This window comes from Gobius niger (assembly GCF_951799975.1).
Source record: "Gobius niger genome assembly, chromosome: 15".
Classification (NCBI taxonomy): Eukaryota; Metazoa; Chordata; class Actinopteri; order Gobiiformes; family Gobiidae; genus Gobius; species Gobius niger.
Window position 1 is genome coordinate 23,204,335 of NC_136866.1, and position 918,051 is coordinate 24,122,385.

At 41.7% G+C, this 918,051-nt stretch overlaps 13 protein-coding genes and 2 long non-coding RNA genes across 18 annotated transcripts in view; 7 read left to right on the forward strand and 8 right to left on the reverse strand.

Annotated features, from left to right (window-relative positions):
* Positions 1-7,904: 7,904 nt before the first annotated feature.
* Positions 7,905-28,419, reverse strand: LOC306975066 (solute carrier family 23 member 1-like; the record flags this gene model as incomplete). The annotated part of the gene is made up of 12 exons (XM_079572485.1): positions 28,379-28,419; positions 26,774-26,908; positions 18,235-18,392; positions 16,876-17,035; positions 14,956-15,137; positions 12,320-12,440; positions 11,946-12,102; positions 11,619-11,872; positions 10,216-10,380; positions 10,033-10,141; positions 8,379-8,474; positions 7,905-8,134 (listed from the first exon to the last, which is right to left on the reverse strand). Exons 2-12 carry the CDS (start codon positions 26,906-26,908, stop codon positions 7,905-7,907), a joined length of 1,767 nt encoding a protein of 588 aa, XP_079428611.1. The 5' UTR covers positions 28,379-28,419.
* Positions 28,420-50,431: 22,012 nt separating this feature from the next.
* Positions 50,432-58,625, forward strand: chgb (chromogranin B). Its single transcript, XM_079572349.1, has 8 exons — positions 50,432-50,864; positions 50,963-51,009; positions 51,105-51,195; positions 51,982-52,345; positions 52,893-53,249; positions 54,520-54,771; positions 56,303-56,393; positions 58,304-58,625. The coding sequence occupies exons 1-8, from the start codon at positions 50,819-50,821 to the stop codon at positions 58,382-58,384; spliced, it is 1,329 nt and encodes a 442-aa protein (XP_079428475.1). The 5' UTR covers positions 50,432-50,818; the 3' UTR covers positions 58,385-58,625.
* Positions 58,626-59,789: 1,164 nt separating this feature from the next.
* trmt6 (tRNA methyltransferase 6 non-catalytic subunit) lies at positions 59,790-71,773 on the reverse strand. The gene is made up of 12 exons (XM_079572763.1): positions 71,509-71,773; positions 70,970-71,097; positions 70,762-70,874; positions 70,589-70,680; positions 67,875-67,958; positions 67,668-67,792; positions 66,972-67,142; positions 65,304-65,455; positions 65,084-65,169; positions 63,453-63,555; positions 61,690-61,776; positions 59,790-60,261 (listed from the first exon to the last, which is right to left on the reverse strand). Exons 1-12 carry the CDS (start codon positions 71,613-71,615, stop codon positions 60,094-60,096), a joined length of 1,416 nt encoding a protein of 471 aa, XP_079428889.1. The 5' UTR covers positions 71,616-71,773; the 3' UTR covers positions 59,790-60,093.
* Positions 71,774-73,546: 1,773 nt separating this feature from the next.
* Positions 73,547-91,643, reverse strand: fermt1 (FERM domain containing kindlin 1). The gene is made up of 16 exons (XM_079572873.1): positions 91,636-91,643; positions 88,413-88,564; positions 86,765-86,862; positions 84,465-84,600; positions 84,174-84,305; positions 82,524-82,704; positions 80,991-81,093; positions 80,803-80,910; positions 77,764-77,895; positions 77,571-77,620; positions 77,052-77,176; positions 76,191-76,297; positions 75,454-75,678; positions 75,251-75,375; positions 74,208-74,349; positions 73,547-73,766 (listed from the first exon to the last, which is right to left on the reverse strand). Exons 2-16 carry the CDS (start codon positions 88,558-88,560, stop codon positions 73,593-73,595), a joined length of 1,986 nt encoding a protein of 661 aa, XP_079428999.1. The 5' UTR covers positions 88,561-88,564; positions 91,636-91,643; the 3' UTR covers positions 73,547-73,592.
* Positions 91,644-131,836: 40,193 nt separating this feature from the next.
* bmp2b (bone morphogenetic protein 2b) lies at positions 131,837-137,157 on the reverse strand. The gene is made up of 3 exons (XM_079572211.1): positions 136,783-137,157; positions 135,708-136,075; positions 131,837-132,958 (listed from the first exon to the last, which is right to left on the reverse strand). Exons 2-3 carry the CDS (start codon positions 136,060-136,062, stop codon positions 132,087-132,089), a joined length of 1,227 nt encoding a protein of 408 aa, XP_079428337.1. The 5' UTR covers positions 136,063-136,075; positions 136,783-137,157; the 3' UTR covers positions 131,837-132,086.
* A 57,887-nt stretch (positions 137,158-195,044) lies between these two features.
* Positions 195,045-462,839, forward strand: plcb1l (phospholipase C beta 1-like). 2 transcript variants are annotated; one of them, XM_079572653.1, is made up of 34 exons: positions 195,045-195,408; positions 210,001-210,078; positions 276,195-276,263; positions 349,346-349,486; positions 350,518-350,597; positions 363,732-363,785; positions 367,328-367,403; positions 374,921-375,021; positions 378,178-378,344; positions 393,817-393,963; positions 400,580-400,737; positions 404,433-404,515; positions 404,606-404,690; positions 419,090-419,261; positions 422,714-422,803; positions 425,115-425,185; positions 425,359-425,455; positions 425,590-425,674; positions 425,762-425,886; positions 427,452-427,606; positions 427,993-428,157; positions 430,595-430,694; positions 430,777-430,881; positions 431,200-431,315; positions 432,926-433,064; positions 433,474-433,527; positions 433,656-433,875; positions 435,173-435,341; positions 435,847-435,923; positions 436,036-436,125; positions 436,217-436,274; positions 436,926-437,012; positions 437,225-437,249; positions 462,335-462,565. In XM_079572653.1, exons 1-34 carry the CDS (start codon positions 195,310-195,312, stop codon positions 462,430-462,432), a joined length of 3,636 nt encoding a protein of 1,211 aa, XP_079428779.1. In that variant the 5' UTR covers positions 195,045-195,309; the 3' UTR covers positions 462,433-462,565. The 2 variants fall into 2 exon arrangements, with proteins under 2 accessions (XP_079428779.1, XP_079428778.1); XM_079572652.1 differs by lacking the exon at positions 437,225-437,249 and having other exon boundaries at positions 462,335-462,839.
* Positions 340,460-341,139, forward strand: LOC306975360. The gene is made up of 3 exons (XR_013793693.1): positions 340,460-340,482; positions 340,514-340,910; positions 341,056-341,139. It is a non-coding gene; the product is annotated as an uncharacterized lncRNA (long non-coding RNA).
* On the reverse strand, positions 457,495-709,202 carry LOC306975367. The gene is made up of 2 exons (XR_013793699.1): positions 709,110-709,202; positions 457,495-457,575 (listed from the first exon to the last, which is right to left on the reverse strand). It is a non-coding gene; the product is annotated as an uncharacterized lncRNA (long non-coding RNA).
* On the forward strand, positions 510,794-594,939 carry plcb4b (phospholipase C, beta 4b). 2 transcript variants are annotated; one of them, XM_079572655.1, is made up of 38 exons: positions 510,794-510,837; positions 542,762-542,859; positions 552,598-552,678; positions 552,769-552,828; positions 553,519-553,662; positions 557,579-557,658; positions 558,303-558,356; positions 558,432-558,513; positions 560,115-560,215; positions 561,609-561,666; positions 565,692-565,800; positions 567,595-567,805; positions 568,781-568,874; positions 568,962-569,041; positions 569,115-569,199; positions 569,280-569,370; positions 569,441-569,530; positions 571,699-571,844; positions 572,632-572,724; positions 572,832-572,982; positions 574,162-574,246; positions 574,937-575,061; positions 576,727-576,778; positions 578,330-578,432; positions 578,652-578,816; positions 584,109-584,313; positions 586,088-586,176; positions 586,236-586,392; positions 587,265-587,314; positions 587,469-587,534; positions 587,607-587,722; positions 587,809-587,884; positions 589,001-589,176; positions 590,543-590,644; positions 590,720-590,777; positions 590,859-590,945; positions 592,141-592,177; positions 594,415-594,939. In XM_079572655.1, exons 2-38 carry the CDS (start codon positions 542,776-542,778, stop codon positions 594,489-594,491), a joined length of 3,720 nt encoding a protein of 1,239 aa, XP_079428781.1. In that variant the 5' UTR covers positions 510,794-510,837; positions 542,762-542,775; the 3' UTR covers positions 594,492-594,939. The 2 variants fall into 2 exon arrangements, with proteins under 2 accessions (XP_079428781.1, XP_079428782.1); XM_079572656.1 differs by lacking the exon at positions 592,141-592,177.
* lamp5 (lysosomal associated membrane protein family member 5) lies at positions 602,086-609,880 on the forward strand. Its single transcript, XM_079572232.1, has 6 exons — positions 602,086-602,447; positions 602,735-602,910; positions 604,567-604,698; positions 604,792-604,888; positions 606,140-606,328; positions 609,043-609,880. Exons 1-6 carry the CDS (start codon positions 602,387-602,389, stop codon positions 609,219-609,221), a joined length of 834 nt encoding a protein of 277 aa, XP_079428358.1. The 5' UTR covers positions 602,086-602,386; the 3' UTR covers positions 609,222-609,880.
* Positions 620,176-764,960, reverse strand: pak5 (p21 protein (Cdc42/Rac)-activated kinase 5). Of its 2 annotated transcripts, XM_079572706.1 has the most exons (12): positions 764,742-764,960; positions 701,291-701,516; positions 699,040-699,084; positions 652,448-653,290; positions 637,319-637,528; positions 635,761-635,902; positions 634,681-634,835; positions 633,140-633,273; positions 625,234-625,360; positions 622,047-622,172; positions 621,753-621,887; positions 620,176-620,419 (listed from the first exon to the last, which is right to left on the reverse strand). In XM_079572706.1, exons 2-12 carry the CDS (start codon positions 701,492-701,494, stop codon positions 620,264-620,266), a joined length of 2,277 nt encoding a protein of 758 aa, XP_079428832.1. In that variant the 5' UTR covers positions 701,495-701,516; positions 764,742-764,960; the 3' UTR covers positions 620,176-620,263. The 2 variants fall into 2 exon arrangements, with proteins under 2 accessions (XP_079428832.1, XP_079428833.1); XM_079572707.1 differs by lacking the exon at positions 699,040-699,084 and having other exon boundaries at positions 764,742-764,958.
* A 14,012-nt stretch (positions 764,961-778,972) lies between these two features.
* LOC306975297 (uncharacterized protein) lies at positions 778,973-785,760 on the forward strand. The gene is made up of 7 exons (XM_079572804.1): positions 778,973-779,016; positions 779,159-779,345; positions 780,653-780,783; positions 782,049-782,351; positions 782,427-782,515; positions 783,525-783,696; positions 785,518-785,760. The coding sequence occupies exons 1-7, from the start codon at positions 778,975-778,977 to the stop codon at positions 785,674-785,676; spliced, it is 1,083 nt and encodes a 360-aa protein (XP_079428930.1). The 5' UTR covers positions 778,973-778,974; the 3' UTR covers positions 785,677-785,760.
* Positions 785,761-787,507: 1,747 nt separating this feature from the next.
* LOC306975376 (mitogen-activated protein kinase-binding protein 1-like) lies at positions 787,508-830,451 on the reverse strand (the record flags this gene model as incomplete). Its single annotated transcript, XM_079572887.1, has 34 exons — positions 787,508-787,762; positions 788,622-788,719; positions 788,973-789,061; positions 789,155-789,221; positions 789,323-789,398; positions 791,697-792,097; positions 792,194-792,342; positions 795,542-795,691; positions 795,881-795,944; positions 797,632-797,802; positions 799,704-799,837; positions 799,934-800,049; positions 802,338-802,520; positions 802,776-802,816; positions 803,123-803,277; positions 805,251-805,361; positions 806,642-806,705; positions 806,784-806,895; positions 806,974-807,049; positions 809,158-809,279; positions 810,476-810,546; positions 811,186-811,311; positions 811,529-811,620; positions 813,448-813,629; positions 813,706-813,828; positions 816,144-816,333; positions 816,454-816,614; positions 819,291-819,473; positions 821,980-822,117; positions 822,194-822,364; positions 825,629-825,686; positions 827,285-827,347; positions 830,154-830,245; positions 830,443-830,451. The coding sequence occupies 34 exons, from the start codon at positions 830,449-830,451 to the stop codon at positions 787,508-787,510; spliced, it is 4,293 nt and encodes a 1,430-aa protein (XP_079429013.1).
* Positions 830,452-838,700: 8,249 nt separating this feature from the next.
* Positions 838,701-863,439, reverse strand: mgab (MAX dimerization protein MGA b). The gene is made up of 21 exons (XM_079572888.1): positions 862,317-863,439; positions 861,218-861,626; positions 859,919-860,012; positions 859,733-859,849; positions 858,253-858,357; positions 858,070-858,177; positions 856,863-857,247; positions 855,977-856,178; positions 855,629-855,875; positions 854,237-854,361; positions 853,831-854,155; positions 851,884-852,104; positions 851,554-851,733; positions 850,406-850,634; positions 848,452-848,954; positions 845,442-845,539; positions 845,322-845,358; positions 842,819-842,971; positions 842,593-842,704; positions 841,341-841,904; positions 838,701-839,594 (listed from the first exon to the last, which is right to left on the reverse strand). The coding sequence occupies exons 1-21, from the start codon at positions 863,423-863,425 to the stop codon at positions 838,819-838,821; spliced, it is 6,099 nt and encodes a 2,032-aa protein (XP_079429014.1). The 5' UTR covers positions 863,426-863,439; the 3' UTR covers positions 838,701-838,818.
* A 16,409-nt stretch (positions 863,440-879,848) lies between these two features.
* LOC306975214 (uncharacterized protein) overlaps positions 879,849-918,051 on the forward strand; it is a 62,385-nt gene continuing 24,182 nt past the window's right edge. Inside the window, exon 1 of the mRNA XM_079572677.1 lies at positions 879,849-880,060. The gene's annotated coding sequence lies outside the window, so the exon portion shown is untranslated. The remainder of the gene's footprint in view (positions 880,061-918,051) is intronic.

Sequence of the window (918,051 nt, forward strand, 5' to 3'; positions counted from 1 at the left end):
TATTATTTATTTTATTGTTCTTAGATATTTGCCCCATTAAGCCAACCTGTGCTGAAAATACAGTTTTAATGTTCAGCAACATCAAAACGCGCTTCCTTCCTCCTCCGCCTCTCGAGCCGCGGCGGCGCTGACGCTCCTGATCACAGAAGGGCAGCTGTGCTGTCCCCACGTTTCCCCCGTTTGAGAAGATGGTACAGCCCATCTAAGACCCGGGAGTAAAGTAAACTGAGTAAATTCGATAACTTTATGAACGAGCCAGCGCGACATGACTGGACTATTAAGGGGGAAGGAAACGACAGGGCCGTCGGGGCGAGACTGTCAGCGCTGCGCGTGTTGAGACCATCCGGATAAAGTCCGCGGTAAGAAGTCAGTAACTTTAGCGGTTCTGTTTTGTCGCGCTATAAAATGTTCTAAAAATGAGCTGTATTATTCAGACTAAGTCAGGGCTGAGCGTAGACCAGGGTCAGAGCAGCGTGAGCTGAGCTGAGGAGACAGAGGAGAGAGGGGGAGAGAGAAGGTGAGGAGGTGCCTGCGTTCTGGACACTGTGCCTCTGTGGGAGGAGCACAGGAACATCAACAGCCCAGGATTATTGTTATTTAAGATATTTTTGACATGGACAAAAATATCCATGTCATGATATTGACAAACCAGATGTTTTAAGGGTAGGCTATAGTACCTTTGCATCATTTATTTGTGCTAGACTTAAAGCCACACTGTGTAGAATTTTACCCAATAAATAAAATTGAAATACAAGCATTTATTTTATGACCATTATTTTCATCATTGAAAAATACCTCAGAATTGTACAAACAAACATCTATGAGGCTCACCCCGCCTAAGATATGGCTGTAAACTTTACTGGGAGTGGGTACGTCTCCAGCTCGTCTCCATGGAGATGTGACTAAAGGCAGTTGAGATTTAAACAGGTTAGTTTCACATCCAAATCCATTCTTTTATTACACACTGCAGTAACGGCATTTTCTGTGTTCGAGCTGGTCATTAGGAGCATGTTTTGTTTTGCCACAACAATATAGTCCAAAATGTTACGCAGTGTGCCTTTAAGTGCAGAGCCTTGTGATAGTCCTACATTGTCCTTTAAAGTCTATGTAGTTTACTATTAGGTCCACATAGTTGGACATTTTTTGTTGCCGTGTTAATCAATGGTCTTTTAGTGTCACTAATTACAGAATTTTTTTTGGGGGGTGGCGGGGTTGTGCCCTTTTGTCTTGGTTGAGCACTTGCCCCTCAAAATGTCTGTGCACGCCACTGCTCTCAAGGACAATTAATGAGTAAAAAAAGCGGAACATGCAGTGATACTTATGGGCTGTTGACTTATAAGCTACTTACTTCTACTTTAATGTGTATTCAACAACAAAAAGTAGAGGAAAAGACTATTTTACATTATATTCTTAGCCTGGCTAACACCAGACTAAAATCACAAGTGATATTTAGTCTGGGGACCACCAGTTCATTTTCTCGTAGGAGAGGTGTGGTTTACGATCGTCCATAGTCGTTTATTGGGCGATACGAAAAAAAAAAAGTCTATCTTGCGTCTGCATGTAGCCACAGCCAATCGTATCATGGTTTCAGATGACGTATGACGTACCCGCTGTAAACTTTTGAGCTAAACTTTTTAGAACAAGGTCTAAAGCTTGATCGAAAAATACCATCGTGTCTGCTGCTGTCAAGTTGGATCCGCAAATAAACTTTTATTTTTTATTCGTAAATAAACTACAAGCTTCCGTATATCGAATAGCTCGTCATCATCTTGCCGTCCCTCCTCGTTCTGTGATTGGTTCCCAAATCCATGCGAAAATTTCGGCCATGGTCCCCAGGCTGCTGTGCAGTTCGAAATGATTCGAGCGCACACAGCAGCCTGGCGTTAGCCGGGTTATTATATTCTACAAGTTTAAGTCGTATTTCAGTCACAGCTTGTCATCCCAGGGTGAATGTGAGTCCCGACACCATAACAGCTGAGAACCACTGATCTGTTTTTAATCCACCCACATTCTGCACAGCTGCAGCCCTTTGTGATTCTTACCTTAACTTAACTTACTTACTCACTTACTAGACTTCATTTTCACATTTGGATTGGCCACCACAGAAAAGTCAAATGCACGGGGTCATTAAAGTATTTCTTTACCTCAAAGGCCCTGTACCTGATTTATATTTTTCAATTTCAAACAATGAAAGAGGAAACTAACAAATTAAAATGTTAGTTGAGGTCCAAACTTATTCCTTTTCTTCCTAAAATATCTGTTGCATCCCAAGTCTTCACAGGGATCTGTTTATGAGCGCATTTCACAACTTGCAGAGTCACTTTTCAGGGTTACTTTCACAAAAATGCTAGAAAACTATCCTGCAAGTTCATAAAATTGATACAAAACTCATTTTATTCCATAACCGGGAAAAAAGCAAATGTAATTTCTCCCTATTTGATTGTGCAGCATTAATGTGGTAACTTGGCACACCCAGGAATCAAATTACAGAGAAAAAGGTAAAGTGTTTAAAAATTAAAAAGTGAGGAAAAGAAGGAAAAAGTGCAATGAATAAACATGACTCCAATCTTTAAAAGTACAGCAGGGCTCACACTTAATTTAATGAAGCGCTTTCAGCTACATCTTTGGCACCAGGGCAAACATTGCTTACTGTAAAGAGGCTCCAAAGTGAGGCAGCAACGTAATACAAATGTGCTGCAGTGGCCCATAACATTACACCTCCCATCCGAGTTTGCATAAATGCCCGTACCTTGCATTGAAATATGGCCTAAATGCGTTTATATGATAGCTTTTCTCTTTCCTGTTTACTGTGTGCAAATGACTGACGCAGCGGGACTGTTCCCTCACCGCCTGGCGGCATCGGAAGCGTATCTCGCTCTCTCTGCACCTCTCACTCTATTATGTTTATTCCATTTGTGTCAATAATGAGCTGGGGGCTGGCATTTCAAATACTTCAATGGCTTTAGAGTCAATAGGCTCATCGCTCCAGTCGGTGCCCGGGTGAACACTCAACACTGCTGTCCCCATTCTGTCTGAAATGAAAGGTGTGTGTAGGAATTTTACAGTAGACATTGATATAGATATATATTAAAGTCAGTATGGATGGCCTGGACACTGGTGGTGGTATAGGAAACCCGGGCAGGATGCAAGAGGGAGAAGCTGTGGGCAGAAGAGGTGGAGACGGGGCGGAGGTGGGTCGCAGCACAACTGGGCAGTGAACAAACCATGATGGCTAGGGCTTAAAAGCGGGACCGAGGGTGATGATTGGCTGCTAAGGAGGTGCGGCTCTTTACGCTGATGGGCTGAGGTGGAGGTGGAGGTGTGGCCCTCACGGAAGCGGTCACTGGCTGGAGGTCGGTGATGCTGAAATTAGTCTCCCAGGTTGAATTAAAGGTCCTATATCATGCAAAATCGACTTTTTAGAGCTTTTAGCCATGTTGTTATGCTATTTCCTTATCAAAAACACCCCCAGAGTGGTTTGTGGCTTCATTCATGCAGCTCTCAGTAATCCTCCTGAATCCTGCTCTCTGAGCAGCTGCTCCTCCCTCTCCTGGTGAACGACTGAGTGTTCAGTTGTGTCGTAACAGCGGAACGGAAGTGCTCAATGTCTTTAATGTAATGTCTTAATTCTATGCTTACGGCCTGATTTTAATTTGTAAAACAGCTTTTTCATTATTTCTGTCGTAAGAGAGAAACAAGGAGAAAAAAAAAGAAAAAAAAAGAAAAAATAATAATTAAAAAAAAAAGGATGTGCCCGAGGTGCTTCCAGGTCAGCTGTGGCCAAAACAAACACATCGCCTTGAGCGTCTGAACAGATCAGTCATGTTTGCGCTGCAGCTGAAGATGGAGCTCGTTACCTACTCTGGACACATCTGTTTTTTTATTCTTAACTAACGGTAATGTCACGGAGAAAAAGAAGCGCGTTTGGCTACGAGGACGGGAGTTTATTCAACCTTTTTCAAGAAGAGGCCACTCAGCTGTTTTTTTCTCCGGGATTCAGCGACTATCAGCCAAAATGGTGTTTTTCTGTGATTGTCTCTGATGGATGTTTGGTGAACCTTCACCAGAATCAAAGTGGATTAACTTTTATAACCAATGCGAGTCCCATAATGTAAACAGCGATGGACCAGAGGGTGAGTTAGTCCAAACACGTGTTAGCATATTAGCATGTGTGTTAGCATATTAGCATGTGTGTTAGCCATTTATGAAGCTGTGTTGCAGATGACAACTCCTTATAACTGCATTGTGAAGTAACTTCACTTATTGTTGTTTATTTATATTACGGTAAAGTTGTATGCGCGGAGAGAGGGGGCGGAGTTAACTGAATCGAAGCGTTGCGTCTTCCGGGTTCGAAAAATACCTCCAGAAAACACTTATATTTATCACAAAAATGAGTGCTCCATAATGGTAGAGGTACAATACATCATATAAATGCCTATACTTAACTTTGGAATGGCTAAAATAGCATGATATAGAACCTTTAACGTCTTGGCTTCATTAGTCTTACGTTGCTCTTTAGTCACTTTTTTGTTTCGTTTTCATCCTCATTTTTGTCGCTTTTTTCAAGAAGCTTTAAGAATGGGGTAAAGCCAAACTCTATAAAATGTGGTCGGTTCAGGTTGGAGATATGAGGTTAAAGGCCATATTCCTGATTTATATTTTATTATTTATATATAACAAATAATGAAAGAGAAAGCCAGAAATTAAAAATGTTAGTCCAAACTCATTCCTAACTTTTCTAACGTGTTTGTAGTATCCCAATTCTTCACAGGGACGAGTTTGTAGGCACATTTCACAACTTGCAGGGTCACTTTTTATGATAATTGTCACAGAAATACTAGAAAACTAGCTAGCAAGGGTAACACTTTATTTTACAGTACCCTTGATGCATTGCACCTAACTAAATCTAGTACAATGTAATGTGCTCTGTAACAATGTGTAATAACTTGTACCTATGGGTTAGATACACAATGAAATAATATGTATTTGTAGTTTGTAGATACATAATGTAATAAGACATATAACTCTAACCCTAGCCTTAAGCCCTAACCTTAAGGGTCTTGTGTCCTACTACATTATATACTTTCAAAGTACTAATACATGTTATTCAATTTTGTATCTAACTCAGAGGTACAAGTTATTACAGATTGTCACATTATGCTTGTTAGGGACAATGTATCCAGGTAGTGTAAAATAAAGTGATACCTACAAGGGTCTAAACGGATTACAAAGCAAATTTCATTCCATCACTAGAAAAAAAGTCTGGTATATTGCCTTCAAGTTAAGTGGTTTTCTGATTTAGTGTTTACACTTATCTCAGACAAAATTTAAGCCAAATTAGGTCTATTTTATTTCCTGTTCAAGTCCTTGCGTTACTTACAAGGTCAAATCATCTATAAGTTGCTACTTGATGTGAAAGGTTTGAGAATCACTGGTGCAGGTCATAAATAAAGCCCCCCGTTTTAACAATCCTACCTACACACCATCATGACCAAAGTCAAATTAACCTGTGAGCCATGAATCAGATATTTTTTGAACGGTCAATGAGGGAGGTTGTTTTGAAGGTGCTGTTTACACCGCAGCGCTGTCCATTGTCCTGAAATAACACAATGTTCTTCCGAGGCGGGGCACTGATGACCGACCAAGTTCTCTGGGCTAAAGTCAGTCCAGATCAGATCCTCCTGCCCATCACGAAACGGCCCCCAGCGGAAATGAACGCGCGGATCGAGAAAAATAGACATGCTGCTATCTTGGTTTTGCTTTAGCAAAAAAAAAAAAAGGAGAAACATAATAACAGCTCTGAGGTGGCAGCTGCTGGAGATCAGGGAGAGGATAAGGCTCTGTGATAACGCATTTATTCACAAGCTAAATTTAATTTCCTTTGAAAGAGAAGAAGTCATGGTGTGCGAGCGAGAGACCTATGAAGTTTTGAAGAAAGATATGCATAATGCGACAAAATACCCCCCCAAAAAAGCTCAACTTTGCAGCGATGAGTCGAGAGTGCAGTTTAACATTTCATCCAATTAACTAAATGAAACACAAGCCTTTGGTTTGTTTACGGGGGTTTTATTGGTGGAAAAAATACCACAAATATGAGTCTTATCTGCAAAGCCACATAGTATTAGTTTAGGCTCTCACCCAGATGCTCCAGTGGCTCCAGGCATTTTCAAGGCCTATATTTCTACATACTTGAAGAGCCATATTTTAGATACATTGTCTTTTATTCTGAACATGTTAAACTCAATCTGGAAACATTTAGGTGAACATAGTGTGAAAGGATTTTTTTTCCCTTGTGAAATCATGTTCCCTTTCAGGAAGCTGCAAGTCAAAGTTTATGCTTATAATCCGCAAAAACACTTTATTTGCTTTATTTAATTGACGTTTATTGCATTAAAAGTAAATTTAACACAGGAGGCAGCTTTTGAGAGAACAAATGTATCTACATCAGAAGAAAATGTCATCAAAACCTGCAGTGGACCATATTTATGTAATTTCATTGAACTTGTGGAGTAAATAAAGTGGAGCATTCGCCATTATTTTCCAATAAGAATGTCATTATTGTAATCTTTGCAATGATAATCTTGTTTGTTGATGAGATTCATTTACTGTTGTGAATGTCTGGCTTATGTCAAAGTTGTCACTTGTAGAGAAAAATATATTCCTAAATTTTATCCAAGACTCCCTTCCATGTTTAAACTAATTTTACTGAAGCAAAATGAAAATCAAAAAGTAACTTGTAAACTTGGTGCCTTTTTGAAAAAGGTTCTACCTTTGTTGAAATGATATTTCTTAAAATTCGCTTTGTTCTGTTTTGTTTCATTATCTTGTGTTCCAGACCATGGACATGGTCGTGAGCATTGAAATAAATAAGAAAGATTCAAACGTCTTCTGGAAACAAATTTAGTGCTTTTTAACAACAGTTAAGGTTTCAATCCTTTAAACTTTGAAGCACCCGCTTTGTAGCCTGGCTAACACCAGACTAAAATCACAAGTGATATTTAGTCTGGGGACCACCAATTCATTTTCTCGTAGGAGAGGTGTGGTTTACGATCGTCCATAGTCGTTTATTGGGCGATACGAAGAAGAAAAAAAAGTCTATCTTGCGTCTGCACGTAGCCACAGCCAATCGTATCATCGTATCAGATGACGTATGATGTACCCGCTGTAAACCTTTGAACTAAACTATTTAGAACAAGGTCTAAAGCTTGATCGAAAAATACCATCGTGTCAGCTGCTGTCAAGTTGGATCCGCAAATACATTTTTTTTAAAATCCGTAAATAAACTACAAGCTTCCGTATATCGAATAGCTAGAACAAGCTAGAATAATACATTAAAAATCAAAGATAAACCCTGTACTGCATGAAAATCTCAAAATACAGTATGTATTTTTTTGTAATTTTTTTTGTATTGGTTTATTTGGTCGGGACAGTGCATGTTAATGAACATACATGGGTTTCATACATGTAAACAAGCCACACCGTATTGTAGCCTTTTGCTAATTTCCATCCGTCGTCCCCCATGCGCACTCACAAACACACTCACATTCATTCTGGCCTATTGTACGTGTTTTTTGTGGTAGGGGAAACCGGAGTACCCGGAGGAAACCTACGCAGACACGGAGAGAACATGCAAACTCCTCCCGTCCCTGGTGGGAATCGAACCCAGACCTTCTAGCTGTGAAGTACGAGCGCTAAACACTGTGCTACCGTGCCGCAAATGTACAATATATACAATTAGAGTGGGGGGATGAGTGGATATCAGTGTCTTTGTGGAGCTTTGATAGCATTGTCGATGTCTGTCTGATCAGTAGAAGCATGCTTGGTATTGCTGCCATGTTCATCTATTTTGTGCAATGTGTCTTTAAAATGCCTGAACAATGAATGAAAAAAAAAAAAAAAAACATTCACAAAGCTTCATCAAAATCTTTGCCCACGCTGAACTCTTTTTGTGACGAATACTTTTGGGTAGCAGTTCTGTCTCCGTCCCATGGGCAGAAGGGGATGTACCGTACCCAAGAATGCGATGAGAGACGGGAGCTTATCCCAAATGGAAGGTCATACACCTGTGAAGATTTGCCGGCCTCTTCTGTATTCTCCTGCTCCAGACATAAAAGACCACGCTCTCGCTTCGTGCCTGGGAAAATCACCAATGCACACAAAACATTACCACAGGCCAGCAAAGAAAAAATGCTTAAATGATTGAATTACATCGCAAACAATACCCAATGCTATATTGGTATGGGAGAGTATAAGAGGAACACAATAGGGAGCCAAGATGTGCTGAGAAAGTGCTTTGTGGCTCGAGGGCACAATTCAAGGCGATGGCGCAGCTTTATAAGATTAGTGAGAGATATCAAGGCTATAAACATATGGCTTACCGGGAATTGTGTTATCGAGAAAGCATCCGAAGAACCCTCCGATGAACATGTGCGTGGTCAATAAAATCTGCAGCACTTGATCCAATTCTTTAACTCCTGTATTTCAGCATAAACATATCAAACAAAGTCATGGGGAAGTGACGATATCAGAAACGACAAAATAAATAGTTATCCAGACACTTTTCAGTATCAAGTTTCATTCTAAATGGTGGAATGCTGCTACTACTGCCCTGAGGCACATTGACCAGATGAGGGATCATTATAAATCCAGTTTTTGGATTATGATTAAAGTGACAATTGTGAGCATTGTGTCTTTAAATGTTTCCTCCATTGACCGACACATGCACTTTAAATTATTTTCATTCATCCTGGTAAACTAGATCGAACCAAGGCCTTTTTGCTGTGAGGCAAGAGTGCGAACTGCTGTACCACTAGGCTGCCTATTTTTAGGAATCCCACAGATACAATAGACTGTCATTCCTCAATCCTCCCCATTTACATTAATAACACCATTCGAGAGAGAATCCATGATGGCGTTCCATAAAAGGACAAAAAGGCGGGAAACTCAGATCTGCAACAAGTCTGCTCCATAGACTGCAAAAAAATAATGAACAGTGTCTGCTCACTCCTCCCCGGTTGCGTTAAAGCAGTACTAAGTAACTCTTGCCCCTTGAGGCCATAAGCGACACTGCAGGTGTCGTAGCAAGTTGCGATTTTTTAACTTATTAATTGTCCGTGAGAATAAATACTACGCTGACAGAAAAGACAAAAAGACAGAGGGGTATTGTACATTCAATTACACAATGGAAATATTATTTTTTTCACTCAAACTTGGCTGTAAATACTGTTTAAATTTGTGCAAGCCCGCAGTTAGCTTTGCCTGTTAGCCTGTTAGCTTCTTCGTGATTCTATTAGTGTGTATTGGTTGCTCCGGTCCGGTGGCAGTCAAGCTACAATTGTGGTTTTCAGGCCAGAGACACCAGGGGGAGATGAAAGACCCTCCAATCATCCCAGTAACACTTGTATTACCCCCAGAGGGACTACGGCAAGGATTTATTAAGGTAAACAAGTTACTTAGTATTGCTTTAACTATCTCTGTCCAGGGTGCTAAACTCTGGAACTCTTTGCCTCCTGACCTGAAACAGGACTTAGATCTGGGAGCTTTTTTTAAATGAACTAAAGCGTATTTTAAAAAGAAATCAAGTCTGCAATCATTTTCAGTTTGCACTCAAATGCACTTCCTTTGTGTAATGTCAGAATTAATTAATTAATGTTTCTGTAAATGTATTTTTTGTACTTTCTGTGTGCATTTGAAAGGCCCTTCTAGGGACAGACATTACAAATTAGCCTTGGCTATAAATGTTGTAGTGTGGTACATGTTTATTGTTCACACATGTCCCTATCAAATAAATGGATAAATAAATAAAATCACATTTGAAAGGGAATCCATGCTGATTTAAAGACTCCTCCTAATGTGCTCCTATTGAGCATGTTCCTAAAAAGGGCATAAAGGCAGGATCTTCCCTGTGGACTCGTGGAGTTCTACAACCTCATAAAGCCACAATAAAAATTGTTCAATGAGACAATAGTACTACAATTATCATGTTATGGAGCTTGATCCATTTATAATGAGTCGAGTAAAACAAAAAGGTACCTGTTTGTAAAGCGTTTGGGTTCTTCAGTATCCAATTGGGAATAGTCAGCGCAGAGAACATGGAGAAGCCAAAGATGAATATATTCCTTGAAGAGTTCATATCTGTGGTCTAAAAATGGAAACCGGCTCCACTGAAATACATGATCCCATAACTCTTGAATGTTTTATGATAGTGTTGTTTACCTGCAGATTAGAAATGCCAGCTGCTCCTATGACCCCAAACATAATTAAAAACATCCCTCCGATCACAGGGGTGGGGATGGTTGTAAAGATGGCGCCGATCTTTCCCAGCATCCCCAGGACTATCATGACTAATCCACTCAGGAGGATCACAGCCCGGCTCCCCACCTGTTCATAAAGAAGGCAGATGTGTGAATGTGTGAATTGAAATTGTCCACAACTTTAAAGGTGTGTTCCCCCAGATCTGATGATGGGTCCCTGGCCACTGCTCATGACAGGCCTTCACAGCATTAAAGGGTGAGTCAAGAAAAAGAAGAGGAGAAAAAGTAAAAATAGAAGAAGAAGTGGAAGAGGAAGAAGTGGAAGTAAAAGTTAGGAAGGCAGTGCTTATTTTTCTTGTTTCCCTCATCTTTACTGGCTCACTGTGTCCTGATGCACTCACAGTTCATGATGTATACGGAATGCGGTTGTACGAGTCTCTTTTTATTGTTTTTATCACCAGAGAACAGCGAACAGAATTGCCCTTTGAGATAAATAAAGTTGTTTGATTTGAATTGATTTGAGTAAGAAGAAGAAGAAGATGAATAGTCGAGAGGGAGAAGAAGAAGTAGAAGAAGAAGAGTCAAGAGGAAGAAGAGGAGTCAAGAGGAAGAAGTAGAAGAAGAGTCTAGGGGAAGAAGAGGAGTCAAGAGAAAGAAGTAAAAGAAGTAGTAGAAGAAGAGTCAAGAGGAAGAAGAGGAGTCAAGAGGGAGAAGAGTCAAGAGAAATAAGTAAAAGAAGTAGTAGAAGAAGAGTCAAGAGGAAGAAGAGGAGTCAAGAGGAAGAAGTAGGAGAGTCTAGAGAAAGAAGAGGGGTCAAGAGGAAGAAGAGTCAAGAGGAAGAAGAGTCAAGAGGAAGAAGTAGAAGAAGAGTCTAGGGGAAGAAGAGGAGTCAAGAGAAAGAAGTAAAAGAAGTAGTAGAAGAAGAGTCAAGAGAAAGAAGTAAAAGAAGTAGAAGAAGAGTCAAGAAGAAGAAGAGGAGTCAAGAGGGAGAAGAGTCAAGAGAAAGAAGTAAAAGAAGTAGTAGAAGAAGAAGAGTCAAGAGGAAGAAGAGGAGTCAAGAAGAAGAAGTAGAAGAAGTAGTAGAAGAAGAAGAGTCAAGAGGAAGAAGAGGAGTCAAGAGGAAGAAGAGTGGGCAAGAGGAAGAAGAAGTAGAAGAAGGGTCTCGAGGAAGAAGAGGAGTCAAGAGAAAGAAGTAAAAGAAGAAGAAGAAGCAGAGTCAAGAGGGAGAAGAATATTCAAGAGGAAGAACAAAAAGAAGTAGAAGAAGAAGTAGATGAAGAGTTGAGAGGAAGAAGAAGATGAGAACGAAGAGGAGGGAGAGGAAGAAGAAGATGTCAAGTGGAAGAACATATTTACACTTCATACCTTAGTGATACCCAGTGCAGCTATATTCTCACTGAAGGATGTGGTGCCGTTTCCCGTCCCGAAGGCCCCCGCCAGCAGAGAGCCCAGCCCCTCGATGCCGATGCCCCGGTTGATGGCATGTTTGGGAGGAGGAGGAGCTCCGGACAGCCTGGCACATGAATGGTAATCCCCCACAGACTCTGCCATGGAGCACACGATCCCAGCCATCATGCCAAACACCCCCGCCAGGCTCACGGTCGGCACGCCCCACTGACCTGAATGAGGAACAGCTCACACAATAAAGGAAAGTTGATCTTTTGGCTGAGTGTCCAGTAAGGAAGCCCTTACCAGGATATGGGAAGTTGAACCAAGCCGCTCGCCCTATAACATTTCCCTTCACATCAGTGCGAGCCAAGTAGCCGTATCTGTCCGGGTCAGAGGGCAGGACGTCGTAGATGGTGAGGAGGTAACACACAAGCCACGAGACCATGATGCCCAGCAGAATCTAGGCAATATTTATGATTAGAAGCATCACATTGACAAATACAGAGTAAGAACTGACATATTAGGCCATTTTGTGCTATTATAAATCAGGAATATCACAGTAAAAGTCTTCTCATCCCAGTAAAAGAGCCAATCGCGTCAAAGCTACTCAATATAAGATTAATATTTCTGATTTGAAGTCATTCCTGTAGACCTGTGTCATGCTGTGTGATACTTACAGGCATGATCTGGAAAATGTAGAACCTGGAGATGTGCAGTTTCTGGACTTTGTTGTACGAGGGGACGGGCAGCGGGACCCGACAGAGATACTGCGAGAACAGGACAATCAGCGCCGTGGTCCTGTCGATGGATGAGTAAGAAACAAGATCAAATATTTATTAGTCCAAAAATGAATAGTGTCAAAGCAACACTTTTAGAAGTCTTAAACCAAAATGGACACGATTATGTTGTGATTCCAAACTAACCAAGCTAAGAATGATTATTAGTTCAATCCTTGCTACTAGACATGTATCTGGCCATAGATTTTAGTTGGTCAAGAGGGCTGCTAGTAAAAGATCATGAAACCAATGAATACTGTATTGAGAAGATGCCATCTTTGATTGAAATGGACAAATCTGACCTTCTTTTGGAATTCAAATGTTCCCTAAAAGAGGACAAATAAAACATCCTGCAATAGTGGATCAGACAAAGCAAAGTTCTGGGGATGCAAAGAAGTCTTAAGAAGAAACATCAAACTTCCACTGGAGATAAGGAAGCTTCGATGTGTTTTCATTAATGGCTGTAAGGCGCAGCAGTTCAACAACAACATAAAGAAAATTCTACGAATACACTTGACGCAAAGAGCGACCGACTATGAAGTGTTCGCTACAAGTGGCTCAGAACAAAGACTTGTGTCGGCCAACCTTCAGGTCAAAGAAGCTTCATCTGAATCAACCCAATTTTCAAACAAAGGTTCTGTGAAATGTTATGATGTGACGTGATGAACACCACCTAAGCAGAATGGTCCAAAGTTGAACTCAAGCCTTAAACTATTAGGACAACAAATGAGTGACCAGTGGGAGTTCATCTCTGGACACCAGAACAGGAACATTTGGACCGACAACCAATTTAGCCACCAGCTGCTGTCAGAATCCATTTCACCAATTGACTTCGCTCCAGTGGAGACTCTATCTCGCCACTGTGCATATTCGGTATTAATTTGAAGCAGCAAAAAACTAGACTTTCCTTTCTACATTCAACCCATAGTTAATGTCTCAACTGTGTGTCATATTAGTCATGTGAGCCTTATTATGCTTTCTGTGAGCATTGAGTAATAATCAAGTCAAGCACATTTTGATCGCAATCATGCACACTTTGTTGTTTAGGAAAAGCTACATTGATTCAAAGTTTTGGCAGCCAGCCTCGTGCAAGCTTCAAAGATTGGTCAAGCACATGTGGAATCTTGTGGTGGGACCTGGTTAAAATCTGTCATCGAGTTGATTATGTCCTTTGTTATATATTCTTAGAAGTATATTTTACATGTTTCCTCATGCTTACTTGTTTAAAGTCAAGATGTGAGGCCTGTGTGATCATTTCAAACCAGAGAAATGGAGAATGATCTTTTTAAATATGTTTATGTGGCTTAACTGAGTGAATAAACAAGTTTGACAGAAAATAGTTTTGGCTTTACGCAGGGTTTGTTTCTAAGCAACGTCTTGCAGAAAAAAGGCAACAGAAAAAGTGTCTGTGCCGCTAAAGTAAAGTGTAGTCAATTTCAATCAATATCTTTTATCACATTAAACCGTATGTACCATATTTTCAGGACTATAAGTCGCACCAGCCTGGGCAACTACCTGGGCATGGAGGCGTAACTGCACCGTCGACAAGCCTCTCCCGGCAGCACACATTTGTGAACTCGTTCCTCTAGCTGTGGCCATCTAGCTTTTAGCTCACAATATTAGCTTTTTTTGTTTTCTTCATTGCAGTAAGAGTAACCTCTGCTTTTTGCCAGTCCCTCACAAGTGTCTCGCTCACTCCAAACTTTCTTTCTGCGGCTTGAGTTTTTTTTTTTTAAACTGCAGTAGTACAGGAGTAGCAGATACTGGTACACAAGCATAGAGCACCCTCTAGTGGCTGTCAGTGTGAAAAAAACAAACATTGTGGGACTGTATATTTGGATATATAAGTCGCACTTGAGTGTAAGTCGCACCCCAAGCCAAACGTGAGACTTATAGTCACAAAGTCTTATATGGGGCAACAGTGGCACAGATGGTAGAGCGGGGTCGTCTCATGATCAGAAGGTCGGGGTTCGAATTGCACCTCCTGAAGGTGCACACTGTCGTTGTGTGTCGTTGTGTGGGCAAGACACTTCACCCACATTGCCCCGAGTGTCTGCGTACATTGGTGTATGAATGAGAGCATGAATGGGTGAGTGGATCCTTGCTGTAAAGCGCTTTGAGTGCCTAATGTAGGTGGAAAAGCGCTATATAAGTTGAGACCATTTACTATTTATAGTCCAGAACATACGGTACTTAATCAATCGGAATTAATCCCTAGGGAAATCACAACTCCAGGTAAGGTTTTGACAAGATAACAATGCTGTAACATGGTAAAAAAAAAAAAGAAAAAGAAAGTTGAATAAGCCTTAAATCATTTGAACTGTGACTTGTCAGTGCATAGCCTTGATCCATTTCCTGGTTGTATTGAAGGTTCATAGTGAGAACCTTTGTAAGTGAAATAGTCAAAGTGTTGTTGGAATAAGAACAGGTAATACTACATAAAATATTTAATTTATCAAGTTCTGATAGGTAAAACATCAGTCAAAACTAGAGAAATGAAGATCTTAGCATAAACAGATATTGGTTATAGTACCTACATTGCTGAGATGCCCCAGTGGCTCCCCGCTTTGTCTCCGGCTGAATCGTAAAGGGAAAAGCCGATGAGAGTGACCGTGGGCGCGATTGTTAAAGGTCCAATGAATCTCATGAGGAAACCGATCAGACCCGAGAAGCCCACCACGATCTGCAGCACCGAGGCCACCATGATGGAGCCCTGCAGCTGCAAAGAGACAGAAAGAACAAAACAGATATTATATTGAAGGAGAACTGAGTTTACATAAAGTGTTTTTTTTTAGTTAAGTCTCATATCAAATATTCAAGAATGGGAAAGTTTTATATGGTGTTGTGACGTTTCTGCACCTTTGAGCAGCTCTTTGATGTGAAAGGTCGAATTGTATCTCATTTTCAAAGAGAGACGGATCTTTGTATGTCTCTGGTAAATGCAACTTTGCACAAATTGAGAAAACATGAAAAAGGAGAGGAGCAGGGCAGAAACCAGGAGTGGAAGGTTATTGCTCAAAAGCTGATAAGGCAGGTGAAGCTTCTTTTCATGAATTGTGGCACAAAGTTTTATTTCCATGAGACACGCGTTTCAAAGGTTAAAATGGATCCTGGTTAAAGCATTTGGAGTTTTAATCGAAATGCACTTTTGCGCAAATTCATTCCCAGACATTGAGTTTTCTGGTTGCCTTCTTTAAACCAATCATTATAGAAATGAGCCAGTCTTTTTAAATAAACGGATTCCAAAGATCCAGCTCCCATGAAAGAACCATTAATCCCTTAACGCATGCAACGGTAAACATTTTCAATCTTGTATCTGCTTTGGCAAGACACTTCTAGATAGTTTTCGTGTGGTGGATCTGCGGATGAATCTCTGCCTACAGGGACTGGACAAGAACTAAAGCTCCAACAAGGACTGTACGTTCTTCTGTGGTCTTGGCCCGTCTGCTGAAGGACTCCTATTGGCCCCGGGTCTATGTAACTTTATATTATCCATTCATGGAAATTGATCTTTCCTTCAGTGGTTCTCCCTGTGGTTTCTTTTTTCTCCCACTGGGTTTTTGAGTTTTTCCTTGCCGTGTCGGAGAGTCTAAGGTCAGGGGACACCCATGTGGCTCGTCAACACCTGCTGCCAATGTTTATTTGTAATATGTTTGCCTGGATACTTAATTTGCCTGAACTTTACATTGTCTTCTTCATTGTTTTGTTTTATTATTTTAATATAACGCAGTCCTGTGAGGCAACTCCTATTGTGATTTTGGGCTGTGATATTGGGCTATATAAAACAAGGCAAGGCATGTTGTTTTTATCGCACATTTCATACACAAGGTAGCGCAATTGATTGATTGATTGATTGACCGTCTTAGAAGTCAAAGCACTGAGTGTCATGCTAACTTGGAACGGCTTTTGATGCACTATTTAAGTAGGTAGGTGCTTTATTTTATTGTGTTCAGGTGTTAGTCCTGAGCCGCTTTGACCGCAGCACCCAGAGGAAACCTGGTGCGTTCAGAGCGTGGTGTCCTGCACTGATCAGCTCCTGCTGCTCCCTCCTCTCCACAACAGTCTCACTCCATCTTCTTCTCGTTTTTCCCTTTTTTGTTTCCTGTAGTGCCTCTTGTGAGAACCCCACTGTGCTACAGGTGTTACTCAAGTGAAACAAAAGTCTGGGCTACATTTCTACAGATTTATATGTTGAATAAACAAAATAACAGAAGAGTGCCTTGAAATGGTTTGTTCCATATTGTATTTATTTTTTCTGGAGAAAAGCATCTACAATCTTGGCAAATGTCACTCTTATGTTTAGACAGTGCATCACCACACACTGCCCTTTAAAGGACGTCAATGAAAACTGCAGCAGCTGACGTATCGCAACAACTTTTATCTTTTTTATTATTGCTATCTCATGCTGTAAACCATAAACAGATCTCTTATCTGACGTTAGTGACCGGTAAACTTACAGTTTGTAAACGGCTCTGCCACACCTCGATAAAAACAGGAGAGGACGTGTTTACGAGGCTGGCGTTCTGTGTCCAAGCCGGGCACTCGAACTCAGGCAGGGACAGCAGGGCCATGGCGGGGGTCACCAGGGAGAAGGTGCCCCCCTGGAGAATGGGCAGTCTGAAGTGAAAGAGCAAACAACAACAATAGATCAAAATATGAATCTTAACAACTGGTTGGATTCACACTCAAGAATTTGATCATTTTATAGATGGAGTATATGGCTGCATGAGTTATAAAATAAAAAAAAACTCCAATTATAAAATGCTGAAACGTTGAACTGTTAGCAGTGTCAATTTTCTTAGTAAAATTAGACTATAACTTAATTAAAATGTGTTGACAAGACTAAAACTGTCACTGAAATGTCCAGATATTTTCACCGACTAAAATATGACTAAATAAAAATGAAAACAAAAAAGAGACTAAAATCATCAAAACTTCCAATAACAGTTTAAAAGAGCCTCATATCAGTTCATCCACTGCCCAAGGAACAGGTCTGAGCCTTGTTTATGTGGAGAACAAACATGGAAGAGCACCTTGATTAAAGGGGCTAGATGCAAGTTAGCCATTGTATACTCACTACTGCCACCTCAGGTCTTACGTGTAACTGCAACTTCTACATTAAGCTCGTGCATGACGGCACTTCGGGCCCGAATTAACACCTTTTTGAGTGACAGTGCAGGATTTTAGAGGCAGTTGTGGTGAACAGGTCACGCCTCATTCTACACATTTGGACATTGTTGGAACATGTAGGGGGAGGAAAATACTTCTACTACATTTACTATACTACATTTTTAAACTCTGTATAGTCCCTTTAAATATGATTATAATAAATATTATAAATGCAAAGTTGACTAAATCAATCTTAGATTCAGTCGACTAAATGCAATTTTAGTCAATTTAAACTAGCCTAAAATTGAGAATTATTTGACTAAATCTTGACTTAAACTAAATTACAGTTTTCATCAGAAGACTAAAAATAAAAATAAAATATGTTGATTGATTGTTAGGGTACAAGTCCACAAACCTGCCCCATAAGGCCTAAACATAATTCACCATGTGGCCATGTTTTCAAATAATTCCACTTTTTAAAAATCTTAAATTATGCTGATAGACAATACGTTTTTCCATGTGAACTAAAACCTAATAATGACATACATTATGCATAAATGGGTCCAAACATCTGCAGCATGATAGTAAAAGGGAAAAGTCTATAGTATTTCAGCTTCCCTGCATTTCAATCAGTGGGGTTCTTGTAATGTTATGACATTTGACCATTTTAGTGCTCATTGATACTACGATGTGTGAAAAGCCCTCACCGGACGCCCAGAGTGACCTGCAGCACAGTGATGAGTCCAGACACAAAGAAGATGCAGTTGATGAGTCTGCCCTGGGTCAGACTGTCGTGCTGCAGACACAGCCGCTCCGACAGGAGGAGAGGGATCGAGATGTTGGCTCCAAACGCAGTCAGGTAGTGCTGAAACAAGAGCAAAAAGCTTTCACATTCAGTTTTTCATGTTTTGGAGTCATCATAGAGAACACATGGCATAAAGGGCTAAAATCAAAGTCAAGTTGTGGAGATTGTAGATCAGTTTCAGTGACATGACTTTTTCTGTTATGAACATCATTTTTAAACTAAAGACTTTTCACCGGTTTCACTTAATGGTAACACTTAATGCCACCCTGCCTTTCAGTCAGTGTTTCTATATTGTATTGTCTCCAATTAAGTGGACAAGAAGAGTAGTTCCCAATCTGGAGGACGGCTGGGCTGTGGGAGATCTTATTTGAGCAAATTATTATTATTTTTTGAAATTAATTAATTAATTTTTTTTTTTTTTTAGCAAATTAAATGGCAAAACAAAAACATAACTTATGACTGAGTCTGTTTATTTGTTGTATTCATTCATGACGCCAAACTCATCTATGGCCTCCGCAATCACATGACGAGGTGAGTAAAGTGTCAATGCTCAAATATGCAATGACAATGTGCAGTACTGATTGAACAGACTCTCTTAAAGTGATTGAAAAACATACCTGAAAGGCTAGGAATATGCAGAGGTACCACGGGGGGACATCGGTGACACAGTACGTTGGTTTATTCCTGTCGCTCTCCTCCGATTCACTCCATGGTCTGTGTTTCCCTGTGGCCTCATCACTGACGGGCTCATCCATCTGCAATGACATGCAGACCACATACAACCCTGACACAGACCCGCACAGAACAGCCATAAAGTCAGCACTGAGCATCGACAAGGCTAGTATTATATTACTATGTCTAATGTTGTTGATTTGACTAAAGAAAAGTTTGCTCTTCTACCAACGAGAAACTTTAAGGGAGATTTGCTGGACTGAAGACCAAACGCAATAACAACATCAAGTGGAAACAGAAAACAGTTTATCCAGTGATGTGCAAATGACTGAACTGCCTTGAAGCACAAAGCGTTTGCTGCTTCTGGGTTTTTACTCAACTTTCTCTCATTTACATATTAAATTTGGGCTCCTAATACGATAATTCAGGCAATTTTAAATAGCAAACTTTAATATATAATTAGCACCTATCTTACTACAATAGCACAACAAGCATAATCTGTGGTGCCAATACATTTTATTCGTACTCACCTCAAATGCACGGTTGTCACGTCCTTCATTTTCCATTTAAAAATCCTCTGCAGTTCGACCGATGGCTGATGTGAGGAGTCGAGTGCTTGTTCTACTTTCTGTGCCACGTCTTGCACTGACTCGCATTTCAAACCCCACCAACACTCAGGTTAAACTTTACCCAAGTCTTATCATGTAGTGGAAGTGTTAATCATTCCGAGCTCATTTAGTGGACATGCCGATATGTACAGTAGTACATACCGACATGTACAGAAGTACATACCGGCATGTACAGTAATACATACCGGCATGTATGTGCGCACAAAGACAAGACAGGTACGTATCAACTCTCCCAGTATATTCCTATGGCTCCAAACGGGGTGAAGTTAGAAGTGACCAAGCTCTTCCACAGGCACAAAGACCAGACAGGTACGTATCAACTCGTCTAAGCTCAGGTAAGAACATATCACAGTATGGAAAAAACCTTAAACTATTCCTTTAAGTTGGGCCAGGCAGTTTAGTATTAGCTAAAGTTCATAGAAAGGGCGCACACAGTGGTAAAGCGGCGAGCAGGTGGTGAATTAGTGAGTCTATATTGCTCTACGAGGTGAATGAGTCACCAGTGGACTTCAGAACAGTTTTAATAAGGCAGAATCAAAACACAAAGTCTTCCACAGGCCAAAGCTTTGTAACAATATGTTTGTGTTGGCTCTGAGTCCAACAGGAGTTTAGTTTCAGATGTGAACCAGATGTGAATACACAGAAATGACAGAATTCACTTGACCCTCACATTCACAAGTTAAAACGTGGAACAACAGCACCAAGGACTGAACAATGCAAAATGAGTTGATCAAACATATGGAACAACAAAGTCGGAGTGTCACAAAACATCATGAATATGTGAGTCCACACGTTGCTTTTTCTTTGATGGGTTATTGTGGATTTCAGTCTTATCTCCGTCCCATGGGCAGATGGGGACGTAGCGTAACCACGAATGCGACGAGAGGATGGCGCTTATCCCGAATGGAAGCCCGTACACCTCTGCAGATGCGCCTTCTTCTTCAGCGTTTTCCAGATTTAAAATGCCACGTTCTCTCTTCGTTCCTGTGAAAACCAAGGATAATCAAAGCCAGGACATTCTTGCTGTGAGTGTCAGGCATAACTCAAGAGGATAAAAACGGGCGTACCGGGAATAGTGTTGTCGAGAAAGCATCCGAGGAACCCCCCGATGAACATATGTGTGGTCAATAAAATCTGCAGCACCTGGTCCAACCCTCTCAACCCTGCATTTCAACATAAACATCAGGAGGAGACAAAAATATAGAGTTGTTGAGGATCTTTACATTACTTCTGTAGGTTTTTAGTTGAGAACGTAAGACTTTTACTCCACTACAGTTGAAATATAAATATGATACTTTCTACTATATAAATGCTCCAAATCAAAAGGATAAAAGTTTGATGTGCACATGTTTTGTTCTGTTTATTTGCCTTATATAAAGTACACTCCTGAACAGTGGGCGGCGCTGTGCAGATGCTCTGTCAAAGTCACTGGATCACCACAAGGACGAAGATTTGTCCCTCTGGTTTAGGACGTGCTGCTGTACAAGTGGGGAATTTGGGCACAGTCTTCTCATTTTTGAAGCCGCAAAAAACTTTACTTATTATTCACAGCTACTCTGAATACTCAAGTCTCTTCAATAGCAAGTACTTTCACTCAAGGAATTTATTTTTAGCAAGCAGCATTTGACCAGGGGTATTTGCTCTTTAAGTATCTGACCACCTCCGGACAAAAGCAGAATGATCTTTCAGTCCAGCCAACTTAAACACTGGGTTATCAATCATATTTTTGAAGAGTACATTTCTTTTGTAACCTTAAGCCATTATGTTGTAAATAACAGACCACTGTTTGTATCTAAATATGGTGTATATTTTTTATCAATTTCTTCATACTTCACAAGACGCGAGAACTTCTTGTTCTTTCACCCTGAGCTGCAGAACAAAATGAAGTCACTTTTGCCTTGTTGCCATGGAACTATTGTCAGTTACAAAATGTTTCCATGACAACAAGGCAAAAGTGACTTCATATTGTTCTGCAGCTCAGGGTGAAAGAACAAGAAGTTCTTGCGTGTTGTGAAGTATGAATGAGCCTTTAGCGCACACTTGCCTCTGAATCTCACGGTTTGAAAAAGAGAAAGACAGAAGCGCTTCCCGGACATCCACAGAGTGTAATTAAAAAGCCAGAGGGACTAATTTGTTGTGTACCGCTATAATACATCACTGATAAACAGTCCAGCACATCTGTTTACAATGGGTTGAATAAAGCAGTACCTGTATCTATAGCGTGTGGGTTCTTCCGTACCCAATTGGGAATAGTCAGTGCCGAGAACACGGAGAAGCCAAAAATGAAGATATTCCTTGAAGAGTTCATATCTGTGGTCTAGAATCGGAAAGCGAGTCCATGAATCTGCAATATTTCATGATGGTTTCTCCTGTTGTTTACCTGCAGATTGGAAATGCCAGCTGCTCCGATGACACCGAACATGATTAAAAACATGCCTCCGATCACAGGGGAGGGGATGGTTGAAAAGATTGCGCCGATCTTTCCCAGGATTCCCATTAAAATCATGACAAATCCACTCATGAGGATCACTCTTCGACTCCCCACCTGTTATGCACAGAATATTAGAAAAATAAGGTTGATTTGTCCAGGCAATTGTACTTGGTTCAAGTCCCGGCTCCGATAATTAGCTGAATTCCTCTCCCTGCTTTTCGTCTCCTTTACCCTGTCCCGCCCCTATACCCACTAAAGCCTAATAACTCACTCATTCATTCTTACCTTCGTGATACCCAGTGCGCCTATATTCTCACTAAAAGATGTGGTGCCGTTTCCCGTCCCGAAGGCCCCCGCCAGCAGAGAGCCCAGCCCCTCGATGCTGATGCCCCGGTTGATGGCGTGCTTGGGGGGAGGAGGAGCCCCAGACAGCCTGGCACATGAATGGTAGTCCCCCACAGACTCTGCCATGGAGCACACGATCCCAGCCATCATGCCAAACACCCCTGGCAGGCTCACGGTCGGCACGCCCCACTGACCTGAATGAAGAACACAACAAAAGAAAGTTGATCTTTTCTGAGTGTCCAGTGTAAAAAAAGAAAGAAAAAACCTTACCTGGATATGGGAAGTTGAACCAAGCCGCTCGCCCTACAACATCTCCCTTCACATCAGTGCGAGCCATGTGGCCATAGCTGGCCGGGTCAGAGGGCAGGACGTTGTAGATGGTGAGGAGGTAACACACAAGCCACGAGACCATGATGCCCAGCAGAATCTAGGCCATATCAGAAGCATTATTAGCCTATTTACAAATAATCCTAATCTGTACAGAAGCAAGTGTAGATTACTGGTATAGTGTCACTGTGGCCTTGGGCGGCATGGTGGTACAGCGGTTAACATTAGCCTGGCTTCACATTTGGAGATAGTTCCCCAGTGGCATTGAAGGATAAAGATAACAGTGACTTCCTGGTTTGAGTGAGAGGTTGATGGTGTTCGAAGGGACTGATGGCTCAGAACAAAAGATACCTATTGTTGTCCGCCACAACTTTGAGTGATATTCCAATGTTTTTTCTTCCATTCTTAGCACCATGGTGGCTTTACAATGCTCCTCCTGCTTACTATCAAGAAATGCATGCTTTACTTTTCGATCATTTGTGAAGTTTATATTCTTCTTCCGTAAGAGCACATCTGCCGAAGCTTCAACAACACATGGTTTCGGCCTCACACTCTGTTTTTCCTTTACAGCAGCTAGTGGAGCGAAGGGAGGGATTAAGGGACAGAATATTTTAGATTATTAACTCATCAGCATTTTCTTACTACCAAAATGTATTCCAGTGATCGACATGTGTTTATTACATGCGATTATTACGAAATAACTGCAAAAAGCAAAGCAAACTGCAGTGTAACAGAATGACCTTGTAAAGTGCAATACAATGTTAATGTAGCATGTGAGGGTGACCTATGCCCTATCGCCATGGTTACCGCATACCAAGAGATGAGCAAAACCCCCACTCCAAGACACACAACATTTGGTGGTCAGGAATTTCCTTAACTTCCGGTCCTAACTGTGAATGATTAATTGGTCAGAACTAACAAACACAGTTGAGGACAATGAAGACTGTGATGGACCTATCTGTCTATCTAGGACTCTTTATTGACCTTCGAATTGGCCAAAACTGAATCTCAAACATCCGATTTTAGTAATAAGCCAGTTCTTTAATTCATGGACAGTGAGAATGAACTCAACCAATCTGTTCTAATGATGAATTCTTTTCCAAGGTCAACAACGATACAATGTACATAATATCGAAATGCCGATTCTGCATTTGTAAAGTTTGTGAAGTTTGTTAATGTGTTTTTTTTTTCAATAGAAATGTATTTCTTGAATCACATTCCTTTAAGACTTCCTGTCCCTTCCTCCCATCCCACTATAAGTTGTGCCGAGTATATGTGTCGAGTTACGGACTGAATCGATTGGTCAAGTCCCGCTGCAACAAAGGGGCCGACCCGGTATAAAGAACGGGTACAGGAAGCAGTTCCCTCAGTTGCAGTTTGAGTTCCGGTTCCAGTTTTCATGCAAGAGGTTCATCCAGAGAGACGGCAGGAAGGGAGCACATGGTGACATCTCCCGCCGAACTCTGACCGCTTTTTGTCTCAGATGGACCACAAGAATCTTTAAGTTTGAGCCCATCATTTGACGTGATTTGTAGCTTCTTTTAAGAACATTTGCATTTTTCCTACAAGACAACAACATTTTTGATCGTTGAGCTTTCAGCGCATCCATTTTGAGTCTAGCTTGTCAAGCTAAACGCCCAAGGCCCAGAGGAGCTGGAGACAGGCCCCTGCCTCGCCTGCATCAGCTCGAGATCGCCACCCGAGAGACCACGACCAAAGGCCGTCGGACGCCAGCCCGTTGGAACGCCGGACCACAGTTGGCGTGGAAAACCTTTCTCTCGTGGTCGTAAGCGCATCTCACAGACCTGGCTCAATAAGACTCACATAACTTCTACGCCAACCACCTTAACTTCACTTACTGACTTTCAGATACAATTTTAGAACATTTTATCTGAGTATTCATTCTGTAAGCCTTCTAAGTCATCCTGTTTGCACTTTAATATTTAATGCCGTCTGTTAATTGATTTTGATCATTAAACCTCCATAAACCACAGTTTGCTTTGGTAATGTCTGTGTTCATTATTTCAGACTAACGGTCAATGTGTATCGTTCAAGAACTTACTTCCTTCAGATAAATCTGTAGTTTAGCCTCCTATTCTTACTTAAGCTTTTTCGAACTGGTGCCCCGTTCAAATTTAAGGCTAATCTACCAACCTATTAATTAATTAATAAACAATTAATTGATTAATAAACCCTCATACCCTACATTAATGTTGTTGATTCCTTTTTCTGCAGTGTGTGTGATACATACTGGCACAGTCTGGAAAATGAAGAACTTTGAAGTGTGCAGTTTCCGGACTCTGTTGTACGAGGGGACGGGCAGCGGGACCCGACAGAGATACTGCGAGAACAAGACTATCAGCACCGTGGTCCTGTCGATAGATGAGCGGAGGTAAGATCAGATAGTTGTTGTGGGAGTGAGGCTGTGGTACATACAGAGCCGAGATGCCCCAGTGGCTTCCCGCCTTGTCTCCGACCGCGTCGTATAGGGACAGGCCGATGAGAGTGACCGTGGGCGCGATTGTTAAAGGTCCAATGAATCTCATGAGGAAACCAATCAGACCCGAGAAGCCCACCACGATCTGCAGCACTGAGACCACCATGATGGAGCCCTGCAGCTGCAGAGAAACAGAGAGAAGCAGTATTGTTATAGGCAAAGGATGGTACACACAGCATGAAGGCAATGTTTTCAACCTCCTCAGTTAAATGTTGCTTCTTCAGACTGTAAACTATGAGTCAAGCTCTTTTGGGATTTTATGAGTGAATGCCAGAGTAAACTTACAATTCGTAGACGGCTCTGCCACACATCGATAAAAACGGGAGAGGATGTGTTTACGAGGCTGGCATTCTGTGTCCAAGCCGGGCACTCGAACTCAGGCAGGGACAGCAGGGCCATGGCGGGGGTCATCAGGGAGAAGGTGCCCCCCTGAAGAATAGGCAGCCTGCAGTAACACACAAAGTGAAATGCATATTAGTTCTTTACATATAGCTCAGTTCTGTGTGGTATGAGGGATAAGAACATTTAAAGAAGGTCTCAGCTAATTCAGTTAATGTTAGCTGTTTGTTTACTTTCTAAAAAACCTGGGTCTGTCATGGCTATTGTGGACCCTCTACAGTAAAAATCCTCTGAACCTCCAAAAACACAACAAAGATGTACAACAATATCCTGTGAAACAATGTGGAACACAGAAACTACAAATGCAGTTAGCAGAAAAAGGCAAAAAACTCAGCTGTACCGAGACAGAGGGAGGTTTCTGCTTGTTTATATGCCGCCATGACTTTTATTTTTATTGGACAACTTCATTTTTTGTCCCATTCCAATGTGGTGTAGGGACTTTTAATTACATATCCACATGAATTGCATATTGTTGCATTTAGGCCGTCATTTAGGTTTGACTCAATATGATTTTTAGTTTAGGAGATACGTTTTATAGACCTCTTTCCCACATTCCCAACACTTCAAAAATCGGAATGATAATCCAAATCTAAATGACAAAACCATAACCAGAAGGTGTCAAAGGTTCGATGGGTAGGATTTAGTAAGCCCTGGGTGCCGTTCAATATCGTGGACTTCTTGTAGGGTTTAGGTTGGTGCCACAATAAACACAAGAAGAAAGTTTAGGAAAAAAATAACCAAATGACATGTGGCCTGTGATAACATTTAACCATTTAAAGCGACTGACATAGCTAAACATTTCATTTGCAATTAATTTGATGAGCAACATTCCTTAAGGAACGGCTACAGAAACTGACCGGACTCCCAGAGTGACCTGCAGCACTGTGACGAGTCCAGACACAAAGAAGATGTTGTTGATGAGCCTCCCCTGGGTCAGACTGTCGTGCTGCAGACACAGCCGCTCCGACAGTAAGAGCGGGATTGTGATGTTGGCCCCGAACGCAGTCAAGTAGTGCTGAAACAAACAAGGAATTTAGAGAAAGCAAGGGATGTGTCTCTGAAAACCCCATTGCCTTTCCTCCCACTAATGCGCCCAGTAAGAAGTTCTGAATACACATTTTTTAAATGCTATATTGAATACCTGAAAGGCTAGAAAAATGCAGAGGTACCATGGCGGGACATCAGTGACACAGTAGGTGAGTTTATTCCTGTCTCTCTCCTCACGGCCCTTTGGACTGTGTTTCCCTGTGGCCTCATCACTGACGGACTCATCCATCTGTAATGACATGCAGACCACATACAACCCTGGCTTAGACGCAAACATGTACATAACAGCCATCGCAGAGGCATCACTGCAGACTGGTATATGCACCACAGAGGAAAGAAGACTTGGTAACACTTTAGTACAAGGCGTAACTACGGTGTACAACTATGGTGCACAAGGCAACATGCAAACTCCACACAGGAACCTGGGACCTTTGAGCAGTGAAGCACAAGTGCAAACTGCTGCGCCACCGTGTCGCCCATTATATATTAATGAACTCCACACATGCAAGATCATGTGTGGGTAAATTTGTTGCACCGTAGTCACAACTTGTACACTGTAGTTAAGCCTTGTCCATCTTAGTTACGTCTTGTACTACTTAGTTGCGCTTGCAATTACTTTCTTGTTACCTGTACCTACACGTGGAACTTCAACAAAGAATCATATCTCTGCGGCCCGGAAGCCTGTGGGTTCGGACAGTTTGCTGAATGTCTCTTCCTGCTCTTAACACCCTTTCACCCTGAACAGTAATAAAGCCCAACAAGCCACTACTGCCTCTATTTGATCCTACTATACTGTCTCTTTAGCACCGATTTTTAAACAGACTTTATCGAATAATTCCACAATGCATATACAAAATAGAATTATATGAACAAAAGGGTCCCTGATAAGTGTAGTAGGTAATTGTTTCCGAATCCTGCATGTTTTAACTGTGGCTAGTGAAATTGAAGGTGAAGTAGCAGTTATGTTTGGTGGAAATTTGAGTCCAACTTCTATGACTGCTACTACTACAACTACAGAATTTTCTAAAATCAATGACACTAAATCTCCACATTCACAGCCGGAAGAATCAAAAGTACAAGAAAATGTATCTAAAACACCCATATTTGATGGTGCCAAAATGAACGGAGATTACACTTTCATCTGTACTCACATGAAATGGACAGTTTTCAAAACCCACTGCAGACGGATATAGCTGATATGATGAGTCAAGTGCGACTCATATTTGTCTTTGAGCCTCTGTTTTTCTGCTGAAAACTTGATTCAGTCGGGGCAAAGTTCTCCCTAATCGTATCATTGTGTGCTTGTGTTAATCATTCACTGTAAACCCAAATGATTTCAGTGAGTTTCCACTGTCAAAATCACTCAGCTGTGCCATTCAAACTTTTATAACTAGGTGAGGACCTGGTGGATTCACTGAAACTCCCTCTCCTCACAGGGCTGGATGATCTTCCCTTTTGAAAAGTGTGAAAAAGGAGGAAACTTATAGCGATGGTCTTGATTAAGAACTTGAATTACTGAATTTGAAAGGTATAGTTTTCTTTAAAGAACGACCTGAGATGTATTTTCTGTTTTTTTAATTGCTTGTTTGGTTGCTCAGGTCCAGTTATTGACTTTTTTCCCCAGCTATTTCACCTGTGTGAGAATGCTTAATGCCGCTCAATCTACCAAAAGATAACAAAAAACACAGCGCCTTTATACCTTTCAGCGTGGAGGATTCCAGGAGGCAATGTCTTAATTCCAAGAAATGTTTGATTTAGCAACAGTTACTCTGATAAAGGAAGCGTACCCTGAAAACAGGAAGTGCGTGTCTAACTATGGACACCCCATTATGCAAGGATCAGATTTATTATGTTGCATTACTTTGAATTGCTTTATTTATCAACCAACTTATAAATCTAAATTAAAGGCATAGAACAAGGAGAATCCATACACTACCACTCATTTATTATAGCAAAACTTATAATTGGCATCTATGAACGCTTATTAAACTGTGGTGTCATGGCGACGTGTAAACAGGCAGTAACCTCCCTCTCTATCGGTACAGCTGCATTTGTTGCCTTTTTCTGCAAACTGCATTTGTGGTTTCTGTGTTGCACATTGTTTTGCTGGATACTTTTGTACCTCTATGCCGTGTTTTTGTGGAGTTCTTTTTTTTTTACTGCAGAGAGTCCATGATGGTGCTGAAGAAAGCAGCTTTATATTTCAGCTAAATCCATTTAAGACTTTCAAATTTCTTCCTCTGAGACAATGAAGCGGCACCCAGAGCCCCTACACCTGCTGCACAGTAGACAGAACAGTCTTCCTATGAACCATTGGAAAATTACTGCATTACTTTACATCCCACTCGACAGAGGAGTTTGGGAAAGTGTGACAAAGTGCAGCATGTAGCGGCTAATCCGCTAACTTAGCTTACTGCTACTGCTAACAACAACAACAACAACAACCCAATTTCATTCTAAATGATTGAAAACACAGCGAAAAGGTAAATAATTTGCCATCCATAAATCGTCATATTTTGATACAAAAAAAAACGGTTGTAGTAAGTTGCTAGCATGATAAATGGTAAGTGTAAATTTGGTGTCACTACAGTAAAAACTGTAGAAGGTATTGAAGATTATCCATAAATTGTCATATTTGTGCATAGATTTCAAAATAAAGGTCCAGACCTGAGAAGTAAAGGTTTTAGAAAGATGCTAGTTTAATTATTGATATCTGGTGCCAATTTAGTGTCACTACAGTCAAAACTGTAGAACCTATTGAAGAGAGTCCATGCATGGGCATATTTCTATAATAGAATACTATCTATACTAGAAGGTATTGAAGATTATCCATAAATTGCCATATTTATGTCATATAAAGGCTCAGACCTAAAAAATAAATAGTAAGTTGCTGGTATAATAATTAATAACTGGCACCAATTTAGTGGCACTAAATTCCAGACCTTTATTTTGAAATGTATGCATTTGTGCAACCTTTACTTTTTTGGATCCAGATCCAAAAAAGGTTGCAGTTAATTGCTATAATGATAATTGGTAACTAGAGTAAATTTAGTGCCATTACAGTAAAAAATATTGAAGATCATCCATAAAGTGTCATATTTGTGTATACATTTCAAAATAAAGGCCCAGACCTTAAAAGCAAATGGTGTAGAAAGTTGCTAGTAAAATAATTGGTAATTGGTGTAAATTTAGTGTCACTACCAAGGAAGGGACAAACAAGGAGGTATCCGGGCAAGATTAAAATACAACAAAAAAAGCAACAAAAGAGCCACAAAAGAGTGACAAAAAAGTGACAAAGAAGCCGATCCGTTCATTCGAGGTGAGAGAAAGAAAAACACAGATTTACAATGTGTCTCTTAATCGTCAGGTGCTGTCGGGACCCGGCATATTTGGGACTTCTTTCTCTGTTTAATCAATACACAGCCATCTCTCTCTCTGCTGTCCCGATCAATGCAAGCCTTTTAGACTTTCTCCACTTCTCGACACGGACAGACTTCACTGTTTAAGTAAATTGTTTCTGGCAAATTGTCACCGGCTTTGAAAAGGTCTGGGGGGGGGAGGGGGGGATCATCTGAGGACGGGTCAACCATTAAGCTCTAATGTGATTCCAGTTTGCTTTGGGCCCTGAACGCTCGCATGGTTGATGGATGTAAGCATGTTGGCATGTCCTTGGGCACCAGCTGATGTCATCATGCATTATGTTTGACAGGTAAAAGACATCGACCAAGTAAAGGAATTGATTCTTCTATAAGATTTATTATTATATTGTTGTCATTATAACCCCTAAACCCCAACCTTAACCAAGCACATTTTCCCTAGTTGTACCCAAAGCTAAAAGCTCCTTAAGCACTTACAGCCTATAGGCCAGTGTAACGGCTGATTTGAAAGCTAAGACTCATCAAAGCTTCTTCCTTGTTTTTGTTATCATGTTTTTGTTGTTTTCATTGCTTTTTTTGCCGCATTTTAACCACATTTTCGTCATGTTTTTGTCACATTTTTGTTATATTTTTGTCATGTTTTTGATATATTTTCTTTGTTTGTTTTTTTAGTGTTTTGGGACCATTTTTTTTTTGTGTGTGTGTGTGTAATATAACTGATCAATCCACAAACATGTGACCAAATTGTGATAATCATAACGAGAAAGTAGCTTAATTATTTTTGTAGGCCTTATAGCTTTCAAATGAGGAGTTACTCTGTTCTATAGTCTGTAATCTCCATGTTGAGAAGCTTTTAGGTTTGGGTAGAGCCGAAAATGTGCTCAGTTGAGGCTCACCTGGAAACAAAAACAAAAAACCTTATCTTCACAGGGACATGTTTAATTATTGCACTTATTTCAATGTTTACAATTTCTCTCATTGGTGCGACAATATCTCAGCATAAGCAGCTTCAGACTTCAACTTCTCCAGCCTTGGACTGAACAGAATTTTCAAGTTTTTTTCAGGGAGATTTTTTAATATCTAATTCCAAAGTTTGATTTATTGAGATTCAAAGGCCTTATTTTTTACATGAAAACATGAAATGACAGAAAACTTTCAATACATTATTTCCTCATATTCATGTCAGTGATCTGCAGCAGAAGTTTCAAATTGATATGTTTAAATTTAAAAGCTTTCCCTATTCACCTGCACTGTCACCAACCGAAATGTATGCGGTGGGTTTGGTGAAGCCCTGGGTTAAACCAAAGGAAGCAAATGAAAAAGGAGAAAAAACAAACAAAATATTTCTCATTTGTGTTTGAATCAACTCTATTTACATTTTCTTTCTCATGTTTAGAGCTTGCTTACACGCTCCAACATTAACCGTCTAAGAAAATCTGTTAGTGCTGTGTCCCTGCTGCTCGGAGGTGAAAATAGCTCGGCTACTGCCTGAACAAACGCTTTACGCTCTGTGACGCCGCTAACTCCACTCCCCGACTGTGCCTACATCTGTGCATGCAGCTTTTCCTGTCCCAAAACCACTGGGAGTTCGTGCAAACCCAGACTTGTTTTGAACCCCACTCTGCAACAAATGAGCTTTACTTTTAATAAGGAATATTCATTTATAATTTATACAAATCTTTTATTTAAATAAGTAGGCCTTGATTGTTTTTTGCTTCCTTCAATGTATCTACTAAAAATGTGTTTCTAATTTCAGGCAAAGTTAACACAACAGGCAACAATCAAACTAAAAAAAGATCCTAAACTGGTCAAAACAACATGCAAACATTTTTTTCCCCCTGTCTGCTGCCTTTTTGGCTTTGTTTAAAATGCCAGATGCCCTTCCTGCCTCCTGGATATCAAGCTAAACTATGCACTTCTCAGCATGTTTTGGGCTCAACAGCAATAATCTGGACAGACACCATGTCAGTCAGTCCTGCCATTAGGGAGAATTGTCTCAAACCGTGACTGGCCCATTTGAGTAAAGGACAGCTTCATCCATCAGGCTGTTAGGAAGCTGAACTCTCCCCTCCCTCCACTGCTCCTCTATTATGAACACACTGCAAGGCTGTGGGAACCCAGGGTGCTGATGGCGCTGCAGCACCCACTGGTGGATAGTTTGCAAACTGCAGGAGAGATTAATAGGAAATATGCACAGAAAAGAAAAGCATTTTTGGGGTAAATTTTGTTCCTCAGCACACCCTAACTAAAATATCTTCCCACAGCTCTGACACACTGTGTGCTTTTTTATTTTACTGTGGTCAGTGAGAATGCTGTTGATAACTGCCGTGCATTAGTTTTGTTTATACCGTGGTCTGGGTGAATACTCGATTCTGATTGGCTGGAGGGTGTAGGTTAAAAACTGTTCATCTACACCTATAGTCCGGCAACAGTTTAATCACGATCTTTATCACTCCAGTGCAGCTGTAGCAACGACAATCGAGCTGGAACTATCTTCAGGTAAAACAGCTTGAAAAGTGAAATAACGCATACTGATAAAGAAAAAAAAGCAGACCCAAATGACCACTTTCAGTTTATGGGACCATGGTATAAGTGGATTAAACAACTCAGAGCTGTGTATTATGTAAGGGATAATAGCATGCTGGTCATTATCGGGAGCTGGACCCCCATGCAAAGTGGAAGGGTCTTGTTTCGCCCTATACATTATCCTGCTTATTATATGGCCATTTGCCAACTGAACACACACAAAATAAGCTTCATACACTTTTATGAAGGCCGAAAGGTTTATTTAATGATTTCCGCTGAAAATAGTTCCCAAAAGTTTGGCTTGGCAACGTTTGTTGTGATATCCAGGGCAGTGTGGCTGGGCTAGTAGCAGCAAGGCTAGCTACTTATTGCTAGTCAAGCTTCTTAGTTGAAGGTGCAGTTGGAGAGGAAGAATGGTGGTGAATCTCTGGGTAAGTTGAAAGTCGGACTCACGTTAACTTCACGAGCGATTCCTCCAACTTCTTTCACAGGGACGGGGACAGAGACAGTGTCCTCGACTACGTACGTGCGGAGTGATATGAAAGACCTGTATTACAAGCACGAACTCCGTTGCCATTAGCAGCGGTCATTAATTTTTTCAAAGGTCCTCTAGCCTCAATCAGAATGTTGGAAATGTTGGAAAATCCCATTCAAGTCAATGGAGCGTTCTACTTGCATTGTGAAGAGCTGTATAATAAACAGTTTTAATGCAATGTAGTTTTAAATGGTTATTGCCAAGCTACAGTGTTAATTACGAAGAAATAAAGTCATTATTACGATGGACAGTAATGTGTTATGTGTGTTTTAGTAGCACCTGCCCGGGGACCGCAGATGGAAATTAGCATGAGCTCCCTGATAAATAAACTAATTAAAAAGATTCTCCGTGAGTCCTTCGCATGAGTTAACTTTCCTGGGTGGCCGGGCCGCACAAACTAGGCGACCACCTGTCCTTCTTTTGTCGGTACTGCACAGCTATTTAGGTCTCTGTCCTCCAGGCCAACCTGTTTAGATGACGTCCCACTTTTCCATTGGTTTCCTGTGAAATGTAGATCATCTTGTGAGCTCGTGGCCCCTTGCTATCCCAATTACAGTTGAATAATGTGTGTTTGTTTTGGGGATTATTTGCCTACTTTCTCATTGCTCATCATTCACTTCCTCCTTCTTAGCTCCTCTGTGTCCCTCCAAATTCACACCTAGCCCCTGCCCCTTTACCAACAGTTCTTTGCCTTTGTTTATACTTCTACAGTGTGCTGCAGTCGTAAAGTTACATTTAAAGTTCTAAGAGACCCATGCAATCTCCGGTAACTTTGCAAAACGCCCCAGAATAGAGATCATTTGTGTAATAAATCCTAATGGCAAACAGTAAAAACAAGCAGTAAGGCAGAGGAAGCTACTCAACCCGAACTGATGATCCCATCCATTGCAACAGCTCATTAAAAGTGCTGAGCTAAGTCTGAATGCTGCAAGAAATTAGTTTTCCCCCCGTCCTCCCTTAACAAATTCCTCCTCGTAGTTTACAACGTGACAAATCGAGCCAATAAACCACAAATTCCACGGCCCTGGTATTATCCATAAAAGTGTCTGGAGGAGTAAATGATGCACTCCGTAGCAGACAATAGCGTTAAATTTTCAGTTTGCACAGCGTCCCTGAGAAAAGACGGATCACCATAAGTAGTTTTCAGCAAAGAAATCAGAAAAGCTGAACGAGACTTTGTTCAGAAACGAGTCTTTGACAAAGTAGCAGTCCCTAAAAGCATATATTATACTTGCAGCTAAATGATCCTTCACTTTGAACAATATAGAGTCACTTATTCACCGTATGTCCCTGTTCTATTCACTCCGGGTAAGTTTATACAAGCATAAAACTGCCCATAGCCCTTGAAGCAGCATAACTTGATTGCTTTTTCACATTTTCCCAGGATGCAGTGGCCATAGTTGTCATCATGCATTTGCCAACGACATAACTGCTCTACTTTCTCTTTAATAATCTCTTGTCAGAATGATGCCATGCCTTTAAGTAATTGTTTCCCCGGCAGTAACTCATCAAAGAGGCCGTAGCAGTCGATAGAAACATGGTCAAACTGATGAACTGCGCAGTGAAGACAATTTGAGCACGTATAAAGTCAGAAGCCTGGTAAAGGTGTATAGATTTTAACATTATTCAGAAGAGTGATAGATTCATGGCTCTTTACAAGGAGCTGGGTCTTTGGGATCCATTCATTTCAAAGAGTTCTTCAAGAGACTGCCTTGTTTTTATATAAAACCTTGTTGGGATGCCAAACAGAAAAGATAAATCATCTAAGAGCTGATCGCTGACAGGCACCTTAAAATTCAAATAAGATAAGACTTTATTGATCTTATTTGTCTCACAGGTCCGAGCCCAGTCCTTTCTGTGTGGAGTTTGCATGTTCTCCGCGTGTCTGCACAGTTTCCCCCCGGTACTCCAGTTTCCCCCGACCATTAAAAACATGTACAATAGGCCTGTATGAATGAGAATGAGAATGAGAATGAGAATGAGAATGAGAATGAGAATGAGAATGAGAATGAGAATGAGAATGAGAATGAGAATGCGACGGATGGAAATTAGCCCAAGGCCACAATCCGGTGTGGCATGTTTACATGCTTGCATGTTTCCGTACTGTCCTGACCAAAAAAATAAATAAAACAAAATAAATAAATCTCTCAATGGAGAAATTCACTCTGATACAAAATTAATTAATTAAGATTAATTCTCCAAAACAACGAGCAAAATTCTTGGACGTTTAGCAACTGTATTCTGTTCAGTTCGGCGTCACATTGAAGCACACTAAGACAGACATCACCATAGATATAACATACAAGAGATTGATGATTAGCTATTAGCTATTCAGCCCCATTCAATTAACTCCTCAGTCTCCTCATACGAAGCCCCTCGCGTGGTGGGCGGACCGGCTACGAGCCTCCACAGTGCTCCAGAGCCTGTCAAGCAAAGATTTAGGCTTTAACTTTTTATTGCTGATGTACAAAAAACAGCGTGATTAAAAATATGACACCTAGCTCAGTCATAGCGATTTTTATAGCCAACAAATGAACTCTTTGGAGCCAAGCTATAAGCAGTTTAAATGAAGCCCAAAGCTACATAGGAATCCTGTTTAGCAAGTGGAGTCGCCCCTGGCCACCAGGGTGTGGTATTACAGCAATGACAGCTCCTCGCCATGAGGACCAAAGAGAAACGCTTTCCTCGCCCATTAGACATCACTCTCTTCGATGAGTATGGACGTGGACCTACTTTAATGAATGAGCCCCACTTTTGGGCTCCACTATCTCAGGGCACTTTCCAAATCGTACTTAGTGAAATAAATATGAAAATCGTCTTGGTATGTGACAAAAAGTGCTCCACTCATGCGACAAAAAGATATATTGAAACCACTCTGTTTATAAAGACAAATGTAATTGGTCAAAACAATACTGTACTCAACCCATAGTGTATATACCTCACATAATCTTCGACTGCAGTGTGGGTGTTTAAGTTGAACAGGGCAGCGCTATTGCCCTCACGTATATATCTTCTCTGGGCCTCCATCATGATTATTGATTGCCGCGAAGGCAGACAATCGAATGGTGTAATTATTTTGCGTGGGTTTTATGGACTGTGAGGGGAATTTATCCTTATTTACGCCGGGCTGTATGCAGATGGCAGGGAGTTAATAATGCAAAGGATAATTCAAAAACGGCGACTTACTCATTAGACTTTACTAAACTTGTGTTCCTGGGATTAGTACAACTGTTTTAATGGCATCTATACAGAGTGCGCTGTTTCCTCCTTGTGTTGTATCACTGTAACAAAAGTCAGTCACTGAAATTTAACAAGGATATATTTCCCAGACGATGAATCTAGCACAAGGTCTGGGGAGTCACTGTAAAGGTCGCAGCAAATTAAATCAATAAATCTATTGCCTATAATCATGGACAAGCAAATAGTCAATGATGAGGGATTAGATCTGCTCTGAGACAAGATTTGAAAGGTTGACCATTCATTCTCGCTCTGCACTCAGAGGTGGCAAGCCGAACCAAAAGAAAAGCCATTACTTCTCGGTTAAGGTGGGGGACCTTAAAGGAAAAGTCCACCATTTTTCCATACAGAGATATGTTCTTGCCTGAGCTTAGACGAGTTGATGCGTACCAGTCTGGTCTTTGTGAGTGCCCTCAGTCATGCAAAATGACAAAATGAAAAGATGTTGTTAGCATTTGGCCTCTCCCAATGTATTCCTATGGCTCCAAACGGGGGTGAAGTTAGAAGCGACCAAGCTCTTCCACGGGCACAAAGACCAGACAGGTACGTATCAACTCATCTAAGCTCAGGTAAGAACATATCTCAGTATGGAAAAACGGTGCCCTGTTCCTTTAACCGAGGACATTTTCTCCAGTTTGGCTGTACCCAAATCTAAAGCTTCTTCAATGGCGAGTTTACAGCCCGTAGGCCAGTGTAACCCATCATTTGAAGTTTTGCTAACCTACAAAACAAATAATTTTTTCTCGTGTTGTTACCATGTTCTAATCATGTTTTGTTGTATTTTTTATGCTGTTCTGTCGCTTTTTCATTCATCCTTGTTTACCTCGTCTTCATTGCTACTTTGATACTTTTTTCAAGAAGCTTTTAGATTTGAGTAATGCCGAACTGGAGAGAATGTGCTCGGTCAAGGTGGGGGTTGCTGCCGTCGGCAACACTATGAGGCCAAAGAATGAGATCTGATGAACATCCTAAATGACCAGGTTATTCCAACAATGGATTTGTTTTCCCTGATCGTATGGGCATATTCCAAGATGACCATGCCAGGACTCATCGGACTCATATTGTGAACACTACCAAAACAAAATATCAAGGGTTTAAATGACTTGAAGATAATATTAATCTTGAATCTGATCGGACCAAGTTTACTTTGTTTAGTTTGATGAGTTTTTCAGACTGGTTGTAAGGTGATCTTGCTTGAAATAAGAAAGTAAAACCGCCAATGGACTAGTGTAATTTTCTTACCCCATTGGCAAAGAAATAAATCTGAAATAAAGACAAAATCTAATGAAACGAGTCAGAAACATCTCAGAGCAAGTGAAATATACTAGCTCAAATGCCCAACTAAATCATAACTCATCAAAAATATCTAGATATTCATTTTAGTAGCCTCTCCAACGCTCAGTCACGCACCGCAGATTGAAGCAGTGCAGAGGTGACTCCAATGTTTTGATCATGTGTCCTCATAAGAGACAGACTCAGTGCAGCGATAGACTTTTATGTGAACAAGGAGGCGTAAATGATTAAATCATCCCAAAGTCTTTTCGTCTGGTGTGATCATTAGCCGCGTGCAATAATTGACACTGACACTGAACGTTCTGCACAGCTCAGATCAAATCAAGGATGGCACCTCAGGGACAAAATGGTTTATCTTGTTAACTTTACTCGGAATACAACTAACAACCACTTTAAAAGACTTCAGGCGTCTGTGTCTGTGTAAATTGTGTGTTTAAAGTTTTAAGCGGTCTTTTCTTGCAACATGTTTCTACTTTCGTGTTCCTCAGCTCTGTAAAGATTTGTCACCTCTGCTTTACAGTTCCTCGTGTTGCCTTCGCGGGTCTTTTTGACCCGCTGTCATGTTCCGGGCATTTGGATGCAAGGTGACATAAGGGGGCGCCCTTCCAACCTTCTCAGTGTAAATGTGAGTTGACTTTCTTCAGAGTTAGACTTTAGGTCAGACACCATGAGTGACAGTAACATGACGCTAAACACAGTGAGCTCTTTGTTTCCAGTAAAAAGGCTGAGGCCTCATTGTTCTTCAGTTCTTCAGTGAAAAAGGAAGTCATGGAGCTTCTGCTTTAGACGGAACTTCAGACTTCTGCTGCATGTTGAGTATACTTGAGTTTATTCTGAAACTCAAATATGTAGTAAAAACATAATATATGGAAAATTATTATTACAAAAAGAAAAATATTTGAAAATCATGTATCTAATCAAAAAATGTGTTTTTTAATTTACTCTCATTCTAAAAACAAAACAAAAAACAAACAAACCCAGGTCTGCTGTGGACAGATGTTACAGAAGAAGCTCGTGAGGTTCATTTCTTCAACAGTTACTATAGTAACTATTTTCTCCAAAGTAAAAGTAGATCTACCACAGTCCTGTCCACATCTGTCACGGTCCACCATGACCCACCACGACTCAGAGGAACTGGGACAAACATGACTTTACAGCTGATACAAATGCTTAGGGTTTGTTTGGGTTTTCTTTTTTAGAATGAGAGTAAATAAAAAATAAAAAATGTGATTAGATACAGGATTTTAAAATATTTTTCTTTTTCTAATTAAAAAATATTTTCCATATATTAGGTTTCTACTATAGATTTGAGTTTCAGAATATGATCAAATCAATCAAAAGTTATTTATAAAGCACTTTTCATACCAAAAGGTATCACAAAGCGCTTTACAGATTACAACATTTGATATGATATCATATGCCTCTGACATGCAGCAGAAGTCTGAAGTTCTGTCTAAAGCAGAAGCTCCATGACTTCCTTCTTCACTTCTCAGTCTGTGACTGAAGAGCAATGAGGCCTCAGTTTTTTCACTGGAAACAAAGAGCTCACTGTATTTAGCGTCATGTTACTGTCACTCATGGTGTCTGACCGAAAGTCTAACTCTGAAGAAAGTCAACTCACATTTACACTGAGAAGGTTGGAAGGGCGCCCCCTTGTGTCACCTTGCATCCAAATGCCCGGAACATGACAGTGGGTCAAAAAGACCCGCGAAGGCAACACAAGGGTTAAGCTGTTTCCCCCCCATTTTTTGCCTCCATTAATAGGCCGTTATATTTTGTTATGTTGCTAATAGCCATGCTGTTTATAGGCACCTTCAACATTCCTTCATTTTGACAGAAGAGGGTGATAGACTTCTAGTCCTGTCTATGAAAATGAAGGAGCCACCATTTTTTGTAAACATAACAATACCTTAAATGCAAGCCTAGATACATGCCTAGATGCAAGTTGGTCATTTTATGCTCGATACTCCCACCTCAGGTCTTACACGTAACTGCAGTCTCTATATTAAGCACTTGCATGACAGCACTTCGGACCCGCAGTAACAACTTTTTGAGTGACAGTGCAGGATTTTAGAGGCAGTTGTGGTGAACAGGTCTGAGCTCATTCTACACATTAGGAACATGTAGGCGGATACTTAGTTTTAACATTTTTAAACTCTGTGTAGTCCCTTGAAGCAATCTTTCTTCGCTGAAACTACAAGCTACTACTTTAGTAGTGCTTGAACACCAATAAGACGAAAGAGATGGTGATCGACTTCTGGAGGAAGACTCTACCGCACACACCGCTGAACATCCAGGGGGAGGACATTGAGGAGGTGGACAGCTTCAAGTACCTGGGTGTTCACCTCACCAATAAACTGGACCAAAGCTCTGTACAAGAAGGGCCAAAGTCGCCTCCACCTTCTCAGGAGACTGGTCTTTGACTTTTTATGACTCTGTGGTCGCCTCTGCTCTCAACTACGCTGCCGAGACAAGAACAGACTGAACAAGCTTGTCAGGAGGGCCAGCTCCGTCCTGGGCTGCCCCTGGACCCTGTGGAGGAGGTGCTAGACTGGAGGGTATTAGCCAAGCTCACCTCCATCATGGACAACACCTCCCACCCACTACATGGGACTGTAGAGGAGCTGAGCAGCTCTTTCAGTGGCAGACTGAGGCACCCTCAGTGAAGGAGCACTACTGTAGGTCCTTCATCCCCACTGGTGTTAGACTGTACAAAAAGACTTTAAAGTAACTCATGCGCAATAACTACTATGAAAAAAATGATGTACAATAATCTCTGTATGAGCGTCATTTTAATCTCTGTATCAGTGTCACTCTGTCTGCACTAAGACTGAACGAATTTGCATTGCTGACATGTTTTATAGTCTGCTCTAACTATATTTTTATGTAATTTTATTAATTGTACATAAGATACCTTTATATACTATTTAGTTGAATGCACATTTCCTGTATTTTTTTGCACACCCTGAGTGTTTCTTGAGAGTTGATTAAACAAGTGAATTTCTCCATTGTGAGATCAATAAAGGATTATCTAATCTTATCTTTGCGTGATTTTGTAAAATGACGTAAGTTATCGTGAAACATGTGAAATTCCTTGGTTCGTGACAGGCGTCTCCAGCTCAAAAACAAAGTGTTGTCTTCATTGCCAGTGCTGTCGCAATGTCCCATCTGTCCTCGCCGTGACTGGTTATTTGAAAACAACATGAAGTGAATAGCTTTTGTTGCTTCTGGTTATAGGAGCATGTGAATTTGTAACAGCGGCCATATGCTGTTTGTCTTTAGACCCAGTGGCAACAGACAATAGTAATTCAACATCAAAACGCAATGCCGCTGCTAATTACAATTAACCTAATAAATGGTGGTGTTGGAAGCCCAGCAGCAGAAACCGAATGCATTCTCTCCTCCTTGCATTGTTGCAGTGTTGTTGTCAATATGTTCATGTTTTTTTCCTCTCATGTTTGCCAACTTTTTTTTGCTACTTTTTTGTTGCACTTCTGTCAATTTCTTGCTGCTCTTTTGACACTTTTTTGTTGGTTTTTTGGGCTCTTTTTATCACTTTTTTGTTTCATTTATTTACACATTTTTGTCTCTTTTTTGCTACACTTTCATCACTTTTTTGTCACTCTCTTGCTGCTCTTTTGTCACTTTTTTGCTGCTCTTTTGTCGCTTTTTTGTCACTTTTTATCTCTGTTTGTTGCTCTTTGGTTGCTTTTTTGTCATTATTTGTGTCACTTCTTTAACATTTTTTGTTGCATTTACATCCTCATTTTCTTCTAATTGTTCGTCTTCATTTTGACGCTTTTTTCCCCAAGAAGCTTTTAGATTTGGGTAATGCCAAACTGGAGAAAATGTGATTGGTTCAGGTGGGAGTTAAGAGGTTAAAGTTAGCAACGGTTACAGTTAGCAACCTTACTGAGTTGCAGTAACAGTTTTGTGTGCTACTCGTACCTTTACTTACTGCATAAGTTCAATTAGCATACTACCGAATACACAGAAGTAAAATCAATTCAACTGGACATTTTCATACATAGTTGCCCGACGTTTCGAGAATCATCCACTTCTCTTCTTCAAAGGGCCAAAGATGTAAAAGTCCCATCAGATGGTAGATTAGAAATGGCATTGACCTATGGGGTTCCCTAGGGGTTGATACTGGGGCCCCTCTTGTTCAATCTGTACACGCTTCCATTAGGTCAATTGATATCCAGTAACAATGTGTCCAATCACAATTACGTTGACGATACTCAGATCTATGTTTCACTGACAGTGGGTGAACATGGGTCTGTAGATTCACTGTGTCCCTGTATCAAACAGATTAGTGTGTTGATGCAAAACAACTTCCTCCAGTCCAATACAGATAAAACTGTATTGATTTAACTTCTGTGTGTTCACCACACTGGATGATACCGATCTTTGTTCTTGCAAGCAAATGTAAAGCAGAGGGAAAATGCGGTTCTCTGCATTTTGACTTGGCTTTAGAGCAGGGTAGGACAGTTTTCTTGATGGACGGCTAATTTTCTTCACCATCAGAAGACCACAGGCCGAACCCACTGATTGGAGCCCAAAGTAAAGCACCACTTTTAACAAATGCCAGTGTTGTACATCATGACCTAATGGGTGGTCTGCTAAGACATTTTAAAGGAATTGACAATAATTTGACACATTTTGTTTTAGTACTTTAACAGCCGTTTGATCTGTGTAAAGTTATTTCTCAAAATCATCTCGTGGGCCAGAAGTTCTATGCTGGAGGGCCGGATGTTGCCAACCTCTACTTTAGTGCATGTTTTGAATTCAGTCAAGTCACTACAAGGATCTTTATCCCTGCAAAAAAAGCAAAAACACAAGACAGATTCAAAACCGACGCAATGAAATGACTTTATAGAAGGCACTTTGTAAAGAAAGAAAAGAGTCAAGAACTATAATGGCATTTAAGAAACGCATAAAAACTACAATGATGATGTATAAAGCAAGTAATAAAGATGTGATGTGTGAAAATGAACAAATATGATGGTGTTGTTTTAAAATATTAATAAAACGAGAATATTTGTGGATACTGCTGAAAGAGCTGGTCGTTAGTAATCTAACAAAGATCAACAACAATTTTGATGGCGTTGTGTTTTGAGTATTTGCAAATAAATGGACTAAATGGTGCAGCGACTGTATAATTAACTCTCCTCTCTGCTCCTGCTGCATTTTAAAGTCGCTTACTATTAAAATAAATAAGCAGAATGAAATAAATAGATGCACCACAGCTCTGACATGTTGCTCCATGAATATTGAAAGGTACATCAAATGCTGCTCTATTTATGTAATATCTCCTCGACTTTCAGCGAGCACTTATTGTAAAGCCGTCTCTCTGTGCGCGGATCTTTACCGCTTTGTTCATGGCGCTTCCTCTTGACGTACTAATAATGTTTTCCCGTTTTAGGTGAAGCTGTTATTTAGTTATCCAGGGTGTAGTAAAAACAAAGAACATGCAAAACACTATAGAATTAGCTTCAGCGAGAGATGCCTGAGCAGACTGTGTTCTTTTGTTTATCTGCCATCAATCCCGGTGTTAGCTGCTAATTTGTCAATGCCGCACATCTCATCCCTGTTTAATGAGGACCTGCCTTTGATACAAACCTGCTATTAACCGGAGACGCTCGGATAAATGGCTTGTCAGAGGAACACGAAGATATCAAACTTCATTAGATTTGGGCGATAATGAATTGACTGATTAAGGCTTTTGTGCAGTCGTGGATGAGGTGACAACGAACAGTCTGTCAAACCGGTTTGCTCACATCCACACATGAAGCAAAAAGTTTCTATCAAATAGTTTAGGTATAGTGGTATCAAGACAGGTACGTACGGAAAAAATAAATCTTTCTTTAGAGATTAAGTTTTGGGCCCAGGGACAGTGTCATTTTACTTGAACCCTTAAAGGGACTAGATGCAAGTTGGCCATTTTATACTCACTACTGCCACCTCAGGTCATATGTGTAACTGCAGCTTCTATATTAAGCTCGTGCATGACGGCACTTCGGACTCGAATTAACACCTTTTTGAGTGACAGTGCAGGATTTTAGAGGCAGTTGTGGTGAACAGGTCTGGGCTCATTCTACACATTAGGACATGGCTGGAACATTTAGGGGGAGGAAAATACTTAGTTTCAACATTTAAAACTCTGTATAGTCCCTTTAAGCGTGAGAATGTGTTCAGTGCCACTCAACTTTTGGAGTGCATTGAAAAAATCAAATCTCGGATGTCAGCTAACTTTCTGCATTTCAATGATAAAAAGACAGAGGTTCTACTAGTTGGGCTTAGCAATGGTGGAGCTGACTCTCCAAACTTGACCCTTGACACGGTATGTTAAGCCCACCATGTCAAACCTTGGTGTTAAAATAGGTCCAGATTTTAAATTTGATAAGCAGGTTAGTGCTTTGGAGCATTCGGGGCATCTTTGAGGCTGGTTGTGTTTTGTCTTTGAAATGTCTGTATGTATTGTGTATATATTTCTTCTGTATATTGTCTAAGTTACTGTTTGCTGATCTTACCTGCCTTAGGACAACGTATGAAAATTAGCTACTGTGCTAACTCCAGCATATTTACATTGATGCTCTTAGCTGACATTTTGATTAATATGTACTGTCCTAATTCAAATAACTAACTAAATAAATAAATGAGGCCAGTTATTTTTTCTTATTGAGGTAGCTTCTAAAAATAAAGTCCTCACTTTCTGGTCATCATTTTTGAAATATTGCTTCATGCTTTCGTTACGACGCGGCTGGACTATTGTAACGCCCTGTTGTCACACGCCTGCAGCTGGTTCAGAACTGGATCCCGAAAGCATGATCACATTTCACCTGTTGTGCTTTCCCTTCACTGGCTTCCAGTCTAATACAGAATTGATTTTAAATCAGTTGAAATACCTCAATGGCCTTGCTCTGCTTTATCTGTCCAACATGCTCTATCATACTCCACGGCATGTTTGCGCTGCTTGTGGTTCCTCAGACCGAGCGCAAACTCAGAGGAGATCAAGCGTTTTCTCTTGTTGGTCCCATTTAGCCAGTTTGGAAGTTGACTTCTACTGTTCAAATTGTCCTCTTATGCCACTGTATGTATGTATTCATGATTGTTTGTTTATTCTGTCCTTTTGTACGGCACTTTGGTCAACTTTGTTTGTTGCTTTATAAATTGTGGATTGTGTGGATTGGATTGGAATGATACAAATTCAAAAGAATGGATTAAATTAAAATTATGGTTCTGTTTCCTGGTTCTAGATGACAAACATTTGATTTTAGGTATTAAAAATTATATTTTTGATACCAATCCTGGACACTAACAACATTATTCCGGTTCAACATTTGTAAATTGTCTGTTTTGGACGTAAACTATGCTCATTACCCCGATCTCTACAGTGTCTTGTCTTAAACATATCTCACAATTTTAGATTGGGGAAAGTGCTTCCATGTTTTCCAGTCACATGAATCTTTCTGGTTATGAACCTGAAAACTTTTTGATATTGTAAAGATTGTCTATTCTCTTATGAAGTGTTAATTGTCACAGAATTAGTCTTGTTTTGCCTTTGATATCTCTCAGTGATACTTTACTTCATAGTTCATACTTCAATCCTTTTCATTCTGAACAAAACAAAAATAATGACTAATTTCATAACTCAGCGCTCTCTATCATCTGGCTTCTGTTGCGACATCATCTGCATACCCTCTATAGCCTCTTTTAACACCGCTCTTACAGTACCGGTGTATGCTCAGGCTTAGATATGTGATAAAAAACTAGTACTCTCTTTACTGTATATTTTATGGCTTGTTTTGGGTCTGTAGTCCCATGGTCTTTGGAGCTCCAGAGCATTTCTCCTCTGCTCCCATAAAATATTCATCAGCCTCAGAGCGATAGCAGAGGAGCCACAACCCAGTGACACTTGTGGCTAGTCCATAAACATCAGGCCAGTGCACTCACTTGTTCTTCATTCGCATTTATACTGCACTGCACTTGGCCCGAAGCTACATGAGAATGAACATTTCCTATACGAGCGAAAAGAAGTTTGTATCTGCTTACCGTGCAGAACGCTCCAACACACTTTTCAACAAAATCACAGTAAATTTTAAAGCTGGGCGCAGCAATAATGGGATATATACAGTGAGGTGTGACGAGAAGCTTATTGAACAGATTAACTTTGGTGCTTTGATTGCTCCAGACAAGGACATAAGGGAAACTTTATGCTTGGTTTGAACCAGTAGTTGGATGATTACCTTTGTGTTGGCCAAAAAATATATCATTTACAATCAATACGTGCATCAAACTGCTGAATGAGGAGAAAGTTTGATGTTCCAAAGCAAACCAAATGGGTAACTGTTATTGTATTATTATAATGTGTATATATATATATGTGTATGTGTATAATTTCAGCCAAAATTGCAGCTAAATTTGATGCTCTCAACTGGTCTTAACCCCCCGTCTAAGTGGAGCAAATTTTCTCCAGTTTGGCATTACTCAAATATGAAAACGCAACAAAAAGTGTCAACAACATAGCAACAAAGCGATACATTTAAATACATTTTGTGGGTCTTAGCTTTCAAATAAGGCACTGGCCTATAGGAACTTTTAGATTTGGGTGAAGCCAAACTGGAGAAAATGTGCTTGGTTAAGGCGGGGGTTAAAGCAGTACTAAGTAACTTGTTTACCTCAAAGGGACTATACAGAGTTTAAAAATGTTAAAATTAAGTATTTTCCTCCCTCTACATATTCCAGTAATGTCCTAATGTGTAGAATGAGCTCAGACCTGTTCACCACAACTGCCTCTAAAATCCTGTTCCTCAAAAAGTTGTTACTTTGGGTCCGAAGTGCCGTCATGCACGAGCTTAGTATAGAAGGTGCGGTTACACATATGACCTGAGGTGGCAGTAGTGAGTATAAAATGGCCAACTTGCATCTAGCCCCTTTAATATATCCTTTTTGTAGTCCCTCTGGGGGTAATACAAGTGTTAATGGGATGATTGGGGGTCTTTCATCTCCCCCTGGTGTCTCTGGCCAGAAACCAACAATTGTAACTTCCCTAGCTCTGGGTTGGAGCCACCAATACACACTAATGGAATCACGAAGAAGCTAACAGGCTAATGGGCAAAGCTAACTGCGGGCTAGTGCCACTTAAACAGTATTTACAGCCAAGTACCTCCATTGTGTAATTGGATGTACAATATCCCTCTCTCCCTTTGTCTTTTCTGTCAGCGTAGTATTTACTCTCACGGACAATGAATGAGTAAAAAAACGTAACTTGCTACGAGACCTGCAGTGGCGCTTATGGCCTCTATGGGCAAGAGTTACTTATACTGCTTTAAGAGGTTAAGCATCAATGCAGCACAAAATACTGATTATTTCTGATTTGGGCATTAAATAAACTTCTAAAGCAGAATTTATGACTAAAACAACTCATATCAAGTCATTTTAAACAGACTCTTGGAGCGTTTTCATACTTTTTCAGCATAAATATTGAAAGAAATGGAAACAAATGTGGCAGAAAAGAGGCTCTGAAGAGAAAGCAGTAAACACAAGCATCATATATACTACCAGGGCTGATATATGAAATAGAAGTATACACAAATCTCATCTCTTCCCAGACACACCTTGTAAAATCTATTTGATAAACTCCAGCAGAGCGTATAAGAGCCTCGTTCGGGACCCCTTTTCGAGCATTTTCTCTCCTGAAACGGGAAACTTCCAGCAACATAAAACAGCCCCGCTCGCCACCTCTCCCTCGCATCGATCCCTGTGAAAGCTACAGTGATGTTGCTGACCAGTAATTGTTTCACACGCCGTCAAGCAGCCCGCCTCGGTTACAAAGATAGATGCCCAAAACGCCCCCCCCCCACCCCCCCCCCCCCCCACACACACACACACACATACACACCTCCAGTATAGGCTGCACAGAGGAAGCAAGGGTGCGGATTTATGGAGCATGTTGCCGTCCATTTTGCTTGCAGCTGTTGCAGTTACTGGGCCTTTGGTTTTTCCGAGACGTGATTGAATTTGAAATGCAAGTCGCTGCACATAAAGGAAAACGCTGCTGTCGTGCGAACATCAGTGGGTAAAATGTACAGTGTGGAACCCACAATGAAGCCTATAGGGTACGCACAGTACAGGGGGAATGCATATGATGTCACAGTGTGTCACATGTGTGTTGAATATTGAGAATTATTTCGAAGGGAAATTATTAAAATATGCATGTTTATAGGTAACGGATTGCACAAGGACAAGATCGCGAATACAAGCGGCCAAAATGAGTTTCCTTTGCAGGGTGGCTGGGCGCACCCTTTGATATAGGGTGAGGAGCTCAGCTACCCGGGAGGAGCTCGGCGTAGAGTCGCTGCTCCTCCACATCGAAAGGAGCCAGCTGAGGTGTCTAGGGCATCTGTTTCGGATGCCTCCTGGTCGCCTCCCGAGGGAGGTGTTCCAGGCATGTCCTAGTGGGACAAGGCCTCGTGGAAGGCCCAGGACATGGTGGGACTATGTCTCCGAGCTGGCCTGGTGTCGCCTCGGGGTCCCCCCGGAAACAGCTGGAGGAGGTGTGTGTAGATCGGGAAGTTTGGGCATCTCTGCTAAGACTGCTGCCCCCACGGATGGAAGGATGGATGGATGGATTGCACATTATTAGACTCTGTGATGCAAACAAAATGTAAACAAAAGTCCATGATTTCAGATTGTTGTCACGTTATCAATAAGGCATGCAGTTAGAGCTAAGAAATGATCAGGAGAAGGTGTATGGACTTTAAAAACTAAAAGTTCACTTAAGGAGAACATGACAACATTATGGTTGGTATAATCTTGTTTGGTGAGGCTTCGTCCTTTTGAGCAAAAGAAAAAGACTAATTTCAAACTACAAAAAGTGTCGAGGGTAGCAAATCAATCTGTTTCGTAAATGACTATCCAGACAGAAATCCTCACACAGCTGTTTATTTGGCTTCAGCATGAAGTCAATGCTAATGTGTTTCGGCATCAGAGCGTTTACAGTCAGGCTGATTCAAAGATGCAAAGATTTTTTTCGGGATTCTTGATTGTGGAGCAGGGGGGTGGAAAGTGAGGGGTGGAAGCACAGGGAGGGCAGGGAAGGGAGGGAGTTCAGCTTCCTGACAGCCTGGTGTATGCAACTGTTCTTCAGTCGACTGGAACTGGCCTGTGGATTCCGCAGTCTCCTCCCTGAAGGCATTACCTTGAAGAGACTGTGATGGGTGCGTAGGGTCCCTGGTCAGATTGCTCTTATAAAGCTTCGGTATCTACCAGGTGGACAAGGGACCCAATTTCCAACTCTCTACATAAGCCACTGAAACAACAATTTGTCTATCCAAAAAGCTTCCCATTGTTGTCAGCTAAGGAACAGTTTCCCAAACGTTTCTGACTGTGATCCCCAAAATCAACAGTCCAACAACCCCCCACTGTAAAATACAACTAGAATTTTTTCACATTTGTTTGGGTACTATATATTGATTGGCCTTCACAAAAATAAGCAGTTTTCAATGAAAAATACATTCAATTCAATGATATAGGCTATACTATATCATCTTGAAATCATCTTGCGATCTCCTCTGTGGGATCCCGACCCCACTTTGGAAACCCCTGAGCTGAGGCCACCTCCAGAAACCTTATCCAATTATTCAACTTATTGACAAATGCTGCACAACTTAACACTTAACACTAGACAAGCCTTTAAACTGTTGCTGTATAGAATTGTTTCCTTAATCCATTCTTAGATGTCTCTCTTCATTAGATTCCTATGTAAACCGACAGTCAGAGACTAAAACGGCCATTTACCAACTGTTGGTCTTTATTGTTTCTGTGGCACAAGCATCTCCTGTGGGAAATTTCTGGAGGTCAGCTCAAAGCTGCGTGTTTTATTGAACAGCCACTTGTGCTGTCACATCCTTGTGTCTTCTTCTAATAAATATACTGTAAATGTGTATTCAGTTATGCCATGTCGACTCCATCCTGTTCCCAATACTGAGATAAGTTGGTGAGGCAACTAAAAGATGTTGAATGTGAATTGCTTTGTTTCAAATGACATCAATATATTAAGGGTAAGTAAAGCAGGCACAATAACCTCTAGCTACACAGGTACTCCTGACCTATAGCTCAAGATCTGAATATGGCCCAGGGCACTTTTCACTGCTCCTGACAAATGTCCCTTGACAGTACGTCCAATTTATCTCTGCGCTGTAGACTAACAAAGAGTACAGAAGGCTTGTTGTTTCAGATAGATAGATAGATAGATAGATAGATAGATAGATAGATAGATAGATAGATAGATAGATAGATAGATAGATAGATAGATAGATAGATAGATAGATAGATAGATAGATAGATAGATAGATAGATAGATAGATAGATAGATAGATAGATGTGTGTGTGAAGACGATGTAGCACAAAATAGTTGCTGCAACATAGAAGTTTAATGGGACTTTGGATCAAAGAAGATCCCGGCATTACGTAACTAAAACTTGAAACTTCACTTAATATTTCATCAAAGAAAAGACAGCATGAGGCAGAGGATCACGAACTTCCACTGCTGGTTGTTCAGGTGACACAACAGCACTCTGTAATTTGAACAGGCGAAATTTACCAATCTACATGTGATTCATTGAAAACGCACCAAAATACGCAGCAGCAGCAGGAGGACTCTGGGTAGCGGCAGCGCAGCGTGTTTACACTGGCGCGCACGACTCGACTCTTCGTGATGTTTGTGTCCGCCCCCTTTAGCACCTGTGTCCGGGGGCTCCTCGTGACATTCAGCCGCTCCACACTCGCACCACGCGCACACACTTCCAATTGGGACAGTTTCTTTTGGCAAACGCTTGCCTTTGAATTTGCGCGTCATCGGAACAACTATTGACACTAAGCGGGTTATCGCATTGTTGTTTCCAATCAAATATCGACGGCGCCCTGATATTGCATTCCCCCAGTAACAGGTCTAATGAGTCATGACATGAAATGAGCCTCGAGCCGTCCTCCCACGCGTTCTTCCAACCCACTCCGCTCCTTATTAGAGGCGCAGGGAGGTCCCGTCTTCAGAGCTGAGGGCGCACGGTAAGCGCAGCAGCACTCTCCCTCCTCTTACGGGAGTTTGTTGCGCCCAAGCGGGGTTGATCCTTTTTCTGTATCACTGGATAACACCACTGCAAGCAAGATGAGGCTGCTTTTCGTGATCGCTACGGTCGCCAGCCTGTTATCCGGTGAGTAAAAATTGGCAACATGTAAAAGTTAAAGAGGGCTCGGTTCAGGACCACGGACAGAGGCGCACCGCTAATGGACTTTTCCTTTCTCACCGCAGAGAATCTCGCGCTTCCTGTGGGCAAAGACGGCCAAAGAGAAGACGTGGTAATTTATATAATACAGCTTTGCCATATAATAACGATTGATTTGATCTGGTTTGACTCCGAGGGGAGGCTTAAGTTTTGTGTTGCGCACTGCAGGTCACGCGCTGCCTGGTGGAGGTCTTGTCCAAGGCGCTCTCCAAACCGGACTCCACGCTGGACCAGGAGTGCAAGGACATCATTTACGCCGGTGTGTAGGGGCTTGTGTCTGAACTGCAGCATTTAGTCAAGAGATTGGGAACGTGGGGATCAAATGCGTAATGGTTAGCGCATCACTTTTAGGCAATTTGCGCTCAATGATCCGCGCACGTGTTGAGCTAATTACGAAACGCGAAATGTTATGGCTGTATGGCTTTGCGCTTTTATTTACCACAGGTGATTGCAAACAACAGCGAGCGGGACGCTTCTGCCTCAGGGGACAATGGACTTTAATGCAGCACATCCTGTGTACAATGTGCGTAAAGTGTTGTAGTGTTCTCGGGAAGAGAAACAACAGAAAGGCGCTGCAGATGGTAATCCAAAACACCAATTAGAGAGAAAGCAACACAATTTACATGGATTCTGCAACATCTAACTTAACTATACTTAATTCACTGGTGAATATCTGGAACACAAAAAGAGGCGCTGATGGTGCCCATGGGAACAATAAGGGAAGATAAGTTGCATTAATTATGTGGGGAAATGCAATAAAGATGCAATCAATAGTGATAAAGGTGCTATGGATGGATATGTGCTGCTTCAGGCGGCACTAAAGCTTCTCCATATGGTTCTAATCTTTGTTTAATTTATTTCCATGCTTTTGGTCTATTTCAGCACCCCATTCTGCTGAAATGCTGCCCTAGTCCTGTTGCAGACCTCATTTAGATTAGTTTTTCCCCCTTTGTGGTAGATGCTGAAGTTTTATAGCAACTGCAGTCTACTATTTTCTTAGACATTCAGTATTCCCAAGCTGATTTCTTACTTCTGTCTGTGGTAGGCGTTAAACATGCCCCTGCAGTGGACAAAAAGAGCATGGACGGGGCATTGGCGCAAGGCGGCCAGGCCGAAGTACCGGGGACCAACGGAGCCGACGTGAAAGACATCGAAAATCTCCTGAAAACAGTGGGAGAGAAGAGGGAGGCTCCCGAGGACGAACGCAGTCAGGAATCGTGGGGTTTGGGCGAGGAGAGAGAGAAGAGGAGCAACTGGCGCTCGGGACGGTTCCACCAGAGGAAGCACAAGCGTGACGAGGAGGGTGAGGAAGACTACGACCGCAGCCAGGAGAGCTGGGGATTGGACAAGAGAGAATATGAGGAAGATGACGGAGAGGAGATTGAGAAGAGAACGAGCTGGAGGCCCAGGTAAAGACAGGCATCTGTTCATTAACCAAAGTAAATGGCACTGATTGGATTAATATAACTAAATCTTATAGTATGGTATCATCATTAAAGCTCTTTTTCGTGATGTATACGGTATTAAGATGCTCTGTCATAAAGTGAGTCAAGTAGTTACAACAATTAGTGATTTTTTTTGTCAGATTTTTTGCCAAACCAGTGTCTATTTTGTCATTTTGGTGGAGCATGATTATGAGAACATCTATCAATTTGTTAAATTTCAATTATGTAGCCGCCCTATTATCACAAACACATGATGCACAAACCAATTCAAACAGAAAAGATAAAGAAATAAAAACAAACAAGCAATGATTAGTGTCTAAGAATTGTTTTTTGGGGGGTAACTTTTGCAATTTCTTTGTTTAGAAATCGTGCTTTATAGACAAACAATTGAATCACTCTGAAAATAGAGGTACATTTTTACAATATGCGCCATGATGTGGCAACTATTGGTGTTTTGTCATGTGACTGGCTAAGGCCACTTAACCAATCGACCACATCCTTCTCCATCCAGGTACCAACAAAGGAAACAAAAACGGGACGAGGAGCCTTTAGGCGACGATGAAGGAGACGACGAACGCAGTCAGGAGGCGTGGGACGTGGACAAGAGGGGTTGGAGGCCCTCCACTCTCTCATACCACAGGAAGTTCCACTCCAAGCGCAGCGGCACAGACGAGGGCGACGACGGAGAGAGGAGTCAAGAGTCGTGGGGTCTCGACAAAAGGGGCTGGAGACCTGGAAGATACCACCAGAGGAGAACCAGGCGGGACGAGGAGCTGTCCGAGGAGGCCAGGGACGAACCAGAAGAGGAGAGGAGCCAAGAGTACTGGGATGTGGACCCCAGGGAGAAGCGAGAGTGGAGAGCTGGGAGGTGAGAATACAACTAGAGCTGCTACTATGACGACTTAGGGCTGCGTGATGTGATTTTTCTGACTAGTCTGATATCTGCGGATTTTAAACGCACACTTAGAGTATTCAACATTTTTATTTTAGTGATTTTGACTATCCAAGTTAGATAAACCGCCGAAGGAATTGTTTCATTACTGAATGTTTAAGTGCAAAAATACATTTTATCTTAAAGGTACACAGCGTAACATTTTTGGATTCTACTGTTGCTGATACAAAACATGCCCCAAATGAGCAGCTTGACACAGAAAAGTCTATTGTTCACAGTGGATACAAAAAGATTTGATTTGGATGAGGACAAAACCTATTTAAAACCAGTGGTGTAGCAAGGGTTCCAAGGGGGACATGAAGAGTGTTACAATAAACTGGTTTCACTATTAGAAATATAATCTGGTGGAGCCATGAGTAAAACAGTCTGTCCACTGCTCATGATAAGTTAACATTAGGGAACCATGACTCATTAAAGCATGTAGCAGGACGGGGATAAACAGCACCTGCCTTGCCTTATGGTAAGCTAGGCCTCTGTTTACAGCGCACATTTGGCTGCTTTTAGTCAACATCTCCATGGAGCTGGAGACGTACCCGCTCCAAGTCAAGTCAAGTTAAAGTCAGGTCTAAGGAGAGCTGAGCCGCTCACAGCAAACACACATGATTGTTTGTTCTTATTTTAAATGTGCAAAAAAACTTTCTCCATTGACAAATAAACTCAAGTCAAGTTCAGATATTGATTTCAAAAGGTTTACTTATTTTTAGAGTAGCCTTTGTACTGTACAGTTTACCGCTACTTTTACTACTAACGCAAACAAAAACTACTAATGCTACAGGGGTTGCTACTACTACTACTATTACACTCATCAACCAGGAAACGCAGATATGGACAAAAGTTGTGATGGCAGTTTATCTTAACTTAGCTGCTCTGAACTTAAAGCTACACTGCAGAACTTTCCATGTTATACTGTATGTTGCTATGTGACCAAAACAACTAAAGCAAAACGCTTATACACAAATTAACAAGCCAGCTATGCTAGAGGACTTCCTATTGCTCTGCTAGACAGATTGTACTGTCAAAATAAAGCATTTGAAAGAGGACAGAGTGTATTTTGTTTGGTCAACTGTTGTCAAAGAGGCAACAAAACCAATCAAAACACTCAGTATGAAAAAAGTTTGTATATTATTCTATTTGTTGGGTGAAATGTTGTGCAGTATGGTTTTTAAATTTTAAAATCACTGTCCAGGACCCACCAGAGGAGACACAAACGCGACGAGGAGTATTCCGAGCCGGATTACGACCGGAGCCAGGAATATTGGGACTTTGACATGGACAAGAGGGGCTGGCGCCCGGGCAGGCACCACCAGAGGCGACACAAACGTGGAGACGAGGACGAGGGCGAGCGCAGCCAAGAGTCCTGGGGCTTGGACAAGAGAGACGAAGAGTGGGACGAGGTGGGAGGCGAGATGGACAAACGCATCTGGAAGCCGACGCAAAGGTACCACTGCACGAGCGTGAGGGGGTATCTGAGGAGGATGAGGCCGGATGAAGCAGGAGACAATGACACTTTGAGGGAATGGTGACATGCATGGGTTAGGTTCACAAAGAGCCAAGTAAATAGACCCTTTCATTGTTTGTAGACATTGGAGGTGGTGGGGCAGGTGAAGGGCTGTTCGATCCTAGCATGTGGACAGTTACCAAGTATGCTAGTCCGGGAGACTTTCCAGAGTCCGTTAGCCTGCTCAATGTATTTTTTCCTCTAGTATGTTAGCATTAGCCAACAAACAGGTAGCAGGTGCAGATGTTTTCAGCTGTTATCAACCCATCGACCACATTTAGGTGAGATCAAAGCCTTGTAAGAAATCATTATTGAATGTACAGACCTTTTGAGAGTTTACTTTAGAAACAAATTAGCATCTACAGGTAAAAGTGGCCTCTGAGGTGAAGGCTAGCTCAAAATACTTTTGTGGGTTGGAAACATTTTCCAGTGGCCACTAAACTAAACACTATACATCTTATAAGATGTTAATGATAAAGAAACCACAGAAATTAAGTGCTATGAAAAGGACAAAACACACCTCACCATACATTAGTATTGCGCCTGTTCAATGTATATCGAGTCCGAGATTTGACAGCTAACAAAATGTGTGCATTTGCACGAACAGGCTCAGAAGGATTTTCAGTGATTTCTATGGATGGTGAACAGGAACAGGAGGCAGAAAGCTAAATGCTAGATCACTCCATCGTAACTATTGTCATAGTAATGGTTGAAGAAATGTTAAGTGTTATTGGATATAGCACCTAAAAAATACACCATTAGTTTCAGTTTAATCTTCTTTTCGCTGCTTACTTCCTGCTTCCAGCTGATGTCACTGACAATGTAAGCAGGGAAAGAGTCATACTGGGTTCCAGGCAACGGGTAACTGGGAATTTTCCCTCTTGATAATTACGACTACACCCTCAGAGCGTTTCAGCTGAATAAAATGTATGTAAACAAAACGACTAATGCTGCAGTTAATGCTAGCTACAAGATGCTAACGTTACATGAATGTTTCTCCACACTCTATCATTCATTAGCTACACTTCTCCACTAGAGATGTAATGTAAATTTAGGTGTTTGACAGCATATTTTTTCCATATTTCTGATTGTTTGCAACAATATCGCCTTTGCTGTCTTCATCTCGTATCTGAACTCAGAGCACTCTGATCATCTCCGAGTTTGCATACTACTTTGGCTACTACTTTGAGCAGCGTTCAAAGGCCTTTTGCCTACTTGGGAGTCGGCCATTTACCAGTTACCAGTTGCCTATAACACAGCAATAGTTCAGTATTGAGATGACATATTATCAAGTTCATAAAAAGTCCTTTCAGCTGATCAACAATTCTATGTTTGAATAATCTCAATACTTTTTTACACTATTGTGAGTTATAATTCATCCCCCAAACCAGCTAAAATCCTTCTTCATTTCACTGTACGAATAGGCTCTTTTGAATGTTGCAACCTATTCATAATAAATGATTTGTTTCAGATACCTGATGGAGAAACGCAACCCATGGATCTACAGAGGCTACTATCATCCCGCCTGGAAAAGAAGTTCAGACACCACAGCCTCCGGAAAGGTTAAAAAACTCCTCGATTTAGTTGTGTTTTCGTACATTCCCTAAACTCGTGACTGTGTGCAGACGGAAGATCTGGCTAAGTTGTTAAGTTATAAGATAAACCAGCTGGCCAAGTTCTCTAATCAAGATGAGGCAGCAGGAAGCACGCCTCAGAGAACCATTACCCCACAGGAGGCAAGTGCTTATTAGACATTATGACTTCGGAAGAGATCGATTTGCATAATTATATAAGTGCAAAACAAAAATCCTTCCAAACAATCTGCTCTTATGCAAACTCAACAATGCACTGCAGCCTTATGTGCTGTATGTTGCTCTGTGGCCATGTTTACATTGCCCTTCAAGTCATACGCCATATATAAATTTGAACCTTGACATTTATACAATGATGTAAAGTGTAGTGGAGATGGAGCGTGAACTTGCCTTTGTAACAGCGACTGAAGGCAAATCAGTAACTGTCTCCTGGGCCTGCTCCAGATACATAAAGAAAAGACTAATGTGGAGTCAGCTCTGTGAAATGGGTCAGAATAATGATATGCAATGTTCACTGCGAGGCAACAAATCACAATTACTGCCTCAAAAGCAAAGTGGCCTTCGACCTTTTTGGAGTTTTTCTCAGTGGAGTTTGTCTCGTCTTGCCAAGGGATTTGCTGCTGCGGATTGATTGTGGTTGGATAGGCCAAAGGCGCAACATAGCAGTAAAGCCGGAACTTCCCCACAAAACATTCTCTATTGAGAATCCAGAAAATGACCGATACAGGGCGCATATTTAGTTGTAATTATTAAAGGCCCTATACCTGATTTTTTGATTGCAAACAATGAAAGGGGAAAATGTTATGGTCCAAACTCATTCGTAACTTTCCTAATATTTGTAGCATCCAAATTCAGTACAGATTTATGGGCACATTTCAAACAAAAATGCAAGAAAAATAGCCTGAAAGTTCATAAAATGTATAGAAATGTTTCATAATGTGATGCATGCTGTTTTCCCAACAAATGTTTGAGTTTACATTACACTAAAGTAGGACAAAACATGTTTCATTCCATTTCTAAAAAGTACAATCAGGTATAGATTTAACCTCTTGATTTGAACCAAGCACATTTTCTCTAGTTTGGCTTTAACCAAATGTACAAGCTTCTTGAGAAAAAGTGTCACAATAGCAACAGAAATAAGATGAAAATGCCACAAAAATGCCACAAAAGGGCAATAAGCAAATAAAGGAGTTACAGAAATGTGAGAAAAAGCGGCAAAAATGCAGCAAGAAAAGAGCAACCAAAATGTGACAAAAAGCAATTAAAATGTGGTAAAAATGTGATGGAGACGCAGGAAAAAGATCTGTTCAGATCAGCTTTGTAGGTCTTCGCTTTCAACTGAGGCGTTACTCAGGTCTAGAGGCTGCAACCTTTTAGAAGCACTTGATCAAAGCCGGGGTTAAGAGGTTAATTGGGCTGCACAACTATGGCAAATTATATCCAGCTGCCATTTTTCTAGCAAGAACTGCGACTTAAAGGGGCTGGATGCATGTTGACCATTATATACTCACTACTGCCACCTCAGGTCATTTGTGTAACTGCACCTTCCAACTTTTTGAGTGCAGGATTTTAGAGGCAGTTGTGGTGAAAAGGTCTGGGTTCATTCTACACCTTGCTGGAACATGTAGGGGGAGGAAAATAACAATTAAACTCCGCATAGTCCCTTTAAGATAAGACCAATGCACAAACTGCGTAATACGAGAACACATTTCAGAACATGTCATATTAGAGACCTGAACTACAAGGTCAATTCAGTTTCAAATAACTGAATGAGCAAAGAAAGTGACAGTGCTTGCCATCGACAGTCAAATCTCTCCTAAATGTTGTCATAAACACGCTTTGAGACTCTTAATTAATGAAGCGTCTTATTCTCGTTTCAGGAAAAGCAGCTGAACAACCTCGCAGCGATGGACATGGAGTTACAGAAGATTGCAGCAAAGTTGCATGACAACCCTGCGTAAGCCGAGGGCAGCATCCGCGCGTCACTGTTTGTCAACTTTATGTGCTTTGAATGAGGGAAAAAAGAAAAAAAAGCCCACAAAATAACATCCTGGAGCCTTTAACATCTCTTTAGCCTCGTACTTGTGTTTATAAATTAATATATCTGCATGGGAATGATGTGTATATAGAGAACAGTAATACATCAAAGCCAACTGAGATACTGTACATGTTTTATTATGTTCCGTCTGCACTCAATAAAAAATAATCTGGGACCAAAAATTCAGTGTTTCTGCTTTAATTCTGCACAAGTACAAATGCTCACAATGCTATGCCGACAATGTACTGAATGTAACAACTGGCATGGAAATAAATTAACTTAAATATTTCCTAGAGACATGCCAGGCTTTCAAAATAAAATATTTAGAACTAAGATCTAGTAGAGCCTGAGAGTTTAAGCATACATCTGAATGCAGTTTAAGAGCACAGGGATTCTCAAAGTACCTGCACAGGAACTAAAGCAGGCATTCAATCAAGCTTGTAAGAGTCACAGGGTTTATACAGGCAGAAGCAGGTCAAAAAAATGGTCCCATATTTAATTTCCTAAGATTTTCATACATTTAAATCAAACATAGGAAAGAGACTTGGACAAGATGGGCAACTTTTAAGCAAAAAACATGTGGTCAATTTCACCCAAAACTGTATGTGTTTTAGACCAAGAAATTTAGATTAAATGCCAGTCTGAATCTAATTTAATGATTTTTAATGACATTTACGGCCTTGCTTTTGGCACAATTTATTGAATGACTTTTAATAACCAATGGAAAAGGTGCAAAACTTTAAGAACTACAAAAGTGTTTATAGTAATAGTTTCACGTAGAGGGTGTGCACATGATGTCATAGCGTTTTGCAGTGAGTGGCACTGTTCAGTTAAGCTAAATTTGCTATTTGATTTTGTCACTCAGAAAGGAACAACGAGGCACATGTTTAGATTGCAAGTGCCAAAGATTTGTGCATCATCATTCTCTAAGCCAGTGGTTCCCAAAGTAGGGGTCACAACTCAAATCTGCCCCTCATTCTGGTACAGCCCCAGCCCTGGCAGTCATGTTTCTCCCCATCTGCCCCGGGGGGAAGCAGTAGTTTCTGCCATAAGTGCGGAGAGTGAAAAAAATATGAATTAGTAAAGACAGTTTTAGTACTGGGGAAACCACTATGGAAGCCCCAAGCAAAAACAAGCCATTCTTAACCCTTCAGAGGCCAAAGTTGCCAAATATGACCAGTGATTTTACTGAAAACAGGAGATTCAACAGGTTGTAGTACTGTTTTTACTTTATAAAAAATGTATTTAAAAAAAAAAAATCTGGCACTTAAAGGTTTAACCAGCTCCTATCGTCTGGTATAGACCATACCAGATCTACATAAGTCCAAATGGAGACAAAATGAGGTCTGTAGCAGGACTATGTCACTAACACAGGACTAAACCAGTTGTAAAATGAGAGTAACTTCCCATGGATGACTATTAAATCATAAAAATAAATTAAACATAATGGCCTTGACCTGCACTGAGTAAAGTTCCTCCAGTTTGAGAACCACCGTACTCGCGGAGTAGTTTTAATGAATGCGACTCAGTCAGCCCGTGCTCCTCGTTCAAATGCATCACGTCAGTTCAGTCAATGGGACGTCCCGGTATCAGGCCGGTGCTGCTGAGCCCTTACAGCAATTGCCCACTCGATCAGTCAGTGTCAACGGTCTTCGCTCTCTTCGGCGCGGGCTCCTCCGTGCTCTGCGAGGCGGCCGGTTTGGACGGTTTGGACAGGCCTTGAGCAACTGTGGTCCCTGAGAGGAGGTACCCGCCGCCCCCACTCATCAGGAGCATGGGATGTGTCCGGTTCGGCAGCACCTAGAGGCGTGGTGGAACAAGAAAGCCAATCAGAACAAATGAATGAGGAAAGAGCAGTAATGTTGCTAATGAGTAATCACCAAAGAGTAATTTGTATCTATACGATTCCAGTATATGGAACACCTAATCTGGTTTGGCTGAACTTGGCTCTGAAACATGGCCATTTTCCAAGATGACAATGCCAGGACTCATCGGGCTCAAATTATGAGATTGGATCTATGAGTCCAGACCTTAATCCCAGAGAGAATATTTGGGATGAACTGGAGAAGTTCTTGCGCTGTGGTCAAGAAGAACTCAAAAAATCTTGTGAAATTGCAGAGATTTATCCAAGTGATGACTAGCAAGTTATTTTGTAGCCAATGTAATCAGAACAAAGTAGCTTAATGTGTATATTACGGATGTCACGATTCTAAATGTTTGAGTCCCAATTAATGTGAGGAAAAATACTATTAGCCATATTTAAAGAAGAACCAATAAATCCTTTTCGTAGTCCCTCTGGGGGTAATACAAGTGTTAATGGGATGATTGGGAGGTCTTTCATCTCCCCCTGGTGTCTCTGGCCAGAAAAAAACAACTGCAACTTTCCTGCCCCCACGTCAGAGCCACCAATACACAGTAATGGAAACACGAAGGAGAAGCTAACAGGCTAACGAGCAAAGCTAACGGCGGGCTAGCGCCACTTAAAAAGTATTTACACCCAAGTTTGAGCGGAAAAAAAAAAGATCTCCGTTGTGTAATTGGATGTACAATACCCCTCTCTCACTTTGTCTTTTCTGTCAGTATCAGTCAGTGTTAGTATTTACTCTCACGGACAATTAATGAGAAAAAAAAGCACAACATGCTACAACGCTTGCAGTGGCGCTTATTGTGGGACTCTTCCCTTGGTAGAATTATGCAGTTATGAAAATGGATAACATGTGTACATTGAATTATTGAACCTGCTGCTTTCTTCAGCCTTTACCAGTGAGTGCACAAAAATAACACGAGCTACACTCATGAGACGTGTCGGCTTTACTGCAGTGTCTAAAATTCTTATGATTAACCTACCGTGAGCTTTTAGAGCCGTGGTAATTATAAAATCGGTTAATCTTGACATCCATAGTGTATATACCCATTTACTGTATGTTCTTATTGACAGCGCATTTTAATGAACATCTACAAGGTTTGTAATGTCATTTTACCAGATCATAGCAAAGATATACTTCCATCTGTAATGGAAAACAAAGTCTACAATGACATACACTTTCAGACTGGAAAAGGAATTGGTGGGGATTTTTTAAAAACATACGAGTTTGAGAGATAAATTATCCCAAAAAGAAGTTAGAAGCAAGGGTACACTTTGTGCTGGAACAAGAAATTCTGCTACATTTGCAAAAAAAAACCCACATCATAAAATAAATCTCCAGCGCTCGATGACAGAATAGTTACCTGATAGTGCCTAAGCCAGGTGTTTGTGAGCTGCAGGTTGACCGTGCCTCCTTGTTCCTTGAGCTTTGAGTAACACTCCACGAGAGGCTGCAGGTGCGAAAGGAAACGCATTAAGATCAGATTAAACTTTACCGCCATTACACATGTGCGAGGGCAGTGCGGCTAAACAAAAGTGCACTGGAAGCAAGCGTTCAATAGTAGTGTATTAAAGAGATCTGCTGAGTCAACGTTTTGTCCGAGGCGATAAACAGAAGCAATAGGGCTGGACGGCCTTGGGAGAAGTTATAATTGTGATTTTCAGGCTTTTTCAGAGTACAATGTAAACACAACCGAGAGCATTAACGTGACTGAAACATTAAATTGTGGACGCGTTATTATATAATGCGGAATTGTGGCTTAAAAATCGGCCTTTGGGGATTTTTTCTTCTTTTTGGGGTATTTCAGGTGCTCAGTAAAGAAGCTGTGCGGTCTGCAGGCAGCAAGGGAAATGGTAAAAAACAATAAACGAGCCTCCATGTTTAGCCAACAGCATGCTAACAAATCAATGGTGCTGTGGTAATCGCCGATTGAGGGCAGTGATGGTTTATGGAATTGAAAAATGCAACGAAATCCAGGAAACACAAACTGAAGCACTATTCTTCTCTAACTGCAGTTAAACTCTGAACATAAGATACAAAATATATCTGGAAAGTTGGATATATACGATGAGAAATCGTCTGGAACTTACTTGATGGACATTGTATATGGCGTGAAAGAAAATAATTGTCCCTTGAAAAGTGCTTTGTGATCATGTCAGTGAAAGGTTTTTGTGTTCTGAAGTGAAAATGTATGACACAAACTGCAACTTCAAGTTTCATTGACAAGTCAGGGTTAGGTCTACATCAGTTCTACATCAGTTCTTCAACCTACTCCTTTTGAGTGTGCAAATACAGTCTCTTTCCTGCTGTAAACATTTGCTGTCGTTTTTAATGCTACTCATATTAACAATTATTCCAACCAGCATGAATGAACCAATAGTTGGGTCATCTATGTCAAAGAAGTAACACCACACGGGTAAACTAGAATTTATTGTAAAAGGTCCTTCAAACCAAAGGTGTTACTAAAAGCCTGCATTTTGTGATTGCTTGAATAGCTGTGGTAATTTATCATTTTCCAATATGGCTGTCGGCTGCCATTTTGGATTTAAAGGTCAAAAGTATTTCAAATCATAAATCTGACATCAAAAATTAATTTTTCAATCCAAGAAGTTGCAGCATGCACTTACTCCATGTCATGGCCATTTTAGATTTAGGGCTCGCAAAATGTTTGCCCCCAGAGGGGCATGGGGGCTGTTCATTCACCCTCAATAGATTGAAATTCACTGAGAAATGAACCTCCACTCTCCACGGTCATGGCATAAATGACCCAACTACAAATCGATTATTTTTGAAGAATGAACTTTATAACCTGATAATTGGCTGAAATTGTTGATTTTGCTGGATATGTCACTTTAAATACAATATAATGTTCTTTTTGCAAGACGTCCGAAGAAGATGGGATATTTTGTGATTCATTCTCATTCAAATTGCAATTGTAGCCGTGTAAGGGAATAAAGGAAGGGCTCTAACAAGTTTAAAAACATACAGTGACAAGGACGGCACACTGAGCAGATTTCCCAGAGGTTTATGCCATAAGAAACAAAAGCAGCTAATGAGAGATGGTTCGACAGTAACTAATCACCCTCATTTCACACGTAGGTAATAGTGCCGTTGAAAGGGTCTCACCTCTTTGTATTGGGAGTACACCACGAAGGGCCTGGAGGGCGCGAGGAGGGGGAGCAGGCCCATTAGCACGGGGCACGGGTGGAATCGACTGGCTATGACCAACCTGCACGTGGACACAAACAACGTGATGATCAAGCAAATCTGTCAAAAATACAACACATGCCAAGAACAGCGCGTTTTATTTTTAGAACGGGCTGGCGGGCACAATCGGACAGAGGCGAAGAGTGATGCAGAAAGCCTCGCAGATTTAAAGCCCATTGTTAAGATTAATCCCTTGTTTTATGTAGCTGAATGAGGGTTCATAAAAGAGTGTGATTTACGGGGCTGGGGGGAAACGCCGTTCCACTGGCGCTCTTTATGAAGGGTGTGCGATCAGGCGAGGGAAGTCAATATACATTACAGGCTTTCGCCCTCGTCCATCAAGTATTTCATTTCATTTGACGGAAAAGTGCAAAGCCATCAACTTATTCTCCTTGTAAGGGCACTTCACATGGTGGTGGAGCTCAGGGAAAGAATAATACCATGCGATTACTGTGGAATCAGCTAAAGATATAGAAATGATTATTACATTATTAGCAGAACAGAAGAAAAGGTTTTTGTTTCAGCCAATGTATAAACAACTTCAAATTTGAAAGAGTATATCTCAGGAAGAAGCTCATGTGGATTATCTCATCTAAAAGAATGGGTTTTCGTCTATTCTGCCTGGAGTAAAGTAAGTAAATAATTGATGGACTGATTCAGGAAAATAAGCAGGAATTAGAATTTGAAAATTGCATGGAAAATGAGAGTTGGAGCAAATAAATACTACTTCATCCCACTCAAAATTAGAGCATAAAAACATGCTCGACTATTCATATTTATGTTTATAATGTGGGAAATTTACCTCTATTGGTTTGTTTAAAGAGACTACATGCAAGTTGACCATTTTATACTCACTACTGCCACCTCAGGTTATATGTGTAACTGCACCTATATTAAGCTCGTGCATGACGGCACTTCAGACCCGAAGTAACAACTTTTTGAGTGATGATTTGACACAGTTCACACTGGACAGAAAGCCTTAATGTCTATCTATTCAGACAAGCTTTCAACACGTAGCCACAGACTCAACTGCTGTTTTTATGTACATTTGTGTCTTTATTTACGGTCTATTGATGCTTTTACTGGAAAGTGCCTTGTGCACCTTCTGGCTGTTGTAAGGTGCGATACATATAAAATTTTATTGATTGAGTAATCATTTGATGGACACGCTTATGCACAAATGTCTGCTTTCGGTGTGAGGTTTTTCAAATTAAGATCACATGAAGATTTTTTCAGTTTGCAAAGGACACTGCCATTCTGTTCATGATTTGCCAATTACAACCGTTCAAATCTAGTTACTTGTTCAACTCTAAACATTACTAATACAGATACAGCTATTGTTTATTTGGGAATTACGCTCAATCTAAGGGTAACAAAACTAACTGTTATCTCTTTACACCACATTGTTACTACTCAGTTACACTCTATGGTAAACTCCCGCAGTAAAAGCCACCACAGGGTCGACTGACAGATGTAGCTGCCATTGTACGCCTACAGCTCCTCTGATCACCTCCAGAACTATCGATCTTAATGAACAAATGCTCGCTCACCCGTCAGCATTTCTCCCCTCCAACACAGCGGCAACAGCAGCCAGCTTCTTACGCTTCTCATCTAACCGCTGCTTCTTCTCCTGCTCCTGAAATTAAAAATGTAGATATACGAAATAAAGGTTAGTTTTGTGCACAATTTTTATATATTAAGAATATATTAACAGGAAAAGGGCACATTGTGTTATGCAAAGAACAGCAGACTCCTCGGGTGTGTACTGACTTTAGCTTCTCTGCGTTTCTCCTTCTCTCTCTCCTCCGGCGCTTGGCTGTCAGTGTCAGCAGTGCTGGTGTCCATGCTGAGCTCCTCTGGACTGCCCTGATGTTCTGCTGCAGGCTGCGGCTGCTCTTCCTCCGCATTAGTCAGCTGCTCATCTGTGAAGAGCGGTGCACAAAACAAGCACAGCAACTTTAGACAAAACAGACTTCCAATTGTTTAGACTAAGCCAAACAATAGATGTTAACGCAAAGACAAAACTAAAAACAAAACTTTAAAGCACTACTAAGCAACTCATGCCCCTAGAGGACACAAGGGCTACTGCAGGTGTCGTAGCATGTTAGTTTTTTACTCATTCATTGTCCGTGAGAGTAAACATTACGCTGACAGAAAAGAGAAAGGGAGAGAGGGATATTGTTCATATTATTCAATTACACAATGGAGATAATTTTTTCACTAAAACTTGGCTGTTTAAGTTTAAATACTGTTTAAGTGGCGCTAGCCCGCAGTTAGCGTTGCCCGTTAGCATGCTAGCTTCTTCTTCGTGATTCCATTAGTGTGTATTGGTGACTCCGACCCGGTGGCAAGAGGTTGCAATTGTGGTTTTCTGGCCAGAGACCCCAGTGGGAGATGAAATCATCCCATTAACACTTGTATTACACCCAGAGGGACTACGGAAAGGATTTATTCCGGTAGACAAGCTACTTAGTTCTTTAAGATTGACATTTGATCAATTCATGGACTAGTGCTGCAATTCTGTAAACTTTAACTATTTCCATATTCCATATCATTTTAGTCAATCTTTAAAGGGACTATAAGGAGTTTAAATTGTGTATTTTCCTCCCCCTACATGTTCCAGCAATGTCTTAATGTGTAGAATGAGCTCAGACCTGTTCACCACAACTGCCTCTAAAATCCTGCACTGTCACTCAAAAAGGTGTTAATTCGGGTCCAAAGTGCCGTCATGCACGAGCTTAATGTAGAAGGTGCAGTTACACGTATGACCTGAGGTGGCAGTAGTAAGTATAAAATGGCCAACTTGCCTCTGGCCCCTTTAATGCACTTTCAAAACAAATTACTAAGTTACGCTACTGGTGTGATTGGACTTGTCATGCTGCTCTCTTTGTGCCTGAAGTGGAAGAAATGAACATCTAGTTCACACAAAACTATCACTTTCACATAGCAGACAAGAAAATCAACAAACTATGAACACTATTCCTTTCTAAAAATAAGCAAAAAAAGAATGATGTAGATTATACTTTAAGTTATCAAATGCAAAATTAATAGGCAAATAGTTCAGCTTGGATTTGAACATTATCAGACTGAAACCTGACTAGATTTGCTTCATTCCAAACGTGTAAATGAAACAAATCTTCAGCAACATAAAGCAGAAACACAACCTCACATGGTGCATCAGCAGGATAAGAATATGGCATTGTAATAACTGGAGAGCGATATTTTTAGACAACCCTATATTGAACTATTACTTGATTGCAAAAGTTCCTGTCAATTTTTGCACCCCGAGTGTTTTTTGAGAGCTAATGTAACAAGTGAACTTCTCCATTGTGAGATCAATAAAGTGTTATATTATCTCATCTTGAACACTTGTGTGAACTTTTATGCATCTTACATCGTTCAAATTCGTGTGGCCCAAACGATTAAGCAACTTCCTACCAGCACTGGGGCCTTTGCCTGCAGCATCCAGCGTCCCTGCCAGCAGAGCGTTGACCCGGCTGATGGGAAACTCATGCAGCGTGTTGTGGAAATGTGCAGGGAAGCCAAAACTGTCGACACCCGCACGCACCGGACCTCCTCCTGGGTACATCTGAACCACTGAGCCGTGGCCTGGAAGAGATTATTACGACAGTCATCCAAAGGTCACAAAGAAAGACTTTGAGGGACTTGCACTGCACTGTCTTTTAATAGATTTGAGCACATTTGCATTGGCATTTCATGTTTTTTTTTTTACTTTAATCAGAGCAAGAGCAAAAGAGAAGTGGAGTGGACATGACAATAGTGATGATAGTGATTTAGCTTAGAGTAAAAAATGTCAGCTTTGGAACAAAATCTGAACTAAAGCTGTAGATCAAACATTACAAGCCAATGGTGGTTATATGTTTACAATACAGATTAGTAAGGAATCTTAAGTATAATTGTATTGTCAACATTAAGATAAAAGATAGACACTTCCAGGTGAAGGTAATTTAAGCCTTGAAATGATCAGTTGCTTATGTGGACCACACAATAACCGCACATTTCTGCACAGAAGAGGAAAACTAAAACATGTGTGACTGACCCAAAATGAGGTCTGTTTTTGATAAGAAAAATTCAAAGAATGTATTTGACGTGTGTCCCATTAAACAAACATACCTCCCATTCGCTCCATAACAGCTCCCAGGACTAAACCAGCACAGGTTTCAAACACCAGAACTTTGCTGCCGGCGTGAATGTTTCCCAGTGTCAACATCTGCGCCAGTGTGTCGTACCGCAGGTGGCTGGAAGGAAAACAAAGATGCTTCGCTATCATCGATACCAGAGGCTAAACTGGAGAGTGATTGTATTCTCAAGGATGCTTACCAAATTTTCCCTGGTTCTCTGCCATGGTACATCAAAGCCAAGATGCGGCAGGAGGGTTTTAAAAGAGTGACACTGTTTTCATACCTGTAGAAAAGCAAATATTATGATGGTTGACTTAACCCTCGTGTCGCCTTCGCGGGTCTTTTTGACCCGCTGTCATGTTCCGGGCATTTGGATGCAAGGTGACACAAGGGGGCGCCCTTCCAACCTTCTCAGTGTAAACGTGAGTTGACTTTCTTCAGAGTTAGACTTTAGGTCAGACACCATGAGTGACAGTAACATGACGCTAAATACAATGTGCTCTTTGTTTGCAGTATAAAGTCAGAGGCCTCATTGCTCTTCAGTCACAGACTGAGAAGTGAAGAAGGACGTCATGGATCTTCTGCTTTAGACAGAACTTCAGACTTCTGCTGCATGTAGGGGTCACATTACATCATATCAAGTGTTGTAATCTGTAAAGAACTTTGTGATACCTTTCGGTATACAAAGTGTTTTATAAATAAAGATTGCTTGATCATATCCTGAAACTCAAATCTGTAGTAAAAACATAAAATTTGGAAATAATTATTACAATTGCAAAAAGAAAAATATTTGAAAATCATGTATCTAATCAAAAAAAGTTTTATTTACTCTCATTCTAAAAAAAAAAAAACAAACAAACCCAAACCATTTGTATCTGCTGTAAAGTCATGTTTGTCCCAGTTCCTCTGAGTCGTGGTGGGTCACGGTGGACCATGACAGATGTGGACAGGACTGTGGTAGATCTACTTTTACTTTGGAGAAAATAGTTACTATAGAAACTGTTGAAGAAATGAACCTCATGAGCTTCTTCTGTAACATCTGTCCACATCAGTCCAGCTGCACCACGACTCAGAGGAACTGGGACACACATGACTTTACAGCAGATACAAATGGTTAGGGTTTGTTTGGGTTTTCGTTTTTAGACTGAGAGTAAATTTTAAAAAAAACTAAATCTTTTTTATTAGATACAGCATTTTTGTAATTGTAATTATTTTCCATATATTATGTTTTTACTACAGATTTGAGTTTCAGGATATGATCAAACAATCAATCAAACTTTATTTATAAAGCGCTTTTCATACCGCAAGGTATCACAAAGTGCTTTACAGATTACAATATTTGATATGATGTAATATGACCCCTACATGCAGCAGAAGTCTGAAGTTCTGTCTAAAGCAGAAGCTCCATGACTTCCTTCTTCACTTCTCAGTCTGTGACTGAAGAGCAATGAGGCCTCAGCCTTTTCACTGCAAACAAAGAGCTCACTGTATTTAGCGTCATGTTACTCATGGTGTCTGACCTAAAGTCTAACTCTGAAGAAAGTCAACTCACGTTTACACTGAGAAGGTTGGAAGGGCGCCCCCTTGTGTCACCTTGCATCCAAATGCCCGGAACATGACAGTGGGTCAAAAAGACCCGCGAAGGCGACACGAGGGTTAAGTCCGGTACGAAATCCAACAAAATAAAGTATAGATGTTCTCTGCCCTTTTAAACCCAGAACCAACCTAAAAAATGCGAATAAAGTACCGTCTGAGCAAAGTCTTAACCAGGGCTGAGTCTCTATCCCATTCCTGTGCAGAGTTATGCATTTTGAAAGAATAACCAGATTGCTCATTGCAGCCACTAGGGGGCAGCTTAAACTTTAAAAAAGAAATATTTTCACATGTGTCCAGCTGAGGGCAATGACAATTGCCCTCAATTGTCATTTACATGGTAAATGGGCTGCCCCAGGACAGCTGTGGCGCCAATAGCACCTTACCACAACTGTGAAGTCAATGAATAATGACTATTATGTAGCACTCTGAGAAACTTGTGACACAGGCTTGTAAAGTGCAATACAAGTCTAAGCCGTTGTTATTGACTAGGCTAAAGTCAAGTTGGGGCTTTGACCAAATCAGTGCTATTCTAAACACAGTTCATTATTATTATTATTATACATTTATTGGAATCATTTTCTGAATAGTATTTTCCGCTTTACATTATATGTGGCCCCCGACCCAAATGAGTTTGACACCCCTGGTTTAGCTCTTATAATTTGTTATTTACTCAGTTGTACTCAAGCCATTGTTAAAGGGACTAGATGCAAGTTGGCCATTTTATACTCACTACTGCCACCTCAGGTCTTACGTGTAACAGCAGGTTCTATATTAAGCTCGTGTATGACGGCACTTCGGACCCAAAGTAACAACTTTTTGAGTGACAGGGCAGGATTTTAGAGGCAGTTGTGGTGAACAGGTCAGGGCTAATTCTACACATTAGGGCATTGCTGGAACATGTAGGGGGAGGAAAATACATAATTTTAAAATTCTGAAACTCCGTAGAGTCCCTTTAAGTGGCCTAACAGTATGTATACTTGAAACTTCCATCACTGAAAATCAGCATTTCATACATCAAGTCAAGTTTTGGCTTAAAAAATGCGGGATATTTTCTAGTGCTCTTTGCGAGCCTATTTGCCAGCCGTCTCACCAGACCAATCAAGGTCCAAGACGGGTGAAATACGGCAGTTTCCCGGCCAAAACTGGAGACTTGACAGCTGTACAACCTCACGACAACTGCCACTCAGCCTTCTGCAAGTTTTTCTCACGAGGCTAGTGATAGAGCTCAGTTCGGACGGGCAGAGGACTGTTTTTTTTTATGGGAAAGAGGGGGGAAAGACGGGACACTTGACAGATGATGATTTCATATGAACTCACTTCTTCTTTTTCTTCTTGATGTACTTGTCCTGAGCGTATTCCGTCTTATCTTTGAATGTGGAGCTGTTGTCTATAAGCTGCTGGATGATCTCCTAAAAAGTATAGTCTGTTACTAGTATTCAAATTGATTACATGTTAATTAATGTCAATTAAATATACACATCGACATCTACCTGGCCCTTTAGACCTTTCTCCTTGAGCATCTCAATGTCATCCCTGGTCAGTTTTTGAGACTTTCCATCGTCAACAATGTTCCTGTTGTCAACGCCTGCTGCCTCCTTTGAATCTGCAAAGAACATATTATTGACAATATTTATAAAGAAAATAAAACCTGAATATTAAATCAATAAATGGAGAGAATTTAATATTAGGGCTACACACCAGTGGAGCCTTCTGCAACAGCGCTTTTCTTTGGCTGGAGTTGCCCACCATGGATCTCAAAAGTGCTATTGTACAAATGTCCCACAGCCTTGTCCAAGAAAAACCACTGCTTCTCAAAGATCACTTTCCTGTTCGTCCAAATACATTTTCATATTAGTATGACTTGCAAAGAGAGTGCACTCAAATAGAGCAAACTTCACTTTATGCAAATTCTCATTCAAGCAATTTCATGTCACACAAAACACATATTATGGGCATAAGTGGTAAACTGTGATCCAGTCATTTGATAAATAGATACAATAATAATGGCCATGCGTAAAGCCATTTCTTCTGATATATACAAATTTACACATCTCTATGGTAAAGTTCATAACACTGTATTTTGCTTCATCAATGTAAAATGTGCTGTCAAACTGATGTAAATAAATGAAATCACCCAGCTAACATCATAAGACTTAGACATTTCACACAACAACGTCACATATTGTACGTATTCAATCAGCCATTTCTAAAACGTGTGTTGTAGCGTTTAGACTTACTTTTTTGCTTGAATTTGAGCAGCTTTGAAGATGTCTCCTCGTTTCAGCACTACGTAGTCCCCTTCTCTCATTCTGTACTGGGAATCATCTTCCCCGTTGTCTGCCATTTTAAAGCAGCTTTTTACCGGTTTGCAAAAGACGGACGGGAAATCAAAACCTTGGATGAATGTTTACAACAGAAGGCACAGTAAAGAAAGGCACTATTCGACCCTGAAATGAAAGCAAAACACAAGCTGCGGCTACTTCCACGTGTTAGCCATCACTTCCGTAGCTACAGGAGGATGGATAAACGATCACCGATAGATCGAGGACAGACGAGACGAGTCGATTACATGACCAAATCGATGGTGATAATAATAATAATAATAATAATAATAATAATAATAATAATAATAATAATAATAATAATAATAATAATAATAATAATAATAATAATAATAAAGTGACACGTGGCATAAGTACATTTATGAATAAGTGTGAAGAACTACACATTTCGACAAGCAAAGGCAATTCGAATCTATGTTTAAGGATATTATAGCTTAAATAATTTTCTATAAATATAATTAATGCAGGCAAAAGCGGTATTGTGATATTCAACTGCCCATAAATACATAAACAATGAAGAATGCTTACAAATCTAATGCTAGCTTCATGCTAGATGCTAATGGCTAGCTTTGAGTGCGGACAGTTAGCAAGTCTGCTAGAGTTCAGGAAATTCCAGCTACCATGGAGATCCGCCATCTTTGCAGCTGTTAGCATACATTTCCATTGACTAACATTAGCTAAAAACAATATAAAAAGTGGAGAAAAAGCCATGGAACAACTCCGTTAGCAGCTGAGTTACTGCTGGTAAATATATCTAACTCAGTGTTTTAATGTGAACATTAACTCTAGTATTTTAACTTTTAAAATCTCCATTAGTTTACAATTGCTGCTAATCCCATAATACTTAGCGATATGAAATCACATTCCCAAACTCTATACTTTTCAGAGTCCATTAGCCTGCTCAGTATATTTTCCCTTTATAATTCTGCTTAAAAACTGAAATTAGATACATTTAGCTTTAGTCATTTATCACAATAAGGCTCCATACTTTTCTCTATTTCCCCGATAATATTAACGCGACAACTGGACAACCACAGAAACACGTAATCAAGACTTACATAATATTTCTATGTAAGAGACAAAAACAAAAATGGTTAAATAATATGCAAACCCGCTGATACCCACATCGGAAACCCCTAATGGCTGGTGTAGACACACAAGAAAAATATATTGTAGACATCATTGTTAAACAAAATGTAAAAACCTTTTATTGTTTGCTCAAAATATTTTCTGTTTAAAAAAAGGTCTTGAAAAAAATCATAAGGCCGACACGAGGAAACATATTTACATCAGTCCTAATAGTTGAATGACATATAAAACACATAGAATTAATAATAAAAAACACTTAACTGATGTTTAGGACTGCAGCAGATGAGACTCTTTTAAACTTTGAAGCAGATGTGATTTAGTTGGTATATATTGACAGTTCGGTTCCCTGTATTGACATTGCATATTGTGTCCTTGGGCAAGACACTTGAGTTGGTGTGACTGTGAATGATTGGTGGTGGTCACAAAGGCTCTTAGCGCATATGATGCATTGATTTTACATAGCGTTTTTCTGGCCACTCAAAGATGCATTACATTGCATTATTCATTCACCCCATACTTGGAAGTGGTAAGCTACTATTGTAGCCACAGCTGCCCTGGAGTCTGCGCCATCAGCCCCTCCACCCACCACCAACCACTCACTCACACAATACATTCACCCAGGCTTCCTGGTGTTCCCAAACGGTCTAACATCCAAGTGCCAACCAGGCCCTTCCCTGCTTAGCTTCTGAGATCTGATGGGATTGGGTATAGCAAATGCAGTATATGCCTGCCACATCTGTCTGATCACCTTAACTACTAGCACCAGAGAAGGACAGAGGGGTGAAGGGTCTACTCTAAAAGTATAAAACTAATGCATTTCTATCATTACACTTGTGCTGTATTTTGAACAAAAGTCGCTCCAGTGAGGACAGCGATTTGGCTGACTCTCCTCATTCTTGACCTCCCGTGAGTTTGTGGAATAGTTCTTCGTCTAGAGTTTCGTTCTGGTCCTTGGATCTTGTGGAGAGAAAAATATATCCTCCGATGAACTCGTGGACCACCTTACAGTCACAGCTAACGCAGCAGAATGCTATCGTCACGTTCTGGTCGAATTCTATGGTCACCTGTAATGACAAGAATAACAAGAGATTCACAATGAAGCTTTGTTTGCTTTAGGGAGGGCTGGTTGAACAATCACCATAAATTTGATATCTTAAAGCACTACACTAGAGAGGGGATAGAAATATATAATGCTAAACCAATACTGACACACGCCTGGAGGAAATGTTTGCAGATGTCTGACTACAGCAGAAGCAGGTTTTACAGCTTAGATCTGGTGGAAACTGGAAACTGTTCTTGGCAGAAGACACTATCATCTGATTAAATTAAGCCTTCGACATTTGCTATTCAAATTGCATTTCCATTTTATTAATAGTTATGTTCATGCCATGTTCTAAAATTGTATGTAATATTAACAATAAACTAGCTCACATCCTGCCACACAAGCTCTCGCTGCTCTCACAGTTCTTCTGAAATGAATTGCAGATGGCACATTCTCCACTCACCTGTCTGATTTCCCAGTTGACGTTCCACTGCTTCATGTTGGCGAACCTCCATGTTGTGACAGGCAACCCGGTGGACATGTCGATACGAATCATCCGGTTGTAGGAGATGCCCAGGATTTCATCTTTCCTGCAGCCTTTAAATCTAAAACACGTACAAGCGTAAAAATATTATTTCGCGACAAACTGAGCAGATGGTGTGCAGATGTTCGGACGGGTGACTGAATGGAGGAAAAAAAAATAATTTATTGGTTTCAGAGTCTAGAATGAGTTTGGTTTCCCCTATCACGAAAGTAATCGAAAATATATACATGCCTTTTAGTCATGTGACTTTTGTTGTTGGTGGCCATTTTGAATACTGAAGTAGAACTATGTAGTACTACAACATGTAACAATATCTCCACTCAGTATATAAAATGATTGACAGTGGCATTATAATGTACTCAAGAAGATAACAGTAAAAACACGGTCCCAGAGAAGCACGTTTATGTGAGTCAATGTTTAAGCTGCTCAAGATGTTAGCATGCTACCGGTTAGCATTTAGCTTCAACAGCTCAGTTCTGAACTCTCCAAGAGAAAGCCCTGAACCACACTTTAAACATCTAGCCTAGGATACAACATGTGACAGATGCTAACCGGTAGCATGCTAACGTCCTGAGCAGCTTAAACACTGACTCAGACTGAGACTCTGTTGACATGACCAACTGTAAAAATCACAGAGAAAGGCTTTCTTTTTCCTCTTTGATGTGTTAATTTAGGTTTGAGGAGTGAAACAGATCTTAATAAATCCTGCTGTAGCTCGACAGACAGAGCTGCTACTTCTGTGCCACATTTGCTGCTTATATCACATAAACGTGCATCTCCGGGGCCTTTTTTAAATTTATCTTCTTGAGCAATGATTACAAGTACATAAAAATGCCTCTGTTAATCAGTTGTCTTTCATTTTCATCCTGAGTGGAGATATTGTTACATGTTGTAGTACTGCATAATTCTACTTCGATAATCAAAATGGCCGCCGGAACTATGCATTGGAAATGCATGTATACCTGACAATGTAGTAGTTGATGCCAAACTCTGGGAGGGACTGCCAGGCCTGAATGAAGCGCATCTTGGCGTCCATCAGCGACAGACGTGCAATATTTTGATGGGCCTCCAATAGTCGTGTCGTTAGCTTCAAAACAATCAGAAAATGCAATTTCAGATAAGCTGCAAAGAGACCTCTCTAAAGGCAAAACACAGGCATACACACCTGTTTAGTTTTGTGCTTTTTGGCGTAACGTGGAGAAACAAAGCATTCGGCGTTCATATCCATGGATTCCACATCAGGCGCTTCTTGACCAGGAGGAGGCGCTAGACTCTTCATTTGTAAAAAAGACTGAATGTTCTTCACTTCTGACTTGTAGGAGCTGTACGCCATGGTCTTGCCTTTTGAGGCCAGAATGCAGGCAGCTTTCCACTTTGCATACTGTGTTTCCTGGAAAAAAAAACAGAGAAAGAATAATCACTAATATTATTAACAATAGAAAATGGCCAAATGGCAAGTTAATCAGTCACTTTTTCTGGCCACTTGCTTTTGAGGAAGACAACATTGTGCGCATAAAGATACCAAAAGGCAAAAAATAAAATGTGGCTTTCATTTAATCAGGAAAGTCTCACTGAGATTCAAACTCTCTTTTCTGGAAAGTCCTGTAACCAGAGATGACCCTGTTGTACATGTTTTTAGTGGTAAGGGAAACAGGAGCAGCAAGGAGAAACCTCTGCCATCGTAGATACAGCGAGAACATGGAAACTTAACACAGGAAGGCCCACCCCAATAAAACCAGAGACCTTCCTGAAGTGGGGCGAAAGTGCAAACTAACACGCCACAGCACTGTTTTATAAAAATAAATAAATAAAAGTCATTGTTTGTTAGCTAAGACTACACTATAGGACTACTTGCTCACATGTTTGACATATTTACTTTATGTCTCAGGGGCAGTTACTTACATTGTCACAGCGAATGTAAACCTCATTCATCCCATCGGCCACTGGCAGCAGGAGCTTAATGCCAAACTTCTTGTCTGTCACATTAACATCAGGCACGACTTCACAGCCTGCAACAGTAGAGCAAAATGCAGAGAATTCAACAGCTCTGTTTCTGCAGGTGTTTTATGTGAGCCTTATGTAAGTGTTGAATGGCCTCTCTTCCTTTTATCATTTATTTATCAGACTACTTTGGGTTTTTCTGCTCTTTGTTGTATGGCATGGTTTTTGTTCTGATTTATAGAAATATAAGTAACCTAATAAGGTTGCCTAAAACCTTCATTCCTTCCTTCCTTCTTTCCTTTCTCTCTTCATTCTTCCTTCATTCTTCCTTCCTTCCTTCCTTGCTTCCTTCCATCCTTCCTTCCTTTCTTACCTTCTTTCTTTCTTTCTTTCTTTCTTTCTTCGTTCCCTCCATCCTTCCTTTCTTTCTTCCTCTCTTCCTTCATTCCTTTCTTTGTTCTTCCTTCATCCCTCCTTCCTTCCTTCTTTTCTTTCTTTCTTCATACGTTCCTTCCTTCCTTTCTTCCTTCCTTCTTTCCTTTCTTTGTTCTTCCTTTCATCCCTCCTTCCTTCCTTCCTTCCTTCCTTCCTTTCTTTCTTTCTTTCTTTCTTTCTTTCTTTCTTTCTTTCTTTCTTTCTTTCTTTCTTTCTTTCTTTCTTTCTTTCTTTCTTTCTTCCTTACCTTCTTTCTTGCTTCGTTCCCTCCTTCTTTCCTTGCTTCCTTCCTTCCTTCCTTCCTTTTTTATGGTTTTATTCAATAGTAAAGATTGGCTTGTTCCCCTACTATAATCGCATGGTCGACAGATGATCACATTCTCTGACCTCGTAAATGCAGCTGGTCAATGGGTTCTCCCTGCGATGCTTCTTTGTTCTTGAAGTAAGAGATGGTCGTGTCTTTAAACACAAACCAGTATTCTTTGTAGGGCCTGAGCGTCAGTCTTTTAGGCCTGGAAAATGTATCAAGAAAAATTAATATCGACATTATTGAATAGTGCATAATAAATCTTGATTTGAGATTGATGGTGAGACACTGCAGGTGAACAGGAAGAGATGTATTGATTTGAAACTTTTGCTGTAGATTGTTAACATACATATGAGGAAATCAGATTCATCTGGAGAGTAAAAATAACTAATGACAAGACTAAGTATAAGTCTACATGAGCTACAGAAGTGAGATCTTGTTGCAATAAAGTACTAAAAACCTAATTTTGAGTTTTGCAACATCAATACTTGCGAATGGATACGCCTGGGAAACACAGTGTGGCGATGTTGGTTCCTGACAAAATCCGAATAATCTCACATATTTTTTTCAGCCACGTGTCATGCCTTAAAATGATTTACCTAAAAAGCCGGAGGGTGTCAGCCAGCTCTGGTATGTCCGTGATGTCTTCCTGTAAACGGGACAAACAAGAGTAATCCTGTAGCGCTGAAACACATTATTATTTCGTGGCCGACTCACCGGCCTTTGTTACAAAACAGCTGTCTCACAGTAACAAACCAGGGTCCTGAATACGTAGAGTAGAAATGTGTTTACCAGGATCCTGTCAGAAAGGCCTCCCTCCAGCGTGACCTCCAAGTTGGACAAGGCCGCCTCCACTTCGTCAATTTCTGGCTCGTCCGAGTTGTCCTGGGGCTCACTGGTCATGGTCAGCTTACAAATGTGATACTGGGAAAACACAAGAGTAAGAAATATGTTTTGATGGCAGCTCTGTTTGATGGAATAAAAGCTTTAATTTCATTTTTTCACTATGCCATGCCTAGTGCCATCTTTGTTCTCTTTCCAAGCAAAGCAGTTGGATGGCATTGAACTTTTCTTCACAGCACAGTTTTAATACATTAATGGGATGGAAAAGGCATAGTCACTAACTGATAAATATTGTTTAATCTCTTTACCCCCACCTGAACCGGGCACATTTTCTCCAGTTCGACTTTAACCAAATCTAAAAGGTTGCAGGCCAGTGCAATGCCTCTTTTGAAAGCTAAGACCTACAAAACTGATGTAAATGGGTCTTTGTCCTTGTGTTGTTGCCGTGTTGTCGTCACTTATTAGACATTCTTTTTTGTCACATTTTTCACACTTTTTCAGTCTCTTTGTCAACAATTTTTTTTCACCACATTGTAATCTTTTTTCTGTCAGACTTTTGTCTCTTTTTGACCCATTTTTGTCTTTTTCATCCCATTTTTGTTCCATTTTTGTCTCTTTTTTGTCCCATTTTTTACCACTTGTTCGTCCAATTTTTGTCTCTTTTTTGTCCCATTTTTGCCACTTTTTTGGCCCAATTTTGTCTCTCTTTCGTCTCTTTTGTGTGAAATTTTTGCTACTTTTTTGGTCCATTTTGTCTCTTTTTCATCCAATTTTTTTCTCTTGTTTGTCCCATTTTTACCACTTTTTTGTCCCATTTTCATCTCTTCTTCAACCCATTTTTGTCTCTTATTTGTCCCATTTTTGCCACATTTTCATCACATTTTGTCTCTTTTTTGTTGTGTTTTCATCCTCATTTTCATCACTTTTTTGCTTTAGATTTGGGTAAAGCCAAACTGGAGAAAATGTGCTCGGTTCAGAGGATAAAACAAACCTACAGCACACAAAGAACTTTCTCACTTTTTTCCAATTCTGAAACATGAAACAAACGTCTTCTCTAAAGTTTCCCACAAACCTTTGTAGAAAAATGAAACTCCTACAAAACGGTGAGCCCGGCAGCAACACTCACAAATGAAATGCTTTGTATACCGGGAGGTTTGGATATCATTACATCCCCACAACATCATGTTTTTAGTATCAAACTGCTGCTGGGGCAGGTTTGAAATGATAAGGTTATGCGTGGTATGAGTCATCGAGATCGTGGTGTTAGGTTTTTGGTGCCAGACTTTTTGCTCGAGTGTAGGTGAGTGCAACACTAAATCTCCTTATGAATCAGAGATGTTCTGAATCACACTGGAATAGCTGCAGATTGGCTGGTACAATAACTACAGTAGAGAAAAATGTCAATGTCTCCTTGTAACTTTTATCGGACATTATTTGTGCAGCCCTTAAGAAATGTTAAAATGTACTTATGTCCCTCATGTCAAGCCATTTTTATTAACACCTCGTCACCCGACCACTATGGACTTTTGGGGTCCGATAACGCTATATAGGGGTTGACCTGGCCGATATTTTGGCCGATATAAGTCATCTGATTTGATGTAATTTTTGTTTTAATCTATAATAGCCTATTGTGAAACATCTATTACTATAGTAAAGGTTTCAATCATAGAAATATATCTATTAGAGGTCGACCGATGTGGGTTTTTCTAAAGCCGATGCTGATCTGCACCACTGATATCTTTAGCCATATTTTAAAAAAATGTCTCGTCTATAATCCTGTGTATGATGCTTTTAACATGTTGAACTGTGACAGCAGGGGGCGCTGTATATTCATGTTTTGGTGGTACTTGTTTGAAAGACAAAAAACATAACCATCCAAAACATAAAAGGGTAAGTCTCTGTCTCTTATGATTCTGAAATGATACGCAAAAGTCCACAACATAAAACATATAAAATAGGTGCACAAACTTGTGACCGATTTTCACCGCAATGTTTCTCCGCTCCGCCAAGGAAGTCTCTATCACTTTCGAGTCCACAGATCAGCCATTTAATCAGTTTTAGAGACATCGGTCGACAGCCGATATAGAAAATACCAATATCGGCGCCAATATAATTGGCCAGGCCCTACTTGATAGACTAAAATATTTCATCATAATTTAGTCAAAGTGATATTTCTAAAATAAATCAGAGTTTAGTAGATTATTTTGTAAAATGTTGGCAGGATCGTCGAAGTAGAGGGTACATGGAGTGTGAATTACTGACTCAAAGAGACAAAAAAGACAAAAAACGTCGGGAACCACTGTTGAAGTGGACCAGTGGTTCCCAAAGTGGGGTATGGAGCCCCCTGGGGGGCTTAAGAAGCACTAGAGGGGGTCTCCTAAAGTATGTCTACAAAACATAAATTTAAAAAAAATATATATTTGAATATACATTTATTTGAGGGGGGCTGCAAGAGATTCTCGGATCAATAACTGGGCCGCGATGTCCTGTACTTTGGGAAAGGATGTAGTTGACAATTTATATCGACAACATCCACCACCAGTGAGTAACGCGCATTTTTCCTAACTGTTCACTATCTCTCCATCCCTGCACTCCAGCCCCCTCTTCATGCTCTGGCAAGTCTGAGCATGGAGTTAAATATCACTTGTCTCACTGATAAATTAGATATCTCAAAACTTCCACATCATTTACATGGTATTTTATTGCCCACATTACTTTTGCCTTGGTTGCATAATCACGATTTACAATAATAGCTTCTTGATTCATTCTGAATAGCAGAAAACCAGGTCTGTAAGTTAATAAAGATATCTATAGGTTTGAATGAGAAGCCAGTTTGTTTCCCCCGTCTGCTTTAATGGCCCTGAACCTACTTTTACTCATTTTCCAAACAGAAAACAGGAGCGAGTTAAGTTTCAATCATTAGTTTTGGTCCAAATGTATTCCTACACATAACACATGATGATGATGAACATACATTTGGATACTCACCTGTAACGAAGCAAACATCAGCATTTCCTCCTCTGTGCAGTCTATTTCTTCGAGCAGGATGGACCAGCGGGCCTGTTCGTAAAGCTGGGTAATCCTCACCGCATCATACTTAAACAGGAATATGTATATTTTCAAAAGTGATAAGGATTAAAGCTTTCCTCCAAAGCAATTAAAAATCTGGCTCTTACCTTAGGATTAAGATCAAAGAAAACATTGTACTTAAAGCGCAGGTAAATCTTGTCATCCTCGAAAACCTCTTGCTCCATCAGTGAACGAGAAGAATCGAGCCATCTGGAAATTACACAACACAATTAAAGAAGCCGCATGATGCACCATTGCATATCAGAAAAGGCTTTAAAATGAGAGTTGATCATCTAAAGCAGACGTAGTAGTAGCAGCGTTGGAAGCGTCATCCGTGATTCCTTTATATGATAAAAAATTGCAACAATTCAACAATATTTTTTGGCCCGCAAATCACTAAATATGATCATGTGACCCAGTTCTCCATATCTTCGGAGTGACGAAAACAAAATAAATATAACAAAGTAATGTCTCAAAGCTCTTCACTGTGGTCATCATTCCAAAGAAAAAGTGTCTGCACCAGTCGGAGCCGGGATTTGAACCACTGTCCTTTGGATCAGTTTGGACAAATGAGGGTTAGCGATTCGAATCCCACACATGCACACTGTCGCTGTGTCCTTGGGCAAGACGCTTCACCCACCTTGCTTCCAGTGTCTTTGTACATTGGTGTATAAATGACAGTGTGAAGGGGTGACTGGTTCCTTGAGTGCCCAATGAATTGGCTTGGGTACCGTTAAACGATGCCAGTATGGTATTGAAAAAAAAGGTTTTGGTTCTACTGCAGGAGGGTCCAAACTTTTTTTCATTGAGGGCCTCATATTGAAGTGTATGCAGGCCACAGATTCAAGTCAATGTAGTGAAACATTCACCCGGGTGCATTTTAGAGAGGTTAAACTCGTGCCCCACGCCTTAGTTTAGTCTGGGAACCACAATGCCAGCTCTGTCTTACAATAAAATATTAGTTTTTGAGGTTTTAATTGTGTGGAATAATGAAACTGGCAGTAAGTACTATCTCTAGAGATGTGTTCCAAATCAACAAGAAGTCTGAGGGCCACCAAAAATTGGTCTGAGGGCCGCATTTGGCCCCCAGGCCACACTTTGGGTACCGAAAAACCTTTTGATGCTGTTGGTCCATCAAAGGAAGTGACATGGTTGTTTCAGCTCAAATAAATGATTTGTTTTCCCATTTTCCCCCAGATGCTTTCCATATATTTTTTCCCTATTTTGTTTTATTTTTTTATTTTCCTCCAATGTTTGCCCCATTTTTTCTTCTCATTTCTTATTACTAATAGTTTCCCTATTCCCGCCTATTTTGCAAATGTTTCCCAATTTCCCCTCCTTATTTTTGCCCCATTCATTTATACACATTTTTTTCTCATTTTTGCCCCACTTTACTTTTTCTGAACCCGATATTGTACATTTACAGATCTTCCACACATTATTGTTCTATTTTAGTATAAGCATCGGAAAAGTATCATTCTGGTATCGGTATCGAATAAAATGTAACAGTGCCCAACTCTGCAAATGAAGGTAGAAAAGCACTATATTAATGTTGCCCAATACCAGTAATGTTGAGCTCTGACAACACCAAAATATTACATACATATATCTTTCCGCCTCAAAATGAATCAAATACTAACCCAGAGTTGATGGTTGCCTTTTCCACCAGCGAAAGTGGCTGGAAAATTTTGGCCAGCTCGGCGGGGGGCAGGTTTGGCTGGCTTTCGGCGAGAGGATTGTCTCCAAACCAGAGACTCGTTGCCGACAGAGGCATCCCGTTCTCTGGGTCGTATGTGGCAGTCATAGTTTTGTACATCGGGCCTGGTGGAGGAAAGATGTTTAAGCAATAAGTAAAACACAAAATATAGTTCTTCAAGAAGTTACGTTGTCACGATGTTTTTCCCAATTGGAAGAAAAGTAATTTTAGCAAAGTTGACCAATGTGCTGGAGGAAACAACATGTCTGGGTTGACGTGACTTTAGTTTCTAATAAGTCTAAGAGCTGCGTTCCAAAATATACTCACTGGGTCACACTGACATTGAACACAAAAATCTCATGAGGAGATTGAAGTTTACTGACATTGCACGCGTCATTGAGTTTCTAATTTCAGACGACGAGACACCAAACAGGAAAAGGCTAAGCCGCTGCCTCGATTCACTGTTCCTCACTTTTATGATTGTGTATCTTCTGTCTTTCATAAGCTTGGGTACATGAGGCGGAAAAGCTTTTAGAGTTAAAGGGATATTTCAGGATTTTTGACATAGGGCCTCATTTCCTAGTTATTCAGAGTGTTGCTGATTTCTGGAGATATTTTTTTTGTAATTCATGCAGTTCTTATATTTGAAGAGTTTCGTGGCGCTAGGCTAGAGCAAGGCTAGCGCATTTCTATGGTATCAGCTAGCCTGCATTAAAAACAGTCTGACCCGCTCCACAGTGCACCTGAGGCAAATCACTTATAACACCAGACTAACCATATAAATGTCTGTGTCAATAGAATAATTTTAACCATTTTGCATTTAAAAAAACGTATATTTGAGCAGCATCAGCTTCATGGTTGTATAAGCTACGCAGCGGCGGAGTGATCTGCGGGAAAATAGTCCCTCAAAATGCGATCATTCATGTGATGCAAGGTCTGTTATATTCCAAAAATTATTCTGTCGACACAGACATTTATATGGTTAGTCTGGTGTTATAAGTGATTTGCCTCAGGTGCTCTGTGGAGCGGGTCAGACTGTTTTTAATGCAGGCTAGCTGATACCATAGACATGCACTAGCCTAGCACTAGCCTAGCGCCCCAAAACTCTTCAAATATAAGAACTGCATAAGAATTACACAAAAAAAAATATCTCCAGAAATCAGCAACACTCTGGATAATTAGGAAATGAGGCCCTATGTCAAAAATCCTGAAATATCCCTTTAAGATAGAAAGACAGGGAGATAAAAACAAATCAGTTTTTGCCAGTCCTAAATCAAATGGTCAGAAATTAAAAATGATTGATAGAAAAGCTAAAATGATAGGAACAAAAGTAAAAAATCGGGTAAGATGGAGATGCATACTCTTTGAAACTTTCCTTGACACTGAAACAAAGCTTGTTCAATGTTTAATTTCCCTGTGAAGACTAAATTATTAAACAATCTTTTACATTTCAAAGTCAGACACTTCACTCGGCGAGTCCTTTGAATTACAGGCACTATTTCTCAATGTTCTCAAAAAAGTTTGACGATTTTAGTGGTTTATCCAACTCCGCATTGCAGGTCAGAAGTGTTTAAAAATGCATTCCCGACTATACCTGTGCCTCCGGCCCCTCGGCTCAGCAGATCGATGTCCCATAGGTCTTCCAGGGCTGAGTTTTTGTCTTTTTTCTTCTTTTTCTTGTCTTCGGGAGGCTTCAGGAGGGACAGCTCTTCTGCTCTTCTGATGTCTGAAAACACAGGAATACAGCTTCATCCACCAGGCTGTTGGCAAGCTGAACTCTCTCCCTTCCCTGCCCTCTTTCTTCCACAATGCATTCACAAACTTGCCCCTCAAAGACACTGAACTCTAACGCAATTAAATTAGGATGAAAATCACGATGACTCACTCAGAATTTGGCAAATCTCGGTCACGGCTTTGAAGACCACGCTGGAGAAGCTCACGGTCATGCGCACCGTCTTCATGTTGGGGAGCAGGAGTAGCAGGGGCTTGTGCTGTGGGGTGTAGCGCAGGTGGGCATCGGCCTAAAGCACAAAATACAGTAACAAAACACGTTATGAAGCTCATTATTGCATTCACTCAGAAACTGTCAGGTCTGTTTGGCGTTTCCTCCAGAGCGGCACTAATTGCCACCGTCACCATGGTGTCTACAAATGACATGCAACTGTCTCAGACCTGTTCCTGATTCTTATTTACATCTGTGTTTTGTTCCTGAATCAAGGGAAGTAAAATGTTGTGCTTTTTAATGCCATTTAATGCCAAAATAGTATATTTTGAAAGCTACAACGCAAATATGGCCTTACTTCCTTTCTTAAAATTTGCAAGCACTGCATTGAACAGGAATGTGAGGGAATTTGGAAACAATGGGCAACTTTTGGGCAGAAAGTTGTGTACAATTTGAGCCATAACTGTTCTCCAATGTGTTTTAGAGTGATCTGCGAGAAAATAGTCCCTCAAAATGCGATCATTAGACCAAAATATTTGCATTTCTGAAGAACTTAAACATTAAAATTGTTTGAGAAATGTCATTATTTTCCAATAAATTCTGATTCAATGCCAGTTTGAATCAAATTAAATGTATTTTAATCACATTTAAAGGAGCTATACCTTCCTTTTTTTTTTTTTTAATTATGGAATTAAATTTGTTTTGTCTTCCTTAAGTGTATTGTAAACTCAGACATGTGTGGGGAAAACACTGTAGATCTAATTATAAAGCATTTGTATCAATTTCATGAACTAGCATTCTTGTGAAAGTGACCATGAAAAGAACCTGCCAGTTGTGAAATGTGCCTAAAACATGTCCCTGTGAAGAAGTGCAAATATGTTAGGAAGATTAGGGATGAGTTTGTACCCCCACCAACATTTCAATTTAGTGGCTTCCTCTTTCAATGTTTGAGATGAAAAAAATCAGGTATAGAGCCTTTAAGATTATGGCACAGTTTTCATACTTTTTAACCTCTTAACCCCATCTTACCCAAGTGCATTTTCTCCAGTTCACATTTACCCATAGATATAATAAATATAGATGATTACCTACTTAGCCCCATTCCTGGTAAAATCCAGAGTCGTCTGTGAAACACACATGGCTGCTCAATCTCCTCATACGCAGCCTGTTCCTTACAGGGCAAAAAGGCGGGAAGCCTCCACAGAGCCCCAGAGCTTGATTGACAGGCTCTGGAGACAGTCAATGCACTGAAAAGGCTTCTACTATTTCGGGCTGATGTACAAAAACCTGCGTGGTTAAAAATATTTCACCCGGCCCAGCATTGTCACATGGGTCGTAGTGATTTGTAGAAAAAACAAAACTCTTTGGAGCCAGGCTTTAAAGCCGTTCTGGGGAGGTCTGAAGTCCCATTAGGATCCTGTCTATCAAGTGTCTTCTGGAGTCGCCCCTGGCCACCAGGGGGTGGTATTACAGCAATGTCAGCTCCCCACCATAAGGACCACAGAGAAGCACGTTCCTCGCCCATTGCATTTACCCAAATCTAAAAGTTCACAGCCAATAGTCAGTTTTTTTGTCATGTTTTCATCTTTGTTTTAGTCACTTTTTCATTGCTTTTTGTCACTTTTTCTAATTGATGATGATCTTTTTTTTATCATGTTTTTGTTGCTCTTTTTTTTCCGTTTTTGTTGCTATTTTGACGCTTTTTCAAGAAGATTTTCTTCGGGTAATGCCAAAAATGGAGGAAAGAGGATAATGCCCCACAGAAACACTATGGGAAAAACTTTATTGAAACAGATTTAACATTTTCTGTTTAACAAACCTTACCCCCTTGACAGTTGCATGTACTGTAATAACTTTAATCATGTTCAACACCTAAACTTATGTAACAAGTAAACCTTTATTTATAATCACAATCTGCACATCACAAAAATCACCATGGTAACAGTCACCAAGATGCTGCGTGTTTATGTGCTCTTTCTCATTCCCCTGATTTAGCAAGCCGAGATACTGACTCAATCACCCTATTTCTTCTCTCTTACTAATACCACTTCCTGGAATCAGTAAATGTAAGACCTAATTATAGTGTGAAACATACTGTATCTTAGCTTCTTGCGTTATGGACATTGAGTCACCCACTATTGCAATAATGTTAATGCTGGATATAAAACGGTATATTGCGCAGACCTATCCTAAACTATAACATTCCAAAATCCAATCACCATCTACTGTACAAACCCTATTACCTGAATGCCATACTTGTCCAAGGTCCAGTGAGTTTTGAGGAGCCAGCACTTTCTTTGTTCCCACCACAGGGCGTGATCTGACCAGTCCTGGGGAGCCCCTGTAAGCACATTTTAATAGTAACGCAATTCCCCCTTTTTATGACTGTTCAAAGTCAATTAAAACACTAACTTTACAAGGCCGTATGAGGGGGGATTACATGCATCATTAACAACAATTAGATCCTCAACCCTGTTCTGGCAAAGTGGTGTTGAACTTGGTTTTATGTGGTTGCTATGACGCCAATGAAAAAGTGACGAGCTATTTACTCATCTATCAAGTCTCGTAATGTGATGAAGTTGCTATGGAGACAAATTGTACGGATCATCTTTATTTTAAACCTTTAATTAACAGATAAATAATTGTCAGCAAAGATAGCAACGTCTTTCCTTTTCTATCAGAGGTTGGGATGAAAGGGAACAACAAAAGGATCTGCTCTTGGCTGAACTTTGGACTCTAGGGTTAGTCGAGTAGTAAAACAAAGACGCCACGTGGGAAAAAGCCTGGCAAACATGGGTGTGGCATATGAGCAAACGTCTAAAGGAGCGCACAATCACCCTGGGACGAGAAGCTGTGACCCAAATATGACTTAGACCTCAAAAATGGTTGAACATGCATTAAAGTGAGAGTCTGTAAGTTTAAATATTTCACAAATTTAATAGATTGTGTATAATTGACCGCCTGGGTCTGAAATTTAAGGTAACATACTTTTTTTTCTACAGTCCCTCCCTTTGTTGATTTCAGCAACTAATCAGAATCCGCGGGGTACCACTTTGACCAATAAGACGAGCTTGTCCTGTGAACCGGCTTGTCAGGTCCAGTCAGGAGAGAAGGGGGAGGGGCCTGATTGTTTACTTTTGAAAATTCGGTTCCTGCGCTACTCATTTTGCAAACTAGGAAGGCCTTTACTTTCAGATTTCACTCTATCTCTCCTTACTTTGCAAACTTACAGACTATGACTTTAAATAAGCCAAAAAAGCAATTTAATTATGGTAACCCAATAACAGTAATTTTAACAGACTAGAGTAGTGATTCTATACTTTTTCTGTACATTAGTATTAGAAGAAATGTTTTCTGTAGAGATGCACATTCTGCTCAATTTTATTAATAGATTACTTGGTTGCTTTATCAAACGATTGTCAATTTACTGTTAACCACCGGCTTAGTGGTTCTCCACAAGTTGAGAACCACTGGCTTAAAGTGACAGTCTGTAAGTCTAAATGCATAATAAATATAATAGAATGCATTTAATTGTCCTTCTTGGCTTCAATTGGAATGTAAAAGCAACATAAAATGCCATAATCCCAGCGACAAATCACTCTTTCAGGATTATTGAACCAATGAGAGGAACTTTCAAAGGGAACGAGGAGGGGATTTCAGGTCCAAACAGGAGGTGGGTGGGAGCTAGATCTTTTGCTTTTCAAAATTCCCCTCACTCCCTCTGCTCATATTGCAATCTCACAGACTTCTACTTAAAAGACGGCCACATTTCACATTTGTAACCCATTCTATTGTTGAGATTTGCAGGGCATTAGAATGTATTGTATTGCGCCCACTCCCCAGCCCTGTTAAATACCGCTATATCCAAGTATAAACGTCGTTGTGACTTACTGATCTTTTCGACCAGCTTGAGCATGAGGCCGCCGATGTGCAGGTCGCCTTTCACCCTGATCTTGAATTTCATGGACTCCATTTTTCCCTCCTTGACGTCGACTTGAAGCGACAGCTCCCAGGACGTGTCTCCGTACTCTGAGATCATGGCTCTGCAACACAACAAAAAACTTTTAATATTATTTACTTTTACATCATCTTTAACTGTTTCTTTATCACTACGTTGAGTTTTTGAGCAGCAAAATGAATTGCAATCAGATTGAAAAAGCTATTCTAAAGGTCCCAGTGAGAAAATCGTAAAGGCCTAAAATATAATATATTCTATGCTAATGGTTCCCAATCTTTTTTGTCTTGCGGACCCCTTGGACCCTTTAGTGGATCTCTATGCATCACCTCCCTCAACATTTGCTGCAGCTCATTTAGAAAGCAGTCACTTAAAAGGACTGTAAGTAAAAAGGCAATGTTGTGCTCAAAATAAACCTAAAGGACTCCAAAAACGATACGCTTTACTGAAAAAATATTGCTAGTCCTTTCCGATGGTGTCCCCGTGCCCCTGTTTGGGAACCACTGCTTTATATAACAAGTACAGTGAGAGGAAAAAGTATGTGAACGCTTTGGAATTCCTCACATTCCTGCCTAAATTGGTCATGAAATGTGGTCTGATCTTCATTAAAATCACACGAATGAGTAAACAGTATCTGCTTAAACTAATACCTCCCAAACAATACATGTTATCATATTTTTAATGGCCAACATTCACAGAATAGGACAGGACAGCGTGGGATAAGTAAGTGAACCCTTGCATTAAAAGGCTGGCTGACCCGTCTTTTGTAGCAATAACTGTGTTTTCTGTAGATACAACGATCAGGATGAATCTTGGACCATTCCCCTTTCAAAACTGTTGCAGTTCAGCAAGATTCCAGGGTTCACTTACTTATTCCACGCTGTCCTGTCAATGTTTACATGGTATGGCCAATAAAAATATGATAACATGTAATTGTTTAGGTGGTATTAGTTTAAGCAGACACTGTTTACTCCTTCTTGTAATTTTAATAAAGATCAGAGCACATTTTATGACCAGTTAAGGCAGACATATGAGAAATTCCAAAGCGTTCACATACATTTTCCTCCCATTGTAATCTGTCTCTATGTTGTACTTCATAAATCTCGCTTCCTCTATCATTCAGACCTCTGCAAACATAAACTGCTTGTTGTTCTTTGATTAGTTAGTAACCAGTTAATGTTCAATATTTTCTGAAGAGTTGATGCTCCTGAATCTTAAATAATCCATTTATTTTCCCCAAACCATACAACTCTTGCTTGGTAGCCCTTGGTTTCTTTCCTCCAGTCCCCAACATTATATCTATGTTAATATAAGAGACGGCAATAAACAAAGGCCACAACAAACAGGAATTGGGGAAGTAACATCATTCACATTCAGTGTTGTCCCCTGTAAACTTTTGGCTTCTTTACTTATAAAAGAAAAAATCTGCCTGAACCAAAACTGAAATAATCCTTATTATTGTTGCTGGGAGATGACTACCCTCAGTGGTGGGTCCCTGTGGGGAAAACCCACTTTTGCAATGTCCTTCCTTTCTAATGGATATTTTATTACTAATCTGTTGCAACTAATGAGTCATGATACGGCTCCATCATCTTCATCATAAAGTATGAGTGAGTGAACACGCAAGGAGACAGAGGATCAGAAGATTACGTAAAACACACACATTTTAGTGCTAATGATTAGGGGGCGAGTTGTTTTGTAGACTTTGGGTTGGAAAAGTCTTAACCCGAGAACACTGTCGCTCAAATTCATAACACCATCACTAACGCCGGTGATTTTTACCCGAGACGATACAACCGATAAAAAGTACTTGTCATTAAAATATATCAAAACATGACAATACATGACACAATTTGAATGGGTATCAATGACCAGCTGACTAAAATAACTATACTCACTTGCTGGGAGGCCAGAGACACCGAACTCTGCGACTGGAGCAAAGCTGTAGTCCTGAATGTCAATCTTGAAAGGGGGCAAGATTGCCTGATTAAATACACTAACCCTACCCTACCTTCTATCACTATTGCCGGGTGAAAATCACCCAAGCATGTGCCTGCAGGAAAAAGTGTGTTTTGGATTAGGAAAACACCCAGGCCATCAAAGATGTCAAAGACAATGCTGAAGACTCAGATAAACGCAGCATCATGAAAATCACATAAATGTATTTGCTTGGATGAAAAACACCCGGCAATAGTGTTCTAGGGTTAAAAACGGCTGAACTAAACAAACACATAGGGAAAATATGTGAAAATATTGCGATTGTAGCTGCACTTAAACTAAGATTCACTCCCTAATTACTCATTCTCAAAAGAGCTAGTATGAATCAAAAGCACATTGGTTACTGAAAAGGTTTGATACATAACAAGAGACTGATTGATTAAGCGGGACAAAGGAGAGTCAGGTCTCGCAGTAATAAAGAGTGGATGGTGAAGGGAGGGCTCAGGTCTGGAATGCATGACGAGCCGGGACACGAATCTGGAGCAGCAAAGACCACGCAAAAAACAACAGTCTTCGAATCCCCACGTCCCAAAATGAAGTGAGCACATAACACGGTTAAAATCTTGGGATAGGCCATTCTTATTCGTGCTGTCGGTTATTCACTGAGCGTACATAACATGTAGCTGGGAGGCGTGTTGAAGAGACTGCTTCTAAATAACACAGCTTCAGGCTACAGAAAGTAGTCTGAGTTTGACAAGAGAACATTTACAATTTCTGTTCCTACTAAATGTGCACAACAACTCTGTCATTTTTGTCACAAATGATGTTCAAACTAAAAGACTATGGGGACAGCCTGCATAAAAGTACTGCAGTGGTCTCAACTTTGAGCCACTAATATGAACATGTAGGTTAACTATTTTTGAACAATCAACATCAATGATAAGGCAGATTATTTACCTTTTCTGAATTTTTATACAATATTAGCCTAACCTTAAATACACATGTAGTACTAGAAAACCCGTATGCTGTAGTAGTAAGTAATAAGTTATATATAACAGAAACAACAAGAACAGACAAAAATAATGTAATAATAGCAATAGCAGCATGAGATATACTCAATAAAACTGCTAATCTAACAGGGGTAATGACGTGGTTATTGATAAGACATGGCTAACACTTTTATTGTTGATCTGTAAAGTAAACATGTAAAAATAGTCTTACCTTGCTTTCAAAGGCCTAACTCAGATATCCAAATCCTTTATAGTATTTATTTGGAAGTAGAAGTGCGGCTCGGGACAAAAACACACCCAGCTCGCAGGTTACCCTCCCAGGGCAGCTTCAGGTGGGACTCCTGGCCCGTCTGGCGGAAGTGGGAGGAGCTAAGCAGGAAGCGCGTGAGTACACCGCTGTATTACCGCCGAAAGATGCTACTTTCTTTACTAAGATTTGTAGCAACTTTTAAGGCGCGCGTGAATAAGTTATTGTCATATTTCAGGCCATTTTGTCGACGTGGTAGAGTTGGAAAGTTGTAAAAACAAGCTAAATGGACATCCTGCTTGTTTAAACACGTGATGAGAGCAATATTCTACATGTACGAATGAATACCGTAAAGATGAAAGATTAACTTACATTTTATTATTCTCACCTGCATTTCCATTATGTTTTCACAATAATGATATATACATGTGTCACGTTCATAACACTAAACGCCATGTATTATTATGTTTATTTACAAGGCTGCATGATAGAAGTAGTTGTATTAATTTTTGTTATCGGTTCATTTGCTTTACAGACGCTGATGTGGTTTGCAAAGATGAGTGTCAAAAGTCTGCCCCCGCGTGGCTACTTCTGGTATGAACATAACTATGAGGAGTTGCTTGTTTCCTGCTTTTTGTTATTGTTACTAATTGCACCCAGGGCTCACAGTCAGAGGAATGTAGAGTAGCCAAAATAGAGTAACTTAGAGTTACTTTTAAATAATTTTACTCCGGTAGAAGTAAAAAGTAGTGGCCCAAATATTTACTCAAGTAAAAAAAGTACTTGGAGAAAGTTTTACTTTACTTTACTTACTCATGTGAATACTGAGCAACTGTTTGATTGTGAAAGTTTGTTTGAAGCATGAATATTATGCTCCAGTGGTGACATTAATTATGAGAAACAAAACTCAAAATTGGAATATTTTTGAAGAAAATCCCATGAAAACATATAAAAAGGAATCATAGTGAAGAATAAGGTAGACAAAATTAGAAATGCATATTAAAAGCAGTACTAAGTAACTCTTCCCCCTTGAGGCCATAAGCGCAACTGCAGGTGTAGTAGCAAGTTACGATTTTTTAACTTATTAATTGTCTTGGAGAGTAAATACTATGCTGACAGGAAAGGCAAAGGGAGAGAGGGTTACTGTGCATCCAATTATACAATGGAAATATTTTTTTCACTCAAACCTGGCTGTAAATACTGTTTAAAGTGACGTTAGCCCGCAGCTAGCTTTGTCCGTTAGCATGTTAGCTTCTTCTTCGTGATTCCATTAGTGTGTATTGCTTTCTCCGCACCGGTGGCAGTCAAGTTGCAAACATGGTTTTCTGGTCAGAGACACCAGGGAGAGATGAAAGACCCTCCAATCATCCCATAAACACTTGTATTACCCCCACAGGGACTACGAAAAGGATTTATTAAGGTAAACACGTTACTTAGTACTGCTTTAAATACAGAAAACAGTATATTATTTGTAAAATTAAAGCAGTACTAAGTAATTTGTTTACCTTAATAAATCCTTTCCATAGTCCCTCTGAGGGCAATACAAGTGTTAATGGGATGATTGGGGTGTCTTCCCCTCCCCCTGGTGTCTCTGGCCAGAAAGCCACAATTGCAATCCTATTAACCAAGTTTTTTGAACAGTTTTAACTAAAAATGTAAATAATAGCATTTGGGATCCATCACATCCAAACGCAAACTGTGCAGCTTTGAGTATTTTTTTCCCTTGTGGATAATTGCATTTGTTGTATCACCTTTTCTTACCACACGGGGGCGGTATTGTCCCGTGCTCCGCGCTGCAAATTCACTGTTGCACATGGTTACAACCTGTTTTTCTCTGTCCCCCCTGGGCTCTGGAGAGAGTTATGGACATTATGATGCCTGATGTGAGTTCATTTCATAAAAGCTCTTAAGTCGTCCCCTGGAACAGGCTCTAAAACTCACACCTCATATTTACTCGTGTATTTCAGGAGCTACCGTGTTCTGCTGTTTTATATGCCCAAAAACAAACAGCTCGCCACTTAGCTTTGATGATTGAACGCAGAGATGTGGAAAGATTTATTATGTATTGAAGGATGAATGTATTATTTTTACTTCTCTCGTTCAGGAGGAAAGAAACGACACGGCTCTGTAGCTCCAGGCAAGGCTCCGATGGTGAGTTTTTAGGAGAGTAAAGCTTGCCAGAAAAGAGTCTTAACCTTAAAAGACAGTTACTCTGACCACTCGACCGTTCTGACCACACCCTGTAGATTAACTTGGACAAACATGCCTGTCAGTCCGTCCTCGCTCCGCACTGCTGCTGCGGCTCAGTACTTGCAGCTGGCAACATGAGGTCGTCTTGGCCTCTTGTGCAACAGAGGAAATGTAAATTCCATGACAAAAACAAACAAATAAAGCCAGCGCCTCATAAAATGTCGCAGGGTTAGGGACGTGGAAAATACGCTCACAGAGACCTGTCAGACCTGGACGCGGCACAGACGAAAGCAACGTTCATGTCACGGTGACACCTGCGGCTCTCAAGGTGACCCGGGCGCATACGTCCACCTTACCTCAGTGAGAATGAGGGAAAACAGTCTTAAAGAGCCCATATGTTTAGCTAAATGTGACTTTTTGTTTTGTTTTGACAATGTTTTATTCCTGTTCCCTCGTGAAAAAGACTCCTAGGCTTTGTTCTGTTGTCGTGGTTACTAAAGTGGGGCCCGGGACGGTCCAGGGGGTTGCGAGACACCTGGTGGGGGTCCCTAAATGATTTCAAGACACACAAAAAAGAAAGATATTGACACTATGGGCCTGGTTTGCTAAGTATCTGCAGTTACATAAGCAATAAGGTGCAGAGATTTTTGCCTCTTTTATAAATGACACAAACTCTTTTATTTCATATCTTCACCACTTGTAAACTAAGAATATAAGCCGTTTCTAAAGATAAATCTGTAAAAGTGCATGTGCTTAGTAAATCAGGCCCTATATGTTCAAGGCATGGTCAAATAACAAAGCACACAATGTGACTAAATATTATCAAACCAGATTTTTGCTGCTTGATATTATTTGTTTTTTCTCTTTTTAAACTACCTCTTAACCACCACCCCTTAACCATTTGGCTTTACCCAAATCTTAAAGCTTCTGGAAACAAAAAAGTCAAAATCGCAACAAAAACGGAAGGAAAACGAGGATGAACAAGTAACAAAAATGTACCAAAAAGAGCTGTGAAAAAGTGGCAAAATTGTGACAGAAAAATATGAAAATGTGACAAAAATGCTGTAAAAAGCCACAAAAACATTCCAGAAAAAATGGCAAAAATCAGATTAAAAAGCAATAAAAAGAGACCCCAAAAAAAGCAACAAAAAAAACCTGATTAAAAAAGTGACTAAAATGGGTCTAAGAAGCGCAAGATAAAGAGCCCCCCAAAAAAATCAATCAAAAAGGGCAGAAATCCAATGACAACATGGCAACAACACAAGGAAAAAGATCCATTTCGATCAGTTTTGTAGGTCTTAGCTTTCAGATGAGGCGTTAGACTGGCCTATAGGCTGTATGCTTTTAGATTTGGGTAATGCCGAACTGAAGAAAATGCACTTGGTTGATGTGGGGGGGGGGGGTAAGAAGCTAAAAAGGTTGCTTTTATAGACACTGTAAGCAAAACAATGTCCAGATTTAACATATAAACTTTCAATTGGAAACATACAACTGCAGAATTTTCTCAAAAAGGCTTAAGTCACAGTTTCTCTATACATTTTTGTGTTAAATTGTAACTTCAGAGCCCATTTTCTCAAGATGCGTTTTTCCTACTTTGTGGCAGAGAATATAATGTCGTGTCTTACTAAGAGGTTTCACAGTCTATTGTTTTTAGATTTATTTAAACTGCTTCTCTCCTCTTTGAGCCGGCAGAGTTCTCTTGTCCCTTCAATTCACATCATTTGAAAGTTCTAAAGCACAAAACGCCGCGGCTGAAATAAAATGTCCCAAAATGTGTGATATAGTGGACGTTCAGAGTGATGAGGAGAGAAAGGAGAGGGAAAGTTTCTGGGCCGCGGTTAAAGTGAAATAAATGACATCTACCGCCCGAAGCTTGTCTTAAACCTCGTTTGGAAACACTCGAGCCGCTGCCTCTGTAGAAGCTGGATTTCTGTATTTATGGAAAGAGAAACCTCCGGGTGACCTGGGAACACGCTTACCCAATTAGCAGCCTCGTCGACGGATCAGATGGAAGGGAAAACATTGACTGCGGCATCACAATGGTCCATTCATGCGGCCCGGTCCCTGCTTTGGGCCTGAGGTGGAGGGGGAGGGCAGGGAAGGGGAGGAGGGGGTTGGGGGGGGCCTTCATGACTTCAGAGGTTGGCGTTCTTCAAAGCTGTTTTCATTTGGTTGAACGCGTCCCGTCGCCTCAAAACCTGTTTCCTCAAGCGTGTGCCCCCACACAACCGCGGGAGCGCAGCTTACGGGACGGTTGTAACCCGTGGGACTGTGGGGGTCAGGTGTAGAACAGCTCAGGAAGTGGAAGGCGGCCATTTTGCTATTAATTGCAGCCGGGAATGAACTTGAGAAGAGTATTGTTCAAACACCTTTCCTCTTGGGACTAATTATGAGACGCATTATGCTGGTTATACTGTATAATTACAAGAACGTCCACAAAGCACTTTCACTTCGCAGCAAGAAGGTCCAAGAGGGGTCTTTTCTGTGTGGAGTTTGCACGTTCTCCTTGTGTCTGTTTATGACTTCTCCAGGTCAACCTTTGGGGAGACAGTGGTGTAGATGCTAGAGCGGGTCGACTCATGATCGGAAGTTCATTCTCCTGCAGGTTCACTCTGTTGTTGTGTCCTTGGGCAAGACACTTAACCCACCCTTACGCCAGTGTCTGCGTACAGTGGTGTATGAATGAGAGTGAATGGGTGAGCAGTTCCTTGCTGTAAAACGCATTGAGTGCCTATTAATGTAGGTAGAAAAGAGCTATAGTATAAGTCGAGACCATTTGGCATCTACTGTCCAAAACATATACAATAGAGGCCATGACTATGACTGGGTACTGTTAAAAAACCAAACAAAAAAGTTTGCTAGTATCAAAAATATAACGGGAAGTGACTTAAATAAAGATAAATAAACTCTTTATTTGGGTTTTCTGGTGTTAAATGACAAATATTTTAGTATAGGTATCAAAAAAGTATCGTTCATGTATTGGTATCAGAAAAAATTAAACAGTACCTAACCCTATAGCCATGACTCCTGAAAAAGATCATCTGAATCTCGATTGGACTTTCATAGTTAAAGCAGTACTAAATAACTTTTTTAACCTTAATAAATCCTTTCCGTAGTCCCTCTGGGGGTAATACAAGTGTTAATGGGATGGTTGGGGGGTCTTTTATCTACCCCTGGTGTCTCTGGCCAGAAAACCACAATCGCAACTTCCTTGCCTCCAGGTCAGAGTCACCAATACACACTAATAGAATCACGAAGAAGAAGCTAACAGGCTAACGGGCAAAGCTAGCTCCGGGCTAGCGCCACTTAAACAGTATTTACAGCCAAGTTTGAGTGAGAAAAATTATCTCTCTCTCCCTTTGTCTTTTCCGTCATAGTATTTACTCTCACGAACAATTAATGAGTAAAAAATCGCAACATGGTACGACACCTGCAGTGGCGCTTATGGCCTCTAGGGGCATGAGTTACTTAGTACTGCTTTAAGTAAAGGTTAAAGGTTTGTAGAGCTCAAGTTAGCTGTTCTTTGTTTTTAGGACATGCCACATTTTGCTGATAGTTTAATAATAACAAATATAATGATAAAGGCTTTGGTTAGACAGAAAAGTACTGTTTACTCTGGATCATGATTTTGTTTCAATCACACTTAACACAAATATTACAAATGTCATTCCAGATAAACTGACACATCGAGAGTCAAGTACAGAGGTCGCTTTATTTCTAAATTTGTTTTTACAGGATTATTTTTCGGGAGGGGGGTGGCGTCTTTGGCTCTCGTTGTGGATGTTTACGCTGATAAAAATATATCACTGAGAGGAGGCGATTATTAACTCTAAAAGGTTTAGGAACCTGAAGTGACTTTGTGATGCGAGCGTCCCCCTGCATGTTTCCAAATCTTGATTTCCCGTCTTTGTGTTTACCTTCCTTTGCCTGGCAACATATGATAGAAATAAAACCTTTTGTGGTGTCAACCTGGATAACCGTAAATCCAAGCTGTCAGCACTGGGAGAGTCTCGCGTTGGGAGGGGGATATTGTATGTTTGGTTATGACTTTCTGGTTACTGAAATACCACTTCCATTATTGCTTTACCGGCCGCTGCCATGTTCTCTCCTGGACTGTCTGTATTTATGTGGAGTAAATGTCCTGGATGCACTTCTTCTCCAGTCATTATGGGCTTCAACGGCATGTTTTTTAAAATGTGTTTATTTTGTTGGGAAAGTGAATGTTGAATGAACACAAGGATAGATGTTTAGGTCCATATTTAATAGGGTTGGGTATTGCCAACAACTTCACGATACGTATCCCAATACAGAGGTCATGATATGTATCACAATTCAAGTGTATCGTGATAGAGGGTCCATAATCAAGATATATTCCAAAAAAAGGATCTTATAAATGCTCAGCGTGCAATTTAATCCTTTTATTTGAGTAGTTAGAGTGCATGTTGTGATGCGTTCTGGAAAACGACTATATTAACGACTTAGACAAATATATTTGCGTATCATGATACAGGTGCCTCGATACAATATGCGTATTGTCACGTTCTCTCCAATACGATATATTGAGGACAGCCCTTCAAATCCCGGCTCCTGCAGGTTCACTCAGTCGTTGTGTCCTTGGGCTAGACACTTCACCCACGTCTCCTCCAGTGTCTGCGTACAGTGGTGTATGAATGAGAGTGAATGGGTGAGCGGTTCCTTTGCTCTAAAGCGCGTTGAGTGCTGTAGGCAGAAAAGAGCTAAATAAGTTGAGACCATTTGACATTATGTTAAAAACGAAACAAAAACAAGTTTAGCTACTACTAGCATCAATAAGTACTGAAGTTTTGTTACCTGTTGGTCCAGAGACAACATTAAGGGAAGTGACTTGTTTGTTTCAACTCAAATAAATTATACTAATTTAAAAGAAATAGTCTTTTATGGAATAAATAAATTATTTTTGTTTTCTGGTTCTTAATGAGAAATATTTTAGTATAGGTATCGAAAAAGTATCTTTCAGGTGTCGATATCGTAAACCAAGTATCGTTGTTTGGTTAACGACTTGGTTTAGTAATGCAGGAGAAATTTAAAGCTCCCGGATTCAATTTCTCAACTCCACGTTTCTAGCTTTTAGAACAAGGGTCTTCAACAGGCGGCCCGTGGGCCAAATCCGGCCTGCGAGATGATTCAATCCAGCCCCTGACTTGCAGAGCACACATTTCTGAGCATGTAAAAGAAAAAAAGTAAGTCTGTGGCCCATTCATGTGTGGAGTTATGAATTTTTAAAGACATTACTAGAATGCTCACTCCATCCACTAGGGGGCTGCTTAATTAAATAAAGGAAAGAATTCCACACGTGTCCAGCAGAGGGCACTGACATAATAAGAGATCAGGATATAACCAACACATTATAGCCACGTGGTAAATGGACAGTCTGCACCAGGGCGGCTGTGGCTACAATAGCAGCTTACCACCAGTGCTGAGTGAATGAATAATGACTACAGTGCAGCAGAGACTTGTGATACAGGCTTGTTAAGTGCAATACAAGTGTAAGCCAAGGTTACAGTCCTGTCAGACTGAATATTCATTTATTGAAAAAAGTTTCCTCAATATTAATTTTGTTATCGTGACAGGCTTAACTTGTGACCGGTGATTCTTTTCCTCCTTTTGCAGATTTGCTTCATCAGATTTGTTCATAACCGGAGTGGGGCAGAATTCAAGGTATCACCCAAGAAACAACAACATCGCGGCAATCAAGCCTCTATCTGTGACTGATCAAACAGGTAAGAGGAAGTCGGGTGGTTTTCCTTTCCTCGCCTCGCCAATTAAACAACCCGCTCTCAAAAGATGCCATTTTTAAAGCACGCGAATGTGGGCTGCCCCTGCCTGTATCAGCTGGTGCCGCTCTGTGTTGCTTTTGGCTCCGACTGAAAGGCCTAAGGGGAAAAAATACATACAGGGAGTTAAAAAAGGTCGCATAAACTCGAGAGGGATAGCTTTACCAACACTTTCCACGGCGAAGGTCATGTGAATGGGACCATTGTGGGAACGGAAAGCAAACTCTGTCAGGTCCCCGTTCATTAGCACCTAGTTTAGTGTTTGAAGTTGGCTATTTATCCGCCGTCTAAAGGGAAACCCCGTTTTTTTTAAACATCAGGTATGGAAGTTTGCACATGTTTTTGGTAAGACTCGCTTGAGTGTCCATGTGCCGGCAGCAGGTAGGGTAATGTGCTCCTGCCCCAAGGTACAGTGCTCCTCCTGGGATGGACCGGGGGTTTCCAGTGCAAATTGCTCAAGTGCAAATAAAGGAAAGTCCTCGGCACTATGAAATGTGCACAGAACAGAACGGCCATTGGCAACGTCAAAGATTAAAAAGAACCTTTGGGGTGTATCGGGGAAAAACGGAATCAGACAAGTTTATTAATGCCATGAAGGGCAATTTTTTGCAGCGACCCGGCCACACATTCACAACAGATCAAATATATACAGCAATCCGGCCTTCCAGTCTAGATACAGACGGCATCGCCCATATATGGTCATGTTTGAAAACAGTTAAGGGGGAAAACAATTTGGAGATAAATCTAACTTTCTTTAATTATTCAAAAACTACTAATGCTGAATCATAATATAGTTTCCTACTAAATAAAGATACAAATGGGGACATGGGGTGGCGCAAAGTGGTTCAACAGCCCATACATACATAAGAGATAATGGAGAATGCTAACTTGATGCTACATGTTAGCATTGGGCTAATGCTAACGGTTCGCTAGCGCGAGCTAAAACTGCTGTTTTTTCACTTCTACTGAACAATCTGCTGTGCGAAAATATCCATATGGGATGATTTACACTTGACTTTATTTATATGTGATAAATAAGTTCATATTCCACCAGAAAATGGCTAAAAAGAGTGAAAATAGTGTTTCTCTAAAGATTCTATTTTCCCCCTCGGCGAAGCCACGCTCCCTTCTATGACGAGATGCCGTCTGTATCTATACAACCTCTCATGATTTAGAGGAAAACTGTTACAAATCAGAAGCCTGGCTATTGCTAGACAAAATATCACAAGTTACATTTAGTCTGGGGACGGTACCCGTTGTAAACTTTCGAGCTAAACTATTTAGAACACGGTGTACAGCTTGGTCGCTGCTGTCATGTTGAATCTGTAAATAAACTTGAAAAAAAAAAGATCCGTAAACAAACTACAAGCTTCCGTGTGTCGAATAGCTCGTCATTGTCTTGCTGTCCCTCCTCGTTCTGTGATCGGTTCCCAAATCTATGCGAAGATTTCGGCCATGGTCCACAGGCATGGTCCACAGCAGCATGGGTAATCAGTAGGAGCGTGACAATATATCGATTTTTCCAAATATCGTGACATTGCGCGGGACGATACAATACAGATTTTTTCTGCGATATCGAAATATGACTTTTAACAACAGTTTTTATAATTATGAATAAGATTAATTTGTGGTATAAAGTAACCACTCGACTGTGGTGTCTTGTTTATTTAAAGGGGCTGGAAGCAAGTTCGCCATTTTATACTCACTACTGCCACCTCAGGCCATATGTGTAACTGCACCTTCTATATTAAGCTCGTGCATGACGGCAATTCGGGCCGAAGTGACACATTTTTGAGTGACCATACAGGATTTTAGAGGCAGTTGTGGTGAACAGGTCTGAGCTCATTCTACACATTAGGACATGGCTGGAACATGTAGGGGGAGGAAAATAATTAATTTTAACATTTTTAATCTCCTTATAGTCCCTTTAAATGTAAATGAAGTGACATCACTGACAGATCATCAGACCCATTTTCAGTGTTTAAGTCAGGGGTAATTTATTCTTATTCACTTATTCTTTTTTTTTTAAGGTGTACAGGGCAAAATTGCACATGAAGATGAATGTAAATCCTGAATAATATGTTGTATATGTTTTATTGTATTTTTAATTTTCATGCAATATATCGATTATCCTTGTATCGGCATATCGTTATCATGAGCCATGTATCATATTGAATTGTGAGGTCGCCAGAGGTTCCCAAAAATGTGCCAGTGTGGCATATGCACTTGACTGTTCAAAATTCATCATCATCTCATTTATTTATTGCTTTACTTGGTTGGGACAGTGCATTATTTTTTATTACTGCAACAAACACACATACATTATAGATTTGCCTCACAGTATTGTAGCCATGGGTTCATTTTCATTTAGTAGAAGGCCAAACCAGACACAGGGAGAACACGCAAACTCCACACAGAAAGGCTCCACCTCCACCATTCATTGTCTGCACACAATTCCCAAAACATTACTCTTTGTCCTTCACAGCACACATGACACAAAAAACATCCTTATTCACCGGTGTAGTTTCTTGGGAAATCGCATTGATTGAACAGTGTGTGTTTTGTTTCTACAAAGTCCACTTTTGACCTTCTGTAGGAGTGCACTGCTCTGTGAAAATAGCATCCAATGTTTAGGGAAATACAGTGTGCGCCATATTTCAGAAGGAGTGTCAGAAAAGCTTCTAAAATCTTAGTAAAAAGTTGTATTCCCCCAGCTTTTGTCACCTACGAGGGGAGTTCAGCTGCGTGTGTTTTCTCTCTCCTTTCTTTTGTGATCTGTTTGTGCTTTGGAAGGCGTCCCTGTCTCTTTGGTCAGACAAAAGTGCCGCGTTGAGCAAAACCTCCACTCCACTTTTATGGTCCGTGTGGGCCGTCCTATTTGTACATGCTTAGAGAAAATTAGACCAGCAGCTGTGCACGGCTGTCCCATTCCATGTTGGCTTTTCCCGATAAAAATATGCTTCGGTAAACCTCACAGCTTGGATCTGGAAATATGCAGGGCTTTTTGGAATTCATCGCTTTTTTTTTTTTTACTATCAGCGTTTCCTATTCACGACAAAATAGAATGAAGTGCGATGATTGAGTTGCTGTAGGAGTCAGTGTGAGGGGTGGGGAGGCTGAAGGGACACCTGCACAGAGGTTTTCCATAAACACAAGAAGCAAAAATATGACTGCACCTGCTCTGGAGCCTTCATCTGGAAACACTCCTCATAACCCTCTCTTTTAGTATCTGTGATTTATTTTGTTGCTGGAAGATTATTTAAAGGGATATTTCAGGATTTTTGACATAGCATTTCCTAGTTATCCAGAGTGTTGTTGATTTCTGGAGATTTTATTTTTAAAATCCATGCAGTCCTTATATTTGAAGAGTTCAGTGGTGCTAGGATAGTACTAGGCTAGTGCATGTCTATGGTAACTAGTAGCCTGCATTAAAAACCTCTTCTAAATCATGGGGTCGTCCTCCAAACTTTGCCATATCTGATTTGTAGAAAACTCCTTTGTGAATTCCACGTGGTAATGCCGACCGCAGGTAAACAAACTACTGTAGATCCGGTAACCGAGCAGATCACTCCGCCACTGCGTAGCTTACAACCAGGAAGTTGATGTTGCTCAAATATAAGTTCTTTTACATGCAAAATGGTTTTATTAAAACAATTATTCAGTCAATACAAACATTTATATGGGTAGTCTGGTGTTATAAGGGATTTGCCTCAGGTGCACTGTGCTTGGTCAGACTGTTTTCAATGCAGGCTTCTAGTTACCATAGACATGTGCTAGCACTAGCCTAGCATCGTTTAACTCTTCAAATATAAGGACTGTATGAATTTTAAAAATATATATATCTCCAGAAACAACACTCTGAATAACTAGGAAATGAAGCCTTATGTCAAAAATACTGAAATATCCCTTTAAGGAAGAAAAGTTTTGAGTCGACTTTACCAATTCATGAGACAAATGGAGAAAACTGTTCATAAATTAACACAGATCTTTAACAATCGCAGAAATATAAACTTTCTTTGTGAATAGTTGGCAGATTAAAATATGTGTTGTACGAGTTAATAATTAGACAAATAGTCCCAGGTGGTGTGTAGATACAAGACTGTTTTGGGCAGAAGGTGCACTGTTATGAGACCAGCTGAGCCCAGACGCTGCTTTTAATCAGTAATTCCACTGCCAATATTTTTACGTGTCCAGCCTGAGCAGGAAGGGCTTCCATAAAAATAAAAATAAATCTTTGTTGTAAACAGTCGGGTGACATGATTTTACATGTGCTGTTCATGTTTTAAATGATTAGACTGAAATATGAGGTAACACTTTATAATAGCTACACCTTATTTAGCTTTAGTAAATGATGAGTTAACACTTAATTCATCATGAACACTTGTTAATGCCTAACTCATCATGGATAGTTCTCCACCCTTTATCCAAATCTTAAAGCTTCTTGAAAAAAGAGGTGTTAAAATAGCAAGAAAAAAGAGGACAAAAAAAGCAACAAACAACAATGATGAAAAAGCAACAAAACAGATAAAAAACAACAACTATGAAAACACGTAAAAAACAGCAACAAAAGTGCAACTATAATGTGCCAGAAAAGCAACAATAAAACATGAAAGTGACTATAGAGCGGTAAAAAACTGACACAAAACAGACGAAAACATGACAAATTAGTTTGGATTAGTTTTTTTAGGCCTTAGCTTCCAAATGAGGCATTAAACTGTTCCTTTAAAACTTTTAAATTAGACTTAGGTAACGCTGAACATATTTTTGTTGTTTTTAAAGGACATAATATTAGCTAAATAATGGTAGTCTCTCAAAATTGCTTATATTGACTGGTCCAGAAGGTTTTTATAGAAAGACACTAAGTATAACAAAAACCCAGTGTCTTTCAATAAGAACCTCCTACCATTTGAAAATAAGAAGACAAAATGAATATAATAAAAGAAAAAAAAAAATTCTATTCCAATTGATTTTTTTTGCTTTTTGCTTTTTGCATTCAACTTTTGGAGATGTTGTCATCTAAACTGCCTCATGTGCATTTACGGAAAACGTTTAGGTCATTTTATGTGGCAGGAGTAAGAAAATACTTGAGTTTTCTGCCCAATCATCTTTGATTACAGCCTTGCCGGCCAAAGCTCTCTTTGTCAAAGAGGCTGTTTCTATCGAGCCATCCTTCGGGAGTGGCCTATTCTCCTGAGGGCGCCTCTGCTGGACGGCCCGCGGCAGTGCGCTCTGACCCAGGGGACTGTCCCGGGACAACTGCACTGTGGAGGAAGAAGTACGTCATTTGTTACTGAAGTAAAAGATTCAGATGAAAAGCACTAGCTTTCAAAGCTAAAAAGTAAAAGTATTCAACACTGAGTTAAAGGTCTTGTACCCGATCTCTTTTTACTAGCAGTGAAATTAACTATTTTTGTCCTCCTTATTATGCTGTGTGTAAGGCTGCCCATGCAATTACAAAGCATTTGTATCAATTGTGAGCTTGTAGGCTAGTTTTTGTCTGCATTACTGTGACAGTGACCCTGAAAACTACACTTGAAGTTGTGAAAAGTGCTTGTGAAGAACTGGGATGTTAAAAATGAGTTGGGAAAGTTGGGATTGAGTTTAGACACAGTTTAACAGTTAAAGCTTTCATCTCATTTCTTTCACTTAACAAAATATGCAATAAAAGGCCTTTAACGTCTTAACCCCCACCTGAACCGAGCACGTTTTCTCCAGTTTGGTTTTACCCAAATCTGAAAGCTTAAAAAAAGCATCAAAAAAACGAAGACGCCGATGAAAAATCAACAAAAACTTGACAAAAACATGCCGGAATTACAACAAAGAAGCAATGAGAAAGCAGCTAAAACTGACAAAAGCGTGATAAAAAAACCCTGAAGAGAACGCGACAAAAAAGTGACAAAAACATCACTGAAACATGCCGGAAATGCAACAAAAAAAAGCTACAAAAATGCAGCAAAAACGGCACAAAAACTGACAAAAAACATCACGAAAAAACATGACGAGAACGCGACAAAAAAGTGACAAAAACATGCCGGAAAAGCAACAAAAGAAGCTACAAAAATGCAACAAAAAAGTAACTAAAACTGACAAAAATATGACAAAAAAGAGACGAAAACATGACAAAGACGCTTTAAAAATGTGACAAAAGCGCGGTGACAATGTGACAAAAAAGTTACGATCACTTTTGAAGGGCTTAGCTTTCAAATGAGGCATTACACTGTTGCTCCCCAGTCGAGAAGCTTTAAGATTTGGGTAAAGCCCAACTGGAGAAAATGTACTTGGTTAAGAGGTTAAGTGTGTCATTGTGACATTACAGCAGCTTTAGATTCACCTACTGGACGTCACAACTAAATAAATACTTTTAGTTTTAATCCAGTTCAAAATGTTGTTGATGACAGAGCAAAGATACCTGCTCTAGAATGTAGTGAAGTGAAAGTAAAACGATAAAATAAGCTATAATGTGTACTTGTTGCTTTCCACGGCTGCACCTGCACAGCCCTGGCAGCATCTGGCTCACGCTGTCACTGCTCTGGGCTCGAGCCGGGACACAAACACGTCTTGTTGTAGAAGGCTGTTTGTGGCGTTGCTTCCAGCTCTGTGGAAAGAGCGCGGGCGGCCGGTGACCAAACAAACAAACCTGCTCCTGCTCACCTGTGCCGTGGAACCGAGTGACCCACATCTGGATGGAAACCATTGCAAATATTTCCCAGGCAGGTTTTTGGAACAAGCGTTCAGCCGGGCCTCTCAGCGGGGAATTAACTAACTGTAAATGACTCTGGCCGCCTCCTGTTTGTGTCATCTGTTCCAAAACACATGTAAACAGCGGCTCAGCCCACCGCACATTCAGGAGGAGTTAACATATGGAAATACTGCAGCTTGACCAAACCTTTTATCTCCCGCTGGAGTTTTGCAAACAATATGTAGGACTTACATGTAGTTTGCTAAAGGAAACAAAAGGTCTGTTTATTACACCACGCAAATATTTGACTTGGCCTTGGAAACAGAACGCTTGAATGTGGAAAAAAAGTGAGTAATCTTCAGAACAATAATGCAAAATGAAACATGGTTAATCAAAAAGGCTACTGATTTTTTTCCATCTGAACGTTCACCTAATTCATTAATTTAATTTCTGTCTATACTATTGTTGACTACACTTACATCGCTTTTGATTTTCTAGATTTTTACCAAATAATGAATGTGATTTACTCGTAGTTTATGGAGATGACTCACTTTCATCAGCAGCCCCATCAGTTTGCCCAGAGCGGCCCCTCTCTCCAGCCATTGAATGTCCACCTGCAGAACAGAAAGCCCAAACCCCCTGACACTGTCAGAGCCAGCCTAAGCGACATCATGCTAAATTTTACGCCAGCTTTGTTTGCTCACAGCTGAGGCTTAAAAGAAAGGCAGGGCCAGTGCAGGAAAGGGCCAGCTTTGACAATTTTTACACAAAGAGAGCACTGTTGGCTAACAGTGAGCAGCCTGTTTCTGGGAGGTTTGCACTGTTCCTGGGGCCCATTTCATGGAACAGTTAGCAGGGCCAAAGGCAGCACGGAGCGGAGTGATAGTGAAGGCGTTTGAGGCCAAACCTGGGTCTGGCCCTTTGGCTCTGGACTGTCCCGGGCTCAGACTGAACAGCGCAGGTGTCCCTCATAAAGACGTCACATGGGTGGCTGAGCTGGACTCTTGTTCTCTTCTCACCAGGTGCTACATATTCACTAGTAAATCGTTTTACTTCTGCCTACAGCCTTTCATCCATGAGTTTACATATCAATCAGTGCAAAAGGGGTGCACCTCCTAACCCTGATACCATAAAATACACTGTTTGACTGAAGTATGTAGAAATGAGTCTTTCCTGGAGGGTCTGGAGGAAGAATGCATGCGAGTTGAGAGAAGGATTACGATCCTGGGCTCTCCTCACGACCACAGAGTGGGCACAAAGAGCTTGGCGCCTCATTGATGTTAACCCGGGTTGGTCCTGTCCTGTAGTTTTCAGTTTGGTTTGGACAGAGCAGGCGGCCTGGCCTATAGGGCGCAGGGTTTCCCACATCACTCAGAGACCTCTGATAGGTGGTTACACTCGCTGTAATGACAGGGGCCCACATTTAGTATTAAAGTCTGTGTGTAGCCTCTGCTGCTGCCTGACGTCAGCCTGTTAAATATGGGGATGAGAGCATGGCATGAGGAAGGGAGCTAGACCTGTGCTAAGAACACAGCTTTGTGTGCCAGAAGCTGCTTTCATTTTTGGGGCTTTGTTCGAGACTTAGGCCTCGATTCAGTCAAAGATTTCAGCTGAAATTGCCTTTGAATCGGCCTGTCATTATAACATGTGGATCTTATCATTTTCGTTATAGAAGCCTGTGTTGTCTTCGTGATATGATGAAGAGCATGTTTGGAAGTGTCATGTGATCCAGCCTAAAAGAGCCCATTGTGTTTTGTCAGTTTACGGCTCAACTGTAGCGGCGATGGCTAAAGCAGCTGAGAACATAAAAGCGGCCGCTCGCTGCACCTGCATCCCAGATCATCGCACCATTGTGGCATTTAAAGAAAAGGCCTCAGTCCAGCGCGTCCCCTGACCTTCTCCCGCGAACATAAACTAATTAGGCTGGCTCTGAAAGGCCCGGCCCGTCACTGGATTAATCAGCCTTCACGGATCTACGCCATGAGTCCCCGCGGCTGCGCTGGGCCCTCATTATCTCACATGTTCAAAGGAGCGCACACAGGGCCTGGATGGGAGGAGAGGTGCGGGCTCCTCTTCTCTCACATTGGTCTCGGAACGGAAATGTCAAGCGTGAAGCTGCGGGAGTGGGCAGCAGCGCAGTCCCGTCCAACGGCGAACACACAGGGGGTCTTTGTCCACGATCACTTAGCGCCAATTACGGCCCGTCAAAATAGTTTTTCTGCTGCGGGGCGACGTGTTAATGGGCCCGATGTTGGGTGTGAGGAGCGACCCCGTCCACACACACCGAGCTGGGGTCACGGGTCAACAGGGCCCCTCTGATGTGGCGGATGAGATTTTGGCAACCTTTAGCCGGCGGAACAAAGCCCGCAGAATGTGATACAATTAGGCGGAGAGCGAGCCATTCCCGGGTGTCTCTGCGCGGGACGACTGTATTGACCGGGCAGCAGATGAACCGGATGCTGGCCAAACAGGTGCCATACGAGGTCAGGCTCGCCTCCAACCCGAGCGCCAGAGCGGGTGCAGGTGAGAGCAGAAACACCCGCCAAAACCAGGGCTTCATAGGAAACGATCGGCAATTAGAAGTCCTGTTGGACAAAGCCGGGATACAAAGGAGGTCTCTTTGTACTTGTGAGAAAGGTCAGGGACTATCCAGCTTTCTGTTGTTTTTTCCCACAGTGTTAACTCTGACAACAGATTTTATGTCTACTACATTAGTACAATTACTGTAATGAGTCTGATAAATATTTTCATCTTCAAGTCTTTGGCAGCTTTAAATTGATAATGGTCATCATTTCTGCATCTGCCTTTTTGTGCTACAACAAAACACATTTGATGTAATTACAGAAGCTACAAAATAATACAAAGTTTCTGTTGACATCCCTCAAAGTTAGGCTATTTTATTCAAGGGTCTCAGGTACACTGCTTAACATTTTGGACTCAGCTGTACAAAACATGCCCCCTAATGACCACCCAGACACAGAAAATGCTATTATTGCAGTGGGTTGTCAAAGAGTGGATGGAATTGAACGAGGACCTAACCTATTTGAATCTCCTCTTTGGCTCCCTTATTAGAGGATAATTGGGGATTTTACAATATACGGCCGATTTAGCGCTGTTAAAACTTCCTAGGCCTCAGGGGAGCAGAGAAACATGGCAATGAAAACTGATTAGCCACAAGTTTGTTAAACACAAGTGTCACCAACTAAACCTCAGTCACGCTGGATGTCATTTTGAAGCACAGAACCTGGAGAATTCAACCGCTGAGTTAGTTTTAACCTCCGCAATTGTATTTTTTATCGCCGTGGCTAGCAGCAGTATGCTAATGCTAACGGCAGCAAATCAAGGCTGGGACAAAAACTATGACAGAATCACCTAAAGTGATAAAATTGGCCATCGCTCGAGTGGCCAAGTGTTTATGTTTTTACAGGATTTTAGACCAGACATTTGAAAAAATATCGGTAAAAAATATCGTCCACGCATATCTGCATCAGCCAATAAAAAGTCCCCCCAAAATTGGCATCGGCCTTAGAAAAATCCATGTCGGTCGACCTCTACCCTTTAGGCAGCATCTCGGTGGAAACAAGCTGGAGACGTCCTGCTCCCAGTAAGGTTAGGTCTTATAAGGGGCGAGCCGCTGCTTTATTGTTTAAATGCTTTATTGTTAATTATTATGAGGTATTTTTCAGCTATAAAAGAAACGCTTGTATTTTATTATATTTATTGAGTTAATTGTCACGCGTTGCAGCTTTAATGTTTGCAACAATTGAGTGGTCGTGAAAAAATGATGAAAAAAGCAACAGAAACATTAGTTCGAGATTGAACCCAAACGGTTACCACTTTGATCTTTTCAGGAAAATTGCTTTTGACTCACAGCAGTCACAGCTATTTGAATAATGTCACAATTTTTACACTGACTTATTTATTTAATGTTATGGAGATAGACCCAGTAATTACAGAGATATTAAACCAGATTAAAACATCTCAATTTTCACCATTTAAAAAGGGCAATTTCTGATGTCAAATTTATATTGTATTATTATTGAATATTGTCTTGAGAGCATAACCCATTCATACATTCTGTTTGACTCAGATTGCACTCCTCCTGCCCAGGCTTTTTTGGAAGCAGCGATGGGGATCTGGCCCCAAGCTTCATCCACTTAAAGATGAAATGAAGAAGGTGATTGAACTCTGCCTCTAAATTGGATTTGTTTAATCTGCATCGAGTCTGAACATCCTGTGTAAACAGCAGCGTGTGCAGATGCCGGAAACGCTGCGGCGGGAAACGTAAATGCCCGCGGTTGACTTTGGCAGAACGTCAGAATCACAGAAGGGACTGAAGCTCGAACAGAGACGAGAGGACGACTATTGTTGCTCGACGTTAAGCTCTGTAATGTGCGGATGTAGAGCTATTATTTAGCTAATCGACATGGCAAAATGAGTATCTACATGACCCACGTTTTACTTCAAACTCCACTTTTGTTTCATTCTGTACTGGGTTGCAGAGATGCACCAATCCAGCTGTTTTGTTGTTGTTTTTTTGTTACATTACCGATTCTGGGGGTTTGAGTATCCACAGATATCCGAAACCACCTGAAAAACCAAGAGGCTTTCTTAAAAGTGGCTTGTGAGCAGATAAGTGCAGGGTCCTTAATAAAGTCTTATCTATTATCAATTTTATGTTTTAGTAAAGTGTTGTGGAAAAACCATGAAACAAGGATCACTGGACTTTAGTGCACTAAATAATCTTGGCTGTTTGACAGGCTATTATGTAAAATTAATATAAACAACTCACAACATAAAATGATCTGATACAACTTGTGCGTTACAAATTGATCAGTCATTCTTTAACAACTTAACCGCCGCCTTAACCAAACACATTTCTCCAGTTCAGTTTGGCCCAAATCTAAAAGCTTCTCGATGCCTATAGGCCAGTGAAACACCTCATTTGAAAGCTAAGACCTACAAAACTGATTGTGACATTTTGTTGAATTATCAGTGTTTTTTTTTTATTAATTTTTTTCACATTTTTGTCTTGTTTTTGTTGAGTTTTTTTGTTGTGTTTTTATTGCTTTCTTCATCACTTTTTGTCATGTTTTCGTGACTTTTTAGTCTTGTTTTGTCACTCTTTTTTTTGGCCTTTTCATCACTTTCTAATTGCGTTTTTTGTCACTCTTTTATTACTTTACTGTCTCTTTTTTGTTGTATTTTCATCCTCGTGTCCTCCTGCACTTTGTTCAAGAGGCTTTTAGATATGGGTAAAGCAAAACTAGACAAATTGTGCTCGGTTCAAGCGGGGGTTAAGAGGTTAACAGCATTTCTGAAATATTGGCGGCTCCAGCAAAGACCAATATTATTTTATGACTTTAGATGACTCAGTCATAGTTTCTGTCCCAGTCAAAAGTATGTTTCAAAAGTTGTGTTTTTAAAAATGTGAGAGCCAAAATGGGTATCGGTTAAGTATTGATGCAGTATCATACAGTAAATCAATTTTGATAGAATGTTTTTTTCCCAGAATCGACTCCTATATCTGATACCAGTGTCGGTCGGTGCATCCCTTCTGGGTTGTTTTATAATTGAGAATGTTTTGCTTCTCTCTTCAAGAGGCCTGGTCCGCAATTAATCCACCGTTCTAAATCAAATCAAGTTGTTTTTGTATAGTCTTATATCACTGCAGGAGTTGCCTCACTGGAACAGCACTAATCATCAAAAGAGTGACACAAATAACAAATGTAATGACCAAGCAATAAGGTTAAGACTCTCGGCTAGGAAAACCTTAAATTATCTTTAAACTTCAGATTCCCAGACACTTCTTAGACCACTTCATGTCTACTCCTTTACTCAATATTCAGTACATTGTTATTCATTTTAACTAATAGACATATTCATTTCTGGATTGTAATCTCGCCGCCTGTGGGAAAAAGCCTATACCACATCTTTTCACAATCATCTCATCAGATTGTGCTTTGGTAAATGGTACAGAAGACACTTGCGTAAACACAAACATCATTAAGAGCCTGAGTTCCTTGTTCCCTGCTCTCATTTCCTTAATGGCATCACAGCTGTATTTCCTTCTGCGCTAAGTCACAAATCACCAGGAACCAACGCTGCAGAAAGTGAACAGTTACATCAAATAACAGCTTCAATCTGTCTTCTTGCGCTTTACATAAACATTTTAATCTTGAGAGTTTCTGAATCAAGATTTTTCATTTTTATTAAAGCTACTAAAGTTTTCCAAGCTTTTTCCATATATAGTCAACGCAACTTCTTTTCACTTGTTCTCCTTTGAGACGAGTGGAAATATGACTTTGCCCTGATGGGATTTATTCGCCTTACGGCCAAAGCCTCACCTTTTTAAGTCCCGCTCATTACGCTGTGTGTTTTGGGGAAGGGGAGGTCGCCGGGGGTTAATTCCGATTGTTGTGGCTCTTTGAAGCCGCTGACAGCGTGTCTCCTTCACTCACAGATTTGGCCGAGTTCTTGAATCATCACTGTGGCCTTGTGACAATGTGTGAGAGCTTCATTCTCCCCCTTTGGGACACTTCCGTTTAAGAAGTTGCCACAGTCAATTACCGCCGTCTGACCCTCTTCTCTACAAATACTCTTTCAATAGCTAAACAATTTGGGTGCCAAAGGACCAAAACTTTGATTAGATTTGATAGATTATGTTTTTAATTCGGTTCACTTCACAGCATTTGATCACTTTAAGTATTCAGACCTGAAAAAATAAATAACACATTCGCTGTGGGATTGAGTCAATAAGCTTCTGCAATGTCAAAAGATCCAGTGTTGCATTCATTTTTCACCAAGATCTTGTATCGATGATGGGAGAGTGTGACCACTGTGCAAAGCCTTCTCCAGCACATCCCGAAGATTTTCAATGGGGTTAAGATCTGGACTCTGTGATGGCTAATCCATGAGTGACAATGATGTCTCCTGCTCCCTGAACTACTCTTTCATCAATGTGAGCCCATTGTCATCTTGGAATATGCCTGTGCCATCATGGAAGAAGAACTCCATTAATGGAACAACCTGGTCATTCATGAGGTTCAGGTCGTCAGCTGATCTTATTCTTTGGGCTCAGAGTGTTGCTGAAGTTAGACCTGACCAACTGCAGCAACTCCAGATCAGAACAGTTAGTACAATCTAGGTCTTTTTTTTGGGTCTGGCAGTGTAATATCTGCATAACTAATGCATAAAGCACATGCATTTAAGAACATGTTTGTAGACATCTAAACTACAGGATTATCAGGCTGTATATAGAATCTGTATTTTGTTGTTGTTTGGAGATAGGGCTGCACAATATATCGCCAAATGATCATTATCGCAAGATTAGGCGAGGCAAAATACATGTTGCTAGAAGCTACAATATATTCCATAATCACTGAGCTTCCATTTAACTGAGATTAAGAACAGAAACACATGGTATCTTCCATCCATCCATTTTCTTCCACTTGTCCGTTGCCGGGTCAGCCCCATATGACTCCTCCTGCAGGTGGTAGGTCCACAGAAGCACGGCCTCACGATGGGTCTCTCATAAGGGGCTTCTGAACCGCTTTTCAGACCCGTCGCCTTGGACCTTGTCTGACCTGTCACCTTGGACCTGTTTGCCATGGGAGACCCTACCAGGGGCACAAAGCCCCTGACAACAGAGTCCCCAGGATCATTCGGGTGCTCAAACCCCTCCACCACGTTAAGGTGGCGGTTCTAGGAGAGGTATCTTATGAAAGGAAAATTGTGGTAAAGCTAATTATTTGCCAAATTCACTTTCATTTTACCGTTTTTGTGTTGTGATTGGTGTTTATTGATGACAGTAATATCGCTATTGAACTTTTAAAGACATTTAGCAAATAGCAGTTTCTTCTCATAATTCGCAGTCCTATTTGCAGAGCACATTATTATACCTACATATTAGCAGCTTTTTTAGTGATATGCTAATAGAAACCATGCATTTTTTGCTTCCATACTCCTTCCTGGTACAGTGCCAGTTTTCGATAGTACACACTTGCACTTGGTTGTGACTTGTTGGCTTTTCCTTTGCTTCTGCCACGCTTTATATCTGATCAAAATAGCCTTCCACACACATTGAAATGGGTGAAACGCTGAAGAATAACAAAAAGACAATGAGGTGGCCACCGAGAAGGGAAGTCATAACAGAGAAGAAAGGTTTTAGTGCAAAAATAAAAAAGGAATTTAAAAAGAAAGGACCAAAAAAAAGAAAGGCGAGGGATGTGGGCCATTCATAAGCAGACCTCTCCAAGAATCTGAAGCCAGCACACCTGCTACTATTCACTTCAGAGGAAATAGACACTCTGTGGAAGAGAGGCTTTTGGCCCCCGGACAAAACCGCTGCAGCGCCAAATTAGAAACAGGAAGGACTGTGGCTAAGGCTCAGATTAAAAACGCACTCCCCACATGGACTCAATATACTGCGGCCCTGATCCCGCTCTGGAAACCCAAAACCCAGCAGCTCTATTTTATGTCCCAGTCAACAGAACGCCCACTGTTAGCACGGTGACACTATGGAGACTCGGTCCAATGTCAACCTCTGAATGTTGGTAAACTGACTGGGGCCGTGTAAATAAGGGCCGGGCTAATAATGGAAAGAGCCCCGCCGCCAAGTTTCACCTGAGAGGCCCACGACGGTCGGGCAACATGTCCCGGATCACGTATGATGAATATTCCCTCCGCACTGGCCCCATTTTTCACAGTGTTTCAAAGGCTGTAAAAAATGTTTACTCTGTTTGATTAGAGATTGGGGTTAAGGTGGACTTTACTGTCCCTCTTGGGAAGTTTGTCCTCTTCAGTTGGCGACTTTAACACTGATGGCCTGTTTTCAGGGCTTGGGCTTGGTCCGGACTACCTTTCTAGAGAAATAGATTATTGTGTATATTTGATGGATAACTCCTGAGAAATAATGCAAGGACGATTTTTTTTTTGGAAAGCATACGTAGTTTTGTTAAGACATCAACGAAGAGACAGACAAACTCCATTGAGAGTGTGTTGACTCAGTAGCTCAATAAAAATAATCTCACAAACCAATTAACAGTAATAATACCACTAATAATGAGGCTGAAGTGAATGTGGCGACAGTGGCGCAGATGGTAGAGCGGGTTGTCTCATGATTGGAAGGTCAGGGGTTCGAATCCCAACTGAAGGTGCACATTGTCATTGTGTCCTCAGCTTGACACTTCTTCCACCTCTAGTGTCTGCGTTCATTGGTGTTTGAATGAAAGTGTGAATGAGTGAGTGGTTCCTTGCTTGAGTGCCTAATGTAGTTGGAAATGCGCTATATAAGTTGAGACCATTTACCAATGAATAGAATAGTAGAAAATAAAGCAGAATAGGATCAGAGATGCTCCATTATGACCTACTATTCTACCAGTCTTAACTTCTTTTGGCCAGAAGATTGGAGGTTCGAATCCCAGCTCCAGCAAGTGCAGAATCGTTGTATCAGTCAACAATCAGACAACTTTATTAATCTCAAAGGGGAATTCAGTTCTCCGTCTGGTCATGAGCAATAAGCAAAAAAGTAAAAGACACATCCTACCACATTCAGTACATTATGAACAAGAGAATCAAGAAAAACAAATAATTTCCGAGCATGTAAATTTACCTGGACTTATCCTTTTGGCTCCGAAAGAAGTGATGAAGTTTATATTACAGGTTGAAATAAAGCACTAGCTGCTGGGTGAAGCAGTTTGAGCACTGAAATGATGAAGTTTGTTGAAGCTGCTTAAACGTTAAAGAAGACATATCATGCCAAATCAATACTAATGCTTCTTCCAACTCTACTCTCGTCTGTTGCTTTAATTTACTTTTCCTTGTTTTTGCCAAACCAGTGCGGTGCCGGAAAAGGTCATCCGTAAACACGCGTCGGGCTGAACGCACCGATGGCCGCTCGCTGACTGATGGATTGCACCAGACGGGAGCGCGACTTTGAGGGAAAAGTGGCCATGACATCACCCAGGGGAGTGCAGGTGCAGGACCCAGACAGGAAGTGACTCACAGGGAGCTGACAGAGGGAGGGAGGGAAGGAGAGAGGTGCGAGCTACTCCTCAAAACTGACCACATTCAACACAAACATACCTGGAAACTGTCTGGGGCTCCATGTCACGACAGAAAACAATGTTGAGTTTGGACTAGGATTGTTTTTTTCTATTCTTCACTACATAAGAAGAGACCTGTATTGGTTAAAATAACTTGAATGTACATCATTATTAATCTGCTTTGTTTGAAGCAAAACTAAGTATCTCATGCCCCTAAAGGCCATAAGCGTCACTGCAGGTCTCGTAGCATGTTGCGGTTTTATACTCATTAATTGTCCGTGAGAGTAAATACTAAATACTAAATACTATAATACTATACTAAGACAAAGGGAAAGAGGGATATTGTACACCCAATTACACAATGGAGATCTTTTTTTTTCACTCAAACTTGGCTGTAAATACTGTTTAAGTGGCGTTAGCCCGCAGTTAGCTTTGCCTGTTAGCCTGTTATCGTCTTCTTCGTGATTCTATTAGTGTGTATTGGTGTCTACGACCCGGAGGCAGGAAAGTTGCAAGCATGGTTTTCTGGCTAGAGACACCAGGAGGGATGAAAGAGCCCTCAATAAACACTTACCCCAAAGGGAATAGGAAAAGGATTTATTAAGGTAAACAAGGTACTTAGTTCTTCTTTAAATTTGTTGTTTCAGGTTATTTAGGACGGGTCTGGGTACAAATAAAACCAAATTTAAAAAGTATTTAAAGTGTAAATTCCTTCCAATTTGAGTCCAAAATGACTCTCTAAGACTCTCTTATATATAAGAAAAGAATATTATGACAACTATATGAATTTAATTTACAAGGATACAACTACTTAGGGGTGTGACAATATATACATTTTGCGATATATTGCGATATTTTGTATTCCGATACTTATGATGCTGCCATGCATATTAATGACCACAGTCAAAAGAGGCTTGTAATGATCAAGACTTCAGTCAGAACTGTAGATGGCCGCACTTGGACCAAACACACAGAAATATATTACTTTTAATGTTAGTTTTTATAATTATAAGTAAGATTAATTTGTAGTTGATTTATTCCATTTGAAATAGGACTTTAGTGTCTTATTTAAAGGAGCAGGCCACCGTTTTTGCATACTGAGACATGTTCTTACCTGAGCTTAGATGAGTTGATGCGTAAGTGTTAGAAGAAGTAAAGTGAAGATGTTGCTGCGCCGACGTCGAAGTGCTCTTAAGGTGTTATTACGCCTTGCAATATAGTACCCCTTTTTGTCCGCTTAGAAAATCCACATGTTTAATTTTGTGTGACTGTACTTGGATCGTGTAACTGCTCACGTAACCGTATTTAAATTGGGAAAATGTGGAAGAGCTTGGTCGCTTCTAACTTCACCCCCGTTTGGCTCCATAGAGGATAGGAGAGGAGGAGAGGCATAAAGACCAGACAGGTACGCTCGTATAATCTCAGGTAAGAACATATCTCAGGATGGAAAATCGGTGTCCTGTTCCTTTAAATGTAAATGAAGTGATTCCACTAACTCATTTATTAACTTATTTATTTAGAAAAAGGGGTATATAGCACAGGAAAACAAATATAAGTTTATAAGTTTCCCACCCCTATGACTGGTTATTATGTTTTAATCCAAATGATTCCACAGTGCTATATATAAAGCTTAACATTTGCATTTTTGTGTCCATGAATAGAAAAGATGATGGATGTTTTGATTACGCATTTTGTTCCTAAAACATCTATTGTTTTAAACTGTGTTTATTACAGTAATGAGAAAAGTGTGAGGCACAAGATGTGGTCCACGCCACCCGCAGGAAGAGCGCCTGTTTCTGGGCACGGTGCATCTGGAAGCTGCATAGTGGTAATCTGCTGTGAGTACATGAGTTTCAGCACCAGCTTGTTCTCATAGACCACCAAGTCGGCATCATTACAGCGCCTCCGTTACAGCCAAAATGACCACTGGAGTTAAGCTTCTCAGTGTGGAGAAAGACGACAAGGCCATGGCACTTTGCCCTTGCACTTTTGTGACTTATAACACCAGACAGTTTCGTTCTAAAGATGTGTTTTGTTTGGATTATCCTGTTTATTAAGCTCCTGGTAAAGGCCCTACACCTCATTGTTTTATAGTTGTGGAGTCCTTGAGTACATTGTAAAACCAGACATTTGTCCCACTTGCTGATGTCATGAGGTGGTGCTCATGTGTACACTTAAGTTCAGAGACCTTATTTCCGTGCTCAAATTGCCTCCATTTCCATTCAAATCCTGCTTATAGCTTGCTGTTGTCGTCTGTTTTCTGTTAACTGATGACTCCTCTTTTAGACTTGGTTTTACCCATGTGTTAGACCTAAATCAGCCTTTGTGTTGACCTCGTTTAGTCCGGTTATAGACTTGGTTGAGATCTGTCGGTACACATTTTTCTTCTGTGGTGTTTGGTGTGACGAATTTGAGAACCACTGTATGAGAGGCTTTTTTTTTTCTTTCATCCAAAACAAGGAGGATGAATTGTTGCCATCTGCTGGCAAAAATTCAAAGGTCAAATAAGACTAGCTTGTCATGTAACGCAGGAGTTTGACCTTTTAGAGGATGCTTTAGCAACTGTGATATAATTATTTAGTAGCCAGGAGGATATTTCGTTAAATCTTAAGCCGATTTTACTCTATGTGAACAAAAACTCAATCGTTTCATGCAAAAAGAGCGAATATATCCATAAAATACCGAGGCTTTAAAGGAATAGGCCACCGTTTTTACATACTGAAATATGCTCTTACCTCACTTTAGCCGTGTTAATATATCCCCGTCTGGTCTTTGTCCGTGCGCTCTGCCAGGCAAACGGAGCACATACGCAGCCTCTCCCACATGTGACATAGCTCCAAAAAAGCTCACGATAGAAGCTACCAAGCTCTTCCACGTGTTCCCTATTTAAATAAAGTTACGTGAAGTGTTTTCATGCGAAGTATATTTACACAGAAATGTAGCATGTCGATTTTATAAGCAAATAAAAAGGGGGACTATATTGTGAGGCGTAATGATACGAGGAGCAAAACGTCCGCGCAGTAACTCCTAAAGACTTCCCCCGCTCACTTCCGTCAATAGCCTTTAGGAGTTACTGCGCGGACGTTTTACTCCTCGTATCATTACGCCTCACAATATAGTCCCCTTTTTTATTTGCTTATAAAATCGACATGCTACATTTCTGTGTAAATATACTTCGCAAGAAAACACTTCACGTAACTTTATTTAAATAGGGAACACGTGGAAGAGCTTGGTAGCTTCTATCGTGAGCTTTTTTGGAGCTATATGACATGTGGGAGAGGCTGCGTATGTGCTCCGTTTGCGTGACAGAGCGCACGGACAAAGACCAGATGGGGATATATTAACTCGACTAAAGTGAGGTAAGAGCATATTTCAGTATGTAAAAACGGTGGCCTATTCCTTTAACATTACTTTGTTTACAATACCAACACCTGAAAGATTCTTTTTTGCGATACCTGTACTAAAATATTTCTCATACAGGGGAAACGTTCAAAAGTTCATTTATTTCTGTAATTCAACTTAAAGGTGCATTATGCAACTTTTATGTGAAAAAAAAAGCGTATTTGACCCAGCGTCTGCATGAGTGGTCCGCATGGCACCTTTTTCCATCACGGTGGTCTCTACAACACTCCAAGATCAATATTTTTTTAGGTTTTCTGGTGAGAGGCTCCATCAGCAGTGAAAACCTTCCAAACAATTGATCCTGGAGCGTCCTGGAGACCACTGTGATGGAAAGTAAAGGCGCCATGCTGACCACTCATACAGACGCTGACTCACTACAAGGTGAAATACTCACTAATATCAACTTTATTTTCCAAATAAAAAGTTGCATTATGCACCTTTAAAATGTGAAAGTAATATGATATAGACTCATTACGCAAAGTGACAAATGTCAAGCCATTGTTTGTTATAATTTTGATAAGTTTTAACTGTCCATTTTAGGAATATCTAATTGTTTTTTTTTTTACAAGCTGTAAGCCATAATTATCAACATTATAACAAGGGCTATACATAACTCACTTTGCATGTAATGAGTCTATCAGATATTAGTTTCACAGTTTAAGCTGAATTACAGAAGTAAATGCATTTTTGAACAATTTTTCAGAGTTTCACCTGTATAACCAGAAAACAACAATAATGTTCATTTATTCCATAAAAGACTGGTTCTTTTAGATTTGTGTCATATTTTAGCTGAAAACAAACCAAGTAACTTCCTTTAATGCTGTACCTGGACCTAACAGGCATCAAAACTTGGTCTCTAAAGATAAAACCTTCGATACTTTTTTACCTGTAAATAAAACCTCTGTTGACCTGCCACCAGATGTGAGCATTCTTTCCATAATCTGACATATTACTTCACAAACTTTGTAGATGTTTGTTAAGTTGCTCTGTCCCTTCTTATGAATTAAAACCTTTCACTCGTGTTTTCTGTTCTGTTCTGCTCCTAAAATTGCATCAAAAGCAGACAGAAAAGATCCATCTGTTTTCAAAACTGAACTCTAATTTGATTAAGCCACAAACATCACTACTCGGAAAGGTCTGGCACAAACACTTATGTCTTTGACCGCTCTTTGTAATGACCAACCATTGAACATTCAGTCATTTTAGTTATGTAGATAATATAAAGAAATACTTTTTACTTTCCTTTTTATGGTATACTTGGCTTTATGTGACATTTATTAAGCTCGCAGGCTGAAGGCTGTCATGTAGCTTTTTTTTTGTTGCTTTTTTGGCGATTGATGTCTCCACTTCCTGCTACACAGATGACGACCGCTCCCGTGACCACAATGCCGCTTTCAACTTTTTCGGGGGTGCGGGAGACGCCCTTCGGCACTGGTCCAGGATCAGTGGGACTCGCCCTTCCCCCAAACCCTACTGTAACCATCAGAGGAGTAAACACAACACTGACCCCAGATCAGCCCAGATGTGACCCATATGGAGCTAGTCAAAACCCGGAAGTCCATGAACACACACAGGTGGACATCCTTCTTTTTTTTCTTGTACATTTAAATATCATCATGAAACCACAGTTTGTCAAATAAAGTTTCTGTGATGATGGGTTGGGTTCACATTTCGAGAGCTGAAATGCTTTTTTGAGCTTTTAATCATGTTATGATATTGTTCCCCTGTCAAAAACAAGCCTGGAGTAATATTTAGCTTCACTCAGGCAGTTTAGACTTTTCACTCTAGCTGTTTCTTCACTGTTTGATAATGTGTCATTTCCACTATTGCCTACAGAGGGTTTTCCCTGTTCCTGTGGCACAAAAAAAGATAGTTCAGAATTCAAAGTTATTTCTTATCTTTATTTGAACAGTAGACAGTTTTGTTAGCCTGGTATTTGAAGCCAGATGTACATTACCAGTGTAGTATCTCGGGAACAGGCTTGGACATTTATATTTGATATCGCTCTGATTTTAAAGGCTTTTCACATGTTCACGGACCATCGCGTAGGAACATGTTGTAGATTAAGAGACTGTGGGATCTTTCAGTCATTCTGGAAAATCCATTTCCATGTTTGAGTTGCGTCAGAATCAGCGGATACCTGTCTGTTTGATGTGTTCGGAGCTGCAGCACAGATGCCACAGATTTTGGCCGGAGCTGAGAAAGTTGGAACGAAGAACATGTGTGATATAATAACGTAACGCCCGATATTTTTTACCATTGTTCAGGTCTTGTATAATACTTTTGGACACCTTAGCATCGACATTATGCAAATGTACAATGACATTTGATCAAATGTTGGTTAGTCTCACAGCTTGACATCCTTCATGATGTTACATGGTGAATAAAATGCACTCCCAATGAAGTTACCAACTTATAAGACTGGTAGCTTAATGCTTGTGTGGCTTAGCTGCGAGTCTTGCCCGAATACCTCCTTGTTTGCCCCTTTTTTGTTTCCGGTAGTGCCTCTTGTGATGCCTCCACAGGTGGTGTGGGGGGCTATTGGTGCCTATTCTGTGCTTCAGAAAAATACATTTTGTGGATTTGTCTCAAAATGCTTTAGATAAGGAGGTAAGGACTCGCAGCAGTAAAATAGCAGCTGAACCCCACTAAAATGCAGCAAAGATGTACAAAAACATCTTGTAAACAATGTCGAAAAAGGCAAAAACACCTCTGTGCGTAAGGAGAGGGAAGCTGCTGCTTGTTTAGGCGCCGCCATGGAGATAAAATGGATCTATTGAAATAGTAATGGACAGGGAAAATAATAAAGGTATGTGGACTCGGACTTCTTCAGTTTTCGACTTAGATTGTAGATAATTCAATTTAGGCTTTAGTGAGGTTTTCTCCTCCTGGAAGCGCCATCTTAACGTGGTGGAGGGGTTTGAGCGCCCGAATGATCCTGGGGGCTCTGTTGTCGGGGGCTTCGTGCCCCTGGTAGGGTCACCCATGGCAAACAGGTCCTAGGTGACGGGTCAGACAAAGAGCGGTTCAGAAGCCTCTTATGAAAGATCAACAGGCCTAGCTAGAATCGTCAGGCCACTCTTCGGTGGACCCACCACCTGCAGGAGGAGCCATAAGGGCCTGGTGCAATGTGATTTGGGCAGCTCCAACAGCTGCCCCCACGACCCAGCAACGGACAATTGGAAGAAAATGGATGGATGGATGGGTGAGGTTTTAGACATGGTTTACACTTAGTTTAGACATAATTTAATCAAATTTAAGTCTGTTTTTACTCATGATTAGATCTTGATTTAGCTGTGGTGGTTTTGAAAGGTCAAATATTTTATGGCCGTTGGTATAAAAATTATAGAACTGGTCTTCAAGGTCATGTCAAAATGGCTGTTTTGGAGTATTATTGAGTATATCGACAAGACAAGAAAGCAACAAAAAGCCTGCAAAAACTGATTCTGGTGAAACAAAAGAAGAAATTGTTGCTGTGTGATCTTTGAAAAAAGACTGTTTAAAAGTAAAGTCAATCCGCGTCAAGTCGCTTCATTTTTGTAATCAAGAAAATCCCAATCTTATCCACCATTACACTTTCTTTCAGTTTAGATAAAGCTTATAACAATTGCTGCCAGCCATTAGGAAGGCACGCTTTGTAAAGGAGGCAGTTTGAGTGCTGGGATCCAGTAAGGTGTGTGGATAAACACTGAGGAACACATATGACTGGGTGTGTGGCGAGCTCTTGAGAGGGATAACATGAAGTAGAAAGAATCAATATTTTCGTTTTTTGAGTCGCTGTGGCTCAGGACGAACCCTCCATTTGAGCTGTTGTATAATTGTAATATGACAACAAAAGCACTTTACCGTCTATGCACAGCTAAATAGAACCGTTATAGTCTGGATCCCAGTTCGGGGCAGGAATCTGTACTCGGTCTCTCCAGTTTTAATTGCTTGCTGCTGCAGATAGTTTTAGTGCGGTTTGGTGCAAACTAAACAAGCGAACGAGCGGTGCCACGCTGTAGGCTCTGCTGTTGCTGCACTGCGCCGCCGCTGCGCTCTGTGTGTTTGTTCGTAAACAAGGACAGCGAAGGACACCTCTAACTCATGCGCCAGATGTTCATGGAGAGGGGAAAGGAAAATCTGTTTTCGGAGTGACTTTGCAGAGTTCTGTGGAGCAGGTGAAGAACACGCTGCCAAGAAGACATTTCTTTCTCTCGAGACTTTGAAACGAAATCAAGGCATTCGGGGTGACGAACATGGACAGTTTTCCTCTTGTCTCATACTTGGATAGTTTAAGGTTTTAGTACTTCTGTTTAATTTAGACACCTTCTGTACACATGGTTCACAATTGCCTGCTGGAAAAACATACAAACCAGTGGCTAACCACATCTGTAGTAGGTCATGGGTAAGCACTGCAAGTTTAATGGCAATTACTTCCAAATCTTAATTTGAATGGTTCCGTTAGTTTTAGGCGTACAGCCAATGTTCTATAGAAAAAAATCTGAAGCTTCTTGGACCCCACTCGTAGTGTATTGTTTCTCCACAGTGCATGGTGGTGCAGCTAAGCATTCATGCCTCACAGCCAGAAGGTCCCAGGTTTGATTCCCACCTGGACTGGGCCTTTCTCTGTGGAGTTTGCATGTTCTTCCCATGTTTGCGTAGGTTTCCTCTGGGTACTCCAGTTTCCCCTACCACTAAAAGTATGTACTATAGGTTTCCCTCTGGGGCCAAGACTCCCCTGTAAAAGAGATACTTTATCTCAGTGGTACTTTCCTGGATAAATGAAGGTAAAAAAAAATGACCAAAATGTATGGATCAAGATGTAATGCTTGTCACTTGAATGCGTAAGACTCCCATCCCTATACCTTATCTCAGTAATAACACTGCTTTTTCTGTCTTCTCTTTGATGGTTCTTTGTTCTTTTTCATGGACCATGCAATTCCACCAATCAGATCCATTGGAACTCAAGTTTCTACTGGAAATGAAAAACATCTTTGGGATATTTATTATGTAATTTATAAAATCCGCCAGCTGTGTTGTGAAGACCTCTACAAACATGGGACTCTCGTTTTACTTAGTACAATTACGACCAAAAAGATGTCTCACATAAAAAAGTCAAACACAGTATTATTTAGTTTGACCGCCTCTAGCTTTGATTACAGCACACATTCGCTGTTTCAATGAGCTTCTGCCATGTTGAAAGATCCAGTGTTGCATTCGTTTTTCACCAAGATCACATATTGGTGATGGGAGAGTGTGACCACATTGCACAAAGACTTCTCCAGCACATCCCAAAGATAAGATCTGGACTCTGTGGTGGCCAATCCATGCTCCCTGAACTGCTCTTTCGCAATGTGAGCCCGATGAATCCTGGTATTGGCATCTTGGAATATGCCCGTGTCATCGAGGAAAGGAGAAACCCATTGATGGAATAACTTGGTTATGCAGCTCATTGTTTGGGCTCATAGTGGTGCTTAGCCTAGACCTGACCGACTTCAGCGACCCCAGATCATAAGTTGGTTAAATCCAGGTGGACACTTTGACACATCGCAACCTCAAAACCATCCACAAGTGAATGTTTTACCCACAAAATTGTCCACCCCTATTACAAAGAAGCCGAACTTTCTGCCTGTAATGGTGGACGTAATGAGTCCTTATTGCTTCGACCCTTGGCCCCTGTCCTTAGCGAGAAGTTTCGGATCACTCCCAGAGGATGCAAGTGTGCCTCCTTTCTGCCTGAGAGCCCTAAAACATAAAGGAGCAAAGGAGCAGCCGCTAAATCACATCGAACTTTCTGCAACGTGGGGCACACACGGGGAACACTACCCATGTGTCACCCACCCGGGGAGCCGTATTTCTACTCAAACCAATGAAAGCTTTATAGACTTGAACTGCAGCGCCAAGCCCACTAAATCCACCACATTTTAACACCGAATTTCCCCTCCTCGCTTTTTCAATCACCACCAGAAAGTTTCGATTGCGTTTTAAAGCCGTTTTTTTTTCTTCTTTTTTTTTTTTAATCAAATGTCATTAAGTGCAGTGGGAAAGGGAGTTCGTTAGCTACTGCATGCCCTGAGTGTTTTTTTTTTTGCCGCTTGCCCTGTCACGGCGTGTGAGCTGCAACGAGAAATGAGGAGCAGATGGGAACAAGGGGTGGAGAGAGGAGTGGTAAAATGAAATGGCAGATGCAGATGATTGAGGCTGAAATTCAATCGAACATGTGCGTATCGGGCAGGGCTGTCGACAGGCCGCGGTAATCGAAGTGTAACGGACGAGGATATGTGGGTGTTGTCAGTGTTAGGAAGGTGGTTAGTAAGGAGATACATGCAATCGTGAATAAACTGTACTTCGGAGAGTATTTTAAACACACCATACTTCATGCTTCTGATAATAATATTGCACTGGTTGTGTTGTGATGTTGTTGTATCCTTGGACCAGACACCAAGAGTTGTTTATCACAATATTTTGCAGCCTCAATATATCAAACTATACATTTTGTGATTGTGACAGACCTAAAAACACCTCAACCACCTTGCCAATGTTTGACTGTTCTGTGTGAGTGTCACAGTTTTGCAGACTCGCTCCTGTCAGGATACCCCAATACGTTATGATAGTAGCTTACCACCGAGTGTGAGAAGTGAATGTGAAACGGCTGCAGGGTACTACTAAATTTAGAGCTTTCTTTGTTGGGGTGAAAGTGACTCAGGCAACAGAGCCATTGTTTTATACTGTTCCTGGAAAGTTGGTTGTTGGATCCCACATCACTTTATTGTGAGTGATTGGTGGCAGTCAGACGGTGCAGATTGGCAGCTTTGCTACTGTTACTCAGCCCCAAGGAATCAGTTGCCTGGCTGTGGTCATTTTGAATGCAAGATGGCAGGGGAAGTGATGCCTTGGTTTGGTTAGGGAACCGATGACAACACGACCTCTGATTGGCTAGCGAGTCAAGCTCACCTAATCCAAAATAGGCCTAAACCTAACCCTAACCCTAACCATAAAGATCGTGATGTTTACTAAAGGCAAAAATCCTGCTGCCTCTTGCCAGCCTTTCCTGCATTTGTATCTGTTCAAAAGCAGGACCGTCTGGAACTTTAACAGCCAATCGAAGCTCTAAAAGTTTTATATCAATCCATCACAGAGCACGTTGTCACGACGGGGGAAGACCGAAATAAGTAAAGTATGTACTTAAAAGTACTTAACAAGAATGTACCTGCGTAGATGTTGATACGGTAACACTTTATTTTACACTACCCTTGATATACATTGTACCTGCCAAATTAAGTACAATGTAATGTGCTGTGTAATAACTTGTACCTATGTGTTATATACACGATGGAATAATATGTATTTTTAGTTTGGAGGTACATAATGTAACAGGATATAGGACCCTATACTTGAACCCTAATCTTAACCCCTAACCCTAAGGGTCTTATGTCTTATTACAAAAGGTTCTAATACACATTATTCCATTGTGTATGTACTACATAGGTACAAGTTACTTATTGTTACAAAGCAGATTACATTGTACTAAGTTTAGTCAGATACAATGCATCAAGGTAGTGTAAAATAAAGTGTAACCGTTGATGCTTCATCTTCTCTTAAAAAAAATTCTTCTTGTTGCCTCCTATTGAAAGTATTTTTTTTCAAATGTACATCAATTGAAACAACCGTGAGGAGTCATTACCCTTGTATCATTACATTTTTGTGACAAAAACAACATAGATTGTTCACATTTGCCTCTGCTCTTCAGCTGATACATTGTTTGACACTAACACTCATATCTGAGTTTTCTCTGATTTGTTAATACACTTGTCAATCATGCCCATGGGGAATATGAAGAAATCACCCTTGATCCCAGACAACACATCTCTGTAAAGAATAGGAAAAATGTGTATTCTGGTTGGCCAGAGCATCAGCACATATGTGTATTTTAGCACTACCAGATTTGAATGAGTGATGGTCCAGCGCAGCACTTTGAGAAGATTATCAAGCTTCAATAAAACATCATTATTGTATCTTTATTTCACATATGCCGTATTCTTTTACACACCAGCTTCCGAACAAACCACAATCACATCCAACAGGTGGAAAAATACATCTCTAAATGTTGGCGCTCCCTATGAATAAAGTCTGGCGGCCCCTTCATGTTTTGATTTACATTTTCTATATGAGTAACAAGGCTATCTTTGTTCAGGGCATTTGTTTTTGAAGAGAAAAAGCCCACCGGGAAACCTTTGAATAGTTGATTTAAAAAACAACCACCGCATTGGTTTTCCATGCGAGCGAGCGCCTGTGTCTGAGATTGAAAAACCAACATTCCTGGGTCCCGATGTGCACTCGTATAAAAAAACTTTTCTATTTGTAGCGTTTTGAGCTGATCCCTCCAAACTCCCTCTAATGCAAACACAGCAGAAAGCTCGGCCAGTTCAACTCTCTTCTCTCTCCTCCTCGAGTCCAGAAGTAAAAGCGCCGGCACAATGATCGAAATCAAAACTGGAATAATCACAGTTACATAGAATAATAAGTTAATACTCTTTTTGCAAACAGTATTGTGTTAGCATAGGGTTTTATTTTGCATAGATTGCTCTAGTCCCTCCATCATATCAAACATTTGTCTCAGCATATATATCCTTTACTATTTAGTTACGAAATATCTCCTAGCGTGATGACTCAGAGATGGAAAGGGGAAGCGCTTGGAGTCTCCAGTGAAGTGAATGTGTTGCAGCATGTGCCGTGTATAGACAGGTGCAGCTGTTTGTTTGTCTTCTTTAATTAAAGTGCCAGTCGACTTCTTTTTTTTCTTTTTTTCTTGCTGCAGGCCTCCTGGCTCGTCTTCAACCTTGAATGGCCTCAAATATCATTATAAATAAGGTTAGTGCCGCACTTTCCTCTACAGCTTTACAGTAATACTAAAAAGACATTTTGTACGGTTTATGTTCATGTTATGGATTGTGTTAAGTTTCACATGGAGGGCAAACGCTTAATCCACATTTGCTGAGTGCAAAAATGGTAAGGGCTCTTAAAGGGATATTTCAGGATTTTTGACATAGGGCCTCATTTCCTAGTTATCCAGAGTGTTGCTGATTTCTGGAGATATTTTTTTCTTTGTAATTCATGCAGTTCTTATATTTGAAGAGTTACGTGGCGCTAGGCTTGTGCTAGGCTAGCGCATTTCTATGATATCAGCTAGCCTGCAATATAAACAGTCTGACACAGTTTCCACAGTGCACCTGAGGCAAATCACTTATAACGCCAGACTAACCATATAAATGTCGATAGAATAATTTTAACCATTTGGCATTTAAAACACCTTATATTTGAAGGGCATCAGCTTCGTGGTTGTATAAGCTCCGCAGCGGCGGAGTGATCTGCTAGAAAATAGTCCCTCAAAATGCGATCATTCATGTGATGCAAGGTCAGTTATATTCCAAAAATCATTCTATGGACACAGACATTTATATGGTTAGTCTGGCGTTATAAGTGATTTGCCTCAGGTGCTCTGTGTAGCAGGTCAGACTGTTTTTAATACAGGCTAGCTGAAACCATGGAAATACGCTAGCCTTGAACAAGCCTAGCACCACGAAACTCTTCAAATATAAGAACTACATGAATTACAAAAAAAATATCTCCAGAAATCAGCAACACTCTGGATAACTAGGAATTGAGGCCCTATGTCAAAAATCATGAAATATCCCTTTAAGACTTTTTGCTTTATTCTGGACAGGACACCCAACTAAATGCCAATAAATCAGAGTTTAGTGGATCATTTTCTAAATAATTAGCACTTTGAGTAGAAATTAAAGACTCAAGGCGAACACGAGACATTAAAGGTCAGGAACCACTACTCGCTGTGTTAGTCTTTTTATATCAAGCTTGTATTATCGAGTAATACACTGGCTCACAAAAGAAAAGGTCACACGCTCTAATATTCCGTTGCATTGCCTTTAGCTTTGATTACTGCATGCTTTCGCAGTGCCATTGTTTCAATGAGCTTCTGCAATGTCAAAAGACCCGGTGTTGTGTTGATTTTTCATCAAAATCTTGCATTGATGATGGGAGAGAGTGTGCAGAGTGAGAGCCACAATATTTCAACACTAGAAAAGATAATGACTTGAGTTGCTTCACTGAACTTACCTAAATGTTCCTGATTTTAGATCCTTGCAGTGGTGCAATATTACATCTCTAAAGTTTGTTTGAGAACACATTGAACTTTGTGTCAGTGTTTATGGCAGCACAACATATCATCAAATAAGTGATTGTTATTGCAACATGAGGCGACACAATAGCTAAATCGCATGACACAACAATATAGGGCTGGGCGATCAATCGGAATTGAATCAAAATCGCAATCTCTAGTTTGGTCAATCTGAATAATCATCATATGACTTTATAATTGTTAGGTTTACAGCCATTGCTTTGGCAGAAGCAGCATCTAGTATTGGATTTTGGACGAGACAATGGGAGATTTTTATGTGTTGAAATGAAACGGAAGTAAAGGATTTTTGTTTGAGCGGAAGTTTGTATAAAAGGTCTTAGTTCATGAGTCAGCTACATGTATTTATTTTTAGTATGAAACAATCAAATTTCAAATTGAAAGCTATCAATGCAAGAAAACACAAACATGATTCATATTTTTGCCCTATTGTCCAGCTCTACCACAATATATCACATAATCATAGAGGTCTTTTATATGACTTTCCACTGTAGCTTCTTCAGCTCTTGATTTAATATAGTTTGATGATAAAAAAGACCAAAGTACTAAGGATTTTTTAATTTTTTAATCAAATATTGCTGTTTTTCCTCACATGGCACAGCCCTGGCTCGGATAGGTGCAGAGATATTACCCTTAAACTAGGTCAAACGATCTTACCCTGCGCTCCCATTCTAACCTAAAGACTCTTTAAAGAATGTTGTGACGACAAGCGAGCGCAGACTATTGCAGGGAGACGGAACAACATGTGGACCAGCGAGCGTTCCCAGGGATCTTTGCACCGACATGTAGTGGATGAAAACATGCCGGGCTGTTTTTCTAAACCTCCCACAGGAGCTGATCAACGTTTGCTGCTTGTAACTTGTCTGCCATCCGCTGACCCTCGCCCCCCGCTGCAGTTCATTACAGCAGTGGCACCTTGACCCGAGCTGTCACTTCTCTCCCCTCGCTCGCATCGGAGCCGGTGTTCGGTTTCACTCTTTGCTTAAGTTTGCACTTTAGGATTTTTGTTGCATTTCCACCGCTTCATTTGAAATATAAATGTAGCTCAACACTTTCTATTCCTCTACATTTCTATAAAAGCCTCAAAGTTGAAAGTTAAGTTTGCAGCAGATTAAAAGCACACATTTTTGACACTTATTGCAACTAAAGATAGTTAAGTATTTTCTTCAGCAAATACATGCTTTAAGTGACTTGGCACTTGACTCATATTGGTGTAATATTTGACCAGTTATATTCACACTTACCCAAGTACTTTGACCAGTGATCTCACAATGGAGAATTCAGTAAAATGTACTTAATTTCTCCATTGTGAGATCAATATAGTCCTATTTTATATCGTTTTTAGTACTGTGCCTGATTTACGCAAAAAAAAAAACGTACTAAACTATTTATAGCGATTAGATATTCGATGTATATTTCAAAATAAGGATTCCATTCTCAGTGCACATTTAAGATTACTTCAGGAGCTTAGAGAAAACTTATATGTGAATTGTAATGTACAAAAATGACATGCACCTGACAACATGTACAGGTCTAATCTGTTGGGTGAGAAGGTTTTATACATGATAAATCTTTTGTACCCAGTTAACTTGTATTCAGAGGACATCGTAAGAACTAAAACCATTTCTATGCGATTTCTTGGCCATTGAGGTTTTAATTTGATTGTGGTTAATGTTCTGACTCGGCTTTGTTTTTGTTTCTCACATTGAACCCTGACACAAACGCATTGGGCTTTACTACAAAACTGTACTTTTAATTGGAGTGAAGACGTCTTATGATAAATACACATTTATTTACAAAGTGGTTATTATAGAAATAAATACAAAATAAAAATCTCAGCAATATACTTCATGTGGTATTGCACCCATTTTAAAATGTACATCTGAAATACATTTTTAAAACCAGTAAAGGAATATTCCTTTGATAAAAATTTCCCAACTTTAGAGTTTAGACATAAATATCTTGATATATATTTTTCTTCTTTGATAGCTCTGTATAGTTTTTTTTCTTATAAATAAATGTCTTCATTGGGAAACTGGGTGTCCATTGTGACCTCAAAAGTCTGCTCTGTCAGAGCCATTGTCCCAGCCTCACCGGCAGCCGCAGCCCTCCACCACCATGTCCTGGTAGTTTTTCAGGATGACCTTCTCGTACTCGTCCAGGTAAAGCAGGGAGATGGGGCTGAGGTCCGTGGGCACACAACAGGCTCTGGGGATGTTGGAGTTCACTGAATTGACAAGAGTCTGAACTATGGCATGATTGGTAGAATTCAGGTGGTCTGCTAAGGGGAACGGACACTCCCCCTGACAGTAGAAGGCGTGATACCCCGGAGGAGCTACTATCCACTCGTTCCAGCCCACGTCACTGAAGTCCACGTACAGGTCATGTCTCCTGCAGCTGGCTTTGTTCTGTTTCCGGCGGTGTTTGCGAAGTGTGGCTTGACGCTTGTCTCTCGTGTGAAGAACGGCGTCACCGTTGCCGTCGTGTCCATACGTGACCAGCAGGGGTCGGGCCTGAGCCCATGAGTCCTGGTCGTGGTGCAGAGAGCGGCTCACCCGTACATGTCTGTGCCTCTGCGCATGCTCCTCCCCTTCCTCCGGGTGAAGCACCTCCACCATGAAGCCGCGGTTGTGGCTTTTCCCAGTGGTCCATTGAGACACAGCAGGGCTAACGTCAAAACTCTCCCAGCGGCTCAAAGAGTCCTGCACCAGCCGCGTGTCCAGCAGCCGGGCCAGAGGCTCCCGGCTCTGAGCGCCCGGAAGACCAAAGAGCTCATAAATGTTAATGCGCAGGCCACTTGCAGAGCTGCTGCTGTTGGTGGCGTTGGACGGGGTCTGGACCTGGTCTCTGTAGATGCGCAGCTCTGCAGACGTGACGAGCTCTCCGTCAGGCACAGAGGTCAGGTTGAAGTAGAACTGCTGTGTTGTTTTGCCTTTCAGGCTGGCCAGGGCCTCCATAGCCTCTGCAAGAGAAAAACAAATGAAGTTTAGCTTGTTGCTATAGAAGACCGGGGGAAGTAAGAAGAAGAAAAATATATCAACTCTAGGCTGAACATTAGGAACCCGTTCATCAACACTTTGCTTTGCTCATATAATTATGTTGAAATGATCAGAGCCATGTAAAACTTTGATCACTGCCAGTATCTCATAAATTTCTTTATGCTCTGAGATGAAAGTGCACTTATCCATGGATAGGATCAGGCATGCAGGTTGGATTCCAAATGCCACTTTAGTTCTACATGCAGCTGCAACACACAACTCTGCACCTCACATTCAAAAGCCCAATAAATAGACAAACTGCAACATAAACTGCTTTACTCTTATGCTGTAAATGTTTGGCAAAAAAAGTTGACTCCTTCAATTTAAATATTCAAACATAAAGCTCTTCCTCTGATCTAATGATACGCACAATAAAATACGGTTCGTTTTGTGCACAGAGGTATATCTAAAATGATTTAAAGAGATTTCATGATAGTGCCAGTGTTCTTTGAAGCTGTGCCACCTTGAAGTCCCATTTACAAAGACATGTTATAGCCCATACATTTGAATCTGTTTGGTGTGGTCAAACAAACAACAACTTTGAACTCGCTCTTTTCAAAGGAAGCATTTTGGAAATTCCACCATCTCATCCTAAACCTCCCTCGACACAAGCACAAAGACCTCAATTAGGCCTATCTGTGCTCATTTGATGTGGGAAAGCCCCCTGCCTCTGGTTCCCTCTTCCCCATCCCCAAATCCGCCTTTCTTTAGTTTAAAGTTATCCTTTAAATCCGCGCTCCCTCTGTTTGGCTCTTCCCCAATCCGCTTTTCTCCTCCGGCCTCCCGCTCTGTCGCAACGCCGCTACTTTCTCCCACAGGCTTGGACGTTGTGCTAATAACTGTACTTCCTGGAGCACTTCTACATGAGTGATATTACTTTGAAGAAGCGATATTCTTACTTGAGTAAAGCTGTTACTTGTGAGTTCATCTGCAAGTCACAAGATTTTGTGCTTTCATCCGATTTATGTGTTGTATTCTTTGGAAATATCACAATGTTCCCTTCCTCTTACTTCAGTTACTCAGCATTCAAGTTGTACTTTCACAGGATACTCTTAAACTTTCACCTTTGGTTCACAAGGCTTTACTTCTACTTCAGTAAAACTATCTCAAAGTAACGCTACTCACTCCCCCCTCGTCTCACCTCTGGTTATGTTTTCTTGCCTCAGCGAAACATGTCGGAGCTTGTCAAAAAAAAACTTGTGAACCACAGATATGAGTGTATCAACATTCCTAATTTCTTTTTGCGCCGCATGCCAAACGCTAAAGATAAAGCCCCGACGTCGGGTCATCCATCCCGGAGCTGTCTGTGCCGGCCACTTCCTGTGTTAATAGTGGAAATGTTCTATTTGGCAAAGAGCGTCGTGGCTGTGTTAAAGTTGCTGCTGCACCGATTGACTTGCAAAAAAGAGAGTAATTCCCCCAGACAGATTGAACGCAAGATTAAATATTTTGACTTTGATGTGTTGGATTTACAAGTGTAGAAACATGCTAATAATGTACCGGCTATTAATCCTCCTGACAACACTAGTCGTCTGTTAAGAGGAGTGATTTCAAACACAAACTGAGACTAAACCAAGCTAAACATTACTAGCTGCAGGTGTCAAGGACTGCTCCGGCTTGGCAGTCTCTTGGCACACCTGACATTCGGCTTTGGCGGAATTGCCGGACCCACAAATCCCACCAAATGTGCAGTATCTTCGTCCAACCACTGGGTGTCATTGCGCTAGGCCTCTCTGGAGAGCTCCCAAACAGCCCTCTCTGCTCTGACTCAGCCCTGGTGGAAACTTCCCACTAAAACACTCAAGACTCTGTATAAGCACCACTCTCCACACAGTATATATGGACCGGGGTAGGAGCTGCCAGCTGATAGAAAATGGAAAAATTGTCGACTACACGCTGATGAATAAACAAAGAGGCAATAAACTTACTATATTTATCCAAAATGTAAAAAAAAGTGGACATGATATTTTTAAAACAATTCACAAAGCTTTACATCCTTAAGTGCAGCATATTCTTTGAGGGAGGGTGAGAGACACTAAAGCAACAAACTCTGTGTCGATAAATGTAACACAAGTGCGCTGTGGTGTTATTGGAACGTGCGTAAAAGGCGAAAGGGTCAATTTGGAAAGAATAAGGCACGTATAACCCCCTCCTGTCTCTCTCCGCGGCGAGTTTTAATGTGGCTGCTATTAAACGTGACTCACACCTGATGGGAGACTCGGTCATAGAGTCTGTTGGTCTAGTGTCATGTCGTGTTTTCTGGAGCAACTGAGCGATGACTATCACCTGCGCAGAGGCACACCGCCCTTTATCCTGCTCCCGTGGTGCGTGTCTGGAAAAACTGTTTTCAGTGCCCACGCAAACACCATCAATTATTAAGTAACAAATTACTCCGGTGATACCTCCCGCCCCCTCCATGTGTTAGTCAAGTCAAGTGGCTGCTGCTGCTGCGAGGAAATGTGTGTATAAAGTTCAAGTAATTACCGCTTATTAATTTGTTTGGAACTGGCATTAAGCACTTTGTACAGGTTAAACGCGTGTCACCGGTAAATGAGTAAGGCTCCATAAAACACTAAAGCCTGTGAAGCTGGTGCTGGCACTCTGACTCACGATTAAATATATGTTAGTGGTGTCTGAGAGAGCTGACAGTAAAGGTATGTCACTAATACGCACCTTCATGGTGAAAGCTTCTAATCGTGTTGGCCTTGCTGGCGGCCCTCTCTGCGTGTTTCCCCATGCTCCTGGGCCGCTTCGTGCTGTGGTCCCCGTTGGCTGAGTGCATGTGGTAGAGGTCCAGCATATACTGCGGCACCACGGCGTGCTTGCTGGGGTTCGGCCTGCGCCTCAGTCCGAACATGTTGAGAAGCCGCAGCTCGAACTCGTTGAGAAAACTCTCCGACTGCTGTGGACTCTGCTTCCCGGATTCACTGTACTTCCTCCGGCCAACCTCGGGGATAAGTCCCGTCGCGCCTCCCAGCAACACCTGAGCCAGCAGCAGTACCATAAGAGAGCGGACCACGGCGACCATGATCAGTCAGTCCCTGTGGAGAAAGTGGAGTGAGCACAGGCGCACCACCAGAGCTGACATGAGGGAGTTTTCCCCCCTTCAGCCGCGTATGATCCCCCAGTGCGACTGAGCGGGTTAAAAGGCAAGACACCTTCACTTTGAAGTGCGGCTAAAAGGCACTCTGAACAACGATGCCGCGGGCGACGTTTAAGCTCAGCGACGAGTGAGAATCGCTACTATCACTGTGAAGTTGCGGTAAATGCAGTTGAAGGGCTAAAACAACCCAAATGTGCTGCTCAAATGTTTGCGCAAGGCTTCAGGCTATTTACAATTATGCCACCGCTATTTAAAAACACATGACTGAAATCGACTCCAAAAGTTTCAAGAATTCCAAAGTAATTTGTGGAAAAGGGCTTAAAGCGCAGTCCAGAAACTAAAGCCAGACTGTGCTACAAGCGCCTATTTGCAGTCTTTGACGGTCATGTATAATCACAAGGGATAGGGTTACTTGAAGAAGCTCGCAGGTGTTAGATCTGACGTACGCACCAGCGCCAGATGTAGCCCGGGACAGTACCATATAACTTCAAAAGCCCAAGCTATGCTCTGTTTAAACAGTTCTCAACGCGCGTAACACAACTTTTAAAAGCGCACGCTCGGACTGGAGTTCAAAACACGCAGGGAAATTGTGAAGGCATAAACGATAAGCGATTTTACAAAACATTTTTGAAGCTATACGCTTACCTGACAAGGAAGCGCTGTGTCCGGTCGTCGTTCCGCCTTTGGGCTCCGATAAAGTCCACATTAATTCGTGTTTAGTCCACGCTGCGTCTCCCTGAAGGACCAAAGACAGCCCATGCCCTTCACCGATCGCCTCTCGCACATATTCTCTCCAGCTGCACTTCGGGTTAAGTCTTGGTCAACGCGCGTAAAGGAAAGGAAAAGGAGGAGAAAAAAAATGTTAAGTCTACGAGGAAGCGGCTTTGCGTAGGCAGGACCGGTCTAAGTATAAAGCACCTTGTTTGAACATCTTCAGCGAGTGAAACAAGTCGGGCTAAAAAAGTTTCGAGGGGAAGCTGCTCTCTCTGCCGCTCCTGTCCCGTGTGCGTCTGTCTGCGTCAGGGCGCAGCGGAGTAGTGCCTCAATTGATCGGTGCTTTCTCTTCCCCCTACTTCGCTTTTTGTCGTGCCGTGATGTCACCGAGGGGCTGTCAATCTTGTGTGTTCGCTTCACTATTATGCAGCAGGACGGTCAGCTCGTGGGCTCCTCTAACATGTCCCTGTCGGAAACATCCACATAAACAGTGTTAGGGCCAATTATTCAATTTGGGCCACTTATCCTCATCATAAAGTGAAACCGAAGTAGTTGTTTATTTTCACTAGAGGAAGCAAAAACCTAGAATAAATATTTCATGACACAACACTACAAACCCATCGTACTTGTTTGAGTTATAGCCTGATAATAATAGTTTAGGGCTGCAAAATGAAAAGTACAATATAATGATGGTTGCTTTTATGTACAAGCAGTCAAGAAGAGTGACAAGTTTCATATCCATACAGCAGAAGTACATCATTAAATATCATTAACTGCATTATTTAAAAGATCGCAATTAAAGAAGGGCTATATATGGGCGTTTTTATGTAGGTTTTGTAGTTCTCCAGTTTCTCTTAACAACCCAAAACATGTACAATAGGGCAATGACCTAAAAAAATAAATAAAAAGTAAACCCTCTTTCAGCACGAGCAGTTATTGATCTTAACCTCTTAATCCCCACCTGAACCGAGCACATTTTCGCCAGTTTGGCTTTACCCAAATCTAAAAGCATCAAAAATAGCAACGAAACCGAGGATGAAAATGCAACAGAAGAGTGACGAAAAGTGCCAAAAAAATGACAAAAAGGCGACAAAAAGCAGACATATTCTCTCAAGGCAATGAGACAATGGGACAATGAGACAAGAATGTTTACAATCACTTTTGTAGGACTGTTGCTCTCCACACACGGAGCTTTTAGATTTGGGTAAAGCCGATCTGGAGAAAATGCAGTTAATGTTAATGTTACGTATCTTCTGTAAAGTGAAGAGCCAAGGTTTTCAAAATGTAGACATTGTGAACTTTTTTAGTGTACTGGAGCTCTAAAAGTGAAAACTATATCGTAAAATTAACCCTAAGTGATCACAGAATTGATTTAGATGCAGACTATTTAAATCAAAAATCTGTCTGCCTTTAGTCAGCATCTCCATTGAAACGAGCTGGAGACGACCCCTTCCCCGTAAAGTCAGGTCTGTTTGATAATCTTTTTAGGCATTTTAAAACAATGAGATAAATGCTTGTATTTTATTCCACTTATCGGCTGAACAGTGATGCGGTGTGGCTTTAATCGCTTTCCGTTTAAACAAATCACATTGAAGCAGCGTCGACATTAGTGGTTTTGGATTGATGTTACCTGATTAGCATCATTTATAAAACATTAGAAGCACTACAAACAAAATTCCCCCTGAAATTTCCCACAAGAAGAAAAAAGGTGCTTCCGCTACATCCTTTCGTTGATGGCGTTGGAAGTAATTAATATTGGCATGAGGGTGTTTTGCGTTTATGTGGTTACCGAATCCTCTGGTGCACAGGATCCAACGCTTCCTCCTCCTGTCTGTGCGTGTGGGTGGGTGTGCATACATCTGTGTCCCGGGATGATTTACACTCTATAGGCTTTCTTGTGGCTGGATTCATCTTTTCATTTAAGTCCATAGGCTTCTGCCAGTCCACTGTCCCGAGGTCCACGGAGAGCTAGTTTGCTTCTTAACCCTGCATCTGATCTACACCAGTTGTGCACTTGCTTTGACAAATAAAGCACATTACATAGTTGAAAGTTACATGTGAGGCGATATAAGAACTTTATGTTGGAGTTTGGGTGACTGAATTCAAGATTCAAGTAACCTTTGAGGTTCGTGGGGATTTTCCGACCTTTAGATCCATCCTTCTGACAGCACTTTTAAGACCTTTTCTTGGCGGATTCATACATTACCATAAAAATAACTAGTCATTAAAAATCATACGGGTGCCAATAACTGCTGCACCATTGTCTTGATTCCATTTTGTATTAATGAGACAGTATAGTTTTATGATTGTTTATGAAAAAGATCTGACTTTTAAAGCAGACATTGAGGCTTAGCAGTACTAAGTAACTTGTTTACTTGAATAAATCCTTTTCGTACTACCTCTGGGGGTAATACATGTGTTAATGGGATGATTGGAGGGTCTTTCATCTCCCCCTGGTGTCTCTGGCCAGAAAACCACACTTGCAACTTTCCCTGCTCCGACCCAGAGCACCAATACACACTAATGGAATCACTAAGAAGAGGCTAACAGACTAATAGGTAAAGCTAACTGTGGGCTAGCGCCACTTAAACAGTATTTACAACCACATTTGACTGAAAAAAAAAAGTCTTCCTCTCTCCCTTTTCCCTTCCCTCTTTTCTGTCAGCGTAGTATTTATTCTCACGGACAATTAATGAGTAAAAAAATTGCAGTGGCGCTTATGGCCTCTAGGGGCACGAGTTACTTAATTCTGCTTTAAAAACGTTCATTGATCATTTGAAATAATGTCTATGTAAAGAAGACGGCAAGGAACGAGAGACTGGAATAGAATGACATGTTATAAAACACTGAAAACAAGTTAACAAGTTATAACTTTCAGCTAACGGCATGCTGGCAAAACTATGACACTGTGATGAACACACTTTGGGCACAGAACTGCTCAGGTGATGGATTTTGGGCTTTAAAAATGCACAGGACACTTCTATTTGTTCCTTCTATCACCGTATAACATCAGAATGAATAGAATTACTCAAAACTGTTGTTATAAAAGCTCAAAAATGTTGTCTTCTCTTTTGTTAATCAGCCATTTTCACAGCCTTCCTTCACTTGTTTCCCACAGCGGAATTCATGGCATCTTTGCTGCGTATATTTTCCCAATATCTTACCTTGAGCTCTGTTTTTGGTGCCCGTGGGTATCAACAACAGCACCTAATGATTGTCCCATCTGCATAAGAAAAGCCCCCATAGTGATTCCCATTAGATGAAGATGGTGTTTTGGCCAAAGCGCCGAGTCTGTTTGTCTTTGGAGAGATGGCATTAGATTAAATCCAGCAGAGATCACAAGATACCTTTGTCTCTCGTTGGGGCAATAACATGTTTATGAAGGATTATCCCAGATCATCCACTTAAATTAAAATACAGTGGGGCTACTCAACCAGTACAAGTGACAGTGTGCAAGGTTCATGGGTCACTCTTTTCACACACACACACACACACAAAAAATCCCATTCCCGTAATCTTTTGTGCTTTGAACTAGTTACAGTGTTTGTGATCAAATCCTTAAAGTATTTGATATTTTAGTCTGATGTTTTCAAGGTTGGAGAAGTTGGACACTTCGAATATATATTGGCAAATTAATATTTTACAGAATATGGGAACAATAATGGTCATGGTTGTGTAAAGTACATGAGCACGTAGCCTTATAGGTTTACTCCGATTACAAACGAAAATTGTATCTCTATAATCATAACTCTACAAGGCTTGAAAAGTTCTCGATTTCAGTCCAAGTTCTCAATTTCAGTCCAACATTTCTTAACTTTTTGCCAGTGACATTTGGTGTATGATCATTGCCAAAACACAACTGGCTGAATCCAATGCTCCACAGCAAAGCCAGGTAAAGGCTGCATAGCACTGAGATTGTTTTATTGGAGGAAAAGAATCCATACAGTGATTGGAAAGTTAAAAATGTTAAATACTCAACATTCAAGCGGTTAGTGCTCGTGCTCCACAGTTAGAAGGTCCTGGGTTCGATTCCCCCAGGACCCAGGACCTTCTAACAAGACTCCTTTCTGTGTGGAGTTTGCATGTTCTCCCCGTGTCTGCATAGGTTTCCCCAGTGTTTGGAATAACGCCGTTTAAAAGAACGGCGTTAGGTAACGGCGTTATTTTTTCAGTAACGGAGTAATCTAATTCATTACTCTCCTCGTCGTTACAACGCCGTTATCGTTACTGGGTAAACAAAGTGGCACGTTACAATTGGGCTGAATGAAGCGCCGCGGTGTCAGCATGGGGAGAGCAGTGGAGAGGGTGGGCGGAGTCTGACGGAGCAGAACACGCACATCTGACTGTCCGTGCAGAGTACTGCATCGCGCTCTCTGCTCCATAAACTACTTGTGTCCCCGACCCGCGGCTTGTCATCCCCACAGCGCGGTGCAGCCGCAGGGGAGAATCAAGTTGGTGATCATTGATCAGTAGTGTTGGAACTTATTTTTAACCCAAAGACGCAGTGGACGCGGTGGAGACACGTCTTTCTCCCTCTCTCTCTCAGCGCCTTTCTTCTTCCTCTCTCCCCGCTCTCCGCTCCATAGAACAGTGCAAGGCCACTAACCTTCTGGGGCATGTAAACTTATATTTGCTGTCGATTGTTTCACGGAGAGACATCATGCTTGTGCGTAAAGTCTGCCCTGATCGTTGGCACATGTTACTCTTGTTCCTCCCCATTCTCTTTGAATACGGCCATATTCCTACATTAATAAAACAGCGGCGCAAATACAATACCACTCAGTCACAGGGGCCTCCCCCACTCACCCCCCATTCAGTTCATTCAGTTACTATGAACATCTTTGAACATCTTTGAACACCTGTCTGTTCTAACCATTTCAATTGACTTGTGAAAACAACAACAACAAAAAAACAAAATTCTTTGACATATAGCAACACAAATAGTTACTTTCCCTGGTAACGAGTTACTTTTATTATAGAGTAATTCAGTTACTAACTCAGTTACTTTTTGGAACAAGTAGTGAGTAACTATAACTAATTACTTTTTAAAAGTAACGTTCCCAACACACTAAAACATGTACAATAGGCCAGGATGAATGAGAGTGTGTTTGAGATAGGATGTCGTATGGAAATTAGCTCAAGGTGGTCAAATTAGCTACAATCTTGTTCATTAACATGCACTGTCCCTACCATGTAAAACCAATTAAACAAAACAGGCCCAGGAGCCAAATCTGGCCCTCCAGCATTAAACCTCTGGTCTTCAAGATGATTTTTTAGAAATAGCTTCACATAAATTAGAATGTAAACTAATTTTGCCTTCTAATGGTGAAGGTAAAATTAGTTCACAATATGAGTTAACCTTCACAATATGACAGTAAACTCAACATCAAAATATGAATGTTTGTAAAACATGCAAATAAATGAATAAAATGCATGCATGTGAAGGTGTGGGATATTGGAAAGGGTTTGTTGGGACCATAGCTGAAAAACAAACAAGAAAACATGCAATAGGGTCCACACAATTTCCCAAGTTAAATATTCTGAAACCTCAATGAGACTGTTCTGGTTAAATGTCAGTTTTAGGGTAACTGGGGCTTAGCATATTACTCTTACAACTTCGTTAATTGTAGTTCATGTTTGTATAAGGTTAGGTAACAATATTTGCAAGAATTGAGAAAAGCGTATTCCTGGATTATACTGTACTAACTACGATCTGCAATATCACAGTATTTCCAAACAAATGACTACATTGTCTTTCGAAAGCAGTGACTGGCCTGCCTTTTGTGCGTGTCTCGACAAATCATTTTTCTTGTTGAAGGACTCGATCTTTGATGCCCCAAATGTTCGGAGAAGATAATGTGGCTTTTGATACTGCATTTATCATTGTTTTAAACCATGACACGTCATACTTATCTTATCAACAGGGATGATCCAATTACACACTGATTGAAAGGACAACATGAGGGGCTGAGACCTTGGCGGCAGAAAGCACCGCTGGAAATAGAGGCTTCATTGATATTGTAAGTCAGCAAAAACTAGTCACAACCAGCTTTACCTACACCACTCGCTTTTGTTTGGACGTGAGAAGAGTTCATAGGACGAAAGGTACAGCCCAAAATCCCCTATGCACTGTGGTTTTAAGTTTGGCTGCTCATTAGTGGCTTGTTTTCATAATAAATGTTATCCCAACCAATTTGTCAAAGAAGAATGATTGCAAAATGTCCCTTTTTTCTTTTTTGTCAGTGTTACCGAAGTCGACTTATTGACATTTTTGCACCCAATGCACGTGTCTATGGACAAGACATTACACTTGAATATGGTGAGTGAGTGATGGTCAGGGGGAATGTAGGTGCAGATTGAAAGCAGTTTTCTCTCAAATATTAATGCCCCTGGAGTCTTCAAACTAGACGTTAGGTATTTGACAATGTTGGCTCTCGGTCGATATCACGCTGCTAAATGGCCAATATCTCTGGAACCAAAAGAGATGGAGACAGCCTTAAATTGAGCCCTTCCTAGGCCTCAGAGGAGCTCAGAAACAAGTTTGTCCACCTATTTTATAATTTTATGTTGCAGTTTGAAGAGATAGAAACTCTGAAAACTGAAAAAATCTGGAAACTGTTTTGGAATCTGAAGATATTTTTCTTTCAAATAAGCTCCATGAAGAACAAAACATAAATGTCTTGAATAAATCAGCCCTATGCCCCTAATAAAGCGCCCCCTGCTGTCACAGTTCAACACTTACACATTTTATAGTTTAGAAGCGTCATACACGGAGACATTTTTAAGAAATAAGGCCAAAAATATCACAGTGCATGTCGGTATCGGCCTAAGAAAAACTCATATGGTTTAAAAAGCCCTGTGAACTTAAACTTGAATTTGAAGGGACAGCGTTTAAAAATGTTAAAATTAAGTATTTTCCTTCCCCTACATGTCCCAGCCATGTCCTAATGTGTAGAATGAGCTCAGACCTATTCACCACAACTGCCTCTAAAATCCTGCACTGTCACTCAAAAAGTTGTTACTTCGGGTCCGAAGTGCCGTCATGCACGAGTTGCCTGGCTCTGCCATACTCTTCCCTGTCCATTCCATGCAGGGAATTTGTCTGGTCACGGAGCAATTGGAGCAGTTTGAACGGGCGGGCCTAACACGCACAGATTGTCAGTGAAATAAACCAATTAGCGATTAGCGGACGTGACGACAGCTGTGTCCAATTTAAAAAATATGAAGTGAATATAAACTCACGCGGAGAACGCGAGGCAAAATCCTTGACTACTTCATCCAATGATTAGTTTTGGCTGATGTTAACGTTAATTGAACTAAAAACATAGAGGTGCAGCGAGTGACGTAACCTTCTCTTTTCTCTGTGACGGTCGTGATTGGTTCGGCTCGGCCTTAGCCGCCAATCAACAACTCGTCTACCGTGCGTGGCCAGACCCACCTTCTTTCGTGCAGAAAGAAGGTGGGTGTGGTTTATCAGGCTAATGCACGAGCTTAATATAGAACCTGCAGTTACACATAAGACCTGAGGTGGCAGTAGTGAGCATAAAATGACCAACTTGCATCTAGCCTCTTTCAGATTCACATTTGCAAATGTAATCACAATTGCCGATGGCGCTTCTGTCACTTTATCCCAACATTTGTGACGTTCACTGATGACCGAGAGAATGGAAATGAATAAATGAATATATATGAATAGAATTTTCCAAGTCCTCTGCCCCTGGATGCACTTAGTGGGCGGACACTTTACCAGCTGCACTAAATACATAGGCGTACAGGAAGAAAAGCAAAATCAGATTATCGCCCTGTTTTCACTGCCGCTGCATAGATGCTCATTTCGCCGCATGCCAGAATCGGCGGAGCTGGACGTGGATGGCGCGGCCGTCTCTTGTCATCAGTGCATTCCAGGAGTCAGGGGCAGACGAAGCCTTAGATGACACTGCAGATCCAGCCATTAGCCTTTCACCTGCTGTTAACAGTAACTTGGCGGGACACAAACCGCGCATTCCTCCGGCTCAAGACAGATGTATTCCAACACATGCGAACATGCCTGCGCCGCTACATCAAGAGGTCTGCAGCCCTCGCCAAACTCTTAGGAGGAAACTGAATTCATTTGCTTTCTTTGTGCGGAAAGATTATCTTGGCAACGAGGTGTACTCCGCCTAAGTTACTCAAGTGTCCTCATGATAAGCATACGAAGCCACAGGCATTTTTATTTCTTAAATGTAGCTCAAAGGTTGGAGCACATTGCACTAAAATCAAGGGTAGAAGCTTGAATGGTTGGCCCACCCAAACTTAAGTGTCACTTTGTATAATTAGTAGTGTGGTTTATCATATAGACCAGTGGTTCCTAAAGTGGGGGTCGGGACAGGCCAGGTGGTTGCGAGCACTGAGCAGTAGTCCCAAGATGATTTCAAGATATAGAAATAAAAGTACAGAAAATGTGTTTGATCTAATTCTGAAGAATATCTGTGTTATTAAAGCAGTACTGAGTAGCTTGTTTACCTTAATAAACTCCTGTCCCTCTGGGGGATGTTAATGAGATGATTGGGGGGTCTTTCATTTCCCCCTGGTGTCTCTGGCCAGAAAACCACAATTGCAAGTTTACCCGCTCCGACCCAGAGCACCAATACACACTAATGGAACAACAAAGAAGAAGCTAGCAGGCTAACGGGCAAAGCTAACTGCGGGTTAGCGCCACTTAAACAGTATTTACAGCCAAGTTTGAGTGAAAAAAATTGTCTCCATTGTGTAATTGGATGTACAATATCCCTCTCTCGCTTTGTCTTTTCTGTCAGTGTGGCATTTACTCTCACGGACAATTAATGAGTTAAAAAACGCAACATGTTACGACACCTGCAGTGGCGCTCATGGCCTCTAGGGGCATGAGTTACTTGGTACTGCTTTAAGTCGTTTTTACAGTTGGGGTCCGAGTAGGTAATTTTGCATGTTTTTTTTGTGGGTCACGAAATGAAATAAAACAATGGAGGGCCAGGAAATATTTCAAGCAACTGACAACGTTTTCAGTGTTATGGAGTCTCTTAAACAACCTGCTGGGCCTGACGCTGGCGATATCACTCAACCAACAACTCGGGATCTCTTCTGTAGAATGTAATTAGCATTTATAACAATTAAAGGTGCAGAACATTTCAAATCTGGTTTAATTATGTTGCTTCAGATATTGTCTTTAGAGATTTGGCTTGATTTCACTAAGATATGCTGTTTTCAATCACAAACACCAAATTGAATGTCAGAAATGTCGAAATATTGTCTCTGAATCATCCTGCCACCCCCACTTCCGTGTTCCACTGCTCTAGATAATCTTCAGAAATGCTATATCAAACCAGTGAGCATGACTTGAAGGGCTGAATAATTCTGAGATAGTATCCAATTGCGACATGTTGTTTAAGATAAAGATTTAGTTCAAAGTGCACACTTTAAACTAGACATTACTTAAATATTAGCTAAACTGAAAATGTATTTGAGAATAAACTTGGAAAGGTCTGAACTACACTGTTAGTGCTAGTTCAGAACAGTATTTAACAGAGCTAGAATTAAACAGAGTTGGTCATATAATGTTAAATTTCCAACCACGTGTAATGGTAGATAAAGAGGAGAAAGAATACACATAGCCTATTGCTTATATCACCTAAACAAGTCCAGTCAAACTGCAGTTTCGATTTGATTTCCATTACCGCTGAACGCGAGCGAGGGAAGCCTGTCTTTTTGATTTGGAAACCAGCGCGGGCTTCATCAATCCACATGTGTTTGACAGCAGAAGCACGACTCGGGGCGACGCAGAACACGTGCACATGGCGCATAAAAGAGACTGTGGGGAAACGGGACACATTTCATATAGGTCGCTCCTAAAATGGAAACCCACCAAGGTCAGCGACGGCCAGCTCCAAAGCCCAAGTCAATATTTATGGATACTGAACATGTGGCACACTTTTCTACCCACTAATTTGAGCAACAAGTCCACCTCCAGATTATATGGCCTCTCTAAGATCACAGGCCTGTTTAGACGCATGTTTTAAGTACCGAGCGGTGCAGTGCGTTGGGGTTGGTCCTCCGTGCAGATGGGGGCTGTGCATCATTTGGCAAATTGGCGCGGCGTTTATTTGTTTGTGTTTGAATTTCCTGTGAAAATAAGCAGGCCTTGATCAAGTAACGAGACATAAAGTCCTCAACTTTTACTTTGTAATCAGCGTCAAGCAGTTTATCACTATTATGGTGTGTGTAAAGGCTGCTATCAAAAGAGTTCAGGACTGAATGTTTTAATTGGCCGATTTCGTAGAAAATCAGCCATTTTAGAGGCTACTATCAAACATTGAACCTTGACTAACATTAACTTTAAAAGTAGGGAAATAGTCTGTGGGACCATAAACTGTGGAATAGCAATGGACTTAGTGAGACTAGCTTCCCCCACTGCGTTCAGCACAGGCTGGCTGAAGCTCGTTCATGCTAGCGGTTTGGCTGTTTAGGGAGCCAGGTCCTAAGGGCTGAAATAAAAATAACAACGGCAAAAGGATGTTGTGCGTGTTAAGACAAACACGTGGAGGTAAGAATGACCAGCTTGTGTTCAATAATGACTAAAGAGGGGCAAAAACGTTTTATTGGAAAGTCCAGTAAGGACTGCCGGCCCACATTTCCTATTAGGCTTGCAGCAGCTAATAGCCATGCTAGTGCCATGTTTTTCAGAGTCAATGTCCACCATTAAATCTAACACACTGGACCCGATCTTCCACCTGGCGCAACAGCAGTGTTGCTCAAATCGAAGTTGGTATCTTGCATACAAACAACGGTGCCCCTGTGCTTTCACCGGTCCCCTGTGGGCTGAGGGAGTCGCTTAGTAAAAAAAGGGGTTGGCTGAAGCGTGGTGCCCTGCAAGACCTGACTACATCAAGCGCTTGCTGCTTCGCTCTCCTGTTCTGTACATTAACATCGCCTGCAGGACAAATGACAAACTATTTCTCCCACTGTGCGTTAAACACTGTCCATGTCCCGAGACAGAGAGATCATTTCCGTACGGTCGGTTGAAGGAAAAGCTTGGGGAGGGCCCACACCATAACATCGCCATGGTGTCTGTCAAGCAACTTACTGCACCAGGTTTGAAGCTGAAGAGTAAGCCCAATACGTCCATATGCGTTTATGTGAATGGTAGCACCAGTATTTTACATTTTAAAATCTTCATTATTATGTAATGCACCAGGAAACCCAGAAATCTTAGCGATATTGACGACACAATCCTGAGCTCTGTTCGGTTGTACAATTTTCAATGCACACAACAAAATAGATTGTATGCATGTATCAAACTTTTTAATGGCAAATATTGAAACGTAAAGTCACAAATCTTGTTGCTACTAAATAAAACAATAAGACAAATCTGTTATGGTAGTAGAATCGAAATAGTACGCTAACTAAAAGTGTAACAACATGGAAATTCGGGTAATTACATGGAACCAGGACACATTGACTTTATTTCATGATAATATGATTAATCCTCATCCTACTCAGTTTAAAGACTATTAATGAATAGGGAACTAGGTTAGTATCTTGGTAATTATGTATACACAGGGCTGCAACATGTATTATTCCACATTTTCCCATGACTATTTCCCATCCTATTCCCGTGGCATTACTGTGAAGCAGAGGACGACCCAAAATCACAATTAGATAATTTCCCCAAATCACCCAGCCCAACTCTGGCACGCATCTCTGTTAAAATACCACAGCGCTGTAAAACCTAATTCTTTCAGCGAGGGACATTAAGTTGTAAAATGAATCATCTCGACACACAAGGAGCATTTAGATAAAGGCAACTACTTCCATTTCAGAGAGACTTTGGCGTAAATACAGGGATCAGGCCTTTGAATGCAGCTTCACTCATAAAGACACCACGCGTCACTCAATTATACGTCTGCATGATTAGAAGCTTGGGCTACGTAAACAGCCAGCGCGAGATTTACATTTTACAGCTTAAGCACAAGCAGCTGTTTACGGGCCGAGGAAGCAAGGGCAACACTTTGAAAGCGTTCATACGACAGTGAACATTGAGGAAACCAGCGCTTTCTATGGCCAATTTGAACCCCTTTTTCAGCTGATCTTTGTGACTTAAACGCCTTAGTCCTTTTGTGGATTCCAATCGGTAAACACCACCACGGAGCAAAGTGACCTTCAAAGGCACAAACAAAAGGCGGCAGCGATTTCATTTCGTCTCGGCGCAAAATGAGTAAAACACTAGATGTATTTCATTTTCCCTGGCAGGCCGTAAGCAATAACACAGCGCAGTGTAGCTTTATGTTAGCCACTTTGACAAAAACAATTTCGACCGCACCAGAGAAGAGATGAGATTAGACCACGGCATGACCCAGGAAACCGAGTGTGAGAAGACGGTTCCAGAGAGGGAAGGTTAGACAGGCAGTAAAACAGCAAAGCCACGATTGTTCAAGATGAAAGATTCAGATCAACCAGTTTAGATTTATTTTTAATTTTTCACATGCCTACTCTGACCAAGTAAGGAAAACATATCGAACAACAATTATCCTAGCTGTAACTCCATTGTACTAGCATTTACATTTAAAACAAGGTCGAACAATAAGAGTCAGAAGACCTATTTAAAAAGGCTATCATAGAAAAAGGGTCATGTTGCTCACAAAGTTTCTCACGATTAGTGCATAAAACAACCCTGCACACAATGGAAAAGTTGACTGAGAGGTAGACTTGCCACGATAATTACTATATCGATTTACCGTCCAATAAATTACAGAAAAACTATTTATTTTTAGGCTTAATATTAATAAATTGTGTTTCATTGAGTTTCATTTCAATTGCAACACATGAATATGTTAAGTATGTACTTTTAGAACACGGGATTAGCGAGAAGTGGTCCACAATAATATTGTTTGTCACGATATTTTCCTACCTCTATATATCGAACTTCTATCGCGACAGGCCTACTGAGGCAAGAGCTTACATCTCTTTCAAAAAAACTTTACATGTCTATGCATTTTACAGTCCCTCTCTACAAAATTGGCTAATCATTATAATCCTGTAGCCACATCTGCCCTGGCTGGGGAAAACTATAGGTCGTCCGATATCGTCTGGCTGATATATTGGGCCGGTATTTGGGTATTTTACAATATCCAACGGCAATAAAAGCCGATATCTCCAGGACAGAAACTGATAGAGTCTTCCTGTGTTTTGCTTTGGAAAGGGGCTTTAAAAGGAGTCCTCCCACAACTTCCTAGGCCTCATAGGAACAGAGAATCATCACGATGAAACTTGGTTAGAATCAAGTTTGAAGTTTAGTTGGTGAAACTCGTATTACTGGTTAACAGTCAGTATGGACATGATGTAATTTTGAAGCACAGAACCTGGAGAATTCAATCGCTGAGTTAGTTTTGTCCTCTGCAATTGTATGTTTGATCGCCGTGCAAAATGCCACGGCTAGCAAAAGTATGCTAATGCTAACGACAGCTTATCAAGGCAAAAACTATGATTGAATCACCTAAAGTGATCAAATTAAATCGGCCACTGCTGGAGTGACCAAGTATTCGTGTTTTTTTTACAAGATTACCGACCACATATTTTGGCATATCGACATCGGGCAATAAAAATCTCCCAAAAATCTGCATCGGCCTTAGAAAAAGCAATATCGATCGACCACTGATGAAAACATGGCTGCTCTGATCACCACTGACCAACCACATTCATTTAGGTTAAGTGAAATGCCTTGCCTAATAGACATGTATAAGTGATGGAAAAGAGCCTGATGTGTCTTGGCTTTAAGATCTCAGTGGACCTGAGATAGACGAACAGCAATCGGTCACTCCAGATGAAAGCCTCTAAGAAGCATCACGATCTTAAACAATGGAAAAAGTGTGATGTCTCAAAGGAATGTTTTAGCTGCCATGGAAAGGCTTCTAACCTTTGGGATAACTACGGTAAATGAGGAGGAAAAACGGATGCTGAACAAGATGACAAGCATGTATGTATGGTGTAGAACTTCTTTCCTTTTACGATTATGCAATGAATCTTCATGAATTGCGCTAACCTCACCAAGCTAATCCCTTATGACTTGGCAATAAAGTACTAAACTAAAGTGTATTTAAATCCGGTCAGAGCCGAGACTCGAACCCGGTTAAAATATCAGTTTAAAAGCAATTTACCAAAGAATCCTCCGCTGCCCTCCTCCTTAATCTTTCTAATGTTATGATTTGGCTCAGTCCACTCTCTCCTGTGCATCTGAGCCACTGCCTTGTCCGACACAGAGCTGCAGAGGAGGTTATTGGGCTTTAGGGAGGACCTGATTGTGCTCCGGCATCAACAGAATGACATTATAGCCGCGTGGTTTCATGATAATAATAATCTTGCGAGCAGCTGTATAAACATTTAACTGACATCCACTCCCTGGGCATGTAGTATCTTTAACTCTCTGCTGCACTGCAAAAAGAGCCGATGTACACGGGTAAAACTACATGAATCCATCTTGATATGAGTAGTTTATGATGCAATTACTTATTAGGTCTGTTTATTCAATCAGTTATGCAATATTTCTGATCTGTTTTTGTTTCAAGTAGGAGTTTCTGCTGTATAGGAGGAAAACTATTGCAATCCATCACAATTTAGACCAGTACAAAAGCAAGTCGCAAAGGCTGCAAATGCTAATTTACAGTTTTGACCTCTACAAACATTGAACTGATCTAGCTAGATATTAAGTTCCAGGTTGTATTCCAGTCTTCCCTCCAATACAAAAAGCGTGATAATTAAAATATACTGAACAGGTCAACTAACAATAGAGTTTGGGAATGGTAGAAATTGACTGTTACAATTGAAATCTGCCATGAATACTAGCAAACATTGTCCATAGGCAACACATTAGCAGATTAGCTCAAACCAAAACAGAAAGAAGCTGAAAACATAAGCTCAATATAAGCATGCATCATATATATATATATATATGACATATCATGCACATGGGTCTTAAAAATATACTTAAAAACATAGTTGTGTGTGCCTCAGCTTTAATATTTTATGTTTTGCAATTTCAAATGTCTCTATAAGAATGATATAGTAAACAATGAAATACAGGCACTCGACCTGGTGAAGACTTTAACTGAGGCTCCTCCTGCTGGCAGCTGTAGGAACAACTTGAAAAACACCTTACTTTCAGTTTCGATTTATGACGTGGTTTACAGCTTCAGCATAATGTGATTAACACACTTTGAGGAGAACGGCTCAGAACCGATATAATGTTGGATCATGGGCTTTGAAAATGTGGAGAACAATGACGCTAATGTATACAGGATGTACAGCGCTGACACCGTAGAAGAAGAAACAGCTAAATTAAACGGGATTTACCCGAGGATTACTCAAAACTGACTGAATGTAGTGAAATACTTCTCCAGGTCTGTCTTTGGTGAGGGAACAATGATATAATAATATGGTTTAAACCTAGTATAAAAAGTTGATTCTGCATATGTCCACTTTAAGATTGATCAACTATTATATAACACTACTGTTTTACAGTGTATACAGTCTGATGCAACTGGCCATATCTCCGCCCATCGCTCCCTTTCTGCTCTATCCATGTTTCACTGAAAACCTTCACATCAGGGCATTTGAAACCCAAGCTCCCCACATTATGTTTTGCAGCAACAGTTGTCTCACCTCATTCAGAATAGTTTCAGAAGATTCGGGACGACCAAGGCTAATAAATTTAGACTAACCCTCGCGCGGCCCCTCACGATGCAGCCTATTTCCTGGTAACATTTGTCTTAATTCCTGGCAGTTTGCGTAAATATTTATGCCGCTAAACTAACGGCTCTGTATACAGTAAGCCCCCCCCAATCTTCCCTGGAATGTGATTTAATTGGCGGTTTCCTCTGTTTATCCTGTGTCGTACTGTTATGGGCGCGCTTGCTGTAATGAATAATCAGGTAGATAAAGCATAAGTGTAGCCTTAAAGAAAATCCAATGAAGCTTAATGCCCGTGCCGTGGCCCCCGCCTGTAATCTGTAATTCCGCGCTCCTCTCATCACATGCCAGATTACCATTATGTGCCATTTGTAACATAATAAACAGTCTCCAGATGGCTTGGATTCCCCGGGATATAAACAGTGCAACAGAAGCTATGGGAAGAGCTGCCGGTTTCCAGCCGCACGGGGGAATTAGCCTGATGATTTAAACGCTTACATTATTACACGGTTTGTCAATTAACCCCACGCACGTTTAGAGTAAGGCTGTTCTAAGGCAGTTGTTGCTTTCTTTCAGAGGACATGTGCAACTTTTTGGAGCTTTTATCACCGCAGAAAGACACCAAATGAAAGAGTACATTTGCCCTTGATTTAAGTAACAAAACAGTCTGACAATAGAACAAGTGTTTTTGCAGGTAAATTAAGAATCTGACTGCATTATGGAACTTTTTATGCATATTTAACCTTTTAGTATGGGTGATTAGCACAACGCCTTTACTGTCCATCACAGAGGCCTCTATGATGCTCCAAGGTCAATTGTTTTAGAGTTTCCGGTAGGTTGTCTCTGCTCACCAGAAAAACCTACAAAACATCTGCATAATGCACCTTAGACCTGACTGTAACTTTATGGGAGAGGGACCTCTCCAGCTCGTCTCCATGGAGATGTAACTAAAGGCAGTCAAGAGATTTAAATAGGCTCATCCAAATCCTGCCTTTGATTACTCGGTGCAACAATGACATTTTCTGTGTCTACAGCTGGTCATTAGGAGCATGTTTTGTTTTGCTAGCAACAGTACAATCCAACATGTTATGTGTTTTGCCTTTAAAATGAGAATAAATCTACATTTATTTCATTTAAAGGAACAGACCACCATTTTTACATACTGAGATATTTTCTTGCCTGAGCTTAGACGAGTTGATGCGTACCTGTCTGGACAACGACCAAAGATGTTGATAGCATTTGGCCTCTCCCAGCATAGTCCTATAGCTCCAAATGGGGGTGAAGTTGGAAGCGACCAAGCTCTTCCACGGGCACAAAGACCAGACAGGTATGTATCAACTCATCTAATCTCAGGTAAGAACATATCTCAGTATGGAAGAACTATGTGTCCTCATTCATGCAAAAAGACCAAGATGCGGCTAGCATTTGGCCTCTCCCAGTATATTCCTATAGCTCCAAACGGGGGTGAAGTTTTAAGCTACCACGCTCTTTCACGGGCACGCACAAAGACCAGACAGGTACATGTCAACTTGTCTAAGCTCAGGTAAGAGCATATCACAGTATGGAAAAACAGTGGCCTGTTCCTTTAACTTATCCAGAATTTTTTTTTTTTATAAAACAGTGCAACTTCTCAATCATTCAGTTGGTTAATTCTACCTTTTTGGTGTGTTTAAAAAGGCTATCCTAAATTCATCACTTCTTCACAGGAGTTCTGGTCCCAGAGGGCTGTTGTGCATGTTTTTGTGACTGTGCAGAACTTGCAAACCCTACACAGAAAGTTTCCAAAGTGTGCTCCGAAAGGCCAAAATAGCTCTTGTCCTGCTGGCAGTCAAAAGCTCTGTCCATGTAACTTCCTTGTTCCTCACATGCCTTTGACGCTGTGCAGCCGAGCGGGGCAGTGTAAACAGAAGGCAAGAAATGAAACTTTGTGATCCGCCTTCATCTTCACCTCCTGCCTTGTCATTGCTTTTTTTTTTTCCTTCTTTTTTTAACGTCCTTCCTTATGTGCCAACCGCAAACAGACGTGCGCGAAGTCTGGTCCTTCTCCAAAGCTCACTCGAAGCATATGCGTCGCACATGAGACGTCAGCGGCCCACTACCTAAACACCTCTCCACGATGGCTATCAAACATCCGACAGCGATTTATCCGTGATTATTTGGTTTCTCCGCGTCGGGTTTAGGCACGGATCACCGGAGAACACTGGGCCTCTTGTCGCTACGTCGAGTTTTTGCCTCAGAGTGAAACATGCTATTTTCCTAACCTGGTTAAGTCATCACATTACCTAAGACTCCATAAAGTGGAACAAACAGTAGCGTACAACCCGCACTTCTTCTTTTTTTTACGCGTCTTGAGTGACAGATTAACTTTCATCTTAAGAGGCAAGCCAAAAAAGTTGCCGTTTCGCAATGGTAGGGAATACTAAATCGATTCTCATATGCACAACATCTGGTGAAAAGCAATTTCCACCCAAGTGTTTTAGTATTTCCTCCTAATTAATTTCACATGTACATGACAAGCGCGAGCGGCCTCCCAGAACCCCAGCACAAAAGCCAGCTTTGTTTCACCGTGCAGAAAGTCGTCTGCGGTTCCTGCGTATACGGGATTGAAATCGATGCTGAGAGCGGCGTTTTTTTGGGGCAGAAATGTCATATCTCGTGCGGCGCTGGCACAGGGGGTCCAAGGCTCTAGACATGAACCTCGGTTGAAAGGGGAAGTAAAAGGGGAGGGGGAGGGATTGGGGAGCGGGGTGCCGGAAAAGCCAAAGGTGAAATGGAGAAGGCTCACAAACTGTAGAAGAGCGAGAGTGAAAAGTGAGTGCTAAGCCGCCAATCCCAGCCGTAATGGTCGGGAGCCTCTGGGTGCACCATGATACGATACGCTATTCTTTTGATAATGCTAACTTTATGCCAATGCCGCGCTAATCGATATATAGTACTTACAGTATATCCCTATTTTTAAACAGACATTTTCAGACTTTTTAATGTTTTTAAACATTGTTACTTCATGAACAGCTCAGCATGTTCCATATTTTTTATGATTTACATTTCGTCCCCTTAGAATAGGTGCTAGGGGGAGTGGCCTAGCTGGGGGGGAAGGAAGTATGTTATGGAAATCAACATTTTCCCCAATTTTTAGCCATATAAACTTATTTATAGCATCTTCAATGATGTTTCTTGAATCATCTTCTGTACTCTGTAATTGAAGTGTAGAACGTTTCGCCTCTCATCCAAAAGGCTTCGTCGGCAACACTAAAGTGTAAGCTTGGCTAAGTCCCTCCCCTCTATTAAAGAAACAGGCCACTGTTTTCCCATTCTGAGATATGTTCTTACCTGAGCTTATATGAGTTGATGCGTACCTGTCTGGTCTTTGTGTGTGCCCGTGGAAGAGCATGGTTGCTTCTAACTCATATCTCAGTATGTAAAAACGCTGGCCTGTCCCTTTAACGGCTACTCTCACCTAGGTAAACATATTTGTAGTTCTAGGTCTTTGTAGTCAACCCTGATCTCAGCTGATCATTGCTAATGACCTGCGTGTTGATCTGTCCTGGGCTAAGTTTCAGCCTCAGTAGCATGACAGGCCTGGGACGCAGAAGACTGCTCTGTTCAAACAGAGTGAGTTAGGTCGTTAGGACATAGAACTACATAGACTCAGAACTACATAGATGTTTACCCACAGGTGAGAGTAGCTGTTGATTGAGGGGAGGGACGTAGCCAAGCTAAACTCCTCCCCAATGGTCTATATCTAGTCAGCGAGCTGAGCTTAAACTTAAGTGTCGCTGACGAAGCCTTTTGGATGAAGAGGCGAAACGTCACTTCAACTAGAGTACAGAAGATGCCTCAAGAGCCTTCATTGAGGATGGAAAACTCCTGTATGCCTGAGAGCCTACACAGACTTATTTATGGCATATAAATAAAGTCAAGTCCACTTAAGCTCACTTAGTCACTTAAGCTAGTATTAGCATATGTAGCATGAAGCTAATGTTAGCATCATGGTTAATATTCTCCAGTATGTATTTATGGGCTGTTGAACCCATTTGCTCCTCTCTAAGTCTCTGTATATTGATTTGGAAACAAATTATATAGATAATTCAGCCTTTGTTAAAGTAATGGTGGAGGTAGTTTCACTCCTTGTTTTCCCCCTCTGGCTGCTTCAAACATAACCGATTTCGGGCGATGTCGTCTGTATTATAAGGTTCTATTTTAAATTATACCTGACTTACTGAAAATGGGCTTATTGATCCTGTTGTGTCAGATCACTTTATTAACACACACATTTAAATACACAGGACACTTTTATAAACACCATCATCAAAAAAAAAAAAGTTCAAAGATTTTTATTGGTTAATTCATTTGACAATGAATCGAGATGTTCATTCTCTCGTAATTTGACTAAGCAACTTTTCCCTGAGCAAACATTGACCAGTAGTATCTGTACTTTCACACAAGTAATGAAATCAAGTACTCTGACCAGCTCTGCTAATAATGAAGGAGCGAGGCTTTAAAGGCCCAATACCTGATTTTTTTTTGATGAGGAAGCCACTAAATGAATATGTTGGCTTTGGTCCAAACTCATTCATAACTTTCAAAAGATAAATGTATCATCCCAATTCTTCATCCTTCTGTTTTGTCCATACGAGCAACAGCAGTCGCATCTGCACAAAGCAGTGATTGTGTTTGAGCCTTTAGGTTTACTCAGAGCACCTATAAAACTTCTTAATCCAAGACTCCCTTTCCAATTGGATTTTTTCCCCCTTGTAATTAAAATGCACAAATTACACTGCTGTGAAGTCTCGGTGCGTTTCCAGCGCATAACCATTTCTTTTGTATTGAATGTGAGGTGTGTGTGTGTGTGAGCGACAGGCGTCTGAGCGCGAGACACAACAGCTCTTGTTAATACTTGTTCATATGACAAGTCAAAGAAGCTGTCGGCAGATAAAGACTCTCTATTTATCAGATTAATCATTAAAGTCAACAGATACGTGCATTCCTCCGCATTGTTTTTGCACCTCTGAATCCGGGGTATTCCTATTGAAGGACCACCTGCATGAATGCGATGTGTATTTGCCAAAACCGCATATTTCTCACCTGAAAGCTTTAGTTCTTTTACCGCGGGTTTCCCCCCCCCAAAGAGCCGCACAGTCTGCCGCTCGCACCCACAGGCTCTTCATGTTGGCGAGAGCGAGATGTGAAGCATGGCCACAACAGAAACAAATGTCCCAGAGGAGTCTCTTGTGTGAGTATAGGCGCAAGAATAGGTGGTATTTAGGCAGACAGATGCACGAGCAGATACAAGCCGGTGTTTACAGCCGCGTTTGAAGTCAGGGGGAGATGGTGCTTTCCGATTAGACCGCAAATACGCGAGATGTTTCTGCTGACAGTGGATAAAAAAGACTTCGACTCTTCTCTGCTGGTCTCTTTCCTCGTTTTCAGACTTTTGGACTTCGTATTTGATTTATATGAGAGGATATACTGTCATAGTGGAGGAAACGTAGATGCATAAATATACTTGTTATCAATAATATTTACCCTTATTATACTTTTCTGATGCAGCAGTGCACTACATTAACCCTCCTGCCTTAACCGAGCACATTTTCTCCAGTTCTTTACCCAAATCTAAAAGCTTCTCGACTGGAGAGCCTCATTTGAAAGCTAAGACCTACAAAACTGATTGTAACCTTTTAGTCACGTTGTCGCCATATTTGTGTCACATTATTGAAGCGCTTTTGTCGCTGTTTTTGTCTCAGTTTTGATTTTTCATCGCTTTTTTGGTCTAATTTTTGTCGCTTTTTTGTCTCATTATTGTTGATTTTTCGTCGCTTTTTCATCTGTTTTGTGTTGATTTTTCATTGCTTTTTTGTCCCATTTTTCATTGCTTTTTCATTGTTTTTTGGTCTCATTTGTGTCGCTTTTTCGTCTCATTATTGTTGATTTTTCGTCGCTTTTTTATCTGTTTTGTGTTGCTTTTTCATTGCTTTTTTGTCCCATTTTTCATTGCTTTTTGGTCTAATATTTGTGGCTTTTTCGTCTCTTTTTTGTTGATTTTCATTGTTTTTTTCTAATTCGTGTCACTCTTGTTGCTTTTATGTCTCATTGTCGCTTTTTCGTCACTTTTTTAACGTATTTTGTCATGTTTTTGTCGCTTTTACATCTCTGTTTTGTCACAGTTTTGTGGCTTATTTGTTGCCTTTTCATCGTTTTTTTTCCATCGCTTTTTGTCGTGTTTTTGTCACATTTAAAGGGACGAAATGTGAGTTAGCCATTTTATACTCACTACTGCCACCTCAGGTCATACATATTACTGCACCTTCTATATTAAAGGAATAGGCCACCGTTTTTACATACTGAGATATGTTCTTACCTAGCCTTAGCCGAGTTAATATATCCCCGTCTGGTCTTTGTCCGTGCGCTCTGTCATGCAAACGGAGCACATACGCAGCCTCTCCCACATGTCACATAGCTCCAAAAAAGCTCACGATAGAAGCTACCAAGCTCTTCCACGTGTTCCCTATTTAAATAAAGTTACGTGAAGCGTTTTCATGCGAAGTATATTTACACAGAAATGTAGCATGTCGATTTTATAAGCAAATAAAAAGGGGTACTATATTGTGAAGCGTAATGATACGAGGAGCAAAACGTCCGCGCAGTAACTCCTAAAGACTTCCCCCGCTCACTTCCGTCAATAGAAGCTGCGTGACTTGTAGAGAGCTCGCAGAGAACAGTTGAAGAAGCGTCATAACTTGTGAACAATGCCTTTTACGTGCATCGTACCGGGCTGTGATAAAAAGCAGAAAGTATATAGTGTAGTAATTTTTCACAGATTTCCAACTCACCCCGGACGACGACACAGGACTCTGGACCTCTACCATGAGGTAGGAATGAGCAGCACTTTCCGAAAATATATTTTCTGCTTGTTGTAAAAGGCTCTCTACAAGCTTCTATTGACGGAAGTGAGCGGGGGGAAGTCTTTAGGAGTTACTGCGCGGACGTTTTGCTCCTCGTATCATTACGCCTCACAATATAGTACCCCTTTTTATTTGCTTATAAAATCGACATGCTACATTTCTGTGTAAATATACTTTGCATGAAAACACTTCACGTAACTTTATTTAAATAGGGAACACGTGGAAGAGCTTGGTAGCTTCTATCGTGAGCTTTTTTGGAGCTATATGACATGTGGGAGAGGCTGCGTATGTGCTCCGTTTGCGTGACAGAGTGCACGGACAAAGACCACACGGGGATATATTAACTCGGCTAAGGTTAGGTAAGAACATATCTCGGTATGTAAGAACGGTGGCCTATTCCTTTAAGCTCGTCTGGGCTCATTCTACACATTAGGACATTGCTGGAACATGTAGGGGGAGGAAATAATTTTAACATTTTTAAACTCTGTATAGTCCCTTTAAGGGGTTAAGAGGTTAAATTAGTTAAAGATAGTCATTCCATACCATATAAGTTACTAGGTATGAAAGAGCCTATATCCGTCATTCATCTTACCATATCTAAGTTTTACATACAGATTGTTTTTTGCTTTGTAAAGTGACAGTTAAAACCAGATGTTGTTGCTTTTAAATGTGTATCATCTGACATCTGTAACCTCCATTTATTCCAACAATGATAAGCCTTGACATCCCAATTTACCAATATGACATGACATAAACCATTCCCTTTATGTACTAGCGTTGCTTTTTGAAGCGGCTGCTGAGAGGAGAAGAACAGTTTGTCTTTGCCTCCTGGGTATCTCTGTGGCTCGCGCTGCCTTTGAGGTTGGTGGTTGTGTTTCTCTAGTATAAAGACTCCTCTATTGTTGCGACGATGACTAAAAAAAAACCCTCCACTTGTTGCAGCACTGAGCCTGCTGCGCCCAGTGAAGAAGCCTTCTTTTCTTATTGCAGCTTCAAAGCATTTTTCCCTGGGCGGCCGAGTTACAGGCTCTTTGTGGTGCGAGTTATTTGTCAGAGGGTTTTGGAGAGTGACTTGCTTCGCTCCGTTCCTTCAAAACGGCTTGTGCGTGAGTGCTGGGACGGTCTAAAGTTACAAGTGTGAGCCCCGGTATTACAGGCCGCTGAGTGACGGGAAAAATGGGGTGAGCTCCTTTTTGCTGGACCCTAACAAAATCTCCAATTAGGGGAACAATGGATTTGTGGTAATTCGGACAGCAGTTCGTCTCTCTGCAGTCTTTTGTGTAAATAGGTGGTTGATTCTTAGTTTTACTCAAGATTTGGTGGACTAATAGGCAGGAATTTATGATACTATACTATTACACATTTGTAAAGCACTGGTAAGTCATCGTTTTTAAAGCAGGTATTTGGTAATAATCACACCATTATCTTACACTTAGTTGGTTAGAAAATGCTACATCGATCTAAAACAGCTAAAACAAAATATCTATAGTAGTTTAACTTCCAGGATACGCCAATAGTCAGTGTTGGGGAGAATACTTACTGAATACGTATTCTGTTTTTAAGTCCAGTCAAAGTATTGTATTCTGAATACTTAAGAATAACGCCACTTTGATATGCTTTATGTCTATGACCAAATGAGGTGTATATATTATGAAAAACATGTATTCATTTCCATTATATTTATGTATAAATAAATACAGTGTATGCTTATACTTTTTGACCACCCTGTTCTCAAGTTACTTACCACTAATAAGGAACTCAAAAGAGCCGTTTGCAAATGCACAACAGGAACGAAGCAGCATCACTTAGTCACATTTTATCTTAATATTGCATGAGATCGGGAGTGAAAAGATAAAAATAATGATTGAGTACCACAATGGATTCCTTGGACTTTAGGAAAGTTACTGTATTCTAAATACAGAGTAACTGTACCAGAATACAGTTACTCAAAATATATATTTAATACATGTATTCCGTTATTCCCCAACAAAAAAGTAAAAAAAAAGTGTGGCTGTAGTGAAGCTATGGTGGGTGTTTTCACTTGGCGATGAGTAGTTTGGGTTTAGCGAGAGGTGAGTGTAATGTTTATTACAGACTGTCCCTTAAAGGAACAGGCCACCGTTTTTACATACTGAGATTTGTTCTTACCTGAGCTTAGACGAGTTGATACGTACCTGTTTGATCTTTGTGCGGTCCCGTGGAAGAGCTTGGTAGCTTCCAACTTCACCCCCGTTTGGAGCTAAAGGAATACATTGGGAGAGGCCAAATGCTAACATCTTTGGATGTTTTGTGTGACTGAGGGCACGCACAAAGACCAGACAGGTACGCATCAACTCGTCTAAGCTCAAGTAAGAACATATCTCAGTGTGTAAAAACAGTGGCCTGTTCCTTTAATGCATCATATTGTGATACTTGTATGTGTATCAAACAGTACCATAGCAATGCGTGTGTAACAGCACAGGGAAACAACCTTCCTGTGCAATTACAAAACGTGCCAGTAAAGTTACAAAACTCCAACCAGCCACCTCCCTTCATTTGTGTCTGTGCACACAACACAGTGAGGAAAGCCTGGATAAGTAGGACCTCAGGATGAGCTTTTTAGAAACTGTACCATGCTGCTAAGAACAGCCACTGGATACGACCCAAAGATGCGCTATAGCTGTTTGAAACATAACTCCAGGTATGTTTTCAATGAGAGGACAGCTAAAATTTAAATTTCGCCAAATAATTATCACTTAAATCGTGAATTTGGCAATTGGCTCAAACCTTTTTCATTTTGCCTAAAGATATAACCAGACACAGGCGCATTGTTAATACGACAACACATACTCTTAGAGGGTATGCAAATGGTGTCACAGCACGGCAACAGAAGCCAAATGTGTGCCATGTAGTTTGTTATTGCATAGCGTAGCCAGTTTGTGTGGAAAAACATCACATTGACGAAAACTGTGACGAAACATAATAGTCCACAAAATTTACACCGCAACAGATTAGACTACTGATCTCAATCTCGGCCCTCCTTTGGTTATTGGGAAATAATAGCTCTGAAAAGGAAGTCATTTAAACGGGCCTTTAATCAATCCGCCCTTTGACGAGGCCCGAGCGAGCGGGGGAAGCCTTGGCGATGGGCTATAATTTGTGCCAATGGTGTCCAGGCCTTGATGCCATGTGTGAGCAAAATGGTTTCCAAGGCAAAAGGCTCTCCCCCAGCCGGTCGAGGAATCGCATCGGCAAAATGACCACCAACTCGAAATGAAACACTACCCCCGTTTTTTAAAAGCTCTCATTCAGGACGCGGTGGGTTTTTTCTTTTAAGAGGCGCATAAGGTAGCAATTTCCCTCAAATATGGCGTAGCCCAATAACTGCTGAAGTAACTGACACCGTGTCAAAAGCTATGAATGGATTTTCCTTTTTTTTTTTTACAACAAGTATATGAAACATTCGCGATAGGGTTTGGGTTGTAAAGTAGCGGAAAGGAATGCAAACTTTTACGCTACTCGATTGTTATGTAGCACGTGGCCCGTTTGGGAGTTTAAAAGTGCACCGAAGGAGGTCTGCGCCGGGAGTAAGTAGTTTGCTCATTCCAAAGCATGCACAAATCTGTTTTAAGTTCAAGAGAGGAGGAACCCTTTAATTTAAACCCCAAAAAATGAAGTCATTCATTCCCTGCTAAACTGCACTGTGACCCAGAAGGTTAGGTAAACATGTGTCCCTTGCATTACTGTCAAAATGCCCGGCCCCTTCTGCCTGTGATGTAAACTCCCACTCTCCTGTTACAGTAGCACCAAGGAAAACCCACTGTCGGAAAGAACGAGTAAGAGCAGCGCGGGCTGGGCTCAGTCTGGGCAGAGAGGGCAAATGAAAGTGTACCAGGGCCAACGGATTGTGGGAGGATAGATATCTAATTGCAATTTTTTTTGACTGACAAGTTCGGTTCAGTGTGCATGTTTAGTTTGAGAACATTTGAGAAAAGGCTGAACTATGAGCAAGAATCACATGCATTATACAGAACATTCAGGTTTAGAAGACATAGTTTGAGCTCAGAGTAGATTTACTCCCTCCTGGAACCGCCACCTTAACGTGGTCTAGGGGTTTGAGCACCCGAATGATCCTGGGGGCTCTCTTGTCGTCTCTTGCTTCGTGCCCCTGGTAGGGTCTCCCAGGGCAAACTGGTCATAGGTGAAGGGTCAGACAAAGAGTGGTTCAAAAGCCCCGTATGAGAGACCAACAGGCCTGAGAATTGTGAGGCTGTCCTTCTGTGGACCCACCACCGGCAGGAGGAGCCATAGGGGCTGGTGCAATGTGATTTGGACAGCTCCAACAGCTGCCCCCACGACCCGGCAACGGACAAGTGGAAGAAGATGGATGGATGAATGGATGGATGAATTAACTCTATGTCCTGACCAAAGAAAAAAGTCACAACCTGGATTTAACTTAACTGTTCTGATCTGGAGTTGCTGCAGTTGGTCAGGTCTAGGTTCAGCAACACTATGAGCCCAAAGAATGAGATCAGCTGACAACATGAAGATCCTGACCAGGTTATGCCATCAGTGGATTTCTTCTTTCCTGATGGCACATGAGGCATATTCCAGGATGACAATGCCAGGATTCAAAGAGTGGTTCAGGGAGCATGTGCCATGTAACGGTCGCCTTGGTGCGCTCATGCTGTGCAAACCTACCGAAAGTAGTGTGTCTGTCTCTATCTGACTCTGACATCATTTTCACATATGGATCGGCCACCACAGCATCCAGATCTTAACCCCATTGAGAATCATTGGGATGTGCTGGAGAAGGCTTTGCACTGTGGTCACACTCTTCCATCATCAATACATGATCTTGGTAAGAAATACATGCAACACTGGATCTTTTGACAGAAGTTTATTGTAACTAAAGATCCAACAAAATGAGTTTTTGTTGCAAGTCACAAGCTACTGTATATCGAAACAATGTGAAGAATGGGGAAACGGGGCATGGGAAACTGTTCAACTGCTTTGTAACTGCAGGTAAATACAGTGTCAGAATACTTTGACGTGAGGTAGGCACACCGCAAAAAAAGTCTTCTTCCAAGAGTGTGTACTTCACTCACACAAAGGCTGACCACCAGACGAAGGTAGACTTTATTGTCCCCATTGGGAAATTTGTCCTCTCTTTCGACCCATCCTTCAATGCTCGTCCGCTGCCCATCTTCAGACCCCTTTATTTTAAGCAATGTGCCACCATTCCCCATATTCTTGCCGTTTCTTTTTACGACACATGAGCGAGCTCTGTTTTCTATTCCCAATGTTTCTTCTCACAATAATCAAAACACTAAAATCTGACACAGTGACACCCCTGCGGAGGATGGAGCGCAGCGCTGAACCAGCTGCTGCTCCACCTCCGGATCCACTCGGAATGTCAGGAATCCGAATGGGCCGGGGTTCTAGTGGAGGGGTCCAAACCTCACATTTCTTTCCCTCTCCCGGCTTTTTTTGTTTTGTTTTTTTTGAGCGTTTTAGTAGTTGCAGATCTGGTGATTGTAATGCAGCAGGAATGTGGAGTTGTAGCAATCCGCCGAGAGAGAAAACACCGTAGCAAAACAATGTCAGCAACACACGGCTGATAATGCATCGTATATTCATTTCACGGTGTTCACTTTAAAGGTCGTAATCATGGCAACGCAATGTAAACATAATAGCCACATGACTGTTAATGCTGGGTTCAGGTGGTCCTTGTTGGAAAAGGCACATGAACCGACTGGGGAAAACAACAGGGGAACTCTGGTTAAAACAAGGTTTCAGTACCTGACTGCATTAGTTTAGTTTGCCGTGAGCTGTCGTTGTCCTCGGAGTAATAGCAAGAGAAATTCCGGACATTAATGCAAAAGGCAACTGTGACATCCCTAAAGACGAACAGACTTATGTTTAGCTTTTGAGATACTAACAACAAATGTTAATTGAAAAAATTAACATAATCGACTCTGTGCATAACTTCAAATCATAACAATGCTGCCCAAGAAGTGACTTCCTGTTTCGAACCAGCTCGCCAAAATAAAAGCACCATCTTATTGATTAGTTCAGCAGTTCATTAGTTCAACTTTCTTTCTGCCTGACTGTTAACAGACAAAACACTTAATGTGTGTATTTGATTATATTCTTGTAATGTTGCAAGTAATTGCTGAATTAATGAATGAAATGAGCTGTGTGTTTTTATTTTGCCGTGCTGGATTGAAACAGGAAGTCACTTCTTGGGCGGCGTTGTTAAGATTTGAAGTTATGCAAAGTCAGTTGAGGGCATTTCTTGACATAAAAGTGCATGTACACAAACCAACTGGGAACAACAACGTCACATCACTGAGACACTTTAAAGATGCAATTTGGAATAACTGCATTTTTTGGGGAGCTGTCAATCTATATTTCTATTCTCACCTCATGTGCTTTGGTTCAGGACTGAAAAGATCCTGGATACAAGTGGTTAAAAAGAATTTCTCCAGCAGGTAGACAGTCGAGCCGCCGTCAAACATCTGTTTCAGATGCCTCCTACAAGTCTCGCTGGGGAAGTGTTTTAGGCTTGGCCCATCAAGAGGAGGCCTATAGAACAGTGGTTCTCAACCCTTATGGCATCACCCTGGGATGACAAGCCGCGGTGCAACTACGACTTAAACTTATATAATGCAAAATCTATTTCTCAACTTTTTTTTGAATAAGCATTAAACAACTATCATAAAAATAACCAGATGACAGTCATTTTAAGAGACTGAAGTTGCGATTCTATACTTTTTCTGTACATAAAAGAAATGCTTTCTGGACCCACTGAAAATGGTTCCATGACCCGCTGTAGGGCCCGATCCACCAGTTGAGAAGTTAAAGGTTAAGGCACGTTATCATGGCCGTTGCGAATTTGTCCTCTGCATTTGACCCATCCTTCGATGCCGCTGGGGCAGCCCGTAAGGAGCAGTGGGCGACGGCAGCCAGGGATCCATCTCCAGATGTGGTGCCGGGCTGATGGTCAGACTCACCTGGCTGGAGGATTCACCTATTGTACATTTTTTTAGTTGTAGGGGAAACCGGAGTACCCGGAGGAAACCTGCATGCAGAAACATGCTAGCACTACACAGAAAGGCCCGTTCAGGTGGGAAATGAACCTGGAACCTTCTTCCTATGAAACACAAGCGCTAACTGCTGCGCTACCGTGACACTGAGAACTACTGCTACAGAACACACTGGAGGGAATGCGTCTCTCAGCTGGCCTGGGAAGGAAAGTTTGGGCATCTTCGCTGAGACGGCTGCATCCAAATACAAAACGGAAGGACGGATCAATACCTCTTTTTCCTTCAACCATCTCAGTTATCAACCCTCAAAAGCTCTTTTCAATGTTTTGATGTCACCTGAAACCCAAAAGTATTCACAACATAAAAAATAGATGAAAGAGATGCCTTTAACCGCGTTGGTTTATTAAAATGGGACGGATTAGCGGCATTGGCACGGACAGGGAGCGCACTGTGGAGCAGCCTAATGTGACACTAATTGCTTCTTAGTCTGTCAGGCCGTACAAGAGAAGAGCCAGAGAGAGACAGGCAGAAGAGCTGGGGGTGCTGACAGAGGGCTGTAATGGCCGCCGATGGAATGCCTATACCCATAATCCTCTCTGTCTCTGCTGACAGATCCTCTTGACCCCTGAACTCTGCATGTAAAGAAAGGAAAGAAAGGAAGTCACAACTTAATGAAATTACCTGGTAGTTAGCGCTTGTTTGAGGCCGCGCACGGTGCTTGACTCTGACTGGCATCGTGTTTACGGAGGTTAATGATGAACTCTCAATCCTTCATTTGACAAAGAAGCGAGGGTCACACCGGTAAAAAAAAAATGATTTGCCCGACGCTATAGAAGTAGGGGAGTCCAGGGCACGGGTTGGTTGTCACATTGCGTTTTACAGCCACACTAGGGGGCGCTGCCACTTAATATTGTTATTGAACATCAAGTTTAACGTCCTAATTCTCCTGCTGTAATACGTCTTCATTCACACAAAAGACATTTACATGAGGAGAGGATTTGTCTTTTTTGGGGAGTTAATTTTAAACTGTCTATTGTTTTTTTGTTTAAAACCCGCAGTGGATTCAGAGAAATGTTACCTATCAAAAGCTTAGATCAGTGGTTCTCAACTGGTATGGCATCGGGACCCACAATTATCCTGGGATGACAAGCCAAAACCGTTCCTCAAAAATGCTGTTAAATAACCATTCAAAGCTAAAGAAGCTGAAATGTCATTTTAACCGACTGAAGTAGTGATTCTGTACTTTTTCCGTACATAAATATGAAAGGAAATGTGTTCTGGGAAAGTCTCGAGACCCACTGAAAACGGTTTCACGACTTTTGGGTCCCAACCCACCAGTTGAGAACCACTACTTTAGATCATAGCTTTAAATTGAACAATAGTTGCGCTTTCGAGCAAAAGTCATGTGAGAACCACGTCAAACTTTTTTTGTCCCTTATATTATATCTGAATATAGGGGCTGGTTTTTATTAACATTCATTTCATCATTAGCGTTTGTTCGGGGCATATTATACTGCATTTTTGAGAGTAATTTGCACAAAAGAGTATTTTAAAATCCATTTTGTCTTTTTATCTCAAGAAACAAAAAAATTTACACATTTCTTTCCCCCGAATTCATGTGAACACCAAAAACACCATAAATAACAAGAGGGACAACCAAACCCTACTGATGACCTGTCCCGCACATTGGGGCACAATCTTTTTTTAAATTTTCCTGCCTTTGTAGGTTCTATTTTATGCAGGGGTGTCCAAACTATGGCCCACGGGCCAACTGCGTCCCGCGGCCAACTTTTAATTGGCCTGCTGCAAATTCTAATAATATGATTGATTTTTTTTTTATATATATAACTAAATATGTGTAAAATAAATGAAAATCCATTAATAGAAAGCTGTGATGATGGCTGTTTTTTTACTTTAAGCATATTCAATTCAAAAGCATATACATTTTATTGAATTTGCAAACTTTAATACAATAGAGGTGAAGTTAATCTGACCTCTACTGCGTACCCAGGTGTTTGTTTATTTTTCTGTATGTGGTCCTCAGTGAAAAAGTTGACACCCCTGATTTAATGCAAAAAGAAATGCGATATGAAGAGATGCCTATGTCAAGCCAAGGGTTTAAGCTTTCACTTCATGTACATGTGGCTCTACGTGGGATGTTGTGTTGATGTGGACTCTACAAAAAAAGTGTGACAACCAACCCCTATAAAAACATCGATATTAAGAGCAATAGCCTGTGACCTGCTGAAAGAGTTTATTCTGAGCTTATTTACCTTGGAATGCATTGGAAATATACAACTCATTTATATTATGTCTGAATATAATTAACCACAAACCTAACCCTGACTTAATCCAGGATCAAAACTACACATTTTCGAGGCAATAACATGGAAAAAGAGCTGAAAAATGCTTTAAACCTTACTTTAAAACTCTACTTGGCTCCTATCTTGTTCTTACTGTAAAGTTCAACGTCTTCTTCTAAAATGCTTATTATAAAGTATATTGTGACATACACTCACAAGTACTTAAACGTGATTTATCCCATATGAAACAAGATTGAGTGTGACCTTCTGTGTTTTGGATACGCTCTTCCAACACGGGGTCAAAGAGCACTGATTTCGTAACTCTGTCCGTCCAGTGTAAACATTCCTGCAGACACCAAATGCGTAACATCTGATATATTTGACCCCTTTTCGAGTCGTGCATTTCCGAGTATCCCAACGTGCTTTGTCCTGAAAGCTTTGTAGCGGAGTGGTCGGTGAAGGTGCGCTGCTCTCCTCGTTTCAGGGGGTAAACTCTCCCCGAGACGAGGGCCCGTGCTGTCAGGAGTTTGTCATCGATTCTCTCCGCCTTGTCAACGGCCTTATCTGATCACGCTGGGCCGCTCGATGCATGTTCTACTCCCTCTCGGCTGTTGGAAACACGCACTCCCCCCTGAGCGCGGCAAAGGCACGGGAGGACCTCCACCTTTATGGATTTGCCAGGGGTTTCATGTTTAGAACCAACAAACTTCACTTTTCTGACAAATACTGCAATCAGGGCTGCACGAAATGAGAAAAATTACAATATTCGATTATTACAAGAACATTTACATCAATTTCTTAAACTTTCAGACTATTTTTCTAGCATTTCTGTGAAAGTGACCCTGAAAAGTGACCCTGCAAGTTGTGAAATTTGCCTATAAACTTGTTCCTATGAAGAATTTGGATGCGACGTTGGGAAAGTTAGGAATGAATTTGGATCAACACTAACATTTTCATTTACTGGGGCTGTATCCGAATGTCCACACTATTCCCTATATAGTGCACTATATAGTGGTCACGCCATTTTGTAGGGGTGTCTGAATGTCCAGAGAGAAAAAAGTAGTGCACTCAAAATTTCCCACAATGCGTGAGCAGCGCTGGTCACTAAACAGGTCAATATAGACCACAATGCATTGGGATTGTCGGAGAAGAACGGCCCACAGCAATAGGTATTTGAACAAAACAACAGACTGAATGAAATCAGCTGTTTCAATCGTGTTTTGTGTATTTCTCATGAATAAGCGACTTGAATATAAACAGTTAAGGTGAAAAAATGCTAACATTAGCTGCTAACCTTTAGCTCGAGCTGTTAAATGACCGATAGCTTCCCCTCGAATAATCCAAGCCATTCCTGTAAAATCCATGTTAAATATAACATGTCCGAGTCGTATTTATCCATAAATATTCCACTGTCTCATGAGTTTGGTTGGTCTTTATCGCAGAAATCCATTATTCCCGGAGTTTGCAAACTCTATAGTCTGTTCCTCTTTCATTGTTTGTAATCAAAAAATCAGGTATATGACTTTTAAAGATCTCATCTCGATAATTCTATTAAATTTAAGCAAAACCTGTGCACAGTTTTATCGTTTTCATAAAATTTTGTCAAAAGAAAACCTAAAAAATCCTTCGCAAGGCCCAAAACAAGCCAAAATATTTCACTAAAATAGGAAAATCATGACTAAAACTTGAACCAGTTTGGTTTACATATTCTCGCATAAACTGCAGTCTGATGAAAGACCTCTGACTTTCTGCGATACAGTGGGAGGAAAAAGTTTGTGAACCCTTTGGAATTTCTTACATTTCTGCCTAAATTGGTCATAAAATGTGCTCTGATCTTTACTAAAACCACAAGAATGAATGAGCAGTGCCTGCATAAACTAATACCTCCCAAGCAATTACATATTGTCATATTCGCATTGGCCATAACATGTAACCACATACTTTTTCCTCCCACTGTATATTGCGGCTACTTAAACTTACTATTCAAATGGCGTTTGAGAGAAATCCTACTGGCTAAGCTAATTTGCAGGCATTTCAAAACAGGTTTGAGGAGATCTGAATGTCAAAGCTGGCAGGTTTTATTCATAAAACGTCACGTAGCCCAGTGGTTTCCAAAACAAAACCCTGGGAACCACTGCTGTAGTCTATACTGTGTTCGATGCAGAGCTACCTATATAACAAATTACAACCTTTAGGATTTGATAAATAGCATTTTCAATCCCTGCATTTAAAGATGTGTGGATTTGGCTTTAGCGTTCCCCATACTGTCCAGCGATAGATTGACTTCAGTCCAAACGCTGTAGGTCTGGGAGAGAATCCGTCCCTACATGTTGTTCGTGTTTCTCCCAAGCCCAAGTCCACTGCACGGACGGTCTGTTTGACAAACATGCAATCACCCTAGTTACAGACAGCCCCTTTACTCCGAGCGCAGGGTGTGAATTATAGCCGAGATGGAAAGCTCTGAATTATGGGTGAGCGCTCCTTCTCCTCGTTTCGCAGAGCGAGAAGACCCAGAGTACGAGGCGGAGTGCGCGGATCTTCCCCGGATTGTGCCACAGGATAAAAAAAAAGAAGCCAAAAAAAAAAAAAAGAAGCTGGCTCTGTAAACTGCAGCGAACCCAGAACAACACGAGGCTGAACCCAAACACAGGCCGAGCGGCGGGGTCAGGCGGTGCACGCTATACCACGGACCTCGACGCACCGACCGACGAGGCAGACCAGCCGCCGCGCGCCTATAGGCCGCTGCAGCAAACAAGCTCTTGGAAAACAGCATTGCCGGCATTCCAGCCTAATTGTACAGTTGTCCTCTTTCAAAGAGAAGAAGTGTTAGGCAGAGGTGGGTAGAGTCGCCAAAATGATTACTCAAGTTAGAGTCCTGAGAGTAAATATGAATAATGCATGAATAAACCTGATTCCAGCAGGTGTTAAAGCTACATTTCTTTGAGAATAATGGCACTTCTTCACTTTTATTACTCCATTCAACAAAAATGCAAAAGAAATATGGACTAAAACAAGCCCCACTGCAACATTTCTTTCAGTTTAGCTTAATTTCTTGCTCAAAAGTTGCTTGTTGAGTCCAGTTGCGTGATAAACCAACTCCATGGAGCACAGTTAGTTCAAAACGTAACGTGTAGTTGAGTAAATGCAACTAGCCCTGGTGTTAGGCCAGATGCACAGAGTCTTGGGACAGGGCGATAGGGTGAGTATCCGTCCCTTCCTCCTGAGGGCTATTTAAAGGTACAGTAGGCTGTATTTTCCGCCGCACAGTGAGGCACCCACCCTTCCGCCTGGCTCCATATTGGAACCAGATGCTGCTGGATGCAAGGCCCCACTAATTTAAGTGGACAGGGCAGATGGAAGCGGCTCGCCCTGCATGCATACCACCCCCTGTTGGCTTTCATGTAATGAAAATCTCAGCAGTATACGGCGGAAAAGGGTCCACTCGGTTATGCACACGTACCGCGCAGCCCCTCTGCATGTGCACGCATGTAAATTTAGCACATGCTGCAGACGCTCACGTACATCTGGCTTTGTGCTTTTAGGAAGATTGCGCTGCTCGGGGAGAGACCGTAAAGATTTGTAGAGCCAATAAAATCAACATAAATTCTTTAAAGGGCCAATAGTACGCTAAATCTACTTCTTTAAAACTCTTAACCGCGTTTTAATGCTGTTGCCTTGTCAAAATCAAACCTGGAGTCGTGTCTGTGTCTGTCTCCAGAGCTCTAAGGACTTCCCTCACCTTCTGATGTCATGATGTGGTGTTCAAACTGCCTCTACTGCAAATAATTTGTCATTAATAGCTGGCAGCAATTGTTTTTAGCCTTTCTAAACTGCTTCACTCCCTTTAGGGCCAATAGCAGGAGTTTTGTCAAAATTGTGAGGCTTTAATTTGTTTTACATACACATTGTTTAACATCATAAAACATGAAATAACCTCTGAATCCAATTGTGTTTTCTCCAAGACAAATAATAGATTTTTTTTATCTGGCTCAAGACAGAACGTGCTATTTTATTTCGGGACATCTTTGTACAGGTGGTTTGGCTCCGTTCTCCCTCAGATTTACTGCATATTAACTCCTTTGCAAATACGGGACGACGCGGGTGATTTCTTGCCGGGCCTTCGGAGAACAACATTGCGCAATAAGTGAACATTTTGAATTTCGCGAGGCCATCGCACGTGTTGGTCACCTTGTCGGGCCGTCCCCCATGTGAGGCTAGGCTTGCAACTCTATCCCCCCATGAATACAGATGGCGGCTCCTAGCAACCGTAAGTGACGCGGTACAGGTTGCATTCACAGGACGGGTGTAAAGCGGAAGATACCGTTATGCTAAACTGGACTTTTAGCCATGTTATTTTATCTCTATCTCTGTGAAAGCTATTGTTATCTACATGAAACCAGTTCTTTTAGTCGCTGTCTTACTGAAAGAAGAACCATCTTTAGTAGTTTCAGCTAGGAAGACGGTATGATCCTTTTCCAAAGACAATGAGACCAACACTGGCACAAAGCATAACATCAAAATGGCAATATAGATAGAAAACGCTGTAAAGGCACCAACTACATATAAAAACACAGTCATTGTGTAAGTCCTGTTCAAACATGGGCCATAAGTCCAGAAAGTTGGTAGACATTTTAACTGAGCGCATTTTCTCCAGCTCAGTTTTGCTAAAATCAGCCTATAAGCCTATTGTGTAATGCCTCATTTGAAAGCTAAGACCTACTAAACTGATCTAAATGGATCTTTTTCCTTGCGTTGTTGCCGTGTTGTCATCGGATTTTTGCCACTCTTGTTGCTTTTTGGGGGCTCTTTTTATTGCGTATTCGATCCGCTTTTGTTTCTTTTTCATGTTTTTTTTGTTGCTTTATTGTGGCTTTTATATTGCATTTTTGTAATTTTTTTTATTGCATTTTTGCCACTTTTTATAGTTTTTTTTTGTCACTTTTTTATGCCTTTTTTATTGCATTTTTGTCACTTTGTTGCTCTTTTTTTCTCGTTTTCCTTTCGCTTTTGTCACATTTTTGATGCTTTTTTTAAAGACGTTTTTAGATTTGGTAAAGCCACACTGGAGAAAATATTTGAGGTTAATCTGTAGTTTTTGTTGTGATACTTCGAAAACAGTGAGTCAAAGCTACATCCAGCTATAAGTGGCCTCATGTAGAGTAACTACTTCATTTATTAATCAGGGACCATAAAATCAACATAGTTACAGTATGGATTTGCTGCTAAATATGCATAAAGACACAATAGCTAGTGTAAGATCAAAAACAGTGTTGTAAATACTTTTGATTGTATGACTAAACTCGTCAGATTTGTATTGGATGTAACAGGACACAAGCAGCTGACAATATGGTAAGTACTGTGATATGAGTACTCTCCTGCGTCCCTATTGTCCAGGTCACGCGCGGCGCTGCTGGGAGTGTGAAGCCTTTGCGTGTGTTTGTCCTCCATGGAGTGTCTTCTGTCTCCAGAGGTGACAGGTAATTAAGACAAAGAGGACAGAGGAGTTATGGCTGGGAAGCAATTTGAAACGTTGCAGAAAGAGGCTCGGGCCAAACCCTTAGTGGTTAATTGCTGTGCGACCGAGCCACATGCAGTGCTTTTGCAGGGGCTACGTTGGACGCGAAGTCCAAATGTAATGGCTATTTTCGCCGCAGAGAGTTTGAAATTTACAACAACAGAGTCATCATCGTGCATAGGCAGTTTTATGACTTATGGACACCTTCATTTAGCCTTAAAGTGGACATACCTCTCATCATGGATAGATTAGGTGCAAGATACTCTTTTGGGTGCCTCAGTATTGACATTTTGCACTTTCAAATCTGTAATAATGTCCATAAAGTAGCGAAGAAGAGCAGAAGAAGCAGGAGAAGGAGAAGGGGAAGAAGAAGAGCAGAAGAAGGAGAAGAAGAAGAGAAGGTGGAGATAAGAAGAAGAGCAGGAGAAGAAGAGCAGAACACAGGAGGAGGAGGAGAGGAAGAAAAAGAAGAAGAGCAGGAGGAGTATAAGAAGAAGAGAAGGAGAAGAAGAGCAGAAGTAGGATAAGGGGAAGAAGAAGAGCAGAAGGAGAAGAAGAAGAGAAGGAGGAGATAAGAAGAAGAGCAGGAGCAGAAGAAGAAGAGCATGAGAAGGAGAAGAAGAAGAAGAGCAGGAGAAGGAGAAGAAGAGCATGAGAAGAGCAGGAGAAGGAGAAGAAGTAGAAGAGCAGAAAAAGGAGGAGAAGAAGAAGAAGAAATTAAACCTTGATCGAGTCTTTGGGATCTGTTCATTTCAAAGGGCCTTTTTTGATTTAAGTAATCTAAAACCACAATGAGACTGATATTTATACTTTGAAAAACGTGTTTGAGAATAAACTCTTGCGCCACAACGAATGAAAGTAGGCTGCAACTGTGTGACAAATCATGTTTTAGTGCGAAAAGCTTTCACTTGTGTTGCCTGCTCCATTGTTGGACTGATTCTTGTGTTCGTTCAGGGGAGTTCTGAGTAAAATTGACTCAAAAAAGGCGAGGGAAACAGTCTCCTGGATGATTGGCAAGAAATGATTTGCAGCGGAGAGGATCTGAGCGTTGAAATCGTCAAGGCGGAGCCCGGTGAAGCTTTGTGGAATCTGAAAACAGACATGGGCGCCACCTCATGACATCACCAGATAAGCCCGAGCGTTTTGCGATTCGTAAATGGGTTGAAGATGCAGGAATACTCGACACAAAGCCGCAGCTCCAGGTATGTTTTCGTGAAGGAAAACAGAGGAAAAAAAGATCAGTTCAGCATCATGTGGGCACTTCGGATGAGATACACTTGCTTTGCTCTGACAGATACTCGGTCACACCTCTCATCTTCGTCCCTCGGGATCCTCTGGTGAATGTAGGCTAACTGTGAAGAGAAAACTCGCAGATTGCACAGGAAATTTGCTCTTTGATAGCGAATGTTTGTTTAGCTGGACTTGCTTGACCTGTTATGACCCATCTCCTCCAGCTCCGCGCTCACAGCCAGAGCCCTGCATTGCACCAGCGGCCTGCCTCGCATTTTACAGTACAAATACTTCTCTGCATAAAGTAAAGGTGCGTCTTATTCTACAGTGGATATTACGACACTCTGGGAAGCTGGTTCTTAAGTACTTTTGTTATATTAGGAGCTGTGAATATGCAGGTGCTGTTATTCATACTGCAGCATGTGTTTCTAAACTGTAGATTTCACGGCATTAACGAAGCATTTATGCCTGAAGTAAGGCCCGAAAATCGAGCAGGACAAATAGTTGCCTTTGTGATCACGGAGGTGCCCTTTGGCCGTGATTAGGCCTTGTTTTCCCTGTCCCCCCGGTGTCCTAAAGCTGCGCGAGATGTCACTGCTATGGCTGGAATGCCTGAGCGCGAGAGGCCAAGAGGGGGTCACGGCGAGGATGTAAACATCAACATTTTCTTTCTTAAAAGGATTTGGGCCCTCTTGAAGGGAAAGGCTCTACCACAGTGCAAATCCTGATGGCTAACTCTGCACCTGGCCCTAGGCTCGGACCTGTGACAAGCTTACCTTTGCCTAATCCCTCATTTGAAACCATTTGTGGGGCTCAAAACTGACCTTAGATCAGCATCTTAGCGCGGGCCAGGCTTAGTCAGCACTGGGCTGTTGCAGCGTGTAGGGATCGGGAAAAGGGCTTTAGCTCCAGATCGCTATCAGAGCAGACAGACTTTTTCACTTTTCTGGAAGTATGCCACAGCGGTCCGTGGACAAAAGAGCCTTTGTGCTTTGCTGATTGACAGATCTACTCAAAACAAACACAGTAAATGTAAAGTCACAGTGGGAGGTGCAGAGGTCTGATAAATCCTGCTTTTCATTTCGACGTAAACTTTGTTCCTGCTTTGTCTCAAGATGTCAGCTTTGAAATGATATCTGAAAGCCGTCTAACTTAAAGGCCAATATGATGAGGTTATTACTCTTAAAACAATAATGGTTCAAAGACATAAAGTATGTCGGAGAGCGTTTGCTGAGGAGGCTCTGCTGCAGCTGTGCAGAAATGGTTTGAATTAGCCCCACAGACTCCCAGAGGATGTGCCGTAATGATGCAAATTTAGGGCCTTTTTGACAGGATCCTGACACTTGATATGTTGGTCAACTCCCCATTCCATGTTGGTTTTACCAATCCATAAATATTGAGTCCTGGGGGACTTGTGTAAAGAGAGTGGAAAGAGTGAAAGGAAAAGGAGCTTGTGTGAAATGTCTTTAGTGGTGTGTGGTGTCACAGAGCTGCAGCCCCATCTGCTGTTGCTGACACAATGAGAGCCTGAGGCGCAGTGTTGGAGTAGAAACATCGATCACCTGTGAGGGCCGTGAGGGTCACTGTGTTTAGTGCCGAGCGTTTCTTCATGCCTGTCAGAAGCTGTTACTGTTCAGAGTTATAGAGCAAAAATATGTTTTATTGCTGCATTGAGATTTTCCCTTCTCTCAGAGCCTCGCACTCAGTCATGTGACCGTAGTTATGCTAACACAGCACAGGACGGGAACCATTTTTAGATTGTGGTCACTGGTCACAGCAACTGCAGCCCTTCCACTGGCCTCATCTGGATCACACTAAACCTGGAGCTCGGAGTGAGATGGATACTTTTCAGAGAATATTAAGCCATGGCACTAAACATACAGACGAGACTTACATCAACTGTTTTAAAACAGAATTGACCTCAAAATATTCAGTGAAGTGTTTCTATTTGCTATCATGGAACTGTGGCACTTTACTGCACTGACACAGAGCAAAGGATTATGGTCTTTGTAGTTCACTCTACACCTCATTCAGTAAACAGTATTTTCATGCTACATCACGGATTAGCTTGTTTTCTGGTTGCTATTGTTGATAGTGTTATCCGTTTGTTTTCACCTGCTGTATCTCGCCTTAAGTTATACAAAAATATCACTGGGCTCATAAAGTCCCATAGTGTAAAAGCGTGAATAAAAACATAGGAGCCTTGCAGATGTTGTTATCTTTTGGACGCTGACCTCGCGTGTTGCGGTGACGGGGTGAAACTGGCTACAGCTCGGCAGGTGAGACTTGTCTTCCACTTCCTGACTCTGAAAGGGCCTTTTTGTGTGGTCTGGTTTCTTTACATCATACATGCATACATTCACGCACAAGCTGTCATCCACGCATCGACATTTGATATTCACAATCTGCCGGGGATTGTTGACATTAGGAGCTGACCTTTTTTCTGTTTTGCCAGCGCGCAGATGTGGAGAGTTCTAGCTTATGTTTACTTAGTTACATTTACCTCTGTGGGTTTTTGCGCATCATACTTTTCTTTTCTTCACAGTTTCAATAATAATACTTGAAACAGTAACAGTTTACTCTCTGTATACATAAGCATGATTTTGACACAATGAAAGAATTTGAAAGTTTGTGTTTCTGTTACATGTTTGGACAAAAAGTCATGTTTTCTCTGACAGACTACATACACAGCCTGCCCAAACAATACTTTTTACAGCTTGAGTAGCAGCATAAATCCTTTTAATACTTCATAATGTAATTTTCAAAGGGAGCTTACACTTGAACATACTTTAGTCCAATTTAGTTCTATTTCAGACCACTTTTAGTCATGGTTTAGTCCTGATTTGACCTTGATATAGGCCTGGTGGTACCTGGAAGGTCAATTATTTTACGAGGTGCTACTTCATAAGTCAAGTTAGAAAACCACAGTTTAGTTTAGAGATACTTTATTTACTCCTGAGTCCCCATTTAAAACATCTTAAGTCATGGTTTTTGCCTTATTTAGACCTGTTTCTGCACAGGTTTTGACCTGATACAGACCAGGTACAAATATAGTACTTTTTTTGTACACTGGCATGCCCTACCCAGCCCAGTGCCTGATCTACCCTGTTAGGCGAACTGACTTCTGGCCTCTGATTGGCCAGAGGAGAGAGGCCAGCCCTCACTAAAACAGGAAGTCGTGCGGGATATCATCTTTCATGACATCAAATCCGTTGAAACAGTTCACTTTGCTGATGATAGCATTCGGGCGCTGTTCAGCTGGTGTTAGCATAGCATCTGCATGTAGCTTACCTTCATAGTTTGTCTTTTAGCTGCTTCTTTCTTCTAGTATCTGCCTTGGCACCTCTGAATAATTCCATAAACCCCACCAGAAGGCTGCATTTGCTCACATTGTTCTCAAAGTTGCTCACAAAACCTTTCATCGCGGTTCTGTTCTTCCTTCAGTAATGTGTATTCCAACGTGTGCATCCGGGGAGCGCCGCCCACAACAACTGGAACCTCTTACCCCCCGCCTGAACCATGTGCATTTTCTCCAGTTTGGCTTTACCCAAATCTTAAAGCTTCTTGACTGGCACTTACACTCTATAGGCCAGTGTAATGTCTCATTTCAAAGCTAAGACCTACAAAAACTGATCTAAACGGATCTGTTTCAAGAAGCTTTTAGATTTGGGCAAAGCTGAACTGGATGCACTCGGTTAAGCACTGGGTTAAAGGAACAGGCCACTGTTTTTCCACATCGAGATATGTTCCACCTGTGCTTAGACAAGTTGATCCGTACCTGTCTGGTCTTTTTTCTAAGAACATATCTCAGTACATAAAAACGGTGGCCTGTTCCATTAAGAGGTTAAAGTAATAGCAGGATCTCAATAGCACTTATTTGTGTGGGTCGCTATCAAATCGAAATTGCAATTTGAATTCATCATTTAGCCAGTATACCTTTGCAAGTGGAAATTGCTCTAAGCCCTTACTTTGGTGCTAGTTTTTGGCTACCCTCCCCATGCCTGCTCGTGTGTGTGTGTATGGACTTCCTTTGAGCGCTATGGCTTCTGTGGAGGTGTGCGTGTCCACAGCTGTGAGGTAACTGTGCCTGTAATCTGTGTGAAACCCGAGTTGTCCCGGGTCGGAGGTCACTTATTGAACTTGAATTACACTGGAGCGGAGGCCTCTCTCCGTCAGGACCCTGCGGGGTTTGTTTGTTTTCTCCCCCGGCCTCTCCCTGATCGTACAGACTGCTCTTTAATGAGTCTCTAACACGCCCTCAGACATGTTTACACGGCATGTAACAACACTTAAATGTCCCGATATTATGACTTTTTTCAGGCTTTGTAGACTGCTTTTGGACACGTTAGCCTTTGTATTTTGGTATTTTCGGTGGCCTATTCCTTTAATCTATGGCTAGTGAGAATAAACCTCGATCCTGACCCAAGTCACTATACAATATAGTTTTCTATTAAATAAAGATACAAAGACATGGAGAGGAGCAAAGTTCAACAGCCCATAAATACATAAATAACGGAGAATGCTAACATGATGCTTCACGTTGGCATCGTGCTAATGCTAACGGCTTGCTAGCGCTAGCTGCGACTGCAGTTTTTTCACTTCTACTGAACAATCTGCTTTGAGAAAATATCCATATGGGCCCGATTAACACTTGACTTTATTTATGTGTAATAAACAAGTTCATATTCCACCAGAAAATGGCTAAAAAGAGTGGAAAATTGTGTTTCCTAAAAGATTCTATTTTCCCCCTCGGCGAAGCCACGCCCCCTTCTATGACGCAATGCCGTCTGTATCTATGTAAATAACAGAATATAAATAAAACAAATTGAATTAAAAAAGTGCTATGACTTCTCCATGTTTACTCGTTTTGCACATTAGCAAATGGGTATGTGGGACAATGTTAAAATGTGATTTTACATGATACGCCTCTTTTACGATCACCTGCACTTTCATTCAAGCAGAGGTAAAAACTGTATCCATAACAAGTTAACAGCACAACTTCTCCAAAAAAAAGTAACTGGCCTTAATGAGAGAATGTAGCATCTGTCCCCTTTCATTGAGTCTCCCGCCCTTTACTTTACCCAGTTTGTGAAGTCTGCAGCCCCGGGGCCATGAACACCTGCCAGCTTCCCCGCTTTCCATCTCTGATAAGACAATAGACGCAACTGCCGTGTTTGGTTACACGTCGAGAAAAAGAAGTATTAAAACCTGCCTTTGTCTCACCTGCACCGGCCCATGTGTGAAAAAATGGGACAGAAACGTGATTTTGTTTTGAGTTCAGTCAGACACTGCAAAATTAAAAAAGCAGTCACAAGTATTTACTCAAGTATGTGAGCTAAATAATTACAGTTCTTACTCCCATTGTGTGATATCAGGTCTGTCTTGCTTGAGTAAAACACTTGGATACTCTTTTCAACACAAAGTCCATCCAATTTTTATTAGTTTAAACTTTCTTTTTTAATCATGAACAACTGGAATGATTTCAACTTGGAATAATTAACCCCCACTTGAACTAAGCACATTTTCTCCAGTTTAGCTTTACCCAAATACAAAGGTTTAAAGGAATAGGCCACCGTTTTTACATACTAAGATATGTTCTTAGCTCACTTTAGCCGAGTTAATATATCCCCGTCTGGTCTTTGTCCGCGCGCTCTGTCACGCAAACGGAGCACATACGCAGCCTCTCCCACATGTCACATAGCTCCGAAAAAGCTCACGATAGAAGCTACCAAGCTCTTCCACGTGTTCCCTATTTAAATAAAGTTACGTGAAGTGTTTTCATGCGAAGAATATTTACACAGAAATGTAGCATGTCGATTTTATAAGCAAATAAAAAGGGGGACTATATTGTGAGGCGTAATGATACGAGGAGCACAGCGTCCGTGTAGTAACTCCTAAAGACTTCCCCCGCTCACTTCCGTCAATAACCTTTAGGAGTTACTGCGCGGACGTTTTACTCCTCGTATCATTACGCCTCACAATATAGTACCCCTTTTTATCTGCTTATAAAATCGACATGCTACATTTCTGTGTAAATATACTTCGCATGAAAACACTTCACGTAACTTTATTTAAATAGGGAACACGTGGAAGAGCTTGGTAGCTTCTATCGTGAGCTTTTTTGGAGCTATATGACATGTGGGAGAGGCTGCGTATGTGCTCCATTTGCCTGGCAGAGCGCACGGACAAAGACCAGACGGGGATATATTAACACGTCTAAAGTGAGGTAAGAACATATCTTAGTATGTAAAAACGGTGGCCTATTCCTTTAAAATAAATCAATCAATAAAAAAAAAAGAGTCAAAAAAGTGACAAAAACGTGGTGAAAAGTATTGAAAAAAAGTGATGAAAAAGCAATAAAAACATGACAAAAAAGAGATAGACGCAACAAAAAAGTGACAAAAACATGATGAAAAGACAACAAAAAAGCTACAAAATAAGCAACAAAAACATGACAAAAAAGAGGCAAAAACGCTTCACAAATGTGAAAAAAGTGTCAAACGTTGCAATCACTTTTGTAAGTCTTAGCTTTCAAATGAGGCATTGCTCTCTAGTCAAGGAGCTTTTAGATTTGGGTAAAGCTGAATAAGGTAAAACGCTATTTGAAGCTGATATTTAGTAAGAAACGATGTGAGTTTGATTGTATTTTATCATTATTTGATCACATGACCTTTCCACTTATAACGTTATACAGGTGACCATATTTCCATATTATTGGCTGCACCCTTGAAGTAGGAGGTACTCAAAGAAAAAAGAAAAGGGATACACATGAAAAAGACTGATCCAAACCTACAAACTAGATCAATCTAAATCTGACTGACTCCAATATCTGAATTTATATAATTTCTACTTGCCGTGTGGTTTGAATTCAAAGCTCATAACTGGACCTGAGCCTCGGACCCGGGGCCCCTCTGCAGCTGTTCACTTTTTAACATATCATTTTTCACGGCACATGTTCCCTGTTATGTTAGTTACCCGGAGTTTGCGTTGAATGGACAATCAAGTTCCTGAACCTTGGTGGGATTATTCCTGATGGTGAGAGGCAGAGGAGGGTTCCACGGGCCGCACAGTGTTGTGCCACAGCGCCCTCTGTCGGTGAGTTGGACAAATTGCCAGGAAAGGCGTCCCTACACTGCAAAATATAGCTGTGTACTGTGTGTCTTTCTAGTTGAGTTATTTTGACATAATAACAGGGTTTCTGCGGGGCATTCAAAGTCATTAAATAAACTGGGTCAAAATTAAATGTCATGGAAGTCATTACATTTAATTCAAACTGGGATTAAATCTAAATTTCCTGGAAAATTATATTACTCAACTTTTTTTTCGTTTTGTTTTTTCATAAGTTTGTCAAAAATACAAACATTTGAAAGTATAAACTATAGACATTTTATGCTGAAGAAGTTGTCCTATTCCTCTGTTTTCATGGAACGTTTGCAAATATTAATACATGGAAAAATGCACAGATATTTTCCTGTGTTTCACATTAAAATATAGTATTTGGGTATCTATTATAGAAAACGCTATCTCAATGGCCGCCGCCTGGGCGCCGCCATGTTTATTTCCCATACCGACTTTGAAGCTAAGCAGGGACGGGCCTGGTTAGGACTGCGATGGGAGACCGTTTGGGAACACCAGGAAGCCTGGCGACAGTACTGCGTGTGTGCGTGGTTGGTGCTGCCGTGCGTGTGCGCGCATCCAAACAGGGCGGTGTGTGCGTATGTGTGTGTGTGTGCGCGCGCGTGCGTGTGCGTGTGTGTGCGTGCGCGTGTATGTGTGTGCGCATCCAAACAGGGCGCTGTGTGTCATCGTCACTCGCCGCTACCCTGCAGACGCTCCGCACAGGTACAGTTACCTCCTCCAAAAGACATCTGCGTGTCTTTGTTTAAGTACACGCAAAACATTGCCCAAAACCTGCTCCAACACGAGACTCTAATGAAACGCGCTGCTCCGACTGATTTAGCCTCCGTGTGAGTAACAGCGACAATGACACTACAACTTAACGAGCGCATGGCCTGCACTGCGTAGTTTTTTTTTTTTTCGTTTTTTTTCTTTGCTGCTGTACCATTTGTTTTCTATTTTGCTTTCACGTATTGTGAGCCCAGAGGTACATTTTATTCTAAAGCAGCTTGGAAAGCATTGCCAATTTTATTGTCAGGTTATAAATACTGTCTAACAACGATCATTAGGCTATTTCAGTTCAAAACCTACTCATTATTTTTTTGATTGTGCACTACCGTCATGCACCAAACCACGGGTCCTGCACCGTGACCCAAACCGTTAGAGCTGAACCCCTAATATTTATCCATATTTATCCCACTGTCTCTTGATTTCTATTCCCTGAGTTTAGCGAACATATTGTCGTTGTAGTTAATAAGAAAGGAGTACGGGTGCATCAACCACTCCAATTGCAGTTGGTTTGAAATTATTTTTAGCATTCTTTATTTTACACATTTGTAGTGGCCATAGTTTTTGGAATGGGTTGGGAACCACTGGTCTCCAGCTGAACTGTGTGACGGGTTGGACATTTCTTTGTACTCACTCATAATCTCAGAATATCAAATGTGGAGACTAGCGAGGCCCGGCCGAAGGCCGGGTCTCAGCTAGTTATAATATAAATCCTGAGTACTAGTGTACTAAATCCATATCCATATTCTTACATTGCTAAGGTGTTTTAACCTCTTAACTGAGCACATTTTCTCCAGTTGGGCTTTACCCAAATCTTAAAGCTTTTCGACTGGAGTTTACAGCCTATTGTCCAGTGTAATGCCTCATTTGAAAGCTAAGACCTACAAAACTGAACAATGTTTGTTTTCCTTGCATTGTCGTCACTTTTTCATCTTATTTTTTGGTGTTTTTTTGTTTGCTTTTTGTCATCACTTTTTTTGTCACCTGTTTCACCGCGTTTTTGTCGTTCTTTTTGTGCTCGGTTAAAGCTAAGACCTACAAAACTGATCGGAACTTCTTTGTCACGTTGTTGCCGTGTTTTTGTCACATTTTTGAAGCGCTTTTGTCGTGTTTTTCGTCACTGTTTTGTCTCTTTTTCCGTCGCAGTTTGACTCTTTTTTTTTGTCGTGTTTCTGTCACTTTTTCGTCATTCTTTTGTCACTTTTTTGTTGTGTTATTGTTGCTTTTCCGGCACAATTTTGTCGCTTTTTTGACGCTTTTTTGTCACTTATTTTGTCATGCTTGTATGGCTTTTTCATCACTTTTTAGTTGTTTTTGCCGCTTTTTGCCTCTTGCCTCTTCTTCTTCTTCACACTTGCATGGAATTCAAACCACTCTACTGTCTGCACCACTGTCACTATTTATCTATAACAGTCAAGGGAATAGTCAGAATAATAATATAAAGCTGTAGCTCATCCCTTTTTGCAGTGCGCTCCCTGTTTTGGAGGCTTTGGTCTTTTATAGAGGCGTAACCGCATTCTTGGCTCCTTTGAAAAGCTTGTAGTCGCTAAGTAGTAGTTAGGGCCGAGCAGAACACACTCACTATTTTATACGTTGGAGCGGTGGTGGAGCTCTTTGAACTGTTGCTATTTAGGAGCCCGGCCTGATGGTTTCACAATAATGCAATAAATAGCCTACATTCGTCCCATTAGCAGCGGTGATATTCCTCACTTGTGCAGGTGCAACGCTCACATACCACCCGTGCGTCGGACGGACCGGCCTGTAATTACAAAGCAATTTACGTTTTACAGTGCTTTGATTTCTGCTAAAAATATCTGTTTCGTTTATTTATTTTTTCCCCCCAACATTGTACAGACACTTAACAAGCCAAACCTGCTCAGATCATTTCAGACGTGATGGAAAAGAAGAAGCTGAGTTATTTTCCGCAGGGCATTATACAAATTGTGCCAACATTAAGGCCTTAAATGTCATTAAAAAAGCACTAAATTGGAATTAAATCATTTTGCTGCATTAGTGAATCAAAAAAATACAGAAATTATGGCGCAAAGGTTTTTTTGGTTGTTTCCTTTGCGTTGGAATTTCGAAATGTCCCCTCTAATTGATTTGATGTCATGTTTGGTCATGATAAGGAAAGAAATATGCAGATATTTTGCATTTGTGGCAAAATATAGTTGTTGGGCATTGATATATGACATTAAAACTTGACTTGCTGCTGCCTGTATGAACCCTGATTTAAATCTCGGTTAATTACTCTCCCATATTATACGTGAATATGTGTTTTAAAAAATATATACTGTATACATAGCTTTGAAATGAATTGTTTAAGTCCTGTAAACTGACTTGCGTTGAGATTTGTTTTACAGAATGCATTAACATATGATGTGCTCTTTCTGCTGTTATTTGTGATAATTCTGACATTTTAGGTTAAAATTAGGCATTTCTATGGTCAGAATATTTGTCCTGAAACTCAAAGCCCGGCGGTTCTTTTTGCTCAAACTATGAACTGTCTTTGTCTCTTTGGGCAAGGCACTTTACCCACCTTTCTTGCATCATGGCAGTGTGTGAGTGATTTTTTGTAGATAAATCCGCTTCAGAAGGGCCATAGGTGTAGACTGGCAGCGTTGCCACGGCTACCCAAAGAAATTAATGAATACTGAAAACTTCATTTATTTATGTTTACAATGTAAAATTATGGTTTGGATCATATTCTATCATTGCTAAGGTGTTTTATCTCTTAACCTACCAACCTAACCAAGCTCATTTTCTCCACTTCGGCTTTACTCAAATCTAAAAGCTTCTTGTCTGGAGCATGCAGCCTATAGGCCGGTGTAACACCTCATTTGAAAGCTAAGACCTAAGACTTTTTTGTCATGTTTTTGTCACATATTCATTTGTTTTTAAATAATAATAAATCACATTTCTGTTTACAGCCTATTGGCCTTATTTGAAAGCTAAGACCTTTCTGAAAATATGTGTAAGATCTGTGTGAGTAAAACAACACAATTTGGTGGATGGTTTAACCCTGCTCTGACATTATGAAGCTGCACTGGCCAGAGCTGTCCATCAGATGTCGCTACTTTACCTTCTTTGTAATCCAGTGAGTAGTGACCTTCTTCGTTGACCCCATCGCTGCAGGATTTTAAATGATAGAACTGTCAGAAGTGGAAGCCACATTATGTACGAGACAGCTGACTTAAATATCTTGAACTAATGTAATGTACAAAGAATCTTGACCTGTAATTAAAATGTGTTGGCAGTGATGTGTTGCTTTGGAGGAGGTTGGAGACGAAATGGATAATTAATGGATGTAGAAAATAAAATACACAGTGTGCTAGTGAAGTATTGGCTTGAACCCTGTCTTTAAGATTGATGAAGTTTGATGTTTTTATGACATAGCCCATTAGTAACGGCGTCCGCCATATTATGGGCGTCTATGCAGCAAACGTGCCAAGCTGGTGTTGTGTGGCAGGTTGCACAAACCTGTAAATAGAGCTTTTGGTCTGGAGTGGTCGACTATGGCGAGGCAAGAATGTCGGTTTCATGGCATTTGTACAATTTCTGAAGATTCTCCATGATAAACAGATTATTAGATGATGTACCTGAGCCACAATAAGCAGAAAAAATACGAATTTGTTGTATCAGAAGCCACTTTTTATTATCAACTATTTCAATAATAACTTCTAACCATCAAGATTTAGTTTTATTTGTCATATCAACACACAGTCAACAATGCAATGAAATGTACTTGGATGAGACAAACCAACTCACTTATGTAAAAATAATAAATAACAATCTTCATTTAACCACACTCACATATCAAAAAGTGCAAAGAGAAACATTATGTGCAAATAGTCCTTTGACTTCTTGTGCACTATTTAAGTTCAGGAGCTGGACCATCCATCCATCCATCCATTTTCTTCCACTTCCGGGTCGTGGGGGTTGGAGCTGCTTAAATCACATTGCACCAGCCCCTTATGGCTCCTCCTGCAGGACGGCCTCATGATTAACTGGGCCTGTTGGTCTCTCATAAGGGGCTTCTGAAGCGCTCTTTGTCTTACCCGTCACATAGGACCTGTTTGCCCTGGGAGACCCTACCAGGGGCACGAAGCCCCCGACAACAGAGCCCCCAGGATCATTCGGGTGCTCAAACCCCTGCACCGTGTTAAGGTGGCTGTTTGTGTGCGCCGGCAAACTCCTCTCGTGCCTTCCCGACGGCAGCAGTTGGAAGAGTGCGTGAGCTGGGTGGGTGTAGTCTCTGGTGATGCTGTGGGCCTTCCTCAGACACTGGCACTGGTTAATGTCATGGATGGCAGGAAGACTGCACCCAATGATCTGTTCAGCAGACCGCACCACTCTCTGTGGAGCCTTGCGACTCTGGCTGGTGCTGCTCCCATACCACACTGTGACGCAGGCCCTGAGGTGGATGGGTTGACAACAGCTGAAAACATCCGGATTGGTCATCGTTTGATGGCTAAATGCTAACGGACAGGAAAAAAAAAATGACCAAAACACAGAATTCTCAAAGTTTCCCAGAGTAACCAGGTCGCTTACTGTTTCCAGAGGTCGTACACCATTTGTCCTTTCTATCTTTAGTTGTATGAAGTGCCAAGCCTAGAATTAGACTCTTTTCAATGGGGCTTTTCTTTCACCTAGTGCTGCCTCGTCACGTGGTTCATGACGTTGTGTCATCTTCAAGAGATTGTTTTGGACTTTCAAAAAGCACAAGTCCAGCCTGCTCCTCTAACGATCAACGGTGCTGCAGTGGAGAGGGTGACCAGCACTAAGTTCCTGTGTGTGCACATCACAGAGAACCTCTCCTGGACCATGCACACTACATCACTGGTCAAGAAAAGTAATCAGCGTCTCTACTTTAAGTTGAGAAGAGCCAGAGTCCCAGCCTCCGTTATGTGAAAATCTACAGAGGGGCTATAGAGAGCATCCTGACCAGCTGCATCACCGTGTGGCACGGAAGTAGCCTCCAGCGCGTCGTGAGAGCAGCGGAGAAGATCTACGGAGCTCCTCTCACCTCTATTAAGGACATGTACTCCACCCGTCTCACCCTCAAAGCCGTCAGAATCACCAGGGACCCTACCCGCCCATCGTGTCTTCAAGGTAGAGCCTTCAGGGAGGAGACTGTGGTATCCTCGGGGCAGGGCCAGTCGACTGAAGAGCAGTTTCATACACCAGGCTATCAAGAAGCTGAACTCCCTCCCTTCCCTGCCCTCCCTATGCTCCCACCCCTCTCCCCCCACCCCCTGCTCCACAACAAGAGAATGCACTTTGAGCTTTGAAATCTTTGAACTTTTGAACTTCATCAGGTGCAACTGACCTGCAATGTTTGTCTGGAGTCCTGCCGGCTTGGACAAGACAAAAAGAAATACATTTGAGCTGTTTGCTGAGAAAAGGGAACTCTCAGTTTGTCCCATGTTGAGTGCATTTGTTTTAATCTTGGTCGTTGGTAGATGTCGTTGGCTCGATCCAAGTCTCTGACAGACAGTCCTATTATTTCCCATTGTCTTCCACATGGGCACACAGTGGACCGATTTGCAGAGCGGCTTAAAAACCTCCGGGCTCAAAACCAAGATGGAGCATGGCTAAACTCCCAAACATGAATCATCGGCTCTGTCAAAACATTTCTGTCCCTGCCGCGCAATGACAATATCCTGTACATCTGTGCTTTGGCTGGCAGCGTCCCCCCACAAAGGAATTCGGCTAAAATCGTGAAGGCATTTTTTTTTTTTTTCCTCTCTCTTATGCTATTTTTATTTCGGTATCCCTTTGAGTCTTCTTATGTGTCACCCTGATGAATCTATCCTGGACCTCCGCCTGTTATTGTCAACGTCAAATCAATTAGTTGTGACAAGAGGCGAACTCTCAACTTCGCTCAAGTCTCACAGGAAAAAAAGTTGGGCAGGATATAATGTGGCTGGAAGCCCAAACAAATTAAAAATCACAATTTAAGGCTGCAATTAGAATTATCTACAGGGTTTCCCCGGGGCAATAAAAGCATTGTGTGACTGACACAGGAGAGGTGTGAGCACAATGTGCTGTACCGAAAACTAATTCCAACTACTTTGTTGTGGGGCCATTAATAAATGATTCTGATTCAAGTGGATTCAAACTGACATTGCATCTAAATTGTTGGGAAAATTATGACATTATTCAGCTATTTTTACTGTCTACTACTCATTAATTTTCTGTGAGAGTAAATACTACGCTGATAGAAAAGACAAAGGGAGAGAGGGATATTGTACATCCAATTACACAATGGAGATTATTTTTTTCACTCAAACTTGGGTGTAAAGACTGTTTTTAGCTCTTACCTACCTCACATATTTTTAGAAATTAGAAGGTCTTGGCTTTCAAATGATCACACTGGCATGTAGGCTGTAAACTCTCCAGTCAATACTCTTTGAGATTTTTATGAAAATAATTGTCAACCCTAATCCTAATCCTAACCCTAAAGTGGCAGTTAAGTGGTTAAGTGACGTTAGCCCGCAGTTAGCGTTGCCCGTTGCCTGTTACCTTCTTCTTCGTGATTCCATTAGTGTGTATTGTTGACTCCGATCCGGTGGCAGCGAAGTTGGAATTGTGGTTTTCTGGCCAGAGACACCAGGGGGAGGTGAATGACCCCCCAATCATCCCATTAACACTTGTATTATCATCTCAATCACGGTGGTCTCTACAACGCTCCAGGATAAATTATTTTGTAGGTTTTCTGGTGAGAGGATCGGTAAGCAGTGAAAACCTACCAGAAACTCTAAAAATAATTGATCCCGGACAAATCCCAACAAAAACGGGGCGAAAGTGTGATGAAAAAGTGATGAAAATGTGTGACAAAAACACAACAAAAAAGAGCAACGGAAAAAATGTCCAAAAAGTGACGACAACGTGGCAACAAAGCAAGAAAAAAGCTCCATTTAGATCAATTTTATAGGCTTTCAAATGAGCCGTATGGATTGAAACTTATGGATTTGGGTAAAGCTGGGGAAAATGCACTCAGTCAAGGCCTGGGTTAAGAGGTTAAAGCAATAGCTGTTGACAGTGTAAGTACTGCAACCCCCCAAAATGTGTCCCGCATGCTCCTCCCGATCAAAAGTGACTCATACAGTCACTGAAAGGTTAGTCTTTTGTCTTCTCTCAAACGTTAATGAAGCAGTTTGTACGGCTACAAACAACTTCTGCCTTAGCAAGAGAAGATTTGTTGAGGAGGCAGTTTTAGATCTTGAATGATCTGAATGAGTATGCACACAGAGGAGCATCAACTCATGACATCAGCAGCTGTGGGCAAGCGTTTTGAGCTTTTAAGAAGACGCATATGCAGGATTACTCAAACCAGCACCAGCGAAACAGAACACAGGGATACATTTTAGGTAAAAAGATGAAAACCTGAGATGAGCATATGCGCTGAAAAACTCTTAAAATGTGGGTTCTGTCAGACAAGTTCAGTTAAACGAAGCAAAAGTTGATATTTTTGACTCATTTGACGGTCCACAGAAGCAGTAGCTCGAGCTCGCCCACAGACAGACAGAGGAGAAACCGCTCGTAGCACTGGAATAGTCCGTCTCTCTTTTTGGATATTACAGAAAATAAACAGTGTGGGCGGTGCAGGGCCTTCAGGGCAGACATGTTTTATTTAATGAGAAAGTCCAACTCAAAGAAGTCCAGGAGGCGGTGACACAACAGGAGTTCAGCCATGAAGAAGTAAAATTCTCCTCAAGTCATTTCTGAGTCTATATGAGGACAGCTGTAGTACTGTATGTAAGTAGAAGAACACAATACAACACTGTATTTGGTCTGAGTGGATGAACTTAGCCTGAAGAAGCATCTATTATAGAAAACGCTATCTCAATGGGCGCTGCCATGTTTATTTCCAATACCGACTTTGAAGCTAAGCAGGGAAGGGCCTGGTTAGGACTGGGATGGGAGACCGCTCGCGGCCATTGGCCAGAGGCCACCACGTGACCGTCCCACCCGCCGCGGGCATTGGCCACGGGTCCATATGGACCGCGGTGCTGCTGTCCGATGACAACCCGCCGTCACAACAACGCGAGTGCACGAGATCTGACTGCCGTGCGTGTGCGCGCATCTAAACAGGGCGATGTCTTCGCGTGTGTGTGTGTGTATGTGTGCGCGCGCGCATCCAAACAGGCCGATGTGTCATCATCACTCACCGCTAAACTGGAGCTGTAGACGCTCCGCACAGGTACAGTGACACCCTCCAAAACACATCTGCGCGTCTTTGTTTAAGTTTCTCCTGCAGTGACCGAGGCTGTGGTTCATTATAGATCCAGTGCTGAATGTCCGAGGTGCAGACACATGCGTAATATCCAATCCTGGCCATATTCCGTTTCCAAAGTTTTGTCTCCGAAAAAAAGTACACGCAGAAACACGAGCTTCAAATGACACGCGCTGCTCCGAGTGCTTCAGCCTCCGTGTGCGGAAAGCGAAACTGAAACTACCACTTAACGAGCGCATGGCCTGCACTGTAGCTTTTTTTTTAAATGTATGTATTTTTTACCTTTGCTGCTGTACCATTTCTTTTCTATTTTTTCTTTACATTCTATAAAGCGGCTTTCACAGCATTGCCAATTGTATTCTAAGGATATAAATACTGTCTAATAAAAAACAACTTATTCTTTTTTGGATTGCACATACACGTGATGCACCAAACCACGTGTCCTGCACCGTGACCCGAACCGTGAGAGCTGAACCCCTAATATTTATCCATAGGCCTACATCTTCCACTGTCTCTTGAATTCGATTCCCTGAGTTTATCGCCCATATTGTCGTTGTAGTATATACGAAAGGAGTACAGGTGCATCAAACACTCCAATTGCAGTTTGTTTGAAATTATTTTTAGCATTCATTATTTTACACATTTGTAGTGGCCATAGTTTTAGGAATGGCTTGGGAACCACTGGTCTACTTACTGCAGGTCTACAGCTATACCGAGTGACGGGTTATAGGGACTATACTGGACAGTTCTTTGTAATAACTCATAATCTCTGCATATCAAATGTGGAGACTAGCGAGGGCCGGCCGAAGGCCGGGTCTCAGCTAGTAAGGAAAGAAGAAACTATAGAACCAGTAAAGGCAAAGTCAGGCCCTCAGCAGTGTTTTTTTGTTTTTGTTTATTTTTGCTGGATACTTTTGTGCTTCTTTACTGTGTTTTTGTGAGGTTCTGTGGTGAAGGAAACAGCTTCTTTTTCTTTTTTTAAGTAAACAAACAGCTAGCTTATAAGCTAAACGCTAAAGGCATTTGAGACCTACAAATTTCTTCTTCTGAAACACTGAAGAGGCACCAAGAGTCCCCCACACCTGCAGCATAGTGGACGCGTCACCACAGGAAACAGAAAGTTGACATCGAGGAGGTATCCGGGCAAGACTCGCAGCTCGGCCTCACAAGCTTCATGCTATTGTTCTGGCAAATGCACGTTCACTGGAGAATAAGACTAGATTATATTCGTCTGCGGCTATGAATCTTCCTAGAAGATGGTGAAAGACTGTTGTGGAGCGGAGGGAGCTGCACAAGAGGAAGAGGAAGGAGGAGATGAAGGAGCTGACCAGTGCAGGACACCACGCTCTGAAACAGGGACAAACTCAGGAGGCGGTGCACCGTTTCAGCAAGATACAAATAGCAGTAAATAACCTGGAGCCTTCTCAGATTGATCTTATTGTGCTAATGTTACTTACAATCTTGGCTTTGCTTTTGGCCACGATTGAAAGGACGATGAGGGTGAAAACTATCCCTGTTATATGGTATTAGTGCAGAGGTGCAAGTGAGGGCTGCACAAATAATCGCAATCAAATCGAATAGCAATTTGCAATGACTGCACTCTCCACTATTTAGGTTTTGACTATAAAACATAAACTACAAGTATAATCCCTATTAAATCAAATGCAGTATTGAGTACCGGTAAGTAAGAAGGATTGCATTTGAAAACTGCAATTTCTCCAGAAAGCTATAATAAAATGGAAGTGAGAAAGGTCATTATGCCCACAGCTGGTAGTGCACACACTCTACACATCTATTATGTTTTTGCTTCTGCTGTGAGACAGGACAGCTAACAAGACTGACCTGTGCACCCAGCAATGCACACGGAGAAATAACCAAACAGGACACGACCCCAGCAGCGCCTCGTACAGCACCTGTGGCTTATGAGGTGTCAGGATACAGTTCATGGGGTTCTCTGTGGCTTTTGGCAAAAGCCGGATTCGACCCAATTAGATGGAAACAGATATAATGCCATACCACAGTCCATTCCCTTCCTTTAAACAGAGATTGAAGCTATATTTTGATGGTCATCTCAGAATGTGATTGTGACGGTGTGATTAGACAGGCCTTTTAATCTTTCAAAACTGTTTTACAATATTGAATATCGCCTCCTCGAACCGCCAAGTTAACGTGGTGGAGGGGTTTGAGCACCCAAATGATCCTGGGAGCTCTGTTGTCGGGGGCCTTGTGCTCCATAGGGTCTCCCAGGGAAAACAGGTCCTGGTTGGCGGGCCAGACAAAGAGCAGTTCAGAAGCCCCGAGACCAACAGGCCCGGTTAGAATTGTGAGGCCGTTCTTCTGTGGACCCACCACCTGCAGGAGGAGCCATAGGGGGCTGATGCAATGGGATTTGGGCAGCTCGGACGACTGCCCCCATGACCCGGCAACGGACAAGTGGAAGAGGATGGTGGATGGATGGATGGATGGATGGATGGATGGATGGATGGATGGATGGATGGATGGATGCCAAGCTCTCCAATGCCAAGAAACTCAAAAATGTGCGACTGAAAAATCTCTCAAAAAAGGAAATGTTTTCTCTGTACTTTTGTTGTTTATTCATGACTAGATTACAGTTATTTTTTTTCCTCAATACCGGTACAGTACTTTCCGATACTGACACAATACTTTTTTCGATACCTATACTAAATATTTGTCATATAGAACCATAAAACAGACCAATAATGTTAATTTATTCCATAAATAATAACAGAACTACAGAAAGTCAATACATAGATTGGAGAATCCCACTTAGCACAACAATGCATGTCATTTTCAGATTCTGCTTTGCATAAATGTTCTAAATCAGTTCACCTCACAGTTTTCTGTAACCCGGTGTAATAACGCATTTAATTTATAACGCGCTTTACAGAAGCAAATCTCTAAGTGCAACAAAAATATGGGTAAAAACATACTGCAAACTATATTTTTAGTCAGGATGTCATCGTGACTTTGTGGTCGGACCTTTTAATCGTTTCAGAACCTCAATGACTCATATGAGTGTTGCTCACATTATTCTGCGGGCTATTTGTCATAACTAGTTTTCTTTGTATGAAGCAATAATATCCTTTTGTAGGGAGCAAAAAATATCCCAGCCTTCGCATTCTTTCGCCCTTTTTTTAGTCCGTCTTGAAGACACTCAACCACCTGTCAGTGCGTGGGCCGTTTTGACACTGCCGTTGCCTGTGACGCACGGAGGCGCTCGTTCACTCTTCATCTCCTTCTCCGCATTGCCTCGTTACATTAGAGTCTCTCTCTCTCTCTCTCTCTCTCTCTCTCTCTCTCTCTCTCTCTCTCTCTCTCTCTCTGTCTCTCTCTCTCTCTCTCTCTCGTTCTGCTGCATGTCGCTCCCAGCCCAGCAGTCAGTCAGTGGCCCGGGTCCGCTGCGCTTGTGTCCGCCTCCACTCGCCGCTCACCAACACAGTCAATGCGGGCATGACACACTGAGTCAGTGGGGGGGGCTCATCTACAGCCTATCGCCATTGTATAGGCACCTTACAATAATAACGGGAGTCGGAGGAAGACATCTAGACTAGAGGGAGTCGCTTTTCGAAGCCGCTGTTTTTCTTTTTGCCTGCGCGAGGGGAAATACTTGGATGTGTCAATGGCAGGGGCACAGCCTGGAGTCCACGCGCTGCAGCTCAAGCCAGTGTCCGTGCCCGAGAGCCTGAAGAGGGGCAACAAATTCATGAAATGGGACGATGTAAGTAATGGTCCTCCACATCTTTTTGCCTCAACGCTGCATTGATGAAATCTATATGCACCGGTTATCCAACAGTAGTAGCGGGCGCTTGGTTTTACGCATTGACAATAGCGAAAGAAGCCGCGATACTCCACGTCCATGTGCTTTGTTTATACTCCGGTGCGGCCGCGCGCGTGTCTCTGCGCTCCACTCATTAATCTCAATTGAACATTTGATCAAATTATTTACCCCTCGCCTTTCGCTCTTGGAGCGCTTCGCCAATTAGCACAAATTATAAGCACATTTCGACTCAGCGGGGTTTTCAGAAACGGAGAAGGTTTTGCAAAGCGTTTTCTCCCTTTGCTGAAATTGATTAATATCGATTTCACACAAAAAAAGGGCCTTTAACAGCGAGGTGTATGGCCGCAGTGCACCTTACCCCCGCGCATCTTTGGCACGCTCCGGTGGGCTGCACGCACGAAGCTGTTGCTCTTCTGAGTAAATGTCTAAACTGTATAGAATGATTGAAATACTGGTATATCATTGCGCTGGCACCCATTCCTGCTTTGGACTGTGTTGAGTGACTTGGTTTGTGTTTGTTTTAAGCTCTGTTTTAGTCCAGTTTTGCTTTAAGGTTTATTCTTGATTTTTAGACCTTAAATCCTCAACCTGATATATAGTTCTGAACCTTCTGAGACTTCTTTCATGCAGGCTGCTCGCAACTTCCTCTTCTTCATCTGTTGCTCCTCTAGAAATGTCAGTTTATCATTATATGACTTTCATGATGATGTACATATTTAAACACAATATCTAATTTAATAAACTGTGCTCATTCAGCAGCTCTCACAGTGACTCATGATGATCTAGGCATAATTTACTGGACGACAGTGTCTGCTCCGGCTCGGCTTGAACCGGCAACCGTCTGACTCTTAAACGCTTCAACCAATGCTCTGCTTCTGTCCAGAACAATAGCGTGTTCCTTTGGTTGTGCACGGGCTCATTAGTTGAATTTTTTTTTACTCCACATTCACAAATAAGGCAATTGGTTGCGTTCTTGTTCTAGAATTCAATGCCAATACAACTATATGGGAAAGACACAGTTTCTTCCTTGATCATTATTTGATAGTGATTGGATTCACAAACCTGTCACATTATTCTTGCAGAAAGTCCTTTCTACTTCTATCATGTTTTTGAATATTTTCTCGACTTCCGGACGACTTCGTGAAGAAATAATTAGACCACAGTTCATATGTGCTGGAAGAGATGACTTTGAGCTTTTTGACAGTTTTTGTTTTATGTGAGGTGGCCCAGGAATTACAGGGAAATTGCCAATAAAATAGGACTAGAAATCTGCATTTTGACAGTTACCATAGTTACCGCCATGGAATTCCAACCTGTCTTCCACCTCAGTTTTAAACTATAGGCTCTTTAGTATGTTGTGATGTCACGTAAACACAACCTATTGCAATGCAGTGCAAAATAAACATGACTAGATATTTTTCCCAAGCCTTGCAACTGTAATTGTAGCACTAAAGTCAAAAAAAGGTTTGTAAATGTTTATGTTTTACCAAAAGTTTGATTGGACAATGCCTGTTTAAGTAGTTTTACATCAGTCAGTAGGAAATTAGATGAAAAAAGTTGGAGAAAAGTTATTATTTTTGATTTTTTCTGAAATAAATGATGTCAAAAGAGGGAGAGCGTCATATTCCAAGGCTGGAACGCGGACTCCCTCATGGTCCTTATGTACAGGATGGTTGCGCTGCTAAAGATATAGAATGTTAAGCTCTTTGTATGTCCTTTTCCAGAAAAATGATCATCCCAAAAAAATTAAATAAGTTGATTTGTTCTGGTGAAATATAGTCAAACTTTTAGAATGCACTAAAAATGATGACCCTGAGCTTTTTATATAAAAAGTGCCTTTCTCTTCCCTGAGTCCAGCTACTGTGTGAAACCTGCCCTGGACCACCTTGTTCTCGCCTGATAATAGGCTGTTATGACCGTCCGTTATGTGGTGCCAGGTTTATGTAAGTGGCATTTGGAAATATAATTTTGTGACATAATCTTCTCGCACAATCGCTGGCCGAGCGCAGGTGATTCATTGGGCGCGCAGACGACATTAGTGGGGACGTGCGAGTGGATCAGGGTGAGAATTTGGACAGTGCAGATGGCCGATAGGAAATTATGCAAACGCAGTAAACAAGCGCTCTGTCAATCACCGTTTTGGCATTTCGTTCCGTTTCTTATTTGGAGAAAGGGAACCTGTGAAGTGCAGATGAAATGTTTGCTGTTCCGCTCAGCAAATTATATTGTTGAATAGCGCACCATGGTGGTTTTCCAAAGTCATGCTGCTGCCATCGTCAGGAGCCAACATGGAGACTGCCGAAACATCAAATGCAATAAAAAAACAAATTAGGTTCATGTAGGAAGCAACAAGTTAAACTTAATGATTATTAATGCTATTTTTAATGCCACAAATGCAAGAAAACACAGAATAAGGAAATTCTAAATGTTCAAAAGCACAGGCAACTTTCGAGCATTGTGTCAAACGTTTATATAATGAAAATTAGAATTAATAAAAATCGAACAATGTTATTATTGGCGCATTGAGTTGCCTTGTGTACGAAATGCATGATATAAATAAAGTTGCCTTGCCATTATTTTCCAATAAATATATAGATTTAAAGTGGGGCTATCGTGCAAAATCAACTTTTTAGAGCTCTTTACCATGTGACAATGTTCTCTCATCAAAAGCCTACCTGAAGTTGTCGTTTTGAGCCGCTAGCGCATCTTTGAGTAATCTTTGAATCTTCTCCAGTGGCTATTCTGATAGCGACAGCTCCCAAAAAGCTCCTTTACTCTTTATTGAAACAGCATTGAGGCTTTAGAGGAGGAGCTTTTGGGAATTTCATTTAAAATCTATGACCTGGTATTTTGCGTATCAGAAAGCGCAACAGCTGTTTACTTTGAGTCAGCCGTTTTAGATCAATATTGAATTTTCTGACCGACAGAGTGTGAGATAGTGAGATAATGATTTCACCGACATTAAATATTGACACAATTCATTTAGCGACTTTTAATGCTCCACAAAAACCTCGAATCAAGAAGGCTTGTTGCCGAGATGAGGCTGCCAGCTGCGACCTATTCTTCGTGGGTGAAGTGTCTTGCCTGAAGGCACAACTGCAGTGCTGGCCACGTCCGCTGTAGTTGTTGATTCCTCCTCTGACACTCAGCGTACAACGGGATAGTGTGAGAGAGAGTTTGTTACCAGCGTCATCTCTTATTTGTCCGTGTGGGCTTATCTCTCGAAACAACCAGACTTTTCCGGCAAAATCCAACACATCCAAAACACACTGATACTGCGCTATTCTGCTTCCTTTCCCCTTTTTCTATCGTTAAACCAAGAACCGAGAAGCCAGGAGTGACAAAACAGAGCACAAGTTTACACAAATAGCTAATCCCCCCATTTTGAACATTGGCATTTTACATGATTTCATGGGAACTTTTTGTATTGATACAGACGGCATATTTGGAATTGCCCATATCAAAACAAAGAGGAGAAAAAACTGAACTTTCTCCCATTTCTCCACCATTACTTGAACAAATGTAGTATTATGAATATATATTTTCTACTAAATAAAGATACAGAGACCTGGAGAGGAGCAAAGTGGTTCACCAGCCCATACATACTTAAAAAAACGGACAATGCTAACCAGGAAGCTAACTTCAGCTCCATGCTACATGTGCTAGTGTTAGCAAAAGTGCAGATTTTTCGCTTCTACTGAGCAATTTGCTGTGAAAAAAACATCCATATGGACCTGGTTTTGGCTTGACTTTATTGGTGTGTGATAAATGTGTTCATAGTCCACCAGAAAACAGCTACAAAGAGTGAAATATTATGATTCCCATGAGAGTTTTCTTCCCCTTCAGCTAGGCCACTCCCCCTTGTATGACGTGTTGATTTATGTATGGTTTAAGATTATATTTCAGTTCATTTTAAGCTCTGACACTTGAGAGAAGACAAATATGAAACTGCATAAACAAATACAAGAATCACATGCATTTCCGAGCATGTTGATATACGCCCTTCAATTATCGCTGCCTTTGCGATTTGCCAAAACTAAACGTAGCTGCACTGAGGTGTTTTCAAGAGCAGAGGAGGAGGATTTTTTTTTTTTGAAGGACTAAACTGAGATATTCCACTTGAGCGTTGCTTGTCACACCTGACCCTCAGACACTTCTAATGAAATATGTTGTCACTTTCTCTCCTACTACAGCGTCATCCGGAGCACAGGGACAGCTGTGATATCAACTTTTGTTTACATTGAGGACATGAGAGGCTGGAACTGAAGTGTCTGGGCTGGAGAAGCATAAGGAGAGTTTCAAGCCTCTTATATCATTACACTTCAAGGTTGTCCCCGTAAGCAAAAGACGTGGTTTAACTTGTGTGCATGTGCGCAATTTATCCATGAACCTACTGTGATAATCCATCTACAAGTTTGGAAATGTTTTTTTCCAGGACTGTTACGTCGCAGCTTACGTCTTCCTACATTTGCTAGTTGAGGTGTACGTAAAGGAATAGGCCACCGCTTTTACATACTGAGATGTGTTCTTACCTTATCTTAGACGACTTCTTTAGTACCTGTCTGGTCTTCCCCTGTGCTTTCAATCACGTAAACACAGTTCAATTAATCAGAACCTATTTGCTCATATGGATGCTGATTTTCAATTGCATTTTTTACATTAGCCTTGTTGGACCACGGATGGAAATTTGCCTGTGGTTACAATCCAGGATTTTTAAGTTCATGGGCCCAATCTTGCGTTTCTAATCGCAGACTGTAGACTAGACTTGCGCAGACCGCAGGAGCTCTGTGAAATCTTTAGCTTCAGAACTGGGGCAGTGACTGGACAGAGACACACAACGCCTCCACCAAACCCCTTTTTTTCTCTAAGCGACGCCCACAGGATGGCAACTTTGTCTTGAGCAACGCTGTTTTTGCACCAGGCGGAAGATTCGGGCCCATATCAAGTACATTAAAGAGAGTAGATTCAAGTTGGTCATTTTATGCTCACTACTGCCACCTCAGGTCTTACGTGTAACTGTAGGTTCTATATCAAGCACTTCGGACCCGAACTAACAACTTTTTGAGTGAGTTTTAGAGGCAGTTGTGGTGAACAGGTCTGAGCTCATTCTACACATTAGGACATGGCTGGAACATGTAGGTAGAAGAAAATACTTATTTTCACATTTTTAAACTCCGTATAGTCCCTTTATGCAAATGAATAAACTAAACAAACTATCAAACTATTATGGTTGAACTAGCCATTTCAAATTAAAGCTCAGCTTAAACAACATGAATGCTTTCCACTCCCGTACTACAACACAAAATAATTTACATTTTTGCAAAGAATGAGCAGCACTGCTGAAGGATTTGCTGTTGATCTGTCCAAAGCACCATTCAGATGAATGAGATTGGCCATAAATACAATAACAGTTCATTTATTAAACTGTTTTTACGTCTTTGCAGAAAAATGTGTCCTTTTGTAATGCTGTGGTTTGGCCAGGAGCAGTGATCGACGCTTCTCCACATCTTTTTAGTTCATAGTTTGGTTTAACTTACTGTAGGATTGTGTTAGGTTACTTGGCTCTCAGCTGACGACTATAATTAAACAGTTATACAAGCCATTAGCATTCACTCCCTATACCGCGCAGTGAAGGTTATGTTTAATGGAGGAAATTCTTTGCTTTAATTATGCCCATCTCACTCCTGCCTATATGCCCTAAAGCTACTGTACTTGTCAGACACTTTATTTCATTTCAAGCACACATTATGAATGACTGTGCCAGCTAAAAGATCCCTATTCATCATCAAATGGCAGAAATGCAGATGACAGTGCTGCACCACCAAACGCTTATCTTCACATTTGGGAATAAGCCATTAGGACATTAGTGTTTTCTACGATGAAGCCCACGAGAATCAAAGTGCCTAATGGGCTGCTGTGTTTTAGCAGTGGTCACGCTGAGCTGGGAGGACATTAAAAACGGGGATGGAGGAAGACATCGCTCGCACATCATTAGCCACATTCAACGCAAAAAAAAAAAAAAGTACATCTGTGGTATTCTAAAATACTAAAATCCAGAAGTTTAATCGTGAAAAGAGAAAACTGTAGATGTATGCGGGTTGAGATGCTATGGCTCGTTTTATGGTAGATTTATTAACCTTTCCGACTCCACTGGTTGATTAATTTCCTTGTTCTAAGAAATAATCATTAATGTGATGTAACGATTGCTAGGGCTGGGCAAAATTTGATAACGTCTTGAATATTGAGATATGAAGCCCAGGCGCAAATTCGACCTGGAAGACTAATTTAAGCATCACCTACCACCTCTGCAATGGTTCACATCCCCACCTCAGCCTATCAGCGCAGAGCCACGCCTTCATCGCAGCCAATCATCTGGATTTAAGCTCCAGTGTTCATGGCTCGTCGGCTTCCCAGCTGTGCTCTGACCCACCTCCACCCCTTCACCACGGCTTCAGACTATGGGTCTCCCTTACCACCATCAGTGTCCAGGCTCCGGGGGAAGACATCCTTAACTCTAACCTACCCATCCTAACTATAATCCGTATATCGATGTTTGAGTCTGATCGCCAAAATGTTTATGTCAACAAATCTTTCTAATTGCTGCTTTTGTCTTCGAGTCTATCCAGGTTGAAATAATGATATTTTCTTTATTTCACCAAACTATTTCAACAATGCGCTCCATTAAATTGAATCAGCCCTCGTTAGCTGTTTGTTAGGACCAAAACAAGGCAGCCTACTCCCTTTTGGGCATTATTGTGTTTCTTTTCTTTTGTAAAAACTTGGAACTTGAAATTGCTCAAATAAACTAAACTAAACTAAACTAAATGAGAAAAATCCTGACTAAAATTGAACTTTTGATCGACCCCTCTTTACAGTAATCGGATGATCTAACGCCGATAAAAGGTCGATTTGTCTGGAACTGAAAGGGATGGATAGGGACTTCCAGTTTGTTGTTGCATTAGAATGAGCTCAGTCAGAGCTTTAAAATGAGCCTATAGGCCTCAGGAGAACTGAGAAACATCAAATCAAGTATTGGTCACGAGTTTGTACACTTCAATTTTACGTTGCAGGACTTTTGTTTATAATTTCAGAACCATGAGAGAGAGACTTACCGTTTTTTGCTTTGGAATCTGCTGATTTTTGCCTTTCAAATGAGCTTCCTCTGAAGTACTTGCTAAACAGGAATGTCGTGCATAAATCAGCCCTATGCCTCGAATAAAGCGGCCCTATACCATGAGTACCATATATATAATCCTTAATAAAGAAAACATAATATTGAAATTCATAAACATAGAAAAATCAACGTTATGCGTCTTATTTAACAGTCATTCCTTGTTTTCAGCGTTTGTGGAGCTTCAGTCTCATCTAAAGTCGCATACGGTTCATCAGCTGCTGCCCACTGCGCGCATTCTGTACTCTGGATTATAATAGGAACACAAACAAAGTAATCGCCATTCGGTACTGCTCATTTCATACGGGCCGCCATTTGTGAAAACAATTGGAATTGTCATAATGTGCATCAGCAGTTGTGATGAGATTGGATGTGTCCAATGTCCCGAGGAGAGATGGGAATTAACTGAACCTGCTCAGTAAAGTGAATCTTTCTTTTGAAAACTTTTACATCTCGTTTCTTATTTGTATGGTTGTTTTTTGTGTTGAATATATCTTAAAGGGGGGGTATTATGCAAAATGGACTTTTTCAAGCTTTACATCATGTTATTAAGTCATTCCCTCATTAAAAACATGCCTGAAGTGTTGCCTTAGCACATTAACGTATTTTCGAGTAATCTGTAGAAACTCTGATGGCGGCTATTTTAGGGATAAAACGCCTGATTCCTTCAGGAAACGCCCTCGACCTCCAGGATACGCCTCCAACCTTTCGTCACCAGCCGAGTAACCAACCACTGCTCCTCAGCAGAACCCCCTCCCCGCAGTGTCTAGCCCTAAGATGTAAACAGAGTCATCATGGAGGATTAGCTTCATGTGTTGTGAACCGGAGTTACAGCAGTTCTGAAACTTTTACAAAGACACACATCAGTGTTTCTGTTACCGAAACACCCAGGATTAAAACCGAACACTTATTTCAGTGTCTGGTTCTGCGCTGGGCCTTGATGATGCACAGAGCCTCCGGAGAAAGCTAATGCTAAGCTAAACCTCGAGTCATCACGTGAAAACGAGAAATATGCACACATAAAGTCAATAAAACCACCACACACATAAATAACCGTTTAACAATGATCACACACGGAGCCTGGCTTGTTGATTTGGAAGTTTATTGCTCACATTTCATCTACAATGGGTCATAGACGAGTGGCTTTCTCCCGGAGCTAACAAGCTAGCCGCGACAAGCTAACGGGAAAATTCACTGAATACAAGCAGCATATTATGCATTGAAAACGTCACTAAACAGGCAACTGCTTGAAGCAGCCTTTATGATGATCACACACGGAGCCTGGCTTGTTGATTGTGTAGTTTATTGCTCACATTTCATCTACAGTGAGTCGTAGCCGAGTGGTTTTCTCCCGGAGCTAAGGCACTATTAGCCGCGACAAGCTAACAACCTTCACCTTCACAACATTCATTGAAAACAGGCAGCATATTATGCACAAATAACGTCAATAAAGCAGCAACTACTCGAAGCAGCCTTTACGATGATCACACAATGAGCCTGGCTTTACACATTTGTGGTTTATTGCAGACTTTTCATCAACAATGAGCTGTAGTCGATTATAACAAGCTAACGGGGTAACCTCGAAAAACCATTGTCCACCTGCACAGATAATGTCCGTCTTTTGAATCGTATGGGCTCCTGCAGATCCTGGTGTCGTCCATGGGGGTATAGTTAGAGATCCATAGGGCATGGCAGATGCAAAGAGAGAGCCTCCAAACAGCAGTTATTTTTCAGGCAAGAGCCCCTTCCAAGCGTCCGGTGTGGAAGGTTCGTCTCCAAATAATATCCTGTGTGGCCATTGTTCACAAAGTGATAAACAGTAGGTCCTTTCCAACAATAAAAAATAAAATGCACCGATCGTAGTTTCAATACTGTTGAGACAAGCGGAGTGTTGTTGTGATGCCACAGACAGCGTGTGGAGGGGGCGTGTCGGAAAGGGTCAGACGTTCTTAAAGAGACAGGGGCCTATTTCAAGTCATTTGCTACCGCCATTTTGAAAGAGCAATTTTATACAGTAAAGTATTATTCTACTATCAGCGCTGATTATTCTGTCGTCTACAAACGGCACCAATGTGTACTGTATACATTCAGCTATAAGCTCCATATTTTGTCATCCAATCAAGTTTGTAGAAATTGTGCAATCATGTGAATGCGACCAAGACGCCGTATCTCCAGTGTCTAATAGATTTTACAGAAAGCCCGGTGTTGCCATGGCGAACGTCACTATAGAGAATGTTTGCGATGTGGCCTCTTGCATTTCGATCAGCGCCGCATTTGATGCTGCATGTTTATTCTGTGCAAAGTATCAAATGAGCGCTTTAAGGAGGCGGGAATGACTGTTGGGTAAACATTCTCTCGATGATAGAGATGTCGGGAAGAATCACTCGGGCGATGATAATGTCACACAGTATTTGGAAGACGTTTTGGAGGAATAATTAGTGTGTGATCTATACTCTGAGGATAATAGACCTAGTGTAGACCGGGTGCATTCCAAGCTTTGGCCATTGTTAGGCTTGAGATTATAGGGTTTAATCCTTGTTTAGAGTTGGCTTCTGCTGGTTCAAGTTCTGATCTGATTTAATCCAAGTCAGAGGTAGGCAATGTCAGGCCGGGGTGCTAAATCCAGCCCTCTAGCATGTCTCTTCGGCCCCTCACATGGTTTTGAGAATATAGTGGGTGCAAGCTGAAAAATAATGTTGCACTTGATTGCCTGTATTACAGTATTAGGGCCCCAAATCTGAGATGTAAATAAGGAAATGCTGAGTGAGTAAATGCAGAATCTGCTGATCCACTTTTCCACACACTACTCGCTTTGCATATGAGAAAACGCTTGATAAATGACCCCCTTACAATACCATTACTTGATCTATACTACAGGAAATTTACCTTTTGTTATTTTCAACACTTTTTCCATTGCGTGCTTCCCATTGAAGGCATTTCAACATGAAAAGACTCACAGAAACAGAGTGGCATTCAGAAAGTTTTATTGGACATGAATCATATTTTTTTGGTTTCTGGTTCAGACCCCAGAGGAAGATTGAATTAACGATATAAAATACACGGCGATAATGAATGATGGACAGAGTCTTCCCCTGGAGTCTGGACACTGGTGGCGGTAGAGGATGAGACCTGTGGCGGTCAGTTGAAAACGAGGAGCAGAGCAGAGGAGAGGCCAGGCGGAGGAGGGGTGGAGGAGGGTCGTAGCACAGCTGGGAAATGTCCGAGTGATGGATGAGGAAGCTTAAAAAGGGAATTCCTGGGCTGAAGCAGGAATGAGCAGCTGCGGTGATTGGCTGCCCGTGTTGAGGCAATGAATGAGGGCTGCTGGTAGGTCTTCCAGGTTGAATTTGCGCTGAGGCTTCATTAAACTATGAATGAACACATGGGGTTATATAGGAAACAAAAAAGGGTGAAGTAACTCAAGAAAATATGTTTTATATTTTAAATTCTTTAAATTTGCCACCCTTATTCTTGGCATATTCTCAATGAGGTCCCTGAAATGGTTTCTGACAGGCCTCTGTGGTGAAAACCCTTTCTGGTTACTATATTCTGAAGCACATCGGTGTGCAAAGCAAAAAGCAGCGATGTTGAAGAATTTACGTCATTGTGTTCATTCATAAATTAATGCCTTTAGTGATCTACAATGTGAATAATCTTGAAATAAAAGAAAAAAACTATTTAAGAAACAGCACTGTATTGCCGGTACATTCACGTCCTTATTCATGAAGTTGAAGACAAAAACTGCAGTTGTCTTTATCATCTATTTTCACTGTAGCAACCAAGTAGTGCAGTCTCAGGCTCCACCTCGCATCAACCAAGCATATGAAGAAAAAATATTTTTGGGGTCCCAGTGTTCTGCACAAAATCTTTGTCGATGTAGTGCCTTAACTTTTTTCCCGATACACTAACAGTGCACAGCCCAAATTTAAATACTCCAAAAATACAGGAAAACACTCACTCCTTTAAACTTTTCCTATAGGGGGATGTCAGTCAACACTACCATTTGTACTTGGACAAAACAATGAATGACTTTGGTTCCTCATTGGGAAACTCCTCGCCCTGTGACTAGAACAAAAATCCCTCGCAGTCATTGTAACACTTGGACATTGTGACTTCCTTTGACTCCCTTGCCCGATAACCTCTCTAATGGGAACGCGTGTGAGAGAAGCATGTAGTAGATGCTGATTGTTGGCTCAGTCTGGCCCGGCGCTGATAAGGACATCATTAGTTCCCACATGCAGACACTTGCGTTATCTTCGCCCCTGCGGTGAATGTGCTTCCGTAATGCGCTCATCACAGCCACTGATTGAAGAGGACAATACGCCACTGTTCACCTGAGCTACTGTCTCCTTGGACACAGGAAGAAGTCTTACTATTTATAGAAGCGTCCACATATATATGAAATGATAGGAATGTTAGGAGTGGTAATAGTTTTTGAGGACGGCACTGGCTCTGGAGGCTACATCACCACCAGAATGTGAATAAATAAAGCACTGTAAAGCATGTTGGGTTTGTGACCAGGACAAGCCTGAAAAGATATTCAGAGGGACTTACCCGGTTAAATAAAGGTTGAATCAAAAGTGAGGGACTGTGTTTATTTCTATCAGTAGCGTGATGCAGTAGTACGAAAGTGATAAGATAAGATAGGACTTTATTGATGTCACACCGGTGTAATTCACTTGTTGCAGCAGCTCTTTAAACACACAGTAAGGTGCAGATGTCAAGGGAAAATGATAAAACAAGCACAGAAACAGACTATAGGCTACATTGTTTAGCCTCATTATTAGTACAGAGTTGATGTAAAAGAGCAAAACTGCACTACTTGTAAGGTTGCAGAATCCTGAATCAAAACCTATCCAATACCATGTTGTGGCTCAAGTTCACATCAGCCTCCAAAAACTACAGCATACATTTGTGTTATCCTTTTGTTGCTTTCATTTAGTCTTTAGAGTGGAAGCAGAACAATAGCAGAATCGAATCCGTCTGTCATGCATAACGAACCATGTGCTCTGGGGCTTGGCATCTTTTCACAGGCGTCGCTATAGATTTGATACAACCCCTCAATTGGACTGGTACTTGGTATCGGACTACGCTGGCGCAACAACAGCGTTAACGCAGAAGAGAGTGACATCTTGCAAACAAACAGTGCGCCGTTGCTTGTTTTGCCAGGGTGTGGCTGAGAAAGAATCGGTCGACTGAGGCGTACTTCCTTCTGCATTTGGCTGCATCGTTTTCAAACTCTTACAGCACAAACTACAAACTTTACTCCACTGTCAGTCAAACATTGGCCGTGTCTCGAGAGGGGGAGAACACACCGCTGGCTCTGGTACTGAAGGGCACAGGGCTCTACACGCCGCAGAAACATGATCAAAACACCAGCCACCCCTGTTCTGCGAAAAACATTGGCCAGTAGGAAGAAATGTCTTGGGGAGGGACCACTTTTGTACACAACATCGCCATTGGCCATAGGTGACTGTACAGACCCCGTTCAACACACTCACTGTGTTTAGTCTGGAGCTGAACATTTCACAGAGTGCATCTCCTCAGCTAGTCTTAAAGCCTGCGTCTAGAAACCATCCATCCATCCATCCATCCATCCATCCATTCATTTCTTCCACTTTTCCGTTGCCGGGTCGTGGGGGCAGCTGTTGGACCTGCCCGAATCACATTGCACCAGCCCCTTATGGCTCCTCCTGTGGTGGGTCCACAGAAGGACGGCCTCATGGTTCTAACTGGGCCTGTTGGTCTCTCATAAGGGGCTTTTGAACCGCTCTTTGTCTCACCCGTTACCTAGGACCTGTGCCATGGGAGACCCTACCAGGGGCACGAAAACCCCGACAACAGTGCTCCCAGGATCATTCGGGTGCTCAAACCCCTCCATTATGTTAAGGTGGCGGTTCCAGGAGGGGAGAAACAAACCCTCTGAGTCTAAGTATTGGTATTGGATTGGAAAATTATATCAGAATAACACTACACTGTGGTAACCAACTCACAGGTTTGAGTTATAGTATCATTTATCATATGAGGAGTACAAGATGATACTGTTCAACTTCAGCCCTGCCTCCTTGGACAAAGGGGAACAAATCTTGCCATTTACACAAACATATTGGGTTTATTGTTGTATAGTTGGTGCGGTTGTGAAGCAATAGTTTAAGTAACATAATACAGTAATGGTAGTTGCTGTAGTAGTGGCAGTACAACAAGAGCTGTAACTCTAGAAGTGATTGTAGTATATTACGTGATCATCACAATTCTCAGCGACCGATTTGACAAGAGGACAATGCTCCTGTTCAACTGCTGCGCTTGCACTGCGGGACAAAGGGGTAAAAGGAGGAAAAAAAAGTAATGCAATCTTTTTATAGAATCGTCCAATAATATCTGGCGTCGCCCTGTTTGCCTCAGGGTCATAGCCGTGTGCGTGCGTGTCAGTGCGCCTTTATTTTTGTGTATACATCAACAGTGCTGTGAAGTGTCGTCTGTTGCGATCAGTACAACACGAAGCAGCCGTGGCACAGCCTGCAGCTCGTGCTTGTAGTGTTCCCAAACATGCGCAGAGGAGGCCTGGGGGGGTCACTGGAGCTAATGTCAGGTCACAGTCTGGAAAACATAAGTGCTCATTCTTTACGCGAATACGTTCAAAACATGCCATGGAGTTTACATTACTGCCATTACTGTCCCCGCTCATGAAAACCCATCTTCATAACGGCCTTCGAAGCCGTCTTTTGTTTGTTTTTTCTTCTTCGCTCTGCCTATTGTAAAGCAGCTGGAGTGGTTTTGAAAAGCGCCAGTGCCTCTGGGCCGACCTGCCAGGGACAGTGGGGGACACTGCGGTGCCTGTTGTGCATGTTTTTGGTTGAGGATACTCACAGAAGACGCAGGGAGAACCCGCGCTGTTGCTGTGAGGCGAGAGTTCTGTCCTCAGGCACAGCATTGTCTGCGGATAATGAAATCTGGAATATTACAGAGTGTTTTTATATAGTGCGGCAAGCTATTATATTTTTTTAGAAAGTAATAATCCGCATTCTCAGGATAGGTTAAAGGGCCCTGCTGCTGATAAATATATGCAAATTAGAAGCAGATGGTTGCAGTGACACTGTTTGGAGTTTAAACTTCATGTTGACAATAACAGTGCCCATTTTAAGCTGTACTGCTTTGTCAGATAAGCTTCTCTTTATACTTTATACTACAGGCTTTGTAAAAAAAAAAGAAAAAAATAGATTTCATCCAACTATATCTTGCCTTTCAAATATCTACCCGAACCACACACAAAAAGTGGCCTCATCCTTTTAAAAGTCAATTGAAATGTCAATGTTTTAGCACAAAATAAATGAACGGACTCTTGTGCCTGTGCTTGTTTTCAGGATTCAACCACTGTGACCCCTGTGACCTTAACCGTCGACCCCAAAGGATACTTCCTGTATTGGACGGACCAAAATAAGGTAAGACCAGCACCGTGTTCCAGCGCCCTTAGTGCCGCATGTGTGTCGATTCATGTTCTGGAAAGTGGCACATTTTTAATCACATATTCACACTGTGTTTGCTGCTTTGCCTGTTTATTTGTGTAAGCTCCCAGTCACCCAGGAGTTCCATCGTTGCCAGGGTCACAAAGACAGTCATCTGGACTGGTTTATTCGAGGCTCATATTTGCTCTACATTGGAACTAAAACTTATGTACTGTGTTATTATCATCCATCAGTGGACTGTTTCGCCAATGCCATTTGTGCTATGGGTGTCGCAGCGGTTACCAAGCAGGTCCCAGGTTCGATTCCCACCTGGACAGGGCCTTTCTGTGTGGAGTTCTCCCCGTGTCTGCGTAGGTTTCCTCTGGGTTCTCGCCTCTGGAGCTCCTGGAAATGAGATTCCTAGTCTCAGTGGGACTTTCCTGATTAAATAAAGGTCAAATAAAATAAACCATTGAGGACACAGTTCAACAGGTGAAGCAGAACAAACAACTAAAGTGATCCGAACAATGTGCAAACAAAACCCGCGCGGCTTTCACCACCTTTTTTCTAACCTTGATCATTCAAACAATACGTGTACTTGTAATATCATCACGTTCGGGGCTGTGGTCGGCAACATGAATGTATAAAATAAATATGAATAGTTGCAATGTGCAGTAACAACAAACAACATCAATGATTGCTCCTATGGGCTGGAGCTCATGGTGTCTCCTGGAGGACATTAGAAACTGTTAAAAGCTTGAATACGGCATAAATTTGAGCATTTGTTCACAGTTCAGTTCTTGGAGGAGCCTTACTCATACCATATTGCAATTGCACATAAATAAAATAACAGCTAACTTTAGGCTACCTCTTACCTCTTTCTGAATTTCTCGCTGAGTCACCGGCGATTATTTACACTCATCATACACACCCAAAAAGTATTGAGAAGAGGCTATAAAAAGAAAGCTGAAATTTAAACCGGGAAGTTGAGCCGCAAAGCCCACAAGGAAGCATCTCGCTCACCGCCTCGCTCTCTCCCCGCCCTGCTTTGTTTGTTTTGAGCGCGGCCTGATGCCAGTAAGAAATTGAGACAAAGGAGTGGCTATGCAGAATTGACAACGCATAAACGGCAGGATGTCGCGGCTACCTACTCGCAAAAGCGCGTATTGGATTTCCTCCAGTATTTAGGACGTGGAGTAAATTGACAAGCGTGCGGCTCGATGGCGCTGCTTGAATGTCTAGTGAAGGAATTGATCACCATGGAAACTACAGCGCTTCTTTGGTCGCCGCGCTCCTGTGGTAATTACAGTGGTACGACCGGGATTAAAAATAGGACCGGTGGGAGGCATTTGTCGATAAACGAGTGAAGATTATACCGAAATGGTTGACTTTCTCGATGATGCCGAAATTTCAGTTGAGGGCCACGATTTTGAGAAGTAACCAAACGGAAAATTGACTGGTCTCCGTGATGATGTGTGGGTGATTTGGTCCACAAACCCTCATGATCGGAGTAGAGATGTCACGGTTCCACTAGTCTCGATTATTATGAGGTAAAATATTGCACGATTTCACGATTATTCCCGATGATCGAAAGAAAATGCAGGGAATTTCTCAAATCCCAACATGATATTACACATTTTGGTGCTCATTCAACCTCTTAAACCCTGCCTTAACCGAGCACTTTCACTTAAAGAGTGATTAAAAAGCAATTAAACGGTTACAAAGACTGACAAAAGATTCAACCAAACAGGCGACAAAGAAGCACTAAAAATACAACAAAAAAGTGGCGATAACGCAAGGAAGAATCTTAGTTTTGTGGGCCTTAGTTTTTAAATGAGGTGTTACACTGGCCTATAGGCTGTAAGCTTTAGATTTGGGTAATGACCGGGGTGAAAGGGACTATAGGGAGTTTAAAAATGATAAAATTGAGTATTTTCCTGCCCCTACATGTTTCAACAATGTCCTAAGGTGTAGAATGAGCCCAGACATATTTGTTAGAGGATAACACAATATTCACCACTATTCAACTGCCTCTAAAATCCTGCACTGTCACTCAAAAAGGTGTTAATTCGGGTCCGAAGTGCCGTCATGCACGAGCTTAATATAGAAGGTGCAGTTACAGGTATGACCTGAGGTGGCAGTAGTGAGTATAAAATGGCTACCTTGCATCTAGCCCCTTTAAGAGGTTAAGGGTTTTTTTAATTGAAAACCTATTGAGCATGTTTCATCTTTATCCGTTCAGCCTTATGTAAATAGTCAATAGAATATTATTATTAAACATGTCTAATAGAAGCTGTTAGATATTTTACAATAAGATATTCTCTCTGATTTGGGTCTCACGAATTCACTTCATTACAAAAGAGTTCCTGTTTTCCGACCCACTCGCGCATCTTTGTGTAATCTTGATCCTCTTTTGTGAACTTCACTTTTTATCGAAACAGCTGCACAGTGAAGGGGAGCAAGAGGAAAGGGGTGGGAGGGGCTTATGGGGATTTTCTATGAACATCAGGAAGTGAAACTCGATGTGTCTCTCATTTCTGTATCACAAAAACTATTTTCAAACACTTCCCAAAGCCGTTGCTCCATTCGACTCTGCAGCAGTGAGTGACCCGGTGTCTCCCGGTCACAAACTTGGCAGCGCCCCGGGCCATATCTGCAGTCCAGATAAGGCATGGAGCAGCGGCGTTGGGAAAGACGCAGAAATCTGAACACCTGCAGAGCTGAACCTGACACCGGTGAGAAGAGAATGCAGCGCTCAGTGCCGTCGTTATGTCCATAGTTTCAGGGAAATAGAAAGAACAATGAGGTGAAAAGGGAGAGGCTTGAGGCTCTCAGTGACCAGGAAAACACTTTCATTACTTTTGTTTGATGTTGGAGAATATTAAACGTGAATGATTACTTTTTACCCAAGGCCTTGAAACATTTTTACGACTCAAACAGGTTATTTAGTTTGTTTGCAGTGTAATTTTGTATATTTTTGGGTGATTTTACTGCATTTAGAGTCAAATTCTTAGTATTTCCGGTCAATAAACTGAGATTATTATTATATAGATTTGACTAATGACTTCTCTTAACCCCCATCTTAACCAATCACATTTTCTCCAGTTCAGCTTTACCTGAATTTAAAAGCTTCTTGAAAAAAGCGACGAAAAGGTTTGTAAATAGCAACATGAAAAGCAACTAAAACATGCACCGGAAACGTGACAAAGAAGCACAGAAAATGCCTCAAAAATGGGACAAAAAAGTGACAAGAAGCAACAAAACTGCCGACAAAAAACGCAGCTAAAAACAATGATGCCTTGATGTTTTTCTCTGACAAAAAAAGTGCAGAAAAAGCGGCAAAAATGTGACAAAAACATGTAAAAAAAAACACAAAACGTGACAAAAAAGTGCCGAAAGTGGCACACAAGGAAAAATCTGAGATCCTTTTGTAGGTCTGAGCTTTCAAATGAGTCGTGACTCTGGCCTGGAGGCTGTAAACTCTAGTCCAGATACTTTTAGAATTGGAGAAGGTGGGGGTTAAGAGGTTAAATATGTCAGTATTAGTTGCAAGTAAAAAACAAGTAACCGTTAAAGCAGCTTTTATTTCATTTATCCATCTATTCCCAGCTCCTCTCGCCGTGGAGGAGCAGCCACTCTACGCCAAGCTCCTGCCCTGTCTTCAAGGGGTAACAGAATGGATATACCTTTTCACGATTTAGGAATCTTCATCGGGAATTTGTTCTCGATAAAATATGTTTAATCCGTCCTTCGAAGCCACTGTGGCAACCTGTCATAGGAGCATCTTTTATCGGTTTTGCTCCTAACTGCGATTAATCAATGAACAGAATGATGATCAAAACAGGACACAAGCGTTCCTATTTGACTTCTCATTTGAATTTCGAGCCGTTTTTCCGTGTTGACCTGTCTCAGCAGCAGCAGCAGCGGCAGCAGCGCTAGACTAATTAATAGCACCGATTGATTTTATGTTTGCTCAGATGAAGCTGTAATTCCACTGCAGAGGAGTGCTGACCGAGACATTACTTGTGCGCTCACATCCTGGAAGACAGGAGGAGGCTATGACTAAGAAACTAACCGTTAATAAGGCAGGCCAATAACCCTGTGATGTAATTGTTATTGTAATACTGGATATTGATTTACTGGATACTTTTGGACATCTTTGCTGTGTTTTCGTGAGGTTCAGGGGACAGCTAGCTAAAGAGCTAAAGGCATTTGAGACCTGCACATTTCTTCTCCTGAAACACTGAAGAGGCACCAAATAAGTGACAAACGAGGAGGGCAAGACTCCAAGCTTCTCTCCCTACCATAGCCTTGGCTGATGTTCGTTCTTCCAGAAGATGATGAAAGACTCTTTTATAATCACTGGGTCCTGACTCAACTGTAAGGCGGAGTTTCACAGGTGACCCTCAGGTGAAGAACGGCGTCAGAGCCAGGGGAGAAAGAGGATGACTGTGCAGGAGGAAGAGGAAGGAGGAGGTGGGAGGGGCTGACCAGTGCGGGACGCCACGCTTTGAAACTCCCTCTGGGTCCTCCGGTTTCCCCGACCTCCAAAAACATGCTGGTCTGGTTGGCCCACAATGGCACCACTTACTGACTTACTTACTTACTTAATGTAATGTGACGTCGCTCCATATTTCCCAAAAAAACGAAACTATTGCACAACAGGGTAATGCTCCAGCTATGTACTCCACGACATATCTATTCAGGAGAATCCAAAGCTGTGGAAAAGTGGCTCCCTTGATGTAAAAATGTGTGTGAGAGTGATTCTCCACTCTGAAAGTGGAGAGGGCTCTTTGGCATAGATTCATCATTATTTCCTGCACCAGTGTCACCCGGTGAGTGGGTTGTTTCATTCAAAACAGTCCCGTCGCACACAAAGACATCTACAGTCTAATCATTTAGAGAAGGACAGCACAATGTCACTTTTGGGTTTGAGATTACATAATAACACACAAAAAGCCTATGATGTTTAATTGAGATGTGGTTGGGCAAATGACTATTCATGCAAAATCTACTTTTGTGAGCTTTTAACCACATTATGAAAAATGCCTGAAGTGGTGTCCAAAGTATCAAACCCAGTGTAAACCAATATATGACCAAGTCTCACTAATGACCACAAAGAAACATTTTAATGTTTGAATAAGGGAACGCAATACCTTTCACGAGGGTTTCGCCAGAACCTCTCAGACCAAAATTTCTCTCCCCGATTACATGAACCTCTTCCCTAACCCTTAAACGAGCACTATTTCTCTAGTTCGGCTTTACCCAAATCTAAAAGCTTCATGACTGGAGCTTACAGCCTCCAGGGCAGTGTAACGGCTCATTTGAAAGCTAAGACCTGCAAAACTGATTGTGACTTTTTTGTCATGTTGTTGCCGCGTTTTTGTTGCTTTTTCGTCACGTTTTTATAGGTTTTTCATTGTGTTGTTTTTGTTTTACTTTTTTCATTGCTTTTTTTCATTCCTTTTTGCGCTTTTTCTGCCATATTTTCATTGTTTTTTGTAATGTTTTTGACATTTTTTGTTGCTTTTTTGTCACTTTTTTGTCAGGTTTTTGACTTTTTTTGTTGTTGCTTTTTTTGGTCATTTTTAAAATATTTTTTGTTACTTTTTTGTCATGTTTTTTTTTACCTTTTTTGTAGCTTTTTTGTCATGTTTTTTTTTAATTTTTTGTAGTTTTTTGTCACTTTTTTGTGTGTGTTTTTTTTGCTTGTTCATTGTCTTATAAGATAAGATAAGATAAACCTTTATTCATCTCACAAAGGAGAAATTCACTTGTTACAGTCGGCGTTACTTCACAGTCTTATTGTACAGTCTGACAGCAGTGGGGATGAAGGCTTTGCGGTAGCGCTCCGTCCTGCACTGAGGGTGTCTCAGTCTGCCACTGAGAGAGCTGCACAGCTCTTCTACAGTCCCGTGCAGTGGGTGGGAGGTGTTGTCCATGATGGAGGTGAGCTTGGCTAACACCCTCCTGTCCCTCACCTCCTCCACAGAGTCCAGGGGGCAGCCCAGGACGGAGCTGGCCCTCCTGACCAGCTTGTTCAGTCTGTTCTTGTCCCGCTCTGTGCTGCCCGGGGCCCAGCACACGGCAGCGTAGTGGAGAGCAGAGGCCACCACAGAGTCATAAAAAGTCCTGAGCAGAGGCCTGCTCACTCCGAACGACCTCAGTCTCCTCAGAAGGTGGAGGCGACTTTGGCCCTTCTTGTACAGGGCGTTGGTGTTGTGGGACCAGTCCAGTTTATTGTTGAGGTGAACACCCAGGTACTTGAAACTGTCCACCTCCTCAATGTCCTCCCCCTGGATGTTCAGCGGTGTGTACGGCAGTGGCTTCCTCGTGAAGTCGATCACCATCTCCTTCGTCTTACTGATGTTCAAGCACAGGTGGTTGCGCTCACACCAGTCCACAAAGTCTATGATGACTGACCGGTACTCCAGGTCGTTCCCCTTAGACACACAGCCCACGATGGCGGAGTCGTCGGAGAACTTCTGGAGATGACAACTGTCCGTGTTGTATGTGAAGTCCGATGTATAGATGGTGAAGAGAAACGGTGAGAGGACGGTGCCCTGAGGGGCCCCGGTGCTGCAGACGACCACCTCAGACTCACAGCTGCGCAGCCGCACATACTGTGGTCGGTCCGTGAGGTAGTCGATGGTCCATGCGGTGAGATGTTCATCCACTCCCGCGTCCTCCAGCTTCCCCCGCAGCAGCGCCGGCCTGATGGTGTTGAAGGCACTGGAGAAGTCAAAGAACATGACCCTCACAGCGTTCCCGGCGTGCTCCAGGTGCGTGAGCGCCCGCTCCGACAGGTAGATGACAGCGTCCTCCACTCCGATGTTGGGTCTGTAAGCAAACTGCAGCGGGTCAAGGGTGGGGCTTACCACAGAGCGGAGGTGGGTGAGGATGAGCCGCTCCATCGTCTTCATCAGGTGGGAGGTCAGGGCGACTGGTCTGTAGTGGGCCGGTTCCCTGGCGTGCGCTGTTTTAGGAACTGGAATCAAACAGGAGGTCTTCCACAGGACGGGGACCTTCTCCAGGCTGAGGCTCAGGTTGTAGATGTGGCAGAGGACCTCGGAGAGCTGGTCTGCACAGGTCCTCAGCAGCCTGGGACTGATGCCATCTGGTCCTGCAGCTTTCCCCCGCTTCAGTCGCCTCAGCTCCCTCCTCACCTGGTCCGGTGTGATGGAGAGGGGGGAGTGAGGGGGGGACCGGTGTGGGGGTGGACTGCCGGGGGTGGGGCAGGTGCTAGAGGAAGTCCGTATGATGGGGGCTGGAGACGTGGGTGCAGGGGGGCTGGAGGCAGGTGAAGGTGGTCGGGGGAGGGGGGCAGTGTCCACTGTGCTGGAGACGCGTGAAGAGGAGGGAGTGGGGGGAGAATCAAACCGGTTGAAATGTTGGTTGAATTCATCCGCCCCGCGCTGGTCTCCATCAGCTGTCCCTCTGGCACTCTGTCCAAAACCGGAGATGTTCTTCAGTCCCCTCCACACGTCCCGTGCGTTGCCCTGCGCCAGCTTCTGCTCCAGCTTCTCGCCATAGTCCTTCTTGGCCTTCCTGATCCTCCACTGGAGTTCGTGCTGGACTCTCCTCTGCTCCTCTCTGTCCCCTGAGTTGAAAGCCCTTTTCTTTTGGTTCAGGAGGGCTTTAAGTTCAGGGGTCACCCAGGGGTGGTTGTTGGAGAAACACCGTACCTTCCGGGTTGGTACAGTGTTTTCCACACAGAAGTTGATGTAGTCTGTGATGCAGTGGGTCAGGCTGTCGATGTCATCTCCATGAGAGCTGCAGATCATGTTCCAGTCTGTGGTCTGGAAACAGTCCCTAAGTCTCTCTTCAGCCTCTTCACTCCACACTTTCACAGACCTCTTCTGTGCTGGCTCTTTTCGCACCTTGGGTGTGTAATCCGGCCGCAGTAGGACGAGATTGTGGTCTGAGCGTCCGAGCGGGGGGAGGGGGGCAGAGGTGTAAGCCCCCTTCACGTTAGCATACAGAAGGTCCAGGGTCTTATTGTTCCTTGTGTGGCACTTAACATACTGCGTGAGTGTGGGGATAGTGGCAGAAAGAGAGGCGTGATTAAAGTCACCGGTGATGAGCAGCAGGGCGCGGGGGTGACGCATCTGGGTCTGGGTCACGGTACTGTGGATGCGCTCACAGGCTGCGGCGGCGTCGGCCGAGGGGGGGATATACAAGCACAACACCACCATGTGTGAAAACTCCCTCGGTAGATACCTAGGCCTCATGCTGACGACGATCATCTCCAGGTCCCGGGTGCATATCTGTTCTTTCACGTGCACGTGTCCGGGATGGCACCATCTCTCATTCACAAACACAGCTACTCCCCCGCCTTTCTTCTTCCCGCTCCCCTCCACACACCGGTCTGCGCGCGCCAGTTTAAATCCGTCCAGGGAAACCACAGAGTCCGGTATATTCCCGTTCAGCCACGTCTCCGTAAAGCACATCAGTCCGCACTCCCGATAAGCCCTCTGATGTCGGGTCAGTGCGGCCAGCTCCTCGGTCTTGTTCACGATGGAGCGCACATTACCCAGAATGACGGAGGGTAGCCATCTTCTCCTCTTGCGTCCACCTCTGCAGCCTCTGCGTTTTCTGCGTATCTCGGCGGGGATCACCGGCCTCTCCACATGCATGAGAGGTGAGTCCTTGAGTCCGAGAAGCTGTTCCCGTGAATAAACAAGAGGACTGTGTGTGTCACCGTGGCAACGAGAACAACAAAAAGATGCAGATCCCAAAAATGCTGAAGACATTGCAAATAAAAGGGAAAGTGCAACAAAAAAACAGCTTCCCCTGTGCACAAATGCACAATGTCTAGTCTACTTGATGAAATTTTAAAAAAAAACACGTCTATAAATAAAGATAAAAGCAAAAAGTGTAAGAGAGGTAACAGAGCCAACGCAACTAGCTGCCAGTTAGGGCCGGCGCCATAGCAACAGTATGGTGCTTTTCCAGCACATTTTTGTTGCTTTTTTGTTGCTTCACTTTTTTCAAGAAGCTTTTAAATTTGGGTAATGCCGAACGGGAGAAAATATGCTCGATTCAGTTGGGGGTTAAAAGATTAAAACAAAAAAAGTAATGCCCAGTTATGAATTATTTTCAAACAAATAATCAGAATGTGTGTTTTCTTCATACTTTATGTCGTCCTTTCTTAGCCATATGATGATTTTTACCAATGACCTCCCCTGTAATGCCCACCGGCCCCTGGTTAGAGACCAGTCGTTTACAAAACATAAACGAGTGACAGTACATGAACAGCCAGGCAGGGCTGTCGTCCTCGGAAACAGTTTTAACTGAGCACCAACACAGCGGGGAAGTTGTTCTGATATTTGACAGATATTTGACTTTGGCATTGAACTGGAGCGAGAGGTTTGTGCTCAGCGTTTTTATAACGTAACGTTCTGGCCGGTTTGCAGTCGTCCCCTCAGCTGAATGTGAATGTGTCCAGTTGCTGTGTGTCTGTCAGGCCCCACGCTGATGTCTTTGGAGCAGAAGCATTCCTGTCATTCTTCAGGAGCACAGGCCTGGTCTCTCTGTGCCGACTGCGCTCTCATCAGGGACCGTCAGCTCACGCCGTCAGCTTCCTCCTGTGTTAGTTTCACAGGGGTGATGTGAAGTCATCCCAAACCCACAGTAACCTTTAGTGATGCCGCTCTGATTCAAAGGCTCGTATCGATGACACTTCTTTTGATACTTGTGCCATCTTTTACAATCACAACCATTGTTTTATTCACTCAGCGACTGCTTTAATTTATTTTTTTTCATTCAAATTTTAACCTCTTAACCCCGTCCTGAACTGAGCACATTTTACCCAAATCTAAAAGCTTAGTGAAAAAAGTGTCAAAAATGAAACGAAAACGAAGATGACAAAGGCACAAAAACACAACAGAAAAGTGACACAAAAGTGACCACAAAAATGATGAAGTGACAAAAAGGTGGCCAAAAAATTATGAAAAAGTTACTTTTTTTTTTTTAAAGTGACAAAAATGTGACAAAAATGTGACAAAAAAAGCGACGGAAAAAGCGACGAAAAAGTGACAAAAAATTACAATAAAGTTAAAAAAAGACAAAAAACAACAAAAAACTGACAATGACAAAAAAGTGAGGAAAAAAAACGAGGTAAAAGTGACAAAAAGTGACAAAAAAAGTCATGATTTAAAAAAAAAAGTCAAAAAAATGACAAAAAATATGTTTTTTTAAAAAGTGAGGATAAAATGACACAAAAAAATACAAAAAACGGACAATGATAAAAAGATGACCAAAAAGTGACAAAAAAAAGTGATGAAAATTTGAAAAAAGCGTCAAAAATTAGGCGTTACTCTGGCCAATAGGCTGTTAGATTAGATTTGGTAAAGCTGATCTGGAGAAAATGCACTTGGTTATGGCGGGGGTTAAGAGGTTAATCACCATTTACCCAGCTTTAGAAACAATGGCTAATTTGTTCTTCTGGAGCAACAGAAAAGACATAATTCCCTAATACACCATTGTCAAGTTGCATTTGAGATTTCTGCTTTCCTACAAGGGATTGGTTTGTTCAGCTTTGCATCAATTCTCAAGTAGTTGTGACTAAAAAAGTATTCATTCTTTATTCACATGGTTTAATAGAAATCTTTAAACATGCTCATTCAGTGTACAGAAGCAGAAATCTGAATACAGCAAGACATGAAACATTTAGAGCGCCTTCTCACATGTGTTATCATTCTGGGCTAGCATTGCATAACAAGGGGTAAAACTATATATAATTTATTTCAAAGAAGCTCGCACAAGCTATAAAAGCCCTGGCTGTCTTTTCCATTCCTACAATTAGCCTTACGAAGTCAATGTGAGTGTTTTTAAGCACTGTTGCACGATCATAGCAGTAACACGGACGCTACGAAAGCCTTACAGCGACCTTTTTGGAAGTACAATATTTTGCATAATCACAAAAAACAGTACGATAGGTGCAGTTGCTTTCTTCTAAATGCTTAAGGCAGTTGCAAGCAATCCTTTGACAAATTGACAATCGTGCAGTATTTATACTCAGCCTGTGGCACGTTTCAAATATTTACTTTTCCATAATAATAATAGTGCCTCAAAGGAACCTGTGCGTTTCAGGTTTCACAAAGCTCCATCCCAGGCCGGTGCGGTCTTCTGCTGGTGCCCAGAGTCAGGACGCCTGGCACTACGGCCAATCAGCAAGGGTTTAATTGACAAAACAGTGTGGTGAGAGGGTACGATTTTTATAAATTCCCAAATATTAGTAAAAACATTAGTAAAACATCTCACCAAATTGTTGTGAATGAACAATCAATATGTTTCCACGTTTAAAACAATCATCATCCATCCATCCATCCATTTTCTTCCGCTTTATCCGAGGCCGGGTCGCGGGGGCAGCAGTCTCAGCAGAGATGCCCAAACTTCCCGATCCACACACACTTCCTCCAGCTGTTCTGGGGGGACCCCGAGGCGACACCAGGCCAGCTCGGAGACATAGTCCCACCACCGTGTCCTGGGTCTTCCACGAGGCCTTGTCCCACTAGGACATGCCTGGAACACCTCCCGCGGGAGGCGACCAGGAGGCATCCGAAACAGATGCCCGAGCCACCTCAGCTGGCTCCTTTCGACGTGGAGGAGCAGCGACTCTACTCCGAGCCCCTCCCGGGTAACTGAGCTCCTCACCCGATCTCGGAGGGTGCGCCCAGCCACCCTGCGAAGGAAACTCATTTCGGCCGCTTGTATTCGCGATCTTGTCCTTTCGGTCATTACCCAAATCTCATGACCATAGGTGAGGGTGGGAACGTAGATCGATCGGTAAATCGAGAGCTTTGCCCTCCGACTCAGCTCCCTCTTCACCACGACAGACCGATACAGCGACCGCATCACTGCTGACGCCGCACCGATCCGTCTGTCGATCTCACGCTCCATCCGTCCCTCACTCGTGAACAAGACCCCGAGATACTTGAACTCCTCCACTTGAGGTAAGGACTCCCCACCGACCTGGAGAGGGGAAACCACCTTTTTCCGGTGGAGAACCATGGCCTCGGATTTGGAGGTGCTGATCCTCATCCCGGCCGCTACACACTCGGCTGCAAACCGCCCCAGTGCGTGCTGAAGGTCCTGGTTTGTTGAAGCCAACAGAACAACATCATCTGCAAACAGCAGAGATGAGACTCTGAGGCTCCCAAACCGGACACCCTCCGGCCCCTGGCTGCGCCGAGAAATTCTGTCCATAAAAGTAATGAACAGAACCGGTGACAAAGGGCAGCCCTGGCGGAGACCAACACGCACCGGGAACAGGTCTGACTTACTGCCGGCAATGCGAACCAAGCTCCTGCTGCGGTCATACAGGGAACGGACAGCCCTTAGCAGAGGGCCCCGGACCCCATACTCCCGGAGCACCCCCCACAGGGCACCACGAGGGATGCGGTCGAACGCTTTCTCCAAGTCCACAAAACACATGTGGACTGGTTGGGCGAACTCCCACGAACCCTCGAGCACCCGACGGAGGGTATAGAGCTGGTCCAGTGTGCCACGACCAGGACGAAAACTGCATTGTTCCTCCTGGATCCGAGGTTCAACTATCGCCCGGATCCTCCTCTCCAGCACCCTGGAGTAGACCTTACCGGGGAGGCTAAGGAGGGTGATTCCTCTGTAATTGGAACACACCCTCCGATCCCCCTTCTTAAAGAGAGGGACCACCACCCCGGTTTGCCAGTCCAGGGGCACTGTCCCCGACCGCCACGCGATGTTGCAGAGACGTGTCAGCCAAGACAGTCCTACAACATCCAGAGACTTAAGGTACTCAGGGCGAATCTCATCCACCCCCGGAGCCTTGCCACCGAGGAGCTTTCTCACCACCTCGGTGACTTCAGCCCCGGTGATGGGCGAGCCCACCTCCGAGTCCTCAGCCTCTGCTTCCTCATTGGAAGACGTGACGACGGGATTGAGGAGGTCCTCGAAGTACTCCTTCCACCGCCCGACGACATCCCCAGTCGAGGTCAGCAGCCCCCCACCCGCACTGTACACAGTGTTGGTGAAGCACTGCTTCCCCCTCCTGAGGCGCCGGATGGTTTGCCAGAATCTCTTCGAGGCCGACCGATAGTCTTCCTCCATGGCCTCCCCGAACTCCTCCCAGACCCGAGTTTTAGCCTCCGCGACCGCACGAGCTGCAGCACGCTTGGCCTGCCGGTACCTCTCAGCTGCCCCAGGAGTCCCACAAGCCAACAAGGCCAGGTAGGACTCCTTCTTCAGCTTGACGGCATCCCTTACTTCCGGGCGCCACCACCGGGTTCGGGGATTGCCGCCGCGACAGGCACCAGAGACCTTACGGCCACAACTACGAGCAGCCGCATCGACAATGGAGGAGGAGAACAGAGTCCACTCTGACTCCATGTCCCCCGCCTCCCCCGGAATCTGGGTGAAGCTCTTCCGGAGGTGGGAGTTGAAGACCCCACTGACAGAGGGATCCACCAGACGTTCCCAGCAGACCCTCACAACACGCTTGGGCCTGCCAGGTCTGACCGGCTTCCTCCCCTGCCAGCGGATCCAGCTCACCACCAGGTGGTGATCAGTTGACAGCTCCGCCCCTCTCTTCACCCGAGTGTCCGAGACACGCGGCCGGAGGTCAGACGACACAACTACAAAGTCGATCATCGACCTCCTACCTAGGGTGTCCTGGTGCCACGTGCACTTATGGACACCCTTGTGCTCGAACATGGTGTTCGTTATGGACAAACTGTGACTAGCACAGAAGTCCAATAACAGAACACCACTCGGGTTCAGATCGGGGAGGCCGTTCTTCCCAATCACCCCCTCCCAGGTCTCACTGTCGTTACCCACGTGGGCGTTGAAGTCCCCCAGCAGAACAATGGAGTCCCCAGTCGGAGCACCATCTAGTACCCCTCCCAGGGACTCCAAGAAGGCCGGGTACTCTGCACCGATGTTGGGCCCGTAGGCCGAAACAACGGTGAGAGACCTGTCCCCGGCCCGAAGGCGTAGGGACGCGACCCTCTCGTCCACCGGGGTGAACTCCAACACGTGGCGGCTGAGCTGGGGGGATATGAGCAAACCCACCCCAGCCCGCCGCCTCTCCCCGCGGGCAACTCCAGAAAAATGGAGAGTCCAGCCTCTCTCCAGGAGTTGGGATCCGGAACCCAAGCTGTGCGTGGAGGTGAGCCCGACTATATCTAGTCGGTATCTCTCAACCTCCCGCACAAGCTCAGGCTCCTTCCCCCCCAGCGAGGTGACGTTCCATGTCCCGAACGCCAGAAGCTGTGCATGTGGACCAGGTCGTCGAGGCACCCGGCCTCGACTGCCACCCAGTCCTCTTAGCACCCGACCCCTACGGATCCCTCTGCGGGTGGTGGGTCCACAGGAGGGCGGGCCCACGTTGTCCCTTCGGGCTGTGCCCGGCCGGGCCCCGTGGGCAGAGGCCCGGCCACCAGACGCTCGCGTTCGGGCCCCAACCCCAGGTCTGGCTCCAGGGTGGGGCCCCGGCTGCGCCATGCCGGGCGACGTCTCGGTCCTTGATTGGTGTACGTCCTAAAACAATCATCAATGGTATGTAATAATTTCCATCTCTACAGCATGTAAAGATGGTATTCAAAGATGTACAAGGTCTTTGAAAAACACATGACATGTGATCTAAATGTCTATAATAAATGAAGAAATATACTACTACTACTACTACTATTACTACTATTAATACTAAAACACCCTTCAATTTCATAGCTCAAAAAATCTGCATACATTTGTGTGTGAACTGGAAAACTGTACCTTACCTTAAAGGGACTAGATGCAGGTTGGTCATTTTTATACTCACTACTGCCACCTCAGGTCTTACGTGTAACTGCACCTTCTATATTTAGCTATAAGACAGCACTTCGGATCCGAAGTAACACGTTTTTGAGTGACAGTGCAGGATTTTAGAGGCAGTTGTGGTGAACAGGTCTGAGCTCATTCTACATATTAGGACATGGCTGGAACATGTAGGGGGAGGAAAATACTTAGTTTTAACATTTTTAAACTCTGTATAGTCCCTTTCAGATATGATAAGATTAGATTAGATAAGAGATCTTTATTAAATTCACTGCCTCACCTCAAAAATCACCACAAAGAAGGCTTTACAGCTCACATCAATAAGCTTCTGCAATGTCAAAAGATCCAGTGTTGCATTCATTTTTCATTAAGACTTGTATTGATGATGTGAGAGTGTGACCACTGCGCAAAGCCCTCCCCAGCACATCCCAAACATCCTCAATATCTGAACTCTGTGGCGGCCGATCCACTCTTTCACAATGTGAGCCCGATGAATCCAGGCATTGTCATCTTGGAATAAGCCCGTGCCATCAGGGGAGAGGAAGTCCATTGATGGAATAACCTGGTCGTTCTGGATGTTCAGCTGATCGCATTCTTTGAGCTCATGTGTTGCTGAACCTAGACCTTACAAACTGCAACAACCCCAGATCATCACAGTTAGTTTAATCCATGCGGTGACGTTTTTTTTGCCGAGCAGTGAACAGCTCCGTCATGCAATTTGTAGACAACATGATGAGATCTAACCTAAAACGTAATCCGTTGTAAATCCTGCAGCCTTAGCTTAGCGTCTACGTCTCATTCCCTCAATGTTTTCCCGGGGACGCTCTGTTCCTCAGCTGTTTTCCACCGAATGACAGCACTAAAGAGCAGGAATCAGCTAATGACTGCTTACAAAGAGCGGGCTGTGTTCACCGAGAGACAAGCGACAGACACTTAGACTTGGACTTGGACTGCACTCCGCCGCCTCCAGTGGGGGCCATGTTCTTCCCCCCATTGCGTCCCCACATCTCACTGTCAAAATGCAGCCAGGTCAGAGGAGCCGTGATGACTAAGGAACTGTGTGATACTTGTTTAGACGCGCCGTACTTTGTCTCCATCAAAGAGGAGAGAGTGAGTTTCCATTTTTGGACTTGGAGCTTCGCTGACAATCGGAAGAAGTATTGCACCTATTGAAATATAGCTCCAATTCACCATTTAACCTTTTGAACACGGAGCATTTCCTCATCATAGCTGTTTGTTTTTCTACCGCTGAAAGAAATCAAATGTTTATGTTAATGTTGCTGCAGCTACAAAATTCACTACTCCTACAAGGTTTATGTGGAGAATTAAAAAAAATGTATAGCATTGGATAAGTTAAGCCTTAAATGTCTTTAACCTCTCAACCTCCACCTGTGCCCAAATCTAAAAGCTTCTTGAACAAAGCATCAAAAGATAAAAATGAGGATCTAAATATAACAAAAGAGCAACAAAAACACGAAGTGATGAAAAACAAAAAAATAGCAACAACAAACCAACAAAAGAGCAACAAAAATGTGAGGAGAAAAAAGCGAGGATAAAAGCCATAAAGCAAAAAAACAACACAAAAACGTTACAGTTTAAAGCAATACTAAGTAACTTGTTTACCTTAATAAATCCTTTCTGTAGCCCCTCTGGGGGTAATACAAGTGTTAATGGGAGGATTGGAGGGTCTATCATCTCCCCCTGGTGTCTCTGGCCTGAAATCCACAATTGCAACTTCTTGCCACCGGCCCGGAGTCACCAATACACACTAATGGAATCACGAAGAAGAAGCTAACATCAGCACCACTTAAACAGTATTTACAGCCAAGTTTGAGTGAAAAAAATGATCTCCATTGTGTAATTGGATGTACAATGTCCCTCTTTCCCTTTGTCGTTTCTGTCAGCGTAGTATTTACTCTCATGGACAATTAATGGGTTAAAAAAATCGCAACATGCTACGACACCTGCAGTGGTGCTTATGGCCTCTAGGGGCATGAGTTACTTAGTACTGCTTTAAGATCAGTTTTCTTAGCTTTAAGATGAGGAGTTACTCTGGCCTATAGGCTGTAAGAAGGTTTTTGATTTGGGTAAAGCTGAACTGGAGAAAATGTGCTCAGTTAAGGCGGGGGGGATAAGAAGTTAAAAAGGTTTAAATTGGATTCCAGCAGGCATTTTTAAATCCGTAATACAAAAATATACTTCCCCAAAGTTTCCCCACTGTGTCCAATTTATTTTTTAACTATCCACATTTTCCTTCCTTCTTCTGTTTACTGGAATGGATACAAACCTTACAAATAATACAATCATATTTTTTTCCATTTGGGACTTGAATGTTTTTTTTTAGACTTGCTTCTACCTGGTTAAACCCTACAAAATCTATTACTACAACTTTGTATAATTTAACATAATAAGAAAGTCCTTTGGATACAACTTGTGCTTTTAAATGTTGAGTTTTTAAAACAGTTAAAAGTTAGACAAACAGCGACTCAACAATCCTGTAAGTTTGCTTTAATAATGCAGCCAGACCACTTCAATGACTTTGATAATGTAAACTTGTTAGCGCGCCTCTTAGACACTCTTCTACACACCTCAGTAGAAAAAAGTTTTCCTGATTTGAATTTCAAATACCTCACAACGTAGCACTTCCTGTGTGTAAAAATAACCCGTATCTATTTCAGTAGCGCCGGCGCAGGTGGAACATTGTAAAAACGGCGCCCGGACAATGCTCCTGTTGTTCCCACGCAGTCGGTAATGCAGCGCTGAGTGCTCGCCGTGCGTCCTGCTCTCCGCACTCCGAACAGGTGCAGACAAAGTGGAATACGATTTGTCCTCGATCCCAGCGCACGTCTGTTGTCGCGCTACACAGAGGAGCTGTTATGTAAACGTGCTCAGGCAAAAAAAACTCTGCAGGATATGTGTTCACATCGATTACCTTTGATAATTAATACTCCTCCTTTTAGTACTGCTGCTGCTACCATTACTTCCTCTGCTGTCGTTTTACACATCGTTTTCATTCAGATTCAGATTCAGATTCATTCATCTGCCTCTTGTTGTCTTTGTGTAAACAATAAACTTGTCTTGCTTTGTCTATTGCGTTCGGGAACATTCACTGTTGCCATGGAGATCCACCATGTTTATGGGTGCTAGCAAACATATTTCATTGACTAAGATTAGCTAAAAAAAACAGTATTTTTTTTTTTCCGCTATCGATATTCAAACGATATTTTTCATTTTTAACTCATTGACTGCCAGCCATTTTCAAATCAGAGAGCTCCCCACTGCCAGAGGTTTTTCAGGATTTTGAGTTTTTTCAAGACCCACAGAAAATGTAGGTGTATTTCTATGTCAACACGAAACCCACCAAAAGAAAGATTAGGCGCTCTTCTTTCATCTATCATTCTTAAGTAATCGTCCGTAGAATATAGGTGAAATCACCCAAAATGCTGTTTTCTGACCAAAAAGCGGAGAACGAACAATGCTGCCACCTAGTGACTCAATAAAATAACTTGTAGTTCTTTTATTGAGTCACTAGGTGGCAGCATTAGGCAGCACAACTCAGTTTTAAAACCAGACATGCTCAAGGCTTTGAGGCAGCTGCTCCCATTGAAAAACCTAATTGACGTCTATAGACGTCATTGGCAGTCAACGTTCGGATTTCAGTTGACGTCTATAGACGTCATTGGCAGTCAATGAGTTAAAAAATGCGTGCAAACTGGCAAAGAAGGTCCAGTTCGTATTTTGACTTGCTGTGTCTGACCTATTATTGTATAGAATTACTAGTACTTAAAGATATGAGACATTATTGATTTAAACAATAGGGCAGGCCGATATGAACAAAAATGTATATCACAGTATGAAAAAGAAATATCACAATAACGATGTATTTAGCGATATAATTTACACCTGACAAAATACTTCAAAATCAAAGCCTTTAGACAATAGGCCAAACTCATTTAAAGCTATTTTATTGTATTTATTCATCTAAATCTCTACCTTCATATGGAAGAGCGGAAGATAAGAAGAAAATAATATAGCTACAATATTTGCAACTTCATCTCCATCATAATAAAGTAATAAAGTTCTTTATTAGCCTTAACCGTGTTTGTATCATGGTTTTCTTCACCGTGTTGTTAGTTAGCGCCAGGCTAAAGGTTAGGAAAGTTAGCTAGCTAGCTAGCAAGGCAGTGCTACAACTTGTCCTGTGGTCAAGCCTGTGTCACAAGTTCCTCAAAGTATAGTAGTCATTATTCATTCACTCGGTGGTGGTAAGCTGTTATTGAAGCCACAGCCGCCCTGGGGCAGACTGTCCATTTACCACATGGCTATATAATGTGTATCCTGAGCTCTTATTATGTCAGTGCCCTCTGCTGGACACGTGTGGCACTCTTTCCTTTTGGTTATTCTTTAAAAAATCATAACTCCGCACAGGAATGGGCTAGAGACTTTCTTTTTTTTTGACATACTCTATAGGCTAATTTATGCTCTATAGGGCAGGGGCCAGTTTAAAGCCATATGTTTGACACCCCTGATCTAAACGATATCTTCCACCCCACCTGTACTACATACTTGTACTACTCTTGTTGCTGGGGAAGACTCTTGAACACTTTTCTGTCAACTTTTGTCAGACAGGGGTGCTAGATGTTCTGTTAGGATTTCAGATTCAGAGAAAAACTGTAATGCTGTGTTCGGTGCACTTGCTTAAGTACACTTATAACCCTAACAGGGCAGAAGTGGGAAAACTAAGGCCCAATGCTCTGACTGAAAACAATAAGAAATGTTTTCACAAAAATGAAGAAATGCTAATGCATAACTGCTGCTACTGTATTTTGTTCCTTTTTTGTTTGTGTTTAGGCAGTAGCTCTCTATTTTTAGAATTGCTCTTGAAAACTGCACAACATCTGGTAAGTTTAAGGTCATAATATAACTTCTATGGCTCCGGTGAAGTTTATTTTTGTTGCTCTACGCTGGGGCGCTGTTATGTAAACTTGCTCGGTCATAACTCAAAAAAAAAAAAAGTCTGGACACGTCTGGTGCATAGTCCATTTGGCCTGGTTCCCGGCTTCACCTTGAAAGTCCACGTCTCACACACCAACACATACACACACATACACACACACAGTTACATAGTGTAGTAACATTTTGACTGATAAGCAAGGCTAACTAGTAATAATCATTGTATCTGAGTCGGTAAATGTCTGATAAATCGTTAAATGACAGGTTGTTGCTTGGAGACAATAATTTGAGGCATAGATTGGAATGAATGTATATGTAAGGAAAATACCATGTGGACTGAAAGACTGGGCTGGTCAGGACTTAGAATTGACCTCAAGCGCCCTCTACAGGCAGCATTGTGAATGACAGATCCGATACGTATAAGGGATTGGATAAGAGATGAGTAAAGATAAAGATAAAGCCTGGTTTCGAACATTGGCTTTTGTGAGTCACGTGACAAAACTGCCACTCAACGTTATATTGGATACGGTTTCTAATGCAAATAATGTCTAACTGAGCCCGAGTTGAAATCACAAAGATAATAACTGCTCATGTATCCTGCCTAGTTTACTAGTTAACGCAGATAGTTAGCAAGTCGGCTTGTACGGGCAACTTTTCAGTGTCTGTTAGCCTGCCCAATGTATTTTCTCTTTAGCCATTAGCATTAGCCATCAAACATCAAATTATGAACGAGATTTCAGCTTTTGTCAACCAATCGACCACATAAAGGTGAGGTCAAAGTGTAGTTAGAAATCATTAATGAATGTACAGACCTTTTGAGATCTTACTCATAAGGTCTAAACTGTGTCCACTGAGCTAAATGCTAAATAAGATTCAGTTAAGTTTCTGCTTTTCATGGGGTCGGATACACATCCAGTGGCCACTAAACATCATCTTATAATATGTTAATTGATAAAGAAACCACAGAAATGATATAAATGCCAAGAAAAGGCAAAACCGTACCTCACCATACTTTAGTATTGCACCTGGCTTCTCTATTCATTTGTATGGGGATGGAGCAGTCAATTTAAATTGAGTCCGGGATTTGATGGCTAACAACAGGATAGCTTTCTATCATTTTTTCTGGCGCTGACTGTCCTGCATTACCATGGAGATCAGCTGTGTCACTTTCTATAAGCCGATATAAGCCATATTCCAGAAAGACTACTCCAGATTTTTGCTGCATAAACTAATACACAAAGTCCGAGATATGACATTAGTGAAATAATTTTTAGAGAAGAGTACATTTCGGAGTTCAATTTCCATGTAATGAACGTCTAATGGACTTGGCTTTCACTTTGAGTCTATTGTTCCCGGTGAAGCATTAACATTGCTAAAATTATAACCAGCACGGCTCCAGTAATTACCGAGATGACGCGTGTCACCAAGTTTTTTTTTCCACCCACCTACTGTTGCTTTTCAACTGTATTTCCACTTCATTCTTCTGTCTCCGGCGCCTTGGAAACAAGCGATCAGGCCCCTGCATTTGAGACAAGGCTCACTGACCACATTTGCATAAAAAAAAAAAAAAAAACGCCACTCGAGTCAACTCAGTGAACACACAACAACAACCTTCACACGATGTAACTGCATTCTTATGCACCGGCGCTGGGAACAAGTGTAGTGTTTTGGAAAGTTCAAAACATTTCACTTCCTGCTTTGTCATTTAGAGGGAGGACCTTAGCGAGTTTGGAGAATTTGGGGAATTTGCTTTTGAAGGAATCACAAGAAGGGAGAGAGAACGGGTTTCTCTTCCTCTTTCAGGATCGTTTTCCCCCTTATGGCTCTAATGGCTAGAACTCATGATGCTGGAAAGTATTTGTGCTGCAGCTTTAACCACTAGACCAGGGGTGCCCAAAGTGGGGCCCAATTTTATTGGCCCGCCAGAGAGTGAACTACATTTGCGCCGTGTATGGTTAATATACCAACTCTCTCCCATTCATTCTCAATTGTAAATATTGATGCAGTACACTTTTTGGCCACCAGCGTCAAAATGGGGGCGCTGTTTCACTCCTTTCGCAAAGTTAAGGAAACACTGTTGTAGTGTCTTGGTTGTTTATCACAGAGCGTTGTAGCATTAACATTCCCAGTTTTCCAACTTTTTTTTGCAAAGGTTGTTGATATGAACAAGGTACATGTTCAAAATTGACTTATAAAATATTTTTTGCTGAACTGACACTTTCAAAATGATCAAATGTGGCATTTTCTTTGAGTTAACAAATGAATGAGGTAAAGTCACTGTAGGTCAGCTACAGTAAAACTATGTTGTTTACATTTTGCACTATATTGCTACAATTGTTGATTTTGTTAAATCTAAAACTAGGACATTGCCATAGTTAACTTTTGTTTTAATGTAGCATGTTATTTGCGTCGATGCAAATATATACCGAAAGAAAAAAATAAAGTAACTATTATTATTTGCAGTTATATGTGTTTCACATGTTGACATAGCCGTATTTGGCCCGCGACCCACTGCCACTTTTTCATTTTGGCCCTTGGAGACAAAAAGTTTGGGCAGCCCTGCACTAGACCTTATTAATTGTATAGCTATAAATCCTTTCATTAATGATACCCAATAATGTGTTTCAAATATGCTTTTCGACACATTTCTCAGGACATTAAACTTTGTGCCAGTTTTGTTTCATGTGGACAGGCCTTGTAATGACATATATTAATCAGAAACCAGGTCAAAACACTGTAGTGTAAAAGTGAAAGGGCAAATACCATGGCTATAGCTCCCCACCTCGACATTTAACTATGTGCTCTTTAGATGGTGAAACGTAGACGGTTGCCACGCGACAGCACACACCTTAATGTGACGACGTCCTTCTGCCCGGCTCAGACTGTGGAGAATGTTGTTTGAAGCTGATACCATTGTTCGGCTGATGAAATACTCGCCTTTCTCTCGGGAGATTTGTTTTTCTTGTGTCTTCACGTTGTGGAATTTGATGACGCTCAAAGCACAAATGAAGAGAGGGGACGAGCACAAAGGGGAGACAGACACCGGCGGTCCAAAGTGAGAGAGAAAGTGGCCACCTGGATTTAACTAGCTGTTCTGATGTGGGCTGCTGCAGTTGGGTCTCTCAGGTCTCGGTTCAACAACACAAAGAATGAAACCAGCTGAATATCTGAACATCCTGCAGGTTATTCCATCGATGGGTTTCTTATTCCCTGATGGCACGAATACAAGAGGACAATGCCAGGATTCATAATTTTCATTAAGGATTGGCCACCACAGAGACCAGATCGTAACCCTGTAGAGAATCTTTGGAATGTGCTGGATAGGGCTTTGTGCAGTGGTCACACTCTCCCATCATCAATCCATAATCTTGATGAAATGCTAATGCAACCCAAGATCTTTCGACATTGTAGAAGCTTATTGAAACAATGCTACAGCAAATGCGTATTGGATTGAAAGATGATGGAAAAATTAGAGCTTTTTTTTGGGGAGGGTCAGGCAGTGTATCATGTTTCATAGCTACACTCCAAAAAATGACTATGTAGATTGCTTTAAATGTCTCAAATTGAGCATAATACTTTCAATTTGAGTTGTTTTGACTAGTTCAGATTTCGATGGCTTTTTGACCTACACTTTTTCACAAACACGTTGTCTTCATTTCTGGTCGCACTTGTCCCATGGCAGTTTTACTTTCTTATTTCAAGCTAGATAACGTTAGAACCAGTGAGAAATGTCCTCAAACTTGCAAAGTAAACTTGGTCCGATCAGGATAAAAGCCTATATGAGTGAAAACCTCTTAAAACAAGATTAATATTCTCAATTCAAGTAGTAAGAAGTTCAATTCCCTCCTGAATGAAGCTCTCTGATCTATTTATTCCTGTAGTTTATTGTGTCACAGATGGATGTCCACAGCCAATTACAATTCTGCCCAGTCTCTGTCTTCTTCACATAGACATTTTAAACATCAAACATAATATCAATGTTGATGTGGCCCAACTAATATTTCGAGATGTGTCAATGTTCATTTCAAAACAACATGATGTCGTGTTAAGAAATACTGATGCTAATTCAATTCATGTCCTATCCATTCCCTAATTATAAGCTAGTGTGTTAAAAACATGACATTTTTAATGCTTTCGTGAAATACGTGAATGTATTATGTGCTTACAATGAATAAATAATAGTTTGTGCTAGTTCTTGCTTCAAGGTAAAGCAATTACAGAGACACCAGACTAATAAATATTAATTTAGAAACACTAAATAAACAATTTTTACCTGCCCTTGAAACGATTTGTTTGTACTTTTAGCGCTTTATAATGTTATGACTTTTCCCGAATACGTCCTATTTTGGGACTTCCCTGGCACCTGCCATATGGCGCTGGAAGATGTTTAGAGGTGAAAGGCAGGGCGACCCACACACTCTCAGTATTGACAGCTGCAGTATGAGAGGCATGTCGGAAATGCCCTCAGCCTGTGCAAGAGGGAAGCGCTTTCAGTCTCTGCGAGGAAAGGTGATGTAAATTCCTTTTGAGTTAAGTAGTGTTGTTTTTTTCTCTCATCAAAAACACACCTGGAGTTGTTTCATTCATGCATATTCAAGTATTTATTCAAGCATATTCTCTGCAGAAGTTGTCTCCTTCTGGACAAATAAGGACATATAAGAAACAGAAACCAGGATGAGCTCTTCCACTTTTACTACACTTTACACTTTTGGAAACTGGAACTGAAACAAACTGCTGGACAAGAATGCATTACCTTCACATTGTTGTAGAGGGTATGTAGGTGATGCCACAGCGCAGCAAGGGCATGGCAACAGAAGCTAAACTCATGTCACTTCTGCATTGTTATTATTTTATTAGTTTTGACAGTCAGTCCGGAACGTTGAGGGTTCTGTTTATGATGCCAGTGCATGCCCTCTGTTGGTATTTTAAAGCTTTTTTTGAAGGCTTTATTTGACATAGACTGTAAGGCTGCACGATTTTGACAAAAAAATTGTGACAGCGATTCGATTTGAATATTTTATGGATAGCCTTTGTTTTATTTTTCATGCAACTGAGCATCTAGCTGCATAAATGCTTCTAAAACTGCTGTTAAACATCATGGTGCTCAGTTAGGCCTATTACATTTCAGCTTCATGCAGCAACAAGATGCAAATCTGCAAGAGGCAACGAGGCATTTTATGGAGCTGTCAGAAAAACATGCTGAGTTTTAATAAAGTCTAATAAATGTGGCGCTCTCACACTCTTTCTTCCCTATTTAGCTGCATGAATGCATTCTCTGAATCACAAAACGCCGCTTGTTTTATGAAACTCCACATCAAAAACCTGCTGTAGAGATGTTACATTCAGACGCAGTTTTAATACAATGCTACGCGCTTACCCGGAGGTGATCGGCTTTTTTTGTCCACCCGTTCCACGAACAAATGATTCCATGACATAACCCGTCCTGCTGGTCGCGAGACACTCGTTTGTTATGATGGATGAGAATACTTTGCAGTTCAGACTGAGCGAGACGTACAGTGTCTGCGCACACTGGTGTATGGGTGACTGGTTCCTTACTGTGCCGTACCGCCTTTGCTCTGCCCGATCCCGTCAGACCTTTGGAAGCTAAGCAGGGAAGGGCCTGGTAGGTACTTGGATGGGAGAAGCAGAAGACCTTTATTTATATAGCGCCTTTCACAGACATAGTCACAAAGCGCTTTACATGAGACAATTTCAAGCGTTTGTAGCTTCAGTTTCCCCTGGAGGAAACGGCACACATCTGCGCCAACGGTCCCTCTGACCACCACCATACATTCACTCACACACATCATTCATCTTGGCCTATTGTACATGTTTTTAGTAGTAGGGGAAACCGGAGTACCTGGAGGAAACCTATGCAGACACGGGGAGAACATGCAAACTCCACACAGAAAGGCCCCGTCCAGGTGGGAATCGAACCCTGGACCTTCTAGCTGTGAAGCACAAGCACTAACCGCTGTGCTACCGTGCCGCCCATAAATAGACCGTGTGGGAACACCAGGAAGCCTGGGTGAATGTAGTGAGTGAGTGAGTGGTTGGTGGTGGTCGGAGGGGCCGATGGCGTAGACTGGTTGCCTCACTTCCGACAGTCTACCCCAGGGCAGCTGTGGCTACAATAGTTGCTTACCACCGCTTAGTATGGAGTGAGTGAATAATGCAATGAAAAGCGCCTTTGAGTGTCCAGAAAAGCGCTACATAAAACCAATGTATTATTATTGTTATTAGAGCGCTTTGGCGTGATAAAGTTAGAAAAGCGCTATAGAAGTTGAGTCAATTTACCATTTACTTTTGATTGTCAGCAGCCAAAGGAAGCGAGGTTCGATCATTGTAATCCACAAACATGTCTATCACTCAAACGGCGAAGGCACAAGGCAGGAAAAAACAGCACCTTGAGGTTCGGTAATCACAGTAGCTAAAGCCTCAATTTTGATTCGACAAAGGATGATCGTGCCGCCCTAATAGACTGTGTGAAATGAGGCAAAGAAACATAGAATTATCAGAGCCGGGATCTCTTATCTTGGTGGTCGGACGTCAAATCCAATCACAATCGAGCAGATCGCAATAAAGTTGTATTTTTCAGACAATAGAAATGTGCTGTTTCCATGGGATCATATTTTGGGATTGTGTTTCATATTCCAGTCATATCTCAGATGCAGTTCATATGTGCTTTGGCCTATCCACTGGGCCATTTCAGTAGCTCATGCATTATTTACACCAATGCCAAGGTGTCTCCTTCGACGAGACTGCTCTGACCCACGTAGTCGCGTAGCAGCGCCTCTCCCACCCACGCGTTTTGTTTTCCCGCAGCGCAGCAATTTTGTGTGAGTGCGCCGCGAGCCTCTCCGTCCTCCTCGCTCAGCATTATTCATCGGGCCAGAAGACAAGGTATAAATCTGCAAGCAATCGACTCAAAGTGAACGCTGACCTCTGCCAAGCTACAGGCTGGAATACACTAGAGCCCCGGACAGAGGCAGAAATGAAAAGTGATGTATTGCTTTACGTCATTCAGGGAGAACCAGTAAAGGAGGAGGTGTCATGACGTCAAATGCATTTTGATATGCTGTTTTCAGAGTGACTTGTGGAACTCCCAAAATCGTAGGGCTTCTGTGTGCCTGGGTGGGTGGTAGATACAGTAGATACGATAGATACAATAGATACGATACGATATATACAATACGATAGATACGATACGATAGATACGATACGATAGATACGATACGATAGATACGATACGATAGATACGATACGATAGATACGATACAATAGATACGATAGATACGATACGATACGATAGATTAGATAGATAGATAGATAGATAGATAGATAGATAGATAGATAGATAGATAGATAGATAGATAGATAGATAGATACGATAGATAGATACGATAGATACGATAGATACGATAGATAGATACGATAGATAGATACGATAGATAGATACGATAGATACAATAGATACGGTAGATACAGATATGATAGATAGATAGATAGGTACGATAGATAGATAGATAGATAGATAGATAGATAGATAGATAGATACAGTAGATAGATAGATAGATACAGTAGATAGATAGATAGATACAGTAGATAGATAGATAGATAGATAGATAGATACAGTAGATAGATAGATACCACAGACAGACAGACAGACAGACAGAAGGAACCTCATTCTGCACTTAGCTAGTCATTTTTTATGCAGTCAATACACGGCAAGAAAAACTACAATTCCATAGTGTTCATGAGGCGTATCACCCGGGGGAAGAAGCTCTTTCTGAATCTCTCAGTCTTTGCCCTCAGAGAGTGACGCCTCTTTCCTGAGGGAAGCCACTGGAGCAGGTCATGGTGGGGGTGGTGACTGTCTGCCATGATCCGATGTGCTCTTCTCACACATTGTCTTCTACAGCTCCTCGGGCTGAGGCAGAGGCGTCGGGCTTTCTTTTGTCAAACATGAGGTTTGTATGCATTAGGTCCTATTCCAAAAGGGTTTATTTAGCTAACCATCGCAAACATACTTTAGTCGGTGTCTGACTAAGCACTGTTTGTTTATGTATCAGCATTGTGCAACAGCTAAGTTGCTTGTGTGACGTGGCAAAATAGTATGATTTGGATTGTTAGGCTGTGTGGCTTTGATTCTCCAAGTCACTCCAAACCAAGACCCTATTGCTCAAGTTACGGAGAAGAGTTGCACTTGCATTGAGCGGTGGGTTGAATGCAAAGGACAGCATTCCCCAAAAGTGTTTAATGTGGATATAAGAACATTGTCCCCTCCCTTAATACCCTTTTACAACTACGATTAGTTGATTCATCTTAAGACTGCTGTAGGGCCAAACAGTCATACTTTAGTAATATAATCATCATCTGCTTGTGGGCTGTAAAGTAAAGATAATTTTAAGTTTCAGTGCCTTAAGCATGCCTTCAGAAGTAGAACTCAGCAGGACGCCGATCATTTTGCGAAGCCGCGGCACTTTGTTCTGTCTATCATCTTTCCTTTGTTGACAATGCTAAATTAACATGTCTTCCAGCGCTCACTTGTCTCATCGAAATTCATGTGAAAAAAAAAAAAAAAAAACGCAATATGAATCTTTCAGCACTGTTAAATTCCGCCGTCTACCTTTTAGAAATTCAGCATTAGCTTAATAATAGCTTTTTCTCTGTTTAGACTGAATAATTTTGACTGTAATTTCTGCTTTTTAAAAAATGGTTTGCTGCATTCAGTGGGTGAGTCTTGTTCACTCTTCAACGTAGGAAAACACATCCCCAAATCTCATGTGTCTTTTATCCTTATCCGTATAGCCTTAGGAAGCAACTCTGAAATCCCCCTTGCACTGTCATTTCATTTCAATTCATTTCAGGAACAAGCGCATGGAGGCCTGTTACTTAAACTGCTTAACTTAATACCGGGCCTATTTATGGAGATTATTTATTGTTTTTTTTAAAGAGTGGTACCGAGCAGTAACACCATGCTCTAAATATTATGACAGTTAGCCGTTCTGTGGCGTTTCATCTTGACAACTGTGCCCGCTAAAATGCCCTGACAGCTATTTTCCGTCTTCCAATTTTATGAGGTGCCCCACGTACTGTAACTAAAGTTAGAGAGAGCTCTGCTTGCTCATAAGAATGGCCTTTACATGTTTACAGACGTATAATCTGGTATTAGACCTTCTGTAGTCCTTCATTGCAGTATGGTTAGCCGTTATTTAAACCTATTCCTTGTGTAGTTTGAATCGAGACCTAGTGAAGTGCTGATTCAGAATAGTTGTAAACCTGGATTAGTCATCTTTTAGTTGGAAATAAATCCTGGCTGTGTTCTTAAATGCACATGACAACTCATTAGGATAATACTGATCTACTCAATAAATGAGTCAATGGAATCACTTCATTTTGATTCATTGCCGCACAGTAGCGCAGTGGTTTGTGCTTGTGCTTCACAGCTAGAAGGTCCGGGTTCGATTCCCACCAAAGACGGGGCCTTTCTGTGTGGAGTTTGCATGTTCTCCCCGTGTCTGCATAGGTTTCCACCGGGTACTCCGGTTTCCCCTCCCACTAAAAACATGTACAATAGTCCAGGATGAATGAGAGTGTGTTTGAGAGTGCACATGGGGGACGATGGATGGAAATTAACTTAACTTAACTTTCACTGTCCCTGCCAAATAAACCAAATTAATAAAAAAATACATTTAAAGGAACAGGCCACCATTTTTCCATACTGAGATATGTCCTAGCTTCTTCTTCTAATCTGCTACTTCATCCTCTTCTTCATCTTCCACTTCCTCGTTGTCTTCTTCATACGCCTCCTACATCTACTTCCTTTTCTCCTTCCAATTTTATGAGTTGCCCCTCGTATTGTAACTAAAGTTAGAGAGCGCCCTGCTTGCTCATAAGAAAGGCCTTTGCATGTTTACAGACATATAATCTGGTATTAGACCTCCTTCTTTGCTGTACGTCCAGGTTTAGACTTGCTATAGATACAATTTAAGCCTTAATTTGACCTGGTTAGTCGTCATTTAAATCTATTCCTTGTGTAGTTTGAATCGAGACCTAGCTAAGTGCTGATTCGGAATAGTTTTAAACCTGGATTAGTCGTCGTTTAGTTGGAAATAAGTCCCGGCTGTGTTCTTAAATGCACATCACAACTCTCATTAGGATAACACTGATCTCCTTCTCGGATGCAGTGCATGTAGCCATTGATGTGCCCGCTTTGTATGTACGCCGATACTTTGGCCGGCGATTGCACCAGACCTGAAAGGCACCTGTTAAAAGAACAAAAGCTCCGGCTAACTCTTTTGGATTAGCACTTCCTGCGCAACTTTAACTGCTTTGTCTCCGCTTCAGTTAGCCCACGACCTCCCTCACTGAATACCGATCAGGGCTCCCCCTTTCTTCCCGCGCCGGTAAACAAATGCCAGCTCGAGCGCCCCGACTTGTAGAGAAAGCCATCGAGTACAAAGTAAGGAGGCGGGCTGACACCGTTTTGTTCATTTCCTTCTCACAAACTACCTGTGTTCCCAAAAGTCGGAGCCAGCTATCCGAGAAGAGAGGTTTTCTTTGTGCAACTGAGAGCTCCAAGGTGATTTAAAAGACCCAGTGGGGGCGGTGTTAAAGTTGGCTGCACATAACAAGAGGGCTGAGCTAAGAGCTGCTGAATTTTAGCGATAAGCGCAGCCAGACTCAGGCCGGTGCATGATGTTGATGATGCAGCAGTGCAGGGGATGAGAGGGACTTTGGCAAAATGTGGGATGACCTTAAATGAAGGTTAAGTAACAAATGGGACACACCGAATGGATTAAATAAGTTTAAGTAGAGAATTTGATGTACTCAGCCTGACAAAAAAAAAAAGTCTCTACAAGAAAAAAAGGAGGTCACACACTGTAATATAGTGCCTTTAGCTTTGATTACTGTGAGCATCTGCAGGGGCATTGTTTTAATAAGCTCCTGCAAAGAAGATTCAGTTTTCCATACATTTCACAGAGATCTTGAGTCCTTGCCACTCCAGACTTAGCGCTTTTAAGTTGGAAGCTCTTGGTGTGGAGAAACACCCATGACCAATGGCGATGTTATGCACAACAGCCTTTTCCTCCATTCCAGTGGCCGGGAAAGGGCGAGGGCGAGGGAGGACGGGTTCTAGGGGTGGAACATGTGCTTTTGTTTTGGTCGTGATTATGCAATTACAGCCGAGCGAGTGCCGACCCACGCCACAGCAGGACCAGTTCTAGGCTACACCTTTTTCTCTTGAGACACGAACATTGTTTAGCTCACGTTGAGGTTAATAAAGTTTTCAGTTTTACCTGCGAGAGTCTATAATGCTTAAAGAAATAGACCACCATTTTCACATACTGAGATATGTTCTTACCTTAGCTTTGACAAGTTCTTTAGGACCTGTCTGGTCTTCAACCGTGCCTTCAATCACGTAGACACAGCGCAGACGGCGTTAGCAGTTAGCCTCTCCCCCTCTCCACTATAGCTCCAAAACAGGTCAACAGGTAAATACCAGGAGTAGGTCGAAATTCGCGCAGTAATATCTTCACTTTACTGTGCGGATGCCAAACTACCCCTGGTATTATTACACCTTACAATATAGTTCCCCCTTTAATCCGCTTAGAAAATCCACATTGTTTAATTTTGTGTTATTATACTTTGTAGTGTAACACTTCACGTAACTATATTTAAATAGGGAAAACGTGGAAGAGCTTGGTAGCTTCTCTCTTGACCTGTTTGGGAGCTATAGTGGAGAGGCTAAATGCTAACGCCGTCTGCGCTGTGTTTACGTAATTGAAGGCATGGGTGAAGACCAGACAAGTCCTAAAGAACCCGTCAAAGCTAAGGTAAGAACATATCTCAGTATGTAAAAACAGTGGTCTATTCCTTTAAGGATGAACACAAGGCAGTGCGATGTAAACTAGGGAATGAATGCGAAACTGCCATCAGTGCACTGCTCTCAGTGCTGCTTGAAAAAACCACGCCTCAGTCGACCTTTTTTTGACCTTTTTTTTTATAAGCGACGCCCTCTCGCAAGTGGTGCGGGCCCATAGCGCAAGAGCCGCGCTACTTGGAAAATAACCATAGTGCTTGAAGCTTGCACTGTCCTTGTGCCAGGCACAAGATCTGGCCCCTTGTATTGATGATGGGAGAGTGTGACCACTGCACAAAGCCTTCTCCAGCACATCCCAAAGATTCTCAATGAAGTCCGGACGCTGGTGGTCAATCCATGTGTGAAAATGATGTCTCACGCTCCCTGAACAACTCTTTCACAGTGTAAGCCCGATGAATCATGGCATTTTCATCTTCTATGGGATTCAGAGAAGAAGGAATCCATTGATGGAATAATCTGCTCACTCAGTGTTCAGGTCATCAGCTGATGTCATTCTGTGTTTCTGAACTTAGACCTGACAAACTGCAGCAGCTCCGATCAGAAGAGTTAGTTAAGTCCAGGTGGCAACTTATTTTTTTCACCATAGCCTTAAAAAAACATACCTGGGGCAGTGTATTATTTCATTCACACATACTTTTATTAGGTCCTTTTCCCTCTTCCACATTCAAATAGTTTTAACTAAGTTCTTCTGTGTTGGTTTTGGCAATAGGATCTTTAACCGCACACTGCGTAACATTTTACTGAATATATAAAAGAAAAGCCAAGCGAGCTGGTTATCAGGAGCAGAATTATCCCAAATGTTGCACAGTGTACCTTTAAGATTATCATTGTTGTTCTTAAAATCAATACTTAATTAAAACCTCCAGAGGATGCAATTGGATTTTTTTATTATCCCTACATTTAAATCAGTCTCGCTGCCTCGCCTGACAGGGCACATTCAAGTAAATAATGCACATGTTTGATATTACTCCTCCTTAGCTCCTGGGCCAGTACTAAATTTAGGCCAGGTTTTTCCCTCTGTCTTTCGGAGAAGGAAATGTGTGTATTAGGCACTTTGATGACATCGCATGCAGAGAACCATCATCTCTGTTATTAAACATTAGGTTTGTATTTGCTAGAAAAAGAGACATTTTCATTTTAACACCATGGTCAAACACGGCATCATGGCTCAAAGAAATCCCTGTCAATGTCTCTGTCTTTTGACCTGACTTCTTGGTAATGGATTGAGGGAGATAAAGAGGCAAACAGCGACTTATTCTTCCTGCGTATCAGCCTCCTTTTTGGGGGAAGAAACAGCCGGCATTTCAGTCCTGCGGTTCGTTGATATCTATCGCCAAAAAGATGTGTCATGAAAGGTGTTCTTTGAAAGCCGATCGTTGGAGTGAAGAGGATGACTAAGCTTCTCCTGTCTCTTGGGTCCTGGTATTTATAACACTTCTACTGGCCTACTTCTCTCCGGCTTATTCAAGACTGACACCTCGGTCTGTCAATCCCTGCCCACCTGACGGCGAAGTCCCGGTTCAGACCGAAACCCGGGCTTTGTCTCGACCTTGTTAAATCCTTTGGAGATCTATATTGTAGTCTAAGTTCATTACTTTTTGATGATGTCATTCCTTGCCCTCCTGAGTAAGCGTTGCAGGAGATTGCGATGGGGAAAAAAAGGACGCGAACATCCTTGACTGACATAATTACACCTTCCTCCTTTCTGTTTTTTTTGTTTTTTTACTCAACGCTTTTCAAAGTCTCTTCTCGATTTTTAAGTGTGAAAAATGTGCTTTTTCCTGCGCCAAAGAGAGGACTTTTGATGTGGAGATGAGTGCTTAGCGGTGACGTGGAGGGGTTTGACTTTGAGGCAGCTGAATAGTCTGGGAAAGGTTGTTCTCTCCTCTGGCAATTCAGGCTCAATAGTTGCCTGTTATTCTTCATTAATATTCCAATCCAAGAAATCATATTAAAGGGACTATACAGAGTTTAAAATGATAAAATTAAGTATTTTCCTCCCCCTACATGTTCCAGCAACGTCCCAATGTGTAAAATGAGCTCAAACCTGTTCCTCACAACTGCCTCTAAAATCCTGCACTGTCACTCAAAAAGTTTTACTTCGGGTCCGAAGTGCCGTCATGCACAAGCTTAATATAGAAGCTGCAGTTACACATGTGACCTGAGGTGGCAGTAGTGAGTGTAAAATGGCTAGCTTGCATCCCCTTTAAAGGTGGGGTATTATGCTTTTTTCATGCATATAGTACCATTTTATACCATACTCAAAAAACTATGCCACCTAAAATTGTTTGGAAAATGCAGCAAATATCAAAAACAACTTAAAATAATTTTCCCTCATAGCAACACTGTTCCTGATGCTGCGATTTTGCATCTGTCTCTTTAAGAAACTCTGTGTCTGTCCGTGCCCATAAGCACTCCCCCTTCAGTACGTTGTCTTTTAAATTTCTTTTTTTAATGCGTATATAAATGAGTACAGACAACATAAGCCAGGGGTTTCTTACAAAAGTATTTAAAATAGATAAATTAAAAGCTAAGTCTGCAGGGGCGGGAGCTGTGGGCTGAACTGAGGAAGAGGACAGGAGATTCAGAGATTACTCAAAAATACATGTATCAATCTGAGCAGCACTGGAGGCATGTGTTTCAGGAGGGAATGACACACTAACTAACTACAAAAGGTATTTTTACATAATACCACCACTTCAACAATTCAGATTAAGCTCCATTATCCTACTACATCCTGTCACACCACAGCATTATAGTGAAGACTGTGAGTATTTTACCCAAACTACTTTCACCCAGAGTGTTTTCATGCACCAGTGAAGTGCATCCTCACACAATCTTGCACCGGTATCGAAAGGGGCAATCTGCTTTTGCTGGTAAAGCTTATTAATCTGCTTCTAATGCGGTTAAAAGCGATTATAAACACAAGCGAGGAGCGCCCATGTGTGAAATAGCGTGTCTTCTTATTACGGGTGATAATGTAAAGGTAACGAGCATGTCCAGGGCCGAGATGGAAGGGGAGAGCGGGAGAATCAGAGGAGAAAGCCAACGAATTCAACCAGCAGACAGGTTCTTCAGATGACATCCTCGGAGGTCAAAACAGTGCCATATTAACATTTAATTGGAAGGCTGGCAGGTTTATGTGTTTGCATTGGTATATGCAGGTAGCATAAACCAATGCAAGCACCTCCATATTTCACAGTAGGTATGATGCACGTTCTATCATTGGCTATCCTAGGCCTTGTTGACAACATAAAAGGGCACCATACCTTTTGTGAAATATGGAGCTGGTTCGCTGATGCCACTGGCTCCAGCAGAATAAAGTGAAGGTCCCGTTAGTCTCAGTTTCCTGACTTCAATATCATTGAACCACTGAGGGGAGAGCTCAAACATGTAGTTCAAGCAAAACACATGCAAAACAGCCCAGGAACTTACAGGAACTAGGCTTTTTGCCAAGAAGAATACGAGCGATCGCTGTTATTGTTTACTTCCGCAATTTTTGCCGGATGCTTTGGTGAATGGTCGGCAACAGCTGGTGCATACAGGCCTTTAACTCGTTTTATGAAATGATAGATGTGTTACAGCGCAAAGAGAAGCAATGCCCTGTTTATGGACATTGTTTTTGCTGATTATAGGATTTTAATAAAATGTTTATCAAATATGAAAATGTAAAATGCCTACCACGGCCAACGGATGTGACGACATTGCGATCGCTCGTATGGGCCGCCTTACCATCAGAAAAAATAAAGAACCTCATCCACAACTACCACAAGACTCTTTAACTTCCCCCTTTAACTGATGTTAAAGGGGGAAATACACATTATTAAGAACAGGGGTGTGTAAACTTTTGATCAGGGTCATTTTGGTAGTTTATTTTTTCATAATTTTTTAAAAATTGCAAACTCAGTTGTTTCACCATAAATGGCTTCCCACAACCACTATGCAAAACAACTTGTTATAGCTCACATTCTAAAATTCTGCCAGGGTATGTAAACCTTTGAGCACACCTGTATATATTCACAAGGGTTGAAATCTCGCAACCATCTTATGTAATTAATCTTCTATAGCTTACATATTCACATCCTCCATAAAAATATGGAGGACCATGGCTGCCAAAACTATAAATATATACATAAATAAATAAATAAATAAATAAATTTAAAAAAGATAAAATTTGCAAAGAAATGCGTGCAATTATGAGAATAAGTGCATTTATTTCTGTATTTATTTATTTATATATTTATTTATTTCTGTATTTATTTATTTATTTACATATTTATTTATTTTTGTATTTATTTATACATTTATTTCTGTATTTCTCTATTTATTTCTCTATTTCTGTATTTATTTTTGTATTTATTTATATATTTATTTATTTATTTATATATTTATTTATTTATTTATATATTTATTTATTTATTTTTGCATGTATTTATTTATTTCTGTATTTATTTATTTATTTATTTCTGTATTTATTTTTTTATTTATGCATTTATTTATTTATTTATTTCTGTATTTATTTATTTATTTCTGTATTTATTTCTGTATTTATTTCTGTATTTCTCTTAATGAGATGCAAATCATGGGGTGGGTCGGGATGCCTCTGCTGTAAGCTCATTGGTCAATCTTTTTCTTTGCTCCAGAGCTTGTCCAGCATAGACGGCCATGTTGAGATCACTGTGTTCTTCCATATGCAGCAATTGCATTGTGTGTGTGTTTTTTAAACAAATAAGTAAATTATCCTTTGCTCTGGGTCACTGAACAGCCTCCATTTTGGAGTGGTGAACGGTTGCATGTTGGACCTCAAGCATATCTAGTTGGGGACTGCTGTGCTATGTTCTAATGAGCTGAGAAGACTGGCGGACAGGAGAATCTGTAGTGTTGACTATATTATTTTCCGTTTGGATCAGTTACGTAAAGTCCCGTCGCCAGACGTCAGTCTTAAGGCGGCATTAGTATTACTATAAAGTACATATTTTTCGGTATTCGAGTAGCCCTGGCGCACACTGATCATTACATTAAACATAATCAACAGCAAATATGACCAGACCAACTACAGCTGTAACATCAGTCCTCGTGGCGGAAACGTCAGTAGGCCTACATGCGTTTCTCCGAGCTGAGCCTCCTCATCAACACATCCTTCTACTCAGACTTGAACTTATGAGTGAGGCGGACTTCAGCGCTTTGTAGTAAAATACACAGGAGCACCTGTCACTGCCTTAGCCAAAAGTCTCTCACGAGCATCGTGGACTCTCAGGGCGGAGGATGATCGTTGATACCCCTCTATCATATCAGCTATATTTTATTTTGTGCCCAGACAAAATTGCGCACGGCTTGTGCCAACCGTGCCAGAGAAAGAGAGAGAGGGATTAAATGCCGCCGGTCCTCTCTCTTCGTGAGGAGGAAATAGTTAGGTTACTTGTTGTGGAGTTTGGGCTGGTCTAATCGGGCAGAAAGCGCGAAAGTAACACTGTGCAAATGAGTGATCTTTGCCCAATTTGTAGTGGTTGTACAGCAGTTCTGCAGGCCTTCTCGTGGTTATACAGCGTATGTCTGCGTATCACGTAGTCTACTACACCACATCTGTGTCGGGGGGGCGGGCATGGCCCCGTATGGCCAGCCCATAGCGGGTATAACCGCTAGAAAACATGCAGGATTGCCGGATAACCACGACAAACCGGGCCAAGATACGTATCACTCATGTGCGAAGTGTTACTTTGCGCTTTCAATCGGTTTAATACACCGCACGCGACGAGCTCTCTCGCGCAAAGTGCGTACATGTACATTACAGGCGTGCGCTGAGAAGCGCCATGCTGTCAAGATGCGTGTGCCCACTACAAACCACTACAAATTGGGCAAAGATCACTCAATTGCACAGTGTTACTTTCGCGCTTTCTGCCCGATTAGAGACCAGCCCAAACTCCACAACAAGTAGCCTAACTATTTCCTCCTCTAGCACGGAGGCGGCATTTCATCCCTCTCTCTCTTTCTCTGGCACGGTTCCTTCCAAGCTGCGCTCGTGCGCAATTGCGCACGGCTCCCGTGTTGTCTGGGCACAAAATAAAATATAGGTGATATGATAGAGGGGCATCAACGATCATCCTCCGCCCTGAGAGTCCACGATGCTCGTGAGAGGCAAAGGCAGTGACAGGTGCTCGTGTGTATTTTACTACAAAGCGCTGAAGTCCACCGAAAAGTCCCCGCGTTCGAAGTGTGCGTTTTACACTCAGACACTGAAGCTTTCAGTGAAGGCTGAGAGAGACTGAAAAGTGGACGCGGCCACAGCACTGACCGAGCCATATTCATGGTACAAACGGTGGCGCGAGTGTGGGGGTGTGTATGGTGGGAGTGTGGGGGTGCAGGCGCTCGTTCTACAGCCCCCGAGTCCGGTCGTTTTCTACGCTCAGAAACGTGTTTTCGTTGCATCGGCGCAGTATTCTGCACAGACGCAAGGCCCAGCTCATTCAGCTGCTTTTGAAAAGGACCTCACTCATAAGTTCAAGTCTGAGTAGAAGGATGTGTTGATGAGGAGGCTCAGCTCGGAGAAACGCATGTAGGCCTACTGACGTTTCCGCTGCGAGGACTGATGTTACAGGCTGCAGTTGGTCTGGTCATATTTGCTGTTGATTATGGTTAATGTAATGATCAGTGTGCGCCAGGGCTACGCGAATACCGAAAAATATGTACTTTATAGTAATACTAAATGTGCCCCTGCGTGGATTTCATATGCCCCCCTTAAGACTGACGTCTGGCGACGGGACTTTACGTAACTGATCCAAACGGAAAATAATATAGTCAACGCTACAGTTTCTCGTATGCCTGTCCGCCAGTCTTCTCAGCTCATTAGAAATTTCACTCCAAAGCGAATCCATTTCTCTCTCGAGTCTCCGACTTGTTTGGCAAGCTACTAGTTGTTGTAAGGGGTAGTAACATAGCACAGCAGTCCCCAACTAGATATCCTTGAGGTCCAACATGCAACCGTTCACCACTCCAAAATGGAGGCTGTTCAGCGACACAGAGCAAGGGATAATTTACTTATTTGTTTAAAAAACACACACACAATGCAATTGCTGCATATGGAAGAATGCTTTTTTTTTTTTTTCGTTCTGACATGGCTATAGCGAGAACACAGTGATCTCAACATGGCCGTCTATGCTGGACAAGCTCTGGAGCAAGGAAAAAGATTGACCAATGAGCTTACAGCAGAGGCATCCCGACCCACCCCATGATTTGCATCTCATTAAGAGAAATACAGAAATAAATACAGAAATAAATACAGAAATAAATAAATAAATACAGAAATAAATAAATAAATACAGAAATAAATAAATAAATACAGAAATAAATAAATAAATACATAAATAAATAAATAAATGCATAAATAAATAAATAAATACAGAAATAAATAAATAAATAGAGAAATAAATAAATACATGCACAAATAAATAAATAAATAGAGAAATAAATGAATAAATAGAGAAATAAATAAATATATAAATAAATAAATAAATACAAAAATAAATAGAGAAATACAGAAATAAATGTATAAATAAATACAAAAATAAATAAATATGTAAATAAATAAATAAATACAGAAATAAATAAATATATAAATAAATAAATACAGAAATAAATGCACTTATTCTCATAATTGCACGCATTTCTTTGCAAATGTTATCTTTTTTAAATTTATTTATTTATTTATTTATTTATTTATGTATATATTTATAGTTTTGGCAGCCACGGTCCTCCATATAAAAAGGTGATCTAAACGTGACTGTTGACCCTTTTGAACTTTTAAATGTCAAGCGTACATTTCTGTAGATTGCAGCCCGGAGGCAAGTGTGTTTTTTTTTTATGATGTTCAGCTGCCATTCTGTCACTGTCATGATTTGCATAGATTCTAATGTGCGGTGAAGGCCAGGCCGCTACACATTTGCATGGACAGGAGCAGTAACAGTGGTGTGTGACTGTGAGCCGGGGAAGATGACGCAGGCAGTGTCAGCAACTCGGTTTGTTTATGTTACGTGCCGGGACTAAGTCACCGGCTTTGTTTGACTCTCAAGAGTATATCATCATAGTAAAGTGGGAAAATGTGCTGATTATTTGAACTACAGCGTGCTAATGCGACATTTTACTAACCAGCCAAACTGTTTCCATTCTTTGATTAAATATATGTTCTTTCTGGTTCAAAAGAAGATTACAAAAAAGATTGGGGGTCATGTCAAGGGATGAGCTGACCTCGCTGCGATACTGACCCCTAGTGGCCAGTCACAGCTCCTAAAAAAGTGGTATGACATGGTAAACTTAAAGAGACTTTAAAGCCTGGTTCCAAAGAATGTTATTGTTTGTAAAGCTAGAGTTTCCTCCTTAACTCTGAGTGGGCTGAGATAGATTTGTGCAAATTAATTAAAGTTTGCGCGGGTTTTGATTGACAGGTCCAGCAGAACGATTTATTTTTTTTAATGAGTGTTTACAAAGTGCTGAACAGTTGCAAGCAAAACAGTTCAAGTCAGACAAGTCAGAGCAAAACTAATCAAGATAATAAAGCCAAAAAAAAAAAAAGATTATAAAAAGGCCTGTCTATAAAAGTGAGAAGGGATCGTGACTAAAACGAGGACAACATACTTTAAGTTTACTTTATTTCTTGTTCACACCTTCTCTTGCACCTCTTGAGCCATTTCAGTGTAAAGTATTGATTTCTATGAAGTGTGAACACAGGCTTTGCGAACCTCGACACGATGCAAGAAGCAGCTCTATATTAATTAATGATGTGTAAAAAAAGGCATGTCCGCTGCTGCTTTGGGAGTGCGGTACAGCATTGATAATTGAGAGTTAATCACGGGCTAATCACCAATTCACCTACATGCGTGGCGTATCCGTGGACAGCTGTGGGATGACTTCAAATACTCCGCTCTAATTAAGAAAGCTGATTCGCAGTAGTGTCAGTGCAGTCATTTGCAGGTAGTGCTGAATATACATTGGTAATAGATACTTACCATACTGATGTGTTCTTTCCTTAGACGAGTTGATACGTACCTGTCTGGTCTTTGTGCGTACCTGTGGAAGAGCTTGCTCGCTTCTAACTTCACCCTGTTTGGAGCCATAGGAATATACTAGGAGAGGCCTATGCTAAAAACATCTTTGGTCTTTTTGTGTGACTGAGGGCACTTACAAAGACCAGACAGGTGCGCATCAACTCGTCTAAGCTCAGGTAAGAACATATCTCAGTGTGTAAAAACAGTGAACTATTTCTTTAATAAGAGCTTTACAAATGTGCAGAAACCCAAGAAATACAAATGCTACCAAAATGAATAGGGCTGGATGACTCAAACAACAATATTACTCTAAGTTTGTTTTTGTCGAGGGAACATATAGATACAGGCCAATCTATTTCACCAATTACACCGCCACTACTTTAAGAAATGCTGAATTATGGATGCATTTTCTACCTAATAAAGATATAGTGACTCAGAGATGGCTCATATTTGTACATGTATAACACGGGATGCTAGCCATACATGCTAACGCTCGCTTCGAGTGCCTCTTTGTCACTTCTTTTGGACATTTTTCCAAAACATCCATATGGATCCAAGTTGGAATTACTTAACCTGATGTCGGATTTCCCACTGGGAAAGTCGGACGATCCTCACAAGCCCCGAGTTGGGGAAACAACATGGCGGCGCACATTTGTTAGCACTAAATCCATCCATCCATCCATCCATCCATCCATCCATCCACTTTTGCGTTGCCGGGTTGTGGTGGGTCCACGAGAGGACGGCCTCACGATTCAAACCGGGCCTGTTGGTCTCTCATAAGGGGCTTCTGAACCGCTCTTTGTCTAATCTGTCATCTAGGATCAGTTTTCCATTTGAGACCCTACTAGGGACACGAAGCCCCCGACAACAGAGCTCCCAGGATCATTCGGGTGCTCAAACCCCTCCACCACGTTAAGGTGGAGGGGATCACTAAATCAAAACACCTGATTCCAGTATTTTTACATTTCTTGTGTTCTTCACTCTTTAGTCGTCCTCTACTCCCCGCCCGCTGTCTGTCTGTCACTCAGCTCCTGCACTGGAGTTGAGCCTCTATGGTTATAAACTAACTGCTTTGCGATGCTAATGCTGCTAACATCCAACGTGTTCTTAGCGCTTACTGCTGCTCCCTAAATGATTTGTAACATTATCTAGTAGAATATGAATGATTAATGATTAATGATGATGATTTCCAAAACAGACCACCTTCCCCCTCGCTATAGGCCTCGCCCCCTAGCGTGATGCGTGGGATTTTGCATGATATTTTCCACTTAACGCTAATGTACCAAAGTGCCATTTTAAGCGAGATCCAAAACCCAGTTGATCCCCTCCCGCTGGGTGGGTGACCAAATCTACAGCGTGTTCCAATTCTCCGAGAAAGCTCTCCTCCACGTTGGCTGACATTAGCATTGATCCGCTAAATCAATGGCCGCTTCGGATTTCGTCGCCGCCGGTCGCTGAAACTCACCAGAACTGATTTAACGAGGCAGCTTCATGCAAACGACAGTCCCGTCTCTCTTCCCTCCCCATCTTTTTTTTTTTTTCATCCTCTTCCAAACCTTGGACCAGTTGCCATGACGATCCGCATGTTTTCTGATGTTACGGAGAACGCCTTTCACTACCACCCCCCCTCCCCTCCCCTCCCTCGCGTCTTTTCGCCGCCTCTGCTCGCTCGTCTCCTCCGCGGTGCGACAGGTGGCGGCTGCTGCTTTTTTCCTCAGGGAGCCCTTTTCAAATAAATAACGGCATTCAGCCAAAAGACTTTGAAGTTGCACAGTAGACAAGCTCTCAATGGGAGAACACTCTCTTCCCTGTGTTTCATGGAGGGAGATGACAGGGGAGGGCGGCTTACAGGAGACCTAACCCCACTCCGCAACCAGCAAACAGCCCAGAGCAGTGTGCATTCGACTTCAAAACAACAAAGAAGACAAAGCATACCTTATTACCAAGGTTTTCACGTATATGCTGTATTAATGAGCAAAAACATCTGATGAAATAATTAATGGAAAATTCCTAAAGCTGAAATAAAATTGCTTGTCTTTTGTTTTTAAAAATTTATTATTTATGCGCCAGTGAGACAAAGCAATGCATCAAGGGAAAAGTGGTTTTCTAAGTACTGAACAGCAGAGGTGTTATGGGTTGTGGGCTCTAGGTTTGTGTATGTTGTTCGCATGTCTGGGTGGGAGTTCACTGGGACCTAAAACATTCACAATAGGCTAGTAGTTCAGCAGATCCTGATCAAACCTTGCACCAGTTGCATTTAAGGATGGGTCAAAATGCTGAAAGAGTCCTTCTATAAAGTTGCTACGGTGCTTGGCAATGGCCCGCCTTCATCTTCACTCCCCTCATGTGTAAGTCGTAATCCGTGTACCTTGTCCCTGGCCTCGGTGATTGGTGCAGCGCCTGCACGACCACCCAATCACCTGTCTCCACCTATCAAGGCCAACGACCAATAAAAATGCAGCTTATCTGACACTCAGCGCGGCGGGGACGTAGCAGCTTGCCTCTGACTCGGATGTGTCTCTCATGTGTTCTGTCTGTGCTTGTATTTGGATATTTTAATTACTATTATTACTTTTAGATTAGATTAATTTAGATTTCTCTGGATGGGGCCTTCTTTCATTGTTATTTGTTATGCTTACTTGAATAATTTTCTTTTACCCATTTACATCTCAGGGTCTTTATTACTTCCCTTCACCCTAGAGGAGCAGGTCGTAATCAAGTTGTATTGTAGACTTTCAACCAGAGTGTCTTAGACAGCTGGTCAGCAGCAGGAGAGCCATCACCAGATCTTGGTGGATCTTGGTCAGCATTACAGATGAAAAAGTAGTCTATTGGGCCTGTTTTAGTTTGTTTTGGTTGATTTCCTTTTTTAATTTGTTCTTCATTTTCAAGACTCGCACTTGAGCAACAAAATCAACTGTTCCTCACATCTTCCATTCAAATCTGTGTGAATGATTTGAGAGAAATGCTTCTTTTCTTTCTTTGCAGTGAAATGGTTTGAGCATATCTAAGCATTGCACTATAGTAGATACAGTAGATAAATGTGTTTTATAGCCATATCGGCTCCTTTTTACAACATTGCATAACCTGTTATTATAAAAACACTATGTCTAAAGGTCAGCAGGCTCAAATTTGCTTCATTTATGACCATTATCTTGTCTGGTTGGACTTTCCTTTAGGGGGTTGCCACGGCTAATAATCTAGCTCATCCTCTATTTACATGTCCAGACCATCTCAATCTGCCCCTGTGACTCAATCCACAGCACGTCAAACATGAGCCACAAAGAGGAACATGGGAGAATGAGGTATAGGTTTATAATTCATGTAAATGGGTGTAAATAGCAAATTGTGAAGGCCACAGTTAATGTCATATAAAGTTGTCTGCAAAGAACTCAATATCCGAGCATCCCAATATGATCTTTCAAAGGAAGTCTTTCTTTTTTTAGCAGTACACTCCTTCCTAATCCCATCTGTCACTCCAAAAGAGACCACAACGTCTTCATCTCCGCTACCTATTTATCCCGATCCCACTAATGTGCAACCTCTCATTTCCTTGGTTGACCTGCTTCTATTTTTCCACCATTAGTTCAGCCTTAAGTACATCTCGCTTAATCCGTTTCACCAGAGGACCGGCGGAGAATAGACGCCTAACGCTCAACTCGCGTTCGCCGAGCAGCCAATTACGAGCCTCTTTTCTCTGCTTTTGAAGAATTCCCGACGCTTCCTGTGTATGAATGAGTGACCGATTGCGCGAGCAAACGAGAACGAGAGATGGCTTTTTAACTGCGTTTTCAGCGAGACGGATGAGGGAATAGCCGTAGGGACAGGAAGTCTACCCAGTCACAGAGGCAGCCTTTTTTTTTTCCACTTTAACAATCAGCTGGTCTTGTTAATAATTTACGAGCTCACAAATGGCCTACCTTGGGAAGACCCTAAAGACCTGAGTATCCCTTGAGTTATCTTAAGAAAATGCTAATAGATTAGAGTCATTATCACAGCTTGGGTTTTGGTTAACAGCATTGCACCTCATCTTCCAGGCTCCTCATTAGATCAAATACTAAGCAGGATTTAGTTACACTGCCTGACCAGAAGAAAACAGGGAGCATGATGCATCGTTTTCACACATGAATTGGCCACCACAGAGTCCAGAACTTAACCCCATTGAGAATTTTGAGGCTTTTTCAGTGGTTGCATTCTCTCATCATCAACGCAAGATCTTGGTGAAACATTAATGCAGAAGCTTATTGAAGCAATGCCACTGCGAATGTGTGCTGTACTCAAAGCTAAAGGCGGGCAGCGGTTTTGGACAGTTGTTTATGAATACTACATGAGGCACAAGAAAAACACAATCTGTACATGTATCATCTCTGGATAGATGCTCCTAAACCGCACACAAACACACCAGAAGGTCAAGGTATACACTAGCCATCATCCGTCCACAGACCTGTAGCCTGATACAGCCAGACTCTTGGAGCTACAGACAAAAAAGATATGGGGCCCGATTTTCCACCTGGCGCAAGAACAGCATTGGTTCAAACGCAATGGTCATCTTGCATATGCTGTGCTGTGTGCCTGAGCCACTGGTGAGAGGGCATTGCTTGTATATAAAAATAGAGGTAGAGATAGGGGTCCTTTATTATAAGCAGCACTGAGAGCTGCTCTGTATTGATCTCCATTGTGAGATCAATGAAGGCTATCTTATCTTATCTTATCTCCTACGGTAGCCTTACATTCTTTACCTCGTTTACATTGCACTGCCTCATGTTCTTCCTTCAGCATTTCAAGCTCTATCAGGTCAAACAAAAAACTATTTGTCCCACTGTGAGTTAAACACTGTCCATGCTAAGTGTCCTGAAAGAAAGAGATGTACTATAGCCGTCCGGTGGCCGTAAACTAACAAACAAAAGCACATGGAAAATGCGAAGCTGGTCAGCTTTAATGGATTTGAGAACAGAGGGAAATCACCTGACAGAGCTCATGTTGCTTGTTGTGGACGGTGGTGTGCTGTGGTGACCAGACCCAGTTGCTTTGAAAGAGAACCCTGTCTAATCGTGCCAGGCAAACAAACCTGTTCCTGTTCTGGCAACACATTCTCGCCCGGCCAAACACCGACAAGTATCAAAGTGAGCATTGTTCAGCTCAGATAAGTTTCATCGTCAATTCTACCAGAAGCAAGACACATGAGCCTGGAGTCCGGGTGAAAGATTAATGATTTTTAATGAAAACCTCATTCCTAAATTTACCCTTAGCTGGTCTACTTCGGGCTGGTCATCTGCAGTTGCCTAAGTGTGTCACAAATGTGGGTCAGCTGGGAAGAATCCTTTCCCCACTAAAGTCAGTCCATTGATAGGGAGGTATCAAGTTGTAAACATCTCAGAGGTTCTTCAAGGCAAGTGCATTTCCATGTATTTGCCTTTTGTGCATGTTTTAGCTTCAGGGAAAGTGTCCCAAGCCGATGGATTTGCCTACTTTGCATGTTTTAGGTTGGCGGGAGAAAAAAGAGCACCCAGAGAAAACCCCCTAAGCCTCTTTCACGTTCACAACTAAGACACATGTCTATAAACAACTTAATATTTCATCTCCCAAGTCTAATATTGCGAAAACTAACGACAGGTTGTTTTTATGTGTGTGTGCAAAACCTTCAGCAGCCCGTTTTCCTGGAGAGAGCAAAGCAGCTGCACATCCATTTGACGAGGGGTGGCGGAGAGTTTTAGGAGTGAAGTGAGAATCCTCTGAGCTTTGTGCTTCTATTGAGCAGAAAAAGAGCTGCTTAAATTTGTACTGGCTTTGTGTCACGCTCGACCGGAGAGGACTTTGTCGAGGGGATTAGGTTTTCTACATACAACTATTTATTTGACCATTTCACCATTTCACACGAGGTTTGGTCAAGATGAATTGTCTCATTTAAGCCGCACCATACGACCACCTCATGATTTAATTGAGAGAAAGTCATCCAAGCACTTGATTTCATTGCATGAGTAAAAGTACAGATACTACTGGTCAAATGTTGAAAGCACTGAAGTATTTGCTATAGCAACTACTTACATATCCGAAGGTGGAAGTACAAATCCGTTGAAGTAAGCGTGAGAAAACAACCTTGTACAAACATTGTGCCCGAATTCATGTTCTGTGCAGCATCATGATGTTCTTCCTTGTTGTGAGTCAGTAATATTTGACAGTACATCTGCACAGCGCCACCTACTGTTCAGAGTGTGCATTATTAGGCTTTAGAAATAGACAAAGCACACGACTTTCCAATCCAATCCACTTTATTTGTGTAGCACATTTAAACAACAAACGTTTCCAAAGTGCTGCACATAAGATCATAAAAAAACTATACACCAGAATAAAACAGATTAAAACAGATGAATAGAAATAAAAGCAGATATAAAAAAGCAATATAACAAGCAGATTAAAACAGATAAATAGAAATAATAAAACCAGATATAAAAAGCAATTAAATTAAATAAAAGACACAGGACCGCACAACTCACGCAGAGCTAAAAGCCAGAGAATAAAAGTGTGTTTTAAGACGAGATTTAAAACACTCCACTGTGGAGCTTTTATAAGAAATGTAGTGGAGTAGAACGTATGAAAGTAAAAGTAATAAGTTCTCAACAAAAATACTGAACAAGTAAAGAACACATCCTCAAAAACTCTACTTATACAGTGCTTAAAGGGGCTAGATGCAAGTTTGCCATTTTATACTCACTACTGCCACCTCAGGTCTTATGCGTAACTGCAGCTTCTATATTAAGCTCGTGCATGACGGCACTTCAGACCCGAAGTAACACCGTTTTGAGTGACAGTGCAGGATTTTAGAGGCAGTTGAGGTGAACAGGTCTGGGTTCATTCTACACATTAGGACATGGCTGGAACATGTAGGGGGAGGAAAACACATTATTTCAAATTTTTAAACTCTGTATAGTCCCTTTAAGTACATTTACTTTGTTACTTTGTTTCTCTGGAACTGAGTGAGGTGCACTTTCAGAAGAATCAGGCAGCTTCAGGTAAATACTGTATTTAGCAGTATAAAAGCCAGATCACAGGGTTGCACGACAGACAAAACTGCAATATTTCATAACTTTCATGAGTAACATTTGACTTTGTAATGTCTTTGTAATGACAATGGACCCCAGGAAGAGTAGTGTTTGCTTTCCCTAAGACTAATGGGGATCCTTAAAAAAAGAAATATCATAGGAATGATTAATGAAATTATGGGAAAAGAAGACTTTCAATAATGAAACAAAGATTAACTCGAATTACATTGCGTCACATAATATTGCGATATCTGTTGTGCTTGTGTGTGCGTGTGACTTTGCTTGATCTGATCTCTTTTTGCCATATCGCCCACCTCCAGATCAAAGATAGTTTAGGTAAAGTAGTGGGAGAGACACACGGGAGAAAGAAGGAAAGAAAAAAGAGTCCGCTGCCTGCAGGCGAAAGTCAAAGCGCTTTTCTGCTCTTTTTGTGCTTTGCCCTGACTTCAAAGGCAGAGGGATAAACCGCACTCAGGAGATGTCTAAATGAGCAGAGCAGGGTTGTAGCCACTGACATCGGGCACCGATTCTCTAAAGGAAAAAAGAATTCAAAAAGAAGTCACACAGACTGCAACACAATTACACGGAGGTTTTAACACTGTGGACAGTTTTATTCAGAAATCGGATGTATGCATGTTTAGAAAAGACCGTGAAAAGGGAAAACATATCAAAACCGTGAGAGATACAGTAGGAAAATCCACAACTTTAGAACCAGATCTAGTGACAAATAAAACTGGCATTTTTAATTCTAGTTCCTTGTTGGCTCCGATTTACTTTTGAATATCAGATTTCTCCTCATTCATGTTTGATGGATGGTCGAGAAATAAAGTATCTACAGACACACGTTAAATCCAGGTGGTGACTTTTTTGGTCAGGCAGTGAATATTGTACTTGTGCATTAAAATGACATTAAAAAACATTCAATTAGATTTGCTGCCACCTTTTATTAACCTTGGTAATAATCTCACAGTGGAGAAATTCACTACAGTTCAACAAAACAAACAGTAATATGCAAATAAAGCCGGGCAATACAGTATATCGTCTACAAGATAATGTCGAAATTGCTGTTTGGAAGATACCTGAAAATGTATTTCCAATAAATCTCCAATGTCAAGGATACCATGGAAAATATTGGCAAAAAAAAATGTGTGAAAATGGTAGAGAATTAGGAAAAAATTGGGAAAAATTCGGCAAAAAAAATAAATAAAAATTGGAAATGGGGGAAAAATCATTTTTTTAAAAATGTGGTAAATGGTAAAAAATAAAATGCTAAAATAACATTTGAAATGTGTTTTTTTCTGCCCTTATTGAGCGACACAGCAATGTGAACCACAGCTGCCACAGCTGCCCTGGGGTAGACTGATGGAAGCTAGGCAACCAGTCTGCGCCATCGGCCCCTCCGACCACCACCAACCACTCACTCACTCACTACATTTGCCCAGGCTTGTGTTCCCTAATGGTCTCCCATCCAAGTACTGACCAGGCCCTTCCCTGCTTAGCTTCCAAGGTCTGACGGGATCGGGCAGAGCAAAGGCCGTGTGGCATATTTCTGGTAGTTTGCAAAATATCGATATTGAGAAAGTCCCCAAGAATATTGAGATATTCTTTTTTGTGAGTATTGTAGAGTGAGTATCCAGTAGGGGTTTTGCCCTGCTCTAGTTGCATAAATACAAGGTGTGATCAAAGTGATAGGATAAAGGTGTCTTATATAAGCTGTGGCTGTAGAATGAATGAATCAATAATGAGAAGCCTGTCAAGTTCTGGATTGTTTGTCATTTTGCCAGTCACAGCTGAAGCTCATAATGATCGATGTCCCTTGAAACCCAGCAGATACGAGAGCTCCCACTCTTCGGTTGGTTCTGCTGCTGTTTTTCACAGCGAGGAAACCGCTGGGAACCGCGCGAGGCAGATGTCCACGGAGACTTTTTGGATGAGGCACATGTCCAAGTGTAGATGGGTGTGGAGGAGGAGGAGGAGGAGAGAAAGGATTCTGCCAAGCATAACAAAGGCAGACAGGGGAAAACAGCGGCGCGTGACAGACAGATGAGAGGAGGCTTTCACTTTGTCATCCCACTCAGCAGAGCCATCTTTCACTGCCTCAGCCGCAGCCAATATTAGACACACAGTTCATTAGTGTATGTCATCGGGGTTTGAGGAGTTTGGGCGGGATCTATTTTCTAGATCAGGGGTTCCCTAAGTGGGGTCGGGAGGTTGTGAGACACTGAGGTGGGGATTGTGAGGGGTTTTCAAGACAATATTTTTTTGATTCAAAACAGTGAATTTGTTGTAGTGAAATCAAGCCACATATCGATTGATTGAGCTGTTTATTTGAGCTTTACATTCATATTTTTACAGTTCATCACAATTAGGCTCATACATATTCAGTAGTGACTCTTAGGCTTTTGTTCAACAGCAAGACGATTCAGAATTATTTTTGTTTCCACTTGCCATTCAGTTTTCCGTGATACAACAAGATCATATTGACTGACATCATTTTACCGTACACTGTACATTGCATAATGGAAAGTATTGTACAGGTTATCAGTGAGCATCAATATGGTGTGAGTATCTGTGTGGTGACATGGAGTATTTCCTTATGCTGTATAACACCAATCATTACTGGTGAAACATTAGGCTGGTTGATTCAGTTATTATGAAAGGTGGCCACACTATAATGAGTAAATTATGTAGAAAGTTGACTATTACAATGATGGAAATTAACAGAAGTTCTATTATTTTTATTTTTTTCTTCCTCCTTCCTTTCCATTATTTTGTTTACTATTATAATAATAACTAGTATATTTATTATAGTTATTAGTACTTTTTGTTTATTCCTTGTTGCTTTCTTGTTGACATTATCATCTTCACAACTATATTTGTGTGTCAAAGCACTTTAAAAGAACGAACATTAACCTCTAAACCCCCACCTGAAGCGAGCACATTTTCTCCAGTTTGGCTTTATCCGAATCTAAAAGCTTCTTGAAAAAAGCAACAAAGAGTGACAAAAACGAGGATGAAAACATTTTACGAGAATGCAACAAAAATAAAGGCACAAAAGAGCAACAAAACAGCAACAAAAACACAACAAAAAAGTGACAAAAATGTGACAAAAAGGCAACAAAAAAGTGGCATAAAGAGCGATGAAAAGGTGAAACAAATGCGATGAAAAAAGAAAAACGACAAGGAAAAACATCTGTTTAGATCAGTTTTGTAAGTCTTGGCTTTCAAATGAAGCGTTACACTGGCCTACAAGCTCTTCAATCAAGAAGCTTGTAGATTTGGGTAAAGCCAAACTGGAGAAAATGTGCTCGGTTAAAGCCCTGTACTACCATCATACAGGTCTAGTATTAAAGGTCTTTGTGTTTGGCTTTAAAGTTTTTCCTGTTTCTGATTTATCTGACTGTAAAAACATGCAGAAGGGAAACAACAGGGCAAAGTATATAGTCTAAACCAGTGGTTCCCAATGTGGGGTCTGGGGCCTCTTGGGGGGCCTCAGAGGCACTACAGGGAGGCCCCCAAAGCAAGTACAATGAAAAAAGTTCATTTTGACAGGAAAAGTACATTTATCTGGACAAATGCACCAGTTTAAACCAGTATTTAGCCTACTGTCATTATAAGATGTCTTTTTACGTCATTTTAGCTGTAAATTATTAAAAATTCCTTTGAATGGAGTAAACTATTATGATTTGGGGGGCCCCGAGAGATTTTCTGATCAATGATGTCTGTGATGTCCTTGTCTTTGGGAATGGCTGGTCTAAACTGTGACCCATGTTCAGTCTTGAAATGGCTTTTTTCTTCTTAGCTTAGATGTTTGGCCAATTTCTTGACCCAAGGATTACATTACATTAGGTTTTACTTGGAGTCTGTCAAAAACAAATTGTATTTATGTCCGTGAGACCAGTCGTGTAGGTCGGCCTTCGCTCCATCGCGGTTTGGTGCTGGTCGGACTGAAATACATCTGATTAAATCAGATTAAAAAGCTGAAGAGACTGCTGCTTGTTGTCTGTGAACCACTGTAGTTGAAACGCCCCAAATCAAAGAGGGGAATATTTCAGGATTTGACATAGGACCTCATTTCCTAGTTATCCAAAGTGTTGTTGATTTCTGGAGATGTTTTTTTCTTAAATTCATGCAGAGCTTAGTGGCGCTAGGCTAGTGCAAGGCTAGTGCATTTCTATGGTATCTGCTAGCCTGCATTAAAAACAGTCTGACCCGCTCCACAGTGCACCTGAGGCAAATCACTTCTAACACCAGACTAACCATATAAATGTCTGTGTTAATAGAATCATGTTTGAAATATAACTGACCTTGTATCACATGAATTACCGCATTTTGAGGGCCTATTTTCTCGCAGATCACTCCGCCGCTGCATAGCTTACACAACCACAATATAAGTTCTTTTAAATGCAAAATAGTTATAATGATTCTATTAACACAGACATTTATATGGTTAGTCTGGCGTCATAAGTGATTTGCCTCAGGTGCACTGTGGAGCGGGTCAGACTGTTTTTAATGCAGGCTAGCTGATAGCATAGAAATGCACTAGCCTAGCGCCACTAAGCTCTTCAAATATAAGAACTGCATGAATTTAAGAAAAAAACATCTCCAGAAATCAACAACACTCTGGATAACTAGGAAATGAGGCCCTATATCAACAATCCTGAAATATCCCTTTAACTGTGACTTTTGAGGAAAATAGAACCAAAAGCCAAATCTTTCCCTGTTCCTGTCCTTGCCATGTTCTGAGCGACTGACCACGGAGGCTTTACATGATGTCAGAGAATCGTTGGACTCTGATGCTTCGCTGTGGGGCTTACGTTGGCGTGGATACATAGAACAAAGCCTTTCCCTCTCCTCTTATCTCTGCTCTGGTTTTCGCCCGATAGCCATTATCAGTGTGGACCATGTTCCTCCTTCATGAAGCCGCGATTGGCGTCCGCTCTCCTCCCTTTGCTATCTGCTCCGCTCTGCGCTCACCTCTATAATCTGTCCACATGTGTGAAAATGCCTCCGGAAAGATTAGTGGGCAAAGAGCGCCTTAAGCAAGATGATAATGGAACGCTGGTTTTTCTGGCCACATGGGTAAAAGGTCTCAGGTTTGATTCCGATGGGATGGGATATTGTTGTGTTGAGTTCTCTTCGTCTGCGTGGGATTTCTCTGGATGCTCAAGTTTCCCCATCAAACTACAACATGCACAACAGCATTTTCCTCTTGGGCGAATCAGGAAGTCAGAGGCTACATTAGCACAGCGTTAGCATCTCAGCTCTGTCTCGCTATGAACCCCGGCTGAGACGTGCTTCTGATTAACTCACGGGAACGGTCAGGTAGTGCAGCTTTAATGGCGGCACGGTGGCGCAGCGGTTAGCTCGTGCGTCACAGCTAGAAGGTCACAGGTTCGATTCCCACCTGGACACGGGGCGTTTCTGTGTGGAGTTTGCATGTTTTTCCCGTCTCTGTGTAGGTTTCCTCCAGGTACTCCGGTTTCCCCTACCACTAAAAACATGTACAATGGGCCATGAATGAGAGTGTGTTTGAGAGTGTGGGACAACAGAACAGATGGAAATTAGCCCAGGCGTGGCGTGTTTACATGCATGTATCCATGTATCCATGTACATGAACCCAGAAAGAACCAAAGTGGCGCCGCTTGAGGACATGTTGATGTAGTAAACTTACAGTGTTTTTGGAGGCTCTGCCAATTCTGATTTCTGATTGGACGAGACATGGACAGATGAAATTTTCAATGTACAAAACACCACAAAGCCTAACTTAAAGGAATAGACCACCGTTTTTACATACTGAGATATGTTCTTACCTAACCTTAGACCAGTTAATATATCCCCGTCTGGTCTTTGTCCGTGCGCTCTGTCACGCAAACGGAGCACATACGCAGCCTCTCCCACATGTCATATAGCTCCAAAAAAGCTCACGATAGAAGCTACCAAGCTCTTCCACGTGTTCCCTATTTAAATAAAGTTACGTGAAGTGTTTTCATGCGAAGTATATTTACACAGAAATGTAACATGTCGATTTTATAAGCAGATAAAAAGGGGTACTATATTGTGAGGCGTAATGATACAGGAGCACAACGTCCGCGCAGTAACTCCTAAAGACTTCCCCCGCTCACTTCCGTCAATAGAAGCTGCGTGACTTGTAGAGAGCCTTTTGCAACAAGCAGAAAATATATTTTCGGAAAGTACCTCACCTCATGGTAGAGGTCCTGTGTCGTCGTCCGGGGTGAGTTGGAAATCTGTGAAAAATTATTACACTATATACTTTCTGCTTGTTATCACAGCCCGGCACGATGCACGTAAAAGGCATTGTTCACAAGTTATGACGCTTCTTCAACTGTTTTCTGCTAGCTCTGTACAAGTCACGCAGCTTCTATTGACGTGACAGAGCGCACGGACAAAGACCAGACGGGTATATATTAACTCGACTAAGGTTAGGTAAGAACATATCTTAGTATATAAAAACAGTGGCCTATTCCTTTAAGCTACTCTACTTAAGCGTGTGTTTACTAGAAAACGATTTATCAATTCCTAAAATGGTTGACAACTATTTCACTAATCGATTTGTTGTTTCAGCCCTAGTCTGCACACTCACTGCGCCCTGTTACCGTCAGGGCGCAGGTTCAGGGCCCTTCACTGTGTATGTATTGCACATGTTGATTGTGTGTCTGTGGATGTACTGTTTTTACTGGCACTTCCTCTGCAGAAGAAGCTCCTAACGGATAAATAAAGTGAATTTTAATATAATTTGAATTGAACATGCACTATGCCGACCAAATAAACAAATACATAATAGAGCTGCACATGTGATACTCGACGATTGTCTTTAATAGATTCAAGATTGATGGTTTTATTGTCGTGTAATTATACAATAAAATATACCTTTAAACTATGCAATGAAATTCTTACTCTCCTCACATAAATAGTGGACAGTTCAATCATTCTAGAAGTGTTGCAGCTCAGAGTCAAGGTCAATATGTTGGAGTCGCAATATTCTACTAAACCAGTTCACAGCACCACGTTACTTTACATTTTAAGAAAACTCTCAAGCCATTTTTTCCATCATAGAGGAACTATACAGAGTTTAAAAATGTTAAAATTAAGTATTTTCCTCCCCCTACATGTTCCAGCTGTGTCCTAATGTGTAGGATGAGCCTGGATTCACCACAACTGCCTCTAAAATCCTAAAATCCCGAATTGCCGTCATGCACGAGCTTAATATAGAGACTGCAGTTACGCGTAAGACCTGAGGTGGCAGTAGTGAGTATAAAAATAACCACCTTGCATCTAGTCTCTTTAAATAAGAAATCAGGAGCAAATTTAACGAAATATGGGAAATCAGTCAAGTCACCATTCACTTTGGTTTCAGGCTGTGTTTGCAACAATAAACCTGTCAGTAACCTGTCAGTCTGTGCAGCATCTTTTAATGAGTGGCAACATACAGTAGAAACCATAGTTGGTGCTGACCGTGAAGTTTCCGCGGGAGCTGCAGCTGTTATATTTGCGATATAGAGTGACAGGCTGCTCACTCGGGATCACAGAGGCAAGTGGATGTCACAGCGACAGGGCCAGAATACGCTAAACAACATTAGCTTCAACGCATTGAATAGCTGGGAGCCTGAATGTGTAATGTGCAGTTGTTTTGAGCACGTTTTTTCTCTCTTCCCCGCGATGCTGCTGTTGTTTGAATGGAATCATTGTGTTTATGACGAATAAAACTGTTGTGTGCGAGAGCAGTTGGACATACTTGAGAGATGCGTGTATGAAAAGTAGATTTTGTTTGTCAAATGAGATGCGCCGAGTCCTGTCCAAATTTAGAAACCTCTGGGCTGAAATGAGGTCCCAGCATGCAACTGGCTTTAACTGAGCAGGAAGTAGTCAGCGATAGCATTGCAATTAGCCTATAGGATCACAAGAATAGTTCAATGCGTATATTTTTCTGATTTGTATAGAAAAAATGTAGTTAACTTCACATGAATAATATTTAATCAAGGTCCTGCTTAGTCATTTTAAAATATCTGGACAGTTAGTCATTTTATGCTCACTCACTACTGCCACCTCAGGTCTTATGCGTAACTGCAGTCTCTATATTAAGCTCGTGCATGACGGCAAAGTGACAGTGAGTTTTGTTTTTAGTTTTTGCTTTTTTACACTGGCCTATTTGAGATTTGGGTAAAGGTCAATTTTTTTTTCAATTTTGTCACTTTTTCATCATTTTGTAGCGAAATTTGTGCCACTTTTTCATACATTTTTCTTCACATTTTTGTCAATTATTTGCCACTTTTTCATAATTTTTTTGTCAATTTTTTGCCACTTTTTCACAATTTTTTGTCAATTTTTTCCACTTTTTCATCACTTTCTCATCACATTTTTGTTAATCTTTTCCCCACTTTTTCGTCATTTTTTGTCACTTTTTTCTCATTTTTTAATAAATCTTTTGCCACATTTTCATAATATTTTGGTCAAATTTTTGCCACTTTTTCATCACTTTTTTGTCACTTTCTCGTCACATTTTCGTCAATTTTTTGTCCACTTTTTCGTCACTTTTTTGGTCACATTTTTGCCACTTTTTCATTGCTTTTTTGTCACTTTTTTCATCACATTTTTGCAAAATTTTCATCATGTTCTGTCACGTTTTTGTTCTATTTTCATCCTCATTTCCTCATCGTTGTAGCTCTTTGGACGCTTTTCTCAAGAAGCTTTTAGATTTGGGTAAAACCAAACTGTAGAAAATGTGCCGTCGGGTAAGGAGGGGGTTAATCATCGTACCAGGAGATTATAATCCGGTGTTTCTTTCTGCAGTGAGAAACTCCGCGGTACAACTTTAGGAAAAAACAAACAAAGAAAAAATAGAATATCCATGCATGTTTCAATATGGCCGTCCCTCTGCGCTGCCACTTCGCGTTAGCATATGAATGGCTTAATCACCGCGGCCAAGTCACGTCCGCCGGAGCCCAGGGGCCATGCAGGCGCAGAGTGGAGGTGATTCAGTCTCAAGCACGGCGCTCCACAAAGCACAAAGCATGTTCCTTCATAACAGCGGCCAGAGTGGCGCTGGAGTGGCACTCGCGGCGAGCAGCACGCACCTGTGCCAATTCACCGCCTTTTGTTCTCCCTAACTTTCCCGTATGGGCCCACGCAAAAACCCCGCCGCATTTTCAGTCAATTATGGAGATTATGGGTAAAGTATATGGAAGGACCAAAGTTTGGAAGTGAAAAGTGGAGGCTGAGGAGTCTCGCTTTTAAACTCTCAACATTATTTTGTGTAGTTTTTATTTCCTGACGGGTTTGAAAGGTTCCTCTTTCCTCTCACACATTTTGATATTCAAAATCAAATTGGTCACAACATGACACTTTGAGCAAAGTGGCGTGTACAAAGTGTTTTTGACCTTTTTTTTTTTTTTTTCAAAGAGCTTATGCAGAAAAATAGTTGAGAGATGTCAATTTTTCCAATAAATCTAGATTTAATGCTAGTTTGAATTCAAGGTAATGCTTTTTAATGACTTTTAATGCTTTTCAAGGCCCCACGGAAACCCTGTGTAGGTTGATCCTTTGGACCACCAAACTACGGTAGAAGTCTATTGTGCATGTTTTGGGCGGATTTACCAAATAGGGAAACATGGACCACGATGGCGGCTTACCTGAGCAATAAAACATGCAAAATAACTAATAAAAATCAACGAGCCACTGAAGCCTCTTGTTCCTGTTACTATTTATGTTAAAAGCAATGGAAAGATGAAAACACATGGAACCACTCTATTATTATAACTAGTCAAAGCTATTCTAAATAAAATATTGTGAAAACAAACAGAATGTGTTTTAAGTTTGAGGTATCGAAAGCAGGTACTAAAGAAAATCTCATATCTTTAGATACCATTTTTTATGCTGTTGATTCAGGAACAGCATTACAGGAAGTGACTTGGTTGTTTCAGCTCAAATAAATGATTGTTCCCCCATTTCCCCCTATTTTTATCATTAAGAAAATAAATTAAAAATGCCCCATGTTAACCCCTTTTTCCTTCTTATTTGTGCCCATATTTTTTATCGTTTTCACATTTTTTATATATAATATTTTCCCCAAATTTGCCCATTTTTTACCCAATTTATTCCCAATTTTTTTTGTTTTTGTTTTGTTTTGACTTATTTTTACCACAATTTCCCCCCATTTCCCTCTAATTTTTCCCCAATTTTCCACACATTTCTTGACATTGAAGATGAACCCTATATTGTCACACATTATTGTTCTGATTTCTGGTTCTTGATGACAAACATTTGAGTATAGGTACTTTTTAGTATTGTTAAAGCACCGGTATCGAAACAAGATGTAACCGTACCCGGCCATAGTAAGAAGTAAATCAAAGTAAAGTAAACCCAGCCCAGAGATCCTTACTTTCAGAGCATCAAAGACATATTTTGGGTCACTCTGCCTCTGGCCCTTTCTCTTCACTCAAGCTTTGATCTGTCAATTTACGAGATGTTTTAAAGGAAGTCTGGTTTACCCTATTTCACGTTGTGAAATAGGGTAAACCATTCAAGAGACTGTGTAGTCTCTTCATTCAATATCTCTCCCCTTTCTTTTTGTTGTTATTTGCTTAAATCCGCATCCACTTCTGTCTTTGCATCTATACCCAAAACTTTCCCAGACTTCCACTGGGGCGCACAGAGCTCGCCTTAGGCTTCCAAACAAATATTTATGAATCTGTGACAGCTTCTTTCGGTTGCAGGCAGCACTTTCATGGAGCCAAATGCAACATAGCCAGAAACCCATGAATAAATAAAACTTCTGAAAACATAATTTAGGCCCCACAAAAAATATATTTTCTCTCAATTTATTGCAATGAGAGATCTTTCAAGTTGTGTTTTTCCCCTTAATGTTTGAGCCCAGCAACTACATTATTTTCCAAGCTATAAAATCAATCAGAAAATCTGAGCTTGATTGTCTTTTCTGGCACAGACTTTCTTTCTGGAAACTGAAAGCCTCACCTTGTTGTGGTGCTGAACGCTGTCGAGTTGGAGTAAATGAGCAACAACAAGTGTCTGCAGCTCTTCCTTCTCCTTCTACCTTTCATTTTGCAGCTGATCGGGCTTTTCTACTTCTGCCAGGTTTTGTACCAAATTTGGAGCCAAAATCCCCTTTGAAAAAGTCTTTGTAACTAATGTGTCAAGAAAATAAAACCTTACATTTAAACCTGGCTCGATAGATTATTCAGATTTCATTGGCACTGCATCAACGTGATGGCAAGAAAGTTTGTCCTTACATCGAGGAGGTCCCAGGGTGAGGAGCCTTTATTTCTACAAACAGCACAAAATCCTGCACAAAATATGACTTAATTTCAAACTGCATTTGTTCAGCTATAAAACTTTATGCTGAAGAGCTTTGTGAGTTATTTCACTGCAGTCGTGGCCCCAGTGTTTTATGGTCCCACCGTGCAAAAGATCATACTTTTAGTGCAGAAATATAAATAAATACGATTCAAAGTGCTCAATATTGGCTTAAAATGGAATGGATGTGCCTGGGTACGTTTCCACCAGCCCAAAACATGCACAATAGGCTCTTGCTTGGTAGTCTTGACCAAAATCCGAGATGAAAGTTCCCAGGTCGGACAATATATCGATTTTGCGACATATCTCGATACTTTGCAGGACGATACCAATACTTTTTATTCCGATATTGATACTTTTGATGATGTTATGCATATTAATGAGCGATGTCGTGCATATTAATGAGGCTGCAGTGCTTCACTGCTGTCAATCAATAGAGGCCAATAACTCTCAGAACTTGCCTGGCTTGCCAAACTCCATGCTTTTTCATAGGTATTTCAAAGACATATAGTCTGGGAGCGAGCATGATCTCAACGATTTCCCGGTGGGCGTGATTGACCGACGGCATCAACCAATCAGAGCAACGCTAGATACGTCGCAGCAACAAGTGGCAGGACCCTTTCCAAAAACATCCTATTTACGAGGAACGCTTCAAAGGCTGTTTCTAGCTCCGGTTTTAGGGATTACATTTTTTGCAAATGATTTAAAACAGACGAAAGAGGAGAAGAAAACATCGTATCACGCTCCACGCACGCCATCTCTATTGTTTTGGTAGAGTGTGGTATTGGCTTCCACGTCTTGGGGGAATGAAGTCCCGCCTCTCGTGCGTTATTGGACCGCTGTGGGTAAAATCGTGAAATGATAGGCTGCGAGGAGTTGTCCAGACGGTTCTTCTTTTGAACAGAAAGGAGGAGTGTCTGGCAGGCCAGGCAAACTCAGAACAGTAGAGGGCAGCACTACAATTTTAAAGGGACTTAAAATTATGTTTTTTCCACTCCGTACTTGCTCCAGCCATGTCCTAATGTGTAGAATGAGCTCAGACCTGTTCACCACAACTGCCTCTAAGATCCTGCCCTGTCACTCAAAATGACGCCGTCATGCATGAGCTTAATATAGAAACTGCAGCTACGCGTAAGACCTGAGGTGGCAGTAGTGAGTATAAAAATGTCAACTTCTATCTCGACCTTTTAAACACTGTCACACAGATATAATACTTGATAGTTTTTATAATTACAATTTAGATTAATGTATTGTTTTTGAAACAGGACTGTGGTTTCTTGTTTATATAAATGTAAATGTTGTAGTAAGTAATGTCATTGACAGATCTATGGACCCATTCTCAGTGTGTAAGTTAGGGATCATTATTACAGTGAAAGCAAATGAAGACAAATGAAATCATGAATAATATGTAGTATGTTCAAAGACCCCTAGTGTTTTCCCACTGCTCCTGGGTCAAATGCAATACAACATATTCTACAATTGCACAAACAATACAATGGTTTATCGACAGCGGTTTCTGGCTCTAAGAAAATCATGAATTGTTTTTGCGAAACGATGACAAAATCCCGACCAAGACTTGATCTTTTTTCCCAACATTAATAAAGTTTAAAAATATGAATCCCCCATCTCGTCTAAGCCACACAACTCTTTATCGACCCAGACGATCTCGCCGCGTGGCTCCGAGAGGCAGCTGGGCGTGAGCCGGGAAATTAACCCGGCCCGAACCGTGTGGCCGCTCTGCATCATGGAGAGAGACGAGCCGTGACTTTATCTGTGAGATCTGCCCATCGCCGCCGGGAAACTGCTCTCGCGCCTTCTTCTGTATCTTCAAAAACCTTATCGAGGCCGAGCCGCCGAAATTTCATTATGTGCTGCTTCCAGTGGGAGTTTTTATTAGTGGGCGGGGCTTGCTTTTATGGGGAAAATAAACATTATTGCCGAAAGTCAATGTCAGCCGGCGTCTTCCCCTCTTTGCATGAATGTCCTTTTGCATTTCCCTGCGAGCTTCTGTTTGAAACCCGCCAGAACACGCCGGTCCTTCCTGTGCCCGCACGCAGCGTCAATTAGTTCGGCGGCAGTTCGCGGAGACGGGAGCCGAGTCAAAGGTTAACGCCCACGCCCGGTCTGCACAGCGGCGGCGCTTTGAAGTGTCTTTAGAGAGACGGCGCTCAGCATGTGGCGCGGCTCCACCAGTGGGGCACCAGGAAGCGGCCGCCTGATGGGGTCCCCGTGCGCCCGGCGGTCCGGCGCAGTTAAACACTCACAAAGCTCCCGCTGCAGAGTGCTAACCTCGGGGGGAGAAGATGATTAAAGCCCGGCGAAATTTGCACTTTTACCAGTCGCAATAATGGAAAATGGAAAAAGGCTGCCGTGGTTTACGCTTAGGTTTGCAGAACGAATCGCTGTCCAGACAGACTGGCTAAATGAACGGGTGCAATTAGCATATTTCGGATTAGAATTATGTACGGCACACAGTGTACTTTTGGAACAACAAAACACTCTGCCTCTATTGAGCTTTTTTACATATCAAACCTGCTAATTCTGGTTTAGACTTCTACAAACGTCTAGTGTTAGTTGAGCAGTCTATATTGCAATCTTAGAGTAATCCCAGAGTTAGAGGTTATATGGTTATAAAGTTAGATTACAGCAGAAAGTTGGAGTAAATAGGATTCAATCTGCTCTATATGCTCTAATTTTAAAGTAGAAAATCAGCGTGAATTGGATTCAAATGACATTGACAGAAATTGTAAAAGATCATTTTATCGTGCAGTAGTTTAGCCCAATGGCCGCTGGCTGCTCTGCTTTGTGTTTTTTTTCCGTTGCTGTAGTACCTCCATGTAGCCGCTAGTCTCCCATTAGAAATCATTGCATTTAAGACACGTTAAAAACAACTTTAAAGCCTGGTTTCGAATTTTCTTAAGCTCTCTACAGCTAGATATTCCTCCTGTGAGAACGCTGGGTTAGTTACAATAAACAAAAAAAAACAGGCTTCGTAAGAAAAGATGTAGAAATCTCGTACTAATGAGGGCCGGACTGTTAGCATTGGAGCTGCGCGAGCTACACGTCACACAAGGGCAGAGTCTACAGTGAAGATCCCGCCCTCATGCCCTGTTTAGGAACATGCTTCATCAGACCTGCAAACATACTCTCAAAAGTTAATCATGCTTCATCAGACCTGCAAACATACTCTCAAAAGTTAATCGTGCTTCACCTCTTGACCCCCACCTGAACCGAGCACATTTTCTCCAGTTTGGCTTTACCCAACTGTAGAAACTTCTTGACCTGAGAGCTATTAGAAAGCTAAGGCCTAAGCTCTTTCCTCGTTTTTGTCACGTTCTTGTCGCGTTTTAGCCATGTTTTTTTTTTTTTTGGCGTTTTCATCACATTTTTGTGGCTTTATCACGGTTATGTGACACTTGATAACAGAATGCGGGCAAAAAAGCAATGAGAACGTGACGAAAACGCAACGAAACGATGAAAACGTGACCAAAATGTGGCATAAACCCAACAAAGAGCAACGAAAAAACATGATACAAACACAACAAAATGACTATAGCTTTACCACACGAACAAGAAAGAAGCTTAGATGAGTAATGGTAGGCTTCATTACACTGGCCTATAGCCTGTAAGCTCTCATGTTAAGAATCTTTAAGATTTGGGTAATGCCGAAAATGCCAAACCATCTTTTGCCTGTGTGGGCTCGTGCTCCAATATCACAATATCAAAATGTTTATGGACTGTTCAGTAAAAACGGGGGGATCAGAAGTTTGGCGCGTTTAGATAAGTACAGCAGATCATTCAAATGAAATAATGGCTCTGAATAGTTAATTGCAGCGGTAATTGGCCAATTTTTTCATCACTTGAGACGATAGCGCCACATGATATGTTATGTCGCATGAACACAATCCATTCCTCATTTATTTCATATGCTTGTTGCTTCGCCAATTTCTCCAATTTCTCCCTCCACTTATCTCTGCTTTTCAATCTTGTGTCCTCACACTCCCCCCTTCTCTCTCTCTCTCTCTCTCTCTCTCCGCCCACTCTCTTTCACTCGTCTTTTTTTTTTTCATCTTGTAACAAACAGCCCTGGCCGATTGAAAGCCGGTTGAGACCCATGTCACGTCCGAGCGGCGGGCGGGGTCAGCTGGAGAGAAAGTGCTGAAATTAATGAACACGCTTAACCCGCGCTGGTTCAGGGCCCTGGGTGTTTTACGCTTATTTTTCTGCTGTAACATGCTTCTCTTCCTTGTAAATTAAACCCATACCTTACCACAAAGCAAGAAATCTTCCAGGCACACAGTGAAACAGGGTGTTGTAGTACAAGAATTACATCCATTATATCCACAATAGAAGTCATTCCTTTTGAAGTGTCCACATAATATAAAGGTGCATTATGCAAGTTTTTATGAGGGAAAAAAGTCGATATTTTTGCGTATTTGACCTTGTAGTGACCCAGCAGCTGTACAAGTGGTCGTCATGGCGCCTTTACTTTCCGTCACAGTGGTCTCTGCAATAGTCCAGGGTCAATTGTTTGGAAGGTTTTCTGGTGAGAGGGTCCGTCAGCAGGGAAAACCTTCCAAAGAATTGACCCTGGAGCGTCCTAGAGACCAAAAAAGTTGCATAATGCACCTTTAACCAAGTGCATTTTCTCCAGTTAAGCTTTACCCAAATCCATAAGGTCACACAGCCTATAGGCCAGTGTCACTCCTCCGTACAAAACTCATCTAAATGGATCTTTTTCCTCGTGTTGTTGCCACATTGTTGTCACTTTTTTTTTTACATTTTTGACATTTTTCTCCATTGCTTCACATTTTTGCTACATTTTTCATCGCTTTCTGTCACTTTTTGGTTGTTGTTTTGTGGCATTTTTGTTTTTCATTTTCAGCCTCTTTCTCATCTCATTTTTGTTGCTATTTTAACACTATTTTCAAGAAGCTTTCAGATTTGGGTAAAGCCAAACAGGAGACAACGTGCTCGACTCAGGTGGGGGTTAAGAGGTTAAAATTGCTTTCAAGGCAAGACGCTGCAGCTGAATAGGGATTTTTTTTTTAAACTTAGAGTTATCAATTTGAAACTTTTGCTGTAGATTACTGGCATAAATAGGAGAAAAAATGTATTGCGAGTTTTCTGTAATTGTATGTTTTCGTATAAAAATAAAGCCTTTTATGCATAAATGTCAACATTTCTTCGTCTTAATAGGCAAATTACACAGTTTGCATTCATATGAAATCATGACTGTGTTGTATATATTCATCTCTAGTCACATCCACAAAGTTTGCCCCTTTTCATAACATTTATTTAGTTCATTTCTTTTTATGTGGAAATCATTTATCGGCTAAAATGATATCTGCGTTAGTAAATCTTCATACAAACTCTCTCTGTCATCTCCACGAGCCCTCTGTGGACGGAAAGGGCTCCGCAAATCAAATATGACAGACGAGGAAAGATCCCCGTAATGCGCACGAGGAAAGGCGGCGTAATGATGATGGTTTGCCGACTGTAATGGGATTGGAGGAGGCACATTTTAATATAGCCTGAATTCAATATTTTCCCTTAAAGCAAACGGCGCCGAGGGGGGGACTTTGCTTTCAATATTTCAACTGTTCGACTTATTTCTGACATACCTTTGCCCAGTATTACGGTAAATTTGTGAGCTCTTGGTCATGTTGTAATGTTGTAATTATTATAAGAACTTTAAATTTAATGTGACCTCATTCTGAAGCACATTTAGGAACTTGGCTCCAGTCCCTTGTTGCTGTGTCAACTTACAATCAATACCCGACGAGAGAATCTCCATCAGTGGATGATGTCAGTGCTGTTCCCGATCACATTTCAGTTTTGTGTAATACCATATGCATTCGCAAGCTGCTTTGCCAAGCTGTGGTTATACGCTTTGAAGCAGGAAGCAATTTTGAAGATTGCATGTGTAAAAGGTTTTGCATCCAGTTTATACAGTGTTGCTGTGGTTTTGTATTGTCCGGGCAATTTAGAGGACAATTTCTCCAATTCACCACCGCGGGCATGTCTGAGCGTTTGAAGTGAAGTAGAGAGCACACAGATGAGAAACATAGCAGACTTTGGTGTGTATTTCGACTTTTCCCATCATTTTTATGTTTTCGAAGCAGCAATTTGACTTTCCTTATTTAAAATTGTGACTTACTAAAGACTTGTTGAAAAATGTGTTTAAAATTAAGCATTTTCCTCCCCCTACATGTTTCAACAATGTCCTAAGGTGTAGAATGAGGCCAGACATATTGACCACAACTGCCTCTAAAATCCTGCACTGTCACTCAAAAAGGTGTTAATTCGGGTCCAAAGTGCCGTCATGCACGAGCTTAATATAGAAGGTGCAGTAACACGTACGACCTGAGGTGGCAGTAGTGAACATAAAATGGCTAACTTGCATCTAGCCCCATAAAACAGTAAATAGATTCTACAACATGGCATCAGTCCTTAATGCTGCTACATAGAAGCTGTACATTACATTTTGATTCCTAATAGTAAACAAAATGTTGATGTGTGTGTACCTCCAAACAAGCATTACACTTAATATCCATCCATCCATTTTCTTGCACTTGTCCGTTCCCGGGTCACATTGCACCAGCCCCTATGGCTCCTCCAGCAGATGGTGGGTCCACAGAAGGACCTCACAGATCAAACCGGGCCTGTTGGTCTCTCATAAGGGGCTTCTGAACCGCTCTTTATCTGACCCGTCACCTAGGACCTATTTTGCCCTTGGAGACCCTACCAGGGGCACGAAGCCCCCGACAACAGAGCTCCCAGGATCATTCAGGTGCTCAAACCCCTCCACCATGTTAAGGTGGCAATTCCAGGTGGGGATTAAACTTCATGAACAAATTCAGACTAATTTCTGCCATATTTCGAGGTTAATGTGCACCTCTAAAATGCACTCACACGCTTCACATTGCACAACATTTGTGGTGGGCGTGCAAAACGGCGCCTGTCTCATCTAATTTTAAGCGGCCATTTGAGGGTTTTGGGTCCTGGATGTCTTTGATGGTGAATAATAAACTCTATTTGTTTTCTGTGTGTGTTTCTCTCTCTCAGGAGACCGACCTGCTGGATATAGCCTACATAAAGGATGCCCGCAACGGAAAGTGCACCAAGACGCCAAAGGTAAATGGCCTCAATTTTAAACGAATTGGCATAGCAGTTGTTGGAGATATATACGGAGATCCGTATGTGTATTGTGCTTGTACTTTGGTGACTGGCTCCTCAATGTGAAAAGTATAAAATATGTCTTTAAGCTTGGTGTGCCAGTGAGAGTGCACAGACGATGGCAACAGAAAGCCAAATGAGTGTTCACGTCGAGTTGTGAAATATATTATTATTTGTATTGAGTCCTTTTTTGCTCTTCTCATAAAACAGCTCTTTCCTTTCTCCTTGAATCCGCTCGCTCTGAAACAGCCTCCTCTGTCTAGACTTTGCACCAAACGGTTCAGACTTCTGGTTCACGTCTGTGTGCTTTGTAAATGGATAAAAAACAGTGGGTCGGAGTAATGCTTTGATGGCATGACACTATTTTAACTTGGATAGACTCAGAGACAAAAGCAACGATTAGAAAGATTATTGACATTGTCGACATCGATATATGGATTGAAGTTAGTATGGATGAGTAGGTTATCGTTAGGGATGTCTTCCCCGGAGCCTGGACACTGGTAGTGGTCTGGGAAACCGGCGAAGGATTTCGCAGTGTGAAGCTGTGGATGGAAGAGGCAGTGAAGGGGTGGACGTGGGTCGCAGCACAGCTGGGAAGCGGTCGATCCGTGAACACTGGAGCTTAAACGCAAGACTGTGGGCGTTGATTGGCTGCGACGAAGGTGTGGCTCTGAGGTGGTAGGCTCGGTGAGGTGGAGGTGTGACCCTCATTGGCCGGAGGTAGGTGATGCTGAAATGAGTCTTCCAGGCTGAATTTACGCCTATAGGCTTTATCACTATAGTTTAAATGTGGACATAAATATACTGGTAAAATTACAGCCATTACAGAGATACTTTGCATGATTCATAACAAAATATACACACTAGGACAGTAAATGAGCAAATTCTACTGCCACTTAGATTCGCTCCCTCTCAATCTGAAACTATAGCGGCTCTTCATGAATGTAACATAGCTGTGCCTATTTTAAGATTCTGCAGTCTTTATAAAAAGTTGGCACTATCATCAAAGTCAGAGTGATCCCTCCAATCCTCCAGTCTCCACAGTGAAGCAAAAGTCAAGCCAGTTTCTTCACTTCAACTTTGGAGACGACGTATCGATAATTGCGCTTTGTTTTTGCGGCGGTTTCTTCTTCCAACAGAATTGTCAATTAGCCCAACACACACAAACAGAATTATACATTTCGCCCTCGCGTGTACGTATTGTTAGCCAGTCTGCTTCTATAAATGCCCTCCCATTCTTATATTGACATTTTTCTGTCTCCTCGGTTTTATATAACTACCCTATAGGATTGGCCTTTGCGACTGAAAGCACTTTTGTCCGCGGCAAACATCGGTCCGAACACACTGTGTACAGACCGAACAGCAATGTATTTCTCCCACTGTGCGATTGTTTGCCGGCTTCTACCAAGCTGAGCAGACCGCTTCACAACAGGGAACGAAAATGTACGGCTGAAACACACGCTATAGCCGCGAACAAATGTATGTTTGTGAACAAAATAAAGCGCCACAAAAGAAACAAATGACTCCTTTAGCACAGCCATAGATTTATGCCACGGCGAAGCTTCAATTTCGCATTGATTAAGTTGCTGTACCCAGACAAACACTTTTTTTTTTTTGAAACATCACAAGTATTAGGGGTTCATATTAATATTTATTAATGGAGATACACTAGAGCAACTCAGCATAGCCTTTCTATAAGTCTCTGCTTTGTATTCACACAATACCACTGATCCCAACTTTATAATCAGCCTTAAGCATCTGTGTCTATCCAAGTGTTGTCCTGTATGTGCACAGCCTGAACAAAAACAAAGTGGCCTGTGGGGTTTGTGTTCTGATCTGGGGTTGCTGCAGTTGGTCAGGTCTCGGTTCAGCAACACTTTGCGGCCAAAGAATGAGATCAGTTGACGACCTGAACATCCTGAAATGAAGCCTTAATTCAACCTGGAAGACCAATTTCAGCGTCACCTACCTTCAGCCAATGATCGCTTCTGTGAGGGCCACACCTCCACCTCAGCCCATCAGCGCAGAGCCGCTCCTCCGGCAGCCAATCATCCACCTCGGTCCTGCTTTTAAGCCTCTAGCAATCATGGTTTGTTTGCTTCCCAGCTGTGCTGCGGCCCGCCTCCACTCCATTTCCGCCTCTTACATCAATGGCTTCTTCCCGGGTCTTTCATACCACCACCAGTGTCCAGGATCCATCCCTAATTCCAACCTGTCCAACCATACTGACTTCAGTTCTTGCATCAATGTCTACCGCCAGGGTCTGATCACCAAAAACTAATATTCTATTAATAAATCTTCCTAATTGCTGCTTTTGTCTGTCTGAGTCTATCCAGATTGAATAACCAGGTTCTTCCTTTACTGTCCCACAGGGGGAAATGTGTTTCCACAGCTGTCACAGAGGCACACACAGAAACAGACAAAGAACAGTATCAACTCATTTGAACGCATAACGTAAATGTATGCAGGATTTTACACAAAAATGACTGTCCGTTTAATGCATCTCTGGCGGAGGGGACAAAATTTTTGCCAAAGCGTGAGTCCATGCACCAGTCCTGCATGAGTCCTTGGCTATTGTATGTACGAGGCGAGGGTCTGTGATGGGGAGATGAATAATTTTTCACTGTTTGTGAGACTGCTGTGATGTTTTTTCTTGTTTTTGATGGTGCGCATGTTGAAAAAGCAGAGGGAACAGTAGAGCACAATGGGTTGAATGATGCTATTGGGAGAAGCAGAAGGTGTGGGGAGACACAGAGACCGCGGAGTGGTCTGTTGCTGAGGAAACTATGGATCCAGCGGATGATGAGTGGAGACAGTCCATCAGTGGATTTCTTCTTCCCTGATGGCACGGACATTTTCCAAGATGAAAATCCCAGGATTCATAGGACTCACATCGTGAAAGGGTCCATCATTTTCACACATGGATTGACCACCTGACCAGAGAGTCCAGATCTTAATCCCGCTGAGAATCTTTGGGATGTGCTGGAGACGGCTTTGCGCTGTGGTCACACTCTCCCATTATCGATACAAGATCTTGGTAAATACACTGGATCTTTTGACATTGCAGAAGCTTATTGAAACACAGCGAGCTATAATCAAAGCGAAAGGCGATACAACGAAAAATTAGAGCGTGTGACCTTTTGTTTTGCAGTCTATGTCAGCGGCTATGAATGCAAACCATACCAATGACATTATCAACACTTTTTATGCAGACTATTATAAGTGCCCCGAGTCTGAATAAGCAGAGATTCACTAGCAAGGACCTCAAAAAAGAGAAATACACATTATTAATTAAGCAAAGATGGTGATCGAAGGCGAATGTATGTGATGGTGGCCATTGTGGCGATTTAGATAAGTCAATGACAGGGTTTATCAAGTCAACGTGAATGCTTTAAAGGGGCTAGATGCAAGTTAGCCATTTTAACTCACTACTGCCACCTCAGGTCATACGTGTATCTACACTTTCTATATTAAGCTCTTGCATGACTTCGGACCCGAAATAACACCTTTTTGAGTGACAGTGCAGGATTTTAGAGGCAGTTGTGGTGAATAGGTCTGGGCTCATTCTACACATTAGGAACATAATTTTTACATTTTTAAACTCTGTATAGTATCTTTAATGTCATTTTTACGCAACAAAGATATGCAAACATTCAATCCAACAGAAAAATGAGGGGAAATCTTGATATTTAAAAGCGAATTGACAAAGTTAAGCAATGTCGTTATTGTGGTCCTTCTTCCAAAGATAACAAACTTATCTCCATACAAAAAAATCTGTATTTATTTAGCACTCTTTGATAACAGAAACTGTACATATTTACCTTACTACACTGTTCAAAAACACACTCTCCGTGCGTCCACTTTAACACGCACGGAGAGTGGATAACACATTATCATTCTGTATTTACATAAGGCCAAGCGCCGAACGGCTTCAGGTAAAAGTAATTGACAATTAACCGAGGGAGAGCTGTTGTCTGTAGGCATTAGTGGGGCTTTTATTGACTTGATGAGCTGTGTGTTTGCATATTCAGATTCACGGACACAATAATACGAGTGTGCGTGGCTTCTCTGCGACTCAAATGGCGCTCTCATCGTCTGGCCCTATGTAATTACCGCCGCACGGACGGCCAGTCGCAGTCACCTCTAAACGCCGACGTCCCTCTCGGGTTTATATCATTTTTATGGTGTTTTCCAAAGAAACATCCCAAAGGGCACTCTGCAAATGTTGGACCCGATCATTTAAAATTGTGAAAAGGTTCATTAGCCTGCTAGATTTGAAGAGTTCATTCGCAAAAAAACAGCTAAGTGCCATTGAACAAACAAAATCAAGGTTGTCATTTTCTCTTTGTGCTGAAGTGTTTTTAGTGACCAGAGCTGTTTTAGTGCCATACAAATATTAAATCACTTGGTCTTAATCAAATAATCAAATCCACACAGCTTCAGTTTCACAAGTGTCCCCACGAGAGCAGGGTCGGCCCTGGGCATAGGTGACCTAAGTGGCTGAATTACCCAATGAGGTTCATGCCCCCGCCGTTTTTCGGATATTACTTTGGAACGGAAAGCGATTCTTTCTTTTGTGTCGTAAAATAGAGATTGCAAGCTTTCAGACGAGCCCTGTCTCCGGGAAACAGTATCAAAATTGCAGTGAAAATTGGGTGGGAGAGTACAACAAAAATCCATAACGTTAAAAAAAAAGAAAGAAAGGAGCTATCGTTTTTTGCAAGTAAACTCTTCTTTTGTCCATCTACACAATTGAACCGGTACACAAGCCAAAGTATGTAGTATTTCACTTGGTAAGTAGAGTAAAGTTTAAACATTCATGTCTTTACTGCTGTTTTTATTAGTGGAAAAATACCTACACAATAAATACATTTTTACTGATCTCTGTTTAAAGCAGTACTAAGTAACTTCTTTACCTTAATAAATCATTTTCGTAGTCTCTCTGGAGGTAATACAAGTGTTGATGGGATGATTGGGGGGTCTTTCATCTCCCTTTGGTGTCTCTGGCCAGAAAACCACACTTGTGGCTTTTTTGCCTCTGGGTCGGAGGCCCCAATACACACTAATGGAGTCACGAAGAAGAAGCTAACAGGCTAGCAGGCAAAGATAGCTGTAGGCTAGCGCCACTTAAACAGTATTTACAGTTTGAGAAAAAAAAATCATCTCCATTGTGTAATTGGATGTACAATATCCCTCTCTCCCTTTGTCTTTTCTGTCAGCGTAATATTTACTCTCACTGACAAATAATGAGTAAAAAAACGTAGCATGCTACGACACCTGCAGTGGCGCTTATGGCCTCTAGGGGCATGAGTTACTTAGTCCTGCTTTAATGTACGGGGTCCTAAAGCTTCATGTTGATAATAGTCTTGGCAGTGTCTTGGCTGGCACATTTGTTTATGTTTTGAATTTTCCATCAGTTTAAACCCCCCCCACATGCAGCTCTTTAAAGTCTCTGTGCGGCTCTTTTGTGCTGTGATAGGAGTAAAATAAAACGCATAAAACGTATTCATGAGTAATGAACTGCTTAAATATTACTATCTATCTATATTGAACAAGAATGCCAGAAGTCACAAAATTGCATAAAATGTGCACCTCACCTTAAATGATTTATTAACTAAATGATGAAAAGAAGAGCATGTATTTTATGTTTTTTTGCAGATATAAATACTTTTGTGGCTCTTCATTCAATTCACTGGGTTTGAAACGGGCTGAAGTGGCTTTTTTAAGGTTGAAGGTTGCTGACCCCGACCCTGACCTAGAATGTTCCACAATGTGGCTTTGATTTCCATTTTTCCTGGCCCGATCTCAATGTAATTTACAAGCCGCTGTACGGTTTCCCTGTTTTCCAACCTTGCAATTTTACACACTAATTAAAAGTTCCTTTTGAGCGATGGAAGGGAAGTCCTAAAAGAAGGCAGTTTGTGCAGAATGTGCTGCTATCTGTCATGAAACTTGGCATCTACTTTAATTGAAGCGGCAAAACTCATTTAAGTTCTTATCACTTTTATCAGCACCACAGGCTTTGCATGTTCTTAGCCACGAATCTTTAAAAAGTTTTTGGATATTTGGGGAAATGTTTTTTTATACATTGGCATTGGCCACAAAAGTATAGTTTTTTTGGCTGATCTGAGAGTGATCGAAGACTTTCCATTAACTTTTCAGGTATGTAGAGTTTGGGTTTGATACTGAAAAATATATGCCATCCATCCATCCATCCATCCATCCATCCATCCATCCATCCATCTATCCATCTATCCATCTATCCATCTATCCATCTATCCATCTATCCATCTATCCATCTATCTATCTATCTATCTATCTATCTATCTATCTATCTATCTATCTATCTATATGCAGTGTAGGTTCAGTAATTACAGAGATATTAAACTATGCATTTTGACGATTTAATATCATAACTATGAGCTCCTTAGAAGGTAATGACTTCTTCTCGTAGCAGAATGTGGTTCCTCTTTGTTATAACATGTAAACATTAGCATATAAACCGCATTTATGAAGCACGGCGACTCAAAGCCGAGTCCATCTCGGAGATAACTATTGTTACATATCGAGTCGCGGGGGGAGATGTTTGGCGCGATTTGGTCGGCTGCTCCTGATGGATGGAGTACAATAACCCGGAGAGGATTCATGCATTTCTGAGCAGCTTTCAGTGAGGAGGAGACACACGGCGGGCACGTGACAGGTAAGGCGCTCGAAACCGTTGGAAATCCATTACCGGGAGATGAAGCGTGCGATGCTTATGCTTATGCAGCGCCCGGGCTTTGTGAAGGGGGATGCAGATAGTGGAGCGGATCTGCAGATAGAAGGGGGAGGGGAGATGCAAAGATATGACAAGGCTTTTCAAGATGGACACCGGAGGTAACATGCACAATGAGCTTTTAATTTTGCTGTACTGTTTCCTCATGAAAAGAATCCCATTTTGTTTCACTCTGGTTACTTTAAAGCCACACAGTGCAACATTTCTCCCAGTAAATAGAAAACAAGGCCAGCACTAATTTCATTACAGCTCACTTACTTGAAACTTTGTCGGAAGCGCAACATCTTGATAGTAAAATGCTGAGTTTACATACATTAGATCATCTTTCAAACGCTTTAATGCAAAAAGAAACTTAATTAGTGTAACTGGCATGTTTTTGAGCTATTGAACTATTAATTTAATCCCGGTTACTGAGGCTAGTCTGCCTGGCTGTGATGGTTTCTTATGATCTATCGGGATTGTTAACCATGAATATTGTCGCTATCTGTAAGACGGAGTTCGAAGCATAGAAATCATAGAAATACCTTTGTTTGCCAAAGCTAAAGATAAATGGAAAAGCCAGGCACTATATTAAAGTATGCCGAGGTATGACACGTTCATTTCATGGCATTGATATTATTTTGGTGCTTTCGTTGTCATTAGCATATTATAAGATGATGGGCATGTGGATGTGTGTCTGACCCCACAAAAATCAGAAACTTAACTGAATTTGAGTTAGCATTTAGCTCAGAGTTCACTTTTAGATGCTCATTTGTGTCTAAAGCGAAATCTAAAAAGGTCTGTACATTTTGACATAAATGTACCTAAAATCACGTTGGAACAGCTGAAAACATTTCGATCGTTCATAACTTGAACAATGTTTCATGGGTAAATGCTAATGGTTATAGCAAGAAAAAGAAACATTGAACAGGCTAACGAACCCTGTTGGGCAGGGGTGTCAAACATGCAGCCCACGGGCCGGATCAGGCGAGATGATTTAATCCGGCACCTGCCATGTAGAGCCCAAAGTTCCAGAGTATTAAAAAAAAAAGGAAGTCTGTAGCCCATTCCTGTGCAGAGTTATGAATTTTTAGAGAAAAAGGAAAGAGTTCCACACGTGTCCACAGAGGGCGCTGACATAATAAGAGCTCAGGATATGAACAACACATTATATAGCCATGTGGTAAATGGACAGTCTGCCCCAGGGCGGCTGTGGCTTCAATAACAGCTTACCACCACTGAGTTAATGAATAATGACTACTATACTTTGAGGAACTTGTGACACAGGCTTGTTAAATGCAATACAAGTGTAAGCCGTGGTTATTAATGAAGCTACAGTCAAGTTGGGGCTTTGACCAAATCACAGCTTGTTATTATTCATTTATTGGAAAAAAAAGTCTCATTATAGACGGCCCGTGACCCGCTGTGGGAGCTGAATATCGGCCCGCGACCCAAAATGAGTTTGACACCCCTTCTGTAAGGTTTCCTGGAGTAGCCGGCTAGCTAACCGTCTGCAGGCGTTACGATCGAACGCTGCTTCTCTATTGTTCGAAGAGTTACCCATACATACTGAAGCATTATATTTGATAGATCTATGAGTCTGTCTGAAAATATAAATAACCCGAACCTTTACCATATCCTTATTCCTAACTTGAGCTTTTTAACATTTGTGCAATGAAGTTTCTGTTATAATCCTCTTTGACATTTCTCGTGTTCTGTGCGGCCGTCCCTCCCGAGTTGACTATCTCGCCCTAACGGCAGATATGAAGCTCTGGTGCAGTTTGTCATGCGCATTTAAATCTCCATGTATCTTCTTTTTTTTTTTTATAAACTCCCCTTGTCCTCTGTTTTTCTTTCTGTTTCATCTCCTCGCCTGAATGTTTGCTGGTGGTAGCTTATTTATTCTCGCGCTGATGTCGAGGGCTCTTATCACTCAAGGGCTGCCAGTCGTTCATGCAAAGCGAGCGGCGGAACAACACACTCGGAATAACAAGATGAGACGTCAGACCCGCCGTTGACACGTGGATGAGAGCCCCGACATCAATTCCATCTTCCCGCGCTCGCGTCTCCTCAGAACCATTCTCCTTTAAAAAATGCATTTGGACAGCGCTTGGGTTTCTGCAGCGTCTTGTCTTTTGGGGCGGAATGATTTTGGAAAACATATCACCGCGATGTATTATTTACATATTTCGACTCACATTTGAAGCGCGTCCAGAGGCTTCGACATTTGAGAGAAGACTGACAAATGTACCGCTAAACTACTGCAAGGATCATGGGGATTTCAGAAGAAGTTTGCAGAGGTCTCGGCTGGGTTAGAAGCTTTGATAGGACATTTACTTTTCAACAGACACATGTTTTTGTAAGGAGCTGTAGCTAAAGTTTGAATAATAAAATGTCACGTCAAAATCAGGTCCATATGGAAGCTTTTGCACAGCGGATTGTCCAGTAGAAGCAAAAAAACGGCAGTTGTAGCTAGCATTAGCTTGTAGCATATTGCTAACATAGGGCATTATGTTAGCATCATCCGTTTTTTCACTATTTATGGGCTCTTGAACCACTTTGCTCCTCTCCGGGCCTTTTATCTTTATTTAGTAGAAAACTATATTCATAATTCAGCATTTGTTAAAGTAGTTTTGGAGTAATTGGAGTTTTCCCCTTCTGAATGCTTCAAACATGACCATATATGGGTAATTCCAGAGATGCTGTCTGTATCTGCACTGTGCTTTGTTGTGCTTTTAACCATGTCGAATCAGAGTTTCCTCATCAAAAACATACACAGAGTTGTATTTTCCTCTTTCCACACAGGTATGGGCTACCCTTTTTACTTTAGTCGTTTCTTCTTCTACTGCTGAAGCGCTCTGATTTGTAGTTCCCTGGGGGCGACAGTGGCGCAGATGGTAGAGCGGCTCGTCTCATGATCGGAAGGTCAGGGGTTCGAATCCCATCTCCTGAAAGTGTACACTGTCGTTGTGTCCTTGGGCAAGAGACTTCACCCACATTGCCCCCAGTGTCTGCGTACATTGGTGTATGAATGAGAGTATGAATGGGTGAGTGGATCCTTGCTGTAAAGCGCTTTGAGTGCCTAATGTAGGTGGAAAAGCGCTATATAAGTTGAGACCATTTACCATTTACCATTTAGAAAAATGTAGAACCTCCACATTTTCAAAGCCCAACACAATCATCAGACCCACTGTGGGCAGTTCTGCACTCAAATTGTGTTTAATCACAGAGCCATTGATTTGTTTTTTGTTTTTGTCATGGTAAATGCCCCCGAAGTGAGTGAGCTGGAGATTTCCCAAAAATACAGTAACTATGACAGACATTAAATATGTGTGTTAAAGACAAGGGACTGCCCTTGTCTTTAACACACATATTTCAACCAAGTAAAACTATAAATTCTATCGATCCATTATTTGTCTATCTCTTCGTACAGCTGCATTTTTTGCCTTTTTCTGCTAACTGCATTTCTGGTTTCTGTGCTCCACATTGTTTTGCTGGATGCTTTTGTGCGTCTTTGCCGTGTTTTTGTGGGGTTTGGTGTTTTGTTTTTACTGCAGAGAGTCCATAATGGTCTTTAGGAAAGCAGCTTTTTAAAGGTAAACAAACAGCTAGCTTATGAGCTAAAGACATTTGAGACCTACACATTTCTTCTTCTGAGACACTGAAGAGGCACTAAGAACGCCCACACCTACAGCACAGTGGTACAAGAGGCGCTACAGGGAACAAGAAAGGGACAAACGAGGAGGTATCCAGGCAAGACTCAACAGCAAAGCCACAGATGCGTCTCTCCGTGCTATTGTTCTTGCTAATGGACGTTCACTTGAGAATAAAACAGATTAACTAAGCTCTTCAGAAGATGGTGAGAGACTGTTGTAGTGGACAGAGCTGCGCAGGAGGAAAAGGAAGGTGTAGCTGACCAGTGCAGGACACCACGCTCTGAAACAGGGACAAACCCAGGAGGCACTGCACCGTATCTGAGGATCAGAGGAGCACTGTAGGCAGGCAGCCAGGTTTCCTCTGGGTGCTACAATTTCCCCCACCTCCTAGAACATGCTGGTCAGATCGGCCCACAGTTGCAGCCTGGCTCAGGATTAAAAGAATTTAAAAGCGTATTTATATCTGTTTGAAATTGATATCTCACAAGTTTTTTCCCCCCCCATTCACTTGCAGTGTCTCGCCTTAAAACCCTCAATCGTGCACGATCTGCAGTACACTTTAAACCACCTACTGCCTTTACCAGGGTTCACTTTACTACTCACTAATTTCCATTCTCCGTAAATAAACACAGGCATTGCTATTTGTCACCGTTTAAATTACTAGTTCCAGTCTCCGCTACAGCTCTCATCTTGTTGACAGGCAGTAGCAGCACAGATTTATGACTGGGGCGTATTTTCGATTTGTCGCGCTCAGTGGTTCGTGGGTGCTCGGTCTGACCTCCAATGAACTCACGCCACGCTGCCCACTGTCTCTCCGCGTCTCAATTATGATTCATACGCCGGGGAGACAGGCACAATAAAGCACAAATGTAACCCGCCCCGAACAACCAGCAGCAACAGCTCAGAGGATGTAACCGCTGCTGATATCGTGCTTTTTTCAACATCGAGTTTCAGAATATTATCAGGGACTTTTTAACGCTCCAAGCATCAGCTCTGGGCCTTGCTGCAGCGGGATGATAATAAAGCAGAGGCAGCTACATTGATATTGATTTGTTGCTCCGCTTCAGTGCTGTCAGCATCAAGAAATGACTAAACACTTTAAAGTCTCAACCTTTGAAATAGTGAACTGCAGTCGAATTGAAATCACGATTTGAGCGGCGAAGAGCAGAGCGGGTCGTCTTGTGATCGGAGAGTCGGTGGTTTGAATCTTGCAGGTGCACACTTTCGTTTTGTCCTTGGGCAAGACACTTCACCCACCTCGCCTCCAGGGTCTGTGCGCACTGGTGTATGAATGAGAGAGTGAATGGGTGAGCTTAAAGGAACAGGCCACCGTTTTTCCATACTGAGATATGTTCTTACCTGAGCTTAGATGAGTCCTGTCTGGTCTTTGTGTATTCCATCAGTCACGCGAAACGACCAAAGGTGTTGTTAGCATTTGGCCTCTCCCAACATGTTCCTATAGCTCCAAATGGGGGTGAAGTTGGAAGCTACCACGCTCTTCCACGGGCACGCACAAAGACCAGACAGGTACGTATCGACTCGTCTATACTCAGGTAAGAACATATCACAGTATGGAAGAACTGTGTGCCCTCAGTCATGCAAAACGACCAAAGATGTTGTTCGCATTTGGCCTCTCCCAATGTATTCCTATAGCTCCAAACGCGGTGAAGGTAGAAGCACCCAAGTTCTTCCACAGGCACGCACAAAGATGTATAACCATGTCTTAGTTCAGGTAAGAACATATCTCAGTATGGAAAAACGGTGGCCTTTACCTTTAAGATAGAGACTGCAGTTACACGTAAGACCTGAAGTGGCAGTAGCGAGTAGAAGTATCTCAGACTTTTCTCAAATATTAATGTTCCTTTATGTGCTTACTCTAGGCATTCTTTTGGCTGCCTCCTTGATACGTAAGCAAAAACAGTACAGAGTGAGAGACAGACTGTTCGTGATTTCCAATTGGCCTGTAGCGCTCTCTGCAGGCAGCAGTAGGAATGACACATGATAGAACAGTAAATCCAAGCTTCCACTTTAAAGAAACAACAAGCAAATCAATAGTACCTTGATGAGCACATTTCAGAGGATTTTTATCAAGACAGGTGCCAAGTATTGAGTGCAAGCTGGAAAATAGCATATTCACACCTAAATGACCCTTTGATTGACCATGTATTACAGTATTGGGGCTCAAAATCTGCACATGAACAAACGCTTGGAAAATAACTCCCTTTGAGTCCAGTCACAGTGTATGGTCTTTAAAAGCTGGAGGACAGTTTTGAGTTGCCTCTACAATGGAATAAAACCCAGGAAATGCAGAATGATATGGTTAAAAGCTAAAAAAAAGAAAGCTTATTTAAAACTGAATCTCTTACGCAATTAGACTCCTAATGGTGCATTGAAGTTTGTAATGTAAGATCATTTTCTAAATGAGGCGTGGATCATGTTATTTATATCTCCAAAACATCGCAGTTTGCAGAAGTGGGGCGTCTCTTGTCGTACACGGCGGCGTCATCTTTCAGGCTGATTAAATGGACCGCTGCTTGTCAGAATAACAAAGGACAACCTTTGTGTGGCAGGTAGCAACAGAAATTAATCACACTCCCATAGGTATCGAGAGCAGACAGCCACCAATTAGCATATACTAAAAAAGACGCTAAAAATAGATCCAGACACACATGCAAATGATGACTTCCTGTGCTTAGAAAAATAAATATCACAAAAACATGTCGCCCAGCATCACAGACGTCATTATTTTCAGTCATTATTTGCAGACAGTCTTAATCATGATTTTATTCCAGCTGCAATTTAATGAAAAAAGGTGAGGGGAAAGTTATTTTTATGTCATGTGGGCCTTGGATGGCACGGTGGCGCAGAAGTTAGTGCTACTCACAACTAGAAAGTAAGTAAGTAAGCTTTATTTGTCATTGTACAACTGAGCAACAAAATAGTGTGCAGGTGTTAGTCCTGAGCTGCTGCGACTGAGCGCGACGCCATTGTGGGTCAACCGGACCAGCATGTTTCTGGAGGCCGGGGAAACCGGAGCGCCTGGAGGAAACCTGGCTGTCTGCCTTCAGCCTCCTCTGATCCTCTGAAACGCTGCGGCGCCTCCTGGGTTTGTCTCTGTTTCAGAGCGTGGTGTCCTGCACTGATCAGCTCCTCCTTCCTCCTCCTGCGCAGCTCCCTCCGCTCCACAGCAGTCTTTCATCCATCTTCTCCTCATTTGTCCCTTCCTGTAGCTTTTGTGGCGCCTCCATGGTGCTGCAGATGTTGGGGGGGCTCTTGGTGCCTCTTCATTGTTTGTCCCGGGTTGGTTCCCCAAGGCCTTTCTGTGTGGCGTGTTCTCCCCGTGTCTGCTTAGGTGTCCTCCAGGTACACCGCTTTCCCCTACCACTCCACACATGTACAATTGACCAGAATGCATGAGAGTGTGAGGGAGTGGTTAGCAGCCTTGCTTCCTTGCGTCTACTCCAGGGCCGGCTGTGGCTACAACAGTAGTTTACCACCTCCGAGTGTTGGCGTGAATGAATTATGACTAGTGTGGCACCTTGAGAAAACAAAAGCACAATACAAGATACAACAATAAACAATAAAATACACCTGAACAACAACTGAACTGTTCACTAAGCGTTTAATGTGAGCTTGTTGGTTAAAGATTGCTACTTTTTTTAGTTTACTGTGAGCTGTTGTTGTCCTCATGGTAACTTAATTACGACAAAAATGGCCGACATTAAGGCTGGATAAAAGAAAACTTGCATGATATTTCATAAAAGCAACAGACCAACGTTTAGCTTTTGAGACGTTTAAAGGTTAGCTCAGTTAAAGGCTAGTCAGTGATAAAAGACCCCAGTTTCCGACATTAAAAAGCACCTGAAACCAGGGCACCAAGCTGTGATGTAAGAGAAGGACATTTACATTTTTGGACAGTGACACAGAGATTGTATTACCCAACTAATTGCCCCCTTTGTGTTATGTTATTTGCAGTTTTCGTTCGATTGTTCTTCATCTTAAAACCCCAAAAGCAATCATTCCAAATACGACTTTAGAGCGAGGCAGACAGGATGAGCACAAACTCCGGTATAATCCGACCAAAGCGGTGACTGTAATTGCTGGACCGGCGTGCGTCCGTGATGGCCCATTGTTCTGAGCTAAGTACTCAGCGTGTCCCTGCACAACATGTCCTTTCAAACAAACGCTGGGAAATTTCATCTCATTCGCTCCCAGAAAAGTTCACTGTGAAACTAACTTGCGCTTAAGTAGACCGACCTCCGCTCCCGGCGTGACGCCTGCTCCGTCTTCCTGCCCGCCCCATGAGGCATACGGTAAAGCCTGCTCATCCTCCTCTCTCCTCTTTCTATTCTTATATTCTCCCAAGAAGCAACGTGAAGAAAATGCAATCAGCATCTCGCAGCGCTCCGTGTACAGTCGGTGTCTGGCAAACCAAATGACACCTTTTCAGTCTCTCTCCAGGCAAAATAAAATCCTCAGGTGCTATTGAGGAGAGAACTGAGTGGATTTAATAATGCGAGCTAATGTGACGATGACAGAAGCAGGATTATTGTAGAGCATCTTCACAGTACTCTTTTTTTTTTTTTCCCCAAACAAGTCAACACTATGGAAGCCCGTTTCCGCCATGTTAAAAGATAAAAGCCCAACGGGAATTCGAAATTACGAGATTTAAAGTCATAATTTCGTGTTTAAAACACAAAATTTTGAGATTTAAACTCGTAATTACGAGTCTTTAAGATCCGTAATCATAGACGTCAGCCCTATTTTACTTTGAAAATCCGGATGTTGTTGCCGTTCTCTTTCCTGTCTGATGCGGTCTGAACTGTGGAGCTTGATCTGGCCAGCCTAGCCGTATCTTGGAATCGTATCATGCCTGAAAAACAACTGCTAGTTTGGGGCAAACTCGTGCCTCTTTGCCTCTGCCATGTCCTATGGATACCCCATATGGTCTCCCCGCTTGATAAAAGGGCGATGCCGGTGGACAATGGCTAGTTTGCCCGGTTAGCATGTGCAATCCACCTCATTGTTGATTAAAAAAGTCTGCAATTAACCACCAATGCTTCAGTCCTGACCCAGTGTGTGATAATCTTCAAGGCTGCATTATGTGGTTACGGCTTTACTGACGTTTTTAGTGTATAATACCTAATTCCACAAGATCCATTATTGGAGCTGGATGCTAGAGCTGCTAAGAAGCTAGGTAGCTCCGGGTGCTAAGCAATCGGCTACGACCAATTGTACATGAACTGTGAGTAATAAACTGCAAAATCAACCTGCCCGGCTCAGTGTGTGATCGTTGTTAAAGGGATGCTTTATGTAGACGGTGGCTTTATTGACTTTATTCATGCATATTTCCCATTTTCACATGATCATGATCATCCGAAGTTCATCGAAGTTCATAATGCTACGATCGTAGCATTAGCTTTGGGAATGCCCATGCATCATCAAGGCCATAAACACATTCCTATCGTGGATACAGCCATTTTTGATAAGTTTTCTTGTCACTGCTTTTAATCCTAGGTGTTGAGGTAAAATAAACACTTCTGTGTCTTTACAAAAGTCCCAGAGTTGCTGTAGCTCCGGTTCACAACACGATGAAGCTAATCCTCCATGACTGTTTGTTTACATCTGCACCAGTGGTCCCCGCCGTACAGACGTCTATGATCACGGTCCGAGTTTAAATCTTGAAATTCCGAGTTTTAAAAGTCGTAATTTCGAGATTTAAACTCGTAATTTCGAGATTTAAACTCGTAGTCGGAGTTTAAAAGTCGTAATTTCGAGATTTAAACTCGTAGTCGGAGTTTAAATCTGGAAATTACGAGTTTAAATCTCTAAATTACGACTTTTAAACTCGTACTGCGAGTTTAAATCTCGAAATTACGAGTTTAAATCTCGAAATTTCGACTTCCTGTTGGGCTTTTATTTTTTTAACATGGCGGAAACGGGCTTCCATACAACACGCCTCTGCTGCATGCACATAACGGTTTATCACAATCAAGAGAGGGCAGGACAAATTGATCCCTGGAGCGACATCAGAGACAATGATTTCCAATGGCTGTTACGTGGACTCGTTATCCGCACGGAGAAAAGGAAATCATACGCAGCACAATAGTCCCAATCAGGCAGCAGGTGAGATGTAGAGTTTAGATGTTGGTTCGGGTTGATAGAGAAGTCACACTATAAAGACTGTCAGGCTGCAGACTTCATGGGCTGCTTACGGGCCTATCCACACGGAACACTTGGCACAGGGTTTAATGTCTCCTCTGGGGCCAGTTTGCTATTAACATCTTAACACCCACCTGAACCAAGCACATTATCTCCAGTTTAGCTTCTTCTAAAAGCTTCTTGAAAATAAGCACCTAAATGATGAAAACGAGACGCAAATGAGGAGGAAAGCGCAACAAAAAGGTAGCAGACACCTCAACAAACCCTCATTAAACCGGACGATGCAGTGGCAATGCAAGTCTTAGCTTTCAAATGAGGCATACTATAGGCCCATAGGTTGTGAACTCTCCAGTCGTGAAGCTTTTAGATTTGGGAAAAACTAAACATGGAAAAAAATGTGCTCTGTTAAAGGGCTAGATGCAAGTTGGCCATTTTATACTCACTACTGCCACCTCAGGTCATTCGTGTAACTGCAGTTTCTATATTAAGCTCGTGCATGACGGCACAACTTTCTGAGTGACAGTGCAGGATTTTAGAGGCCGTTGTGGTGAACAGGTCTGGGCTCATTCTACACATTAGGACATGGCTGGAACATGTAGGGGGAGGAAAATACTTACTAACATATAAACTTAAAGCTCCATCCAAGTTTTGTATCCCACTTTCCACTTTAGTAGCACCTACAGACACCAGACTTTCCAATCTCATGCTTATGAATATTTTTGAAGGTTTATTCTCTAGCCTGATTTATGGAGCAACAAGCTTATTCAAAAACTCCACAAGGATATCCAAAACCCCCACTGTGCAAAATGAAACCACACATTTAAACCTGGCTGTATCCATTATTTATATTTGATCGTCGGAAATATGGCTTGCTTTGGCCGTATTTGCATATACGCCTTTTTGAATATGACAACTTTAAATGAAAGAGAAGTTGCATATATTTATGTCAGTAATCTATAGCAAAAGTCCCACCTGGAGGTCTTACTATATTCAGAATATTCCAAAATAATGTAGGTCTCACCAGTGAATACAAGTACTGAAAACTACGCAAGAAAAGTTTAGTTTCTTTCTCATTCCTTAGTACGGGCGTTCTTTCTTCGCTTGACAATTGGTTTCTAGTTTCCTTCAGACTTTCGTAGCTTGGTTAAATTGGAGAAAGTGCCGCAGACTTCTCTTACAGAGAGAGGGGGAACGAGACGAGAGAGGCCGGTAGTGCTAAATCCAGAGCAGCTTGTGTGTCCCGTCAGTGTAACGGGATCCTAGAGAGGCCAGAGAGCCATTATCACCAGCCAGCAGAGTCAGAGTATAGACCCCAGCTCCCTCAGTGGTAAGTGTTAAACAGCCCCAGAGTGTCCCACCTGTCAGACCTATACCCCGTCCCATTTGAAAACAGGGAAAACCCCCCTGTCATCTGCACTACTGTCCCATGACAATTATACACTATACATAGAAACATAGTCTGGATGTTGTATGTGGGTGGTTGCTTAAAAGGACTTTGAATTTGAAATCTTTCCTGAAGCTAAACACTGGATCTCTGTTCATTTGTCTTGTGGTTTAAAAGTTGTATTTTTGTATTGGTAGACTCATTCAGGATGTTCAGGTCGTCAGCTCATTCTTTGGGGCGCATAGTGTTGCTGAACCTACACCTGTATGTATTCACTGTACACATTGCTTGATACGGAAATAAAGACAGTGATAAACAAAGTGAGCATCAATAACACAAGAGATCCTCAAAGCCCAGATATTCATGCGCCAGAGGGAAATTTGACCCTTCAACAGGGCCTTAGTGAAGTGGCAACATCGTCACTTTCCATCTTGTGAATGAAAAGCTTAAAGTGCAGATGACAGGTTTAAAATATGACATCTGCTGCAACTTATAACTTATAATTTTATTTCAGTGAAGCAGCAGTCTTTATGAAGAAATGTTGGGCAGAAAAGTTATTCTTATTTGAATTTTTAAGTTAAAGCAGTACTAAGTAACTTGTTTACCTTAATAAATCCTTTTCGTAGTCGCTTTGGGGGTAATACAAGGGTTGATGGGATGATTGGGGGGTCTTTCATCCCCCCCTGGTGTCTCTGGCCAGAAAACCACAATTGCAACTTTGCGGCACCGGGTCGGAGTCACCAATACACACTAATGGAATCACGACGAAGAAGCTAACAGGCTAACGGGCAAAGCCAACTGCGGTCTAGCACCAACAGTATTTACAGCCAAGTTTGAGTGAAAAATATTCTCCATTGTGTAATTGGATGAACAATATCCCTCTTATTGAGTAAAAAACTTAAAAACATGCGACAACACCTGCAGTGGCGCTTATGGCCTCTAGGGGCATGAGTTACTTCGTACTGCTTTAATGACATTGACATAGAGGTAAAGTTCCATAACAGTTTGACTCATTTCACATTGACATAACATGGTCGGCACGGCAACAGTCTAAAATTGTTTGCCTCTATCTATGTCACTTCCTGTTAGTGTCCAATAAGGAAGTGAAACTATAAACTACACAAAAAATGTCAAATTTTAAGAAATCTGGGTAAAAATGTGTGTACAATCTTAATCATGAACTTTAAAGTGATTGTAAATTTAACTAAGGGGCAGCTTGTGCTTCTCTCTGCTCCTTTTCATTCAAGCTGCATTGACCTGGCAGTTTTGTTTTCTATGTCACCAAAACTATGAGCGATTTGTTGTTTTTCATCCAATTCTGTCAAAGCATTAAAAATAGGGACCAAACCAAGGCTAAAACTGAACTAAATCAGGAAAGTCATGATCAATGGACATTTTTTAAGACATATGAATAAACTGTAAGACCTCCGTTATTTAATGATATGTTGCGGCTTGTTTCAGACACAGATATTGGCTCATCAACTGTCGCAGTAACTATAATTCATCATTATACTGCGCGGCTTTGATTATTATCTCGTGTGCAGCCCGGCTTCGCCTGTCTGTGTCTGCAGCTCCAAACACTGACCCTTAAATGCCACCGTTTTTGTACATCAGCGGTCACAAACTGAGCCCGGCAGGTGTCAGACTGCGGAGGAAGCAGAAACACTTTATAGTTCACCGGCTGAACATGACGGGCTGTTGACTCTTCTCCGCTCTCTTGAGGCTGGAGCTAAAACATTTTGGGATGATTAATCTGTTGAAAGTCTTTTGACAATCGGATCCATCATTACAACCAGCATTAAATTGAAAAAAAGAAGAGGTATGAGACAAGAAATGCCTGCACCGCTATAGAGAAAGTGTATGTGTTTGTTTTTCCTCTTGTAAGTTTAATTTTCTTATTTCGTTGATGGTCATTTCTACTTCACCATAACTGTGAACAGGGCAAACCCACATCTACATTTATGTTGCTGCTATTGATAATCTACTCATAAATGCTGAATTCATTTAAAGGTGCATTATGCAACTTTTATGCGGGAAAAACAATGATATTGTTGTATATTTGACCTTGTAGTGACCCAGGGGCTGTATGAGTGGTCAGCATAGCACTATTACTTTCGATCACAATGGTCTCTACAACGCTGCAGGATCACTTGTTTTGTAGGTTTTCCGGTGAGAGGCTCCGTCAGCCGTGAAAACCATTGAAACAATTGATCCTAGAGCGTCCTAAACACCACTGTGATGGAAAGTAAAGGCGCCATGCTGACCACTCATACAGCCCCTGGATCACTACGCACAAATATGAACTTTTTTTCCACATAAAAGTTGTATAGAGCACCTTTAAAGAGACCAGATGCAAGTTGGCCATGTTATACTCACTACTGCCACCTCAGGTCATATGTGTAACTGCACCTTCTATATCAAGCTTGTGCATGACGGCACTTCGGACCCAAAGGTCTGGGCTCATTCTACACATTAGGACATGGCTGGAACATGTAGGGCGAGGAAAACACTTCATTTTAACATTTCTAAACTCTGTATAGTCCCTTTAAGTAACTGTATTCTGGTACAGTTACACTTTCATAACCCATCTCTTTCATCTAAGTACGTAATCATTTGTGTTGACCTTTATTTAACCAGGATAGTCCCAATGAGATTAAGAATCTCTTTTTCAGGGAATCCTGGCCACAGACTGGAACCTATTGTACATGTTTTTAGTGGTAGGGGAAACTGGAGTACCATTAGATTTTAGCTCCATATTGCTCAACATAGTAACAAACGTCACGGAAATGCAACAACAGGCAATGAAAATAGCAATTAAAAAGCAACAAAAACCAACAAAAATGCAACAAAATAGTGACACAAAAAACATGCTGGAAAAGAAACAGAAATATTACAATCACCTTTGTCGGTCTTAGCTTTCAAATGAGGCATTAAACTGTTGCTCTCCAGTTGAGATGGTTTTAAAGTATGACAAAAGCATGCATTAAATGAGAAAAGCAATTCAAACCCTAAATGATTTTGCAGTACTTTTATCAATGAACTGGCCCGTATTATTTTTGGCAGTGACTACATCTCTTACAAGGTCAAAAGTAGACAAATACTTTGTTTTGGCAGCTGCTCGCGTGGCATACATCTACAGTAAACATACCAGCCCACTCTCATCGCCGCACCAGTCTTTGATTGTGGTGTTGGATGTCGTGGCGCTATTTCCAGTCTGTCAGAGTGATGTAACGCGTGCTTCCCGGGCCACTACTGTAAACAAAGCGCTCACGTCATGTTGCATACAGTACAAGCCAAACTCAGGCGGCTTTATTAGTCTGGCCCGGGGCAAGTCGCCACGAGGACAACAGCAAGAGGAGCAATGAATGCAGACTGACACAAAGGCAATGGGAATACATGAAACTATACCGATTAAGAAGCCAAATAGGAATTAATATTTTGTAAGAGGTTAATCAGTCACAATTGTTGTCAAAGTTCTAATGCTCAACATATAAAAAAGTTGTATTGATCAGACAAAAAGATGATGCACAATGGACCTCATTTCAGCCCAGGAGTTCGATCGTTTGGACCGGCTCCCTTCACAGTCAGAGGTTTAGCTCAGAAAGTCAGACATTCTGAGATCACACCCGTAAAATGACGATTTCTTCTTTCACATGGGCATAAGGCATCTCCAATTGTCAGCAGACCGTGTTACACAAATGAAATGGTTCTTAACTATCCACTTTTTTACACATTGGTCTCTGGGGATGCAGCAATACTCAATCGATGGCCTGTTACCTTCTTCTTCTCGATTGTATTTGTGTGTATTGGTGGCTCTGACCCGGAGGCAGTTAGCTTTGCCCGTTAGCCTGTTAGCTTCTTCTTCTTGATTGTGTTAGTGTGTATTGGTGGCTTTGACCCGGAGGCAGTTAGCTTTGCCCGTTAGCCTGTTAGCTTCTTCTTCTTGATTGTATTAGTGTGTATTGGTGGCTCTGACCCGGAGGCAGTTAGCTTTGCCCGTTAGCCTGTCAGCTTCTTCTTCTTGATTGTATTAGTGTGTATTGGTGGCTCTGACCCGGAGGCAGTTAGCTTTGCCCGTTAGCCTGTTAGCTTCTTCTTCGTGATTCCATTAGTGTGTATTGGTTGCTCCGGTCCGATGGCAGTCAAGTTGCAATTGTGGTTTTCTGGCCAGAGACACCAGGGGGAGATGAAAGACCCTCCAATCATCCCATAAACACTTGTATTACCCCCAGAGGCACTACAAAAACGATTTATTAAGGTAAACAAGTTACTTAGTACTGCTTTAACTAACATCAAATCTCCCTCTTTCAAAATGTCTCTGGTTTCAATACCTCGCTCCTCATTCAATAGAGGAGCGGTGCATAAATAAAAATGTTTGCTTTATTCGTGTCACATCTTGTATAAACAGGAGTCCGAGCTACTGCAGCTGTGAGGGTCAGTTTTGAAGAAAAAAAGTGTCACGGCCGGGGGTGAAAAGCAGACACACACAAAACATGAAGCAAACTACACTCGGTTCATGAATTCAAAGTAAGCACCTTCTACTGCACCACCAAGATAATTTCTTAAACGTCTGCAAACCTCTTTGACAAACTTGATGTCTATTTGCCGTCCAAACCTTATCTCTGCTACAACCGCATTGGCGACGCTCCTGCTGTGGACAGTGGGAGTTAGTCACAGGCTGCGATGCGTGCTGGTACAGTCTGTTCACAACACATAGGAAAAGTGTGAGCGTAGAATGTTGCGAATGTGGGCATCAACACGACTAGCCTTTTGCAGTTCGAAGCCAGGGAGAGCCGTTAACTGTCTTCTGCACATCGAACAGTCACCGCAGAAGATTACTCGAGCACCCATGAATATCAATAAGGGAACACATTTGCATAATTGCTGGAAAAAAAGGGATAGAAAGTCCATTTTGATTCTTAATTTGTAAAAAAAAAAAAAAAAAGATAAAAATATACACATAAATCATTAAAAACAGCATGGCATTGATCTCCAGACAGCACCAGAGCAAGGCGAATTTTTTTAACTACTTCTCAAAGTCCCAAGAGCCCAATCATGCAGCTTTGGCCTATTTCAATAATTAAACTTCTCTCCATTAATGTTTTTAATCTTCTAATTGTTTCCCAACACACTTACTTCACTTCAAGGCTATTTCTTTGCTTACGGAGACACCATTATTTTCATGGACACTTGCATTGGGCAGTTCTCAAGGATACTTCTGCTGGGGCTTTGGACGTCCAGCCCGTGCCTTGATGGGTTTCCTGCTCGTGACAGGGTTAGGTTAAGGTTAAGGTGTACTTTAATGTCCCTGTGGGGCAATTTGTCTCCGCAGTATTGGCCCATCCTTCAACGCCAATGGGAGACATGTCAGTAGCTGTGGGTGACCGCAGTGCTGCACCCCTGGGACCATTTTCCAAATCTAAAGCCAGTTTAGTCAGGGCTACAGCTTGTTGGACACGGGGCAAATATGTAAACTCCACACAGAAAGGCCCACCGGGTCTGGGAATGTCACACTGACCTTATATGTAGAAAAATCAACGGAAGAGCAGAAATTGGAGTTCATTCATAATGTATTTTTTCCAGCGTTGTCAAGGGTTTAAAAACTTTAATGCAAGCATTATTGTGGCTGTTATTACAGTATGTTACGAATCTCAAAATCTCAAAAGATCTGTACATTCATGAATGACTACTTATTAGGCTCATCGAAATGTGGTCGATGGTTGACAACAGCTGAAAACATGCGATGTTTGAAGGCTAAAATCTAATGGGTAAAAAAATATATTGAGAAGGAAAATAGACTCTGAAAACTTTCCAGGACTAGCTGGCTTGGTAACTGTCCACAAATGCTGGGATCAATTGCCACCTCTCCTTTTTATTCCAATGCTATAGAGCAGGGATGCTATAGAGCAGCTCTTGCCAAAATACCAAGAGCTGAACCGCACATTGTACCTAACATTAAAAAAAAAAAAAAACATTTTCTGCAAATGCCAATGTTTTACATTATGAAGATGTTCTGCCAGGAAATTTAAAACACTCCTGCATTTTTGGAACAGTTATTTGATCTCTTATTTGCATAATAATATTTCTCAAAATCATCTTGGATCCCAAGAACAGCTTGGCTGCACTAATGGGGATCCTTTCAATAAAACATAAATATCTTGTGGGCCAGAGGTTCTGTGCTGGAGGGCCGGATTTGTCCCCTGGGCCTGACGTTGCCTGCCCCTGCTATAGCGGGGGTATGCAGATGACGTTAGTGCATGGCAACACCCTTGCAACAGACACACAATAAGTTGCAATGTTGAATTGGGCTATATTATTTGTTTTAGCTTTGCAGGTTCTGTTTAAAATGAAAACAATGTAACTGCATACCACCTGTAACAACTGAACATTGCCAGATGCTATGGTATGGTACCTGCCTAAAGGCTCATTCAAACTTCATAAGACGCAAGAACTTCTTGTTCTTGCACCCTGAGCTGCAGGACAAAATGTCACTTTTGCCTCACCATGGAACTGTGACTTCATTTTGTTCTGCAGCTCAGGGTGCAAGAACAAGAAGTTCTTGCGTCTTGTGAAGTTTGAATGAGCCTTAAATCATGCATGTATCCATGGCAACTCCTAAAGAGATACCGTGGAGTGAACATGAATATAACACAAGAGAGTCTGCAGTTAAGAGCAAATATAAAAACCTCCTGTAGGTATCTGATTTTAGAACGTCATGCTTTCTCATGCAGTAAAGGAGTGTCCTGTAGTTCTTGGGCAACTTTGATATTGGAACCCAAAGTCGATAGGAAGTTGTTAATGTGACCCCAAGACCAATCAACTTTTTTCCACTTGGCCGACAGTTGCTTATCTTTTTAGGTGCCTCCAAACTTTCGACCAAAAAAAGCAACACGGTATAGACATAATAAGGTCAATTTTCCAGCCTATATTTACCGAGGGTGCCGATATTAACTGGGGGGCGCTGCGTGATTGAAATGGGGCGATGGTGTGTGCGGCGCTGTATCTGCCTGGAGCCCTTCCTCCTCCTCCCTGCAGACCCCCGTCTCACAGAGTGCACTGCGCCATGAAGCTGTCAGTGTCAGGTCAGATCTCCCACGCGCTCCGCTTTTAGACATGAATCACGGCGCAACAGCGAGCTCGCCACGCTTTTCACTCCAGGGTCACTCTAACCAGCCCGCGACCCGCCATATGTCAACTCCTCATTCTGTAGCCCTGCTTTATAGGGGTGCATGATCCATTGGCAAGCGAAATGTGAATGGTTTGCCAACGAACAAGATCACATAGAGATTTAGGTGCAATATTCGTCATACTCATATCGTTTTCCTTTTTTTTTCTTTGACAGCATGTCACTACAGTTTAGCCATGTAGTAACATACATAACAGAACAGAACTAAGTAACTCATGCCCCCAGAGGCCATAAACACCACTGCAGGTGTCGTAGCATGTTTGTTTTTTTATCTCATTAATTGTCCGTGAGAGTAAACACTACGCTGACAGAAAAGACAAAGGGCGAGAGGGATATTGTACATCCAGTTACACAATGGAGATACATTATTTTCACTCAAACTTGGCTGTAAATACTGCTAAAGTGGCGCTAGCCCGCAGTTAGCTTTGCCCGTTAGCCTGTTAGCTTCTTCTTCGTGATTGCATTAGTGTGTATTGGTGGCTCTGACCTGGAGGCAGGGGAGTTGCAAGCGCGTTTTTTTGGCCAGAGACACCAGGGGGACATGAAAGACCCTCCAATCATCCCATTAACACTTGTATTACCCCCAGAGGAATTCCGAAAATGATTTAATAAGGTAAAGGCGTTAGCTAGTGCTTCTTGAACAGTTGTGAAAAGACTAAAAAGCAGTATCTTCATATTGACTGCACTGATATAGAGCAAAGGGTGATAGTCTTTGTAGTTTTAAGTAAGTAGGCGATCCATCTGTATTTATAGAGTGCTTTTCTCAGACAAAAATTGTTTCACAGTGATAAAGACACATTTATAAACATCCAATGAAATACAGCCAAAAATAGCCGCACGTAGCCAGTTAGGGTTAGACGATTTGCCCTAAACAAGAAAGACTTGGGGCTTTTTGAAGCGAGCGAATATGAAGAGGCCTAGCCAATTTCATGGCCGAGGCAAGATTGGGCTTTTGCTCCCCCATTGCCACCGCTCGCCACAAAAAACTGAAAAACTTCATTAATGGTAGAACAGTCTTGGAATTCATATCAGTTTAACTACATGGTCAGTTATCTTGTAGTACTGGTTGCATTTAGACTTGTTTGTGCATTTCTAGCACATGCAGACAAATTTCTTGGCCCAAATGGCATTTCTTATTTTTCATAGATTTAGCCTAGTTAAATTTAATTATGATGATGATTATTATTATCTATTCTTTTTAGTTTTTTATTCGAGATCGGGTGGGGAGCTCAGTTACCCGGGAAGAGCTCGGAGTAGAGTCGCTGCTCCTTAACGTCAACAGGAGCCAGCTGTGTTGGCTCGGGCATCTGTTTCGGATGCCTCCTGGTCGCCTTCCTCGGGAGGTGTTCCGGGCATGTCCTATTGGGAGGAGGCCTCGTGGAAGACTCAGGACACGCTGGAGGGACTATGTCTCTGACCTGGCCTGGTGTCGCCTCGGGGTCCCCCGAGAACAGCTGGAGGAGGTGGCCGTGGATCGGGAAGTCTGGGCATGTCTGCTGAGCCTGCTGCCCCCGCGACCTGGATATATTAGAGGATCCACCACTTTTTATGCAAATTTACAAATGTCCACCGCAATGCTACACAGCTCCCCTGAGATGTAGAGGGATTGGGGAGGACTTGTTCGAAAGCTTGCAATCTATAGTTTCCTATTTCCACAGCAGGTCTCTATTACTTTCAGTTCCATAGTTATGTCCAAATGTCGGGGATGTTGTAGATTAAGGGAGCATGGACCTCATAGGGTTAAAGAATTAAAGCACAATTCGGCGCCCCCTGATGGAGAGAAGGAATTTTCTAGTTTAAACTTCACATTCTTACACACTCTGCCTCAGACCAGCAATCAGATCAGTCTCTTCAGAGTATGCCAACAGTGAACAGATTGGAAACGGTCCCTTCTGACTAAGACTTTCAACAGTTGGAGAAGACAGCGCTGCATAAACGGTGATTAAACTAACTGGCCGCATGAACTGATTGATTTCCATAAAAGTAATTGCTCCACGGTTTGTCATCTGTCAGGCTAAAGCATTGATCCTGTGTCAGTGTTAGAACCCCAGCTCTGACGGTAATGCGCACACCAGACTAAAAAGCAACAGACCGGACCTCCAATCAATTATGTTCATCTTTAATTTACGCACATGGAGTCTGCTGGTGTGGAGGATGCCATTTTGAAGACGTTTTGCAGAGAAATCGAAGAGGAAATGCGCACTCCCAGGCTTTGACGTAAAACCCCATGGAGGCAAGAAATATTGTCTCAAATAATACTTGTTGTCACCTCAACTAGTAAACCCCTCACTGAAGCTCACTGAAGCCCCTCGTGGTTGAAAAAAGAGTCTGTCATAATGAAGTGTAAGAGGGAGGGTTACCAAAGTAGGTCCAGAGATGATTATCTGCAGGACGGGCCAAGCGCCACACAATAGAGCACCTGTGCAGGTATCAGGGCTGGAATTTCCCCTGGCTCGCTCAAATGCAGCAAAACAAGGCAGTGTGGCTCTGTGAGAAAGTAAATGTCTTCGTTTTGTCAGGCAAAGGCAAGAAAACAGTTTATACTTTTTTTAAAATTTGCAACACAGCAATATATACTGTGTAAGCCTCTTTTAGATTCTCCAAAAATCTAAATGTCTGGAGGAAAAAAACAGAATGTGAAAGTTCAGAGGGCAGTGCTGCAGTTGAAGCAAAATCACAAATTGATCATGATCCAGAGCCTCAATAATTCAATAGATGTACTGTGTATGCCAAGTGCAGTCCATAGGTTCACGTGTTCTGAAATTCATGCAATCCTTGTAGTTTAACAGGCCATGTTTGTTTCTCTGTATCAGTGGTTCTCAGCTGGTGTAAAACCCACCATTACAAAGACGACACAAATAAGTATTAAAGGAGACATCATGCATTATCCACTTTTATGAGCATTAAATCATGTTGTAACATTGCTCTCTTGACTAAAATGTACATAGAGTGGTATTTCCCTTCAGTTTTGAGTAATCCTCTTCACTGTGGTGGTTTCTTTTTTCGTGTCTTCTCATCTTATCTCAAAGCGTCCCAATCTGTGTCTTCCTGGTTTATATTGCATCATCGGAAAACAAAAACTGTCTTCCATATTTTCAAAGCCCATAATCTGACAGAGCAGTGCTGAGCTCAAATTCTGTTCACTAAGGGTGCTTGATCAAAGTGAACGTTTGCTTTTAGTTATTGGGAAGTTATTGGAAAGTTGTGCCCACTGCTGCCTGTGGGGGGAGCTCCATGCAAACTCCTCACCAGCTCCAGCCATGGCGTTTTAGAGCCACTGTCATTTTCTTATATAGACATTGTTTGGAATTATAAAACACAGAATCATCAATGCTTGCGTGCTAATAGGAATGTTTTTAAGCCCGGTTTTAAAGGTACTAGATGCAAGTTGGTCATTTTTATACTCACTACTGCCACCGTAGGTCATACGTGTAACTGCACCTTCTATATTAAGCTTGTGCATGACGGCACTTCGGACCCAAATTAACACCTTTTTGAGTGACAGTGCAGGATTTTAGAGGCAGTTGTGGTGAATAGGTCTGGGCTCAACATGTTGGGGGAGGAAAATACATAATTTTAGCATTTATAAACTCTGTATAGTTCCTTTAAGTCCCACTTGGTTGATTTTTCCACTTTAAACTTGAAATGTATAATGTAAAATAGTATTGTCCCACATATAAACGATCTATTTAACAGACTCAGGAATTATATCAATAAATATTCCCTGCAATTATTAAAAAATAATTCCATGAACTCCCACTGACATGTAAAGGCAACTTGAGACTCTTAAGGTCATTTGTCGGTGAAGGATACCCTCCTCTGTACGTAGTAACTGTATTGTTTTGCTTTCACTTTTACATTGACATTGCTGACAGGCAGTCGCTAAAGGAAACACGTTGGTTCAGGAGCCGCTCCAGCAGTTGTTCAGCGCCACTTCAGTGGTGCGGGACTTGGCACAGGTCACCGATGCCTGTAATCAAATCAGATGTGACATTGTGTCGGCCCGGCAAAGGTCGGGCCTGCGGAACAGAGCGCACTTAGAGACTGGACGGGGGAGTTCGAGACAGGCTTCAGCGAAATGGGGTACAGTCGTTGTGGCATGTTTCCGGCCACACCATGGAAGGCGTAATAATGGGTTTCGTTCATCGGACATAGTGGCTGAGAAATGGAAAATACTGTGGTAGAATCTAAGTGGAAAGTTCTCATTGTGGATAAGCAACATGTTTTTTGGGCATCTCAGCTTTGATACTTCACATTGTATTTTTTAAATGAATGCCTGTGAATGGACAAAAGGCATTCAGCGCTCACATATTACTTGGAGCACTCTCTGCTGGCCAGACTTTTACCATTGTGGCTTCGAGACTCTGGAACAGCCTTTCTTTAACTGTGAAAATGGCCCAGTTTCTTAATGTTTTTAAGTCTTTGCTGAAATCCTTTTCATTTTGCGCTTGTCTTCAACCATAGATATACAAGAGAAAGACGATCAGCCATTCCGTCCCATTCATGGCAATGGTTCTGTGTTTTTTGTGAAAATAGTATGGCACACCTTGCTCTTCCTATAGAGCATGTTCCTTAAAAGGGCAAAAAGGCGGGAAGCCCCCATCCTTGAATGGGTGGGCAGACCGGGTCAATCAAGACTTAGTTTAGACTTAGTTCATTAGTTTATTTCAACAGGGACAATGTGCAAAACAACATGAATTAAAAGATTGATTGACGATTTTATACTCACTACTGCCACCTCAGGTCATACGTGTAACTGCAGGTTCTATATTAAACTCATGCTTGACGGCAATTCGGACCCGAAGTAACACCTTTTTGTTACCTTTTTTGACAGTGCAGGATTTTAGAGGCAGTTGTGGTGAATAGGTTTTGGCTCATTCTACACCTTAGGATATTGCTGGAACATGTAGGGGGAGGAAAATACATAATTTAAACACATTTAAACTCTGTGTAGTCCCTTTAAATGCTTAAGAAAAGTATATTATTTCAACTGGAGTTCTAGTTTCAACACTAGAAGTCCAGTAAAAATAATACATTTTTCTAAAGCTTTAATTAAAGATGCTTTGCGCCAGATTTAGCTTGAGCTAGTTTCCATCTGCAGTCCCATAAGCTTAAACTTTCTAATTCTACAGCACAAAAAGCACTGGTTAAAAACATGATACCCAGCCCAGCATTGTCACATGGGTCACAACATAAAAAAAAAGCATTATTATTTCATGTTGCGTATTTATAACTGTTTTTACTCATTAATTGCACCTCATAATGTATGTTGTGAATCCCTTTGGGCAGATGTAGCGGTGTTTAAATGTGCTATATAAATAAAGTTGACAATGACAGTCCTGTGATGGAGCTGCAACTCGCTCACAATAGTTTGCCGATCCACTTTTCAGCCCTGACCCGCCTGTTGAGAACCAATGCTCTACGGTACAGTATTATTAAGACACCCCATTTATCTTATAGACCAGAAACATATAGACAGGCGCCGCTTCGATTCAGGATTGCCCACTGCGCACTCTCATCCAAACAGCCTCCACGGCAGAGCAATATCAAGAAAAACCATTAATCCGAGTGCTCTGACCCACTGTGTCGATAAAGTCTAACTAATCTGCTCTCTGTCCAGCTGCTGTGTGGCGCTGTCGATACATTGAACTGGCAGCATTTTTCCTGCCTATGGCTATTCGATTTCTTGGATTCCACATGATAAATTTTACCTTTTTAGTTTGAGGCTAGTTAGACCTGACAGACCCAACATTCCCAAAAGTGGTACGCAGAAATGAAAGTTATTGTGAGTAAAAAACATTGTATGAAAATACCCCTGATCAACATCTACATATAATCAGAAAATAAACAACGCAGCAACCATTGCGTCATATATATAGACCTATTGTTGAACCCACTAGATCTATTCTAATGGGGTCAGGAAATTCACAGATGACAGGGAGTTAATTGAGTTCGATATGGATTCATGGTCTGATAATTTCGGGACACAGATGTGCTTGCAGGTGCGCAGACACAGTATATAGTAGATATGAATGATAGAGAGATGGTGGTTAACACAATGCAACAAAGTGGAAATGATTAGGACTGTTGCCATAGAAACAAACTATGCAGAACATTGCTTTTCTTTCTATTGGATGTCCTCAAAGTGGCATGTGCTGTAACAGGAAAAAGCCAAGAGCCCTGTTTCCACTGGCAGGCCCTGTAGCCCAGTGCCTGGTCTACCCAGTTAGGCGAGACTGCTGGTCTCTGATTGGCCAGAGGAGAGAGAATGGCCCTCACTAAAACAAGCCGGTCATATGAGATTAAACATTTCACTACATCATCTGCAAAATTACCTTTTTCAACAGCGATATGATGATCATACCACTGTTCAAAAGGTGATTTTGCCGTTGATTGCATTTATGATAGTTGGTCATTTTTTTTGTCTCACTACTGCCACCTCAGGTCTTATGCATAACTGCAGCTTCTATATTACGCTTGTGCATGACGGCACTTCGGACCCGAAGTAACAACATTTTGAGTGACAGTGCTGGATTTTAGAGTCAGTTGTGGTGAATAGGTCTGACCTCATTCTAAACATTAAGACATGGCTGGAACATGTAGGGGGAGGAAAATACTTAGTTTAAACATGTTTAAACTCCGTATAGTCCCTTTAAGCACATAGCTTACATTCATAGTTCGTCTTTTTGCTGCTTCTTTTCTGTCGTATTTGCCTTGGCACCTCTGAATAATTCCATTAACTCCAGCAAAAGGCGTCCTCATCCTTTAGTTATGTGTAATCCAGCATGCAAATTCGTGAGAGCACCACCCACAACCATTACGGTCCTTTTGCAATGGAAATGCTCTACTTATGAAACCGTCCCATGTCACGTGCTGCGTCCAAACAGTGTCGGGTAGAAGCAAACTATGCGGAAACAAAACCATGGGAGAGTCACTGTCTTTGGGAAGAAGAATATCCAACACAAAATCCACAAAGGTTCAACCATGTTTTTATTAGTAGGTCACAAAGCCTCCATGATAGTCCTATATCACCCCCATATGTTTGTCACCACATAATGTGAACTGCGTGCCAGTTTTTGTTTCATCTTGAGAGTAGTTTTGCAGATTTGTTATTTTTGGACTGTATAGTCAAAACCACTTCACATAATTTTGAGTGCATATTCTACTATATAACCCTTACCTGTCCCCCGCCTCCATATTAAACTATGATTAGATGTCACATGAATACAAACCGATCATATATAAGATACTCGGGGTCGGTGTGGTGGTAGGCCTGTTACCGTGGCAACTGTGAGGAGGAGGAGGAAGGAGGCACCTGCGGCTAATGAGGAACGGTCCAGTCTCTTTCTGACACTTCTTTAGCTTTGCCTTTTGACAGGAACGCAATGGAAAAATCGCGCCGCTCAGTCATTTACCAGCCTCCCCCTTATACCAACAGTTAACCTTTTCATGGTTTTCTTTTGGTCTGAAAATGCCTCTGTCAGGGATCAGTTTATTCAGTGACTTGCAATTAAAGGGCAAGAGGTAAAGACTTAAAGGAAAGGTGCTATTTTTGCATGGCATAACAGGGTGGCAAACATTCAGATGGAGGACAGGCGCCTATGGAAGAAGCATTTTTAAATAGTAAATGTGTGCTGATATTGAGTAGGTTTGGACTATCATATATTGCCAATGGAACAAGCATGCTTTTCTAACCCTTGGCTTTTTGGTCTTATTTCAAGTGTTTGTGTCTTATTTTAAGTGTACAAGGTAATATCTCACATTCGGTCCAAATCTACTCAAAATCAGCATAAATTGTCTTAATTCAAGCACTTTTTAAGCACTTAATCTGAGAGATGGCCATTTTTCCAGAATGTAGGGCTGTACATCTTTTCCATTGACTATTCGTGCAGAATGTATGCTTTAAATCAGACAAAAAATTTGGCCAGTGAGATGATTTAATCCGGCCCCCTGACTATTAGAGCATAAATTGTCCAAAAAAAAAGAGGTAGTCTCTCGCCCCTTCATGTGAGGAGTTATGAATTTTGAAGGAAATAACCAGTTTTCTCATTCCGGCCACTAGGGGGCATCTTAAATGAAAAAAAGGAAAGAATTCTACACGTATCCTGCAGAGGGCACTGACATAATAAGAGATCAAGTTATAAACACATCATAGCCAAGTGGTAAATGGACAGTCTGCCCCAGGGCGGCTGTGGCTACAATAGCGGCTTAACAGCACAGAGTGTGGAGTGAATGAATAATGACTACAGTGTACTATTAGAAACTTGTGACACAGGCTTGTAAAGTGCAATACAAGTGTCAAGCATTGTTATTATTACAGTCCTGCCTCTATTTTAAAGGGGCTAGATGCAAGTTAGCCATTTTATACTCACTACTGCCACCTCAGGTCACATGTGTAGCTGCAGCTTCAATATTAAACTCGTGCATGATGGTTATTCAGACCCGAAATAAAACTTTTTGAGTGACAGTGCAGGATTTCAGAGGCAGTTGTGGTGAACAGGTCTGGGCTCATTCTACACATTAGGACATGGTTGGAACATGAGGAGGGGGAGGAAAATACTTAATTTTAACATTTTTAAACTCTGTATAGTCCCTTTAAAATTGTTTTCTCAATAGTATTTTCCTGTTTACATTATAAGAATGCGGGCGCGTATTTATCGCATTGTGTGCGGCCCGAGACCCGCCAAGGAAGCTGGATTTCACACATTTTTGGTACTATTATGAGAAAACACATGGATAGTTCCAGTAATTTCAGAAAACATAACCACAAACCAGGACAAAACATCTGCAATTTAAGCTTTAAGTAAAACATTCTCCTCTTTCTTTCTCAAGAGCTGCTTCATTTCGCCCACTCTATCCTCCTTCGAACCAGGCAAGTTCGTCCAAAGTTTTCCCTTTTGAAGCTGCTAAATGTTTATGTCCAGGCTATTAGCGATTAGATGAGCGAGAGAGATATATATATGAGCCTCCGCTGGCAACGCGGCTGTAATATTCTCATGCTAATTTTGGAATAATTATTGGAGCTAAATCTGCGTTAAAAAGTTGCTGATTTTGGGAAGCAGATCCCCGGTGGCTCATAAGTTTAATTGAAAAGTTTAATCTTAGCATAATTACTGTGCAAATGGTCCAACGTAATGAGCCGACATTAGCAAACACTGATCATTCAAAACATTTAGAAAACTCTCCTTTTTTTTTGGTCAGAAGTGACAAATTCACTGTGATAACAAAAATATGTTCTTTTTAAGGATTTTTTGAAGGATAATGAAATTTTATTTTTAATGTTAGAAAGAAGGATGGGGAGACAGATGGATATAATAAGAGCGGGACACCTGCGCACCCAGAAAAAGTCTAACATGAGCAGAAACACATCCGTTTTCAAAAGATAAAGCAATGTCTTTTCAGATTCATCAGTAAAGAGCCTTGGAGGTTTTTGTTCACCTTTTCCATCTGGCTTTTTATATAATTTGTCCTCCAAAACTAATGAATGTTTACATTACTGATTTTTAAGTTAATGAATTATAAAATACATTCAGTAATTTATGACCCATCATGAGAACAGGGACAGAACTCGGTTTTGGGGCATTTTGAGCGGGAGACAGCTCGTGAAAGTGTCTCAAAAGTTTACAACAACGTGTAACATATGGTAATCTGATCATATTTGGAGAAGATGTGGCAAGGGAGAGCAGCTCCCCGATGACCCTGTGTAAGAAACTGTTCCTCAGTCGACAGGAACTGACCCGTAGATTCCGCAGTCTCCTCCCTGAAGGCATAACCTTGAAGCGACTGTGTGATGGGTGCGAAGGGTCTCTGGGGATTATGACGGATTTGCGGGTGAGACGGGTCGAATACATGTCCTTAATAGAGGGGAGATCAGCTCCGCAGATCTTCTCCACTGCTCTCACGATGCGCTGGAGGCTCCTTCGGCGGGAGGCAGTGCTGGCGCCGTGCCACACAGTGATGGAGCTGGTCAGGATGCTCTCTATAGTCCCTCTGTTGAAGTTTAAGTTTTGTTAAAAAAAGCTTCCGCAAAAGTGTGGTCCTGGCTGGGGAGCAAAGCAGCGTCTCTGTCCCGCGGTCGCTGCTTTGGTATCAAGGCTCTTCATAAGGAAGCGGCGCCACATAATCCATGATTAATAAATCCACTTCCAAACATCGTTGTAATGTCCAGGGTTCAGCTTACACACAGACAAAGTCACGCCCCTACTGCTCTGAAATCTCCCTAAAGAAGCCGGTTTGATCCTAAAAGTTTACGCTTTTAAATATACCAATACTGCTCGCTTAAACATGGAGAGACTTCTTCGTGGTTTCATCTGAACGATTCTGCAAAAAAGCGAAAATCACCAATTTCTCAAAACTTGGGCTGCCGATTTGTGTCCCTGGTTCTAGTGACGGGGCACAAATATGAAGATGAATAAAAACACACACATTTAGTTAGTTAAAGGCACACGGCGCAACATTTTAGATTAACAAGGACACAACAAGCCTTATCGTATCTCTTAATGAAGCGGCCACACAACAGGCTAATCCCAGGGTTCATTGTTGAAATGAACCCTTACTTGAAAGAATAGCACCGCCCGGTCCGCCTTATCTAAGCTCTAACTGGCCTGATCAATAAAACCGTACCTCGCTCCATTCTGCCAACATCCTCATGTGTTTGCGGCTCCTCTGGCAGACTGTGATGGAGGAGCCGCTCCTGGGAATCCAGTTAATTGCCACTTTGGACGCAGCGCCGAACATGTGCAGCATTAATCACACATAGGTGAAACCGTGGGACCCATTCCTCTCACACTCCTCACTATCTAGCAGGCTTTTTGAACACTGAGCTTACCCTTTGATTTTCAAAGCCAAACTGGAGAAGATGTGCTTGGTTGAGAGGCTAAAGGTGACATATCATGAATAAAATTTAAAATGTTGAGCTTTTTTACCTTGTTAAAACACAGCAAACATAGCTGGTTTTGCTGGCAAGTTTGACTAATGTTTACTTTGGTCATTTCTTCTTCTACTGCAGCACTACAATTCGTTTTTTGGTGGATTGTGGTAGAATAACAGCCACACAAACTAACTCATTATGAACGCCATCACTAGACCAGTTCTGAGCAGCTCAAAATGGTTTCATCACAGTGCTATCGATTTGTTAGCATGCCGTTCTCTGAGAATTGTGTCTTGCATTATGTATTTACCATGGTTAATTCCCCTTGATGCTTGCAGAGAGCGCTCCGTACTCAAGTGTTATTTATTTACGTGATAAAACATGAAATATCGATGCAGAGGTGTGCAAAAGCCTCTATTATACATAAGTCCATGCATTTTTGATCTTCTGAACTCGCGCCAATCGTTGTCCTTTTTCACGGGGTAGTCGCACATGTGAGCTGTGACTTTATACATGTGACTGCGCGTTAACGGGCCCCATCCACCGCCTCGATATAAAAAAAACGGTTGACCTTTTCCATCCGGCGGCAACGATCCCTTCCAAGCCCGAAGACTTAATTGGATTTCGATAGTAAATCTCGCTCGGGCGACTAAAGACAACGTGAATCTATGAAGCCGCTGCTCCAGAGACCGCTGTCCTCCCTCAAAGTATTTCCTTTGCCTTAAAAACCGAGCCACTTCTTTTATTCTCTCGAGTGAATGATGCTTTAGCCCCGGGAGAGCATGGAAACTTGCACTTTTTTCAGCTTGAGTGATTTCGCTGTTACATGCCGTCCCCTCGGGAAGTTGTTCGGACCATTCTTGCAGGGAAAAAAAAAGAATTGCTGCAGTCGCGAGCATCCTGAACAGTAATCAGTTGTTCTTCTTGAAAATGGACAGACACAAAGATAAATGTCTGCCCACTGGTTGGGGTTAAGGTATGTCTTTATCCTCCCTATAGGGAATTTACATTTACCATATTGCATAAGCCTATTATGTCATTTTACATTTTGAAATTCGAAATAATGTTTATGTAAAGTAAATGTAAAGACTGTAGGGATTGAGAGAGTAGTGAGAATGTCAGGTCACTGGTACTGTGATAAACACACTTTGATTGAGGGACTATAGGGAGTTTAAAAATGTTAAAATTATGTATATTCCTCCACCGACATGTTCCAGCCATGTCCTAATGTGTAGAATGAGCACAGACCTGTTCACCACAACTGCCTCTAAAATCCTGCACTGTCACTCAAAACGGTGTCACTTCGGGTCCGAATTGCCTTGATGCACGAGCTTAATACAGAAGGTGCAGTTACACATATGGCCTGAGGTGGCAGTAGTGAGTATAAAATGGCGAACTTGCATCTAGCCCCTTTAATGAGTCTAGCAATGGATTTTGGGCATACAAAATGTGGACAGATGCTAGAAAATTCAGGAAAGCGCTTTAGCAGTAGAAGAAGAAACTACCAAAGGAAATAGTAGTAGAAGCCACTATTTCCTTTGGTAGGAAATAGTAAGTATAATATTCACTCAAACCTGCGTGAATATTTGCCATCCTGAAATGGTTGCATTCCCACATTGCATTGCTAGATATCTCACCTTTGAAACAGCGAGCTAACTTTGTTCTGCAGAAGCACCTCCTCCGCCTCACCCCCAACACACCCCTCACCTGCCCCTGCACCATGTAAACAAATACAAGAGTAGGGAAGCAGCCAACGCAGTTAGCGGCTAACACAGTCAGAGTTTAGCATTATGACAAAAGTTTACAAAAGATGTTAAGGTGTTAAACATCTTACCAGTCTGCTTTGATGGAGCTGGAATTATTTCATTGTTTAATATACAGGGAGCTTTCAGGTCTTTGAAAAGTTCCCTTCGCTACCGACTGACGAAAAAAGCTATAGCTGCTTTAAGGCCTTATTTGTAGAATTTGTTCCATGTTAAATCTTCTTATTTGCTACAATAATGTTCTTCCCAGATCCCAAACATGATCAAATATTAGAAATGCTGTTTCTACCAGAGCACCATCAGAAGGAACCTTACTGTTACCAGTTTGTTAAGGACTGATAAGGACAGACAATTGTTCGTATTCTTTTCAACCCACATAAAAACGTCACCAATAACCATGTGCAGCACTAAGTATTAACAACATAGCATTAAAAATGTATAACAATCAAGAGCTGCATGAGAGCATGAAGGGGTCCTGTAGAATCTCTTCAAGGATCAAGGGGATCAATATTTGACCACGAAAACATTCAAAAAGATCCATGGCACTCTATCTGCTTACAATAAAAGCTGTGTGGTCATCATCAGGGCCAATTAAATATGTATATATTCATGCATGATCAATTTGTTCATTTGAATTGATCGCTACGAGACTTGGCGTCAGTTCATTGTGCTCTGTATTACAATGTCCCTGCCGTTTCACCAAGGCCAGCTATATTGAAAGCCTTATTGTTCCAGACTGGGGAATGGCTGCTATATTGAGCCACTGAAAAGCATTTATAGGGCACGTATATTACTGTCAGTGCCAGTAAATATGGACATTCTCTCTCCGAAGATTAGCTCTGTGTATGATCGAGGGCATAATTAGACCGTATCCTCGGGCCATTGTCCTTGTGCAATAATGAAGCAATCACAATTAAGTCCAGCAGCCATTATAACTATTTCATAATAATTACTATAGTCGTAAGAGTGTGGGATGTGACAAGTCAAGTTTGTGAAGTCATCTTCTAAATACAAAACTCGACATTTTAAAATGCTAGAATGCTCATCCATGTTCATCCTCATCCAAAACATGCTTCCAAAAGACTGGCACTTTGCTATGCTTCAAAAGACCATGCTGCAGCCCCTTCTCACACTGGCACTGATGCCAATAGTAGTAGTAGTAGTAACAGAAGAAGAGGAAGAGGAAGAAGAAGAAGAAGAAGAAGAAGAAGAAGGAGAAGGAGGAGGAGGAGGAGGAGGAGAAGGAGAAGGAGAAGGAGAAGGAGAAGGAGAAGGAGAAGGAGAAGGAGAAGGAGAAGGAGAAGGAGAAGAAGGAGAGCCACAGAGAGTAGTGCGAGCGAGGGAAGTGAAAAGGACAGGCGATTTGCAGCTCATGTGGCGCTGGATGAAAGGCAAGAGAAACTTGAAATAGGCCATTTTAGATCAGTGTAGCGCTTTCTAACAAACAAACAAAAAGCAGTATACAGTGTTGTTTTTGGCAGCCCTCTTAGTTTTAGTGATTTGGAAGAAAATGCAGCCGATCTCTTAGTCCTCTGATCATTCGTTCATAAACATGCGTTCTGCACTCATATGCAATAGTATTTAATAAGGGAAAAACTGTCCTGAAAAAAGATAAGATAAATCCGAGTGACATCGTCCGAGTGACATCGTCCGAGTGACATCGTCCACTATCTGACCATGGAGGCGGCCGCCTCGAGTGCCATCTGCTGGAGGGGCGCTGAATTGCGCTTTAATGCTTGAACCTCATACTCCCAGCATTTACAACATCGCTGATTTTTGGACATAGCTTTGGAACAGAAAGTGATAGACTTGCTGTCTTTTGTGTTGAAAACTAGAGATTTCAATCTTTCAAACAACCTATTGGAGGTTCCTCCTCCAATGGAACTGTTGTGTGCATTTCATGACACACATGCTCTGATTTTTTTTTTTTTTTTTTAAATGAATAGGTAAGCATAAAAGAACAATGGCAATCATAATACAATTAAATAAAACTGGATTGGGGAAAAAGCAAAAAACAACTACTACAGCATGCTATTTGGGTCAAGAAACATGCAGAAATTGTCCTCTGTCAAAGCTCAATCTTGCCTAGGGCGCCAAAACTAGCTGGGGCCGGCCCTGGCTATAAGGGCTAACTGGAGTGTGTGGGAGGAGTGTGAGAGGGGCGCAGGTCATGTGACCTGACGGCACTGCTCTGTGTCACATGTAGCAGGTGTGTTCTCCCGCTCCGTGCACACGCTCTGGTCGCAAACAGTCTCTTCTCATTCATATAAATTCATAACCGTCTCGTCATGTTTTTGTCAGAAAAGAGCAATTTTTAGCTTGTCACCATTATGTTATCATCAGCCAACGTAATGATATTGTTTTAGTCTTTGTTGACCAAAACAACCCAGACCTAATAACCTTTATACCTTCCCTGTCTACTCGGTTTGCTTGCCGGCCCTCACTGCTAATTTGAAAGAGACTAACTCCGTTCAGTTGTTGTCGTCTAATTTGTCAAATCAGTCGGAGCCTTTCGAGAGTCTCCTAACATATTTTTTTCACTACCCTCGTTGTTAACAAGCCCGAAGGCGTTTTATCTCTCCACGATGAATGCTGCAAACGGAGACCCGCTAATTGCGCCCCTCCCTGTCCCGCTGCAGGTGTGTGTTGCGCGGCACAGGACAGGCGTGCGCTGGTGATAATCTTCTATCAGGGATCGGGCCGAACCGAATCAAAGCCAATCAGATACGGACACTTTTTGGGAACAGAGTGTCTCATGTCATTAAATCTTCAAATGAGGTGTTGCCGGGTCACCGTCTGCTCATGCCGTGTAAGATTAGCAGCCGTTTTAATATTGTGGAACATTGTCTGATCGAGTGGCAGGTGAGTGTTTCACTTGTGTCGGAGAAGAAATGAATTCAATTAAAAGTGGAGCTTGACGAATGGAAGTTTTTCCTTTGCTAATGTCATAATCAAGATGGCTGATGATATTAGAAAAATGTGCAATTATGTCCCAAGTAACGTCTGAATTATACTTTGGGAGAAATAATTGATGATGTAGGATGTTCTTTTTTGTTTCTGCAGTATTGAAAGAGTGTATTGTTACTTCAGAACAGTCCCCCATGCAATGTGAGCTGTTCATATTAGACTCACAGATGAAGACCACGCTCCATGGCCGGTGAAATGAAAGAAGCCAGCTCCCTGCCGATAACAGAGTGCAGTCCTGTCCCTCCTATAGCTCCATTACACCTCCAACCTCCCCGTCAGTCAAGCACGAAGCCAGAGCCCTTGTTTTGAAATGTTTGCCCCCTCATTCGAGAATACATCTTTTTCACCATTTCAAAATTCTGACGCACCTCTGCAGAACTGCAAGAATGTCCCTCCCTGGAAGTACACTGTATGTACATCGGCAGGGATGGAATAGCACCATTCACTGCAGCTACACATGAACGAAGGGGAGGTTACATCTCCCTCTTAGTCTGACTAGAACAGGATTGCCAAAACCCATGAGAAACCCAAGAAGTTTGATTGTGGGTTTGAGACTAGACTAGAGTCAATCAGTGACCTGCCTGGGCCGATTATAGTCAGACTAGAGCGGCATGTAACAGCCAAGCCGAATCAAAGCGCGTTGAATCGGTTCAAAGTTTCTGCGCATGCTGTCTCTGCCCCGGAGAGTAAATGTCAGGCTGCTGAGAGGAGCATCAGCACGGCTATTTCGAAGATGCCGTTGTCTAGCAAAGAATGTTAGCAAAGGTTCATTTGAGCTTAAAGGAACAGGCCACCGTTTGTACATACTGAGATATGTTCTTGCCTGAGCTTAGATGAGTTGATGCGTACCTGTCAGGTCTTTGTCCATGCAATCAGTCATGCACAACGACCAAAGATGTTGTTAGCATTTGGCCTCTCCAATCATGTTCCATGTTCATATAGCTCCAAACGGGGGTGAGGTTGGGCACGCACAAAGACCAGACAGGTACGCATCAACCCGCCAAAGCTCAGGTAAGAATATATATCTAGTATGGAAAATCTGTGGCCTGTTCCTTTAAGCACTGGTGGTCCAAAACAGCAGTTTGGTCTGAACACACCTTGGGTAAATCGTGGCTAACTGCCATGACAAACAAGAGAAAGGCAAAGGTCCACCAGAATTGGCTTCGTCATCAATCCAATATTACGAAGTGTGAACAAAAACAATGTGAAGCAAAAATATGCCAAGCCCCAGAGCACAGGGCTCATTATGCAAAGTACTTTGCTTTGACTTCCGTCCGCTGCTCGATTCTGCCAGTTCTGCTTTCACTCTTAAGACCAAATGAAAGCAATAAAAGCTAACACAGATGTATATGCTGTGATTATTGGAGGCTTAAATGTCCGAAGAGCCCCCGACAGCCAGTATTTAAGCTGATGTGAGCCTTAGCCACTGCACAGTATAGCTTCAGCTGTACTAGATCCTCTTACAAAAATATATTGGATAGGTTATGGTTCAGTTTACTTGCCAGTATCGATACTTATCAGTATGGTAAAAGCGACTGTCCGCTTCAACCAAACTGTGAAGCAAACCAACACTGCCCTCGGTGTTTCCTCCCTGTCCTCTCCTTGGACAACGGTGTTCTTGAGAGCTGATGTAACATGTGAATTTCTCCATTGTGCGATCAATAAAGTCCTCTCTATCGATGCAACACAATCATGTCCACTTTAAAAGCCATGCAAAATGATGGATAACTAAAACCCCCCCCCCGGCTGTTCAGAGCTAGGCAAAGTGGGCTGTAAGAATGGAAAGAGCCGCGGGGGAGACTGCATGTGCTGTTTTCTTGTTCGAGGACTGGCACGGCAGAGAAGGGCCTGAAGGTCGCAGTCAGAGCAGCAGGGAGCCCAGTGAATTATTTACTTTTGCCCCTCTCCCCGGACAACGCCTCCCGGGCCCTCGCTCAGTGCGGCTGCTATGGTGTTCAGAGGGCCAAACAAAAGACCACAGGGAACACACTGCAAGAAAGATCTCTCTCCCTTTCTCTCCAACCAGCAGCTACGAGAGTCCTTGAAAAGTTTGTCGACAGGAGAAGTTGACGTTTGCGGAGGTTTCACAGGGAAAAGGAGGAGGTTGCGTAAAGCATTAGTCATTATTTTAGCAGCATTTGATAAAGTGAGACGAAATGACTTGTTTTTGTTGGTAATTAACGCGGCTCTCGAAAGGGACGGCTCCCTCTGGGGCGGGCGCTCAGAGGTCCCAGAGCAGTTTGCATCTTAATTGGATCTTTTTTATTCCCACCACGCTGTTATGCTTTCTCCAATTCATAATGGTTCTCTGGACTCGTCCGTGCGGTGTAAAATCAAATAGGCGAAGTGTGATTTCTGTGGTTTCTGTGGACATATTTTGAGACGATGTTTTCGACGGCTATTCGACGGGTTTCCGACCTCAGAAAAAGCAGAAACTTGACTAATTCGCACCCAAAGAAAAATCTCAAAACGTCTGTACATTCATTATTGATTTCTAACTAGGCTTTGACCTCACCTAAATGTGGTCGATGGGTTTACAAACACTGAAAGCATCTGGATCGTTCATAATTTGGAATATTTGCTAACTGTCTAGGTCGCTGCTTCGACTTGATGGGCAGCTCTGAATCCGTCATGGCTAATATCGCTACTGGCTCCATCCACATGAAACAACAACTGTCACAAAGTCCAGTATCTTCTCCATCAGCATTACCTCATTACGGGGCTCCTTTTGAAAAGATGGCAGGGCTGATGGTGAAGCTTCAAGATTGGCTTTGCCCCGTGGGACTTTGATGGATGAAGCCGCTTTGTCATATTATTTACCACAGTTCTTTTTTTCTCTTTGCCTCCGTACTTTAACTTGAAAGAGCCCATATGGGAAAGTAAATGTTGCATATCTATTTCTTCAGACCATTACTTATTCCGCACTTCGGAACTCTGCAGAAGTCTTATGATGAATTATTTAGTGTCTGTATTAAAACACTTCAAAAAACATTCTGAAGCTTTCTTACGTTCCCTTACTTGACTGGCCAAAGTAAATTCCCCTTTACACTTCCATTTTGTTTTGTGCCTTTTTTTTTTTTCACTCTTGCAAAGTCCTGAGCTTGGTGAGTCATTTTACTTGATCATTTCTCCATTTGGGGGTATTCCAGGTCAGGCCCCTTCTGTCCCATGTGGGAACCGAATGCCAGGTGAGCTACTTCCACTTCATTGAGCCTGGCCCCTTAACCTCTCTGTCTCTCTCGGTCTTTTTCACCATCATTTGCTCACAGCGGGACGAGCGCTCCCAGCCTCCCTCCTGTACGCAGCCATTTCGTCTGTGTTTGCACAATAGAGAAAAGTACCTGAGCTATTTCTTCCAAAGATCACAAACTTAATGCTGATATTTGAAAGCACTTTTAGGCAATTTAGTGATGATATTTAGTGCTTTATAACCTAAAATATTGTCAATGTGTGGGATAACAAGTCAACGTTCGACTCACCCTGGCACAAAAGGGGGTGAACCAGTGTTAATGAGGCACAAAGCAAGGCAATGTCAGGCTCGGAAGCAAAATCCGGCCCTCTAGCAAAGAACCTCTGGCCTACAAGATGATCAAGAGAGATCATGAGATCAAAAACCTGGTAAAATATTATTACAATGCTAGAAATACCGTCAGTTCCAATCAAACGTCTTAGGGGATGGCTCCAAACCTCCCGCCGTATACAGTTGTGCTCAAAAGTTTAGTCAATTTTTCAAACAATATGAGCGATAACAGAAAACGTTTATTTTTTTCACTCATAGTTAGGGGTTGTGTGATGCCATTTTTGTTGAGTTTTCTGTTTTTAAATCATAATGAAAGAAGAATGACCCTGATCAAAAGTCTACATACCCCAGTTCGTAATACTGTGCATTTCCCCCTTTAACATCAATGACAGCTTGGAGTCTTTTGTGGTAGTTGTGGATGAGGTTCTTTATTTTTTTCTGATGGTAAAGCGGCCCATCCTTCTCGGCAAAAAGCCTCCAGTTCCTATATGTTTCTGGGATGTCTTGCATAAACTGCACATCTGAGATCTCCCCTCAGTGGTTCAATGATATAAAGGTCAGGAGACTGAGATGGCCAATACAGAATCTTCACTTTATTCTGCTGGATCCAGTGGCATCAGAGAAAAGCGTTCATATTTTTCAGATGATATTGGACACTTTTCATCATTGGCCTTTCATCACCGCTGATACCACTGGCTCCAGCAGAATAAAGTGAAGGTCCCGTTAGTGACCATCTCAGTCTCCTGACCTCAATATCAGTCAACCAGTGTGGGGAGAGCTCAAACGTGCAGTTCATACAAGACAGCCCAGGAACTTACAGGAACTGGAGGCTTTTGGCCAAGAAGAATAGGCCGCTTTATCAGAAAAAATAAAGAACCTCATCCAAGACTACCACAAAAGACTCCAAGCTGTCATTGATGTAAAAGGAGGCAATAGAGTATGTAAACTTTTGAGCACAACTGTATACGATGTAAAACCCTGGGATTTGGAGAACGCTGTACTTTCTTGGTTCTGCTCCTTAGTCTTTTCACACGGGATGAATCAACCCTCCACAAAGCAAAGCTGCCAACCCCTGGATTGCGTGAAAATGATTTGTGCTCACCAGGAAGTAGAAGCAAGCGTATTGGGAAGGAGATCTATCTATCTGTCTCCATCCATCTCCATGCATGCAACCTAATCTCCATCTTTACCTCTATGATTTCTCTATTTCTTGTCATTAACATAATTGGAAGCTTCAATCCTCTTGTGCTACCGTTTGATTATCTAAATATGCAAATAACCCTCACGAAAACTCACCGAAAACTTTCTGTATAACTACGCCATTGCAGGGATTTCACACAAAAAAAGCACCTACAGCGACGAGGCCTATGCATTTTAATGTGTTCTTGGTCTGTCCTTTAGCTTACTTCTCAGTGCGTAAAAACCCATCTCATCTCCAATGCGCCTCGCGTAATCTCGGCACCAGAGCGAAAGCAGATTTCTCGGCCAGATTGCCCAATTTCCACCGCCGTTTCTGAGGCTTGATTCTCTCCAAAGCCCCCGAAGTTATGTGGCGAATGCGCGACACTTTCTCTCCCCGGTCGGCGAGAGTGAGGGGCTTGTCTCTGCAGCCGTTCCCGAGCAAAGTGAGTCTTGAATTATATATGTGGCGCAGATTAAAGGAGCGGCTAATTAAAATCAAGTGGATTAGGATGGATTATGATGACTAACAAATTAATCTGTACGGATCGGTGCTGTCAAAATGATTTATTGCGCCCAAGTTCTTTCGTTGTTGCCTGTTTTGTGGGTATTTTCAGCCTCATTTTCTCGATCTATAAAGTGAGGGTATTATGCTTTTTGCTGGTATTTGGTAATCACATCAAACACAGCTTTATCTCTATGTTACACTTAGTTGATGTGGCCGTGGTGTAGCTGTGTCGAGGGTTTTCACTTCACAATGAGAAGATTATGCTTAGCAAGAGATCGAAAGGTGAAGGAAGCATTTCCTTGATGCGTAGGACCTCAGGGGGAGCTTTTTAGGAGCTCTCGCCATGCTGGCTAAGAATAGCTGCTGGAGAAGATTACCCAAAGATGCGCTAGGGGGTCAAAACACAGCTCCGGCTATGTTTTTGATGAGAGTACTTTGTATCACATGGTAAAAAAGCTCTTAAAGGAACAGGCCGCCATTTTTACATACTGAGATATATTCTTACCTGAGCTTAGATGAGTTGAAACGTACCTGTCTGGTCTTTGTTCGTGCCCTCATTCCAGCAAAACGATCTAAGATGTTGTTAGCATTTGGCCTCTCCCAATGTATTCCTATGGCTCCAAACGGGGTGAAGTTGGAAGCTCTTCCACAGGCACAAAAACCAGACAGGCACGTATAAACAGAATATATCTCAGTATGGAAAAACGGTGCCCTGTTTTTAAGTACATTTACTTTTTTACAGACCATCTCTGGCACTGAGTGATGTGCACTTTCAGAAGAATCAGGCAGCTCCAGGTACTTATTTAGCAACATAAAAGCCAGATCATAGGGTTGCACGATAGACAAAATTGCAATATTTCATAACTTTCATGAATAATACGCTTTGACTTTGTAATGTCTTTGTAATGAGAATGGACCCACGCAAAAAGACCATAGATGCTAGCATTTGGCCTCTCCCAGTATATTCCTATAGCTCCAAACAGGGTGAAGTTGGAAGCGACCACGCTCTTCCACGGGCACGCACAAAGACCAGACAGGTACGCATCAACTCGTTTAAGCTCAGGTAAGAACATATCTCGGTGGCCTATTCCTTTAAAGGCACACTGCGTAACATTTTGGACTATACTGTTGCCATCAACACAAAACATGCTCTCAATGACCAGCTCAACACAGAAAATGCTATTTTTGTAGTGGATAATCAAAGGATGGATCTGGTTGAGAACCGAGCTTGTTTAACTCTCAATTCAACTGACTTTAGTCGACATCTCCATGGAGACGAGCTGGAGACGTACCCACTCCCGGTAAAGTTATTGTCCTTTTGTTAGCTGAGGGGAGCCGCCCAGAGCAAAAGCACATGTTTGTTTGAGGTGTTTTTCAATGGTGAAAATATCGATCATAAAATAAAAGCTTGTATTTCAATTTTGTCTATTGGGTGAAATCTTACACGGTGTAGCTTTTAAGGTCCTATATCATGCAAAATCGACTTTTTAGAGCTTTTAGCCATGTTGTAATGCTATTTCCTTATCAAAAACACCCCCAGAGTGGTTTTTGGCTTCATTCACGCAGCTCTCAGTAATCCTCCGGAATCCTGCTCTCTGAGCAGCTGCTCCTCCCTCTCCTGGTGAACGACTGACCTGCTCAGTTGTGTCGTCACAGCGGAACGGAAGTGCTCGACGTCTGTAATGTAATGTCTTAATTCTATGCTTACGGCCTGATTTTAATTTGTAAACCACCCTTTTCATTATTTCTGTCGTAAGAGAGATGCAAAGAGAAAAAAAATAAAAAATAAAGATAAAAAAGGATGTGCCCGAGGTGCTTCCAGGTCAGCTGTGGCCAAAACAAACACATCGCCTGAGCGTCTGAACAGATCAGTCATGTTTGCGCTGCAGCTGTGAAGATGGAGCTCGTTGCAACTTATTCTGGTTGTTTATCTGTGACTGTCACTGATGGATGTTTGGTGAACCTTCGCCTGAATCAAAGTGGATTAACTTTTATAACCAACGCGAGTCCCATAATGTAAACAGCGATGGAGCAGAGCGGTGAGTCAGTCCAAACGCGGGTTAGCATATTAGCTTGTGTGTTAGCATATTAGCATGTGTGTTAGCCATTTATGAAGCTGTGTTGCAGATGTCAACTCCTTATAACTGCATTGTGAAGTATCTTCACTTATTGCTGTTTATTTATATTACGGCAAAGTATGTGCGGAGAGAGGGGGCGGAGTTAACTGAATCGAAGCGTTGTGTGTTCCGGGTTTGAAAAATACCTCCAGAAAACACTTATATTAGAGGTACAATCATTCATATAAATGCCTATACTTAACTTTGGAATGGCTAAAATAGCATGATATAGATCCTTTAAAGGAATAGGCCACCGTTTTTACATACTAAAATATGTTCTTACCTCACTTTAGTCGGGTTAATATATCCCCGTCTGGTCTTTGTCCGCGCGCTCTGTCACGCAAACGGAGCACATACGCAGCCTCTCCCACATGTCATATAGCTCCGAAAAAGCTCACGATAGAAGCTACCAAGCTCTTCCACGTGTTCCCTATTTAAATAAAGTTACGTGAAGTGTTTTCATGCGAAGTATATTTACACAGAAATGTAGCATGTCGATTTTATAAGCAGATAAAAAGGGGGACTATATTGTGAGGCGTAATGATACGAGGAGCACAGCGTCCGCGCAGTAACTCCTAAAGGTTATTGACGGAAGTGAGCGGGGGGAAGTCTTTAGGAGTTACTGCGCGGACGTTTTACTCCTCGTATCATTACGCCTCACAATATAGTCCCCCTTTTTATTTGCTTATAAAATCGACATGTTACATTTCTGTGTAAATATACTTCGCATGAAAACACTTCACGTAACTTTATTTAAATAGGGAACACGTGGAAGAGCTTGGTAGCTTCTATCGTGAGCTTTTTCGGAGCTATGTGACATGTGGGAGAGGCTGCGTATGTGCTCCGTTTGCCTGACAGAGCGCACGGACAAAGACCAGACGGGGATATATTAACTCGACTAAAGTGAGGTAAGAACATATTTTAGTATGTAAAAACGGTGGCCTATTCCTTTAAAGATAGGTGATTTTGCATAATAACCCCCTTATGCTGTGCCCCATTTCACCAATTAAAAATACATGCATTGCTTTAATTACTGGCATCTGGCGGCTCGTCGTGTAACCCGTTCCCTGTGGCAAGTCCTGATTTTCCAAAGCGAGCAAGCCGTGAGGAATTTGCTTGCATACCAAATGTGAGAAGAAAATCATCAAAAGCATTTAAATGAATAGTCTAGACTGAAGTTGACGTCGCTGGCATTGGATGTGTTGTAAAATGTGGCCTCGCGTCGCCCCGTCTTGACATGAGCTGTCACTGCTGTCTTGGAGCAGTCATTCCGTCCACAGACTGTCAGAGCCACACTCTCCATGAATGAAGAATACTCCTCCATAATGACACTGCGCCTTCAATTAAATGTCAAGAGTTCCCGGGATGGATTAACTGTTTTTTGTGAACCGAGCTAAAGCCTATTATTTCACTCCGAAACAAGTGGACAGGTGTCTATTACTGACAATTTATGATGCTTTTAAGACTGGATTTTAGTGTGGTGTGGATCAGTTTTCTGAGGGTTTTTTTTTTGCCTAAAATGACTTTTAATAAATCATTTTGATGATCAACGTCTGATCGATGCTTGAGGAAATACGGCTATTTCATATTACACTGATTATTTAATAATACATGGTGGTTCAAATTGTAGAGTTGTTGACGATTGTTGGCTGTTTCCAAGGGCAAGACAGAGTGAATGATTGGTGGTTATTGATAGTGATACCTATTTTCCACAGTAGCCTTATTTCTATGGATGGGGAAACATAGTATGCCTCCACATTCATACAATCAATCTGAGTATATGTATGAGTATGTATGTTTTTTGCCTTCAATCTCAACCCTTACACTAATCACCCTTAAAGGATTTTTGACATAGGGTCTAATTTCCTAGTTATCCAGAGTGTTACTGATTTCTGGAGATAATTTTTTGTAATTCATGCAGTTCTTATATTTGAAGAGTTACGTGGCGCTCGGCTAGTGCTAGGCTAGCACATTTCTATGGTATCAGCTAGCCTGCATTAAAAAAGTCTGACCCGCTCCACAGAGCACCTGAGGCAAATCATTTATAATACCAGACTCACGATATAAATGTCTGTGTCGATAGAATCATTTTTGGAATATAACTGACCTTGTATCACATGAATGATCGCATTTTGAGGGACTATTTTCTAGCAGATCACTGCGCCGCTGCGTAGCTTATACAACCACGAAGCCGATGCTGCTTCAAGTTATTTTAAATGCAAAATGGTTAAAATTACTCTATCGACACAGACATTTATATGGTTAGTCTGGCGTTATCTGTGATTTGCTTCAGGTGCACTGTGGAGCGGGTCTGTTTTTAATCCAGGCTAGCTGATATCATAGAAATGCGCTAGCCTTGCATTAGCCTAGTGCCACGAAACTCTTCAAATATAAGAACTACATGAATTACAAAAAAAATATCTCCAGAAATCAGCAACACTCTGGATAACTAGGAAATAAGGCCCTATGTCAAAAATCCTGAAATATCCCTTTAAGAGTTAGGCTACATTGAAGTGTGACTGAAGCGGCGCTATGTATTTAACCTGTATCTGATCTTTTGCCTGAACTGTATGATCCGATTTTTACAAATGCAACCTAGGCCACATGGATATATGACCTTAAATCCAATATCTGATTTTTAAAATGTGGCCCAGTCGCATTTATCCGACTTGCACGTTATAGATGCACCTAGGATGCCCAAACGTCTGGATTTCGTCTGGACAGTCTGGTTTTCTTGAGCCCGGATGAAGAAAGCCCGTCCTCCCTTTGGGCATCTGTCCGGTTTAATGGCTCGAGCAGCAGGCCAGCAGCTGTTCATTAATGCGCACCTCTGACTCCCTATCATCGATCTATTCTCAGCGCTGTTGGCGTTGTTAAATCCCGTATTCATTCAAACCCACCACGGCCGCTGGGAAACAACATCCAACCTTTTGGTTTGAGCCGCGCTGCGCCTAAAAACAGGGTATTACGCATTTATCGCACTTTGTTTGTTTTTGTCCTTCACAAAGCACGTGGACCAAAGCAGAGAGAGTCCAGCCCCTACTTTAAGCGTTACCATGGAGACCTGTTACTCGCCTCCAAATGTACACCAGGTGCACCATGTGACTAAGGAATGTTGAAAAGGCTTAAGGGTAAATTTGACAAACAATATTTTCTGTTCCTGTACAATGCAACAATATTGATGCTGAGTGGCAACAATCCAGACCATTTTTCAGGATATTTGTAGCACCACAGCATTTTCTGGGCCAGATCTTGTGGCGGCGCACGGGGCGGCGCAGGCTCTTGGCGAATCATTTTCCGAGTGGCGGCGCTATATGTGCCATTCGCCTCCGCCACCTGTGAGGGGGCGTCACAAGAGGAGGTGACTGCACTGATGGAAACACGGCTGACATTCACTTCCTCGTTTACATTGCGCTGTCTTGCGTTCTTTCTTAAGCCTTAGGCTCTCACAGGTCAAACTAAAAACTTTATTTACCCCATCGTGAGCTAAACCATGTTCACGTCTCGAGAGAAAAAGAGCTACAGCGTCCGCTGTGGCGCGGATCGGCCCGCGCTTGGCGTGAACGCGAAGCAAAACAAAAGCACATGTTCACCCCCCACTCCCACACAACCACTCTCCTGGACGCGGAGTCGATCTGGTTGGAGGAAAATGTGTGTGTCTCAACCCACTTAAATGCGCCAAGTCTGGAGTGGCAAGATCACAAAGTGCGCCCCGACTGAGCGCAAAATGTCACGCTATCGTCTCCGTTCTGATGCACAAGATCGGGCCCTCTGTGTTATAGCTATGGACCCATGCTATGTTTGAAAGGGGAGACTTTAAGCTCTCCGTAGGTGAAAACAGTTTAATTATACGTGCCTGGGTTCCTGAGAAATCTAAACTAAACAGAGGCTAGTTATGTTCAAAATCACTGTTTTTTTTCTACAAATGGAGATAATGTGTCTTTTATGAAACACTCTCCTTTCTGATTAACTCCTCTCTCCTGCTCTCTGCTCTCTGGGCAAACACGTAATGCGAAGAGGCAAATGCCTAAATATCTGTGTTTCAAGTCAATTTTCAAGGACAACTGTGTTGACACGTTTTGAAACACTGTGTGTTATCGATCGCTTTCGCTCATTATGGCCTGTGCATTTAAACAGCCTGGTTCTCGGATTGAAGACTTTAACAGGATGTTTCTCAGCCGTCTTTGGACTGATTTCAACCATTTAAAAACTCGCGAGAGAAGTGTCGGGTTTACAGCTGTTCGCTGCGCAACACCACGCCCCCCGGACTGAAAATAAAAAAAGCAAAGAAAAGCAATAATATATATGAAATGTCAAGATCGTGACTTTTCACAAGTTTTTGATTGTCATTTATTTTACTTCTGTTTATCACAGAGATACCAAAACCACACATGAAGTGTATCAGAATGTATAGAACTGGTCACCCTGGATGAGCCCCAAATGCCGTTTATTCTACGTTAGATGAGAGCGGAAAGAAAAAAAACATGTGCACTTGTTATGAATTTATCCACCGCTGGACTCCACAAGGACGTTTCTTATTAAAGACGTTGCTGCCTCTGCTCCTCAAAACACCATAATCCAAAAACCCGTCTCTCTTTCTTTCTCAAAACGTTATTAATGCTTTGACATTGCCAGATCCGCGGTGCTGTGCTTTAGTAGCAAAGATGATATACACAATTAAAACGTAACCGTAGCCTTAAGTCTGGGAACAATGGGGTACAATAGATTGGCACAGACTTTTCCATTAGTCTGCCCCTGGGCAGCTGAGTCTGTCAGTATAGCGTCCCACCACTGAGTGTCAGAGTGAATGAATAATGCAACGTGAAGTGCTTTGGGTGTTTTCAAAGGCGCAATAAAAGCGTAAGACACGATTATTTTTTCAGAGAAAGCTGTGATTCAGCTTTTCCTCCTCGGAAGCATAAATTGACACTTTAAACTGCCGTGAGTCAAATGGAAAGAGATTGGACGAAATTAGAGAAGTTTCCGGAAGGATCCATCAAACGCCGGGGCTGTCTTATGAGTTTCTGTCTGAGGCGTTGCCGCCTGGAGCACACTGTCCGGCTCTCTCCGCGGGCAGAATGAAAACCTGATAAAAGTTTGAGCTCCGCAGTCCAATTGAATGGGATCGCTAAGAGGAACGACAGGAAATGTCTCGAGCGCTCCCAGATTTGATTATTCGTGATGGAATTTGTATTGCGCACGGCGACTCCTCTCTAAAAAGCTATTTTCTCTTTCCCCTCGTCTGGCGTGTGTCATCAGATGTATCGCTGCAAATGTTAAGATGCTAAACGGAGACAAGAGAATGTCTGCGTGTCATTGTTCGCCGCTGATGGGCTGGCATTTCCAAAAGGCTTGGAAATGTGCTGTACTGCAAAAAATAGATTAGATTTGAAATAACGGAGTAGTTCAGAATATTCATTATTCAACGTTTTGAATAGTTCAGTGCGTGTGGTAGTTATTATAGTAGTAGTTATTGGGGTTACAGTGACTAATTTGCTTAGAACAATGATTCTCAAACTGGGGAATGGGGGCAAAATATTGAGGGTCTGGCTCTGGCCACAAATCCAAAGGTCAGCGGGTTGAATCCTCACACCTTGGGCAAGACAATTGTGTGATTGGTTTGACATCCTCTCTTCCGTCAGTCTACCCCAAGCCAGCTGTGGCTACAAAAAGGTTTTTTCTTCAATATTGTCAACTGGACTTAGTCATATTTTCTAACCACAATAAAGGCTTTACTACAATGCATTTACTGGATGACTGGGAGCTTTCACGCACAAAATACAGGCTTCCCACCATCGCCACTGTAGCAGTGTAGCGCTTTGAAACTTGCAACCACTAAATTATGAAGAGAAATACAACATAAGCCATTTATTGTTAGTCAGTGTTAGAGAATTAACAATGGTGTCCAAGAGGATAGATGAAAAATGGGCAGGAGTCTGGATGTCTTATGCAGGAGAAGTTTATTTACCATTGGTGCGGGACCCGGCGACATTGCCCTAGTCTCACCATTCAAGTCTGTTTATGCCTTCACAAGAGAGGGATAAATACCCTCTGTCGAGCGTCATGCTGATATGCAAGCAAAACATTCAGTGACTGAGAGCAGGCGCTTGAGCACCACAGTCAAGTACGACTGTACAGCTTGACCCAGTATGATAAATAGCTATGTAATTTTATTCTATTCTCTAACACAGTAGTGTAATAAGTGCCACATCTATGGATTTTTGTCTGGAGTAGCTACGTATACCTCCTCCTGGAACCGCCACCTTAACATGGTGGAGGGGTTTGAGCACCCGAATGATCCTGGGGCTCTGTTGTCAGGGTTTTTGTGCCCCTGGTAGGGTCTCCCAGGGCAAACAGGTCCTAGGTGACAGGTCAGACAGAGAGCGGTTCAGAAGCCTCTTATGAGAGACCAACAGGCCCGGTTTGAATCGTGAGGCCGTGCTTCTGTGGACCCACCACCTGCAGGAGGAGCCATAAGGGGCTGGTGCAATGTGATTTGGGCAGCTCCAGCAGCTGCCCCCACGACCCGGCAACGGAAAAGTGGAAGAAAATGGATGGATGGATGGATGGATAGCTACATATCTGGAGGATTTAGCCTCATGCACATGTTTTAAGTTGCTGAACGAAACCTGGCCAACCAAAGCCTATAAACTCCACACAGAAAGGCCCCACATGGTTCCCTTATCGAATTCGGGGCTTATGTGGGGGGGGCTGCTGCTCAGGTGGTTGAGTCTCACGCAAAATGGTGTATAAATTGTGTGGGTGTGTAAGGGTGAGTGGTTCCTTGATGTAAAGCGCTTTGAGTGCAGCGGAGGTGGAAAAGTGTCATATCAATGTTACCATTTACTTGGAGCGAGGTGAGAGTCACTCAGCCACCTTGCCGACTGCAGTTTTGCAAAATATAGAAACCAGTACAAAAAATCTATTGAAGTATTCCATGCGAAGTGACTGCTTTTATTCGACATCTGTACTTTATGATTTGTTTTCAACTACACTCAAGCCTTAAAAGTTGGATAATGTTGAGCGTGAATTATTAGCTGCTGGCCCAACTCATTCCCAGCTTTCACAGTCTCCAAACACTATAATTCTTCACTTGAAATATTGTGCTTGTCGAGTGTGGGCTTTGTCGGGCGCCAAAGTAATGCCATTGCACTAATTTAGACTCTTCTATTGGGTTTTCTGTTGGGATTCCTCCTGTGCACCAAACATCTATATCTCGTTTCATGACCGCTTGCCTCGGGGGTTAGTGAAATGGCCCTCGATAGAAGAGCATCAGAAATACGCGATTGTCTTTCTCCATGTGAGCGGCCGGTGTCACGGTGCCAAATGCATCACAGAGCTGATGGTCATCCCTGGCTCCGCAATTATAACATAATCAAGACTCTTTTTCCATTCGAATGCCCCTCGATCACAGTTACCGCAGGCAAGAGTTATTAGACGAGCGATGCACTTACATGTACAATGAGGCAGACACTCTGCTGTCAAAACTCATCCATATCCAATCCATCTAGCAGATCATAGTAGCTCAATATCTCACAAAAGGCACATAATTCCATATTTTCTTTCAGCTGTCTAACTAGATTGGGAACCACTGGCCACAGATCGGTGGTCAATGCAGTCAAACATTAAACTGGGTTTAAACCGTTCCCCACATCTTTGTTTAGGCCTGGAACCATGATGTTATCTCTGCCTCACAATAAAATGCTAGTTTTTGAGGTTTTGATCATGCAGAATTATTCAACTTAAGTAAATGTTGATGCTTTTGACCCCCGGGCTGCACTTTGAGCACCACTGTTTTAAACACTGCCTGGAGCACTAGCACTTGAGAGAAGACGTACTGTATCAACTAAATCAGGTATTGTAAGTTTGCTTTGTGGTGGGCCGACCGGGGCCCAAAAGGAAGGCACCACTTTCTCCTAATCCCAGTGTTATACATTACATATGACCAAGCGTCCCTCCCTTTACCTTTCTATGTTTGGTGGCACAGTGGCGCAGTAGTTAACACTCTTACAACACGGCAAAGCGGTCCCAGGTTCGATCCGGGATCAGGTGGAGCCTTCCTATTGGAGTCCTTTTTTTCAATGTCTGTGCAGGTTTCCTCTGGGCTCTAAATGAAGGTTAAATTAAATAAACTGGGGCGAGCCGGACGTTGGCAATTGAAATGGCAACTTTATTCATAATACAATACATCCATCAATCCATTTTCTTCCACTTGTCCGTTTCACATTGCACCAGCCTCTATGGCTCCTCCTGCAGGTGGTGGGTCCACAGAAGGACACCCTTATGGTTCTAACCGGGCCTGTTGGTCTCTCATAAGGAGCTTCTGAACCGCTCTTTTTCTGACCCGTCACCTAGGACCTGTTTGCCATGAGAGACCCTACCAGGGGCACGAAGCCCCCGACAACAGAGCTCCCAGGATCATTCGGGTGCTCCTACCCCTCCACCACGTTAAGGTGGCTGTTCCAGGAGGGGCAATACAATACATAAAATACAAATGAATAAAATCTGAACAACAGAACAAAACTACAGTACTACAAGATTCCCATAACGTAACACTTGATTGTTATAGCCTGATTGTGTGATTGCTTTTGTGTTCTGTCACATCATTAGAAAAAAGGGTCTCGTTTACTTTCAATTAGTCCCTCTTATTAAAATAAAGAAATGAACACAGCAAAAATACTATAAGCTGTGACCTAAGAAGGAGGTGGCTCCCAAAGCTAGAGCAGCCGAGAAACAAAGAAACAAATTAAACAATTTAACCGTGAACAGCCCGAGTTCAGACCGTCGCCATAAGAAATAGATGCAGAGGAGGAGGAGTAGATGAAAGCCGCCCCAGAAAAGACCCCTCTGATCCTCATTCCTATTTGCCTTCATCCCCTCTCTGCACACGCCGCCTGGATCCGGAGTTTTGCCTGGGATTTATCTGTGAGCCCAAAGTGAACTGATTTTTTGTTTTTCCAGGCTGCGGAAGTTAACAAGAGAGAAATGCGGCGCTGTAATGGGTGCAGGAGGCGCTGCTGTGTATACGATATAAAAGGCGGCGCGGTTGGGGCAGAATCAAAAGATGCGGTTTGATCAGCGAAAGGCTTTAAAGCTGAACTACATGGAGCGATCCTGTAGAGAAAACCCGGGCTTTGGTCCCCCCCTGCGCGAGCGAAGAGGCTGTGATGTTTTGTTGGGGTTGTTAGACTGTTTGTAACTTTGCCCGCCGCTTTTAATCTTCTCACTGGCATTTAAGCAGCTCTGATAAAAATAAACATGGCCTAAACCACCCAGAGTCGATTTGTGAGCCTTTAACCATCTTCTAAATGCTAAACTCTGATCAAAACATGCCTGGAATGATTTGTTTCATAATTGGTTTCACTCATGCATGTTTAAGTAGCCCCGTTTATCCCCGTCTGCACTCAGAACACCAGCCCGCGCTCCAAAATGCATCACACTGGGAATCCGTGAAGTTCAGATGAGTTTCGCTCAGCTCCACTCCGCTCCGAGCTAGAACACGTCTCTCTCGCAATCACAAGTTGTTTTTTTGTTTGTTGTTTTCCTTCTGCGTGCGATGGAGAGAGGAGCAGAAAGTTATGTGAATAAAAGCTTAATCAGGTTGTGTGATTATTTAGTGGCAACAAGCCCATACAGAGGGGAAATATCACGGTTATATTGTGTAAAATAGTGATGTTTTTCTTCAAATAAAGGGCAGATGTTGTGGTGCGATCTGAATTGTGGAACTGGATCTGACTCCTATGGACTTTACATTGAAGCGTTTTAGCCTCCCTTGAACACAGGCTTGTCATTCTGAGTTCCATGTGTTTGTCTGAACATGCGCAACAGCGTCCTATATTTTTCTTTTCATTATTTTTCTCGTAGTCCCTCTGGGGGTAATACAAGTGTTGATGGGATGATTGAGGGGTCTTTCATCTCCCCCTGGTGTCTCGGGCCAGAAAACCACGCAGCTTGCACACTAATAGAATCACGAAGAAGAAGCTAACAGGCTAACGGGCAAAGCTAACTGCGGGCTAGCGCGGCTTTAACAGTATTTACAGCCAAGTTTGAGTGAAAAAAAAATATCTACATTGTGTAATTGGATGAACAATATCCCTCTCTCCCTTTGTCTTTTCTGTCAGCGTAGTATTTACTCTCATGGACAGTTAATGAGTGAAAAAAACGCAACATGCTACAACACCTGCAGTGGCACTTATGGCCTCTAGGGGCATGAGCTACTTAGTTCTGCTTTCAAATCGGAAATCAAATCGGGGCTTGAGTGAATCATCCCAACTATTTAACTGTCTATGGATGATCCGTATTTTTGTCGGGGAGGAACAGAGAGGCGGGCCGGTGCCGGAGGCCCTCCGAGCGGAGACAGAGGAAGTGGAATGTAAAAAAAAGTGGTGTGCTTTGACCTCTTTTTGATTCTGGAGTTTTAGCATTTAGACTGGCCCTCTTTCGAGTCGGATATTTGCTAATTTAGAAAGTCGTTTAGCACCTGTTTAGCACCTGATGACACTTTCTCTGCCACACACATAATCTGGGCCTGATGCATCTCCACAGTCCACTTTTTTAGTCACACGGTTGAACACATCTCTGTTATTGCCGCTATAATATGACCTGGAAATAGAGAAATGAACCGTCGCTCAAAAAGTATAATACAGTATGTCCTATTGTGTCTGTTTAGTATACAGTATTAAGTGAGGCAGGGTAAAACTATTCAAAACTTGCCATCGCCTCTTTCCCCATTTTTGCACCAATATCAAGAATCTCTAATTGGGTAGTCTACTCTACAGTAATGTGTGGACAATTAGGAGGGTGATTTTCAGGAAACGGCTTTATCTGGGAGAAAAACACGGCGCTCTTGCCGTCCTAATGGGCTCAGTGTTGGAGCGGAGAGTGTGAGTGTACGTTGTAATGTGTGTGCTAATGTTTAAAACATGATGTAGCGTAGCCTCGTGACCCTTTTAAATAAATGACATCCTGCTGGGAGAAGGAGTCATCTAATGATTAGCTTCACTGTGGGTCAAAAGCTATAAAAAAAATATTTACACACAAAACTTATACAAACTTAATTTATTTATCAGTGTATTGGTTGGGACAGAGCATGTTAATGAATAAGCCATGTCCCACACATGCACTATGAGGCTTTTTACTATATGCAAGATGTCCCTAGTTTTACACATTTCTCATTACACTGTACTTCTATATATGCATTTATAAAGAAAGATCAGCTTCTGTTTCATATTAAATGTCAACATCCCGATTTGTTGACAGGTTGTTTTTCATTATAAGATTGTAAAGCTACTCTATAACCATTCGGTGTAAGATATCTGCACATTATTTTTGCTCAAACGATGTTGCACATTCAGCTTTGGGGCTTTGGGGCTCCTGGTTTGTCGGCCTGACTGGATGTGCACAGTGTGTCTATGTGGAGCTTAAAAAGTCTCATTATTGTGTGGCGGGGCGGAGTCAAAATCACTATTTGATTGGTCTGCAATATCATTTCCACTGCAAAAAAAATAACCCTGTCTCCATGTCTTATTATGTAAAACATAATCGGCCATCTAAAGCAGTGGTTCACAACCTTTTTTTGTCTTGCGGACCGCTTGGACCTTTCTGTGGTAGTCCGTGTACGGAGTTTAAAAATGTTAAAACTAAGTATTTTCCTCCCCCTACATCTTCCAGCCATGTCCTAGTGTGTAGAATGAGCCCAGACCTGTTCACCACAGTTCGCCTCTAAAATCCTGCACTGTCACTCAAAAAGGTGTTAATTCGAGTCCGAAGTGCCGTCATGCACGAGCTTAATATAGAAGCTGCAGTTACGCAGAAGACCTGAGGTGGCAGTAGTGAGTATAAAATGACTCACTTGCATCTAGCCCCTTTAAGTCACTTAAAATGCTATGTGTCAGTAAAAAGACATAGTTTGATAGGGCCTAAAATCTATATCACGATATAAAAAAGAAATATCACGATACTATTTGGCGATATAATTGACAATGAACAAATTACTTCAAAATCCCAGCCTTACGCCTATTGGGAAAATTACTTCAGTGATATTTTATTCATTTCTTTTTTTTTAACCGTGTTCTACTGTCATTGTTAATGCTGCTCTGATGGAGCTGAACGTAACATTAACATTATTATAAAATTACAACGAAATAAAACAATTATATCAAGATAACGATATGTGATACAATATAGCTCAACCCTAATAGCTGTGTTAGCTATAATTCTCCCAAAACTAAACGTTTTACTGCAAAATGTAGCTTTTCTTTTTTCTTTAATCTGAAAGACCCCCTGCTCGGTCCCGGAGTACCCCGAGGGGTCCCCGTACCCCTGGTTGGGAAACAGTGTTCTAAAGTCTTAATTCTCCTGAGTGCACTGTGAACTGACTCTTGTATTTAAAGTATGACTGGACATATTGATCGATCATGTTTTTTTTTTTATCCGATTATATTATTTAATCATAAAAATAAATGCATGCAGCTGATTCATTCACTTAGACATATCTTTGATACCGTCCTCAGCTCAAACAACAACAAATAATTTCCCCCAGTTTCCTTTAACACACAAAAAGCTTCCATTGTCTCATCCAACTTCAAAACCAGGAGCTGTTTCGATTATTCGATATTATATTTGATATTTAGATTGACCAGAGATTGCGATTTCGATTAACTGCCCAGTCCTAGGTTAAAATGTTAATTGCAATACATTTTTGCCCCTGAATTTTTTCATCCCTTTTAATCCCTAATTTCCAAAGGCATTATTTTTTTCCACATCTCCTGAACTGGCTGTGTCTCTTTGCAGCAGGCGGAGCAGAACACCACCCGCGGCTGGGTTTTACACTCTCTCCATCCAAAAGCAGTACCTCGCAGGCCCACCGGGCGCGTGTTGCCGCTCGGTTAGTTAACAAGGCTACAGCCCGCAGCGGGAGAAGTGGCGCGGCGCTTGTAACCTACAGGGATTCTCAGCGGTGCCATAGCTCCTCGCCCTTTGCGTTCTTACAGCATTCTCAAAAAGCCGTTGTGAAATAAGGTCGCCTGCGGTTGCGCCCGGGATAAAGAGCTCTATATTTATTTGCGTTAGACTAGTCACAATTCGAAAGGCTCAAAGTGATCTGAAATGACTCGCATGCAAAAACTGTTTTCTATCTAAACGCTGCAGAGAGTAAAGCCGTGGTGAAGCCGCAGAGCCTGGCAGGAGGGTCAAGAAAAGTGCAGCCCACGCTCAAAAATGGATTTTCAAGACAGGGTGTGGGGAAAATCTTTAAAAAAGTTGCCTCTTAAATAAGCAATGTTCTCCTTGAACTGAGGGATTTCACAAAGTTTCCTGAAACATGTCAATAGGTTGCATTCATACAAGCCGACATTTTAAATCAAGTGCCTTCATAAGAAACTTGTTCCTCTGTCATTTTGCTAGATTTACTTGCATAATAGAAGGAACAAACAACTGTAATTCACAATTTTAAAGTACGTGATCCTGTATCTGTCCCATTCTGATCCGTTCCTAACTCAAAGTGTGTTCATCAAAGCACGTACATACGTAGCATGCCATTAGCAGAAGTGAGAGCTTGTTTTCACTTTCTACATTGGAAATGCAGATCAGTCTCTCATCCTTTTCCGCCTTTACCATACGTATACATTATCTCAAACCATAAAATGCTGAGTCACCCTAAAGGAAAAACAAATTATATGCATCTGTTCATTTTTTAAGCACATTTTCTCCAGCTTTACCCAAATCTAAAAGCTTCTTGACTGGAGTTTATAGCCTTATAGGCCAGTGTAGCGCCTCATTCGAAAGCCAAGACCTACAAAACTCATCTAAGCTTCATCCATGTTTTAATGATTTTTGTCACATTTTCGGTGCTTTTTTTGTCACATTTTTGTTGCTTTTTTGTCACATTTTTTGTCACATTTTTGTTGCTTTTTGTCACTTTTTTGTTGCTTTTTTGTCACATTTTCGTCACTTTTTTGTCACATTTTTTAGCATTTTTTTTTTAAATTTTTAGCATTTTTTGTCTCATTTTTTTTTTACATTTTTGTCACTTTTTTTTTAAACATTTTTGTCACAATTTCGTCACAATTTCGGGGGGTTATGGATACAGATAATACAAAAAGTTTCCACAACAACTCATTTAAGGCAGACCTAGGCTCCAACAGAATATAAAGTAAGTTTTTAAAAAGTTTCAGTTGAGTTCATATACTATATTGCATTTAAACTGCAATAGTTTATAATTCAAAGATGATGATCCCACATTATTTGCATATTGAGTCCTCTCCTCTGTCCTGATGTTCAGCCTGTGGAGGGGGATGAGCTCTCGCAACACCCTCCGGTGCTTCAAGGCGATGCTGAAGATGAGCTCCTCTTATCTCTCCCTGCTCACAAGTCTTGAGCGCCGCGAGTCAAAAAAAGACATCTCCAAAACTCCAAAAGCAGTCCCCCCCCGTCCCTCTTTTTAAGCCGTGTTGGCGCGACACATGCGTAGGTAGCCGGGACACCATCAATCATTCATAGTGGCATTTGCTTTGATCTTCACACACTTTCACATTTGGCTTTGCACATTTCAGACGTCTGAGCAGGTGTGATGTTGCATCTGTTATGTGTGTTATGTGCTTGTGTATAGTAGCATTTTGAATATACAGTACTTCCACAGCAGATCCGAAGATTTAAGGGGACATACGCACAAAAAAACCTTTCTGTGTGGAGTTTGCATGTTTTCTCTTCGTATGGTTTCCACCACCACTAAAATCATGATCACATGCTAGGTTAGGGTCGCTGCTCCCTTGATGGATGGGTCAAATGCAGTGGACAAATTACCCTATGGAGATCAATAAAGTACACCTTAAAGTAGCAGTTTTCAACCGGCATGACTTAGACTTGTAAAATATAATGTAAAATATGAATAATAATAATTATAATAATACATTAAACGTGTATAGTGCTTTTTTTGGACACTCAAAGATGCTTTACATGCATGGGGACTAAAACAAAAAAGGTGTTTATGGAAAAGCTGGTACAGGTGGGTTTTAGTAAGTTTGATAGTGAGTCAGAGTTTCTAATGAGCGGTGGGAGCGAGTTCCAAAGGGTGGGGGCAGCGAGATGGCGAAGGCTCGGTCTTTTCCTCAAAAAATGTTGTTGAATGAGGAAAAGAGCCATAAGAAAGCTGAAATTATGATAAACACAGTCATTTAACAGACTCCAGTAGTGATTCTATACATTTTCTGTACATAAATATGAAAAGAAAGGCTCGCAAACCCGCTCAAAACAGTTCTGTGACCATCAGTTGAGAGCCACTGTCTTAAAGTGATGGTCTGTAAGATTGCAAAAAGAGCAGAGATTTCTTAAGTAAACAATCAGACACCTCTCCTCCTTTCCATCCTGATTGGACCTGAAAGCCACTGTAATTTACACAAAGAAAGATAAAGATTTCAAAAGTTAACAGTCAAGCTCCCCTCCCCTCCTGATTGGACCTGACACAGGAAAGCTCGTCTCATTGGTCAAAGCTATGGCACCGGGGATTCTGATTAGTGTCTGACTTTGGCGAAGGGTGGAAGGTACTTATTTAATATTACTTATGTTACGTCAAATTGCAGGCTCAGGCCCTCATTCATACACAATCTTTTACATTTGTGCACTGTACTTTTAAACTTGCAGGCTGTCACTTTAACCTTAATGGCTTTTTATCATGGCACCATTCATTTCTTTCGACAAGTGTGATGGATTGGGGGAACGGGGCCAAAACACTTAACGGGTCATGCTCGTTAGACACCATTTTATCATCTCACATCAACACAGAGTCCTCAGAAATATGTCACAAATCGGAGACTGTTTCAAGCAACATAGAAAAAGCCGGTTTATGTATGATATGTCCACTTTAACCCTTTAATAGTTTGCTCAACCGTTTGGTAGAGCACACTTTATCGAATCACGTGTAGTTTCTAATTCTGCCTATCGCTACCATTCAGTTCAAGTTTGTAATACTCAAAATATCCAGCTTGGACTAGTATAGGCTGGGGTTGGACGAGTTTGGACTGGTTTATGCTGGTTTAGAGCAGGTTTGGACTGGTTTAGACCAGGTTTGGACAGGTTTAGAGGTTTAGACCGTTTTAGACCAGGTTTGGACCAGGTTTGGACCGGTTTAGAACAGATTTGGACAGGTTTAGACCAGGTTTGGACCAGGTTTGGACCGGTTTAGATCAGGTTTGGACCGGTTTAGACCAGGTTTGGACATGTTTAGACCAGGTTTGGACCGGTTTAGACCATGTTTGGGCCGGTTTAGACCAGGTTTGGACAGGTTTAGAGCAAGTTTGGACCGGATTAGAGCAGGTTTGGACCGGTTTAGACCAGGTTTGGACCGGTTTAGACCAGGTTTGGACATGTTTAGACCAGGTTTGGACTGGTTTAGAGGTTTGAACCGGTTTAGACCATGTTTGGACCGGTTTAGACCAGGTTTGGACAGGTTTAGACCAGGTTTGGACCGGTTTAGACCAGGTTTGGGCAGGTTTAGACCAGGTTTGGACCGGTTTAGACCAGGTTTGGACCAGTTTAGACCAGGTTTGGACCAGTTTAGAGGTTTGAACCGGTTTAGACCAGGTTTGGACAGGTTTAGACCAGGTTTGGACATGTTTAGACCAGGTTTGGACCGGTTTAGACCATGTTTGGACAGGTCTAGACCAGGTTTGGACAGGTTTAGACCAAGTTTGGACCGGTTTAGACCAGGTTTGGACAGGTTTAGATCAGGTTTGGACCGGTTTAGACCATGTTTGGACCGGTTTAGACCAGGTTTGGATGGACTGGTTTGTGCTGGTTTCAATCAGGTTTGGACTGGTTTAAGGCAGGTAACACAGAGGTCAATCTTTTTTTTTAAATGCTTAGAAAATACAGAAAAGAGTGTATGGAGTAACATTAAAGGGTTAAAGCATCGCCATGTGGACACTTTGCGCTGTAGGTTGGTCCCCCCTGGAGCGTGTCCTTCCTGTTTTGCCACACGCCGGATCTGCTGGCCCCAAAACACAAGCGACCGTGACAGGGTTTGACAGTGCACAGGAGCTGACAGGTACAGCCTTGTGACGAAGCCGAGGCGGGGAGAGGAAGTGTGCGGCGGACTTCCTGTGGAGTGAATGCTAAGTGTCCTGACACACTTACGGCACACGCCTGGATAAACACCGCGCCGTGTGTGCTCCGGGGGTCTGGAAATATCAGCAGCAGAACAGCCGAGATGTTCACGAAACAGCGGCACCTGCATTTCCCAAGTCTTCAATCTTTCCACATAAGCATGGATTGTATTGTTCATTCAGCGTAGAGTTTTAGTTCAGAACTTTCTTCAAAACAATTTAACATAATTCGAATAATGCAAGTCACGAAAACTTCCCCGCACCCCTAATCTCATCTCGTCTGTTTGTTTGCCAATAAATCTCCCATATTTGCGGTTACTGAGCCTGCACCCATGCTTTTAACGCTTCCACAAGCAGCTCCATCAATTGCATTTCATAGTCCAAGTCTTCCTCTCTCCTGGACACTGTTTTATGAAAATATGTGCAAAGAGATTTGAATTGACTGTGTAGTTTAATATACTGCTTGTTGTAAACAGCCCGAGGTGTTAATGAAATATTGTAAAATGTCTTCTTCAGACAAAATAAAAGGTCTCCCTCCTTCCTCCCAGACATCACCTCATTTCACTCCTCTCTCCAGCTCGAGTGCTTCTTCTTCTCCCCTCAGATAAACTCCGTGCCAGCTGCATCACGTGCGCCGCCTTTGAATCGCGTTCACGTAGGAGTTTCTGTAATGAATGAGATCTGCGATGTTGTGTCGTCTCGTCTCTCCCTCAGCAGCGAAAGCCTTTCATCCTCTCGCACTCGGCCTGAGCGCGCCTCTCCGGCTGCCGTCTCTCCTTTTGGCATTGTATGTTTTAGCAAATTGGAACAGGCTGTTTATACTTTGACGGATGGAGCGAGGGCCATTTTGAAACGCACTAAAGGACAGTGATGGATCTTCGTCACGTGGGCGCAGTGTCCCATTGATTTAAAGGTTAGCGGGAAAGTTCAGGTGCTTACATACGCTAATGTTAGCATCCTGCTGAGGCTCACACAAAGGGAGGCTCCAAATAGATGAAACAATTCATTCAGAGGTTATTTAGTCAAGTGGACATTCCTTACCTTTGTGCTGTTGTTTTTGTTGTGACGTATTGTTGAGGTGTTCTGCACTTTGGTCAATGATGTTGCAATTTTTCTTGCAGTTGTATCTTCCATTCCTATGAGCTGTGAGTAACCCTGTTTACTGTGGCGGTTTCTTCTGCTGAAGTGCTTCGAATTGTGCTTCCTGTATGAACCATGAAATTCACCAACTTTTTTACCCTGTGAGCAGCGGCGGCACCAGGCATTTGTCACAGGGGCCGCTGAGGTCTTTCTTGGGGTGCTCAAAAAAAAACAAAATTACGTTTTGGGAGCCATTAGACAACGTAAAACACATAATAAATGCACGTGCACCCTCAAATGCTTCATTTTCTGTTCACAACTGCATCCGAGTGAACGGAACAGCAGTCGTTGTCCTGCAAAGGCGTCCGTGAGGCGGGTTTATGACGACCCCAGGAGGATGTGTGGCCAGAGGAGCAGGTCCTGCCCTCACGTCGTAATCTCCCCTCACACTCTCCTCACGCTCTGCATCCTCGAGCCGCTTCTATCTCGAACAGTTAATGTGAAAGTTGAGCTGATTATAAGTCGAATGCCCACGACGAGAAGGGCAACGCGCTCATGACATAAGTCAACGTGCGTAATTTCCTTGTCCAGACTTTGTTGCTGGAGGACTCGGTCTGTTCTTCTGCTTTAGGTTCAGTCACTGTATCAAACGTGCACAATGATAACCTCTGATTTCTGTTCAGAGCCAGAGGAGCAGCGTCTGACTTTATAACATCAGTCTAACTTCAGCTCATTGATCAAATTTAGTAAACGACTGTAATAATGACCCTGGAGTCAGGCTCAGCCCGGCTCAGCCCGACTCCTGCTGTCGCCGAGCCTGCACTTTAACACATCGACACATCACAATGGGCCGGACAATGCCCCGTACTTTAGTTGGAATTAAACCTGTCCTACTCACCTTTTCATATTAAACGTCCAAGGAATGTTTCTAGAGATAACTAGTGCTCCTTTGATTTAGTGGTCAAAGAATATTGTGGTCCATTTTCGGTTCTCTGTGGGAAACCAGACAAAAACTAAGTGGGGCCAAAACAGCCTGACTTGATCTTCTTTTAAAACTAAAGTAACTTGTAATCAGATTTTCTTTGAAATAAAGTAATCAAAGAAGTAACTAGATTGCATTTAGATCATCAGTAGCTTCTCGTGTGTTGAGTTATTTCAACAGCACTGCTCTTGACTCACAGTTCTCGAGTTTGACTCCAGGGTTTCCGTCTTTGCCTGTCCTGTCCCTCATCAACTTAGAACATGCACTATGCTAAAAAAAACAAAAAACCGAAAACCTAATCCTGATGAAACAATGGCCCGTGCTCCTGACAGTCTGCCTCATTAATACTACTACTACTGTGCAAGTTCCTTGGCAAGACGTTTGACTGATGTTACCTTTTCCAATCACTGTGTAAAGCGAGTCGTGACACAGAAGCTTTATTGGCTAAATGACCAGCTGCAAAGCGTGGGGTCGTGTCGCTAAGATTCCTTGTGGCATTTACTTTATAATGAGTCAGTGGTGACCAGCACTAAGTTCCTGTGTGTGCACATCACAGAGAAGCTCTCCTGGACCATGCACACTACATCACTGGTCAAGAAAAGTCATCAGCGTCTCTACTTTCTCCGCAAGTTAAGAAGAGCCAGAGTCCCAGCCTCTGTTATGTGCAACTTCTACGGAGGGACGATAGAGAGCATCCTGACCAGCTCCATCACTGTGTGGTTCTTCTACAGAGGGACTATAGAGAACATCCTGACCAGCTCCATCACTGTGTGGCACGGAGGGAGCCGTCAGTGCATCGTGAGAGCAGCAGAGAAGATCTGCGGAGCTCCTCTCCCCTCTATTAAGGACATGTACTCCACCCGTCTCACCCGCAAAGCCGTCAGAATCACCAGAGACCCTTCGCACCCATCACACAGTCTCTTCAAGGTTATGCCTTCAGGGAGGAGACTGCAGAATCTACGGGCCAGTTCCAGTCGACTGAAGAACAGTTTCATACACAAGGCCATTCGGGAAGCTGACCTCCCTGCCCTCCCTCCCACCCCTCTTCCCCCACCCCCAGCTCCACAATCAAGGATGATTCAAGGATCTTTGAATCTTTACTGTTCAGTTTGCATCATTAAGCCTTCAAACACTAAATAATGCATAAAAAATATTGTAGAACTTTATTTACAAAATTCCCCAGTTGCTGATTCATTTTTATAACATTTTGACTCATGTAAATCCATGCAATGCCCTCTGCCCTCATTAAAACATGTTGGATCTGGCCCAAAACATCTCATTTGTAACATTTGATCCCAAGCTGTGTTGTCAATTTCTCTCTCCTGTTATATTCTTCCATCGTCTTGTCAGAACAAGCCGAGCATCCCTGTATCTTATTGACAGTGCTTTTCTAAACCCCTGCCAACTCCTCATCCCGCAACTCTAACCTCCAGTGTGAGAATATGTTTTGACGTTCATGAATCTCTCATGCCGAGTTTGTTTGCACATTTCCGCCATGAATATTTACCGAATGCCAAGACATACTTGTGCGAGATGTAGGCTGGGCTGACAAATGCGCTATCATCCTGGGAGCCAAAAATTCGTAACCGGGGTAAGCCTATTGCCTCAGAGAAAGTTCAAAGGGACTTGTACAAAACATTTATCAGTTCGAGGCAGGACACAACGCTCTTTGTTTGATTGGTGAAATTAGTGGGAGCTCATTTGCTTTCACAGCGAAATCCTTTGCTCCGCGCTTTTTTTGTTGTTGTGTTAATTAAGCCGCGGCAGCCATTTCGTATGCAGCCACTGTCACGGCCCGACGAGGAGGAGGGAGAAGGCTGCTTTTATATTAGTTGTCTCTCCCCGCGCGCTCCGAGGCGTCGTATTTTGTTTATGATTACGCAATTTGCACCAAAGATGAGTTTGCTTCGATGTATGTTTGCTAAAGCGAGTTTGGTTTCCGCTCTCCACAGACCATTGCCCCCCGAATGAATGCAAATCCCTCACTGTTTTTTTGGACGGGCGCCAGCGCTCAGTGTTTTGTTGCAGCCGACGACAGGCCTCATACAAGACTCTATTAAACGGAACAGCTTTGATGATGGAGTTGCTGGGAAAGCTAACATAATGATTCAGAATGTTTACAGACTTCTTTTGATGACTTGTGCTTTATTAAGTAGCTCTCCTGTACTGTACACGATAAAACCTACACATTGTTTTGCTTATTGTTCATTTTATGCAATAAGCAAACTAAGTTATTTCAAATGCCATATTATTCCCTTATATGTGTGGCTTTATTTTGAAGATTCAGAACCGTTTAGGGCTGTGATAAATGATTGTCCATGATACAAAAAGTCACAGCATCTGCAAAAGCCTGTGTAGAAATATAGCTCTTTTCTTAGACTGAGCTCTCTGTCTTATCGGAATACACTGCCTGATCCAAAAGTCACCAGTCACCAGATAAATCCAGGGGTTTAACAAACTGTTCTGATCTGGGGTCCCTATAGTTGGTCGGGTATACGGTAGGTTCAGCAACTGTAGGTTCACACCTTGTCCTAGCGATTAAATAGAGGCCACCTGTGTGTAATCTACTCTCAGTATGATTACAGCTGTTCTGTGAGGGCCTCAGAGCTATGGTCCAGATCTTCTGCATGACGCAAGGACAGCACTGATCCAAACGCGATGGTCAGCTTCCATTAGCGCAGCCAGTACCTTTAGCAAGAGGGCGAAAGGGCGTCGCAACTGAAAAGAGAAGAGGTCGAATTAGGCGTGGTTTAATACTATGGCAGTCTCTCATTCATTTCCTTGTTTACATCACGCTGCCTTGTGCTCTTCCTTAAAGGAACAGGCCACCGTTTTTCCATGCTGAGATATGTTCTTACCTGAGCTTAGACAACTTGATACGTACTTGTCTGGTCTTTGTGCCCGTGGAAGAGCTTGGTCGCTTCTAACTTCTAACTTCACCCCATTTGGAGCTATAGGAATATGCTGGGAGAGGCCAAATGCTAACAACATCTTTGGTCTTTTTGCGTGACTGAGGGCACACAGTTCTTCCATACTGAGATATGTTCTTACCTGAGCTTAGACGAGTTGATACGTACCTGTCTGGTCTTTCTGCGTGCCCGTGGAAGAGCTTGGTCGCTTCTAACTTCACCCCCGTTTGGATCTATAGGAATACAATGGGAGAGGCCAAATGCCAACAACATCAGACCAGACAGGTACGCATCAACTCGTCTAATCTCAGGCAAGAACATATCTCAGTATGGAAAAATGGTGGCCTGTTCCTTTAAGCATTATAGGTTCTCACAGGTTAAACTACAAAGTTTATTTATCCCATCGTGAATTAAACCATGTCCGTGTCCGGAGAGAAAGAGATGTCGCCTCCAGCTGGTCCCGCTGTGGTGCGGGTCGGCACTCGCTCGGCCGTAATTGCGTTAACGCGACCCAAACAAAAGCACATGTCCCACAAAGAATGAGATCAGCTGAGGACCTGAACATCCTGAAGGACCTGGTTATTCCATCAATGGCAACAACAATTCCAAGATGACAATGCTAGGATTCATGGGGCTCACATTGTGAAAGAGTGGTTCAGGGAGCATGAGATGGATCGGTCGCCACAGAGTCCAGACCCATTGAGGATCTTTGGGATGTGCTGGAGAAGGCTTTACCCAGTGGTCACACTCTCTTGTAACCATTACAAGATCTTGGTGGAAAATGAATGCAACACTGGATCTTTTGACATTGCATAACTTTATTGAAACAATTCCACCGCAAATTTGTGCTGTAATCAAGGCTAAAGGTGGTCCCATTAAATATTAGAGCATGTGACTTTTTGTTGTTTTTATTTTTGCCACACAGTGCAAATATGACAAGAAGCACTTTAGGCAATTAGTGTCAGTGGTTTTAAGAGGTTTTTTCATTGTATTTACCGCTAATAGTTGTTCTTTTTAACGAGAAGCCTTTCTAGGGGGGATTCCGAAGAAGCTTAAAAAGCAAAATCACTTGCTGACATTAACTCGATTTGCCATTTAATTTACCCTGCGCTGTTTTATTATTCAGAAACCGCTCCCCGCTCGGTGCCCTCTCGACCTGCAAGTCCCGCACGGATCTATAGAGTCTGCCGCCCCGTGCCCCGTGTTCCCTATGCCTGTCCAATATGGCCGACCTCTCGTTAATCACACAAATAAGCTGTCAAACGCCACCAGAACTGCACACTTTAGTGCTCCTGTCGGACAACAATGAAGATTTTTTGAAAGGAAGGGCTATATTTTGCAGGAAAATGTAGGTTTTATTGCAGATTTATTGTCTTTGAGTGTTGTAGGGATTTTCTACAAACAAGAAGTTCATTGGAGGGAATATATAAATGCTGCTGCTTCACTCCCATGTAGCTATGATTGAAAATGTACTTATATTGGTTTGTTTGCTGGAGTAAAATAATCATTAATTCTTTCATTTATTATTATCTTGTTTAAAAAGCTCTACTCCAGTGTTGCAATGTAACGTCAACACAAAATACAGTGATATTAAGCAGCGCCGTCTTCAACTTCCCTTTAGAGGTTTTTCTCCCAGGTCTGTTTAATGTCTAGTAATAACGTCCCGCTCGTCTCTTTAAAACTTTAAATACTTTATTGTAAATGATAAACAATTCAAACATGGCAAAGGCTTTGACCCTGCAGAAAAGAAAGACATAAATAGACAATTGAATTCCATTTCTTGGGACACACAATTAGATTAGCTCTCTGTGGTTACTCCCATGTATTTATCGCAGCGCTGCTCATTCTATCAGCCGTGAGAGTAGTACTTTTTGGATTCTCTCATTGTTTCTTTGAGAAAAACACCTTATTGAGTTACTGTATCATTGCAGCATAGCTTTAACTCTGTCAAAATTAAGGCCATGAATGTCATTTAAAAATACCATTAAATTGGATTGAAATGGGCAAAGAAATCGACATTTTTTGACAAAATGATGGCCTGAAATAGAGAGTATGTGCACATAGCAAATCTAAACACATTTTGTGGAAAATCAATGAATAACAATGCAGACTTTCCACTTGCTGCTGTTGCCGTGATGGATTACTAACTGCCATGCTGTAGCTATGTTATGACATCACATGTATAACCTCCACACTGAAATTATACGTATTTTTTTGCTCAAAAGTTGCCCAGTTTTCTTGCGAATATTGGGATTTTTCCTCATTCCTCTGTTTGATGGATTGATTGATTGATTACATTAAAATGTATTGAATTTGACTTGCTGCTTCTTGTATAAACCCTGGTGTAAATCCTTCAAAATGACTCTGCGTCTGGTATAGATGCAGACAGCATCTCTTGAAACACCCATATATGGTCATGTTTGAAAACAGTTGAGAGGGAAAACAATTTTGAGAAAAATCTAAACTTTCTTTGATTATTCAAAAACTACTTTAACAAATGCTAAATTCTGAATACAGTTTTCTTAATAAAGATACAAAGACATGGGAGGAGCAAAGTGGTTCAACAGCCCATAATTACATAAATAACGGAGAATGCTAACATGATGCTTCATGTTAGCATCGTGCTAACGGCAGTTGGCGCTAGCTACAACTACCGTTTTTTCGCTTCTACTGAACAATCTTCCGTGAATAAACATCCATATGGACCTGATTTAGACTTGACTTTATCTGTATATGATAGATACGTGTATATTTCACCAGAAAATGGCTAGAATTGTGTTTCCCAAAAGATTCTATTTTCCCCCTTCTATGACGCGATGCCGTCTGTATCTATATGCTGTGTTGATTAAAATATCTTGTTTATGTAGCTGTCACATTACAATATTCCCTTTCCGTGTTTTGCAGGAGGCCAAGCTGCGGGAGCTGCTGGACGTCAGCACTCTGGCGGGGAAGATGGAGAACAGGATGCTGACGGTGGCGAGCGGCCCTGACATGGTCAACATCACGTACCTGAACTTCATGGCCTTCCAGGAGGAGATCGCTAAGGTAAAATATAATATCTGAGCATGTGCTGCCGCTGCGGTGATGATGGCCTCTGTCCCCGAAAACATGTCACAGTCAGGGTGCTTTTACTTGAGATTTTAATCAAGTTTGGTAATAGATCTGTACATCTATCAGTTAGCCGTGCTGCTTATTGGCCGTTTTAACATAGTCTACTCCTGTTATCAGATGTGACACCAAATCTAAGCATTCTCTGTTCAGTTCAAAGGGTAAAAGCCAAATTGTGTGCAGTTTCTATACTGTACAATAGGGGTAGGCAATGTCAGACCCGGGGGCAAAATCCGTCCTTCCAGTATAGGATCTGATGATGATTATGATACATTTCTAATACACAAATCAGGGAATCAAAAACAGGTTAGAGTGCCCTAACAATGCTGGAAATACTGCCAGTTTCTTCTAAACTTCCAGGAGGATGCCCCCAACCCCCACATTAGGACAGATTTCATGAACAACATTGTGATTTTGAGACATTGGGGTTTTACTTTGGGCTGCGATCGGGAGTTTCGGCCCCTGGACTTTGGATAAGGAAGAAAGTCTGCCCGCTGCAAAGCTACCTTGCCTACCCCTGCTGTACAAGATTAAGCAGATGTTTATGTAAAGTATCTTGTGAGCCATTTCACAGTGTTCGCATGACGGCTGCATTACTGTAAGGAATGATCATGCTTAGTTTCAAAATGTCCCAATCGGTGTAGGGCTGTGCGGCGCGGCATGCCGAGCTCGTGTAAATTAAAGGTGGTGACATGACTGCGACTTCCTGTAGTCATTATCTGTGCAGCCGGATGATGCTGATGTGTGGGAGTTTGCTCTACTGTTTACACGATGTCGAACGTAGAGCGCTAGCAACTTCCCGTGTCACGGAGACGTCAGCGCTTTCACCCGCAGTTATTTTTGTTCCGAGCAATTGAATCAGTGGAGTTAGATCTGACCTCACTGATATAGCTGTGTGCAGAGTTTTGCCTGGAATCTTCCGCAGAGTCGCTTTAACTACGGCCTTTTGTGTTTTTGTTTTGTTGCAGGAATGGGCCGAGGAGCTGTTCAAACTGGCGTCCAACCTCCTGGTGCAGAACATGGCCAGAGAGGACTGTCTGGAGAAGGCGTACGTCTCCCTCACTCTCACTCTCACACAAGCTCATAATATAATGCAGAGACACACACGGGGCTCAGCAGTCCCCTAACCCCAGGACAAACACGAGCACGAGCCAGAGCATGAGTCTGTGCATATGTTACAGACTCAGAATATTAGCTATTATTACAAGAAGAAACATGCTTTGAAATACTGTGTGATAGTTATGAATATCTAGAGGTAGAAAGATTTGCTTGGTGGGAAAATTTAGCTTATGTATTGATAGCAGGGGAGGGCGACTCTGTGGATGAGTTTGGGAGTGTTGACTAACAGAGAAGAAGAAGATGATTAAGTATATAAAGAAGAAAATTAAGTAGAAGAAGAAGAAGAAGAAGAAGAAAATTAAGTTTAAGAAGGAGAAGGAGGAGAAGAGGAAGAAAATTCAGAAGAACAAGAAAATTAAGTTTAAGAAGGAGAAGAAGAAGAAGAAGAAGAAGAGGAAGAAGAAAAATTAAGTACATGAAGAAGAAGGGGAAGAAGAAGTGGATGAACTAGATGACGAAGAAGCGGCTGAAGAAGAAGATTAAAAGGATGAAGAGGGAGTTGAAGCGGAAGACGATGGCAATGAAGAACAAGACGATTAACAAAAAGAGGAAGCTGATGAAGCCGAAGAAGTAATGAAGAACAGGAATGATGAAGAGGAGGAGGAGGAGAAGGAGAAGGAGAAGAAGAAGAAGGAGAAGAAGAAGCGCAGGAGAAGAAGAAGCGAAGGAGAAGAAGAAGCACAGGAGAAGGAGGAGAAGAAGACCAGGAGAAGGAGAAAAAGAAGAGCAGAAAAAGAAGTGGAAGAAGAAGAGAAGGAGAAGAGTAGAAGAAGGATGAGGGGGAAGAAGAAGAGCAGAAGAAGGAGAAGAAGAAGAGAAGGAGGAGATAAGAAGAAGAGCAGGAGAAGAAGCGCAGGAGAAGGCGGAGAAGAAGAAGAAGTAAAGGAGGCTTATGAAGAAGACAAAGAGGAAGTGGAAGATGAAAACTAAGAAGAAGAAGTGGATGAAGTAGATGATGAAGAAGCAGATGAAGAAGAGGAGGAGGATTAAGGAAAAGGGAGACGAAGAAGTAGGAGATTTTGGAGAAGCAGAAGATGAAAGGAAGTTGTTAATGACTTTGATGGACGTATTCAAATTGATAACTTACTATAAAGCAGGCCCTGTTTAGAGGCAGAAAGTCCGTTTTTTTTCTCGGCGGGTCAAAATGGATGGAGCATGTCTGTTCTGCTGTACAAATGACATACTTCAGCACCAAAGCAGAACAGGAAGTCGTACCTTTCAGCTGATACGGTCCTGTGGGAGTACAGGTAATGACTGCAGCAGTGATTACATCAGTGCCATGGCGGTTCGTGGAGAGAACAGACTTTCTCTTGCACTTCTACATCAAACAAAGGCATTGAAGCGGTAACCTTTGAGCATTCTGCTTTAGTTTAGTCCATGGTTGTAGGTCAGATCAAGCCTCTCACTGTTCTCTAAAGAGCTTAAGGCAGTAAAGGTCGCTTCACCTCATGTCGATAGCAGAGGGACACAGCACTGAAGTGAGGAACCAATACGCTCTTTGTAAAGCTTATGACTTTGCTAGAAAAGGTTCCGTCCTGTTTCAGTCCTTGGTTTAGAGTCTGTGCAGCTGCCGGGTTGTATTTGTGCGTAAAGAAAGGAAGTACGTACAATATATAGACCCATAGAAGTATCATACGTGTGACCTTAAGCTACTGTCACAGTGTATTTGTCACCATTTTAATCAATCACGTTTACAGCGCTCTGATCCTGTGTGGTAAGTACTGTATGTAAACGCCTACAGCTACTACACGGTGCCAACGGCCACTGGGGAACAGGCTCACGGATCAAATGGAAATATATTTTTTTTGCTGCACCAGTGGTTCTCAAATTGTGGTGCATGGGAATAGTTCAGTAATGGGCGAGTTCAAGTGCAGATTTGGATTGTTTTTAGTTTAGGCCATATTTCCTATAGTAGACCTGGTGTTGTATTTGTATTCCTCTTTTTATCTCTGCGCTCATGTGAACTGGACACATCCATCACAAGAAGAAGGTTTTCAGAGTCCACACGTTTATGTTAAGTCAAATATCAGTAATGGAGTCCACTCAGGTCATAAAGCTGGACATTTCTACATTTGTATGGCCGGTTTCAAGAATCATCACATTCTCTTCTTCAAAAGGCCAAAGATGTTAAAGTGAATATGACATGTTTTAATCCTTGTGTATTTGTGACTTATTTAGATGGATAACATCTGTTTAGCAATTTAACCTCTTCTTCTCATTTTATATTTTATTTTGATTGGGAAAAATCGATTAAAAAAAAATGACAAGAACGTAGCAAAAAAGCCACAAAAGAGTAAGAGAAAAGTGACAAAAATGTGTGACGAACAACGCGAAGAAAAATATTTGTTTTGTAGGTCTTAGCTTTCAAATGAGGCTTTACACTGGCCTACAGGCTGTAAACTTGCTTGGATGTTAATGAAGAAATGTTGGTTATTTTTATTTGCATGTTTAAGCTGCTGACAGGAAGTGACATAGATAGAGGTAAAGTTCCATAGCAGCTTGAGTCACTCCCTTCCCATTCACATAACATGGTCGGCACGGCAACAGTTTAAAACCGTTTGCCTCTATTTATGTCACTTCCTGTCAGTGTCCAATAAGGAAGTGAAACTATAAACATCACAAAAATGGTCAAACTAACTTTTTTTTTTTTAGCAAAATCTGAAATATAATTGTGTTAGCTATGTTTTAGCAAAAAATGCACTTCAGGTTGTACACTGTGTCGCCCCCTCTACCACCTAAAAGTACTTAAAGGGATATTTCAGGATTTTTGACATAGGGCCTAATTTCCTAGTTATCCAGAGTGTTGCTGATTTCTGGAGATTTTTTTTTGTAATTCATGCAGTTCTTATATTTGAAGAGTTAGGTTGAGCTAGGCTAGTGCAAGGCTAGTGCATTTCTATGGTATCAGCTAGCCTGCATTAAAAACAGTCTGACCCGTTCCACAGTGCACCTGAGGCAAATCACTTATAACGCCAGACTATAAATGTTTGTGTCGATAGAATCATTTTAACCATTTTGCATTTAAAATACCTTATATTTGAGCAGCATCAGCTTCGTGGTTATATAAGCTACGCAGCGGCGGAGTGATCTGCTAGAAAATAGTCCCTCCAAAATGCGGTCATTCATGTGATGCAAGGTCAGTTATGTTCCAAAAATGATTCTATCGACACAGACATTTATATGTTTAGTCTGGCGTTAAGTGATTTGCCTCAGGTGCTCTGTGGAGCGGGTCAGACTGTTTTTAATGCAGGCTAGCTGATACCATAGAAATGCACTAGCCTTGCACTAGCCTAGCGCCACAAAACTCTTCAAATAAAAGAACTGCATGAATTACAAAAAAAAATATCTCCAGAAATCAGCAACACTCGGGATAACTAAGCCCTATGTCAAAAATCCTGAAATATCCCTTTAAGATATTTGCCGTTTTGAAGAGAATTTAATGAAATGTCCAGCTTTGTTGATTTAAGAATCCCTTGTTAAAGTCAAATAATTGTTCATTGTTGATTCATAATGACTTACCTTAGTGCACATCAGAAAAGGAAAAACTGTTTTCTTGGAGACTATTGCCGTCTAAACATGGCTTTAGTCAGTCTTCCTCAGACATGTAACAGGTGGCCCCCATATACCGAGTTGTAAGCTAAACAGTGTGACAACTTGGTCAATTATTGGTGCGCTGGAGCATCTTCTGCTAAACATCATCCATTTGTTGCACAAACCTTGAACCCACCGACTGCTTTTCCTTTTGAAACTCTTTCTTGCATCTTTATAGTTGTCCGTGAATATGATTTGTGCCGCTGTGACGTAAATTGGACTTTATTGTGTTTACCTCAGACCTGGCTTAGTCCTCTTTTTGTTTCGTAATCCTATTCAAAGCTGTTTTCTTTTTTTTTTGCCGCAGCGTCCTCTCTTGTTTAGAAGTAAATATCCACTTTATTCAAACGGCGGCAGCAGTGCACTTTAGTGTCCACAGAATGCGTTTAGGGGGCTGTGCGGTGACATCTCCCAGCTGTCCCATGTTTATCAGCCAGCCCAAACCATTACAGCCGCCCCCCCCCGAGGAAAATAATTGACTTATGAGACAATAAAAGTGGCCATCGACTGCGCGGCGTGAAGCGACTGTGGTGAAATGGAAGAGCGCGGCTTTTGTCGGTCACGCTGGGTTACAAACAGCAGTAGCACCGATTGCTTACAAATAAGGCCCCCCCCCTCCATCTCTGACATAAGAGTCTTTTTCCTCTGGTGAAGTCCTGGTTTAGACCTCGTTGCCGCTGGGGAGGTTCTATCCCTGAAGTGCTCCTGTTGCTCCACGTGTGGTTAAATCTAATTGTTGATATCAGGACTTTAGGCGCAGCGTAAATGGAGGAGATGGTCTGAACGGGAAACTGGAAAAACCCCAGCGTGTCCTCATTTGCTGCGATGTTATTCAGAGATCGATGCAAAGATGCCAGACCGCTAAGATCATTCTGTGTGCGCTGCATTCCTGAGTAGTTTCAATGTGCATCTGTTTATTTGAAAACTTTTTAATATTATGAATGAGTTGGGTATTTCGTTTGCAAAAATAAATTCTGCAGCATACTGTCAATACAGTGTCGAGTCCTCAATTGATCAATCGGAACATTTTATCTTTCGATGGCGGGGCGGTGACATGGGGTTATTTTTTGTTTATTTATTCATTAACCCCTTAACTCCCACCTGAACCGAGCACATTTTCTTCAGTTTGGCTTTACCCCAGTCCAAAAGACGAAAAATGTCACAAGAAATTGACAAAAAAATTATGAAAAAAACGACAAAAATGTGACAAAATGTGACACAAAATATACAAAAATGTGACAAAAAAAAAGACAAAAATGTGACAAGAAATGACAAAAATGTGACAAAAAAATGAAAAAATTTGATTAAAAAATTGACAAAAAAATGACATAAATGCGATAAAAAATTGACCAAAAAATTTCAAAAAATTGACAAAGAAAATGACAAAGAAATGACAAAAAAATGACAAAAATGTGATAAAAAAAATTGACGAAAAAATGACAAAAATGTGACAAAAAATGACAAAAATACCCAACAAAAAAATGATGGAAAAAAAATCTGATGACGTGAGGAAAAAGATCCTCTCGGTTCAGGCGGGAGTTAAGAGATTAAGGAAAAGTTCAGTTCAATTCAATTCATCTTTTTTATTTGAGCATCTGAGTTCCACAAAGTTCTACATAGGAACAGAGTTCAGCAAAAAAAAGAAAGGTACATGCGAAGGTGAGTAAGTAAATTAATAAATAAATAACGTGGATATGATGCTCAAAAGGAGTAGGCAGAAGCTTAAGCTTCTTAGCGCCTACCCCCTTTTGTACATGAGCAGTAGAAACATTCATTTACGATAATCAATTAGATATTTGACACATTGTTAAGACAAGGGAAAAAAACAAGTCACTGATCTTTTAATTTGATCATTTGTTAACACAGTTAACAGTTATTCCTCAAATTTTACACAATGCTTAACCAGTTTTTGACTGACACTGTTTGGCCCAACCTGCTTTGACTGTGAATTTACTCTCTTCAATAAACTTTAGGTGAGTGACAAAGTAAAGTAAAGTAAGTAAATACAATTTGTTTTTCAGTTTTTTTTTAAATAAAAAGAATAAAAAGTAAAAATGGGCCAAGGCCACATTGGGTCAAGAAGGAAGTCATGGAGGTTCTGTATTAGATACAACTTCATACTTCTGCTGGATGTAAGAATCAAAGATTGACATGCAAGTATTTATTTGTAAAACGAGTCTGAATCCTTTCTTGTAGAACTACCCTAATTAATTATAACAAAAGTTCCTCTAAGTCAAGGTTAAGTTCTTCATAATTATTCAAAGTAAAATGTAAAACTAGGAACTGGACCCCTACATCACCTTTTGCTTTTCAATTTCACTCTATTTGATTCTATTTGTGGTCAGCATGGCACCTATACTTTCAATCACGGTGGCCTCTACAGTGTCTCAGGATCAATTGTCTTATAGATCTTCTGGTGAGAGGGTCCAGAGCAGTGAACACCTACCAGGAACTCTAAAACAATTGACCCTGGAGCCACTGTGACGGCTCTGTAAAGGCTCAAATACACACTAATAGTAAGAATTTTTTTCACATAAAATACATAATGTACCTTTGATACATATTTGACTTTTAGAAGGCAATTCTTACGTCCAGTAGAAGTAAAGGTGCATTTGATGATGGTTTATTGCTATGAGCCTGTGAAATTCAGATATTTTCAGATTCAGAGAAGACTTCTGACATCAGCAAATGACAGGAAACATCACGTCCTCAGATGTCATTTCCAAATCAACACAAACAAATCCGAGGTGACTCCTTGGACCGTGCCGCTCGGTGCATTCGTGACGAGCGGCGTAATCTCCAAGGACGCGCCGCGATTTGGCCGCGCGTTTGTTCAGCGTTTCCTCCAAAAACATGTCCCCTTTTTCTGCAGGAATTTATACAGTCGGCTTTGTATATTTTGAGACACAGCGGTGAGTCACTGCCGGCGTCCATTAAAACGAGCACGGCCGGTTCGGCATTAACGGCGGGGGGAGAAAAGAAGAGAACAGAAATGTGCTGGCAGAAAGGAGCGGGGTAATAATGAGTTAGACCAGGCGGTTTTCAAGCTGTGGGGTGCGTATTTCTCATGGTGGTAGTTTTGTTACTGTCTTGTATCAACATACGGACTGTTTTCGGGAAAAAGTTTGAGTCTAAAGTCCTAATACTTTGGAAAAAACATATTACCGCCTCATCGTTTGGTAACAATGTCAAACACGTCTTTATCATTATCTTATACTTTGTTTGTTAGAAAATGCAGTATTGATCTAAAAAAGCTGAAGCAAAATATCCAGTAGTTTCACTTCCTGATTGTCCAAGGTGATCTCAGTATGAGGTCTTTCTGCCTTCCAACCATGATCCCGCCCCCCACATTGTTCTAACCTTAACCATAACCCTGTCCCATGGATATAATATAATAAAAATGAGCGGGTCTCATTCAGCCCCATTCATTGAAAAAGGTCCCGAGTCCTGTGTGAAATTTAATGGCCGCTCTTTCTCCTCCTACACAGCCTGTTCCTTGAAAGGGCAAAAAAGGCGGGAAGCCCTGCACTCATTGGGCGGGCGGAGCCTCCACAGAGCTCCAGAGCTTGATTGACAGGTGCTGGAGCCAGTCAGTGTACTGAAAATGCTTCCTCTTTTTCGGGCTGATAAACAAAAACCAGCATGGTTTTTAAGCCGTTCTTAGGACGTTTGAAGCAGAAGTTCAATTAGAATCAATGCTCCCAAGTGTCTCTTGGAGTCGCCCCTGGCCACAAGGGGGCGGTATTACTGCAATGTCAGCTCCCCACCATGAGGACCATAGAGAAGCGCGCTCCTCGCCCATTGCCCTGTCCCTGAACATAATGTAAAACTACACTGTGTACTTAATAAAGCCTGCATTTGGAGTGTCATCCAATGAGAATTCAAAGGGGCGTGGCTTATGGCTTGACTTTGTTGGAAATTGAAATGAGGCAGTTGTTCCCCTTTGCTGTGCAGCTGTTTCAATTGAGAAAGAGTAAGAGAAAAAACAAAGAATTTTTTTAACACGGTTAAAAGCTCTGCATCATACCGTCCCTTTTAAGGTTTTCATTAATCAGGCCAATTTATTTTTTATCGACAGTTCTCCAAGGTTCTCTTCCTGCAGTCTCCCTCTACTGGTCAAGTGATGTTGCTGTGGTGTGCCTCGTTGGCTAGTTTACATTTACCATTTCCGTCCCTGCGTCGGTAGGACGATAGCGCCACCTTCAATCTGACTTCAGGGCCCCAGCTCTGCAAGAACAGCTGCTAACATCCCGGCTAACTGTCCCGGGGGCAGCTAACCGGGATGAAGGGGCTTTTTGGCTTTTCCAGAGCTGGGACGCTGAACTAAAGCTTCTCCGGGGCCAGTTCACCAAAAGATATTCTCAAACATAAAATGTACAAATGTTAAACCGGATTAAAGTGTTGTGATGAGGATTTTAGCTCCATAATGTGGTTTTCGCGTTTGAGTTAGAATGGGATTGGATTTTATATTATGACATTATATTTTTGATCCGGTTCTATATCGTCTTTTTGGTCAACTAGTTTTGGCCTTAGTTTTCTCTATGTTGTGTTAACTGATCTGACAAGGTGACCAAATGAACCTTTCTTGTTTTTGTACGTCTCTACTCTGACATGCTTTAGCCCTGTTGTAAGTCCCTACTCGAGTCCTATATAATCACTGAACTTTCCTTGACTTTTCATCCCCATTGTGGATAAATTATACAGCACTCGCGGGCCACTCGAGGCACTTGAGGACATTAACTTCTACTCTTCCTTTCAGCTTCACTTCCAAAGTCTACTTCAGTCCTTGCGCATATTTAAATCCCGGTCTTCCGTTACAAAAACAAGCCTCCTAAACCCGATATACGCCCCTTTAACCATTACCCTCGCTTTCCCCCATAGACGCCGCCGCCGCCGCCGCGCTGCCCCTATCAAGTGGACGGTCCCGCAATAGATATTAATTATTAGCTAGCGGCCACTTAAAGCTTAGCCCGTAATGATAGCTCCTGTTGCAGCGGAGGAGCTATTTTTAGCCATTGCTGCACGTCCACGTGGGCTCCCAATGAAAGACTTCCATAGGGATAATCTCCAATTCCAGCCCGCTCTTTGTAAACGCGTGTTATGTTAGTTAAGCTACTGTACGCATAATGTTATCCGTCGGTTCTGTTTGAGAATGTGCCAGAGTTTCTCCATGGATTATGTATTTGAAAGGAATACTCGCAAATATTAACCCCCACCTGACACGAGCACATATTCTCCAGTTTGGCTTTAATCCAATTCTTAAAGCTTCATGAAAAAAAAAGCAACAAACCGTGACAAAAAAGGTGATGAAAATGTGTGACGAAAACGCAACATAAAGTAACTAAACAGTAACAGAAAAGTGACAAAAAGCAAAGGAAATGTAGCCAAAACGCATTAAAAAAAAGCTATGAAAAATAAAGAATGATGACAATGGGGTAGCAATGCAAGGAATATGATCTGTTTAGATTTTTGGGTAAAGCTGAAATGGAGAAAATGACCATGGTTAAGGCGGGGGTTAAGAGGTTAACATTTACTTTCACCTGGAAACCAAAAACAAAAAAACATGATTCAATGTTTCGCAATAGATTAATATGGGAAATTGGAAATGTGCTTCCGAAAATGCTTTTTTTTTTTTTCACTTTGGTGCGACAACATCTATGGACTTCAAATTTTCTAGGCTTGGACTGAACAGTATTTTGAATTTTCTTTCAAAAGGATTTATTGATATCTAATTCCTAACCTGATTTATTGAGTTTTGCATTTTAAAAGAACAGGCGAGATTTCAATTTTTACAGATTCCTCCGCTGATAAACAGCTTATTTAAAAACTAAACCACATCCCCCCCGAAAACGTCTTTGTTACGAACATGTTGACAAAATAAAACCATCAATTTAAGCCTGTCTCGATCCATTATTCAGATTTTTTAGGCATTAAGTTTTACATGAAAACATAAAATGACTGAAAACTTGCAATTACATTTCTTCCTCATATTTATGCCAGTAATCTATATCAAACGTTTTAAATTGGTATCTCTAAACTGAAAAAGTTTTCTTGCCCTCAGTTTTTGACATAAGGCTCATTTTTGTTTCTGCTCCTTTTTAAAACCTTCAGGGTTTTAGGATGTTATTGAAGTATGGCAGTATTGCTGTGGACTTCTTCTTCTGTACAGGTGAAACTCGGAAAACTAGAATATCATTCAAAAGTGCATTTACTTCTGTCATTCAACTCAAAATGTAAAACCAATATATGATATAGACTCATTACATGCAAAGTGACATCTGTCAAGCCTTTGTTTGTTATAATTTTGATGATTGAAGTTTGTGTTTGGGGTTATTACCAGCTGAGCCATAATAATCAAAATAACAAGTAAAGGCTATACATATCTAACTTTGCATGTAATGAGTCCATCATATATCAGCTTCACAGTTCAAGCTGAACTAAAGAAACCAATGCACTTTTGAATTCTAATGTTCCAAGTTTCACCTGCTCTTGTGGGTCTTAAGTTTTTGTAGCGGGGAACTACAATGGATACAGCCAGCAACGATAAAAACAAGTGTTCTGTACTTTATTTAGAGATGAAAAAGGAACATTCCTACTGTGAGCCTCCGCAAATGTTCTCAGGTGAATCATAGGGGGCCAGCTCACTGGAGGCACTGCACTGTCTGAAGCATTGTTCACTAAACTTAGAATCTCTTCAAAATGATCTGACGCAGAAATGCAACATAGAAATCCAATACATGATACAGGTTTGTGCCTTTAAAAGCCTCTTCATCCGCACCACACTTTAAAAGCAGATAAATAATGTTTGAATCCCTCAAAGTTTGCAGTTTGTTCAATGTTTTTTCAAGAGTTGTTTGGCATCTGAAAACTCAACAGAGTTCGGGATCAACTGTTACAATAGAAATCCGCTTTTCTGGCCAGTCACTCCTTCTTCCTCTGCCAAAACAAAGGCATCTGGGACCAACAATCCATACAAGAACTCATGTTTGGAGTGTAGGAGTGAATGCAAAATAGTTTCTTGTAAAACGTCTTGTGTGAATAAATTCCTTTCAAGTTTTGGGTCGATCCAATCAAAGAGAAACATTTGTAACACATAAATAAAATGCAAAAGAGACTCTTCAAAGCTGATTGTGCTGTGGGATTTCTTTTCTTCATACTCGCATAAGCCGCTGTCTTTGTTTTGGTACAAACAGACCGCACAGTTCTTTGATGGGACACCTGCGTATCATGTCCATCGGAGCGTACATAACGCCGAGTCCCAGGTTTCACGTCTTTGAAAAGAAAAGACGTATAGTTTGGTTGGCCAGGCTGGAAATTCTTCAGGCATTTTTGTAAAGTACTAGAAAACATTGTCCCTAGACTAAGGCTGCATCTAAGAAGTGTCAAGATTTCTTCTTTCTCTTTTCCCTTTTCCTTAAAGGAACAGGCCCCCGTTTTAGGGATCTGTGCAATAGACATCAGTGCAATGGGGATCTGTGCAATAGGGATCAGTGCAATATGGACCAATGCAATAGGGATCGGTGCAATAGGGATCAGTGCAATAGGGATCGGTGCAATAGGGATTAGTGCAATAGAGATCAGTGTAATAGTGGTCATGTGTTTCTCAAATTGAATTAAAAGAGGCTCTGTAATGGGAGGATGTGCAATACATATGAATTTGGTTCTTTCCCACTGTCATTGTTCCACTGTCTGTGTTCAGTCGTCTCTGTACATATCTTTATCCTGTGCTGTATGTAAATGTCTGTGCTGCTTTTGTGTACATAGTCTGTGTATATAGTGTATAGTTTGTGTTTCTGTGTCTTTGTGAAATCAACCTGCCAGGGGGTCTGCACTGGGGCAACAGTGGCACAGATGGTAGAAAGGGTCGTCTCATGATCGGAAGGTCGGGGGTTAAAATCCCACCTCCTGAAAGTGCACATTGTCGTTGTGTCCTTGGGCAAGACACTTCACCCACATTGCCCCCAGTGTCTGCGTACATTGGTGTATGAATGAGAGTATGAATGGGTGAGTGGATCCTTGCTGTAAAGAGCTTTGAGTGCCTAATGTAGGTGGAAAAGCGCTATATAAGTTGAGACCATGAGACCATTGCAGATGGAAATTAGCCTAGGGCTATAATCTGGCATATTTTAAAAAAAAAATCTTTAAAATGTTCATTAATATGTTTTGTTCCCCCTTTCTCTTAAATAAAATAAATAAAATAAATGTTCCATACTGAAATATGTTCTTACCTGAGCTTAGACGAGTTGATGTGTACCTGTCTGGGCCTTGTGCGTGCCCTCAGTCATGTAAAACAACCAAAGATGTTGTTAGCATTTGGCCTCTCCCAGTATATTCCTATAGCTCCAAACGGGGTGAACGGTGGCCTGTTGACCTTTGATGCATCATGAGGTCGACCGTTTGCAGTTAGTAGCAGGAGCTTCAGCTGCTCCTTTCTGCCCGTCAGGACTTTCTGAACCTTCCTAACCCTGCGGAGGGAACAACCAGGAAGTGATGTCGTACAATATATGCTGCATATAACTAGACTCTGAGCAACTGCACAAATGTCAAAATGATGTGTTGAATAAACAACTCTTTATAATCTGCGCTGTTCAATTACTGAAAGTTTCAATCATGAACCACTGTGATATGACAGACTGAAGATGAAAATACTGTTTCATCTTCAACTCTGCTGCTACAGCTCTGTCAGAGAAACAACATCCACCCATTCCTGTCCTTGGGTTCAGACTATGCTAAGCATCTGTTCTTTCACAGCGGACTCTGTGGTTTCAGTTTTGTTCTTAGGAAACGTAAACAAAAGTGTGTAATGTTGCCTTAAGTTCAGATTTCCTGATGCTGCTGTGGCAACACTACAGGACCTGCTTTCTACTTTCATATATTTCGGACATGGGGCTCATGTTTATTTTAATGGAGCGTCACGTCAGTCATTTCAAGTTTGGAAACTTCCGAGTGGCAGCGCAGTGGGATTGTTCTTAGCTCCTTGTGGGCTGATGAGGAACATCCAGAGGTTCCTAAGCTATAGGAGGTTAATAGGAAACATACAGCTCCTTTCCTAGCTGCCTCCTAACTGCACTGAAGGAGAAAAAAGAGATGCAAAACAACTTGGGTGGTGTCCAAATGCTTTTACATGAACAATCACTCACTTTTAATGAAACACATCCCGATTAACTGAATACTTAGTGGTTTTGGCAACACAATCACAGGCTCTAATGCTGGCTATCACTGAAAACGATAGATGAATTCTGCACAGAGAGATAAAGCCATACACAGGAATATTCATGACATGCAAAAGCCTCTCTTTAGTCTTTACATCACGTTTCATTTGACTGCAGCGTCTAATAAATATGCATGTCTAGTTGTCGACAGGCCTGGTTAATGATTGTAGACATGCCGAGTGGTAACTGATGCCAAACATGTACTCAGGAATTAATGCAGGGGTATTACTCACATGGACGTTTGCTGTGTCCCGTTGCAGATACACCCGCATGAAGCTGCAGCTCAACCCCGAAGGGAGAATTCCTGTCAAGAAGTAAGTCTCATCGAGTGACTCATCCCTCTTCCACCCGCCACCACGCCACTGTTTTCATAAATTAATGTCTACAGCAGGGCCCTCCAGCCGATTGTTTGCCTCACCCGTCCCTCAAAACCCCCATATATCCTTTCATTCTTCCCTTTTCTTGACAAACCCCTCCGTGCATGACGTAATCAAAGAGAGTGTGGGAGGTCTTTGAAAGCAACAAAAAAAAGGAGCGGGTTAGTCATATAGACAGGGGAGTATAGGAGCTAACAAGATGTTTCTAAATGGGAAATGGGTCTCACGGTCATATCATTTCCAAAAAAAGAACAGGTTATATCATTCCAAATTTATTATATATCTTTGCTAGTGTTCTCTCCCTGGGCGCTGACATAACAAATATAAATGTAGAGTTGATTGGCAATTCCAGCTGTATAGTCTGGTTCACTATGTTTAGAATTACACTGTTTTCGTGGAGAGTATGAAGACTTTCTTTTTGGAAAACCGTATGGTATAAGCAATGAGAAAAACAATGTTTCCATTTGCCCTTGTCATTTGGTAAAATTGTGCAATATGCCATTTTTCCATTAGAGTAAATGGGGAGTTCTGGTCATCGCTACGGCAACTTCATGAAAAATATGACAAGGGGTTCATTGACTTTTTTGATTGGAGCGACCAAATGGAATTTTCTGCCAAATTTTGTAAATTTCCGCCAAACTAAGTTTTTTACTCCCCATTTAAATGTTACTATCGCTATAATCGCACTTTTTTTTTACATTCCAGAGCAAGTGGAAACATTGTTTTCTGATTGCTCATTTAATAGAGTTTTCAAAAATGTATAGTTTTGATACTCTCCATAAAAATCCAGCAAAATTACATAGTGAACCGGACTATTTGGTAAAAGTGTGCAATATGCCATTTTTCCATTAGAGTAAATGGGGAGTTCTGGTCATCGCTACGGCAACACCATGAAAAATATGACAAAGGTTTTGTTGACTTTTATGACTGGAACGACCAAATGGAATTTTCTGCCAAATTTTGTAAATTTCCGCCAAACTACGTTTTTTACTCCCCATTTAAATGTTACTATCGCTATAACCACACCTTTTTTTTTTACATGTCAGAGCAAATGGAAACATTGTTTTCTGATTGCTCATTTAATAAAGTTTTCAAAAATGTATAGTTTTGATACTCTCCATAAAAATCCGGCAAAATTAACATAGTGAACTGGCCTATTTGGTTAAATTGTGCAATATTTTTCCATTATAATAAATGGGTAGTTCTGGTCATCGCTACGGTAACTCCATGAAACAAATGACAAGGGTTTCATTGACTTTTATGATTGGAACGACCAAATGGAATTTTCTGCCAAATTTTGTAAATTTACACCAAACTACGTTTTTTTACTCCCTATCTACCATATCACATACATTATCTTGTCACTATGGGCTTTTGTACATCGTCTTCAGCTCCGTAAGAAAAACCCTCCTGCCTCCATTAGTCAAGTGTAGCTCAGAGGCAGGCGGCAGGATTGAACTCCGGCGATAACCTCCTGGGAGAAAACAGTGGGTGTCGACGAGCAAGACACTCGGGGCAGCTCCTTTACCGTTTAGGGAATTAACCTCGCGGCTGTGCGGACGTGTCACTTTGAGTAATGTCAGCGTGCTCCGCGCTCCCCCGCCGAGCCCACTGTATACCGCCTGTGCCCGTGGAATACCTCCGGATGAGATTAATAAAACAGGTTACGCAATCACAGCGGCCAGGGCTAAACACTGGCGGATGACTCTATCAACAAGGGAGCAAGGTTCGATAAATTACGTTTATTGTTTATGTGCGCACTGCGGTGGCACACGCATGCATCACTGTCTGCCTCGGTGAAGTACGCCGCTACAGCCGGAGGGTTTATGACATGTCAGGGCTGTAAGATTAAAAATCACAATCTTATCTTAATTAGCAAATTGAAAAGGCTGCAATTAAGGGCTGTAAATATTGCAGATTTATCGTTATCCACATAGAGGCCATAATATATCCCATAATAATCTTCCATGCGACAGATTATTTTATTTTTTTTGCTAACATAGCCGAAAACAATAATGACAATATGAAAACAATAATGACAATATGAATGACAACTTTAAATGTTCAAAAGTTAAGTTTTACCTCTTTATGTGGATTTAAAGTGGACTCATCATGCATTATTTTGTGTGCCTCGGCATTGATAATTAATGTTTTATGATTTTAAATAATGTCTCAAACATGTACCAATGAAACCCATGCTCTAGAGCTGGGGAAGACTTTGGCTGGGGCTCCTCCTGCTGGCAGCTTTAGGTAAAATATGCTTTCGGTTTCAATTTACAGCACAGTTTACAGCTTCAGCCCGGCCTGATGAAGATACTTTGAGCAGAAAGGCTCAGAACTGTTTATATAATGTTGGATTGTGGGCTTTGAAAATGTGGAGGACAGTTTTGGGTTTAACAATTACGGGTAACATTTTATTTTACAGTACCTTGATACATTGTACCTAACTAAATTTAGTACAATGTAATGTGCTCTGCAACAATGTGTAAAAACTTGAAACTATGGGTTAGATACACAATGGAATTACTTGTATTAGTACTTTGTAGGTACATATTGTAATAAGACATAACTCTAGCCCTCTCGTGTCCTATTACATTATGTACTTACAAAGTACTAATACAAGTTATTCCATTTCCATTCCATTTCACAGGACTACCCAGGATTACTTACAACTGCTTAAATGTAGTGAAATATTACTCCAGGTATAAGTCTTTGATGAGGGAACAACTTTATAACATGGTTTAAAGCTAAAAAAAAAACGTAATACCTTTTTGATTTAGTATTGTTATGTCTTGTGTAGACTTATTTACTGAAAGAAAGAATAGTGTTGAAATGGTTTTGTAAAATATCGCAATAATATAGTTTTTACAACATTCAATCATGGAGAGCCTGTATAAATATATAAGAGAGACCAAAACTTGGTTTGTCCAGTCAGTTTTTTGTAGTTCAAAAATAAACGGCAAAAACGTCATGTTTATTAGCAATTGTCATGCCCAAGGACAAAAAAAGCCTTTGCCGATGGCTTGGCCGAACATTATAAAGAGAATCCTTCTTTTTATGAAATCGCTCACTGACCTTCCCAGAAAATAAACAATCAGTACATTTATTTATTCATTTATTTGCTGATATTTAGACATTGACCATAAAAAGAGCAGTAACTTTAATCTCCTAAGTAAATAATCATCTGTCAGTTTTATTCCCTTGAAAACAAACTAGACTCTCAGTCAAAGCTGCAATCATTTGAGACGGCCGTTTTATTGTAGTGGCAAAGTTTCATATTTCTTTTATTGGATCTGCATCATTTTTCCTTCCATCTTTTCATAATCCCACGCTGTTGCTCCCTTGATCATTCGGTTGTTATTTTACAAAGCCATATGGCGCGATTCTAACAAATCTTCAAAGTGAACCAGATACTTCATGTTTGGCACAAGCTGTTGAATCGGGATCGCTCTCAAATATCTTCCTCTGTGTCTCTGTAGCATCTTCAGGATCTTCACCGCAGACCGGAAGAGAGTGGAGACCGCCCTGGAAAGCTGCAACCTCCCGTCTGGCAGAGTAAGATATGCCACGCTTTATATTCTGCATCGCAAAAGCAAATTATAAGGGAATAGTAGTGTAGATTATGTATTTACCTTACGTTCTATGTGCAGTTTGTATTTCCTCCCTGTGTCTGGGTGGGTTTTCCTACTGACCTAGCATTCCTGATTTTCTATCTTCACATAAGCTCCTCCCTCTCACTGTGCAGCTGTTTCAACGTCGGGAATAAAAATGAACAATAGAAACTGTCTGCTCGGCCCGTGTGGCGAGTATTTTTGCTTCACAATGAAAGGTTTAAGCTTAGCAAGAGAAAGCACTTCCTGGATATGTAGGACCTCATGAGAAGCTTTTTGGGAGCTCAGGAGCAACGAAAAGCCACTGGTGAAAATCCAAAGTTTACTCAAAGATACAAGGCAATGGCAATAAGCAGAGGTGGGTGGAGTAGCCAAAATATTTACTCAAGTAAATGTAACGTTACTTTGAAATAAGAGTAAAAGAGTAAAAAATTGCATTTTAATTGAGTAGTGTGAGTACTCAAAATCAAAGTGACAAATCAGGTCACTGGTTGATCGAGATTCTGTAGAAATTCCTCAAAACGAGTCTGTATCATCCTCAGTAGTGTGTGTGGCCTCCACGTGCCTGAATGCACTCCCTACAAGGCCTGGGCATGCTCCTGATGAGACCACGGATGTCCTCCTGAGGGATCTCCTCCCAGACCTGGATTAGAGCATCAGTCAGCTCCTGGACAGTCTGTGGTGCGATGTGGCGTTGATGGATGGACCGAGACATGATGTCCCAGATGTGCTCTCTTGGATTTAAGTCTGGGGAACGGGCAGGCCAGTCCATAACATCAATGCCTTCATCATGCAGGAACTGCTGACACACTCTTGCCACATGTGGCCTGGCATTATCAGGCATCAGAAGGGCCCACAGCACCAGCATATTACAATAGGTCTGAGGATCTCATCCCGGTCCCTAATGCCAGTCAGGGAACCTCTGGCTAGCACATGGAGGGCTGTGCGGCCCTCCAATGAAATGCCTCCCCAGACCATCACTGACCCACCACCAAACCGGTCATGCTGGATGATGTTGCAGCAGCAGAACGTTCTCCAGGGCGTCTCCAGACTCTGTCACGTCTGTCACATGTGCTCAGGGTGAACCTGCTCTCATCCGTGAAGAGCACAGGGCACCATTGGCCAATCTGCCAATCGCTGTGTTCTCGGGCAAATGCCAATCGGGCTGCACGGTGTTGGGCAGTAAGCACCAGCCCAACTTGTGGACGTCGGGCCCTCATACCACCCTCATGGAGTCGATTTCTGACCGTTTGAGTACCAACATGCACATTTGTGGCCCTCTGGAGGTCATTTTGTAGGGCTCGGGCAGTGCTTCTCCTGTTTCTCCGTGCACAAATGAGCAGATAGCGGTCCTGCTGCTGGGTTGTTGACCTCGGTCGGCCCCCCCCCAGGTCTCCTGGTGTACTGGCCTGTCTCCTGGTATCTCCTCCATGCTCTGGACACTGCGCTGGGAGACACAGCAAACCTTCTTGCCACAGCACGAATGGACGTGCCATTTTGGATGAGCATCACTCCCTGAGCGACTTCTGTGGGTTGTAGATGCCTCCTCATGATACCTCTAGTGGTGAGAACACTGGACAAATGCAAAAGTGTTCCAAAAATACGGTCCAAAGGATGAAGACAGGGAAATGGTCTGTGGTCACCACCTGCAAAACCATTCCTCTTTTGGAGTGATCTTGCTAATTGCCTCTCATTTCCACCTGTTGTCTGTTTAATTTCCACAACACCAAGTGAAATTGATTCACAATAAGCGTGGCTTCCTAACTGGACAGTCTGATATCCCAGAAATTTGACTGACTTGGAGTTACATGGTGTTTTATGAGTGTGCCCTAAGTTTTTGTGAGCAGTGTATGCTGCCCTTAGAAAAAGATTGACCTGTTTTATTTTTTTGGCTATTTTATGTAAGATATTTTTTTTGTTTAAATGTGCACCTCACGGAGCTTTGTTATACAGTGAATTGTTATACAGTGAAAAATATAAATATTGACTCATATTTACTTCATTTTAATATGACTAAAAAGCTACTTGCAAAAGTATAGTTACTGTCAGAGGATAACATTAAATCGCTATTTATCATACTGGGTCAGGCTGTACAGTTGTACTATCTCTGTCATAGCCTTGACTCTGGTGCTCAGACTCTTGTGTATCAGTATGACGCTCTGAGAGGGTATTTATCCCGTTTCTGTGGAAGCACAGACAGACTTGAATGGTAGGACCAGCGCAATGTATCGAGACTGCTGCCTATTTTTCATCTATCCTCTCGAACACCATTGTTAATTCTCTAACAGTTACTTCAAGTACATGTGCTTGAGTAACTGTAACATAGTATTACTTCCTCTGGTTATACGGAATACAAAAGGAGATTTTAAGGCCCTATACCTAATTTACTGTAAACATTTGAACTGTTGGTCCAAACTCATTCCTAATTTTCTAATTTCTCATATTCCAATTTTTCCGCAACTTCTTGGTAGCAATTCACTGTCACAGTAATGTAAAGTATAACTGGCCTTCTTGTTCCTGATTGATAAGAACACTTCCTTTCTTTTTTTTCCACAAACGTCTGCTTTTACAACACACTAAAAGACATAAATAATCCTTGTTGCTTTAACAAGCAACAAGTGGCGTTTGAGTCTGAAGTATCAACCTGTCAAAACCCTTTTAATCTATTTTGTTTTGTCGTTCATGTATCTCTTTATCTCTTTGTCCGATCCCATAAGTCGCACCGTTCCTCCACTCCCTCGCCCTTATCGGCTTTGTCATTACCTCTGTCATCAGCTTTGTTTATCAATCAGTACAATCCGTTCTGCCGTAACAGCACCTGATTGTTTGTTCACTCATTTGTCAGGCGCCTTATTATCAGGACGTATGCTTCACTGCCTCACGGTCATTAGTGGAGAGGTAAAGGAGAAACCTCCCGGATAGGTGCTTAAGCAAAAGGACCGCTATCGCAAAACAATATTAATCAAACCGCGAGTAAACAGACACAAATAGACTATTGATCGGCCTCGACTTTGATGACGGCGTCTCAGATGGAGAGAAGGGGACTGTGCCAGTGTTTTTGGGCGAAATACATCGTACAACCTGGTGATTGTTTTCCAGATTAAGTCTACAAACCTGCCCCAGACGTCATTCAGACTGCAGCCCAAAGTGACACAAATCCTTTTTTGATCTGACTTTGATATCTATTCATGGCTTGTATCTGATCTTTTGTAATGCGGCCTCTCTCTGAAGTGCCGGGTAGCATTCATCTAACCTGCAATGTCGTTGATGCACTGCAAACTCCTTTCATTCTGTGCTTGAGTGGACGGGAGAGGAAAGGAAAGCGACACGTTCTCCCTGTCGTTTGAGATTATGACTGATGTCTGTATCACCTCTCCATTCACCGCTGGACTCCACATCGACTTTCTAGACGTCGCTGCCACTGCCACACAAACGCCGTGGCCCCAAACACAGACTCTCCTCTGCAAATGACTTCAGATACAGATCTATGCCCCAAAAAATCGGAACTGAGCTTTGAGACCAACTGTCTCAACAGAGCTGGTTCTTCCTACACGCAGCTTAGGCATGTTCTGTAGGGCTTCCACAGCCGTAAGGGCCCCGTACCTCAGTCCAATTACGGTGTTGTTTTGCTTGTTAATCAACGTGTTGTCACGGCGACAGGCTCTCCGACAGCCCTCCGCCTGCTTTGCCACATATAACGCCAAAATGGAGCAGTCTGCTGAAGTGGATGTGCAGGACAGACCTTTCGGCTTCCCTCTGTCACCCCCAAGGCGCGAGTGCATCTCCGCTCGCGTCCCTACTGTCCCGCTCGGCTGTCTCCCGTCTCCTGGGCGCCGCTCGCCTCATGTTTTCTCTGCGGGGCGCTTGTTGTCTCCTCTACTAGAGACAAGAAGCTATTTTCTTGGACACTCATGCAGTATCAGGGCAGTAGTTTGGCGAATAGAAGTGAGAAAAGCTTTTTCTATTTGTCTCAAAGGGGAGTTCAATCCACACGGCTTTTATTGGTGCAGCAAGTTACTTTCAGAAACTGCAGTTCTCTGAATGGACATGGTCTAAAACAAATTACCATCACCAATTGAGGTCATTATGTTCCACTTCTGCCCTGCACTACTGCGTGTAACTGTTTTTGACCATAAGTGGGTTCATTCTTCCTCAATTATCCTTGTGAAGCAGTAGGTACTGTAGGGCCCCCTAGTGGACTATTGCTTTGTGCCCCAGAAAGGCGAGCACCGGCTCTGTGTCTCAACATGGCCTTTCCAGAGACAACAGTGTCACTGCTGTTTTCAATGTGATGTAATGTGAATATTTAGGTCATTGTACAAACAAATCTATGCTAATTAAAAATGCTGGTTGTTCTTGGGGAACCGTTTCAATTATACACAAGAGAAAGTTTGTTTGCATGCAATAGGCTGTTTCTTGCCATTGTTTAAACTTATTTTGCTTTCTAGGTTTTGCTTTGGCTTTGGATAATATTTGTCAGACCTTTGGGGTAAAATATATTTAGAAAGATGTTTGAAAAGTAACACGTTTGGAAATGTATTTGACAATATGTACATATAATGCTCATTATCAATCCCAGACACACGTCTCCAGCCGAGAGACGACAAAAGCTTGTTAAAAGCCGTCCCTTATGTGCACGAGTGTCAAGTCAAGTGACGAGGCAGATGCTAAACCATAAACGCAAACAGCCATTGTTGCCATAATGAGGGACTTGGCTAAACAAGATCCACTTAATTAGCAGGAAGCAGGAAGTGTTAACGTGTTACACTATGAAAGTCCACTGGGATTTGCTGTTGTTTCAAAGCGCAAATAATTACGGCTAAACGGCAGAGCTGCTGATCCTGATGCACATATGCTAACGAACACGGCATTGGAATTGCAAATCTTAGTCGCAAACGAAACCAAAACGCATGTCAGAAAATTGAAGAGAAAATGGTTCAACCCTTGTATAAAGTAATTTCCTCTCCATGTGCTCCTGAAGCTATCTCGATGTCAGGGTCAGAAGTCATGGTCAGTCAACAGCGCTACGGTTGTAAAGTTGTCCGAAAGATTGTGTAGTAGATAACCCTGTTGTTTCTGAAGTGAGCAGTGTTGTTTGGTAATATACATGGGTTTCCAATGACATCACGCATAGTTCCGGTGGCCATTTTGAACACCGAAGTACAATTATGCAGCACTACAACATGTAACAATATCTCTACTCAGGATGAAAATGAAAGACAAAGAGGAAACAGAAAACCTTTCTCAGTGACTTTTACAGTTTGTCATGTCAACAGAGTCTCAGGTCCAGATCTTGTGGTTCATAGCGCAGGCTGTAGAGAAGACGAGTGGCGCTCCTTGCAATCTTCAGTGTCATACCTGGCGCAAAAAGTGGGCAGGACAGGAGGGGTGGACGCACTCGCATTGCGATGTTGTGGTGCCGCCCCCTCCCCATGCTTTCCCCAGACCTGCGAAGGCGGTGGGTTGCGAGAGGGGGGGTTCTCCTGTAAACGCGTAACATGCATGATGCAGCGCGCAATGTTTAAAGATGAAAGAAATAAAAATGTCCCTCCGCTGCTGAAGCCACTCGCTGCAGATCAAGATAAGCGGGCGGGGAAAGAGAGGCAGCAGCCTCGCGTTGGACACCGTTCGAACGCGCAAAGTTACGAAATGTAAAGGATTTAACTGATCAGAAACTGTCATATCGGCTGCGGAGGAGTTACAGAGTTATGCAATAGTTGCAAGAAAGCAGTAGCTTATTGGAACATTTGCGCTACAGCTGCAGGATTCTTGGAGCGACTGAATTTAAAAAAAAAAAAAAAAGTTGCTATGCACCCTGTAAAATGCGCTTCTTTCTTTTGGACTGAGCTGTGGCTACACAAGGCGCATCATCAGGAGGTAAAGACTGACACACGATGGAAATGTCTCCTTAAAACGCAGATTAGACGTGGTGTTGTGGCACTTGAAGGCATGTGTGGTTTATTTATGGAAAACTGTTGTTTTGGTGTTAGGCGTGTGCGCGTTGATCTACTGTATCAAAGTAAGCCCGTGCGTAACCTACGCTCAAACAGACTTTTCAAGGCAATTACGCTTTTGTTTTCAATTTGACGTTGATTCTAAGGAAGAAGACAAGGCAGCGCGTTGTAAAGAGGAACATAATGTGAAGGTTGCCATAGAAGAGTAGCTTGAGGGCTGCTTGTAATAAACCACGCCTCAGTCGGCCTCTTTTTCTTAAATAACGCCCTCTCCCTAGAGGCGCAGCCTTAAGCGCAAAATCTGCGCCACATGCAAGATCGCGCGTGTACCACGTTGCGTTTAGAGTTGCGCACGGATTGCGCCAGTCACAAGATCTGGCCCTCAGTCTGAGATGGTGTTTAAGCTGCTCAAGTTAGCATGCTACCGGTTAGCAACTGTCATCAGTAGCATGCTAGCGTCTTGAGCAGCTTTTTTTTTTTTTTTTTTTTATTTAAAAAATATGCATTTCTTTATTAATTACAACAAAAATACAATAAAGCAACAAGTGTTAAAATACAAATTTGGATTCCGTGGCGATAAGAGTTAAAAAATTAAAAAGGGAGGTCCTAGCAAAATGGAAAATTCACAAACTGTTCGTTTCTGAAATTGCTTGTCAGGTACCCCTTAAATTCCCCCATAGACCCATGCCGAGTGACACAGCCATAGTCCAGGATGTTAAGCATTTGTACAGCCAGAACAAAACACGACCTCCGCACTGCCCCCGCCACAGGCAGCGTCCCATCAGGCAACACAAAGTTTGGTCTGCGTACATTGTAAGGTAGAACCTTTTGTGTGGGACGGCTTAAACACTTACTCGCATAAACATGCGTCTCTGGGGCCGTGTTTTAACTGTTATCTTCTTGAGCAATGATTACGAGTACAATGCCACAGTCAATCAGTTGTCTTTCATTTTCATCCCGAGTAGAGATATTGTTATATGTTGTAGTACTGCATACTGCTACTTCGGTAGTCAAAATGGTCGTCATAACAACAAAAGTCACATGACTGAAAAGCATGTGTAGCAAGGTTGTCTTGAGTATGTCTTTGAGTAACTTCTTCTCCATCTCCACCATATGCTTAGGCCCCGGGAGAGAAATATCTCTGCACAAATCCATCATACTCTTCCTTTATCACCTCTGTCTAAGCTCAACTCGTCTATTCATTACACTATTCGCCGCATCCCTTTCCCCTTTTCTGCTTCACGCTTCAAGAGATCCCTACAGTTCAAGGATAGTCAGCTTCGTTTTGTGCACATTGAGAACGCCCCGCTGCTCCCTGGTTTTACCCTAACACCTACAAACTAAGGGCTAATAAAAGCAAGTCGATTCAGAATCAGTGTTTGAAAAGGCCCATATGTCCCTGTTAGATACGTAAATGTTGGTTTGTCTCCTACACTTTGCACAAATATTGTTTTTTTTAGTCCGTGTAGTCTCTCCCAATTAAAATCTTTGCCTGTATCTTTTCCAGAGCGACTCCATCCCGCAGGAGGACTTCACTCCGGAGATTTACACACAGTTCCTGAGCAACATCTGCCCTCGGCCCGAACTCGACCACATCTTCTCTGACGCGTAAGAACGCACTTATTATGTGTCCTTATTCTCGCTCCGACCTTTAAGGATTTGTCAATAGCATATAATCGATGTAGTGCCACTGGAACTCATTTGCAACTGTGAGAAGGACCATGAAGGTTAATTAGAAGCATTTTCTTCCCTTACCCGATTACGGACGCTGCATTTTGTCGTACGCCAAGGGTGTGGTTTTTTCTTTATTCAGAAACTTTTTCAATGTATAATGTAGGGCTGTGCAATTAATCAAATGTTGTTTTCTATTATGATTATAAAGTAAACACAATGAGTGGCATACAAGGACGTAATGCAGAAAAAAAACATACACAAACATTAAAGCAGTACTAAGTAACTTGTTTACTTTAAGAAATCCTTTCTGTTGTACCTCTGGGGATAATACAAGTGTTAATGGGCTGATTGGGGGGTCTTTCATCTCCCCCTGGTGTCTCTGGCCAGAAAACCACAATTGCAACTTCACTGTCTCCGACCCGTAGGCCCCAATACACACTAATGGAATCACGAAGAAGAAGCTAATAGGCTAATGGGCAAAGCTAACTCCGGGCTAGCGCCACTTAAACAGTATTTACAGCCAAGTTTGAGTGAAAATATGATCTCCATTGTGTAATTGGATGTACAATATCCCTCTCTCCCTTTGTCTTTTCTGTCAGTGTAGTATTTACTCTCACGGACAATTAATGAGTAAAAAACTTCTACGACACATGCAGTGGCGCTGATGGCCTCTAGGGGCATGACTTACTTAGTACTGCTTTAAAGAGGTCATTAACCAAGCATTTGCTGAAGTGAAAAAAGAAGCATGTGCAACTAACCTAACACTATTCAGTATTTGATAGTGTGTTGTGTTCAGAATGAAGCTAAAATACTCTCAAGATCAAACCTTTTACTGAAAAACACAATTAAAACTTTTAAAACTTTCCTTTCAATTAACACTGAAATTCTAACTCTGTTTCAATTTCTTTTTTTATCTGAATAATTCCAAGTACCCCCTGCTTATTTCTGTAATGCGTACAATTTGAACTGCTAAATTTGATGCACCATATCCACAAATGTGCTATTTTTCAGCCTGCACTCGCTATTTAGCACCTGTCTGGACAAATAACCTCATTTGTCTGTTTTATGCACATCTACAAATGCACAAGTGAACGTTTCCCTCTTGTTTTCCACCATAACAGTCATTTAATCACTGCTAATAAATCACAACTAGAATGATATTGATATGATATTTGTCTAATCGTAACAGTCCGCCTGCATCTATCTCAGTTAAACTGTAGCCGTGAATGTTCCGGTGATATTGGAAACCTATGAGTAGGTGGCCTGTTAAGGAGAGACCTGCTCCTGGGCCCAGAGGGATTTAAACCATTAAAAAGGGAGCGGGCCGGTGCCACCAGGGCCACTGTGTGTCATAAATCTCTCCTTTAATCACAGCTAAGTGAGATGACTCTGGGCCCTGGAGCGCACTCCCGATACGGAGAGAGTAATCTTTATTTGTGCATCTTTGACTAATTTATTTATGCTTAGATTTAGTTTGTTTTTGGGACAGAACTCCCAACCTCCTCAGCCACTTCTGCTCCTTGAGTATACAGTATGTACTTTTAGCCACAGTCTTGGAAATGAAACGTGTTTTAATGAAAACTCATCATTTACTCGACAGACAATTTAATTCTCAGCCCGTCGGTGCACTTCACCCCCTCTCCACCTCTCTGCCGTTTTAATTACCGTCTGCAAAAATCCTGAAATCATTTCTCATTACACCACAAATGAATACACATGAGGTGAAAGGCCTGGGAATACATAATGTTTATGTTTATGTGCACTGTTCACTGAATCTTGAATATAATCTAAGAAAACATTGCAAATCTATTGGCAATTCTTATCAGGAAACCACAACCAGCTTTGAGCACAAGATCTTCAGACAAATAGTATATACTATAAAAAGAACATTCTTTTGAGCTTTTAACATGTTACTTTGTTTCCTCGTCTAGGAGTAGTTTGTTGTTTCATTCACGCAGTTTTTAATTCAAGTCAGTTCTTCTGTGCTGGGCCACTCCTGCTTTTTGTTTCTGTTCAAAAGCAGCATTGCAAACAGCCAATCATATCTATCAAAGTTTTTTATTGATCCAATCACAGACCACGTTGTCTCCATGTGGTCTCCGTTTGGTCTCCGCATGGTCTCCAAGAGGTCTCTGAGAGGTCTATGTAGTCTAAAGCAGTTCCTGTGGTGTCCCTGCAATGTCTCAAAGACCTGTCATATACCAAGGAGAGCTCAAAGAGACTCCATACGACTCTTTGAGATCTCCTTGGTATCCGACCGGTCTCACAGGTTGAGGATAACAAATGGTGTTCGCAACATTGCCACAGCTGCTTGAGACCATGTCTACCTCTCAGAGACCTCTCGGAGACTATGCGGAGACTCCACATAGCCACCAAGACTACCTGGAGACTTGTCTTATTGCCAGGGGACGTATCGGAGACATCTCCGTGACCAGTGGTGATTCTCTCCAACTTGTCTCCAGGCTGGTGAGATAGGCCCTTTGTATGTGCAGTCAGTCTCTGCACAGTCTCCGCTACTTTCTCTGGTGGGATAGGCCTTTTAGAGCAGGGGGTCTCCAACCTTCTCCAGCTTCAAAGAAACATGTGTAACTATGCAACATAGTGAGTTCCCCTGCAGCTAAGATGACATTTTAACATATTTACAGCCAGTGATTTTGAGTTTCCTCTTCATATTAATGGAGACTGTGTTCCACATGTTCAGAACAAAAAGAAAATACATCTAAAATATGACTTATCAAGTGTAGAAAGTCTTCGGGGAGCTGCTTAGGGCTCTCGAGCTACTGGTTGGCCCTGACTTAGAGGGTGAGGAGCGACAACAAATCTTCTTTACTGGTCTCGTATTTTTTCATGGTGGTATTTTCTTTTTCTTGTTGCTATTGAAAGTATTTTTGTCCCATTTCAAGCGTATATTGAAACGGCTGTTGCACATTCGTGTTGACCTGGAACACAGGGAACACGAAACTGTCCTTCACATTTTAAAAGCCATCATCCATCACTGGCACCTCAAACTGCGTTCAAAAATTCAAATTAGTCAAAAAGCCACTGCAAAAAGAAAAACTATAAAGATATGTGTCTGTTCTCTGTCCGCAGCGGTGCAAAGACCCGTGTGTACCTCACCGTGGAGCAGATGACCGAGTTCATCAACAGTAAACAACGGGACCCGCGGCTGAACGAGATCCTCTACCCCCCGCTGAAGCCCGAACAGGTGCAACTGCTGGTGGACAAGTACGAGCCCAACCCGGCGCTGGCAGAGCAAGGTCAGTGGCTCAGAATGGCTGAATGCTGTTGTGCATGTTTTAGTGTAGGTTGTAGAAGTTTGCTTCGTTCAATGCAAGGTTTCCCAAAGAAGTCAGTGTGTTTTCTGGTTGTCTGTGTCTACAATTTTTTGCCACTAGTTGCCATTTTAGACCATCTGTATATGTTGCTAATGTAAAACTCCACGACACAGAAGCCAAATCTCTTTTTCTTCCTTGCTCTCTCAACATACGTAATGTTTACCCAGAAAAAACAAAGTGATCAAACTGTGAGAGAATTTTCCAGCCCCTGCACAGCGGACAAAGGACGCCTCCCGTGCTGCTCATTGTGGCCGAGTTGTCCCGTGCGAACCTCACTGGAATTCTTGGCTCTGTATTCGACGCCACTCTCAGGACTATTTAAATCCGCTCTTGTGGAAGCATGGTCCGACTTGAATGACGGATGCCTGTGCAAAGTGTTGAGAGAGTTCACGTCTCTGGGGGTAAATAAACCTCTCTTGCATTGGACAGGCCTCCCTTTACAAACCTACAGTCGGACCCGTCGGTGAAACTGTAATTCCTCCAACACAACTCAAGGTGGTTTATGATTTCACATTATTCATTTTCATCCGTGGATTTATTGGGGAAATTGTAACTTGCTGTTGCTTGTCTGACTAATTTATTCCCCCGTCTGTCTGGCTGTGTCATGAGGCCCTGAGGCTGATCCGACCCTGGGAAGACTCACCCCCTCCCTCCTCCCCATCTTCGCTCCTGTGAATTTGGCAGGACGGTCACCATAGCGACCGTGTGGCCGCCTGTGCCGTGTCCGAAGGCGGACAGAAAGCGAGGTCAGATAGTGGGGTGCCAAGGAATGCAATGTTAGTGGAGACTGTAAATATCACATGGCACTGTTTGGCACAGATCGCGGCAGGGTTGATAATGGGGGGCCGCACGGTCGCTCTAAATACAGTGGCCTGTTATGGACAAGAATGGGGTTACACAACGAGAAAGTTGAGTAATCCTTCGACCTAACGGAAGAAATGTTGCAACATAGAGCATAAATAAAATTAGAGATTGTGATAAGATTTCAAGCTTTGAAGGATTTAAGGAAGACACAGTTTGTCTTTTTTATTTAGTTAGTTAGTTAGTTAGTTAGTTATGGAGCCTCTTATGCCAAGAAAGGTTGATTCTTGTTCGTATTTGACCAGTTTTGAGGCTCCATCCATCCATCCATCCATCCATCCATCCATCCATTTTCTTCCTCTTTATCCGGGGCCGGGTCGCGGAGGCAGCAGTCTCAGCCCAGACTTCCTGATCCACGCACACCTCCTCCAGCTGTTCTGGGGGGACCCCGAGGCGACACCAGGCCAGCTCGGAGACATAGTCCCACCAGCGTGCCCTGGGCCTTCCACAAAGCCTTGTCCCAAGAAAATCCTACCAGACACCCTAAAAACATTTGATCCTGGAGCGCTCTAGAAGCCACAGATAATGATAGCATAGAGGAAATGTTAATTGCCCATACAGTCACTGGGTCACAGAAAGGTCAAATATGCATGAATATGACCTTTTTTTTTGCATAAAAAGTTACATAATGCAGCTTTAAGTAATTTTGTTAGTCTTGCGTGTGTACTTTTACTTAAAGGTTCCATTGAACTTGGTGCCTTTAAGATGAGATAAGACAAGACAAGGTGAAATTCACTTGTTCCATCAGCTCTTAAGAAACACTCTGGGGGTACAAAACAGACAGGAAATGTGCAATCATGTAATAGTAACTAGTGGTATCTTATATACAATGAATAGAAATCTTTAAATGGCAAAAATGTATATGGCCCTATATACATATAAATAATCAAAAATAAAAAGCAGAATCTAAATATAGAAAGGGTTTCTTGATTGAATATGGAGATGATTCCGAGAAAACCTTCCAGAAATCCTTGAAGCAATTGATCCCGGTGCCATTGAAGCTGTCATGATGGAAAGTAAAGGTGGCTTGCCGACCACCCATACAGCCACTGGGTCACTTAAAGGTCTAACATGCACGAATATGAATTGTTTTCTTTACTTGAAAAGTTTCATAATGCACCTAAATGAGTTGCTTCCTCCATCTCTGTGCTTTTATTTGAGTTCTAAAGTAGTACAGGGTGCACCGCGGTTGATCCCTACCACTAAACTCTGGGGTCAGGACTCAGCCAGAAAGGAAATTCTGACTGTCCTATTTTAAACTAGTTTCTATTCATAGTTTAAAGTCAAGGTAAAAAAAATAGAACCAAATAAAACCATAAATTTAAACCTGGCTCTATCCATTATTCATATTTTGTGTCAAAAAACTGTTTAATTTTGGCCAAGTCTCACCTTAAAAACAACAGCTTTCATTCATATCATCAGCATAGTATGAATACATCATACCAAAAGTCTAATAATAATAAAAAAACTATACGACTCTCACTATAGCCATAGGGCACAAGAGAAAAGCCTTTGATATTCTCTTGCACCACACACGCATAAAAAGGCTGGTTTTACTTTATTTTAATTTAGCTTGAAACACCTGCGCTCTCTAGGTCATCGCTGCCCGCCAATTTGCTCGCATCCGTGCTGCTCACAGTGCCGTGGTTTTTCCGGGCCAATTCTAACCTGGCAACAGACTGAAGAACGAGTTTTATGTATATTTTAAACATCATCGCTGTAACAGATTATGCATTTTAATCTAACTAGCGCTCTCATTTGTATCGAAGGCTGGCAAGGGATTCAGTAAGTTTTAACGATTCGACGAGATGGACGCGGCGCCGCTCTCCTGGACATGGTGCGCTTTGATTCCCCGTCTGTGGGATGGAGCTGCCAAAAGCGAGACAAGAGCTCTGGAAGCCGGACATCTTGGACGAATATGAACTGATTTACATTTCCAATCTGACAAGTCTGCCAAAGCGAGAGGCTTTTACATCATGTTAGCTTCATGCTTTGGCAAAAATAGTGCAGCAGTATGTGCCACGGTGCCATTTTAGCAACTCAAAACAAATTTATTGAAATATAGATATGTACTACTGGCCAGCAGCTGACAAGAAGCACTTTTATTGATGATTAACAAGACAACGACAGTAAAACATGAGTTATGCTGCTATAAACTTGTAAATACTGATTACATTTTCAAAAACAGTGGCTAAAATGAGGTGTTCTTCATCCAGTAAGCAGCAAATATCCCGCGATCCTGTTCACAAATTGTTTCCAAAATCAAGCCTTGTTTCGATCATGAAAAGGTGTGTCTCGTCAAAGCCCTCTTTAAATGTGTAAAACATTTAACTGTATCACTTTAAAGGGGTTAAAAAAGAAAGCGCTGAGACACAAAATATGCTTGTTTTTTTATTGCATTGTCACAATCTGAAGATGTTCTTGGCCAAAACATCAAACTTCAAATACATTGCCTTCCGTCGAGCTCTGGGCTTTGTCCTCCGTGGGCGCTCTTGTGTGTTTTGAGTTGATGTCGGGAGACAAAGGCTTCATTACAAGCTGAACAACGGTAAGGCTTCTCTCTAGTGTGTGTTCTTATGTGTCTGATGAGATTGTGATTATATGCAAATGCTTTATTACAAGTTGAGCAGCTGAATGGTTTTTTCGCCTGTGTGTGTTCTTTTGTGTCTGGTGAGATGCGACCGTTGTGTAAATGCTTTATTACAAGTTGAGCAGCTGAATGGTTTTTCACCTGTGTGTGTTCTTTTGTGTCTGGTGAGATGCGACCGTTGTGTAAATGCTTTATTACAAGTTGAGCAGCTGAATGGTTTTTCGCCTGTGTGAACACTAGTGTGGTGTTGTAAATGCAGTTTATATCTAAATCTCTTCTGACAAACTGAGCACTGGTGCTTCTTCTTCTCAGCTCCGTCAGGTCCTGACTTGTCTTCTTGGTGGACAGTGGTCTCTGGTGCAGACTTGTTGGGGGACAGTTTGGTGCTTCTGTCTCTACGTTGGACTTGGTTGTAGTTTTCTCCATAAGCCTCTGTCTCCATCTGTGGAGCTGAGCAGCTGAATGGAGGTTCCCAGTCGTTCCCAGTCGTGTGTCCCTCCATCTCTAAGTGGAAATGTGGCTCTGAGCTGATGTCCTCTCCCTGTGTTTCCTCTTGATGCTCAGTTTGTCTTTGTTGAAGCTCTGAGGACTCTTCAGTCTTCACTCTGACAGCACCGGACTCTGGAACAGGCCTGAAAAATCATTTAACACTTAATTATTACATTGGTGAGTGAAACAGCAGTGTGACCTGATGTAAAGTGTTGGAGCCTACACTGGCAGCTGCTCTTCCTCCTGAGAGACGCTCTGCTCCTCTGGCTCCTCTTTAATCCAAGCAGTCTCTGTAAAGTCCTGGTTGGGACTGTGGTTCATCAGGACTCTTCTGCTCAGAGCCTGGTCCAGGAGCCGCTGTGTCCTCTGGTTGTCCTCTTCAGAGCGACACAGCTCCTCCTCATACTCCTCTCTGGCTCTTTCAAACAGCACAGAAATCTCTTCAGCCGCCGCCGCCAGACGCTCATTCACGGAAGTTCTTAGCGTTTGGACTTTAGACATTTTCACAAACTCAAACAGGTGGTGAAGCTTCAGCCCTGAACAGAGACGACACAGAAAACGAGGAGATTTAACTCTCAAGGCGTCTAATTTACATTTGTCCTGTCAACATATGGCAACTGACTTCTGATTGGTGATTGAATTAATCGGGACTGAATGTCAAAATTGTGATGATATGGTCTAAAATATGTTTACTGTCAGCAGAAGATGTTAGCAGCAGTTAAATATGCAATAACATTAAACAGACAATGCATCATTTAGTTTAGTAACTTCAGTATTAGAAAATCCCTCTTTAGACTGTAACTTTCTCTAATATCATGAATACCAGGTCTGATGAAGCCTTTTATGTTTTAAATAATCCTAAATAACACATGGGATAAATTAAACAAGGGATTTACCTGAACGGTCTCCAAAAATCACAGCCAACTTTGTTCTCTGACGTTATCACAACAGTAACAAAAAGGCGTTGCCACGGTTACACTCTTTAAAATAAAATGAACAACAATAAAATGCAGTTTCCGTGGATATCGGCAGAGTTCTCCCCGTAGAAATAAAAAGAAGAAGCGGCGTTCGATCCTAACATATGCGGGTAATTAGCAAGTATGCTAGTCCGGGATACGTTTCAGAGTCCGTTAGCCTGCACAATGGATTTTTTCCTATAGCCGTTAGCGTTAGCCACCAAACATCGCAATTTATGAACGTTTCAGATGTTTTCAGTCAACCCATTTAGGCACATTTAGGTCAAAGCGTAGTTAGAAATCAATATATCATTTATCTATACCTATGTCACTCCACTGCAGCTGTTTCCATAGTAACAGCAAACAATTGAGCTGGAACTAGCTTCAGGTAAAACAGGTTAAAAACTGAAATAGCCTAACTCCTGCCCAGGACTTAAAAAATAGCAGCAGTTTCAGCTTGTGGGACCATGGTACAAGCGGGTTAACCTCTTACCTTTCTTCAGTTCGGCTGTAGCCAAATCTAAAAGCTTCTCGATACCGATAGGCCAGTGTCATTTGAAAGCTAAGACCTGCATAACTGATTGAAACGTTTTGTCACGTTGTCGCTGCGTTTTTATCAAATTTTGTTTTCACATTTTTGTCATGTTTTCATCTTTTATTCATCTTGTTGCTTTTTTTGGCCTGTTTTCATCAGTTTTGCTACTTTTCTTGTCTTGCGTTTTCATCCTCGTTTTCGTCGCTGTTTGGACGCTTTGTTTAAGAAGCTTTTAGATTTGGGTAAAGCCGAATTGAAGACAATGTGCTCGGTTCAGGTAGGGGTTTAGAGGTTAAACTCCACGTCGTGCATTAAAACTGTATAGAGTTCGGGAATGTGATGTCATATCGCTAAGCATTATGGGATTTGTAGCCATTATAAACTAATGGAGATTTCAAAAGTTAAAATACTGGAGTTATTGTTCACATTAAAACACTTGGACACCACAGTGTGTCAGCAGCTACTTTCTTCACTTTTTATACTGTTTTTAGCTAATGTTAGTCAATGCTAATGTATGCTAACAGCTGCAAAGATGGCGGATCTCCATGGTAACTGTGGAATTTCCCGAATTGTATAGCGCACGCCACCTCGTTGTTTAGTCCTTACTTAATGAGTGGAATAACTGAGCAGATTTTGTTAATACAAATATCGACAATAACAGACCATTTTGGCTATTTACTGTGTGTTCAAAATTCAGACGCCATTTCCCTTTGAATGTTTACACCGTCTCTGTCGTAAGTGGGACAGGCTCGAATGTACCGCGTGTTTGTGTGTTGGTCTTCTCTGGATGCGTGCCCTTCCCTGTCCCACTAACAGATTTCCCCATATGAAGTATTTATCCAGCCTCAGGAAGTCGGCCATCTGCTCCGCACAAGTGTCCCCAAATCCACATGCTACCTTCAAACCCACACACTCGCTCCCACTCGCTCGCTCGCTCTTTGCTTCTGCTCTCTCAAGGACAAACTGGCGCACATTTAGACATATAAAAGTACAACTCACCGAGGGACATGTTGGAAACGCGAGGCGAGGAATATGTAATTGCTCCGATGGGGGGGGACCAGCACGTTTATTACATATATTATGGTAATGCATGCAGTACGAGCGGTGGACCGCACATGATTAAATGAGATGCTTTAGGTTTGCACATATTGGCCTTGGTAAGTGATGCAAAGCACTAAACGCTATTAGTCCTGGGGCTTAACTTAGCATATTATTATAATGTTCACTCATCTTGTCATCGTGTCTTTCCTATGTCAGATAGAAAGTTAATTTAAAATCTTCTCGTTCTTTCACTATTAGCTTACATACTGTGTAGGTGTGGAAGGTATAGCTTTACCCACAGAACCACCTATCGAAAAGAGTTAATCTCCTGGATCTGTTGGGGTCTTTCTGTGTGGATGTTGCTTGTTTTCCCCTTGGTGTGCTCTCTGTGGTTTGCCCTCTGTGGTTTCCTCGGGCCGCTCTGGTTTCCCCTGACACTAAGACCCCACACGCCATAGGGTCTGCTGGGCGGGCAGGGCTCCCTGGAAAAGGGATTCTGAAATCTTAGTAGGATTTTCCCGGCTTAATACAGGTCAAATGCCAACCTGGGGAACTGACAAGAAACTTGACAGAAAATAAGACAGAACTGACTCAGCCTCCTCCTACTGATTGGAATAGAAACTAATATCGATATCAGTTTGCTGAATTGATTGATGTTCATTTCTTAACAGTTGAATCAGTGTTATGAGATTTGTTTTATTCCTCTTTTAATGTAAAAAGTCAAATAATTTCACGAGAACTCTCTGATGAAAATGACCTGGCATTTCACAACCAGCAAGGTCACTTCCTCTTGGCTGTTTTTGACTGGATAGATCTGCCCAGTTTGGTGCAGCGGTTAGCGATTGTGCTTCACAGCTAGAAGGTCCCGGGTTCGATTCTCACCTGGTCGGAGCCTTTCTGTGTGGAATTTGCATGTTCTCTCTTTGTCTGTGTAGGTGTCCTCTGAGTAGCCTGGTCTCCCCTACCTCTAAAAACATGTATAATAGGCCAGGATGAATGAGGAAATGTTGGAGAGTGCGAGTGTGGGACAACGGACGCAAATTAGGCTAAAATCCGGCTTGTTGCCTGGGCCCCCAAGTCAAGGGCCCCCATGTACCACCCCGTTATTCAGGAACCTGCAGTAAACGCTTGCTATACACAGTCCTCCTAATGATTTTAGTGATGCAGTTACATCATCTCTCCACCAATGCTTTGTGGCGCTGTTTATCCCCATCCTACTGTATGCTTTAGGGAGTCATGGTTCCCTAATGTTAACTTATAATGAGCAGTGGACGGACTTTTTTACTCATGGTTCCACCAGATTATATTTCTAATAGTGAAACCAGTTTATTGTAACGCTCTTCATGACCTAAAGAACCCCTCTGTCCTGAGGTAAACGTATGCTCTCCCAGTGAGAGGACGTTCACTGGGAGAGACGTCCTCTCCCAGTGAACATCCAGTGGCCACCAGAGGGCCCCCTACCAACATTCTTGCTTGGGGCCCCTCTTAATTGAAGAAGAACTTTTCCATTCTCCTTTTAAAGCAATACCAAGTAACTTGTTTACCTTAATAAATCCTTTCCGTAGTCCCTCTGGGGGTAATATAAGTGTTAATGGGATGATTGGGGGGTTTTCCTCTCCCCCTGGTGCCTCTGGCCTGAAAAGCACAATTGCAACTTCCCCTGCTCCGACCCGGAGGCGCAATACACACTAATGGAATCACAAAGAAGAAGCTAACAGGCTAATGGGCAACGCTAACTGCGGGCTAGCGCCACTTAAACAGTATTTACAGCCAAGTTTGAGTGAGTAAAATTGTCTCCATTGTGTAATTGGATGTACAATATCCCTCTGTCCCTTTGTCTTTTTTGTCAGCGTAGTATTTACTCTCACGGACAATTAATAAGTAAAAATAACGCAACATGCTACGACACCTGCAGTGGCGCTTATGGCCTCTAGGGGCATGAGTTACTATGTACTGCTTTAAAGGAATAGGCCACCGTTTTTACATACTAAAATATGTTCTTACCTCACTTTAGCCGAGTTAATATATCCCCGTCTGGTCTTTGTCCGCGCGCTCTGTCACGCAAACGGAGCACATACGCAGCCTCTCCCACATGTCACATAGCTCCGAAAAAGCTCACGATAGAAGCTACCAAGCTCTTCCACGTGTTCCCTATTTAAATAAAGTTACGTGAAGTGTTTTCATGCAAAGTATATTTACACAGAAATGTAACATGTCGATTTTATAAGCAGATAAAAAGGGGTACTATATTGTGAGGCGTAATGATACGAGGAGCAAAACGTCTGCGCAGTAACTCCTAAAGGTTATTGACGGAAGTGAGCGGGGGGAAGTCTTTAGGAGTTACTACGCGGACGCTGTGCTCCTCGTATCATTACGCCTCACAATATAGTCCCCCTATTTATTTGCTTATAAAATCGACATGTTACATTTCTGTGTAAATATACTTCGCATGAAAACACTTCACGTAACTTTTATTTAAATAGGGAACACGTGGAAGAGCTTGGTAGCTTCTATTGTGAGCTTTTTTGGAGCTATGTGACATGTGGGAGAGGCTGCGTATGTGCTCCGTTTGCCTGGCAGAGCGCACGGACAAAGACCATACGGGGATATATTAACACGTCTAAAGTAAGGTAAGAACATATCTTAGTATGTAAAAACGGTGGCCTATTCCTTTAAAGGTGCACAACGCAAGTCTCTGAGTTTTCGCAGAACTATGCCCCCTTTGGCGAAAATCGGAACTGCACTCAGAGTTGTGCACGCTCCTGGACCACACGCACGCTTGCACGAGCACGAGCCGATCAGAACCAAAGGAGCGTCATTCGTGATTGCACAAATCTTTTGTTGAGAGTCGTAATGTCTTCAGAGGTAAGAAAGTTATTTTGAATTATGTGAAAAGATTTTGCATTTCAGTAAACAAGATTGATGTTTGAGAGGAAAAACGGGGGTAGGAGAAAGGTAAAATAAATAAATAATAATAATCCCATTTCTACCCGTTTTGTGTGTTCACTGATGATTGGATTATAATTGTAATGCGTTCATGAATAATATAAATTATTACTTAGTATAAAATTAAATAATAATAATCAGTGAGTGACACACCAAATACCTTATTAGTTGGTCAACAAAGTAGACTGAAATATAACGTTACCATCTGGGCTAAAACATCCTGATCCTCCGAATATTTGTGAGGGTTTAGCTTGTTTTATTGATCTGCTTAGTAGCATATTCCAACAGCAATATATCCTTATTAGACAGTAATTTGATATACATTTATCTGTGAAATGTGCTAATACTTTTCAACTACTGTACCAGGGCAGTGTATGTAACGGCCAAAAGTCACTAGTTTATACATTTAGAAGAGGAAAAAAGGCTCCCCATACACATAACATGGAATTAATTCACACAGTACAAGATCATATTAGCTGGGAAATAGAAAGTGCATGGGCCGGTAGTTATGCTGTTCAGAAGCAAACTTGATGTAGACGAATACAGTTATTTGTTTTGTAAAAAGTCAGCCTGCTGTACAACATGAGGGAAGTAAAATAAGCACCCCTTCATTATTGTATTTCTTTCCTGCAATGTGTAGAATACAGCATGTATCTTATCACAATAACAAAATATTGTTCTCCCTTTAGAATTCCAGCTCGGGTCATTTTGATGTTCTTGTGGAGAGAAGTGGCAGCAGTGGAAGGGGCGGAGCAGACGGGGAGACCACGAGGAAGACCAGGGGGGGAGGCAGAAGTACTCGTGGCAGGTGCAATCATGAGCAAGATTGATCAGTGAGGACATTTATGTTGACTGTAAAGAAGCACCATTCAGGCAATAAACAAGCTGTGAGCACATGAGAAAATATGTCTACGAATTAGGGAAGAAAAGGCTTTATTGTAAATATTTTGTTCCATGTTTGTACAAATAAATATATATGCACTGCTTATGTTTCACTTGGAGTTTGTTCAGGGAGCTGATGGCATCTAGAAAAACAAAACATGATTTTTAGCAATTAGAACAAATGTGTTTTTATGGAACAGATGACCAGACATGCATTGTAAAACAATGCCCTCTGCGGACACGTGACTGCACCAGATCAGCTGTAGGAGGCAGATCCCGGGTGTAGGACCTCTCTTTCCTTACTTTTATCACACAAAGACCCATGGACTCCACCATGTCAGTGGAGTACACCTCACCACACACACTACAATACAAAAATGAACCTCTATAATGTCATAGTAGAAGCAACATTGACATCTATTACTACAGTACTTTACTTTGCATACATTTTGAATGATCAGACTCACCATAAACTCCTCTGTTGCTTGCATGTTGACAAGCAATACAATTACAATATCTTTTATCCAGCCAAGTATTGTTTTATGTCGCGACATCACCCAGGCCTGTTGAACAAGTTCACATTTTAAATTCATGTTTCGTTACTACATGTCACTCTCACATGAAAACCATGTCACTTACAGCATAAAGTCTCTTAGTGAGATGCCAGACGTCGAGGGAATGGGAAACGCCTCTCGTTGATTCTCTCCTTGTTATAAAACACAAACACTGCATTAGAAAATGCCCATCACTATCTCAAATACAGAAAATATTCTGATTTACAAATGAAACAAAAAAGGCCGGAGACAAAGCACATAAACCACTGAATTACCTGGAGTCCATTTGTCCGTCAGCTAAAATAGAAACACAGATGCATGTCAGTTATTAGAGAATTTGCAAATATCTGCAGTTTATAACTTACCAAGGCCAACAACACTGTCTTTAGTCTGTAATGGGTTTATAATGGCAGCCCTCTTCTCTGTCCAAAACTCCCTTACAGCTGGTACGCAGTAGAAATGATGTGTCTCATAGTAGAAGATGCACCATTCTCATGTTCATTATTTGAAGAGGTTATGGCTGTTCCACATCCACATCTTGTGTCCGCGTGGGCAAACTATGCAGATATATATGCACAAGTATTACAAATGCACCTACATTATATTACATTACATCCTGTTCATGACTTTTAAAAAAACACAACAGACATTTAGTCCTCACCAACTCTACTATAACTACAGTCCATGAGGCTTCCTCAAGCCCAATGATGGGAAGTTCATCCAATTGATTCTGCTCTGAACCACCAGGGCTGTGTAACAAAAACATACACACTTGATTCACTCTTTTACAAGGAAAAGACAGTAGGAACTGCATTACAAACATACCACAAAGACACAGGGCGACATAATCAGAGACATGTGTGTCTGTGGCCAGTTCTCGCTCAAGCTCTGTCCTGTGCAGAAGAAAACATACAAGATCTTAGCCAAAAAAATGCACATCAGTAGATTATTGACCCCAAACCAAGTAAAGATTGGAAGAGATTATCATTATTACGGTATTATTATTTATTTATGTATTAGCAATTTACACACCATCTAAACCAGGACCAACTCAGGACTAACTCAGGACTACACCAGGTCTGAACTAGGTCTAGACATAAACCAGGTCTAAAGTAGGAGTAAACAATGACTAACATGTATATGGGTTGCGTGTGCTCTTCACAAATAATGTATTACAATCAGTACACAGCAACAGCCACGTTTCTGGGAACAATTTACTGATTTCCCCCCAAAGAAAACATATCAGACAAAGTTGAGTCTTAGGTCAGTGTGTTGGTCAAGGACATGAGCACCGTTTAGCATTAGCATCATTTTGAAGATGTGAGCGAAACGTAAAAGGCTCCCGGTAAACCAAACACTAAAACATAGTGTTCATCTTTTATGTTATGTTTCATGTTGTACGAATGATCTGAAGAAAACTCCAAGTTTGTGAACCTGCTCATTGGCAATGGCAATAAAACCAATTCTGATCGTAGATTTAGCTAACGCTACAAGCTAAAGACGTAGCATTACACATGTTACGCATAGTCATTTGTTGACATAGATTTACCGTATCAGACATCGATTAGACATTAGAGACTGTGTCTTCTTACCCTTGTAGTAAGAAGAAAGCAGCTGAGGTCCGTGTGAGCCCGAGAGCGGACCGGAGGTAGTTTGTCGGATGTTGACTCGTCTCTGCGGCGCCTGTTTGACTCCAAACTGCCCCTTTTCGGTCACACTAGACAAAGTTTTGATCTTCTTTATCGTACGTTGAGTTTGCGTTTGGGTTTGGGATGAACAAGTGTCCGGTCACTTACAATCCACCCTCTACTTTCGCAAAAGTCGCGGAGTTGTCTTCGCAGATGCGGATAATGGCGGCGAATCAACAAACTCTCCAGAGCCAGGTGCGCGTGAACGCGCATGACGTCACGCCCAGGCTCAAAACCTTAAGATTCCGTCCCGAATCTGTCTTATTTATTTTACTGCACAGGATTATAGGGGCGAGTGCAGTGATCAGAGAGGAGCTCAATCAGCACATCAGGCAATTGTTTAAACATGTATGGGTGAGAAAAACGGTTATTTTAACATTTAGAGTTGCGCATAGCACCTTTAAGCAGACGTGCTGCATGAGAGTTTATAGCCTTGGTGAGTTTCTGCGTTTCAGTGCATTTTAATGAAACACGGATTAGTGCTGGGTCAATACTGCAATTGTTGCCCATCTGCCCAGCTTCTTAATGACTCAAAAAGAACTACTTTTTAAAACCTTTATTTCTACCTTGCCTTATCGTTTAGTCACTTCCGCTGTATAATTATGCGTCATGATAGATTATTGGGAAAATGAATAAATTTCCATGTCTTTTTCCTTATGCTTATTAACATTCTTATCTGGCAGCTTTATATGACCACCTGTAGCGCCTTAGACATCGTAATCCCCGCCATATTAACAACATTAACACAGTTTGCCCCCTAAATACCCCGGGAACGGAGGTAGTGTCATCTCCCTGTGCCCCGTATCTGAGGTGAGTTCATTCTTTTCCGGCGCTGGGAGGTCCCTGCAGCCGGGCGAGCGCGGGGAGACCGAGAGACTGTTCGCATGTCACAGACCAGAGTTAATTAGTCCAACAGCTCTGCACGGGGGCCGCACCGCATTCATCTGCATAAAGCGGCCGGAGGGACCTGCTGCTCCCGCGACCTGCCCTCGCTTAGCATAATATTCAGCAGGCAGAAGCATCGGGTAATCCGTCCAACGCCACGCTGCCAACATCTCACCCAATAAACACCACGCAGCGCAAGTTTTATGTTCATTACGGGTGCTTTGATTGTTGTAAAATGCTTTTAAAATGTGTGCCTTTATTGTGAGAGGACTAGAAAGCCAAAGGTATTGTTTAAATGCAAAAGGTCCACTTCCAAATGCTTTGATTGACAACCAAAATAGGCATGTAATTAGCATTTTATGACTGTTATGTTGCTCTTGTGACGTAGCAACTTTACATATTTAACTATAAAAAGGATTAGCTGCTACAATGGACTCAGTTAAGAGGGTTTTAGTCATGGAAATAAAAAAAAAGATAAGTTGGACAGTTGGCAACCCAGCTATTACGGGAAACTTATTAGTGTTCATAACTAGCCTACACAATGTATTTTTCCTATATCTGTTAGCATGTTAGCAAACATCCCAAATGATGAACAAACCAGATGTTTTCAGCAATTGTCAACACATCAACCACACTTTGGTGGTCAAAGCATTCACGAATTAGCGTCTGAGCTAAATGCTTGGAAGGTCGTGGGTTTGAATCCCAGCTTTCACAAATGCACACTGTCGTTGTGTCCTGGGGCAAGATACTTCACCCTACTTGCCTCAAGTTCCTTACTGTAAAGCACTTGGACAAAGGTAGAAAAACACTATATAAGTTGAGTCCATTTTACCAAATACAGTAAAATGATTGCCTTTTGTGGGTTGTATACACATCTAATGGCCACTAATCATAATATTACAATATGTTGATGATTAGGGCTGGGACGATCCACTTTTGTCACGATCCGATACGTATCACGATACTCAGGGGACGATCTGATACGTATTGCGATACAGTAAGTAATATGTTTACCTTAGAATGTCTAAAAAATAATGTGTCCAAAGTTCATAAACCAAATGCCATGTATTGAAGTGTTTGAAAAGTGCTTTAACAAAAAACAAAGGGGAGCATGATAAAAAAAAATGCCTCCAAACACAAGTATTGAAAGCATCGCGATACTTGATAAAGTATTGATACTTTGTATTGCGAATCAATATTTTGTCCCGACCCTATTGATGATAGGGAGAAGCACAGAAATGATTTGAAACAGACATGTCATACATGGCCATATACAGACCTGCTTCTCTGTTCATTTGTATGGGGAGAGAAAGCAAGAAGTACATTTGTAGAAAAGGCTCAGATAGCCAAATGTATTTCTGTGATGTATGTTATGGACTTGAATTTAGCCCATTCAAGAAAGAAATATGTTATGCTCCTATATCTTTCACCGCTTGATAGGTTACGGCACATTCACATTTGAGAATTTGAAATGTCAAAATGTTCCATTGATGGCAAGACCTTTTCGAAGTGAGTTGGATTCTAGAAAGGAAAAACGGCTGCCCTTGGTCTCACTGTTCCCTCTTTGTAGTGAGAGTCAAGGTCGGCCATGCTAAGCTTTGCCGTTTTGCTGTCTACTCCACTAAATATGCTCTTGGAAGAGCGTGAGGGGAGATAAATAAGTAATTCGCTGCAGTAGAAGGGCTCGCGCCAACCGTCCGGGCTGTGATAGCGCTTCTAAAGCCTTTTCACACCAACTCAGTGCTTCAAGTGTGAAATAAAACATCGGGATTAAGGATTTAAATCTTTTGTCCACTCCAAAATGCTCCATTGCCGTCCAGTTCTTCTACTTATATTTGCCAGTTAACCTTATTGCAAAAAACATGTTGCCAGATTTTCTTCTTTATTAAACGATTAAAAGACTGTGTAATTTCTCTGACCTTGTCCAATGGTTCTTTGTTTTGATCATGATGTTTCTTTTTCCCCAGGACAAATTTCAGTGGAAGGTTTCTCTCGGTATCTGGCCACAGACGAGAACAGCATCATTCCCCCCGAAAAACTGGACCAGAGCGAAGACATGACCTTCCCCCTGTCCCACTACTTCATCAACTCGTCCCACAACACTTACCTCACAGGTATGACACACTGCAATCACTTAATTCTGGCTTCGTCTTGATTTCGGATGGTAATGTAGTTTTCATATGCTGTTTTGGTCAGTCGTCACCGTAAAACAAAGCTCATGATTGACGACGAGAGAGTGTGACCACTAAGCAAAGCCTTCTCCAGCACATCCCAAAGATTCTCAATGGGATTAAAGACCTCAACCTGTATTTGCTGACAGCTGGCTCCATGCGCCAATCCTCACCCCCCTTCTCACAAACAGATCCTGCATTTATTGAATAATAAAATTACCTCCGCTCGAGTGAACACACCTGACTCTGTGGGCCAGCGGTCAGTCAATCAAACGCTTCGGTGCGTGTCCGCGGCTCCTCCGTGTCATCCCCCTGTGGGCTTTTACAATCAAGTCCCACCGTTCATTGATATTCAGAGGTGGATTGGCTATCAGTAACAGGCTAAAGGCAAAGGCACGATTGCCCCGAGGAATTTTAAAGCATTGGGACCTGCTCTATTCTGGTTTTGTTCTGGTTTGAATATAGTAGTGTCCAGGATTTATACAGTCAATTTTGATTAAACTAAAGGACAATGGCAGTGGACAAATTGTGGAATGTATTTCCGGTAAGAGGTTCGAGTCACTTCAAAACAATTTAATATAATCCCTTTCCAAAAGTAGCAAAAATGCCTTTTGGAAAATGATTACAGTGACACTTGTAGCCATGTTGTCCCTTAATTTTCTCTGGATTGTGACAGTAAAACTAGCTGGGAATAAGTACACAGCAGTGTTAATTTTGACAACATATTTTAATTTAGTTTTAGTCTTAGTCTTTTGAAGAAAATGTAATTCGATTTTAGTCTAGTTTTAGTCAAAAAAATATCTTCAATTTTAGTCTAGTTTTGGTCGACTAAAATTGCAAGTAAATTTAGTCGACTAAATTTAAGACTAATTTAGTCGACTTTGCATTGATAATATTCATTATAATCATATTTAATCTTGTTCCTCTGCTTCATGGAGCTGCTCCACATGAACAAAGCTCAGAGCTGATCCTTTGGCAGTGAATTTACATGATCTGAGGCTCTTTCAGACTGTCAATAGAAGTTTGGATGATTTTAGTCTCTCCTTTTCATTTTTGTTTAGTCTTATTTTAGTCGACTAAAATATCTGGACATTGTAGTCATAGTTTTAGTCTCATGAAAAACTTTTAATTTAGTTTTAGTCCAATTTTAGTCGTCAAAAATAACACTGGTACACAGGAGGTGGACATGATGAGGAATAATTATCAAGTAAGTTTTGTGTTACCTCCAAAAAGTTTATTATAATCCTTTTCCAAAAGCAGCTAAAACGACATTTTGGATCATGATTACAGGGACAATTGTAGCCATATTGTCCAAGGATTTACTCGTGATTGTGACAGTAAAATTAGCTGGGATTAGGCACACAGGTGGTGGACATGGTGAGGAATAATAATTGAGGTAAAGTTTTGTGTCACCTGAAAATGTTTTGTTATAATCCCATTTCAAACGTAGCATAGACGGCATTTTGGATGATTACAGTGACAATTGTAGCCATGTTTTCCCTGAATTTTAGCAAGGATTAAGTACACAGTTAGTGGACATGATGAGTTAATTGAGTATATTGAGTGTATTAAGTAATACGTGTATTGTGTCACCTCAAAACAGTTATTACTCTTCCCTTTCCAAATATAGTAAAAACAGCATTTTTGATGATGATTGTGGTAACAACAATTGTAGCCATATTGTCCCTGAGTTTTCTCTGGAATATCTCAATAAAATTAACTGGGTTTATGTACACAGGATTTGGACATAGTGAGCAATAATAATTGAGCAAGTGTATTGTGTCACCTCAAAACAGTTATTACACATCCCTTTCCAAATGTAGCAAAAACAGCATTTTGGATGATGATTACAGTGGCAATTGTAGCCATATTGTCCCTGAATTTTCTCTGGATTGTGACAATAAAATTAGCTGGGATTAAGCACACAGGTAGTGGACATGATGAGGAATAATAATTGAGTAAGAGTTTTGTGTCACCTCAAAACGTTTTATTATAATTCCATTCCAAAAGAAGCATATATAACATTTTGGATAATGACTACAGTGGCAATTGTAGCCATATTGTCCCTGAATTTTATATGTATTATCACAATAAAATTAACTGGGATTAAGTGCACAGGAGTTGGACATAGTGAAAAAAATAATAATTGAGTAAATGTATTGTGTCACCTCAAAACAGTTATTACACATCCCTTTCCAAATGTAGCAAAAACAGCATTTTGGATGATGATTACAGTGACAATTGTAGCCATATTGTCCCTGAATTTTCTCTGGATTGTCACAGTAAAATTAGCTGGGATCAAGCACACAGATAGTGGACATGATGAGAAATAATAATTGAGTAAGAGTTTTGTGTCACCTCAAAACGTTTTATTATAAGCCCATTCCAAAAGAAGCATATATACCATTTTGGATAATGATTGCACTGACAATTGCAGCCATTTTGTCCCTGAATTTTCTCTGGATTGTGACAGTTAAATTTGCTGGGATTAAGCACAGAGGAGGTGGACATGATGAGGAATAATAATCAAGTAAGAGTTTTGTGTCACCTCAAAACGTTTTATTATAATCCCATTCCAAATGTGGCATATATAGCATTTTGGATAATGATTACAGTGACAATTGTAGCCATATTGTCCCTGATTTTCCTTTGGATTGTTGTGGACATAATGAAGAACATTCATTATAATCCAAGTAGCAAACATGGCACTGTGGATTACCTTTAGACCCAGTTTAGTCTTTGCTTTCCCCAGCTTGTCCGATCAAGTCTTGCCGCTCATTGAGATTCATAGGTGAAATCTCCCCGCGTGCTAACCAGCTTTATTTTTATGTTCACTGGATATTATAATTCATCTATTCAGATCCATTCTTTGGGGGCGACTGTTTGGTATCGAATGGCTCAAGTGGATCACATTTCTTTCTGTGGCAACGGAGATAATGAATTGATTTTCTCAAACAGCGCCGCGCCGCACCTTGTGAGAAAATGAAATGAGAAAAACAACTGGTTTGCTTAATGCAATGTTGCGAGTGAGAGTGTTATTTATAGCAAGTCAATACGGATGCCACTTAAAATGACGGAGCTGCTTTGCAACAAGACGTTTGTGCAAATCTATGGCTTTCCAGGCGATCGATCCAGAGTAAATAAAAGTAATGCCCTCGGACTCATTTAGTCGACGGGTTCTTCTAAGAATAGGGCAGAGTCAGTGCTGTATTCTTATGGGGTTGTGAGTATTGCTATTCCCAGTATTAGCAGTCGTAGTGCTTGTATTAGTGGTGGGAATCAATTCAAATGTTCTATATCACACAAGGTACGCTGTGTCTTTGTCAATGCATGTAAATTAGTTGAATCCCTCAGGTTCTTTGGAGATTTATTCCACAGTTGCAATGATCTGAGGAGAACAGTCTTTAGTAATAAATTACTTCTGGGTCGATTAATTACCAGCTCAGCACCACAAGCTATTTTGGATTACTGGATAGGATGTGTATTTCTTTAGAGTGAAGGCATTTCAGAACTAGAGCTTGTTTTGAATAACCTGAAGCCTTATACTATACCTGTTTTTTTCCCCCTAGTAATGGAATAGTGTTTGTTTGTCCTCCTTTATTGTAATGCAAACCCACTTGTGAGGAAAAACACTGTGCATCTTTTTATAAAGCATTTGCATCAGTTTGATTAATTTTGCAGGTATAAAGTTTTCTGGCAATTTTGTGAAATGACCCTGAAAAGTGAACCAAGTTGTGAAAGTGTCTATAAAGAATTGGAATCCTACCAAAGTTAGGAATGAGTCGCAACTAACATTTCAATTTTGTGGCTTATAAAAAATCAGGTACAGGGCCTTTAACCTCTTAACCCCAGCCTTAACCGAGCACATTCTCCAATTCAGCTTTACCCAAATCTTAAAAGCTTCTCGAATGGAGCTTACAGCCAGAGTAACGGCTCATTTGAAAGCTTAGAACGCCTTGCATTGTCGTCACGTTTTTCGTCATGTTTTTTGTTGTGTTTTGACAGCAATACACCCAACTCCAGGTACAATCTGAAAGTCATAGGACTTAAAGGGACTATATGGAGTTTAAAAATGTTCAAACTAAGTATTTTCCTCCCCCTACATGTTCCAGCCATGTCCGAATGTTTAGAATGAGCTCAGACCTGTTCACCACAACTGCCTCTAAAACCCTGCACTGTCACTGGGGTCCGAAGTGCTGTCATGCACGAGCTTAATATAGAGATTGCAGTTACGCGTAAGACCTGAGGTGGCAGTAGTGAGTATAAAATGACCAACTTGCATCTAGTCTCTTTAAGGAGCATGATGGGAAACAAAAAGTCTGGCAATCAAAATAAAATGATAGAAAACATATCAAGTTCTAAGTGGTGCAGACTTTTAGATGTACAATCGCCTTATTATTATTTGTCCAAACCAGTTCCTAACTTTCTAACAGCTCTAACAGAGCAACCCGGTAATTTTAGCTTCCACCAGGCTAATTGCTTTTAGCACCGGGTTTGCAATAATAGCTTTTCCTCGCGTTGGCCCCACTTTTTCCGTCATATCTTTTTTGTCGCTTTTTTGTTGCTGTTTCATCCTCATTTACGCCTCGTTTTGTCACAATCTTAATGCTTTTTTCAAGAAACCTCTAGATTTGGTTAATGTGTTAAGACGGGGTTGAGAGGTTCATTTGACTTGAGCATCTCGGGCTTCACGTTAGCGAATAATCCATGTATCACTAGTTAATGACACAGTGAAATGTAGCAGTTCTAATGTGTTTAATACAATTCATCGATGAGGTAGTTATAATGTACCCTAAGTTAGTAATCATGTCGGGGGCCATCAAAAATCATTCCAGAGGCCTTGACTTTGACATATATGTTCTAAGGAGTAGAACAAGTTGTAGTTGTGGCAAAGTAGTAGCATAATTGCAGCAGGAAAAGTCGGTGTTAATATATTTATAGTAATAGAAGTAGAAAGAGGCTCAAGTGGCCGATAAAGTTGCAGTAATAAACAGTAGTAGTAGAAAATAGAAGTAGTAAGTGAACTACAACTACTCAGAGGGGGGCTGGAGAGATTCGGGCTCCGCCATATTCTGTGAGATGGCAGCGTTAGTGTTGAGCTAATACATGAAACTAAAGTAAAAGTTATGAGATGTTAAAATTTGCCTGTATGACGAAGCCAAGTTAAGTTTAAAGGAATAGGCCACCGTTTTTACATACTGAGATATGTTCTTACCTTAGCTTTGACGAGTTCTTTAGGACCTGTCTGATCTTCCCCCGTGCCTTCTATCACATAAACACAGCGCAGACGGCGTTAGCAATTAGCCTCTCCTGCTCTCCACTATAGCTCCAAAACAGGTCAAGATAGAAGCTACCAAGCTCTTCCACGTTTTCCCTATTTAAATATGGTTACGCGAAGTGTTCCACTACAAAGTATTGTTACACAAAATTAAACAATGTGGATTTTCTAAGCGGATAAAAGGGGGGACTATATTGTATATATTGTAATATTGTAATAAGTAGTTCGAAATCCGCACATTACTGCGCAGTAATCTTCACTTTACTGTGCGGATGCCAAACTACTCCTGGTATTATTACGCCTTACATTATAGTTCCCCCTTTTATCCTTTTAAAAAATCCACATTGTTTAATTTTGTGTTATTATACTTTGTAGTGTAACACTTCACGTAACCATATTTAAATAGGGAAAACTTGGAAGAGCTTGGTAGCTTCTATCTTGACCTGTTATGGAGCTATAGTGGAGCGAGGGAGAGGCTAAATGCTAACGCCTGTGTTTACGTGATAGAAGGCATGGGGGAAGACCAGACAGGTCCTATAGAACTCGTCAAAGCTAAGGTAAGAACATATCTCAGTATGTAAAAACAGTGGCCTATTCCTTTAAGCAAAAAGTTGGTGATGAATAAGCGCCACAAGTTATGATTCACACATCTTGTAAATTACAGACATTTCTTCCTGTGTAAAAAACGTAGATCAGCCAGAATTTGCCTGTATGTGTCGGAGTAGCAGCTGTAGCAGGAGCAGTGGTAGTTGTGATAAAAGCAATAATCGGCACTGCTGGAAGTGCGAACACACATCTTGCTCTCAGTTTGATACTATTCTCACTAAGTCGCAGGAAGCGCTCTGCTAATGTGTGTGGATAATTGCTTCACAAATGGAGACAGTGAGACTGACAGATTTTACAGCTTCCATCAACAATTGTATGGCTTTTACTGCAACTAATTCCCCTAATACGTCTGTTCTAATGGAATACTCTGGTTTTAGTGGACGGATGTGAGGATTTCATAATAGTATCCAAAGTATTACCGTTGCACAACAATAACTTTTCATCTGGGAGTCGGAAGCTTCCCTATTCAAGCCAAGACCCTTCACCCCGATTACAAACTCCGGTCACAGTAATTATCTGGCATTGTGACGAGTGAGCCCTCTGGCAAACCTCTGATGAAACTAGGATCAGTCTGTTGCTATAATACCGAGGCTCACTGTGTCGTTTCCAGTTTTGACGTGAAGATGAATGATATTGATTTTGATTCTGATTCCCAGTATGATTTTCATTTCACAGCGGGTCAGCTTGCTGGGAACTCTTCGGTGGAGATGTACAAGCAGGTCTTGCTGTCCGGATGTCGCTGTATCGAGCTGGACTGCTGGAAGGGCCGCACCACGGAGGAGGAGCCCGTTATCACCCACGGATTCACCATGACGTCTGAGATCTCATTCAAGGTAGTATCTGAGGTCAAACCGCTCATTTAGAGACGTACCGAAAGGTCTGCAAAGGAGAAGATGCAAAACCACAGTGTGAAAACCAGATACCAAAGTATATCTGATTCATGTATTTGTTTAGCAGCTCATAAATCAGTCTTGTCGCCAATATTAATGCCCCATTGAGGCAAAACATTTTTTTCAGATTCAGGTTTGGTTTCTTAAAGCAGTACTAAGTAACTCATGTCCCTAGAGGCCGTAAGAGCCACTGCAGGTGTCGTAGCATGTGGCGTTTTTTTGCTCATTAATTGTCCGTGAGAGTAAATACTACGCTGACAGAAAGACAAAGAGAGAGAGGGATATTGTACATCTAGTTACACAATGGAGATCTTTTTTTTTACTCAAACTTGGCTGTAAATACTGTTTAAGTGGCGCTAGCCCGCAGTTAGCTTTGCCCGTTAGCCTGTTAGCTTCTTCTTCATGAATCAATTAATGTGTATTAGTGACTCCAACCCGGTGGCAGTGAAGTTGCAAGCATGGTTTTCTGGCCAGAGACACCAGGGGGAGATGAGAGACCCCCCCCCAATCGTCCCATTAACACTTGTATTACCCCTTGTATTGTGCGTACCCATGGAAGAGCGTGATAGCTTCCAACTTCACCCCCGTTTGGAGCTAGAGGAATACATTGGGGGAGGCCAAATGTTAACAACATCTTTGGTCATTTTGCGTGACTGAGCGCACCTACAAAGACCAGACAGGTACGCATCAACTCCTCTAAGATCAGGCAAGAACATAATCTCAGTATGGAAAAATGGTGGCCTGTTCCTTTAGCATATAAACCTTCACCTGGAAACAATAAAATACCTAATCTTCACAATAACATGTTTAATTATTGCACTGATTCAATGTTTCCCCATAGAGTTCTATGGGAAATTGTAATTTCAAAACTCATTTTTATCACATTATGGTGACAATATCTCCACATAAGTAGCATCGACAGACTTCAGATTTTCAGCCTTGGACTGAACATTATTTTGAAGGTGAGAGGTATTGGTTAATATCCAATTCATTGCCTAATTTAGTGGGTTTTTCATTTTAGAAAATTAGGCACAATTTCATTTTAACTAATATGTCAACTAAATTAAATTAAACCTGGCTCGATCCATAGTTCTGATTTTGTCGCTGAAAATATGGGAAATTTGGGGCATTTTAGCATAAAATAAGTTATTTTTATATGAAAACATAAAATGACAGAATACTTGCAATACATATTTATTCATATATTTATGCCAGTAATCTCCATCAGACATTTAAAATTGATATCTCTAAATTTAAACAGTTTCCCTATTCACCTGCAACGTCTCTCCATGAAAAGGAAGCAAATCAAAGAGCGAAAGCAACATTAGTATTAAAAAATGTAATTAGTTTAGATTAGCATCCATTGAAAACTGCTCATCTGATGTTTGTGCCGAATTGTCCGCCTTAGGGAATGCACAAAAACACAGTAGTTTGGAGAATCAGACGACATGCACGGAGCAGATGGCAAATCAAAAGAATTAGGAGGCTGTGATTGGCATTAGGAGAAGCCCACGGGAGCAGCTAATTGAAAGCTGAGGTGACGAATTCGAAAAATGGTTTTGCTGTTGGAGGAAGGTGTGAGAAGCTAAGGGCACAGAAGGTGTTGGGAGAAAGAAAGAGAGAGAAAAAAGCGAGCGCGGGGTGATTGATGCAGAGAATTTAGACTTAACGAGAGGAACAGGAGAAGAATGGGAACGCTAATAAGACTGGTCTAAAAGAGAAACGCAAGTGAGGACGGAATAGAGAAAGTAATAGAAACAATAGAGTCCGTAATATTAATCATGTTTTCAGACGTTTGCGTTCTTTTTGATTTCTGAGTTACAGTGGTTCTCAAACTGTGGCACTATTTCCACTGATATTCATGGTCATGGTCAGTATATGACCATTTAATATGTTTTGTATCTATAGTGTGCAATGTTATGGGCCTTTCACACCTTGATGATTTAGCCGATCGCTGGCATACACTGAACTTTCTATGTATTTTTTTCAATTTTAGGCGTATACATAGAGTATTCATAATGAGTCCACAACTTATGCCCAGCGATGGTCTAACTTATGCATAACGCATGGCAGCGTAAAAGCCGATACACACCAGAACTCGTCCATGTGGGATTTCAACACACACTGGAGCGGCACTTCAGAGGCTTTTCTCAAACCGTGCGGGGCTTTAGACACGTGATTTATACATTTGTCATGAATAAAAGAAGACACGTATGTCCGTGTTGTAAGAGAGAGAGCAAACGTGGCTCTTTTTGTGCAGGTTAATAGCGAGTTGGCGACAGACACAAGTTTAACATGCTTCCCCTGATGCATGAGCCCTGACGATGGTTTCTCTGTCTCCGCTGCTTCTCGCGTCCCTCCCAACAACGGCGGTCTCTTTGTCTGTCACAGGCCAGACCCGCCTCTGTGCCTCTGCAGGATGGTTAAAAGCCTTTTCCTCTGCCGCGCGTCACTGCAACCTGTGGTGTGCATTCTCTCATAGAAAATAAAGGAGAGCAGAAGTCCAAGTTCTTCACCAGAAGGGGAAAATTAAAACTCGTCTGGAAGAGCAGCTGCCCATGAAGGCGGCCAATTAAACCGCCGCAGAACAGGCTTAGGAGACCAACTTACAGTTAATGTGCACGGATCACACAACCTTAACCTTACCTGTATCTTATGGCCCACGTATGCGGGACATATGAGCATATACACTGGCATATGTCGTACATACTTGCCGTATGTCGACGTGTGCCAGCGTGCTTCAGCGTGCTCATAACTTATACAAAACTTACCCATAATTTATCCAACGTAAGCACCAGCGTATTTGCCAAATTTTTCATACGTCGGCATACACTGGCTAAATCGTAGCCAGTGTATGCCGTCGTTTTTTTCTGCTTTGCACTTGATTTATACCCAGTTAAGGCATTATGTAATTAATTGTTGGTCTATTGGAGACATTTTTTAGACCAGGTTTAGTCCTGATTTGATCTTGATGAGGGCCATGGTCAAATATTATAAGGTGGCAGGGCTGTCAACTTGGGGATGGTGACTGGGTAAGTTGTCCTGGGCCCCAGTTCTAGGGGGGGGCCCAAAAAGCATCCCACTTTTGATTTAAAATGATGAAATGAAATTACTTGAATTGAGAATATTCATCTTATTTTGAGTGGTTTTGACTAATGTCGACTTTTCTCCTGATCGGACCAAGATTACTTTACTAGTTAGATGACATTACAGGTTCTAAGGTAATTAAATAAATGGGAGTCCAAATCAATCTGAAGAGAAAATGTATTGAAACGAGTCAGAAACATCTCATAACATAAATATTCTGGGTTTTCTTAAGACATTTAAACTAATCCAGATATGCGTTCTTGGTGTGGGGGTTGGGACCAATGTGAAACCGTCTTGCCTTGGGCACCAGTGAGTGCGTTGACGGCCTTGCAGTATGGAGAGAGTTGGGTTACACCTAATGAGAGATACAGAGTAATGGAGTTAAATGCATTAACGCCAACTTTAATGAGGCAGTAATTGGCAGGCCGGCAGTCAGCGGCTTAGAAATCAGATAGGACATGAAACGCGCCACCGAGGAGCACTTTTCATCTCCATAATATTTCTTTCAAAGCAAAATGTACTGATTTGACTCATCTTTTTTTCTTTCACAGGAAGTGATTGAGGGCATATCAGAGTGCGCTTTCAAGACCTCGCCCTTCCCCATCATCCTGTCGTTTGAAAACCACGTTGACTCGTAAGGCTTTTTTCGCTGACCGCTAATGCATAGTGTTTATCGTCATTGTTGTACCGCTCGGGAATTAACTCGTTTCTGTTATTCCCTCAGACCAAAGCAGCAGGCTAAAATGGCGGAGTACTGCCGGTCGATATTCGGAGACGCGTTACTGACAGACACTTTGGAGAAATATCCGGTGAGTACATTGTATGTTATGTTAAAGCGGGCATCTAATATTAAATTGACCAACCATGTTATGAAGTTGTTCCGATCCCTCTTCCAAAACATACTAGTGTTGGTTTTTAGCTTCATTCATGCAGTTTTGAGTAATCCTGTTCACTATGGTTTCATTCTTCTATTTTGTTCCATATTTTCTGGATTTTGTTGTGTTTTTTAAAGTCCATAAACCTTTACCGTACCCATTTTGAGCTGTTCTGAGTTGTTGACATTTTCAACATCAGAAAATAGGCCCCTTCTATAAACCATTTACTGCGTGGCTGTTGGGTAAATCAAGTCTCTTTGTTAAAACACCTTCTGAGTAAGAGCCTCAGATCCGGCAGTGTAACATTTTGGATCTTGTCAGAAAGTGACACATTCCTGGCTTGCCAAACAACAAGCCAGCAATGACTTATTGTGTGTGTTATTTCTTTAATTCTGCCCAAGCACAGATGAGATGAGCTGAAGAGAAAGAGAAGTTTAGATATGAGTAAAGAATCAACGCAAACAGGGGTGTGAAGCCACTTCTATAGAGAGCTTGAGTTTGTTATCGTCAAAACGGCTACGATTTCTGGGATTCCTGATGCACAGTAGAGATTTTTTGAAATGTAAAATACTGGAGTGCTGGGTGGAGTCCTTGCCTCAAGTGGAGGAGTTTGAGTATCTCGGGGTCTTGTTCACGAGTGAGGGGCGGATGGAGTGTGAGATTCACAGACTGATTGCTGCAGTGTCGCTGTATCGGACTGTTGTGGTGAAGAAGCAGCTGAGTCGAAAAACAAAGCTCTTGATTTACACTTCAATCTCGATAATCTGTGTAATATCTCACTTAAGCAGTTGAAATGAGTTTCTTCTGTATGGTGGCCAGGTGCACCCTTAGAGATTTGGTGAGGAGCCAGCTTAGTTATCTGTTCCGGATGCCTTGTGGTTGACTCCCTGAGGAGGTGTTCCGGGCGCATCCCACTGGTAGCAGGCCCCGGGGAAGATCTTGGACATGCTGACCAAGGAACGCCTGGGGATCCCCCCGGAAGAGCTGTAGGAAATGGGCGTATAGGAAAGTCTGGACATCTCTGCTCAGACTTCTGCCTCCTTCAACCTTGGATCATTTTTTACATATTTAAAGCAGTACTAAGTAACTCAACTCAGGCCATAAGCGCCACTGCAGGTGTCGTAGCATGTTATGTTTTTTCACTCATTAATTGTCCGTAAGAGTAAATACTACGCTGACAGAAAAGACAAAGGGAGAGAGGGATATTGTACATCCAATTACACAATGGAGATTTTTTTTTTCACTCAAACTTGGCTGTAAATGCTGTTTAAATGGTACTCGCTCGCAGTTAGCTTTGCCCGTTAGCCTGTTAGCTTCTTCTTTGTGATTCCATTAGTGTGTATTGGTGAACTCTATCCGAAGGCTGCGAAGTTGCAATTGTGGTTTTCTGGCTAGAGACACCGGGGGAGATGAAAGACCCCCCCAATCATCCCATTAACACTTGTATTACCTCCAGAGGGACTACAAAAAGGATTTATTAAGGTAAACAAGTTGCTTAGTTCTGCTTTAAGCGTTTGGATGCAAGTGTGTTAATACGTATGATAGTGTATTTATCAATTGGGAGGCAGCAGATTTTAATCGTCTCTGTTCTTTACTATTTTTATCTTGTTTTTAGCTAATGTGAGGCTATGACCAATGTTTTCTAGCCACAGCTACCATGGGGCTGACTGACAAAAGTGTGGCGCAGTAATACTTCAGGGAGATGGACCAACTTGATTTTTCCTATCTCAGAAATAGTCAAGCAGTAAAGAATGGAGAGAGAGAGTGTTCAACTTCAAATGCACAATCGGTATTTGTTCTCTCTGATAGCCTTGTTGCTTTCAGTTACATTTCACGATCGTTTAGCCCCAGGTCCTCGCAGAAAACGTTGTCATTCCTTTCCTCTTATTGTCACTGCAGGCGCTTCTGTAACCGCGATCCATCAGACGCTCTCTCTCTCTCGCTCTCTCTTTTCAATAGCCATTCTCATACCTGTGGCTATTTACGTGCAGAGGATCCCAACTATTAGCGATCCGTCTGTGAGCAATCGTTTTTTCACCTTCCTGCCCCCGACGCATCTTCCTCGTCACACCGGAGGCAGCGGACGCCGGGCGCGTACACTTAAACTAACACGTTCTTCATGCCGCAATCTAAACACAAAGCTTTTTCTCGGCAAACCCTGTTTTCTGGCTATCTCCCGTCTCTCCTGTTGCCATGGTGACCCGTCAAAAGCTTGCCCACATGCCCCTTTGCGTGTGCGGTCAAACGCTTTTGTTTTTTGTGTTGTTTTACCCCCCCCCCCCTCGCCCGATGACGTTTTTCTCTTCGTGCGCAACAATGACACAAGCTGCTCGCCGCAAAAAAAAGAAAAAAGAGAAGTCTGACTAATATCTAATCCGTTGTTGAATAAAGTGGGTTTAAATCAGAATATTGAGTTTGATTTTGAGTAGGCGTAACTTTGTTTCCCTTCAGGGCTTGCCACAGAAGACCAGTTGCAGAGTGTGCATAGTAGCAGATTTTTTTGTGAACCAGATGCCCTCCCTGTCAGAACCAGCCTCTTAACTGTAATCGGAGCGAGCAACAGGTTTAAAAGTCATAGTTTAGGCTTTTATTCAGACTGGGCACCATAACCTTGATAATTATAGTAGGATAACTCTTGAAATAATGTTCAAAAAACACCCCAGTGGAGCTCAACAGTCCCGCCCCCAACTGGTGCCGGAAGGAAAAAAAAACATAACAAAAAATCTACCCCTGTAGATCATTTTTGTTATACTGTATATGGTCATGTTTGACAATGCAAGAGGGGAACAAAGATGAGAAAGAAACGTAACTTTCTCCCTTTTCTCCACCCTTTAATAAAATACAGATTTTCTTTTCTAGTAAATAAAGATACAGAGACAAGGAGATGAGCAAAGAGGTTCAACAGCCCATAAATACTTAAAAAATGGACAATTCTAACCAGGAAGCTATGCTAGCTTCATGCTACGTGCATGTATGCTAACATTAGCAAAGCAATGCTAATGAGTGTTGCTTTTTTTGCTTCTACTGAACAATTTGCTGTGAAAAAAACATCCATATGGACCCGATTTTGGCTGGACTTAATTGGTGTGTGATGAATATGTTTATAGTCTGCCAAAAAGTGACTAAAACAAGTGAACAATTTAAATTCCAATGAGAGGTTTTCTTCCCCCTCGGCTAGGCCACGTCCCCTTTGTATGACACGTTGCCATCTGTATCTATCCCATTGAAACTTTGACTTTTTGAAAAATTCAAATACTAAGAGTTTAAATGGAGGAGGCTAATCTGCCATGTGCTTAGGGTTACCGGTGTCCCACATCCCAATAGATTTCTCCAAAACCAGTGATTCGTCACAGTTTTACTCTTAGCCTCTTTCCCAGTCCCGAGTCCAGGTTTTTGGCCAATACAGTCCCCAAAAATAACACATTTCATTTGAAAATTAAACTTTTTGTCCCATGTGAGTATCAATTACTAAGTATAAACCAATTAAAAACCTAAATTCTGGCATCTCTGTGCATGTCATGAGATTTTGACGAGATTTAAGACGGTCAAGATTTGGAACTCCCAAGGCCCGTGTCCCAGTTTTTGGAAACTAAGTGCTAACGACTGATCGTTGCTGTTAGTTTACTAGAAAGAAAATCGCTTTCCACCTGATTAGCAAAGCTGTCTGATTTTTGAAAATTCAGAGGAACTTAATGGCGTGATTACGACATCCGACCTCAGAGCGTTTCAACTGACGTAAATACTTAGAAGGCGCAGCTAGGACATTTGGCTAACAATATGCTAACATTATGCTAACATTTCAACACACCAGATATCATTCAAAACAAATATCGTCATATTTAAGGCTGAGACCAGTAACAAAGGCTCATGTAAAAATGTAATCATTCAGATGCCACATTCTTTTCTGGTGTTGTATTCAGCTCGAATCTGAACTCGGATCACTCTGATCATCTCCGAGTTTGAGCACCGTTCCTGGGCATTCGTCCAAGTCGAAGGTCGTAAATTTATGGAAGACAGTTTTATTATCCAATATAGCTGTAGTTTAGAAAATATGATTAGTTCATTTTATAGTCTACAGTCAAAAGTAATTTGTGTTGTCAGTAAAGAATTTCTGGATTAAAATCCGTATAATGTTTTTGCAGCCAGGGTGTTGTACACACTTATCATACAAATGGGGAATGCATGAAAATATACAGCATAGAACTTGAAGTGTTTCTCAAGGCACTTTTCACTGGTGCCACCAGGGAGGCTCCCTGTGTGTCCCCATTGGTTCAACACTTCCACGGAGCAGCTAAATGTCTTCCCCAGTCTGAGCTATCTCACTCAGGCAGGGAACGCCGCTGGTCCCGCTGTCTGCCCGAAACGAGCCCCCGCTGAGAATAACAGCTTTCTGACAGCATTTGACATTGAAGTATTATCGGCGCGAGGCTCTCCAGCGGAGTGGCAGAGGGTAGGACAGACGGAGATATGAGGAGACGCACACCGAGGGAAAACCAAAGTACGAGGGGAGAATGGTGGGAATTTGAATCACATTTCTACATGTTTTGGCAGAAGGGAGCGCGAGTTAGTCATAGGGCTGTGCGAGTTTGTCGGATGGCAGGACGTCTTGGGTGGCCGTGCCTTCCCATGCAGATCACATTTACAAACATTATTGTACATTATATGGGAGCTAAAAGGAGGTTTTTGAGGGATTTGTGGTCCATAGGCTTTATTAGACAGAACAGCTCAGAGAGAAAGGTGGTGAAAAGTGAGATATTCAGCAAATTGTCGAAGCCAACGCTCAATCCTACGACACTGATGTTGGAGCAGTGCCTTTTAGGTTAAGGTTAAGGTATACTTTATTAATCCCCGTAGGGAAATTCATTCTCTGCATTTGACCCACCCTCAATGCCGCTGGGGCGACCTGTAGGAGCAGTGAGCTGCCAGCGTGGGCCGGCAGCCAGGCTGGTGGTGCAGCCAGGCTGGTGGTCAGAAACACCTGTGATTCACCAATTGTACATGTTTTTAGTGGTAGGGGAAACCGGAGCACCCGGAGGAAACCTACACAGACACAGGGAGAACATGCAAACTTCACACAGAGAGGCACTGTCCCTGGTGGGAATCGAACCCGGACCTTCTAGCTGTGAAGAACAAGCGCCATCCATCCATCCATCCATCCATCCACCCATCCATCCATCCATCCATCCATCCATCCATCCATCCATCCATCCATCCATCCATCCATCCATCCATCCACCCACCCACCCACCCACCCACCTATCTATCTATCTATCTATCTATCTATCTATCTATCTATCTATCTATCTATCTATCTATCTATCTATCTATCTATCTATCTATCTATCTATCTATCTATCTATCTATCTATCTATCTATCTATCTATCTATCTATCTATCTATCTATCTATCTATCTATCTATCTACCCTGGTGAGTGCCTTATGCAAATTCTGCCCGCAAACACGTGACCTCGAATCCTGCGCTTCACCACCTAGTCAGGAGTGGCAGCCCACTTACTTCACTTAGGGCTCCTACAAGTGTAGCACACATTCAATATTTTCACTTGACGTGCAGATGAAGAGGCAAATTACTCGAATATCGCACAGCATCGCACACTTATATTGCAAATGTCAAAAATATATTTTCGACCTTGTTGCTTTCCTCTTTTCTTGTAGCAGTGCATATGTATATCAGCTTACTACTGCGCCCTATCTGCCCTGGGGTACACTGATGAAGTGTGGCCGCTAACATGTGCCCAGGGCCTCACACGCCACATTCACAACATGCATAATGACACGCTGACTGTACTTTGGCAACCTTTAGACTTGGTTCCTCCTCGTTCCCGTCCTGTTTTGTTTTTCCGACTTTGTAGACCTCGATTGGACCTGCTTTTCGTATCGCATTATCCCCGCTTTTAGCCCTTGGAAGCTGAATCGGATTTCCTTCGCGTATTGAGTGGCAGAGGTGACACAATGACAGCCACTCCCCCTCGTCTTTTGTGAAGAGTGTATCAAATGGGATGCGAGCCTTCGGGAGTCCGTCCGCGGAGGGTCGGGGCAGATGGGATAATGCTGAGAGACTGCTCCAGCTGAGACCAGGGGGGGGGGGGGTGCAAATAAGAAGGATTACCATTTTCATAGACACACTCAGACACACCATTCTATACGACTGTCAGTCACCTTGAAGCAGAAGACTTAACCTTGTGATTGCATTATCTTGAAAACAATGGCGGCTGTGTGCTTGATGGTTCACTTCCTGCTAATAAATGGAACTATCCCGCTACTGTTTCTCTTGGTAAGACACCTTTGATCTCAGCTGGGCAACTGAAACCTACAGCCCAATGGGAGCAGCCTCACCTCCTTGGACAGAGGATGAGAGTCACAGTTCACAATGTTAGTGGCTACATAACACCTACTTGGTGCACAGGGTTTCAAGACTTAGTCGGGAATCCCCAATCAAACGGCTGGCACATTTAAAGACTTGGCTCATTTTGTTCCTGTCCTTCAATGACAAGCTTCCAAACCAAGCCACCAGCGAGAACGACATGACTGATTCAATGTAAGATCCATAAAAGATAGTGAGCGTCAGGGTTGCCAGATTCTCAAAACCAATATATTGTACAAAGCTTCCAAAACTATCGTATTTCAACACAAGGCAAGGCAAGTAGAGCACAATTCATACACAAGGCAATTCAAAGTGCTTCACAGTTGCATAAATACAAGAAAGCAAATGGAATCAATAAAAAAATCAACATTAAATTAATCAATTACAGTAAAAAGCAAGAGTGCAGATGAAATACTTTCAGTTGTCATATGCATGGGCAAAAAGAACTGTTTTCAGCCTGGATTTGAACATTGTCAGAGTTGAGGCCAGTCTCACATCTTCATGAAGACTGTTCCAGATTTTAGCTGAAACTGAAACGCTGCCTCACCGTGTTTATTATTGACTCTGGGAACCTCCAGGAGGCCCCTCCCTGAAGTTCTCAGGGCCCGAGATGGTTCATACGGCAGTAACATGTCAGAGATGTACTTCAGCGCTAAACCATGAAAAGACTTGTACACAAGCAGAGCTGTTTAAAGTTCTATTCTCTGAGTGACAGGAAGCCAGTGCAGAGACCGGAGCACTGGACTAATATGGTCGTATTTCCTGGTTCTTGTCAGGACTCGAGCAGGCCGTTACAGTAGTCTAACCTGCTGGAGACAAATGCATGGATAAGTCTCTCTGAGTCTGGTTTTGACACTATTCCTCTGATCTTAGCCAGGTTTTTCAGATGGTAAAAAGCTGCTGATGTTATTGCTTTGATGTGGCTGTTTAAGTTCAGGTCTGAGTCCATGATTACTCCTAGATTTCTAACCTGATTTTTTGGTTTTAGAGAGAGAGACTCAAGGTGACTGATAACACTTTGTCTTTGTGCCTGTGGGCCAAAAACAATGATCTCAGTTTTGTCTGAGTTTAGTTGGAGAAAGTTGTTTTGCATCCACAGACTGATCTGTTCGATGCAGTGACAGAGAGTAGAGGCCCATGTTCACCAACCGTCAGTGACATGTAGATTTGAGTGTCATCTGCATAGTTGTGGTACGACACATTGTTGCTGTTTATTAGCTGACCCAATGGAAGCATGTACAAGTTGAATAAGAGGGGAACACAAACTATCGTACACTATTACACCTAAGAGATGAACTCCACCTCCTCGTCGGAGTCATTCTCTTCTGCAGGTCTTCCTGATGTAGACGCTCTTGTACGAGTTTGCTAAAGTTATTGAGCGCAACAACGTGGCTTTTTTAGGTTTGGAATCCGGACATCCCCCTCCATTCTTCAGACACTGATGCTTGGATAAGCTGGTTAAGGGTTGCAGTAATCAGACGATTGCTGGATTTGGTTTTATCAGATTTACTTTAGAGAACACACACACTCGCATGAGGCGTTAGAATGAGGAAAAATAATTAGCTAAGCCGTAATAAGAAGCGGGCAAATAAACACCTCGCGAGAGGTGAGACGGGGTTATGTCTTGCTGACCAATCAGATGCCACGGATAATGCGATAGTGGAACTGTAAAACTGATCCAGGGCAGTCTCTCCTTCTGGCAGCAGATATTACACCTACCTGAATACGGAGGCTAAGTCTGACTCCAGATCAGAGCGAAAGCAAAGCGCTGCTGAGAGGGGACAGTGCATTTAACCAGACTCTACGTACATCGTACAGGGGTCAAGATTATCATACAAATACAATAGTCATCGTACGTCTGGCAACCCTGGTGAGCATTGTCTTGGCTATACTAAAATGAGACTGCTTTCTAAGGCAAGCAAGACGCTGGAGCCCTTTTTTTTACAATCTGCTTCAAAATGTGCTTTAAATCTGAGCGAGCTGTCGATCACGGTGCCCAGATATTTGTAGCTTTGCACTAACTCCACTCTCTGGCCCATGATGACAGTAGTAACAGGTGTCTTTGTTTTCTTTCTAAAATCGATGGCCGTGGCTTTGGTTTTCAATGTGCTCTGCTTGAGGTTGGGCTCTTCGCATCACTGAACAAAGTGGTCCACATCAAGGGGTTATATTGCAGCCAGTGGCACAGGGAGCATTTTATGAAGGAAAGCACATCACCTTCTCTGAAAAAGCTGGAGTTAAATGGCCTCCACGAATCAAAACCCACAATGGACGACCTCAAGAGGTGCAGTTTGAAGGTTTTGCCGTGACCTTCGCTGTCTCCTGATCGAAACATCATTGAAGAACTGTGGATAAAACTCCCAACGAACCATTTTTGTGAGGAAGAAAGTTGTTTTCTGGCTCAAAGGTTTGTACATACTTCGATCCCTGCTATGAGCGATGTGTTCTGCTGTTGTGTCCTTGAACAACACACTTCGCCCACCTCTCCTGCAGGAATGAGTCTGTGTGGCTGCGTCAGGGAAGCAGCTTTCCCCCTCAGAAATGTCAATGAATAATTCATTAGATTAAGAAATTAAATGAATGCATGAAGGAGCGCAACTTTGCAACTTTTCCTCCCCCCAAAGCTAAAATTGCTTAAAAATCAGAGTGACTATAAACATGTTTTTCTTGTTTGTTACACAGGCTTTCATCAGTGCATTCATTATGCAAACGAAGCCCCTTCTGCCAAACACTTAAATGATACCAGCGCAAGAAATATGCTGACAAATAACGCTCTTTGCTCCAATTTGTTTAGTTTCGTCTCGTCTTGCACCGGCTTTGTTTTTGAGCTGTGGGCATCAACATTCTGGCACGTTGACTTGTCATTACGGCACATTCGGTTAACACGCCCGTCATAGTTGTCATTTTAGGCATCACACTTTGCTATTGTCAGACGTTCAGAAGGTCATATTGACACTCGACAGGAAGTTTGAATCACTACACACCTGCATCTGATTTATTCTGAACTATGCTCAGCACGTACAGATTGTGTTGGATTGTGTTGTCTTGTTTTACAGTTCATGGCGATTTTAAAACTGTTATTTGCAGAATTTACTTTTCTCCATGTAATTATGTTATTTCCTCATCACAAACATACACATTTTTTTGTTTCACCCTGCATATTCAGACTCTCCTTTAAAACTCAACACACACTATTTTCACATGCAGTACTAAGTAACTCTTGCCCCTAGAGGCCATAAGCGCAACTGCAGGTGTCGTAGCAAGTTGCGATTTTTTTAACGTATTAATTGTCTTGGAGAGTAAATACTACGCTGACAGAAAAGGTGATGGGAGAGGGGGATATTGTACATCCAATTATACAATGGAAATATTTTTTTTCACTCAAACTTGGCTGTAAATGCTGTTTAAAGTGACGCTAGCCCGCAGTTAGCTTTGCCCGTTAGCCTGTTAGCTTCTTCTTCCCGATTCTATTAGTGTGTTTTGGTCGCTCCGGTTCGGTGGCAGTCAAGTTACAAGCATAGTTTTCTGGCCAGAGACACCAAGGGGAGATGAAAGACCCTCCAATCATCCTATAAACACTTGTATTACCCCCACAGGGACTAAGAAAAGGATGTATTAAGGTAAACACGCTACTTAGTACTGCTTTAATGTGAGTCGAGGATTGTCCAGTGTCTGGACGGACAGCCATTTGGATCCTCTGGCTCAGAGCTGGTGACATTTCTTGAGGTCTTCCACTTGACTTTTTTGTTCCATAATCCTCAGGATCTTTTAAGAAATTCAAAATGACTGTGTTACTCAGCAGCGAGAGGCTCTGCTTATGCAGCTCAACAACCCAAACACGCTCAAAACGAGATTTTTTATTTCCCCTTAGCCATCAGGACGTCCTGACAGTGTGAATACCTGACAGAAAATGACACTGAATCCACATTTTTGCACAGATTTGGCCTTTTAAAGGGACTACATTAAAGTTGCCATGTTTTTACTCGCCACTGCCACCTCAGGTCTTGCCCGTAACTGCCGCCTCTATGTTAAGCTTGTGCATGACGACAGCGCTGGTTAGTACTTCGAAAAAACAACTTTTTGAGTGACAGGATTTAAGCGGCAGCTGTGGTCTGGGCTCATTCTACACATGAGGAATGTGTAGATGATGATTTTTAAATTCCGTCTAGTTCCTTTAAGATTCAACCATGCAAAATGTTTTTTGTTACTATTTTTCAAATGGTCTTAAACTTTTGATCGGGACTGTATAAAGTTTCTCTTTTAGGGTCTATATGACTGTTCTGATCCTGTCCCTGGTGAAATGATCTTCCCGACGTTCATTAGCATTACACATTATACTATAGACACATTAATAGTTGTCTTCTCACTGCTTCTTTCCTTTATTTTTTTGCTTGGCACTTTTGAACAAATACATAAATGACTACAGAGTGCTGCTTGTAATATAAGTACAGAGCAGAGGGAAGCCGCATACTGTGTCTTGAACCGCACAGGTCTGAAAGGAGCTATGTGGAAAACACCTAAGCCTGAATAAAGCATGACGCACTACCAATAGCAGCCCAGCAGTTAACAAATTGCACAACTCTTTCATCAATGGGTTCTTTAGAATACTGTTTTTTTAAATTGAGAACACAGCAGCTTGGACCTTGGGATAACTACAGTAAAACACACTTTTTCATCTCCTGCTTAACTAGGTTGCGTTTATTTAGCTCCACTGCCGACTATCTCCTCATTGCATTATTAATAGGCCTAAACAGCATGATCCAAAAGCAGTGTACCCCATAAATAAATCAGAGGCGTTCCTGCTCTCCCCCGGCTCCCCCGGGACGTCTGAATCCTGTATTCAACACCGGTCTTTCCCGGGAGACGGCGGTCGGACTGTTGGATGTGTAAACTGTAGCAAGGTTATTAACAGGTGTTGGCTTTGTAGACTCACGTCAGTCCCAGTGCAGGCATTCTGCTCACAATAACTTACTGGTGTGAACAAAATGCCTGTGCTTTTGTCACAGTGACATGTTCATCGTAAGAGTGTCAGTTAGATGAGCACCTTTTTATTATCCTATTTACACTGCCACAAATAAAGGGCTCTAATATTTAGTTGGACCACCTTTAGCTTTTTTGATAGCACACTGTGGCATTGTTTCAATAAGCTTCTGCAATGTCAAAAGATCCAGTGTTGCATTATTATTTCACCAAGATCTTATAATGATGATGGGAGAGTGTGACCACTTCACAAATCCTTCTCCAGCACATCCCAAAGACTCTAATTGGTGTTAAAGGAACAGGCCATCCTTTTCCCATACTGAGATATGTTCTTACCTGAGCTTAGACGAGTTGATACGTACCTGTCTGGTCTTTGTGCCTGTGAAAGAGCGTGGTAGCTTCCAACTTCACTCCCATTTGGAGCTATAGGAATATGCTAGGAGAGGCCAAATGCTAACACCATCTTTAGTCGTTTTGCGTGACTGAGCGCACGCACAATGACCAGACAGGTATGTATCAACTCGTCGAAGCTCAGGTAAGAACATATCTCAGTGTGTAAAGACAGTGGCCTGTTCCTTTAAGATCTGGACTCTGTGGTCGATCCATGTGTGAAAATGATGTCTCCACCGATGAATCCTAGCATTGTCATCTTGGAATATGCCAGTGCCATCAGGGAAGCAACCCCAGATCATAACAATCAGTTCAATCCATGTTGCAACTTATTGATTGTTTATATGGTCACCTCAATGGCCGCTGGCTGCTCTGCTTTGACGACGACACTAGAGGCCGCTATTGCTGTAGTACCTCCATATAGCCGCTAGTTCCCCATTGGAAAGCATTGGACTTGAGACATGTGGAAAAACAACGTTAGAGCCTGGCCCTGGTCCCTAATTTTCTTAAACTTTCTACAGCTAGATATTACTCCCGTGATAACGCTGGGTGAGTTACAATTAAGGGGACCAGGCTGTTTTTTTTTTCTCGTAATAATGAGGGCCGGACTGTTAGCATTGGAGCTGCGCGGGCTACACGTCACACAAGGGCAGAGTCTACAGTGAAGATCCCGCCCTTATGCCCTTTTTAGGAACATGCTTCGTCAGAGCTGGGGAGGGAGGAGTCTGTAAATCCGCCATGATTTCCCCCTTGAGCGTGGTCATTGTGGTAAACGGGGAGGAGTGAGCAGGAGCTGTCTAGTTATATATACAGTCTATGGCCAGGACAGTGCGTGAACACACATGGGGTCTCCCACTCGCACTCTCAAACACACTCTCACTCAACCTGGGCTTTTGTATGTGATTATAGTGGAAGGGGAAACCTACGCAGACACAGGAGAATATGCAAACTCCACACAGAAAGGCCCCTTTTGGCCGGGGATCGAACCTGGAACATTTTTGCACTAGTGCTAACCGCTACGCCACCATGCCGCCTGGCCTTTATTTTGGTCAGGGTGTGTATTTACAAGTATGACAATTTGAACTGTAGTGTGCACATAATCATACTTTTTTGGAAAGCTTCAAATGCACTTCACACTTAAAGCAGTACTAAGTAACTCTTCCCCCTAGAGGCCATAAGCGCAACTGCAGGTGTAGTAGCAAGTTACGATTTTTTAACTTATTAATTGTCTTGGAGAGTAAATACTACGCTGACAGGAAAGGCGAAGGCAGAGAGGGTTACTGTGCATCCAATTATACAATGGAAATATTTTTTTTCACTTAAACTTGGTTGTAAATACTGTTTAAAGTGACGTTAGCCCGCAGTTAGCTTTGCCCGTTAGCATGTTAGCTTCTTCTTCGTGATTTCATTAGTGTGTATTGCTTTCTCCGGACCGGTGGCAGTCAAGTTGCAAACATGGTTTTCTGGCCAGAGACACCAGGGGGAGATGAAAGACCCTCCAATCATCCCATAAACACTTGTATTACCCCCACAGGGACTACGGGGAGGATTTATTAAGGTAAACACGTTACTTGGTACTGCTTTAAAGCAGTACTAAGTAACGTCTAAGTCACGTCTAAGTAACATCTCCCCCTGGTGTCTCTGGCCAGAAAACCATGTTTGCAACTTGACTGCCACCGGACCGGAGCCACCAATACACGCTAATGGAATCACGAAGAAGAAGCTAACATGCTAACGGGCAAAGCTAACGGCGGGCTAACGTCACTTTAAACAGTATTTACAGCCAAATTTGAGTGAAAAAATATATTTCCATTGTATAATTGGATGTACAATATCCCTCTCTCCCTTCACCTTTCCTGTCACCGTAGTATTTACTCTCCAAGACAATTAATAAGTTAAAAAATCGCAACTTGCTACGACACCTGCAGTTGCGCTTATGGCCTCTAGGGGCAAGAGTTACTTAGTACTGCTTTAAGCCCAACACTGCAGTAATCAGCACATTTACATGCATTTTTTTTCTCCCACTTTTCTTTCATCCACAATGCATTTCATTGATGAGCTGATGATGCAAAACCTCTCAAGCTGAAATGAGGTCCCAGCTATTCTGTAGCTTTGGCCCAAGATCAGCTCTTCTATAGTTCAGACCTGTTTTCACCTGGCTTTGGCCTTCTTAAGTTTATGTTCCAACTTGGTTTCGACCTCTTATATGTTTTTCAGCCCGTAGGAAGGTGATCTATTCCAGTGTTGAATGTTTAAACCTTTCGTCATTTGTATCAACAGGCTTTGTTGTGCTCCTCTGCTGAGCCTTGCATACACTTTAACTTCTTCTTATCGGTACAATCTTTCCACATTTCCACTGCACACACCATGAAGTTCAAAAAATGGCCTCTTGCATAAACAAACTACGCATATTTAAGTTTGTTTACAGCTTCAGGGAAGACAAAGATTGTGTTGGCATCCATGTTTGGAAGTGATGCTTTGTACACGCTCCCATTTAAGTACATTTTTACCCAAATCCTCCAGCGTGTACTTGAATGTGGCTGGCAGAAACTTAATGCAACTTTCCTGTGTCTGTTTTTAGCTGGAGTCTGGCGTGCCGCTGCCCAGCCCGCTGGAGCTGATGGGGAAAATCTTGATCAAAAACAAGAAGAAGCACCACAAAAAGGACAGCACCAAGAAGAAGCTGTCGGAGCAGGTGTCCAACACGTGCAGCGACTCGTCCAGCGTCTGCGAGCCCTCGTCCCCCAGCGCAGGTACATTTTCAACACTACCGGTGCACTGAACAGCTTCCAGTCTCAGGAATTTACTAGATTTAGATCAGTCATTTGATTTTTGACATGGTTAATAATTAATAACTGTCTCAAGGGCCAAAAGAGGAAATGTCAACAACTTTTGTGTCATCTGAAAGAGGGATCACATGATTTCCAGCACTTTGCCTGCACTTTATTTTAGTTCTGAACAGAGGTGGGTGGAGAAGCCAAAATATTTACTCAAGCGTGAAATAATCTGACTCAAGTACAAGTAAAAAGTGGGGACCCAACAACAACAACAACTGTGAGTTGTGAGTAACTGCAAAAAAGTCTGCATTGTGAGAAACAAAACATAAAATCATGTGGAAATTGTCATATTTGCAAAGAAAATTCAAAGAAAAATGGCATGAAAATACAGAAAAACTAAATAATCCAGTATTGCTTTAGATTAAGGTGCTCATTAAGTATTAATAAGCATTAGTAATCATTTTAAGGTTAGGGTAAGGGTAAAGGTCAGGGTTAGGTTAAGGGTTGGCTATGAATAAACGTATTATTAATGACCTATTAGTATATTATCAGATACTTTACAAGCATATTATTAATGCTTATTAATTCCCTTTATTAATACTTAACGAGCACACCTTAATGTAAAGCGATACCTATAATCCTAAAGAACAAGGTGTCGGTGGTGCAGTTGGTAGAGCGGGTCGTCTCACAAGGGTCACGGGTTTGAATCCCAGCTCCTGAAGGTGCAACGTGGGTGAAGTGTCCTTGGGCAAGACACTTCACCCACGTTGCCTCCAGTGTCTGTGTACAGTGTTGTATGAAGGAGAGTGTGAATGGGTGACCAGTTCCTTGCTGTAAAGCGTTTTGGACCTGTTAAAGGTAAAAAAGCATTATATAAGTTGAGTCCATTTACCATTTTACAAGGAGCACGAGACGATCTACATCTATTCTAAAGATCAAAATGAAGATATAGATATTCTTCCTTATAATGTTATTCAAGTGGAAGTAAAAAGACATGTGTGATACAACTACTCTAAGAAGTATAATTTCTTGAAAATGTAACAAAAATCGTATTGGACTTGGATCGCAATACTTTGTGCTGTAATACCAAGCAACGATACTTTATCAAGTATCACAATACTTTTAATACTTGTGTTTGGAGGCATTTTAATCATCCTTTGTTTTCCAAACAGTTACACAGCACTGTTACATTTTGTGTTAATGCACTTTTCAGTCTTAACACGTCAATATTACTTTAATATTACTTGTCATAATTAGGCCCTACTTGGCCATGTGTATCGGATCGGCCACTGAGTATCGTGATACGTATTGTATCGTGACAAAAGTTGATCGTCCCGGTCCTACTGAGTACTACCCACCTCTGGTTCTGAACACGTTAACCTCTTACCCCCGGCCTTAACCGAGTGCATTTTCTCCAGGTCGCCAATACCCAATCTAAAAGCTTCTCGACTGGATAGAGAGTGTTATGTGTAATGCCTCATAAAAAAAAAGTTTTTTCAGGCATTTTTGTCGTATTTTCACCGTTTTTTTTGCTCACTTTTTTGTTGTGTTTTTGACGCTTTTTCTGGCACATTTTCTCGCTCTTAGTTGCTGCTTTGTTGTTGTTTTCATCACGTTTTGGTTGCTCTTTTGGCGCATTTTTGTTGCGTTTTCATCCTCGTTTTTGTGGAAAAATCGTGCTCGGTTCAGGTGGGGGTTACAGGGTTGAAAAAATCTGCAAACAAAGTCTTCTCTCGGAGTAAGTGTCTTAGCTCTCTGCCATTTTCGTTGTGTAAAAGTGGCTTAAGTGTAAGAGTTAAAATGATCATCATCAGCAGTAACATGGTGAAATCTATATTGGGCTCGAACACACAGTATAACTTCACATCTGGGGACGTGGACGATCGAGGCACCGTTTATGAAACACGCCGCCACAGGAATGATAGCTACGACGGCCTCCGCTCCCTCCGCACTCGAGGCACTCGCCAATAAAGCCATTAAACACACGGAGGGGGCTGATGAGTGATGATGCTTTTGATTTTAGCCCGACAGAACGCGTCCATCTTCGCCGCGGGCCCCGGAGAGCCGCCGCGGCGTCCATACGGCTAAATCACAGGAGCCAAACTCTGCTATTGTTTATCATTTATCACTTTCACGGCGCTCTCCATCAGCTGACGGGATTATTGGCTCCGGCGCGCGCCTTCTGTCAGCCGTATACAACACCACTCATAAGGATATCCACCGGGGCGCCCTTAACGCAGCCGCGCTCTCCTTCTGTCCACTGCTTTTTATGGACAAATATATTCAACAGATGCTCTTTGGCTTTTATGGCAGCCTTGGGTGTGACTATGCGTATTGGTACATCAGCTTTGTGTCACTTTTACATTTTAAAGACGGATTTCATTGGGCATCTACTTTGCATGATACTTGTTTAGCGTTTGAAAACTGGTCAATAGTTCAAATGCGGTGCTAGCTTTGAGCCACACTGCCCCCTGGTGGAATAGAAAGGCGGTACAAAGATAAGAAGTGTTTTCTTTCATGTTTGGAGTTACATTGTTACGGCAAATGTTAGACTTTAAATCATACATGGTGAGACAAATACAGCTATGTTTACCCTGAAGGCTTTATATATGGAAACTTTTTATCAGGTTGTTTTTTCATCAGTTTTTAGTTGTGTTTTTGTCGCTTTTTTATTGTATTTCTGTTGCTTTCCAGTGCATTTTCATCTTAATTTTGAAGCTTTTGTGCTCAGTTCAGGTTGGGATTAAGAGGTTTCTCCAGTTCGGCTTTACCCAAATCTAAAGTCTTCTTGACTGGAGATCCTACAGCCTGTAGACGAGTGTAACGCCTCATTTGAAAGCTTAGACTTACGAAACTGGTCTTAATGGATCTTTTTCCTCTCTGTGTTGTCCTTACTTTTTTGACAGGTTTTTGTTTTTTTTGTTGCTTTTTATGCCACTTCTTCTTTGTCACTTTTTCAGCACATTTTTGTTGTGTTTTTGTCACTTTTTTGTCACTTTTTGTGGTTCAATCAGCAGTGAAAAATATATATATATATCGTGGAGGGTCCTGCTGGATGCTTTTTGCATACTTTTTTTTTTTTTACAGAAAAAGTTGCATAGTGTACCTTTAAGTTGCTATTTATTGTTGTGGTTCTGAAGTCTATTAACAAATCAGAAAGCTGAATGAGCCTCACGCACATTAGGGTTGCCAGATTGAGCGGCTAAAACCAGTCCCACCACTTGTCCCCAATCTTGTGCAGTGTCTGGTTCCAGATCAGTGAATTCTGTGTCCTCATATTTAGCTTAAGGAAAGTTGAGTTTTTGTTGTAAGTGCCTTTTCTAAACCACCAAGAGCACATCCTACAAACATTACCTTTAATTTAAGAAATGGTGAAGCATCATCCTTTATTAACTGTCCATGTTGATGTGGTTTCGTGCTGTCCGCAGGCTCGACCAAAGAGGAGATGGCTGATTCCTCACAGCCACCGGAGGGAGGAGGAGAGCTCAGCCTGAGGCCACAAGGCAGAAAATCCATCGGTGAGTCATGCTCCACGACACCCAACGGTCAGGGAGCGAGGAGGGCACTCCTTCACGAGCCATGATTTCACCCAATGCTCTTTGAAAACTCATTTCCTTAAGTCGAGGTGACCTTGCGTTGGAAGAGGAATCTAAAGTAGAGATCTCATAATGCAGATGCAATCACCGGGGCGGTGCGACCAAAACAAAGTAATGTTTAATTTCCTGCTCCGCGCTGCCTTTGAAAATGAGACGCTGGATTATGATGGATTAATCTGGTATGAATTTTAAATGTCAACTTAAGTGGGAGGTGCAGCGTCTTGTGGCAGCGCAGAAAAGCATAAGGAAGGCTGCATATATGTGAGTGTTCTGTCCAGTTGAGAACAAAAATGGATGGAAACATGAGGAAAAATCAGATGAGTGGAAATGTGCTCCGTTAAAGAGGGGGTTAAAGGGATATTTCAGGATTTTGGTTTTCCTAGTTATCCAGAGTGTTGCTGATTTCTGAAGATATTTTTTTTGTGATTCATGCAGTTCTTATATTTGAAGAGTTTCGTGGCGCTAGGCTAGTGCAAGGCTAGCGCATTTCTATGGTATCAGCAAGCCTGCATTAAAAACAGTCTGACCCGCTCCACAGTGCACCTGAGGCCAATCTCTTATAACGCCAGACAATATATATATGTCTGTCGATAGAATATTTTTTGGAATATAACTGACCTTGCATCACATGAATGATCGCATTTTGAGGGACTATTTTCCAGCAGATCACTCCGCCGCTGCGTAGCTTATACAGCCACGAAGCTGATGCTGCTCAAATATAAGTTATTTTAAATGCAAAATGGTTAAAATTACTCTGTCGACACAGACATTTATATGGTTAGTCTGACGTTATAAGGGATTTGCCTCAGGTGCACTGTGGAGCGGATCAGACTGTTTTTAATGCAGGCTAGCTGATACCATAGAAATGCACTAGCCTTGGATTAGCCTAGCGCCACGAAACTGCTTGAATTACAAAAACAATATCTCCAGAAATCAGCAATACTCTGGATAACTAGGAAGTGAGGCCCTATGTCAAAAATCCTGAAATATCCCTTTAAGAGGTTAATACATGGTCGACATAAAACACTCAGAGCACGTTTAGCCTCTCCTCTTCTTATCTATCGATCCAAACCGAGGTGAAGTTAGAAGCGACCAAGCTCCTCCATGTTTTCCCTATTTAAATATGGTTACATGAGCCTTTACACGATCCAAGTATAGTTGCCCTAAATTTAACATGTGGATTATCTAAGCGGATAAAAAGGGGAACTATATTGCAGAGCTACGCATCAGAGCATATCTCAGTATTTAAAAAACGGTGGCCTATTCCTTTAATGAAATATTGACAGTTTCATAAATCTATGGGAAAAGCCCAACAGCTTATAACAGTGATCTCATATGTCGAATAAGTCACATTTTAGACACATTTTCTTTTGGTGTTGAACCTTCTGCAAACTTTTCAGTACCTAAAGTAGAGCATAAGGACCAAATTAAAGTCATTTTCATTGAAATAACGTAATTAGTAATTTGTTAAATCAAAGTTCCTCATCATGTTAAAAGGTTGGAGCTTGCGATATGTAGTTAATGTAGTTAATAAGTGTTTTGTCTTTCAGGTCATATGTGGCTCAGGTCCAAGAGTTTATTTGGTCTAAACATATGATACGATTAATTGCAATTAATTCATGATTAATGCATTAATTAGTTTTCCGACTAATCATGAGTTAATGCTTTAACTTTCACAGCCCTAAAATTGGTTCTATGAAGTGAATTAGGAATGAAGAGCCAAACTGTATGAATGTTAACCTCTTTACCCACTTGAACTGAGCACATTTTCTACAGTTTGGCTTTACTCAAATCTAAAAGCTTCTTGAAAAAAGTGTCAAAAAGCAGGATGAAAATACAACCAAAAAAGCAACAAAATAGCAACAAAAACACAATTAAAAAGTGATGAATAAGCAGAAAATCAAACCACAAGAAAGCCACAAAAGAGCGACAAAAGGCTCCGGAAAAAGCGACAAAAAGCCAAAAAAAACTGCAATGACCAGACAAAAATGTGTCAAAAAACACCACAAAGAGGTAAAAAAACAAACAAAGACAAGGACAAGAGAAGAGAAGATTTCTGCAAGAATATTCACAATCTATCACTATTTTAAAGTTGTAATGCAATGCAATTTTATAAAAAGAAATCACACTTAGATCCATCCTGTATCTACTCCTGGCAGTACTGAAACGTGTTGAGAATGTCTCTCATCCAAGAGGGATTTTGTGTTATTCATAAATATGCCGTTTGTTCCAGGTGAAGTGGAGGCTGAGAGCGAAGATGAAGATGATGACGACGACGACTGCAAGAAAGGATCCATGGAGGAGGTCAGAATATAACTTAGTGACCCATATAGTTATATGGGTCACTAAGTTATATATATTCAGTAAATGATCTGCTCCTCCCTGGGCTCTCAAAGCTTATTACTAATCAGAGTCTGCCCCCTTGTGTTCACATCTACGAAGTGCAATGTCTTCCTTCTGTGTGTGTCTCTGAACAGGGCACGGCTGGCAGTGAAGCGTTCGCCACAGAAGAAATGTCCAACCTGGTCATCTACATCCAGCCGGTCAAGTTCAACAGCTTTGAGGGCTCCAAAAGTATGGAAATCTACCAGTACATTTATTTGTTAAGCGCTTTTACACTTGTTATTGCAGCTAAACCGAGGTAGTTTCTTTACTGTGAGATCCATAAAGTCCCTTCTTATCTCACTTTTTCTCACTTGTTTTCATAGAGGTCAACCGCAGCTACCAGATGTCCTCCTTCGTGGAAACCAAAGCTCTGGAACAACTCACCAAATCCCCTGTGGAGTTTGTGGAGTATCCTTTCCGCGCTGATATGTGGGGGTTAGCAGTAGCGTCCAATGCAGGTAATGCAGGTCTTTGTCCTTAAGCGGCTCTTTTCAGATACAACAAGTCTCAGCTCAGCAGGATCTACCCCAAAGGCACCAGGGTGGACTCCTCCAACTACAACCCCCAACTCTTCTGGAACGCAGGCTGTCAGCTCGTGGCGCTCAACTTTCAGACCATCGGTAACATAAACACGTGTAGATGCGAATGTTAATGGTGTCGCTTGTCATTGGCTAATCATATGATTTTAGCTGGTTAAATCTTTATTTTTTACATAAATAATGACATCCCCCGACTATTTTTACTGCGATAATTTGCCAAAAATACAAAAATATGGTTTCTGCTCATCAGCATTCAATTAACAGTTTAGGGGAGGGCGGATAGACGGTTTATGCACAACTGCAGCCTCTGGAGGGTCCTACACCTTGATGTTCGGGAGACTCCAGAGGCACCAGCAGCTTTAAATACCTGTGTGCTGCTTTGTAGCAGCTGTTCTCTTAATCTGATGTATTTGTCTGGCAGAAACCGTCCTCATTGTGCATTTATCTGCACAAACCACAAACGCTTAATCTTTCATGAAATATCGAAGGTTCAAGGCAATCAACTATTTCACGGTTTTCACCACCAAAGAGATCCCTTTTCTTTCCCTTATTGCTCCTTTTTCAGTAGGTTTTCCCTTAACTGGGCTTACCTGAAAACTAATCATCAAAAGCGTCTGAGACTGATTGAGAGTGATTCAATGAGCCCTGAGACACAATTACCTTCCATGAGTTTCATTGAAAACATTATTTTTTTTTACCTTTATGACACTGAAATATAATTTGCACATGAACATACAGTAGTTCTTCACAAAGTTGAGTCCAGCGTTCATCCTAAGGCACTTGGTATCGACATGTTTTTGTCGGCTCCCAGTCGTCCAGGAAAGTATTTATCAACAGTAATTTTGACAAAGGCCTGTGACGCTGCCCACCAGTTGAGAACGTAACATCAATTCATGTAAATGCACTCTCTTCCCCTCCTTCACCTTGCTATTTCAGCTACAACCCTCCAACAGCAGAACACTCCTCCTCCTCATCCTTTCTGTGTCCTCCTTTATATTGCAACCATCATCTGTGTTTTTCTTATATATTCAACATGTGCAGCTCCCGTCAACAGTTTTGTGTTTTGGCTTTTCTTTATTTTCAACATTAGTGTGATTCTCAACTATGAATGGACACATGGGATTATGTAGGAAACAAAACAGGGTGAAATAAGTCAAAAAATGTTTTTCTTCTTTATTCTTGGCATTTTCTCGATGACTTCATACCTGAAGTGAAAACCATTTCTGGCAACTACATTGACGGCCATTGAAAAAATGTCAAAGTGCAAAGCAGTAATCAAATCAACTTTTTTTGTTCGAAGCATAATTCAATATGTGTTCATTCATGAATGAATGCCTTCCTATTTCAAATGTACTTTTTATGTAAGAATAATAATTGCAAATTCAGAAAACGTCTTTTGTTTTTGAATTTCCATTTTTATTATAGAGGAAATGGAAACATGGAGACCATGTTTATATAGAATCAGCCAATATAATCAGTGTAATTATTTACATATGTCCATCTGTCCATTTTAACCACAAAAAATTGGAAAACTATTTTTTCAATAAATCTCTACTCAACACAATTGAACAGCTCCAAAGAAACATTGGAAAGGTTCATGTAATTACTCGGGCACCGAGTTGATTCAGTTTGTCCTCTCTCTGCAGACCTGTCCATGCAGCTGAACCTGGGCATGTACGAGTACAACGGGAAATGCGGATACCGGCTCAAACCTGAGTTCATGAGACGACCGGACAAAAACTTCGACCCCTTCACCGAGAGCACCGTGGACGGCATCGTGGCCAACACTGTGTCTGTCAAAGTGAGCGAGGCTTTTCAATTTTTCAAGCCAGTGATGGTGATAATATGGCCTCTTTTTACATGGAACCTTTCAAAGAAGCCAAAGCATTTTCAATGGGATTGTTCATTCCCTCCTTAGTTCAGCTCAGTGGTCAGCGACTTTTGAATCTAACGCAGGAATAAATGGAAATGCGCCAGGTAAATCTGCCACCAGAAACAATCGCACTTGCCTTAAAGGAGAAATAACATTCAAAATTGATTTTGTACTTTAAGCCATGCTCTAAGGTTGTACTTTTGTCAACAAAATGTTATTGCTTCACTACTACAAAGTTTTTGCTGTGCCCCTGGATTTGTTTTCAACATTTATTCTCTTGTCTGTAATTTATTTTCCTTGTGTTTTGCTCGTAGATCATATCAGGGCAGTTCCTGTCGGATAAGAAAGTGGGCACGTACGTGGAGATCGATATGTTTGGCCTTCCAGTGGACACCAAGAGGAAAGCGTTCAAGACCAAGACTTCCCAAGGCAACGCCATCAATCCTGTGTGGGAGGAGGAGGCCATCGTGTTCAAAAAGGTCAGCGAGTGCAAACACAGCACAGCCCACACAGCCCACAAGTACCAGAAACTGTATCACCTCAAAGTTTATGTAGTTATGAACAGATGATTGGAAGCAAAGGCAGCAGTCTGTGAAGAGTCGATGACATGAGGTACAAACAAAATGGAGAATCCGCTCTTTCTGCTTTCATAGTAACTTTATGTGTTTGTTTGGACAGTGCTCATTAATGAACTCTGAGTACAGTTACTTTGTCTAAGCCCTCGTACATTTAAGACAATATTTAAAAAGAACAAGAATGGGCACATATATATTATGTACAACCATGCCTGCAATTTATATAATAGTATAGTAATAGTAATTGCAAGTCTATTTCACCCTTTCACAGAAATAATGCTTTGTCCAGTGGTGGTTCATCTGAATGCAACCTCACAGCAGTGTTAATTGATTGACTGCGGAATTCTTCCGCAGTCAATTATTGGTTTTCATGTTCTTTATTATTATTCCTCTTCCATCTTTTTCCCGATTTTCTAGAGCTTTCAGCACCTTCATGCTTTGTGCAATTTATGCAAGTTATGCATCAAAACGTTCCGCATGTTGAGGAGAAGGGTGCTATTACTTTTGGGACTTCTGCAACTTATGGTTTTTCCGCAATCGGACGAAATGTCGGAGATTTTTCCCATTGACTTATAATGGGGCTGCCGGAAATCCATGCTTTTCTGCACTTTTTTCTGCATTTTCTGCAATTTCTGCACTTTGTGCATGTTCAGCTTCTGCAACTTGTGGGTTTTGAGAAAAAATTGGCCTTCTGCAGTTTTCCAGTTTTTTTTATACGAGAGTTTGAAATGTTTGCATTGGTGTGTATGGGGGAATCCAGCCAATGGGGAGACTCCAGGCCTTTCAGCCATTTGTGCAGCTTCTGCCAATCAAGCACTGAGGCCATTTCAACAGTTTGACCAGTTTATGGAATATAAAAGTTTATGCAATATTAACAATTTATGCAAATTAACCACTTTATGGGATTTAACCAGTTTATGCAACTTAAGAGTTTATGCCATTTAGGATTTATGAATTTTAAAGCGTTTATGCAATTTACATAATTTATGCAAATTAACCCATTCATGCATTTTACCACTTTATGCAGTTTATACAGTTTATGCAACATGACATTTTATGCATTTTACCAGTTTATGCAAATTAATTTGAACAGTTTATACAATTTCTGCATTCGCTTCCCGCAATTCCGCAGTCAATCGCAATGGCGCAGCCATTGCATTTCTAGTTTCAATATAATATTTTTTTTTTTTTTTAAATTTACGACAAGATTTAGTCAAATAATTCTTTGAATTTTCAGTCTAGTTTTAGTCGACTAAATTCCATGTAAATTTAGGCGACTAAATCTAAAATTAATTTAATCAACTTTACATTTATAATATTTAATCAAGGTTCTCTGCGTCATGTTTGTTTTCCCACATGAACAAAGCACAGAGATGTTTCTTTGGCAATGATTGAAAATTATATGAGGCTCTTTCAAACTGTTACCGGAAGTTTGGATGATTTTAGTCTCTACTTTTCAGGTTTATTTAATTGACAAAAAATATATATGGACATTTTAGTCCTAGTTTTAGTCTCATTAAAGTAGAGTTAATTCACTTGTTTATCTTAATAAATCCTCTTCGTAGTTTCTCTGGGGGTAATACAAGTGTTGATGGGATGATTTGGGGGTCTTTCATCTCCCCCTGGTGTCTGTGACTGTGCAGAAAACCATGCTTGCAACTTTCCCTGCTCCGACCCGGAGGCGCAATACACACTAATGGAATCATGAAGAAGCTAACAGGCTAACGGGCAAAGCTAACTGCAAACTAGCGCCACTTAAACAGTATTTACAGCCAAGTTTGAGTGAAAAAAATGATTGCATAATTGGATGTACAATATCCGTCCTGTCAGCGTAGTACTTACTCTCATGGACAATTAATGAGTAAAAAAACATGCTACGACACCTGCAGTGGCGCTCATGGCCTCTAAGGGCAAAAAATGACTTTGACAGAATATTTTAGTTGATGACATGAACTCTGGCTTACAGTGCCCTCTAGTGGCTGCTTCTAAGATCACCATCCCCTTGTAAAGGGTGAGGGGTCAAACTATGGGGGATTTGGGGACAAATTTTACAAACTCAAAGATGATAGAATTTCTCTAAAATTGGACCATGGTGAGATGAGTAGGGTTTTGGGTTTTTTTTCCGACAAAAACCATGATGAACCATTTTTTTATACAGCTCTTCTACATGTTATAGCACAGTGGTGGACAATAAAACAGTACTAAAGACAGTTTTTAAGGTTGATTTGAAAGCGTTTCCAGTACAGTATGAATCCATGGTACTTAAATTCTATGCTGGTTGATTTTAGGCCTCAGTTTCATATCAAAACCTATACTGTAATGTGCTTTTCCCATTGTCCAGGTGGTATTGCCCACGCTGGCCTCACTGAGGATAGCCGTGTTTGAAGAAGGCGGGAAGTTCATCGGCCATCGCATCATTCCTGTGTCCGCCATCCGTCCAGGTATTTGGAGGTTTCACTTTATGTACAAGAAAAGAACCGTCTTCTGTCTGCTGAACAAACGCTTCTGAACTCAACTCTGCAGGCTATCGCTACGTCAGCCTGAGGAATGAGAAGAACCAGTCGCTTACGTTGCCATCGCTGTTTGTTTATGTGGAGGTGAAGGACTATGTTCCGGACACATTTGCAGGTTTGTGTATCATTCATTTGAGACAGATAGCAAACACTGAGACAGACAGCCACAAAAGAAAATAGTTAGACAAAGAGGAACCCCAAGGAGAACCACAGGACTCCTCATTATTTTAAAGTCATTAATCGGATTCTTGTATGTGTTCAGCAAGTGATATTTGGTTTCCTTCTAAAATATCGCTCCAGGAAGTGTTTCAAATAAGCAAAGTGAACTGAATCTTCTTTTCAAAACATAATCTTTTTTCTAAAGAACTCATGTCAGAGTTCTTTAGAAATGACCCTGCACTAACCCTCCGTCCTCTTCTGTGCTTGTCGTCAGATGTGATCGAAGCTCTGTCGAACCCGATCCGCTACGTGAACCTGATGGAGCAGAGAGCCAATCAGCTCGCAGCCCTGACGCTGGAGGAGGGCGGCGAGGAGGAGGGAGACAAGGATGTAAGTGTCAGGGAAATATTCAGTGTTTGACTCTTTTCAAACAACTACTACTCACTGTGTTCATCATGATTTTATCAAATAATACATGTAATGAGGAAAGCTGCCACTAGAGGTCAGGACAACACTACTTTATATGTGTTTGCAAACCTATCCTGAAAGAGGCATAAAAAGCTGAAACCTTTATTTCAAGTAGCCAGCATAGATGACTACTTGAAAACCTCTTCTACAATGGAAAACTCCTTATTTTGGAATTTTCTTTTTTACATTTCCAGATTATGCATTGATCGTGTAAAAATTTCTGCCAGAATAATGTGATGAATTAATGCCGCCACAATAAAGCATTAATTTCAACTTTTTTGAACCTGTATTTTTCCATAAAATATCCATTGTGATTAATATAAAGACGTAGAAGGCACAATCAGTGACTGAAGCACTCAGTTATAATGACAAGCAAATTCTACCGAAGAGTTTTTAGCTTTATAGCTTCCCCAAACTGCAGTCCTGTCAGAAGACGGGGCTGAGGTGGAGCTGAAGGAGGAGCTGGCAGTGACAGGCGTTGGCCGTGAGATCATTTAAAAGTGCATTCGCCTTTTGATTAGAGCTCAGTGCGATCAGGACTGAGAGTACGTTTAGTTGGTCCGGATTAGAGGAGACAATGCTCAGAGTGGGATTCCACAGTTATGTCTACAGGCTTTGCAACACGGCACAGGTACGACTTTGTATTTACATTGAGCTGCTTGTGTGTTTTTGTCAGCCTCTTTGTCTAATTAAAATGTTCAGCCAAATTTAGGTTTTCGTTTTATTCTACTCTCCAAGCTGTGCTCCATCTTTAGGCATCAACAACTATACATCCATCCATCGATCCATCCATTTTCTTCCACTTGTCCGTTGCCGGGTCGTGGGGGCAGCTGTTGAAGCTGTCCAAATCACCTTGCACCAGCCCCTATGGCTCCTCCTGCAGGTGGTGGGTCCATGGAAGGACGGCCTCATGGTTCTAACTGGGCCTGTTGGTCTCTCATAAGGGGCTTCTGAACCGCTCTTTGTCTGACCCGTCACCTAGGACCTGTTTGCCCTGGGAGACCCTACCAGGGGCACAAAGCCTTCGACAACAGAGCTCCAGGATCATTCAAGTGCTCAAACCCCTCCACCATGTTAGGGTGGAGGTTCCAGGAGGGGGCATCAACAACTATGTCCAATTAAAAGGCTTCTTACAGGAACAACAACAACAAAAAACACTTTTGTCTAAAATCATGTTTATCCAAAGCATTGAAACGCAACATCAAGGCCTTAAATGTCATTAACAAGCAGTAAATTGGATTCAAAACGGCATTAAATCTAAATTTATTGGAAAATTATGACTTTGTTCAACAATTTTTACTGCATAAGTTCATCGAAAATACTAAAATGATCGTCTAAAACATGTTCAGCTGCAGTTTTGAGCCAAAATGGACCACCTTTTTCCCCCGTGTCCCATTATCTTTCCTCTGTTTGATGAAATGTTTGGAAATCTTAAGCTCTGGCATTAAAGTACAGTATTTGGGCATTAAAAGCAACTGAATGTGACTTGCCTCTGCCTGTATAAACCCTGATCCCCTTTGTGCTGTGTCCAGGTGGAGGCGGGCAGCGATGCTCCGTGCGAGGCTAAAGTGGACTCCCGCGCGGCGTTACCCACAGAGAACGGCCTGAGCCACACGCCAATCATCACCCCCAAACCGCCGTCGCTGGGCACACACCAGCCCCAGCCCACAGGTGCCCGCACGGCTCACTTTTACTACTATAACATCAGCTCGGATTGCATTCAAACGAGTCAGAGAACATGATGGCACTGGCATATTCCAAGATGACAATGCCAGGGTTCATGGGGCTCACATTGTGAAAGAGTGCTTCAGGGAGCATGAGACATAACCCTATTGAGAATCTTTGGGAGGTGCTGGAAAAGGCTTTACGCGGTGGTCACACTCTCCCATCATCAGTACAAGATCTTGAATGCAACACTGGATCTTTTGGCATTGGAGAAGCTTATAGAAACAATGACACTGCTAATATGTGCTGTAATCAAAGCTAAGATTATTATTTTTTTCTTCTTTGGCACCTTTTTTGATCAGGCAGTGCAGTGTCTGTGTATTATGACTCACAGAAGTTCTGTTTCAACTTTTAGGCTCTTTGAAGCCGGCTGTGAAGACTGAAGACATCATCCAGAGTGTCCTAACAGGTAAGATCATGGTCATAAACTGATTAATTATGATTATTACAAGAGCCAGTGCTTTTTTCCCACTCTGGGACACTTTGGGCCCTGGACCCTTAAACAAAAGCGGCCGTAAAAACATTTCCTCTCGTCAGATTTGGAGGCTCAGTCGCTGGAGGAGCTGAAGCAGCAGAAGACGTTCGTCCGAGAGCAGAGGAAACAGTACAAAGAGATGAAGGAGCTGGTCAGAAAGCACCACAGGAAAACCACGGAGCTGATCAAGGAGCACACGAGCCGAGCGTCGGAGCTGCAGAGCCAGCAGCAGAGGAGGAGGTCCGCTCTGCTCAAGAGCCACAAGCGCGAGGGCAAGAAGAGGTACGCCACACGCTCCCCGGAGTGTTTCATGGTGGAATCTGAATACGAGCTGTTGTAGTAGTAGAGCTTTCAAACTTGCTGATCTCATGAGGCTTTTTAAGTGGACACATATCATGCAAAATCGACTTTGGTTTTAACCTCAACCATCAAAGACAGACCCGGATTAGTATCACACAGCATTCACGCAGTTTTGAGTAAATCCTCGGACAAAGCTGTAAAATTTGGCGGTTTCTTCTTCTACGGTGTCAGCGCCTCGTTCTGTACTTCCTGATTACACTCGCATCATTGTTCAAACTCAAAAACTGGCCTCCACATTTTTAAAGCCCATAATCCATCATTATCCATTTGGAGCCGTTTTGTGCTCGATGTGTGTTTATCACGCACAGTTGGAGTTATTGTTTAAAAAAATTATTCCTATAGCTGCCAGCAGGAGGAGCCCCAGTCACGATTTTCACCAGCTCTAATTCTTACAGAGAGATATTTTTAAATTATAAAACGTAAAAGATGAGGCACCCAAAATAAAGTTTTTAAGCTCCATTTGGCATGACCTGTCCACTTTAAATAATTGTACTCAAGTAGAAACAAAAAGTTATCCAAAGACATTTTTAAAAGCAATTGTTGAAAATACTACTTGAGTTCTTAATTTTGAATGTAAAAGTCAGAATTATGTTTTATTTTGGCCGTATTATGTGAAAATGATTACTATATAGAATAGATAAAGCAGAATATTTGAAAAATAAGATCCAAGAAACAGAAAATTGACATATTGTTCATGTCAACTTTGTCACTCACAAAATCTTAAAGGGACTATACGGAGTTTAAAAATGTTAAAGTTATGTATTTTCCTTCGGGTCTGAAGTGCCGTCATGCACGAGCTTAATATAGAAGGTGCAGTTACAAGTATGACCTGAGGTGGCAGTAGTGAGTATAAAATGGCAAACTTGCATCTAGCCCCTTTAAGGAGAGTAACACTGTTGTTTACTGAAGTTAGAGTATGGCTACTTCAATAAAATGATTACTGAGGTAAAAGAGTTACTGCATACTCAAACTACTTTACAGAGTAGAGGAAGTTACTGAAGTTACTACTTTACAGAGTAGAGGAAGTTACTGAAGTTGCTACTTTACAGAGTAGAGGAAGTTACTGAAGTAAATGTATTTGGGTAAATGTTACTGAATGCAGATACTAAAACATCTGCATATGAATGAATTAAGCTCACCATCGCTCTTTTGACATTTGTTTGATATATTCTTGTTATTTAATAGCTGTTTAGTTTCACTGGGTGCCCTCTCTGTGCAGTCGGTCGGAGCAGTCCTTGTCCATGTTGGACCAGGAGCTGTCTGAGCTGGATCAGGACTGTCACCAGAGGCTGACGGAGCTGAAGGAGCAGCAGCAACAGCAGCTGCTCACGCTGAGGCAGGAGCAGTACTACAGCGAGAAGTACCAGAAACGGGAGCACATCAAACAGGTGCGACTGTGCGGCAACATGAATGAAATCACTGAGAGGAACACGAGAGGAGTTTCAGCTTGGCCCCTTTTTGCATCGCCCAAGTTCAGGGAGGCCTGGTTTGAGCCTGAGAATCAGAATAATGTTAGTGAAAGGGCATCCTGTAGATATGATATGTTTGTTTCATCCTGTTTACATGACTCTGCACTTCCTTCGCCCTGCTGTACAGAGTGGAAAATCTTCTACCTCGCGTCACCTGCACTTCACCGGCCCAGTGAGCAGAGCTGAGGCGTTAAATTAACATTTACCGAAGCAGAAATCTGTCGATGAAGCATTGTATAATGCATTTTATACATGTTTGAATTAGCAGCGCCTGTAGTCACAGCAAACCAGTTGAATACAGTTTTGTGATTTTTACACAAGGTTACAAAAGGGGGACAGGTGTCATACTCAGAGACTGAAGGATAGTATGTGCTCAGGCTGGGCTTTCCAATGGACGCATGGTGATTTTGCTTTGTTTTTGCAGCTGGTGGAGAAGCTGAACACCATCGCGGAGGAGTGTCAGAGCGCTCAAGTCAAGAAGATCCGAGACCTCTGTGAAAAGTGAGAGACCCAAGACTCAATGTTGCTTTTTTTTATTCTATGTTTTTTCATCAACAATCAAAACAAGTCATTTTAGCCGGCGATATTCATTCACTTATTTATGTATTTAAAGAGAGAAGAAAGAACTCAAGAAAAAGATGGACAAGAAGAGACAAGAAAAGATCAATGAAGCCAAATCGAAAGACAAAAACGTCACTGAGGAGTAAGTTTGTGTCCAGTCACCACTAGATGTCACTGTTTTGTAGAAAATGTTCTGCTGTTTGTTTGACTGGGTTGTTCTTTCCCCCACATAGGGAGAAGCTGGAGATCAACAGATCTTTTGTGAATGAAGTTGTGCAGTACATTAAACGGGTAAGGTTTGTTGTTTGTATCGCAGTGAACTTCAGTTAAAATGTATAATAAGTTCAGATAAACAAGATCAGCTAGAAGAAATCTACATTTAGAAAATCTGATCTCAACAGAACTTTGAAGCAAACCTTTTTACACCGAGGACCAAAACTGATGGGAGTTGGAGGCAGAAGGCGAATAAGTTTGATCTTCCTGCCAATTATTAGCAATGTGGTTACTGCACAAATATTGTTGCCCTTCACAAATCTCAACACCCCTTCCACAGCCAAATGTGGCTCACATTTTGGGCACTGGGTTAGAGCTTTCGTCCTTGGATCCAATGGGCAGCAGTTTGCATCCAGCTCTGACCCAAGGAAAATATTGTTGTGTCCTTGGGCAAGACATTTGACCCACCTTCTCTACGTATGAACTTTTGAGTGAGTGAGTGAGTGAGTGAGTGAGTAAGTGAGTGAGTGAGTGAGTGAGTGAGTGAGTGAGTGAGTGAGTGAGTGAGTGAGTGAGTGAGTGAGTGAGTGAGTGAGTGATTGGTGGTCAAGGACCTTTATGCATCCACACTTCCATCAGTTTACCCCAGTGCAGCTGAGGCTTCTGATTACATACATGACTTGTATGTAAAGTGGCACTTTACATTTGATTTCCTGTCTGTGTTTGTAGTTGGAAGACGCCCAGAGTAAGAGACAGGAGCGGCTCCTGGAGAAACACAAGGACATCCGACAGCAGATTGTGGATGAACGGCCAAAGGTGAGTCCAGAAAGAAACCTTATACACATTTAGTAGCATGACTATTATGCCACCAGTTTCTCCCTTTAACCACATGGGGGCACCCTGAGACAGGCCGTAACATTGTGCAAATTCAACTCACTTCAGTCTTAAGCCAATAGACTATTCTCATGACAGAAATGAACTTCACTTGTTTTATGCCGTGTTATCTATCACCGTTCTTGCCATCATAGGATGATTTTGCGTCTGAGGAGCTTGGTAAGGCCACGAAGCTTCTTCATTATAACACAGTTTCACAATGGCATCATTAATACGCCTTCATGTTCACACCTGAGCCACTGGAAAATGCATTAGGTCGTGTGTTTGTTGTCTAATTCTGCACTAGCACTCGTCATGCACTTGCGCTGAATGTTTGCACACCTGCTCATACACCTAGACCAAAACGGAACCCCTTCACATAACTTTTACTAGTATGACTCATGAAGATAGACAGAAATAAACTTTTGAATAGACCTCAATTGAAACAAAGAAATGGATGCACTTAACGCTAACAATCTCCAAACTCCAAGCGCAGTGGCCGATACCACCCCAGAAGTAACTGCAGACCTGTAGCCAGTGCTGGGATTGTGATTACATTTTGATACATTTCACAGCCCTATCGTGAGCCAAAAAGAGCACACTGTGTCTTGATTGATGGGTGTTTCTTTGTTCTTGGTCTGCTTTACGAAAGGCTGTGGCTTCTAATACATTTCAATTTAGCTTTGTTTAACCTAATCATATTTGCAGAGTGTTCATCTTCCAGCTAATTCCAGACACCATTTTGGAGACTGTGCTTCTTAACAGCTCTAACTACAGCATATGGTCTGTCCTTTTTTGGCACTGTTTTCAAAAAAGGAGCCACTTTAAGGTACTGGACTGAAAAGGCTGTTTCATTGCAGCTGTTTTTAATTTCGGATTTAAAAATAGATGCTTTGACAATGCGCCGCTGATACGCCTGCACGAATAAACAAAGCAAAGTGCCCTCAAAATGTGGGCTTTGGCTCGTGGAAGAAAAGGAGAATTCACTGCAAACAGTCGTGGTGTGTTTTATCGAGATTGAAGCAGGCATCTATCTATCTCTCTCCCTTTCTCCTTCTGACCCCTTTTATCTTCTGAGGCCACCGCTAATGGATCCCTAAGTACAAGTTCTTGAATGCTATTAAACATCTCGCCGCTGTGTTAGCGCAGAACCATCTAAACCTCTTGGGAAATATAAGCGATGCAAGTAAAGTGCCCTTCCAGTGTTGCAAATATGAGCAAAGAGAGCTGAGATGCGTGCCCTCAATTAGATTTTTCAAGAAGGTTTGCGAACAGATCTCAAGACATCATGGTTACATATAAACAAGACATAGGGATTGAGCTACTGTAGAAATGATGGTCATATTTCAGTTATGAGCACCAAATAAACAACCCAATCTGGACTTCTAACATCAGGGCAATCATGAAGCAACACTTCCCTCTCTTTATTCCTATATTATACTGATGTTTGTGACGGATGAAGACTCTTTTTCTTTTACTCAAATGTCTCATACGCTTGAAGATTGACTTGACTTAAATCTTTGTTTAAGGGACAGTGTATAGAGACATTAAGCCCATAGAGACAGATGTACTGCACCAGATTATGGCTAAAAAAAGCTAGTTTTCATTTGTCGTCCCTGGATACAAAATCAATTAACAATTCACATTCCATAAAACGTAAATGTAGAGCAACAATATCACAGCGCTCTGAACTTTCCCCACTTACAGTCACATCACACAACACTGACACCGCATTTCACATCGCATCAGTTCTTTAAAGCAGTAGTAAGTAACTTGTTTATCTTAATAAATCCTTTTCGTAGTCCTTCTGGGGGTAATGCAAGTGTTAATGGGAGGATTTGAGGGTCTTTCATCTCCCCCTGATGTCTCTGGACAGAAAACCACACTTGTAGCTTTCCTGCACCGGGTTGGAACAGCAATACACACTAATGGAATCACGAAGAAGAAGCTAGCAGGCTAACGGGCAAAGCTAACTGCGGTCTAACGCCACTTAAGCAGTATTTACAGCCAAGTTTGAGTGAAAAAAATTATGTAATTGGATGTACAATATCCCTCTCTCCCTTTGTTTTTTCTGTCAGTGTAGTATTTACTCTCACGGACAATTAATGAGTAAAAAAACGTAACATGCTACGACGCCTGCAGTGGCGCTTATGGCCTCTAGGGGCATGAGTTACTTAGTGCTGCTATAACTGAGCACATTTTCCCCAGTTCTGCATTACCCAAATCTAAAAAGCTTCTCGAATGAGCTTACAGTTTATAGGCCAGTGTAATGCCTCATTTGAAAGCTAAGACCTTCAAAACTGATCTAAGATTTTTCCTCTCATCGTTGCGGCGTTGTCACTTTTTGGACTTTTTGATCACGCTTTTTATGATGCTTTTTTGTTGTGTTTTCATCTTTGTTTTCATCATTTTTTGTTGCTATTTTTCAAGAAGCTTTTAGATTTGGGTAAAGCCAATCTGGGGAAAATCCGGTTCAGGTGGTTAACCATGAGCAATAAACAGAATCTGCCAAAGACCTGAAGTTTTACGAATATTCAAAAACAACTATAATGGAGCAATGGACAATATCTGTTGTATATAATCTCATCTCAATACTAAAATGTATTTTTTTCGCCTTGTACTGCACTCCTCACTGTTTTGAATCGTTATTGTCACTGTCTTCCTACTTGGAGCAGTCAGACAACAGCGCCACCTGTTGTCTGACTGCTCCAGAACTGCATCCCAGGTATAAGAAAGCTACGAGTCTATGAGTACAGCTCAAATGTTTAACCTTCACTGGTATGGCGTCTGGACCCACAGGCACCCTGGCATGGCAAGTCATGACCCAAATACGACTTATACTTGGAACACATAATGTTATATAATGTTATTGTCGACCTACCAGCTCCGATCCTCTGCTTTAATACTAAAAACTGAAAACATGCAGAATACAATCCTATGAAGAAGAGTGATTATCAATGCGACTTCCCTGGCTAAATGAAGGTCAAATTAAATAGCATCTACCAAAAGACCTAATCAGACTATTTTAAACGTCTAGTTATAATTGGAAGGAAGCAGCGTATGATTGTTATTAACAATGTTCTGAAATCTTTATACACCAGCTTATCTAAGGTTATCAGAGGAGGGACTCTGTGTTGTGATATTGTCGGACGTCACGCTGAACAGGATGAAGGATGAGCGAACAGAGGGACCATAAGGCGTCCCATCTCTCCCAGTCTCAGGTGTCAGGGCTGATAATGATTCCATCAGAAGCCCTGCTGGAGACACCTGTGCCTCGCATCGCGCCAATGCAATTTCCGCTCCCCAATAACACCTTATGTAATGCACGCAAGGTCAAATTCATACCGTGTCCTCCCGGTGTTAGCCCTTGTCCGTTTGATCAGTTGATGGATTACCGCGCATCGGGAGGCTGATTATGGTCTGTGGAAATACTTGTTTCATGTGGTAAGGCATGTTTTTTGTGTGTTAGCTTGCCTTGAGTACATTTGTCCACTGCATCATCCACCCAAGAAAGAAAGGGTATAGAGCGTTGTAGTGTATTGAATTGAATGTAAGGAAGAGTGCAGTGAGCAGTGCATTGGGGAAACAAAGTAGCCGCTTCACAAAAGGATGTGCCAGCACCACAGAGAGAACAGCAGTGGCCGAGTGTCAGCAATACACCTCCATTTAAAGACTCTTAACTGTACCTTTGATGGTAGTGCAGAATTCAAAAAGGTGGTTTAAGAGAGAAGTAAAGGAGGCAATACTAGTGGAAAAAGCACTTCTTACTCGGACCGGGATGGAGGTTTGAGACTAAATCAACTTGCTTTGATCCACAGGAGCAGCCAGGCTTGTGAAATGGGACTTAATGATTTTCAGTTTTGCCCCTAGTCCAGAACAAAGACTATTTTAATTAGTGAAACTGTTTTAGTGTAAAGAGGAAATAAGGCAATTCTTCATAAAGACGTGTTCTGAAGGCGGTGATTGACTACCATGGCAGATTATCGTGACAAGAAAATCGCACTGAAAATGTGTTTTTTCGACAAAACTACTCATTTATTTTCACTACTGGCGAGAGAAGTTTAAGAGTCTTCAGTTTTTCGCATTTGAGTGACGCGTTTCAAATTTGCTTTGCACAGAAAGCAGGAAAGGCGACTCCTGACCAGAGTTTAACTAGGCTAGAGTCGGGTACCGTTGGTTTATGACACTGATACCTGAACGATATGTCTTTGGATACTCAAATGTGTCATCTAGAACCAGAAAACAGAACAATGAAGTCTATTTATTCCATAAAAAGGAATAAAAATGTGTATATTTGAGCTGAAATGACCAAGTAACTTCCTCAAATGCTGTTCCTGGACCAGACAGGCATCAAAACTTTGTCTACATTTCTGTTGGTACCTGCTTCTGATACTTTATTTTCCAATACCAGTAGTACCTAAACCATTTTTCAATGCCATACCGTTTACTAGCCGGTCTTCGCCAGACTAAATAACACAAGTTATATTTAGTCTGGGGACCACCAATTCATTGTCATCATTCGGAGAGGTTTACAATTGTCCATAGCCGTTTATTGGGCACTACGAATGTCTATCACATGCATCTGCAGTAGCCATAGCCTATTGTATCCGATGACGTATGACATACCCGCTGTAAACTTTCGGACTAAACTATTTAGAACACGGCCTACCGCTTGATCGAAAGATGGACTCGCTGCTGTCATGTTTTTTTTTACTACAAGCTTCCATTATGTCGAATAGTGCGTCATTGTCTTGCCGTCCTTCCTCGTTCTGTGATTGGTCCCAAATCCATGCGAAGGCTGCTGAGCAATTCAAAATGATTCGAGCGCAAACAGCAGCATGGGTACTACCGTTTAACATTATCCAGTCCTACAATAGACCTCTACTTTGTGAGTGAGAAGAAGCTTTTGAGGATAGAAGCGAAACATTCTCACTTCAATCAACCAAGACCAGCCGATGATATTTGAGAACTTCTATTACGATTGTTTTCAACAAGTGCAACAACCAGGGACCTATCTTGGTCAGAGAAGTTGGAGGATTAGCCTATTGAGCTTTAGTAGGTTGAGAGTTTGGGTTTCAGTAACATTGTAACAAGTCAGTTTGACAAGTTTCAACAAGTTTGATGAAACCTGTAGGCTGTAAAAAGATTTTGCTGGTTTTAAAATGTGGATGTTTTGCTTGAAATACTAAAGACCTGCCTCTTTTCTGTTGATTTAAATACAATACTGACTCATTGCTGGGCAGTCACCATGTTGTAAAGACAAAAAACTGTGGCAAATGTCTCCTTTCTTTACATCATTTTGTTTCAGCTCTGGGAAAACGTATCACAGTTCATTGAGAAATATTCAAATATTGTTTACGTGGTTTAATAGATAGATCATTTCACATGAACTTTTACGGTCCAGTAGCAAAATGAAAACCTCAAAGCGTTGGAATAGGAATGCTTTGACTGCTGATTCACACTGAACTGTATCAAACTGTTGCTAACCCCCTCGGCGCCTTGTTTGGCTGTGAAAGAGGCATGAAATTCTGCCCGGCAATATGTTCTTGAAAACTACCCACGCGCCTCTTCATATGCCCCGTACATATGTCTCTGTTTGGTTTATGGAAGGAAATCTGCTCATTGAGATTCAAATGGGAGATCAAAACATGAAGCTGAAGTGTGAATTCAACCTGGAAGACGGCGTTTCCTCCCTCGCTCCGACCTCCTGTCTCCAGTCTGTTGCCGACAGATAATCAGAGCCGGCTACCATCGCCTCGCGACCAATCATGGTACCCGGATATTCATATAAATGCCCTCTCTCTCCACGCCATCGTAATGACAGTTCTGCAAGGATTGTCACTAACAGCTTAAGCAGCTTAAATACTGTTTGTGAAGGCTCTGCAGACACTATAGTAAACTGTAATATGTATCTAAGATAAGATTATTCTTTATTGGTGGGTAGTACTCAGTTACATTTAGTACTTGTACCTTTTTGAAGTAGCTATACTTTTTACATCTTTTTTTAGTGTATGTATTTATTTTTATTTACCCATTTGGCACTTTCACAGTATCTGTACTCTTACTTGAGTAAAAAGAATTAGTAACTCCTGCCACTGTGAGTAGATCTTTATTTTGACATGTAAAATAGATGTGTTTTGTGTTTTGTTACTTAAAGCAGTACTGTGTAACTTGTTTACCTCTGGGGTAATACGAGTGTTAATGGGATGATTGGGGGGTCTTTCATCTCCCCCTGGTGTCTCTGGACAGAAAACCACCCTTGCAATTTTCCCTGCTCTGGGTCGGAGACGCAATACACAATAATGGAATCGTGAAGAAGAACGGGCAAAGCTAACTGCGGGCTAGCACCACTTAAACAGTATTTACAGCCAAGTTTGAGTGAAAAAAAAAAACGATCTCCATTTTGTAATTGTATGTACAACATCCCTCTCTCCCTTTGTCTTTTCTGTCAGCGTAGTATTTACTTTCACGGACCATAAATGGGTAAAAAACCGTAACATGCACCTGCAGTGACGCTTATGGCCTCTAGGGGAATGAGTTACTTAGTTCTGCTTTAATTCTTCATAGTGATTTGTTTTTATGGGACTTCCTTTGAAAATATGAACTGACTCTTACCTGAGTAACTATTTGGGCCACTACTCTTTACTTCTACTTGAGTCCTCTGGTTAGTGGCCATTTTTTCTGCTTAAAAAGTGCTTGAGTTAAGACTTGCTTATTTTGACAGGTCTTAAAACAAGATTGCAAGGGAACAAGTATTGTAAAAAAAAAGAGAGAAAGTGAGAGAAATGAAAGATGTGAATTTCTCTCAAAGGAGAAATCTCTTGAAATGAGAGGCTCTTTTTCCAATGGCGGGAAGACATTCTCAAAATCAGCAGAGATGTTTCAAGCGCTTTTAAGTCAAGATGACCAGACGGGCCTATCAGATTGAAGTATTTGGTAAAAAGGGCACATGTTAAGAGAGTGAGCGAACTGGCCCAAAACACGGCAAAGTGAAAGCATTTCTGTTTCGTCTGCCGTGCCTCGACTTCACTCACAGCGCCTCACTCTCCTGTCAGTCACTCTTGGGTGAAAAACAATATCCAAGGTTTTATTCCGCATTATGCATGTATTACACAATCCTGTATCGTCGTCATGGAAACTCAGGTCTCTGTTCCCCCATGTCTCCGCAATCTGTTAATTTGGACCGAAATCCTCATGACGCCATTACGCTGCTGTTTAAAAGAGGAGGTGCTGCAGGCAAATTCAGGCACTAAATAACACCTGTAGAGGAATGGCCCTTGTCCTGTTGTCTAAGTTAAACTAAAGTTAAAGACCAAAAAGGCGGGGGTAGCAGGAAAAAATGACCCTGAGCCTTGATACACTGAAAAATCTTAATTCAGTCTCACCCCTTTTAAGTTCTCTCAGTATCTTGTTCTATTTTGCTTATTAGGCTTCCTTATAACAGTCATTTGAGCACTGTGATCTAAATCCAAGTTGTCAGGGATACATTGTGAATACTACCTACCAATCAACAAATCATTAATATACAAAATAAATAATACTGGTCCTAGTACTGAACCCTGGGGCACCCAAGTCTCCACTGTGAATGTGTGTTGGTGACTTTGACTTCCTCGAATACAGAAAAAAAAAACGACATTGCAGGTGAAATAAGATTTTTCACAGTTTTCTCTCGTAACATCTTAGTTTTAAAGTCATAGTAGACATAAAGGCGAAACTCACCCTTTACAGTGCTGATTTTTTAAAGTTTTGTCCGCTAGGAAGCCATTCATGAATATTGACATATTTAGTATCCACCTAAGGGATAGTATCAGGGACTGATGCATCCTCACAGTCAGCAGACTGATTTATGCAAACCAAAAATATATTATTCATTCACCTTTTACACATTGATGGCTAATGCCTTTTTTCTCTGCAGCACCGGCCTTTTCGGTCCACTTTTTATTCACGCGTACACTTGGACGGCACCAACTTGAACTGACTGTGGGGTTTTCCACTTTAACATCCTTGACATGAGTTTTCAACCTCAAATGGTAACTCCCTGCTGTTAGTGCAAATGCGTGAAAAGCGGCATCCAAATGTTATTTTTCTGATTACAATACTCAGTTATAGATTGACATGACAAAAGAAAGGTTTGTGTAACTTTGTCTACAACAGCAGCCCAGAGCTGGTGCTGCACTGGGTCGGTTCCGTACTGACTTGGTTTCATTTTATTTCATGTTATTGGTTTATTTTCCACCAGAATAAGAGTGAGCATAATGCTGCATGTTTACACTAGCTCCTATTGCCATATCAGCACTTTGGGAACTGTCTCATCAAATAAAGATAGTAACGTCTTACTACTGTCGCTTCTGGTTGTACAAATACACAAAAATAAGTTATATATCTTTTATTAATCAATTGTGCTACACTACTGTCACAGCAGCCGTAAACATTTCTTGGATTTATTTAGAGTCAGGCTTAGTTTTAACTGCTCCCTCTAGTTTTAGCCGTAGCTAAAGAGCTCCAAGTAAAAAGACGGTCAGTTTGCTCCAGAGAGAGCGTTTTGGCTGCTCCTTTTCTCCCTTTCTCGCGAGTTAGCATCACCTAGGGTTTTGTTTTTAAAGGGAAAGCCACGCCCCCAGCCGCTGACATCACCGGTGCTCGTTTCGCAATGGGCTCCAGTTTTTGAAACCAAGAGAACAGCATTTTGTGGAGTGGAAAACTGAGAGAAGCGACACTAGCTTAGAGTCCTCTCCCAATTACCCAGCATGCCATTGTCTCGTACATTTTTAAAGTTTGTTTGTTTTTCCCGGGAACCCATCTCCAGATCTTGAGCTGTAGGTTTAAGCCAATTAGTGCATGTTGGGGAATGCTCTTCCATGTTGACGGGACGGTGTCTGCTTCCCTCCTTCACAGACACTGCTGTTAATGACTTGTATGTAATGGCTCGTGCACACTGCCTGCTCGGTGACTCTGTTCTGACGCTCTCTGATGGTGAGTTCTCAGTACGTACATCCACAAGCGCTAATGAAACTCTCTGGGGCTCTGCCTGACGGAGCACAGAGGGACCCGGTTCGAAATATCGTCTGTTGGAAGTATGTGAACTTGGATAAACAGGATGAAGCAGATGTTTCAAGAGAAATGCCATATATGTGGCTCTTTGGAGAGAATGAGGTGGTGGTGAAGAGGCTCTGCTCATTCAGCGGTCAGTGGTTTGGCTCATACATGACTCCAAATGGAAAGTTGAGTCTGATCTGAGTTCTGTAATGGTGCTAACTTCTTGGGGTTTTAAAGCTGTTTAATTTTTATTCATTTTGTGAGTCTTATCAAAATAAGAATATATTTAAACACGACCCTGCAGAAAATATGCAAATAGTGAATAGTCACTTACAACCTGTTAAAAACTGTACGTCCGATGTAAACTGGTGGAGACTCCCGTGTTTTGTAAATACAGACACTATAGACACTAAACGTTAAACTACAGTAGCAGCACAATCTGAACGTATTTGACTAAAAAACATTTGTTAAGTTTTACTCTTAACTCACACTTTAATGGAGTGCATTGTCTCTAGTTTGGCTTAAAGCTTCTTACAGCCTACAGGCCAGTGTAACGCCTCATTTGAGAGCTAAGACCTTCAAAAATAATCTAGATTTTTCCTTGTTGTGTTTCCATGCATTAACGTGTTGTCGTCACTTTTTCATCGCTTTTTAATAATAATATTAACATTAGTCTTATATAGTGCTTTTCCAGACCCTCAAAGTAGTATTTCATGCATTATTCATTCACACCATACTCAGTGACGATACGCTACGTATGTAGCCACAGCTGCCATGGGGTAGCTTGGTTTTACCATACCCTTGTACTCATTTAGTTTCATACAAGGATCTGGACCTTCCCAATTGAGCTCCGTTATCAGGTGGGAGGGGTGAACTCCTTTGAAACGATTGGATCTGATTTTCCTTCAGCGTTTGATCATGACGTATGTAATGTGTCCGAGTGAGTGAAGCAGCTATATCATAACTCTTGGGGGCATTCCTTGCACATTCCAAGGCTTCAATTTTAATTTCTGGATATTTGAGAGCAGAGCCAGAACAATTTGAAGAGCTTGCTTTATTTTCGTATCCGCCGCCATCGCCAAACTACAACCAGCAAATGCTTGACGTCGCCTACAACACCCGCCTCCCCTGCTCGCTGTATGGTAGGTTGAAATTCAATGTAAATGTAATGGTAGGTTGAAAAACACCAATGTAACGCGGCCACTGAGATCAGACCCAGACGTACATGTAGGAAAAGGTTAATTTGACCAGAGTTTACAGATGGCTAAGGCCAGGCTAGCCCTGGGGTAGACTGACAGACACAAGGCAATCATTCTGTGCCATCGGCCCCTCCGACCACCACCAACCACACTCATTCTCTATATTCACCCAGGCTTCCTGGTGTTCCTAAACAGTCTCCCATCCAAGTACCAATCAGGCCCTTCCCTACTTTGCTTCTAAGATCTGGCAGGATCAGCATTGTAAAGGTGGTCAGTCATGTCACATTTTTCTCATGTTTTTGTTGCTTTTTGTTTATTTTTCATGACTTTTTGTGGTCTTTTTGTCTTATTCGTTCTTTTTTGTCTCGAAGATGTTGCGTTTTCATCTTTGTTTACGTTGCGTTTTTGTTGCTATTTCGTGAAGAAGCTTTTAGATTTGGGTAATGCCTGGACACCTGGATAATAACTGGAGAAAATGTGCTCTGTTAAGGTGGGGGTTAAGAGGCTCCATTTTTTATTGACACCTGTACATCTCAGTGGAACAGACATGGTTTATTGAAAGAAATCAGTAAACTCTCTAAAATTCACAAATGTTCTTCCCTTTCATCACTTGATTGCTGTCCCGTAACTCTGGCCAAGATATCCACTTTGTTATACACAACCTCCTCACCCGCAGAACAGGCGTGCTTGAATCGGGGAGTCTTTCATTAAATCTACGCCTGTGCTGCATGTTGATCAGGCTCATGAGATAACATCGCGCACATTTCAGGGCTCTCCTTTGCCTCTGAACCGATCCATTTAGGGAAACCGCTCGTCGCATAAAAGGAGAAAGTATGCAGGAGCCTTTCATACTTTCTCGGGCAGGAGGAATGTTTCGTAAATGCGCCTCGGATCGGGAGATGGATGGTTCCGGGAGCGGAGAGAGACGGAGGGGGCATTCTCGCTCCCGCTGTTAGCGCTCCAATCAAGGCATGCTCAGTGCACGTCTGTCCGCGGTCCGTGTCAGCCGGCTCCTGCTGCTGTGAGGAGAATGCAGATGAGCTCCACGTCCTCTACGCTCGCTCTGGACGCGCACACTGCTAAAGAAAAGACTCAAAAGTGCGGAAACTCCTGTCCCGCTGCAGCAAAGACAAGCCTCACAGTACAACATCCCCATCTCAGCCCCCTAACCTGCCCCCTGTAATGTGGCCCTCGAATCAAGACGTTTATGGACTTTAACTAAGTAAAGGACTGTTTTATTATCCTCTGGTTAAAGCATAGGGCCGATAAGCTGTAGAAATGAAGTTCAGGTCGACATTGAAAAATATAAATGAGGTATGATTCCCCGACCTTGTCTCATTACCGGGACAGAGCACGTGTGGTGGAATGGGGATCTTAATAATTGGGCAGCGTATGGAAAGTACAACAACTCAATGTCAAGGCATGGGACTATTGAATGCTATTAGGAGATACATGAAAGGCTTTGGAAATGTGTGAGTCTTTTTATTCATGTTCTGGGTTCAGTGGGTGGAGAAATGGCCGGTTAGTTGCCGACAAATTCCAGGCACATACCACCTTTCATTTTCACATTCATTTATTATACATTATACCCCAGGATTTAGCGTATCCTATAAGCTTGTACTTTTTATATTCTGCCCTCAAACCTACTTGTCGGGCTTCTTCTGTTTTGTTTTTTGTTTGACCTTGATTCGACATTTTAACCACTCTGTCAGTGGACCAGCGTTTTGCGCTTCAATTAACCTTACCCAAATCTAAAAGCTTCTTGAAAAAAAGTCTTCAAAATAGTGACGAAAACGAGGATGACAACGTAGCCAAAAGGTGACAAAAAAAAGCACCAAGAACATGGCTAAAAAGTGATGATGAAGCAACAATAAAAGCCACACAGTAGTAACAAGAAAACGGACAATAAAAAAGTGACAAAAAGGCAACAAAAAAACTGACTAGAGAGCGACAAAAAACTACGAAAACACGACAAAAAACCCTCCAAAAATGGGGCATAAACACAGCGACAATGGGGGAATAAAAGTTACGTAGGTCTTAGCTTTCAAATGAGGCGTCACACTGGCCTATAGGCTGTAAGTTCTCCGGTCATGAAGCTTTTAGATTCAGGGAATGCCGAACTGGAGAAAATGCCTTATTTAAAGTAAATGTACTTTTTTTTTTAATCTAATTTTGAATGTAATGTGAGAGTAGAGTATAAAAACTCACCATGTGGACTGATTTCTTACAATTAGTGTCAAAATGTACTTAATACTAGATTATGTTTTACAGTATGTACATGATAATACTTTAATATTAAATTTGTCCCTAAACCTGCTTCAATTCGAAGTCCTTATACGCTTTAGACATGCCTTTTAGTTTTAGTTTGAGATTCTTTAGGTCCTGTTTATTCCTGATTTAATCTTGATCCAGACCTGGTTGTCCTTAGAAGGTTAATAAGACCAGCTCAAAGCATCTGCATTTTGGGAATTAAAGAGCAGCTCTACCAGACTGCCACCTCAGTAGGTATCCAGGATGTTCTGATCTCCCTTTGTGACTGTCATGCCGAATCCAAAACACATGTGATTTCCTCCCGAAGTGCCGCAAACACATCTGGGCGCCCGGCTGTGCGGCTGCGGTAGGCGTTGTGTCGCGGCTCGAAGCGAAGAATTAATTTGTCTCTTCGGAGGCCTTTTCCCTTCTCCCTCGATGGCTCCTGAAAATGAGGACAGGCGGTGAAGAAGGTCGCTCGGAGCTGTATTTTAAGAAAGGGCAGCGAGTGCGTGTGCTTTGTTGACAGATGATGGCTCTCACAGATCAGGGAAGTGCTGCTGCTGCTGCTGCTGCTGCTGCTGGTGGTCTCTGAGCTGAAAAGTGGAGCATATGTAAATGACCGGGCAGTTCCAACGCTCGCTGTCCTGTATAGATAGTTGTTGTGTTTATTTTTTCCCCTTACTGAGGTAAACAGACTTGATTTAGCCCATGAAGTGGACATGTCATGCGTAATTGTGGCTTAAAAAACACTGTACGTTTTAATATCTGAAATAATGTCTATGTAAAGGAGGAAGTGAGGGGTAGGGCTGGTCAGGGTTTCACATTGCCCCCGGAGCGCCCTCTACAGGCAGTACTTGGATTTTCAGATTATAAAACCGTGAAAACAAGCATTCAATTTGTTGAACGGCATGCTAGCAAATCGGTGATAAGATAATCCTTTATTGATCTCACAACGGAGAAATTCACTTGGTGCAATCTGCATTCAATTAGATCACTCAGGATGTGCAAAATAGTTAAATAGTAGAAAAAAGAGGTATCATATGTACAATAAGTAAACGCAAAAATCCTAGGGAGAGGAATTATAACAATAAGGAAATAAGAATAAATAAAAATGGGATAAAAATTAGAACAGATTATAAAAAGTAGAATATTGAGGTGCAAAGATTACAGTCCTAGGGCAGGTTGTATACAGTGGTACAGAGATTATTGCACGTAGTTTTGCAAAGGGGGTTATTGCACATGTTACTTCACAGTGTTGTTGTACCGTCTGACAGCAGTGGGGATGAAGTACCTGCTTCTTGCACTGAGGGTGTCTCAGTCTGTCGCTGAAAGAGCTGCTCAGCTCCTCTACAGTCCCGTGCAGTGGGGGGAGGTGTCCATGATGGTGGTGAGCTTGGCTAACACCCTCCTGTCCCTCACCTCCTCCACAGAGTCCAGACCTGGCCCTCCTGACCAGCTTGTTCAGTCTGTTCTTGTCCCGCTCTGTGCTGCCCAGGGCCCAGCACATGGCAACGACTTTGGCCCTTCTTGTACAGGGCGTTGGTCCAGTTTATTGCTGAGGTGAACACCAGGTACTTGAAGCTGTCCACCTCCTCGATGTCCTCCCCCTTGATGTTCAGTGGGGTGTGTGGTAGTGGCTTCCTCCTTACTGGTGTTGGCGTCATGATGAACACACTGGGCGCAGAACGAATCCAGTGATGGAAATTTGTGGAGGCCAGCTGTGTGTCCCATCTAGATCCAGAAAATACAGATCAAAGCACTTAGGCAGGAGAAGAAAACAACTTAACTGAACTGGAATGGAGGGAGAAAAAAAAGTTGTTTCTGACGAGGAGACAACATTATAATACAGTTATACGTGGCCTTTTTGTGATAAAAGTTCAAACCAGTCCATTTTGCATGATGTATAAAATACACTCCAGATTTCTTGGGTTGCCAGTGCGCAAACTCACGACAATAGGACAGGCAATGTGGCACGTGCGCTGCGAACCAACTATAGGACCATATTCTTTGCCTGCAGACTCTTCAAACGTGTAGGTGGTTGCTATAGCCGCCTGCTGCCCCAGATACATCCCTCATATTTGTGTTATCACATTGGCAGCACGTATTGGCACCGCTCCTAATTCACGTCCCGTCTCAGCGAGAGGCTGGCACCGGGCGCCTCGTCTGGGGCCAAAAGTATCACCGAGAAACGGCAAAAGAAGGATGATTAACGTGCTTAGAATACTCAGCTACGTTTCCGCCGTTTATTTATGTATCGGGGCTATTTTTGAACTTGTGTTAAGATATTTCTCACTTTCTTACAATGAATTATTTCTTCGCTTTGTAGTTCAGGCCTCATTATCTGGCAGTGGATTCAGAATTTCACACTTTGTGAGAAAAAAAGGGAAGAAAGACATCCCTGTTGCGTGAGGTGTTGCTTCTCTGTCTTTTTAAGTCCAGGCCGCTTCAGTGGACTCGCTCTAGGGCTGCACCAAGCCCCGGGTTTCCAATATGGCCGCCTGTTGATTTCAATGGCCTGTGCTCATTGGCGCAACGAGCCAGAAAAAAATCTTACTTCCGCGTTAGTTCCGTGTTCATTGGGCCCAGCGAAAATTTTAACGGCTATTATATGCTTGTATAATTTATACTATTAATTGTTATGGCCATATTAGTGGTCTTTTATCATTTCAAATAAAAAACACAAAGAAACCTGGATGTTTATTGCCCATGCCCATGATTCTCAGCGCGACGAGAGCGAGCGCCGCAGCTCGGCAGCAGAGCGCAGCTCCACCGTATGCTGAGCAGGTCAAAATCGGTCAGCCTAGTTTTTGATGTAATATAATATCTGCTCTTCACTTTTGGAACTGTTTTCCAACGTTTAATTAAAGGTTAATTATACTTCTACAATTGACCACATGTCAAGTAAATTGTATATTCTCAGCACGACTAGAGCGAGCGGAGAATCAGCCTTGAGTTGAACAGCAGACCCAGCTCGCAAAGTGGCCTACAGCCCCAACGCGTATTTAAAGATCTGTACCGTTTTCCATGTTTAAAAGACACAGTCAACTTTTATTTTTCACCATTATGACAAAGTCAATGTCAGTTTATACCTTTGTAAGTTTTAAACAACCGCAATTTTGTACAACGCAGCATTTGATCCATTTAACTTGTGACATGAACATAAACATGAAATGAACGAGACTTTTATTGATGGAACATGAGAACAAGAATCATTGCAATTTGTATATTCATAATTATCAACAATGGCAAAGTGATTAAGACCATCCTCTAATTATTAGGCTGGCAAGATCTATTATAATACATTACATTGCATTTCACAACATTTGCAGTTTAGCAATATATCACAAGTAAATCAGCAGTAGAAAAGAGTAGAACATTGTACAGTTGTGAGTAGTGTTATTTTAAATAATTTTACTGTAGCAGAATTGCAAAATTAGTTTAAAAAAAAACAGTCTAGTAAAATAAATCACCATCAACATTTATGTCAATTGTCTATGGCATTGTCACAGAAACTAATAGATGTAATTGAAATGCAATGAAGCTTTTTTTGTACAACATGCAATAAATTAATGATCTTGCAAAAAAGAAAACTGCCACAGTATATTTGCAGAATAGGCCTAGAACACTATACACAAAAAAACAATCACTGGGTTTTGCCCAAATTGTACATTTTATTGATTTACACCCGATGGCAGCAGTTAAAAAAATAAACGGTAATCCTCTGCACTCTGAAAAACACGTGGTATTAGCTTCATTTCCAGAAGTGCCCGTAATATCTACCATGACAAAGTGAAAAAGAATAATACCCAAAGCTGTTATCTACTGAGCTAAAAACTCAGCCCAGACCACCTTAAGTTCTTTTCTCCGCTGTCAGAGCACAGAGTAGATTCAACGACAATCCCAGACTGGAATAGGTCTCCTTCTGGACAATACAAACATCTCAGGTATAACACATGCATTCTCACATAAAGCTTTAACAGTCTGAGCACGACTCTTCCAACAAGAAACCAAGGAGTAACTGCAGGTTGTAAAGAGGCAGAGAGTTTAAAAGCAAAATCTGTTAATCTTCGAAGAACGCCGGGTGTCTCCAGCTACTGCAGTTCTTTCTGACAGCAACAAGACTTTGTTCCTAGGGCTGCATGTTGGTGAAAATGGAAACTTCAATACTGCACCATTAAGCTAAAAGAGAAACAGAAAAATGACCAGAGAATAGGTTAGACATGACACAGATAATCAAAGTTGGTCTACTTTGATAACTGCGTATGTGCAGTTGAGCAGCCTTTACTGTCTGAAGCACGATACACCTTTATTTTGTTAACTTGAATACGTTCCCTTACATTTGGCAGACTGTAGTGATTTAAGAAGTTAGAGCTTGCATGAGGAAGCACAATTACAAAAGTCTACCTTGTGTTTTGCATCTTTCCTGTTGTCCCATCACAGTTGGTTTGTCTTTGTCTGGTCTTGTGTTGCCAAGATGGGGCTTTAAACTGAGACAGGCCATTTTCTGTTTAACATAAGCAGAATATGCTGTGGATGATAAAATAGTTTATTTTGGTGAAGTCTGGTCAACAGTAGTAGATTTGAATGTGACCTAGATGCAATGTCATTTTGATTTACTTTCTACCAATATTATTTAATTACAAAGCACAACGACAAACATATTGGCTATCATAACATTGACACACGATACTAGTACAGTTTCTTTGCTTTGTTGTGAACAGACCACTCGACACGCCTGTGTAGTGTAGCCTCTGTTCTTTCCAACACTGCCATGATCACCTCAGTGCAGCCAGCAGAACAGGAGACGGTGTAAGAGTCTGGTCTGCCCCTTGAGGAGGAGATGGTGACCGGACACAGCCATCAGCAGCATCTGGTCAATATAGGAAGAATTACTGAGCAGCAACTTTATTACAGTTTTATTTGTGGCTATGAAACACATAACTAACTGAAGTAGTAATAGCTAATCACCAGTTAGTAAAGAAGTTCATACAAAGCCGCACCTTCCATATCCGTAGTGGACACAGATCCTGCAGCAGACTCCTCTCTGCAGCAGAACAGCCTCAGTGAAGAAAGAAAAAACATATTGTCATCCTTATTATACTAGAGTTCACATTTCTGGATCACAAGACCAGAATGAGAATTATACAGATCTCTACTGTGCAATTATATGTCTATTACGTGTAATATAATCACCAGTCTTGTTACATTAGTGAACAAGTATGATAGCATGAATACGTTTGTTTTGTAATTTTTACATTACTGTTGTCTCTGTTCTCTGACCTTCATTTTTGTCTTGCTTTGCTAAAACAATGCATAGAAAGACATGCAGTGACCAAGGGTTAACACCACTTTTTATTTTCGTCTTGAACAGCTCAACATGTTGCTTTTTGTTCATTTTAATGCACTTAGCATTGGTTTGAGAGACAAAGTCAATTATTAGTTATTAGACAAACTTGATTAAAAATGTCACGTCATTATATATTGTTCAATAAACCAAAAACTAACCATTTCCAACTCCTGGAACTAATATTAGCCAGTCAGATATTGTTCAGATCGAAATGTGACGGCAAAATAGCAGGGAAGCGTCCGACGTCATAGACACTATGAAAACTAACCTTATTTTGCTCTCGAGACGTTTGTCCAAATAACAAACTTCTCACTATGTATTAGGCCTTGTCACTATTGTAATTCTATGCACATACAGTATATTTTAATGAGCAAATGGGATCGGGGTACTGTCATCTTTTAGAATAGCATTGTTCTGTTTGTTTAAAAATGGTAGTCTTAGTAGTTTCTGTTTGCTATTTTCATAAAGCTACATTCTATAAATAACTGTGGTGTATGCTAACATTTACAATCACAGAATACATTCTGTGTGATACAAACTTACTTGCAAAGTTAGTTTTGCGTCCTCTTTTCTCTCGGTTCCCCATGCTGGTCTTCATGCTGCTGCTGTTGTTGTTTTTCCTCCGAGCCCACATGTGCTCGTACACGGACGTCGAGGGCGCGCTCTGCACGTGCCCGGCTGCGCTGCCGGCACCACGTGCACGTTCTGACCAATCAACGCGGCGGAAAGCTAGAGCGTGGCTAGAGCGGAGCTCGGCTAAGTCCTTACAAATGTATTTTTTAGACGATACGTAAATTTCGAAGGGGAAAAAAGTACATGATGTTAATGTACATGATAATCGACACTAAATCCGACCTTTGTGAAAGTTGTAGGCGTCCTGTCAGCCGAATACGGACAGTTTTTTTTCGCATGGCCGCTCTATGGCAAAAATCCTTTCTGGGCCCAATGTGAATTTGCTGCTGCAGTACCATCGAGTGGCCGTCCGCCGACCGGCGCGCGGGCAAGGGGGGAGTGTCTTATCCAGTTATTATGATAGATCCATGGGCTGCACAAAGTGTTCGATAGCAGCATCATGCTAACTTCCTGTAGGCTAGCGACTGTTTCCTGTCCTTGTTTATTCCTATGGGGAGTTAGCCAAGTCTCACTGAAATACATATTTAAAAGGTATGTACCTGAACACGTACAACATATTACAAAGTGTAAAGAGACTAGATGTACGTTGGTCATTTTATACTCACTACTGCCACCTCAGGCCTTGTTTGTAACTGCAGTCTCTATATTAAACTTGTGCATGACGGCAATTCGGACCCGAAGTCACAACTTTCTGAGTGACAGCGCAGGATTTTAGAGGCAGTTGTGGTGAACAGGTCTGAGCTCATTCTACATATTAGGACATGGCTGGAACATGTGGGGGGAGGAAAATACTCAATTGAAACATTTATAAACTCCGTATAGTCCCTTTTATATACCGTAAGTGCGATACTTCACCGGAGGAGAGTTCACTGTTTAACTAAGTGCTTTAGCCTTGAATTTAAAAGCTAACCTTTATTTGATGATTAAACAAATAATACAATAGCACCTCTATCAGAACACTTCTTCATGAAACACACTTATTTAGGTTTTTGTGGATAGAAAGTATAGTCATTACCAATATGAAGTTAGCCAAAAATCCAAAAATTGAATTGCCTGATTTTGGAAGCTGTTGTGCCTGGATGGGAGACTGTGAGGAATATCATGTTGAAACTATTCCTTTTTCTACTTTTCTACTTCTCCCTAAGGTCTGTGGTATGAGGGCAGATGTTTCTGAGCAGCTACAATACAGTCCCTTGCATTGTAAATTACAATGTGTCTATATTTTACATAGTACTGAATTGTAGCGAAGTTGTGAAACATATTTTTGTTTTTATGTGACATCAAAATTGCCTTGTGGAGTGCGGGAGAATTTGTTCCATGTGAATTATTAACCATTAACATTTCTATTGTGCAGCCCTTAGTCATTGTAACGATTTGCCTCGACTATAAAGTGTTTCTTGCAAACAGCAGGCACCTTTTCATTTTTGCTTTAATTTGAACAGCTTTTCAGACAGTGATGCTAAATCATATGCGCATATTTCATTTATGTACATTACTTCAAGTCATAAAATATTAAATTCCACTGATATAGTGTGGAAATGTACTTTGGAATTCTCCGTTTCAGATCATATCAGACCTTGACGTTAAGATGAACACTCGCAACTCATTTTGTAATTCACAAGACATGCCTTTTTACATACACAGTGTCCCAGCGGCTGTGGACAAGGATCCACCCACACGGGCGCGTTACAGCGGGCTGTCCCACCCCTAAGTAGGTCATGCGCAGAGCCGGAGCTGGAGGGGGCGGGGCTTGAGCCGTGGCAGGGGACTATCGCCGCGGAGAGCAGAGAGCCATCTGGTTCTGATGTGCCCGATGCTCGCTCGCTGAGTCCGAGGGAGAGGAAAGACAGGTTTCAAACAAGGTCACCTTCAGACAATACTTGACAATACATTTACATGACACAATATATTAAAGGGACTATACGGAGTTTAAAAATGTTACAGTTCTGTATTTTCCTCCCCCTTCATGTTCCAGCAAAGTCCTGATGTGTAGAATGAGCTCAGACCTGTTCACCACAACTGCCTCTAAAATCCTGCACTATCACTCAAAAAGGTGTTAATTTGGGTCCGAAGTGCCGTCATGCACGAGCTTAATATAGAAGCTGCAGTTACACGTATGACCTGAGGTGGCAGTAGTTTGTATAAAAAGGACCAACTTGCATCTAGTCCCAGATGAAAGCCCATTGATATGTTCAGAGATGGAGAATAGCTAAGAATTCTGTTGTACAGTTCACACCTCTTAACTGAGCACATTTTCTGCAGTTCAGCTTTACTGGACTGGAGCTTACAGCCTAAAGGCCAGAGTAACGCCTCATTTGAAAGACCCACAAGACTCATCTAAGATTTTTTTTTCTATCACTTTTTCGTCATATTTTGTGTTGCTTTTTTCTAACTGTTTCGTTGGTTTTACATTCAAATGTCTCCTTTGTCCATAGCCAGGCTTTTGCTAAGAATTTAAGAATCATATAGAGCAGGGGTGTCCAAACTATGGCCCGTGGGCCAACTGCGGCCCGTGGCCCACTTATAATTGGCCCACTGTAAATTCTAAAAATCGAATCTTTTTTTTATTTTTATTGAATATATCTAAATTAGATGACTAGAAGATCACTAGAAAGAAGCATATTCAATTAAAAAGCATAGTTAACATTTTATTGAATTTTCTAGCTTTAATACAATATAGGTGAAGTTATATATATATTCTGTATGTGGCCCTCAGTGGAAAAAGTTTAGATTCCCGTGATATAGAGATAGAGGTTTTTTTTCTGGAATTTGCTGATTTTTGTCTTTCATTCGAGCTCCCCGGAAGAATCTGCTAAACATGAATATCCTAAATAAATCAGCCCTATGCCCCTAATGAAGCGCCCCCTGCTGTCACTGGCAACACTGACACATTTTACGGTTTAGAAACATCATAGACAAGACACTTAAAAAAAATATAGGCATTAGCCAATATAAATCCCCAATTTAGAAAAATCCTTATCGTGGAAATCTCGTAGATATTTAGGTCAACAAGCCATCAAACCAGGCAGGAATATTTTCAGTTTAATCTCATGAAACCTGCTCTTAAACAAAGCCTAACATTTGAACTACGACTGGACATCAGCCACTCACTCCCACCATTTTGTACTTTCCCATGAAGGTGATTGAACCTCGTGTCATCGTCGAGAGACTATAACTTTCCACTCAAATCTTCCTCCCATTTCCCATTTGGAGCCACCCTTCAGCGAGACTTACAGCGATACCCTCTGCCCCCGATCAGACGGAGCTTAAATCACCCCCATAATCGAGTTGGTCTAATTCTATAGCGGGACACTGAAGTGAGTTGCAGACGAGCACTCAGACTGATCCCTGCTCTCTGCGATGAAATGGATGTGCCCTGCCGTGATGTCAAGTGGACGAGAGCCCGGGGAATTGGAGGCTATGAGAACAGAAAAAGCACTCTTTGCTCTAACGTAGCTGCAGACGGACGCGTAGGCTGTTTGCGTGTTCTCCCTGGATCTGGGTTAGTGTTATGTCCTTCAGTATTATGTGAAAGCAAAGACAATTTTAACAAAAAAAATGCAAATACAAAGGGAATAGCCTGTAATTAAAAACTCGTCATAGAGGAATGTGAGTGTGAGAGAGATATTGCTATAAATCTGGCAACCATTCTCTCTTTTTTCATTGATCTATCACCTCACATAACAAAGAAACGTAAACATAAACAAATGAGGATATAACGGCAAGACCATAGATATAGTACAAGAGATCAATAATTATCTATTCAGCCCCATTCATAGTACTGATCCCGAGTGGTCTGTGAAATAAACATGGCTGCTTTATCTCCTCTGACGAAGCCTGTTCCTTAATAGTGCAAAAAGGCAGGAAGCCCCGCCCTCGCGGTGTGGGCGGAGCCTCGACAGAGCTCCAGAGCCTGTCAATCATACACCACTTTTTATTTGAAATATACAAAAAACAGTGGGGTTAAAATTATGACACTTACCCCAGCGTTGTCATATGGGTCATAGCGATTTTTAGGGAAAAAAAGGGGGGTCGTACTACAGCAACGTCAGCTCCCCGCCATGAGGACCAAAGAGAAGGGTGAGACACTGCAGGTGAATAGGGAAACGTTTCAAATTTAGAGATATCAGTTTGAATCTTTAGTTGTAGATTACTGGCATAAATATGAGAAAAAAGTGGACTGCAAGTTTTCATATAAAAATGCTTGAAAATGGGCAAAATGTCCCATGTTTTTGGCACCGAAATCTGAAGGCAGGTTTAAATGTATGGTTTTATTTTTTTGTGTACATTAGATATTTGATATTGATATTGATATTAGTTACAAAGACTTTTTTCAGAGAGGACTTGGGATATCTTGTTTAGAAAATTCAAAACTCAAAAAATCAGGCTAGGAATTAGATTTTAATAAACTTTAAAAAGTCTTCAAATATTGTTCTGTCCAAGGCTGGAAAGTATAGTGATACTTACGTGGAGATATTGTGAGAAAATTGCCCTTGAAATGACAATTTCCCAAATAAATGTGTGAAGAATCATTGAATCAGTGCAATAATTAAAGATGTTATTGTGAAGAATAGATTAATGTTTATACGTTTAAGAGACTAAAATGGCCCCAAACCAGAAAAAAATACTAATCATTTTGCCTGCAGTGTCTCCCCTAATGAAATGTTTACAAATGATCCTTAACATTTGGATCTTGCTGATATATTAAATAACATAGCTGATGCATTGAGAGTCACAGAACACCATTCTTCTTAGGAGTTTTCCTTTTAATTACACTTCCCCCCTGGGAACCGTCTGAGTAGTTAAAAGGGAAAAATCAGCATTACAGCAATTATTGGCTCACAATGGATTTAGTACGTTCTTGTCATGTGTAATCATCTGGGGCGACCATGCCTCGGAGAAAAACAGCCCCCCTTTCAATTTGTCACCACAAGGAGGGGCCACGCTCCGTCTGTATCTCATTTGTTACCGATGTCATCAATATAATCAATAATTAATATGAACCGGCCCAGCGACAAGTCACAACAAGCACGAGGAAGTGTAATCTGATGATTTAGTTTACCTGAAGAGAGTGTTTTTATGACCAAATTGAATTATTTCTTTAAAAACACACAGACAGACACACACAATCTTGAACTGCTATCTTAGTGAGGACACTCATAGACATAATGTGTTACCCAGACCCTAACCCTAACCTTAATCCTAACCCTAACCTTAATCTTACCCACTTCTTACCCTAACCCCAAAACTTGACCCTCAAACAGTTCTTCAAATAAGTGAGGACCATCCAAAATGTCCTCCTCACTTTACAAAAATGTCCTCACTCTGTAGGTTAAAAACTCACACTGGTCCTCACAATGTCCTAAGAACAAGAACACACACACACAAAACACATGGTTGCACATTTTGGCCTTGCTGTTTTCCACATAAAATAAGTGAATCTGAAATCTTTATTTTGGTTTACAAATCCACCCAAATCCAAGGCCATCAAAGCTGTTTCTGTGTGAGAGAGAAGCACCATCAGAGGAGCAGAGTAGTTCTGCAAACCAAACTACAGGACATTGGAAAACACATCCAATGTACATTAGCATTTTGAGCAGGTTTTTGAAAATACTTTTGGACCAGTTTGGCACAAAGATGATTTTTCCATGTGATGGGATTTTGATTGATGAATCATTTCAGAGAGCCGTTCAAAAGACTGGTCCATTTTTAGACTGATTTTTTTTGGAGAAGGCAACAAGAAAACATTATTTTTAGGCAAGCATCTTGATAAAAAATAACAAATGCTGACATCGGGATTCATTCCATCCTTTGAAAGACCTGTCATGCACATTCAACTTTGTGCCACGATTAATAACTGGTGCCAATTTGTAAATGTAGCGTCACTACATTGAAAACTGTAGAAGCTATTGAAGAGCAATATCCATAAATTGGTATATTTTGACATGGATTTCAAAATAAAGGCTCAGACCTGAAAAATAGAGCTTGTAGTAAGTTGCTAGTATGATAATTGGTAACTAGTGCAAATTTGGTGCCACTACAGTAAAAACAAATGTAGAAGGTATTGATGATTATTCATAAATCGTCATACTTGAAATGTATGTAAGATAATTGTTGATATACATTTCAAAGTAAAGGTCCAGACGTTAAAAGTAAAGGGTGTAGTAAGTTGCTAATATGTAAATTTTAGTTAGTTTCACTACATTGAAAATTGTAGAAGCTATTGAAGAGTAATATACATACATTGTTATATTTTGGCATGGATTTCAAAATAAAGGCTCAGACCTGAAAAATGAAGGTTGTAGTAAGTTGCTGGTATAATAAAGAGGCACACGTCCGCCTAGCTAAATAATTTTTCGTGCAAAAGCAGTTTCTGTTCTGCTCCAGTGCTGTTTTCTGCATATATATAAACAGGCAGGGTTAGGATTATAGACTGTACAATAGCGATGGACTGAAGGCCTGTGGAAGTGTGGGCTAACGAAGCCTGTTCATGCTAGCAATTTTGACGGGATTTTGGAGCCAGCTTCATACCAATAGATCCGAACAAAAGGAAAGATGTTGAACAATGTTGCGCATGTTAAGACAAATGTGTGTTAGTCAGAATGACAAGCACGACAAGAGAGTCCATAAGAGAAAAAAACGTCTCCCACTTCCTTACAGATTCGACCCAATCATTCACAAGAGCCGATTCGATCACAAACATCACATCGCTAGTTTTTCTTTTACTGCAGATATTTTTCACCCCTTTTATGCACTTATTGGCGCCGTGTAACCCCGCCCCTCTCTCCTCTCCGCAGCTGCAGAGCGACTTGGACCAGGAGTACCAGGACAAGTTCCGCCGGCTGCCCGTGGAGATCCAGGAGTTCGTGCAGGACAGCGGCAGGACCAAGCTTAGCGACGACTCCTCCTCCTCCAAGATCCACGTCTCTTCGTCGGCCTCGGAAAAACTCAACCACAAAACGTCCCAGTCCGAGGAGGACACCGAGGACGGCTCCACGGAAAAGGTTTACGACACGCCCCTTTAAGGAATGCTGACGGACGGACGGACGGACTGTGTGGAATATATTTATGCTGTTTTTTTGGGGGGACTGCTGGACTTCATGAATGGGACAGGTGCTATTTCTAACCGAGGCAAGGACTGAGTGGGGATTGGGTGAGTAGAGGTCACACCGGATCTTGTATCTTGTATATACTAGTACTTTTTGTGTACATGTATGTCACATTTACGCGGAGGTGGGTAGCGATTTCCAACATTCACTCAAGTTCTGTCACCTGAGTAGGATTCAATTTGAGTTCATGCTTCTATTTTCCATGCCACTCCTGAAGAATATACAACTTTTGAGTCCTAATCTTCATTTTGAGTTCATATTTTTTCAAGTAGCTGTCACTCCTAATGACTACAGTACTTTTTATGAAACGTTTACTTACTTTTTACTTACTTTTTATCTCTTTTACCCAAATATATAATCAATGCGAGTTATTTTGGCAGTAGTTTGGGTCGAGTACAAGCTGATTTGCAACTATATTTATACTTGGAGCATATTAATCTCTGCTTTTGCTAATATTATTCAGTATTTGCCACATAATTATGCTTTAGTGCAGATGACAATGCAGTAGCGTTTGTGGCCTCTAGAGAAACTAACCTTAATAGTTTTGCTGTGTTGCCAAAATTATCTTAAAGGGATATTTCAGGATTTTTGACATAAGGCCTCATTTCCTTGTTATCCAGAGTGTTGCTGATTTCTGGAGATATTTTTTTTTGTTATTCATGCAGTTCTTTTGTTTGTAGAGGTACGTGGCGCTAGGCTAATGCAAGGCTAGCGCATTTCTACGGTATCAGCTAGCCTGCATTAAAAACAGTCTGACCCACACCTGAGGCAAATCACTTATAACACCAGACTAACCATATAAATGTCTGTGTCGATAGAGTAATTTTAACTATTTTGCATTTAAAATACCTTATATCTGAGCAGCATCAGCTTCGTGGTTGTATAAGCTACGCAGCGGCGGAGTGATCTGCGAGAAAATAGTCCCTCAAACTCTTCAAATATAAGAACTGCATGAATTACAAAATAGATATCTCCAGAAATCAGTAAACTAAAATGAGGCCCTATGTCAACAATCCTGAAATATTCCTTTAATGACAACTTGCATTATCACATAGTACTTTTATTTCCTACTTCAGTAATCTTTTCGGAGGTATCGATACTCATTAGTCCAGTGAAACATGTGGTTACTCTTCCCAGTGTTTCTTGACATACTTTAATATTCATTTTCAAAGTAGCGTTCCTCTTACTTGAGTTTGTGCCTGCCGCTCTACCCACCTCCGCCTTCATGTTGTTGGATGTGTTCAGAAGCACTAACTACTTTACAGGAATATTATTTTACTTGAAGTATTGTTGCACAGAAAGGGCAGTTTGTTTGTTTTTTTTAAGTCGTTTTTGTTTTCTTGGCGTTAGCGCTGCTCCGTGGTCAGTCGTGGTGGTGCCAAGGTTTGAAATCCTTCCGCTGCGTTTTCAGCCGATAACGCTTCTGCTCGAGTGGAGAGAAACATGTTTTCGTCCGTCCAGGTTCAGCTTCGTGTAAATGAAAAGTTAATCGGTCAGGAAAGAGTTGAGATCATAACGGAGCAGGTTTTTTAAAACAAGAAAAATCTGAGAACCTACTTTGAATACTCTCTGGATCTTGTCATTTTAGCCACCAAAAAATTAAATACAGCCAAGATATATTATGGACATTTTAACCCTTATTACTGATCAAATGTGTACATTTTGAGAAGGTGATAATAATGCTATCACTAGGGATGTGGAGCCGATACTCGAAAACGTACGATATCGGGTATTGATTCCAATTGTCCGATATCTGTTTTGGCTCTCACCATTATTAAAACAGAACTTTCACCAAGTAAATCTAAGTGAATACAAATAGCTTTTTCTTCATCACTGCAACTGGCAACTTATCAAAGCTGGGACAGAAACTATAGACAGACGAAATACAATTTTTCACTCTCTTTAGCCATTTTCTGGCGAAATATAAACTTATGTATCACATACAAATAAAGTCAAGTCTAAATCGGGTCCATTTGGATGTTTATTCACAGAAGATTGTTCAGCAGAAGCGGAAAAATGGCAGTCGTAGCTAGCGCTAATTAGAGTTAGCATTAGCACGGTCCTAACATGAAGCATTCTCCGTTATTTATGTATTTATGGGCTGTTGCACCACTTTGCTCCTCTCCATGTCTTTGTATCTTTATTCAGTAGAAACCTATATTCATAATTCAGCGTTTGTTAAAGTAGTTTTTGAATAATTAGAGAAAGTTTAGATTTTTCTCAAAATTGTTTTCCCCTTAACTGTTTTCAAACATAACCATACATGGGCGATTCCAGAGATGCCGTCTGTATCTATGTATCTATGTATCTATGATTGGATCACCTTATAAGTTGTAATGATCAGATCACTTTATGTGAGTTGTTTATATTAATGCAACCTAAAAGCCTGCCTTGAAGTCAAAGTTTAGTATAGTAAGGTTTTTCCATAAGACACAGTGAGCCACTTTTAAGTCTCTTGGTCTCATGGATCGGTTGACATCGGATATCGGCAGATACTCAAACCCGATATCAGAAGCAAAAAAGCTGGATCGGTGCATCTCTAGCTGTTATAAAGTGAGTGAGTGTCATATCGTTCTTCAAATGAAGCAGGCCCAAAACAGAGGAGTCCTGGATCACTGAGAAGATTAATACTTTAAAAACAAAAACATCATTCTCAGGGGTCTGACACCTGGCTTATGTACTGTACAGGTATCATTGGAGTCCCTCATATTCAATTGCTCACAAGCTTTTCTCATACAAAACATCCTGGGCAACATTTATGCCAAATTTGGTGGTTGTATAAATTCCCATTAAAGATTATTCTTTCCAAAGATGCCTAAAGATGTTTAAGTATCGTTTTCAGATGTAGTTTTTCTTTCTTTACACTAAGCTGGACCTGGTCAGACCGTGGCGTATTTGCACTGAAGGCTCACTTTTACATACGTAACTTTAGTTCAGCCCAGAGGCGTCGGCGGCTTCGTAGTTTTCCAACTAAACCCATGCGTTGCTGCTACTTTGTTTTTTAATATCTATTGTTGTTTTTGAACTAGTTTGTACCATCCGTTTGGCATGAAAATGTTACGATGCACTGTTGCGTCTTTAATTTTTCTAGTTTTCTACTAGTTTGTGTTGTTTTTCGGGGCATTCAGACCCCGTGAGGGAGTGAACGGGAGGCTGTAGGTAAGCGCCCGCATGTATTTGAACAGCTGTACAGTAAATGTCACTATACTTGCATAGCAGAGATGTTTACTACTTGTAAATCTATTTTCTTGGACAGTACAGTGACTTCGTAGGCTGCGTTGCTAAAACTTGGGAGTCTAACCTTGTATGATAGAGGACAGGCGCGGTTCTCCTCCAAAAGTCAAAAGTCCTGCTGTAATTTTATAGAAGTCTTCCTTTTTCACTTTAAATTCGCAGGCACCTGGACCATAGGGAGTAATATGTGCCACAACCTGACCTGGTTCATTATAAACACTCGTTGCAGTTGAAACTGAGGAGACAATCCAGTTATTAGGGCATGAAAAATGGATAAATATAAACAAAAACATGCATTGTTTTTTTGTTTTTTTTACTTTACTGAAATAATGTACTTATGCTTCAGGAAATTGGCAGCAATAGTGTAAAGGGAATTGGGAATTGGAAGGTCACGAGCTAAAACTAGACAATTTCTAAAATTTTGACTGCATTTCTGACATTTTACAAATATATTTAACACATAACTTACTTTGATTTTTATTTAAAGCCGCCCTCAGCTATTCCATTTTGCTGGACTGGAATAGTTGCATTCCCACATTGCATCACGAGGTGCACCACTTTCAAACAGCAAACTAACTTTGTACCGCAGTCGTGTTTAATAATCCAATATCTACAGGGAGCCGCACAGGGAAGTGTATGAGGCGTTCGAGGGTTGTGGGAATTAAAAGCGCTGCACTGTAAGCTTAGCTCTAAATGGAACATTAATGTTCTAAATGCCAAAAAAAACACAGACTTACATGAAAGTTACAGTTCAGCAAATGAATATAAGTAGATTATTGATACTTCCCTTCTGTCTTTGAATGCATCACAAGGGCAGTGTGTGGAGGGAGTGAGGGGCGTGGGTGAGGGGGGAAGCCATGTGAGGGGAGGAGGGCCAAGCAGGGCTCACTACTGACAATTTGAAAGTCTGTTTTTGCACAAAATTATTTGTAAATCTTATTTGTAAATCTGTTTTTCTTATTTTTTATGATTTCACAAGAGTTGTAGTCAATAATGAAAATTAATAGCACTTCTATAAGCGCGACACTGGCCCCTCTGACCACCAACCAAGTCATTAAATTAAGTTTGCCTTGTCATTGAAAGCATCAAACTGGCATTAAATCTTGGAAATCTTGGAAAATAATAACATTGTTCAACATTTTTACTGCATAAGTCCTTCGACCAAACAAAATGATGTTCTAAAACACCTTTAAGTGCAGCTTTGGTTGAAAAATGCGTCTCTGAATATCAAAGTCCCAAAAATATGCATAGATTTATTTATTTTTTCTTCACTTGTGGCATTATACATATAGTTTGAAGGCATTAAAATGGCATTAACAAGCCTAAAGTCTGACCTGTTTAAACCCTGCCAACCACTGCCCACATTCACAGGCAAATTTTTTAAAAATCCAATAAAATATTTCACGCCTCGACCTTTTGTAATGTGCCGCTGCGGTTTAGCCGTAACTGGATTGCTTCCTCTGCATCACACAACACTGAGCCCTCATTTGGGAAGTGAACGTTCCTCCTCGAGTCTGTACAGTGCCATTTTTAGGTGTGTCATTTCACAGTAAACCTGAGAAAAAGCCTCACGTGTACAGATAACCTTTTTCAACGCTGAATATCGATCGATGTGAGAGTCCCGTGCCTTTGGATATAGGTTTTCTGCCTCGTTTCGGTGTTGAATGTGTGAAATGCATATTATTGTTTTTAAAGTGGCCATTATACTGTATTCTATGACGCTGTGTGAATAGACTGTGTGCACTTTTTAGTACCACTACTGAGGTAATGCTTGTGACGAGCAGCAGTATTTGAACCTTGTCTCTTATGCGGATTTTGAGGCATCTTTCTACTTTCGTGTCTTCACCCAACTATTACTATCTTTAAAGGTCCTGTATTATGCTTTATTCAGGCTTTGCACACTTTCAGACATCTTAACTAAAAAACACATTGCAGAACATTCCAGGTTACATGTTTCAGTCATGAAAGCAACTAAACAATAAGAAATAAAGCATTTGGAAGAAGATCCTGGCTGTGTCCAAATGTCCACACTATTCCCTGTATAGTGCACTGTATAGTCGCCATGTTATTTTGCAGTGGTGTCAATAGTGCAATGCATTCTGACGAGCAGTGAGCAGAGATGGTCTCTACGGTTCAATATAGACCGGTCTTTGAACTAAACACGACAGGAATGAATGAAAACAGCTGTTTTAATCGTGTGTTGTGTCATTTTTCATTAATTCACCACTTACATAGAAACCGCTCCAGTGAAAAGTTGACAGCAAGAGTAAAATAAGCAGTTGCTGTCTGTTTACCTTTAGCTAGAGCTGTTAAATGATCGATAGCTTCCTCTTTCAGGCAAAAGGCTATAACTAAAACTGTTTTCCAGGGCCGGGCATAGCCAATTTGGTGCCCGAGGCAAGATTTTGTGCCCCCTTTTTTTTTTTTTTTTGCTATAGCAGTTCTTTTAGACACATTTTGGACATGGAGAAGCCTTTGCCTAGTTTTATTTGATTATGATCATTATTATTGCACATCTATTCTTTTTGTTGTTTATTTATAATCGGTACATGTGCAGTCATGAACCACAGTGCGCCTCACAGAGCCTCCACTTCTGATGTAAGGGCCATCTCGGGTCGCCTGACTCGCCTATGCCCAGGGCCCTGCTGTTTTCTCCTCATTCATGTAAAATCAAAGTAAAATAAATAAATAAGTAAATCAAATAAATGAGGAATTAGGGGCTATAGCGTGGACATTTGGACACAGCCAAGCGACAAATCCAGCAGGCAGTAGAGGTATTTGGTCTGTAGGTATTTTTCACCGCTAAAAACACCCGTACCAAAGTGTTGCTTGTATTTTATTCTATTTACCGGGTGACATGTGATTAATCCGTCTGTCTGTGGTGAGCTAAAACAATGGTAGTTAGCCTTGAACCTGCTAAACCGTGGGGGGGAAGACCAACAATTGGAGCATGTCACAGTTTGCTGAAGGTGTGTACACTTTAAAACCACTTTACATTTACGCAAGTTGAAGTAAACTCCATGCACAGCGACAACATGTCTGAAAGCTCGTAAAAGTCGATTCTGCAAAATAAAGGACCTTTGATACTCCCCCCTCCTCAGCAACTTAAGTGTGTGCACCCTGGAAATGTACATGTACTGTATGTAAGACTTAAAGGATAAAATAGTGTAAAGGGAAACCTGCCTGTAACTAAAATAAATGTGACTATTGTTGTACAAACCCTGCAGTCTAAAGTCTTTTAAGTTGTCATTGTGTCGCATGTTTGTTTGTGCTTGTGTCCATTAATATGTGTGTCAATCATTTCTGTGTCTTTTGACAAATTTTGAGTATTCACTGGAGTAGATATAGTGGCAAAAGAGTGGCACGAGGCAACTTTCAAATGTACTTTTATGTATTAGTATCAGGGCTACAAGAGTAATGGTATTTGAATCATCATTGGAATTGACTCCGTGCATAACTTCAGATCACAACAACGCCGCCCAAGGAGTGACTTCCTGTTTCGATCCAGCACGCCAAAATAAAAGCACACAGCTCGTCTCATTGATTAGTTCAGCAGGTACTCGCAACATTACAAGAATATAATTAAATACACACATTGTGAATGAATGAAATACTGAACTAATGAATGAGATGCTTTTATTTTGGTGTGCTGGATCAAAACAGGAAGTCGCTTCTCGGGCGGCACAGAGTCAATTGTAATGGTTGCAATTAGCTTAGTACAAAATAATCATGTGAAATACTTGGATTTATTTAACCTGTTTTCATCATCTGTGTGTCTTTCCCGTGGATACCGATGCGTTGTTTACGTTTTTCCACATCTGTCCTCATTTTGCTCTCTGTGTTATGTAACTCATAACCGCCACCACAACAACAGCGTGACCTCAGCATAACCTCAGCCTCCAACGCGACGCCTCGGCCCGTCACTTTACTTACCGTATCGCCCTCTGTTTTCCCGCGCGGTGGTGGCTGTGGCTGTGCGCGTGTTTGGCCCGCTAAAAGGCAGGTGGAGGCTGTGGGGAGAATGCCCTATTTCCGTCCCGTCTCCCTGGCAACCGCATCCCTTTTAAACGAAGTGTGATTGTTCTTGCCGAGCACCTCAGTTACTAAATCATTTTGTGAATGGACGGGGGGGGGGGGGGGGGGGAGAGGCGATTTTCAAGGTGCGAGGCTTTTCTGGCAGCTGTCGTCCTGCCCACAGTCGTCCTTAAACGCAGAGCAGGCGGCTGAATGGGTGTTTGTGTTGCCGTGTTGTGCAATGTGAAGCATTAAGACGCGTCCTCGACCTTAATGCGGCAGCTCTTCTCCATCTGCAAAAGCCTCTACCTTGAATATGTCGGCCTTTGTTGCCTCCATATCTTTGTGCATTTAGTTTCTAAGATGTTAATTAAACTTTTGAGCTGCAAACAATGACAATAAAGGAAGTATTTTGAAGATTGCTGCATTAGAAGCAGAGAAGATATCAAATCTTATTGACCTTTTTGCTCATGTGTTGAGGTTAAAGGGATGTTTCAGGATTTTTGACATTTCATTTCCTAGTTATCCAGAGTGTTGCTGATTTCTGGAGATATTTTTTTTTTAATTCAAGCAGTTCTTATGTTTAATGAGTTTCGTGGCGCTAGGCTAATGCAAGGCTAGAGCATTTCTACGGTATCAGCTAGCCAGCATTAAAAACAGTCTGACACGCTCCACAGTGCATCTGAGGCAGTGTTAATTTTGACAACATATTTTATTTTAGTTTTAGTCTTAGTCTTTTGACTAAAATGTAATTTAATTTTAGTCGAGATTTAGTAAAAAAAAAGTTTAAATTTTAGTCTAGTTTTAGTCGACTAAAATTGCATGTCAATTTAGTCGACTAAATTTAAGACTAATTTAGTCGACTTATATTTATAATATTCATTATAATCATATTTAATCAAGGTCCTCGACTTCATGGAGCTGCTCCACATGAACAAAGCTCAGAGCTGATCCTTCGGCAGAGAATTTACATGATCTGAGGCTCTTTCAGACGGTCAATAGAAGTTTGGATGATTTTAGTCTCTCCCTTTCATTTTTATTTAGTCTTATTTTAGTCGACTAAAATATCTGGACATTTTAGTCAGAGTGATTTGCTAGAAAATAGTTCCTCAAAATGCGATCATTCATGTGATGCAAGGTCAGTTATATTCCAAAAATTATTCTATTGACACAGACATTTACATGGTTAGTCTGGTGTTATAAGTGATTTGCCTCAGGTGCACTGTGGAGCGGGTCAGTTTTTAATGCAGGCTAGCTGATACCATAGAAATGTGCTAGCAACTCTTCAAATATAAGAACTGTATGAATTACAAAAAAAAATATCTCCAGAAATCAGCAACACTCTGGATAACTAGTAAATGAGGCCCTATGTCAAAAATCCTGAAACATCCCTTTAAGGACCCAAATCAACTATTCTATCAATTATAATTGTTCATGAAAGGGTCAAATGTTCCACTTTTAATGACATCAAACTCTGGAACCTATTTGTTGAGTTCAGACTTGTGACTTCTTGCTGTTATGGATGCCATTTTGAGGAAGAAAAACGTAGAATCTGTTGTTTAAAGATAGGCAGATCCTAAAAAATAATGGAACTCTTTTCTTAACAGATCATCGCAGTATCGCAGTATTTCTGTGCCTCAACACCATTTTGCTCCTAAACAGCCTCTCAGCAGCCCGACGGCAGATGAGACGAGCCTGGTTGCGCTGAGAATACCATTTACTTAGGTCCATTTAGTGGCCCACGGTACGCACCCGCAACAAGGAAGTCGGCCAATTAACCCCGGGTTCACCGCGGAAAGAGAACAGACTCTTAATAAGATTGGGCCGGGTTACATAAACTGTTTCGGCTCTGCGAACTCCCAGGAATATTATCGCTCTGCATCTGCTCATCTGCATCGGGCCGGGACAAGGAGGAGTCCAGTAACTACGGGTCTTTAATGAGGCACCAACAAGATGAGAAGGAAGAAGTGCGCACTGGAAGGTAACTGATAATAATAATAGTCTTATCACTGTTTTGTGCATTGTGAAAGTGTTGCTGCAGCTGTCCTTGGTCGTAGTGATGTGGCGTCCATTCTGTGCCATGTCCTCTCCTTCCACCTCCAGTCAAACACTCGAGTGCGAGCTGAGTGAAGTGTTTTGCCCAAGGACGAACAGTTTGCATTGCTGGAAACAGACATTTATTGGTTCTTTTGGTAAAGTTCTGGCTTACCTCTGGTTTGGGACAGGCTGGATTGTCAGCGCCTGTAGCTGAGCCCAAAGAGCGTCCAGTTTGTCCTTTCGTTGACACCAGTGGGATGAGACACAAGGGGCTGGTAAAGTGGATGGTTGGTTTGTCTAATCTGGAGTCCTTTTTAATTTAGAAAAGATGACAAACCAAGGCAAAACAAACAAATATGAGTTGTAGGGCTGCTCGATTATTGAAAAAATAAAAATCACGATTCAATCAAAGATTATTTGTTGTCTTTAAAAAAAACAACAACTTTATTTTATTTATTATTCAAAAAACTATGCTGAATATTATCTGTTTTCTGAACAGTCATAAAAGTACAAATGACTTCAAGTATGCCTCAATTAAGGAGAGGTCTCTGTTTCACACCTGCCCCCTGCTGGCCAGCCCTCACACCTGCGCAAGTAAACTGAGCAGCGCGGCCTGATGACATCATCACAGAGATTTTTATGTCAGGCAAAAGCATGAACCATGGCCCGTGAAATGCGAAGGGAAAATAATCCCAGCGGCCTGAAATAATGCAAAAAAAGAAAAAAATGCTTTTTTTTCCGATTATGCAAATTTTGTAATCGTTTCGTGTAATAATCTAAATAGTTTTTAAATTTCGATTAATTGCACAGCCCTAATGAGTTGTACTTTTATTCAATTGGCCCAACATGATGAAGATCTGTTGTTCAAAACATGTTTCCAGAGAGAAGTTGTTGAGGTCTCAGGAAAGGCCATACTGAGCTAGTCACCAGCTCTGCCCCTACCAGACGTGCTGAGGGGCAGGGACACCTCGGCCAAAGCCACGCTGAGAGCAACAACAGCTCCGGTTCGAAGGATCTAGCGCACAAGACCTGACTGTGCGGGGTCAAGGTTTACCGGGGGAACAGCCTATGATCGCCTATATGCTGATCACCAAACTATTTGCATGGAGTGGAACATGTCAAGCAACAGCAAATATCATTACCAGAAAAAGCTTCAGAACGAAAACTGGCATGAAAGCAAAAATAAGAACTCCTCTTGAGTACACATCCTGGACTAACTAAAACCCATTCTTCCCTCAAGACTCTATAACCCTAAGTCTCATGACACAAACTCACAAAACTATACAAAAATCAGTCCAGTTTTCGCCTGACATGACTTTTTATACCACTCCAAGCACATATCCTTACATTATTCATGTTTACAGATTCATTTATTCATTGGTCCAAGTTTGCCGCAGTTGGGCTGTCTCAGAGCTTTGTCAACCATATTTAGTCAAAAAAAAATAATGCCTGTAAATCATCTGGACACATGCAGGGACACGTTTAACAGCAGCAGGACAAAAGTTATCATGCCCTGCATTGATGACCTTTGACACACATTCCTCCTTTGTCAGTCTCTCTGAGGCCGGCGGGTTTACACTAGTTCCTACTCTACAACTAAAGCAAGTACTCACATCGTTGTGTCTCATTCTGGAGCTGGCATCAGTCCTCACTGCAAACATACCACACCTCATTAGAATAGTTCACATCACTTTACAGACCGCTGGATTAGTATTTAATTTTTTTACTTTGAATACTTTGACTTACCCAACATAAGCACGGTCAACTTGCCATATGTGTCCAATGATATCCTGATATAGGGTAGCAATTGTGTAACCATGTCATTGCTATACCATCAGTCAATAACACGTCAGAAACCGAATCAATTCAGATGAGAGTCAGCTTTTTGGTCATCCCGGCAGCGCTGTTTATGACCCAATCATGCACTATATATATGGCCTTATTTGTAATGATCATGTTGGAGGAGCAATCGCATTAGGGCTATGGGCAATCAGTTCATTTTAATTTATTTGCACACACCGCTGCTGCCTTGTGTGCCTAATTTATATGGACAACGCATCGGCAGCCAAAAAGTCAATCTCATTTCGCCAGTGTGTTTGTGCGTAATGCGGCAGGAGTGGACAAGGATGGATTGTTAGAAAGGCACCTGACAGTGTCGTTTGGGAACAGGGAGGGGACTGTACAAAGGGAGGAGGCTGCAGGGGATGTTTGCCTGGCTGGATCAACACATGGCTCCTACAGTAGTCAGCTGTTCGAGGAGGGGGGGGGGGGGGTTTAGAGAAAAAGCAAGGGAGGAGCTGCCTGAAATTAGCGCTGGATGGATGAGTCACTCGCGTAAAAAAACCCAAGGCGCGTTTCAGTTCATTCACCGGCCTATATCAGCACACTGGCTCCGTAGCCTTTACATGCGAGGAGACACGGCACGGATCCGCGCGTTTAAAGAAGGGAGGGAGGAGAAGAGAGGAGAGAGGAAGCAGAGGAGGAGGAGGGTGTGGGGGGGGGGGAGTCCTAATCAAAGCGCATCAGGCTGGGCCACAGAGTCTCTCCACTGGAGGGCGAGTGGTACAAGAGCGACAGCGCGGGACACTTCTCCAGCAGCGGGCGGTGAACCATCGGAGGCGAGACAGCGGCTGGATTGGGCACGTTTTAAAACACACAACCCCCCCGGACGCAGAGACGAAATCAACCCGGCTCGACCCCTGCATGCGAGGCAGGCATCATCCCGTCACACCGCCGGATTAAACCACCACCAGCCCTTTCTCTTCCGCCGCCCGGGATCGCGTCAACTACAAGGTAAAAGAGAAAACACGCACTGTCTGCTCACTTATGCGCACTTCTGCGCGCAAACACGAGGTTATCCGCCCGGAGAGCGTCGCTTGGCGGGTCTTTGCGGTTGTTCCTGTGAGGGGAGACCTGTTATATGTGCTCGCTGTGTTTTTTTTTTTGCATCTGCATCCCAAACCCCCGCTCGCATCATTCAGACATCATCCTCTGTCAGACACACACACGCAGCTGGAGACAGTAGCCCCCTTTGCTAACTAGCTAGCCCGCACGCAATATAGACAAAAATAATAAACCCGTCTATGGTCGCGCGCTCACCCGCCCGTGCTAACTTTGCACGGCTGCCTGGTCCGTGGCGAAGGTGGAGATGGGGTGTCGTCGCGGGAGGGAGAAGGGACAAAAATGGAGGAGTTTGTGTGTTTTGGTGGATGAGGGGGGAGAGGGAGAGGCTAGCCGGTGAGAGCTAGTAGCTGTAGCGGGACGGATCATGCAGGCGCAGGCAGCAGAGCAGTGACAGATAGACATGCTGCCGCTGCTGCCTGTGCCGCTGCTGCTGCTGCTGCACCGTGTTGGCCATAAAAGTCAGCGAGATCCCACGCTGTCCCACCCACACACGCTCCCATTCATACTCCAAAACATTAAAAAAATCACTCAATAGTACCATTCTGTGTTTTTATGCTTGCAGTTATATGGAAAGTATTAGAACGTGCAACCATTGTGCCATGCTGTGTAGAGTTTATGTTATTTTTTCCCCCGCTGTGTCCCTATAGTCCCTGAATTTGTTACGTTTGGTCATATAAGTCCTGGTTTCATCCCAATTTGGTCTTGACTTTTGTCCTGTTTTCGATTTAGACTCAGAGTCGGTTTTGTTCTGGTTCATGGTAGGGCTGAACGATATGGACAAAATGTCACATCTCGATATTCATGGCAGATATCTCCATTCCGATACGATATAACTGTGGATTATGTGAAAACCAAGCATTTTTCAGAAAAATAAAAACCTATTAATAAAGAGTGCAGTTTAATTGATGAAAATCTACATTGTTGGTTTTTTCCATTTAATGTTCATATCTCGATATCGGTACGATAACGATATATCTTTCAGCCCTATGGTCATTCTTGTGTCCCCTAGTTTTGTTAGTGCCTGGATTTGTTAAGTCTTGACATGATGCCCTGGTTTCATCCCAGTTTGGCCTTGACACTTATCCTGTTCTCGAGTTAGTTTTGTTCTGGTTTATGGTCCTTCCTGTGTCCTTAGTTTAGCCCCCGTATAGTGTCTGGATTTGTTAAGTCTGGTCATACACTAAGTCCCGGTTTCATTCCAGTTTGGCCTTGACTTTTATCCTGTTTTAGATTTTGACCAGGAGTTGGTTTCATTCTGGTTCATGGTCATTCTTGTGTCTCTAGTCTAGTCCTTCTTAGTGCATGTGTCCCTAGGCTTGACTTGGAGCTGGGTTTTATTCTGGTTTATGATCCCTCTTGTGTTCCTAGTTTAGTGCCTGGATTTGCTAAGTTTGATCATAAATTCTGTCCAGGTTTCATCCCAGTTTGATCTTGACTTTTATCCGGTTGGTTTTTATTCTGGTTCGCGTTCATTCCTCCTAGATTCCTCCTCGATCTAGTTTAGATCCTGGTTTTGTCCTGGTTTAGGCCTAATTTAAATCGCTTTTCCTTTTTCTTACTCATATTTTCCCGACTTTAGATCTTGGTTTAGTCCCTTTTAAGTCCTTAAATCCACAACACACTATGAAAATATGGAAGACCTCTATCTCTATAGTACATGCACCACGCTCTGTCGCTCCCCCATCCATTACCGTGTCTGCTCTACAATCACTGAGTATAATTTTCCCTGCACATACTAATGATTTACTGTAAAAAATGCCATTATCTAATGCAGAAACTCACTGCCCTGTTAGACAACTCAATGGATAAAGCCCCAAACAACAAGATGATCGATTTCCTGTCAGTGCTCAAACACTCCTTGTCCCGTCGAGTCTGTACTGAGTGTGTGAACCTCAGCGTTCCCCCATTGTTTGATGTGCTTTCTTTATCAATTCAAATTTACAAAGATGCAAATAAATCCAAAAGAAAGCATAACGGCAGAGGAGGCAACGGGAGTCAAATGATGCTGCATACTGTTCGGTTAGATGTATGGTCAACTCTGCCACATGGTAAATGTACAGAGAATTTTAATCAAAGCTTAAAGTGCATATGACTCATTAGACACATAGTTAACACAGTTATATTTCAGATTTGGCTCAAAATTTTACCCAGCTTTCTTTAGTTTGAGTATTTTTTGCGGTGTTTATAGTCTCACTTCCTTTTTGGACACTGACAGGAAGTGACATAGATGGAGGGAAACATTTTACACTGTTGCCGTGCCAACCATGTTACAGTATGTCAATGAGAAATGAGTGAGTCGAACTGCTAAGGAACTTTACCTCTATCTATGTCACTTCCTTATTGGACACTGACAGGAAGTGACATAGATAGAGGAGAACATTTCAAACTGTTGCCTGTAGCCTCTATCTATGTCACTTCCTGTCAGTAGCAAAAAGAACAAATATATATATATATATTTTCAACATTTCTTCTTCACTGAAATAAAATGATAATTTCTACTTACAACAGCATTAAAAACACATTAAAACCTGTAATTTGCTCCTCAAGCCCCAGTAATTTCGTTGTAAGTCACAAATAATGCAGGTTATTAGGCCGGCTTCTTAAAGGGACAGACCACCGTTTTTCCATACTGTGAAATGTCCTTACCTGAGCTTAGACGAGTTGATGCGTACCTGTCTGGTCTTTGTGCGTGCCCGTGGAAGTGCGTGGTAGCTTCCAACTTCACCCCCGTTTGGTGCTATAGGAATACATTGGGAGAGGCCAATGCTAACAACATCTTTGGTCGTTTTGCGTGACTGAGCGCACGCACAAGGACCAGACAGGTACACATCAACTCGTCTAAGCTCAGGTAAGAACATACAGTGCCTCTCGTTAGTATTCATAGAACTTGAACTTTTGCACATTTTGTCATGTTTACAACCCTAAACATAAAGATTTTATTTTTATTTTTTTACTGAACGTTCACACACAAGTAACAGACAACTGTGAAGTGAAAGCAAAATGATACATGATTCTGTTATTTTTTTTAAAACAGAAAAGTGAAAAGTGGGACTTGCATAAGTATTCATACAGCATGAATTAATACTTTGTGGGACCCCCTTTTGCTGCAATAACAGCAGCAAGTCTCTTGGGGTATGACTGTACAAGATTTGCACATCTACTGAAATTTTAGCCCATTCCTCTTTACAAAACAACTCCAGCTCTGTCAGATTTGAAGGAGAGCGTTTGTGAACAGTAGTTTTCAATTCTTTCCACAGATTTTCAATAGGATTTAGGTCAGGACTTTGACTGGGCCATTCTAACACATTAATATGTTTTTATTGAACCATTCCATTGTAGATTTAGCTTTGTGTTTAGGGTCATTGTCCTGCTGGAAGGTGAATCTCCGCCCCAGCCTCAGTTCTCTTGCTGACTCCAGCAGGTTTTCCTCCAAAATGTCTCTATATTTGGCTCCATCCATGTTCCCAACTATTCTCACAATCTTCCCAGTCCCCGCTGAGGAAAAGCAGCCCCACAGCATGATGCTCCCCCCACCATATTTGACACTGGGGATGGTGCACTCAGGACGATGAGCAGTGTTAGGTTTGCGCCATACATAACGTTTTGCATTTGGGCCAAAAAGTTCAATTTTTGTCTCATCTGACCAAAGCTCCTTCTTCCACATGGAGCTGTGTCCTCCATATGACTTCTAGCAAACTTCAAACGGGATTTTTCCTTACAATTAGGGATGGTCCGATATGAAAATTTTCTGCCGATACCGATATCCGATATTTGCCTCACTGGTGTGGCCGATATCCGATATTTGCCGATATTTATTTCAACGTTAAAAATCAATAGAAAGGCTTACTCAAATGTGGTAAAGTTTGTAAATTGTTCCATTATTGGAATGTCTTATGCCTGGGACACATCTCACACCAGGATGAAACAATCCTTTTTATTAGAAAAATATTAAAAAGACCAAATGCAATGTTGGAGTGAAATGTAATTTTGTTTTTGGCTAAATATTTACTCAGACCTACTTATTATTATACTTTCACCCATGTCCTCTATTAATGGTAAACACTGACACTGGGAATATGCTAGGCTACTATTTATAGCCTACCATGTTGTTTAAGCTACATGTTTTAACTTTAAACAAATCTGATAAACTTCTCTGAGGACACACAGCTCTGTATGAAGCTTTGGAATTGGAAATATCATAATGTCACTTTAACAGCACCTTATATGAACTTATGAGGCCAGACTGAAGATTTAGAGTTGGTTTAGAGCTGGCAAAAAGCAAACAGTAGATTTACAAGATTAGCATGAGCTTTGATCTGCTTTGTTTTCAATGATAAATGCGCGAACGATCGCAAAAGCGTCTAATTAAATATGCGCGAAAATGCGATATGACATAATGCCTCGTTTTCACGGGTCATTAACATGACAGAAGTGAGCAGAGTAAACGTGAATACAGACATTATCATCACTGTAGTTAGACCTACATGATGACAGAAAGGTCATGTTTACGTGTCGTAGCCTTTAGCCTGTTAGCAGCTATGCTAGCGCTAACAAACAAAGTTATAAATCTGGCGTCAAGACGGAGAAACTTTCGCAACACTCACCTCAGATGTAGCGACAAATAATCCATCAGAAAATGATTCCTGTTAATCCTGACTCAGAATAATGTCCATGAGGCAGTTTTAGTCCACTTTGTTGCAGCAGTAACTTGTGGCTCTGTATCTCTGTGGTGTCCAAGTGTCCGCTCCACTTTGTTTAAACTTAGTAAAAACATACTTTCTTTTGGAGACGTGTGAATTTATGCTGGAGGTTCTTTATTTTTAAGAGCCACTGTTTATTTGAGATAATTTGAATAAATTGTTGCCCCGTCTACACTGCTGCTGCATTCAGGTGCGCTATGACATTACGGTGTAGTAAATAATTCAAAGGAAAAAAAAATATCGGCCGATATTTTCCCATATCGGACCGATACCGATATGTGAAAAAGGGACAAATATCGGCCGATAATATCGGCGGCGCCGATATATCGGCCATCCCTACTTACAATAATGGCTTTCTTCTTGCCACTCGTTCATGAAGGCCAGATTTGTGAAGAATACAACTTATAGTTGTCCCATGTACAGATTCCCCCAGCTCAGCAGCAGCACTTCACAGTTCTTCCAGAGTTATCATGTTGCCTTTCTGACCAGTGTTCTCCTTGTTCGCTCTGATATTTTAGGTGGAGGACCACGCCTTGGTAAGTTGGCAGTGGTGCTGTACTCCTTCCATTTCCGAACAATGGATTGAACAGTGCTCCGGGAGATGTTCAAATCTTGGGAAATCTTTGTATAACTTAAGGCTGCTTTAAACTTCTCCACAACTTTATCCCTGACCTCTCTGGTGAGCTCCTTGACCTTCATTATGCTGTTCAATGACCAACACACTCCGACCACAGCTCTGAGGGCCTGAAAGAACAGCTGAAATTATACTGAGAGTAGATTACACACAGGTGGCCTCTATTTAACCGTTAGGCCAAGGTGTGAACATTCTGGAGTCATTAGAAATGTTTTAAAGGCAATTTAATGCACTCAGAAAATGCTGTATGAATACTTATGCAAGCCCCACTTTTCATTTTTCTATTTTTTGAAAATTAACAGAATCATGTATCATTTTGCTTTCACTTCACAGTTGTCTGTTACTTGTGTGTGAACGTTCAGTAAAAAAATAAAAATAAAATCTTTATGTTTAGGGTTGTAAACATGACAAAATGTGCAAAAGTTCAAGGTGTATGAATACTAACGAGAGGCACTGTATCTCAGTATGGAAATCGGAGGCCTGTTCCTTTTAAAAGAAAATACCTTTCGGTTTTAAGATTTGCACAGTAATAATATGCCAGAAGAGGGTACACTATGTTCTGGCAAGGATCAGACACACGTTTGGTGATGGTGTTGAGACTGTAAAGTCCAGAGAATGTTCATGGGAGTGTCTGCATGGTGTGGTTTTGGGGAAGAACATGTAAAGTTAAGACATGGGTAAAAACTAAAGAATGTCCATTCTACTTGGGAGCAGCTCTTTGAAATGAATATATTTTGAGATATCCGATTACATGAACTGTCTTGTTTTCTAAGCAAATACATCGGCTTTACAATGACTAATATTTCAGCTCCTTCTAATCCTGTTTCAGAGCACACATCCTGAAGCCCTGAGCTCTATTTGTTCAAGAACACAGTCAGTTTGCACAACAGATATTACATTTTTTTCTCCTCTTTCATGGCTGGTTAAGTAATAATAAGTAGAGGTATATACAGGGCTTGAAATCAGTCGAAATCGCAACCAAGCAACCTGAAAAAGTGTCAATCATTCAGGTTAGACAATACACACAGCGTTATACATAGATCTATGAAACAAAGGCCAAGATATGAACGTAATCTGAATAATAAATACAGATAGATCTTATTCAAAATCATTCAGCTGACATTGAAGGCTCTCCCACGTGTGAACATACATCCATCTTGTGTGTTACAGTTTACTCATAGCCTGCAGTAGCTAATCTAATCAAGCCTGGTAAAATATTAAAAGCTGTTTTTTTTTTTTTTTTCTTTTTTCCTTCTCGAGACATGTCCTGCGCCGCTTATGAGCGATCACGGCCATTATGTAAAGGAAAACAAATTTGGCCGCGGTGTATTGACACAGCGCCAAGGCTTCCCGGGACGATTACAGGAGCAAACAGAGCCCCTCCCGCCCGCGCCGCCCGCGTCCTACCTGTGTGGCTTTAAAACACACAGAGGTCGAACATAAGAAGCTTAAAAGCTGTAACAGAGGTGTGCAGCTGTTTTCACTGCCCCCTCGTTTCAGACCAAAGTGCTATTGTCCAGCGTTATGAGGACTTAACAACAACATGGAGTTTCAAAATACTGCAAGTGGAAAAGCCTAATCAGGCGCTGACCTGAGATAAAGACACATGAAATGCATTAAGACGTATCAATAAAACAGCAGTGTGGCGTGCAACAAATTTAAAGTCAGGCTAAATGTTTGCAGAGTCGGCTTTTAAGGAGCTGCACCCACATTTCCCCAGAGGTGGTTAGAGCAGCCAAAAAATGTACTTAAGAGCAACGTTACTCTGAAATCATCTGAAATCATACAAGTAAAAAGTAGTGACTCAAATAAATAAATAAATAAATATGTTACGTGAGTACTGAGTGACCATTTGGGTGTAAAAGTCTGATTTATGTTTCAGTTGTGACACAAATTATGAAAAAATGAGGGCAGGGACAAAATAACTTTCAATAGTTTGGAGGCATTTTATCCCACAGCATTTAACACAGCGCTTTGTTACTGTACATTTTGTGTTGAAGAGAATATACAGAGTTTAAAAATGCTAAAACTAAGTATTTTCCTCCCCCCTACATGTCCTAATGTGTAGAATGAGCTCAGACCTGTTCACCACAACTGCCCCTAAAATCCTGCACTGTCACTCAAAAAGTTGTTACTTCGGGTCCGAAACGCCGTCATGCGCGAGCTTAAAGGAATAGGCCACAGTTTTTACATACTGAGATATGTTCTTGCCTTAGCTTAGACGAGTTCATTTGTACCTATCAAATCTTCACGCGTGCCCTCAGTCACGTAAACACTGCACAGACAGCATTAGCATTTAGCCTCCCCTCAGCTCCTCTATAGCTCCAAACGAGGTGAAGATAGAAGCTACCAAGCTCTTCCATGTTTTCCCAATTTAAATATGGTTACGTGAAGTGTTCCACTATAAAGTATAGTTACACAAAATTAAACAATGTGGATTTTCTAAGCGGATAAAAAGGGGAACTATTTTGTAAGTCGTACTTTGACATCCGCGCAGTAATATCTTCACTATCTTTACTTTACTTCACTGTGCGTACACCAAAGTACTTCTGTGTAGCTATACTTTATAGTATAACACTTCACGTAACCATATTTAAATAGGGAAAACGTGGAAGAGCTTGGTAGCTTCTATCTTGACCTCGTTTGGAGCCATTGAGGAGAGGAGGCTAAATGCTAACAGCGTCTGTGCTGTGTTTACGTGACTGAGGGCACGCGTGAAGACCAGACAGGTACAAATGAACTCATCTAAGCCAAGGCAAGAACTTATCTCAGTATGTAAAAACGGTGGCCTATTCTTTTAATATAGAAGCTGCAGTTACGCATAAGACCTGAGGCGGCAGCAGTGAGCATAAAATGACCAACTTGCATCTAGTCTCTTTAATGCACTTTTCTGTCTTAACACTTCAATAAATGGCATTTGGTTTATAGACTTTGGACACATGACTGTTTTCTTTTTACAGATTACTTATCATATTTACGTATCGGATCGGCCCCTGAGTATCGTGATACATGTCGGATCGTGACAAAAGTGGATCGTCCCAGCCCTAGTAAAAAGTAGTTTCTTCCAAATGTTTCTCAAGTACTTGTTCTCGTCTCTGTTCTTGATTGTCCACTTTCATTCTCATTTCTCCAGTGAAAACTCCATCTCGATCAGTCTCTTTCTTCCCCTTTAAACCGCCTGCGCTTGCCAACGCTATATTACATTATGTTAAAGGTCACAGACGTGTCGTGTGGAGGAAGCTGGAATCCCCTCTCCTGCACTTGCTAAAACTCCTCCGCTCTTTACTTCTGTTTCCCTGTTTGCAGTTGGCAGGCGTCCACCCTCCGCCGTATATTATTCACCCCCGCGGCGCTCTCTTCTTTTCATTTTAATTAGGAGGGTCGCGTCTTGGTTAACTCGGGCGTCTCCGGTTGGCTGCCTTTGTTTTGATGTGGGCTATCGCGGCTCTTTAGCGCCGGCGCTGCCTTGAAAAGGGCTGTCAGTCATTTCCAAGGTGCATGTACGAGTCGCGGACAGATAAGTGGGAGAGTCGGCGCGCGGCTGATAACACACACAGACAGCGTGGGTTTGCCCTTTGCAGCTCGACACCAAATAAGGCACGTACTGTATCTCCACTGTAGGGTGCTTTCAAGGGAAAAGGTAGAGCTCTCAAGATCGCATAGTTTTATGTTGAGGAGGAGGAGGGCAGCTAAGGGCAGCTTTCATAACTGTCTTCATGCCTTGACATGGTTCAGGGCAGTGTTTCTCAAACGTGGTGAGCTAGATGAGTTTTTGATTCCTCTTTATCCTTATTTAGTCCAATTTGGTTCTATTTTGCATCTGAAACACTCACTCTCGATAAGCCTGGTGGTAGCTAGAAGGCCCATTTGTTTAACAGGTGGAATTACTTCTTTACTTAACTATTTTGCTGCGCCGTTTGATCTTAATGTATGCGAACAGTTAGTGAGTCAGCTAGTCCGATAGACTTTACAGTGTCCGTTAGCCTGCGCAATGTATTTTTCCTATAGCCGTTAGCATTAGCCACCAAACATCGCAAATTCTGAACAATCCAGATGTTTTCAGCTGTGGTCGACCCATCAACCACATAAAGGTGTTAGAAATACTTAGTTTAGATTCAAATTAGCGTATAAAAGTGTCGTCTGAGCCAAATGCTAACTCAAATGCAGTTAAGTTTCTGCCTTTGTGGGGTCGGATTAGCCTTGCTCACGCCAGACTGCTGTGTGTGCTCGAATCATTTCGGACTTCACAACAGCCTGGGGACCATGACTGAATTGTTCACGTGGATTTGGGGACGAATCACAGAACGAGGAGGGACGGCAAGACAATGGCGCGCTATTCGACATACGGAAGCTTGTAAACTACAAGTTTATGGACAAAAAAATATGTTTATTTACGGATCCAACGTGACAGCAGCAGACGCGACTCTTCGATCAAGCTTTAGACCGTGTTCTAAATAGTTGAGCTCGAAAGTTTACAGCGGGTACGTCATGCGTCATTGAATACGATGATATGATTGGCTGTGGCTACGTACAGACACATAGATAGACATTCGCAGCGCCCAATAAACGGCTACGGACGATCGTAAACCACACCTCTCCTACGAGAAAATGAATTGGTGGTCCCCAGACTAAATATCACTTGTGATTTAGCCAGGCGTGAGCCAGGCCAGGATCGGATACAACCAATGACAATAAACATCATCTTATAATATGTTAATGATAGAGAAAAATAAATGTCATGAAAAGGACAAAATATACCTCGTCATACAGTACATTAGTATTGTGCCTACCATCCCGATTCATTTGTATGGAATAGATTGCTCAATTGAAATCAGGTCCGGGAAAAAGCCGCATTTGTAGGAACAGGCTCAAATAGTCAAAGCCATTTCTGTGATTTCTATGGTATTTGGCGTGCAATGTTTGAAATCCAGGGCCTTTAGCACGAAAAAACAAACAAAATCTACGCCATAGTTTTCTCACAAAGTCGTAGAGATTGGCCTGGGTTGATTGAGTTGAGTCGTTTCTCTCGTTTTCTGGTGCTTCTTTTCTCTCTCATAAAACGTCCTCATACTCAGTCCAACTGGTCCAGTCAACGATATGAAATTTCTATTATGAGTCAAATTTCCTTCACGACCAAGAGCCCTAATACATCATCATTATCATTTGTTTTGTCTTCACAGGACGGGACATGAGCTTCTCCCGCTGAACACCATTGATGCAGATCTGGTAAGTCTGCGTTTACTTTACAGAAGGCGGTTCTTAAACTGTCTTCTAGTTTAAATGTCTTTGCTTTGAATTCAATAGTATTGTTCTTTAATCCTGTGTGTGAGCCCTTGTTTAGTCTGGATCTGGCCAGTGACTTTCTTAGCCGGTGTTTGGTGTTTGCTGATTGGGAAGAGTCTGTTTATCTTGCATTTTCTTAAAGTGAATAATAGGAGCGATGGGTGCATGGTCTACCGCTTTCGTTATGCCCAATTATGGCTGCCAATAATGAAAGGAAAGCGCCTATCTACTGCCGCTTTGATAAAACCGAGAGAGAGAGTGAAGCGTGGCGCCGCATTCATAAAGTCTCTCCCTAATATTTTCAATCGAGTTTTGTGAGCCATCATCAAAACAGGGATAAAGTACTCTGAATGGCATTGATTGATATCGAGCCGCTGCTTCCCACTTTCTTTGTCCCTGAAATGGACCCAAATCTCCGCAAATGTAGCCTGAATTAGCAGAATCGATATGGCCTTGGCTCACTTAGCGCAGCTGCCTCGTCCTCCAGAGATCTTTGTCATCATAATGTCATTAAGATCCATCTCGCCGCTGTAATGCATCTCAATGTGATCTGTGGCGATTTTAGACAGCAGTCGGAGAACTTTGTAATAAGAAAAGTTTTCATTGTGGAGGCTGTAGGGCTTGTAAGCAATTAGGTTTTCAGCAAATTGTGTCAACACTAGACCTAAAAGGACTGAATCAGCCAAAATGGAACTGATTTACTGTAGGTAGGGCTGAGTACCGTTAAGCAACACCAGTTTGGTATCGGAAAGGAAGGTGTAGGTACTACTGGTGTCGAAATAATAAAAGTATCAAAAGCAGGTACTGAAAAGAAGTATGAAATCTTTATATTCAGCATTTAAAAGAAATAAAACAGTGAAACACAAGTTGAATTTTTTTTTTTTTTAAAGTGGGAAAAATTGTGGAAAACAAGTGGAAAATTTTGGCCCAAAATTGAGATTATTATTGTTTTTTTTAAATATGGAAAATTAAGAAAAAAGTGGGGGGGGAAAATGTGAAAAACAAGTGGAAAAATGTGGGTAAATAAAAAAAAAAAAAGGGAAAAATGTGGGAAAAATGTGGCAAAAAAAAAAAAAAAGCATAAATGTTTGGAAAAAAATGTGAGAAAAAAAAAAACTTGGAAAGTGTTTTTTACTGCCCTTGTGTAGTTAAAGGAAGTTTCTTGGTTGTTTCACCCCAAACGAATGATACAAATGCAAAAGAATTTGAAGAAAAAGGAATAAATTATAAATTATTCATTTGTTTTACGGTTATATATGATAACCATAACAGGTATAGGTTTCAAAAAAAGTATTGTTTAAGTACCGGTATTGAAAAAATGATGATCAGCCCTAGATTTAGGAAAATCACAAGTAAAATGGAACTTTGTTGCATTTGTTTTTGGCTGTGTTGGCAAAAAATGTGTAAATCTCAGTCAGATGAAAGACTGACCTGCAAATATGTTCAAGCCTGATATGCTTTGGCTAAAATGGGTGAACAAACTGCTGACATAAAGAAGAGATAATGCATGCCCACCAGCTGCCTTTTTGTTGCTCCGTTATGTGTTTGTAGACGATTACAGTCTGTTTGAGAATAGTTTTCTCCCTCCTGGCAACTTAAAAAAACCCAGTGTGATCTTTGTCTCAAAAGGTTTGCCTAGTTTTAGTTTTATTGTCGATTATCCACTTCAACACGTACGCAGGAATCGTATTAATGTCAACATATGTACAAGAGTTTTCCCGATAAAGGTAAAATGTTCCTTCTCATTTGGCCTGGACAACAGAGCCTCTTCACAAGCACGACGGCATTATCAAATTACTTTTCCACTTCATCACGTTGTTAGCAGAGGAAAATAAAAGCTGCGTTAACAGAATGACTGACGGCGGTGCTTTCCCCCGAGCGCAGACGCCGCAGACTTCACTCATCTTTCTCCCTCGTCTTTTGAAGCCTCATTACCAAAATACTGATGCCTCTGCCCCGATGACAAACCAAGCGTTACTTCAAACGCTGTTACACACGGGGCAAACTGACAGACATTTTATTGGACAAATGCAGAATGATGAGAGCGAAGGGCGCTTTTTCTTAGCGTTTATCCCGAGCAATGATCCATGGCTGGACAGCGGTCATTAGCAAAACAACACGGCCCCGTCGTGATGAAAACTACATCGAACCATTGTTGTAGAGATCTCAGAGCGACAGTTTCGACTCTTTTTGGAAACCGTAGCAATGCAGACAACTCTTATCGTGTGTGGCTTCTTTCTGCTGCTGCAAATTTAAAGATAATAACCCAAAGATGTTTTATATCACCCGATGGTAAAGCCCTTTGTGTTTCCACCGACCAGAGCTCGCATACATTTTCATTATCTTCCCGCAGAACTCTATGGAAACAATCAAGCATATGGACTGCATTAATATTAATATGCCGCACAAGGATTAGAAAGGTTTACGGTTGAAATGACTATTAATTCACTTCCAGAGCAGTGCACCGCTTTGTAAAAACGATACAATAACAATACCCTTTTTAGGCTTTGTTTTCAGGCTCTTTAAACTAATTCAGGATAACATGGCCTTAACGGGGTCAGCACAAGTTTGGCAAAGATGTCTGGAGAAGTCTGAGAAACGTCATGAAACTCTGTGTGACTTGTATCAGAGTGTGGGCTGGCGTTTTGAGCACAGAAGAGTGAAATGTGCAGGATTACAAAAACATGGAAACAAAACACGTCTCCATGCTTCGGATGAGGAAAGTAATAAAGCCAATTTTGCTTAAAGGGACTATACGGAGTTTAAAAATGTTAAAATTATGTATTTTCCTCCCCCTACATGTTCCAGCCATGTCCTAAGGTGTAGAATGAGCTCAGAACTGTTCTCCCCAACTGCCTCCAAAATCCTGCACTGTCACTCAAAAAGGTGTTGATTCAGGTCCGAAGAGCCGTCATGCACGAGCTTAATATAGAAGGCGCAGTTACACGTATGACCTGAGGTGGCAGTAGTGGGTATAAAATGACCAACTTGCATAGAGTCTCTTTAATAAAGGACATTCAAACGCTGTTTCCCTAAGCAGCTGTGGAACAACATTCACGGCAGTCTGAATGCTGTTTTTTTATGGGATGACAAAGTTGGCCCAAGTCACTCTGTTCAGGTCTAATTGAACAAAATATAACCTTATTCTGCAGTATTAGGCCAGTGGCAAATCTGAATATGCAAATATCATCCTTATCTCAATCTATAGGGGCTTGTAGTTTAGTGTGCTGACAATGTACAGACCCCAGTGTCTACTTTTGCAATGGGGATCCTTAAAGGGACTAGACAGAGGTTAAAAATGTTAAAATTATGTATTTTCCTCTCCCTACATGCTCCAGCAATGTGTTAGAATGAGCTCAGACCTGTTAACCACAACTGCCTCGAAAGTCCTGCACTGTCACTCAAAGAGGTGTTAATTCGGGTCTGAAGTGCCGTCATGGACGAGCTTAATATAGCACCTGCAGTTACACGTAAAACCTGAGGTGGCAGTAGTGAGTATAAAATTACCAACTTGCATCCAATCCCTTTAAAGGTCATTCAAGAGGGGTATCATGCAAAATCAACTTTTTCGAGCTTTCTCACCCTGCACTATGTTATTCTCTCATCAAATACTGACCTGGAATTGTGTATCGAGCTGCTAGCACATCTTTGAGTGATCTTTGCATCTTCACTGATTTCTATTCTTAGCAGGCCTGAGGTCCTACAAATCCAGAAAGTGCTCTGTCTCTTGCTAAACTTAATCCTGTCACTACGGAGTAAAAATACTCACTATAGCTTCACAGCCACACGGAAAGATTTTTTTCACCCTCTTTTTATTGAAACATGAAACATTTCAAATCAGGAAGTGGAACTACTAGATATTTTTCCTTTAGATGTTTTAGATCAATATTGCATTTTCTAGCCAGTGGTGTTTGACAGTGGTAGCGATGTGTTACCTGCAAATAGCATCACACCCCTTCCATAAAAGCATGTGTTTTGCACTTGGTCTATATTCCTACATTTTACCTCGCTCCTGTTTCAAAGTCAGCTGAAGTTCAGACACAACTGGAGCACCCCGTTTCCACCGTCTGGGTTTCTCATTGACGAATGTGCATCATTATGAATGGGGCAGAGCCGCTGACCTCACATGTTTAAACTGTCCACATGTTTAAAAAGCCACTCAGGAGTGATTTATTATTGACACTATATTGTTGCTCTCTCTTCCCTCTGACCGCTATAAATTTTTGCCCTTTTTTGGTTCTTGCTGGAATAAACTGTTACCGCACAGGCCAAGAATCCAACTCAAGAGTTTGTAAATAGCTTTTAAAGTTTATGGGAGAGAGAAGCCCGTGCGGTCATTGGTTCACAGCTTTGATCAGGACAGTGCACTTGGTTTTTTCGATTTTCGAGTGGTTCCCAAGCTTCCAAATACACACACGAAACGGTGAAGAGCAACTTTGAGGTACTATGTCCTTGAGTACAAGTGGGGAAGCAACGTTTGTCAAGTAAATATTTTCATTTTCTCAGTCTCGGCGGCTAAAATATGACTAAAGCGGTGGTTCTCAGCTTGTGTAGTTTCGGGAGCCACCAATAAGGAATCATACAAGACAACAGCACAAACAGAATTATTAACTGTTATGCAAATTCTATTTCAGTGTTAAAAAGGTTAAAAAAATATGTTTTTCAATTAAACTCATGGCTCAGGGCTCTGAAAAAGGATATTCCACATTTTTAAGCAGACCACCATTTTCAAGCAATAAGGGAAAGAAAAAGGATCTCTGCTGATGAAAAGCGTGAAATTGTTTATTGCCTTGGACTAGGTATGAAAACCTTCGATATTTCATGAATGATCAAGCGCAATCATCATACTGTTAAGAGATTTGTGGTTGATTCAGAGCACGCACGGGTTTGTGCATATAAAGGCACAATGAGGATGGTTTCTGCCAGACAAATACATCAGATTAAGAGAACAGCTGCTACAAAGCTGTTTGAAGCTGCTGGCGCCTCGGGAGTCTCCCGAACATCAAGGTGTAGGACCCTCCAGAGGCTTGCTACTCGTACTAAAGTGGCGGTGCAAGTTTAGTCTATATTTCTTAATACTGTGTGTGCATCCAAACAGAGCGCATGTGTGACATCATCACTTACCACTAAAATGCTAAGATGAAGGCTGTCAGACACTCTAGATCTGCGAAATTACATCCTTCAAAAGCACATGAAATCTGTGTGGCTTTGTAAACGTTTCCACTGTGCCAGACAAATGTGTAAGATCCAAAGTTGGTCACAATCTGCCTCAAGAGCTTTGTTTCCAAAACAAAAAGTACAAGCATAATGTCGTCCAGGAACAGCCTCAAATCGAACACGCTGCTCTATTCAGTGTTTTAGCTGCCGTGTTTGGAAAGCGAAATATTAGAAAGCATTGCCAGTTTTATTATGAGATTATAAATACTGCCTAATGATCATTGAACCGTGAACCGAAGCAATCCATGACATACAGCTGAACTTGTACACCCCTAGTAATTCCTCACACTGTTCAAGCTTTAAACTTAAAGGAATAGCCCGCTGTTTTCACATACTGAGATATGCTCTTACCTTAGCTTGACTAGACGTTGATTCTCATGTTATAAAAAAAGAACATTGTAAATAAATGAAGAGCCGGCGGACACTTAAAGATCTAAATAGTTTTCAGACACCCAACTGGCCCAAAATAAAATCCCCATGACTAAAATAGATTATTTTATTCGTATGCTGAATACAGTAACCCGCAGCAACACAAAGTGAAGGCTCTTATGCCCCGACACTATGCAGAGCTGTTTAATCTTGTGCACGTAATGGACGGTCAACATGTTTGTTTACCAGGAGGAAGCTATCCGCCCTGAGTCCTGCTTCAGAGCTGCTCTGAGCATTTAGGTTCATCCGGGTAGAGGCAGCAGTGTGTGTCTCTTCTGTTTTCAAAGTTAATGATGTTTTTAATGCTTTAGCAGAATGCTCGTTTGTGTCCAGGGGCGCTCCTATGCTGCACAATAGACTCTGTCAGCACATGATGAATAAGTCAGATGAGAGCTTCAGTAAATGCACTCATTGATGCAGTATCTGGTGGTAGTACTGAAGCGATACTCTTTCTACAGTTGAGTTGTAGGCATGTGATATTGATCTTTGAGGAGAAGCAAGCCAATCAAGGTTGACCTATATGCTTCTCATGTTTACTGTTTTTAAGAATGGCATGCATCTGTTTCAATAAAGGAATAAAAACAGTCCGCTCGGCCCGTGTGCCTGGAGTGAAATTGTGGCGAGTGATTTTACTTTGCCATGAAAGGATTAAGCTTAGCAGAAGATGGAGAGGAGAGTAAAGCCTTTCATGGATATGTGGGACCTCAGGAGGAGCTTTTTTGGGAGCTGCCGCCGCTCTCTTGGCGGGTGAGAAGATCCTAGGATTACTCAAAGATGCGGGAGCGTCTCGAAACACAACTCCAGGTATAAACCGTCCCCTCCTTTAAAGGCACAACGGATCTATACCTGTAATTAGCACGGTTTAGTTTCATGAAAGAAAACAATACCTAACCATGCAGCATACATTTTTTTTAAATAACGTTTTGGTTTGTGAAATTTCAGTTCAGTCTTTGAGAGAAAGCAAATGACAAATTAACTTCCAGAGTGGGGTTTTTGAGGCACCACTGTTGAGCTCCATGTATCTGGATATTGACTGATGTTCGAGCTTTGTTTTGTCATTAAGAGCTAACTAAAGATGGCTGCTTTCTCAGAATATCCATACTTCACAGTGATTGGTTAAATCCACCTGTCACTCACTCCAAGTGTGACTGAGACGGACCAATCAGAGGAGTGAGTGCCCTGAACCACAACATTTTTCATTGCCAGTACTTGTTTTTGTGTGTTTGTGTTTTATCAATGAATAATATTTGGAACCATAAAGCAGAATAGATGTTCATAAATATTGATAAAAGACTTAATGGAGCTCCTGATCGTTTCAAAGTATTTTGTTTAAAGCTACTCTAAGCGTTTTGCCGGTCTGGCACCGTTGCATCATCCCATCAAGATCAGAAGGAGACCGGCGCCGCACCTCCCTCAACTCACCTCACAGCAGAAGACGTAGCAACAGTTAGCGGCTAACAGTTTAGCATTATGATAGAAGTTTACAAAAAGATCATGAACTGATAAACATCTGACTGACCTGTTCTGATCTGCAGCTGAAATCCTCGTGAAATGCCCGTTTGTTTATTAATCCGATATTTACAGGGAGGGAGCTGTCAGGTCTTTTTCCTCCTTATGATCACAAAGCAAAGCAGCACCGGAGGAGAGGTGTTCAAGGGTTGCAGGGATAAAAAGTTCTGCGCTGTAAACTTAGTTCTAAATGGAAATATTATGATCTAAATGCCAAAAAAAAGGAGAGACTTTCAGGAAAATAAAAGTCTCAAAATGTTTACTTTGCTGATAAATGTGTGTTTCTTACTAGATTAATGAGATTTTCCATATCTCATTGAATGCAATCAGAGCGGCTTGTAAAGTGTGGAGGGGAGTGAGGGGTGTGGGTGATGGGGGAAAGCTAGGTGAGGGGAGGGGAGTGGTGGTGGTGGAGCAGAGCAGCGTTCACTACTCCACCTACTGAAGAAAACAATTCAAAAAGACATCACTTAAAGGGGCTAGATGCAAGTTAGCCATTTTATACTCACTACTGCCACCTCCGGTCATACATGTAACTGCACCTTCTATATTAAGCTCGTGCATGATGGCAATTCGGACCCCGAAGTGACACCTTTTTGAGTGACAGTGCAGGATTTTAGAGAACAGGTCTGGGCTCATTCTACACCTTAGGACATTGTTGGAACATTTAGGGGGAGGAAATTAGATAGTTTTAACATTTTTAAAACCGTATAGTCCCTTTAAGGCAGCTCTATGTATTTGTGAAATCCTCCCATACATTTTAGCCTCAAAAATCCACAGTGCCTGTATCCACTGTCAAACTTGTTGCCAGTAAACATACCACGGACTCGAAAACAGATCTGCGACGAACCGATGGGCGTCACTGTTTCAATATTTACTTTTATTGCTCAAAAAATTGGCAGCTGCGTCGACGCCCGCTCAGCCGAGGGGAGGGAGTCCTGATCCGTGTAAACATGCTTTTGAGGAGTAGGAACAACATCACTCTCAACACGTGCGGGTCTAAAAATACACCCAGGGAAAGCTATTCCGCGCCTACCTCTGCTGCGCTCTCGATGCACAGGCCCTGGCTGTATAGCTCCGGTCTATCCACCGCGGGCTCCTTCATGTGAACGCAATTTGCACTTTCAATTAAACTGTCGACCTTCGTTCCAGAATGCAGAACGTGATCAGTTCCCACACTCCTCCTCTGCATGGCTATTATTATAACGCTCACATTAAGAGACATTAGGTCCCGCTTATAGAATTCATTATTCAGGGTTTCTGAAGCAAAGGAAAACACCTTAGTAATACGATTTCATGCTTTCTCATTTAAAGCCGCACTGTGTAGGATTTCATCCTGTAGTTTGACCAAAGTGAAAGCATTTATTTAATTACAGGTCATTTCATTGGTGAGAAACACCTAGACCAGGAATGTGTCCAAAGTGCGGCCCGGGGGCCAAATGCGGCTCACAGACCAATCTTTGGTGGCCCTCAGGCTTTTTGTTTTATTAGCACACATCCCCCAGAGATGGTCAATTCCACACAATTAAAACCCTCAAAAAGTTACTTTTATTGTGAGACAGAACTAACATTAAGGTTCCTTATCTAGATATAGGTGTGGGGCACAGTTTAAACCTCTCTTAGATATACCCAGTGATTGCTGTGGGCGGGTATGCCTCTGGAGCGAGCGGGACAGCCTTGCCTTGTCCTTATGGAAATGCTGCTGTTTTGCTTTGACCACAGAATGCCAAACATCAGGTTCAAATGCATTTGGTCCTTTTCCAAAATCTTTATTTTATACTTCATGTGCAGTTGATGTTATTTATTTATTTGTTTCTTTCAACTTTACTTTGATCAGGATTTCTTCTGTAGAATTGCGTAACATTTCACCCAAACCTACAATAAGATACATGCATATTTTTTAAATTACAGATTATTTTTAACCCTTGAAACCCTCAGACCTGACACTTTGCTGGGAGCATGACGTCTCCAGCTCGTCTCCATGGAGATGTCGACTAAAGTCAGCCAAATATGAGATTTAAACAGGTTTGGTCCTCTTCCAAATCCATTACCCACTGCAATAGTAGCATTTCCTGTCTCTAGCTCGTGATTAGGAGCTTGTTTTTTTTGTGTGCCAACAGCATCACCCAAAATGTTACACAGCGTGCCAAATAAAGCATTTACTTACTTATTTAAGAACATAGTGGACATGATTAGGCTCAAGGTGCTTTACATCAACCCACTCACCCATTCACACTCTCATTCATACACCGGTTACGCAGACACTGGAGACAAGGTGGGCGAAGTCCAGTGAGAGTCTGCACCTGAGGAAGCTTGGATTCGAACTGCAAACTTTACGGTTATAAGACGACCCACTCTACAAACTGAGCTGCTGTTGCCCAACAATCCAGTGGGAGTTTTGTGTCAGCTCAAAATGCATTATTATGAGTCCTTTCCTAAAGTATTATAATGGCATTAAAGTAACATTGGTAAGCATTTTGTCCTTGAATTTGCATCTCTTGATAGCATATGGCACAGCTGACTACCCATTTAGTTGCTCTTGTGACATAAACATAACCTGGATTGTTCCGCAGTGTGGCTGTAAGTAATGCATGAGGGAAAACAGGAAAGTAATTTGAGTACACTAAATGCATGCACTTATCATTTGCTGACAGAGTCATAATGAGCCTGAAATAGCAGTGGAGCAGTTGCAGAAGGTTGGCGATTGGAATTCAGCTTTATGTGCAATATGTTTCTCCCACCTTGCCTGTGTATGATCGTTGTTTCGAACTCTTGAGAAGACGTGCTGAATATGCAGGATTACTCAAACAACCTTGATTCAAACAAGACAAAACCATTAAAAAGTTAGTTTCGCATCAGATGGGCCTTAAAGCTTTTGGCGAGGACGCTAAGTCTCCATAATCACCTTCACGACATTGTCAATATTTGAGGGGGAGGCATCAGGATGTGACAATATTTGACTTTCAGATGAGCGCCTGTTTGAATGCTTTGTTGGAGGATTTGGTGTAGGTCTTAAAGTCACCTTGTACAGAATTTCCCATTGGTCAATGTGAAATTAAAGGGATATTTCGGGATTTTTGACATAGGGCCTCATTTCCTAGTTATCCAGAGTGTTGCTGATTTCTGGAGATATTTTTTTTTGTAATTCATGCAGTTCTTATATTTGAAGAGTTTCGTGGTGCTAGGCTAGTGCAAGGCTAGCGCATTTCTATGGTATCAGCTAGCCTGCATTAAAAACAGTGTGACCCGCTCCACAGTGCACCTGAGGCAAATCACTTATAACGCCAGACTAACCATATAAATGTCTGTGTCGATAGAGTAATTTTTGGAATATAACTGACCTTGCATCACATGAATGATCGCATTTTGAGGGACTATTTTCTAGCAGATCACTCCGCTGCTGCGTAGCTTATACAACCACAAAGCTGATGCTGCTCAAATATAAGGTCTTTTAAATGCATAATGGTTAAAATTATTCTATCGACACAAACATTTACATGGTTAGTCTGGCGTTATAAGTGATTTGCCTCAGGTGCACTGTGGAGCGGGTCAGACTGTTTTTAATGCAGGCTAGCTGATACCATAGACATGCGCTAGCCTTACACTAGCCTAGCCTCTTCAAACATAAAAAAAAAATATCTAGCAACACTCTGGATAACTAGGAAATGAGGCCCTATGTCAAAAATCCTGAAATATCCCTTTAAGGCTTTCCCAAGTGGTTCAGCCCTGAGTTTGCACCGTAGTCCCATTTCCCGCTGATGTAGCCGGTGGTAGCGTGTCTTTAAGTTCTGAAGCCGCGTACAAGAGCTGTCCAAACATCTCTGGAGTGTGCATACTTTAGCCTAGCACCCGTTGACCATGAAAAGAGCATTACGTCAAGTGAGGGTTTGCCTGGAGCGTGCTGCAGAGGCCCCTGACACAACTCCGACACATGACCAGGCACGGTGATCAGATGACCAGATAAACTCAAGAATGCGGCTTCTCCCTCTCTTCCGCTCCACTCCGTGCCGAGAGTCTGTTTATGCCGTGCGCCAGAGCATCTTAATCAGACCAAGCAGATAGCACAACAATTATGTAACTCCCAGCAGCTGAGCCAAAAGGCACACAATCACATAACACACATATTTGCTTAGTTTATTAGCCCCCGTTTAAGCGACTGGGTAGAAGCAGAGTGTGGCCAAATCAAACGTCTCACCTGATGAGAGTCAGATTTATATTAGGCCTGACTAAATCTAAAGATCGATATATTGAGGCAGGAAACTATCGCGATAAATGATAATACTGAAGGCCACAGGAACAAACTCTATACAATAAACCATGAGCTATTTTGGTGTAGTTTTATATTAGCAAAATGGGGAATGAATGCAAATAAGTGTACTGATGATAAATACTGAGCCCAAAGTGGTGTTGTTTTTCTGTCATTCATTAAATGATAAGTCGATATTGTAATTATCGTGTCAGCCCTAATTGACATCAGTCCATACATTGTTGCTGAATCTGGGATTGCTCTGGTTTGAATTGTGTGAGGAGAGGACTGACTTTTAGCACAGCTGATTGGATGGAAGTGTGCCTCGTTTTAGCCAATCACAGCCATCCATCCATCCATCCATCCATCTTCTTCCACTTGTCCGTTGCCGGGTCGTGGGGGCAGCTGTTGGAGCTGCCAAATCACATTGCACCAGCCCCTATGGCTCCTCCTGCAGGTGGTGGGTCCACGGGAGACCCTACCAGGGGCACGAAGCCCCCGACAACAGAGGCCCCAGGATCATGCGGGTGCTCAAACCACGTTAAGGTGGCGGTTCCAGGAGGGGCCAATCACAGCCACGTCTCAAAACAACAAATCGCCAGATTAGTGAAATTAAGCCTAGGCGTTAAAGCAGTACTAAGTAACTCTTCCCCCTAGAGGCCATAAGCGCAACTGCAGGTGTAGTAGCAAGTTACGATGTTTTAACTTATTAATTGTCTTGGAGAGTAAATACTACGCTGACAGGAAAGGCGAAGGGAGAGAGGGTTACTGTGCATTCAATTATACAATGGAAATATTTTTTTTCACTCAAACTTTGCTGTAAATACTGTTTAAAGTGACGTTAGCCCGCAGTTAGCTTTGCCCGTTAGCATGTTAGCTTCTTCTTCGTGATTCCATTAGTGTGTATTGCTTTCTCCGGACCGGTGGCAGTCAAGTTGCAAACATGGTTTTCTGTCCAGAGACACCAGGGGGAGATGAAAGACCCTCCAATCATCCCATAAACACTTGTACTATCCCCACAGGGACTACAAAAAGGATTTATTAAGGTAAACACATTACTTAGTACTGCTTTAATTCAACCTGGGAGACCAATTTCAGCATCACCTATCTCCAGCTAATGATCGCTTCCGTGAGAGCCACACCTCCACCTCAGCCCATCAGAGCAGAGCCGCACCTCCGTCGCAGCCAATCACCTGCCTCGGTCCTGCTTTTAAGCCTCTAGCAATCATGGTTTGTTCGCTTCCTAGCTCTGCTGCGACCCGCCTCCACCCCATCTCCGCCACGTCCGTCCACGGCTTCTACCTGGGCATCTACACGGGTCTTTCATACCAGCACCAGTGTCCAGGATCCATCCCTTACCTTACCTGTCCAACCATACTGACTTCAGTTCTTACATCAATGTCTACCGCCAGGGTCTGATCACCAAAAACTAATATTCTGTTAATAAATCTTCCTATTGCTGCTTTTGTCTGTCTGAGTCTATCCAGGTTGAAATTGTTTGTAGGTCTGTAGCAGCGTATACCTCGTGGTTTGCCGTCATCATCACTGTACTGTTAAGTAGCATCGATAACACCTGAATGGTTCTGTTGGCAATTGTTACGCTTGCCTTCACGTGATTGGCTCAAACCACTGCCAGCTTGGACTCAAAGGCATCTCCAGGAGCAGCACAATGTCTTTGTGTTTGTGAACTCACACATCCCGAGAGAATTCAGCTTGCAGGCAAAGCTAAATATCGTGGCCAAATGTTGGGCTTTCTGTGATTAAAGAAGAAGAAGTAGTTGAGGCCTCGGACACGCTGGAGGGGCTATGTCTCTCTTGGCTGGCTTTGGAACTCATCGAGATCCCCCCCCCCCCCCCCCCCCCGTAGAGCTGCAGGGAGTGTGCATGGAGAGAGATTTCTGGGCATATCCGTTCAGACTTTCTGCGACCCAACCCCGGATAAAGCAAACAATGGATGGATGGATTGTAGCTGTGATAGTGACAGTTGTTGTCGTCTGCTGTCAACAAACACGGCCGGATTTTCCTCATAACGCTTGATTTATGACGCATGATTCCAATCTCTGTTGAGTGAATTTATGTGTTCGATTTCCTCTATTGGAAAATAAAGTGGCACTAAATTGTGTTTTTGTAAAGCTCTCCAAGTCGACAGTATTCGCAGAGTGTGGAGCGAGAGGGAAACAAACAGGAATCTGTCACGAGTATAAACACAGAAGCAGAAAGTTCCCGCACCCGTAGGCCCCGGCAAGTCCTAACAAACGGGTTCATCACTGGCATCGTGACAGGAGAACCATCTGGCAGTTTTGGACCAATGACGGTGAGTTCTGGAGAGATGATAGTCATAGTTTTAAGGTGACGTCATTGGAGAGAAGCTTACCCGAGGCACTGTACTGTACTGTACAATTGAACTAACTTGTAACAATTGTGCTGTTTGTTCCATTTTAAAGTTCTTCCAATGCTCAACTTTTTGCTTGGTCAATTAGTCACCTTTTATTTTAAAGGGACACTGCGTAACATTTTGGACTATACTGTTGTCATCAGTGCAAAACATGCTCCTATTGACCAGCTCACCACAGAAAATGCTATTACTGCAGTGAATAATCAAAGCATGGATTTGGATGAGGACCTAACCTATTTAAATCTCAAAATCTACTGACTTTAGTGGACATCTCCATGGAGACGAGCTGGAGACGCACCCACTCCCAGTAAAGTTACCGCTCACAGCAAAAACACATGTTTGTTTGTACTTTTATGAGGTATTTTTCCAATGATGATATGATCTATCATAAAATTAATGCTAGTATTTCAATTTTATTTATAGGTGAAAATCCTACGCAGTGTTGCTTTAAACAGACACATGTGAATAGCAAGGCTGGGACAATATGTTGTTTTGTGACACTCGTATCGTAACCATATTGTATCATCTCAAAACCCCATGTCGCAACAGTGAAATATCATCCTTTTATCATAATACAAAGGTTTTTAAAGGGACTATACAGAGTTTAAAAATTAAGTATTTTCCTCCCCCTACATGTTCCAGCCATGTCCTAAGGTGTAGTATGAACCTAGACCTATTCACCACAACTGCCTCTAAAATCCTGCACTCAAAAAGGTGTTAATTCGGGTCCGAAGTCATGCACAAGCTTAATATAGAAGGTGCAGTTACAAGTATGACCCGAGGTGGCAGTAGTGAGTATAAAATGACCAACTTGCATCTTGCCCCTTTAAACTCCAATGTCCTTTAGCGCATACACCAAAGTTTGGCCCAGACTCAACAAGCGTTTTTTCCCTTTGCAATCTGTCTCTTCACATTGCCACACTTCCCGAGTTACAGACGGCTAACACAAGGGAAAGGCTAACGGCTAAATCAAGCTAACGGGTTATTTATCTCCACTGGTGTTTGCTTTGGGCGACAGTTTATGTGCATTTCACATCTGTGGCGGAAAAAGTACTTGCACCGCTTTTTGTTGATCTGCAGCTTCTTTGTGTAATTCGTTGCGTAAACTGCTGCCGTAATGGCCAGACTAGCGCACTAAAACTGTAGGTTTATGAGCAACCCATTGTAAGTTACTCTATCCAAGCCATGACATGTAATGATTGTGAAGACGCCATGTAAGAGAATAACAACATTGTCCGCCTATTTAAAACTAATACTGCTAAAAGCCACTTCCGTCCCTGGGTAGATTGGGTAGATTGGGTAAAAGTATCATTTGTACCTATTTAAAAGCCACACTGACTGAACAAAGCCGGTCTCCTCTGTGTCATAATAGGCGCAAATGATGCCGGATAATGGCTCTTGGGCCTTAGCCGCGGTAAATAGCTTCCTCTCGTCGCCAGAGAAGACCCTGTCCCTGTGATGCCGGCCCTGCCTACTTCCTGGACCATCAGCGCTAATGTAATCTGCTAATTATCCGCTGGCTGCTCTGAGAGAAGGGACAAAGGCTCCTGCCGCCGCCGAAAAGCCCAGACCTCATTTAAAGACGGGCATTCGTCATTCTCCAAGGTACGGACGTAGCTGTGTTCTCCGCTCTCTCACTAACGCGCTGGGCAGTCTCTTCGTTTTGAAGCTCGGGTATTACTTATTTAGGTGTTTGGATGATTTCAAACACTTCTTGTTCACTATCTTACGTTTGTTTGTTTGGCAGAATTTGCTATATTGAGAAAACAGTGTATCCAAAGTTTCCTTTGGATACAAGGCTTTGGTGGATGTTTTTTGCCTGGCCTGCCAAACTACATTCTTATTCAGAGATATTTCAAAGACATGTCATCTGGGAGCGAGCGTGGTCTCAGCGATTTCCCGGTGAGCGTGGTTAATAGACGACATCAACCAATTAGAGCAACGCTGGATACGTCGCAGAAACAAGCGGCAGGAAGTCCTTTCAAAAACGTCCTTTTTTACACGGAACACTTCAAACGCTGTTTCTTGCTCCGGTTTTAGGGATTTTATATTTTCCAAATGATTTCAAACAGAAAGAGGAGAAGAAAACAGTGTATCGGTCGCCGCGCCGCCATTTTGGTAGAGTGCGTGGTAGTAACGGGTGACGGCTTCTGTGTCTTGGTGCGTGATTACGTTACGTGAAATGTTAAGCTGCGACCAGCCGCCCAGACGGTTCTTCTTTTGAACAGAAAGGAGGAGTGGATGTTTTTGCCTCATGTTGCACTGTGAAGGAGTGTTTTAGAGTGCTCTTAAAGGGTCGGTTTAGGCCCCATCCACACAGACTCAAGCCCAGGAAATAGGCAAGGAATGCAAAAATATTCAATCGATCCAACATATCATCCATACGAAACCGGCGTTTTAATAATAATAATGATGCATTGGTTTTATATAGCGCTTTTCTGGACACTCAAAGACACTTTACATTGCACTATTCGTTCACTCCATACTTGGTGGTGGTAAGCTACGATTGTAGCCACAGCTGCCCTGAGGTAGACGGAAAGGAGCCAACCAGTCTGTGCCATCGGCCCCTCCAACCACCACCAACCACTCACTCACACACTACTTGTGCTAGGCTTCCTGGTGTTCCCAAACGGTCTCCCATCCAAGTCCTGCCAGGCCCTTCCCTGCTTAGCTTCCAAGGTCTGACAGGATTGGGCGCCCAAGCCTGTCAAACTGTTGGTTTTGGGGGTCTGTACATGATCATTTTCCAAGCTATATCCCAGAGTTTACATGGCTTCATTGTCCATAATCTACTCACTCGATTTGACTTTCACTGCACAATCCTCCGCTCTTCTGCTTTACCGCGAGCCACAGGTGACATGGAGGAATAAATCTGCAAAGTTAGTTTACTATTTACCTCCTCGTCTCGTCTGTAAATTGCAAATCCATGGAGCTGTTTCATATTCACCAAGATGTTATTGTATTCATTCCAGTTTACTGCGCTATCTACAATCTCTATTTTCTGTGGTTGCAGTTTGACATACTTAAGTATCTCCTTGTGGACACACATTTCCTGAGCTCCCTGTTTATAGAGAACATTTCTGAAATTATACCTATTTCGTCTTTGTGTAGATGTATGTATACGGCTTAGAAAAATGTACTGGTTCAGAAAATATCTCCATAATGAGTTGTGCAAATGCAGATAAGGAAATCCTGCATTAGATTATACTGAATATTGCATTGATTTAAAGTTCCACCTGCTGATGTCATGATGTCTGTCTTCTTCTTTTTCCAGAGCATATGATCTATGCATTATCGTCTTTTACGCCTCAGAAAATGAATGCTACCTTTATGTTCCTAATGTGTGAAATACCAATGCCATTTTTACATGATAGCCTGTCATTGTTGTACTAGGCCAAAGAGTAGCCTTTATTTGACTCTATCCTCGTTCGCTCCCGGCTGAATCCAGCGGGAGCTCAGTCCTGACAGCCTCGCAGATAAAGAAATGAAAGTCACATCTCCCTCTCACCTCCTCTGTGGTTTCCCCTGCCTCTCCACCGACCTCTCCAGAGACATCCCCTCTCCTTTTGTCTTTTCCGCCATTTCAACTTCACTCGTCGGAAGATAGAGCCGTTTCATGTCTGCAATTCCACTCAGAGGGAGTTCTGGAGCTTTCGGAGAGTAAACAGCGCTCTGGTCATTTTGTGCCCCCTAGTAGCCACAATGTAAAATGAAAAAGAAAAAAGAAAACTTTCTTTACCATCATTTTTAGTATCCTCCTTTATAAAACATTTGGTTTTCGAAGCCCCATTGGGTCCATATGACTTAAAGGGTCTATAATACTATACATATAATACTAAACTAATGCCAAATATGAGTTTTAGTCCAAATTTTCCCAATGTTGTCCTGTTTTATCCTTGCTTTGGTCCTGATAGTGTTTTTTAAGTCATGTTTTGGTACTATTCAGTAAAATCCCAACATTTAAGAGCCTTAATCTGTGTGTGTTAATGTACATGTTTGTGTTGTTGTGGTGCACAGGAAGAATAGTTTTTGCTGCGGTAATAACTGATGGGGATTCGTAATAAAGATAAAGATAATTTTTAAACAAGATAAATTGACTGTAGTAAATGTATTCAGGGTCATGAGATCAATCTTCCTAGCTTCGCTACATTATACTTTTCTGTATGATAAGAAGAAGAACTTATGCTATCAATATTGAGATATTTTGTCAATTAGTAAAGATAACCAATCTTGTCAAAACATAGCATGATTGTAGTCATTTTACTCCATGAAGATTTGTTTTCTTTCCGGTGCAGAACCAGCACATGATGCTGCTGACCTCGGCCTGACCTTCACAGAAACATCTGGCCATACGGGACAGAGCTGTGTGATAAACAGTGGGCGGGGTTTTCTCAGGGAGCTCAGGGACTCGTTGATGTCCCTTTAATGCGATTTCAGAGGGAGTGTTATTAAAGGGGTGAATAGCGAATGACAAATGATCCCTACATTACGCGGCGGGTGCGGACCACTGCCAGGAATGAGCTTCTAATCGAGAAGTGTCATTGACCGTCACGGTCCGGTCAAGAGAGAGACGGGACTGATGTTTGTTAACCAGTGTTTGGGAAACGTTACATTATAGCACCTAATGCTTTTAGGTGAGTCAGTGGCCATGATTTGAGGGAGAGAGACTTCGATAGAGTGAGGTGTGAAGAGTTTATCGACAGGAAATAGCATGTCTAACTATAGGGATAAAGGATTTTGTAGCACTATTTCCATATTATCACAGAGACAATACTCGCAATGCTCTTGGCAAGGTATACTGTCTTTAGACTTGGTTAAAATTAATTATATTACCATTAAAAGGAAATACCAGGCCCGGGGACCAAATCTAGCTCTTAAACTTATATTCTCTGGTTCCCAAGATCATTTTAGGAAAGCCATGTTTAAATTCAAAAATAATTCCTTTAAAAGTCCACTTAGAGAACAACCAGACCCACTATTAGGCCCATGAATTAAAAGTGTTTAATGTGGTCACCATAGGCCAGCTCATCCCACTATTGTGGATTTGGGATATGAGAACTTTATCAATACTTGGTTAAAGGAATAGGCCACCGTTTTTACATACAAAGATATGTTCTTACCTAACCGTAGACGTGTTAATATATCCCCGTCTGGTCTTTGTCCGTGCGCTCTGTCACGCAAACGGAGCACATACGCAGCCTCTCCCACATGTCATATAGCTCCAAAAAAGCTCATGATAGAAGCTACCAAGCTCTTCCACGTGTTCCCTATTTAAATAAAGTTACGTGAAGTGTTTTCATGCAAAGTATATTTACACAGAAATGTAGCATGTCGATTTTATAAGCAAATAAAAAGGAGTACTATATTGTGAGGTGTAATGATACGAGGAGCACAGCGTCCGCGCAGTAACTCCTAAAGACTTCCCCCGCTCACTTCCGTCAATAGAAGCTGCGTGACTTGTAGAGAGCCTTTTACAACAAGCAGAAAATATATTTTCAGAAAGTGCTGCGCATTCCTACCTCATGGTAGAGGTCCTGAGTCCTGTGTCGTCGTCCGGGGTGAGTTGGAAATCTGTGAAACATTACTACACTATATACTTTCTGCTTGTTATCACAGCCCGGCACGATGCGCGTAAAAGGCATTGTTCACAAGTTATCGACGCTTCTTCAACTGTTCTCTGCGAGCTCTCTACAAGTCACGCAGCTTCTATTGACGGAAGTGAGCGGGGGAAGTCTTTAGGAGTTACTGCGCGGACGTTTTGCTCCTCGTATCATTACGCCTCACAATATAGTACCCCTTTTTATCTGCTTATAAAATCGACATGTTACATTTCTGTGTAAATATACTTCGCATGAAAACACTTCACGTAACTTTATTTAAATAGGGAACACGTGGAAGAGCTTGGTAGCTTCTATCGTGAGCTTTTTTGGAGCTATATGACATGTGGGAGAGGCTGCGTATGTGCTCCGTTTGCGTGACAGAGCGCACGGACAAAGACCAGACGGGGATATATTAACACGTCTATGGTTAGGTAAGAACATATCTTTGTATGTAAAAACGGTGGCCTATTCCTTTAACAATAACGACACATGAACAATACTTTGGACCAACAGGCATCAACACTTGGTATCTAATTTCTTTTTTCCCCTAGTAGTGCCTCAACTTTGTTTCCCAATATCATACTGGTATCGTTTAACGGTACCCAGCCCTAGATGTGATAAATAAGATTGGATTTCCCCTGTTTTCCTGTCATTTGACACCTTTGCTTTTTTTTCTTCCTGCTGCTGCAAAAGCGCTTCTGTTTAGTGTTTCGACCTTGGCTGGAACAGACATCATCATAGACATTAGTGACGCGGTGAAGGGAGATTTGTTTTTGAAAATATCTCTCTCCGGGCCCAAGACATTGCATGAGGAGAAGGTGGAGAGGCTGAGGAGGCTGTTCTGCTGCTGCTGAGGTGCGTAGGAGTTGCAGGGGAAGCGAAGGGAGATCGCGACAGACTGAGAGACAAAGGTCGCAGGCTTTGACGTCCGAACTTGCTCTTGTCGATGTGTCAGTTTTCCATCTTTCCATCACCACATGCTCCTTTTAAGCTTCTAACGTCACTCCCCCGTCCCAGCCCCACCGTTGTCGCGCCGGTGGGAGCATTTTGGGCTCCCGCGGGTGCTGTTCCTTTGCCCGCGCTCCCATTGGCTGACGCATAATGCCTCGCCGTGTACTGCCTGTAAATCCGACAGGAGCCGGGGGCGAGATTACCCGCTCCATACCTGTTGGCTGTATCAGAGGAATTATTACTGCACCGCTGGACGCGCCCCTGAAATAGAAATCTCTAAAAATAGGCACAACCTTTTCACATATTCGCCGAGAAACAGAGCCGCAGGTGAATCGATCATTTGAGCAGATAGAGAGTGTTATAGAAATGTTCTCCAGGAGAAACTAAAGCAGGTAGACAAACCAGTGAGTTGCGAGTAGCTTTAACTGTTGGAGATGAGGGAGATACTTTGATAAGGAGAGTATGATTGGAGTAGAAGATACTGTGATAATAAGAAGATGGAGTGTGAAGGGTCAGAGTAACAAAAGTCATAGCTGTGATTATTTTTGTTCAATTTGTGCCAAGTTGTGATTGCACGAGGCAAGAAACCGGATTGCTGAGCCATAGTTTTGGGGCGACTAAAAGGTTGTATTTTCCTTAATAACAGAAAGGACATGACAGCCTGAAAGAGCGTGAGGAGCGGGCAGAGATATTGCAGTCACGTACAACTGGGGCTCGCTCTCAAATCCACAACAACACAGAGGATGACTTTGTGTCGGAGCGTAAACGTCATAACCCCATGGCCAATGTGCCCGGGCGGAAGCTAGAACAAATTGATTGCCTTGTCAAGTGTGTCGACGTACAGCCGCAAAACAATCAGGATAATCAAGCCGCTCCACTTTATGACTGTGATTGGTCAAGTACATTACAATTGATGTCTTTCTTTTTTTCTAGCGGAAGGAGCTCCAGCCCACGTCACTCGGCCACAACGCTGAGCAAATCTGTGACCTCGGGTTAAATGGCTTCATCTGTGTTTTCTAAACTACAGATAACATTTAGGGCCCGATCTTGTGTCTCAAAACGCAGACGATAGCGTGACATTTTGCGCTCAGTAGGAGCGCACTTTGTGATCTTGCCACTCCAGACTTGGCGCGTGGGTGGACACACATTTTCCTCCAACCAGATCGACTCCGCGGCCTGGAGAGGGGGTGTGGGGGAGTGGGGGGTGAACATGTGCATTTGTTTTGTTGTAGCTCTTTCTCTCTCCAGACGTGAACATTGTTTAGCTCACGATAAGTAAATAAAGTTTTTAGTTTGACCCGTGAGACCCGAAGGCTTAAGAAAGAACGCAAAGCAGCGCAATGTAAACGAGGAAATGAATGTCAGCAGCAGGGCCGGATTTATGCAGGGGCTTACAAGGGCTAAACCCAGGGGCCCAGCAGGTTGAGGGGCCCATGGGCATAAGGAGAAAAATGCGTGCTCAGTGCGGGCTGTCAAATTAGTTCCCTCTCTCTTTGCAGACTCCCTCATATGTAAGGCTTAATCAGATTACTTTTTACCCAGGACTAAACCAGGACTTAACCAGGTCTAAACCAGGACTAATCTGGGTCTAAACCAGTTCAGTTTTTCGCCATTGTCATTGCGTTGACACTGGGAAAAAATATGTACCTTTTGGTCTGTTAAAATGCACCATTAAAAAAAAAAAACTCTCTGTGGGAGGACCCCCCCCCCCCCCACTGTGTTCACAAATGTGTCTATATAATTAAATAAATATTGATTTATTGATTGATTGATTGAGTATAGGGGGGGCCCTGAAAAAACTTTACTTAATTTTACTTAAATCCGGCCTTGGTCAGCGGTGTTTCCATCAGTGCTGTCACGGAGGTGAATGACGCATATAGCGCCACCACTTGGAAAATAATTTGCCAAGAGCCTGCGCCCCTCCGTGCACCGCCACAAGATCTGGCCCTTAGTGTCCCTTTGCTGTAGATAGACAACATCGCGGGAACACCCACAAATGGTCACGTTCGGAGTAAAACAGACCTACTGCTCTATACTACTCTATACTATCTACTACTAAAGATAGATACAGTGGGGAAAAAAAGTATTTGGCCAAAATCCAATACAATGTCTATGTGAAACTGACCAAATACTTTTTTTCCCCACTGTACCTACATAACTATCTAATTATCAACAGCATATACCATAACAACATATAAAGCACATGGAGTGGTTCAGAACAGTTTTACAATGTTAAAAGAGGGAGGAAAAGGGAGAAAGTTCAGCTTCCTGGCAGCCTGGTGGAAGAAGCTGTCCTTCAGTCAGTTGGATCTGGCATGGACCGAAAAGGTTGAGAGATGGTGTCTGGGATCTCGCTCTGAGATGACCCATGTTGCTCTGAGGCAGGAATCCTGGTCAAATGGGCCCTGTCCAGATCACTGTTGAGCCAAAAAGACAACTCGGCTTCAATATGTCCTCTGTTTGCTCTCTGTTTTCTGTCACATTGTTGTTGAGATAGGGGTAGATGACTTTAATGGTAAATGGTCTCAACTTATTTCACGCTTTTCTGCCTTCATTAAGCCCAAAGCGCAAGGAACCAGTCAGCCAGTCACAGACACAAAAACACATACATTTTAGGGAAAAAGAAGCCTTTGCACATTCACGTTTCCTGCATGGCTAAGTGAAAAAACAAACAAAACCAAAACACATTTATAGGCCCTGATAGAGGAAGTTCTCATAAATTAATAGTATAATGATGTGCTAGTGCTAAATATCACCTCCATGAACACGCTCTGCTTTGACAGACCCTGATAAAATGGAACAAAGAGCACGTTTGTCATGGAGCTTTTAAAACCCAACATTAATAAGGCCGGATAATCCCAAAAGTAAATACTCAGTGCAGGTCTGGCATTAGTCTCTGTGTCATAGCCTCCAGCGTATCTGCCTGAGTTTGTTCTGCCATGTGGCTGCGCAAAAGGCCATTATCACTGCGCTTCAGAGCGAGGCAGAGGCGCGAGGAACAAGGTGAAACTGAAGACAGGCTCGGGCCCAGCCAGGAAGCGTCTGCAAAGTCATCCGTCTGGGGTAGATTTGAGTATTAATGTGTCGAAAATCACAATGTTATGACGGTATTTAGCTAAGCCTTTATGACAGAGGACAGAGTTCATTCTATACAACAAAATGGCAAAATCGTGGCCATTCAAATTGCAATTTCAACTCATTTGTGATAAACTTCGCAGTCCCACTTGCCAGTAAATGCTTTAAAAGCCAGAGACCAGCTGCAAACGAACAAGTGCGGAGTCACATTACGGGCTATTGTGTTGTGTGTCATAGGAGCGCTTGTTATTGTCTTCCCCTGAAGGCACCACCAGCGAGTGAGATTTTGTTGTTTGTTTGCAAGAAAACGCTGAATCTTACATGAGGCAGCAGAACTCGGGAACAGCAGTGCTTTAACCCGAACGGGGGGAAATGGGATATTCTCTTTTCGTTGTTGCATAGTAACAAACACAATATGTGCTTCAGTTTCTCATAGTACGTTTCACAGACACAAATTAGTTTTCTGTATAGGCTTTATATGAGAGGACAGGAGGTTTGGGTTAGTCTGATTACTGGGTGGCCAATATGCCAAACATTGTACATCCAGTTTTATAACAATGCAATGTCAGTTTCATATAAATGTTCCTAGAGCCTGAAGGACAATTTCAATTTGATCAGGATTTGTGTGCGTGACAAAGCCATTGAGAGGTTACTAAAGCTGTCTGCTCCTTCTGGAAGTTCACACTTCACTGTGATTGGTTAAATCCTGCTGTCACTCACTCACTCAGTGCATGATGAGACTTAACAATAGGGCTGTGTCTGGTTTCCTGCTTGCTACAATCAACTAGCATTTCCCGTGTCAATTTCAGCTGAATGGCCGCCCAAGCCACAGAATAAGGCTGTCTTATCTTAATAATAATAATAATAATAATAATACATCAAACTTGTATAGCGCTTTTTTGGACACTCAAAGATGCTTTACATGGGGGATAAAACAAAACAAAAAAAGGGGTTTAAGGAAAAGCTAGTTTGAACAGGTGGGTTTTGATACTGATTTGAAGGTTGGTAGTGAGTCCGAGTTTCTAATGGGCTCTGGGAGTGAGTTCCAGAGGGTGGGGGCAGCGATGGCGAAGGCTCGGTCCCCCAAGGTCCGGCGGTTGGTACGGGTGATGGGAGTGAGGCGGTTGGCGTCGGCTGAGCGGAGGCGGCGGGTGGGTTGGTGTTGTTGCAGGAGCTCGGTGAGGTCGGGCGGGGCCAGGTTATGGAGGGATTTGTAGGTGAGGAGGAGGAGCTTGTATTGAATACGATATTGAACAGGGAGCCAGTGGGGCTGTTGGAGGACGGGGGTGATGTGGGTGGGGAGGCGGGCAGCAGAGTTCTGGATGTATTGCAGTTTTTGGAGATGAGTGGTGGGAAGTCCGTGGAGGAGGCTATTGCAGTAGTGGAGTCTGGAAGTGATGAATGCGTGGATGAGGATTTCAGCTGTAGACTGGGACTAAGGGAGGGGCAATGTTTCGGAGGTGGAAGAAGGATGTTTTAGTGATGTTGATAACGGTCACAATATCTTAATGGTGACAACAAAGCACCCGTGGCTATGGTTTGTGTCGGAGCGATTCAAGATACTCTGATAAGGACGACGTCTCTTCATACTTTTTACATACTGAAATGTTTAGGACAATTCATGTGTGAGAGAAACCTTTTAAAAGTTACCTTCTTCTAGAATCTTGCGGTAGTAATCAGTGGTAAACTACTCGTGGCCAGTGTTTGTACGAAGCATACAGGACTTTTGAGGGGTATATGTTATCAGCGGGGACGTCATTCAGATACTGCGCTATAGATGCATCTAACTGTTAAACAAAGAAGCTTTCGATCGGGAAAAGATGATCTCTCCAAATGGGCAAAACACCACACCATCGTCATATCGTCGATGCAGTCCTAATGTTCCAAGTTATAATTTTGCACATTTCTTCTCTTTGTAGAGTGGTCTCGTGTGGTCCCTCCCCTCAGCTTTCATCAACGTCCGGTACGTATCACCAAACCACTCTCTTTTTAACTTTAAAGCTCCAGTTTTATGCTTCCAAACGACTTCCCTGCCATGAAATGTGTTTATCAAGGACCTGCTAGCATTGAAGTCTATCAGTATCAGTTTGTGTTTATCCTCAACAAAAACAGACGGAGCAGCGTTTTCTTTCATTTGTGCTCGTTTTCACTGTACTCAAAACGCCAGCCCACACCTTGATATACGTCACACTTATGAGGGAGGGAGAGAATCTGTTTAGTTGGTCGCTAAGCGTGGGATTATTGAGCACCCAGCATGCAATGTTTGAAAAGGTTTTAGATTAATTACAGCCCCTTAAAATAAAGGCTTGTTTGTCGATGTAAACAGAGGGCTGTGTGCTCCTTTCTTTCGTTTCTTTGCACAGATTTATCGGTGAGCTGAGTTTATTTTTTGCTTAAGCCCTCTTCTACATGTATAGATTATTAAACATTCCAATGCTAAGGGAAGTAAAGTAGTTGCCTAAGCCTAAATGATCAAATAGGACCTGTTTTGCTGAGTTATTTTGCCAAACTGCCGCTCTGTAGAAGCGTTCTCCGTCCACGCACCTGTTGCTCCATCAGATGGATTCGATATAAAGCGCTGTGGAGCCTTGGCGCACATGACACCGTAATTTGTGCTGTAATGGGGCAGATTTGTGCCGACGATAGTGTGTAATTTCATTTAGAGAGAACTCCGAGCGGGCGGCGTGTGCTGCTGCTGCCGTGTTTTCAGCGTAAAGCCAACAAGGGAAACCTGCGCCGCGTATCAACGTAATTCAATCGCGGTATGTTCTCTGGTTATAATAGCTGACTGTTCCCATTATTGCATGACGCTCATTGTCATTTATTGAAAAATGACATGTTCACTAATGACTCTGAGGCGATTAGGACATGTACGCTGTTATTCAGAAGACGAGCTCGAGCCTGTGAGATCAATCAGTCGCAATTTGAGAATTGAAATAGCTGCAGTTATTTAGTAATTTAGTTTTTTGTAATACAAGGCTTCCACCGGGCATTAAAAAGACAAAATTAAGGACTTAATTTCTTTACCACCACCAGAACTGAGCCCATTTTCTCGGGGTATTAGCCAAATCTAAAAACTTGTTGAAAAAGCGTAAGTAAAAGAGCATTCAATCTAAATTTTGTAGAAAAAAGACACAACCTACATGGATACATTTGTCCAAAATAAGGCTTCAACTAATCGATTAATCGCTTGGCTGTGAATGGTCTATGATTTATTTATTTATTTTTATCACATAAAGCTAAAGTGGCACCGCTTCAGGACATGGAGTAAACTTAAAGGAACAGGCCACCGTTTTTCCATACTGAGATATGTTCTCACCTGAGTTTAGTTGATACGTACCTGTCTGGTCTTTGTGCCTGTGGAAGAGCTTGGTGCCTTCCAACTTCACCCTCGTTTGGAGCTATAGGAATATGCTGGAAGAGGCCTAATGCTAACAACATCTTTGGTCTTTTTACGCGATTGAGGGCACACAGTTCTTCCATACTGAGATATGTTCTTACCTGAGTTTAGACGAGTTGATACGTACCTGTCTGGTCTGTGAAGAAGAGCTTGGTACCTTCCAACTTCACCCATGTTTGGAGCTATAGGAATACACTGGGAGAGGCCAAATGCTAACAACATCTTTGGTCGATTTGCGTGACTGAGGGCACGCACAAAGACCAGACAGGTACGCATCAACTCGTCCAAGCTCAGGTAAGATCATATCCCAGTATGGAAAAACGGTGGCCTGTTCCTTTAAAGTGAGTGTTTTGGAGGCTCTTAGTGCCAATTCTCATTTCTGATTGGACGAGACACGGACAGATATTCATGAAATTTACAACGTACAAAACACTACATACCCACTACATAACTTTCAAAACAAAGTAGGTTTTCATCAAATATAAAAAGTTTTCATGTCATTTTTGTTCTATTTGAGTCTGTAATCGATTAGTTGTTTCAGCCCTCGTCAAAAACGCAAAAAAAAACTCTGGTCTCAACAACATTTCCCTTCATTTCCTTGGTTTACTGAATGTTTACAGGATTTTTCGGCATTTGCTGCCTCCTGTAGAAACCCTGTCATGGTTTCTCAGTTCATATTTCAGTCTTTTCTTGCTCCTGGGCCTGTTTAAAATATGGACCGTGAACCATCTTTTCCAAAAAATCGTTCTTAATACAAGTAACGTGATGCGAACCTGATCCACAAGCTGTAACTGTTACACGACGCTACTTCTGCTTCATCCGCTGAAACAATGCCTACAGCGCATAGAAAGGGGAACAAAGTGAAACACAATAGTGGCACGGCATTCGCGATGGAACTGATAAAGGGAACTGTCAGATTGTACTGAGCAAAGTCCAAGCAAGGTGAGCTCAACTTTGATTCAGAAAAATGAAAGAGTTGAACGCTGTTTTGAACGGTCGAAGGACGAGGTTTTTTTCTTTAATACAATTTGTCTGTTTGTCGAAGAAGTTGGAAAATGTTAAAGGGACCTTTACTGCGGCGAATAAAAAGTGGTTAAAGTATTGAAGTATAGAAAGAATACTGCCAAATGTCATTGGAAGCATAAAGTTAGATTTACAAAGGTATTAAGTCTAAATATCTTTGAAAATATATAATAATACATTACTCAGTCTTTAAAGGGACTATATGGGGTTTAAAAATTGTAAAATTATCTAATTTCCTCCCCCTAAATATTCCAACAATTTCCTAATGTGTAGAATGAGGCCAGACCTGTTCACCACAACTGCCTCTAAAATCCTGCACTGTCACTCAAAAAGGTGTTAATTCGGGTCCGAAGTGCCGTCATGCACGAGCTTAATATAGAAGATGCAGTTACATGTATGACCTGAGGTGGCAGTAGTGAGTATAGAATGGCTAACTTGCATCTAGCCCCTTTAAATTTGATAACTCCTCAAAAATGATGGTCCAACATTTTTGGTAAATTTTTCAGCTTTACAAATTTCAACCCAAAAACCCATATGTGTCTTATTTACATCTTAAATACATAAATGTTCCCCTCATTCTTCGATTTAGGGGAATGATGACATTTTTGCTTTCTGCATAAATCCATGTCTTCACCTTTTATCAGGGTTCTTCATGGAAATCCTGGAAAAAGTCATGACATTTTAATATCTAATTTTCAGGCCCTAGAAAAGTTCATGTAAAAGTAGTGAAAGTTGACTATAGGATGGTGATTGGCTACATTGAATCATGAGGACTCTTATACTTGCATGTTCTTTGGCAATAAAGTAACAATGAGACTATACCAGGTAGAGGCAGGCCATATCGTATCGCATATCATTATTGCGATATCATTTTTTTAGATCGTTGTAGAGACGACCTAATTTATGTCATGGGGACAGGTGCTTTAAAGTAAAATGAAATGAAGGATGTAAACTGCTTGAGTAGATCATATTTGCGATCTTATCACTGAATGAATCTGGGACCTGGGATTTTGAAGTAATTTGTCCATTGTCAATTATATCGTCACACATATCATTATCTTAACTCTAACTAAACCCAAACATAAAGTGATCTTAACTAAACCTGCAGAGGACAGAGTTAGTCTCTCGTTGTGTTGATAAAAATGCTGCTGTATTTGTCTCAAGGCGCCCTGGTCATGGTCTCAGTACTCATTGGTCTAGTATTCCGGTCTCGACTAGGCCTACTCCTAATAATCCCAAACTTAATAATAAAATGGTGGCATTGGGGTCATGGAAATGTCATGGAAAACCTCAATAGAAAATCCGTATGAACCCTGTTTATTTGTATACGAGATTGAGATTTAGTTGGTTGATAATGTAAAGGTAAAGAAATGATATATTGCCAATAACACTTGGAATGGTCTGTTGGCAAAAGAGTGACTGAATAAAGATGCGTCAATTAAACAAAACATAACTCCAGGAGCTTTTCAAACCTATAACTTGGGTAAAAAAAAAAAACTCCAGAAAGTAAAGTTCCTGCAGCAGAACTCACACAGAGTCAACGCCAGGTCGGCCAATGTTTTCACTGCCAAATCCCAGCGCTAATTTATAATTCCCGTCTATCTGCTGTCACCAATTACACGGGCCTTGTTTACCCGTCTGGAGGTGCTCGTGGCATCGGCTTTGCTCTTCGCTGATGTTCCCGCCCGTGTTCTGGTGGTCAAGCCTTTTTTAATGACAGTTTAAAAGATGTCTGTTTGTGCCGCTGCCCGGAGGCGACGCTCGGCTAAAAATACCCCCATGGGATCCCACTCAGAGTCCGCTCTTGTAAATATATAAATGCATTTGTGCGTGTGTGTGCGGGGGGGGCTCTTGTGCTCTGGCCGACGCCGCTCCGGGCTATTAGCGGCCTGGCGGGGGTTGCCATGGCGACCTCCGGTGTCAGCGGCGAGGCAACATCTGTGCGCTGTTTGTCAGAAGAGTTTGTTTTCTTGCTTGTTTTTGTGTCTGATGTTGGGTCTCCTCTCATTTCCTGTCAGTCATCGAGAGTCCTCTGACGAGCAGGGCTGGAAAAAAAAAAGGTTTTGGTACTGCTGTTGTTGAAAAAATAGTAAAAGTATTGAAAGCAGAGACCCCAAAAAATGTGAAATCTTTATTGTCAAGTTTTGATGCTGTTGGTCATCAAAGATTGAGGAAAGAATTAGGGGAAAACGGGACAAAAGGGACACATTTGAAAAGAAAAAAAAAGTGAAAATTGGAAAAAAAAATGGGGAAAAATATGGAAAAAAATTTAGATTTTTTTTTTTTTATGGGAAAAATGAAAAAAAAAAAAAGTGATAATAAGTGGGGGGAAAATGGTCAAAAAAATGCCAAAAAATGGTCATAATTTTGGAAAAATGTGGAAAGTGTTTTTTGGAAGGGAAATTGGGGGTGGACGGGAATAGAGGGACACAATTTTTAAAGAACATTAAGTGAAATTTGAAAAACATGGAGAAAAACGGGGGGAAAAATGAGGGAAAAAATGAGGGGAAAAAAGAAACAATTGGGTGAAAATTATTATTACTATTATTTTTTTATCCCACAAATTGCTCTGTTTATAACGCTCCACCGTGTCAAAAGAAAGTAAGTTCTGTACCGACTGCCACTATGTGCGTCAAAAATCCCTGAAACTCCCCTTTTTCTACTTTTGACTTCTCTTTAAAATCTTTGGTTACTGATAAGTCCAGATGTTTTGGAGCAATTTTAAAATTAGACAAAATAGTAGGCTACAGTTCAAGAGCTGCTCTCTTAAACTACCCTGTTGTGCGTATTGTCCTGCAACATGTGCAATGGTCGGCTGTGGGCTGTGTTGGTGCCTCTTGGCCATGTCGCTGTTGTAAACAAGAACTGTTTCTTTATCGGCCCTACCTGGTTAAATAAACACCATTTGAGAGAAGAGAAAGGCATCTAATCATGCATTTCAGGTTTTTTAACGTCTAAATGACAGGGTTAGCTGTAACACTTGTTGGAGGTAAAACATTTTGTTGTTTGTAGAACATTATGATATCTAACTCAGTGGTTGTTTGACCCCTGAGGCTGTAGATGGCCTTGTGCGCCCCCTGCTCCAACACACTTGAAAACCATGTATTTACACTGCGTTCCAAAGTATTATGCAAATTGTATTTCAGTGTCAAAAAGGTTAAAAAAAAAGTTTTTCCAATGAAACTCGTGGATAGTATTGTGTCTCAGGGTCTTTGAATCACTGACATCAACCTCAGAGACCTGGGATGATTAGGTTTCAGGTTAAGCCCAGTTAAGGGAAAAACTACTGAAAAAGGACGTTCCATGTTATTAAGCAGATCATCATTTTCAAGCAATATGGGAAAGAAAAAGGATCTCTGTTAATGAAAAGCATGAAATAGTTGAATGCCTTGGACAAGGTATGAAAACCTTCGATATTTCATGAAAGATTAAACTAGATTTGTGATTCAGAGCAGATAAAGGCACAATGAGGACGGTTTCTGCCAGACAAAGACATCAGATTAAGAGAACAGCTGCTACAAAGCAGCAAACGGGTATTTGAAGCTGCTGGTGCCTCTGCAGTCTCCCGAAAATCAAGGTGTAGGACCTTCCAGAGGCTTGCATAAACCTTCTTCAGCAAATGACCATTTTCAGTTAATTACAATCTTTAAAATATATTGAAACCCTGAGTTGCATAATAATTTGGAACAGTAGATTTTGAGTTTTTTTACTATATTTATTTTTGAAAGTTTTTTCAACCACATTCAAATGATCCTCCAACAGTTAAAGACATGAAAATTATGCTGACTCTCATTTGAGTTCACAGTTTAGAAAATCAGCAATAATTTGGAACACAGTGTAGGTATTTCTGGGAGAGCCAAATAATAAAGAATATCGTATACAGACATTGCATTTCACTCCTATATTATTGTTTTAAAGTGTCAACAAGTCTGACCCAACTTAATCTGATTTCTGATTTGCTAACAGTGACCCAATTCCGTTATTAACTGTGTTCAGTATTCAGTCTGCCACACACAGTACGGAAAGTCTGAAGTCTGCAGCAGAATAATAACAGTCTTCATCTCATTAGTCTTATCAAACTTGTGTAAACAGTGCGGCCCTTGTACGCGGAAGTCATTTAGTCATTTGCGAAGCGGAGGGCAGTGATTTGCAGCGCGCTCCTGGCTCGCTCTCACTCTCAGCCCCTGCCAGTCAGAGGGGAACCCAGCGGAGAGAGCACATTCTGGGCAAGCAGTTAACCCCTGGCCCCTGGCTGCTCCCTCTCTCCCCGGCTCTATATGGACATGTTCTATTTCCACGCGCTGCACTCCGCTACCGCCGCTACTGGCTACTTATCAGCAGCTCAGTGGGGCACAACATTTCTCTTTTAATAAGGACTTATTTGGGCAACAGGAGAAATCGCATATTTCGGAGCGGCTCATGTCCTGCCCCCGCTGTGACTCTTCCTTTACAGACTGCATTCCTTTCACCTACACATTAGTCTTCATTCCCTTACGTTCAAAACAGGTGCTTGTATAACGTTGAAAATACAGTGAGTGTCTGGATTAATATATTAAGGGATTTTGTCTGGCTCTTTAGAAGATAAGACGACAGCAGCAGTTTGTCTGGAACACTTAACCCGCTACTCCAGCTCTGCCTCAGCGACCCACTCACAAAAACAGTATTAATAAATGGAATAATCTTGTGGCTGTTAGTGTGAGATCAGCTGGAGTTGTATCAGCGCCCGCCTCTGGTGTTGTTTCATGTGAAGCTCGCGGGATGCGAACCCCAGTGAACCGTGTGGAGGTCCAGCGTCTCACAGAGCGAGCTAAGCATCACTCATTATCCAGGGCCTGTGGTGCTGCAGCTCTCCTGGTGGATTCCAGGGCTCCACTGCGTCACCGCTTCCAAATGATTGTGACCCCGAGCAGGACACTTCAAACCGTAACATTATTTTGCCACGGATTAATGAAGTAGGCCTGATTATTTTTAGATCAGCTCGTGAACATCGGGATTGTGTAATGAAAAAACAAAGCTAATTTCTTTTTCATTCAATTTAATTTTTGTTAAAGAGCTCTGTCTTTGTGATAAAACTTCTGTTTGAAGCAGAAGCCATTTTTCTTTTTTTAAGTCTATGTGAATTCTTGAATTGGGATGTGGATGTTATGGCTAACAAAAATACTAAAGAGCAAAGTAGTTCTTAGAGCCTTTATTAACACACAAGGACAGGGTGACGACAGTCGCAGAGAGTCACAGAAGCTTATATACCACAGAGGCTGGTTTATTAGGTCTACAACTAAGCATTTTAACAGGACACCAAATAGATGTCTTTAAACAGATGTCATGCACACTAATGTTGCAACAAGTATGCGACTGCAATCTGGCTTAGTTGCATGGTCACTCAGGTCACATGACATTGTAAACAGACAACTGTTATTTCACTTTAAAGGGACTATACAAAGTTTAAAAATGTTAAAATTAATTATTTCCCCCCCCCTACATGTTCCTGCCTTGTCCTAATGTGTAGAATGAGCTCAGACCTGTTCACCACAACCGCCTCTAAAATCCTGCACTGTCACTCAAAAAGGTGTCACTTCGGGTCCGAATTGCCGTCATGCACGAGCTTAATATAGAAGCTGCAGTTACACATTTGGCCTGAGGTGGCAGTAGTGAGTATAAAATGGCTAACTTGCATCCAGCCCCTTTAAGCTAAAGAACATATTATATTATTTTCAGTCTCATACTCCATTTATAGTAATAATAATGGCTTACACTTGTATAGCACTTTACAAGCCTGTGTTACCAAGTTTCTCAAAGCGCTACATTATTCATTCACTCCATGCTCAGTGGTGGTAAGGTGCTGTTGTAGCCACAGCTGTCCCTTGGGGTAGACTGATAGAAGCGAGGCGACCAATCCGTGCCCTCGGCCCCTCCGACCACCATCACCAACCAACCACTCACTCACTCACTACATTCACTCTGGCCTATTTTACATGTTTTTAGTGGTAGGGGAAACCGGAGTAGCTGGTCAGACACGTAGAACATACAAACTCCACAGAGAAAGGCCCCGGGACCTTCTAGCTGTGAATCACTAACCTCTGAACCACCGTGCTGAAATGAAACGAATGAAAACTGCTAAAGCCGAGCTTACCTTTGCCTGTGTTTCTCTGATTAGTTCATTTATTTGTGAATCACACGCAGATTTCCCTGGCTAGATGTTTTGCCGACAAAAAGAGTTCCCATTCTGAGCACAAACCGATATTTTAGTTTGAGGAGAAAACAATCCGTCACTTTAGTCAGTCCTCTGGCCGCCTCGGCATGTTTGAGACGATTTGAAGGAACTATTTGAAGATGCGCCTCTGAGCAGATCTGTTCCCACACTGCAGATTGCATTACAGATTATCCGTCTCTAAAATATGCTTCCACAAACCTCATCTGAGTCGCAGAAGCCGGGCCGTAAACACATTTTAGTGCTGCATAAATCTGAAACCATCTGATACAGTGAACTTTTCCAATCTCACTGTAATTCCTGTGAATCCCCGACATCTCTGACCATGTTTGGGCATCAGTTTTTTTGCGTATGGCTACTGGTGATATGCAAATTGCGTGATGTGGGTGGAGGAATGTTGAATAACTTGCTGTTGTCACTAATATAATCAGGTTTAGCATTTGGGAATTTGACTTTCGATTTGCAATTATGATAAAAATGATTCACGATTCTGAACGTTTCACACCAAAGCAGTAACATTTGGGAGGAGACCGGGGAATGAAGTGCTTCAGGCGTGGCCACTCTGACAGAAGCAATAAGTCTGTCAGAGCGTTGTGTCTGGGACTGACAGTTGACGAGGGACACATCGCACACGTCAGGAAGTACCACTGTCGAAACACTACAGCACTTATGTCTTTCTAACAGAGCAGGAAAAATGAATGAACAGCTGCACTAATACATGAATAGAATTAGTTGGCACCGACTAAAGCAACTAAATGATGTTTGTGTCGTGGCATTACATCGCAAAACGTTCAAACGGATTTGAAGCTGACCTTTTCCATAATAAACTAATGGAGATTTATATAGTATAATGTATGTAAAGTATAATGCTGTGTTCCAATCAACTGGTAACGTGTACATTTCCGGACTCCCACTTGGAAAATTGCCTTGGAAGTCCACTCAGAGTCCCGGAGACGACCAGAGTGCTCAAAGTTCACACATTTTGAAGGCCGTCCGTCATTCTGACAGATTGAAAATCAAGCCGTAATGAAAGTCTAAATGCAGCACGGATCTATCTATGACCGCGGCCTCTGGGCTCTCGCTAAAGCGCAGGCACATCTCTGTGGAACGCTGTGTGGTTTCGCTTTGCTTTCCGCACGGCAACTGGACAGCAGAAGATGATGGCTGTGAGTAAGTCGTCCTCCTTTGAGACAAAATTTGTGGTCTATGATACAGATCAGAATCAGATTTTAGCTCCATTTATCCTGCACATAAATAAAAGGTATATCTCTCATTAAACAGCTAAGAATGCATATAATGAGAGATTCCTTAATGACGGATAAAAATAGCTCGTGACGGATACACTGCAATGTGTTAGATGGATTTGCTAGTAGTGAGTGAATAGAGTTGTTCCACTTGCTAATGTTAGTTTATGGACAATGTTTGTATAGTTTACACCAGGGGTCTCCAACCTTTTTTACCCGGAAAGCTACTTTTACACAACAAGAACGTCGGAGAGCTACTTATGCTTCAAAAACACTTGTGTAAAATGCAACTTAGGTGGATTTCACCTTGGAGAATTAGTATTTCAAAGAAATTACTCCTGTTTAGTCCTTACACTTTACAAAATTGAACAAACTGTTTGCAGATTGTGTTCAGCAAGTTCAGAACAAACAGAAAATACATCTAAAATTTGAGTTATCAAGCGTGTAGAGATGTAGAAAGTCTTTGGCGAGCTTCTGGTAGCTCCCAAGCTACCTGTTGGAGATCCTTGGTATACACTAATGGCCGCTTGTAGCAGAGATTCACAACAACAACGCTGGGGGCCGCCATGGGCCGCCATTGCTGTAGTACCTCCATATAGTGGCGGCAGAACAACCTAGATTTACATTGCATAGCATCGAACTTTAGACATGTTCTAATCAACTGTAAAGCCTGGTGCCTATTTTTTTTTTTTTTTCAAACTTTCTACAGCTAGATATTCCTCCTGTGATAACGCTGGGTTAGGCACAATTAAAGGGACCAGGCTGGTTTTCGGAAGAAAAAATTAAGAAATCTCATATGCTAATGAGGGCCGGAGTGTTAGCATTGGAGCTGCACGGCTACGACCGAACTACACGTCACGCAAGGGTCGAGTCTACAGTGAAGATCCCGCCCTTTATGCCCTTTTTAGGAACATGCTTAATCAGAGCTGGGGAGGAGGAGTCTGTAAATCCGCCATGACTTCCCCCTCGAACGTGGTCATTGTGGTAAACGGGGAGGAGTGAGCAATGACTATGATTAATAATATATGTCTATGCTATACACACACATGACAGATTTCCATGGTAACTGTGAATATATACTCTTCCATCCCATATTGATGTAGGGTATTTGGGTATAATTACATTTGTTAATGACTGTTAAAGCAGCTGAAACAGGTCAATGCTAATGCTAAAAGGGATCTTAATGAATATAAGCAAATATCTTGAGAACGTTTGCTCAGGTCTAGCGTTAACTCTCGATGGAGACTGATCATTTTATTGTTTTACATTGCCCTACATAACTCCAGCTTTACCATTTGCTGATTGCGCCCATTCAAAGAGCGTATTGAACTTGATTGCTCCCCATTGTGCTCCAAATGTCAGATAATGGTTATTACTGTAAAGAAGTGTTTCGCTCAGATAGTGAAGGTTAATGGGGCTAAAAGGTTAATCCACTCACATTCAAATGAACATATTTCCTCGTCTTGTTGGGGTCTTACGACGTACAACACCTGCTGCCTCTCTGCAAACACGTTCTGAAATGGACGTGACTCTTGCATTAGTTCATCAGTTCGTATTTCAGTGGCCGCTGGAATATTAATGCTCCCGGATGAGTTTAAAATGTGCACTGAATTACGGTTTTGAAGGTATTTTCCCCCAAATCCCTCCAGCGCAATATTACACTCGTGAATCCTCCGCATCTCTGACCATGTTTGGGCAGGCTTTTGCGTGCGGGGCTCTGTGTTGGTGGGAAAACCCAACATTTGACCTGCTAATCCTCTGGAAATGAGCGCGGTACACACACGCCGGGCCCGGTGCTGCGGAGACTTGTGATGTAACGCCAAGATTTCAGGATGATCTGGCATTTCGGCTCCACGGGCATCTCTCCGCAAAGGCCAGTTACCTAACGGCTACAGGGGCCGGCGCTGTGTCCTTCGCTCGCTTCAATCACCGGGATAACAACACAGTGCGAGCGCTCAATCTGGACTATGCACAGACAAGTATTGCTGATTCTTTTTTTCCCCTTTGTCAATCCTGGTTCGTAATTATCTGTATCGTACATGTAGTTACCAGGTGATGTGAGATGTGTACCCGACCCAACACAAAGCAGAGAATGTATGGTTTCCAAACTGTGGGATTCTTCAGTGGACAGTCAGGGGTATCTCCGATTTTAGACTGTATTCATTTTAAATAAAGATCATTTAATTCATGGCCTGTCACGTTAACAAAATTTCAAGTTGAAAGTTGTTTAAAGATGTATTAAGGCTGGAAAATGTTGTGATGAATGATAGTATCGAAGACCTTTTAATGCTTCAGAAAAGTGGTGTTAAATATCCCACAATAAACATGAAATAATATGAAATACAACTTACTTTAGTCAAATTCTGATCTGTTTGAGACATTTTTAAAGCTGGTTTAGTCCTGATTCGTTCTTGATCTAGGCCTTGTGGTACTAGAAGGTCAAACGTTTTAAGAGGAGGTACTTGGAGTGAAAAGTGATTTAGCATTGAAGCCTTGTTTACCTTAATAAATCCTTTCCGTAGTCCCTCTGGGGGTAATACAAGTGTTAATGGGATGATTGGGGAGGTCTTTCATCTCCCCTGGTGTCTCTGGCCAGAAAACCACACTTGCAGCTTTCCTGCACCGGGTTGGAGCCACCAATACACACTAATGGAATCACGAAGAAGAAGCTAACAGGCTAAAGGGCAAAGCTAACTGCGGGCTAGCGCCTTGTCTGCATCTCCGGGGCCATAACTTTCGCATACAAATACTGTCAGTCATATTTTTCACCTCTCCGTGTTCAGTGGACTCTCAGCAACAAATTCATCCACTCCAATTTCAAATCAACAGATCCTAACTCAAACAGCAAGCCACAATATGTCAATTTGTCATAATTCGTTGTACATATTTTGGTCAGTGACAAATAAATGCTATTGTGTAATGTTTTTGGAAAAAATGGTGTTCATTTTTAGACAGGGAATACAATTTTGTGACCCAATATGTCCCTACGACTAAAATACTTAATTTCTGTAAAAAAAACAAAAAGGAAAAAAAAAAGAAAATGTACAAAATTATTATTATTATTTTTAATTTGGCACAATTAGGCACAGTTAGATTCCGCCTGGACTTTTTTTTTATAAAGCATGTATAACTTCAGTGTTTTGACCTACTGGTATTTTGTTGACTACAGGGAGCACACACTATATTGATTATTTCCATTTCTGTTCTTATTTGCTACAGCACAGACAGAGAAAGAGCATTTTCAGGTGAAAATATGTGTTTTTTATTCAGGCGGAATTTAGATTTTTCTGTTTCAATCTAATTTTTACTTACAAACTGTAATTTAAAAAAAATATTTTTCATTGAAACAAAATGTCCCAAGGATAAAGTTTATTTTGGTACCAAGATTAGCCATGTACCCCTTGTAGAGGCTGAGTTAAACCCAAATAAACACATGTACAGCATTTTGGGGAAAAGGGCCCTAGACAAGAAAGGGTTAAACAGCATTTACAGCCAAGTTTGAGTAAAAAAAAAATATTTCCATTGTGTAATTGGATGAACAATATCCCTCTCTGCCTGTGTCTTTTCTGTCAGCGTAGTATTTACTCTCACGGACAGTTAATGAGTAAAAAAACGTAACTTGCTACCTAACTTGCTAGGGGCATGAGTTACTGTACTGCTTTGAGCTAAGATGCCACTTTTACGCGCTATCGTTAAAAAGGGCTGTACATTCAGTAACTTTGTGAAGTTGGTGGATTGACGACATCCAAGAAAAATCTTCATCACATGCTGCAAAGTCCTTAAACATGTCCCAAAGTAGTCAGCTTTCTAGATTTGATTAATTATTCATGTTTTAAAATCAGTATTTACCAAGCGTTGGCTCATGTGCAAATTTACATATTGTTTTAGTCATGCAGCATTCTGTCATTTACATATATTTGGGGCCCTAAAACTGTAATACCGGGAACTCCAAATAATACATTCAGAGCAACTGGCCCAGCGTACACTCTTTATTTAAATAGCGATTCAGATTTGATGAATTGTGCATCACTGGTACGCCATTCCCAGAGAGGAGTCTGCAGTGCGCTCTTTTTGTGCCTTTCTGTCCGTCCTGACAGTGACTCAGCTTAAACTTGATAAATTATAATGTGTGTGGGAACTGACCAAATCCTTTTCACGGCTCCGGCACGACGCTCCATTTGTCTCGTTTAAAATGGAAAAAGTATAAATGTATTTTTAGATTCATGGAGACTTCCTTTCCTCTCGGTGTCACGGTCACCTCTGACTCGTCCATCACTTCTCCACAGAAAACCCACTCACTTTGAAGGCTTTCTAACGCACGGCTCTTTCAACTGTCGCTTCTATTATTAAACACGCTGTGGCAGGACGGGAAATGTATTCTACGCTTTCCCTTTTGTCATTCATGAAGGAGACTCGAGAGTGTTTTCTTATTCATATGTATAGGATGAGGATCTGTTTTATCCTCTGGTGGTGAAGGGTGAAAGCCAGAGATGCAGCTTAGGTTAATAGGTGCACATACTGTATAATGGGCTCTATTCAGCCTTTATGAAATATTATTGAACTTCCTCACACGTCATATTTTAATGTCTAATGCATGCAGAACAATGGGAACCTTATTCAGATGTAATTTATATGCACAGAAAACACCACTGCATGGACAAAAGGGATGCTATTAGATGTGGTGGGCAATTTGAGGCCTGAAATGATCAGAATGAGTCAGGTGACAGGATATAAGACACATATAAAACACAGGAGTTCTTCTCGGAGGAGGAGGGCTGCACCTTGTGACATCAGCAGGTGACGGGGAGGGCGATAACTCCTAGAGGAGGAAATGGGCTGATTGTTCAGGATTAAACATGAATGAAACTAACTCAACAACAAACGTAGGATTCCTCTGGTTTCTCCGAGCACTGAAAACATGTACAATAGGAATGCAGTGTGTGGGTGAGTGGTTAGTCAGGTTTTGGATTAGGTCTGAGCAGCTGCGACTCTGCCACTGTGGGCCAACCTGACCAGCATGTTTTAGGAGGTAGGGGAAACTACAGTCCTGTCTTCAGTGCTCCTCTGATCCGCTGAAACGGTGCAGCGCCTCCTGGGTTTGTCCCTGTTCCAGAGCGTGGTGTCCTGCACTGGTCAGCTCCTCCACCTCCTCCTTCCTCTTCCTCCTGCGCAGCTCCCTCCGCACCGCAGCAGTCTTTCACCATCTTCTCCTCATTTGTCCCTATTGCTGGGTTGCAGGTTCTAGAATGGGATGATGGCAGAGGGGGGCGGAGCCAGTTTTCCCTATTAACAGCATTACACTTTCACAAGTCAAAGCTAAAAAGAAGATATATGAATTTAAAAAATGATCATTAAGAACAATCACTGGGTCCATGATCTCTCTGAACAAGACCAAAAATTTCCTCAAAAACAAAATAATTTTTCCTAGAATGCTGTGATGTCACCTGCAACCCAGCAATAGTAGCTTATCACTACCAAGTAAAGCGTGAATGAATAATGACTACAGTGTCGCACAGAAACTTAATACAGGATTATTGTAAAGGGCAATAGAAGGGCAAGAGTTATATGTCATGGTCAAAAAGCCTCAAAGAGTATAATTGTAATAGAAAAATCCTAAGCAAAATCACTATTATTGGAAATAGGCCAATACCCTTTTCATTCCCTCTTCTCTGCACATGTAGATAGACCAAGCTTCCCCAGTCCAAAACTTCAGCACGCACAAATGCATTAAAAAAATAATAAAACAACCAATAAGCATTTAAATACTCATTTAATTTCCTTACAAAATGAGGCCGGACGAGGCTCTACGGAGCTCTTTCAGGCTGGAATCCACTGATCTATAACGTGTTATTGGCCCGCCGTGTCATTGTTTCACCATTATGTTCAACACTTCTATATCAAACCTCTTTTATTCACTCCATTTACTGACCCCACAACTGTGTTTAAAGGGGCCAGATGCAAGTTAGCCATTTTATACTCGCTACTGCCACCTCAGGTCACATGTGTAACTGCAGCTTCTATATTGAGCTCGTGCTTGACGGCAATTCGGACCCGAAGTAAAACTTTTTGAGTGACAGTGTAGGATTTTAGAGGCAGGTCTGGGCTCATTCTACACATTAGGACATTGTTGGAACATGTAGGGGGAGGAAAATACTTAATTTTAACATGTTTAAAACTCTGTATAGTCCCTTTAAGGTAGAGCTGATCACAGATGTTGGGTTTATTGCTTCTTATAGGCTCATACAGTTTCTTATGTTGCTTTATCATCTTTTTTCCCCACAAGTTTTCACATTTCTATTTTGAATGCATTACTGCAGGGTAATAAGCATCCATTTCTTGCTATTAGAAATAAATATATGATTTCATTGTCAGACATAATAAAGTCAAAAGGATCAAAAGAGTCTGAAAGGTTTATGAACCCAGTGTATATCCGGACTGACTGCTACATTACTCAAAGGGAACTCCCAGACTAAGTGCCTTTTCACATTGACATAAACACGCACAGCTGTACAGAGCCCTGTTTTAGATGGCGATGGTCGATAGCTCCTCCCCCCGGGGGTCACCGCACTTTGCCATCCATTACAGTAGAGCATTTGAGAAAGGCTCGGGGGCTCTCATTTATGGGGTCCGCGCTCCATCCATTAGGCCATGTGTGAAAGTCTTTGTGTAACTTTATTTGGCAGACGGCGGATGAGCCGAGCTAAATTTAGCCGTGGACATGTGTGTCTCTTTGTGCCTTTTATGACTTCGAACGGGGACGCGGCTGGAAAAGTTTGTCTGCGCTGCTATAAAAAAATTCAATTGAAATATTTCTCGTCGATGGATGACTCACTCGTCCATCCCAAAGCGATGGTCCGCTTTAAGAGCTATCTCAAACTTTTAATAGTTGTGTTGTGTTTATATAGAGTTGCATTTTTACTTTCTCAACACATACCTGCTGTTTCGCTACATGATCCAACGGTTTTGGACACAACTTGAGGCGCATGAGGCGAGACAGTTTAATCCGTGTTTTTCATGTTCCCTTTGCTTCTTTTTTTAGCCTCTGTCCCGCTGATGTAACCCTGCCGTCGACAATATGTCCAGCTATTTCGCTTTGGGACTAGATATAAATGAGTCTCGTAATTGTTTAGACGTCACATCCTTGCTTTGCCTGGAGAGTTTAAACCGGTGTAACTACTGCTTTTCTTTAGGTCTCATCATAGTTAAGCCCATATTCATCAGTCTTGTTTGTGCAGCCATGTCCTGGTTTCCATCTCATCCTCATGTTGCATTGAACATTGGTTGTGTATTAATGTTGGTGACTTTTACCACAAAAGCCCCCCCGACCACCACCAACCACTCACTCACACTCTACATTCGACAGGCTTCCTGGTGTTCCCAAACGGTCTCCCATCCAAGTCCTGCCAGTCCCTGCTTAGCTTCCAAGGTCTGACGGGATTGGGCCGAGCAAAGGCGGTATGGCCACCATAGTAGTATATATTAAGATGAAACCAAAGGATTTTCCTCCTCTTATGTTTCCTCGGTATCCTCACAGCATCCTCCCTGCCGTTTTTGTTTCATAAAAGTATCTCTCAAGGGGAGAAAAGGTTGGAGACTCCTGATCTAAAACATTACAAAGTTATATAATGTGGTCTAATATCAGGGCCACTGTGGATTTGGCAGAGAATAGAATGGGATATTCTATGGCTAAACTATATTGTGATATTTTCATTAAAAAAACAATGTTTTTTCATTAGATTGTGTCAAAACAAGGCTAAATTAGGAGGAGTTGTGGAGTTGTGTTCCGCGCATCTTTGAGTAATCTTTCATTCTCCTCCAGTGGCTGTTTGTTGCATCGCAGGGTCTTTACAGCTCCTCCTGAGGTCCTTCATATCCATGCAAAACTTAAAGGTGCATTATGAAACTTTTTATGGGAAAAAACAAACTTGGTGTTTGTGCATGATTGACCTATTTATGACCCAGCGGCTGTATGAGTGGTTAGCATGGCACTTTTACTATATTACAGCTCTCCAGGATCAATTGTTGTAGGTTTTCTGGTGGGTCCGTCAGCAGTAAAAACCTACCAGAAACTCATCACAGAGGCCACTGTGATGGGAAGTGAAGGCAACATGCTGGCCTCTGGGTTACTAAAAGTTCAAACAATAAAAAGTTGTTTTTTTTCCACATAAAAAGTTCCATAATGCACCTTTAATCCTCTCATTGTGAAGTGAAAACAGATGGGCAGCAAAGGGAGGCGCTTATTTGGAGATCATGCAGAGGATCAGGAAGTAAAACTACTGGATCATTTGTTTCAGCTGTTTTGAAAGCTAAGACCTACAAAACTAGCATTTATCCTCGCGTTGTTGCTGTCACTTTTCTGTCATATTTTTAATGCTTTTTTTTGTTGCTGTTTTCATCCTCATTTACATCTCGTTTCTGTTGCTATTTGGTTGCTTTTTAATCAGTTTTATGGTGCTTTTTTGACACATTTTTGCCTCTCTTCTGGTCCTCATTTCCATCTCATTTTTGGCGCTTCTTTGTCATGTTTTGTCGTAGTTTTGACGCTTTCTCTGCACTTTTTTATTGCTCTTTTGATGCTGTTTTTTCATTTCGTTTTTGCCGCTTGTTCATCACTTCCGACGCTTTTTTGTCGCCTTTTAGATCTTCATTTATGTCTTGTTTTTGTCTCTGTTTTGTTGCTTTTTTGTCTTGTTTTTGTCACGGTATCACAGCGGTTAGAGCTCGTGCATCACAGAAAGAAGGTCACGGGTCCGATTCCCACCTGGACGGGGCCTTTCTGTGCGGAGTTTGCATGTTCTCCTCGTGTCTGTGTAGGTTACTTCTGGGTACTCCGGTTTCCCCTACCGCCAAAACATTTACAATAGGTTCCCCTCTGGCACCAGGACTCCCCTGAAGAAGAGATTCTTAATCTCAGTGGGTCTAATCTGGTTAAATAAAGGTCAGTAAATCAATAAATAAAACTTTATGGACGTGTTTTTGTCACTCTTTTGAACCTCATTTCCATCATGTTTCTGTCACTTTTTTACTATTTTTTAGGTTTTATTAGGCTCGTCTAAATCTGAACTCAGTTGCCTTGAGTTCTATTGTGGCTTCTTGTGATACGGATCCTGCATCCTCACCTAATATTTCAATATCAAACACTGTGCTGCCCGAGCGAGTTAGCAGTTTCGGTTGCTTTCCTTGTTCAACGGTTTGATCGGGACACGCACCGCAGTGGCAAATAATCCAATTAAATGATTACTAACACTCTTCACAGTGCCTGGCCTCACAAATGGAGGCTCCAGAGGACATCTTTCATTATTGTTTCTACACTTCTCTGCACTTCTTCTTAATATAAATTGAGCGATTACTTTGGCACTTAACTTATTTCATAACCGCGAGACAAATGGTGTTCCCAGGCAAACACTGAAGGGGAGCTGTTTACACTCGTGACCAGGAGGATGTGGCTGCCGGTGGGACACAATGAATAAAGCTGCATGGAAGCAAGGCTCGGGCTTTTATGGTGTGTGTAATATTGTCAAACACTGCGTGGGAGTGCAAAGAGTAACAGCCACTGACAATATAGACAAAGCAGCGAAATGAATTATACAACAGGGATCGGGGAAAACAATTCAATCTGGGGCCGTGTGACTCACTGTTTGTTTATCATATGGCACGTACAAGTGGTGTTGGCGGCAATTAGATTAAATGGGAGGATGTGCAGTGGAGTGCAAGAGAAAGTGGCGTTTGCAGCTGATGAGATTTACAATGTATTTATAAGACGTAAGTGGCTGGTTTTTGTTTGCTTTTCGTCTTCGATCGCCCTTCAGAAAGCAGTCAGCTGTGGTGCTATACGATTACGATGTATTGCAATATCTGGCACCAATTTTTGGCTTGTAAAAGGTTTAATTTTGTGGTGACTTTGGGGTTTGTTGCGATAGGGTGATGATGTTTGACAAAAGTGTGTCCTGTGAAATGTATTTTAAAGCCGAAATACCTGAATCAAACCATGAAAGTCGGAGGTAGTTTCTTTAATCCGTCTCTAGCTCTCAGAATCCCCTCTGTGGTAATTTAAGCCTCTGACTTCCTGGTTCACTCTGGAGGGAAATGCGCGATATTTTGACACACATGCGCAGTTTTCCTTTTGCAAATGTTTACAATGTACATCTATGGTGCCAAATGAAGTTTACTCTACTACATGAAGATAATATGATTACCACAGCTTATCCAAAAGTGATACCTCGCATGATGTTAATGTGAGGTAACCTTATTGGTTTACCAAAAGGCATGTAGTTGCAGGCTCATCTTTTGATTCAGTGGTTATACAAATAAAACTCCAAAATAATCACAGTATCTGGCCCGAACTGCACTCATAGGACACAAAATTCTCTTGGGCTCATGCTGTAACACCTGCATAACCACAACAGTGCATTATTCGTAAAAAAAGACAGATTAAACTCTTCATCCGGCCCTGAAATGGGAGGCCTCCAAAGGTTAAGGTGCTTTATTTTTCATTACACAACAACTGACATGTGCATTTAACCCGTCCTTTGTTGTGGCTGAGGCAACCCTTAAGGAGCAGGGGGCAGATCTCCAGATGTCGAGCCAGGCTGATGGTCAGAATTCAAAAGGTTGTATTGTGACCAGGGGGTTGATGGTTTGAATCACGCAGGCGGCACACTGTCATTGTGTCCTTGGGCAAGAGAGAGTGTGAGAGAGAATGAGTGAGTGGCTCCTTGATCTAAAGCACTTTGAGTGTCTAATGAAGGTAGAAGGCCCTGACATCTCATACATAGATGTTACAGACCAGCTTTTAGACCCGTGTTTGTGAGAGAATCAAACCCACAATCGTTTGTTCGTAGATGACACTCATTGAATTACTGCGGTATCTTAAAGTGAAGGGATTCGAACCACCGACCTTCTGATAATGACACGACCCGCTCTACCATCTGCACCACTATCATTCAAATTACCAGGCTTTCGTTTGATGGGGGAAACCGGGAGCACCCAAATGAAACCCATTCAGACACACATGAGAAAGATAAGATAAGATAAGATGATACTTTATTGATCTCACAGATGGAGAAATTGCATTCGATGAGAGAGCATCCGGCAGCAGCACCCATTCAGTGCGCACCACTCTTTTTCCACTCTTTTTTTTCTTTGGTGAAAGATCGTTGTGTCGCGGCCGCCATCTTCACTGTTTTGGTCACAGGAGGAGCACTGGTTGATGGGAAATCCGTAGACGATGACCACGGCGGTGGAGCTCTTGCGCTTGGCCACGATGTTCTTGGCCACACAGGTGTGGTTGGCCGTGTGGGACAGACGCGCCTGCTTGATGATCAGGTTGTGGTCCACGGTGATGTAGAAGTTCCTGTCCTCGGCCGGGTCGATGATCTCGTTGTCCTTCAGCCACTCCACCTGCATGACCTTGGAGGATGGAGAAACTGTAGCTGCCCTCTGTCTCCTCTGAACATCTGAAACGGTGCACCGCCTCCTGGGCTTGTTCCCATCTCAGAGCGTGGTGTCCTGCACTGGTCAGATCCACCTCGTCCTTTCTCTTCCTCCTACACAGCTCCCTCCACAGTCTATCACCATCTCCTCATTGGTCCCTAAACACATGCAAACTCCACACAGATACATGTAGATAGGCCTGCACGGTCCGGGAATTGAACCTGGGACTTTCTTGCTGAATGGTGGTTACTTGACTACATATTATTCACATAAGAACAAATTTCGATTATTTCGATTTATGAATGAATGAATGAATGAATGAATGAATGAATGAATGAATGAATGAATGTGGTTGTTTAGTAAGCTGAATAACTATTTGCAAATTGCTTCTTTGTTACATTTATGCAAAATGAATGAGGAATATTCATGTTACTGTGGAATCGTTGGATTGATAAGGGAGTTCGGGATGAGCTGTTCTCAAAGATTACTGACACGGGAAGAGGGAAATGTCTATATTCCAAGGATAGGACTCGCCCTTATGTACAGTATGGTTGCACGGCAGCAGTTATAGAAAATCTACCTGCTTCTATGTCACATCCTGCACCATTTTCAGTAGGGGAGTGAAACAGTCAACCTCCCAACAGATGCTAAACCACTAGTTCTCAGCAAAATCTTAACGTTTATTGTGCTAATTTGTGAAAATTCCTGTCATACTTTAGTTTATTCAACTATTTAATGTCATTCATGAGTGTCTTACAAGGTTGAGCGTTGTTCTCACTGGCAAAACACCAGCGCCTTTCCTTCCTTGGCGTGGATTTGTAGAAGCTCCTTGCTGCCTGTTTCTTTTGTGATATTTCATCGCAGGTTCAGATAAGACTTTGGCTTTGAAGTCCAGCTCACAGTGATGTATTCTGTATCAAACGACAGGAAGAAAAAGTCTCCGAAGTTCACGACCAGTGTTTTCCCAAGGCTCTCTCCCTCTTTGTTGAATGTTCGGTTGGAAGCACGGATTAACCTATTGGCGTTTCATTTTGCGAAAGCTGCCCTTACGGTATGTACACGGGGAGAGCAAACAGGCCCGTCAGACTGCGAGGCTTTGGAGTCCGGCCATACAAGGTAAAAACGCCCCAGTGTTGCCAAGGCGACATATCCGTGGATAAGAAAATTAGTGTTTTGAAGCAACTCGAGCACATTTATTGTTGTTGCTGATTGCTTGCTTATGTTGACTTAATTATACTGCAATCAAATCGAAACTGCAATCAGAAAATCACACACTCTGCAACTATTTAGTATAAAATCTACTAACCCTGTTGCTTACACTTCTGCTGGGAGCGGGACACCCCCAGCTTGTTTCCATGGAGATGACTTTAGGTCGCCAAACCGTGAGGTTGAAATTGTACTTAACTTTGGCTGTGTCCGTAGATCCACACTATTCCCTCTGGAGTGGATGATAAAGTGGTCACGCCATTTTGTAGTGGTGTCTTAATGCCTGGGGAGAAAAAGGTAATGCACCATGCGCTTTGAAAAGTAGCAATAGTCACCAGACGGGGCAATAATTTATGGACTACAATGCATTGCGAGAGTTGATGGAAAACACATGTCTTTGAACTGGACTGTCACAAATGCTGTTTTAATCATGTGCTGTCCATTGTTCATGAATAAACCACTTAAATGAACCGTTGCGGTGAAAAGTTGCTAGCGTCTGAGCAATAGCCTCTCCTTTAGGTCTGGGGTGTCCAAGTTTTTTTTATTTTTGGGAAAATTCACTGTTACCATGGCAGTTGTGGCTGTTTTTTTGCTAAAAACAATATAAAAAGTGGAGAAAAAAGCCGTGGATCAACTCCATTAGCTCTCATTGCTGTCAAATACGTCCAACTCACTGTAGTGTCCAAATGTTTTAATGTGAACAATAACTCCAGGAGTAGTAATGACCGAAAGGACAAGATCGCAAATACAAGCGAGCAAAATTTGTTTCCTTCACAGGGTGGCTGGGCACACCCTCCGAGATCGGGTGAGGAGCTCAGTTACCCGGGAGGAGCTCGGAGTAGACTCTCTGCTCCTTCACGTCCAAAGGAGCCAGCTGAGGTGGAGAGGGCATCTGTTCCGGATCCCTCTTGGTCGCCGTGGGAGGTGTTCCAGGCATGTCCTATTGGGACAAGGCCTCGTGGAAGACCCAGGACACGCTGGTGGGACTACGGGCCCGATCTTGTGCATCAAAACGCAGACGATAGCGTGACATTTTGCGCTCAGTAGCAGCGCACTTTGTGATCTTGCCACTCCAGACTTAGCGCATTTAAGTGGGTGGAGACACACACATTTTCCTCCAACCAGATCGACTCCGCGTCCAGGATGAGTGGTTGTGTGGGGGGTGAACATGTGCTTTTGTTTTGCTTCGCGTTCATGCCAAGCGCGGGCCGATCCGCGCCACAGCGGACGCTGTAGCTCTTTTTCTCTCGAGACGTGAACATCGTTTAGCTCACGATGGGGTAAATAAAGTTTTTAGTTTGACCTGTGAGAGCCTAAGGCTTAAGAAAGAACGCAAGACAGCGCAATGTAAACGAGGAAGTGAATGTCAGCCGTGTTTCCATCAGTGCAGTCACCTCCTCTTGTGACGCCCCCTCACAGGTGGCGGAGACGAATAGCACATATAGCTCCGCCACTCGGAAAATAATTCGCTAAGAGCCGGCGCCCCACCGTGCGCCGCCACAAGATCTGGCCCAATGTCTCCGAGCTGGCCTGTGTCGCCCCGGGGCCCCCCCAGAACAGCGGAGGCTGGAGGAGGTGTGCGTGGATCAGGAAGTCCGGGCATCTCTGCTGAGACTGCTGATTCCGCGACCCGGCCCCAGATAAAGCAGAAGAAAATGGATGGATGGATGGATGGATGGATGGATGCATAACTCCAGTAGCCTATTTTACCTTAATCTCCATTTGTTTATTATTGCTGCAAATCCCATGATGCTTGTTATATGACATCACTGTCCTGAACTCTATTGAAGTACATACAGTATGGTGCGGAGGGCCACACTGGAGCTAATTCCCACAAAAAAAAAATAGTGTTTGAGGTTATAGTTGTGTAGAATAATGAAACTTGTAGAAAAAGTACCAACACTGGCGATATATGTCAATTCGAGAAGCTTAAGGGCCACACTTTGGCCATCCCTTTAGGCTAATAATTGTGATACTCCAGGTCGATTTCATCATTAATATAAGATCTGTGTTAAAAACTCATCTTACCAATATTTATCTATACATTTGGAAATGCATTATTATCGGAGTTTAGCGAGACTATAGTGCAGTCATTCTGTCGGTACAGTAAATTAGGACTTAGCAGCTATTGTGAACATTCGGACACAGCCTCCGAAAGCTGATCTTAGGAAACATGTTTGGTATCTGTGTTAAATTACTTGTTGCAGTGTGGTTGGCAACATGACCTTTCACACTGTGAAATGAAATAAACAAAAACTAGTTGCACTTGGCATCTCCATGACGTTGATATTTTTCTGTGAAACTGTTGGACAGGGCCTGGAAGATGCCTCCTTGATGACGTGAGCAGCTCCAAAGTGAATGATTTTCGCTCAGATGGGTCACATAAAGGCCCGTCTGACTAACAACTCTTTTATTCCCACCTGGTTTGACGACTGCATGATGCCTTTGATACACGGCGCCTACGTGGGCGGCTTCTCTTTGTGTTGCTCGCTCTCTACTCTCGCCTGTCCCCGGTCGACCCCTTCCAACACTGGCTGCCTGACGGACGGACGCCTAATTTTAGCTTATGAGGTGTGGGACCACTGGGCGCGAGCGACTGCCGTTTTAGAAGAGGGAAAGCTGTGGGAGCGCTTTGTCTCGCGGGGCCGCTCTCTGTCGTCATGATCTCATTGTCAGAGGTGGGAGTGTGGACTCTGGACTCCTGGACTCCTGGACTGGGTTTCTCTGGGGTTTCCCTTGTCTCCTCACGTGCGAACTGAACAGTGGAGGGATGTTATGCACGCAGAGCCCGGCAGCACCTTGTCAGGCTGCGATTTGATTGGCCACAGCGCGGTCCACTGAGGGGCGTGTTATCTAACGCTCAGTGTTAGAGTGGGGAGATCTAGGTTAACATCAGGCAGGACAGCACAACCCAATTAGTCCAAATTAGGCATTAGGCGAGAGTCCCTACTGATGACTCTGTGTTCAGACAGTTTGGCATTTTGTTATAGCTTTTAAAATGTGACTTAATACTACATTTGTTGTCAACCTTTTGCGTAACCCAACAAACTAGTCCTTCATATTATTTTCAACAGTTAAATAACATCTTCTTGATCACACTTGAACAACTATAAAATGCATTAAAATGAGATAAGGAAATCTTTATTTGTCCCACAATGGGGAAATTACATTGTTGCAGTAGCCAAGTGCGGCATCAAGTATGAAAAGGAACAAAGAAAGTAGCAGAGGTGGTCAGTAACAAAGTATCATTACTTTCTGAAATGAAAAGAAATGAACAGAAGAAGTGACCAAAGATGACTCAAAACTGCACAGTCATCACCCTGGGTTCTGCTTTTAAGCCTCCGGCATTTGTGGTTTGTCCGCTTCCCAGCTGTGCTGCAATCCACCTCCACCAGGTTTCCGCCTCTTCCATCTATGGCTCTCCCTTCTGCTTCCTTTTCAGGCCTCCCATACCATCACCAGTGTCCAAGCTCTGGGGGAAGACATCTCCAACTCTCACCTGCCCATCCATTCTAAATTCAGCTCATATTTCTGATAACCCTACTGCCGATCACGTCAATAAACCTTTCTATTCATTGCTTTTGTCTGTTTGGGTCTATCCAGGTTGAAATATCGCTTCATCATCGAGAAAGTCCCCAAAAATATTGCATTTTTTTTGTCAATATCGCCCAGCCCTTTTTGGATAATTGTTTTGTCTCCTTTTACTACATACACATCTTTATATACAGTTACTTCCCCTCATTGTAGTTCAATCAATCTTTTTTCAAAAACTCTGCATAGTGAAGTGTGTTGTCCCGCCCCTGTATTGCAGATTACTGGGTTAAATAGTGCATCAATACATCCCATCATAAAATAAATAGACCTTATGGTTTATAGTTGTAGCTGCCTGGTAGAAACAGACCCTGGCCAGGCCTTTCAGTGACCTTCCAAAGCTCGGCGTCTGATTTGGGTGTGGTTAGTCACCCTCGTCATCGCTCACTGCCCATTTGTTGTTCCAAATGTTCATGTCGTGTGTACTGCTGGCAGGTTTCAAATACACGATTTTAAAGTGGATAATGCCAGCAGAAGAGATTTCCACACACTGCCAAACTTGCAAAACTGTGCTTGATTTGAACGTAGGGTCTTTTCTTTGGATTTACAGTGAGTTAGGTTCAGTGTGGCTTTGTATGACAACTTTGAATATCATTTCATATATAACTATTTATGTTTTATCCATTTTACCTGCCTTCTAAGTATAATTTGCTTTGTGTCATGCTAGCTCTCTGCATAATCTATTTAGAAAGCGCACTATCAAAGCCCACGTCGTACCTCTGCCCCGGCCCTCTCTAATAACCCTGTGTGGGCCGTGTCATTTACTGCTGCACTTCCTTTATCCGCCCTCTCCATGATCAGCTCTTCAGCCCTCCGCGTTTGTCGTGCGCCCTGTGGAGTCCGGCGGCCCACCCGGACTGCCCCGCCGTTCATGTTGTCTTTGATTGCGACTCCCTCATCCAATACAGACCCCCCCACCGCCGCCAACCTCAACCCGCTCCCCTCTGCGCATCACCCCCGGTGCCCTCCCTCCGCCTCTGTCACAAGCAGCTGTTCCACTCATCCGTCTCTCTCATGACTTTTGTGTGTGGCTCTTAACCACTTCCTGCCTATGTGCTTAACACGTGAATACCACACATAGCAGTTCATGAATAAATGTTATTAATAAAGCATTTATTTCAATTACAGGTGATTTTTGTTTGTGGGTTTGTAACTTTGCAGGGAACAGGACATCTCGTCTCTATATGGACACTTACTTCTACTACATTGTTGCTGTCTAGCTGAGCCCTATTCACTCTAATGGGATTTAGCTGATTATAACCTGCTGTAGAGCCAACTGCAAGGCTCTTTTTAAACATCTGGTCACAGAAAAATATTGCATTTAGTCTGGATTTTCTTCAGTATTGCAGTATTACCTTACTGCACTACATATGAAAGATTAAATGTATCACGTTCTACTCTATGGCCAAATGTTTTGTTCATTTTAAAATCCATAATAATGCACTCTCCAGGACAGTAGGTGGCGCTGTGCTGATGTACTGTCAATGCCATTGACTTACAACAAGGAAGTAGTTTTTTCCCTGTCATGTTGCCGTGCAGTTGCTGCCACGGCGCAGCAGTTATTGCTCATGATTAAAGGGGCTAGATGCAAGTTAGCCATTTTATACTCACTACTGCCACCTCAGGTCATGCGTGTAACTGCACCTTCTATATTAAGCGCGTGCATGATGGCACTTTGGACCTGAATGAACCCCTTTTTGAGTGACAGTGCAGGATTTTAGAGGCAGTTGTGGTGAACAGGTCTGGGCTCATTCTACACATCAGGACATGGCTGGAACATGTAGGGGGAGGAAAATACATAATTTTAACATTTTTAAACTCTGTATAGTCCCTTTAACAGCTAGAAGGTCGCGGGTTCGATTCGATGGCTGGACGGGGCTTTTCTGTGTGGAGTTTGCATGTTCTCCCCATGTCTGTGTAGGTTTATTACAAGTACTCCGGTTTCCCCTACCACTAAAAACATACAGTGATAGATGACGGCATCTCGTCATAGAAGGGGGCGTGGCTTCGCCGAGGGGGATTATAGAATCTTTAGAGAAACACAATTTTCCACTCTTTTTAGCCATTTTCTGGTGGAATATGAACTTATTTATCACACGTAAGTAAAGTCAAGTGTAAATCGGGCCCATATGGATATTTTCTCACAGCAGATTGTTCAGTAGAAGTGAAAAAACGGCAGTTGTAGCTAATGCTAGCTATTGTTAGCATTAGCCTGATGCTAACATGTAGCATCAAGTTAGTTTTCTCTGTTGTTTATGTATTTATGGGCTGTTGAACCTCTTTGCTCCTCCCCATGTCTTTGTATCTTTATTTAGTAGAAAACTGTAATCATAATTCTGCATTTGTTAAAGTGTTTTTTGAATAATTAAAGAAAGTTTAGATTTTTCTCCAAATTGTTTTCCCCTATAACTGTTTTCAAACATGACCATATATGGGCGATTCCAGAGATGCCGTCTGTATCTTACTTTTTCTAAAACTTATTTTATCGGATTAGTACTTTCTTTGTGTGAAATGTACAAGATCACATGTGAAGTTTCCAAAAAATAAAATTCTACAATTGATTGAAATGTAATCAGAGGCGAGAGAAGTTTGCTCTTGATGGCACGAGATTATTTCAGCGCGATGATTAGTCCGACTCACAGTGAAAGAAGAAAAGGAGAAAGAAAAAGCAAGAGGAGCCGCTCACCAGGCCCCAAGACCTATTTCCAATTCCCGTCAGTGCGCCTCTGTCACAAGCAGCTGTTTTGCTCATCCATCTCGCTCTGCCCACCGCCTCTCATGTCTTCAGCGTGTCTCCTGCCTCTTCCCGCCTGTCCGTTTGTGCCGCTAATGCTTTTTAATATCCCCGGACAGTTTGAAGAGTGGCTGAAAGATGGTTCGAAGCACATGCCGCACTGACATAAGAAGACGAGATGTGACGTCGGGAGATTTGAATGAAAACGGGAATTTGATCATTAGGTTTACACTTTACAGGGCCGGTAAGTCCGTGGTACTTATAGTGGTAAGTACTAGTAATGACAGTGGTACTTACAGTGGTAATTACAGGATAATTACTAGGTTATTATTGTGGTACTAAAAGTCATAATTACTAGTCATTAGGGTAAGGGGTTAGGGAGTCACAGAGTTACCACTGTATCTCTCATTACTAGGAGATAACTCTTAGTAATGAAGGTCATACATACTACTACTTTGGTACTTTAAATGATAGTTTCTAGTAGTTTCAGTGATACATCTATGGTACTTATTGGTAATTCAAGAATACTACAGCAGCAATTCATAAGTAGTAAATGTGGTACTTCTACATACAGATGTCATTTCTAGGATTGTGTGACTATAAAACAATATAAAACAGCATTAGGGAAAACAAGAAGTACAACCTTCATTACTAAGAGTTACCACTGTATCTAGAAGTACATAACTTGTAATTCTCACTAGAGTATCCTTGAAGTACCACAATAAGTACCTAGCATTACCACTGTAAGAACCACAATAAGTACCTAGAATTACCAGTGTAATTACCACTGTAAGTACCAAGGACTTACCGGCCCGTAATGTAAAGTGTCACCGGTCAGGGTAACAATACTAGCTGACACAATATCCTTTGCACAACATATATCAAGCACAGTAGAAAGGTTTTGTAACGTGATAATATGTTATCCCAATATCCCAGTCAGTCAGAGTTGCATCCACATTTTTCTCTCACACCGTGCATCATTATTTCCTTGTTTTCCAGGCTCTTGCACCCTCAGCGTAGCTCCTGGTTCTATACATAGCCTCAGTCTCAAAGTCACAATCTCTCACTTCGCTTTGACGCGTCGGAACTTTGACGTGGAACAACTGGTGCAGCGTTATTACCGTCTGTCTCGACCTCCCCTCGCGAGATGCCGCTGACGCGATGCGAAACCTGAGTCACTTTTAGACACTCGCGCACTTTCATCATCGTCTTTTCAAGCCTCTGAAGTGTTGTTTGATGAGAGCGTGCAAAGAGAGAAACAGTGCGCTTGTTTTGTTTGATCAAATCAGGACATAAACTGAACTTCTGCTCGTTTTTCCTCTTAACCCCCGCCTTAACCGAGCACATTTTCTCTTGTTCAACTTTACCCAAAGAGTCAAACGTCACAGTAACATCCCCATGTCACCCCTTCACCTGGCCAAGCAACAAACAGACATCTGCAAATGAGACGCAAAAAATGGTTTGAAGAATGTCAGAAGCAGACAACAAGCGCATGTTTGTGGGCGGAGCCTCAAAAGGCCACGACGTCACAGAGTGAAGCGCTAACAGCTTAATATTTACACAAAGAAATGAGTAAACCGCGCATTATTAGTAAAAAAGACGATCAAACATACATTCACTGTTAGAAGTCCAGCTAATCCACCACTGCAGCCTCAAAACAAATCCACATGGTCCAAATAGCGATCGATAGTTTTCCATCTTCAAAGGTTTAAACTCTTCATCCTTGTGCGCGACCTGGTCCTCTGAGGCTCCCCACGCGTTTCTGTTTTGCCCTTGAGATGAGTTAAGGCAACTTTGTCGCTGATTTTACATGCAAAATAGGTTCTCTCCTCATGCTGCCACATGTATCATCCTGTGCTTCCTGTTTGTTTGGGCCGAGTGTTTCCCTGGGATTGACCTGGCAGGCGCTGCAGTATTGTGCCGTCCATATTTTATTCCAAAGAGGTCCGGCCAATTCTCCTCGATTAAAACGCCCCACTGGATTATCATGACAGGCAACAAATACGCAGCAAAACAGGCAACAAAAAAGTGAAGAATAAGCAACAAAAAAGCATCAAAAACGTTACATAAAAGTGACAAAAATGCAGCAAATCACCCGACAAAAAAGTGATCAAAAAGCAACAAGTAAGAGACAAAATAATAAAATAGAACAAAATAGTAACAACGTCGGGACAAAAGCGTGACAAAAAAGCACATAAAATACAAAAACGCTGCGACAATGCGAGGAAAAGTCTTAGGTCTTAGCTTTCAAATGAAGCGTTTAACTGGCCTATTGGCTGTAAACTCCAGTCGAGAAGCTTTCAGATTTGGGTAAAGCTGAACTGGAGAAAATGTGCTCGGTTAAAATAATATGACTTTGTGATACACTGTGGCTTCTTATGATGATCTTGTACCTCTTAATATTGCAAAAACTAAAAAAATGTGTGATATGTTGTTCCCTGCTACGAAAAAAACATTAAAAAAATATGATATTATCCTTCAACATTTTCTGTTTCTTCAACTAAACCCCCAAATGCCATCTCAGTCCACATTTCTTTATTTCAACTAAAAATCCCCAGCCTCATCTTTGTCAGATTGAGAAAACATTTCGAGTTTCATTGCCAGAAACCCTGCTGGAACAGGGACATCTCCATAAACTCCCGGGGCGCTGCTAATGGTGACGCTGTAATAAAGTATTTTTATGTGACTAAAGTGGATTTGCGTATTTGGAAATGGCGGATATTTTGTAGCTTGTATTTGGCTACAGACGACACAGTGTGGATTAGTGGCTTGTGCCGGGTGCCAAATACCGCTCTGTGAAATTGCAAAATAACTTTATGTGTTTAGTTGGAGCATAAAACAAATTAGATCACTTTTTATGAGCTGGGTTGCTTTGCTGCATAGTTGAGTTCGGATTTTGGGAGCTTTGTCTTACAGCTATAACAAACAACGACCTTTTCAATAGATTAAAGCTGGTAGCTCAATTAATTTCAATTTAATGCTGTCTTTACTGTCTAATCTGCTTTATATTCATGTCCTCTCTCTCTCTCTCTCTCTCTCGTCCTGTAGGTTTTTGAGCAGCCATGACCAAGTCCTACGAGTTCAACTGGCAGAGGCCCCTGTCGGAGTTCATGCAGGAGGGCGCCTTGTTCGACCGCTTCGATGAGGTGAGGATGTACCAAAGATTGAAGTGCCCTATTACATAATATCATGCGTGACGTCCCTCTTAGTTCTGCTCGTAAGACAGGGCATTCTTTTGGGCACCTTAGTATTGTTATTGTATCATTTAAACGAAAGTGTGTTAAGACAGATGATATAGATACAAATGGAAAGGATCTTGGAGTGGGGCCCAGTGAGGGGGAAGTCAGAAATTATTATTTTTGCACTTTATTTAGCACACACAAATAAAGTCAAGTCAAAACCGGGTCATTATTAATCAGGGTATTAAAGCAGTACTAAGTAACGTGTTTACCTTAATAAATCCTTTCCGTAGTCCCTGTGGGGGTAATATAAGTGTTTATAGGAAGTTTGGAGGGTCTTTCATCTCCCCCGGGTGTCTCTGGCCTGAAAACCATGCTTGCAACTTGACTGCCACCGGACCGGAGCCACCAATACACACTTACAGAATCACGAAGAAGAAGCTAGCATGCTAACGGGCAAAGCTAACTGCGGGCTAGTGTCACTTTAAACAGTATTTACAGCCAAGTTTGAGTGAAAAAAAATATTTCCATTGTATAATTGGATGTACAATATCCCTCTCTCCCTTCGTCTTTTCTGTCAGCGTAGTATTTACTCTCCAAGACAATTAATAAGTTAAAAAATCGCAACTTGCTACGACACCTGCAGTTGCACTCATGGCCTCTAGGGGCAAGAGTTACTTAGTACTGCTTTAAAAAACATAAAAAAATCATTGAATTAATTGTTCCAAAATGAAGTCCTTAAAAGCATTTAACTGGTAAATGGACTCAACATACTGTACATGCTTTTCTACCTTTATCAGGCCCAAAGAGCTTTACAGTAAGGAACCAGTCACCCATTCATTCTCTCATTCATACACCAATGTACACAGACACTGGAGGCAAGTGGGTGAAGTGTCTTGCCCAAGGACACAACGACAGTGTGCATTTGGGGGAGCTGGAAAAAAGCATTAAATTCAACTGAAACTGGCATTAAATAGTTTTTGGGGGGATATATAATGGCAACCCCCACCTTAACTGAGCCCATTTTCTCCAGTTTGGCTTTACCCAAAAGCTTCTTGACCAGAGCTTGCAATCTATAGGCTAGTGAAACACCTCATTTGAAAGCTAAGGCCTAAGCTCTTTCCTCGTTGCGGTTGTTACGTTTTTGTCACATTTTCTTTGTTTGTCTCATTTTTTGTCACATTTTTTATGTGTTTTCGTCACGTTTTGATTCACATTTTCATTGCGTTCTTCGTCACATTTTGGCGTTTTTGTTGCGTTATTAAAAAATGTGACAAAAACCCTACAAAAAGCCTCAAAAAATGACAAAAAAGTAACTTAAATGACAAAAACTTCACAACAAAAACGAGGAAGAATAGGTGAGTTTTTTAGGCCTTAGCTTTCAAATGGTCTGTTACACTGACCTATCGGCTGTAACCTCACAGGTCGAGGAGCTTTAAGATTAGGGTAATGCCGAACTGTGCTCGGTTCTGGTGGGGGTTAAGGGGTTAAGATCTGTGTCTATAGAGCAAGAGGCTGGGTTGGTCAGAGTTTTTGTAGAAGCCGTGAGCACCCTCTCCTGGCACATTGTAAAACAAAGCACCTAAAAAGAAAATCCAGGAAACACAAAGCGCTTCAGCAGTAGAAGAGGAAACGCCCAAGAGCGCAAAGCAGTATCGACTCATTACACATTTCATAGACTCATTACAGCTCAGTGAGGCGTCTGCTTGTCTACGACAGGGCCACTCAAGAGGTTAACCAGAGCTAAAAGCACATTACCTCTGCCTCTGGGCTCAGTCAATTTATATTAATAGAATAAAAGGACGTTATGTTTATTGTACTACAGAGGTCGATTAACTAGATTTACATGTTTACTTGACATTATTATCATTCTCATTATCAGTTGATGCTAAAACATTCCCCGGTCACAGTTAGTGCCTCTGGAAAAGTCAAAGTTGGTGATGAACCATGTATCTACAATCAGAATACAATGCCATGGGGGCACAATCATAATGTGAATGGTGGCCATTAGCAAATCGTAAAGGATGGATTTATCGGTTAATTCCAGGTGTCCAATCGGTGTAATTATAGAGTTTATATATAGAGAGTTTGCTTTTTTTTTTTAATCATAATGAAAAAAGAAAGTACCAAAATGACCCTGATCAAAAGTTTACATACCCCAGTTTTTAATATTGTGTATTGACATCAATGACATCAATGCTTGCATTCTTTTGTGGTGGTCTTGGATGAGGTTCGATATTATTTCTGATGGTAAAGCGGCACTTTCTTCTTGGCAAAAGCCTCCAGCTCTCCCCACGGTGGTTCAATGATATTGAGGTCAGGAGACTGAGATGACACTAACGGGACCTTCACTTTATTCTGCTGGAGCCAGTGGCATCAGCGACAACAGCAAAAAAGTGCAGAACCTTCATCACACAACTACCACAAAACACTCCACGCTGTCATTGATGTTAAAGGGGGCGAAACACAGTATTAAAAACTGGGGTCGTTTTGGTACTTTTTTGTTTTTTTTTCATTATGATTTAAAAACAGCAAACTCAGCTGTTTCACCATACATGGCTTCACACAACCAGTAGCTATGAGTGAAAAAAAAAAAAAGTGTTATCTTTCATATTCTTCGTAAAATAAAAAAAATGCTTGTGATTCCTGTATTTGCTAAGCCATTTTTAAATCGAATCTTGACACAGTACTCAAATATTTTGTTACTAGCCATTCCTGCCTGGAAGAAACAGAAAGACGCAGAGCTGATGAGGATTAGCTGAAAGAAAGTCTCGACTCTGGATCATAGTATCTGTGCACCCTCTTTTGACAGTCGGTACAGCTACCACGGACATTCACTGTCCAGCCTTTATGGGTTTGCAACGCAGGAAGACAGAGAAAGACAGGGAGTAGGCCGACTTTTCTGTACATTCTAAACATGTTCAGGAGTTTTTTAACGTGTTTGTCAGTGTTAGCAGACTTTATACTGCTTGGTTCTTTGAAGTGGGCATTGCATTACCTAAATAACTGCAGCCTTTGTGAGTCGATCATTCTGACACATTTCGATCCAACTGCTTCACATCGACACATTGCGGCGCTGAAATGTCAAAGTCAAAGCTTGTAAACTGGGCCGGCCGCCTCTGAGGAAGTCCTCCGTGTGTTGTTGCTATGAATACATATGAAAGCAAAGACAGGACAGGCTTCGGACTGGCCTGAATGCTGTAACCAGGTCAGCCCGCGCCTCTTAGCATGTGCCGTACGTGGACAGATTTATCGTTCTAAATGTGCAGCGCATGTGGGGCAGCTCCTCTGGTACCGCCGATGTATTGGTCATTGCAGAAGTCGATAATGTCGCCTTTTTGTTGCTGCTGTCCTTGAATTCAGAAAATATGTTTTCTTTCGCTGAATCTTACATTTCGCTCCTGCAGAGTGTGTTTGAAAATGTATCATCTGCATAGTTATCATTGCGAATCTGAATATATTTGAATATAATCATCTTGGTGAAGTTTACCACACTAAACAACTGACCTGTGTTCGACCTGGACTGTGATTCTCCAGTTGGATAAACACTGGTGAAGAGGTCATGACCTGTCCGGTCTGGGTTACCTCTTCAGAAACAGAACACAACCGTAAAACTGCCTCTAGTGTTTTATTATTTCCTTAGGAATGTTGCTAATCTTTTTGTTGTTCCGTCTCCGATTGGAAGGCTGGACTATGTACTCCAGAGAAGAGACGTACACCTCAGACTTGACTAAGATTTTGCTGTGATCACATATTGTCTGTCAGTCTCCCTTGTATTTTTTTATTTATTGTTTTATTGATTTGTTATTTACAAATTATCATTTTCTACAGCTCATAATACCCCTCCTGGAACCGCCACCTTAACATGGTGGAGGGGTTTGAGTGCCTGAATGATCCTGGGGGCTCTGTTGTCGGGGGCTTCGTGCTCCTGGTAGGATGGATGGATGGATGGATGAATGAATGAATGGATGGATGGAGTGGATGGAGTGGATGGATGGATGGATGGATGGATTAAGTAGATGAATGAATGGATGGATGGATGAATAGATGGATACAGTGGATGGATGGATGGATACGATGGATGGATGGATGGATGGATGGATGGATGGATGGATGGATACAATGGATGGATGGATGGATGGATACAATGGATGGATGGATGGATGGATGGATACAATGGATGGATGGATGGATGGATGGATGGATGGATGGATGGATTAAGTGGATGAATGAATGGATGGATGGATACAATGGATGGATGGATGGATGGATGGATACAGTGGATGGATGAATGGATACAGTGGATGGATGGATGGAGTGAATGAATGGATGGATGGATGGATGGATGGATGGATGGATGGATGGATGGATGGATACAATGGATGGATGGATGGATGGATGGATGGATAGATGGATACGGATGGATGGATGGATGGATGGATGGATGGATACAGTGGATGGATGGATGGATGGATGGATGGATGGATGGATATAGTGGATGGATGGATGGATGGATGCTGCTCATAATAAATCACCAAAAGACAAACAGTTTGATCTTCCTTATAAGTAGTTTCTGCAACTTGAACAATTGGCAGCATATGTTTGCAGTAAATCCATTCATCTATCTAAAATTACAGCTATTACCATTAGTGTTATGTAAGGCTGTTTTTCTTTAGTTAAATAACTCATTTGACAAACATAATGGACTTTGAAGAACAAAGAAGTACCGTAGCACTGCACATGTGAAGCTTTCGCCTCACCACATTAATAAAATTGAGTTGTTGTTCCACCAGAACAAAGGCTTTATCTATTTCCTTTTTTTTTTACCACCTGCACCAGTCTGTCACTTTACGCCATCACAGCCTGCTGTCAAATCACAATCAAATCAAAATTGCAGTTTTAATATCCCACTTAGTAAATGGCACAGGCTGAAATTATAGGCAATATGATGATCGAGTTTAGCAAGTCATCAACTCTATCTTACAAAAAGAATAAAATAAGCTTGAAATTAAAATATAAAAGTGGTTGATCAGACCATTGTGCTGCAGTGTTTTAAAACCAGCCCTTGTCTCTGAAACGGTGTAAACGTATCGATTTCCAGCGGTGGGAGCGTAATGGCCACAGGTCAATGGGCCCGTGGAATTACTCCTCCACTGGGGTTTCTCTGGTTGTTTGTTTGTTTGTTTGTGCGCATTTGTCTCTCGCTGATTACAGTCGATCGCTTAAGACCCCGGTTTCCATAGCGACCGGGAATCCTCTCGCGCCGATGCGGTGTCGCCGTCACAAACGCGTGGGCTCAGAAACACTGCCACGAGGGACGTCGGGACGAGGCCGCTGATTGTGATTGTGTGCAGATCCGCAGTGTTGTCGGGAGAGTCGCTGAGAGGATTAGGCCCCACTGTAAACTCATGATAGATTGTCAAATATAAACTGCTAATTCAGGCAGAAGCATAAGACTGATTATTTTGAGTTTAAACAACATTACTACCACCACAATTATGCACAACGTTTTGCTTCTATTTACTCTTTCACTGTGAGTAAATCTCTATGTTTTCTATATCTTTATTACATTTTCTTGGAAGTAGGACATTTGTATTATTTCAGGTGTTGATTCAAAGATTCCAAAGATTCAACGATTCTTTATTTTGTCAATTCATTTCACAATTTATCGAAATAGTTCCATTTCTCGTCCTTGTTGTGGAGCAGGGGGTGGGGAGTAAGGGGTGGAAGCACAGGGAGGGCAGGGAAGGGAGGGATTTCAGCTTCCTAATAGCGTGTATGAAACTGTTCTTCTGTCAACTGGAACTGGCCCGTGGATTCCGCAGTCTGTGTGCACCACATGGTCAGACTGCTCACCTCACTCCTGTAGTTTGAGACCCACTACTGTTGGGTCTCAAACTACAGGAGTGAGGTGTAGTTTAAAAAAAACTTTTTAGTTTTTAAAAAAATCACCAAATCATTATCAAAACAAGGTTAAAATGGAACTGAATTAGGAAAATTATAGTTAACCAGTGTTGGGCAACTTTAAATATATATATATACAAAAAATTGTATATGTTTGTAAAAAAATATTACAGTTTCAAAAATGTAGCTGAGTTACTTTTGGCAAAATATAAACTGAAAATAGTAATAATGCCACAGAGCAAAAGTGCAGTCAAAGATTTCCTTTTCTTATTTATTTATTGGTTTATTTGGTCGGGACAGTGCAAGTTAATGAACAAGCCACACCGGATTGTAGCCTTGGGCTAATTTCCATCCGTCGTCCCAAATGCACACTCTCAAACACACTCTCATTCATCCCGGCCTATTGTACATGTTATTAGTGGTGGAGAAGCCGGAGGAAACCTACGCAGCCCCGGGTTAACATGCAAACTCCACACAGAAAGGCCCCGTCCCTGGTGGCCCCTCTGGCTGTGAAGCACAAGCACTAACCACTGTTCTACCGTGACGCCCTTTGCTTTCCCCATTCTCTCGTGTTTTGTTTTGACGACATTAGCTACACACAACTGCAGATCTTACACATCAGTGTTCAAATTGATTTGCTGCTGCTTATGTTTGGTCGGGGTTTGGCATTTTCGTTCATACATCAATACAAACCATTTAAATGCATTTGCAACTTACTTAAATTCAATCAATCAATCAACTTTTATTTGTACAGTGCCTTTCAGCTTTCAGAAGGTGCACGAAGCGCTTTCCAGGAAAAGCATCAATAGACAACAGTATATAAAACACAAATGTACATAAAAGCAGCAGTCGAGTTGTGTCGAAAGCTGTAAATATTTTCCCGTATTTTGTTTAAGTATTATCTTCTATTCCTTAGTTTTTGGAAAAGGTAATATGTTTTTGAAACTCGTTAGTTTTGTAATACGTTTGCCCCAACACTGATTACTAAACTAAAACTTTGAACTTTGTCTTGAAAGCTCTGCAGTGGAAATAATTTGTGACTGCACTTTGTTATATTTCTGATAAATCCAGAACACTTTATCCGGGGCCGGGTCACGGGGCAGCAGTCTCAGCAGAGATGCCCAAACTTCCCCTCCTCCAGCTGTTCTGGGGGGACCCCGAGGCGACAGCTCGGAGACATAGTCCCATCAGCGTGCCCTGGGCCTTCCACGAGGCCTTGTCCCAATAGGACATGCCTGGAACACCTCTCGCGGGAGGCGACCAGGAGGCATCCGGAACAGATGCCCTATTTTATTTATGGTTTATTTGGTAGGGACAGTGCAAGTTAATGAACAAGCCACACCGGATTGTAGCCTTAGGCTAATTTTCATCCGTCGTCCCCCATGCGCACTCTCAAACACACTCTCATACATCCTGGCCTATTGTACATGTTTTTAGTGGTAGGGGAAACCGGAGTACCCGGAGGAAACCTACGCAGACACGGGGAGAACATGCAAACTCCACACAGAAAGGCCCCGTCCTTGGTGGGAATCGAACCCGGACCTTCTTGCTGTGAAGCACAAGCACTAACCGCTGTGCTACCGTGCCGCCCCTCAGCCACCTCAGCTGCTCCTTTTGACGTGAAGGAGCAGCGACTCTACTCCGAGCTCCTCCCGGGTAACTGAGCTCCTCACCCGAACTCGAAGGGTGCGCCCAACCACCCTGCGATGGAAACTCATTTCGGCCGCTTGTATTTGCGATCTTGTCCTTTCTCGATGATAATGATAATGATATCTTGGTAAATTAAAATCAAATTAAGAATATGTTCCCTTAATTTGAGTGACTTTGGTTTGCCAAGTACAAAGTACAAAATCTTATTAAAAGTTTTCTAATTTAAGTGGAAAAATACTTATTCCACTGGCAGATTTGATACTTACCCACTCATATCAAGGGCAAATTTACTTTTAGTTGGAGGAAAGGGTACTTACTTCTCGATCGATTTTAGCAGCGAGCGCGATCTATTGATGAATCACCTCTGCCTGTTCCTTTTCCCAGCACCTTGTCATGACGACAGCGGCCTCCATTATACATTATACTTGTGTCACACTGTTCTCTTGGCTAATATTAGAGGAGAGTGACCCAGCACCATTTATACGCCTTTATTCTCCGTGAGGCCTCTCGTGCGCCGGGATCCACTCCTGCACTAATTGAATCGACAAAGAAATGTTTGACTTAGAGAAGGCCGACTGTTGTTGCGTGACTTTGTGCCGCCGGGCTCCTCACAGCTCCCGGGTCAGAACAGGACAAGAGCTAGTATTCAACACATAACAATGTTCTTTTTTAGGGATTATCCAGTCTTTGATAGCCTCACTTATAGCCTCTGTTTAAAGTTTTTTTTAAAAATACTTTTTATTACTGTTTATTTAGTGTTATTCCGAATGATTGTGGTACAACATACCAAACATTACCGGGTCATTATCTCTCCCTGTGTGCGATATGTGATGAATAAATTCCTGCTAACAACCAAATGAGTTTCGACCTTCACTAGCAATTTCTAATTGTAGTAGATACTATGGCTGGGACAAAATATCGAATCGGATTGCAATACTTTTTGTAGCAATACCAAGTATCAATACTTTATCAAGTATCGCAATAATTTCAATACTTGTGTTAGGAGGCATTTTTATCATGCACGCCTTTGTTTACTACTTTGTGAGATTTTGGCCCTGTCCATACGAAGTCAAGCTGAGGACCAAACGCAAAGATATTTTATCAATCCAGTGTATCGTCCATACAAGCCCGGCGTTTTGGGGGTCTGTAAACTAACCAAACCAGGTCCCAGAGTGGAAAGATCTCAAAACGCCATTTAAGTGGCGCTGTTGTTATAACGCTCCAGAGTGGTGTCTGTGATCCATAATCTAGTGACCTAATAATGAGTTTTATGGGTCATGGATCTATGATGGTTTTACTCCGCTCCTCTTTGCTCCACTGCAGTCCACAAGCCACAGGTGACAAGTAGAAAAACACAAGTCAGTCTGTGTTTTTGGACTGACAGTAAAAGTCACTGACAGGTTTTTCTGCTTTAGTCCCGTTACATCTGAAGAATAAACTCGCCTCCTCATCTCTTCTGTAGATCGTAAATCCTTGAATCAGTTTCATTTTCACTGTTTACATTCCACATAAGTTTACTGCGCATGCGCCCTCTACATCTTGTTCTATTATCAGTGTTAGCATCACAGCGCCTCACACAGGCCTGGAAGATGAATTGCGCCGTTTTCACAGACCTGAGTCGACCCATGTGGACGCACACATTTACTGAGCTGGCTTTGTGCTTACAAAGAAAGTTTCTGAAAATATAAGCGTTTGTCTTCGTGTGGATATAGCCTTAGTGTTCATGGACTTTTCGATCTCAACCTCAATCTCAAATGAGTATAAGAGCGAGAAGAAGCTTCTGAAGATGAAAGTGAAACGTCCTCAACTTAATCGACACTTGAAAATCTCTGTTGCGATGGATAATTCTAGGTTGACTGAGCATCTACAAAAATTAACAGTTTGGGTTAATTCATTTTATACACAATGGATGTTGTAGTCATGTCCTTTGGAAGCTCAAAACAAAAAGAAGAGAGAAATCAACTCTAGTTAATTTTAATGTTCCACTGTATATCTGATAAAAATGAGAACAAGAAGTATATATATATAAGTTTAAAGTGCATTTGAAGAAAAACTTACCTGTCCTGGCATATACCAAGAATATTGACAATTACAAAACACCTTATACTATTTTTCCTCACTTTTCAACATGTATCCCTCCCTTGTTTGCAGGACCCGTACATGTTTGAGCCCAACTGTCAGATGAAGGTGGACGAGTTCGGCTTCTTCATCACCTGGAAGAGCGAGGGAAAGGTAACGCATCCCCCAAACCCTGTGGGAAACGTGTCATTGTCAATCCCTTCCTCAGTGACGCTGTAAGTCCTGTGTGTGTCTGTGATGCAGGAGGGCCAGGTTCTGGAGTGCTCCCTCATCAACAGCATCCGCGTCGGTGCCGTCCCGAAGGTAAGACCCATCTGCGGACTTGGATACGAATGAACTGCTGTATCTGCACAACCTGGCCACCATTTTGTCAATGTTGATCAACCAAATAAACCAAATGTGAAAAGTACAGGCCATTTTTATGCATATGCTTATTTTTATATGCAGCTAAAATGACAGAAAACTTGCAATTCATTTTTTTCCCATATTTATTTCAGTAATCTACAGCACACTTTTCAAAAGCATATCTCTAAATAAATGTCCGCCTGCTGTGCCTGGCCTTAAAGGTTGAATGGGTCATAGTGTCGGTGCGTACGTGCCTGTGCGGAGTCCTCCTGTTTGGTCAAGAGCGTCTGCACCTCCAGCCGGGAGAGTAACTGCGTTAGACAGGCCTCCGAGCCGCTTCATGTTACCGTTTAATCTAATGAAGAGCAGAGATGAATGGCACTGAGCGTTCACAGACTCCGACTCTGACGCTTAATGTGCACTCCTCCTAATTCAATTATACAGTAAAAAAAAATACAGAGCATCTGCCACTGTCACCAGGGAACATAGACATTTACAATCAGGCTGTGTTTCTGTATCTTTATTCACCTTATTGAGCCCTGCCCACTCTCCGCCTACATTATCGATTGCTGTTCATTTCCACACCGATCAAAGGCAAACGTTGTCTTCTGTATTTTCAGCAGTTAAAGTTTGTTTGTGAATTTCCAGGACCCGAAGATCCTGTCTTCGTTCGAGGCCGTGGGAAAGAGCGAGGCGGATCTGGAGGGCTGCATCATCTGCATCTGCAGCGGCACCGACCTGGTCAACCTCAACTTCATGTTCCTGGTGGCCGAGACGCCCGACACTGCACGAGTAAAGACTTTTTAACCTTTCAAGACTTTTTGACGCATGTCCAAGCTGAAAAATAAGTAGTAGTAGTTTCACTTCCTGATTTCAAGCGATCTCCCCTTAAGCCCCTCCCGCCATCCTTCTCTTGCTCCCCTTTGCCATGCAGCTATTTGAATAAAGAGAAAAACAAATAGATTTTTAAGCTTAGCAATAGATGCGTAGAACCTCAGGAGGAGTTTTTTGCGTGCTGCCGCCGCAGAGCAGAAAATAGCCACTGTAGAAGATTCAAAGATTACTCAAAGATGCGCTAGCAGCTCAAAACACAGCTTCAGGTATGTTTTTGATGAGAGAACAACATTGTACATTGCAAAAAGCGCTAAAAAGTTGATTTTGCATAATAACCCACCTCTTTTAGTCATTTTGATGAAAACAATTTGTGAATTTATTGCAACATTTTGTGTTCTGTAGTTGAACATGGGAAATTTACACTGTGATGTCATAGATAAATTGAAATTATTAGAATCTTAGCCTAATTTGACTCATTTTGACTTGCCAAGTAGATAAATCTGCCATTGGAATGAGTATTTCTGCACTTATTATTAAAAAAAGAAGCATCTATTTCAAGCAAAATGAGTTTTATTATAAAACTTTCTTCTCAAAATTACGTAAAGGTGCATTATGCAACTTTTTATGTGGAAAAAATGTTGATATTCGTGGGTATTTAACCTTGTAGTGACCCAGCGGCTGTATGAGTGGTCAGCATGGCGCCTTTACTTTGCATCGCAGTGGTTTCTAGGACGCTCCAGGATAAATTGTTTGGAAGGTTTCCCCTGCTGATAGACCCTCTCACCAGAAAACCTACAAAACAATTGATCCTGGAGCGTTGTAGAGACGACTGTGATGTAAAGTAAAGGTGCCATACTGACCACTCATACAGCCGCTAGGTCATTACAAGATCAAATATGCACAAATATCAATTACTCAATCAATCAATCAATCAATCAATATCTTTTTTTCTCACTTAAAAAGTTGCATAATGGACCTTTAACTACTCAAATCAAGGGAAAATACACCAGATTACTTTTTGTAGTGTACTCACACAGAAGGGCCCAAGTGTGTAATTATTTTTATTTGGCTTACCAATTCACATCAGCGGTATCTCTCATCAACAGAAGAGAAAAATAAATAATAGGAAAGCAAGAGAATAGGCCTCCACATTATCCGTATCCTCGCTCATTGTCACTGAAGACCTTGAGCCGAGTCATTGGAGCCGATTGTGCAGGAAAAACACCATTATATCCCAAGGGCGCAGTCATTTGTTGTTTTATCATTTTCAAACAGCGAACAGGATTGCAGCGCGAGCCCGTGTTAGCCCTGGGAATACACTGCCTTTATGCATAATCCTGCTATGAGAGTAAGATCTAATTGGTCTGACATGACATTGATGTGATTCACAAAGAAAATACTACGCAAGCCGCCCACGCAGGACTGCCCCCAGATCTGTTCAAACAATGAGCGGCTGAACTGCTACGAGGTCTAATGTAGAGATTGCAATACATCATAGGCAGGCAACTGGTAACTGGCATTTTTCCCACTTGAAAATTACAACTTACGACCTCAGAGGGTTCCAGCTTAATATACATGTGTTTAAACCAAACGGCTAATGCTAAAACAGTTAGCTAATGAGATGCTATGGTTAAAAACAAATAAAGATACAGAGATATGGAGGGGAGTGAAGTGAACAGCTCATAAATACATAAATAACAGAGAATACTAACCATGATACTAACGTTAGCTTCATGCTACATATGCTAACGCTAGTTTAAGCTCTTAACCCTCACCTGAACCGAGCACATTTTCTCCAGTTTGGCTTTACTCAAATCTAAAAGCTTCAAGAGTCAAAAATAGCGATAAAAATTAGATGAAAACGAGGCTGAAAATGCAACAAACGGGCCACAAAAGAGAAACAGAAAAGTGACAAAAACGCTACAAAAAAGTGAGGAAAAAATGGCAAAAAATCTAGGAAAATGCAACAAAAAAGCCACAATAGAGAGACAAAAAAAATAACAATAAGTGTTAAAAAAGTGACGAAAAAGCCACAAAAACAACTAAAAAGCAATGTTAAAAAGTTTTTAAAAGTAATAATGCGGTAACAATGCAAGGAAAAAGATCTGTTTAGATGAGTTTTTAAGTCTTACCTTTCAAATGAGGAATCAAGCACTGGACTTTAACCTTTTAGATTTGGGTAATGCTGAAAAGGAGAAAATGCACTTTGTTAAGACGGGAGTTAAGAGGTTAATGGTGAGTTCCAGGCAACTGGAAACTGGTATTTTTCCCACTTAAAATGACAACTTACGACTTCAGAGCGTTCCAGCTTAATAAACATGTGTTTAAACGGAACGGCTAATGCTACAACAGTTAGCTAATGAGATGCTAAGGTTAAAAACAAATGCAGAGACAGAGACATGGAGAGGAGTGAAGTGGTTCAACAGCCCATAGATACATAAATAACAGAGAATGCTAAACATGATACTAACGTTAGCTTCATGCTACATATGCTTACGCTAGCTTAAGCTCTTAACCCTCACCTGAACCGAGCACATTTTCTCCAGTTTGGCTTTACTCAAATCTAAAAGCTTCAAAGGTCAAAAATAGCGATAAAAATTAGAAGAAAACGAGGCTGAAAATGCAACAAACGGGCCACAAAAGAGAAACAGAAAAGTGACAAAAACGCTACAAAAAAGTGAGGAAAAAGTGGCAAAAAATATACGAAAACGCAACAAAAAAGCTGCATAAGAGAAACAGAAAAGTGACAAAAAGGCAGCAAAAAAGCCACAATAGAGAGACAGAAAAAGTAACAATAAGAGTGACGAAAAAGCAATAAAAACAACAAAAAAGCATGGCAAAAAGTTTCAAAAAAGTAATAACGCAAGGAAAAAGATCTGTTTAGATGGGTTTTTTAAGTCTTAGCTTTAAAATGAGGCATTACACTGGTCTATAGGCCTTAACCTTTTAGATCTGGGTGCACTTTGTTAAGGCGGGGGTTAAGAGGTTAATGGTGCGTTCCAGGCAACTGGAAACTGGTATTTTTCCCACTTAAAAATGACAAAACAAGCGCTGAATAAACTGGTAAACAAAACGGCTAATACTACAACAGTTAGCTAATAAGATGCTAAGTTATATGAATGTTTCCCCACAAATAGATAATTCAAAACTTGCTAAATAAAATTATATTACAGGCTATGACCAAAAGTAGCGTTCACTTCACTGGTGCAGTGGTTTTGTTGACGTTTTATCATTAGCTGCTCCTCCACTGGGGGCCGCCATTACTGTCTTCATCGCTCATCCCAATTCAGAGCTTTCTGGACATCCCGAGTTGTAATTACGAGCCGTGTTCCAAGCCATTTTTCCAAGTGGCAGGTCAGAAACTACTGGACAAAATGCTGTGAAAAACAACCATATGAACCCGATTTTGACCTGACTTTATTTGTTTGTAATGGATATGTTTATAGTCGGCCAGAACACGGCTATAAATAGTGAAAAATTGTGATTCCCATAACAAGTTTCCTGTTCAAGGGCCGTTCCAAGGTCGAAATTTATATTACCAGTTACCAGCGGCCTGAAATGCAGCACAAGTTATGTGTTTACTCATACATTTAAGTATAAAATTACAAATGGCAATACATTTGATCAACAATTCTGATATAGAGTTCGAAATGTGAAGAAAATGCAGATAGAATTCAGTTCAAACTCCTTTCTCTTTTGTGTGCTTGATGTGTTGAAAAGCTTTGAGGGCTAAACACTTTAGTGATGTAATAATGCAGTCCTATTATTACTTTACCAAATAATTGCAGCGTTTGCGATTTGCTGCTTGGGGCCCATTTCCTTTGTGTTCATGTCCCTGTACTAAATACTGTTTTTGCCTGTGTGTCTTTTGCAGAGGTGGATAGAAGGCCTGCGGTCAGTGATTCACAACTTTAAGGCCAATAACGTGTGTCCAATGACCTGCCTGAAGAAACAGTGAGTGCTTCATCCTCGCCAGTGTGTCAGAGATGTTGCGTTTAAAGGGATAGTCTGTAAGATAGCAAAGGGAGGAGAGATAAAATGAAATCTGAAAGTAAACAATCAAATTCCTCCCCATTTTAACCAGAGAGCCACTCCTAGTTTGATAAATGAAAGCGAGCAGGAACAGAATTGTCAAAAGTAAAGAATCAAGCTCCTCCCCCTCCCTCCTGACTGGACCTGACAGGCCGGTTCACAGGAAAAGCTCGTCTCTTTGGTCAAAGTGGTATCCCGGGGATTGTGATTAGTTGCTGAAATCAGACAAGGGAGGGACTTAAGTCAAAAAATATCAAATTTTACTTGTGCTTCCTCAAATTTCAGACCCAGGCAGTCAAGTAGACACAATCTATTAAATTTGTAAAGCATTTAAACTTACAGACTATCACTTTAACAGGTTTCAGACAACAATCCCCATCTTATAATATAATTCTTTGGGTCTGGGTTAGTAAAAATCCAGGGGTTTGTTGGATTTTCACTAAGTTAAGGAGGCACATTTTTTCTAAAGGATATGACAAAGTTATTTTAAGTTGTTCCAAAGCACAACGTGTTCCCCGTCATTATTAAAGATTGTTTTCTCGACTGACTGACTCTTGTGTGCTCAGTTGGATGCGGATGTGCTTCTTGACCAACGTGAACGGGAAGATTCCTGTCAGAGGGTACGGAGACTTTGAAAGCTGTCACTCTCTCAAAACGTCAGAGCTTTGACGCTAAGCTCCACGTCTCTGTTACAGCATCACCCGGACATTCGCGTCGGGGAAGACAGAAAAGGGGATCTTCCAGGCTTTGAAGGATCTGGGCCTTCCGAGCGGAAAGGTCTGACACCACACGCACTCTATTCATGTCAGAGATGATTCGACTAGTTTGGAAATATTTAGTTTAAAAGGGCACTGCGCTTGTCGAAGAATTAGTCTGGGAAACCGAAGGTCACAGGTTCAAGTTGGGCTGAGGACATGCTGATGTAGCGTCCCTGGATTGGACAGATAATGCCCATTGGTCACTCCAGTCAAAGATATGAGATAAGATAATACTGCAGTGGAGAAATTAACTTGTTACAGCTGCTTTTAAAACACGCAGTGAAGTTAAACCAGGTAAATTTCTCTTATACACGAGTCTTATACACAAATTGTATTGTGTATTACAGTGTTAGGACCACAAATCTGATATGTAAATAATAAAGTTGAATTTAACATTTTATTTGGAGCCATATTAAGAAAACTATACAAACACAGTGTTCAAGAGCAAATACAGAGACAAAAGTACATGCCATATCTGTCCAAGATCTTCAACTTTCATACGTACAAGATACTTCCTTTGCCCCTATAATAAAATAAAATAAAATGCCGTGTGAGTTATGAATGCACAAAGGTCTGTGCTGCTGCTCATCTTTTTCATGAAATGCGAAATGCTCTTGCCATTTCCACCACCCGACCCAATCATTTGTCAACATTTGTTGTTGTTGTGTGTAGAAAGGTTAATGGTAACGTCACGTAGCATCGTAGAAGCAGAGAGGACAGCTTCTGCTGGAGACAGGCCGGGACCCAATGTACAAAATCACAGGCCGCCCAAATGCACTAAAACTATGGCTGGGATTTTAGCAGTTTTAACTGATTTTTCCCAATTTTACCACATACAAAGGCACAGAAAACGTATTGTGTCGATCCCTTTCTATTCTCGTGTTTCTGGTGCGCCCATAAATATGACAATAGAAAAGTACTATTGTATACAGCAAATGTTTAACTCTTAAATACAGCGTTTTCGGCTTATTTTACTATACACAATAGAACATGTGGCACTATAATTACTGTTTAGTTACTGATTACAAGTTACATAAGTTCCTGAAACATAGCTGAATATCTATGATATCACTTTGCATCTGTTTGTTAATAGTTTAACAGATCAACAAATTTGCTGTTGAGCTCATGTGTCTGTCTATCTATCAATAATTTGTTGCAAAAAGGGTTTTTGAATTGAAAATGCTGGTTTTGGTTTTTGATTAAAATGTGATTACTTACAAAAATGAGGGACCTTGCAACGTTAAAGCGTAAAAATAATGTCCAGTTTGTATTTTTTTCAGAAAAAGAAAATGAGTTTTCTGCACAAATTGCAAGTACAGACACAACACATTACAGTCAGACACAACAATCGGATCACATCTCACTGTAGGGCTGCAAACCAGACAGTAACAAGAGACATAAGGAGAGGACAGAAGCCATTCTCAGATTAGTGAAAGGAGATTTGCACAAAGATACATACTGGCATAATTCATCACAATATAACATGTTTGTCATTATAGTAAATGTGTTCATCCATCAGCCCTGAGGAAGCTGAACTCTTTAAAGCCAGACATTTGTAGCTGTTGGTTTTCCCTGTTTGCAACAATAGTTCACTGCTCCTGTATTTTACTGTCTCTGCAGAACGATGAGATTGAACCGTCCGACTTTACCTATGACATTTTCTACGCCCTGACTCAGAAGATCTGCCCACGCACCGACATCGAGGAGCTTTTCAAGAAGATGTGAGCCTCCGTTTTATTAACCTGCGGAATCATTTCTCCCTGTAGTTTTTACCCTGATACCAGTGGTTCTCAAACTGCAGTGCGTCAGTCAATCATCTGCATATTTTTGTTTTCCTTTGGGTTGATTCGAGAATGATTTTAGTCCCGTTTTAGAGCAGGTTTAGCCCTATTTTATAATTTGTTTTGGTAACCTTAACCCCCACCTTAACAGAACGCATTTTTTCCACTTCAGCTGTACCCACAATCTAAAAGCTTCTTGACTGGAGCTCTCATTTGAAAGCTAAGACCTACAAAACTGATCTCAACTCTTTCCTCTGTTTTTTTTTTTTTTGTTTGCCTCATTTATGTCACGTTTTCAGCAGGTTTTCATCAACGCTTCGCCTCATTTTTGTCACGTTTTTTGCCTCATTTTCGGCAAGTTTTCGCCACATTATTGTCAAGTTTTTACCACATTTTTGCCTCGTTTTCATCACATTTTGTCATGTTTTTTGCCTCATTTACGTCACATTTTGGTCACGTTTTTGCCACATTTTCATCACATTTTTGCCTCATTTAAGTCACGTTTTCACCACATTTTCATCAAGTTTCTGCCTCATTTTTCGTCACATTTTTCGTCACATTTTCACCACGTTTTTGCCTCATTTACGTCACGTTTTTATCACATTTTCACCACGTTTTTGCCTCATTTACGTCACGTTTTGGTCACGTTTTCACCACATTTTCATCACGTTTCTGCCTCATTTTTTCGTCACATTTTCATCCCGTTTCCTTCACATTTTCCGTCACTTTTTGTTGCGTTTCCAACAAGTTTTTGTTGATTTTTTTTTTTTGCATGTTTTCGTCACATTTTGTGGCTTCATCACATTACACTAAAAAAAGCAGTGAATGTGACAAAGCAACAAAAATGTGCCAAAAACAACAAAAATGACTAAAACTTCACAATAAAAAATAGGAAAGAGCTTAGATGAGTTGTGTAGGTCTTGGCCTATAGTCTGTGAGCTCCAGTCAAGCAGCTTTAGACTTGGGTGAAGCCGGACTGGAGAAAAAATGCTCGGTTAAAATGGGGGTCAAGACGTTAAATAAGGTTTGAATATGGCAATATGGTGTATTGTGTAGCTCTGCCTGTGATTGGTGTGAAAAGTTTGAGACTCACTGATGGAAATGTTACTTATTTGAACATAATGCAAGTGTAATGTGTCTTAGCCTGCTGCACTAACTATGTCTGAACAGCTTAACCTGCTTCTACGGTCAACTGTGGAGAATTAACATGTTTTTACTAAAAATGATGGTCCTGCCGTTCGTTCTGCTGACTGTTTGAATGCAAGGGTGTCTATTTTAAGAAGCGTAACATGTTTTCTTTTTTTCTTTTCTTTTTCTAATTAATTTTTTGCAGCAATGGGAACAAAACTGATTATTTAACAGTAGACCAGTTAGTCAGCTTTCTGAATGAAGTAAGCTCTTTATCATTCATTAACGTCTCTCTTTGTCCTTGCCTCGTTCTTGTTTTGGCGTCCGTCCCGCTCTCTCCGTTCCGGGCGGAAGTTGCCCTTGGAATAATAAAAAAAAAAAAAACCTTCAGAAACTAAAAGCAATTTCGGGCACGGTCCCGGGCCTTGGCAGTGCTTGGAGGAGGGCCGATAGAGGAGCGGCTAAAAATAAATTTACTTTAGCGGATCGCTCCTGCTCCCTGCCGTTTTATAATGAGGAACTATTTGTAAAAAAGGATGCTTCGTGATGGTAGCTTGGACTAAACGCTTTTCCGACTCTCTGCAAAGGTGTATTATCTGTGAGCCGCTGTTGTTGCCGCGAGCTCTGATGGGTGTAATTTACAGCAGGATTAACCAATCTGAGAAACGCAGCGTCTGAAAAAGAAGCAATAAATATCACACAGAAGTCGGAGAAACGGCATCTTTTTATCTGAGCACGAGTGAGAGAAGTTCTAAAAGTGCGTATGACACATTAGACACAATTTTTGCGAAAACATAGTTAACACGATTATATTTAAAGGGGCTAGATGCAAGTTAGCCATGTTATACTCACTACTGCCACCTCAGGCCAAACGTATAACTGCACCTTCTATAAGCTTGATTTTAGAGGCAGTTGTGGTGAATATGTCTGGGCTCATTCTACACATTAGGACATTGTTGAAACATATAGGGGGAGGAAAATACTTAATTTTAACATTTTTAAACTCCGTATAGTCCCTTTAAGGTTTAACTTAAGATTGTGCCCAGTTTTCTTTAGTTTGCCCATTTTGGTGATGTTTATAGTTTCATTTCCTTATTGGACACCGACAGGAAGTGACATAGAAGAAGGTAAACAATTTGAAACTGTTGCCGTGACAACAATGCTAAGTCAATGGGTAATGAGTCAAGCTGCTAAGTGTTGACGTCACAGCTCTACTTCCGGGTCCGCAAACTCCTTAATACCACAATCAATGTTTCTGAAACTCAACAGAGAGTTACTGAACATACTTATTTATCAGGCCCATTGGCCCAAAATGCCGCACCTACTGCTATAAAAATAATATTTACCAAAATCGGTACATCCGGGTTAGCGGAGAAGCACGCTAACGGCGCAGCGGCTACGCTAGCCCCCAGAAGTAGCGACTTTAGTAAATATTACTTTTTTAGCAGTACGTGCGGCATGTTTGGCTAATGAGTCTGAGAAATAAGTAGGTTCAGTAACTCTCCGTTGAGTTTCAGAAATATTGATTGTTGTTTTTAAGAGTTTTTATGTTTTTTTCTCACATATTTGCCGGTCTGCTGGGTTGTTGTGACGTCACACAATGAATGGATTCTTACCTTCTTCAATGTCACGTCCTATCAATATAATTAAATAACTTTTATATAACTTTTCCGCCCAATATTTCTTCATTAAAATTGGTGCTTCACTTAAATACAATGATAATTTTGCAACTGGTGAACTTTCAGCTAATGTTATTCTTCTAAATAAGTCATATTTTCAAAAGTATTAAAACCTGTCATATGCACTTTAAGTTTGCTCGTAAGGACGCAGGAAATTTAAGAAAGTTTTCCACCTTTAAATAAAGTTACTAATTAGCCACTGTGATTGGATCGCTAGAAAGAGTGACTGGCTGACCGGGCTAGTTCTATTTTTTTTAAAGGTTTATTGTGGATTATTAAATATACACAAAAGTTCCATAAATATCGTTTGTGGCATTAAAATATAGTATTTGGGCATTGTAATGGCATTAAAAAGCATTAACTGACTTGCTTCTGCCTGTGTAAACCCTGTTATCACCACTTTTGCACACATTTATGAGCAAATAATCTTACCTTAGTTCATTTGTGCCGACAGAGAGGACATTTAGCTTCGTCGCAGTTTTCATTTCATGTAGACAGGCGGATTATTGACAGAGATATTAGCCATAATCAAAGCAATAGTTACCAGTACCATAGCACTGCACCTTGCCTCGACAGCTGCTGATCTCTTTTAAAAACGATTCAAATACCAAATAAAGGGCAACTTCTCCCCTCCTACCCATCATCCTTTGCAACCTCTCCAGCATCTCCTGCATGTCTGCCGCCTGGCCCCGCCCCCTGCAGCGTCTGATTGGTTGGCTCTCCTCCTGTTGCTTCCTGTTTCCTGCTCAGTTGTGCCGTCCTTTTGTGTGTGCGCCTTTGACACATTGTAACATGCTGAGGGTGCGTAGTTTCCCCCACGTAACAAAACAAGAGGGCTCTACTGTGATATTTACAGTTTGTCACCAACTTTTAACATCCAGATGATTCCGATACCGATACTGGGGTTTGAGTATCTGCCGATATCCGATATTAACCGATACCAAGAGACATCCTTAGAAGAGGGAGTGGTCCACTTTTCTTATCTTTTCTTGCAAACTAGATTAATTAGATTAATTATATGAAGTAATAAACTAATGGAAAAAGCATTGCATAAGAATCTCCTGGATTCTTATGCACTGGACTTTTCTACAGTAAATATCTTTGGGTGTAAAACAGGCTAGTAGGTTACATTAATATAAACAACAACATGTGATCCGAAACAATAAACATATCAGACATGACACAGAGCACAGCCGAAAATGGAGAACATGTGTGATATTGTTTAATTGTTCACATCAGCCGAGATTTATTTAGCCTATGTGGAACTGCTTCTGTTCGCAGGACCTATTAGAAATTATAGCCTAATGAACTAAATGCACGATGTCTCCATGTGACTTCTTCCTGGTCAGTAAGATCAGTGCTGATACTTCCTGTCCCATATCTTTTACATGAAAAATTAGCAGGGTTACCAAGCAAATGAAGAGACGGCTCAGGATGGAAAAAAAAAGGACAATGAGTTACTGATGGTCAGTTTATGTGTTAAAACCATAATTTTCGTTGTGAATCCTGCCCCAAAGGAAACGCCAGTGCTCATAATGTAGGAGCTTTTGTCTTGCGAGCTAAAGGCTAGTGTTAAAAAATGATCATATAACATGTAAACAACTAAATATAATTTAAACTACTCACAGGCTGATTCTTTTTTGCATAGGCTTGTTCAAAACATTGCGCTAGTTTTAATTTTTATTGTGTTAGCCGCATTAGCCGCGTTAGCCTCAAAACACAAACATCCACCGTAATGAACACAGAGGTTTCCTCAAGTGAAGTTGTTACGTCTCACGTAATATTTTTAACCCACTCCAGTCACATGCAAACTTTTACTCGCTGTCCTTTACGAAATCTTGAGCTATTGCTTAATTTCTGTGGGACCTACTAATTTTTAATGGGAAGAGAAAGCGGACAGGAAGGACAGTGCCGGGTTTGCCATCCAGGCGGAAATCACGTGGGGTCTCTGTGCATATATAGCCCATTGTAGTTCTAAAAGACTGGGCTAAAGGACAAGCATTTATTTTTGATAAAATAACGCAGTTCCCCCGTCAATAGAAGTGGGAAAACATAGGTACACACCCATGCTGGCTAGCATTAGCATACTGTTGCTAGCCGTGATTTAAAGTAAATTCGCAGATTTTAACTCTAACTCAGCGATTGAGTTCTAAGCTTCAAAATGAGATACAGCGTGTCCATACTCATTAAGATTTAGTTGGTGAAAGTTGTGTTTTTAAAGTGTCGAGCCAAAAGAGGTATCGGTTCGGTATCAGATATTTGTAGCCGATACCTGATATCGCATTTTTCCAGTATCGTCGTCAGATCGGTGCATCCATAATTTTCACTTTCCATTATCGTGTGTCGATGGCAACAAAAAACTAAATCTTTAGGGCTTGTTTAGGCTTGACAGTTTGTTGCTTCACAGTACAGCCCTTTTGTTTTAAACCACCATAGTTTTGACCCCACAAAACACTATCCACACCCTACACAATATGACCCCCCAGTCGTGTGACTCCGTGTCGTTAATGTAGTGCTTTTTTGTGCTGAAGCTCCCGTTCTGTCTGTGCAGCTCGGTTCAGTTTTAGTTTCACTGCAGCTTGTTTTGACTGCGAATGTGCCCCCTTCAGAACCAGCGCGACCCCAGGCTAAACGAGATCCTGTTCCCCTTCTACGACCCCAAAAGAGCCATGCAGATCATCGAGAAGTACGAGCGGGACGACGAGCTCAAGAAGAAAGGTGACCATCGAGAATGCGCCATTGTTTTTGATTTATACTACAAGAAATGATTTATACTTAAAATGCTCGCATCAATGTTATTTTTATGAATTTTCCAGGGTTTTCAGGGTTTGCTACAGTAGATTATGCCAAGATTTAGGCCTTAATCCCTTTACCCCCACCGGATCCGAGCACAATTTCTCCAGCCAAAAGCTTCTTGAACAAAAAACCTCAAAATACTGACAAAACCAGGATGAAAATGCAACTAAAGAGTGATCAAAAAGCAACAAAAAAGCCTCAAAAATTGATAAAAATGTGAGGAAAAACCATAGAAATATATACAGGGAAAAACTGATGAAACTACAAAAACATGGCAAATAAGGGATAAATAAGAGACGAAAAACAAGACAAAAACGTTTCAAAAATTGGATTCAAACGCAACTTTCAGTCAAGATGCCTTTAGATTTGGATAAACCCGAAATGGACAAAATGTGCTCAGTTAAAGAGGAGGGTGCGGTTAGACTGGAGGCAAGGGGGGTGAAGTGTCTTGGTCAAGGACACAATGACAGTGTGCACCTGCAGGAGTCGGGATTTGAACCTCCGACTTCCCGTTCATGAGACGCCCCGTTCGTTGCTCATCTATTTTTTACGGTTTAATTTCGGCAAAAACAAGAGTTAAAGGGATGTTTCAGGATTTTTGACATAGGGCCTGTTGATTTTTCTTATTATTTTAATTCATGCAGTTCTAATATTTGAAGAGTTTAGTGGTGCTAGGCTAGTGCGAGGCTAGTGCATGTCTATGGTAACTAGTAGCCTGCATTAAAAACAGTCTGACCCAAGCACAGTGAACCTGAGGCAAATCACTTATAACACCAAGGGAACAAATATAAATGTCTGTGTTGACTGAATATGTTTTTAATATAACCATTTTGCCTTTAAAATAACTTATATTTGAGCAGCATCAGCTTCCTGGTTGTAAGCTATGCAGCGGCAGAGTGATCTGCTAGCTTACCGGATCTACAGGTAGTTTGCTTACCTGCGGTCGGCATTACAATTCACAAAGGAGCTTTCTACAAATCAGATATGGCAACGTTTGGAGGACAACCCCATGATTTTGAAGAGGTTTTTAATACAGGCTACCAGTTACCATAGACATGCGCTAGCCTAGCACTAGTCTAGCACCACTAAACTCTTCAAATATAAGGACTGCATGAATTAAAACAATATTAATCTCCAGAAATCAACAACACTCTGGATAACTAGGAAATAAGGCCCTATGTAAAAAATTCTGAAATGTCCCTTTAAAACACATTTAGCTGTAGTTTTGGCTGAAACTTTACACAATTTGTTGCTCAGAAGTTGTTACAAAAACGCGGCGACTCAAAATCAACGGAAAAAAGAATGAAAACGTATTTAGAAAATGACAAAAAAGCCACACAAAACACAACGAAATGTAGCGAAAAGTGACAACAAAGTTCCAATCACTTTTGTAGGTTTTAGCTTTCAAATGAGGCTCCAGTTGAGAAGCTTTTAGATTTGGGTAAAGCTGAACAGGAGGGGGTGAAGAGGTTTATTATGCACAGATTTGTATGTTTTTTTGTATTAAAAATAGAGCATTTTGGGGAATAAAACTCTTGAAAAGTCTTGAAAAGCATCCTGTAGGTTTTCTCATTGATATCTGAGGTTGTGGCGCCCTCTGCCTGTGGTACCGTAACACTACAGAATCTAAACCAGATAAAAGACTGGACTTCATCATGTCAGTGTGGTGGAGAAAATGTGACTTGGACTTCACACTGAGCTGCCGTGTCCCCTCAGGCCTGATGTCCAGCGACGGCTTCTGTCGGTACCTGATGTCGGACGAGAACGCCCCGGTGTTTCTGGACCGACTGGAGCTGTATCAAGAAATGGACCAGTCGCTCGCTCACTACTTCATCAGCTCCTCCCACAACACCTACCTGACGGGCCGCCAGTTCGGGGGGAAGTCCTCTGTGGAGATGTACCGCCAGGTGCTGCTGTCAGGCTGCAGGTAACCAAATATACATACATCCATCTTAGAAATGACAATAAAGTGACAATAAAGTGACAAAAAAGCGACAAATATGTGCCGGAAAAGCAACAATAGCACAATTCAAAAAGCGACAAAACCATGCCAAAGAAAAATATCACAACACGACAGTAACACTTCAACAATGTGACATAAACGCGGCGACAACGCAACAAAAAGGTCAAGATTAGTTTTGTTGGTCTTAGCTTTCAAATGAGGCGTTACACTGGCCTAGAGGCTGTAAGCTTTTAGATTTGGGTGAAGCTGAACTGGAGAAAAGGCTAGATAAGAGGTTGTTATTAAGTGTTAACCCCCACCTGAACCGAGCACATTTTCTCCAGTTCAGCTTCACCCAAATCTAAAAGCTTACAGCCTATAGGCCAGCCTCATTTGAAAGCTAAGACCTACAAAACTAATCTAAACTGATCTTTTTCCTCGTTTTTTCCATCGCTTTTTTGCCACTTTTTCGTCACTTTTTTTTTCTCACTTTTTATTGTTGTGTTTTGGTGACATATTTTGGTCACTATTTCTTTGCTGTTTTTTCACTTTGTTTTTTCACTCTTATAGCATTTTTTTGTCGCTTTTTGGCACTTTTTTGTTGCTTTTTTTTGTTGTGTTTTGGTCACACATTTTGTGACATTTTCATCACTTTTCGTCAAGTTTTTGTCGCTCTTTTGTTGCATTTTAATCCTTGTTTTCATCTCATTTTTGTCTTTTTTTTTTAAAGAAGCTTTTAGATTTCGGTAAAGCTAAACTGGAGACAATGGGCTCGGTTCAGGTGGGGGTTAAGAGGTTAAATAATGTGAGGTTCTTGCTGGAAGTTCATATGATTTTAGGTCCTTCTTTGTTTTTATTTGTCTTATTTTAATTATCTATAGATTTCAGTCATGTTTTTCGTCTTATCAATATTTGCCTAAAATGGAGACTTATGTTAATTAACTGACACTCTTGTGTCAGGTGTGTGGAGCTGGACTGCTGGGATGGAAAAGGAGAGGACCAGGAGCCGATCATCACTCATGGGAAAGCCATGTGCACCGACATCCTCTTCAAGGTACAAAAACCTACCAGACACTGACACCTACAGGTCACTACACCAAACTACACCTACACACGCCTCACTTTCCTTTGATTTCTGCAGGATGTTATTCAAGCCATTAGGGAAACCGCATTCGTCACGTCGGACTACCCCGTCATTCTGTCCTTCGAGAACCACTGCTGGTAAATATAGATACGTTTACGAGGTCATTTCTGCAGCACAAAATGTTTTACTCTGTGCCGTTCTGTTTCCCAGTAAACCACAGCAGTACAAGATGGCCAGGTATTGTGAGGAGATCTTCGGTGACTTACTTCTAAAGCAGCCTTTGGAGAACTTCCCCGTAAATACAGACTTGAACTGCCGAGCTGTGAAGTAAAACGCAACACATATCCTCAAGTTTTTTTCCTTTTGTGTGAACAGATAGAACCGGGGCGGCCTCTGCCTTCCCCAAACGACCTCAAGAGAAAAATCCTCATCAAAAACAAACGTCTAAAACCCGAAGTGGAGCAAAGTACGCGCAGCTTGTCCTCAAATAAGTTTATGTGAACTGTTTCTGATGACGGCGCGTTTTTTCTTTGCAGAACAACTCGATTCCTTCAAGAAGCACATGGAGGCGGGAGAGACCAACACTCCCGCCATTATAATGGGAGAGGAAGACGAGACGGAGAACGGTTTGTTACTGATCCGCCTGTACCGTCTTAGTTTAGCTGGAAACTTTAAAGGAGCTATATCATGCTATTTTAGCCATTCCAAAGTTAAGTATAGGCATTTATATGATATATTGTACATCTACCACTATGGAGCACTCATTTTTGTGATAAATATAAGTGTTTTCTGGAGGTATTTTTCGAACCCGGAAGACACAACGCTTCGATTCAGTTAACTCCGCCCCCTCTCTCTGCACATACAACTTTACCGTAATATAAATAAACAACAATAAGTGAAGTTACTTCACGATGCAGTTATACGGAGTTGACATCTGCAACACAGCTTCATAAATGGCTAACACACATGCTAATATGCTAACACACAAGCTAACCCGCGTTTGGACTGACTCACCGCTCTGGTCCATCGCTGTTTACATTATGGGACTCGCGTTGGTTATAAAAGTTAATCCACTTTGATTCAGGCGAAGGTTCACCAAACATCCATCAGTGACAGTCACAGAAAAACAATATTTTGGTGATAGTCGCTGAATCCTGGAGAAAAAAAACAGCTGAGTGGCCTCTTCCTGAAAAAGGTTGAATAAACTCCTCGTCCTCGTAGCCAAACGCGCTTCTTTTTCTCCGTGACATTATCGTTAGGTAAGAATAAAGAACAGGTGTGTCCAGTTATAACGAGCTCCATCTTCACAGCTGCAGCGCAAACATGACTGATCTGTTCAGACGCGATGTGTTTGTTTTGGCCACAGCTGACCTGGAAGCACCTCTGGCACATCCTTTTTTATTTTTTTTATTATTTATTTTATTTCTTTTTCTGTTTGTTTCTCTCTTACGACAGAAATAATGAAAACGCTGTTTTACAAATTAAAATCAGGCCTTAAGCATAGAATTAAGACATTACATTACAGACGTCGAGCACTTCCGTTCCGCTGTTACGACACAACTGAACACTCAGTCGTTCAGGAGGAGAGGGAGGAGCAGCTGCTCAGAGAGCAGGATTCAGGAGGATTACTGAGAGCTGCGTGAATGAAGCCACAAACCACTCAGGGGGTGTTTTTGATAAGGAAATAGCATTACAACATGGCTAAAAGCTCCATAAAGTCGATTTTGCATGATATAGGACCTTTAAGTCTACAGCATAGAAAAAGAGGAATTATAAGAAATGTAAAGAGTAAAGCAACATCTGAGTATTGTTTCTTCAAAATGGCACCAGTAGGTATTTCTCAGGCGTTAACATAGACATAAACATGAAATTAAGGTTAAATGTCATTAAAAAGCATTGGATTCCAGTCGATGTTAAAACGACATTTCCTTGAAAACATTGGCACATCTTTACGTTTTTTACTGCATAGATTCAGTGAAGATACATTATTTTACGTTTTACATACGTTTTAGCTCAAAATCAACCTGTTGTGTGCATATCACCATTATTAAAACATTTTCTCACACAAATTTTAACAATTTACTCTATATCCAATTTGGTTGCAAATCTTTACAGGAATAAATGCTTTGATCTTTTGAATAATACTGTTTTAAGACATGCAAATGGCAACAAAAAGCATTTAATTATTTAGTTAATAAACATTTAGCTTCTTAACTTCTGCCTTAACCAAGTGCATTTTCTCCACTTGAGTTTTACCCAAATCTAAAGGTAGACCAGTGTAATGCCTTTTTTCATTTTTTCGTAACTTTTTGTCACTTTTTCATCACTTTTTTTTGTCATTTTATTGTCACTTTTTTGTAAAAGATTTTGTCACTTCTGTAAAAATTTGTGTCACTTTTATGTCTTTTTATTGTCACTTTTTCATCACTTTTTCGTCACTTTTTGGTAATTTGTTGGTAATTTTTTTGCCACTCTTTTGTCACTGTTTTGTCATTTTTTCATCATTTTTTCGGCACTTTTTCGTCACTTTTTGGTAAAAATTTTTTGCCACATTTTCATCAGTTTTTTGTCACTTTTTCGTCAGTCTTTTATCATTATTTTGCCACTTTTTTGTCACTTTTTATTCTCATTTTGTCGCCCGAGCATTTAATCTGACTTATGCCACCAATCGTAATTGTTTTTATTACCATTGTCAGAATATAAACTCTTCCTCTAAGTGCAGTTTGTAGAAAAGGCGGTGACTGTCGCTCACTGCTCCACATCTCAGTGAATAAACGATGTCCTCGTGCCACAGGGGAGAAGGACGCGGAGGAAAAGGACTTGAATTCGGAGGCGCCCAGCAGTCTGTCGGACGGAGTGAACGAGAAAGACTCCAACAGCGTTTCCCAGAGCAACGCGCTGAGCTCCAGGAAAGACCAGTGCAACAACAGCTTGAAAAAGGTCTCACTTTTCACTCGCGGCTCAACGTCTCTGATCATTACCTTATTATTATGGATTAGAAATGATCGAGTTTTCAGTTTATCCCTGAGAAGATTTGACAGTTAAAGTGATGTAAATGAACTTTACAGATTAATGTTATTTATTAGCAGATTTACAGCTTCTAAATAACACAAGAAAGTAAATAAGCGTTAAGTCTCAAGTGGAGGTGGGCAATTATCTGTATATGTCTACAAGATAATATGCAAATTTACAATATCGAATGTATTTCCAATGTCGAGAAATGTGGCGAGAAATGGGGGGGAATTTGTGGAAAATGGGGAAAAAATTGGGGGGAAATTTGGAAAATAAAGGGAAAAAATGAGAAAAATAAGTAAAACGTGAGTGAAAAATTAGGCACCTTTTTTTTTTTTTATAATGAAATATAATTGGGGAAATGGAAAAATAAGAGAGAAAATAGGGGAAAATATAGGGGGAAAATGTGCAAAAATAAGTAAAACATATGGGAAAGAATTGGGTAAAACTAGGGGGAAAATTGTAAAAAAAAAAAAAAAAAAAGAAGGGTTAAGAGGGAAAATAGGGAGAAAATGAGGAACAAAATGGGAAACATACAGGGGGAAGTACAAAAATGGAGTTGGGTCTCAATCTGTGGTTAAGCTTGGTCTTAAACCATTAGAAGAGAAAACATTTGCATCTTAATCTAGTCAGTACTTTTATAACACACCTTTTCAAATAATGTAACTTTGATTTCATTTTCTGCCCAGTCTGATCTAATCCACTTCGCTCACAGGTGACGGAAGACGACACGGAGATCTCTGAAGTGACAGAAGCGACAGACGCCACGGACATCTCCGAGGCGTCCGACCAAGACAACAACAAGAAGGTGGGCTCTCACAAACGACAGCATCATGTAGACTTTCATTCCTCGTGTCCTCACTGTGTCCTCACTGTGTCCTCACTGTGTCCTCACTGTGTCTGTGTGGTCTGCAGGCTGGAGAGGTGCCCGAGGTGGAGGACATCGAAGAGGCTCTGATCGCTCAGTACACTTACGTCGGAGCCACCACCAACATCCACCCGTATCTGTCCGCGATGGTCAACTACGCTCAGCCCGTCAAGTTTCAGAGCTTTGACCAGGCAGAAGGTACTTTCCTCTTTAGTATCCATCAAAGTTAGGGTCATTTAATGAATTATGTCAAGATTAAAGCCTTAGAGACAGACCCCACAACACTGACATTGCTCAATTATTTTTACTGCTGACTTTTGTCAAAAACACAAAATCTCTGGTCTAAACAAATTCAGCTGCAGCTCTGACTGAAATTTTGCACAATCTTTTGCTCGAAAGTTTCTCATTGTGCCCGATATAGTTTGGAAAATCAAAATTACCCCTGTCCCCTGTTTTATTGCCTGTTTACAATCTTATAGAACGAAATATGCCAACAAAATTTGCATTTGTGGCATTAAAAATATAGTTTTTAGGCATCGAAATTGCATTGGATTTAGTTACATTTTAGTCTTGTATTGGTCCTGATTTAGTGTTTTTATCACTTGATTTCACACTATTTGATGAAAAAATGAATTGCTTGGTTGAGTGGGTAAAGCAGCTGTTATGGGGAGGGAGTTAGAGTCCTGGCTCCAACAATTTGCTGAATGTCCCTCCAAGCTACCTTGACAAATAAAGACTATAGGCCAGGAATCCTTAAAGGAACAGGCCACCGTTTTTACATATTGAGATATGTTCTTACCTTAGCTTGTATGAGTTGATGTATAACTGTCTGGTCTTTGTGTGTGTCTGGTCTCAGTCACACAAATGTTGTTAGCATTTAGCGGCTCCCAGCAAAGGTATAGCTCCAAACTGGGGTGAGTTAGAAGCTACCAAGCTGTTCTATGTTTTCCCCTTTTTAAATACACTTACGTGAGCCTTTACATGATCCAAGTCTATTTCCACAAAATTAAACATGTTGATTTTCTAAGAGGAGAAAAAGGGCACTATATTGTGAGGCGTAATAACACCTGGAGTACTTCGACATCTGCGCTGTAATATCGTCCAGTTTGGAGCTATACCTTTGCTGGAAGAGGCTAATTGCTAACAACATTTGACAGTTATACATCAACTCATATAAGCGAAGGTAAGAACATATCTCAATATGTAAAAACGGTGGCCTATTCCTTTAAAAAAAATATATTTATATTTTGTTATATCTATATTATGTGTATACTTTTCTCATTTCGTGCAGCCCTATGATCTACACCGTGACATTAACATCCACAAGAGTCAAAATGGTTTGAATTTCCAATGTTTTCTTGTTTGTTTGTGTTTCAGAACGGAACATCCACCACAACATGTCGTCGTTCAACGAGTCGGTCGGTTTGGGATACCTAAAAACAAACGCCCTCGAGTTTGTCAAGTATCCTTCACATGAGCAGCAGTTTGTTCGAGAATCGGAAGCTCGTCTGCCCAGATTATGTAAATAGCGATTAACGTGACCGCGAGGAATGTCTTTTACTTCTATATAAGACGACTTGCCCAAACCCAAACCCTTTTTTCTGACCATAACCATTCCCGACTCTTAACCCGGACATTAACTGCCTCTTTAGTCGTGATTTGATCTTGATCCTGACGACACTCTGAAGGTCAGCTACTTTATGAGTCGGTACTTAGAGTGAAAAGAGAACCACAGATTTAAGGGGATACACTTAATGTCCTCTGCAGAGAAGTAAAATCCCTCTCTTTCTCTGCTGGCCCGGGAAACCTCGACAGACATTTCCTCATAGAAGTTTGATGAGAAGTTTTTCATGCTTATCCTTGGTTATCCTAACAACATGTAAAAAGTCTCATCAGAAACAACGATTGTACATAGATTTTCCGCCCTATTTCTCACGGCGTTTCTATAAAAAGCCCGGGTCCTCCAGAGGCCACTGTCCCACTGAAGGTGTGACTTGGCTGAATGTCTCCAAAGCCACGGTTTGACCCCGACTGTCCGTACTAAGAATAGCCCTAAAGGTTTGTCCGGTCCGTTTCTCTGCCAAATGCACTGCGGCTTTGTCTTTTTTTTCTTTTCCTCTTCTGTGCGTTTTTTTCCTGAGCGCCGCCGCAGCTACAACAAGCGTCAGATGAGCCGGATCTACCCCAAAGGCGGCCGCGTGGACTCCAGTAATTACATGCCTCAGATCTTCTGGAACGCCGGCTGCCAGATGGTCTCGCTGAACTACCAGACCCCAGGTAACCACGGTAACGCGTCGAACCAACTCATGAAGTGCCAAAAGAAAAAATTATAATAACTAACCATACAAATGAAAATGTGAAAACAAAACTTGACAATTCTTGACTGATCAAATACTGGACCTTTATTTTGAAATGTATGCACAAAAATGTCGATTTATGGATACTCTTCAATACCTTCTAGTATAGATAGTTTTCAAATAAAGATATATGCCCATTCTTGGATAATCTTCAATAGCTTCTTCTGTTTTCACTGTAGTAACACGAAATTTACACCACTTACTACAACCTTTATTTTTTGGATCTGGACATTTATTTTGAAATTTACGTCAAAATATGACAATTTATGGATGCCAAATTACTTAGCTTTTCGCTGTGTTTTCAATCATTTAGGATGAAAGTTGGTTGTTGTTGTTGTTGTTGTTGTTGTTGTTGTTGTTGTTAGCAGTAAGCTAAGTTAGCGGGTTAGCCGCTACAGGCTGCAGTTTGTCACACTTTCCCAAACTCCTAGTTGAGTGGGATGCAAAGAAATGCAGCAATTTTCCAAAGGTTCATAAAAAGACTGTTCTCCCAACATAAAAATAAGATGAAAACTTATCCATGGAGCATTTAAACATGCTCCCCGTGCGTGCCATGGTCTTCCAGTGTTATAATCTGTACAACACTCTGATTGGCCAGAGTAACGAAATACGTTACAAAATACATTTTCAGGCAAGTATTCAGTATTCTGTAACTGTAAATGAGTAACTTAGCCCTTGGTTTCCTAAACCTCTCGTGCCGTGACATCCAAAATCACTAGACAACTCGGGCGCCCCCTTCTGTAATATACAATATGTATTTTTATACAATACGTATTTTTACTAAATTCAAGAGCGAAGCATTTAAAATCAGGTTGATTAATGCGTGTTTTGATTGTATATTTAGTAGGGCTGGAACGATCCACTTTTGTCACAATGTGTGACAAATCCCGATATATCGCAAAATTATATTTTGTCCCAGCCCTAATTAAACGTACAGCTTTTTCAGACACTCACGGCCTGACCATAAAACAGTCACTACAAAAATAAAGGTCACATGCTCAAATGTTTCATTGCACTGCCTTTAAATTTGATCATGGCACACATTCACTGTGGCATTGTTTCAATAGACTTGATCAGAACAGTTACAGGTAGTTCAATCCAGACTTTTCTTTATACCACTTCACTGGTCTATGTCCATAAAACTATGACTAATACTTTCCACAGACATTATCCCATCAAACAGAGTCATGATTATTAAAAGAATATTGTTCTACATGGCTGTAAGAAGTATAAAATCTACATGATTTCTTGCACACTCATATTTATTTCCATTTCACCACTCACACATTTCTCTTAGCTCAGTCTGTTGGAGTGAGTGAAGCCTGTTGAAGCAGCTGGCGCCCCATGACCACAGGGTCAGAGCGAGCAGAGGGCGCAGGGGCATCTGCCGGGCTCCAGGGGGCACTGACCGAGGGGAGATTTATTCAGTTGGATTATCCTTTTTGGAGAATATAGCATTTAAATAAGCCGAAGCTCATTCCAGGTCATTTTTTCTCGTCATTGTGCCTTTGGGCAACACACGACCAGATAAAGGTGTAATAATAATGATCTTCTGAACTAACCAGCGTCTCCCGCCCTCTCTCAGATCTGGCCATGCAGTTGAACCAAGGGAAGTTCGAGTACAACGGCACGTGCGGGTGAGTCTCCTCTTCTTCCATCACTTCCTTTTGGCTCTTCTCTCTCTCTCTCTCTGTCCTCCATTAGGCTCATCAATTAAATTCTGCCACATCCCATTACGGACTGCGGCGCGTTCGCGGTCCTCGTATCGGCCCGGAGGACACTCCTCTAATGCTAATATCCCGCCATTATTAAGGCCATTACTAATGCGGCAGAGACGGGAGTTTCCGCATTAGTGGAACTGACTGGTTTGGATCAGTTATTATGTGACTTATTCACACTTTCAAAACTCTCAGCCCCAGAAGCTACATTGCCTGCGTTGGGTTTTCGAGAAAAAATATCCTTTCTACATCAGTCTGCCTTGCCTAATTATACAGCATTGTTTTAAAGCTGAGGTGGTCAAAGTACAGATACTACTGGTCAAATATTACTCCAATGCAAGTAAAATCTGTTGAATTAAATTATCACAAAGTACTGAAGTATTTGCAGTTAAAAGTACAGATCCATTTAATACTGCAAAGTTGCCCACCTGTACGGCAACACAACGGTGTCAAACTGCGCCACCTACTGTTCCTAGCGTGCACACTGTCATTGTGTCCCTGGGCAAGACACTTCACCCACCTTGCCTCCAGTGTCTGACACAGGTGAATGACTGAGAGTGTGAATGGGTTCCTTGATGTAAAGCGCATTGAGTGCCTAATGAAGGTAGAAAAGCACTATATAAATGTAACCATTGATTTTGGAGCCTTTAAAGCAGGGGGGGGGGTACCTTTTTCACATCAAGGGCAAAATATTTTTTTATAAAGTACTCCAAGAGAGTTCATACAACACTGAGGTAGGACTGATAGTATGGAGGATCATCATTTCTATGCATGTCAGACTCCCATAAATGCGATGGCTGGAATTGTTTATCTCTGTTGAGATGTCTGATGTCACTGCAGTGATGATGATGCTTCTCAAAGCTGTTTTTCCAGGTTTGGATCAATCTTGTGAAAGCAGCTTGCTGGGCACCCAAACTCTGACGAAGAGCATTCATTTGTTCACATTTGTTCTGTGGTGTAATGGCGCTGAGGCTTGAGGTTCCCCACCCCTGCTTTAAAGTAAAAGTAATAAGTTCTCAACAAAAATACTAATCAAGCAAAGTACAAATCCTCAAATGGTATTTAAGTAAATTTACAAATCTCAATTTAGCCTGAAAATGACTCACAGACTCATAAAAGGAGGCTGTCGATATAAAACATACAGCAAATGCTTGCAAAGTAAGAAGATGGCATTTAAAGCTCCTGTACCCAACTAAACTCTTCTTCACATCCAAATTCTTGTCATATCAGTTCAAACAAATCCCAGCATATCCAAGTGTTCCTCCGAGTTCATCGCTGATTTTTGTCAAAATTATGTGAAAAGTCGTCACACTTGAGCAAATGTTAATAAAATCTTCAGGCCAATCTTTATAAAGCTATTCCAAAAATGGCTAAACTTGAGAAAAATGCTCTGAAATCAAGATTCAATAGAGTTTAGCCTGTGTTTGGTAACGATGACACTAATGTAAAAACTCCTGTGTTTTGTGTCAGGTATTTGTTGAAGCCAGATTTCATGCGGCGGTCGGACCGAACGTTTGACCCTTTTTCAGAAACACCAGTAGATGGCGTCATTGCGGCCACCTGCAGTGTCCAGGTAAAACAGCCTTTCATGGAGGAATAACACTGCAGAGCACAATATCTACCACATTTATACATCCATTGTCAACCTTAGTTAGAATCACTTTGGTTTGCTGTACCAGCCTTGATTTAAGTACATTTATTTTTGTTTTCAGCCTAAATTATTGAACTTATTCCTTATTTTCTGCTTGATTTATATTCATCTCACGTTGATCAAGACTATATACTTCTGCAGGTTTTCTCGGGTCAGTTCCTGTCGGATAAGAAGATCGGGACGTACGTGGAGGTGGACATGTACGGCCTGCCCACGGACACCATCAGGAAAGAGTTCCGCACTCGGATGGTGATGAACAATGGGCTGAACCCCGCCTACAACGAGGAGCCTTTTGTCTTCAGGAAGGTACTGCGGGAGATATAAATACACCCTACATGCAGATCTGTGTAATTACCAAAGCTGAGGTCCTACACGGGCAGGAACTTGTATAATAGTGCTGCACGATTCATGCCAGTCAAATAAGAATTGTTATTTTTAGTGGTAACAATGAGCAAACTGGAAAGGCGGCTGTAATTTGGGAAATAAATAGGACATTAAGGCGGGTGCATTTCCACTTTGGCAACATAAAACTATTCTCATCAGCCACTTTGGACTTTTGGATGAAGCAAACGTTGTGACTAAGTTTCTTGGAACCATGTTGATGCTACTTTTATCATTATCATGGCAAAAAGGGATGAAAAACTTATGCTAACAAATATAAACATGTCGTAAGAAGAGTTTCCACAGGGCATTAAAGCAGTACTAAGTAAGTGGTTTACCTTAAAGGAATAGGCCACCGTTTTTACATACTAAGATATGTTCTTAGCTCACTTTAGTCGAGTTAATATATCCCCGTCTGGTCTTTGTCCGCGCGCTCTGTCACGCAAACGGAGCACATACGCAGCCTCTCCCACATGTCACATAGCTCCGAAAAAGCTCACGATAGAAGCTACCAAGCTCTTCCACGTGTTCCCTATTTAAATAAAGTTACGTGAAGTGTTTTCATGCGAAGTATATTTACCCAGAAATGTAGCATGTCGATTTTATAAGCAAATAAAAAGGGGGACTATATTGTGAGGCGTAATGATACGAGGAGCACAGCGTCCGCGTAGTAACTCCTAAAGACTTCCCCCGCTCACTTCCGTCAATAACCTTTAGGAGTTACTGCGCGGACGTTTTACTCCTCGTATCATTACGCCTCACAATATAGTCCCCCTTTTTATTTGCTTATAAAATCGACATGTTACATTTCTGGGTAAATATACTTCGCATGAAAACACTTCACGTAACTTTATTTAAATAGGGAACACGTGGAAGAGCTTGGTAGCTTCTATCGTGAGCTTTTTCGGAGCTATGTGACATGTGGGAGAGGCTGCGTATGTGCTCCGTTTGCGTGACAGAGCGCGCGGACAAAGACCAGACGGGGATATATTAACACGTCTAAAGTGAGGTAAGAACATATCTTAGTATGTAAAAACGGTGGCCTATTCCTTTAATAAATTCTCTTCGATGTCCTTCTGGGGGTAACACAAGTGTTAATGGGATGAGTGGGGGGTCTTTTATCTCCCCCTGGTGTCTCAGGCACACTAATGGAATCATGAAGAAGAAGCTAACAGGCTAACGGGCAAAGCTAACTGCGGGCTAGCGCCACTTAAAAAGTATTTTCAGCCAAGTTTGAGTGAAAAAAAAAAGATCTCCATTGTGTTATTGGATGTACAATACCCCTCTCTCCCTTTGTCTTTTCTGTCAGCGTAGTATTTACTCTCATGGACAATTAATGAGTAAAGAACCGTAACTTGCTACGACACATGCAGTGGCGCTCATGGCCTCTAGGGGCACGAGTTACTTAGTTCTGCTTTAACAAACAGTGCCAGAATGAAGGCTTTTGAATGTCTTTAAAACACATTGAACATTGACAAAAGTTATGGTTAAAAACAGGGGTGTCCAAACTTTTTTCATGGGGGGGGGCGCATATTGAAGCGTACACGGGGTGAAGGGCTGTAGATCGGTAGTTAGTGCCGCAAAACCTTCGACTAGCAGTGGTTTAAATTGTGCCCCATACCTCAATTTAAGCTCAAAACCTTCATGCCAGCTCTGTCTCACAATAAAATGTTAGTTGTTAGGTTAGAATTGTATAGAATGATTACATTTCAAATAAAAAGGTCCATCTCTGGTGATGTGTACCGATACAGCAAGAGGCCGAGGGCCACCATAAATTGGTCTGAGGGCCGCATTTGGCCCCCGGGCCGCACTTTGGACACCCCTGGTCAAAAACATACTTTATATATTGGCTGTTTTGGTGAAAATTGTCTTAAAAAAAATAACCGATGTATCCAATTTGCTTTTGAATATCAAGGTTTTTCCTCATTCCTCTGTTTGATGGAATGTTTGAACATTTAGAAATTAGTTATGCTCAAATGTGTGGGTTGTAACATCATAAATATAGTATTTTGTCATAGAAATGTCTTTTAAAGCATTAAAATTGACTTGCTGCCACCCCTTTGTAAACACACCGCACGTTCAAAGAGCACAATTTAACTGAGACAACATTACAAAGGGCTTCATTGTGCAGCAGCATGATTACGTACAATCATCCGCACTGTACACGTGTGAAAACTGCGGCCCTTATGTACAGTACAGGAGGGTAACAGTGCTTCCCTCGGCAGAATGAGGAGTCTTTGAGCCGTGACTCCACTTCTCCCTCACACCATCCATCACCGGTGCCGCAGCGCTGCCACTGAGCACCATCGAGCGCTATCACAGGCCATCGGGTCAAACTGTCCTCCCTCTGCCCCCGCCCCCCACCAGAACCAAACATGTAGCACCACGGGTTCTGCACTGTGAAACAAAACAATGAGGAAGGATGGGTTTGTTTCTGCCTTATATTACATACAAATGTTGAAACTATGTATTCCGTTCTAGCCAAAAACAAACAAACACCATGTGCCCAAAGAATGACATCAGCTGAACGACCTGAACATGGGTTGGGTACATGGGTATATTCCAAGAAGACAATGCTGGGATTAATCGGGCTCATGTTGTGAAAGAGTGGATCAGGGAGCATGAGATGGATTGGCTGCCACAGAGTCCAGATCTTAACCCCATTGAGAATCTTTGGGATGTGCTGGAGAAGGCTTTGCTCAGTGGTTACACTCACCCACCATCAATACAAGATCTTGCTAAAAAGAAAGTATGGATCTTTTGACATTGCAGAAGCTTATTGAAACAAGGCCACAGCCACAAGTGTTTAATCTATATGTCATACATTTACATTCAAATTTCAATATTATTTCCCTTTGGCCTGCAAATGTGGTAGTTGTAGTTTACATTTCATTGTAATGGCATTGAAAAAGTGCTTCACTTGGCCAAACCTGGAGTTACTGGTTAGAGGTCCACTTCATTATGGGAAAAATTATACTACATTTTCCTTTAGTTTTCATGTTGAATGTTTTGTTGAATGTGGGCATCAGAAGAGTTATATTTTCCACATAAGGACCATGAGCAACTCCCAAGTTCTATACTTGAAATCTAGAACTTTTGCTTTTCTTCATTAAGGGGCTAGATGCAAGTTAGTCATTTTATGCTCACTACTCCCACCTCAGGTCTTATGCGTAACTGCAGCTTCTATATTAAGCTTGTGCATGACGGCACTTCAGACACGAATTAACACCTTTTTGAGTGACAGTGCAGGATTTTAGAGGCAGCTGTGGTGAATATGTCGAAGCTCATTCTACACATTAGGACATGGCTGGAACATGTAGGGGGAGGAAAATACTTAGATTTATCATTTTTAAACTTCGTATTGTCCTTTTAAAACAATCCTTTCGACTCTTGCACTTGAACTAAACAAATAAATACAGTATGAGCCTCCCATTGTATAAGTACTGCATGTTCAGTAACATTATGCACCCAATTCTTCATCAGGCGTTTTTGATGCTGGACAGTGCCCAGAGTTTGCCACATGTTTGAAAAGGTCGTGCTGCAATCTCCTAAAGACCAAGGTCAGAGCGCCCCCTGGAGGGCAGTGTCTGGGGTAACGTTGGTGAGGTATTTGTGATTCCTGTCGACGGCCGGGGACTCCTCCATATCTGCAGCGCAGTCGCTGTGTCCTCAGGCGGCTGGGGCTCACCCTTTGGGAGTGTGAAAGGGTGTGCATTGGTGTGCAGATAAGTGAACCGCGAAGGATGATAAACACTCAGAGGAGACAGTCTGAGATTAGGCTCCACAGCAGAGGAGGAGGAAGCTCGTTTTGGAAGCGTACTGTGTGCTCACATTATGTTTGTGGGGTGAGGACTGAAGCAGATAAGTACATGTCTAACTGTGAAATAAGTGAATTGACCTCAAACCTGTAAGATCCAGGGGAAAAAGGGAAGAACCACAGATATAAGAAGAGATATGTGCGGACCATGGAGACACCCAAAACTGACTGGTATCTATATGTAGATAAAGATATGGGGCCCAGTCTTGTTTCTAAACACAGGCTCTAGACGAGACGCATTGTGAAATCTTTGACTCCAGACTAAACGCAGAAAGTGAGTTGATCGGGGGCTGTACATGGGCTGGACAGACAACCATGGTCAATGGCGATGCTATGACCAACAATGGTCCCTCCCTGAGCTTTTTCTTCCTACAGACCAATTTTTTCTGCGGAGCGGGAGTGGCTGTGGGGGTGTGTTTCAAGTTTCAAGTTTAATTGTTTTGTATAGCCCAATTACACAACAGAAGTTGTCTCACAGCGCTGCACCGAACATTAAGGCAATAAAACAGAGCAATAAATATGACAATGTAAAGTTCAGGTGAATGAAGTATCCAGGCAAACATAATGTCCAATAAGCGCGTCGGTAAGCCTCGTAAGCCCCGCGCAGCGCTCTTCAGTACCAGAACAGTGTGTTCTCTTTCTCTATGGACGGACGCGGCCATTGTTTAACTCAGTGGAATAACGTTGGTAGTTTGTCCTGTAAAAGCTTGAAAATGACACAGCCTAATGCTGAAGGAAGTACAGGAGGCCGTGTGCAATGTTAATGTTATTAGGGCTGGGTACAGTTAAACAATAACAGTATGGTATTGAAAAAAAGGTTTAGGTACTACTAGTATCACTAGTTTAGAGACCAAGTTTTAATGCTGTTGGGTCCAGTGTCCGCATTAAATGAATTGACTAGGTTGTTTCAGCTCAAATAAATGATACAAATGGAAAAGGAAATAGTCTTTTATGGAATAAAGTAACATTATTGTTCTGTTTTATGGTTCTGTATGACACATATCTTGGTATAGGTATTGAAAAAAGGTATCGGTATCGTAAACCAAGAATCGTTAAAGTACCGCTATCAAATAAAATCTAACTCTAGTAGCCAAAGATGAGGAGAGAAAAGGGGAAGAAGCTTGAAGTGCTTGTTGCAGTCACACCATGCCTCAGTCGACCTCTCCTTTCTAAGCCCCGCCCCCGTGCCTTGGCCACACAAGCACTGGGGCACTGTTTGTTTGCACGCAAGATGTCACTCTCTTCTGTGCTAACTCTGTACTTGCGCCAGGCGGAATTCAGTCAAAGTTCAGTAAAATAAGGAAAGAAATGTTACCTTTGAAAAAACATAAAGTTGCATATAATTTAACTGGAGTAATGCTGAGTAACGTGGTGTAATTATTGGTCCGCCCCTCCCTCAGGTGATCCTGCCGGACTTGGCTGTGCTGCGCATTGCCGTGTACGACGACAACAACAAACTGATCGGCCAGCGCATCCTGCCGCTGGACGGGCTGCAGGCCGGGTACCGCCACATCTCCCTCAGGAACGAGGGCAACAAGCCGCTGTCACTGCCCACCATCTTCTGCCAAATCATCCTCAAAACATACGTGCCGGACGGATTCGGAGGTGAGGCGCAGGGAGGAATATTCCTTTGTCTACAGCCAGCGCAGGTTTACGGCGCCCGCAGGAAACGAGCTCCTCTCTCCGCTTCACTCTGTGCTTTTTTAAGACGAGGCCACGGGCGGCGACATTAAGTCAGCGAGAGCAGTCTGTGGGCGCGAGGGCATACAAATGAGCAAGACCATTGTATCTGCCATTAAATAAAGCTTCAGGGCCACATTAACTGACTATTGCTGTATCTATTAGCATTACAGCGGGGGAACGCTTTTGCCTTTGGATGTTTCTATTCCCTTTTTTCTTGAAACGGCTTGTGTTTGTAATTCAATAATGAGAACAGGACTTACTTAAAAAGGGGATATTAGAAAAATCGACTTTTGAGATTTTATCCGTGTTATAATGTTATATCCTCATGAAAAAGATATATGGAGTAGTGGTATGTTTCAATAATCCAAAACTATATTATTTTCAATTTTCAGATTTTTTGACCAGGAAAGAAAATAAAAACTAATCTTCACAATAACATGTCTAATTATTGCACTGATTCAATGTTTCGTGATGTATTTATTTGGGAAATTGTAATTTCAATGGCCATTTTCATTGGTGCGACAATATCTCCACATAAGTAGCTCCTACAGACTTAAACCTTCCAGCCTTGAACCTCTTAACCCCCGCCTGAACCGAGCACATTTTCTTCACGTTGGCTTTACCCAAAGCTTCTTGCTCAAAAAATGTCAAAATAGCGATGAAAACGAGGATGAAAATGCAACCAAAATGTGACAAAAACGTGACGAAAACATGACAAAAAAAAGCCACAAAAGAGCGATAAAAACGTGCCAGAAAAGCAAAAATAACACAATAAAAAAGTGACAAAAGAGCAACAAAAAAGTGATAAAAATGTGGTGAAATCGTGCCAACAGCAAGTTTTTCAAGTGTAACTGTGTTGAGAAAGAAAAAGAGAGGATCCGAGGCGTTCCGCTTAGTAAAAATCCTTTATTGTAACGGGACTTGCCCACACGTTTCGGTCGCATGGGACGTTCTTATTTATTTTTTATTTGTTGGTTTATGTGGTCGGGACAGTCCATGATCTCATGCATGTAAACAAGCCACACCGGATTAAAGCCATGGGCTAATTTCCATCCAGGCATTTAATCAATGCAACAGAAAAAGACAATGCCTCACAATGCACTCGGTTAAGGCAGGGGGTAAGAGGTTGATATTATGAAGGGTTTTTCATGGGGATTTTTTAATATCTAATTCCTAACATGATTCAGTGAGTTGAATTTCAAAAACCAAGCGCGGAAATACATTTTCCCCAGATTTTTCCACAAATAAACAGCTTAATTTCAAACTTAACAAGAAACCTGGCTCCATCCATTCAGATTTTGTTGCTGAAAATACAGAAAATGTGGTTATTTTTAGGCCTAAAATAAGGTTTCAAATTGATATCTCTAAATTGAAAACGTTTCCCTATTCAGCCACAAACTCTTATCACTTTGTAATCCCATAATGTTTCACTTCAAAACCCTTAAATGAATTTATTGAACTATGTCCCAAATTTAACACATAAACAAATTATGAGGCACAAATAAACTCTATCTACTGTAGATAATAGCACATCCATGAGTCACACTTTGATCATTCAGCTCTGGAGCAAATACAGGCGCATACAATTGATGTTGAGCCAAAGAAAGGTTTATTTTGTCATGCACTGAACAAAGAGTCGAAGTGGTGATTATCCTGATCGGCCGATTTAATAAATAATGTTTGTTTTTTCCGTCAGAAATCGTGGACGCTCTGTCAGACCCAAAGAAGTTCTTGACCATCGCCGAGAAGAGAGCCGACCAGATGAAAGCGCTGGGAATCGACACGGTATGATCTCGCTCGATGTCGAATAGTGACTGAATAACAAACGACGGCTCACTCCACAGAACGATATCGCCGACGTCCCCAGTGGCAGCTCGAAGAACGACAAGAAGGGAAAGGGGAGAGGGGACACGGTGAAGGCCAACGTGACTCCGCAGACCAGTTCAGACACGGCCCAGATGTCCAACTCTGCCCAGAACAACAACGCCGAAACCAAGAAGGGTACGTGTCTACGGTAGCCGTACACGAGCCAGACTGATCCTCCATGTTAAAGGAATAGGCCACCGTTTTTGTGTGCGTGGAAGAGCTTGGTCGCTTCTACCTTCACCCCCGTTTGGAGCTATAGGAATACACTGGGAGAGACCAAATGCTAACAACATCTTTGGTCTTTTTGCGTGACTGAGGGCACACAGTTCTTCCATACTGTGATGTGTTCGTACCTGAGCTTAGACGAGTTGATACGTACTTGTCTGGTCTTTGTGCCCGTGGAAGAGCTTGGTCGCTTCCAACTTCGCCCCTGTTTGGAGCAATAGGAATACATTGGGAGAGGCCAAATGCTAACAACATCTTTGGTCGTTTTGCGTGACTGAGGGCACACACAAAGACCAGGCAGGTACGTATCAACTCCAAACAATCATGGTGTAGAACATATGCTTAGGTTGCTTTGTGTTTGATTGTTTTTCTCTCATTCAAGCTGCAATCGTTAGCTCCATCTCGAGTCTTGATTTGGAAGTTGCGTCCTATTACCACAATTCCAGACTGTCTTTATATGTCTTTATCAGTTCATAAATATGTACCTGACTTTATGCCAGGCTAACCAGGTGGAATTGTTGAATTTAGGTTTCAGTTCGTGACCTCGAACTGGACCATCTGACCGGAGCTGTCCTACTGTCTCATGTTTAGGATTAACAGTGACTCGCATAGATAAATGAATATTTCAACAATTTGTGGTGAGGTTACTGATGGACAGTCGTTCATAGGGAAGTAACGGGAGACCTGAAAAGTCTGATCAGAAGTCACTTGTCCCTTGTGTGTATGTACTAGCCCATAATGTAACATTTTAATAACTTTTGTCAATGATTATCAACTTCCAGATTCCGGTCTTGTGCCTAATGTCAGCATTGATGACCTAAAGCAAATGAAGGTAAGAGTTTTTTTTCCTCATACAATGATTTCAATAAACTTTTTTCACTTTAAAAACATACTTGAGCTGTATTTTATTTAGTTTATGACTGAATTAATATATATTGTACAACTCCAATAAACTTGTTCCTAAGTCACACGCTCTCGTCCCGCAGTCTTACCTTAAGCTATTGAAAAAGCAGCAGAAGGATCTCAGCTCTTTGAAGAAGAAGCATCTAAAGGTGAGTGAAAGCACGTCGGATTTGAAATAACGGGAGAAAATGATCTGATTGGCCTTTGCCGTCTCAAACCAGGATCAGAACATCATGCAGAAGACTCACTGCACTCAGGCCGACAAAATGGTGTCCCTCCACGACAAAGAGAAGACCACTCTGGAGAAGCTACTGGAGAAAGCCATCAAGAAGCGAGGGTGAGCGGCTTTTCCTATTGGTGCCTTGGCAATAATGTTCTTTAGCCACTTTTAACGCTGATAATGTGCGTATTTCCAAATCCCAGAGAAAACAACTGCCAGGATCTGAAGAAGGAGACGGAGGATAAGATCCAAACACTGGAGACTGAACACAAAACTAAGGTAAAGGTCTTCCAACTATGAATCCCTCAAAAATGCAGATTAGGCATCCATTTTTATATTTACTTTTAGTCCAGCTACTTACAAGTTCATGACCTTTTACACCATTAATCAAAGAGCTCACAGAGAATAAGAAAAGAGCTAAAGTAGGTGTTTTAAAGTAATTATAAAACAAGCAAGCAAAACAATGGCTTCCTCCTGAATTGATTAGTGCTCACTTTTCTTTCACAAAATCCACGTACAGTAATTTATTACAAAGACGGGTGCTGAAATATGTTCCAGCCTGTAACATCTTCTATATTTTGATAATCTATAAAAGGGATAAGCTTGTAAATGTATGTGCCATAAAAGCCTAAACCAGGGGTGTCAAACTCATTTGGGTCATGGGCCGAAATCCAGCTTCCTCGGCGGGTCGTGTGCTCCATATAATGCTAAAAAATTATATTGGCTTAAGCTTGTATTGCACTTTTTTTTGGCATACTGAGGAATTTGTGCTCTACAAGTCGGGGGCCGGATTAAATAGTCTTGCAGGCCAGTTTTGGCCCGCGGATATGTCTGGCCTAAACTATAGGTTACATTGTTACTATCATAAAGCATTTTTGACACGTCAGCTAATTGCAATGCATAGTAAATGAATACAACTTATATCATGACATTGTCCTGAAAATTGGTTCATAATATTCTTTTCGAGGCTGGTAAATAAATAACATGATTGGGTCAAACATAATAGAAGGTGAAAAATGACCATAAATGTTTGATTTTGGCCCAATTGAGTGAGAATGAACTTTTCTGAAATCGTATGACCCACAGAGCTTTCGGATTAGATTAGATTATTTGTATAGTGCCTTTCACAGACATCGTCACAAAGTGCATCACATAGATTAGATAGATCTTTATTGTCATAATACAAAATACAACGAAACACAGATAGAGCTCTCTCTCTAACCCATTCATCTCAATAAAATCATCAATATCACTTTTGGAGCTGAGAACAGATTTTCTGGCCTAATCTGCTCCATTCTACTTGACTCATTGTTCCCCTCGTCTGTGTGTTTGTGTGTCTGTGTGTCTGTGTGTCTGTGTGTCTGTGTGTTTGTGTGTTTGTGTGTTTGTGCTCAGGTGAAGGACATCACGGCCCAGCACACCAAAGAGTGGTCGGAGCTGATCCGCAGCCACAGCAGCGAGGAGCAGGAGATCAGAGACGGCCACGTCACGCAGCAGTGTGACCACCTCAAGAAGCTCCTGACCACCGTCCAGGAGCAGCAGACGGTGCAGCTCAAACTCATCCACGACCGGTACGAGCGCTTCACTCACAGCAACAAGGTTCAATGACCTGATCCTGTGGGGTCGGACTGCACCATTTCAGAATAAAGAAAAATACTGTGATTAGATTTACATTTTCTGTTTTCAGTTCAGTTCACGGCACCACTGTACATACTACTACCCTATGGCACACACAGAAATCAAAGAAATGCCTTTAGCTCTGAGCCTGTTCTACAAAAGCACACATTATGTTAGCCGTCAAATCTCTGACCCGATTTAAACTGAATGCTCTATCCCCATACGAATGAATAGGGAAGGCAGGCATAACACTAATATATGGGAAAGTATGTTTTGTCCTTTTCATGGCATTTATATCATTTATGTGTTTTCTCTATCATTAGCATCCTATACGTTTGTTAAGTGATGATGGAGCTTCATTATAATGGGATTTAGCTGATTTTAACCTGCTGTAGAGCCAACTACAAGGCTCTTTACATCTGATCACAAAGAAATATTACATTAACTCTGTATTTCCTCTAGCAATACATTTCTGGCATTAATTATCAGATTATTTTTTTCCATGCACAACAAAGGCTTGTTTTATATATTAAAATATCTTTATTTTACCTGGAGAAATGCTGAGCTAGATTGTTCGAATTAGGCTTATGACAGATTCCGGCCTTTTATCTGTTGTTATTTCAGCAGGAGATTCAGATAAAGTTGCGTTTTTCTGCATGTTTATGAGTGGAACAGTTTGGACCCGGAAGTAGATCATTACTGTGTGTGATGTTACACTTAACAAACGTATAAGATGATGTTTAGTGGCCAATGGATGTGTGTCCGACCTCACAAAAAGCAGTAACTTGACTGAATTTGAGGTAGCATTTAGCTCAGAGAACACTTTTAGATGTTAATTTGTATCTAACGTAGAATCTCAAAATGTCTATACACTCATGAATAATGTCTTATTAGGCTTTGACCTAAATGTGGTCGATGGGTTGACAACATCTGAAAACATCTGGATCGTTCATAATTTGCAGTTCATAGTTCATAGTTCATTCATTCATAGTTTGATGGCTAATGCTAACGGCTATAGGGAAAATACATTGAGCAGGCTAATGGACTTCTCCTTTTTAATTCTATATGGCTTATGGAGACAGGATCTGTAACTCACAAATGATATTCATGGGTAGATGTACAAAAAACTCATTCAGCTTCAAGTTTTACTAAAATTTTAGCTGAAAATGATCTAACTGTGTCTAGTTTGCTTTTACTTATCCAGTCATCTGTTTAGTAGAATGGATGGAATTGCACTGAGGTCATCAACAGGCTGCTCCTGACAGTTTGTAAAATGATGTTGCTTCGTTTATTGATCAGCTCAATTGTGTCTGTTTTTAGACAAAGCAAAGAGATGCGTGCCAACCAAGCGAAGATGTCCATGGAAAACAGCAAAGCCATCAGCCAAGACAAGACCATCAAAAACAAAGCGGAGAGGGAGAGGTAACCGCGGGAACCGGTGTGACTGTGATGCGAACGAAAGATTTGGAAGTTCTGATCTTCGGTTTTGTGTTTCAGGAGAGTCCGAGAGCTGAACAGCAGTAACACAAAGAAGTTCCTGGATGAGCGAAAAAGGGTAAGACTTACACATAATGAAAGATAATGTGTTTATTTCAACTGTAGTTGCTAATGTTCTCGTTTTATATTATTTGGGCAGCTGGCCATGAAGCACCAGAAAGAGATGGAGCAACTGGAGAAGAACCAGAGAGAGCAGTTGGACAAACTGGAGAAGTTTAATGAGCAGGTACCGTCCAAACCAGTACGATTTATTTAACCTTTAAAGAGACTAGATGCAAGTTGGTCATTTTATGCTCACTACTGCCACCTCAGGTCTTATGCGTAACTCCAGTCTCTATATTAAACTCATGCATGACGGTACTTCAGACCCGAAGTCTGCAGGATTTTAGAGGCAGTTGTGGTGAACAGGTCTGAGCTCATTCAACACATTAGGACACTGCTGGAACATGTAGGGGGAGGAAGATACTTAATTTTAATATTTTGAAACTCCATACAGTCCCATGAAATGGACAAAAACATTATTAATCTGATGTTTGGCCAAGATCAGATCAAATTATGTTGTTTATGGCACAAATGGAGCCCTGTTTAAAGGGGCTAGATGCAAGTTCGTCATTTTATACTCACTACTGCCACCTCAGGTCATACGTGTAACTGCAGCTTCTATATTAAGCTCGTGCATGACAAATTAACACATTTTTGAGTGACAGTGCAGGATTTTAGAGGCAGTTGTGGTGAACAGGTCTGAGCTCATTCTACACATTAGGACATTGTTGGAACATGCGGGGGAGGAAAATACATAATTTTAACATTTTTAAGCTCTGTATAGTCCCTTTAAGGATAGAATGCACTTTTAGAGACGTTAACAAAACAAACTTGGAGTAGTCTTTCAATGCATTCAAGCCATTTTACGTTTCGGAACTATCTTTGCCAAATATATGGAGTTTTAAGGGTTTTTTTGCACTTCACAGCATTTATTACAACGCCATTATTTTGTTAACCTGCCATTGGCTAAAGAGTGAAGCTCATACATTGTTTTTAGCATGTATATTTCCCGCAGCTGCCAGCAGAGGGTGCTCCAACCACATTTTGAGGCACAAATTAAAACAGCTCTTGGTGATATTTCGGTCTTTTAAGTTATAAAACAAAATATTAACACTGAAGTGCCCAAAAGTTTGCTTTAAAATATTGTCATATCACACAGCACATGCACATTAAAACATTGTTGTGTCTGTATTAACCATTAACAAGGTCAAATATACAATATACCGTATATACTGTATAAAAAGTGCAAACACTGCCACATAGTCCTCACCTTTGATAATGTGAATGAGCTCACGTGTACTGTACTCATCCATGTCTTTTCATTTGTCATCTGTCTCCCGTTGTTCCTAATTTAATCCATTATGATTTGCTTTTTCCAGCATTTGAAATCATACCACGCAAACAAACAGGTCCAAGGTAGGCATCTCCATCTCCCTCTGGTTTTGTCTCTCTCACTCTTCCATCATTTTGTTTTTTACTGAAGATTTGCTCGTAGTTTTGATCGGTGTCATACTATAATGCTTGTTTTAATTTGGTTTAAGTCAAAGAATTGTGTTTCGTTCTTTGCCTCAAACACTGGTCGTCAGCAGTAGCAGCAGCAGCAGCTCCAGAAGCCCTGACAGATTGTACAAAACGCTCCGGTGTTTGTTTACACGGGGCGCTCTCTGACTGCGCCACTGACAGCCAACAGCTTGACTCATTCATCTCAGTGATTCACAGCTTTTTACCGTTTATAGTCTCCGCCAAAAAAAAAACATCCTCGACTCGCAGCACGGCGTGTTTAGTTTTAGGATATTTTAAACATGCGCCTTTGACATGCATTGGTGAGGAGTGTGTTAAGGTTCAAGATTAAAGATTAAGATTAAAAAACAGTATGAGCCAGATTCTGCTCTTTGTTGTGAGCAGGTGGCATTGTTAGTCAAAACCAGTGGTGGAAGAAGAACTTGATTTTTATATTTATGTTCGTGCTGATTAGGGCTGGGTACTGTTACATTTTGTTTTATACCAGTACTTGGTTTTCCATACCGATACCTGAACAATACTTTTTCCGATACTTTTGCTAAAATATTTGTCCTCTAAAACCAGAAAACAGAACAATGATGTGTGGAAGATGTGCAAATGTTTAATATTGGGTTCATCTCCAAAAGAAATAGGTGAAAAATGGGGAATAATTTTGGGGGGAAATTGGGAGAAATATGGCAAAAAATAAGGGAAAATTGTGCAAAGAAAAAATAAATAAATGGGGAAAACTTTGATCAAAAAATAAAATTAGAAAATAGGAAAAATAAAAAATGGGGGAACAATAAGGGAAAAATTGGCAATAAAAATGAGCAAAAGTTAGTGAAACAAATTACAGGTAAAACAAATTGAGGCAAAATTAAGAAAAAAATGGGCCAATAATGTGGAAAATTGGGCAAACATAGGGCAAAAAAATAAAAGCAATGTGTCTTTTTTATACCAGTAGTACCTAAACTTTTTAGTGACCCTTGATCCTGCAAGTTGTGAAACGTGCCTTTAAATTAGTCCCTGTGAAGAATTGGGATGCTACAAATAAGTCATGAAAGTTAGGGATGAGTTTGGGCCTCAACTAATATTTTAATTTAGTGGTTTCCTCTGTCATTGTTTGAAAAGAAAATTCAGGTGTAGGCAGTGGCGTGCCGTGGGTTTTCAGTCCAGGCCTTCTGTATCGACCTTCACTCACTCGCTCAAACGCATATAAATGGAAAGGCGTGTGGATAAAATAGGTTTTTACGTGGCATTTGTACACCACACGGTGTATCAAAGAAGCAAACCAAAGCACTGGCACCAAACTAAATCCACACACACACGGCGGCGTTGTTGTGTGATGTTTTGTCGACAGAGCAAGGCATCCAGAGATCACCCCAAACACAAAATTCGAAGTAATAAAAAGATGCTAGACTTGCAGTTTGATGCTATGTGGGATGCCTTTTTGGCGCTCGGCCAATTTTTCTATAGGGCCTTTGAATAAAAATATTTCCCTCAGATTTGGAAAATTATGGACATTTGTATGTGCTACGTAAACTGGTTTAAGTCTTATCTCGAGGACAGGACGTACTTTGTCAAAATTGGCCTGTGGAGTCCCCCAGGGGTCAATCTTGGGACCCCTCTTATGCAACTTGCACGTGCTTCCATTGGATCAGCTAATAAACAGCAAATACGTTATTTATTTACCTATTTTTTATGAAGAAATCTGTTGTTCTTGTTTCAGTTTTCTGACATTTTTCAAATTTTACTGGTCAGAACTAGCACTTCTAAGCAGAGGTGGTTAAAGTATGTCATTACTTGTGAAAATGTACACATACCCAAGGTCAAATATTACTGCAATAAAGTAAAAGTTGCTGACCAAAGTGAAAGTATTAAAGTATTTGCAGTAAGAAAATAAATATTCTGAAAGTAGAAAGTAGAAATCTATTTAAATAAGTGTTGGGCATATAGCTTAAAAATACAAAAATAAATGACAGTACATCTGCACAGCGCCACCTACTGTTCTGGAGTGTGCTTTATTAGACTTTTATTTAAATGGACATTAACCACCTGGAAGAGCAACTCTTTAAAACGCTATTGCCGATTGTTTTTGTGAATGCTCTTTCTAAAATCTTGACTCTTGACTGTGTTGCGTTCTTGTGACCCAGGCCAAGGACATGCAGCAGATGGTGAAGCTGGAGGAGGAGATGGAGCGCAGACCTGCCACAGTGGTGTGAGCTCCTGAGCGCCGCGACACAAACAAACACATTTACAGAAGGACTTCAAACTCTCGAGCTTCACGTCAGACTGCGCCGATCCCCCCCCCACCACCTCCCACCTTTCCCACAGTCCGCTCACTGCACCACCTCTGCCGTGTTCTCCACCTGTGCTTCTTCCGCCACCGCTGGGCCTCCTCATGATCCAAGGACGCAGCAGCTTCACAAGACACTGCACAGGGGTTTGAAGTAGTGAAATATGAAGAGCGACGCCAGACATTCAACAAACAAACAAACAAACTGTATATTCTACATTCTGAATGGGGGAAAGTGCTCGGAATGGCAGGAAAGTGTCACAAAAACTTATCCTATGTAGAAATCACTCCCAAGTTACTGACAAAGACGTCTACACTGCAAACAATGAAAATGCTCAGGAGTTTCTTAGAATATTGAACTTTTTAATCAGACGTTTGAAATATTTTTTGAAACATTTAGTGTCATTAAGATGCAGAATATCTTTTTCTGGGGACTCCTGGCTAGGGCTGGTACCGTTACATTTATTTATTTATGACAATACTTTGCTAAAATATTTGTCATCTAAAACCAGAAAACGTAACAGTAATATGTGTGGAAGATATGCAAATTTACAATATCGGGTTCATCGCCAATGTCAAGAAATGTGGGGAAAATGGGGAATAATTTGGGGGAAATTGAAGCAAAATTAAGGAAAAAGTATGTAAAAGAAATAATAGCAAAATAAAAATAAATGGGGCAAAAAATGGAGCAATAATAAGAAAGAATGTGGGAAAATAGGAAAAATGTTAATTTTTAAATTAGGGAAAATTATAAAAAATTTGGGAAAATTAAGAGAAAAATGTGTTTAAAAAAAATGGCAAAGAAAAAAAAACGGGAAAAAATGGGTGGGAATAGGGGAAATATCATTAAGTGAGCAAAAATGAGGAAAACAAATTGGGAAAACGAGAAAAAATTGGAAACACTGGGCAAAAAAATGGGGGGGAAATCATTTATTTGAGATTAAACAACCCAGTCACTTCCTTTAATGCTGTCCCTGAACCAACAGCTTCAAAATCTAAGGATAATATCTTTAAGATATATATATATATATATATATATTAATTTTTTTTTTTCATTTTTGGGTACCTGCTTTCGATACTTCTCTCTTTTCGATACCAGTAGTACCTAAACGTTTTTCAGATTCCATGCTGGTATCGTTTAACGGTACCAAGCCCTACTCCTGACCCTAGAGGTGACCCTATTGTACATTTTCATATATTTCTATGTAAAACAGGAGCATCTGGAGGAAAACTCCACACACTGGTAAAAAATTACTCCCTTAAATGAGGAAGAACTGACTCAAAATGGCTTGAAAATGACCGTAGAACTAAGAAAAAAGAGTAGTTCAAACTTGCTAAGTATTTTTAAGTTGTTCCTTCTCAAAGTTACTGAAATTCATAGAAATATCCTTTTGAACTCTTCATTTTTTGCAGTGTATCGTCTACAACTCTGAGCATTCTCCGTTTGAAAGTTGCCGTTTTTATAGTTTTTTTTTTAGTCCATATCCTGTAGAGGAAACCTGGAGATGTCCCGTCTGCACTGAAGTGTAGTTGAAGCCACTGTTTGCCGTCCTGTCCGTGAGCACTTGGCTGTGGTAGGCGTCCTGACTGTGGACTGTAGCAGCAGCAGCACTGTAGAGGCATACGTGTTGAATGTAGACCTCACTGAAGGGGAACCACTGTTTAGAAGTAGCAGCTATTGTCCCGAGCACGAGTTCTGTCAACAATGCAAAGGATTAAAGGGAGGGTCACCCTGTTAGGGTCGTTATATGTTACAAAGGAGAGGGGCTGTCCCGTTCTACCGTCTTTAAAGGTCCTATGTTGGGCTATGATGTTGGATTAAGTGGACAACTAAAACGACTGGGGCAGATGAAGCGGGGGAAAAAAAATATTCTTTGTGACACAAGTGGCAGCAGCAAATTTGTCAGGACATCACACTCTTTCAGAAAAGCCTGTTCACTGCAGAAAGTTGAAATGACTGGGATTAGGAATATTATTATTTTAAGTAATTCTGACTAGTCAAGTAAAACTAACTTAAAACTTTACCTAAGTTAAGAAAAATAGGATTTATTCCCCTATTTTAGATCAATGAGATATTGGAGATATTTAGATGATATTTTGATGTTAAGGTTAAAAACTCACTTATTTTTAGTTTAGTTTTTGCTTAAGTTGATTTTACTTGGACATTTTTAGTCTTTTTTTTTTTATGTTCAAAATGTGTAATGTTGGAAAAAACTTCCAATGAATAATTTTATTATTCATTCTTGATTAATATCCTCAAATTGGATAACCCTGTATGTATGCACTACAAAAAATTCAAGCATTGACTTCAATTACTTGAATTGAGGAAATGAATCTGTTTTTTTCCTGATCTGACCAAGTTTACTTAGTTTACTAGTTTTATGACTCTTCATACTGGTTCTTAGGTAATTTTGCTTGAAATAAGAAAGTAAGGCTGCCACTGCTGGAAGACAAATGTTCTTACCCCATTGGCAAAGAAAATCACCTAAAATAAAGATTTTTTTTTTTTTTTTCTCAACAAGTCAAAACAACTCATTCGGATTATTATGCTCAAATTGAGGCATTTAATCTCATCTACTTCGTTGCTTTTTGCAGTGAAGTATGTGTGTGGTAAGGTAGAAAATAGAGAAAGCAAGTCTTTGGGTTCTGGGAATGATTGAGGTCGCATTGGGACTAAAGATTATTAAATTAAAAAGTAATTTATCATGATCCATGGTCTGACACTGGGCCTCATTGGTTGTCATTGGAAACCATCTTGTTAAATTGCGCCCATATAGGAATAACAGGCTTTTCTGAAACATTTATGACACCTCTTGTATCGCAACGTAAACAATTTGTCCAAAAAGGCGAGCTTCATCTGCTCCACTACGCTTTCTTTCACATTGAGGAGTGAAGCAACTCAAATGAGGCTAAAGACAATGGCTTCTCGCGTTTAAAACGTTGGGCTGGCTTTGGGGTGAAGACGAATGAAGGGGCACTTTCTGGAGGATGGGATTGTTCCTTTTTAAAGCCTAATATAGAACCTTTTTTACATCTGTCTGTCCCCAAAGTCACTCTATGCAAAAACAAGGCTCTGTCAGACACTTAAGTCGAAGGTTTAAAGAAAATAACAATAATAATACAGTTTGGGACGTCATTTGTAGCTACACATTATTAGAAAAACAATTACAATTTAGAAGAGTTGAAATGTCCAGTTTCAAGACATTTCTGTCAGTTTGAATATGTGGCCACCAAATAGTTTTATGTTTTATGGATTTGAGTAGTTTAACTTAAAAGAAAAAGTATTATTGCTATGAAATATGACATAAAGTTTTAGTGATTTTACTTTACCAATGAGGTTGAAACATTGCCTTTGAAATGAGATTACCTTGACTTTCCTCATTTAAAATATTGTTTTCTGTATTTCTTAAACCATTCAGTGATTTCTATTTATTTATTTTTATTTATTCACTACTTTGTTTGAACAGGGACAGCGCACATTAACCGAGACATCTGTAAATGTGCCAGTATTAGCCAATTTTGTGAGAGTAAAGCTAGTTTTCAACTGTACTGTGGCTTTACACAGTACAACCGTAACATTAAAGATCAGTACAATATATCTGCAAAATAATAAACGTTATACGGATACAGCACATACATAACATCCCACAGGTTTATGTCGTGAACCAAGCAAAGCAATATACATGCGTTTCCAATGACATCACGCATAGTTTTGGCGGCCATTTTGAATACTGAAGTAGATTTATGCAGTACTACAACAATATCATTACTCAGGATGAAAATGAAAGACAACTGATTGACATTGGCATTTTTATATACCCGTAATCATTGCTCAAGAAGATAACCGTTAAAACACGGCCGCATAGACGCACGTTTATGTGATATAAGCAGCAAATGTGGCACAGACGTAGCAGCTCTGTCTGTTTGGTTACAACAGGATTTACTAAAAATCTGCTTCACTCAGACTAAACACATCAAAGAGGAACTGTGATTTTTACAGTTGGTCATGTCAACGGAGTCTCAGTCTGAGTCAGTGTTTAAGCTGCTCAAGATGTTAGCATGCTACCGGTTAGAAACTGTCAACCAATCAACTGTCAATGGCTTCAACGCGATAAACACTACAGTACTACGGTAACAGCTCAACTCTGACCTCAGTCACATGTTGTATCCCAGGCTAGATGTTTGCAGTCTGGTTCAGAGCTTTCTCTTGGAGAGGTCAGAGCTGAGCTGTTGAAGCTAAATGGCCACACCGCCTAGTTTGGGAACACCAGGAAGCCTGGCGAATGTAGTGCCTGAGTAAGTGGTTGGTGGTGGTCGGAGGGGCCGATGGCGCAGATTGGTTGCCTTGCTTCCGTCAGTCTACCCCAGGGCAGCTGTGGCTACAATAGTAGCTTACCACCACCGAGTATGGAGTGAATGAATCGTGCAATGTAAAGCGTCTTTGAATGTCCAGAAAAGCGCTATATAAAAACGATGCATTAATATTATTATTATAATTATTATTAAATGCTAACCGGTAGCATGCTAGCATCTTGAGCAGCTTAAACACTGACTCACTGGTTTCTTCACATAAACGTGCGTCTCTGGGGCCTTGTTTTACTCTTAACTTTTCGAGCAATGATTACGAGTACATTAAAATGCCACTGTCGATCAGCTGTCTTTCATTTATATCCTGAGTAGAGATATTGTTACATGTTCTAGTACTGCATAATTCTACTTTGGTATTCAAAATGGCCGCCATAACAACAAAAGTCACATGACTGAAAGGCATGTATAGATACAGACAGCATATCTGGAATGGTCAATATGGTCATGTTTGAAGCAGTTGAAAAAAAAGAGGAGAACAATTTTCACTTTCTGTAATTACTCCAAAATTCCTCTCTAAATAAATGCTTTTATGTGCGCAATAACTCCACTTTCTCACACTTTGAAATGCCCATTGATGCATCATTACGGAACAAGCCCCTTTCCCCAGAACGTTTTCAGCAGTTTAGCACAAACCGTGTTTGTTTTTTCTAATTCAAAGCCACTCCCTCCTCGCCTTTGGTTTTCGTGTGTTTTCGCCGCGTTCTCTCTCACGTGTTGATAAAGTGTAAATACTGGGATCTGCTCCCGTCACTGCGGCTCACAGACGATTCTCTCCTCTCTCCACTGCACCACGCCGCTCCCCCCCCACCCCCACGCCCACCCCCCCCCCCCAGACGCTATACGCCGCAGAGTCAAAGAGAAAAGTGCTTTTACTCCCCGTCATTGCTTTCTAACGTGCCACTCGCCGTCTGTTAGGTCGTTTTAAATTATTTTACGAATGATAAATGCCAAAATTAAGGGGTTATTTATATGAAGAATATATAAATATAAATATATATATTAGATATGACGTGTAGTTCAGATGCTTTTTGCACTAGCCGGGCGTTTTCGTCGTCGTGTGACTATTATAAGTTTGTCGGAAAAAAAGCGGATTATTTTTGCAGAGCTTTGTCACGGATTATTGATTTCCTCTGTTTCTATACGGTAAACTCATTGTTTTCTATTTTAACGGTATAGTCGCTCGTCGGACATCCTGTGCGTGCGCGTGCGTGTGTGTGTGTGTGTGTGTATTTTTTGTATTTATATTGTACTGTTCAACTTCTATGAATACTGTTGTTATCTGGCTCCTTTAATACTGTTTTTTAGTATGTGTACCAATAAATCAGGTGAAACGGGAGAAAACGTCGGGTCTGCTGTGGTCATTCACGTGAAACAACACCATACGCTGCAATAAATGTCTGAAAAACGCTTTGATTAAAGGCCCTGTACTTGATTTTCTTAGTTATACAAATGATACGAACAAAGTTTAAACTGCTCATTGTGGTCTGAAGTCATTCTTAATTTTCTTAAAGCATTTCTTCATTCCAGTTCGTCATTGGATTGGGTTTATAAGTATGTTTCACAACTTTCAGGGAGTAAAATAGATTTAATTGAATGGTGTTTTTTTGCAGTACACATTTCATTACACTACTAGAAGAGAAAAGATGTTGATTTGGAGTAAATTTGGACTCTTGTTATAAGGTTTGTTAATCGAATAAGCCTCATAAAACAATCAAAGATGTGAAATTTTGACTTTTTCACTTCGCAATGAGAACAAAGAACAAAAAATCTGCTCGATCCATTGCCAATCTTACCGTACTCAATGTTTTTGTCTTTATCTAAACCTGGAAGTCTGTGCGTTTTAGCATCCAAACCCAGAGCCTTTTAATTATTATTATCTTTAATAGAAAATATTACATTCTCAAGTGTACAGAGTTGTTTCAGTACGACTGTGCTGACTGTGAATATGTGTGGACTGACCCCAGATTAGATTACATTTGGTCTATAATAATTACAAACCAGGACTAAACCAGGACAGGAAAGAGTCACAAGATCTACATTTTAACCCCACAGGCTGCAGATGCTGAACTCGACCAAGTCAGGTAAAAAAAAAAAAAAAATCCAGATTTGTATTCTTTTTTCTTTTTTTTTACAGTGTAGATTTCTGATTTTCACTTCATGTTATTGTCTTGTTAGCCAAACTTGCATCATTTATAAACTCTTAGTGATGAGTTTTGACCGGCACAAAAGATTTCCAAAGGACTTTAATCCACACTTCAGAAAAAGGAAGAAATACATGAATTTAAGGCTCATTCATACTTAACAAGACACAGGAACTCCTTGTTCTTGCACCCTGAGCTGCAGAACAAAATGAAGTCTTGTCGCCATAAAGTGACATAATTTTGTTCTGCAGCTCAGGGTGCAAGAACAAGAAGTTCTTGCATCTTGTGAAGTGAATGAGCCTTTATTGTAGACGCTTTTGGAATGAGAGGCAGGACGTTTTCAACTGAGAAACAATCCGGTACCATATTTTCTACCTTTAGTTTGTCTTTGTTTTTTAACCTAAACATGGCGGTGAAGATCAGATGTGTGCAGAGCGTTCCCATTGACTCTCATGTGCGGTTTGAGGAGTGCAATGATTTTAAAGTAGAAAGAAGACCAAGCGTACACTGAAGTCCAAAGAAATCGAGAGTCCAAATCATAGCCACAGGGAGTCACATTCACGAGCTGTGGATGCGTCCTGCCGTCCGAGCGCCGCTCCACAGCACGTCCTTACGTCTCCAAAGTTTCTTAATCCAAACTTTTCTGTCGAGGCAGAAAATAATGACGTGTCTCGGGGCGCGCCATGTTTCAAAAATCAGATCGGCGCTTTCTACTCCAAAGTTGAAAAGTCGTCTCTTTCTTTCACCCAGTCCCGCTGCGTCGCCCTGCGCGCGCGCGCCGGCATCCCGATCCCCGAGGCGCTGCTCCGCCACAGCAGCTCTCTAATCCAACACTGACGTTTCGAAACCAATCCGCTCCACTTCAAACTGAGTGTCACTACGTTTAGTGTTCGGGGAGGCTCTGAGAAAGAAGCGCGCCGCTCTGTAAAGTTTTGTGGGGAGTGATGGGAGGTGCAGCTCGCCGCGGTGGGACGCCTCACATGGGGGGAGGGTATAGGGGGGAGGGAGGGGAGCGGGAGGGTGGGGGGGCACTGTACGGGACAGCTCCGGAGCGCACAGCGGGACCAGCTGCGCTTCGAGACAGATGCAGCGGGACTTCAGCAGCTCAGTTCGCTCTTGAGTCGGGACGGACGGTTCCGGCTGGACCCGGTTTGCTGCAGTCCGGACCGGATGGTGAGCGCGTGCCTCCTGAGGTGAGCGGAGCCGCGTGAAGCCTCCTCCCTCTCCTCCATCTCCTCCCCCCCCTTCTCTCTCTCCGCGGCGCGTGAGCAGGGTCTTCCTTCACTCCAGCCCGAGCAGCGCCAGCGCACAGCCGCAGCGATGGGAGCCGCGGGGTTCAGCACCACGGAGAGCGCACGGGTCCTGCTCAGCGTGCTCTTTGGTAAGCGCGTCGTGACTGCGTCTGCTCTGTGTTTTTGTCGTGATCATCTGTAGTTTTGTGCTTTATCAAGTGGTCAATGTAGAGTTTTATTCCAGACTCTGCGCCTTTTTGGAAAAAAAAAAAAAAAATCTGGACCTGACGTAAAGACACGAGGCGCATGTCTGACTTTCCCCATGTCACTCCTGACTTTATCGCCAGCTCTGCAGTTTTTTTTAGTGCTGCGTGTGTGAGCGTGAGCTTGCGTGTGCGTGTGAGCTGCTCCTAACTGTGTGCGCGTGCGTGTGCAGGTGTGTTGCCGCTGTCCGTGGTGCTGGCGCAGGAAGGAGAGAACCTGTCCGGTCTGTCCAATAACCCGGACAAAGCCATCTTCGCCGTGCGCGAGAACAGCACCACGTGCCTCATGGTGGAGTTCGCCGTCAAGTTCCTCGTGCCATACGATGTGCTCGCGCTCAACGGAATAGATGTAAGCAGATTGTTTAATTTTTATTCACTATCTTTTACCTTTATTTATGTAGGATAAAAAGTCATTTAGATTAAGACTCTTTCACAAGAGTGTCCTGGCCAAGATGCAGAGGAACAACACACACGTTACATCTGTACACAAATAATCAAACTCTGCATGATTAAATCAACATAATACACTCCGATAAAACAGCTACATGTGGACGATTTCAATAGTGATTTGAATGTATGAAGGGACACAAGTTCTTTTAACTGAAACTCCTTCTGTAGTTCATTCTAAGAGTGCAGTGCAGCAAATCTAAAGGCCTTTTTACCCAGTTCTGTTCACACTCTGGGCACAATGAGCAGGAGACGGTTCTGCGAGTGCAGGCTGGAGCTGCTGCTGCTCCTCAGCTCAGTGAGCTGCTGCAGATACGGAGGGACAAGTCCAGCAATACATTTATAAATCAGAAGATCCCACTAAAACAATGTCATTTCTCAGTCATCCAGGTCAAGTCAGTCAATTAGACTAAAAAAATGAAAGGTGAATCAAAACAAGTACTTGCTTTATAAAAGAACTGACCGTTTCGCTGTCCATACAGACAGCCTCCTCAGGGCTGTTGTCCGTGGTGACCACACCCACCAGATATAGACACGGTGATACCAATGTTTCAATCTACGAAACGACAGAGATGACCCGCCCACCCGTGTGTACAAGAGGCAGTGATGAGTCATGTTTGAAATAAAGCACAATGCTCCATAATACACAGTCTCCAAAGCACGCAAAGACTCAGTGGAAGCATTCATCACATCACAATAGTCCAAAAAAGGCCTAAAAGTAGCAGTCACGAGTTTCTTTCGGGCTTCAAACGATAAGCACGACTTAATTCTAAGGTAAAACCTGAGTGTAGTTTTAATATTGGGCTTAAAAGATAGGCAATCATCAATTAAACTTGCAAGATATTTATATTCAGTTAAAAGTTGGATTTGATGTCCCTCATTTGAAATGATGGACGGCAAGTCCTGAGAAGCTGATTATCTGTTAGAGAACATGAATGTTGTCATGTCTGCATTTAAAACTAATTTTAGATTATAAAAAACATCCTGTAATTAATTAAAACCAATCTGCAGTTGTGATATGGCAAGTTCTGCCAAGTCGCCGATGTATATACTTCAAAACCATATCATCTGCGTAGTGCAAATGAGCATTTTTGACCGCTTTATCTAACTCATTCATGTAAATAATGAAAAGAAGTGGCCCAAGAATCGAACCCTGCGGTACACCAGAAGATACTGTTAAAAGACTTGATTTTTTTGGGCTTTTACACATTGTGTCTTGTAAGATGCTTGACAATAAATAAAATATTTATTGTGACAATAAATAAAATATTTATTGTGGGTTAAAAATGTTACTTTGGCTACAGCTTACACTCACATAAAGTGTTAATTCGTGTTTGGTGGTGTCCCAAAAGTCCGAATCGGTCTCTTTTACGGGTTAAGGTTGGTGTGTGAGAAAAGAGAAAAAAATCCCTGCATTTGACCCGTGTTTCAGCGCCTCTGGGTCACTCTCTCAGGAGCAGTGAGTAGTGACTGCAGTGCAGGTTTAATCAGGACGATCGAGCTGGAGATTTCTATCGTAATGTCGACTTTGAGTTTGAGTTTGAGTTTGTGTGCGCAGTTAATCACGGAGCAGGCGTCGTTCACGTTGCCTCGGAGCGCGGAGATCGAGGGGAAATGCGGCAGCACGGACTCGGAGATCCACATCAGCTGGAAGAACAAGGCCTACACGCTGCGTATCTACTTCACAAAGGTGGGCAGCGGAAACGCACAGCAGTAATACAGTAACACAAAACTCCTGTGTCAGTGTTGATGCTGATGCTTTTCTGTGGTTCTGTGGGTGAAGGAGTTCCGTGACAAAGGCGTGGAGGTGTGGAAGATCAGCAAAGTGCAGTTTGTCTACGACACATCCGAAACCTCGCACTTCATCAACGCCTATAACCGTGAGTTCTGCTGCGTCAGCGCAAAGACACGCTCCAGTCCAGGCCTTAATCTGCCATGGCCTTCACTACACTCATTTTACTGTGTGGTTTATACTCTAATAATGATAAGGATCGATTATGATTAGACTGTGCTTTATTATTATTATGGGCCAACTCATGATTTGTTATGATTTACGAGGTTTCATCTGCAAAATGATGCACATTTAGCCCATTTCCATACAGTGTCCATATTTTATTTTTCACTTCACTTTTTTTCCCATTCTGGGTTTTTAAGGGGACATACTACAATTTTCAGGTTTGGGGCCAAATTGGTCTCTTGACATAATAAACTTTCATCAGGAAACCAAAAAAAATACCCAACCTTCACAATAACGTGTTTAATTATTGCATTGATTCAATGTTTAGCAATAGATTTATTTGGGAAATTGAAATTTCAAGGGCCATTTTCTCAAAATAAATTTTTCTCACATTGGTACAGATACAATAGATGGATGGATGGATGGATGGATGGATGGATGGATGGATGGATGGATGGATGGATGGATGGATGGATGGATGGATGGATGGATGGATGGATGGATGGATGGATGGATGGATGGATGGATGGATGGATGGATGGATGGATGGATGGATGGATGGATGGATAGATAGATAGATAGATAGATAGATAGATAGATAGATAGATAGATAGATAGATAGATAGATAGATAGATAGATAGATAGATAGATAGATAGATAGATAGATAGATAGATAGATAGATAGATAGATAGATAGAAACACTATCTATCTATGTGTTGAATGGCCATAGGAATAAAAATCTCCACATATGCGGCATTTCCAGATTTTTCCACTCATTAAAGCTTATTTTAAGGTCATTTTTTAAGAAAAATCCCCTCTGAAAAGTCTTTGTAAACCACAAATTTAATCCCGACTCAATCCATTATTCAGATTTTGTCGCCCAAAATTTGGAACATTTTTCACTTTTTAGGCATAAATGGCCTAAAACGAAAGAAAGACATAAAACTTGCAATGTATTTTTATCTTATATTTATGCCAGTAATCTACAGCTAAAGTTTCAAATTGATATCTCTAAATGCAAAAAGTTTCCTCATTCCCCTGCATTGTTAAAATACAACAAAAATCAACATTATCAGCACAATTATCGAGGTCCAAGTCCTGCCTCTTTACGTAAACCCATCCTGTCCTGGGCTGTGGGGTGTAATGACGTGTTTTGTCCCGTGCGTTTGTAGCGGGGAGGCACACGGCCAACAGTCACCGCCTGTCGGCCCTGGTGACGCCCGCGGGCCTCTCGTACGTGTGCGCGGCGCAGCAGACGCTCACGCTCATCTCCACCGACCACCAGAAGGGCGTCACCGTGTCCATGTACGACATACAGATCCAGCCGTTTGACATCGCGTCGGACTTTGTCTTCAGCGAACGTAAGGACACCCTCACACATGTTTATGGGACATCTGGCTTAAAGGTGAACAGACACACAAACGACAGTCGTGGAATGAAGCCGCATTAACTTGAAAAGCCCTGGAGGGAGATGGCTGCCTCCTTCAATGCAGCTCAACGCGTCACCAGAGGACACTGTAGGTAAAACTATAAAAGTGTACGGAGAAGGCTGAGCTCATAAAATCCTAATAACCCTGGGTTTAACTGCACCTCCACCACGGCTCCATAACTCGCACATGTGGCTTCAGGCACTGCTCAGACTGTACAGGCGTGTTTTGGGATGAAGAGGGTGTAAAAGGACTATAGTTTAGTGAAAATCTCAATTGTGTTGCTCTCAAATCTTTGGCGCAAAAAGACTATAGAGAGCGTCATATACAAAGCAATAATCAAATATACATATGTACCATAGGAGGCAGCATACATACATAAATACATCTTTATCACTATCTTAAACTGCTGAAGCAAATTATCTGTTGGTTCCACTTCCTGATTTTCCAGCAATCTCAGCATAAGTTTCTCCCACCCCCCTCCTCTTGCTCCCCTTCACTGTGTGGTTGTAGTGAAGCTATGGCGAGTGTTTTTACCTTTGCGATGAAAGCATTAAGCTTAGCCAGAGATGGAGAGGTGAGGGATATGTGGGACCTCAGGAGGAGCTTTTTGGGAGCTAAAGAGGCTATCTCACCAGATGCGGTGACGTTGTGGAGACGGCTGTGACTGTCAGTCTCCGCAACGTCTCTGCAACTCTGATTGATTGTGCGCATGCAAAGGGCCTGTTTAGCTGGAGACTATTTGGAGACTAGAGCATAGACTGTATATATAATGGACAGCTTCTCCTCACTCCTCCCCGTTTACCATAATGACCACACTCGAGGGGGAAATCATGGCGGATTTACAGACTCCCCCTCCCCCAGCTCTGACGAAGCATGTTCCTAAAAAGGGCAAAAGGGCGGGATCTTCACTGTAGACTCGGCCCTTGCGTGACGTGTAGCTCGCGCAGCTCCAATGCTAACAGTCCGGCCCTCATTAAGTATGCGATTACTAAAGTTCTTCTTACGAAAATCAGCCTGGTCCCTTTAATTGTAGTTAGCGCAGCGTTAGCACAGGAGGAATAACTAGCCCTAGATAGTTCCAAAAAAATTGGGACCAGGCTTTAAAGTTGTTTTTAACGTGTCTAAAGTCCAATGCTTTTCAATGGGGGACCAGCGCCGATATGGAGGTACTACAGCAATGGTGGAGCAATAGCGGCCTCCAGTGTTGTGGCCAAAAAGCAGAGCAGCCAGCGGCCATTGGACTAGAGTCACTGCTAGTTAAAGAGACTAGATGCAAGTTGGTCATTTTGTGCTCACTACTGCCACCTCAGGTCTAATGCGTAACTGCAGCTTCTATATTAAGCTCGTCCATGACGGCACTTCGGACCCGAATTAACAACTTTTTGAGTGACAGTGCAGGATTTTAGAGGCAGTTGTGGTACATTAGGACATTGCTGGAACATGTAGGGGGAGGAATATTCTTAGTTTTAACATTTTTAAACTCCGACTACTATAGTCCCTTTAAGGAGATGTCTCCGATATGTCCCCTGGCAACAAGGGGGGTCTCCAGGTAGTCTCGGTAAAAAGTAACAGGAGAAATCGAACCTAGTCTCCAGGTAGGTGAGATGGACACTTAAGAACAGTCACTGGGAAAAGATCCAATGAGTACTCAAAGATGCAGGTACAGTGTTATTGGTGAGAGAACAACAACACTCGAACACGGTAAAAAGCTTTAAAAAGTCAATAACACCCCGCTTTTAGAAAACATAGTTTTGTTGGACTGATGTGGTTGGATAGATACAGTATGGTCTGGATAATGATTTTGACATGTCATCTGAAAATACTTGTAACTGAAGGCTCCAATGTTCATCTGAAATCTCAGTAGTCATAGCAATAGCAGGAGCATGTTTCGGTCGTCTTTCAGTATTGAAGGAATTTTCCATTGTAGAAGAAACTTTCAAATATCTTTGTGTGGACTGGGTTGATTGAGTTGAGGGCGTTTCACAGGGGCGAACTGGCAATATGTCCATTCTGGAAGAGCACAGAAGGGCCACTGGCTCTAGGGCCCCCCATGTGGCCCCTCAATTTTCTCCTTAAAGTGATGGAAGTCTAAATGTTTTACAAATTTTATAAAATGTGCAAAATTGACCACCTGGTCTTGCATTTTGAAGTAAAGTAAGTAATAATATACATATTACTTTTTGTAAAGTCCCTCCTTCCCGAATCTCAGCAGCTAATCAGAGTCTAGTATCCTCCCGCAGTGACCAATGAGACAAGCTTTTCCTGTGAACCAGCCTGTCAGGCCAATCAGGACAGGAGGGGGAGGAGCTTGATTTTTACAAACTAAGAAGGGCTTGCTGGTCCAAGAAGGGAGGAATTTATTTTCAAATTTCACTCTATCTCTCCTCACTCTGCAAACTTACAGACTATCACTTTAATTTACTCTAATTTGGGCCAGAGTCCAGGGCCGTTTTTCAGACCCAGTCCGCCCCTGGCGTTTCACCACTTTCTAAAAAGCTTGTTCTCAATCTCGTAGTTACATTGTTTGACCATTTAAAAACACAAGCCGGGACTGCCGCGCTTATTTCTTGTTTAGTTTTACCAATTAAAATAGACTTTGGTCCGACAGCGAGGAGATTCAGTCTAAAGTTCTGTTTTCCCCGCAGCCTACAAATGCATCACGGACCAGAGGGAGCGCCTGGAGGAGACTCTGCCCCTCGTGTTGGGCATGATCCTGGGCTTGATCATCATCATCACTCTCACCATCTACCACTTCCACCTGAAACTGACCGCCGCCCCCCAGACCCAGCTGCCCCGGGACCGCTCCATGTACAAGAACATGTGACCCGCGGCCCCCGTGGGAGAAGCTGAAGAATAACATGGCCATGAATTTATACGCAAACTAAAGGAGACATACTGCGCATAGTCCGACATTTTGAATACTTTTACACATCATTACGTTGCTTTTTTAACGTTTTTAAAATAATGCACTGGTCCAGCAGTTTTGTTTAGAAGCACTTGAGCACTTGGATTAGGTGCCTTTTGTGGAACAGTGTGGAGTATTTTCAAACAAAAAAAGAAAGAAAATGCAAAAGTGGAAGCTCCTGGTTTCACTGGCTTATGTAGTGAGATGAGGCCACACATTCCTGTCAGCAAATGAAATGATTTAAACATGCAGTAACAAAAAATACAGTAGTTAAACATCTATATGTATGCAACAGGTACGTTTTTGAAGTGCAGATGCCTAAAATCATGCAAAGCTCAAAGCAGACGCTGCGTAATATGTCCTCTTTAACAAAGACGAGCTTATTTTTCTGAACTGGTTTTGAGCCTGTAACTTTCTCTGTCGCGTGTCCGTCCTCTTCTGTCTCTGTCTACTCTGTAAAAAAAAGGAATATCTGCGGTGAAAATGACTGGGATTCAGAATCTCGATTTGAGGAGGTTTGACCAGTCGATCAGGACAAGTTTTCTCACGATCAGTTTTGCTTCAGTTTAAAGATGGTGGGGTCGATCTTTCCCAAAACTCCCCCAAACTCCAGCTTTGCTCTGTAGAATTAGTATAGTGTTGTTCAAGTCAGTGGGCCTGCAGCCAGAAAATTATCAAGGAAACTCATCATATTTGCTCAACTTTTTTGAACTGAACTACAGTTGTGTTTTACTCACACAGATCTTACACACATTTTCAGAAATGACAAGGTGTTGGCCTATAGGCTGTAAACAAAAACATGACAAAAACAAGACAAAAAAAGCACCAAGAAAAAGGTAACACTACAATAACTACACCTTATCCTTAAAGGTGTAGTAACTTTTTATGTGAGAAAAAAAAGTCTTGATATTTGCCTGTATTGGACCTTTTACGGACTCGGTGGCGTTATGGGTGCAGCATGGCACCTTTGCTTCCCCTCACAGTGGCCTTTATCACGCTCCAGAATCAATTGTTTTTTGTGTTTCTGGCCCGTTTCTGGTACCAACCCCTAAAAACAATTGATCCTGGAGCGTCATAGAGGCCACTGTTAGGGAAAACAAAGGCGCCATGCTGCACCCATAATGCCACCGAGTCATTAAAAGGTCAAATGCTCGCATATATTTCAATTTTTTTTTCACCTAAAAAGTTACATAATACACCTTTAATAAATTAACACTTAATTAATCATGAACATATCATTAGTTAAATGCGACTAACACTTAATAACTACTTTACTACAGTTAATGCCTCATATTGACACACTCATAATGAATAGTTTTCACATACTTCACTTATTCATTGTTAAGTAGTTATTCTAATGAATTATATAAAGTGTTAACTTATCATTCATTAAGGCTAAATAAGGTGTAGTTATTATGCATCAATCATTCAATGGTTTTGTATATCACGAGGGGAGTTGTCTCACAGGACTATACACACATTAAAGCAATCAACCAAAACAATAAACAAGACAATGTAAAGTGAAATGAAGTGGGAGAAAAAAGAAACCTTGGGGAGAACCACAGAAGGAGGAGAGATCCACTCCCATGGACGGACAGGCTAATGTTATACAGTGTTACCTAAAAACTCGGTGAAAGAAAAAAGGTGTAACATGTTCATTTTAAGTATTACCTCAAATACATCCGGGCCAGAGGATAAAGGCTTGAGGGCCGGATTTGGTCCCTGGGCCTGACGTTGCCTAGATCTGGGTTTACTTATCGAAGAAGATGGCAAGCAAAGGCAACGCCAAAGGAGATCACTGACAAATCCTTTTTTTGTCAATAATTTCCCTAACAGGCGCCCGCCACCACCTCCATAATAAGTTTGTCTTGGTTTTGTGATCACTCCTGGCTTAGGCTTTTGAACGATTGCTTCCTCAAATCCCGACCGAGATTCTGAATTGAAATCATTCTGATATTCCTTTTGTGTTGGTCATCTTTGAATGCAGCCATTGTGTTAGCGTGGATAGTCTCGTGTTTAGTGCAGTGGCATCTCTCGGAGCATTTTTACGAACCAGTCGCATCGATGCTGTTTTTGCTTCGGCCCCGCCCCCTCGCCGGTTTCACGGAGGGCCGGCGTCCAAGAGCAGCGAATGAAAACAGCCGATCGGTTTCTGTGATGAATGTTACGGCGTAAAATTAATATATTGTACAAATTAAATTAAAAAAAAAGGCTATGTTGTTTTCCAAATAAAAAAGAGATTCTATGCACAAAACTCAAGCAATGCAATCGTGTGCAGTGTTTGATTCACGGAAATAAAAAGCGGAGTCAAACATGTCAGGAGTATTTTCTGTGATTATCAAGTATTTACTGTATATAATGTTACTTTCAGATTGAAAATTGCTATTTTCATGAGGAATATGCAAAAGGGAGATCCACAAATACCAAACCTGATCAGTGAAAAATGCAATTTTCGACAACCTTTATGAATCCAGGGATTATCCATCATTGTTAAAAATGTAAAATATCATCGATGGGTTGATTTGGTTGAGACTCTCTAGTCCCTCTGGGGGTAATACGAGTGTTAATGGGATGATTGGAGGGTCTTTCATCTCTCCTTGGTGTCTCTGGCCAGAAAACCACAATTGCAACTTGACTGCCACCAGACCGGAGTCACCAATACACACTAATGGAATCACGAAGAAGCTAACAGGCTAACGGGCAAAGCTAACTGCGGGCTAGCACCACTTGAACAGTACTTACAGCCAAGTTTGAGTGAAAAAAATGATCTCCATTGTGTAATTGAATGTACAATATCCCTCTGTCACTTTGTCGTTTCTGTCAGCGTAGTATTTACTCTTACGGACAATTAATGAGTAAAAAAACGTAACATGCTACGACACCTGCAGTGGCGCTTATGGCCTCTAGGGGCATGAGTTACTTAGTTCTGCTTTAAATTACCCTATATGATAAAAATAACTCTTTCTAACGAACTTGAGAATATTTTAGATGCGCTTCTATCGGATAAATATAAAATATAGTATAATCGAACAATGTTATTTCCCTCAAGAAATTTTGATTTAATCCCAGCTAGAATCCAATTTTATGCTTTTTAATTAAAGTCTTCATTTTGGCTTAATAAATTGAATTACTTTGAAGCAAGAGGGGGAGGGCTTAGGCAAAACTGGTGATGAAGTTTAAGTGTAAATTCAAGACCTACCTGTAGCACTTCATATGTCGTCTCATCTTTGACTCCTCACCAATCATCGCTTCATCTCAAGCCGCACCTCCATGACAGAATATCACCACAGCAGGCCTCTGCTTCAACCAATCATCGCCCAGGATTTCCCTTTTAAAGGAACTGGCCACCGTTTGTCCATACTGACATATGTTCTTACCTGAGCTTAGACGAGTTGATTACGTACCTGTCTGGTCTTTGTGCCTGTGGAAGAGATTGGTAGCTTCCAACTTCACTCCGTTTGGAGCTATAGGAATCTGCTGGGAGAGACCAAAGGCTCACAACATCATTGGTCTTTTTGCGTGACTGAGGGCACACAGTTCTTTCATACTGTGATATGTTCTTACCTGAGCTTGGACAAGTGGATACTTGTCTGGTCTTTGTGTGTGCCTGTGGAAGAGCGTGGTAGCTTCCAACTTCACCCCCGTTTGGAGGTATAGGAATACACTGGGAGAGGTCAAATGCTAACAACATCTTTAGTCGTTGTGCGTGACTGAGCGCATGCACAAAGACCAGACAGGTACGCATCAACTCGTCTAAGCTCAGGTAAGAACATATCTCAGCATGTAAAAACAGTGGCCTGTTCCTTTAAGCCCCCTCATTCACCGCCTCACCCTTTTCCCAGCGTGCTGCGACCCTCCTCCGCCCCTCCTCCACCTGTTCATCTTTACTCTGCTCCACTGGCTGCCTCAGACCTCAATCTCTACCACCACCAGTGTCCAGACTCCTTCATTCATCACGCCCATGCATTTTATACCGTTCTTCCGCCGGGTCCTGAGCAAATGGAATACTTTTATGGAGTAAATCAAACACCGCTGGTCAGGACAACCTTAAATACAAACTGACCTATTTGTTTAATTTATCGTCTTGAGACCATTCTGTTACTATCCTCAACACTTCCCCCTCGTTGTGCAGCTGAGCCGATGCGCTCTGGCGTTTGATGTCGAGCGTGCAGAGGAGACGGATACACCTGTCCGACACGCGTTAAATGATGAACTATTGATTTAGCGTCTGAGCCACAATACGACCGGAGAAATGGAGCAGAAACGGAGCGTTGGAGGCAGCGCCGCACATTTGTTAGCGCCTCGAGGATGTCGCCGGGCAGAGCTAAGAGACACAGTGAATAAAGACAGCATTGAAAACAGTCGTACCAGATCCATGGATACCACAACTACAGTGAGTTTGAAATCTCCCCTGTGTAATGGACTCTTCAGATCAAGGGAGGGTTTGATTAGTACACGTTGACGACAAGCTTCTGAACATAGAAGCAATACGGTAATTACTGACTAAGTGAATTAACTTAAATACTGCACTAGAGTAGAGTTTTTGAAGATCTGGACTTTACTTGAGTTGCATTTGTGTAGATCACTTGCTTCTTTCACTACAGGCTCCAAAGTAAAAGTAAATTTGGCCTTGTGGTTCAATTATTGTAAAAGTCTTTGTATGCTCCAGTACTGTAGGTGGCGCTGTGGCGATGTTCTGTCAATGCTATTGTCTCACCACAAGGAAGAAGGTTTGTCCCCGTAGTGTTGTCATACAGAGGGTGAATGTTTTTGAAGCCGCAAAGTTACTTTTCATACCACTTATTCATTCAATTCATACTGATACTTCACTACCATCTACAGCACACCCATATATGACTTATACTTGTAAAATATGAAGTAAAGTATTGTCTTTTCCTCAAAAAATTTTGTTGAATATGTGTTAACTTAACCAAAAAAGCTGAAATTATGATCAAAACAACTCTATAACAGTCCTTTTAACAGGCTCAAGAAGTGATTCTATATTTTATCTGTATATAAAGATGGCTTGTGACCCAGTAGTAGCTATACTTTCACTCAAATAATAATAAGTACTTTGACCACCACCACTGGCAATACGTCCTCATCTCAACCAACCCAGTCCAGTCGACGATACTTGAAACTCTCTGCTACAAAACAAAAGCTGGTATTTTATTTGAAGTAAAATCTAATGATATTTCGGTCTTGTATCAAATGTTAACGCTCCAGGATGTGTTTAAAAAGAATCACAGCAGCAATACTCTATAATAATACCATTGCAATCTGTTTAAACACATGCTTAGGACACAGTAAAGCCACACTGTAACATTTCTCTCAATCATTAGAATAAAATACAAGCATTTATTTCATTATCGGACGTAGCATAACCTGGAATGGTCCATGGCTTTGAAATGGATCAGCTGTATTGAAGTCCCACAGTCCCAGCGGCCTCTTCCTGGCGCTTGTAGCTGCCGTTTTATTTACTGCCTACTATAGAGTCGTGTCTCTGTGAAAAAGAAGCTCCTCTCCCTGTCCGGGCCGGATCAATACCCCATTATAGTGTTTCTGTGGGAAACTGCCTCAGAGGGACCAAAGAGAAATCACCTCATACGTTACGGCAAACCTGCAGCTTTCGGTGAAGTCCGGGTCGGAAAAAACGACGTGGAATAACAATCGGCCATATGAAGACACGCGATTACTGAAGGGAGTCACATTTTGCCATAACAGTTCAAAATGTAAAACAATTTTCACTTCTTTGTGTAATAAAGCCACATTTTGTGATACTATGTAAATGTGCGGCAACACTTCATGATGACTGTGTGCAATTAAAGCATTGATAAATACTTATTTTATCATTTCTAAAACATACAAAGCTTTCCTCATCATTTGTTACTCATTTACTTTACTGTTTAGTTGAATTAAGTATTTAACAGTGCAATAGTGTGTAGTGATCAATTTTATTACAAATCTAGTTAAGAGTTTATTACACGATGAATTTAAAATTGTATTACATTTTGAACTGCTATTACATAATGTGGCTTAACAGCAAGTCATGTGATGCTGATCTTAGCCTGTGACACGCCTACTGTCCCATACGTACCATTGTGATAGTCCAGCGTAAATGGGAGCAACATTTTGCCAAAATCAATGTCTTAAAGGTGCATTATGCAACTTTTGAAGTGACAAAAGCATTTGATATTTTTGCGTATTTGACCTTGTAGTGACCCAGCGGCTGTATGAGTGGTTATTATGACGCCTTTGGTTCTACAAACGCTCCAGGATTAACTGTGTTGTAGGTTTTCTGGCGAGAGGCTCCGTCAGCTGTGAAAACCTTCCAAACAATTGATCCTGGAGCGTCCTAGAGACCGCTGTGATGGAAAGTAAAGGCGCCATGCTGACCACTCATACAGCCGACTGGTCACTACAGGGAAAAATACGCACAAATATCAACTTTTTTTTCCACATAAAAAGTTGCATAATGCACCTTTAAATGTCATTCAGAAGCCTTACATTTGATTGATGCATTCTCCAAACAATGCCAGCCTGTTGGGAACTGTGGGCGACTCCACACATCGGGCATTTCCACCAAGGTGCTGGTTCAGAGCTGGTGCTGATACCGGGTCGGTGCCAGAACAGAATGAGAGCTAACAGTGTTTACACTCGCCCCAATGCCATGTCAAGGCTTTGGGAGGTCAATGATCACATAAAACATGGATATCATCTTACTACTGCAGCTTCTGGATATACAAAAATATATTCTATCAATCAATCTTGGATTTCTTTGAAGACAGGCTTCGTTTTAACTGCCCTCTCTTGTTTTAGCTGTTGCTAAATAGCTCAAAGTAAAAAGATCTGCCAGTTTCCTCCACAGAGACCATTTTGGCTTCTTCGTTTCTCCCTTTTTACGAAGTTGTTTGTTGTTTGCCAGAAGGAAAGCCACGCCCCCAGCCTCTGACATCACTGGTGCTCGTTTCTCGGTCCAGCTTTTAACTGGTTCCCAATCGGCACCAGTTTTTGGAACCAAGAGCCAGCATTTTTTGTGTGGAAAACGTAACAACCGGTTCTGAAACTGGAACCGGCCCAGAACCAGCATCAGCTTGGTGGAAAAGGGCTTCCAGTGCAATTTGGGAATCAAACCTGAGCCGTTGTTGTTGTTGTTATGCTCTGAAATTTAGGGCAAAAGAACTGTTTTCTCTACGCACACACGCACATTATTTCCCATTGAAATGTTTCAAAAAACCTGCGAAAATGACAACCAAGGATAGCAAATGAAAACTCCGTGCGACAATGTGTTTTATGGCCATTTTGTTTTTGTTTTTTTTAATTGAAACCAGCTTCACTGTTAACAAACATGCAATATCACTGTACAAGCCACAGATAAGTGCTCCCCATTCAAGTCTCTGTCGAGGATTCGCCGGCAGCTCTCACGCACTCGCTCACTCAGGCTTCAATCGCACGCAGATACAACCGAAACGGCAAGCTTTCTGATGCGCTACAGATACTCTCTCTCTCGCTCTCTCCCTACATCTTTGACACAGTTTGACAGACACGCTCCTAACAAACGTCCTATTTACACATCACAGTGAAGGATGCGGGCAGAAGGAGTACACTGTTTCCCGAATTCAGACCAAAGACGTGGAAATGGCAGCGTGGTGTTTTCCACCCAGCGAGAGATAAACAGGAGAGGACGAGGGTACTGCATAAAAGGAATACCTACTTATTATTTCAGAGGGAGAAAGAATGGGGAAAGTGCAGTTAATCTTGCTTTATTCGGGGGTAGGTAGGATGATGTGGCTACGCTGAAGTTGTGAGCGTCAGTAGCTTACTTCCTGTTCCTGTTTGTTTCCTATGAAGATTATCGTTTTTCACTGTTTTGTTGAGGATTATATCACACATCAATAAAGTCAAGCCAAAATCAGGTCCATTGTTCAGCCATTGTTCAGTAGAAGCGAAAAACGGCACTCGCTTCACTAACGTTAGCATACTTAGCATGAAACTAGCATAACTTCCTGGTTAGCATTGTCCGTTTTTTAAGTATTTATGGGCTGTTGAATCACTTTGCTCCTCTCCATGTCTCTGTATCTTTGTTTAGTAGAAAAATATAGTCATCATTCAGCATTTGTTAAAGTAACGAGAAAGTTACGCTTATTCCCCTTCTGGCAGCTTCGAACATGACCATATATGGGCATTTGCAAAGATGCCGTTTGTATCTATATTTTCGAAAGATTCTGGGCCCGATCTTCCGCCTGGCGCAACAACAGCGTTGCTCAAGACGAAGCTGGTATCTTGCGTACAAATAACAGTGCCCAAACTATTTCTCTCACTGTGAGTTAAACACTGTCCAGTGCCCGATTATATCGATGGTCCCGCCCGAGCCCCAGTACTAAAGAGCGCAGGGCAAACTCCACGCCACAGAAACGTGATTAAAACAGCAGCACTAGCGCAGCCACCCCCCACCAACCACAGTAGCATAAAATACTCCAGTCTGGTGCGGTCTGTAGGAGGTAAAGCTTGAGGAGGGACCACAGCTGTACAGAACATCGTCATGGGAGTCTGTCCAGCAACTTTCTGTGCCAGGTATGGAGCTGAGATTTCACATAGCGCCCCCTGTCTGAGCAAAAGTCTAGTCTATACAGTCTGTGTTTAGAAATGCAAGATCAGGCCCTGTGTGTTGTACAAGTTCCTGGTAGATGACACTTACTGTACTGTCTCAAGACAATGTACTAAATACGAAAAGAGATGTCTGCACTTACAAAGGCAAGCAAGTTGTGAACAAATCTGCCTGAAATCGATCGTCTTGTCTATAGTTTCAATTGTATTTTGTTGATTTTATTTGATTCTTTACAGCATGTTAGCCTTTAGCCTCCATACAGATTTTAAACACAGACTGCTTCATTATTTACATACTAAATCAAGTATTTAACACGCAGTTTGTGATCATCTACCAGGAACTCACTGTCCACCACCTAATCTTTAGGAAAATTAAGTTAACCGGTTGACCCCAAATCTCCATAAGAAATTAATAGGATAATTGAAGTACTGGCGCTCAAAACTTTAAGTCAGCCACAAACAAGCCAGTAACTAAAATGTTTGCTATATCATAATAATGCTAACTCAAAGACGTCATAATTCAGATAAAGTGTCAGTTTTAAACACATTAACATTTACAAAAAAGACTGAAATGCAAACGGCCAAACTAATAGATTAATCAGATTTCAGAAAATATAGACACTATAGGTCTAGACCAGTGTTTCCCAACCAGGGGTACGAAGGTACTCGAGGATCGAGGATAGCTGGGGGTACTTGGAACTATTTCAGATTGAAAAAAGGGGAAAATGTAGCATAATTTTTTATAGTAAAAGCAATATTTTTCAGTAAAATGTGTTGCTCTGGGAGAATTGTAGGTTTATTTTGACTGCGACATTGTCCTTTTTCTTACAAATACCACTTTTAAGTAATTACTTTTTAAATAAACTGTAACACCCTTGAGGTAGGAGGTACACGGTTGACCACTGAAAGGCCAAAGGGGTACGAAAGACAAAAAACGTTGTGAACCACTGGTCTAAACCACAGATTCTGGCTATTGAAGTAAGTGTGTGGGCTTTCCATTCTTCAAACAGCTGTTACATTTGTTGCATTTTGTCAAGGCCCATTTCTACAGTAGAATCCTCCTCCACTTGTTGAAGGATATTTCTGATGCCTTTCGATACTTCGAGCTTGCTCATTCCTCATTTAAACACGTAGGTACTCCTTTTAATGCAGCACGAGGCTCAGGGGGGGTGGGGTGGGGGCAGAGCTAACGGAGGCCATTTTCTTTTTTTTTCCTTTTTTTTAGACAAAACAACGATTCTTTTCGATTACAAAAAAAACAGATCGGCATAGGATTCAATGTTCAGTTTCACCGCCACAATCCGCTCCGTCTGTGCTACATTGAAATGCATCGTGTTTAAGTTACAGCATCGTAAAATAGTACAAGGTCGTGACGAGTCGTGTTCAAAGTGGGATATTGCTCGGATGAATTCGCGCTATGCCAAACTTCTTTTTTTTTTTCCTTTTTAAACGTCCTCCCCGGAAATCCCACCCCCCTGGAAAAAAAAAGAAAAGAAAAAAAAAAACAATAAAAGAAAGGCCGCCCTTTTACCCGAAACAATAGTCATTTTCTATTCCAATAAATAAATAAATAATTAAATATTTAAAATGTTATACAAAAATGTTCTCGCCCCTTTCGCGACCCCTTGCCCCGACAGTAAAATGGAAGTCCTTTCTACAAATGTTAAGATACTAATAATAAATATATTTAGTATATTTAGCTTAAGTCGGGTTTATTTTTGGGATATCTCTTTTTATATGATAATCTTTAAGCAAAAAACTCGGATTAATATAAACAGTAGGAAAAAGATCTCTGCAAGAAACTCTATTCAATACTGCTCATATCACAATGGTTACGACACGATAAAATATTGCAAATTATCAAAACTGTACAGAAGAAAGTGTCTCTCTCTCTCTCTCTAAAATACATTTGTTCGTACGTGAGGCGGAGAGAGATCGCTCGGCGGCAGCTCGTCTGGATTTCCCGCCCCGTCTCTTTGCACTTTGTCGAAGCTAATGGCTATCGCACAACTCTACAGTGAAGAGTTTTAGGAATATGCTTTTTTTTTGTCTCTGCGTTTTCGCCCGTCCTTCAAACGCCGCCGGAAGGAGCAGCAGCGGCGGCGGCGGCGGCGGCCATCTTCGGATCTCGAGCCAGCGTTTTGGTCGTGAGGAGCCAAGTTTCGAGGACTCGGCTTCCAAATGTCTCTCGTGTGCACGCGTTGAAACAAAAAGTCTCCCCTTAGCTAATTCTACGTCGACAAACGGGACAGTGCCTCTCCCCGGTAGACAGAGAGTGAAGAGTGTCTTTCGTGGTGGGGGGGAGATGGGACGGGGGGGGGAGGGGGGCGTGTGTGGGTGTCGGTGGTGAGGTGTCAGCGGTGGCGATAGTGTCTCATGAGCGGCACGATGCAGGAGGGGGGGCCCGACAGCTTGAGGAACGGGTGCTGGAGCAGGTCCTGGGCCGTGGAGCGCTGGGACGGCTCTCTCACCAGCATGCGGTCGAGGAAGGACCTCAGTACGGACGACACCTGAGCGAGACGGGACGAACGGTTAGCGTTATGAATAAACACATCAGGTAAACATTTAAAGTGGACATATGCATAACTGTGGCTTATACAACCAGTTTATTAGGACAGTTATTTTTATGTTTTTGACAATGGAGTAATGCAAAAACATTTGAAGGGAGTTTAAAAATGTTAAAATTAAGTATTTTCCTCCCCCTACATGCTCCAACAATGTCCCAGTGTGTAGAATGAGCCCAGACCTATTCACCACAACTGTCTCTAAAATCCTGCACTAAAGACGGTGTTAATTCGGGTCCGAAGTGCCGTCATGCACGAGCTTAATATAGAAGGTGCAGTTGACCTGAGGTGGCAGTAGTGAGTATAAAATGGCTAACTTGTGTCTAGCCCCTTTAAGGCTCATAAAAAGTCATTTTTGAGCGACATGTCTCCATTAAAGTGGACTTACTATGCACAAATGTAGCTTAAAAACATGCTTTTTGGCATCACAGCTTAAAGGTTTTCAAACTTAAAGGCACTATATCTGATTCATACATTTGTGGGGGAAAAGAACATTGCTAAAAATTAGAAAGCTTTAATATCAATTCACAATCTTGCAAGCTAGTTTTCTGGCATTTCTGTAGTAAACCTTAGTAGGAGGGTCAAAGGTCATTGGTAGGTACAAAGGGCTGGAAAGAAATATAAAGAAATGTAATTTATGTGTCAATAATTGTGTAGTAGATGAATTCCATGTCATATTAGAGTGAACAAACAATGAGATATTGGCTTTCAGAGAGAAATATCTGCCTCAGTATTATTGTAATTACCCATCCATGTTGGAAAGGACACTTTATGACCAAGGACTCTATTGGTTTAGGTGATGTTTGGGAGGAGTGACCTCTGCAAACAACAGGATTATCTTAAGGACAAAATACAAGATTTAGGAAAGGCTGGAAAAGCCCCTTAGAATATCAGAATGAGGACGGTGATAGTTCTTGGGCTTTGAAAATGCAAAAGAGTCCATGTTTTATCTATTATGCAACAATGGGCTGGTTGGTCAAATATAACAAATATGACAACAAAAGTCAAATATCAAAGTACTAACTTTCCACAGCTGATTTTACTAAAATGTGGTTAGTAACTGTGTATACTATCTTTAACTTGTTACAGTATAGAATGGGGTCTCCATCCTTTTTTACCCCATGAGCTATTTTTACGTAACAAAAGGTGCAGAGAGCTTCTATTCTTTCGATACTTGTGTATGCGACTTGATGATAGATATTTTTCAACATCATAATATATATATATTTTTTTTTAGATAATTTTACCAAAAGTTTGCAGATTGTGTATAAAAAGGTACCTTGTGGGACTCCTTTAGCCGTGGGGGCAGGTTGTCGCGTATCCTCCTCATGGCCTGCAGAGGGGGTTCGTTGAAGTACGGAGGTTCACCATCCACCATCTCAATCACCATGATGCCCAGAGACCAGATGTCAACCTACAGGAACAACACAAACAAATGAAATTCAAATGTATTACGACTTGAAATGCTCATTATCCCCCTTCACCTAAAGCTGTCTGAAGCCTAAAAAAAAAACTTAAAAACTGAGCATGGAGTAAGTAAATAGTATTGTCTAACCACACGCCCCATCCTCACCTCTGTGCCGTACGGTAGCCTCGAGATGACCTCTGGGGCCATCCAGTAGGGAGTGCCCACCAGGGACTTCCTCTTGGGCACCTCTTTGGAAACTTGGGCGCAGAAGCCAAAGTCTGACAGTTTGATCTGTAGAGACAGTTTACAGCATAAAAAAAACAGGCTATAGCAAGTATGAGCACAGAGAGGTGTCAGCAGTCACTCTTTATGAAACCGAAACCATAAGCGCCACTGCAGGTGTCGTAGCATGTTGAGTTTTTTTTCTTTTTTTTCCATGAGAGTAAATACTACGCTGACAGAAAAGACAAAGGGAGAGAGAGATATTGTTCATCCAATTACACAATGGAGATTTTTTTTATTTTTCACTCAAACTTGGATGTAAATACTGTTTAAGTGGCGCTAGCCCGGAGTTAGCTTTGCCTATTAGCTTGTTGCTTCTTCTTTGTGATTCCATTAGTGTGTATTGGTGGCTCCGACCCGAAGGCAGGGAAGTTGCAATTGTGGTTTTCTGACACCAGGGGAGATGAAAGACCCCCCGATCATCCCATTAACACTTGTATTACCCCCAGAGGGACTACGAAAAGGATTTATTAAGGTAAACAAATTATTTAGTTCTGCTTTAACTGTGTCCCACACTTTAATCTAGACTTGTAAGGTCAATGCAGCTCAGAATCCCAGAAAAAATGTTGAGGCTAAAATTGAGTTGATAAATTTGCAGTAAAAAGTACGATCTCTAGCGATGTGCGCCAATTCAAAAGAAGCTTGAGGGCCACCAAAAATTAGTCTAAGGCCACACTTTGAGTACAGAGATATAAACAAAGTGTCTGTAATGCTAATGCTATTTCATAGAAATCATAAAAGTGGTCTTGGTTTCTCCATCATCACCATATTAAAACGAGGTTAGATGTGCACGTGACCCCACAAAATCTGAAAATGTAACCTAATATTATTTAGCAGATGCTAAGACTGCTCAAAAGATTCTTTTTTAATCACAAATAAGAATCTTTTGACAAGTAAAAAGCACAGATCTACAGTCTAATAAAACTCTAGATTCTTCTCATTCCAACTGTTGCTGTGGCCAATGTGGCGGCCATTTTAGGATGGTCTTCCTAGCAAAAATTTAACTGAATGTAATGGAAAAATATGTTTTCTTTTAATTGAGTAAAAGTAAAATAACATCTTAGTTTTGGAGTCCGACAAGAGACAGAGAAGTCCATCTGTGACACAAGTTCACAAAATCGCAAAAATAAGTAGAGTCTCTTATTGTTTACAGGAGTTCTTCGGTTGAAGGAACAATCACAACATGAAAAGTCCTCAAAACAGCTCCGTAAACCCATCTGTAGGCTGCTCAGACTGTTGCGGTGATTAGGAAACCCTGTCTTCCCGGTTGACTCTGCGCTTCATCTTCATAAAAAAAAAAAAACGTGTCTGGTCAGAGCCTCCGGTTCTTCACGTCAACAAAGCGCGGTGACCTTCGGCGATGGAGAGCGCTACAGGAAAGCTCCGCAGCCTCCTCGACCCGCCGCCTAATCATTCTCCCATTAATCATGTCTTATCGCGCCGTGAGGAGACATTGGGCTGATTTAATTACAGTGGTACAAGTGCTAATTTGCGGTGATGAGTTTCTGGCACTCCGCTTGTTGACGAGTGGCAGCCCGGGCGCCCACGGAGAAGGTCAGGGAGTGTACGTGCGACGGGACGGGGGCGGAGCGGTGCGGAGAGCGCTGTTTGAGCTAACCCGGGGTCAGAGATGTTATTAATGCGACATAGGAGTAGATTAGACAGGTTCGGTTCGTGCCCTAAAAGTTAATGGTGTGAAATGTCACAGAGCATTGGTTCTAGAAAAATACTGACACTGCAATGTAAGTAAGTCTTGATTGAAAACAGGTACCGATAAATACTGGTGGCTTTGAAAGTTTAGGAACTCCTGAGCGATCAAAGTATTACTTTATATCGCTTGCCATTATTGAAAGAGTTCATCTACAAATGTCGAACTTGATATTGAATAATCTTCAGCGTTTCTACAGGTTATAGCAAGTCGAATGTAAATGCTGTTTTAAGGCGAGACCCTGCAGGTGAATAGGGAAAAAAAAAAAATGTAGACATATCAATTTGAAATTTTTGCTGAACATTACTGAACATACACTGATACAAATATGAGAGAAAAATGTATTGCAAATGTTCTGCCATTTTATGTTTTCATATAAATATAAGGCATTTTGTGCATGAAAATGGCCAAAATTGCCTATATTTGGGGCAACGGAAATACATAAATAAATAAATAAATAATGGATGGAGCCTGACTAAAATGTATGGTTTTATTTAATATTTTATTTTATTGACATATTAGTAACTAAGATTTTTTTTTAGAGGGGACTTTGAATATACATTTAAGTTTTTCAATAAACTAATCATAAGTGAAAAAATCTATAAAAAAAACTTCCGCCTTGTTTTTTTGGGGGGGTTCAAAGCTAAATAAGTCACGCTTAGAATTAGATATTTCAAAAATCCCTCTGAAAAAATATTGTTAAAGGGACTATACAGAGTTTAAAAATGTCAAAATTAGGTATTTTCCTCCCCCTACATGTTCCAACAATGTCCTAATGTGTAGAATGAGTCCAGACCTGTTCACCACAACTGCCTCTAAAATCCAGCACTGTCCCTCAAAAAGTTGTCACTTCGGGTCCGAATTGCCGTCATGCAAGTGCTTAATATAGAGACTGCAGTTACACAAAAGACCAGAGGTGGCAGTAGTGAGCAAAACATGACCAACTTGCATCTAGCCCCTTTAAGGCTTTACTTTTGACACAATTCGGTAAATTACTTTTGACATCCCACAGAAATCGTGTTGCTAATAGAAAGGGTAAAGTCACATCCTCTCTCTTTACTGTCAGATCAGACAACAAGGATTTCTACTATTATACTGCAGAGAATACGGCAACATCTTCGAACAAAAAATGCTAAGGAATGATTAGAAACTGTAATTTGACTACAGGTGGTATAGCATTATGCGGTATAAAAAGGCTTGTAGCTGCTGATAGAGACTGTAGTTTGTCTGCGTAAATAAGACCAATTTGTTTCAACTATGGAACCCGAAACTCTTGCCTATAGATAAATATTTATGCACTATAAGTCCATGAAAAGTCATGAGTTTGGGGGCATGAGCTGATAATAAGTGGAGAGTCCGTACCCTGCCGTCGCTGGTGAGGAGGATGGAGTCGCTCTTGATGTCTCGGTGGATGACGCCCTGAGTGTGCAGATATGACAGAGCCCTCAGCACCGACAGGCACACCGTGGCAATCTGCTCCTCGTTCATCCTGAAACACAACACAGGCATCTCAGTACACTTTACATGACGAATGCTAAACACAGGGAGAGACGTTCTCAGTGTTATAGGTTCAACAAATGACCCCAAGACAAAACATTTGCCCATTAAAGGCCCAATAGCACAATTTTATGCAAACTCCACACGGATTGGAGCCCAGAACTTTCTAGCTCTTAAGCACAACACTAACCGCGGCGCCATTGTGTCGGCTTTGAACAATAGCTAAAGACTTGCTTTGCTGTGGAGACAATCTGAGCACTGGAGCACATGTTGGTCACTTGTTTGTCATAATTTGGCCACAACATCTTCTGCATTTGAGATAATCAAATAGCTAAGTAAGTAAGTGCTTTATTTGTCATTGTACAAGCGTACAACGAAATAGTGTTCAGGTGTTAGTCCTGAGCCGCTGCAACTGAGCCTCCACTGTGCCACAGGTGTGGGGGCTCTTGGTGCCACTTGAGTGTCTCAGAAGAAGAAATCTGTGCGTCTCAAATGGGTTTAGCTGATAAGCTAGCTGTTTGTTTACGGACTCTGCAGTGAAAAAAATCCACCGATCCCCACAAAAACACAGCATAGACGTACAAAGGAATCCAGTAAAACAATGTCGAGCGCAAAAACCACAAATGCAGTTTGCAGAAAAAGGAAAAAAATGCAGCTGTACCGAGAGAGAGGGAGGTTGCTGCTTGTTTTCACATTGCCATGACGAAAACCCATGATGAAAACCCACAATACTAGAGTGTGTACTAGTGTTTCCAAAGCTTCCATTTCAGTAAGAACAAAAAGAAGAGAAGAAGAAAACAATGTTCAAAGCTGTACACAGGCATGAAACGTGCATATCATTCATTTGCTTGAGGGAGGGATTGTGAGAGCTTAAAATGTGTTCCAAAACTAAACATTTTTACTACACTAACATTTTTCAACAGGTAAAATCAGGTACCCCAGCTTTAAGAATCTATGCTTTGATTGAAGAGTTCACTAAAAGGCACAAATCAATTTCAGCCGTTATAAATTTTTTGAAAAGGGGCATTTTTTGTACTATTTTATATCATCCGTGACTTTGTTTTTGCATATGACTATTAAACTGTAAAAATCACAATTTCCCTCCCCCCAAAATAGGTAATTTTGAGCAGAACTAGAGTGGACAAACTGGTCTATGGGTTAGAAAGGCACGGCGCCACGACATCAGTAACTTGGCGAGTGGTCTGTTTATTGACAAACTACATGAACATGTTTGAAAGAGAGGAAAGGTCCATTTCGCAGTGGCTTCACCCTCTGATGCTCCTGTGTGGAAATGTACTGATAACAAACGCCTGTGCCAGTGTATGTGGACTCTCGCCCACGGCCGCCCTGCGCCCGGCGGCTTGACTGCGGAGCGCGGAGCAGGAGGGCCCCATATGGAGGCTCTGAATGCGCTAACGTAAGAACTGTTGGCTCCAGTGAACATTAACGTTCAGACCCAGCTGGCACACAACACGCCAAGCTAATTCGGGACATGTGCTCGCTCATGTTCACTTTTAGGTCATGGGGTTTTTCTGCAAACATGTCTGTGGTAACTCGTTGTAAAAACCACACTCTCGCGAATATTAAAAAGGCTGGAAACCACAATGTGTTGAAAAATCATCAATGTCTTAACACATTTTTGCAAACACGGCCAAAAACAAAACCACATGAGAAGTAAAATAACATGTAATAGTTCAGTTATGACCTTAATATAGCCATGTCATTCATTGGGATGCTTACCGTTACATTTTTTCTGATATCAATACTTTAACAATAACTATATCAAAATATTTGTCACATACTTAAAAACCATAAAACAGATTCATATTGTTAATTTATTATTTTTCCTTCCAATCAATTTCTTTTACATTTTTATCATTCATTTGAGGTAAACTACAAAAGGGCAGGAAAAAAAACACTTTCCAGTTATACTAAATTTTTCCTATTTTTTAACAAATTTCCCCCCACATTTTGCCTCCATCTTTACATTAAAAAAAAAGTAAGTCCACTTTTTCCATGATTCTCCCAACCCACTTATTTAAAATTAGCTACTTACTTTCATGTGTTTTATTTTGTTATGATTTTATCATTGTAGCTCATGTAAGGTGACCTTGGGTGTTTTGAAAGACGGCGACAAATAAAATTTATTATTATTATTATTATTAATTTCACACTTTTTCCCCATTTTTACAAGTTATTCAAGTTTTTCTCCAAATTTTTCCCACTTTTCCCCCCAAGATTCAAATTTGTTTTCACTATTGCTTTGGATACTTACATTTTTCAATACTAATAGTACCTACACTTTTTCCCCCCAATACCATGTTATTATCGTTTAAACACTACCAGCCCTAGTCATTAGCATCAAAATATTAAAGTTTAATCAGTTATTGACTTTTTTCTCATAACGTTAGAAAAATGTCTTAATTCATAGCAGAGTCAGGAATGATTAATGTTAGGAAAAGAGTTTGGAATTAAACATATTTGTACTGGTCTAAGTAATAAGGTTAGTCACTAGTGCTTCTAAATGACCGACAAAATATGAGGAAGATTTTATTATTTCTAAATGCTGTAAGGTGTGTAGTTATTGTAAAATCTCCTGGGGAACCTTCATTCCCTCGATCTCAAAGCAGTCGAAAAATCGTCATTGTCTTTGTCATTGCCAGACCCTCGGGCCACTCGCGCAATTCTACACGAACAGACAAAATTTGATCGCGCAGATTGAAACAGATTTGATGGTCACACATGTTTGCATTTACAGGCAGAGGAGACAAATGAGCTTTTGGGGAAAAGAGGATAAACAACGGGCTACAACGCAAAGATGGAGATGGAGACGGAGGGGAGTGAGCGCCAGCGAAACCGCCGCCTTAATTTTACTATTGCTTTACTCTTTCCATCTCTGCAACTGGCAAATCCTCCAACTACAAAGATTTATCATTTATCAAAACAAGGGCTTAATAGCGAATGCAAGCTGGAAAATAACTTAAAATGATAGTCTGGAATTCTAAATGTTTACAATGAGTTTTTAAATATGCAAAATTGTCCACCTGATCTTGCATTATGCTGTAAAGTAAATATTATATATAATATTATTTGTAAAGTCCCTCCTTCCCGGATCTCAGCAACTAATCAGAGTCCAGCATCCTCCCGCGTCGACCAATGAGGCAAGCTTTTCCTGTGAACCTGCCTGTCAGATCCAATCAGGAGGGAGGGGGAGGAGCTTGATTGTTTAAAAATCTCCTCATTTTGCACTAATTAAGAAGGGCTTTCTGGTTAAAGAGAGGAGGAATTTTACTTTGCAAACTTTAAGGTATTTGTGGTACCTAATTTAATTACTCCACCTAATTGCACGTGCTACATGTGTAAAACATGAGCAAATGCTTCGTAAATGACCTTCTACTGTGATTACTGTGCATTATCCAGGTGAAAGGCGGCAGGTGAGGCGGGGCCGTGTGGACAGAGCACTGCGTCAGCTGTGTAGAGCGGGCCCTACGAGGAAGTGGAGTCCAGGAGTCCAACATTCAGGGAAAAAAAGGACACAGATCATCTGAATTTGGAGCAACATAACCACCTCTACTACATCATAAAGACACACGTAAAACGGAGACAGCGCCTGAAAAGAGGAGAACTTCATGACAACGCTGCAGCTGTGGGTTGAAATGCCTTTCCCGAGCCCAGGCATTTGGATCAGATAAATGATATGCTTCAATAAAGAACGCGCTGGATCACAAACATGTTTTAAATGGGATGGACAGACAAGGTAATGCACACTCCAGGCCCACATACTATACTGTATTGAAATAAAATGGTGGCCTGTTCCTTTAAAGCAGTACTAAGTAACTCTTGCCCCTAGAGGCCACAAGTGCAAGTGCAGGTGTCATAGCAAGTTGCGATTTTTTAAAACGTATTATTTGTCCGTGAGAGTAAATATTATGCTGACAGAAAAGGCGAAGGGAGAGAGGGATATTGTACACCCAATTACACAATGAAAAAAAAAAAAAAACACTCAAACTTGACTGTAAATACTGTTTAAAGTGGCGCTAGCCCGCAGTTAGCCTGTTAGCTTCTTCTTCGTGATTCCATTAGTGTGTATTGGTGGCTCCGGTCTGGTGGCAGCCAAGTTGCAATTGTGGTTTTCTGGCCGGAGACACCAGGGGCAGATGAAAGACCCCCCAATCATCCTATCAACACTTGTATTACCCCCAGAGGGACTACGGAAAGGATTTATTATAGTTATTATAGTATTGCTATAACGCCGTGCTAACATTTGAAGAGGAAAGCCCTATTTATTGAAGAGCAACATTATAAACATCATACACAACATGATAAACTGAAAGTCCTGACTGAAAGCTGTACATGTCAGTAGCTACACCACACGGCTGTCATGTTAAGTAACAATATTTGATAGTTTCTTAAGAATCCTACAATCCAGCTGAAACCCGGGCTCTTGTTGTTTCCCCAGAGTCAGTGTCAGAGTCTCCTCTTAAGAAACAAATCGCGCTTTGACCCACATCCTTTTTAATGTAACTAAAACGCGGGACCTATGCAAATAAACACATCCAATCTGACGGAAAACAGGATCAGTGACATAGAAAATTGTTCCCAACACAAAGTGAAAAACAATTTTGGTAAGCCCGCCGAGGTTCGAATTACCCCCGCACCTCCGCACACGAGCCGCCGCACACACCGAGCACGCACACCCCGAGCACTTCCACGGATAAATGACTCTTTAGTGCAGCCCATTAACAAACTCCAAAGTATAATTGAAATTGTAATGTGATAGATGGAGGAGGAAGGGGATTGTTCGCACGCTGCCTGTTTGAGGGAGAGAGTGTTTGCTATTTTGTGTCACAGAAGTTAAAAGACTTCAAATAAAGAGAATGCTGACTGTGAACCTTCAGTAGTATATACATGAAAGGGATTATATCAGTGGTTCTCAATGTATGGGCCTTAATTACTTTTGAGTGTTTTGTTTTCAAAGCCACAATGCGGAACATTCCAGGTTATATGTTGATTGGTCAAAGGGCCGCCATATTATCTTATGTGGGAACTGTGGGTCAATTCTGTAAGAGAGAGCAAACGTGCCCCTTTTTACCGGTAAATATTTGGCACAAAATGGTTCTCAATAACACCGTTTATCAAGATATATAACTGTCTGGTCTTTGTTGTTAGCATTTAGCGCCTCCCAGCAATGGTATACCTCCAAACTGGGGTGAGTTAGAAGCTACCAAGCTATTCCATGTTTTCCCTATTTAAATACAGTTACGTGAGCCTTTACATGATCCAAATCTAGTAAAACAAAATGAAACATGACGATTGTTATTACGCCTCACAATATAGTGCCCCTTTTTATCCGCTTAGAAAATCGACATGTTTCATTTTGTGTAACTCGACTTGGATCCTGTACGTAAAGGCTCCCGTAAACTGTATTTAAAAAGGGAAAACGTGGAACAGCTTGGTAGTTTCTAACTCACCCCAGTTTGCTAGGAGCGGCTAAATGCAAACAACATTTGCATGACTGAGCGCACACACAGACCAGACAGTTATACCTCAACTCGTGTAAAATGAGGTAAGAACATATCTCAATATGTAAAAACTATTCCTTTAATGTTTGTGTATTGTAGCGGTAATTGTCATTTTGTTTCTCTCCTTGTTTCTCGCCAAATCTGAAGGTCTTTTATATCTTATGATTGCTTGTGGTGAACATGTGGATTTGTTTTGTTTCGTGTTCACGGCCAAGCGAGGGCCGATCCGGAGGCTGTAGCTCTTTCTCTCTCGAGACATGAACATTGTTTAGCTCACAAAGGGGTTAATAAAGTTTTTAGTTTGACATAAGGAGTCATAAGGAAGAACACAAGGCAGCGCGATGTAAATGAGGAAATGAATGTCAGCGGTGCTTCCATCAGAGCAGTCACCTCCTCTTGCGACGCCCTCTCCCAAGTGGCAAAGGCGCACTCGGAAAATCTAAACTTGCTAGAAGCCTTTGCATCCCGTGCACCAGGCACAAGATCTGGCCCTATGTGATTGAAATCCAGCTTTTTTGTCTGAAATGAGTGTCTCAACGTGTATTGGCCTTTAACCTCTTCACCCCCACTTTAACTGAGTGCATTTTGTCCAGTTCTAAAACATTTCTAAACATGTTTCCTTGAGTTGTTTAGTGGTCTTTATTGTTGCTTTTTGCCATTTTTTGGTCCCCTTTTGTTGTGTTTTTGTTGCTTTTTCATCCTCATTTACGTCTCATTTTGTCAATATTCTGACCGTTTTTTTCAGGAACCTTTTAGATTCGGGGAATGCCTGTACAATAACTGGAGAAAGGGTGCTTGTGTAGGTGGGGGTTAAGAGGTTAACCAGCTATGGGGACATAGAACTATATCAGCTCCGTTAGAAAGTCATTCAGCTTCGTAACTCCACTATATCCCTATCGAAAGCATCTTTTGGTTTAATAAAGGTGTAAAAATATTCAAAATCCTTCCACTCTGCAGTAACCAGTTTTCATGCGACTCAGGTTCTCGTCGGAATCGAGCTGTAATTGAATTCTTAAATGCGCTGTGTGATGTGAGATGTGTTTAAAACAGCGAGTAAAGGCAGAATGCTAATAATATCCATTTCCCGCAGATTCACGTCGGAGGCTCTCGCTCCTGGGCACAAACGGCACAAACATCTGTGTGGGAGCGGCTTAAAAGCACCACCTCACCAAAGCGTGTCATTAACATCTGACACAGCGCGGCGCTGATGCCGACGCTCCGCACAAATGACTGTAATCAAACGCCAAGCGCAGAGTCAGACTAAACAATGGGGAAGACGAGAGGCAATTAGGCAAAAAGTTTTACAACGCTAATCCCGGAATTATCCCACGGACTGCCACGGGATTACAGGCGGTTTCACTCGCCTCCTTGAGCCTTCAGTCAGTCAGAGGAAGAGAGGTGGGTAGAGAAGCCAAAATATTATTCAAGTAACAGTAAAAGACTAGTTACGCTGTAGGTACATGGAAACAGGACACACCCCTCATTTATTTAAAGGGATACTTCAGGATTTTTGACATAGGGCCTCATTTCCTAGTTATCCAGAGTGTTGCTGATTTCTGGAGATATTTTTTTTGTAATTCAAGCAGTTCTTTTATTTGGAGAGTTACGTGGTGCAAGGCTAGTGCATTTCTATAGTATCAGCTAGCCTGCATTAAAAACAGTCTGACCTGCTCCACAGTGCACCTGAGGCAAATCACTTATAACGCCAGACTAACCATATAAATGTCTGTGTCGATAGAGTAATTTTAACCATTTTGCATTTAAAAGACCTTATATTTGAGCATCAGCTTCGTGGTTATATAAGCTACGCGGCGGCCGAGTGATCTGCTAGAAAATAGTTCCTCAAAATGTGATCATTCATGTGATGCAAGGTCAGTTATATTCCAAAAATTACTCTATCGACACAAACATTTATATGGTTAGTCTGGCGTTATAAGTGATTTGCCTCAGGTGCACTGTGGAGGAGGGTCAGACTGTTTTTAATGCAGGCTAGCTGATACCATAGAAATGCGCTAGCCTAGCACTAGCCTAGCGCCACTTAACTCTTCAAATAGAAGAACTGCGTGAATTACAAAAAAAAAAAATCTCCAGAAATCAGCAACACTCTGGATAACTAGGAAACGAGGCCCTGTGTCAAAAATCCTGAGATATCCCTTTAATACAAATAAAAGTAACCCTGACCTTAACCCAGACGAAAGTTAAGTATTTTGTTTCACTATGGAAAGCGACTTGAGTGCGTTAAGGCGTACCTGGTGTGAGTGACGATGTCGGTGAGAGCTCCTCCCTCCAGGAACTCCATGACGACCCACAGCTCGTCCCCGACCAGGTAACTGTTGTACATGTCCACCACGTTCTCGTGATGGTAGTCTCGCATGATCACCACCTAAAGCACAGGGGATTTTTAAAGCAATGGTTCTATATTTCTGGATAGAGGTCGACTGATATGGGTCTTTCAATGGCCGATGCCGATATTCTCTAAATGTCTATAAAACAGAAATACTTGGCCACTCCAGCTGTGTATGGATTTTATTTCATAACTTAAGGGGATTCATTCTAGTCTGTCTCAACTTTGATTAGCTGCCGTTAGCAATAGCATACTGTTGCTAGCCGTGGCATTTTGTGCACCGATCAAAAATACAATTGCGGAGGTAAAATTCTACAGGTTCTGTGCTTCAAAATGACAGCATGTCCATATTCACTGAGGTTTAGTGAAACTTAGATTTAAAGGAACAGGAACAGGCCACCGTTTTTCCATACTGAGATATGTTCTTACCTGAGCTTAGACGAGTTGATGTGTACCTGTCTGGTCTTTGTGTGTGCGCTCAGTCAGGCAAAACGACCAAAGATGTTGTTAGCATTTGGCCTCTCCCAGAATGTTCCTATTGCTCCAAACGTGGGGGGGAAGTTGGAAGCTACCACGCTCTTCCACAGGCACGCACAAAGACCAGACAGGTACGCATCAACTCGTCTAAGCTCAGGTAAGAACATATCTCAGTATGGAAAAACGGTGGTCTGTTTCTTTAACAAACTTGTAACAAAACAATTTCATTGAGAGGTTTCTCTGTTCTTCTGAGGCCTAGGGAGTTGTGGGAGGTTTAAAGCCCTGACTTCACTCCTTTCAGTGCAAAAAAAACGGGAAGTCTATCACTTTCAGATATCAGTTTTTATCGGCACTAGATCGGCCGATAGTCGATATTGTAAAATCCCCAAATTTCGGACCCATACATCAGTCGACCTCAACTTCCCGACTTGCACAGTGGACAACTAGAGCCATAAAAGCAGGAAAACCTCTCGTCTCAAATGTAAAGTACTTTTTTTTCTAAGTTTCATCAGGTGGCTTTCAAATGTACGTCTTGAAACAAACACAGATTAATTTTCCCACAACAGAGACAATTTAAACTAGTTTCAACACCTATTTTTGTTGTATAAAATTGTAGGTGTCAGGCAGAGAATGGTACTGATTCAGCAGCAGGTCAAACTACATTGAGGGTACATTAGAGTCAGCATAAGGGGTAATGGAAAGGCATAATGATATAAATAATGAAAAAGAGAGAAGTTGTGGAGCTTAAACAGTAAAAGGATTACACCGAGGATTAGAACAGGATTACATGAAGCTAATGAGATCACACACAACACCCACATTGTGAAATTTATACAACACGTAAGAGAACTGCACACATAAGCACGTTTTCATCGCAGCTCTACAAGACGAACCAGATTCTTTCATTCATATTTTATTATTAAAAAGGGTTTTTAAGATCATTGAGCGACGAATGTCAAATGGCGGCACCTCGTTGAAGAGCAGCTCTCTCCTCTGCTGTTTGCGTAGGTCCATCTTCTTCACGGCCACCTGTTTGCCGCTGTGTTTCTCGCTGGCGATGCACACGATCCCCGTGGAGCCCTCGCCGATCTTTATGAAGCTGTCCAGGTACTCCCGCGGGTCGCCTGAACGAGAACACATACGAGATCAACCTTCAATGATGAACACAGTCTGTTATTGTGTTAGTTTGATCACAATTTCCAGCTTTTTTGGCTTATTTAATGCATGTTCAACACATTTTTTTGATGAAAAGAAACATTTTTTACATTGTATTACATTATACAATTCTAAGTCGCACTTGGGTAGCGGCTTGTCATCCAAGGGTGATACAGCAAGGGGGCGTGGCCTAGCTGAGGGGGAAGAAAACCTCTCATGGGAACTACAATTTTTCTCTTTTTCACAGTTTTCTGGCGGACTATAAACATAATTATCACACACAATAAAGTCAAGCCAAAATAGAGTTTATATGGATGTTTTTTTCACAGCAAATTGTTCAATAGAAGTGAAAAACGGCACTCGTTGCTAACATTAGCAGATATAGAATGAAGCTAGCATGAAGCTAACGTTAGATTCCTGGTTAGCATTGTCCGTATAATGCGCCTTTGCTCCTCTCCATGTCTCTGTATCTGTATTTAATAGAAAAAAATATATTCACAATTCAGCATGTTGAAGTAATGATGGAGAAATGGAAGAAAGTTCATTTCCCCCCCCCTCTTTGTTTTCCCCCTCTGGCTGCTTCGATCATGACCATATACGGGCAATCCCAAAGATGCCGTCTGTATCTATGGGTCCTGATGCCGTTCCTGACTGATGGGCCAGGACCCAAAAGTGGGTCGCAGAACCATTTTCAGAGGGTCGCGGGCCTATTATTTCAATATTTATCTACTAAAGAAGAACAGAAACAAAATAAACGTGGGAAAACAAGCTCTTATAATGTGTCGTATTGGGTCTTATAATACAATATTCCAGTGCAGACTCTTCACAATGTTACTGCATCACTAAACTCTTCCAAATATCCTGTATCGGCTCATTGAACCATTGGACCCTCACCTGGGTTGACCACCAGCTGTAGTGCGGCCCTGAACTGTTCGTGGGACACTCTGGAGGGCTGGGTGTCCGAGCTGGAGCCCCACGACGGAGGAGGGTAGGCCCCCGGGGGGATGTACGGAGAGGAAGGCTGGGAGTACGCGCCCTGGGCAGAGAGAACGAAAAACACGTGAAGCTCAGCGGGTTCAGGAAGCATTTAGAGATGAAGATGAGCTCAGTCTGGCTCAAAGATGTACGGCTGTCGAACCCCACTGTTTCCTCTTGTGTTATTAGGTGATCAATGGCGTCATCCAGGTGTGCAACTCCAATTAATAGATGATTATGTCCCTAAAGCGAAACAATTACATGCACCGCAAAACCCTGTGAAGGTTGAAAGAATATTGAAAAGATGTAAAAGATTCTTCCTTATTGTTGCCTTATCATTCTGATAAGGCAACGTGACTCCTGGGGAAATGTGAAAAATATGATTTTGCCTGATTTGTCAGAAATAAAAAAAGGAAAAACATCTCCAACAATTAGAGGTGCACCAATCCAGCTTTTTTGCTTCCGATACCGAAACTGGTGGTGTGAGTGTCTGCCGATTTCCAATATTAACCAATACCAAGAGGCTTTCTTAAAAGTGGCTTTTTCTGAGTGAAAAAGTGAATGTTCTGCTTTTCTCCAGTGTCAGATCAATACAGTAAAGACTTATCTTTTCTTGTCATGATGTTCAACAATCGATTATATCTATTAATAAACTAATGGAAAACATTTAACAAGGATCACAGGACTTTTCCATGCTAAATATCCTTGGCTATATACAGTATGACAAGCTATTTAGGTAACGTTAATATGAACAACTTGCATAAAATGATCTAATCATTACAACTTGTGCCTTCTTATTCTTTAACAGCATTTCATAAACTAAAATACAAACACTCGACCACTCTAATATTTTAGTAGGCTACTATAGGTATTTTTAATCATTGTTTTTGACCCAGCCTTGATTGGCACAAACAAAAAAAATTTGCGCTGCAATCAGAAATACATTTGCAGAGGTGAAAACTAATTTGCCGATTGAATTCTCCAGGTTCTCCAGACAAATCTTTTAACTTATACAGGAGCCTTGCTCTTAGTTGGTTTTACCAGAGCCCGATGCGCAGTATAAAGAAATGTATACTAAGAATCTCTATGGAGAGTGGCATAATAAAGCCTGCAATAAAGTAAAAAATATCTAAATATTCTCCAGGTTCTGAGCTTCAAAATGAGGCACAGCACGCCCATATTCACATAGGCTTAGTTGGTGAAAGTTGTGTTTTTAAAATTGTAATTTTCAGTATCGGATATTTGTAGCCAGTAACCGATATCGTATTTTTTTTCCTGTATCGGCTCAAATATCCCATATCTGTATTAAGAAAATAAAATGTTTTCTTAATCTAACTGAGTGTAATGAGATTTTATTATTTCTTTTTTTTTTTTGGATCAGGTGCACATTTACTTATTTCAAGAAGATTTTGCAGTAAGGAACAACTCTCCTACATACATGAATCCATTGTGCATGTTTTGGGCTAATGGGAGTTACCTGTGGCGTGTAGGGCGGGCTGGGCTGTGACGGCGGGTGGTGATAGGGCGAGGGCTTGTAGTGGTGGAACACTGGGGGGTAGGGCAGGTGCGCGGGCGGGTACCCGGGCGGCTTCGGGTGGCTCTGAGGTAGTTTGAGAGGCCCGCGCGGGTAAGTGTCTCCGCTCAGCACCCCGGGGCTGCCGTCCCGCGACTGCCGCTCGTAGTCACTCTGAGAGAAGGAGGAGGAGAGAACACACGGGGGTTAGACGAGCAGAAAACTCAAACTTTTATTCAAAAAATCTTCAAATTCACCCCTGCATGAAAGAATCTGCGTCTCGTCTTAACTCTTAAAAGCAGAGTAAGTACATTAGCGTAAACTGGGAGCGTTTAGCGAGCGGGACAGGCCACATGCTTTCTCATTAGGACCCCACAACACCCATTAAGCACATCATCTATCAGACAGGAGCATCTGCATTTGGGACACTCCCCCTCCGTGAGCCCCTCTAAACTCCCGGGACAGTTATGACGTGTGTAGTCGTTCGCGGAGCACACGGCGGAGGGGGACGCGGTGCTCCCCTCTCCGCTCTATAATCAGCACATGAGTCAGCGCACAGGGGCTGACTCACTCGGGCCGGGATCTCTCTCACGAATACTACGCTCTCTCAGATGTTACTCATGCAAATGCGTAGCATAAACATGACCTGTCTGTGTTTGTGTATCAGGTGAACATGTTAAACACTGTGTTTACTGATTACAAAAACGTGGCTCAAGTTTGTATTTTTGCTTTGGTTTTTTGAGACAATTATCCAGTCAGACAAAGACAGTTTGTAATAGAATAAACATAAAGGAGTCAAATATGGCTTATAAAGGTAGCAGATATTCCAATTTAGTACTTTTTAATGGCCAAATTCTACATATGTGAACATCATTGATAATACTGATTACTCTTTCTAAAAAGTTGTCTTGTTACTTCATTGATTACTGATTACTAGTTACTTTACATTAAAAAAAAGGATCAAGCCAGGTTATTTAGGTCGGGCCCCCTTGTTTCTCACACTGCTTGTGCTTCACTGCTAGAAGGTCCCGGGTTCGATTCCCATCGAACCCGGGCATGTTCTCCCCGTGTCTGCGTAGGTTTCCTCCGGGTACTCCGGTTTCCCCACCACTAAAACATGTACAATAAGCCAGGATGAATGAGAGTGTGTTTGAGAGTTTGCATGGGGGACGACGGATGGAAATTAGTCCATGGCTACAATCCGGTGTGGCGTGTTTACATGCATGAGGCCCATGTATGTTCATTAACATGCACTATCCCGACCAAATAAACCAATAAATAAAATAAATAAAATGACCAGCTAGACGCAGGTTTTTGTTGTTGCTGCAATTCAGTGCACTGACGAAGCCTTTTGGATCAGAGGCGAAACATTCAACACTTCAACTACCGAGTACAGAAGATGACTCAAGAATCTTCACTAAAGTTGCAATGATGATGGAAGAATGGATGAAGACCAAACCTATTTAAATCTCATATTTGGCTGCCTTTAGTCGACATCTCCATGGAGACGAGTGGAGATGTCCTGCTCCCAACACATGTTTGTTTGGTCATTTTTAAAAGATTTTTCAACAATAAAAAAAAGGTCCTAGGGGACAGGGCAGACAAAGAGCGGATCAGAAGTCCCTTATGAGAGACCAACAGGCCTGTTTAGAACCATGAGGCCGTCCTTCCATGGACCCACCACCTGCAGGAGGAGCCATAGGGGCCGGTGCAATGTGATTTGGGCAGCTCCAACCCCCATGACCCAGAAATGGAAAAGTGGAAGAAAATGGATGGATGGATGGATGGATGGATGGATGGATGGATGGATGGATGGATGGATGGAAAATAAATGCTTGTATTATATTTTATAGGGTGAAATATTAGGCGACGTGGCTTTGATGAATTACAAATAACAGAAAATATAATATATAATGATAATATATTATTATTTTCCAAGAATTTTTTGATTGAGTTGGAGTCAAATGTAATGCTTATTAATTACAGTTAATTAAATGCCCCGTCCAAGCACAGAACAAACTCGCCCATGGCCCAAACGGTATAGTGCCCATTTCCAAAAAAGAGGTCAAATAAACATCACAAAATTGCACTATCACGGAAATTTAAGTTAAAAAAAACTTTGGTGAAATGGGCACAGTCTCATCCGTCATAAAGTGATAAACAAGTGTGAGCCGCAGACATTAGAAAGTCATTACACTTTGTGGTTATGGGAGCAGCCTTTGACGCAGATAAAGGATGTAGTAAGAGCGGCGGTAATTCCAAAGCTGTCAGGACGTGTAATGTATCTGGGCGGATGATAAAAGTGCAGTAGTTAAACATCGATACGTGGTGGTGCTCTGCGGGGAGTGATGTCCTCACAATAAAATGTAATTAAACTCTCTCTCTCCCCCTCGTCCGGCGCCGGTGGGATAATAGAAAGTGCCTGTTCTCTTGTTTGTTTCCCGCGGCGCCATCGCTCTCTCGCGGCGGCGACGGTGAGCGCCTGTGGCCCGGGCCGGAAGGAGGGGCCTGATGTGCCTGGACGTCGTATAATTACACGGTGCAAACTCTTTTAATCAATCACTCTCAGGCAGGTGCAGGGGGGGAGGGAGGGAGACAGGGATATAGTGAGAGTTGAGGGAGAGAGAGACCTCAGTTGGTATTTATTAAGTCAACATTTTCGTACTTTATTATAATTATCTTTTTAAGTTCTGTTTGAATCTTGTTTGTTTGGACCATAGAAATAAAAAGGAGAAGCTGCGTTCGATCCAAACATATGCAGAGAGTTAGCAAGAAGGCTAGTCCGGGATATTTTCCTATAGCCGTTAGCATTAGCCACCAAACTTCACAAATTATGAATGATCCGCCAGCTGTCAAACCATTGACCACATTTAGTTCAAAGCCGAGTTAGAAATCATTCATGTCTGTACAGAGCTTTTGAGATTTTACTTTAAAGCAGTACTAAGTAACTCATGCCCCTAGAGGCCATCAGCGCCACTGCAGGTGTTGTAGCATGTTTTTTACTCATTAAATGTCCGTGAGAGTAAATACTACGCTGACAGAAAAGACAAAGGGAAAGAGGGATATTGTTCATCCAATTACACAATGGAATTTTTGTTTTTCACTCAAACTTGGCTGTAAATACTGTTTGAGAGGCGCTAGCCCGCAGTGAGCTTTGCCCGTTAGCCTGTTAGCTTCTTCTTTGTGATTCCATTAGTGTGTATTGGTGATTCCTACCCGGTGGCAAGGAAGTTGCAATTGTGGCTTTCTGGTCAGAGACACCAATCATCCCATTAACACTTGTATTACCCCCAGAGGCAAGGATTTATTAAGGTAAACAAGTTACTTAGTACTGCTTTAAAGGAATAGGCCACCGTTTTTACATACTGAGATATGTTCTTACCTTAGCTTTGACGAGTTCTTTAGGACCTGTCTGATCTTCCCCCGTGCCTTCAATCACGTAAACACAGCGCAGACGGCGTTAGCATTTAGCCTCTCCCCCTCTCCACTATAGCTCCAAAACAGGTCAAGATAGAAGCTACCAAGCTCTTCCACGTTTTCCCGATTTAAATATGGTTACGTGAAGTGTTACACTACGAAGTATAATTACACAAAATTAAACAATGTGGATTTTCTAAGCGGATAAAAGGGGGAACTATAATGTAAGGCGTAGTAATACCAGGAGTAATTTGGCATCCGCACAGTAAAGTGAAGATTAGTGCGCAGTAAAGTGAAGATTACTGCGCGGATAAAAGTTCCCCCTTTTATCCGCTTTTATCCGCTTAGAAAATCCACATTGTTTAATTTTGTGTAATTATACTTTGTAGTGGAACACTTCACGTAACCATATTTAAATAGGGAAAACGTGGAAGAGCTTGGTAGCTTCTATCTTGGCCTGTTTTGGAGCTATAGTGGAGAGGGGGAGAGGCTAAATGCTAACGCCGTCTGCGCTGTGTTTACGTGATTGAAGGCACGGGTGAAGACCAGACAGGTCCTAAAGAACTCGTCAAAGCTAAGGCAAGAACATATCTCAGTATGTAAAAACGGTGGCCTATTCCTTTAAATACAAATTAGTGTCTAAAAGTGTCCTCGAGCTACATGCCAACTCAAATTTAGCTAAGTTTCTGCTTTTTGTGGGGTCGGAGACACATCCAGTGGCAACTAAACAACATGATGAAGAAACCACATACATTATAAAAAGGCCTGTCTATTCATTTGTATGGGGATGGAATTGGCAATTTAAATCAGGTCTTGGATTCGGCGGCTAACAAAATGTGTGCATTTGAAGGAACAGGTTCAGAACTAAAGGGCAATTCTATGATATGGTTTGGATATTATATTTTGACATTTTGCTTAAATTGTCAAAAATATACTGTTCTCTATCAAAAATATTGTATAGAAATCGTCTTGTGACCCCCGACATGTGTGTTATGACCCCTTTCTGAAACCTCTGCGAAAAAGAAAGAGATGGATGACAGAGAGAATTAAAATATCTTTCCCAATTTCTTTTCCATAACCATCTTTTTCATCATTCCTCCATTTACTGCATAGATTTTTTGTGTTATATACTTCATTTCTGCACTAAAAGGATATTATAAAGCATTAAATCTCACTTGTCTGGACTTGTGTCTACCTGTATAAATCCTGGATGGAGAAAGTGAGAGAGGGAGGTATTGGGGGGGTGAGGGGTGGTCTGCTGCCGGGACAACCCAGAGAGGGCACCCCTATCGCGGGCCGGCTCCGCGGGCTGGCTGTCAGCCCGGGGTCTCCTGATCCATGTTGGTTAAGCGCGCATTAATCTGAGTTTGGCAGGGTAATCAACAACCCAACTCAACTGTGAAATTGAATTCCGCGGTGGAACATCGTCCGGCCGGTTTTATGCTAAGGCTGCAGAAAAGGAAAGTGCCGCAACATCAATTTGTCACCGAGAGCTGCAGTGAGCCTGCTACGGAGAGGGGAGAGAGAGGGAAGATAGGGGAGAGGGAAAGGGGGAGAGAGAGGGGAGAGAAGGAGACAGGGAGAGAGAGAAAGGTGGTGGGGAAGAGGGGAGAGATGATGGGGAGAGAGGAGGACAGAAAGGGAAGATAGGGGAGAAGAAAAGGGGGAGAGAGGAAGAGAGGGGCGAGAAAAGAGTAGAGAGAGAGGCGAGAGAGGAGGAGAGAGGGGGAGAGAAAGGAAGATAGAGAGGGAGAAGGGAGGAGTGAGGGGAAGAGAGAAGGAGAGGAGGAGAGAGAGAAAGGTGGTGGGGAAGAGGGGAGAGATGATGGGGAGAGAGGAGGACAGAAAGGGAAGATAGGGGAGAAGAAAAGGGGGAGAGAGGAAGAGGGGTGAGAAAAGAGTAGAGAGAGAGGCGAGAGAGGAGGAGAGAGTGGGAGAGAAAGGAAGACAGAGAGGGAGAGAGGAGGAGAGAGGGGGAGAGAAGGAGAGGAGGAGAGAGAGAAAGGTGGTGGGGAAGAGAGGAGAGATGATGGGGAGAGAGGAGGACAGAAAGGGAAGATAGGGGAGAAGAAAAGGGGGAGAGAGGAAGAGGGGCGAGAAAAGAGTAGAGAGAGAGGCGAGAGAGGAGGAGAGAGGGGGAGAGAAAGGAAGACAGAGAGGGAGAAGGGAGGAGTGAGGGGAAGAGAGAAGGAGAGGAGGAGAGAGAAAGGAGGTGGGGAAGAGAGGTGAGATGATGGGAGAGAGGAGGACACAGAGGGAAGATGGGGAGAAGAAAAGGGGGAGAGAGGAAGAGGGGCGAGAAAAGAGTAGAGAGAGAGGCGAGAGAGGAGGAGAGAGTGGGAGAGAAAGGAAGATAGAGAGGGAGAAGGGAGGAGTGAGGGGAAGAGAGAAGGAGAGGAGGAGAGAGAGAAAGGAGGTGGGGAAGAGAGGAGAGAAGAAAAGGGAGAGAGAGGGAGAGAGGGGCGAGAAAAGAGTAGAGAGAGAGGCGAGAGAGGAGGAGAGAGGGGGAGAGAAAGGAAGATAGAGAGGGAGAAGGGAGGAGTGAGGGGAAGAGAGAAGGAGAGGAGGAGAGAGAGAAAGGTGGTGGGGAAGAGAGGAGAGATGATGGGGAGAGAGGAGGACAGAAAGGGAAGATAGGGGAGAAGAAAAGGGGGAGAGAGGAAGAGGGGCGAGAAAAGAGTAGAGAGAGAGGCGAGAGAGGAGGAGAGAGTGGGAGAGAAAGGAAGACAGAGAGGGAGAAGGGAGGAGTGAGGGGAAGAGAGAAGGAGAGGAGGAGAGAGAGAAAGGAGGTGGGGAAGAGAGGAGAGATGATTGGGAGAGAGGAGGACACAGAGGGAAGATGGGGGAGCGAAAAGAGTAGAGAGGGGGAGAGAGAAGGAGAGGAGAGAGAGAAAGGTGGTGGGGAAGAGGGGAGAGATGGGAGAGGAAGAAGGGGGTGGAGCTAGGAGTAAAGAGGGGCAAGTGGAGGAGAGACAGAAAGAGGAGGAGAGGGAGAAGGAGAAAATAGGGAGAGAGGGGCAGAGGAGAGAGAGAAAGGGAGGAGGAAAGAGGACTAGAGGAGAGGAGGAGAGAGAAGGGAAATGATGAGAAAGGGGGAGAGAGGAGAGAAGAAGAAGGGAGGGGGGGATAGAGAGGGAAAGAGAGAATGAGAGAGGGGGGCGAGGGAAGCCTGGAGTGGAGAGGAAGTGTTCCAGCCCCGCAGCTCTCACAGCAGCTGGACAGCACTGACTTTATTGCTCTGACTGTGCGTGATTCAGTGTGTGCAGAGTTTATCGCTGTGACTCCCGGTGTGTGTTTACTGACTGTACGTGACTGTGTGTGTAGCTCTACTGTACTGAGGCGAGCGGGCCGGGACAGAGGAGGAGGAGGATAAAGGCAGAGGGAAGTGAGAGGAGAGAGGCGCTTTGCTGTTTTACGAGCCGCAAGAAAAAAAGCCTTTGTTCAGCTGCCACCGGACTGCATTGTCTTTTTGATTCTGTTTCCCCACCACTGTTACAAACCGCCTCGAAATATAGCACCAGCGAGCACATTAAGCCTCGCTGCTTTTTGTAGTTGATCTAAAGCTACACTGCGGAACATTCTAGGTCATACGGTTCGCTGCTACGTCACGAGAGGAACCAAAACTCACAAAACGTGCCAGCGGTACAAAGCAAATAATATGGTCTTGTTTTAGTCATTTTACATAAAACAATCAAATAAAAGGACTTCCGGTGACGTCACAATGGAGAGGACACGCTGAACAGAGCGCTCCGTCTAAAAACTTTTAATATCCTAACGAAAAACTGATTTTGAGGGCAAAATAGCATGTCCAGATTCCTACGAAGCAACAGTTCAAACAGAGGACGAGGCACGACAGAAAAAAAAACGACAACCTAAAGCAGTTAAAATTTGCCGAAGACGATGACTAGCAAAGCCGAAGCTTACATGGCTAGCAGCAGTAGCAGCACAGGTAATCCTGAGAGCCGAATACTAGCCGAACTTTTCTAAGGCAAGAAAACAATCAAATAAAATAGATTTTAGACAAAGGGTGGGTCCTGACTCAACAGTTGAGAACCACATATCTAGAAAATACCCATAGTTATACACAAATAGTTTTCAAAATGGCAGGAAAAATCAGCCTTCTTCCCTTGTGCTCAAATGACCAGAGCAAAAGCGGTAACTTTGAAAATTGTTTGCAGTCGCCAAATAAACATGCTCTTCTCCGCAAAGAAAAGCAAACACGGGAAATGTGTCCAAGGTGTCTGGAGTTCACTGAAATAGCGTAGATCAGATGTAGTTACTCCTGAGCCGCTGTTTGAGAGGGTGGTGTCCCGCAGTGGTCACCTCCTCCTTCGTCTTCACTCTGCGCAGCTCCCTCCGCGCCCGCCTCCTCTCGCTCCTCCTCAGAACAATGGTAGAGAATGGGCTTGTGTGGCTTAGCTGCGAGTCTTTCCCAGATTCCTCCTCATTTTCCCCTATTTGTTTCCGTAAACGCCTCCACTGCAGGTGTGGGGGGGGGGGCTCTTGGCGCCTCTTCAGTGTTTCAGAACAAAGAATCTGTGCATTTGTAGGTCTCAGACCTTTAGGCCCTGTCTATATGAAGTGAAGCTGAGGACCAAATACAAAGATATTTTATCAATCCAGTGTATCGTCCATACGAGCCCGGCGTTTTGGGGGGGTGTAAACAAACATTTTCCAAACTAGGTCCCAGAGTGGAAAGATCTCAAAACGCTGTTTACGTGGCCCCGGTGTAACAACGCCTCCGCAACAACAGAGTGGTGTCTGTTATCCATAATCTACTGACCTTATAATGAATTTTACTCATGGATTTATGATGGTTTTACTCCGCTCCTCTTTGCTCCACTGCCGTCCACAAGCCACAGATGACAAGAAGAAAAACACGAGTCAGTCTGTGTTTTTGGACTGACAGTAAAAGTCACTGACAGGTTTTTCTGCTTTAGTCCCGTTACGTCTGAAGAATAAACTCGCCTCCTCGTCTCTTCTGCAGATCGTAAATCCTTGAATCAGTTTCATTTTCACTGTTTACATTCCACATAAGATTATGTGGAATGTGCCTGTGCATGCGCCTCTACATCATGTGTTAGCGTCACAGCGCCTCACAAAGGCCTGGAAGATGAATTGCGCGTATTTCACAGACCTGAGTCGACCCATGTGGACGCACACATTTACTAAACTGGCTTCTTCGTGTGGATATAGCCTTAGATCATCAGCAAGTTGTTTTTTTACTTAATAAAGAAGAAGAAAGAAGCTGTTTCAGCCATTAAAGACACTGCAGTAATAAATCCGCTGATCCTCACAAAAAACACGGCAAAGATGTACAAAAGCAACAATGTGCAAATGCAGTTTGTAGAAAAAGGCAAGGGAGAGGGAAGCTGCTCTTTCTTGTTTAAAACACAGTGAAGCTTGATTTCTTTTTTTATGATGTATGTCGAAGTGTGGGCTGGTGTTTTGAGAGTAAAAAGGGAGAAAGATAAATGCAGGATTTGTTTTTCATTATGATATGACATAAACTGGCCAGTAAAGACATGCTTTTCGAATCGTGTTTCATCTGTTACAAACCCCCTCAGTTAAATGAATGCTTGCATATTGTTCTATTTAGTCAGAGAAATGCAGTGCTGTATGACTTTAATATAAGCACGATGAATCATCATACGCATTACTATTTCAATCAGCGGCTGCATTCATCTGCATTCTCCGCACATGTTGTCCAATTCCGGCTAACAGAATGTGCCTCCTCAAGCACAGCAGCTCACCGTCATAAATAAATCGCGAGAAAAATGACCTTCTGTTTCATTTCCCTCCAATCCTGCCGCACTTGCATTCTCCGGCGCCGCGTCCCTCTACTGCAAGTGGCTATTTACTGAGGCGTGCAGGTTAAATGGTTTTTCATCAAGGCACCATGGGATCTACATCAGCAAAGCACTTCTGCGACTGGACTCAGTGTGTGTGAAGGGAGCCGCGCTGGACTCTGCACTCCACCTAATGGGCCAATGAGAGCTTATTTTAACACTAGACCAAATAAAGGTACATTCTTTTGCTACATGACTGCTAACTTTATCACCAGGGTCCGACACGGAGCTGATTTGGTTGATTGTTTAAGTCAAAATTCTGTACAATTGGAAAATACAGGCCAATAATTGTGATTGAGTGCATATTTGAAACAGGAGTGCAAGCGCTTTAGAAAACATTGACATTTGATAATGATTGTTATATAGTTCCAGGATGCATTCATTCTGTGTATTTTTCCTTTGTCCTAGTTACTCTTTTATTTACGTTTTGGTACAGAATTTTTCCCGGGTCTGTGTCTCTTCTCCATGCGCTGGCACATAACTTTTGTTTTTACACTGCCTGTGAGTTTATGCCATCAAACCTTTCGGGACAACAACAGAGCAACAATAGCGCTGCTCAAGATTAAGTTGGTATCTTGCAAATAAACAACAGTGCACCAGTGCTTTCACCGGTGGGGCACAGCTTAGACCAGGGGGGCCCAAAGTGGGGCCAATTCCACTGGCCCGCCAGAGAGTGACCTACTTTTGCGCTGTGTATGGTTAATAGTTAAAAACCAACTCTCTCCCATTCATTCTCAATGGTAAATATGGATGCAGTACACCGTTTGGCCACCAGAGTGAAATTGGGGGCACTGTTTCACTCCTTTCGCTGTTGTGGTGTTTTGTTGTTTATCAATCACAGATCAACTCCCAGTTTTCCAACTTTTTTTTGCAAAGGAACGTGTTAAAAATGGACATATATAAGAATTTATGCTGAAATGACACTTTTAAAATTAACTAATATGGCATTTCCTTTGAGTTAACAAATGAATGAGGGAAAGTCACTGTAGGCACTGTAGATACAGTTGTTGTTTACATTTTGCACAACATTGCTACAATTGTTGATTTTGTTCTACTAAAACTAGGCCATATTCAACATTTGTTTTAATGTAGCATGACATTTGCATAGATAGAATCAAATGCAAAGAAAAATAAAATAAAATAAAGTAACTATTATTATTTGTAGTTATATGTGTTTCACGCTTGACATCACCGAGTTTGGACCGCGACCCACAGGCACTTTTTCATTTTGGCCCTCGGAGACAAAAAGTTTGGGCACCCCTGGCTTAGACACTATGTCTCCCACTGTGAGTTAAACACTGTCCATCTCCTGAATATATCGATGGGTCCTGCTCTAGCGCCAGAATTTGACCAATTCTCAATGCTGCTTGGGCAAAGTGTAGCAGCAGTGGGCAGCCACCTGGGGCTGAGGAATTAACCTATTGTACATGTTTTTATTGGTAGAGGAAACTGGAGCACCCGGACTAAGAACACATCTCAATATGGAAAAACGGTGGCCTATTCCTTTAATTTCTATTAAATAGAAAGGTTTTCAGGTCTAGCCCAGTATATGGGGCGACAATGGCGCAGATGGTAGAGAGGGTCGTCTCATGATCGGAAGGTCAGGGGTTCGAATCCCACCTCCTGAAAGTGCACATTGTCGTTGTGTCCTTGGGCAAGACACTTCACCCACATTGCCCCCAGTGTCTGCGTACATTGGTGTATGAATGAGAGTATGAATGGGTGAGTGGATCCTTGCTGTAAAGCGCTTTGAGTGCCTAATGTAGGTGGAAAAGCGCTATATAAGTTGAGACCATTTACCATTTACCATTTATGTGCTACAGCCTAATTCACTATAGGCCAGTGGTTCTTAAACTTTACACACTAACACTTGACGAGATACCGAAACACCACCAGGGCAAAACCAGCACTAAATTTAAACAAATATGGATTTACACCTGGACAACATTTTCCATAAACTGAGTGTAAAGCAGACCTAAATTTGCAAAAAGCCAGTCTTTATTTAATTACTAATTTACTAACGAAAACAAGTTAAACCTCCTCTGCCTGGTAAGTAAATAAATGTACAGTAGTGTAAGCAATTCCCTTTTCTCTACCCCCTGCTTTTGTTTGTGAATTGGCCATTTTCCGTCATAGCGGGGGCTCAATATTGCATCCGTAAAAAGACATTCACGCGGATCCTGTGGCTACATCTCACACACGCAAACAGACACACTCACACTGCGGTATAGGCTTCACTCAGCCTCTCAACAACTCCTCAAACGCTACTGCAGGAACGCCGTCAAATCGGACGGATCTGGAACAATACTGTGAAATAGAAAGTTGAAAGCAAGACGAAACACTTGAATAATCTTGTAATGGATGGGGTACAGTTGAACATGCCTTTGTACATGTGTGTGTATATTTGTTTTGTGTCATTTACGCATTTCTAATCCTGCATATTCAGTCCGTTTCCTTGTCCTGCACTCAAAACGCCAGCTCACACTCTGTTATACGTCCATCATGTTCCTCTGAGTCCAAGCAATTTTCACGTTTGTCGTTAGCAACCTATTTCTCCAGCATTATTTTAGCCCAGCTTCCATTATCACTGAAGCCCCAGAAGAAGGATTGCGCCCTCTGCTGGCCTTTTGTAAAGCTACATTTAAACATTTTAGGGGTAGTTTATAAAAGACACATACTTTATTTTAAGTTGAGCACAGAAAAAGGAGGCTGTATTGTCTGAAATAGTTGGAAAAGCCTGTTTCCTGTTTTTGAATCCCTATTTTTACACATATATGGGCTTCATACAAGGAACTTGGAAGCTTGTTGTTTGAGAAAGAGTCATTTAACATTCTAAGTAGTATAGGAGACAATATTTCACTAAATGCTTGATAGAACTTCACTCCAAATCCATCGGGACCAGGACTCTTGTTCACGGGGAAGGATCTCGATGCTTTTACAAGTTCTTCAACGGAAATACTGTCGTCTAAAGAATTCTGCTGATTTACTCAACTGAGTAAAGAAATCACTGAGATCATTAGCCGATGTAGCTGAATTGGATTTATAAAGTTCTGAATGAAAGTTTTTGAAGACATTGTTAATATCCTGTAAATCTGTACATATGTCCCCTGTTTTTGAGCATATTTTGTGAATAGCAGTTTTGGCTTGATCTCCTTTGAGCTGTCTAGATAAAAGTTTTTGTGGTTTATCAGATATTTGAAGCGTTTTTGTTTATTTTTTAGTAAAAGTTTGGATATTTCCTTGTGAAGAAGAGATTACTGTCTTCTTGTGAAGAAGACAGTAATTTATTCTAGTCAGATTGCAAGAGGGTATTTATATGAATTACTTCCATCTGTTTAATATCTTTTTCTAATTCTTTCTGCCTTTTCCTTGTTTCTTTTCGTTTAGAGCTTTCAAATGAAATGATGTATCCTCTCACAGTAGCCTTGAGGGCTTCCCACAAAGTGGAGTCTGAGACCTCTCCGTTATCATTCACCTCAAGAAAATCTTGGATAATCTTATTCATATGCACTTTAAAATCTTGATATAGTAATAATTGTTTATTAAATCTCCATTTTTGTTCAATTTTAGGAAGATCAATTTGGATCTGCAGGCTCACAGGACTGTGATCTGAGATGACTCTACTGTGATACTCAGGGTTGCTGATATTGGAGAGCGCGGAAGCGTCCACTAAGTTATTTTAACGTTATTTTAAGTTGAGCACAGAAAAAGGAGGCTGTATTGTCTGAAATAGTTGGAAAAGCCTGTTTCCTGTTTTTGAATCACTATTTTTGATGGGATGAGATAAACATGTCACTTAACAGGGTTTCAAACAAGTGAAGTGATGCATTTTACGAGTTTATGAGAAATATGAAACTCGGATGAGGAAGACAGAGCATTTCATTAAAAAAAAATGCAGGTCAGTGTAAGTGAAATCTATAGCCGGCGCTCGAAACTTTCCTCTCTCCATGGTCCGCCCGCGCTCCTTTGTTCTGCGGGTTGCGCCTCGGCAGCTCTGCGCTCTGGGAGTGTCTGGTCAGCTTTAATTGATTTGTGCAGCGACAGTGGCGGTGAAGAGGCTAATTCTGTCTGAGGAGGAGGAGTAGATTAGGGGCTGACACCATCGCTACAGCGCTGTCAGATAAAGAGAGAGAGACGAGGCGAGACAAAGGAGGCTTCACAGAGACCGGGCCCGACAATACTGTACAGACCGGTTGTTCTGGGGGTTTCCGTAAATACATCTCTGTGGTCAGCATCCTCTCAGGCTTTGATGGATTTTCACTGCGATTGTTTACAGAACCACTGGGTTCCATGAACGTGTGTTTTTTGCAGTTTGGTGAACTGGTAATTGTGGGCAAACCTTTGACTTGAATTGACTTGTCATGGGGCGGTCACATGGGAGGCGCCTTTTCAGTTAATCTTCTGTGAAACTTGCACGACAAGGCAAATAGGAATCAGACTTCACAAACAAACAATACAGTATGGTATCTTAAGTTTAGGTACTACAGGTATCAAAAAAAAAGAAAAAAATCTTTAGAGACCAAGTTTTGACACTTATTGGTCCAGGGACAGCATTAAAGGAAGTCACTTGGTTGTTTCAGCTCAAATAAATGAAATAAATACATTTTTCTTTTATGAAATAAATCATTTTCCTTTCTGGTTCTAGATGACAAATACTTTCGTATAGGCAAAAAAAAAAAAAAAAACTAATATATTAGTAGATTCAGGTGTCGGGAAAAATGTAATGGGAGCCTATACCCAGCCCTAATCAAGACTAAGGAGAAGAATATTATTTTCTTGTCTGATTTTCTAAAACTCTTTACATGTAAGCTTTACTTAAAGGAACAGTCCACCGTTTTTCCATACTGAGATATGTTCTTACCTGAGCTTAGACAAGTTGATGTGTACCTGTCTGGCCTTTGTGCCCGTGGAAGAGCTTGGTCACTTCTAACTTCACCCCGTTTGGAGCTATAGGAATACACTGGGAGAGGCCAAGTGCTAACAACATCTTTGGTTGTTAGACTGAGGGCACGCACACAGACCAGACAGGTACACATCAACTCGTCTAAGCTCAGGCAAGAACATATCTCAGTATATAAAATGGTGGCCTGTTCCTTTAAGCTTATCTTCATTTCCAAGCCAATGCACCCTCCAAATTCACGGCTCAACAAATCTGATGCACTTTGTCATCTGATATCACATTGTTGTTTTTCCTACTTCTTTTTATAGTAGTAACATTGGCTTGGAAAGTTTGTCTTGCTGTTTTCTGTCACAAAAAAAAAGTGAAATGGAATACATTAAGGTCAGAAAAACTGCTGCTATTTTTGTTTTTTAATGCAGTAAGGAATAGCACAGCCCCAGGCAAGTATAAAATCCCTATATACCATACTGTACCTGACCCAGAGGGAAACTCACGCGGACACAAGGACAAAACTCACACCCAACCGAGGAATCTGCTGTGCCACCATGCCGCCCTGCTCAGCATCTCTTTTTCTTCACTACCAAAACTGTCTACACGCTCCAGGGTAAGGCACAGTATTTCCCCCCAACAAATCTATCACACTCTTGTTTCATCGCATCGCTGACATCCAAGCACCAAAGTTGATCCATTCAATAAACTATTCATCACACGGCCCTCGTTTGTCTGTGTCTAATATAAAACCACACACTGCGACACATCCGGGAAATAGAATAAAACACAAGCGCACAAGCATTATTTTATAACATATGTTTTTGTTGGCAATGTCTTTATTTCGTGGCTTTAAGTCTCTCCTGCTTGAAATTAGAATACCATAAAAAACCACAAACCACAAGTGCATTGGAGAGTTTTTTGTTGTTGTTTTTTTACCTTGCCGAGCGTCTGCGAGTTGGCGAGGCTTTCCGACAGCCGCGGGTAGGTGTAGGAGCTGTACGAGTGTGCTTGCGGGGGGTTCCTTAGCGCCCCGCTGGCTGCGTACGGGACGTTGGGCTCCTGCAGCCCCGATCCGGAGCGGGACCTCTGCCTGATCGCCGGGGTGGGACTGGTTTGCGTCACGTAGGAGCTTTTGGGCCTCTTGTCGTAGTCGTCCCGCAACCCGCCGTAGCTCCAGTCGCTGTCCGGGTAGGTGATCTGCTCGCTGTGGAGAGACGCCCTAGACGGGGTGCCCACCGAGGTTTCCCTGTAGTCCTGACTGGATGACCCCCCCACGGAGGCCCGGTAGTACCCGCTCGACCCCACCCCGCTGCCCACAGTCGATGCCACTTCGTCCGCCGTGCGCCCCTTGCTCTCCAGGTACGTGTGGTAGTCCGGGGGCAGCTTGGAGTAGTCCGATTTTTGGGGCATGGCGTCCGGGTAGAAAGGGCTGCGTATGGCGTGGGAGTGCCCGTTCTGCTTGGTGAACCGGTAATGCCGCCCCACGGCCCACTCCCCGTCGATGGAAAAGCTTGGTTTGCCAGGGTCCAGCGCGAACTCCCGGCCCGACGTGTCGAGGTCGCAGGAATACCGCGAGTAGTAGTGGCTGAACCCGTTCTCCTCGGGCCCGCCGGGATGGGCGCCAAGCAGGGGTTTGGAGGAGGGGGCGCCGGCCTGGTGCGCTCCGGGCGGGCTCTCCTTGCGGAGCGAGTTGGAGCGGGTCACGGAGATGTTGTCAAACTCCTCCAGCAGGCCGTTAATGGAAGCGTCTTTGGGCGGTCTGTTTCCTCGTACGATGGTCTGCAAGAGAGAGAAACGCCCATTATTACTACTACTACTACTACTACTACTACTACTACTACTACTACTACTACTACTACTACTACTACTACTACTACTACTACTACTACTACTACTACTACTACTACTACTATTTTGAAAACTACAAATACTACCAACTTCCTGCAACTTCTGCAGTACATTGGCTTGAAAATGTCTACATGGAAACTACAAAAATTACCATGTTAAAAATGATACCTGGCTTAAAAAGTGCTTAAAATAAGATTTTTTTTAAAAGAAAAAAAGACAAATTGAAGTTTTGAACTAGCTTAAATAGCATTATCTTAAAGTAAGTGAAATGAACTTGAAATGAGACAAAACAAGTTGGAGGCAAGAAAAATCAAGCTTGTTCCACTGCTAATATTACTTTAAGAAGAAAATATTTGTCTAAGAAAATGTACTTGAATTAAGAGAATTTATGTTGATTTTCAGTAGGGTCGGACTGTATTCAAATTGAGTGACAATTTCAGCCATTTTGTCTTTCACTGTTTTTGACTCATTTCAAGTGTTATTTTATTTTCTCTTATTTGACACAAAATAAAGCTTATTCCATTGGCAATCTTAACTTAAAGCAGAACTAAGTAACTTGTTTACCTTAATAAATCCTTTTCGTAGTCCCTCCGGGGGTAATACAAGTGTTAATGGCATGATTGGGGGGTCTTCTCCCCCCGGTGTCTCTGGCCAAAAACCCACACCGACCCGGAGACCCAATACACACTAATCACAAAGAAGAAGCTAACAGGCTACCGGGCAAAGCTAACTGTGGGCTAGCGCAACTTTAGCAGTATTTACAGCCAAGCTTGAGTGAAAAAAAATATCTGTATTGTATAATTGGGTTGTGGCACAAAGTACAATATTCCTCTCTCCCTTTGTCTTTTCTGTCAGCGTAGTATTTACTCTCACGGACAAGTAATGAGTAAAACAACTACAACATGCAACGACATCTGCAGTGGCGCTTATGGCCTCTAAGGGGCAAAAGTTACTTAGTTCTGCTTTAACATCGTCCAATCTTGCCAAATTGGCATAAATCTTCTCAGTTCAGGCATTTAAGCCAATTATCTTATTCAACACAGTCAGTTTTTTTAAGACGAAGATCAACACTTATAGAAAGGAAAACAACACTGGAATTGAGCCAACAAATAAATAAATAGATATATATATACATAGATAGATGAATACTTTATTGTACTCCAGGGAAATTCTCGTTTCAGCAGGAGCAACTTTTGATATCTATAAAATAATCCAAAATGTCCACTCAAAACCAGCATGAATTGTCTTGATTAAAGCACTTTTAAGCCGAACAACATCCAGCCTTTTCCCCTCCCAGTTGGATCATATAAATAAGTACTGTATTAGCATCAGCAGCAGTGGTAGCAGTAAAAGTAATATCAGCAATAAAACGTACATTATTGGTGGAAGAAAAAAAAAAGTTGCCAAAACCGGCGCTTGACAGTTTGATGAATGTAACCCGTGCCATGTACAGAACACTCAATTTCATCGTGTTGAGAGAAAAAAAAAAGGAAAAAAAAGATTGACATAAATTGAAATTCGTGCTCAGCTGACTAAAAACAAATTAATGCTCACAAAGGAACCGCATTATGTACCTCAGGACTTTGTGACAAGCACCAAATGAAACGCCAATATAGCTTTCAAACAGCAGACGTGGGGAAAAAAAGACCCTGAGAAATGGACAAACCTTGCAACTTCAGATTTTTTCTTTTTTTTTTTTCCCTTTAACTTCTACAACCAGAGCGGGCTTCGTGGTGCGCTGGATTGTCCCGCGCCATTGCCTTTCTCTCCATATGCGTTATTATAGACTATGGCAGGTAGAATAAAGCTAATCGTTTCAAATGCTGGTGCTGTCACTGCTCGAATAATCCCAGAGGCTCAGATTGGCACAAAGTACAATTTCAAAATGGTATGTGCACTGCGATGCCAGGTGTATAGTACTTTTAATGTTCTAAGGCACCGGTACCTGCTATTGAAGGAGCTAATTCCTCTCGGGAGATTATTTCCCCCCCGTGGGCCGATCAGAGCTTTATTAGTCAGAATGTGTGGATTTGTGTAGGTCGGGAGTACGTTTCGGAATCAGCAAATCCCGGCGCAGGAATCGTAGCTGTCATCTCGCTCTGAAACTATAGGCTCTTTAGAAGACATCGTGAAAAAAGGAGAAATAATCTCGCCAAACAGCCGCATCAGCATCAAAAAACTGTGCGGTGTTATAATAAATATAGCCTCAAAGCGGTGATTATCTGCCCCCCCTCCAGGGCAAAGGGGGCGCTATTGTGTCATTTGTATAAAGGCCACTGTCTTTGTGTGTTATTTATCTTGGTTTGAATGCATCCTTATGGTAATTGCACTTTTTTTTCCTTGTATTCCTTTTTGGTATTTGACAATGCTGAGTACTTCACGCTCAGTTTTAGTTGGCCAAAGCAAACAAGCGTATTTCATTCTCAAATTCTTTGGGGTTTGGGCACACGAAAGCCTTTACACTTTTCCCCAAAATCTTGATGACTTTCGATGTGGATCGTTTTCACCAAACATGAGCTCATTTGGGGGGAAAAACCTGGCGTTAGGAAATATACAAAGCCATGAGTTTTTGATGTTATACATATCAGTGGATTCAAATGTTATGGTCATCGCTATGGCAACACAGTAGATAATATGGTGTGTGTCTTATGGTCTTCTTGATTGGGAAGACTGTGACGATTGGGATGGGTGGCTCGGTGGCGCAGCGGTTAGCACTGATGCTTCACAGCTAGAAGGAGTTCTCCCCCTGTCTTTCGGAAACTCCGGTTTCCCCCTACCACTAAAAACATGTACAATGGGTCAGGATGAATGAGAGTGCGTTTGAGAGAAACACTATCCTCATGTGTGTTCATTAACATACAGGTGCTCGTCATGTAATGCGCATTTACGTCTGTTATACAACTTAAAGGGGCTAGATGCAAGTTAGCCATTTTATGCTCATTACTGCCACCTCAGGTCATACGTGTAGCTGCACCTTCTATATTAAGCTCGTGCATGACGGCACTTTGGACCCGAATTAACACCTTTTTGAGTGACGGGGCAGGATTTTAGAGGCAGTTGTGGTGAATATGTCTGGGTTCATTCTACACCCTAGGACATTGTTGAAACATGTAGGGGGAGGGAAATAAATAATTTTAACATTTTTAAACTCCGTGTAGTCCCTTTAAGGACGGAATGACATAAACTCACTTGAATAAAGAGAGTAAATCTAAAGTTTGAGTAGCTTTGGTCTAGTCTTAGATGAGATAAAACCTCTTATTGCCAATGGAACAAGTATTTTTTGTGTAAGTTCAGATTATTCTGTATCATTTCAAGTGAAAAGAAATATTTTCAAATGTAAAAGTGAATTTGTCTGATTTCAAGTGGGATTTCTGCTTGTTCCAATGGCATAACTATCTTCATCTGATCTTAGATTAGTTCAAACCAACTCAAATTCAACATAAAGAACATTTATTCAGGCAATTTGAAGCCATTTATCTCATTTAAGATAGTCATTTTTCCAGTGAAGAGGTCAGAGGAGCTGATGCCTCACGTCTGTCAGTCTACACCAGGGCAGCTGTGGCTACAACAGTGCCCAAAACCGAGCATGGAGTGAATGAATATAATGACTACAGTGTAACGCCCTGAGAAACTTGTCACACAGGTTTGTAAAGCGCAATACGAGTGTAAGAGATTACGATTAAAACCCACAGCAGGAAAGCTTAATTCCCGTCTCATTGCTCTTATTGCAGATTGCTTTCATCTTTCTGTGGGCTGAACACTGCCAGTCGTGATGTTTGGTTTCCCCGTGGCTCGTGAGTTAAGCGCGCGCACGTATACTCTGGCCCACATGTGCTTAACAAATCCGCGGCAGCAGCTCCGGCGCCGGGGGAGCGCTGATCCTCCTCCTACCTCGTACTATAAGCCCTTTTTACACAGCTGTGTCGTGACTGTTTGCTCCAGCACGAACCACCTCCACAGAACAAATCCAGCGCGAGAGCAGCGTTTAGTATCACCGCAGTGGGAGGAGGCTATTTATTGTCCATTATCTGCAGAGGGTATTACAATTACTGCTTATTAAAAGGTCATTAGGAGCTCGGAAAACCCACAGTCATTTTTTTGGAAGTGGATTTGGGTTAAGCAGAAGTGCTTGGATCAGGAGTTTTAGTCGATTCATTGATGACAAAAGATAAATCCCACAATGATAAACAACAACAAAAGCAAATTTACTACGAAAAACAAGGGATTTAACAGAAAAAGGATCTTTGTAGTGGGAGTAGTGTAGGAGTATCAGTCGTAAGTGAAAAAAAATGATAGTAGCTCATTGATATTTGACATGAAAAAAAGAAAAACTACAAAACTGCTGAAAAATCTGTCATATAAAGGGTGTCTGTCATACTCTTTATATGACAGATTCCTTTATCTTTGTAGATGTTCTTGATATTGTAAATTCTTGTAAACAGTAATTTCTATATCATCTGAAAATATCCATTGTTGTTGTTGTACTATCAATACTCAGCAAGTTGTTGTTGTAGTAATAGTTGTGAAATGGGGAGAAAAAACGCCAAGATAGAGCAACCACTGTTATTTTTGTTGACTTAAATGTTTCATCATAACTTTAGTCACAGACTAAAGGATGACTAAAACTATGATTCAAATGTCAAATGTGGTTCTCAACTGGTTTGGTTTAGGACACAACAATAATCCTTGGATTATAAGCAACAAGGGATTTCATTTGTTTATCCAACCATCCACTGTCTTCCGCTTTATCCGGGACAGGGTCGCGGGGGCAGCAGTCTCAGCAGAGATGCCCAGACTTCCCGATCCACGCACACCTCCTCCAGCTGTTCTGGGGGGACCCGAGACGATACCAGGCCAGCTCGGAGACATAGTCCCACCAGCGTGTCCTGGGTCTTCCACGAGGCCTCCTCCCAATAGGACATGCCTGGAACACCTCCCAAGGGAGGCGATCAGGAGGCATCCGAAACAGATGTCCTAGCCACCTCAGCTGGCTCCGTTCGACTTGAAGGAGCAGCGACTCTACTCCGAGCTCCTCCCTAATTTGTCAATATATTATGTAAAATCAGTGATGCTCTAATCTGACAACTTTTTTCAGTAAAGAGTAATCAAACGCGTTACTTTTTCCTGACCATGTAATCAGGTTAAAGTTACTTTTCCAAGTCTATGTGAGTTACTATTCTGTCATTTTCCTATATAAATATATACTTATTTGTCCTTGTGCCTCATGAAGTGACTTAACATTATGCAACAAATCACAGTTTCAGCCTAAAGACGACTCACGACATAAACGTAGACAAAGAGAGAGGAGAGAGAAATACTGATTACACTTAGCCTGGAAATACGCCACTATAGAGTTCGGGAAATTCCACAGTTACCATGGAGATCCGCCATCTTTGCAGCTGTTAGCATACATTTAGATTGACTAGATGTTGTTAGCATTTAGCCTCTCCCAATGTATTCCTGTGGCTCCAAACGGGGGTGATGTTGGAAGCTACCACGCTCTTCCACACGCACAAAGACCAGACAGGTACGCATCAACTCGTCTAAGCTCAGGTAAGAACATATCTCAGTATGGAAAAACGGTGGCCTGCTCCTTTAAAACTAGCCTAAAAAGAAAAAGAAATGAAAACAGGTAGCAACATTAGCAATAGAAGCCTCAGAAATGAAGGCGATGCAAGCAGGGGAAGGATCGAGACTGGAGCAGTTGTCAGAGCGGCTCCATCTCTCCGTCAGAGTTTGCCGAGGCGTGATCTTGTTAAATCAGCAGTCACTCCTCGCTGTGACGGACCTGTCTGTCAGAATGTCGCCTGTCAGTGCCGCGGGCTGTCACACGTGGACAGAAGACCCCCTTTATAGCGCATACAGAGTGCTGACACGGCTTTGAGGGACCACCAGAAAAACGCTCTTGTCGACACAACGCCGCGTCCAACCGAGAGTCTGCAGGTTCTCCCAGGTGTCCTCAAGGAGCTCGAGTTCCCCTGACACATTCTCCCACCCTCCACCTTCTCCTTAACACTCCGCCGGCTGCCCTCGGCGTGCGGGCCACAGGCAGCAGCGGGGGCCCCGGACTGGAACGCTGAAGTCAAATGGCCAATAAACGCAGTGAGGGAAGTGCAGTGCAGAGGCCAAGGCTGCGGCACCGATGGACTCCTGAACAAGAGGCGAAAGGGAATCCATCAAGCGGCGCCGCCGGATTCACACGCCAGCGAGGCCATAAAGGAACGCATTAGGTTTATTTGCCGGGGAAAATCAAAATCTCTTGGTTCAGCGGATTATAAACTCAACAGTGTATTATTGTAATTTATAGTAAATGGCAGGTATGTGGTAATAATCTCAGAAAATCGTAGAAAATGTCCGCAAGGCTCATGTGGCTGCAGTGAAGCTATGGCGAGTGTTTTTACTTTGTGACACAAAGGATTAAGCCAAGCAAGAGATCGAAAGGAAGGCGTTTCCTGGATGCGTAGAACCTTTAAAGGAACAGGCCACCATTTTTCCCATACTGAGATATGTTCTTACCTCAGCTTAGACGAGTTGATGTGTACCTCATTGGTCATTGTGCGTGCCCTCAGTCACGCAAAAAGACCAAAGATGTTGTTAGTATTTGGCCTCTCCTAGTGTATTCCTATAGCTCCAAACAGAGTGAAGTTAGAAGCGCTTCCACAAGCACAAAGACCAGACAGGTACACATCAACTCATCTAAGATCAGGTAAGAACATATCTCAGTATGGAAAAACGGTGGCCTGTTCCCTTAAGCCTCTGGTGAAGATTCAAAGATTACTCAATTACTCAAAGAGAGGTGAGTGGCTCCAAGCATAACTGTTTTTGGATGAGAGATGAGAGAACCGAAAGTGATAGAGACAAAGCCAAATATTCTTGCTTCAAGATATTACACATGAACAGTGCCAGTAACAAGGTACTCTAATCAGACTACTTTTTTAGTTAAGAGTAATCTAACGCATTAATTCTGCCAGTCCAGTAATCAGATAAAATTTTCCAAGACACTGGGAGTTACTACTACTACTACTACTACTACTAGTACTACTACAACTATTGAACGTCTGCAACAAGTCATATGTTTAGCATAAAGATGACTCAGGACATAAACGTAGACAATAAGAGTGGAGAGAGATGGAAATATGTCACTATTCTGAACCTATGACAGCATTGTTGATGTTACTGTTAAAATGCACTTCCAATAACGTGAGAATTCTCAAAACCAGTTGTCATTTGCATATTGAGGTGGGAGAGGTGATGTCAGCAGCTGATTAATGTAACTCAGCCATTCCCAAAGTCCGGGCCATCGCAGACCCCTTATTGATCAGAAAATCTCTCGGGGCCCCCCAAATCATAATAGTTTACTCCATTCAAAGGATAATTTATAATTTTACAGCTGAAATTACATAAAAAGTACATCTAGTAATGACAGTAGGCTAAATACTGGTTTAAACTGGTGCATTTGTCTAGATAAATGCATTTTTCCAATCAAAATGAACTTGTTTTGCTGACAAGCTTTGGGGGCCCCCCTGTAGTGCCTCTGAGGCCCCCCATCGGGCCCCGGACCCCATTTTGGGAACCACTGATGTAACTGATAAAGTAATTTGTTTTCTTTATTTGTTTATTTATTTTGGAATCCCCATTAGCTTCCACCATGGTGGCTGCTAGTCTTCCTGGGGTTCCGATTAAAAAGAAAATTGCACTGAATAAAAATACAGTGTTTTCACAGCAATTTTAGCAACTGTAATCAAACTTAGTTACTTTTAAAATAATAGTACCAGCATAAATCAGTAAAGTAACTAAGGTGTAATCAGGAATCTGTAATCAGATTACTTTTTCAAGCAATCTGTGGCAACACTGGTCATAATCAGCAATAGAAATGTTCCTTTTGCACCTTTCTTATGTTTTATTCAGGGGAAAATGTAGTAAACCAATACAGAAATACTGCCTACAGCTGCACAATATATCCCCAATCTACCATGAAAGCATCATTGTTAGTCTCTGCAAAAATCACTGAGGTGGCATTTGACTATATTGCAGTTTTGCTAACACAGCATAAAACACACAAGGCGATGATGTTTAAAAGTTCAATTTTGGTCACGTTTTTTCAACTTTTCTTTCCCCTTGTCCCCTTTTTTAATCTCTTAACTCCCACCAGAACCGGGCACATCTTAATAAGCGCCAAAATAGCGATAAACGTAGATGAGTATGAAAACGCAACAAAAAAGTTACAAAAATGCAACAAAAATATGTCAAAAAAGACTGGCCAAAAACGCAGCAAAAAATTGACAAAAAAGCAGCAATAAATGGACAAAAAACAGATTTTTTTAAACAAAAAACAGAAAAAATTTACAAAAAAACAGCAAAAACGAGACAAAAAAGGATAAAAAAATTGACTAAGAAGTAGCAAAAAATTTACTAAAAAGCAGCAATAAATGGACAAAAAACAGATTTTTTTAAACAAAAAACAGAAAAAATGGACAAAAAAACAGCAAAAACGGGACAATAAAGCGAGAAAATGGGACAAAAAAAAAGCAACTAAAGTGACACCGCAATAACAACGCAGTCTTAGCTTTCAAATAAGACCTATAGGCTGTGAACTCTCCAATCAAAAAAGCTTTTAGATTTGGGGACAGCATATTTTCATGGAGAAAATGTGCTTGGTTAAGGCGGGGGTTAAGAGGTTAAAGTCTTGTTCAGACACAATCGGCAGAAAAAAGAAATTGGCTACACTTGTGTTGAAATGATTTAGTAATGTGTTTCATACATTATCCCCTTTCTACAATTAATCTTCAGCCTATAAACCGTAAAATCCCTATCAGTTATTGACAATCGGCATTTCTGAATTCACCAAAAGGTCGCGGTCGGGCCACTTCATGTTCCTCGGGTGATCCGGCGCTAACTCAATTGCCGGGGAGGGAGCGTGTTATCCAATAAAAAAAACCTTATCATCTCCCGCGGGTTCATAATCAATAGCCGCTCGCCAGTTTACGGCGAGGAGGAAGAGGAAGCCGAGGCCCCAAAGGTGACGGCGGGAGCGGCAAGGTTAATAGTGTGCCAAATCACTGTCAAGCGGACGGCATCAAGCCCCGAAATCTCCCCATTAATTTGAATTAGAGAGATTATATTAGTTTCCGGAGAGCCCTCCCCTCCGCGCTGTCCTCCCCGCGCGGCGAGGGGGCGGCGCCTGCTTCTGACAGCGGCCATATTTCACCGTGCGAGCCGCGTTGGCCTGTCCTTTACTGATAAGCTGTAATAGATCTACTCCCGCCGCTCGGCACGCTCAAGGTAAGCACAGGAGAGCGGAGGGGAGGGGCGGGGGAACAAAGCGGTGTCAAAAAGTACTGTTTCAAATACAGTAGGCCTCGTATGTGCAGGTCTGACTCTAAAGCGGGCGGATCGTGCTTTGGTTCCTCGGAATTGATATTTCAGGTTTTGAAATTTAACATTCACTATCATCTTAAGACATGCGGGCAGATCGATGGCGCCGTATCGAGGGTTTATGGGGTGAAAGACGCAGTAAAATCCAGTCAAAATGGATGGGAGAGCTTCGAGGATGATCACCCTGGTGCTCTCGTATGACCTGTACGTCTGCGGGACCCGGGGGTGTGCAGGTCGGATCACAGCCAATATTTCTCACCCTCAGACAGGAGGCAATGGTACAGTGGCCTTATAGGGTTTCTACAGGAGGCAGCAAGTCAAATTTAGAAGAAGAACCTCAACTCAGAATGATATCTTGTTACCATGAGCATCAATCAATCTGTTATCACTATACCTCTCATGAATAAATGTGGATAATGTTATATATCAATTAATATATATATATATATATATATATATATATATATATATATATATATATATATATATATATATATATATATATATATATATATATATATATATATATATATATATATATATATATATATATATATATACTGTGTAGTGAGTATTTGTCAACAAAACTTAAACTTAAACTGCGACATAAGAAAACTTCAAATAAACACTTCAGACGCACCCTGGGTTTTTGGTTTACGCAGCATTCAAAAGAGAGCAATGTCCAAACAAACTTAAAGTTTCAAAAAGAGGGTTTATTTTCCAGATTTGGACGGCAAACAGCAAGACTTCATGTAAAGGCCTACTTGCTGCCTCTCCGACGTGACTGGTAAAAAACCATTAGCCCACCCAGGTGCGTGTTGGACAATGTGCGCTACTCCCCTATATCCCCTAGGTGCGCAATAAAGACTAACCAAGTAAAATAAAACAAAAAGTAAGCAAATTAGACTTAACTTAGCATATTGAAAACTACATAACAAAAAAGAAAACATACTGATGTGCAACTAATAAACAAAAAGTGACATTTTAGCTTTAAATCAAAAAACTGACAAATAGCTCCTACACTCCGGCCCCTAATTGTGCATTCAATCACAATTACTGGTTCATTAATCAAAAGGAGCTATTCTAACGGCCATGTCAGTCATATATTATGTGAGATGCATTATCCTTAAGTTTTTCTTCTTTTTCTTCTGACTGCAAAAATATACATTAGTGACAGGATAGAAAGCAAGATAGAGCAGTGGGAGGTAAGACAGATAGAGTTTTAGTCCATAGCAGCTTCCAGCAGCAGGCAGAGCTTGGTCACAGGCCGGTCCAGTACACTGGTTTTAGTCTTCAGCTGCACAGAACGGACCAGGCCACGAGCATCCATGTTAACGGCCAAGACTCTCCCCATCTGCCAACGTCCTCTGGGGGCAGTGGCGTCTGCAAGCAGCACTATGTCTCCAGGACAGATATTTCTTCTCGGCCTTATCCACTTCTGTCTCTCTTGCATGATGGGCAAGTATTCTTCGATCCATCTTTTCCAGAATATTTCAGCCATATATTGTACCTGTCTCCACCTTTTCCTCAGGTATAAATCCTGTTTTTCAAAAAGTCCAGGAGGCATGACGGGTTTGCCCTTTAGTGTTAAGATATGATTTGGCGTGAGGGCTTCAAAATCATCTGGATCATTAGAGACTGGTGTGAGAGGTCTGTCATTTAAGATGGCCATAGCGCCTTGAATTTTTTCCTGATTTAATGCAACAAGGCTTTCTTTGAGCTCTCTATTGGCTCCCACAAAATTTGTGCCGTTGTCTGATCTGATGGAGGAGACTGGGCCACGTCTGCATACAAATCTTCTTATTGCATTGATGCAAGAATCAGCATCCAGAGTGTATGCGACTTCTAAATGGACTGCACGGCTGGTCAAACAAGTGAAAATGACCCCATATCTTTTCAACAGGGTCCGACCTTTTTTGACATCAAATGGACCAAAATAGTCTACTCCAATATCTGTGAACGGAGCATTATCTGGTCTCACTCTCTCCATAGGCAAATCAGCCATTTTTTGTTCAATTAACTTTCCTCTGTTTCTTCGACAGGTGACACATTCAGACAGAATTCTTCTGGCAGCAGAGTTTGCATTAATTATCCAGTATTTTTGCCTCAGCCTGGACACCATGTGGTTTCTTCCTGCATGGCCTAGTTGATGGTGAATATGGCGCAGAATTAATGTTGCCACATGCATGTCTTTACACAGGATGGCAGGATGTTTAATTTCCAGTGGCAAAGCAGCTTTCGTCAGACGGCCACCAACTCTGAGTACTCCATTGTCCAGTAATGGATCCAACTTATAGAGCTTGCTCTCCTTTGAGATGTTCTTTGTGGCTCTGAGTAACGAAATCTCAGATTCAAACCTGTGATGCTGCTCAAACCGAATTATGCACTGCTCCGCTTTAGCCAAATCTTCAGCTGTCAGATATTGTTTCTTTAGTGTCGTTTTGAAACGTTTCATTTTCTGTGCCACATTTTTGGCTTTGGCGTTATCATTTTCTTCTGTAAGATGTGTTGTGGCTGCAAACTCTTTTCTTTTCTGAGACAGCACTTTAAGTAGCTCTTTCACTTTCAAAAACCAAGACACAGAACGTTTCAACTTCTCCCATGATGAAAAGTGTAAGATGAAGGAAATGGTAGTGTCGTCCTTCTCCTTCATAACAACATTGACTGTCACATCTTTCTTTACTTCAGGGTCATCAGCAGAAACAGGATCGTGTGTTACATTGAGCTTAGGCCATTTGTCTTCATGCTCCAATAGAAACTGAGGGCCAAAAATCCATCTGCTGTGCCCCAAAAATTCTTCTGCTCTCATTCCTCTAGATGCCTCGTCTGCTGGGTTCTCTTTAGAGCTCACATATCTCCATTGATCCACATGTGTTGCTTCTCGAATGACAGAGACTCTGTTTGCAACAAAGGTCTGAAATCTCTTTGTTTCATTACTGATGTACTTCAGGACGGTGGTGCTATCAGTCCAGAAAACAGATGTCTCCAACTTTAGATGCAGCTCTCTTTGTAACAGTTGGTCCATATGGACAGCAAGGACAGCGGCGGTGAGCTCCAAACGAGGAATGGTGGTCTGCTTGAGAGGAGCAACTCTGGCCTTTCCCAGAAGGAATGTGAGGTGGATGTTGTTGCCATTTTGAAATCTTAAATAGGACACTGTGCCATAGCCCACTTGGCTTGCATCAGAGAAGTGGTGAAGCTGAGCTGTTACTGGACAGAACTTATTAGGCTTCATGCATCTTTCCACTTTAAACTCTGACATCTTTTTCAGGTCTTCTAACCAGCCACACCATTGCTTGGAGAAATGAGAGTGTACAGGATCATCCCAGCCCAAGTTTCTCCTGCAGAGCTCTTGGAGCAGTAGCTTTGCAGTAATTGTGAACGGGGCCAGAAAACCCAGAGGATCATACAGTGAGCTCACCACTGACAGTATCCCTCTTCTTGTGTGTGACTGTTCTTGAAGCGATGTTTTGAACTTAAATGTGTCACTTTCAGTGCACCACTGGAGCCCCAGTGCTCGCTCTACTGGGAGCTCATCTCCATCCAAATCCATTTCCAATATTTCTTTTGATTTGTTGTCATCCGAAATTGTATGCAGCACTGCACGGCTGTTGCTGAGCCACTTTGACAGTGTAAATCCACCTTTACTGCAGAGAGCTGTCAAATCATGCACCATCTTTATTGCTTCTTCTTCTGTAGGCAGAGACTTAAGACAATCATCCACATAAAAATTTGATTTGATTGTTTTTACCACTTCAAATGAGAAATGAGGAGCATTGTCTTCGGCTGTTCTTCTTAGAGCATAATTTGCACAGCTTGGTGAGGACACAGCCCCAAAAAGATGCACTTTCATGCGATATTCTTTAGGAGTCTGTGTGGTGTCACCTTTAGGCCACCAGAGGAAGCGGAGGAAGTTTCTGTGCTTCTCTGGGACATGAACTTGGTGGTACATAGCTTGTATGTCAGCCATTATTGCTATGGGCTCCTGTCTAAAACGCAAAAGGACTCCAACAACAGAGTTGGTTAAGTCAGGACCTTGCAATAACTGACAGTTGAGTGACGTCCCCTTGTACATTGCAGGGCAATCAAAAACAACTCTCAGCTTGTTTTTCCTTGGGTGATAAACACCATGGTGTGGAATAAACCATACATTTTCAACACTGTCCATCAGCTGGTCCTCATGAACCAATTCTGCATATTCATTCTGTATCATGTCCTCTAGAAATGCGACGTAATCCGCTTTAAAGGAGCTGTTTTTATCAAACTTTCTTTTTAGACTCTGTAGACGTTGTTCTGCCACACAGCGATTCAGTGGCACTGTGGGATTTTCCACTTTGAACGGTAGGTCTATGCAATAATGTCCATCAATTAAGGATGCTGTATTTTTCATAATGTTCATAAACTTGATGTCTTCTCTGGACATTTCCATTTGTTCTTGAGATGTTTTCTCATTGAAGTCATGATTATATTGTTGAATTAGCATGTTTTCCAGATGTTCTACAGAGATTCTGTTTGTAGTGACAACAGAGCAGCCAATCTTACTCTTGCTCTCACCACGAAGTGGACCATTAATGACCCATCCAACTCGGGTCCGAACAGCATAGGGCCCTTCGTCCTGGCTGTTGATCAGCTCCCACGGCTCCATTACTTTGGCTGCATCAGTGCCAATAAGTAATCCAACTTCAGCATCAATGTCGTGGAGCTTTACACTTTTCAAATATGGCCACTTTTGTATGTCCTCTTGATGTGGAACATTACATTTGGAAACAGGCATAGTCTTTTGTGTCATGACATCTGGCAGCTCAATATAATCATCATTATCAAGCGCTGCAACTTCAAGTCCAGATATGATGTTTGTATTCACAATGTTTTTGTGTCCCATTGTTCGCAGCAGGACACTTGCTCTTTTGCCTTTCACATTTAGTTTTCTTGAAAGACTTTCTGTACAAAAGGTGCCAGTGCTTCCAGGATCTAAAAATGCATACGTATTTACAGGTGAACTGCACTTTTGACTCCTGACTTGAACAGCTACAATAGACAGCACTGAATGATCTTCATCACCGGCCCCGATGTGGCCACAGGTTTGCGTGGTGGTGGACGTAGTTGAGGCGCTTGCTGGTTGTTGACTGTGTTTAGGGAACACTGTATTGCCATGTTCAATATGCATGACAGTGGGGTGCCTTTGGTGACATACAGCACAGTCCATTCGATTTCTGCATTCTTTGCTTGTGTGACCAGCTTTGAGACATCCAAAACAAATTCCTTTTTCCTTAATAAAGTTTACTTTGTCCTTGTGTGACTTTTCTTTGAAATGAAAACATTTTTCCAATACATGATTTGTCATTGAACAATACAAACAGCTTTGACTTGCAGAGAATTTGTTTTTATTTCCTGTTGCATTTTTGTTTACTTCTGTTACATTTGTGGCAAAACTTCCCTTTTTTCTTTGCTTTGTGTAGCTGTTATTGGAGCTCTTGGGAGTGGAGTGCTGTGGATCTTGGATGTTGCCAAAGAGTGGATCAGATGTAATTTTAACTTGCTTTTCAATGAATGCAACTAGATCAGTGAATAATGCTCTTTGACCATTTCTCTCCTGAAGTTCACAAGCCACCGTTCTCCATCGTTCCCGCAATTTGTAAGGAAGCTTTAAAATGATGTTTCTCATATTTGTAGGTAAATCAAGTTCTCTCATATAAGCGATGTGTTCCGTTAAGTTTGAACAACCTCTGAGAAACAATGAGAATGCCTGGAGTGCTTGTATATCTTCACTTTTTATTGGTGACCAGCTATTAATTTTTTCCATGTATGCATGTGCAATTTTATATTCATTCCCAAAATGCTCAGCAAGAAGATCTTTGGCTCTTTGATAACCTTGTTCAACAGGTAAATGCTGGCAACTGTGAACCAGGTCTCTCGGCTGCCCCCTGGTGTACTGTTCGAGAAAATTTAGACAGTCACTCCAACTGGACACTTTAATCTCCACACCATTCTCAAACGCTCTGATGAAAGATTTATATTGAAGTGGGTCTCCATCAAAGACTGGAATGGTTCGAGAAGGCAGGACAGAGTTCATATTTTGCTGGACCAACATAGAAGTGATGTCATTTTGCTTTTGCATTATGTCAATCATGCTGGACTGATTTATTTGTGATTGCAAATGAGCACTTTCAACTGATACAGGCGGAGCAGTTTGAGTTATGACTGGAACATTTTTGTTTTGCAGCATGTCAGGTGACTTTTGTTTGGGAAGAACAACAGGTGATTGCAAATAGATACTTTCAAAGGAGACAGGCGGAACAGCTTTAGTTACGAGTGCAACATTTTTATTTTGAGACATGTCATGTATTTTTTCTTTGGGACGAACAACAGGTGGTTCTAGTGTTGTGACATGACAGGCACCAGTTTCCATTTGGTCCGGGACAAACACTTGGGCACTTGGATTTAACGCTGGTGTAGCACAACTTTTATTTAGGTAAGAGTTCATGCTATCAGAACGCTTGGCGTAACGAGAAACTTTTGAACCACACTGAGATGAATTAATGTCCAATACATGAATCTTAGCGTTTGTAACAGCAAGTTGAGTTTCAAGTTCGAGTTGTTCCTTTTTCCTTTTAAGTTTTTCACTTTCAATACGGATTTTTTCCTCCTCTGCTTCAATTTCATGTTTTTTATTAAGAGCAGCAACCCGCTCCAGCAGTGCAGCTTTATCGACTTCTGCTTTAAGGCGCGCTGACATTATGGAAGAAACATGCGATGCTTGAGAGCTCGTCTTTGAAACATTTGACTTATTAGTACAGCACACATTCGAGGCACTGTCCTCTGGATTTAAATCATCAACAGGTTTACCGTCGTCAGCGTTTGGCGACGCTTTTGAATGACCGACATCACACAGCCAACTTTTGACACGATCCGTGAATTCACAGTACACAGTCATTTTATTTGCAATGTGTTCGTTTTGCCTTGTAAGTTCATCTGGAGGTAAAGGCAATTTTACGAAAGCATCATGCGCATCCTTTACGTCTTGGTGACGTTGGATAAACACGTCCAAAAGAGAAGCGACATTTTTAGAATTGTCCTTTGAAGCCATTAATATGTTCAAATCCTCCATCAGCCTTTTGGCTTGTTTGTTCTTTGCATTCCGTTTTTCTTGACATGTTTGTAATTGCAAGCTCAATCCTTTAAACGTGAATTTCTGACTCCTTTTGGGTGAAGCTTGTACATTTTCAACATTTGATTGTGCTTTTGCGACATCCGACATTTTCAACAAAACACTTTTAAAGGTGGTCTTTTATGACTCGATTTTCAAGAGATGCACAAGAGTTCAGAGCAACAAATTCAATCTTTCATTCCAAAGTTGTATGCGTCAGCTTGGTGCGGTTCATCTGGTGGTGCGTAAAGGTACTGCAGCATTAATCCAACCTTTGATTCCTCGTCGACAAATGTGTATCTTTTATTGATCGCTATCATCAAACTCCAATCGTTTGGCCGTTTTCCTTTACAGCATTAGCAATCATTTTACGTACCATTGTCTTTGAAGAGCAGAGCATTTGTTAGTTTGTTGTGGGCGAGGCAACTTTCCCGCTGAAGACTCCACAGAACAAAAGGCGTTGGATTAAACAATCTTTACGATGCCATCCGCGCATTAATCCATTGTAATCCTTTAGATCTTGATCCGATGAATCCTCCTTTAGGTCCACGGGCAGGTTTTTTACTTATGTAGTGAGTATTTGTCAACAAAACTTAAACTTAAACTGCGACATAAGAAAACTTCAAATAAACACTTCAGACGCACCCTGGGTTTTTGGTTTACGCAGCATTCAAAAGAGAGCAATGTCCAAACAAACTTAAAGTTTCAAAAAGAGGGTTTATTTTCCAGATTTGGACGGCAAACAGCAAGACTTCATGTAAAGGCCTACTTGCTGCCTCTCCGACGTGACTGGTAAAAAACCATTAGCCCACCCAGGTGCGTGTTGGACAATGTGCGCTACTCCCCTATATCCCCTAGGTGCGCAATAAAGACTAACCAAGTAAAATAAAACAAAAAGTAAGCAAATTAGACTTAACTTAGCATATTGAAAACTACATAACAAAAAAGAAAACATACTGATGTGCAACTAATAAACAAAAAGTGACATTTTAGCTTTAAATCAAAAAACTGACAAATAGCTCCTACATACTGTATATATTATATGGGTTTGGGTTGATGATCTTAAAATGAATAAGAACAGTAATACTAACGTGGTAATATATTGGGTGGAGGAAGTGAAAAATTACACACTTGTTATAAAGTGTAGCAATTTGTGAATGTTGACTTAAAGCTGACAGGAAAGGCGAAGGGAGAGAGGGATACTGTGCATCCAATTATACAATAGAAATATTTTTTTTCACTCAAGCTTGGCTGTAAAGACTGTTTAAAGTGACGTTAGCCCGCAGTTAGCTTTGCCCGTTAGCATGTTAGCTTCTTCTTCGTGATTACATTAGTGTGTATTGCTTTCTCCGCACCGGGGGCAGTCAAGTTGCAAACATGGTTTTCTGGCCAGACACACCAGGGGGAGATGAAAGACCCTCCAATCATCCCATAAACACTTGTATTACCCCCACAGGGACTACGAAAAGGATTTATTAAGGTAAATAAGTTACTTAGTACTGCTTTAAAGGGACTAGATGCAAGTTTGTCATTTTATACTCACTGCTGCCATCTCAGGTTTTACGCATAACTGCAGTCTCTATAATTAGCATGTGCATGACGGCACTTGAAGTAACACCTTTTTGAGTGAGTGCAGGATTTTAGAGGCGGTTGTGATGAACAGGTCCGGGCTCGTTCTACATCTTATTGCTGGAACATGTAAGGGGAGGAAAATATATCATTTGAACATTTTTAAACTCCGTATAGTCCCTTTAATGTAATGCATTGCTGCCTTTCAGGTCACATGTAACCAACCCCTCTGCGTCACCCCTCACCACCACCACCACCACCCCCCTCCAAATCACTGCTGCTGCCTCCAACTTCGAGTTACTCCACAAAACTCTACTCATTATGATTCAGCTTCTTTTCAAGCTTACCCCCCACTACTACTACCACTTCTTCTTCTACTATTTTCATATATTTCAACAATGTGGTCGCTCATCCCTTAGTTTAGTCCATGGTGCATAACTTCAGATCATAACAACGCCGCCCAACAAGTGACTTCCTGTTTCGATCCAGCACGCCAAAATAAAAGCACACAGCTCGTCTCATTGATTAGTTCAGCAGGTACGTGCAACATTAAAAGAATATAATTAAATAATATTACATTTTGGCTGTTAATAGTTAGGCAGATAAAAAGTTGAACTAATGAACTGGTGAACTAATGAATAAGATTTTATTTTATTTTGCCGTGCTGGATCGAAACAGGAAGTCACTTCTTGGGCGGCGTTGTTATGATTTGAAGTTACTGTAAAACACCATGGACTAAGCAAAGGGATGAGCGACCACATTATTCATATATGAAAATAGTAGAAGAAGAAGTGGTAGTAGCAGTAGTTGAAAAAAAGCTGAATCATAATGAGCAGTGATAAAGTAAATGAAGAAGTTTTGTGGAGTAACTCAGTGTTGGAGCAGCAGCAGTGATTTGGAGGAGGGGGGTGGTGGTGGTGGTGAGGGGTGACGCAGAGGGGTCCGTGGGGCTGGTCCGGTGACTAATGTTCCTTTGGGGGAGATAAGGCGGATTAACCTTGCTGTAATGAAGGGGGGGGGAGTGACAGAGCGGAGGGCACTACAGCGGGACGGATAATTAATGAGCGCGCCCTTCGCCTCTCCGCTCCTCCCGCTCCTCCCGCTCACAGCGCAGGGGTGCAGGCTGCGCTTCAGCGGGCACCAGGGTCCCGGGACGGCCGTGTGGGAGGGGAGGGGGGCGAGGGCGGAGGGTGAGGCGGGAGGCTGCTGCTCTGCTGAGGGGGAGATGGTCGAGTGATTTACCGCAGTCAGCAAAACGAGATCTGCGCTTTCTCTTCCCTCGTGTTTATTCGGTTTCCTCTTAAATGCTGCACAAACTTTTATCCTAATCATCGTTGCTGGTTTTATACAGAATAGTGGGTAACGCTTTATATTAGGGTGTGCTCATTATTTATTAATAAGGCATTAACACATTGAGTGCCAAAAATGGAAAAAAAAAAATGTTTACATTACAAAACTAGACACTCGAATACACCTTATGTGTGGTTTTGGCAGCTCTGTGATGAACAAAACTGAAATAGATGACGATCAAAAACTTATGAAAAGTCACATCTGGACATTTCATATATTTTATCTTTTCTTTCTTTTCGTCCGAGGGGGCGTGATGTTGCGGAGCGAACAGCGTTAAAGCCGACACTTCTCTCTCGCTCTCTGGAGGGCGTTTGACAAAGCAGAGCGGCTTCACATGAAAAGATCGAAATAGTTGAGATTTTAACATTTCTCTGAGTTTTTAAATGGTTTAAAATCGGTCCAAGGACGGCTGAGAAACATGTTCCCATAACGTCAGTGCCTGTGGACGAGGAGAGAGCAGTTAATCAGAAAGGAGAGTGTTTCATAAAACACGCATTATCTCTATCACTGATTTTGAGCAAAACTAGCCTCTGTTTAGCTTAGATTTCTCGGGAACCGAAGCAGGTAGAATTGAACTGTTTTCACCTACGGAGAGCTTAGAGCAGGTGTAGGCAAGTTTGCTTCGAGGAGGGACGATTTTCATCATTGCCAAAACACCAAGGGCCGAACCTCATCATTGTAGCTCAAAGAAAGAACCATTTCCTGCAAATGCCAATGTTTTACATTATATATACAACATATTGGGATGTTGGGCCAGGAAGCTTAAGAAATACTGACAGAATTTCACGCATTTCAGAGTACTTTAACAGGTATTTGATCTCTTACTTGTATAATAATATTTCTCAAAATCACCAGAGGTTCTGTGCAGAAGGGCCAGATTTGGCCTCACCTTTCAAACGAGCCACAGCATGTGTCCATAGCTAAAACATGGGATACGCTGTGGTGCTACAAATATGGATTGTCGGCTGGATTGTTGGCACTCTACAGCTAAAACAGTGCAGCATTTGATGTGTTAATAAGCAATAATATGCTTGTAAAGCATTAACACACGGCTTGTTATACTTTTATCTGTTAATATACTAATAGGCCATTAATAATATTCATAGCCAAACCTTAACCTAACACTGACCTTAACCTTAAAGGAATAGGCCACCGTTTTTACATACTGAGATATGTTCTTACCTAACCGTAGCCGAGTTAATATATCCCCGTCTGGTCTTTGTCCGTGCGCTCTGTCACGCAAACGGAGCACATACGCAGCCTCTCCCACATGTCACATAGCTCCGAAAAAGCTCACGATAGAAGCTACCAAGCTCTTCCACGTGTTCCCTATTTAAATAAAGTTACGTGAAGTGTTTTCATGCGAAGTATATTTACACAGAAATGTAACATGTCGATTTTATAAGCAGATAAAAAGGCGTAATGATACAAGGAGCAAAACGTCCGCGCAGTAACTCCTAAAGACTTCCCCCGCTCACTTCCGTCAATAGAAGCTGCGTGACTTGTACAGAGCTAGCAGAGAACAGTTGAAGAAGCGTCGATAACTTGTGAACAATGCCTTTTACGTGCATCGTGCCGGGCTGTGATAACAAGCAGAAAGTATATAGTGTAGTAATGTTTCACAGATTTCCAACTCACCCCGGACGACGACACAGGACTCAGGACCTCTACTTATCTGCTTATAAAATCGACATGCTACATTTCTGTGTAAATATACTTCGCATGAAAACACTTCACGTAACTTTATTTAAATAGGGAACACGTGGAAGAGCTTGGTAGCTTCTATCGTGAGCTTTTTTGGAGCTATAGGACATGTGGGAGAGGCTGCGTATGTGCTCCGTTTGCGTGACAGAGCGCACGGACAAAGACCACACGGGGATATATTAACTCGACTAAGGTTAGGTAAGAACATATCTCAGTATGTAAAAACGGTGGCCTATTCCTTTAACCTTAGAATGATTACAAAGGAACAAGAAGCTGACTGTATTAATCTCTGAATGGGGAAGTGGGGGTGGGATTAAATAAATGATCTTCTTCCCACTCCCTTTTAGGTAGAAATGGATCATCATGTTCACATAATGTATAATTTAGTTTCTGTGCCATTGCCTGAAATAAATGAACAAATGAAATGAAAATGAATGAAATGACTAATGCTTATTAATACTTGATGAGCACACCTTAATCTAAAGCGATACTGAATAGCGTTAACACTACGCCTTTTAAAACAAATCAAAATAACTGTTGAATTTGTAGACATGGAGACAAAAGACTTACTTTAGGCATTACCACTATAGAGTAGGCTGCATATTGCTTTTGCTGTTAAAACTCACCCTTATTTCTCAAAGCTACTTGTATAAATTCAGCTACAAGTTTCACTGTAAAATGTTCCCAGTGAGTTCAAGCCTTCAAAAAAAAAAAAAAACGCCTTTTAACTTTACACACGCGAAAAATTAAGTCTTTCGGGTCATTGGGGGCTGCAGATAATTCCGCTTTTAGGCTTTTTTCAAACACTCCACCAGCTTCCCAATCCCAAAACCACACTCTTTCTGAAACTATTTTCTTTTTTATCGCTTTTCGCCAGTTCACTGCAGAGACCTCGGCAAACTACAAACACTTTCATGGCTAAACTTTCGACCCCTGAAAAGCGCTCAGTCGCCGCCGAACCGCTTTCTGGTTGGGACGGCGGCCTCGTTCGCCTCGTTCCGCCGTTGGCCGCGGTGGATTCCCCGCCTCAGCGAAAACAATAATGCCCCGGGAGGAGGCGATGCTTTTGGCGCGGACACGTTTGCAGCAGATGCCTGTAGTGGCTCCTCCCTCCTCTGTAGAGTCTTTAGTCACACTTGGTCAGTCGCCGGCCCACGACTCCCCCGCTCGCTCCCTTTTCTATCTCGCACAAGTCCGCAGTGCCTTCAACTCAGAGGGGGAGAAAAAAAAAGCCTTTACGAAACTTACGAGTGGCGAGATGGGATCGCGTTACAAGTACACGATTCGAAATGTCTGCTCGAAAGTCAAGATTTGAAAGACTGAGCCACAAACTGCTGAACTATTACAATAGAGGGTTTTTGCAGGTTTGAAATGCACCGAGCTTCCATATACAGCAACCACGGGATTCTGCAGATATCACATTACAAAAAGAAATGCAGCAACTAGTCAAATTGTGAGTAATCATGCAGCCCTTTTCCCTCATAATGATGACTTTAGGAAGCTCTTTTCCTAATCTAGTCTAAATCTTTTTCTTTCTTTTTTTTCAATTTTGAGATTTTGGGCCAACTTTCACCTGCCTCATCTACAAGATCAAATGTTTTAATATTACAGTTGAGGTGGGCAAAATATGGACTACAAGGCAATAAGATAAGATTACTTTGTAGATCATTTTAATGAAGTCCGATCAAAGAAAGGACTTTATTGATCTCATAATGGAGGAGTGGAGGAGCAGAATAGACAGGAAATGTGCAAACAAGGAATAGTAACAACAGGCATCTTAAATACAATGAATACAAAGCTTTAAAGTACTATACAGGTGCTCGTCATATAATTAGAATATCATGAAAAAGTGCATTCACTTCTGTTATTCAACTTAAAGGGACTATACTTAGTGCAAAAATGTTAAAACTAAGTATTTTCCTCCCCCTACATGTTCCAGCCATGTCCTAATGTGTAGAATGAGCCCAGACCTGCTCACCACAACTGCCTCTAAAATCCTGCACTGTCACTCAAAAAGTTAATTCGCTTAATATAGAGGCAGTTACGCATAAGACCTGAGGTGGCAGTAGTGAGCATAAAATGACCAACTTGCATCTAGTCTCTTCCAACTGTGAAACTAATATACTGTATGATAGACTCATTACATGCAAAGTGAGATATGTAGCTTGTATTTGTTTTCATTTTGATGATTATGGCTCAGTTTAAACCCCAAATTAAAAATCTCAGAAAATTAGAATATTTTGAAAATGGAAAACAAAGGCTTGACAGATGTTACTTTGCATGTAATGAGTTTATATCATATTAGTTTCACATTTTAAGATGAATTACATAAATAAATGAACTTTTTCATAACATTCTAATTATACGACGAGCACCTAAATAATAATACAAAAATATAGAAATATCAAAAATATTAAAATGTGTACTTTGGCAGTGCAAAGTTTACCATCCTTGTGCAGGTGGCTGATAAAGTGACACTCAGAGGTTAGTGCAAAACAGATTTGTTTATCAATATTAGATAAAAATAGGCATACACTATCAAGTTTATCTCCAATGTTAAAGGGACTATGCAGTTTAAAGGGGCTAGAGACAAGTTGGCCATTTAATACTCACTACTGCCACCTCAGGTCATACATGTAACTGCACCTTCTATATTAAGCTCGTGCATGACGGCACTTCAGACCCAAAGTAACAACTTTTTGAGTGACAGTGCAGGATTTTAGAGGCAGTTGTGGTGAATAGGTCTGAGCTCTATACTATGACATTTAACCTCTTAAAGGGACTATCAGAGTTTAAAAATGTTAAAATTAAGTATTTTCATCCCCCTACATGTTCCAGCCATGTCCTAATGTGTAGAATGAGCCCAGACCTGTTCACCACAACTGCCTCTAAAATCCTGCACTGTCACTCAAAAACGTGTCAATACACGTCTGAAGTGCCGTCATGCACAAGCTTAATATAGAAGCTGCAGTTACATGTATGACCTGAGGTGGAAGTAGTGAGTATAAAATGACCAACTTGCATCTAGCCCCTTTAAGAGACCAACAAAAATATTGAGAAAATGGTTACTACAAAGTAAAAAATAATATAGGCTACTTGATGTGGAATTTCTCAAAATAGGACATGAAGTGTTTTTTCAAGCACTTTTACAGTTAATTCAACACAATAATCTTTTTGAGCAATTTAAAGTGGTGTTTTCTTGTTTCTGATGGTTTGCCAAAATATCGCCTTATCATCCTTTCCGAGAAAGGCCTCCGAAATACTAAGATAGTCACTTTGGGGAAAGGGCTCTTGAATCGAAGTGGGCGATATTGACAAAGTGCATATTTTTTGTTAATCCATAATAAAATAATTATTTTGAAAGGAGGAAAAAACAAACTGATGAGCCTTGTATTAAAGGAGAAAGTAGCCAAAGTAGATCAACAAGCTCAAATCTCTTTCTCCTTTTTCTTTACAGCACCTTTTAAAAAAGCATCCATTCCCTACTCGCCTTTTTTTTTACGCATTGGAGCTCAAACTCTGAGCGTTTATCTGCGCTGTCACGAGTACAAGCGAACGCGGGCGCTCGGGGGAAATAACCTCCGCTACGGATTCTGCGGCTCGCGACCACGACTCCAGATCCCTGCACTTCGTGACGAGGAGCAGCTTCTTCACTGCCGTCTGAGCCAGATACCATCGCGAAGCCCTTGAGATGCGCTTACACCAGCCTCTCCTTTGTCTAGATAAGACCCCGACATGACCTGGAAAAGATGAATGAATTAAAAAAAAAAAAAAAAAAAGTGAAAGGGAGGGACTATTTTGGGGGAAGAAGTAACTAGGGGTGGGGTTAAAAATAGCTTGGCGCACTACTGCTGTTGAGATCAATCAGACAATGCAGCAAAGCTCAGCACATCTCTGTGTACAGTAAGAGGAGACGGCGGGCCTCTGGCGCCCTCTGCTGGTGGACGGTGGGAATGACAGCAACATTGAGACTGGACTTCTTTGAGTAGCATTCAGGATATTCAACCTCTTCCAACCCGCCTTAACTGACTGCATTTTCTCCGGTTTGGCTTTACCCAAATCAAAAAGCCAGTCATCGCTTCTTGACTGGAGCGTACAGACTATATGCCTCATTTGTAATTCAAGACCTACAAAACTGATCTATAGGGATCTTTTTCGTCACATGGTTGTCGTGTTGTCATTACTTTTTTCACATTATTTTTTTGTTGCTCTTTTGTGACGTTTTTGTGGCTGATTTTTCTCACTTTTTGTTTTCATTGCTTTTTTGTCTCTTTTATTAATCACTTATTTTGCTTTTTTGTAACTTTTTTGGTCTCATTTTTGAATCACATATTTAGTTATGTGTTGAGGTTTTTGTCACTTTTTTGTTGAGTTTTTGTCACTTCTTTGTTTCATTTTTAAGTCACTTATTTCGTTTTTTTTTGTCACTTTTTGGTTGAGTTTTTTGTCACTTTTTTGTCGAGTTTTTTCAATCACTTATTTTGCTTTTTTTGGTCACTTTTTGTTGCTCCTTTGTTGCTTTTTTGTCTCTTTTTTGAATCATTTATTTATTAAGTTTTTGTCACTTTTTGTTGCACTTTCATCGCTTTTTTTGTCACTTTTTGGAATCACTTATTTTGCTTTTTTTTACGCTTCTTTGTTGCATTTTCATTCTCAGTTTCTTCTCGTTTTCTCACTATTTTGACCCTCTTCGATGCCATTTTAAAGCCCAAAAACTATACTTTTTTTTTTTTTTTTAGCAAACTGGACAAATTGTGCATCTTTTATTCTTAGGCTTTTTAACAAACTTATGCAGTAAAAACAGTGCAAGCAACGCTATTGATTTGAAAGGTAGATTTGACATTTGAAATCCGACTGAAAGGACATTTAACGGCTTCATATTGGCACAATTTCTTTCCTGACTTTTAAGGCTGCCCTTCGATATCTCACTTGACTAAAAAAAAACACAATAAATAAACAATTAATCTTGTGACAAAAGCTTCTTATTGATAATATAGATGTAGTTTGTGTTTCATGTACTTTATTCCATTAGAAATATGAGGATTTTAACATCATTTCATGTGTTCAGATAAGCTTCAAAAAAGGCCCGAAATTGGAGAAACTACTAATTTTGTGGTAACTATGATCCACAACTCTGATCCTCCAAGAATTTAACAAGAACAAATCTATCTATACACAGAAAGTGTGGTGAGAGAGATGAGAATCAGCCATTGAAAGCATGAGGAACAAAGATGTGATAGTTTTATCCAGTGCAGTGGCGCCCTCTGCTGCCAACACCTCTGAATCACACCCAACTGAGCAGCCAAAACATTACCACACACTCATAAATGCAGCTTCTATCAAAGTAAAGATAACACACGTGAATGATGATTTCCTCTGAAGAACAGACCTGCTCTCACATGCAGCTGAACAAAAACCGACAGATGTTAGATCAACGCAGGATCCACAAATGGCCGCCCGTCACTTTTGGCCTCCTCCCCATGAGCAGACAAACAGACAGGATTATTCGGCGAGGATTTAGCAGCGTTTCCGTGATTAATGTGGAGTGAGCTGACCTGTTTCCCGAGGCCGATGCTTGCGCTGTTACTTACAACAGAGACGCGCCGCTCTGTCTGAGCTTCTTCATCATTTCTCAAAGGCAGGACATCGCTTCACTCGGGCTTTGAAAAGTTTCTCTCGGACACTATTTCAATGTGTGTGTGCACGGTCTGGAGAAGAAGACAAGCTGAATGTAGGGGACGGGCCAAAAAGTTACAACAAGTGCAAAAAGAGGACAGCGCCGAAAGTGATACAGGAATAAATGAATCTTGAGACAGATTTTTTTTTTTCACATTTCAGGCAATTTTCTTTGCCAATGGGGTAAGTAATCTGGTCTTATCTCATTGGTAGTCTTACTTTCTTATTTCAAGCATTGGTCAGATGAGGAAGTCTAAATACGTTAAAACCGCTCAAAACAAGATGCATTCCCTTAATTCAAGTCATTTAAGCCAATGCTTGATATTGACTTTTTGCAGTGCATTTGTTGTCCCCGACCTGTGAGATGTTTCTGTGACGTCCCTGTAACGTCTCTGAGACCTGTCGGATACCAAGGAGATCTGAAAGAGTCGTATGGAGTGTCTTTGAGAGCTCCTCGGTATCTGACATTGCAGGGACGTCACAGAAACATCTCACAGGTCGGGGACAACAAATGCACTGCAAAAAGTAAATAACAAGCATTGGCTTAAATGACTTGAATTGAGGAAACATAACTTGTTTTGAGCGGTTTTAACTTATTTAGAGTGTTTTCCAGATCTGACCAACCTTACTTTGCGAGTTTGAGGACATTTCAGACCAGTTCTAAGGTAAATCTCGCTTGAAATAAGAAAGTAGAACTGCCAATGACAGAACTGCCAAAGACCCATTGGCAAAGAACTTTACCTGAAATAAGGACAAAATGTATTGAAACGAGTTAGAAAGGTCTCAGAACAAGTTAAATATACAAGGATTAGTGCCCAACTACATCTTAACTAGTCAAAACAACTCAAATTTGGATTATTATGCACAAAGTGAGACATTTATACTAATCTAGTTAATTCTTTTTTGCAGTGTCACATGGACCACTTTTTAAAGTCTCCATCTCCGCTTAAATCGAACCTTTTGTTTTAACTGAGACTACCAAGAGACTCGCCTTATCCAACTAGTCTCAAAGTTGGTGAGATAGGCCCTTGAAGCACTGGTTTTGAAAAGGAAAAAAAGGAAAAATCTAAAGCAACAGGGGATAAGTCAGACGTGCATGAATGGAAACATCATTGTTAACTAACTGTTTGTGACACAGAACGTGGCCCATGTCTTGGTTGACAAAGAAGCTCTGATGTTGGAGGATGTCACGGTCAAAACAACATTTAGGTTACTCCGAGCTTTGCATCACTATAGGCAGGGAACTTGTGTACAGGTGGTGCTGTGTATGGGGATGCAGAGAAAAGAGGGAGACACCACCAGCGGGAAAAGTAAGGGAGCAGGTCATCTGTTCTCTATGACGACCGGGCCACTGTGGACTTGCCCCGGACCAGAAAGGGGACCTCAAATGAGAAACTTGCAAATTGTCATAGGCCTAAGAGCACGCTCAAGCACTGAAACAACATTAAAAACATTTCAAGCAAGAAGCAGTTGCAAAAAATGTCTAACCCGGCGTTATTAAGTTTAGAAAAGCTATAATTATTCTGGCAGCATCTGGTTTAGAGCTCAGACAAATCAGTAGCTCATTTCAGCATGTGTGAGATTGATGGCTATATCTGACACTGACACATATCAATTCATTCTGCAGGTTAAATAAAAAGCAAACACGATACGGCGCAAAGGTCCGAGCCCGGCCTGAGCCAGAAGTGTTGCCCCCGGGGGCATCCAGATCAGACTTTCCACGGCGGAAGATACGTGTGAGCAGGTTTGGAGAGTTTACGGAAAAACAAGGATTCACAGAGTTAGATCGCTTATTCGTTTCTTCTCACCAAAGAGTTCCTGATCTGACTAGAAAGTACTTCCCCCAGAGCAGGTATGTATGTACACTGCAAAAAGTGGATTCTAAGCAAGTAAAAAATGTCTTACTTTAAGAAATAAGTTCTTATTTTTTCCCTAAACAGTAATAATGTTTTGCCGAGCAAAGTTTTCCTGAGAAAAACATATTTTTTTTAGGAAATAAAATCTAGCCATTTCTTGTTCAGATATATTTGGTAAAAACATGCTATTTTTTCTTGTAACAAGAAAGTAAGACTTTTTGAATCTTCTTCAGCTTTAGACAAAGAATATTTTTTCTTATTTTAAGACAAAATAAGATCACAACAACTCTTAATTTAAGAACTGATTCTCACAGATAGATAATACATTCTTTAAAGTGGGCGGCTCGGTGGCACAGCGGTTAGAGCCTCAGCTTCACAGCTCAAAGGTCCAGGGTTCGATTCCCACCAGGACGGGGCCTTTATGTTTGGAGCATGTTCTCCCCGTGTCTGTGTACGTTTCCCCTCCCACTAAAAACATGTACAATAGGTGAATCCTCCAGCAGGTGATTCTGACCATCAGCCTGGCTCCACATCATGGAGACAGGTACCCGGGCGCGGGCAATATTTTCCTTAAATATTAGTGTTTATTAAGAACATTTTGCTCAAAAATGTGTGTAATTTAGAACATGTTACTTAAATCAAGCAACATTCAAGTAAAATACCTCAATTTTTCACTAAACAAGAATGTTTTCCTTAAATTATTCCATTTTCTGAGGACATTTTGCTTAATTCCAGCTATTTATTTGCTTAAATTTAGTGTTTCTTTCTTGTTTTATGATGAGAAAAATATTCTAGAAATAAGAATTCTTAGCAAGAAAAAAATGCTGACCCCATTGCCAGATTTTTTTCCCTTAAAACAAGTCAAAATGCCTTATTTTAAGATTTTTTCCCTTGTTTTTTGTAGGGTACTTTTTGCAGTGTAGCCGTCTGGTCTTGACGTGTGCCCTCAGTCACGTGGTAATATTACTACGCCTTGCAATATAGTTCCCCTTTTTACTCGCCTAGAAAATCGACATGTTTAATTTTGTGTGACTATACTTGGATCGTGTAAAGGCTCATGTAACCATATTTAAATAGGAAAAGAGCTTGGCAGCAGCTAACTTCACCTCAGGTTGGAGCTATACCTATGCTAGGGGAGGCTAAATGCTAACGCTGTGCTCTGTTCAACCCCTCTAAGCTAAGGTAAGAACATATCTCAGTATTTAAAAACGGTTACCTATTCCTTTAAAGTGTTATAGCACATGTGTTATTTTCAACACCTGTCCATAGGGGTCTTTTGGGGCACTATATGCTGTAGATGGCGCTCCTTACGTTTCCCTCGCCTGGTCAGCCCTCCACGCCTGCTTTTGGTATCCCTTCAAAAGCAGGACTTTGTAAAGAATAAGGAAATACATAACATATAAAATGTATTCTGGCTGGCGAGCTTTTTGGCCATGAAAGCAAACCTTCTGGAGTCGCCTCTCGCCACTAGGGGGCGGCATCGCAGCTATGTCAGCACCCCGCCATGAGGACCAAAGATCGCTTGGAAAGCGATCAAAGGGGAGACTGGTACTTAAAGAGCACCCAGAACTGCAAATGATGAGGGAAAGGAGGAAAAATGAGCCAAATCACAAGCGCCTGGTTAGCTTGGGCGAACGCTGACGAATAAAACTGCTCAAGAGAGTGATAAAGGAGACATATAGCTGACAACCTAACGCTCTGTGACCCCAGTGGATTATAAAACTAGCATCATGTATTGAACTTACATAGAAGAGTGAAGAGAAAGTAAAATGTAGACGGGAACATCCCTGTACCAGTCAGGATAATTACTATATCAACTTATCGTTCAACAAATGACCGTCAAACAATAAAACAATAACCATTTTTCCTCATGTCACACTCATTTTCACCCAAAGTAAGTCGCGATTCACTGTATTTCGTGTTTATGGTGGTATATTTTAAGATGAACAGAGCTTTACTGTCACTTTTAAGCTTTAGAGTTGGTTCCCGTGGCAATGAAAGGTCTTCAATGTCGTTTATCGCGATATTTTCCTGCCTCGATGCATCGAACTTTAATCTGTAACTGTATTTTGTTATCGTGACAGGCCCGAAACATCCCCTTACTCTCTCTTTCTCCCAGCTCTTCCTCATTCTTATCTCCTCTCCAGCAGCAGCAGCAGCCTTTAGTGACCGTCTGACAGAGAAACAGACGGCTGACAACGAGAGATTAATGACTTCAAACGAGCCAAAAAAAAGGACAATTTTAGTCTAGTTTACTAACATTATACAGAATTTGGTTTGCAAACTCCATAGTCACATACAGTAGTTGACTTGTTTTGCTGTTTAGACGGAGGTTTAGTCACAGTGTAGCTCAAGTTTAGGTCTATTCTATCCCCTTCACTGCAAACAAAAGAAAAAAATTAAAAGCATTTGGGATTAATTGAGTTACTTTGACTTGCCAAGTAAACAATCTGCCAAAAAACAAACAAAAAAACTGCAATTCCCTTTCTGTAAACTCCCTTCCAGCACTGATAAGGCCTCAATACTCAGCACTCTGGCGCCCTCTAGGGGACGGCGTGTCCAGTGCAAGTCCACGGCCTGCTCCCCAAGTGTCGGGCAGCTGAGACGAAGAGGATGTGTGGCATCGCGGACGATCGATGCACTTCGCTCCAGCTGCCAAGTAAGACAGATTCTCTCCGTCCGACTCCCCGCCGATCACTGCCCCGTCTACTTTAGCGTAATATATTTCATCCCCAATCAATAGGAGGTGATGCCACGCACGGACAGACTCCAAATTGAACTCTCTCCACGTCCGAAAACTTCTTCCAAAAAGTGACGAATGCGGTGCAGCCAGAGGAGGTTTGTCCGACGGAGAAGTACGTTGTTTTTTTTTTGTAAATGGGGCGTAATGTGACACCCGGGCTACTGGATCAAATGTCAACAGGCCTGGAAGCTAAGTCAGAAACATTAAAGGAACAAGTCAAATCAAATCAAGATTGCTGGTGGTGGGATGTTTCCTTTATAGGCACATTTATCTAAAAAAGAGTGTCAGAGGTTCTCCAAAGGAATTGACAGTATTTTAGTATTTCTGGAACATTTAACAAGTGTGGTTGGGTCTCAAAATCATCCACAATGGAGATATTTGTTCAAGGACCGGACCAGACTCACTACAAACACTAAATAGCATGGGTTTAGATGACTGGAAGGTCCAGGGTTCGATTCCCACCAGGACGGGGCCTTTCTGTGTGGAGTTTGCATGTTCTCCCCGTGTCTTTGGTACTCCGGTTTCCCCTTCCACTAAAAACATGTACAATAGGCCAGGATGAATAAAGTAGAATGAATGAATGATGGTGGTCAGAGGGACCGTTGAGACAGCGCTTCTGTCTGTCTCCCCCAGTGACAGTTGGTCTCCCCCAGGGGAAACTGAAGCCACAAAGGTAACTCACCACCATCGAGAGTGGAGTGAATGTAAAACTGTGTCATGTAAAAGCGCTTTGTGATCATGTCTGTGAAAGGCGCTATACAAATAAAGTTCTTCTTCTGCTTCTGTTATGTAAGTGGAAAAATCTGTAAAACTCAAAATTTCGCCATGTTTTTGGAAATTAAAAACTCAATAAATCAGGCTAGGAATTAAATGTTTACAAAAATCCATCAGAAGAAAACCTTAAAAATATTCTTCAGTTTGAGGCTGGAAAATTTTAAGTCTGTAGGTCCCAATTACTTTGAGATATTGTTGGAAATGACCCTTGAAATTACAACATACTAAATAAATCTATGGAGAAACATTGAATGAGTTAAATAATTAACCTACAGAACAGAGTGCATTTCCTCCAGTTCAGCTTTACTCAAATCTAACAGCTTCTCCACAAAAGTGATCGTGACTTTGTTGTCACACTGTCGCCGCATTTGTCACATTTTAAAAGTGTTTTTGTCTCTTTTTTTTTTTTTTTTTTTGCTGTATTCTTGTCACTTTTCTGGCACATTTTTTTGTCGCTCTTTTGTCGCTTCTTGTTGTGTTTGCCACGTTTTTATCACTTGTTTGTTGCGTTTTTGTCGCTTTTTCATCACTTGTTTGTCATATTTCTGACACTTTTGACGTGTTCTCGTCTCTTTTTGTCACATTTTTTTTTGCATTTTTGTATTTTTAGATTAGGGTAAAGCCAAAAAGTGCTCAGCTCAGGTGGGGGATAAGAGGTTAAACATGTTATTATGGTAAATGGTAAATGGTCTCAACTTATATAGCGCTTTTCCACCTACATTAGGCACTCAAAGCGCTTTACAGCAAGGATCCACTCACCCATTCATACTCTCATTCATACACCAATGTACGCAGACACTGGGGGCAATGTGGGTGAAGTGTCTTGCCCAAGGACACAACGACAATGTGCACTTTCAGGAGGTGGGATGATATGAAGTTTAGGTATTTTGTTTCCAAGTATTTGGTATTCAAGTTTTCCCTGAAGTGTCTCCCCCTAAAATCACATTGAAATGCAATTCAGTTTCCCCCCCTGGAGTTCCCATGCCTCTTGGTTTTGGAAACACTGGTGTATAACGGTATTAGTAATGTGTCTGAATCACAGAGCCACAGCTTTGCTCCGATATTAAGGACAAGCTCAAGTAACACCTCTCAAGTCCAGACACTTTACTCACAACTGGCATCAACGCTCTCTCTGGTTTAAATCAGCGGCGAGTGTGAAAACCACATCCTAATGCTTAGATTAAATAAAGACTTAGTCCAACCGCAGCGCTCCGGCTATACTTATATACGACACTATCTCCCCTCCTTCCCTCACACTCTATATGTTAGAGACGCCGAAATATCTCCCCGGGGCTAAAGTTAGCGCCGCAGGAAAGCAACACCCTTCAGCAGCTGTAATTTATGGACCGAGAGAGAAAAAATGAAGCTGAAATCAAAATGTTATAACGCTCCTGGACTGAGCCTCGATCCTTAAATCACACCTGCAGATGCTTTTCAAACCCTATAAAGCAAAATCTGAATAACCAACAGCCAAACTAGTTTAATGTGTTTACACTGATAACTGCTGGGATGGGGGCCGTGAACCTGTGACCGAGAGCGAATGCGCAGAGTGAGCAGAACACATGGGAACTTGAGGTTTCCACAACATGAGGAGCCTGGACTGGGCAATGTTGCAAAATCATGCCACACACGCTATTATTATGAATAAATTAGGTTAAATTTGGTTAAGTTAAAGCCAAGGCCGTTTATAAGTAACTTTACAAAAACATATAAAAAAGGAAGAGCAAGTAAACCAGTTACCTTCTGTCCACCGCCTGCAACTTGTGATTTACTCACACCGATCTTACACATATTTTCAGAAACTACAAGGCCTTAGCTTTCAAATGAGGCATTACAGTGGCCTATAGACTCCAGTCAAGAAGCTTTAAGATTTGGATAATGCCGGAGAAACTGGAGAAAATGAGCTTGGTTAAGGCAGAGGGTAAGAGGTGTTAAAGTGCTAAACTGCTTGACCCTAGAACACCAATGCTGGGTTGTTTTCACCAGAGCAAATAAATGTATGGAGATTTTCATTATTTAGTTTATGCTGCAGTACCTTCATATAGCCGATAGTTCCCCAGTAGAACGCATTGCACTTTAGACACGCTGGGTTACCATAAAAAGGGACCAGGCTGTTTTTTGTAAGAAACATTTTAGAAATTTGTACTAATGAGGGTCAGACTGTTAGCACTCGAGCTGCGCAAACTACACGTAACACAAGTGCGAGGAGTCTACAGTGAAGATCCCGCCCTTATGCCCTTATTAGGAACATACTTCGTCAGAGCTGGGGAGGAGGAGTCTCCCTCGAACGTGGTCATTGTGGTAAACGGGGAGGAGTGAGGAATGACAGTTTATTGATAACCTGTCTGTGCTACAGGCACATGTTTGTGTGATTTGCACCCAGCAATAGTGATAGAAGGTAAAGTAGGTTTTGGGTGGGTTAGGATAAAGTCTTCACCAGGTCTCAAATATCCCAGGAGTGGGTGGACCAAAAACCAAGTTTACATCTTCATCATTTTCTTTTAGGAATGTTTTGTTCCAGTAATTTTGGAGCATTTTCATATGGTCCCCTCATGATGCTTTTCTTTCATTTTGTTAGATATGACACAAGAACACTATTTGTCATGTATTGTCATGTTTGTATATTTTTTGATGACAGGTACATTTTATCGGGTGTATTATCTTGGGTAAAAATGATGGTGTTTCTACAGTATATATACTACAGTAGCTGTTTCCATTAGAACACTATCACTCACTTGAAATTAGGGAAATTAATGAGAAATGCAACAATAAACATCTGAATAAAGAAAAAAATGTTTCTTTCGATTGGAAAACACATCTTTCATTGTATCCTGGACTCGTCCGAACCCGCTCACACTGATATAAGTTGAATCCTTTATCTAATTTAAAGGCTATACCAGATTTTTTTTATTCACTTTGTTTGCTTTCGTTTCAAATGGTTTTATAATCCGATGTATCTATGTAAATGTGTTCAGACAAAAAACTGTTTCATTCAACTACCAGGAAAAATCAGGTACAGGAAGTAAGTAGTACTTCTCTTCTGCTGCAATATCACAACTTCATTGATGAGCAGCACTCAAACTCAAGGACACTTTTAACACATTCATAACTTGCCAAGATCTGACTGAAACACTGTGTTTTTGACTCACAGATTTGAAAGTATGATACATTACAAGACTTCTGAATAGTACTAGGTATATAAGGCATATTTCTGTCTCTGAATGTACAATAATCCATGTTTATAACTGCAAAGAAATGGCAAATCAACACAAAAGATGACCACAATGTTGCCGTACTTTTACTACTCAAAATTATTGCCGCTACAACCACATAAAGTCGCACCTGTATCTTTCTCTGAATAGCCTCTTCTCTCCGGACCCCCGTCCTCCGCAGCTGCGCCCCCGGCTGATCCGATCCACGCCCCCCCGCCATCCTAAAGCCCGCTGCCCCGGCTCGCGCGCTCAGCAGTGGTGGTTGAGGCAGTACAAGTAGTAGTAGCAGTCAGTGTGGTCCCGTCTGAAGCCTTACTCTGCAGAGTGAGCGTCCTGTGATCGGGTTTCCCTCTCCCCCCCGGGTCACCTGCCCGAGCCGAGGGGGGGCGTGGCCTCAGCTGACCCACTGACATTTACCGCGGCATCGAGTGAGTCAGACTTTAGCACGTGCTTTGGTGAAGCTCCGAAACTGGGCCGAGGCTGGGCTTTGTTCACGGTGCGTGTATTAGCATTCCTTTTCATTTTGGGATGTTTTTGTACAATAACCTATATAAAGTGACAATCCTTTTTACATTAACTGTGCCAAGAAGGTTCCATTCCCAGATCATGTGGGGGATTTATGTCTAGCTTAGTTTAAAAGTCTCAAATTGAGCATATTAATTTAAGTTGTTTTGACTAGTTAAGATTTAGTCGTGCGTTTGACCGAGATTATTTCACTCCTTCAGACTAATTTCTGTCTCATTTTAATACATTTTGTCTTTATTTCAGGTTCATTTATTTGCCAATGGGGCAAATTGGCAGTTTTACTTTCTTACTTCAAGCAAAGTAACTTCAGAACCAGTGAGAAATGTCCTCAGACAATCAAAGTAAACTTGGTCCAATCAGGAAAAACACACTTCACCCAATAGATCGAATAACATACAAGCATTTACTTTACTACAGATAACTTTATCTTTAGAAAATGTGTGTTTGCTTTGAGCAGCTCACATCTGCAAAGACCTGATTAACTTTACTGGGAGCAGGACGTCTCCAGCTCGTCTCCATGGAGATGTTAACTAAAAGCATAGCATTTTCCATTTTTATACGTTTTTGCCTCTTTTTAAAAGGACTATACAGAGTTTGAAAATGTTAAAATTAAGTACTTTTCCTCCCCCTACATGTTCCAGCAACGTCCTAATGTGTAGAATTCACCACAACTGCATTTAACCTCTTACCACCTGCCTAAACCGAATGCATGCTGCCCTCTTTGGCTATAGGCCTGTGTAACACCTCATTTGAAAGCTAAGACCCACAAAACTGATATTTTTCCCCGCGTTGTTGCTGTGTTGTGTCACCTTTTTATGTTTTTTTTGTTGTTGAGTTTTTGTCACTTTTTGTTTGAGTTTCTGTCACATTTTAAAAAAAAAATGTGGTCACTTGTTGGTTGACCTTTTGTCACATCTTTGTTGAATTTTTGTGATTTTTTTGTTGAGTTTTTGTCACATTTTTGTTGAATTTTGGTCAAATTTTTGTTGCGTTTACATCCTTGTTTTCTTCTCATTTTTTGTGGCTGTTTTGGTGCTTTTTTCCCCCAAGAAGCTTTTTGATTCGGGTAGCGCCAAACTGGAGAAAATGGGATCCGTTCAGCTGGGAGTTAAGAGGTTAAAATCCTGCACTGTCACTCAAAAAGGTGTTAATTCGGTCACTGCAATTACGTGTAAGACCTGAGGTGGCAGTAGTGAGTATAAAAATGACAAACTTACATCTAGATCTAGTTCCTTTAAGTCATGAACACACTAAGGCTTGTCATTCTGACCTCCATGTGTTTGTCTTACATGTGAAACATCAACCCAACTTCAACCTTTTACGATTCTTATTCTTGTTTTTGTTTTTACTCTGGCTCCAAAAACCCAGCCAAATTGCTAGCATGAGCGAGCTTCAGCTAGAGTGTGCTTAACGGGGGAAGCCATGTGCCTTCAATCCATTCTTAATTTTACAGCCTATTATTAAAAGCTGCCAAATATGAGATTTAAACAGGCTTGGTCCTCATCCAAATCCATTCTTTGATTACCCACAGCAAAAATAGCAAAAATGTTACGCAGTGCGCCTTTAAATTAACTTTTCAAACTCTTTGTCACTGTCAGTTCAGTTACACAGCGCAATCTTTTCATTTTTATTTGGCCGATAAAAATATCTGGAGATTCCAGCCATTACTTCATTTCATTTAATTAAGTTGTTCTCTAATGTTTCTACAAACTAAAATTACTTCGTATAGTAGTATAATCATTGTAGAAAGAGTCAGCATTACCTCTCAGTGGCCCTGATATAATTAAACCGTGTTTGTTTGTAATTTCATACGCACTGTCGTCAGTGTGGTATTTTCATGCTCTTTGTGATTTATGCGTCTGTCAGATGTGCTCGTAAACAGAGATCATTGGCCCAGTCGGGAGCTTAACAATAGCACACACTAAAGTTGTCGCAGGGGGACCTTCGATTTAACTGCTGCTCTTTTAATTACTCTTAAATACATACAGACATTTCTTTTCTACTGGTTTTCTTTCTATCTTTGACATTAGTGAGAAATTGCCAACTTTCATTCATTTAGCTAAACAGCAATCTTCACTTTTTTGTCGCTTTTCTGTCACTATTTAATCTCGAGCCAACAGGCCGGTGCAATCCCTCATTTAAACTATGAATGCCTCTTGTAAAATAATCGGACAGGGACAGGAATCACTAAAGGATATTAACACCCCCACTGTACAGCCCACTCCCCTCTGGTCACCGGTTCAGGTCACTGGCTTTACAAAAACAAAGAGCCCAGTCCAGCTTTGTACCAACGTCTATTAGGCTGAACTCAAGTGATTTGCTAAGTAGTGATAAATAATGCCCCCTGCTGGCTGATTGTTTGTTTGTCACGTTTAGGGGAAGGGGAAGGGAATCTTATTTGTACAGCGCTTTTCATATGACACAAGTCACACCCAAAGGGGGTTCATTCACTCCATGCTGATGATGGTGAGCTACATGAGTAGCCACAGTTTTCCCTGGGGCAGACTGACAGAAGCGAGGCTGCTCACATCTGCGCCAACGGTCCCTCTGACCACCACCAACCACTCACACATAGGCATTGGGTGAAGTGACTGACTGACTGCTTATTTTTTATGTACACTGCTAGTGATGCTGATCCACAAATGAAGTTCTTAATCTATCTATCTAATCTAATCTATCTAATCTATCTAATCTATCTAATCTAATCTATCTAATCTATCTACAGTTTCTGAAAAACAACTTACATGTGGTGGAAAGAAAGCATTCTACTATAACATATGGTTAAAGGCTCTATACACGTATTTCTTGTCTACAAACTAAGAAAGAAAAAGAGCATTTCACAACGTTCAGGGAGCAATTTGTCTATAAATCAACTGATAAAAATGCTTCACATCTAGTACTTCATTTCATTACTTCAGTAAAAGTATATAGCCTAGACACCACTGGTCAAATATCACCTCAATAAAAGTCAACGTTTCTCAATCAAACTATCACCTGAGTGAAAGTACTTGTTGTATTTGCTGTTAAAAATACTCAATATGTTCAAAAACCCGAAAATGGCGTCCAAATTCACGGGGACAAACTTTCTTCCTTTTTGTGAATCCATGACATTGACTGTACATCTCCACACAGCGCCACCTGCTGTTCTGGAGTGTGCGTTACAGGGTCTAAATGTAGAAAACACACTGCAAGATCAACTTTTTTTTCCATTTTTCACTAATTATTTGAAATATACTGAAGGACAAAACAACTTTCAAGCTTCCATTAGAAATAAAGGCAGGTACAAAGCCTCTGCGCCTCATTGCCTTTTCCTGCTCTGATGAAAGCGCGTGCAGTGCGGTGCATAGAGTGCGCTGCAACACTGTGCAGTTCTGAAATCGGAGGCTAAACATCTCCAGCGTGATGTAATTCTGGGTATTTCGGGAGCAGCTACATAACGCGTTTGACAGGACACAAAAACATACCACATTCGCCTCCTCCTACACCACCTGCAGCGCACCCACGTCTCCGCGATGGAGACGCAGAGAGGGGAGCGGGAAAGCACTGATGTAACGCGCTCGGCAGCGAGAGAGCAGCCTTAAAGCAACACCGCGGAGCATTTCAGGGGACGCCACTCTGCAAACAAACAAACAGTGATACCAGACATCTCTGCTCGCTTTAGCTTTTTAAATAAGCCCTCGAATTATCATTAAAGTACAGGACTTTTGGGGACTGTAGGTGCAATAAAGTGGAGACGCTGTTGCATCACGACAGGAACTAAATATCACGGGTTTAAAAGACTTGAATTGAGAATATGAATCTTGTCTTGAGCAGCTTTCACTCATTTAGACTTTTACTTTCTTATTTGAGATAAGAAAATGAAACCTGCAATCGGACAAGTGCAATTTTCTTACCCCATTGGAAAATAACTTAACCTGGGCATTTAATCTGGGTCAAATGCACAACTAAATCTTAACTAGACAATTAAACTCATCTACACTGCAAAAAGTTATCTTGAAATAAGTGAAATTTTCTTGATATAAGTAAATGTGTCTTTGATTTGATAGTCTTATTTCAAGAAATCTGTCCCTGGGGTAAGATATATACTGTACACTTGAATTAAAACACCTACAAGAGTTCATTTTCAAGTAAATTCAGATTTTTCATCTAGTTTTGACTGCAGTGATTTCTTTAATCTGAATATAAGTGTAAATATCTTGCTCCATGGACAGATTTCTTGAAATTACACTCTCAAATGAAGAAGATCAAGAAAACTTGACTTCACTTTTTGCAATGTAGGCACTATTTTTTTGTAGTGCAATAGGGCTATACAAAATGACTTTGAGAAAACGGGCCGTAACAATTTCTGCTGAAGATTTCCCCCACAGACTTTGGTGGTGGGAATCTTACTCTCAGGAAATATCCAAAACAAAATCCAAAGGTGAAAGTGTCTTTGGGAGTCAAGTCAAGTACAAGTAGCAGGTGGAAAAGTGGATCAGTAGCCGTCATTTCTTTAATTTTTAACTGGCACAGCGTTTTCTCATTTACATATACAGTAAACTATCAGATTTGTGGCCCTAATACTGGAATAGAGGCAATTCCAAATGGCAAATTTGGTGCAACATGCCAACAAAAGGCTATTTTCACTCGCTATTTAGCACCAGCCTAACATATTACACTGCAAAAAGGAATCTTGAAAAAAGTAAAATTTTCTTGAAATAAGTATTTCTTAATTTAAAGCCACACCGTGTAGAATTTTACCCACTAACTAACATTGGAAATTAGCATTTATTTTATGACAGATATTTTCATCATTGAAAAATACCTCATAAATGTACAAACAAACATGAGCCTTTGCTCATCTCCTAAGACATGACGGTAACTTTACAGGGAGTGGGTCCGCCTCCTGCTCGTCACCATGGAGATGTGACTTAATCAGTAGGACTTTAGATTTAAACAGGTTAGGTCCTCATCCAGATCCATTCTTTGATTACCCACTGCAGTAATAGCATTTTCTGTGTCAGGCTGGTCAATAGGAGCATGTTTTTTACTGATGGCAACAGCCTCGTCCAAAATGTTACGCGGTGTGCCTTTAAGTGTAAATATCTTGTCTCACTGACAGATTTCTTGAAATTAGACTCTCAAATCAAGGGCGAAAGTACTTATTTCAAGGAAATTTCACTTATTTCAAGACTACTTTTAGCAGTGTACTGTACATGTGTAATGTTGGTCGAATTTTCCCTCTGCGACATTAAAACTAAAATATCAAGGGACAAAAAAATAAAAAAAATTGAGCACTGCATGAATATCAGATAATGTTTATATCTTACAACATGAAAGAATGATTTTAAAAAAATACTGCATATAGTTATAACAGTACAAGCCTGTGTCCCATACACTTTCATGGGATCACGATATTCCCATTATTGTTACATGCCCTCTGTACACATGTATTTATAGCAAAACATTGTCTCTTTCTGTGTTGACCTTTCGCTGAACAGGACTCAAGGGGAGTCAGACTGAGAGCGAGAGGACGAGAGGACGAGAGAGGGGCGGGGCTGTGTCTGCAAACAGCCTCCTGTCAATCAAGTGTCATGACGGACACAAAGAGCGGGATCAGAACACCACAAATACCACGGCAGCTGATATTTCGGCCCAGCGTCACATGACTGACATCACTCACATACCCGGCGCCACTGTACTAACGATACAACCTGAAATGTCACGCTGTCAGGTCGGCCGCGCACTTCAGAGGGAATGCGGCGCAAAGACTTTGAGGTCACTGATAGCGGGACTCGCTCGGGCGATAAAGCTGTCGTCGTATCATCAAAAGGTGAAACAAGGAGAGTTGGAGACTTACTGTATCTGCTCTCTAAAAATAATCACATTCAAAACCATAAATACTGGACATTAACCGACTGACACCACACAGGTTTGTTACTTCATCAATAATATCACTCTGCTTTCGAGGGCAAAAATATAATGCAGTGATGAAATTACTTTTGTATTTTCCACACAGAGAGGAGGCTCAGTGTGAGTCAGAAAACCCCAGACTGGAAAAAAATGCCATCTTACCTCGGATAAATGGCTCAAAATGTGCTTGACTTCGGACATTTAATGCTGATTTTGAAGTTTGGATTGTCTTGAAATAACATTGTCAATGGAACAAACAACAAGAGCTATTAACTTGAACACTTAAAGGTGCATTATGGAACTTTTTAGTTAGAAAAAAAAAACGTTTTATCGTAAATTCTCTAATATCACTAGCGGCCTGGTCTCTAATACAGGCCAGGACTATTATTAGAAACCAACGTTTCTAAATGTCTGTGACATTTTGAATGCATGATAATAACATGCGAATAAAACAGGGGGGCAATGTGAGCTTACGAATCCTAAACCTTGGCTACGGTGGCCTGATCATGTCAATCACCTCTTGACTTTCGTTACACTTTGGAGCAGTAAGCTGCATAAACCAGTCCCGTAAGTTGCCTTTTGTTTTGTATGAACAAATTTTCCTTGCGTTTGGTTAAGTGTTTGCAATGTTAATGCAGTACTAATCAACTCATGCCCCTAGAGGCCATAAGCGCAACTGCAGGTGTCGTCGCAAATTGCGATTTTTTTAACTGATTAATTGACCGTGAGAGTAAATACTGTGCTGACAGAGAAGGCGAAGGGAAAGAGGGATATTGTACATCCAATTACACAATGGAAATATTTGTTTCACTCAAACGTGGCTGTAAATACTGTTGAAGTGGTGCTAGCCCGCAGTTAGCTTTTCCTGTTAGCCTGTTAGCTTCTTCTTCGTGATTCTATTAGTGTGTATTGGTGACTCTGGTCCGGTGGCAGTCAAGTTGCAAATGTGGTTTTCTGGCCACAGACACCGGAGGCGATGAAAGACCCTCCAATCATCCCATTAACACTTGTATTACCCCCAGAGGGACTACGAAAAGGATTTATTAAGGTAAACAAGTTACCTAGTATTGCTTTAAGGCATATAAATCAAAGCTTGTTCCATTGGCGAGCCTATTTCATTTTTTTATTGTCTTACTGCATCTAGAAGAAGCTAACAGGCTAACAGGCAAAGCTAACTGCGGGCTAGCGCCACTTTACCAGTATTTACAGCCAAGTTTGAGTGAAAAAAATTATTTCCATTGTGTAATTGGATGTACAATATCCCTCTCTCTCTTTATCTTTTTTGTCAGCGTAGTATTTACTCTCACGGACAATTAATACGTTAAAAAAAAACGCAACATGCTACGACACCTGCAGTGGCGCTTCTGGCCTCTAGGGGCAAGAGTTGCTTAGTTCTGCTTTAAAATGAGACACAAAAGTCTAAAGCAAGATAAATCACTCTTGTTCCATTGGCAATACGATGGTCCAAACTTAGTCAAAATGAGCACAAATTTCAACAAAAGCAGCACTTTTCAGTCATTTTTAACGATAATAAGATGGCATTTTTTCCCAGTGCAGCATAGATTCAACTTTTATCTAAAACATGCACTAAATCAGTGGTTCTCAAACTTTTCACACCTGAGCACCGCCCCATAAAATAATATGTACTTTTCCCATCCCCCAAGTAACACCTCAGGAAACACTTGATCTAAAACGAGGCTTGGATCAGTGTTTAAACCCCTCATTTAGGGCTGGATTATGTCTAAAGTTGGTGTAGAATTTAGTGTAAAACCAGAAGAAGCCCGAGTGCCGCCAGTTTAAGAACCACTGCGCTGACGGATATGTTTCCTTCACAAAGGCTTCGGAGCGGAGCTGTCATAGCAACATGCAATTTCACTTCCCGGCTCATCAGCAGCACCGTCGCCATCCAAATGATTGTTATTATCATTATCAAGAGAGAGAGAGGAGGGGGGGGGGGGGCGTAGGGGGGGAGGGGGGAGGGGGGGACAGAGGGGAGAGACACATGCTGCTACAGTTGATCTAATCACGTCCAGGGAGAGTCATGCCAGTGGAGACGACGTGGAAATGAAGCCGCTCGGATACATCGGATGTTTTCATGTTTTCCTGTTTGTACTGCCACACCTCGGCCTCGGGCGTGGGAATAAAACAGCCACCGCACTGCAAAACGTGACCCTCTCCACACGAGTTAGAATGAAATGTATTATTCTAGTTCAGATCATTTGAGTTGAAGATGCTGCTGTAGATTACAAGACGTAAAGAGGAGTGTGTGACATTATTGTGGAAATCATTCATTTTGTATTAAAATGAATGACCAAAATTGCCTATAATTCAAGGGGACAGAGCATGGAGCATATTAAAGGTGTATTATGCAAATTGTATGCAAAAAAAAAAAAAAGTTTATATTATTAGCTTGGTGCTTTTGCTTTCCATCATGGTGGCCACTATGAAGCCACACCGCCTTTGCTCTGCCCAATCCCGTCAGACCTTGGAAGCTAAGCAGGGAAGAGCCTGACCAGGACTTGGATGGGAGACCGTTTGGGAACACCAGGAAGCCTAGCGAATGTAGTGTGTGAGTGAGTGGTTGGTGGTGGTCGGAGGGGCCGATGGCGCAGACTGGTTGCCTCGCTCCCGTCAGTCTACCCCAGGGCAGCTGTGGCTACAATAGTAGCTTACCACCACCGAGTATGGAGTGAATGAATAGTCCAATGTAAAGCGTCTTTGAGTGTCCAGAAAAGTGCTATATAAAACCAATGCATCATTATTATTATTATTATAGAGGCTCCAGGACCAATTTAATTTCAGGTTTTTTAGGTTTTCCGGACGGATGTATTCGTCAGCAGTGAAAACCAACCAGAAATTTAAAAAACGACTGTAGTGTCCTAGAGGCCATGATGGAAAGCAAAGGCACCATGGTAACCACCTATACAGCCGCTGTGTCACTGAAAGGTCAAATATGCATTAAAGGTGCATTATGCAGCGTATTATTTGAGGGAAAATAGTTGGTATTTGTGCATGTTTGACCTTGACCCGGCCGCTAGAACACTCCAGGATCAATTGTTTTGAAGGTTTTCTGGTGAGAGGGTCCATCAGCGGTGAAAACCTTCCAAACAATTGACCCTGGAGTGTCCTAGAGACCACTGTGATGGAAAGTAAAGGCATACTAACAAGGTCAAATATGCACAAACATCAACCTTTTTTCTTTCACATAAAAAGCTGCATAATTCAGCTTTGAAATTATTAGTTTATTTACAAATAAACTTCCCTTGCCTATAATTTTCTTCATTCATATTAGATTCATATCACTATTATCAATGGGGTTAAGATCTGGACTCTGTGGCGGCCAATCTGTGTGTGTCTCATGTTCCCTGAACCACCCATTCATCATGTGAGCCCGATGAATCCTGGCATTGTCATCTTGGAATATACCCGTGCCATCAGGGAAGAAGAAATATATCAATGGGATAACGCCTGATCCAATATGTAAATATATAAATTTCAACTAATGTTTTGGGAATACAAGAGGAATAAACCCGGCCAGGAATGAGTTCAATTAGTCGAGTTTTGATGCAGGGTCTCTCCTTAATGTGATTTAAGAGTATGGATCATCATGTTTACATACTGTATACTGTACTTTCTGTGCCATTGCCTGAAATAAATGAATAAATGAAAAACGAATGAAAAATGGATATAATTGACATTGACATATCGATATTTTTTCTTCATTCTGCCCATTGCTACCGACTACTATGATCACAAACTGCTTTCATTCTAACTCATGTAGGGTTGCCATTTGTTGCAGTGTGTTGTATGCAGGAGGAGGGAGGAGGGAGGAGGGAGAAGGGAAGAGGAAGTCATACTTTAACCAACGGCGTTTCGGAAGACCGCACTTTCTTGGGAGATATCTGTGAAGAGAGCAGCACAGTTATTCCCTCGTTCACCCCTCTTCAGAGATATCTCCTGAGGCGCGTTGCTGTTCGCTGCTACCACAAAATCCATGATGTCGAATCGCACGGCAAAAAAAAAAGACTTTTGAGCTGCGTTCGAGCGATGTAATGATCTGAGGAGATTGTAGTTTACAATAGAGACGTGAAGGGCATGTCACAGTCCTAAAGAAATTGATCAGTTGCCGTTGTGTGAGAAGAGTCGAGTACGCTCTTTGGTAAAAAAAAACAAAAAAACAGCCCATTGAAGATCATTGTTGGGTCACACATGCAGAGGATACATAGGACCACAGACAAGATGAAAGGTGAAATCAGCCAATTGGAGTTTAAGACACGCGGCACAAATGAACATTCACATGAGGCAAAGTGGCTTGGATTCGGAATATTAACATCGCGGTGTTTGGATTAGATTATTGTTTTGTTTTTTTACAGTCTTGTCTCATTTTCTGTTCCAGGAGTGATCGGTTTGGAAGAGTTGTTACGGAGACTAGTTTGTAAGACTGGGACAAAATATCGGATCCTATCCTTTCAATACTTGGAGGCATTTTTATCACGCACTCTTTTGTTTCCCAATAACAGTTACATTAAAGTGATAGTCTGTAAGTTTAAATGTTTTACAAATTTAATAGATTGTGTCTACTTGACTGCCTGGGTCTGAAATTTGAGGAAGCATAAGTAAAATTAGATATTATTTTTTTCTTAAGTCCCTCCCTTGTCTGATGTCAGCAACTAATCACAATCCCCGGAATACCACTTTGACCAATGAGACGAGCTTTTCCTGTGAACCGGCCTGTCAGGTCCAATCAGGAGGGAGGGGGAGGGAGCTTGAGTGTTAACTTTTGAAAATTATGCTCCTGCTCGCCTCAATTTAGCAAAATAGGAGTGGCTTTCTGGTTAAAGTGGGGAGGAATTTGATTGTTTACTTTCAGATTTCATTTTATCTCTCCTCACTTTGCAAACTGACAGACTATCACTTTAATGCACTTTTCAATCTGAACACTTCGATAAATATCAAATGGCCTTTGGTTTATAAACTTTGGACTGTTTTCTTTTTACACACTTCAAGGAAAACATTATTACCTATAATTACTTACTGTATCACAATATGTATCGGATCGGCCCCGGAGTATTGCGATACTCGCCCCAGCCCTATTAGTTTGTACTTTTACTTTAAGATTTTTCATGACCTTTTTACGTTTTTAACAGACTTTTCTTTTGTCTTTTTTCTCCGTTCGTCAAGCTTATTTCCATTACCATACTTCTTGTTTCAAGGAAGTTCCCAAAGTATAAGCTCAACACCGTAATAATAAAACTATAATCCAATAGTGATAAACTACTCTGTTGGCCTTTACACTTAAAATACTTTGATTTCTAATGCCTAATCTTAAGGATCATGCTTTCCAGCCTCATTGTTGGAGGGAACGTCACTACAAGACAAGCCTCTCTCTTGCAGACACACTTGCCTCATGTTGAGGCTGACACTGCTGCAATACCACCCCCTAGTGGCTTGGGTGTTTTACTCTGTGATATCGAATCCTATGCAGCCTTTAAATCTTATAAAAAACAATGTAAAAGCCTGACTCCAAAGAACATCATTGTTTGTAAAGATAGAGCTTCCTGACAACTCTTAGAGGAATATCATATTTCTAACCATGCTATTTTCTGTTCTCTGGATGTTTAAACTTTGAGCTTTTGGCTTTGATTGACAGACGTTTTTGCTCTATATTTACTGTTTGGAGGCTGAAGCTTATTCCTCCACTAAAAATGACAACAGCTCCTTCTCAATCTCGCTCTTTTAGTTTCAGTGTAAGAACAATGTCAGCCAAAAACCTATTATACCAATTAATATTCAGAATCCAAGTCCTTTTTACCGATGTGCTTGTTCCCTTTTGCCGTGTATGACATGCGTTCGTGAATATGTAGCAGGTCTAATTGAATTTTGGTGAGTGAATGAACAACAACACATCGGAGGAGACACTCAGAAGAGACACCATCACGGTCACAGGAGGAGGGCGTGCAAAGACAGACAAGGCAAATGCATTTTTAAAGCTAAGATAAGGTTTTTAGCCAGTAGAGGGCAAAATTGCACTGATGAGGTTCACACTATTACTACTACTACTGTTGTTATAGTTATTCCCCCGCTCTCGTTATTCGCCCTGCCCTGTACCTTCATTGGCGCCAGCTGGATGGGCGTGATGTAGGAGGGGTCCACCATGGGCTTGGGCCGGTTGGCGGTGTCTGCCAGCAGGCTCTGCCATTGCTGGGGCAGCCCGGTGAACCGCTGCTCCCGCGGGTCGAAGCCGGTGTGGACGCGGTGCTCGAAGTTCGACGGCGCCGAGATCTCCAGCCGCTTCTTCTTCTTCCCGAACATGCTGCACGCGACCCTGGCAAACCTGCGACACAGGACAGGAAAGAACATTTACAATAAGGCTGGACAAACATCCCATCAAACAGAAAAATGAAGGGAAAGAAAGTACAATATATATGAAACTGCAGTTCAATTGGGTATGATGCTTTCTGCATGTATGTGATAGTAATGTCAAACAAATTGAAAGGATTAAGCTTAGCAAGAGAGCGAGAGGTGATGAAGGCATTTCCTGGATATGAGCTTTCTGCGTGCTGCCACCGCTGGCGAAGATTGAAAGATTGCTCAAAGATGCGCTAGCAGCTCGAAACACAACTCCAGGTCTGTTTTTGATGAGAGAACAACTTTCTAACATGGTAAAAAGCTCTAAAAAGTTGATATCAGCATAAGATCCCCCCTTTTATGTGATTGTGATAAACCTATGAATACGGTATCTGTGGAATCACCCACATGTCTTATGTCTTATAACAGTTAAGGGGGAAAACAATTTGGAGAAAAATCTAAACTTCCTCTAATTATTCAAAAACTACTTCAACAAATATTTAATTATAAATATGGTTTTCTACTAAATAGAGATACAAAGACATGGAGAGGTGCAAAGTGGTTCAACAGCCCATAAACACATAAATAACGGAGAATGTTAGCATCGTGCTAATGCTAACGCTAGCTACGACTGCCATTTTTTTGCTTCTACTGAACAATCTGCTGTGAATAAACATCCATATGGACCCGATTAAGAGTTGGCTTCATTTGTATGTGATAAATAAGTTTGTATTCGCCAGAAAATGGCAGAAAGAGTGAAAAATATTGCTTCCCAAAAAATTCTGTCTTCCCCCTCTTCGAGGCCACGCCCCCTTCTATGACGCGATGCCGTCTGTATCTATCCAGTTAAATAGTCAAGCAATGCCATTTCTACCCAGAAAATTAGATTTAATTTACATTTTCAACATAGTTATCTCCATTATATCTAAAACTTTGCTAAAAAATGTAACCAGTTTTCTTAACTGTGGCCATTTTTGTTTTGTTTATAGTTTCACTTCCTGATTGGACACTGACAGGAAGTGACGTAGATGGAGGGAAACCATTTTAAACTGTTGCCGTGCCGACCATGTTATGTTAATAGGAAATGAGTCAAACTGCTATAGACCTTAAAAAGAGCCACGCAAAGCGACAAAAATACGTACGAAAAGGCGACAAAAAGCATCAAAAAGAGATGAAAACACGGAAAAAAACGCTTAAAAATATGATGACAAAGATTGACAACATCAGTATTGTAGGTCTTAGCTTTCAAATGAGTCGTTATCAATCAATCAATCACATATAAACACAAAGGAAAAAAAAACCTTCAGCTTCATTACTCTTGCCTGTAGGCAGTGAACTCCAGTCGGTAAGCCTTTAGATTGGGGCAAAGCCGAATTTGAGAAAATGCGCCCGGTTAAGGCAGGTAGTGAGAGGTTAATGTCATGACTTTTAATAATGCTTTTAGTAATGCTTTTTTCCATATCAAAAACAAATATATCTAGCCACTAGGAGCCCAAGGTCAATGAATACGTATGGGAAAACTGGCTCGATTCCTCAGATATGTAAAGAGTATCCGAATCTTAATAGCGCACCAAGTTCTTTCTGAGACAGGCTTCAAATAGAAAAACAAATACAAAAAAAAAACATGGAAGTAGCTAGCTGTCCAAGATGCCCAAAAAATCTGGTGCGCAGTGAAGTTACATAACCTGCAAAGTAAAGTAGAACAACTCTGCGAGGGCCACAGAAGCCAAGTTGAAAGTTTTTTTGGTTTGTTTTGTTTTTGCCAGAGTTTTGAGAGAAGAGGAGGCTGACGAACCAGGGGAGCAGCCAAGTGAATTCCAAGCTCTCTTTTATTCCCCCCCTCCGCCCTCCTCTTTCTTTTTGGCCCCAAACTGACAGTGTTTTGCCCTCTCCGCAAAAACACTCGGTGCGGATAGATGGAGGTATTGTTCGTCTGGGTGGACGCACAATGTCCAGTCACAGGGAGCGAATGTCATGAGGCTCCTGAATGCATCGTATTGTCTGGAGCCATTGTTCTCAGTGCAGAGACAAAGACATCCTTCTTTCGCCCGTCTCTCCCTCTCGCTCTCTTTCTCTGTTACAGCCTCCACAGTGTTTGTCAGTCGATGCTGAACTGCGCCAAAAATGTGGAAAACAATGGCCACGGCAAAATATTTGTGCTATCGCATTTTGAGGATGCAGACATTGATGACTGATTGGCACGGCCCTTTATAAAACATTGGGCGACAGGAAGGCAACTTTGTCCCCAAGACCTATATATAGTCACGACACCTCAAGTGATTTGTGAGGACTCTTGATAAATGGGAATTGAGATACATACAGGGCTTGAAAATGGACACATGAGTTTGGGTGCCTTAGCATTGATGCACACATTCGCTGTGTCATTGTTTCAATAAGCTTCAGCAATGTCAAAAGATCCAGGGTCGCATTCATTTTTCACAAAGATCTTGTATTGATGATGGGAGAGTACAATGGAGGGTGCAAAGCCCTCTCAGCAGAGGTTCTCAACTAGTATGGCTTCAGGACGCACCATAACACTAGTATGACAAGCCCTGACCCAAAAAACAATTGTTTTATATATAAAGCAAGGTATCACTTTATTTTACTGTACCTTGATATATTGTACCTAACTACATTTAGAACAATCCAATGTGACTGTAACAATCTGCAACAACTTGGACCTATGGGTTAGATGCATAGTGTAATAGGACATGGGACCCTTAAAGGAGCTATACCTGATTTCTTTTCTAGTTATGGAATGACATTTGTTTTGTCTTCATTAAGTGTATTGCAAACTCAGACATTTGTGGGGAAAACACTGTAGATCTAATTATATAAGAATTTGTATCAATTTCATGAACTTGGAGGCGAGTTTTCTAACATTCTTGTGAAAGCGACCCTGAAAAATGTGCCTATAAACACAACACAAGAATTGGGATGCTACAAATATGTTGGGAAGATTAGGGATGAGTTTGTACCCCCACCAACATTTCAATTTAGTAGCTTCCTCATTCATTGTTTGAAATGAAAAAAAAAAAAAAAAAAAAAAACAGGTATAGAGACTAGATGCAAGATGGTCATTTTATACTCACTACTGCCACCTCAGGTCTTACGAGTAACTGCAGTCTCTATATTAAGCTCAGACCCGAAGTGGCAACTTTTTGAGTGACAGTGCAGGATTTTAGAGGCAGAGCTCAGGCTCCTTCTACACACTAGGACATGGCTGGAACATGTAGGGGGAGGAAAATACTTAGTTTTAACATTTTTAAACTATAGTCCTAAAGTATAGTCCCTTTAAGGTTAGGTTTGGGGTTAGAGTTATGTCTTAATACAATATGCACCTACAAAGTACAAATACAAGTTATTACACATTGTTACAGAGCACATTACATTGTACTAAATTTAGTTAGGTTCAATGTATCAAGGGTACTGTACTGTAAAATAAAGTGTTACTTAAAGCAAAATACAGTAATTTCCTCACACATTATAATTGAATAGCCATAAGATAAGCTTTAGAAGAAGAAAATGATCAACAAAACCTGAAAACAGTCACTGTCACAGACTCAGGTAGTGTTTCTACACATTTTCAAAGGTAAAAGGCTCCATGGGAAAGGCTGGATACCCACTAATCATTATTGAGAACCACTGCCCTACAGCACATCCCAAAGATTCTCGATGGATTTAAGATCTGGATTCTCTCTTTCACAATGTGAGCCTGATGACTCCCTGCCATTGTCATCTTGGAATACGCCTGTGCCGTCAGGGAAGAAGAAATCCACTGATGGAATAACCTGGTTATCCAGGATGTTCAGGACGTCGGCTGATCTCATTCTTTGGGTGCATAGAGTTGCTGAGCCTTGACCTGACCAAATGCATCGACCCCAGATATTTCAAATAATGTCTTTGTAAGATAGTTGCCCTAAAAAACAGGGGTCAGGGCTGGTGATGAGTTTGCCTGGAGCTCCCCCTGCAGGCAGCAGTGCGAACTAAGAACAGAAAGGAACTAATGTTGGATTATGGATAATAATGGACAAAATTGATGCCATATAAAGGATGAACTGATCTAAATATAAATATTCCTCAATGCTCATTAATTCACAAGTGTGAGCAACTCCAGCATAGGTTTGTTCAACCACAATTCCCAAAGATAGCTTTAAATTAGGGCGCACCACATAAAACACCATGATTTCAAGTGCAGCAAATCCCAAAATATCAACATCTCCTCCTTCCATTCTGACTTGAACATCTCTTATGCAACAAAGCCGTCTCCAGCGCTCGTCTTTTGGCCAAGATTCGCCGCTAAACCATCTGAACCGTCTCCGGGTGAGCGCCCCTCTCTTTCTATTTTTAGGCCGGGGCGCGACCCCTGCAAAAAGGCATGGCACGTGACGTTATTAGACCCGACTTTCGCAGCGTAACGCGGGGAAAGACGACCGGCGGAAAGAGACGGAGCAGCCAAGCAGAAGCCGGCGCTTAATATCTGGTCAATCCAGACAGTAGTCACCTCCGAGGAGCGCACTGACTAAAGCAGGCTGGATGGCAACGTGGAGATGAATCACAGAGGCTGAGACTGAGCGAGACGCGAGAGAGAGAAGCATGTATTTGATGTTATAGGGTTTATAATGGTAGCAGCAGGTCGAATGTGACGCTTTTTAATGTCATTATAAAGCTCAATTACTATATTTTTAATGTCACAAAGTCATTTCTGAAGATTTGCAAACATCTCCAATGGAAGAATGTGAAGAATGAGCAGAAATGTTGTTATTTATCAGCAATTTGGAGACAACTTCTTAGCAAAAAGTTGTGTTCAATGTCAGTCAAAACTGCTGTTGAATGAGTTCATCATTTTTGACAAACTTCTCTGGTAAAAAAAAATACTACCCAATTCACTTTTATTTGTACAGGGTTTATACAGGTAGATGCAAGTCAAAGTGAATGCTTTCTAATGCCGTTTCTAATGCCAAACACGATATAATAATGCCACAAACGCAGACAGCAAAAAAATCACATATTGCATTTCTCAAGATTTGGCAACAATTCATCAAACAGAGGAACGAGAATTCGACAAAACAGGAAACTTTTTAGGAAACATAGATTCAAGGTTTGAATGGTTTGAAATCATGTTTCTCTCATCCTTGATTGTGGAGTGGGGGGACGGGGAAGAGGGGTGGGACGGAGGGCAGGGAGTTCAGCTTCCCGATGGCCCTGGGTACGAAACTGTTCCTCAGTCGACTGGAACTGACCCGTAGATGTGGTCAATATCAGCCAAAACTGCAACTGATTATTTTAGGCCATCATTTTGGTATTTTCGATGAACTGGTTGAGCAGTGACATCATTATCCAATAAATTTAGATTTAACCTCTTAACCCTTACCTCCAGTTTGGCTTTACCCAAATCTAGAAGCTTCTTGACTGGAGCTTACAGCGCATTGGAAAGCTACAAAACTGATCTAACGGATCATTTTCCTCACATTGACACTTTTTAAAAAACTTTTTTCATTATCACTCTTCTGTCTTTATGTCTGTAAAAATAGATTTTTTTTTTGCCGCTTTTTTTAAAGAAGGTTGTAGGAGAAAATGTGGTCAGTTCAGGTGGGGGTTAAGAGGTTGAGGGCCGGCACCACCAGACACCAAAGTGCTGCACACAGACAAAAAATCTGGCACAGGCCACATTTTAAAGATATGTAACAATCAACAACAACATCTATAGAAATATTATACAACCCCGAATACAAAACAAATCCATAACTAACGAGTGACTAACTATCTTACTTTCTGATACTATAGTAACTGCAAATCACCCTGCCTTCCACTTTCCCAGCCCCCTCTTTAGCGGGACGGCCAACAGTCTGCCACCATGGTCGCCGTGGTGACCCCTGACCTACATGTAAACTCTGGGCAGTGAGATTATTGGGCTCTAAGTCGTCTGCTTAGACCATGTACGCTCAGAGACAGCAGGTGATGATGCAAGTTTCTACTGTATCATCTACTGTACCTCTGGGAAAATACTCACTACATTCAGGAATATAGTTTTAAAATGTTCAGAATCTACTGCTAAATATTCAAAATGTAAATGGCCTGGTTCCTGTTTAGCATATAGGAACACACAGACAGAAGGCACTTTTGACTGAATGTTTTTCCCCTTGTTTATTTGTTTGGAACAGTGCATGTATTGCCTTATAATGATGGGATTTATAGCTACTTAATGAGAGATAAATCTTTGGGATCCCTTCATTTTATAAAGCAATTCAAAAGTCTGGCTCTTTCTTTCCCCTCAGAAATCTCATGAACAAAAGGGCTCAGACGTGCACATGAATTCAGCCTGCGCTACAAAAAAGTCAAATCTTTTTAAAGTTCCAATTACTGGAATATTTGACCATACTATGAGTGATATCTCATTTTAAGCACAATAAGATCTTTTTTCTTGTTTTATGTGCAAAAATATTTGTTCCAATGGCAGGTCATCTTTCAGACCTATAAATCAATGGCAAATATACAGTATATCAGAAAAGGCAATATTTTTAGGTCACTTTTAGTGGTGCGCTGTGGGGGCATGTTTGAATTTGGCTAAGATCGCTGTTCACCTTACTCCGGAATTTCGTGTGGGCGCCGCCATGAATTGTGCCCGCCCCATTTCTCCTATTATAGCACTGGAGAAGTCCAGATAAAATCGGTCACAAGCCACGCAGAGAGACGGTGCAGTGTTGACATGTTGGTGCAAATGAACATTGGACATTTTACACAAATCAATCCACTAAACATCAGATTTGAGTGGCAAATCTTTTCCCTCGTTCTCTGTTTAAATGAACAGACTTCATGCTCTACAGGAGGGGTCTGTATAACGGAAGTGCCGAGACAAGGCAAAAAGAGGCTAAAGTGGGCGGGGCAGAATAAGGTGAACAGGAACAAGCATTAATTCAATTAAAGGGGGGGTATCATGCAAAATCGACTTTTTTAAACTTTACATCATGTTATTATGTCATTCCCTCATTAAAAAACATGCCTCAAGTGTTGCCTTGGAACATTCACATATTTTTGAGTAATCTGTAAAAACTCTGATGGCGGCCATTTTAGGGATAGGTTTGCCTGAGTCCTCCTAGGAACGCCCCCACCTCCTGGAGACGCCTCCGAGCTTTCGTCACCAGCCGAGTAACCAACCACTGCTCCTCAGCAGAACCCCCTCCCCACTGATGCCACAGACAGTGTGTGGAGGGGGCGGGTCGGAAAGGGTCAGAGGTTCTTAAAGAGACAGAGGCCTATTTCAAGACATTCACTACAGCCATTTTGAGAGAGCAATTTTATACAAGACAGTTTTTCTAATTTACTGCATTTACAGACCAACAGAAGGTTTGGTCATCATTGTAGTGTGCTATAGACTGGTGCTATGTGACTGAAAAAACACATAATACCCCCTCTTTAAAATAAGAGAAATGCATTGTGCACTTAAAGGGACTCTATAGAGTTTAAACATGTTATTTTCCTCCCTCTACATGTTCCAGCCATGTCCTAATGTGTAGAATGAGCTCAGACCTGTTCACCACAACTGCCTCTAAAATCCTGTCACTCAAAAAGGTGTTACTTGTGGGTCCGAAGTGCCGTCATGCACGAGCTTAATATAGAAGCTGCAGTTACACGTATGACCTGAGGTGGCAGTGGTGAGCATAAAATGACCAACTTGAAATGAGACAAAAAGGTCAAAGGCAACAAAAAAAACATTCTTGTTCCATTGGCAATAAGATAGTCCAAACCTACTCGTGAAATCAGCACAAATTTGAAGCATTTTAAAGATGTTTTTGTGTCTAATGTGTGTCATGTAGATAAAACTATGTGCAACAGTTAATGAAAAGAAGCTACAACTGCCAGACCATGACATTTCTTTGATCGTGCTCGACACTTTTGAGGGAAATTGCATAAAAACACACCCACTCACAAGCACATTCTCATTTATACTGTACAACGGTGGGTGAAGTGTTTTGCCCAACGGAAATCGATATATGGACCAGTTAGAGCTTGATTAGATTGATAGTTTTTAGCAGCCAAAAGCCGTAATGTTTCTGCAAATAATGAGGTTAAACCAAAGCCCATCATTGATTCCTCTAATATGAACACAGTCCAGCCGCGTACGAGCTCCAGCTGCACCTCTCTCCCCTCTGTGTCGGAGCTAAATTTATGGACAGATTGTAAAGCAGTTTGAGAACACTCGTGGCCTGAAGGTTATTCTGCCAAAGAGTTACAGTGTCGCCCCAATGACAAACGACACCCGCTTCTGCGTGTCCGGGATTAAGGGAATCTATTATGTTAGACGTGAAGGTAAAAGTGGAGCTCGGGCTAAACCTATGAGATATAGTGCTGTTTTTGACCAATATCAATAATGCTCTCGGCTTTTAGAAAGTATTTGGGGCCTCTCGGTGTGGGACACTGCAATGCTTTACCCTGAAGGAATCGATAAACAAAGCAGAAGTTTTAAAAAGTTATAAAACAAATGTTGATCTGACGCTTCCAACGCTTGCTCCTGTCCAGGCAGAAGTTTAAGCGAACAATGAAGCCTTTTTTTCTATTGTGAACTTACATTAGTGTGACGGTGCTCCCTGAAAGTTGTGAAACGTGCTTATAACTCCTTCCTTGTGAAGTATTTGGGATGTTAGATATGCATTAGGAACACAGACTGTAGAATAGCAATGGACAAAGTGAGTGTGCGGCTAACGGTAGCTCTTACATGCTAGTAGTTTGGCTGGGTATTTTGGAGCCAGTAAAAGAAATAGGACAATGTAGTGCGTGTTATGACAAGCATGCGGAGGTAAGAATGACCAGGCTGTGTTCAAGAATGACTTAAAGAAGGGGTGAAAAAAGTTGAAATGGAAAGTTGCCCATATTTGGTCATGTTCGAAGCAGCTAGAGGGGAAAACAAAGAGTGGAAAAACTTCCATTACTCCACAATTACTTTAAGAATTGTAAAATTATGAAGACATTTTTCTACCAAATAAAAATACAAAATACAGAGGCATGAGGTTCAAAAGTGCTTTATAAATACTTTGAAAACAGACAACGCTAACCAGGAAGCTAAAGTTAGCTTCATGCTACATAGGCTTAACGTGAGGCAAGAGTGCTGTTTTTTTTGCTTCAAATGAACAATGCTGTGAAAAAACATCCATAAGGACCCAATTTTGACTTGACTTTGCTGATAAATGTGTGAAAAATTGCGATTTCCATAAGAGGTTTTCTTGTATGAGGCATTGTCGTACTTAGCCTTCTCGTAGCTACTGGTGAGGATACGTCAATTTTCAACTGACCACAACTAACCATTTAAAGCAGCACTGAGTTTGTCTTTACCCAAATCCAAAAGCTTGTTGAAAAAAAGTGTCAAAATAACAACAGAAACGAGACAAAACCAAGGTGGAAAATGCAACAAAAGAGCATCAAAAACGTGCGACAAAAATCGATGGGAAAAAATGTCATAAAAGCGTCGACAGCGCGAGGAAAAAGATCAATTTGGATGAGTTTTGTAGGTCTTTCAAATGAGGTGCTAGACTGGCCTATAGGCTGTGACATTATGGATTTGGGTCAAACTGAACTGGAGAAAATGCCCTCAGTTAAGGTGGGGGTTAAGAGGTTAAAATGTATAAACGCTCCTTTCTCATTGCTTGCAAACAAAAGAAAATCAGGCACAAGGGGTCAAAACAATACAATACAATATACTATTATTGTCCTGGTGCTCAAAATACCCTCATGAGCCAAAAAAACGGCCACAAAAGGCTGAGCTTTGGTACTACTCAGGATTCCAGCACATGGTCACAAAGGGTCAAACCTCTCAAAGGGGACAAGCCTACAAAGCACTAACATAGAGACAAATGCATATATCCAGTACGTTAAAGGCGTTTGAGGGCATAGATCCGCCTGACTGCCACCTTGACATGTCTCCAAGCCATCTGCCCCGTCTCCACAGGCGTTTCCCTCTCCACCAGTGTTACCAATTTTATCGGGCCGCGGTAAAAAATGACCATCGATGAAATATAGAAACGAGAATAAAGAACCTTTTGGACAATTTACCGAGTGTCTCTTCACCCCCTTTCTCCTCGAGCTGTCATGTCAAATAAAGCCTTAAAAAAAAAAAAAGAAAAACATCAGAGAAAAATGGAAATTAGCACATTCTGGAAAACAATCATCCCATATTCAAACAACTTCACCGTTTTAGTTAACGCGCACAGCCTATTTTCTCGCTTGCTATTTTAGGGAAACGGCCATTAAATTTGTATCTGCGCCATTGTAATTCCGAGGCATAATTTCACGCAGCCAAGGCACAAATATGCAAATAAACTTCATGCATAATTTACAACAAAACATGGAAAAAGACACAAATTGCCGCTGATAAACAAGCGGAAGGAGGGGATGGTGTGTTCGAAGACTTGTTGCTACGGGGAATAAACAAGACCGAGATCTGAGGCGAATGTTGTAATAATCCTGATTTATACGGGAGTTTTGTGTCAAACCATGCAAAGCTCAAAGCGGTCAGCGGCGCAGTCAACAATATAATTCACTTCCAAACAGAAAGAGATAACAGATATTAGAATCAATGTGAAATGCAATACTACAATAAAAAAAAACGGGCGTAAAAGCTTGTCAGGGTCATGAAGGGGACATGTGGGGTGTGAGGCGCTGAAAAGTATGGTGGTGTCAAACCGTTAAAAGCTTTCCAAGTCAACAATAAAACGCAATTGATGCCAAATTCCTTGCTATGTTGATAACTCAAAGCATTTACTTCACTGCAGATTTTCAACAGCTTACTTAGGTCCTCATCTTGTTGGTCATTAGGAGCATGTTTAGTATTTGCTGGCAAAAGTATGATCCAAAAAATGGCTCAAATAACAATATTTGACCTCCATTTGAGTCATTATTGTGTGCAGAGTAAACAAATCTGCCAGTGGAAGGTGTATTTGTGCACTTGCATTTAACCTCTTGACCCCCGCCTTAAAGGGATGCTTCAGGATTTTTGACATAGGGCCTCATTTCCTAGTTATCCAGAGTGTTGCTGATTTTTGGAGATCTTTTTTTTGTAATTCATGCAGTTCTTTTATTTGAAGAGTTGGGTGGCGCTAGGCTAGTGCAAGGCTAGCGCATTTCTATGGTATCAGCTAGCCTGCATTAAAAACAGTCTGACCCGCTCCACAGTGCACCTGAGGCAAATCACTCCAGCCACCATATAAACCATATAAATGTCGTTGTCGATAGAATAATTTTAACCATTTTGCATTTAAAATACCTTATATTTGAGCAACATCAGCTTCGTGGTTGTATAAGATAAGATAAGATAACATAAGATAACATAAGATAATCCTTTATTGATCTCACAAAGGAGAAATTCACTTGTTACAGTCGGCGTTCAAGAAGATCACTCAGAGTTAATAAAGTGCAGCTGATACAGAGATTATTGCACATGTTACTTCACAGTCTTATTGTACAGTCTGACAGCAGTGGGGATGAAGGCTTTGCGGTAGCGCTCCGTCCTGCACTGAGGGTGTCTCAGTCTGCCACTGAGAGAGCTGCACAGCTCTTCTCCAGTTCCGTGCGGTGGGTGGGAGGTGTTGTCCATGATGGAGGTGAGCTTGGCTATAAGCTACGCAGCGGAGTGATCTGCTAGAAAATAGTCCCTCAAAATGAGTAATATACGAGTTATATTACAAAAATTATTCTATCGACACAGACATTTATATGGTTAGTCTAGCGTTATAAGTGATTTGCCTCAGGTGCACTGTGGAGGAGGGTCAGACTGTTTTTAATGCAGGCTAGCTGATACCATAGAAATGTGCTAGCCTTGCACTAGCGCCACGTAACTCTTCAAATATAAGAACTGCATGAATTACACACAAAAAATATCTCCAGAAATCAGCAACACTCTGGATAACTAGGAAATGAGGCCCTATGTCAAAAATCCTGAAATATCCCTTTAACCAAGTGCATTTTCTCCAAATATTGATGCTTCTACTGGAGAGCGATAGTGTAATGCCTCATTTGGAAGCTAAGGCCTACCAAACGGATCCTTTTGTCATTTTTTTGTTGTATTTTAGTTGCTTTTCTGTCACGTTTTTGTTGCTCCTTTATTGCTTTTTTTGTCACCTATTTGCTTCGTTGTTGTCACTTTCTTGTGGCCATTTTTTCGACGCTTTTTTGTCTTATAGCTTTTATTAGTGGCAAAAACATTGACGACAACGACGCGAGGAAAGATATTTCTTTCGATCAGTTTTGTTGGTCTTAGTCGAACTGGAGAAAATGCACTTGGTTAAGATGGAGGTTAAGCAGTTAATTGCAGCCCATTCATTATCAAGCGGAAATATACCTATTTAAAGAAAATGTTAAATGCTATTTTAGCCATCCCAAAGTAAACTATAGCCATTTATATGATATATTGTACCTCTACCACTATGGAGTACTATTTTTTTTTAAAGATATAAGTATTTTCGGGGGGTATTTTGTAAACACGGAAGACACGACGCTTCGATTCAGTTAACTCCCCCCTAAGTCGCTAAATCCCGGAAAGAATTTCCAACTTCTGGCGAGTGGCCTCTTCTTTAGGAAGGTTGAATAAAGGCTTGAATAAATAAACAAACGCTTTTCTCCTTGACATTATCGTTAGGTAAGAAGAAAGAACAGGTGTCCAGAGTAGGTTGGAAAGAGCTCCTTCTTCTCAACTTTCAGTGCAAACATGACATCTCGGGTTTTTATTTTATTTCTTTCTTACGACAGAAACAATGAAAAAGCTGTTTTATAAATTAATATCAGGCTGTAAGGCATTACATTACAGATGTCAGGGTCTTCCTGTTTGACACTATGATGTAAAAAACGTCAGATGGGAACAAGTCAGTCGTTCACCAGGAGAGGGCGGAGCAGGATTCAAGAGGAACTGCATGAATGAAGCCAAAAACTACTCTGGGGGTGTTTTTGATAAGGAAATAGCATAACAACATGGCTAAAAGCTCCAAAAAGTTTAGCTTTAACTTTTTGTCGTCAACTACCGAACACAACTGGAGCGCAGCGTCATTTAGTTATACCTTTAGTTTTGACCCTCTTAGGATTCCATACTTTTGACAGTCCCAAATGAATAATGCAAACGTTGGAAGTGCACTGGGACGGTTACTCTGGCCGCGGCTGCAGCGTGGGCACTCTCTACATCCTTTTGCGTCTCTCACACTGAAAGTTATCAGAGCGTGCAAGACAGGGAGAGCAGTAGTTTGTCATGATTTTTTACGCTCCTCGTGACTTCTGGACAAGCATTGTGGCAAAAAAAAAAAAAAAAAACGGCAAAAGGTGCACGTTACAGTCGCTTTCAAGGGTCAAAGCCCGCGCTGGTAAAGCCCTCTTCCTGCCTCCGTGCCTTTTGTCAGCCTGTCACACGAGCGCCGCCGTCTCCCACGCGGCGTCGGCGTCCAGGCCGTCTGCCACCGACGCCGCTCTGTGTGGATCTCGACTCCGGTGTCAAGAGGAAGCCGCAGCATTCGCCCGATTGCTTTCACTTTGACTGTGAGAAGAGGGTCGTGCGAGAATAGAAGAAAGATAAGAGCAGTGAGAGGGAAACAGCTGGTGCGGTCGGCGGCCATGACAGTAGCTCAGTGACAGAATGTTGCAATGTCACTTTAACACAACCTACTGAGAACATCTTTGACGAGAACTCATTGAATTAGGCCGAGACGCTTAAGTGAATACGACACTGTTCTAACAATGACTTAGTTTGATGAGGTAATGCCTATGAGAGGTATTTGTCATAGTTTTATACAGCTGAAGTAGCAATTCTATCCAGATTTTCTGTTCAATAACATAAATGTCAGAAAGAGGGAGAACTCTGTACAGAAGGAGACCTCTACTTCTGTCACATAAGCCATCGTCAATGAGAATGTAACATGGTAAACATTGCAAATTTATCAAACCAGGCAAAGTTAGGGCTGGGGATTTTCATAACGATGAAGCGATGTTATTGCAGAATAGAGGCTGACCAATATGTTTTTTTTCTAAGGCCTATGCCGATATGCTTGGCTGATATTTTTTCCAAATGTCTATAATCCTGTAAAAACACTTGATTGCTCCAACACTGGCCAATTTTACTTTATAACTTTAGGTGATCCAGTCATAGATTCTGTCCCAGCTTTGATCAGTTGTTTAGCATATTGTACTAGCCGTGGCATTTTGACCCGATTTACACTTGACTTTATTTGTATGTGATGAATAAGTTTATATTTCGCCAGAAAACGGCGAAAAAGAGAGATTCCGTTTTCCCTCTCGGCGAGGCCACGCCCCCTTCGATGGCGCGACGCCGTCTTTATGGAACTAAATTTCATTTCTCTAAAATGGGACTTGCTGATTTTAATCTGCCTCAGAGCTTTGAACTATTTAAAACATCTGATCACACAGAAATATTATTACATTGCCCAATACAAATATATCCTATTAATTTTGAGTGTTTGTCTATGAAACGTTCAACAGCATGAACCCGAAAGCTTGGTTTCCATGACGACACATGTTATAACTCCAGTAAAATGGGGAATTACTGGAATATACAATGACACATCCTTTTATAAACGCTCAAAAGTGGTTAAACTATGATTGAGAGCAACGGAATAGGTTTAGAGTTTTTATATGATGATACATGATGTGACTTAATTTTTCTTTGAATACATGAATGAGCGTAGGAATTTTGCCAATTGTAATATGAAACATAATAAAATAGAACAATTAGAAGATGAAAACGATATCTATTATCTGTAGATCTTACTCATACATGTGTGTCTAAGTCCTTCTTAAAAAAAATGTTGTGCAATGTGAAGAGAAAAATGCCAAATGCTCATTTCCAACTCTACTTCAGTCTGACCTCAAGTTTGGTTTCCTCTGCGGAGTTCTGCTGTCAGCCCACGTGCCCACAAAGCCGCCGTGGCATTCCTGGGGGAGAACTAAAGTCGACACACCCCTCCACAAGCACCACGGGTTATAAATACTGCACCCCCTTCCAGCGTCTGAGGCCAAATCTGCTCTGAAGAGGAGATGGGGGGGCAGCTGCAGACGACATACAACAACCAGGGAGGCTCTTATAGGTTTAGATGACGGTGACGAAACATAATTAGGTTAGTGGGACAATGTTTTAAATGAAATAAACCGGGTCGAGCGGGATCGAGGGTTTGGGAGTTCAGACCCCGGCTCTCGCAGGAGCAGATTGTCATTGTGTGAATGAATAATGACTTCAATGTAAAAGCGAAAAACTTGAGACACAGGCCTGTAATGCGGCATTGTAAATCTCCCGGTCCCCAAGATGATTTTGAGTGATGTAACTACAAGGGCATGACAATATATCGTATATATGCATCAATGCCTTATCAAAGTATCGATACATTCAAAACTTTTTAATATTTCTTCAAGAACAGTTAATGTTAAACCTACATTTTGCCGTGGTTATGCACTTTTCAGTCTTCACACTTCAAAAAGCGGATATAACTTTTGGTTTTTTGTATCAAAATTTCACAATACTTACCCCTAAATATCGTGATGCGTATTGTATTGTGACTAAAGTGGATCATCCCAGCCCTGATAACAAAACCAAACGGTGATGTAAACTCGGGGTATTAGGCTAAATCGACTTTTTAAGAGTTTTTTACCATGATACAATGTTGTTTATTTTCTTATTTATTTAATATGGACATAGCAATAACATTGGATGAACAGATGTATTGTTGAAAGTGTTTAAAGTGCTAGTTTTCAACAATTGTCCAGGTTACAATAGATAAAACACATTATTTGACAAGACAAGGCATATTTTACACATGGGAACAACAAATCTGGCTACTGTCTGTCTGGAAAAGATGGTAATATTCGCCTGCTGCAGTTTCAGTCCAGTGGGGAGAGAGTTCCCCTTTAAGGAGAAGCTGGACTGTCCCAAAGATTCTCTGGACTTTAGGAGCACACAATCCCTGCTCACTGAGGCTCTGGTGCAAGGTCTGAGAGAGCCCCGGCGCCTCACCATGAGGTGTTCTCTCATCAAAAGGAGACCTGGCTGACCACGAGCGCATCTTTGAGCACTCTGTGATTCTTCCCCAGTGGCTGATCGTAGCACCGCGCTAAAAGCTCTGACGTATCCAAAGCTTTCCTCACGTCTCAATCTCTTGCCAAGATTAATCTTTTCATTGTGGAGTCAAAACAAGCGCTATAGTAAATGGTGTTCGAGAGGACGGATGAAGAATAGGCAGCAGTCTGGATGTCTTATACAGGAGAAGTTTATTTACCAGCGGTGCGGGACCTGGAGACATGAACTCGAGACATTGCGCTAGTCCTACCATTCACGTCTGCTTCCACAGAAAAGGGATAAATACCCTCTCAGAGCGTCATACTGATATGCAAGAGTCTGAGCACCACCGTCAAGGCTATGACAGAGATAGTGCGACTGTACAGCCTGACCCAGTGTGATAAATAGCGATTTAATGTTATCCTCTAACACAGTTACACGAATCACTAACCAGCACATTTGCACTGCATGGGGATTTTACAATATGAGCTGTCGCCCGATCCAGTGGCGATAAAAGCTGATATCTCTGGGAGCGAAAGTGATAGAGACTTCCCATATATTGCATTAAGAGCTAAGTCAAAGGCTTTAAAAAGGAGTCCGCCCACTACTCCTTAGGCCTCAGAGGAACAGAGAAACTTTGCAATGAAAACTGGTTAGCTGCAGGTTAGTTCAACACAAGTTTCACTAAACCTCAGACAATATGGACATACTATATGTATTTAAAGCCGTACTAAGTAACTCTTGCCCCTAGAGGCCATAAGCGCAACTGCAGGTGTCGGAGGAAGTTGCGATTTTTTGATTAAATATTACGCTGACAGAAAAGACGAAGGGAGAGAGGGATATCGTACATCCAATTACACAATATATATATTTTTTTTTTTTCACTCAAACTTGGCTCTAAATACAGTTAGCTTTGCCTGTTAGCTTCTTCGTCATGATTCTATTAGTGTGTATTGGTGGCTCCGGTCCGGTGGCAATTGTGGTTTTCTGACCAGAGACACCTGGGGGAGATGAAAGACCGTCCAATAATCCCATTAACACTTGTATTGCCGCCAGAGGGACTACGGAAAGGATTTATTAAAGTAAACAAGCTATATTAGCCACGCATATCGGCAACGGCCTTAGAAAAACCCATCCAGGTCGACCTCTAGTTTCATCATCAGAGTTTGTCGAAACAAAACTGGCACATTTTTAAGTTGCCAGTGATTATGTGGCAAATTTTGGTCATGTCACCTAATATCACGATAATTTGGTGATTTTTTGTAAAGCCGTGTAAATGTATTGAAGCCCCCCCCTCTGCAACACTAATGGCCGGCTGCATTTTCACGCTTTCCAGTGAGATAACCGCTATTCCTGTCGCATTTTACTCAACAACGCAGGCTGTTTTTGTGAAGCGCCAACAGCCGAGGCGAGATACGGGGCAGGAGCTGTCGACGCGCTTCTCAGCGATCATTTATATCAGGAGCAGATCGGGTAAAGTCGCCCTGTACCTCCACGTGTGAGGGAGGAATACGGAGGAGGCTTTGGGAGGCAGCGAGGATCAGCCCTGTGTTTATCTAAATGAGATCTCAGCGTCTGGAGGACAGAGCGGCGTGTGCACATACGTGAGAGCTGTGAAAAAAACACTCGCTCCTCTGAGGTACTGGCTATAAGAGGCAATGTGGGATGGATAAACAACGACGATAGTAAATTAACTGAATAAGGGGGGCCGCTTGGAAGAGGTTAGCTAATACTATTTGAATAAACAATACATTTTAGACATGCTGTTTGTTTGATTTGATTTCAAGCAACAAAATAAGTAAACATTTCTTGAAAAGCAGATCTTTGCCCTTAATTTGCCCTTAACAAATCACTTCAAATAAGATGTTTTTCTTATTTTCAGTGAAAAAGATACTTAATCCAATGGCAGATACTAACTTGGCAAGTGGAAATGACTCAAATATACCTTTAATTTGAGTAGTTCTATTGGTTTTACTTGCTGGGCCTCACTACACTCTGTAAGAGACAATTTCCACTAAAATGAGATAGTTATACTTAAGATTGCTTGCATTAAGGTACTTTGTGTTGAATTAGAGTCGGTTTGAATTAATCTAAGAAATGCTAATGTAAATGTAAAACGCATAAATGGCACTTGCAATAAGACTAATTCACTTTTTACGTTTCAAAAAGAATCATTTTCACTTGAAAGGATAATGAAACAATCTGAAAGATAAACAATGTGCTTGTTCCTTTGGCAATAAGTTTTATTTTATCTTAGACCAGACCAACTCGAATTTTAGATCTCTTAAAGGGATATTTCAGGATTTTTGACATAGGGCCTCATTTCCTAGTTATTGAGTGTTGTTGATTTTTTGGGGGGAATTCATGCAGCTCTTATATTTGAAGAGTTGCGTGGCGCTAGGCTAGTGCAAGGCTAGCGCATTTCAAAGCAGCACATTTTTTTCCAATGTGGTTTTTCAAACTGCAAATGGCCAATAAATGAATCTGAATCTGAATCTGAAGTAACCATATAAATGTCTGTGTCGATAGAATAATTTTTGGAATATAACTGACCTTGCATCACATGAATGATCGCATTTTGAGGGACTATTTTCTAGCAGATCACTCCGCCGCTGCGTAGCTTATACAACCATGAAGTTGATGCTGCACAAATGTAACTTATTTTACATGCAAAATGGTTAAAATTATTCCATTGACACAGAAAAAAAATATCTCCAGAAATCAGCAACACTCTGGATAACTAGGAAATGAGGCCCTACGTCAAAAACCCTGAAATATCCCTTTAATTCAAGTTCCTTAAGATGTTAATCGCTTTAAAGTGATAGTCTGAAAGTTTCAATGTTTTGACCGCCTGGGTCTGAAATTTGAAATAACATTAATATAATATTAACTTCTTAACCGCCACCTGAACTGGGCACATTTAAAAGCTTTTTGAAAAAAGTGTTAAAAGAGCAACAAAATGAGACGAAAACAAGGACGAAAAAGTGACAAAAAAGTGGCAGCAATGAAAATGTCGCAAAAATGTGATGAGAACGCTATAAAAAGGCAATGACAAGAAACGCAGCAGGACACGAGGAAAATAATGATTTTGTAGGACTTAGCTTTCAAATGAGGCCTTACTCTGGCCTATAGGCGGCTACCTTTTAGATTTGGGTAAAGCTGAACTGGAGAAAATGCACATGGTTAAGGCGGGAGGTTTAGAGGTTAAACAATAATCGTTTTTCTAAAGTCAGACGAGCTTTCCTGTGGACCGGCAAAAAGGGGAGGAGCTTGATCATTTACTTTTGAAAGTTTGTTCTTGCTCTTCTCAAGAGGGCCTGAACACAGTCTATGGAGAGTCACATGATCAGTGGAGCTCCTCACCTCCACAGTAAACGAAGTCACCTCTCCTTTTTTTCTCTGCAACATTTACTTAAAATGCCTTTAATAAACTCCATTGTCCTTAAGGTTAGCTCCACTGATCATGTGACCCTCATTTTGGTATTTTGGCAAACCTACTCATGACCCCTGACTGCCCCCACTGACCCACAGAGCTCATTCAGTTAAAATGAAGCAACATTTGTGACACAGACACAGACTTTTTTTCTTGGATCCTGGATATGAATATTGAATAACAGCAAAGTACACAAAATCCTCGAACAGCACGGGGACCATTTGGGGAAGCTTCATGCGTTATGTAAACTTACCGAACACAAAGAACTACTCAACACCAACATGAACGGCACGTACAAACATGAGACGCCGTCTGATTCGTACTAAAAGTGAAGCGCGCGGAGCAGATGGGGTTTGTCAGGGAGCCCCGGGGCAAACAGCTGTACGGCAGCTTCACCTGGAATACGCACAAACTCTCCTTATAATTAATCTAAAGCCGGGACGAGCTGCAACTTCGCTCCTCTCGTGTGTGGCAGAAAGTAGAATATAAAAGTCATTCATTGAAGCAGTCTTGTTAGCCCTTGTTGACGTCTTAGAACTGAAGTAATAGAAAAGAAAGCAGCTAACTTAGTTTCGGAGGAGCAGCGGCTTTACTCTGAGCTCCTCTTATAGGTGACTTCATAACATCTCGGATAGTTGGTTCATCAATTTATTTGATTAAAGCTGTGGTTTCCAAACTCTTTTCCTTTAACCTGTTACTCGCTGTCCCCCGGATCAGGGGATTAGGGTTAGGTTTAGGGTCAAGGATTTATGGGTTAGAAACAGCAAAACCGGCAGCCCTTATCCAGTCATCCAATCACAGTCCCATCTCAAGCCACACCTCCGCGACAGCCAATCACCGCAGCTGCTCATGCATGCTGCCCATTCATCGCCCAGGATCCACTTTTTAAGCTTCCTCATCCATCACTCAGCCATTTCCCAGCTGTGCTGCGACCCTCCTCCGCCTGGCCTCTCCTCGGCTCTCCTTGTCATTGTCATCTGGCCGCCCCGGGTCAAATCCTCTACCACCACCAGTGTCCAGACTCCGGGCGAAGACTCTGTCAATCATTCATCATCACCACGCATTTCATGTTAATTTAATCTTCTGCTGGAGTCTAAGCCCCAATTATGACTCCTGTCCAATAAAACCTTCCGAACATCACTCTCTTTCCAGGTTGAAATTGTTTTAGAAACTAGAAATTATTGATGAACGAGGTATCACACTGGCTTATAGGCTGCAAACTCTCCAGTCAATAGGCTTTGAGATTTAGATATGCATAACCCTAACTTTAAAGCAGTACTAAGTAACTCTTGCCCCTAGAGGCCAAAAGCGCAACTGCAGGTGTCGTAGCAAGTTACGATTTTTTAACTTATTAATTGTCTTGGAGAGTAAATACTACGCTGACAGAAAAGGCGAAGGGAGAGATTGATATTGTACATCCAATTATACAATGGAAATATTGTGTAAATACTGTTTAAAGTGACGCCAACCCACAGTTAGCTTTGTCCGTTAGCATGCTATTCTTCTTCGTGATTCTATTAGTGTGTATTGGTGGCTCCGGCCCGGTGGCAGTCAAGTTGCAAACATGGTTTTCTGGCCAGAGACACCAAGGGGAGATGAAAGACCCTCCAATCATCCCATAAACATGCATTACCCCCACAGGGACTACGAAAAGGATTTATTAAGGTAAACACGTTACTTAGTACTGCTTTAACCCTAAACCTAACCCTAAACTGGCAGATAACAGGATTAAGCCACCACTGCTCAACCAGCCAGGTCTTCCCAATCCAAATCAAAGCCCCCACAAATACATCTAAATGTAAAAAAAACCCTTTATTCTAGACAAATTAAATGAAATTGGAGAGTTTCCTGCATCTGTACGCCCACTCGTTTTCCGATCAAGTGTGTAGAATTCTTTTTGTATAATTTGCTCAAATGACTTTTTCTGACCAGACAAAGCTCTGAAGGATCCCTGTACATAACAAAGTCATTATTCTGTAATGCACAAGGAATCCCAGGAATCTTCAATCTTCTTCTCTACACGCAGCCCATGGAGAGTCACGTGATCAGTGGAGCTCCACACCTTCACAGGAAATGACATCACCTCCACAGGAAATGGCGTCACCTCCACTTTTTTCCCCAGCTACATTTATTTAAATGTATCTCAGTAAGACGCCTTAGTCAATTCCACAATCCTCAAGGTTAGGATCAGTTTAAGGTAGTGGCGTCCTGTGGAGGTGATCACTGATCATGTGCCCCTCCTTCCTATCATGTACTTCCAACTAAAGTTGGAAGTACATGTCAGTGTTTCATTTTATTTTCATTAAGAATGAGTAGAGTGCAAAGCTCTTCAACGCTCGTTTGTTAAAGGTAAGGTCTATAAAGTCTGCATTCAACGGCACAAAAGAATTCCTCCACTCTCGCCATCACAATCCACAATTTTCCTTGTGGTTTGGGATGAAAGCTCTATTCTCTGAAAGCCTCTTCCTCCGGCCCATTATCGACACCCGCCGCACATTAAAGGACGACTTCAGCTTTAATTATTGATGCCTCGGGTCACGCCACTGGGGGCTATGGCACGTAAATGGTCGGGGTTGTTTCAAAACTGTGCAGCCAGAGAGAGTTTGAGTTCCAAAGTGAACAAGACACAGAGTTTAAAGGTCCCGTGTTAAATTTTAGTCTAACGCTTTGAATGCTTTTGGACCGTTTTGTCGGGTGTTTGACTCTTGGCGCTGAAGCCTCATTACCCGCTCCACTCCACTACATTACTCTGGTAAAGTGGCTGGTTTTGGCAGGAAGGGCATTCAGCATAAACTCAGCTAAATCACCGCGGGGCTGGCTCACTGCGATGATACCTGACGAATAAAAAGGAAGCGATGGACGGTGGACAGTTCTGGACAATGCGATTCTTTTTTTGTGGCCGGGTTCTAGGCTTTAAAGTACAGACATTTCAACCAGTCATGTGATAGCTTTAAGCCGTCATCTGTACTTTACAAGCTTGACTTCACGAGCATCTCAGACCCCTTTTTCATTTCATATGTATCAGGACAATGTACGCAGAGGGGACAAAGTGCAGATAATCATAATCATCACATTACAGAGGCAAAACACTCCTCAGTCTCTTCATGCTCATAAAAAGACTACAATAATCACATTACATGGTGACTGGATTTACATCATCTGCACTACAGTCATTATTCATTCCCTCCAGACTCGATGGTGGTGTGAGCTGCTATTGTGGCCACAGCTGCCCCGGGGTCGACCAACCACTCACACACCACATGTGATTGGACACGGCGAGTGAAGCCTCTTGCTCAAAAACATGACGACAATCTGCGCCTCTTAACATGAACCAAGCACATATTCTCCAGTTTGGTTTTATCCAAATCTAAAAGCTTCTTGAATAAAAGCGGCAAAATAGCGACGATAAAATTCAGCCAAAAAAGGGACAAAAGAGCGATGAAAGTGCAACAAAAACGTGCCGGAAAAGCAACAAAACCACAGTAAAAAAAAAAAAGACAAAAAAGACAAAGAGACATCAAAGAAGCAACAAAAGAGCAACAAAAACATGCCAGAAAAGCAACAATAACACAACGAAAATGGGCCGGAAAGGCAACAATATCACAATAAAAAAGCAACAAAAATACAACAAAAAAAGTGACAAAAATGTGATGAAAACGCGACAAAAAAAGTGATGTCAAAAAACCACAAAAAGTGCGACAAAAAAGTGACAAAAAGACATCAAAGAAGCAACAAAAGGGCGACAAAAACATACCAGAAAAGCAACAATAACACAACAAAAATGTGACAAAAGAGTGACAAAAACGGGGTGAAAACAAGACAAAAAAGCAACAAAAAAAGTGATGAAAAATCAACACAAAAAAAAGGGACAAAAATTCTTCATATACATGACAAAAAACAGCATCAAATCAGCTTTGTCGGTCTTCGCTTTCAAATGAGGTGTTACACTGACTTTACAGTCAAGAAGCTTTTAGATTTGGGTAAAGCCAAACTGGAGAAAATGCACTGGGTTAAAGAGACTAGATGCAAGTTGGCCATTTTATGCTCACTACTGCCACCTCAGGTCTTAAGCGTAGGATTTTAGAGGCAGTTGTGGTGAACAGGTCTGAGCTCATTCTACACATTAGGACATGGCTGGAGCATGTAGGGGGAGGAAGATACATCATTTTAACATTTTTAAACTCTTCTTCTGAGACACTGAACAGTGAAGAGGCACCAAGAGCCCCACACCTGCAGCACGGAGGAGGCGTCACAAGAGGAGCTACAGGAAACAACAAAAGGGACCAACGAGGAGATGGTGATAGACTGTGGAGGGAGCTGTGCAGGAGGAAGAGGAAGGACGAGGTGGAGCTGACCAGTGCAGGACACCACGCTCTGAGACGGGGACAAGCCCAGGAGGCGGTGCACCGTTTCAGATGATCAGAGGAGACAGAGGGCAGCTACAGTTTCTCCATCCTCCAAGGTCATGCGGGTGGAGCGGCTGAAGGACAACGAGATCATCGACCCGGCCGAGGACAGGAACTTCTACATCACCGTGGACACAACCTGATCATCAAGCAGACGCGTCTGTCCCACACGGCCAACTACACCTGTGTGGCCAAGAACATCGTGGCCAAGCGCAAGAGCTCCACCGCCGTGGTCATCGTCTACGGATTTCCCATCAACCAGTGCTCCTCCTGTGACCAAAACAGTGAAGATGGCGGCCGCGACACAACGATCTTTCACCAAAGAAAAAAAAGAGTGGAAAAAGAGTGGAAAAAGAGTGGTGCGCACTGAATGGGTGCTGCTGCCGGATGCTCTCTCATCGAATGCAATTTCTCCATCTGTGAGATCAATAAAGTATCATCTTATCTTATCTTATCTTAAGTATCGATACTTGAGTATATTAGTAGCAGTAGCAATCAATGACCAAAAGTACGTGGAAAAGTGTCTCTACTTCAGCCTAAACTGTTCTGTTGCAAATTTTAAGTATCATTATTGTCTTGATAACACAACTAACTGATAAAAAAACATCTCTTTATCGTATCTTTAAAAGTAGGCCTGTCCCGATATATTGAGGCAGGAAAGTATCGCGATACACGACTCGAACGATACTAGATACTGTCAAATCTCAGGCATAAAAATGACAGTAAACCTTTGTTCTAAAAGTGCATCATCACATCCTAAAATACCACACAAGCTGCAATAAACATGAAATATAATGTAACTCAATTTGCTTCAGTTAAAAATGTTTTACAAAGAAAAAAAAGGGGGTGAATGCTAATCAATGTCGATATAGTCATTATCGTGACAGCCCTAGTTATGTGTCTGTGTTTGATCACAGCGCTGCGCAACACCACCAACAATCTCTCGCAAAGTTGTGCCTCAGAGGTCAGCGCCCGCCGCTCGCTGTTTACGATCTAGTTATGTGGCGGCGACAGTGCATCAATCCTCCCGCGTTTGAGCCAAGGACGAGGAGCTAAACGTCAGCTCTGACAGATGATGAAGTGTGGGATTTTCACCCCGTCGGAGGCCGGGCGCCGGGCCGTTCGCCGCGAGCCCCCTTTAGTTCGAGGCGAGTAATCCCCGCAAAGCCACAGGAGCAGCGACCTCATTGTAGAGCGCGATAGGTCCTTTAGCCACAGCAGTAGATGAGCTGAGGGGAGTAATCCACGGTGATGTAATGCGTTTATCGATGTGGCGAGGTTTTGTTTTACTATTGCTGGGTTTTCAGATGGTCTTCTAGTATTTAAAGCGACACTGAGGAACATTCCTGGCTTTCTATGTCATGGGATTAAACTACAAAAATATGCTGCTAATGCTCAGACAGACACGGACAACGCTGTTTTTGCACTAATGGTTTTGATTAATACTATATGATCGACTCATCGTTCAATAAATGACAGTTAACGATACACTTTTGGGCTCAGTATTCATCGTCTGTGAGCATTTCCCCCTATTTTATCTTTGTAACACTTGATTTTTAAATGAAATTTGTTAAATTTGCTTGTGTGGTATTTTAAGATATGATATGAACAAAGGTTTACTGTCATTTTTAAGCTTAAGAGTTGACAGTTTCGAGTATCTTTAGAGTCCATAATATTGTTATGGCGACATTTTCCTGCCTCAATATATCGAACTTCAAATTAGATTTTGTGACAGGTTGAAGGTACATGTTTCTTTTTACTAGTAAAAACACCTATGATCAAATACAGCCTTGTTTTTGTCGGTACACATTAGCTTATTTCACTCTATATTGTTCTATTTTTATCCATTTTTATCACATGATGTGATTTTAGTCTATATTTCATGTTGAATCTAAAAAAAAAATCCTCGTTTTTGAAACTTTTCACCGACAAAACTTAACTGATACAATTGGGTTAAGTATATTTACATGGGGAAAAATATGACAGAATAATGGAGCTCTTCATGTAAAAGATTGTGTGATTTTCTCATGAAAGTTCCAACTATAAGAGACAGGGACATCAGCCCATGATAGCACCGACAGTGTTGGGGGTAATGTATTACAAAAATAACAAGATACTAAAACTACATTACTTTTTTTTTCCAGTAACAAAAAACAAATACGGGAATATATTAGTCATTACAATTGCTATTGGGCAAGGTACATTTGAATTTATATGGTTTGTGATGTACAAATGAAAAAAGTAGTGCAACTCAGCTTCATTTTTGAAACAGTACTATGGAATACAAACATATTACATTTTTAAAGCTGTAACTACTAATATATAATATATTGCAATTATAAAGTAACTTGCCCAACACTGAGCACCGATAGCGTCACAGATCTACAAACTATTTACAATTTTTTTGTGTTTTTACAAAGAGTAAAACAGATAAGTGTATCCAACAAAGCAGGAACATTACACCACAATTTCCAAATGCAATTTTTCAGACTGGAAATGCAAGATTTAGTTCACAGCGCAGATTCTAAACAAACATAGAAGCATTATCACTGGAAATAAGACCAAAATATGATCTTCTAAATACAAGAATTTCATACACCTAACTGTTTCGCCAGATTTTTTTATCCATATATCAACAAGCCATAGCATTTCTCATATTAACCAGCCCTATTAGCCATTTTTACAAGATCTCAAGTGATTTTTACAGCGTTGTGTAACCGCAGAGTTTACACTTTGCGAAACGCCACCATTGAAATTGCGATCACGCTTGTATCGCGATTTATCTTCACTGCAGCGCCAACCCTTAAAACTACTCATAAAACATTGATGCTGCCACTACAGTCCTTTTTTCCCTCATCTCCGCTGTGGCCTAGTGCTCCTCTTCCACTCCACTGGTGCTCAGCCGCGATGCTAATGGACGCTTATACCTGCTGACCTACATTAGCCCGGCCTTGCTCTGCTCGCTGCACAAGAGCTGCTGTCCTTTTCATAGCACTCCGGCAGCACAGAGCCTATATAGAGTTGATGTAACGGCAGTGAGTGAACGTGGGTTCCTCTCACGCACGGCAAAGCGGAAATGTGGACATATCGTCGCTTTGGTTGTTTATTTATTTAGTTTTTCCTGGATTTTGCTGCCAATAAACCATCCATTGATTTGTTCTGAGCATTTATCACGGCACCATTGATTTGTTAGCATGCCATTAAATAAAAATGAAGGCTTGATTGTGTTTACTGAGGTTAATTCCCTCTGCTGCCAGCGGAGGGCGCCCCAAGCAACACACAAGATGCTTAAAGACAAGTCCACACACTTTTATTAACGCTCTAATAGTTTGCTTAACCGTTTGGTAGAGCACACTTTATCAAATCATATGTTGTTTCTAGTTCTTTCTATCGCTACCAAGTTTGTAATACTCAAAATATCCAGTTTGGACTAGTATAGGTTGGGGTTGGAATAGTTTGGACTGGTGTATGCTGGTTTAGAGCAGGTTTGGGCCGGTTCTGACCTAGTTTGTACTGGTTTAGAGCAGTTTTGGACTGGTTTGGACCGGTTTAGAGCAGTTTTAGACTGGTTTGGACCGGTTTAGAGCAGTTTTAGACTTGTTTAGACCTGGTTTGGACCAGTTTAGGCCAGATTTGGACTGGATAAGACCAGGTTTGGACCGGTTTATGCTGGTTTTGACTGGTTTAGAAGAGGTTTTGATTGGTTTGAACAAGGTTAAATCAGGTCTGGCTGGACTGGTTTGTGCTGGTTTAGATCAGGTTTCGACTAGTTTAGGCCAGGTTTAGACTGGTTTAGACCAGGTTTGGACTGGCTTATGCTGGGTTTGACTGGTTTAGGGGAGGCTTGGATTGGTTTTGACCCAGTTAAGATCAGGTCTGGCCGGACTAGTTTGTGCTGGGGTAGATCAGGTTTGGACTGGTTTATGCTGGGTTTGACTGGTTTAGAGGAGGCTTGGATTGGTTTCGACCCGTTTAATATCAGGTCTGGCTGGACTGGTTTGTGCTGGGGTAGATTAGGTTTGGACTGGTTTAAGGAAGGTAACTCAGACCTCTATAAAAAAAATAAAAAAATGCTAAGAAAGTACAAAAAAGGGTGTAGGGAGTAACATTAAAGGGTTAAAGTTATACAAATATGAAATATTAACGTAGGAGTGCCACAAGGACACTTATAAGCCCCAGTAATGTACAATATGATAATTTAAAGCAGTGTTTCTCAACTCATATCTTCAGGACCCACTTAGTTGCAACCCAAAGAAAATGTGTTGTTATATGAAAAAAAATCTGTATTTCCTCAGCGAGTTTTATTTTTGGTTTGGATCAATGACAAACTATCTAAAATGAATCCACCGACATTATAAAGGTTATGCGTGTGATGTCATAACATAGCAACGGGACAGTAGTTAGCGGTGTATCATGGCAACAGCAGCAAATCGATTGGACAGTCTGTAATGTCCATTGATTTCCCACTCAGTTTGCTGCCGTTGAGAGTTATATTTCTATGCAGACCCTCTCTCGGGACGGGCCAGTTGAGAACCACTGCTTCAAATGTCCTCTGTTCAGTATATGCTTTAGTATAACAATTACAGATTTTAGATGTAAAGGGGCCAAAAGAGGGCAGTAGCATTTGGTGCTCAAAAATGTTCATTATGAAGCGAACAACAATAGAGCTCAGGACCGTGATATCATATCGCTAAGCATCATGGGATTTGCAGTTTTAACATAATGAACTAATGGAGATTTTAAAAGGTAAAATATATTAAAACATTTGAACACTGCAGTGTGTTAGCTGGATTTACCAGTGACTCGGCGGCTAACAGAGGCATTTTTCTCCACTTTCTGATACATGATGGATTTCCATTAACATTTGATCCCATACTCCATAGTGATGATGTCATCGCTCCACTTCCGGGTCCAACGGAATTAAGCTTTAGCCCTATTCACTATAATGGGATTTAGCTGATTTTAACCTGCTGTACAGCCGACTACAAGGCTATTTCTAAACATCTGATCACACAGAAATATTACATTTACCTGGATTTCCTCTAATAATGCTTTTCTGATATTATTATTCAAATTAGGTGTAAAACAGTTTTTGACCATTGATTTGTTGTTGTTTCAGAAAGTTAGATAAAGTTGTGTTTTTGCTGTGTTGTCTATGGAACTCGCTCAACTGTGTGGACCCGGAAGTAGCTTATTATTGTGTGTGACGTCATACTTAAAAGGGCTAGATCAGGGGTCGGCAACCCGCGGCTCCGGAGCCGCATGCGGCTCTTTCATCCTTACACTGCGGCTCTGAGTGGCTTGGGAAAATAAATTACAAAAAAAAAAAAAAACTAAATATTTAATTGAAGTGTGTTTTATTTGTGTTAGTTCTTTAATATTTTAGTTCTAAATTGGAAGATTATTGTGATCTTGACATGTTAGAATAAATATATTTTATTGTTTTTCGTCGCTCAAAATAAACGTCATACTCGTGAAAGCCGGTATACCTGCCAAAACGCCGCCTTTTCCTCCTCCTGCGGTCGTTCCTCCTGATGTTTGGGAGCCAGTCCCTGCCACCCCTTTTGCCCCCCCGCTGGAGAACCCCACTGTTATTATTTGTCCCGATTTTCCCCGCGTTTGTGGGGAAAAAAGGGACAGTAAGAAGCGCCTTTCCCGCGGTCCCTGAATGCATCTTCCACGCTGCCTCCACTGACCAAAACAACAGCGCGTGGCTACAGCAGCTACACCACAGATAAGTTAAGGCTTATTTACAACCTTAGACACGTAAAGCAAGCGGCGATGGGCGCGGGGCAGGTGAAGACAGGCCTGTGTTTGTGGATTATAAAGTTTTTCCACCTGGAGCTGAGGACTGACCAGACGAGTGAGAATCATGGATAAAGAGGTTTAAGAGCAGCAAGTTCTACGACGGATCCTCAGAAGATCGAGTGTACAGTGAGTGTAGTGTTTTTATGCTTATTCTGTGGAGTAAAGTCAGCCCTTAATGTGCGGCTGTTGCACGGACTTATCTGACATGAAGCGCGTGCGTTTGTTGATGCGTTTGCCGTGTTACACGTTGACAGAGCGGGGTTGAACTGGTGTGACTGTCCCATAGACTGAAAAACTATTGCTATTCTCCAGTATATTGACAGGCCGGAGCTGGTCTATTTGCTTTTTGTTTAACCCGATTTGGCAAGAGCCCAACGAGTCAGGGGCGCACGGCGGAGCGAGACGTCCCTGCTCCGCCTCCACCCCGGTGTGCGCGGCAGGAGATCTTGTCCACATTCGCCCAATTCTTGACAGATTTTTGACAGAACGCGACAATTCCCAATAACTCGCAGCAGAACGCAACAGCGCGCAGCAGCTCGCAGCAGCGCGCAGCAGTGCGGGACGCATATTCGTGACCGTGCGTAATAATTCGTGCCATTAATCGTAACACGCAGTAACAGGTCGCAACAGTTTGCGGCGGCGCGTGAAACCTCTACCCCGTATCACCCACATTCGTGATCCTCGGCCACGGATGTGGATTCGTGGCATTCGTGACTTGTCGTCGTTATGTGTAAACCCAGCATTAGATGTCAAAAAGTATTTGCGGCTCCCAGTGTTTTCTTTTCCGTGGAAACCGGATCAAATGGCTTTTTCGGTGTTAAAGGTTGCCGACCCCTGGGCTAGATGCAAGTTGGTCATTTCTATACTCACTTCTGCCACCTCAGGTCTTATGCGTAACTGCAGCTTTTATATTAAGCTCATGAATGACGGCACTTCGGAACCAAATTAACAACTTTTTGAGTGACAGTGCCGGATTTTATTGGCAGGTCTGAGCTCATTCTACACATTATAGGACATTGCTGGAACATGTAGGGGGAGGAAAATACTTAATTTTAACATTTTTAAACTCTTTATAGTCCCTCTAACAAACGTATAGTATCTTTACTGTCAAATACAGTATGTTCATTGCTCCACTACTGGCTCCTACGACAGTCATGTAATTACAACACTTACAGGGGTTGAACTTTATACGCTTTTATACTTCTTCCCACTCCTTTCTTGAGTTTGAAAATGACACAAAACTTAATGTAAAACTTTATGTGAAGATATGTGCAGTATTTTAATGTACAGGAGGGGGAAGTATTTGGTCACTTCCCCATAGACTTCATACTGGATTTTGGCCCAATACTTTTTTGCCCCACTGCATATTGTGCAACTGAATTTTTCTTGTATTTGTAACTTGAAATAAATAATTCTTTCTGCCCAGAGAAAACGTCTGGACATTAAAAACATGGAGGAGCTTCATGGATGTGGAAGCTGTGAACTAAAGTGCAAGCTGCTGAGCTACTTTGCATTAGACCTTCACAATAAATCTAGTCATTAAATTGGAATTAAGGTTACAGTTACTTTGGAAATATAATATAAATCCTATGAAAAGAATAAAATGATCTCTATATTGGTATTAAGCGGCTAACCGTAGTCTCAGCCTGAGTTGAATCAAAGTCTGATAGCAATACTTGTAAGGGAAAAAGAAATCATGTAGGATAACTGAAAAAACACATACATTTCTAAGGATGAATACAATAACTTTATAAAAGGGTCATAAATCGATCTCTACTCCAATGACACATACGTATGGCTGTCAGGTCGATGCGTTTCATTTTTGTAGTGTAGTGTTTCCAATTATTTCAGCCGATCTACATCATCTCACTGCGTCGTGGCGCCGGAGTGGGCAGCAAATTGCGATGTTTTCGTTTAGGGCCCTAGCGGAAGAGCAGAACGTTCGCGTCGTGATTCAAAATGACAGAGAAAACAGATAAAATTGTTTCGGTAATTATGCAAAACACCATTATCTCTGGGCAATTTGCCATTTGCCATATGTAGAAATCCACCGTCATTTGCACAAAGCATCCACAACGTGCACTTCCACTCTGGACGCTGTGATGCTGGGAACAACACATTACATTTAGCGGGAAAAAAGACAGATGTTCCCTTCATTTGGCTTTTGATGTAATATTTTAGAGCTCAGCAAGTGCAGGCTTTACCACTTTTAAGATGATCTCCGTGTCAGTTTTAACAAGTCTCTTTAGTCCAAAAGAATAAAAAGAAGCCTGCCAAAAACAACACTGATATTAGGTGACCCAGTGGTTGTACGGGTGGTTAGCTTGGCACCTTTTACTTTCCATCCCGGTGGCCTCTACGCTGCTCCAGGTCCAATTTTCTGGTACGTTTTCTAGATGGAATGTAAAACCATGGAGACACATCCATCAGTAGTGAAAAGCTAGCCTGACCAGCTATACACACTTCTTTCTCTTTGAAATATATTCAAATCTCCAGTTTATAATACACACAGTTTTGGAATAAACAGGAGAATAGGCTGGCATGTCAGGCTAGTGAAAACCTACCAGAAACCTTCATATAGAGGCCACCGTGAAGGAAAGTAAAGATACCATGCCATATAAACCATCAATACAGCCTCTGGGCCACTGAATGGTCAAATACACACTAATATTAAGTATTTTATTTTCCTGCATAGAAAGTTGCATTGTGCACCTTTAAAGAGACTTTGTAGCTTTGCATTTCCTATAACATGCTTCTACAACTACAGCGTCTACATTTCATAAAAAATCAGAAGTTTTAAGTATAAAGTATTGCATAGAACACAAATTACCTGAATCGCCACACAAGCATATTTCTTTAAAGCAGAACTAAGTAACTCATGCCCCTAGAGGCCATAAGCGGCATTGCAGGTGTCGTAGCATGTTACGTTTTTTTACTCATTAATTGTCCGTGAGAGTAAATACTACGCTGGCAGAAAAGACAAAGGGAGAGAGGGATATTGTTCATCCAATTACACAATGGAGATCATTTTTGTCACTCAAACTTGGCTGTAAATACTGTTTAAGTGGTGGTAGCCCGCAGTTAGCTTTGCCCGTTAGCCTGTTAGCTTCTTCTTTGTGATTCCATTAATGTGTATTGCGCCTCCGGGTCGAAGCATGGAAAGTTGCAAGCATGGATTACAAGCCAGAGACACCAGGGGGAGATGAAAGACCCCCCCAATCATCCCGTCAACACTTGTATTACCCCCAGAGGGACTACGGAAAGGATTTTTTTAAGGTAAACAAGCTACTTACACATTAATTTCTCATAAATGTATCTACAAACAGCGACAATATTAAAAAGAAGAGTGGAAAGGATTTAAAGGATTAATATGGCAGGGTTGTGGAGCCACTATCAAATAATAATCAGGTTTGTACACTTTCTGTTTGGGGCTTTCAAAAATCTCATGTTTATCTCAAGCATACAGTAACTCCCTGACTCCACTCGCAGGTACAATTTAAAATAATCACCACATTTTGCTGAAATGACACAGCGCCTCCCCGTTGTGTGGGCCTCGGCGCAGTTTACAAGGCTTTAAATCTCCGCTGTTGCATCTTTCATGGACAGACAAACCGCCCGGCTGACTGAGTGCTCGTTTTGTATGTGATTTGGCCGCTCTTTCGAACCACTCTCCACTATACGTGCCTCTAAATATAGACGCGCGTCGTGTTGGTTCCCTGGGCCACAGCTTGAGAGCGTCTGTGGGCGTCCAGGAGGAGGTGGGCGGGACTGAGGAGAGGATGGCATGCCGCAACCATCGCCGGGTTAAAGCTGCGCTGCAAAATAATCATCCACACATCCACAGTAAGGCTGCATGATTCGGAATGGTTTTTACTATCAAAATCAGACATCAGACACTTTGGGCCCACTTGGTCTCTTCTGAACATATAAACGTTCCCCTGGAAATGTAAAAATACCTAATCTTCACAATAACATGTTTAATTATTGCACTGATTCAATGTTTCTCCATAGATTTACATGGAAAATTCAAGGGCCATTTGATCAAAAGGCATTTTTATCACATTATGGCGACAATATCTCCACAAAAGCAGCACCTACAAAATTCAAACTTTCCAGCCTTGGACTGAACAACATTTTTTAACCTCTTAAAGGGATATTTCAAGATTATTATTATTTTTTTTTTACATAGGGCCTCATTTCCTTATATTCCTTGTTATCCAGAGTGTTGTTGATTTCTGGAGATGTATTTTTTTTATATATATATATTCATGCAGCCCTTATATTTGAAGAGTTTAGTGGTGCTAGGCTAGTGCTAGGCTAGTGCATGTCTATGGTAACTAGTAGCCTGCATTAAAAACAGTCGGACCCGAGCACAGTGCACCTGAGGAAAATCACTTATAACACCAGACTACCCATATAAATGTCTGTGTTGGCTGAATAATTTTTGAAATATAACCATTTTGCATTGAAAATAACTTATATTTGAGCAGCTTCCTGGTTGTAAGCTAGGCAGCGGCGGAGTGATCTGCTAACAGTAGTTTGTTTACCTGCGGCTGGTATTACTACACGTGGAATTCACAAAGGAGCTTTCCATAAATCAGATATGGCAACGTTTGGAGGACGACCCCATGATTTAGAAGAGGTTTTTAATGCAGGCTGCTAGTTACCATAGACATGCACTAGCCTAGCACTAGCCTAGCACCACTGAACTCTTCAAATATAAGGACTGCATGAATTAAAAAAAATATATATATCTCCAGAAATCAACAACACTCTGGATAACAAGGAAATGAGGCCCATGTGAAAAATCTTGAAATATGTTTAACCGAGCGCATTTTCTTCAGTTCAGTTTTACCCAAATCTTAAAGCTACAACCCACAGTCTAACGCTTGATTTGAAGGCTGAGATCTACAAAAATGATTTCAATGGATCTTTTTCCTGTTGTTGTCAGATCTTTGCCACTTTTTCATCGCTTTTTGGTCAGTCTTTTGATGCTTTTTAGGGCTCTTTATTGTGTTTTCAACCCATTTTTGTCACTTTTTAATAGTTTTTTTGTGTGCAGGTGGGTGTTAAGAGGTTAATATCAAATTCCTAGCCTGATTTATTGAGTTGAGTTTGGAATTTCAAAAAGCAGCACCATCTATTATAGAAAACGCTATCTCAATGGCCGCCGCCTGGGCGCCGCCATCTTTATTTCCCATACCGACTTTGAAGCTAAGCAGGGAAGTGCCTGGTTAGAACTGGGATGGGAGACCGTTCCTCCGAAGCTAAGCAGGGAAGGGCCTGGTTAGGACTGGGATGGGAGACCGTTTGGGAACACCAGGAAGCCTGGCGACAGTACTGAGTGTGTGCGTGGACATCATCCGCGGCCGGCCCCCACGTGACGGTCCCACCGGCCGCGGGCATTGGCCACGGGTCCATATGGACCGCGGTGCTGCTGTCCGAGGACAACCCGCTGTCACACAAACACGAGTGCACGCGATCTGACTGCCGTGCGTGTGCGCACATCCAAACAGGGCGATGTGTGTGTGCGCGTCTGTGCGCGGGTGTGTGCGTGTGCGTGTGTGTATGTGTGTGCGTGTGTGTATGTGTGTGCGTGTGTGCCCAAAACCTGCTCAAACACGAGCCTCTAATCAAACGCGCTGCTCCGACTGATTTCTCCTCCGTGTGAGTCAAAGCGAAAATGAAACCACTTAACGAGCGCATGGCCTGCACTGCGTAGTTTTTTTTCCTTTTTTTCTTTACTTTGCTGCTGTACCTTTTGTTTTCTATTTTGCTTTCACATATTGTGAGCCCAGAGGTACATTTGATTCTAAAGCAGCTTTGAAAGCATTGCCAATTTTATTGTAAGGTTATAAATACTGTCTAATAACGATCATTAGGCTATTTCAGTTCAACACCTACTCATTCTTTTTTTTTTTTTTGTACACTACCGTGATGCACCAAACCACGGGTCCTGCACCGTGACCCAAACCGTTACAGCTGAACCCCTAATATTTATCCATAATTATTCCACTGTCTCTTGAATCCTGTTCCCCAAGTTTAGCGAAAATATTGTCGTACTTTATAAGAGAGGAGCACGGGTGCATCAAACACTCCAATTGCAGATTGTTTGAAATTTTTTGGAGCCTTCATTCTTTTACTCATTTGTAGTGGCCATAGTTTTTGGAATGGGTTGGGAACCACTGGCCTACAGCTGAACTGTGTGACGGGTTGGACATTTCTTTGTAGTCACTCACAATCTCTGAATATCAAATGTGGAGACTAGCGAGGCCCGGCCGAAGGCCGGGTCTCAGCTAGTAAATACAGAAGATTTTGCGCAATTTTAAGCATAAAAGGACTTAATTCCATATGAAAACATAAAATGACAAAAGACTATAGTATAATACACTTTGTCCTCATATGTCAGTAATCTACAGCAAAAGTTTCAAACAGATATTTCTAAATTTAAAAAAAAGTTTCCCTCTTCACCAGCAGCGTCTCACCTTAATGTGAACAAAATATTCCGTCTCCCTGGAGTGTTACGCAAGACCTGCCAATTATTTAGCTTTATACTGCACATTATCAAGTTTGAACAAAGTAAAAAACACCTTTTACAACTACACGACTTTCCACCACTGCTGACGGCTGCATGTACCTGAAACTAGCACAAAAGTGGAACGTTTCCTTGCCTTGAACCTATTTCCGATAAGCCATTCCGATAAGAATTCAAGCCATTGCACCTCAATACTGTACATGTTTTTGGAGCGTTCTCGGCTGCAGACTCATTCCAGTGCACATGACTTCACACGCTAATGCTCTCTGATAACTCGGATTATAGGCCTGAATCGTGTCTGTGGGAATGGAACGAGCTACAGTCAAAAGAGGAAGTCACTGGATACAGCCACTCACTAGTGTTTATGGAACTTTTAGACAGCTTTGTACTCATTTAAAGCTAAATTATGCATCTGCTGGGAATACAGTTATTTTATTCATTGTTTCATGTGGATTTTGTTAATAGAAAATGTTAAAAAGTCAGAATAAAACATCTTGAAGTTAGGGCTGGCACACTTTTTCACAATATTGACATTAAAGGGACTACATGGAGTATAAAAATGTTTCTAAAAGTATTTTCCTCCCCCTACATAGACCAGCCATGTCCTAATGTGTAGAATGAGCTCAGACCTATTCACCACAACTGCCTTTAAAATCCTGCACTGTCACTCAAAAAGTAATTACTTTGGGTCCAAAATGCCGTCATGCACGAGTTTAATATAGAGACTGCAGTTATGCCTAAGACCTGAGGTGGCAGTAGTGAGCATAAAATGACCAACTTGCATCTCGTCTCTTAAACGATAGGCCTGCTGTGATAATTACTACGGCTGGGACAAAATATCGGATCGGATCGCAATACTTTGCAATGCAACAAGTATCGATGCAATACTTTGGTAAATGGTAAAATGGTAAATGGTCTCAACTTATATAGCGCTTTTCCACGTACATTAGGCACTCAAAGCACTTTACAGCAAGGATCCACTCACCCATTCATACTCTCATTCATACACCAATGTACGCAGACACTGGGGGCAATGTGGGTGAAGTGTCTTGCCCAAGGACACAACGACAATGTGCACTTTCAGGAGGTGGGACTTTAATTAGACTTTAATTCGAGGCATTTTTATCCTGCACTCCTTTGTTTCCCAGTGAGTGACACAACACTTTGTTACATTTGTGCAACTTTAAAGCAGTACTAAGTAACTTATTTCCCTTAATAAATCCTTTCCGTAGTCCCTGTGGGGATAATACAAGTGTTTATGGGATGATTGGAGGGTCTTTCATCGCCCCCTGGTGTCTCTGGACAGAAAACCATGTTTGCAACTTGACTGCCACTGGTCCGGAGAAAGCAATACACACTAATGGAATCACGAAGAAGAAGCTAACATGCTAACGGGCAAAGCTAACTGCGGGCTAACGTCACTTTAAACAGTAGTTACAGCCAAGTTTGAGTGAAAAAATATATTTCCATTGTATAACTGGATGCACAGTAACCCTCTCTCCCTTCGCCTTTCCTGTCAGCGTAGTATTTACTCTCCAAGACAATTAATAAATTAAAAAATCGTAACTTGCTACTACACCTGCAGTTGCGCTTATGGCCTCTAGGGGGAAGAGTTACTTAGTACTGCTTTAATAAATGGCATTTGGTTTATAAAGTTTGGACACATGACTTTTTACAAATTTTAAGGTAAACATATTTACTTTACCCTGAGTATCGTGATACGTATCGGATCATGACAAAAGTGGATCATCCCAACCCTTAGTATATATCGACTTAATAAGTAAAATGCAGCACAATAACTGTATTGTGTCATGCATCAATAAATGCATGACACGCAGCTTGTGCTTAAATAGAAAAATGAAGGCTATCACAGCGCTGAGTAAGGAACTTGAAGGTCATCAACGACAGCACAGAGAGAGGCATTGGCCTTATTAAATGCTCTCAACAATCTGGACAAAATGAAGACCAGAAGCAACTTTTGCTCTGCATTGTGCAAGAAGCCTACACCGAGACAAAGAGAACAAAGTCATCATACACTGAATATAGGGTTGTAAGTGTTGTACTGTTCCTGCACATGTTGTATAAGTTGTATCGTTCAAGGTTCTGTTTCCTGTGAAAGTTACACATTGTTAGGTATAGGTGTAGAGCAATGAAAATTGTGAAAAAGTGTGCCACCCTTTACTGGAGTCTAATTTGCTGAATTTTTGGTACAGATGTTCAAAATGTCAATAGGACGCTCCAATATATTAAATGAAAAAGCATCTAAAGCTATTTGTTTCTTTGTATATCTGTCAAAATCATTCGAAAGCAATAAAATAAAACATAAATAGGAATCCCGTAAGTCTCCGAACATTTCTGTTTTATTATTGCTTTTGCGAACATTGTGAGGGATAATTAGATTCCATCCAGATTATTCGAGACGTTTTCGCTCATGGATAGATCATCTCCAGACAGCAAACCAAGGGGATTTACTGAGGCCAACGCTCCTGTGCTTTTTGTTTTGCAGAGTGGTGTGAGCTGTGAACAGAGCGCAGCCTGTGTGTCCGACCTCAAGACAGCTCTGCCCGGCGGATGACCTGGCTAACGCTACATTGAGTTAGCCACAGGACACGCAGAAGGGACAAGGCCATAGCTTCATCCACAGCTGTTTGAACGTTCCTCTTGGCATTTAAGCTACTTTTGGACTCCTCAACCTTGGTATTTTTGTTGTATGGCGTTACACAGGTCTAAAGATGTTATAAAATGTAGTTATACAATACGGCAGCAGAGGGCACAGGGGGGGCGAGCTTGGCCACGGACCGGATCATGACAAATTAGATGAAGGCGTCTGGACTGTAACATAGAAATAAAAAGGAGAAGCGGTGTTCGATCCTAATGTATGTTGACAGTTAGCAAGTAGGCTAGTCCAGGAGTCTTTTCAGAATCTGTTAGCCTGCTTAATGTATTTTTCCTATATCCATTAGCATTAGCCAACAATCATCACAATTTACAAACGATCTTGTCTACCCATCGACCACATGTGTTAGAAATCATTAATGAATGTACAGACGTTTTGAGATTTTACTTTAGATACAAATTAGCATCTAAAAGTGTCCACTGAGCTAAATGCTAACTGAAATCCAGTCAAGTTTCTGCTTTTTGTGGGGTCGGATACACATCCAGTGACCACTAAACATCATCTTATAATATGTTGATGATAAAGAAACCACAAAAATGATATAAAATTTGCCTAGAATTTAGGCAGCAGAGTAGCGCCACCGCCTCCCAGCCAGAAGGTCCCGGGTTCGATTCCCACCAGGACGGGGCCTTTCTGTGCGGAGTTTGCATGTTCTCCCTGTGTTTGCGTAGGTTTCCTCCAGGTACTTCGGTTTCCCCTACCACTGAAAAAATGTGCAATAGGGGAATCCTCCAGCCAGGTGATTCTGACCACCAGCCTGGCTCCACATCACGGAGATGGGTCCCCCGTGCGGGCAGTGCCGTCGACCACTGCTCTTTACGGGCTGCCCCAGCGGCATCAAAGGATGGGTTAAATGCAGAAGACATATTTCCCTATGGGGACAATAAAGTATACAAACAACAAACAACAAAAGGAAAAAACATACCTCCCATACATTAGTATTGGCCGATGGGTTAACAATGTTGAAAACATCTGGATCGTTTTTGTTATGATTGTTGGCTAATGCTAACGGCTATAGGAAAAATACATGCAGGCTAACAGATTCTGAAAAGTCTCCTGGACGAGCCTACTTGCCAACTGTCTGCATACGTTAGGATCGAACAACGCTTCTCCTTTTTATTTCTATGCTACAGTCCAAACGCCTTTATCAAATTTGTAATAATACGGTCTGTGGCCAAGCTCACCCCCACTGCGCCCTCTGCTGTCTGCCCTATTCATATGCATTGGGGATGGAAATCGGGTCCAGGATTCAACGTCTAAAATGTGCACATTTGTAGGAACAGGCTCAGAGCTAAAGGCGTCTCTGTGAATTCTATGGACTGTATGTGACACTTATCAGAGTGTGGGCTTGTGTTTTGAGTGCGAAAGAGGGATAAATATGCGTCAATAAAAGACACCGGTATATTTTGATGAGGAGATGGTGTTAAATGGGCGGGTCATGCAGTAAAACATGAAAAAGAGACATGCTTGTTTTATAACGGCCGGGGACAAAATTGGATTTGAAAACTGAAGATTAAAAAAAAAAAAGCAAATAAATAAACTTTGACAAGGAACGTCCCTGTAGTGTTTGTTTGGATAATCCTTTTGGATGTGTCCTTCCGGTCTGAGCAGTCACATTTAATGTCCTGCATCCTTCTGTGTCACTCAAAGTCAGCGAAGCGGCCTAAATTTAGCCGCGCTGGGAAACTTGACCATCACACAGATTAGCATATGTGAAGTGAAGGCTGAGCCCGGCCTGCAGCAGGGAATGCAATTTAACTAAAGACAATACAATAGCCCTATTTGTTACTCGGCTAACTGGATGAAAAGCACAACCAGGTCTTTATTAGCGCTAACTGCGTGTTGTACCAGCAGATTTCGTCAATGTTATGAGCGAACCAACCACATTTTTTAACAATTTTGACATTTTTTTCAGCTGATAATGTGAGTTAAACCGGTGACATAGCGAAGACAGAGCCCACAGATGCGCGGTGAATAGATTAAAGCCGTCACTCACTCGGCAGCTGTGCGCTCTTTGATGCAGGAAATGACAAGCAAAGAGCCGCTCAGAGTTCGCTGCAACACAAAAAGGTTCGTCTCTGATGCTGCGATGGGCGCGTTTTTCACTACGGGCCACGTCAGAGCAGCTGCAGCAGGAAAACGCGAGTGTTGCACCTCGTACATTCACCGACACAGGGGAGCTACTGTTATTGCGTCGATTAAGGGGAAGCTAAAGCATATAGTTTTAGTTTGCATGATCGTAATGGTTTTGTTATGAGTCACGTGACAAAATTGCCGATCACTGCCACACTGGATGGTGTTGCTGATGTAAACAAATGTCAAAGTGAACTTACAAAACTATGAACTGCTCAGCTATCCTGCTTTTTTTACTTTATACTGTCATGGGGTGCTGCACAAAATAACTATAGATAGATACAGTGGATGGATGGATGGATGGATGGATGGATGGATGGATGGATGGATGGATGGATGGATGGATGGATGGATGGATGGATGGATGGATGGATGGATGGATGGATGGATGGATGGATGGATGGATGGATGGATGGATGGATGGATGGATGGATGGATGGATGGATGGATGGATACAGTGGATGGATGGATGGATGGATGGATGGATACAGTGGATGGATGGATGGATGGATGGATGGATGGATGGATGGATGGATAGATGGATACAGTGGATGGATGGATGGATACAGTGGATGGATGGATGGATACAGTGGATGGATGGATGGATGGATGGATGGATACAGTGGATGGATGGATGGATGGATGGATGGATACAGTGGATGGATGGATGGATGGATGGATGGATACAGTGGATGGATGGATGGATACAGTGGATGGATGGATGGATACCGTGGATGGATGGATGGATGGATGGATGGATGGATGGATGGATGGATGGATACAGTGGATGGATGGATGGATGGAAAAGAGGAAGGAAGAAAAGAAACAAACAAAGTTCTTCTAGCAACTGAGCGATAGCGTGTGGATGTATGAAACTTTCCGTGTGGTAATTTGGTTTAACAAAGACATTTTGAACTTTTAGATATAGATATTTATCAGTGTCTGCCCACAAAAAGTCAAATAAAAGCTGTCTGTCAGGAACCCCGGGGCGGTGAGCACTTCGCAGGGGATATGGAAATATTCCAGATCTAAAAAGCTCAATGATAATTTTCTGTGAAAGGTTTTTGTGTGTTTTTGCTTATTTGCTTTTACAATACACAACTAAATACTAATACATCTGCAAGTTGTTTTAAGTAATGGGCTGCCCCTTAGAGTTTAGGGGTAACCCTAAAATGGTATATGACAGAATGGTGCTGACGGTCCTGCGTTACAATAAGCTAAGTTATATCTGATCTTATCTAAGCCAAAGGAAAAGGCTGCTTTGTATGGCAGTGCAATACTCTCTGCCAGCACCAAAATCTCTTGTCTGCTGGGTGTGCTAACCTTGTTAAGACTTCAGCAAACATTTTCAGAAATACACTCCCTAAACAAAAAGAAGTTGCCACAAATAAAAAGGTCACGCGCTCTAATATTTGGTTATAGCGTTTTAGTATAGCATTTTAGGAAGTATAAAACACCAGTTAGGACAGATAATGAGGATATTTCTACATTTATGACATCGATATAACCCCAAAAGTAAATATAATGGAGAATGACTTGACCACAAACACACACTTGGAGGAAACAGAATCACAGTACAACCTGTTACAACCTCGTGGCGCGTTTAAAGACATCTGTTTGCGTCCGTAAAAGCCGCGCCAGCTGACAGACCAAAGGCACGGCTGGAATCTCGGCGGTAAACTTGGCTCAGGGAAGCGAACGCGGTCAATTTTTATAGCGCTACAAAGTAAACGCTGAAGCCGATCGGATTGTCTCTCCGACCCAAATAAATCACTGTCAGCAGAGTCTAATCAGAAACGCGACTTTTTGGCGTAATTAGCCAAACGACGCGCAGGAAGCTATCGGTCTTCCCGTCTGACTGAATGGATTTAAGATACCACAAATGGAACTAGCACATTACGGTCAATAGGAGATGTTATAAAACAAATTACAGATTACACTTTCTTGTGCAAGCTTTTATTTTAATATTTACTAAAAAAAAATCCCTCCTGTGTGTTGGAGTGGCTGAGTGGACATTTCAAAAGACCATTGTTGGCATATTCAACTTGGATTTTCTCAAGATTCCTGCAGTAAAATTGGTTGAGATTACGTACACTGTTAGCGGACAAGATGAGGAATAATAATCCAGTGAGGGTTTTGTGTCACATCAAAAGGGATTATTGTAAACCCTTTCCAAACATAGCATATATGGCATTTTGTTGTTAGGATTACAGTGACGATTGTGGCCATTTTGCCCTTGTATTTCAAGATTGTTATACAGTAAAATACACTTTCAGCGGAAACCTGTCCAGATCAGTAAGACAGAGTTCACACAGGTGGCAGAAAGTCAAATGTTATGCTTTTTAACGCAATTTTAAAGGTGCACTATGCAACTTTTTATGTAGGAAATAAAGTTGATATTAATACGTATTTGACCTTTCAGTGACCCAGGGGATGCTTGGGTGGTTTGCATAGCGCCGTTACGTAGTTTTTTGCGATTTTACTGCTGGTTGAACCGTATTCATGGTTACGTATGCACGACATTATGAAAACCTACCAGTAAAAAAAAACAGAAATAAAATTGATTCTGATGCATCATAGGAGCCACCAGGATAGAAAGTAAAGACTCTAAGATAATCACCCATACAGCCGCTGGGTCACTGAAAGGGCAAATACACACTAATATGAACTTTTAGTTTCATAAAAGGTTGCATAGTGTACCTTTAATGTCCAAATACTACATTCCTAATACCACAAACACTTAAGATAAGATAAGATAAAAAAAAAGGTGCACTATGCAACTTTTTATGTTAAAAAAGGTGGCTAGCATAGCATCTTTACTTTTCATTCCGGTGGCTCCTATGATGCTTGAGGATCAATTCTATTTCAGGTTTTTTAGGGTTTCTGGTAGTTTTCTGAATGGAATGTACATACAATATATGTAACCATGGATACGGGTCAATCAGCAGTGAAAAGCTTAAAAAACAATTGATCCTGGAGTGTCCTACAGGCCATCGGGATGGTAAGTAAAGGCGTTATGCCGACCCCCCAAGCATCTGCTGGGTCACTGAAAGGTCAAATACATATTAGTTTCAATTTATTTTTTATTTCAATAAGGGAAAAATGCACAAAAGACATTAGTCTGAAAAAAGAAAAGATGTCATGTGACAGGTTAAAGAGACTAGATGCAAGTTGGTCATTTAATAGTCACTACTGCCACCTCAGGTCTTACACTTGACTGCAGTCTCTATGTTAAACTCGTGCATGGCGGCACTTCGGACGTAACAACTTTTTGAGTGACAGTGCAGGATTTTAAAGGCAGTTGTGTTGAACAGTTCTGAGCTCATTCTACACATTAGGACATGGCTGGAACATGTAGGGGGAGGGAAATACTTAGTTTTAACATGTTTAAACTCCGTATAGTCCCTTTAGAGCAAAAAAGCTAATTTCCACCCACAGTCCCTGGACAGGTTAACGTGGTATATTAATATAAACTTTTTTTTTTAACTAAGAAAAAGTTGCATAGTGGACCTTTAAGTTCTGATTTGCAAACACAAGAAAGACTGTGTACAGTGGACCGTTTCAGCCAAAACTGCAGCTGAATGGGTTTTTGGACCATAACTTCACTTCTAAGTATTTCTGATGAACTTATGGAGTAACATTAGAGGAGCTATGTTATTATTTTTAAAGAAATTCAAATTTCACTGCCAGTTTGAATCCAAGTTAATGTTTTTGGATGACATTTAAAGCCTCGATTTTGGCCTTTATTATGGCTTCAATTCATTATTTGACTTTTAACCTATTTGTTGTTTGTAACGGGAGCACCTTGGGGGAGAGAAGAACATTCAAAAGGTATCAAACGGTCCCAAAATTAAAGCTCCTTGCCGAAATGTATGTAACAACACACTAAAAGGGTCTTCCGGTTACAAACACTAACAATTGCTGAGTTATTCTGGCACGCCGCTCGCAGATGGCGTCCGCGCTGTGATAAGAACATATCAGCTGCCTCGGTGTTCCTTTTGAAGTCTCCCCCGTGGGCTGTGGAGCGCAGGGTTCCCAATGAAACAAGCCGAGCCTTAATGAGAACCGTTTCATGTCGACTTTGATGAGAATCCACCTGAACTGAGCGGAAATCACGCGACTAAACACTTTGGTGAGCGTGCTTCGACAACCTGCTGCATCGGCCTAGAAACCCCCCTCGCTCTAGTTGGATGTTTTCATTTCAAAGGAGGGAAATATCTGAGAAAAGAAAAGGCTGTGAGTGTTTTGTAAAGCTACTGCAGTGTCACCAGAGTTACATAATCGAGACCTGACAAACTGCAACGACCTCAGATCCATTTGGCGATTAATTTTCATGAATCCAGGCCGTGTATTATATCAATGGATGATAAACAAAATAAAAAGCATTTGCATTTCAAGGGCGGATGAGGATAAATCGAGTGACAAAAGTGTTGAGTGTCATGAAAAAGTCATGTTTCAGTGTTGCCATAATTGGACAGACAAAATGTACAACAGTGTGAAAATTCTGTTATTTCCAAAGAATAATCATACAATCAAGCAAACTGTTTATTGAACATGAGGATTCTGGTGCTTACAAATTTACTCATGGTGAAAACAGTAACCAAATGTTTAACACAGGGTTTGCTCATGTGCAAAAATGGTAAATAACAGAGTCATATGCCTTTTTTTGGTCACGTAGCATTTTCTCATTTGCATATCCGATTTGCTAGCCTGGCCAGCCAACACTCATGTTTCCTATTCTTTACAGAGACACGTCTGGGATCAGGGGTGATTTCTTTGAATTCCCGATGGCCGTGATTGACGAGAGTATTAACCAATCAGAGAAAAGCCGGGTATGACCTTAACAGGATGTTGCGTATTTTGTATTTTGATGCATCCAGAGCCGGTGTTGGCCTTTCTGGGGCCCTAAGCAAAATCTCACACGGGGCCCTACAGTATGCATCCCATAGCTATTCGATGAAGAGTGAACTCCTTTATGGTCAAAAACAGTTCCACTGTGCAGTAGTGCAGGGCAGAAGAGGAACATAATGACCTCAATTCAGGCCCTGCCCCTCCGTGTGAGAACCACTAACCACTAAGCCACTAAGCCAATGTCGGACTGGGATTTAGGACTACTACTAGTCTATTTGCCAACTTTTTAAAATGTAAATGAAAAAGAATACGCCAATATATTAACTTAAGCAAATGTGTTCTCAAAGAGACTAGATGCAAGTTGGTCATTTTATACTCACTACTGCCATCTCAGGTCAAACGTGTAACTGCACCTTCTATATTAAAGCTTGTGCACTATACAATACTGAGTATATTTCTAATGACAAGAAACAAACAAAAAAGTTGTTTCTAAAAAATTTAATTTTATGAGGGTATAAAGGTTTTTTCTGCACTTTTAGTGTTTACTCAAGACAATTATCTTTTTGAAAACACATCAATCTGAAGTAGGACATTTGCCAGGACTTTTTTGCACATTTCTGATGGTTTTGCAAAAAAATGTTGTGTTTATTTGTGTCAGTGTCGCCCATTACTAGTTTGTTATCCAGATTACACGATGTCTGTCCTGCTCTGCACTGGTCTTCTCATTACAGTCGCAATTCAACTATAGCCATACATGATTTACAGTCACAGCCTTACGTTATTTGCTCATAAGCTCCAGTTCGTAATTCATTCTGAGTGAGCAGCGCAGCGTGTAACTCCATCATCAAATTCATTAAAGCAACATGAAAGATATACAGTAGGACCGGCCTTCGGAGCAGCAGCAGTGAGTTACTGTAACACCATTACGAGCCTCTCTCTGCGCTCACGTACCATTCAGAAAGTGTCCATAAAGGGGCTAAGAATGGATGCAAAATGGCTTTATTCCATTTGCTAAGTGCGCGAGTACAGTGGGGCTTTGTAGGAATGCGCGACAGATCCGTGTGCTCTCGGCGAATCGAGCGGAAGAGAAGCGCCAGGAGTGACAAAAGAAGCAGGTAATTATAGAGACGATCAGACAAAGGAAGTGCCCGCAGCGTTCAGCTTTGCACAAAAGCAACTCCTGCCGCCGCCACCAGTTAGCGCGTACAGTAACACGAAACAGAAGCGCTTTTCAAGTCCAATACGGCGCTTTAGAGACTTCTGCGCACTGTTTTACGCAACATTGTTGATTTTCTCGACTAAAACTAGACTAAAACTTTGGCTGAATCTAGACAAAAACTACTAAATGCCATTTTCGTCCAAAGACTAAGACTAAAACTCAAAATAAACACTGGTTTTACAACTTAAAATTAATGGAATGAGAATATTTTACCCTAATATGAGTAATATTCACTTCCTCACTGTGCCAATGGAATGCATATTTTTGCCTATACATGATTTTCAGACATGTGACTTTTGTTGTTTTGGCGGCCATTTTGAACACCAATATCTCTACTCTAGGATATAAATGAAAGACAAGTGATCGACAATGGCATTTTTATGTACTTGTAATCATTGCTCAAGAAGATAACCGTAAAAACACGGCCCCAGAGACGCACGTTTATGTGAAGAAACCAGTGAGTCAGTGTTTAAGACGTTAGCATGCTACCGGTTAGCATTTAGCTTCAGCAGCTCAGCTCTGAACTTCCAAGAGAAAGTCCTGAACCACACTCCAAACATCTAGCCTTGGATACAACATGTGACAGAGGCCAGAGCTGAGCTGTTACTGTAGTATTTCCTCTGTGTTCATAGATGTGAGCCACACATGTGTTTATCATGTTGAAGCTTGCTTTGACAGTTGATTGATGACAGTTGCTAACTGGTAGCATGCTAACGGCTGGAGCAGCTTAAACACTGACTCAGACTGAGAGTCTTTTGACATGACAAACTGTAAAAAATCACAGAGAAAGGTTTTCCATTTCCTCTTTGATGTGTTAATTTAGAGGAGTGAAGCAGATCTTTAGTAAATCCTGCTGTAGCTCGACAGACAAAGCTGCTACATTTGCTGGTTATATCACATAAACGTGCATCTGTGGCCGTGTTTTAACTGTTTTCTTCTTGAGCAATGATTACGAGTACATACAAATGCCACTGTCAGTCAGTCGTCTTTCATTTTCATCCTGAGAAGAGATATTGTTACATGTTGTAGTACTGCATAATTCTACTTCGGTATTCAAAATGGCTGCCGGAACTATGCCTGATGTCATTGGAAACGCATCTATAAACGTGCAATAACGGGTAGACAAATTGGTTATTTAAAATGTCATCCCTTGCATTCCACTTTGAAATACTATCCCAATGAGTTCTACCCAAGGAAAACAAAAAGTAAATGTCTTTTTTGGCGCCTAAGGCCTTGTTAACTACTTGTATCTTGCCCAAGGACACATCGGCACAATGCAACACTTTCAATGAGGCTTAAACAATCACTGGTTAATGGTTAATGGGCTAACATCTCTGCCAATTAGATCAACTTTCACGACAGAATAAGGAATCAGCGTGCGGACACTCAAGCGCTCCGTGTCTGTCCAGTCTGACAGGGATCACTTTAACGCATTAAGCTGGAATTAACCTCTCACTGATCACTACAGTGTTGACAAAGCCACGCGCCCGCCAGGTGACAGTGACCGATCCTCTGAAACACCCAAGACTGTGCTTCAGTTTGACATTTCAACATTTTAAATATAGGGCCTCATTTCCTAGTTATCCGGAGTGTAGTTGATTTCTGGATATATATTTTTTTGTAATTCATGCAATTCCTATATTTGAAGAGTTAAGTGGTGCTAGGCTAGTGCATGTCTAAGGTATCAGCTAGCCTGCATTAAAAACTTACGCCCTCCACAGTGCACCTGAGGCAAATCACTTATAACGCCAGACTAACCATATAAATGTCTGTGTCGATAGAATAATTTTTGGAATGTAACTGACCTTGCATCACATGAATGATCGCATTTTGAGGGACTATTTTCTCGCAGATCACTCCGTTGCTGCGTAGCTTAAACAACCACGAAGCTGAGGCTGCTCAAATACAAGTTATTTTAAATGCAAAATGGTCCAAATTAGAGTGAGTGATTTGCCTCAGGTGCACTGTGGAGCGGGTCAGACTGTTTTTAATGCAGGCTAGCTGATACCATAGAAATGCACAAGCCTTGCACTAGCCTAGCGCCACGAAACTCTTTAAATATAAGAACTGCATGAATTACACAAAAAAAATATCTCCAGAAATCAGCAACACTCTGGATAACTAGGAAATGAGGCTCTATGTCAAAAATCCTGAAATATCCCTTTAAAGTGCAGACACCTTCACAAACTTCCACCGGTGCTTAAACTTTGCCTATTTCTTCAATTTGAACCACTTCCCATTTTACTGTGGTACTAGTAGTGGGTTGCAGTGGCGGCTGGTAAATTATGGGCGGTGGGGCGCCGCCCCCCCTATCAATTTTGCAAATAAAATAAAAAGTTTTAAGTTTAGCAAAATCATAACTTTCTTATGTACAGGTGTTTTTACACTGGAGGGAGGGGGAGCGGAGGTGAAGGAGCGTGTCATTTTGTCTGCCTGGTTCATCTTCTGCTGTAACCGCTGTAACAGCGTCATAAATGTGTAGTTTTTTGCTCGGGGCGGTGAGGAACAGCGCCCACGCGATCTAACCAATGGCGCTCTAACATGGTATAAAAACGTCACTGTATATCATAATTTCAACCAATCAGAGACGCGCAATAATAATTATCCGATGGGCGCTGAGGCCAAGCGCCCATCGGGGATTTAACAGGTGAAAAACGAGGAAGCGTCTCCTGTAAACAAACACGAGGAGCTCGTTGTTGGAGCAGCTCTGAGCTCACGGACAATCGGAGGAAAAACTTCTTATTTGAGAGACAGAGAAGCTTCATGTTTCCTGAGAGGAGGTGAAAGGATTTAGTCAAACTAATGGACTTGGGACAACTTTCTTCACTCAGAAGTCACGTCTAACCGGACTTTCCTGGAGGTAGCATGACGATGCTAACTAGCTCGTCTGTTTTAGCTGCTCACACTCTGGGACAACACTCGCTGACTTGGACAGACAGTTCTGTCCCAGGACGTGGACATTTGATGGAGAGAAGATTCAGGACCGTGAGGAGGAGCTACGACAGGAGAGGAGAACGTCATTCATTCACTGAGGGAAACAGAGGTGGAGCTCCAGGTGCTACATGAGGAGCTCCAGGTGCTACAGGAGGAGCTCCAGGTGCTACAGGAGGAGCTCCAGGTGCTACAGGAGGAGGAGGACTCTCGTCTAACGTAAGCTGCACATTATTTCTGAGTGGATCATTTGTCTGACAGTTTATACGGATTTAAACCTGTGACTCTGAGGCTCATAATGAAATCACAGCAGGTCTGGATCTAATACTGTACATGAACTCAAAGAGGAAACACCTCCTGTTCTGGTTCTGTTGGTACAAAACACAAATATGTATAGTGACTATCATTACACTTTAGTCAGAAATTATTTATTTTGTTGCAGAATAAAACTAAACGATAAGTTTTGAATATATTCTACATAAAATAATAATATTAAATGCCCCAAAGATAACTTTCTTTTTTAAGTTAAAACAATGTTTATAAGTATCTCTAAAATATAATTGAAGGTAGGTAGATGCAACAGCCCCCCCTGGTTTTCACATCACCAGCCACCACTGGTGGGTTGTATGCCCTCTGCTGGAGAATTGTATTACTACATTTTATAACAGCACGACTTGCGGGGTATTTTCTAGACACAAACATTATTTTAAGCAACACTACAAACAAATCAAGTCTAAACAGGTCCTAAAAAAGCATTTCTAAATTGCCATTACACACTTTTTCCTCAGCCCTACAAGCTAAAACTTTCCACGCTGATCCAATAAGGCAGAAAAAGAAGCACTGAGGAGCAAAGTCAACAAAGTCATAAATTCTGTTTGGGTTGCGTCGGGACTCACAGTGGCATCTGCTGACAGCTCTGTTCGAAATCTCACAACGCCAGGACCCCACCCACACAGCGCCATCAGAGCTGTGCTGCTAACCTGAACCATATGAAGGAGCGCCTTTCTGACCGGGAAACACATCCACCGCCATCCACAATCACACCAACGGAGAAAAGGCGTTCTAGTGTCTTGCCCAAGGACAAAATGTCAGTGGAGGGGATCGAAGTGCCAACCAAGAGAGCCACTCAAGCTGAAAGAGAGGGTCAATGTTCGATTTACTGAGGCAAGAAAATACCACGATTGTATTGCAGATGTGAAAATGTAACCCAAATGCAAAAAAAATCACAGTATGTCTTGTCATAAATGTACTGATACTGTGCTGAAGTACATACAGCATAGTACGTAACATTAATAAATCTGAAGCACAATGAAACACTATTTCAGAAAAGGTACAAAATATACAAATAAATGCACTAATGATTAAGATTGACCCTAAACAATCTATGATTTATTGAGAAGTCGATTACTGTGACTGTGGCCTAACTTGATTTTTACAAAAGCAGTTCCCAAAGTGGAGGTAGCATTTCAGGACAATGAGTTTTTGATCTATAAACTAACGGTAATTAAGCTTAAAGGTACACTGCGTAACATTTTGGACTATACTGTTGGCATCAGTACAAAACATGCACCTAATGACCAGCTCAACACAGAAAATGCTATTAGTGCAGTAGATAAACCAAAGAATGGATTAAGATGAGGACCTAGCCTGTTTAAATCTCAAATTCTACTGACATCTCCATGGAGACGAGCTGGAGACGAACCCTCTCCCGGTAAAGTTGCAGTCATGTCTTAGGAGAGCTGAGCCGCTCACAGCAAAGGCTCATGTTTGTTTGTATTTGTCAATGATGACAATATCTGTCATAAAATAAATGCTTGTATTTTAATTTTTTATTTATTGGGTAAACGGTGTGGCTTTAAGTTGACAAGCTTTACAAACTGTTTACTATTAGAATTAATTCACTCCATAGTCGAGTTGCCCTGGGAAGACTGATGGAAGCGAATCAGCCAGTTGATTCATTGATTCACCATCAGCCCCCGCGACCACCACCATTCACTCACTCACTGCATTGTGTGTCTTGCCCACGGACACAGACACAGTCTGCACTTTCCGATCATAAGACTTTTCCATCTGAGCCACTCTCTGCACACAGCAGTCTAACCTTTTCACACAATTCTTTAAAGAGCGGATATTACCCTATGTGCAGGTATGTGTGAACCTCAAACACATCTTTATCACAATGCTACACTTTGTTGGTTAGAAAATGCAACATTGATCTAAAAACAGCTGACACAAAATATCCAGTTGTTGCACAATTTCTTACTTCAACCTCCCCTTTGCTGTGCATCTGCTTCAATGAAGGTAGAAGGGAGGGGGAGTGCTAAAAATAGCCACTGGGAAGCTTCAAAGATTACTCAAAGATGCGTAAAGGGGTCAAAACACAGCTCCAGGCAAGGTTTTGATGAGAGAACAACATTGTGACATGGTAATAAGCACTTTGCATAATACTTCCCTTCAATGAGCAAAGATTTGACTCAATATTTGAAGGGAAATGTCAAGTCCTGGGCCTTTAATGTAAAATTATTAAGAGGTATTTGTTTACTATGGAGGTCAAAACACCCAAGCTAGTGCTGTGGCTAAAGAGCACCAGGTTTCTAGCGGTATCTTTGCATATCACTAATACTGTCCAGAAATAGCAGGGCTGGCGGGGCTATAGGGGGCAGCTGCAGCTCTGGGTTGGGGCTGGGCAGAGGCAGAGCCCGACGGCCTGAGGGCTCCACTGGGTGTTCAAGCTTCACTGGACCCCCCTCATGACCACAGGCTATAAGGCATGGCTAACACACAGTTGCTCAGTCCAGAGGAGAGCATGGATATCAGCAAGGAAGCGGTTCACTATTAAATATAACATGCCAGCACCAAGAGAGCAAAATGCAAAGCTCTTTTGGGTGTCAATAAAGGCGTGAAGGCAAGGTGAATATATATTACTATTGATGTGAAACTTTTCTTGCAGATTATTTACATAAATATGCAGGAACATTTCAGTTTCTTCATTAAAAAGCCAAATCTAAATTCATGATTTTATCTCAAAGATTTGCTCAGAGGGGATTTGGAGTATCTTATTTAGATTGAATAGGCCATTATTAGTGGGAAAACAATCTGGTTCCGGAGCCTTTAATCGGCATGACATCAGCTTGTAAAATATCCATATATCAGCCGATATATCGATGCATCTGTCGACCTCTACTCGTAATGTTCCTCTTCTGCACTCGCCCCCTATAGCCCCGCCAGCCCTGCTATTTCTGGACAGCATGTATGAGTGATATGCAAAGATACCGCTAGAAACCTGGTGCTCATTAGCTACAGCACTGGCCTTGAGTGTTTTGACCTCTATAGTAAACAAATGCCAGCTCATACTCGGATAAACGTCACACATGAAATATCCCTTTAAAGTCCAGACACCTCCACAAACTTCCATCGGTGCTTAAACTTTGCCTATTTCTTCAATTTGAACCACTTCCTTTTTTACTGTGGTACTAGGAGTGGCTTGTACGCCCTCTGCTGGTGCATTGTATTACTACATTTGATCACATCATGACTTGAGGTATTTTCTAGACACAAACATTATTTTAAGCGACATTACAAACAAATCAAGGTTAAAAGAGTCCTAAAAATCAAGCATTTACAGGACAATGCATGTGGTTCTTGTTTTACTTTAGCAGTGACTGAGTCTTGAAGCACTATAAAGAAAAATGTACAAATAAATGCACTAATGATTAACATTTATTATTTATTATTTGGGGTTCAAATCTAAACTACGAATTACTGTATATACTATAGAATTCCTCCAGAAAACTGTGCAAAAAAAAAGTGAAACACTGAAAATGATGTCTTAAAGGTGCTAGATGCAAGTTGGCCATTTTATACTCACTACTGCCACCTCAGGTCATATGTGTAACTGCACCTTGTATATTAAGCTTGTGCATGACAGCAATTCGGACACGAAGTAACAACTTTGAGTGACAGTGCAGGATTTTTACATTTTTAAACTCTTCCGCTTTATTCGGGACCGGGTCGCGGGGGCAGCAGTCTCAGCAGAGATGCCCAAACTTACCGATCCACGCACACCTCCTCCAGCTGTTCTGGGGGGACCCCGAGGCGACACCAGGCAAGCTCAGAGACATAGTCCCACCAGCGTGTCCTGGGCCTTCCACGAGGCCTTGTCTCACCAGGACATGCCTGGAACACCTCCCGCGGGAGGCGGCCAGGAGGCATCCGAAACATGCCCTAGCCACCTCAGCTGGCTCCTTTCGACGTGAAGGAGCAGCGACTCTTCTCCGAGCTCCTCCCGGGAAACTGAGCTCCTCACCCGATCTCGAAGGGTGCGCCCAGCCACCCTGCGAAGGAAACTCATTTCGGCCGCTTGTATTTGCGATCTTGTCCTTTCTGTATAGTCCCTTTAAAGTTAAGACTATGCATTTAAATCTATGGATAAGCATTGTATCAGTACAATAAAACCTTATTGTGAAGATTTAAAATATATAAAAAATGGTTCAGGGACAGAATTAAAAGGAGGTTACTTCGTTGTTTCAGCTCAAATAAATGTCTTTTCTTTTGGCCAAATAAAAAAATAAAATTAAAAAAAACTGCACAATTTTCCCCTTTTTTTCAACTTTTTGCTGTTGTTATTTTTGCCCATTTTTATTTAATTTTTCATATTCTTCCTCCCAATGTTTGCCCATTTTTATTACTATATTTTCCCTCAATTTTTCCACCATTTCCACCCAATTTATTCCCTATTTTTGCCAATTTTTTTAAACACATGTCTTCCCAAATTATCCCACCTTTTCACACATTTCTTGACATTGGAGATGAACCCGCTAAAATCTGCAGATCTACCACACATTCTTGTCCTGTTTTCTGGTTCTAGACGACAAATATTTCAGTGTAGGTATCAGAAAAAGGATCGTTCAGGTATCGGTATCGAAAAACCAAGTATCGTTAAAGTACTGGTATCTAAAACATACCCAGCCCTTGGTTACATACACCTGGCTCGCAAACCTAAAATTGAGGAAGTGTAGTTAGGCATGCACGGCGCACACCTCCTCCGCTCACTCTCCGCTCACTCTCCTCGTGTCTCCCCAGATTGCTTCATCTCGCTTCCCCGTGCCGTCCCTTCCATCTCGGTGTCACCCGCTCCCGCACATAAAGGCGCCTCATTTTGTAACTGACATGCCAAGTCATGCAGAAACCACAGGGGAAGACTTTTTTTCACCCTTTTTTTTTTTCTTTACAAATCCCACGACACGAAAGGCAAAACGCAATAATGGGTGGGGAGGGTGGACAAAAAGCTGACATTTGAACACAACGGAACGGGATGAAAAGGATTCGGCGGCGTATCAGGAAATCTATTCCCTGTCGGTTTAATGGACGTTTTTACTCTTCATCTTTTACCAGTGCATTTCATCCCTTCATGCAGCGGCAAATTTTAATTGCATTATCTGCCTGGGGGGTCGTAATTGGCCAGTCTTCATTTAAAAAAAGCCCAAATCAAGCACCTGCACTCGTTTTTTTGTTCAAGATGAGGTTTATTTTTTTAAAAGTCCATCTTCATGAATCAAATCAATTCAATTACTTTGCAATATCACCGACACCAAACCCTTTCATTTTGCATTTTGACCTCGCTCTCACCTCTAGTCTAGTCTGTATCTTTGCTCGGCTTCTCCACTCTTTTTTTTCTGCCTTTACACAGCGTAAAGCTCATTCTTTTCCTAACTCATGTTCCTGTGCATGGGGTTTCAGACTGGAAAGGCCCAGATTAGGGAGGGGCCCTCAAAAGCTCTGTTCATCAAACCAAACCACCAAAATGGCTGTATTTGTGCTACACCCCGGTTTATGTGGCTTATTTTGGTCACCATAGTCTGCTGTTTGTGCAGAACGTGCCCACACTACAATCATGATGGAAGTTCTACGCTTTTTGTATGCAATGAATCCTCTGCGTAAATTCAACCTGGAAGACTAGTTTCAGCGTCACCGACTTCCAGCTAATGATGATCACGTCTGCGAGGATCACACCCCTGGGCTAGACACTTCACCCACCTTGCCTCCAATTTCTGTGTACATTGGTGTATGAATGAGAGGGTGACTGGTTCCTTGCTGTAAAGCGCTTTGGGCCTGATGAAGGTAGAAAAGCGATTATTTTCCCCATATCAAACCTCAGCTCAAACAAAAACTAATGCTTTCATCAAGTCTCATTTAGCGCACAAAAGTCTTCCATTGTCTCGTCCTAACTCCCAACTAGGTACTGCTTGTGCCAAAGAAATGGCAGTAAACCTGTCAATGATTAAGTCCCATGGCGATTATTGAGAGTCCATTTACCATTAAGCCTATGATCCTGGCGCAGAGCCACACCTTAGTCGCAGCCAATCATCGCTCTCTGTCCCACGTTTAAGCCTCCAGCGTTCATGGCTCGTCCGCTTCCCAACTGTGCTGCGACTCACCTCCACCCCTTCACTTCATCCTTTACCAGTCTCCCATACCACCACCAGCGTCCAGGCTCCATGGATAAGACATCCCTAACGCTAACCCATCCACACAAACTTCAATCCATATATCGATGTGTACTGCCGGGGTCTGATCGACAAAAATATATTAAAAAATCTTTTGCTGCTTTTGTTTCTGTTTGAGTCTATCCAGGTTAAATTGTTTTTTTTCTTTTATTTCAAGACCATTGAAAGTGAGAATTGTAGATTCTCACTGAAGGCATTGATTTGTGAATGAACACATCCATCCATCCATTTTCTTCCACTTTATCTTCCACGTTTCCAGGTCGTGGGGGTAGATGTTGCCCAAATCAAATTGCACCAGCCCCTTATGGCTCCTCCTGCAGGTGGTGAGTCCACGGGAGGACGCCCTCATGGCTAAAACTGGGCCTGTTGGTCTCTCATAAGGGGCTTCTGAACCGCTCTTTGTCTGACCCGTCACCCAGGACCTGTTTGCCATGGGAGACCCTACCAGGGACACGAAGCCCCCGACAACAGAGCCCCCAGAATCATTCGGGTGCTCAAACCCCTCCACCACGTTAAGGTGGCGGTTCCAGGAGGGTGAATGAACACATATGGAACAAAAAAGTTGAAACAGATTCTTCAAAGTAGCCGCCTTTAGTTTTGATTACTACTTTGCTTGTTTGTGTTTTTCACTTCACAGACTGTTGGAAACCATAACCACCTTATTATATGAAGCTCATTGAGAAAATGCCAAGAGTAAAGGCTTGAGTTGTTTTACCCTTTTTTGTATCCTACATAACTCCATGTGTTCATTCATAGTTTAATGTCTTCAATGAGAATCACACACTGTAAATAAAAGCTAATTCATAAAAAGTGTCTCCAAACGTTTGTATATATTTGGTATAATTTCACGAAATTAAATCCTCTTTCCCCCTCACACACATGTGCAGTGCGCTCAGGAGGCACTGCAGAAAGAGCTTGTATGGACTTTGTATGTAATATATTCCTTCTTTAGGCGCCATCTTGATTCTGAAATAGAAATCGATTGAATTTCTTCCCCATTTTGCATCGTAAAACCCCCGTAGGTAAAACACTTCTCCCCTTTGCCCACCCCCCAATCAAATCACAATAACAGAATTGATGTAAAAGGCATGTTTTCCATCTATTATAGCAATAAGATTCAGACGCATATTTCAAACCTGCTTAGAAAACAAAACAGGCCCAACCAAAGCATAACAAGTCATTTTAAAACACTCCGGCTGCGTTTTTGTTCTATTCCAGGATAAATATCGAACGAAATGTCCCTGGGAAATGCTCGCCACCCACTGAATACCCAATTCTGAGTCCCTCCAACCCACGAGTCGAGAAGCGTGGAAGAACTATAAGCTAAAGTGTCCAAAAAAAGTCCTAAAACTAAGAAAAAATGAGCAGCTCATTCTCCGAAATCTTGGTCAAACGCTTCCCTCTCCCTTGGACTGTTACGTAACGGCGAATCTGAGCGAGCAGCCTCCTCTCGGGCAGCAGGAGCCGAGTCTAGAGCGGAGCAGACCGAAATAGTCCATCATGTGTTCATTATCTCCCCTCTCTTTAAGAGTACTCGCCCTGTATCCACAATGTCACGCCGGAGAAGACCTCTGTGAGTGGGAGGCGAGAGGGGAAAGGGGGACAAGCCAGAGAGACAGAGAGAGGTTGCAGGAGAGCGATAACTTCAAAGGTTATTATTATTATTAGTGCGGCTCAGGCCACGCTCCGATCCCTCCAGCTTTGATCATTATGTAAAGCTGCGGCTGACACTGAATACTTAATGAGGACAGAAACACACTTTTGACCAACTTTCATTTTAAAGACACGGCTCCTTTGTTCTGCAGAAGAGCCGGAAGACGAGGCGCAATCACGATCTGAACATTCGCAAATGTAATAAATAGACAATGAAGCTGTAGGCAAAGAACTGAATAAAGTCCACGATATATTCTAGATGTGGTTAAACAAGCTGTGAAGGACGTACAGGAGGAGAAGAATCATGAAAGATCAACTTTAAGAGCTCTGAGAGTGTTATCTACCTGAGGATTCCTGCTTTTGCCGTGATTGATGGACATAGACAAGACTTCAGCTTCAACTGAAAATGATTCCACAAGTCTTTGTCATTGTTCTCCTCCAAACTCCAAACCAGGGGCTGTCACTGCCACAAAGCAGACAACAGACGTGAAGAGTGAAAAAGAAGATTGCGATGAGATTGCGATTTCAGTGAATCTATCTGCAGGTGTATTTTGCTTCATTCACACAGGTTTGAATTCATCCGTCACCCATCAATTTACAAGCATGCCGTTAGCAAAAATGGTAGCTTGTGTTTTCAATTGTGTATTCCATTGTTATCACATTGTTTATGAAAGCAAAATTTGACGTGATCACTTTTAAAACTGCTCGGTTAATGTATAAAGGCAAAAATAAGCAATAAGAAGCGTGGATAGATTTAAATTGCCCCGATGCTTGGACAACCAGGAAGTGTTTGTGTGTGTCCATTCGTGGCCCTAAAATATGGAATAAAATTATGTGTAGACCTCAAACGATTTCCAAATATCAGACAGTTTAAGCATCGATGTAAAGAAAGGATATTCTGTGTATTTGAAGAAATATATGGCTTTTCAGACATCTGCTGTTGTGATGTAAACCAGATGTTGATTGGTAGGTATAGCATTCACATTTTGTATCCCTTAGAGCAAAGTTCTCCACCTAACAAATGCAAATAAAGGATCAGGATACTAAGATACAAGTACATACAAGGGGTGGGATTAAATAAGTGTTGACTTCTCCTTTTTGGACAGTCTGAATTGTAAATGAATTGAGATGCACATTTGTTATTAAGCTCACAAAAGCCTCACTTGTCGCAGGTTGCATACATTTTAGTAAATAGCTAAAAAAAACTTGTTTACCTTAATAAATCCTTTCCATAGTCCCTCTGGGGGGAATATAAATGTTAATGGTGTCTCTGTCCATTAAACCACACTTGCAACTTTCCTGCACTGGGTCGGAGCCACCAATACACACTAATAGATTCGCGAAGAAGAAGCTAACAGGCTAACGGGCAAAGCTAACTGCGGGCTAGCGCCACTTAAACAGTATTTACAGCCAGGTTTGAGTGAAAAAAATGATCTCCATTGTGTAATTGGATGTACAACATCCCTCTCTCCCTTTGTCTTTTCTGTCAGCGTAGTATTTACTGTCAAGGACATTTAATGAGTAAAAAACTGCAACATGCTATGACACCTAGCATGCTCTTTTCTACCTTCCTTAGGCCCAAAGCGCTATACAGCAACCTTCCGATCATGAGCTCTACCATCTACACCACTAAATATGAATTCATTCATTTAAGACAGATAATTACCTCTACTTCCTGCAGAGGGCGCTCCAAGCAAACATACACAGTCAATAAAGGCATCCAAAAGCTGGTAGCGACAATAGAAGCAAGATAATGTCCACTTTCCTGTACCTTGACACAAAACATTATCAGCATTAAATCGCAATCATAATATTTGAGTTCAGATTAGTTAAGGAGATGTGCACTGGAGCTGATAGCGACCCAGGGCTTTTCATTGATTGAAATTGTTTTGAAGTCGAGGTTAAGTACATTGTAATCCTTCTTACGGTCAGCAGCAGCTCTGACCTCTTGCCCCCCTTCTAACACTTAGGGGGTAGAATCCATTAATGCTACACATTAGTAGGAGTGCTGGTTTAGCCCTTGCTTAGACCTATATGTTGTCCTATACCCCCCACCTCGTTTGCAGCAATGGAAACAAGTGTAACCCACACTAACTCAAACACTAACATTAAGTCACTATACAAGTCCAATCAATCGAACCAATTGGATTTCCTTGACTTTGTGCCAATGTTTCCTGAGAAGCTACATGTTTTGTGGTGAAAGGTCGGTATAAGGTCATGAAAATCCAGCTGGTTTGATTTATATTCCTTATATTCAACATTCCTCATTACGTTACATTATTTTATGAGTAAATGCCTGCAAAGACAGAAGACGCCACTGGAATTGACCAACCAAAGGCCAACAAGTCACCCCTGGCCTCTGACGCCCTCATTTCTGTTTGCCTCCCAGGCATTTGACACACACTCGCTCTTATTTACAAGCCACTGCAAAATGCCACAGGTACATGGTAATGGAGTTAATAAATTTATAGGCCTATAAAAGTGTAACACTCTACTACCAGTGCTGGAAGAGGCAGAAGTTATAATCAGCGCTTACGTTTACTGACTAGAGAGAGTTTGCTTTGTTAATACATTATATATATTCTTTTTTTCATTTCTTTAATTAGAAAAATGCACATTTGGTAACAACACACATTGTAGTAAAAGTCAAGAAGCGTCCTTATCATAGTGTGTGTTTCCATAATTCATTACACGATGATATCAGTCATTGCAAATATGCTTTCATTGCGGTTTTACAACACAGTGAAGTGGAAATGTTATTACTACATTACAGTAACAAAATTAATGTGGCTCTGCACGCCTCTTACGGTTGCAAAGGCTTTTACAATTCTAGATGTTCAAGGGACTCTTTTCCTGTTACCCAGAGGTAGGCAAGTTTGCTTGGTGGAGGGCAAAAGACCAAGGGCTGGACCCTCCAATTCTAGGCTCAAGTAAAGCATGACTTGTTTTTTTACAAATGCCAGTGTTGAACATCATATATTGCTGAAATGGGTGTTCTGCTAAGACATTTTAAAGGGACTGACAGTATTTTTCACATTTTAGAGCACTTTAACAGGCATTTGATCATCTTGAGGGCCAGGATGGAGGGCCTACCTCTGCTATAGCCTATACAAGGCGGTTCTCAAACCTTTACACCCCATAGAATATATAATCTTCCAAGTACCACCAGGCCAAGATCAAGATCAAATCAGGACTAAACCAGGTTTTAAAAATGTTTAAAGTTGTAAACAAGACACTGCTTGTGTATAAATCTTTGACATGTTAAGAGTCATGTGAATCATCCCTTGCTCTGAGGTGGTTCCCAGAGTCAGGACTAAAACTGTTGAGGCTGCATTTCAGTTTTATGCGCCTATTGTCTGGAAGAGTTTTTATAAATACATGAGACAAGACAAGAGAAGGGCTGTCACAATAATTACTCCATCAACTTCCAACAAATGACAGATAAACAATATATTTTGGGATCAATATTCATCAGCTGTTCATATATTAGGTTTTCCCCGTACTATTGTCTTTCTAGAGCTTTATATTCAGGGTGTATACAGGAAGCAATTACATTTGAATGCTTTTTTTGCACAATATTGTATCTTTTTAAGCCACAAACACATCATCTATGTATTCACAATCTCTAAAGACTTGTGAACTCTAGATCAAGCAGACGAAAGCATTGAAATGTTGACATTTTGAAGTAATTGGGCAGGTTGGGCCAGCGATTTGGGCCTGATAAAGGTAGAAAAGCACTATATAAGCTGAGTCCTTTTATCATTTACCAATCTTGAGGGGGGGAAAAAAATGTAAAATGGACAAATAATGTGCAGAAGATTTCAGCGGAACATGCAGCTGAGTATGTTTTGGACCACACATTTAGCATTTTCAATAAATTCATGGCATAAAAGTTCAAGCAATGTTGCTATTTTGATAAAGAAAAAAAAACCTTATCTGTCATTTTCATGCTTTAGAGTTGACCACATCATTTATCACAATATTTCCTTGCATCAATATATCAAGCTTCGATTTTGCTATCATGGCAGGCCTAGTTAAGGGCATTATTAGCTAGTAGTAGCCTACTAGTAGCAGTAGCCTATTTTTATTGATTTTAAATTGTTCTCTCTTGACATGAAATGTGCCATACAAATAAAATTGCCTTAAATTTGAGCATAAATTAAGTTATCCCTATGGAAAAATGAGGTGATTACCCTGAGAAGCCCCCACCAGCCGTACGCACACCACAGTTTGAGCAGCACTACTGGCCTATATCCTTACTATCCTCTTTACTTAGGTTGAAAACAAAACACAGTGCCTCTGATATCCCATTGTAGAATGAAAACGGGAGTAAATGCGTCTCAAAATCAGCCTCAATAAAGCGGGTTTGTAACAGCAGCACAGCACAGACCCACATAGTAGCCTTGAGGATGCTAGCATGTAGGATGAGGATGCACGCTCGCTAGCCCATTCAAACTCCTCTCATCCACTCCTACAGGATTAACCAAGGCTAGGAGAGGTGCACCATGGGGATTTTTTTTTTCTTTCTCTCTCCAATTGTCTAGCAACCATCGACAACACAAACGCCTCGTCTTTGCGTCCGGCGACACCGTTTAAACGTGCATCAGCCCCGCTTGGCACGCTTATACGCGCCGAGGTGCGCTCCTGCTCCTGCTCCTCCTGCCCACCCGGTTCAACACCAAGGACAGCGGTCGACACACGCACTCATGACAACACACGCGCTCCAAAACGACCGTGTTATTTATCGGGGAAAGGAAACGAGCGCGCGCGCACACACACACACATACGGAATGACAGTGCTGATTCACTACGATGTCTCAATCTTGCAAAATAAGGGCGCAGACACATCAGTGGAGGAGGGAGGGAGGGAGGGGGGGGAAGCATCGCAACTGTGTGTTATAGTCTCCTCCAAATCGCCTGGAAGGGAAGAAGAAGAAAAAATTGCATCTGACATCGTTTCCCCGGCCAAAAGTAACCCAGTCACGTAGCCGAGAAACCGAACCCAAAAACGCAGCGCTCTTACCTCCTTGTCCGCGCTGTCGAGACGCTCACATGTCCGGGCTGGTTTCCCCCCTCGTTCGTTTCGGCGCGCTACTACGCTGTGTGTTGACGCTCTAAAAAAGAAAATAAAAGAGAAAGAGTGGGGGGGGGGGGCACCGTTATGTGTCTGCCAGCGCCATGTTATTATGACTGAGAGTGGAGGACGGACGGTGCCGTGGTGTGCGCGCTTACATCCGGGCTGTTCGCGGGAGAGGAGCGAATGAGCGCAGTCTGTGGCGGCGGAGAGGGCGGAGAGCGCAGCCAATGCGCGGCACCTGCACCCGGGCCGGGGGGGAAGAGCTGTCACACACACACCGGTGTCAGGAGCGAGGAGGACGCGGGTTACTTTAGATCCTTCCGGTGATGTTTACAACGGGAATGGGTGGTCATCGTTTCTTGCAGGGTCTGAAACATTTTTTTTTTCCCAATACAAATGGGGCATGTTAAAGCTGATTGTGAGGATAATGGGGGAAAAGGTTATACTGTGGGTAAACCATTAGGAGCTGTCAGTGTGTTAAGTGGTTTAAGCATTTATCCTTGGGAAAGACGCCCCCTCTGATTACCCATGTACACCCTGCGTGTTCATCAGACTCTACAATGGTTAAGAGAGTCTTCAGAAAAAAAATCAACTGCCATATAACTACAAGAGCAAATTAATAATGACTTTGTAAAGTGCAATACATAACATTACCGACATAACACCATTTAACTGTAAGGGCTGTGTTTTTGCTGGACAACAATGATCTGGACCGGCTTACCTGTGGCCATGGTTATAAGTGGCACATCCCATGGCCACCTCACAGCCTCTTCAGTCCTGAAATCAAGGAGATGAACTCTCCCCTTCCCTCCTTTTCTTGTACCCACTGTGTATTTTGATATTGCTCTGTATATAGTGTTCACTGTTGTTTTTCTTGCACCAATCATACCGGTTTCAAAAGTTTGAATGGTCTGCATTGGCTCTACATGTGGTACCAAACCTGGGGGGGGGCGTTTCATGATCAGAAGGTCAGGGGTTCGAATCCCAGACACACAGTTGTTCCATACTGTGATATGTTCTCACCTGAGCTTAGACGAGATGATACGTACCTGACTGGTCTTTGTGCGTGCCTGTGGAAGAGCGAGGTCGCTTCCAACTTCACCCCCGTTTGGAGCTATAGGAATACACTGGGAGAGGCCTAACAACATCTTTGGTCGTTTTGCGCGACTGAGAGCACGCACAAAGACCAAACAGGTACGTATGAACTCGTCTAAGCTCAGGCAAGAACATATGTCAGTATGGAAAAATGGTGGCCTGTTCCTTAAGTTTTGGAAGGGGGTTTGGGTGTGGCCTCACTATAGGGCTGGGACGATACACTACTGTTGTGATACAACACATATCCCGATACAGAGGGGCCACTACAATACGTATTGTGATACATTATGTCATTGAAACAAACTGCAATACTTTACCTGAAATGACTTCAATAGAAAAGCACAAGTTGGGTTTTTATTAATTAGTTATATTAAAGGCCCTATACCTGATTTTCTTCTTCTTCTTCTTCTTCTTCTTCTTAAATACAGCATATGAATTAACATACTAATTCTTCACAGGGACGAGTTGATAGGCTGATTTCACAACTTGCAGGGTCACGTTTCAGTTTCAGTTTCACAGAAATGCTAGAAAACTGGCCAAGTTCAAGAAATTGATACAATTAAAACATTTTGAAAAGCATATCCACTTTTGTTGAAACTAATCAGCACGAAAACATCAATTATGTCCTGTCAATAACATAAAACCTATTGATTAAAAGTTGTTGAAATACACATAACTTTAAATGCTATCTTTTTACAGTAATTTCTCTTCATGACGCCGAGACTGTGCGATCCAATAAAGTTGTCAGTTCTGTGTCTTTGAAGGGTTTGTCTGCTCCTCTTTGCTGCAGTCGTACAGTGTGTGGAGCTACTATCGCCCTGAGCCCTACGGGACAAACATAGTGTTATTGTGACGGGTCGTGGCAGCTCTGACAGGAACAGCCCTCTCTGATCTCCCCCTGCTCCGTCTGCCTCTTTCTGGGGAACCGTTTGGAGCAAAATGTTCACGAAAAGACTCCAAAGTGGATCTCCAAGGGCAAAGTTGTGACGGTAACATCCTCATTTTTCAACCTGGACAGAGGGAAACGCCGACATATGAGCGATGTGCAGTGAATAGTTTATTTATAGAGCGATTGTAATGGAAGGATAGTGGAGGGAATAGGGAAGGGAAGGGATAGGGAAGACAGATTGGAGTAGGGATTTTTAAATATTGTTGATGGAGGACGTTTCACTTTCTGTCATTTGAGGCTTCTGAAAAATTCCTGGATGACTGAGAGCCGACACAAACAAGGCAAGAGAGAGTGCATTAATATAGTTTGAGATGTGATTAGTTGGGAGACAAAGTTGGTCAATAGGAATCATATGGAAAGTAGCATATAGAGAATAGGTGAATATATTTTTATAATTTTACAGCTACATAAAAAGTAACATCTAGTAATGACAGTCGGCTAAATACTGGTTTAAACTAGTGCATTTGTCCAGATAAATGTATTTTTCGTATCAAAATGAACCTTTTTCATTGTACCTTTTTGCAGACAAGCTTTGGGGCCCCCACGTAGTGCCTCTGAGGCCCGCCAGGGGGCCCCAGACCCCACTTTGGGAACCACTGCCTTAATAAATCCTTTCCGTAGTCCCTCTGGGGGTAATACAAGTGTTAATGGGATGATTGGGGGGTCTTTCATCTCCCCCGGTGTCTCTGGCCAGAAAACCACAATTGCAACTTTCCTGCCTTGGGGTCGGAGGCGCAATACACACTTATGGAATTACGAAGAAGAAGCTAACACGCTAACGGGCAAAGCTAACTGCGGGATTGCACCACTTAAACAGTATTTCCAGCCTAGTTTAAGTGAAAAAAATGATCTCCATTGTGTAATTGGATGTACAATATCCCTCTCTCCCTTCGCCTTTTTTGTCAGCGTAGTATTTATTCTCACGGACTGAGTAAAAAACGGCAACATGCTACGACACCTGCAGTGGCGCTGATGGCCTCTAGGGGCAAGAGTTACTTAGGTCTGTTTTAAATTGCTGGGATGAAACTGTGCCCAGCCCTAACTGAAGCCACAGCTGCCCTTGAGTAGAGTGACGAAAGTGAGGCTGCCAACCGACCACCACCAACCACTCACTCACACACAGGCAGTGGGTCAAATGTCTTTGTTCATGGACACAACAACAGTCTTCGCCCACTTTCACCCTGAGCAAGGCTACGGGGGGAAGGCTACAAAAACTTAGACAAAGACATAAAGGCAGGTGTTTCCAAGCAGGTCTCAAAGACTGACATTTCTACAAACTGTGCTTAATCGGTTTCATTGTAGATGTGTTTTTACATTATGAGCAAAATCTGACGTCCGACCACTAACCCTAAATTGCACAGTGTCTTCAAGGCAGATGTCGCTCTCTGCCATGTTTGTTGCATTAAAAGTACAGGGTAAAAAGGCTGTATAAGTGTACATATTCATGTGGTCAGCAGCTGCAGACCCAGAATTCACCTGAAAGAGCATTCCTCTCAGTCTCTGCACACCGTGATGCCAGACACGTGTCAGCAACGGAGAACCAGATGCTCAGAGGATACAAATACAGAGTAGACAGTTTCCCTAGATATGCTAATATACCACTATACTGAACAATAGTACTGTAATAACTGCTATAGTGCTGCTTTTGCTTTCTACTACTACTACTACTACCACTACTATGGAAGAACATGAAAAATGTTTAAAAACTGAAGATACAACATTCATACAACTTTTGGAAAACAGACTGGAGAGTGTCAACAGAGAAGTTTTTAAGTCCTTGTTATTTGCCCATGTAAACTTTCTATATTGTTCTGAAACTAAGTGTGTAGAGTGTCAAGGGACTAATATAAATAAGGGAACAGAAAATATTTAGAAAATTCTCTATTGTCATTTGATGCTAAGTTTCAAAAAGGAGACATAGTGACACTGAAAAATGTATCTGATTTATGAGTGAAACTTTACTTGAAAAATGACCTGCCTACACCTGTAAGAACTGGACATCTCCCTCTTGTGGTGGCCCTTGGAAGCGCATCACTTTACTACGCCTGACAAAGTTAACTTTTACTGCCGTAAACCTCCACAGTTATAGCTGACACTGAGCCCTATTGTAGCACCAGCTACAAATGAGTGAGCGAGCGGACGCTCAAGCACGAGCTCTTGTAAACACCAAAGGGCCTCTTTCCTCGGTTAGAAACGTGCTGCTGTCCCCATGGCAACTGTGGAAATATCATTTTCTTTGAAAGCTACTCCCTCGCTCACGATTGGACGCCTCGCGGTTGTGTTTACGTCATGTTAAATTGATGGAAACAAAGATACACTTGCCTTAGTGGGGTTGTTATTTTCCTGGTTTCTTTTGATGAATGGGCATAAAATTGGCAACTGCTAACACTGCGAGTGCATAGGGAAAAAGGCCAAACATAAGAGGAAAATGTATTGCAAGCTTTCTTCAATTTCATATGAAAAGAGGCTCTTTTATACAAAAAAAAATGGCAATCTAATAATCATCTTAAAGGGACTATACAGACTTCAAAAATGCTAAAATTATGTATTTTCCTCCCCCTACATGTTCCAGCCATGTCCTAATGTGTAGAAGTCCAGACCTGTTCACCACAACTGCCTCTATAATCCTGCACTGTCACTCAAAAAATTGTTATTTCGGTTCCGAAATGCCGTCATGCACGAGCTTAATATAGAAGGTGCAGTTACACATATGACCTGAGGTGGCAGTAGTGAGTATAAAAAGGCCAACTTGCATCTAGTCCCTTTAACCTCTTACCACCCGCCTTAACCGACTGCATTTTCTCCAGTTTTACCCAAATCTAAAAGCTTCTTGACTGGAGTTTACAGCCTATAGTCCAGTGTGATGCTTCATTTGAAAGCTAAGACCTACAAAACTGGTATTTTTTTTACATTATTTTTCATCTTTTATGTAGCTTTTTTATTGTGTTTTTGGCACATTTTCGCCACTTTTTGGTCGCCATTTTTTTTTTACTTTTTTGTTGCTCTTTCGTCACTATTTTGTTTTGATCGCTTTTTTTGTTGCATTTTTGTCACATTTTTGCTGCTTTCTTGTTCCTCTTTCGTGGCTTTTTTTTAACGTTTTACCCTCATTTTCGTCATGTTATTGTCGCTATTTTGACACGTTTTTCAAGAAGCTTGTATATTTTGGGTATATTCTGGGGGGGGGGTTAAGAGGTTAATTACAGCCTACAAGATTGGGATATTTAGTGTTTGTAGAAGCTGCTTTAAGCAGAGATGTAGCTCCAATTAGAGAAAAATAGATTTTGCTAAAATTGCTTTTGAAGTTAAAATTTCCCCAATAAATCCATGTAGAAAGGTCGCATCAGTGCACAGATGTACCTCCCTGGTGAAGTTTTTAAGTGCGTACTGGCAAAAAAATCTGAAATCTGGGAGGAAAAAACTGTTTTGCATACAGTATCTCAATATGCAGGGTTTGTAATAAAGTTGGATGATACTTTGATGCTAATGTTGATACTTATCTGAAAAGTGGACAACATCACAGTATGTTCAAAAAATATCAACAAGGAATCAATAAGGAACATCCACACACATTAAGCCTGATCATTGATACTAGAGAAGAACACCTGCACACATTTTACACAAACTTCAGAAGCCTTAAAGGGACTAACAGAGTCTAAAAATGTTAAAAGGAAGTATTTTCACCCACCTACATGTTCCAGCCATGTCCTAATATGTAGAATGAGCTCAGACCTCGAAAATCCTGCACTGTCACTCAAAATAGTGTTAATTCGGGTCCGAAGTGCTGTCATGCACGAGCTTTATATAGAAGCTGCAGTTACGCATAAGACCTGAGGTGGCAGTAGTGAGCATAAAATGACTAACTTGCACCTAGCCCCTTTAATAATAATAAAAAAGACTGAAATATGAACTGATAAATACAAAAATCACGTGGATTTTAGAACATATTTAAACTACAGAGGCTTTCCCCATGATAAGTCTAAATAAGTCTTTGTATATTCTTATAATTGCATATTTTACTTTTTGCTTGCCTCGCCTAGAGCAGTATCTTTCTTCCAAAGCCCATATATTTTGAGAGGGGAGCCACAGGTTGCTGCAAGACACACAAATGCGCCATCGCCCCGCGTCCCTATGAGCAAAGATTGATAAGGCTGTCTGTTAGTGGGACACAAATGAGGCAATCAAAGGGAGCACGTGTTGGCAGCGAGCCCAAAACGCTTATCTGAGGCTAATGCTGTTCGCCTGGTGCCAGAGAGCCGAGTTCTGCCTGACAGCAGCGTGCCTCACAGCTGCCTCCTTCACTCTGCGCTCTCCCATTGGTCCAAACTACAAATGTGGCCGTCACTGTAAAACTAATAGGAAGTCAAACATCTGAGTGAAAATGCCTTGAATTCAAATTGTTGATCTTGACTTGAGATTTTCTTTTCTTTTCAGACCTGCAGGTACATTTGATCAGTTTCAAGGTTATTCAGAACAAACTGTCTAAAAAAAAAGAGGTTAAATGATCCTGTCAGGCATATTTAATTGGCTGGAGTGGGAACAATTCAGTGACACAGTGGTTGGCACTCTCAACTCACAGTCAGAAAGTCGTGGGGTTGATCCAAGGGTCGCATAGGGCCTTTCCGGACTTTGTAGAGTTTCATGTTTCTCCCGGAGGTTTCATCTGGATGCTCTGGTTTCCTCGACTACTAGAAACATGTACAACAGGGTCATGTGCTAATGTGTAGAATGAGCCCAGACCTATTCACCACAACTGCCTCTAAAACACTGCACTGTCACTCAAAATGTTGTTACTTTGGGTCCCAAGTGCCGTCATGCACAAGCTCAATATAGAAGGTGCAGTAGTGAGCATAAAATGACCAACTTGCATGTAGTCTCTTTAAAGTTGGAACAAGATTATGTTTTCTCATTTTCAGCAAAATCATGCTTTTTTCCATTGGCAAAGACATTCAAGCGGGTCCATACCGAGTCAAAATTAGCCTAAATTGTCTTAATTTAAGCACATTTTAAAGGGACAAGATGGAAGTTGGCATTTTTATTACTCGCTACTGCCACCTCAGGTCTTACGTGTAACTACTGTGAAAACGTGGAAGAGCTTGGTCTCTTCTAACTTCACCCCTGTTCGGCCCCATAGAGGAGAGGAGGAGATGCTAAATGCTGACAACATCTTCGGTCTTTTTGCGTGACTGAGCGCACGCGTAAAGACCAGACAGGTACGCATCAACTCGTCTAAACTCAGATAAGAACATATCTCAGTATGGAAAAACGGTGGCCTGTTCCTTTAAAGCATAGGTGTCGAACTCTGGCCGAATTTGGCCCGAAATGTAATTATATTTGGCCTGCGAGGCTATACCAAATGACTACTCGAGCTGGCCCACCGGTATTATACATTTTTTTTCAGATTTTGCATATCTGGACTATTAAGTTATATATTGTATAGTAATAAATGTTGCTTGCTCCATATTCAATGTTAAAGCAAATCTTGTTTGGGTCTATATTAAAAGGTTCATTTGTTCAATGGTGGGCCGCGACTTTGTTCAAGTTTTACATTTTGGCCCACTGTGTATTTGAGTTTGACAACCCTGCTTTAAATGGATATTTCAGGATTTTTGACATAAGGCCTCATTTCCTAGTTATCCAGAGTGTTGCTGATTTCTGGAGATATTTTTTGTTGTTGTAATTCATGCACTTCTTATATTTGAAGAGTTTCGTGGCACTATGCTAGTGCAAGGCTAGCACATTTCAATGGTATCAGCTAGCCTGCATTAAAAACAGTCTAACACACTCCACAGTGCACCTGAGGTAAATCACTTATAATGCCAGACTGCATGAATTACATAAAAAAAATATCTCCAGAAATCAACAACACTCTGGAAAACTAGGAAATGAGGCCCTATGTCAAAAATCCTGAAATATCCCTTTAAGCCCGTGAATGACGATGGAGATATAGTTGGTATTTCGGCCCGAATTACCAACTTTTTGAGTGACAGTGAAGGCTTTTCCTGTTTTCCTGGTAGCGTCCTTGATTCATATTTCATTATCCATGTATTTAGTAAAACCAGTGTTCTAATCATCCTCATTTTGCAGTGAACTACTACGAGTGACATCACCGTAATTACTAATGTCTTGTTGACGTTACCGCAGCATACGACAAGAGCATACGCTGAACGCACCCGGACAAAGCCACAATACAGTCGCACATGATCTATATGGATTTGATCTACATCATTTTCCTGTTTGAACAGACTGAGCTTTGGCAGAGAAGTGCGGTGAAAGTGAACGGTGCCAGAATCCGCTTGTTTCGGGATGAAACCAAGCAACGAGCGAAATCTGGCTCAAAATGACTCAGATTACAGTGCCGTGCAACAACATACACTTCCATTATGCTATAAGGGACCTGGTATTTATCACTTCTGCTGCATTTAACTTTTATATGAAATTCGTTTCAAAAAGTCAATTAAAGCTGGAAATGCAAAGGATAAACTAACAGAAAAGTATCACTGCACATGTGTATTATTGGTTTACTGAAACTGACACAGCTGATCTCCATGGTAACGTAGGACAGTCAGCCCCATAGATACAGACGGCATCTCTGAAATCGCCCATATATGGTCATATTTGAAAACAGCTAAGAGGGAAAACAATTTGGAAAAAATTAACTAAAAAAAACTACTTTAACAAATGCTGAATTATGAATATGGCTTTCTACTAAATGTAGATACAAAGACATGGAGAGGAGCAGTGGTTCAACAGCCCATAAATACATAAACAATGGAGAATGCTAACTTGATGCTACATGTTAGCATCGGGATAATGCCAAGAGTTAGCTAGCACAAGATACAACTGACGTTTTTTCACTACTACTAAACAATCTGTTGTGAGAAAATATCCATATGGGCCCGATTTACACCTGACGTTATTTATGTGTGATATATAATTTCCTATTCCACCAGAAAATGGCTACAAAGAGTGGAAATTGTGTTTCTCTAAAGAGTCTATTTTCCCCCTTGGCGAAGCCACGCCCCCTTCTATGACGAGATGTCTGAGGAATAAAAGACGGCAAAAACTGATCAATATCCATCTCTAAAAGTTTGGAATTACATGATTAAACCAAATTGCCCTTTTGAAGAGTAGCACTTCCACACACACTGAAAGTTTGAAAAATTTACGCGACATCATTCAGGCGACAGAAGACGTTTTATATTCCGTTATGTTAGACCTGTAAGCTAATCACAGTTGCTAATCATTCGTTAGCGTTTCAGGCAAAAACAACTTAGCTGTAAATATTTTTGCTATGCTTTAAGAAGTTGCTACATTTTGTCCAGTACCTTGTGGTTGTAGTAATTTCTGTTGCCTCTCTGTGACAGTAAAAAAGTTAATTAGATGAACAGTTAGTAGCTTTGTAATTTCAATTCAATGTGGAAAATAGTGAGAATTCGCTTGTTAAGTGGTGACGTCACGGCTCTACTTCCGGGTCACGAGATGTGCAAGAAACTACAAAAAACTCTTTAATACCACAATCAATATTTCTGAAACTCAACAGAGAGTTACTGAACATACTTATATCAGGCCCATTAGCCAAAAATGCTGCACCTACTGCTATAAAAGTAATATTTACCAAAATCGGGTTAGCGGAGATAAATGCTAACGGTGCAACAGCTACACTAACTTCAGAAGTAGAAGTAGTAGTGACTTTAGTAAATTTGACTTTTTTAGCAGTAGGTGCGGCATTTTTGGCTAATGAGTCTGAGAAATAAGTAGGTTCAGTAACTCTCCGTTGAGTGTCAGAAATATAGATGGTTGTTTTAAAGAATTTTTATGTTTTTTTCCTCACATATTTGCCGGTCTGTTAATACCCGGAAGCGGAAGTCATGATGTCACACACGTATTAATTTTATCTGAATTTGAATATGATGTTTCAATCTAACCTAAATAAATTTGTACTGCGTGTATATGATGACGTTAAATGTATAAATCCATGCTCATGTACTCATTTAAGAATCACTTTTGTACTGTTACATCGACCTTGCCAGCGACTACAATGCGGTTTAAGATTTGTTTTGAATTCTCGAGGTCTTGCACATTTCTCTGCTGTTGCCGAGCTGCATTCTGAAAGTTTCAAGCATGTGTGTTATGTCTTGAACCAGATTCGCCAAATCTAATAAAACAGGAACACAATCACTGCACTGTCAGATTCCCACATTTCCCCACATACGTATTTATTATTTGTATGTCGCTGTTGCCATGGAAAGGAGAGATGGAGATTTCTGGCTTGGTTTTATTCCAAACAGAAAGAAAAAAAAGTAACTTCAAAAACATAAGAGGGTAAATCCAGCTAGTTCTGAGAATCCTTTAAGTTTGTATCCACGTGCTGATGTCACAAGGTGGTGCTAGCTACATCAGAACCACTCCATCTCAACACTCAAATTGTCTCCACTACAGACACTAGTTGACTTGCAGATAATGGAATGGGTAAAGGGATTTTTATTGGCCGATGCCAATATGCTCTGCTGATATTTTTGACGTTGCTCTTAGCTCTTAGCATGCTGCTGTTAGCATTAGCATGCTGCTGTTACCATTAGCATACTGTTGCGAGCCGTAGCATGTTGTGTGGCGATCAAAAATACAATAGTGGAGGTTAAAACCAACTCAGCGTTTAATTCTCCAGGTTCTGTACTTCAAAATGACATTCAGCATGTCCGTATTCAAAGAGGTTAGTGACTTGTACTTAACAAACCTGTAGCAAACCAATTTTCATTGCAATGTTTCTCTGTTCCCCAGAGTCCTTGGGAGTTGTGGCAGAACTCGTCTTTGCTCTTTCAATGCAAAAAAAATGTGAAGTCTCTATCACTTTCTATCCCAGATATCGGCCAAGAACCGATATTGTAAAATCCCCAAATATCGGCCCAATATATCGATCCGTCGACCTCTACTTGGCAAAACTGAATCATTGCCCTTGTAGCACAAAACTGTTGGTCAGGCGGTGTGTGACCCATTCCATGTGATCAAAGTCAATATTGACATAGGTTAGCTACATTTTCTCATCTTTTTGGGAATATGTTAAAAAACATTGTCATGGTGTTCCCCTTCTTTTTCAGCAGATGTTCTTCCCGTCATCACCCCTGCCACATTTCTTTGTGACTGGAGGGCATGGGGGGTGCAGCGTTTTACCCTGAGCATTATTTTGTGCCTGGTCTGTTGTCGAGACACATCATGTGAGGACGTTTCCAGTGAATGAAGAGATGGAGGAGGGTGAGGTGGTGTGAGCTTCGAGGCTATAAAAGACTGTCCCTCAGCGACAGGACACTCCAGAACTGTCCCGGGACCTGGAGGACTCCACCTTCACACAGGTCAGTCATTTACTATGGATTCAGAAACTTCTCAGACTGCTTTGAATGTGTTATATTGTAGCATGTAGCTGTCCTATTCTAAAAATGTAAAGGCCCTTAAGAGATCATAACATTGATATTTCCTGTTTTATCATTAAAATCACAAAAGTAGGTGAAGGGAGTTCATTTCTCAAAACACAAAACAAATGGACTTGACTCCTCCTGCAACAGAGCGGAGGGAGTTTTTTAAAGAGGCCTTGAGCATAAAATGACCAGAACAAGTTTGGTAAAACCTTAAAGGAACAGGCCACCGTTTTTCCATTCTGAGATATGTTCTTACCTGAGCTTAGACGAGTTGATACGTACCCGTCTGGTCTTTGTGTCCGTGGAAGAACGTGGTAGCTTCCAACTTCACCCCCGTTTGGAGCTATAGGAATACAATGGCAAAGGCCAAATGCTAACAACATATTTGGTCGTTGTGCGTGACTGAGGACACACACAAAGACCAGGCAGGTACGTATCAACTCGTCTAAGCTCAGGTAAGAACATATCTCAGAATAGAAAAACGGTGGCCTGTTCCTTTAAAACACAGAGAAGCATCACCTTGTGACATGATCAGGTTGTGGGTGACTCTTTTGAGCCCTTGAGAAGTCGACAGATGGCAATACTTAAAAAAAAAAATGTAAAACAGAAATATACTTGTATTGGTTTTAATACGAAGCTTTATACAGTTTTAAAAACCCTATATCCAATTTTTGGCTTCTTGTAGACGACAATGAAACAGCGGAGTGAAACATTCCAATTTCTGACATCATAAAGAACAATTCAAAACTTTCAAGGTCACTGTCTCTGTAATGCTCAGTAAAACTAGTCTGCAAGCTCACAATCGGCAATAATGCTTTACAAGGACAAGAATTTTCACAAAGCACTGAATATTCAATATACTGAAGCGGCAGTGAGATTTCATTGAATGACACAATTTAGGTTCATCAAGTAAATCCATCTCAAATTAAGATCAATATTCTGAATTCAAATCATTTTAACTTTAGATATTCCTCATAGAAGTGTAAACCTGGCATAAACATAAACACACAGGTAGGCCAACTTCCTGACGCCAGTATCGTTCCCATAGTGGTCTTCACAATGGACAATACTTTGTGCAAATTCCTGCAGAAATGACATAATACCCAGATGGTGCGTGAGTCAGGACGTCTGCTCATCATTCAGTCTGAATTATCTCTGGCATCCACTTAACGCACTTATCTCCACGTACCTCAGCCAATAATCCGCCATTGTGTCTCTATGGGCTCACACTGTGGCACGTGGGTGGACTGTGGTGACCTCTGCTGGTGGTTTGGGAGAACTGCTTTAAATGCATGCAAAGTAGAAACTGCTGTCCAACTGCAATAAATTAATTAAATCAAAAGAGAAGAATGCAGATAAAATGCTTTCAGGGACATATGCTGCTGATAAAGACTCTCCAGCCTGGATTTGAACATTGTTAGAGCTGAGTTGCCTTTCTCACATCTTCAGCAAGACTTCAGCAGCCTCACTGTGTTTAGCCCTGACTCTGGGACCAGCAGGAGACCACTCCCTATGGTTTCTTGAGTCCGCTTTCGACAGGAGCAGAACGGGAACTTGAAACCGGTTCATTTAGGGAGGGTCAGAGATGCTTTAATGTGAGACCAGAGGTGGGTAAACTATCGGCCTGTCCAACCCTATAATCCAGCAAAACACCATCAAGCCTAATATGGACAAGCGATAAAAGATGAACACAAATGTTTTCACCGATATACAGAAAATATGGCAGAACTGCTGTTGTTTAGTTGCTTTTATGAGTACCAGTCTGGCCCTCCTTGCAGTTCAAAATCCCAATTCAAATCATTGGATGAATTTAACCATACCTGTGCTACACTATAAAGAGACTAGTACACAAGCAGAACTGTTTTACAGTTTATAGGTTATGCTTTGCTTACAGAACTACAGAACATTAAGACCATGAAGCTGATAGACAATGGTCAACACCATAATCATTCTGCACATAACGTGAAATACAGATAAAATACAAACACATAGACACAAACAACTGATTCACTAGGCAGTCATCCTCTCTGCGCAGAGAAGTGCAAGACTAGGATAAAAGGGAACTGTCAGAGTTCTGGACTTCACTTCTTCTCTCTCTCTCTGAAGTCATCAGCTGGTTTTACTTCTTTGTAACATAGGAACAATGGCAATAAACGCCTTATCTTTGAGACAACTTCTATCTCCAGTGTATGCTTTGGCTATATCCAAATATCTGTTCTCGCGTGATACAAAAGAACCAGGTCTAACAACAGTTAAAAGGCCAATAATTTGAGTTGGTGCAGCTCTAAGAATCCTGCTGTGGTAACAGTGGTAACCATCAAAATGCTGAATTTCTGACGTGTTTTATGGTTAATATCTCTGGAACAGCTTAACCTGAAACTAAAATTGTCACGTTCAACGTCTTCTCTCTCGCCACATATGAACTCTTGTCACATGACTATCTCATGAAGGAGTCTAAGTGGAGACAATATTCAAAATGATGTGTAGGCGATTGGACCTTTTCTGTTTGGAGATTTCCACATAAAGCCGTTTCTTTCCCATTGAGTTGTATTGGCTGCTCCAACTGAAATTATGACAAGACAATTTATAATGTCATGAACACAACCAAAATTATTAAAATGTACAAGTTTGCTCTTTCAAAATAAAGTAGTAGTATTAGTACAGTGTGGAAAAGTACCCGAGTACCACCTGTAATAGTTTGACTGTTGTTTCCTCAGGCAGCATGGATGTAAGTAATCCCTCTCCAAACATGGTGGCTCAAATGGTAAGACTCTTTCCAACCCGTTTCACTTCACATTCCCTGCTTTGGCCCTGTCAAGCTGGTGTCCTCTGTTCTCTCCGCTGTCTCCCTCCCTCGCTTCCCCCTCCTGGCCCCCTCCCCCCCTCCGTCTCCGCCCCCACCCCAGATGCCCGACCCCCTGTGTGGTGGCGGGTGCGTGTCTGCCGGCTCTGTCCCGCAGCCCAGCGTCATGTGGCCCGTTCAGGCGACGGGCTCCAGCTTCCCCGCCTGGCCCGGGACCCCCTCCAGCCAGTTCACCCAAACGGCACCACCTCCCGCCCCCATGCAAGCCCCGTGTTGGACGGGACAGCCAGGTACGAGTCCAGGATATGAAGCTTGCGTTATGTAGCTTTTATTTCAACACAATGCTTGGCAACCTAAAAATGAGTAGAAAATGCAGTTTAAATGCTTTAGTTTCATTTTAGCCTTGATTTGAGTTCGTTTTTGCACACTTTAAAGCCACAGCGTATCACGTAGAATGAAACACAAGCATTTATTTTATTATAGATATTTTTGTTGTTGAAAAATACCTGAATAATGAACAAACATGTGCGTTTGGTGTGAGCGGCTCGCCTCTCCTCAGACCTAACTGTAACTTCATTGGGAACAGGGCGTCTCCTGCTCGTCTCCATGGAGATGTCGACTAAAGGCAGACAAATATGAGATTTAAAGGGACAATACGGAGTTTAAAAATAAAAAAAATATCTAATTTCTTGCCCCTAAATGTTTCAACAATGTCCTAATGTGTAGAATGAGCCCAGACCTGTTCACCACAACTGCCTCTAAAATCCTGCACTGTCACTCAGAAAGGTGTCACTTTCGGTCCGAAGTGCCGTCATGCACGAGCTTAATATAGAAGGTGCAGTTACACGTATGACCTGAGGTGGCAGTAGTGAGTGTAAAATGGCTAACTTGCATCTAGCCCCTTAAAAGGTGAATTATGCAACGGAAAGTTCATATTAGTGCATATTTGACCTTTCAGTGACCCAGCACTGTGTGGGTGGTGAGCTTGGCACCTTTGCGTTCTATCCTGAGGGCCTCTAGGACCATCCTGGACCAATTTAGGTCAGGGATTCTGGTTGGTTTTCTGGATGTAATGTAGGCATGGACACAGTAAACAGTAAAGGCGCCATGTGAACCACACATAACCACCCATACAAACACTGAGTCACTGAAAGGTCAATATATATAGTATTAACTCTATTTTTCTCATGAAAGGTTGCATAATGCATCTTTAAATTGGTTTGTTCCTCATCCAAATCCTTTCTTACTTTACCCACAGCCAAAAATAGTTTTTTCTGCATCAAATTGGTGATAAAGAGCATGTTTTGTTTTGGCAACAGTAGAAGCCAAAATGTTAATGAAAAAAATAATTGCTGATATTTTTTTGTTTGAGTTTAACCAAACATGAAATGGCTTAGTATGTTTGTTTGCTTTTATTGTAAAATTGCAGAAAAATAAATAAATAAAAGGGACATATATACCCTTTTAGTATTGTTCATACTCTGAAAGAGAAAGAGGGAGAGTGATTAGTGTGTATTAAACACCCGTAACATTGCATTTTCTCACAGTAACACACTTCTTCCCTTATATGTCTGTCTTGTACTTGCCTAATCCCCAGATGCCACTCCGTGCTGGGCCGTCCCGACCATGCAGCAGTATCCTGCTCCGCCCCCGATGGTGGTCCAAGCTCCGCCCATCGCCCCGGCTCCAGCTGTGGTCCAAACCCCGATGGTCGTCCAAGCTCCTCCTGTACGTCTTTACATCTTCTACTTCAACCCATTTCTGTTTTGAAGCTTTTGATTAGGCCAAAACTCATCGTGTGGTTCGTTCAAAAGCTGTTTTAGCACCTTTGGAAAGATCCAGTGTTAGTGCTGATGATCGGAAATGAAATTAGAAGAATGTCTTAGGTAAAATAGATTTTTCTTTCATCACTAAGTTATGATTAAAAAAACAACAGCAAATCTTTGTATTATCTTCAATCCATGTTTTAAAGTGACGACTCCCTGAACAAGTCTTTCATGAATGTGACCTCAATGGATCCTGGCATTGTCATCATAGAATATGCCCGTGCCATCAGGGAAGAAGAAATCCACTGAATAACCTGGACATTCACGAAGTCCAGGTCATCTGCTGATCTCATTCTTTGAGCATATAAATTAGTGTTGCTGAACCTAGACCTGACCACCTGCAGCAACAACAGATCAGAACAGTTAGTGAAATCCAGGCGGCCCTTTTGCTTTTGATCAGGCAGTGCACTGCAAAAAGTTATCTTGAAATTAGTAAATGTTGTCCTTTGCTCTTTTACTCTTTGATTTACAAGAAATGTGTCACTGAAGCAAGATATTTACACTTACATTAAGATAAATAAACTACAACTGATATATTTCAAGTAAATTAAGATTTTTCATGTAGTTTTGAGTGCAGTGATATATTTAACATTAATTTAAGTGTAAATATTTTGCTCCGTAGACTGATTTCTTTAAAGTAGATTCACAAAATCAAGGACAGCAGTAGGCTTATTTCAAGAAAATGTTACTTATTTTACTTTTTGCACTGTGTATAATGACATTGAATCAAACTAATCTTAAAGGTGCATTATGCAACTTTTTATGAGAAAACAAAGTTTATATTTGTCTGTATTTGACCTTGTAGTGACCCAGCTGCTGCATGACTGGTTAGCATAGCGCCTTTATTTTCCATCATGGTGTCCATCTCTAGAACGCTACAGGATCAGTTGTTTGGAAGGTTTTCACTGCAGATCCTCTCACCAGAAAACCTACAAAACAATTGATCCTAGAGCGTTGTACAGACCACCATGATAACGTAAACTAAAGAAAGTAAAGGCGCCATGCTGCCTCTGGGTCACTACAAGGTCAAATACGCACAAATAGCAACTTTTATTTCACATAAAAAGTTGAATAATGCACCTTTAATTTCTGTTCAAATCAATCTTGTCCAAAATGCTTCACGTTCGATCATCAGCCCCTCAATCCTTTTTACTTGTGTTTCCTCAGGCCCCTCCCCCCACTGTGATGCAAACTCCTCCGGTCCAGCCGTGTCCCACTCAGACCTGCTGGCCCTCCACCGCCCCGGCACCCGTTCCAGTGACGACCGCTATGCCCGCTCCAGCGCCCGCCCCAGTCCTCACCCCTGCCCCCATCTCTGTCCCCGTGACCACCCCCTCCACCGGCGGCGGCCAGCGCCCCTACATCTGGCCTCCCCGCCCCAGCTGGTACCACCCGGGGCAGTCGGGATGGCCCGGGCAGCACCCAGGATACCTGCCCCCAAACTGGATGCCACCCACGTCTGGGCCACTGGTGAGTCCGGTGGTTTTGGCCCGTCACAGTTGGGACGGTTGGATCGTGTGGCTAATGTGAGTTTGTTGATTTCAGAGCGTCCCGTACAACCTGAACCTGGCCAGAGGGGTTTATGACAAGATGATGATGACCATCGTGGGACAGGTCAAGCCAGATGCTAAAATGTGAGAGATTACACTTTACTGCACTGTCTAGCAGCCATTAAATCATATTCAATGTTTTTATGACAGTGCTGGAAGGTTATAGGTTCAATCCCCGGCCGGATGAGTCTTTTCTGTCTGTCTTTCTGTCAGCTGTTTATTTTTATTTTTTATTTCATTTAAGAGAAAGGGGGAACAATACATATTAATGAACATTTTGAAGAAAAAAAATTAAATATACCAGATTATCTGTCTGTTATCTGTCTGAGGGGAAATTTGGATGTTTAAAGTGGACATGTCATGCATATGGAGCTTAAAAATAGACGTAAAAACCTTATTTTGGGTGCCTCAGGTTTGATATTTTAAGTTTTAGAATTTGAAAATATGGCTCTGTAAGAATTAAACAGCAACAATAAAATACAGATGGGAGAGCTGGTGAAAACTTGACTGGGGCTCCTCCTGCTGGCAACTATAGGAATAATTCTCTTTAAAAACGGTTGGACGTACGGTGTGGTTAGCAACTCCAACATCGCGTGATAAACACACTTCAAATAATGTTCAATAATGTTGGCTTTAAAAAGGTGGAAGGCATTTTTTGGGGGTTGAACAATGACGCAAGTGTAATCAGGAGGTACAGAACAAGGCGCTGACACTGTAGAAGAAGAAACTGCTAAATTTAACAACTTAGGCTGAAGGTTAAACATGGTTTAAACCTCAAGAAAGTCGATTTTTTTGTATTCCACTTTAAAAGTAAATCGAAAAGAACTGGCTCATTTGAAGAAAAATTGACAGAAAGTTCACCAAAAACTGCAGTTGCATATGGACCATATGTCTAATATTTCCTATGAACTTCTGAAATATAAAGAAAGTCAAGCCATGTCATTGTTATAAGAAATTTAGATGTAATACAGAGGATTTTATTCACTTACAGCATGTAAAGTTCTGCAGTCTGGCTTAAAGTTGAACGATCTCATTTCTTTTCTCACAGAACGCAGGTGTTTGCATTGTTAAAGATAAAACCTTTCCTCCTCAGGTTCACGGTGAACTTCCTCAGAGGCAACGACATAGCGTTCCACATTAACCCGCGCTTCAGCGACGGGGGCAAACAGGTGCTGGTCCGCAACAGCAAAGTGGGCGAGCGCTGGGGCCCCGAGGAGCGGGACCTGAAGGGGGCCTTCCCCTTCGCCAGGGGCAGCCCGTTTGAGGTGAGCGATGTGGACTTTTATCAGTTTAGGTCAGTGGATCACATTCACTTCTGCCACTGAGACTGAGACAAAGTAGGTTTATGTTGAACTAATCTTACTAAAAATACTGACTCCAGCTTCTGTTTATAATGTTACGTTTTTAGAGAAAGTGGAAAGGGTTGGAGAGAAGTTTGGGCAGACTCCTAGACCAATGGAGGTCAGTACAGGGCTGCAATGTTACTCTAACAATATTAGCTGTAAATCAGGTTTACAATGTGAACCGTAACAAATAACAACAGTGGGTTCAAGAAGTTTCAAATCTTGGGAGAGTTAAAGGGACTCTACGGAGTTTAAAAATGTTAAATCTTAGTATTTTCATCCCCCTACATGTTCCAGCTATGTCCTAATGTGTAGAATGAGGCCAGACCTGTTCTCCACAACTGCCTCTAAAATCCTGCACTGTCCCTCAAAAAGGTGTTAATTCGATAAGAAGTGCCGTCATGCACGAGCTTAATATAGAAGCTGCAGTTACGCATAAGACCTGAGGTGGCAGCAGTGAGTATAAAATGGCCAACTTGCATCTTGTCCCTTTAATGCTTTTAATTTACTCAACATGAATAAACAGTTTGAGATAGAGGCTGTGGCATTCTCTGTCATGGGGAGCTGAAACTCACATTTAAGGGGTTTTAATTAGGGCTGAACGATATGGACAAAATTTCATATCTCGATATTCATGTCAGATATCTCGATGCCGATACGATGCGATATAACTATGGGTTAGGTGAAAACGTAGCACTTTTCAGAAAAATAAAAACATAATACATAAGAGTGCAGTTTCCCGGATGAAAATCTGTATCATTTATATCTTGCTTTTTCGATTTTAATGTTTTGAATGTTGAATACCATAACAATATATCTTTCAGCCCTAGTTTTAATGTCATTTTTATGCTCAAATACTACATTTTTAAAACCACAAATGCAAGGAAATCTGTGTGTAGGCCATTTAATTTCTTAAGATTTGCACACAGACGAAAAGGGGAAATTTCAATATTTCAATATTCAAAAGCAAATCGGACACGAGGGGGACATTTTGGGCAAAAAACTTGTACAATTTCAGCAACTACTGGAATTTGGACCATCATTCTTGTATCTTCAACAAAGTAATGGTGTGTGTAGTACTCAGTTACATTTACTCAAGTTTGAAGAAGCTGTATTTATTAGCATTCAGCATCATTCAGTACTTTTTACTTTGTAATTGTAAGGAAGTATCTTCACTCTCACTTGAGTAAAGAAAAAATTACCACTATGCGTAAAATTTAAAGTTTACAAAAGCGACCTAAAATATATTTCAGGCTCTCAGGCTTTTTTGCTCGAACTGTTACTCACAACATTTTCTCCAACTACTTTTTACTTGTACTTGAGTATTTATTTGGGTCTTTACTTGTGTTTTGGCTAATGTGAAAATAGTTGATCTAAGAGATTATTGTCAAAGCCAGTTGGATACAATTGAATACTTTTTTTAAGTGCCGAAATTATGACCAGTATATGTAGACAACACTATTGGACACTCATTTATACCATTTATCAGCAAAAAAAAAAAGGGGATTTGAGGGCGAATTTTCCTTTAAAAGACATCTCAGGTCTTAATTTCCACAAACTGATCAGCAGGTAAAGAAGTGAATGTACCTAAACCTTTACGTTGCCAGATCCTCCTCCTCATTAAAAGCACAGCAGACTGCACATAAGCCCTCCTCCTGTGCTGTGCTTTGTCTTGAAGTGGGGCGTTCAGGTGCTGTGGGACGGCGGCCTGCTGACGGATCTGCTCTCTGTCCTGTTTTCCAGATGAAGATCCTGTGCACGCACGAGTCCTTCCGAGTGGCCGTCAACAACATCCCGCTGTTCGAGTTCAAGCACCGCGTCCTGGAGCTCAACCGCGTCGACCGCATCAACATCCTGCACGACGTGGTGCTCAACTACGTCAACGTGGAGACGCTGCCGTGAGGCGCAGACCCGCACCTGGCCCCGCCCACGGCCCCGCCCACGCAGATGTTCCGCACGTGTGAATGAGAGGCGCATCTATTAGAATGACACTTATGTGCAAAACGCTTTTCATATTTATATTAACAAATGTTTTATTAAGGTTTGTAATCTCACTCAGTAATATTCATGTGCACTTTTGAGGTTTGTTTGCTATTGTTCAATAAATAAATATGTTTATGTAAATTCAAGAGGACAAATCGTGCATAATTGTGGCTTCTTTTGGGCACCTCAGAGTTGATATTTCACATTTTATAACTTTTCTGTGAAAGGAAAGGACAGTGATATACAGTGGGGAAAAAAAATATTTGGTCAGTTTCACATAGACATTGTATTGGATTTTGGCCAAATACTTTTTTTCCCCACTGTACAAGCATTCAGTTTTAGTGGCACGCTAGCAAATTGATGGCGCTGTATTAAATTAGGTCTGTGTGCAGACTGTTCAGGATGGATTTGGTAATTGTTTAAACCAGGGGTATCAAACATACGGCCCGCGGGCTTGATCCGGCCCGCGAGATGATTTAATCCGGCCCCGTAGAGCATAAATTCCAGAGTATGTAAAAAAAAGGAAGTCTCTAGCCCATTCCTGTGCGGAGTTATGAATGTTTAAAGAATAACCAGAATGCTCATTCCAGCCACTAGGGGGCATTAAATAATTAAAAAAAAGGCTAGAGTTCCACACGTGTCCAGCAGAGGGCACTGACATAATAAGAACTTAGGAATGAAGAACACATTATATAGCCATGTGGTAAATGGACAGTCAGTTGGCTGTGGCTTCAATAACAGCTTACCACCACCGAGTGAATGAATAACGACTACTGTGCTTCCAGGAACCGCAACCCGCCGTGGGAGCTGAATTTCGGCCCGTGACCCAAAATGAGTTTGACACCCCTGGTTTTAATTCTTCCCCCCCCTGCCTTAACCGAGTGCACTTTCTCCAGGTCAGCATTACCCAAATGTTAAAGCTTCTCCACAAGAGCCTATAGGCCAGTGTGACGCCTCATTTGAAAGCTAAGACCGACAAAACAGATTTAAACAGATCTTTTTCCTCACGTTGTTGCCATGTTGTCGTCTGGGTTTTGATTCAACACTTTTTCATTGCATTTTTGTCACTTTTTTATAGGGCTGCAACTAATGATTATTTTGTAGTCGATTAATCTATTGATTATTTGTAAGATTAATCGCTTGGCTGTGTATATGGTGTAGGAACATTTTATTTTCATTTTTTTTTAATCGCATAGGGCTTAAGTGGACGTGTTGATGGAGTAAACTTAAAGTAAATCTTGTTGGAGGCTCTTGGCACTAATTCTGCTTTCTGATTGGATGAGACACAGACTCGATATTTCGCTATCGGTTAATGATTAAAAACGTTACGACGCCGCATGAACGCAACCTAATTATAATGATCAGCCGCAACTAAAAGTATAGCAGTTTTTTCATTCATTTAATTTAAAAAAGAAACCATCAGAAGCAATCGACCAATCAATATCTACTGATGCCACAGTGGTTCTAAAAATCATCAAACAAAAATCAAAAATATATAAAAGAGCCTGTGCAACGTTAAAATCGAAGGCAGTTTCTCACGCGCTTCATAACTTTCATTCATCATTCCGACATACAATATAATATCAATGACAAAATCTACAAGAAAAACCTCCTAGAACGGTTTAGGTTAAACACTTAAAGTAACAAAATGTCTCAAAACTTGACAAAACGAGTAAAAATCTTTCATTTCTCCAGTACTAGTGCCCCTTTAGTGCAGCGCGTTGCACAGAACAGCAATAAAGTGATTGTTTCAGGCCTTGTTTTCCAGTTTCTTCTCCACAGACTGGAGCAGCAGTTGGGCGTATTGCTCTAACAAAGCCGAGGTGGAGTCTCCCTCTGCTCTGCCCCCCTGTGGACCCCCCTGTGGACCCCCCTCTGGACCCCCCTGCTGTGGACTGTGGGGCGGGAGGGAGTGTAGCTCAGTCTTTACGGAGAGTAACGCAGTGGACAGGACGCTCTTCATCCGCTGCTGGTCTTCGGTCAAGTCAGGACCGCTGTCGACAACCTGCGGGGAAATCAGAGAAGTTACTATTACTATCATGCTTTATGTCATTGATTTTTAGATATGAAAGCAGCCAGCAGAGGGCGCCAACAACAAATCCTATAGTGAAGAGAGAAACAGCTTTAAAACGGCTAGTATAGTGAAGTCTGAAGGCTGAGAAACATGTTTATAAACTTATCCCTTTGGAGAATCAGGAATGACTTTAGGCCACAAATAAAGTGGGGATACTAAACAAAATCGCACATTTAAGTGATCTTTGAATCAATCAGCAAAGTGTATTATAATGTGTCTGAAAGCAATACTTAATATCCCCTAAAGTATAATACCTCTTTTAAATGTATATTCTTAGAAGACTAAAAATTCCGTGTCCATGTGTGTTGTTTGTGAGGCTAAAATAGGGCAAGAATCTCTCTGTAAGGCAGGCACAAGGCATGATTCTCTCATTTTTCTCTTCCTTTCCCTCTCCTTTCTCTTGTCATCTTTTTCTTTCTTTCTCCCTTTCTCTCTTTGTCCTTTTCTCTTCCTCTCTCATTATTTCTGCTTTTCTCCCTCTCTTTCTTTCTCCTTTTCTCTTTCCTTCCCTCTCCTTTTATCTATTTCTTTCTACTGTTCTCTATTTCTTTCTCCTTTTATCTATTTCTTTTGCCTTTTATCTTTCCTTCCCTCTCTCTTTCTTTCATTCTCCTTCCTTCCTTCCTTCCTTGCTTCCTTCCTTCCTTCCTTCCTTCCTTCCTTCCTTCCTTCCTTCCTTCCTTCCTTCCTTCCTTCCTTCCTTCCTTCTCTCTCCTTTTCTTGATCTCTTTCTATTTTCTCTCTCTCTCTATCTCTCTATCTCTCACACCACACATTAGCAGTGACTGACCGATGTGTAGAAGTGGATGGTCCTCCTGAGACAGTCCTGGAGCTCACTGACAACCTGCCGACACGTTTCCACGGTGATGGACTCGTCCGTGACTCGCCCTGAAAGTGAAGTCTGTACGGTTAAGACATTCGCACAAAAACACACATTGAAATAAAAGACTGAGAAGAACCCTGGTTTAAACAGGAGGCAGAAATGTAATGATTTTTAATGCCATTCCAGAGATAAAATGCGTTTTGGAATAAAAATTTAGTGTTTTTGATGAATTAAGGAGTTTAGAATAGCGTGGATTACGGAGAGAATCAAAACAGACATTTAATTGTTCTTTCTAAATGCCCACAGACAGTGCTTTACCTTCCTGTGAACCTCCACTTGTGATCCTGCCCTCTTCATCCACCGGAGGGCGCCCTTTCACCACCGCCTCCTGCTCGTTCTCCTCAGCGCTGCCAATGACGCGTGACAAATGCGAGTTAGTGAGTTAGAAATGGTTCATTCATGTTTAATCTGCGGAGTGGAGGTTCCATTAGGAGATTTACCTTTCTAATGCGCAGGTCGTCTTTTGCTCCAGCGGCAGCGGCTCCAGGGACTGGTGTCTGTCAGACGCTGCGGACAACAAAGTGACAAACCTAATTAGATTTCCTCCCCGCATTTCCTGCGCCGCGTCTCCATCTATCATGCGCGGGCTATTAGGTTAACCGCCTAACCTTGTTTATCCGCGGCGAGGGCAGCGTCAGAGCCCGGGCCCGTGCGTGAGGGGGTGGGAGACCTCGACAGGCCGCACTGCCGGGAAAGAAGGAAACGGATTAATCAGGAAATTAACTCATGTTGATCTGAGTTTAAAAACGCTCAAACATCCTGTCATGAATACAGCTGGATATTTGACATGTAGAATCCCGCAGGTGCACAGGGACGTTGTGTCCTTGGGCAAGACACTTCGCCCCATGTGTGACACTGGCGTATGAATGAAAGTGTGACTGGGTGAGTGGATCCGTAGCCCCTTTACCGACAGGACCAGACCGGAGCGGTTTGAAGGTGTTTCCACAGCCAAAAGTGAACTGCTCCGTTCCCAAAAGGGGAACGGAGCAAACCGCTCCAGTCCCAGACCACTTCAGCCATGGGGTCTGGAGCGGTTTGCAAACTAGACCGGTTTGGGGGGAAAGGGGAGGGGGGCTTGTCACCACTCTGATTGGTCAGGCCAATTGTCAGCTTGCATATTCAAAGTTTGGTTAACAGAAAATATAGGCATTTTTTCCCTCTCTATTCATAGCCTATGCCTGATTTTGATGTGAAATCATTAAATTAAATTATATATTCTCCCTCATATTTATGTCAGTAATCTATTGCTCAAGTTTTCAAGTTTGATTTGCACAGGTTTCCCATACGTTCTTTCTTATTGCCCAAAAGAGTGGTGCGCACTGAATGGGTGCTGCTGCCGGATGCTCTCTCATCGAATGCAATTTCTCCATCTGTGAGATCAATAAAGTACCATCTTATCTTATCTTATGAGAGTGCCCACAATTTTGATGCAGGACTAAAGCACAGTGATATAAAGCTGTGGTTGTTGCCTGTCACATACATATGAATGTCCTTGGCCACTCCCATAATGGCCCAGACCACTTTACACTAAAGACACTTGAAACACAAACTTGCGGGCGCTGCCCCTCCTAAATGAACCGGTCTCAAGAGGACTGAACTGGTCTAGTGCTGTCGAAATGGGACACTTGATATAAAGCCTAATGAAGGTGGAAAAGCGCTGTATAAATGTGACCATTATCGGCTGAACAGCAAATCAATTTCCTTCTTGCGTCCAAGTGTTGGGGAGTAACTAAATACATGCATTTAGAACATGTATTTAGAATACTCATTTAAGTATCTGTATTCAGGTACAGTTACATCAGTAACAGTTACATCAGAATACATCACAGTGCCCAAACATTGGATTTTAAGATAATTGACTTTGGGCATAACTTCTAATCATAACAAGTGACTTCCTGTTTCGATCCAGCACACCAAAATAAAAGCACATAGCTCGTCTCATTGATTAGTTCAGCAGGTATTTGCAACATTACAAGAATATAATTAAATACACACATTTTAAGTGTTTTGTCTGTTAATAGTCAGGCAGAAAGAAGTTGAAGTAATGAACTGCAGAACTAATGAATAAGACGGTGCTTTTATTTTGATGAGCTGGATGGAAACAGGAAGTCACTTCTTGGGCAGCGTGGTTATGATTTGAAGTTATGCACAGAGTCAATTAAGAAAGAGCTTTTAATGATTACCTATTTTTAGACAAAGTAACGGAATGCATCACAAAATACATGTTAAGGCAAGTATTCAGTATTCTGTAACTAAATACAATCACAAAGTATTCTCCCCAACACTGCTCGTGACAGGACTGAAATGTCAGCGGTTTAAGTTGTCCCTCTGCATTATTAAATCATCGAACTCAGATTACCAAGTTTGGTTTTATTTACTGTATGGGTACTGGGTAGTACATTTACTTTTGAAGATACTGTACTTCCAAGAGTAGTTTTATTATACAGTGCTTTTTACTTTGAGTAAGATTATAATAAAATATCTGTGCTCTTACTTGAGTAAAAATAATAGTTACTGTCCGTCCACTGTGAGTAGATATTCAAGCAATTCTTTAGATAAATATGTTATTCTGTATTATCATGCCATTTTCTTGGAATTTTCAATGGATTTTTTGTTTTTGTTTCACACAATTGATGGTGTCATTGAGAAACTGTTTGAGGGGAAAAGTCTGATCTATTTCAGTTACTCACAGGACTCAAGTAACATTTTCTCCAAGTATTTTTCTAACTTGTACTTGAGCAAAATTATTTTAAAAAAATAACGTAACTCTAACTTCTATATTTTGGCTACTCACCTCTGGATTTTGGCAATTAATTATTTGCTGCACATGTGTCTTGATTTTAAAAACCTGTACAATTTATTCCACATTTTTCAAAAATCTAATTTCAAGGATTTTTAATTCATTAAAAGGGGCTAGATGCAAGTTGTCAATTTTATACTCACTACTGCCACCTCAGGTCATATGTGTAACTGCATCTTTACCTCCAGAACCAGGCTGCGTCGTGGGGTGTGTTGTTGCTTAGGCAGGGGTATCCGAGACGGTGAGACAACCCTGGGGGTAACCGAGGCGCGGAGGGGGAGCACAGCCGCGGGACACGGAGCTGTAAACAGAGCGCCAGCAGCGTCCCGGCTCGCCCTGGTCAGGCTGGGGGAGCGCGGGGGCGTGCCCACGTGCAGGCCCTCTCCGACAGACGAGGAGCGGCTGATCTTGGCCTTGGAGCTGGCCGTGGGGTTCATGTACGAGCGGAGGGTCCTGGGGGAGGGAGGGGTGTTGGGGGAGTGGGGCGAGGTGGAGGGACGGGGAGGTTTGGTCTGGTTCAGAAACAGGTGCTGGGGTCGCTTTAGGGGCAACCGTCGGTCGCAGGAGGAGACGGAGGCAGGAGCTGGAGAGACGAGAGAGATTTCCATTTTCTACATGTTGAATAAAATGAACAAAGACACGGCCAGAGCGTCGAGAAACAAGACACATGTTTTCTTACGTTCGTAGGCCAGGTTTTGGACTGATTGAGATTTGTGTAGACCCGCGGAGGTGTCCTGGAAGGAAGAGGCTTTTGTTGAAGGAATGGACAGTCTCCACACGTGTCTTGACGTCTTCTTCTCAGCCCTGGGGATCACAACGCTGTCTGACCTGGAGAACGAACAAACGGCAACAAAATACAGCGCAAAAGTTTAGTGATAGTCATGGTTTTACAAATTCAGTTCCATTTAAGCCTCTTTCTGGTTCCAATTTACTTTGTTGGACTCTTGTATTGCCACAGATTTGAATATAATAATGTTAATGTGGTAAAATGTTTCAATAATATATCGCTACAATTGATCAAATAGGGCTGAACGATATTTAAAGTGCATATGACAGATTTTAAATCGTTTATATAGATGGACAACATATGTTGTAATAATAATTATCATTTTATTTCAGTGAAGCAGCAATTCTAATGTTGGGCAGGAAAGTTATGTTTATATGTTTTTTAAGCAACTGACAGGATGTGACATAGATGGAGGTAAAGTTCCAGAGCAGTTTGACTCATTTCCATTGACAAAACATATAACATTTAAACAACTGTTAAAATGGTTTGTTTCACTTCCTGTCAGTGTCCAATAACGAAGTGAAACTATAAACGTCACAAAAATGGTCAAACTAAATAAAGCTGGGTACAATCTTTAGCAAAATCTTAAATATTATTTTAATTGCATATAATGTGTCATATGCACTTTAAAGGTGCACCTTTTTATGTGGAAAAAAAGGAATGGTGCAAATTTGACCTTTATGTGACTCAGTGCATCACATTTGCTTTTCTTCACATTGGCCTCAATGATGCTCTAGAATAAATTGCTTTTGTGTTTCTGGCTATTTGATCTTGGAGCATCATAAAGGCCACCGTGAGGAAAAGTAAATGTGCTATCCAAGACGAAGCCAGTTAAAGGGACTATGCAGAGTTTAAAAATGTTAAAATTATGTATTTAGCTCAGACCTGTTCACCACAACTGCCTCTATAATCCTGCACTGTCACTCAAAAAGGTGTTATTCAGGTCCGAAGTGCCGTCATGCACGAGCTTAATATAGAAGGTGCAGTTACACATAAGACCTGAGGTGGCAGTAGTGAGTATAAAATGGCTAACTTGCATCTAGCCCCTTTAACGGTCCAATATGCACAAATATTAAGATTTTTGCTCCATTCTAATCAAACACAGTAAGTAGTTTTTCAGCAAATTGTGTCAAAAGAAGACAAAAAAAACACAGGACCAAAACAAGACTAAAATCGAAGTTAGTAAAAGTAGTAAAAGTAACTTAACTTTTACACATTTATAAGTTAAATGCATTGTTTATTTTTGGCTGAGTTTGCAAAAAAAATGTGTCTATCTCAGTCAGATTATATTGGCGATACATTGTGCGGCCCAACTTTCAAATATCAATTTCCTTCCTCATCTCGCAGCCTGAATTCATTCATTTGGACTTAATAAACTTTGGAAAAATGGCTTAAACAAACTGTGGTCTAAAACTGTGAGCATGACCTCCCTGTGAGTTGAAAAGGAGGCTTGAGTTGCTCTGGGTTACTGTTTGTACGATACATTATTAATGTACAAGTGCAATATTTTGAAAGCGCTCTACGGTGAACAAAAATATGTCTTAACAGCAGTTCTTGGCGTTTCCGCCGCCAAAGAGCACCCCTCCTCCGATTCGTTTCATCGCACCTTATGGATCCAAAGAGCCAATCGTTGGAGAAAATACCCTGAAGATAAACACTCTCTACGGGATTTAAGCTACAAAAGGCTACAAACTGTATATCTGCTGATTTTAGAGCATTATCTTATATAGTCTAGAACTGTTGTGTGTACTGCCCCCTCATGGCTAAAAAGTATATGAATCCTCCACTTCTTTGTGAAAGTAGAGCTCCACGTCATGAGCTCACAGCGATCTGATCAGCGGCTCCTTCCCCGATTACGCCCAGCGAAGGAGGGCGTGTAGGTTTTCTGCATCCACAAAGCAGCAGGAGCGTGTCTCATTAGCACTTAGCATTAGCCCCATGGAGATGTCAGCTAATCGGCCGCACGGTGTGAAGATTTTCTCTGTTTATTTGACGCCGTGGTTTCTCCTCTCGCTTCCCCCCCCACAGCCCACGAGCCGACCACATCAGCGGAAAACTGCAAATGTGGGCGGAGTTTGGTCTTTAGTTGCTCTTTAAAGAGCGAAAGACAGGTTTTAATGCTTGTGAAAATGTGACTTATTTAGATGGATGACGTCCATTGTAAGTAGTAATAATCATTTTATTTCAGTGAAGCAGCAATTTAATGAAGAAATGTTGGGAATGCGTTATTTTTAAGCTACTGACAGGAAGTGACATAGATAGAGGTAAAGTTACAGAGCAGTTTGACTCATTTCCATAGATATAATATAATAAAGATGAGTCGGTCCCATTCCGCCTAATTCATTGAAAAAGGTCCCGAGTCCTGTGTGAACCTTAATGGCCGCTCTGTCTCATACGCAGCCTGTTCCTGAAAAGGGCAAAAAGGCGGGAAGCCCCGCACTTGTGGGGTGGGCGGAGCCTCCACAGAGCTCCATTGACAGGCTCTGGAGCAACTCAGTGCACTGAAAATGCTTCCAAATTCCAGACTGAGGAACAAAAACTAGCGTGGTTAAAAATATTTCACCTACCCCAGTGTTGTCACATCGGTCAAAGCCATTTTTAGATTAAGAAAAACTCTTTGGACATTTGAAGTCCCATTAGAATCAGTGCTCCCAAGTGTCTCTTGGAGTCGCCCCCTGGCCACCAGGGGGTGGTATTACAGCAATGTCAGCTCCCCACCATAAAGACCATACAGAAGCGAGTTTTGCCAATACCATAACATGGTCGGCACGGCAACAGTTTAAAATTGTTTGACTCTATCTATGTCACTTCCTGTCAGTGTCCAATAAGGAAGTGAACTATAAAATCACAAAAACTAAATAAAACAGGATAAAATATTAAGCAAAATCTTAAATACAATTGTCTTGGTCTTTGTTTGAGCAAAAATTGTGTCATATGTGTCATATGCATGTCATGTGTCACTGACATACCTTCACTCATTTGGCAAAAAAGTTCTATTTTAACCTCGTCGGACCACAAGTCCTGTTTCCAACATGGATCAGGCTTTTCTAAACTTTGACCAGGGAGTCCCTCATTAGGTTGTCTTAGATCTAAACTAAAACAGCTTGAAGACCAGATAGGCACAAATTGTCCTCAAAGAGAAAAATATATTGGTTTAGGAATTAAGCTAAAATATTGGCTACACTAATCACAATTGTGCATTTATGACCAACTACACTTAAAGACAATGTTCCCTCTTACGTCAGGCTCCTGGTGCTCGTGGACAAGTCGTCTTGAGAGCTTCGGTCCTGTTCGTCTCCCATTAACGGTCGCACCTTGGACACCGGGGGCTGAGTGCAGGGACCGTCCTGTTCTTTTCCGTGCACCGTGCCAAACACCGGCGCGCTCCGCCTGGGTCAAAACAAAAGCAGAAACAAAGTAGTGCTTCAGAAATGTACATGGATAGGTCTTTTTGAATAAAGTACTCCAAATAAGTCTCCAAAACAACACAAAGTTACACACAAAGGAGACATTTTAGCGATACATCATTGTGAACAGCTCGGCAGCGCCTGATGAAAAACAGGCCGTGCGGGTTTGTACCTGTTGCGTACTCGGTTCAGGAAGTGTGAAGACATGCTGCGTCTGGGGACCGGGCTCCGCTCAGCTGTGGACAGATAACGCAATGTGACCGACTCCACGGACACAAGAAACAGCACGGATGAAAAGAAACTAACTAAACAATCAGAATGTTTATAAATGACCACACAGTCCTTAACAAACAATCAGCACGAGTAAAAATGACTCTCATTTATTCATATTAGGGTTGCAATGTTTTGGAAAAAATATCAAACTGCGACGAGAGAGTCAGTAAATAATCATCTTGAGCAACTTTTTAATGTAAAAAATAAACAAAAATGCAACAAACTGGAATTAAATTGAACTTTTCTTTCATATGATCCAAAAATGTATATACTGTACGTCTTATTTTTTCTGTTCAACCCGTTTTTGTTATTTTGTTGTCCTATTAGGTCAACTCTAAACCATAAATCAGCAGAGGGGTTTACGACAAAGCTGGATTAGAGGGTCACCGGGATATGTTTAGTGTTAACCCTGGTTTTAGCAGGGTAGATCTCCATGGAAACAGCCCTTAGGGGTGTCAAACATACGGCCCGCGGACGGATTCGGACGGATTTGATGATTTAATCCGGCCCCTGCCCTGTAGAGCATAAATTCCTAAGTATGTAAAAAAAAAAAAAAAAAGAAAGTCTCGAGCCCATTCCTGTGCGGAGTTATGGGTTTTTAAAGAATAACCAGAATATTAATCTAGCCACTAGGGGGCATTACATTTAAAAAAAGGAAAGAGTTCCACACATGTCCAGCAGAGGGCACTGACATAAGAAGAGCTCAGGATATGAACTACACATCATTTATGTGACACAGGCTTGTAAAGTGCAAAACAAGTGTAAGCCATTGTTGTTAATGAAGCTACAGTCAAGCTGGGGCTTTGACCAAATCACAGTTTATTATTATTCATTTATTGGAAACATTTTCTCTATTATATGCCCCATATAATATGCGACCCGCCATGGGAGCTGAATTTCAGCCCGTGATCTAAAATGCCTTAGTGCAAAACCTGCTCTGGACCAGGTGTAGTTCCCAGCTAAGATAAGACGAGGGCTCTTTGACCAATCAGAGGAGAGAATAATAATAATAATAATAATGTCACCCAAACTCTGAGTGAGCAGCAGAACGGGAAGAGGAGGAAACACCTTGAGGAGGAGTTGTTTAATCCTTACTTAATTCCCATGCACATAATAGTAATATTACAATGTTGTATAAACGTTTGTGAACATTCTCCTTGTGTGCTGCTCGGCTCAGACTCGTGCCGTTCCTGGCGCTGTATAATATATTCACCATGAGTTTAGTGATAGATTTTGACATTCAGATGAACCGTGATCAGCCGCCTGGTGATAAAAATTCCTCTCGTAAACACTTCACAAACCCTCAGAGAAACCCGGGGTTAACTTAACAGACTGATTTGTAGCACCACTTATCCAAAAGCTCAAGGTTTGTCAAGCGGGGTTACAGGAACTAATCCAAATTCAGTTCAACCAGCGTCGTAGTAGAGCCCTCAAACAGTAGTACTCACAACTACTTTTTACTTCGTCGTTCTAATATCTTGAGTACATATGTTGGACACTTGACCCTCCTCTGCATTTGAATGAAAGCTTTATATGGACTGATAAAGTAATAGAGAAAACACATGCATTTCGGCGCGTTTCTATACCATTAATAGGCGATATAAGAGCGAACATACTCGTCTGAATAAGAAAGTGGATTCGTCTCCTCACCTGTGCTGTTTGGTGCCAGAGCCTCGTCGTTGTTCTTGTGAAAGTCTCCCGGTCCGTGGTCTTCAGTGACCGCCCTCAGCGCCTCCTCCACACTGCTCACTGTCACCCCGCGGAGCCGCTCCCCTCCAGACGCCTCCTCGTCCGAGCTGACCGCGGTCAAAGAGTCCACGTCTGCGGGAAACAGAAACTCATCAACATGCAAATACAACTGGATATAATGGGTTGTGCTCACATCATTCTGGAACGTTATGTAATTCCATTAGAAGCAGGGGCCGAACAAAGAATCTACAAATGTTTGTCACGATCATTAGTTGGAAGTGATTAGATTCACAAACCTGCCACATTCACTTTCATCTGACAAACATCAAGCTCAAAATATTGAATATTGTTGTTTTGGACACCTTTAAGAGTAGGAGTGTGACAATATACCGAGTTTGCAGTATATTGCGATATTTTATGGGACTATACCAGTACTGTTTATTCCAATGTCGATACTTTTGATGACATCATGCATAGTAATGATGAACAATTCAGTCAGAACAGCAGAGGGCAGCACTAGAATTTTCAGCACTTTGCTCCAAATAGTGTCACACAAATTATTTTTAATGATAGCTTCTATGATCATAAATCTTCTTTGTTTAGGGTTGATTTATTCCTTTTGAAACAGGACAGTGGTTTCTTGTTTATTTGAATGGTATGGTATGGTTTTATTTAAAACAGGGACAGTGCACAATTTAACATTGACCAAAAGGAAAGATGCACTGTACCAGGTAATAGGAAAAATGCTCATTTCCATCTGCAGTCCCTGGGCAGGTTGATGTCACAAAAACTGATTTTAAATGTAGATGAATATTACGTGACCATGGATTTAAACATTTTAACATCATCATTAACATACATTTAATTTAAAGCTGCTCTAAGCGATCACGTTTTGCCGGTACAGCATCGATGCAGTATCAATAAGGTCCTCTAGATGCGCCACCGTGTACGCCACACACTGAAGAAGAAGACCAGCGCTGGCCCTCGCACCTCCCTCACCCGTCTATTTTAATAGATCCATGCCATCACCTCACAGCAAACCCCCCCGACACACCCCTCACCCCCACATGTGGGGTATGTAGATTATTAGGTTTTTAAAATTCACAATTCCATACTTATTTAGTATTTGACAATAGTGAGAGCGCATGGGTTTCTTATCATGGATCTTGAGCTCATATTTATATAATGATTCAATGATGTAATGTAAATGAAGTGATGCCACTGACAGGTTTTCAGTGTGTAAGTCATGGGTAATTTATTCACTTATTTAAGAAAAAGGGAATACTAAGCACATAAAAACAAATGCAAATGAAGTGTAGTATGATATGTAAAAAATCGTGATGTATCGTTGTTTATTTTTGTGCAATATATCGAGTATTGCAGAATCAGCGTATTGTGAGATTATCGTGAGGCATGTATTGTTTCCAATCGTGATGTACCCAACCCAATTTATAAGGCAATTATATGACCGTAGTTCATAAGTGCAGAGTCGTTGAACTTTGTGCCAGTGTTTGTTTTGTGTGGACAGGTTTAGCCATTACAGAGATATTAACCATACATTTCAGTATGTTTGATGGATACCATAGTTACCAGCAAAACTCTCATCAGCACCAACTTTAAACTGTAGGCCATTTGCAATATCGTGACCAAAAAACAAACAAAAATATTCTGATACTATATATGAATCAGTTTGTCAGCAAAAATAAACATTCTTAACTCCATTCAATACGATTAAACTGAATGGTCGGGACCAAACAACAAATGGAGAAAGAATCACTTTGAATTATTCGCAATAGGGACAGATGGAGATCGGATTCTCTCATTCTTTGCAGAGGACTTTACTGTATGTCACGGAAATAACTGCAGCTTTGGTGATAGCAACTATTCAAACTTCCATTTGGTTTCTCACAGGCTTCGCAGACGCACTAACCAATTCAAGTTTGAAAACCAAAAAAGAAAGTTTAAACATTTATCTGCTGCCTTGAAATGAGCAAAAACAAGTTCATGTAGAGATTTAGAAGAAAAAACGATACCATTGATGAGGTGATCCAGGCTGGACTCTCTGCTGTCGTATCCCAGAGAACAGGCACTGTCCGGGCTGTCCTGGCTCTCGCTGCCTCTGCCCCGCCACTGCCCCCTGCTGGACGGCTCGGTCACAGAGTCGGAGCTGACGTGGTAACGGGACGAGAATAGAACAGATTAGGCGTCATACACAGGGGAGATTGTTCGTGTGAAAGGCTTTTGTCTGTGCTGCGGATTGTACCTGTCCGCCCTCTCCTCTGGGAAGGGCGGGACCTCTTCTGCTCCCAGGACGCTCCTGGACTGAGACGACCAATCGGAGCGAAGCCAAGCCCTGCGCCGCCTGGTTCTCTCGTCCACCTGCACCGACAAAGGCACAGCACATGCTTCAGCCAAGTCTTTTGCTCACTGATATGGGCATGAAAATTACAATGACATTTTTTCTAATCTCGCACACTCATGAGAAGCCATGGATTAAACAATTAAGACCACACACTTCCTGCTTTTAGGAGAGAATTACTGCTCTAGTGTGGCCCTGTCTTCACTCTACCAAGGTAGTTCTCAACTTTTCTGACTTGTGCACCCTTGGGCCTTTCATTTAGTATCTATTGCCCCGTATTTGATTTGTAAATAAGTAGTTTCAAGAACAATTGTGGATTTTGTGATGGATTCAGGCCAATATCTGTTACAGGAACACTCTCATTAAACACCAATATATCATCTCAAATCTTTGCCGGATCATGAAATAGTTCTCGGATCCTTTACCCTGAAAACCTGAAAGATGAGGGAATGCAGGGGATCAAAGTAAGCACTGTCCTTCACTCTTGATTTGTTATAAAGTGAATGACTAAAACCCCTGTATATGAGCCAAAATACAGGATATATAGGACTTGGACACAATATCGCAATACGTCTTTGCTGTGATGCACGTATTGTACTTAAAGGTCCTATATCATGCAAAATCGACTTTTTGGAGCTTTTAGCCATGTTGTTATGCTATTTCCTTATCAAAAACACCCCCAGAGTGGTTTGTGGCTTCATTCACGCAGCTCTCAGTAATCCTCCTGAATCCTGCTCTCTGAGCAGCTGCTCCGCCCTCTCCTGGTGAACGACTGAGTGTTCAGTTGTGTCGTAACAGCGGAACGGAAGTGCTCGGCATCTGTAATGTAATGCCTTACAGCGTGATTTTAATTTGTAAAATAGCTTTTTCATTATTTCTGTCGTAAGAGAGAAACAAAGAGAATTTTTTAAATAATTAAAAAAATAAAAAGGATGTGCCCGAGGTGCTTCCAGGTCAGCTGTGGCCAAAACAAACACATCCCCTGAGTGTCTGAACAGATCAGTCATGTTTGCGCTGCAGCTGGGAAGATGGAGCTCGTTGTCATCTATTCTGGACACACCTGTTCTTTATTCTTACCTAACGATCATGTCACGGAGAAAAAGAAGAGCGTTTGGCTACGAGGACGGGAGTTTATTCAACCTTTTTCAAGGAGAGGCCACTCGTCTAGCTGTTTTTTCTCCGGGATTCAGCAACTATCAGCCAAAATATTGTTTTTCTGTGATTGTCACTGATGGATGTTTGGTGAACCTTCGCCAGAACCAAAGTGGATTAACTTTTATAACCAACGCGAGTCCCACTATGTAAACAGCGATGGACCAGAGCGGTGAGTCAATCCAAACGCGGGTTAGCTTGTGTGTTAGCATATTAGCATGTGTGTTAGCCATTTATGAAGCTGTATTGCTGATGTCAACTCCGTATAACTGCATCGTGAAGCAATTTCACTTATTGCTGTTTATTTATATTACGGTAAAGTTGTATGTGCGGAGAGAGGGGGCGGAGTTAACTGAATCGAAGCGTTGTGTCTTCCGGGTTCGAAAAATACCTCCAGAAAACACTTCTATTTATCACAAAAATGAGTGCTCCATAGTGGTAGAGGTACAATATATCATATAAATGCCTATACTTAACTTTGGAATGGCTAAAATAGCATGATATAGATCCTTTAAAGTCATGATTGAAATACTTTTGATACTCAACTCTGTTCTAGAAACAAATGATGCAAATGTTTCTGACTTTACGTTGATAGTACTGCTTTAACCCTAAGTAACTCTTGCCCCTAGAGGCCATAGGCGCAACTGCCGGTGTTGCAGCAATTTGTGATTTTTTTTAACTCATTAATTGTCCGTGAGAGTAAATACTACACTGACAGAAAAGACGAAGGGAGAGAGGGATATTGTACATCCAATTACACAGTGGAGATAATTTTTTTTCACTCAAACTTGGCTGTAAATACTGCTTAAAGTGGCGCTAGCCCGCAGTTAGCTTTGCCCGTTAGCCTGTTAGCTTCTTCTTCGTGATTCAAGTTGCAATTGTTGTTTTCTGGACAGATACACCAGGGGGAGATGAAAGACCCTCCCAATCATCCCATTAACACTGTATTACCCCCAGAGGGACTACGAAAAGGATTTATTAAGGTAAACAAGTTACTTAGTACTGCTTTAATACCTGTTTTGGTGCAGATTAGTTTAATCTCTTTGAGTGCATTTTCAGCTTTTCCCAAATCCATAAAGTCACAGTCTACAGGATCTTTTTTCCTCGTGCTTTCATCACTTTCTTGTCACTTTTCTTTTGTTCTTTGCTTTCGTACCGGTGTGTCGTTCAGGTTGGACATGCTCCTCCTGTCCCGGCTCTGGACGGGGCTGCTCTTGTGTCCCAGTGTGTCCAGCTGCCTGAGGTCCAGCATCGACTTCACCATCAGCTCCAGAGAAACCATCCTGTGAGACCAGCGCCGCCGCGGACGATTCCTCTGCTCCGGGGCCACCGCCTTGGGCTAAAAATCACAGAAAATACAACAACCGTTTCCAACCAGTTTCCTTATGTGCCTCAGATTATTGTGTTTGTACTATATCCTAATCAAAGCCAGTAGTTTACATTATTGTTTCTACATGTTGGACCAGGTGAAGCGCTCCCATCCCGCTCCCTTTACAAGCCGGTTTCTTACTTTCTCATTCACACCAGCTCAAATCACAGCTCTCTCCCCAAAAAAAAGGGAAAATAAAGCCGTGTTTGTCAGTCTTTTTGATACCTTTGTGCGCTCCTCCCGGTCCTGTCCTTCATCCGAGCCACCTGCAGATAGAGAGAGACATTTTTTTAACCAACAATAAAATAATTACCCAAAGCCTTCAGAGCATTCAAATGTCAGTCACAACATTTACATGAAAATAGAGAGATGCAGCGGGCAACGGAGATTTCAAAAACAGGCACGGTGAGAACAGGACTGAAGCTGGGGGCCGTTCAAATCAGTGAGACACTTTTTTCCCCAGCCCAATTTTTTATCTTTTATCAAACTATTTCTTGTTAATATGGAAGATTGTTAAATGTGATTCACCTCGACTTGAATAAAAAGGAACAAAAACAAAATAAAGTGTCGACCTGTGCCCTCCTCCTCCTCCTCCTCCTCATCGTCGTCCTCGGGGCTACTGTCTGTGGACGTTACAGTGTGCTCTTCTTCTATGGCGTTGCCTTCAGGATCGCGGTCACTTTCAGAGGAGAGGCCCCCCAGAGGCAGAGCGCTGAACACCTCTCTCCTGAAAACATGAAACAAATTAAAGTTAGTGCGGCTTTTTGGTACCAAACATAATTACAAGTGAGTGTGATTCAGTAAAAAAAATAAAGAAGTTACACTCAATTAATTTTCTTGTGGTAGAGTAAATTGAATTTCCCTACATACACAGGGATGTTTGAGGGGCTGTGAGAGCTGGAAACATGTTCCAGCAACAGCTCAGAGAAGTCTCAGCGACTTTCACAATTTAAAATGCAGTAATTCACATATTGCGACTTTAAAAAGCTGCCACGGCTCCTCCTTAGTCGCACATAACTGCATTTGTATCAGAGTATATTCAACATATACATTGTATTAAGTTATACTACAAAAACTAACAATGTGAAAGTAGCTGTAAAAGATAAAATAATGGACCTTAAAAAAAAAAAAGCTAACACGGCCTTTGTTTATTTGGTCGGGACAGTGCATGTTAGTGAACACACATGGGACTCATGCATGTAACGCTGGATTGGCACCTTCACCTTCAACCTGGCATTGTTTCAATGAGCTTCTGCCATGTCAAAAGATTCAGCATTTCCCATCATCAATACAAGATCTTGGTGAAAAATGAATGAGAGTGTGACCACTGTGCAAAGCCTTCTCAAGCACATCTCAGAGATTCTCAATGGGGTTAAGGTCTGGATTCTGTGGTGGCCAATACATGTGTTAGAATGATGTCTCCTGAGTCCTGGCATTTTCATGATGGAATATGCCCCATGTGCCATCAGGGAAGAAGAAATCCACTGACGGAATAATCTGGTTATTGGGGATGTTCAGCTCATCTCATTCTTTGGGCACAGAGTGTTGCTGGACCGAGACCTGATTTTAACCGCGGCAACCCCGGATCAGAACCAGGTTTTTTTAATGACGATAACGAGCTGAGAATAGGTCTTTGGGAACTAAAACATGACGAGACGTTAATGAGTTTACGTCAATGAGACTAGACGAAAATGGGAGAAAGTGGTTGGTCAGACCATTCGCAAACAGAGCGTGGAGCAGGAGAACAAAACCACCACATGTGACCCCCAGCGTGGACTCGCATGATGCCTATGATGCGGGTCCTCGTGCTGCACGGCTCTTTCTCGTTCTCTTTCTCTCCCCGCTATCAGCATATGCCCGGTGCGGTGATGAGAGGACGAGGAGAGCGGGACCCTTTGGGGAAAAGTCCTGTTCACAATGACACTTCTGCCAGCGCCTATTGTGGTTTATTCTGTTTGTCAAAACCTATATAAAGCAAAGAGATAATTACTATTTATCGCAATTTCCAAAACTTATCTAAATTAATGATTACTTTTTATAATAAAACTGGCTGCAACTAACCATTATTTGGTAATCGATTAATCGTTTGGCTGTGAATGGTGCATGAAATTTGTATTTTCTTTTAAAAAATTATCACATGACGCTAAAGAGGCACCGCCTGAGGACATGTTGATGGAGTAAACTTAAAGTGAACGTTTGTTGGAGACTCTTAGCACTTATTCTGCTTCTGATTGGATGAGACAAAGACAGATATTTCTGAAATTTTCAAAACATGTACAAAACACAAAAAATACAGTTTTCAAGTCATTTTTGCTCTATTTCAGTGTTTATTAAACGATTAATTGATTACTAAAATAGTTGTCGACTATTTCCATTATCGATTAGTTGTTTCAGCCTTAAACTGACTAAAATCTTTTAGTTTCCGTCTGACTGAAACGGGGCTAAAACTATCACATTTAGAAATGACTAAAATGTGACCAAAACTTAAAGTATTTTCATCCAAAAGACTGAAAGGGCTGATCAGAACAGGTAAACCCAGGTGGCAGCATCTTTTTCTGGTCTGGCAGTGTGGATCTTTGATGAATGAATAACACTAAGACCGCGGCACGGAAAGCTCAAAAAGTCTATTTTCATTTTTTCTTTTTTCTTTTATTTGAGCAGAGATGTCTTTCCCTTAACAAATGAGACGTTCATGGTCACCTGGTGCCGTTGTCCCGGTGCAGGGGGGCGCCGGGCTCCTCTCTGAGCTGACAGAGCCGCTCTCTCATGTTCAGTGTGAGCTCAGGTGCCAGCCTCCACACAAAGATACAGCTGCGGATAAAAGCATTCGGACATTAAAAATTCATATTCCCATTTCGCTCTGACTGCGAAGGAAACTGTCGGCAATCGCGTCTCCGCACTCATTTCCTGCGTCTGGGAACGAGGTGGATTCAAATAAGCTGCCGGTGCCTTTGTGATTTCCTCACAATGGAGCGTTTGAATTTAAGGCTGTTTAAGGAGAACTGGGAGATAAATTATACAGGAGCTGTGGAATTAAATACTATATCGGCGTATTGTTTCTTCAGGGAAAGCACAAGTAGAAATAACACCGTTTTTTTTTTAATATCAGGACAAATCAAGTTCATGGCTTAATACATTTACAGCATTTAAGCATTTAAGCATTTGATAATCTGTGTGACTTAAACTGTTTAAATTAAAAGGGTTTATCTTGAATGTGAGTAGGTTTGGACAATCTCGAATATTTATTATAAGCTTGGTTTATAAAGTCTTTAAAAACATTGTCTGTTGGGTGTTTCTTTATCAAACCTGTAGTCACCAACAAATAGTTGCATTGAAGTTGCATTTTAAAGTCAGTAAATTTCTCTTTTTGTATATTGTTTCAATACGGTTCAAAGATTTGATTCATATGATTGTACAACTCTATAGTAGAGGTGGGCAATATATATTATGTTGGACGATGTGCAAATTTACAATATCTAGTTTACATTTTGAAAAAAAAAAAAAAAAAAAAAAAGAATGGGGAAGTAAATGTGCAAAAAATTGGGAAAACTTAAGAAAAAAATGAAAAGGGGATAAAAATTGGGGGAAAAATGGGAAACATGGGAAGAAAAAAAAAAAAAAGGGGGAAAATATGAGAAAATATACAAAAAAATGGGGAAAAAAAAATCTGAAATAGGAAAAAATGAGAAAAAAAATTACAAAATTGACAAAAAAAGAATTGAAAAAGGGGTGAAAAAATATTGAAAAAAAAAAATAATTAAGAAAAAAATCAGGGGGAATATTTGGAAAAAATTTAATAAAAAAATTAAAAGGGGGGAAAATAGGGGAAAAAAAATGGAAAATAAGATCCTTAAGTTAGGTTAGTAAAGTTAGGTTAGTAATCTAACCATATTAGCCAATTTCAGATGGTTTGCAAAAAAAACTGTTTCATCATCATTATCGAGACAGTCCCCAAGAATATTGAGATTTTCATTTTTGTCATTGTCTCTATGGCTCACCTACATAGTCTGCTCTTACATATTTAAATATAGGGGTGGGAAGCAAGATCAACGTTCAGCCCTGCCTATAACCTTGCACAGTGAAATGCTCACCTGTCCCCGGAGACAGAAATGAGATGCTTGCAATCATTCGTGAACTTGATCCCGGTGACGATCTCTGTAAGAAAACAGAACTAAAGCTACAGATCCTCACATTTCAAACCAATGCATTTTCACGGTGGGTTGTTTCGCTCACCCGAGTGCCCGAACACGGTCGCCACGCACTCCCCCGAGGAGAAGTCAACGATGCTGATGTTTTTATCAGAGCAGCTGGTGGCCACGTACCGACCAGATGGATCTATTTGAACCTTGCAGGACATAAAACAATCACGAGCTTGTTTTGTTTTCGAACTGAACGGTCAGAGTTTGGCTGTGAATCACCTCACCTTCAGCAGACTGCCATCTTCACTCAAGGAGCCTTTGTAGAGCTTCTTCTGTTTGCCGCTGCTGATGTGGAACAGTCTGCGCACGGGACAAAGAGGACGTGGGCAAATTATGTCGTGAAAGTTAATCTTAATGTTCACACCAAGGACCTCCTTACACTGGGAAAGTCAAATACTGAGTGAAATAATCTAAAATAAAGCTTGCCCTGAGGAAAGCCTGTGAGGCAAAACACGTTGGCTTTTTAATCCAGTTAGCCGTGTAAAACAAAGGCTTTTTAATCAACTATTTCTACGTTTTTCAGTGCCTCAGCTTTTTGCACCATTATAAAATAGACACACTTGCCGTTAGGTAAATGCTTACCAAGAGTTCTTTTATTTTATTCAAGACTATTAACATTGTAGATTCACACTGAAGGCATTCATTTATGAATGAACACATATGGAATTATGTTTAAAACAAAAAAAAGGTAAAAATCAACTCATTACCTGTACCACTCCATGAGCTTCATGATGTATTCACCAGAAAATGTTTTCACTGACACTTTAACTCTTACCCCCCACCAGTGTTAATTTCGTCGACTAAAATATTTAGTCTTAATTGTAGTCAAAGTGATATTTTTGACGACTAAAATTGGACTAAAACTAAACAAAAAGTTTTTCATGAGACTAAAACTATGACTAAAATGTCCAGATATTTTAGTCGACTAAAATAAGACTAAATAAAAATGAAAAGGAGAGACTAAAATCATCCAAACTTGTATTGACCGTCTGAAAGAGCCTCAGATCATGTAAATTCTCTGCCAAAGGATCAGCTCTGAGCTTTGTTCATGTGGAGCAGCTCCATGAAGCAGAGGAACAAGATTAAACATGATTATAATGAATATTATCAAATCAAAGTCGACTAAATTAGTCTTAAATTTAGTAGACTAAATAGACATGCAATTTGAGTCGACTAAAACTAGACTAAAATTGAAACGTTTTTTGAGACTAAATCTCGACTAAAATTAAATTACATTTTAGTCAAAAGACTAAGACTAAAACTAAAATAAAATATGTTGTCAAAATTAACACTGCCCCCCACCTGAACTGAGCACATTTTCTCCATCAAATCAAAAAGCTTCTTGAAAAAAAGCATTAAAATAGTGACGAAAATGAGACAGAAATGAGGATGAAAACACAGCAAAAAAAAGCATCAAGAGTGAAAAAAAGCAACAAAACAACTGACAAAAACGCATCAAAACAGGCGGGTGAAAAAAGTATGAAAAAGCAACAAAAACGCAACAAACAAGTGACAAAAATGCAACAAAACAGACGACAAAAAAGTGATGAAAAAGTGACAAAAAACACACCACAACAGTAGCCTGGCTATCGTCAGACAAAATATCACATGTTATATTCAGTCTGGGGACCACCAATTCATTTTCTGATACTAGAGGTGTGGTTTACGATCGTCCATAGCCGTAGCCGTAGCCGTAGCCAATCGTATCACCGTATCCGTTAATGGATGACCTACCTGCTGTAAACCTTCGAGCTAAACTATTTAGGTCTAAAGCTTGATCGAAAGATGGCGTCGCGTCTGCTGCTGTCATGTTGGAGCCGTATATAAACGTATATTTTTTATCCGTAAACAAGCTACAGGCTTCCGTATATCGAATAGCGCGTCCTTGTCTTGCCATCCCTCCTCGTTCTGTGGTTGGTCCCAAATCCATGTGAAGATTTTGGCCATGGTGCCCAGGCTGCTGTGAAGTTTGAAATGATTCGAGCACACACAGCAGCATGGGTGCTCCCAGGCTACCACAGCAGAAAAGCAAGGCGACAGAAAATGTATGAAAAGGCAACAAAACGGGAGACAAAAAAGCGACAAAAATATGATGAAAAGTGAGGCCAACATGAGGAAAAAAACTTAGATCCGTTTGTTGGCTTAGCTTTCAAGTGAGGCGCTGCACTGGTCTATTAGGCTGTAACCTTTTAGATTTGGATAAAGCTGAACAGGAGAAAATGCGCTCGGTTAAAGCGAAGGGTAGAGGTTAAACCAAGAATAGTGGAGGCCATTTTGAAGAATTTAAAATATAAAAACAAAATTCGAGTTATTTCACCCTTTTTTGTTTCCTACATAATCCCATAAATAGTATTTCCTTACTTTTGACGGATCCTGTATATAAAATGATGTCTTGACTTTGTACCGACCTGATGCAGCGGTCCTGACAGCCCACGGCGGCGTATCTGGAGGTCGGGTCCACGCTCATGTCGTACAGCGTGCTCTTCTGCACCGAGTGATGGGAACGCCGAAACTCAGTGCCTCTATCAGTCTGAGAAAACAGGGGGAGGGAACATTTCATTTGCACTCCCTGTAGGGAAATTAGACCCACATTTCAATGTTATTAGGGAAGCACGACTGGCTCTGGCTTTGTTGCTCCTACTTTTGTTTCATTCTTTAAAGGGGCTAGACACAAGTAAGCCATTTTATACTCACTACTGCCACCTCAGGTCATGTGTGTAACTGCACCTTCTATATTAAGCTCGTGCATGACGGCACTTTTCGAGGCAGTTGTGGTGAACAGAACTGAGCTCATTCTACACATTAGGACATTGTTGGAACATGTAGGGGGAGGAAAATACTCAATTTTAACATTTGTAAACTCTGTATAGTCCCTTTAAGTTGAAAAATATGCTAATGCTCATGTACTTGTACAGGAGTTTTCCATGATAGAGAAGTGGTTAATGAGCAAAGCGTCACTAATCCAGTACATTGACAACTTAATAAAGTTGTCAATGCTATTGCTCAATTAAACCCTTAACTCCCACCTGAACCGAGCACATTTTCTCCAGTTTGGATTTACCCCAGTCCAAAAGCTTCTGGGAAAAAGCTGTGAAAATAGCAACAAAACTGAGACGAAAACAATGATGGAAATGTGACAAAAAAGCGAGAAAACATTGACAAAAAGTGACGAAAAATGTATGAAAAAGTGGCAAAAATGTCATCAAAAATGGACAAAAAAATGACAAAAATGTGACAAAAAATGATAAAAAATTGATTAAAAAATCGACGAAAAAATTACCAAAAATGTGACAAAAAATTACAAAAAATGTACAAAAATGTGATAAAAAATGTACAAAAAAATTACAAAAATGTGACAAAAAATTATAAAAAAGTTATCAAAATGAGTTGAATACCCAACAAAAAAATGATGAACTTAACTCAATCATTAACACAAAATGGTATAATTTATAAGGACTAGACCTACATCGGATAAACTGAAAGGCTTTTGTTTACAGGCCCAACACTTTCCGCCCTGAATCAAATCGCTGACCTGATCTCACTTTCATAACGTTACGCAACTGTAGAGGAACAAAAAACCTGCCCCAGTGACCCAAAAGCAACAAAGAGTGAGACTGCAGAGTTCAGCGATTTGCGGGGATTGGTTATGAAACCGGTTTTATAAAGCCAAAGCAAAGAAATGGTGCATGTTTATTCCGAATCTGTTACGTTTGTGGGTCTTCTTACCTTGTGTGCAGTGCGGAAGTAGACGCTCTTGTCCGCTCCACAACTGATCACTCTCACTTTGTCGTCATTGGCTAAAAGAAAAGGAATTGATGAATATTAATTAGTAAATCTCAATATAAAATCGGCAGGTGTGGTGTTCCCCAGGGAGCTATATTAGGCCCCCTTCTTTTTATTCTAGAAGTAAACACTAAAGCTTGTTGATAAATTGTTTGAAGTAGCAGACAATAACAGGAAAAACAATATGATTAGGTTTTGTTCAAATATAAGCTGGAAGAATGTTGAAAAGGTACATCCATGTATAAACTCGTCCATTAGAAAAGATACAGAAGTTGTTTTAACTTTCGAACAACTCAGCTAAACAAGTGATATTTACTAAAGTCAATAGTAAATCGACTAGTCAACGTTGATCAGTTCAGGGTTTGGAAATTTCAAATTGATGGAAAACCTAGAATTGACCAGTAGCTCGAGAGATTTGCCTTTCGACTTTCCAAATTCACCCCAACAGGCCGATACAAAAGCCGAATCACGACAGACACTGCACCGAGCCATCCGCCCCTCATTTGTCAACTAGACCCAGAGATACTTGAACCGCTCCCCTTGAGGCATGGACTTAGATTTTGAGGTGCTGATTTTCATTCCAGCCACTTCGCAATCTGCCCCGGATATTTCTTCTTTTTTTTTTTTTTTTTTTGCAGAGAAATATCGCTCACCAGTGAATCTGACGGCTGTGATGGAGGAGGAGTGTTCGTCCAGAGTCTGCACCAGGCTGTAGTCTCTGTCTGCGTCCAGCACATGGATGAGACGGTCTCTGCTCGCTGTGGCCAGGAACTTCAGACCTGACCAAAAAAACAAACACATTCTGCTATTATAGTCTTTTAGTAACACAACAAATGTGTATCTACGCCACATAAAATGGTCTACTGGTGTAAATAGGTTGAGATAATATGATATAACATTTGCCAAGTAAAGTGTATGGGAAGTAGGAATTCTATGGCTGAATTTGGCCTTTTAACTAACACTGTTCATGTTGCTTCATATCACAGTAATACGGACCTGTGTCTGGTTTGCTGTACTCCAAACAGAGGATCTCAGCGTCATGGGCCTCCACTTTGAGAATCTCCTCCATCTTGCTCAAGTCATGAACTCTATGGAAAAATATACTTGCCTTAAAACAAATTAAGTGTGTCAATTGCCTCAAAAAGCGCTTCACTCTGCGAGTTGTGGTTCAGTGGCTGCGTCCGAAACCATCAAATTATAGCGTCTAAGCACTAACACAAACAACTATTCCTTAAACTTTCATGGGGTCAACTGTTAGATCTCTATGCAGTTAGTGAACTAGAGCTTCAGAGCTGTTTTGCACAATCCGACCGTCCTTACTCAGGGGAAGGGGAAGTGACATCACCAACAGCTGCTTTTCTTCTTCTTTAAAGTTATCGGTGTTTAGGGTTTTATTTTTTGTTTTATTTTCTGTTTTATTTCATTTTATTTTTTATTATTTATTTATTTATCTATTTTTTCATTTTTGGGGACTGCTTTTTACGCAATTTTGAGTTTCTCTACCCATCATAAGGGAAATGGGGATGTGGGTAACAAAAAGGGTATAAAATGAAAGTGTAACGCATGCAAAAAAAGTTCAAAATGCCAATGCAATGTAACACTTAAATAAATAAAAAATTGATCACAAAAAAAAAGTTATTGGTGGAGTGCAGGCCAAACAAAAGTGCATGTTGCCCCCTACTGTATAGTGTCCAACAACATAGTGTCCAAACAAAGTGTCCAAATGAGCCCTTTAGTGTTATTTTATTTCAACAGCTATTTCATAAAGCTACAGTAGCAAATTAGCCATGTGGCTAAAGTTTCAACTAAATGAAAACAAAAGCACAAACTGCCTTCATTTAAGCCGTTTACTGAGGCGACTCTTTAACAAACTGACATGTGACTGTGCTCTGGTGACGGCAACATGTATTATGTCACTTTTATAAAGTTTGGCTTGTCCAGAATCTTTTCTTTTTTAAATTATTATTATTATTATTATTTTTATTATTAAATGTGCACCTGTCAATCAACAGTGGTTGCGCATGAATCACTCGAGGGTGGGGCGGAAGGGGGTGGGGGGATTTGGCGCAGTGGCTTATAGGATGGCACATAGCTCCTAATCACCAGTTAGTTAGCACCAGAGGTCCCTATGCTAAAGTGGCTATGATAGTTAGCATCGAGGCTCCTTTTGCTAACTGACAGCCCAATTCAGAAGCATCTTGTCATGGCGGACGCTGACGCACATCCGGTTTGGCGTAAGACCTCTTACCAATCTGCTCGTTTCGGAAGGGGCCTGTGTATCAAAGCAGCTCATTAGCTCAGGGCGTTTCAGTGGGTCCCCTTGATAGCTTTAAGCACCGCCCCGCTAAACCATGGATATTTCCTGGTCTATACTTTGGCGCGGTAAACCATAAGTGAAAACTAAATGTGCTACATTTCCCCCATTTTTCTGACTTAACCGGTGTCATATGGTGCTAGTTTTGCTAGTTTTGCTGCTCCTGGCTGTGGGAAGAGTAAGGAGCGCAATCTAGAGCAAATAGTTAGCCTAGCTAAATTGGCTCTGTCTGAAGTAAAAAGATGCATTGTCCTGCCTTTGAGTAGTAGCGCTTCGTAGACCAGAACCAGAACTACAAGAAAACAAACCTGCTTTTTTGGTCTATGATTGATCATCAATATCAGATGTGCAAATAATCAAAATGCAACATGCCTGTTTGAAACTTGTATTGCACTCATGATTGTGTTGGTGCTCCACTCATGCATAGGAGAAGCCGCAATAATAAAGTTTTCCCACAAGGTGTCAGTGTTCAAACAGAATGAAGTAGCTCTGATGATTCGAGACTTTTTGTCAGCAAAGCTTTGAAGTGTTACAAGGCTTCACTCGCCCATCAGTCCTGTACCACAAATAAAAGCACAGATAAAGTTCAAGACATGTCTACCTCAGAATGCCGTTGCGGTCTCCCGACGCCAGGTGTTTGCCATCGGGGCTGATAGAGATGGTCCGAATGCCCGCCCTGGTCTCCGCCGGGTGCCCCTCTACACTCTTATCTGCATTGTTGGAACATTCTAAATCCACCAAAGAAGACGAGTTCCCATCGACGTGCAGCATGTTCAACAGGTCCTGAAGTAAAAATGGACAGAATTGATGACACGGAGCAGAAAGAGGACTAGAGATAGAGCTACGTCGTCACACTCACAGCGCTGAGGGGGTTTGGAGTCTGAGGAGAATCCAGGGCCCACATTCTGATGGTGTTGTCGGACGAACAGGTGAGGAAGGATCCGGAAGGCAGACCCAGAGGACTTTGGACATCTGGAAACGTCTGGGAACAGCACACAAATACATTAAGTAAGTAAATGTAGACAGGATGTGCTTCATGATCCACAAAGCAAGATCGGCAGACAAGAAAGAAGGGATAGTATTATATTTCATGATATTCAGAAAGTTAGATTAAACGTTTTGGTTTCTCAAATTGTGAACCAATCCTTTCTTAGGACTCTCTAACTGGGAGGTAGGGCTGCAAGATATGAGAAAAATGTAGATGTTTGATAGCTGTCCCTCTAGCATAGAACCTCTGACCCTCAAGATGACTTATTACAGAAATCAGAGAGCACTTTGTCACATTTCTAGTTTTTTAACTATAAAAGTATTAAACACTGCTTCAAAGTTTCCAAACAGAACACCTAATTAGGTCATACTGTACATTGTACACACTGCACTGTACAAAGTATTGCATGGACTTGCCCCGCCTCCATTGCAGGATCTTATTAAGACAAAGTCTGTGAGTGGGATGGGCACCAGGGCATCAGCTTGAGGAGACTGAGGTTCCACACAGGCCTCCTCTGGACAGACTGTGCTCTCTGTCAAAGGCACCAAGTACTGGAATAGTCTTCCTCTATCAGCAAGAGAGACTTTAAACAGTGGCTAAAGGAACACCTGGCCTGTGAACACTTTTAGTTGTTATTGTATTTGTAGTGATTTGTTGCTACATTTTGTAAATTGTAATGGATGGAAACTAGCATCACTGCTATAATCTGGCATATTTACAGTGCACATGTGCAACCGTTCATTAAAATGCACTGTCCCTATACTTCTCAAGTGATCTCTCGAACGATACACTTGTTCAGGCAGAGGTGTAAACTGTATGTGCAGGCTAAAGTATTGGCTAGAATCAAATGTGCTCCACCAATGTCAAAACAGTATTGTTTAAAAGTTTTTGCTCGCCTCTGTATGCAGCGCACCTTCGGCACAGCTACAAGAAGAGCATGCAGGCTCTGACGGTGCCATATAAATGAGAATAACATTGAAAGTACCAAGGCACAGCTGTGCCAGTGAGATGTTTGTCAATTGTGGAATAAGATCTTGTGCAGCTGGTATAAGGCATTGTATCTATGCATTTATGTCTAGAGTCCTTCATCAGACTGTATTATACACGCTTTGGTCTGCCCATGGAAAAAGCTTGGTCAGGTTTATATCAAGATTGCTGCCTGTATGTGTAAATAATGTATGATGTAACTTTTTTTAACCATTATTTACTTTTTCTTTTTAATGCTATGGACCAGGATTCAGTGTCCTTAAAGGGATATTTCAGGATTTTTGACATAGGACCTCATTTCCTAGTTATCCAGTGTTGCTGATTTCTGGAGATATTTTTTTTTGTAATTCAAGCAGTTCTTATGTTTGAAGAGTTTCGTGGCGCTAGGCTAGTGCAAGGCTAGCGCATTTCTACGATATCAGCTAGCCTGCATTAAAAACAGTCTGACCCGCTCCACAGTGCACCTGAGGCAAATCACTTATAACGCCAGACTAACCATATAAATGTTTGTGTCGATAGAATAATTTGGACCATTTTGCATTTAAAACAACTTGTATTTGAGCAGCATCAGCTTCGTGGTTGTATAAGCTACGCAGCGGCGGAGTGATCTGCTAGAAAATAGTCCCTCAAAATGCGATCATTCATGTGATGCAAGGTCAGTTATATTCCAAAAAATATTCTATGGACACAGACATTTATATGGTTAGTGATTTGCCTCAGGTGCACTGTGGAGCGGGTCAGTCTGTTTTTAATGCAGGCTAGCTGATACCATAGAAATGCGCTAGCCTAGCACAAGCCTAGCGCCACGAAACTCTTCAAATATAAGAACTGCATGAATTACACACAAAAAATGTCTCCTGAAATCAGCAACACTCTGGATAACTAAGAAATGAGGCCCTATGTCAAAAATCCTGAAATATCCCTTAAGTTTAGCTTTACCTAAATCTAAAGGTTTACACAGCCTATATTCCAATGTAAGACCTCCAAAACTGATCTAAATGGATCCTTTTCCTTGCATTGTTGCCATGTTGTCATTGGTTTATTGACACTTTTTCCATCGCTTTCTTTGTTGCGTTTTCTTCCTCATTATTCTTTTCTCGTTTTCCTTTTGAACAAAGACGTCCAATGCCATCTAAACTGACCTCTGACACAATGGGAATGTGCCAGACGCAACACTCTTTAACTTCAACAACAGCTGAAGCAGTTATCTCACTAAGACCTTGCAGATTGCTCCCGTGGCTCTGATAAATGACGTCAAATGAAGAGGATAAATATAATAAACTGCTGAGAAAAAAAAAACACATCCTCCTCATTGTTTTTACCTCCAGGTCCCAGACACAGGCGCCGTGGTAAAGCGCTGAGTGAACCTTCCCCACTCTGTTGAGGTCCGTCACGTCCCACACATACAGGCTGTGGTCGTTATACACGCAGGTGACCCAGCGCCTGACCGGGTCGAACGCCACAGCGAGGGCGTCCGGGTATTTGGCGTCCATTTTAGAGCTGAACACTTGGCTACGGAGACACAAGCACAGCTCACATAAGCTCAAGGCTCAGCTAATTATCGCCGCTGCCAACGCCGGAGGAGGCGCAGGCGGCGGCGCGTGCCAGGGGAGGGAGGCTGTGCCGAGTCACCTGCTGTGGTCGGGCGCGGGGCTGACGGAGCCGAGAGGGTGGGGGCGGGGCAGGGTGCAGATGAAGCTCAGGTCGAAGGTGCCGAACGCTCGGACTGTCCCGTCAGCGCAGCCGCAGAAAACCAAGTCCTCGGAGACACACAGAGACTGAGCCGTGCCGGTCTGCGAGAGAAGAAGACAGAAATTCAAAACATGTGGGAGAAATGATTTGGGGTGAGAAGAAACTCCAGCTTTTAGGAGCAGCTGGCTGGTCGTGCGAGCTAATCACTTAAAATCTATTTTAAAAAGTAATTCATTATGCAAAAATTAATTCCTAAATGCCATGAAAAGCATTTAATTGGTTTCAAACTGAATTTAACTCAAAATATCTTGGGGAATAATGACATAATGGCAAGTATTTATACTGCAAACATTTGTCAAAACGAAAAAAATTAAGTCTCCAAAAAAAGCTGCTTGTTATACTGTATCTAAATTGCTTTTGACTATCAAACTTTCCCTTTCCTCTGTCTGATTAAATGTTTTCAGATATTAAAGGAATAAATTACCGCCATGTGGCCACACCGCCTTTGCTCTGCCCAATCCCCTCAGACCTTGGAAGCTAAGCAGGGAAGGGCCTGGCAGGACGTGGATGGGAGACCGTTTTGGGAACACCAGGAAGCCTAGCGAATGTGCAGACAGGTTGCCTCGCTTCTGTCAGTCTACCCCAGGGCAGCTGTGGCTACAATAGCAACTTGTAAGGAGTGAACGAATAGTGCAATGTAAAGAGTCTTTGAGTGTCCAGAAAAGCACAATATAAAACCAATGCATTGTTATTATTATAAAATACACAGCTTTTTGCGCTTGTAGCATTAAAAATATTTGTGCATTTAAAAGAAAAAAAAAAAGAACTTCAGGGAGGGGTCTCCCGTTGGTTCCCAGAGTCAGGACTAAACACAGTGAGGCTGCGTTTCAGGTTCATGCAGCTAAAATCTGGAACAGTCTTGATGAGGATGTGAGACAGGCCTCAACTCTGATTATGTTCAAATCCAGGCTGAAAACAGTTCTTTTTACCCATGCATATTTTATCTGCACTCTTGCCTTTTACTGTAATATATATATATATATATTTATGTTGATATTTTATTGATTTTATCTGCTTTCTTTTAATTTTATGCAGCTGTGAAGAACTTTGAATTGCCCTGTGCATGAATTGTGCTCTACAAATAAACTTGCCTTGCCTATTAAAAGCATTACATTTCTTTTATACAAAAATGGCTTAAAAACGCTTGAATTATTGAAATTTATTGCCTCATTTCAGGTGTTTTTTTCTCATCTCAAAGCCACACCGTGTAGAATTATACCCAATAAAAAAATTGAAACACAAGCATTTATTTAATGACAGATATTTCCATCATTGAAAACTTCTTCATGAATGTAAAAAAACAAACATGGGCGGCTCAGCTCTCCTGAGACATGACTGTAACTTTACTGAGAGTGTTTACGTCTCCAGCTTGTCTCCATGGAGATGTGACTAAAGTCGGCAGAATCTGAGATTAACAGGTCCTCATCTAAATCCATTCTTTGATTAAACACTGCAGTAACAGCATTTCCTGTGTCGAGCTGGTCAATAGGTTTTGCTCTGATGGCAACAGCATAGTGCAAAATGTTACTTGGGTTTTATTAGAGAAATATATCTTGCTTTTCGGTTACTGTAAAGAAGAGGTTGGTGGAAGCCTGATATTGACTATGGCGACGTGTTGTATATGAATGCTCCTGTACAGTGTTTTGGGTTGTTGGACAGTGTGTATCATGGGGCTCTGCACTTCATAACCAACTGTCGGCCTCTTACTCACCACTGTTTGTTATACTCTGAAGTGAACTGGGTTGGACTTCAGGCTCGTCGACTTTCTCATTGGTACGTTTTTATTTACAAGGCGCTTCTTGGAAGGCTGCCCTCTTTTTTATCTATCTGTTCTAATGACACCCTGCAGTATGTTGTGCCTAATGTGCAGACTGACTTGGGTTACACTGCTTTCACGTATTCAGCTCCATTTAAGGGGGCGTGGCTTCGCCGAGGGGGAAAACAGAATCTTATTTGTCCACTCTTTTAGCCATTTTCTGGTAGAATATGAACTTATTTATAACACATACATAACATCAAGTGTAAATCGGGCCCATATGGATATTTTGTCACAGCAGATTGTTCAGCAGAAGTGAAAAAACGGCAGTCGTAGCTAGCGCTAGCCAACTATTAGCATTAGCCCGATGCTAATATGAAGCATCAAGTTAGCATTCTCCGATATTTATGTATTTATGGGCTGTTGAACCACTTTGCTCCTCTCCATGTCTTTGTATTTTTATTTAGCAGAAAACTATATTCATATTTCTGCATTTGTTAAAGCAGTTTTTGAATAATTAGAGAAAGTTCAGATCTTTCTCCAAATTGTTTTCCCCTTAACTGTTTTCAAACGTGACCATACATGGGTGACCATATAAACCTGGTTAAATATAGGCTAAATAAAAAAAAGAAATACAGAGTGCCTTTAAGTGTACAAGTGAATTTCTCCAATTGTAAGCGAATAAATGCTTGTTCCATTGGCGCTCGTATTTCAAGGCAGCCCAAACCTTAAAGTCAGCATAAATTACAGCATAAGCCATTCAAGATAAGACGGCATTTTCTTCCAACACATTTTTGAAAATACTCTCACTCAGTTTATCCGCTACATCGAATAACCTCAATGTCTCTCCCCCCTTTCAGTCGTAGCTGTCTGGTCTAATGAAGCCTTTGACCCAAAAATCCCTCAGCACATCCAAACTCCAGTGAATGTGTGTGCTCGCTGGGTTTGTGCAAAAACTCACCCGCAGGTCCACCCACTTGTCGAGCATCCTCCTGTGGTTGAGCTCACACAGGAGCCCGGAGGAGGTGATGCAGAAGGCGGAGTCAGATTTGGAGCCACGGCCGCACGCCACGGCGCAGAAGAAGTTGTTCCGGAGGTCTCCCAGCAGCCCCGAGCGCCCCAGCAGCGGGACGGGGGCACCAGACTGCACGGGGCAACCAACAAAAGGGAACATATTACAGTTTGCTTACTTTGTACAACCTTCTTATGTTAAAATCAAGCGCATGGACTTGAAACTTGTCAACCCAAGCTGGTAAAGCGCAATACAAGACAGTGTAATATAGATCAAACAGTGAGAGGCCTTTGAAACCGTGTCAGCCTTATGCATAATGTAAAAAGAGGAGGAGAACAATACAAAAATGACCTATTTCTGTGCCATTTGTCCGTGGGGGGATCTGGCTAATTTAACTAAATGTTTCCATGGTAACAGGTGTTGCCTGAGGGTAACGCTACTCCAATTAACCAACAACAGGCTAAAATGTGTGCTTTTTATGTAGCGCTTATGAAATCAAAGTACAAAATACAGAGAGAGAGAGTTACAGAAAGAATAAAAGATGAAGATGAACAACAGATGGCGCAGGGTCACAGCGACAGTAAAGACAATATCCATATTACAAGAAAATAAATATTGCAATTCAGGCTCCAACATTAGTAACAACTTTCACGTACTTTAATAATATAGCTTGGGATTGTACAAAAGGCTTTTTGGGAGCTTTAAATATTGTAAATATTGAATGGTAACAGGTGCTCATCATATAATTAGAATATCATGAAAAAGTGCATTCACTTCTGTTATTCAACTTAAAGGGGTTAGATGCAAGTTGGCCATTTTATACTCACTACTGACACCTCAGGTCATACATGTAACTGCACCTTCTATATTAAGCTCGTGCATGACGGCACTTCAGACCCGAAGTAACACGTCTTTGAGTGACAGTGCAGGATTTTAGAGGCAGTTGTGGTGAACAGGTCTGAGCTCATTCTAAACATTAGGACATGGCTGGAACATGTAGGGAGAGGGAAAAAAACATAATTTTAACATTTTCTAACTCTGTATTGTCCCTTTAAACTGTGAAACTAATATATGATAGACTCATTACATGCACAGTGTCAACCCTTTGTTTGTTATCATTCGATTATTATGGCTCACAGCTTGTAAAAAATGGACTGTAAGCCATAATCATCAAAATTATAATATTAAAGGCTTGACATATGTCACTTTTCATGTAATGAGTCTACAGTGGTCCCTCGTTACGTTCTAAAAATAACCGCAATAAATGAAATCAGCGAAGTAGACAGCTTGATTTTTTACAGCTATTATATATGTTTAAAGGCTGTAAAAACCCTTACCACACACTTTACACACTTTTCTCACTAGTTCACACGGGTTCTCCCTTATGCCTTTACGCCCTATTAGCTCAGGTGAGCGCCAAATGCTAGCGGTGTATATTTTCGCGGAAGAGACAGTAAACGCGGAGTCGGACCTGCTGATGCCCGGACTGTGCTGCTGTGACCACGTCGTGCGCTGATGTATTGACGGCCCACAGAGATCCTCTCTGCAGCGAGAGGAGGCTCACTCTGCGACTAGCCAATCAGGACGCAGAACACAATGCGCGTATGGCGTTCATACGCTGTAAAAAAAATCATGCAAAATTGTACTAAAAATAAATTCGTGATACAGCGAGGCCGTGTTATAGCGAGGGACCAATGTATATCATAAATTAGTTTCACATTTTAAATTGAATAAGAGAAATAAATGCACTTTTTCATGATATTCTAATTATATGACAAGCGCCTGCATATAAGGTGTTTATTTTAATCTAGTTTTTAGTCTAAAATGTAATTTAGTTTTGGTCAAGGTTTAGTCAAATGATTCCATTCAATTTCACTTTAATGAACACAGCTCTACTAAATTCACATACGACTAAAACTGCATGTGAATTTAGTCGACTAAATCAAAGATTAATTTAGTCAAATTTTCTATCTATAATGTTTATTATAATCACATTTAAAGGGACTAGATGAAAGTTAGCCATTTTATACTCACTACTGCCACCTCAGGTCAAAGGTGTAACTGCACCTTCTATATTAAGCTCGTGCATGACGGCACTTCGGACTCGAAGTAAAACCTTTTGAGTGACAGTGCAAGATTTTAGAGGCAGATGTGGTGAACAGGTCTGGGCTCATTCTACACATTAGGACATTGTTGGAACATGTAGGGGGAGGAGTTTTTACATTTTTTAACTCTGTATAGTCCCTTTAATCAACGTCAACTGCTTCATGGAGCTTCTCCCACATGAATAAAGCTGTTTCTTTTTTACTCGAATAAGACGTTCAAAATGAAGAAAATAGATTTAAAAAATGAAATTTAATGGATTTCAACCAAGTTTATGGTGGAAGTCCTGAGAAAGTTCGAGTTAAAAATGCATCAATGGTGACTATCTGTAATACTGATTACTTTGGAAAGGGCTAATAATAATCCCTTTAGAGATGGATGATTATTCCTCATCATCTCCACTAATCTCAACACATTTTACTGTATCAATCCTGAGAAAATACAGTTTGAAGATGCTGCCTGAGATGACTGTACGCTCCATAATGGCAAACATCGATCCTGAACTCTTATTAGGTTAAACTGTATATACTTTTACCTTATTGGTTTTACAGTGATCCAAATACCAGAATTTGATGTGTCGGTTTCCCACGGTAATAAAGTAGGAGTTGTCTTCAGAGAAAGACACGCCCGTCACTTTGCTGGACACTTTGTTAGCAGCGACCACCACATCTTTCTGTAAAACACAGGAGAAATGTGATGAAATACAGTGATATCCGTACTGTGGGTGATAATGTAACCGTGATACAGACCTTCCAGGCCCACACGTTGACCAGCATGTCGTGTTGGTTCCCCACGCTGACCACGTATTTGCCGTTCGGGGAGAAGGCCACGCAGGAGACGCCATATTTGTGACTCTGCAGCTCGGCCACCTGCCGCTGCTCTGCCACATCCCACAGCCTCACGGCAGGTAAGTGTCCGCTCTGAGGGAAGGAACAGAGGAGACCAAGTGGTAATGGGTAATGAAAAAAGGTATTGATCAAATCTCTGTAGAATATTGTGGAGGGGGTTAAGAATTCTAAGAAGAGATACCCAGAACTCTCTATGATTGTCAATAGTGTAAAAATCTATATTCACATCTCGATTCTGCACTGGTTAGATGGGTCCAGTTCAACAGGGAGGAGTGAGGATAAACATCTGTTGTTTCTACTGTACGTCGACTATTTCACTCAGATATTGCAAGCCCATCCTATAAAAATTCCCTTTTAGTCAGGATTTTCCGAATTTAGATCAATTTTACTATGAATTTTGGACTTTTCATATCTGTAATGGAGCATACGGTCTTTAAAATGGTTTGGTAAATTATTGCATTAAAGGCGCTATACCTGATATTTTTTTCTCGTGATGTAACGAAATTTGCTTTGTCCTCCTTTAGTACATTGTAAACTCAGACATTTGTGGGAAAAACATTGCGCCCTAGAGCTGTGGTTCTCAAGCTGGGGCTCGGGACCCCCAAGGGGGTCGCGAGACAAATTTTGGGGGGGTCGCCAGATCATTTAGGTAAAATATACGTATTTTCATTAGCATATTATCTAATGTTTTATTGTAGCATGTGTTTGCTATTTCACCAGAGTGCCATTATTTGATCGTAGTTTGATGAATTTTATTTCAACCATTTGTTTTTTTCTTTGTTTTTTAAGAATTATGTAGGCTAATGTTCCTATTTTTCACGGTAAGACCCGGGCGGGGGTCACGAACTCCCCCGCGGCTCCAAAAGGTTGAGGAGCAATTATAGCATTTCTGTGAAAGTGATCCTGAAAGGGAAGGCGGAGGTGCTGACCAGTGCAGGACACCATGCTCTGAAACAGGGCAGTGCATCATTTCAGAGGATCAGAGGAGCACTGAAGGCAGGTGCTACGGTTCCCCCCACCTCCAAAAACATGCTGGTCAGGCAATAGCAAATAAAGCACATACTTAAAAATTACCCTTAGCCCTTTTCCACCAAGCTGGTGCCGGTGCTGGTTCTGGGCCAGTTCCAGTTTCAGAACCGGTTCTTTCATTTTCCACAGAAAAAACGCTGGCTTTTGGTTCCAAAATCTGGTGCCGGCTGGGAACAAATTAAAAGCTGGACCAAGAAACGAGCACCAGTGATGTCGGCAGCTGGGGGCGTGGCTCTCTCCTCCAACAAACAATCAATATTAGTTAGTTTGTGCTTATAACTTCCTGGAGAAGCCAAAACAGTCTCTGTGGAGGAAACTGATGTTTTGCTTTATGCTCTTTAGCTAAAACAAGAGTTAGAAAGAAGAAATCAAAATGTTAACGGCTGCTGTGACAGAAACATAAACTTATTTTTCTGTATTTTATAACCAGAAGTGGCTGTAGTAAGATGTTACTATCCATGTTTTATGTTGACTTCCCAAAGCGTTGCTATGACAATAGGCACAGCTCTCATTTTGGTGGAAAACCAAGTCAGTATGGAACCAATCCGGCACCAGAACCAGCTCTGAACCAGCTCTGAACCAGCCCAGAACCAACACCTTGGTGGAAAAGCCCTACCTGTGAAATGTGCCTATAAACTCATCCGTGTGAAGAATTGGGAGGCTACATGTTAGGAAAGTTAGAGATGAGTTTGGACCACAGATAATTTTAATTTTGTGGCTTCCTCTTTCATTGTTTGCATTAAAAAAAAACAGGTATAGGGCCTTTATTATTGTTGTGGCAATTGTTTTTCGTGAGTCTTGTCACAAAAATATTGGATAATGTTTCTGATGCAAATAATGTCAAACTGTACCTGGATTAAAATCACAAAGTTATTAAGAGCTTGGGCTGGGACGATACACCTTTGTCACGATCCCTATCACGATACTCAAGGGCCGATCCGATACATATAGCAATACAGTAAGTAATTGTTATAAGTAACATGTTTGCCTTAAAATGTAAAAGTTTGTACACCAAATGCCATTTGACATTTAATGAAGTGTTCGTGCGTAACACAAAACGTAACAAAGTGCTGTGTAACTGTTACTGGAAAACAAAAGGAGTGTGTGATAAAAAAGCCTCCAAACACAAGTATTGCGATATTTGATAAAGTACCGATACATGGTACATGGTATATATGGTATTGCAGCATAAAATATTGCGAGTCGATCCGATATTTTGTCCCAGCCCTTTTAACTGCTCATCTATCCTGCCTTTATTACTTCTTTAATGGCACAGAGCCAGCACGGTGCTGACTGTCCTGCGTTACCATGGCGATCAACAACGCTACGTCACACGTTACATAAACCGACATTCAAGACAGTCCTCGAATAGAACTCTCTCTCACGTCGTGCAGCCCTAATCACCGTACATTTAATCAGGGATGCAATTATGAATGTAGGAAATGTCTCCTTTGAATCAGCGTCACATCAGTGCACAATTGTCACATTATTTTACTCCTTCAAACTTTGGTCCCCGGCGCCATGGCAACCATTCATCCACGTTCACAGAGGCGGCTTTAATCGGCTTTAATTGGCTGCGGAGGATTTAGACACAAAGTTATATTGAAACTCTGCAGCTGAACAGGACTTGGTGATGGCAGTACAGTACACTACAGTACACTACAGTACACTACAGTACACTACAGTACACTACAGTACACTACAGTACAGCGCAGTGCTTTAGTTGGCTTACATAATGGGGTTACTGCAAACTGAATCAATGTACAGCACGGGACAAATCTTTAGACAAGTAATGGGCTGATTTCTCATCAATAAACTGGGGGTCGAACTCTGGGGCAGTGGCTCAAACTCAAGCAAGGATTTACCACAGATGCTTTGTGTATTTCAAGCACTTAAACGTCATTTTTCAATTCATCAGCCTCCCAAAATGTCATGCGGGGCCAAATTAAAATATCCTGGAACCTGCCAATTGTCCACAACCTCTTTAACCATATACTTGATGAAGTGTCTTGCATAAGGGCATAACTGCACTATGCATTGTTCCAAGAAGTCTACATCCAATAAATTGTAAAAAAAAATAAAAAAAAAATGTTTGGATAATTCCCGCCTCTGGAATTTGCAGCCCGTAATGAAGCTGTGGTTTCGAAAGCCGCTAATCTCACATAATCCAGAAAACAAGGTCCACTGATGGGGGATAAACCGAGGGCAGTGTGGACATTATTGAAAGCTTCTCTGTTCCCAGACAAATGCAACAGCACAGAGCAATAGATTAGAAATAATAAAAGCTAAAAAAAAAAAATGACATACCTCTCCAGTGACCAGGTATTTCCCATCGGGGGAGAACGACAGCGCGGTGATGGTTTTTCTGTGGAGGGAGACAAACCAGAGCCACTTGGTTTTGTTGTATTTGCATAATTAGCTGGTGTTAAGACTCACTGTATTGACCCATTCTTCAGCGTCGTAGAAGAGAGCATAACTTTTATCATATATGTCAAAACCAATTCAAAATCTTGCCTTGTTTTTAGCCTTTTTGTTATTTATTTTGATCAGCAAATACAGGAGCTATTTATGGATAACTGAACTTTTGTTAAAGAGGGATGCAAAATCGACTTTTCAGAGCTTTTTACCATGTTACAATGTTGTTCTGTCATTAAAAACATATCTGGGACTGTGTTTTGACCATAGCTATAATATATAAAGATGAGTTGGTCTCATTCAGCCCCATTCATTGAAAAAGGTCCCGAGTCCTGTGTGAAATTTAATGGCCGCTCTATCTCCTCCTACGCAGCCTGTTCCTTTACAGGGCAAAAAGGCGGGAAGCCCCGCACTCAAGGAGTGGGCGGAGCCTCCACAGAGCTCCAGAGCTTCATTGACAGGCTCTGGAGCCAGTCACTGTACTGAAAATGCTTCCAAATTTTGGGCTAATAAACAAAAACTAGCGTGGTTAAAAATATTTCACCTACCCCAGCATTGCCACATGGGTCATAGTGATTTTTAGAAAAAGAAAAACTCTTTAGAGGCTTTTAAGCCGTTCTTGGGACGTTTGAAGTCCCATTAGAATCAGGGCTACCAAGTGTCTCTTGGAGCCGCCCCTGGCCACCAGGGGGTGGTATTACAGCAATATCAGCTCCCCACCACAAGGACCATACAGAAGCGCAATCCTTGCCCAGTGGCTATGACCCACTCGCACAACTTTGAATAATCTATTGCATCTTCTCCAGTGGCTGGAGCACCGCTCCCCCTAAGGTTGTGCGTATCCCAGAAATGCTTTCCTCACCTCTCGATCTCTTGCTAAGCTTCACAGATACAGACGGCAACTTGTTATACAACGCGCTGTCGGACTGTAAACATATTTATCACACGCATGTAAAGTCAAGCCGAAATCAGGTCCATATGGATGTTTTTTCACAGCAAATTGTTCAGTTTTAGAAGTGAAAACCAGCACTTGTTGCTAATATTAGCATGTGTAGCATAAGCTAAAATTAGCTTCCTGGTTAGCATCGTCAGTTCTATAAGTATTTAGTAGTAGTATTTCAAAGAATATGAAAGATAATACAAAAAGATTTTTTTCACTCATAGTTAGTGGTTGTGTGAAACATCTGAGTTTGCTCTTTATAAATCATAATGAAAAATTATGATTTATAATTGATTAAACGGTTACCCCCATTCTGTGTAGTGCCCCCTTAAACATCTATGGCAGCTTGGAGTCTTTTGTGGTAGTTGTGGAGAAAGTTCTGTATATAATCTAAAGGTAAAGTGTCCCATTCCTCTTGATCATAAACCTTTGATCAGGGTCATTATGATTTGAAAATAGCAAACTCAGTTGTTTTACCATAAATGGCTTCACACGACCACTAACTAGGAGTGAAAAAAACTTTTTGTGTGTATTCTTTGAAAAGATGTGTGAGAGTACAGCATTAGTCTGCAATCTTCCACACTGTTATTCCCGGTTCATGTTCTCACCTGGTGGTGTTGATGATGTGCTGCTGTCGGTTGGTTTTGGGGTTCAACAGGACGACGACACATCTGCACAGAAGAGAGAGATGATTTATTTGAGACGTTTGAGTTGGGGTTACATTGCAGCTAATCCTGATCTTAAAGAGCACACAGTGACGTAACGGGACAATGGAGGGTGGCACTCAGAGAAATCCAGACAGGAGCTTAATTTAACTAATCGGCATCGATCCCTCATTAAACCACATTCTGTGACCTGCTTAAGCAATTTTCTGCTGGATTACAATGAGGGAAACGGACAGACAAAAAAAAAGGGGGCAGTTTTTGCTTGTTAGGCTAGGCTTGGTTAGGAGATGTTGACACAAACCAGTTCAAAATATCTGCATTATAACAATTAAAATCATAGAAATAGCATCATAGCTAGAGGTCAACATAATGCTAACAAAGGTCACATGATAAGAGGGAAAAGAAATTTTAATTTACAAACGGTCTTTAAAGAGACTAGATGCAAGTTGGTCATTTTATGCTCTACAGCCACCTCAGGTCTTACGTGTAACTGCAGCTTCTATATTAAGCTCGTGCATGACGGCACTTCGGACCCGAAGTAACAACTTTTTGAGTGACAGTGCAGGATTTTAGAGGCAGTTGTGGTGAACAGGTCTGAGCTCATTCTACACATTAGAACAGGGGTCCTCAAACTACAGCCAAATCTGGCCCGCGAGTTGATTTAATCCGGCCCCTGACTTGTAGAGCACAAATCCCTGAGTATGTCAAAAAAAAAAAAAGTAAGTCCATTCCTGTGTGGAGTTATGTTTTTTTTCTTTTTACTAAATAACCAGTATACTCATTCCAGCCACTCGGGGACAACTTAAATAAATAAGAATGACTTCCACATGTGTCCAGCAGGGGCACTGACAAAATAAGAGATCAGGATATAAACAACACATTATAGCCATGTGGTAAATGAAACTTAACACCAGAGTGTGGAGTGAATGAATAATGACTACAGTGAACTTTGAGAAACTTGTGACACAGGCTTGTAAAGCACAATACAAGTGTATGTAGTTGTTACTTTGGTCACATTACACAATGATGTTTAATACGAAACTAAAAATAAATGGAATAGCAAATTAAAACAAAGTGTGAAGACTTGATGATATCTATTTTTGCAAACCACTACAGCTAAACAAATATGTTTCTGGAATCAAGTGTTGATCTTGTAGATATAGTAGTGGGGACGACTGTGCCAGGCTAGTAATCTCTACTTCACAGGGAGGCCTGCTGCATTTTGGTCTGGGTCATACAATTCTATGTTATAGCCGACCCGGCCCGGCCCCCCATCACAGTCAGCAACGATAATGTGGCCCCCAGAGAAAAAAAGTTTGAGGACCCCTGCATTAGGACATGGATGGAACATGTTGGGGGATGAAAATACTTGGTATTAAGATTTTTAAACTCTGTACAGTCCCTTGAATATTACGATGACGATATTACAATATTTGAATTAATAATCATAAGGTGTATAAATTACTTCGTCAAAATGTGTTAAAACAATATCTAAAAAAAATACAAAATCAAGACCAAAACAATGCCAAAATGTCAGTAATTTAGGAAAATTTGTCAAATTTAAAATACTACAATTTATGTGGAGAGTGAAAAATAAGTTGGTGCCAATACATATCCAAAACAAATTTATGTTAATCACAGATAGTAACAACGGAAGAAAGGGCAATTTCTGGGTACCATATTCACACACTTCACAAAAACAAAAGGGGTTTCTTGTAAATGGGATCAGTTTATGGAACTCTTTGGACATCGTTCAAAAATCATGTAACACAATCACTCAATTCAATAAAATGTATTAAAAAAAAATGTACTTGGAAAATACGAAGGCAACGAAACATAAGAACCAATGTTTGACAAATTTGAAGCAGTCATTGATTTAGATGTAAAGTATTATTGTACCTTGACATAGGCTAAAACAAATCAAAAACGGGTGAGCCATCTGTTCAGAGCCAGGTCAGATTTTGGGGAAAAAAAAAAGGGGGCATGAAATTTATAAGACAATGTGTTCCTCATGTTCCTATTCAGCATTGAATACTTTGCTGTTGCTGTTGTTGTTATTATTGTGTCTGTAATAACGCCATGGCTGAATAAAAAATGTGAACTGAATCGAACTGAATATTCACACAAAAAATTAACCGTTGCGCATTTTTAGGACACCGTGCATTTTTGTTTTAGAAATCTCTTTCAGACGGACCACCTCAGTGATTTTGCAATATGCTGTGGCTTCTTGCAACACCGATATTGCGTCACACAATATTGCACTAACAATGTGGTAGCCCTCGTTCAAACACATCTACCGCCGCTCTCCAATGTAAATTTCAAAGCATTTCAGGGGGAGATCTTGACTCTAAAATCCGCCAGCACATGTCATATTGATTTCTTTGTAAACTTCTCATTGTTGTCAGGTCCAATCCACCTGTTCCTGATCGCTGCGCGCCAGCAGAACACGCTCGATCAAACCCTGTAGCCGTCAAACAGGAGCAGGTGGACTGGCAGCCTGTGAGCGCTTTGGAAGGCGGGAAATTCTGCTCTGTGAAAATGAAACATCTAGATTGAGGGATTTGTATCGGTTTTCTTTTTCCGAAGTCAGAGGGTTTGAAACTGTCAACAACAAAAGAGCCACTTCGTTTCAAACTAAACAAAGGTCGGAAAGAGCTGATGTTTACTTCCCTTCAAGTTGATGTCATTGAAAACTATGAGTAGATTAAGCAGCCTGATTGATGTCGATGATGCCAGGGCCTTGATCAGGAGGAAACGCTTGATGGAGTGTCAACATGCATTAGGATTTGCGAGACAGAGTTTATTTACTCACCCAGCTGGATACGCCACCGCTCCGGAGCAAGGGTCAGACGCGAGACCGCTGTTTCCTGTGGCTGTGACGCCCAGAACCTTCTCCAAAGTCACCTGTGCACAGAAGCAAAGGGCGAGATTGTTTATGGAGAAGACATGTTGGCGGGGGGAAAAGAGCACAAACGCCCGAGCCACCCTGAGGGGGTCATTTAGGATGTTTGCTCATTTGCAAAACGAGTAGTCCGTGCTAAGCAGGAGCAGCAGCACAGTCATTTGTGTATTTCTCACTCATATAGCGTTCTCTCATTTACATATGACATGTTTGGCTCTAATACTGTAATACACATCATTTCAAGTGTTCAATCAGGACATAAAATGGTATCTTTTTTTATCTTTCAGCTTGCACTCCATGCATCCCCTGTCTTGACAAATCATCCACTTAATATCTTTATTTTTAAAGGCATGTCTTAAAGCAGTACTAAGTAACTTGTTTACCTTAATAAATCCTTTTCGTAGTCCCTGTGGGGGTAATACAAGTGTTTATGGGATGATTGGAGGGTCTTTCATCTCCCCCTGGTGTCTCTGGTCAGAAAACCATGTTTGCAACTTGACTGCCACCGGTCCGGAGAAAGCAATACACACTAATAGAATCACGAAGAAGGAGCTAACATGCTAACGGGCAAAGCTAACTGCGGGCTAGCGTCACTTTAAACAGTATTTACAACCAAGTTTGAGTGAAAAAAAAAGATTTTCATTGTATAATTGGATGCACAGTAACCCTCTCTCCCTTCGCCTTTCCTGTCAGCCTCGTATTTACTCTCCAAGACAATTAATAAGTTAAAAAATCGTAACTTGCTACTACACCTGCAGTTGCGCTCATGGCCTCTAGGGGGAAGAGTTACTTAGTACTGCTTTAATGTAAAGATTCTCAACCTTTTATTATTGTCGTGACCCCGACAGGGCACACACACTTTTTTATAAGTGTTTAAGGTTCCTCCAACAATTAGGGGGAACCTTAAACACTTTTGGTGGGCCTCAAGCTTCTTGTTGAAATGACCCTCATTGCCAGAGATGGTACTTTATTAAAGAATTTTACACAATTATCCATCCATCCATCCATCCGTCCATCCATCCATCCACTCCCAGCCCCTTATGGCTCCTCCTGCAGGTGGTGGATCCACAGAAGGACGGCCTTGTGGTTCTAAACGGGCCTGTTGGTCTCTCATAAGGGGCTGCTGAACCGCTCTTTCTCTGACCCGTCACCTAGGCCCTGTTTGCACATGGGAGACCCTCCCACGGGCACGAAGCCCCCGACAACAGAGCCCCCAGGATCATTCAGGTGCTCAAACCCCTCCACCACGTTAAGGTGGCGGCTCTAAGAGGGGTCTACACAATTAAAGCCTCAAAAAGTCTGTTTTTTTTGTGAGTCTGAGGTGCATTAATCTTCCAAGTCTAAATTCAGGTGTGGGACACTTTACAACCTCTCTCTGCACCCAGTTGAATGTTAGCATGAGATTATTATTATCATTGAAACATAATGTCCTTCCTATTTAGTTCAAGACATATTTTAATTCTAACTGGCTCATATTTTTGGAACTTATTTACCCTTTTCCTATTTGATGCTGTTCTGGTTGTTGCAACAATGTCGACATTGATGCAACAAAATAAATATCTTCTGATCAAACAAGCAACGTTGGCTCTACGTGTACTGCGCATAAAACTTTCTAACCCAGCAGTTTAAACCTCTATATTCTGCATGTTGTAAAATGTGTAAGAGCCAGTGAAGCTACAAAAACACAGGAAAATCACCTCATGACATCAGCAGGTGGAGGTGAGAGAGAACAGGCTGTATATGTGGTACTCCTTGCACATGTGGTGTTCGTGGACCACCTCAAAAAGTTGCAAAAGTGGATCAATTTGCTTGATGAGGAGGGACGGGAGAAAGGCACTCACCAGTAGGCTACACTATAATCAAATAAATTCATGTGAGAAAAGCTAAATGCACAGTGTCGGCTTCATAACAATCAGCTAAAAGACATCATGTGTTTATCTCTGCTCTCTTTTGTGTTGAAAGATCAAAGGTTATCTCATCTTGGGAACTGTGGCGTTCATGTGCAATTTTCTAGTGGCAAGTCTGGTTTGGTCCAGCTACTATTTAAGGACTCAAAGCTGGTACTGACAATCAAGCTGGGACAGGGTGGGATAAGGGGGACCTAAATTGCTATGCAGTACAACCAAAAGAGGGCCAGGAGGGGGGCACCCCATGCAGAAATGAAAGAGTTGAAGTAGGTTATGCTTTAGAGGGAGCAACACTACAACATGGCTCAAAGCTAAAAAAAATCCTCCTGACCAGTGTTAATTTCGTCGACTAAAATATTTAGTCTTAATTTTAGTCAAAGTGTTATTTTTGACGACTAAAATTGGACTAAAACTAAATTAAACGTTTTTCATGAGACTAAAATTATGACTAAAATGTCCAGATATTTTAGTCGACTAAAATAAGACTAAATAAAAATGAAAAGGAGAGACTAAAATCATCCGAACTTCAATTCATAGTCTGAAAGAGCCTCATATCATGTAAATTCACACCAAGGGATCAGCTCTGAGCTTTGTTCATGTGGAGCAGCTCCATGAAGCAGAGGAACAACATTAAATATGATTATAATGAATATTATCAATGCAAAGTCGACTAAATTCGTCTTAAATTTAGTCGACTAAATTTACTTGCAATTTTAGTCGACTAAAACTAGACTAAAATTGAAGATATTTCTTTGACTAAAACTAGACTAAAAATCGAATTACACTTTCGTCAAAAGACTAAGACTAAAACTAAATTGAAATATGCTGCTCCAGACTAACCTGACTGTGCAGAGGCTCCTTCCAGCCGCTCCTCTTCAGTTTGGTGACCGAGTTAGACCGGAGCAAGTTCCTGATGCGTCCCCGGAAAGTGGAGCCATCGCCGGGCATTGTGATTGTGTGGAGCCCCGTGGGTGTCTCCACAAAAATAAAAACCCACCGCCGCCTCTGACTGACTGAGACCGAGCCAGTAGCCGCCTCTTCCCCCCCCAAACAAGTGAACGATCAGTCGGGATAATCCTCCTCCTACCGCCACCAGAGGCGAGCTGTGCGCAAAGTTGCTCACTGAAAATAGCCCCACGCTTTTGTCGCTCCTCTCTGCTGTCGGAACATGTGCGCGCGCGTTAATCTCCAGAGCTGTTTACTGTTCCTCCTGGACTGGACACTGGCGACTTTTCAGCTTGACTTCACCTCTTGCTTTCTTCCTCTTCTGTTTTTAGGACAATTTCCTTTCAACGTTGAGAGATAAACTGCTGGCTTGTGGAGGGCGTTTCCAAAAACAGTATTTAATCTTATGCCTTACTGATTATATCAAGAATGTTTGGGTTGTGGCTCTCTTGCAAACTTAATAGGATTATACCGAGCGCTGGAGGCTATTTAGGGGCTCATTGGCGATGATACAATATCCGTAGAGAACATATGAAAACAACATTTGTGTTAAAACATAGTTAACACAATTATGTTAAGATTTTGCACACACACAACAAAAAACAGCCTTCTTTAGTTAGACCATTTTTGTGATGTTTATAGTTTCACTTCCTTATTGCACACTGACAGGAAGTGACGTAGATAGAGGAAAACAATTTGAAACTGTTGCCTACCATGTTCTGTCAATGGGAAATGAGTGAGTCACTTCCTGTCAGTAGCATAAAAATGTTCTACCCAAAATGTCTTCATTAATTTGCTGCTTCACTGAAATAAAATTCTGATTATTAATTACATCAGGTGTTATCCACCTAAATAAGTCATCTTAAAAATGTGGAAACTGGAGATTCAAGATAAAAAAATTAAAAAAAACTTTAGCCAGATAAAATTAAAGGCCCTATACCAGATGTTTTGACCAGTGTTAATTTCGTCGACTAAAATATTTAGTCTTAATTTTAGTCAAAGTGATATTTTTGACAACTAAAATTGGACTAAAATTAAATGAAAAGTTTGTCATGAGACTAAAACTTTGACTAAAATGTCCAGATATTTTAGTCGACTAAAATAAGACTAAATAAAAATGAACAGGAGAGACTAAAATCATCCGAACTTCTATTGACCGTCTGAAAAAGCCTCAGATCATGTAAATTCTGTGCCAAATGAACAGGTTTGTGCTTTATTCATGTGGAAGCAGCCCCATGAAGTCGAGGACCTTGATTAAATATGATTATAATGAATATTATAAATGCAAAGTCGACTAAATTAGTCTTAAATTTAGTCGACTATATTGACATGCAATTTTAGTCGACTAAAACTAGACTAAAATTGAAACGTTATTTTTGACTAAATCTCGACTAAAATTAAATTAGATTTTAGTCAAAAGACTAAGACTAAAACTAAAATAAAATATGTTGTCAAAATTAACACTGGTTTTGACCTCTTTCTTTGCTTTCATTGAATGTACATTTTTAAATTGTTGTGTCTGAAGTAATTTCCAACTTTCCTAGCGCCTTTAACAGTCCCGGTCACGTGCCGGGGTCTGGAAGTAAAAATCCCATTCATATTTAGCATTTACCGTTTGAAAAATTAAAATCACGGCACAGGCACATCATGAACATAAAACACCATTTTAAAACTTTATAAACTGAAAAGTGGTTTAAGTATGTTGCTGCAATAACGGAGCAATTATCGGTAGTTAGGACATTGCTGTTCTTATGAATTTCACGGCCTTCCGATCACGAGATAACCCGCTCCACCAACTGCGCCACCGTCGCCCCAAAAAATCAATAGTACAGTGATATGGCTGTGTCCACACTGCATTTTATTTTTTCTATTTCTTGAGTAATTATTTGGGCAACGATTTCTACTTCAGTAAGATGATAAGGTCTTAAAGAGACTAGATGCAAGTTGGTGATTTTATGCTCACTACTGCCACCTCAGGTCTTAGGCGTAACTGCAGTTTCTATATTAAGCCCATGCATGATGGCACTTCAGACCCGAATTAACACCTTTTTGAGTGACAGTGCAGGATTTTAGATTTTAGAGGCAGTTGTGGTGAACAGGTCTGGGCTCATTCTACACATTAGGACATTGTAGGAACATGTAGGGGGAAGAAAACACTTAATTTTAACATTTTTAAACTCTGTAAAGTCCCTTTAAGTAAACATTTTGGCTACTCTAACCACCTCTAATTGCATCTCATGGGCCCCATATTGTGACCTCAGTTGAGGTAACGTCCAGTCGGCCGAATATCATGTGGCATTGCTAAATCATTTGTGGGGGGAAAAGGCCTGTGTGCACTGTACGTCTAATCAACATTTGAATTGGTCGTGAACCAAAAGGCCCGTTTACATTACAACAATTTTGCACCCTGAAATTGTGAAACATGTTTATACACACGTGAAGAATAGGGATGTAAAGAGCTTTATAAAAGTTGGTTGTGGTCCAAAGTCACTCCTAACAGTTTGTGGGCTTCCTCTTATTTTCATAATAAACATGAAAAAAGTGTTTGTTTGATTTATTTAATTAATCCATCCATCCATCCATTTTCTTCCGCTTTATTCGGGGCCGGGTCGCGGGGGCAGCAGTCTCAGCAGAGATGCCCAAACTTTCCCATCCACACACACTTCCTCCAGCTGTTCTGGGGGGACCCCGAGGCGACACCAGGCCAGCTAGGAGACATAGTCCCACCACCGTGTCCTGGGCCTTCCACGAGGCCTTGTCCCACTAGGACATGTCTGGAACACCTCCCGCGGGAGGAGGCATCCGGAACAGATGCCCGAGCCACCTCAGCTGGCTCCTTTCGACGTGAAGGAGCAGCGACTCTACTCCGAGCTCCTCCCGGATAACTGAGCTCCTCACCCGATCTCGGAGGGTGTGCCCAGCCACCCTGCGAAGGAAACTCATTTCGGCCGCTTGTATTCGCGATCTTGTCCTTTCGGTCATGACCCAAATCTCATGACCATAGGTGAGGGTGGGAACGTAGATCGATCGGTAAATCGAGAGCTTTGCCCCCCGACTCAGCTTCCTCTTCACCACGACAGACCGATACAGCGACCGCATCACTGCTGACGCTGCGCCGATCCGTCTGTCGATCTCACGCTCCATCCGTCCCCCACTCGTGAACAAGACCCCGAGATACTTGAACTCCTCCACTTGAGGTAAGGACTCCCCACCGACCTGTAGAGGGGAAGCCACCTTTTTCCGGTGGAGAACCATGGCCTTGGATTTGGAGGTGCTGATCCTCATCCCGGCCGCTACACACTCGGCTGCAAACCGCCCCAGAGCGTGCTGAAGGTCCTGGTTCGTTGGAGCCATCAGAACAACATCATCTGCAAACAGCAGAGACGAGATCCTGAGGCTCCCAAACCGGACACCCTCCGGCCCCTGGCTGCGCCTAGAAATTCTATCCATAAAGGTAATGAACAGAACCGGTGACCAAGGGCAGCCCTGGCGGAGACCAACACGCACCGGGAACAGGTCTGACTTACTGCCGGCAATGCGAACCAAGCTCCTGCTGCGGTCATACAGGGAACGGACAGCCCTTAGCAGAGGGCCCCGGACCCCATACTCCCGGAGCACCCCCCATAGGGCACCACGAGGGACGCGGTCGAACGCTTTCTCCAGATCCACAAAACACATGTGGACTGGTTGGGCGAACTCCCACGAACCCTCGAGCACCCGATGAAGGGTATAGAGCTGGTCCAGTGTGCCACGACCAGGACGAAAACCGCATTGTTCCTCCTGGATCCGAGGTTCAACTATCGGCCGGATCCTCCTCTCCAGCACCCCGGAGTAGACCTTACCGGGGAGGCTAAGGAGGGTGATTCCTCTGTAACTGGAACACACCCTCCGATCCCCCTTCTTAAAGAGAGGGACCACCACCCCGGTTTGCCAATCCAGGGGCACTGTCCCCGACCGCCACGCAATGTTGTTATTTAATTAAATTAATCTTTATAATGTAATCCCATTTACAAATCCACTTCAACAAAATAGCGGAGTCCTTTACAATTTCCATAATAAATCACTTTTATTCATTGATAAACGGCACATGATCTTCCACAACCTGAACAAACAGGTCTTAAAATAACGACAGGGGACAAACTCAATTAAAAGAAATAACGATATATACATAAAATATCTGCATACACACACTTCTATGGCTGTTCTTGATTGAGCTTTGCAATTTACAGAAATAAGTGCACTTAGGCCATGTGTCATAAGCACAGCATATAGTGCTACAGGTCAAAAGGTTGATCACAGTGAGTTGGAGGCAAATTAATAATCGAAACACAACGCTGTCGGTCTCAAAATGGTAAACATTTGTACAAAAAATGTGTTTTTTCCCCACCAATATTCAAAATTAAAAAATTAATCTCGTCACTGATTTTAACGTAAACATCGATCGACAGACAAAATGGATAAATTAAGTTTATATAATTCATTAATGGTTAGGAGGTACCGTTGCTAATGTGTACATTCAGAAAGTTCAATCTATTGCTATTTTTATTCCTCAAGTAATGTGTATTCAGTAAGCCGCACAGTGTTATAGTGGTTAGCAAGCTTCCCACACAGTAGAAGCTCTCGTATTCCATTTCAAGATGGCGTCGGGCTTTGCCGGATGCACGTTAACCCATTTCTCAACATTTCTTCCCGACTTTTAATCCTGTCCACAAACAGGAGAGCCCCATTCTAGGCAAACTCATCCCTCTCTGCCCCGTGAGGGAAAGAAAAAGCAAAGGAATCAAGGAGATGGTTCTTTGAGGGTTCTCCGCAAGTACAGTACATAGGTCCTTAACATTTTGCCCACAGACTTTTCTAATATGGAGCAGAGCTGCACAATATATCACGATATTAGGTGATGCAATATCCGTATCGCAAGAAGCCACAATATAAAACAGTCTTCAATGGACTGACATTTTTTGCAAACTCTGCCAAAAAATGTACTGCAAAAGTTCTAGTTAAAGTTTTAGTTAATCACTTAACCAACCCGCCTGAAACCCGGCTTACACATTTCCTAATTTAGTTCAATTTTAATGTTGCTTTGACGCTGATTGTTTTTCAAGTCTTGTTTTCACACAATTTGCTGAAAAAATAGTTACTTACAATTGGTGTCGAATTAGAATGGGACATATTGAAATGGTTTAGTGAAATATCGGGGTTATATCGTGACTCACTTCAATATCGCACAGCCCTAATATGAAGTGTGATTCATGACCATCAATCACATAACTGTAGAATGCTAATCTGAATCATTATAACCCAGAGAGGTATAGAAGCATTTCAATCAGGAATCTGCAGTTTCTTTTAACCCAAAGATCAGATTCTCCCCTAAAAAACTAGCAGTCGCTAGTTTTGTCACATTGAAGGCTAAACCAGTAATGAAACTGAAACTAAATTGAGTCTAAACTAGTCATTACAACAGATGTACCTTTAAATTCTTATTATTTGCATTTTTAGGAAAGTCTATGGGAAAAAGGAATGTGTTTTATTTCCGGACACAGAACAGGTAGTGAGTGGTTCTAGCAGTATTAGGCATTTTTATGACTGTGTGTCATGTCTTTCATTTAAATGAGCGCAAAGGCACGGTAGTTATTCGATTCTGAGGTGAAAATACAGCATTCAAGTGTGAGGTTTCAGGGCGGTGCATAGACTACAGTAGTGTTACAAAAGCAAAATTCATCTTTTCAGTCGATGTCCAAGTCATTCTCCACGTCGACCCAGGAGCGTCTTTTAGCGCTGGGAAAGTCCTTCCCCATCGAAGCGCGCGTTATATGGCGCGCCGACTTCACACTCGAAGTGTTGATCGCGATGTCCCACTCTTCGTCCTCTTCCTTTATTTTGCGGGCGTGCGGATTTGGACGATGTTCGATCTGGAGGTGGGTGAGCCCGTTCTTCGGGGGCCGGCCCCTTCCCCGCTTTATAGGAAGGAACTGAGGACTTACTGGCTCTGCTGGCCTTTTATTCATTTGCGAAATGAAGTTTGACGGTTCGAAGTCCGGCTCCTCTTTGATTACAATGCCAGGGTTTCCAAGGGGCGGGTTTCCGTTGTACGGGGAGCCAACGGGGCGGGGGTGTTTGCGTGGTCTGCCCCGCCCCCTTTTCACCGCAGGGCTGGGAAACGGCGACAGGTGCAAATTCGGGTTGCGGTAAGTTTGGGGAGCGCTTGCTGGCGATTGGTTAGAACTAACAAACACAGGAGAGGTAGTAGAGGTAGTCGGTGTTCCAGCTGATTGATTCGAGATCGATTTATTGAGGTATCCGATGCTCGCCAGAGGAGATTTGAAAACCATGGGTTGAGGTGCGTCAGATTGTGAGGACTGGGTGTTGCTTCCTGGACCGTTAAGGTTTTGCTGGTTCACTGCTGCTGCGTCCAGAGGCTGCAGTAAAATGGTGGGCCTTTGCTCACCTTCCTCTCCCCCACTTGAGTTCACAAGCCGGAGTGTGTAGTAGGTCTGGGCGGCTGCAAAAGAACAAAGACCATTTAGTTTCAAAGAGGAGCATAATGAAAAAAGCTGGTTTGCTGTGAAGAGAGCACAAGATGCTCCCTTCACAGCAAACCATTTCTCATCTCTTGACAGGCATCTGTCACACAGGGCCCCAGCCAATTTTGGCATCTTTCCACTGAACACGGCATCGACTCTACACTACCGCAGGGGAGTACGCTGTACAGATCATTAAAAGTTTTGTAAGCCGTGATGAGAACAAATGTGGACAAATGCTGCCTTCTTTGTGTAAAGTGTAAAGTTGTGCTAACAGCGGCTAAATGCCAATATCAGCATAATCCCTTTTTAAACAGTGGTATGATGTTGCATGTGACCTGCATGTTAATAGTGAGGGCTGTCCTCTCTCTCAGAGGCCAGCGTCTGTTCACGTCACGCTAGTCTCGGTTCAGCGCTTTGGCCACAGCCAGAGGTTGGTCTAAGCTTATACCTGGTCAGACCGGTTTGGCCCTGGCCTTGGCTGTTGAAAAGCTCACCAAACCGGGTTGACCAGGCTCTGGGCTGTGTAGCGTCTGCCAGTGGAAAAAACACATTGGCGCCCTTGGTAAGACTGAAAAGACCACACGTCTCTATCACTTTCTGTTCCAAAGTTATGTTCGAAAATCAGCGATGTTTTATATGCATGGGGTTTAAAAATTAAAGTGCAATTCAGTGCCCCTTCCAGCAGTGCCCAGGACCAGCCCTGCTCTCAGACGTTGTAGAAGGCAATTCTTCGAAAATAGAATTCCCGAATAACACGTGCACAATAACTCGGACAGGTGGTAAACCCTATTGCTGGAGGGACAAAGGGTTAAATGAATCAAAAGTCAGCACAGACCCAGCTCCTCTGCACTCAGAGTGGCTTCGGACACCAGGAAACTCCCGGGGCCATGTGCGCAGACAGGCCGAGTTTAAAGAATATTCTTATCAAATTATAAACATTTACGTTCTTAACACACGTTAATAAAACTGAATGTACCTGTAGGACACCGCGCGGAGAGAAGAGCCCTGTATTTCCAGCGCTGATGACGCATTCAACTGCGCTTAGTAACAAGTGCGGCCTATATATGGACAATTTACTTTTTTCTTTATAAATCCAGTTAGTGTAGCTTATATTCAGATGTGCTCAATAGTCCGAACATCACAGTAGATGGTGTCAAGGTCTAAAACTGGAATTTAAACGCCTACGGATAAATTAGTCAATAAAAGGACAACAAAAGTAAAAAGATCTGCACAGCTCATCTGTTATTATTACTCACACCACTACAGTGACGTTTCAGCTGTCAGATCTGCCTTTCATCAGACATAAAATACAATTACAGGCTAAACATAGGCGTTGGGACCCCCATTGGTCGCCACTTCTAGTGTCTATATTTTCGATGTGGGTTCAATGGAAAACCATCTCCTGTTGGAATCACAATCACATTTTATTATTTTTATTATACTGGGGATTGTGAATAAAAAAGGTTGTGAGCCACGAATTTTTCAACTGGAATTTATTGTGTATAAATCATGCCAACCAAGTTAAGCCCTCTGCAAACACAAGTGACTGCTACATTAGAGGAGCATCTTAACCCAATGCTTCTGAACTGCTCAAACGACTGAATCTGACTGAATTTTTTTTTTTTAAAACATAAATCACTCATTTACTCACAACCGAAATGCAATTCAGCATTTGCTCCAAAACCAGGCAGCTCAACTAAAAAACAGTTGTAATGTAAAGTCACCTGGCTTCACGGACGAGGGCAGTATAATCCGTCCATCTTTGGTCCGGACCAAAGGGAGGGCCAGAGTTTGGGACTTGTTGGTGGTTGTGGGCGTAGGTGCTGGAGTAACTGAAGACGCTGAAGGCGGTGGTGGCACCGACACCTCCCCGTTTTTATCCCTCTGCGCCAGCTCCCGCCGGGCCCTCGCTATCTGGTGGTAGGACTTGGCGCTGTGAATGATGGGCTTCAGCTTGGACAGAAGCTGCTGCACGAAGCTTTTGGCCGTGGCTTGGATTTGCTCGGCGGCGTTGGGTTTGGAGGAGTCTTGTTCTTCTGGTTCTTCGTCGGGTGGAGGGTCTTCGATGGCGGGTTCTCTAACGGGAGATAGAGGCTCTACTTTTATGACGGGGGGTAACAGGGGGGCGGCCTCTGGCTTGGACGTGGTGTTGGGGCTGATGGCCTGGACCATGGCGGCGTTGGACTGCAGCAGGTCGGAGTACGAAGTGTCTGACGTCATCTCCTCCTTATGCTTCTGCTTCTTACAAACGTCCTGCAGCCTCTCCATGATGGTCTCCTCAGATTTGCCTAAAGACATCAAAATTATCCTTAGTCAAACCTCCTACAGCAAGACATCTGTGTAAACGACTACACGTGTTTTGTTTTCTTCTTTCCGGACACATTTCTAACATCCCATTCTTCACAGGGATGAGTTTCTTATCACGTTTTGCAACTTTACGGGACAAAGGGGCTTTCTGGTCGCAGTAATGCTGACATGATCAAAATGATTTGATGTCCATTTTAGTTATTTACAACAATCAACTTTACTTTGTTCACAACAAAACTTTAAAAATAAAAATGTAATTACACAACTAGATGTGATATGTACATTTACAATATTGAGTTTATCGCCAATTGGGAGGGAAAAAAAAGAAAATGGGTAAGTGCTTTTTTCTGTCCTTTTGTCATCTGTTCAGAACAATTATCCTTTTGAGCGACAAATTGATCTAAATTTAGATGTTTGCAGCACATTTCTGATGGTTTGCAAAATATCACTTCATCGTTGTTACCGATAAAGTCCCCCGAAATATTGAGATATCCATTATTGTCAATGTCGCCCAGCCCTGTTCAGAACTAGATAAAAATCCCATGAACTTCGCTCCACTTTGAGGCCATGGACGCCCAAAGTAGAAATGTGTCTCTGGAATACAGCAGTTTCTTTTTCTTTCTTACTTTGATTTAAAATAGTATAAAATGGAGATATCATGAAACAGACCAGACATCAGCGAGATCTCCTTCACGTATCCGTCCTGGATCTGAGTCAGCAGCCTCCTCTTCTCCTCCAGGTATTTGGAGCGCTCCGTCAGAGCCTTGATTTCCTTCGTTGCCTAAAACACCAGACGAGAGTGAGAGGAATATTAAAGATTCTGTTCATTTCTGGCTAAAATAGACGTTCTCTTTTTGCACGGCAGCCGTAACTCCCTGCAGTGTTTTGGACGCACCATCGTGAGCAGGTGGAGCTTCGGCGTCTGGAGCCCGGGGCCCGTTTCCAGAACAGTCTGAAGGTTGTCGAACAGCTCTTTGTGCTCAATGCGCCGCTGCCTTTCCGAGCACATCCGCACGTAATTCCTGTCCCGGACGTCTGTGATGCTGCCCTGTATTACGAAAAAACCCAATTATTATGCCAAGTCCTAAGAAACACTGCAGATTTAGAGGATAACGCATTTTAACACGACTAAACTTAGACCTTTTACAGACAAGTTGAGGATTTCATTAGGAAATGGGTCTATTTATTAGTATTAAGTAAGTATAAGTATTCTGACACAGGATGGGGTGTTGGTTTTGAGCCTTAATATTCATCGTAAGGCAGTATTTATAATTTCAGCTGCTTTATTATAACACGGTGACCCTGGGCTTCCTATAGAAAACTAAATTGTAGTGCTCTAAAGTAAAGAGCAGGGGTGTAACGGTTCAGCTATCTCACAGTTCGGTTTAGTTCACAGTGCAGGACTCAAGGTTTGGTGCACCAGGAAGCAAGGACAGTAGAGAAAAAAAAATCATTTAGGCAGTATTTATCGTCTCAGAATAAAAGTGGCAATGCTTTCTTATTTTTCAAAGCTGCTTTATAATAAAATGTGGCCCTGGTGTCACATTTTCACATTCACACACAGTGTAGGCCATGTGCTCATTAAGTGGTAAGTTTCATTTTTGCTTTCTAAGGCTGTCAACTTTGGTCGTTTAGTCGACCAACATTTTCATTGGTCGACTCAATGCAGGCACTTCTGCAACAGAAGATGATCTCAATTTCCATAACACTAGAGCAGGGGCCGGCAAGTTTGTGTCGTGGAGGGCCGCTTTTCTTTATTGCCAAAACACACAATTGCAGCCCAAAGTAAAGCACATTAAAACATTAGTTTTATATGACCTAATGAGGTGTTTTGCCGGAAAATGTGAAAATAATGACAGTATTTTCCACATTTTAGAGTACTTTATCACGTATTTGGGCTCTGATTAATGAAATAATATTGCTTCAAAATCATCTTGTGGGCCAAAAGCTTTATGCTGGAGGGCCGGATTTGGCCCCCGGGCCTGATGTTTCCTACCCCTGCACTAGAAGCTTGTGGCAGGTCTTTTACCATGGGCTAATATTTCACTATAAAAACAGGTACATCAATGTTTTACAGACAGAGTAACGTTAGAATTGTTTGTGTGAAATGCTTGTGCAAAAAAAAATAATAACATCGAGGAGAGAGATGAGGACGGTAGAGATCAGGGTCTGTGTTTTCTACAGTTGTTTAAACCTCAAATACCCTGGTTCTACACTGAAACCTGCTGTGTCTTTCTCTGCTTCATTCTGACTTTTTCCATGATAAAAAAGACAAGGAGCTCCTCGTAACGTGAACTGATTGCTCACTACACCGTGCAGCGCTAAAGTTGAAGAAATGAAACGGCCTGAGAGGAAGTCAGACAGGAAACACACGGGCGGAGCATTTCACAATAAAGCACATGGCTCGTGTTTACATTACGGCGAAACAGGACATTTGAGAGCAGGGACGATGGTGAAAGAAGAGAACTACCGCTGTATTTGGATTATATGGATGTATGGACAGCACATGTACAGCAGCAGATGCAGGAGCGAGGCAGGGAGCCGGAGTCTGAGATTAAAGGTGAGATTAATGTGACTTTTTTACACCGTTTATGTTGCTTCTATGTATAAATAGTAGTTACAGCTCAAGCTCCCATATTTTTATGACATATGAGCGCAGTTTTGTCAGCGCCATGCCACGCCCCCTTTTTATTTAGTCGACTAATTGCTGGTCAGGGCAAGTTTTTGGTCGGCCAAGAACCCCTTAACCCCTACCTGAACCGAGCACATTTTCTCCATTTTAGCTTCACCCAAATAGAAAAGCTTCTTTGGAGAAAAAAAGAGTCGAAATAGCAACAAAAACAAGGATGAAATTGCCTCAAAAGAACAGCAAAAACATGTCAAAAATATGTGATGAAAAAGAGGTTAAGAAAAAAGAAAAAGAGATTTTTGTAGCACGGTGCATTGTTACCGCTACAGACAGACAATATACAGTCATGTCATATGATTTCAAACATCTGACAATAACAAGCACCACTTGCAGCTGTACCTGACTTTTTGTAATTTTATCATAACAGTGAAACCCATGTACCCCTTATATTATTGTTGCAGACATTCGTGGACAAAAAGATTGCTTTGTGTTGTGTTCTATTTTAAGTGGTCATTAACCTGGAAATAGCACTGATGTTAAAAACAAACCGGTTCGTGGTGGTGAACATTACCGTGCCACTCTTCTCCATGAAAGGTGCGAAATGTGCTTGTAAACTCATTCTCGCGAAAAAAGGGACATTAGAAATGAGTTTGGACCATAAAAACGATTTAAAGCTAACTAGCTCATTTTCTGGGGGGTTGAAAACAGAAAAACAAAACAACATGGCCTTAAAACAGTGATGTGTCTGATATAAAAACGATTTACTGACCTCGTCGTCTGTGCTCTTTGACGGCCGATGAAAATTCCTGTTGGAGAAATGCACAAAAGTTAACGGATCAAAACTCCGCACATTCCTTCGTTGTTGTACAAATGTGTTTGACGAACTGACCTCCGTGGACTCGGGCCTAAGCCGGCAGCGATCCGAAGTCTGTTCACCGTTTGCTGCTCTTCCGAATCAAACACCGACTCTATGTCCACAGACAGCTCCTGCAGACACAAATAAAACACGGCAACGTTACTTTACAACAATGACATGCAGAAAGCTGGGAATTCTTTTGTAGATGTTGACTTTAAATCCTCAAATTGCAGATGTTTTATTTTATGACAATAGTTTAAAAAATGCAATGCTTTTACCCTGTCTAATGGAAACAATACAGTCCTTTTCGAAACTCTCTGGATATTCTATTAATTGGAATAAGTCAGAAGCGATGCCTCTCAACAGAACTTGCTTTGCATCTATGGTAGAGAAGTTTAATTTTAGATGGGTACGCAAGGGAATGAAATATTTGGGCGTTAGATTGTCTGAAGATATTGAAGATATGATTGCACTTAATTTCAATCCATTACTTATGAAGACTAAAACAAACCTGGATAAATGGGATAAATTAAAGCTTTCACTGTGGGGAAAGGTAAATATAATAAAAATGATAATTGTCCCACAATTTAATTACATCACTATGATGCTACCCCTCGGAGTGCCGTCAGGTATCTTCAGACAATTTGATGACATCATAAAACATTTTTTCTGGAGTGGGAAAAAACCTCGGATTAAATTGAGTAAACTATGTGCACATAAGGAAAAGGGGGGGTTAGGGCTCCCTGATCTAAGATTGTATTATTTGGCCTTTGAAATGACAAAGCAAGCCAAGCATTGGCATAAGAATGAGTCCCAGGTCCCCTGGATCGCAGTGGAGGAGGAGATATGCTCCCCATTAATGCCTATACAGATGTTAACACAAAAAAAATGTGATATCGAGAATCCAGTTATATCACACGCCAAAGATGTATGGGTAAAAGCTCACAAAATCTTTCAACTTAAACATACAACTCAAAAATATTCCTCATTGTGGCATAATATTGAACTTCGTATTGGGAAAAAGTCATTGTATTGGGAGCATTGGTCCTCTAAAGGTATAAACACTATATATGATCTATATGAAGATGGTATATTGTTATCATATAACCAGCTGTTGCAGAAATATGATTTGATGGGTAAAAGTAATTTCTGGAAATATTTACAGATAAGAAGTTGTATTAGTTCAGTCTCATGTAGTTTAAGTGATAATCAAATAACAAATTATATGAAGCTCCCATTGTTAAAACGCAGAGCTTCTCAGTTCTATAAAGTAGCTACTCTTGCCATGAGTACTGATTCTGATAGCCTGAAATTGAGTTGGCAAAAAGACCTCGGTCACGAATACGAACCAGACAAGTGGGAAAAAATAGTTGCAGAGTGTGGTAAATATGTAAGAGAGGCCAGAAGCAAATTTATACACTATAAAGTATTGCACAGGTATTATTTTACTCCATCAAGATTATATAGAATGAAACTACTGGGGAACGACCTATGTTGGAAATGTAGAAGTGAAAAGGGAACTTTTATTCACTGTATTTGGGACTGTGCATTAGTCAGACCTATCTGGGTTAGGGTCTTATTTTAGTATTTTAAGCAGTTGGTTTGGCTCAAACATACCATCATGTCCAGAGCTGTGTTTGTTAGGAGACAAATGTTGCCTGCCAAATGTTTCTAGAAAATATTTCTCTGTGATCTCTATGGGTTTAATAACAACCTGTCGAATTATTTTAAGACATTGGAAGGCACCAAAGGCCCCAAGCATACAGGAATGGGCCAGTGCGATGACTGAAATTGTGTCATATGAATGTATGCTAAGAAGATTGGACGACTCTTTGAAGGAGGGGGACAATGTGTCACCATGGGACAGATTTTGGGATCATATAAAAGTAAATGGACACCCTAGCTAAAATAAATAAATAAAAGAATCAACCTGTTTTAGACCAGACCATGTATTTACATTTTTCTTTCATTTTCTTTATTGTAAAGACTGTTTTTGGAAACATGTACCATGTCTATGAAAACACAATAAATATTTGAATTATAAAAAATAAAAAAATGCAATGCTTTAAAGCAGGGGTGGGCAAGTTGGCGGAGGGCCGATTTTGTTTATTGTAAATAGACCGAGGGACGAAGCCACTGATTATTAGCCCAAAGTAAAGCACAACACTGGAAAAATTACCATCTTAAATTAGATAAATGACTTAAAATTGCTTGAGTTAAAGTTCTTCTATGTTGAATTTGAGTCAGTTTGAACTAATCCAAGATACAGATGCTATAGCACCAATGGAACAAGAATAAAACTCACTTGAAATCAGACAAATAATAGTTTTTCATGTGAAATGATACAAAATTATCTGAATTAAGAGAATAACTACTACTAGAGGTTTTATCTCATCTAAAACCAGACCAACCTTAGATTTAATCTCTTAATTCAAGTAGATTTGTGTCATTTCTTCCTTAAAACAATTATTCTTTTCCAGTGCACTTCCTTCAAATGCCAGTGTTGTACATAATATATGACCTAATTGGGAGTATAGTACAGTATTTCTACCTTTTCTTCTCCCATTTAACTTTAATAATGTTAAAAGTACTCTCTGATTTGTGTAATAATGTTTCTCATAATCCTCATAAGGGTCAGAGGTTCTGTGCCAACGGGCCGGATTTGGCCCCCGGGCCTGACGTTGCCTACCCCTGCTTTAAAGTGTCATTTTAAGGATGAACATAGTATTTCCCATTCCAAAAATCTATTTATTATTTCTAAAGATTTGTATCCATTCAAGTAACCAGAGGAACTTTGAAAAGATTGACATTTGATAAAAAAGCGATGATGAAGAAAGCAACAAAAAATGACAAAAACAAGACAAAGAAAATAAATAAAATGTGCTCGGTTAAACGCCCTGTGGAAGTCCTGCAGGTGCAAAGGTTTGTAGATTTGTGCATTTTTTAGTTGGAATCCATTAAAAAAATGGTCAATCACTCACATCATTACGAATACCAAAATGAATATTAAATGAACGTGAAAATAAACTAATTTCAAACTTACGTCGTCAACATCGATGTCCTCATCGTCCTCGTCGGAGAAGTCGGAGTCCTCAGAATCCTCTGAATCCTCTGACACGGAATCGTCGCTGATTTCTATGGGCCTGTCGTTGATCATTGAGGGTCTGGGGTTCGTTTTGTTATTTTTAAGCGTGTAACCAAAAATCTGAGCGAGGCGCTGGGCGTTGGAGCCGCTTTTCTTCTGAATTGGGGTAAAACCTTGGGGGCGTTGTTGCCTCTCTTCGGGTTTGGAGAGCTGGATCAAGGTGAAGCCGCCCGGTAAGGACACGCCCGGCAGCCGGCGGTTCTCGTTGTCCGGGGGGCACAGCCGGAAGGAGTAGGTGCCTTTCTGTCCCAAGAAGCTGGGGGCTTTGAGGGACGGCGACACGGTGAGCGAGACAGGCGTGGCGCTCTGGAAGGGGCTGTCCCGGCTGAGCTGCGCTGGTTTGGGAGGAGGGGGAGGCATGTTCTGGGTCGGGGAGGGTTTTCCCAAGGGCAAAGTCTTGGCTGTGGAAAGAGGAATGGCGTGGCAAAAGGTCACACACACAAACTGTTTCTTTTCAGACCATCCAGCACCATTATAGCAGTTAATAGTCAAAATTGTGCTTGTTTTCTCTTCACTTCAGCGATTTTTTGGCATTTCCAGATGAACTAAATGTTGCAAGTGTGTTTTTAAGAGAGGAGAAGGAGCAGAAGGAGAGGAAGCAGGAGGACAAACAGGAGAAGAAGCAGAAGAAGCAGGAGGAAAAGCAGGAGAAGAAGCAGAAGAAGAAGCAGGAGGAGGAGCAGAAGGAGAGGAGGCAGGAGAAGCAGAAGAAGCAGGAGGAGACGCAAGAGAAGCAGGAGAAGAAGTGGGAGGAGGAGCAGAAGGAGGGGAGGCAGGAGAAGCAGAAGAAGAAGCAGGAGGAGAAGCAGAAGATGAAGAATCAGGAGGAGAAGCAGGAGATGAAGCAGGAAGAGAAGCAGAAGAAGTAGAAGCAGGAGAAGCAGAAGAAGAAGCAGGAGAAGCAGAAGAAGCAGGAGAAGCAGAAGAAGAAGCAGGAGGAGAAGCAGAGGAAGCAGGAGGAGAAGCAGAAGGAAAAGCAGAAGAAGAAGAAGCAGGAGAAGCAGAAGAAGCAGGGGAAGCAGAAGAAGAAGCAGACGAAGCAGGAGGAGAAGCAGAAGAAGAAGCAGGAGAAGAAGCAGAAGAAGCAGGAGAAGAAGCAGAAGAAGCAGGAGAAGAAGCAGAGGAAGCAGGAGAAGCAGAAGAAGAAGCAGACGAAGCAGGAGGAGAAGCAGAAGAAGAAGCAGGAGAAGAAGAAGCAGGAGAAGCAGAAGAAGCAGGAGAAGCAGAAGAAGAAGCAGACGAAGCAGGAGGAGAAGCAGAAGAAGCAGAGGAAGCAGGAAGAGAAGCAGAAGAAGAAGCAGGAGAAGAAGAAGCAGGAGAAGCAGAAGAAGCAGGAGAAGCAGAAGAAGAAGCAGACGAAGCAGGAGGAGAAGCAGAAGAAGAAGCAGAAGAAGCAGGAGAAGAAGCCGGAGGAGAAGCAGAAGAAGCAGAGGAAGCAGGAAGAGAAGCAGAAGAAGCAGGAGAAGCAGAAGAAGAAGCAGACGAAGCAGGAGGAGAAGCAGAAGAAGCAGAGGAAGCAGGAAGAGAAGCAGAAGAAGAAGAAGCAGGAGGAGAAGCAGAAGATTGCATAGATTAGATAAAGCATGGATACCAGCCTCTGATGCATCATCATATTTAGATTTTTTTTTTGTCTGTAAATGGAAGATTTTCCGTAGTTCCAACATTGAAAATACAGGCAAGGCCAAGGATTTTTTTGTCCTGAATTTCATCTTAGACTCTTCAGAATTCATTATACAAGTGTATTAAATTTAAATTCACTTTTCACATACAATATTTTCAAGCCAAATTCAACCGTCTAAAATCGTAGTGAAAATGTGTTCAGTGAAAATCCATATAACACCGGGCGTGGTACCTGCGAGTTCTGACGGCATCCTGAGTGGGGGGAGGACAGTTCTTTTCTCCGTGGGCGGGTCCTGAGCTGTGGGAGTCTGTCTCGTTGCGGTGGGTGCGGTGGGCTTCTTGTACAGGTTACTCGTGCCGCCTAATCGCCCGGTGACAAACGCCGCCACGCGATTGGCCGGATGAAGAGCGCCCATTCTGCCGAGCATCAGCCGGGCGTGACAGTAGGACTTCCCATTGACCTGGAGGAGCAGATTCAGATACTTCTGTTCAGGACAAATGACTAGACTCACTCAAATGTACTGCTTGTTAATGCCACAAATGCAGAGGAAGGCAGTGCATATTTCTTTTCTTAAGATTTGCTAACATTTCATCAAACAGAGGAAAGAATTGGACAAAACATGTAACTTTTGAGCCAAAAGGAAGGGCAAATCTCAGCTAAAACGGAAAATGAATATGTTTTAGACCATCATTGTGGAGTTTAGTTGAGCAATGTCATAATTTCCCTACAAATTTAGATTTATTGCCAGTTTGAATCCAACTGAATGCTTTTTAAGGCCTTATGGTCATTCACAAAGCAAAAAAACTAGTAATTTCTGCATATTTTAAACACGCAGCATTGCCACATTTCCATATCCAATTTGGGGCCCTGACACTGTAATACAGGAAACTTTAAATGGTAAATTAGGTGCAACATGCCCACATACTAGTATATTTTACTTATCATCTTACACTAGCTATTTAGCACCTGTCTTGATAAATGACCCTCTTAGAAATGTAGTTCTCTGTGCTGTGTTATTGTCCAACAAATTGTCAGAGTTCATTGAGGACGCAAAGCCTGAGCCTTTCCTTGCAAAGATGATCTACTTGTCCAATAGAGAAGCTTACTTTTCATTTTGTAAGCTCCTTCCCCTGGGGTTTATGCTGCTGTGTAGGTTGCAAATGACACGAGTCTGCAGCGGTATTCAAATGTAGAATCCAAACATTACACCAGTATATCCATGCACGAAGCGCCAAACAAAGCTTTCATGCTCTTCTCTCTGCATTATCTTCCAAGCTCTAGTTTATCCATCCAGGAAACTCCCCTCGCTCGTTTATTCATGTCTGTTTCCTTCACTGTTGACATATAAACGCCGATGTAACTTTGCCTTAAAGACGAACCTGCACGAGCCCCGGAACGCTGTGTCTGGACTTGGCGGTGTGGGCCTTGAGCACTCCTGCAGGCTGTATCCTGCCGAGGAAGGGGGTGACTCCCTCAGGAACCAGACTCTCTCTCTCCCCATCAGAGCCGTCGCTGTCGGCTTCACTGACAGCGCCGTTTGACCTCAGACTGATGCGAACCTGAGGCAGAAAGAGTCGCTTAACAAAAACAAAGCAGCGCGGTTTAGACGAACTGCAGTATTTCCTTTTCTTTTACATAAGAGTGAAAGTGAGAGGAAGTGATAGTAAGAGATAGAGTAAGGGCAGAGTGATACAAACTTATCGACCAACCTTGTAGGTGACGACACTTTCGTCGGGCTTCTGCATGGTGACCTTAGCGACGGGTTTAACGCGGTACGGCCCGACGCAGAAGGACCGGCACAGTCTGTTCCGATTCATGTTCAGACACAGAGCCTCCAGCACCATCTTCCTGTCCTCTTTGGCCCATTTGCAAGTCGACTGCAGCTCGATCAGCGTCCTCGGCCGTTTGCTGACGAGGCCTGAGGACGCCTCTGCACAAGACACAGAACAAAAAGGTCTCGTGTAAAGTGTGCTTTCAGAGGGGAACCATAATCTCTTTTTACTGTAATTAATTAATTTTCTGGTGATGTTTTATGGATTGGTTTCATCTGCTTTCTTTTAAGTGTATGCAACTGTGAAGCACTTTGCCTTGTGGATCAATTGTGCTCTACAAATAAACTTTCCTTGCCTATGATGAGGCGGCAGATCGGTCATTTAAAGAAGACGTGTTAGAGACTAGGAAGCATTCATCAAAACATCCGGCAAAAATCGTGGACAATCAGCAATCAGTTGTATTAAAACAGAATGCCAGAGAAATTGCACGATGTGTCTATCGGAGCCAAAAGTTCTTAAGTAATTTGAAGCTTCGTCAGCAACTAAGAATCTTTTAACAGCTGAATAAAATCATCTAAGAGGGAGGAGTTTTCAGTCTGATGATCAAAGAAAAAGAGATCCTCGACACTAAATCAGCGCAGAACTAGGGCCGAGTACGTTTTTTTCAATACCACTACTTTCACGATGCATGCTGTTCGGTACCGGTGCCTTAACGGTACTTTTTTGATACCTTATTTAAAGTTATTTTAATTGAATTAAAATAATGTGTATAAAAAAGTATGGTTCTGGTGAAAATCCTAAAACGGCACAACAGAAAGAACACAGGCCGCAGCAGCGTCACCTGAAACTTCAGTTTTTGAGCAGAACTCCCACTTAAGCAGCGATAAAAAGAGAGAAAGGACATTATTACCTCCTGAGCTGCAGGAACAGACCAGATCCACATCAGGCACCGTTTTATTTCAGCTAAACTTTTCTAAACACACCACGCTGTTCAACAAAGTGAAAGCACTCCACATGTTAAAGATCTGTTACATAGTGCGAGCGCTCACTCGGTCACTAATAATTTACCAAAACTGTTCCAAAAATGGCTTATGCAAAGTACGCGCTCACTTGTTCCAGAAACAATCTTTGATCTCATGCTCCGGTGATGCCATTTGGTGCAGCTGGAGTTTAGCAACAACAGCACATAACTTCGAGCTCTGCAGGCTTTTTTTCTCTTTGTCTAAGAGCTCTAGTTTCTTATTCAGTCCTGGATTCGTCCTGGTTTTAAACCAGTTTAGTCTAGGTCCTGGCTCAGACCACGGCTCTGCCATCACAAATAATGACTATAGTGTTAGCAAGTTATAGCTTTGCTTCACTTTAAAGGGACTATACAAAATTATGTATTTTCTTCCCCCTACATGTTCCAGCCATGTCCTAATGTGTAGAATGAGCTCAGACCTGTTCACCACAACTGCCTCTAAAATCCTGCACTGTCACTCAAAAAGGTGTTAATTCGGGTCCGAAGTGCCGTCATGCACGAGCTCAATATAGAAGGTGCAGTAACACGTATGACCTGAGGTGGCAGTAGTGAGCATAACATGAACTTTCATCTAGCCCATTTAAGAAAACATCTGCATTTGCGCTGAAGCGGCTCATTATCTGCTCATGAATTCATGTTACTTTTTTTAAGACTCACTGCGGGTCATTTATTTACGTCTGGAGACAAAAAGTGAAAAAAATTGGCACTGAAAAAGAAAAAAAGAAAAAAAAGTTTTCGATACCGCCCCCTACCAAAGCTTAGGAGCTTTTCAGTCGGTACCAGGTAGCAGCCCTACACAGAACAGATGACTTCTTAAGAAATTTCGTCTAATCCTGTACGACTGAGAGCTTACACAAAATTACCTGATTTCTTTTTCAGCACAAACACGTTTTGAGTGTGTTTCTCCGGTGTCTTCTCGGATGGTTTGGTTGGATTGACAGAAGTTGTAGCAGGTGTATTAATGATCCGCACAGCAGGAAGAGCAGAAGGAGCAGCAGTAGTAGTAGTAGTAGTATTTGCAGGAGAGGGAGCGGACTTCGGGGCAGCAGGAGCATTAGCAGCAGTGGTTGCAGTCAGATCCTCCAGAGTCTCCACGTGGTGACTTTTACAGCTGAACTCTCTCACTCGAGCGCACGTCAGTCGGCTTTCCAGGTATTTGTACACGGGGTCTTTGTCCTCTTCTCTGATCTGTGAAAATACAAGACACATTTCACTTGCTTCTAGTCTTTCCTAAACAAAGACTAAAACCAGGGTGGCACCAGGACTCACCTTTGGTACCGTATTGGGCTTGTTGGTTTTGGGATTGACATCCTCTGGAGTGTTTGCTTCAGGGACCAGCAGCGGCTCTGAGTCACTGATGCTTTTGACCCACAGTTTTTCCGGATTCTTTATGGCTGGAGGAGACACAAAGAAAGTCACAAGTTAATAACCATGATACAGACAAAGGGAAATAAAACAATAGCTTTCTACTATGTTACAATGTCCTTCCCACATCAAAAACATACCAAGAGTACCATGGGTGTTTTCAGTCAGACAGACACCTCATCCCCGCTGCTCCCCCCGCAGGCAGCAGTGGGAATGACTTGGTAAAAGCATACTTTCATAACTAGCAGCTCTGTATGACCAGGAAGTGCAAATCGGAGCTCCAATAGTAGAAGAAGAGACTACCCAAAGTCATGAACGTTCACGATGGAAGAACCCATTAACCCCCGCCTCAACCGAGCACATTTTCTCCAGTTCGGTATTACCCAAATCTAGAAGCTTCTGGCCTGGAGCTTAAAGCCTATAGGCCAGTGTCACGCCTCATTTGAAAGCTAAGACCTTCAAAACTGATCGCCGCTTTTTGTCTTATTTTTTGAAGCATTTTTGTCGTGTTTTGCTCACTTTTAAATCATTTTTTCTTGCTTTTTCAACAATCTTTAGTCATGTTTTTGTCACTTTTTTATTGTGTTATTGTTGCTTTTCCGGCACGTGCTTATTTACTTCTACTTCTAGACTGAGGTAATGCCGAATTGGAGAAAATGTGCTCGGTTCATGTGGAGGTTAAGAGGTTGAAGAGCGGGTATTAAACTTTCGGCAGGTAATTGGTAATAATCTCAAACACATTTTTATTTGGGTTGCAAAATTCTGGGAATTTTCAACGTTGGAAATGTTCCAAGGGAATTACCTGGAATTTATGGCCATTAATGGGAATATATGGAATGGAAGATGATATAACCTGAAGGACAAACATTTGATTTGATAGTTATTAACGGAAATATCTATCACAGCAGAGATGACAAGTCTCCAAGAAGTCACATCCATGTGTCTGAGCAGTGTTTTAAGGCTGTGGCTGATGCAAAGAAGGGCATTTGGAAATGGAATAAACTCAATCCATGGTTGTGACCATCTTGCATCAAGTGTGTGCAATATATTCTATATAAACATTTCTGGAAATGTCTTTGGAATCTTCCGCACTTGTGCAAACCTAACCTTAATCACTCTTACACTTTGTTAGTTAGAAAATGCTATATTGATCAAAAACAGCTGAAATAAAATACCCAGCAGTTTCACTTCCTGATTTTCAAAAGATCTCAACATAAGCTCCTCCCACCCGACACAAGGTAATAAGCTCTTAAAGGTTGATTTTGCATGATGTGTCCTCTTTAAGACAGGACTTACCGTACGAACAGGAGGAGCTGGGCTCAGACGCCACCAGGTGTCTGGCGATCTTGTGTCTGAAGCACCTGCATTCGAACATACACTCGGGGCGTCTGCAGTGGAAAGACCCTCTGTTCCGATAGAAGGGAAGAGTGGTAGAAGAGTGGAGACTCTCGCACACACAGCCCAGTCTGCAGAACTGCTCGCCGCACGGGGTGGCTGGACTCCGCCGATACTTAGGCGCTTTGAACAAGTCGTGGAGATTGGTCTGGGATAAAAAAAAAAAACAAGCATTCAACAGATATTAGATCTTTTTGCTTTTTGGCTGGAGCTTTTCTCTCCTGGTTGAAATATCCATCAGAGCTTTACCCGTTTGGTCATGAGAGCCGACAGCGCCACCACCAGTCTGTCCGGTGCTAGCTGCGTTGGTTTCAGCCCCGAGCTCCACGCCCCGATCTCCATCTCACGCAGTTTGAGCTGTGGCTTCGAAAGGTTCTGAGTGTTGCACATTTGGCTCCCTCTGGCCGAAACGACTGGTTTGGGGTTTGGGTCTGGAAGATACTTGGACAATCTGAAAGAACACATTGAAAAAACAAGAGGGGAAAAGTTATACATCAAGTGTTACGGTGTCAAATGAAAGGAATATAGTGTAGTATGTGCACTTATTAATTTAAAAATGGCACTACACCCTCAACTAAACCTGGGTTTCCTTATGTGGACATGCCATACTTCAATAAAACACACAAATCAGACTTGACAGTGGACATGTGCTAGGATTTGGGGATTTTATTTTACATTAAGATCAGAGGGTGAGACCTTTATAAGTCTCCTGCGAATTGGTTTTAGAATCTGCCAACTCTAAGAGTGAAAGTCGGGGGGAAATTCCTAGCACTGCTTTTAAATGGACCTTATATAATAGACCAGCGGGTTCCCTTTTTTCTCTTGCGTACCAATTGATCGCCACACTGCCATATATTTGAAAATGTCGGCAATGACAACTACAATGCTTGGAATTGCACTTAATTACTCATTAGAAAATGGCTATTTAGACATTTCTGTAGTTTTGATTCAATAACATTTCATTTGTTTATTAAGTCTTTCAGCTTGCAGACTTGACAGGTATGTCATTGCAGAAATAAACCAGATAAAAGGCAACTTCTTCCATAAAACTGACCTAGGATCTTCCACCACATTATTGGCTCCTCTTTAGACAGTTGCAACGCCACATAAACAATGAGAGTAAATAATGGTTTACCTCTGGACTAGGGAGTTGGTCGGAGCTGGTCCAGAAGCAGGACTTGGCTCAGCAGTGTAGTTCTCCTCAGAAAGCGCAGGGGAAGCACTCGGCGATGGAGATTCTGACGACGCCGGCTCTGAGCACAGGAGCTTGTATGAAGAAGGACACGGCCTGCTGGAAACGCTGGCTGGAGGAGTCCTGCGTTCCTTCAGTACGCTGTCCAGGGTTTTTACATAACTGCAGCTCTTGGCGGGAAGCTCGTAGGCCACGGGGCCCTGGGGGTGCGTGGAGAAGGCCTCGGCGCGTTCGCTGATCTGCTGCTCCTCAGTTTTCAAATACTCGTCCAACATGTTGCTGCAGAACGCGGAGAGGTTCTTTGATCCCGAACCGTCAGTGAGATTTTCTGGAAGAGGAAATGATATGTGAGGGATTTAGCTGGACAGCGTTAAAACTGAATGAACAGTGCTTCATGTACTGTAAAGGCCTTAAATGTCATTCCCATGTACTGTACATCTTTATCACTATCTTACATTTTCTTGGTTAGAAAATGCAATATTGATCGAGAAACGCTACAACTAAATATTCTTTCTGGTATTTCAAGCATTTCATCCCAAAGCCCCTTCTCTTCCTCCTCTTTCAGGTGTTATCAAAGACCCTGCCGCACATCTTTAATGTTCAAATGAATTGATTAAAGGTGCTTTATGCAACTTTTCATGTAAGAAAGTTGATATTGGTGCGTATTTCACCTTTCAGTGACCCAACTGTATGTGCACCTTAACTTTCCATCCTGGTGGCTCCTATGATGCTTCAGGATACATTTGATTTTAGGTTTTTGAAGATTTCTAGTAGGTTTACAGAATGGAATGCATGTGTAACCATGGATACGGTTCAGTCGGCAGTGAAAACCTACAGGCCATCAGGATGGTGAGTAAAGGTGTTATGCTAACCACTGAAGCATCCTGCTTTAATGGGTAGTGGTTTCAATATAGAGCTAAAAAAATGTGTGTCCGTAGTGAACTATGGCAAATGTTTTTACCAAGTGATGAGAGGACTAAGCTTAGCAAGAGATTGAGAGGCGAGGAGAGCATTTCGTGGATACATAGGACCTCAGGAGAAGCTTTTTGGGAGCTGCCGCCACGATGCTATGAATAACTATTGGTGAAGATCCAAAGGTTGACTTCCCACCCTTTAAATCTGAATGAAAACCCACAATATGAGCCCTTACCATCACTGTGAGGCAAGCTCTCACTTTGGACGAATTTGCTTCTCCATCCCTTTATTTTGGTGAAGTCGCTGGTTTTGCCTGTTCTGGAGATGAATGATGATCCTTTGTCTAACAGAAAGACCAAACTTATGTCACATTACAGCTTAATGTTGCAGTGTTTTGTTTGTGTGAAATCCCTCTTACCGTCAGCTCCATCTGTGCTTAAGTTTTCAGACGGCGGCAGCTCGACCCCGAGGTACTGCAGGTCGACGGACTGCGAAGGGTCCAGGCTGCTCAGCTTCAGACCAACTGAGAGACGGGAAGAAAGGATGTTAAAAAGGAGGGCACACAGTTATACTTCCATATACAGTTAAAGAGAAACAGGTCTGATTTGTCAAAAACTGCAGCATGCATGTTTATAAATCTGCATTCAGCACATTTCCTAAGCTTAAAAGCGCCTCCACAAACATACAAGCCTCCGATTTGGTTAACGGCATGCTAATAAATCAAGGACACTGTGATAAAACACAGTTCCAATGCAGAGCGGCTCTCAAAGGTTCCGGTGATGGTTTATGGGCTTTCTAATACTCAACAAAAGCCCAGAAATATGGATCAAAGTGCTTCAGAAGGACAACAAAATTAGACTGGCATACTCAAAACTGCAAAAATGCTACTCAATGACGAGGGCACAACAGTATAGCTGGGTTAGCAGCTCAATAACATTGATTTTTAGGGCTGCAATTAACGATTATTTTGGTAGTCGATTAATTGCTTGGCTGTGAAAGGTGCAGGGAAATAATGTGTTTTTTGTTTTTTTTTCTACCACGTGAAGCTAAAATGGCATCGCTTGAGGACATGTTGATGGAGTAAACTTAAAGTAAACGTTTGTTGGAGGCTCTTTGTACCGATTCTGCTTTCATATTGGATGAGACAAAGACAGATATTTATGAAATTTACAATGTACAAAACACCACAGTTCCTAACTTTAAAATCAAAGTTGGTTTTCATCAAAATACATAATTGTTGCTCTATTTGAGTCCATTTACTAGAAAACGATTAATAATATAGTTAGTCGATTAGTTGTTTCCTATTGATTTTACATGATAAGTGCTATTCTCAGGCTGGGAACCTCACGATTTGCTACAAGATACATGGCCCACGATAACCTCATGATATTGCAATATTTGATATATTGGACCAAACAGCCTCAACCATACATACAATTATAAAAGAAACATAAGCAAATTTTAACCTTTTTTTTTTTTTAACATGTGCCATATTTTTCCTGATTTGCATTTGTTTCAGGTGCACTTTTCACTTTATTCTAATATATTAGTGAATAAATGATCCCTGACTTATCAATAAATGGGTCTACTGATCTGTCAGCCGCAGATGACTTCATTTACAATACACAAGAAACCACTGACCTGTTTCAAAAAAGAAGAAACTAGCCATGATTTTATCTTACTTATAGTTAAATACTATCATGTAAAGTCATTTATTTATGTGACTGTTAAAAGTGCTTAAAGTCATGGCGTTGCCCAATATAGTCCTGACTGTATTCTTGACCATTATTGACCCTGTATTGACAGTGAAAGCTCTGTAACCTCATTAATATACAATATGACATCATCAAAGGTTGTCCTGTTATATTCTGTGTCTTTTCCATTTTAACAGCGCTCACCTTTTTGCAGCATGGGGTGGATGGTCTGTCTGTGTTTGAGAACTTGCAGGTCCTGAATCAGTTGTATCTCCTGGCGCAGTAACTTATCGTCCTCACCCTCCAAACACCCCGTTTCAACTGCATGTTCAATAAAGGTTAGAACATACCACTTCAGTTCATTTTATACAACAAGGTTTTATTACTTACGGTTCAGTTGTAGCTGCACTGGTGCGTCCGGGCGTGCAGGTTGTGAGGACGTCCTTATGACGGGCTGGTCTCCGATGTGACTGTCCAAAGCGTTCTAGGAATAAAATGAAAAAGGCTTTTTAGATTTTCAACCAATCCTGAGCCAAACCAGGGACTTTTATTGACTCTGTTGCCCAGATAATGAACAGCTTACAGACGAAAATATGTTCATTGTCATATCAATTTCAGATGTTGTTGCACAGATTTGGGGGGAATATTAGGCCTGAAAATCAGTTCTTTCCATCTGCCCTGTAATTAAAGATATGTTTGCAGCGTAAACAGATCATCATGCCTAGGGCTGCACAATGTGAGAAAAAGTGAGGATATTACACATAACTGTCTTGAATAACAATATCATCAGAATACTTTGCCAAACCATTTTAACACCGTACATTCCTTTAAATTAGTTTTTGGGGTGGCTTTCAACACATAGTGGTGTCAAAACAAGACTTCCAAAGACTTGCTTTTAGTTTTATTCTGTGTTGGCAAATAATGTACCGATCTCAGTCAGATGGACGAACGAACTGATGTTGTGACACTTTGGAAATGTATTGTGGAGTCCAAGTGATGTCTATGCCCACTTCTCCTTTAAAAGGGATTAGTGTGCCTGTTAGTGTCCCTGTTGGTGGTTTTCTCCGCTAGGCTAGTGCAAGGCTAGCGCATTTCTACGGTATCAGCGACCCTACATTAAAAACAGTCTGACCCGCTCCACAGTGCCCCTGAGGCAAATCACTTATAACACCAGGCTAACCATATAAATGTCTGTGTCAATAAAATAATTTTTGGAAGATAACTGACCTTGCATCACATGAATGATCGCATTTTGAGGGACTATTTTCTAGCAGATCACTCCGCTGCTGCATAGTTTATACAAACACGAAGCTGATGCTGCTCAAATATAAGTTATTTTAAATGCAAAATGGTTGAAAATTATTCTATCGACACAGACATTTATATGGTTAGTCTGGCGTTATACGTGATGCAGGCTAGCTGATATCGCAGAAATGCGCTAGCCTTACAATAGCCTAGCGCCACGAAACTCTTGAAACATAAGAACTGCATGAATTACAAAAAAAATGTCTCCAGAAATCAGCAACACTCTGGATAACTAGGAAATGAGGCCCTATATCAAAAATCCTCAAATATCCCTTTAAAACTAAAGAATAGAGGCAAAAAGCAACATTGAGTAATCCCAAAAATTGCACTCAATAAAATGTTTCAAAACTGTCTCAGCAGAAACGTGTGGCACTCGTGCTTTACCTTGGAGGTAAAGGAGACGAACAGCAGTCCCTCCACGTCGTCCAGCTCTGGCTGGATAGAGACGGGTGGGGGGCTGGGGGCCCTGGGGGTGGCCTCGACCCTCAACTTTTTCCTTTGTTCGGAGCCCCAGTTCATAAACTTCCTCTTCTTCTTGTACTTGGGCAGCAGTTTGGGGGTGGACGAGGGCCTGAATTTGGCTTTCGAGTTCATAGTGATGCACAGCTTCATCGGAGGAGTCAGGTTGATGGGACGAACGATCTCTTTTTCCGGCTCTGCAGTCGCCGTCTGGATGAGAACCAGATTACCCAGAGTGTGTTTGCCGCGACACTGGACGTATGTACTTTCAGAAAAAGGCGTCATAATGGGCTTCAAGACGAATGGTCTCTCACGTTCAGAGAGCTCCGTGGAACTGCAAAACCAAAAATACCAGAACAGTATTCAAAACATAATATAATATGACCTGAGCTATAAAACTGGACATGACTTGCATAGTTGTATTTCAGCATGTTTTTGTCGAGCACTGTTCTTGTTTTAAATTTTAAAAAAATGCTCTAATAGTGTGTGATGCAATAAAGACAAGATAGAAAACTTCCATTTTAAACTAACAGCATGCTAACAAATCAATCTTGTCCTCTTAAATACAGCTTGAGTACTAAACTCAGGCCAGATGCATTGTGGACTTTAACTACTACTACTACTACTACTACTACTACTACTACTACTACTACTACTACTACTACTACTACTACTACTACTACTACTACTACTACTACTACTACTACTACTACTACTACTACTACTACTACTACTACTACTACTACTACTACTACTAGTAGTGGGCTAAGAACAAAAACTACCATTAACAACTTTTAAATCTAAAAGGTGGTTTTAACTGTAGAATAAATTAACTTATCAGTCAAAGCGATATTTGATTTGAAAATCATTCATATCTCAGAACAAAGATAGTTTATGTAATATTTTAAATAGAACCTTCAGACTGTTAGTATTTCTGAATTACCTAAAAGTGTTCACAGGAGTCTTGTTATTGATTATCACAAACAGTACATCTGAAATGAAAACCTGTATATATGAAACTTACCTTTGCTCTGGCTCCTTCTCTGCCGTTGCACTCGCTCCGGCGGTTTCCACGTTCACAAACTCGATCTTTCTGTTTACGATCCGTTGTAACCGAGGGTTACACCCGTCCTCCCTGAAGCCCTTCGCGAACGGATTGTATCGAATCTTCATCTGTGTAATTCGAAAGTTCTGATATGTGGTCACAGCCATAAATTCAGTCTGCGGAAAGGTGAAGGTCATGCTTTCCGGCCCCATGACCACGGGCTGATCCGCGGTCGGGACCGTGCTGTCCGGGACAGGTATGATGTGCAGCCTGGGAATGTAGCGGTGCAAGGAGTGTATAATTATGTTCCCCTCTTGGTCGCTGTTGTTGTTCGTGATCTTGAGTTTTTTAAATGAAATGAGCACGTTCATCCACTCCGTGCCGGTGTAGGGGGAGTATTCGTGCGCGAAAGCCCGAATCAGCCCCTGGGACAAGTTTTCCGACGGCCCCGACGCCTCCCACTTCTGCCCGCACCAGCGATACTTATAAGCATCCGCCGGCGGCACGGACAGAACCATGCTGTACTTCCGCTCCGGGTCTAAGCCGGCGATGCGGTAGCGGCAGTAGGGAAACATGTGGCGCCCCGGTCGGGTCACGATCATCTCCGTACCGACTTTGTAAAAATCATTCCACACTTTACTGCTCTCAAGCGTGACAGTGACGCCTTTAAAAGTCAACTTGGCGGGGTAGTCCGTTTCCCCGGCGTCTCCGAATGGCGTAGAAGGCGGCGGAGAGGCGGTAGATGCGGTTTCTTGCTCCATATTGATAATACTCGATCCGCGGCATAGCAACGAATCTGCTGCTGACGCTATACGCAAGGTAGAGGGGCTCGTGTCTGCATTGCCTTGCGACGGGGCAGGGGATGTTGACGCGAGTTTGGCCGGGCTCGCCTCTGCGGGGGAGGACCGAGCCTTGTTGCAGTCTGTATTGGACATAGAAGCGGCTTTGCTTTCTATATCTGTGTCGCATGGTGGTGCGGTAGGTAACGGGACAGTAGGTAAAGGGGGGCTGAGGGAGAGAGTGCAGGACAAGCTTACGTCCACGTCACCCGACACACGGAGGTCCTTGGTGGAGTCTGTGGTCGGCATCACTGCTGATTGAGCTTCATGTATCTCCTAGGACAATGTAACAACACAGTTAGTAACAAAATGAAAGTCTATAATCTAATTAAAGTCACGATTGGTACTCGACACTCACCGTTATGATCTAACCATCTAAAGTGTGACTCAAGAGTTGTATAGGAGTTATGTATTGGTATCTTTTGCTTTTTTAGGCATTCTACCTCCTATTACCATTTACCAGATTTTTTTTAAGATTGTGCTTTAGGTCAGTGGCTCCCAAAATGGAGCACCTGGGGTTTCAGGGGAGGGGGGCAGAGCTTTACCTGGTCAGAGTGTCAGATCATAAATGATATTATTTGAGCAAATTAACTGGGAAATAAATCATCAAATACGACTGAGAATACCCATGCTGCTGTGTGCGCTCGAATCATTTCGAACTGCACACCATGGCCGAAAGTTTCGCATGGATTTGGGGACCAATCACAGAACGAGGAGGGACGGCAAGACGATGACGCACTATTCGACATATAGCTTGTCTACAGCAAAAAAAACAACGTTTATTTTCAGATCTAACATGACAGCAGCGACTCCATCTTTTGATCAAGCGTTAGGCCGTGTTCTAAATAGTTTAGCTCGAACGTTTACGGGGGGTACATCTTACGTCATCTGATATGATGATACGATTGGCTATAACTACGTGCAGATGCATATGATAGACATGCCCAATAAACGGCTATGGACAATCGTAAACCACACCTCTCTTACGAAAAAATGAATTAGTGGTACCCAGATTAAATATAACTTGTGATATTTTGTCTATTAGCCAGGCTAGACTACATGTGCATTAAACACTCCAATTTCAGTTTATCTGTTTGAAATACATGCGTGCTATCATTTCCATGCTTTGATACATTTTTTAAAAGGCCACAGTTTAGGACTGGGGGGGACACGGCCTGTCTATGGCACACGCAGGGGGGCTTCAAGGGAAAAGGGTTGGGAATCACTGCTTTAGGTCAGTGGACTCGTCACAATAACAGACAAAAAGCTTATTTGTGAGCTTGTGCATTTGAACAGCTCTGTCTCCACGATTTGTAAATAAAAAAATGCTTTAAAGTTACCTGTTTATTTCAGTAATAAGCAACAAATGTGGTAGTGTTCAAGCAGGACCCCAAACTGAGCATGAGTTCCTTGTTTTGGTTCTGAGGTTAAACAGATAGGCCCCACAGTACGTTGTAGCATTTTGCACGGGGCTCTTTAAAAAGCTACAAACGGCCCTGCTGAATGTTACACTTGCGAACTAGCCCATGATAACGTCTTTAAAAAAACTATGTAAAGTTAAGTACATGCCTCCATTTGAATATCAAATAACAAGATATATTGTTATACATGAGAAGCTATATTAAAAACTGCTTCATCGGACCAGACCGCATAGATCTGTGGCCAGGCCTCGGTCTGAGCTCATGCAGGTCATTAATGTCGTGTTTCTTTGACTGACTGATGACAAAACAAGCAGCTTAACAGATACGGACATAATAAAGAGATACTGGTGGATCAGACCCAGCTCGGGTCGGGCCTACTTTCTGTGCGTTCTCAGATGACAACGACCTACGTGTTATCGCCTCCTGCATTGTTGTCGTGCCTCTGCCCCAATGGTCACACCAAACTGAGGAGGAGGGGGGCAGCTTACTATTTGCAAATAAATGCACGAAAGTGACCATTCTCAAGCGTTAGCTCGTAACCCGAAACCTACTTTCAAATGTATGTTTGACCAAAAACATGTCACGTAAATTATCACCTCGGGGGTTAGAATAGTTCATCCCAGCTCAGTCACACGTAGAGAAAAAGGCCGCTCTCTCCTTACCAAGTTGGGAAAGTTGCAGGTTTCTCGGACACCTCTCTCCCGGTGTCGACTGGAGCCTCGTGGAGTGCCAGCCCGGAGAAATATTAAGGTCCTCAGTCAAAAAAATCCAACTGTTGCACGCTCCTGCGGCCACTGAAAAGCGTCGACGAAAGCCTCGAACGAAAACACAAATTGTTAAATGGAGGCCGAGAGCCACGCCACTGATCGCTTCGACCCAGGCGTGCACGCCACGAGCTAAAGCGCATGCACAGTTCACCCCCTTCAATGGCGCGTGATTCCCTGGCCGTCCGCGCGAGAGAAGCGGGAGTCCACCATCCCAAGGATTTTGTAGAGGGCTAGTTTCCACCTCGAGCTCAGTCCGCGCAGCAGCACAACTCCCCAACTTTACGCGCTACTGTTTCGCCTCTTCGAGCAGCGACGCGGCCGGGACTGAACTCTTCCTGCTTTGAGCTGTAGTTGTTCTTCCACCTTTTCAGTCCATTCTCACCCCGCTCTGCTCGTGCTCCTCACACACATCCACGCATGGGCTGTGACGTCACGCGTTTATGGCGGTACCGCGCGGACAGCCAATGCGCTCGCTCCTTGCGGAGGATATTATCGACCACTTGTTTTGTCATGGGTTCAACAACATTTTATTTACCACAGGAAAGTTCCACAGTATTAAAAAATGCAGGGATCAAACAGAGCTGAATGTAGTGGAAATGGACGGGCAAAGTGACACAAGTCAGTGATGCTGGTGGTGAAAGAATGATCAGGGCACCCAGATAAAAACATGACTGCATGGCTTTGTTAATGGCGGCCACTCAGTCACCAATGGGAATATTGCCGAAATGGCCAAAGCTAAAACATTTACTTTAATTATTGCAGCAAACGGTACGTTTGAAACAAATATAGTGCCAGTTAAAGTCGTATTTTTACGCACCAGTAAAGTAGGCTATCAGTAGTTTGGAGAGAAAAAAAACCTTAATACTTCACCCTTTTCACTTCCGTTTTCCTCTCGAGCCCAATGCGAATGGTGTGAGCTGCTTTAAAAAAAAGAAATGGCCCGTCGTCTTTGAGGATTGTTGCATGATGTATCACAGCTGCTCCATATAATAGCAGCTCTTGCTGCCATGTGACATTGTATCCAGTTTGACCATTAGGCATCCAGACAAATGCAGAAGTAGATCACTGCCATGACTGCCATATAAACAACGCAAGGCTTTAACATTTGAAATAGCAGAAACCAAAAATGCATTGTAAAATTAGGCTACTTTGGCAAACATATTTTTGTGTGCATGTCTGTGCTTCATTTTGTGCACACACCAGCTGTGGCTAAGCTAGCAGGTTAGCTTACACATGCTTGAACATCAGCAGAAGCAGGTCTATGCATTTGGCCACTTCAAAACACAGCCTACAGGTAAGCTGACAAATGTTTATCTTACAACAGTGTGCTTACGTTCACAACAAATGTTGGCTTATTTTCAAACAAAGTAAAAAAATAAATGAATGACCAAATCTGCAAAATAGCCCAGTTTTATGATTGTGTTTTGTGGAAAGCGATTAAAACACTATGGAGTAGTTTCCAAACTTTCATGGAGAAATGGCGTTTTCTTGTCTTTCTTTTCTTAGACAAATATTCACTGCAGCAGATGTTCCACACTGAACTTGACATTTTATCAAAATAAGCTAAACTTATTTCAGCTCAATGTCTAAAAACGTCATAAAAATAATGGGCTAAACACAAAAGTCACATAGGCCAAGTGATTATTTATTTATTTATTAACAAGCAATTATATGTTTTCCAAATCTATGACTTCTATTCTGTAGCTCTGGTTTTCACACCAACGTGATCATATTTATTTGCTGTGACTCTTGCCTCATATGTGTGATCCTTGTATTCTACGTCTGTTACTGTTAAAGCTCAGTATTCCTGTGTGCTTCTTTATACAATTGGAGCAACATAACAAGACTATGCAGGATAAAGCTGATGTAGTGTGCAAACAAGTAAATATAGAATTGTACATTTTTTATTGCAACCAGATATTAATTCTATTCCATTTCCACTCAAATCCACAGTGCGTCAGACCAATCGTTCGGCAGTATTGCTGTGAGTGGGTGAGTTTTAAAACAACAAGACAGAAAAACAAAGGTAAGCTGCTACAGACTTATAAACACGAGTAACATTTACTAAAACTATTTATTTAATTGCGTTAGTGCTTTGATCTTTAGCTACATTCTGAGACCAGCTGTGATTGGCTAAAACGAGATACGCTTCATCCAATCAGCAGCAAATATCCCCACAAAAGTCTGTTCTCTTCCCATTTAAAAAAAAAAAATGGAGCCTTTCCAAATTGATATTGCGTTACTAATGAAAACTGCATTGTAATATCAATCTGTTTTTTGGCTGGTTAATCGCAAGTAGGCTATCGATTCTGTGTCAATTGGCATCAAATCAACCACCCCTAGTGGAGCTCTCTGCTGGCAATTTGAGAGACAATCAAATCTCAAATCACAATCTGAGGTGGTTTTATTTTTAATCGCCACAGCTAGCAACAGTATGCTATTGCTAGCGACAGCATGTTATTCTAACCAAAGCTGGGACAGAAATCATGATTGGATCAAGTGTTTGTAGTTTAGTTTATGAAATGCAGTTAAAGGGACTATACAGAATTATGTATTTTCTTCCCCCTACATGTCGCAGCAATGTCCTAATGTGTAGAATGAGCCCAGACCTGTTCACCACAACTGCCTCTAAAATCCTGAACTGTCACTCAAAAAGTTGTTACTTCGGGTCCGAAGTGCCGTCATGCACAAGCTTTATATAGAAGGTGCAGTTACACGTTTGACCTGAGGTGGAAGTAGTGAGTATAAAATGACCAACTTCTAGTCTCTTGAAAGAATAACGATCCAACACATTTGTAATGTTATAATGATCAGATCACTTTGTGTTATTTGTATTAATGTAACCAACAAGCCTGTCTTTTACCCTTGTCTGATGTTTTCCATTTGTTTATTCATAGATATAATTGATCTGTAACATCTCGGATATCGGCAGTTACGCAAACCCCCAGTGTCTGTATCATTATCTTTTAAAAAGCTGGATCAGTGCATCTCTATAAAATATCGTGTTTCAATTTCACTTTATATTTTGGTTTTCTCATCTCAAAACACACAAGAATCAGACCATAGAAACAGAAAAGATTAAATCCAGGGATTACATTACAGAGACGCCATCAGTTGCAGTTTCTCCTAAAATGTTTGAAGGAGAACAAGTTATTCCCAATCCCGAACACGTAAGGGCTGAGAGAGGTGTAGGACGTTGAGATAAAGAACTTTATCTCGTTCCACAAAGTTAAATTATCGTCGTCAAAATGCAGCTGCACAAAGACGTAGAGGCTCCAGTCGACTTGGAACAAAGCCATCGCTGCTAATACGGCGACAGTGCTTCGGTGGAGGTTTAAGCTCTTCTTGCTCTTCTTGCCAAAGCGCCTTACGTTCATCCTCGGTTCAACCCTTTTGTTTTGGCGCAGCAACACTAAAAGTATAAGGCAGCTTGCAATGGTGACGGTGACCACGGGAAGAATATTGCAAATCACAATAAAGAGGTATTTGTAGATGAAATTCTCCGTTGGGCAGTGCAGCTCGTTGCATTGGAAGATCTCAGGACGGCAGGTGGTCCTTGTTGAGTTTTCCGATGTCGTGTGGACGTCGATGATAAAAATCGGGGCACTTAGCAGCAAGGCTAAAACAAAACACACGGCGCTGATGAGGAAAGCGGACGCCGAGTTGTCGAGGTAGACCTTCAGGCTGACCCGTTCAGTCGCGTCTCTCACCTTTTGGTAGCGGAAAATGCAGATGATGACCGTGAAGAGGATGCTGCTAAGTTCTCCGGAAATGGTCAAGAATTTGAGCAAGCGGCACGACCAGGTTCCGGCGCGAGTGGACGGGTCTTCGAAAATGACGATGTCGTAGACGTTCACGATGAGGATCTCCTCCAGGTTGGACACGGCCAGACCCAGAAGGAATATCTCGAAGGATTTAACTGCGGAGATTCTGACGTTGCTCTGAAATATGGAGAAGATGAGGTAGAGGTTGCCAACGCAGCCGATGCATGAGATGAAAACTCGAATGCCCAGAAGGTTTGTATAATCTGCCATTGTAGAAAGTGTAAAATCGCGGTGCGGAGAAGTGTGGTGAGGACAACTTCAATGACAAAGTCTGATTAAGATCTCGAAGGTGACCGGAATCAAGCGACGGGAGTGGTTGAGGTTGTTAACATGGAAAGCCACACAAGAGAGGACGCTGGAAAAACTTGAAGGCTTGGAGGTCATTAAATTTTGCATCTAGAGACTTGCACAGGAACACTGACGTCAGCCATAGTATAGAGGGGATGTCTTAAAATATGAATATCATGTTCAAGACACCATAGCATTGGTTTTAATTTCTGAACGCATGGGAACATTATTTGCTGCAGGGAGTGAAGCAGCTCTAATAAAGCTGAAAAGCTTGTGCACCAGAGACTATTTGAATGTTGAATGAAGGCATTAAAGGGGTATTATGGGAGTTTTTATGTTGAAAAAAAACCTCTTTTGATTTGCGTGTAATTGACCTCTCATGACCCAGCAGCTGTATGAGTGGTAACCATGGCACCTTTATGATGCTCCGGGATACATTTTGTTAGAGTTTCTGGTAGGTTTGTGCTGCTGATGGACTGTCTCACCAGAAAATCAAAAAGCAATTGATCCTGGAGAGATATGGAGGCCACCGTGATCAATAGTAGAACCACCCATACATGCATAAAGGTAAATTACAAATATCAAGGTTTTTATTTTTTCACATACAAAATAGCATAATGCACCTTTTAATAAAGGGACATGAACCAGAATTATCAGTCTATGAGATGAGACTTTCTTTTGCAATATACATATTCCATTTGGCAATTGTGAATTTGAGGGATTAAAAGAAATTATTTAAAGAAAATATTTGTTTCTGTTCAGTCAGTCAAGTATGGTCATATGGTTGTATGAGCACACAAGAACTTGTGTTTTCAATCTTGTAAGGTTAATACAAGACAACTCGACTTAATTTTCTTTATAGACGCCAATGTTTCACTCTATGCAGAGAGCATTTTCATGGCACTTTGTTGTTAGTGAAAAATCCCATGTACTAATAAAATACTCCCTGAATACTCCCTGAATTCCCTGGTACTCACCAACAATGTAAGTAAGTCAAGTTTATTTTCCACAGAGTCACAGGGGCAAGTAAGTAAGTCAAGTTTATTTTCCACAGAGTCACAGGGGCGGGGCCCTTCCACAGTCTGGGGGCAACAGACTGAAAAAATATCAGGTACCCTTGGGTCTTATAGTCTTGGGGCCTACAAGCAGGTTCTGGCCAGAGGACCGAAGAGCAGAGGAGTGCGGGCTAAAGGTCCTCGATGTACTGTTGAGCCTGTCTGTTTAACCGGTTACCTGCCACCTTAGGGCAAGGGTTAGATTTAGGGTTAGGGTTAGCTGTATTTATATCCAAATCTTAAAGCATATTGACTGGAGAGCTTACAACCTACATCCCAGTGTGATACCTCATTTGAAAGCCAAGACCCTCTAGTTTCTAAAAATATGTGTGAGATCTGTGTGAGTGATTTGCCGTTCCTAACCCTAATCATAACCCTGATTAGGATTACCTAACCGTAACCCTAGCTACCTGAAAGTCAGCACTAAAATCTTAAATCTTAAAATGTGGCTTCCTATTCTCTCCCCTCCAAAGACGCACAGACTAGATTTGATCGCATCGGTCAAGTGTCTTGCCCAAGAACATATAAGCAGCATAGGCACTGCTTGGAGGTGGAATCAGACCATAAACTTTGTGTTTTTGTGTAAAAGCAATCACCAAAACAAATGGATTAAATGTTGTAAAGGCCTGTCAGACCTCGGCATCTTTATTTGATCTTTATTTGCAATACATGTCATAAAAATGGCTGTATTTTCCCGATGTACTGCAGCCTTATGAAAGACACACGCATACTGTAAAAGGCAGCGGTGGTCAATGGAGAGAGGGCAAATTCATGTTGTAGCTTGCCTCTTGTTTATACTGTCGGAGGCCTGATTCAGCTTAATTGTAGATCCCAGCGTGTGGGAATCGCCCGTGTGTGTTTGTAATTAAGAACAAGCCAAAGAGAAACTTGAGCACTGCTGATGTTATTATGAGGTTGGACTGGTTCAGGAGGACGTCACTGTCTAATACAGTTATTAGGCAGTTAATGGATGTAATAAGAAGCTTGTGATAGATCTGCAGGGAATTGACGTAGCACCTTTCATATATCCAAATCTCAACATGTTTTACAAAATGCAGATCACACATTAACACATTCTAAAAAGTTGAATATATGAATTGATGCTCCTCTATCTTCTGAACAGCTTTACAAGACCAAACCGTGGCCCAAGATCTAGAGACAGGTGCCCGGACTCTGCACTTTGCAAGACAGGCGTGCTCAAAGTGTGGCCCCTGAAGCAGTTGTTAGTGGCCCTCAGGATTTTTGTTATATTGGCACGCATCTCCAGAGATTGTTCTTTTTACTGCTATTTTTTGTGCTATTAAAACCTCATGAACTAACATTTGATTGTTCTGCAGAGCTTTCGTTATGGTTATAAGCGTAAATAAAGGTGCGGGGAACAGTTTAAACCTTTCTTAAATGCACCCAGTCGAGTGTTTGGCTGCATTGACGACCGATCTGTAATTTATACTTCAATATGCTTCCCTTGATTAAAATACTTTGTACACCCGTGGTCCCTGGTTTCCCAAAACTGAAGGTGAAATTTTCAGTTATCTACACAGGAAAGGTTGGACTGTTTTTCAGTAACGTGTGAATTTGAGAACATATTATCTTCCTTTTGGACACAACACTGGCCTAAACACTGAAAAATCTTGAGTTTCATTGATCAGGTAAAGGACAGAGTGTAAATGAACAACTCGAGGGGTACGTGGGACAAAAACGGTTTGGGAACCACTGGTCTAAGGGAACAAAAAAGATACTTAACATCTAATGGGCAGTCAAAACTCATAATTGGTGAAAGTCTATGTTTTTCTTTGTGCTCTGTTCTGAATGATAATAGTTAATTGTTAGTTGTGATCCTAGCTTCTGTAACATCCCAATTCGTTATCCACTTTCAGGGAGTTAAAACTGTCACAGTAATGTAAACAACAACTACTGTAGCTGCTAGTTCACCATCGATTTAAAGGTTTTTCCTGACCGTTTTTCCAAAAAAGAATTTAAAAATGGCCACGTGATTAAGGCTAAAGGAACAGGCCACCGTTTTTCCATGCGGAGATGTGTTTTTACCTGAGCTCAGACGAGTTGATGCGTACCTGTCTGGCCTGTGTGCTCAGTCAAGCAAAAAGACCAAAGATGTTGTTAGCATTGAGCCTCTCCCAGCATATTCCTGCGGACCCAAACAAGGGTGAAGTTAGAAGCGACCAAGCTCTTCCACATTGTTACGTGAGTACTTACACAATCCAAGTATAGTCGCACAAAATTAAACCGATTTGCCGATTTTCTAAGCGGAAAAAAAGGGGAACTATTAGGAGCACTTCGACATCCGTGTAGTAATATAGTGGTGAAGATATTACTGCGCAGATGTCAAAGTGCTCCTAAATGCCAACAACATCTTTGGACTCAGTCATGCAAAAAGACCAGACAGGTGCACATCAACTCGTCTAAGATCAGATAAAGAACATACAGCATCTCAGTATGGAAAAATGGTGGCCTGTTCCTTTAAGGTATACTTTATTGTCCACGTAGGGAAATGTGTCCTCTGCATTTGACCCATCCTTTGATGCCGCTGGGGCAACCCGTCAGGAGCAGTGGGCGACTGCAGTGCAGCACCCGGGGAACCACAGGCTGATGGGCAGAGTCACCTGCTGGAAGATGAACCTATTGTGCGTGTTGCTGGTTGATGGGGGAACCGGAGCACCCGGAGAAAAAACATCCAAACACAGGGAGAGAAACACGCAAAAACTCCACCTGGGACTGGGAATCAAACCCGGGACCTTCTTACTGTGAGGCGAGAGTGCTAACCGCTCAGCCACCATGCCGAAGTGTTTATTATTTCACTTCCTTAATTAGTATTTCACTTCCTTAAAGGGATGCGACATAACTGTACCAATTGGCCATGAGTGAAACTTTCCCTCCTCTTTCTTTCTCTTCAACTATTCTTTATCAAATTAATAAGTGGTGTAAAAATGAAATGATAATCATAATAAAAGGTTAAAAGCACTTACAAGCACTTTAATGTGTTCTTCTAAACACAGTCCAGCATCCTTATTTTAATCTACGTTCTTTCAGCTTTCAATATTTTTTTCCACCGTTTAAAAGGAAAGAAAATCACGGCTTTCAGGGCAAACTGTATTTCTTGGACGCCACTGAATTTCAAGCAGACGCAAAATTGTGAAAAGGATTTTTGCGCCGAACATTTCTGTCAATTTGCTGCTACTCCAGCTCTGTCTGTCTCTTCCCAAGAGACATTTCTGGCAGCGAGATAATTCCTCAAATACAGCCTGAGCAGAAAAGCGAGGTTAAATACAAGTGTTTGCTCGATTAAACGATACAAACAAAATCATGCTTTTGTTGAGAATAATTTGGCGGATCCATCCAACACATGTGGAGATGACATTATAATGACTATTCAAACGTGCAGCGACAGGTCTTTTCTGTGCATGACAGTAATGACAAATTATGGAGACGAAAAATGTTAAAGGAACAGGCCACCGTTTTTCCATACTGAGATATGTTCTTACCTGAGCTTAGACGAGTTGATATGTACCTGACCAAAGATGATGTTAGCATTTGGCCTCTCATCAAAGAGGAAACTGAAAACCATTCTCTGTGATTTTTACAATTTATCATATCAACAGAGTCTCAGTCTGAGTCAGTGTTTAAGCTGCTCAAGGCATTAGCATGCTACCGGTTAGCAACTGTCAACCATTGACAGTTGAACACAATAAACACATGTGTGGCTCACATCTATGAACACTGAGGAAATACTACAGTAATAGCATGTCCAAGGCTAGTTGTTTGTGGTTCAGGGCTTTCTCTTGGAGAGGTCAGAGCTGAGCTGTTGATGCTAAATGCTAACTGGTAGCATGCTAACTTCTTAAACACTGACTCACTGGTTTCTTCACATAAACGTTTGTCTCTGAGGCCGTGATTTTACTGTTTTCTTCTTGTGCAATGATAGATACAGATGGCATCTTGTCATAGAAGGGGGCGTGGCCTCGCCGAGGGAGAAAATAGAATCTTTTGGGAAACACAATTTTTCACTCTGTTTAGCCATTTTCTGGTGGAATATGAACGTATTTATCACATACAAATAAAGTCAAGTGTAAATCGTGTCCATATGGATATTTTCTCACAGCAGATTGTTCTGTAGAAGTGAAAAAACGGCAGTTGTAGCTAGCACTAGCTAACCGTTAGCATTATCCCGATGCTAACATGTAGCATCATGTATGTATCTTTATTTAGTACAAACTATCTTCATAATTCAGCATTTGTTAAAGCAGTTTTTCAACATGACCATATATGGGCGATTTCAGAGATGCCGTCTGTATCTATTACAAGTAAATAAAAATGTCACTGTCAATCAGTTCATTTTCATCCTGAGTAGAGATATTGTTACACGTGGTAGTACCACATAATGCTACTTCGGTATTCAAAATGGCTGCCATAACAACACAGGTCACATGACTGAAAGGCATGTATAGCTCCAAACGGGGCACGCACAAAGACCAGACAGGTACGTATCAACTCGTCTAAGCTCAGGTAAGAACATATCTCAGTATGGAAAAAATGGTGGCCTGTTCCTTTAAAGCAAAAAATAAAAATCTGAAATATCCATTCATTATGGATGAGGAAGCTAGTGTAATGTTACAAGCTCAGCACACTCAATTATTCTAAAACTGTAATTTTGCTAGTCCAAGTCATGAATAAATGACGAGCAAAAACACGCTCAACTCACAACGCATTCTCTGACTGGGTGCTAATTCCAAGTGATAATGTATAAGTGAAAGAAAGGACAGCACTCTTAGTCAGGATGAACTTTTATAGCCTGTCAGAGCTAGTCCAAGTCACTTGCAAGTCTTTATTGTTCAAGTCCGAGTCACTTAGATCTTCATTTTGAGTCAAAATCTTTAATTTGCTAGTTCTGCATGTGGAAGTCCTAGTCTGAGTCAAAATAAAGTCTGAGTCCTGTTACCTTAGGCAACAAACCACCCTAACACTCTAACACTGTTACCAGACATCCAAGGAAACCAGAGCTGAAGTAGGTAGCGGAGTTTGTGTGGGGGGTGGAGCAGTCCTTTCAGGAAGAAAATTCACAGGTGACAGATAAAAGGTAAAAAAAAATCACTTTACTACAGGTTTAAATTGGAATAACTTGATCAAATGAATATGTAAAGAAGCAAATTAGATTGTTTACATATGCTTTTGTTTGTATAGACTGAAACTGTACATTTTCAGTTTGTTGCCTCAAGGCATCTTCATGCAGATGTAGCCCTTTTGTTGGAAAAATATAATGTTGGAGATAGGGATGTACTAATTTCTTGTTTTTGTTGCATTTTTACTGTCTATTCTGTTCTGTCGACCCAAAAAGTGGGTTGAAATATCGTTTTCCTCTAAAATGAAAAGTCTTGTCATAGAGGGTTAAGTCCAGCCACTATAGTATAAAACTAGGCCAATAAGTTGAGCCCATTCGAGATAGTTTTCATATCAAGAAATATCTCTTATGAATTTGTTTTCTTTTTAATTAGCGATAAACTGGACCAGCTAAACATGTTTAATGTTTAAATTGAATTTCTTGCAAATCTTTCGTGTTATCTTTTTTAGACAGTTTAACAGCCTCTTTTATTCATGAAATAGTTGTTTCATATTTTAACTGTTGAACAAATGTGTGTCGCCACTGTTCTCTGGCCTCATGGGGAGGCGTCAGGGCTCTCTGACCGTCCACCAGAGCCTCACTTAGTGGGGCTTGTGTGCTCCCACAGTACAGACAGTCCTCGTTCAAAGGGGGCCATTGAACCCTCTCCCCACTGGACTAAAACTGCAGACTAATATTAACATCTTTACCAGAGAGTTCAAACAGTGGCTTCAATCGGGCCAGAGCTGTTGTTCACATGTGTAAAATGTGCCTTGTCTTGTTAAATAAAGGGTTTTATCTATTTTAACCTAAAAGCCCTCTATGGACTGGACAATTGCTTCATTTAATGTTAATGCTATGTCCATGTACTATATATAAGCAAGCATGCAGATCGATATTTTATCATATGATCTGATCTTGTGACAGCTCTGCTTCGAAGGAGCCCACTCCCAATGAAGTCAATGAAATGGACTTCAGAGGAAGGATCCTGACATTAATCAACCTCTCAGTAGATGCTCTCCAGAGGGCGCTATTGTGCAGAATTGATTGAATAAGATCTGACCATATGTAAATAATGTGTAGATTGTAAGTTTCCACAACAAAACATGATCAGACGTTCACAACAAACAATGAAAGTGGAAGCCACTTAATTAAAATGTTAGTTGTCTCCAAACTCATTCCTAACTTTTCTGATTCATATTTGTAATATCCTGATCCTTCACAGGGACGAGTTTATCAGCATTTCACAACTTGCAGGGTCACTTTTCAGGGTCATTGTCTCAGAAATGCAAGAAAACTCGCCTGAGAGTTCATGAAATTGATACAAAGGCTTTGTAATTACAGTGTTTTCCCCTCAAATGTCTGAGTTTACAATATATTGAAGGAGGACAAAACAACATTTGTGCCACTGCGAGAAAAAAAAATCAGGTGTAGTGCCTTTAAGCTTCTGGAACGACAAGTAATATGCCTTAAAATCTCAACAACTCTGCTCAGGTACTTTTCTTTAACTTTTTTGTTGATCGAAAACTGCTGGAAGACAGAGCGCACACAAACAAAGACATAAATGATGCCGTATGTTATATTACAGGCTCCACGCAACCAGCCTGCAACATAGCCGAGCTCGAATTTGAACTGAAAAGACTTTTGGCGAGTGACTTTGCAGAGTGCGTGATGCAGCAGACTTCCACATCAAAGCAGCCACACTTTACAAATGTCTTTCCTTTAATCTCCTCAGACACTCGGCGTTAACAGACTTTCAAGATGTCCGCCACTTTAGCTAAACGCTTAGGTAGTTTGCCCTGTAGTTGATGGTTAATTTTGAAGCAGTTAAAGCTGGTGTTGAAGACTTGGTAACAATAGGTTGAATTCACGAGATACAATAACTTTCTGACGAGCCTATATATATATAAAATGTTGAGTTAGAAGGCAGAACAAAATCCTGTGGTGCTACTGTCTTTGCTTTTAAGCTGTGGTCATGTTTGGACCAGCTCTATAGTTATTATATATGAAATAACCCCATCACATGACATAAAGTGAAATCAAGGCAGTAGCATTGTGATAGGACTTAAAGCCATAAGTTTTACGCCTCTGTACTTGATTATTCACACTCTCAAACAGCGACAGAGAGAGGAGGGTCCCAACACTCCCAGACACTCGACAGACAAGAGATATAGAGTGTGCACGTTCATCATTTTCATGAATATTATTATGGTGTACACTTGCATTGTATATTTCACACGTTTCCCGAAACGCTACAGTGTCTAGTCATTACTCATTCACACTTTATTCGGTGGGGGGTGAGCTCTTGTAGCCACAGCTGCCCTGGGATTGACTGAGGGAAGCAAATCTGCGCCATTGACTCACACACTGCATTCAAACATTAGTGGAGGAAATGTGTTGCCCAAGGACACAACGACAGTCTGGACTTGCGTGAGCCGGTATCCACCGTCCCCTCTCCCATGTGAGCCACTGTCGTCCTTAATCAGACTTCACACTTTGGTCCACACTTCAGACTCAGTGCCAAAACACTGTGTCATCACTTGCATAACCTCTATATAAGATATATATAGGGGCAACTGCACCTCAGCTGCTGAGGTGTGACAGGTTTACAACCTCCTGTGGCAGTAACGCCTTTAACTTTGGACTTTGCCGAATAAAATATACACATTTTGTTACACTTGTTACATTCTTCTAGTACAATGTCATCTTCTTTGTAACAATCTGTAATAACTCGTACCTGCACAACATACACACTTACACAGGGTTAGGGTTGGAGTTATTACATCATGTGTCTAACCCATAGGTCCACGTTATTACACACTTTAATACACATTTTAATGGCAGGTAAAATGTATGAAAGGTGTAAAATAAAGTGTTACCCTTGGGCAAGACACTCAACCGACCCTGCCCCTTCCAGGCTGCGCAAACCTTCGCAAACAAACACAACAAAAGAATCTTATCCCACAAACAAATAACTCAAAATGATGTCAAGATAATTAACCACAACCCCATAAACATTCCTTTTAAGGCCAATACTTTTAGGCTAGAACTTGGACTTGACTTGGACGGGAAGCGCAGCCTTGGGATGAGACATAGACTTCAGGTCAATGACTGGGACACTGCAAAAATCAGGACTTGTTTCGACCTGTGGGGATAACTCAGAACGTTATGTTTTATACGACACGTACGGATATCGCTTATTCTTCAACATTCTTATTCATTCTGTTGATGTAACTTTTGTTATGCCCATGTTGTGCTCTCGCCAGCGTGAAAGTGGGACACAAGCTGCGATGAGGGGGACAAAGACATGTTCAATTCAACCAAAAGCAGGACAGGTGGCCACCCATGTGCGTGCTCCAGTTACCTCTGCCGCCGCACAGTTTAGCTCGAAGCCTAACTTTTAGACAAACAGCGCTGAGTTCACAGGTGGCCGGCACCATAGCCTAAAGTCTAAAGTTTTGCATACTGCACAAGAAGTTGTTCCAGTCCGACTGTTACGCGTGGATACCCCTTTAAAAGCCTCACCATGTTGCCATCACATGCCTCAGCGCAGAAGTCGGATGAGGATGTTCTCGCTGGCGTTATGCAAACACCTATTCAACATTTGAGCCCTGACTTTTCCTCTTTTCGCTCCCACTAAAAGGAAACTCGTGGGATCTTCTTCTTCTTCTTCACGCGCTCCACGCCACTGCCTATCCCTCTTCCCCCCCCTCGCTCTCTCTCTCTCTCTCCGCGAGTGTGTGCCTGCCTGGTGCACGAACCGAAAGCTGCGCGCACCGCTCCAGCCAAGTGACGGATATAGCGACGTGTGTGTATGTGTGTGCGCAGGCGAGCGAACGAACGAACGAACGAACGAACGAGGGAGCGAGAGAGCGAGCGAGCCACCGTATCTCCAGCGAGCGAGGAGGAGAAGTGGTGGACACTCGTACGCGCTCGGCTTGCCTCGATATAAGAGTGGGATTCGCGGCGGATGGGGTTGAGGAAACATCGCGAAGAAGCTGCAGTTTTCGGGAGACTACTGCGCGCAGAGTTGCTGGGCTTTCGTCGTATTTCTTTTTTATGATTTTTTTTTTTCTTCCTCTGAAGCGTTTCCCCCCCCACCCGTGTGTGTGGAGTCCTATAGCGACACATCGACGAGAATCGGGCTTATTTCCTCTCTCTCTCTCTGTGTGTGTGTGTGTGGAGCGACTTGCTTTTCTTCTTCTTTTTTTTTTTTTGGGAAACCACATCTACCAGTCGGACGCTGCCTTTGCCTTCTCCTTCTGCCCATAGCGTTTTTGGGAATAGCCTAAAGGTGCCCCGGCTGCCTGCCTGCCTGCCTGCCTGACGCACGGACTGGCTCCACACACTCTTCTCTGAAAACCCTACGTAGATCTGTCTGTATAGTGGTGGCTGCCCCCGGAAAGCTTCGATACGGTAAGTGTAGCGAGTGCTTATCTTTCCCCCCGTCATTGCTTCGACCTGCCTTTGGCCCGAACCTATACGTGGTCTCGCAGAAACGTGTAAAGCCTCTGGGACGAGAGGAAGAGAGGGGGGGTGGGGGGGTGCAAGGGGATCGGCAGATAATACGGCTATGATGTTGAATGCCCAGGGAGTGGTTGTTGTGGCTTGACTCTCTCGCGATCGGGACTGGCAGTTTTTTTTTTTTTTGCAATGGATGTGTGCGTATGTGCGCTGGCCGCCGTCGTCGCCACCTCCCCTCCCCTCCCTTACCTCCCTCCCTCCTCCCCCCTCCCCGCTCCCAGTATCAACACGCTACCAGCAGCGGAAAAGCCACCGTACCAAGTGCAGCGCCACATAAACGCGAGGGATAATAGCGCTCTCTGTCCTCGCCACTAGACTCGAAGCAAGGTCAACGAGAGGGGAGACCGTGGCGTGCGCCGGGCGAGCGCGATGATATCACGCATCGCCAGGAGGTCGAGCAAACTTTATGGCGTTGCGTCGCGGGCAATTAGGTTTTTACGCGTGTTTGTTGTCGGCGTTAATTTGCGCGGAGGAGACGCAGTGAAAATCTGCGGGAAAGTTGGGGACGGCGGCGCGTTTCCTGCGCGTAGCTGTTGGTAAATTAGGTGCGTGAAATTGCCAGATGAAATCGCTTTAAAGTTAGTGAGGGTGGTTGGTTTCACGCTGCGCTGCCACTTAGGCCCCTTTTCCCGAATGTTATTGGTTTCCAGCGAAATTTGTGGTAACCACGAGCACGTTCGCTCCAGTTCAGCTTTACCCGAATCTAGAAGCTTCTCGACTGGAGAGGCCGGTGTAACGCCTCATTTGAAAGCTAAGACCTGCAAAACTAATCTTAAGCTTCTTCCTTGCCATGAATGATTGTCACGTTTTCGTACGTTTTGGTTGTGTTTTCATCATGTTTTTGTGGCTTGATCACAGTTACACTAAGAAAACTAAATGCCGCCAAAACGCCACAAAACCGCAATCAAAAAGTGACAAAAATCAGACAAGAATGTGACAATAACATGGCAACAAAAACAAAGAAGAAGCTTGTATAAGTTTTGCAGGTCTTAGCTTTCAAATGAGGCATTACATCGGCAAATCACAGATCTTTTGCTGCACCGATCTTTTCACAGATGCAGTGCTCTGTTTGTGAACGATGTTTAGACCCACCATAGAACTATTAATATCTATTTAATATATTTGCGTTGCCCGCCTTGGACATGACGACACGGCGATGCCCCTCATAGGCTGTAAACCAGGGGTAGGCAACGTCGGGCCCGAGGGCCAAATCTGGCCCTCCACACTGAACCTCTGGCCCTGCCACGATGGTTTTGAGAAATATGTTTATGCTTTCTAAAAATGCGAGAAATAGTGTCAGTGTATATTAAAAAAAATCCTGAGCTCACTTACTCATATGTCATGTGAAACATGATTCTCAGCTCGTGGGTCGGGACCAGAAAGTGGATTTGTGGGTCGCGAACCTATAAGAAATGTTCAAAATGTTCCATTGTAAACTGCATGGAATCAGTTAAAATTAATGTTATTGGGCTGTTTTTTTTTTTTTTAGATGATATATGACAATTTGCGGTTTTATTTGGGTTGCAGCTTATCACCCTTGGGTAATGGTGGGTCCCAAAGCCATAACACTTGAGAACCACTAATGCAAAACATTGACATTTGCAGAAAAAAGTTCTTTACTTCAGGTTAAAAGGTGAGGTTCGTGTTTTGGCAATGATTAAAGTTGGCCCTACACAAACTTGCCTATCCTTGCTGCAAACTCTCCCGTCGAGAAGCTTTTAGATTCGGTAAATTGGAGAATAAGTGCTTGGTTAAGGGTTAAGGGGTACACATGCTGAATTCATGCTTTATCCCACTCTCTGTGTGTTTTTGGGGGGAGAACAGCAAACCCCTCTTCAGTCCTTTGCAGCCTTTATCTATTACACTCAGTAAGTCACACATACAAACATTTATCCCACAGTTCATAAAGTCAGTCCCTCCAAATGACAAAAGTTGTTCCACTTTTCCCATGTGAGATGGTCATCTTTATTCCTAATCCCACAGCAGCTCAAAGCAAAGGATATTTACTCGATGAAGACATAATAAACATGATAAAAAATGGCCAGAAACAAAAGCCAAAGCAGTTAGCTGGAAGTGTCAGGTCGTAAAGGCAGTGAGCTCATGACGGATGGTGCGATAATGACATCATGAGGCACATCTTCTCGGGCAGCAGAAGAAAAAGGAAATAAGAAAAAGCAGGCGAGGGCTTTAAAGCACTGTTTCAGAGATGGATTTGCACAATAGGTGGCGTTGACAGGGCGGTCGGTGCTGAGGTGAAGGACAGGTCAGGTTTCTGTGGTGGAGTCTTGTCAAAGTGCAGATGTGTCACCCTGGAGGGATTGTTGTGGGTTGGAAGGATTAGTGCGGCGAGTTTGTGTGACTGACTTGCAAAGAAAATAAAGCTCAAGATCAACATTTTCTTTGTCTTTAACCTCTTAACCCCCACCTGAACCAGGGACGTTTTCTCCAGTTTGGCTTTACCCAAATGTAAAGGCTTCTTGAAAAAAAGGGGGGAAATGAAAAAGGAAAACGCAAGGGAAAGGATGAAAACGCAACAAAAAAAGTGTCAAAATGAATTGATGAAAATGTGACAAAAAAGCCTCAAAAAGAGCAGTAAAAATGTGACAAATACTCAACAAAAAGTGACAAAAAGAGCAGCAAAAGAGCAGCAAAAAAGTGACAAAAACTCAACAAAAAGTGACAAAAGAGCAACAAAAAAGTGACAAAAACTCAACAAAAAAGTGACAAAAAGAGCAGCAAAAGAGCAGCAAAAAAGTGACAAAAACTCAACAAAAAAGTGACAAAAGAGCAGCAAAAAAGTGACAAAAGAGCAGCAAAAATGTGACATAAACTCAACAAAAAAGGGACAAAAAGAGCCACAAAGGAGCAACAAAAATGTGACAAAAACTCAACAAAAAAGTGACAAAAAGAACCATTTATGAGCAACAAAAAAGTGATAAAAACTCAACAAAAAAAGTGACAAAAAAGCCTCAAAAAGAGCAGCAAAAAAGTGACAAAAACTCAACAAAAAAGGGACAAAAAGAGCCACAAAGGAGCAACAAAAATGTGACATAAACGCAACAAAAAAGTGACAAAAAAAGCCTCTAAAAGAGCAACAAAAAAGTGACAAAAAGAGCCCCAAAAGAGCAGCAAAAATGTGACATAAACTCAACAAAAATGTGACAAAACCTCAACAAAAAGATCCGTTCAGATCAAGGTTTTTACACTGGCCTACAGGCTGCAAGCTCTAGTCAAGAAGCTTTTAGATTTGAGTAAAGCTGAGTTGTTAAGAGGTTAAAACAAACAGACAAATGTCCATAAAGGCTTTAAAACCTGAACCTCACACGTCAGAAAAATCCCGATTCGACATTTCTCCCAAAAAACCCTCGGCTCATCACGATCAAATGCTGTAAATACCCGACATTTCCTGTGCTCTCTCTTGTGTCGCAGCTACAGTAGCAAATGAAAAGATGACTCGATCCCATTGCCCTTCACAACGGCTACATTAAATTTGCATCTTGAGTGCTGCGATCAGTGACCGGCTTAATGTCAGGTGTCACTGCTCTCCATGCACCCTGTCCGTCCAGTCGCCGCTCAAATCAGGCAAACGATACGACCGGGGGAAAGCCTTTGCCCCGAGAACCACTGACATGACATTTAACACAAAGCCCTGTCTAATTGCAATTTGTCTAACGAGTTATGCGGTTAGTTTGGGGATTTTAGGTTTTAAAATCAATTCTTTTACATGAATTTATTTTTGATACTGTATTTTCATACTTGGCTTAATCTCATTAAAATATGCTGTTTTCAAATGCATCCAATTCAGGTATCGGTATCAGTATCGGTATCGGGAAATAAAATGCAACAATACCAAACCCATATTTTTTCACTAAATAAAGATGCTGCTATTTTGTCGCTATTGTGTAAGTGCTGAGGCGATAACTGTCTATTTGAGAATTGCACTTGTGTTTTGTGTGCCCCCATGTGACTCATGCATCAAAAAGTTTGAATCGCTGTAATGCTGGCAATCAAAATCACAACCAAGAAAGTATCCCCGCTCCCCTGGGTCAGATTATCTACTAAATCTGCTAAACCTGTAGCTTTAGACCTCGACAGTCATGTTCTGAAAGCCGTGTAATTATCGTATTAGGGTAACTGCTGGTCATGTGTCAGTCTTCTCGAGAATGTTAGCGCTCCAGGGCACGTTAAAAACCTCCTACCCCCCCGCAAGGCAATTCAAAGTGCTTCAGAGTTGCGTAGAATTACAAGAAAACAGATCAAATCAATAAAACGTCAACATAAAAATTAATCATTTACAGTAAAAGGCAAGTTCAGTTCATATGCACGAGTAAAAAGAACTGTTTTCACCCTGGATTTGAACATAATCAGAGTTGAGGGCTGTCTCACATCCTCATGAAGGCTGTTCCAGATTTTTGCTGCATGAAACTGAAACGCTGCCTCACCGTGTTTAGTCCTGACTCTGGGAACCACCAGGAGGCCCCTCCCTGAAGTTCTCAGGGCCCGAGATGGTTCACGCGGCTGTAACATGTCAGAGATGGACTTTGGTGCTAAACCATGAAAAGACTTGAAACAAGCAGAGCTGTTTTAAAACCTCTCACCACCCCCGCCTTAACTGAGCACATTTTCTACAGTTCAGCTTGACCCAAATCTAGAAGCTTCTCGACTGGAGAAATAACAGACTATAGACCAGTGTAACGCCTTCTTTCCACATGATTGTCACGTTTTCGTCCTTTTTCCCGTGGTTCCCGTGCTTTCATAATGTTTTTGTTGCATTTTTACACATTCTGGTCACTTTTTTGTGGCTTGATCACAGTGACGCAAAAAAAAAAACTAAATGCGGCCAAAATGCCACAAAACAGCAATGAAAATGTGATAGAAACGTGACAAAAACAACTAAAATGTGACTAAAACGTGACAACAAATAGAATCTTAGACACGTTTTGCAGGTCTTTGCTTTCAAATGAGGCGTTACATTGGCCACTCTCCAGTCGAGAAGCTTCTAGATTTGTGTAAACTGGAGAAAAAGTGCTCGGTTAAAGGGACTATACGGAGTTTAAAAATGTTTCAATGAAGTATTTTCCTCCCCCCTACATGTTCCAGCAGTGTCTTAATGTGTAGAATGAGCCCAGACCTGTTCACCACAACTGCCTCTAAAATCCTGCACTGCCACTCAATTCGGGTCCGAAGTGCCGTCATGCACGAGCTTAATATAGAAGCTGCAGTTACGCGTAAGACCTGAGGTGGCAGTAGTGAGCATAAAACAACCAACTTGCATCTAGTCTCTTTAAGGTTAAGGATTTCAATATCATTTCTTTGAGCTGAATCAACCAAATAGCTTTCTTTAGTGCTGTCCCTGGACTAACAGCATCAATACTTGGTCTTTAACCCATATATTCCCCCCCAATACCAGTAGCCTATACCTAAACTGGTATCGTTGAGCCCTGTAATAGTGGAAATATTGCTGTTTTTGGCAACACATTTGGGGCTTTTCGTTGACTTTGCCCCCCTTAGTTTGTCCACCTCCGCTCTAATGTTTAACCGTTCCATCCGGTCTTGCCTTGATTTATCTAATAATCCGAAGTTCATCACCTTTATTAACTCCGGTGATAGTTTGAAAGGTCGTCTAAAGCGCCGCCGCAGTTGACGTTACAGTCCTTCAAAGCCCTCGCTCGCGTAACGTAAACAGTGTAAAACGGATGCGCTTATTTCATTAGGGGTGTTTACGTCGGTGAAAATGACCTTCAAAAACACGTGTCTTCTTTACTGCCTCCCGTCTGATCTTCGCAGGGAGCGGGACAGCGCCGGCTCGTCTCCATGGCGATGTCTCCGCTTTGATTTGACTGCACGCAGCCGAACTTAGGGGCCTGAATAAAACCTCGCTTTATTGTGTTAACAGTTTGGCAAAAATAGCATTGTCAGTGTGTGGCAGGTCATTAGGTGTCAGGTTTGGCATGTTTGCTTGTTTAGAAATCAGCGCTTTATGACAGTTTAGGAATATAACCTCGAATATTCTGGTGGGAAAATGTCCAGTGCGAGTTTTCAATCTGCCAAGAACAATAAGCTTTGTGGCAGAGAAAAACACACGGACCGGGCGGGGTCAATAATCATCACCGTCATTACGAGCGTGAACATTTTTTAAGGCATTAAAACGTCTCTTATTTCATTGATGTTTCCTGCTGTTATCGCGGAGAGTTGGCAGGAATCCACCGAGAAGCTTCGCACGCTGCTCTTAATGGACAGTTATTAGCACTCGTGAGGATCATCACCGCACTTTTATTTGAGTTTTATGACATTGACGGGAGGATGGAGCGAGGGGAGCAGGGCGGCGTGTATTTTTATAACAAACATATAAAGGCAAATGAGTGAGTTAATGGCTGTACCAATCACGGCCCGCGGCGAGAATGTCCGGTTTGATTCCCGGACCGTGTGATGACTTTCTGTAGAGTTTGCAGGTTCTCCCAGTGCTGTAGTACAGGGGTGGGCAAGTTTTCTTGGCGGAGGGCCGATTTTCTTTACTGTTAATAGACCGAGGGCCGAAGTCGCTGATTATTAGCCCAAAGTAAAGTACAAAACTGGAAAAATGACCATCTTAAATGAGATAAATGACTTAAGTTCTTCTATGTTGAATTTGAGTCAATGGAACAAGAATAAAACCCACTTGAACTCACGTTTTGTGCCATTCACGTGAAATGACACAAAATTATCTGAATTAAGAGAATAACTACTACTAGAGGTTTTATCTCATCTAAAACCAGACCAAATCTACTCAAACCTTAGATTTAATCTCTTAATTCAAGTAGATTTATGTCATTTCTTCCTTAAAACGATTATTCTTTTTCCAGTGCACGTCTTTCAAATGCCAGTGTTGTACATAATATATGAGCTGGGTGTATTGACAGTATTTCTACCTTATTTTCTCCCATTTAACTCTAACAATGTTAAAAGTGCTCTCAAAATCATCTTGAGTGCCAGAGGTTCTGTGCTGAAGGGCCGGATTTGGCCCCCGGGCCTGACGCTGCCTACTTTAGCGTATCGGTGAGTGTCCTTGTAGGTCTTATCATCCTAAAAAAAATAACATATCTCCATGAGGCAGCAGTGCTCTGGGACCTCATTTCAGCCCAGTCGTTTTATGATTTGAACCCTTTTACTGTAAGATGTTTAGCTCAGATAAATAGTCACTTCCCATTGGACTGGACGATCTGTGTTTGCATCCGCTTCATGCCGTTTTCCTTTTTCACATACATAATCCCCACGGTCAACAAACCAAGTTACACGAATGAAACATATCCTATTCATCCACTTTCTGTGTGGAGTTTGTTCTTCCCGTGCCGTCGTGGGTACAATAGGTTAATCCTCAGCCTGTTTCCACATCTGGAGATGGGTCGCCCACTGCTCCTTACGGGTTGCCCCGGCAGCAGCAAAGGATGATAATAATAATACATTTTATTATAGCACTTTTTTAGACACTCAAGGGCGCTTCACAGAAGTACAATAATCAAACAAGGCAAGAGAAACAACACATAAAAACTAGAGGGAAATGACTGAACATTAAAAGCCATTTTTAAAGCAGTACTTGTTTTCCTTAATAAATCCTTTTCGTAGTCCCTCTGGGGGTGATGCAAGTGTTAATGGGATGATTGGGGGGTCTTTCATCTCTCCTTGGTGTCTCTGGCCAGAAAACCACAATTGCAGCTTTTCCTGCACTGGGTTGGAGTCTCCAATACACACTAATGGAATCATGAAGAAGCTAACAGGCTAACGGGCAAAGCTAACTGCGGGCTAGCGCCACTTAAACAGTATATACAGCAGTGGCGGCTGGTGATGTGAAAACCAGGGGGGGCTGTTGCCTATACCTACCTTCAATAATATTTTGTATATATATATATATATATATATATATATATATATATATATATATATATATATATATATACTTATAAACATTGTTTTTAACTTAAAAAAGAAAGTTATCTTAGAGGTATTTAATATTATTATTTTATGTAGAATATACTCAAAAGTTATTGTTTAGTTTTATTCAACAAAAAAAAAAAAATTTCTGACTAAAGTGTAACAAGAGTCACTATACATATTTGTGTTGTGTACCAACAGAACCAGAACAAAGGCAGGAGGTGTTTCCTCTTTGATTTCATGTACAGTTTTAGTCCCAGACCTGCTGTGGTTTCATTATGAGCCTCAGAGTCACAGGTTTAAACCCGTATAAACCGACAGACAAATGATCCGCTCAGAAATAATGTGCAACTCACGTATAGACGAGAGTCCTCCTCCTCCGAGGCACCTGGAGCTCCTCCTATACTCTGTTTCCCTCAGTGAATGAATGACGTTCCCCTCTCCTGTCGTAGCTCCTCCTCATAGTCCTGAATCTTCTCTCCATCAAATGTCCAAGTCCTGAGACAGAACTGTCTGTCCAAGTCAGCGAGGGTTGTCCCAAAGTGTGAAATAAACAAGCAGCAGCTAAAGCAGACGAGCTAGTTAGCATCGTCATGCTACCTCCAGGAAAGTCCGTTCAGACGTGACTTCTGACGGAAGAAAGTTATCCCAAGTCCATTAGTTTGACTAAATCCTGTCACCTTCTCTCAGGAAACAACACGAAGCTCCTCCGTCTCTCAAATGAGAAGTTTTTCCTCCGATCGTCCGTGAGCTCAGAGCTGCTCCAACAACGAGCTCCTCGTGTTTGTTTACAGGAGACGCTTCCTCGTCTTTCACCTGTTAATTCTCCGATGGGCGCTTGGCCTCAGTGCCCATCGGAGAATTATTATTGCGCGTCTCTGATTGGTTGAATTAATTATATACAGTGGCGTTTTTATATCATATCAGAGCGCCATTGGTTAGATCGCGTGGGCGCTGTTCCTGCCGCCCCGAGCACAAAACTACACATTTATGATGCGGTTACAGCACAAGATGAACCAGGCAGACAAAATGACACCTCCTTCACCTCCGCTCCCCCTCACGCCAGTGTAAAAAACACCTGTATATAAGAAAGTTATGATTTTGCTAAAGTTAAAACTTTTTATTTTATTTGCAAAATTGATAGGAGGGGCGGCGCCCCACCGCCCATAATGGACCAGCCGCCACTGATATACAGCCAAGTTTGAGTGAAAAAAAAAAAATCTCCATTGTGTAATTGGATGTACAATATCCCTCTATCCCTTTGTCTTTTCTGTCAGTGTAGTATTTACTCTCATGGACAATTAATGAGTAAAAAAACACGTAACATGCTAGGACACCTGCAGTGGCGCTTATGGCCTCTAGGGGCAAGAGTTACTTAATACTGCTTTAACTTCTTAACCCAGAGCAGATTTTCTCCAGTTTAACATTACCCAAATAAAAGCTTCTGAAAAAAAGTGTCAAAATAGCGACAAAAACGACATGAAAATGAAGGGGAAAAATGCCACAAAAGAGCAACAAAAACGTGACAAAAACATGATGTTATTTATGTATGTATGGGCTGTTGAACCACTTTGCTTCTCTCCATGTCTTTGTATCTATATTTAGTAGAAAACTATATTCATAATTCAGCATTTGTTAAAGTAGTTTTTGAATAATTAGAGAAAGTTTAGATTTTTCTCCAAATTGTTTTCCCCCATAACTGTTTTCAAACATGACCATATATGGGTGAATCCAGAGATGCCGTCTCTATCTATACCTTAAAGCTGGGGTCCCTGACTTCTTGTTGTTGTAGTGTAAATGTATTCTCACCAAGCTGTACATGTGCTTGATCAATTCAGGAAGGATTGTGAGAGCTAGAAACGAGTATTGGCCAAACCTTTTCCTTTTTTCTTAACCTTTTTCAGTCCCACCTTCCTTTTTTCTATATATGATTTGTTGCTCACGTGAATACTTCCCTGTAGGAGAGGAGTTCAACATCAAATGACATCTCCCTATTACAGACCAGTAAAGAAGATGCAAACGTTCTTTCTGATTTCAATATAAAAAAAAAAAAAGCAAACATCTCTTAACTGTGATAAAACAATAGCTCAGGCTCCTGCTGCTTAAATGCCTATAGGCCTGTAATTGCCCAACTGTGAGAGGCTGTTATTTATAAATATTTTTATTTCTGGCGGCTATAAAAGTGCCACAGCCCACGAAATGTCTCGACTCTTCCAAATACCCAGCAAGACGAGCACACCACCTTTCCTCATGCATCAACTGTGTGTGTGTCTAACAGTGTGAGTCAAAAATAGATCACAAAATGACCAAATTAATACATTTATTTCCTGCGCCTTGACCATTAATGTGATCGTAAATATTGAACAGGCGTCTATGAAGTAACGGGACATTATCGGGGAGACTTGCATTCGTGCACATGTAAAAGGAACCGGGCTTTGACGCAGCTAAATGTTTAATTTCATCATTAACCCGCGGAAGCACCTCCCGGCTGTAAACGCTCGATTCTGCCAATTGAATTAACCTACGATCACTGTATGAAACTGTGATATGCTTTTGGAAGAATGAACGGGCTCGGCTGCATCTGTGGTGTATGCAGATGATGTCACGGCGACAGGAGCCGAATGAGAGACGTGTTTGTGTTTTGAAATGTCTTGTTTCGATGAACACTCTGTTAGTCACGGCTTTAGGATTCTAAGGAACAATGGGTTTGGAGTTCCCTGTGCTTTTTCTAAATGCTGATGCTGTTCTTTGGCAAGACACTTTACCCCTTAAAGGGATATTTCAGGATTTTTGACATAGGGCCTCATTTCCTAGTTATCCAGAGTGTTGCTGATTTCTGGAGATATTTTTTTTTGTAATTCATGCAGTTCTTATATTTGAAGAGCTACGTGGCGCTAGGCTTGTGCTAGGCTAGCGCATTTCTATGGTATCAGCTAGCCTGCATTAAAAACAGTCTGACCCGCTTCACAGTGCACCTGAGGCAAATCACTTATAACACCAGACTAACCATATAAATGTCTGTGTCGATAGAGTAATTTTTGGAATATAACTGACCTTACATCACATGAATGATCGCATTTTGAGGGACTATTTTCTAGCAGATCACTCCGCTGCTGCGTAGCTTATACAACCACGAAGCTGATGCTGCTCAAATATAAGTTCTTTTAAAAGCAAAATGGTTAAAATTACTCTATCGACACAAACATTTATATGGTTAGTCTGGTGTTATAAGTGATTTGCCTCCGGTGCACTGTGGAGCGGGTCAGACTGTTTTTAATGCAGGCTAGCTGATACCATAGACATGCACTTGCCTTGCACTAGCCTAGCGCCACGAAACTCTTCAAATATAAGAACTGCTTGAATTACAAAAAAAATATCTCCAGAAATCAGCAACACTCTGGATAACTAGGAAATGAGGCCCTATGTCAAAAATCCTGAAGTATCCCTTTAACCCCTGCCTTAACCGAGCACATTTTCTCCAGTTTGGCATTTGGCAAAGGAGCGACAAAAACACACGACTAAAGAGTGATGAAAAAGCAACAAAAAAGTCTCAAAAATGCAATGAAAAAGTGACCAAAACAACCATGAAAACATGACGGCAAGGCTTAAAAAATGCGACCAAAGAGTGGCGACAAATTATGATCAGTTTTGTTAGTCTTAGCTTTCAAATGAGTGGTTATTCTGGCCTACAGGTTGTAAGCTCTAAAGGCAGGAAGCTTTTAAATTTAGGTCAAGCCTAACTGGAGAAAATGTGCTCTGTTAAAAGAACAGGCCACCGTTTTTACATACTGAGATATGTTCTTACCTGAGCTTAGATGAGTTCATGTGTACCTGTCTGGTCTTCACGCGTGCACTCAGTCACGTAAACACAGCAAAGACGGAATATAGATTGTGTAATCTATATTCTTGCTGTCTCCGTCTCAAGAGCTCAAAATGATGATGTCATAAGCTGGCTCTCCTTATTATGCAAAATCTACTTTTTAGAGCTTTTTGCAACGTTGTTCGCATCATAAATACACTTGGAGCTGTGTTTCGACACCACTCGCGCATCTTTGAGTAACTAGGTATCCAACCAACGCTTTCTCACCTCTCCATCTCTTTCTAAACTTAATCCTTTCATCGCAGAGTAAAAATCACCCATCATAGCTTCACTACAGCCACATGTCTACTATTTCTGTCTTTATAGAAACAGCTGCACAGCAAAGGGGAGCAAGAGAAGCGAGGTATGGGCGGGGCTTATGGGAAAATCATTTGAAAATCAGGAAGTAGATTCTGGATATTTTTTGTTTTAGCTGTTTTGTTCGATCAATATCGCATTTTCTTACCAAGATAGTGATGAAGATGTGTAAACAAATACCTACAAAATGCTCAATACTCACTCCTCGAAGTCCGGACACTAATCTTTTGAGCCGTACAACTGCATCCACCCTATAAAGACAGGATGATTTGTTTACGCTAAGATATTTTTTGCTTATTTTGGCGCTTCATCTTAACCCCCATTTTGATTATGCGTTTAATTATGTGTGAACGTGGGGGGGAAATCTATTATGTTTATTTAACAATCACTCACATTGACTTAACATTTAGCACTTTCTAAACATTTCCTCATCCATAAAACAATCTCCATCCTGACAGCCACAGATACATACTAAATCAGTGCCGGTTCATTTAACGTTATGTCAGCGCTTATCTGCATCTCCGGGTTTTCTCTTCGCCTCCCTTTCATCCCAGTGTTTCCCACCGATCGCAGATGCATTTCAAACATTTAGCTGTTTGTAAAAGTGATTCTGTTTGATGATAAATGCATTCTGATCAATGGGCGCCTCACATCACGGGGCACATTTTGGCTGACTTCTTTAGAGCTTTCAAACTTGTTCAAAGTGTTGTACAATTATGAAAAAAGAACATGTTGGAAAGAAAGTCTGGAGCGTGTTCACTTATGTATAACTGACTAATTCCTCTTATCGAGTCTGTCTCCTCCTCAAGAGCTTAATCGAAATATCTGCAGATATTGTGGGCAGATACTATTTTTAGCTTCATTTTACCTTTCCGTCTGTGCCAGCAGAGGACAGGTGTTTTGTATGCAAAGAAATTAGAGTTCCTTTTTTTCCCCTCATACCCCATTCTTGCTTTGACAGCCTGAATAAAGCATTTGTAACCTTTAAGAAAAGCGAATATGTCACAGTGAGGTTTTCTTTTTTCACAGTATTGCTTTAAGTTTGGGACACGCATTCACCATAAAGATAAGCTGCGACCCAATCTTCTTTTAAAGGGATATTTCAGGAGTTTTGACATAGGGCCTCATTTCCTAGTTATCCAGAGTGTTGCTGATTTCCGGAGATTTTTTGTTGTTGTAATTCAAGCAGTTCTTATATTTGATTTATATTTGTTTTGTGGCGCTAGGCTAGTGCAAGGCTAGCGCATTTCTATGGTATCAGCTAGCCTGCATTAAAAACAGTCTGACCCGCTCCACAGAGCACCTGAGGCAAATCACTTATAACGCCAGACTAACCATATAAATGTCTATGTCGATAGAATAATTTTAACCATTTTGCATTTGAAATAACTTATATTTGAGCAGCATCAGCTTTGTGGTTGTATAAGCTATGCAGCGGCGGAGTGATCTGCTAGAAAATAGTCCCTCAAAATGCGATCATTCATGTGACGCAAGGTCAGTTATATTCCAAAATTATTCTATGGACACAAACATTTATATGGTTAGTCTGGCGTTGTAAGCGATGTGCCTCAGGTGTTTTTAATGCAGGCTAGCTGATACCATAGAAATGCACTAGCTTAGTACTAGCCTAGCGCCACATAACTCTTCAAATATAAGAACTGCATGAATTACAAAAAAAAAAAAAAAATCGCCAGAAATCAACAACACTCTGGATAACTAGGTATTGAAGCCCTATGTCAAAAATCCTGAAATATCCCTTTAAACTTATAAATAGATACCATGTTATTGCATGTAATGTCAACAGTATTTTCTCACAGTTGTTTTCGGCATGGATTGCTCATGGTGTGTGTTATTTTTTGGAAAGTTCACACCCACTGAAAGTATTTTCCGCAACCCACTTTGGGGTCATAACCCAGTTGTCTATATGCTACATTTTTTTTCTAAATCTCTGAGCGTGTAATAGGTTGTGTTCACATGGTGTCACAACACTGTAAACAGACTATGTTTTTACATTGAGTTGGTGCAGCTAAGGATTTCTATCTATGCATTGTGCATTTTAACTCCAGACTGAAATAGAACCTTCAACAGCAGCAAACTGAAGCCCTATGCTGGTGCTATGTTCCCGTACCAGTGTTTCCCAACCCGGAGTACGGGGACCCCAGGGGGTACGCGAGCACTTAGCAGGGGGTATATCCGATCACAAAAGAAGGTGAAACTGAACAGTGTTTCGATATTATTTAAAAAAGAAAGTTCTTTTCAATGATAATTTGCGGTAAAAGGTGTGTGTGAGTGTTTTTGCTTTATTTTTTAACACAATGCACAATTAAATATCAATAGCTCGTGTAGCGGATCATTTTCTAAGTAAATAGCTGCACCGTAGAGTTTGGGGGTGCTTTGAGTAGAAATGAAAGACTCAAGGGGTACGTCAGGCAGAAAAGGTTGGGAACCACAGTGTTATACCATCACATGCTTAAAGCTGCATTAGGCAACTTTTAATGTGGAAAAAAAGTTGATATTTGTGCGTATTTGACATTTTAGTGACCCAGCCCTCAGAAAAAGATTGCCCTATTTTATTTTCTAGGCTATTTTTATTTAAAATATTTTTCTATTTAAATGTGCACCTTACAGAGCTTTGTTTTACAGTGTTTATGTTTACATTTTATAGTGACTCTTCAATAAAATACTCGTATTTGGCTTTGACTTTGACTTAACATTTCAGTTCACAGCTCTCACTTTGCGGAAAAAATATCGGGATATATTGTACATCGATATTCAACTAAAATATATCGGGATATGACTTTTAGTCCATATCGCCCAGCCCTATTAAAATCGTGACAACAACATGACATAAAAAGCGCCAAAAACAAGGAAAAAAAGCGATGAAGAAAGCAACAAAAAATTACAAAAACACAACAAAAAGTCATGATCAGTTTTGTAGGTCTTAGCTTTCAAATGAGGCATTATACTGGCCTATAGGCTGTAAACTCTCCACAGACAGAAGCTGAACTGGATAAAATGCTGTTAAGGCTGGGGGTAAGAGGTTAATAACTGGACTTAACCACATGAAACAAAGTTGTTACAAAGTTCAACGTCTCCTCTCTCAGCATGTATGAACTGAGGTCACATGACTGTCTCATAAAGACATTACAAAGTGAAGACAATGTTCAAATTGATGTGCTTGATGGTTAAATGAAAGGATTTTCAGCCATAAGGTGAATGTGGCAGGTTTGTGAATCCAATCACTTCCAAATAATGATCAGGGAAAACAGGAAAAGAGATTTCTTTACAAAACGGTGTCTCTGCCATTGAATTGTACCAGCCCTGCTCCGACTGAAATTATGACACGACTTTCTAGAATGTCGTGAAGGCAACTTATTAAATTTAAATATTGAGTTTTATAACGATGAAGCTCAGTAGAATAAAACAGGAAGTCCCATTGTATTTGTTTTAGAAAACAGACATACAAAGGACTCTTTTTACTTCCTGTTTCTATTATCATACAGCTGGATAGTGGAGTTACCTGACCCTTTATCTGATTTGTTTACAGACAACAGAATGTCCCTGTGAGTAATCTGCAGAAACCTGAAGAATCACACTGTTTTATGTAAGATATTTTAAACAGTAAAAGAAAGCCGGTGCAGGTATATGCTTGGAGGCGTTCAGTCACTGTGGGCATAGATTTAGTGACACATCTGGAGTGAAATATACACAGCTTAGTGCGGCTTGACTTCTGTTAAACATTCAGCAGCCGTCTGTGTACGGATATTTCAAACAAGTCGTGGTGGGTATTATTTTTAGCGAGAAACCGTGTCCAGTGAACAGAACAAGCCGAACGAGATGTCTCAATGCCTGCTTTTCTTACAGCTAAAAATCACTATCCGGCAAAATGTCAGCGTATCGAGCAGTTAACAGAAGGTCCCATTCAATCTGTCACTCTAACGATTATTGGACAGGGCACAAAGTCTTCGTTTAAACTGAAAAGGCCGCTTTCAGATAATCGCTGTAATGAGCGAAGGGGTCATGAATATCTCAGTGTGTTTTTGGACGTTGTTAGTCAAGCGGTATTGTCAGTAATGTGTGGAAATGCTTAAAGATATTTCTATGGGTGCCTCAGCTTTGATATCTTTCACCTTTAAAAATGTGACATAATGTATGGAGTGAGGAACTGGGTGAGTCAGGAATCTGGCGTGCCCTCTTCAGGTAGTTGTGGATAGAAAATGGAGCAAACAAGCTTTCACTTTGCGGCATGCTAACAAATCAATAGTGCCATGGTGAACTAACTGAGCGAAGAACTGCAATAAACGGGAACTGGTGATGGATTCTGGCATCAAAACTGTGGAGGACAGTTTGTTTACTTTATTGTCCCCGTAGGGAAATTTGTCCTCTGCATTTAACCCATCCTTCGGTGCCGCTGGGGCAAACCATAAGGAGAATTGGTCGACGGCAGTGCCGCGCCCAGGGACCCATCTCCATGATGTTGAGCCAGGCTGGTGGTCAGAATCACCTGACTGGAGGGTTCACCTATTGTGCATGTTGTTAGTAGTAGGGGAAACCGGAGTACCTACATAGACACGGGGAGAACAGGCAAACTCCACACAGAAAGGCCCCGTCCTGGTGGGAATCCCCGGGACCTTCTAGCTGTGAAGCGGAGGCGCTAACCGTGTTAATCCTTAAATGCACTAAAATCCTGGAAAAGCAGCACCTACTTTTTAACATTAATGAAACAAAACGCCACTCCAGATAGTTTAAATCATTAAAAGGTAGTGATGCACGATAATGCTAATTTGAACCGATAACCGATAATTCCGCATGTCCCGATACCGATAACCGATAATTATGTATATATATTTGCACTTTATTTTGTGACAAGAACTCACTGTAACAGTTCACAGTTCTGCCCAAAATATATTAACTCTACCAAGCAATATACAAGTGTATGAATATAAATCAAATAATGAGTTTTACTTTGGGTTTGGGTCTCCACCTTTTTCTAAAGCTCTGTTTTTTTACAGTTCCATCATGAGCAGGTCTGTCTCTGTTCGTCTGTGTCACATCTTATTTAAAAAAAAAGAAAAAAAGAAGAATATTACTACTGCTACTTAATTCCTAGTATTTTTCTTTTTGTTGACATCATACTAATGAATTCTTATTTACAATGCTGGAATATAATCCTGCATTGGGCTCATTTATGCATTTGTGCCTCGTGTGGTAAAAAAAAAAACATAGCTGCGTGGCTCATTTCATCAATGTAAAACTCCTCTCGTTCATAGCGCTTTAATCGCGGGGCTATCGTGTTTATTTGATCAGAAATGCTAAGATAATACATGGGTGTTCAGGCCCCGCTGTGTTCCAGTAATGCTCACTTACGTGAGCGGGTCCGCGGTTCGCATTTCCTCGTCTTTTTCTCATTTTGTTGCGGTGCTAATGTTGAACTTACTTCGATGTAAAAAGTCTAAAAACTCTTCCTTCGCGGAGAGCGCCTGCACAGCACTGTTTCGCTGGAATACTGGTCGTATTTTTCAGCTAAAACTGTGCAGAAGTCGGCCGTGGAGAGTGTATATCTGCTGCTGTAAATGTGCTGCTGTAAGTCTGCAGCAGCTCCGGGCTGCAGGACGTGCGGGCGGCGCCGCCGAGAGAAAGGCAGCGAGCTGGAGCCGCAGATTCAATGTAATTTGAGCTTATAATTATCGGGCCTAATTATCGGCCTAATTTTGTTTTATCGGCTTTATCGGGGATGGCGCCAAAATGCCGATAAATGCTGATAATTATCGGCGGCCGATATTATCGTGCATCCCTATTAAAAGGTGCTACAAAGTGTGTGTAAAATCATGTCCTTTTGAAGTTCTTCATTGCAGGGATCAGATTAATCAAAAAGGAGGAACTCAAAAGGTTGAAAATAATCAAAAATCCTTATTAACACATGGCTACTGGATAAAGTCATTGCCAGTGTGTTTCGGCTATAGGCTTTTGTCAGGGAGCGCTTCAACAGTAGAAGAAGAAACAACCAAAACACTCAAAAAGGGGACATTGAAGAGGGTGTGTTCTGCTTTATCACTGTCTTGCACTTTGGTGGTTTGAAAATGCAATATACTGATCTAAAACAGCTGAAACAAAACATGCAGCTTCACCTTCTAATTTTCACACAATCTCACCGTGAGCACTCCCCAACCCCCTTCCTCTTGCTCCCCTTTGTTGTGCAGCTGCTTGTGATGAAAGCAGTTTAGCAAGAGATTCAGGATTACGTCCACATGAAGACAAAACATATTTTCAGAAACTTTCTTTGTAAGAACGAAGCCAGTTTAGGAAATGTGTGCCTCCACATGGGTCGACTCAGGTCTGTGAAAACATCGCAATTCATCTTCCAGGCCTGTGTGAGGCGCTGTGACGCTAACACAGATAATAGAACAAGATGTAGAGGGGCATGTGCAGTAAACTTATGTGGACTGTAAACAGTGAAAATGAAACTGATTCAAGGATTTATGATCTACAGAGGAGACGAGGAGGTGAGTTTATTCTTTAGACGCAATGGAACTAAAGCAGAAAAACCTGTCAGTGACTTTTACTGTCAGTCCAAAAACACAGACTCACTCGGCCGTGTTTCTTCTTGTCACCTGTGGCTTGTGGACTGCAGTGGAGCAAAGAGGAGCGGAGTCAAACCATCATAGATATAAAGTCAGTAGATTATGGATCACAGACACAACACAGGAGCTGTGATGTCATAAGTAAATGTTGCGGAGACATTGTAACAATGGCGCCACGTAAACAGCGTTTTGAGATCTTTCCACTCTGGGACCTAGTTTGTAAAATGTTCGTTTACAAACACCGGGCTCGTATGGACGATACACTGGATTGATATGGACAGGGCCTGAGAGTTGAAGAAAGCACTCCCTGGATAGGCAGAACCCCAGGAGGAGCTGCTTGGCTAAGAATAACCACAGGTGAAGAGCCAAAGATTCCTCAAAGATGCGCTTGCGGCTGAAAACCCAGCTCTAGTTATGTTATTGATGAGAGAACAACATTGTAACATCGTAAAATAAAAAAAATAAAAAAGCGCTGAGAACTTGATTTTGCATAATATGCCTCTTTTTAAAAGGAACGAAAAGTGATTGAATGAAGTGTGGACGAATCCTGGGCTTAAATGTCAAGCAATGAATCTGATTCCAACAGGCATTGAATCTACATTTCTTTGAGAACGGTGACTTTGCTTTTTTAGATGAGACGTAATATAAAAAGACACACTGAGGAGCTGGTTTTGCTACAAATGTCACTTCTACATACATGTTTGCTTAAAGGGGCTAGATGCAAGTTTGCAAGTAACATGTTTACCTTAATAAATCCTTTTCGTAGGCCCTGTGGAGGTAATACAAGTGTTTATGGGATGATTGGAGGGTCTTTCATCTCCCCCTGGTGTCTCTGGCCAGAAAACCATGTTTGCAACTTGACTACCACCGGACCGGAGCAAGCAATACACACTAATGGAATCAATCAAGAAGCTAACATGCTAACGGGCAAAGCTAACTGTGGGCTAACGTCACTTTAAACAGTAGTTACAGGCAAGTTTGAGTGAAAAATATTATTTCCATTGTATAATTGGATGTACAATATCCCTCTCTCCCTTCGCCTTTCCTGTCAGCGTAGTATTCACTCTCCAAGACAATTAAAAATTTAAAAATCGTAACTTGCTACGACACCTGCAGTTGCGCTTATGGCCTCTAGGGGCAAGAGTTACTTGGTACTGCTTTAAACTCCGTATAGTCCCTTTAAGGGTTTCCCGTTATGTCCAATTTGTCCATTATTCAGCTTAATGTAAATATTTAGCAGATTATTTGCATTTGTGGCAGTGAAAATATTTAGTTGACGCATCAGAAAGCGTTAAACTTGACTCGTATAAACCCTGATTTTGCGTGACGCTCGTCAATGTGTCTCTCAGACTTTACAATTAACTACTTCCAAAACGTTTCCAAACAAAATGTATCTTTTACAGTTTTTTTGTGCTCCGATTTCACCAAGGTTTTCCATGATTATAAGGGAGCTCCGGTTGTGAAGCAGCGGTTGCAGATACTAATGATTTAGCATGTTACCAAACGCTGGTTTAACGTGATCCGCGCTGCAAATATGCAATTAGCCCCGTGTAGCGCTGGCGTATTCTCAGATAGATGAAACATGCGGGTCAGACGAGGCGCGTGAGTGAACGGAGCGCTCTGTAAATGTCCTCATTTTCTCCCGTATTTCTTTTCAATAACTGCTGTGCCGCCGGTGGAGAAAAATACCGGGTCCCTGTCGGCACATTAGAGCTGTTTGGAAGAACGGAGAGAAAGAAAATAAATGTTCATGATTTATTATATGATCTGAAATGGCATCGCATCAAAATGAAGTCTAGTGTTCGCCTTTAACTTTTAGCTCTGAGAAAATGGAGGCAAAAATAAAAGTCTTTTGCTTGTTTTGAAGTTGAGGACTGTGAAATGCTTCAGAGGCGGGTAGAACCATGTTATGTGAAGTGACTGCACTTTTTACTTCTTTTAATTCTCACTCTAACTAGTGCTCTCATGATTCCAAAAAACATCATACTCGAATTCAACCTGGAGACAGACAAACAAAAGCAGCAATTAGCAAGCTTTATTGGCATGCGTGAAATTTTGGCGTTCAGGTGAAGAAGAGATAGGTGTTATGAACTGGTGTTAATATGCATGAGGTTAGATGAGATGAAAATGAAAGTCAAACCACGAGAACTGTGCAAAATGAGCTTTTACAGTTATAATTTTTGTGCCCATATTACTTTATATTCAAATTGGTAACGGAGTCGAGTGTAACAGGGTTTGGATTTCTCAGCAAAATGGCTTCTGTAGCACATGCTGAGTGTCAGAAAGTGAGCACATGGCAGGAATGAGATTCAGAATGAGGCAAGGCAAGTTTAGTTATATGGCACAACTCAATGTGCCTCATAACAACGCCATACACTCACAACAAGGAAAATACAATAAAAACAAATCAACTCATACAATTACCTAAAAAAAATAGATCTACATACTGTATGTATATATATATCCAGACCTTTGCTGCATGAAACTGAAACAAAGCCTCACCGTGTCAAGTCGTCACTTTAGGAACCACCAAAAAAACCCTTCCTGAAGTTCTCAGGGCCCGAGGTGGTTCACACGGCTGTAACGTGTCAGAGATGTACATTGGTGCTCGGCCATGAAGAGACTTGTACCAGCAGAGCTATTTTAAAGTCTCTTCTCAGTGACAGGAAGCCAGTGCCGAGACCAAAGCACTGGACTAATATGGTCGTATTTCCTGGTTCTGGTCAGGACTCGAGCAGCAGCGTTCTGGATGTTCTGCAGCTGTCTGACAGTGAGCAGGCCGTTACAATAGTCATGAATTAATCTCTCCAAGTCTGGTTTTCAGATGTTAGTAGGTCACTGATGTAGCGGACTTGATATGACATGATAGCATGTATTACAGCAGTGTTTCCCAACCAGGGGTACGGGGACGGGTACTTGAGCACTTAGCAGGGGGTACTTGGAATTATTTCAGATAAAAAAAGAAGGTGAAACTGAATAGAATTTCAATATGAATTTCAAAGGAAAGTTAGTTTTAATTATGTTTTTGAGTAAATGGTTTGATTTTGAGGGTATCTTAGCTTAATTTTGAACACAACACACGTTTAAATACTATATAATATTAATTTAGTTGGTCACTTTGTAATAACATTGGCAAAATCCTCAAGGTAGGGGGTACTCAGAGTGTAAATCCACGACTCAAGGGGTACGCGAGGCAAATAAGGTTGGAAACCACTGTATTACAGAACAAACACCCTTTTTTGTGTTGGCTGTGTTAAGTAGCTAAATTTGACAACCATATTTTCATTGTAAAAATCCAAAACAATAACATAGAAGAACTTGCTTGTTCCTGCTCATCTGTCGTCCAAAAGACTTTGAAGATGTTTGCTGATGTTTGGGCTCAAATGGATTATACCATTCTTGTTTATAGGGGGGGGGGACCTCTAGATAACGAGGTTGGGTGCTGATGAGCGGCACAGTGGTACAGCAGCTAGCGCTCGTGCTTCACAGCTGGAAGGTCCCGGGTTCGATCCCTGGGTGGGGCCTTTCTCTGCTCTTCCCATGTCTGTGTAGGTTTCCTTCAGGGCTTCTCCTACCACTAAAAACATGTGCAATAGGGATGAATGATGTGTGTGAATGAGTGGTTGCTGTCAGAGGAACCAGTCAGTCTACCCCAGGGGGAAATGAAGCACTGTACAGTATGTGAAGCACTTTGGGTGACATGTGAAAATTGCTAAATACAATAAAACATCCATTCCTTCCACACCATTCCATGATATTCACATTTTTATATCGCCTTAATTCTTATATTTTCATAAGTTTGCTGGGGACATGACACAATGTTTGTTGTATTTTCACATATTCTACACTAGAAGGAGATATTCCAGCGGGCTTGGGTTATATGTGTAGAATAATTTCAATATTACAAAGACTCGGGTGTATTTTGGATGGCAATTGTGTTGAACCCCCAGCCGAGACCTCTCTGGAGAAGTTTAAGTTCAATCGGGCAGCGTTTGAATGCCTTATCTCTCTCGCACCACATGGGACACTGTTGATACCGTTCAGCGGAGCCTTCCTGCTTCTTTGCTTGGTGTTTTTTTTCACACCCCCCCCTCTCTCTCTCTCTCTCTCTCTCTCTCGACAACATTTCTCGGGACCGACTTGTTGTTGTTTGTCACGACAAAACGACAGCGCGAGGGGGAAAGGGGAGGAGAGGCATCTGTGGGCGCATATATCCTCATCCATATATGTGCGCTTTTAATAACCCAAGTGTAAGCGCCTCCTCGAGGGATCTATTCACTTTGCCTGTCGCCGCTTCCCTCGGTCAGCGCGAGCGATGGGGGAGCGCGGTGTCAAACGTCGTGTAATTGGTTTAGGCGAAGTTTCGTGCGCAATGAGAAGAAGGAGCCCAACCAGGAAGAGGGCGCATCAGACTCGCATGCAGGCAGCGCCACACCGATCGTCCTCAGCAAACACTCCGCTCCCGGTACGACACGTCTGCGGCGCAGGAGCCGCGGCGGATCCACGACAGCGGCAGGTTCACGACATTCGTTTTGTCGAGACAGCGCCATCTGGTGTTTGGAAAGACCGTGTGCGACGACCGGACCCAAAGCGCGACTTAAACGGCTTAACCCCCGCCGTAACCGAGCACATTTTTGTTCCAGTTTGGCTTTACCCAAATCTAAGGGCTTCTTGAAAATAACATAAAATAAGCAACAGAAATGAAGAAAAAGTGATGAAAACACTAAAAAATAGACAACACAAAAGCGAGCTGTAAATGAGGATGAAAACGCGGCAAAACAGGTAGCAAAAACGTGACAAAGAAAGCACAAAAAATATTAAAAAAAGAGCGAAATGAGGAAAAATCTTAGATCAGTTTTGTAGGTCTTAGCTTTCAAACGCTGGTCTATAGGCTGTATGCGCCAGTCGAGAAGCTTTTAGATTTAGGTAAAGCTGAACTGGAGATAATGTGCCCAGTTAAGGCGGGGGTGAAGGGATTTTTGACCAATTTCGTTTTTTAGTGACTGCTTTTTCAGTATTAAAGAGCAAAGTTGTTGAGGCTATTATTTCACTATCACGTCATTGTGAGCTATTGCAGACTTGTTTAAAGGGGCTAAATGCAAGTTGGCCATTTTATACTCACTACTGCCACCTCAGGTCATACGTGTAACTGCACCTTCTATATTAAGCTTGTGCATGACGGGAAATCAGACCCCAAGTAACAACTTTCTGAATGACAGTGCAGGGTTTTAGAGGCAGTTGTGGTGAACAGGTCTGGGCTCATTCTACACATTAGGACATGGCTGGAACACGTAGGAGGAGGAAAATACTTAGTTTTAACATTTTTAAACTCCTTATAGTACCTTAAAGTGCTTTATTTGTCATTGCACAACTGTCAAACAAAATTGTGTTCAGGTGTTAGTCCTGAGCTGCTGCGACTGAGCCGCGCCACCACTGTGGGCCAGCCTGATCAGCATGTTTTTGGAGGTCGGGGAAACCATAGCACCTGGAGGAAACCTTCAGTGCTCCTCTGAAATAGTGCACCCTCTCCTGGATTTGTCCCTGTTTCAGAGCGTGGTGTCCTGCACTGCTCAGCTACTCCCCCTCCTTCTTCTTCCTCCTGTGCGGTTCAGTTCCAGTTTTTTTCCGACAGCTGTTTCATTGATTTCTTGGGACAGCACCATAAAGCAATCCTTAGGGACCATATGTTTTTTTCTTCTTTCTAACAAATCATCTGGCTGGCGGTTCAAATCCCCAGGGGCAGACTGTTGTGCTCGTCTTGCCTGTGTGATTGTTATATGTTGTTGGTGGTGGTCGGATGGTGCAGACTGGCAGCCTCACTTCCAGCAGTCTACCCCAGGGCAGCTTTAGCTACAATGGCTTACCACCAACAATGGAATCAGTATTGTAAAGTGCAGAGTAAGCCAATTATTATTCCACCATCGTGCTCTGCTCGATCAAAGGGGAAAATGTCAACAGTTCACAAAACAGCATAGGCTACAGTATATCCTTAGAAGTTGAAGAATCAAATAGGGCAAAGTATCTTCACTTAAGTTAAACAAATACAGTCACAAAAAAAAAACAGAATGCCACGGATGGGCACTTCCTTTGTCATGACATTTCCGGTAGAGAGCGAAGTCCATTCACTGAGCGGAGAACGAGGGTAAATGTTTGCCGCTGAAATATGATGCCCAGCAGATTCATTCCTGTAAAATGTCCGATGTTCATTTGCACCATTAAGTCGACGCTGCACTGTCTCTGTGGGCGGCCTGACAACGGCTCTGTGTCCGCGTAGTCACTGATTTTCTCTTGACGTCTGCAGTCCCATATGTAAACTAATACGAGTGAAGGGGCGGGCACAATTCATGGCACCCATGCGAACTTCCGGAATGAGGTGAATAGACGACCTGTGGGCCTGCGATAATGATCACGTTGCAAAATAATTCAGGATTTTTTTTCTTGATTGTTATTGTTCCAGCACATTGAATATTTTGTTTATTTATTTATTTTCACTTTGGTGTCATGTCTATCTATTGGTGTAATAATTGTGTAGCCTATTTTGTAGCAAGTGGATTTGTATAAACCCCTTAACCCCCACCTTCACCCTTACCTTAAAGAGACTATATGCAAGCTGGTCATTTAATGCTCCCTAGTGCCACCTCAGGTCTTGCGTGTAACTGCAGTCTCTATTTTAAGCTCATGCATGATTTTTGAGTGACAAGGCAGTTTAGAGGTAGTTGTGGTGAACAGGTCTGAGCTCATTCTACACATTAGGACATGGCTGGAACATGTAGGGAGAGGAAAATGCTTTGTTTAACATTTTTAAACTCCGTATAGTCCCTTTAAGGTCAGTGGACGCTTGCCTGAGCCTAATTTTATTTTTCAACCCCTGCTCAATGGGACATTTTTGGAATAATGAGACGCCGGAATTAACATGACAAAAACACAACCAAAAAGGATGAAAACGTGACAATCAAAACATCGAAGAAGCTAGTTTTGTCAGTCTTAGCTTTCAAACGGTACGGCGTTACACTGGCCGACAGGCTGTCGAGAAGCTTTAAGATTTGGGTAAAGCCAAACTGGAGAAAATGCACTTGGCTACGGTGGGGGATTAAGATATTACGATATATTTTCTACGTCAAAACCCAAATTGTTTGAGATTTTTTTTGCGCTTGATCTCAGCCACGAGTCTCACTGGCGCATGTCTCGCGAACTGTCGTGAATGCGCGGTCGCGGATCCGCTGCGGTGGATGTGCGGCTCCGCTCGTGCGGACTCACCCCGCGCTCACTCCGCTCGCCTCGCTCCCTCTCTCCGCTGGTTCAAGAGCTGTGCCCGCCGTGGTGTGTGGATCCTTTTACGACGCGCGGTCCGGGGCTCGTATCAACCCCCCCCCCACACCCTCCTCCACCACGACGACGTAAGTTACCGATTCGGCGATGTTTATTCCCCCCCCCCCTTCCCCACCTCCTACATTGCGCTTTGGATGTTGGAAGTTATTCGCGTCCGGCGGAGCTAAGCGCAGGCAGAACCCATTTTTTCCGCTTCGTGCACTAGAAACGATTCTCTCGCTCGCTCTCTCTCACACACACACACACACACACACACACACACACACACACGCACAAGCCAACAACCAGGCACGGCTGCTGCTGCTGCTGCTGCTGCTTCTGCCTGCTACCCTCCCCAGTCTCAGGCGGGACCGCGGGGCGAGCAGCGCGGAGTCGAGGGGAGGCTACACGAGAGCGAATCGGCGTGTAAAATGTCATTAGGAGAGGTGAAGCCTTTTTTATTTATTTATTTATTTCACTTCGCTGAACGCACGGGCAGCAAACCCCCCCTCCCCTCCCCTCCCCTCCCCTCCCCTCCCCTGCCTCTCCCCAACCCATATTTAGAGCCAGGCTACTTCAGATGGGCAAGCTACGTCAAGCTCCGTGCCTTTTACAGCATAATCTCCGCCGATATCCCGTGCGCCCCCCCCCCTAGAGAGAGCGTGTTTAGCCTCAATGCGCGAATTTTGCGAAAGCGCACGTCTCTTAAATCTCCAGCGCAGCGCGAGCGTCTTTCTACCAATTCGTAAAACTGTGCCCTTTGGTGAATTTATAGATGTCGAGACTCGCGGATTTGACCGTGGATGAAGGCATTAGAGCCGCATCCCGTTGTGGGGGGGAGCAGGAGCCACGCGCAGAGTCGTAAAAGTAAAAGCGTGTTTTTTCGGGGTGCTGTTGGGACATAGTGGGGGGAAATGATAACATATTAAGCCCCGCGTGGACTCCAGGTCGACTTTACCCAAATCTAAAAGGTTAATGGAAAAAAAAAAAAAACCCTGTTAAAATAGCGACAAAAACGAGACCTACACGAGGAAGAAAACGCAGCAAAAAAAGCGACAAAAACGTGAGATAATTGAGGAAGTAAATGCAGCAAAAGAGCGACAAAAACGCGGCAAAACAGGCAGAAGAAAGTGATGAAAAAGCAACAAGGACGCAATAAAAAACGCAACAAAAACGCGGCAAAGCAGGCGACAAAAAAGTAACAAAAACGCAGGAAAACGGGTGACAAAAAGTGACGAAAAGCAACAAAAATCCAACTAAAACGTGACAAAATAGGCCGCAAAAGAAGCCGCAAAAGAAGCAGCAAAAGAGCGACAAAAAATGCAAAAAAAAACCTGCAGGAAAACGGGCGACAAAAGTGACGAAAAGCAACAAAAATGAAACTTAACAGCAACTAAAACGTGACAAAAGAAGCAGCAAACGAGCGACAAAAACGAGACAAACCGGGCGGGAAAAAAAGTGATGATAAAGCGTGAAAAAACGTAACATAAATGAGGAAGGAAACACAGCCAAAGAAGCGGCAAAAGAGCGACAAAAACACAACAAAGCAGGCGGAAAAAAAAGTGATGACAAAGCAACAAAAGAATGACAAAAAACGCAACAAAAAGGCAGGAAAACAGGCGACAAAAGTGACGAAAAGCAACAAAAATGAAGCTTAACAGCAGCTTAAACATGACAAAACAGGCAGCAAAAGAAGCAGCAAAAGAGCGACAAAAACGAGACAAACCGGGCGGAAAAAAAGGGATGATAAAGCGACAAAAACGTAGCATAAATGAGGAAGTAAACGCAGCCAAAGAAGCAGCAAAAGAGCGACAAAAACGCAACAAAGCAGGCGGAAAAAAAAGTGATGACAAAGCAACAAAAGAGCGACAAAAACGCAGGAAAACGGGCGACAAAAGTGACAAAAAGCAACAAAAATGAAACTTGACAGCAACTAAAACGTGACAAAACAGGCAGCAAAAGAGCGACAAAAACGCAACAAAGCAGGCGGAAAAAAAGTGATGACAAAGCAACAAAAGAGCGACAAAAAACGCAACAAAAACGCAGGAAAACGGGCGACAAAGGTGACGAAGAGCAACAAAAATGAAGCTTAACGGCCACTAAAACGTGACAAAACAGGCAGCAAAAGAGCAACCAAAACGCAACAAAGCAGGCGGAAAAAAAGTGATGACAAAGCAACAAAAGAGCGACAAAAAACGCAACAAAAAACGCAGGAAAACGGGCGACAAAGGTGACGAAGAGCAACAAAAATGAAGCTTAACAGCAACTAAAACGTGACAAAACAGGCAGCAAAAGAAGCAGCAAAAGAGCGACAAAAACGCAGCAAAACAGTCGGGAAAAAAGTGATGGAAACGCAACAGTAAAGCACCAAAAATACAGCCAAAAAAGAGGCTACAACTCAAGGAAAAATCTTTGATCAGTTCTGTAGGTCTTAGCTTTCAAATGAGGCGTTACACTGGCTGTGAGCTCGAGTCGAGAAGCTTTTAGATTCGGGTAAAGCCAAAGCTGGAGAAGACATGCTCAGTTAAGGCAGGGGTTAAGACTTATAGATAACACACATATGCGTGAAGAACGTCCAGGCTATTCCGTTTGTGGTTTCAGCCCCTAAACACACGGGGGGGGGGCTTCACTTTGGGGTCTAATCGCAATAGACCCCAAAGTGAAGCCATATCTACGTCGCCAGTAGCCATAATGTGTTGCGAACCTCACGCTGCCCCCGATGTAAACGGGCCGAGCCAAATAGATTTTAAACACTTAAGCATTTAAATGAGCAAGCGCGTAAAGGGCGGTCACGCGTCACGGTGAAAGCGTGTAAAATCGCACGCGTTAATGCATATTTTCGAGGGGAGGAGATGGTGGAATAAACACAAGGGAAGGACGTGGTTTAACTGCGTGAATATGGGAAATCGTACCTGTTCGGGCTGAAGAGTGAGGATGAATCCAAATTGAAAAGAAATTGCAATTTGCGGTAATTGGCGAAAAGCAAAGACATCAATCTAGGGCTTCAAGTGTTCGCTGCAGAGTGTATCATGTGTAAAAATCCGCTCCTGCTGTTTTGGAAACCTGTTTTAAACCGAGAGATGCTGTATTCTTCTGCTCAGAGCCTTGTATGTACGAGAATGTTATGAAAAGCAGCCGTTTGGATAAATGCATGTAAATCTCTACGTAATGACTGGAGACAGGTCTTTGAAGTGTCTTGACGCTCACAGGACTCCATCAAACTGACATCAAGCTTTAGCGCTTTTTCTTCTCGTTTTTTTTTTTTTTCAGTCTGGCAATCGGCAGTTGGCAGAACCGTTTGCCCTAGAAGTTGATAAGGTTTGATAAGGTTGAGGTCGTTGTTCCTGGAGAGAAACTTGTCCTCTGTTTTTGGACATTCGTTGCTGTCGTGATCAGTCGTTGACCACAGTGCTCCGTCTGGGAGAACCGTGGCCAGAGCTTGAGCAAGGTTTTCGTCTGGTGGATTAGCATGTTTGTGCGTGTTCTTTGCACAAGTTGAGGATGGGGAAATCAAAGAAAAACTCCACACAGAAAGGCTGGCACAGTCTGGGGAAACAAACCTGGGATCTTCTTGATGTGAGGCACTGATGCTTGGATTGTATTGTATTGTTTTGTCCCGGGCATCTTCAGTTCAAAGTATTATCTTTGAATACATAGAGATGTACATTAAATGATGATTATCCATTGACTTTGCAAACCTGCAGGGTCAGAATTTCTGCACAATTTTGACCAAAAAACAACACATTTTTCGTACAAATATTGCGATTGGATTTGCGATTTTTGTATTTGATCCATTAAATCCATAAACTGCAAACAAAATGATGAGTGAAGGAAGTCATGTTGCTTTGCCCCACATTAGAACAATCCACAATAATCTACTATGTGTACTGCACCGTCTTCTGGAGGAGTCCTGCTTCCACCTTTCCCCGACATTCATAGTACCTCTGGGGGACAGCCACGTGATTAAAATAAGTCCGGGATGGAATCACATGGTGTCTATCGAAACACTTGAGAATCTGCTTTATGGAAACTCAGACAAACCTTTATCTGTTGCAGCTGAGCCTGAGAAAAGAAGCTCCATAATTGTGATTAGAGAACATCTATCCCTCTTGAGGTTCGGTTATTGCTGTAGTCAAAACCTTGATTGTGATTCGATATCGATAAACCTTGCAGTCCTGTTGGCTTGATTCCTTTTTGGCCAAAAATCCAAAAATGATGCTCTAAAACAGAGGTTCTCGACTGGTGGGTCAGGAAACCATTTTCAGTGGGACGCAAGCATTTCTTGGGAGCATTTATTTCAATATTTCTCTGCTGGCTAAGCATAAAGACGTTCCCGAGCCAGTTAAAATGAGTTCATACCGATTATATAAAGCTCATTCCACAGTAATATGTAGGAAAATACAGAATTTCACATTATTTACAGAGCAAATTTCATTATTTTTTGCGGTTTGTCATTAAAGATTGGTGGTGGGTGCTGACGCAAAACCTTCAAGGTAGGGGGTACACGGACCACCACTTAAAGTGATAGTCTGTAAGTTTGCGAAGTGAGGAGAGATGTGAAAGAGAAAGAGTGAAATCTGAACGTAAACAATCAGAAAGCCACCCCTAGTTTGCAAAATGACAGTAAGCAGGAACAGAGTTTTCAAAAGTAAAGTATCAAGCTCCTCCCCCTCCCTCTTGATTGGACCTGACAGGCTGGTTCACAGGAAGAGCTCGTCTCATTGGTCAAAGTGGTATCCCGGGGTTTGTGATTAGTTGCTGAAATCAGTGAAGTGAGGGATTTAAGAATAAAAAATAAAAAAAAATGTTATTTTGTAATTTTTATGTAATAGGCGGTCAAGTAGACACAATCTATTAAATTCATAAAACATTTAAACTTACAGAGTATCACTTTAAGGGTCCAAGGGGTCCACGAGACTAAAGAGGTTGGGAACCACTGGTCTATAACACATTCAACTGCAGTTTTGTCTGTAACTGTACGCATTTTGTCCTCAAAAGTTGCTTGTTTTGTGTAATTTGCTTCTGAAAGTCTTTTGTTTTTTTGCGTTTGTGGCATTAGAAATATCGGGGGATTAAATTGGCAGTAAAAGGGATGAAATTTGACTTGCTGCTACTTGTAGAAAGCCGGTTGTGATAACTATTTCAGTGTCTTTTAGAAAACACTCTGACTTTGACCTCGAGTTCCTGGAGAAGTTTTTTTTATCTCACGCTTTGTAAAAATACAGTTTGTAGAGAAGTAAATCCTTAAAAGCAGCAGGCTCACCGTGCTGTGGTGGTGTTCGTTTCTCTGAGTTGTTTTATTCGTAACCAGGAAAGTCCCAATCGATTCAGAACCTTTTGTTCCTCGCCCTGTTGTACATGTTTTTTAATGGTGTGGGGAAACATTCTCGCCTTGAGCTATGGAGCGGAGAGTTCCCGTTTGAGTGGCTGAAGGCTCAAAGCCGTGGAGAATAATTAGTCCTCTGCTTCTTGACCTCACGCATAACAACAGAAGTGTCACACACGCCTTTAACTACCGGCCTTTTCCTGTGTGTGATTCTCTTTTATATTCTCCCCTCGGTCCCATCTTTGTGACTCCGTTCGAACTCTTTGATGGCGCCTTCGAGCGGCTCGCGTTACACAGACATGAGTTATGTGTTTTTCACAATCCGAGGCTCCTGAAGTGAGAGCGGTGAAGGGGTGAGAGGGGGGGGAGCGCGGCCAACCCACACTTCTCTATTCTTCTGCTTCTTCTACACAGAAAGTTTGTCTGATGTTCTGCCCAAACGGAGCCGTGATTGACGGGCGGATAAACCAATCAGAGGAGCTTGCAGTGACTTAAAGGTTCACATCACAAATTGTAATATTTGGAAGATCTTAAAGGGATATTTCAGGATTTTTGACATAGGGCCTCATTTCCTAGTTATCCAGAGTGTTGCTGATTTCTGGAGATATTTTTTTTGTAATTCAAGCAGTTCTTATATTTGAGGAGTTTCGTGGCGCTAGGCTAGTGCAAGGCTAGTGCATTTCTATGGTATCAGCTAGCCTAGCCTCTAGCCTCTGACATTCAAACTGTCTCCACAATAGTTGGAATTGAAGTACCTCATTGTGCAACATTGTGCCTTCTAGGGATATATCCCAAGGACTTTGTTATCAACAAAAGGAAAATCACCCTTATAGATTTTGATCTCCTGCAGGCCAGGAGATCAATTGCATTATTTTGGAAAAATGTGGACGTTCCCTCCATAAAAGTATGGACACAGGAAATGACATCATGCGTTGCACTTGAAAGACTTACATATGTTACGAGAGGAAGAGGTGGGGAGTTTGAAGAGATATGGAGACCCTTGGTGGAATTTTTGGAAAAAAGTGACTAGTAATTTGAGTTTTGATTATATTTAATATTTTATTTTCAAATTTGTCAATATTATTATGATTATTTTTATTATCTTTTACTGGCAATAGTCTGTCTGTGTGTGCTGTTGCTGTTTATGTAAATATTGTGTGTCGATAGAATAATTTTTGGAATATAACTGACCTTGCATCACATGAATGATCGCATTTTGAGGGACTATTTTCTAGCAGATCACTCCGCCGCTGTGTAGCTTATACAACCACAAAGCTGATGCTGCTCAAATATAAGTTGTTTTAAATGCAAAATGGTTAAAATTACTCTATCGGCACAGACATTTATATGGTTAGTCTGGTGTTATAAGTGATTTGCCTCAGGTGCACTGTGGAGCGGGTCAGACTGTTTTTAATGCAGGCTAGCTGATACCATAGAAATGCACTAGCCTTGCACTAGCCTAGCGCCACGAAACTCTTCAAATATAAGAACTGCATGAATTACAAAAAAAATATCTCCAGAAATCAGCAACACTCTGGATAACTAAAAAATGAGGCCCTATGTCAAAAATCCTGAAATATCCCTTCAACTCCACGGGCGCTCTTTTATACTTGATTGTTTCTTTGTCAGACTGTGATAATACACATAATTGAATTGGTATATTTAGAATCGGCTATTTATAGAAAATAAAGTGCCTTTACACAGAGCAACTGTAGCTTCTCCTGTGCATTAGTATAAAACCAGGAGGAGAAAAAGAAAGGCGTAAACACTGACGCTGCACCACCGCCGTAATTGCTGGTTCACAAAATAATATTTAACTCGGGGCTGTAATTTTAGAGCTGCCCTTTAGCTTAGCTTGTGCTTTTGAGGCGGCACATCGTTTCAGTTTGGCGTGTAACAATAGACGGGCAGAGGAGTCGGGCTGTGCTGTTTTGGATTGTGATTATTTTCCCTTTGTCCTTTTTTTTTTTAAAGATCTCCAAAAAATGACTGTTTCGGAGTTTGTCAAGTTTGAAGAGATACAGAAGCTGCAGCATATGGATGTGCATGATTGGGATGAAAGTACATGTAAATAATGGCTGACTTTTAGAGTGAAAATAGCCTTTTATCAGTGATTGTGCTTGATTTCATTCAAAATACTGAACCGATTGGTATAAATGTCATGAAAAATAACTCAACAAGCTAATTGTGCTCAAATTCTCCACATGTACGGCAACACGACGGGGACAAACCTCCTTTTGTTGTGGTGTGAGTCAGTGGCATTGGCAGTGCTTCCCAATGTGAGTCACATTGACACAGTGCATTATGTGACTTTTAACCTCTTAACCTCGACCTGAACCAGGCACATATGCTCCAGTAGGCTTTACCCAAATCTAAAAGCTTCTTGCAAAAAACGTCAAAGTAGCGTCAAAAACAGGGATGAGAAAGTGTTAAAACAGAAACAAAAAGTTGACAAAAATGTGATGAAAACATGACAGAAAAAAGCTACAAAAGAGCAAAAAAAGAAATGTGACAAAGACGTGTCGACATACAGTATAAAGTTGCTGTGAATTTTGTAGGCCTTAGCTTTCAAATAAGGCGTTACACTGGCCCATAGCTCCAGCCGAGAAGCTTTAAGATTTGGGTTAAACTGAATTGGAGAAAATGTGCTTGATTTAATGCAGAACTAAGAAGTAACTAATGCCCCTAGAGGCCATAAGCGCCATTGCCCATTGCAGGTGTCGAAGCATGTTGTGTTTTTTTACTCATTATTTTTCTGTGAAATTAAATACTACGCTGACAGAAAAGACAAAGGGAGAGAGGGATATTGTTTATCCAATTATACAATGGAGATACTTTTTATCACTCAAACTTGGCTGTAAATACTCTTTAAGTGGTACTAACACGCAGTTAGCTTTGCTTGTTAGCCTGCTAGCTTCTTCTTCGTGATTCCATTAGTGCGTGTTGATGACTCCAACACAGAGGCAGGAAAGTTGCAATTGTGGTATTCTGGTTAGAGACACCAGGGGGAGATGAAAGACCCCCCCAATCATCCCATTATCACTTGTATTACCCCCAGAGGGACTGCGAAAAGGATTTATTAAGGTAAACAAGTTTCTTAGTTCTTCTTTAAGGCGGAGGATAAGAGGTTAAAATGAAAACTAATGGCACAATTCACTTTTTACGTTGAAGCTTTGGAAGTACAGATCCTCAAAAACTGTACTTACAGGCACACTGCGTAACATTTTGGACTCTACTGTTGCCATCAACACAAAACATGCTCCCAATGACCAGCTTGACACAGAAAATGATATTTCTGCAGTGGGTAATCAAAGAATGGATTTGTATGAGAATCTAACCTCATACAAATTCTCTCAAATTCTGCTGACTTTAGTCACATCACCATGGAGACGAGCTGGAGACGTACCCACTCCTGGTACAGTTACAGTCATGCCTTAGGAATGAATGTATTTCAATTTTATTTAATAGATACAATTCTGAGCGGTGTGGCTTTAAATACAGTGCTTGAGTAAATGTACTTTTATAATACTACTTTTATACATCTATTTGGTATTAACAATAGCTGAGCAAGATTGACATGATTTTGTAATTCTCTCAAATATTGCTATTTGGATTGGATTTGTGGCTTGGGTCTGCCAATACAGTGTTCAAGGTGACCAGGAACTATTTTAAGAGAAATGTGAACTGCTAAGCTAATACGAAAATCAGAGGCATTTCAGAATTTTTGTTTCACATTGTAAAACTTACAATGCAGGGCTGGGCCATTCATCGAAATTTAATCGAAATGGCAATCCCTACTGTGGTCAATCTCAATGATTGTCATGGGACTTTATTATCGTCAACTTTACAGCCGTTTCTTTGGCAGAAACAGCTTCTAGTTTTGGGGTTTGGACGCGACAATGGAAGATTCTTGTGTTAAATGAAACTGGAGGAAAGCATTTGTTCTTGTTTGAGCTGAGGTTTGTACAAAAGATGTTGCAAAGTTCATGAATCAGCTACATGGATTTATTTCTATTATGAAAAAAAGTGTTTTTTCTTGCCATATCGTCCAGCTCTATTACACTGTAATCTATTCTTTTATTTTTTGTTTTTTGTTCAATGCACTGTTTCTGTCTTCTTTGTCAGCCTATGTTTTGAATTAGGGATGCACCGATCCGTTACTATTATCGGCTACGAATATCCGATACTGAACCGATGCTAGTTTTGCCTCTCAATGCCTTAAAAACACAACTTTTACCACCCAAATCTAAGTGAATATAGTTTTAACCTCCGCAAACGTACTTTGGATCGCCACGCAAAGCAATGCGGTTAGCATTGGTATGCTAAAGCTAGCGGGAGCATGCTTATGCTAACGAAAACTAACCAAGGCTAGGTCTGAAACCATGATAGAAATACCTCAAGTAGCCTAATAAAATAAAATCAGCCACTGCTGGAGTCAAGTGTTTGTATTTTAGTTTAAAGGGACTACACAGAGTTTATAGATGTTCACCACAACTGCCCCTAAAATCCTGCACTGTCACTCAAAAAGGTGTTAATTTGGGTCTGAAGTGCCGTCATGCAGTGCCGTCATGCATGAGCTTAATATAGAAGATGCAGTTACACATTTGACCTGAGGTGACAGTAGTGAGCATAAAATGACGAACTTGCATCTAGCCCCTTTAAGAAATAACTGATCTAACATACTTGTAATGATCAGATCAACTAATATGAGTTGTTTATATTAATGTAACCTAAAGCCTGTCATATACCCAGGGATATTTAGTGTAGATAAGTCCAGTGATTCTTGTTAAATGTTTATCCAAGAGTTTATCAATAGATAGAATTGATAATTGATCTGTAATATCATGACAATAAAATATGACTTAATTGATCTTAAAATGGAGAAAAGAGTCATTTCCCTCAGCGAAAGACACTTTTGAAGGAACAGGCCACCATTTTTCCATACTGTGATATGTTCTTACCTGAGCTTAGACAAGTTGATACGTACCTGTCTGGTCTTTGCTCGTGGAAGAGCGCGGTCGCTTCCAATTTCACCCCCGTTTGGAGCTATAGGAATATGCAGGGAGAGGCCAAATGCTAACAACATCATTGGTCTTTTTGCGTGACTGAGAGCACGCACAAAAACCAGACAGGTACACATCAACTCGTCTAAGCTCAGGTAAGAACATATCTCAGTGTGTAAAAACGGTGGCCTGTTTCTTTAAGAAAGTCTCTTGGTATTGGCAAATATCAGATATCGGCAGACACTCAAACCTCAGTGCCAAAAAAACTGGATCGGTGCATTTCTATTTGAATTGACAGTCAATCAATCCCTTATTCTGCAGGAATTCTCATGTCGACGAATAGAGTCACAGTCATTACTGACACTGACATTTCCAGATTCATCCAAATCCCCCCTCTCTCTCCAGAGCTAAAGTCAGAGAGCGTTTCTTGTTTACAATTGTGTACACATGTGCACTGTTTAATTGTCCCCGCCCACTTTGCATCCTGGCGGAAATCCTGTCGCACATTTTGGCTCTGCAGAAGGAATTTGGATGACGTCCAGCTGTATTGATTTACCGGCCTCCGATGAACTATACCCACAATAAAAAGTTACAGAGTAGGATCAGAAAAGCAGTTAATCATTCATCAGACTCCCCGGATTGATACACTCGCACTACAGTTTCACTCCGTCTCTCGGGCTTGTGATTTAAGTTTGGCTCGTCTTTGCCTACCCTTGAGCACGTTTGTCTTCGGTGCGTGTAAAAATGACTAATCTGCATCTGCAAAACGAGTGACACAGAGCAGTGACTGAGCGTGTTCGACAGATGCTCCCGAGCTACAGCTTTGAACAGAATCAATGAGAACATTTAGAGACGCTACAGAGGAGCAGATGGCGCTCGTCCACGATAGAGAAGTCACTACAGACATTGTGCAGGAAAAGGAAGGGAAATGTCTTCAGACGTCCTATATTGTTACGGGGTTTTACAAGTTGAGATTATGTTCATGTGCAGAAACATGTCCAAAGGTAATACTGCTTTAAATTGGCTTGAAATTATTAGAGGGTTGGCACTTTAAAGGGGGAGTTTCATGCAAAATCGATTTTTAGAGCAAAAACTGACCGGGAGTTTGACCTACTGGCACATTTTTGAGTAATCTTTGAATCTTCCCCCAAAGCTTTTCTTAGCGCTGTGATGGTCGCTCCTCCTGAGATCCTATGTATCCAGGAAATGTTCTATTATTCCCCCTTTTTTTGTTTCTTTATTGAAACAGTGCAGGGAGAAAGGTAGTTCACTTTGAAAGGGCTGCTGCAAGCTCTTATGGTGCCCTGAGCAGAACTGTTTAATGGTGCCCCCATAAGGATGGGGAGGAGGGATAGCTCATTTAAGGGACTATGTGGAGTTTAAAACTGTTAAAAAAGTATTTTCCTCCCCCACATGTTCCAGTTTTGTCCTAATGTGTAGAATGAGCCCAGACCTGTTCACCACAACTGCCTCTAAAATCCTGCACTGTCACTCAAAAAGTAGATATTTTGGGTACGAGCTTAATACAGAAGGTGCAGTTACATGCATGACCTGAGGTGGCAGTAGTGAGTATAGAATGG

Bases quoted from the DNA above. Each gene is read 5' to 3' on its own strand.
- chgb (XM_079572349.1), top strand. From the start codon at position 50,819: ATGAGGCTGCTTTTCGTGATCGCTACGGTCGCCAGCCTGTTATCCG. The intron at 54,772-56,302 runs GTACCACTGCAC...GATTTGTTTCAG, and splicing joins ATCTGGAAGCCGACGCAAAG to ATACCTGATGGAGAAACGCA. The intron at 56,394-58,303 runs GTTAAAAAACTC...TTCTCGTTTCAG, and splicing joins ACACCACAGCCTCCGGAAAG to GAAAAGCAGCTGAACAACCT.
- trmt6 (XM_079572763.1), bottom strand. From the start codon at position 71,615: ATGGCAGACAACGGGGAAGATGATTCCCAGTACAGAATGAGAGAAGGG. The intron at 67,793-67,874 runs GTAAGCATCCTT...TTTTCCTTCCAG, and splicing joins AGAGAACCAGGGAAAATTTG to CCACCTGCGGTACGACACAC. The intron at 67,143-67,667 runs GTATGTTTGTTT...AATCTCTTCCAG, and splicing joins TGTTATGGAGCGAATGGGAG to GCCACGGCTCAGTGGTTCAG.
- fermt1 (XM_079572873.1), bottom strand. From the start codon at position 88,560: ATGATCTCAGAGTACGGAGACACGTCCTGGGAGCTGTCGCTTCAAGTC. The intron at 86,863-88,412 runs GTAAGTCACAAC...ATGTGCTTACAG, and splicing joins CAAGCTGGTCGAAAAGATCA to GGGCTCCCCAGGACTGGTCA. The intron at 81,094-82,523 runs GTTAGTATTTGA...TGTAATTTCCAG, and splicing joins AAGGCAACCATCAACTCTGG to ATGGCTCGATTCTTCTCGTT.
- bmp2b (XM_079572211.1), bottom strand. From the start codon at position 136,062: ATGGTCGCCGTGGTCCGCTCTCTTATGGTACTGCTGCTGGCTCAGGTG. The intron at 132,959-135,707 runs GTGCGTATTAGT...TTTCTCTTGCAG, and splicing joins TAGAAGCTTTCACCATGAAG to AGGCTATGGAGGCCCTGGCC.
- plcb1l (XM_079572652.1), top strand. From the start codon at position 195,310: ATGGCAGGGGCACAGCCTGGAGTCCACGCGCTGCAGCTCAAGCCAGTG. The intron at 367,404-374,920 runs GTAAGATATGCC...TATCTTTTCCAG, and splicing joins GCAACCTCCCGTCTGGCAGA to AGCGACTCCATCCCGCAGGA. The intron at 436,275-436,925 runs GTAAGGTTTGTT...CTGTGTTTGTAG, and splicing joins TTGTGCAGTACATTAAACGG to TTGGAAGACGCCCAGAGTAA.
- plcb4b (XM_079572655.1), top strand. From the start codon at position 542,776: ATGACCAAGTCCTACGAGTTCAACTGGCAGAGGCCCCTGTCGGAGTTC. The intron at 590,778-590,858 runs GTAAGACTTACA...TTATTTGGGCAG, and splicing joins TCCTGGATGAGCGAAAAAGG to CTGGCCATGAAGCACCAGAA. The intron at 590,946-592,140 runs GTACCGTCCAAA...TGCTTTTTCCAG, and splicing joins TGGAGAAGTTTAATGAGCAG to CATTTGAAATCATACCACGC.
- lamp5 (XM_079572232.1), top strand. From the start codon at position 602,387: ATGGGAGCCGCGGGGTTCAGCACCACGGAGAGCGCACGGGTCCTGCTC. The intron at 602,448-602,734 runs GTAAGCGCGTCG...GTGCGTGTGCAG, and splicing joins CCTGCTCAGCGTGCTCTTTG to GTGTGTTGCCGCTGTCCGTG. The intron at 604,699-604,791 runs GTGGGCAGCGGA...CTGTGGGTGAAG, and splicing joins TGCGTATCTACTTCACAAAG to GAGTTCCGTGACAAAGGCGT.
- pak5 (XM_079572706.1), bottom strand. From the start codon at position 701,494: ATGTTCGGGAAGAAGAAGAAGCGGCTGGAGATCTCGGCGCCGTCGAAC. The intron at 637,529-652,447 runs GTAAAAAAACAA...TCCTTCTCTCAG, and splicing joins ACTCGCAGACGCTCGGCAAG to AGTGACTACGAGCGGCAGTC. The intron at 635,903-637,318 runs GTAACTCCCATT...CTCTCTGCCCAG, and splicing joins GCCCGCCCTACACGCCACAG to GGCGCGTACTCCCAGCCTTC.
- LOC306975297 (XM_079572804.1), top strand. From the start codon at position 778,975: ATGGATGTAAGTAATCCCTCTCCAAACATGGTGGCTCAAATG. The intron at 780,784-782,048 runs GTACGTCTTTAC...GTGTTTCCTCAG, and splicing joins TGGTCGTCCAAGCTCCTCCT to GCCCCTCCCCCCACTGTGAT. The intron at 782,352-782,426 runs GTGAGTCCGGTG...TGTTGATTTCAG, and splicing joins CACCCACGTCTGGGCCACTG to AGCGTCCCGTACAACCTGAA.
- mgab (XM_079572888.1), bottom strand. From the start codon at position 863,425: ATGCCGACCACAGACTCCACCAAGGACCTCCGTGTGTCGGGTGACGTG. The intron at 857,248-858,069 runs GTAAGGGCTCAT...TTCCTCTTCCAG, and splicing joins GAGCTTGCCTCACAGTGATG to AAAATCTCACTGACGGTTCG. The intron at 842,705-842,818 runs GTGCGTCCAAAA...CTGGTGTTTTAG, and splicing joins AGCTCCACCTGCTCACGATG to GCAACGAAGGAAATCAAGGC.